This window comes from Phacochoerus africanus, chromosome 12, assembly GCF_016906955.1.
Source record: "Phacochoerus africanus isolate WHEZ1 chromosome 12, ROS_Pafr_v1, whole genome shotgun sequence".
NCBI classification, from domain to species: Eukaryota; Metazoa; Chordata; class Mammalia; order Artiodactyla; family Suidae; genus Phacochoerus; species Phacochoerus africanus.
This window is the reverse complement of record NC_062555.1, coordinates 62,072,260-63,205,173: the sequence shown is the minus strand read 5'-3', so window position 1 is coordinate 63,205,173 and position 1,132,914 is coordinate 62,072,260. Positions and strand designations below refer to the sequence as shown.

General features: G+C 44.1%; 3 protein-coding genes and 2 long non-coding RNA genes across 49 annotated transcripts; 2 read left to right on the top strand and 3 right to left on the bottom strand.

Annotated features, from left to right (window-relative positions):
* Positions 1-18,255: 18,255 nt before the first annotated feature.
* Positions 18,256-84,510, bottom strand: CREM (cAMP responsive element modulator). 21 transcript variants are annotated; one of them, XM_047754773.1, is made up of 10 exons: positions 84,188-84,376; positions 75,134-75,233; positions 66,895-67,018; positions 51,000-51,146; positions 47,708-47,805; positions 47,421-47,563; positions 38,221-38,409; positions 27,498-27,533; positions 22,607-22,763; positions 18,256-19,004 (listed from the first exon to the last, which is right to left on the bottom strand). In XM_047754773.1, exons 2-10 carry the CDS (start codon positions 75,175-75,177, stop codon positions 18,860-18,862), a joined length of 1,083 nt encoding a protein of 360 aa, XP_047610729.1. In that variant the 5' UTR covers positions 75,178-75,233; positions 84,188-84,376; the 3' UTR covers positions 18,256-18,859. The 21 variants fall into 21 exon arrangements, with proteins under 21 accessions (XP_047610729.1, XP_047610709.1, XP_047610708.1 ...); XM_047754753.1 differs by lacking the exon at positions 27,498-27,533; XM_047754752.1 differs by lacking the exon at positions 27,498-27,533 and having other exon boundaries at positions 18,256-19,419; positions 84,188-84,365.
* A 137-nt stretch (positions 84,511-84,647) lies between these two features.
* Positions 84,648-211,952, top strand: CUL2 (cullin 2). 4 transcript variants are annotated; one of them, XM_047754750.1, is made up of 21 exons: positions 84,648-85,249; positions 143,607-143,747; positions 147,519-147,621; positions 152,067-152,161; positions 160,064-160,169; positions 166,687-166,769; positions 180,286-180,382; positions 180,471-180,581; positions 180,987-181,149; positions 186,613-186,737; positions 189,043-189,150; positions 189,828-189,887; positions 191,434-191,562; positions 191,668-191,754; positions 193,134-193,286; positions 193,568-193,645; positions 198,752-198,818; positions 204,809-205,011; positions 207,275-207,376; positions 210,425-210,541; positions 211,382-211,952. In XM_047754750.1, exons 2-21 carry the CDS (start codon positions 143,629-143,631, stop codon positions 211,511-211,513), a joined length of 2,238 nt encoding a protein of 745 aa, XP_047610706.1. In that variant the 5' UTR covers positions 84,648-85,249; positions 143,607-143,628; the 3' UTR covers positions 211,514-211,952. The 4 variants fall into 4 exon arrangements, with proteins under 4 accessions (XP_047610706.1, XP_047610705.1, XP_047610704.1 ...); XM_047754749.1 differs by lacking the exon at positions 84,648-85,249 and adding an exon at positions 115,313-115,461; XM_047754748.1 differs by lacking the exon at positions 84,648-85,249 and adding an exon at positions 115,519-115,678.
* Positions 165,584-246,357, bottom strand: LOC125112548 (uncharacterized). Its single transcript, XR_007131173.1, has 4 exons — positions 245,717-246,357; positions 244,630-244,747; positions 167,218-167,324; positions 165,584-165,718 (listed from the first exon to the last, which is right to left on the bottom strand). It is a non-coding gene; the product is annotated as an uncharacterized LOC125112548 (long non-coding RNA).
* Positions 246,358-312,062: 65,705 nt separating this feature from the next.
* On the top strand, positions 312,063-941,888 carry PARD3 (par-3 family cell polarity regulator). 22 transcript variants are annotated; one of them, XM_047755482.1, is made up of 25 exons: positions 312,092-312,490; positions 427,713-427,814; positions 558,806-558,986; positions 593,511-593,686; positions 613,528-613,659; positions 658,733-658,824; positions 661,028-661,111; positions 675,084-675,209; positions 676,507-676,892; positions 680,962-681,101; positions 684,313-684,441; positions 686,816-686,854; positions 699,391-699,579; positions 700,881-701,051; positions 710,698-710,857; positions 717,640-717,829; positions 721,037-721,185; positions 722,257-722,301; positions 727,301-727,528; positions 743,551-743,782; positions 773,428-773,538; positions 784,127-784,366; positions 922,042-922,156; positions 932,677-932,804; positions 939,840-941,888. In XM_047755482.1, the coding sequence occupies exons 1-25, from the start codon at positions 312,371-312,373 to the stop codon at positions 940,234-940,236; spliced, it is 4,062 nt and encodes a 1,353-aa protein (XP_047611438.1). In that variant the 5' UTR covers positions 312,092-312,370; the 3' UTR covers positions 940,237-941,888. The 22 variants fall into 22 exon arrangements, with proteins under 22 accessions (XP_047611453.1, XP_047611457.1, XP_047611458.1 ...); XM_047755484.1 differs by having other exon boundaries at positions 312,093-312,490; positions 710,698-710,848; XM_047755491.1 differs by having other exon boundaries at positions 312,093-312,490; positions 721,037-721,098.
* Positions 744,823-754,512, bottom strand: LOC125113036 (uncharacterized). The gene is made up of 2 exons (XR_007131311.1): positions 754,181-754,512; positions 744,823-745,086 (listed from the first exon to the last, which is right to left on the bottom strand). It is a non-coding gene; the product is annotated as an uncharacterized LOC125113036 (long non-coding RNA).
* Positions 941,889-1,132,914: the final 191,026 nt, after the last annotated feature.

The following is a 1,132,914-nucleotide window of genomic DNA, read 5'->3' as shown; positions in this document are numbered from 1 at the left end:
AGCTCACAGCAACGCTGGATCCTAAACCCACTGAGCAAGGCCAGGGATCGAACCCTCGTCCTCATGGATCCTAGTGGGATTCGTTACCACTGAGCCACGACGGGAACTCCACCCAGATGTATGTTCATTGACTGAAAGGAACAGTTTGAACATACAAAATCTGTCTCTTCGGGAAGTGTGAGAAAGTTAAATGTTTTTCATCAAGGAGTTGTGGGGATGGTGGAGAGTCCGGATGAGGGGGTACTGGGGAGCCGACCCGTGCCGAAGTCTGGGTCCCGCCTCAAATGCCGGGTTCTCAAACTCAGCACGCGCGGAACCACCTGGAGTTATTTCATATTCAGGCTCCCAAATTTTCTCCCAAAGACTATTTCACTCAGTAGTTCTCAAGTGAAGCCCACGAATGCCCACGGCCAGCAAACAGCTCAGAATGTTGTGCTCTGATGACCCACGAACCACCATTTTTTAAGAAACATGCCTAGTGCTTCCTGATTAGTCATGGCTTCATTCCGTCCTTTACCTTAGACCCCAGAGGGTCTTTCATAAAGTCCAAGGTTATTTTCTTTACACGAACTCCCCACAGTAAGAGGTCAGTTGCAAGAAGAGGGGCCTCTTCCACCTCAGTGTTTGTTGATACTATAAATCCAAGACTGCACTTGTTTGCAGAACATTCTAGAATACGGCATAGCAGTGCCTTGGGCTCTTTTGTTTGTAACCAATTAGCAGTAACTCGAGATACAACTGCCAGATAAGGGCACTTCCACTTGAAAAACAAGATGCGACCAAGATTCATTGTCTATCAATCAAGCTAATGTTCAGAAAGCTTCAAATGACATAAACAATGTCAGTAGCCTTACATGTAGTGACTTCCTGAAATCTCCACTGAGGGTTCAAACCTACATGCAAAAGCCCTTGCTTCACTGCCTAGAAAGCAGATGAATAACTTCATTTTAGACAAAAATAATTAGCCCAGCACAGGCTCAATGGTCAGGATAGAATCTGTACTACTGAATACAAGTCTCAGTGCCAGGCACCACACCTCGTATCTCTAGAAAAGACTCTAAAAACCCAGTCACCTCAGATTCAGACCAGTTCCCAAGCCAGTCCTGTGGTTCTCCCCAGATAGGTCTGCACAAGCCACACCGCTGTCTCCGCAGCCCACTGCCCATCAAGCCGTCACGAGCTTAGAAACAAAAGCTTTTTCTTGCAAGGAGATGTTTAGTCCTGGAAGATCACAGGACCTGGGCTCACCTGGTAGCGGAAAGCTCCAGGGCAGGGAGCTCCGGTCCCAGCTCAGCTCCCGATGTTGACGTGACCGAAGGGCGCTTGGAATCACCGCCCAGTTTCCTCCCCGTGAACCTGGGACGACAGCACACCTGACTTTACCCAGGAACCAGGACACGGAGCGAACCGAGCTGCGGTGGCCTTTTCCCGCTCAAGCTGCATGTGGGTGTCCGCATGCACCCTCGGACCCTGCCAAGTCTTGCTTGTTTCAGCTGTCGATGGCTTGTTCTCAGCTTCAGTGCCCTCTCTTCAGATCACGGTGGGTACCCTTGCTGCCTCGAGGGCTTCCATCTCTGTTGGTGAACCCCAACCAAGCTTTGTGACAAGCATCTCTCCCGACTCCCGTGTCACCCCCCACCTCTGTGCCCTGGGCCTGGCTCATGCCCCGGGCACCACCACGCTTCTCCCCGCACCTCTGGACAAGCCTGCCAGCCCGCCAGCTCTCAGGGTGGCTGCAGCGGCTCTTGCCCAGGATGAAGGGCACCCCTCTCCCTGGCTCTCCCCACTCCTCACCGTGCAGCCCACACCCTGCAACAACAGCCCTTGTGTATCATAACTAGGTCATGACCCTGCTCGGGCCACATGTCACCTCCCCGTTTCTTTCACATTCCTAGTGCTCTGTACATAAGACAGTTCGATATGTGCCTCCCCCCAGTGGCAAGGATACAAGAGGCCTGTCATTCTCCAATGGTTCAGTTTGAATGAACCATTCAAACTGTCAGTTAAGAAAGATGAGATGAGGAGTTCCCCTGGTGGCTTAGGGGGTTAAGAACCTGACTAGTATTCATGAGGATGTGGGTTCAATTCCTGGCCTCGCTCAGTGGGTTAAGGATCCATTGTTGCTGTGAGCTGTAGCATAGGTCACAGATGCAGCTCAGATCAGGCACTGCTGTGGCTGTGGTGTAGGCCGGTGGCTACAGCTCCGATTCAACCCCTAGCCTGGGAACTTCCGTATGCCAAGAGCATGGCCCGAAAAAAGGAAAAAAAAAAAGATGAGATGAGAAAAGATGCAAGGTCAAGAGTCCTACGGTATCCTGCAGACTCTGACTTTCCCTCTGCCCTCGAGGATCTACTAAATATTCACCTCCACAGTTGTTTTCCTAGCTCAAGGGATTCCCTCTTAATCAATAAACATTTCACAATCACACAAACACCATTAGCTGAAAATATTATTTTGGCTTAGTACGTGTCCTTGTTACATCGTGGTTTATATCTGGAAAGGCCTCCGTATGATCATTATACATGGAAGCAGTGATGTCTCGCTAATGCAGCATCACAGGGACGGCTCCTGTACGGGGGTTGGGGGGGGCCTCCAGGCCGTAGCAGTGACCTTCCTGGATAAATGAAAATGACCTCCCTAAAGACCAGCCCTTTGAAAAGTTTCACCATTTTTCCTGGAACACTTAGTTTTCCAAACCATAACAAAAACCTCAATATTTATGTAATTATCAATGGATTTTTTAAATTCATTGAATTTAAAAAAATTTTTTAAATTGGATTTTTTAAAATAAAAATATAGAGATGCCTGCCTCTTTATAATGTAGAAATCAATTTAGCTTTTTCATCGCCTTCCAGAGCATCATGAAGAGAAGGCATAATTGAACATTGTAATAATTTGGTACTAGTTTTGCTTCACTCAGCATTAGATCACCAAATGACACTTTGTGCCATTATTTTACCCATTGGTCCCCCCCCCCTTTTTTTTTTTTTTGTCTCTTTTCAGGGCCGAACCCACGGCATATGGAGGTTCCCAGGCTAGGGGTAGAATCAGAGCTACAGCTGCCGACCTACGCCACAGTCACAGTAATGCCAGATCCAAGCCACATCTGCAACCTACACCACAGCTCATGGCAACACCGGATCCTTAACCCACTGACCAAGGCCAGGGATCAAACTCGTATCCTCATGGATCCTAGTCGAGTTCGTTAACCACTGAGCCACAAAGAGAACTCCCATTGGTCCCTTCTAATGCACAGCTTCCAAGCTGCTCCAGACCAGCACACCAGGAGATCAAACTGAGGAGTCAGAAACGAGCTTGTCCACTGCTGGTGCTGGTGGGAAGATAAACTGGCACAGCTGCTCTGGGTGGTTCCCCCCAAAATAAAAATAGAATTATCATATGATCCAGCAATCCCACTTCTGGGTATATACCCAAAAGAATTTAAAGCATGGTCTCAATGAGATTTTGTATGCTCCTGTTCACAGCAGCACGGTTCGCCATAGCCAAAAGGTGGGAACAGCTGGAGGGTCTGTCGACTCTTGGTGGGTAAACAAAGTCTGGTGTATACCTACAGTGGAGTAGTGTTCAGCCTTAAAAAGGAAGTGTTGTCAGAGTTCCCGGTGTGGCTCAGCGGAAATGAGGCTGACTGGTATCCGTGAGGACGCAGGTTCTGTCCCTGGCCTTGCTCAGCGAGTTAAGGATCGGGCATTGCCGTGAGCTGTGGTGTAGGTCCCAGATGTGGCTCAGATCCTGCATTGCTGTGGCTGTGGCAGAGGCAAGCCACCGAAGCTCCAATTCGGCCCCTAGCCTGGGATGCTCTATATGCTGCTAGTGCAGCTTTAAAAAAAAAAAAAAAAAGGAAGTATTTTCCCCCAGAGTCCCCACGTTGTCCTGGACAGAGTGAGTTTCCTTCCCCCAGGTCATTTCCACCCAGGCCACGACCTGTACCCGTCATGGCCCACCCCTCACCCCAGCCCTGCCATCTCCCAGCTCCCAAGGAGGTCAAAAGAGGAGAGAAGGGAACCGAAGAGAAGAGATGGGGAAGGGAAAAGTGGCTCAGGGGACAGCCCCCCTCTGCGCCGGGCGGGACGACAGCTGGATCCGTGGGCACATGCACCTGTATGCTATGATCCCATTTTACAGATGAGGGAAAGGCGGCTTCCAGTTTCCAAATGCCCAAATGAGTGGAGTATGAGAAACAAGAAAGTGTTGGGAGTTGGTTACTCCCAGATTGTATCCTTCTTAATTTGTTTTCAGGGGAGAGGCAGGTGAGGGAAGGTTGGGAAAAAAAGAAGGAAGAACAAAAAAATTTTTTTTGGCTGCACTCACAGCCTGCAGAAGTTCCCAGGCCAGGGATCGCCACAGCTGTAACCAGAGCCATAGCTGTGACAACCCTAGATCCTTAACCCACTGAGGCACCAGGGAACTCAAAAAAAAAAAAAAGAAAGAAAAGAAAGAAAGAAAGAAAAAGAAAAGGAAGGAAAGAAATTCTGAACATGAATGAACCTCGAGGACGTTATGCCAAGTGAAATAAGCCAGGCACCAAAAAACAAATGCTATAGATTCCACTTATATGGAGTAGCTGGGAACTCAAATTCAGAGAGACAGGGGCTGCGGAGAAGGAAACATGGGGAGGTGGTGTTTAGTGGGTACAGAGTTTCGGTTCTGCAAGATGAAAACCATTCTGGAGGTGATTACGCCACAAGGTGGATGTACTTCACTCAACAGTCCACCTAAAAATGGTGAAAATGGTCCATTTTGCATTTTACGTATTTTACCACAGTTAAAAACAAACTTTAAAAAGATTTAGAGGAGTTTCCATCATGGCTCAGTTGTTAACGAATCCGACTAGGAACCATGAGGTTGCGGGATCCTTAACCCACTGTCCCAGAGAATTGAACCTGTGTCCCAATGCTGCAGAGACATGGAAGATCGCGCTGTGGCACAGCAGGAACTCCCAGGCCTATTCTTGATGCCAGGGCCAAGGGCTGCAGCTTCTGTTCCAGAGCTCAGTGAATAAGAGGAAACGCTGCTTTGCAGCCCATGTAATGATGCGCAGAACCGTTGGACGCGGGCTTTCGTAAAATAAATGATTGCCCCAGAATGTCTGCAATCTGACCTGTTCGGATGAAGAATATACCTGATATTTAAATACCTTAATTCTAAAAGAGCGTAATGATTAATATGTTTAATTTTTAAACCCATCAATATTTGGGGGGCATCTGCCTAGTTTCCCTTTCTGTTATGGAACATTAACGAATGTGCGCAGACCATGGCCAGACCGTCCAAACCACAGAGCTCTGCCCCCCAACCTGCAGCCACCTGCCCAGGAGACCAACCCCTTAACCCTGGGTACCAGCCCAGGAAGCCGGCCTGCTGTAAATCAGACTTACAGGAAGCAAGGTCACGGACCCTCGCCACATGCAGGAAGCTTAATAGCAACTTCTGTAACAACTGGCCCCAGTGGCCAGGACGTGATGAACAGCTGACAGCCTTCCCTAATGTTTGTTCTTGTTTCCAGCTTAGGACCAACCAGAGGAGGCCACATCTTCCCCCTAACCGACCACACGGGACACCCACTTCAATTCATCCACCCCCAGCTTCCCCCCTGCCCCCGCCTCCAGTCGGGCACACCTGAAGCCATCCTTCCTGTTCTGTGCCTTGTAAAGCTTTTCCACGCCTCTGCCCACCTTTGAGTCTCCACCAAAACACAAGAGACAAGAGTTCCCGTCGTGGCGCAGCGAAAACGAATCCGACTAGGAACCATGAGGTTGCGTGTTCTATCCCTGGCCTCACTCAGTGCGTTAAGGATCTGGCGTTGCCGTAATCTGTGGTGTAGGTCGCAGACGTGGCTTGGATCCCACGTTGCTGTGGCTGTGGTGTAGGCCGGCAGCTACAGCTCCAATTTGACTCCTAGCCTGAGAACATCCATATGCCATGAGAGCGGCCCTAGAAAAGGCAAAAGGATGAAAAAAACAAAACAAAACAAAGCCCAAGAGACAGTGGCTGGCTCCCTTACTATGGCAAACTCAGAATAATGGCTTTTGCTTTTCGCATTTATTGATTTTTTTTTCTTTTTATGAGCACACCTGCAGCATAGGGAAGTTCCCAGGCCATGGGTCGAGTCAACCTACGCCACAGCCACGGCAGCACTGGATCCGAGCCACATCCGCCACCTACAACACAGCTTGTGGCAACGCCCAGATACTTAACCTACCTAGAAATGCCAGGGGTCGAACCCACATCCTCATGGACACTATGTCAGGTTCTTAACCACCGAGCCGCAACAGAAACTCCTGGCTTTTCTCATTTTATTGGTCTTCCTTTGTTTCCGCAGATGTTTACTGTATAATTAAAAAATGCTATTCAACCTTTTGCAACACTTAATAACTCCCCAGACATAACTGTTACAACCCTGGCTTACTAGCGAGACCACCGGCCTCGCCTGTCACCTCTCCCACTGGTTGTCATGACATTAACCAGCCATCTGGCAAGTGACAGGATCACCACGTGCCTGCCTTTGATCATATAGTTCTTTCATTATTACAGCACTGAAATTTTTAACAGTGGGCAATCATTTGAAAAATTCTTTTAGAACAATTAATTCTTTTGCCACTTAGACTCTTCTATGGTACTTACTTTAGAAACTGAGGAAGAGCAAATATTAATTTGTTCTCATGTTCGTGGAAGGTTGAGTGGCCATCATTGATGACCTCCAAACAATAGCAACGTTTGTACATCCTACTTGAGAATGTACATGACTCCGAGCTCGCACTGCTCACTGCACGACAGGCCAATAAGCCAAGAGATGACATGTTGGGGCGAGGAATAGTGACTTTATTCAGAAAGCCAGCAGACCAAAAAGACGGTGGACTCGTGTCCCAAAGAACCAGCTAGCCTGAGTTAGCATTCAGCCTTCTTTTATACTAAAAGGGGAGGGCGCAATGTCAACCACTTCCTCGTTCTCATCGACCTCTGGAAGGGATGTGTTAATGTCTTCCTTCCTGCAGCCACTCACAGGTGGACCTGGTCAGGATGTTTCCTGGGAGCTAAACAAGGGTATTTTAGCTTAATGCTCATTACTTTGGGAGGCAGGGTTCCCAGAGATGGGCCATGATTATAATTTAAGCTTACAGGCAACAGCCGTTTAGCGATTAACTTGTAATAGAACACAAAGCTTCTTGCCTCTTACACAGGTCAGGAACTCTTTCGTTTTGCCTGGATCTGAATAACCACCAGCTGCACGTCAGAGGTAAGAAAGTGTTTGATAAAGCTGGGTCTATGAATCGTCATAAAGGAAAATATTTTTTAAAATAGGCGCCACACTTTTCTCCTTGTACCTCCGCATATATGACTTCCCCCAGTTCTGTTAGCACTATCCATTTGTCTCAGGCAGGGTGGTGCTTCTTAAGGAAGGAAGGTAGAGAGAAAATGTTATGTTTTTGCAGTCTAGCCATTGCTTTTGAGAAATTTGGGGGGGGGTCTTTTTAGGGCCATACCCTCAGCGTATGGAGGTTCTCAGGCTAGGGGTCAAATCAGAGCTGTAGCCGCTGGCCTACACCACAGCCATAGCAACACAGGATCCTTAACCCACTAAGCGAGGCCAGGGATTGAAACTTCGTCCTCATGGATGCTAGTCAGATTCATTTCTGCTGAGCGGGAACTCTGCTTTTGAGAATTTTTAAGATCACAGACTTGCAAAGAGACAGATGCTTTGTATTTCCAGGGGCAAATCGGGCTGGCTTGTGGATTACTACAAGGACATAATTTTTAACCCTGATGATCATTTGAAAAATGTAAGAGGAGTTCCCGTCGTGGCTCAGTGGTTAATAAATCCGACTGGGGGGAGTTCCCGTCGTGGCGCAGTGGTTAACGAATCCGACTAGGAACCATGAGGTTGCGGGTTCGGTCCCTGCCCTTGCTCAGTGGGTTGACGATCTGGCGTTGCCCTGAGCTGTGGTGTAGGTCGCAGACGCGGCTCGGATCCCGCGTTGCTGTGGCCTGGGAACCTCAACACTGAATGTGTTAATTACGTTATTTCAAGGAAGTAAAGCAAACATATCTTTCAGAAACGTGATTGATTCTCACATAGGGCTCATTTTGAATCCATGCGTTAAGGCTCATCAGCCCAGGTGATAGGCTGTCATTTCTGGTTCTTTATCAATTTGGCTCCCTCTAGTGGTCAGTGTGTGAATTTACTAAAATTCTCCAGTAGGTTCTCATTCTTTAAAACGTCCTTTAAAAAACAAAGCAGCGTCATTTCTTTTGTTTAGGCGGAACTGATTGACTGAAATTAAGAGAATATGTATATTTTTAGCAAATATGATAATAATTTTTTGAAGAATTACTAAGATTTTATATAGGGTTGACAGATTTAGCAAATAAAAAATACAAGGTACTCAATACAATTTAAATTTCAGATTAAGAAAATAATTTTTTAATAATAAATATGCTCCAAATACATATATTTGTGGCAACTCCATATATTTGTGTCAAGTTTTTCATCTCCTTCAACAAATGAGGATTCTGAGGATCCAAACTTCCCACATCAAAGTCTTTATTTTTCCTGGAGTTCCCGTCGTGGCGCAGTGGTTAACGAATCTGACTAGGAACCATGAGGTTGCGGGTTCGGTCCCTGCCCTTGCTCAGTGGGTTAACGATCCGGTGTTGCCATGAGCTGTGGTGTAGGTTGCAGATGCGGCTCCGGATCCCGCGTTGCTGTGGCTCTGGCGTAGGCCAGTGGCTACAGCTCCGATTCGACCCCTAGCCTGGGAACCTCCATACGCCGCGGGAGCGGCGCAAAGAAATAGCAAAAAGACAAAAAAAAGTCTTTATTTTTCCCATTTTCCTATGGCGTGTCTTTGTTTTTCACTCAAAATTTTCCTTTAAGTTCCCCAAAGAAATCAGATCAGAGGTCTAATCAGGAAGCACTTGAGTTTAAGCTCCAAGGATGCTGAAATAGCTTTACCTGAGCAGGTGAAATGATGTCCCTGTGAGGCCCCAGGGAAGCCGCCACCCTCCCCAAACCCTCCCTACTTGGACCCTGGGGCTCACCTGAGAGTTCGGGTCACGGGTTGAGGACATGTGGGGGCAGGGATTTAACTGAGAGGGCCCCCCCCTTCTAGCCCTGCTGCCTGTAAGACTCACCAGGGGGGATTCCCACTCCCCCACCCCATCTCCCTCCTCCTTCAGAATTAACTGGATGGAGGTGGAGCCCAACCTCAGTATTTAAAAAAACTCTGAGGTCTGGTTTCAAAGCAGAGCTTCTCAACCTTGGCTTAGGGTCACAGGGTGGGGAGGGGTGGGGCTCACCCAGGCCAATTAGATCCATATCTTTAAAGCTTCCCACAGGCTTTCAAAACTGAGAAGCACTGCCCTAGGGCAGGGAATGGCAAGCTTTTCTGTAAAGAAGCAGATGGTTCATTCAGGCTTTGCAGGGTGCAGGTCTCTGTCACAACCACTCAGCAAAAAATGCCACCATGGGCCATTCCACAGGAAACCTTATTTATGGACACGGAAACGTGAATTCCAAATAATGGTGGCGTAGCACTGCATATTATTATTCTTTTGACATTTTAGACCAGGGAAGAACCTTTGTATTCTATTACCTGTTAATCACTAAGGGATTAAAGCATAAATTATACATCATGGCCCATCTCTGGGAACGCTGCCACCCAGGCACTAGAAGGCCTTGGTTATCTTACAGGAAATATCCTGACCAGCCCCACCCGTGAGAGATGTCAGGCAGGAAGAGAAGGAAGAAACCAGCTGACTGGAACCGGGAAAGGGTTGACTTTGCACACACACCTCTTTTCGTATAAAAGAAAGCTGAATTCTAACTCAGGCAAGCTGGTTCTTTGGGACACGAGTCCACCGTCTTCTTGGGTTGCCAGCTTTCTGAATAAAGTCGCTATTCCTCGCCCCAACACTTCGTCTCTCAACTTACTGGCCTATCATAGAGCGAGAAGTATGAGCTTGGACTCAGGAAGACTTTTTCCTAAGTAATTGGTTTATATTCTTTGGGAGTTGTTTTTAAAATCAAATCAGGAGTTCCTGTTGCAGCTCAGCCAGTTAAGAACCAGACAGTGTCCATGAGGATGCAAGTTCGATTCCTGGCCTTGCTCAGTGGGTTAAGGATTACAGCGTGGGCCGACAGCTGCAGCTCTGATTCAAACCCTAGCCCAAAACCTTTCATATGCTGCAGGTGTGGCCGTAAAAAGAAAAAAAAAGGAAGGGGGAAAAAAAAAACCCAAATTGGTATGATTACACTGTATGTATGAATTGGCATAAGGTTATTTTAACAAAATGGTCCTTTAGCCAGATGGTCCATTGAGAGTGTTCCTCTTAACTAGACATTCATCTGGGCACGTTAGCTTTAAAAGGAAACCTACCTGCCCTGTGACACCAAGAACACAGCCCGAGTTTTTCTTGGGAGGTGCATCGGTGCACGCCCCTGTGCAGGGGCAGGGACTGTGACAGCATCTGAGTCCTGGGGCACCTCACTGAATGTCCTCACCTGCACAGCACCCAGAGAAAGATGTGGGAAGGAAATGTGCGCCTTTTTTTTTTTTTTTCTAATACCTGTTACATGGACAGTGTCATATTTTCCTTTGAAGCAGTGGTATTTTTTCTTCTAAAAACAGGTTAATTTTTTTTTTTTTTTTGTCTTTTTAGAGCCACACCTGAGGCATTTGGAGGATCCTAGGCTAAGGGGTCGAATCCGAACTGTAGCTGCCAGCCTACGCCACAGCTCACGGCAACGCCAGATCATTAACCCACTGATCAAGGCCGGGGATTGAACCTTAGCCCTCATAGATGCTAGTGAGATTTGTTTCCACTGAGCCACGATGGGATCTCCCAAGACAGGTTAGATCTTTAGACCTAAACAAAATGAATGGCATCTGAGACAATACGTGAATTTGAAACTAGTTAAAATTTAGATTTTTAATTATTTTGATCATGGCTTCCTAGCTTTCAAAAGAAGTGGATGGATCATCCTGGCTCATGGGAAATGGCGGGATAGAACACCCGCGGTAGGCCACTCTGGCATAAGGATTACTTCGAGCTGAAGGTTGTTGAGAAGAAGCAGATAACAAGAAAAGCTCTCTGCTCCTCCATTTGCCTAAAAACAGGACATAAATTTACAAAGATGTCCCCCTCTGCTTTCTGCCAGGAAAGACAGACATTAATGAGGCAACTCTAGACCCTAAATTTTCATTCAAACAGCACCAGAGGAAGCAATAGGACCAACAGACTTAACCACTGGCCTGAGTCTACTATTGGTTCCCCCCAGGTATCTGCCTTCCCACAGTCCTCCCCACGCAAGGTCCTTCTCCCTTGTCTTGCCACTTCCCTAAAAATTCAGTGTCCCTACTCGGAGATGCTCCATAAGCCCACACTCAAAGCCCCCTCCGAGTCGCTCATCTGCAGGTGCTCCCGTGTGTCAGAAGCACAGGCTAATGATCTTCTGTGCTTTCCTCTGGTTTATCTGCTGTCTGTCCGTCCAGCTCGCGGGAGCCCAGCCAGAGGGCCAGGGACGGTAGCAGGAAGGGGAATGTCCCCTCCCCCACGGGACCTGGAAAGGATGCTCCCTGCCTCCCGAAGAGGCTGTTCCTGGGGTAGGAACCCCACTCTCCCAATGGCCGTCTGCTTACACACTGGGAACCTCTGTGGTCATCCATCCTGAGGCACCGGGTCTGAATCAGGGAAACTTCCCTCCAGAGCCAAGCTTCCCATGGGAGCTCTGCTCACTGCCCTTCTCCACCCAGAACCGGAGGCCAGCGTCCCCACCCGCCCTGGCTGAGAGCTGTGGCTCCCCCTCCAGGCAACCTAACCCCTCAGAGGGTCACCCTCTCCAAGCCAGCCTGCATTGTTTTCAGGGGGTGGCCCTTGGAGAGGTTGGGGCAGAACCTCCAGGGTCTAGTTGGAGGTGGTGGGTGGAGGGCAGGGGCTCAGAGCACCTAGTAGAAGTGAAGTCGAGACCATTTCCTACAAATGTACATACATGGACGTGTGTGTGTGTGTGTGTGTGTGTGTGTGTGTGTGATTCTTGTAAAACCACTGGATCATACTTGTGAATTGTGCTGTGACTCGTTTTCCTGTGAGCATGTCTTGGAAAGGGCTCCCTGTGGGTACTATCGCTCTTAACGTACTTTTGATATTGCAATCGTATTTAATGCTGGGATGCATCACACAGTATTTAACCCTGTGCATCACAGGGCCTGCAGCACGGGTGTCTTGGAGAAATGGACAGGGCGCCACCTTGAATACAGAAACAGAAAACAAGCAGCAGAAGTTGGGCTAAGTGCCCAGGGCTTGAATGTGTTCATGGGAGCACACACACACACACACACACACAGTCTTTTCTTCCTTTTCCCAAATAGGGCCACGTGTCCTGAGATGGATGCTTGCTTCTGCTCAGGAGGCCACTGGTACCTAGAGGGGTTTCCAGATACACGGAGACCTGGGCTTCCCCACCCTTTCAGAGGCCACCAGATGTACACAAACCAAGAATCCAGACAGTTCATCAGGACACCCCCAGACACTTCCTGAAGCTCGCACAGCAGCCCGTCAGGGCTGTGACTGCAGCATGGGGTCGCTTCCTATACCGCTGATAACACACAAGCCTACAGGCCCCACCACTTTGGGCAGAGAACACATGGCGTGTCTCCGAAGCTGCCCTGTCAGGGTAAGTTTGGCCGCATCATCTTCAACTGCTACCGCCAGACATAAAAAATGAAGGGACCGGGAGTTCCCGTCGTGGCGCAGTGGTTAACGAATCCGACTAGGAACCATGAGGTTGTGGGTTTGGTCCCTGCCCTTGCTCAGTGGGTTAACGATCCGGCGTTGCCGTGAGCTGTGGTGTAGGTTGCAGACGCGGCTCGGATCCCGCGTTGCTGTGGCTCTGGCGTAGGCCGGTGGCTACAGCTCCGATTCGACCCCTAGCCTGGGAACCTCCATATGTCGCGGGAGCGGCCCAAAGAAATAGCAAAAAGACAAAAATAAATAAATAAATAAATAAAAATTAAAAAAAAAAAAAATGAAGGGACCGCTCTACTGAGATCTTGCCCTGCGTCCGGAGGGGTCACTGCCAGCTCTCAGATGCCCAGGTTCACGTGGTATTTATTACTGTGCGGACTGCACAGGATGGACGCAGAGCCCAGCCCAGCCACACACGGCCACACCTGGCCTCAGAGTCTCCCTGTGACTCCAAACCCTCATCATCAAATACATGAATTAAGCAGCAGGATTAGCAATTATTCAAATAAGCAACAAAACCTCTCCACGCAAATATTCATATAATTTAAACTAGGAAGGCTTTGCCTGCAAGTCCCTATAGCTTTTCCATTTCTTCTATTTTTTTTTTTTTTAATCTAACAATGTGTTAAGGTACTTGAGAGTCCATCGTAGGGTGAGGGGACAGGGTTGTGGTTGGATTTTTAGTTTAATTTTCTAAATTGACAGAAACCAAGCCTCTCAGGACCAGATCAACAGAAGGGACAGGTAAGCTTTGCAGTGCCCCCCCAACCCCCATCAGCTCCGACAGGGGACAGAGTGTCAGGCCCTTCAGTTTAGACCAGCCTTCACTCACCAGAAAATCCTTGAGTGGCAAATATGAAAAGAATGGAATCATAATGCTTTTTTTGGAGGGGGGGAGCACGTCTGTGGCACGTGAAGTTCCTGGGCCAAGGACCAAACCCATGCCATGGCTATAACCAGAGCCACAGTAGTGACAATGTTGGATCCTTAACCTACTGAGCCACCAGGGAACTCCCCATAATGCTTTTTTAAAATGCCTGTTTGATCCCTAAATAGTCTTCATAACAATGGATCTTTTAATTTCTGAGAATAGTCTTCATGCTCAAGCATCTGATTTTGTCAAAGGTACTCAACCAAAGATTCAACAATTCTGATTTTTTTTTTCTCCAAGTGTGGCTCACTAAGCCTAGGTGACTTTTAAAGAAAAACCAAAAAAAAAAAAAGCATCCAGAATATAATTCTCTGCTAGTTTTACAAAATTACAAACAATATTTTACCATTCTTTGTATCAGAGGAAGCAAAATAAAACCAAATTTGTTAACTATAAATAGGCATGAAAAGTCTTAGTGGGGTGGTGGAAATGCTCTAGATTGTGGTGATGATTGTATAACCAGGAAAACTTGTTAAAAAATCACTGAACTGTACACTTGGACAAATTTTGTGGTATGTGATCTGCATCTCAATAAAGTCACACACCCCAAATCAGCTGCAGTACTACCTATGACCACAGGTGTCACCAAAGACAAACACGAAGGGTTTGTCCATAAACTTATTTCCAAGGAGAACATCACCCACCCTGGACTAGCTGAAACCACAGAAACCCCTCTTCCTGGATCTGAGGCTCTTGAAGTCACCCGACACCAGGATCAGGTTATTAGGAACAAGGAAATGCTTTCAAATGTTGGCTTATGCAAATCTACAATGATCGTGGCTGTCCAATCATTTAATCCATGGTAATATACAATTAAGCAAAATCTCATACCACAATAATTTTCAATAAGGAAACAAGAAATTCAGTCCTATTGGAAACATTAAAATCCTTTAAACTAGTTTTTGGACTAGTTCCCGTCATGGATCAGTGGAAGCAAATCTGACTAGCATCCACGAGAAACAGGTTCAATCCCTGGCCTTGCTCAGTGGGATAAGGACCCAGCATTGCCATGAGCTGTGGTATAGTTTGCAGACACAGCTCAAGATTCTCAATTGCTGTGGCTGTGGCATAGGCCAGAGGCTATAGCTCTGATTCGACCCCTATCCTGGGATCTTCCATATGCCTCGGGTATGGCCCTAAAAAAACCAAAAAACTAGTTTTTGGAATAATTATGTGTCGCAGTAAACATGCTATATAAACTTTTATTTTTATGGCTATTATATTTTACATTAAAAATGTAAATTTAGGAGTTCTCATTGTGACTCAGTGGGTTAAGAACCTAACCAGTATCCATGAGGATGCTGGTTCGATCCCTGGCCTCATTCAGTGGGTTAAGGATCTGGCATGGCCATGGGCTGTGGTGTAGGTTGAAGACACAGCTTGGATCTGACATTGCAGTGGCTGTGGTATAGGCTGGCAGCTGCAGCTCCGATTCCACCCCTAGCCTGGGAACTCCCATATACTGCAGGTACAGCCCTAAAAGTAATAATAATAATAATAAATTTAAAAGTACTTAAATTTCCATCTAATTACCTTTCAGATAAAAAAGTAATCAATAAACAGTTTTAAAATTACAGTTGATTTACAGCGTTGTGCCAATTCCTACTGTATAGCCATTTGGCCCAGTCACACATATATACACATTCCCTTTCTTATATTATCTTCCATCATGGTCTGTCCCAAGAGATTTGATACAGTTCCCTGTGAAACTTTTCAAATAACAAGTTAAGGTGGAGGAATCTTCTAAAAGGAGGATAGCCTCTCTCTCATCACTAATTTCGTTCTTTCAGGAACATAAAAACAGTAAGTCAGGTTAAGGGAAGGCCAAGACTGCGGTGTTCTGAAAACCACAACCATTTCTGGGCAGTGCTTCCTCCTACTTGGCACAGCTACAATAAGACTAAGAAGGGCAGAGACTTGTGAGCTGGAAAATTTAGTCAGTCACATTTTGAGCTTATTTACAAACAACTGTAAGAGAAGTAGCATTTGTCTAAATAAAGTCTTCACATGTCAAAAACTAGGTTACCCAGGTCAAAGAAGACACCCTTGCCTTCATTAAGGCAGTGTGTTGGTTTCATAAGTCCTCATATTTTTAAAATGTATGTTAGGCCCACAGGACACAGCCTTACAGAACTAAGAAAAGCAGATGGGAGTTCCTGCTGGGGCACAGTGGGGTTGGCAGCATCTCTGCAGCGCCAGGACACAGGTTCAATCCCTGGCCTGGCACAGTGGGTTAAAGGATGTGGTGTTACTGCAGCTGCAGCGTAGGTTGAAACCGTGGCTCTGATCTGATCCTGGCTGGGGACTCCATGTGGAGCTCCATATGCTGTGAGGCGGCCAAAAAAAAAAAAAAAAAAAAGGAGCAGATGTAGAAAAGGGAGAGGCATGGTTGCTGGTGTGAACTGTCCTGCTTCAGGCAAACACAGAGCCCACATGTGGAGACAAACACACACACACACACACACACACACACACACACACGAGTCCTCTTCATTTTTCCATTTTGAATGCTTTCACATCAGGAGCTACCTAGCTAAATCTGACCCAGGAACAGTCATCTCTACCTCTGGAGGTTCTGATTTGAAAACCCTTAGGATTTAAAAGAAAAAAAAGTCACTAATGCAGTGGCAGCTCTGGACTCCGTGCATCACTGTTGTACAAGACTCACCATGTTCATGCAGCTTCCAACTTACAGCTCGCTATGTCCACCAGGAGGCAGTAGGCATTATCTGCCGAGGCTGGCCAGAAAGCCAGCAGACCATGCTCATCTGGCAGCAAAAGGTTTGGTTCCAGGGACAACTCAGATGAGCCAGAGTCTGGAATCCTGTGCTGTGGCCAGAGCTCAGCTCCAGCCCCAACTCCCATGGGCTGTTCCCAGCTGCAGCCTTACACTGATGCTTGATCTGGGGCAGCAGACACTGTCAGCTGCACACACACTCTTCCAAGACCCAGTTTTATTCCACACCCATGGCCATGTGCCCTACAGAAGCCAGGAACCATCCCAGCCCCAGAGACTGGATCCTCACTAGTAACCCAGAGCTTTTAATTCCAGCCTCCTTGCCAGGCTTTGGGTTACAGGAGGTTAGATGAGAGTCTAGCTGGAGAGACTTTGAGGGAATCTGCTGCTCAGCGTCTTCTGTACAAGTTTCCTCACCTGTTTAAACCACAGAGGAGAAAGGGGGGATCGGCTACCTGCAAACGCAAGTAATCAGATGCAATCTCCTTCCTCTGAAACCACATTCCCGGTTTACAGAGGGACGACACGCGCATGGGCGCGCACGCACACTCCTCTGTTAAATGGAACGCGCCCTGGGTGATTCAGCCCCCTGCCTCCCGGGCTCAGGGTCCCTGGGGAGGGGCGTGTGCTCTGGACCCCAGCTGGGAACACCCTCCAGCACCACCACTCACTTCAAAGTCCGCCTCCTGCGGGAAGTTTATGCGACCCCGCCTGCCTCTCTCCCAGGCTCTAACCTAGAGCACTGACTGCCCGGACTTGTTCACGCCTGGTCTGCCCATCCCCGGGTCTCCCTCTGGTGTCCACACTCTGAGCACACATCTCACGGACCCACCCGGTAACTGAATGAGGGGAAGAGTGAATGAGGACCGCGTGAGCACGAAGCGCTGCTCTCCTTCACCACAAGCCTGGGGGTTCCTTTCCTCTCCTCCTCCTTGTGGCCTTTCCTCCTCTTACTCCTCTGCAGAAGAAAAGACAAAAGCTGAGATAGAAGATCCTCGGCGCTCAGCCGCTGAAGAGGGCATAGGTATTTCTCGAAAAGCCTCGAAAGGCACGCCTGGCCTTCTTGGGGTGACAGAGGCACGAAGGACGAGGACCGTGTGGTCACCACGATCTCCTGTTTTCTATGGTGACCAGGTCCCCTGCGGAAACCGGGGGTGGGGCCCCTTAATATTAAGGTCAGAAGTTAGAGAAAATACAGCGAGACTCGCACACAAGAAGCCTTCAACAGGTGTCTCCTGAGTGCAGGAGGTGACAGAGCATTTTATGCTTAAGGGCTCCGGGCTTATCCCTTGAGGTTTTTTATTATAAACATAGGATGAAATGTGAATACCAGTAGTAACTCCATGTAATAAACTCCAACTTCTATACCTGATCTAAGGTAGACCTTCAAGCAATTCTAAAGCTGAAAATACACTCTTGGGTCATTTTGGTTTTTACTTCAAGACTCCTAAGGCCAGAACTCAAAAGAGAGGGCTGCCAGCAGGAGCTTTCCAGACCATCTGCAGAAAGGCCTGCTCCATCACAGCAGCTGCATCTCGGACAGCTGCTCTTCTGGGTAAAAGCTCTGGGGCTGTGCTTCCCACGAGGCAGCAGAAAAGAGCACTGCAGAGAGCGTGACCCACTGCAGAAATGGGCAGCGTGCTCCAGAGGGTGTGCAAATCCAATTCCAACTCTGTTCACTCGGTAAGGTGTTACAACGTGTGTCACCTTTCCTTGCGTACTATCAAGCCAACACTAAAAACTTCTGCAAGACCTTTTATGTTACACGATGGACTAAAAACTGCAGCCGATGTTCAGATAGTTGAATGAGCACCAAACGCTACGAAGTGTAACCAACATGGTTCTATTAAAAACTCTCTTCAACTATGGCATTCCGGGACAGCAATACAGTATTTTCTTTACAAAGCAACTGATATAAAAATCTGCAAATGCCGTAAGTTCAGTTATAGGCTATTATTTTCACATAGGCATGTCATCAGGTTCTTTCAACTCTTTCTCGCTTTCGACTCTTTCCTGAGGTATTTTTTGTGGTTTACTTTTATTGTACTGCTGGATGCATTCTCTTTGATTGTCCTTTTCTAAAGTGATTTCGAAAGACCTGCAAAAAATTTTATTGCATAGGACACTATTCATGACACACAGATTGGGAACTGCAAATATGTGGCATTGGAACAAGTCTTACAAATATTGCATTTTAAGAATCTGTTACATACATTTTTTTTTTCTTTTTTACAGTTTGTCTCTTTAAAAAAAAACTGAAGTTACAGCTAAGAGTTAACTACGTACAGTGAAGCAGTTTGGGAATGTTAGAGATTAGAAAATATGATGAATGATACAAAGGAAAAAAGCCATCATTCTTGCCGGCTATATAGTGTATTGCCTTCAGAAGCAACTGTACATGTGGTAGTCAGTTCATAGTTAAATATTTCTACTAATCTGTTTTAGGAGAGCAAATGTCTTTCAGGGTTTCCAGTTCCTCTATGAGCTTCTTGTTCTGAACTTCCAGCACTGCAACCCGACTCTCCAGACACTTGACATACTCTTTCTTTCGACGGCGACATTCCTTAGCAGCTTCCCTGCAAGAAAGTAGAAGCAAAAGGGCAAACAAAGCATGTTTCGCACGCTACTGACACCGCGACTGAAGCAAGCCTGGTGACGGGGATCACGGCTGCCTTCCGCATCCTGGAACAACATTCCCAAGTCAACTTCCACACACTAAGCCCAACTGGGTTCCTTAAGAAGGGTCACAAGGGTCCCTTCCACAAGTCCACACGGCAATGAGCAGGACGGCGGCACCTCCTGCCGGGGTTAGAGTTCAGGGCAAACAAGGTCCACGTCAAAGCCAGTTACTCTGCTTTATGGCAATAAAGGTCTTTGAGGGCCTTGAGTTCCTCAATGAGAGTCTTGTTTTGGTTTTCAAGCACAGCCACACGGTTTTCAAGACATTTGACATATTCCTTCTTCTTCCTGCGACACTCCCGGGCGGCTTCCCTGGAACCAACACAAGGCAAATGACTACAGGAACAACCCGTCAGGACCATCCAGAGTGGCTCGTCGACCTCTGCCCCCCAGCGCCACCGCCGGTCAGGCCTCGGGAGGGTCCGGACAGAGCCACACTCGGTTGTAACCAAGCACGTGCCACCTGGTGAGGTTGCCTGAGGAGCGCACACGACGGCAGAGCGAGACAACTCGCCCAGCGTTCTGTTCTCTTAGGGCGCATGTCCCATCACAGTGACCAGAAGCTTCTCAGTAACCAGAACAACAGGACCACCTCCCCAAGCGGAACTGCTACAAACACATGTACAGATCTTTCCGGGTCTCTTATTTGGGTCCACCAAAAGCCATACCTTCCATCACAGTGAGCTAACTTGATTTAAAAAAAAAAAAAAGATTAGAAAAATGAATCCTTAGAAGCCTGAAATGTCGATGTTGGAGAGTTTAACTCTTCAAGACTAAATCAGTACAACAAACATGACTGCAAGCAACAGTTGATCAGCTAGAAAACAATATGGATAACAATAAACAAATCATGCACAGTTTCAAAAACCAGAACTGAAACAAAAGGGACTCTGCTTCTGACAACTACAGAAGGAAAGAAGGGAGGGTACAGAACACGGGGTCAGAAATTCAGACAATGGCAACCCGGGCACGTGGGACGCCACAGCAGAAATCAGGGAAAGGATGTTACGAGACACACATCTGCTAACCGATTCCTGGGATTTAAAGCGTTGCAGATGCGCCCCAAGAAAGCCCAGACCAGCAGCCAAAGCAGCGCACACGGATAAACAGATAAGCCGAGTTAGTCATCTCCACGCATAACCCCGCCCAAACCAACAGATACAGACATTTGCTCTTTCTCCTTTTTTGGGGGGGTGGGGTGGGTGAGGAGGTAGTAACTGCATGGTTTAACTCCTCCGTAGAATATACCCTCTGATAACAGCTTTATTTTGGAGTATACCCTTGACAATAACTGCCTTTGGGCTACTCATCACAGCAAAAAGCCTGCATTGCAATAGATAACTTAAACATACATCAACAAAGGTGTGCTGAATGCTCTAACTCTGAACCAGGAGGGACATGTGCACCACATCTGGCCCGTTCTGCTTTATTCTTAGGATAGCTGACCCTCACTAACAGCTGGTTATCAGTGTTTTCTCTGCAGAGGAGAGGTCTTGAAATCCCAATGAACTGCAGGAAAAGCTCAAGCCCTGCTTCCCAGCCGAGAACAATGCCGTCACCCTGTAAACTCACAAGGTTCTCCGACTTCTCCACCGGGGCTCAGAAAAATTGACAGTGTAAAAGTGAACCGAGTCTGATTTAAAAAGATGAACTCAATGTCAATGATGCGTGGGGCAAAGTCAAGAATAAATCCAAGTACACGTAAACATTTGTCAGTTTGGGAATGTAATTCAGCTCTTCTACAGAGGAACTAAAACACCAAAGGTTTCATGATGGAATCATTCTATTAAATTCTAGATCTGGAAGGAAGACAGTCGCTTTACACAACAGGTTAACCATTAAACAAAGTTTTAAATATTGAAGAGCAGTGTGGCGGGATGTCTAATTTTTAAAATCTTATTTACCAAGCTGTACTATTTACTGTAAATACCCAGACTCCATATTTCATGTGCCTGCCTGCAAGTCACGAGTCAAAATGCTCTAAGCACAGAGCTCTGGACGGTCACATTCCTAAGGAGGCCTGAGTGATGGAAAACACCTGTTTCTTCTATTAATAGTGAGCTCGGTCTTCAGGGCTTGCATGGGTCTGGATGCTTCCTTAGCATGGGGAGGAAATACACAGCAAAGTGGAAAAGCTGAGCAGGTTGGTAGAGAAATAAAGGCTGTTGCTGGGTCGGAGAAATACACTTCAGTATCTATTATGAATGCCAGCCAAATAATTTATTCCTTCCAAAAAGAGAACGCATGAGAGGTCTTTCACGTTAATGAGTAAATCCAACACACTCTCCAGGAAGCTAAATCTGCAGCTGACCCCGCTGTGTCTCCAAGGTGACTCCTGTGTGGCACAGTGTGGCCTCTGGGTAAAGACGGCCTGCCTCTAGTTCCAGGCTCCGTCCAGTTTGGGCTGTGTGATCTTAATCAGCTTGTTACCTGACCTCTCTGAGCCTCAGTTCCTCCTCTGTGAAGTAAGGAGAATAACCAGACCTGTTCTCATGTGCAAGTCACGTGCAAGCTAAAGAAATGGCAGCAACAATTGCTGAAAACCGGCTCAACAGACACTGAGCGATCTAGTAGCCATTTATCATCTGCTTCTCTCTTGCTCTGCTCTGAAACTGAAATCTGGAAGCTAACATAGATCCTTCTCAGAATCCCATGCAGCTAGGGATTCTCTTAGCTATTTCTAGCCAATGAAATGTGTGAGAAAATGAGACAGGGAACCAGAAGTGTACGTGCCGTAGGAGGTGTCTCTCTCTCTGTGCTGGGGCTGTGGGTAATTTTATTTCTTCCTCTTGCTTTGTATTGGTACTCAGCCAGAATTTTTCAGACTAGATATGGAAACTTTTGTTTTTTTCTCGGTATAATAGAGAAAAAACAAAGTTACAAAACAGATAAAACTACATGTAATGGACTTAGAAAAATTTAAACTCACCCTCAAATTTATTTTGCTTAAAAGAAGCTAAAAAATTATAACTATCAGGAGTTCCCACTGTGGCTCAGTGGGTTAAGAATCTGATTGCAGTGACTGGGGTCTCTGCAGAGGTGCAGGTTTGATCCTGGCCGGGCCTAGGGAGTTAAAGGATCCAGCACTGCCATAAATGTGGCCAGGATTCAATCCCTGGACTGGGAACTTCCATATACCACGAATGTGGCCATAAAATAAAATTTTAGAAAACTACACTTATCACCTACTTCACAAAGCAAATACCAAGTACAAAATGAATATTTGTAATAAAGTCCTTCCATTATCATTAAAAAAATTAATGTACCCTTTAGACATTAGCCTAAAATGTATAAGGATATACCTCCTGCTGATAAAGTAGTTTCATGGCTGAAACTCTGATTAGAAGACTACCAGCAGTACACACAAAGCACAAACCCACACAAAATGCCACAAAACACAAAACTTGGGAGAACTAGCTGAGGAAAAGCAGTTTTTAAAAAGCCCCATGATAATAAATTATAACCCCAAGTGGTTGAGGTTTCTCACGAAATGTCTTACCTGTTTTTCATTAGCCTCAGCTCTCGTTTGCGTGTTGCCTCCTCTGCTAGTTGCTGGGGGCTGTGCAGGCTTCCCGGAGAGGCAGCCATCACCACTCCCTGAGGCAAAGCAGTAGTCGGAGCTCGGATCTGATAAGTCGGCATGTCACCAGTGGCAGCTGCAATGAAATAAAATACCACAAGTTATATAAACAATTTACCACTTGATATTTTATATAAAATTGATTTGGAAATAACATACTTCTTTTTATATGTCATAAGAGATGAGGTTGCTAATGTTTAAGATGATTATTCTGAGCATTATAGAAACCTTAGGTATTAAAGATCCCTTCAGCATTTGGAACAACGATTCTCAGCATGCTTTACACATTTCATAAAAAAATGTCCTAATGCATTTTAGAAAGGTTTTTATCAAAGGCTAAAGTAGAGAGGCTTTTCAACCCTTAGTTCATTTAGCCTAATATCAGTGGTGGGCTGATAAATGTTTAACCACCAGCTCTCTAGGGGGAAAAAAGCCCTGGTCTGTAGTGTCTATGGATTCCCATGATGTAAATACTTTCACTATGGCCAATTTCAAGCTACCAGTGTGACTTCACTGAATGTAGAGTTGGAAAGACATAACACAGTAAGTAGCACACCATTCAGATAAAGTAGATGTAAATAACCTCAAGAATGTAAATGAAATTATTGGGAGGGTGGGTTTTATATATTTATTAATATTATTTTAATGTAATTTTTATTAAATATGTGTGTATATGTGTGTGTATACATACATATATATAGTTCTTAATAATGGCTGTTTTTGAAACCCATTCATAAAAATCCTGAAAATTTAATAATTGACCTCAGCAAACTAGTACAAGCTGGCCCTAGAACACCACTGCAGACGTTTTGAATTAATCAGAACATCTCCGTCCTCTGAATATTCCAGTTAAGAGATTTGCCTGACCCTATATCATGCCTGAAGCAGTTCCTGAATGTCTTTGTATAAGTCTAAGTCTTATTAACAGATGATGACTGAGGAACTACAAGGAAAATACTAGCTGTGTATTTTTAGCTTTAAACCAAGAACAACATAAGAAACAGGGAAGCTCTACTTAAAAATGGTCTCTCCAGGGAGGGATCATCTTGATCTTTCTTACATTTCTTAGGATAATATTACATTTCTAAGCCTTTGTTTTTCTGTTTTGTTTTGGCTGCACCCAAGGTGTAAAGGAGTTCGGGGCCAGGGATTGAACCTGAGCCACAGCAACAATCAGAACCAGAGCAGAGACAATGCCTAATCCTTAACCCTCTGAGCTACCAGGGAACTCCTAAGTACTTGTTTGTTTATTTATTTATTTAGTCTTTTTAGGGCAACACCACAGCATATGGAAGTTCTCAAGCTAGAGGTCAAACTGGAGCTACAGCTGCTGGCCTACACTACAGCTCATGGCAATGCCAGATCCTTAACCCACTGAGTGAAGCCAGGGATCGAACCTGCATCCTTATGGATTCTAGTCAGGTTCATTACCTCTGAGCCACAACGGGAACTCCTTAAGTAGTTGATTTTTTAAAAACACATTTTCTAATTATAGTATCATCACAGTTAAATGATAATTTAATGTTTATTTAGTATTCAGATTGAATACTAAAAGTAGGACCTCAACGTGTCCTAATTTAGTTTCAAAATTTATCTTAGCTACTGCAATAAACATAGCTTCCTAGAAAGGACAGATGGATTTAACTGATGAAACATGTTTTTACCACCAACGTTTCAACTTTGAGAACGTCTGGTCCAGAATTAACTTGACATTCTGATGAGATATTATAAAATACATGCTCTCTCAAAGCTAAATGCAAGAAAAAGATTTTTAAAAGTTATCGACTCCTATAAAAATTGACCTGAACACAATGCCAATCAAAATATGAAATGCATCACTGCTCTATTTCATTATGTCCATGGTATAAGAACTGAAATCCTACCCAAAAGGGAAACAAAATCTTTTTCACTTAAACAGAAATATTATCATTGAAAACAGCAAAGCAGTTTAAAAGTTTAAGCAAAAATTGATCTATGTGCTTCTTTGGGGTAAATACCAGGTTTTTTTTCCCTCTAGGGCCATAGGGAAATGAATAAAATATGGCCTTGGGTGAAGACTTTCATAAAACTAACAAAAATACCATTTATAAGGTTTTTCCTTCTATATATATAATTTAATAAACAATGGTGATAAGTAGTATCTGCAACAGACATAAGGATCACCAGCAAAATCTCTATGAATAGGCTTGGGAAAAATGTTAAATTTGTCTCTGTGACTTCTTAAAACTACTGTATACATAAATGTCCTATTATAGGTCATAGAAAATTTTGAAATATTTTGAGCTATTTGAGAAGGTATGTTTTAAAAAATCAGTTTAAACTGTTAACTTGCTAAAAGGCTTTTTAAAAATATTTGAATGCTATTGCCAGAGGAGCTAGAAGGTGCACAGCACCTAGTGCTCTCGACTTGTCTTTATCCACATCAAGGGAAGGTGGTTATGGGATAATAAACGCTAAACAATGGAACAGCTGGAGACGACAGAGGCTTTCTAAAACTGGAACAATGGCCAGTGACGAAGGAGAAGTTCACGTGTCCACATGTTGACATTTGCAGGCAGCTAGGATGCAGACCTGGGTCTACGGCTGCTCTTGCCAAACACTGCTCACAAGGAGTGCAGTAAAATGAATGGAAAGGTACAGAGGGGTTCCCCATGCTTGCTCTACTCTTGTGTTCATCTGCTGTCTTCTGTACTACAGAAGATAGAGCAGAATGCTTAAAGGCTATGCAAAAATTAGCTTAAGAGCATCCATTTTTTAAATTTATTTTTTATTTTTAATTTTTTTAGAAGGAGGAAGAGTTTACTTATTATTTGCAGCATTAAGGAGAATACCCAGATCTTTCCCAAAGCCGTGTCTCCCATTTTTTTAAAAAAAGGACAAGGTGGGGGAGAAGTTCCCATTGTGGTGTAGCGGAAACAAATCCAACTAGCAACCATGAGGCTGTAATCCCCTGGCCTCCGCTCAGTGGGTTAAGGATCTGGCATTGCCATGAGCTGTGGTGCAGGCTGGCAGCTGCAGCTCCGATGTGACCCCTAGCCTGGGAACCTCCATGTGCCATGGGTGCAGCCCTAAAAAGAAAAAAAAAGAAAAAGAAGAAGAAGAAGAAGGAAAAGGGGGGGGGCGGGCATAAATACTATATAGGTGAAAAAATAAAGTTCACCCACCAGTCTTAAAACCAGAAATGGTTCTAAACTTGTGCCAGTTTCCCAAAGTTGAAACTACCTTCTAAGGGCCAAACTTGGTACCATGAAGAATGGCAATTCCAAAGGAAGGAGTCTTAAAATATTTTGAGCAACAGCTAAGGGGGAAAATATCGCTTTAAAATGATAACTTGGAAAGGAACGATATATTTGGCTCTATTGGTTATGGGATGTTAGCTAACAGACTGAGTTTCATTAGGCTGGGTGTCTTCAGACACGGTTTATATTCATTTTGTCTCCTTCAACAAAAATTAGATTCAAGCTCATTAGTTCAAGCCAGAAATAGGAGTCAGTATAAATGAGGAGGAATTAGCATAAATTTCTGTAATACCCCAAAGAATCTATATAATGGTACATCTCGAATGGTCACTGAATGAGTATCAAAGGATGAATCCCATCTATTTGAATATGACCTTATTAGTAAACATGTGAATAAGATATGGGCACAGAGATTCTCTTGTTTTGATGAAATCCAAATGTCATAAAGTTTTGTTTTTGAAACAAGGTACATAGAGTTCCAGTGGATTCAAGGGTGATTTAAACCAGTTAGATTACCAAGGATCACAGTTCAAAGAATCATACTACATTCCTTGATGACATACTCTCATCCCCGTACTCTTCTAAAGGCCAATTCCTGTTCCAGCTACTAAGTAGGTCGAATTATTTTTTATTCCAGAATTTCATTGCATAAAATTATTTCTGAAGATAAATGGGTCATCAGTGGGGGTTTTAAACTCACGATTTAATAAAGATAAGAAAATGACATTTATACACTAATTTTATTCTAAGGGGGTAAACTTTAAAGACAAGTCAGGGATGTCTTTTTTACCTTGGTACCTTCTAGAGTCGAGCACAGTCCTTGGCACATAATGGGTGCTTGGTGAGTTTACATGTGCACCACAAAGTAAATGTTTGAACTCCCCAGCTTTTTGCAAAAATCCCACTGTCATTTAGAATATTTAAAATAAGCAGTCTTATTATTATAAGGTTATAATTAGTTATTATAATCATAGCTAAGCTAAATCTTTAACACTAAGCCATGGAAAGCCCTATAAAATGTCATGTATTTATTCAAACCGGCCTTTCTTGGTAAAAGGCATTCTTTTCTTTTTTCTTTTTTTGGCTTTTTTAGGGTCACACCTGAGGCATATGGAAGTTCCCAAGCTAGGGGTTGAATCGGAGCTGCAGCTGCCAGCCTACACCACAGCCACAGCCACACCAGATCCAAGGTGCATCTGTGACCTACATCATAGCTCAAGGATCCTTAACCCACTGCTCAAGGCCTCATGGATACTGGTCAGATACTGCTGAACCACAGTGGGAACTCCCAAAAGGCATTATTTCTTACGTCTTCCCTTAGATACTAGTCATCCAACCTGGCATTTTAGAAGCAGAGAATCTCAAATTATAGTGTGTTTCCAACCATCTAGCTCCTGGCATGAAAAAAAAAACAAACTTAGGTTTAGGATAAATATTTCATCAGAAAAAAAATTCCTAGAACTCTCAATTCTGGTCAGTAACTTCATACCTCTCTTTGTAAGCTTTATACACGGTACACAGAAAAAGCATGGGGTTTGGACTCTGGGTCCTAATCCAGCTCTGCCACTTACCAGCCATGTGACTTGGGGCAAGTTCAGTTTCCTCATCTGTAAAATGGGGACACATGATCTGATTTAATACTCACAATAAACCCTGTAATGTATGTCAAAGTGTCTAGCACAGTGCCTGGCACATGGTAGGCTTTCAGCAAATGTTAGTTCCCTTCCTCTTCCCTTCCTTAAGCTCTGAAAGACAATGTTCCAAATTATGCTTATTCTGTATATTAGTTAAAAGGCATAAAACCACCACAAATATATTTTCCCCTGGAGTTTCCCTTCTAACAAACCTGGGTAATAGAATGACTGAAACATATGGCTCTTATTCCTTATGTTTAAAAATATCCCTCTTAAAAAACTTTTATAATTTCTACTCTATTTTATGATATCCCCTTAGAGAATAAATGATTAAAAGCTAATATAAAATGTCCTTTTTAATGTGCATGATCATTTAGAAGAGAACCTCGAAGGTGGAGAATCACGAATAAACAAATGATACAATCTCATCAGACTGGTAATAAGAAAACCGAAAACCTCGCCAGTCAAAGAGGTGTTGGTTTCTTCCAGACAAACAAACAAAGAAGAAATGAGAAATAAGAAACGCCTGTCTGGATAGCTTCCAAAATGAAACAATTTATCGACACCCCAAATGATGGTGATTTTACTTGTTTACTGAAATCTCTATAGCACTGAGCACATTAGCTGAATAAAAACATGTTTATATGTGCAGCTCCTACCTTCATATGTCATTTTGCTATGTGTGGCTAATCCCAAACACCTTGAAATCACGAGCAATGAGGTGACTTAGGAGTTGCACTTGTGACCACAGGCTTCTTCCCCTGGCTCCAGTGATCCACAGACCTCTTTTTTCTTTTTTGGTCCCCTCTCCCCGCCACCACATCAGTACTCATAATGCCCAAAGCAGGCTTGTCCTGCCTGGCGTCTCACATTGTCAAAAACTCTCCCTCCTCCACTGCTTCACTTTTTCGAGGAAAACCGAATCCTATGTAAATGTAACTAAGCACTGAACATTTTTGAATTTGTTACAATTACTATATAACACATAGAACATGGAGAATTAAGCCAGTACACATTTTTTATTTTAAGTTACACGTAAGAGACCTTGCTGAGTTGTTTATTAAGTGAAAATCTTAAAGTAAAAAAAAAAAAGTCTACGTAACTGACGAAATTATGCATATTGAAATTTAAAGTTTTATCTAATAAATTGGCCTACGACAGTAATAATAAATATTCTAGAGAAAAATCCATTTTGACAACATGATGCCAACTTTATTTTGCATGTTTTAGAAGCAGTGTATAGTATGCCATTATAATGTAGCTAACAGTAGCATTAATTTATCAGTGGCAGGTGAATTTTGAGGACTAGGGTGATACGGTGTGAACAGAACCAGGCAAGGAGTCGGAAAATCCCAAACTCCTACTTGCTAGCTTTGTGAGCTAGAAGAGCCTTTACCCACTCTGGGCTGTGTTCAGTGATACGCAAATGAGTGTAACAATATCTGGGCTGAGTGTCTCAGTGAGAATGCATGGGAAGTATGTGGCTTCCTCCTGAGGACTTTCCTGATCCTTTAACCCACATTCCCAGCTTCCTGTGGGGGTCTGACCATTGGACAGCTTCTTTGATTGCATTCGCCACATTTGTATTTATGCTTATTTGTAAAGTTAAGTGATTTTAAAAAGTTTAAAGTTTGCATAAATGCAAAGTGCCATCATAATTATTTTATTAGGCAATATGTTCACAAAGGCAAATAAAACTGGACAAGACAAAACTATTATCCCAAATTATATTTCATTAGGAAATTTTCAAAAATAGTGGGGAAATAACATAATGGCCATTTCAGTATACCTTCCACACAGGTTTGGAGGTTTACGGAAACTTAAGGCAGATGAGTGACTTGGGATTTTCACTTCCAACATGATTATAACTTGCTGTGCTACCAACTTGAACAAGCTGTTACGGACCTGATCCAAACTATTCTTTTATGAGAAAATTTCCGAACAAAAAACTTCCCAGAATCCTCCTTTCACAAAGGTGAAATGTATCCTTATTCTCATGCCTGAAGTATTAACTAAGATACCATTCTCCAAATTTGAATAAGTTGTAACATTTGTTTTTTTAACAATTCAGAAATCCAGGCTGACTACCATTCATTAGAGTTTTTTAGACTTGGAGGCTAAAGGATACAGAGTTAGGCTCCTAAACACAATCAGCTTATAAATAAACCCCAGGGAGTTCCCGTCGTGGCGCAGTGGTTAACGAATGGACTAGGAACCATGAGGTTGCGGGTTCGGTCCCTGCCCTTGCTCAGTGGGTTGACGATCCGGCGTTGCCGTGAGCTGTGGTGTAGGTTGCAGACGCGGCTCAGATCCCGCGTTGCTGTGGCTCTGGCGTAGACCGGTGGCTACAGCTCTGATTCGACTCCTAGCCTGGGAACCTCCATATGCCGCGGGAGCGGCCCAAGAAATAGCAACAACAACAACAACAACAAAAAGACAAAACAAACAAACAAACAAACAAAAAACCAAACTTAGTTCTAACATAAATTTAACCTATATCCAATGGACTCAATGATATAAATGATCAACTATCAATATTAACTTTCACGTAAGATTCTATGATCCTGTAAGCACATGCTCTTTAAACTTTTCCCAGACCAGTCATTATTTTGGAGCCTAATTTTGGTCTAGATCAGTTTTCAAACTCTTAAGTTGTAAACACTGAGCAAGTCATAAAACCAATTTCATAGGTCAAAAACAGCATTTAAAAAATAGAAAAGTATGAGTACATCACATAGAGTATATATAAGTACTGTTTTTGAAATGTTTTATGTAAACATGCTTGTTTTACACACGACAAACACAAGTCTACTGCCTCATCATGTAAAATGTGGGTCATGGTTAAAAGAAGATCTAGCTCAATCCACAAAGGGGGTTGGGGGGCGTTGGGGGGAGATCCCAGAGGGGGGCCCCAAAGCTGCTCTACTACACCTTCAAAAAAGGCCCTTAAATGCTCTTTGGGCTCCTCGAAAAAGCAACAAAAATATGCTGTTCATTTTCAAATAGCATTTTAAATAGAACTGATTCTGTGAGAACTGACCAGCTTTCCAAAAATAATAATTTCAAAAAGTACAATGAGGTCTTATGGAAAAAGTCTGACATTTTTTAATTTCAGCATTTTGAAAATGTTAAACTGGAACAGGTAAATCATGTATAAGCATTACGGGTAAAAGTGTGAAAAAAGCCTTTTCAAGGATAGAATGTTCACTCTGGAAACATAAATGTATAAAATTGTTCACTTATTTATAAGCAATGGTTAAATTTTATGGAAAAACTTAAAAACCCATTTAAATTTTTTCTCTGTCTTTTCGAATCATTTATCTTTTATTATGATTCTCTCTCATGTTTGGACATGAGAATTAGAATTAAAGGCTTAGTAAAGAAAAATATAAACTAATAATTTTTAGGAAATAAATGTATGCACAAAAATGCCTTTTGGTTCAAAGACGCCTATGACACGCAGTGGTTGAAATTTTCCTTTAAGCCCATCTACATCTTACAACAGATCTGTCACTTGAGGGCTTCTGCCATCTACTGCACCTCTAAAACTTCACAAAAACTTCTTTGAGAAAAACAACTGAACACAGGCTTCGCTTGCTCAAGACAATGGAATGTTCCTACCCAGGAAGAGACCCACTAAGTGTGCTGCTACGGTGTGGTGAAGTACAGGCACCCAGGCCTCGGGAATTCAACTGCAAACTCAGGGCCCGGCTAGCAGTCCGAAGGCACTCAACTGCAAGTACCTAAGTCACAAGCATTACCTGTAACTGGCAACACCCCCGGACGGAACTGCAGGTGGGGCGGGAACTCAAAGACGAGCACTCCCCTGACCTGGCGCTAGCGGGCGCTCCATCCCCAGGCACCCGCGCAGGCCCCTCGGGCCCCCGCCAGGCACACACACTTACCTCGGCAGAATCGCAGAATCGTTAAGGCGAGGCTTACGGGGACCTGCTAGGGGTCTAAGGCGCAGTCGGAGAGGGTGGCAGCCCCCACCTGCGCGCGGCCGAGCGGAAAGAACTGACTCAATCGCAGCGTGACTCGGGCTGACGTCAGTGTGCAGCTCGCCTGCAGTTTAACTTTCCACTCCCTGCCGAACCGATTCCAGGAAATGTAATGACGTGGGCCCTTTGAACCCGGTTAGCTGAGAAACAGACCATTTTAAACAGGACGGAAGGAACGGCAGGCTCACAAACACCCGTGACGCGCTGGGTTTCCTATTCTGTTTTGTAGTTACGTCTGAACGCAGCAATAAAATCGGAAGCTTACTTTTTTACAACTCGAACAGAATGCGTGCTTAACTTGAAGCTGCACTGGATCTGCAACAGGTTGCAGATGAATCAACAGCTTATTTTAGCAGAGCAAATGGAGACAGAAAGGCTTACCGCCTTGGTCAAGGAAGAAGCAGCACAGTGCTGAGCAAAGAAGCAATTATGCTCAGATGCCTTCACAGAGTTTCGAGTATATACGGCTACACATTAGAGGAAACTTCTTACTCCTCGGCTACTAGAAAATTAATACTTTTTGAAACACTCAGAGGCCCCTAAATAATTCTTCTAAGCTTCAAAAAAAAAAAAAAATCTGCAGAATTTAAATCCCTCTTTAAAATTCTTACCTGTTTCATCTCCAGTTACAGCCATGACGGGCTTCTGCATACAGAACTGTCTTGCTTCCTCTATCACAGGTCCACATAAAGTGTTCCAAACCAGCAAGCATGTGCAGGGTAAGCAGGAGTACTGACATCACAGTGACATCACTAGCCTATCACTGCCATCAATTTGCTTTGTCACAGGCGAGCTCACTGAAACCAAACCCTCTAAAAACCCGTCCTGTAATAAACCATCTCAGTGCTCTTGTTTCTCAGTTCTACATAAAAATTGAGCTGGGCTCTGGCAAAAAACAACTCATTAGCATTAAAAGTTACATGGCTATTTCTCAAGGGGCTACTTTTGTTTATTTATTTTTATTGTTCTGTCCAAGGTTTCTAAGTAAACAGAGTGGGCATAAACCCTATATGTTTTTCATAACTCACAGAAGGATGAAAAAAAAAAAAAAATCTGACAGTCAGCCCAGAGATACACTGTGAAACGCAAAGAACTGTTATTTCACAGATACTTCTAAATTCACCAAGAATATCCAGCCACTTTAGTTCACTTAACATTTTTATTTGCTACAACACCATAAAATCCAACTTTTCCTAAGATGACACAGAATTTGTTGATTTCACTTGAAAGGAGTAGATGCTGAAATTTTAAAAATCCACTGTGCCAAAAGTAGCAAGTATTATATGGCATTCTTCCATAAAAATATTGAACCATATGAATTAGCTAATATTCAACCTTTTCAGCCCACAAAGACCACAACTGCATGTGGCTCAATCTAATACACCATTTTACTGAATTTAAATCCCTTGAGAAGAATTTTGTGATTTAAAAAAAAATTAATAAATCACAATTATTAAATGTGCATTTAAAAAAACATGTCCAAAAAAATAAAATAATAAAACACATGTCCACTTTCACTTGATCACTTAATGAAGGTTCTGCACATGAAGCATTGGATCACTACTGGAAATTTAATGATTATGAAGTTGGGCAAAAGACCGGCCCAAGTTCAACAATGTACCAGACCATCCATAGCTCAGGGTGAAAATGATCTGCATCTCTACTGCACAAAAATAAGTGACATGTTATTGACCTTTTATCTTTATTGGTGAGTTTACAAAGCCCATTCCCTGTAAGATGAGATTCAGCGCGATCGAACGGCAATCAAAGAGCATTCCACGTGTTTGCCTTATTCAGCTCAGCACCCCTAGTAAGACAAGGACTTTACACTCAGACGCTTAGGAGGTGAGACATCAAGGGTTCTAGTACCTCTCCAGAGCACATAAACTGAAGACATCCTGGTTGAGTAAAGAAGTCTGCAGACCACTTAAGAGTCCACGAGGGTCTCTTTTCCATCCCCGCCACATCTAAGGCCTTGGTTCCAAGAGGACTAGTCAACTTTATGTCAAATGTGAGAAAGTTCAAACTGATTTTAAGCTCAACATTTCCTGAAATTGGCACGTAGGTTCTCCAAAGATATTAGTGTAAAAAATGGGTAGAGAAAGGAAGGAAAGAAGGGAGGTTGGTTGCTTGGCTGACTACTGCTCTTGGTAAGGTTTTAATAAATCCCCTGGGTCAGATAAACTCGGTTAATCAGCACATAGGACTAGTAACATTTTCACAGAGGAAGAGTATTTCACTTTCATTCAGTAAACGGTTATCGAACATTTATCATATGCCAAGGGACTGTGCTAGGGACCTTAGATCCCTATCCAAACAGAAGTCACCTTGTGGGCAGGACACAGAGAGTCATGTAAAGAGGGGAGAGGGGGATCCGTGCCCTAAGCGGGTGCAGGGGGAAGAGGTCATACAAGCCAGATTTGGAAGGTGTGGGAAGGCTTTCTAGGGAAGTGCTATCCCATGTGAAATCTGAATAATGTGCAAGACTAGGCAAGTGTTCCTGGCAGGGCAAATGGCTTGGTGTTTGAGGGCCCTTGGAGGGAGGGGGGGGGGGGCTCATTACAGGAAATGAAAGAAATTCAGCCCAGAGAGGGAGAAGTTCCTTTCCTAGGAAGGGAAGTAAGGCCTGGATCAAGCTGGGCATGGGCTTGGTTAGGGATTCTGACTTTGACTAACGAGAACAGGCATTCACTACAGGGTTTGGGCAGGAGGCTGACACAATTACACGCATATTTTAGAAACATCACCCTGAACTACAGAAGTGAGAGCAGAGTGGAGAAAGGGAAACGCTGGAGGCAGAGACTTTTGTTTTTAAGAAATATTAGTAGCTCCTGGAATCACTGGCAGGAGTGAAAAAAGGGAGCCTAGCTAAACTTTCAGGAGAAATTGCCAAAAGACCAGGCCAAAACAGGAGCTGCTGTTTCTGGCATGATTAGGAAAATCAGGACCCTGTTCCGTAGCTACCAGCTTCAGGGCAGCCACCTGCAGGGTAGGGGTCTCAGTAACGCAGGTCAGAGGGATGAGAGCAGAAGGACTGTGACAATCGGAGTGGAGAGGAATGAAGAGGAATGGCTGGAGAAGGGGAGGGAGAGAGACGGTGACACCCAGGTTTCTGGCTTGAAGCAGCAGGATGCTTAGTTACTGAAACAGAGAACAAATGGAGAATTGGGGAGGGAAAAATGGATGTGTGCCATGGGCAGGGATGAGCTCATCCAGGGAGAGCCCTCAAGCCAGGTAGAAGAGGTCCCCGGCCGCAGCTGAGCACCAAGCACCAGCAGCTCCAAGCTGGGCAGAGGAGGCTGGAAGAGGGTCAGGAGTATCCCTGAAGGTCAGGGAGGAGGAGTCAGTCGTGCTAAGTACTGCGGAGGGATCGACCAAGATGAGGGCTGAGACTCAGAGAGAAAAGGCTGTGACCTTTCAAGGCAATGACAGGGTGGATGATGGACAGAAAGCCAAGAATGCTCATGGACCTCACTATGTTTACAAAGATTTACTAGAACCCCTGACCAGCATTATTTTTAAAAAGGAAAAGGAGAAGGAGTTCCCATCGTGGCGAAGTGGAAAACAAATCCGACTAGGAACCATGAGGTTGTGGGTCTGATCCCTGGCCTCGCTCAGTGGGTCAAGGATCCAACCACTGCTGTGGCTGTGGTGTAGGCCGGCCGCTGTAGCTCTGATTGGACCCCTAGCCTGGGAACCTCCACACGCTGTGGACATGGCCCTAAAAAGCAAAAAAAAGAAGAGAAAAGGAAAAGACCAGGCAAGGAGAAAGAACCAGAGGAATAAAGACTGGAAGGGAAAAATACAAACATCTTGCTTGCGTTGGATATAAACATTCACGGAGCATCAAAGGGAGATTCACCAAGAATCAGCATATTATTAGAATTAGAGTTTAGCAAGGTTCATTGGTAAATGGTAATTAAAAAATCAGTATTTCTCTATACCAGCAGCAACAACTAGAAAAATGTAACAGAAAGCTACCACTCACAATAGCAAAACAAACAAACAAAAAACCATCAAACATTTAAGAACTAATTAAAGAATGTGAGACCCCCATGGAGAAAATTTTAAACAGTTAAAAGAAGTTAAATCTGAATGTGTAAGACATTCTGTGCTCTGTGGGTAGGAACATAAACTGGTGCCACCACCATGGAAAAGAGTATGGAGGGGCCTCAGAAAACTAAAAGTAGAACTGCCATATGATCAAGCAATCTTATTTCTGGGTATTCATCTGAAGAAAATAAAAACGGCAGCTCAAAAAGATGTCTATACCCTCATGTTCACTGCAGCAATATTTACAATAGCCAAGACATGGAAACAATTAACAGACAAATGGATAAAGAATATGTGGCGTGCAATATATCTAACAGTATATACGTTACATAATATATGTGCACCTATATTATAGTATATACATTACATAAGAGATACATGTATGTTATAGTTTATGTGTGTATATATATTATAGCATATATTACATTATATGTATATATTACAGCATATATGTTACATATATACATATACACCATATGTGATATATAGAGCATATACAGTGGTATATATACAATGTAATTTTATTCTATCAATAAAGAAATTCTGCCCTTTGTGACAACACAGATGGACCCTGAAGCCAGCATTGCCCTAAGTGAAATAAGTCAGACAAAGACAAATACTGAATGATCTCACTTAAATGTGGAATCTAAGCAAACAAACCCAAACTTAGAGGCACAGAGAACAGACTGGTGGTTGCCAGAGACAGGGAGTGGGGGTGGGCGAAATGGGTGAAGCAGGTCAAAAGGTACAAACTTGTAGTTGTAGCATCAGTCAGTCCTGGAGATGTGATGTCTAACATGGTGCTTGCAGGTACATATGTGAAACATGCTAAGAGAGTAGAACTTAAAAAGTCCTCAACACAAGGAAAAAAAAAAAAAAGACGATAACTATATATGGTTAAGGATGTTAACTAGACTCACTGTCGTGATCACTTACTGTGATTCATACAAATGCCGAGTCATTACGTTGTACACTTAAAACTAATAATGTTGTGTCATTTATACTTCAGTTAAAAAGATTTCAGTTCTTCCTAAATTAATCTATAAATTAAATGTAATCTCATCATTGGTTTTATTATTATAATTACTTGGAACTCAAACTTATTCCAAATGCATATGAGAAAACAACGGTTCACAAAAGCTAAAAAACGCTAAAAAAAAAAAGTTAGAAGACAAAAAAAGGGCACTTGTTCTGTGACAACAAAACCAGTGTGGCTCTGGCAAGGCAGAACAAAGGGTGCTGAGGCAGATCGGGTCTGCGGGAGACCTACGTGCTGCACAATTAAGACTGCCCATAAATCAATGGGCAAAGGACAAACTGTTAGTGGGGAAAACTAGTGCCATAGCTTTTGGGTTCCCACCCAAAGCTATGCCCAGAGCTGGGCCACAGGTAGATTAAAGACATAATGTGAAAGGTAAAACCATAAAGCTAACGGAATCAATGCAGACAAATAGCTTTGTGACTTATGGAAGAAAAAGTTCTTAAAGTCCCCAAAGTAGAAAAATCTATGTGTGTATTATTGATGTAAAACACAAAACATTAAAAAAAAAAACCCTCTTCTTCTTAAAGTATCGTTTTAAGTGGATCTTCCACATAACAAAGATATAATTAGAAGAAATAAGCATTCTTTATGATTATTCCTTTAGACAAATAGGGTTGATGAGTACCAGGGAAAAAGAATGAGTGCTTTAATTTTATATCTAAAAGAAAATACTGTGAATTTGTTTTTAACTCCATAAATGTCACTACTTTAGCTCTTCATACACTTTTCATCATAATCCATATTAGCCCCCCAAATACCTAAGTAAATAAAACTAATTATCAAGAGACTCATCAATTAAAATCTGCTTTTTTCAATACTTGCAAGACACTTATACTAAAAGAACTGATATTACTCCCCTTAAAATTTGTGCAAATGCACCAAGGGGAATACAGTTACACTGAAGCACTGAATTTTTGCAAGTTGTATTGAACACATTATAGTTATTTGAATGAAATCAAAATAATGTGTTACTCACTTTTAGCTGAAATCTTAGGTTACCCTAAAAGCTGAGGGCTACATCCCAACTGCTTTATTTCACTACCCTCAGCTTCCATAAGAGGTAGAACAGATACCTTAGAATTCAAATATACTAAGGATGGTCAAAAGAAAAACAAAAATCAACATTTGTTTTGAAAGGTGAGGTCTAAAAAGAAAGCCTGAGTATAACAAGCGGGGAGAAAACACAAATTCAGTGTCTCATGGACTGGATACTTACATCTTCCTAGACTAGATACTAAAAACATATTCAGTACATTTATAACCCCCAAATGAAGAATATTTTCTTAATTAAAAACTTCATGTTTCCAATTTCTTTTTCCCATTATGTTACTCTGAATTTAACATTTCATTAAATCCAATAAAACCTGCTAAAAATTGAAAATTGTGTAATTTAACTTGTTTAATATACTACAATATTTCTCCTCTAAACCTTTTAAAGTGCTCCCTCTCCCCCAACCAAAAAAATCTACCATCTGTATATTTCAGAAAACTATGAAATCACCACTAAATGGTGAGCTATCGTAACCCACAGATATTCTAAATGCATTAGATGAATGACATATACCTTGAACCACCACCTGGCTGCCTGGGACAAAGAACTGCTGTGTGCCATCAGCTGACTGTGCTGCGTACTGTACAATTGTAGCACCTGGCGGAGGAGCTCCTGAATTTGTCATTGTTAATGCCTGCAGTCCCTGAACACCATCAGATCCTGGGTTAGAAATCTGGATTGTTCCACCTTGGGCTATAGCAACTTAACAGAAAAAGAAAAGAAATATTAGAGAATTTCAAGATTCATTTTTAATAATCCCACATTGGAAGAATATACTTTGGATCTATTTAATGACCAAAGCTTCTCACTCTCAAGTTACCCTTAGTTCTCTAGGCAGAATGGATAAAGATATCCTCCTTTCATTGGACAACACTCTGAAAAAGCTCAAAACACTTGAAAATACCTTATGTTTCAGAACTGCTCGATTACATAAAACTCATGGGATTTCCCACTGTGGCTCACCAGGTTAAGAAGCCGACTAGTATCCGTGAGGATGCAGGTTCGATCCCCGGCCTCACTCAGTGGGTTAAGGATATGGCATTGCTGCAAGTTTCGGTGTAGGTTGCAAATGCAGCTCAGATCCCACATTACTATAGCTGTGATATAGGCTGGCAGCTGCAGCTCTGATTTGACCCCTAGCCTGTGAATTTCCATATGCCGGCAGATGCAGCCCTAAAGTGAAAACAAATAAACAAACAAAAAAAAACCCCCCCAAAAACTCATGGAGTTGTCCTTCTCCCTGGCATTCATCCAACTTAATTATTTACGAGGAAGAATGAAGATGTAGACAGGGAGAAAGCCCACTTTTTAAATTTTTCCATTCTTTCACCTATCTTTAGGTATAAACATTATTCTAATATTTAATAAATGGTCAGTTAGCTTCCATTGAGGATTATAACTATAATGAATTTGTACCTTCATTCAGCTACTTGTCTAACTTATCAAAAGAAAGTAGCTTTTAACGGTATACATATGTATATGATTAACATATATGTTTCAAAGCTCAAGTCTACAAAACTGTAACCTTTATCATTTTGACTATGCCAGGAGAACTCTGAAATATAAAATATTAGGTTGGAAAGAACCCTAAAAGGTAACTGTATTGAAAGAATTTGTGCTACAGTATTGACCTCTACAAAATGTCTTGAATAGCTGTAGCTAATGGTAACAAATATGAGGTGGACTGCCTTTAAACACTGAGACTTGCCAGTCATGTTTAAAAGTTTATATATTAACAGAAAGTTTCAAAAGAATAATTGATTGAATGTTAATGTTTTAAAATTTCACTCTAATAGACAAATAGGTAGTGTGTTAAATGTCTGGGAGTTCTATATACTTTAACATAAAGTTATAGTATGTTTTACTTTAAATACTAGAGATTAAGTGGAACCAAGGACTATTCCTAAAAACAAAACAAAACAAAACAAAACAAAAACATATAAAATAGCTAACTAGACTTTACAATGGAGATAAAAATAACACATAATCAGAATAACACAACATCTATAAATCAATGTAAATGCCTTACAGGAATCGCGTAGTAGCGTCTAAAGTATATTCTGAATATTTCTGAGTCACTCCCTAACTTTGTAACAGTACTTAAGCAAAGGACCACTTAGGTGACGATCGAATAAACCTGTCACAACTATTGGAAAGAGTAACAATAACAACAAATCTCCAGTTCTTTGACCTAAGGATCTGGGGTCATTACAGCAAGATGGGTTAACATTTTTAAAAGGATTTCAACACAAAGGCACCATCTGATTCTAGTTTGTTGGCAGGCTGCTATATGATTGACAGAAACTGAAGAATAAGTTACCAAATGTCAATAGCACGGCGGTTGAGAAACTCTGAGGTAATCCCACTTTGTCTGGCTCATCTTGAGCGTTATATTCTTTGCACACATTTTAAAAATAAGATTTCACCATGATTCTCTAAATATTTCAAGGGTCTCAGGACTCACCCCTTAATAATAACAGGGTTTGAGAGAAATCTGAAGAAGAGGGGATATTGCTTCCTTGGATCTTCAAGGCTGGACATGAAGGAATTTCATGTTATCATATTATTTGAGTGCCTATCTTCAAGTCGAAAGTTTGATGTCACAGAAATAGTGCTTTAGAAAGACATAGGGAGTTCCTGTCCTGGCTCATCGGTTAACGAACCTGACTAGGATCCATGAGGATGCAGGTTCGATCCCTGGCCTTGATCAGTGGGTTCAGGATCCAGTGTCGCTGTGAGCTGTGGTGTAGGTTGCAGACTCGGCTAGGATCTGGTGTTGCTGTGGCTGTGGTGTAGGCCGGTGGCTACAGCTCCAATTGGACCCCTAGCCTGGGAACCTCCATATGCCACAGGTGCAGCCCTAAAAAGACAAAACAAATTAAAAAACTAAAAAAAAACAGAAAGACATAGGCAGTGGAACCACAATGTTAAGAAGCACAAAGCCTAGCAGATAGCAGGCACTCAGTAAATACAATGAATGCATGGCTAGCGTTTCTTCAAGATGGAATATATAAAAACAACTTAAGCCGCATGTTAATCTAGAAAAGTTAAATGAAGAATGGTTTTAAATTATAAATTATTATTTTCCAGGGCACAGTCCTTGAGGTACTACCCTGTTGTATCCCCTCTTTTCCTGGCCACTAAAGCTACTTTTTCTGTTTCCTAAAACAAACAAAAAAACCCCAAACCTTAATTTTCCAATATTGACAACACAACTATCAAGTTTTTGGATTAGTTAAAAAAATCTGAGGGGAGAGTAGTTGCTTCTAGGGATAAGAACCATGAAATAAAGATCCCCCCTTTTTTTTTTTTCCAGTGTTTCCCCATAGTTCCAACCAAACATTTTTGCTTTTATACTCTGAAAAGCTGATATATCCAAGAATCTGTTCCTCTTATTATTTATTTATTTGTCTTCTTTTTAAGGGCTGTACCTGCGGCATATGGAAGTTCCCAGGTTAGGGGTGGAATCGGATCTGGAGCTGCTGGCCTATGCCGCAGCCACAGCAATGTCAGGTTCATTACTTCTGAGCCACGACGGAAACTCCTGAGTTTATTTCTGGTGTGGAAAACAAAACACACATACACACCATGCACATGCACACAGAAGCTGGGTCTAGGGAGAAAAAGTTCCTACTGATGAGTTTGGTCTTTAACCTAACTTTCATTTTTTGTACCAAAGGCACTCTTGATTTGGGCATTATCAAATGACAGAGGACCTTCTCATTCAAAATGTCACCCCTCAACTGACAATAAATAAGATTTCCCAGTGCTTCAGGATACCAGAAATAGGTTTTGTGGGCATGTGTGCATATTCAAAAGATGTGAGGTGGAAACTTTTTAGGTTACATAATATACAAGGATAGCATAATATTTCAGGAAACACAACATGAAGTAGCAGGAAAAATTAAAATGAAATTAACTGAATGTGTTTAGTCATATCTTCTTTTACCTATTATTTTTTTAAATTTATGGAAAATTTCTAGTGAACATAAAAGATGAAAGAATTTTGTCATTTAGTCTCCCTGTTCACTTACTCCAAACTTTTTGTGTGTCGAGTATTTCAAAACAAATCTCAGACATCATGTTTGGCTAATCATTTTAAATAAATTGACTGGCCCATATCAAGGCCATTGCTAACCAATGAAAATAGAATACCTTTATGATTCCTACTAATCTGGGAGGACCTAGGTCTTATTAATGCTTTCTTGGACTGACATATGCAACTGAGGCAAAAAAAGCTTATTTTTTTTTGTCTTTTTTTTTTTTTTTTTGCCATTTCTTGGACTGCCCCTGCGGCATATGGAGGTTCCCAGGCTAGGAGTCCAATCAGAGCTGTAGCCACCAGCCTACACCAGAGTCACAGCAACATGGGATCCGAGCTGCATCTGTAACCTACACCACAGCTTACGGCAACGCCAGATTCTTAACCCACTGAGCAAGGCCAGGGATCGAACCCGCAATCTCATGGTTGCTAGTCGGATTCATTAACCACCGCGCCACTACGGGCGCACATGGAGCACCTGGAAGTTCCCAGGGCAGGGATCGAATCGGAGCTGCAGCAGCCGGCCTATGTCACAGCCACAGCAACACGGGACCTACACCACAGCTCCCTGCAATGCTGTGGCACTGGCATTAAGTGGGATCGATCCTTAACCCACTGAGCGAGGCCAGGGATCAAACCCGCATCCTCATGGATACTAGTCAGGTTCGTAACCCACTGAGCCACATAGGGAGCTCCCCAAAACTTATACTTATGGCCACTTTGTTGTTCATGATGAAGAGTCCACACTGGTCTATAAATACTGATAACTAAAGTAGAAGTAAAAGTGGCTTATTATTTTAGACCATATGAATACTTATTTTCCTCTTTCAAGTAATCCTTAATAACATTATACATTAATGAAATAATACAAATAGAATTAAAAGAGAACAGTTAGATTATATAATCAATTAAATTCTATTTCAGGGAGTTCCCTTCGTGGCACAGTGCAAACAAATCCGACTAGAATCCATAAGATGTGAGTTCGATCCCTGGCCTCGCTCAGTGGGTCAGGGATCCAGTGTTGCTGGCTGTGGTGTAGGCCGGCAGCTGTAGCTCCATTTTGACCCCTAGCCTGGGAACTTCCATATGCCTCGGGTGTGGCCCTAAAAAGCAAAAAAAAAATTCTACTTCAGTGTCCACTATTAATTGATTCAAGCCTGCTAGTAGTGGTGGGAAGTGGTTAGGCTCTGCTGAGTTGTTCCGAGAGGTACCTAATGTCTCAGATGAGCTATACCCCATAATTAAGTAGGTCGCTCTACACCCAGATTGAATATTGAACAACACTGACCTTACATTAAACAAAGAGTTTGTCTAGAGAGAGTATAATTTGTTAATTATTTTTCTACTAAGTTAGTTTTAGTGGTTACACAAATGTCTTTATAGACATTGTTATATAGTCATGACATTGAGTTTCAAATAAGTATTAACCCAAGTAGAGTCTCCAGACCCTGAATTTACCATATACCACGGTAACCAGGATGATATCATATTAACTTGTCTAGGCAATAAACATTTTTTTCTTTCTTTTTAGGGCAGCACCTGTGGCATGCGCAAGTTCCCTGGCTTGGGCAAACAGGAGCTGCAGCTGCCAGCCACAGCCACGCCAGATCAAAGCTGCATCTACAATCTACATTGTAGCTTGTGGTGATGCCAGATCCCTAACCCACTGAGCAAGGCCAGGGATTGAACCTACCCTCACGGATACTAGTCAGGTTCTTAACCCTCTGAGCCATGACGGGAACTCCCTAAACAACAAATTCTTTAAAACTTTCTGGTATGAAAACCTGTGTTTTAAAAATCTGCTATTTCTACTACTCAGTATCATTAATGACTTCTCTCCTAGGGCTATTAATATCACTGAAGCAAGGAAAATACTACTTATGGAATAAAAATTCAAGAATTTTGGTAAAAAAAAAAGTTTAATTCAAAAAATAATATTTTAAAATCTTGTGTAATCAATAAAAAAGGAAGAAGAGGAGGATGGAAAACTAAGAAAAAAAAAAAAAACCTCATGATCAAATAAGGAAGGAGCAGGGTGGCACAGTGGGTTAAGGGTCTGGTGTTGTCACTGCAGTGGCTTGGGTTGCTGCTGTGGCAAGGGTTTGATCCCGGGCCCAGACACTTCCACATGCCAGGGGCACAGACAAAAAAGGAAAAAAAAAAGACTGCCTTCAAATAAGGAAGGAGCAGATGTCATTTTACATGAAAAGATTTCACTTGTTAATCTCAAACCTGAACAAATGAGCTAATCAAAACACATAAACATGTAAATATTTACTTATAATTTAAAACCATCTTTATTCCAAATTTCAATAAAAAGATTCATAAATAAAACTTCATTGAGTGAACTTTAAAAAAGGAACAGCAGATCTTTCCAGTGAATTCTTAGACGGAAATTCAAAAAGAGCACAAACAGAACCTGTGAGTACCTACGCCTGAAAGCCAAGAGGTGCATACAGCAGAAGACTAAAACAGCCTCATCTTAAAACAAGAACAGCAACACTCAGGTTAAAAAGCAGATTTCCATCAATTAGATACCTTCTAAGTCTGCTCTGAAAGGTACCTGGGGAGCAGGTAAGCAAAGTCCCTCCTAAGAGTAATAAATGCAACTGCATTTACTTTAGAACACACAAGCCTATAGTGCGAATTCCTCCTAATGAAAAAATGGAATCAGTGTTTAGTCATTTGAGTCTCCTGAGCATTCTGAATTCTTCAGGCAGTCCACAAAGCTCACAAGTATCTTTCTTCATAATGGTGGATTTAGGACTGACCCACTTACCTTTACTGTATAAGACTCCAGGAAAGATGAGTTAATAGAGACCCACTCAAACAAGATTCCTAGTAAAATAAAGTAGCACAAGTAGAGAGGCAGGGACATTTAGGAAAAAAAAAAAAAAAATTGAAGTCTTGGGTGATAGTCCTTAATTGGTAAGGGAAGAGGCTGGGTAAAGGAGATGGGGGATTAAAAAAAAACCCAACAACTGTCTTTAGAGGAAATTTAATGAATTAAGAAACTACAAACATTTAAATACCTGCAATAGCGCATATAAAAGAACCACACATTGTCCCTATGTAAATGAATTCACTCCCATTTAATGCATGTCTTAAATGTCCTATGCAGAAAATAACATTCTTTGCTAATTCCAAGACCATCTGAAACACCATCTTTCAGAAATATTCTCTTGAGCCAGAACAAATTTCCTTTGACCAGAATGACTTAATTGGCATACAGCAAATCTAAATCACTAAGATCTGCACGTCCAGTAAAGTTTCAAAAGTGTAAATTCACTTTCTTGGTGTTGCAATAATGAATCCCTGCCTATTTTAAGTTCTTTTCCCTACTTCCGGAAACAGCCTATGCTAACTTTCACTTCTTATTTTTGCGATTAAAAAATAAGTTGAAATAATCAGGCCAACTTCAGTCAAATAACTCACTTTCAACTATTAAAAATGACTACTTGTCTATGAGAAAGCCTGAGCACATTTATTTTTACTTCTTCAACTTTGACTCACAAAGTCCTTTTATAGTTCTTTTGTTTTTAACTCCAACTAGCTCATGATAGCAAATTAAAAATAAATAATCTAAAAACAGGAGTTCCCGTTGTGGCTCAGCAGAAACAAATCTGACCAGTATCCATGAAGACACAGATTCCATCCCTGGCCTTGCTCAGTGGGTTGGGGATCTAGCGTTGCCGTTGGTGTAAGTCGCAGACCTGGCCTGCATCCCATGTTGCTGTGGCTGTGGCACAGGCCAGTGGCTACAGCTCCAATTCGACCCCTAGCCTGGGAACCTCCATATGCCATGCCTGCGGCCCTAAAAAGACCACACACACACACACACACACAAAGTAGCATGTCTCTTTTCCCCCACAGTTAAAATCCATTATCTCCTTTTGTCCTCACATTAACTCTGGAGTTTGGCAATTTAGCATCATTCCCACTTCAAAGATTAAAACCTGAGACATGGAACTATCTCACTCTGGTTCAGGTAACAAACAGCAGGACCAGGCGCTGCCTTCCCCACATCATCTCCAGCTTCAACATATCCTCAGCCCAACACGTTCTCACGACTTCAAATTCCCAGCTAATAATCTAGGCAAATTTACCCACAGCATCCCCGTCCATATCACTTAGAAAGAGAATAATTCCTAGGCAGCATCAGGATATGCCAGAGAACTGTTTAAGATGACGGTATCTTAGATCACCCTTCAAACTTTAAGATGTCTTAGTATTATCTCAGCAATAATTTCCAACTTTTTCCCTGTTGTGATACAAAACAGAAAATGATAGTATGTGTACAGCCCACTGCTCAAAGCCAGAGATGACCAGCCAAGAGGCTCTAGCAGCTCCAAGCTCTGCCCAGCTGCTCTTGGGACTGAGGGTGGGGACTGCACTGCTGAGGCACGTGGCACAGCAGTTCTAAAACTCCTCCCATGTATCCCCAGTGGGCCAGACAAAAAAGACACAGAAATCAGAGAAGCAACAAAAGGGGAATGAAAGTGAAAACCTCAAGGCCTAACTCTTACAGACCATGAAGAGTTTTCCACCGTTGACTTTGGATATATCCAAACACCATCCCACAGAGGGTGTGTACACATTACACCCCAGTTCTGCCAGGTATCAGAGTAGAAGCTACCCAAAGAACCAGAATCGCCAAAGTGGAATTTGTTTAACTCTGCAAATCTACCATCACCAAAAGGAAAACTCAAAGAACTAATGACTAGATAAGGTTTTCCCACAGATTATAGTTTGCTTTAACAGCCAGGTCGTAAGTTAAGACTTGAGACTTTCTGTAGGTATTGCTACTTTATAAAAGGAAAATAGAAAATACATCTACAATCTTAAAACTGTACCTGGATCAACACATTAACATCACACATATTCCTCGACCTAACCAGCTTTCTAAAAAAACTTTTTTACTGTCCTTTTTCTCTCTTTTCCTCCCCACTTTTCCTCCTAGCTCTCATTTTTTACTAAAGTATTTTTAAGTATCAACATTCTTGATGTAGGAAAAGACTAGTGCTTTAACTGGAGCAAAAAGCACAAACTTAACAGCCCATTAAAATGCACAAGACTAAATGTGAATGTATCTGTTTATTTACAGCTTTTGGTGCTTAAAACTTCAAAGAAATGATCTGTCCAATTGTTCAGTTTAAAAAAAAAATAAATCATTTTCCATTCCCTTCTAGAAAAAGCTATAGCACAAATTAACACAGTAGAGAGTAGTGAAAACAGAATTACATTTAAAACAGAGATTAGAAAACATATGCAGCTCTTTTAAATTAGTAAGTATAAAATGTAACTGTTGGTAACAAAAGCCAACAAGAACGAAATACAGACATTTATATCTTATTATGTTCACATGCATCATAAAGACAAAAACAGTTAAGTTTTAAACTTTTACTAGATATGAATATAAACATATAAAGAGGAAAAACCCTCCCTTTATCCTTACCACAAAGTTTGCTTCTATATTCAGTAATTTTTTTTTTTTTTTACTTTTCAAAAGTATATGACAAATGTCAGTACAAATCTCTTACTCTTTTACACAGTTTAGGTATTGTGATGCATTTTAAGATGGGACTGTTTAGTGCCAAAACCCAAGTGGCTTCAAGGAGACCAGAGAGACTTAAAGCTAGCACTACATCATAGGGAGTTGCAGCATACATACTGTATTGCCCCGTGCTAGTCTGATATATGCTAGTCGGCACTGCCATGGCAGCGATATTAGGTGGCGTTCCTTCTTCCTCTGATTTTTCTTCTTCAATCTTGGGAACACCAGGCACATCAGAGGAAAGTTCATTCAGTATTTTTCTAAAATATAATTTAACAAAAGGAATAATGAAGATACGTGAATGAGATTTAAAACAGAAACGCTAAAAATGGGAGAATCCATTTGATGGATAATTATTCTCCCTCTTTGGAAAAAGTATCATTCTAGTAGGAAACTTAACTTACCTATAAGAAGGTCTTCGTGAAAGGATTTCTCTACGTTTATGAGAGTCAATTACACCTTCTGATTCTGCAGACTCATCTGTCTCTGCAATTGTTGCTACCTATAACACAAGAGTTCCTGAATTGCATCATAAAATCTATGATATCGTCTTCATTCACAACACAGTGTTTAAGTGCCTTTGTGAGCAGCACTAAGCCGGGCTCTGGGGACACAACACACTGAACTGCACCCAGGGCGCCCACAATCTGGCTTAGGAAAGGAAGTGTGCCGACACTAGGCTGCACAACCAACCTGGGTGCAAAGGATGGCAAAGATAACGAATGCTACAGAAATGCAAATGACTGTCAGGCAAGGCTTCAGGAAAGCACTAAGTGTAAGACACAAGACCTAAGATCCCAACCCTAGAAACCTCTCACAAATAAAGCAGGGTGAAGCCAGTGAGTGACAGAGGCAGAAATAGTGTCTTAGTTTCATAATCACTCAGGTAATTTGAACTGGGTCTTCATTTTTTTTTTTTTTTGGTCTTTTTTGTCTTTTTAGGGCCACACCCATGGCACACGGAGGTTCCCAGGCTAGGAGTCCAATCGGAGCTATAGTGGTCAGCCTACGCTGGAGCCACAGAAACGTAGGATCCAAGCTGCAACAGAGGATCCGAGCCGTATCTGCAACCTTCACCAGAGCTCACAGCAAAGCCAGATCCTTAACCCACTGAGCGAGGCCAGGGATCAGACCCTCTTCCTCATGGATGCTAGTCGGGTTTGTTAACTGCTGGGCCACAATAGGAATTCCTGAGCTGGGCCTTTCAATTAGACATTAGATAGATCCAAAGAAGAAAGTATATTTAAGCAGGTAAACCTGTAACAAGACTGGTTAAAGTTAGGATTTATATCGCATGAAGTAGGTTGGGGCTTGAAGACAGATCTTGAAAGTCAAAATAAGAAATTTCTCTTTAGGAGCACCCGTTGTGGTGCAGCGGAAATGAATCCGACTAGGAACCATGAGGTTGCAGGTTCAATCAAACCCTGGTCTCTTTCAGCGGGTTAAGGATCCGGTGTTGCCATGAGCTGTGGTGTAGGTCAAAGATGCTTCTTGAATTGGACCTGGCTGTGGCTGTGGGGCAGGCTGGCAGCTATGGCTCCTATTGGACACCCAGCCTGGGAACCTCCATATGCCCTGGGTACGGCCCTAAAAAGACAAAAATAAAACATTTTTCTTTAAAAGAAAGATCAGAGTTTTAAATATGATCTCATTTTCTCAAGCATGTAATAGCATAATAACAGAATATTAAAGAAAGTCGTGGAGTTCCCATCATGGCTCAGTGGTTAGCGAACCCGATTAGTAACCATGAGGTTATGGGTTTGATCCTTGGCCCCGCTCAGTGGGTTAGGGATCCGGTGTTGCTGTGAGCTGTGGTGTAGGTTGAAGATGTGGCTCAGATCCCACATTTCTGTGGCTGTGGTGTAAGCCGGCAGCTGTAGTTCTGATTGGACCCCTAGCCTGGGAACCTCCATATGCTGCAAAAGCAACCCTAAAAAAAAAAAAAAAAAAAAGACAAAAAGAGCCCCCCCACACCAAAAAAGCCATAAAACTAAAATAATGAATCTCTACAACATGACTGCTCTCAATATATTCAATCATTTATCATCCAGAGCCTAGGACAGTTCTGAGTTTACAAATCTCACTTTACTTAGTATTACAATTACACAGGATGTGATTTGGGCACAATCAAAACAGCTTATTAAAATGCCAACAGTGCAAGCAGGAATGTATACTTCCCAAGGCACACAGATGTGCATAAATGTTTACTTACACATACGACCATGCATCACTGGTCATGGACACTCCACACATAAAGCACACTCACCCAGTAACAGAACTTACTGGAGAAAATGTCATTGCAATCAGACAACCATATACCATCACCAAATATTTATCACTCTACACTGGGCTTTCACACATCTCTCCTAGAATCCTAACAACCTCCTTATGTGAGGTACATTATTATCTGAGAAAGTGAAAGCTGAAATTCATCATTCAAAAGGTACAATTCTAAGACAAGATCCAGAGGCACCTATCCCTACAAAGGTAATTAAATCATCCAATTAATAAAATCCAAAAGTGCCTACTGAATATAAGACAGTATTTTTTTTCCCAGTAGCAGCCAGGTTAAAACTAAGCAGAAATACCTGCGGAGACCCCAAAAAAAGCCGTAACACAAAAAGGAGTGTGGAAAGACCTTCTTGTTTTATAATTAGCTCAGAGAGAGTCAGAAACTCCTGGAATTAAAGGTCATCACAGGAAAAATTTTTTTAAAAGACAAAACTGAGAATCACTCTTATGCTTCTGAACAATACCCCGAGAGAGACTTATGCCTCAAAGATAAGCAAGCTTTTAATACATGTGGATTTATTACCATAGGTATCACATTGCAACTCTCATCCTTATTCTGCAACAAACTGGATTCAAGTATGCAGGAAAAAGACAAGACTAGTTAAGATTAAGTATAAACAACTAAGTTTTCCTCGGAGATCTTTTTGTCATCATTAGGTTCAAATAATTTCAACATTTGAAGGGTAATAACAAAATGACCTTAAAAAGAAACAGAAACAAATTCAATAAAAGAGAAAAGTATGCTTTAAAAAATTATATACTTAATAATTCACATCTGTTAATGCAAAAAAATGTTTTAGCTTTGAAAAATGTTAAGAATTTATGACCAACTTTGATGACAAAAAAATAACAAAAAACATCTCTGGATCACAACCACAACATTGACCACGTCTAAAAAAAAAAAAAAAAAACAAGGTTTAATCTGATGTATAAATACAACATCAAGGTAACAATAATATCGTGTTACGCATATTGAATTAACCTCAAACCTAAATGTCCACCACTAATGGGAGTCCTCACGAAAACAGCATCAGCACTGCAATCTTTACATTACCATGTTTATCAGACGTCTCCAAAGATTCCTCAGAATACTTTTAAGCATCTTTGGAGAGCTTTGCTAAATAAATCTGTGTTAAGCAGAGAGCAACAACTTAAAAGAGAATGACTCAACCTGCAAATTAAGAGCTGATAACAAAACTGCAACTTGAGTCAAATCTGTTACCTAACAGGACACAAATGCACTTCACACACAAAAAGGAAATTCCTCCAAATGTTTAATAACAAGTTTGAGCATCAAAGCTACATGAAGAAAATGAGGATAAGTGAATTAGTAAGAGGAAAAAAAAAGAAAAGAAAAAAAGCTCAAGAAAGTCAAAGACAAATCACCCAGGAAAGGGGGCTAACCTGAACAGTTTGTATTTGTGGTGACTGAATAATCGATGGCTGTGGTGTCGGAATTACTCCCTGGACATGGACAGTTTGGCCTGAAGGTAACTGCACTAGAGTTACAGCTGGGGAGCCTCTTCCGGTGCCTGATCCAGCTACAGAAACCTGCAAAAATGACCATCACTAGAATTAAAGCTGAACCTTGTTTTTGTTCTTTTCATTTTTCTTAAAGAAATACCATTCACCATTATGACTGGCCTATTTTTCCTGCTTCTAAGAAATGACAAGCAAGCCAGGGTACTTACCATTAGGAGATGGTCACTGTCCTGGAACAGTCATTCTCTGATGTGATAGATATTAAAGAACCCATGCTCCTGACTTTCGGTTCCCATGCTTCGGTGGCTAAGAATGTTCTAATCGCAAAGTTCTAAAGCAGTTAAACTACCTCACTAAGATCTCACTGGTGGTTTAGGCCAGAGTATAAACCACCCTCTCTAATTTCCTCAGAAAAATGGGAGACTGAACTTAAATATGGTCAATTATTTTTTAATAAATGAGACTTCTGATATACGATACGGTATTACTTCAGACACAAGCTAATGCCTTGTCTCTATACTGATGAAAACTGCAGTTACTTTTATGTCCCAATAGCCACAAAAAAAGCCAAAGAAACACCCCTAGCATCTCCCAACCAGAGAAAGCCTGTGCCTTGGAGCTGGTAGGGCCCTTGCACACTGCCCCCCACCCCAGCTCCAACATTGGAGGGGCCAGAACCATCAATAGCACAGAGAGGAAAGCACAGCCATTTCCCAGCTACCTTGGGTGCTTTCAACAAAGATCCCTACCCACAAAAAACCCTCACTTCTTTGGACTCAAAACCTGCCAAGTTTCTAATTAGTAAACAACTCATTCCTAAAAGCGAGTGTAATCTTAGAAACTGCCTCATTTTACTAAGTTTCGCTATTCATTATGACTGACTCAAAACAGCCAAAGACTCTGGCCATGAAAGGAGCTACTAGTTTCTATCAAGAGAGGTGGTGGACCACAGAATCTAAAACTAACTTTGAAGAAAGCCTCTGTAGGAACACACTTTTAGGAAAGCAACAGTTTCTAATCTACTTACATTAATACTTTTTTTGTTTGTATTGTTTCTTCTTTCTTACATTAATACTTTTAAAAATCATTAAAAACTGGGTTTATAATAATTATATTTAATAATTATATTTATTTACATCATTCTCTTGGAAGGCAAACTTGTTTAGCAACCTAAAAGTAAAAAATCTTTTATCCATGAAAGAGAACCTATGAGGAGAGCACTGAACTCAGTGCACTAGGGTGGAAAAAGCAAAATTGCTAAAATCAACACTTAAGGAACAATAGCACACTAACAGTACAAAACTAATTGCTCCATTGTCCAGGTCATGAAAACCACAGGAGTACAGAACAGAAAGATCAGTACGGGCCTGAACAATAGGCGGAGGCGTTGTGCAGAAGCAGTGCCTGAGCTGGGCCTTGCAATAGCCTGGATTACAACATCCGGACACAAAAGTGAGAAACTGGGGCAGAGACACCCAACATGTATGTAGCCCAAGTGGCAAATTCAGTCCATCTGCCCCTGTAGTATTACTGCCTACTTCAGATTTTAATGGAAAGAAAAAGGTCATCCTATAATGAAGCCAGCAGATTTAACAACCGGAAGTTCAAAAACCACTGGATTTAAAGCTACAAACGTTCCCTCCATGAATTATAAAAAGGCATCTACCTCTTTGTGAACCAGTTGCCAAAAGGTATTCTTTTGCCAAATGACTAATTCTCAAACTTCTTAGTCTCAGGACACCTTTATACTCTTAAAAATTATTGATGACCTCAAATAACTCCTGTTTTTGCGATTTATATATCCCGTAGGATGCTGTAAACAAACAACCTGCTCTTGGGAAGGGAGAACACTATCTGTAACTTTGTGGATTTTTGAAATATTCCTTCCAAGGCAGATTTCAAGCTACCAACAGGTGACACTGACAATAAAGCTGGAAAAAGACATGCACAACTGGCTCTCACAAGCCAGCTCAGCATACCGCTGGTGACCTGTACTGAGATTTACCAGAAACTAAAACTGAGAAATTAAAACAGAGAAATTTTTAAAATACTTAGTAACTTATTTAAAAATAACAATAGGAGTTCCCGTCGTGGCTCACTGGTTAACGAATCCGACTAGGAACCATGAGGTTGCGGGTTTGATCCCTGCCCTTGCTCAGTGGGTTAACGATCCGGCGTTGCCATGAGCTGTGGTGTAGGTTGCAGATGTGGCCTGGATCCTGCGTTGCTATGGCTGTGGTGTAGGCTGGCAGCTACAGCTCTGATTAGACCCCTAGCCTGGGAACCTCCATATGCCATGGGAGCGGCCCAAGAAATGGCAAAAAGACAAAAAAAATAAAAAAATAAAAATAACAATAATTCCATTTCATACTAACATTAATAACATTTTATGAAGACTAATTATTTTCCAAAACAAAATAATTAGTGACAAGATTGTCAATGTTTTACGTTTTTACAAATTTTTTAATGTCTGGTTTAACTGAAAACAGCTGGATTTTCATACCTATTCGTGCACTGAATCTGTAAAAATATGTTATTTTCGTTAGTACGTGAAGAAAATATGCCTTACACATGATTGAAAAAGGAGGAGTATTTCTTTCTTTTCTTTTTTCTTTTTTTTTGGCCGTGCCTGCAGCATGTGAAAGATCCCAGGTCAGAGATCAAACTCTCTTGGGAGTTCCCGTCGTGGCGCAGTGGTTAATGAATCCAACTAGGAACCATGCGGTTGTGGGTTTGATCCCTGGCCTCGCTCAGTGGATTAAGGATCTGGCATTGCTGTAAGCTGTGGTGTAGGTTGCAGACGCGGCTTGGATCCTGCGTTGCTGTGGCTGTGGTGTAGGCTGGTGGCCTATACCTATTAGACCCCTAGCCTGGGAACCTCCATATGCCATGGGAAGCAGCCCTAGAAAAGGCAAAAGGACAAAAAAAAAAAAAAAAAAGACAGATGAAACTCTCTTCCCACAGCTGTCATCAGAGCCAACTGGTGTCCAGCAGTGACAATGCTGGATCCTTAACCTGCTGAGCCACGAGGGAACTCCAAGGAGGAGTATGTCAATAGTTTTTTCAGAAAAATGTAGATAACCTTCTTTGATACTACACCGAAACTCAGCAAGTGATTATTTCCTTAAAGGTTAGTTGCCCTATGGAATCTGAAAACTTAGCAGTTCATGTTAAAATTCAAGGATCTTTTTTTTTAATTTTTAAAATTATAGTTATTTACCATATTCTGTTAATTTCTGTCACATAGCAAAGCAACCAAGTTATACATATATATATATACATACACACCATTCTTTTTTTCATCTTATCTTTCATCATGTTCTATCATAAGCGATTGAATATAGTTCCCTGTGCTATACAGCAGAACCTCACTGCCTACTCCAAATGCAATAGCTTGCATCTACTAATGCCAAAGTCCCAGTCCATCTCACTCCATCCCCCTCCCCCCGGCAACCATAAGTCTGTTTTCCATGTCCATGAGTCTGTTTCTTAAACTATGCAACCGATAAGGGCCTAATCTCCAAAATATGCAAACAACTTAAAAACCCAACAATCCAATTGAAAAATGGACAGAAGACCCAAATAGACATCTCTCCAAAGAAGACATACAGATGGCCAACAGGCACATGAAAAAAATGCTCAACATCATTAATTATTAGAGAAATGACAATCAAAACTACAATGAGGTTCCACCTCACACTGGTCAGAATGGCTATCATTAATAAGCCTACAAATAACAAACGCTGCAGAGTGTGTGGAGAAAAGGGAACCCTCATTCGCATTGGTGGGAATGTCAAACGGTACAACCACTATAGAAAACAGTATGCAGGTGCCTCAAAAAACTAAATATAGAACTACCATATGATCCAGCAATCTCACTCCTGGGCATATATCTGGACAAAACTTTCATTTAAAAAGATACATGCAGGAGTTCCCATTGTGGCTCAGTGGTAATGAATCTGACTAATATCCATGAGTATGTGGGTTTGATCCCTGACCTCGCTCAGTAGGTTAAGGATCTGCATTGCAGACATGGCTTGGATCCAACATTGCTGTGGCTGTGGTGTAGGCTGGCAGCTATAGCTCCAATTAGACACCTAGCCTGGGAACCTAGTATCCATTGACAATTGAATGGATTAAGGAGATGTGGTACATATATACAATGGAATACTACTCAGCCACGAAAAGGGCAAAAGAATGCCATTTGCAGCAACATGGAAGGAACCAGAATTCCCATACTAAGTGAAGTAAGTCAGGAAGAGAAAGACAAATACCATATGGTATCGCTTATATGTGGAATCTAATATATGGCACAAATGAACTAATGATCTTTCTTATATTTTGGATGTCTCTTCAGCCAGGCATGATTTTGTAACATTACGTGGTAGTTATTTGGAAAAGACTGGTTCACTGAGTTAAGATCTTCCAAATGCTGACACATTTCATGATACGCTATCAGAAAATCACATTCATTAAAACCAACTTCAATTTCATTAGAAAACTATTAATACTGGGGAAGCTATCAAGCTCAAAATGACAAATGCAGGTTTTCCAAAATTCAAAACCTCTGCTTAAAAGCAAAGCTTGAATTTTATCACTGGCAATAAACACTATTAAATTGTTGTCCTTGATGTGACAAGCTTACTTCATTTGCTTTTGAGAAAATGTTTTTCAAATACCCAAGTTTAAGCAGTCATAGTCTGGCTATTTGCCATTGTTTTGAGAAAAATGCTGTCCTGGCCTGGGGCGGGGGAGCAGATACTCAGCTAGTCCATCTTGCCACTCAGACAATAACTCAAGTGTTTCTTCTCAAGAACACCACTGGTCTTCAGAAGGCAGCAGAAATCCTCTCAGCGAATACCCCAAATTCACAGTACAGAATATTAAAACAATATGTACTCAGAGGGTCGAGATTTAATACAATTGGTAATGTTTACTGCTTCATTGGGGATATTCGTAAAGGAAACTGGCATTTTTTTTAACTGCAAGTGAGTGCAGTGAACAATATAATGACAACTAACAGTTTGGTGACACTGCCTTGATTATGCTAAGGCGCCAACCTTTTTACCCCACTATTGCATTTGCACCATCAGGGCAAATGCCAATACAAAAAAAAAAAAGAAAAGAAATCTTAGCATTATTGTGGAAATAGTTTTGTCATCCCAAACCTCCAGGCATGATTGTGTAATGTGACATGGAGGTCATTTGCAAAATACCAGGTCGTTGGCATCTCCCCCAGGGGTCCACCTACCACACTTTGAAAACTGCTGCTCATCTTCACGCAGCCCCTAGGCCATGCTCACAGCTCAAAAAGCAGAGTGCTGTGCAGGCTGCGATGTCAGCTCTTCCACTGCAGCACAGCCAAAACCACCAGAGACAGCAACCCGACAGGGCACTCATATGTCAGAGACTGAGCAGAACAGAACGTCAATTACACCCAAGAGGACTACAGGTATTCCTACAGACTGGACCTGTGGCTTGAGACTGTAGATGACGCAACATTCACTTTCTATGGGGAAATGACCCAGTTTCACAGAACTCAGATCTTTTGAAGAACAACTCAAGAAAGATTCATGGAGTTTTGATAAGTATAAATCATGCTTTAAGTTGCTTTAATTATCTTCCACATATAATTTTCAGGATTTTAAATTATTAAACAATACTCTAAGAATGGCTTGGCATTAAGAAAACCTGCTGTAGGGAGTTCCCTTCTGGTACAGCAGAAATGAATCTGGCTAGAATCCATGGGGATCCAGGTTCAATCCCTGGCCTTGCTCCATGGATTAAGAATCCAGTGTTGCTGTGAGCTGTGGTGTAGGTCGCAGACATGGCTCAGATGTGGCGTTGCTAGGGCTGCTGTGTAGGCCAGCGGCTATAGCTCTAATTCGACCCTTAGCCTGGGAACTTCCATGTGCGGTGGGTTTAGCCCTAAAAAGCAAAAAAAAAAAAAAAAAGAAAGGAAGAAAAAGAAAGGGAGCTGAACCCACTAATACAAAACTATATTCCTAGAATAGTGGAGGTGATTTATATGAATCTTTAACTATATCGAAAACTCTTATGTCCAACTCTAGGCAGTGCAAAAGCTCATGAGACAACTCTTTGTTTTTTTGTTTTGTTTTTGATTTTTAGGGCTGCACGATGGGAACTCCATGAGACAACTCTTTAGTTAAACTGTTGAAACAGAGGCTGAGAAGCAGCACAAGAGTCATACCCTGGAGTTACAATTCAAACGTATCTTTAAAAATCAACAACACTCTGAATTAAATCTAGAGAACCTGTCAGGTATTCTCACGTTTTGCCAAAATTGATAAGTAACTAGCATTAAGCTTATTAACTACTGGTAGAGTTAACAGGATAAACTTCATCATTATTCATAGAAAAAAAAAATTCACATGGCTCCCTACCTTTCACATCTTAGCATTATTGTTATTCTACGGATCACATGAGCCACAAGCAACTAGAAGGCGCCCTTGAAGTAGGATATGGGGATATGGCGCACAGATGCCCCAGAAGGAACTCAGGCAGTGATTCATGCATGGTGGCCCCAAAGCCAAAAATGGGTAAATAAAGAAGCACCTTTTTGTTTTTGTGTTAGGGTGGCAGATTCAGTTTTAGGCAGGCTAGGGTGAAAGCAACAAGAGGCAACCAGGTGGAAATATTTAGCCGACAAGAATTATGGGACTGATGCTTGGGTTAGAGCTCAGACAGGATGATGTGAGATATAGTGACAAAGAGCAGCCTATAAAGGTAGTATATTTACTTTATTCACAACGTGCAAATAGAATCCTAAAGAAGCTCTGGAAAGAGAAGGGAATTAAGTCTCTCCTAAAGGACAGTACTGCTAGAGATACAAACTTTAGCTCACTTGAAACAGAGATTGTTTTTATAAACATCGAACAATCAGTACAAGGCTTTTCAGTTAAGTAAATTTCACAGAAACAAGTTGTACTTATGAGTTAATGCATTCTTCTATTCACACAACAAACATTTATTGGAAGCCTCCCGTGTGGAACAGTCTAGACAGCAAGAACAGAGCAGTGAACAGGAAAAGTCTGCTCTCCTAGAACAGAAGGAGACAGAAAACAGATGAAGAGACAAAAAGATAATTCGAAGTGGTGCTAAATTCTTGGAAGAAAAATAAAGCAGGGTAACTAATGAGCCGAGGGGAGGGCGGAAGGAAGCTACTTAAGGTGTACCTACTATGGAAAGCTTCTCAGGAGGGAACTTCTGCACAAAAAGCCGAGAGGGAGAGAAAGCCATGGGAAAATCTATATGCATCACATTCCAACAATCGAGCAGGCAACTGCTCAAAAAACAAACATAAAAAATGGATGTACTTCATATTTCATCCTTTTTTTTTTTTTGGTCTTTTTGCCTTTTCTAGGGCCACTCCCACGGCATTTGGAGGTTCCTAGGCTAGGGGTCGAATCGGAGCTATAGCCACCAGCCTACACCACAGCCACAGCAACGCCGGGTCCCTAACCCACTGAGCAAGGCCAGGGATCGAACCTGCAACCTCACGGTTCCTAGTCAGATTCGTTAACCACCGCGCCACAACAGAAACTCCGATACTTCATCATTTTTATACCTCTTTTTATGAGGCTCTTCAAGTCAGAAAAGTGAACTCAGAGTAGACATAGTTTACCTTTTTTTCCAGATCCTCTGAAGAATAATCCTCTTCTACAGGATGCCTGAAACATAGACTATGCTGATGCCACCACATCCACTGAAAACCCCACTACAGACAGTAGTTAATCTGAAGAAATAAATTAAGATGATGCAATCGACAGCCTTACTTGGCTTTGCAATTTAAAAACTCGTAATAAGGACACTTATAACTGGGAAAACCTCACAATGTTGTAACACAGCACTTGATTAGCACCTCGTGGACTAGCTCCAGTCCGTAGCTAGGTTCCCTTATGATGGGGCTTATGATGTCATAGTGCAGCTTCAAATGTCACAGAGCTCCTGAGCCTGCATTTAAGACAGTTAATAAAGGATGAAAAAATGTGCATTCACAGTATAGCAGATGTCACTATCAACCCTGCTGCTGCCTGAGAAGTCAGATCTATATATTACCTATCTTAATTCTAAGGACTACAATGGAAACCCACTAACACTCCATGGGAGAAGTTGGAAAACTATCTTGATTTCTGTGTATCAAGACAGGATTCTCAAGAGTCTGTTTCTTCTATGAGGAAAAAAGTGTTTAAGGAATATTTCAAATATTTTAAGGCTGAAAACAGAAAATATTATCAACGTGAACACTTTAATAAAGATGCAAAATAGTTTTTTTTTTTTTTTTTGCCTTTTAGGGCCACACCCTCAGCATATGGAGGTTCTCAGGCTAGGGGTTGAATTGGAGCTACAGCTGCCAGCCTATGCCACAGCCATGCCAGATTCGAGCCGCCTCTGCGACCTACACCACAGCTCACGACAATGCCAGATCCTTAACCCACTGAGTGAGGCCAGGGATGGAACCCACGACTTCATGGTTCCTAGTTGGATTCACTTCCACTGCACCACAATGGGAACTCCAATAGTTCATTTTTAAAAACTTGTATTTAATTGTGCTAAATGAAGAAAAAAAAACAATGAAAAATGTAGAATTGGTATCATTTTAGTGTCTTTAGTGTTTTACTTTCCTATTGAATTTTTTTTTTAAACAGTGTGGCTAACAAATTGCAAAAATCAATGGAGTTAAATATAAAAAAAATGATAGCGTTAGCTACGTAAGACTGATATTTTGATATCTATTATGTTAAAATTCTTAAAAGAACTACAATGGGGTCCTCAAATCCTTTCTGTGTGTAGGGCATAAATAAGTACTATCTGAAATCTATAATCTGAATTTTAAAAGTGAGAAGTGGATGTCTGTTTTTGGTATTGTAATTATAAATAGCCGAATATTACGTCTCTTTTAAAAAATTCTCTTGACGGAGTTCCCATTATGGCTCAATGGTAACGAACTTGACCAGTATCCATAAGAACATGAGTCTGATCCCTGACCTCACTCAGTGGGTTAAGGATCCAGCGTTGCCTTGAGCTGAGATGTAGGTTGCAGATTCAGCTCGGATATGGCATTGCTGTGGCTGTGGCATAGGCTGTCAGCTACAGTTCCAATTCAGCCTCTAGCCTGGAAACTTCCATATGCCGCAGGTGAGGCCCTAAAAAAGACAAAAAAAATTTCTCTTCAAAGTAAAGCAAATATCAGAATCAAATCATTCTGAATTACATAGCTTATTTTGATAATACTTCTAATAAGCAGTGGTGATCACTTCGATGTTCAGTGAGAACAGTTTAAAATTAGGGGTTCTTTACGCTTTGAAAATGATGTTCTAGGGAGTTTTTTCCCCTGGCTCATCCTTACAGTACTTGAATTTCCCATTTACAGTACATGGAGCATCATTTTATATTCTAACCAATATACGTTTTATTTATATTTAAAAGGACTATGAATATGAGCATGATCTTTATAGAAGTCAAAATTCTTTTAGCTCTACAGGGATTGAACCCACATTTTTATGGATGCTAATCAGATCCTTAACCTGATGAGCCACAATGGGAACACCTAGCTCTAGACTTATAAACTCAATCTTATATTTTGGTTTCAGTAAGACTGAAACTAAAACTGATCATAATTTACTAGCCAAATGCATTTCAAAGGAATAAATGCACATAGTAAAGTAAGCTGTAGTGAAATCCTAAGACAAATATGGCATTTACCCGGCAGATATCTTATAAGGGCAAGCAGTGGGAATTAAAATTACTTCTCTCAATTTCCTTCTTCTTTATTTTTATTTTTTGCTTTTTAGGGCTGAACCTGTGGCATATGGCTGTTCTCAGGCTAGAGGTCTAATCAGAGGTATAGCTGCTGGCCTATGTCAGAGCCACAGCCACGCAGGATCCCAGCTGCATGTGCGACCTACACCACAGCTCACATCAACGCCAGATCCTTAACCCACTTTGAACTCACAACCTCATGACTCCTAGTCAGATTTGTTTCCGATGCGCCATGAAGGGAACTCCTCCTTCTCACAATTTCTAATAAAGAATAGGAAATGTACATACATGCCAAAGCCAGAAGCCACAGAACGAATGCCTAAAACCACTTATTATTCAAACTACATATTAATATTTAGTTCTGACCAAAATAAACTCACAGGAATGCCTATGAAGGAAACTGCAATTTGTTTACATTACTCTTATTTCTTCTACCAATCACTTGGTATAAGTCCTAACGAGTACTGACTTAGCAAGAACAACCTTAAAAATAGTAATAAGCAAAATGTGGTATACACACACACAGGAGGAAGGAATTCCTTCTCATACAATACGGATGAACCTTTGGGACATTCTACTAAGTGAAATAAGCCAGTCACAAAAAGACAAATAGTGATGATTCCACTTATATGAAGTATCTAAAAGTAGTCAAATTCACAGAAACTGAAAGTAGAATGGTGGTTACCAGGAACTGAGGGGACGAGTAAAAAGAGAGCTGCTATTTAATGGGTATAGATGAAAAAGTTCTAGAGATCTGCTTCACATCAGTGTGAATATGCCTAACTTAACTCAACTGTACACTTAAAACTTGTTGTATACTGCAGATTTTTTTGTATTTTTTTACCACATGCAAAAAACAGCAGTAACTACTGCCTCACATTTGGTGGATATGATAACCAACTGGCTTCTTGCCAGGGATACACTGAATAAATTGATTTTACCAAAGGCAATAGGAGTGATCTCCCCATCACTTCATAAGACATAATTCTAAAGTTCTGGGTGCTCTGGTACTCCTGGCCCCAGAATTACTGCTCAATACATAGACTGGTTCGTGGTGCCAGGGATTATGTGGACCAATTACTAACACATCAAAATGGATAAAATTTAAATTCCCTATGCTTTTCACATATCCAAGGTCAAAAGCTGAGTTGGGATCTAATCATGAAACTACCTCATCTACCACTAAATAATGAAGTAACAGTATAGAGTATATAGGTACGCAGACAATAGTACTGTGTGTATATATACAGTGTTATCATACACTAACTATATGCGGCATATATTTATGATTACTCTTTGCTAACTATGCATTTTTCCAGGTAATGCCCTCTGAAATGTCCCGGTTCAACACTGAGCACCTATGTTATTATAAGTCATAGACAAGCTAAAGCCAGACTGCCTGGGTTCTGATCCAGGCTCTTCCTTTTACCAGCTTTGTGACCTAGGACAAGTTATTCAGCCTCTGTATCTTATTTTCCTCAACTGTGAAAGAGTAAAAATACTACATTTCTACAAAATTGTGAAAACTGAGCAATATGTATAAAGCATGAAGGCGCTTGGCACATACTGAACATTCAATAAATGCTCACCTTTGTTATTTTTATTATTGTTACATTTCATTTAAATAACTTGGTTAAGAATGTAGAACTTAATTTACATGTATTAATCCTTGGATTTGGGAAGATAAAAATATTTTTTAAAGTCTTCCTCAAAATTGAGATGGCAAAAGAAGAAGCAAGGATTTGCATAGAAGTAGAAGTCAAAATCTGAATCAGTGACAAAACATGACCAGAGCAAACTATATCCTTATATTTTTTCAGGGTTTTTATTTTTTTTTTGGACTAATCCAAAAGGTCAGAGTTTATAAAAAGAAAAGTCTAAGAACTTAGCTCCTAAAAAAAAAAAATTATAATGAAACTTGGTCTTACCATGAATCGAAAATCTAATAATAAATTTTATTTTGGGGAGTTCCCGTCGTGGCGCAGTGGTTAACGAATCCGACTAGGAACCATGAGGTTGAGGGTTCGGTCCCTGCCCTTGCTCAGTGGGTTAATGATCCGGCGTTGCCGTGCGCTGTGGTGTAGGTTGCAGACGCGGCTCGGATCCCGCGTTGCTGTGGCTCTGGCGTAGGCCGGTGGCTACAGCTCCGACTAGACCCCTAGCCTGGGAACCTCCATATGCCACGGGAGCGGCCCAAGAAATAGCAACAACAACAACAAAAAGACAAAAAAAAAATTTATTTTGGATTTTCGAGCCAAAATGGCATAAAGGAATTCTTACAATGTTTTAAAATCTCTAAAAGATATCCAAACAAAAATAAACATACCATTTTAAACACTGCTTACAAAACAACTACGTATTAGCTTTTCTTCTCTATACCCTCTAAAGGCCTAAACAATAGCCCCTCCTTTGCATTCTCTCCCCCAAGTCTACTCTTTTTTTTTTTTTTTTTTTTTTTTTTTGCTTTTTAGGGCCGCACTCGCAGCATATGGAGGTTCCCAGGCTCAGGGTCTAATTGGAGCTACAGTTGCTGGCCTATGCCACAGCCACAGCAACAAGGGATCTGAGCCGTGTCTGCGACCTACACCACAGCTCACAGCAATGACAGATCCTTAACCCACTGAGCAAGGCCAGGGATCAAACCCTCAACCTCATGGTTCCTCGTGGGATTCATTTCCACTGCGCCATAACGGGAACTCCCCATGTCTACTCTTTAACCAGAAAAAAATCAGAGAAAAGAGTAAAAAGCCTAATTACTTATACTCAGTTATTTTTCCATTACCACTAATGACAAACTACCTGCTATTAAAACTAAGATTTGAACATCAAATAAAAAGTATCCAGGATTTCCCATCATGGCTCAGCAGAAATGAATCTGACAGCATCCATGAGGACCTAGGTTCGCTCCCTGGCCTAACCCAGTGGGTTAAGGACCCAGTGTTGCTGTGAGCTGTGGTATAGATTGCTGAGATCAGGCGTGGCTATGGCTGTGGCACAGGTCATCAGCTATAGATCAAATTAGACCCCTAGCCTGGGAACTCCCACATGGCGCGGGTAAGGCCCTAAGAAGACAAATATAAGAAGAATTATGTCCCAGTTCTGCATGTTATGATTCACAGAGGATTTATATCCACATATCCATAGAAGATAACTCTTAGTTAACCAAAAGAATCAATGTATCATCATACAGATTTCTTCTTAATCTCTTAACATTCCTAGTATAGGAAAGATGAAAATCATAATTTATTTTTTGATCAAATATTTAAAATACATAGAAAAGAGAATAACACACCAAATCCATGAACTTGCCCTCCAAATTTAATGACTATCAACATTTCACACATTTGAGATTTTTAAGGAAGTAAACACTATAAATGTATTTTAAATTTTTTATTTTATTTTATTTTATTTTGCTTTTTAGGGCTGCACCCGTGGCATATGGAGGTTCCCAGGCTAGAGGTCTAATTGGAGCTACAGCTGCCAGCCTATGCCACAGCCACAGCAATGCCGGATTCTTAACCCACAGAACAAGGCCAGGGATCGAACCCAGAGCCTCATGGTTCCTAGTCAGATTCGTTAACCACTGCGCCACAATGGGAACTCCAGGGACCCCTAAACATTATAAATGTAAACCACAGCCATTTTCTTGATCTATGATTCAAGCTTCTCACAAATCTCGATCTCCTTTTATTTTACTTAACACTCCCACTTTCCCAGGCACCAGTTTTCACTCCTTTGTCTCACAGACCCAACTTCTCTATTATTTCACAGAAAAACTTCTTGAAGAATCTATATTTCAAAATTCTACTTCCTCTCCCTCTTGTTTATTCTCTAAGCTACTAAAGCATGGCTTCTGTTAGCTAGTTTCCTATTTAATTCCAAAACCTCATAAATGCAAGATTATTTCTCACACTTCATATTACTTGTTCTCTTTAGCAACTACTGACCAAGGCTCAAAGAGCTGAGTGTTACCCAAGCTGAAGGTCCTTAGAATTGCAAACTATCATCATTAGACAATGAAGATAAACTGTCTGGACTATGCGGGCCCAAAAGGCTGGAGAAAAAGGCTGTGTGGAGAGGGTGAGCCAGTCCCTAAAAAGAGAGAAGTGGGGGCAGAAGGAAGATTTGCTTTCTACTCCCATTTCAGCAAAAGGGCAGAACTACAGACCAGGAATCACAGTTATAAAAAATCTAGAAGACTTCAAATTCACCAAATAATATATGTGCATTTGTATTCTGTTTTCACAAACAAAAAGCCTAAAGGATAAATACCAAAATGCTGACAATTAAATTTCTAGATGTTAAGACTATAGGTAGCTTTAATTTTCTTCTTTATAATAAATAACATTTTGTCCATTTTCTACAATGAACATGCATTTTTTTTAATAAGAAAAAAAGCTGCTTAAAAAAAAAATAGCATGGAGTTCCCATCATGGCTCAGTGGTTAACAAACCCGACTAGTAACCATGAGGTTTCAGGTTCGATCCCTGGCCTCGCTCAATGGGTTAAGGATCCAGCATTGCCATGAGCTGTGGTGTAGGTCGCAGACGAGGCTCAGATCCCCTATTGCTGTGGCTCTGGCGTAGGCCGGCAGCTACAGCTCCGATTAGACCCCTTGCCTGGGAACCTCCATATGCTGTGAGTGTGGCCCTCAAAAAGACAACAACAACAAAAAAAGCAAAGGTCTGCATGCCTTTTTTCCAGAGTAACAAAGAAGGGTGTTGTCAGGGTGATGCAGCTCCACTGAGCCCTCGTGAGGAGAAAACCCACAGGGAGCAGGTGGGTGCTGGGAGCTTGTGGGAGGAAAGAAATGCAGGCTGGGTACACGAGCTGTCTTGGCAAAGAAGAGGCCTCCTAGGAACCAGTCTGGCCAGAGACAACCCAGGAAGCACTCGGCATCGCCCTGGCCTTCCAGGCAGCCATCCGGTCCTTTCTATTCTCCCTTTGAGATACTGGTAAAGTCTCTCTACGGCTAGCATCCCATACCACCACACCACCCGGACTCCCCGCTACTAGCCCGCTGACTTCCAACCGAACCCCCAAGAGCCGCTGGTGTCCTAAACACAGAAGACACTGGACAGTGTCTCAAGAACATTTAGAACACAGGAGAGTCCACTCTCTCAAATGTGTACCATCCTCTGCTTACCCGGATCAGCTCAACTTCCCAGCCCAGCCACACAGCTCCACTTGGCCTCAACATCTCTAGTCCTGACCCCCTATGCTGCCTTTGTGCCTCTACATACCCTTCCCTGGCCTGGGACAGGGTCCCCACTCCTTACCCACCCGGCGACCTCCTACTCACCCTCTGAGTCCAGCTCAAAAGTAAAATCCTTTACAAAGCACTCCTGGTCAACTAGCTGTCCCCCCCTGCACGCCTCAGTCATCTCAACGTAACATCGTGCAGCACTTCTTACACAGCAAGAAGTCACACTCAAACACCTCTACCTCCCTAAACTGTGAGACATACAGCGCCAGGAAATATTTCTAGAATAGTGCATCTAGAATAGTGCCTAGATACAGGGGGCCTCAGTAAGTATTTGATGAACTAAATAAGTGAGCTTGTTGTTAGTACCTATTTTTGGAAATAGCTCAGAAATAAAGTGGAGGAGCTAAAAAACAACACCAGCTCATATTGGTGCCCTCCCAACGAAATCAATTCAAAGTTTAAGACCTACCTAAAAAGAAAGTAAAGGTTAAACCAAATACATACTGCACAAATTGGCAAGATTTCTGCCATATTTACAGCTAAGAATAAAAAATTACATCAGCTTGGAAATACCAACCTTCTAAAATAATAATTTGAGGATTACATACATGGGAGGGGGTTGTTTTTCCTTTACGTAGCGTCTGTTACAATGCAAAAGTATATCAAACACGTATCTTCTCTTTAAAGTCAAATCAGTAAGAATGGCTGATAACCAGGGAACAGGGTAAACTTAAGATCAACTGCAAGAAAACAGAATCTGCACATAATTCTCATTTCCATATGGGGTAACTTTCAGTGGAGCCTGCCTGTGGCCTATAGTGAGTTTACCTGAGCTAAAGTGGGGACTGAATTTTGACCAGTCTGCATCTGCATATGAGCAGATTCGCTCTCTGCCACAGAATCTGGTATACTTCCATCCTGCTGAGAGTCAATTGTTTCCATGGTCATTTGTCTGAAAAGACAATAAAAAGGAAGAAGTATTAAGGCCCTATCTGAAATATTTCTGTTTACACTTGGTTTTTTTTTTTTTTTTTTTGGCTTTTTAGGGCCTCACCTGCAGCATATGGAGGTTCTCAGGCTAGGAGCAGAATTGGAGCTACAGCTGCCAGCCTACGCCATAGCCACAACAACACGGGATCCAAGCCATGTCTGCAAACTACACCACAGCTCGTAGCAACACCGGATTCTTAAACCACTGAGCAAAGCCAGAGATCAAATCCGCATCCTCATGGATACTAGTTGGGTTTGCTGACCACTGAGCCATGACAGGAACTCCTCACTTGGCTTTCAGATATTCATTTCTATCATCCAGTTTTTTCAAGAAATAGATTCAAAGGCAGAGTTCTAACTCTCCAAACTTGAAGGCATCATCCCTGCTTGCTGGATATGAACACTACCAAAGGAGTACTGCAAAATGCTCCATGGGAATTAGTTTATTATAAAGTGAGGTTTTATATCTTACACGAACTTTAAACATCACATGACTCTCATGGCCTAATAAACTAGCTTTATAATACGACACAGTATGAAACAGTTTCCACATTGTCTAAGTTAAATGTGTTATAAGGATGTGTCTGGCTCAGCATTAAGTAGTTTCTGATTTAACAAAAAAAGTTTCTCAAACTGAATCACTCAGAGTTCCCCACTTGTCCTCCCACTATCCCATTACTTAAAAGAGAAGCTAATTCTTCCAAGAAAAACTTTCGAAATAATTTTTTTGGCCTATAATTTCAATTTAAGTTAATGATTTCTACACGAATTCTCTCTAGATAGAAGGTAGGAGTTCCCATGTGTCTCAGCAGGTCAAGAACCCGACGGTGTCTCTGTTAGGATGTGGGTTCGATCCCTGGCCTCATTCAGTGGGTTAAGAATTTGAGTTCCCGTCGTGGCGCAGTGGTTAACGAATCCGACTAGGAACCATGAGGTGGCGGGTTCGGTTCCTGCGCTTGCTCAGTGGGTTAACAATCCGGCGTTGCCATGAGCTGTGGTGTAGGTTGCAGACGCGGCTCGGATCCCGCGTTGCTGTGGCTCTGGTGTAGGCCGGTGGCTACAGCTCCGATTCGACCCCTAGCCTGGGAACCTCCATATGCCGCGGGAGTGGCCCAAGAAATAGCAACAACAACAACAACAACAAAAAGACAAAAGACAAAAAAAAAAAAAAAGAATCCGGTGTTGCCATAAGCCTTGCAATAGGTCGCATGTGCAGCCTGGATCCAGTGTTACCATGGCTGTGGCAGAGGCTGCAGCTGAGGTTCCGTTTCGACCCCTAGCCCGAGAACTTCCAGGTACTGTAGGTGTGACCATAAAAAGAAAAAAAAAAAGGTAATCCATATTATAATAAATCTTACCCTACTACTAAAAAATGCAAAATGCAAACAAAATAAACACACACAATCAAATTTTAAAAACTTGTAGGAACTACTCTCTACTGCACATCCTTTTTTTCCCCTCCGTTTTTGCCCACCCAACAGCATATGGAATTCTCAAGCTAGGGATCAGATCCGAGCCACAGTTGAGACCTATGCCCCAACTGTGGCAATGCCAGATCCTTAAGCCACTATGCCAGGCTGGGGATCGAACCTGTGTCCCAACACTCCAGACACATTGCTGATCCACTGCACCACAGCAGGAACTCCTACATATCTTTTCAACTGTCAATAATATAACTTTTTTTTCACCTTAGTTGTCTAAATATATATCCAAAAAGTATGCAGGCAATTTAGAAGTTTGAATTAAAATGTCCAGATTTTTTCCCCAGATTTAATTAGTAACCAGATCCTACAGATCCTTCATCTATTTACTACCTTATTTTGAATTTCAAAAGATTACCTGAATCCAAATCTTCTATTCTCAAAGCTGTCTGCTAATCTCCACCAAGAACTACTTTTGACTAATCATACATTTTAACATTATAACTAACCATGACAATTTAAAGGAATTATAAAAACCTACAGTCTACTAAGAAAAAAATTTCTTTCCGGAGTTCCCTCATGACTCAGTGGGTTAAGGATCCAGTGCTGTCACTGCTGTGGCGTGGGTTTGATTCCTGTCTCAGAACTTTTACACGCCACGGGAACAGCCAAAAAAACAGAAAAATGTCTTTCCTTCAATATTCCCTAATTATCTTATTTCTTATTTCTCTGCATGGACTCTCCAAATTCTAGGTAAGTAGAGGTCAACCCCCTGCAAAAACTGCCAATTCTGGGGGCGTCTACTTTTGCTTGTGAGCAGGTGCCAAAGCGAATACCAAGAACATTTAGTTCAGGATGAGGAAAGGTATTATCTGGGGAAAGAGGGAAAGGGAGGGAACACTTAGTCAAGTTTGAAATATCTGGGACTAAAAGGGTTTTTGGAGTTCCCACTGTGGCACAACGGGATCAGCAGCATCTTGGGAGCCCTGGGACACAGGTTCAATCCCCAGGCTGGCACAGCGGGTTGGGGATTCAGCATTGCCACAACTGTGGCTTGGGCTACAGTTGCAGTTCAGATCTGATCCCTGGCCTGGGAACTCCATATGCTGTAGAGCAGTCAAAAAAAGGGGGGGGGTGTTCCTTTGCTGCCAAACTTTCTCAGAAGCTTGAATGTTCTAGAACGACTTGAGAAGGGTGGAGGGTACAGATCCGATAGGCAGCACTTTCCAAAAGTGTCTGACCACCAAAAGCCCTTGTTCCACAAAGCAAGCCCTCCTAACAGTAGTGTTTTGGAAACAATTTGAGCCATGTTGTCTTATGCTATTTCTTAACACCTTTTTTAAAAGCTCTCTTAAGGTTCTGCCAAGAGTTTGAGTCTCAGCTCAAACCCTACATGCTGAAGACCTTCCCCATTTCAGGAACATTCCTCTAGCACCATCTACATGACAGGCCCTGATGGTACAAAAATAGGTAAGCCATAATCCTTGCCCTGAAGAATTGGTTTTTCAAAGTATACTTGTTGGACAAACTCTATCAGAATTAACAAACATATTTGTAAAAAAGAAAAAAAAAGCAGAATGCAGGCTCAACCCCAATCTACCAATTCAAATTTTCTGGGGGAGCTTTTTTTTTAGGGCCACACCTGCGGCATATGGAAGTTTCCAGGCTAGGGGTCAACTCAGAGCTGGAGCTGAGGGCTATGCCGCAGCTACAACACCTGATTCAACCCACAACGAGGCCAAGGATTGAACCCACATCCTCGTGGATACTAGTCGGGTTCTTAACCTGCTGAGCTACAATGGGAACTCCGAGCTAATTTTTTTATATCCAAGAGATTCTGATAAATATTAAAATTTGAGAAAAACTTCACTTGTTGGTAAATTCTATCAGGTAGACCAGTAATGAACATTTCTTAGACTGTGTGAAGGATGCTACGTATGACATGCTTTGGAAAACCCAGGAAGGCGTGTTGCAGTGGGCCTGAAGTGGGACCATGTGAGGTGAAAGATGATAAGGATTTCCCAAAGGAAAGGAGGACGATGAGAGGAAGGAACACACAGAGGATGTTTGGAAAACAGAATAGCTGACATAGCAGAGAATCTGGGGGGCTTGGGGAGCCCTCGGGGGAGCCTACCTAGATCGAGGGGGTAGGAGGCACAAGAGACAGATAGAAGTACAGCCAGAAATGGCTGAATGGAACCAGATTAAGAACTGCTTTTAATACTCCAGAGAGAAGAAAATATCCACCTCACTCAGAAACCTCCTTACTCTAGGTCCTCCCGCATCTATATTGTATAAGGTTTCAACTATTTGATATACATAGAATTCAGTCAAAAACTAGACAACAAGCAAGAGTTACCTATTAACAGGCAAAACAAATGGCCCAAAGTTGATACAATGAAACTTCGAAAACAAAGAGAACTGGGGAGTTCCCAGCGTGGGTCAGCGGTTAACGAATCCGACTAGGAACCATGAGGTTGCACGTCCCATCCCTGGCCTTGCTCAGTGGTTATGGACCCGGCGTTGCTGTGGCTGTGGTGTAGGCGGGCGGCTACAGCTCTGATTTGACCCCTAGCCTGGGAACCTCCATATGCCTTGGGAGCAGCCCAAGAAATGGCAAAAAGACAAAAAAAAAAGAAAGAAAGAAAGAAAGAAAGAGAACCTCTCTTGCTCAGTTCTCTAAACCCCTTCAATTTTAAATGCAATTCTCATTTATCTGGTTTCTAAACATACAACATATCGAAGGAAAAATATAGAGAATATAATAAACGGATCAAGAATTCCAAGTGTGACTGTTGGTGGGAATGTAAACTGGTGCAGCCACTGTGGAAAGCAGTATGGAGGTTTATCAAAAAAAACTAAAAACAGAACTACCCTACGACTCAGCAACCCCAAAAAACCAAAAACCTCTTCAAGCTGTTGTATAGCAGAAATTATCATAACATTGTAAATCAATAAAACTTTTCAAAAATGAAAAAAGCAAAACAAATAAAACTCTTCAGGGGCTTCCTAGTGACTGTAGAATGGAATCCAAATTTCTTACAATAATCATAACTACAACTATCATGTTAAATGCTTACCATGTGGTAAATGCCTAATAATTTTAATCCTTAACAACTTTATAAAGGCAATATAGCTTGTTCTTTTAGAGATGAGGAAAAGAAAACATAAAGAGGTTAAGAATCTGATTTAGGAGTTCCCGTTGGGGTGCAGCAGAAACGAATCTGTCTAGGAACCATGAGGTTGCTGATTCGATCCCTGGCCTTGCTCAGTGGGTTAAGGATCTGGCGTTACTGTGAGCTGTGGTATAGGTCACAGATGCAGCTTGGATCTGGTGTTGCTGTGGCTGTGGCGTAGGCTGACAGCTGTAGCTCCGATTGGACCCCTAGCCTGGGAACCTCCATATGCCACGAGTGCAGCCCCAAAAAGTGTGCGTGCGCGCGCGCACACACACACACACGAATCTGATTTAACTACAAAGGTACTGAGTTGCAAAGCCAGGTTTTGAACTAAGATCTTTTCCCAGAGTCCATATTCTCAATTACCAAATCAAACTGCCATTCAATCTCTTTCACAATGTCACCCATTTATCTTTACAGCCTCATCTCCTGTCACTCCATTCCTTCTGTATTCTAGCCTTCTTAGGAGCCACTTTTTGGTCAAATACACACCTCATTCCCCCAGTTTCAATCTGCTGTACTGCTCTTCCCTTTTCTTGGAATGCCCTTCACCTCTTCTTTGTCCAAGAGACAAACTCCTGTTAGTTCTTGAAGGCCTGGCTCAAGGACACCATCTTTCAAAAGCCTATTCTTACAGCTTTAGACAGAATTAGTTATCAGTTCTGAGCTTCCAAAGCATTGCGTGCAATCCCTCCATTTCAGCTTTTGTCTTCACCACATCTGTCCACAAAGTACTAGCACAGTGCGACAACAGAGATGACATCTTTGATTTCAATGTATTCCCAGTGTCTAATATAAAATCTACCATAACTAAATAAGCCAATTGATCAACTATTCTGGAAGACTATTCAACTGGTAGATGTTACTAAAATGATAAAAAATAAGGTTCAGAGAGAGTAAGTGACTTTCTATAGGGTGCTCAACAGATGGCACGATAGAGGGTGAACAAGAGGTCTTGTGACTGTGACTCCAGGGTTTCTTCCACAGCCAGTGTCCTGAGCAGTAGTCCCCTCTAGACGGATCTTATAAAATGGTGTGCTTTTGAGCACACTGCCACTGTTGTCACAATATTTATTCAGATATGCTTTGTCTTTCACACCAGGATGTAGGGACTCTAATTTTATCCTATCTCATTCTCCTAGAGTGCGGAGTATAGGCCATTCAATGAAAGTTTGATACTAAATCAACTTATTGAAAGCTATAAAGTATCTACAGAAGCATAAGATCAGCACTATCGATTTGAAATATACACTGTCATTTTCACACAAGTTTGTTCTGCTTATCTGTAATCCAACTGCTCTCCAGTACAACCTCTTAAACCCACTAAAAACCAACCCCAGGGTAGGTCTCGGGGCAGGAGACTCAACTAACATTTAAGTGTTCTTTATGGGTCAGAACTATATTGAGCATTTTCAAACACCATCTCCGCAGGCAATCCAAGGGCCCAGACCTCAGCCAGAAATGATGTACACAACACTAACTCTGTACATCAGCCTCAGCAAGTCCAGACAATTTATTTCCAAAGTACAGGAGAGGAGTTCCTGCTGTGGTGCAGCAGAAACAAATCCAACTAGTATTCATGAGGACTTGAGTTCAATCCCTGGCCTCACTCAGTGGGTTAAGGATATGGCATTGCCATGAGCTATGGTGTGGGTCGCAGACACGGCCTGGATTCAGTGTTGTTGTGGCTGTGGTGTAGGCTGGCAGCTATAGCTCCCAAATGACCCCTAGCCTGGGGACCTCCATATGCTGTGGGTGTGGCCCTAAAAAGTGAAAATTTTTAAAAATTAAAAAAAAAACAAAATGTAAGAGAAAGATCCATTTTAATCCTGCTTTGTTCTCTACATACTTTATAGCAAAACTGAAGAGGTGTACCACACAATATTTACCCCAAATCTCACTTTCTATAACAAATTTTAAACATTGTTATACTGGAATAATCTATAAATTATGTAATATTTTAATCTTAAACAATAATCCAAATTAGAGAGAAAAAGCAATTAGGAAATATAAATTATAGAATATTTAAAAATAAAAACACATATGATAAAATGAAAAACTAAAATTAAAAAGTCCATTAAGCACTAAAAACTAACAGTAAGGAAAATGTCGGCAAGTATTTCGTTCCACAAGTCTAAAGAACAAGTGAAGATTTGCTAAAATGGGTGTATTTAAACTCATAAATGACTAATGGCAGCAGCAATATTTTCTTATGAAAGGTAAACATTTCTTCTGGTCTTTATTTTATTAAGCAAATCATTTTCTTTGATAGAAAAGTAAAAATTATTTCAATGTGTTCAGAATATATTGGAATTCAGTTTAATAAATGTTAATACTATTGTTTTAAAAGAACAGGATCCATCCATTTGCACAATTTTCAAAGACTTCCAGGGTGCGCTACTTTAGGGAGGGGTAGAATTGCATTTGTTTGCTTACTTTGTTATTTTCTAGGTCTTTAGTGTAACAAATATGTCATACTTCGATACCTACCTCAAGTACAACAGTACAGTGCTGTTTGTATATAACACACCTTCAAGAAATGAATGCAAAAGAAAACATGTGTAAAAATTATATTTACAACTATAGAACTATTGAGGTAATTAATGGCCTAAGTTATTTAGGCCTACTTATGTATCAAGAACACACAAGATACTTAAGTAGAAGGAAAAATAAGAAGAAAAAGGAAAAACATTTTAAAGAAATGCTATTATACAGATACCCAGGGAAGTGTTCTTAAAAGCCAGGAACAAAGAAGAGAAAAGGAATACAGGCCAAAAATATCCAAATGGAAAATGAGACAAAGGCAGTTTCCTAATGATAACTACAGTGTATAATTAATAACTTCTAAAGTCTTAGTTGGATTCAATTTGCAAAGACAAGTTACACTCCAGGGTAACTATATTCGCCCTTGTAAAATTTGTTCACCTCTTTTAAAAACAGAATCCAGCTGCAAAAGGAAAAATTATTAGAGTTGTTTCTATTATCTATTTTTAAACTGTTTTACGAAAACTGTCATGGAAAATTTAGTTTCTTTTTGACACTAGACCCAACTAGAACCAGGATGTCTCTGAAAGAAACAAAAAGAAAACCTGAAAAATAATATTTGGATTTCTGTAAGACATTGGTGGAGACTTCTCACTTATAACTTTAGGCGTAAGTATAGACAAAAGAAGGAAAATGAAAACTGTCCACATGCTTACACATGGTCTCCTTTCTAACTGAAAAGGCCAGCACTTAGAATGAGCTGAACACGAATGTCCACTCACCTCTATGCTAGAAGACAAACTCCCTAACAAAATGACTGAGCAGTTGGGCACATATTATTATATTTTGCTTATTATTATAGAACATATATACATAAACATACACATACATATATACTATAGAAAGACATTCACCATTAATTTATCAATCATTTCAAGTTTAAGTTCTCTAAGTAGAACTTCCAAAAGAACAGAAAAACATATATCCACCTACCTTAGATTTGTCTTAATATATTTTTTCCTGCCACATTTGCTCATTATTAAGACATCTGTAATCAATGCTTTGCTCCTTCCCGTTTTCTTGTTTATTTATCCTGCAGTAAAATTATAATGTTGAATTGGAAGACCATAATAGACTTTATTAAAAATATTAAAATCTCTCAAAACTACATCAGAATGCCCCAATTTCCAGAAAACTAAAAAACAAACAAAAAAAGCCCCACCAGCATAGAAAGCTGAAAACAACTTTGCCTTTTTTTTTTTTTTTTTTTGTCTTTTTGCTGTTTCTTTGGGCCGCTCCCGCGGCATATGGAGGTTCCCAGGCTAGGGGTCGAATCGGAGCTGTAGCTGCCGGCCTACACCAGAGCCACAGCAACGCGGGATCCGAGCCGCGTCTGCAACCTACACCGCAGCTCACGGCAACGCCAGATTCTTAACCCACTGAGCAAGGCCAGGGATCAAACCTGCAACCTCATGGTTCCTAGTCAGAGTCGTTAACCACTGTGCCACGACGGGAACTCCACAACTTCGCATTTTTTAAAAAATGTATTTCTATTCAATTTACTTATCTTCTTAGGGAAAAAATTAAATCAAGCTATTTATCAAATACACCAGCAGCATGTAGTTTCCAGACTAGGGATCGAACCCCAGCTACTGCAGGTAACCCAAGCCATAGCAGTGACAATGCTGAGTCCTTAACTGCTAGGTCACCAGGGAACTCCTCAGATTATTTTTATTGAAGAGAAAGTAGTGCTCCCTACATCATTTAATACCTATTACAAATTGCTCACAGGTATCAGCTCTATTTTAAAATGACAATAATCAGGGAGTTCCCGTTGTGGCGCAGCAGAAAGGAATCCAACTAGGAACCATGAGGTTGCAGGTTCGATCCCTGGCCTTGCTCAGTGGGTTAAGGATCCTGCATTGCCACGAGCTGTGGTGTAGGTCACAGACGCGGCTCGGATCCTGCGTTGCTGTGGCTCTGGCGTAGGCCGGCGGCTACAGCTCCAATTGGACCCCTAGCCTGGGAAGCTCCATATGCTGTAGGTGCGGCCCTAGAAAAAGACAAAAAAAAAGGAACAAAAACTGGGTTTTGTCAAAGATTTTCAACTTCAAACAAAATGGTAACCATTCCTTTAAAATCTCCTCCGAAGCCTTCAATCCATTAAAACGACTGTTTTAGGCCACGCCAGCAAATAAACCACGTTAAAAAAAATAACAGCTCTTTAAAATACATACATGACATACTGAATGAAGTAAAATTGACAAAGAAAAAAGAGGAGAGAAGAGGGAGCCCTCAATTTATTTTAGATTTGAAAGGACAAACGCATGCATTCCCAAGTACTTTCCAGATGTCTATGCCAGCAGCAATGGTACTTGGCATGGACATGCTGCTGTCCGGGCCCCCTCCTAAGTGGTCTCTCTAAAGTGGTGTCACACCACCCCAGACAATTTGGAAACTGAGTCAGCAGGCAGGTGCATCACTCCTCACTGTGGGCACTAAGACAATGGTTATTGTTACCAACCGCCCAGACCCCACCACAGGGACAATGAGAAAGGGTAGGGCATTTGCATCGGGCCACTTACAGTGTGAACAAAAAGCAAGGATGGTGCCATTCCTTTGGATTAAACTTTATTCTGTGTTATATTATGCTGGCGTTTTATGTGGGGACCTTTTACATGGGGACATCTTATCTTCCATAACAACAGTATAACCATGAGGCTATTTATTTATTAAACAGTGCTGGGCATCAAGACACAGATAAGATGTCCCTGCTCTCCAAGAGCTTGAATTCTAATGAGATGTTTAAACAAGGAATAGTAAAGTATTGCCTGAATAATGATGGTGAGCCTGGCACTGTATGAGAAAGAGAGAGGAGTAACTCAATTTCTCTTGGAAATACCATTTCCTTTAGTTTAATTTTTGAGAAAGTAATACATCATGATTCAGAACTCAAAAGGAAAAAAGTATTTGGCCAAGTCCACGAACAGCCCGTTCCCTCTTCCCAGAGGCTGTCAGCACTGAAGACAGTCCCAGCTTCCAGCCAGTCCCCTCATAAGATATCAAGAGAGAAAATGACTAGTCTCACAACAGAAATAATGACCATCGGGTCAACTTAATCCTGACTCAGGCTCATCAGAGTATTTACTTCACTCCTACCATTCCAAGGGTCATGGCCGATGGTCTGCCTGCCAAATCTTAAAGAACGAGTTTTAGGCCTCATCCTCCTTAACATGCCCACAGCATTCCTACTTCCCAAATTTCAACCTCCTTGAACCCTTCAGAACACCATGCTCACGCTTCCCTTCCACATCATCCAGCCCTTTGCTCCCATCTCCTGGGGCCCTCTCTTTAAGGACTGGTACTCCCAGACTTCCAGTCACAGACCCTCCACTCTCTCCCTTAGCTGCTTCATCCACACTGGATGCATCTCAAATTTCACTTTCAGCCTGGACCTCGCTCTCCTGAGCTCCATCCTGGATATATCTGCCTAATGCTCGTAGATTCTCAAGCCCTTACTCTGCATCTCCCCTCTCGCTGGACCTTTATCCTGGCTGAGGACTGATATAACCATTGGCTCAGCCACGCTATCAAGGCATCCTCTCCCTTCATTCCCATTCCTGAGGAGGCGCTGTGGTCTGGTGGGGGTGACCTGGCAGTGTGCAATGTAAAGAGATGGCAATGGAGGCTAAGTAGGGTGTTAACTTGAGTTCTAGTCCTTATTCACTTTGGTTTTTGCAAGAAAGGCAAAACAAACCCCCACTGCAATTAGCTTGGCCAAAATAAAAAGAAAAGAATGTGAAAGAAAGGGTAGCACACTTCCAATGGAAGTAGGAAGAGAAAGAACACAGAAAAGGACAATCTGTTTCTTCAGTTCTGTTTTTTTGTTTTTTTTTTTTTTGTCTTTTTAGGGCCGCACCCATGTCACATGGAGGTTCCCAGGCTAGGGATTTAATCGGAGCTGTTGCCCCCAGACTACACCACAGCCACAGATCCGAGCTTCGTCTGCGACCTACACCACAGCTCATGGCAAACGCTGGATCCTTAACTCACTGAGCGAGGCCAGGGATCGAACCCACAACCTCATGGTTCCTACTTGGATTCATTTCCGCTTCGCCAGGGTGGGAAATCCTGTTTCTTCAGTTCTGGATGGAGAAAAGTTTTACCTCTTTGGGAAAGTAGGAGACCTTCATAGGTGAACTGATTCAAGAAGCAACAGCAAGTTAGGTTTGAAAGAAAATGGGAGAAGAATATGAAGCTCTATTGTAAAGCTGGTCCTTTTCACAAGTTGGGAAAAGGCAGGCTAGGTAGAAGAGAGAAGGTTTGAACAGTGTGGGTCTACTCATATGTGGATTCTTTTCAATAAATACATTGGAAAATTTCTGGAAATCTGCAACAATTTGAAACAACTCACAGATGAAACTCATAGCCTAGAAATATAAAAAAAAATAAGGTTAGGTATGTCATAAAAGCATAAAATATATGTAGATACTAGTCTATCCTCACATAAACATGAGTGGTACTTTTTCTTTTTTGGTCTTTTTGCCATTTCTTGGGCCGCTCCCGTGGCATATGGAGGTTCCCAGGATAGGGGTCGAATCGGAGCCAGAGCCACAGCAACTCGGGATCCGAGTTGTAGGTCTGCAACCTACACCACAGCTCACAGCAACGCCGGATCCTTAACCCACTGAGCGAGGCCAGGGATCAAACCTGAAACCTCATGGTTCCTAGTCGGATTCGTTAACCACTAAGCCATGCTGGGAACTCCCCATGAGTGGTATTTGATATAACTATAAAACTAATAATGTGTTAATTTTCTTACTGTTTTATAACTTTGCATTCAAAGAATTACATTACTGTACAGTATGCCTCTCATAATTGGAGAAACTGTGGATCAGTTATTGCCACAGTAAGTGACTTTTAAAAAATGTAACAGTGTTTCCAATACTGTATTATGCATGTGACTGCAACACTGTATGCCATACATTTTTCTAATGATAGATTCATTAGTGTATGGGCTAGGCTACTATGAAGCAAGCCTACTGATGATACTAGGGGACCATAAAGCAATCATTTTGCTGCTTCTTTGTTATCAATGTATGAATCGTTATATCTGTAAATAAATACAAGTTTCTTTTTCACATTCTTTCAATTTTTGCTATCTAGTGTTAGTAATACGTATAACATCTACAGTGTTTTGTATCATCTAAGACAATACTGATACAGGTACTGACAAGATTCACCTTGTAAACGGACAATATAAACTTACTGCATCAATAAATACAGTATAGTCCTATAAATGTATTTCTCATGATTTTCTTAAAACATATTCTCTTTAGTTTACTTTATTGTAAGAATACAGTATATAATACATATACAAAATATGTTTTAACTGACTATGTTATTGGTAAGGTTTCTGGTCAACAGTAGGCTATTGGTAACTAAGTTTGGGAGGAGTAAATATTATACAGGGATAATTTACAGGGATCAATTATACAGGGATAACGAGGCAGAGGTCAGCAGAGTCAACTGTAATTACAAAGAGCCATATAAATGAAGCTGACAGGAATGAGCCTATGGCTTTTTATGCATTTTAGGTGAAGGAGATGAGCACAGGAAAAACAAAGCAATAAAGCAGTAACAGGAAATTATGCCACTTTAGAAGTTTTGTAATCTCTGTGAAGCAAAGTCAAAAAACTTTTTTTTTTAGAGCTGCACCCTTGGCATATGGAAGCTCCCAGCCTAGGTGTCGAATCAGAGCTGTAGCCACTGGCCTATGCCACTAGATCCCAGCCTGGTCTGCGATCTATACCACAGCTCATGGCAACGTCAGATCCTTAACCCGCTAAGGGAGGCCTGGGATCAGCCCCAAGTCCTCGTGGATACCAGTCCAGTTGTTACCACTGAGCCACATTGGGAACTCCCAGAATAACTTTCAAATAGCAATTTTTACACTTTTGTATAAAAATAGAAGTGCCCAGGAGCAGTTCTTATAAATAATTATTTGCAATAGTTGTAAATACTGTCTTTACTATTTTGAATATGAATCATACAGAAAATTAGATGGCATTTGGATACAAATTCCATGTCACTCCAGTTTAATTGCTTCAGATACCTATTATTATTTTAAAAATCTTAACTCTTTACAACAATCACCAAAGCACTGACTATTCAAGCATCTCTTTTTTGATTCATCTCCCACCTGGTGCCTATTTTTGTCTATTTCAGTCAATGAACAGCAGAATTGATTACTAAGGAGGAAATGAAAAATGAAATTCAAATAATCTTGACCTGTCTTCACCTCTCCAAGCACAACCCCCCTCATCCCCTACCCCTGTACCACTTCAAGAAGGGAAAAAAAACTTTCCATCTCTTGGGGGAGTTACATGCTTGACTAATCATTGCATTGCAGGGTTTTACTTTTCAACAGCACGCTACACTACTGCATTTTAAGTATATTTCAAAACTTACTACACATAAAGTACAAGTGCACTGACTACTAATTAGTAAATCTGAGAAAGAGTAGATGAGACAATTGAATCAACTAGAGTTCAGAGAGATTAATTTCAACATTGGTCCTATCTTGTGTATAGAAACAAAACTAGTATGTAAGTGCAGAAACATGCCTAAATAAGTTAAATTTAACTCCTCCATCAATTTTAAAAGGCCTAAAAGCATCGTAAGTGTCTTTATGCATAATATAGTTGTCCCAATTCCAGAGGTGGGAGCTTTCATCAGAATCAGTGCTAGATACAAATCCCTAAGCATTTCTAGGCTAAATAAGTAAATAATGTTTGTGCATCAATGAAAAAAGTTGAGACTGAGAATATGAACAAAACTCTATGACATTTGACCTTCTGAGTTAGGATAGTCTACCTTTAAATATGCTGTGTTTGTTTGTTTGTTTTAAAGGTTCACTAAGATAACTTTGAAGAAAGTTTATTCTCTTCAATTCTCAAAAGTAAAGCTATTAGAATCACATGAGCCTCAAGGTTAAAATTTCACAGGATTTCATTTTGACATTTGATTGGTCAGGTTGTATCACTATTCAGAAAGTATGTATAAAGATGCTTCCCATTCATTTGGGGAGAACTGGGAGACTTCAAAGGAGCCTCACAAAACGTTTCCAGTAAGGTTTTCTTTCCTCACCAGTGAGACAGTTATTTAAACAGTCCCAAATAATTTACCAGCCAATGCTTTTCCGCAAAATTGTTTCACATGCACCTTGCCAGTAATTTCCTGTAACACTCCTGGGAAAGTCAGTCAAGATGTTTGCAAAGTAGATATTTTTCAAAAATTTGCTGTAACTGTATCATACCAGCAAGACTCAACTTGTCTTGTTTTTTTGCCGCAGTGTGACTGGACTCAACTTGTCTTCACGAGTTATATCGAGATAAAGTCCCACTGATGCCATCCTTAGGTTTTTTCTTCATTTCCCCTTGTTCTCTACTGGATATTCCAGTGCATCATTAAAAGAAAACTCATGAATGAAAGATTTACTCTTGGGAGTTCCCGTCGTGGCTCAGTGGTTAACGAATCCGACTAGGAACCATGAGGTTTCGGGTTTGATCCCTGGCCTTGCTCAGTGGGTTAAGGATCTGGCGTTGCTGTGAGCTGTGGTGTAGGTCGAAGACGCAGCTCAGATCCTGCGTTGCTGTGGCTGTGGCGTAGGCTGGCAGCTACAGCTCCAATTAGACCCCTAGCCTGGGAACCTCCATATGCCATAGGAGAGGCCCTAGAAAAGGCAAAAAGACAAAAAAAAAAAAAAAAAGATTTACTCTTAAAAACAAGGCCTTCTTTACTGTGCGATTCCCATGGTAAAAAGTATTTTAAGGAATTCCTGCTGTGCTGCAGTGGGTTAGGGATTCAGCTTTGCCACAGCTGTGGCTCAGATCCCTGCCCGGAGAACTTACATATTCTGGGGGTGCAGCCAAAAAAAAAAGGTAGTTTATACACTTTATGTGTTCTTTAAAAAGAAATTGACAAAATGATTTTAAATGTTTATTCCTACATATGAAACGGATGAGAAACACTTTCCCTGAAATTTGTATTTTTACTATCTATATACTTGTATTGATAATACTGAGAGCATTCACTGTACAATAATAACTCTTCTCAAAATTGAACATCAGTTGAATTAAAGTAAAAATACTTAACAGATTTCAAAGACATTTCAGGCTTATTTCTTTAATGACCAATTTTTTTTTTTTTTTTTTTTTTACTGTTTTAGGTCCACACCCTGGGCATATGGAGGTTCCCAGGCTAGGGGTCGAATCAGAGCTGCAGCTGCCGGCCTAGGCCACAACCACAGCAACCAGGATCCAAGCTGCGTCTGCAACCTATACCACAGCTCATGGCAATTCTGGATCTTTAACCCGCTGAGCGAGACCGGGGATCGAATCAGCAACCTCATGGTGCTTTGTTGGATTTGTTTCCGCTGTGCCACCCGGGAACTCTCCTTAATGGCCAATGTTGACTTCATGTCAAAACATCAATGGTTCAGCTGTTAAGTGTTTGCATTGTTCAGTTTTATTTTTAAAGCCTATCTAAATGCGACACAGCATTTAAGCACTTTCCCATAGATTATCCACTTCCACAATAACCCGGCTTACTCTTCTGGCCCAATATTAACTTGTAGAGAATACCAGGTTGGAGAAAATAGTCAGGATCAGGAATACACGTCTATCCTGGTAAAGATTCACTCAGGATTCCTTATGTATGTGACTAATGTGAAACGCTTCTACTTTTCATGAAATGGCCATAATTCTAAACATTAGTTTCATATTTTAATCATGCAACGATTCGTCTCGGTAGCAAACAAAAGCAGTCTACGGAGTCTGGAGTTTGCTGAATTCACCACTTCATTAACCTTCTGAGATAATGCGAAGACAAAAAGACTAAAGAGCTCCTCTGTGTTTACACATTCAAAAAATTTTATTCACTCACTCTTACAAAATATGCACACAAAACATACGTGTAATTACAACTTCACACTCACCAAAACGACCCCAGGTGGACCAGCAAGTCACTGGGCAAAGCACGTGCTTACACTGAACTATTTACCGAGGCACCAAAACTGTTTGTGTCTTTACCAACACTTAACATGACAATGCGTTCAGTGTTTATACTCATCCAGGTTCAAAACCATTTAAATATCTTTTAAAAAGTTGTCTTTGGATCAATCAGCAGCTCTTTAAACATCAGTGTTTACTACTTAGCATTAGTTGGCCAAAACACATTTTTTGCAATTTGCCTTTCTTCGGGGGAGAAAAAGTTCCGAAGTTAAAAAATTCAAAGACTGTGACTTATGAAGGGAAAGCAGCGTGTTATCCAAAAGGAGGATCAAGACTAGGAGAAAAATGTGGTGGTACCCCCAGGGGAAGACTACAGAGCACGAGTTATTAAAGTAATCTAACACGACCTTCACATCGGGAACCTCTGGCCCTGCGCATCTCGGTTAGTATTTTTTTCTAGGGAGGGCGGCTGCAGCCGGGCGAATTAGGCAGGAAAGGCAGACAAGTTCGGAAACCACTGGTGTGAGCCTCCGGATACCGGGTGGGGACCGAGGCTGGTCCCGAGGGTCAGCATCGCTCAACCCAGGGCCGGCAGCGGCTTCCCGGGCCGCGCGGGGGAGCGTGAGCGGCTCACACTCGGGACCGCTGGGAAGACGTCGGAGGAGGCGCGGCTCTCACAGCTCCGGCTCCGGGGATCGCGCCACGCCCGCCGGTCCCGGCGCAAAGGGGGCGCGGGGGACGTGCGCCTTCCAGCAGCACCGCGACCGCATCCCGCTCGCCCGGTCTCCGGCCGCGAGGACCGGGAGGCGGCGACTGGGGCGAGCGAGGGGAGCGGAGGGAGCCGCCTGGCGGGCCCGCCCGCCCTGCGCGGCCTCCCCTCCCTCGGAGCCGGAGCGTTGGCCCCTCCGAAAGCGCCCGCCGGGTGCGCGGGGCAAACGGCGGGGACCGCCCGCGCTACCCGCCCCGCCCCCGCTCAGGCGCCAGCGCCTCCGCCTCAGGCTCCGCGGGCCCCGCCGGCCGGCGCGCCACTTACCCGCTGCGAAGCGATTTACGTAGCGGGCCTCGTCACTGCTTACGGACGCGAGGAGGTGGGACGAAGAGCCCCACCGGGACCGGCGCCGTCCCACGTCGCCCCACGTCAGCGCTGATGCTGCCGCTGCGGCCTCCCAGCCGAGCGCGACCCAACGCGGCCTCGCGTCGCCTGCCCGCCCGGCTCCGCGCCGCGCAGCGCCTGCCCCTTCCCCGGGGACGCCGGGGGAAATCCACGCTCGAACCCCGCCCCCTGCCGGCCACCGGCGGGAGTGCGGCGCAGACAATCCAACAATTGAATAGAACGGGGTGGGGAAGGGGAGGCATGAGAGGCGGGGCCTAGTGGGAGGCGGGGCTTGGAGGTGAGCCAGAGCTTAGGGGCGGGGCCGGGAGGAGGAAGTAGGATGGGTGGGGAGGAGGCCCAAGTTTGGGGCGTGGCCTAAGGCGCGGCCCGGAAGCCGGAAGCTGCTTCGCGGAGCCTGCTCCCGGAAGCCAATCAATTGGAGAGTAATCAAGGTTTTCCAGGCCTCTGTGTGTCGGTTACCTGTCCGGGCGAGCTCAGCCGCCAGTAGGGGCCCGCGAGAGCATCCTGTGGACCTCACCTCGATGTCGCCGGACGCGAGCCCCGGAGGCCCTACCCTCTGCCGCCCCCCCGGCGACCTAGTCTGCGCGGAGACACAGCGCTGTCCCTACCTGCGATGTGACGGAGGAGAGGAAAGCTGAGTAGCTGAAACCCCCGACTGGAACGGAGGAGTTTCATTTTCGTTCACTTGGAAGCCAGGGCTTTACAGTAGAAGAGACGGTCATCTTTTGTACACCCACTCTTAGGAGCAGGTCACACCGGGAACCTTCGTCAAGGACACTGCTTGAAAAGTTACTGAGAAAAGAAAATAAAAGCATAATCCACGTAGCGCAGGAGGAAAAGGGAAGCTTTGTGAAATATTAGAATTCCAGTGGAGTTCTCCCAGTAGAGGAAAATTCTGAACTGTTCAATGCTAGATTATGGTCATCCCGAACTACTCTCAGCTGTAATGCGTACTAGCAGAGATAAGAGGATAAAAACCTGGTAAGTTCACGTCTTTCTTTCCCCATTGGCAGAATTCTGAAATTCCTCCTTCTAGAGCGATGGGCAATGCCTGTCTCCACTTCCTTATAAAAATTAGTTTCTTAATGAGGGACATTGCCAAATTAATTTTTTTAAGTTAAATTTAGAAGTTAACCAAATCTCTTTTGTGTGTGTTGACACAAAAAGAATATCTCTAAGTAATCAATATAGCTCATTTTAGCTCAGAAAAAAAGGAGTTATCGTAAAGAGAAGAAAAAAGTCTAGACTGCTAAAACCGAAAAATCCTAACTTTCCTTTTGGTCAAGGTTGACCATGTGCTGGAGGAACAGATTTTGAACTTCAAGTGATTTGGGGGAAATCGTAATCACTCAAAAACATTGTTCTTCCTTACCTACTTGTTTATTCTGAAATTTCCTTTACCAAAGTATACAATCTTTATAGTTAGATTCCGTTAGACCAAGGGCTTAAAATGTAAGTATGGCTGCTACATCAACACACACTGTGATATAAATGTCATATCAAATCCTTGAGAGCAGGGGGAAGAGTACTTGCTCTTCTTGACAGAGTACCTGGGATCTGAAGAGAGAAGGCAGGAAAGGTACATGGAGTTTCCTTTTGCTGCTATGACAAAAGTTCCCGCAAATTTAGTGGCTTAAAACAGATGACTTAAAAGTTCTATGGGGTAATATCAAAGGGCTGGCTCCAGGGAATCGTCGATCTCCTTGTCTTTTCCACCTTCTAGAGGCCATCCGCATTCCTTGGCTCATGGCCCTTTTCCTCCTTCTTTAAAGCCAGTGATAGCTGGTTGAGTCCTTCTTTTGCTGCCATCTCCCTGATTCTTTCTTTTGTTTCCTTCTTCCACTTATAAGAACCCTTGTGATTTCATTGGGCCCACTTGGACAAGCCAGGATAATCTCCTCATCTCAAAATCAGGGAATTAGCAACCTTAATTCCCCTTTACCATGTGACCTAATATGTTCACAGTTTGCAGGAATTAGGATGTGGATATTTTGGGGGCGTTGGGTTGCGGTGTAATTCTCCCAGCACACAGCACAGGATTCCAATAGAAACTTGAGCTCTGAGGCAAATCACCTACCTTTCAGGGTCATCCCTTGCAAACAATTCAAGCATTTGATTGGAAATGCCAGTAACTGATTTTTCAGTTTCTCATATTTATGCTTTAAGATTATTGTAAAATCTGGAGTTCCCATCGTGGCTCAGTGGTTAACGAATCCATCTAGGAACCATGAGGTTACAGGTTCGATCCCTGGCCTTGCTCAGTGGGTTAAGGATCCGGCATTTCCATGAGCTGTGGTTGTAGGTTGCAGACACAGCTTGGGTCCTGTGTTGCTGTGTCTCTGGCGTAGGTTGGTGGCTACAGCTCCGATTAGATCCCTAGTCTGGGAACCTCCATATGCTGTGGGAACAGCCCTAGAAAAAGGCAAAAAGACAAAAAAAAAAAGATTATTGTAAAATCTAAAATGAGACATCAGAGTTCCCAATGTGGCACAGTGGGTTAATGATCTGGCTTGCCTCTGGCATTGCCAGTTTGATGCCCAGCCCAGCACAGCTGCTGGAACTGGCATTAAGTCACTGGGATTTGATTCCTGGCCCAGGAACTTCCATATGCCGTGGGTGCAGCCGAAAAAATAAAAAATAAAAAAATAAATAGAAGGATTGCTCGTGTGGAGTTCCCGCTGTGGCTCGGTGGTGTGAGCACTGGGATCTAGGTTCCATCCCTGGTCATAACCACTTTGCTTTGAAAAGGTAAGGGCAATTCAGGTATAATTTGTCCTTTTTTCTTCATTGCCAAAAGGAATATTTATAAGAGCAGACTCACACATTTTGATTTAGCCTCCAGCCCTCTAGCCTTTTAAATCTTTGTTTCAGTAATTGGTCAGGATATATATTTTTCTCATCTTTCATAGCTACCTACATATAAAATACATTGTTTCAGAGTTCCCGTCGTGGCGCAGTGGTTAACGAATCCGACTAGGAACCATGAGGTTGCGGGTTCGGTCCCTGCCCTTGCTCAGTGGGTGAAGGATCCGGCGTTGCCCTGAGCTGTGGTGTAGGTTGCAGACACGGCTTGGATCCTGTGTTGCTGTGGCTCTGGTGTAGGCAGGTGGCTACAGCTCCGATTAGATCCCTAGCCTGGGAATCTCCATATGCCATGGGAGCGGCCCAAGAAATAGCAAAAAGACAAATAAATAAATAAATAAAATACATTGTTTCATGCCAAAATCTAAATTTTTATGTGTGAAATTTTTTTATTACAGTGTTTGTTGATTTTTTTTTTTTTTGTTAAGAGGCTGCCTCTTTTAGGAGCCAGGTTCATGGCTTTTAATAAAGCTTGTGGGAGTTCTCTAATGGCCTAGCAGGTTGAGGCTCCTGTGTTCTCACCGCTGTGGCTCTGGTTGCTGCTGTGTGGTGTAGGTTCAATCCCTGGCCCAGGAATTCCCACATGTTGCCTGTGTGGCAAAAAAAGGAAAAAAAAAAAACCCTCGTGGCTAGCACTAATTGTACTCCCTTTATTGTATAAAATTATTTAATTTTTTGGAACCTAAATCCCGGCATCATATTTAACCTTTGTTAAGTGTAACACTTTCATTTCTAGAACATGAGTGTACCTTTAAGAATCTTGATAATGGGAGTTCCTGTGGTGGCGCAGCAAAACCATGAGGTTGAAGGTTTGATCCCTGGCCTGGCTCAGTGGGTAAGGATCCAACGTTGCCATGAGCTATGGTGTAGGCCAGTAGCTATAGCTCCGATTCGACCCCCTAGTCTGGGAGTTCCCGTCATGGCTCAGCAGTAATGAACCCAACTAGTATCCATGAGGATGTGGGTTCAATCTCTGGTCTCACTCAGTAGGTTAAGGATCTGGCATTGCTGTGAGTGGTGGTGTAGGTCACAGACCAGCTTGGATCTGGCGTTACTGTGGCTGTGGCATAGGCCAGCAGCTATAGCTCCAGTGTGACCACTATCCTGGGAACCTCCATATGTTTCAAGTGCGGCCCTAAAAAGACGGAAAAAAACCCTGAAAAACCTTGATTCTGTATTGACCTATAAAGTGAATTAATTTGACATTGATCTATTGAGTGCCTAGTATTTACACATCACTATGCTTCCCTAAAATTTCTTTAACACAAAATAAGAACTAGAAGAAAATAATGCAAATCATATACCTGATAAGAGATTAATACACAATGTATTTAAAGACCTACAACTTGGAGTTCCTGTGGTGGTGCAGTGGTTAACGAATCTGGCTAGGAACCATGAGGTTGCAGGTTGCAGGTTCGATCCCTGGCCTTGCTCAGTGCCGTGAGCTGTGGTGTAGGTCGCAGATGCGGCTCGGATCTGGTGTTGCTGTGGCTCTGGCGTAGGCTGGTGGCTATAGCTCTGATTAGACCCCTATCCTGGGAGCCTCCATGTGCTTCAAGTGCGGCCCTAAAAAGACAAAAAAAAAAAAAACCTGAAAAACCTTGATTCTGTATTGACCTATAAAGCGAATTACTTTGACGTTGATCTGTTGAGTGCCTAGTATTTGCACATCACTATGCTTACCTAAAATTTCTTTAACACGAGCTAAGAACTAGAAAATAAAGGCAGAAATCCCTTCTTCCCCACCACATCAAGGTTCTAGGCAACCAGAAAAAAAAAATGAGTCAAAAAGACTGAGAAGGCAGAGAGTAGGAAAGAAAAGGAAGAAGACCAGTCAAGAGGCTAAAATAATCTCCTGGGCTGTGCGTGCATGCATGTATGTGTGGGGCTATAAATGTGTACTTGTGTTAGTCTCTTCGTAACATTGTTTTTGTACAGCTAATAGACTATTTAAACTCTTCCAGATGTCAGAGACAAATGATTTACCATAAAGCTTGAATTTTCTTTCCAAGACCTTCTGTGGGGCCCTAACATTTTTTAGTTGTAAGTTCACATTCTTTTTCTTAAAGAAAATACCTCAAATCCTGGATGTGGTGAGGTTTTTTATTATGAAACTTTATATTAAATATAGAGGGGAGGATACATGGGGGAAGAATATGAGATCAATATTAGTTCACAAAGCTGAATGAAAACATTTTGACCCAAGTAGATTTGGGGTGGGACTACCTAGAAGGCCCATTGACCTCTGGCTTAGATCATTTACAAAGATCCAATAGATTAGACACGGAATACAAAAAATATCAAATTAGGGGGTTTATTTGTTTGTTTGCTTTGTTTTTTAGGGCCACACCTGCAGCATATGGAAGTTCCCAGGCTAGGGGTGGAATCAGAGCCACAGCTGCTGGCCTATGCCACAGCCACAGCACCACCAGATCTGAGCCACATCTGTGACCTATACCACAGCTCACAGCAATGCTGTATCCTTAAACCACTGAGCAAGGCCAGGGAATGAACTCGAACTCGCATTTTTGTAGTTGTTGTTGTTGTTGTTGCTATTTCTTGGGCCGCTCTCGTGGCATATGGAGGTTCCCAGGCTAGGGGTTGAATCAGAGCTGTAGCCACCAGCCTACGCCAGAGCCACCGCAACGCGGGATCTGAGCCGTGTCTGCAACCTACACCACAGCTCACGGCAACGCCGGATCGTTAACCCGCTGAGCAAGGGCAGGGACCGAACCCGCAACCTCATGGTTCCTAGTCGGATTCATTAACCACTGCACCACGACGGGAACTCCTCGAACTCGCATTTTTGTGGATACTACTTGAGCCATGATGGGAACTCCCTAGAGAGCTTTTCATACTGACTTTACAAGTCCTTTTCCTTAATAGGTAGCATGATTCAGTTTAGGTTCTATAGAACTTCCACAATTTGGACTGGAAATAACATTGAAGGTCACCTAATTCAAGTTTCTTATTTTATTACTCAGGCACAGACATTTAAATGACTTGTGTGATGTCAATACAGATCTGCTTTAGTGCTCTATTATGTCTGCTCCCTCTAGTTAGTAACCATTCCCTTTGGAGTGCTAGAATTAGAGCAATACGTTGAACACTAGCTGTACTACTGCCAATGTCAAAAGCAGCCGCTGTATTCAACATTCATTTATGATAAAAAAAAAACTCTCCAGAAAGTGGGCATAGAGGGAACCTACCTCAACATCTTAAAAGACCGTACATGACAAACTCACAGCTAACATCATTCTTAATAGTAAAAGGCTAAAGAATTTCCTCTAAGATCAGGAATAAAACAAAAATGCCCACTCTTTTTTTTTTGCTTTCTTTTTTTTAATTACTCAAATGAACTTATCACATCTATAGTTGTATAATGATCGTAACAATCTGATTTCACAGGATTTCCATCCCACAGCCCAAGCACAACCCCCACCCCCAAAACTGTCTTCTCTGAAGATCATAAGTTTTTCAATGTCCGTGAGCCAGCATCTGTTCTGCAAAGAAGTTCAGTCTGTCCTTTTTTCAGATTCCACATGTCCATGAAAGCATTTGATGTTGGTGTGTCATTGTATGGCTGACTTCACTTAGCATGATAGTTTCTAGGTCCATCCATGTTGCAAAAAATGCTGGTATTTCATTCTTTTTAATGGCTGAGTAATATTCCATTGTGTATATGTACCACATCTTCTGGATCCACTCCTCTGTCAATGGACATTTAGGTTGTTTCCATGTTTTGGCTATTCAAAAATGCCCACTCTCACCACCTTTATTCAACATAGTTTTGGAAGTCCTAGCCACAGCAATCAGAGATGAAAAAGAAATAAAAGGAATCCAAAATGGAAAAGAAGTAAAGCTGACACTATTTGTAGATGACATGATACTATACATAGAAAATCCTAAAGACACTACCAGAAAACTATTAAAACTCATCAATGAATTTGGAGAAGTTGCAGGATACAAAATTTAGACACAAAAATCTGTTGCATTTCTATATACTAACAATGAAAGATCAGAAAAAGAAATTAAGGAAACCATCCCATTTACCATTGCATCAAGAAAAATAAAATACCTAGGAATAAACTTACCTAAGGAGGCCAAAGATCTGTATTCTAAAAACTAAAAAGATGCCAATGAAAGAAATTGAGGAGTTCCTGCTATGGCACAACAGGATTGGTGATGGCTCTGGAGTACTGAATGCGGGTTCAGTCCTTGGCCTGGCACAATGGGTTAAGGATCTGGCATTGCTGCAGCTACAGCTGCAAGGCCAGATCTGATTCCTAGCCCAGGAACTCTGTAGGCCAAGTGGCAGACAAAAAAAAAAAAAAAAAAAGTTCTTTGAAGAAATTGAAGACAACACAAATAGATGAAAAAATATAAAGTGTTCTTGGATTGAAAGAATTAGTATTGTTAAAATGACTGTACTACCCGAGAGTTCCTGTCATGGTTCAGCAGTTAATGAACCGGACTAGGATCCATGAGGATACAGGTTCGATCCCTGGCCTTGCTCAATGGGTTAAGGATCCATCGTTGCTGTGAGCTGTGGTGTAGGTCACAGACATGGCTCAGGTCCTGCATTGCTATGGCTGAGGTGTAGGCCAGCAGCTGTAGCTCCAATTCAACCCCTAGCCTGGGAACTTCCATATACCGTGGGTGCTGCCCTAAAAGGCAATAAATAAATAAATAAATAAATAAATAAATAAAATGACTATACTACCCCCAAAAATCTATACATTCAATGCAATCCCTACCAATTTGTATGGAACCACAAAAGACCCCAAATAGCCAAAACAATTTTGAGAAAGAAAAGCGAAACTAGAAGAATCAGGGCCCCTGACTTCAGACTATACTACAAAGCTACAGGAATCAAAACAGTATGACATTGAATTCCCTGGTGGCCTAGTGGGTTAAGGATCTGGTGTTGTCACTGCTGTGGGATGGGTTTAATCCCTAGCCTGAGAGCTTCCACATTCTGTGCGTACAGCCAAAAAAAAAAAAAAAATGTATAGTACTGGCACAGAAACAGACATAGAGGTCAGTAGAACAGGATAGAAAGCCCAGAAATAAACCCATACACCTATGTCAATTAATCTACAGCAAAGGAGGCAAGAATATACAATGGAGAAAAAATAGTCTCTTCAGTAAGCAGTTCTGGGAAAACTGGACAGCTACATGTAAAAGGTTGAAATTAGGATATTCTCTAACATCATATAAAAAATAAATCAAAAATGGGTTAAAGATCTAAATGTAAGACCAGTCCTCGCTTCAACAGCACGTATACTAAAAATTGGAATGATAAATAAAAGACCAGATACCATCAAGCTCCTAGAGGAAAACAGGCAGAACACTCGTTGACATAAGTAGGAGCAATATCTTTTTAGATCTGTCTCCTAGATTAATGAAAATAAAAAATAAGCAAATAAGACATAATTAAAGGTTTTGCATGGCAATGGAAACCATAAAATGAAAAGACATCCTGTGGACTGAAAGATAATATTTCAAACAATGTAACTGACCAATTTCCAGAATACACAAAGAGCTCATATGGTTCAATATCAAAAAACAAATACAAACAAACAAAAAAGCATACAATCAAAAAGTGGGTAGAAGACCTGAACAGACATTTCTTCAAACATCTCCATACAGATGTCCAACAGGCACATGAAAAAATGCTCAACATCTCTAATCCCTGGAGAAATGCAACTCGAAACTGCGAGGTATCACTTACCTGCAGTCAGAATGGTCATCATCAAAAAGTCTGCAAGTAATAAATGTTGGAGGAGGTTTGGAGATAGAGGAACCCTCCTCCACTGTTGGTGGGAATGTGAATTGGTACAGCCACTGTGGAGAACAGTATGGAGGTTTCTTAAAAAACTAAAAATAGAATTATCCTATGATCCTGCAATCCCACTCCTGGGAATATATCTAGAGAAAACTATAATTTGAAAACATACATGCAGCACTGTTCACAATAGCCTAGACATGGAAGCAACCTGAGTGTCCATCAACAGATGAATAGCTAAAGAAAATGTGGTACACACACACACACACACACACACACACACACACACACACACACACCGGAATATTATTCAGCCATAAAGAAGAGTGAAATAACACCATTTGCAGCAACATAGATGGACCTAGCAATTATACTGAGTGAAGTAAGCCGAAGACAATATGATATCACTTATCACTGGAATCTTTAAAAAAAAAAAAAAAAAGAGTTCCCATTGTGGCTCAGCACAGAACCTGATGGTGTCTCAAGGATGTGGGTTTGATTCCTGGCCTCACTTAGTGGGTTAACGATCTGGTGTTGCCATGAGCTGTGGTGTAGGTAGCACATGAGGCTCCGATCTGGTGTTGCTGTGGCTGTTGTGTAGGCCGGCAGCTGCAGCTCCAATCAGACCCCTAGCCTGAGAATCTCCATATCCCTCAGTTGTGCTCCCCCCTCAAAAAAAGACATTTTAATAAGGTCTCTAGATGATTTGTGTGGACATTAGAATTTTTTTTTTTCCTTTTCTAGGGCCGCTTCCCACGGCATATGGAGGTTCCCAGGCTAGGGGTCTAATCGGAGCTATAGCCACCAGCCTACACCACAGCCACAGCAACACAGGATCCGAGCCACGTCTTCGACCTACACCATACCTCATGGCAATGCCGGATTCTTAACCCACTGAGCAAAGCCAGGGATTGAACCTGCAACCTCATGGTTCCTAGTCAGATTCGTTAACTACTGTGCCTTGACAGGAACTCCAGAATTTTTTTGTTTTGTTTTGTTTTGTTTGTCTTTTTAAGGCTGCACCCGGGGCATATGGAGGTTCCTTGGCTGGCCTACACCACAGTCACAGAAATGCCAGATCTGAGCCCCATCTGTGACCTACATCCACCACCACTCACAGCAACACTGGATCCTTAACCCACTGAGCGAGGCCAGGGATCAAACCTGTGTCCTCATGGATACTAGTAAGATTCATTTCCACTGACCCATAACAGGAACTCCCCTGGACATTAGAATTTTTAAGTACTGTTTTAGAGGATCTATGTATGACAGCTTACGCCCTGGATTTCCCAGTTATCAGAGCTGTTAGGTTTCTCTGGTGCTTAGACTTGTTTCTGCCATTTGCAGTTGAAAGAATCCTGACTGAGCCAGATAGTCACTGTGTATTTTAGGTGTTTATTCTCTGCAGTGACTCATATGTTTTTGTTAAATTGACTTCATGATGGAATCAATCATCTCTATGCATTTGGAATACAAAATAAACATATCGAGAATAGCAAATGGATTTCAACCCTCATGCCCACCCTTGTCAATCACTAGTGACTCCCCAGCCACCCCATTGTGTTGAGAAGGGCTCCACCCCAGCATCAGGTCTCAATAGGAGAGAGCACACTTAGTGATGTCTGCTAGTCACAAGCTATAAGGTGATGACAGTGATTGTTGGAGGCATGAATATGTGACATGACAAAGAATGGAAAGAAAAGACTGGCACCATAGAATGGCTGTAGAGGTCAGTCTATACTTTACAAAGTCTTGTGACTCTCTCATGACCCTTGAGGCAAAATGAATGAGACCAACATCAAAGAATGGCATCTTGAAAACAAGATTGCTGAAGCACTGATGTTGCTGATGGAAAACCATCAGCTCTGACATTCTCAGGACTGGAGCCTTGGGGGGTTTATGGGAGAGGCCATAGATGGCTTCAAGCAAACAACATTATAGCCTGGAAGGGCTAAAATATTTATGATTACTTTATGTGCTTAGGAATGACTGTCCTAGCATATCTTGCTTCCAATAAGTTTGAGGTAAAATACCAATATATCCCCTGCACGTACAAGGAAATAGAAAATAGTAAATGAAAACCATGAGTTGGCTCAGAGGGTTGCTATTGTATCTTGAAGGCGGTAGCTCCCTGATCTCCACTCTATTTCTGCGTCTCTCTTCTTATTTCTGCGGCGCTGCTGACTTCGGGACCTGGGCTGACGAGCAGGCTTTGTCAAGTGATGTCATCCTTTTATCTCAGGGGCAGATTGATATTTCATAGTGTAGTAAGGGGTGGTCAGATCAGCTTCAGTATTGCTCCCCATTCACTGACTCGGCTGTTATTTATTAGGATTTACTGTATCTCAAGCACTGTACCAGCTGTAAAGGTAAAGTGGTACAAAATATTCACGGTCCCCACCTAGCCAGAATTTAGAGTCACGTGGAGGAGACACACATCAAATAAACAATTAGGCAAATAATCACTTGACTACACTTGTGACAAGGGTTATGAAGGAAAAGTACCAAATAAACAGGAACCAATCAAGTCTGAGGAGCAGGTTGGCTCTCCTGAACAAGAAGTTTTTAAGCTGAATCTTAAAGGACTCTTGGAGAAGAATCAGCATAAAATCGTTCTGAGCGAAGAATGCCTTTGGAAAGGCTCTGAATTATGAAGGGGTTTGGCATTCAAGGAAGTGCTAGAGGACTGATGTGGCTAGAGCACAGAATACACCATGAGAGTGAGAACCACCAAGATCAGAAAATGAGGAAGAGGCTAGAGCACGGAGGCTCCTTATAACTCCTGTCTAGGAATTATAAGGTCCTTTAGGACCACTGGCTCATGCTAATCAGATTCATATAAGGCCCATTTCCAATCCGGAAATCAATTTAATAATTGATTCCAAAGCTTACTCCCCAAATCAAGAACATTAGATTGTACAATAGGAACATGGAACTTGGAGTTCTTGTTGTGGTGCACCAAAAACAAATCCAACTAGTAACCATGAAGTTGTGGGTTTGATCCCTGGCCTTGTTCAGTGGGTTAAGGATCCACTGTTGTCATGAGCCATGGTGTAGGTCACATATGTGGCTCGGATCTGGCATTGCTGTGGCTGTGCTGTAGGCCACCAGCTACAGCTCTCATTGGACCCCCATCCATGGGAACCTCCATGTGCTATGGGTGTGGCCCTAAAAAGAAAAGGGAAAAAAAAAATATATATATATATATGAAACTAGAGAGACAAACATGGCTACTGTGGCATTACATAGACCCATATGGCCCAGTAATTTCCCATTCTTTCAAATCATTCATTCACACAATTATCTATTATTGATTATCCCATTAGACATGTTTCAGCCTTCTTATATATTCCCTCGCATTTTCCACATAGCGGTTACTCAATAGGTTTTCTTTTTTTGGCTGCATCCACAATATGCAAAAGTTCCCACACCAGGGACTGAACCTGCACCACAGCAATGACGTGAGCCACTGCAGTGAAAACGCTAGGTTCTTAACCTGCTGAACCACACAGGGATTCCACTCAATAGGTTTTCAATCTAGTGTCGGCAGATTTTCCCCCTGAGCCTCTCACATTTCTGCGTATCTTTTAGACAGAGGCACTGATTGCTTTTGCTACAGACTCAGTTATCAAGGATATTGTATAGCAAACAGCCCATATATAAAGCAGCTGATTATTAAAGATTGAGATTCCTGAGGTCAGCGTTCAAGAGATATAACACAAACCTACTCTGTGCTCAGCAATCACTTTGGCTGCTTCATGTCCCCCCTGTGGCATTGTTGATGGTGTGGGGGGGTGGAGACGTGGGAAACCAGTGTGGACATGAAGCTGTACATAAGAAAGTCCTGTGTCTCTGACCCAGGCGTCTTATGTCTTCTTTCAACATCCATGAAACTGTGGCAACTTATCTGCTTCCAAGTAGTATAATTTCTTGACCCTTCACAGTGCCTGACATCTAGTAAGGTGACCTAAATGTGAATAGGTATATTACAGTATAAAAGGGAAGGTATTCATACAGAAGTATGAATATCAATACTAGTTCAGTCTGATGGTAGTCGTAGGAGGTTGGGAGAATAAAGTCATGGTCAGAGTAAAGGCTATTCTATGGTTTGGATAATAAGTGATTTTAGGCACTCATTCTGCAGTGGTAGGCGGTTGGGAGAATAGAGTCATGTAGGATGAATAGAATTTCACTTGTAGAGAAGAGTAAATGAGAGAGGGACAATGTACACAAATACAAAGAGTCATCCAAGGGCCTGATTTGTCTAGAAACAATAAAAAGTTTAGTAACCAGATAAATTGGGTGGGTAGCAGGAGATGTTAATTTGAAAATATTAGCCATAGGTATTAAACCTTATTAAAAGGGGGTATGTCTAAAACTATCAAATGTAGCTGTCATCGCTCTGTTTCCTGACCTTATTTTCAAAACAATATTCACACTCAGGGAGGTACACTTGCAACTTTGAGCAAACTTGCTGTTCTGAACTAGTTCCAAATTCAGGTAGGTTATTCTTTTCCAATAAATCAGACTGTTTAAATGTATAAATATGCTTGCTTCTTTAAAATCTTATGAGACATATTAAACAAAGAATGGATTTTTGGACTTTTGTTTTTAGGTCTTTTCTTACATAAAATGTATTGTTCATTATATATATTTACATGTTTATATTTCAGATGTTTGAAAAATGTTTATTCTACGATCAAGTGCTAAGCTCAAGTTGTTTTTCTTTGCAAATATCAGTTGTCACCCTTATAATTTTTGTATTCTTTCCTAGTACAGATAAATAAAGCCTATACATAGAATTGTGAAATATGGAATCTGGAAGTAAACTTAGGACTCTTTTACTCTAGTATTCTCTGTGTGCTGGATTTAATTGTTCTACCCCAAAGGTGAAAAATAATTTTCTTAATTAATAAAAAGCATTAAGGCTAGGAGACATAATATTTCAATTTTCTGTCTTTCTTCCTGTACACCTTTTCACAATTTGTGCTTTCTATTTTTAAAAATAGAATTGAGGAGGCCGTTCAACATGGCGGTGTAGGAAGATCCTGAACTCACCTCCTCCCACAGATACACCCAATCCCCAGCTACATATGGAACCATTCCCTCTGAAAAAGATCTGAAAACTAGCTGAACAGCTTCAGTACAGCAGATAAGAGGGCAACACTGAAATGGGCAAGAGAGGCAGATACAAGGTCTCACCAAAAACTCCACCCCTAGTGTGGTGACCCCCACTCAAGAGGGATCTCACAAATTGGGAGCTTCTCCCTAAGGAGCAGTGGGTTCTCACCAAACATCAGTCACTAAAATCCTTGGGACCTGTGTTAGAGAGATGAATCCCCAGAATATCTGGCTTTGAAGAATCAATGGGACCTAACTCCAGAAGACCTACAAGGCTATGGGGAACTGAGATTCCACTCTTAAAGGACTCAAGTACAGACTCACTCACCTCGAGACCCAGTGCAAAAATAGCAATTTGAAAAGCACCTAGACCATATGTGAAGGAGATCCACTGGCTTATCATAGGTCATCTGCCAGTGGGGCAAGGGCCTGTCAGGACTCTCTCGGGACAGAGGCACTGACAGATGCCATTTTTGCCTCTCTACCTTGCTAATGTGCCTGACCCTGGTGTTCTCCCACAGCACCTCTAAAATGGATGTGGTGCTTGCAGTCAGTCCACACAGGGGATGCCCCTTGAGTGACTAGCTTGGTGGGGGTAGGGGGGTGGGAGGGTAATTTCTGTACCTCCATGGGCGTGAAACAATCAGGCAATTCTTGGCATGCTACCACCCCCAGGTGGCATAGCACAGACAACAGACAACAAGGCTGAAACTCATTCCTAGCCATCCTATGAAAAAGGACTATTTACTTGTCCATTCAAAGAAGATTTAATACCTATCCTTCTCAAACTCTTCCAGAAAAATGAAGAGAGAAAGTTTAAACTCATTATACCAGGGCAGCCTTACTCTGATACCAAAATGAGACAACAATACAAATCAGAAAACTGCAGGCCAATATCACTGATAAACATTGATGCAGACATCCTCAGCAAAATATTAGCATGTGGATGTCAACAATGCATTGAAAAGATCATACATCATGATCAAGTGGGATTTATTCCAGGGGTGCAAGGATGGTTCAATATCCAAAAGTCAATCAATGTGATATACTACATTAACAAAGTGAAGGATAAAAATATATGATCGGAGTTTCCATCATGGCTCAGTGGAAATGAATTTGACTAATCTCCATGAGGATGAAGGTTTGATCCCCCACCCCACTCAGTGGGTTAAGGATCTGGCGTTGCTGTGAGCTGTGGTATAGGCTAGTGGCTACAGCTCTGATTTGACCCCTAGCCTGGGAACCTCCATATGCTGTAGGTGTGGCCCTAAAAAGACAAAAAAAAAAAAATCATATGATCTACTCAATAGATGCAGAAAAATCATTTGACAAAATTCAACATCCATTTATGATAACTTTTAAAGTGAGTATGGAGGTAATCTACCTCAATATAATAAAGGACATATACGACAAACCCACAGATAAAATCATACTCAGTGGTGAAGAGTGGAAAGCCTTTGGAGTTCCCATCATGGCACAGTGGTTAACGAATCCAACTAGGAACCATGAGGTTGTGGGTTCGGTCCCTGGCCTTGCTCAGTGGGTTAACGATCTGGCGTTGCCATGAGCTGTGGTGTAGGCTGCAGATGCGGCTCGGATCCTGCGTTGCTGTGGCTCTGGCGTAGGCTGGCGGCTACAGCTCCGATTCGACCCCTAGCCTGGGAACCTCCATATGCCGCAGGAGCAGCCCAAGAAATGGCAAAAAAAGACAGAAAAAAAAAAGAGAGTGGGAAGCTTTTTCTCTAAGATCAAGAACAAGACAAAGATGTCCACTAATCAGTTTTCTAAGGAGAAATCATCTACATTGTAAACGAAGTCAAATTGTCACTATTTTCATAAAATATGATTTTATATATAGAAAATCCTAAAGACTCCGAAAAAAAGAACAAGAAAATTCAGTAAAGTTGCAATAGAAAAACAATATACAGAAATAGGTTGCATTTTTATACGCTAACTATCAGAAAGAGAAAATAAGGGAAATTCCTTTGTGACCTATCAGGTTGTGGATCTGTTTTTGTTACTGCTGTGGCTCTGGTTACCGAGTTCTGTGGCTTGGGTTCTGTCCCTGGACCAGAAACTTCCACATGCTGTATGTGCAGCCAAAAAGAGAGAGAGACAGAAAATAAGAAAACAATCCCACTTACAATTGCATCCAAAAGAATAAAATATGTAGGAATAAATTTAATCAAGGAGATGAAATTCCTGTACTTAGGAAACTCTATGACATTGATGAAAGAAGTTGAAGAAGGCACAAATAAATGGAAAGATATTCTATGCTCTTGGGTTGGAAGAATTAATGTTGTTACAAAGTTCATACTACCCGAAGCAATCTATAGATTCAATGCGATCCCTGTCAATGACATTGTTAATAGAAATAGGAGAAATAACCCTAAAATTTGTATGGAACTGCTAAACATCCCAAATAGCCAACCAATCTTGAGAAAGAACAAATCTTAAGGCATCAAGCCACATGAGTTCAAACTATATTATAAAACTATAGGAGAAGTTCCTGTCATGGCGCAGCATAAACGAATCCGAATGGGAACCATGAGGTTGTGGGTTCAATCCCTGGCCTTGCTCAGTGGGTTAAGGATCTGGCATTGCTGTGAGCTATGGTGTGGGTCCCAGACACTGCTCAGATCCCAAGGTTGCTGTGGCTGTGGTGTAGGCCGGCATCTGTAGCTCTGATTAGACCCCTAGCCTGGGAACCTCCATATGGCATGGGTGCGGCCCTGAAAAGGCAAAAGACAAACAAACCAAAAAAAAACTATAGGAATAAAAATGATATGATATTGCCGTAAAACACAAACACAGAGATCAATAGAATAGAATAGATAGGCCAGAAATAAACCCATGATAATATAGCCAATTACTTTACAACAGAGGAGGCAAGAATATACAATGGGGAAATTATGGTCTCTTTATAAATGGTGTTGGGGAAATTGGACAGCTATGTGCAAAAGAATGAAATCAGACTGACACACCATGCACAAAAATTAACCCCAAATGGATTAAAGATTTGAATGTAAGACCTGAAACCACAAAATTCCTAAATGAAGACATAGGCTAGGAGTTCCTGTCATGGCTCAGTGGTTATGAATCCGACTAGGAACCATGAGGTTGCAGGTTCGATCCCTGGCCTTGCTCAGTGGGTTAAGGATCTGGTATTGCTGTGATCTGTGGTGTAGGTCGAAGATGTGGCTCAGATCCCATGTTGCTGGGGCTGTGGCATAGGTTGGGGGCTACAGCTCCAATTAGACCCCTAGCCTGGGAACCTCCATATGCCATCAGTGCCGCCCTAGAAAAAGACAAAAAGACCAAAAAAAAAAAAAAAAAAAGCATAGGCCATAAGCTCCTTGACATCTGTCTTGCTGATTTTTTTTTCTTTTTGGATTTGACTTCAAAAGCAAGGGCAACAAAAGCCAAAATAACAAGTGGGATTTCTTCAAACTAAAAAGCTCCTGCACAGCACAGGAAACTATCAACAAAGTGAAAAAGCAACCCACTGAGTGGGAGAAGATACTTGCAAATCATATATCTGTGTAGGAGTTAACATCAAAAATATATAAAGAACTCACATACTTAATAGGAAAAAAATAAACAATTCGGTTAAATAATGCACAGAGGACCTGAATAGACAGTTTTCCAAAGATGAAATACAGATGGTTAATTTGCACATGAAAGGATGTGCTACATCATTAATCAGAGAAATATTACCCAAACCACAGTGAAATAACACCTCACACCTGTTATCATTAAAAAGATAAGAAATAAGAGTTCCTGGGAGTTCCCATCATGGCTCAGTGGTTAACGAACCCAACTAGGTACCATGAGGTTTCAGGTTTGATCCCTGGCTTCACTCAGTGGGTTAAGGATCTGGTGTTGCCATGAGCTGTGGTGTAGGTTGCAGAGTTGGCTCAGATTCCGAGTTGCTGTGGCTGTGGCGTAGGCCAGCGGCTACAGCTCCAATTAGACCCCTAGCCTGGGAACCTCCATATGTCGCAGGTGCAGACCTAGAAAAGACAAAAAAAAAAAAAAGAGTTCCCGCCATGGCTCAGTGGTAACAAACCCAACTAGTATCCATGAAGACATAGGTTCAATCCATGGCCTTGCTCAGTGGTTAAGAATCTGGCATTCCTGTGAGCTGTGGTGTAGGCCAGCAGCTACAGCCCCAATTCGACCCCTAACCTTGGAACCCCCATATGCTGTGGGTGTGGCCCTAAAAAGACAAAAAGAAAAAGATAATAAATGACAAGTGTTGCTGATGATGTGAAGAAAACAGAATCCTCATGCATTGTAGTTAGGAATGTAAATTGGTAACCACTGAGGAAACAGTATAGAGTTTCTAGAACTACCACAGACCTAAAAATTCCAGTTCTGGGTATTTATATGAAGAAAATGAAAACTAATTTGAAAAGGTATATGTACCCCTATGTGCATTGCAGCATTGTTCACAATAGCCAAGATATGATAACAACCTATGTTTCCATCAATGGATGGATATGAAAAATATGGATATATACACAGTGGAATACAACTTAGCCACAAAAAAGAATGGAATTTTGCCATTTGTGACAACATGGGTGGATCTGGAGGGTGTTATGATAAGTGAAGTAAGTCAGAGAGAGAATGACAAAAACTGAATTTCACTTACATGTAGAACTAAAAGTGAAACAAACAAAACAAAACTCATAGACACAGATTGGTGGTTGCCATAGAGCAGCGCAGTGATTGTGGGCAAAATGGGTACAGACTTTCAGTTATAAAATAAGTAAGTAATGGGTATGTAATGCACAGCATGGTGACAACCATCAATAATATTCTACTGCATATTCGAATGTTGCTAGGAGAGTAAATATTTAAAGTTATCACAAGAAAAAAACATGTTGTAACTTTGTATGTTAACAGGTGGTAACTAGATTTATTGTGATGATCATTTCATAGTGTATTCGAATATCAAATTATAATATTGCATACCTGATACTAGTATGTTATATGTCAATTATAGCTTAATAAAAAATAAGCAGGGCGTTCACGTTGTGGCACAGTGGAAATGAATCTGACTAGTATACATGAGGACATGGGTTCGATCCCTGACCGCACTCAGTGGCTTAAAGATCCAGCATTGCCATGAGCTGTGGTGTAGGTTGCAGAAGCAGCTCAGATGCTGCATTGCTGTGCTGTGGCATAGGGCGTCAGCTGAAGCTCTGCTTCAGCCCCTAGTCTGCGAACTTCCATATGCCATGGCTGTGACCCTAAAAGAAAGTAATAAATAAATAAACATATTAACACTAAGTGGAGACTTTGCCCATGACTTACCTAGCGGATAGTACAATAATTGGAGAGAGAGTAACATTGTTACTGTGTGATTCAATATCACTTAAAATCTTGTCCATATGCTTTTAAAATTACTTGCTGTCCATGGAGTTGCTGTCATGGCTTGGTGGTTAACGAATTCCAACTAGGAACCATGAGGTTGTGGGGTTCGATCCTTGGCCTCGCTCAGTGGGTTAAAGATCTGGTGTTGCCGGGAGCTGTGATGTGGGTCCCAGACACAGCTTGTATCCCGAGGTGGCTGTGGCTGTGGCTGTGGCGTAGGCCGGCAGTGGCAGCTCTGATTGACTCCTAGCCTGGAAACCTCCATATGCCACAGGTGCAGCCCTAAAATAGACAAAAAAATAAAATAAAATTACTTGGCATCCAACTTATGGCACATAGTCTATATGTTTCTGAAGAAACTGACACTCACTAATGACCAATGATGAAAAGATTCAATGGAAGATACGATGGTGGATACTCAAAATACACTTGCACTCCCAGGACACTTGTTTCTGTGGTTTTTTGCGATCTCAGCCAGGGACAGGGTCGTTCTCTCTGTCTTATTCCTTGCTTGGCTCTGAAATTCACTGCAGAGCTTATGAAAATTGAAGAACATGCTTTTATAACAATTTTCTACCCTTCCTGCATCTTTGCCTAAGATGAGGAATAAGTGAAGACTAAGTAATGTAGAGTAAGAAGAAAAGTGATTACATGTGGCAGTGAATCAATAAGTGTTTACACACTTCCCTAATGGACTCAGAATTGTTCAGGCACTAAAGGGGATTTCTAAATATCCATCATCCTTCTCCTGAGGGTGTTTATAATCCAGGTGTGGAAGACGACAAAATTGGTAGAGACCAAGATAAAATATACGTTTGTGTTGTGTTGCGTATCACAATCTATAAAGGCTACGAAAGATCAAAGGAGAGGAGATTCAACAGACCTCAAGGGCAGGTTTCCTGTTGAGAATACGGCCCGAATCTTTATGAGAAAGAAGGAAATCCTGCCATTTGTGACTTGGACGAACCCCGAGGACATTATCCTAAGTAAAATAAGTAAGCCAGAGAAATAAAGTGTGTGATCTGGAGTTTCCGTTGTGGAACAGTGGAAACGAATCCAACTAGGAACCATGAGGCTATGGGTTCAATCCCTGGCCTCGTTCAGTGGGTTAAGGATCCAGTGTTGCCCTGAGCTGTGGTGTGGGTTGCAGACACGGCTTGGATCCTGCGTTACTGTGGTGTAGGCTGTCGGCTACAGCTCCGATTCGACCCCTAGCCTGGGAACTTCCATGTGCTGCAGGTGCGGCCCTCAAAAGACAAAAAATAAAAATAAAAAATTTTAAAAATAGTGTGTGATCTTTCTTACATGTGGAATCTAAGAAAGCTGAACAGAGAATAGAGTGGTGGTTACTAGGTGTTAGGGAGTGGGGAGATGGGGAGATGTTGGTAGAAGGATACAAACTTCCAGTTATGAGATGAGTAAGCTCTGGGGAAATAATGCACAGCCTGGTGATTATAGTTAACAATACTGTGTTATGTACGTGGAAGTAGCTAAGACAGCAGATCTTAAATGTTCTCACTGCAAAAAGGAAGTGGTACCTATGTGAGGTGATGGAGATGTTGGCTCAGCTATGGTGATAATCATTTCATAATATATAAGTATATCAAATCAACACATTTGATGCCTTAACTTTTCACAAGTTTATATATCAATTATGTCTCAATAAAGCTGGAAAAAATTAAAATATGCAAAAAAATTTTAAACTCTAAGCTGCATAAGATAACATCTGAATTCAGATAAAACTACATATCAAGGTGTTCCTATTGTGATGCAGTGGAAACAAATCTGAGTAGTATCCGTGAGGATGTGGGTTCGATCCCTGACCTTGCTCAGTGGGTTGGGGATCTGGTGTTGCTGTGAGCTGCAGTGTAAGTCACAGATGTGGAGGATCCGGAGTTGCTGTCGCTATGGTGTAGGCCAGCAGCTACCGCTCCAATTCCACCCCAGCCTAGGAATTACCATGTGCTGTAGGTGAGGCCCTAAAAAGCAAAAAACAAAACAAAACAAAACAAAACAAACCAAAACAACAAAAAACTACATATCAACTTTAAATTTGTAAAAGAAATGATTTTATAATCTTCCTTTAGGAATATCTTGACTTGCAGGTTCTGTGTCTTAATTTATACAAGTTTAACTTCAACTCCTGATTTTCATGGGTGAGGAACCCATAACTTCCTTGAAGTGATGGGAGCTACCCAGAGAAAAGAGTGGAAACTGTCTTCTGAATGCAGTCGCTGCTTTCTCACTACCTGGAAGGCCTCTTCTCCTGTCTCTTTCTTCTTCTCATGACCAGTACAAACCCACACAGATAGCATTGTGCTTTTCCCTGTCTTTTCTGGGGTCAGAAATGACTGGGAAGTGTTCCCACTGTGGCTCAGCAAAAACGAATCTTACTAGTATCCACGAAGACACAGGTTCGATCCCTGGCCTTGCTCACTGGGTTAAGGATCCGGTGTTGACGTGAGCTGTGGTGTAGATTGCAGACTCAGCTTAGATCTGGCACTGCTGTAGGCCAGCAGCTACAGCTCTGATTTGACCCCTAGCCTGGGAATTTCCATATGCCACAGGTTCGGCCCTAAAAAGACAAAAATAAAATAAAATAAAATAAAAGAATTAAAAAAAAATGACTAGAGTGGAGGGAAACTTAAATAAGAAAGAACTTGGACAAGAACCCATGGTGACAAGGAGATCAGCAGAGCGATTGCTATAAAGGAGCAGCATGAAAGTGCTTTTTGGGTGTTGGAGTTCTGAATTCCAACGGTGTTGGCGGCTACGCAGATCTAAATGTTAAATTTGATAGAAATGTACACCTCTCCCCCAACCAATTTTACCACATGACAATTTAAAATAAATATAAATAAAAACAAAGTGTAAAACAGTGTAAAGACATCATGCTTCCCGTCTTTCCTACCGTCCTAAACACTCTCAAAGGAAGTGTGATGAGGCTCTGAAGTGGTTCCTTGTTAGACACAGTAGAGGTACAACGACCCTCCACATGTACACACGTGTTGTACATCTGAATATTTCACTTTGTTTTCTCTTTTTTTACTAGCAAAATACATCTTTTTGAAATCAAGAGGTTGGTAACTTTTTTTTTTAGGTTAGTGAGTTACATGGATATTTTGTTTTACAGCATGTCTGTTTGTTTTGTTTTGTTTTATTTTGTTTTGTTTAGGGCCACATCAGCAACGTATGGAGGTTCCCAGGCTAGGGGTCCAAACAGGGCTGTAACTTAGCTGCTGGCCACAACCACAGCAACGCCAAATCTGAGCCATGTCTGCAACCTACACCACAGCTCACAGCAACACTGGATCCTTGACCCCCTGAGCTTGAGGCCAGGAATTGAACCTGTGCCCTCCTAGATGCTAGTCAGATTTGTTTCTGCTGAGCCATTTCAGGAACTTGTATAGTGTGCTTTAGTAAACATAAACCATTGTGCAATTCTTCGTATGTTATTGGGCTTCTCTGCTTATCTGTAGAGATCTAGACAAGCAAACTGTAAGGATAAAAGGATGAATTTTTTTTTCTTACTTGACTCATGTATTCTATTTACTGGCTCTTAACCTTGCCATACCTAGATATGCTATTTTAAAAACCTGGTTGCATAATCTTGCAATTATGTAGGAAGTTGTAATTCCTATTTCCAACATTGGGATTGAGCAGACGAGGCACTTAGGACCCACTGGTTCTATTGATCCACCTCCTTCCGTTGCCCAGAGATTGTATCTTTCAGCCTACTTACCCCTTCAGTAAATTAGCTTCCTTCCAGGCTCGCCGCTTTTGATTTGCTCTGTTTTCTTTATCCCTTTCTCCTAGATTTTTAACTTACAAGTTCTCCCATCTTGCTTTTCATCACACTTATCTGGGTGGATCATGATTCATGCTGTACTCCAGTGACACACATATTTTTAATATAACAGTTGAGAAAAACGTCCTCTCTCCTTCTTTCACATATTACATATTATTTAGTGTAATCCATCACTCAGATTCATCCTCTTCCCAACCCTGGGAAACCACCTTCTAAGTGCACTATCATAGATAGTGAACGTATTGGGTATTTCTCCAAAATGAGCTCTCATTTGACATAGCTTTGATCATGTTCAATTACCTGTCTGAATGTGACTGCAAAGAAAAATAAAGGACTCATAAGCAATTTTTTGGGGGGCCACTCTCGTGGCATGTGGAAGGTCCGGGGCCAAGAGCCACAGCAGCAATCCGAACGACTGCAGTGACGCCGGATCCTTAACCCACTGTGCCACGAGGAAACTCTCTTTTTTAATTTAAAAGAGGATATCTTTACTTTTCTTTTTATTTTCTATTTTTATTTATTATTATTTTTTCTTTTTACGGCTGCACCTGTGGCACATGGAAGTTCCCAAGCGAGGGGTCGAATTGGAGCTGTAGCTGCAGGTCTACACCACAGCCACAGCAACACTAGATCCTTAACCACTGCACCAGTACAGGGATCAAATCCTAGATCTCATGGATACTAGTTGGGTTTGTAACCACTGAGCCACGATGGGAACTCCTCGATAACTCTTTTAAAAAATTAATAGACTTTATTTTTTAGAATAGTTTTAAATTTACATAGAAATTGAGCAGATAATGGGGAGTTCCCACATTCTCTTCTCCCCACCTCATTTCCCCTATTAACCTCTTACCTGTTGATGACACATTTGTTAAATTAATGAATGTATTTTGATAACTTGTTGTTAGCTATAATCCACATGATTCAAATCTCAGTCTTTACCTAATGTCCTTTTTTTTTTTGGCCGTGCTGGGGCATATGGAGTGACCCAGGCCAAGAATCAGATCTGAACCGCAGTCTTGATCTAAGCCTCAACTTTGGCAACTCTAGATCTTTAATCCACTGTGCTGAGCTGGGGATCAAACCCCACGTCCCAGCGCTCCTAAGATGCTGCTGATCCCTGTGCACCACAGTGGGAACTCTCTATGTCCTCTTTCTCTTCCAGGATCCTCTCTGGTTCTTCATCTTACTTTCAGCAGTCATGTCTCCTCTTGGCTGTGACAGTTTCTCAGACTTGTTTTCTGGTTTGTTTTTGCAGTTTTTTTTTTTTTCTTTCAGGTTTATTGAGATAAGACTTATCTTGTTTTTGATGAGCTTGACGGTTTTAAGGATTACTGGTCAGGTATTTTGTAGGATGCCCCTCTATTTGACATTTTCTCATGATTAGCCTGGAATTTTAGGTTTGGGGGAGGAAGGAAGATCACAAGTTGTAAATTGCTGTTCTTATCCCATCACTTACTATTAGCCGTGAGTTATCATTGACCTTAATTGTCTGGCTGAAGTGACATTTGCCAATTTCTCCACTAAAATGTCACTCCTTTAAATTCCCTTTCTGGGAGTTCCCGTCGTGGCGCAATGGTTAACGAATCTGACTAGGAACCATGAGGTTGCGGGTTCGGTCTCTGCCCTTGCTCAGTGGGTTAAGGATCCGGCGTTGCCGTGAGCTGTGGTGTAGGTTGCAGACGCGGCTCGGATCCCGCGTTGCTGTGGCTCTGGCGTAGGCTGGCGGCCACAGCTCCGAGTAGACCCCTAACCTGGGAACCTCCATATGCCGCAGGAGCGGCCCAAGAAATAGCAAAAAGACAAAAATAAATAAATAAATAAAAATAAATAAATAAAAATAAATAAATTCCCTTTCTGTATTATATTCTTTGGAAGGAAGTCACTTTTCCTGGTCTAATCTTAAAGAGTGGGGAATTATGCTCCTCTCCCTTTAGGGGGAGTACCTACTGAATTTATTTAGAATTTCCCTGCAGGAGAGTCTTCACCCTGTGTAACTCTCTATCCAGTCATTTATGTATATTAGTATGGACCCATGGATAATACATTATCATCTTCGATTCTATTGTTTTTTTTACTTACATTGTTCTATCTTTGGCTGTCGGGAGCTCCTTCAATTGACTCCCATGCCCTTTGACATACTCCTGCCAATGTGGATGTTTTTATTTTTGAGGACTTCCTTACTTTTTTACACTGCAAGAGGTTCCAGGCTCATCTTGTGTGTTTCCTGCCCCAGCCCTAGTGTCAGATGTTTCTCCAAAGAGGAGCCTTGCAATTGAGTAAGCACAAAACCACTCCTTAATCAGCCACTCCAAACAGGAAAACTGTTCTTCAATCTCTCTCTTATTCTTTTTTAGTTTACTGGAAACAAAGGTGAAAAATGCTTGTTTTCTTTTTTGGCCGCCCTGTGGCATTTGGAGTTCCCTAGCCAGGGGTTAGATCTGAGCCACAGTTGCAACCTATACCACAGCTGCAGAGAACCCACCAACTCTGTTGTGCCACATTGGGAACTCCAAATTTTTTTTTTTTTTTTTTTAGGGTCATACGCCCACCTATGCCACAGCCACCGCAACGCTAGATCCGAGCCGCATCTGTGACCTACACCATAGCTCATGGCAACACCGGCTCCTTAACCCACTGAGGGAGGCCAGGGATTGAACTGGAAACCTCATGGTTCCTAGTCAGATTCATTTCCACTGTGTCAGGTTCAATCCCTGGCCTCGATCGGGGGTTAAGGATCCAGTGTTGCTGTGACTGTGGCATAGGCTGGCGGCTACAGCTCCAATTTGACCCCTAGCCTGGGAACCTCCATATGCCTCGGGTGCTGCCCTAAAAAAACAAACAAAAAGATCTGGTTTGGGTAGATATACTAAATCATACTCATAGAGAAACCTTGAGGGATAGTTATCAACCTAAACATGGTTATCTATTTCTATAACATCAATAGGTTTTTTTTCTTTTTTTCTTTTGTCTTTTTAGGGCTGCAGGCATGGCATGCGGAGGTTCCCAGGCTAGGGGTCAAATTGGAGCTGTAGCCGCCAGCCTACACCACAGCCACAGCAACTCGGGATCCGAGCCTCATCTTCGACCTATACCACAGCTCACGGCAACGCTGTGATATTAACATAAGATATTAAGGGCTTATATACTATAACTTTTTGAGAAATGGAATTTCCCTATTATCCACTGAGGGTAAGATACACATTCCAGAAAAATCTCTAGAGTTTGGAAATAGAAGCGTCTTACCATGATTCATAGTTGGTGTCCTCCACTCTAATCCACACCTCCAGATGGAGTTTGCAAAACGCAGTGAGAGCAGGGGTGCTTCATGAGTTCAGGGCAACTGTTCTCAAAACTTCCTGGTCTCTGGACCACTTTACACTCTTAAATATTATTGAGGAACTCAAAGAGCTTATGTTTATGTGGGTTATATCTAGCCTAGTTACCATATTAGCATGAAAAAGAGAAATTTAAAACTAATTATTAATTTAAAAAAACCAAACACATTTTAACATAGATTATGTGTTTTTGCAGAAAGTTACCATATTTTCCAAAGTAAAAAAAAATTCCGTGAGTTTTCATTCTTTTAGTGAAAAGAATGGCATCGCTTTCTGTTTTTGCCTATTTCAATATCCTGCTGAATAAAAGTTAGCTAGGTGCTCCCTGATTGAGGGGTATGAAGAAATTATGAAGATTAGAAGGATAATTTAATAGTTTTTTTGGGTAACTGGATATTCTCTGATACTACAGAAAATTTGAAAGCTAGACATTTCTTTTTGTTTGTTTTTGTCTTCTGTCTTTTAGGGCTGCACCCACGGCACATGGAAGTTCCTACACTAAGGGTGGAATCAGAGCTATAGCTGACAGCTTACACCACAGCCATAGCAACGCAGGATCTGAGCCATGTCTGCGACCTACACCACAGGTCATGGCAACGCCGGATCCTTAACCCACTGAGCAAGGCCGGAGATGGAACCAGAAACCTCATGGATACTAGTTGGGTTCGTTAACTGCTGAGCCACCATGGGAACTCTGTGACAGGTAGACGTTTCTTAAAGGTTAGTTGCAGTGAAAATCTGAAACCCTATCAATTAATCTTTTGTACTCATTTTTTTATGTGTGTTTACTCACATGCAAACATAAACACACACACCTATCTATTCATTGGTCTATCTTGCATTTTGAATGGATTTTTTTATCCATGGATGATTTTGAAATGTCCTGCATTGGTCATTTGGAAAATATTGGTTCCCTGTGTCATGTAGATCTTCCATATGTTGAGCTATCTCATACAGTATCAGAAAATCATGGTCATTAATAACAATGTATCTCATCAGAAAAGTCTTTAAACTGCCAAGCTCATGGTGGTAATGGAATAAATTTTCACATATTGAGGTATGGTGAAGTCATTCTGGCTTATATATGATTTGGCTTGAACTTTAGGCTAACTAGAATAGCCTGTCTAATATACAGTGTACATCTACTTTAACCATTAAATAAAAGTATGCATCGAAAAACATCAAAATGGAATAATTGCGGTGCAGGCATTCCACATGGAGCCGGTGGCCATTGTGGATATGGTTTCAGACATGTTACTGCATCACTGAGAACTTGAATTTTCTGAACTCAAGGACACCACCAGCTGTTCTCAAAACAACATCTGCTGGCAGCTGACAGCTGGAACCTTACAGTCTCAAGTTCTCCTTTTTCTTTCTTTTTTTTTTTTCTCTCTTTTTTGGCCACCCTGTGGCATATGGAGTTCCCAGGCCAGGCATCAGATCCAGGCCGTAGTTGTGACCTACACCACAGCTGTGGCAATGCCTGATCCTTAACCTGTTTTGCTGGGGTGGGGATCGAACCTGCATCTCAGGGCTCCAGAGACGATGATCTCCTTCCACCATGATGGGAACTCCTAGGTCTTTTCTTCTAACTATGCAACCCCTTTGGACCACAAACAATCCTTACTTAACAAGCATCCTTCTTGCCAGATCCAATCCATCTTACAATTCTTTTTTTTCTTTAAAAGAATTTAATTTATTATTATTATTATTATTATTATTATTATTATTATTATTATTGTTTTAAGGGCTGTGCTGGCAGCATATGGAAGTTTCCAAGCTAGGATTCGAATTGGAGCTACAGCTGCTGGCCTATACCGTAGCCATAGCAACTCGGGATCCAAGCCATGTCTGCAACCTACACCACAGCTCATGGCAATGCTGGATCCCTGACCCACTGAGCGAGGCCAGGAATCGAACCCACATCCTCACGGATACTAGTTGGATTCATTTCTGCTGTGCCACAATGGGAACTCCTTAATTTTAATTTTTAAAAATTTTATTGCTGTAGAATTGATTTAAAATACTGTGTTTAATCCTAATTCTTGACAAATAATATAGGTAATTTTGTGGCTTATATATAAGTCTCCCCCATTTTGGAGCCTGGAGGATCACAATTCAAGTGCTTTTTGAATCTGTGTCTCCCAGGATATAGTCCTCAGTTTGGCTGGAATAAAACTCTTTTCTGTTTATAAATTGTTTACTGATTATTTCCATTGACAGTGTTAACACAAATTTTCAAATTTCACTTTAAAGCTAAATATTATCATTGGCAACAAACACTGTCAGTTGTTTTGCTTGAAGTGTTAGCCTCACTTTATTCATTTTGGAGAAACATATCAATTCCCAAGTCAGAGTAACATTAGTTTTTTTGTGTCAGTTGTTCTTTTAAGGAAAAATGATGTTCTGTGAAAAAACAGCTAGTTCAGGAGTTCCCATTGTGGCTCTGACTAGTATCCATGAAGACAGAGATTCAATCCCTGGCCTCGCTCAGTGGGTTAAGGATCTGGCATTGCCGTGAGTTGTGATGTAGGCCGGCAGCTACAGCTCCAATTTGACCCCTAGCCTGGGAACCTCCACATGCCTCAGGTGCAGCCCTAAAAAAACAAAAAGACAGGAGTTCCCGTCGTGGCACAATGGTTAACAAATCCGACTAGGAACCATGAGGTTGCGGGTTCGGTCCCTGCCCTTGCTCAGTGGGTTAAGGATCCGGCATTGCCCTGAGCTGTGGTGTAGGTTGCAGACGCGGCTCGGATCCTGCGTTGCTGTGGCTCTGGCGTAGGCCGGCGGCTACAGCTCCGATTCGACCCCTAGCCTGGGAACCTCCATATGCTGCGGGAGTGGCCCAAAGAAATAGCAAAAAGACAAAAAAAAAAAAAAAAAAAAAAAAAAAAAACCAAAAAAAACCCCAAAAAGACAAAACAAAACACAAGACAAAACAAAACAGAGAGAGAGAGAGAAAAGAAAAAACATCTAGTTCAGCCACTCAAGTATTTTTTCTTCGAGACAGCCATGCTACTTTGGTAGACAACAAGAGTGCACATGTGCTTCTTGTTTCTTCACTCACAATGTAGGAAAGACATGTATTCAGGGTTGAAGTTTATAGAATTTATATATATTTTTAACTATTTCATAAAGGATATTCCTAAATTTCTGGATTTATTTATTTATTTGGGCCAAACCTGTGGCATATGGAAGTTCCCAGGCTAGCGGTTGAATTGGAGCTGCAGCCGCCAGCCTACATATACTACAGCCACAGCAACGCAGGATCCTAGCTAGCCGCCTTGACATCCTATCCTGCAGCTTGCTGCAACACTGGATCCTTATCCCACTGAGGGAGGCTAGGGATCGAACTCACATCCTCATGGTTACTAGTCGGGTTCTACGAGAACTCCCATATTCCTAAATTTTAAAAAACAAACTAGGAGTGTGTGGCAGCAATGTAACAACCAGTGGAATAGCTTTGTGCCATGCTCTTGAATCCTGCTGAGATGATGTCAGCAGTGCTATGTGAACCCGGAAAAAAAGACAAAGAACGTGTCATTTACAACAAAGATCATTTTTAATACCAGGAATCTTGAAAAGGTCTTGGTGATTTCCAGAGATCTGGGGGTCACACTTGGAAAATTGCTGAATTAGAAGAGGGAGAAAGTGAGAAAACAAGTCATAATGGAAATTCCTTTTTTTTTTTTTTTTTTAGCTTTTTAGGGCTGCACAGGAGGCATATGGAGGTTCCCAGGCTAGGGGTCTAATTGGAGCTGTAGCCGCTGGCCCATGCCACAGCCACAGCAACACCAGATCCGAGCCACGTCTGCGACCTACGCCACAGCTCACGGCAACGCCAGATCCTTAACCCACTGAGTGGGGCAGGAATCGAACCCACAACCTTATGGTTCCTAGCCATTCGTTTCCGCTCCTCCAGGATAGGAACTCCAGGAGACAATAACTTTCTTAAAATGAGGATTGTAGCCTTCAAGTGCCATGAAAGGCAGATTTGAATGGGGAAAGTTTGGTGGGACTTAATCTGTTTGGGGGACAAGATTTTAAACGGGCCTTAAAGATTGGTCTGAATAGTTTGAAGAGTGTTGGAAGGGAAAGGCTTGCTCAGAAGGCACTAAGACTAGACTCTGATTTCTGAGATCTTGAGGATAGGAAAGGCTGATAAGAAATAAAGTCAGGTTTTGCTCCCTGTGCGGTTGTGTGCACCAGGAAGTGAAGGGTAAGGCTGCGCTTTGTCAACATCACCCTTAGAAACTGTAGGTGAGGAAACCCTTAGACTGACAGGTGCCAGGAGGCGGGCAGTTGAGTCACGGCTGTGAAGAGACATGCCTTTACTGAAAATAAATACTTATCCCTCAGGAATGTATAAGCTAAAAATCCACTAGAAAAGGAGTAGATCCGAGGAAAAATAGTTTTGCTGTACATACTGATCCTTCGAAAAGCCCATGGAAGTAGGTGGCAAGTGGATGGTGGTGTCTCAGAATGTTCATACAGGTCTGAAAGAACTCAAGGGAAAAGGTCCTTGTGTTGAAACTGCCCTTGGTACACGCTCTTATCAGCAGTCCCAAGCTTGGGGGTCCCCAATCCCCGAGCTCATCGAACCGCGAGTGCTGGTGGGCAGCAGGCGCCGCGCGCAGCACTTCGGAGCAAGGATCCCGCGGCCTCCCGCGATCGCACAGGAACGGCCCTCGGCGCTCGCCGTACATGGACTCTACCATCGCCGTCGAGGGGGGGGGAATTGGAGGCCGCGGAAGAGGCGCCCCGAGGGCGTGTCGGGGAAGCGGGGCGTCGGAAGACGGTGGTTTCACGGTTTGCGTAGCCCGCTCACCCTTCTCCCCTCTCCGCTCCGCACTGTCCTGTGCCATCCCGGAGCGCTGCCGTGTCCCCGCGGCGGCAGGTGAGCGCCTGGCCACGGCCCCAGGCCGGGCCACCCCCCGCATCTCGGCGGTGGCGGCGGCCGGCGGGGAGGCGCCTGCGCGCAGTAATGGCAGCGCTGTGAGCGGGGACGGAGCTGACAGCCGCCGCCGCCCACCCTCCTCGCCGGGCTTCGTCCTGCGCGCCCTCCGGCTGCCTCCCTACCCCGGCCCCTGCCCCGCGTCCCGCCTCTGCATCAGGTAACCAGCCGAGGGCCTGGAGCTGGCTGCGGGTGCCGGGAAACTTCCTTTCCCGGTTAGTGGGTGGCGGGGCTGGGGCGGGGAGAGGAGTTGGGGGCGCGGGGCGGGGGGAGGGGAGTGATGGAGGGACGGCCGGGCACAGGATTTCTTATGGGTGACCCCGCTTCCCGGAGCGCCGGCCCCAGAGCCTGGCCATCCCCCGGACTGCATCTCGGGCCTCCCAAGCCGGCCTTGGCCGCCCCTCCCTCGGCCCCATTTTCCTCCTAAGGAGGGAAGGTGCGAGTGCGTGTTCTTCTCTGCTTATTTATGTGCTCGCCCCGGCACACAGCTCTGTGCGTTTGCGGGGCGCTGGGTGGGGAGGGCGCATCAGTCTGTTACATCGTTACCACGAGTGTTTTTACTTTTGTTTCCGCAGACAGCGAAGATTGATAGCTCTGGGGAGGAGTGTCCTTCGTGCATGCTAGACCTGTCTCAACACTTAGGGTCTGGTGAAATAAGATCCTTAGACTCTCTTTAGAGCACTTAGTTACACACCAGGGAGTCTGGACCATTCCCTACTACCCTGCAAATAGATTCATGAACATAAAACATCTGTGAGTTGCAGACTGTTATTATTGTTAAATCCTCCCTTTTCCCCCAGGGGTTACTATTGCCAGTTTCAAGGCAGTACCTTGGAAGTTTAAATTTTGAATATAATAAGATAAAAACGATTAACATTCGCTACAGACGCTCTGACTTTACAGTACAAACATCTTTGAAATAGACCTGTCCCAAATCTACATTCATAGTAAAGTATCGGAAATGATCACTTAGTTCTGATTTACTGTTGACTACCTAATAGACATTTTAAAACACTCCTTTACAGTCTCACATTTCTTTCCAAAAAGACAGGCAGTTGAACAGGTTGTTTATGTTTTGCCTCTTTTGCCCAAATACAGTGTTCGAAAGACCCTTCCAAAAGAGTCAGAGATGAGGGAGTTCCTGTTGTGGCACAGCGGAAATGAACCTGACTAGGAATGATGAGGTTACGGGTTCCATCCCTGGCCCCGCTCGGTGGATTAAGGATCCAGTGTTGCCATCAGCTGTGGTGTAAGTCCCAGACATGGCTCAGATCTGATGTGGCTGTGGCTGTGGTGTAGGCCTGCAACTGTAGCTCTGATTGGACCCCTAGCCTGGGAACTTTATATGCCACGTGGGCTCAGCCCTAAAAAGAAAAAAACAAAACAAAAGAGAGATGAAATAGCAGATGGACACAGTATGTTTTGTTTGCTTGTTTGCTTGTTTGTTTGTTTTGCTTTTTAGGGCAGTACCCATGGCCTAAGGAAGTTTCCAGGCTGGGGTTGAATCTGAGCTGTAGCTGCTTGCCTGCACCACAGCCACAGCAACACCAGTGTAGGCTACGTCTGTGACTTACACCACAGCTCATGGCAACGCTGGATCCTTAACCTACTAAGTGAAGCCTGGGATGGAACCCGAGTCTTCATGGATACTAGTCAGGAGCCACACCAGGAACTCTTGGACACAGTGTTTTGAGTTACTCTTCCCCCACCTTCCTCAGATGCTATTTATAAGTTGGGGGACCAGCTTTATAGCATGCATGTACATAGAATATGAAAAATACCGTTTCTTTGTGTTTGAATGTTCACATGCATCTGAAATACGCTTACTTCCTCTCCACCCTCTGGTGATTTTCCAGTGGTTTATGTACGAAGGTCGTTTGTGTTTTTTATATTCACTAGTCTGTCACTAAATTAAAATGTTGTGGACCTTCTTTAAAGTGAGTTTTGCCTCGTCTATCAGTTCAGTGTTGATTAAGCACTGGGGACAGATGCCAAGAATTCCTGGAGGCATTAGGGGTACTCATGAAATTTCTGCCTTCCTGGAGCTTCAGTTCTGGGAGGTAAGGGAAAGACAGAAAGTAATTAAAGATAAAAGTAAATCCAGAGACTCATAAGTGCTACTACGAAGGAAGTTAAAGAGGGAGTTGTGGTAGTGACTGGGAGAGACTCCTTTAGATGCTGTGGTCAGGAAAGACCTGTTGGAGGTGACTTTTGACCTGATATCCGAAATGTGAGAAGGATTTAGGCCTTGGATGTCTGAGGGAAGAGTGTTCTTGTCTGAGGGAACAGCACATGGAAATGCCCAGAGACGAAGCTTGAGCTTGAGTTCAGCAAACTGAAAGAAACTCAGTGGAGGTGGGTGGGGACCCTAGGGAGAGATAGGAGGTTAGGTCATAGCCAGGGGTCTATCATCCGGTGCAGTTTGGCTCTTATTGTTAAAGTACACTGAAAAGCTCTTCACCTTTTGAGAGGCTGGGAGTGATAGGGTCTGGTTTGCAGTCTGACTGTGGAGATTGGCTTAGAGGAGAAAAGCAGGGATGCCAGTGGGAAGGCTGTGGCAGATTTGAATAGTGACTGGATCCAAGTGAAAAAGATGTCGAGATGGGAGTTCCCGTCGTGGCACAGTGGTTAACGAATCCGACTAGGAACCATGAGGTTGCGGGTTCGGTTCCTGGCCTTGCCCAGTGGGTTAAGGATCCTGCGTTGCTGTGGCTCTGGTGTAGGCCCAGCAGCTATGGCTTCGATTAGACCACTAGCCTGGGAATCTCCATATGCCTCAGAAGTGGCCCTAGAAAAGACGAAAAAAAAAAAAAAAAGAATGTTGAGATGTATTTGGGAGATTTGGGAGTTAAAAATACTGAAGCTGGCATGGTTTGGATGGGAGTGCAGTTGGCTGGGACAGGGGTGACTCCTGGGTTTGGGGCTTCATCTGGAAGATGGCGATGTCATATAATAAGACGGAGAAATCAGGGAAGCGGGTGGTTTTGTGGGTGTAGAGTTGGATGGGACATCTTAAATAGGACCTCGTACGGGTTGAGGTGGAGGGGAGGAGCAGGCAGTTGGATGTCTTAAGTCTGGAATTTAGTTGACAGATCAGGGACTCATTCGTTCAACAAATATTTTTTAAGCACCAGCTGTGGATTAGGTAGGGGGCATATATAATAGTGAAAAAATAGACGCAATTATCTGCCTTCATAGGACTTAAATTATGGTGAAAGAGATGGGGAGTTGTCCACCTTTATCTGTTGGTTTATTATAATTATTATTTTTGGCTGCACCCATGATGTGTGGGAGTCCCCAGGCCAGGGGTTGAACCTGAATCAGGGCAGTGACTAAAGCCACAACAGTGACAATGCTGATCCTTAACCCCTGGGCCACCAGGGAATTCCAGTTTTGTTTTGAATAAAAATGACTTTCATATGATTCAGAATTTGAAATGTTTGATGGTATACAGGATGAAAATCTCTATTTCTTGGGAGTTCCTGTCATGGCTCAGCAGAAGCAAATCTGACTAGGAACCATGAGGTTGTGGGTTCGATTCCTGGCCTTGATCAGTGGGTTAAGGATCCAGCATTGCTGTGAGCTGTGGTGTAGGTCGCAGAAGCAGCTCAGATATGGTGTTGCTGTGGCTGTAGCATAGGCCAGCGGCTACAGCTCCAATTGGACTCCTAGCCTGGAAACTTCCATATGCTGCTGATGCGGCCGTAAAAAAAAAAAAAAAGACAAAAAAAACCACCTCTATTTCTTGTCCCCACAGTTTTCATCAAGGTCAGACATGTTAGTGATTTCATACTCATCTTTTCAAAGATATATTTGTGCATATGTAAGCAAATGTATATAGTCGTCTCGTAACTTGGCCGGAGGGCTGGCATCCTCTACTTGCTTTGACACCTTGTATTTTTTAGAGCATTAAATAGTATTTAGGAAACAGTATGAGACCAGCTCAAGAAAGAATGTAGAAAGAAAAGGAGATAGCCCTAGGGCCCTGTGCTCCTTGAGTTTGGGACCTGCAGTTGAGGAGTTGTTTAAAGAGCTGTTACTTTTTGTGAGGCTTTTTACAAGAGATTGCCCTGTTTCTTTTGTGTTTCACCTTTTTTATCTACCTCTTTTTTTTATATTCTAGAAGAATGTTATGGTTGAAAGCAGTGTTTTCATGTATGCGCTGTCAGTTAAATTCAAGTAAATTGGTGATCAGATCAGTCCTTGACTCTTAATATTTTGAAGTTTTACTGGCTAACGTTAAAGTCTTAGAGAAACAAGCAAGCATGTTATCATGAGACATAACCCATTATTGATACTTGAGATATATGGCTGAATTCTGTCAGTAATCAGTTAATAATCAAACTATTTGTTCAGCGTGACCTGACTCTGCCTAGGTTTGGCTCTTAACAGTAATGTTTCTATTGCATTGCAGATGTTAACATAATCCTTGTGTTACTATGTTTAAGAATACAGACTGTCCCCGATTTATGATAGTTTGACTTAAAAATGTTCAACTTTAGGGTGGCGTAAAAGCAATATGCACTACGCAGAAACCATACTTGGAATTTTGAATTTCGATCTTTTTTTGTGCTAGTATGATACTCTCGAGATGCTGGGCAGTGGCTGCGAGCCTCAGCTCCCAGTTAGCCATGTGATCTTAAGAGTGAACAACCAATACGGTTGTACTTGCAACTGTTCTGGACTCAGACAACCATTCTGTTTTTCACTTTCAGTGTGGTAGTCAGTAAATTACATGAGGTATTTAACACTATTATAAAGTAGATAATAAAGTGTTAGATGATTTGGCCCAGCTGTGGGCTTATGTAAGCTAGGCGAGACTAAGCTAGGACGTTCTGTAGGTTAGGTGTATTAAATGTATTTCAGCATGGGGTATTTTCCACTTAAGATGGGTTTAGTGGGATGTAAGCCCATCTTAGGCTGAAGAAGATCTGTGTGTAGATCTTCAGCTATATTACTGTGTGTTTGGAAAGGCCTGTTGGAGATACTAAAAGAGTGATGTTCCTTTGATTCTTACAAATTTTGAGATAAAAACTTTTGGGATGCATTTGAACCCAGTTGATTGACCTGGAGGAGGGGGAGTAGAATATTTTCACCTACTGTGCTTTAAGCTTTATTATTTTGAAGAATTAAAAATCCAGATGCATTGGAGTTCCCGTTGTGGCTCAGTGATAATGAACACTACTAGTACCCATGAGGATGTGGGTTTGATCCCTGGCCTTGTTCAGTGGGTTAAGGATCTGGTGTTGCTGTGAGCTGTGGTGTAGGTTGCAGATGTAGCTTGGATCTGGCATGGCTGTGGCTCTGGCATAGGCTGGCGGCTACAGCTCCAATTAGACCCCTAGCCTGGGAACTTCCATATGCCACCAAGTTCAACCCTGAAAAGCAAAAAAAATACCAACCCCCCCCCCCCCCCCCGGCTCATTATGTTCTCTACTGAATTTTATAATATTTTTTATATTGGTTGACATTTTGTTTTTCAGTTAGCTGTCTTTAGCCAGATGCTTTTTTTTTTTTGACAGATACTTTCTGTGTAAATTGATCTACTTCTTTTCTTTTTTTTTCCTGAGATTGTTCTTTTTTTTTTTTTTTTTTTTAAGGGCCAGGGCTTGAATCTGAGCCACAGCTGTGACCTGTGCCACAGCTTCGGTGACATGGGATCCTTAACGCATTGCACTAGGCAAGGAGTTAAACCCGTGTCTCCGCAGTGACCTGGGCTGCTGCAGTAGGATTGTTAACCTACTGTGCTACAGTGGAAACTTCCTGAGATTGTTCTTGATTTTTGTACTGTTTCTGTTTTTGTTTTTTTGCTTTTTTAGGGCTGCACTGGTGGCATATGGAAGTTTCCAGGCTAGGGGTCCTATCAGAGCTACAGCTGCTGGCCTACACCACAGCCACAGCAACACCAGATCCAACCCACTGAGCAAGGCCGGGAATCGAACCCACATCCTCATGGATCCTAGTCGGATTTGTTAACCGCAAAGCCACAACAGGAGCTCCTATGAACTGTTTTGTTCAGTTTGATTTTTGTGGTTATTTTTGTTACATTGCCTCCTTTTTATTCTTTTTTGCCTGAGATTAAAGCAAGCAGCTAGTTTCTAGGTTGGAGAAATATATATAATCTTTGGTAGAAAATATTTAATATTTCTTTTTGAAGCATTAGACACTAATCATGATGAAATATGTGTGGTGGGCATATTAAGCTTACTTGAACTCTGTTGATGTATAGATGTTAATGTCCTATTTGAAAATTTTATTATCCAGAGGATTTTCATTTATGTACATTCAATGTTGTTACTGTTATTTAATCAATCATCAGATTATAGCCTGATTGTGTGTGTGTTAGAGTTTTTCATCAATCAAGTTAATAGTTTATCATTTTTATTTCTCTGACCAGCTGTAAGCTTTTTTTTTTTTTTGTCATTTTAGGGCCATACCCGTGGTATATGGACGTTCCCAGGCTAGGAGTTGAATTGGAGCTACAGCTGCTGGCCTACATCACAGCCACAGCAAAGCAAGATCCAAAGCCATGTCTGTGACCCATAGCACAGCTCATGGCAATGCCGGATCTTTAACCTACTGAGTGAGGCCAAGGATCAAATCCATATCCTCATGGATTCTAGTTGGGTTCGTTATCACCGAGCCACAGTGGGAACTCCTAGATTGCTTTTCAAATAATGAAATGTCCGATTTACCCTGTGTAAATATTTCTTGAATTTCTCAACTTTGTTTTAATTCACTTGAAGGAGAGAAACAGGATACTAAATTTTTTTTTTTTTTTAAGGGCCACACTCTTGGCATATGGATGTTCCCAGGATAGGGGTTGAATCTGAGCTCTAGCTGCTGGCCTGTGCCACAGTCACAGCAACGTGGGATCTGAGCTGCATTCAGCCTTCGCTGCAGTTTGCCGCAGCACCAGATCCTTAACCTACTGAGTGAGGCCAGGGATTGAACCCATATCCTGATGGATATTAGTTGGAGTCTTAACCTGCTGAGCCACAGTGGGAACTCCCCAGTTTTTTTTTTTTTTTAATTTTGAAATAATTTTAGCCTTACAGAGAAGTATAAACAATACAGAGAGCTGAGGAAATTAACACTGGCACAATACTGTTACCTGAACTACAAACCTTAATTGAATCTCACCAGCTTTTCTTCTGATGTCCTTTACCTCTTTTAAGATTCAGTCCAGGGTCAGACACTGCATTTAGTCTCTTCTGATCTGTGATAGTCTTTTCATCTTCAACTACCTTTGTGTTTGTGATGCATGTGGTCACTATAGAAGTGGAGTTCCTGTCATGGCTAGTGGTTAACGAATCCAACTAGTATCCACGAGGATGTGGGTTCTATCGCTGGCCTTGCTCAGTGGGTTAAGGATCCAATGTTGCTGTGAGCTGTGGTGAAGGTTGCAGACGTGGCTTGGATCCTGTGTTGGTGTGGCTCTGGTGTAGGCCAGTGGCTACAGCTCTGACTTGACCCCTAGCCTGGGAACCTCCATATGCCATGGGTGCGGCCCCAAAAAGAAAAAACAAACAAACAAACAAAAACTACAGAAGTGATGTTGAGCCCTACTCATTGCATCACATCTAGGATACAGGGTGTCACCATATCTTATTAGAGATGATTCTAACTCTCCTTAAGGTCATGTCTATTAAATTACTCTGCTTGTAGAGTTACTCTTTTCCCCTTTGTAATTACTGGATATCTTGGGGGCGATTCTTTGAAACTGTGCAGATAATGTTCTCAAATTTTTGCCCACTCATTGCAGCATTCTTTGGTAGTTCTTGCTTGTAGCAGTTATTATAGTGGTGCTCATCTGATGGCAATTTTATATTTTTTTCATTTCCTTCTACACTTATTAATTGGAATTCTTCTCTAAGGGAGAATTGTCCCTTTTCCCACATTTATTTATTTAGTAATTTGTATGTATCAGTGTCGCGTCATAGATACTTCTTTAACTCCATGGTTTATAATCTAATTCTGTCGTTATTTATCTCTCAAATTGTTCTTCTGTAGCTTTCAGGTAGGCTTTTTGTCTTTTTAAAATCCCCATCCTCTTTGAGGAAAACACTTTCTATTTTCTGGCATCATAAGATGTCCAGGCTTATTTTTATGTTTTCCTTGCTGAAGCCCCAGAAACAACCACTTCTCCAAGGAGCTCTGGTTCTTTCTTTTGGGGAATGGTATTTAGAAACCAAAATCTGCGTGCTGTGTGTGCTGTTTGCCACTGGGATGTCATTGCTCCTAGACCCTCTCAGTGAACAGAGCTAGAAATACATGTGTGTATACTAACCATGCGTACACAAAAAAAATCTATGTTTACTTCTGTATCTTTTCATGTGTGTATGTGTGTTAAAAACCATACTGAACTCTGATTCCAGTCAAGCACTATAGCATTTACACTGGCTGTCCCCCTTTGTTTATAATTGCTATTTTCTGACATGGAGAAGTAGAGCTTACTTTTCGAGTAGTGTAACAATGTATGTAGTATGAAGTTACCAAAATAATGAATAATGTGACAGCAAGAGAAATATCCCCAAGTAGTTTTGAGCCTTAAGAAAACATTTAAGGAGTTTCTGCCATGGCACAGCAGGAACATATCTGACTAGTATCCATGAGGATGCAGATTTGATCCCTGGCCCTGCTCAGTGGGTTAAGGATCTGGCATTGCCATGAGCTGTGGTATAGGTTGCAGATGCGGCTCAGATCTGGTATTGCTGTGGCTGTGGCATAGGCTGGTGGCTACAACTCTGATTTGATGCCTAGCCTGGGAACCTCCACATGCCACTGGTGCAGCCCTCAAAAAGCAAAAAGGGAAAAAAAAGAAAAGAAAAATTTAAGATATTTCTCAAAATATTTCTTTTATTAGGTAAAGGTTTGAACCAAAAATAGCAACATTTTGTGTTCACACTTCTAAGTATTGCTTTGATTAGTCAGCATCCATTTAAAGTTTTTTAGGAGTTCCCATCATGGCTCGGCAGAAACGAATCTGGCTAGAATCCATGAGTGTGCAGGTTCGATCCCTGGCCTCTCTCATTGGGTTAAGGATCCAGCGTTGCTGTGAACTGTGGTGTAGGTTGCAGACGTGGCTTGGATCTGGCATTGCTGTGGCGTAGGCCAGCGACTGGCTGCTCTGATTTGACCCCTAGTCTGAGAACCTCCATATGCCACAGGTGCGGCACTAAAGAGACAAATAATAATAATAATAATAAGGTTCCATAAATTTAAAAAATAAGGAAAAATAAAAATAAATAAAAATGATTATAAAAGTAAAGTTTTTTAGACAGCACTTTGCACTGAGATTCATACACTTCTCTTGCATCAGAACTTTGTTGTCCGTGTGGTCTGGATTTTAAGCACTTAAAACGAGGACAGTGCCTTTCTTTGTTTTTGTCGTAAAATATACACAACATAAAATTTGACATTTTAAAGCATTCACAAGTGTGCAGTTCTCTGGCATTAATTGCATTCAAAATGTCATCACAAACATTACCACTGTCTGTTTCCAAAACTTTTTCACTAGTCCAAATCAAAACTGGAACCATTAAACGATAACTCCCCTTTCCTCCTCTTGTCAGTACCTGGTAACCTCTGACCTACCTTTTGTCTTTATGAATTTGCCTATTCTAGTACCTCATATAAGTAGAATCATACCGTTTTTGTCCTTTTGTGTCTCGCTTATTTGACTGGACGTATGTCCTCAAGGTTCATTCTAATGCATGTGTCAGAGCTTTATTTTATTTTATTTTTTATTTTTTGTCTTTTTTTTAGGGCCACACCTGCGGCATATGGAGGTTCCCAGGCTAGGAGTTAAATCGGAGCTGTAGCCACTGGCCTACGCCAGAGCCACAGCAACGCAGGATCCGAGCCGCGTCTGCAACCTACACCACAGCTCACGGCAACGCCGGATCGTCAACCCACTGAGCAAGGGCAGGGACCGAACCCGCAACCTCATGGTTCCTAGTCAGATTTGTTAACCACTGCGCCACGACGGGAACTCCGGTTTTTTTTTTTTTTTTTAAACTCTCTTTGTAGTATCCTATTATGCGTGAAAGTTTTTAATTTTTGATGAAGACCAGTTTTATTTTCGTTGCCTGTGCTGTTGACAACATATACAGCATATTCAAGAAATCATTGCTAAATCCATTGTCACACAGCTTTGCCCTTGTGTTTTCCTCTAAGAGTTTTATAGTTTTAGCTCTTAAATATAGGTCTTTGATCCTTTTTTAAATTTGGGCTGTACCCAGCATGGAAGTCGCTGGACCAGAGGATCAAACCCGAGCCACAGCAGTGACAACACCAGGTCCCCAACTGCTAGGTCACCAGAGAATTCCCTCTTTGATCCATTTTGAATTAATTTTTGTTTATAGTGTAAATGAGGACAGTACATTTTACATGGACTTTTGGTGGATGGCCTTATGTTGGCACTTACAATCCAAACTTTGACTTGGAAGTTTAGAGGGCTAAAAAAAAAAAAAAAGGAGCAGTTGTAAATCAAGGATGAAGTCTTTTAGCAGAGTTCCCATCGTGGCGCAGCGGAAACAATCTGACTGGGACCCATGAGGTTGCAGGTTCGATCCCTGGCCTCGCTCAGTGGGTTATGGATCCGACATTGCTGTGAGCTGTGATGTACGCCAGCAGCTGTAGCTCCAATTGACTCCTAGCCGGGAAACCTCCATATGTCACGAGTGTGCCCCCACCCCCAACAAAAAGCAAAAAAAAAAATCGATTATGAAGGAAATTGCATGGCTTTATGATGAAAGGAATTACATTTTTTTTCTATCTGAAACAGATAAACATGAAAATGAACTGCTTATGAGAAAAATAGAATGAAAGAAAGCATTTTTATGTTGTGAGCCACATGGGAAGTCCGAAAGAAAGCATTTTTAATAGGTGATTTGAGAAGCCTAAAAAAGAGTGAAGGTAGAAATATTTCAGCTGCAGTATAGTGTTGGTCTTCATTAGGTTCAAAAGCATGGATGGAAAAGTAAAATTACAAATAAAGAGAGCAAATAACTTAGCATTGTCCAGCAAACTTCAAGTATATCTAAACATTGTCTTTTATGCTGTTTTTATGTTGTGCAGATGTAGAAATGAAACAGCAGGTAGCCTAGGATTACACTGTCATTGTTAGAACCAGTTTAGAGTATTAGTTTTTTGATTCACAACCTTTCCTTTTTTGAGAGCATTATCTATCTTTTTCTTGCCCTTTCCTTTTCTCTTTCTCTTCCTTCCTCCCTCCTTCCCCGCCTCCTCCCTTCCCCTCTCTCCCACTCTCTGTCCCTTCCTCCCTTCCTCCCTTCCTGAAATGTTTTGGCAACTAGCAGAAATTTCCTTGGTCACTGTAAGATGTTTAACTTTTTGGGTGAGACTTGCCTTCCTCTAGAGGGCTGCCGTATATCCATCCATTTTCTCTGAGCCGAATCTAATTTCTGTAGTGGTGAATTAAAACAGTAATAGTAGCCATTTAGGCTTATTTGGAGAAGTTAATGAGATCATGTATATAACATGTTTAGCATAGTTTTTGAAATACAGGTGGCTAATAAAGGCATGCTATTATTTTCTTTCTTTCGTTCCTTCGTTCGTTCTTTGGTCTTTTTCTCCTTCCTTCCTTCCTTCCTTCCTTCCTTCCCGCACCTACGGCATATGGAGGTTCCCAGGCTAGGGGTCCCACCACAGTTCACAGCAACGCTGGCTCCCTAACCCACTGAGTGAGGGCAGGGATCGAACCTGCGTCTTCATGGATACTAGTTGGGTTCGCTAACCGCTGAGCCCTGACGTGAACTCCTGTTTTTATTATCTTTTACAACCCTGAACTCGATGATGTTGCCATGGTGGTTGAGAATGAGCAGAGTACATCCTGCTAGTGTCCCTCATCCGGGAAAGTGGATGTCATTATAATGTCCACTGTTAGGTTGCCTTTATTTCAGTTACGTGAAAGAAGGGAATTGTGAGAGGTTATGTTGTCCAGACTGAAAGCTGTCTTTGGGATTTTAAACAGGGGGTGATGGGCAGAGCTGATACACATCTGCCACAGCTGTGTCACCCTTTTTATTTTCCCATGTCTGTATCTTCTGTAGCAGTGCCAGGACATGAGTAGGATTTAATATAGAGAAGCTGGCAGATAGATCTGTTTGTCTGAAACAAAGAACCAGTTGAGAAATAGTGATAAAGGTGAGAAGCACTGGAAGGTGAGGCGGGACTCTGGATTTTATCACAGTCGATGAAATACACTAGGAATTGGTTAGAGTGTGAGCTGCCTTCTTCATAAAGCATTATAACTGCAGAATCATAGAAAAAAAAAGGGGAAAAACTCAGATAAAGCAGAGGAAATTACCACTAATCTTAGCATCTTATCCTTGTATTTGTGAGAAAAGAATTGAATCCAAGGTTTTTAGATATATGTGACTTAATTTAGCTCTCAGAATAGTACATCAAATACTGTAGGTCATTGGTTTGTGCAAAGAGAGGATAATTAGAGTAACCCCTTTTTAAAAATTGGATAAAAGGTCAGGCTGAGGAAAAAAATGTACTCTTAATGTTTCGCTTATTTGTAAAAAAGCTGATTGGTCACAGCATTGTCTAGCCTGCATGCCAATGTGCACTTGCCTACCCGGGAGGACTTCATTTCAGGCTTTCAACTCATCCTGGATACATATGTGAGAAGAGTTGTTTCGTTTTTGTTTTTAGGTTGATTGGTGTCTTAAGTTCCTTGCCTAGATTATTAAAAATGGGAAAAAGTAGGAAAGCAGTGAAAAAGGCGTTAAGCTTCATGCTGATCGGAGCGATGTGAAAACTAGGATGTCTGTGTAGACGTGTGGGGCCTCAGGTTCACTGAGGAGAGAAGGGTCTTTACTGGTCAGATGGGTTTATTTTGGAAGTAAATGTCTTCGGTAACTTATTTGTTGTTTTATAAATACAGTCCCTACTCCCCTGCTGTCCCCCTTCCCTTTTATTGAGACTAAGGTTTTTTTCTTGCACTATGCATTTTGCCAGCTGGGATGACAGACTGCTCTATTTCTCCTGTTTTTTTCCACCAATATCCTTTTTTTTTTTTTTTGAAGCATATTACTGGAAATTTCTAACCCCCTTTTTTTTTCTTTTAGGGCCACACTCACCACCTATGGAGGTTCCCAGGCTAGGGGTTGAATCAGAGCTGCAGCTGCTGGCCTGCGCCATAGCTGTAGCAGTGCAGGATCCAAGCCACGTCTGTGACCTATACCACAGCTCACGGCCACACTGGGTCCTTAACACACTGAGTGAGGTCAGGGATCGAACTCACATTCTCGTGGATACTAGTCATGGGCTTGTTACTGCTGAGCCACAACAGGAACTGCCTGGAAATTTCGTAAGTAGGAAAGTCACATGGTGGAAATGATACTTGTGGCATGGAGCTTTGTGTGTCATATCTTTTTTTTTTGTCTTTTTGCTATTTCTTGGGCTGCTCCTGTGGCATATGGAGGTTCCCAGGCTAGGGGTCTAATCGGAGCTGTAGCTGCCAGCCTACACCAGAGCCACAGCAACGCCGGATCTGAGCTGTGTCTGCAACCTACACCACAGCTCACGGCAGTGCCAGATCCTTAACCCACTGAGCAAGGGCAGGGACCGAACCCGCAACCTCATGGTTCCTAGTTCCTGCGCCATGACAGGAACTCTGTGTGTGTCATATCTTAATGCAACAGTAAGCATTGTATCCTGAGCCTCCAACTAACAAAGTTATCTCTTAGTTATTGCTAATGGCTCACCCATTCAGTGCATTCTTGGAGCTTCTTTTCTTTTTTTTTTTTTCCGCTTTTTAGAGATGCACCCACAGCATGTGGCGGTTCCCAGGCTAGGGGTCTAATCAGAGCTGTAGCTGCAGGCCTACACCACAACCGTAGCAACATGGGATCCCAGCTGCATCTGTGACCTACACTGCGTCTCATGACAACGCTGGATCCTTAACCCACTGAGTGAGGCCAGGTATCCTCATGGTTACTAGTATCCTCATGGTTACTAGTATCCTCATGGTTACTAGTTGGATTTGTTATTGCTGAGCCACAGCAAGAGCTCTGATGGAGCTTATTTTCATTTGGTCAGTGTATACCAGAAGCAGCCTTGGAAATGGAGAATGTTGCAAAGTTAATAATGCTGTTTATTGAGTCTTAAATATTTTCCTTATTTTGTGTACTTAGAATATAACCTATTCAGTAAGCCCCTTGTCATTTGAAAAACAAACTGTGGTGTATATTGACTTAACTGAAATTTGTTTAGGCCCCAGTATCATATCTTTCTGGTAATTTTTGGAATGCCCGACTCACTGCTGATAATGATCAATACTGAAATAAAAAGTTATAGTTTGGTAGTTTTTTGTTTTTTTTTTAACTAAAAAGATATATTTTTTGTATTTCTGCAATTACTAATAACTTTTTTTTTGTTCTCTCAGTACCGTAATCTTTTATTTTTTAAAAAAAATTTAATGGAGTGTAGTTGGCTTATAATAGTCACTTTGTTTTTAAAACATTTTGGGGGTGAGAATTTTGGAGTTCTCCTGTGGTGCGGTGGGTTAAGGATACATCCTTGTCACTGCAGCGGCTTGGGTCACTGCTCTGTCATGGGTTCGATCCCTGGTCCAGGAACTTCCACGTGCTGTGGATGTAACCAAAAAAATTGAAAAAAATAAAAGGATCAAAATAAAATAAAGAATTTTATCAGTTATGTTAACATTACACTGTGGGGCAGTACCAGGTGGTCTTGGAACTGGTACCTAAAACTCACAGAAACGTTCAAATTATCAGGAGAAAAGAAAGAAGGTTCGTGACAGGTCACCTTTTAGTGTTCTAAGAGTGAGGTATGTGTGAGGAGAAAAAACTTAAAAAAAGCAAAACAAGGATTTCAAAACGTATATCAGATATCTAGGTAGTTTATCAGTTTGATTTTCCTGATTGCCTAGTTTCATTTTTGCCTTAGGTTACCTAGCTATTCTCTTAGAACTGGCAACTGATTTTAAAATCTTTGTTGTCAGAATATTAATAAGATTTTTATTGACTTTCATGGAAAGTCAGTGATGAGAAAACACAGAGAAATCTTACTTTTTCTGAAATGAATAAACCCTCGACAGGTAATAAACACTCTACGTTGAAGTCTGTGAAGAGTTTTAAACAGAGGGTACGATGTAATCAGACTGGCATTTTGGAAACCTTGCATTGGCCATGGTACTTGGAACTACCAAGGGGGCAGCGGCTCATTGAGGAGGCTGTGACAGTAGCTGAGTGAGAGGTGGTAGTGTAGATTAGGGTAATGTTAGTGGGAAAGAGAGGAAGTGGGTAGATTCAGGAAATGGTTCGAGTTCAAGTCCCCGTTCGGGGCGCCAAAAAAAAAAAAAGAAATGGTTAGAGGATGGAGTTGACAGGATTTTATTGATTGGATTAATTAGAGAGAAATCAAGAATGATTCATAACATTTCTACCTTGAGGACCTTGGTGTATGATAATATCATTTATTAAGATGAGAAGTACTGGGAATGGATGGACATGTTGAGTTTAAGGGGTTGGGTTTATTGAAGTTTAACTTAGACAAAGTAAAAATTCACCCTAAAGAAGATACACAGCTCCCTGAATTTTGACTAATTAATTAATTTATTCATTTGGTCTTTTTGTTAGGGCCACACCCATGGCATATGGAAGTTCCCTGGTTAGGGGTGGAATCAGAGCTGCAGCTGCCAGCCTACACCATGGCCACAGCAACTCGGGATCCAAGCCATGTCTGTGACCTACACCACAGCTCACGGCAATGCTAGATCTTTAACCCACTGAGTGAGCCAGGGATAGAACCCGCATCCTCATGGATACTAGTCGTGTTCGTTACTGCTGAGCCACAACGGGAGTTCCCAGATTTTGACATATGTATGTGATCATGTATCCACTATCGGAATCAAGAGATGGAATAGTTTATCACCCCCAGAGTTTCCCATTCCTCCTTATAGCCCATCCTGAGTCTCTGACAACCAGTGGTGATGTATGTCCCTGTCTTGTGTGTTTCAGCAACCATGAGACATGTAGCCCAGTGAGTCTGTCTGCTCTCACTTAGGATAGGGCTTTTGAGAATCATCCACTGTTGTCCACATAGCAGTGATTTGTTCCATTTTAATGCCGAATAGCATAGCAATGTGTGAATGCACCATACTTTGTTTTTCATTCAGTAGTTGATGTGACATTTGGATTTCTGGGTTTTAGTAATTATGAATAAATTTATATGAAAATAAATCTAAAAAATTAGGCTTAGGTTTTTCTGTAAATGTATGTCTTCGTTTTTCATGTGTAAATATCCAGAAATGGGATTGCTGGGTCACATGGGAAATTATGCCTAACTTTAATAGATTATTTCATTTTAAATTTCCACTTGCAGCAAATAAGATTTAATTGTTCCATGTCCTCTTCTGCATTTGATGCTGTCAGAATTTTTGAGCCTTTCTTTCTTTTCTTTCCTCTTTTTTTTTTCTGTTTTTTTGTTTTTTAGGGCCACACCTGAGGCATACGGAGGTTCCCAGGCTAGGGGTTGAATTGGAGCTGCAGCTGCCAGCCTACACCACTGCCACAGTAATGCAGGATCCAAGCGGCATCTGTGACCTATACCACAGCTCACGGCAATGCTGGATCCTTAACCCACTGAGTGAGGCCAGGGATCGAACCCACAACCTCATGGTTACCAGTTGGATTCATTTCCACTGTACCAAAGGGGAACTCTGAGCCTTTCTTATAAGTGTATGTTGTTGAGGTTTTAACATGCCTTTCTGTAATGATTAATGATGTTGAACATCTTTTTATGTGCTTCTCGCCTGCCAGCATTTCCTAACTGTCCATTTGGGTCTTTGGGCTATTTATTAATTTAGTAGTATGTTTTCTTATTATTGAGCTTTGAGAGTTCTTTATATATTCTAAGTACCATTACTTTATGTGTGTGCCTGTGTATATCTGTTCTATATCAGATAAATATTTTATGAATATATTCTCCTAGGTTTTTTTTTCTTAAAAATTTTTCATTGAGGTATAATTGACATAGAGCATTATATTAGTTTCTGGTGGACAACATAATGACTTGATATTTGCATGTATTACAGATGATCACTACAGTAAGTCTAGGTAATAGCAGTCACCATACATAACAATTTTTTTTTTTAGGGCCACACCTGTGGCATGTGTAAGTTCCCAGGCCAGGTCACATCAGATCTACAGCTGCCAGCCTATGCAACAGCAATGCCAGATCTGAGCTGCATCTGCCACCTACACCACACCTCACGGTAATGCTGGATCCCTGACCCACTGAGCGAGGCCAGGAATTGAACCCTTGTCCTCGTGGATGCTAGTAAGATTCATTTCTGCTGCCCCACAATGGGAACTCTCCCCCAGTTTTTTTCTCGTGATGAAAACTTTAAAGGTTTGCTCTCTTGGTGACTTCAAATACACAGTCTGATGTTACTAACAAGTGGTTACCGTGATGTACGTTACATCCCCAAGACTTATTTTATAACCGTAAGTCGGTACCTTTTGACCTCCCTCACCCGTTTCACACACCCCCAACTCCCTCCCCTCTGCCTTCATCAGTCTAGTCTCTGTACTTATGATTGCAGTTTTTTGTTTTGTTCCATGCAAGTTGTAGTGTTATTTTTTCTATTTATATGGAAAGATTGACATCACAGTTTTGATAGGGATTGCATTGACTCTGTAGATTGCTTTGGGCAGAACGGGCATTTTAACCAAACTAATTTTTTCTATCCATGAGTACAGATACCTTTTATCTTTTACTTGTACTGTCTTCACTTTTTTCTATTACCGTCTTATGGTTTTTAGTATACAGGTCTTTCACCTCCTTGGTTAAATTTATTCCCAGGCATTATATTCTTTTTTTTTTTTTTTGTCTTTTTGCCTTTTCTAGGGCTGCTCCCGAGGCATATGGAGGTTCCCAGGCTTGGGGTTGAATTGGAGCTGCAGCTACTGGCTTACACCAGAACCACAACAACGCGGGATCCGAGCCTCATCTGTGACCTACACCACAGCTCAGGGCAATGCCGGATCCTTAACCCACTGAGCAAGGCCAGAGATTGAACCCACAACCTCATGGTTCCTAGTCGGATTCGTTAACCACTGAGCCATGACGGGAACTCCAGGCATTGTATTCTTTTTGATGCAGTTGTAAATGGGATTGTTTTCATAACTTCTCTTTCTGATGTTTGTTTAATGACAAGTATAGGAAGTTCCCTTGATGTCTCAGTGGTATCGAATCTGACTAGCATCCATGAGGATACCGGTTCAGTCCCTGTCCTCATTCAGTGGATTAAGGATCCAGCGTTGCCATGAGTTGTGGTGTAGGTCGTAGACTTGGCTCGGATCTGGCTTTGCTGTGGCTGTGGCGTAGGCTGGCAGCTGCAGCTCTGATTTGACCCCTAGCCTGGGAACTTCCATATGCCTCAGGTGTAGCTCTAAAGACAGGAAAAAAAAAAACAAACCCCAAATATATATGTGTTAACAGATACATTTATTAAAATAATGTAAGTATGTATTTATAACACTTATGTATGTATACAGAAATGCAATTCATAAAGTTTTTCTATCCACAACTTTATGAATTTGAGTATAGCTTTTATAGTTTTTTTGGAGGAGTCTTTCGGGTTCTTTCTATATAATGCCATGTTATCAGTTTTACTTCTTTCAAATTTGGATCCCTTTTCTTTCTTTTTCTTGCGTAATTGCTCTGATTAGGACTTCGAGTACTGTGATTAGGACTTCGAGTACTGTATTGAAATACCGTGTGGCCAGAGTGAGCATCCTTGTCTTGTTCTTTACAGGAACAGTTTATTGATCCCTGAGACACTCTTCCTTCCCTCCACCCTACCCCCCCTTTTTTTGTCTTGGAGAAGACCCTCTTGGAGCTCTGTGTTCTGTGTCAGTGTAGACAAGTTTTTTTTTTTAAGTCTGTGAAGCTGCTGTTCTGAAAATTTCCTGTTCTCTCCTGTGTTAGATCCCTTTGTTTCTGGCATTCCATGTCTTTCTTCCATTTCTTTCTTGCATTTCCTCCTGGTAGAGGGTATCTTCCAATAGATTCCTGAATAAGAAGGCTGCGTGGGAAGTAAAATTTTTTTTTTGTCTTTTTTTTTTTTTGCTATTTCTTGGGCCGCTCCCGCGGCATATGGAGGTTCCCAGGCTAGGGGTCCAATCGGAGCTGTAGCCCCCAGCCTACGCCAGAGCCACAGCAACACGGGATCCGAGCTGCGTCTGCAACCTACACCACAGCTCACGGCAACGCCGGATCGTTAACCCACTGAGCAAGGGCAGGGACCGAACCCGCAACCTCATGGTTCCTAGTCGGATTCGTTAACCACTGCGCCACGACGGGAACTCTGGAAGTAAATTTTTTTGAGACCGCTTTTTTTTTTCCTTTTTTTGGCTGTCCTGTGGCATATAGAGTTCTCCGGCCAGGGTTCAGATCTGAGACACAGTTGTGACCTATGCCGCAGCGGTAGCAATGCTGGACCTTTTAACCTGCTGTGCCAGGCTGGGAAATCGAACCTGCATCCTGACGCTGCAGACACTGCTGATCCTGTTGTGCTACAGTGGGTACTCCACTTGATACCATTTTTAATAGAGAATTCTAGGTGATTAGTCGTTTTTCCTGAGAAATTTAAAGGATTATCTTCTAGCTTCTAGCGTTGAAATTTTAAATCTAAAGACTTTGCAATTTACAGTCTTAAGACCTTTTTTTCTTTTCTGGAAACTTTTGGAATCTTTTCTTTACTCCCAATGTTTTAATTGATCAAAAAGAGGTGCCTTGTTATGTATTTTAAAAATTAAATATTTTGGGAATTGAGCAGGTCCTTTTCAGTTGGAAAACAGATGTTTGTTATTTCTGGAATATTTTTCTTTGATAGTTACTGCTCATTCTCATTTTCTAGAATGCATATTAGCTGACTATTAGGCCTTTTGGATTAATACTAGTTTTTTCTTTTTTAAGCTTTTGACTCTTTTTAATGTGTCCCTCCCCACCCCACGTTTATGGAACTGTTGGTGATGTTGGTGAAGATTTTTTTTTTACCTTTTTCTTTGGAAAATTGCAGACGTATGCAGAAAGTAAATAATAATACTTATAATAATAATCCCTCATGTACTTGTCACTCCTTCTCAACAATTAATTCATAAGCAAGCTGTTTAATTTTGTCTTTTTTTTTTCCATGCTGTACATATGGAGGTTCCCATGCTAGGGGTCCAGTTGGAGCTGTAGCTGCTGGCCTGCGCCACAGCCACGGCAATGCGGGATCATCTCCCAAGCTGTTTAATTTTGAAGCAGATCTTAGCATTTGTTGCATCCATAAATATTTTGGAATTGTCTCTGACAGATAAGGACTCTCTCTTTTTTTTTTGTCTTTTTGCCATTTCTAGGGCCGCTCCCGCGGCATATGGAGGTTCCCAGGCTAGGGGTCCAATCGGAACTGTAGCCGCCGGCCTATGCCAGAGACACAGCAACGCAGGATCTGAGCTGCATCTGCAACCTACACCATAGCTCACGACAACGCCGGATTGTTAACCCACTGAGCAAGGGCAGGGACCGAACCCGCAACCTCATGGTTCCCAGCCGGATTCGTTAACCACTGCGCCACGACGGAACTCCAGGACTCTCATTTTTATTTGTTTATTTTTATTTATTTTTTTAGAGCTGCACCCTCGGCATATGGAGGTTCCCAGGCTAGGGGTCTAATCGGAACTGTTGCTGCGGCCTACACCACAGCCACAGCGACAATAGATCTGAGCCTCGTCTGCGACCTACATCACAGCTCACGGCAACGCCGGATCCTTAACCCACTGAGCAAGGCCAGGGATCGAACCTGCAATCTCATGGTTCCTAGTTGGATTTGTTTCTGCTGCGCCATGACGGGAACTCCAGGACTCTCATCTTATAATTATTGTTACAAATATTTTTCAAGGTCTTCAGATATCCTGGCAGTTTTCAGATTTCCTGGGGTATCTTTTTTTTTTTTTTTTGTCTTTTCTATCTTTTCAGGGCCGCACCCGTGGCATTTGGAGTTTCCCAGGCTAGGGGTCTAATCAGAGCTGACTAGACCTAACTGAGCGAGGCCAGGGATTGAACCCATAACCTCATGGTTCCTAGTCGGATTCATTTCTGCTGCGCCATGACAGGAACTCTTTCCTGGGATATCTTAAATATAATTTATGGAGTTCCTATTGTGGCACAGTGGAAATTAATCTGACTAGTAACCATGAGGACATGGGTTTGATTCCTGGCCTCACTCAGTGCGTTAAGGATCTGGTGTTGCTGTGAGTTGTGGTGTAGGTGGCAGATGTGGCTTGGATCTGGCATTGTTGGGGCTGTGGCCTAGGCCAGCAGCTGCAGCCCCAATTTAGCCCCTAGCCTGGGAACTTACATATGCCCTAAAAAGCAAAAATAAATTAAGGGAGTTCCCGACGTGGCGCAGTGGTTAACGAATCCGACTAGGAACCATGAGGTTGCGGGTTCGGTCCTTGGCCTTGCTCACTGGGTTGGGGATCCGGCGTTGCCGTGAGCTGTGGTGTAGGTCACAGACGAGGCTCGGATCCCGAGTTGCTGTGGCTCTAGCGTACGCTAGCGGCTACAGCTCCGATTGGACCCCTAGCCTGGGAACCTCCATATGCCGCGGGAGCGGCCCAAGAAATAGCAAAAAGACAAAAAAAATATATATATATAATTTACTTAAAAAGCTTAAATCTAGATCCAAGTAAGATCAATCACATTGTGATAGATTAATGTGCCTTTTTAGTCTCTTTTATTTTTCTGTGTTTTCTTTTTTCTTTCTTTCTTTCTTTCTTTTTGTCTTTTTAGGGCCATACCCATGACCTATGGAGGTTCCCAGGCTAGGGGTTGAATTGGAGCTGTAGCTGCTGGCCTACACCACAGCTCCAGCCATTCCAGATCAGAGCTGTGTCTGCGACCTACACCACAGCTCACTGCAACGTCAGATCCTTACCCCACTGAGCGAGGCCAGGGATCACACCTGTGTCCTCATGGAGACTAGTCAGATCCGTTTCCGCTAAGCCATGATGGGTACTCCCTTTATAGCCTTTTTTAGTTCAATTCTCCCTCCATGTATCTCTCTCACCCGCTTTTTCGTTTCTACCTCTTTCTCTCTTACGTGTGTGCATAGATTTTTGAAGAAATCTAATTATCCAGTGGTCTGGATTTTGCTGACTTGCAGGTTGATGATTAGTACTGCTTGTGTATGTGCTATGTAGCACAGGAGGACTTCGGAAGACATTGTCAGTTAAAGATAATGATAGTATTCAGTTTTCTCCTCTTAGCAGTAAGTGTGTATTGCAATGGCGACTTGTGTTATCAGTATCTTTGGAATATATCCTTGTTAACGTCAGTGTAAAAAGAGCTTACCCATTTAAAAAAACCACTTAACTTAAAATTACTGACGTTAAACTAGGCACTCTAATTTTGGAGAACTCATCACATGTCATGTCAAACATGGTAGAATGAGTCCAGATAAAGCCAAAGTTCCCCCTGTGGAGCTGTGGGATCAACAGATACAGCTGAACAATGAAATGCTATTAGGATTAAAGAAATCCTTACGTATTAACATGGAATGCTTTCCCAAGTGTACTGTTAAGTGAATATATTAAGTAAGTAGTATAATGCCATTAATGTAAAACAGGTGAAAAGAGTATATAAATCATTTATATAAAAAAGGGGAATAAGTGGGAGTTCCCCTCGTGGCTCAGTGGTTAACGAATCCGACTAGGAGCCATGAGGTTGAGAGTTCGATCCTTGGCCTTGCTCAGTGGGTTGGGGATCCGGCGTTGCTGTGAGCTGGGGTGTAGGTCACAGACGCGGCTCGGATCCCGAGTTGCTGTGGTTCTGGCGTAGACCGGTGGCTACAGCTCCGATTCGACCCCTAGCCTGGGAACCTCCATATGCCGCAGCAGCGGCCCTAGAAAAGGCAAAAAGACAAAAAAAAAAAGGAATAAGTGTATATAATACCCCCAGGTACATATAATATGCCTCTGAGGATGGGAGCTGGTGACTAAGCATGGGAGTGGGGGACTCACATTTCAGAATTTGCCGTCGTGCACATTTACCTGTTTTCTCTTCCCCACCACAATAAATTGCTCTAAAATTTTCGAGAGGACTATTTCACCTTAAATGCCTATCAGCTTTATCGCAGTGTCCTTCACATACCATTCAGGGTACCCGGTTGAACTGTGCTATTCAGGGGGTTTTAGCACATTCACAGGGTTCTGCAGACAGCATGACAATCACTTTTAGAATGTATTTATCACCCAATTAGCAGTCACTTGTCACCTCCCATTTTTCTCCAAGTCTTCTAGCCCTGGGCAGCCAAGGAAATACTTTCTTAGGCTATGAATTTGTCTGTTCTGGATATTTCATATAAATGGAATCCTGTAATATGTAGTCCTTTGTGATCAGCTCTATTCCCCTGGTGTTTTCAAGGGTCATCTGTAGTGTAGCATCAGTCAGTACTTCATTCCCTTATATTACACAATAATAATCTATTGTATGGATTTACTACATTTTATTTATCCATTTATTACTTGATAGACTGTAGAGTTATTTCTACTTTTTTGGCCTTTATAATTAATGCTACTGTGAACATTTATGTACAGTTTATTTTGTGGACATGTTTTTTCTTGCATAGGAGTTGAATTTCTGGGTCGTATTATAACTACGTCTATATAAATCACTTTTGGGAAGTTCCTGTTGTGGCTGAGCAGAAACGAATCCAACTAGTATCCCTGAGGACGTGGGTTCGATCCCTGGCCTTCCTCAGTGGGTTAAGGATCTGACGTTGGCTTGAGCTGTGGTGTAGGTTGCAGATATGGCTCAGATCCTGAGTTGCTGTGGTATAGTCCTACAGCTGCAGTTCCATTTTGACCCCTAGCCTGGGAACCTAAAAAAGAGATAAATAAATCACTTTTGTAATTATTTAATAAATAAATATAAAATAAATACAAATTTATAAAATAAATATAAGTTTAATTTATGATACATACTTAGAAATAGTGGTTTACGTGAGAAAATCTGTGAATCATTTTCAAATATAATGAACATTTCACATGTTATTGTCATAAAATATTATAATATTATCTGGAAACATAATTAAGCATGAATTTGTGTATATATATATATATATTTTTTTTAATTTGGAGTCTGATTTTTAGGGCCCCTAACACTCATGAGCCTTAGACACAGTACCTGTGTGCCAAAATGTTAAAAACCCCAACATGGAGAGTTCCCTGGTGGCGTATTGGTTAGGACTTTGCACTTTACCACTGTGGCCCAGGTTCAATACCTGGTCTGGGAACTGAGATCCAGCATCAAGCCACTGCCAAAAAACCCCAACCCCCCGCAACATTGCATGAATTTACCTAGAATAGAGCTAGAGGAGACTGGTAATGTGAGATCTGAACTTTGCTGATGCTCATTGGGATGTAATCTCACTGCCTGGGGATGGAAGTGGTCCTGGCGTGACCTCAGGTACAGGACGTGTACGGTCCTCAGTTAGGCACAGGGGTGAAAACAAGATGTGCATTTTTTTTTTTTTTGGCTTTTTTAGGCCCACACCCATGGCATATGGAAATTCCCAGGCTAGGGGTCAAGTCGGAACTGCAGCTGCCAGCCTACACCACAGCCACAGCAACACCAGGTCCAAGCCACGTCTGTAACCTACACCACAGCTCGTGGCAATGGAGGATCCTTAACGCACTGAGCCAGGCCAGGAATTGAAGCTGCGTCCTCTTGGATACATTGAGCCACAGTGGGAACTCTCAAGATGTGTATTCTTGTGAGTTGTCTGACAGATTGGCAAGTGGGAAAGGATACTGCACTGGTTGTTGTCCTGTTTCTTTCTTTGCCCTCTTTTACTCACTCATATCCTTATGTAAATTATCTGTGAAAAATTATGTAAACAATTTAAATTAAATGAAGGAAGTTACTTTTTTTAGTTATATGAGCTTGCTTGCTTTTTTTTTTTTTTTTGTCTTTTTACCTTTTCTAGGGCCACTCCGGCGGCATATGGAGGTTCCCAAGCTAGGGGTCTAATTGGAGCTGTAGCGACCAGCCTAAGCCAAAGCCACAGCAACATGGGATCCGAGCGGTGTCTGCGACTCACACCACAGCTCACGGCAATGCCGGATCCTCAACCCACTGAGCAAGGCCAGGGATCGAACCCACAACCTCGTGGTTCCTAGTCGGATTCATCAATCACTGTGCCACGACGGGAACTCCCCTATATGAGCTTTCTGTTGGTGCAAGCAGAGCATTTAACAGACTGTTTCAGCATATTTCCCTTTACTGGTTTGTTAGTTGTTTTTTTTTTTAGGGCTGCACCCAGGGCATATGGAAGTTTCCAAGCTAGGGGTCGAATCGGAGATACAGCTGCTGGCCTACACACCACAGCCACAGCAACACAGGATCCAAGCCATGTCTGTGATCTACACCACAGCTCCTAACAACGCTAGATCCTTAACCTACTGAACGAGGCCAGGGATCCAACCCACATCCTCAGGGATACTAGTTGGGTTTGTAAGCTTCTGACCCACAGTGAGAACTCCTAGTTTTTAGTGTACTTCAGTGAACTGGTGCTTCTCTCTCCTTGGCTTCCACATTTTCCACCCATCCAACAATGATCATCACTGCCCATAAAGCTATTCTATCGTAAGTCTGTTGGCCTTAGCAGAAAAGTCATTGCCAGTTTGATTCTTCCAAAACTTGAGTAAAGCTAGAAAGCAATCTGCAACCATTAAAATAATTTATAAGCAGGGTTTGTAGTGTGGTCACGTTTTTATAAGGGGAGGAAATGAAGCTTTTTGGTATACAGTGACATAATAGTCTTTACCCTTAAAAAACACTCAGATAATTAGAGGTAAGAGTGGTTTAATCCTCAGTAATAGTGATCAGACAGTTCTCAAGTGATATATAAGGGGGCACCTCTGCTCACTCAGAAATTTTCTTCTTCTGAAAATGTGGAAGCTCCCCAACCAGGGATTGAATTTTCAGCCACAGCTGTGACCTACACTGCAGCTGCAGCAATGCCAGATCCTTTAACCCACTGCACCCTTTGGGAACTGGTGCCGCTGCAGTGGCCCGAGCAGTTGGATTCTTAACCTGTGATGCCACAGTGGGAATGCCCCAGACATGTTCTTAAAAGTAAATATATTGGGCCAGAGCTGAAATATCAGTAGGAGTTAGGTGAATATGTGAAAAGGGGGGCGGCAAGGTGAAGAAAAGGATTTTGGGAATAGAAAACAGCATAAAAGGCAGGGTGTGTGAATTAGCCTGTGGTGTTTAGTGACCTTGGTGCAGTCAGAGAAGTTACCAGATGATGGTGTTAAGGGAGTCTCTGAGAAGAGTAAGGTGGAGAGGTGCTGAAGTCCAAGGTCAGGTCACAGAAGCCTGGTGAGCTGTGCTGCCAGTGAGTGTAAACTGAATGCTGTGTGTAGTGGAAAACCTCAGACAGCTTTAAGTACGAGAGTGACAAGGTCAGCTCTGATGTTTAGGTAGGTTGGTTTTGTTTCTGACAGCCAGATGCAAGAATCTTACCTTCCTGAAGGTTGAGAACTTTGTTTATTTAGGCTATAGTATCTTCAGCCTAGAACAGTGCCTGGCATATCTAAGTATTCACTAAAAATGTTAGTAAGGCAGTGCAGATGTCTGTGGCAGCGGAGGGCAGGGGTTCTAGCATGGGTCTGAATCCCCCTAATGCCACCAATAAATAGCAAGTTTTTAATGATCAGGTGTTCTTATCTAGAGAATGCAGAGAACAGTGGGACCTCCCTAATCAGGTTGTTGGGAGGATTAAATTAGTTTATGTCAAGCACTTTGATCTTTTTATTTCCCAGATTTGTGTTTGGCTCATAATAAGTACTGTATAAATATTAATAGTTGTTAATTAGTACTTCTTTGGTAAATGAAAGATTAATACAGATTAGAACTTGGAGGCTTGTTTCCTGAGCATTTTGAAGGGTTACGCAGGAATGGATGGAAATAAGAAATACTGAAGAACGCAGATAGGATTTGTGAATGAGGATGAGAAGGAGTTAAGATTAATTTTCTGATTTAAAGCTAGAGCTTTAGGTCCCCTGCCCCAGGGAGCGCGCACACACACACTCCTTCACACACAGTTACTGCTAATCCACTCTGGTTTGAGAAAGTTTAAGGCCTGGAGGTGGAGCTTGGTGTGTTGAAGTGAGGAGATTCAGTGTGGCACACCCTCTTCTGGGTTTTCATTTGGCTTGTCTGGTTCCTTCTCTTCCTTGTCTCTTGCTTGGATTCCTGTTGCGTTCTCTTCACAGGGCAGAAACGTAAGAAGGGCCCGGGGTCACCAGTTCCTTGGGGCGGGGGTGGCACGTGCAGCCCGTCTCCTCGCCTTGCCTCTCCCTTCCTCTCTGTGCCCAGGGAGAGCGCCATGGCCTCTGTCCCTCCCTCTCCCTGCAGTGCCCCTGGCTGCAGGCTGGCTTGGTGCTTCAGAGGGCCAATGTGAAGGCATGTGCCAGAAAAGTGCTCCCTTGTGCAATTAAATTTAAGAGATTTCGCTTTTATTTCTCTTCTGGTGTGATAGTGAGAAAGATTTGAAATCTAGCTAAACCAATGCTCCAGGGAAATAAACCCTTTAATTTTCTTGTGTTTTCTCATATTCCCCTACATACCACCTCAGTCTCAAGTTTAAGGAGTGAAGATTACAAAGATTTGGGGCAAAAGCTTTATATTGAGTGTCTCTTGTGCATTTTTTCCTGATGGTGATTGGCTTTTTGGCTCATGGCTCTCAGCTTCTTTCTCTCAGCACATTAACTGAGGCTTCTTAATCTGTGGAACACTCTTGATTGTAAATAATGTCTGCTAAAAGCTTTCCATTTCCTAGGGTTTGTAGTGAATTCTGTGCGATTCCTTGTCTAGACAGTCATGAAAAGGTGGCAGCCAATGTTTATTACCCTTGCTATGTGCTGGGTTCTGTTCTGACCCCTTCTTGCTAATTATGCAAAGCTTTAAAAACAAGCAGCTAACCTTGTAGAATTCATGCTAACATTACCGTTGTTTTCAATTAACAGATTTCAACACTAAACTTGCACAATGTCTTTGAAACCAAGAGTCGTGGATTTTGATGAAACCTGGAACAAACTCCTCACGACAATCAAAGCTGTGGTCATGCTGGAGTACGTGGAGAGAGCGACATGGAATGACCGCTTCTCGTATCCTTTGCGTGGCGCCGGTCCCTGCACGGGTTGGCCCACTAAGGTTGATAAGCTTGTTGAAAAGTGTGAACAGGTTTAAGTTTTCATAAATGGAAGAACCCCTCAGTGTGGCCATTTTCAAATATATTTATTGTTCATATTTCCAAGTTCATTACCCATGTGGGGCAGTCAGCAGTCTTTGATAACCTTTCATTCAACAGCTGCTTGAGTGAGCACTTAGTGTATGTCAGACACTGTTTTAGGCTTTGGGAGTACAGTTGTGAACACAAACATTCTACTAGAGGAAATGGACTAAAAAAAACCCCGAATACCAGTGCTTCTGATAACAGGAAGGGATAAACAGGGTGGGGGAATAAAGCGAGGCGAGGGTATGGGAGTAGTTGGAATGTGCGTGGCTCTTTAGGTGGTCGTTGAGGCAGGCCTCCCTGGTGGTACCTGAGCAGAGACGGAACTGAGGGAGGGAGCAGGTCACACATGTATCTGACGAGATGTTCCCAGGAGGGATCAAATTCGGTGCCTCTGAGATGGACACGTTTCTTAATTGGGATGTCTAATTTGTGAGGTAGCAGTTTTATGTGAAAATATAAATTTGTGATTTTCCCTAGGACAATCTGAAACCCACTCTCCTGCATTCCTTCATAACAGCAATCTTTTTTAAATTTTTTATTTTTATTTTTTTAATTAAACATTTTTTTTTTTCTTTTCATCTTTTTAGGGCCTCACCTGTGGCATATGGAGGTTCCCAGGCTAGGGGTCGAATCAGAGCTGTAGCTGCCAGCCTACACCAGAGCCACAGCAGCGTCAGATCCGAGCCGCATCACGGGCTCACGGCAATGCTGGATCCTTAACCCACTGAGTGAGGCCAGGGATCAAACCTGCAACCTCATGGTTCATAGTCGGATCCTTTAACCACTAAGCCACAACAGGAACTCCAGCAATCTTTTTTTTTTAAAGTACATATATATACACATATATACACTATATATAATATGCATAATATATGTGTATTTTATTATTATTATTACCATACACATTATATATGTAAGAAACATGGTGCAACCCCCAGTACCCAAGGTATACATTCTGGTACCAGGAAGAAACCCACACTACTCCAGTCCTTTAGCTTCTTAGTATTTGGGAGGTTAAGGGGGTCTCTTGGAACACGCAGCCACAGGTAGCTGGGGCAGAGTGGTGGGTGGCCCCTACTGTTTCCAGGGGCCATGACTGGGAGGGTCTCGGAGTAGCCTTGGCACTCGTGCCCAGGCAGACACCTTTCCCACCTGCATTTTTGTTGTTGTTGTTGTTGTTATTGTTGTTGTTGCTATTTCTTGGGCTGCTCCCGCGGCATATGGAGGTTCCCAGGCTAGGGGTCGAATCGGAGCTGTAGCCACCGGCCTACGCCAGAGCCACAGCAACGTGGGATCCGAGCCGCGTCTGCAACCTACACCACAGCTCACGGCAACGCCACTGAGCAAGGGCAGGGACCGAACCCGCCACCTCATGGTTCCTAGTCGGATTCGTTAACCACTGCGCCACGACGGGAACTCCCCCACCTGCATTTTCCACCGCGGGAACCACCACACAACACGTCACTGGGTGAAGAAAGGGAGTAGGGTGGAGGCTTGGTCTCTGGGTCTAAATGGCATAGGGGTGCCCCAGGGCACCCCTGAAGGAGGTCTTGGGGGACTGGGTGGACACTGTCAGAACCAGAGATTCTTTTCCCCCAGAAGGAGAGGTGAGATGTGAAGTTATTAGCAGAGTGGGTGTGCAGCTGCTGAGTTCTCTCACATCCGGGGCTGCAGGATGGCTGCCCTCCCTGTGTGGGGCGTGTGTTCTGTAGAAGAGCTCAGATTTCATAAGACACTGATTTACCGTGTTCTCAGTGCCCAACCTGGTTATTAATATTGAACTGAATGTTGGTGCAAGAGCAGTAAAGTTCTTTGAGTTCATTACAATTGCCATCTTCAGTAAGAGACATTTGTTAGGCTACCTATGTTCTAGGCACTACAGATACAGAAAATGATGGTAACGTTTGTTTCTAGAAGGCTTCACGGGTTTGGCATAAACCTTTTACCTTTTTCTTTTTCTGTTTTTGTCTTTTTAGAGCTGCACCCTCGGCATATGGAGGTTCCCAGGCTAGGGGTCTAATCGGAGCTGTAGCTGCTGGCCTACACCACAGCTCACGGCAGTGCCAGATCCTTAACCCACTGAGCAAGGCCAGGGATCGAACTTGCAACCTCATGATTCCTAGTCAGATTCGTTTCCACTGCACCACAATGGGAACTCCATCTTTTACATTTTTAATGTTAATTTGGTTCTTCAGATAAGCCTGTGAGATCAGTGAGGCAGATATATTAGTTGAGTAACCTGCTACTCAGAGGGTTCCTCAGAGGGACTTGCCCAGGTTGTGGGTAGTTGATGGAGCACAACTTGGATACAGGATTCTAACATTGAATTCCCTGTACTTCCCATTGTATCTAGATGATATTGATAGGGATTCTGCCTTTGAAGGGCTTATTATTGAGTTAGTCTCTTAAATTTTTTTGTGGAACATCATGCGTAGGAATCTTAATAAAAACTAAGTGTTAAACGTTGCTTGTGTGTTAGTGAGGTTGAGCTAAGTACTTAGATATTTTAAGGCTGTTTTAACTAAAATAATGAGCAGAGAGAGAAGAAGAGTTGGTCACAGAAGAGTACAAGAAAAGAGAAACTGACCATAAGGTAAAGAAAATAGAATAAATGTGTCCTTATTCTTGTACAGAATACATAATTAATTGTTGGCTTGTAAATGGTTTTGAAATAGCTGACGTTTTTGGAAAGCGCCCCTTCAGTCACTAATATTTCTAAGATGTTTACTGCTTGATCCATCTAAAATGGTCCAGCTACTCTTGCCCTGATTATGAATTTCATCCTCCTCCTCTGAAGTAAAAAATATCTGCAGAAACAGTAAATTTAAGAATGGACTCTCAAATTTTACTGTGAAAAATAAAGACCTATGTTACTAATTGTTCTAAAGCCAGATTCCCTCCTTTCATCAGGTATTTTGCCCAAGAATGTAATGTTGACTTCTGACACTTGGGTATCTTAGGTAGAAATTTTAGAGGCCATATACATCTTTAATATTTTGAAAATGAAAAAAAGCCTCCCTGCAAATTGTACACTGCCATATGTTAGTACTTGATCTTTTATGAAGTATTTTTATGAGGTGTGTGAAATGTTATTTTTCCATATATATATGGAAAAGAATATATTCATGTAGAGTTGAGCAGATAATTAGAAAGCAGACACCTGCACAATCACTACTCAGGTTAAGAGCTAAAGCACTGCAGGCATCTGCCACCCCTCCCCCACCAGGTATCCCTCTCGGTTCACAGGCCCTCTTATTTCCCTTGGAGATAACTATTGCCCTATTTTCTTGTTTTTTTAGAAAACAGTATAACAGGGAATTCCCACTGGGGCTCTGCAGAAGTGAACCCAGCTGGTATCATGAGGATGTGGGTTCGATCCCTTGTCCTGCTCAGTGGGTTAAGGATCTGGTGTTGTGTGAGCTATGGTGTAGGTCACAGATGTGGCTCAGATCTGGTGTTGCTATGTCTGGCCGGCAGCTGCAGCTCCGATTCAACCCCTACCCTGGGAACTTCCATATGTCTCGGGTGCGCTCTAAAAAAAAAGTATTTTTCATGTTTTAATGCCAAATTTGAGTTAAGTATCATTTGTCTGAAAGTAATATCTCCAGAGTAAATATGACAACCTTGACAATTTAACTAGAGATATCTATGCTTTATGTGTGGCCTATCCTGAACCCCTTGGAGAAAGACTTTATACAGAAACTAAGATTTTTTTGGAAAATCACGTACGGCATTTGCACAAGGTAAAGACCGACACATGCATGTTGTAGTTGTATTTATAGCTGCATGGTTATTTGACTAGCTCACTGTTTTCCATTGCAGAACTTCTGTCAAGTTAAGGTTATTTGTTTTGTTTCCTAAATAGCATTTTTCAAATGTATTTAAGAACTATAGGTCAAACACTGTGTTGTTAGGTTCTTCCAGGGAAATCGGTTTAGTTGTTCAGGATCTTAGAGCTTGTAAACGAAAAAGTTGGGTTTCAAATCAAGGTTTGTTCAACTTGAAAAAGTCCTCACATGTGCTCTGGATGGTGTTTATAGAACTAAGTTTTCTTTTACTGTTGCTGCCCATCTCTTGGTAAATCTCTGTGTTTATACTCAACTTTTTAGCTGCCTCTTCATATCCCATGTAATATCTTTAAAAACTTAGCATTGAAAAGAAGAATGGTAAAGAAAGTGCAGTAGAAACCCTCTGTGAGCAGTTATGTTGGTTAGTGTGCCATGTGCACAAGGGCAACGTCACAGACTTGATGTGTATATAAGCAGTGAATGAATTCTGCAGGATTTGGCCATATACAGTATTTCTAACTTATTTTGGATCACTGATCTTACCAGGAATGGGATGAAGTCATTTATTATCTCAGCTAGAAACTTGATCACTTTTTATTAGCCCTGTCTGTGACCATGGGCCGCTCACTTGACCTACCTTGTTAATTAACCAGCTTTAAGTTCCTTTATCTGTAAAATGGAGATACAGTAGCCCAGCCTGTGTAATGATCTGTCTAACCCTGCACATGGCTAAGAGCAGATCTTTTTCAAATGGTGATAACCCATAAATGGAGCACAGTTGATCCTGTGATATTTTCCTTATAACATTTGAAGGAAATACTTCAATTTTTTCCCCAGTTTTTTGAAGCCTATTTGTTTTATTTTAATGGAGGTATAGTTGACATACAATATTTTATTAGTTTCAGAGTGATTCAGCGTTTACATACATTCTGAAATGATCACATTATTTGTCCTCATACAAAGTTATTACAATATTATTGTCCTCTGTAACCATCTGGCCTCATACAAAGTTAATGACTAGATTAGTGCTGTGTACTATATCCCCGTGACTTATTTATTTTCTAACTGGAAGTTTATACCTCTTAATCCCCTTCACCTTTTTGGCCCCCTACTCCAACCTCGTTTCCTCTGGCAACCACCTGTCCTCTGTATCTATCAGTCTGTTTCTGTTTTGTTTTGCTAGATCATTTGTGTTTTAGGTTACGTGTGTAAGTGAGATCACGCAGTATTTGTCTTTCTCTGACTTATTGCACTTAGCATGACACCCTCTGGGTTCATCCATGTTATTGCAAAAGGCAAAATTTTACTCTTTTTATGGTTGAGTAACATCTCATTATGTGTATATATCACATTTTTATTCATTCATCTGCTGATGGACACTTAGGTTCCTTCTATATCTTGGCTGTTGTAAATAGTCTGCAGTGAAATTGGGGTGTATGTATCTTTTTGAATTAATGTTCTCTTTTTCTTCAGGTACCCAGAAGTGGGTATTTACTGGTTCTTATGATAGTTCTGTTTTTGATTTTTTTGAGGAACAGCCTGTTTTCCTTAGTGGCTGCACCAGTTTACACTCCCATCAGCAGCGCACAAGGGTTCCCTTTTCTCTACATCTTTGATATTTCTTGACTTATTTTTCTTTTCTTTTTATGGCTGCACCTACAGTGTATGGAAGGGGGTCAGGGGTTAAATGGGAGCTGCAGCTGAGGCCTATGCCACAAACATAGCAATACCGGATCTGAATGCTGGATCCTTAACCCACTGAGCAAGGCCAGGGACCGAACTTGCATCCTTACAGAGACAATGTCAGGTACTTAACCACAACAGGAACCTCACACTTTTTTTTTTTTGTCTTTTTGCCATTTTCTTGGGCTGCTCTCGCGGCATATAGAGGTTCCCAGGCCAGGGGTTGAATCGGAGCTGTAGACACCGGCCTACGCCAGAGCCACAGCAACGTGGGATCCGAGCCGTGTCTGCAACCTACACTACAGCTCATGGCAACACCGGATCCTTAACGCACTGAGCAAGGCCAGGGATCGAACCCGCAACCTCATGGTTCCTAGTCGGATTCGTTAACCACTGCGCCACGACGGGAACTCCCTCCACACCTTTTATTTTGAAATAATTTTAAACTTACAGAAAAGTTTCAAAAATAATGCAGAGAGTTCTCATACTTTTTACCCAGGTTCTTAATGTTAGCATCTTGCATAATAGTGGTACAAATATTAAAACTAAGAAATTAACATTGGTATAATTGTGTGATTTTAAAATGATAATTATGGAGTTCCTGCTGTGGTGCAACAGTATTGGCGGTGTCTTGGGAGTGCTGGGATGCAGGTTCAATCCCTGGCCTGGCACAGTGGGTTAAGGATCCGGCATTGCTGCTGCTGCTGTGACTTATGTAGGGACTGCGTCTTAGATCTGATCCTGGCCCAGGAACTCCATATGCTGTGGGGCGGCCAAAGAAGGAAAACAAATAAAAATGATAATAGTGAAGTAGTTTTATGAACGTTTAGGATACCTGTATAATTATACATCATATGTTCTCTCAGATCCAATGACAAAAAAAGTGAAACTACTAAAGTATTGTATTACATTATAAATAATTTAGAACATAAAGCTAAGCAAAAAGAAAATAAACATCCATAACATACCTCAGAATTAACCATTGTTAATATTTTTGATATATCTATTTTTATATCTATTTTTAAATGTATCTTTTTTGGTACATATTAAAAGTAATTTAATATATGTCTTCTGCGTATTTTTGTTTTGTGTAGACTTCCATTTTTTATTAGAAAACAGAGGAGGCGTGTTATATACCTTATAATTTGCTTTTTGCTTTTGGTAATATTGTAGATCTCTTTCCTGTCATTAAATAGACTTCTGTAATCCAGGCAATGATTGTACAATTTTTCATTGTGTGAAGATGCTGTGATTTGTTTAAATATTCCTGCATTGCTGGGTATATAGATTATTTCCAGTTTATAATTTATTATTGTCAACAATACTTCTGTGAAACACCCTTGTAGCTAAATTATTCTTATTGTTACCAAGCTTTTAAATAGGATAAATCTTTAGTCATGGAATTACTGGGTCATTGGTCATGTGCATTTTTAGTTCTTTTGACTTGCACAGTCAGCCCTCTGTACAGGTGTGTTCCATACCCTTGGGCCTAGAGGCCCAGCTGGAGGGGACCTAAGCGTCTATGGAGCTTAGTATCAATGGGGTCTGGAAACCATCCCTGCTGATACTGAGGAAGGACTGTAGTGGGAAATTGTTTCTGAATTTATATTCTAACCAGCCAGTAGCAGCAGTTCCTAAGGGGGCCCTGTTCCCTGGCATTATTATTAGTAGTTGCTATTTTTAATTTATTTCCCATATGATAGGCAAAAAAGTACTATTTATAGGCTATTCCTATCGTCCAGGGCCTTTATTGTTAAAATTCCGAGTTTGGTTTTTGTTTGTTTGTTCGTTTGTTTGTTTTTGCTTTTTAGGGCCACACCCATGGCATATAAAGTTTCCTGGCTAGGGGTCCGGCCTTCACCACAGCCACAGCAGCACCAGATCTGAGCTGCGTCTGCAGCCTGCACCACAGCCACAGCAATGCAGGATCCTAGCCGCCTCAGTGTCCTAGCCTGAAGCTTGCGCCGACGCCAGATCCTTAACCCACTGAGCAAGGCCAGAGATTGAACCTGCAACCTCATGGATACTAGTCAGGCTCCTTTCCATTGCACCACAGCATGAACTCCAAGTTCCACGTTTAAAAGCATAGCGTTTCTTCAGAGAGTTAATTATATGAATGTTAATGTTATGACTTGCGTAAGGTCACAGGGACAGTTGATGAAAGAACAAGCTAAGAGAGAGGTGGTGGCCTTGGGAATGTCAGTCTTGTCTGGTGGATTTTTATTGTTGGATGAGATTTCCATTAAAGTTAACTTTTTAAGCATCGGGCCTCAGATTTCAGTTTGATTTTCATTTTTCAAAAAGTAGTAGGTTTTTATTAGTAAACATAAAGCAACTTATTTGGAGAATGTGAGAAAGGTGTCAGTGTTGATAAATGGTCTTATTCACAGAAGTGAATAATGTGAGGTGATGACAGACCTGTGTCACTAGCAGGCTGACCAGAAGCGATGGATATGAGGAGACACAGAGCCGCATGGTAATCGAGTTACAGTCTCTTTAATCTGATCTACTCTTTTAGCCCAAAGACAGCATCAGACCATTACATTTTGTTCTTTTATCTTAGAGCATGACACGTGTGCTCTAGTATGGATGTAAATGTCATGTATAGTGCTTGAATTATGTCAGTTATTTAAGAACATTAGTTTTTGATAAATTTCATAGCTTACAAATGAAACTAAGTGTTTTCTGAGTAAAATTTTTTTTTCTTTTTCCTCTAGAGAGTTCTGGAGTCTGAAGAGCAAGTGCTTGTTATGTATCATAGGTATTGGGAAGAGTATAGCAAGGGTGCAGACTACATGGACTGCTTGTACAGGTGAGTGTGCTTTAGACTCGTTGACCGTCTGAAGAGTATCGCCTGCTGCACTTGGTGATCGAAGGAGGTTACTATCTTTTGCCCGTTGAAACGCGCAGCATGAGAGCACTGCCTGATGTACGGACTTTTCTCTGCCACAGGGAAGGGGCTGCAGTGTGGGTCCTGTGGGTGACTGGGAGTCAGGCAGTGTGCGGAAACTTAACTCTGAAAACTAAACCTGTGTTTGATGGCCTAGCTCTCCAGTTATCTGGGATTAGGTAACACACGTTGAATCTGGACAGATCTGAAGGGAAACTTTGGCTTGGATGAAACTTGCAGTGACTCTAAGCCCGCCGCCCCTCCCCACACCGGCATGCTTTGTCTGACTCTGAGAGTCAGTGTGTGGGGTGTGTTGGGTCTCGTGGGAGCATCTGGCAGTTTTCTCTGGAAGGTCTCCTGCCCTCTCTAGGCACATCGCATCCACGGCAGTGTCCTCACCTTACATCATCAGCTGGGTCTCACAGTGTTAGCAGTGGCACCAGACGTTGCAGCAAGCCCCACTGAGGCCAAAGCATGGTTGCCTTGCTGTGTTTGTCCTTCTTTGCTTTACTGTTCATGTTCCCTTTGGTTTTTATAACAATACCGGACTTTACTCACTGTATGTTGCCTATGTTAGAAACTGGAGCCTACTTCTTAATGGCCGGTACTTTTTATTTCTTCTTAGAAGAGCAAAATATAATAGAACCCGAAACCAGCAATTGGCTTATTATGGCTTTGGCTTTTATAAAAATGTTCGCCATCCATGAAGCACCCTGCATTTGATTTTTTTTTTTCCCCTCTCATCCACCAAAGTGAACTTGTTATAATAGAGCTTTGAGAAATCCCTAGGAGTTTCTGTTGTGGTGCAGCAGAAATGAATCCAACTAATATCCATGAGGATGCAGGTTCAGTCCTTGGCCTCACTCACTGGGTCAGGGATCCAGCATTGCCATGAGCTGTGGTGTATGTTGAAGATGTACCTGTGGTGTAGGCTGGCAGCTGCAGCTCTAATTCGACCTCTAGCCTGGGAACTTCTATATGCCGCAGATGTGGCCCTAAAAAGCAAAAAAAAAAAAAAAAAAGAATTCCCTACCTAAACCCTAAACCGTGGGGGGAGAGCAGAGGGATTTAAGGATCAGTGAGAGCACATGCATGCTGTTGCCACTGCTGAGGACCTGGGGCCACTGGTGTATAGATGACGAGAGAGAGTGCTCTAGACAGGGGGCCATGCAGTGGGGTCCCTCGTTAGCTGGGATACTTCAGTAAAGATTCAAGCTGTTTTCCTCTTCTTTTTTAGTTTTCTGCAGCACTGTTCGCTTGGTTCTCCTACATCTCTCTTTACCAAAAGCAATTTGGTACTACTTAATACTATTAAATCGGTACTATTAATAAACTTTTGTTAAATTTTGAGTATGTATGATATATACACGTATGCGTGTGTATATATAAAGCCATCCGAGGTAGTTGGTATTTCCATTTTTAAAACTGAAGAAAACTAAGGGTCAGAGAGGTTAGATGATTTGGCTCAGGGCTGCTGAGCTGAAGAAAAATCACAGGGGCAGGATTTAAACACAGATCAGTCTGATGAAATCCATTTAATTTCCCCATTCTACCTAGTCTCTCTCTCTCTCTCTCTTTTTTTTTTTTTTTTTGGCCACCCTGTGGCATATGGCGTTCCCGGGCTGGGAATCAGATCTGAGCTGCAGCTGTGACCTACGCTGCAACTGTGGCATCCCCAGATCCCTAACTCACTATTCCAAGCAGGGGATTGAACCTGTATCCCAGCGCTCTAGAAACTTCACCACAGTGGGAACTCCTACCTAGTTTCTTTTTTGTTTGTTTGTTTTTTGTTTTTTGTCTTTTTAAGGCCACACCTGTGGCATATGAAAGTTCCCAGGCTAGGGGTTGAACTGGAGCTGGAGCTGCCCGCCACAGCCACAGCCACAGCCACAGCAAGAGCAGATCCGAGCCGCATCTGTGACCTACACCACAGCACCACAGCTCACGGCAAGCCCTGGATCTTTAACCCACTGAGCAAGGCCAGGGATCAACCCTGCATTCTCATGGATACTAGTCTGGTTCGTTACTGCTGAGCCAGGACGGAATTCCCTCTAGTCTCATTCTTTACAGTCATTTTAGTCGCTTATGGAGGTTCTGTTCTCATCCCTTAGCTTACACTCCATGTTCTTTCTAGGATGATCTCAATTATTCCTGGTTTTAATTAATTAATTTTTTCAAGTTACTCCTGGTTTTAGCTACAGTATAAATTGATAACCACCAGAATACATGTTTATTGCAGGTGGTCTAAGTTTCTGAGGAGTATTCTTACATAGCAGCCTGTACCTCCAGGATGTGCCAGGGGTCATTGTACTGCAGATGTGCCCAACTGGGCTTGTTGTCTTTTATGCACACACTGCTCCCCGAAATACTGATTTTAGTTAGTGGTAGTGCTAGACACCTAGACATATGTACCAGAGGTCTCAGCTGTCCTTCCCTACTTCGCCCCTCTCGAGCAGTTCCTCCAAATGTCTCTTAAATTTATTATTCCTTTTGTGTTGCTATTATAGAACTGTAGTTCAACGTGTTTATCGTTTCTTTTCTTTTTTTTTATTTATTATTATTTTTTTCCCACTGTACAGCAAGGGGGTCAGGTTATCCTTACATGTATACATTACAATTACATTTTTCCCCCAGCCTTTCTTCTGTTGCAACATGAGTATCTACACAAAGTTCTCAATGCTATTCAGCAGGATCTCCTTGTAAATCTATTCTAAGTTGTGTCTGATAAGCCCAAGCTCCCGATCCCTCCCACTCCCTCCCTGTTTATCATTTCTCACCTGGATTATTAATGATACCTTCCCTGTGACCAGTCTCCCAGCCTTTGATTTTTCATTTATTCCATTTAGTAAACTTCTCAAGTGCAAATTTGATCACTGTCTGAAATCATTTAATAACTTTCCACTATTCATAGCTGTGGTGTTGGCTCCACGTGACTGATCACCCTTTATTTAATGATTATTATTTTTGTTTTGTTTTTTCTTTTGCATGATTTTTAAAAATTTTTTATTGTTTGCCTTGGGACCTTTATTTAATTATATTGGTAGACTGGGTGTTGAGATCCTTCTCATAGAGGGCATATTTGGCAGGAATTAGATGAAAACTGTTTGTTAGTCTTTACTTGTTGGGTAGTAGGTCATCCAGGCTTTCTCTTGTTATTAATCATAGTCTCTTAAGGAAATCTATGTGAAGAAATGTAAGGGGAAAAAATCAGTTTTGTTTCAAAAGTATTTTTCGGAGTTCCCATTGTGGCTCAGCGGTAGCAAACCTGATTAGTATCCATGAGGACATGGGTTCGATCCCTGGCCCTGCTCAGTGAGTTAAGGATCTGGCTTTGCCATGAGCTGCAGTCCTGGATCTGGTGTTGCTGTGGCTTCGTTGTAGGCCAGCAGCTACAGCTCTGATTCGACCCCTAGCCTGGGAACTTCCATATGCCGCATGTGCGGCTCTAAAAAATGAAAAATAAAAAGATAAAAGTATTTTTCAATATTATTCCTTGGAAATAATTTCTAGCCTTTTCTTTACTCTGATTGATTTATAAGATGGCTCTGCATTAGCATAGGTGACTTAAGGATTCCTATTTTAAAGAAAATAGTGATGCTCTTGCCCTACCTTTCCCACTTCTACCTGTCTGTTTAGGCCCCACTGGCCCTTAAAGTGGGGCACTTAGGGTATTAGCTTGGGAACTAATAGCTCTTGAAATCCAGTAGGTATTAGCATAAAAACAATTCTTGTAATAGAATTTTCTAAGATATATTGAAATGCCTGATTTCTTAGAAGAATCAAAATTACCTTAGGCTATTAGTTCTTATTAGTTAATACTATTATTACTACTTTTTTTCCACTGCACCCATGGCATATGGAAGTTCCTGGGCCAGGGATTGAATCTGAGCTGTAGCTGTGACCTATACCAAAGCTGTAGCTACACCAGATCCTTAACCCACTGTGTTGGGCCAAGGATGGAACCAACCACAGAGACACCCCTGGATTTCTTAAGATACTTGCTAACCACTTTGTTGACAGAGTGAATTTTATAAAAACATGTACTACTGGTTTATACCTGAGCGGAACAATCAGATGTTGCCTGGGCAGTGGAGTATAAACTATTTTAGGAAATTATTGGAAGTTCTTCCCTTTTATAATTTCTTAGATTGTATGTCTTTATTTAAAAACAAATGTTTGGTTAACAAATCTGATTGTAAAATACTATATATAATGACTTAGAAATTAAGAATGATGTCTTAAAATGAAAAATTATTACTACTTTTTAAATTATGTCTATAAATTATTTTAAAAGCTTATCTATCAAGCTTAAACTATCAAGAGTAGAAATCTGGAATGAGAAAGATATCGTTAACAGAGATAAAGTTTTATTCTGTGAGGGAAAGAGAATAGCGACTTGTCCTATAAGATACAAAACATACTGGCTCCAGGATATACACATAGATCTTTGGAGGGGATCAGTGAGTCAGATTTCTGCAGACACCCCAGCTACTCTTTAGAGTCAGCAAACCCCTGTGCTATAAGTTTATACCTACTATACAGGAATAAGGGAGCTGCTGTGGGCTGCTGAATAGGGAGTTGATATCCTGAAAGCAGAATTTTTAGATGAATCAGAGATGGCATAAATGGGAAATAGAGGCCAGTCATGAGAGCATCACGCGTGATCCAAGCAGGGAGTCAACAAATGCCATTGGAGGTGAAAAGGAAAATCATGGGAGGAGACGTCGAGTAGTGTGGGAGAACCGGAGGACCAGCTGATGAAAGGAGGTGAAGGGAAGGATGAGCTAAGTGATGCTAGCGCTTCAGGTAGGGTTCCTGGGATGACCTTGGTACACCGACCCGAAAAGGGTCCTATAGAGAGGCACCTGTAGTGGTGCAGATAGGACAGTTAACTTCCTCCTACTTAGCTCTTGTCACTGTCAACATGTTATATTGCTTGTCTTTTTATGTCCTACCACATAGGTGAGCTCTCTGGGCAGAGACCACATTTTTGTTGTTCATTTCTCTGTCCCCAGTAGTACCGGCATGTGGTATGCACTTGGTCAGTACTTGTTCAGTGGGAACAGGAGACCTCGTGAGTTCTCCCGGCCAGCTCTGCCACTTAGTAGCGGATGGCCCTTTGCCGAAGTCTTTACGGTCTCTAAGCTGCAGTTTTCTTACACGTAAAATGTGGATCCTAATAGTTCCACATAGCTCTCCCTCATGGTGTTCGCCAGCTACATGCTTAGGGCTGTCTCTGGCACATGATAGGAGCTCCTGAAGCCTAATGATTACTTTTATTTCCTGGCATTCATGGCTTTTATGATCTGGCTCCAGGTTGCTTTTCCAAGTTGATGTTCTAATGTTAGCTTTTGTCATCCCTGCTGTCTGGAATATTATCTGCTTATTCATTTCATAGATCATTGAAAAAGTCTTTCTCGAGGACTGCTTACCGGCCTGCCACTGTTCTGGGTGCTGTCTACCAGACCTCCTATTCCAGAGAGGAGGTGGGTGAGCAAAACCAGTAGGCAAGGAAAAGAACAGCAATATTTCACGTAGTAGCAAGTGCTGGAAGAAAGAAAAGAGCTGTGTATTAGTTACTTTGTTGGCGGCTGGGAAGTGAAGGTTAGTTTGGCTTGGGGTCAGGTCAGGTCGTCAAGAGGTATGTTTGAGCTGAGACCAGAATGATGGAGGCCGGAGGGGAGACGCTCTCCGCTAGAGAGTGTGGGCCAGGTGAGGCAGCCCTTTTCTGTCTAGCTGAGGCCTCCATCTCTCAGTCCTGGTCCCCTTGCCTCAGCTGGAAGGAAACCCGCAGGAAACTAGGAGGGTTGCAGTGGGAATGGAAGGCAAGGGTAAATGGCATTTTGAAGGAAGAAAAGCTGACTTTGTCACCAGTGGGCAGAGGAGACTAAAATGTCAAATAGAGCACCAAGGCTAAGTCCTGGAGCCCGAGCCTGCAGTGATGACTGAGGGAGGAACCCACCTAAGCAGTGCTGCAGAGGTAACTGGAGTCCTGCAGCTGACATTTTTGTCGCCTTTGCTTTCAGTTTCACTTCTCTGTAAACATTGAGTGAACCTTTCATTTTGATGCAGTGAAAATAGTAGCATGTGTGTTTTAACATAGAGATTTTGTGGTTGTTACCTAAACATTTGTATTGTCAATAGCTGTTTTCACCTTGGCAGAACGTGTCAAACAAATAGTTTTAGGTGGTGAGCGTTAAAGGCCTTGTGGTGAAAAATGATACTTGAATTTTATATGCCCTTTGTACACATTTTAGTTAATCTTGGAACCTTTTATTCATCGCAGTAATTCTTAAGAGTTCATCACAGTTGTTAGTCTCTTTTTCTTTTTTGGCAGCACTTGCAGCATGTGGAAATTCCTGGGCCAGGAATTGAACCTGTGCCACAGCAGTGACCCAAGCCTCTGCAGTGACAATGTCGGATCCTTAACCAGCTGCACCACAAGAAAACTCCCTATTAGTGTTTTTTTTTGGGGGGGGTGCCGGGGGGTGGTGGTTGTCTTTTTATGGCTGTACCTGCGGCATATGGAGGTTCCCAGGCTAGGAGCCCATTCGGAGCTGCAGCTCCCGCCTATACCAGAGCCACAGCAACACAGGATCCAAGCCGCATCTGCAACCTACACCACAGCTCATGGCAATGCCGGATCCTCAACCCACCGAGCAAGGCCGGGAATCGAACCCACATCCTCATGGATGCCAGTTAGGTTCACTAACTGCTGAGCCATGACAGGAACTCCCTGTTAATCTTTTTTATAAAGCTCTTCCCCCTGGTAGATAAAGTGTTCTTAAATCTGTCAATTTTGCCATACTTCTTACTGTCTTTGATAGTCTGTTCCATTTTCTTACCGTCTGATTGTGATCTTTTTTTGTTGTTTTAAAATGGAAAGTTACAGGAGTTCCCTTGTGGCACAGCAGGTTAAGGATCCGGCTTTGTCACGGCAGAGGCTTAGGTTGCTGCTGTGGCGCAGGTTCAATCCTTGGCTCAGGAACTTCCACGTGCCATGGGGGCAGCCAGAAAAAAAAAAAGTATAAAAAATGAAAAATTACATATTGACTGGTGATAAAATATAAATTAGAAAACTTACTTGACTTTGATCTTTTAACATTTTCTGTTTCATTTTTTGCAAAGTGAACTTGCTTATTTAATAAGAATCTGAAAATGAGCGAATTGGATTGTGGAGGGTCTGACCCTTGGCTAAGAGCTGTTGGGATATAAGATCATTGAACATTTTTAAAGCAAAACTTTTGAGTTTTTTAAAGTGAGACTGTGGCAATAGGTTTTTTTTTTTTTTTTTTGCTACTCTACATGTCTTTTTGTATTGTTTTGTTCTTTTAGGGCTGCGCAAGTGGCATGTGGAAGTTCCCAGACTAGGGGTCAAATGGGAGCTGGAGCTGCAGCTGCAGCTGCTGGTCTATGCCACAGCCATAGCAACACATGATCCGAGCCACGTCTGTGATCTACACCACAGTTCATGGCAACTCCAGATACTTAACCTGCTGAGCGAGGCCAGGGATTGAACCCGCATCCTCATGGATACTAGTCTGGTTCGTTAACCCTGAGCCACAATGGGAGCTCCTCTATAGAGGTCTTCTTCTTCGTCTCTTAGGGCCTTGCAGAGACAGTTGGGCTGATAATTTTTATCTTTTTAGATTATATCTCTAATTCGTACATAATTTTTTTGGATGTATTGCTGAACCATTCTGTAGCTGATTTATAACCCTAAAATTATTGTTCTAAAGTTCCAAGTTGGAAGAAAAAAAAGTTGCTAATTGTTTACCTACTGATTTTGACAAAGTGTCTGTTGATACTGTATTTGTTTTTCAGGTATCTCAACACCCAGTTTATTAAAAAGAATAAATTGACAGAAGCTGATCTTCAGTATGGTTATGGTGGTGTAGATATGAATGAACCACTTATGGAAATAGGAGAGGTATGAAGTTCTTTAAATAAAGAAACATAAAAGTGTTTTTATATGCTGAGGTAATTTGACTCACTGTCCTTTTCTTAAGGACAGAGTTGACTGTCTTAAAATTGTCAAGATTTAAAACATCCTAAACATTAAGTAAATAAAGTTCTGACGTGATTTCCTAAGAATTTTCAGATAAATGAGAAGAAAATGAAAGATGTGATGAGTATTATTTTAATAATTAAATTAACGGTGGATGAATGAGAAGGTTCATATCGTTCTGCTATATGGAAAAGCTCATAGAAAGTATTCAGAAAATGTTGAAATTCTTTTTTTTTTTTTTTTTTTACTTGGCTGTCCTGTAGCATATCGAGCGCCCAGGAGAGGGGTCAGATCCCAGCCACAGTTGCGACCTATGCTGCAGCTGCGGCAACTCTGGATCCTTTAACCCACTGTTCTGGGCCAGGGATCGAACCTCTCACCTGGCACTGCAGAAATGCTGCTGATCCAGTTGCGCCACAGTGGGAACTCCAGGAAATGTTGAAACTCTTACAGTTAAAAAATGCAAAGGACATGGACTTAGAACCTAAAAGAGATGGAATATAAAATGTGGATATAACAGGAGTTCCTGTCGTGGCTCAGTGGTTAATGAATCCAACTAGGAACCATGGGGTTGGTTGTAGGTTCAATCCCTGCCCTTGCTCAGTGGGTTAAGGATCCGGCATTGCCGTGAGCTGTGGTGTAGACTGCAGACGCGGCTCGGATCCCGAGTTGCTGTGGCTCTGGCGTAGGCTGGTGGCTACAGCTCTGATTCGACCCCTAGCCTGGGAACCTTGATATGCTGCTGGAGAGGCCCAAGGAATCGCAAAAAGACAAAAAGACAAAAAAAAATGTGTAACACGTTTATTTTAACTTGAAAAGTGATTAAAGAAATTCGGAATAAAATAATGAAGTGTGCAGTTCAAGTAAGTCAGATTTTTGAGATACAGATCAGATTTAAATATGGGAAATTATAATATATAACTAGCACATATATATACTGTAAAAGAAATACTCTAGCACAGTGTTTGTTTATTCACATCATAGAAATTTATCAAGTAGCCAGACATTGGCAATACAGTGGTGGACAGACAGAAGGTCCCTCTCCTCATGGGGAAGCAGATAGCAAATCAGATAGCAAATTAAGTAAAGAAATTAATGTTAAATTGTGATGAGTGTTAATGAAGGAAATAAAAAGCTAAGGTGCAGCATTAGTAGAAATTTAAATTAGAACAGGAGTTTACATTGTGGCTTAGCAGAAATGAATCTGATTAGGAGCCATGAGGTTGTAGGTTCGATCCCTGGCCTTGCTCAGTGGGTTAAAGATCTGGCGTTGCTGTGAGCTGTGGTGTAGGATGCAGATGCGGCTTGGATCTTGCGTTTCTGTGGTTGTGGTGTAGGCCGGCGGCTACAGCTCCGATTCCACCCCTAGCCTGGGAACCTCCATGTGCCTCAGGTGTGGCCCTAAAAGGCAAAAAAAAAAAAAATTAGAACCGCTGTTTTAAAAAGAGATTTATTAGTGTCTTCCAATAGACTTTAAAATGTTCAATACCTTTTGGCCAGGTATTCCCATGTCTAGTAATCTGTACAGCAACACTAATATGGAAAAAAAGTTTAAATGTTTAAAAGTATTCCTTGCAGTCATTAATAAGGATAATTAATGGGCAAACAGTCTAGATTTCTAATATCCAGCAATAAAAATCATACATAGAAGACTATATACAGTATGACTTTGTTATAAAAGTAGGCAAAGGGGATACATTAGTAGAAAATAATTCATGGAAGCATTAACAGAGGGAAGAATGGTTTATGAAATCATTTGGACACAACATTATATGTTTAATAGGAATAAAATTGTAGTCAGGGAAGGATGTAGAGAAATACATCAGTGAGAAATACCAAAATCTTAACAGTAGTTGCTTTAGTTCATGGGATTAGAAGTGTGTATTTTATTTAATAATTGTCCCTTATCACCAGTACCCTCAAGCCCACTCTTCTTCCCAGAGGAAATTACCATGAAGAACTTGATTTATAGGTTTACAAATTTTACCTGTGCATTTGCCTGTAAATATTTATACGTGGACACATAATAATTTTGATAACAGCATTTATACAATTCTATAACTTCTATTGCCTTTTTAAAAATGTAGGGATATCAAATAACATTATTTATTAAATGATTCCCTTTAGTTTTTAGGTTTTTTTGTTGTCCTAAATAATGTGTGAGTCATTGTTCATTTATTAAATATTTTTTGAACCCCTCTGTGTGCACTGCTCTGTACGCTGGGGATACGGTGTTGAGAGTAAAGTAATCAGAATTCTCTCAGTCATGGGGTTAAATGTGTATATATGCTTGTACATGAGCAGAAATTTTCATGGAATGAGTACCTGGGAATGGATTTTCTGGGTCGAAGCACAGCCTGAATTTTGATAGCCCTGCCACCTTGCCTTTTTTTACCAGTTTGCCCTCCCGCTACAGTTATACAACCCCATTTTCTTATGTATTATCTTCTTTTTTTTTCAGTTTTGTGCTATTTAAAAGGAAAAAAACAAGGCAAAACCTGAGGAATGTTCCTTGTGGGAAGACAGATGCTTTTCCTTATTTTTATGAAATTACCAGTGGATCAGAGTAAAGTTATCCCTGTGGAGAGGCTGAAGCAGACTCATGCTTGTGTGGATGCGGCTAATAGGAAACAGGAGCAATCAATGTTTTTGTTTTTGTTTTTGTTTTTTTTTGTTAGGGCCGCATATGCAGCATATGGAAGTTCCCAGGGTAGGGGTCAATTTGGAGCTGCTGCAGCCACACCAGTGGTGTCAGGATCCTAGCTGCGTCTGTGACCTACACTACAGCTCATGGCAATACTGGATCCTCAACCCACTAAGCAAGGCCAGGGATCGAACCCGCATCCTCGTGGATACTAGTCGGTTTTGTTACACTGAGCCACAGTGGGAACTCTGAGCAATCAGTTTTTGTTACTGGAATGACATGTACTCTGTATGAGAAAAATATTTTGGATTTCAAAGGTTTACATGTGAAAGGCAAAACTTTAAAACTTTTGGAAGGCAACATAGAAGTGCACATACATATCTCCTTAAGGTTGACCTTAGGGTAGCAAAGGAGTTCTTAAAAGATGCAAAAATGCAAACAGTAAAGAAAAAGGTTGACAGATTGCAGCACATTAAAATATCATATGTCTATATATTTTTTTGGCCGCAGCTTGCTGCAGCTTGATGCGGATCCTCAGACCAGAGATTGAACCCAGGCCAAGCCTCAAGTCCTAACCACTAGACCACTAGAGAACTCCCCTCTTTTTGTTGTTATTGTCCTAATAATATATTTTTACTTAAAAAACTATAGAAAAAAATAAATAAAAAAATAAAAAACACTATAAAGAAATTCAGAAAAGTCTAGTCACAAACTGGCAAACTGCAGTATGAAAAACTGTCAGGGGATTCATGTCCATGATGTATAAAGAACTCCTAGGTCTCACTGAGAATAAGACAAACACTAATGGAATAGGAGGTAAAAGAGAGGAATAAATATTTTGGAGTTCCCATCGTGGCACAGTGGTTAACGAATCCGACTAGGAACCATGAGGTTGTGGGTTTGATCCCTGGCCTCACTCAGTGGGTTGAGGATCTGGTGTTGCCGTGAGCTGTGGTGTAGGTTGCAGACATGGCTCGGATCCCGCGTTGCTGTGGCTCTGGCGTAGGCCGGTGGCTATGGCTCTGATTCGACCCCTAGCCTGGGAATCTCCATATGCCACAGGAGCGGCCCTACAAAAGGCAAAAAGAAAAAAAAAAGATGAATAAATATTTTATAGAGGAATAAAAAAACTGAGGTGCACAGAAAACATAAAAAGATGCTCAGCCTCTTTCAAGAAAATGCCAGTTAAGACCGAAAAGAGATCCCTTTTGTTTGGCAGATTGGCAAAGCCTGACCACAGCTTGGCAGTGCCATTTGTCAGGATGTTGGCTATGAGTGTGAAGTGGAAAACCACTTTGTTTAGTAAAGCTGCACGCGTGTCTAGCCCTGCGCCTAGGTGTCTCTACCTGCAGGTGTGTCAGGGACTGCTTGTGTGCTCCAGGAGGTGAATGCAGGAATAGCTGTGGTGTCCTCAGTGGCAAAAGCTGGAAACAAACACATGTCATAGCGGTGGAAAGTAAAAGTTAATCCTGGTGTCTTCATAAAGAAGATAGTACGTGCCAGTGATACTGAATCATAAGCTCTAACCAGTTTGATTGGATTTCAATAATAAATTTACAGTTTAAAAAATCATACATAGGAGGTCCCTTGTGGCTCAGTGGTAACGAACCCAACTAGTTTTCCGTTGTTGTCGTTTTTGCTTTTCAGGGCTGCACCCTCAGCATATGGAAATTCCCAGGCTAGGGGTCTAATTTGAGCTACAGCTGCCGGTCTACACCACAGCCACTGCAATGCCAGATCTGAGCCATGTCTGTGATCTACACCACAGTTCACTGCAACATAGGATTCTTAACCCACTGAGCAAGGTCAGGGATCGAACCTGCATTCTCATGGATCCTGGTCAGGTTTGTTAACTGCTGGGCCACAAAGGGAACTCCCATAAACCCAACTAGTATCCATGAGGATGTGGGTTCGATCCCTGTTCTTGCTCAGTGGGTTAAGGATCCTTCACAGCCCTGAGCTGTGGTGTAGGTGGCAGACACAGCTTGGATCTGGCATTGCTGTGGCTGTGGCATAAGCCAGCAACTATAGCTCTGATTCGACTCCTAGCCTGGGAACTTCCATATGCCGTAGGTGCACCCCTAAAAATAAAAAATAAAGTAAAATTAAATTAAAAATCATGCATAAAAGAGCATACAGTGTTATCAAGGTCAGAAATAGTCAAGATCAAACGTATTTTTTTTTGTCTTTTTGTTGTTTTTGTTGCTATTTCTTGGGCTGCTCCCGTGGCATATGGAGGTTCCCAGGATCCGAGCCGCGTCTGCAACCTACACCACAGCTCATGGCAACGCCGGATCGTTAACCCACTAAGCAAGGGCAGGGACCGAACCCGCAACCTCATGGTTCCTAGTCGGATTCGTTAACCACTGAGCCACGACGGGAACTCCCTCGTATTTTTTTTTTTTGTATTTCTGTAATGCTTGTTAAAAACTTTTATACTGCACTACACTTATTTTTTGCAATTTTATCTCATAGTCACTTAAGACACCAAACACGTTTTGATTATTTATTTATATATTTTAGTTTTTTTTCCTTTTGTCGGCCACACCTGTGGCATATGGAGGTTCCCAGGCTAGGGGTCAAATCGGAGCTACAGCCACGGCAACATGGGATCCTAGCTGCGTCTGCAACCACACCTCACAGCAATGCCAGATCACTGAAGGAGGCCAGGGATCAAACCAGCAACCTCATGGTTACTAGTTGGGTTGTTAACTGCTGAGCCACGACGGGAACTCCAAAGTCAAATGTATTATATGGGGATACTCACATTCTTGGAAGAACTATAACGAAAGGAATGATTTAGCAAAATGCAGGATTCTGATAGAGTCTGTGGGGAAAGAAAGGAGGAAGACAGTTGAGGCAGCAGTCATGGTGAAGTTGTGTTTCTTAAACTGGGTGGTGAAGATAGGGATGTTTTCTTTTATTATTCTTTTATTTTTTTGTCTTTTCTAGGGCCACACCTGTGGCATGTGGAGGTTCCCAGGCTAGGGGTCTAATTAGAGCTGTTGCTGCCGGCCTACAACACAGCCACAGCAACTTGGGATCTGAGCCGTGTCTGCAACCTACACCACAGCTCACGGCAACGCTGGATCCTTAACCCACTGAGCGAGGTCAGGGATCGAACCCGTAACCTCATGGTTCCTAGTCCGGATTCGTTAACCACTGCGCCACGACAGGAACTCCTCTTTTGTTATTCTTTAATTTGACTTACACTTTAATGTTTACATGAGAGGTTTTATAATTTCAAAAATCAGCCAACAGCCAAATCACATTTTACTTGTGATCTAATGCCTTTGTTTCTGTTACACTGTTGGCTTCTATAGCCCTTCCCTAATAATTGGCATTTAACAAACAATAAATTAACATTTTAGGAGTTCCTATCATGGTACAGTGGAAACAAATCCAACTAGGAACCATGAAGTTGCGGGTTCAATCCCTGTCCTCCCTCAGTGGGTTAAGGATCCTGCATTGCCAGGAGCTGTGGTGTAGGTCAGAGTCGCAGCTCGGATCTGATGTTTCTGTGGCTGTGGCGTAGACTAGCAGCTGTAGCCGATTCGACCCCTAGCCTGAAACTTCCATATGCCGTGGGTCGGTGCAGCCCTAAAAAAATAATATAAAAATTATTTCTGTAAGATTTAGAAAGTTATTTTCCTTATGTATATTCAGTTTTCATTTGAATTTTGAAATATAAATACTTCCTGTGATGAGTATTTTTACTTTTAAATAAAGTCTTGAACAGATGTTGAAAACAAATACAAGTAATTCAGCCTTGATGATTTTCATTTTTCCTGGCAGCTAGCATTGGATATGTGGAGGAAATTGATGGTTGAACCACTTCAGACCATCCTTATCCGAATGCTGCTACGGGAAATCAAAAAGTGAGTGCTGACCTTTATCTTCTTGAGTCAGTTCTAACTTGCTGTTTGAAATGGTTTAAAACAGTGAACAGTTGCATGGCTGTCAACTGCACATAATCCTCATTTAACTGTAACTAGCCTTATTTTCCATTTTAATGCCAATATTTTAAAATCATTTTATAGTCTTTTTTTGGGGGGATGCACATTTTTCTGTGGCCTAATATGCTTAGCAAATAAGTAAGTCCCTGACGTAAGTGACTTGTTTTACAGCCCTGAGACCTCTTGGACCTTATAGGCAGTGCTGAGTTGTTTGAACATATTCTCAGTCGAAACCCTAATGACCGTAACCTATTCAGGAGATCAGATTCCTCTAGTTAGTTGGTTACTTTAACAAGCAGTTAAATTGTGAGGTACATGTATGAGAAAATGGCTTCCCATTTGACTTGTGGCCCAGAGCAGTTGACTTTACCTGATTGCTGTGTGAATGAGTAGAGTTTGGGACAAAGGAAGTTTTCCTGTGTGGTCCAGAGTAGCACATCCTTGGGTCAGCTCTGGCATAGAAGGTTCTTACTCAGCCTGGGAATCAAGAGAAGTGGGTCACACATGTGTCCATGTGCCTGGAACTGCTATGAGAGGAATTCTCTAGACCAGTGAATTGCCATTTGATAATGGCCACTCCCTTTGAAACTGCTTTCTTTAAGAAGACCCAAATATGGAGGGATTTTTTTTTTGTCTTTTTGCCTTTTCTAGGGCTGCTCCCACGGCATATAGAGTTTCCCAGACTAGGGGTCTAATTGGAGCTATAGCCGCCGGCCTACACCAGAGCCACAGCAACACGAGATCCGAGCCGCGTCTGCAACCTACACCACAGCTCACAGCAACGCCGGATCCTTAACCTACTGAGCAAGGGCAGGGACCGAACCCGCAACCTCATGGTTCCTAGTCCGATTTGTCAACCACTGCGCCACGACGGGAACTCCCTATATTGGAGTTTTTTATATATGAGGGGAAAAGAGCAAAGCGTTGTTCTTACTGTGAGGCTCCTAGGAGGAAAAAGGGGTTAATAAAAAGCCCCCAAAGAGGATAAGAGAATATTTTAATATTTAATACTAATACCAAATAGAAAGTATGTGGTAGGAATTAGTAACTTGGTTTTTAAAGTTGTCCCTCACACTTTTAACGGTTCCATTGTTTGCTGAGGCGGTGAGAGAGAAAAGGCAGCAGTGAGGCAGGAGGGTGGAACAGGTTTCTTCTTTTTCTCTGCTCAACTAGGACTGACTAAAAGAACACTCCCAACAAGATTTAGAGGTTCTTATATAATTTCCTTTGCTAAGAAATAGTAAATCTTCTTCTTGACTTAGTATTCAGCTATTTTACATTAAAGGTATACTGAAAATACTGTTGTAATTTTCTAAATTCACTTTTAATGAAATGTCTTTATTAATATAATTTTGACCTGGTAAATTTTCCTTACGTGTGATTATTAGCTGTTAAAAAGGAATATAATGAAAAATTAAGGAAAATATTACTGTATAAGAAAAATAATACAACTATAGGATGCTAATTCCAGAAAAGACATAGAAACTGTATGTTCAGAGACATTAAGCCAAGTTGTTTTTTTATGATTTTTTTACCCATGGCATGTGCAAGTTCAGGAGCCAGGCACTGAATCCAAGCCATAGCTGGGACCTGTGTTGCAGTTGCAGCAATGCCATTTCCTTTAGTCCACTGCAGTGGCCTGGGGATCAAACCTGAGCCTTTGTAGCCACCTGAGCTGCTGCAGTCAGATTCTTAACCCATGCCACAGAGGGAACTCCAACTGGCCTTTTTTTTTTTTTTTTTCAGTTACTATACCTTTTATTATGCGGGTAATATATGTAGCTATGCACACATGCTCAGGTGTGCACACATACATAAGTCCATACATACTGAACCTGAAGGTTTTTTTAAAATATTTTTATTTTTCCATTATAGCTGGTTTACAGTGTTCTGTCAGTTTTCTACTCTACAGCATGTTGATGCAGTTACACATACATGTATAAATTCATCAGATGTGATTAGACGTAGTTCCCAGTGCTATACAGCAGGATCTCATTGCCCATCCCTTCCAAAGGCAACAGTCTGCATCTATTAACGCCAGACTCCTGGTCCATCCCACTGCCTCCCCCTCCCCCTTGGCAACCACAAGTCTGTTCTCCAAGTCCATGATTTTCTTTTCTGTGGAAAGGTTCATTGTGCAGTATATTAGATTCCAGATATAAGTGATACCATATGTTCTTTGTCTTTCTCTTTCCAACTGACTTCACTCAGCCTACTTAATTCAGGATGAGAGTCTCAAGTTCCATCCATTGTTGCTGCAAATGGCATTATTTTGTTCTTTTTTATGGCTGAGTAGTATTCCATTGTGTATATATACCACACTTTCCTAATCTAATCATCTATTGATGGACATTTGGGTTGTTTCCATGTCTTGGCTGCTGTGAATAGTGCTGCAGTGAACATGCGTGTGCATGTGTTTTTTTAAGGAAAGTTTTGTCCAGATATATGCCCAAGAGTGGGATTGCTGGGTCATATGGTAGTTCTATGTATAGTTTTTAAGATACCTCCATACTGTTTTCCATAGTGGTTGTACCAGCTTACATTCCCACCAACAGTGTAGGAGGGTTCCTTCCCCCCTCCCCCCACACCCCCAGCATTTGTTATTTGTGGACTTATTAATGATGGCCATTCTGACTGATGTGAGGTGGTACCTCATAGTAGTTTTGATTTGTATTTCTCTGATGATCAGTGATGTTGAACATTATTTCATATGCTTGTTGGCCATCTGTATAACTTACTTTGGAGAATTGTCTATTCAGGTCTTTTGCCTTTTTTTTTTTTTTTTTTGTCTTTTGTTGTTGTTGTTATTGTTGTTGTTGTTGCTATTTCTTGGGCCGCTCCCGCGGCATATGGAGGTTCCCAGGCTAGGGGTTGAATCGGAGCTGTAGCCACCGGCCTACGCCAGAGCCACAGCAACGTGGGATCCGAGCCGCGTCTGCAACCTACACCACAGCTCACGGCAACGCTGGATCGTTAACCCACTGAGCAAGGGCAGGGACCGAACCCGCAACCTCATGGTTCCTAGTCGGATTCGTTAACCACTGCACCACGACGGGAACTCCTGCCCATTTTTCAATTGGGCTGTTGGCTTTTTTGCTGTTGAGTTGTATAACTTGTTTATATATTTTAGAGATTAAGCCCTCATCAGTTGCATCATTTGACACTATTTTCTCCCATTCTATAAGTTGTCTTTTTGTTTGCTTTTTGGTTTCCTTTGCTGTGTAAAAGCTCGTCAGTTTGATGAGGTCCCATTGGTTTCTTTTTGCTTTTATTTCTGCTGCTTTGGGAGACTGACCTGAGAAAACATTTGTAAGGTGGATGTCAGAGCATGTTTTACCTGTGTTCTCTTCCAGGAGTTTGATGGTGTCTTGTCTTACGTTTAAGTCTTTAAGCTATTTTGAGTTTATTTTTGTGCATGGTGTGAGGGTGTGTTCTAGTTTCATTGATTTGCATGCACCTGTTCAGGTTTCCCAGCAATACTTGCTGAAAAGACTGAATTTTTCCCATTTTATGTTCTTGCCTCCTTTGTCAAAGATTAATTGACCACAGGTGTCTGGGTTTATTTCTGGGTTCTCTATTCTCTTCCATTGGTCTGTATGTCTGTTTTGGTACCAGTACCACACTGTCTTGATGACTGTGGCTTTGTAATACTGCCTGAAGTCTGGGAGAGTTATGCCTCCTGCTTGGTTTTTGTTCCTCAGAATTGCTTTGGCAATTTCTGGGTCTTTTGTGGTTCCATGTACATTTTCTGATTGTTCTAGTTCTGTGAAAAATGACATCGTGGGTAATTTGATAGGGATTGCATTGAATCTGTAGGTTGCTTTGGGTAATGTGGCCATTTTTACAATATTAATTTTTCCAGCCCATGAGCATGGGATTTCTTTCCATTTCTTTGTATCTTCTTTGAATTCCTCGATTAAGGTTTTATAGTTCTCAGCATGTAAGTCTTTCACCTCCTTAGTCAGGTTTATTGCCAAGTATTTGATTTTTTGGGGTGCAATTTTAAAAGGTATTGTATTTTTGTATTCTTTTTCTAATATTTCATTGTTAGTATACAGAAATGTGATTGATTTCTGGATGTTAATCTTATATCCTCGCTGAATTTGTTGATCATTTCAAGTAGTTTTTGGGTTGAGTCCTTAGAGTTTTCTATATATAGTATCATGTCATCTGCATACAGTGATGGTTTTACCTCTTTTCTTTCTATTTGGATGCTGTTTATTTCTTTTGTTTGTCTGATTGCTGTGGCTAGGACTTTAACTACTATGTTGAATAACAGTGGTGAGAGTGGGCCTCCTTGTCCTGTTCCAGATTTTAGTGGGAAGGCTTTCAGCTTTTCTCCATTGAGTATTATATTTTCTCTGGGTACTTGTCTTAATTTCGTTGTTATAAAGTGTTATTTGACATGCTTTATTAATATCTCCTTTATTTTGTATGTGTATTAGGTAGGTGTTACCTTATATTTTACAGCTAGAAATACTAAGACATAATAGTAACAATAATAATAAAATATGGAAGCTGGGTACCAAGCAGTGTTCTAAAAGCTTTCATGCTAATCCCATTTAATCCTTACCAAATCAAACCTTGATATGATTTGCCATTTTACAGATAGCGAAGTCAATAGTATTGCTCTTTCCATCCCTAATATTCTTAATTCCAGAGATTCAGATCTGAGACTTTAAGTCTAAATCTATTATGCTTGTCTTTTTTTTTTTCCCCTTTTTATGGCCACTCCTGGAATATACGGAGCTTTCCAGGGTAGGGATCAAAATGGAGAGCAGCTGCTGGCCTTCACCACAGCCACAGCAATGTCTGGAACCTATACCACAGCTCATGGCAGTATTGGATACCTGACTCACTGAGCGAGGTCAGGGATCGAACTCGAATCCTTACAGATACTAGTCCGATTCATTTCCGTTGCACCACAACAGGACCTCCCTGCAGTCGGATTCTTAACCCACTGCACCAGTGGGAATTCCTGAGAAGTGGCTTAGTGAATTTGATATAGTTGGGAAAGAGACTCCATGTCTTTAAACTTCCAATTTGAGTCTGCTGCATTGCTTTAACATCTATTTACCCATTGTCATTTGAGATAACATGGACAGGTAGGATGATAAGAGACTGGTAAATTGCCCAGAGCTCTGGGAAAAGTAGATTGAAAAAGATGAGATGGGAGTTCCCATTGTGGCTCAGCTGTAAGGAACCCGAATAGCATTCGTGAGGACCCAGGTTCAGTCCCTGGCCTCCATCTGTGGGTTAAGGATCCAGCATTGCCGTGAGCTGTGGTGTGGGTCGCAGACGTGGCTCAGATCCCATGTTGCTGTGGCCGTGGTGTAGGCTGACAGCTGCAGCTCCGATTTGACCCCTAGCCTGGGAAGACTCAGGACATGCCAACAATCTCTAATGGATAGACCTGCTTTTATTCCTGCCGAGATAGGTCTCTCTTAGTGCTGATCTTCATTAATGTAGTCTGAGAGGTTACATATTTATTTATTTTTATCCTAATAGCCAAGAGTTGCTAAGAGAAAAGACATGTATCCTTCCTAATTCTTAAACACATTTAGTGCTTAGTCCATTGTTTATATGTGGACATCAATATGTTTTAGATACTGCTGCTTTACAACTGTTCTGCAGCTGTTTACATTTGTTTAGCTCTGTGATTTTTAAGTACTTATCCTTTAGCTAAAATCTTGCTTCCACGACACAGGTACTTAGCTGATACCCATACAGCTCTTTTCCTACAACTTGGGTTAAATTATCACTATCTCATTTAATCGTGTAATTATACTTTCTCCTTTTAGCTGCGTAGTCTTGGAGTCATCACTGGATGAATTAACTTGGTTGGCGCCCTCTAAAAGAGTATTTCCTAATGTACCTACGGTTATGTGAAGTTGTATTTTATGCTGCACCATCACCTGTGTCTCTAGGAGTTTTTGTATAGAATCACATATAGAATTGTCCTTAATTACCTATTGTAGGAAAAATATACAGATCATAAAGATTCACCAACCCCCAGGTAAAGTGTTAATCTTGGAAGATTGCAGAAAGTTGAGGGCCATTGCAGCCTTAAAGAGGTAAAGTTACCTGTCAGGCTAATGGGGATTTTTTTTTTCTTGTGAAATCAAAGCACTCTGCTAAGTGAAAATTCTTACTGAGCATGAATGCTGAAGTGCTCAGTAAACTGTAACAGGACATCGTGAATTTTCAAAGAAGTTATATAATTGGGTGGAATGGGGTTTCTCAGATCAGAAAAGGAGGACCCAGAAAAACAAGACAGCAACATAAAGTGACATAAAAGGTAAAAGACCATGCATTGTCTGCTTTTAAGATACAGACTGGGACCAGGTTCTCTCTCTCTCTCTCTTTTTTTTTTTTTTTTTTTTTGTCTCTTTAGGGGCACACCCAGGGCATATGGAAATTCCCAGGATGCTAGGGATCGAATCGGATCTGTAGCTGCCGGCCACAACCACAGCCATACCAAGGCCATATCAAAGCTATGTCTGTGACCTACACCACAGCTCATGGCAACGCCGATTCCTAACCCAACAAGGCCAGGGACTGAACCCATGTCCTCATGGATACTAGTTGGGTTCATTACCACAAAGCCACAGCAGGAACTCCAAGCCTCTCTTTCTCTCTTTTTTTTTTTTTTTGTCTTTTCTAGGGCCTCACCCACAGCATATGGAGGTTCCCAGGCTAGGGGTCTAATCAGAGCTGTTGCTGCCAGCCTACACCACAGCTACAGCAACGTCAGATCCAAGCCGTATCCGAGACCCACACCACAGCCCGTGGCAACGCTGGATCCTCAGCCCATTGAGTGAAGCCAGGGATCGAACCCGAAACCTCATGGCTCCCAGTCGGATTCGCTAACTGCTAAGCCACAATGGGAACTCCAAGTCTTTTTTTGATTAATTATATTCCCTAAAAGTGGCTTCTCTTGAGGTGTATAAATGCGATAGGAATAATCCCAGCTTCATGCATTTTGGAGAAACTATTTCAATCAAGTATTAGATTTAAAAGTGGAATGTAGTTTGCAGAATTTTTTTTTTGTTTGTTTGCTTAAGAGGGTCAATGAAATAACCATTAGTTTAATGTTTTTTTTTCATGGTATCACAAGATCTAATTCATGATTTCTGATTCATGTACACACAAAATTTAATTCATAATCCAAAAGTCAAGGTGCTCTGCCTATACAAGGAAGGAAAAGACAATCATAGGTTGTGTATCTGCATGTTTTCCTCAGTGTCTCCTTCACTAGAGAAAGGTAAAAATAATTCTGTTCATACAATAACTTATCTGTCTTTTATAGTAAAATAGTAGAATTGCCACTGGGACTTTTAGTGCAGTAACAACCTAACATTATTTATAATTTTAATAAATAAAATACTGTAACTTTGTGAATGTGAATGTTACAGCATAAAAACTAATATCTTCAGTGACACAAGGAGACAAATAATTGGAAATATAAGTAATAGTGCTTATCTTGATGTAAACTTCCTGCAGTGACTTTAATGTAGTCCAAAGTTATAACTGAATATGAAATTAGAAGGAGAAAAGAAAGTGTGTGTCGTGTCCCCTGCCCTCCCTTTCTCCCCAGGTAACCACTGTCCCAACTTCTATTTCCTTTTGGTTTTATCAGCCATGTGTACATTCCTAGGCTCTATAGTTTAGTCTTGTTCCTCTCTTTAAAAACTTCACATGCCTGGAGTTCCCGTCGTGGCGCAGTGGTTAACGAATCCGACTAGGAACCATGAGGTTGCGGGTTCGATCCCTGCCCTTGCTCAGTGGGTTAACGATCCGGCGTTGCCGTGAGCTGTGGTGTAGGTTGCAGACTCGGCTTGGATCCTGAGTTGCTGTGGCTCTGGCGTAGGCCAGTGGCTACAGCTCCGATTCGACCCCTACCCTGGGAACCTCCATATGCTGCGGGAGCGGCCGAAGAAATGGCAAAAAGACAAAAAACAAAACAAAACAAAAAAAACTTCACATGCCTTTAAATCTTTTAAGCAACAGGTTCCTCCTCCATCCTTTTTTTTTTTTTGGCTGTACCAGGCCAGGGACTGAATCGAAGCTGGAACTGTGACCTTTGCCACAGCTGTGTCAACAGTGGATCCTTTAACACACTGTGACGGGCCAGGGATCGAACTCACACCTGTGCATGGACCAGAGCCACTGCAGTCAGATTCTTTTATTATCATAATATTTTTTTATTATTTATTCATTTATTTTGCAGTCAGATTCTTAACCCACTGCAAAATCCCATCCTTTTTTTCCCCTTGTAATTTATTTGTTCACGAATCTTGGCCATTTGATCTTTAGACTTTCTCACTTGTGAAGTTTGCTGACTCTGTGCATGAGGCCCATTTATAGGTGTTCATTTTCCTCTGTATTTCCCTTAAGTTGGCAGTTCAGTGGCTTACCCCGACTCAGGTTGGTTTCCATTGGTACTTTCCTCTTTCATCATGTCTGATTTGTCGCTCTTTTTCTTTTTTCTTTTTGTCTTTTTAGGACTGCACCTGTGACATATGCTAGTTCCCAGGCTAGGGATGGAATCAGAGCTATAGCTACCAGCCTACACCAACAGTCGCAGCAACGTGGGCCACATCTGTGGCCTACACCATAGCTCACGGCAATACCGGATCCTCGACCCACTGATTGAGGCCAGGGATCGAACCCTCATCCTCATGAATACTCATCCGATTAGTTTCTGCTGCACCACAATGGGAACTGCCTAAATTGCCTCTCTTTGGTTAGTTGATGCCAGAGTCTTTTTGATATGACCTTGGTCATCTTTGATAACTTGTTTGTTATCTAGTATGTCAGAATGTTCCGGGCTTATCTTGTACATTTTCTTCCCCAGACCTGGTATCAGCCACTCAGTGAAAAACTTAGTTCCAAAAACACAAGTGATATGTAAATGCATTCTTGAAACACTTTGAATGTTCCAGATCCATTCCTCAGTCTTCCTCTCCACAGAGGTAATCCCTGTTACCATTTAGTTAACTGTCTTTTCAGTCCTTTTCCTATAGATTTTTATATCTATGTTCAGAAATGAATAGATAGAATATGATGCAGAATGTTATTTTCTAAGTATGTAATTTTTCTTTTTTTTAACTTTTGAAAATCATAAGTGGCATACTTATTTCTTTCCCTTTTTTTTGGCTTTTTAGGGCTGCACCTGTGGCATATGGAGGTTCCCAGGCTAGGGGTCGAATTGGCGCTGAGCCGCTGGCCTACACCCACAGCAACGCCAGATCCGAGCCACATCTGCGACCTACACCACAGCTCACGGCAACGCTGGATCCTTAACCAACTGAGCAAGGCCAGGGATCAAACCTGTGTCCTGATGGATATTAGTCAGATTCATTTCCGCTGAGCCACGACAGGAACTCCTTATTAATTTCTTTTAAAATTCATTATCTTGATAATTTTTCTCCGTACGTAGAGGTCTTCCTCGTTCTTTCTGAACTCTATATGATGTTTGGTGTAGTTCTCCCTCATTTTATTCAGCTCTTTTCCTGGTGATGTATATTAGGTTGTTTCCAGTTTTTCATTAGTACAATTCTTGCTTCTGTTATGCACACGTGTAAGTGGTTTTTTCTGTAGTCACCGAGTACGTGCATTTAGAATTTTGCCCTCTAAAAAGTACCTGTTCTTCCAAAGGCAGCATGTGAGAACCCATTTCTCCACCACTCACCACTACTTGATTTTAACCAGATCTTGCCAGTTTAAGGGTGAACGCTCGCCTTGATTTCTCAGTGTCTCCTGCAGTGCTCTGGAGGATGTCGGGGTGGGGGGTGCTGCAGTCTGGGTGCAGGTACATCCCCTCCTCTGGCACCAATCTCACTGCTCCTGAGGAGACGCACAGAGCAGCTTGTCTGCCGATGACCTCCTGGTTTTGTCACCTCGTTGTGCCACCTCTCTTTCAGTAACACCTCTTTTTGACTGTCCTCCTTCACTGTCCTTCGACCCCCACCTTGTAACAGATCTTTCTCTCATGCATTTTGGGCTATAGTGTTGTTTTTCTGTGCTCTCTAGTCTTCGTTCCATCCTCTTGCACTTTCTGCAGGTCCAAAGGCTACTGCCAACAATTGAGTATTAAAAAGTATCCATGGAGTTCCCGTCGTGGCGCAGTGGTTAACGAATCCAACTAGGAACCATGAGGTTGTGGGTTCGATCCCTGCCCTTGCTCAGTGGGTTAAGGATCTGGCATTGCCGTGAGCTGTGGTGTGGGTTGTAGACTCGGCTCAGATCTTGCGTTGCTGTGGCTCTGGCGTAGGCTGGCGGCTACAGCTCCAATTCGACCCCTAGCCTGGGAACCTCCATATGCCACAGGAGCAGCCCAAGAAAATGGCAAATAGACAAAAATAAATAAATAAATAAATAAAAAGTATCCTTCCTGTTGCGTCTCTGATTTGTAATGAGAGCAGGAGCCTGCATGTAATTTCTTGGAACCATATTCTTATTTTAATCATAGGGGGTAAATGAAGGTTTCACTAAAAGATAAATTTGCCCATTGCCACATAACAGAATCAGGGCTGCTGAGAGTTCCAGCTAACTTCTAATAACCATCTGATCTGCTCTCTGAGTTAAATTGGCTTTAAATGTCTTGGGTCTTGGTTTTGTTTTTTATTTATTTATTTATTTATTTTTGGTATTTTTGTCTTTTCTAGGGCTGCACCCGTGGCACATGGAGGTTCCCAGGCTAGGGGTCTAATCCGGGTGTAGCTGCCAAGCCTACGCCAGAGCCACAGCAACGTGGGATCCGATGGTTCTTAGTCAGATTCCTTAACCACTGAGCCATGACGGGAACTCCGTGTCTTGGTTTTAAAGTCAAAGTCAGGGCTTTTTTTGTTGTTGTTTCTTAGCTTTCTTCTCTCTGTTTTACTGAAAATGCTTCTGTTTTCCTCCTATCCGTACTTAAAATACTGGCTTACTAACAGTTCACTTATGTACCAGGCACTGTGCTACATGCTTCCTTGGGTTATACTTAACCTTTACCATTTCCTGTGAGACCAGGTACTTTTATTATTCCACCTTCCAGAAGGGGACACCTCTGAGTACTAGGAGGTTCAGCATCTGCACAAGGTGACATGTTAATACAGCCAGAACTTGAACCTAGGCAGTCTGACTCCAAAGTCCTGGTCTTGAGGGCTATGATAAACTATTCCAGTCGGTTTGCATCCTCCCAGCTGAGTGATTTCATTATGATTGTTGTGGGCATTTCCATTTAGTTCTGTCATGATCAAATAATGAGCCGTATTTCTAAAAATTCCTCATTCTTTGCTCAAGGCTCATCTCCTGGGATCACCATTCATACATGGGACTGGTGCTTGTTCAGATGACTGGTTTAGTCAGGCTTTTATATATTACTACTTTAGCATCACTTCATAGTTTATTTTCATTATCTGTCAGCCTAATAGAAATAAATTATAATGATTTTTCTCTAGTATCTTTTGTACAGTTATAAAAATATATGCTGATCTTAAAGATGGAATAATTATGCCTCAGCGTTTCTGAGTTCAGATGTTATTCTTACAGAGCAGACAGCCTAGTTTTTAAGCACTGGGACTATCGATGTTCTTTCTAGGCTCTACTTATCCCATTTCAGATTCTCTGGGCCTTTTGAGATCCAGAAACAAATGGCAGGAGTGCTGAGAGTAGCAGGAGTGGACGTTTTCCTGGTGCTGAGGAGGGGCAGTAGGATTTGGTCATGAATATAATTTAGGTAACCTGATTTTTCAAATATTTAGGTATTTCTCACTCTTGACTGATTTTCACTTGGTCCCAAAGTCCAAACGCAAAAAGTGATGCACCCCAAATTGATAGACTAAGTTATTAGATCATTATTTCACCAGATTTAATTTAGGCTCAAGCGGGAAGGTCAGCAGAGGGAATGAGCTCACTGTGGGTCACCTTGTATGAACTCATCCTTCTTATTACTGATATCGAAATGTAGACTTTGTAACTAAGATTCCCAGACTGACAGGAGCACTGTAGCCATGTTAACTCAGCACAGAAAACTTCCCCAGAGCATCCAGATAATTAAAGGGAGAAGGAAGGAGGATGAGAGGGAGGCGAGGGTCGGGAGGGGCACTGATTTATAAAGGTAATTTCCTCAATACTGTTCTTTTTCATCTTTTATTTTATTTATTTTTTGCTTTTTGGGGCCTCATGTGTGGCATATGTAAGTTCTCAGGCTAGGGGTCAAATCGGAGCTCCAACTGGCCTACGCCACAGCAACACCAGATCTGAGCCACGTCTGTGACCCATACCATAGCTCACACCAATGCTTGGATACTCACCCTGCCTAGTGAGGCCAGGGATTAAACCTGAGTCCTCATGGATACTAGTTGGGTTTGTTAACTGTTGAGCCACAATGGGAATTCCAGTCAGTACTTCTATTTTTTTTGTGTTGCTTTTTTAGGGCCACACCTGTGGCATATGGAGGTTCCCAGGCTAGAGGACTAATCGCAGTTACAGCTGCCGGCCTACACCACAGCTTACGGCAACGCTGGATCCTTAACCCACTGAGCGAGGCCAGGGATTGAACTCTCATCCTCATGGATCCTAGTTGGATTTGTTTCCACTGTGCCATGGTGGGAACTCCAATACTTCTCTTAAATATTAGAAAATCCTTGTATCAAAACAAGGAGATTTTACTAGGAAATGATGATCATGTATTTTTTTGTGGCTTTCTTTGTAAAATAATTACTAATTCAAAGGAAAAAACTAAAGTGAGATGCATAATTAGCAAGAGAGGTAGACCTTTGACTGTGTAATGGTTTGATCTGAGCATTACTACTGGAGCCAGAAACTCCCAGCATAGAGCCAGACTGTTTTACAGTGGCTTTAGGAAAACCCCTTTTTTCCCTCATGTTATTTTCCTGTTTTTGTAGGTAGAAAAGCCACAGTTCACTGCCATTTCTTATTGTGGTTCAGACTTGCATCCCAGTAGTGCCCTTGACTAAGTAGGAACTTAGCCAAGTGTCACATGATTTTAGATCGCTTTGCTAACTGTAAAGGAATGTAGAAATGTTAAAACATATCTTACTACCTTTCTAGGTAGAATATTTAATATTAAATAAATTAGTACTAATATTAAAACATATCTCACCAAGTTTCTAAGTAGAGAAGTACCTTTGTGCTTACATGAAATAAATACCGTCTTAGTATCAACATAGTATCTTTAATTTTACAATTAAAGCTTTCCTGTTTATTGAAGTGACATCTAATGTGTCCATTAACTATCATAAATATTATTAATTCAGCTGTGATATAAAAAATTATTTTTAAGTATCATGTGGGCATTGGGCTTTAAAATGCTTTTATATAATGTGATTAGACCAATAGCGTAAGCAGCCATAGTTTGGTAAGCTTTGGTATATTTCTGTAGATACTTGTATTTTCAGGAATGTTTGGTGTTATACCTTTGTTTCAGTGATCGTGGTGGAGAAGACCCAAACCAGAAAGTAATCCATGGGGTTATTAACTCCTTTGTTCATGTTGAACAGTATAAGAAAAAATTCCCCTTAAAGGTAAAAAGCCTTCTTTAAAAAAAAAATTAGACTTTTAATTTCTGAAGTTGCTTGTTCTAATTTTTAAATATGACTTAATTGATTTTAGTTTTATCAGGAAATCTTTGAGTCTCCCTTTCTGACTGAAACAGGAGAGTATTACAAACAAGAAGCTTCAAATCTATTACAAGAATCAAACTGCTCACAGTATATGGAAAAGGTAAGAAAGAAAACATTATATATCAGGCATGGTGTTACTTAACATCTTTATCTTAGTTAATATTTTTTTGTGGAAAAATTTCTGGTTTGTTTGTTTAATCATTGTACCTGTTGATAAGCTATTGTTCTTGCTGTGCCTGTCTCCATGAGAAAAAGTGCTATTCCAATTTTCGTTGTGGTTGATGCTTTCTGATAATTCCTGATTGCTGGATTTTCTTGTTAGATAGTGGTGAAATGTGGGTGACATCTAGTAGCTTAAATAACATTTTGACATGTTTCATGGAGTGTGAGTTTAAACTGGTTATAGAATTCTTATTTGTTCCTTTACCATGTTATGTTACTTACTGATTTTACAAGTTTTTTCTCATAGTAGTTAATGACTGACTGTAAGAATATATTTCTAAAGGTTCTAGGTAGATTAAAAGATGAAGAAATTCGATGTCGAAAATACTTACATCCAAGTTCATATACTAAAGTGATTCATGAATGTCAGCAACGAATGGTAGCAGACCACTTACAGTTCTTACATGCAGAATGTCATAATATTATTCGACAAGAGAAAAAAAATGGTAAGTGACACCAGACATCAGTATGAATAGAAATAAAATTATAAACCCACTTTTTATATCCTCTCCCAGCTACCTTAGACTTCAGGCATATTTAAGTAATAGTCTCTAAAATATTTGATGTGCCTTTTTACGGGTTATTAATAATATATTTTAAAAGATTGTTTTGGAAAAGTAAATTTTCAAACTGTATTCTAAAGTCAAAAGAAAAACTGGGAAAATGTGTTTGCACATTTTTAAAAATTACAGGAGCTAGTTTCCTTAATATATTTCTAATAAATAGGAAAAAAGACAAAGAATATGAAAAGGAAATATATATAGATTTTAAGCATATGAAAATGCTCGATCTCATTCAAAATAGAAATACAAAATAAAGATACAGTGAGATGTTAACAATAAACAGTGAACAAATGGATTTTTTTTTAGAAAAAGAGGAAATGGCAATAAGAATTTTCAAAAAAAATGTAACAAAAGATGTGCCAGGCCTACACAAAAAACTAAACATTGTTGAAAGCAACAATGATTTATATAGATCCAGGGCAATCTTCTCAAAACCCAAGTTGTTTTTTTTTTTTTTTTTGACTCTAAAAGTTATACTCAGACTAAGAACAGTCAAGACAACTTTGAAGAGCATGATGGGAAAACTTTGGAGGATAGACTGACTTACAAAAACCACAGTAATTAAGAAAATGAGGCATTGTTGAATAAAAGGGAGACAAGTTGAATAAAAGAAAAAGCCAAGAAATGTATATGTAGATAATTCATTTAAGACCTAGGTGGCCTTGCAGATCAATGGGTGAAAGACAGTCTTTTCAACACATAATGCCAGGTCCATTCATTGGATATCCATTTGGGAGAAAAGTGAAATTTGATCCCTACCTCAAATACCATATACAGAATCAGCCAACTCATTGTGGGCTTTTGATCTCCATGTAAAGCAGTAACACTTCCAGAAGATAATATAGGAGAATAACTTCGTGACCTTGAGGGTAGAGAAATTTTATTTTATTTTTTATTTTTTTTGTCTTTTTGCTATTTCTTTGGGCCGCTCCCTCGGCATATGGAGGTTCCCAGGCTAGGGGTCAAATCGGAGCTGTAGCCACCGGCCTACGCCAGAGCCACAGCAACGTAGGATCCGAGCCGCGTCTGCAACCTACACCACAGCTCACGGCAACGCCGGATCGTTAACCCACTGAGCAAGGGCAGGGACCGAACCCGTAACCTCATGGTTCCTAGTCGGATTCGTTAACCACTGCGCCACGACGGGAACTCCGAGAAATTTTAAATAAGACACAAAAAAAGCACTAACCAGAAAGGAAAGACTGATCAAGTTGACTACATTAACATTAAAAACTTTAGATCATTAAAAGCTCATTAAGGAGTTCCCGTTGTGGGGCAGCAGAAACGGATCCGACTATCCATGTGGATGTGGGTTCAATCCCTGGCCTTGCTCAGTGGGTCAGGGATCTGGCATTGCTGTGAGCTCTGGTGTAGGTTGCAGATGTGGCTCAGATCCTGTTGCTGTGGCTGTGGTGCAGGCCGGCAGCTGTAGCTCTGATTCGACCCCTAGCCTGGAAACTTTCATATGCTGCAGGTGCAGCCTAAAAAGCAAAAAAAAAAAAAAGGTCATTAAGACCATTTGATCATCGAAAGACAGTCATCAGACAAAGGAGCCAAGAATACACAATAGGGAAAGGATAGTCTCTTTAATAAATGTTTATGAGGAAACTTGACAGCCACATATAACAGAATGAAACTGGACCACCATCTTATACCGGATGCAAAAATTAGTTCAAAATGAATTAAAGACTTGAACCTAAGACCTGAAGCCATAAAACTCCTAGTAGAAAATGTCAGCAGTGACACTGACGTCTGTCTTAGTGATGAGTTTTTGAATCTCACAGCAAAAGCAGAGGCAACAAAGGCAAAAATAAATAAGTGGGACTGTATGAAACTAGAAAGTGTCTGCACAGCAAAGGAAACCATCAACGAAATGAAAAGGCGACCTACTGAAGGAGAAAACATATTTACAAATCTTACACCTGATACGGGGTTAACATCCAAAATATGTGAAGGACTCATACAACCTAACAGCAAAAACTTGATTAAAAAAATGAGCAGAAGAGGAGTTCCCGTCGTGGCGCAGTGGTTAATGAATCTGACTAGGAACCATGAGGTTGCGGGTTCAGTCCCTGCCCTTGCTCAGTGGGTTAACGATCCGGCGTTGCCGTGAGCTGTGGTGTAGGTTGCAGACGTGGCTCGGATCCCACATTGCTGTGGCTCTGGCGTAGGCCGGTGGCTACAGCTCCGATTGGACCCCTAGCCTGGGAACCTTCATATGCCGCGGGAGCGGCCCAAGAAATAGCAACAACAACAACAACAACAACAACAACAAAAATGAGCAGAAGATATGAATAGACAGTTTTCCAAAGACAAAAAGATGGCCAACAGGTACATGAAAAAGTTGTTCAACATTACTAAGCATCAGGGAAATGCAAATACAAACCACAGTGAGATACCACCTCACACCTGTTAGCATGGCTGTTAATCAAAAAGACAAGAAATAACAAATGTTGATAAGAATGTGGAGAAAAGGGAAGCCTTGCATGCACACTGTTGATGGGAATGTAAATTGGTGCAGACACTATGAAAAACAGTATTTAGGTTCCTCAAAAACTGAAAATAGGAGTTCCCGTCGTGGCACAGTGGTTAACGAATCCGACTAGGAACCATGAGGTTTCAGGTTCGATCCCTGCCCTTGCTCAGTGGGTTAACGATCTGGCATTGCCGTGAGCTGTGGTGTGGGTTGTAGACTTGGCTCAGATCTTGCGTTGCTGTGGCTCTGGCGTAGGCCGACGACTACAGCTCCGATTAGACCCCTAGCCTGGGAACCTCCATATGCCACTGGAGCGGCCCAAGAAATGGCAAAAAGACAAAAAAACAAACAAACAAAAAAACCTGAAAATAGAACTATCATATGTAGCAATTCTACTTCTGGATAGTTATTCAAAGAAAACAAAAACACTAAATCAAAAGGATACATGCACCCCGATGTTCACTGCAGTGTCATTTACAATAGCCAAGATAAGGAAATACCCAAAGTATCCAGTGATGGAAGAATGGATTAAAATAACTTGCGTGGATATACACACACACACTGAAATAGCATTCAGCTATAAAAAAGAGCAAAATCTGGAGTTCCCGATGGGGCTCAGTGGTTAACGAATCCGACTAGGAAGCATGAGGTTGCGGGTTCGATCCCTGGCCTTGCTCAGTGGGTTAAGGATCTGGCATTGCCGTGAGCTGTGGTGTAGGTTGCAGACGAGGCTCGGATCCCGCATTGCTTTGGTTCTGGTGTAGGACAGTGGCTACAGCTCCAATTCGACCCCTAGCCTGGGAACCTCCATATGCCACAGCAGCGGCCCAAGAAATGGCAAAAAGAGAAAAAAAACAAAAACAAAAATCTTGCTATTTTTGCAACAATAGAGGTGGACTTGGAGGGCATTGTGCTAAGTGAAATAAGAGACAAATATCACATGATTTTATATGTGGAATCTAATAAACAAAACAAATAAGCTCGGGGATGCAGTGAACAGATTGGTGGTTGACAGAGTCGGGATTGTGAAGGGAGTCAAAAGGTACAGACTTCCAATAATTGAAAAACTTAAGGCATAGAGCTATAATAATGCACAGCATAGTGACTAGAGTTAATACTGTGTTGCATATTTGAATGTTGTCAACAGAGTATATTTTAAAAGTTGTCATCACAAGAAAAAATTGTTAATATGTATGGGGACAAATGTTAAATAGACTTATTAGTGGTGATCATTTTGCAGTAATATGCAAATATTGAATCATTATGTTATTAACCTGAAACCAATGTAATGTTATATGTCGATACCTCAAAAAAAAAAAAAAGAGAGACAATCGTAGAGTTATATATTTGCAATAGCTCAAAAAAAGGTTTATGTCGAAAATAAAAAATAGGAAATTTGAACAGGTACTACAGAATAGAGAATATCCACATGGCCATTAAACATATAAAGAAGCTGTCTATCTCACTAAAACAGGGGGACACAAAACCACACTAAGGTATCAGTACTTAATCACAGTTTGATAAAAAGTTTAAAAGACTGAAAATAACAAGTGTTTGGAAGCATATGGAGGAACAGGAACTTGTTATTTGTTGCACCTAAGGTATAAATTAGTGCAGCCACATTGAAAAGCTGACAGTGAGTGAACAAATGCCAGCCTCTTGCGGTCCAGCCATTGCTCTCGCAGGTGTTCAACCCCTCGCCCAGAAAGCATGCACATGTGCACCCAAAGACACGTACAAGCATGTTCATGGCAGTGCTGTGTGTAGTAGCCCCAAACTGGGAACAGCTCGACCAACCAGTGACAGTAGAATGATTAAAGTATAGCATCTTCTTACAATGGGATATTATAGATAGAAGAATGAGAATTAATAACTCATACAACACAGATGAGCCTTATGAGCATGCTGAACCAAAGAAACCAAAAGAGAGAATTGTATGACTTCATTTTTATAAATAGTTCAAAACAGAAAAAAGAAATCTGCGGTTTAGTGAGTAATAAACCGTGATGACAGTGATTACCTTTGCAGAAGCACAGGAGTCATCGTGCCGGGGAAGAGGTATGAAGGAGACTTCTAGGTGGAGGTCATGTCTCGTTTCTTACCGGGGGTGGTGATAACGTGGGGGGGGGCGGTGTTCGCTTGTGATAATTCATTGAGATACACATTTACAGTTTGTACACTTTTCTGTATGTGTGTTATACTTCAATAAAAAGTTTAAAATAGAAACCACCACACTGAGATGTCATTTTCCACCTCTCAGTGCAAGGATCAAAACATCTGACAGTACATGGTTGGCAGGGGAGCTCCCGGCTGCTGGGCACTCTGTCTCCAAGGTCTTCCTACAAGATCAAGCTTTGTACAGCAGTCCCACTTATAGGGATGTATATTGCGGAATAATATTCTTGCCCATATGCAGGGTTATTAATTGTGACATTGTAACATCAAGAGATTGGAAAGAACCCAGTTCCCATCAATTGTTAAGTGATTGTAATATAGCTGTATAATGGAGTGCTAGGCAGTCGTAAAATGTGAGGAAATGCTTTCTGTACTGATATAAAAAGATCTCTAAGCTAAAATGTTATGTTCTGCAGTTGCAGAGGGTGCATGGAACACGCCAGACTATTGGTGTAAAAAGGGGTGGAGGGGAGAATAATGTATTTTCTTGAGTGGGTAGGAAACCGCTCTGAGCGATACCCAGCCACTGCAGCCTTGCTTTCCCGGGGAGAGGGCTGGGTGACTGGAGAAAGGAGTGGGACTCGCTCTGCATACGCCTCTGTAAGCCTGCATTTTGAACCATGTATTGCCTACTATATTAAAAATATTTTTAAACTATTTGGAAATTTAATAATCCCATTTCTTTTTCCCCTCAGACATGGCAAATATGTATGTCTTACTCCGTGCTGTGTCCACTGGTTTACCTCATATGATTCAGGAGCTGCAAAATCATATCCATGATGAGGGCCTTAGAGCAACCAGTAATCTTACTCAGGAAAATGTGAGTTCCATAATAAGGCACTGGAGAAATGTTCTCTTAATCAGCTGATCATGGAGTTCTTCTTTTGACTTTACCGTTTAAAAACCATGAAAGAAAAGTGCTACCATGCCAATCAATAAAACATCTTTATTAACATGTTCTAAACCTAGAATTTGTTGGACAAATTATCAAATTATTAGAAAATCAGTGCGTGAGATAAGACTTCTTCCTACACACTGCTGTGTTTATTTAGCAATTGTTAATTAATTTCTCAGAGAAAAATGTGTTAGGTGTTTCTGAATAGTGTTTCTGTGAAACGGGCATTTGTGTTCATAGTGGTCCTGGTACTAGTCAGTAGTAATACTGACAACTTACAATTTGGTTTCCTTTTTACATGCTCTGAATCTGACAGCCCAGGAAGTAAATGTGGATTAAAGCATTCTTCCCTAAATACATGCTTACTACCCAAAATACCCAACGCTGACCCTCAAGTCCCTGATGCCCCCTCTCAAGAGTTCCCCACCAGTTAAATGGCTATGTACAACAAGGTGTCTTTCCTATCAAAGTGTGTTCCTGTTGTCAAATCTTGTTGGATTGCCTTCCTTGTTGTCACCATTGATGGTTGACAGATAAGATAGACAGGACATGAAATGCTACCTCTCTTTCCTAAATAGAGCTGTTTGTTCCCATCTGTACTGCAGTGAGCTATGTATAGACCTCATTGTTCAGAAGCATTTTTTATCTATTTCTTTCTTTGCTTTTTTTAGGGCTGCACCTGTGGCATATGGACGTTCCCAGGCTAGGGGTCAAATTGGAGCTACAGCTGATGGCCTGCACCACAGCCACAGCAATGCCAGATCCTAGCCACATCTGTGACCTACACTGCAGCTCACGGTAATGCCAGATCCTTTAACTCACTGAGTGAGGCCGGGGATTGGACCTACATCCTCATAGATCATAGTCCAATTCCTTTTTTTGGAGGAGGGGGCTCACCTGCAGCATATGGAAGTTCCCAGGCTAGGGGTTGAATCGGAGCTACAGCTGCCACCCTATACCACAGCCATAGCAACGCTAGATCCTAGCTGTGTCTGTGACCTACACCGCACAGCTCATGGCAACACCAGATCCCCAACCCACTGAGCAAGGCCAGGGATCGAACCTGCATCCTCATGGATACTAGTCGGATTCGTTTCCCATGCGCCACAACAGGAACTGCACTAAGTCCAGTTCTTATCCCGCTGTGCCCTAATAGCAACTCCCAAAAGCATTTTTTAGATGCTGATCTCCTTACTTGTAGATTTGTCTTTGGCAGATATTCTAAGATGTAATGTCCCACGACAGTAATGCATAAACTTTTCCATTTTTATAAAACTATTAGTTTATATTGTTTAGGTCTGTTAGCCTGTATTATTTATTAGGTTCATTAGTTATATTAGTTTTATAGATTCAGGGTGTGGAATGACACTGATCATCAAGGCATAGGGTTTGCTGTCAAGGCTTTGGAGGTGCAGATACAAGAGACTGCATTTGTAGGAGACTCAGATAATTTTAGGTGACTGAAAAGTCTTAGGTCACTCATAGTTCTCTCCACTAAGAGTGAAAACTCCCTTTTGCACTACCAGGTATTTCTCCCCTCTGAGATGTGGGAACTGTACCGTCTAGTTCTAGGAGGTTTTAGTTTTCACAGATAATGGCTTTTTAACTTCTCCTCTCTCTCTCTTCAGTTTCAGTGGCTCTGAAGGCCGTTTTTGTTTACATAATCCTCTATGAAAGTGATAAGTCTGGTAGTTGTGAGACTGTATTTTTATTTATTTATTTATTTATTTTTGCTTTTTAGGGCCTCACGGGAGGCATATGGAGATTCCCAGGCTAGGGGTCCAATTGGAGCTATAGCTGCCAGCCTACACCACAGCCACAGCAACGCCGGATCCTTAACCCACTGAGCAAGGCCAGGGATTGAACCTGCAACCTCCTGGTTCCTAGTCAGATTTGCTAACCACTGAGCCACTACGGGAACTCCTGAGATTGTATCTTGTTATACTAAAGATTCCAACACTTCTCCAACCAGGGAGAAGTATGTTTTCTATGGGTTCTTCTGGCAGAGGAACTAAAGTCCTGCATTTCTGGTGTTGAATGACAACTAATTTCAATATCAGAGTTTTAGAGTTTTAAGACTGTCTCAGCTAAAAACATTTTTTGAGGGTATGTGTCATGTGTAACAGTTTGCTTGGGGAAAACTTTACCATTAAACAACTCCTTACTAAGCCTCATTATATCCTTGAACTTCCTAAAATGTGGTTTTGTACTTTGTATTTTATATTTTTAGATGCCAACACTATTTGTGGAGTCAGTTTTGGAAGTGCATGGTAAATTTGTTCAACTTATTAACACTGTTTTGAATGGTGATCAGCACTTTATGAGTGCATTGGATAAGGTAACTTTAATACATCTATCCTTATCTGTATAGCATTCTCTTCCTTTAGGCATTATTCTTTAAGACAGTTTCAGAATTAGGGCTTCTAATTATGAGATTTCTCATCTGGACATGGAGATTTGCTTTAACCAGTCAATTTCATAGCGAATGTCAAAATAGAAGGATGTAATTTATAACTTAAATGATTAAATTGAATACTTGAATTACATGGAATTGAATTTCCCATGATAATGCTCTAGAAGATGTTAATAAACTAGTATGTTCTGAAAAATACAAGTATAATTTAATATTCTTTAGTGCTTATTTTTCTTTCAAATATAATAAGGATATACTGAATAATAGTTGAAAGAATAAAAATAAATATATTTAACAAACCTTTGAATTTAAATTTTCTTACATGGTTGTAAGATTTTAAAAAATACAGTCTTCTTTTATCTGTGTTCAGATATCAGTCATGAATCATAAAGAATATTTTTCAGTAGGAACAGGATATGTAATTATCCCGAGGGATACAGGTAGAGAAGTTTTACCCTGTGTTACGTATGAAAACAGGGTAAAATGCTGTATTTTGTGTAGAGTAGTAATTTTTGGACATACGGATGATAGCATATATTGAGCCAGCTGTATTTTTTACCCTATTACTCTATCAGCTAATTTCTCGTCTGTTTTCTCTTTAGGCCCTTACATCTGTTGTAAATTACAGAGAACCCAAGTCTGTTTGCAAAGCACCTGAACTGGTAAATTTGATGGTTGTTTAAATGTAATCTTATGAAAAATTGGTATTAGAAAATGAAAACTGAGGAGGATCTAAATTAAATTGTGACTTTTTTGAAACAATAGATGAAATTATTAAAAACTTAATATTGTATATAATTTGGCATTTATTTATTTATTTATTTATTTTTTCAAATGCAACTTTATTCTAGGGAGAGTTTCTTGTCACTGCATTCAAATCATGGTTTGTTTTCTGTAGTACTCAATAGCCTGGTTGGTGCCAATGATACATTCTTTTGATTTGGTCTTTTTTTGGGATCTGAGCCGTGTCTGCGCCTACACCACAGCTCACGGCAACGCCGGATTGTTAACCCACTGAGCAAGGGCAGGGACCGAACCTGCAACCTCATGGTTCCTAGTCAGATTCATTTTTTTTTTGTCTTTTTTGTTGTTGTTGTTGTTGCTATTTCTTGGGCCACTCCCGCGGCATATGGAGGTTCCCAGGCTAGGGGTCGAATCGGAGCTGTAGCCGCTGGCCTACACCAGAGCCACAGCAATGTGGGATCCGAGCCACGTCTGCAACCTACACCACAGCTCACGGCAACGCCGGATCGTTAACCCACTGAGCAAGGGCAGGGACCGAACCCGCAACCTCATGGTTCCTAGTCGGATTCGTTAACCACTGCGCCACGACGGGAACTCCCAGATTCATTTCTGCTGCACCATGACGGGAACTCATAATTTGGCATTTATTTAAAGAATGCAATAGGTCATCTCTATAGCTTTTTCTTAATAATTGAAGGAGAAAATATTCCATTTTACGAAGGTTGGGTTTGAAAGTATGACTGCTTTAAAATCATTTGCATTACTTTTCATAGAGATTTTATTTTATATGAAATCTAAAGGGAATTTGATAAACAGTGTTTGATAATCTTTAAAGTGTTTGAAAACTTGCTTACAAGGTTGTTGTAAGATTTTTAAAAATAGGAGTTCCCGTTGTGGCTCAGCGGAAATGAATCTGACTAGCATGCATGAGGGCACGGGTTTGATCCCTGGCCTCTCTCAGTGGGTTAAGGATCCGGCATTGTCATGAGCTGTGGTGTAGGTTGCAGGTGTGGCTTGGATCTGGTGTTACTGTGGCTGCTATGGCTGTGGCCAGTGACTAGAGCTCTGATTTAGCCCCTAGCCTGGGAACCTCCACATGCTGTGGGTACAGCCCTATTTAAATAGAGAGAGAGGAAAAAAAAAAAAAAAAGCTTTTTAAAAAGTACTTGTTTAATGTCAGAAATTATATAAATTCTCAAAATTCACCTAAGTGTTCCATTGAAACTTAAATGTTTATGTCACTGCTCTATTGATCACTGAGTGTGAATTAGATTTTTACTTGCTTATAGTTTTTTTAAAAATTTTACCTAATGACATATATTTTAAGCTATTTTGTGCATGTCCGTGACATTTAAAGCATAAGCTTTAGGATGGCAAAGACCCAGGATTTTATTTTGTGTTGTTGCTCCTGTGCCTGCTTTGAGAAGAGCCCTTTATAAGAGTGCCTGTTGATTTCTATTTGAGCTCGCTAAGTACTGTGACAACTTGCTGAAGAAATCAGCAAAGGGGATGACTGAGAATGAAGTGGAGGACAAGCTCACGAGCTTTATCACCGTCTTCAAATACATCGATGACAAGGATGTTTTTCAAAAGGTGAGTTGTGAATTGAGAATTTTATGTGTGTTTGTCAGCTTTGATTTATTTTTGAACTTTAAATCATCAGAAAGGAAGTAACATTTTCAATATTTTTTAATGTAGTTCTACGCAAGAATGTTGGCGAAACGTTTAATTCATGGGTTATCCATGTCTATGGATTCTGAAGAAGCCATGATCAATAAATTAAAGGTACTGTAAGCCTTTGATATGAAAATGTCCTGGAGATTATTCCACCAGCACACAGAGATGTTCACTGTAGCAGTATGTGAAATTATAGGAAATAGTTGGACATTCTGGGCCAAAGTCTCATGATGGGATATGTGCATACTGTATTAAAGGACAAAATCTCCCTGCATGTTGATAAAGAATCATCCACAAGAAAACGAGCGTTAACTTTGCAAAAGACATATTACTTGTAAACGAATGCACCAAAAACAGTCCTTTAAGTACAAGTTTGGAGTATATTTGAATTTCAGTTCATTTCTACATCATTTTAGCTTACACACTGATGAGATAAGCAATAGCTGATTCATATGTACCCTGAGTTATTCGTTAATTATTTTCCTGTATAGTAGGCACTGAATATGAAGTTCTTTTAAAATACGTCAAAAATAACTTATCTTTTAGTTTTGACGTAATGTTAACAAAGCTTTTTATCTCCAAAGATTAGATATCAAATTTTCTGACCTAATGATGACTGAATTTTGAAAATTTTTAAAGAAATAGATTCCTTCATTACTCAGTTGATGGTATTAAAAATTGGCCTCATGGGGTTCTCTTGTGGTGCAGTGGGTTAAGGATCCGGCTGTATCACTGCAGAGGTTTAGATGGCTGCTGTGGCACAGGTTTGACCCCTGGACTGGAAACTTCCACATGCTGTGGATACAGCAAAAAAAGGAAAGAAAAATCTGCCTCAGTAGATTTTTTAAATTGACTACTGGCTGAAATATTTCCAGTTGTCTTTTATGCATTTGCTATATCTGTAAACCTCACAAGGTAGTTTATGTACAGTAATGGAGCATTTTGTAGTGTTGAAATTATATACAGATTTTTATTTTTTTGTCTTTTCTCGAGCTGCTCCCGCGGCATATGGAGGTTCCCAGGCTAGGGGTTTAATCGAAGCTGTAGCCGCCTGCCTACATGAGAGCCACAGCAACTCGGAATCCGAGCCTCGCCTGCGACCTACACCACAGCTCACGGCAATGCCAAATCCTTAACCCACTGAGCAAGGCCAGGGATTGAACCCGCAACTTCATGGTTCCTAGTTGGATTTGTTAACCACTGCACCACGACGGGAACTCCAAAAAGTTCCTATTTTAGAGGCAAATTTATGTTTTATAAATATGTGTTTTAATTGACTTATTTAATCTGATTAAAAAAAATTTTTTTTTTTAGTTTTGAACAGCTCTTTTGGGTCATGAATAATACAGGCCTTTGGTATAAGTGTTACAAGCAGGACCTTTGACCCTGTATAGACCTGGTGGTAGCAAGACATTCTTAATAATCAGTACAGTTTATTATTTTTGTTTTTAAGCCGTATATTTTTCAAACTTTTTTGTTTTTTACAGCAAGCCTGTGGTTATGAATTTACCAGCAAGCTACATCGGATGTATACAGACATGAGTGTCAGTGCAGATCTCAACAATAAGTTCAACAATTTTATCAAAAACCAAGACACAGTAATAGACTTGGGCATTAGTTTTCAAATATATGTTCTACAGGTAGGAATGAGTGTTTTCTGGTGGGCATTTACTAATCATTTCAGTTACTCTGATAAAAGGATTAATTGTTGGATGCCTGATTACCTTTCTTTCAATCAGAGACGTAGAGCCTCTCAAGTTACCTGTTAAACTGTTCTGGGTGAACCCGGCCGTGATAGTAATGCTGACAGGTTTCATCAACATTCTGAGGAAGGAGAATGCTTTAATTGCTGGAATCATTTTGTAAACATTTACTTTCAAGTGAGATGTTTATGTTAACTGATGTACTTTTCTCCGTCTAGGCTGGGGCATGGCCTCTCACTCAGGCTCCTTCATCTACATTTGCGATTCCCCAGGAATTGGAAAAAAGTGTACAGATGGTAAGTTGGCAGAAGATATATAGGAAGACCTAAGACAGTGTAATAATTGTCGTCCTGTTATATCACTTTAAATATATCTCCAAAGTCTTAGGGGCTCAGGTGATATAAAAATATATTCACAAATTAGGCTTATTCTATTCTATTCTACCTTGTAGGAAAAATGTAAATTATTACAATAAAATACTAAGGGTGTCAGTTTTTTATCAGAGCATGTCTCTTGCTCTTAGTAAATCTATTATCTGTTTTAAGCAGTTTTAAATTACAATTTTTTTTTTTTTCCTTTTTAGGGCTGTACCCACAGCATATGGAAGTTCCCAGGCTAAGGGTCGAATCCGAGCTGCAGATGCCGGCCTGTACCACAACCATGGCAACGCCAAATCCGAGCCAAGTCTGGGACCTACACCTCAGCTCACAGCAAGGCCAGGTCAGCCACAACAGGAACTCCCACCAAATTTTGATATTAGAAGAAAGTTTAGGGGGAGTTCCCGTCGTGGCGCAGTGGTTAACGAATCCAACTAGGAACCATGAGGTTGTGGGTTCGGTCCCTGCCCTTGCTCAGTGGGTTAATGATCCGGTGTTGCTGTGAGCTGTGGTGTAGGTTGCAGACGTGGCTCGGATCCCGAGTTGCTGTGGCTCTGGTGTAGGCCAGCGGCTACAGCTCCGATTCGACCCCTAGCCTGGGAACCTCCATATGCCGCGGGAGCGGCCCAAAGAAATAACAAAAAGACAAAAAAAAAAAAAAGGAAGAAAGTTTAGGGAGTTCCCATTATGGCACAGTGAAAGCAAACCTGACTAGTATCCATGACAGTGCAGATTCTTGGCCTTGCTCAGTGGGTTAAGGATCTGGCCTTGCCTTGAGCTGTGGTGTAGGCTGGCAGCTGCAGCTCCGATTTGACCCCTAGCCTGGAAATTTCCATAGGTCAAAGGTGTGGCCCTAAAAAGCAAAGAAAGAAGAAAGTTTATAATCCAGTACTTAAAACAGTCATTTCCTAATTTTTCACTTGCATGTTGAGCCATTTTTATAACTCATTTATCCCTTACAATAGTTATTTTTATTTCTATGCTGTAATTTAGGCAAATATATATAGAATGTGAACTATTCTATAAAAAATGGAAGCTAGAACATTCACGTCAAAATGGCTTTTTTTTTTTTTTGTCTTTTTGCCATCTTGAGCCACTCCTGCGGTATATGGAGGTTCCCAGGCTAGGGGTCGAATCAGAATTACAGATGCCAGCCTACGCCACAGCCACAGCCACTTGGGATCCAAGCCGCATCTGCAACCTACACCGCAGCTCACGCCGGATCCCCGACCCACTGAACAAAGCCAGGGATCGAACCCGCATCCTCATGGATACTAGTCAGATTCTATTCCCCTGTGCTACAATGGGAACTCCCATCGTTACCTTTTAATGGTCTTTTATTTGGGGTACCTTGAGTTTGTAAAAAAGTGAGTTCTGCATGTTTATGAAATTTAAAATGAAAGTGGTATTTCATTATACTATTTCCTAGAGGTGTTTACAGTGTGTAGTTCGAATCATTTTTATTTTATTTTATTTTTTTTGTCTTTTCGCCTTTTCTAGAGCCGCTCCAGTGGCACACGGAGGTTCCAGGCTAGGGGTCTAATCGGAGCTGTAGCCACCGGCCTATGCCAGAGCCACAGCAACGCGGGATCTGAGCCGTGTCTTCGACCTACACCACAGCTCACGGCAACACCAGATCGTTAACCCACTGAGCAAGGCCAGGGATCAAACCCGCAACCTCATTGTTCCTAGTCGGATTTGTTAACCACTGCGCCACGACGGGAACTCCTGAATCATTTTTAAAAGTATGTAGTTTTTTTGTGTTTGTTTGAAAACAAGGATTATAAATCAAATAGCACAGTGTAACCTCTGGAATCAAAACTCCTGGTTGTAAATGTCTGTTTTGCCGTTTACTGTGCTCTGTGAGTTTAGGCAAATAACGTTCTAATTTTCTATTAACTGATAATACTACTGAGAGTGCCGATATGAAAATGAAATGAGATAATGTAAAGCATTTTGCAGGTACTCCATAAATGATCGCTGATACTGGCAGACGTCATAATTAAAAATGGGAGTGGTGGTAATGGCAGAGTAGAATATTATAAACAGCCAGATAGACTTCAAGATGCCACACACCAAGGAACTTTCAGAATAGAAGTCTAATGTAGGGCTTTCTGCGTCTTTGAAAAGCCAGGATGGCACAGATCCTCTTAGGAACTTTATGAAGAAGAGCATTCATCTGGATGGGGGGAATATGACCCCAGGCAGGGGAAGCCAGGTCAGGCACTTTGACATGACCAGGCGAGAGGAAGACAACTGACCTCTCACGTTTGAGAGTCTTACAACTTATTTCTTCCTAAGAGCTTGCTTTTCCAATTGAAATTGAGGGTGGGGACTGGCAGAAATAGTTTTTTGTGGATATTTTTCTCTTTCTCCTTGAAATAATAATTTTCCAATAATTATTGGAATACTGATAAAACCCCCTTAAGCTTCACTTATTATCCCAGGTTCCAGTGTCCTCATTTACAAATGGGAAGTGGGTTTCTTTCTGACTACAAAATTCTGATTCCAAGAATATTTTCTCCATTTGGACTTTCTCTAATTACCAGTAGAGGGAGTTTGTTGTCCTTATATTATTTCCTAATAAACCCAAATTTTGAGTGACATAGGAATGAAAATCCATCTGTGTATTTAATAGTGTACATTTTTCACATGTAGATTAATTCATCTTGTGTTAATGATCGTTTATATATTTCACATCTTTACCTTAAATATAGGTGCCTATCAGAAATCATGTCCATTTTACACATGTATCTTAAAGCTGTAGAAATTAAGCTTTAATTGAAAATAATTTATGTGGGAGTTCTCGCTGTGGTGCAGTGGGATTGGTGGCATCTCAGCTGCATCAAGACAGGTTCAATCCCCTGCCTGGCACCATGGGTTGAAGGATCCAGCATTGCCACAGCTGTGGTGTTAGGCCACCATCTGTGGCTTGGATCTGATCCCTGGCTGGGGAACTCCGTATGCTGAGGGGTGGCCAAAAAAGAAAAAAAATAATAATTATTTGTATACTAGACCAGTAAATCTTAACTGTTATACCACTTTTGTACCTGGTCCACAAACCTTAATGATATTAAAGAAATATAAAGTAGTGTATATTAATGCAGCTATTTATTTGAAATGAATAAGCTCATCAAATAAGAAATGGTCATTTTTAAATGGCCCTTTGAGTTCAGTTAATTCCTTAAATGGTATTTAAAAGATGCTGTGCATTAGCCTATTATAACTCTTAAGCCCTTACTTTAAAATGTCCTAGTGGGTTAAGGATCCCGTGTTTTCACCGCTGTGGCTCTGGTCCCTGCTGTGGTACAGGTTTGATCCCTGGCCCGGGAACCTCTGCATGCCATAGGCACAGCCAAATAAATAAATAAAATGAGAAGTTTAGTCAAGGTATATTTCGTACTAATAAACTTTGATAACACAATCATGTAATGATAAAATTAAGCAAGATTTTACAACTTTTTTAACAACAGAGGAATTGATAATGCTCTTATTTGGAGCCGAATCTTTTTGTTCTTGAAAGTTTTTTGATTTTAAGGATAAAAGTGTGCTTTCTTTTGGCATATTGGGGTATCATCAGTAAACTTCGCCGAAAGTACTTGTTGCTAGGACTATAAAAAGGTAAAGTGTGTGCTTTCAGAGCTCGGACTATACATCCTTAAGCTAGTTTTGTGCTTAAATAATTTGTAAAGAGCATTTATAAAGTTTGGTTTTCTCAATTTCAAAATGTTTAAGAAAGAAGTAAGAAGATAGAGGAAATCATAGTTGGAAAGTAATCACTTAAAATAAGACAGTATACAGATGAAAAGAAAAAACCAAAAATAATTTTTTTTGATACCTCTGGAGATTATTAATGAGTCAGCGCATACCTCTGAGATCCTCTTATGACATATTTTGATTTTCTGTTTGTCTAGATCAGGACCAGGCAGAACATCTTAAGTATTGCACTTGCCCGTCATTTCCTATTTACCGTGTGAAGGGGTTGGTGAATTTATCATAGAGGAGAATGCTGCACCATTGGAGGGAAAAAATGCTCAGGTTTCAGCTTCCCAGGACTAGGCAGATTTGGGATGAACTGCTGAAAGAATTCACTAGTTCTGGCTGGCAGCTGTGGATTTTGTTGTAAGGAGTGGGCATAGTGCAGCTTACAGGTCAGATGTTGCTGACTGCTTTATTTAAACTTTGAAGGTACAGAAGGTAAAGTTGGAAATACAAATAAAAGCTAAATGCTGAAGGTATGTCCACAATTCTGAATTGTGACATGATGCATCTGTTTATTTTTCAGTTTTGTAAGAAAATTGAGTTTTTAATCATTTTTATATTTCAGTATCATTTTCTCAATGTAGATTATATACTAGTTCTTTAAAAGATAGCTCTATTTTTGGACTGATGTCCTACATTCAGTCTGAGGGAGGCATTTTTAAAATTTCAGAGCTATGTTGCGCTATGTTGAGAATGTTTAATCTTTCACAGTAATGTCAACAAAAGATACAAAGACAAGTACTCTGAGGCTCTACCTGTATTAGTGTTTGATTGTATTTGGAAGCTAAATTGTAAATGTCACTTTAGGAGTAACCATTAATATTAATCCACCTGTCCTGTCAGCAAGGGACTATGTTGGTAAATAAGAGACTAGAAATGAAGGTATGATGTATGTTTTCATATTAAAACATCTGTAATAGTGTTTTGGGTCAGTGATTTGTATTTATATAAAGTCCAAATAAATGTCATTCAAAATGATAATTTGTTTTATACAAAAAGTCAAATCTGCAGGGCTGTGGTCTGGTGGAGAGAACCACAGACGGGCTTGTTTAAGTGGAAAGAGTTGGGCTGATATTTGCATAATCTTCATCAGGAACTTGCATGGATGTACTTTCTTGTCTATAAAACGTGTAAATATACCAGTTGGGCTATCGTGTCTTTTCTAACATGAATTTTCTTTTTACTCTTTTTAGTGTCACGATGACCCGGTAAGTTATGTCCTAGTAGCTGAAAATAATGTGATTCTTCTTTTCTTTTTTACAGTTTGAATTATTTTACAGCCAGCATTTCAGTGGAAGGAAACTTACATGGTTACATTATCTTTGTACAGGTAAAATGCATTTAATTATTTCTACTTTAATGAATTTATCTGATATGAGTATGTTAAATATTTGGAAGAGATTTCCTATAGCATAATTATAATTTTTTTCTCTAATTATAGTTTTTAACCTTTTCTTCTTCATTTACCTTTTTAGTCACCATTACAACAACTAATAATGAAATTCATAGGCAGGACCTTTATTAGTCTTTTATAATTATACTGCTTATAAAGGGCTTCTAAATTTAACTTTTTTTTTTAGGGCCACACCCTCGGCATATGGAAGTTCCCAGGCTAGGGGTCAAATTGGAGCTGCAGCTGCCGGCAGTGCCACATCCTTAACCCACTGGGTGAGGCCAGGGATTGAACCCACATCCTCATGGATACCAGTGGGGTTGTTACCGCTGAGCCACAATGGGAACTCTGAGTTTCGGAATTTGTGTAATAGCTTACTGTATTTCTATAACAAACCACTTTTTATAGATACTAGGAATTTTATTTAGAAACCTGTACTTGATGAGTCAGATACTCCTAAAAACCTATTCTCTCTAGATATTTCAGATAGCCTTAGAAATTTCATTAACTCTTAGAGCCTCACAAAGAAACCTAACCATTTCATTTTTATTTGTGGTACCAGAGTGAACTGCAGTAATAAATGCTTTTTCCGGAATGACCCAATTAACTTCCAGTACTTTCCAGTTTTAGAGAAGTTTAATCAAAACCTAATCGTGGAGTTCCCGTCGTGGCGCAGTGGTTAACAAATCCGACTAGGAACCATGAGGTTGCGGGTTCGGTCCCTGCCCTTGCTCAGTGGGTTAACGATCCGGCGTTGCCGTGAGCTGTGGTGTAGGTTGCAGACGCGGCTCGGATCCCTTGGATCCCGAGTTGCTGTGGCTCTGGCGTAGGCTGGTGGCTACAGCTCCGATTCAACCCCTAGCCTGGGAACCTCCATATGCCGCAGGAGCGGCCCAAGAAATAGCAACAACAACAACAACAAAAAAGACAAAAGACAAAAAAAAAAAAACCTAATGGTTTCCTTAGCTTCTTCCTGAAGCAGTGAGGTCTACTTACTGGAAAGCAGGATGAAAACCTTGAGTGACTGAAGACTGTATGCAGTTGCTCTAAGCTGCCTGAGGACGTCAGCCAAAGCACACACTCAGGTTTTCTCTCCTTTTCCCAAAGCTATGCTTTGAAAAGTGCACTGAATCAACTGTCCCTTTGTATAAGGAGGAAAGGATATTCGTGTATGTTCACGTCTCTTAGAAATAGTACAAGAAACTCTAATAGTTGCCATGCTTTTATTAGAAAATCCACTCACCTAAGAGAAATTTCATATTAGTAGTTTCTCTTAAGTACTATTTATTTGACTACTTACATATACATTATATATGTGTGTGTATTTATTTATTTATTTATTTTGCTTTTTAGGGCCGCACCCCATGGCATATGGAGGTTTCCAGGCTAGGGGTCTAATCAGAGCTGCAGCTGCCAGCCTACACCACAGCCACAGCAATGCAGGATGCAAGCCGTGCCTGCGACCTACACCACAGCTCATGGCAACGCTGCATCCTTAACCCATGGAGTGAGGCCAGGAGTGAGGCTGGGGATCGAACCCTCAACCTCTTGGTTCCTAGTCAGATTTGTTTCCACTGCGCCATGATGGGAACTTCTAAATTTACTTTACTTCCCCTAAATATCTATCTTGGAGAGTATAAACTCTCTTTGCTTATTTTTCTTACCTCAGCAATAATCAGTCTGTCTCCTAAAGTAATTTTAATGAGGGACTCACTTTTTCGATGTTTGACAACTAGTATATCTAGGAAGAAAGAATAAAAACTATGTAATTGGAATTTGGTCTGAAAACTGTTACCAGTAACACCCAAATAGGAAAGAGATCAAGTCTCTTTCTCTGTTTTTGAACTACACTAAATTCCCAAGCTGGTCCATAATAATTACCAAGTTTGGGGAGCTCTTTTGTTTGCTTGTGTTTTCTTGTTTTAGTGTTATGTCTATGTATCTAAGTTAACATCAAAGAGTTTCTTCCTTTGGAAAGGAGACGTTAACCTTGTAAGTTTGTTTCTGTTTTGAATCACTGAAAATATCTGTGCGCTAACAGTGAAACTGCTGGGTAAATTTTGTTTTGGGGTTTTTTTTTTTTTGTCTTTTTGCCATCTCTTGGGCTGCTCCCCTGGCATATGGAGGTTCCCAGGCTAGGGGTCCAATCGGAGCTGCAGCCACCAGCCTATGCCAGAGCCACAGCAACGCGGGATCCAAGCCGAGTCTGTGACCTACACCACAGCTCACGGCAACGCCAGATCCTTAACCCACTGAGCAAGGCCAGGGATCAAACTTGCAACCTCATGGTCCCTAGTCGGATTCGTTAACCACTACCCCACGACGGGAAATCCCCGGTAGTGATTCTTTTTTGTCATTGACTGAATTTTTCTCATTGTTGATTTCAGGTACTTTAACAGCTAAATTTGTGAGGGGCTTTAATATTATCTAACATCTGGTTCCTATTCAGACATCCCCAACTGTCCCCCAAATGACACCAGTACCTGTTTTATTTTTTTGTGTTTTTAGGTCTGCACCCACGGCTTATGGAAGTTCCCAGGCTAGGGGTTGAATTGAAGCTCTAGCTGCCAGCCTACACCACAGCCACAGCAACTCAGGATCCAAGCCTTATCTTCGACCTACACCACTGCTCAGGGCAACGCCAGATCCTTTAACCCACTGAGCGAGACCAGGGATCGAACCCGAGTTCTCATGGTTACTATTTGGGTTCTTAACCTGCTGAGCCACAACAGGAACTCTCACTAATATCTGTTTTACTGTAATCAAAGGCCACTAATCGCATTTGGCTTTAGTGTCTTTTCACTTCCTTTCTCCACGCACTTCCCACCCCCGCCCACCTTCACCCTTTGGCCTTCTTCACATGCTCTTTTGAAAAGAACAGGCCAGTTGCCTTACAGAACATCCAACATTTGGGATTTGTCAGGTGATTTACTTATGAGGTATCTTGTTTTCATCTCGAGAACACTCCTTGCATGTTCTTGCTGCGTTACATCAGAAGGTGTGTGGTGCCCACTACAGAGAAGGGAAGGGGGGGCACTTGGTTACGGTAATGTCACCACTGGGCGGACTCTCTCCCCTTTTCAGTTAGAACATGATCTAGGGTGATACTCAGGGCCCAGGCGAATACCCTCTCCCAGGAGCAACCCCACCCGCTGCTTATAACGTCCACTAGTGCGTCAGTTACCTGGTTGCTGGTAGCAAATCGGTGATGCCGGGTCAGGCACTCGGCGCTGGGGTGCTGGCGTTCTTCGGTGCAGAGACTGCGCTGCTGACCGGCAGTGGGGGGTCACTGCCATGGAAGTCTGGTGGGAATTCTGCCTGCTCGTCGTTTCTGGCTGTTGTTAATACCACTTGCATTGTGGTTGGCTTATTCTTTTAAAGTATGTTTGTATCAGGTGTTTTATTCTGGTTTGGAGTTTCCTAGAGTTTGTCAACCTATTCTGAAGGTTTTATGACCTCTTTTGTCATTTTCCTTTTCTGTTTACATGGCAGTAATTAAGGGTGTCATCCAGATTTGGGGTTTCCTTCCCTGCCCCAGATGTTCCTCCGTCCTTTCCTCAGTCTTATGGGCTTTGAACTGACTAATAAGAGTGTTGCTGAAAACAGTGGGAAGAGGTCCATGTACCCCGATACTGAAATTTATTGCAAGATAGAAATAAAAAGGTGTAATACAAAACTAACAAGGGTTCCTCTTTTTAAGGGTTGCAGGGTAGCCCTGCTCTGGGTGAATGACGCTTTGACCCCTTACTTCCATGGTGTCTAATGCTTGTTGGGTTCTGCTTCCAGACCCATGGCAGTACCTTGCAGTGTCTGTGACAGACAGGCAGTGGGCATTATTTTACACTTGTTCCTGAGATATGATTAAGCAGCCGCTGCACAAATGGTACAAATGCCTGGGACTTCTGGCTCTCCCCATGGTCCCTGAACTTTACAGTGTTGAGATGAGGCCTGTTAAGTGTTCTTTTATACTATTTGTTAGGAAGACAGTCCTAATGATAGCGTTCTCCTTAAACTCTGCATGCGTCCGGTATTCCAGTTAATACATTAACCCTCCTCTTGTGAAAATTCAGATTAGGAAATTTTTCTCTAGGTGTTCCTATCCAGATCATTTTGAAAAATATTTCTGAATATGAGGTTTTTTTTAAATTGAGGCATAATGCAAATTAGAATAGATATTTGTGTGGTAATAAGTTGGAAAATTGATTTATATTCTTTAAAATCTTTATATGAATTAAATATGGATTTTTGTTTGCTTGCTTGCTTTTTAGGGCCGCACCCGTGGCACATGGAGGTTCCCAGGCTAGGGGTCTAATCAGAGCTACAGCTACCGGCCTACGCCACAGCCCCAGCAATGCCAGATCCACGCTGCGTCTACGACCTACACCACAGCTCGTGGCAATGCCAGATCCTTATTAACCCACAGAGTGAGGCCAGGGATCAAACCCACAACCTCATGGTTCCTAGTCGGATTTATTTCCGCGGCGCCACGACAGGAACTCCAAATATGTATTATTAAAACCAATAAAAGAAGCATAAAGTCCTGATCAGAGTTACTAATTATCATACCAACGGAGAATGCAGCCTCTGGGGTAAGTTTATGTTGGATAACTTCCTTGAGTTAAAATGTAGAGCTTTATTTATTTATTTATTTTGCCATTTCTTGGGCCGCTCCTGCGGCATATGGAGGGTCCCAGGCTAGGGGTCTAATCAGCTGTAGCCACCAGCCTACACCAGAGCCACAGCAACACGGGATCCGAGCCGCGTCTGCGGCCTACACCACAGCTCACAGCAATGCTGGATCGTTAACCCACTGAGCAAGGGCAGGGATCGAACCCACAACCTCATGGTTCCTAGTCAGATTCGTTAACCACTGCGCCACGACAGGAACTCCAAAATATAGAGCTTTAAAACCAAATCTCATGCTGGTTTAGTTTATAAATTCATTACCAGTCAAGTAATGCAGAGTGTGTGTGTGTAAGAGAGAAAGAGAACTACAGACACTAAACCACAACTTCTCACTTTAGGAAGCTGTTCTTTGACTTGATTAACTGTTTTTTACATGTGACAAGTGCATACCTGTTTGACAAACGGTTCTTACAAGCTTCTTAGCGTGCTGCCCCCTGGGATGGGTAGAACTTGTCTTAATAACTCTCAGGGTAGTGAACAGTCCAGAACAGTTTTATTCTGTCAACTATTTCAACAAAGTAATAGATCTGCCTGTTCGTCTCTCCTCCCATTGGCATTTATTCCTAGAAAATTACTGGGAAGAAAAATACTATTTATGAGACAAAATAGCACTGTTCTGTTTTGGCAGAAATTATGGTTTAGACAGGGCTGCAGTAGAAGGTCCTCCTGTATGCTTGCACCTGCCTGGGATGGACCAGCTACAGACACACGGGAGGCAGTTGCTAGTAGCAGGCTGTCATGCTCTCCCTTCGTCTGTCCATTTGTCCTTCTAACCCCACTTTATGCCCAAGTCTCAGCCTTTCTATTAATATTTAAAGACATTGTTCAAGCCTACCTGTAATGTCTTGTTGGCTTCACTCTAATTTATACTACATCCTCAAAACTAACAGCCCTCCCTTCAACCCCCCCCCCCCCCCACAACAAACAGATTATTACATTGCTAGCAGGAATAGCTTTACAACAATTTATTCTTTTTTTTTTTTTTGGCTGTGCCCACAGCATGCAGAAGTTCCTGGGCCAGGGATCAAACCTATGCAACAACACCTGAGCCACAGCACTGACAATGCCAAATCTTTAACCCCCTAGGCCACCAGGGAACTCCTATAACAATTTAATAAGTTCTTGGTTCACTCTTTCAGAAGAAAATATATGGGGAAGAAAAAAACAAACAATTATCCCTCAAGTAATTTTGGAATATTTCTTTGAATGACCAGTTTGTCACAATTTTGTTTTAACTGTAGGTGAAGTTAAAATGAACTATTTGGGCAAACCATACGTAGCTATGGTTACAACATACCAAATGGCGGTTCTTCTTGCCTTTAACAACAGTGAAACCGTCAGCTATAAAGAGCTTCAAGACAGCACTCAGATGAACGAAAAGGAGCTGACCAAAACAATCAAATCGTTACTTGATGTGAAAATGATTAACCATGATTCAGAAAAGGTACGGGGTAATAGTTCAAGGAATTTAAACGTTATAAACATTAAAGCTTTTTCATGGGATGTCTGCAGTTTTAACAGTAGGTTAGAATTGTTAATGCTCTTTATACATTGAGAAGCACCGGAATCAGCTCCATCGCTTCGGGCTCCTTCCAGCCAAGAACTGGAAGCGTTCCAGAGAAGGCTCTGTGACTTGGTACTCTCGGGCCCTTTACAGTTTGACTTTATTTGTCCTATACTGTGACAGTTTACTGAAAAGAATTATTATTAAAGAATTGACATCAGAAGGATTCTGGTTATTTGAGGTTTTAAAACTGTAGTCTATCGTAAATCTTTCTGGTTTTTCTTTTTCATGTGTTTAGTTAATATTTAATTACATGGTTTTGTAATAGGAAACGATAGACTATTGATGCCTGTTTATAAGCATATTTAATATGTATAACTGCCTCTCAGGTGCTTTCACTCTCTTGTCCCTGAATTTCTGGACTCAGCTAACCCCCATATATTTTTTTTAGGGCTGCACTGGAAACATATGTAAGCTCCCAGGCTGGGGGTTGAATTGGAGCTGCAGCTGCCAGCCTACACCACAGCCTCAGCAGCATGGGATCCAAGCTCACGTCTGTGACCTACACCATACCGCAATACCAGATCCTTAACCCACTGAGTGAGGCTAGGGATTGAACCCTCATCCTCATGGATACTGAGCCACAACGGGAACTCTACCCTCATATATCTTTAATATCTGTCATGAGAATATAGCAAGCCTATATAGTATATTCTTTTTTCTTTATGACTTTTTTCCTGCAAGTTTTTGTTATCTCTTACTGAATGGTTAAAAAAGCAGCAGATATGGGCTAAATCTCCTGCTTCAAATTATTGTGCCTGAAAGACAAAAATTCTTGTGAATGATGTTTCGTTTTGGTTCATGGCCTACAACTTATTTCCTTATTTCTCTCTCTAGTTATTTTGCTAATAACATCTCTAGGGTTATGATGACTTTTGTAGCTTGTAACTGAATACCTTTAGGCATATATGGTGAAATTCAAATCCAGCTTTTCTTAGAGAAATAATTGATTTTTCTGACTTCAGAATCTTAATGAAACATTAAATTCTTAATATTAATGAAGGTTTTTAATTAAGGCAGTTAATTATGAGTAAATTTTTTTTTTTTTTGTCTTTTTAGCTATTTCTTGGGCCGCTCCCGTGGCGTATGGAGGTTCCCAGGCTAGGGGTCAAATCGGAGCTGTAGCTGCCAGCCTACGCCAGAGCCACAGCAATGCGGGATCCAAGCCGCGTCTGCAACCTACACCACAGCTCACGGCAACACCGGATCGTTAACCCACTGAGCAAAGGCAGGGACCGAACCCACAACCTCATGGTTCCTAGTCGGATTCGTTAACCACTGCGCCACGACGGGAACTCCTAAATGTTTTTTAAATTTAAAATTTAAGTTTAAATTGTTAAGCTTACTCAAGTGCTTAAAAAGTTAAGTATTTTTCTAAAGCATGTTATTTTTGCTGCCCAGGAGATAAACATTGATTGGTTATTTGCACAGTAAATTTTAATGTGACACTGGCATTCCTTAATGCTGTTTCTTTGGTTATTATTGAGAGTGCCGTCTGCCAGGTGCTGCTCAGTCCTGCTGGTGGAGACATTCCACTGTATGACATGAGTGGCTTTCTTGAGCCGGGTAGGACTGTTGTGGTTCTAAAGACTGGCTTGAGAAAAGGCCAGTCCCTGCTGGCGGGTGAGTGAACGTGCTTTGAGGGTTAATGGGGCACCGTAGGCCACGCTGCTGTGCGGCCAGAAACGGCAGCCTTCTGCTGTCAAGTTATTTTTAATTGGCATTTGGTTACTGCAGCATTCAAAAGAACGCATTTGGTTGTTTCGTTGTTCAAAATGTGCTAGAAAAATGATGAGCCTTGATATTTCATAAAAATTAAATGTGAAAATTTTGTTTCTTTAAGCTCTTGAGCCTTGGCTCTTGTCTTATCTGGTGGTAATATATTTAACAGATGGGCCAGAAAATAGCTTTTTTTCAAATTTAAACTGACAAAAATTCCATCAAGTGTAAAATCAGAAAAGAATGTATTTTCCTTTATTGTTTGATAGAAGACAATTATTTTTCTCTTAAATAATATTTATAATGTAAAAGGTTATGAAAGTTTAGTCTTTTTTGCCTGGTCATTATTTAATTTCATGGCATATTATTTGCAGCAATTGTTATTTAATGATTTTATTTTTTAATAAATTGTTTTTAATTGTAGGAAGACATTGATGCAGAGTCTTCATTTTCATTAAATATGAACTTCAGCAGTAAAAGAACAAAGTTTAAAATTACTACATCAATGCAGAAGGACACACCACAGGTAAGTGTTTTCTGATATCATTTTTGGGGGAATATTTAAGCATTGGACTGAATGAGTGGTAACATTGAGATAAATGCAAAACTGCACATCAAAATTATGGTACATCTGGAGGAGTTCCCATTGCAGCTCAGCAAAAACAAACCTGACTAGTATCCATGAGGATGTGGGTTTGTTCTCTGGCTTCGCCCAGCGGGTTAAGGATCCGATGTTGCCCTGAGCTATGGTGTAGGTCGCAGACACAGCTCGAATCTGGCTGTGGCATTGCTGTGGCTGTGGCTTAGGCCGGCAGCTGTAGCTCTGATTTGACTCCTAGCCTGGGAACTTCCATATGCCACAGGTACAGCCCTAAACAGCAAAAAAGCAAAAAAAAAAAAAAAAAAAAAATTAGGATACATCTTCTCTGGTTTATTCTTTGCATTTTCTAACCTTACAAATAGTGTTTTAGATTCTAACAATAGTAGTGCAATGAGTATCTTAGGAAGAAGTGTCATAGTTGAGTCATATTTGCTCTTTTGGTTTTGTTTTTTCTCCCAGTTGTATTGAGATATAAATGGTAGAGGCACTGTACAAGGTGTACAGTATAATTATTTACCTTCATACCCCATGAAATGATAGTCACAGTAAGTAGAGCGGGGATCTGCTGTCTCACACGGACATAGAGCAAAACTTAACAGCGTTCACACAGAACACACAGGAGCAAGGATTTTTTTAACGCAATGAATTTTATTATAATTAACAACCATCATCACGACCCAGTTTTCCAACGCAGGAGATGTCAGGCCTCTCCAGGAGCTTACTCCCCTCTGGGTTTGGGGTGGAAACGTTGGAAAGCAGCATTAATCATACGTGTCGTGTGCGTTACATCTCTAGTGCTCATTTATCCCAGAACCGGGAGTTTGTACTTTCTCACTGCTTTCATCCAGTTCTCCCTCCCCCACCCCCCGGCCCCTGCCTCCGGTAACCACAAATCTGACCTCTTTTTCTGTGAGTTTGTTTGTTTTTGAGGTGTAATTGGCACTGTGTTAATTGCTGTTATACAACATAGTGATTCAGTATTTTTATACATTTCACAGTGATCACCATGGCAAGTCTAGTTTCAGTGTCACCACGCAAAGATATTACATAATTATTGGCTGAATTCCCCCACACTGTACATTTCATATCATGACTCATTTATTTGCAGCTGGAAGTTTATACCTCTTAATCTCCCTCACCTATTTTTTACTCCTCCCCTTCCCTTCTGGCAACCATGTGTTTATTATCTGTATCTTTAGCTCTATTTCTGTTTTGCTACGTTTGTTCATTTGTTTCTTTAGATTGCACGTATACTTTAAATCACACAGTATTTGTCTTTCTCTGTCTGACTTACTTCACTTAGCATAATATCCTCTCGGTCCATGTATGTTGTCACAAATAGCAAGATATCATTCTTTTTTTTTTTTTGTCTTTTGTCTTTTGTTGTTGTTGTAGTTGCTATTTTTTGGGCCGCTCCCGAGGCATATGGAGGTTCCCAGGCTAGGGGTCGAATTGGAGCTATAGCCACCAGCCTACGCCAGAGCCACAGCAACGCAGGATCTGAGCCGCGTCTGCAACCTACACCACAGCTCACGGCAACGCCGGATCCTTAACCCACTGAGCAAGGGCAGGGACCGAACCCGCCACCTCATGGTTCCTAGTCGGATTCGTTAACCACTGCACCACGACGGGAACTCCACGATGTCATTCTTTCTTATGGCCGAGTACTATTCCATTGTACATATATATATACCACATCTTCTTTCTCCGTTCTTCTATTGATAGGCACTCAAGTCACTTCCATATCTTTGCTATTGTAAATAATGCCACAGTGAACCTAGTCATGTTTGCTGTTAAACTACATGGTTTTGTTTTGTATTTTTCTCTAAAATTTCTACCTTGAATAGTAACGTCATCTCATATTTTTCATTTCTAAAAAAGGGAAACTTTTGCAACACATTTCTTTCAAATAAAATTGTTGAAAATGCTTCCCAAACTCTCCTGTGCAAACGAACCATGTGGGGATTGTTTTAAAATTCAGATTGTGAATGAGTAGGTCAGGAGTGGGTCTGACACCGGATGAGCCAGTTTGCACAGTGAACATCTGTTTGTTCCATCTTAGCAGCGATGACTATTGTGGGGTGGCCTGTTGGCATGTCACTGAAGTGTCCGGCTTGCCTCCGCTGTGCCACTCTGTCCTTGGGCTCGGGGCAGGGTGTAAAGGTTTAAGAGATGTCAGGTCTCTCCAGGAATTTATTCCCCTATGGGAGTCAAGTGTTAATTGCTATTACATTTAAATCCTAAAATGCTCAAGATCTCATTTTCCTATAGGCAAATGAATAATAGTTTGTAATATGGATTGTATTTTATCTTAAAAAACTGTTACGGGATCCCTATTAATGTGCGTTGCCTGCTTCTCTGCTCTCCCTCCACTGTCTGTCGTTGAGCTCCATGGAGAGAGGCCCTTCTGGCCCATCCTTGCTGGCTTCTCTGCTTGAGTCACATGGGGCCTCCACAGCTCTTGCCGCTGAAGCCCGACCCAGTATGCACTTGGAGCCAGTTACTAAAGTCTGCGAGCTCTGTGGTATACATCTTCACTCACTGATAAGACAACCGTCTTGGAAATGCTGCTGCTCTGTGCCACTTAGGTTCTGCTTTAAAGACTGTTTGCACTGCGTACAGTTTATACAATAGCGTTCATAAAAAGAAAATAACTCTGAGTTCCCTGGTAGCTCACTTCACAGCTGTGACATGGGTTGGATCTTTGGCCTGGGAACTTCCACATGCCCCAGGCACAGCCAGAAACAAACAAAAGTTTCAAAACTTAAAAAATAACCTTCTAACTTTAACCCAAGAAATTATATATAGCTCACTCTAGATAGTTTGGTGATGGTTATGTTTTTTGGGCACATAACTGTGTAATTGGAGTTTCAGTATTGATTGGAGTTTTATTTAAAGTCACAAAGAAAAGGAATTAAAAACAAGTACAGTGACTTAATGTCTCATTTGCTTTTTTTTTCCCTCGCAAAACAGGAAATGGAACAGACGAGAAGTGCTGTTGATGAAGACCGGAAAATGTATCTCCAAGCTGCTATAGTGCGAATCATGAAAGCGCGGAAAGTTCTTCGGCATAATGCCCTTATTCAAGAGGTAATGCCCTTATGCCAGAGGGGACTGGGGTCAGGAATGCTTCTTTGTGAAGATGCTACAGAAATAATGACCCCCAGATAGCACAAAGGCACTTGCTGAGCACAGCGCCCACGTATGATGTCCGTCCTCAGTCCCGTTTGAGTGCAGAACCTCGCCCGTCCTGCCTTCCGTCCAGTCACTGAGGCCGGACCCAGCACCTGCTCGCGCATCCCCTGAACGTCTGTGTGCCTCGAGCGCTGGGCTGGTCACGGAGGGCACAGAGCAGCTCGGGAGGTTCAGGCTGTGACGGGGAAGAAATGCATCACTGAACTAACACGGGAGGAAGTATAAAATTACACCAACGTGCCATGAAGCGAGGGTACGCGGCTGTGAGACCGTGTGAAGGCCTTGACTCGAGAGCTTTCCTGAGCAAGGGCTACGTCCACACAGAGCCGACAGTCGGGGTCACATGGCAGCCTGAGGGCGCGTATGCCTGTTTAGATCGATTAATCAGTTCATAGTTTAAGTTAGCTGTGTCGGAATATTGCTAGGTTTTGCTGTATCTGTGTTCTTTTTTTGGGGGGGGGGGGGGGGGGGGGAGACGACCGCGCCTACGGCATGTGGAAGTTCCCAGGCCAGGGATCGAACCCCCTGCCACAGCAGTGACAATGCAGGATCCTTAACCCGCGGTGCCACAAGGGAACTCCCTCTGGGTTCTTCACACCATGAACAGCAGGCTTTTTCCTTAGTTGAGGTAAAAGTTCTTTCCGGTCATCCGGTCAGAACCGAACCAGTTGCGCCAGTGCTCCCCCTGGTGGCAACAGCGCTGTGCCGCCCTAACACCCGCCTCTCTCTTGCCAGGTGATTAGCCAGTCGAGAGCTCGGTTTAACCCTAGCATCAGCATGATTAAGAAGTGCATCGAGGTCCTGATAGACAAACAGTACATCGAGCGCAGCCAGGCCTCCGCAGACGAGTACAGCTACGTGGCCTGAGGCCGCCTCCAGTGTGGTGTGAGGTCATTGCCGTCGCCGTCCGGTGTGTTCCCGTGGGAGAAGGCAGGCCTGTGCCTCCGTAATTTGGTCATTTGGCAGCCCCTGTTCTTCTGCTGTTTACAACATCACCAGTGCCACGTCATGAGCGTCAGAGAAAATGCTTAGAGATATTTCAAGCTCATGTCATTACGACATTTCTTAAAACTTTATTAAAAACGAATGAGTGAAGTATTGCTGAAATGTGGAAATTTGGTTGGGTACCATGCTTTTTCTCCCCTTCACGTTTGCAGTTGATGTGTTTTTTTTTTTTAATGTATCTTAAAGGACATAAGATAAAAAAACTTAAATATTGTAATATGACAGATAACCTAATAATTGTATCTACATTAAAATGACAAACATGATATTGCTGCTTGTCAAATAAAAAAATAAAGAAATAGAATGCCTTTTTTATGTGGATGGAGTATGACAAAATCATACATACAATCGTTCATTTATGAGTCCTTAAAGCAGCTCATGCAGCTTTAGCTGCATTTGTATCCCATCGGTTTAATTCACTTGTACTCCTGTTTCAATCCTACACAAAAAACGTCGAGATTATTGTTTTTGGTTTTTTAGGGCCGCACCTGCGGCGTATGGAGGTTCCCAGGCTAGGGGTCTAATCGGAACTACAGCTGCCGGTCTATACCACAGCCACAGCAACGCCAGATCCTTAATCCACTGAGCGAGGCCAGGAACCGAACCCGCCACCTCATGGTTCCTAGTTGGGTTTGTGTCCACTGCGCCATGATGGGACCTCGAGGTTATTGTTCTTGATTGCAGCCAAATGCATTCAGTCACAGAAAGTTTTATGTGCTAGAGCTGCATCGGCCATGAGCGTTTTGAAGAGTGAGGATTTGATTCTGTCCAGAGTTAGTGATGGTATGCACCTCACTAGCAAGAGTGAGGGGAATATGTGTGACCTCAGGGCTGGTGTAAAAAGAGCTGTCACTCAGAGGTCATCTATCTTCTGTTTCCATAATCCATCAGTTCTGGTGGAGACTAAGGCCCGGCCCTGCTGTCTTCCCTCCCTCCTCCCCTGGGCTGTAGGGACCCTGCAGTACCAGCGTGGTCCTGCCAACCCCACCCGCTTGGGACTCTCCCACCCTGACGCTAGATTCACTCTCCTGCGTCACAGTGTCCTCGGCAATGCATAACCTAAATACCTTTCATTTTAAGTCTATTCAACGCAGTACACCAGGTGCCAGTTACACAGACGTGATACATATTTTATTATTTGTATCAACATCTGTAGTGGAATAGTCTAGTCTTATCACATCTACTGTCTACCCTTCCCCCATCACCACCCACACACAATTTTTTTAAGCTAGGATACTTTAAAGCTTATCCTACACGAATCATTTCACTTGCAGGGCTTCACCTGCAGGGCTTCACCGTGCAGCTCTAACAGCAAAGGCTGTAAACACACACACACACAACCACAGTTACATTACACTTCACAAATAGTCATTACTTAATACCATCTAATATATGGTCCCTACTCAAATTTGTCGCAAAAAATAGTTTTTTCAGTTGGTTTGTTTGTGCTTTTTCTAACTCATGTCTCTGAAGTGTTTAAAAAAAAAAAAATCTACTGAGTTTTTTTTAATGACGTCTATACTGTTATTTCTCATTTTCCCTTTCTCCCCAGAGAGGAAATAATGGCAAATCGTATAATACTGTACATCCACTGTCAAAAAAAAAAAAAAAAAAAGACCTTTGTTTTGATAACTTGATAAAGTTTTCCAAATTGATTCCTTTTTTCTTAAATATTTATAAATGTTAAATTAAGTTTTAGCCTGATATCTAATTGTCAAAAAAAATACATTGAAAAATGGATGAAATACTATGCTGAGGTTGACGGAAATGACTGATGGGAGTGTTTTGTTTGGCTTTTAGGACCGCACCTGCAACATATAGAAGCTCCCAGGCTAGAGATCAAATCAGAGCTGCAACTGCAGGCCTACACCACAGCCACAGCAATGCCAGATCCAAGCCACATCTGCAACCTACACGAGAGCTCACAGCAATGCTGAATCCTTAACCCACTGAGCGAGGCCAGCGATCAGACCTGCATCCTCATGGATACTAGGTGGGTTCATACCCCACTGAGCCACAACGGGAACTTCTAACTTAGGGTATTTTTGATGAAAAAGAAGTTATTAATTTGAGGTAGTCAAGTTTATTAGTATTTTGTTTTATCATTAGAGATTCTTGGGTCTTATTTTTAAAATAAAATTTTCTTTTGAGCTAATTTTAAATGTTGCTGGCTTCCCCACCCAGTTTCCATTTTCCCTGCTGTGACCCTACATCACCGCGCGGCAGTGTTACAACGAGGACATCAGCCCGACACAGGGCGTCACTGTGAACTGATCTCCAGACTCTGCTGGGAGCGTGCTGGTCTCTCCATTCGCATCCTTTTCCGTCCCAGGCCCTCACGCAGGACGCCACAGCGCATCTGGTGGTCACGTCTCGTGATCTGTTCCGGGACCAAAAGTTTCTCTTTCTTTGCTTTTCATGCCCTGACAATTAACTAGTACTGATAAATTATTTTGGAGATGAGGCCTTACTTTAAAATTATTCCTTACTCTCAGGCTACAAGATGGCACCTGTGTTTTCTTCTAAAAGTTAACATTTTTCTCTTGAAATTCAAGTTCTTGGAGTTCCTGTTGTGGCGCAGTGGTTCACGAATCTGACTAGGAACCATGAGGTTGCAGGTTCGATCCCTGCCCTTGCTCAGTGGGTTAAGGATCCAGCATTGCCGTGAGCTGTGGTGTAGGTATCAGACGTGGCTCGGATCCCACATTGCTGTGGCTCTGGCGTAGGCCGGTGGCTACAGCTCCAATTCGACCCCTAGCCTGGGAACCTCCGTATGCCATGGGAGCGGCCCTAGAAAAGGCAAAAAAAGACCAAAAAAAGAAAGAAAGAAAGAAATTCAAGTTCTTAATCTATTCAGGATTCACTTTTATAGTGAGGATCCGTGATCATTTTTTTTCCTTGCAGGGATAACCTTTTTTTTTTAAATGGCCACACCTCTGGCATACAGAGGTTCCCAGGCCAGGGATTGAATCCGAGCTTCAGCTGCGGCAGTGCCACGTCTTTTAACCCACTGTGATGGGCCAAGGATAAAACTTGATGCCTCTGAAGTGACCTGAGCTGCTGCAGTCAGGTTCTTAACCCCGTGCACCACAGTGGGAACTCTGATAACCTATGTTTTTGTCAGTGAGCAGATCCTCTTTTCCCCAGGGACTTGCCATGACCCCCCGTAGTCATAATTTGATGTTGCTCATTTGCAGAGTTGTGTTTCAGGTTCTGTATTTCACTGCATTGGTCACTCCGCCTGTGTGCCAGTAACAGAGTCTCCTTCATTGCTTTATCCTCAGCCTCTGCGTCAGGCAAAGCTGGTCTTCTTCATCTTCTTTTTCAGAAGGGTCTTGGATATTCTTTGCTCTTCCTCATACATTTCTCATCGTTCACAAAACCCACATAAACTGCTGTGAACCTTGGTGGGAGTTGTATTAATGCTGCAGATCGCTATGGAAATGATGACATTTTCAAGTTAAACCTTCCTGCCCATCAACATATATCATTCCCTTCATTTGGGTCTTAATGGTTTTCAATAAAGTTATACAACTTACCATGTAGGGGGCTTACATATCTTTTATTAGACTTATTTCTAGGTTCATTAATGTTTTTGCTATTAAGTGGTATCTTTTATAAAATGAAAAATTCTGGGAGTTCCCGTCGTGGAGCAGTGGAAAGGCATCTGACTAGGAACCATGAGGTTACGGATTCAATCCCTGGCCTCGCTCAGTGGTTTAAGGATCCATCGTTGCTGTGAGCTGTGGTGTAGGCCAGCGGCTACAGCTCTGATTAGACCCCTAGCCTGGGAACCTCCATATGCCGCTGGAGCGGCCCTAATAAGACAAAAGACAAAAGAAAAATAAAAAAATAAAATGAAAAATTCTAATTGGTTGTTGCTAGAGAGTACAATAAAACTGTCCTTTATATGTTTATATCATCTTTCCAAACTCCTTTCTGTATCTAGTAATTATTTGTTAATTCCTTTTAGTTTCCTATGAAGACAATCATATAAAATATAATTTTATTTCAGTGCAGATGAACAGACATGTTAATAATGCTGGACCTTACTGTCTTCTTTCTGACGTTACAGGACACTATTCCTTTTGCATTTTAAAAGTCAGTTATACTTGCCTCATGAAATGAGTTGAGAATATTTTTTCTTTATTTTAGAAAAGCCTTTATAAAATTAGGATAATCTATTCCTCAAATAGGTAGACTTGCCTGTAAAACACCCTGGGCTTGGTGTTTTCTTTGTGGGGAAAGAGCCCATTTCTGACATCCATTGTGTTTAGAAAGTGACTGGTTTTTCAAATTGAAACCTATTTATGACACTTTTCCAGTAAAAAGGACTCTTTTACTTAATACTGTTAAGACTGTGGTTACATGAGGGCAAGAGCCATCTACCTACTTACCTACCTACTTATCGTGAAGCTTTTGTAGTAGCCGACTCTGTTGTGTGGCTTTTAGGTTAAATATTAGCCGACCCCTCTCTTTTTAAAAAAACTTGTTATGGCCTCACCCACGGCATACGGAGTTCGTGGGCCAGGGATTGAATCTGCGCCGCAGCTGTGACCTATGCCACAGCTGCAGCAATGCTGGATTTCTTAACCCACTGCACTGGGCCAGGGATTGAACTCATGCTTCTGCAGCAACCCAAGCTGCTAGTCTGGTTCTTAACCCACTACGCCACAGTGGGAACTCCCTAGCTGACCACTCTTGAAGGGCAAGTTGCTGATTAAAGTCACTGATTTCTTAAATGCATTTTAAATGAAGACACACACACACACATTTGTCCTTGCTAAAACACTTGTAAGAAAATGACAGGATTTTAAAATAAATTAAATCTCTGCGTGTGGAGTTTTAAAAATCTGTTTTTTGTGATCCCAGGCTGACTTTTTGACACCACGTTCATGTCTCATCATGTGTCTCCTGACTTGCTGAAACATGATTCCCTGGAAAGGAAGTTCTCAGTGGAGCAGAGAGGAGCCCTATGAGAAAAAGGAAGACAGACAGGATCCGAGGCGAGCCTGGGCACGTCTCTTGGGGCTCCTCTAAGACTCAGTCCTTGAAGAACAGATTGAACTTTCGCTCCCAAAGATAAGATCAGCTTTTTAGAGGAAGTGTCAAAAACTTAAGAAATCAGAACAAAGTTGTTATTCATCATAGCTTCACTCGTGTAGCTGTTATTAAACACCCGCCATGTGCAAGGCCCCACGGTTGACGCTAAGGAGACAAACAACAGACCTGGGGCAGTTCCCAGCCTCAGGGAACCCACAGGCTAAGCGTATGCAGCTGATAATCGGACGTGGACCGGCCACTGTGGAGGTGAAGGTGGGGGTTGCGGATAGCTTCCGGGGGGGGACAATTCTCCAGAGTGGGAGCCCGGCCTACAGCTAGTTCACGGTACAGAGTTAAGACTTGACTTTCGGTCGAGAATGAATGACGATGCCTTTCTGCTACCAGGTCTGAGCTGAACCACCGAATGCCCCATCATCTTGCTGAAGCCAGCAAAAAAGCCAGACAGTGTGTTTTTAAAAATACAGGCTTTCGAACAGCATCAAAGAACTAAACGGAGAGTGAAGAGTTACGAGGACAAGATCCAGGATGAGTCGGAATCTGGAGAATACAGTCCAGCACTGGGCCTGCTCCGCCCAGGAGACATTCAGTGACACAGACGCACAAGCGCTAGACGTGGGGCGGGGGCGGGGGGGGGGGAGTAAGGGCTGCACCGTGGGAGTAAAGGAACACCTGAAGTAACCGGGATATTAAATCCGGCCTACTTTCTTTTTTTGTCTTTTTAGGGCCGCACCTGCGGCACATGGAGGGTCCCAGGCTAGGGGTCGAGTCGGAGCTGCAGCTGCCGGCCTGCACCACAGCCACAGCCACGCCAGACCTGAGCCGCATCTTCCACCTACACCACAGCTCACGGCAACGCTGGATCCTGAACCCACTGAGTGAGGCCAGGGAGCCAGCCTGAGTCCTCGTGGATGCTAGTCCGATTCGTTTCCATTGAGCCACGATGGGAACTCCCAAATGCAGCCTACTTTCAAGTCCCCTGGATTGTCCAGAAAAATCTCAAATGCTACTCTATTGAGGTAAGAGTGACTGTCAGTGGGCCAATGACAAATTTCCTCCTTAAGACCTTGGAGGAAACTTAAGAAAAACATCTCTGGAAGAAAGTAACACCTATGCTTGGTCACAATTTCTTTATAGTAATTATTATAATAATTATTAAAATGTCTATAAAATCATTATAGAATTATTAAATTATAATTGTTAAAATTACATAAATAATTATTTCTATAAATAATTATAAAGAATACTTATAACACCTATGCTTGGTCACAATTTATTTCTATAAATAATTATAAAAATGTAATAATCAACACAACATCAAATACAACCCACTATGTGAGGGAATGAGGCAAATAAATGAGAATCAGCACAAACAACTAGGAATAGACTCACAGATACACCAGAGGTGCAGTTACTAGTCAGAAACTGTAAAATGACTATACCTGTTATGTTTGTGGAGAGAAGCCAAACTTTAAAATTTTACCAAAAACCTGTAAAAAGCACCATTGCCTATTTGAAAAAGAACTGCATCTGTCTGCATCCAAACGGGCAAGCGAAACCACATAGTCATTGAAACAGGTGAAAGTTTACTGCCAAGAACTAGGTATCCTAACAAAGGACACCTAATGAAGGACTGGCCCCCAGAAGAGAACCTGAAGCAACGCCGACACAGCAGACCAAAGGAGTCATCGCTCCCCGCAGGGCCGACACCGAGCGCTCAAGGAAGAGTCCTCTCCCACCCCAGGGCTGAGATTCTGAACTCTGAGAGGCCCCGGCCAGCTGCTGCTCTCCGGGTGACAGAGGTCACTGTGGCGCTGCACTGGTGGAACCTGCTGGAACTACACCCTCTGAAATTTGCCAGAAATCTGCCCTTTATGGGGCTGGGAAAGCTCTTTCCAGGGAAGGATCTCACTGGAGACGTTCCACCACCAAAACTGCCAGGATGGAGAGCTCTGGGTACACTGCTGGGGCAGGGGGCCGGAGAAGCTGCACGCACTTGGAAAGCCGTGTGCTTTGCCTGCCTTGCCAAGTGTGCTTGAACCAGGAAGCAAAAACGGTGCCTTGCAGGGCCCTTCCTGCGCTCTTTTTACTGAGAAAGCTTCAGTGCCAGTTGGCATGGGGGAAGGTATTTAAGGAGAATTTAGAATTGAGAGGTGATAAATCGATAACCAATAAAAGCAGCAAGAAGACATTTTCTTTCTTTCTTTTTCTTTTTGTCTTTTCTAGGGCAGCACCATGGCATATGGAGGTTCCCAGGCTAGGGGTCGAATCGGAGCTGTAGCCGACAGCCACAGCAACACCAGATCCAAGCCGCGTCTGTGACCTACACCACAGCTCATGGCAACGCCGGATCCTTAACACACTGAGTGAGGCCAGGGATCGAACCTGCAACCTCATGGTTCCTAGTCGGATTCGTCAACCACTGCGCCATGACAGGAACTCCCAAGAAGACATTTTCTAATTGAGAAATAAAATAACCAAAGTTAAGAAAACTGATGAGTTTAACAACAGATTAGACCCAATTCAAGAGAAAATTAGGGACCTGGAAGACAGGTCAGAAGGATGGAATATGCAGAGGGTAAGAGACACCGCTGGTAGAGTTGGAAGGTTCTAAATCCACACTGTCCAATGTGGTAACCAGTAGCCACATGTGACTATTTAAATTTAAATGAGGGAGTTCCCGACGTGGCGCAGCGGAAACGAACTATGAGGTTGCGGGTTTGATCCCTGGCCTTGCTCAGTGGGTGACGGATCTGGCGTTGCCGTAAGCTGTGGTGCAGGTCACAGACTCAGCTCGGATCTGGCATTGCTGTGGTTCTGTCTAGGCTGGTGGCTACAGCTCCAATTCTACCCCTAGCCTGGGAACCTCCATATGCCACAGGTGCAGCCCTAAAAAGACAAAAAAATATATATATATAAAATTTAAATGAATTGCAAGTAAATGAAATTAGAAAATTCAATTCTCCATCACACTAGCCATATTTCAAATGTTCAACAGCCATAGCATCAGTATAAAACACAAATGCCCAATAGCTCCAGCACAGATAATAGAAATTTAAATCACTGCAGCCTCTTGGTGCTAGGCTAAATATTAGCCTGATTGGAATCTCATAAATAAAGGAGAAAATGGAGCAGAACCAATATTTTAGAGGGTTTGGCTGAATCAATTCCAAAACTAACAAAAGACATCAGGCCACGGTTTTCAAAAAAACCAACAAATTCCAAAGAAGAAATAAACAGAAACTCAGGCCTAGAAGATCTTCAGGAAAAGCAAAGATTTAATGAAAGTGTTCCCTTTGATGTCAGAAATAGGACAAGGAGGCCTCCTCTCACCACTCCTCTGTGACATTTCTTGGACAGTGTAGTAAATCAAGAAAAGGAAATCAGAAGCCTAAGAACCGGAAAGGAAGGGAAAGGTGTTATTATTTGAAGACAATCTTATTATGCACTTGGAAAACCTGAGAGAATTTACAGGTAAGTTATTAGAACTCAAGAGCTTCTGAATTCAAGGTCAGTACATAAAAATTTAGCCACAAGTGGTTGAAAAATAAATTTTAAAAGGATACCACTTGTGGGAGCTCCTGTTGTGGCTCAGCAGAAACAAATCCAACCATGAGGTTGAGGATTCAATCCCTGGCCTCGCCCAGTGGGTTAAGGATCCAGCGTTGCCGTGAGCTACGGTGTAGGCTGCAGACACAGCTTGGATCCTGTATTGCTATGGCTCTGGTGCAGGCAGGCAGCTGTAACTCCAACTGGACCCCTCAGCCCGGAAACCTCCATACACCGTGGGTATGGCCCTAAAAAGAAAAAAATATATATATCACTAGCAATGACATAGAAATGATAAATTACCTAAGATCAAATCTCATCTATACAGTAAACTGTGGAATAGTATTGTGAGAAACAAAAAAGAGCTAAAGAAACAGAGAACTATGCTGTGTTCATAAATGGGACGATTTGGTACCGTAAAGATACCAGATCTCCCGCAGTTGATGTGTACATTCAATGCGAATTCATCGCAACATAAATATTTTGTGGCTATCTAATTTTCAAATGTATATGTAAATACAAAGGATCAACAATAATCAAAACTGTGCCTTGAAGAAGAGCAAAGTGGAAAGGCTTGCTCTGCCAAGTGTCAAGACTTAACGGCAAAATTACACGACAGTAAGTCAAGGCGGCCTGGGTGTAACAATCACCAGCAGCATATAGCACAGACAGCCCAGAAACAGACCCTGGACTACATGATCATGGACTTGACAGACTTTCACTGCAAACCAGTGGGGGGAAATGCACGTTGTGTTTTGTTTTGTTTTGTTTTTTGGTCTTTTTTAGGGCTGCACCTGCGGCATATGGAGGTTCCCAGGCTAGGGGTCTCATCGGAGCTGTAGCCGCCAGCCTACACCACAGCCACAGCAACGCCAGATCCGAGCCGTGTCTGCGACCTACACCACTGCTCATGGCAATGCCGGATCCGTAACCCACTGAGCAAGGCCAGGGTCAAACCCGCAACCTCATGGTTCCTAGTCGGATTCGTTAACCACTGCGCCACGACGGGAACTCCGAAAATGCACTTTTAAAGAAATGGTCCAGAAAAGACCTGTGGCTGCCGAGGGGGTGGGGAGAGAGTGGGATGGATGGGAGTTTGGGTTCAGTAGACGCAAACTATTACATTTAGAATGGATAAACAATGAGGTCCTGGGGTACAGCACAGGGAACTGAAGCCAATCATGTGCTGCAACATGATGGAGGACAGAATGAGAAAAAGAACGCAGGCATGTATATGCAAGACTGGGGCGCCGTGCTGTACAGCAGAAACGGACAGAGCATTAGTTACAAATCAACGATAAAAATTAAATACATACATACATACATACATGGTCCAGGAACCACTGGTTATCCATGAAAGAAGAATGAAACTCTTAACCTCATACCCTGTGTGAAAGTCAACCCCAGATATGCTGTAAGACTAAATCTGAGGGAGTTCCCATTGTGGCTCAGTCGATCAAACCCAACTAGGATCCATGAGGACAGGGGTTCGATCTCTGGCCTCATTCAGTGGGTTAAGGATTCAGTGTTGCTGTGAGCTGTGGTGTAGGTGGCAGACGCAGTTCAAATCCTGCATTGCTGTGGCTGTGGTTTAGGCCAGCAGCTACAGCTCCAATTAGACCCCTAGCCTGGGAACCTCCAAATGCCATGGGTGCGGACCTAAAAAGACAAAAAAAAAAAAAAAAGACTCAATATGAAAGGTAAAACAATGAAACTTTTAGCAGAAAAATAAAATAATATTTTTCTGGAGTTCCCATCATGGCGCAGTGGTTAACAAATCCAACCAGGAACCATGAGGTTTAGGGTTCGATCCCTGGCCTTGCTCAGTGGGTTAAGGATCCGGCGTTGCAGACGTGGCTCGGATCCCGAGTTGCTTGCTGCGATTCTGGCGAAGGCCGATGTCTACAGCTCTGATTCGACCCCTAGCCTGGGAACCTCCATATGCCGAGGGAGCAGCTCAAGAAAAGGCGAAAAGACAAACAAACAAACAAAAATTTTCTGACCTTGCATTAATGCTATTCTTTTGTTTTTGTTCGAATCCTTAACCCACTGAGCGAGGCCAGGGATCAAACTGTGTCCTCATAGATGCTAGTCAGATTCGTTTCCACTAAGCCACAACGGGAACTCCTAATGCTATTCTTTTTAAGATCAATACATTTGCCTACATTAAAACTAGGGACTTCTATTCCTGAAGACATTCTGAGGAGAGCAGAAAGGCCAGCATAGCCTGGGAAAAAATACTTGCAGGCTCATCTCGCTTACAAAGAGATTTATATCTAGAATAGAATATTGAAAGAAGTGCTGCAAATCAATAAGAAGAGGACAAATAATCCAACAGAAAAATTGGCAAGAGATCGAACTTTACAAACGAAGAAAATCAGATGGTCAATAAACATACGAGACGGCGCTTAACCTCATTGGTAATCAAGGAAATGAAAATTAAAAACACAGCGACATACTTCTGCCCATGCACTGCATGACTAGGATTTTAGAAACAGACTCTTCAGGATGTGAAGCTACTGAAAAATTCATGCATTCCTGGTGGCAGTGAATTGGAGCTAGCACTTTCGGAAACTGATGCTGTCTCCGAAAATCAAAAATACACATCCTACCCTACGAGCCAGCAACTCTCCCAGATATAACCCCCCCAAACCCAATGTGCTCTTGGGAATTAAGAGGGGTGTGCCCTAGTGTGGTTTCAACAATAACCCCCCGCCCTCCCCCCTCCCTGCTGCCTGCCCAGGACGCGTGCAGGACCAGCCTCAGCCTCCTCCGTCTGAGCTTGGAGCCTCGAGTAGATGACGGGGCTTCTCTGAGCCTTGCTGTAAGTCAGGGAACTGGGGGGCCTACCTCCCGCCGGCAAGTGTCAGCACGCCCTGGGGGGCCCAGGTGGAGGACCAGGCTGGGGGCGGCTTCCATGGGCTGGGAGTTGGGGTGCACAGCCACCTCGGCCCTGTCCCGAGGCCAAGTTTGAGAGGAGCCAGAAGAGCGGGGACCTGGGGGGCAAGAGGGCTGGAGGGAGGGCCCCTCTCCTGCGCTGGGACCTGGGAGGGTGAGTCCACAGGTCCTCAGTGTGCTCCCTAACGCCCGAGTCGCCACCCAGGGCAGTGATGCAGGACCTTCCCCCAGGGCCCAGGACCCTCCAGAGCCCCCTCCTCTGACCCGCAGGCCCACCTCTCCCATCTCCTTGAACCCCCATCTCAGGCCTCGCCTGCCTCCTGGGTCTTTTTTTTTTTTTTTCATTTATAATGATTTTTATTTTTTCCATTATAGCTGGTTTACAGTGTTGTCAATTTTCTACTGTACAGCGTGGTGGCCCAGTCACACATACATGTATATTCTTTTTTCTCATAGTATCAGGCTCCATCATAAGTGACTAGACATAGTTCCCAGTGCTATACAGCAGGATCTCATTGCTTATCCATTCCAAAGGCAATACTTTGCATCTATTAATCCCAAATTCCCAGTCCATCCCACTCTCCCCCACCCCCTGGGCAACCACAAGTCTGTTCTCAAAGTCCATGATTTTCTTTTCTGTGGAAAGGTTCATTTGTGCTGTATATTAGATTCCAGATATGTGATAATCATACGGTATTTGTCTTTCTCTTTCTGACTGACTTCACTCAGGATGAGAGCCTCTAGTTCCATCCATGTTGCTGCAAGTGGCATTATTTTGTTCTTTCTTATGGCTGAGTGTTATTACACTGTGTATATATACCACATCTTCCTAATCTAATCATCTGTTGATGGACATTTAGGTTGTTTCCACATCTTGGCTATTGTGAACCGTGCTGCAGTGAATATGCAGGTCCATGTGTCTTTTTTAAGGAGAGTTTTGTCTGGATATATGCCCAAGAGTGGGACTGCTGGATCATATGGTAGTTCTATGTATAGTTTTCTAAGATACCTCCATACTGTTCTGCATAGTGGTTGAACCAGCTTACATTCATTCCCACCAGCAGTGCAGGAGGGTTCCCTTTTCTCCACACCCTCTCCAGCGTTTGTTATTTGTGGACTTATTAATGATGGCCATTCTGACTGGTGGGAGGTGGTACCTCATAGTAGTTTTGATTTGCATTTCTCTGATAATCAGTGATGCTGAGCATTTTTTTCATGTGCTTGTTGGCCATCTGTATATCTTCTTTGGAGAAATGTCTATTCAGGTCTTTTGCCCATTTTTCAATTGGGTTGTTGGCTTTTTTGCTGTTGAGTTGTATAAGCTGCTTATATATTTTAGAGATTAAGCCCTTTTTAGTTGCATCATTTGACACTATTTTCTCCCATTCTGTAAGTTGTCTTTTTGGTTTCCTTTGCTGTGTAAAAGCTTGTCAGTTTGATGAGGTCCCATTGGTTTCTTTTTGCTTTTATTTCTGTTGCCTGGGAGACTGACCTGAGAAAGCATTTGTAAGGATGATATCAGGGAATGTTTTGCCTATGTTCTCTTCTAGGAGTTTAATGGTGTCTTGTCTTACATTTAAGTCTTTAAGCCATTGTGAGTTTATTTTTGTGCATGGTGTGAGGGTGTGGTACAGTTTCATGGATGTACATGCAGCTGTCCAGGTTTCCCAGCAATGCTTGCTGAAAAGACTGTCTTTTCCCCATTTTATATTCTTGCCTCCTTTGTCAAAGATTAATTGACCATAGGTGTCTGGGTTTATCTCACTGAGCAAGGCCAGGGATTGAACCCGCAATCTCATGGTTCCTAGTCGGATTCGTTTCTGCTGTACCACGACGGGAACTTCAATCCCCCCCCTCCCCAAAGTCCCAGAATTGCCAAAGCAATCCTGAGGAACAAAAATTAAGCAAGAGTCATAACTACGGGGGGAGGGGGGTCCTGGCAGGCTCTGCCTCTGGCACCCCTCAGCCTGGCCTCCCCCTGTGCCCCAGGGAGTGAGCGACTACAGAGCTGGTCCTTCCTTCTGTGTCTGAACCCGCCCCTCCCCCCGCCCCCACTGCAGCGCATCCTTAAAAACCACAGTGAGACATCCCGTCCTGCCCGCTGCCGCTTCCTCTCAATGTTCCCACTCATCACTCCCCTCTCAGCGTGCTTCTCACAGCCCAACACCCCCCACGCTGAATGGGGGCAAGCTTTCACTCGGAGTGAAAATAAGACACTTCCACAAAAAGCGAAATGTGGGATGGGGTGAGTCCTGCAGCAGACGGAGGAGCAAAGTGCTCCCCGGGCCTAGAGGAGGAGATGAGTCCAAGAAGGGAAGGGCAGGTCTGGGAAGGCTTCCTAGAGGGGGCGGTATGAGCTGGGCTGGAGGGATGGGACATGCTACAGGAAGTGCAGATGGACGGAGGAGGCCGCAGGGCCAAGGGAGCAGGTGCCCGGGCAATCACCAGCATTCCACTGCGGCTCAAGTACGAGTGGAGAGAGGGACAGCGATTACAAAGAAAGGTTGAAATGATGTCACTGAGGGCCTCCGGGTCAAGTTCGGAAGCTTAAACTTTTGTAGAGAAAGGGGAACCAGAGAAGAATTTTGAGGCGGAAATGCCCGGTCGGTCACCGACTCTACAGCCATAACCTCCTTAGCGTCCACTCAGGTCTCGCTGTCTCTAGGGGCACCACAGCCTTTGTTCACGACAGCATCTCCCCCACCCCCGCCCCGGATTCGTGCAGCTCTGCCCGCACCCATTTTCTAGTCTGCAGACCCCCCTCCACCACGTCCACTCCTAATTTATCTGCCCCCCCCCACACCCAGCAGCCAAACTTGGTATTTGTCAAAGGGCAAATCCAGGTGTGTCAATTTCCTGCTTTGCGACTTGCGAGAGCTTCGTGTCGTCCAGGATAAAGCCCACGTTCCTTTCTTCTGATGCACCTGTCCCTCCCGCCTCTCGCCGTGCCATGCCGCCTTACTAGCCCTCTCGCGCCCTGCGTCCCTTTCTCCACGGGAATGCCCCCTGCACGCGTCACCTGGCTGGACCCTGTGGGTCACCGGGCAAGGTTCACCTGCAGCACCACTCTCCCGCCAGCCGCCTCGGCCTCCCACATCCTCTGGCTTCTGCCCCCCAGGCTTCCTCTTGTTTTAACACTTATCACCCAGTGCTGGAGTGGCCCGTTGATTTATTATTTTCCCCTGCTCTCTGATTTATCGTCAGATCTGTGTTCCCACAGAGCAGGTGCTTGGGGCTCAAAAAAAAAGGTGTTCTCAGAAGGATGAGTAGGCTTTCACTTCCTCCCAGACTGACCGACCTCTGCTGTCCACACGCCCCATGACCTCTGGACAAACCATCTGTTCCTGCTGCTTCTCGTCACTGTCTTTTAGTCTAAAGAGGTGACTGCAGTGCAGTAGGAAGAAGGCATACCAAGTTGTTTACAATCAGCAACTCTGAAAATCCTGGAGTGAAACGCCAAACAAATAGGGCGGGACAGGAGATGAGAGTCTATTCTTTCCATTTTTTTCTAATTTCTGAAATTGGAAAAATTCACTATGTTTTTTAATGGCAAAATATTCTCTTTTAGTTAGACTGAAAGGGTTTGATTTCAGGCAGAAGAATGTGTATATTAAATTGTCATCTCTCTGAAAAAAAGAAAAGCAGGAAAAAACCAGATATTTGGAAAATCCCTCTCCAAGGACGTATAATCCATGGACAATGTCATGCACCTCCTTGGAGCGGAGCTAGGAGGGCGGGCAGACTTTTCACCAGATCCCCAAATACATTTTGGATTTCGAACCATGTGCAAAAAAATTAAGTGTGATCCCAAAGAGCTGAGTTTGACTTTTAACCCTTAGATGACTGAGGTAAATTCACTTTCCAGTATGTGAAATGGAGAAAATTTCACCCTGAGATGGAACTGGCAGGGAGGCTGCTGGGAGTGGGTGGCACCATGGCCTCTATGGTGCACCTGGAGGCGGGCCGGGGCCTCTTCTCTCTGATGCCCCCCTCCCTCTCACCCCTGGGTGTCCCCCGATGAGGCTGTCAAGGCCCAGTGGAGTCTGGCAGCACGCACCCCCAGGCGCAGCCTGTGCTGGCTCCCTGCCTGCTGAAACCCAGCTAAGAGCAGGGAGTGGAAGCCACACTTGGAGGCTCTGGGCATCTCAACACAGCCAGACAGCTCTTTTTTCCTCAGGCTCTCAGCTTGCCAGCTAGTTCCACACATTAGAAATGTTTTGGGTCAGCACTGCAGTTTTCAACCACACAGATTCGGTTTGTTTCATGACTACTTTCTTATAATAGCTCTGGGAAAAACTGAGCTGGGCCCCGAACCAAACCACGTTCCTGGCGTGGCCAGCGACACTCAAGATGGTGTCTCTGGGTGGAATCAGAAGAGAAGCTGAAATCTTCCGCAACCTCCTAGCATTTGGTCTGGAGAAAAAGACTGTCGGGGTTGAGTTTCTCGAAGGCTGTCATCACCATGACCTTCAAGCTGTTTGAGGCGGGAAGAGAAGCTTAATTTGCCATGTTTCTGCCTGTTCAGATATGCTGGCTTTTCCCTGCAGCCCTGTGGACTTTTTTCTCCAGTATGGGGTATTTATTGAGTGTTGATGAGAAATATGATGCTGAAGGAGGTATCCTCTTTGTTGCCTGGGATAGGGCTGCTGGATTTGGCAAATGAAAACACAGGGCATCAGAGTTCCCACTGTGGCTCAGGGGCTTAAGAACCCAACTAGTATCCATGAGGATGCAGGTTCAATCCCTGGTCTTGCTCAGTGGGTTAAGGATCCGATGTTGCCACGAGCTGAAGTGTAGATCACAGATGCAGCTCGGATCTAGCATTGCTGTGGCTGAGGCCTACCCCACAGCTCTGATTCGAACCCCCTAACTTGGGAACCTCCATATGCCATAGGTATGGCCCTAAAAAGCAAAAAAAAAAAAAAAAAAAAAAAAGAATAGGGCATCAGTTAAATCAAAACTTCACATAAACATGAACTTGTTTTAGCATGAGTAGGTCCCACGGAGTCTTTGAGATACACCTACATTAGAGGTTATTCATTGTTTTAATCTAAGCATGTCCCATCTAACATTTACATACTTACACTGAAAACTACTTACTGCTAATGTGAAATTCAGATTTGACTGGGCATCCTGAATTCCATCTGGCAACCCTACCTGTGAAGGGTGTGGGCAAATCCTCCTTAGCTCCACAGGGGAGACAGAGGCCCACTGCTCTTGCCTGCAGGCTGGTCCTATATTTTTTCTTTATCTTTTTTTGGGGGGTGGGGGGGCCTGCACCCATGGCATGTAGAAGTTCCCAGGCCAGGGACCAAACCTGCACCACAGCAGTGAACTGAGCTACAACAGTGACAATACCAGATCCTTGACCCACTGTGACACCAGGGAACTCCTGGTCCTATTCTTTACAGCAGCTCTCCTCCCTGGGCCTCAGGCTCAGAACCCAAAGGGGCCAGCGTGCTCGCCTGGTCACCTTCTCGCCTGGCCTGGGCTCCACATGAGGAGGGGACCCGAGCTCCTGGTTCCCGCCTTGGCTGTGTCCTGGAGGCTCCTGCCCTACCTGGACCTCACCAGCATCCCATCTGGTGCCTCTGGGCTGCTGTGCTCCTTCTTCAGCCACAGACCCAGCCCCCTGGAGGCTCTCCTGGGTCCCCTCTGGGGATGACTCAGGCTGATTCAGGGCAACCTTGCCCTGCTCCTGACTCAGGCAGGCTCTCCCAGGTCTGTTCTGTCCCTTTGAGGTGGGTCTGCCCACCGCCTCAGTGTGAGGATCCAGCCCAGAGAGCATCAGTCCAGGGGCCCTTGTTCTGCGGAGACCCTGAAAGTGTGCGTGGTTTCGGAGGTGCGCACACGTGCAGCTGGGCTGATTCCACTGAGCACGACGCGCTGGGGCAGCAGGTCACGGCGATGCCCTTCCTGCCGCTTCACTCTGGCCAAGGGGGCGAGTTCCCAATAGAGTCGAGGCCCGTGTCCTCAGAGAGAACTGTGTCACCTGAGAACACAGGATTCAAACTCACTTCTGAGTCACTTCATGACGCCAGAGGCCCCTCTGGTTCCCAGAGACCCACCCGCAGCCCGTGTGGGTCACTTTCTGCACCATGTGACTCGGTTGGCTTTGCTGCGAAGCCCCGAGCTTCCTTCCAGCAACAGGCTGCATGACAGGGGCTTCCAATGGCTGCGGGTCACCACGTGGCGTGTAAAGATGCCCCCTGTGGCTTCGTGTCAGCCGGAGGACACGAGGCACCCCATCTGTGCTGGCTGCTGGGGCAGCTGTCACCAGGCACCCACGATTCTGGAGGCCGGGAGTCTAACTGCAGGTGCCAGCGGGGCCAGTGTCCCCTGAAACTGGCCGGAGACCCTTGCTGTGCCCTGCAGCTTCCAGCGGGTGCGGGCCGTCAGTGTGCCCTCAGCTTGCAGGCACAGCACACTCACCCTCCCCCGCCACGCTGCCGTCTCCCTGTGTCCTGTCCTGTGACATTTATTTTAATAAAATCAATCAGTGGCTAATAAAGAAAACCAGAAAAGTTGACACAAAAGTCTGGATTTTGGTAGGTAACTGGGACCAGCATGCTAGCGTCGCTAGAGAGCAGGTGACGGTCTGGTCATACCCATGAGTATAAACGAATTTGCCATAAACACAGAGAAAGGTGGGGGACACAGGCTTGGGGCACAGGTCAGAGGTGAGAGGGGACACTTCCGTTTGGGATGGGAGGGGAGGAACTGTGCCCCTTGGCAGTTGGGGGATGCTCCGCGGGCTAAGTGGACCTGAGCCCCTTCCCGTGTGGCTCATCTTTGATGCCAACATCACAGCAGTGGCCTCACCCCTGGGCCTCTGCACCACCCTCCCTCCAGCCACTCAAGGTCCCTCCATCTCTGGCATTTCCTCAGGCACCAGAAAAGGATTTCCAAGGGACATTTTTAGAAATATTTATCATCCATATACCTTTTGGCTAAGCAGGCGTTTGTGGTGACTCCCAGCTCCCCAGATTCCCATCTGGTTTCACATGGTTTCCCTAACCTTGACCCGCAAGTTAGGCAGAGCTCTAATTTCAGTAATATTTCTCACCTGCACGATTCTGTTCCACTTAAAGCCTCTCTCTGCTAAGGAGAGTTCCACCCATGCCATCCTCATTCATGTTTCTAATTTTTTTTTTTTTTGGCTGCACCCATGGCATGTGGAAGTTCCTGGACCTGGGACTGAACCCATACCACAGCAGCATCCAAGCTGCTACAGTGACAATGCTGGATCCTATCCCTTGCACCACAAGGGAACTCTCATTTTCTATTTCTATGAGGCAGAGTGGTTACTCATTTGTCCTCATCTTTGTTCTAAGGCAACACCGTAGCTGAAACTCTACTCCTTAAACTCCAAATTTTGACTTTTTTCTGATTAAGAACCATCACTTTTTGAATTTTTTCTTAATTTTTAGGGCCACACCTGCAGCATATGGAAGTTCCCAGGCTAGGGTTTGAATTGGAGCTACAGCTACTGGCCTACAGCCACAGCTACAGCAACGCAGGATACAAGCCATGTCTGCAACCTACACCACAGCTCATGGCAATGCCGGATCCTTAACCCACTGAGTGAGGCCAGGGATTGAACCCACATCCTCATGGATACTAGTCAGGTTGGTTTCCACTGAGACACAACAGGAACTCCCCAATTTGGCTTTTTAAAGGGCTATTTACCACAAAGCTAGTCTTTAAAAAAAAAAAATTAAGTAACATCCATCACAAGAAAAGGTTCTATCCCTCGTGAGCGCTGGGATGATAAGAGGGTGCTGTTTCAGCTGCTGGTGTAACTGAGAGGGACCCTAGGGGGCATTTCCAGAACAGCCTACTGCCACTGCATGTCCTCCACCCGCCTCTTGTCTGTAGAAAATCTTCAGTCTCCTAGGCTTCCCTGAGTTCCAGAGGGTACATTTAATCAGAAAAGTGAGACAATCCAGAAAGAAAGGAAAAAGAGTGAAACAGGACAAAGTAATAATAGCTTAGCCATTAAACAAAGCCAAGGACCTTTAGTTCTTCCTCAAGGGCTATAGATAAATTTTGAGCCAGGTCCTTTGAGCTATTTTGTAGATGCTACAAGCCCCATCAGGCGGAAGATTGTAACTGCATGCTGCCCACAAGCACGTGGACCCCCAGACCAGTTGGAAGAGAAGGCTGATGATGCTGACTCCCGATTACCTCACCATCAACCAATGAGAAGAATCCCCACACCCCCCATCCCTTACCCTGTCTTTAAAAACCCTTCCCTGAAAGCCTTCAGGGAGTTCCAGCCCTTTAAGCACTAGCTACTTGGACCCCCTTGTTTGGTGCCTATAATAAATGTTGCATTTTTTCTGTCTTTTTTTTTTTTAATGTCTTTTGAGGGCTGCATCCCAGGCACATGGAGGCTGCCAGGCTAGGGGTCTCATCAGAGCTGTAGCTACCAGCCTACAACACAGCCACAGCAAAGCTGCATCTGCAACTTACACCACAGTTCACAGCAACACTGGATCCTTAACCCACGGCAAGAGGCCAGGGATTGAACCCGCAACCTGATGGTTCCTGGTCGGATTCATTTCTGCTGTGCCACGACGGGAACTCTAAATGCTGCAATTTCCATCATCGCAACTGCAGATTGGCTTTATTGCATGAGAGCAAGCCCACCTCAGTTTGGTTGGTAACACTGGGAGGTCAGCAAGGTGGGGTCACTGGGAATCCCAAGGTTCTGGGTCCACGATGGGGGAGAAGGTACCCAGGCAATCCTATGAGGCACACACTGCTGTCGGGCGCTAGAGGGGTGTGGCCAGAGCTCAGAGCCCAAGGAGCTTGTCCAAGGTCACTCAGCTCCCAAAGGCCAGAGCCAGGCTTTGCATTCAGGCTCCCTCACAGCAAAGCTGATTCTTCACAGCCTTCGGGTTAGGTGAGCTCCTGCCACACACCTCACCACACAAGGAGTCTGGGGGAGACACTCTCTAATGGGGAAGGAGGTAAGAAGATGCATCCTTTTTTTTTTTTTAGGGCCACACCCATGGCATATAGAAGTTCCCAGGCTAGGGGTTCAATCAGAGCTGCAACTGCTGGCTTACAGCACAGCTTGCTGCAATGCTGGATCCTTAACCCACTGAGCAAGGCCAGCGATCAAACCCACATCCTCATGGATACTAGTCAGGTCCTTTAACCCACTAAGCCAAAACAGGAACTCCAAGAAGACACATCTTTTGCTTTGTGGATTATTCGACTTTGCTCCAGGGCCAATGTAGTACCTTGGAAAATTTTAAGAAGCAATCAAATATTAAAATCAATCGATCAATCAAAACAAATAAATATTTGAAACCTAGGAGAAAATGAAAGAAATGGAGGCTCAGCAAAACGGCATTATCCCATGTCAGTGACTTTTAAAATCTTTGGAGAACAGTTGTAAATCAATCGATGTTAAGAGTCTGTAGTGTTGGTTTGGCTGCCATCATCCTGTTGGAACAGAATTCAGTTCTCAATTTCATCTCCTGTGTATTATTGCTGGCCTTCTAACCTTTGGAGTGTATTTCATAAATTTGTGTATGTGGAGGATGGCAAGGCCCTTCGGAACACAAACTATGTTCTCATTGCACTTTTCACCATCTGTTCTCTAGGGCATCTTGGGCAAAGTGTGTAAATACTCTCATCCTGGATCTATCGGGAACATTTGGAAATAAGACCAATAGATGTTTTTCTGCTTAGAAAACTAAGCAACTGGAAACCAGTTAAGAAAATTAAAGTCGAAGTCTCCGTAGTAATGAACCCGACTAGGATCCATGAGGATGTGGGGTTCAATCTCTGGCCTCGCTCATTGGGTTAATGATCCAGCATTGCCATGGGCTATGGTGTAGGTCACAGACAAGGCCTGGATTTGGAGTGGCTGTGGTTTAGGCTGGCAGCGGCAGCTCCAATTTGACCCCTAGCCTGGGGACCTCCATATGCTGTGTGTGTGGCCCTAAAAGATGAAAGAAAGAAAGGAAGGCAAGACACATGAAAAGGGAACCATATGGTACACTCCTTAACTCAACAGTAAATATCTACATTGCTACTATAAAGTGGACCATTAACACACAAATACATTTGGAGAAAAAAAGAGGAAAAACAGAAGTAGGTAGTTAAGTTCACAAAAAAAAAAAAAAAAAACCACAAAAAAAAAACCCTGTTAAAACGCTGGATCTAAAGTTAATATGGAGTTCCTTGTGGCTCAGTGGGTTAAGGACCTGCTGTTGCCACTGCTATGGCTTGGGTTCAACCCCTAGCCTAGGAACTTCCACATGCTGCAGGTGTGGCCAAAAAGAAAAATAAAGTTAATGTGTACCAGAAGCATTGGCTAAAATAGTCCCAGGGTTGCCAGTGGGAGTGGGGGATTAGGGTGAGGCTATTTCTCATTATAAACCCATAATCCTTTATCGTCAGGGTTCTTAGTTGAGACAACAGAATCCACTTGCTCTTAAGAAGACAGGTGTTTAAGAACTAGCTCTGGAGTTCCCTTCGTGGCGCAGTGGTTAATGAATCCGACTAGGAACCATGAGGTTGCGAGTTCGATCCCTGCCCTTGCTCAGTGGGTTAACGATCCGGCATTGCTGTGAGGTGTGGTGTAGGTTGCAGATACGGTTTGGATTCCGTGTTGCTGTGGCTCTGGCGTAGGCCGGTGGCTACAGCTCCGATTGGACCCCTAGCCTGGGAACCTCCATGTGCCGCAGGAGCGGCCCAAGAAATGGCAAAAAGACAAAACAAAAAAAAAAAAAGAACTAGCTGTAGCCCCAAGAATCATGGGGAGACGAGGAGAGGCTCTGGTTCCCACAATGGACTACAGGATGGCCACCAAAGGAGCCAGGGCCTCTGCTGTGACCAGGGGCCACCTAGACAACCACTGCCCTGCTGACAGCAGCAGCCTCCTGGACACCACCTGCACAGGACGCAGGCCCCGCTCGCTGGGCTCCTGGTCAAAGATGCGGGAGGTCAAGTGATGGGCAGGAACCCCCTCCCAGGGCCCTGAGTGGTGCTGTGACCAGTCAAGGCTTAAACACTGCTGGGAAGGTGGGTTTTCATGACATGGAACTGTTCAAACGGATTTTTTTTTTTAAGCAGAGTGTACATATTAGATTGACAAAAATAAAAATAAAAAGAAAAAAGAAAATGGCTTTGGGCTCTGGAAGTAGAGCCGGCATCTAGCCTCGTCAAGTACTTTTGTTTGATAAGATGAGTTGGCATTTTTCACGTGGCAGGTGGAAAGTTATTTGAAGGCTGGTTTTTATCTTACTTCACCTTCAGAGATGCTGTGTAGCCCACAGGCTGGCTGCGGTCAAGTACAAGGTGGGCAGTGAGCCTTGTCCGGCCTTGGCGAGGAAAGAGAATCGCAAAGCCAGTGCCTTCTCCCCAGTTGTGTTACGAGCTCCTGATCTCCCCACTTCCCCAGGCCCCTTAAGATCCACATCTGAAGCCTGATTATCCTAAAGCAGGTCTCTGAAATCACACTGTGTCTGGTCAGACGGCTGACTAAGCCCTGCCAGGGACGGCTGTCCATGGAGGAGGGGGATGCTGACGTGCTAAGGTGTATACATATAGCAGCTGGAGTTAAAAATGCAGCCAGGGAGTTCCCGCTGTGGTGCAGGGGAAATGAATCTGACTAGGAACCATGTGGTTGCAGGTTCGATCCTTGGCCTCGCTCTGTGGGTTAAGGATCCGGAGTTGCCATGAGCTGTGGTGGAGGCTGCAGACGTGGCTTGGATCCTATATTGCTGTGGCTGTGGCGTAGGCAGGCAGCAACAGCTCTGATTAGACCCCGAGCCTGGGAACCTCCACATGATGTGGGTGCAGCCCTAAAAAGACAAAAGCCAACAAAACAAAACAAAACAAAGCAAAACATTATAAATCAACAATACTTTAATAGAAAATAAAATAAAATCATTTTAAAAAATGCAGCCAGGAGTTCCTGATATGGTCAGTGGGGTTTGATCCCTGGTCTTGCTCAGTGGGTTAAGGATCCGGGGGTGTTGTCATAAGCTGTGGTGTAGGTGGCAGATCTGGTATTGCTGTGGCTGTGGTGCAGGCCGGCAGCGGCAGCTCCAATTGGACCCCTGGCCTGGGAACTTCCATACGCCGTGGGTGCGGCCCAAAAAGAAAAAAAGAAAAAAAGCCCTGCAGTCTGGTCCTAAAGCTGCGGCCAGAGGCGATGGGGTGGGGGGCCTCTGTGGTGAGGGAGCCCCGAGGTGCCCAGGAGCAGGGGGGGGCGGCACTCACGGCGGTCAGCGGCACGGCGAACATGGGCCTTGGGAGGCAACCGGTCACAGGGGACCAGAGGAGTCTTCCCCTGTCGGCTTCCCCGCCACTTGGGGGTCTGATCAAGGGCCACCACAGGAGCCACAGACACAGGTTCCTGAAAGCTGCAGGGCAGGGGGGGCCTTTGCAAAGCAAGTTCACATTTCATCGCCATGCTCCCCCCACGCGGTACTCAGGTACCACCGACCCGCAGCACCGTCTCAGTCTTGGGTGTGCGGCGCAGTGACGTGTGTGTACACGCAGCACCAGCTGAGCACTGCGAGCAGGTTCCTTAGCGTCCGCTACCCTTTATTCACAGACTCCTTCACTGGCACGTTTGTCACTGATGCGCATGATGCTCCTGCCAGCTGACGGAACCACTGCTGGGGAGACCTGGAACATTGGGGGAAACTGCTTTTGCGGTGAAAATATTGTTGCAAATTATTTTCTCTTTTCTTTCTTTTTTTAGGGCCACACCCAAGGCCTAGGGAAGCTCCCAGGCCAGGGGCCAACCTGGAGCTGCAGCTGCCACAGCCACGGCAACGCCAGATCTGAGCTGCACCTGCGACCAATGCCACAGCTTACAGCAACGCTGGATCCTTAACCCACTAAGAGAGGCCAGGGATCCAATCCGCACCCTCACAGAGACACCATGTCAGGTTCTTGACCCGCTGAGCCACAGCAGGAACTCAAGGAAAACCATTTTCTGAAGGAAGGAGAAGGCAGCTGAAGAGACAGGGAGCGGGCTGCTGCCCACCTGTGCGGGCCCAGGGAGGAGTGGGTCCCACATGAAGCCAGGGACATGAATGCAGACCTCAGGGGCCCTGTCGCAGGCCTGGACGCACTGACACACACGGCAGAGAGAGGCCAGCTCCGGGGGACCGCCTACCGCCGTCCACCACCTGGAGAATGAGGCCGGGGAGCCGGTGGCCTGGCCCCTCACATGCTGCCCTGGGAATCGGACAGGGCCATGGCCTGACAAGGGAGCGCCTGGGGGGTGGCGGGGCGGGGGGGAAGACCCTTACATGAAATCAAAACAGAGATTTTTTTCCAAGAGAGAAAAGCTCTGAGAAGCGCACTAACAGGAGCCCTGGGTGTGAGGGGACGTGCGCCCCGGATCCCGTACACGCCGTGGGGTGGCTTTCTCACCCTGGCTGGGCTGTGGGGTCAGGCCTTGTCCCGGGAGGCTGGCAATCACAGTTCTGAGCGTTTAAAACAACAACAACAATGACAGAGCAGGGAGCAGTTTCTCAGTGCTGCCTGAGAGGCTGTCTCCCGGGCTTAAGTCCTAATTTCGCCCCAAATAAAACTGAACTCTCAGGGAAAAAACAAACAAACAAACAAACAAAAAAAAGCAGCAGTGCACCTATGGGTACCTCGAGGTGCTCAAAGAGAAGGGAGTCAGCAGGCTGACCAGAGACCCTGACTGCAGGGAGAGCCGCGTGTATCAAAGCCCTTGCATCTTCACCCCCTCATTCCACCCCTGCCCCCAGGTCGCAAAGCAAAAACGAAACAAACCCCAGCAAAACCCAAATCAAGCCAAAAACACATACACACAAGAGCAATGGCAGCTAGCTTCCAGGTAGAGGGTTGTGGGGAAAAAATCCAAACTAGATTTTCTTTTTACTCTCTCTTTTTTTTGGTCTTTTTAGGGCCACACCCTCGGCATATGGAGGCTCCCAGGCTAAGAGTTGAATCAGAGCTGCAGTCACTGGCCTACGTCACTGCCACGCCAGATCCGAGCCACATCTGCCACCTACACTGCAGCTCACAGCAACACTGGATCCTTAACCCATTGAGCAAGGCCAGGGATCAAACCTGCGTCCTCATGGATACTAGGTAGATTTGTTTCCGTTGAGCCACAACAGGAACTCCCAAACTAGATTTTCAAGTCTGCCTGGAATCCCAGCCCTGTTTATGCTCCTTTCCAAGTGGTTAAGTCAGTGATTCCCAGCCCTGGTTTAGGACACCCCCCCCAGGGGTCTTTATTCCAAGGGCCATTGTATAATTCTAACAATAAAATGATTTTAAGTCCCTGTGCTTTAAAATAAGCTCACACCTTGTACAAGCTCAAAGCACAGACTTTCGGAGGGAAAGAGATTGTGAAATCAACAAACAGTCCGATTCCAAGAGGCCAGCCACAGCAATCAAAACACCGCTCTGGATCTGGATAACACCTTGCGGCTTCGAGGGCGCTTTCTGATTCCTGAGCTAGTGACTGAATGTGCGGATTCATACAAAAGCTGACTGTTCTGGCCTCCACACTGCACTGCAGGGAGGAGCACACGTGCCCTCCCTCTGGCACGAATGCATCGCCTCGTGGCTTCTCTGTGACGTGTCCATCAGCGGCTGATGGCAGGAGCACTGTCTGGGCATCGAGGCCCCAATTCATGGTCACAGAGAAGGAAGCGGAGGCAGCTCCAGGCTTGGCTTGGCCCCTGGATCAGGCTCAGCTGGCAGCTCTGGGGCAGCAGCTCGAGGAGCTGCCGGGGCCAGAGGCGGGTGCCCCACTCTAGAACTTTCCCTGGCTGACAAGGGAAGTTTACAAGGGGAAAGGGAGGTCATCAAACCCCACGTAATCAATGTCTTTGTCAAGGACCATAACTGCCAAGGATGTCTTCTTGGTGGTCGTCTGTCTGGATGTGTCTTCCGCGTGCCGTGTCCCTGGGGTCTGGGGAGGCCTGGGCCTGGAGGAGATGGTAGGTGGGACCTGAGACAATGGCCGGGGGAGAGAGGCCCGCTCTGTGGGGTCAGTGCTCCTGAGCTTCGCTTCAAGGTGGGCAGAGTGGCCCTCCACATGCCTTGGACTCAGCCAACGGTGAGGTCTGCCATTTTTCCAGATCTGGGCATGGAGCCTCAGGCCATCAGGTGGGAAGGCCACCATCCCCAGAGCCGCTGCCCTGACTGCTGGTAACGCTGGTGCCTGTTTGGCTATATCCTGGAACTAACAAGGCGCTTGGGGATTCAAAGAGCAATTGCCTTTTTCTAGGTTCTGCCCCGCCAAGTGCTTCCCAGCAGTCCAAATAAGTTGCTAATAGAAAGTTCCGATAGGACGTAACAGCTTACAAAGTGTCTGAACAAATGACAACGCACCTCTGCACACAGTCCATGAGGCACGACCCTGCTGCCCCCTGAGGATGCTCACCGCGGGGGCAGGCGTGCAGGGCTTTAGTCACTGCAGGTGGCAGGGAGCGGGTATTCGTTTTCCTATTTTGCAGATGAGGGAATGTGAGGTCAGCTGAGCTAAGAGTTCATAAGCAGCAAGGCCCAGCCTGGAATCTGGGTCTATTTCATCCAGGGCTCACACCCCTGCCAGCCTTGGTGGAATTCCTAGAACTGAGTTGTGTTCAGAGAAACAAGGGCCTGCATAGGAGGGGTGCCTGCATCCATAACGGGTGGATGTTTATTTTAAAATGACAAACACCATGGAAACTGGACAACAAAGAGCAATTTTCTTCTCTTTTTATGACTGCACCTGTGGCATATGCAAGTTCCCAGGCTAGGAGTTGAATTGGAGCTGTAGCTGAGGCCTACACCACAGCCACGGCTATGCCTGATCCCAGCCACATCTGTGACCTATGCCACAGCTTATGGCAATGCCAGATTCTCAACCCACTGAGCGAGGCCAGGGATAGAACCCACACCCTCAAGGACACTATGTCACGTTCTTAACCCACTGAGCCACAATAGGAACTCCCAAATTTGGTTTTAAAGAAAATAAGTACAAGACCAAAACTGAGAGAAATAGTATGTGTTATAGAAACACAATCTGAAGACGTTCAGAAGACCTTCCACTTAGTCAAGCAAAGTTACTTCCTCTCCTCCTGCCTCTGGCCTCACCCTGCTCAGGGCTGGCCCACCTGTTCACTACCCCCTGCAGAGCTGACATGGGCGCCTCCTTGTGGTTTTGATGCCTAGTGGGCAGGATGGCTGTGGGCTTCTCATGGGAGAGGAAGAACTCACTGAAAAAATAGTCAAGGGCAGAGAAGTGACTCAAAAGTTGCTAAGACCAGCCAGAGAGAGAGGATACAAATAACAGGGCTTAGGTATCTGTCTCCAGAAATCTAGTCTAATAGGTACACTGAGTGTTTTAAAGAATGAGCTGAAGCTGGAAACATAAAAATGCACATGACAGGAGTTCCCATCGTGGCACAGTGGTTAACGAATCCGACTAGGAACCATGAGGTTGCGAGTTTGATCCCTGGCCTTGCTCAGTGGGTTAGGGATCTGGCGTTGCCGTGAGCTGTGGTGTAGGCTGCAGATGTGGCTCGGATCCCGCATTGCTGTGGCTCTGGTGTAGGTCGGCAGCTACAGCTCCAATTGGACCCCTAGCCTGGGAATCTCCATATACCGTGGGAGCGGCCCTAGAAAAGGCAAAAAAAAGACCAAAAAAAAAAAAAAAAATGCTCCACCAGCTTCATTGGGAATTTGATTAAAATTGCATTAAATCTTAGCTTTGCCCTGATGGCCAGAAATTTTTGTTTTTTGCTTTTCTCCACCCCTCCCTGTAGTTTCAAATAATGTGAATTAAAAAAAAATGCACATGACATCAACAGTCCATGTGTGTCGTGAATGACATACACACGCAGTATGTACAACTAGACTGAGTACAATTTTCCAAACCATATGTGAAAATAATGCAGGAAATTAATAACTCTGGCAATCACATCAGCTGTAGATAACCAACACATAAACCCACGTGCTCCCAGAATTTGGCACAGTGTATCTACCTTTTAGGGAGTCACAACTAAAGCTGCAGAAGTACATCAAGATTCACTTAATCAGCTCAGGGATACTTTTTTCACTCCAAAGTAAATAAATAAATACAACTGAAAAATCTTTAGGGCAGTAAAACACGTTTCAGAAACATCTTTATTTCCTCTTTAAATTGGCCATTATCTGGCTATATGCTTTTTAACTTATTTCTGTATTTTTACCACGTGTAGTTAGATCTGAATAAAAAAGAACTGTTATTCCCCAGGGTATAATATACATGAAAGAAAATGACTGTCCTGTATTCACACAAAGATAATTACGAAAGGGACAATCTGGGATCTACTTTATTTTCTGCAATTGTCATAAAAGGCAAATGTTTATTTTCACTTAGAAAATGGGGTACATTAGAAGACGGGATTAAGATGGCGGAACAGAAGGACTGGAGCTCCCCTTCTCTCATAAAACCACAAAACTACAACCAAATGCTGAACAACCTTCAACCAAATGGACTGGAAATTTTCAGAAAGATATCCTACTGCAGAAGACAAAGACGGGGCCATATCAAGAGGAAGGAGGGGTGATTACATGATATAAGCAACCCCATACCTCCTGGGTGGGAAGCCCACAGACTAGAAAGTAACTATCACAGAGACTCACCTACAGGAGTGAGAGTTCTGAGCCCCTCATCAACCCCCCACGACTGGGGATCTGGCACTGGGAGAAAAAGTCCCCAGAGCATCTGGCATTAAAGGCCAGCGGGGCTTGTGCGCAGGTCCACGGGACTGAAAACGGAGACCCCATTCTTGAAAGGTGCACACAGACTTTCACGTGCACTGGGTCCCAGGGCAAAGCAAAGGCTCCATAGGAATCTGAGTCAGACCCAACTGCAGTTCTTGGAGGATCTCCTGGGAAAACGGGGTGACTGTGGCTTGCTGTGGGGGAAGGACACTGGAGGCAAAGCTCTTAGGAAAATTCATCAGCGTGCATTTCTCTGGAGGTGGCCATTTGGGGAAAATCTGACCCCACCCATCAGCACTGAGAAGCCCAGGCCAAACAATAGTCCAGGTGGGATCACAGCTCCATCCATCAGTAAATAGGCTGCCTAAAGACTCCCCAGGCACACAGCCACCTCTAATCTCACCGAGATACAAAGCCCCACCCACCAGTCCCTCCCATCAGGAAGCCTACAGCAAGCCCCCATGCCAACTTCAGCCACAAAGGGGGCAGACACCAGAAGTAAGAGGGGCTACACCTCTATTGTCTGCAAAAAGGACACCACACCCAAAACCTATGAAAATGAAAAGATAGAGAACTATAATTCAGATAAGGGAGAAAGAAAAAATCCCAGAAAAACAACTAAGTGATCAGGAGATTATCAGCCTCCAGGCAAAGGACTTTAGACTGTTGATGCTGAAGATGATGCAAGACATTGGAAATAAATTAGAGGCAAAGACTGACAATTTAGAGCAAACATTGAGCAAAGAAATACAAGATTTAAAACTTAAGCAAGCAGAGATGCAAAATACAGTAAATGAAATAAAAAATTCATTCGAAGCAACCAACAGCAGAACACAGGAGGCAGAAGAAAGAATAAGCGAGGTGGAGGACAAACTAGTGGAAATTACTGATGTGGAACACGGAAGAGAAAAAAGATTGAAAAGAAATGAAGACAGTCTAAGAGGACTCTGGGACAACATTAAATGCATCAACATCCATATTATAGGAGTGCCAGAAGGAGGAGAGAGAGACAAAGGGATGGAAAAATATTCAAAGAGATAATAGCCAAAAACTTAAAACAATCTTGTGTGTGTGTATATATATATATAGACTCCTATATCAAAACTTAAGGGTAACTGCAAACTAAAAATCTACAATTGATACACAATTAAGAAAAATCAATTCAAATACAACACTAATGATAGTCATCAAAGCACAAGAGGAGAGAACAAGAGAAGGGAAGAAAAGAAGAGCAACAAAAGCAAATCCAAAACAGTTAATAAAATGGCAATAAGAACATACATATCAATAATTACCTTAAATGTTAGTGGACTAAATGCCCCAACCAAAAGACACAGACTGGCTGAACGGATACAAAAATAAGACCCATATATATGCTGTCTTCAAGAGACCCACTTCACTTCTGGGGACACATACAAATTGAAAGTGAGAGGATGGGAAGAAAATATTCCATGCAAACGGGAATCAGAAGAAAGCTGGAGTAGCAATACTCACATCAGACAAAATAGACCTTAAAATGAAGACTATTTGGAGTTCCCATCATGGTGGAGTAGAAACGAATCCGACTAGGAACCATGAGGTTGCGGGTTCAATCCCTGGCCCCACTCAGTGGGTTAAGGATCCAGCACTGCCGTGAGCTGTGGTGTAGGTCACAGAGGCGGTTCGGATCTGGCGTTGCTGCAGCATAGGCCGGCAGCTACGGCTCCTATTAAACCCCCAGCCTGGGAATCTCCATATGCCGCAGGTGCGGCCCTAAAAAGAAAAAAAGAGAAAAAGAAAATGAAGACTATTTTAAAAGGCAAAGAAGGACACTACACAATGATCAAAGGATCAATCCAAGAAAAAGATACAACAATTTTAAATATCTATGCACCCAACAAAGGATCACCACAATATATAAGGCAACTGCTAACAACCGTAAAAGGAGAAATCAACAATAACACAGTAATAGTGGGGAACTTCAACACCCCACTTTCAGCAATGGACAGATCATGCAGACAGAAAATCAATAAGGAATCACAGGCCCTGAATGAAATGGGGTACATTACCAAAATCAGATTGAAACATGCAGATAGTGGTCAGTGTTTATATGCAGCTTTTAAACCCTGGATAATATTCTTTTTTACTTTTAAATATTTATTTATTTGACCACCCCTGTGGCATGAAGAAGTTCCTGGGCCAGGGGTCGAACCCACACCAAAGCAGTGACCCACGCCACACCAGTGACAACATTGGACCCTTAGCCCCCTGAGCCACACGGGAACTCCAAGAATGTTAACGTCATGTTTTATTTCCCACTCATTTAGTAGCGCCCATGACTAGGTTTGGGGTGCAAAGGAATTTCTGGAAATTTACTTCAAAAAAAATTGATGCACCATGCCTTCTTAGTATACACTCTCATGAGTCAAGAATGGACTCCAGTTTTCAATTTTTCTACTTTTTAAGTCCTTGGCAGTTTGCTCCACACAGATGACACTGGATCATACTTTATACACTATTTTATGATGATTCAGGCAGATTCGGGTTATCGATATCTTTAGGAGGGTTGCATCCTTTGGTTATTACAGAGCATAGACAATGCTGCATGAATAATTTCTAGCCTAAGTGGATGGTAACTGCATACTTCCACTTGCCGAGGCCAAGCTTTCAGAATCATTCTTGATTCCTCTCACATTCTGCATTCAGATCCACCAGAGACAGCGTCTGACTCAACCTAACAGAATAAATCCAGAAGCTCCCCCAGGCGCATGGCTGTACTTGCCATCCTGGAATGAGGCTCAAGACCCATGTGCTCTCAGCTCTGGTCCTCCTGCCTCTGCCCCGGTTCTCTTTCCACACAGTAGGCAGAGTGTCCCTTTTAGAGCATGTGTCAGATCGCAGCACTCTCCTGTCCAAGCCCTGCCACGGCCCCTTCTCGCTCAGAGTTGAGAGCCAAGGTCCCAACATCGGTCAGCCAGGCCCACACGCCTTGCCCCCAACTCCACATGCGGCGCCAGCCACGCTGCCCCCTCCATCCTGCCTCCAGACCTCTGCTCTACTGTCCAGTCACTCGGCTGGTTCCTTCACCTCTTTCAAATTTCAGCCTAAATCTCACCTTCTCAGTGAGGCCTGCTCTTTTTTTTTTTTTTTTTTCTTTTCTTTTTACGGCCACACCTGCAGCATATGGAGGTTCCCAGTCTAGGGGTCAAAATGGAGCTGCAGCTGCTGGCCTACACCACAGCCACGTCAACACCTGATCTGAGCCATGTCTGCAACCTACACTGCAGCTCTGGCCGATGCCAGATCCTTAACCCACCAAGCGAGGCCAGGGATCGAATCCACATCCTCACAGACACTATGTCGGGTTCTTAACCCACTGAGCCAAAACCGGAATTCCGAGTTAGCCTGTTCTGAACATGGTCCTTTAGGATGGCAAACTGCCCCGTCCACAAACCCGCTCTGCCAAACAGTGCCAATGCCCCCAGCCCACCTTCCTCCTCCTCTCTCCAGAGCCCTCAGCACCTGCAGCAAACTAGAGAATGTGCCTATTTATTACAGTTATTGTCTGTATTGTCTCCAAACTGGAATGCACCTTCCTTGAAGACAGGGGTCTTTGTGCTGTTCCCCGTGCATCCCCAAACCCGAGCACCGTACCCAGCCCACAGCTGCACTTGGTAAAGACGTACCAGAGGCATCAATTAACCTAATGGAACAGCATCACATGGCCTTGCTGGTGAAGCCTGTGGAGCTGCTACGGCCCAGTCACGTCTTACCTGGGAAAAGACCAGGGGCCAGCCTCCTCCGAGCTGAGTCTGTTGTCTTATAGATGCATTCACGGACTGCTGGTTAGGCTTCTGTTTCCCTTTTTTCCTTTTAGCACTTTTAATTATCCTGAAAGACAATTTCAGTGTGTTAGTAAATTGAAACCGTTTTCTAATAGGGGTGATTTATTCTGATATATGTGCTTTTCCAGGCTTGCAGCTGGGCTGGCCTCTTGCGTAGGCCACACATGTAGTCTTAGGTAGTTAGAAGTGTCCAGGGAAGCCAACGTGCCCCCAAATATCTTCCTACTGGTGGGGCGGACCACCAGGAGGTTGACTGGGGGTGGGGGGAAGTTAACGAAGTCTGTGATGACTTCAACCTGGGGGAGGAAAGTCTTGATTGTTCACTGTTAGCTAAATCCGAAACGGTGAGAAACAGTCTGGAAATACATTAGAGAATGAATTAAAGTTGGGAGCATGAAAATGCATATCATGGCAGTGGCTTGTGGACAGCATGTCTGCCAATCACAGTACTGTTTTCCTTTCATGCCCTTCAGAACAGGACGTCAGCGGCTGGTCAGGTCAGGACTAGGAAGTGTGTATATGTCACAGAGGACAGGTCAGAAGGCAGCACAGTGGCACCTGGGCCACTCTTTCTGGGCTCCCTGAGGGCTGCCTCTCAGGTGAGGCTCAGTTTAGAGAACCAACAATTTATTTATATATTTATAAATATATATTATATACGTATTTTTAAAAATAATTTACAATGTTCTTATTTCTGCCATACAGCAAAATGACCCAGTCATACGTATATATACACATTTACATTCCTTTTTCTTATATTATCTTCCATCATAATCAATCCCAAGAAACTGGCTATAGTTCCCTGTGCTGTGCAGCAGGACCTCATTGCCCATGCATTCTAAATGTAATAGTTGGCACCTACTAACCCCAAACTCCTAGTCTATCACACTCCCTCCCCGTCCCCCCCCCCGCCTCTTGACAACCACGAGTCTGCAGAGAACAAAACATTTACAACAGCAGTCATCTTCCAAACAGCAAAAACCTCTGCCTACATTAAAAAAAAAAAAAAAATCACCTGGTGACAAAGACAAGCACAGCAGTTTTTGTTGGAAGGATTCTCCCGGATCTTCCTGATCCATCTACTGGGAAGTTATGGGAATGAATCACTTCATTGACCTGGGATTGACCTGGGATCGACTGCCCCTTCAGCCTTGCCCAGGGCACTCAGGCTGGCAGCGTTCCTACCAGACACACATCCGACTCCTACACAAAGGAGGAAGGGAACACCTCGGGCCTCGGAGGCCGTGGGTGAGGAAAACGAATCCTGGAGCGTCCTCCTTTTCTCTCTAGAAAGAGCAAGGGCTGGAAGCGCGCTCAGTGAAAGTGGGGACACCGGTTTGGACGGTGGCACATCTGTGGTTTCTGAAGCGCAGGCTTGTCCACAAACGTAACTTCTCTAAGGGAATGTCCTTCCGCTGCTTCTCCCGGTTTGTGGCTGGGGGTTCTGGCAGGGACCTCCACCCGCCTTCATTAGGCCGCTTTCACCAGGGCGCTCAGGCAAGGCCTCCACTCCGAAGTCGCTGAAGCCTTGGGTCCATCGAAGGCCTGCCTGGCTCACTTTGCCGAGGGCGGAAGTCCCGGACTTACTTCCCAGCGTGTGCCAAGCCCAAGCTGCGCACCCCAGAAGCTTCCAGCGCCAGACCCTCCAGGACCTGGGGGCGGGGCCGCAGCAGGAAAGGGAGGAGCCTGGAAGGGGAGGGGCGGAGCCTGGACTGAGAAGGGTGTGTCCTGGGTAGGGCCTTACCTTGGAGGGGCGGGGCCTCGATTTGGGCAGAACCCAGGGGAAGGCAGAGCCTGGGGTGGGGTAGGCAGGGCTAGGCCAGTCCGGGGAGAAGACTTACTCTGGGGCGGTGCTGGGGTGGGCGTGGCCTGGGAAGGGGTGGGGCCTGACGTGAGAAGGGCGATCCCTGGGCGGAGCCTGGACTTGGATGGGTATGATCCCTTGCTCGCTGTTGCCTCAGGTCTTGTCCCCAGCTACTGCGCTAGAAATCTGATCTGGAAGGGTTTCCTTGTGGAGAGAGTGCAGCAAGGATGATGGGCTCTAGCCTTCTTGTGTGTGTCCTGTTCTGCTGACAAACAGAGACAGACTAACTGGTTCATACAAAGAAATGACCCCCGTCTGGGGGGCCAGGCATTTTCCCACCACCACCACAGTCCTGGCCAATAGAGTAATCAGAGAGACACCGGCCCATTAGGGATGAGTTGCCTTTCAGGTGAGTTGAATTGTGAGACCTTCCACGAATCAAAATGCTTTTAAGTGGCTATGGTTTTAAAAATCATGAAAGTCGGAGTTCCCATCGTGGCTCAGTGGTTAACGAATCCGACTAGGAACCATGAGGTTGCAGGTTCGATCTCTGGCCTCGCTCAGTGGGTTAAGGAGCCAGCGTTGCTGTGAGCTGTGGTGTGGGTTGCAGACGCAGCTCATGATCCCGAGTTGCTGTGGCTGTGGTGTAGGCTGGCAGCTACAGCTCCGATTGGACCCCTAACCTGGGAACTTCCATATGCCTCCAGAACGGCCCTAGAAAAGGCAAAAAGACAAAAAAAAAAATCGCGAAAGTCATACAAGTTTATTGCTTTACAAGTCAAAATAATGCTGTTGTATATGGAGTAAAAAGTGAACCCCCCTCCCTTTAAATCCCTTGCCCTCCATTCCCACTGTCCACAGGTTAGCGTTGTTGAAGGTTTGCTGCCTCTTTCTGGAGCTTTTCCTGTCCATTAAGTGAGTGCACACATTAAACACACTTATGGTATTTTTTTCTTATGTACATAGGGCTAGAGCTTATATACTCAAAGAAAAGCACTGCGCCAGGAGAGTGTTCCTAGCAGTATTTGATCCATCTCATTCTTTTCAGCCAGGGCATATCATTCCATAGTATGTATGCAACCATGAAAATGTTTGGTGGCTGTATGAGTTTCCTAGGGCTGCTATTAAAAAAAAAATTACTACATTCTTGGTGGCTTAAAACAACAGAAATTGATTCTCTCAAAGTCCTAGAGCCTAGAACTCCAAAATTAAGTTGTCAGTGGGACCAGGCTCTCCTTCACTGCAGCTTTGCCCCAGCCATTGGTGGCAGCTTCTGAGCAAGTGCCCTTGGTGGGAAGGAAAGTGTCCCTGGAGACAGTGCAGTCAGCCCAGGTCAGGGCAGGGTTTGTGCCTGGCGGGGAAGCTCCATTCAGTTAATCCTGGGTCTTGTTTGTTAATGCTTTACCCTGAAGGAAAGACTGACCTTAAAAGAAAACATTTTAAAAGAAAACATTTTCTAGCATTTAGTGAAATTTTTATAACTTAATATTTTGTATTAGAAGCAAAATGTAAATATTTCTGGATCGTGGGGAAAACTAAATTCCTTTTTACTCATGTGCACAACACGGTGTAAGAAGGGAAGGGCTCCAATGGATGGGATTCATGCTTCTTTCCCAAAATAGGATAAGCAATGAGGCCATATCTGAAATGGACAGTCATAGAGATACACAACACTCATGTCCAATACTGTTGCAAGGCGGTAAGATGCTCTGATATGGGTGGAGGAGGGGCTGGAAGCAAATAGTGTTTGGCGAGAGGAGGGGCTGGTAAGCAAAAGGCTAGAACCTGAGTCAGTAAAGACAAGAACCATGAGCTTCAGAAACTGCCTTCTTGGGCTGAGTCCCCTCTCCTCCTCCAGAACTTGGACAGTGACCTAAACTCTGTTCTCAGCTTCTGCACTTAGGACTTAGGCACCCTGCTGTCATTCTCACAGAGTGTTTTAAGGATTAAATCAGCGTGTAGCTGTAGAGCCTGGTCCCTAATGCTCATGAAGGGGAGCATCATGCAGAAGGAGTGGAGGAACAGGGGCGGGGTAGGGGGTTGAAGGAGGATGAACCAGATGGAGCCTCAGAGGCAAGTCTGGGTTTTGAACAAGCCCAGTCATGGCAGGGGAGGCTAGAACAGCATCTATTGTTAAATCAAGAAGAGAAGGTTTAATCAGTGATCACCGGAGGTTTTCGTCATCATTCGCCCCCGCCTCAACATACAAATCAATGTAAATGGCTTTCCCTGGAAAAGAATCCCTCTCTGGCCCACGCTTCCCTTCCACCACTGAGTCCTCGTTCCTCATCCACTCCTGACTCCAGGGAGGGTCCCGTGGTTTCCCTCCTACATCCACAGCAGGACTCCGGGCAAGGGCTGCCTCCCACACCATCTGCGCCTGCTCCATCAGGCTTCACTCCATGAAGGCTACCTACGTCGGGGTCCCAGGGACCTTCATGGGGCTACACCAACCCGCAAATCTTAGTCCTCTTTCTTGACCGATACGTGGCTCTTATCACATTCAGTTCCTCCTCCTTACACGGTTGCGTTCAGTTGGCTTGGGGGACACCACCTGGTTTTCCCCTCTGTCTCTGGCTGCTGCTTTGGAGTCTCTGGTGTTCGTCCTCACTGCCAGCCCTGCCCACGGGGGCGCAGGGGCAGTCATGGATTCTCGTCCCTTCTGGTAACCTCCTCAGTCTCCTGGCCACTAGGAGTGCCATGTCTCCCAAGGGTATCTCTCTGGCCAAACTTGTCACCTTCATTCTAAGTTTATGGCCAACACCCTAGATGAACAAGTGTCTCACCTCCAACTCTTTTTTTTTTTTTTGGACATAGGAATAGCAACTTTGTTTACTTTGTCCAGGAAGGCTATTAAAGAGGGGGAAAAAAAAAAACACCAAAAAAACCCTTACTATTTAGACTCACCTTCATTCACAAAACAAAGGACATGTTAACATTTTAAAAATAGAAAAGGCATGGAGTTCCCGTCGTGGCGCAGTGGTTAACGAATCCGACTAGGAACCATGACGTTGCGGGTTCGATCCCTGCCCTTGCTCAGTGGGTGAACGATCCGGCATTGCCGTGAGCTGTGGTGTAGGTTGCAGACACGGCTCGGATCCCGCGTTGCTGTGGCTCTGGCGTAGGCCGGTGGCTACAGCTCCGATTGGACCCCTAGCCTGGGAATCTCCATATGCTGCGGGAGCGGCCCAAGACCAAGAAATAGCAAAAAGACCAAAAAAAAAAAATAGAAAAGGCATAATCTCCGAATTAAGCCTCCAACCCTGCCCTTTCCCCCCAAACTTGCTACTCCCATGACTTATTTCAGTAAATGACAACTTTATGCTTCCCGTTGCTGCTTTGGGTTGAATTGTGTCCCCCACATTTATATGTTGGAGCCCCAAGCCCCTTGCAACTGTATTAGAGAAAGGGCTTAGGGAGAATTAGGGTTAAATGAGGTCGTAAAGGTGGAGCCCTGATCCCACAGAGCTGGCGTCCTTATAAGAGGAGGAAACCCACACCAGAGATCTGTCAGCAAATCCTATCTTCAGAATCCATCCAGGCTTTACCTGCTGGGCTCATCACCAGCGGCGTTCAGGCTGCTGGATTATGGCAATAACCTCTTAGCTCACCTTCCAGCGCTGGATGGTCACACCCCCACCCCAGGCTCTGCTCAAAAGAAAAAACAAAAGTAGCTAGAGCAAACTTGTTATTTCATTTCATTTCACTTATTTTGTATTAGAATGTAGTTGATTTACAGTGTTGAGCTAGTTTCACGTGTATAGCAAAGTGATTTAGTTGTCCACATATATATCTATTCCTTCTACTCCTTTTTTTCCCCCCTTTTTTCAGCTGAACCCTCAGCATATGGGAGTTCCCTGGCTAGGGATCGAATCCAAGCCACAGCTGCAACCTACACCACAGCTGTGGCAAAGCTGGATCCTTAACCCGATGCGCCACTGCGGCAATTCCCCTATTCTTTATCAGGTTCTTTTCCCTTACGGCTTATTACAAGATAGTTGTCATGTAGCTGAGTGCAGTTTTCTGTGTATAGAGTAGGTCCTTGTTGTTTACCTGTTTTGCATATGGCAGCGTGTATGTTAACCCTACGCTCCTAATTTATTCCTCCCCCTTCCCCTGTGGTGAGCATAAGTTGGCTTTGTCTGTGAGTCTATTTCTCTTTTGTAAATCAGTTCGTTTCTATCATTTTTTTTTTTTAGATGCCACATATCAGTGATATCATATTTGTCTTTCTGGGTCTGACTTAGTCTAATCATCGCCAGGTCCATCCACGTTGCCGCAAGTGGCATTATCACCAGAGCAATGCTTTTACTGCTGAAACAGATTGTGTCCCTTTCGTGCCCGAGCACCTGCCCTGACTTCTCTCACTCAGAGAACAGCCTCCAGGCCCTTACAAGTTCTCCATCCCCCTGCAGCCGGATCACCCCACCCCCACTCCTTTCGGTCCCCGGGCTCTGGTGACTCTGCTTTCCAGCTGTTTCTCACATGGGGTCCCACAGGCTGTGTCCTTCTCTTGCATGAAGCCTTCCCTGGCCACCCTGTTGGGATGGCGGTCCCCACCTGCTCCCCCGCTTCCCCTCCCTTTGCAGACTCGTCTTCTCTGTCACCATCTAACGCTGTAGGCGATTGCATCTTTGCTTCTTCATTGCCAGTCTTCGGCCACTAGACTATGTTCCCGAGAGTAGGAATTGTTCTCTGTGTGGCCCAGCACTGTGCCCCCAGAATTCCAGAGAGCAGCACCCACTCTATTCATTGAATAAATGGATGGATGAATGAATGTCTGTTTCTTTACATTTTTTTTTCCAGAAAACACTCAACCTTTTGAAATAAAGCGGCCTTTAACATTGGTTCCTGAAACTGTCTCTAAATAACGAGTTTTATTCTTTAAAGAGTCATTAATTCCACTGCTAATGAGCCTCACAACTGGGTGAATCCAGGCAGCTGGAGCCAGAGGATCACCTCATGTCAGCTTGCTCGTCATGGCAAGCAAAGTCTTACAAGGAAAAGAAACAACTTGAAGCCCATGATTATAAACCTTAAGGAAAAATAACATTCTAGTAGTATTTTTTTGAAAGTAACAGTTGGGGAAGTTCCCGTTGTGGCACAGTGGAAATGAATCCAACTAGTATCCAAGAGGATGCGGGTTCAATCCCTGGCCTCGTTCAGTGGGTCAGGGATCCAGCTTGGGTGTGAGCTGGGGTGTAGGTCGCAGATGTGGCTCAGATCCCCCATTGCTGTGGCTGTGGTGTAGGCTGGCGGCTGTAGCTCTGATTCAACCCCTAGCCTGGGAACTTCCATATGATGTGGGTGCACCCTAAATAGACAAAAAAGAAAAAAAAGTAAAGGTTGGGAGTTTTCAAGGATGCTCCTAAAGACAAACTGCTTGAGGCACTTAGTTCATTTGGAAGAGACTCAGTTTTTCTACCATTCGCCTGGTACTTTAAAAGCCTTACTTTAGGGAGTTCCTGTTGTGGCTCAGCAGGTGAAGAACCCAGCGTAGTCTCTGTGAGGATAAGGGTTGGATCTCTGGCCTTGTTCAGTGGGCTAAGGGTCCAGTGTTGCCACAAGCTGCAGCAAAGGTCATAGATGGGGTTCAGATTCAGCTTGCTGTGCCTGTGGTGTAGGCCAGCAGCTGCAGCTCCAATTCAACCCCTAGCCTGGGAACTTCCATCTGCTCTGGATGCAGCCTTAAAAAAAAAAAAAAAGAAGAAGAAGAAAGGAGTTCCCATTGTGGCACAGTGGAAACAAATCCGACTGGGATCCCTGAGGATTTGGGTTCAATCCCTGGCCTCATTCAGTGGGTCGGGAATCTGGCCTTGCCGTGAGCTGTGGTGTAGGTCACAGACATGTCTCGGGTCTGGCATTGCTGCGGCTATGGTATAGGCCGGTAGCTGCAGCTCAGTTTCCACCCTGAGCCTGGGAACTTCCATATACTGAGGGTGGGGCCCTAAAAAACAAAACAAAACAAAACAAAACAAAACAAAAAAAGAAAAGAAAAGAAAAGAAAAAGCCTTCTTTAGGAACATGGGGAGGGTCCATTCTTCTGGGGTTGGAAGAACCCTTGGAGAAACAACATGTGGATTTCAAACAGTCCCAGTGGTCTCCTTGGGACCTATTTGTAGGAGAAAAGGGAAATCGCCCAGCACCAGCAGTGGTTCTGATGTCCCACCAAGGTCCAAGCGTGCTGCTGAGAGCACTTGCCCGGGATGTGGGTCACAGGCAGCCTGGCCTCAGGCCCCTTCATCTTCTGCCAAGCCCGCTCCAACCCCAGGAGGGAGCTCCAAGCTCTGCCAAGAACTGTTATTGGAACACCACGTTCTGACAGCTCCTGCCGAGACTGCTGACAATCTTTGCCTCAGAATCTCCTCTTCCAGCAAAAGCCTTCCACAGAACAGATTTAAAATAAAGTCATAAAAAGTCTTCTTTCTGATAAAGAGGCAGGAAGAGCCAGGGGCTGCCTGACCTTTGGCGAAGGGTCAGCCTGGGCCTCCTGCACCAACTTGCTTTAGTGCAGGAATTGACCCTGGTGGCTTCTTCCTCGAAGGCCAGAGAGTGTAGAGTGTGATAAGCACACCCGTTGCCTCTGTTCCTGGTGGGGGGGGCGGTGGTAAGGAGAGGCAGGTGGTCGCTGAGCTTGGCTCCTGCCAGGCTGGATTCTGAGGGCTGCTTGCCTCCAGCTCACCACTTCAGAACGCTTCTCCTGTTGAGTGTCTTTCCGCAGCAGGCTGCTCATAGTTGGAGACTTCAATGTGAAATGGAAACAGGGTAAGAGATAAGCCAAATGGGTGTTTATCTAGCATCCGTCTTCAAGAAACACCAGGCACTTCACAGCAGGGGACGCCCTGAAGTCCGATCCCCAGGTTGCCTTCTGTTCCCCAGGTAGAAACGACTTATTTTTTGGCATTAATAATATTACTTAAAATAGTCACAATGGGCGTTCCCATTGTGGCTCAGTGGGCTAAGAACCTGACATAGTGTCCGTGAAGATGCGGGTTTGGTCTCTGGCCTTGCTCAGTGGTGTAAGGGTCCAGTGCTGCTGCAGGTTGCAGCACAGGTCACAGATGGGGCTCAGATCTGGTGTGGCTGTGGTGTAGGCCTCAGCTTCAGGTCTAGTTCCACCACTAGCCTGGGAACTTCCATCAGCCGCAGACACGGCCATTAAAAGAAAAAAAAGTCACAAGGGTGTGTGCCTCAGGTTTAAAAGTTCCAGCAGTGCCAAGGCTTTGTAAAGCGCCACAGACATGGCGCCAGCAGTGCCTCCCCCGCCCTGCCCTCCTCCCCTTTGTCAGGGACTTTTAGTTGTACCCAGTCATGGTTCACGTCCACATTCTTCTCTAGAAACCCAGTGACATCTGGCACCCTCTCTGTAGACGGCTTCTAAACATTTCAAACATAGCCAAGTCATGGAAACAACCTAAATGTCCGTTAACAGAGGAGTGGATCAAGAAGATGTGGTACATATACACAATGGAATATTACTCAGCCATTAAAAGGAAAGAAATAACGGCATTTTTAGCGACATAGATGGACCTAGAAATTATCATGCTAAGTGAAGTCAGTCAGACAATGAGACACCAACATCAAATGCTGTCACTTACATGTGGAATCTAAAAAAAGGACACTGAACTTCTTTGCAGAACAGATACTGACTCACAGACTTTGAAAAACTTATGTTTCCCGAAGGAGACAGGTTGGGGTGTGGGGGCATGTACTGAGGGTTTGGGATGGACATGCTGTAACGTTTGATTGTGATGATTGTTGGACACCTACAAATGTAACAAAATTCATTAACTAATAAAAAAGATAAAGTACTTAGGAACATATAATCCTATGCAGATAAAAAATTCTGCATTGGATATGTAACATATAGACAGATGCATAATTAAATTTCAAATCATATTTTGTAATTTGAAATAAATAAACAAATAAACATTTCAAACAAACAGTGTTTGACACACACATGTCAAGGTCTTTTAAGATCATGAGGCTCTAACTCACCCAGAGCTGTGTCCCTGTGTGATCACCAAACAAAACTCTGGCGCGGCCCCTCCAGTTATCTTCCCATCATCCCCTTGGGGGTGGTGGGAGCCGTGCAGGCAGTGGCAGATCCCGTCGTGTAGACTTCTCATTCTGCACGTACCGGCGTGGCTCCAGACCAGGTTTGCAAGATGCATGCAGACGTTGTGCAATTACTTGGAAGGTAATTACTGGCTAGTCTTGCTGATGCCTTGCAATAAGAATCAAGGAGAAAGGCTGCACAGCTCAACCACGTCAGGTCACCGGGAGGCCCAGAATCTTCTCCCGAGCATGAGTTTGGAGCAGATGGAAATGCAGGCTTCCGGGTAGCTGTCAGGACCTGTTGATAGCACCTTGCAAAAATAAAAGTGGAGCAATTTTCCAAAGCCTTGGACAGAAAAGGGACTTTTTGATTTGATGCAGAAATCCTTCTGCAAAAACAGTGGCACTGAAGCAGTCACACTGAGGCCAATGAAGCAGGACCTGCTTTCAGCGTCAGAGGCTGTGGCCCCAGGTGGACCCGGGTTTGGTCGTTGGCTTTGTTCCTTATGAGTTGTTGGGTCCTGTTATCTTTCTGCCTCTCTGTAAGCCTCTTTCTTAAGGTACAGGAGTACCTACCCTACCTTTCTTGTGAGGAGTTGAACCTATGTGCCCAGCAGGCGGTGCACTCAGAGGGGTTAAACAGCTGGCCCCCTCCTCTCTCCTCCTCCACTGAGTGAGGCCAAGGATTGAACCCTTCCTTGTCCTCATGGATACTAGTCGGATTTGTTTCTGCTGTGCCACGATGGGAACTCCCCCTCCAGTTTCTACTGAGTGTGGAGAAGCAGGAGCGATGCCAGAGAAAATACAGCTCTCTCAAATGCTAAAACCTGTGTGTGTGTACGTACACATTTCCATTTAAAGTCAAGTGACAATAATTGAAGTAAAGGAACATTTTTGATAGGTATTAATGTAGACAAAAAATACCCTAAAATGCACCATCATTGTTAGGTTAATGTTGTGGTTCAGAATTAATGAGTGATAAAATTACTCTTTTGCTTTTCAATTCACTTGATGCTTTCAAGTTCTATTTTTACAAACTCACTGAAATACTCAGAGGAAATTCTCAAGGCGCCGCCGAGCTTACTTTTGTTATAATAATTAAATGAAAAATAACAGCAAGTTGCTCAGAGTTTGGACATCCAGGCGCGGATTTCTTCTGGCCTTTTAATAAATTTCCATTTATGACAATGGCTGAAATTCTCTCTTTTTTTTTTTCCCTCAATAAACTTTGTATCTAGAAATGTTTAGATTTATAGAATTATTCCAAGGATAGCACATGGAGTTCCACATTCTCTGTGCCTAGTTTCCTCTTTTCTGAATATCTTATTTAGTGTGATATATTTTTCACAAATGGTGAACCAATATTGATCCATTATTATGAAAGTTCATACTTCATTCAGATTCTCTTATTTTTATTTTTTTAAAAATTTTTATTATTTTTTAGGGCCACACCTGCGGCATATGGAAGTTCCCAGGCTAGGGGTCAAATCGGAGCTGCAGCTACTGGCCTACACCACAGCCACAGCAATGCCAGGATCCGAGCCGCATCTGGGACCTACACCAAAGCTCATGGCAATGCCAGATCCTTAACCCACGGAGTGAGGCCAGGGATCAAACCTGCATCTTCATGGATACCAGTTGGGTTCTTAACCAGCTGAGCCACAAAGGAGCTCCAATATTATCTATCTCCAACCACGGTCATTTTCTCCCAGCAAGTGGTCAGAGCCCTGGGCTCTGACCTAAGCTGGGTCCCAGTGGCGGGTGACTGAAGCGTCAGGGACTGAAGAACAAATGACACTGTCCAGAGACAGGAAGACTCAGATCCCCAGCACATCCTCCAAGATGGATAAATAAATAAGGGCTGAGGGCGCAGAAGCTGGAGAAGACCCGAGGAGCTGGAGCAGAAGTGGCGCCCGTCGGTCTCGGGTGCCGGCTGGCAGTCACCTCTCCGGGAGCCCGTTTCCCGGTCGGTCCTCATCGCCATCACTGCCTTCTTCTCTCTGCCTGGCTGTTTCCTCCCTTGGGAAGGAGGGTAGGAGATCGCTTGGTCCTTCGGGGGGTGTTCCCATGATGGACGCGTCACTGTGCCATTGCCGCGCCTGTTGGAAGGTGTGTGAAAGGTCTGGTCTGTGTCCCTGTGCTAGGGGACCCCAGGAGGGGCCAGAGGAAGGACGAGTCCAGGCACAGGGTTGGCTGTGAACATCCCTGGACCTCGGCCTGCTCAGAACTCAGATGGCTACCTCATGGGCAGTGTCTGGGCTAGGTGGGGACATGGACAGATCTGCTCCGAGCTGCCTTAGCTGCCTGCTCCCGGAAAACAGCCGCTGTTGGAGGAGGTCAAACCAGCTTCCTGCCACGCAGGCGCCAACATCTTAGAAACCACAGACCAGCAGGACTAATCCATTGATCAGCTTATTGATCAGGAATTATGAAGAGCAAGTGACCATAGTTTTGCCTACAATGTGTGCATTTATTTATTTATTTATTTTTCTTTCTTTTTTTTTTAGGTCCGCACCCTGGGCATATGGAGGTTCCCAGGCCAGGGGTTGAATTAGAGCTGCAGCTGCTGGCCTACACCACAGCCACAGCAACACTGCATCTATGACCTACAGCTCAGGGCAACGCCAGATCCTTAACCGACTGAATGAGGCCAGGGATCGAACCCGTGTCCTCATGGATACTAGTTGGGTTCTCAACCTGCTAAGCCACAACAGGGACTCCTACAATGTGTGCATTCAAAAGGAGGGCGAGTGTTCCTGTCCCGGCTCCTTGGTAATGAACCTGACTAGCATCCCGCATTGCTGTGGCTGTGGTGCAGGCCTGCAGCTGCAGCTCTAATTCGACCCCTAGCCTGAGAACTTCCCTATGTCATGGGTGTGGCCCTAAAAAGACAAATAAATAAATAAAGGGTGGGTGGGCTGTAAACCTATTGAACCTGGAAACTGCTCAGCGAGTGTGTCCGGGTGAAATCAGAGTCCTCCCAGACTGAAGCGTCCAGCTGCCTCCTGCCCACAAGATAACGGCCGATGAAGTATTCAGAAGTGCAGTGTTGGGAATAGCAAACGTGTTTTTGGCTGGTTAGATTGTTCCAAACGAATCCCAGCAGCAAATCGGAAAGCCAGTCCCTCTCTCTTCTCCTGTCCCTCTGCCCGTCACCAGCCATTCCCAGCACAGCGCCGTCCTGCTGTTCAATGTGGCCAGCAGGGGGCAGCCTCCTGGGTTGGGGGCGGCAGAGTTTACCTGCCCGCAATCCCTGCCCCACACCCCACCAGTGTGGGGTCCACCACTCAAGATCTTTCTCTTGAGCTTCCTAGTGACTTCAGAGCAGGTGCCTTGAGAGGACCAATGTGTGCCCAAAGGAGGGTAATAATAAACCCAATTTTTAGTCCAGATTCTGGAGACGCAGGGGAGGGAGCAGGAATGGGCATGGGGAAGGCTTGGGCGTGTATGTTCCCACAGGAAGAGCAGAAGGAAACAGGAGACAAATAAAATGCGGGGGAGAAGACACCCGGAAAGACCTCAGGGTAGTGGAGGGTTTTCCCTAAAGAGACATGCAGCCTAAGGCCCCTAAAACCTAAACCCCAGGACTGGCCATCTCCTGGGAAGGCCGCTGTTCCTGTGATGTAATTTACTGGTTACAAGATTCTACTGGGTCTCGTTCAGTTGAAGTAGGATCTAGCTGCACATCTGTTTGCTGTTAAAAGTGTCATCTTTATCCTAATATTCTTCAACTTGAAAGAAATAAATTCTGCATATTGAAGGCGGATAAACTGGGATGGCTCATGTACAACTGCCTTGGCTCAAGTTCAAGGGCGTTATGACTTTTTGCCTAATAAAACCCATGGGCTGTTTTCAGCTACTATAATAAGTTGTTGGTTTTCCATTTAATCTCCTATGAAGAAATTAGAAATTGAACATCTTTATTTTCTTCAGAGATTTATACAAGGTTTAGTTACATGGTGCCCACCATATTTTTAAAAATGGGTCACCATTCTGTCTAGCTGTTGGACTCCTCCAAGTGTAGACATGAATAGGGTCAATATTTATTTATTTGGTTATTATTTGTATACCAGCAGGATGTGTGCTCAGTGGCGTCAACAGCAAGGAAAAAGACATGAATTTTCTTTGGGCCAACTTGCACATTTTGATCTTGGTTTACTTCAACCTATGCCCTTTAGGAGGATACAATTTATCCATGGCAGGAAGTGACTGAACAATTCTGGTGCCCTTTTTGCAAAAGTAATTTAAAAAGGAGTTTTGGGGAGTTCCCGTCGTGGCGCAGTGGTTAACGAATCCGACTAGGAAGCATGAGGTTTCGGGTTCGGTCCCTGCCCTTGCTCAGTGGGTTAACGGTCCGGCGTTGCCGTGAGCTGTGGTGTAGGTTGCAGACGCGGCTCGGATCCCGCGTTGCTGTGGCTCTGGTGTAGGCCGGTGGCTACAGCTCCGATTCGACCCCTAGCCTGGGAACCTCCATATGCCGCGAGAGCGGCCCAAAGAAATAGCAAAAAGACAAAAAAATAAAAAAAATAAAAAGGAGTTTTGGGGAGTTCCTATCATGGCGCAGCAGAAAGGAATCCGACTAGGAACCATGAGGTTGCAATTTTGATCCTCGTTCAGTGGGCTAAGGATCCAGCATTGCCGTGAGCTGTGGTGTAAGTCGCAGACGTGGCTCAGATCTGATATTGCTGTGGCTGTGGCGGAGGCCGGCAGCTGTAGCTCCAATGGGACCCCTAGCCTGGGAACCCCTATATGCCGCGGGTGCGGCCCTAAAACGCAAAAATAAATAAATAAATAAAAATTAAAAATCAAATAAAAATGAAAAGGCGTTTTGCAATGAAAGGGCCGGGCTTCCTGTGGATGGTGATGCCCTGAGGCCTGCCCAGTTCAGTGCTCTCTCTGGTGGTCCCCAGCTGGGCCTGTGAGGGCTGAAAGGGCCCTGTGGTGGCTCCCAGCTGCCAGTTCAAGGCTAGCACGTGTGGACATGGGTCTTGCACCCCAGTGGTGTGTGCTCATGGGGAGGGGCGGGTGAGTGGGCCGCTGCTCATCAGGTGCCCTTTGACTGAGGGGCTGTTGTTGAGGACCAGCCGCTTTCTAGGTACAGGGGATACGGCTGTGAGCAAGAGAGCCTGTTCCTGTCCGGAGGAGGAGGAGGAGAAGACAAGCGGCAGACAAATGAGGAGAGCGGAAGGCCGTGTTTACGTGGAGCTTTGGGGAAGGGACGGGAGTGTGGGCAGCGTCTAGCATGCAGCAAGCGGGGCTGTCTGCGTAGGTGTAACCACTTGTCCAGCCTGGCTTGTGATGAGCAGGTGAGCCCTTCTAGCCCGGGGGCACCCAGCCCTCTGGGCGTGCGGGGATGCCAGGAGCATGAGGGAGCCAGTTTGGACGGGAGGGACACTGACTTGAAGGGTGCAAGGGAAGGTACAAGGTGAGGTGACGTCAGACAATAACTTTCTGTTGTTCAAGCCACGCAGTCCATAGCGGCCTTAGCAAATGGACACACCTCCTGGCTGGTCTCCCTGCCTCGCCCTGGCCCCCAGGAGTCCACTTGCAACACAGCAGCAGCCTGAGCCTGTTGAAACGTGATCGTGACACGCCTTTCCTCCGCTGAAACCCCATGGGTTGCTCATGCAGCTTGAGCCATGGCCCACGTCCCCACACTGGCCACCATCTGGTGTTATGTGGCCCTGCTCTGTCTTTGATTTCATCTCCTGTCTCCCCTTTCTCACAAAACTCTGGCCGCCACAGCCTCTTTGTTTTCCCAAACCTGCCGAGCGCGTTCCTGTCCTGGGCCCCTTGTGATTGTCCTTTGCCCGGAACAGCTTCCCTCCAGGTATCAGCATGAACCATACCCAGTCCTCCTCCTTCGAGGCGCTCCTCAGTGCCACGCTCTCAGCCAGGTATTCTGAGAAAGTTACATAAAACAGCAAACCCTACCCTCGGCCCAACAGTCTCTAGCCCATTACCCAACTTTTTTGTCTTCATGATTCTTTTTTTCTCTTTTGAGGGCCGCATCTGCAGCATATGGAAGTTCCTGGGCTAGGGGCTGAATCAGAGCTGCAGCTGCAGGCCTATGCTGCAGTCACAGCAACACTGGATCCAAGCCGCATCTGTGAACTACGTGGCAGCTTGTGGCAGCGCCAGATCCTTAACCTGCTGAGCCACAATGGGAACTCCGTCCTCATGAGTCTTACGACTACTCTCTGACCTTCTACACATTTGCTTCTTTGTTGTTTGTTGTCCAATTATTTTTACGGCATAAATAAGCAAATGAATGAAATTTTTGGATGTTCTTTCTACCTGTAAGTAGACTGCTGTGGTCTGATTTTATTCCAAAGAACTGCTGCTGGGAGTCTAGGGAGGCTGGTGGTGAAAAGCAGTAGGAATGAAGTCAGCAGATCGGGCTCGGTGAGTTTCAGTGGGTTTGTGAGACTGCAAGGCTCTCAGGACCTGGGAAGCAGCAAGAAATAACAGATCATGAAACTGGACCCTCTCACCGCCTCCCTTACATGTAAGTCGGAAGGGCACATGCAGCGTGACACAGCGCTCCCATCTTTGCGTAGGAACAAGTGCGTGCCGGTTGAATGTCGTTAACAGAATGCTGGTGCCTTGAACTGGGGTGCCAGCTGCTACTAGCCATAATTAAAATGGAGCGTTATGGCATGATAATTCTGTTAATGCAAAACCCCCTTGCAGCCAGTGGGAACAAATGAAGGATGCATCTCATTAAATGTAAGCACTTACTCAGACTATTCCATCAAACTCCCTCAATGCCGCAGACGGGGCGCCTGGGAGATCGGGGGGGGGGAACGCACCCTCTTTGATGTGTGGTACAGAGAGGCAGCTGCTCGGAGCCGAAGGAAGCTTCCCCATGTCCATCCTACCTCCCAGGCCTGCGGCAAATGCGGGGGAGGCATGGGAGACACAGCTGCAGCCCTGCGCGGTGGGCTTTCAGCCACATCCAAGGGGACTTCTTGGCCTCTTCACCTCATCAGTCTCTCGATAAAATGTGCAGTGATTAGCGAGCGGATCTGACTTCCCAGGAAAATGGAATGAGAACGGAGTGCTGGGGGGCCGCTTTCTGGGGCAGCTGTGAAGTCCTATCGGGGGCGAACAACTGATTTCACAAAAGGAGAGCAGCTGAAAGGGGAGCCTCGGGGTGGGGGTGGGGAGTCATTGTCCCAGAGAGCCTCCAACCTGGCACCCGGAAGGGCAGGGTTCCAGGGCCGAGCTGCCAGGTGACAGCTGCGCCTGCAGACCCCATAGGGCCGACTTCCAGGTCGGAAGCTGGAGACGTGTGGACGGTGGCCCCGATTCAGCTGTTTGGGTAATTCTGAGCATTTGGCGTCACATCTGGTGTCAGTGATTTGGTTACTGTTTTACATGTTTCATTTCACGTTGGGTATTAAGGGATGAAGCCAGTCGTCCACGGAGGGCAGCAGGTGTGGAAAAAGAGCCCACTTCTGAGCAAGTCCCAGGGTCACTGGGTTAATCCACTCCTGTGGCTCCTGTAAAAACTGCTAATTGAAGGTGGCTCAAGTCTGGGGATGCACAATCCGCCTGCCCTGGAATCACTGTATCCTTCCCCGTGTGCATTCAGCTCCTTGCTGGACTGCCTTCAGTAGATGCTACCTAGTACCAACACAGCTTTTTTTCCCCAAAGAGTGGTCAGAACATTAAGTTTTTAGGGTTTCCTGCCCACACTTGAGTATTGGCTCTGTGAAAAGAGGAAACCTCTAATTCGTGATTTGGGTGTTAACTAACAGATCTGAGATCAGTTTCTTTTTTTTTTTTTTTTTTGGTTGTTGTTGTTGCTATTTCTTGGGCCGCTCCCTCGGCACATGGAGGTTCCCAGGCTAGGGGTTGAATCGGAGCTGTAGCCACCGGCCTACGCCAGAGCCACAGCAATGCGGGATCCGAGTCACGTCTGCAGCCTACACCACAGCTCACGGCAATGCCGGATCGTTACCCCACTGAGCAAGGGCAGGGACCGAACCCGCAACCTCATGGTTCCTAGTCAGATTCGTTAACCACTGCACCACAACGGGAACTCCTGAGATCAGTTTCTGAGTGAGAGTTGACCAAAAGTCACACATGAGTCGCTGTGGCTGTTATTACTGGACAACTCGTGGGGAACGGCCCGGCCAGGAAAGACCCTTTGCCTCTAAGCAGTGGGTCTCTGTGCAAAGAACACAGCATTTGGGGTTGAACCTGGGTCGTGTCCAGATTCTGCCTCTGGCAAACTGTATGGTTGTGGATGGTTTGAGGTCAAGTGGTGGTGGTGGCAGGGGCAATGTGAATGAGGTGGGAGACCTGTCCCTGCAGTGCCAACCAGCGGTGTCCCTCATGCTGGGACGCAGGGCTCTGGGGCATCCCTGCCCTCCCCACCCACCTTCCTGCCACCTCCACACCTGCCCGAGTTATCCTCATCTCCCACCTCCTGGCCACCTTCCAGATCCCACGGCTGCGACCTACGGCCCCCACCCCCATCCCCACCCCGGTGCAGGTGTCACTGATTTCCTCTGAATTTCACACTCAGGAATGACAGTCTGCCTGTCTCTCACCCCCCTAACTGCTCAGTCGTTTCCCTGAGTAGATTCTTAACCCCACGAGCAGAAACTGCTCCATCCTTTGAAGTAGCCAGAGGGAAAGCTCAAGGAACCCTGGGCACTTGCTTTTCTGATCATGGGGTAGAAAAGGTGGCACTGACAATGTATGAGTTTTCCAGTGTTTCCCATTAGTCTTGCCCAAGTTGGAATTAAGGTGAGTGCCTTTGATAAAGTGGTGGGACTGTCACCCTCTGGACAGAAGTGGAGGCGAACCCTGGGCTGGCAGGTGCAGGGACCGGGGACTGGGGGGAGATGGGTCCTTCTGGGCATCTGCAGAGCCCCCTCAGGGCTGGGGAGGGGGGCCAGCAGAGGCCAGAGAGCTCTTGTGTTTCCAGAAACAAGGGGCTTATTATGACTTTTCTTCTTCTAATTCTAAAATTAAGCTTTCACAATGAGCCAAACACTATTTATAGGATATCTAATAAGATGGTTCTTGCTCTCAGAGTCAGTTTGGGAAGCACAGTAGTCACAGTTTTTTGCGATCGGAAAGACAATTTTTCCCTGACTTCCCGATGGCTGGGCCTGCCCGTGCTGCGGTTTCCAAGTGAGTGGACTCGCAGGGGCCGCCCTTGGTGAATCGGGAAGTGGGTAGAGCTGGTCTTTCCCACCCAGGTCCAGCTCTCAGGTGCCCCCCACCCCACCCCACCCCTGCCCCAGGAGTGAGCGCCCCGCTGTTCATGGTAAGTCCCGCCACTGTCCAGAACAAGCCCTTTCTTCCCTGGGGAGCTCCGCACAGCCCTCTCTCTCCAGACCCCTCAGGGGACACATTCTAAATGAAGTAGCTTTTCAGTCCTAGGATGGTCCATACAAAATTTAGGGCAGCAAAGGTCAAATATCAGCAGTTCCATAGAGGTCACCTAATAGATGCCAGGTTGAAAGAAGCAGGTACATTACTTTGGCTAATAGCTTACGGAAGCTTGGAAGTGATTAGGAACCCAGACTCAGGAGTCAGGTAGGCCTGAGTTCAAACCCTGATGCTGATCCCCGGCTGTGCAACGTGGGCCTCCCTTCCCCTCAGTTCTCAAAGATATAATATGTACTTCAGACATTTGGTGTGATGATAAAATTTACAACCCAGGAGTTTCCATTGTGGCTTAGCAGATTAAGAATCCAACTAGTTTCTATGAGGACGCAAGATCGATCCCCTGGCCTCGCTCGCTGGGTTAAGGATCTGGGGTTCCTGCAAACTGTGGCATAGGTCGCAGATGTATCTCGGATCCCATGTTGCTGTGGCTGTGGCTGCAGCTCTGATTCGACCCCTAGCTCAGGAACTTCCATATGCTGCAGGTGTGGGCCTAAAACAAAAACATTAATTAATTAATAAAGTAAAGTAAAATTCACAACCCGGGATGCTTTAATAACTGATGGACATTCCCAGGTGAGTCTTGATGATGCATTGGTAATGGAATGGATCTTGATGGTGTGTCCTTTGTCTGGAAGGCCGGCTGAGTGCTGGGGGCACCCCACCTCCCAGCGCCGATCAAAGAGCTTGACATGCGTTAATGTGCGGAACTTTCATAACAACCCTCCAAGGGAGACACTATTCTTCTTCCCATCTTACAGATAAGGAAATGGAGGCTCAGAGAGGGGAGGTAACTGGCCCAAAGACACACAGCTTTCTAGAAAGAGGCAGATCTGGGTTTCGAATCCAGGCAGTCTGCCTCCAGGGTCCACACATGTAATCTCCCAGCGCCTGGCTTCTCTCTGGGCCTATAATCTACTCAGATAAGAACTGGATTTCAAAAGACTGTCTTATGAAAACATGGGCAAAGGACCTGAACAGACATCTCACCAGAGAAGAGGACAAGTAAGCACATGAAAAGGTGCTGAACATCATGTCATCAGGGAATTGCAAATTAAAACAACCATGAGATACCACCAGCCACCTCTTAGAAGGGCTAAAATCCCAAACACGGACAACACCAAGGGCTGGTGAGGATACGGAGCAACAGCGGAAACTCTCATTTGTTGGTGGTGGAAATGCAAAATGGAACCGCTACTTTGGAAGACACTTCAGCAGTTTTCTACGAAACCAAACGCACCCTTACCCTTCGATCCAGCCATCACGCTCCCTGATGTTACTCCAGTGAGATGAAAACTTGTGTTCACACAAGAACCTGTACCCGAATGGTAGCTTGATTCATACCTAAGGCGATGGAGTGGCTGTTCAGCAGGTGACTGGACAAATAATCTGTGGCACATCCAGACAGTGGGACGCTCTCCAGCTCTGAAAAGAAATGAGCTGTCAGGCCACGAATGATGTGGAGGAACCTTAAATGTGTATCACCAAGGGCAAGAAGCCAATTGAAGTTACGTGACTCCAGCTCTACGGCATTCAGGAAAAGGCCAAGCTATGAAGACAGTGAGGGGACGGGTGATTGCCAAGGGTTGGGGACGGGAGACCCGCAGGGGACTTTTAGGGCAGTGAAGCTAACTGCAGGGGGTAGGTATCTGTCGTTATACACCTGCTTATTCTACACAAGGATGTAGGATGCTAAGTGTGAACCCAGACGTAAGCTGTAGACTTGGGGTGATAATGAGACGTCACTGTAGGTTCATCAGTTGTAACACATGTACCATCTGCTGCAGAATTGACTGGGGGGAAGGCAGTGATGTGTGGGCACAGGGGTATACGGGAACTCTTTGTGCTGTGAACCAAAAATTGCTCTAAAAAATAAAGCCTAGTGAAAAAAAACAAAAAAATTGTCTTTAGGGGCCAGAGAAGACTTTGGACGAACGCTCCCTTTAAGCGCCCCCTAGGATCTAACTTCAGCGCTCGGAAAGAAAAAAAAATCCCTAACTTCGACTCAGAGTTCACCAGACCAACGCAGCACCTTGCCAAAGCCAAAGCTATTTGCAGCTTCATAAGGGAGAATTCCACATTAATACACCATTTTGGAATGTGGAGCTGAGAGATGAGAAAGTTACTAGACGTGAGAGTTGCCGGAGGAGCTTCCTGCTTGTCTGGGCCCAGGGTTTTCAGGACAAGGCTCTGGTGAATTTAGGTCTTCGACACATTTAGTGAGCAAATGGTGTGTGGGCTCGTGTCAGGTACCATCTGTGCTTGAGTCAGAAGTGCTTCAAAAAAATCCAAGCTGTTGGTGAAATCAAGAGATTAAACACATGCAGAAACATGAGTGCTGTGTCACCCAGAGGCCTTCTTCAGACACATCTGATGTGGAGCTAATAAACTCAGAGGCCAAGAGAGTCACTCTGTGCTTGTCTTCTTTCTTGTGTTACAATATCAAGATGCAGAACACGGAAGTTTGCTCAACAAATTGATTTTGACTAACAATTTCAGGGCCTGAAGGGAATAGCTCCAAGGCTCAAAAGAACTTGGATTTGAAGAAAAATTGAAAATACCATTTGTTTTGTAGCTGGGGTGCTTTCCAGGTTGGTATCTTTCTTTGCCATCAAATCCCGCTTCTTTTTTTTTTTTTTTGTCTTTTTGCCTTTTCTAGGGCTGCTCCCGCGGCATATGGAGGTTCCCAGGCTAGGGGTCCAATCAGAGCTGTAGCCACCGGCTACACCACAGCCACAGCAACGTGGGATCCGAGCCGCGTCTGCAACCTACACCACAGCCCACGGCCACACCGGATCCTTAACCCACGGAGTGAGGCCAGGGATTGAACCCACAACCTCATGGTTCCTAGTCGGATTCATTAACCACTGAGCCACAACGGGAACTCCTCAAATCCCACTTCTATTCTATCCGGACTACACAAGAGGAGACCTGGCCGCAAGGCTTATAAGCTGGAGTTGTTAAGTTCTGTCTGTAAGACTCTGAGAGCAGAGGCTGTAAGTCTGCTGAGTAGAAGCTCTTTCACTGTCTGTGTAGAAATCCTGGTTGTCAGTGAGAGCAGAGGAAACTCACTTTTTTAGTTCCTGATTTCTATTTTCGTTTTCTTTTTCTTTTTTTCCTTTTTTTACAGCCGCACCTGTGGCATGTGGAAGTTCCCAGGCTAGAGGTCGAATTGGAGCTACAGCTGCTGGTCTACACCACAGCCACAGCAACGCCAGGTCTGAGCCACGTCTGCGAACTATGTGGAAGTTTGTGGCAACACCGGATCCTTAACCCACCGAGCAAGGCCAGGGATTGAACCTGCACCCTCATGGATACTAGTTGCATTCTTAACCTGCTGAGCGATAATGGGAACCCCAGTTTTCTTTAAAGGGAATTTCTTCTGGATCCTTCTCCCCTTGTGAATGGATCAAACATTAGAGATAAACTCACTGTCCAAGACCCACATTTGCTTTTTGCTTAGAACAGATGAAAGAACACCCTCCAAAATTCTAAGTGTTTTTTTTTTCTCCTTCTGATTTTATCACTGCTTTAGATGTAAATTACTTGGGGCTCAACTTTTGCTCCCATTATTTACTAGACAGTTTTCCACAGTGACATGTTTATACTGTTCCCTAAGGGCCACTTATATCCTGTTTCCACGAGTAGCTATTTTTTGGAAGGGAAAAGAATGTGTAGAAAAAAACATATAATCTTTTGACTTCTTCAAAAGTACTTATTGGGAGTTCCCGCTGTGGCTCAGAGATTTAAGGACAGGACAAGTATCCATGAGGACTCGGGTTTGATCCCTGGCCTTGCTCAGGGGGTTGGGGATCTGGCATTGCTGTGAGCAGTGGTGCAGGTTGAAGACACAATCTGTTGTGTCAGAGCCCACACTGTTGTACTTATTGTCGGTGAGACTGGCCTTCTTTGGGTGGAGAGGGTCGTTTGCTCCTGTGGGTTCGTGGCAGGCAAGGGGAGCAGACCCTTTTAGGAAACAAAGGAGACCTTCCTACATCGTCTCCAACAGGAAAAGTGAAACACGTTTTCAGTCTGCTCTCAAAGGGCAGATCAAGCTGACTTTCTGGAAAACCTGAGTAGGATTTCTCTAGGACTCTCCTTCAGAGAGGCTCAAGGAAACAGCTATCATTTGAACTACTTGATCATCTACATAAAATGATCAGCAAAATTGGTTTTTAAGAGGTGGATATTTCTTTATTATGCTAAGCCATATGGAGGCTACTTTGAAAATACATTAAGATGGGCGTTCCCATTGTGGCTCAGTGGAAATGAATCCGATTAGCATCCGTGAGGACGCAGGTTCAATCCCTACCCTGGATCAGTGGGTTGAAGATCCAGTGCTGTGGTGAGCTGTGGTGTAGGTTGCAGATGAGGCTTGAATCCTGTGTTGCTGTGGCTGTGGTGTAGACCAGTAGCTACAGCTCCAATGGAACCCCTAGCCTAGGATTCTCCATATGCCGAGGGTGTGGCCCAGAAAAAAAAAAAGAAAATACATTATGATGAAACTATGAGATGAGCATTTTTACAGGGAGTTTGGGGTTAATAGATGCAAACTATTACATTTAGAATGGAGAAGCAATGAGATCCTGCTGTACAGCACAGGGAACTATATGAAATCGCTTGTGATAGAACATGATGGAAGATAATGTGAGAAAACGAATGTATGTATGTATGACGGGGTCACTTTGCTGAACAGCAGAAACTGACAAAACATTGCCTGTCAATTAGTATTACTACTATTATTAGTAGTATTTGCTTTTTAGGGCCCTGCCTGTGGCATATAGACGTTCTCAGGCTAAGGGTCGAATCAGAGCTGCAGCTGCCAGCCTGCACCATAGCCACATCACCTCGGGATCTGAGCCGCGTCTGTGATGTAACCACAGTTCACGGCAATGCCGGATCCCCAACCCAATGAGCGAGGCCAGGGATCGAACCCAAGTCCTCATGAATACTAGTTGGGTTCGTTACCACTGAGCCACAATGGGAATTCCTAATTACAATTTTTTTAAAAGAAAAAAAAAAGAGAAACTATGAGATGGTATTTTTAATCAACAGGGGAAATGAGTAGCCCTTTCACCCTCCAAAGCAGTCCACAGGCCAGCCCCTCACGCCCGGGGCCAGGTGCTCAGCCATTGAGATGAGGCTGTACAACCGTAACCGTCCAGATTCCAGGCTGTGGTTCGTGATGACAATGCCTGTCACTGTCCCTGTGAGTCCTCTGGGAGGAGTTCAGTAACTGGCAGCCCAACAGCCTCAGTTGATAGCTGGAATGACACTTGGAAGTTGACCCATCAAGATAGTCTTCTCGGAGTTCCCTTGTGGCACCATGGGTTAAGGATCCAGCATTGTCACTGCAGTGGCTCTGGTCAGTGCCATGGTATGGGTTTGATCCCTGGCCCAAAAACTTCCACATGCTGAGGGCTCAGCCAAAAAAACCCCAAAGCATAGTTTTCCCTGGAAGCTCATGGTTGTGATGCCTCTTGTCAGGGTTCTCATCTAGGTATCATGTGGGTCCTACTACTGGGTGGCCCAGGGCAGAGCTCCCGAGGTCCCCTCTGGCTAGGACTGGTCTGGAGTGAGGGGCTGGCAGAACCCGGTGAGAGCAGGACTGGAGAGGCCAGATGGCTGCTGGGCAGGGGGGCCTCCGGGCTCTGCCCTGGCCCCCCCACTTTGCTGACTCCAGGGCTCGGCTGCCCCCAATTCTCCTCTGGACATTCTGCCTTTCCCAGAACCTCCTCCTCGCACTGCACCGTCTCGTGTTATTTTGAATTGGGCTGTTGGCCCTGAGTCAGCAAACACTGCTTTTGGATTCATGGTGATGCGGCTGCCCCTCTTTTCCTCTGTCTCTCATTGTCACCGCAAGACATGACGCACAGAGAGCGAGGGCTGGGCCCTTGGCTGGTGCCTGGTAACCACAGATTGGTGGATAGATGGATTGATGGATTGAGTGACTGGTTGGAGCTCCCAGCTCTTTGCTCCGTTCATGGCCATGCATCCCCCCTCGGAACAGGGTGATGTGCAACGTGCATTTGGGGGTGGGCTCTCCTGCAAGCGGCCTAGTCTCAGAAATCTCTCCCTCCAAGTCCAGCACATATTTGCATAATTAAATCCCGAGGAGCATCAAAGAGCTCAAAGCCTCAGGGCTGCAAAGTCAGGGGGAAGAGAGTTCATTGGTGGCAGGTCCAGGCTGCTTTCTTCTCTAGCTCAGGGTCCTCTGCAACCACATGGAAATAAGTCCCAGCGCCCGCTGGTCAGAAATATGGTCAATATCCCCCTCTGAGCTTCAGTGTCCCTGCTGCGAGGGAGCTGGCAACTCTGCACATTAGAACAGCACAGAGAGAGGCTAACTGCACTGGCTTGTTTTGTTTTGGGCCATGCCCACGGTATGCGTAAGTTCTGGGGCCAGGGATTGAACCCTCACCACAGCAATGACACCAGATCCTCAACCCACTGTGCCACTGGGGAACTCCTCCAGGGTTTTTGGTTTTGTTTTGTTTTTAGGGTCACACCCATGGCATATGGAAGTTCCTGGGCTAGGGCTGAATCTGGGCTGCTGCTGCCAGCCTACACCACAGCTACAGCAACACCAGATCTGAGCCTTGTCTATGATCTACACCACAGCTCATGTCAACACTGAATCCTTAACCCGCTGAGCAGGGCCAGGGATCAAACCTGCATCTCCATGGATGCTTGTTGGGTTCGTGACCCACTGAGCCACAACAGGAGCTCCTCCACTGGTATTTTTGACATTGCATTGTTTATCTTTGTCTTTAGGTTTAACCTGGAATATTGAGGACCTGACTTTCATTCTACACCAGCGGCATTTTTAGCTGCATCCCTGTACTTGGAGCTGACGCTGTACGTGTATTTTTTTGATTTTTGAATGCACTGTGCCTGGAAAAAATAATATTTTTTTGGTCTTTTTGCCTTTTCTTGGGCTGCTCCCGTGGCATATGGAGGTTCCCAGGCTAGGGGTCGAATCAGAGCTGTAGCCACCAGCCTACACCAGAGCCACAGCAACGCGGGATCCGAGCCACACCTGCAACCTACACCAGAGCTCACGGCAACACCGGATCCTTAACCCACTGAGCAAGGGCAGGGACCGAACCCGCAACCCCATGGTTCCTAGTCGTATTCGTTAACCACTGCGCCACGACGGGAACTCCTGGAAAAAATAATTACACAGAGGAATGTTCTTTTTTTATAAACTCTTCTCATACAGTGAAAGACAGTTTGGTCAGGCTAATTGCTAAATTAAGTTTGCCCCTCACCAAGCTCAGCTGGTTAATTTTAAAGGTTTTTGACCATTGACATTTTAGGAGTATTTAACCAGGCAAATAAATGCTCTTAAAATAGAAATCTTATGATAACCACCCTCCAAGCCAGATAAGTAAAAATATGCAATGTATGCCCCACAAAAGGAAAAATTATAGCCTATACATATGTATACATATATATATATCTCCTTTTAGCTGAAATCCTATAATTTATTGTACATGATTATAGAATAGAGCAAATAGGAAATGGCTCAGGCTCTGATGAAATTTTAGCAATAAAATATGTTGGAGTGGCCAGTAGCATGCATAAATAAAGTTTAAAAGGCGCTTCCCTCCCTGATGTTTAAGCAATGCAGATACACACATTCTGCTTCACTGTTTTTGAATGAATACAACTGAGATGCGTTTGGGCTTCACCTCTAATAGCCAAGACCTTCTTTAGCTATAAAAATAGTCTTTTCCAGAAGATTTCAAAATTCACTTCCCATATACCTGAAAAACATGAATGTACCTTTGGTCAGTTTTCTCTCTGTGATAATAAAATGATCTGTTCTCTAACCTCTCATTTTTATCATTGGCAGGAATGTGACTGTACTCTAACCAAAAAGACGTGTTAGCAATTGACCGTGTCTCTGAGTGGCCTGTGGTTTTATAGGAGCTTCATCTGAATCTCTGATTCATTTGTTAAGAAGTTAGCTAACGTCTGGAGTTCCCATCGTGGCTCACTGGTTAATGAATCCGACTAGGAACCATGAGGTTGCAGGTTCGATCCCTGGCCTTGCTCAGTGGGTTAAGGATCCGGCATTGCCGTGAGCTGTGGTGTAGGTTGCAGACGCAGCTCGGATCCTGAGTTGCTGTGGCTCTGGAGTAGGCCAGTGACTACAGCTCCGATTTGACCCCTAGCCTGGGAACTTCCATATGCCACGGGAGCGGCCCAAGAAAATGGCAAAAAAGTTCAAAAAAAAAAAAAAGTTAGCTAACGTCAGGGAGGCAGCTGTGGCCATCCTGGGGGCTGGGTTGGGTCTGGATAGAGCCTGGGCTCTGCTGCACAGCATGTGGCCGATGAGCCTGGGGTTTCTGGGCTGCTCCAGAGCTGGTAGCCGGGGGCAGCACCCCTGTCCATGGTGGGCCTGAGGTTTGATGCCGAGAATTTGGTCTCTTGCCTTGTCACTTTATTTTCCATAATGTTCCCTTATTTCCTCAAGAGGTCTAGAGGAGGGTCGCTTTGGGGCTGGCTCCACACTGTCACCAGGGGTCCCCATTCTTTCCTCCCTCCTAGCCTCAGCGAGCACTCTGGCTAGTCACTTGGCAGGTCCAAGCCTTGCATCCAGATATGGCAACTCGGGTGGAAGAAAAATGATTGTTCTGCCACTCGTGACTCTTTCTATAAACAAGAAAATGTTTCTGAGAATTCCCTCCCCATCCCCAGAAGACCTCCCCTTATATCACAAGTGCCCAGAAACAGGCACAGGGACATCCCTAAATAAATCACCACGGAGGGGGTGGAACCATTAGCACCGGCTTAGGCACGAGTCACAGAGGAGAAGCCTGGACCTGACCAAAGTAGGGCTTGCTTGGCAAAGAAGAAGCGGGGGTGGTGGTGGCCGGCCAGGCAGCAGCATGTTCCACGGGCTGACACTCTGTGGTTTGCTTTGGAAGCCTTTCAGTTCTCATTAGGGGGGAGGAGGTGGCGTGCCATGCCGAAGTTCCTGGGCCAGGGATTGAACCCACGCCACGGCAGTAACCAGAGCCCCAGCAGTGTCAACGCTGGATCCCTAACCTGCTGAGCCACAAGGGAGTTCCATCTCTTTTCTTGTAAAGATGGTGCTCATGTCCTCAGGGAGCATGAGCACCTCAATCCCTGTCCTTTCACAAGCCTCACAAAGAACACGCTGAGCCTCGTGGTCAATCCTAGGAGCAGGAGCGGCCTTGGAGCTTCCTCTGGCCACCGGCCCTGCTGTGTGATCTGACACCAGCTGCTTCCTCTTTGCCACCTTTTATGCACCCTCAACAGCTTGTGGGCTGCAACTTTTGCTCCAAGATTCCTGTGCCCATGGGCACACTGGCTAAGGATGCAAAGATTCTTCACAGACGTGTCTCGCGGGGACCAGCTTTCTCCTAACCAGCCGGTCCCCCATGTTTGTGAGTTGGACTCGGAATGTTCCAGTGGAATGAAATCACTTTTAGTCATGTTTGTTCTTATGGCCTAAATCTAGGTAAACATTTCTTTTTTGTTTTTTTCTTTTTACAGCCGCACCTGCAGCATATGGAAGTTCCCAGGCTAGAGGTCATATCAGAGCAGCAGCTACGCATATCACAGCCACAGCAACGTGGGGTCTGAGCTGCATCTGCAGTCTTCACCCCAGCTTGTGGCAATGCCAGATCCTTAACCCACTGAGAGAGGCCAGGGGTTGAACCCACATCGTCACAGATACTAGCTGGGTGGTTCCTAACCTGCTGAGCCGCGACAGGAACTCCATCCATCATTTCTTTATCTCAAGTTTGTTGGTGCCATGAAGAAGGCAGAGCTTTTGATGTATTTCTGCAGATCATAAAGTGTCTTTGGATTTTGTTGTAAAGATGGCACTAGCCTTCACTGTACTCAAAAATAAAGCAAGCTGTTATTTTAAAATGGATTTTCCCCCTGATGCACCCTCAGGGTTCTGATGAGACTGTACCTCCAAGCCCAGATCTCGAAAACAGATCTTCCAGCACAGTCTCCTGTGGTTCTCATTTGCGTGTCTTCCTTCTTTTGCCCACAGTGGCCGAGGCTGCTCCCCACTGGAGGAGAGGCCCTTGGCAAGCTGGCTTTCCCTCCGTGCCCAGCTGCTGTGGCCGAGAGTGTGTCTCTGGTCCTGGAAGCCTGCTCCAGCTGAGATCCACGAAGAGGTTGCAGTCTGTTCTGGACAACACAGGGCTGGAAATCTTCCAGTTTTTTCTACCTTGTTTGTGCCTACAAACCTGAAATGTTTTTCCCCTGAAAATCTCCCATGCAACCACCTCCTTGTCCCCTTTCCTCCCTGCTCCTATCACATGTCGCTCTGGGCCTGGTGCTGTACACACAGCCCACAGCCCCCGTGAGAACAAACTGAAAAACAAACCAGCAACAATGCCAAACACCCTTCAGTCCTGAATATTGGAACGTTCTCCCTGGTGCCACCCAGGCCTGGCAGAGGGCTGAGGCCCTGGGCTGACGATGTTTCCCTGAAGCCAGGACCCATCAGCCAATCGAGTCTGGCCTGACACCAAGAGGGGACTTCTCCCAAAGGGTGGTGACAGCAGAGTTCTATCCACCGGATCCCTTTTCAGGGTGCACTCTGTCCAGGCACAGGGCTCTGGGCCCACCTGCAATTCTTGGCATTGAGACCCAGGCTCCCACACACATGTTCAACCCAGAACAGCCGAAAGGGGCGGAAATCCCTGCAGTCCTGGACAGTGAGTGTGCATTGAGGACCCGGCCAGCCTGACTTGGATGAGGAGCTGCTGGGACTCTGTGGCCTCACACCCGCTCCACCCAACCAAACCAGACCCCAGGGACGCCCGTTCCCCTGGGTGCCCGGCCAGGCTCCCAGGCAAGCTGTGTACCGTGAGGGTCACCCAATGCTTACAGGCTCCTGAGTCTCAACTGCTGGAATTGTGGGTTTGACCTAAACGTCCAGGGAGCGGCAGCAACAGAACAGCAGCATGTTCCCACGAAGGGCGTCGTGTCACCATGATGACCCAGCCCAGAAATTAGTGCGTCTGAGTGGGCGCCTGTCACAGGAGGGGTCTGGTGAACCGAGGCCAGGGTGGCCCGGATGGGGGAGGTGCTGGAACTGTGTGGAACTGTTAGATGCCACCTGAGGAGGAGAGGTCGTGGGGCAGAGAGGGGCCCTGGGCTGCTGGCAGGGGGTGGGTGGGGAGGGTGGGGAGGGGTGGAGGTGCTTCCTGAGCCAGGCCTGTGCTGCTCCTGCATTTGGGAGAGAAACTGGCCAAATACTGCAGTCAGACCCGAGGCCCTGGGTTCGCCTAAAATAACTGGGCCAGAATCCGAGGCTACTGCAGTTGCACTTCCTGAAGAGCGACCACAAAATCACCCCCAGATGTGTTACATATTTAGTTTTTGGAAAGAGGGATCTGTTTCTCATGGCTTTTGCATTAATAAATAACATTGAGTTGTAATTTTCTATATCAAAGCATGTAATCTCAGGCTTCAAAATCAGTGTTATGTTTCATAAATTAATTCCCGAGATTTCCTTTGCTCTTAGGCTCTGGAACGATTTCAGTGAAGTTAAATACTACCTGTTTTTTAAAGATTTGGTAGAATGCCCCCGGGAAATTAGGTATTTTTAAGGGAACACTTCGACAACTCTCTCTTGTTTGAAAACCAGTCTGATCTGATTTTTTTTTTTCTCTCCTGGGGATCAATTTTGCCAAAATATATATTCAAAGAAAATTATATATGTTTCATCTAACTTTTCAAATATACTTTCATGGAGTTAGGTAAAGTAGTTCCTTATGATTATTTTAATTTAACGCATTTTTGTGGTTATTTTCATTTTATTGTTTCTTATTTTCGTATTTGCATTTGTGCTTTTTTTTTTTTTTTTTTTTTTTTTTTTGCTTTTTAGGGCCACACCTGCAGCATATGGAAGTTCCCAGGCTAGGGTGTGAATTGGAGCTACAGCTGCCTGGATGCACCACAGCCACAGCAACGTGGGATCCAAGCCACATCTGCGGCCTACACCACACCTCATGGCAATGCCAGATCCTTAACCCACTCAGAGAGGTCAGGGATCAAACTCACATCCTCATGGATACTAGGCAGGTTCTTTATCACTGAGTCACAATGGGAACTTCCTGTATTTTTGCTTTTTAAACAATTACATTAGCTAGTGCTTTATCTATTTCTTTGTTTTTCTCCCCAAAGGTCTAGCTTATTTATTTAACTCTTTTTTTCTGTTTGTTTTCTAAGTTAGAAAATTCTGGTTTCTCTCTCATTATTTCCTCTTCTCTACCTTCCTTCAGTTTATTTTCTTGTTTTAGTTTAAGCTGGATATTTGATTCATTTATTTTTCTTTTTTCCTTCTTATGTACTTATTTAGACCTAAGAATTTTCCTCTGATTTCTGGTTAGCAGTATCTCAGCAATTAACGTGTAGGAAATTTTTTTTTGTTAGTGTTACCTCTAAGAGTTCTACAATTTAGGTTTATTTTTTTAATCCAAGAGTTGAGGGCTTCTTAAAAAAAAGTAAACTTTAAGATAAAAATTTTAAATTTCCAGGAGTTCCCATCGTGGCACAGTGGTTCACAAATCCGACTAGGAACCATGAGGTTGCGGGTTCGGTCCCTGCCCTTGCTCAGTGGGTTAACGATCTGGCGTTGCCGTGAGCTGTGGTGTAGGTTGCAGACGCGGCTCGGATCCCACATTGCTGTGGCTCTGGCGTAGGCCGGTGGCTACAGCTCCGATTCAACCCCTAGCCTGGGAATCTCCATATGCCGCTGCAGTGGCCCAAGAAACGGCAAAAAGACCAAAAAAAAAAAAAATTTAAATTTCCAGATGAAAGAGAAATCTTGTTACCTGATTTTTAAAATTAACTTACAGGGAGTTCTCATTGTGGCTCAATGGAAATGATTCCAAATAGTATCCATGAGGTCCCAGGTTCAATCCCTGGCCTTGCTCAGAGGGTTAAGGATCCAGAGTAGCTATGAGCTGTGGTGTAGATCAAAGATGCAGCCTGGATCCCGTGTTGCTGTGGCTGTGGTATATATAGGCTGGCAGCTGCAGTTCAGCCCTAAAAAGCAAAAAAAAAAAAAATTAACTATAATTTTATTGCACAGTGACCAGAGAATATCACCAACACTATTTCTACTTCATGGAATCAAGGTTTTCTTTATGACCTAATAGTATGGTCAAATTTTTTGAATGCTCTATTCTTGAATATTCTTTTTTTTTTTTTTTGTCTTTTTGCCGTTTCTTGGGCCACTCCCAGGGCATATGGAGGTTCCCAGGCTAGGGGTCTAATTGGAGCTGTAGCTGCTGGCCTACACCACAGCTCATGGCAACGCCGGATCCGAGCCGCGTCTGCAACCTACACCACAGCTCATGGCAATGCCGGATCATTAACCCACTGAACAAGGCCAGGGATCGAACCCGCAACCTCATGGTTCCTAGTCGGATTCGTTAACCACTGCACCACGACGGGAACTCCCTTGAATATTCTTGAAAATAAAAATACTCTTTATGTGTAGAGGGTTTGATACATATATTAATCAGAGCTATCATGTTTATTATCTGTTATACGAGAATTCTATACTGGTTTCATTTATCCACCTAACTTGTCATAATCCATACAGACAGGGATGAAACCAGTGTTTTCTGTTTATTTATCCTTTTATCTCCTATAATTTCAAGTTTATGGGAGCTATTGCTTTGTTATTTGGTGCTTAGCTATTTATAACTGTTATATCTTCACCATGAATCACACCCTTTAGCTTTATAAGGTGTTTTATTGGTCTTGCTTCATCTTTTTTTGGCCTCAATTTCAACTTACCTAAAAAACCAGGACCTCTTCTTCCTTTAGGTGTATTTTCCCCCTAATCTAGCTTTACTTACCCTTTTATTTTCAATATTCAGATTTGCTTTAGTTGTGTCCCAGGTATAAAGAATTCAGTTCTGCCTTATACATTAATCTGTATTTGCTAGAGCCAAGAGACAGAGATGAGCCTGATAACAATTTCTGAGCTTCTGGACTCAGCTTGGTCTGCAGCTACCTGTATTCCAGTCTTCGCAGAAAGATCAACCAACAAATTCTTGTTTTAGAATTAATCTAATTGGTACAGGATCCATGGAGCGTAGGGGCAGCCTACTGGCTGTCTTTGAAGCACAGGAATGTAGTTTTCACCTTGACTTGGTGTTGGGTGGCCAATGTCAAGTTAATGCATCCTGGATTTTGCTATCTTTATAACAGCTCTATGTTCACCTGTCCCGACCCACCTATCATGCGGCAAATTTAAATAAGATCCTCAAAGCACAACAGCAATGCTTATTTTGTCCCTAGGATATTGGCAATGCAGTTCAACGTTTAAAAACAGCAACAACATTACTGGAGGAAGAAGTATGAATCATATTCCCCCAAGAGATTTAGACTCTTCCGTAGAAATTTCACATATGGATCGCTGTGCTGGTGATCCTGAAGCTTAGGGACAGAAGCTCATGAAAAAATGGAAAATGACCTTAATCCGAGTCCCTGGGAGATTCTAGGAAGCTGGGTAGATCTTCGCTGTTTACAGGCTGAAGCATCATGATTTGCTTACTCAGCATCCATCCGCCTTCCTCCTTCTAACAGCTCTAATTTTGTTGAGAAAGCTATACACCCAGATTTTAGGCATTAGAGAGCTAATCTAATTTTTGAGACCGACAGACTCAGCTAAGTAAATACATAGGTTAATTAATTAATTAATTAAGACATATCTTCTGAAGCATGATATGACTTCCTGATTTAAATATTTACTTATTTCTGCCCCCATGTCTCACCCATGTTAAAATTAAGCTTTCATCTGTTTTTCTCATTGTGCCTGACACACCGTAATTATCAGTAACATGCAACAGATGTCCGAGTTCCCACTGCGGCTCCGTGGTGACGAACTCGACTAGCATTCATAGGACAAGGGTTTCATCCCTGGTCTCGCTCAGTGGGTTAAGGATCTGGTGTTGCCGTGAGCTGTGGTGTAGGTCGCAGACATGGCTCAGGTCTGGCATTGCTGTGGCTGTGGTGTAGCCCAGCAGCTGCAGATCTGAGTCAACCCCTAGCCTGGGAACTTCTATATGGCGAGGGAGAGGCCCTAAAATATATATTACACACACATATATAATATATGTATTATATATAATTCATATATATTCATATATTATATATAATTCATATATATAATATACGCTTAATATATAATATGTATTATATATATTTAAATTTATAGTACATATATCTATAAAAACAGACGTCCATCTGCCATCTTCTGTGACTTATTTCTCAGTTGGCTCTGGACTCAGAAAAGAAAGATTGTTATTTACCTGCTTCCTAAAACTCTAACTGCCATCTCCTCCCACTGAAGATAATAATAACAATAGCACAGTAATAAACCATAAATTGGCCAACATTTATTGGATGTTACCATGTGCCAGGGTTACTGCACTGAAAGTGCTTATCAAACAGGATAACTGGTAGTCCTCATAATAACCCAGGGACATGTTTATTATTTTTATTTGCCTTTTGGACTTGAAAAAACACAGGCAGAAAGAGGCTAAGTAATCACCCACAATCACACAGCTAGTATGTGGCACAGCTGGGTTTTCTCTTTGTTTTTGTTTTTCTTGTCTTTCCAGGGCCACACCTGCGGCATGTGGAAATTTCCAGGCTAAGAATTGAATTGGAGCTGTAGCTGCCGGCCTACACTGCAGCCACAGCAATGCCAAATCCAAGCCAAGTCTGCGACCTACGCCACAGTTCATGGCAATGCTGGATCTGTAAAACTCTGAGCAAGGCCAGGGATCAAACCTGTGTCCTCATGGATCCAAGTCGGGCTTGTTAACCGCTGAACCGCGATGGGAACTCCCACAACTGGGTTTTGAATTCAAGTAATCTGACCCCCAGATCATGGCCTCACCCACTCCTGCTTCCATCCTTGTCTGGCTCTAGTCCATTCTTCACACAACTGTCTGAGTAATTTTTGTTTATTTGGCTTCGCCCAAGGTTTGGGGAAGTTCCCAGGCCAGGGATCAAACCTGAGCCACAGCAGTGACAATGCCAGGTCCTTAGTCTGCTGAGCCACCAGGGAAGTCCTGAGTAATTTTTTTCAAGCTGGATTTCATCAGGTTAGTTCTCTGCTGTAATTCCTTCAAGGTATCCCCACGACCCCTAGGGGAAAAGACAGGCAAACAAACAAAACCTTTGATAGGGTTCATAGGACCCTGCCACATCCTTCTCAGCGTCATTGGAGCCATGTACTCCTCACTCTTCCGGGGCCAAACTCATCCGGCACACCACTTGGCTTCCTGCCACAGGACCTCTGCATATGCTGTGTTCCTTACATCGAAGCCTCTCCCCATACCATTGGTTCTTCAGGCTTTGTTTAAATTCCACAGTTTTAGAGAGGCTTCTCTGAGCCCCTCTTTCCCAAGTCCAGTAGTATCTCTCTACTCTTGTGTCTCATTTTAACCTGTGTTTTATAGCCATGGCACTTATCACAATTCGAAACGATTTTCCTTCCCTGTGTGTAACTGGTACGACCTGCTTCACCAGCTTGGGGTGAAAATTAAGTCTCAGTGCTTAATTCTTCAAGTCAGAACTGGCTGTGGTTTCCACGAGCCAGATTTCCAGGAAGCTTACACCCTTCCTAGGGGTGTGGGGAGGTTCTTTTCCCATCAAGATTGTCCAATAAATTCAGGGGTTTACTCACCTGGAAGGGAACAGTCCTGATCCCAAACACCTTGACAGGAGGAGGCTAGAGCCTCTGATGAGTTTAGTACTTTGCTCCCTTTTTTAGGGCCGCACCTGAGGCATACGGAAGTTCCTAGGCTAGGGGTCAAATTGGCGCTACAGCTACTGGCCTACACCACCGCCACAGCAACGTAGGGATCCAGGCTGCGTCTGTGACCTACACCATTGCTCACAGCAATGCCGGATTTTTAACCCACTGATCGAGGAGCCAGGGATCGAACACACATCCTCATGGATACTTGTCGGGTTCATTACCACTGAGCCACAATGGGAACTCCCTTTTTAAAATATGCTTTCTTGTTAAGAACAGACCTGAGCACTGGGAGGGGTCAGTGCCCACAGTCCCTGGCCCACCTGTGCTGGCTGAGCTCACACTTGGGGCTCACCATGTTGGGTGGACGTCCGGTGTGGCTCTGGAGCTCAGCTCCAGCATCCCATACCCACACCGTGGCCGCGTGGGCCCTGGTGCTACACCAGGCTCTGCAGCTGGGACTGTCCCTCTGTGGCCTTGGAGACTGGGTTCTGGGGAGGTGCCCGAGGGCTCCAACCCGCTGCAGTGTAGACAGCTTATACGCCCTCCCTCCTTGCGGTCCTGCCTCGGCCCCGCAGCCCACACCCTGGAACCACGTACTGACGAGTCCTCGCAGCTCAAGGTCAGTGGAGGGGACCTGAGAACTGTTCTCTAATATGCGAGCCCCCCACCAGCAACCTTGACATTTTCTCTGTCAGCTGATCACTAAAGCCACCTCACAGTCCAGGCTCCACAACCCTCGACCGCTGTGAAGATTTCCTTCCCCATCGTCCCAGGAAGGCCTGGGCCCCCGGTCTGAGGGGCTCACCTCCCCTGCTTCCATGGTGGACAAGGAGACAGATACGTGCCTTATATCCCCTTGTCCTAGAGTAACCATGACACCCGCCCACTGCTACCAAGATGGGCCACTCAAGTGATTCCTCCCAGCCCAGAGACAGTTTGCTCAAGAACAATTGAGGATTTTCCTGGATAGACACTGTGAGGAACTTTTAAATGGAAGCTCACCTTAGATTAAAGAAAAAGGGAGTTCCCATTGTGGCTCAGCAGATTCGACTCTGACTAGTAGCCATGGGGATACAGATTTGATCCCTAGCCTCGCTCAGTGGGTTTAGGATCTGGCGTTGATGAGAGCTGTGGTATAGGTTGCAGATGCAGCTTGGATCCTGTGTTCCCTAGCCTGGGAACCTCCATATGCCACACCTGGGACCCTAAAAAGAAAAAAAAAGAAAAGAAAATAGATTAAAGAAAAAAAAAAAAAAAAAAGGATTCCATCGTGCTAGGTGTTTCCTCACTGCATGTCTGTCTTCTGTTTAAACCTCAGGCCCCTGGCTGCTTCCATGGACCCACACCTGGTGTGCAGTGGGCAGCCATCTGCTGAGTCAGTGAACAGATCGCCAACTCATGAAAAAAAACTGTGTCTATCAGTAAAGTGGGACAAGAGCTCAAGAACCAAGAGATTAGCGTAGAGTTAGTTAATAATCTTATTAAAAGCTGATCTTGGGTAGATATGTCCTTGTCTACATACATGCAGTTTGAGTCATTTTTTTCTTTTGCCTTTTTTTTGGCCACGCCCACGGCATGCAGAAGTACCCAGGCCAGGGGACCTGAGCCACAGCAGTGACGACACTGGCTCCTTAACCGCTAGGTCACCAGGGAACCCTTTGGCTTTTCTTTTTAATTTTAAGAGGTACTCCTTTTTATTTTGAAACTTTCAAGAAGGACTTCAGACGTTCGAGAGTATGAAGAAGAATCTAGCAAACACCAGGGGAACCCACCACGGAGTTTCAGACCTAAAGCCGTTGCAGCCGCTTGGGTAGCCCCCGCCCCTTCCCCCGACCCCCACCAGCGGGAAGAGCGTCCAGATTTACAGAAACTTCCACAGCCCCAAAGGCCAGAGCCCAACGCCCAACGCGGGCGTGATCTTGCCCCTCCCCCTCCAGTCACAGGTGGTGAAACCAGGGGGCGCCCCACACACCTGGGCCAATCCGCGGCTGCTTCTCCGGCGTTCGGGCTGCAGAGCCTGGGCTAATTTGCTGGGATGAGCAAAACCGACAGGTCGTGCTTGTTGCAGGGCTTAGACTCAACTTTGGGTGTGGCCATAATGAGCCTTGTGGGAGGAGAACGCGTGAGGGATAAAAGGAGCACATGCGAGTTCCTGCCGCGGCTCAGTGGTCAAGAACCTGACTAGTATCCGTGAGGACACCGGTTCAACCCCACCCCCGGCCTGGTTCAGTGGGCTGTGGTGTAGGTTGCAGATGCGGCTTGGATCTGGCTTGGCTGTGGCTGTGGCGGAGCTCCTCCTAGCCTGGGAGCTTCCATGTGCCACAGGTGGCACTAACAAGACCAAAAAAAAAAAAAAGCAGTTGGCAGGGAGGGGGAGGGAAAGGGAGGGGAGAGGTGGGGAGGGAAGAGGAGGGTGGGAAGAAGGGAGGGAAGGGGGAGGGAAGAGGTGGAGAGGGAAGGGGAGGGAGGGGAGGGAAGTGAAGAAGGGAAGGGGAGGGGGAAGGGGAGGGGAGGTAAAGAGAGGGAGGGGCAGCGGGAGGAAGAGAGAGGGAAGTGGGGGGAGAGTCTTTTGCCCTATTTCCAGTTTGTTTCCACTTCCCTGTTCCAACCCTCCAAGACCTGCTGGCTTTTCCTGATTGCGAGAGTCCTTTATAACCCTCCCATGATCTCTGTTTTACGTGGACTAGTTTGGATGGGTTCTTTCTAAATAACTCCCAGGGCCTTCTCAGCACAGTACCCAGCACGTCAGTCTCATAACTAAATAATTCTTAAGATGAGCTTTCCCCCTCGCCACACAAAGAGAAGTATTATTCACTCGCTGCAAGTGGACCAAGTTCCTAGAATCATAGAATTTGATGCATTCTTTTAACAGATATTTATCGAACACCTACTATAATACCAGGCTTTGTGCAAATCTTTTATCCAAACTCCTAGCTAGGAAGTTTGCTAGGATTTCCTCAGTTTGAGTACTGAAAGTCCTGTGACCTGGGAACTACCTCAGTCTGCAAACTGCGACCCTGGGCCACCCAACTTCTGGTCAAAGTAGGGCCCCACCATAACATCCCACCTTGGTTCATACTGCATAGCAACTGGCTAGACTTTAATGGCTAGAAAGTTCTTTGCACTGAGTCGATTCCATCTTTGTGTACAGTCTACTGCTCTGGTTCTTCTCTTGTGGGACATATTTTTGTAGGGTTAAAATTTATTCCTTTCAGACCAGCCATGAGCTGTAATTTGTTGCCTGGGTTGTTTATCCACTGCCCAGCCCAGAGCAGGCAAAAGCCAGGGGACTTCCCAGGCTCCAGCAATCCCCTGGGGCTATACCTGCCTCAGCCTCTGCCTTGAAAGGAACTTCTGAGAACCCTTTTCTCTGACCAAGTGATTCCAAAGAACTACCCATGTAGGTGACCCTGATTCCTCCCCCCATTCGCCAGACATTCCCATTGAACCTTTGGTGCTGATACCAAGCAGGGCAGATGAGCCCTGGATTCCAACGAATGTAATACAAGGTGTCGAGCACTGCATTGTCTAAGAGATGCTCAGATGCCAATGCGGTTGGGTGGAGAGAGTGGGGACAGGTAGGTGGGGGAGTCAGTTACTTCCATTAAAGCACTGTCTGAAAAAGCACCTGCTCAGTTGCTCTTTTCTGACCTAACAGATGGAGCACCCTGACATCATCTTCAAAATGACCACCTTTGCTATTCCTGTGGTGGCTCAGTGGTGACCAACCCAACCAGTATCCATGAGGATTTGGGATCCATCCCTGGTCTTTCTCAGTGGGTTAAGGATCTGGCGTTGCTGTGAGCTGTGGTGTAAGTCGCAGACTCTGCTCGGATCCTTCATTGCAGTGCTTGTGGTGTAGGCCAGCAGCTGCAGCCCCAGTTTACCCTAATCTGGAAAGTTCCATATGCCTTGGGTGCAGCCTTAAAATGCCAAACAAAAACAAAAGCAAACAAAAAGTCTCTACACCCTGATTTTTTCTTTCATAATATAATATTGATCCTCCTTCTCACAGGGCTACTCTGAGCCCAGTGTTCCCAGCAGAGTGTACTCAAGTCCCAGTCAGCCACTGGAACCTTCTCTCCTAGGTCTTTCCTGAAGGCCCAGCCTCTGCCTACCTAGCCTCTCCTCCAGGATGTCTTCCTAGGTTTGTTTCACTAGCCAAACCCCTACTCATGCTTCCGGAAATAATATTATCTTTTTGTGAAGGCTCTGTGCAAGCCACAGAAGAAATAGTAGTGTCAGGGATAATTACCACTATAGTAGCTTTTTTTTTTTGTCTTTTGTCTTTTTTTGTCTTTTGTTGTTGTTGTTGTTGCTATTTCTTGGGCCGCTCCCGCGGCATATGGAGGTTCCCAGGCTAGGGGTCCAATCGGAGCTGTAGCCACCGGCCTATGCCAGAGCCACGGCAACGCGGGATCCGAGCCGCGTCTGCAACCTACACCACAGCTCACGGCAATGCCGGATCGTTAACCCACTGAGCAAGGGCAGGGACCGAACCCGCAACCTCATGGTTCCTAGTCGGATTCGTTAACCACTGCGCCACGACGGGAACTCCTATAGTAGTTTTTTTTTTTTTAAACTCTTTCCTGAATTGCATTGTTTTCACCATTATAAGTTTCAGTTTTCCAAAATGTATACAATTTTTCAGCATTACTTGGTAAAGAACTACTGCTTGCTCATTACTGTTGAAAGTTTTCTTTCGAGCAAACACCAAACTAATGTCTGCCTTTCTGCTACCATGATCACACTGCAAATCAAATTTAATAACCCGTGGAGAAACCAAACATAGAGATAAACAGCATCTGTACATTGTCAAATAGCAAGTTAGAAAGTGGATCAAATCCTCTTAGGTGACCATATTTCGTCACCATTGCACTTTAGTTACTGTGATCCTGGGGTATTTTCTAGACCAAAAAAAAAAAACCCCCACAAAACCCCACAAACTCCCTGTTTTCAAAATCTTCCATCCATGTCTTCCCAGTGTCTGTATTTGTAAATTTTATTGACTGTTAATAAATAATATGATAGAAAGTATTCAGAGCAAGACATAGGCTTTTATAGAAAAAGAATCAACTTTAAGCATTTAATTTGAAATGAGGATTAAACACATATGACTTCTTAAATGGTAATGAAGTTTTTGTTTTGTTTTTAAATGTCATTCTGTGTACTGTAAACTCAAACTCCTCCCATAAAGTGCTTTTCTCGAGCAGAAAAAAAGGACCAGTGGTAAATTAATGCCGTCCTTTTCTCTATTCCGAGCCCTTCAAAATTCAAGGTGCTTCAGAAACATACAACATTTAGTTTTTTGCAAAAATCAGTGAATTCTTTGCTCTTTGGATTTAACCTTTTGGAACATCCCTGGTGGTTTAGCAATTAAGGATCTGGCATTATCACTGCTCTGGCTCAGGTCCCTGCTGTGGCTAGAGTTTGATCCATGGCCTAGGAACTTCCACATGCTGTAGGTGTGGTGCAAAAAAAAAAAAAAAAAAAGGAAAAGGAAAGAAAAAGAATTTAACCTTTTGAAAGAAAGTAAGTGCTTCTACTGTGTTTTACTTAACTGCATGAGACTTTTTGTGTTGTATTGTGTTTTGTTTTTGTCTTTTTGCCATTTCTCGGGCCGCTCCCTTGGCATATGGAGGTTCCCAGGCTAGGGGTCAAATCAGAGCTGTAGCCACCGGCCTATGCCACAGCCACAGTAACGTGGGACCCGAGGCGAGTCTGCCACCTACACCACAGCTCACAACGCTGGATCGTTAACCCACTGAGCAAGGCCAGGGATCGAACATGCAACCTCATGGTTCCTAGTCGGATTCATTAACCACTGAGCCATGACGGGAACTCCTGTGTTGTATTGTTGTTGACATGTTTTGAATCGACTTTCATATATGAACCCTCCCTGTTCTCTAAATTTCACGAAGTGCCACTTACAGAAGGTGAGATTTGCACAGTGCATGAGATCCTACAGGACATTATTTGTACTGAACGGCTTTTGGACTGGCAGTTGCCGCTGTTTTACTGATAGTTCCTGCCTGGGACTGGCTTTACTTCCAGATGCAGAGCAGAGAGATGCAGAGACAACACTCAGGACATTTACAAGTACTTTTTCCAGACCAGTTATTCACTCACGACAATACCTGAGCCACCTTCTCTTAAACGCCCAAACTACCCAGTTAAAGCCAGTGTTTAGAGAAAAGAAACCCTAATGACAGATTGACTGTGGTGTCCTGTCACTCACAGGTATTAAGCTCTTTTTTCCACCTACGGACTATCCCAGGCGATTTTTATGATTTCTGAACCCATCTGTCCTAACCTGTACTCGTTGCGATTTAGAATACAGATATTAATTACCTCTTTAACATCTCCCTGCTCCTTGCTAGAAGCCTCAGATGCCCCCAAGCAGCTCTGTTTCTCCACACCCAAGCCTTTTCTCTGTCTTTTCACAGCAGCCCTGCTCAGACAGTTATCTCCTGGTCAGCTTTGCTTAGAGGGACCGGGATTTGCCCTCTAGACCGAAGTAAGGAAACGACACTTCATCTGACTGCATGTAAGTCTCTACCAAAGTAGACCTTCTCTCTCTGAGTTGGAATAAAACAATCTGTGAATTCTAAACGTTAAACATCTCATAAACAGGATGTGTTCGAACATGTCAGAGAGGTTCCTTCGCACCCCAGGTCTGTCCAGCTCTTCGTTTGGAAACTACGTTTTCCCTGGGTGATGTAGGACCAGAGCTGGGTTTATCCCCACTCCTGGGCCATCCCTCGGTGAGGGCTTGTGTTTTATCATGGTTTGTTTTCATCTGTGGGTCCTGTCATCTTTTCCCTCTGACGGTAAATTCCCTCAGGGGCCAACATTGATTCTGCCATTGCTTTGGGTTTGTCAAAGGATTTTTTCCCTTGTTTAAGGTTCAGGAAGTTGTCATTACAATGAATGAAATGCAGCTTCCAATGGGCCTCTGAGAACTAATAGATACCCCTTTTAGAATGAAAACATCGCTCTAAGTGGATGTTGAAGATGACAGCCTTACCCCTTAAAAAGAATTCACTTAACAGAAAGTAAGTATTTCTAATGTGCTGAGTTCTTCCAGAACTTTGGGCCTATTATAATGCCTTGTTTTATTACCAAAAGCTGTAGAGGCAAGAGTGCCTGACATTTGCAAAGAATGGATTTTTTTCAGGTGAGTGAGCGCCTTCTCACTTTACTCACTCCGCATAGTTGATCATTGAACTGGAAAGGAAATAAGTCAGAACACAGTGGAAAAAGAAGAGAGCTGGGTGCCAGGCCAGCATAGAGTCCCAGCAAATGTTTGCTAAATAGAGGAATGAAGGAGAAAGAAGCCTTGAAAATTTAAAAACAGAGTCACCAAGAGCGGAGTCTCAGAGCTCCCGAGATCCAATTCAATTAAAAACATTCAGATAGGCGTTCCCGTCGTGGCGCAGTGGTTAACAAATGCAACTAGGAACCATGAGGTTGCGGGTTCGGTCCCTGCCCTTGCTCAGTGGGTTAAGGATCTGGTGTTGCTGTGAGCTGTGGTGTAGGTCGCAGACGTGGCTCGGATCCCGCGTTGCTGTGGCTCTGGCGTAGGCTGGTGGCTATGGCTCTGATTCGACCCCTAGCCTGGGAACCTCCATATGCCGCAGGGGCGGCCCGAGGCCTTGCTCAGTGGGTTAAGGATCTGGCGTTGATGTGGGCTGTGGTGTAGGTTGCAGACATGGCTCAGATCCCACGTTGCTATGGCTGGCAGCTGTAGCTCCAATTCAACTCCTAACCTGGGAGCTTCTATAGTCCCCTAGCCCAGGAAGTTCCACGTGCTGCAGGTGTGGCCCTAAAAAGACAAAAAACGAAAAACAAAGAACCATTCAGACAATTCCATAGGGAACGTGAGCATGATTTTTGTTATGGGGTAAACATGTTTGAATGAAACCTATTTGAATAAACCTCTAGAGAATGAAACGGGGAAAAAAAGGTGAATGTCAAGAGAAGTCGAATAAGATGGCAGAAGATAAAGGCAGAGAGGAAACGTAGATGAGTCTGGTAAAATGAAACCTAACAAAAATGACAAAGCTAACAAAAACGACGTATAAGTGCTCCTGCTGCTGCTGCTCCTTCTCCAAATTCCATTCCCTGCTTCCTAGTATTTATATGCAGAATTCCAAAGGGAGATTTAAGAGCAGTTTGGAAATATGTTAAGACAGCAGATGGCAAACAGCAATTTAATTCTCCTTGCCAACAGGGCTAAAGACTTAGTGTGCTTTTTATTAGAAGGGCTGGGCGCGAGGGAGTGGGGGGGAGAGGGAGGAAGGAAGAAAAAGCCATTAAGTGTGTTTGGCAGCTGATAGGGCTCGGATAAGAAATCTTTTAATATGTGCATTAATTCCCCTTTTCATCTTGCCTCCTGCTAGAAAATTGGTTGTACCAGCATTTGAGACATTTTCTCTGGAGCAAATATTTGCTCGGGAGTCGTGTGTTGACACTGTGTGGCTTTGGATTTTGGGGAGCAGGCTGATGCCTCTCCAGACATGTAAGCACAGAAGGCAGGGTGGCCACGCCCGTGAGAAGCTGCCCGGTTTCAGAAGCAGCTCCAGGAGGCCTATTTTTCCCTCTGAGCCAGGTCAAGTGCAGTGCTTTTCATTCGGAAAGTGGGCTAAGAGGTCTGGTTCTGAACAATTTCACGTGGTCATGCCCTATTTGGTTTTTATCCAATGGGAAAATTGGATTTTCTGGGACCCGATCTATATACAATTTAGGTAGTGGTAAGTGTATCAGTTATCATTTAAGATAAATGACTTTTCATTTAAGATAAACTAGAGGAGCTGGCCGTTGACACTGCCACTATTTCAGCTTCTGAGCCTGTCAGCATCTTCTGACCCCATCCCTCCGAGGAGGCCACGAAGCTCTGTCTTCATTTTGGCTGCAAGGCTCCTCCTTCCCCTCTGCCTCCAGCGGGGGAGGGGCATGGGGACTGCCAAACCAAGTCTACCAAGGCCCCTCTTCCTTTTTTTTTTCTTTTTTTGGGGTCACACCCCCTTCTTTTTTGTGAAGGTAGTAGGTGTACAAGGAAGAAGCAGGCAGGAAGTTTTGTTCCCCACGGGCGCTGAACAGAGAGAGAAATGTGTGAGGCCCCCAGTGAACCCCGTGAGAGTGGCCAGTGGGCCCTCGGGCGCCGGCTCTGACCAGATCCCCACAGTCCTCCAGTGGGTTGTCTGCCCAGAGCAGCCAGACAAATCCGAAAGGCCGGCTGTGCCTTCCTTCCCTCTGCCCCTGGACCCCGGGCAGGACAGAGAGGGCTGGGCGGGGGCACGGGGGTGTGCAGAGCAGCCTCGGCATCCTTAAGGCGCCAAAGACTCTGGGTCCAAAGATCTCACAGAATGTTCCTTTAAAAAAGTAATGGGGGAGTTCCTGTCGTGGCTCAGTGGTTAGCGAATCTGACTAGGAACCATGAGGTTGTGGGTTCGATCCCTGGCCTTGCTCAGTGAGTCAAGGATCCGGTGTTGCCTTGTGAGCTGTGGTATAGGTCACAGAAGTGGCTTTGATCACGTTGCCGTGGCTCTGGTGTAGGCTGGTGACTACAGCTCCGATTAGACCCCTAGTCTGGGAACCTCCATATACGAGGATGTGGCCCTAAAAAGACAAATAAATAAATAAATATTAAAAAAAAAAAAGCAATGCTGTGGTCGACATTAAGCCTGATTTTTAAACGGAGTTCTCAGAAGAGAACTTTTGAGTTCTCTCCCCCCACTTTTCTTTTATTTATTTTTTGTCTTTTTAGGGCCACACCCATGGCATATAGAGGTTCCCAGGCTAGGGATGGAATTGGAGCTGTAGCCGCTGGCCTACACCACAGCCACAGCAATGCCAGATCTGAGTTGCGTCTGAGACCTACACCATAGCTTGTGGCAAAGCTGGTTCATTCGCCCACTGAGCGAGGCCAGGGATGGAACCTGCCTCCTCACAGACCCATGACAGCTTCTTAACTGGTGGAACCACAATGGTAACTCCCCCCACACACACACTTTTTTTTTTTTTTTTGGCATAAGGTTAAGGGCTGGGGTGCTAACGGGACATCAGCCTGAGGTCCCATCCTGTGCCAGTTCCTTCTGTTTGTTCTTCTGTAACTGGGGTTGTTTCGTGGGTTGCAAGGGTTGAGTTAATGGATCTAAAGCACTTGTGATGCTTGTTTCCGAGTAAAGCATCGAGTGCGTCTAACACGAGTCTGCTATTATCAACATCAGTTATATGCTGTGAGGTTTAAAACCTCTTGCTATATTGTAAATCAGTTATATTTCAATGAAATAAATTAAAAAAAAAACCAAACCTCTTACTCTGCATGGTCTTATAACACTCTCTTGAGGAAGGGCCACAACTAGAAATTATTCTGCACTTCCCTAGAGATTTGTTTTCAAGACCTCAAATGTATTTCTCTAAAGCTCTAGAGCAGTAAGAACTTTCGCATTTTACTGAGTCGGCCCAGAGGTCTAGATTCACCTTGTACAACAACCTTCTAAGGCTCTAATGCACCTGCCCTCCTTGTCAGATGCCCAAAGATCTGGTCCCCCGCAAAACCAAACAGAGAAGAAAGATAGCCTTCAGAGGGTTCTTTCTGGTTAGATTTATCTGGTAAATTGCTCCAAAGCCGTGGAATTTACCTTTGGAAAAGGACTATTTTCTACTTTCCCAGGACATGAGGTCTTGGGACTGTGACCTCCATTAAAAAAAAAAAAAACGAAAACAGAAACAAAAACTCCAGCTCTTAGTCATGTAGTCATTCATCACATATCTATTGAGGACTTTTTTTTTCCTTTTTGTCCTTTTAGGGCCACACCCAAAGCATATGGAGGTTCCCAGGCTAGGGGTTGAATTGGAGCTACAGCTGCTGGCCTACGCCATAGCCACAGCCACAGCAACACAGGGTCTGAGCAACGTGTGCGATCTACATCACAGCTCACGACAATGCCAGATCTTTAACCCACTCAGCGAGGCCAGGGATCGAACCCGTGTCCTCATGGATGCCAGTTGGGTACCTAAACCGCTGAGCTACGATGGGAACTCCCAATTGAGGACTTTCTATGTCGTTTGGCAGGAGTTATATGTCAAAAGATGAAGAAGTCATAATCAATTGTGAGAAACTTGAACTTAGCGATGGGAGACGCTGTATGAACACGAGAACACGGTGTTGGGGGCAAGGCGATATTATCTCTCTCTGCTGGGGACGTCCACCCCGCCAAGCCACACTCCTCAGGGCTCAGGAGAGGACAAAAAGCAGCGATCACTCAGAACTCTGGTGCCCAGAGCAGGCCGGGAGGGACCCGCAAGTTTATGAGGCTGCAGAAGCTTATGAAACCACTTGCTTGAATGGGGGTCATGGTATAGACTCTGACAGCTGGAGGGGAGAGAGAGCCTGAGGGGAGATGTTTGCAGATGCCTGCCCAGGGCAGCACAGACACACGCAGATCAGGATCCCTGGGGTGGAGGTGCAGGCTCCGGGCTTGTCAGGTGCCTTTTATGTCTTTCCAGGGCGCCCGGTTCTCCCTCTTCCTGTGGGGCAGGGTGAGCTGGTGGACTGTCTGTACACCTTTACGGTGCGGGGCACGCTGAGGAAGGAAAAGGGCTGAGGCAGGAGCTGATGTTTGGTTAGGATGTTGGGGCAGGGCTTCGGGGGATCCCGCTAAGGTCTGAAGGAAGAGGGCGGCGGGGAGATGACAGAAGGGACGGTAGAATCCAGAGCCGATGCCAGAAATGGCAGCATCCTGTGATGCTGCATGAAGGTGAGGAAGGAGGATGTTGCTCGGGGGAAACCTGGCTGGAGTTGCCTGTTGGTGGCGGGGGTCTGGATGTGGAACCGGGAGGAGCTCTCCCAGCAGCCTGAGCTGACACTTCCTGTGGATTTGTGCTGCAGCTCTTCAGGGGGGTGTCCCCATGTAAGAAGGGGACCGGGATACAGAAGGATGGGGTGGCTTCCATGTGTACACAGCTTCAAGAGGCCGAGCCGCATCTGGGACCCCTGTCTGCCTGTCTCTTGCTCTTCTGTATGTTTGCCGCCTTTCCAGAATGAGAAGGTGGAAGCCCAGTTGGAAAGTCTGAATGGTTCCAGGATTGGGGAGGACAGGAGATTTGGGAGGTGGGGCAGATCCCCTCCAGGCAAGTGACTCACCCGAGAGAATCCACTGTGGGAGAGAAAAGGACCCAGACAGGATGGGATGTGCGTGTCCAGCCCATGCGGCTGTCCAGGGGCTGGTGCAGGAGCGCTGGATCGAGCAGGCAATAAAAATGAAAGGCCTGCTTCCTGGACGGGTCCTGAAGACCCTTTGGAGCAGTTGGTGAGGGCAGAGCACACTGGCTGACTTGGGAGGCCTGGAGGCCCGAGGCCCAGGGTGGATAGGTGGGTTGTGCAGCCTTTGTCAGGGTGTTTAGGGATGGAGGCGTCATCCGTCATGGCTTCAGGGGTCAGATGGAGGAAAATGAAGTCCTTTTGCAGCAGCCAAGAGTGTTCACTTCTCAGAGACCGAGGATGCTCCTGGAGCTTCTGTGAACCACGGAGGCATAACCTGTAAGAGGCCAGTCCCTAAACTCTGCCAGTGGACAGGGTCACAGACATAGGGCTTTGCCGTTGTAACCCTATTTCCCCCATGGGTGAGCGCGCGCAGCACTGCCTGTGCAATAAATAATAGCAATGACAGCAACACCTCTGGAACCTTTGCCCTCCCCTGAGTGTGGCACTAAGTGTTTGCATACACTTATTAAACCCCCAGATATACCCAGAGGCCCGCACCATTACTGTCCCATCCTACACATGACAGAATAGGACAAGAAGAGCCACCCCTACGTCTGTCCTGAGTTAAAAGGTTAGGAACCAAGGACCCTACACATTTCTTGGGATCATCAGCCTTTTCTTGCTGCATTAAAAAGCCAGACGGAGCACATCTTCCCGAAATCCTTGGGCCAACTTGTTCTCCTTTTCTTCTTTAATTTCAAGTTTGTTTTCTCAGCTGCCTAGATGGTGGGCGAAGTGACATCACCATCTGATCAGCATCTCAAAACATTTTGGCTAAGTTAAAACATAAAGATCTTGAACGTGCTCCCTTAATTACATTTGACCATTTGAGCAGCTGCGTGAAAACCCCGGGTAGCCGGCCTGTTCTGCGATTTGTTTTGAAAACAAGCTTTTCAGTCTCTCGGCTGCAAGGATTCTGTGTAAAGGGTGTACACTGTGAATCACAGTTTCAAAGGAAGACGACAAACACACATCTCAGCCAAGCAATTTGTAAAACTGGATTGCTGACAGAAATCCAAGAAGCAGCAGAAAAACAACCAAACACAAAGACACAGTCAAGAGCCTGGATGTGAGCTGGAGTAATCACGTGGGAGGAGCCCACGGAGTGAAGGGCTGGGAGGATGGGTCCCAGCCCAGCATCCACGGCTCACCTGCATTTGGTACCCAAGCCACCTTCAACTGTCCTACGTGTATTCAGTTCACAGAGGGAACAGGGATGGAGTGTTCCTTCAGTTATATTCACTGGCTTTAGAATCGTCACGAACTCAATTGGTCCAAATCTCTCTAATTACTTTAATGGACATCGTGGTCATTTTCTTTAATAATAATAGTAATAGCATCATTATTGTAGTTAATGATAACAATAGCTAACACTTATTGAGCTTTCCACCTTCGGAATGTGTCAGGCTCTCTTTGTCCTCACTTGAATGAAGGCTCCAGGAGGGCAGAGGTGTTTATCATTCTGTTCAGTGATGTAGCTACTGTTTCTGGAATAGTGCTGGGTACCCAGTAGGTAGATGCCTATTAGTTTGGCGACTGAATGGCTGGATGAACACACACCTGTTGCATATCTACAGATAATACACTAAGTGATTTACTGGTTCATGTAAACTTCATTACTCTTCCACGCAGTAGGCATTTGTAATTATTGCTGTTTTACAGATCAGCCAACTGAGTCCTAGAGAAGTGACCTGGCTTGTGCAAGGTCCCATGGCTGCAAGTGGTGGAATGGGACCCAGATGGTCTGAGCTGAGAACCCACTTCTTCATACTGTTGGTCTTCAAGCTTCACTCACTGTTAATTTGTCCTCCATCTCCTTTTGTTTAATTCCTTATAATGCTCTTCAAACAGGGCAAACTATTTTATACCAAAGCCTTCTTTATATGCAAAAGAAAACTTTATTTTTCTCTTTTAACAGCATACAATATTGGAGCTCCTATCATGGCTCAGCAGAAACAAATCTGACTAGCATCCATGAGGATGCAGGTTCGATCCCTGACCTTGCTCAGTGGGTTAAGGATCTGGCATTGCTGTGGCTGTGGGGTAGGCTGGTGGCTATCGTTCCAATTCAGCCCTAGCCTGGGAACCTCCATATGTGGTGGGTACAGCCCTAAAAAGACAAAAAGATTAAAAAAAAAAAGAGAGAGAACCCTAAAACAAAAGCATACTATATATATATATTTTTTTCTTTTTTTGGTCTTTTTTACTTTTCTAGGGCCTCTCCCACGGCATATGGAGGTTCCCAGGCTAGAGGTCGAATGGGAGCTGTAGCCACTGGCCTATGCTAGAGCCACAGCAATGAGGGATCCGAGCTGAGTCTGCGACCTACACCACAGCTCACAGCAACGCCTGATCCTTAACCCACTGAGTAAGGCCAGGGATCAAACCCGCAACCTCATGGTTCCTAGTCGGATTCGTTAACCGCTGAGCCACGACGGGAACTCCAAAAGCATACAATATTGAATATTTGTATTACTTATGCCAAAGGGCCTTGAGTTAGTTTAGATGTAGAAAAAAATTAAGACTGGAGAATGGAAATATGACCTTAAGGAGAACTTTAAATTTATATTTTGAGACAATATAAGCTGTTATTTTTTTTCATAAAACCATATTTATACTCACGTTTTCTCTGGGACAGAGTATAAAGAAATAATTTTTTTTTTTTTCTTTTTAGGGCCACACCCACAGCGTATGGAAGTTCCCAGGCTAGGGGTTGAATTGGAGCTGCAGCTGCCGGCCTACAACGCAGCCACAGCAATGCCAGATCCTAGCCACGTCTGTGACCTACACGACAGCTCATGGCAATGCCAGATCCTCAACCCACTGAGGGAGGCCAGGGATCAAACCCACATCTTTATGGACACTACATAGGTTTGTTACTGCTGAACCACAACAGGAATTCCTCAAAAATCATTTCTAAGAAGTAATATGAGGCAAAATCATTCAGGTCATAAGATTATAAATCTAAGTCTTTAATCCCTAATTTTTTTATAGCCTTACTAATTCTTGGGGACAATTATCCCTCCTTAACACAATGAGATAGATGTAAATAATACTGCGATTAAGTAGTACAGACTTACCACTCAAGAGCTAGATAAAAACATACAATTTATTCTACTTCCAGGCATATATCTGAAGAAAACTCTAAGTTGAAAAGATACATTCAGAGTTCCCATCGTGGTGCAGTGGAAAAGGAAGTCGACTAGGAACCATGAGGTTGTGGGTTCGATCCCTGGCCTCGCTCAGTGGGTTAAGGATCTGGGGTTGCCGTGAGCTGTGGTGTAGGTTGCAGACGTGGCTTGGATCTGGCGTTGCTGTGGCTCTGGTGTAGGCCAGTGGCTACAGCTCTGATTAGACCCTTAGCCTGGGAACTTCCACAAGCCATGGGTGTGGGCCCCCTCCCCCCAAAAAGAAAAGATACATGCCCCCCAATATCCATTGCAGCACTATTTGCAATAGCTGAGACATGAAAGCAACCTCAATGTCCATTGACAGAGGATTGGATAAAGAAAATGTGGTATATATACACAGTGGAATACTAAGCCATAAAAAAGAATGAAATAGTGCCATTTGCAGCAACATAGATGGACCTAGATATTATCATACTAAGTGAAATAAGTCAGATGGAAAGACAAATATCATATGACATCACTTATATGCAGAATCTAAGAAAATTATATAAATGAACTTATTTACAAAACAGACTCATAGACATAAAAAACAAACATGGTTACTGAAGGGGAAAGTGGGAGGCAGGGAGGGATAATTTAGAAGTTTGGGATTAACATACACATTGCTATGTACAAAATACGTAAACAAAAAGGACCTATGGTCAAGCACAAGAAACTACACTCCATATCTGACAACAGCCTCTAACGGAAAAGAATCTGAAAAAGATATTCTGAAACTGAAATCACTTTGCTGTACACCTGAAACTAACCCAACATTGTACATTAACTGTACTTCAATTAAAAATGGTTAAAATAAAACCTACTATTTAACTGCAAATTGCGGCCTGCACTGAGCTGCATTTTTTTTTTGTCTTTTTGCTATTTCTTGGGCCGCTCCCACGGCATATGGAGGTTCCCAGGCTAGGGGTCGAATCGGAGCTGTAGCTGCCGGCCTACGCCAGAGCTATAGCAACACGGGATCTGAGCCGTGTCTGCAACCTACACCACAGCTCACGGCAACGCCGGATCGCCAACCCACTGAGCAAGGGCAGGGACTGAACCCGCAACCTCGTGGTTCCTAGTCGGATTCGTTAACCACTGCGCCACGACGGGAACTCCTGAGCTGCATTTTTGTCATGATAACTCCTTATAAATTGGCTGTGTTTAGGTTTACCTCCTAAGGCAAAGAAAAATCAAGGACAATGTCTGTATTCTGTGGAGTTGCTGATGGAAATTTTTCCGTTCAGTTTTGCACTCATATTAATTTACAACACTCAAAAAGATTTTTTCTTCTGTGATAAAGCTCCACCCTCCCCTTCTCCACTGAGAGCCTCTCCTAACCATGGTGCCTGGGCCAGGTAGTGAGAAACGATGCTCCAGCCACCACCATCCCCTTTCTGTATTTTGGAAGAGGATGCTAAGAGGAGGTAGGAGACTTTGCTGAGGGTATGACTGCTTCCTTGACAGTTCTTGGGCCTCTGACTGCAAGCCCGTGGGATGTGGGAGTGAGGGGGACAGAGCAATAAAACCAGCCCTTCACTGGTAGTGATTTTTGTGAGTGATACCTGATCCTCATAAAAAGCTCATAATTTTGGAGCCATAGACTCTTTTTTTTTTTGTCTTTTTGCCATTTCTTGGGCCGTTCCTGCAGCATATGGAGGTTCCCAGGCTAGGGGTCGAATCAGAGCTGTAGCTGCCGGCCTATGCCAGAGCCACAGCAATGAGGGATCCGAGCCGCGTCTGCGACCTACACCACAGCTCACAGCAACGCCTGATCCTTAACCCACTGAGCAAGGGCAGGGATCGAACCCGCAACCTCATGGTTCCTAGTCGGATTTGGTAACCACTGAGCCACGACAGGAACTCTGGAGCCGTAGACTCTTTTTTTTTTTGTCTTTTTGCTATTTCTTGGGCCACTGCAGCGGCATATGGAGGTTCCCAGGCTAGGGGTTGAATCAGAGCTGCAGCCACCGGCCTACACCAGAGCCACAGCAACGTGGGATCCGAGCCGCGTCTGCGACCTACACCACAGCTCACGGCAATGCCGGATTGTTAACCCATTGAGCAAGGGCAGGGACCGAACCCGCAACCTCATGGTTCCTAGTCGGATTCGTTAACCACTGCGCCACGACGGGAACTCCCCGGAGCCATAGACTCTTAAGAGGGACCTTAGTAACCATTTGTATGACCCCCTTGGGTAATTCGGAAATCATATATTTGCTAAGTCCTCACTGAATTATATTAGCAGAAAACTAAAGTTACTTTTTTTTTGTCTTTTCTAGGGCCTCTCCTGAGGCATATGGAGGTTCCCAGGCTAGGGATTGAATTGGAGCTGTAGCCGCCAGCCTACACCACAGCCACAGCAACTCGGGATCCAAGCTGCGTCTGTGACCTACACCACAGCAATGCCGGATCCCCAACCCACTGAGCAAGGCCAGGGATTGAACCTGCAACCTCATGGTTCCTAGTCAGATTTGCTAACCACTGCACCACGGCGGGAACACCCTACAATTGCTTTCTTAAATTCTCTTTAAAAGTATTATCTTTTGGAGTTCCCGTCATGGCTCTGTGGTAACGAACCTGACTAGTATCCACGAGGATTTGGCTTCGATCCCTAGCCTGGCTCAGTGAGTTAAGGATCCGGCGTTGCTGTGAGCTGTGGTCTAGGTCACAGATGCGGCTCGCATCCCCTGTTGCTGTGGCTGTGGTGTAGGCCGGCAGCTGTAGCTCCCATGCGACCCCTGGCCTGGGAAATTCCACATGCTGAGGGTGGGGCCCTAAAAAGAAAAAAAGAAGAAAATACATCTTTCCTTTTGGAAAATGTTTTATGATTAACATGGAAAAATATGGCTATATAATTTGCGTCTATCTCAAATTTAGCTGAGTTAGTGGAAATAATCTTTATGGAATTAGACGAAGCCTCTATTATTTTTCTCCGTTTGACTAGGCTTCTCAGACAATGCGCATGTGAAATCTGAACCATAGTTGAATGTGTGGAAAAGTCCACCATGAGACCGTCCCATCCCAAAGCCCCTGCCGTCCTTTCGGCCGAATCAGAAGGCTCTCCCCTCAGAGGAAGCAGTTCATCGCCGCCTTTAATTGTTCACACAATGATCACGAACCCTGGTGGGATATTTATGTCCTACTTCAAAAGAGGCTCTCCAGCAGTTTTACTTCTGCAACTGTAGAAGCTTCTCTCTTTGTACATGGAGACACTTTGGAAAGCAAAGACAAAAGCAAACATTTTCCTTCCAATTTTCATAAGTCTTAGTTTTGTCAAGTTTTCTTGTTAAAAACATTAGATTTTTACCTTTGATTTATTTTATGCTCCTTTCATAGGGTCTAAGGATATTTAAGTGTACACAGACATCAAATTTTCTGTTTTCTTTATTTTGTCTTTTTTCTTTTTAGGGTCGCACTTTAGGCACATGGAGTTTCCCAGGCCAGGGGTCTAATCAGACCCTGCTGCTGCCGGCCTACACTACAGCCACAGCAACGCCAGATCCTTATTCCTCTGATCGAGGCCGGGTTTCAAACCCACATCCTCATGGATACTAGTTGGGTTAGTCAACCACCGGGCCACGATGGGAACTCCATCCACCTTTAATTTTTTTTAGGGGGGGGGCTTTTTGGCTTTTTGCCATTTCTTGGGCTGTTCCAGTGGCATATTGAGGTTCCCAGGCTAGGGGTTGAATCGGAGCTGTAGCCACTGGCCTTACACCAGAGCCACAGCAACGCGGGATCCGAGCCGCGTCTGCAACCTACACCACAGCTCACGGCAACTCCGGATCCTTAGCCCACTGAGCAAGGCCAGGAACGAACCCACAACCTCATGGTTCCTAGTCGGATTTGTTAACCACTGCGCCACGATGGGAACTCCACACCTTTAATTTTTATGGGGAAAATCCGTGTTCCTCTTCGGCACTTCCCCATTAATTTGGCAAGCCATGCCTGGCTTTAGGGAACATTTCCAAATGTTTTCAGAGCTCTCTCCGCCTCCACACCCCAGGTCTCAAAGGCCATCGTGTCATCTCCCAACAGCACACCTTCACTGACATTCCCTGACCTAAGACGGACCCCATCAATTTTTCAGCTTTTCTTGGGAGGATTTTTGATCACTGAAAATAAGTACTTCCAAATATGAGGTTATATTACAACACCACATTGCAAAATTTTTAATCATTTCCTGAAGTGATTTTAGTTAAGTGTGTGTGTGTGCGTGTGCGCGTGTGCGTGTGCGCGCGCGTGTGTGTGTGTGTGTGTGTGTGTTTAGGGCCACACTTGCGGCATATGGAGGTTCCCAGGCTAGGGGTCAAATTGGAGCTATAATTGCCAGCCTACACCACAGCCGCAGCAATGCCAGATCTGAGCCATGTCTGTGACCTACCACAGCTCACAGCAACACTGGATCCTTAACCCACGGAGAAAGGCCAGGGAGCGAACCTGCAACTTCATAGATACTAGTCGGGCTCGTTTCTGCCGAGCCACGACAGGAACTCCTGGGGGAAAGAAGTCTTCTTGATCTTCCCTTTCTCTCACCCTTATAACCCAACAGATCTCAAGGCTTTCTGATTATAACCCCCAAATATTTTCATCTCTATGTCCCCACATGAAACATACAAAGAAAGAAATAAACCTCTTATTATTTACTGATCAGATGCTTGTCTACATAGAAAATCCAAAAGAATAAACAGAAAAATTATGAAAATCAATGAGTTTGGCTAGGTTGCTAAAAACAAAATCAATGCACAAATGCCAACTGCATTTTTATAAACCAGCAAAAGTAGTTAGAAAGCGTAATTAAAAAAAAAAAAATACCGGATTTCCCATTGTGGCGCCAAGGAAACAAATCCGACTAGGAACCATGAGGTTGTGGGTTCGATTTCTGGCCTCACTCAGTGTGTTAAGGATCTGGTGTTGCTGTGAGCTGTGGTGTAGGTCACACTTGCGGCTGGGATCCCGTCTTGCTGTGGCTCTGGAGTAGGCTGGCAGATATAGCTCTGATTCAACCCCTAGCCTGGGTGCCTCCATATGCTATGGGCGCAGCCCTAAAAAGACAAAAAAAAAATCAATTAAAAAGTGAATGAAAACACTCTGTTAGATGTTTTCATTCAATAAATACTTAGCGGAGTTCCCGTCGTGGCGCAGTGGTTAACGAATCCGACTAGGAACCATGAGGTTGCGGGTTCGGTCCCTGCCCTTGCTCAGTGGGTTAACGATCCAGCGTTGCCGTGAGCTGTGGTGTAGGTTGCAGACGTGGCTCAGATCCCGCGTTGCTGTGGCTCTGGCGTAGGCCGGTGGCTACAGCTCCGATTCAACCCCTAGCCTGGGAACTTCCATATGCCGCGGGAGCGGCCCAAGAAATAGCAACAACAACAACGACAACAACAACAACAAAAGACAAAACAAACAAACAAAAAAAAATGATAAATATTTAGCAATGTCGACTCAGTAATGGGCAGTGGAGACAGTGATGGAGATGCTTCCTGGGAGGGCCTCATTCTTGTGAGAGGAGGCAAAGAACAAGAAAATATCAGATGGTGATACTTATGTGCAATGCAAATTTTTAACCCAGGCTATGAGATGGAGTGATATGGGTCCTTTGATTGGATGGTCAGGGAATCCCTGTCTGAGGAGCTGCATTATAGCTGAAAGCTGATGACGAGAAGCAGACATGTGAACTTTTTGGGAAGAGCATTCCAGAAGAAGGGATTAGAGGGTGCGGACGCCCAGGGAAGAACTGAGGAGCAGAGGGAGGCTCCCTCCAGGGCAGCTGGCAGGAGGGAGCACACGTGGGGAGGTGGGAGGCAGGGACCGATCTTACAGGGTGTCCAGCATCAAAGGAGGCTTTTATTCTAAGGATGGTAGAAAGTCATTTAAGGTTTTGAAAGAAAGAGATTTGCAAAATCTGACTGTTAGTTTTGAAAAGATCCTCTGGCTCTTTTTGTAGGGAGTGGAGGGGATGGGGTGGGGAGGGCAAGAATGAGCCTTTTTTTTTTTTTTTTTAGATTCTGCATAAAGCTGATATCCTCTAGTATTTGTCTTTCTCTGCCTGACTTACTTCACTTACTATGATAACCTCTGGGTCCATCCATTTTGCTGCAAATGGCATTATTTCCTTCTATTTTATCAAGTTGTTCTTTTCTGAGACTCCATCCTTATCACCCTGTGGACTCTCTTCTGCCTTCAACAGCTCGACACATGGGCGGGTCTTCCCTGGTCCACGGCGCTGCCTGGGACGAGCCTGGTTGTCAGATAGCCGTAAAAACCCACCCATTTCATGAGGTTGCAGCATCACTCTGCCCACGTCTGCACTGGATGTTTACAACCTCAGACCATCAGATCATTAATGTCTTATGACCTTGGTGACCCGCCCGGTGATGGAGATGTGGGGATTGAGCAGAAAGAGACATCAGAATACTCATGCGTGGAGCTCCATTAGTGGCCTGTTTTTGTCGCTGTTTTTCTAAGCTATGTGATTTTGTAGCTACGATAAAAACATGTGCCGGTCCCTTTTTGAAGCAGTGGGGTGGAGAGAGAGGAGGAAAGAGAGAGAAGAATTAGAAGGATTTCAAATATTTGGTCTTAACTTCCTTTCCCTCTTCATCCCATTCAGGTCACGTGATGGTCCCTATTTCTCCAGAATTACATCCTCCTTCCTGCTTCAGCCACAATTCATTTAACCCCATTACTAGCATTTCCTACACACCCACTCTTTCCCCAACCCCAGACACTAGGGGAGAGGAAGGGAGGCTGTTAGGACCTGGAGGCCAAAAGTGCTTCTCCAAGAGGCATCTGGCTCCTTCAACAATGAGGACATGGACAGAGGCCCTGAGAAAAGGGAGGAGGATGGCACCTTTGGTTTCCATCCCGTAATTTAAATCCTCAGCACACCCCAGGGACCAAGGCGTAGCCTTGCCGAGCAGCTACTGTAATTACAGCCCTCCAGGGAAGGCCGTCATGTTACCCCCAATCTCCCTGTCTACCACCCTACCCGCCCCATCACTGCAGCCCAGCCCGGAGCTGCCACCTCCACTGCCTGGCCAAGGCCTCAGCGGAGGTTAGCTGAGCATCCTGGTCCAGGAGTCCTGTCTGAAACCACAGTGGAATTCCATGTCTGCAGGTGGCACGCTCTCCAGACTAGAACAAGCTACCTTAATGAGATGATTCTACTTGTACTACTTGAAAAGATGCCTGAACTAAATTAAGAGAAATAAAAACTGTCAAACTGTACCCATCACACAATATTTTGTTCAAGTATTTGTATTGACATAGGTATTGATTCCTGGAACTAAAGGTTAAAAGGGAAGCTTCAGCGGAGTGGACAGGGCAGGAAAGATATCAGATGCCATGTGGAGTGTGACACAGGTCAGCCTGGAGGAATCTTCAAAGGAAATACTGAAAATTGGTTCTGGGACCTGTGAGTCCTGTTTGCCATATGGAGACCAAAAGAGAGTGGAGCTGCAGGGCTTCGGGAGGAAATTTACTCAAGAGTTCTGGGCCAGAGGGCCAGGGGCAGGGAAGCGCTGGGTCTTTCATCTGGAGCCGGAGAGGATGGGCTTCTACAGGCACTTGTGGGGCTGGGTTTGTGGTCTTTGAAATTGGGGGACCGCACAGATGGGTGCTGACTCACACCTCCCAATGAAAAAGCAGGGCAGAGAGCAGAGGGCTGCATTTGTGAAGTGACCACACTCCCACAGGGTTTAGATGTGGAATGCATGACTTGTTTTGTGCAGATCTTGGGCCGAGAAAAAGAGTCAGCCTGCAGCCACTTACAATCCATTTTAAGTCCAAAATGAGGGCTGGGGAGGGCCAGGACCTTTGTCCAAGAGAGTCTGAGTGAGCAGTGGGTCTTGACACCAGAGGGCTGAACTGGGCAGGATCCAGTGGGAGAAGAGGCATAGCCTAGGGGACCCTCAAGGTGGCTCCAAAGCATTCTGGAGAGGAGGTGTTGGCTTAGAGGGTTTGTCTGCCCAGAGCGATGGCCAGGTGCTGAGGGAGGAGGTCCCAGTGTCCGCTCAGCTGCCATCCCCACCTTTGACTTGGCCAAGGAGGGGAAGGAGGAGAAAATAAAGAAAATGAGGGAGTTCCGGTCGCGGCGCAGTGGTTAACGAATCTGACTAGGAACGGTGAGGTTGCAGGTTCGATCCCTGGCCTCGCTCAGTGGGTTAAGGATCCAGCATTGCCGTGAGCTGTGGTGTAGGTCGCAGATGCAGCTCGAACCTAGCGTTGCTGTGGCTGTGGCGTAGGCTAGCAGCTACAGTTCCGATTAGACTCCTAGCCTGGGAATCTCCATATGCCATGAGAAGCGGCCCTAGAATAAGGCAAAAGACAAAAAAAAAAAAAAGGAAAGAAAGAAAGAAAACCGGACCCACCACCTGCAGGAAAGGTGGACTCTCCTTTGAACGCCGTCAGAATTGATGAATACAATCTTGGACGGGATCCCTCATTTCTGATTTGATACCATGTTTTGCATGACAGTCCAGTGCCTAAAAACAGAGCAAGAAATGTGAGGGGTCTGCCAAGTTTTCAGCCAGTGGCAGAGGAAAGTTTCCCCACTGAATAAACTTTAAAGCGCTAGAGGAGAACAAAAACACCGGGCAACAAAAACACACACAACATTTTGCGGTGCTTGGTGGAAAGACTGGTTTCATAAACAAGGTAAGATGTCCAGGAAGCAGAGGCACCGACTCTGGTTATCTCTGGGGGGCTGTGTGGGGAAGGGAGTTCTCTTTTTATCTAATCTATTTCCATTATGTTTAAATCATGGAAGCAGAGGAGGGTGACTTTTGTCATCAGAAGACCAGAATGACAAACGTGCCCCTGGGGGGGGGGATCATTTCCATGAGTCAAGTGTTATGGCAAGAAAGAGAGCAAGCTGAAAAATGAACTAGCAATCATCATAGCTAACATTTCAGATGGCATTCCATTTTACAAAATATTTTCACTTTCATGATCTCATTTGATTGTGTTTCAGCCACCCTGGAGATATGCCTTTGAATTATTCACATGGTGCAGATGTAGAAACAGAAACAGTCATAATTGCTGGTTACTTTACTTGGCCAACAACACTGCTGGTGATGAGAAGGCTCAATCTCAAGTCTTCTGGTTGTAAGTCCCATAGTCCTCCCATTTCATAAAAACCAGGGCTGTCCTGGAAGGATATTCAGTGCGTGGCATGGGGTGCCCTGGTGGACACAGCACAATAAAGCCATGTTGACACAGCCCATGTGGACAGTATTCTATATTCTACTTTCCTCTCTAAACACTGGAATCTCCATACATTGAGATTGAGTTGTCAATCTCAATGCATTGACAATTTGAGTTGTCTTCAATTTCTCCATCTCATTTTATTTCATACTCGGTCATTTTCCAGTCTTTTTGCCTCTCTCCTAGAGAAACTCAGATCTGTCTGCCATCCATCCATGGATTAGACCTCCCCTTTCAGTTCAGATATTTAATTTCCTAGGTGGCTCACTGCCAATTATCCATTTTTTAAGTTACCCTTTTCTGGAAGCTTTGTCTGATCACCTCTGGCCACCGAGGCTTCAGTCTTTGTGTTCCCATGGTAAAGTCTACACTCTGTTACAGCGGCCTGTTTACATTCATCTCTGGCCCTCTCTTCTCCAAGAAGAGGACATCCTTGAGAGCAGAGATTGCATCTTACCTTTTATCACCATTATTCAGCACAGTGAGTGGCAAAATACGAATTCCTCAAAGTTGAATGAGTGAATGAATACATTTTTGACAAATAGACATTGTAGCATGTGAAATCTAGTTGTCAGAAGTGGGAAAGGGGATGCTGGTTGGCAGGAGAGGGAGGGAGGTGGCCAAGGGAGGCCCTGGGACCCTGGGCTGACTCCAGTTATGCTGACAGAGAGGAGGGGGAGCGGTCCAGGCAATGGGGAAGAAGCTGCTTCAGCCTACATGTCACTGTTAATTTGTCTTCCATCTCCTTCTGTTTAATTCCTTATAATGCTCCATCGCAATTTTAGGGGAGAGTGGGAGGGGCGAGCTGCAGGGATGTGGTGGAGACACTGCAGAGACAATGACCCTGTGCCATCGAGGGGTCGTGCCTGGGAGCACGGCATAGCGAGTCCAGGCCTGAGCAGCTGAATTGCGGCAGCCCTGCCCAGGGAGATGCTGCCTATTCTCGGTGGGGATTATCCCCCGTCCTCACTATGGGGGGAGGGCAGTACCCCCAGGATCACTGCTTCTTATCATTTCGCCAGGGTGGTGAGGCTGGGGGCATCCCAGCTGACTCTTTTCTCCATCCCATACATGTACCCCAAGTCCTGCAAAGACTCCTCACTGGCCACCCCACAAAAAGGAGATTTTTGCATAAAAGGCCCTCCATCACTGGGTCCCCCAAGACACCTTTCGCCCACTACCTCCAGCCACTCACTCGCAAGAATCCTCCACTTCCACAGGCCTGTCTGCTCATCACTGCTTCGCAAAAAGCCTTGTGTCACCTGCCCCCTGCTCCTGCTCAGGGGGACCCTCTCCCTGAATTACTGGGGAGCCACCCTCAGGATGCGGGTGTGAACGTTTCCACGCTATCCCTGAGCTGCGCAGAGACCCAGGGCCGCAAAGGCAGGCTGTGCACTTCAGTGCACGCACGCACACACCCCACCCCTTGTAACAGCCTCCAGAGTGTCCAAAGGAAAAATCTCTAAGGGACGGAGTTCCCATCATGGCTCAGCAGAAAAAAATCCAACTGGCATCCTTGAGGACACAGGTTCGATCCCTGGCCTCTCTCAGTGGGGTAAGGATCTGGCATTGCCGTGAGCTGTGGTGTAGGTTGCAGATGAGGCTTGGATCCCACGTTGCTGTGACTGTGGCATAGGCATGGCTACAGCTCCGATTTGGCCCCTAGCCTGGGGAACTTCCATATGCCTCAGGTGCGGCCCTAAAAAGACAAAAACAAACAAACAAACAAAAAAACCTCTAAGGGAAAGCCACGGGCACCTGTACATTAATTAGCATCCTAGGTGATTCTTAGCATCAGGCTAAGATCTTAAGAGGAACCTTAAAATTTTAAGGTACTTGAAAATAGAATTCAAATATTATGGTATAGATATTAGTTTTCTATTGTTAGGTGACACATTGCCACAACTTTAGTAGCTTAAAACAATACACAACAGCTGCGCTGAGCTGAGCTCCCTGCTTGGGCTCTCACAGGCTACTCTCAAGGTGTCAACAGGAACTGTAGTCTCATCTGGAGGTTTGATCAGGGAAGGAACTGCTTCCAAGCTATTTGCTGTTGGCAGGAGTCACTTCCCACCATCTCTACAGGGGAGGCCTTGGCTCTGAGGGCACCCCAGCTCCTGGCCACATGGCCCTTTCCAAAGGTCATCCATAGCACGGCCAGCAGGAGAGTCCCTGTCGAGTGTGCTGGGTGGAGGCTTCTGGGATGGAATTTCCTCACTGGACTGGCATCCGATTGCCATATTCTATTGATGGGAACAAGTCACAGGTTCTGCATGCGCACACACACACACACACACAGACACACACACACACACACGGGGAAGGGATTATATGGGGGCAGGGGTTCACTGGGGTTGCCTTATGGTGCCTCTGCCATGAGAGATTAGGACTTGGATCTAATTAGCTTGTCAACATCCCAGAAGAATGAGGGGCATATGAAGGAGAAGTCACTTTTCTTGCTTCCAGCCAAATGTTCTTTCTACTCTCCCCTCTCCCATCCTCTAGTCACCATACATGGCTTTAAACCACAGTCTGCAAACTGTTTCTGTAAGTAGCCAGATAGTAAATAGTTTAGATTTTCTGGGCCCCATGGTCTCGGGTGCAACCTCACCTCTGCTGATGGAGCACAAAAGCCATAGATGATACACAGGGAGTAAGTGTGCCTGAGTTCCAATAAACAGGCACAGGCAGTGAAACTTGAATTTCCTGTAATTTTCACGTTACAAAATATCATTCTTGTCTGGATCTTTTTTTCTCAAATGCTGAAAAATGAAAAAACCATTCTTAGGTCACAAGCCACACAAACAGGCGGTGGGGCAGATTCGGCTTCTGGACCCAGAGGACAGCTGTGCTTTCTCGAGGACACGCCTGTGCTGCGGTGGAGAGGCGGGTCCAATCAGCAGCGCCCAGCACACAGTCGCATCTACTCTTTTCAAAATAACAATTACTTGGGAACCATCCCAACATCTACTCCCGAGCCAGCCAGCGCTCTGAAGTCAAGATGACATCACAGATCCACGAGGTGACAAGTGCCTTGCTGATCACTAGTGACCGAGATGTATTTAAAAATTCTGCATTGAGCACTGGCATGGACTAAACACTATTGCAGACCCTGAGGACAGGGTGATAAACAGCATAGAAGAGATTTTTGCTCGAATTAAGATTACATTCCTGTGGAAGAAACAGGCAGTTAATCAGTAAGCAGGTAACTGCAGAATGTGTCAGGTGGTGACATGTGCTATGGAGAAAAATAAAGCAAGGGGGACAGAGATGGACAGAGGAGAGCCGTTATTCTATATCGGGGAGTCAGGAAATGCAACAGTGACATTGGGCAGAGGCCCCAAGGAAGTGAGCAAGAAGCCAAGCAGATTCTGGGGTGAAGGGCATTCGACTCCCCCAGGGAACAGCAGCTGCAAAGGCCCGGAGGAGGGGGGATCTCAGCCTGCTTCAGGATCAGCAGGATCCTGGGGGTTGAGCAGACAGTGAGGGGAGTGGAAAAGGTTTGGGCATTCTGTGGGGGTCAAGGAGCCCCTGTAAATCACTGTCAGGACTTTGGTTTCACCCCTGCATGAGAGGGAGGGCAGCGCAGGGCTCCAAGCAAAGCAGAGCCTGGCTCACAGTCACCCGTTTGAGAGAAGGGCTGGACAAGGCAGGGCATCCGTTGTGCTGGCAGCACGAAGACTTCTTGCTGCTGTGGTTCTGGGTCCAGGATGGGATCCACCGTATCACGCTCACCTGAGCGAACCTCCCCATCTACTGAGACCCTGAACAGATGACATTCCAAAGCACCAGAGCCAGATTTTGAAACTGAACTCCCAGCTTAGCAGAGTAACTTGACAGAGGAGGGGAGGATGAGTCAGCCATTTGAAATCAGGGACAGAGCAGCAGCAGGGCTGGGTGTGCCCTGGTCCAGTGCACCTGAATTATTGGCTAGAATGCCACAGCCTGGGCACTGGATTTCGTCAAAGACCAATCTCACTACCACTCGCCTCCTCTGACCTAAGCAGGTCTGGCTCTGGGTGAGGGGTGGGGGGCCTGGGAAGGTCTCAGGCTGGTAGTAGAAGATTTAAGGTTACAAATGTGCTCGCTTGATGTTTCTCTTGGACAGAGTCCCTCTAGATGGTCTGCTTCTACCTCTCCCTCTTTCCTCTCTCCTAGGAGTGAGCACTTCCTCTGGGTACCACCACCATCCATGACGTGTAGCATCTATCATCCTCTGGTGGCCACTTGTTGACGTCTGAAATCTTTACCAGACTGGGCACCTCTTGAGGGAGGAACTTACATCCCCAGCCTGCAAAACAGCGCTTGCTACAAAATAGGTAGACAATCATTATCTGGTGAATACAGATCCAATTCTTCTTTAGACTGAACGTGTGAGAGGCTAGGCATACGAGATTGCCAATGGCATCTTAAGGATAACAGTGAGAGGCATTCCACATCTGTTTCAAATACTTCAGAGATAATAATTTCCGAAATATAACTGAGTTTTAAAAACACCTGTGTTTTCTTTAGTCCTAATTATTAAAATGTCCTAACGGTAAGATACTAGGCCAGCGATCGAACACACATCCTCATAGATGTTAGTCTGATTTGTTTCTGCTGCGCCACAGTGGGAACTCCCTATGATCACATTTTTAAAAACCTGTCTAAACCCTTATTAACTACTGAATAGTGGAAGGAGTTGATGTAAATAAAGTGGCACAGGTGTCCTTAGATGCCATCTCTTTTGTGAAGGCAGGCCTCCCTCCGTAGTACGGCCCTAAACCTTTTGCTGGCACTTGATAATGTCTTGAATTACAGTTATTGGAGTAGCTATCTTATTCCAAAAATCTATATTTTTCTTAGTCCCTTTAAAAATTCTGTAACATTTAGCCAGTGTTTTCCACATGGAAGGTCTTCTCTGTGTGTGGAATCAAATTGAAGTGAAGCCAGGACAGGCCTGAGAGTCATGAGGCCCTGGTCCAGACACCACACAGCTGTATCACCAGTCCAGCAATTTCTCTGAGCCTTGGTCTCCTCCTCCCCTTCTCTCCCTTCCTCCCCAGAATCATCCTTTGCTGGCCTGTCCTGACTTTGTTACCCTTCAGGATCTGAACCTAGATGCCAGCGATGTCTGATGTCCTCTGGCTGTTCTTGAACTTGCCTTTCAATCAGTATACTCCTCCCTCCCCAAAGCATCAACACAGAAACAATGTCTCTAATTATCAGGAATTGCCACTGTGGAGCCAAACATTAATACAAGAAGCAGGAAGACCTCAGCCAGTTGTCATCGCTGTCACAAACTGATCACTGTGTAGAAGTGTTGTACATTGCAGCTAAAGAGAAGAGTATGAAGGCCTTTTCTGTGAATGCATGGAAGGAAACCTGGGTTCTCTTTCTGGGTCTGCCTCATGTTTTCTCTGTGGCCTTGGGCAAGTGATTTCAACACTCCCTAGTATCCTAGGGTAAGGTGAGATGATGACATGTGGTATCTACTCATGGCCCTGCTTTGCAAGGACAACTGATTGTATTGGTCAACGGCTGGAGATGAGAGGAAGTACAATGTTTTACAGGACAAATTGCACTATACCTGGGGCAGTGGACAGTGCAGGGATCCTGGAAAGCAGATGAATCTCTGTCCTGGTTCCTTATTTTGAAATGGCAGGTAGACGGTCCCCAGCGCTTCCTGCTTTACGTGCTGAAGCTCTACTTGAGCTCAGGGAGCTGTCGCCTGCTTCCACACACCCTAGACAAGCTGGCAAAAATAAATCCACCATCGTTTGGGACAGACGTGGGCCTGCGTCTTTGCTGACATTTGCCATTCTTTCAACACAATGACACACAGTTGGGAGGAACACGAAGATTCCTGCCATAACTGAGACAAGAGTGGCGCGTCAGTTACTTTTCTTGACTTGGCCCCTGTTCCTCTAAACTGTCGCCTGTCGCCACGCAGGTAACTCCTTGCGGCGCTGCTTTTCCCTCCTGGGCTGAGGTGCCCGCGCTCCGCGCCTGCCTTCTCAGTGTTATTGTTCGTAACTTCGCGTTAAGATTGCTTGGGCTGCAGAATTTTAGGGAATAAAACGATCCGAATTGCTGATGTTGGAGTTGCAGACGCTGAAGCGGGTGGGTCACCGCGGGGTCACAGGAGCTTCAAGGTAAATAGTGGTCTCGGAAGAAAGCCCCCCACCCCCGCCCCGCCCCGCCCCCTCATTTCGGCCGGCGGCGCGTCGCCTGGCGCTCCAAGGAGTCGGGGAGTGGGGGGGACCGGGCGGGAGCACCCTGCCCGCCCTCCGGGGCGCGTCGAGTCTGCCGCGATTCCGCCCGGGGCCCTCCAGCCGAGGAGGGGCATTCACGGCGACAAAGGAACGGGGGCTCCGGAGAGCCTGCGGGAGGCGGGGGGGGCCGGGCGTCCGCGAGGCGGGCCGGCGGGGGCAGCGGCGCCCGAGCAGGGGGTCGGCGGTGGGGAGGGCGCGGGCAGAGGGAGGCGGCGGTGCGCTCCACCCCGCGCCCCGGCGCCGCGTGTGCACAGTGTTGTGGGCCCGCGGCGCCCCTCCCTCCCCCTCCGCGCCCCTCCCCTCGCGTCCCCTCCTTCCCCTCCCTCCCCTCCGCGCCGCTCCCCTCTCCGCGCCTCCTCCCTGCCCCTCCCCTCGCCGCCGTCCCCTCCCCCGCGGCCGCGATCGAGCGCCGCGCCAGCGCCACACGGCCCCGCCGCCGAGCGCGCCGACACTCCGAACAGGTGGCCGGAGGCTGCGGCGCCGCGCGGGCACAGGCGGGCGAGCCTCGGGCCAGGCCAGGCGAGGCGAGGCGAGGGCGGCGGGCCGGGCATGCGAGCCGATTGGGCCCCCGGCCCCGGCCCCTAGCCTCGCGCCCGCGCCGCGCCCCGCGCCCCGCGTGCAGCCGCCCGGGCCCCGGGCGCTCCGGCCTCTCCGGCCGCGGTCAGCGAGGGGCGCGGGCCGGCCCGCGGCGACGGCGGCGGCGGCATGAAAGTGACCGTGTGCTTCGGGAGGACCCGGGTGGTCGTGCCGTGCGGGGACGGCCACATGAAAGTTTTCAGCCTCATCCAGCAAGCGGTGACCCGCTACCGGAAGGCGATCGCCAAGGTGAGGGGCCGGGGGCGCGGGCGGGGGCGGGCGGCGGAGGGGGCGGAGGAGGGGAGGAGGAGCGGGAGGAGGGAAGGCGCCGGGATCAACATGGCGCTTCCTGGAAGGGGAGGAGGAGGCGGAGGCGGGGAAAGGAGCGCGCGCGGCCCGCCCGGCCTGCGCCCCCTGCCCGGGCTGCGGGCCGCAAACTTGCCTGCGCCCGGGCCGCGGCCCCCGGCCCCCTCCCCTCCCCCGGCGCCCGGCCGCGGCCGCCCGGAGCCTCCCGTGAGTCGAGCTCGAGCCGCGCCGGAGCGCGCGGAGCCCGGCCGGACGCCTGTTCCCGGCTGTGGACTGCGGCCCCGGCTCCCCGCCCAGGCCCGCGGGCGGAGGCCGGCCCAGGGAACTTTTCTGGCGGAGAAGAGTTCGCTCCGCGCGCTGGGACAGTGGCTCGCCTGTGCCTCCGGGCCCCGCCGGGAGCCGCTCCTGCCTCCCGGGCGGGGGTCCCGCGGGGTGGGGGCGCGGCGCGGGGACCGACCCTCTCCCTCTGGCTCGCGAGCGTCGCTGGAGCCCAGCGCCTCGGTGACCGAGAGGCCCCGGAGCACGGCTCCTTGAAGGAGCACAGCCCCGAAATCGGTCACCGGATTGCCGAGTTTTCCTGCCCGCAGCTCGGCGTTGACTGACTGCAACTAGGTCCACCCGCACGGGGGCTGCGGGGCCACGGCCGGGTGTGGAGTAGCGTTCTCCTCGTCCCCGTGGAGTGGTAACATTGTCTCCACTTCGCTGCATTCCTCTACAATGTGTCAGAAGTGGAAAGGCGTTTTGTTAAAGTGTTGCATCGTCTGTGTCTGTTTGACAACAGCCCACGCCTCCCAAGTTTTTCTCAGGCACCTGAGGATATTGTCTTTGCCGCAGAGCAGCGTTCGGTGGAAAGCATATTCACTTTTAAAATTTCCTTTTTGTCCCCGACGTTGGAGTGGTTTGGGTCCTGGAGGTTTGGGGGCCACAGGTGAGGGGGACGGTGGCTTTGTCAAGACTGATCGCGTGTGAATATCTCTGACATTAAGGGGAAAAAACCCTTTTTACACTTGTTTTTAGTGTGGAGAAAAACTAGAATAAAACTGGCCTTTTAAAGAAAATCTTGGGGACATTTAAGAACCTGACACAATGATGGAAGATGTTGACTTAACAGCTCTAAAGTGTTCCTTACAGTTGAACTCTTTTACTGAGAAACCAAAGAACATTAGTGGAAATTGGGTACTCGTTTGTCTTGAAACAGTCGAAGGGGAAAACCCCTCTAAACCTACACTCACATTTAAGGGATTGTTTATGAATAATCATAGAAATCACTTCTGTGATCGCAACGTTCTAGATCAGTAATCAGGTTGCACATGTACTCGGGAAGCCAACAAAATCGTGAAGAGAAAGAGACATACAATAATAACATACATTCTGCACTGTGCCCAGGTTCCTGAGTAGGGAGGGGTGATTGACATTTCTTTGCTTATATGCTTAATTTAAAATTTACATGCTTGAAATTAGTCATTTACATGCTTAAAATTAGTCATATTTCGTTATGCACACGATGCAAGTTGCTTGAACAGCTTGTTTGGAAGATAGAAATGTAGTTGGCTGATAGAGTCATCTATACCTTCCATGGACATTCTTCAGCATTCGCCACGTCCAAGGCATTGTTTTGGGTGCTGGACATCTGAGGGACCCACAGGCAGCTGGTGGAAACTGGACGGTGAGAGTCTAGGAAAGAGGCTCCATGGTCCGGGTGAAGGCAGCCAGCTGTGCGTGCCTGTTGTGGTGCAGTGGGGAGAAGACCCTAGGGTGTCTAGAGTGTCGGGTAGCTGAGTTGAGAGGCTTTGATGATGGATCTGGGTCTTGTGTGCAGGCTTCAGGGGTGGCTGTCTCACAGAGACTGAGAACATGGAAAAGGGAGCGCGGGTTTCTGAAGGGAGCCTGGGAAGGCACCCTAAGGGGTGGAGCCTAAGCGTTTTGAAGGGTAGGTACGAGATTGACTACCTGGTAGGGAAGGAAGGAAGGGTGATTCTCAGTGAGTGATGGTGTTGTTGGAGGTGGACGTAAATGACTCGGAGATGATCCCCAAATTATTTAAATTCACTTTAAGTGCAACTCACTGTTCAGCAGGTACATTTTTAAATGGGCTTTCCAGTCTTCAAAGTTCAGCCATTGGATCACAAGACTGTTGACTCTCCAGTGTTGCAAGAGTATCTTCTGGGTCCATTTGTATTTTTGCCTCTTAAATGATTAGGTAACGGGTGGTGTAGGTCACAGAAGCGGCTCAGATCCCGAGTTGCTGTGGCTGTGGCTGTGGCTGTGGCTGTGGCTGGCTTGGATTCGACCCCTAGCCTGGGAACCTTCATATACTGAGGGTGGGGCCCTAAAAAAGGCCCCCCCCCCAAAAAAATGAGTTCCCGTCATGGCTCAGTGGAAACGAATCCGGCTAGTAGCCAAGAGGATACAGGTTTGATCCCTGGCTTCACTCAGTGGCTTAAGGTCCAGTGTTGCTGTCAGCTGTGGTGTAGCTCGTAGACATGTATGGCTTGGATTTGGCATTGCTGTGGCTGGTGGCTACAGCTCTGATTGGACCCTTAGCTTGGGAACCTCCATATGCTGTGGGTGTGGTCCCTAAAAAAGACCAAAAAAAAAAATTTAGGTAACGGGCCAAGATTAAACTTTAGTCGCTCTTCCCAGTTCTCCCACCCTGTGTAAAATGGTATGAAGCACACACTTAATAACACTTGTTTTAACTTTTATTCTGTCATCTCTGCCTTATCCCTTACTGTTCAGGAGAACAAGATAAATTTTGTATGAAGAATTGGGTAGCTGGGTAGCTGTGGAGTGGTGTTTGGTTGCTAGGTGACATGTGCCATGACAAACTCCCATCTGGTGGGGAAAAATGGGGGAAGATCATGTTTATGGCTTCGTAAGAACCAGCTAAGCTGAGGGGCAGGTGGGAGAAGGAAAGGGGAAAGAAAAGACCCCAGCCTCTAAGACTTGGCAGTGAGCATTTTGTGGTGTGGTGGGGCTAATTTTTGGCATTATATTTGAGCTGTTTTCAGATTAAACAAATCAGTTTTTCTGGGCGGTGGAGTGGTGTGACTTAATACCAGAAATGTCCTCAATAAGTAGGTATTTGAAGGCTTACACTTATTCACTTTTTTTTCTTCAGTGAAAAAACATTTTTCTGTCCATGATCACTGATGGGTGAAAATGTTTTGGCTGTTCTTCCTCATCCCACCCATCCTCATCCAGACCCTCTCTAAGGAGCGTGCTCTGCTGGACACTGAGGACCACGTTACGTGGACTTTCTGTCTGTGTATGTGACTTCTGCCTGTGGCCAGACTCATCCATGGTCCCAGATGGACACGGGGTAAAAAGCACCAACTGCCGGGACTCTCGCCTGGTGACTTGACTTCTTAGGGCTTTACCCGCTCCTTAAGATTCTGAGTGGTTCAGGGCTGGCCCCAAGATTTCCCATTTTTTCCTGCTGTGCATCCAGACTCTGGTTAGGAGAAAGATAAGAAGATTGCCATGTTTGTTTTCTTAAAAATTGTTGATTTGTTGGAGGGCTGCTGTGTACAGGATGTCACGGTTTGTGAAGAAAAACATTAAGACCAAATTCTTGCCCTCGAGAAGAAAGTAATCTGGGAGGCAGGGTGAATATATTCAACTATAAGTAACAGTAGGCAGTGGTGTTAATTTGCAACGGGTTGGTGCACACAGAAGGTGTGGCTGCTGGATTTCCGAGATGGGAGTGGTCCTTTGCACATGGGGGAGGGGGCGGCAATCTCCTGTAATCCCTAGGGTTTGTGTCTGGCTTAGTAAGTGGGAAGACTGGCCTTGATTTAGGACAGCGCTCCTACCTGGGTAGTGGGGTGACCTCAAAAAGCATCTGTCGACCGTGGTGTCCTGGCCCCTCAGTCTGCAGTGGGGTCCAGGCATTTGAGTCTGGAGAGTGTGGGCTCCCATTCTGAGCAGTGGGAGGGAAGGCAGTGCAGGAAGGGAATGATGCTTGGGCATCAGGGCTGGTCTGGATCCTGTGGAGACTTCCTGTCACGTGATGGAAGGCGGGATCCAGTAGAGGAGGACCGGGAATTCCGGGGCAAGACACAGGGACTTCCTGCAGTTGGATGGTCCCCGGAGGGCTGGGGTGTTTGGGCAGGGCGGCAGTCTGGACGGGCGCTTCTCTGGGGAGGGCAGGGGATCACCTTCGGGCTGCAGAAATGCTGCCGACTGCAGAGCAATGGAGGGGAGAAGGGCCTAAAGTCACAGGCGAGGGTGGGAAGTCGGCTGGAACCTCTCAGACCGGCCCCTGGCCCGAGAGCCCTCTTGGGCGGGGGGAGCTTGGGATGGGCTTTGGAGATCACGGTTCTTCACCACTTAACCTTGGGCAGCCCAGCCCAGCGGAGCCTCACTTCCTCATCTCTAGAGTGGGTTGCTCCCTTGCAGGGCTCATGGGGTCCTGAGCGGGCTGATGAGTGGAAACTCCGAGGTACTGCCTCCGGATCCCTGATATGGTTTGCTCCCCAAACAGTTTCGCTGCCTGTGGAACTTTCCCAAGTAGTCTGCTATTACTACACCTGTTTGGCTTTTTCCTCTCTGCTTATGAAGGCAGTGTGTGCAATTTGATTAAAGCATAGGTAGAATTATTCATATTTGCCTAAGTAGCACCACAATCAGAAGAGCAATCGTGTTTGAGAGAGAGAGAGAGAGAGAGAGAGAGAGTGTGTGTGTGTGTGTGTGTGTGTGTGTATGTGTGTGTATTAGGCAGGGAATGTAAGTGTTGTGGATGTTGGCTTTACTCTGAGTCGCTCTCTGGGCCACTGCTTCTGTCCTCAAGTGTGGAAACCTTAGGAGTTATTTAATAGCAATTTGTTGTTATTAAAAAAACAACTTAAATTGATGGATGCTGACAGTAACTTTTGAAAATGTGCCTTCCTTTTGAGGGGAGGGAGGACGGTTGATTACTATAACCATATAAGTCATGGTTTTTATGACAAATCTTGTGGTTGGTGTGAGTTTTTTTTGTGAACAAATGTTGTTACACATTTACAAACTTACTGAAACTTTTAGGAAAACAGTTATCTTGTTGCAGTTTGAATGACAATATATTTTTTTGTTTTATTTGAATGACAATATTTTTGAATAGTGAAATGAAATAAATTTTATTCTTTCATTGACATTCTCCTGTCTTCCCCTTCAAAGAGGAAAAATAAATGGAACATGTTTGAAAGCCTAATCTTTTAAATTTTTCTTTCCTTTATTTAGCCATGCCTGCAGCATGTGGATCTTCCTAGCCAGGGATCTATAACCTGCACCACAGCAGTGACCAAGCTGAGTCCTTAACCACTAGGAACTCCAAGGCCAGTCTTTCTAAAATGCAAATCTCAGTGTGCTCTTCTGCTTAAATACCTCAGCACCCACTTTCCCCAGAGGCTGAGTCCGCTTAGCACCCACTTTCCCCAGAGGCTGAGTCTTTTGTCTCAGTGGGGCCTGTCCCTGCAGGACCCCTCCTCACTCCAGCCTCTCCCCCATCGAACCCCCACCTCACCCCTACGCACTTGGACTTGCTTGGACTTTCCTGCCTTTGCTTTGGTGTTGTCTATTTCTCCCTCCTGGACCACTTCTTCGCTGTGTCTGCGCATCTCTTGAGCCTCAGCCCCACCATCGGGATGCTGACTCTGCATCCCAAGGCTGCCTGGGCTTCTCCTGGCTTGCTGCTTCTCTTAGGACCTTTCCGCAGCTCCTGTGCTAACCTGGAGGAATGTGCTTTGCTGTGGGTGTTTTGGTCTGTTTGTTTCAGAACAAAATTGTGCCCCTTCTCCTCCAGGAGAGGTGCTGGAAGGTGATGGCCCTGCCTCAACATCATCCACATAGGAGTTCCCATTGTGGCTCAGCAGGCTAAGAAACAGAATAATATCCATGAGGATATAGGTTCGATCCTTGGCCTCAGTGGCTTGCAGGTCCGGAGTTGCTGCAAGCTGTGGTGTAGGTCACAGATGAGGCTCAGACCCCATGTTGCTGGGGCTGGGGCTCCAATTCAACCACTAGTCTGGGAACTTCCATATGTTGTGGGTATGACCCTAAAAAGACCAAAAAAAAAAAAAAAAGTTGGCCACTTAGTCATTTCACAAGCTGAGTAGATACAAAGTTGAGAATAAATACATTGCACGTTATTCTCCCTCAAAAAGTGTGCTTTTATTTTGGAGACTATAATTTTAAGGACTTCACTGTTTGGTATGTTTGGCATGTTTGACATATTGGCCCGAAGAGATTGTAATTGAAACTCAGACTTAGTGTGATTTTGGAGTCCTCAAAGGTATGCTTTTGTGTTGGCCAGTTTCAAGGAGTTGGGTCTGTTTTTCAGACCAAGCAGAGGGATCATCCTGGGATTTGCACTGGGTCTGGTTCAAGGCAGGTGGCCAGGGCAGTGCAGGAATCTGGCCCCGGGACACACCTATGCTGGGTCTGGCACTTCTAAATCTGTCAGTTGGGATCCGTGGGCAAGTGCCAGGAGTCAACAGAAATGTTTAGGGTCTGAGATTTGCAGAGAGAGTCTGGCGACATGAAGTGCTTCTTGGCTTGCGAATTGGCCAAGAGGTGACATTCAAAAATCCCACTGTGCAGCCCTCCATCTGCCGGGGGAGGTTTCTGCCTCCCTGTAGAGGTGGAGACAGGCTGGTGACGGGGAACACCTGAGGGACGACCGGAGCCCTCTGCATTTTCTCAGGGATGCAAAGAAATAGATATGGTTGGTCCAGGGACGTGCTTTCCACAGGCGGAGCTGCTTTTCCAGGGGCTGGAGGTGGGTGGTTCGGCCCGCACCATGGACTTTTCTCCTGCTGGGTCACTCAGGCAGCAGTCCTAGCCGGGGCCAAGGTCAACGGCAGTAAAGCGGAAGCTCAGTGCATTTATACATTCTACCTATTTATTTCTGGCATCTATTTTGTTTTATATGGAAAATAGAAAACTTTATGAAAAGAATGGCAGCGTTCTGTGAACATAGTTGAAAGGTAATTATTTTTTGTCTTTTAGTTATTATTTTAACCTGTTAAAGATTGTTTTCCATTTGGAAGGATGATGTAAACATGCCTTTCTTTTGTAGCCTTGCGTCTGCCTGTGTCTGACCTCCCATCTCGATGTGGTTCATGTCATTAAATGTTACTTTTGTTTATGCTTTTTTCCTCTGTCAACTTGTATCGGAACTTGGCAATAAAATGCCAAGCTTCATTCCAAATGACTTGAACTGTGAATTATTTAATTTTTTCTCTCAAAAATAGCTTGTACACATACACCTTCATGAGAAATGAAAGCATGTTTCTCTATAAAAAACATGTATATGAATGTTCATGGCAACACTATTCATAATAGTCCCCAAATGGGACAATCCAGATGTCTACCAACTGAATAATTTGTGGAATAGTACACATGGGAATATTATTCAGCCATAAAAAGGGATGAATTTCAGACATAGCCCTCACCATAGATGAACCTCATAAACACTATGAAGGAAGCCACTTATACTGGCGCACATATATCGTATGAGTACGTATGTACGAAAGGACCAGAATAGGCAAGGGTGTGGATGAGCAAGTAGCATAGCAGTTGCCAGGGCCTGGGCGTTGAGGGTAATGTGAGTGATGTTTAATGGCGATGGGGTGGTTTTGTGGGTGATGAAAATGTTCTAAATTGAGATAGTGGTGATAACTGTGTTCCATTGCAAGTATACTAAACATCATGGAATTGTACACTTCCATTTTTTTTTTTTTCTTTTATTCATATTCGGCCACCCTGAGGCATATGGAGTTCCCGGGCCAGGGATCAGAACCAAGCCACAGTTGCGACCTACGTGCAGCTGCAGCAACACTGAATCCTTAAACTACTGTGCTGGGCTGGGGATTGAACCTGTGTCCCAGAGCTCCAGAGACACTGCCGATCCCATTGTGCCACAACAGGAACTCTGAACCGTACACTTCACATGGGTGAATTTTGTGGTATATTATTATGCCTCAATAAAGATGTTAAAAAAATATGGACTTCCTAAGCCATTATGAACAAAGCCCCATTTTTAGGTATTTTATTGTTCTGAGAGTCCCATAAGACATGCTGTGTCAGAGATGCTCAGAAACCTCAAAATGAAGACTGGCTATTTTTAGGCGTTTTCCACACAGTGCGTGAAGCTGCTTTCTCAAGCCGGCCTGGTGTTTCCTGGTGCTGTCTGCTAAGCCTGGGCTGCTGAGCTGACAGGTCCCCTGGTCTCCTCAAAGGCCTCACCAGCCAGCACCCCGCCTGTCCTGCCTTGTTCTCCCTCAACCAGAGATTCCTTCCCACCCAGCTCACCAGCTGCCTCTGCAGTTGACTGGATGGGCTACGTGTCCATAGTGGAAGAGCTTTTCTGGTTTTGGGGTTGGGTCCGTAGTTTTGACCTTTGGCAAATCTCGCAAGCTCTACGAGTGTCAATTTTCCCAGCTTCATCTGCCCACATTCAGCAGTTCTGGGCTGGGCTCCCTGCTGACAGCCACCCCGAGTCTGTGTGTTGGTCATGGTGCCTGTGGGACCCTGGGGCCGGGGTGGTGGCAGTGGCTTTTTGGAGGTGCAGACAGGGTCCATCTCTACTCCATCCCCCCCCTCCCAGTGAGAATGTTTTGCTTCCCTTATTTTGAACTGATGGGCCTGCACCCTGGGTCAAACTTATGCTGATTAAAGTTAGGATGTATTTTGCCTGGAGTGTTCCTCAGAATTCTTTACTGACCCAAGATAAATGTCTTTCAAGATAAAGTACACGCTCAGGAGTGACTTAAGAAGACTATTGCCTTTGTGAAGTGTGACTAAATGCATGATACTGCATGATTCTAAATGCTTGCTATGTATATACAAAGACATACACATATATATTCAGGAACTTGCTATTTTTATGGTGGTGAAAATTTAAGTGGTTTTAGAGAAAGCAGGTCAATATTTTCCCCACCTTTTATTTTGGGGGGGTCTTTTTAGGGCTGCAGCCTTGACATGTGGAAGTTCCAGGCTAGGGGGTCAAATTGGAGCTGTAGCTGCCAACCTATGCCACAGCCACAGCCACAGCAGTGCGAGATCCACACTGCGCCTGTGACCTACACCTCAGCTCATGGCAACGCTGGATCCTTAACCCACTGAGTGAGGCCAGGAATTGAACCCTCATCTTCATGGATACTAGTTGGGTGTGTTACTGCCGAGCCATGATAGGAACTCCTTCCCCACTTTTAATGTTCTTTAATATTCAGACACAGTTAAGACCATTTTTTGTAACTTAGGTTTATTTATTTATTTATTTTTGGTGTATAATTTTTCTTGTTATTCTATTGCATCCTGTACGATAGGGTTTATGTTTCTGAAAAGGCCTCTTTGACGTATTCCACTATAAAAATCAGTATTTCCTTCTCAACGTTTATTTCAGAAAATAACTCACTGTATGTCAAAAACCTAAAATTGCTAAATAATAAAAATGTTATATTAACAGATTAAAAATGTAAAAAAAGAGAGCGCCATTCTCTATAAAGGGTCAGCCTGGGAATTATTATTATTTTTTCTGGTTCTTTTAAGCATACAGTAAAACTGGGAAAAATTTTCATGTTCGTGTTTTAATTTTTTTTCCAAATCTAATATTAGATCCAGAGTTTCAAAGATTCAACCATTTTCTGGGGAACACACAAAGAGATGTGTAATCTGTAGTTCTGAAATCCGGTGTGCAAAGTCACAGGTGAGCAAGAGTGCACCAGGGTCCTGCCCAGCAGTGCTATTCCCTAAACTGAGATCCTGTTCCTGGAAGAGGGAGGTAAACACGCAGGCCCTTGATACCTGGGACATCACCACACAGGCTCCGGTCCGTCACTGCAGCCATGAAAGTTGGATGTCGGCTTTGGTACCTTCACCACTTTGTGAGAGATCTGGAACAAACCTTTAGACAAATCGAGAGGATCTCTTGAAGTGAAAGTGCATCATCTGGATAGATAACTCTACACTTTTTATGGTGGAGTCAGTTTTATCTTTTGTGTTTTATGAGCTACTTCTTAAAACACAGATGTTTGCAAAAACACAATTAGTCAGAGGTGGAAAGTTTGGTGGTAGGATTTTTTTTCCTTTTTCTTTTTCTTTCTCCCAGGGGGCAGGCACATCAGCATGACACACTCTGGGCCAGGATTCAGAAGAGCAGATTGCAGCATTTGTGTGTGTGAGAGCAAGAACCATAACCTCTGTAAGCCCAGGGTCCTTGGCTTCTGATGCGACTTCTGAGTCCTTCATGGGATTGTTGTGAGGGTTTGAAGAGAGAATGTGAAAAAGCATCATAGGAAGTAAAACAGAGTAAATGTTCGCAGAACTGTTCTTTTGTCTTTGCTAAGAACGGTTGCCAGGGATTAAGGCTCACTTGAAGAAATACTTCTGCATCGTTGCTTCTCATCCTCTTTTGAACTGCTGTAGATGCAGGAAACTGAATGTTTGGCCAAAAAAGTTCTCCCTCAAAACATCTTGAAAACATTCTCCTGCAATTTAAGAAATACAATCCCTGGTGACATTGATTTAGATGCCCCGTAGATGTCCACAGTGGAAAAGCTCTTTGAGTTCTTGGTTTTGGCCACAGTAGTTTTGACCTTTGGCAGGCCCCGTCAGCTCTGTGAGCCTCAGTTTTCTCATGTCTGATTTGGAATTGTGTTGTTGTTGCTGTTGTTGTGGGCAGGAATGATGATCTAGGGATTTAATGTTGATAATCCCCTCGTCATATTATAGTCTTCTGGGCAATTTTAGATAGTTTTTCTTCTTTCTCCCAAGTTTTACACATAGTTTAGGCACACTTTTAGTGGCTAATTCATAAAGTTACCTTGATTTTTGGTTTGATTTATGATACCAGTTGTCTTTTTTGAGATGATAAGTTAAAGTGTTACCACTTTGTTCTTAAAAGTACTGTCAAAATTCCAGTATTAGTATTTACTAATAAATCAATTGGAAATAGGGAAGAAGAATGTTCTGCTAACCCAATAGTTAAAGCCGATTCTTTTACAGATCAAGGAGAAGTGTGTGACTTTAGCTATGTGACTTCTTCTCCTAGCAGCCCTTGTTATTTTCTAAGATAATTGCAGCTGCCATACTACTAGATGAATGGAGACGATGCCAAGTTTCTTGGCTATATTTACAGTATTTTAAAAGGCTTTGGTTACACATTTTTCCTTTAAAAAATCTTTTGAAACTTGGAAGGATTAAGGCTAGAAATTGTAAACACTGTGGATATTCATAGAATGCACAAATGTTTTAAAGACCTTCAGCATTTATTAACTGGTAGGAGTTCTGTGAATACCCTGGACCTCAAAGAGATAGTCCGAGTTATAAAATGAGGGGGTTCCCGTCGTGGCTCAGTGGTTAACGAATCCGACTAGGAACCATGAGGTTGCAGGTTCGATCCTTGGCCTCGCTCAGTGGGTCAAGGATCCCGCATTGCCGCTGTGGTGTAGGTCGCAGACATGGCTTGGATCCTGCATTGTTGTGGCTGTGGTGTAGGCTGGCAGCTATAGCTCCGATTGGACCCCTAGCCTGGGAACCTCCATATGCCGAGGGTGCGGCCCTGGAAAAGACAAAACAAAACCAAAAAAACAAAAACAATAAAATGGGAAAGGCGACATTTTTGTGGCCCCTGTAATCCTTTATTCTACAGGCGTCTATAACTCACGTGCCCATAGTACTTCCTTGCTCTTCTCTAGATCTTTTTTTTTTTGTCTTTTGTCTTTTTAGGGCCGCACCTCGGGCATGTGGAGCTTCCCAGGCTAGGGGTCTAATTGGAGCTGTAAGCCGCTGGCCTACGCCAGAGCCACAGCAACTCGGGATCCAAGCCACGTCTGCGACCTACACCACAGCTCACACCACAGCTCATGGCAATGCTGGATCCTTAACCCACTTAGCAAGGCCAGGGATTAAACCTGCAACCTCATGGTTCCTAGTCAGATTTGTTTCTGCTGTGCCAAGACGGGAACTCCTCTTCTCTAGATCTTTAAGATGGTGATTTTAGGGCTAAATCAGCGGTAAATGAACCTAGAGCATCTTTTGCCTGGGTGGGTGGTTGTAAGCGTTGACAGATTGCTGTGACTTTTTTTTTTGTCTTTTTTTGCTATTTCTTGGGCCGCTCCTGTGGCATATGGAGGTTCCCAGGCTAGGGGCTCAATCGGAGCTGCAGCCACCAGCCTACGCCAGAGCCACAGCAACGCGGGACCCGAGCCACGTCTGCAACCTACACCACAGCTCACGGCAACGCCGGATCGTTAACCCATTGAGCAAGGGCAGGGACCGAACCCGCAACCTTATGGTTCCTAGTCGGATTCGTTAATCACTGCGCCACGACGGGAACTCCTGCTGTGACTTTTAATACCTCTGTTCAGCTAAAGGCACCCAATGCCAGTCACCTGAAGACTTCTCCCAAGAATGGACCCATTTATCATCTTGAACAGGCCGTGGTGTCTGGGAGGCTGGCTTGGGCTCTGGGTGTGGCCGTGCTTCCCTGTCCGCCTTGCCAGTGCCTCACAACTCACTGGCCTCGTGGCTTCCAGAGGATCGCCGCTTCTCATCTGCCTTTCCCTACCGTGGAATGGAGAGTTGTTTTCCTCTCTTTGAGGACTTTAAATGTCTTATTAATTAGAGTAGTGCTGCCTCCTTCTCTGCATATGTGTTTAGGGAAGCTGCTAAGTAGTGATTAAAACAATAGAGCTTTTCTAGTGGTGCAATGGTCATAGTTTAACTTTGATCCTTTCCAGTATTTGTTTGTAAACATTGTCTCAATGTCATTGAGTACATTTTAAATTCTAAGCTTTTGTTCCATACAGGACAGGAAAAGGAGATACCACAGTTTGGGAGATTCGAATTCATGCCTATCTCTTCCATTTCCAGTTTCCTGTGTTTTGTGCTTTGTAATGAAAGGAATGAATGGTACTTTCCAAAACCTTTCCACAATGCCCTAGCATTTCATAACAAAACTTGGGAGAAATAACTTTGGGGGAGTTCCCTCCTCAGCTTTATTGAGGTGTAATTGACAAAATTGCAAGCTATTTAAAGTGTGCCACGTGATTTTGATATGCATATACATTTTGCAGATTTCCTCCCAGCGAGTTAATTAACTTCACCTCTTTTTCCCTTCCTTTTTTTTTTGGCTTTTCTAGGGCTGCACCAGTGGCACATGGAGGTTCCCAGGTTAGGGGTCCAGTCGGAGCTGTTGCTGCCACCCTATGGCACAGCCACAGCAATGCCAGATCTGAGCCTCATCTTCGATCTACACCATAGCTCATGGCAACGCCGGATCCTTAACCCACTGAGAAAGGCCAGAGATTGAACCTGCAACTTCATGGTTCCTAGTCGGAGTCGTTGACCACTGAGCCATGACAGGAACTCCCAAGTTTTACTCTTTTATCTGGGGAGTCTTAGACAGATCTTAGTCGTTTTGATAGATGGTTTGGGGGTGGGATTTCAGCCCAGAGCAGAGGAGTTTTTGGCCCTGGGCTGTTTTTCCACCTATGAAGTGGGAAGCTGCTTCCTTTATAGATTCAACAGAGTGGTGTTTTCAGGTCAGTCTTTGCTTTTGGTGCTAGTAAGCTTATTAAGTCAGGACAGATGATCGAAAGTTCTTGCACAAGAGGTGCTGTATCAAGGGCATTATTTCTCTGCCTATCAGGTGGGGGAGTTGTTGAGAAAGCACCTTTGACAGTGATAGCCAGAGGTCTTCTGAGTCCTGGTTCATTGGGGAGTTTCTGGCAGGTAGGCGGGGAACCAGGAAACTGGTGTCAGGAAATGGTAGCTGTGATGCTGTTTATGACCGAGGGCCAGGCTAGAACTCTCTGCATTAGGGGCCTTTTGTGCACCAGGTCCTATGTGCTGGGCTCAGTGCTCTGAGCCGCTTTATTAACCCCATGCAGGGCTGGGAGTGGTGCAAATCCGAATTTATAGGTGAGGACGCTTGGGCCAAAGAGGATTTAAAAAGTGACCTAAAGTTGTACATCTGATTCGACCCCCTCTGGCTGCAGAGCCTGTGCTGTGACTCCTTACATCACAACGCACAACGTGGCCCCTGCATTTTAGGATATTGCTGTGCCGCAAGAAAGAGTAGACAGCCCCCGTCCGAGAAGACAGGTTCTTTCCTGACCTGGTTGCCCCGGAGCAGCTCATGGGCTTAGGGAAGAAGGGCATCTTTGGGATGATGGGCCTGCTTGGGTCGAGGAGGCAGTGGCTAGATGTTGGAGCCCTTCGCTGCTCAGGTGTGGTCTGCTGACCAGCAGCAACGGCACTGCTTGGAAGCTGGTTAGAGGTGTAAAATCACAGACCTCATCCCAGACGCTCTCAGGATGCGCATTTTAACCCGATCCACAGATGATTCCAGAGCAATTGTTCTCAACCCTGGCTGCAGGGAGCAATACCTGAAAGGTGTCTAAGACACGGATGCCCAGGCTCCCCACCAGCCACGGGCGTCAGATCTCTGGGTCGGGGGGTGGATACTGGAATGTCTGCCAAGTTCCTCGGGTGGTTTTCATGCCACGAGGATGGGGAACCATTGGGGTAGAGCAGCCACCAGGTCCTTTGGGGTCGTGTTAGGTGACCGAGGGCCCTGCTGCCTTGTAGCTGTGCATGGAAATGGGCTGGTCACTTAGGTGACAGTGGCCCAGTCTGTACCTTTTCATTTCTGACATTTGAAGTCACTCACTTCTGCCTGTTAATTTTGAGTTTAATTTGTGGAAACAATCCGCAGCACCGGCATCCTTAGGTTTTAGCCACTAGCTCTTAATGATGTCTGGTTGAGCTTAATGACAGAAAGGAGCCGAAGGGTCTGTTGGAAAAATAAGATAACTCTGGCTCGGGTCGTCAGTGTCGGAAAGTGAGAGACGTGGACAAGGGGAGATCTCGACAAGGCTCTTTACTTCTGCAGAAGGGCGCGGGCACCCCAAGAAGCCCGCTGCGCCCAAGACAAGACCCTCCCTGTTTATCCCTGACGCAGGTGATGTACCTGACGCCTTCGCGTGGGTCAGGGCAGGGCACACATTCTTCCCGATTGGCTAATTGAAACAGACTGTTGCGGGGAGAAGAGGTAACGAGGAGGGGGTCGCAGGAGGGCGTTTCAGCCGAAGCCGGAGCAGAATGGAGTCACCAAGATTTCCTTTCATAGAAAAGACATTACGTTACTTTCCACAGGTCTAGGAGGGGCAATAAAATGATAGCATGGGGGTTGGTGATGAGGGGAAAAGAATGGTCATACTGAGTAAAATCCTCAAAATGGGAGAGTTAGGAGTTATGGGAGAGTCAGGTGATGTCCCCTGGGTGCTTGTGATGTGTAGAAACAGGACAGCTAGGGTTTTGGTTTGGGGTGAGGAGGGGCGGAGGCCCCGAGAGCAGTGGGCCGAGGACTCCCTGTGCTGGACTTTGCCTTCACGCTGGTGTGGCTGTGCCTCCATGTGTTGGGGGACAGTCGCAGGAGAGAAGCTGGCCACAGGGCGTTCCTCTCTCGAACTTCCACGCTCTGCTTGCTGGAATATTCCCTTGCAGCAGTTCCCAGCCCCACGCCAGAGCCGCGAGCAAACATGTGCCTCTGGCCTGTGGCCTCAGGAACCGGCACCTGGGTCAGAGGACCTGCCTGCCTGGGCTCAGGTCTCTTAACTCTGATGAGGCTTTGTTGTTGGTGTCTCAGCCGGCATCCTGGCTCCTTTGTTTTATCCATTTCCTTTGTTACTGAAGTAAAGAGGACAGATGACCAGGCTGTCATTCTTCACACGGCATTCGCCAGCCGACCTTTTTACAGTTGGCATGTGGGACTGGGCTTCCGCAGTGCAGGGAGGACCCAGCACAGGGCTCACTGGCCAGGGGTGATTAAGACACGAAATCATTTCCTCAAGAGTGCTTTCAGAGCTGCCAAGGGCCGTTCTTGGTCATTATGCTTAAAACATTGTCTTCGAAGATTCTGCAGGTAGAAGAACTTCCTAGGACTGAGTTTTACAGACCGGTTCGACATGACTTAAAGGTCTGATATGTCTGGGAGCAGGACCCATGTGGGAATTTTTTCTGGTTCAGCAGTTTCAAGTAGCCATTACCCTAAGTTGAGTGGTCAAAATGTTGTTTGAAAATTCATGCACGTTGAGGCATTGCTGCATAACAAGCCACCCAGAGCTTTCATGGCTTAAATTGACAACTAATGATAGCTCATGATTTAGTGGGTCAGAATTTGGGCAGGGCTCAGCTGGCTGGTTCTTCTGCTTTCCTTGGGATTACTTGCGGATGTTTGGCAGGCAAGTGACCAGATCTGGGGTGCGTGGGTGGTGGGGGGAGAGGTCCTACATGGCCACATTCACGGGTCTGGCACTGGGCGGGGTGCGAGGGGGGTGATGGAAGCGTGGAGTCTGCTGTGACTGTCGACCAGATCACCTAGTCATGGCATCTCCAGCTCGGAGAGCTCAGGGCTCCTGGAGACAGTGTTCTCAGAGGCAGGAGAGGAAGTGGTCCTTCTCTTAAGACCAAGAGTCCTCAGCTCTGTCTTATCTGCGCCAACCCCTAAGCAGCCCAGATTCTCATACAGAGGATGCCAGCTGCACTTCTCAAAGCTGGGTGTGTCCAGGAACTTGTGGCGCTCTTTATTCTGCTCTTGGGTGTGTGTGTGTGTGTGTGTGTGTGTGTGTGTATAACATCAAAAATTACTCTATGTTGTTTTCTATCTTTAAAATTTTCCTTTTCTTTTTTTCATTTTTGGCCACCCTGAGGCATATGCAGTTTCCTGGCCAGGGATCAGATCTGAGCCACAGTTCTGACCTACGCCACAGCTGTGGCAATGCCAGATCCTTAACCCACTGTGCCAGGCTGGGGATTAACCTACCTGCATTCTGGTGCTTCAGAGACGCTACAGATTCCATTGTACCATAGCGGGAACTCCTTTCTAATTCTGAGTCCAAAGACCTGACAACTTTCCCAGGCAGTACTGCAGCTGGAGATAATGGTAATAACACCTTAGGTTTATGTGGCATCTTCTCTAAGAGGTTCAAAGTGGCTGTGCCACTCATCATTCCTTTATTGGAATGTCCTGTGAGGCTAACCAGCCATATACCCTCAAGTTGATGTACCGATGAGGAAGCGAAGTAATTTCATCAGGGCGCTAATAAACAGTGTTCAGAAGGTAGCTCTCCCATGTTCCACATCCTGACTGCAACTTGAGTATGAGTTTACCTTTTCTTTACCCAGGACTCTGGAAAGTAGTGGAGATCGACTTTTGAACATCTGGTAATGTTTTGAATTCTATGCCATTTGCCCAAAAAGTGTCACGTTTAAAGAAGAATTTGTTATTTTTCTAATGTGGATTATTTTGGGGTGAAGCTTGTGGATATGGCATCACTGGGGTGTTTCACTTTAATGGTTTAAATTCTCTGAGCTGAGCAGAGACAGGCAGACAGGAGACATGGTGAGCAGGCAGCCATCCCCTGGTGAGTGTGCCTTGTGGATGGAGGGTGGACTTGGAAGTGGGGGACCCTTGTCCCCTGCGTGGTGTCCATTCCTGAGTTTTCCCACTGTGGGAGCAGGTCCTTGTGCTGATGGGTGATTCAGTGGCGTTTTCAAGGACGGTGTAAGCATAGGTTAAGTTCACCTTACCCATGCGGTTTAGCACCCAAGCTCCACTTGAATGCTCTGCATGTGGTGGTGTTCACTTAGTTTTGCTTCAGATGAGATCCTTTACATGTAATTGATGGGTATCAGGCTTTGGGCAGAAAGCTGTCCAGCTGTCACTGGTGAAGGGCATCTCCTGGCTCGTGACCTCTCCCCTCTGTGCAGTGACCCACCCTGCATGTCCCCAGCAGGGCAGCTCCCCAGGGCCCGCTTTCATCACAATGCTGAAGCCCCTGGCGTCTGCAGCACCTGCCCGGTAAAAATAGCACATCGCAGCTTGAAAACGGACCCTGTCTCCCTTTCCCCTGTCCTGACAGAACGGACAGTCACTTTCCCCAAAGCTCTGCTCCTTCCCGGTTCCCTTTGAGTTGTCCCTGGCCAGGAATCTTCTCGTCCGCCTTTCCTGTCTCACCCCAGTCCTCCACTCTTTGCACTGTGGCCAGGGCTGTGTCATTCTGCTCAGAAAGATTCAGAGGCTCACCCCCCCAAGTGGCATTCAAGGCTCTGCCCCTGCCTGGGCTTCTCCTCACCTGGCCCCACGTGCCCCTCCCCAGGCCTCCCCGGGGCCACCTCTGCCATGGCCCACGGCGCAGCCCCACCACTGTGTTAACAGGGGTGTAAAGAACCAGGATGCAAACGTGTTCTTTCTGAAAGGCAGTCGGCCCAGTGATAGCGACTGTTATTACGTGTATCTTTACTTGTAAATGATTAGAAGAGTGTGAGCTTTTAAGAAACAGTGCGCTGATGCCATCAGGACGGATTTCACGAGTGGCCCTTGTGTAGCGCGGGACTGGTTTCACAGCCCATCTCCACGAGGAATCCAGAGCAGTGTCCACTTTCCCTGCTGACAGCTGTGGCTTGACACGCCTGATTACTGCACTCACACGTCACCGTGAAGGCTACGGGTGGGTGTGTAAGTTCCAGGTGGTGGATGACTTTTCTGTAAAGTAGACAAAAGAGGGGGGCATGTATCCTTGGTGGAAAAGCAACGTCCTTGGAAACTGCACGGCAACTATGACTGATGTTGGAGTTAATTAAGAAATACTCCTCAGGGAGTTCCCATTGGGCACAGAGGAAACAAATCCAACTAGGAACCATGAGGTTGTGGGTTTGATCCCTGGCCTCGCTCAGTGGGTTAAGGATCTGGTGTTGCCATGAGCTGTGGTGTGGGTTGCAGATTTGGCTCAGATCCCAAGTTGCTGTAGCTGTGATGTAGGCCGGCGGCTACAGCTCCAATTAGACCCCTAGCCTGGGAACTTCATATGCAGCAGGTGCGACCCTAAAAAGACCAAAAAGACAAAAAAAAAAAAAAAGAAAAAGAAAGAAAGAAAGAAATAGTTCTCAGGCAGTAAGGAGCCAAACATTATTTTTTGTCCTTTATAGTTAAACATGATATATTAAGGTCTTTTGTGTTTTTGTTTTGTTTTGTTTGTTGTGCTCTGAGGAATGGAGTCTGTGAAGAGTTGACGGTGGAAGAACAGGGGCTGCTATGTTAATGACAGTTTTTGAATCAAGTGAGGAAAAGTGAACGGCTTGAACTGGGTATTTGAAATTCCCACCTTTCCTTCCTTCAGAGGATTGGCCGGACCCTTTGAACTCCATCCTGCTACCACTGATCTCCTCAGCTCCCATGCTGGGCAGAGCAGGAGGCCATGTGTGTGTGTGTGGGGGGGAGCGAGCCCAAAGGCAGCTTCTATGAGGCTGAGCCTCCAGCTCGATGGGTCAGGGCAGTCGGGATGGACAGGGCAGTTAGATGAGGGATCAGGGCAGTTAGATGAGGGAGCAGGGCAGGTGGAAGAAGCTGTTAAAGTGGGAGGCACAGGTCCACATGAGCCCAGGATGGCAGCCTGGATCTGCCGCCCGGGAGCGAGACTCGGTCGGGTACGTGTGCCGACTCCCCAGAAAGTGCCGAGGGCTTGCAACCATCCACCCCTGTTCTTGTCTTCTCCTGAGAAGGCTGGAGCAGTTCTTGGGAAGGGTGCTTTGGACTGGCCACCGGTTATTTCCTGTGTGACAGCTGCTCACTCAGAGGCGCAGGACGTAGCAAGGTCATAGTGTTTGTCTGGCCAGATTTAGGAATAGTCAGAGAGGGAAAAACTGGAGTTACCTGCCTGAGTGGAGGAAGAGCATTTTAGAGGAGAATCAGGCCCTCAGTGTGCCTTTGTTCTCCCAGGGGAATGATTTTCTATTTTATGATGCTTTCAAACATCAACCAAAGTGTGTGTGTGTGTGTGTGTTTAGCATGTCCATGTGTGTCCGTTTGCAGCACATCTGTACCACATCTGCACATGTGTGCACCCCCGTGGGAGCCTGGGATGGAGAGGGTGGTTACTGGACTGAGTTCTTTAGTGAAGGACTTGGGATTTCTGTTACGGTCATAGGCTGTCCTTTGGTGTCTTCCAGGTAATACAGTGCCTGCTCTCTTACATAGATCCATGAATTAAAGGTGGTTGGTTTTTGTGTGGCTCATTAAATCTTTAAAAATCCATTTATCCTGGGGGACTTTGCTGGAATATTTAGAAAACAAGTTACACTAAAACTTCATTTTTTCCTCTGGTTTGTATTAACTCATCTATAACTTGATGTTTCCTGCTTCATGTATGCACTTCTCATTTACCCACCACTGGAGCATCACATGAACGCCGATTCTGCTCAGGGCGGAGCTTCCGAGGCCCCCTCTCTGCCACTCACTGCATTGTGTGGGAGCTCAGTGGATCATTTCAGCATCCCCCCCCCTCCCCCCCCCCCCCCCCCGCTCCCCCCCTTGTTTATGCATCCGCATCAGTACTGTGCTTGCTGCCTCCTCAGGGACCTGACTGATGGGTAAATTAGTGCTGGCAGAGGACGTGGAAGACAACGCACAAGTGTTTGATTTAAACAAACACACTCTACAATTTATTTTATTGGATTTTGTCCTTTGAATGAGAACACCAGCAGTAATCCTATTACAGTCTAGAATCTGCTGGCTCGCACCAGATCACAGACTTTGTTGTGCTGCCATGCCTCTGAAAGCACGTAAGTCTTTAATAAATGAGGCGATTTCCAGATTCATCAATAATTAACCAGGAATATGACAAGTTTTATCCCAGCCCAAAGCTCCTGCAGGTGAAGGGTCTTTGTAGTCCATGATTCAGCATCCAGGAGCTCAGGATCCTTCCTCAGAGATGCTGCTGCTGTGAGTGAGCGTAATGAACATTTTCGTAAAAAATATTAATTAAGTGTGAATTGTTTACAAGACAATAAGTACTTATTAGAGGAAATTTGGAACATATGGATGATTTTGCAGAACATCTACGGTCTCGCCACCCAGAATAATCTAACATCTGAGTATTTCTTTTCAGTCTGAATTTCTGTAGGTTTGTGTCTGTGTAAATACAGGTTTTTTTTTTTTTTTTTTTGGTCTTTTTGCCTTTTCTAGGGCCGCTCCCATGGCATATGGAGGTTCCCAGGCTAGGGGTCCAATCGGAGCTGTAGCTGCCGGCCTACACCACAGCCACAGCAATGCCGGATCCTCAACCCACTGAGCGAGGCCAGGGATTGAACCTGCAACTTCATGGTTCCTAGTCGGATTTGATAACCACTGAGCCACGATGGGAACTCCTTGCCAGTTTGCTTTTTAGAAGTTGTGTCGTTGCACACCTGGCCAGCCTGGAAGGCTCTCCCTCTGCCAGGGAGCTCTCCGGGGTCAGTGAGTGACACGCACTCCTACCTGTGAGCTGCTGGGCTCAGGAATGAGGTCTGCAACCTCATTGTGATCCTCCGTTAGCTGGGCTGTAATACCTGCATCTTCTCTTTGAAGATTAAATGAGTGACACTTATATTGAGGGTGGGGCTTTGAGCTTGTCCAGTGCAGGCATTCTGTGGTTGGTCGTTGTGGCGGAGATGACCGATCTTAAGTCCAGGGTTTAGATTTTTCCATGTTGCTGGAGCAGAGCAGTGGCTTGGGAGATGAAAGGTAACCCCATCAACTTGTCCCCCACTTTTAGGGAGACACACAGAATGCTTCTTTCAACTGGGATTCTGTGTAAAACAGTTTGAAAACCAATGTTTAATATTAAAAACAAGAGTTTCCCCGTGGCCTAGTATTTATGGACTTGGTGTTGTCACTGCTGCAGCTCGGGTCACTGCTGTGGCTCAGTTCTGATTGCTGGCCTGGAAAGTTCCACATGCCTTGGGTGCGGCCAAAAAATAGTACAAACAACGAGGCAACTTTTCTCCCCGGAGGGTGTTTCATGAATGGAATGAATGCGAAGCTGTCCTCGTGGCTGGCTAACGCCCCCCTCGTCCCCAGCCCGCCTGCGTCTCACGGACTCTGCGGAGCTCACGGGCCCTGTGCTCTGGGTGTGGGGTGACACTGTTCACGACTTTCCTGCCACCTGACTGGGTCATGACTGTGAAGTCTGTCTTTTCTGCACTTGAAGCCGGACTCGTTTCCTTCGCCTCTGTGGTCCTCAAGGATTCCTTCCGTCTTTACTGAGATACAGAAAGGCTGAGAGTCTGCACCGTTGTTCATCCAGCTGCTAAATGCTCCCAGATCGTATCTAGACCAGTTGTGAAGTATGTCTGGTCTTAGCTGTTCCCTGACAGTTCTTGGCACACTTACCTTCTCACTGGTGGGTTCTCTGATCAACACTTTGTCTTTTTTTGGGGGGGGGGCTATACTCATGGCATTCGGAAGTTCCTGGACCAGGGATGGAACCTGCACCACAGTTGTAGCCAGAGCTACAGCAGTGACAATGCCAGATCCTTAACCTGCTGAGCCAGCGGGAAACGCCAGTACTTTGTCTTTCATTTAGATTCTGCTGTTGGAGTTGTAACTGTTTCATCCTTTTTTTTTGTTTTTTGTTTTTTTTCTTTTCCTTTTTTGGCTGCCCCATGGCATATGGAGTTCCCAGGCCAGGGAACAGTTCCATACTGCAGTGGTAAACCACGCCGCAGCTGTGGCAACACTGGGTTCTTTAACCCACTGCAGAGGGCCGGGGATCAAACCTGTGTCCTGGCACTACAGAGATACCACCAATCCTGTGGCACCACAGTGGGAACTCCTCACCCTTTCCTTTTGAATGTGTCCTGGCTCCTCACCATATGTAAAGTGTGTGTCCCTGTTAACCTATTGCGTCTGGATTAGTCTGTACTGGTTTAGTACTGTTCATATGAGCTGGATTTTATCTTTGTGTTCTTGAGGTGCATATAGATTTACAAGGATTTTTGTAACATTTCCAAGGATTGAGAAAAGTTGGGGAGTTCCCATTGTGGTTTAGTGGTAACGAACCTGACTAGTATCCATGAGGATGCGGGTTCGATCCTGGCCTCACTCAGTGGGTTAAGGATCTGCTGTTGTGTGTAGGCCACAGATGAGGCTCGGAACCCACATTGCTGTGACTGCAGTGTAGGCCGGCACCTACAGCTTCGATTTGACCCCCAGCTTGGGAACTTCCATGTGCAACAGGTTTGGCCCTACAAGGACAAAAAAAAAAGTTGGGAAAGCCCAGTAGTTTTTCCGTGACTTGACTCCGAGCTGGATGAGGTGCTAGTTTTTAGACTAATTGCTCTAGAGAGCTTTTTACAAGCCTTGCCACCATGGGTCCCGGAAATAGTGGTGTGCCTTGTCCCTTTCACTGAAGTCTGCATGACATTTTTGGACTTCTTCAAACGAATCTATGTGTACACTTTGGAAGAGAGGTCTATGTAGGATCTAAAATGAGTTTTTAAGTTGTTAACTTGGCAGCGAGTGTTAGAAATGGGTAGATTTTAAGAGCACCTTTTGGGCCTGTTGTTTAGATGGGATCGTATGGGTGTGTGGTTCTCAGACTGGAGGCTGGCAGATGCCTCCGTTCCTTTCTAATCCCCAGATGTAATGAGATGCCTCTGACTGTAGTTACTTCCAGTTGCCATTCATAAAACTGCTGGCCAGCCCTCCCGGGTGGTGGTGGTGGCAGTGCCTCTCAGACTGTCAGAGGACGTCTCCCACCCCCTTCTGGTCCACTCGCCCGTCCCTTGAGAGGGTCATGCCACTCATACCAGGGAGGTGGTGTTTGTTTTCTTGGGCTTTCCCAGCGTTGAATGCTCTGCCCTTGCTCAGCCACTTGTAGTCAGTGATTATGGGTCAGAGCTGCGGCCAGAACAAAACACAGTTGACAGAGTCAGTTGGGTTATCCTAAGCTGTTACCAGAGTATGGATTTCAAAGTCCAAAAATCAGGGAAATGAGGAGAAAACAGTTAAAACCGTGGATTTAGATTTCTGGGGTTTCCAAACGTAACTATGTGATACTTGTGCAAATCTTTGGTGATAGAGGTCATTTGGGATTTGAAAAACCATTCTGTGTGTGTGTGTGTGTGTGTGTGTGTGTGTGTTTGGGGCCATGCTTACAACATGTGGAAGTTCCTGGGCCAGGAATTGCACCTACGCCACAACATCAATCCAAGCCGCTACAGTGACCACGCTGGATCCTTAACCCACTGTGCCACAAGGGAACCCAGCCATTCATTTTTATTTTTTTTTCATTTTTTTCATTACTCAAATGAATTTATCACATCTGTAGTTGTATAATGATCATAACAATCTGATTTCACAGAATTTCCATCCCACAGCCCAAGCACATCCCCCCACCCCCCAAACTGTCTCCTCTGGAGACCATAAGGTTTTCAATGTCTGTGAGTCCGCATCTGTTCTGCAAGGAAGTTCCATCTGTCCTTTTTTCAGATTCCACATGTCAGTGAAAGCATTTGATGTTGGTGTCTCATTGTATGGCTGATTTCACTTAGCATGATAGTTTCTAGGTCCATCCATGTTGCTAAATATGCTGGTATTTCGTTCTTTTTGATGGATGAGTAATATTCCATTGTGTATATGTACCACATCTTCTGGATCCACTCCTCTGTCAATGGACATTTCCATGTCTTGGCTATTGTAAATAGTGCTGCAATGAACATTGGAGTACATGTGTCTTTGCGAGTCGTGGTTTTCTCTGGATAGATGCCCAGGAGTGGGATTGCTGGATCAAATGGTAGTTCTATGTTTAGTTTTCTGAGTAATCTCTATACTGCTTTCCACAGTGGTTGCACCAATTTACAATCTCACCAACAGTGTACTAGGGTTCCTTTTTCTCCACACCCTCTCCAGCATTTATTGTTTGTAGACTTTTGGATGATGGTCATTCTGGCTGGTGTAAGGTGGTACCTCAGAGTGGTTTTGATTTGCATTTCTTTAATAATGAGTGATGCTGAACATCTTTTCATGTGTTTCTCGGCCATCTGTATGTCTTCTTTGGAGAATTGTCTGTTTAGATCTTCTGCCCATTTTTGGATGGGGTTGTTTTTTTGGTATGGAGCTGCAGAAGTTGTTTATAAATTTTGGAGATGAATCCCTTGTCAGTTGATTCACTTGCAAAGATTTTCTCCCATTCTGTGGGTTGTCTTTTTGTGTTGTTTAGGGTTTCCTTTGCTGTGCAGAAACTTTGAAGTTTGAGTAGGTCCCATTTGTTTATTTTTCTTTTTATTGTCAATACTCTGATAGGTGGATCTGAGAAGATGTTGCTGTCATTTATGTCAGAGAGTGTTTGGCCTATGTTTTCCTCTAGGAGTTTTATAGTGTCTGGTCTTATATCTAGATCTTTAATCCATTTGGAGTTTATTTTTGTGTATGGTGTTAGGGAGTGTTCTAATTTCATTCTTTTCCATGTGGCTGTCCAGTTTTCCCAGCACCACTTATTGAACAAGCTGTCCTTTCTCCATTGTATAGTCTTGCTTCCTTTGTCATAGATTAGTCGGCTGTAAGTGCATGGGTTTAATTCTGGGCTTTCTATCCTGTTCCACTGATCTATATATCTGTCTTTGTGCCAGTACCATGCAGTTTTGACGACTGTTGCTTTGTAGTGTAGTCTGAAGTCCAGGAGCCTGATTCCCCCAGCTCCATTTTTCTTTTTCAGGATGTCTTTGGCTATCCTGGGTCTTTTGTACTTCCAAACAAACTTTAAAATATTTTGTTCAAGTTCTGTGAAAAATGTCCTTGGTAATTTGATAGGGATTGCATTGAGTCTGTAGATTGCCTTGGGTAGTATAGTCATTTGGATAATATTAACTCTTCCAATCCACGAGCATGGTATATCTTTCCATCTATTTGTGTCATCTTTGATTTCTTTCATCAGTGGCTTGTAGTTTTCAGAGTACAGATCTTTTGTTTCTTTAGGTAGGTTTACTCATAGGTATTTTATTCTTTTGGATGCAATGGTAAATGGGATTGCTTCTCTAATTTCCTTTTCTGCTTTTTCATTTTTAGTATATAGAAACGCTATCGATTTCTGTGTATTAATTTTGTATCCTGCAACTTTGCCAAATTCGTGGATGAGCTCTAACAGTTTTCTGGTAGAGTCTTTAGGATTCTCTAGGTATAGTATCATGTCATCTGCAAATAGGGATAGTTTTACTTCTTCCTTTCCAATCTGGATTCCTTTTATCTCTTTTACTTCTCTGATTGCTGTGGCTAGGACTTCCAGAACTATGTTGAAGAGTAGTGGTGAGAGCGGACATACTTGTCTTGTTCCTGATCTCAGTGGGAATTCTTTCAGCTTTTCACCATTGAGAATGATGTTTGCTGTGGGTTTGTCATATATGGCCTTTATCATGTTGAGGTAGGTTCCTGTTATGCCCACTTTCTGAAGGGTTTTTATCAGAAATGGGTGTTGGATTTTGTCAAAGGCTTTTTCCGTGTCTATTGAGAGGGTCATATGGTTTTTGTTCTTCAGTTTGTTAATGTGGTGTATCACACTGATGGATTTGCGGATATTGAAGAACCCTTGCATCCCTGGGATAAATCCCACTTGATCATGATGTACAATCCTTTTAATGTATTGTTGGATGCGGTTGCTGGTATTTTGTTGAAGATTTTTGCATCGATGTTCATCAGTGATATTGGCCTGTAGTTTTCTTTTTTTGTGGAGTCTTTGTCTGGTTTTGGTATCAGGGTGATGGCGGCCTCATAGAATGAGTTTGGGAGTATCCCCTCCTCCGCAATTTTTTGAAATAGTTTCAGAAGGAGAGGTGTTAGCTCTTCTCTAAATGTTTGATAGAATTCGCCTGTGAAGCCATCTGGTCCTGGACTTTTGTTTGTTGGAAGTTTTTTAATCACAGTTTCAATTTCAGTTCTTGTGATGGGTCCATTCATCTTTTCTATTTCATCTTGGTTTAGTCTTGGAAGATTGTACTTTTCTAAGAATTTGTCCATTTCTTCTAGGTTTTCTGTATTATTGGCATATAGTTGCATATAGTAGTCTCTTATGATGCTTTGTATTTCTGTGATGTCCGTTGTTACTTCTCCTTTTTCATTTCTAATTTTATTGATTTGAGTCTTCTCTTTTTTTCTTGATAAGTCTGGCTAGGGGGTTATCAATTTTGTTGACCTTTTCAAAGAACCAGCTTTTCGTTTCATTGATCTTTTCTATGGTTTTCCTTGTTTCTATTTCATTGATTTCTGCTCTGATCTTTATGATTTCGTTCCTTCTACTAACTTTAGGTCTTGTCTGTTCTTCTCTCTCTAGCTGCTTCAGATGTAAAGTTAGCTTGTTTATTTGGGCTTTTTCTTGTTTCCTGAGGTGGGCTTGTATTGCTATAAACTTTCCTCTTAGAATGGCTTTTGCTGCATCCCATAGGTTTTGAAGTGTTGTATCTTCGTTGTCATTTGCTGCTATGTATTTTTTAATTTCCTCTTTGATTTCTTCAGTGAGCCATTGGTTGTTTAGTAGCATGTTGTTGAGTCTCCCAGCCATTCGTTTTTAAAAGGATAAAATCATTCCTCTTTTATGTATTTAAGCAAAAATGTAACCTAACATCCCGGGGAGCTTTGCTGTGTGGACTGAAAGATTAACAGCATTTCTCTGACACTCTAGCAATTATTTTCTAGTATGAAATACTTTCATATTCCTATACATTAATTTAAATCAATTCCAGTGTTCACTTTAACCATTTCTAGCCACTCTAAGGCAGTGAGGAAACTTGGGGCACCAGCTTTTCAAAGATGACCTTGAGGTGAAGATTGAAAGGAATGACGACTAGTAAAATTACTGTTGTAGTGCATTTTATTAAGAGGGTTTTTCATGCCCATAAACAGTTGCATTCCCACTGGACAGAAGGAAAGTGCAAGATACTTCCCAAGTTCCATAAGGTTAGATAGGAGAGACAGGAAATGAAAAGGGAAGAAAATCTTTTAAAAAAGTATGTTTGAAAACACCCAGAGACCGCTTATCTCCACTTAGACCTGCTCTTTTGTTAGTATCCAGATCTTCACGAGACAAAATGAAACATCCTAAAGCACTTGAGTCCTTTTCTCCTGCCATCTCACAGGGAGCTAGAGTTTTCTTCCTTTATGTTATTTTTAAAATATTTTAACATTTCTGTCTTTTGAGGGCTGCACTCTTGGCATATGGGAGTTCCCAGGCTAGGAGTCTAATCGGAGCTGCAGCCGCGGGCCTACACCACAGCCACAGCCATATGGAATCTGAGTCACGTCTGTGACCTACACCCCAGCTCATGACAACGCCAGATTCTTATCCCACTGAGCGAGGCCGGGGATCGAACCTGCATCCTCATGGACACTAGTTGGGTTCGTTACCACTGAGCCATGACGGGAACTCCTTTCCTTTAATTTCTATATCTTGTTATTTATATTGGATGACTTGGGCTACTATTAACTTTTTAGGATGCTTCCTTTAAATATTAGAATGATGGTTATAAAAACTAGCAGTTTAAGAAACCACGTATAAAATACACATTTTAGGAGTTTCTGTCGTGGCTCAGTGGTAACCAAAGGAGCAGCAGAGTGGGGCTGGGGCGGGGGGGGGGCTGGAGATAAATTAGGAGTCTGAGCTTCACAGAGACACACTACTCTGTAGAAAATACCAAGGACCTACGTGGAGCACAGGGAACTCTACTCCATATTTTGTAATAACCTATAATGGAAAAGAATCTGAAAAAAGAAAAAAATGTATAGAATGGAATTGCTTTGCTCTACACCTGAAACTGATACAGATTGTGAATTAACTCTACCTTAGTAAAAACAAAAAGAAAGCAACACCCAAGACGGCTTGATGTCACTGTGAGGATTGCAGTTAGTTAAAATGAGCAGATGTGGGGCTCATCTGCGCCCTGGAGGCTGTGACAGACAGGGCTTTTCAGGGAAGACCTTTCTGCAAGCTCTGGTGTGGGTTGAGCATCTCTGGAGGAGGCGGCCTCGGCCCCTCCCGCTCCCTGGAGGTGGCAGGCTCTCCCGTGGACACGTGCTGGTCTCCTCTCGCTGCTTGGTCAGAATGGGTCGGGTTTACCCATGGGCCTGTAATCGGGCCTCTGGGATCTGTTGGGGGGCCTCTGCTGTGATGCACTTGGGTCCCGAAGCTCCTCAGGAGGATATTTGAGGGAAAATGACACAGTAATAGTGGAGTCGAGGTGTATTCTCTTACTCTGTTCTCTTTGCGAGTTAAAAATACCTAAAAGTTACAGCAGGCAGGTCACGATTTCTCAGTAGGTGCCAGATTTAGGTACCACCTTTTAGAGGGCTTAAGCACCGTGAAGAGAGAACTCCATTGATTTTACAGTTCTGTTTTTCTGAAAAGTTCAAAACCCCCTCCACGATGGTCTTGTGATTGCTGGGGGCCTGCGGTTCAGTCCCCCCACCAGAGCTGCGAAGGCGAGGGCAGGTTGATGCTCTGTGTGAGGACAGGGCCCAGAAGTTCACTCCCGGCCCACTGCCCCCGCTTCTCCTCCCAGAAACCCTGTGTACTCAAGAACAAGTAGCTGGAGTTCTCACTGTGGTTCAGCACGTTAAGAACCCAACATAGTGTTCATGGGGAGCGGGGGTTCGATCCCTGGCCTCACACAGCAGGTTCAGGATCCGTCATTGCCGCAAGTTGAGGCATAGGTGGCAGATGTGGCTCAGATCCCGTGTTGCTGTGGCTTTTTGGTCTAGGCCGGCAGCTACAGGTCCAACTCGACTCATAGCCGGGGAACCTCCACATGCTGTGGGTGTGGCTGTTAAAAAAAAAAAAAAAGAAGAAGAAGAAGAATAACTGAAGTTAAATGTCTATAGGAAAAGGCCTGGGGTATTTAGAGAGTCAGAGCTAACTTTGTTGCAGCATTCTATTACAGACTCCTAGAAACCTGTCCTAAGATCACCACCAGACTCTTGGTTTTAGAAATTTCACTGTTTGGCTTTCCGTTGGAGTCCAGGCGAGTACTAGCTGTGAAAGAAGGCTGAAATCTGATGGGCCTCTTTATTCTGCTCTTTCTTTTCTGAATTTGGAAACCACCAGAAACCAATAAAAAAGAATGGGAAGTGACTGGGGAGCAGACAGGAAATACCAGTTTCCCTAGCGAAGCACCGCAGCTCATCCAGGGCCTGAGGTCCTGGTCGCAGTGCAGTGGCCCAGCTGCCTCGCTTGGCCAAGGGCTCTCAACCAGTCACAGCGTCTGCAGCTGAGCAGCCTCTGGGAGCTGCTCCAGGTTCCTGGATTTCTGCTCCTGGGAGCCCCTGCACATGTGGGTGCTCTGGGGGGCCGGGGGGAGGGGCAGCCCGGTCCCCAAAGATGCAGAGGAGCTTTGCTTAGAGGCTGAGCTGGGACTGGGAAGCGTGGGATGGGAGAGTGATCGGTCTCAAGTTCAAGAAGAGGACAAAGCAAACGGAAGTACTTCCCTTCAAATACAGGAAATCCCCAGTTGCTTTTATATTCTCCCTCGCAGCTGTGCGCAATCGTATCTTGCAATTTCGCCCGAACGTGGAGTTTCAGCCCCTTTTCCTGTGTGGCATCCTGAGTGTTGGTGTTCAGTATTTCCTTATTACAGTGTATTGTGTTTCACGTTGGCACTGATTACTGTGCTTTGTTAGTTTAGAAGTCTTGTTTTACCCGGAGAAACGGAACAGAAAAATAACAGCAATTTTGAATTGCAGCTCTCTCCCTTTTTATTTGGAAAAACAAAAGAACACACGGCTTCTGTAAAAACTGTGGCAGGAGAAAAGAAGGGGCGGGCTGTTGTCCCTGCGGATGAAATAGGCAGGAGACCAAACAGGACGCCGTTTCCACTTAGCAATGATTTTATTAATGAATCCCCATGGAGTTTTAACAACAGAGCAGGGTTTCCTCCTATTGTGATTCTCGATAACCTCCAGATATAATTCCTTCGGATAGTACTCATATGACTTCTTTCTGATTACAGGCTTGTAATAATTAGATGTTTATCCACAGAAAAAAAAAGTGCCATAAAACTTGATTAATAGTGAAAGGGAAATGCCTGTGAGCCTTATCATGTAAATTGTGATTTTATAGTACACATCATTCCGGAAATGTATCGAGAAGGCCTGGGACCAAGAATTCTCCCATAAACCAGTACTGGGACTTCACGGAGCATACCCTCAAAGTGCTGGCCGATCGTACCCACATTTCCATTGTCGACGTACCACCCAGCTCTGGGGAAAGAAATGGAAACCTGGAAAGTGTGTGGTGATTGATTTTGAAGTGAGCTTAGGTCCAGGGCAAAATAAATGTTTTGTACAATGTGTATCAGCAACTTGGAAACCACTCATTTCAAAGAGGCAGAATCAAAGTAAACTTCACAGTGTTTCCATGGGGATAACCGACAGGTGTAAGCCATCTCCTGCGGCGAAGAAGATGATGGAGAGAAGAGACCGAGAGTGTGACGGGGAATGTTGATGCCATGCGTCACTTGTGGCATCAGTGTCGTTGTTTGTTCATTTCTAAGCAGTTGGGATCCTCAGCTGCAAGGGATCAAAGAGGACAGGGACCCAAGGAAACACCGAGGAGTTTGCTTGCCCCTGTGTACGAGTTTCTCCAAAATGGGCACATCTTCCCCAAAGTGCCAAGTGAGAGCCATGATGGGTTTTTTTCATGCCTGAACCTCCATTGGACAGTATGTGCAGTTTTTCGTGATATGGGATTGAAATGTTATAGCAGGTGAGTGTGGCCTACTGCTTTGCACTGTCTGCACATCACTTCATAGAAGTAGTGAATCCAGGAGCTCCCGCTCTGGTGCAACAGGGTTGGCGGCATCTTGTGAGCGTTGGGATGCAGGTTCGATCCCCAGCCTGGCAAGGATCTGAGGATGGGTTAAGGATCCAGCCGTTGCCGCAGGTGCGGATCTGGTCCCTGGCTCAGGAGCTCCATATGCTGTGGGGTGGCCAAAAAAGAAAAAGTAGTGAATCTAGTGGGTTCTTGTAGCAAATTCAGAAACAGATGATCCCTGCATAGTTGCCTTATGTTACATGGGTGATCACTAAAAATTAGTGTTGATTGATTACATGTGCTATGTTTGCTGTAGAAGGCTAGGTTATTCTAAATCAGAATTTGACAACTTTATCAATTAGCTGTTATCTGTCCATCCCTTGTGAGCAAACATGCTGGTTTACCTACATCACTTTAAGGGAATGTAATGGACCAGATGCAGAGGCATTTTTAAAAAGGATGAACTAAGGGGAGTTCCCTGGTGGCTCAGTGGGTTAAGGATCACTGCTGTGGCACAGATGCGATCCCTGGCCCTGGAACTTTCATATGCTGAAGGCATGGCAAACAAACAAACAAACAAACAAACCGGATGCACTAAGAAGAAAATCACACTAAATCTTTTAAAGTGCAAGCTCTTCATTAAAAATATGATTTGTCATTTACAGCGGTTCAGCGTATGTACAATTCCCCATATAACTGATAGAATAGAAAGTGGGGCAGATCCTAAGAAGTTGCTCCTAAGTACATGGGCCTTTGGAGCAGTGTAGACATATTTTCTTCACCAAATGTTTGCCTGGGGCCAGGCGTTGCACTCAGCACCATTCACAGCAGCCAGTTCTAAGGGTTGGAAACTCTTGTTAGAAAAGTTCTCTTGGCCTGATACCTGCTTCATCTTCACTCTTGTCAATTCATGTTGCTTGTTATTCAGCAGGACAGCCTGAGTCTTTCCCTTCCGTCTGTGACACCCAGCTCTGGAAGCTAAGAACCCAAGATGAGGTGGAGGCGGGCAGGGATACTGCTACCTGCCAGACAAGTGCACTTGAACTAGCTACTGACATGAGTTTGTCCTTGGCTGAGGGATATAGAATCAAACAGACTGGGAATTGGACGTTGAGGTTACCTGGTGCTCCCTCCCTCCCTGTCCCTTTATGGATGGACACCTAGAGACCCCGCGGGCTTGCACGTACTGGTCACACCTTGGCTGTGAGCTTAGTGAGTTTTGTTTCAGGTCTGAGTTCAATAATGAAAAGGTACTTTGATCTCCGATGCTAATTCTCCCCCCTCTCTTCCTCCCTTCCTCCCTTTTGGGGCTGTACCCGCGGATATAGAAGTTCCTAGGCAATGCCGGATCCTTAACCCACTGAGCGGGGCCAGGGATCGAACCTTCATCTTCATGGAGACTAGTCAGGTTCGTTAACCACGATGGGAACTCCTAGTTCTTCTTTCTGAGCTGAACACACAAGGACATTTGCCATCTGCTTACAGTTTCACCATCTAATATAGTAATAGCCACTTGGGAAAGTTAAAAAAAAGTACTTAGTGGACATTTGGCAACCATATTATAAAGTGAGATTAGTTTTGTGACCCCGAACTGAGTGGTCCCTGGGTAGGTCACAGTGTTCTGCCTTCCGGCTGATGCTCAGAGTTCACTGGAATCCCAGGGAGAGGGGAGAAGCTTTGGAAGTATATGGACATGGGGTTAAGAACCATTTCTTAGCTCTGGGACCCCAGACACGTTATGCAGCCACTGAGTTGCCTCCTTTTCTTTTTTGGAGGGGCAGGGCACTCCCTCCCTTGGAAGGATGCTGGAGAATAAAGCTTGAACTCAGAGCTTTGCTTGGGATGCAGAGAGCTGCAGCCTGGCCAGTCTCCCACCTCCTAGGGGAGGCAGCAGTGCTCATCTCTTTTTGGGGGGGCAGCATGTGGAAGTTCCTGAGCCAGGAATCACACCCTGTCAACAGCAGTGACAACACCGGATCCTTAACCTGCTGAGCCACCAGGAAACTCCCCAGCACTGCTGGTAATTTTTTGATCCTTTCCTATTCTCATGATCATTCCTCAGGGACTCGTCATTAGCTGACTCATTAAGAAGAGAGCATCTCTTACTGATTCACGGTGCTAGTGTTGTGAAGATACACCCCCACCCCCATCCACCAAACCCCGTCCAGTGGGAAATAGTAACAGCAGAGGTGGAAAATGGGGTAGACGCCTGAGCACCACGTGTCATGGGGACACACAGGGAAGGCCACTTTTGCTCTTCCCGGGCTGCTGGCAAGTTAAGAGCCCATCCAGAGAAGGTGACTTTGGGGGCGGGTTTGGGCGAGTCTACCAGGCCGAGAGGGGCTGATCTTAGCCTGAAGGGGCTTGAAGGAGGGGCTAGTAGGCAAGCAGAGGAATGTAGGAAAGTACTGAAAAATGCTTTGGAATGTTCTTATTCTTTATTTCGAATTTTCTTTTTTTCTTTTTTTTGGAAGGAGAGAGAGGCTGCTGAGTTTTTCTGCTCAATGTTGTTCCCTTTCCTAGCTCGAAATCTTTCTTTTATAAAAGACCAAGAAGACATATGCTCATTAGGAGTAGCCTGCATGTTCCACACTGGAGTCTGTCTCTCCTGTGCTCTGAATAGAGCTTAGAACCTTACTTTCCTCTTCTGCTTACTTTAAAAAAAAAAAAAAAAATTGTTTCGGAGAGTTCCCGTTGTGGCACAGCAGAAATGAATCCAACTAGGAACCATGAGGTTGCGGGTTCCATCCCTGGCCTCCATCAGTGGGTTAAGGATCGGGTGTTGCTGTGAGCTGGGGTGTAGGTCACAGACGTGGCTTGGATCTGGCGTTGCTGTGGCTCTGGCGTAGGCCAGTGGCTAAAGCTCCGATTTGACCCCTAGCCTGGGAACCTCTACATGCCGCAGGAGTGGCCCTAAAAAAAATTTGTTTCCTGCACTTCAGCTCATTCTGGGGTTTATCTTCCTGACAGGGTTCTTTGTGGTTCATACCACATTTTTGTTTCCTCCTTGGCCGTGTGCCTGCCCCTCTGGTTCTTAGATACATTGTTCTAAAAGCTGAACTACCCAGTCAGTCAGATTCCTTCCTTGGGGGATGCTGTCTCATCTTTCTCAGATTATACCTTTTTTCTTGGGCTTTTCAAAAGTAAGTCTCTTGAGTCTGTACATGGTGTTCGCTGTGTTTATTATTCCCCTGTCTTGTTATTACTAGTTTCAAAACTGGACTCTCACTTTCTTCCTGGGTCCTTGACTGCCTGACTGATTAATTCTTATCTGGTCCAGGTTATGGGTGAATTTGATTTTCTTCGTACTTTGAATGGCATTGCTCCAATGAGCTACATGAATTTTGTGAAAGAACAAAATGTTGGGAGTTCCCACTGTGGCACAGTGGGTTAAGAACCTGACTGCAGCAGGTGGTCACTGCAGAGGCGCAGGTTCAAATCCTGGCCTGGCGCGGTGGGTTAAAGGAGATGGCATTGCCTTGGCCGCAGCATGATTGAAATCCCTGGCCAGGGAACTTCTCTATCTGCCACCGGTGCAGGCATTGAAGAACAAAAAAACCAAAATGTTGTTAATGACAGGAATGAAACAGAGGATGACACCTCTCCTACTGCTTCTTAGAGGCTGGTCAGTTCTTAGGATATGCTTTTAAAATTCTAGAGTGATGCCTGAAGGTTTTCCTTACATCTTGATTCTGTGCAAATATATGGTTAAAAATAAGAAAGTGGAGTTCCTGTCGTGGTGCAGTGGAAATGAATCTGACTAGGAACCCTGAGGTTTCGGGTTCGATCCCTGGCCTCCCTCAGTGGGTTGAGAATCCAGCGTTGCTGTGAGCTGTAGTGTGGGTTTGCAGACATGGCTTGGATCCTGCATTGCTGTGAGCTGTGGTGTAGGCTGGCAGCTACAGCTCTGATTAGACCCCTAGCCTGGGAACCTCCATATACCACGGGTGCGCCCTAAAAGGACAAAAAGACAAAAAAAAAAAAAAGAGAGTGTTAATGTGTGTGTATCTTTGGTTTCTCCCTACAGTGAGTGGCGAACTCTCATTGCAGTGCTTTGTCTATTTCACTTCCCTCTTATTCACACCCACACTTTTCATGCTCCCGCAAGTACATCCAACATTTGCTCTTGTTGTATGTTTTCTGAACAAAGGGTACCTTTAACTGGCAGCCTTGCTTTTTGTTGTCTGTCCAGTCTTGCTCCTGTAAAGAAATGTATTCTTTTTGTTGGTCAGTCTTGGCCTAATGGCACAGAAAGTTTACAGGACTGTTGTATTTTGAGCAGCTTCTCTGTCATATAACTTTCAACTACTGGCTACCATGCTACTTCTTTGTACACATCTCTAGAAGAAAGGGATTTTGGAGTTTAAAAAATTCTTTCTCCTTTTCCTCAAAGTACATTTCCTTTACCTGCTTGGCACTTGTCTTCAGAGCAAAGATTTTCAAAGCATAATTACTGACAAGCCTTCAATGCTGATGCAGATCCTCTCTTGGGTTCTTCTGTTTCATATACTTTCATTTTTAAAACACTAAGTGAAATATTGAGTTATTGAAGTTCGGTGCCTGCCAATGAAAAGTTAGTGTGAGGGAGTTTCCATCTTGGCTCAGCAGAAATGCAGCCGCCTAGCATCCATGAAGGCACAGGTTTGATTCCTGGCCTCGCTCAGTGGGTTAAGGATTCCGTGTTGCCATGAGCTGTGGTGTAGGTCACAGATGTGGCTGATCCTGCGTTGCTGTGGCTGTGGTGTAGGCCGGCAGCTGCAGCTCCAATTAGACCCCTAGCCTGGGAATCACCACATGCCATGACTGAAAGGACCGAAAAAAAGAAAAAGAAAAGTTAGTGTGAGATTTGAGTTCAGTATTTTAAAGTCTGGATGTCACTTAGTACTTGGCAAGATTGCAAGACAGTGACAGGTATGTACATGCAGGTCCTTTAATTCAAGTAAAACTTGATGTTTTATCAGCATAAGATCAGTGTGGTCTTGATTTGGTTGTGGTTTTCAATTGCTGCTTTTGTTTTGCTTTTAAATTATAAATTAGCGCATCTGGTGTCATCATTATCTATTCACAATGGCATTGTGTCATGTGCATTTAACTCATGCTAATTTAACTATCAATATTTGCTTACGAATCATTAACAGTATACTTTTTCACCAAGCAACATTCCCTTATGTGAGCCTGATTTATGTTTATTTATCACCCTTCTGGTGTACAACTGAAGAAATAGCAATCTCTTCCAACGCTACATGAAAAACTGGCAGCATTAGGCTTTGTGAAGGAGAATACATTTCTAAAAAGCCATATGTGCTGTATTGTGTGGTCTCTTTAAGTAATTTTCCGGGATAATTACATCTTAACCTTAGCCTTGATCTTAGAAGCCCTGCAAAAAAGGTGGTGCGGTTTGCCGTGAATTCTCTGGCCAAATCTACAGGGTGTAGTGATGCGCTTTGTTATCAGTAGCACTGAGGATTATCATTTATTATCATGAGAGTTGAAGTTAGGTAGGTCTTGCTGTTCAAATGTAAATCATCCATGACCCCATTTCAATAGATGTATATTTTCGCCCTCAATTTGTTGATCCAGTGACAGTCCGTTTTTGTTACTGAGTTCCTTGAAGCAGTAACGGTTGGGAAATGTGGGCTGAATTAAATAAATTGGAGAGCCACTGGTTTGAAGCACAGCAGTCTTTACCTTCCAGAGGTGGGGGTCCCTGTGGTGGTGATGTGTTGTTTACCTCTGATCATTCACCCAACTGATCAGTGATAGGATTAAGTCCCTATTATTCTCCATTTGATATGAAAGCCTCTCATTGAAAATGCAAGGCACTTATGGAGTACTTCGACTCCATCCAATTAATGAGGAGAACCTTAAGAGCCCCGTGGATGCTTGGCCAAACTCAAACGGGCAATTTACAAAGGAGGGAAATAACTAGTAAAAAGCCATGGAAAAACATTGAGTAAACCTACCATTCAAAGACTCGCAAGTTAAAATATTATCATTTAGTTTATTAAATTGGTAAAACAAACAAACAAAAGGCATAGCATACTCCATGCTGCAAGGTCGCAGTGACCTGGTGTGTTTGGACCACCAACCACATCAGTGCTCTTGTGCAAAATTGTACATGGTCGTTGAAAAGCAATTTGGCAAGAGTATCAGGAACTGCCAAAATGTTCCTATCCTTTCATCTAGTTCCTGGAATATTGTCCCCTCGGATATCGTTTATCCCTGGGACATTGAAATTATGGGTGAGGACATTCAGCCCGCATTAGTTAAACTCTGAAATCATCAGAATGACTTCTAAGGTCCAACAACAGGAAAATCGTTATGTAAGCCACAGATTTTCCATTAGAAGAAATCATATGTGGCCATGAAATGGATATAAAGGCTTTATAGCAAAGTGAACAAAGGTTATGCTGGGTTAAGTGAAAAAAGGTACAAAATTAAATGCACCCGACAATTAGAACAGTGCTGAACACGCTGTAACTAAGGTCGTACCCGAATGTTATTTGTTGAAGGGTGGAGGGTTTATAGATGCATTTTCTATGTTTTGGTTTATAATTAAGAGCTTCATCAAAGTAAAGAGAAAATTAAAGAATTAGATAAGGCTATGGTAGGATGAAAATGAGATGTTTGGATGACTTTATTTTGAATCCAAGGAAATGTGTCAGCCCCTTTGGTGTGCCGCCTGGTTCTGCTAGTGATTCATTTGCTGTGCAAATGGCTATCACTTTCCTAGATGCCTGGGTATGAATGAGAAGTAATCTTGGTAGTTAAATGAACATGTTAAGGCCATATTTTAAAGCTCAAGTTCCATCTGCTGAGTGTGTCTGTTTTTGCAAATATATTTATTGCAGCTTCCTTGCTACATTGTGAATACAAGGCATAGAACTCCATGGAAATATTTTTTCTTAAGTGTTTTAGAGTAAATCTTTGAATTATCAAATGTTTTGATTTCTACTCTTCCTTTTGGATCAGCTTTATTCTCACGTTTGCAAAGATTCTGTCCTGCGTTTGATAGTGTCAGGGGTGACAGCGTTGTAACAGCAGATTTGTAATTGATGTATTAATGACTCGTGCTTTTAGGGGATGTAAAGGATCTGCCTACATTTTCTGTAGGACACATCTCTCAAAGATAGTCAATCCTCACTAAAAAGCTAAGATCATGCGTTTTTGGATGAAGGTTGACATTTGTGTAAGTGCTTATTCATGCAGTATAGGTGGATCTTAGCCAATAAATAGGCCTATTTACTCCTTAGATCAGTGAGCTCCCAGTTATGGTTTTTATTTTTTTTTTAATTTATTTTTTGGTCTTTTTTGCCTTCTTTAGGGCCGCTCCCACAGCATATGGAGGTTCCCAGGCTAGGGGTTCAATCGGAGCTGCAGCTGCCGGCCTACACCACAGCCACAGCAATGCAGGATCCAAGCCACGTCTGTGACCTACAGCACAGGTCATGGCAACGCTGGGTCCTTAACCCACTGAGTGAGGCCAGGGATTGAACCCGCAACCTCGTGGTTCCCAGTTGGATTCGTTAACCACTTGAGCCATGACAGGAACTATGTGGAGTCTTTTGATAGCTGGTTTTTTTTTTTTTTGGCATATAGAGGCTGCCAGGCTAGAGGTCTAATCGGAGCTGCAGCTGCCAGCCTATGCTAGAGCGACAGCAACTCCAGATCCAAGCCTCATCTTCGACCTATACCACAGCTCACGGCAACACCAGATCCTTAACCCACTGAGCAGGGCCAGGGATTGAACCCTTGTCCTCATGGATACTAGTCAGGTTCCTTAACCACTGAGCCACGACAGGAACTCTTTGATAGCTGTTTTTTTCCTTTAGTGAAGAACCATCATGTGAGCCATTAACAGTGTATTTTTTGCGTTTCTGTTTGTATTTGGTGAGGATTACTTGAGTCTGCAGGCCCAGTGGTCTCTTGTAGCGGGGTGAGTTTTTTCATTTAAATTTATGTCTATTGAAGAGCTTCCTCATTGAATGAAATTTGCTTTTTGGAAGATGAGGAAAAGTAGAGGAGGAGTTAAGTAAGCTCTGCTTCAGGCAGATTTTTTTCCCCTGAAGCTCTTCAAGTCTTTTTTTAAAATTTTTTTTTTTTTTTGGCTCTTTAATTCAATGTAGTCTCTGTGTGCGATAAATGGGGAAACAAAAAAAAGAAACCCATTTATTGATTCAACCAGTGTTTGTTGAGCACTTCGTTGGTACCGGGCATCGTGTACGATGCTTAGAGATACATGGTGTCCTAGCACTTGAGTATTTTAGAAAATAAGATTTGGAGTTCCCGTCATGGCTCAGCGGAAATGAATCCAGCTAGAAACCATGAGGTTTTGGGTTCGATCCTTGGCCTTGCTCAGTGTGTTAAGGATCCGGCGTTGCCGTGACCTGTGGTGTAGCTCGCAGACGCGCTTGGATCCAGCATTGCTATGACTGTGGCGTAGGCCAGCAGCAGCAGCTCTCATTAGACCCCTAGCCTGGGAACCTCCGTATGCCACGCGTGTGGCCCTAACAAGACAAAAAGACAGAGGAAAAAAAAAGGAAAGAAAGAAAATGAGATTCATCTCTGCTTTGGGACTATAATGCTTGGCATTCTGTGAGGCCTCTGTTTGGAGAGTAATGAGGGGCTCAGCACCCTGATGCATTCAGCATTGTGGTGAAGAACGTCTCAGCGAGGGATCCTTCCCTCCCCCTTCATCCAGAGCGTGACTTGCACTGCACGAGCTTGGGTACCAACTTGGCAGAAACGCCTTCTGCCGCAGGCTGAAGCAGGAAGCAGTCAGTGGCATTTACCTCCCGGGCTTGTCCTGTTAACAGGACCCACGGTAGGGTCATTCGCCTGCGAGAACCCGCCCACAGGACAGGCCAAGGGAAGTGAATGTCCTTGCCCATGAATCCTTCCGGGACACAGAGAGTGGCTTTGGCCCCAGGGAGGACGTGGGACACAGCCTTGCAGATTGGGTGAGAGACAAATCCTGGGTCGGAAGCCACGTCTGAGCAAGGAGGACTCAGCCGGTGGGCCAGTGCTCCTCCTGGGAGGTGAGTGGGGACACACACACCTGTGTAGGTACAGACATGGGCGTTTCTCCTCTGTTCCCTAAGAGGTGGGAGCTGTGAGGTCCTGAGTAGGTGAGATTCCTGCTGATATCTGAGGAAGACCAGGTGGGCAGGGACCTGTTGGGGGTCTCACTTGGAGAGGGGACAGGCAGAGGATCAGGGTAAGAGCGTTGCAGCAGGTGATGAGTGATGAACATCTGAAGATGCGGTGGGAACAGAGGCATGTGGAAGCTTCTTTTGATCTGACCTGAGAGGAAGAAGGCAAAGATCCTGGGTAGAGTTCAGGCTGAGAGACAGAGATGGAGAATCATTCCAAATAACGCAAGTCCAGGTCAGCAGTCATTTTTGTAACCTTGCATATCAATTTTCTTATCTGCAGACTACAGAATTAACTTGCAGTTTCCCATAAATTTGAAAGTGTAATCACACATCTTATTTTCTGAGGCCAGCCCTGGCTTGTAGTTGAGGACAATTTCAGGTCCTTATTTTATTTTATTTTATTTTTATTTATTTATTGCTTTTTAGGGCCACACCTGCGGCGTATGGAGGTTCCCAGGCTAGGGGTCCAATCGGAGCTATAGCTTCCGGCCTACACCACAGCCACAGCAATGCAGGATCCGAGCGGTGTCTGCGACCTACACCACAGCTCATGGCAACGCCGGATCCTTAACCCACTGAGTGAGGCCAAGGATCGAACTGGCAACCTCATGGTTCCTAGTCTGATTCGTTTCCTGTGTGCCACGACAGGAACTTCCAGGTCCCTTATTTTAGGGTGTGCACATTAGGTTCATCAGATATTACAGTAAAACTGAGTTTTATTGTTTTTCTGTTGCTATTTCATTAGCTTTGTTTCTGTATTTTTCTAAATGCCATACTCTCCTAGAGCAGCACCTCTTCTTTTTGTCTTTTTAGGGCTGTACCTGTGGCATATGGAAGTTCCCAGGCTAGGGGTTGAATCAGAGCTGCAGCTGCTAGCCTACACCACGGTCACTGTAATGCACCACCAGTCACTGTAACGCTGGATCCAAGCAGCATCTATGACCTACAGTGCAGCTCAAGGCAGTGCCCGATCCTTAACCCACTGAGTGAGGCTGGGATCGAAGCCACATCCTCATGGATACTCATTGTGTTAGTAACCCATTGAGCTACAGTGGAACTCCCTAGAGCAGCACTTCTTCAGCTTTCATGTGGACACTGGGGATCCTGTGAAAATGAAGACTCTGGTTCAGCAGGTCCAAGATGAGACTGAGAGGCCCCACTTCAGACAGGATCCCAGGCCACGCAGGTGACGCTGGACCTGTAACGATCAGGAGAAAGGCTCCACAAGAAGGATGCTTCTACTTAAGTTGCATACTTTGGAAATTAAGTTTGATGGTGGGAAGGAAGTTCATTGCCTTAGGTTTTTAGCATTATTTGAATATTGCTGTGTAGGTGGATTTCGCCTGCATCCTGCTTTCCATATGGCTGAAACATCAAAAAGAATCCTTCACCCCCTTCTAGAGCTTTAACTACAGAAATAGTAATATTTAGAAAACGTTTCACCTATTAAAATACATTCTGCATTTGAAGAGTAATACTTGGTAAACTGGAGGAGACTTATCTCGCTTAACAATAGCTGCAAAATGTAGTGTGTTTCCAATGACTTCCTGCAAGCTGCTTGGGAGCAGACCCAAGAAGAATTAGCAGGGTTTATTTTAATAGTTTCAAGCTAAATGGCTTCCTTTTATTTTGAATCATGACTGCGCCATGGAATAAAATGTCCTTTGAAAAATATTGGAATTAGATTAGTGAAATTTGAAACATTGCTGTGGATCTGTCTTTTTTTTTTTTTTTTTTAGCTTTTTAGAGCCATACCTAAATGGAATTGCTGGGTCACATGGGAAGTGTATGCTTTACTTTAATCGAGAGATTATTTCATTGTAAATTTCCACTTGCAGCCAATGAGAGTTAGCTGTTCCACATCTTCTTTTGCACGTGATACTCTCAGAATTTTTGAGCCTTTCTAATAAGTGCATTTTGCTGAGGTCTTACTATGCCTTTCTCTAATGATTAATGATGTTGAGCATCTTTTAAAAAATTCTGAAGAAAATTTAAAATTTTTTTTGTCTTCTTAGGGTTACACATGTAGCATATGGAAGTTCCCAGGCTAGGGGTCAAATCAGAGCTGTAGCGCCAGCCTGCACCACAGCCACAGCAACGACAGATCTGAGCCATGTCTGTGACCTACACCACAGCTCCTGGCCAGATCCTTAACCCACTGAGCGGGGCCAGGGATTGAACCCACATCCTCATGGACACTTGTTGGGTTCGTCAAAGCTGAGCCACAGTGGGAACTCCAGATCTGTCACATTTTGGTGCCAAGTGATTTGAAGCAAAAGTGATTTTAGCTGCTTTAAGAGGGTGGAGAATGAAATTTTTCTTTCTTTGGAAGGTTGGCTCCTGATTTTATCTCTTTTAGAGAAATATCTGTTTCTCTTCTAGAGATAGGTTCATCTGTGCCATATTCTATTTTATTTATTTACTTATTTGTTTTTTGTTTTTTGTCTTTTTAAGGCTGCACCCGTGGCACATGGAGGTTCGGATCTGGTGTGGCTGTGGCTGTGGTGTAGGCTGGCAGCTGTAGCTCCGATTGGACCCCCAGCATGGGAACCTCTATATGCCGTGGGTGTGGCCCTAAAAAGACTTAAAAAAAAAAAAAATCCTTAAGGATGCGTATGTCAGAACTTGCACTATGTCCTTGATATGTGAGGTCGTAGGTCCATTTCTGAACAGGAAGTAAAGCATTTTGAAGTTGTGCTAATAAAATCACTTGGGTGACTTCCCAGTCACATTTTTACTATCATCCAATCTCTCAGGGAACAACTTGATGGTTGCCAACTTGAGTGTAATTTCCTTCGTTCCGACAGCTAGCACAGTTATGTTTGTCCTGGCTGTTTTGAAGTGTTACTGGCTCAAAGTGTGTCATCCACCTACATACCTACAACACACCTGCATAGCTGCAAACAGCATCGCTACACACGACGTGTCTACAACATACCTACAACAGCAAAGGACACACATCCACACGTTTAATGGGGTGAAGACGTTCCTGCCACCATCGTTCTGTGAGTTCTGACAGCTGCTGATGGACCAGCCTGCCCGCCAGCTGCTTCAGCCACTGCTTCCATAGCAAATGTAGAATTTTGCCCCAACACAGGGTTTCAGAGACATTAGCTGCCGTGAGAGGATAGGCTTCAAACATGCACTCTGCAAAATCTGTTTTTATCTTCGGAATCTGTTCACATCTAACCATGTTCACTTGGTTTATTCATTAAATTCAAATGGGCCTTGTAATCTGATGGATGTATTTCTGCTGTGGACCTGCCGAGGCGTTACAGTGTTGTTGGAAAAAGCAGAAACCCTCAGAGGCACGGTGGCGTCCTTTTGCTTTGCTGGTGGGCCCGATGCAGGCTGTCCTGCCTTTGGGACTGAAGAACTTCCTTGGTCTTTGGATCCGTGACTACTTACCCCTGTCAAGGGCTGACCTGAGCTTGTTTCCAGGTGTGATCCACCTGCAGTGGCTTATCCTGTGAGCTGTTAGGAAATAGTGTCATTTTAATTTGCTCTATTTCTGTGCCACTCCATTAAACAAGGGCTGAGCTCACCCCGTGGAAAACCTGCTTTGTTTCTGCTCAAAGTACAGGGTGTTCATTTCTATCAGATTGGTTCTTTTAAATATACCAGCCTGGGCATGTGTGTGTCTTTGCCTAAATACCTATTGCTTCATGAGATAGACCACGAAATTGAAAGAGGTTGTGAAAACTGTTCCTTGGCTGGCATTAAAACCAGACACCCCCCCCCCCCCCAAAAAAAAAAGGCTTAACATGGGTGGGACTGGCTGATGTTATTTCTTTCTCAGTTTTGTGTCAGTATTTTTTGGTTTTAGAAAATTGTTTTGCACCAACAACATACAGACAGAAGTTTAATTGCATGGCAGTGATCTTGATAGTGATGATGGCAGGAGCAGCAAATGTTAGCTGTGTATGCCCATGTGCCAGGCACTGTGCCACACACGGGACTCCTTTAATTTCACAGTCCTGTCTGGTGGGCGCGATTATTGTTGCTGTCCCCAGAAAATGAACCCAGGAGGCTGAGCGATGCTGGGTCCAGCAGCTGGGATGGCCTGCCTTCCCAGGGGTACCTGCTGTGGTGAATTTGTCCACATTTGCTTTCAGAGGCCAGAACATTTTAATCAAAGAAGTACAAACTTTTAAAAAACTTTACGAATTTACTTTTGTGTAGTTTTTTGATGAAAATCTTGAATGCTTGAATGTTTTAAAATGATAGCTTTTAGGGAGTTCCTTGGTGGCCTAGTGGTTAAAGATCTGGTGTTGTCCCTGCTGTGGCTCGGGTCATTGCTGTGGCACAGGCTCCATCCCTGTCTAGGAACTTCTGCATGCCAGGGGCACCACCAAAAAAAAAAAAAAAAAATTAAAATGACAGCCTTTAATACCAGGTCTCCCCCCTGCCCTCCCCTCCTCCTCATTTCCCAGAGGAGCACTTGGACTTCATTCCAGAATAGCCCCATAGACTTTTAGGGTTTTGAGTTCCCAGAGGAACCTCTCAAAGCCTCCCCAAATCCAGGAAGATTAGCCCTTGAAGGTCATAGGGTCTGAGGATGGCAAATCCATGGCCTCTCCTTGGTACCCAGCTTTCCAGGCTGGTGGATCCTGAGAACAGGTCCCATGCTCTCTTCCTGGAGTCCCCACGTAACCTCGGTCATCGCAGACACCACCACCAGGACACTGGAACGGGAACTTGACATGCAGTTTACTCGTGCCCTCTAATTTTCTCCCAGAGCAGACATTCCGGGGTAGGTTCCTGTGGTCCAAGGGGTGAGTCATCTGTCCACAGTTACATACCTGGTGAGTGGCAGGCTAGTTTTGACTCCCAGTCTAGAGCTTTCCACTCTCATAGGCCACCCTGCTCCACTGCATAAGCTCCAATCCTGTGATGCACCTGCTCAAAAGCGGCCGAAGCGCCCTTTTACCTACAAGCTCTGTTCTTCCTGACACTCAGGGCCTCTGTAACGAAAAAGTTGTATGAAGGGCACTTTATCAAATGCGGGTAAGCCATTGTGTGCAGGGTGCTTAGCAGAGGTGATGGGTTGAGTCAGATGTCCAAGCTCTGTCTTCAGGGAGTTTGCAGGCTAGTTCAGGGCCAGAGGTATAAGCTTAGTTGAGGAATACTTGGAATTCCAGGCAAAAAGGGATAGTTTTAATCTGAGGGAGAAAGTGCTTTTGCAGCTCAAATGCAGGCAGGATGATCAATGGCTGAATAGCCAGCGAAGACTTGGGAGGGAGATGGCACTGAGTTGACGTTAAGAGAAAAAGAGAGATGTGCGCCTGTTGGCTGGGACACCGAGGCAAGTCACAGAGATGACGGATGGCTTGTGTCTGAGCTGCAGGGAATGCTTGGCTGGATAATGTAGCTGCAGGTGGAAGATAAGCCAGAAAAATGGCAGTGTGTCATGGAGCATCTTGAATGTTGGACCATCAGCTGATATGTAATTTAGGAGGTAATTGGGAGCCATTGAAGGTTTTCGAGAAGGGGAATTAAGTGATTGGGACTGTATTTTAATAAGATGAAGTTGGCTTTGGTGGTCTGGGTAGATCAGAGCAGGGGACTCCCCCACCCCTTCCTCATTCTGAATTAATGTCACTTAAAAAAAGAGTCACAGAGACTCAGCAGCTGGGAGTTTAGGTAAAGAGGCATTTAGGCCTCCCAGCCAATTTCAGACACAGACGGACGTTGTCAGTCTAGGAGGAGGAGGTGCTGGAGCAGAGCTGGCGCCCTTTGAAAATAAATGGCAGCCATCATGCCCCCGAAGCCAGTGTCTGCTGAGTTAATGAGAAGGCATGTTTCAGGGACCTGTCATTCTCAGCACATGGGATGGCTGCGGGCCGTTGTGTGGAGCAGGTGAAAGTGTAGCCGAAGAATGCTGGAGATACAAAGAAAACATTGACATTAAAGATTTGTGGTCTAGTGTATGTAATTCTTTAAAATGCTCAGTAATCAATCTGTCAGGGTTAATGACCATGCAGATGTATCTCCTATTATTTTTTTAAAGACCTTTGAGTTATTTGGAGCATTTTGGTTGATTTTTCATGGTATGTAAAGTGCTAAAAGTATTGTTCTATTTTTAAAATGAGAAAACTGTGAGACATTGAGGCCAGGTCATCTGGTATAATCCTTTCCGAGCTGAAGTAATTGAATGGAGAAGAGAGCAATTCTATGTTCCGTTTTTGCTATTTTCCTCAATCTCCAGCAGTGTTTGGTTAAGACGTCTTTATTGGAGTTCCTTGATGGCACAGTGGGTTAAGGACCTGGTGGTATTACTGAAGCGGCTCAGATGGCTGCTGTGGTGAGGGTTTGATCCCTGGCCCAGGAACTTCCACATGCCTCAGGGACTGCCTCTCCCCCCACCCCCCAAAAAAGTCTTTTTTGACCAAACCCATCTTTCTCAAATGTCCCCTCTCCTTAGACACGCATTTCCTCTGTCTCTTTGTCACCCTCACTGGCCCAGCCCTGTTGTTCCTTAGTGATCCCGTTGGGTTTTCCATGTGCTTATGCTTATATTGTAACACACTGTTAGACACCTTCTTACCCACCTGTGCGCCTATCAGACCATGGCCTCTGGGAGAGCACAGCTCCTGTTCCTCCTCCACTGCAGTGTGTAAGTGCTCCTCGGATGTCAAATAAATGGGTACCTAATCCACACTTGCTGTGACGTTGGCGTGGGCTTTGGGGAGTAAATCGAGGACTGTGGTCCTTGCTGTGATTATGCAGATGCCCCGAATGAATGAGGGAGGTAGATACTGTTGTGGCGCCGTCCCCATTTTATAGGTTGGAAGAGTGAGGCTTAGAGGTCACCCCAAGGATGTCCGAGGCAGACGGAAAGGACACTGATGACCTCTTGGTCTTCATGCCCTACTGCTGCGAAAAGCCCTTGGATGGAGGATGTCAAGCACTCGTAGGGAACTGTGAGTGCTGTGTCAGGCATTGGAGGGTCCAGGATAAAGGCGAGACATGTGTGGGACCTCGAGGGGCTGTCCCGGAAGTGGTGGTGGAATATGCAGATGCAGGTCCGCTAACATTCACGGGAGGGGTCCATGGTCCAGGCGCCGGCTAACTGAGAAGGAATTGGTGACGTGCTGGAGGGAGCACAGAAGAGCGGCCAGTTCTTGTCCAGCAGTTTAAAGACTGGCTTGGAGTTCCGGCGGTGGCACAACAGGATCGGTGGCATCTCTGGGCGACTGGGACACAGATTTGATCCCCCCTGGGGATGGCCAAAAAAAAAGAGAAAAGCCTGGCTCCATCCGGATGGAGGTGAGTGGGATGAGTTGGTGGGACAGCGGTCAGAGTGACTGCAGGGCTGACTGCCTCCTTTGGTGATGATTCTGTCCGACCAGTTGCAGGCAGTCTTTTAGATTGTAGAGGTGGGTGACAGGGTTGGTCGGGGTGGTGGTCTGAGCCCAGGGCCCGAGGCTGCAGTGTGCGGGGTCGGTGGAGGAACGTCCAGTCCTGAGAGTCAGCCTCGTCCTCTCGCCCTCCGGTGGCTGCAGTGTGTGCCTCAGCAGAGCGTGGGCCAGCTTGGTTCCGTGGGGAGCCAGGGTGTGTTGACAGTGAGATCAGTTTGAGGGTGAGGTCGGTGGACGATGGCACTCATTCAGCTTTGGAGGAAGCAGAAGTCCAGGAGTTCCCGTAGCCTGGGGAGGGGAGGTGTGAGCACGTGTGTTCCCAGGTTTGGGAGCAGTAAGGGCGGAGCACCGAGCTTGACAGTGAGTGAGCTCGAGCTCGGCCCTGAGAACTGGGTACTTGCCTGTTTAGACGGAGTCACACCCATCCGAGCTGTGCCCGTGCCTGGGTGGGGCTCACAGGTGGTGGCACGTGTGTAGGGAAGCAGCCGGGGCTGGGGCCAGGCACTGAGCCCTTTGCCTGGCTCTGCTGCCTGGTGCTCAGAGCATAAAGGTGGACAAGGGCCACGTCAGGGCTCCTTTTCCAAAGTCTCCTGTCTTGACCCTCGCGGAGCGACAGTGCCAGGGCTGTGGGTGGTAAACTTGGACCTGGGAACCTTCTTAAGCACTTCAGTCCAGTGGAGTAATGGAACCAACAACATAAGGAGATGAAGATGATAGAGACTTTCAAGGAAACAAACATTTGCACCTGTGTTTGTAAAAAGCGAATTCACGCTGCCTTTGGGGATCTTGGTTTCTCATCCCTTAACATTATGGATTTTCTTTTTTTCCCCCACGTTCTTATGAATTTGGAGATCACACTAAGATAATCACATGCTACTTTAAAAACATTAACATTTTCTTCTGTTAATGTTATAATATTAATGTTTAAATGGCTTACATATTTCTTTGTATGGCTATATTTACATAGCCTTTCTTTCTAGATATTTAACTCGTTTTTTGTACATAACCCTGCACTGAGATTACTTATATGTAAATACATATCCAAATATCCAGTATTGTCTTTAGATTCCTGAGGAGAAATTCTTGGGTTAAAGGAAATAGACTATTGTATATTGCCATGTTGCTTATTAGAATGGCTGTAATTTTGTAGTCTCACCAGCATACCAACATTTGAGAAAGTAATGCTTCATTTCACCTCTATGTATACTTATGTCCTTTAAACATTTTTGCTAAATTCATTCAAGAGTCATAATGAAAGGGAGTTCCCTGGTGGTCTAGTGGTAAGGACTTGGCGTTTTCACCGGTACAGCCCATGTTCAATCCCTGGCCTTGAAACCGAGATCCCACATTAAGCTGCTGCACGCCATGGCCAAAAAAAAAAAAAAAAGTCGTAATTAAAAAGTCTGCTGTTGTCCTCTTTACAGTTGGAACTTTACTGAGAGAAGGTGTTGCCACTGCACGTGTGTCCGGCAGCATCCTGGATTGCGTCAGTAGCAGGCATGGAAGTGTTTGTCAACCAAAACCCGAAAGAAAACTGGAGGCCACTTTTCAAGATGCTTCTGCTTGTTATTAACGAGAAGCCATTATTGGTTGCCTCCCATTAGCTCAGTTAATTGAGGTTGAAGTAAAAACAGTCGGAGCCTAAAAAAATAATATGTATTTGTTTAAGGCTGAGTCACTTTGCTGTACAGCAGATTGGCACAACGTTTTAAATCAACTGTAATAATAATAAAAAAGACAAAATCGGCTGACTTTTTCAGGATGCTCAGGTGCACAAGGGCCTGTCACTTAGGCCCCCAGAGCTGCGTCTGTCCCTTGTTTCCCTGTGCCCAGAGGGACGAGGTGCGCATTAACCAGCCACTGTGCTCCACCTGCCTCTCCATCTTGTTATCCTGTTTCATTTTTCAGTGCCCTGCTTCCTGACTGCAGTCAGTGTACACCTTTGATTCTGCCTTGTCCCCTTGGTACCCAAGTGCTATGGCAACAAACACTTGATTTTTCTAGTCGGCGCTCTCTCCCCAGAATCTAGCCTGTAAGAGGTGCTGAATGAGCCCCAGAAGCTCTCTGTTGCCATGGAAACAAGTACAGACTGTGGTACCCCAGACTTCAGGTTGCCCCAGCTGCTTTCCCAGACATCTGCTGGCACGACACTGCTCGGAGTCCCACTTGCCGCCCCCTGGCTGTGGTGCCCTGCTGCTCCAGGGCCTCCTTTCATATGGGACTTGCTGAGTCTTTAGGGCTCAACTCAGTGTTTTGCTTGTCTCCCCCACAAAACCATCCCTCATGTCCTAACTGGCTCTAGTGCTTGCTTTTCTGCACCCCTGAAAGTCATCTTATTTGTTTTTATTTTTTTTCCTTTTTTCTTTTTATAGCTGCACCTGCAGCGTATAGAAGTTCCCAGGCTGGGGTTGAATTGGAGCTGCAACTGAGGCCTGCACCACAGCCACGGCAAAACTAAATCCGAGCCGCATCTGTGACCTATGCCTCAGCTTGCAGCAATGCTGGATCCTTAATCCACTGAGCAAGGCTAGAGATCGAACCTGCATCCTCTTCTAGACTTTGTTGGGTTCTTAACCTGCTGAGTCGCAGTGGTGACTCCCATCTTCTTTTATTTTTTTTGTCTTTTTAGGGTCACACCTGCGGCATATGGAAGTTCCCAGATTAGGGGTGGAGTCGGAGCTACAGCTGCCAACTTGGGATCTGAGCTGTGTCTGTGACCTACACCACATCTCACAGCAACACTGGATCCCCAACCCACTGGGCGAGGCCAGGCCTCAAACTTGCATCCTCATGGATGGATACTAGTTGGATTCGTTCCCACTGCACCACTATGGGATCTCCTCCCATCTTCTCTCTTAAAACTGCCGTCTAACCATGTGTGTGCTTATGTCTTTGTGCCTTTGGGTTGGGGACACCTGCTCACACAAGTTCCTGGCCCAGCACTCAGAGCTCAGGCAGCTGAAGGCCCATCGAACTTTTCACTCAGAGGTCTTTGTTTCCCAAACTGCTTTTTTCCTTCTCTGATAATTTCTCAACCTCTCTCATTTTACCTTTTCAGTTGTATATTTTTTGGTCAATTACATACTTAACATATTATGGCTGGTAGGGATCTTGGCCAATTTCTAGTCTCATTAGAATATATACCTGTACTGTGATTTTTTCCATTAACTTTTGCCCCAGGAGTTTCGAATCAGCTTTGGGGCTGGTAGCAAATGTGGATAATTATTTCCTGATTAGGAGTCAGATTTGACACTTCCTATTGAAATGTTTTGCTCTCTGGGATATGGAGCAGATGGTCGCTTATGGCGGAACAGATGTCTGTGTTGAAACAGAGCGTTTTAATCTGCCCTTGTACCTTGAGGTGTTTCCCTCGGCAAATCTGACCTGCTTGTTTCAGCTTTGGGTGATTTTGCCTGCTAAGAGGCTGCATAACTCCTTACAAAGAAGTCTGATAAAATATGATGAATGAAACAAATAATTCAATATTGGTTAATCCACATGCTTTTTCCAGTGCAAAGTGCAATGTCTTGAATGGCTGGCTAAGTCGGTGGTAGCCACCGACCTATGCCACAGTCACAGCACCACCAGATCCGAGCCATGTCTACATTACAGCTCACAGCAACACCAGATCCTTAATCCACTGAGCGAGGCCAGGGATTGAACCTGCATCCTCCTGGATACGAGTCAGATTGTTTCTGTTGAGCCACGGTGGGAACTCTGGGCTGTTGGTTTTAAAACTTAGCTCTGTCACGGAGACCTGTGTAGATTTAGACAATGACTTCACATTGCTGGGCTTCAGTTTCCTCGTCTGCGCAATGGGGGTGAGGGAGGGCGGTAATAATAGTACTGCTTTTAGGATTGAGTGGGAATTCCTTGAGCTCTTGGTTGGAAAGTGCTGAGAATACCGCTTGGCTCATAATTGCTGCAGAAGTGTTAGCTCTGTTACTGACATCGTTAATGTAGCATCATCGTTGTCTTCATTTGTGAAGTCAGAGCTCTCACTGCCCACGTGCACAGAGCAAGCCCTGGAAGAAGGTCAGATCTGATAAGGAGTGCCCGGCCGAGACCCTGCGTGGTCTACCCAGTGTGGCTTTGTTTGTCTTTCTAAGGCACTGCTTGTGCTAGCTGTTCGCTGGGATGTGTAATGTCTGTGGTTGGCTTCAGTTTGAAAGTATCGGTGTTTGGACATCTTGTTTAGGTTTGTGTCTTCACCCTTGGAGAGGATGTTACTCCTTTTGAGGCTAGAGGTGTTAAATAGAGGTATTAGACAACCAGTGTGTGGAAGGTGCACTGCCCTTTTCTTCGGGTCAGATGTGTATCTTTTCTCGATGTTGTGGACTACTTTTGGCCCATGTAGTACCAAATCAGGAAGGATGCGAAAGTTTCATCATCAGCAAAACGCATGTTTTTCATGCTGTGGGTGGTACTCAGAGCCCTATGAGGCTGACCCCACCTGCCCGAACTTTTCACCTGGACCCGTGGGCACAGGAGTATGAGGACCGACTGAGTGTGGCATTGGCCACTCAGTGTCACAGAGTGTTGCTGCAACCACAGGCTCTTCCAAAATGGCGACCAGCTCTTAGAAAGTTCTAGGCTGTCTTGGCTCCATTTGCATGGTCACTATTTTCCTAAAATATTGAGCACTATTGAAACTGGGCAGAAATACTGTGTAACACAGATTTAAGCTTAAGGCTCAGAAACTCGTGAACAATTTGTTACCTACCGAGTGTCTGGTGGGACCTTCAGAACCTGAAGATGATTTCTTGCCTCCGGGAGACTATCCCCCCACTGCAGGGTGCTTCCCTGACCTATGCCGCTCAATGCCGGCAGAGCCCCAACATTCTTGTGACAATAGAATTTCCAAAATGCTGCCGGGAAGTGGGACCTGCCTTGGAGAACTACTAAGACAGGAGGATCTATGCTTAGTGCCTGTGTTGTGTTGCAGAGAAAATGCTCCGTGCATGGAGTGTTGGTTTGAACTAGTCTGATAATATTGATATTCTGATGTTCAGTGTTTCTTGTTAACAATATCCTATGCCCTTGGTGTGTGCTGTGTTTCGCAGGGCAGGCTGAGTGCCCTGCAGGGGTGTTGCTCATTGGGTGGGAGAGCTGGTGTGTGGGAGCCCAGAGCCCTGCCAGTCCCAGCACCAATTGCTGCCCTTTCCTCACCAGCAACAAAATTGCTTTTCCCCATCTCCGTCTCTAATATGTCAAAGATACTTTGTAGAACCTAGGAGTGTTTGTCTTGTATCATGCAGATGGAAAGAAACTTTACAAAAGCAAAATGCCTAGTAAGATAGGTTGCTAAGTGTTCTTGGGTCTTGGGACCTGATCTATTTTTGGGGGCTGAACTGGATGACTTTCAATGCTAGAGGCAGCAGCAGAGGTTTCTATTTTGATGTTTTTCTTTTTTCAAGATGAACCTATTTCTGTGTCATTAAAAGAAGGCGTATACACTGCAGCATCACAAGAGCCCCCCGAATGGAAACCGAATTCTCTTTTGTGGGTGTGTGTAAACTACACGTGCACTTTATGTGAATACATCTTATGGGTTCTCAAGCAGTGTGTACAAAGCCACTTCCATATGTGGAAGCACTTTTCAAGCCCCATCCCTGAGCCCTCTTCCTTCCTCGTTCCTTCATCATGACATCCATACTTCCTTCGGTGGCAGCACTTGGTTCCTTTAAGGCATTCTATTCTTAAATAGAAAGCGGCAGCACCTTTTGCTGGGGGAAGAGGGTAAAATACTATAGATAGAAGGGAGACATGTGTCTTTGCTTAACCTTGCTTCTCCAGGGAAATACACTCCCGTGTCATGGGAGAAATGGTAGAATCATTTCATGTGACTTGGTAGAGGAAATGTGCCATTATTTGCCTCTGGAAATCTCCTAGGAATTTTCTAATTTGGCTCTACTTCTAAAATGTTTCACTGATCATTTTTTAGAGTTAAAGAATAATTGTTTAGTTTTAAACTACCCTAGATACTAAAATAGGTGTGTAAACTTAATGTTTGAAAAATACTAAATCTGAATGTGCGTTCTTTTTTTAAAAATAATGATTTTTATTTTTTCCATTTTAGTTGGTTTACAGTGTTGTGTTTGTTTTGTTTTCAGTAGGGGTAGATCCTTGAATACTTTTGTGCCTTTTTTTTTTAAGGTTGATTGAAACTTATGCCCAAGTTATATCTTCTATGAAGGGCTCTGTATAAAAATATCTTTATCTAACTTAAATAATTATTTATCTTTATCTGACTTAGTTATCTTTTTTTTTTCTTTTTCTTTTTTGTCTTTTTAAGACAGCATGTGGAGGTTCCCAGGCTAGGGGTTGAATCGGAGCTATTGCTGCTGGCATACACCACAGTCCAGCAAGACCAGATCCCAGAGCTGCATCTGCAACCTACACCACACCTCATGGCCATGCCGGATCCTTAACCCACTGAGCAAGGCCAGGGATCAAAGCTGTGTCCTCATGGATACTAGTCAGATTTGTTTCTGCTGAGCCATGATGGGAACTCCTAGTTATCTTTAATTTATACAATTTATCTTTTACAGTATAAAAACCATTCCAAAATTTAATGGCTTCAAATTCGGGACACTTAAAAAAATTTTTTTTTATTATAGTTGATTTAAAATGTTCTGTTAATGTCTGCTATGCAGCAGAGTGACCCAGTTATACGTATATACATTCTTTTTCTCATATTATCTTCTATCATGTTCTGTCATAAGCAATTGGATATAGTTCCCTGTGCTGTACAGCAGGACCTCACTGCTTATCCATTCTAAATGCAGTCGTTTGCATCTACTAACCCCAAACTCCTGGTCTATCCCACTCCCTCCCCGTCCTCCTTGGCAGCCGCAAGTCTGCTCTCCAAGCCCAGATACTTCTTAACTCATTGTTTCCATGGGGTGGGACTTGAAGGGTGGCCAGACTGGGGGCTCTGGCTCCTCTCTCAGGAGGCTGTGGTCATCTGAGGGAGGGTGGGGTTGAGGGCTCTGCTGAGGTGCCGTCACCTGGCTTTTGGCAGGAGGCCTCCGTTCCTCACCACAGTCGGTAAGCGCCTAAGACAGCAGCCACCTGCTTTTTACAATCTAATTTGGAAATGACACCCCATTGCTTCTGCTATAGTCTATTCATTAGAAGTAGATCAAGGGGAAGCGATTACACAGGGCCTGACAGCCAGGAGATGGAGATCGCGGGGGTGTTTTAGACGCTGCTGCCCACATTCAGTTGACTTGTATGATGCAGAGTTTGCTGGAGCTTGGAGTGACGGTCAACTTGTTGAAACCTGAATACCTCATGGCAGTGTGGAAGATTTCGACGGGTGAAGTTCTGTTTCTGAAAAGAAAGAAAGAAAGCTCTAAGGAAAATGTAGCAATTGTAAATGTTCTAAGCTCGTCTTAAAGTAGAGGGGATGCAGAAAACTCAGTGGTCTAGGCAGAGCTTCTCAGTATATTAAAACATGAAATCCTAAGACATTTCTTATGTGAAATAAGTGACGTGTGAATTGCCACGGGGTGAGCTTTCATTCAGTAAGCCTCTCTAATATTAGATTTTACCTTGGCATTAGGCTAGCCGAAATCCGTGTGTGTATGAACATGCTGTTTGCTCAGAAGAACTTGGCCTTGGTGTTCAGTGGGGAGTGTTGAATAGGCTCCTCTGAGTCAGCTCTCTCCATTCTTCTTTATTTTTTTAATGATTTTTATTTTTTCCATTATAGTTGATTTATAGTGTTCTTTCAATTTCTACTGTACAGCAATATGACCCGTTTTATATATATATATCTATTTTTTTTTCTTTTTCTCACATTATCTTCCATCATGTTCCATCACCAATGACTAGATATGGTTCCCTGTGCTGTACAGCAGGATCTTATTACTTATCTACTCCAAATGGAATAGTTTGCATCTATTAACCCCAGACTCCCAGTCCATCCCACTCCCTCCCCTCCCCCTTGGCAACCACAAGTCTGTTCTTCAAGTCCATGAATTTCTTTTCTGTAGAAAGGTTCATGTGTGCCTTATATTAGATTCCAGATATGAGTGATATCATATGGTATTTATCTTTCTCTTTCTGACTTACTTCACTTAGTGTGAGAATCTTTGGCTGCATCCATGTTGCTGCAAATGGCATTATTTTCTTCTTTTTTATGGCTGAGTAGTATTCCATTGTGTATATATATATCACATCTTCTTAATCCAGTCATCTGTCAGTGGACATTTAGGTTGTTTCCATGTCTTGGCCATTGTGAGTAGTGCTGTAACGAACATATGGGTTCATGTGTCTTTTTCAAGGAAAGTTTTGTCCAGATGTATGCCCAAGAGTGGGACTGCTGGGTCATATGGGAGTTCCATATATAGTTTTCTGAGACACGTCCATACTGTTTTTCACAGCGGTTATACCAGTTTACATCTCACCAGCAGTGTAGGAGGGTTCGCCTTTCTCCACACCCTCTCCAGTATTTGTTATTTGTAGACTTGTTAATGATGGCCATTCTGACCAGTGCGAGATGGTACCTCATTGTAATTTTGATTTGCATTTCTCTAATAATTGGTGAAGTTGAACAGTTGTTTGCTTGTTGGCCATCTGTATATCTTCTTTGGAGAAATGTCTCTTCAGGTCTTTTGCCCATTTTTCATTTGGGCTCTTGGGTTTTTTTGCTGTTGAGTTGTATAAGTTGTATATTTTAGAGATTAAGCCCTTATCAGTTGCATCATTTGAAACTATTTTCTCCCATTCCCCCATTCCATAGGTTGTCTTTTTTTTTTTTTTTTAATGGTTTCCTGTGCTGTGCAAAAGCTTGTCAGTTTGATGAGGTCCTATTGGTTTATTTTTGCTTTTCTTTCTGTTGCTTTGGGAGACTGACCCGAGAAAACGTTTGTATGGTTGATGTCAGAGTATGTTTTGTCTGTGTTCTCTTCTAGACATTTTATCTTCATTCTTTTTTATACTGATACTTTTCCTTGACTCTCTTTCCACTTGCTTTAAATTAGAATGTTGGAGTGCTAAGTGTACATCCTGAAAGGTTTGAAGCAGAAAGTTCTAGAGGTTTATTTTCCATTTTGCTGAGGTGCTGAGTAGATGACAGGCTCTTGTGGAAATAATCTAGATGATTTTTACCAATGATGTGACATTTTCCTTAAGCAGGGCCACTTGTGAAACAGTTCTCAACACTGTATCTACCATGTTAAGTGTTGATACTTCCTCATTGATTGCATTTATGCTTAATTTTTCTGTGAAGTTGATGGGACCATTTAGGTCCTAGGTTTAGAGATTCTACAATGTGACCAAACATCCTCTGCCAGACCTTTGCTGTAGTTCTTTTCTGTGCAGCAGGATAGTTATTTGGTTTCCTTTTTTTTTTTTTTTTTTTTTTTGCTTTTTAGGGCTGCACCTGTGACATATGGAGGTTCCCAGGCTAGGGGTCTAATCAGAGCTATAGCTCCCAGCCTACACCACAGCCATGGCACCTGGGGATCCGAGCTGTGTCTGTGACCTACACCACAGCTCACGGCAACGCCGGATCCTTAACCCAAGGCCAGGGATCGAACCTGCAACCTCGTGGTTCCTAGTCGGATTCATTTCCGCTGTGCCAAGACAGGAACTCCTGGTTTCCCATTTCCGGTCTCAGTATTGAGTCTTGATTAATGCAAGCAGTAGTAAGTTATTTTCTCTTCATTTATTTCTGTTCTTACTTATCTTCAACACCTGTGATTCCATAGCTTTTCTTTTCTCCCCCACCCCTTCTCAGGCAGCAGTGAAAATCCCAGAGCATCCTTAGTGCGTCCTCTGTTTGCATCACCTGTTCTGTCTGACACACCTTCTGTCATGACTGGATTTAGCTGTTTCGGTCACACCCATTACACTGTATACAGTGGGGGAATTTCCAGGGTTGTTAAGCCGTCTTGGTTACCAGAGTCCAAGGTGTGCCCTTCGGGGGCGGGTCTAGAACTCTCCCGGTCTTGCATGTTAGGTGGGACTCGTTTTTATTCTGTGAATGAGTAACTGTGAAATTAATCCACACTCAGTGCTCCAGGATTAAAACGCATTTACACGAGGCACTGAAAGTTGAAGGTCCATAGTACCCGGCTGCCCCGGTGAGAAAATGATTCATCACCAGGTGTAGTTCTGTAGAGAGCATGACATGATAGAGGAAAAAGGAAATTGCAGGTGAAACAGTGACTTAAAGTCACTTGGCTTTTCTAATGCCCTTCATTTTAGAGCTGCTCTCCTGCAGCTCAGGCTGATATGTAGGGCAGCTTGGTGAGGAGGCTTGCGAGTGATATTCTGCCACTTTCCAGCTGCATTATTTGAAGAAATGACTTAATCTCTATGAGCCTGGGTTTCCTCATTTGTCAAAGGGGAGGATGCCGGTTTTCTTGAGAGGTTTGCTAGAGGTCCACAGGCATATATGAAGTCACATCTAGCACAGTACGTGGTACTTGGTGGGTATTCCAAAACCGTGGATGGGACTTGAAAACTCTTGCGTTATTCAGCGGGCAGGTCGGAGCCCAGCTCCTCCTGTGTCAGTGCCGAGACCTGGCTGTGTGAAGTTTTGTTAAAGTGGCCCATGAAGATGATGGGCGTGTGTCCAGCATGTCTTGGTCGAGGCAGCTGTGGGATGACAGAGGAACACTGGGTGCTTGGAGAGGGGTCAGGGCATACGGTTTAGGAGTGAAGATCAAGGTGGGCTCGTAACTGAGTTGACAGCAAGGAGTTAGTTTAGGAAATTAGATTTCACGCCTAAAAACATCACGTGTTAAAAGGTGGCTTTGCCTTAGAAGGAGAATTTTAGAACATCCTTGTGAAGCATCAGCAGTGAAGCGCTCCGGTGTAAGGGGAAAATGAGCCATCGCATCTTAGGTTATTTTACAGCGGTGGTCAGAAAAACATGCCCCTTACAAGGGGGTCAGAACCCCATGCCTTGGGCCTGGTCGTCTATGTCCAGGAGAGTTCACGGTAGTTTTCAGGATATACTGTTTAAGAAACAGAACCTCCTGGATTTTCAGTGAGCGGATAGGCAGACAGAAAAATGAAGGGCAGGTCCTACCGTCTGAGCGCATGGCTGGTCGAACTTCCTTAACCGCATACTCTGGGAAATGATAAAGCAGACTTGACCCTTTTTTTTTCTTTTTCTTTTAATTTAGGACTGTTAATTAGCTGTGAAATTCAGTCATGATTTCTATAATTGAATCTAGCATGCAAATATTCTGGAAATACATATTTCAAAAGTGATAAAGATGCCAGTGTTCCCACTGTGGTGCAGTGGGATTGGCGGCCACTCTGGAGCACGAGGATTCAGGTTCGATCCTGTCCCAGCACAGTGAGTTAAGAACCTAGCGTTGCCACAGCTGTGGTGTAGATCACAACTGTGGCTCACATCTGATCCCCTCCCCCTGGCCTGGGAACTCCATACTGCAGGGCAGGCAAAAAAAAAAGAAAGAAAAAAAAGGGGATAAATTTTTAATGTAAATGAAGGCTCAGAAGTAAAGGATCCAGAATGGCTTTGGATCAAAAGAAAAAAAACAAAGCAAAACAAAACCCTAACATTGTACATTACTGAGGAGTCCAAGAGTGCTCTCTTTTTCACAAATATTCAATAAATCATGCCATTTATCCTTAAAAGCCTCCTGTTGGGAGAATGGCAGTACCTTTTGGTGACTTGAGTTTAAAACTGGAAGCTTAGAGTCATGCAGAAAGGCAAGTAGAAGAATAACATTTCAAGAGGAGGGTCAATTCGAGGCGTTCCCATCTATCTCCCACCTGGCAGTCCCCCAGAAACTAGGAACTTTGCACAGTAAATAGTTTATTGGTTCAGAAGGACAGAAATGATCCATAAAAAGGTGAACGGGGGCGGGAGGGGGAAGGAGTAGGGGCAAGTCCGCTCTACCTGCGGGGGCTCTCATCCAGGTACCACCCCCAGTCCCTCTGTGGTTTTACCTGCCATCTCGTTCCGCCTCAGCTGCCCCCCTTTGCGCCCACGGGGAGCAACCCTGGTCCTCTCCTCCATCACGGGGAGGCTCTCACCCCCCAGCCCTAGAGCATGAGGGGCCAGTACGCACAGGTGTCACTGTTCTCTTTGAGGCAAGTATACATAGCCCGTCTTGCATCTGGAGATGAATGACTGTGCCACCCAGTTGGCCTGTCATCATTTTCTCCATTCAGTAATGAGTTGATCAGCACAGAAGGGGAAAGATGGAATAAAGCAGGTTTTTACACGGGTAGGGTGGGATGTTTGCTTTTTCCCATCCCTCATCTCAGTTCTCATTTTAATGCCAATTCTTTGATTGTCCACGTCCTTGAGGAGGGGCTATTCCTGGGAGGCATTTGATTAGAACGCGGCTAATGAGCAGCCCAACGAGCTGCCCTCTGAGGCTAGTTGAGGTCATTGTTAGCATTGAAGATGCACGTCTGGATCCCAGTAGCTCAAGCACAGACAAACCCGACTAGGGTTTCCCGAGGGGTCGGTTGAGCTTCAGAAAGGGAGGATTCCCTCTGGCAGGAGTGCCCTTGAACCTGGGGCTAGTGCTGTGCCCAGCAGCTCCTGGTGAAGCTGTCAATCACTCCTTTACCCTGAAAACTTCTGTCTTTGGCTCACTCCACTTGTTTTAAAGACCTTGGGAAAATGACAACCCCACCGTGATGGCAATCCTCAGTTTGTTCATAAGACCTGTGTTCTCACCACTGCTGACATCGGGGTTGTTTTTTGAAGTGTCTTTTCCTGCTCTCAGCGACTCATAAATGCCATTCGTTCAAAGGGGGAAGGTGATTTTTATGAAAATTATTTGTGATGAGATATTTCTATGTGTGTAGTTTAAGCCAGGGGATTGTAATCTAATGCAGGCTGAAATAGTTTGTGGAAGTTGGCATGGGTTCAGTTTAGCCTATGTAATTTGTTCAGAGAAGTCTAGCATTTATCATTGTTAGTTGCAAATGGGAAAAGAAAGCCTGTCTGATTTTTGAAATCAGGGACTTTTGTTTTCTCTTTTGGTTGCACCCGTGGCATATGGAAGTTCCTGGGCGGGGATCATATCTGAGCTGGAGCTGCAGCCTATGCTACAGCTGCAGCAATGCTTGATCCTTAACTCATTGCACTAGGCCAGGGAATCCAACCTGCACCTCCACAGAGACAAGCTGGATCATTAACCCACTGCTCCACAGTGGGAACTCTGAAATCAGTGACTTTTTTTTTCAGTCTTTTGTCTTTTTAGGGCTGCACCCATGGCATGTGGAAGTTCCTAGGCTAGGGGTCCAATCGGAGCTGTAGCCATTGGCCTACGCCAGAGCCACAGCAACGCTGGATCCGAGCTATGTCTGTGACCTATACCACAGCTTCACGGCAACACCAGATCCTTAATCCACTGAGTGAGGCCAGGGATCGAACCCTAGTCCTCATGGGTGCTAGTCGGGTTCATTAACTGCTGAGCCGTAGTGGGAACTCCTGAAATCAGTGACTTTAACAATTGTGTGTATGATATGAAAAGGACAGACTTGTAAAAAAATATATACCTTTTTGCTAATAAAGTATTTGTTTGTGTCATATGTAATCATGTGGATGCATGGAGAATAGGTAGATATAAAATATGGTCCTTACTTATTTTGAGAGGTAATGAATGAGGTACAAATTGTCACCTAAGGCAGGGGTTGTAGAAATAGCCATCATGACTTGAAAGGGTTTTCATTGGGACTGGGAACAGATGCTTGTATATTTTTCATAAGTCAGTGATTCAGCAACATGAAAAAAATCTATATGCTCTGACCTATGGCAACAATTTTTCATTTTTTTCCTACAATTTCATACAAATCACCTACTCCGTGTCTTTCAGGGAAGCCACTTTTGAAGGTTTTCATTATAAGCAGGGTTGTTTTATTTCATTAACGTGCTGTAAGCCTGACAAGCACACCTATTTTTGGATGTTTCCTTTTTTGTTTCCTAGATGAGAAGTATGTGCCCCCCTTTTGGCTTTAAGTTAGCTTTTCCTCCCTGTGCTTCCTCCGTTCACTTCGAGGTCAGTTTCATGGTCCCCCTTCCCAGCGCACTCTCCTGTTTGTGAGTCTCTGTTTCTCCACTGGCTGGATTTGTTGGTCTAGAGATAGAAGAGGATTCGAAGCAAATGTCCTCTTGGATTTTGTTAGGCAGGCCTGTGAACGCCCAGAGTTCACTGCACCCTCTGCTGTGCCCTGTGGAGATGGGTGCCGGAAGGATGCTCCCCCTTCGCAGGGAGTTATCCGCAGTCTTGGGAACCAGGCAGAAACCCTGACCCTGGAAAAGCAAGCGGGGGCAAAGAAGAGTGAGGGTTAAATAATCTTGGTGGTTTTTTTTTTTTTTTTTGAGTTCCTGTTGTGGCTCAGCAGGTTAAGAACTAGCTAGTATCCATGAGGATATGGATTCGATCCTTGGCCTTGCTCAGTGGGTTAAGGATCTGGTGTTGCCGTGAGCTGTGGTGTAGGTCGAAGACGCGGCTTGGATCCTGCGTGGCTGTGGCTGTGGCTGTGGCGTAGGCCGGCAGCTGCAGTTCCAGTTCAACCCCTGGCCAGGGAACTTTGATATGCCACGGGTGCAGCTCTAAAAAGAAAAAAAAAATCTTATTTTTGGTGAAGACTTCCACCAAGTAGTTCAGCCCAGATCAGTAGAGGATCTAGCAGGCTGGAAACTAAAACTGCCCACATGCTTTAAATGAATGCATTAACCCCATTCTGGAGAGCTTGCATTTTGTGGAGTGAAATCACTGGTGTCTATACTTATTCAGATGGGTTAGGATTTAAGGGAGGGGAGCAGAAGAAAACTTATTACTAATCTAATGAGAATTAAAATGTTCCCTTTCACCCTTTCAGTCTTGATCTAAAACTTCCAATCCTCTGCTAAAAATTATTCATGCTTTGACTGATATCCTATTACAACTATTGGAAGTAGCTACATTTTAAAGAAATATTTCTCAGCTAGCATTTATTTATTTTTTAAATTTAATTTTATTGACATATAGCTGATTTCCATTGTTAGTTTCAGGTGTGCAGCAAAGTGTATCAGTCATATATATACACAGGTCCATTCTCTTTTCCCATATAGGTTATTACAGACTATCGAGTAGATTTTCTGTGCTGTGCACTAGGTTCTCATTAATCATCTATTTTATAAATACATAGTATGTATGTGTTATTCCCACCCTCCCAATTCTTCCATTCCCCAGCGTTTCACCTGTGGTAACCATAAGATTAGTTTTGAAATCTGTGAGTTTGTTTCTGTTTTTAAAATAAGTTCCTTTGTATCATTTTAAAAATTAGATTCCACATATGTGATATCGTATGATATTTCTCTTTGTCTGACTTACTTCATGGAAGTAGCTACATATTTACTTTTATCCCAAGTGGTATTTTGATAGGCAGCAGTGAAATACACAGTTGCATTATTTAGCCAGAGCACAGTTACTTTTTGTAAGTGTTACTTTCCACACCACAGGATAAGGTCTTAGGAATATTTGTCTGTGCCCTTGGCATCTTAAGTGGCTGCGCTCCAAGGCTCACTTGCGGTAACTGGTCTTACACGGGGATTCACAGGTCGAGTGGACTGGGGCATCAGGCAGATGTGGCAACCGGTGGTTCAAGGTTGGCACCTGTACACCTGTTCTTCGAGGTTTGCCTGAAGCTTGGTGCCCTGTGCTCTTGGTTTGTTTTTCCATTTGTCAGTCCATGTGCCCTTGGGTCATGGATAGTGTGTCATCCAGTTCGGTTCCTCTGCCGGATGCGGTCGAAGAGGAGAGTCTTCTTTTGTGCGCACGTCCATCCGGGTCAATTTCTGAGCACTGGTCCTGGGGGCCAAGCCAGCGAGGCTAAGGCTGCCTAGTGCATCAGGGAGAGGGGTTTACCTGCAGCTCTGGCTCGCTTCTTCCATTCTGACGTCTCCTGGTGGGACATTTGGGAAAAATAGGGAGTGGTAGAAGAAGAAGGAATTTCCGCTCTCACTTTGAGACCAGTCCGTGTTAGGGTGCAGTTTTGCAAGCATGGGCTTCCTTGGGACCAAAGCTTTTGGCCGAGGTGTTCTTAGACAGCCCCTGGCCCCCACAAATCAAAGCACTGTCTCCTGGCGGTGACCCAGTACCGGTCTTTCCAGGTTTAGTTGTGTGACAGGTGACAGCATCCCCCTGGCAATTTAGGACAGGTATCTGTTGTAAGTTGGATCTCTTTGCATTTTGTCTGGGTATTTTGTAAAGAGAATCCACTGAATTGAGAGACAGAAGTATTCGAGGTGATTATACTTGACCCCATAAAACAATCTAAAAAGCTCTTCTTTTCCATCAGCTCTGACTCAGCCTCAGTATAAATGCTTTATGCATTTTAAAGCATAAATACTATATGTATATTTTTCAAGACTTTCTTAACTTTTGCTGTGGCTTCAGGAACATTTAAATGATTTTTCTTAAAAGCTTGTACCGGAACTAACACAAAGGGCTGCTGTATGTTCGCGGGGCCGCGATCTGTGCTTGCTGTCAAGTTGGAAGTGCTGTCTCTGCAGAGGTGAACGTGTTACTTTCCAGTTGTCCCACTGAACTGGGGACAGGAAGGAGATGGCCTTGCTCACACACTTCTGTGATCAGCAGATGAGTTGGTCCCTCTGGTGAAGCTTGTCTTCTCTCCTTCTGTCTAGTTTACGGGACCCTTAGAAGCTGGGCTTTTTTCGTGCCACAGAAAAATCTCCCACAAAAGTAAACTGTTATTCTCTAAGAAAATATGACCAAAATATAGTTTACTGGGGAAAGCATTCAATTAACAGTTAGAGAACGCCAAGTCTCAGATGTGCAGCCTGCTTTCCCTCCCTGTCTCAGGAGCAAAGTTGAGGTGCGACTGCTCTTCTAACCATAGTTCTTTATCAGCACAGCAGCCGTGTCCTTTTATTGGATAATTATGTGCCAGGCACTTGGCTGAGTATTTTTAGGCGTTTAATACTTGGGCAACTCAGTGAGGGATTCATTCGCATCTTGCAGATGAAGTTGTTTCAGCCGCTTCCCCAAGGTCATGTCAACAGTGCCTGGAAGTGAGGGGTTTGAGCCTGGTTTTTGGCTCATGGCAGTGCCTGTGCTTCTCTCTGTGCCTCCCACCCGGAATTTACAGTACAAAAGAGTATAAATAAGAAAAAAACACAATTCTTTATGTCGCTTCCAAGAATAATCCAAATTGACACCATGTATAAACATTGAGACAAGTTAATCAGTACAAACAAGGCTCCCATCCCCGCTGCAAATGTAAACATTTTAATTGTGGCTTCTGCATAGCCCTCCGGTTGTCGAGGCTTTTAGATAGGGGTGTGTGTGCCTATGTGTGACTGGCGGGGCAGGGGATGATCCCAATTTTGGTAATGGCACAAGTATGCCTGCTGCTTTCTAGAAACAGAATCGCTGGGCCATTGCTCTTTTAATAATCGCTGCTTTTTGCTTTTTTCAAATGTCATATCTTCTCTAAATTAAGGTATGTTTGCTTCTTTTCCTGTGTTCTGTATCTCTTCTGTTTATGTATCTTTTCCCCTTTTCTCTCCTAAGTCCCAAACTTTTTAATTCTGATAAGGCACCTCCATATTACTTTTTGTTTTCATGATTTTTCTGAATTTTTAGTAATTAGTTTTCAGTATCATAACTTCAGATTCATTTTGCCAAAGTTGATCCATGTCACAGAAACAAGACAGACATCTGTTAATATTTTAATTGAAAATGCATTATAATTATAAATTATTTCAGGGGGGGAATTGGCATTTTTAAAATAGTTAAATCTAAATAACTGAAAAAATTTCCAAGACTATATGTAATTTCCCTTTGACTTAAGTCTTTTTTGGTCACTTTTTAGAGTTTCAAAGTTCTCAATATCAAGTATGTCTGATATATTTATTCAGTGTTTCCTGGGCACTTAACTCTTTTGATTGCCATTGTCAACTTTTTCTCATTTTATTTTTATTTTTATTTTTTTGGCTGCACTTGCAGCATGTCAAAGTTCTGCGCCAGGAATCAAACCCATGCCACAGCTGTGACCTAAGCTACTGCAGTGACAATGCCGGGTCCTTAACCCACTGTGCCACAGGGGAGCTCCCATCATTCTGTTTTTAAAGAGGCAACACTTTATATGTGGGAAAACAATTACTTTATTTGATTATTATAACATTCATGAATTATTTTAATTTTATAATCATTCACGTTACTCTTTTGATTTCCAGGTATGTAATTTTAGCATATGCAAATAATGATAATTTCGCCTCCTTTCCTGTATTCATAGCAAATATTTACTTCTCTGTTTAGTTGCACTGGCTAGCGCTTCCAGAATCATGTCAAATGATAGTGCTGTTAATTAGCATCCTGCCAGCTGTCTGCTAGACGATGTGATGTTTTCGCTGTAAAGGCTGTCAAAGTCTGCCCCAACATGTTGCAGTTACATTTATAATTTTGGAAACAGATTAATGAGAAAGTAAGTCGAAAATGAAAGTGCATGGGGGAGCTAAGAGAGTAGGACGGGAGTTTGAGGAGTAAAGAATGAGAAGTCCAGGTAGAAGGGCTGCCTGGGTGCCGGGGGGCTGCCTGCCGAGTCGGTCAGAGTTATGTAACCAGCTGTGCATCAGGCTCCGTTTCTGTCTGATGGATGCTCTGAAGCGCCTGCGACATGAAGTGCCTGAGACAGAGGGGCAGAAACGTCCCTGTGATATTGTCAGTGTCTCTGCAGGGCTGAATGAAGGGACGGTTCTGAGCTCACTGTAGCCAAGGCCTGAGGGATCCAGACGGGTCACAGGCACAAATGGCCAGAGGATTTTAGAAGAAGGCAACTGCGTCCACTTCCACAGCTGGGTTTGCCCCATCTGTAACAGTGCCTGGCACAGAGTGGTGCTCAGGTATGTGTTCATGTGTGGAAGAAATGCTCCCGTGGATTTGGCAGGTGGTGTCAGGGGGCAGGGGGAGGAGAGGAGAAGGAGCCCCTTGGAGGTGGAGGAGTCAGATGCAGGTGGACTGGCCCGGGCAGGTCGGGGCACGTGGTTCTGTCTGCGGTGTGGAGGGCTCCCGGTGGCTGAGATGGGGGTGGCAGCTCTCGAGGGGCTGGCTGGCATGGGCTTCTGCACGCACAGTTTCTCCGTCTTCCTTGATGTGAAGACAGGACAGCGATGGCCCCGGGGATGCCCTTGCATCCTGTCCCGCTCTCTCTGGGACCAGCGGTGTTCGGTGTCCTTGGTCAGAGAACAGTGAGGACGAGGTTTGAGCTTTTCCGTCCACCTCGGGGAAGGGAGCAAGGGCACAGGGTGGCAGTGGGTGGCCAGCCAGTCAGTGGCAGGGTCTGCCGTGGAGCCATCCTGTGAGAGCGGGGCTGGAACTACCGGGGACCCGCCTCAGCCTCTTTCACAGGTGGCTCTGCAGTCAGTGTTTGTCACGGGCCCTTTGATTAAAGGGACTCGTGTGAGGAGGGAGCCCAGCAGGATGAACAGACGGTGAGAAGGCTGCTTTGCGTTTAGGGGAAGAGGGAGGTGGAGAGCCAAGACCATCTGTCGGGGATGCAGTTTGAGGGCGTTGGGCCAGGTGTCCAGGATGCTGCTGGAAGCTCAGCGAGAATATCAGCAAAGGGGGGCTGTGATGTGATCATTTTCACTTCTGGTCGAGTGGCCGCGAAGTTGGCAGAGGAGTTCATGCGAGGAGGATTCGACTCGGCATCCCCAGCACAGGCTGTGCTGGCGTTTATGTTGTTTAAGGAGGACAATAATATGCCTGTGAGCATTTAGAAAAGGCCTCCCTATTAAAACATCGCACCCTGCAAACTTTGGGTCCTGACGGAGAGTGTCCAGGTGGAAAGGATTTAGGCTCCATCATCTTCCCCAGAGATGTATCTTCCCAGAGTCATTGCTGCTTCCGCCCAGGTCACTGGACCTGCTTTACAAGCATGGCTCAAGGGATGCTTCTAGACCCCTTCCCTGATTTTTAAAGCTAAGGGGGGAAAAAACAACTCAGCAAATAGAGAAGGTACACTCCAGGAATGGTGATTTCCAATGAACAGATTTCTGTCCCTCCACTATTAATGGAAGCAGGAGTGATAACCAAGTTTTCTTTCGTTGACGTTATTTGGTTTCTGTCAGAAGGAAGCTTTCAGAAAAACAGGAGCAGAGACCAGGGTTTGCTTTCTGTTCCCTGCATTGAAGAGTGGTCAAAGCAGTGACCCCAGACCTCACAGCACAAGCCTGAGCACTCTGCCTGGGCATGGCTAAGAGAGAAGAGGCTGTGGTGCCCTTTTAGAAAACATGTCACAGAAACTTAACATTTTATGGGTTAATTTCCATTGACACATTAATAGAAGTAAATAAATTTCTGTTTCTCAAAGGGGATTCCTGGAACCTTAGAAATGTCACATAAAAAGGAAATTGGGTGTGTAGATTAGCAGTTCCTCAGAGATTCTTTCGTAATTTTTCATCATTTTAATAGTCGAATCAATGACGTGCAGTTTTTATTTATTACAGATGTTTGTAATTGTTTTTCTCTAGTTTCTATGAGGCTGGACTACTTAAGGGCGTATTTGCAAAAGTTCTTGGAAATGTAAATTTGAGACATTTGACTTCCATGGTTTAAAGGAAATTGTTTTTTCAATATTCTTTTTTTCTTTTTCTTTTTTTTGGTGATGCCTGCAAGTTCCTAGGCTTAGGGATTGAACCCAAGACACAGCAGTGACAACACTGAATCCCTAACTGTTAGGCTACCAGGGAACTCCATGTTTTCAATATTCTGACGATAGTATTAAGAAATGATTTTAGGAGTTCCGTTGTGGCTCAGCAGTAATGAACCCAACTAGTATCCATGAGGATGGGGGTTTGATCCCTGGCCTTGCTCAGTGGGTTAAGGATCCCGTGTTGCTGTCAGCTGTGATAGGTCCGCAGATGCAGCTCAAATCTGGTGTTGCTGTGGCTGTGGTGTAGGCTGGCAGCTGCACCTCCAATTTGACCCCTAGCCTGGGAACTTCCATGTGCTGTGAGTGTGGCCCTAAAAAGGAAAAAAATGATTTTTAGATAATAAAGTGATTCTTAGAGGCTTCAGTGCTCTTTCCTTTGCATGACACAGGGTCACTGAGTCCACAAAAGCAGTTACGGAGGAGACCTTTACAGCTTTGTGGGGAACGATGTCCTGAGCAGTATTCCCTCTAAGTTGGAAGAAGCTATTAAAGGAATGGTATGTTTTAGCATAAAGTTTGTTAGTTTAGTACAGGGTATTTTTAGCACTCTGGATCTTAGTGCTTATAAAATCGCTCCTATGCCTGTGGGTATAGCTCACTCAGAGAAGTACCTTTAATGAGCAGACTTGTGGTAGTTTGTCCTGGGCTGGTCACTGGTGTTAACTGCTGAGTTATATCCCAGGCTGGGGTTTCATATATTTGATTAAGTCCTCACACTGAATCTACGCCGTAGGCAGGGTTATCCCCATGTTGATAGAAGACGAACTTGAAGCCTGGTGAGGTTAATTTGCACCGTCTCTCAGAGCCCGGGGGTGAGAGAGGCAGGCTTAGAACCCAGAATGTCTGAATCTCCTGGTTGGGGTGGAGGCGGTCAGGTCTCTGGGCTGTGGGGTGATGTGACCACTTACTGCAAAGCACACTTTGGAAAGGGGTTGCTAGCATTGGGTTGGGGGTGGTGATGCTGGGATTTCTCCCTAGTCTGAGAATTCAGGGTTTTGTTACCTCTTCTCCCAGAAGAGATGCTCTGTGCAAAAGGTGACATTTATGGGAGCTTCCTGGAGAATTGCAGACCACCCGTGATCACTCTGTCCATGCTATAAAGAGCAACTTTAGCCAAGACTTTTGTGTTGCAGCTTGTATATTTTTGTCAGATGGGAATATCTATGAACTCCAAAGAGATTCGTAAAAATGAAACCTAATAATGCTTTGTATAGTTATTTCTTATAATGAGAAACAACAGCAAGGCCCTTGAAGAAAAATGTATTGGTCACCCAATGGTTGCATTAGGACAGAGATAGCATTTGTGACTTTGGTGATAAATACCTGACATTTGCAACCGGTTGGGTGTTTTGCTCACATATTACAAAACTATAATCTGCTTTCTTTCTTTCTGTCTTTTTTTTTTCCAGATGTGAAGCTTCAGTTCTCTAGTTTTGGAACTAAAAGTGTAGTATAGAATCGTCATTAAACACGGCTACCTGTATGTTAAGACATTAGAGATGTTTGAAAACCGTTAATTTAAAGTTGAAGAAGTTGCATGTGTGAATTTCCAAGCCTATTCCTTATGGATCAGGGCAAACAATTCTGTTAAAAATTCTATTATATTAGAGAGTATTACTTTTGTTACTGCTCTAATTCTGATTTTTGAAGAGTAATAATCCTGAGAGGACAAATGAGGAGAGCTTCTTGCATAGAAAAATTGAAGGGCTAATAACGATCCTGCAGTCACATATGAACAGTTTCAAAGATGTCTCTTGCTGAGTCTCTTTGGATTGCAGCCTGGGGTGGGACTCAGTGTGACACTCAGTTAGTATCCCAGCCTTTCCGCCAACAGTGGGCCCAGAGGGTGTGTATTCATTTCTGGAATTTGCCTGTTGAGTCTTGTTTTTCTCATTTGGACCATGGTGTGTTTGATGTCTTGGTGATCACTGTTGATTTTCAGGACAGAGAGGGTGCCTGGGAGGAAGCAAAGGTCCTTCTCACCTTCGCTTTCCCCAGCTAGCTCTCCTCCCTGGAGGTGGGAGACTGAAGGGGGGAGGTTGCCCTTGGCAGAGGGGGGACCCGGAGAGGCAACTGCCTGGAGGGCTGGGTCTCTGGCTGAGGAGCACGCAGAGCTCCTGAAATCACCCAACCCTTTTCTGATCCCCGGGGGAGCAGTGTGGCCTGCCATCCTGATGCACTTTATTAAACTCTTCTCAAATGATCCTGTTTTTATTTAAAATTTTGGCCTTTTATTCATCATGAATTTCTCCCATTAATTTTTTTTTGTTGTTGTTCAAAAATTGCCTTAAAGCATTTATCGTGACTACTGAGATTCTGGCCCCTCCCTTAAATTCTGTCCCCATCTCACCCGTTCCCGCCCTGCCCCGGTTGTGGCCTTGTAAAGACTATAATTCTTTGTTGTTTGTCATCAAGAGTGGTTATCAAAGCCAGGTAATTTGTAGGTTAAAACAAAATTCCAGTGATAGGCTGGTGGACAGATGCCTGTTTATGCCGACTCAGTGGCTGGGCAGCTGCAATTGCAAAACCCTGAGGTCAAGACAGAGCTGTAGGCGGGCTGTGGTCAAGGTGTCAGTCTCGCCCCTTGGGGTGAAAAGAAGCCTCTTTGTCTCTCAGTCCTGGAAGGTACAGATAAATAGCCAAATACTGGATTCATTTCAAAAAAAGTTTTTTTGGTTATGAATTTTGAGATGCTAAGTGTAATGTCCTTGCTACGGAATTCCCCTTAGTGCTGAACTTTTTTTTTTTTTTAGTTTAAAAGCTGGGATTTCTCATGCTAAGTCTCAATTTTTGCACAGCTATCGCAAATCTTCCTCAACATGGGAAATGTTAAGAGAAACAGAGCTGTCTGGCGTGTTGCCTTTAACTGTACAATGAAGTTGTGTTATTTATGGTCATTTCTGAGTGACACCATGGGGGCCCTTAGAGCAGGGGGAGACGCAGGAGTGGGGTCATGGTGACTGGCATTGCTGTGCCCCGTCTGTCACCAGGATGGCCCAGGCCTGGTTCTTTGTTGCTGCTTCCCGCAGGCGAGGGCGTCTGGGGATCTCTTAGACGAGCAGAGACATGCTTGTCCTCCGAGCCGTTCTGCAGGCAGCCCGAGTGCCCAGGGTGTCTGCCAGGTGTCCAGCGCTGCTATATATGGCAGGGAAGGGCCTCAGTGGGACCAGAGCCATCCTGGGCAGTCACGTGGCCTGCCAGCCCTCAGGCCAGCGCTGTTTCCTCTTACCTCCTCCGACTGACCGTGGCATTGACTTCTGACAGCTGATGTCACCTCGGCTTCAGTTAGTTTCAGTCCTTCCCCATCAGTGGTGTCTGTAAAACCCATCAAGACGGAGAAGGATGCTGTCTGTTGGGAGCACGTAGGTTTTATGTAGAGGAGAGCTTGGCTGCTTGCCTGTGGGTCTGTGCGCCCCATAATAGGCAGGAGATTTCAGGACCTTACATTGTGAGTCAATTTCAGTCCATTTTGAAAGGCAGGGTGAGGTGTAGGCTTTTGAGTGGCAAGTGCTCCTTAAACTGGGGTCCTGTTAGCGTGGATTTATCCTATATTCAGCTGTCCTACATTTATTCTACATTCAGCTGTCCGCACATCAGCTCCACCACAGAAGCTGGTCTAAGGTTGTGCCACCTCCTTCTTTCCCAAGGTGACAAACATGCATTGGGTCATTGATGCTGAGCTATGCAGGCAAGGGGTCTAGAGTCACTGCCCAGGTGTGCGGCTCTGGTTCCTTAGGAACCTGCTCACTCGAGAAGACAGCAGCAGACAAGCACCACAGGATGGGTGGGATTCTGCCCGGCTTCTGATCCTTTCTGTGCTCATACCCTGGAACCCAGACATCCCTAGGGTCCCCTGGTTGGAGGAAAGATATAGTGGAGAATAATAATAATAAGATGATGATACAATTTAATTGACTGTCTACTGAGTGCAGTGCACTCTTCTGGCCTTTGCCTGTGAACTTGTAACTGCATGAACTAGGTGTTATCTTTATATCATACAAGGGGGAGCTTTGCATGGCTGTGTAGGTAAATGGCTGTTGGAGGCTGGGACCCAGTGACTCCAAAGCTTTTGCTAGCAGCAGAGAGCCTGTGGAAGCAGCGTGCTGGCCACGGTTTCTGGGGTTGCCCTGTGCCAGTTCCTGTTGCTGGTTATAGATTCTTCACTCTGGACACAGGGAGGCCTTTGCTTTGCTTTTCTTTGCCTTTTTTTTTTTTTTTTTGCCTTTTAGGGCCACACCTGCAACATATGGAAGTTCCCAGCTTAGGGGTCTAATTGGAGCTGTAGCCACCAGCCTACACCATAGCAAAGCAGGATCTGAGCCACATCTGCGACCTACACCACAGCTCATGGCAACGCCGGATCCTTAACCCACTGAGCGAGGCCAGGGATCGAACCCGAATCTTCATTGATACCAGTCGGGTACGTTAACCACGGAGCCATGACGGGAACCCACAGGGAGGCCTTTTCTGTGTGGTTTCCTTTCTTCTTTTGAAAATTGGCTTTTAAAAATAATAGTTAAAAAAAATTGTGAGCAGTACTGAACTAGGTAAGGACTGACCCTCTTCTTGGCAGTTTCACTCTTGGTCTGTTCCCTGTGCTCTGCCCTGCACAGGCGGTGAGGGAGGGTGCCAGGCTGCTGGGCGGGGTTGGTGGTGGTGGTGGTGAAGGGAGGGACCAGCACTCAGTGGATCATCTGTGACCTTCTCTGTGTCCTGAGAGCAAGGTCGTGACCCTGACCTGATGATACATTTTCCTCCTAACCCACCAGGACACTGCAAGGTGCTTGGGCTATGGGATCTGTGAGACGGAGATGCCAATGGGAGCAACATGGGGGAGGCAGTTCATCTTCTGGTCTGGGGATGGTACCTGCCTGCCCACCCTCCCAAGGCTGCTATGGGGAGGGTGAGACAAATAGAAGCAAAAACATCCTGAAAATGGAAACAAACAGAAGTAAAAACGCCCTTTTCTTTTTGGCCGCACTGGGGCATGTGGGAGTTTCTGGGTCAAGGACTGATCCTGTGCCATGGCAGTGATCTGAGCCACTGCAGCAACAACACTGGATTCTTAGCCCGCTGAGCTACAGGGGAACTCCCTGAAAAGGCAGTTTGTGGGCTGGGTGGTGAGAAGGAAACGTCTTATCTGCTCCTCAGTATCATCCGAACCTGCTTGTTAGGAATTTGCCTGTCATCTGCTTTAATGGATTTCATAAACTTTTGTGTTGCTAATGGTTTTGAAATCTTAAGAATTGTCACATGAGTTTACAAACTAAATACCAGTCATTATTTTTTGCACGGAAGCAAGCATTCTGTCACTGTTGCTGGCCTTTTTGTGATGTTCGTTCTTCAGACTCCTGTGTAGCTGTGGGAGGTTTCTCAGGATATTGTCGTCCAGGAACTCTGACCAGCAGAGTGCCAAGTGCTGACCTTGGACATGCTGCTTGGTTCCTCTGCCCAAGAGGTGTGCACAGGGGGCTATTACCACTGCAGAGATGAGGAGGCGTGCATACTCAAAACTCTGGGACACCAAAAATTTTTGGTGTCCTAGAAAAATAACACACACGGGATTTGCTGTGTTTTGGGCTCATCAAAGATTTTCTTTTGAAAAAAAAAATTTTTTTTTTGGCCTGTGAAAACATAGGGATAGACTTTTCCATAGGAAACAACCTGTTTCTAAGTTGGGCATTGTATTGTGTTTGGAGACAGGGTATCAGATAGACCATTGGCTCATCGGTCTGCCCATCTGCAAAGAGGCCCGGTCCCATTCAGCCATATTACTCATTTCGGGGGTGGGGTGGGGAAGTTCTCTGTAACTAAAGTCTATGCGTGTAAACTTAGGTGTGTTCCGTTAGAGGTTGAACTCAAGAGTTGGTGACTTGAGAGCTTGCCAACGTTGTGTGCCCAGCACATTGCTGATGTAGTGATGCTTCTACATAAATGGACTTGTGAAGTCAAGTTTCTCATTTTAAATATTTAAACTCACTGTTGACTTGATTTTTATTATTCTGTGAAGTCTAGATCTAAAAAAAGATAAGTGCCCATTCATTTTTGGGGGAGCGCAGAATTAAGATATGGCTTTGAGTCACTAGGAGGAGAAGGGAGGGAACAGAATTTGTTGTTCACACAAAAGGAAAGAGGCTGGTGGGGGAGATGGTTCAAAGCTTCGGAGCAGATTGATGTGCGATCCGGGAGATGACAGGTGGGAGGGGTGGGGGTGTGAGATGGGGGCGGGAGCCACAGGAACAGCCCAGCTTGCCTTCTACGGTCCTGCCGGGAACCAATGCTCTGCCTCCATTTGGTTGTAACTGCAAAGGTGATTGACCGAGGAGTTGTCAAAAGGCCGGTGACTTTGTGATGCTTCGGTCATGAAAGTGGCCAAATCCTAATGGCACATTTGTTTCCGAGGAGACCAGATCCACTGAGACTTTTGGGGGGGTCATTTTGCATTCAGAGCATCTGTGTCTGCTTGAATCAACCACTATCTCGGAATCTAGCAGAACTCTCAGCCTTACCTCCTGCTGTTCAGCCTGGAGCTCTGAGAAGTGCCAGCCTCCCAGATCTGGGAAGCTGTCCCCCCCCCCCCCCCCCCAGCGCAGGTTTCATATTTCCTTCCCCCTCCTCTGGGGGTGGGCGGGGGCCAGGCTCTCACCAGCTGCCTCTTTGTTTTCGCTTTAGCTGAAGTGCTCTGATACCCTCCTCCTTCCCCTTTGCCTTCTGTGAGCCCAGGGAGGTGAACCCCTAGCCCCCTACTTCTTCTGTATCCTACCACAGCTTGTGTTGCTTTACTGAGCTCCAGATTTCACTTGATTTTCACCAGTTTTTCAATGAATGTCCTCTTTCTGTCCCATTATGGTTCGTCGTCGACTGTATATTAATAAAAGCTCACCTACTTTTCAGTGTGTAGTAATGTCGTTGCAGGGGGTGGCGGGGAGAGCGAGTTCCCTTCTCCTAGCTGTCACCTTTCCTTACTGCACCGGGGGATAACTCATGCCCATGTAGCATTCGTAGCTTTTCACAGAAGACCTCCATCTGTACTTGTTCTGGTTTTAAGTTTTATAGTAGCCTCTTTCTTTCTTCTTTCTTTCTTTCTTTCTTTCTTTCTTTCTTTCTTTCTTTCTTTCTTTCTTTCTTTCTTTCTTTCTTTCTTTCGAATCGGAGCTGTTGCTGCCAGCCTGTGCCAGAGCCACAGCAACGCCAGATCCGAGCTGCGTCTGCGACCTACACCACAGCTCACGGCAACGCCAGATCCTTAACCCACTGAGTGAGGCCAGGAATGAACCCGCATCCTCATGGATACTAGTCGGATTCGTGAACCACTGAGCCACGAAGGGAACTCCATTAGCCTGTTTTTTAAACACTTCATATTTACAAGTAAAATGAGCAGGACTTCGCATGATGTGGCATCAGGCTTCTCTCCATTTTAATGAGGTTTGGAAAAGGTATCAGTTTTGAGGTGCTGTGGAGCTGATTCACAGTGGGATTCTACTTGTGTGACCAGACAGGTCTAGTACCAGCTTTCCCAGGGCCGGTGGTCCTTGTAAAATAAGTGATCATTCCATCTCGCTATCTAATGAAGATATTTCCCTTAAAATTCTCCATGTGTGTATCATGTATGTTGGGGACATGGGTCGGATCGTCAGTGTCGCAAAATGAGACACATGAACAAGGGGGGATCTCGACAAGCCTCTTTACTTCCCCGGAAGAGTGCGGGTGCTCAAAAAGCTCGCGCCAAGAAGAAGAGACCCTCCCTGTTTATCCCTAACGCAGGTGATGTACCTGTCACCTTCCCACGGGTCAGGTCAGGGTGCACATTCTTCTTGGTTGGCTCCTTTGAAACAGATTGTTACTGGGAGAAGAGGGAAAGGAGAGGGGGTCGCAGGAAGGTGTTTCAGCTGAAGCCGGAGCAAAATGGAGTCACCGAGATTTCCTTTGATAGAAAAGACATCACGTTCCTTTCCACATGTAGGCTAGTTAGTCCAGGGTGCGGGGAGCCAGGGGGGATTGTGCTAAAACCGGCATCTGAAAAAAGACGTAATAGGGGAGCTGCTGAGGACAGTGCCCGTAGGAAGACCCGTAGCCTTTAGAAAAGTTCAGTCTTCGCTCAGTCATCCGGACGCCCCCACCTGCTCCTGCCCTGCCCCGTCCCGCGCACCCCAGGCGCCCCACGTGCGAGTGCGCCTGGTCTCTTAACCGGGCCTCAGGCTGCCTTGCTGTGGTGTTGCCTTCCCGGAGGGGCGTGTGGAGGAAGGGGATCTGACTTCCACCTCTCTGGCCTCGGGGTCAGGGCTGCTCAGTGATGTGCGTGGCAGACCCCTTTCTTGTCCCGAGCAGCCAAGGTGAAGGGTTTGACTTTCCCCGTCCCCGAAGGCAAGTGCAGCAAGTACCTAGCAGGGCTTTCCGCTTTGGACGATTGTGACTCTGGAAATAGGAACTCCTGCTCAGGAAATAGGAACTCCTGCTCGCCTGACCACAGGATCACAGAATAAACTTCGGCTTTTGTTAAAAAGTGAAAAGCACATTGTATGGGCGAGGTACCTTTGGCCTCACCAGGGGTTAGCTCAAACCTCCTAACTACACAGCGCAGCGCGAGTTCTTGGGACCCGATACGCCCCACGCACCCCTGCTTCTGCCCCTGTTGCTCTGGCCCTGGCCATTCATGTTTCCGTGACTGGTCTTGATCTTGCAGTTCTCAGTGGGGATTGTGAAGCTGGAGGAACGAGGCTGGTTGTGTCCACCTTCTGGAATGTCCACAATAACCTATTTCCAACATTTCAACATAGTCCTTAAATTTTTTTCTCTGTATTTGTCATTTTTTTAGTGAATCTAGACAATAATGCAGAACTCTTTATTTCAGCAATCTATTTCTATCCCATGAATTCTTTTATAATGCAGTTTGTTAATAAGAAAAATTGGCTGAGTTGAGTTAAACCGAACACATATTGTAAATGCATGGGGGTGCAGGAAAGGCCAACTTCAGTCCTTTGAAGGAAACCATTTTTTGTTTTTGTTCATTTCTTTCACAAACATTAATGAAGCACCTACTCTGTGCTAAAAGGCCCATTCTAGGTGTTGGGGGTCTGGCAGCGAAGAGGAAATGCAGGCCCCTGACATCACACAGCCAGTTGTGGGGACGGTGGTGTGTGGCATTGAGTGGGGAGGTCCAGCGAGGAGCGGGTTTGGAGGGACCTCAGGGAGCTGCGCTTGGCCGTGGGGAGTTTCAGATACCAGCAGTCCTCTGTTTTGTTTTTGTAAAGGACGAAATTCAGTATTTGTTTTTCATGACACCCTCTGAATTTTCCATTTTGTAAATGGAAACTTTAAAATTTAAAGTTTGTTTTGTTGCAGGTATAATGATCACCTGTTTCTCTTTCCTCAGTCATTGTGCAGGCATTAATTAGAAATGAATCTTTGGTTTGGATTGACTCCTCTTCCATTGGGCAGGGGAGGGACTGCTGCCTTAGGGACACGGCACAACCAAACTCATGACACCTGATACGGGCAGGTGTGCTGGTTGGCAGGTTCTTAGATAAACTGCATCTTAAGCCATACTCACCCAGGGGAGGAGAGCCCTGCATGCCAATCAGGGGGTCACTCGGGAGCAGAGTGAACAAGCCAGGGCCAGGAGAGGCAGGCTTTATAGGATCAAGAGAGAGGGGTGATCCCTGGTTCCCGCAAAAGGATATGACTGGCTCATTTGAATAATTCTGTGGGCTGCTTTTCAGGGATGGACAGGAGCTGGGCCTGGTCCCCACGTGGAGGGTGGTTGGGTGGGAGCCTTGTCCACAGGGTCAGAGTGGGGAGGGGTCTTGAGCTAGGCCATTGAGACCCTCTTGGTTTTCCTGATAGCAAGGCCACACATAATACTGAGCTGCAATTTTAGGCCTTCCTCCACGTATTTGACTTAAAGCAAAGCCTTCTACTTATTAAATGCTGTAGAAAATGGTTTCTCCACTTTAGAAGGCAGTAACATATTTGAGAGGATGAATATGTTACAATATCAGAAATGCATGTATCATGGAATGATTTAAGTGAGCCACAAGCAGCCTTGGTCCATCCAGCTTCTTTGATGTGCTAGGCCTTGGTCAGGTGCAGAGGGCTGACCCTGTGCTGGCATCTCTGTGTGGCTGTCGGGGGCCAGGGCTCCAGGCTTCTCTGATTTGGTTTTCCCCATAGAGAGGGCATCCTGCCAGGGCAGGCAGCTGGTTATGGGCCCAAAGTCCTTTGCTTTCTGCACAAAATTTTAATTCCTATTATATACATTTTGCTGATAGGAAGAAGACACACCTGGGGTGTTTCAAAGATGGATCTCTAATTAATGATAAGCACGCTGAAGGGATTGGGGGAACGGGTCCTGAGGTCTGCAACTTACTTTGAAATGCATCACAGAATAAGCTGGAAAATGGGTGTGTAGACGGGTGGATGGATTCTAAGAAAGCAAACATGCAAACCAATAATTGTAGACTAAGCAGTGGCTGCATGGGAGTTCACTGTCTAATTCTTTCAACCTTCCGTATGTTTGCATAGTTTCCCAACACAACAGGGGAAGAAGAGTGTTTCAAAGTAAATGGGATGTGTCTTCATTGTTGGATACAACTAGCATTAAAAAGGAGAGTCAAAAATATTTTAGTGCACATACCGTAAGACTTTAACAGAGTTTTTAAAATTTATTTTTTAAAAAATTGAAGTATAGTTGATTTACAACACTGTGGTAGTTTCTGGTGTTCAGCACAGTGATGGCAACTATGTCTGCCTTCTTTTTCGTATTCTTTTTCATTATGGTTTATTACAGATACTGACTGTACTTCCCTGTGCTCTGCAGTAGGACCTTGTTGTTCACCTGTTTTGTATGTGGCAGTTTTATCTGCGGATCCCAAACTCCTGATTTATCCCTCCTCCACTCCCCTCTCCCCTTCGGTACCTAAAGTTTGTTTTCTATGCCTGTGAGTCCATTTCTCTTTTGTAAATAAGTTCATTTGTATTGTTTTTAGCTTTCACATAAGTGATATCATATGGTATTTGTCTTTGTCTGATTTCCTTTACTTGGAATGATAATCTCTAGGTCCATGTTGCTGCAAATGGCATTATTTCCTCCTTTTTTTTTTTGGCTGAGTGGTATTCCTTGTGTTTATGGACCACATCTTCCTTATCCATTCATCTGTTGTTGGACACTCAGGTTGCTTCCAGGTCTTGGCTATTGTAAATAGTGCTGCTGGGAACACTGGGGTGCAGGTATCTTTTTGAACTAGAGTTTTCTCCAGATATATGCCCAGGAGTGGGGTAGCTGTCAATAGAGTTTTCAGTGTGTATGTGTGTGTGTGTATAATGCAAGGTTTCCATGTGAAAAATATACATTTTACAGTTTGAGAACAGTGGCCTCAGGCCTTTTTTGGTATTAAAGCATGCGTTTGTGGGGGCCTGGAGAAGGGGAGCACATTCTTCAGCTCTCAGCCCGCAGGTAGGCCAGGGAAAGCAAGAATAAGTTAAGTGTGATTCCACGGGTCTAATTTAACAATGAACTTCTGTGCAAGGGCTTACTGTTGTTGAAGAATTTACCGTAAGAATTAGATCATACCATCAGCACTGGCAATTTTTGTCTCGTTCTGTTTTCAATTTTAGGCAAAAGAAAGGGAAACCTTTCACTGATGGGTTGAAAAAAATGAATGTGTAAATTCAGTTGCAAATATTACAGTTCCTTTGAAAAATGTTTATTTTTTTTAATTTTTTTAAATTTTCCCACTGTACAGCAAGGGGGTCAGGTTGTCCTTACATGTATATATTACAATTACATTTTCCCCCCAGCCTTTCTTCTGTTGAAAAATGTAGTTTTTTAAGGGAAGAAAGGAAAAGAAGATAAAAGCGACTCTTGGATTATGTATTTTTTAGGGTTTTCTCCATTCAAAATTTCACATTTTGGGGGTACATTTTAAAAGTCTTAATTGCTCGTGCCACATATTTGGGGAAAAACACGCATGAAGGAAAAAAGTCTCTCATTTTATTACTCTAAGAGAGACTTTTTTTTACACAGGTGGGATATATACAGTCTATAAAATGTAGTTTAAAAAATTGGGGAGTTCCCATTGTGGTGGAATGGAAACGAATCTGACTAGGAACCGTGAGGTTTCGGATTCGATCCCTGGCCTCGCTCAGCAGATTAAGGATCTGGTGTTGCCGTGAGCTGTGGTGTAGGTTGCAGATGTGGCTCGGATCCTGCGTTGCTGTGGCTGTGGCATAGACTGGAGGCTACAGCTCCAGTTCGACCCGTAGCTGGGCAAAATATGCTGACATTTGCCATTTACTTTGAAATGGAAAAAAAAAAAAAGATGGATTGTTCAGCTTCTGCTATTATAAAGGGTGTCATGAGAATCTTCCTGAATAAGTAATTGCATACATAGACTTTATTTTTTTTTAGGCAAAATCTCTGAACTTGTTTGATAAGGTTAGGTTGCATTTTGATAGGCATTGCTGGTAAAGTCAGGGGGGTGGACTGCTGGAAGTATAAGCCAAATTTAGGAGCTGGCAAATACTTTTCAGTTGGAAGAGGTCATTTGAGGAAGGAGAAGAGTGGGAGAAGACAGAGAATTTATTAGACTTTGTTTAGTTTTGTGGGGCTTCAGCACCTGATTGAGTCTGGATTTCAGATCCCATCTAGTGGGAAGTCTTGTGATCATTAGTACATAGCCCATAATATCTCATAGGGTGGAAGTAGCATCTCTTAGGTAACTATTCCTTTAACGATATTCATATTTTTCCCAATATTCTGTTATAAATAACTATTGGTGCAGCATCTTTACAGATCTATTCTTTGGGAATTTTTTCTGTAGAATCTAAATGCGTTGTTTGGAGCAAAGGAAGTGCACCTCTTATGTTTTCTTTACTATTAATGAGTTGCACTAAAAAAATTTATGCTTCCCACCTCTTATGGATACTGAAGCTAATGAATACTAGTCTGTTATTATTTTTGGGGTCTATTTGGTAGTCAGAAGTTGGTGTATGATCATTAATTTACTTTGTACTCATAGGTCTCAGTATCTTATATTCTTTTATCTTTTGCTCAGAATTTCCTATTTATTTATCCATTTTTTCTTTGGGTTGTTTTCCTTGTCAGCCGTTGATAGTAATTCTGATACTGAAAATATATTTTCTGTCTTTTCTCTATTGTGTAGCTCCTATGGTGCAGTGGATTAAGAATCTGATTATAGTGGCTTGTATCGCTTCGGAGGCGGGGGATCGATTCCTGACCCAGCACAGTGGGTTAAAGGATCTGGTATTGCTGAAGCTTCGGCTCAGATTCAGTTTAATGGTGCATATCATACTCTACAGAAGATTTTAACTTTCTGGCTTTTGGGTTTTATGCCTAGACTTAAAAAGCCTTATTCATCCCAAATTGCAGAACTATACTATGTTTTAAAATAAGTACTTTAAAAACAATAAAACATTTAGAATCTAATTTTGAGTTAATCTGGAATTGACTTTGTGTTTGGTAAGGTAGAAAATTCTTTCCTGCATCACCCTGCCTGCCAAATGGATAGCCAGTTGTTACAACACAGTATCTAAAATTTTTGTCTTGTGTCTGTTTTGTTTTTAAAGTGTCCACATATTTCTTATGTACAGATAGAGTGAATCTTCTCTGATGGGAATTTGACCCATCTTTAGGTATGGAAGCATGTTGTCCTAAGTCATAAATTACCAGATTGGGAATTCCCTATTTTGCACTTCATTCTTTATGACTTTCAAAAACATGTGGTTTGCTTGCATACTCTTTTTTTTTTTTCATCTTTTTGCCTTTTCTAGGGCCACACCTTTGGCATATGGAGGTTCCCAGGCTAGGGGTTGAATCAGAGCTGTAGCCACCAGCCTACACCACAGCTACAGCAAGGTGGGATCTGAAGCTGCGTCTGCGACCTACCCTACAGGTCATGGCAACGCTGGATCCTTCACCCACTGAGCAAGGCCAGGGATCGAACCTGCAACCTCATGGTTCCTAGTCAGATTCGTTAACCACTGCGCCACGACGGGAACTCCTGCTTACATACTCTTTATGCCTTTTTTTTCTGAATAAGTGATGGTTTCACTGTTTATGGGTTCATTTTGTCAGTGGGAAATAAGTGGAAAACTGATGGATTTCATGTTTACAGAAGCATAATTTACTCTTTTTATTGGATTGTAGTTAGCTTGATATTAGGGATTTTGAGAAATAAAATTTAAGTTTGCTCTGCTTACCAGAACAGATATCTGATAAAAGTTCTGATCATGCTGCCTTTTTTTTTTCTTTTAAATTGGATATCTTTTTTTTTCTTCTTCTTCTTCTTTTTTTTTTTTTTTTAGGGCCACACCCATGGCATATGAAAGTTTCCAGGCTAGGGGTCTAATCGGAGCTACAGCTGCTGGCCTACACCACAGCCCCAGCAACACTGGATCAGAGCTGCATCTTCGACCCACACCACAGCTCATGGGAATGCCAGATCCTTAACCCACTGATCGAGGCCAGGGATCGAAGCTGCATCCTCATGGATCGTAGTCGGTTCATTAACTGCTGAGCCACAGTGGGAAGTCCGGTTACCTTTTCTTACTAGTGACAGCGTGTAGATATGCTTACACTGAAATCTTAGAGAACTTGTAGTAAAGAAATTGTTTTTCCTCCTCACATTTTGTCTTACCCTCTGAGGAGTGCCTGTAACGGGACTTTTCAGTACTTGTAGTAGGTGGTAGAGATGCTGGTAAATAAAGTTGAGCTGCCACGCGCGGTCAGGAAATCACTGGTTAGTCATGACTTGGTTTGAGCTTTCACACGTGATTAATGGTGTTATCTTTGGATTTTGGTATAAAGTCCAAGGAAGAGGGAAGCGAGCGTCTCACTGCCCTAGGGAGGCTCTTAGGTGTGCAGTGGACAGAGAGAAACTCCTCATTTCCTTTTCCTTGTCTGATCCCTGCCTGCTTCTTTCCTGCTGTGTCACCTCCCTTCCTCCAGAGGGCAGGAGAGAGGGGGATCTGAAGGGCGGGTGGGCAGTGGGGGAAGAGGCCAGGGACCCGGGTCTTACGGAGGGCCTCCTGGGGGCCTGAGTCAGCTCGGTGCTGAAAGCTGAGGGATCTCTCAGGGGCTGACCCTCACCGATGGGGCTGAGAGCTGCCTGTCCCTGTATCCAGAGCTGCAGGTTTGTGTAAGACACACACAGATATTATGGTCTAAGATGGGCATTTTATATGCATTTTAAAGATGAAACCAAGATACTTCTTCAGAGCTGTAGCCACTGGCCTACACCACAGCTCACGGCAACGCTGGATCCTTCACCCACTGAGCAAGGCCGGGGATTGAACCTGCAACCTCATGGTTCCTAGTCGGATTCATTAACCACTGAGCCACAATGGGAACTCGAAACCAAGATACTTCTAAAGAGGCTTGGAAGCGCTTTGCGCTGGGGGAGGGCAGAAATCAGGCTGTCTGCATCTCAGCCCTTCCTCCACAGGCAGCAGGGTGGACTCCATGTTAATGTTATCATGACTATTCGGTGCTTTGCCGTTTTCATAAGCTCGAAAGTCACAGGGATGGTGTGCGATGTTTCCTCTGATGGCTCCTGGGACATGGAGCACTTTCCTCCTGGCTCTTTTTCAAGGAAAAAGATTAATTGCTGGGATCAATTTCACAAAAAGCTATTCTTTTTGAGATTCAGTCTTGCAAAATTCTTCCTCTTCCTTTTATTCTTTTTTTTTTTTTAATCTTTTGTCTTTTTGGGGCCACACTTGAGGCATATGGAGGTTCCTAGGTTGAATCGGAGCTACAGCTGCTGGCCTACACCACAGCCACAGCAACGGGGGAACCACATCTGTGACCTACACCACAGCTCAGGGCAACGCTGGTTCTTTAACTCACTGAGTGAGGGCAGGAATTGAACCTGCATCCTCATGGATACTAGTCGGGTTCATTACCACTGAGCCACGATGGGAACTCTCTTCCTTTTATTCTTACCCTATCAATTCTGAGCAGCTGGGAACCCTGAGCCTGGGCTTATTTCCCATTATGCCTGTCTCCTTGAATTTGGTTGGCTTGCTTCTTTGCTCGCCTCTTGTAAATATTTGCGAATTCATTACAGTATTTACTTTTCCTGTGGTTTAAGTTTAGACAAAAGATTTTGGCAAAAGGTGTGTAGCGTGCTGGAGAAACATTAAACTGGTAGCTGGGAGTTGGAAATTTTTAGATTTTACCAGTTAACATTTAATTTTCTGTTGTTATTCACGACCTCCAAATTCTTTGCCTTCACTGAAAGCTCAGTGGTTTCAGTGGCAAATAAAAGTTGTTTTATCTTCCTTTATGGCCTAAAAAGTGTTCTTTTTAGGAAGCACCTTAATTTGTAGGACATAGAGGGTTTTTGTGTTGCTTCTAAACAAACTTGGTTCAGTGGTTCAGATAATGTGATATCCACTCGCTGGTCAGCATGAGCATAACGGTGAGAACTGTCATTGTCAGCGGTTAGTGCAAAGGACTGCAGTAAAAGAACAGCCCTCCAGGTAGGAGCTGAGTGCAGTTTATCTCAGACTAGAAGAATGCATTTTCTTTGCAACAGCCTCAAACTCAGACCTGCTCCGTAGAAGAGTTCTTTAAAGAAGATGATCACTCGTGATTCCCCCCACCCCCTTTTTTGGGCCACACCTGGGGCTAGAGGTCACATTGGAACTACAGGTGCTGGCCTGCACCACAGCCCCAGCAATGCCAGATCTGAGCTGCATCTGCAACCTACACCACAGCCTGTGCCAATGCTGCATCCTTAACCCACTGAGCGGGGCCAGGGATTGAACCCACATCCTCATAGATACTAGTAGGATTTGTTTCTGTCGAGCCACAACAGGAACTCCCATAATTTTGTTCTTTGACATTTTTCTGAATGAGAAAAGAAAATAAGGCACAGAGAGATTAAAGACATAGCTCAAAGCCTCTTTTAGGGATGTTGATAATGATGGCTTCATCATATATTCGTTCATGGAGATACAGATATCTTCAGGATACAGAGACCCTTCCCATGGAAATTTGTAGCTGTAACATTCTGGAATTTGGGGAGCAAAGTTGGGTAACTTAGAGTGAGAGAGCTGGGTGGCTGGGTCAGAGTGTGGGCTGCTGCCCCTCTCCCATTGCTTTTGGCATTATGTCATTTCCTTTTAATTTTGAGATGATCAAATAAGCATACCTGTGAAACTCAAGGCTGGGTTTGTTACAGGTGGGTTTTGAGGCCAGGGGGTTACTGTGTCTCACTTAGCCTTCTCTCTGAGAATCCACCAGGGAAGTTTCTTCCTGGTGATACCTGCAGCCGTAGTTCTCTTAAGTGCGTGTATCAGGAGCAGGGGTTGCCTTCTAGCCCAGGCTGCTAGAATCCTCATAGCCAATCTGGAGACTTAATGGAGTGCATTCTGAATGTGGCTCTGGGCTGCATATTAGTTGTCTAGGTTTAATCACTATATTCTTGATTTCAGATTGTTAAAAAGTAATCCTGCTGCATTATGCAAATTTTTTAAAAATTTGCTTTTTAGGGCCGAACCCGGGGCACACGGAGGTTTCCAGGCTAGGGGTTGAATTGGAGCTGCAGCTGCCAGCCTACACCACAGCCACAGCAACTTGGGATCCGAGCCGCCTCTGTGACCTACACCACAGCTCACGGCAATGCCAATGCCGGATTCTTAACCCACTGAGTGAGGCCAATCCTAATTCTTGAAAGAGTTTATGTAAAATTGGCATGAATTCTTCCTTAAATGTTTGTGAGAGAATTCACCAATGAAGCCCTCTGAGTGTGGACTTATCTTTCTGGGAAGGTTTCAAATTATGAATTTATATTTTGAAAGAAGGATGTTCAAATTTTCGGTATTTTTTGATAGTTTTGGTAATTTGTGTCTTTCAAGGAATTGGTCATTTCATCTAAGTTGTCAAATTTATCAGCTTTTTATTATCTGTATGATTTGTAGTGATGACCCTTTTGTATCCCTGGTATTTTACTTTATGATTTCTCTTTTTCTTTGATTAATATAAATAGGGATTTGTCAGTTTTATTAATTTTTCAAGGACTCAACTTTTGGTATGGTTGATATTCTCTATTTGTCCATGTTCTATTTCATTGCTGCATCATTTAGCTTTATTATTGTTTTTTTTCTTACGTTGGTTTAATTTGCTTGTCTTTTTTTTTTTTCCCCCCAGGCTTATTAAGGCACAAACTTAGATAATTGCTTTTAGACCTTTTTTCTTTTTTTAACATAAGCATGTAGAGCTATAAATTCCCCATTGAGCATTAGCTGCTATCCACAAAATTGTGATATGTTTGATTTTTATTATCACTCAGTTCAAAACCTAATTTCCCCTGTGAGTTTTTTTTAGCCTTGAGTATTTAGAAGCATGTTCCTTAATTTTCAAGTGTCCAAAAATTTGGAGATTTTCCAAATATCTTTATTATTGATTTATAATTTATTTCTGTGCCTAGGGGACAGACACTATATTATTTCTGTACTTTGAAATTTACTGAGACTTGTTTTATGACTCAGCCTGTGGCTGAATTTTGGGTGATTGTTCCCCGTGTACTTGAAACCCTTTTTGCTTCTTATTTTATCTAGAAGAGGAAAGACAAGTTGGATTGAGAACAAAACAGCATCTCTTTCCAGGCTGAGGTGTGGGAGTGATACAGGCTGTTGTGTTCACAATGACTTTCTTGGTGTATTTCCTGTGGGAGGGGATGGGGGGGGTCCCCTCCCTGTAGGATTGACCACAAAGCTACAGTAATGAAACAGGAGGCAATTTAGTGTATAAAAGGAAGATTGCTTAATTGGTTTCTTCCTCAAATTGCAAATTCACTCACATTCTTTGGTCAACTCAAAAAATGACAGAAATATGGAGTTCCCGTCGTGGCGCAGTGGTTAACGAATCCGACTAGGAACCATGAGGTTGCGGGTTCGGTCCCTGCCCTTGCTCAGTGGGTTAACAATCCGGCATTGCCATGAGCTGTGGTGTAGGTTGCAGACGTGGCGGCTCGGATCCTTCGTTGCTGTGGCTCTGGCGTAGGCTGGTGGCTACAGCTCCGATTGGACCCCTAGCCTGGGAACCTCCATATGCCGAGGGAGCGGCCCAAAGAAATAGCAAAAAGACAAAAAAAAAAAAAGACAGAAATATGATTTGTTTTACTGAAATTCCATTTTTCAGTGGTAGGACTTTTACGTAATATTGTACAGTTCTTCCTCAGTATCCATGGGGGCTTGATTCCAGGACCCCCTTAAACACCAAGGTACCAAGATCTGTGGACGCTCAAATCCTTTATATAAAGTGGCATAGTATTTGCATATAACCTGCCACATCCTCCTGTCCACTTTAAATCATCTCTAGGTAACTTCTAACACCTAATACAATGTAAGTGCGTTGTAAATAGTTGTAAATGCAATGTAAATGATATGTAAATAGTTGTAAATACAATGTAAATGCCATGCAAAATATGCTGGCATGTGGCAAATTCAAATGTTGCTTTTTGGAAATTTCTGGAAATTTTTTTCCAAGTATTTTTCATTCACGCAATTGTTGGAATCCTTAGATGCAGAAACCGTGGATACAGAAGGCCGACTGTACATATTCCAAGGGTGATAATTTCACAGGTGGATGAACTGAGACTGGTTTGTTGTGAAATGACAGAGTTTATCCCCTCTGCATTTCCTAGTAAAATAAGTACTGACATGTAATGTCTTGAGCCTTTTAAATCTTAATTTACAAATCTGTAGCTGGAGTGAGGCAGGTAGAATGAAAGACCCTGGGATAGTCAGGACAAAAATTATATCATCACCTTCTCTTATAGAATTTAAAGCAACAAGGGACTCTGTCAAATAAATACAACCACTTGGCAACATATATTAAATTTTGTTTTTCTAGGAATATTGATCTGATTGAATTCCTAAACGTTGGATTTTTTTTTTTTTTTGGTCTTTTTGTCTTTCTCAGGGCTTCACCCGCTGCATATGGAAGTTCCCAGGCTAGGCGTGTAATCAGAGCTACAGCTTCGGGCCTACACCACAGCCACAGCAACAAGGGATCTGAGCCGCGACTGTGACCTACACCACAACTCACGGCAATGCTGGATCCCCAACCCACTGAGCAAGGCCAGGGATTGAACCTGCAACCCCATGGTTCCCAGTCGGATTCGATTCTGCTGCGCCACGACGGGAACTCCCCTAAACATTGGATTTTTTTTAAAAAGCGTTTTGCTTGTACTGGACTGTGATTGTTTTAAAATCAAAACAGGAGTTCCCATCGTGGTTCAGCGGAAATGAATCTGACTAGTATCCATGAGGACGCAGAATCGATCCCTGGTCTTGCTCAGTGGATTAAGGATCTGGCGTTGCCCTAACCTGGTGTGTAGGTCGCAGACGTGGTTTGTGTCCTGTGGTTTGTATACCGCGTTGCTGTGGCTGTGTAGGCTGGCAGCTGCGGCTCTGATTCCACTCCTAGCCTGGGAACTTCCATATGCTATGGGTGCAGTTCTAAAAAGACCAAAAAAAAAAAAAAAAAAAAAGAAAAGAAAATTTAGAACAGCCTCTGTCTCCTGGCTGAGGTGTGAGCGTGACGCAGGCTGCAGTGATCGCAGTGACTCTCTTGGTGAATTTCCTGTGGGAGGGGATCGGGGGCCCCTCCCTAAATGACCGCAAAACAAGAATCAATTGTCGTGTAGAAAGGGAAGATTGCTTAATTGGTTCCTTCCTCAAGCTGACAAAATGACAAATCACAACTGCAACCAAAATTTGTACCTCATTACTAATAATACTAATGGATTGTTCAGCTCACTTTAGGGTGAAAAAAGGGCAGAGGAGGCACTTCTGTGAAAGTTTGACTTCAAACAATCATTGATTTATTATTAGTTGAAAGTGTTGAAATATTTACTCTATTTTTTTTGCGGGAAAATCTTGGTAATATAAAAATTTCACTGCCTCTTGATATAGTTCGATGTATTTTCCGGGTTTAGAATCTCATTATCAAGAGCCTGGCCTTCCTGCATCTGTACTTTTATCTGTCCAGAAGGGAATATGAGCTAAAAGATTGGAACTGTGGTGGGGGAGGGGGGTCGGGGGGCCTCCTGTTTCATGAGATGAACCTGGTGTTTCCCTGTGTTGTGAGATGCTTCAGGAAGGACAGCAATGATCTTGGGTCAGGATCCAGCCCTGAGAAATTATTTTTTTGAGCATTTTAAGAAACACTGACATTTTTTATGGCTTGCTCTTGTTCTTATTCAGACTGTAAGACCTATTAAAATTCTCCAATGCACATTGAAAAAGGCTTTGATTTTGCAAAAAGAAGGCAAAGGGGATGTTGGTTGTGGTTTGTTATCACAGAATCCTTCTTTCTTTTCCCATCCTTTTAAATTTAATCTCTCCCTGGGGACAGATCACAGATGAGGGCACAACAGCCAGAGTGAGGCACAGTGAGCTGTCGGGGTGCTGTCAGATTACTTTCTGGCTCTTCTAGAAGGCTGTTCATTGAATACTGAGTTAATTTGTTGGGTGTGTTTTAATTAAGTAGGATTTTTGTGGGCACACACTTGTCAGATTGGCTTCTAGTAGCAGACCTTCTGGATTTACATCGGGTCACACCCAAGATGTCTAGCTTCCATTTCACATACAGAATATTTTAAATTCTCACAGGAGTTTTTCCTTCATAGCACTATCTCTTTTAAAAGTGTAGGCTACTTTCAGCGTTTTAAACCTTTTACATTTGAGGATAAGTTGATACTTCTGCATAATGTGAGGAGTCAGAATATTGCACGAAATGTGACAGACGAGTTTAAACATTAATGTACCTCCTGAAAATGTGGAATCTTTGATTGCTGCTTCTGGGTAAGGAGAAAAAAAAGTATAGAAATAGTTGTGTTTTGGAGTTCCTGTCGTGGCGCAGCGGAAGCAATCCGACTAGGAACCATGAGGTTGCGGGTTCGAGCTGTGGCCTTGCTCAGTGGATTAAGGGGCCAACATTGCCCTGAGCTGTGGTGTAGGTCACAGATGCGGCTCGGATCCTGTGTTGCTGTGGTTTTGGCATAGGCTGGCAGCTATAGCTCCGATTTGAGCCCTAGCCTGGAACCTCCACATGCCACGGGTGTGGCCCTAAAAAGCAAAAGAAAGAAAGAAAGAAAGAAATAGTTGTGTCCTGCTGGAAAATAAAAACATTTCACTGCAGCCTGTAGTGATACCATCTGATTGCAGAGGACTTAAAAATAGGTAAGGATGTGACCTGTTTACTCTCAGTGGGTGAGTAGGGTTAGAGGAAGCGAATCATTTTAAAATGAAAGGGCACTTTTAGTTGCCTGTGTTCCATTCTTTTTGTTTTTTTTTTCTCCTTCTGTTTTGTCCTCACCCATGGCATACGGGACGTTCCTGGGCCAGGGCTCAAATGTGAGCTGCATCTGCAATCTATGCCACAGCTGCACAGGGCTGGGGATCAAACCCGCGCTGTCTCAGAGACAATACTGGATTTTTAACCGCTGCACCACAGTGGGAACTTCTGTTCCTTGCTTTTATACTCAACTTTTAGGTGATGCTTCAGAATTGAGGAGTTTTGCTGCTTTTACTTCTGAAGTGTCCTACGTCGTCACAGTCTGTGGAAATATTTAAGATGAGGACTTGCTAACGTGACTTCTCATCTGTGAAGGTGTTCACAGAAGACACTTATTATGTCTTTGAAAAGTCTCATTTTCCGTGTTTTAATGTACAGGTTTCCCATAGGGTCTTTACATGTATTTGAAGCACTGTATCCTTCTGTTAAGTATTTGAGAGCCAAATGTGAGCTTTTTTTCTAAAAGCTTTGTTTTGTGAGTTATGATCAGTTCTTAACTAGCCCGAGGAAAAGGGAGAAGGAAGAGTTTTTGTTCTGCATGACCTTAAACATACAATCCATCATGCGCAGCACACGACTAAGCCTCAAACCAGTAGAATCTAATCGAATCAAATCAATGTGGCCTTTGAGCCAGAATGTGTGCGGGGGCAGGGGGGGGGTGTCTTGTGTTGTTTTGGCATTAACATTAAAAGTCACTTGCCAAATGCCAGGCGCCCTTGGGCTGTGCCCAGTACACAAGGTGAATGAGGCAGCAGGTACCGAGTGGAGGGGCGCGTGCGTGGAGGTGGGGTGAATAGTTGCGTTATTCCCAGTAGGGAACCCCACTTTTATTTTTTATTTTTATTTTTTTGCCTTTTTTTTTAGGGCCGCACCCGTGGCATGTGGAGACTCCCAGGCTAGGGGTAGAATTGGAGCTGCAGCCTCCCGCCTACACCACAGCCACAGCAACGTGGGATCTGAGCCCCACATGTGACCTACACCACAGCTTATGGCAACACCGGATCCTTAACCCACTGAGCAAGGCCAGGGATCGAACCCGTGTCCTCGTGGATGCCGGTCGGGTTCGTTAACCGCTGAGCCATGACGGGAACTCCGTGATCTCCAGTTTTAATTCTCAAAGAGTGTTTCCCAACAGGGCCGGAAGAGTTTTATTCTGGCAACAGTGTAGGATGTTGGGATGGAGAGAGGAGAGACTGGAGACAGAGCAAAATCTCAAAGGCTTCAAAATGCCCATAAATCATTTTCTGCTTATAAACTTGGACGGATGGTTTTTGATTAAGAAAACAAACACAGCAATCTCTCTGGTTGCTGTGCTCGGACTTGTTTCAGTGAAATGAATTTCCACTTCCTTCCAAGCACAGGCTGGGCATCCTTCCTGCTTTCAGGCTAAAGCCGCCAAGAAGGACAGGCCTGCTTGGGGTCCAGTAGAACTTGCCCTGCCTGCAGAGGGGGGTGGTCTGGACAGCAGGGCTTGGAAGCTGTCAGGGCCCTCTGAGCAGGTGAGAAGGTGCCACACGGATCATCAGAACGGGCAGCTCCTCCTGAGGCCCAGCCCCTCCAGGCCCTGAGCCTGCCCGTCGCCCACCTGATTTTCCTCTCGCTCCTCCCCGACCCCCTTCATGTATTCTTGGTTCCTGCAGGCATGTGAGCTTGGGACTCTTGCGCCAAAGTGTTTGTTTTTTAATTTTTTAAAAATAATTTAAAAATTAAAAATTATTTGTTTAATATTGTTTAAGTATAGTTGATTTAGTGTTTCTTCAAGTTCTGTTGTGCAGCAAAGTGACCCGATCACACACATTTCCCTCTACGCCAAGGTGTTTAAATGTGACTTTTCCGAACACCGGCCGAGCCCAGCAGGCTGTGTGAAGGGGGAGCGGGTCGTCTGGTTTTTGTGGCTCAGCATGGTACCGTGCTAAGGCGAGTGGGGCCCTTGGTCTGGTGCCGCCTCTCTGTGATTACAGATGGGAAAGGCCAGGCCTTGGAATTGCCTGAGCTCGAGCAGCTAGTTATCAGCACAGCAGGGACTAGAGCTGAGTCCTAGTCTGCAGAAACCCATAGAAAGCTGCCAGCCTTGAGGACTCTGGGACCCTGTCCTGTGTTTGTGGGAGAGGCCCCTCCCAGGTCCGGGCTCAGGAAGGGCGCTGTACAAACAGTCCTGGCCTTTCTCGTATGGCTAAGAGAGAACAGCTTTTGTTTTAGGAAACCACTAGCTCCTAAGTGTATAAAAATAGTTATCACTGAGAGCTTTAGGGAGCTTTGGGAAATTACACTGCATCTGGCTCAGAAACACTTGGCTGCTGCTGGTTAAACTGAGGCAGAAGTCCACGAGGTGCTAATTGATGATCTCTACTGACCCTTCAAGCTGGGAGGAACTTGGACCAAATCTCAGTCTCGAGAAGTTGATGCTTAGATGCTGCATTTAGCTACCGCATGGCCGCAAATAGGGGGAACAGAGGGTTTCTTTTTAAACCGTGAGTGTACTCACCCGTGACAGTAGACTCAGCCCACCCCAAGCAGATACTCTTCTGGGTTGCAGAGAACCTTGTTGTGCAGTCACTACCCTTGTGGGAGGTGGGAGAGCTCACAGTGTTGGTTTCTAGAAGAGTTGGTCCGAGGTGGGGGGCGGATAGCAGTTAAGAAAGCCCCTCAGGTATTTCGGATGATGTGTAGAGGACGCCCTCCGTACACCCTCCCTCCGTTTTGAATAGATTGACTGTATAGAGCTGTGCCCCTCAAAGGGGAGGTTTGACAATGTACAATACTCCACACAGTTGAGGAAGGGACTTTTTGGGAACATCCTGGCTGTAACAATAGTAGCTAAACTGGCTGAGCGGTGCCTAAGTGCCCTGAGCTCTTTTAACTGCTTTAAAGGTTTCCACTGCTTTCATCAGTTTAACTGCTCTGTGCGTTGGGGACTCTTGTTCCATTTCTCAGCCGAGGAAAGGAAGGCAGAGACAGGGTCAGGAGTTGGCTCCAGCGAGGTCCAGAGCCTGGGCGCTACCTCCGGGGACGCTCTGCCTTGTGCTGAAGCAGCTCCCTTCCAATTGAGGAACCGCAGAAGCCACTCAGCTCATGAGGCTGATTCAGAGCCTTGGCATTTTCCTGCTGGGGCACTTGCTCCGCAGCACGTCTTTGTCCCTCGGACCAGGACATCCAGAACCCTGGGGGATGTTGCAGGGGTTGCAGAAATGCCTCCCGCCGGGCTGACTTCCCCAGGCGCCCTTCCCCACCCTTCACCATGGTGCTCTTCCTTGAGGGGCAGTAACTGGGCATAGCAGTAAGGAACAAAAACGTCTCACGGTATGTGGCCAATTTCACTTACATATGCATACGTAAATTAAGATAATATATGCATGTTATTTCACTGTAGTATTTCCTGTAGTTCTATATGCTATGTTTACTGTGACAGTAATCAAATTATTTAAAATAATGTATGGAGGTTAGGAACAGGGCAGTGTCTTGCATATTGTTTAATTTTTACAAGGAAATTTAGAAATTGACTAATCAGTTTAGAAACATGTTGCTAGCAAATAGAGAAATGTATGACCTTTAAAAAATTAGTCATCTAGGAGAACCAAAGCGGGAATGAATAGCACCTCTGTGTCATTACGAGAGAGTGGACGGTCGCACAGACCGTTACACCTGGGCGTGAGTTGGGGGGACATTTTAACTGCGTGGCTTCGTAGACCACGGTACAGCTTCCGAATGCTCTGCATAGTTTGTTTTCCCCCCTGCAGAGGTGTTTTATAAGGAGGACTATTTTAAACACTGTTGGGTTTGTTTTGCAGCATCTTTCCAATTGCCCTTTTCTCATGAACATGTGAGCGGCTTCTAATTTCTGATTAATCTGTTCCCATGCTGAATATGAAGTTTCAGTTAAGAAGGCGTTTCTGCCTTGTTGGGGTGCAGGACTCTTTCCCTCTGTGGAGGAAAGCAACCTCTGCTCCAGAGTGCTCTCTGCTGGCGGCTCTGGGTTTTAGTAGCAGTCACAGAGCCATCGCCCTGGAAGTAACAGACACAGGAACTTGAGAGTCAAACACTCTACGGTGGCCTCCTCTGCCCTGTATTTAGAGTGTAAGACAGGCCCCCCATTCCCCGCCTCAGGAGGAAGCAGCCCCGCCTCAGGAGGAAGCAGCAAGGCCAGGGATCGAACCCGAAACCTTCAGGGCCTCTGCTGCATCACTGTGGTCAATACTTGAGCATGTTTTAAAACAGTGTACTAGGCTAATGCAACATTTATGAGGGCCTTGGGTTTTTTTCCCCTCCAAGCAGGGAAACGAGCTGTGCAAAGTGGGGAGTTTAAAACTTTTCTTGACCTAATAAAGCCAAAGACTAATTACTCTGATCTGATTGATACCTAATACATTTTGGTTTTTATTTTATTTTATTTTTTATTTTTTTATCTTTATAGGGCCGCACCCACGGCATACGGAGCTTCCCAGGCTAGGGGTCTAATCAGAGCTATTGCTGCCGGCCTATTTCCACTGTGCCACGACGGGAGCTCCACATTTTGGTTTTTAAAGGATTGTTTGGAATATTCAGTGATCTGAGCTGAAAGAAGTTCAAAGAAGAGCACCTTAACTGTGACAGATAAAATCTGGGGAGTCAGTAAGGCATCACGTTCATTTAAGGGTTTCTACACAGGCAGAGGCAGACGATGTGAAGTTGAGTGTTTTTGAGATGGAGGCTTTCAGTGTGTGTCTGGGCATGAGGAAGGAGCAGACTGACCACCGCGAGCCTGCTCGACCCCGCTCCCACTGGAGATGGAGCGGCCAGGCTGGTCTGCCAGGCAGGACGCCTCTGGGGATGTTTCCTGTCATTGCGATTGATGGGGACCCCGTGCAGAAGCATTGAGCCAGTTTATTCTTTTTTTTGTCTTTTTCCCTTTTCTAAGGCCACTCCTGCGGCATATGGAGGTTCCAAGGCTAGGGGTGAAATCAGAGCTATAGCTGATGGCCTACACTACAGCCCACGGCAACGCCGGATCCTTAACCCACTGGGCAAGGCCAGGGATCGAACCCGAAACCTTATGGTTCCTAGTCGGATTCGTTAACCACTGAGCCACGATGGGAACTCCTGAGCCAGTTTATTCTTAAATATGTGGTAGGTAAACTAGAACTTGTTATCTCTGCAGGTGACGTCCTCTCGAAGGGGCGGGGGTGAGGGACAGAGTGGGGGGGGTGAGATCCTCCTTATTACTATTTAGAAAATAACAAGTTAGCGTTTTTCTAATGTTAGCGTTTAGTCATTTGTGATTTAATATATGCTTGATTGAAGGTATTGGCATAACCCCGATACACATTTTTTTATCCAACCCAGCTTGGCAGGGCTCCTTAATGCTCTGTTTGTATCTTCTGTTAGATACTGAGTCCACCTCCCTGTTAGACTCTGGCTTCCTTCTTCGACCCTGTCCTCAGGGGTGCAAGCGAGGCTTCCGACAGCTGCAGGAGGTGCGGTCCGGCGGCGTCTGTGACTGGGGCTGTGGCACCGCAATGCCCGCTCTCCTGTTGACCCTGTCCAGGCTGAGCACCCCAGTCACCTGCCCGTCCCTCACACATGTCGGACACGCTCAGGGAGACCCCTTTCGCCCCCCGCCCCACTCTCTTCTTCTCGTCCAGCCCAGTGAGCTCGCTGCAGTTTTCGGGGCAGGGGCCCCCTCTTCCCTGCCTTCCTGACCCCTGTCCTGCAGAGCTGGGCGTTGGTGGGGCAGCCCTTCCATGTTAGCCCTCATCAGTTTCCTTCTTTTCGAGTCTCCTCTTTCCCCAGTTGTTTGACTCTTTTCAAGGATGGCGTGAAGCTACAGGGAGGAAATTTATTTATTTATTTATTTATTTATTTATTTTTGTCTTTTTGCCTTTTCTAGGGCCGCTCCTGCGGCATATGGAGGTTCCCAGGCTAGGGGTCCAATCGGAGTTGTAGTCTCCGGCCTACGCCAGAGCCACAGCAATGCCGGATCCGAGCCGCGTCTGTGACCTACACCACAGCTCACAGCAATGCCGGATGCTTAACCCACTGAGCAAGGCCAGGGAGCGAACCCGCAACCTCATGATTCCTAGTCGGATTCGTTAACCACTGAGCCGCAAAGGGAGCTCCCAGGGAGGAAATATAATTTGAATATTAGAATCCCTGTTAGTTTTAGAATGCAATCTGTTCACCTCTGGAATTGATTTCTTTTGGTTGCCAGTGGTCTTTGTGAAGAGTGGACATTGCCTAGGGTTTACCTGTAACCAAGTCAAGTTTGCTTCAATGGCATATCTTCTATGTAAGCTTTGTCAGGGGTGCTTGAATATGTGGTGTCGATTTAGAATAAACGGGTCACCCTTCTCAGTATTTCTGTTGCCTTTCTGCTATGATGGAGCACAGAGGTGGAACGGATGTCCTCTAGGTAGTCTGAAGAGTTTTTTCTTTTTAGTTTATAATGTTGCGACATCTCACTAAGGGAGAGTGGAAGATGTTAAAGGCCAGTTATTTAAATTATGATGGATTTTGCCTTTCTAGATAACTGGACACATTTTAAGGACATTGGTGGTATATATTTGTATGTCTGTAGGTTTTATCTTAGGTGAGTTGAGAAGAATTCCTGACACAGTACAAAATGGCATCATTTCCAAGACGGCTTTTCTTTTTTTAAAGTAAGCGGAAAGAAACGAAAACGAATGCCAGGCATCCGTACTCTATTTGTATTCACCTGTGGGGGAAATTGTTTTGCAACCTAACTTGCACCACAAACTGAAATTCTGGTGCCCGTCCCCTTGTTTGCGGGTCCATCCAAAACAGGGACAAGTTTTTGCAGGCATGTCACGGGCCCCGCACAGAGGCTTTGTATCAAAACAAACACTTATTGAGGCCAGATGGGCTTTGCCTCATGTTTGGCATCATGGATTTTCAGTAAGAATGGGCTCCAGTGTTGCAGTTCACACACGAGCATGGGCTGATTTTATGCTAATTCAGTCCAGTGTTTGTTCCTCTGCCGAGTCGGGAACGTGGACGTGTCTTAGTGGCAGGAGGCCGGGGAGGGCTGTGCTGGGCAGGCGATGGAAAGGTGGGGGCCGCTTGCCTTGCTCACAGGAACACAGGTCCAACGGGATTTCTGTTTTCCTTGTTGAGTCTTATGGACCTGCTGTCTCGTTTAGCTTTTTTTTTTTTTTGTCTTTTTTTGTTGTTGCTGTTGCTATTTCTTGGGCCGCTCCCGCGGCATATGGAGGTTCCCAGGCTAGGGGTCCAATCGGAGCTGTAGCCACCAGCCCACGCCAGAGCCACAGCAACGCGGGATCTGAGCCGCGTCTGCAGCCTACACCACAGCTCACGGCAACGCCGGATCGTTAACCCACTGAGCAAGGGCAGGGACCGAACCCGCAACCTCATGGTTCCTAGTCGGATTTGTTAACCACTGCGCCACGACGGGAACTCCTCGTTTAGCTTTTGATAAACGGGGAGAGCTCGGAGGGATGTTGAAGGAACTGTTGAGGTGGAGCCCATTTGAGGCAAGGGAGTTTTATCCAGATCGGATTTAAATGTAAGAAGAGGAGGGATGGGTACTGGCCAGAGACTGCAGCCTCAAGATCATCCCGTAATCCTTAACTTTTGGGAATTTAAAACAAAATTTGACTTGGGCTCTTTGGTCAGATCTCACATTGTGGGTTTGTGTGTGCTGCTTCTCTTGGTGACATGTTGCCTTGTTTTACGAGTTGTCGAGAGCCAACATGCAGCTGGAGTGTCAGGGGCTGGCGCTCGGGGCTAGAGAGCCTCTTCTGCAGCCTGGCCCCAGTGGGGTCCTGCATGTGTGCTCAGCCCTGCATTCTCCCTGGAGGGGAGAATGAGTCACGTATGAGACAAGTGCGCTGTGTCCTGTCGGGGTTCTTCCCTGCTGTGCAAACTGCCATGTATGTCTTGGCCTCCGCACCTTGGGCCTGAGATTCCTCCTTTGGAGGTGACATAACTCCTTCGTGAAGTGTTGCTTTGTCTTTCAGTGTTTTCTGAGTTTTGGAATTCCTGTACCATTTGGTTGGCATCTAATTTTGATAACTGGCTATTGTTAGCGAACTTCCTGCATACCAGTGGCTCACCTCCCAAAATTGATTTTAGAGTCTTGTAAGAGGCGTTCCCTTGGTGGTGCCGTGGGTTAAGGATCCAGTGTTGTCACTGCTGTGGTGAGGGTTCGATCCCTGGCCCAGGACCTTTCACATGCTGAGGGTGTGGCCAAAAAATAATATGCCCTTTCATCTTTGGGGTCCCTCTGCTGCCCAGACTGCAGCCAAAAAAAGAAAAAAAAAGTCTTGGAGGGGCCGTACATAGACCTGGCTGTACCCCTTTTACCCTAAAACACACATACTGCTTCAGACTGAGTGTTCAGTGCTTAGTTGTTGGCAGTGGGTAACATGCCGTCCTCTTATCTGCAGCTGTGTTACTGTGTAACAACAAGTTTTCAGCTATTAGGAGCCTCCAACTGGATGTTCTCTGTATCCTTGACTCTTCTGATGGCAGGAATGGTCCAGCGTTCTGCATGAGCCTGGGGCCCGGCTTCCTGCTCTTCACATTTCGGAGGGCACAGAGTTACACTTCTCTCGCTACCAGGAGGTTCCCTGGGTTTGGAAGAGTGGGTGGGATGGACAGAGCTCGGAACTCTGCCACAGCCGAGACACCTGTTTGTGAACAGATGTGCAACAGAGAAGGTTGTAGGCGAGGTTAGTTTTTTTTTTTTTTTTTTGAGGCCGCAGGCACTGCATGTGGAAGTTCTCAGGCTAGGGGTTGAATCTGAGCTGGAACTGCAGTCACAGCCACAGCCACGCCAGATCCAAGCCGCATCTGCCACCTACACCAGAGCTCGTGAGACATCGCCAGATCCTTAACCCACTAAGCAGAATTGAACCTGCCTCCTCATGGATCCTAGTCGTATTCATTTCTGCCGAGCCACAAGGGAGCTCCCGCTGTTTGGTAGTTTTAATTTTGTATTACAAGTTGCTTTGGAGATTGAGATCAGATTGTGGTGCTTGTGGAAATGCTTAATTACCTCCTTTCCACTTTGAAAAGGAGAGCTGCCTGGAGTGTGTTGAATTTTCGTGACTGGTTGAACAACACGTGAACCTCGGAGATAACCACCCCCTTCACTGCTGCAGATGAGGCCTCGGGGATCTGCAGAGAGGGAAGGATTTGTGCTGTGGCAGGCTGCTCGGCTAGTGGGGCCTTCCGTTGCCCACTGGGTGCCTCTGTCATGAAGCCCTGGTTCTTGTCCCGTCCGCCCTGTATCGGTGCATCTTCAGAGCTTCACAAACCAGCTTTGCTTCTGTCTTCTCTTCCCCCCCCCCGCCCCCCCCCCCGTCTGATAAGTGTAGAGTTACATGTTTTATTATTGTTTGAGGTCGTTCATTTCACACTTTAATTACTAGTTGTGTAATTAGGTTTTGCCTGGGTTCCTGTACAGCTAATTTGCTTCTTTGCTTCCGTGCAGGATTTTTATCGGAAACCTGGCTTTGAAGTATGCTGCAGAATAGGCTGGTAGGGTTTATGCCTGCTGTGTTTTCTGTTTTAGTGCTTTGATTGTGCTGCTTCGTGTTTGGTTTGTTTTTTTTCCTCACTGAGATGCTGTGTACTATGGTTTCTTAGAAGCAATAAATTGAAGCCACAGTTAGCTATATTTCAAACACCTTATAAGGAAAAACTTCACAAGAGCACTGAACTAACCATGTATTTAAGAGATTATATGGCATTAGCCTATATAATCTCCTTTACATATTTCATAAGGTATTTTGGTGCCTTTCCTTTAAATTTCCCCCATTTCAAATTTGAAATTGACCAGATGTCCCCAGGTAGGCTTATGAATCACGTAAGGGATGTTCAGGAAACATCTAAGTGCCAACACATCTAAGTGGAAACAGGAGTTGGTAATGGAATACAAATTGATCTTTGGTTGGAGATAACCAGTTATATGTGTTGATGACTTCGGGGGTGTGAGGCTGTGTCTAAGAGAGAGACCCTGTTGTCTCGCAGCCTGGATGAGAGACTCTGGGGCCCCAGGCCCGTTTACTGCCGTGACCTGTATCTGTTCCGGACCTGCCATAGGGGAGATGCCCAAAAAGTGTGTGAATGCATGAATCAGGTCCACAGGCTCATCTGGGGATGCTTGTAAAACACACACATCTTCAAGCCACTGTCGTGGGTGCTGTGGAGAGAGAGGGCACAGGATAAGTGGGACTGAAGACTGACGTGAAGAGGCCGCTGTTAGAATGTGGGCCTCTGGAATGTGGGCACGCTTGCCACAGGCGAAGAGGTGGGGGTGACTGTCCAGGCAGGTGCGAATGAGCCATCGCAAGTGTGAGCAGTGAGGAGATCCCGTGGACGGACTGGCCGGATCTTGGGATACGTGATGCCCGCGTGCCCTCTGTCGCTCCCTTCCCTCCGGAAGATCTTCCTAAAAGCTGACCCGGGTTCCCCGCCTGCAGCGCTGTCCACGGTCATCAGCCTCCGGAGGATGCTCGTGTCCCGCACATCTTTTGAAGATACCATCATATCTGGACCGATGGTGGGAGTGTTCTGGGAGGAGGCAGGAGCCCCACCTCTGGCATCAGCAGTCCCGAGAGTCCCTGGGACCGGCCCTCCGCCCTCCCGCGTGCCCATGGTCTGAGCCGCCTTCCGAGCACTGCTGTGCGGTGTCCGTGCCGTGGGCCAGCCCTGCGATGTGGTGGTGCTGTGGAGCTCCCAGCTGGACCCCGCGCAGCTTGGGCTGTGCTGGGTTTCGGTGCAGGGTCCACAGGATGCGGCTAGACGGCCGTTTGCCCAGGTTTCACAAGAGGAGACCCAAGGTGGGTGCGGGTTCTCTGTCCAAAGTCGCCCTTTCCTCGTGGCGCCCTCTTTCTTCCCTCTTAGTTCAGGGGTATTTCTTCTCACCTGGGGACTGTTGGCTATGGTCCGGTGTAAGCAATTAAGGGTGGATTTTTAAGTCGTTTGCGATAATTTCTTTAAGAGAAACTGGGAGATGGTTTGTGGATGAAGAAATAGGAGGGGGCATGGAAAGCGGCTCTGGGGTCACATTTTGTTGGTTTGTTTTAGGATTCTGAGCTGTTCAGAGTTTATCTTGTTTCAGGGAGGCTTTCTTTCCAGGTCGGAGAAATTCCTTTTGGTCTGAGTCAGCCTCTCTCACCCAATCGCTGTGGAGAGTAAGTGGGAGAGGGAGGTTTTCCTTTTGTGTGGCTGGGTGACAGCCTTCAGGGTCTCTTAAGTTGGTTCTTTCTTTATCAAGCCTAGAAAGACGTTCCACGTTTTAGTTCACTTTGAAAGATCTCCGTTTTTGTCTGAGCCGCGCACTCGCTGAGCATGGAGGAGGCTACAGGGTGGGTCTCTGCCCTGAGGGGAACGAGGCTGGATTTTTGAGGGTTGTGGGTGGTTTTCTCAGCAGCTTTGAACCCAGCGCGGCTGGGAGCTTGACTGGAATGTCTGTGCGTCTGTACAGGGGGCCTGGTGTGCCGTCCTCATGCTGACGTTTGTCCAGTGTATTGACTGGTGGGTGATATATTTTTCATTATCCTTTTCTTCCATTCTAAGCCGGAAGGAAGGACGAAAAGAAGGGAAAAAAGCAGTGACTCTCTCTTGATGAATTTTTCCTCCCACATTTGTTCCCCTGACAAATCTGCTGGATCCTCGTGTGAGAGGCGGTGTGCCAGAGAGCGCAGGCCTTGAGTTTAGACACTGGAGTGACATCTGAGCTGGAGCGCCCTTCCTCTTCAGCTGACACTGCACGTGTGATCATCTCAGACAAGTTAGGATTCCTGCCACCCGGGCTTCCCATCTGCACGTGGAGCCGAAAGCAGTTACTTGAACCAGCAGAGCTGGGGGAGGGAAGGGCAGGCCCCAGCCAGGCTCCTCCTTTGCAATCCGGTACCCGGGAGAGAGGCTCCCGGAGGTCCCTATTGCTCGTAGGGTTCATGCCTCACGTTCCCTGCTCCAGTGTCTCTGGCCCCCCCCCCCCACCCCCGCCCTTGGGTCCTGCCCTCACCAGCGCTGCAGAGAAGAGAATGTGGTTGGCCAAGGTGAGCCAGAGGCTGACCCACCTTATTCTGGGTCGTAGGCAGTTTGTCCAGGCGTAAACTCACATCGCCTGGCGTTGCAGGCCTGTGGGGCGGGGGACTCAGCTCTGTGGGTGAGAAGGAAGGTGTTTCTACTGGAAACTGGGTTCCCTGACCCGGGAAGGGAAGAGTAGCTGAGGTCTTCTCTCCCCACACACCTGTCTGTGGGCATCAGTGGGTATAGTCACGCGGTGTTTGTTGCGCCAGCTCTGGGAGTCAGGGGACAAAGGGGGAAGCAGGCATTGATCCTGACAAGACACCCAGGTCCCCTGTGTTCCTTTTGGCTGTTAGGACAGCACAAGCCTGTGTTTGTTGATTATAGTTTCTGAGAAAGTCTTAAGTTTTTTTTTTTCCTTTTCCCAATAGGGTTATTACTACATTTATTTATGCGCATTTTAAGCCTTATTTATACAACATCATGGTGCTCTGTTCATTGTTCGATGCTAAAAAAAGTAGAAGGTCCCTGCCTTTGGGAAACGGATCTAGAGGTCGGTGAAACGCCACACGTGTACAGGGAAATAGGCCCTTTGGTGACAAACATGTGGCCTAGGTGAACGCCCAGGGCTTAGAGTCCATTTCACGGGATGGCTGTGATCGCGGGTGGGAAAGGAGTTAGCGGCTTGGGTGTTGGAGCTGTGGGGGTTCCGGCGTGTGGAGCGGACTGAACCAGCGTTTCCTGGGCACCTGCACCGGCCCAGGCCCGGCTCTGGTGCTGCAGTTTCAAAGCGAGCGGACAAGCGAGACCTGGGTGTGGCGAGGCCACGGCAGGCCTTCTGCGGAGAACCGAGGGCCGGTGATGGGTCCGTGCGGAGCCTGGAAAAACAGGCATGGAGAGAGTGTTGAATCCTTGGCCAAGGATGTTGGGTTTTAACCTTCAGAATGTAGTGAGTCACTGGAAATGACTCATCACAGGACGAGGACTCCGTCAAGCAGGCATTTGGTGAAGATGGATGTGGCCGCAGGATGTGGACAGGATTGAGGCACGATAAACGGCAACTCCATTACAGAGAACATGAGAAGAGGGAAGGGACGGGCTGTGCTCACTGGTTGTTTAAGGTGAATGCACTCTACGTATGTGTTTATTAGGGAGAATCCGAAGGTATAGACAAGCACTGCCTCTTGTGAGTACCAGTGCTGGACTTGTGCCTGTGCCTACAGGGTCCACTGTCGTCAGGGTCAAGGTGAGATAACATACCTTCCATGGTATTCTATGCAGAGGCTTTCCCCTCCCCCCCCCCTCTTTAGGGCCTCACCCGTGGTCTGTGGATGTTCCCAGGCTAGGGGTCGAATCAGAGCTATCGCTGCGGGCCTACACCACAGCCACAGCAACACCTGATCCAAGCCGCGTCTGCAACCTGCTCCACAGCTCGTGGCAATGCCGGATCCTTAACCTGCTGAGTGAGGCCAGGATCCAACCCATATCTTCCTTGGTACTAGTCAGGTTCATAACCCACTGAGCCACAACAGGAGCTCCCTCTGCTGTATTATTATTTATTAAAGCCTCTGATTTAATGTGTACGCGCTGACCACGTAGACAAACACTCTAAGTTCCTGGGTTAATGGGTATGTTCCGTTTTAAGCATTTTGGTGTGTGGTACACAGGGTACTCACCCCACCGACCCCTCCCCCCAATCAAAACATGTGGGACAATTTAGAACTTAGGAGCAGCATGTGAAAATGCTGGCTTCCTTCCCCTCATGAACCCTGGGTCGTCAAGGTTGTTTACAGCCAGTCTTTCCCCCAATTTGTTATGAACAACTCCAAGGACAGCTGTGTCAGCTGACCTCTGGTTGGATTTGGCCAGTGGAACTTAGTGGGAGATGGGAGGCCCATGGCGGAATAGCCCTGCAGAGGCTGTCGCCTCCTGTCTGCTGTGAGCTGTGTCTCTGCCACGTCAACGTCTCTTTCCAGATTCCAGCTCCTGCCCTGAAGGCCTCCAGGGACCAGCTGCTGCCACAGCCTCCACCCTGGGCTCTGTGCCTCCTCCTGCCTTAGGGGGTGTTATCATCCTGCTACTGCCGATCTGGGGGCTTGGCCCAGGCCACTGCCATCTTGGTTTTGGGTCCCACCTCTTATGGCTTTGGAACCATTTCTCTGTGTTTATCTCCCTCTGCTTAAAAAAAGTATACATAGATATAATATAATACTTAATATAGTGTAATATACTATAAATATACAGTATTTTATTTTATTGTTATTTTCTTTTTATGGTCACACCTGTGGCATATGGAAGTTCCCAGACTACGAGTCGAATTGGAGCTGCAGCTGCCGGCCTTACACCACAGCCATGGCAACACCAGATCCAGGCCACATGACTTATGCTGCAGCTTGTGGCAACACTGGATCCTTAACCCACTGAGTCAGGCCAGGGATCAAACCCACATCTTCACAGATGCTATGTTGTGTTCTTAACCCACTGAGCCACAGTGGAAATGCCAATATATAGTATTTGAAAGTAAACAGCAGACATCATGAGACTAAATACTTTAACACACATCACCTGAGAATAAGGATATTCTCTTACAAAACTAATAGCATGACTAGGAAAATTAAGAGTGGTTTTTCAGTATCATCTAACATTGAGTCCGTATTAAACTTTCCCCAACTGTCTCTAAGATTTTTATTTTTTAAAGTATTTTATTTTTTGTCTTTTCCAAGATTTTTAAAATGGGGGATTTTTTTTTTTTTTTTTTAACCTCAATGAGGAGGCAGTCAAGGCTTATACCTTGAATTGGGTTATGCCTTTTTAGTTTCTTAGAACAGTTCCCAATTTTTTATTTTTTAAACTGACAGACCTTTAACCTCTTCTCTTGAAAAATTTCTAAACTACAGGGTAGTATGTTGAACCCGTTACCTAGAGTCACCAGTTTTTAGCTTTTTGCTACATCTGCTTTCTTCTTGTCTGTATGCACATGGATACGCATTAGCCATAGCACTGATTTCTCTTGTGTGCAGAACCATTTGAGACTAAACTGCAGATACTAGGGCACTGCTTCACACATCCTCTAAAAACAAGAATGTTCTCGTATATGATAACTATATACCAATCATATCCAGGAAAATTTCCAGTTTTCAATTCCATCTCGTGATGTGGCAGATTCTTCAATTGTCCCAGTTCTTTTTCATGAAGTTTCTTTCCAGAGCAGGACCCACTCTGGAATTATACATTCTACCCAGATATTAGACAATGCGGATTTCTTGTATTTTACCCTTTTTTGGCTTTTTTTTTTTCTTTTTGGCTTTTTAGGGCCTCACCCTCGGCATATGGAGGTTCTCAGGCTAGGGGACCAATCAGAGCTACAGCTGCTGCCTACGCCACAGCCACAGCAATGCCAGATCCATGCCATGTCTGTGATCTACACCGCAGCCCATGGTAACACCAGCTCCTTAATCCACTGAGTGAGGCCAGGGATCGAACCCACAACCTCATGGTTCCTAGTCAGATTTGTTTCCGATGCACCACGACGGGAACTCCAGTTTTTTTTTTTTTTTTGTCTTTTTGCTATTTCTTTGGGCCGCTCCCACGGCATATGGAGGTTCCCAGGCTAGGGGTCCAATCGGAGCTGTAGCCACCGGCCTACGCCAGAGCCACAGCAACGCGGGATCCGAGCCGCGTCTGCAACCTACACCACAGCTCACGGCAACGCTGGATCGTTAACCCACTGAGCAGGGGCAGGGATCGAACCCACAACCTCATGGTTCCTAGTCGGATTCGTTAACCACTGCGCCACGACGGGAACTCCCAGTTAGTTTTGTTTTTTTTTTTTTTTTAAAGAGATCAGTGCATTTGCGTTATTAAAGGTCTCACTTTCTGGGTTTGTGTGGCTGTTTCCTGGTGGTGCCATTTGACCTGAGTCTCTGTCCCCTGTATTTCCTGTCGAGAGGTTGGCTTATGGTTTGATTAGGTTAAGTCAGAGGAGTGTGGTGCGGTCAGTTGGAATGAGGACAAGATGTTGGTTTTAGGATGAAGACAGGGAAGAGAAGCTTAATAAATGTGAGTTAAAGTAGGACTCGATAAAAAAATTTGGTTTAGGAGTTCCCATCGTGGCTCAGCGGAAACAAATCTGACTAGCATCCATGAGGACGAAGGTTCGATCCCTGGCCTCGCTCCGTGGGTTAAGAATCTGGCATTCCCGTGAGCTGTGGTGTAGGTCGAAGGTGTGGCTTGGATCCTGAGTTGCTGTGGCTGTGGCGTAGGCCAGTGGCTACAGCTCCGATTAGACCCCTAGCCTGGGAACCTCCATATGCCGCAGATGTGGCCCTTAAGAACAACAACAACAAAATTGTTTAATTGCCAGTTATTCCCAAATGGACATCCTTTTATTCACTGCATTAAAATTTCTTGGCAAGCAAGCAGACAGGCTCCCTGGGGAATTCAGACCGCTCCCAACGCTCACATGCAGTGAGAGAGGTCGATGCTGGAGGCTGGACTGCTGAAAGGCCCTGCCCCAGCAATGTAGTTTCCCCAATTTCCTGCGAAGAGCTTAGAGGTGAAACTGCTCCAAGAGTTTGTACCTGCCACTGAGGAATTTATTTATATAGTTATCACGGGAGTGTCAAATATATATATGAATGCTTTCATGGTAACAGTTTTAAGGCGCAGTTGTGAACATATGTTTGATTTAAGATCTGTTCATGAAGGCCTCAGCCCATGAATTTCTGAGCATACTATGCAATAATTCAGGAGAAACGCAAAGCATTTCAGCCCTGAGAAATTTTGATTCAGTAGGACCAGGGTCGAGCCTGAGGTTTGGAACATCTGACTAGTTGTCAGCAATGCTGGTCTGGGATGGAGTCCCAGGGATAGAAAATCATGGATGAGGTTAGAACTGTAATGTAAGACTTAGGTGAGTCATGTTTCAGACTTGATTTTATTTTATTTATTCATTTATTTTTTTGGTCTTTTTGTCTTTTCTAGGGCCACTCCCGCAGCATATGGGGGTTCCCAGGCTAGGGGTCTAATTGGAGCTGTTGCTGCCGGCCTACGCCACAGCCATAGCAATGCGGGATCCGAGCTGCATCTGCAACCTACACCATAGCTCACGGCAATGCCGGATCCTTAACCCACTGAGCGAGGCCAGGGATCGAACCTACAACCTCATGGTTCCTAGTCGGATTCATTAACCACTGAGCCATGACGGGAACTCCCAGACTTGATTTTTAAACAGCCAAAACTTTTTTTTTTTGGTAAAATAAATGTTTTATAGACCTCCCCGTTATGCAAAGTATGCAAAAATGATGCCGTTGGGAAGAGATTAGGAGGAGGAGCGGCCAGGAGAAGACAGCAACTGTTTTGCTGTCGTTTGAAACCATCCGAGTGGGTCTGAGAAAGGGCTGGGGCTGATCTGCAGACCCGGGCCGAATCTGGGCCGTCGGCGTTTGTTTCTTGGGACTTCTTGTCAGCCACTTACGCTCTCTGAGCCTCCGTTTTCTCATCTGAAAATAAGGGATTATAAACTCTCCCAGCACAGGAGACCATGCTCCCGCATGCCTTTTTAAAGCTGTAAAATAGAAGGCCGATATAACTGTGGGTTCTCCCTTTTCCTTCTTGCCCTGGTGCTGCCCCGGGCCAGCTCGGTGATCTCCTACTGTGAGCTCCACGGAGCAGCGCAAGAACTGGGGCACAGCCATGGCTCAAGTGCTCTCCGTGTGGTTGTGAAAGCGATGTCACAGGTAGGGGGGTCAGTAATGGGCTGACCTCCCACACGGCGAGGCTTCTGTGCGACCCCTTGAAGGATGGAGGTGCTGGTTCTAATACAGCCAACTGCCCGAAGGTAATTTCTGGAGGTTGGAATTCACCTTTGGTTTCAGGCTGCCTTTTTCTTTTTTGATTGACGTGTTAAACGAAGCCCTCCACTCTTCCAGGCAGACAGCAGGTTTGTGGTTTGCTCTGTTGTGTTGTGGCGGTGAGGCCTTAGGTGTGGTTTGGGATGGGAAGGTGGGAGGCGGGGGCGTGCTCTTAACACGAGGGGGCTGCTTGTTATTTAATAGTGAGAGAGGTTGTTTTAATATTATGAGCATCAGCTGTGTTTTCTGCCCTTCTTTGAGAAAGCAACCAAAAAAATCTGTTTAATGTTATTGCAACAGAATTGAAAATGGGTGCTATGGTTTGAATTTATACTAAAAGAGAGGCAGGTTTGAAATGGAGCTGATTAAAGTAGCTAAAGCTGATAACGCATGTGTGGTCGATACTGTTATCTGTTATCTGTGGGTTCTGCGTCTACAGATTGTCTCAATGGTGGATGTCAATTGAACATATTTAAAAATTCCAGGAAGTTCCAAAAGCAAAACTTGAATTTGACCCCTGCACAGGCAACTATTGACATAGCACTTACACTGCATTAGGTATTATGTCATCTAAAGATGATTTAAATTATACAGGAGGACGTGGTAGGTTATATGCAAATACTGCACCATTTTGTACCAGGGACTTGAGCAGCTGTGGGTTTTGGTGTCTCCCTGGGGTCCTGGAACCAACTCCCCTCACCCACAAATACTGAGGGACCATTGCATCATGTCTCTTGAAATACCAATGACTCGTGAAAGAAAAAGTTTAGGACATTTTCCAAGTGTTTTGTTTTTGGTTTAAGTGGATTGGAGAGATGCTTATCTAGAGAATCCAGCATGAGGAGAACAATCCTCTCGGTCTTGTTCTCCTATTGGCTTTAAAGATGAAATGCTTTCTGTTGGTGATGTCGTTACCAAGTGACTGCCTTGGTCCCCGCACATGTCATCCTGGGCTGCTAGGACTGACGAATGTTAACCATTCCCATTGTTTTAAGGGATCATTCGGAGGGTTTCTCGTCTTTTTGATTCCTCACGTTCTAGATGCACAGTGTCAGGTGGGTCCACCAGGGTCTCTTGGAAAAGAGCAGTACCTCCTAGAGAGGTTGCCTTTTCCAGCTCTTGCACCAGAATCTTCTGACATTCTTCCCCATATTTCTGTGTGAGCCGCTCACGCTAGTTCTTTCCCTTTGGTGTCTGTCTTTTGACTTCTTGTGGAAGATTTCACCTTGTTTCACTGCCCTGTGTGTGCGCTTTGCCTCCTTCTTCTTGGATTTGTGTTTTACACACACACTCTCTCTCAGACCCCTTTGCCTCCAGAGTAGTTGTAATTTTGATCAAATATTCAATTTCACACCATTTTCGTCTTAAAAGCAGCTCATAGCTGACTCATGCATGATAGGTACCTTGATTACGCTTTCTTTCCTTCACAACTTTTCCTGGGATGGATGCCCTTCTTCCTCCACCTTTGCTTGGTCTTCCATGAACTGACAGCTGATTCCATCCAGCTCTGCCAGCAGTCCAGTGTTACCCTGCATTGAGTCCTCTCCCAGCCTCATCCTGGAGTCAGTTCCCACCTGAACCGCCCCCTCCCACACCTGGGATGCAGCTGGCATCCTGGGCGTTCTCTCCCAGGTGTGCCCCCTGTTTCCCCTGCTGCCCCATCCTCACTCATGGTTATGTCTTTGTTTTGTTGGGGTGCATCCAGTACGTACCTGAGAAAGTGTCAGAGGGGATAATTTTTTGGAGGCATTGCATTCCTATACTCATAGCTGTTGGGCAAGGTCTAGGATTCTACGCTGTGGACCATTTCTCTTAGGAATTTTGAAGTCATGGTGCTATTACCATCTAGATCTTGGTGTTGCTCTTGAGAAGGTCCAACCCGTTCTGATTCCTTTCCCCTTCATTGTGGTGACTTGTATTTTACTTTCTGGAAGTTTCCTCTGTCTATCTTTCTTTTCTTTTTCTTTTCTCCCTCCCTTACTTTCCTCTTCTTTTAATCAGGTATACAGATTGTGGAAGTACTGTTTTTGGCTTATCACAACTTTCTGTTCAGTTACATTTCTAAGTTTCTGTAGTCAGTATAGCAGTGATTTCTATAATTATTTTCCCAGATTTTTTAGTGTAAACTACCACAAGGTGGAATCAATGAGTATACTCTAACTTTTTTAGAAAACAGTTTTCTCCTCTAGGTATTTGACTGTTCCCTGGAAAATACCGCAGGTCCTCTGGTTATTGACAGAGAATTGTGTGGATGAAGCAGTCTATTAAAATCTTCTGAGGAGTTCCCACTGTGGCTCAACAGTAAGAAGCCCAACTAGCCATGCGGGTTCAATCCCAGGCCTCCATCAGTGGGTTCAGGATCCACCGTTGCCCTGAGCCATGGTGTAGGTAGCAGATGTGGCTCGGATCCAGCTGTGGCTGTGGTGGCTGGTGGCTGTAGCTCTGATTCAGCCCCTAGCCTGGGAACCTCTGTATGCCATGGGTGTGGCCCTAAAAAGGAAAAAAAAAAGAGGAAAATCTTCTGAGGGCCTGCTTTTCCAAGAAGTTATATTTTCTCAATGGCCCCCCCCAAAAAAAAAAAAAAATCCTTCCTGGTTTGTATACATTTGTGGGAGGAGGTCATTTTCATGTGCACTGTTCAGACTGATTTTTAACTTTTTTTTTTTTTACAGTTTTTCAAAATTGAAGTATAGTTGATTTACAACATTGCATTGGTTTCAGGTGCACAGCCAAGTGATTCGGTTATACACTGAATTTGTGTGTGTGTGTGTGTGTGTACATTTACATATATTCTTTTTTATATTCCTTTCCCTCATAGGTTACTAGCTCATGGTGAGTGTGGCTCCCTGTGCTCGGCAGTAGGTCCTTGCTGGTCCTCTGTTGATGTGCGGTGGTGTGTCTGTGTTAAGCCCCTAATTCATCTCTCCCCGCATCCGACTTTTCGTGAGCTCTGTCGGGATGACGGAGGAGTCCCCTCCCAGGGCCTTCTCTCCAGAGGGTTTTTCCCCGTTGGCATAGGACGGAGTGACATTTACTACGTGCTGGCCTCATGAATGCTCTGACGTGCTGTTGTCACGGCCGCTTGGCGTGGCTGACTGTTGAATTGGGACCTCTCTGGAGGCAGGAGTCAACACCTGCATCTCAAAACCAGACAAGCCTTGATCAGATAGTTGAAGGATGATAAGCCAAGTTCCTGGAGTCTTTCCAGAAGGATCGTGTGACCAGGTATCAAGTTCTGCTGACAGACCAAGGAAGATGAATCTTGAGAACGCACTTAGCAGCTTGGGGGCTGTTCGTGAACTCAGGGGACCGTTTTGGGGCTGTGCTGGGGTGGAGGCCTGAGTGGAATGGGCTTCGTGGGAGAATCTGAGACAACACAGCTTTAAAAAATGTTGCTGGCAAGAGGATCAGGGAGGAGTTCCCATTATGGCTCAGCAGGTTAAGAACCCGGCATAGTCTCTGTGAGGATGCAGGTTCAACCCCTGGCCTTGTTCATTAATGATCTGGCCTGTTCATTAATGATCCGGCCTGTTCATTAATGGTCCGGCCTTGCCGCAAGCTGCAGCGTAGGTCCCAGATGCGGCTCGGAGGCTGCCGTGCTGTGACTGTGGCACAGGCTGCAGTTGCAGTTCTGATTCGACCCCAGCCCAGGAACTTCCCTGGACCACAGGTGCCGCTGTTAAAAAAAAGAGGATGGGAGAATTGGTGTGGTCGCCCAAGGGCAAAGTAGGGTCAACAGAAGGTTTTGGACTGTTGTTTTAGCATGTGTTAAAATACAGTATTAACAGCTTTTAAAAGCTCAAAGTTGACATCTGAGTACTATTTTGTACACTTAGGGTTTTAGAAACATTTCTAGTGAGGCTGGAGATAGAGTTCTAGCCTTTTTTGGGGTGTTCTGGTCAGGAAAAGCTCTTGGGGAAGCTGGCGGCTGCAGAGTCTTGATGGACGGGGACGGTCAGCCTGCGGGGAGGCTGGGGCTCCGGGCAGGGCAGCAGGCACGGCGGGAAGGGGTGCACAGGGATGCGGGCACAGGGCAGGCTGTGAAGGGATGTGGTGGGAGGGAGGCTGACCAGAGCAGGTTCTCGAGTATAAATATAAGAGGTTGAGAAATCTTGAGGAGGGAATTTATTTCAAAGCAGTGGCTCCAAATGTTATGGAAAGGCAGTAGGTTATGATCTCATATGGAAAGAGTGAGGAGGATTAAGAGGCTTTAAGAATTTTATATAAGCCACATTTTAGAGGTCAGTTTGCTTCTCTGTGTAGAAAAGTGTTGTGGAAATAAAAGTCGATATTTCAGTTGATTAGGTCATGCTGCGGCTTGCTGGGGCCGGGAGTGGAGGGCGGGGTGGGTCTATGGTGTGTGGCTGGGGACCGATGGTTGGGGCATCGTCTCCTCATTCACCCCCAGGTTATGGATAACTCCTCATTTCCCCTGGAGAAGTAATACCATTTGGTAGGGGAGCGTAGGAGTATACTTTGCTTTGGGCTTTGTTCTTTCTTTTTTTTTGGTGGAGTCGGGGTCAGGGTTTGGCGGTGCCTGAGGCATGCAGAAATGCCAGGGCTGGGGATCGAACCCTTGCTGCAGCAGTGACAAAGCAGATCCTTAATCTGCTAGGCCACCAGGGGACTCCTGGGATTTTGTTCCTTAGCGACTCAACAAATTTAGGGATGACAAATTCTGGGCTGGACTCAGTGAAGGGGGTTTCCTAAGAACTCTGGGTGACACTGTAACCAGCGGAAGGCCCGGGGAATGAAGGGGATGCCAAGGGGTGTGTGTGTGTGTGTGTGTGTGTGTGTGTGTGTTTCCTACAACTCAGCTCTGTGTTCTGGGTGAAGAGTTACTTTCAGTTCTGAATCTCCTTTTCATGAAGTCTGGATGGAGGAGGGTGCCGAGGAGCTGTGGGTTGTTGGCGTGGTTGTTTCTATGGAAATGTTTCGTAACTTTGAGAGTGAGGGTCGGAACTCCTTTCTGTGCTGGTTAAAAAGTGACAGGGATTGGTCACTCTGCATTTTTTTCCCCCTTTGTTTAAATAAGTGGTCCATTTTAGTGACTCCTAGGTCTGGCTCTATTAAAGATTCCTCCGGGAGGTTCAAGGCTGTGGCTCCCCTGACCCTGCCCTGGGAAGAAGGTCTGAGTCAGGAGATCTGGCGTAGGGTCCAGAAGCTGTATTTGGACTGTCATTAATCTTGTGGCTCCTCCATCCCAGCTTTTCCTTTAGGAAAGAACTGTACCAAACATCTCTGTTTAGGTTGGAAAAGTGGAGTGTTTGCTTCAACTTTTTATTAGTCATCCTGTGCTCCGGCTGATTCAGCAGCTGACAGCAAGAGATAGAGTTTTCGTTTGAGTGTACAACTGAGCATGATTGTAGACGTTTCAAAACCACTGTGTTCTCTTTTCACGCAATTCTAGAACTTGGTTTTATGTTATATTGTGTTTGGATGTATGTATGTGTACATATGTGTCTGCACATATGTGTGTGTGTATGCATAAGCATGTGTGCATACACACACACACACACCCAGGTGTAACACTTAAAATGAAGCCCTCTGTCTTCTCTTCCAGTCCCACTCCTCAGGGATAACTATCGCAAATTTTGCTGTGTATTTTTGGGGTCATTTCTATATGCACAATACAAAAGTGTGTGCAATTTTGTCTTCATAAACAAAGGACTCAAACACACATGTTGTTCTGTACTTGTGCTTTGTTCACGTGTGGCCTTGTCAACAGCCTTCTGGGTCCGTGTATTTAGACCTGTTTGTAGCGATTACTTTGAGCCAGCAAGCATGCAGCCTTCTTTTCTTCAGGTAGCTCTGACCTGGGTTATTCAGACACACAATATATGTTGCTTGCTTATTAGAATGTCTCGACAGATTGGATTGGGAGGATTACTAAGTACTTCATGCTGGACCATGGGAAACCCAGCATACTTCAGAGGAATTAGTATTTCAGATGCGCTGAGATTTGCTGGTTCCTGCGGTTCCTGTAACAGCATGTCAGCATCTGAGCCAAAGGAATGTGCATGCCTGAGGGACTCCATCATTGAAAAAGGAAAATTGACTCAACCGGAGATAGGGAGCCACCTGACTTTTTAGTCAGTTGCTATATTGCTGATGAGGTCCATTCCTTTTCCTGGCAGGAGGTTATTACCCCAGTTTTACACTGTTGCCTTCTCTTGGGTGATGCTAACTTACTATCTATTCTTTCCTACAGGATCCAAATTACTGGATACAAGTGCACCGCCTGGAACATGGGGATGGAGGAATTCTCGATCTTGACGACATCCTCTGTGATGTGGCCGATGACAAAGACAGGGTGAGTGCAAACCCAGGGAAGCGCCTCTGAGCACATCTTTTGAAGACGGGGGAGGGCGTGGGTGGCAGGAGCAGCTGCCTTCCTATTTCAGGCACATGTACTTTAAAGAACATTTGGGCCACTCATACCGGTTTGTTTCTTTTAAAGTAAGTGCCATGAATCCTCCCTTCCCGGAACCCCAGGGTATAATGATCTTTCTTGATACCTGGGAGTCAGTCCGAAGTTTTGGAATTTGAAAGGGCAGGGTTTTAAAAAGGAGTATTGTTAAGAGGTTTCCATGTTGGTCCTCTCTTATTTTAACCAAACGTAACATCTTTCTTGATAACTCAGGTCTGTTACGATCGGCATTTCCATGTGGGACACGCACAGTCTCTGTGGACCCCAGGGGTGGCCCATCCCAGTGGCTGGCCTCTGTGGGTCACGGCTTGGCTGCATTCCGCCATCCTCCCTGTGCCCTTGGCTCGGGGAGCCGCCCTTTCCCCCGTGAGCCCCTCGGGGGGCTGTCGCACTGCAACAGCATCTTCAAGGCCGGCTGTGACTGTGGCACCACAGGCCCTTCAGGCCCCCGCCCCCCCAATCTGTCCTTTTTGAGGGAAGGAGGCAGAGGAGCTGCTCAGCACAGGGTCTGGATTGGATGGGGCGCTGATCTGAGCAGGCTGTGGCCACGTCCGCCGTGTTAGCAGGGAGGGCTGGCAACCACGTCTCGTCTGTTCACCACGGCCTGTGCCGGCTCAGGGTGGGCTCCACAGTGAGGTTCCGCCATGGGGTTGAGGAAGGTAAACCGCCCAGTCCTCACCCCTCTTCCTCCTGGGAGCTCTGCAGCCCTTTGCCTCCTGTGAGGTGGGCTGGACAAGCGCGGCGGCTGTGTCTTGTCACGCCTGCCTTTCTGACAGCACAGTGGCTGGCTCAGAACTGGCCGATGGCTTATGGGTTTTCTTGACATCTTAAGGCGAAGGAACAATTTCAGGTACCAGAAACTGTGTGAAGTGACAGATGTTTGCGTCACGGGCACCTGTCGTCGTGGGGTTTGTCCCGTGAAGCTGCTGTGGCCTGGGATACGTTGGGTCTCAAATGCAGAACTTTTCTGCCTGTCTGAGATCTGCTGCTGTTTCTTTTGGTGTCAGTTTCCTTGTTAGACTCTTCAATGAGCCAGGAGTAGGGTGGCTCTCAAAGCCTTTTCCTGCAACCCACACGAAGAGTGCCCTCCGGAGACCTGCGTTATAGCCAATTTATTGTGCAGTTCAGCTCCAGAGCTTAAACCACACCAGAGATTTATGAAGAATTTGAACAGGTGGCCTTTCCCAGCCGTAGTACCAGGAGAGATGAACTAGTGTTGTGTTGATCTTTTGACATTTCCTCTTCTCCCATCTTCTTCCTTCTTTTCTTTTGTCTTTCTTTTTTGTTTGTTTTTTTTTCCCCATAAAAGTAATATAGGTTCTCGTGAAAAAAAAGAAACACACCCAGAGGGAAATAATCACCTGGGACCCCTGTTGCCTGAAGCTCATCACGGCAGCTGGTTGAGTAGGCTTTGCATCCTTCAGAGAGACACACTCTCTTTCTCTCAAATAAAAAGGATTGAGTGGTGGCCTGTTGTTTTGGAGTTGATTATAAATCCATTAACCATAGCTATGCTGACATAGCAGCACAGACAGTATTGCTTTCAAATCGTTGCTGCTTTGGATTCTTGGGTTTCTGTGGAGGAAGCTGAGTGGTCCTGGGCGTGTCCTTTGCCCCCAGCATCATTGATGCCCACGCTTGTTTTTCCACCTGTCATCTTTCTTTCAAGTTGAAGTATAGTTGGTGTACAATGTTGTGTTAGTTTCAGGTGTACGGCAAAGTGATTCATACACAAATGTGTATATATACATATATACATACGTGTACCTAGATGCACACATGTACATAAACACACATATACATAGACACGTGTGTGTGTGTGTGTGTGTGTGTGTGTGTTCTTTTTCAGATTCTCTTCCATTATAGGTTATTACAAGGTGTTGAAACCTTCCTTTCTGATGGAGCCCAGACTTAGGTGTCCCCCACATTGGGACCATCCTACTTTGTGCTTCGACTGTGCGTCCAAATGAGTAGAGTCCCTGAGAAGCAGCCGAGGTGGCCCCCATGCTGGGCCTCGCTCAGGTGTGTTGTTGTGGGCCTCGGTTGCTGTGGGAGCAGGACAAGGGGGCTGCCCCGTCTCGGTGTCCTGAGGAGGCTGAGCCGAATGGACTCCGGGTGTTCCTACCGCTTGGTGTAGTGCCGGGTGGGCTCACGAAGTCTCGGTAGGAGTCCTGCCTGCGCCCCCTTCAGCATTCACGCTCCAAACACACCTCGCATTTTGAGCAGGTGGGGCATTGACGGGTAGGTGTTCAGCAACAGGATTGAAAAAAGAACTTTAAAGCTGTACCGGGACTTACTTTATGGCCCATATACGGCCTCCTTTGATGGGTGTTTCACGCGTACTTGAGAATACGGTGGGTTCTGTGACCGGCTTAAGGTCGTTCATGTTCTTTTTTAGATTTTGCGGCAATTTGTTGCTTAGCAATTGAAAAGAATGCGCTCTTCTTTCAACACAGTTAACCTTTAGATCATACATAAAAGTCAAGGAGAAGGCAAGTTGGGTGACCCCAGACAGTGGCATATTGAAATCACAGGGGACTTTTAAAAATTATTGTCTTTAAAAATGTTTAAATATTTATGTATTTATTTTGGCCACGCCCTCAGCATGCAGAAATTCCCCAGGCCAGGGACTGAACCCGCTCCACAGCCCTGACAATGCCGAATCCTTAACCACTAGGCCTCCAGGGAGCTCTGAAATCACAGGATACGTAATAAACCGTGTTTTACATTTTGTATTCTTACTGAATTTGATGATGATAAATCTGCATTGTCTTTTATTATATATCTTATATAATCCTATACCTATCCTACATATATATATGTATCTCCTATACAATCTTATATATCTTAAACAAGTTAAAGCTTTAAACCTGAGAAAAATATTTTATATTAGTAGGCGAAATAAGTTTTCACACAGTTTTCTATCATGTAGATTAAATTGAGTTTTCAAATAGAAAAATGCTGACGGGTACGATGTACCACGACGAAAACGGCTTTTATTTTTATTTATAAGATTTTTTTTTTCTTTTTACGGCTGCGCCTGGAGCATATGGAAGTTCTCAGGCTAGGGGCTGAATCGGAGCTGCAGCTGAGGCCTGTGCCACAGCCACAGCCACGCCAGGTCTTTAACCCACTGAGCAAGGCCGGGGATCAAAGCCGAATCCTCACATACACTATGTTGAGTTGTCAACGTGCTGAGCCACAACAGGAGCTCCTAAAATGGTTTTTAAATCATCGTTTTATTTGTTCAGAAGTATTTAAATATGTGTATTGTAGAATTAAAGTTTTGAATGAGCATCTGACAGGCCCCATTTTAAGTTGCAACCGTGAAAAATATAATTAATCCAGAATCCCCATATCCAGATTCACCGGTGTTGTAGGATGCATTATTCAAACAGAGGGGTTGTGTGTTGTCAGTTGTATGGCTCTTTTCCATGGTTTTGAAATTTGATTCTGATTTTATCACCCTGGAGTGTTTTTAACATTTTTGGCAGGTATCTTGACACCTATTTTGCTTTTAGGTTAAAAAAGCATTGCAGTTCTCCTAAACAGTGAGATTTCTTTCTTTTTTTTTCTTTTTTTCTTTTCTTTAAAGGTCCTGTTCTATGAAACTCCTGTGGGCACATGTTTATAGCTACCTGGCCCAGGGAAGTGCGGTCTCTGTGAGCCAGGCTGGAACACCTGTATTTTGCACCCCCCACACCCCAACCAGCTTCTATTTTCATTCACAAACTGTGAAAACAAGGCTTCAGTGGCCCTGCCCTGTCACTCGTGTCATGTGGAAAACTCTCTTAAAGATACAGATTTTATACTTGGTCACCATGAATGTGTAAAATAATGAAAAAAATTTTTAATTGAGGGAAATTAGGATTAAGAGGCAATAATTCCAATAATAGCAGAAGGCAATCAGAGTACCTGATTAGCTGTAGTTTTGCTCATTAGCCTTTAGTTACATCCAAGTTCAGTGCATAGCACGGAGGAAGTTTCCATTTAGTGCCGATAGGCTTCCAACTCCAGGGTTTACCCAGATGTGCTCAAAACAGTGCGAGTGTGGGTTGTCTTGGGTTCTTGGAGTAGGTTTGATTTTTTTCTAAGACAGAGAATAATCCAGATCTGCTTTGGGCATACGGATGTGCCCATGTGCCCTGTTTGTTTGTCCCTTGTGGACATTGCTGCTTCCCGAGAGGGCACAGCGTCCGCCCACACATGCTGTCGCCCTGTTCTGTTTGCCCTTAGTGTGTGATTCTGTTTTCTCGATTGACATTCTGCCACATTACGAAAAACCGAAGTGCTTTTCACGTCGTCTCCAGCACCGTGTACAACAGCGGTAACCCAAGCCTTGCTGAGTGCTGGGCTGTGTTCTGTCTGAATGTCTGTCTTCCTGGTTTGCTCTTCTTGTTTATTATTTACTATCCATGAGCCTCCCTGGCTCCTCAGTCACCCCTGTCATTCCCTCTGTGAATGACAGGAAACCCCACTGAGTAGGTGACAGGATCAAAATCCTGGGCATTCACGTCTCCCTGCAGCCTGACTGTAGGGGCGTCCACAGAGGTTTCCCAGGAACCGACCTGCAGGTAGAGTTGGGGGGAGTGTGCTTTGGGGGGCTGGCGATCAGCAGCAAGAGAGCCTTTTTCTCACTCACGCCATGCTCTTCTCCTTTGTGTCTCTGGTGCTGAAGGTGATTTAAGATGTGGCATCAAGCATTGCCTGTGTTGCACTGGGATGCAATTTGGTTTTGACCAGGAATGCTGTGATGCGTGTTCTGTTTTGGTGACGACCTTGGGAAGTCTCTTCCACTCTCAGTTTCTCGCTCTCTGTGGGAAGCGTGGGTGGAGTAGCAGTTTAAACTCTGGAGAGCGTGTCTGATTAGGCGAGGTCCAGGCATCATGAAGGGTGCTTGTGGAGACAGTTGGCTGCTGCCTGGGGGAAAGAAGCCAGAATCCTCAGGTGGACAGTCTGGCCAGTGTCCTCACTAGAAGAATGTTGAGAAAAAGACACTTTTGAAATCGGAAGTTTGCACTGTGGCTCAGCTGGTTAAAGACCTGATGTTGTCTCCACGAGGATGCAAGTTCCGATCCTGGCCTCGCTCAGTGGGCCAAGGATCCAGCATTGCCACAAGCTGCAGCATAGGTGGCAGAGGTGGCTCGGATCCTGTGTTGCTGAGGCTGTGGTGTAGGCTGGCAGCTGCAGCTTTGATTCATCCCCTAGACTGGGAACCTCCATATGCCACAGGTGTGGCAGTAAACAAGAAAAAAGAAAAAAAAAAAAAGTACTGGGGGAGTTCCCTTGTGGCTCAGTGGGTTAAGGGTGCGGCATTTTTACTGCTGTGGCACGGGTTCAATCCCTGGCCTAGAAAATTCTATGTACCTTGGGTGGGTGCAGCAAAAAAAAAAAAAAAAAAAAAGTATGGGTATTGTGGGAAAGCTCCAATTTCTACATGCTGGTGAAAGCACAGAGGTGCTTAGCACATGCTTTCACCTTTCTTCTCTGTGAAACTGCTGCAGTTTTTGTGCCTTGTATGTTAATGATCTTACTGCCCTGTCCATGTTTATATTTGTATTTCAGAAAATGCGTTGTTAGAAATTTTGCTTTTGAAATACATGTGTGGCTGAACTTTTAGGTAAGGAACATTCCTTAATTTAATTTAATTTAATTTAATTTTCGTCTTTTGTCTTGTTAGGGCCACACCTGTGCCATACGGAGGTTCCCAGGCTAGGGGTCCAATCGGAGCTGTAGCTGCCGACCTATACCACAGCTCACGGCAATGCCGGATCCTTAACCTACTGAGCGAGGCCAGGGAATTGAACCCGCAACATTATGCTTCCCAGTCGGATTCGTTTCCACTGTGCCACGACGAGAACTCCACATTCCTAATTTTAAAAGCGCACACTTTTCTCCTGCTGCAGATGTTATTTTTTATCACATACGTGTAAAGTGTAAATCATTCTCATGCTTGTTTTGGCATCGAGTCTTAAAAAGTAACCAGTGTCCAGCAAGAGGGTGTTTTCTTACTTGTGGGGGACCTGTGTACCTACATACTTTAAAAAGCATTAGGGATTCTGTGCCCTGGTTGTGGATAATGCGGAGAGAGACACCGTGTCGTTTTTGTGCTGGAAGCAGTCGCAGTCTGTACAGTCTGTAGATGAGAATGCAGAAGAGATTCTTTGTATCTGGAATAAGGAAGATTAAAATGAATTTCCGTGGTAGGAGTTCCCGTTGTGGCTCAGTGGTTAACGAATCCGACTAGGAACCATGAGGTTTCGGGTTCGATCCCTGGCCTTGCTCAGTGAGTTCAGGATTTGGCATTGCTGTGACTGTGGCACAGGTCGGTGGCTACAGCTCTGATTGGACCTGTAGCCTGGGAACCTCCATATGCCGAGGGTGCGGCCCTAAAAGGACAAAAGACAAAAAAAAAAAAAAAGAATTTCTGTGGTAACGTTGAAATGAGTTCTTAAAGCAGCGTAAGCTCTCTTTTATTAAGAAATGGATTGCTGCTTAAATTACAACAAGAATTAACAGCTTGTAACTGACAGAAATCTTACTTTAATTTCTTTAAAGGCCTTTTCTCCTCATTTAATGCATGAGCATGTATGTGCCTGATAAGAGAAAGTTTTGGTGTTTGAATTTCTTTGTTGTGAAGACAGAAACACTAAATTGCAGCATGTGGCCAAATTATTTTTAGAAGATCCGTACCCTGGGGTAGGGGTGGGGGGATCCTTGGCTAACTCTCTTTTCACCCCTCCCTGCTTTTTGAGCTAATTTCTTGGAAAGAACTTGATCCGTATTCAGAATGTGATGCTGTTTTTTTTTTTTTTTTTTTTTTTAAGGAGCATTCTTATGCTCTTAAATCTGGATAGAATTTCCAAAGATGCCAGATTTTCTGTATCCCTGAAACATATAAAATCTTAAAACCATCCTAGGCGTGTTGTGAAAAGACAGAAAAGAGCTGCAGGAAAACGAACGCATTGGGACTCATTTTGTACATTGTCAAGGATACTGATTTGCTAACATTACATACTGTAACTTCCTTGGAACCGTCAAGCTGTAAAAAGAAAACACACACACACTGAATGAGGGAGACCTCTGATACTAAACGGGCGACAACTGTATTTTGCCTTTGAGGAATTCAAGCAGATTACGTGTTAGTGAGAAGCAGTGATCATGGAAATAACTAAGGTGTCTTCATTTCAAGTAGATTCTCTTGGTTATTACTAAACATGTACAATCCACTTAAGCTAAATAGTTTACATGCAAAACAGGTAAGGGTTGTAGAATGGGCCTCCCAGAGGTGTGGGTGGTAGGACGTGGCATTGGGTACTTTTTCCCAAATGAAAACCGATTGCCTCCGTTATAATGGATTAGGATGTCTGCTTAGGGTTTCTCGGTGACAAGCCCATTGGTGTATATTTTATTCATCCGGTCACTTAATCATAGAATGGCTATTCCTTGCCTTCCTTTTAAGTGAATGGATGCAGTCATGGGAACCAAGCTTTTCTTTTCTTTTTTTTTTTTAAAAAGCTTTTTATTTATTTATTTAATTAATTTATTATTATTTTTTGTCTTTTTGCTTTTTCTAGGGCCACTCCCACGGCATATGGAGGTTCCCAGGCTAGGGGTCCAATTGGAGCTGTAGCCACCGGCCTTTACCAGAGCCACAGCAACTCGGGATCTGAGCCGCATCTTCGACCCACACCATAGCTCACGGCGACGCCAGATCGTTAATCCACTGAGCAAGGGCAGAGATCGAACCTGCAACCTCATGGTTCCTAGTCAGATTCGTTAACCACTGTGCCACAACGGGAACTCCGGAACCAAGCTTTTCATGTGGACATCTTCTCCTTTTGGCCGTGGGGAAAAGCACAATTTCAAGAAGTAGTGCTTTCTGAAATTATACCCCATCACAAAACCCTCTCTGTTTACAGGGAAACCTGACCATGAAATACTTGTGAAAAATATTTCCTGTTGTCCTAATCCAAAGGAATAGCTGATTTATGCATCAGTACACCCCCCACTGTCTTTGGATGAATTTGTGAGGTTGAGATTAGACGGAAGAGCTAGTTAAAGCTGCACTGTTAAACCAAAGCCAAGTGCCCCACCCCTCATGAGTAAAGCTTAAGTAGAGAATTTTTTTCAAATCAGAGTGTCTGAAAAATAATCATTTGAAAGACAGCACATGTAGTAATTTCCTTTGAATGATAGTAGGACTTTTTTTGGTCTTTTTTTTTTTTTTTTAAAGTATCGTTAGTTATTTGAACCAATTTGCTGAGCACCTCTTGTGTGCCAGGCACTGTGCTTAGTGCCGTGACACATTGTTGAACAAAAGCGGACATGGTTCCTGCTCTCTTGGGGCTTATGGTCTGTTGTAAGAGTCAGAATTACTCTTAGATAGTGGTTCTGAGGAAAAGGAAGAGTCCTGTGCAAGATGTGACAAAAGTCCCTTGACAGAGCTCAGGGTGAAGTCAGAGAGTTGCCTTAAAAAATATGAATCAGCTGCAGTCTGAAGGGCAGCAGGGGGAGAGTGAGGGTGTGGGGCTGGTGGTGGTAGGGGATCAGATGGACTTTGGAGAAGCATGCCCAGGGGAGTGGGACAAACGAAAGCCGGGAGGCAGAGTGGCCCAGAGGGCCAGTCAGGGGGCTTTGTGGGGAGAGGGGGATGGATGGAGGTTGGGCCAGGGGGAGAAGTGGGGAGTAGGTAGGTCTGAGGTGGTTGAATCCACCAATGTGGGGCCATTCCCCACAGCGGGGATGCTGGGCGCGGGCGCGAGGGGGCGACTTGGGTGGGAGGCAACTTCCATCCTGACCGCAGCCGGTTTGGCCGCCTTGGAGGTGTTACTTAGCCAGTTGGATATTTGGAACCGAAGCACAGATACATGTATCTGATATAAGTTTGGCAAAAAATCAAGTTAAAACAACATTCAAAATATGGTACAGTTGTAGCAGAAATAGTCATGTCCATTGGAAAGGGACAGATTGAAATAGTTATCTTTGAGGGTGGAGTAAATGCATAATTGGGGATTTTATTACTTTCCATTTTTAAATTTCTCCGTAATTCTCCTCTGCCCAATTCCAAGGTGAAGAGATTAGGCAGTTCTAAATATAGGTTAGAATAGAAACCTCTTTTTTAAAAATAAAAAAACAACAAAAACTTTAGCATGAATTGGCTTAGGGAAGGACTCGTTTAAAGAGTTTGGTAACTTGGAATAGAAATAATTTGTATAATAGACTTCATTTAATTAGATGACTTGATTAATTTCCTCCTAAATGGATTCATTTTTGTTGGATTCTGAAGAAGAAAATATTTAAATGAAACACCAAGTAGAGCACTAAATGGCTAATTAATTAATTCAACAGGATTATTTCCCAACATGTAAGTATTTTTGGGGGACTGGTTTGCCCACAGCTCCTGGCTTTGTGGGCAGGGAGCGCAGAGCTGGGTGGAACAGAGGAGGCAGTGGTGCAGGGTATGAGCAGAGGAAACAGCACAGGGGCCAGACTGGCTCCTGCAGGGATCTTCCGAAGCTACAGGAGCTTCGATGGTGGGGGCTGCGTTCCTGGGGACGCCGGGAGGACTCTGCTTGGCTAGGGCCACCAGTGAGTCTGGAGGAGTGGGGGCAGTTCTGGTAATTGCAGACTGGGGCTTGGTTTCTTGGTCTGCTGCTTTTCTGCTGCTTCATCAGCATCTCATAGGGGGAGCTTGGGGGTGAGGATAAGATCCCCTCCCCAGTATGAATTGGCTGTAGGGAAGAAGGAAATCCCTCCATTTGTGACGACAGGGGTGGTCCTTAGGGAATTTATGCGAAGTGAAACAAGTCAGTCGGAGAAAGACAAATATGTGTTGTATAATCTCACTTACATGTGGAATCTAAAAAGCCAAGGCCCATTGTGGCGCAGTGGAAGCAAATCTGACCAGTATCCATGAGGACACAGGTTTGATCCCTGGCCTCGCTCAGTGGATTAAGGATCCGGCGTTGCCGTGAGCTGTGGTGTAGGTCCCAGACTCAGCTTGGATACTGAATTTCAATGGCTGTGGTATAGGCCAGCAGCTGTAGCTCCGATTTGACCCCTAGCCTGGGAACTATAAAATAAAATAGGGCCCTTAAAAAAAAAAAAAAAAGTATCACAATTCATGTTAACTGATGGCCCACGTTCCTATTATATCAGGCTGAACGTATAGCGTCTGGTTGAGCAAAGGCCAAGCAGATCCCACAGAGTCCCTCCCTCCTTCCTTCCTTCCTTCCGTCCATCCTCTGACACTCATTCAGCACCTGCTTTTCAGTCCCTGATACGCTGGAGAAGCAGCTGCAGGTGCCAAGGGCGTTTTGGGGCGGGGGTGTCCTCTTATCTCCCAGAGCTCTCTGTGCCAGGAGAGGAGCCTCTGAGGCCGTGGGTCTGGGCAGCAGAGGCACCCAGGAGGGGCGGGCTTCCACCTGCTCGGAAGGACAGCTCTCAGGAGCCAGGAGGCCTGGATTTTGGTGCTTGTGATGGAGCGGGGTCTGTGAACAGCTGGAGGCAGAGGGAGCAGCATGTACAGCAACCAAAAGTGGAAAGAAGGTTTCATGGATCCAAAGGGAAGAGCGTGGCTGGGATGCACTGGGCAGCTGGGGGAGGGGACTAGGCGGGGTGGAGGGAAGGGGGATATTTAAGACTGTATTCAGCAGGTGAGATGTGCTACTAAATCCAGTAAAAGCCATTAAACTGTCAGACTGAGAAGTCACATAATTCGACGTATCTTTTTGGGAGGTTGTTTTGGGAAGGATGCATCATAGGGGAACATGAGAGGGGAGAGAAGCTGGTGGGGGGGGGCTGCATCCAGTGGGGGAGAGACGGAGGCTCAGTCTCCAGTAGACGCGGGGGAACATGACCGGAGGTGAGATGTGTTTTGTAGTTAAAACGTCCAGGATTTCCGACTGTGAGGATTGAGGGCCAGGAAGGTATCGAGGGTGGCTTTCTTAACTGAGCAAGTGGGGATGAGACGGAAGTTCCATGGCATCGAAAAGTGGAAGATGCCAGGGTAGAACTGGGTACTTACTGGGTTGGGGACAGTCAGGTCTCTTTCCTATGGAGACATGTCACTGATTTTGCAATGCCTTCGAGACAGCCACGAGGAGACATCAAGTAGGTCACTGGACACATGATTCCGAAGCTCGGGCGATCAGAGAGATCAGAGGGGGAGATAGGGATTTGGAAATCACTACTCTGTCGAACAGGTGGTGTTTAAGGGCATGTGACAAGTAGCATTTCCACGTGGCGAAGCTCTGCCATCATCCGAACCTAATAATCTTTATTGGTGCCTCCGATGGTGCACACCCTGGGCTTAAAACGCGCCCTGACTGTGATGGAAAATACGGATACATTTTAATTGGGAAATGAGTACACAAGGTGGAAGAGGAACTCGTACGTTCTCCTGAGTCAAAACACTGGAATGAGAGTAACGTGAGATTCAAATTTGGAGGAAAACAACTGCGTGTCCAAGGCCAGAAAGAGACAGCTCAGGAGATGGATGACTCCTCAGGCCCGAGGACTCTCAGGATGATGAGCTGCACTGAGCAGTATCACCTTGTCTGGACCAGCTTTCCGTCCTTGGGTCAGGCTGTGTGTGTCCCCAAGCGCTGGGCTTTGGGGGGGCTCCAGTATTAACCGCTGCCGTGGTGGTAATTGTGTCGTGAGCATTCGTAGGGTTCCGCTCTCACCCGGAGCCGAGGTCTGTGTTTCTCAGCCACCTCATTTTCCCGGTCCCGCCTCACCCTCCCGCCTCCTGCAGTCAGACCTGAGAGAAAGTGCGAGAGCCATGCTCTTGCTGCCCTTGGGAGGAACATAAACCACCCTCCTCTCCTTTCTGGGATGGGGGACGGATGTGCCAGACTCCGACTGCGTCTTTCTTGTGAATGTTTTGTCCTCGCCGCTTCTGAGCAGGAGGCTTTGAGCCTCTCATCCCTCTACGTCGTCCTCCCCGGGGGAGAAAGGCTCCAGGAGTTGGGAGGACGGTCCTGCTCGGTCAGAGGGCTCCTGCTTTGAAGTGGGGCTTGTAGCCTGAGGCCGTCCCTTTTGGTGAGGAAGGAGTTAAGGAGACTTCTTTGAACCTGCTGTGTTTCCTCACACCCTGCTGACTCCAAGGTGTGTTGCGAAGCCCTGTGTCACTCCTGACAACCACCCTTGGCCTGTTTAACTGGTGACGGGTGTTTTCATTTGGTGCAGTGGCGCCGTGTTCCCATCTCCTTGCCCTGTGCAGGGTTCTTGCCCATGGAAGCTGACTTAGATGGAAAGGGTTCTGGCCTATGTTTTCCACCTGTTTGCAATTTGTCACCCTTTTTAGAGGACTGAGCACTACACCGGTCCTATATCTGGGTCTGGGGACTGTTTATCTGGGGGTCAGTTTTTTTTTTTTCTGTAGTTAGTTTTGGAACCCGAGTCACTGTGGCATTGGCCGTCCTAGTGGAGTGAGATGGCAGATGGATCGCCAAGGAAACCTGCGAAGAGGGATCGCTCCTTTTCTGGAATCTCACGGAAGGATTCAGTGAAGGCGCTCAGGTTCTCAAGGTCCTCGAATCTCAAAAGACCCACTTCAGAAATCAGCAAAAGGCAGGTTGGTACGGAAATATCTGATCCCTTCACGTTTCCTTTGGAGTTGACAGCAGTTGAAACTTTTTGAAAAAACTTCCTGATTACCTTGAACCTTCTTTTAAAATTTCAAAACCATATTGATATTTTCTGTGCCATTGGTTGGTTTGTGGATGTTTGTTATCTATTTATGTGTATGTATATTCATTTAGCACATGAATTTAAATTACCCACTTGTTACAAGGCAACGTCATTATGTGATCAGAAGATTCTGATTCCTAATCTGAACTCTTCTCCTAACACTTTGCTTCGTGAGGACCTTCCTGTCTCATAGACAACACACTGAAAGGATTAGTTGACTTAGGTGCATAAGCAGAATGTTAGAATAAAGGCAAATTAATGTTTATATAATTTCATAGGAATATTGTTTCATAGAACTGTGTGGAATTAAACTGATTTTTTTTTTTTTTCTAAAAAGTACCTGGAGGCTACTGCATGGAAATATAAATGATTGGAAGTGATTCTGGCTGTGTGCTTTCTTGTTTTGTTTTACTACCAATGTGTTGAGTATGTAACTTGAGGCTGTTCAAATAATACAGGGCATGTCTTCTAGTAGTATTGCTTGTTGGACATGAAAAGACTCCTTTTCGTTTCTATTTTTATTTTTTATGGAAGCATAGGTGATTTACAATATCATGTTTGTTGCAGGTGTATAGCACAGAGATTCAGTTATATATAATATATATAATGCATATATAGGTAATATATATAGTTTTCATATTCAAAAGATTCTTAATGTTAATATTTTTGGAGCCCTTTTTCATTACCAAAAGAACAGTAATAATTGGTAGAAAGTAAACTTGCGTCTCCCATTGAATGTGATTTTTTTTCCTCCTTATTTGGACAAGTGCCATGGGTTGTGTGCGCCCCCCAGTGGTGTCTTGGTAGATGATGATTATTCTAAAGCTGCCTTAAGTTGTAGTTCTGCTCTCCAGGCCAGTGCTTCAGAACCACTTCCTCTTATAATTCCAGTTCAGCTCAAACACATAATGTTTTTGTTCCTCTGGCTAATTTATAAAGGATGTGTTTTTTGGAACATCTCCGATTGGTTTGTACAAGCGGACACTGAAAACTCATACATGTATCATTGCTATTACACTTATTTTGGTCCACACATGTCTGCTAAATCTTGAGTAATTTTTTTTTTCTCTTTGCATTGTAGGGCTGCACTGGAGGCATATGGAGGTTCCCAGGCTAGGGGTCTAGTGGGAGCTACAGCTGCTGGCCTACGCTACAGCTGCTGGCCTACGTTACAGCCACAGGCACACCGGATCCATAACCCACTGAGTGAGGCCAGGGATCGAATCCGAAACCTCGTAGTTCCTAGTCAGATTTGTTTTCTGCTGTGCCACTATGGGAACTCCAAATCTTGAGTAATTTTAAGTTCATCTTTTTTCTCTTCTTTTTCTTCTTTTCTGTACAGTCACAGAGAACGTTGACATGTCAGAAACAAGTCAAGTCTGAGACATTCCAAATGGCTAATCCATTTCCTCCGACAGGAATCCCAACCATAGTAGATGTTTGTTGGTTAAGAATGCTCAATGGGGAGTTTCCATTGTGGCTTAACGGTTAACAAATTCGACTAGGAGCCATGAGGTTTCAGGTTCGATCCCTGGCCTTGCTCAGTGGGTTATGGATCCGGCATTGCTGTGGGCTGTGGTGTAGGTTGCAGACGAGGCTCGGATCCTGCGTTGCTGTGGCTCTGGTGTAGGCCAATGGCTACAGCTCCGATTCGACCCCTAGCCTGGGAACCTCTACATGCCGTGGCTGCGGCGCTAGAAAAGACAAAAAGACAAAAAAGAAGGATGTTTAATGATCCTGAATGGTCCCAGTGTGGCAGTGTTTATGTGCAGATGAGAGTAATTTGAGTTGACACAGAGTAAAACCTGTTTTAAGGAATTAAACCTTCTGTAAAGAGTATACAGAAAATAATACCAGAAATGAGCGAGGACATTCCAGATGCTGATTCAGTCGACAGAAATCTTTTCTCCTTCCCCTTGAAGAAGCGTCGGGTTTAAAACCATGGCTTGCGCTTGAGGGCGGGGCTGGTGTGTTGGCATCCCCCGCTGGAGAATTTAAATGCCAGTGCCCTGTCTTGTCATGAAGGATTCCACGGGCATTGTTTATAGAAGTAGGGTGTCACCCTCGCCTTCTCTGCCAGAATCCAATTTGTTTAATTAAATTCTGCTGAGCATTTCTAACTTCCTGCCCTGAACTCTTTCTCATTGCTTGTCCTTCCAGCGGTGGCAACAAGAGGGATGGTGTTCTGCTCGCGGAAACACGCTTGTAAGTGGTTAAGTCCGGGCTGTAGGTAAAGGGAGTTTACCGCTGCAGGCTCCACACGAGCAGTGGTCTTTCGGAGGATGCCCGGGATGTGGGCCGTGTAGGTGGAGACCTTAGATTCCTGCTCTGGTTCCTGGCTCCTTTGTGTCTGACACTCAGGACAAAGAAAGACACTTCTTTTTTTTTGGGGGGGGGGTGTCTCAGAGTCTTGTTTCTTTGCTGGAAACCAACGTGTGACCTGTCAGCAGCCCTATAATTTCAAATTTGTGCTTGCTTTGCTTGAGTAAATGTTTCCATAGAAAATATGTGTCAGAATCAGGGTTTTTGTATACTTTTAGGGGGTGAGGTGATGGTTAGAACAAGAGAATGAAGATCGTGTATTAAATGGAAACAAAGAGAAGCAGACATGTCATATATTGGACAGGTTATTGGGCTCACAAGGTAAAGCACTCACTTTAAAGCATGTGTGGGAGTTCCCGTTGTGACTCAGCAGCCTAAGAACCCAACATAGTGTCTGCGAGGATGTGGGTTCAATCCCTGGCTATTTAACAGATAAACTGTACATCTATAGAACTTACAATTCCTAAGCATTGGGGATCTGGCATTGCTGCAGGCCATGGTGTGGGTCGGAGATACGGCTTGGATCTTACATTGCCATGGCTGTGGTGTGGGCTGGCAGCTGCAGCTCCAATTCAACCCCTAGCCTGGGAACTTCCATATGCTGTAGGTGAAGCCATCAAAATATATGAAATAAAAATGAAGTAGGAGTTCCTGTCGTGGCTCAGTGGTTAACGAATCCAACTAGGAACCATGAGGTTGCAGGTTCGATCCCTGCCCTTGCTCAGTGGGTTAAGGATCCTGCGTTGCTGTGGCTCTGGTGTAGGCTGGCGGCTACAGCTCCAATTGGACCCTTAGCCAGCCTGGGAACCTCCATATGCCGAGGGAGTGGCCCTAGAAAAGGCAAAAAGACAAAAAATAAAAATTAAAAAAAAAATAAATAAAATATTAAAAAAATAGAAAACTGCTTAAGAATTCATAACCCTTCTCCTACTGCATAAAGAATAACCAGGCATTTTTTTTTTTAAGAGGGAGTGACTTAGAAATTAGAATGATAACTTGGAAGTGTTTTGTTTCTTCATTACCAGAGTGGCTTCCTAATCATAGCAGAAAGCATCGTGCTGCCTGCTGACGTCACCCAGATGGAAAGAAGTATGTTCTTGATGAATTTTGTGACATTGCTTTGCTGTGTCCACATTAAAATGTCACCAGATTCAACTGCCTCTTCCTCATGTGTTGCAAAAGTTGTACGTTCTTGCTTTTTTCACAACCTTAATTGATGAGAAGCTCTTGAACTTAAATACAATTCATTTTTTTCAAGAGTAGCTGGTCTATACTTTAATTTGTAAATTTTTAATTTTTTATTTTTAATTATTATTATTATTTTTTTTAGGGCTGCACTTGCCGTATATGGAAGTTCCCAGGCTAGGGGACAAATCGGAGCTGCAGCTGCCAGCGTATATGACAGACACAGCAACACCAGATCCGAGCCTCATCTTTGACCACCACAGCTCATGGCAACATCGGATCCTTAGCCACTGATCAGGGCCAGGGATTGAACCTGAAACCTCTTGGATACTAGTCAGATTCATTACCGATGAGCCACAATGGGAACGCCTGTTTTTTTAATATCAAGTTTTTAGCTTTACCCTGTGTAATTACGTGAAAATGTACATATCACGGTACTCAAAGTATTAGTTTAAAAAATACAAACCTTTGGTATTTGCCACACTCAAATTATACTAGGGCAAATAAATTTTTATCCAAAAATATGCTGTCCCCAGATTGAGATTTCTGATTGAAGCAAGCTTCCCTTAGTTATTTTTAGGGAAATTTGTACCAGGAACTCGACATTCATTGTACTCCTTAGTTCTCCTTTGACGTTTCTTGATTAGGTGGTTTGCTCTGAAACGGCAGCCAAGTTAAAGTAGGCTGAGCTAATTTTACATTTAAGAACAGATTAATCCAGATCTTTTAATACTTTAATGTTAGAGGGAAATGAAGTGCAAGCAGGTGATAATGATGAGATTTATCCTTGAGGTGAGCAAAAAAGACTGTTGAACAGTGTTTCAGAAAAAGCCGAGGCATTCCCATTGTGCCTTGGCAGGTTAAGAACCCGACACAGCATCCATGAGGATTCGGGTTCGAACCCAGGCCTCACCCAGTGGGTTACGAATCCGGCATTGCCGCAGGCTGCAGTGTAAGCTGCCGTTGTGGCTGTGGTGTAGGCTGGCAGCTGCAGCAGCAGCTTCACTGCTTGGCCCAGGACCTTCCATATTACCCAGGTGTGGCTGTAAAAATTGGGAGTGGAGGAGAGGAAGAAAAGAAAGAAAAAGAGAATATTGATCAGGGCCAAGGGCTTTAATTTGACTCGTGTTCGCCATCCCTTTCTGTAGCTGGCGATCTCGCCACATCCTGCTATCAACTAAAACAGGCCTTGGCTCCCACGAGTCAGAAGGACCAGCATGAACTGTGGCTCATTGTGAATAGAAAATGTAGGTCATGTGGTTGGAGGAGTCCCAGAAATTCTTTTGAAAGGTGACAGTCTCATATGGGGAGCATCCTCAGTCAGAGTGGACACAGTGCCTCCCATCCGTGGGGGGATATGGTTTATTCCATGCACTGTTGGTGCTTCACGTTCACAGAGAGGGGCCGTCCCAGTCGGATTAGAAAGGATGGTTGTACCTGCAGTTGCCTGGTTACAGAGACTGGGTGCCCGGCTGGTGGGTGGTAAATTTCTTGTTTACCTTTTTGGGTTGTGAGCTAAATGCAGTCATTTATGTTAATTTGTGCTTTAAAAAGTCTTCAATTTTGTACTAGATCATAAGGGTGGGCAAGAAAGAGACGAAAAAATATGCATAAAATAGCAGTGTTCATGGGGAAAAGCAGGGAGGTGAACCTTTTGAATCAGAGTCATATGTAAATAAACCCAGGCTTTTTTCCAGTGATAGATTGATTCTTAAGTTGTATCGTTAAAGCCACAAAACGTGTTGATTTTGAAGTTCATGTCCTGCCTGCTTCTCTGTCCTTCAGGAACCCTGTGCCTGAATTCTTCCAGCACCTACAGAGGATGTGGCTTTTCTCTGTAACAGCTGGAACACTTGACATTTGCTGTTAAAGTATCATGTCTCTCTGATTTGGAAACACACATAATCATATTGTGGCAAGTAGTTTCCCTTAACCATGATGTTTCAGTGTGTCCTGTAGCATTATATGGTAACATCTGCCCTTAGTTTTAAAATTTTTCTTGAATCTTCAAATGGAGTTTGAAATGCATATTCCTGTGATGCACATAGTGAAATTTTAAAATAGCTTTTTAGCACTATATTCTAAATATCAAGTACTGAGCAAATTAAAGAAAAACTTTAGGGGGAATTGTTTGAACCTTGTGGAGGAGTTTAATGCACTGCTTGTGAAAGTTGGTTTGAAATTCATTCTTCTTCTTTTCCGCCTTCTAATGGCCGCACCCATGAGAAGTGGCATACAGAAGTTCCCAGGCTAGGGGTTGAATCAAATCTCTGCCGCTGCCAGCCTACACCACAGCAACAGCAGATACAATTGCCTTCGACCTACACCATAGCTCACAACAGTGCTGGATCCTTAACCCACTGGGTGAGGCCAGGGGTCAAACCCTCATCCTCATGGATACTAATCAGGTTGTTAACCTGCTGAGCCTTGATGGGAATTCCATTTTTTTAAAAAAAAAATTCATTCTTTTCTTTTTGGTTTTTTCGTTTTCGGCTACACCTGCAGCATATGGAAGTTCCTAGGCCAGGGACTGAATCCGAGCTGGAGCTGTGACCTGCACCACAGCCGATTCTTCACCTGCTGCGCCAGGCCAGGGACCCAAACTGCCTCCACAGAGACAAGCCAGATCGTTAGCCCACTCCACCTCAGAGGGAACTCCTCGTCTTCTTTTAAAGTTTGATTTGAGTTTGGCACTTTATTTTTCCTTACTGTAGCATTGTTATACCGTTTCAATATCCATTGGTACATTTGAATTCCCGGATTCAAAACTATTTTTTGAACACAAAAATCAGTGCCCCGGACTTTGTCATGCCTCTTACCCTTCCATTGGAGCTGTGATCATAACAGAAATTGGCACCATAGACAAACCACGGGGCAGCTGTCTGATGCCATGTGAGATGCAGCCCAAACCCTTAGCTCTTTGGATTCCTACCGAGGCTGGGGGGTCAGCTTCTAGAAGAGTGGCCATTGCCAGTGTCCTCCATTGTCTGATCCTGGCCAGTGCCTCTGGCATCCCGGGGTCTCAGTTTTGTAGACCTGAATGGCGGCCCACTTACTCTTGAACCAGCTGGAAAATGAGACAGAAATGCTTTCCTGTATTTGTGGTGAGGCTCAGTTACCTAAAACTTCAGGTTGCTCATGATTGCAGCTCCTTCACTGTGTTTGGCTCTCTTAAAAACAAAGCTAAACATGTAAATAAAACAACCACCACAATTCCTCTTCCCTATTGTGGGTTTATTCTTGGAAAAGTTTTATAGCTTGATTGGACTTTAGCTGTCATTTAATCTAGGGGTTCTTAACGGTGGTTGAGCCAGATGCTGTCCACATTTACGGACACTCAGACCCGGATGTGTACCTCCCCTCCCTCTAGAAAGCATCTCCACTTGTGGGGGCCAGTCGGGTCCCCTCCCTTCCTCAAAGATCTCAGGTGGGTCTGGCCTAATCCACTGAACACTGACAGATGAAGAAACTGAGCTCTGAAGAAGTTAAGGGCCTTATGGAAAGAAGGTCGCGAACTATTTAGCTGCAGATTTGAGACCAGAACTCAGTGGCAGTGACCATAAGGACAGGTGCTCATCCCAGTAAGAAAAGAGAGCATGAGACTTCGGGTCCTGTGAGTGACAGGTGAGCTGGTGGTGGCTGGTGTTGGCTGGTGGTGTCTGGTGGTGGTTGGTGGTGGCTGGTGTTGACAGGTGATGGCTGGCATGGCTGGCAGTGGCTGGTATTGGCTGGCAGTGGCTTGTGGCTGCTGGTGGCTGGTGTTGGTTGGTGCTGGCTGGTGTTGGTTGGTGTTGACAGGTGATGGCTGGCATTGGCTTGTGGCTGGTGGTGGCTGGTGGTGGCTGGTGTTGGTTGGTGTTGACAGGTGATGGCTGGCATTGGCTGGCAGTGGCTTGTGGCTGGCGGTAGCCTTTGTGCAGGTGTCCCTGTGTTCTGAGGCAGGTAAAGGGACATCTACAGCTGCAAGGTGTGACCATGGTGGGGATAGGAGGCTGCCACTAACATCTTCCGATTCCCGCACTGCTACGTAACAGCACAGGCAACCTGTTTACTTTTGGGACAAAATTTAAAAGCAAGATCAAAATATCCAAGCTGGTTACTGAGTAAGACTCTTTTAGCCCCTAAAAGGGCTAAAGCACAAAGTATGGCCTTGTTAACAAAGTTATCTAGCTTTGGCTAACTTTCTGGTATAAACCTGAGGGGGACACGTGAATCGTTTTGTCATATGGTCTGTATTTTTGTTCTTCATTGTAGAATTTTGCTTCTGTCTTAGGGTCGATAGCCAGATTTTTCATAGGTAACTTTGGAATATGTTTTTCTGTCTATATTGAAGACAACCTGAGGAGTCCAGGTACCTCATGTAAAAAGGTTTTTTGTTTTAAAAGACTTTTGGATGCTGATACACAGGACACTCGAATCACCAAAATGGGGGAAAACAGGCATTTTGTCATCCTGTCCCTTTTCCTTAGTTCCAAACTAATTCTCACTCCCTTTTCTTACAAACTATATGTATTTTTTTATATTAAAAACAAGCCCTTTAAATTTTTTTTTTTTTGTCTTTTTGCCATTTCTTGGGCCGCTCCCACAGCATATGGAGGTTCCCAGGCTAGGAGTCTAATTGGAGCTGTAGCCACTGGCCTACGCCAGAGCCACAGCTACACGGGATCCGAGTTGCCTCTGCAACCTACACCACAGCAAGGGCAGGGATCGAACCCACAACCTCATGGTTCCTAGTCAGATTCGTTAACCACTGCGCCACGATGGGAACTCCCAAATTTTTAAGTGCTTTAAAATACAATTTTGTACTTAGCCAACTTTGAAGATAAGCACAAAATTGACCAGTTTATGTCTCCCCCCCCTCCCATAACAACTCAAGCACCCATTCTGTGCATTGCACTATGCCAGATGTGATAAAAAGGATTTTTTTTTTTTTTTGGTCTTTTTGCCTTTTTGCCTTTTTCTAGGGCCACTCCCACGGCATATGGAGGTTCCCAGGCTAGGGGTCGAATCGGAGCTGTAGCTGCCAGCCTATGCCAGAGCCACAGCAACATAGGATCTGAGCTGCATCTGCAAACTACACCACAGCTCACGGCAACGTGAGATCCTTAACTCACTGAACAAGGGCGGGGATCAAACCCGCAACCTCATGGTTTCTAGTCGCATTCGTTAACCACTGAGACATGACGGGAACTCCAAAAGGGATTCTTAACCTTAGAAATGCAATGGCACTTTCTGGAATTGTGTTGACTCCTTTTCCAGAGAGTAAGAATAAATCAAATTGCCATTGTTTACTACTGACCTGCCCCAGACGCACTGCTGGCTCACAGAAGTGCTGGTTTCTGCTGCACCTAAGATGTTTCAGTGAACTCCTAGCAGGTATGTTGACCTTACAGGCCTGTTTCCCTCCTCTTTCGGTCTCCTGCATTTTCATCTGCTGAATCTCCAACACCTAGAATAACGCTGGCACATAGGAAGTACTCAAATAGTTGTGGAATGAATGGGTGTGAGCTAGTACCCCACGTCTCTTTGCTTTGGGAAGGCCCTATCATGTGAAGTTTTTCCCTTGGCTTGTCTATGAAAATTAAATATTTACCATGGGATTTAGGTATGACTACAAGGAAGGCCCCAGAGACCTTTATTTTATTTTTTTGTCTTTTTTTTTTTGCCATTTGTTGGGCCGCTCCCGCGGCACATGGAGGTTCCCAGGCTAGGGGTCGAATCGGAGCTGTAGCTGCTGGCCTACGCCAGAGTCACAGCAACGCAGGTTCCGAGCCGCGTCTGCAACCTACACCACAGCTCACGGCAACGCTGGATCGTTAACCCACTGAGCAAGGGCAGGGATCGAGCCCGAAACCTCGTGGTTCCTAGTCGGATTCGTTAACCACTGTGCCACGACGGGAACTCCCCCGGAGACTTTTAATTCCCTAAAACTAGGTTTGGAGGAAGAGAATTATCTGTCTGTCTCTCTCAGCTCTTACTAGATTTTGCTTTCTCTTCAGGTTACTCACGTGGCTGTGAACAGTGATAGATCCTTTAACCCAGATGGCCATGGGATGTTGGAGGAGCAGGGTGAGCAGGAGGCTGTCACCTGCAAAGCACGGGCAAAATCCCAGTGCAGACCCTTCTGTACTGGGAAGGGACGGGGTCAACACAGGATGGTGTTTTTATCCCCGTGGAAACAGAACTTTTTTATTATGGCCAGGAAATTTGCCTGAGATGCTGTTTGGCTGGGTCTGCCCTGGCCTTCGTTGTTGCATCTGTCACTCTAGGTGAGGGCTGTGAACAAGGCATCCTCTTCTTTCCCTGGCTTTCAGAAACTCAATCCCTCCCCCTCACTCCCTTCTGTGGGACCTTAGAACATTAAAGCAGCAGGTAATTTCTCCTGCTGAGAACGGAGCTTATTATGATTCATTACTGTAACAAAGTCAGCATAATATACATTTATTTCCTGTGGGAGTTAAGAATAAACATGAGCTATGGTTGCTCAGTTTTACATTTTCAGCTTCGTTTGCCGAAACCATAGCCACCGAGGCTGGACATTCAGCTGTCAGTCACTGGGTGCATCCAACTGGACTGGACTAGAAGGGGGGGCACCCTGGCTTTGTTCTGTGCCACCCACGTGTGAGCACATTGATGCTTAGAATTATCTGCTGCAAATATATCTCAAATACACTAGATGCAAAGTCATCTAAGATCCTTATGCATTTTTCAGTGTCAGAGGCGGCAGATAAAAATAATCTCTTTGCATCATGTTCTCTTGGCTTAGGAATGAATTAAGTGACACCACTGCAGCCCCAGGTTGTCATGCTGCTGTTGGCATAGCCGGTGATCTCGCCAGCCCTGCTTGCTCTGGGTATTGATTCATTTTAAGAAACTGTGGAATGACACTTGGAGCACAACCCCTTTTTTCTTTAGATATTGAATTCTAATTTCTGACCTGTCAGCATTAAGTTAACAAAGATTGTTTCTTCTGGCTGGTTTGCCCTTAATGATTGGTTCATTTTAACGTTTGGATTCTCTTCTTGGATTTCCAAATCAGTTTCTCAGCCTAGATGTCAGTAATTGCTATGTGCTATTTATTTATTTATTTATTTGGGCTGTACTCACAGCATGTAGAATTTCCTGGGCCAGGAATCAAACCCATGCCACAGCCGTAACCCAAGCTGCAAAAGTGACCATGCCAGATCCTTAACCCTCTGCATCACCAGGGAACTCCTGGGCTAGCTATTTATAATTAATTATATTTGTAGATTGCTTCTGAAAGATCTGGGGCAGATGTTTTTGTTGTTGGATATGCAGATCAAGGTCTGGTTTCAAATTAGATCCAAACAAAAGTCTGGTTCAAAACTTCCATCTTTAGTTTCAAAAACCCTCAATCCCATCTTATGTGTGTGTGCCCTATTCCCCCTCTTCCTGCCTTTAAGGGCGAGGGGAAGGTAATTAAGCCCAGGAGCAGAACAACAGCAAAGGAGGAGCCCTGAGTGGACAGATGGTAGTGGGTGAAGAGTAGCTGTTGAAACTTGAGTAGCTGTTGAATCTTGTTGACTCATTCCTCTACTGCCATCTAGAGTCTGGTAGTGATACTGCCTTAACTCCTGTCCTGTGACAAAAAGCCAGTTGAGGGTCTTAGATACTTTGTATTGTGTTGGCAAAGAGTGAGGAGCAGTTTCTTGCTACTTGACTAGCCACTTAATTAATTAGTCGATAGTGCATGAACACACATGCTAGGGATTTAAGAAATCATTGAGGCCTGAGTAAGATACCTCCTATACTTAAACCGGGGTTTTTGGAGGATTGGCTTTTACTTAGAAGTACATTTAGAAGTAAATTAGGTGCTTCACGAGACTGTGAGTGTGATTATCCTCTGACTTGTTTGCATTGCTCTGTCTATTTTCATAAAGCCAGGCTGGAAGATCTTTATTATTAGTCACTTGCACAGATGATATTAATAACGGGAAACTCCTCCAGGCAGGTTTTCTTTAAAACATGATTTCCCTGGCAGCTGTGGTTTTACTTAGGTTGTGCCCCTGCTCAGTAGGACACCTTTGCGGAAAGATGCCCTTCCTTCTTTTGGACTGTCTATTTGTCTAAGCACATGTAAACATTTACATAATTGATGAGGCGGTTCTGAACTGTCTGCAGATTCTCTCTAAGCCGTTCCAGAGAGTAGGACAGAGAGTACTTGAGAACCCAGAAGTGCTTAGGAAAAGGTCTTTAATATTTTCAGAGAAAGGTTCACTTGGGATGATGCTCTTAATAGCCTCATCTGGAAGGATGGGTGAAGCAGCCACTAATTTGGCTAAGAAAAAGGTTTTGATTGCATTTGCTATTGATACAGACATTGATATAAATATATTAAAAGCACTCTTTTTGGAAAAACAGTGGAAAGAGGAGAGTTTTGTGGATGACAAGGATGACACCATGTCTTTTAAGCGTGTGCCCTGCCTGGCACCTCCCAGGTATGCATGGGTCACTCCCAGGAGCCCAGCCCCTGTGTTTACTGAGCCTGTTTGTCATGTCAGTATCTGCCTACGACGGGGTGTCTGGAAGTAGAGAGTCGAAGTGTTGTGAGAATGAAGAAGGCTGAGCACTGAGGGAGGAAGGGTCAGCATTTGTTTCGGCCACTCTGCATCTTTTTGTCTCTTGCTTCTCAGGTCAAGTAATTACAGCTCCAGTTAAAACGTAGTTCTCGATCTGAGGTGCCCAGTAAACCCTGAAGGGCTGGTATAAAGATGAAAACGTCTTTGTTGGACAGAATCCTCGCATTATTTCCACTTTCCAATTAGTTATAACCCTCGCCTTTCTGCCACTTGTAAAAAGTGGCTTTCGGGAGATAATGTGTGGAAAGAACTCCCACTGTCAGTTCGGTTTTTAAATGCTACATTTGTTTAAATTACTCCCTCACAAGGCCAGCAGGTTCTGTTTGGGGTACCAGTGTGGCATATGAGGGGTGAGTTGGGATATACCATCAACCACAACAAAAATGGCTCAGGAGTTCCTGTTGTGGTTCAATGGATTAAGAACCCGACCCCGTCTCTGTGAGGATGTGGGTTTGACGCCTGGCCTTGCTCAGTGGGTTAAGGATCATTTGTTGCAGTGGCTGTGGTGTAGGCCGGCAGCTGCAGCTTGATTTGACCCCTATCCTGGGAACTTCCATATGCCATAGGTGAGGCCCTAAAAAGAAAAAAAAAAAAAACAAAAAAACCCCCCAAAAAACTCAGAATTTTGTAATGGAATGCAGTGCTTCTGGGTCATGTTTTAAAATAATTTTCCAGTCCAGAAGCAGCCAAGCACGGCTCCTGTTGGGTGGTTCAGCCCCCTGCATGCTGGCTGCTGGGGCGGCTGTCCCAGGTGCTGGCTGAAGCTGAGTGGGACTGGATGCCTAGTGGATGCTGAACCCACACGTGAGAACCCGAGGACCGTCTGTCCGTGTGTTCTTTGCTGTGTGCTGAGAGCACGACTGGCTTTTCCCTCCACTGCCTTTGTTTTGCCCAGTGGAGCTGTGCGTTTCAGCAGCTGGGCACCCAGAGCCCACCCTGCACATCTCCCCTCCCAGGGGACGCCCCCCCCCCCCATCCCCAGGATGCCCGGATGTCCCTGTGCACAGTGACTGACAAATACCCTCTGAAAATACCCTCTGAAAATACCCCGTGTTTATTTATTTACTTATTTTTGTCTTCTTAGGGCTGCACCTGCGGCATACGGAGGTTCCTGGGCTAGGGGTTGAATCGGAGCTGTAGCTGCTGGCTTACACCACAGCCACAGCAACTCGGGATCCGAGCCGCACCTGCAACCTACACCTCAGCTCACTGAGCGAGGGCAGGGATTGAACCTGTGTCCTCATGGATACTAGTCAGATTCATTTCCACTGAGCCATGGTGGGAACTCCTGTAAAATTGTAATTTAAACTAGTATCTAATTATGAGTTAGTACTAGTAAATATTTTCACATTTTTACCAAAGGGTATAAAACCCAAAACAGTCTTTTAAAAAAAGGTGGAATGATTTCATTATTGAGCTCTAAAACAGTTATAGTAAAGCTGAAAGTAAGGGCTAGCCTGCATATATTAATTAGTAAAATCTGTGTCTTTTGGCAAAGATGCTGATTCAATTAGCATACCAGACAAGGAGAGTTGCGGGTTCGATCCCTGGCCTCGGTGGGTTGGGAATCCGGTGTTGGGGGAGCTGTGGTGTAGGCCGGCGGCTACAGCTCTGATTTGACCCCTAGCCTGGGAACTTCCATATGCCGCAGGTGTGGCCCTAAAAAGACACACACAAAAAAACAATATTAAACAAGTATTAGTTGATTTTAATGAACTCCAAGGGGACTTTTTTTTTTTTTTTTGAAAAATAATTATTTCATCAGATGAATTTCAAACAACTACAAACCTCTTTGTCTAAATTCCTTTCTCCACACCCCAAATTTTAGGAAGCATGAGACAACGCTTGCAAGTGTGTGTGTTCTTGTTCTGGCTTTTCTTGTTTGTGCTTTTGCCAAGGACCTAGAAGACCAGTCACTCTTGCAAAAGTTTAGGGTCGGTGTGTGCAGCAGCACCTAATTCTGGCAGCGTAAAATGGAGAAGTGCGACAGCCTGGCCCTGTCCCCTCAGGCAGAGTTTGGAATGTTTGATAAAAGGCAGTTCCCTCACACCCCGGTTCCATGAAGCTTGCATGCATGCCTTAGCTTGGTGCCTTTGCAATTTTTATGTAGCATCTGTTCCCCAATCCGAGAGCGCTAACAAGGCCTTAATACAGCTAGCAGTCGTGACAGCAGGGAGCTGCCCCTGTCGGCTTCTGACTTCTCCCGCGTCTTGAGTTATTATTCATAACATAAACTCTCTCTCCCCGTTCCCAGCATGTACATAATTAATGGGAGCCACTATCCCAGGAAGTTCAGCAGCCACAAGTAGGTCACCATTACCAGATGTTTAATTATTGTCATTAGGAAGCTTCTGGAAATACCTGGTGAGCTTTCTAAAAGCAGCACAATAAGCAAATCCCTTTGGATTTTGACGGATTGGTTCTTTCGTACTGAATGATGATTCAGGAGATCACAGGCACAGCGCTCCCCCTGCACGTCTCTATGGGAGGAGGTAATAATTAGGCCGCCTCAATAGGAAAAGGCCCGCCACCTTCCTTTGCATTTGTCCCCTGATTTCCTTCAGCGGTGCCAAGTTTTAATTAATGTGCTTCAACAGTATGAAAACTTGAGCATCTATAATTACATCTTTGGTAGCAATATTTAAATCTCTCCTGACGATATATTTATTAGATAACAGTTCCCGGAATTAGGGTCAGTTATGGGGCACCTCGAGAAAATCCTGGAATGGAATGTGTCTGTTTATTTCTGTTTTTTTTGGTCTTGAAGGTTGACGAGAAAACACAACCTAGGAGAGGCCGAGATAAGCCTACTGGTGGAGGGTAGGGAATGGATTGACGGCCGCTGCGCTAACATCCCCACTCTGGGGTGGCCCCTCGGGGTGCTCCTAGTGACTAAATCTGGCAAAGGAAGAGTCTTAGAGAAAATGCTTCTGTTTTTTACTTTCCCCCTCGAGCTCACGTTTGTAGGTCATCACACATCTTGACTTTTCACTCTTGTGTGGAAGGGCTGTTTTCAAGCCAAACTTTGCGAACGCTCGTCGAGGACCCCAGGTAAAAAGTCCCCTCGGCTCTTGGATTCAGTTCTGAGCAACACAGGGAATTTCTCTGTCACTTACCCTTGATTTTGCTTTCTGTCACCGCTCCTCTTGCTACCCTTAATATTTGTTCATTCCCTTTCCTGCGGCTTGTCTTAATGGGATTTGAAGCTGCTGTTAGGTTAAAGTTTGGGGTTTGAAACCAATTTTCTTAGTCTTTAGTTACCTGGAGGGTGGACCCACTGGCTCCCCCTTGTGGGTGCTCCGTATGGTCGTTCCCAAGGCTCCTGGTACCGGCCGGCGATGTAACTTCATTTTTACCACGTGAACAGCCGCATCCTTCAGAATTCTCATTCCCTCATCACTCTCCTCGGTGTTCTGCCCGCTCTCGCAGGTTCTGTAGTGACGTCATGCATGTGACACCCCCTTACTCCCACGCCGGGTCCTGTGTGAACAGGAAAAACACAGGCTAGGGCAACATGCGGTGTTTTTCACAGAAGAAACGCACAAAGAAGTCGTTGAGAACTAATATGCCAGAAAGATTTATAGACAAACATGGTCTGTAAATGCGTGGTGTGCAGCAGTTAAGCAGGTGGCCCTAAGAGAGGTATTCTCCTAAAACTATGTGTTCAAGCTCCACGTTTTAGGAGTTGGTATGGGTTTGATAAGAGGCCAAGTTTACTTTTGAACAGTGTAACGCGGGTGAGATTGCAGAGTAAACACGTTAAAGCACAGAAAATCCTTTGACTCTCTGAGGAAATGGCTTTTGTTCACGACAAGTTTGTATGGCAAGAACTGTTCGAGGTTGTGCTCAATGAACGCCGGGCAGTGTTGGGCTCAGACAAGCACTTGTCAGGTGCTCTTCTATTTTTATACAATGACTTTTAAAGCACTTTGTTCTTGTTAAAAGGCAGTTGGCATATAGAAAGGGCACCTGGATACAGGTGTGAGCAATCAGGGATGGCCTCTGACTTCAGAAAGAAGAGGCGGGGGTCAAAAGTGTTTTGAGGGAGAGTTCCCATTGGGGCTCAGCAGTAATGAACCTGACTGGTATCCATGAGGACGTGGGCTCAATCCCTGGCCTCACTCATTGGGTTAAGGATCTGGTGTTGCCATGAGCTGGGGTGTAGGTTGCAGATGTAGCTTGGATCCCTTGTTGCTGTGGCTGTGGCACAGGCTGGCAGCTGCATCTCCGATTCACCCCCTAGCCTGGGAACCTCCATATGCTGCAGGTACCGCCCTAAAAAGAAAAAAAGAAAAAGAAAAGGAGTATTTTGGACATCAGCGGTAGGGAGGTACAGATGTGGAAATGCACATCATATGTCCACGTAGCCGTGAGCTGTCGTCCTTAGAGAAAAAGCTGGGCCAGCTGCCACAATGGAAGATGTTGAAAGGCAGGTATCAGAGCAGAGAAGTGCCACGCGCTGATGGGGAAATGATGGAGAGGCAGGAAGGGATCAGACTTTGTGACTGCGTCTGGTGTGCAGCTTGATCTAATTTAGCTGTGTAGCAACAGGGAGCTCCGTTTTCGTTTTTTATTGGTGGGACTATTGCTTTGCCCTTGTGAGTCACAGATATTTTTCCATAGGAAGGCAAAACCCTGCATCTTGGATTCTAGAGCCTGGAGTCTGGATTAAAAATGCCTTGGGTTCAAGTTCAGCTGAGCTATCCAGGTGTGTGACTTTGGGCAGGTTCTGTAACCTTTCGGTGCACCTGCAAACGGCAGTGATCATCATCGTCCCTCTTGCAAAGGGGTGGTTGGGAAGGTGAAAACATCGCGTGGCCGGCGATGTTGCCTTGTACGCATTAGCTGCTGTCCTGTCGTTTATTGTATTTGCATAGCTTTTCCCAAAGCTGGTAGCGGAGTTATCTTTATGATGCTTCTCTGAACTGTTTTCTCACGAGTTTACCGGCACCGGATGTGTTTATTTTCACATAATCCCTATTAGAAGAATGTTATCACCTTCATATTTTTTATAAAGGTTGTCAGTTTACTATTAGAACAATGAATAAAGACAAGGTGTGACTTATGTTGTGAACTCAAGCCTCTGTGTTAAGGGGAAGCAGCTTGAAGGATTCTGCCATAGCTGGGTGTGCAGGTCTGTGTACACGGGCACGCGTGCTTCTCTTCTAGATTTCTCTTCTTTCTGCCCTATAATTGCACCTCCAGGTGGCGTGTCACAGAGAACAGACTCTTCCTTCACAGCCAGGTGCCCCGCGGACACGCCCGGGACTGTGTCAGGCCTCCTGGGCTTGCCAGGGTCAGGGGTTCTATTTGAGCTAGAGGTTTCTGTGGGTCCCCCCTCTTTTCAGGTCTGCTCTTCACAGGCTAATGCTACACATGCCATGTTTATGTTCCCTTGTGGGAGTGTTTTCTTTTCAGAGGAGCAGAGTTTGTCCAAAGAGGGAAAGAGATGAAAAGATAGGGCTTTTTTTCAGCCCTTGGAGATGCTGAGCAGGTCTCTGCGGGGACCGATGCGGGGACGTATGAGGGAACGTGTCGGGGGCAGGCTGACCTGTGGTCACCAGGAGGAAGGACACCGCGTGTTCCCCGTCTAAGGGTCCGACCCCGAGGCTTAGCTCACCCAGTGCTTCTGCTCCCAAATACTTTCGCCTTTTTAATGTTTGAGAATGATTTGCCCCCTCCAAAAGACTGCAGTCCTCATGACTGCAAAATATCAACCAAAATATTATTTTTCTGACTGTTATTCCTTATATAAGACCCTCCAGATCTTTCTCTTCCATAACAGGGATCTAAGCTGCCCATATTTTTCTCTTAAACACATGATTCCTCTTATTTTTAATTTTTTTGTCCTTTCCCAGCCTCAGAGCTCTAGGGCTTGTCATTTAAATGAGCACTTCTGTTTTAATGCTTCTCATCTCTTCACCCCCTTTGCCTTAGCTTCTGACTTTGTATTTGAAATGCAAATCTCTACATAACAAGTCCAAGGCTGACCTACTTACACAGTTTGTTACTTGCCATATAGGCTTCTTGTTACAACTGAGGCATTTGCATATTTGCTGCATATGGTTGCAGCCAGCCTGGATGTTAACATCTTTCTCCGGAATGTGTCTGTCTTTCCACAGGGATCACTGGTCACTGCGGGCTGGGCCTCCCCGCCAGGTGGTGAGACAGGCCCCGTCCCACCAGCAGCACACACCCAGTCAGTGCCCTGTCACTGTGTGTGTGTGTGTGTGTTTGTGTGTGTGTCCACTGGGTCCTGCCGCATCTGTGCTTTTGTCTATTACTTGGCGGATATTGGCCATTCTGGAGTTTCAGCATTTCCGCCCTGTCCGCCACCCCTGGTACCAGCATCCACGTGGTTTTTCAGCAGAGCTCAAACCAGGTGCCTTCTCTGTTTTCTGGGATCTAACCTTCAGATTTGGAAGAAAGTGAAAAGAGACTTTTTTCACATCCTCTAAGGAAACAGGATTAAAAAAAGACATGACAGCTTCTGGGGCCATCCTTTTCTCTTATCGTCGACCGAGACTGATCCTGTATCCTGACCCCCATGGCCGGTGGTGGACTGTGAGGTGACCCCTGCACAGGGAGGGCGGGTCTGCATGGTGGCAGTTGGCTGGCTGGGGAGATCTGGGAGAATGGTCTGGGGGGAGATGAGAAGCCGGTGGGTGGGTAGGTGCTTGCACTGCTTGTTCAGCATGAATACATGCTGTGTCTGCTTTCCGGGACTCGAATCTGCCTGGGGCAGCCACCAACCACCTGACTGTGCGCTGAGGGTCACATGTGCCAGGGGGTCGGCAGTGGGAGCTGAGGTCCTGAAGGTGAGCAGGACATAGGGCACCAGTCAGCTCACTTTGTTCTGCAAAACAACCCCCCCTTGCCACACACACCCTTGTTATCCAGAGTGAAGAGTCTGGAAGTAATGAATGAAACACATTTTCTAAATCCGTGTCTCTCACCCAACAGTGAAGTGGCTCAGGGAAGTCAGCGTCCTGGCCCAGCCACAGGGTTCATGGTCTTGGTCATCAAAGGTGACTCAGGTCTAGAGCATGCATCTGATGGCTTCACTTGCCACGTCTGGCCAGGGGGTGGCCTCAGTGTTGTGCCAGCCCCAGAATGGGGGTGGGGGGTACTTCCTGAGCTGGCCATGTGATGGGCTCTCCAGGGTCCTGGGGCCTGCCCGGAAGGTGCCGCCACTGGGTCTGGGCCAGGAGCGAGCATCAGGCTGGTGGGGACTCCAGGTAAGCCTTCTCTGTGCGTGTGGGGCTGCCATCTCCGCGCAGCTCCCCTGCTCTGGGGGGTGACATCCTGAGAGGAGGTGGCAGGTCACTCGCCCTTGTAGGATGCGAGACTCTGCTCTTAGAGAAGGTGTGTCACTCTCCAGGCAGACCAACAGAAAAGCACACAGGAAGTCTTTGGCTTTATTAACTTTGGTCTTTTTGTTAAAAAAAAAAAAAAAAAAATATATATATATATATATATATATACACACACACACACACACACACGTACACACATGTAAATAAATATAAACATAAATGTAAATAAATATATATATATATATACATAGTTGTGCCAGTGATGCCAGGAGCGTGTGAGCCGTGCCTGTGCGTCCTGGAGTGCTGGCTGGGGTGTGGGGACGCCCTTCCTCAGCAGCCACAGTGGGGACGGCACGGCGTGGTCCCTGTCCTCAGCTTTCCCTCCCTGTTCCTGCGCTTCTCACCCGCGTGCTGGTGAGTGACAGCTGCGCTGATGAGTGAGTTGACCGCAGGGACACTTTCTAAGCTCACCCTAAAGGCTCTCAGTTTTTCTAGGCTTTCTTGGATATTTAAACAACTTAAAAAAGCATGCCCAATCAGCTTAAAAAAAAAAAAAAAGAAACATAAACCTAATACAGGCTCACATTTAAAATATCAATTATTCAATATTCAGATTTCCAGTAGCTTCATAAATGTTTTCGTTTAAAAAAATTTTGCCCTTTTGGAGTTCCCTGGTGGCCTAGTGGTTGAGGATTCAGCATTATCACTGCTGTAGTGTGGGTTCAGTCCCTGGCCTGGGAACTTCTGCAGGCCACCTGCGCAGCCAAAAAAAACCCCATGCCCTTTCATCTTTGGGGTCCCTCCCCTGCCCAGGCTGCAACCTCTTGCACTGGAGTTTGTCACACGAGATGCATTTGGTCTCCAGTATCACGGTCACTCATGGGGATGCCAGTGGCGGGTGACACCCTTCTTGTGGCTGCACAAGCCTGGGGCAGAGGAGGGGGCCAGGCATCCTGGAAGCTCAGGGACCTGCTGACTGGATCCGTTTAACGCTAAGGGTACACAGCTCTGCTGCCACGTGTAAAACCGATGACACTGCTTCCCGTGTTGGAGGAGTCATTTGCCATGGCTGTCCGAACCCGGCAGGTGAGAGCTGGTGGCCCAGCCCTGGAGCAGCGCCCCTTACTGGCGGGAGGGTGTTTGCACTCTGCATGGGGCTTCTGAGCTCACCGAGAGTCACGGGGGTCTTATCACAGGCTCCTCTCAGCGTCACCAACATGAAAAGAGGAGCTTTCACGCAGCGCTTGGCATTTGTTTTCAGATGAAATACGTCAGTATTAAAAACTGTAAAACATTCATGAAAGTTTTTGGAGTTCCTTTCAAGAATTGCTTTGAAGTGGACTGAACATTGCTGCCTTTATGACTGCCACGCTGCAATTCAACCTGGCTTTATGGGTGTTTAATCTTGGGGTCCATATGCGTTTTAAGATGATAGAGCATTACATGAAGTTGCAGTCTGTTTCTAAACTTCGAATGCAGTCCTGGGACCCATGTGGGTGCCACATGGCAGTGCTGGGATGAAGGATGCGTTTCTGTTTGTACACAAATAGGCTAGTGCGTCTTCTAGGTGTGACTTGCACACCGAGGGTCTAGCTAGGACTGGTCTCTGTGCAGAGAACAGCAACGGGGGGCCCGGTTCGCTGAGCCTGTTCTTTGAGGTTCATTTCGGTGAAATGCTCACACCCCCAGCTGTGGTTGCAAACAGTACAAAGCTCGGTCTCCATACGTGGCTATCATTTCTTGATGGACGATTTTCAAACGCCGACGGGCCCCGGGCTGTCTCTCATATGGGCGTTAGCAGCTGCTGGTGTGGATTGGAAGAGAAGGAGAGGTGCTGTGTTATGCTTGCTGGCATTTTAGCTGGAAAACCACGAGGAAGTTAAGGCTCCGTGTCAGCTGGGCACACTGACGACATCAGGGCTTTTCAGATTTCTTTTGGATTTTTTGGTCAGGTATCAGTCTGGTCCTGGCCTGGGTGCTGGTTATGTCTTAGGACACAGAGCAGCTTAAAATCGGTGGAGTCGTATGGGTAGGGCCGCTGCAGACATTCTGAAGTCACCTTCTTTATCTAGTTCATCCCTGAACGTGTCTGCGTGCCTACCGTGCCCTGCAGTGGTGGAGCGTGGCAGGAGGGGCCAGGGCCCTGCCCGTAGAGCCCGCACGCCAGCCTGTGCTCCTGGCTGGTCTGAGGATGCTTGAGGCTGCTGTTCAAAGTGAGATTCCACTGCGTCCAGACACAGGGACGTTCCCCGTGTGAGCAGCTGTCTGGCGAGAGTTGGAGCAGCTTACCCTCCTCTCGTTCCTCTTGTGTAGAGTAGCAACCCAGGTGAAGGCGTGATCAGTAAAGCTCTTTGCTTAAAGAAGGGCAACTACTTCTCATTTCTAAAAACCAAGTGCCAAGTGGGAAGCCTTTGGCTCTGATGCCAGAGGGGATGGTGAGAGGGGTATGGACATTTGGAGAAGGACACAGCGATTACAGAAGAGACCCTGCCTGGGAGTTCCCGTTGTGGCTCAGCGGATTAAGAACCCAACTAGGATCCATGAGGATGTGGGTTCGATCCCTGGCCTTGTTCAGTGGGTTAAGGAGTTGGCGTTGCCGCAAGCTGCAGTATAGGTTGCAGATGCAGCTCGGATCCTGTGATGCTATGGCTGTGGTGCAGGCCGACAGCTGCAGCTGTGATTCAACCCCTCCCAAGCCTGGGAACTTCCATGTGCTTCACTGTCAGCCCTAAAAAAAAAGAAAAAAAAAAAAAAAAGGAAAGACCCTGCAGTGACTGAATGTTCAGATGTGATGGGGCAGTGCTCCCAGCTAAGCAACGGCCGGAATCTGCTTGTGTGGAGAACATTGCATGGCAGACAGAAAGTCCAAGCAGACCTCCGCTCTCGGGTTCTTAGCGGGTGATGATCACACTTGGTTCTATTGCCAAATTACTCTTATGCTCTCTGAGGTAGGAAGTGATATTAATGACCGTTTTCAAGGAGAAATAACCCTTTAGAGCACTGCTGTCACTTACACGTATTAACATATGCTGTCACGTGGAAGAACACCCGGGGGGGAGAGGTGAAAACTTAGGAGTTTAATTTGAAATGCAGCTGGGAAATTATTTGGACAGGAGAGAAAGCTTTAGGGCAAAATTTCAATAAAGAAGCACGTTATTTCCTAAACTGTTCGTGAGGGATGAGAGCTGTTGCTCATGTGCCTGGACTCAAGGAAAGGTGCGCCCCCTCCCGCACAAAGCTTGGTTAATCGTAGTCACTCATCTGTACTAATCCGAAAGCAGAAATGCGAAGTTGTTGATGTAGTTACTCACGAAAAGCGTAATTTATTTCCTGACCGTGAGAATTCAGCTATGATCCCCACATAGTTAGTATTTCTAACTTGCGTCTTTTGTGAAAAACTCTTACCGTCTGCACTCTGTGTTCTGAGCGATTCTGTCCTACTTACTATAATCTATACTTTTATCAAGCTTCCGTCTGATCCTGGTGATTCTCCAGAGAGCTAATCAGTTAAAGAGATTTTCTTTTCCATTTCAAGTTTTAGCCTAAAGTCTTACTCTTAGAGGTAAAAATATTCTGTGTAGCAGGGAAGAATTAGGACATGTTGAATATACAATAACACATTTTAGTAGTTTGCTCTAAAAATCTGTTAATCAGTTGGTAATCTCTGCTTACCTGTATTTCTTTTTTATTTCTGAGGAGAGGTTTTATTCCTTCATTGATGCAGTGTTTATAGGAGCCAGAGAGGATCAGGCTGTGCTCAGCATAGCTGTCCAGCCGTCCAGCCTTCCCCCCTACCCCCGCACTGTGCGTAGACCCAGCTCTATTGGGTTCACCTGAGCTCCAGAGGCAGTGGTGGGCCCGCCTTGCCTCAGGCCGTCTGGGATGATGGGGAAGGGGGGTCCTGCCGTCTGCCACCCTGTGTGCCTTGCAGAGGCTGAGGAAGCCGGGTGGCCAGTCCTTTCTCTGCCCTCCCTGAGAGGAGATGGTGACATCGAGGGGCCAGGCAGAGGATCCTTTGAGCCCCAGGCTGCAAGGACCAGGACAGGCCCAAGGTAGGTAGGCCCATTGTCAGGCTGATCTTTCTGTTTTTTGGCACATGGAGGTTCCCAAGCTAGGGATTGCATCGGAGCTACAGCTGTCGGCTTTCACCACAACCACAGCAATGCGGGATCCGAGCTGCGTCTGCAACCTACACCACAGTTCATGGTCACACCGGATCCTTAACCCACTGAGCAAGGCCAGGGATCAAACCCGAATCCTCATGGATACTAGTTGGGTTCTAAACCTGCTGAGCAAAGTGGGAACTCCCTGCTCTTTCTGTTTTATAAAAACTTGATTTCTTAATGTGCTAGTTGAGAACACATGCTTGCAAAAAATTCCTGGTTGTTTTCAAAGGCAGTATTGAGTCTAGAAACCCATTATCTTGGTTCCTCTTTTATTGTCACTTTCTTTAAGCCGTATGTACTGTTGGCTGGTCTGAACTTGACAGATGTGCCCCCCCCGCCCCCCGCAAAGTTAAGTGCGCATCCCTGCACCCCTAGGAAGCGCCATGTAATGCACAGGCTTTCTTATACTTGTTTGAAATATGTATTTTTACCCTCACATATTCAGCAAATAAATTTCTTAACATTCATAAACTGCTTCAGACACTGAATCCCAGTTTCCGTGTCACCGAGAATGCTGTCACACCAGCAGAGTCCCTCAGGCCAAATAGATGCCCAGTCCTATCTGTTTGGGGGTGGGGGTGTTAATGCAAAGACTGTGTCGCTGTCGTGCCGCCCTAAGTGGCCCCTCCACCCTTATTCCCTGGCTGAACTGCAGGGGGCATCCCAGGTCCCACATGCACAATGCCACCAGCCTGGGACCTGGGAGATGGCACCTCTCTGCAGACACCCACAATCCATCAGCCACACCAGCCCCACCTGCCACACTCATGGCTCAGTGGTCAGACGGCTGTCAGGGCGCAGAGCTGGGCCCTGGGGACCCAGCTGCTACTCGTGTGGAGCAGCTTTAATGTATCAAGCTTGGAAAGCTCCTGCTGAGCCGCCTAAAGACTCTGTGTCCTTTGGGCTCCTGTGTTTTATCAGTTCCCGGCTGCAGGGCAGACATCTCCCGGGCTGAAGCGTAGGCGCTGGGATGTGTGGCTGGCAGGTTTGACTCTGGACGTCCCTGAAGGCACTGAGACAAGGTTATGAATTTGGCGTGTTTGTCTCTGAGTTCAACATCCAGTCACTGTGGACGGCTTCGCAGGGCTTGGCAGCCTGAAAACGCTGTGCAGGCAGTAAACGGAATAAAAATCTGACATGCACGTGTGCTCGTGCATGCGTGCACACACACACACACACACACACACACAATGTATCTCCCCACTGTAGAGTCTTTTATTTTCATACGTTTTGTAATTCTCCTTTAGATGGACATGAGAAATGGTACTATTTAAAAATGTGGAGAAGGAAATTCGTTGGTGTTGTATTTGTGTCGCCAAAGCACAAAGTAACAGGATTAGCAAAGGCTTCCATGCCCGTTTCACTCATTTATTTTTTCTTTCCGTCGGGGACGGACACCTTCGTGTGTTTACACGCGGTGGGACCAGCATGTGCGAGGAGCCCCCTGTTCACTCAGCGCTCAGGTGTCCTCCGTGGACTCTTTGCTTTGCCTTCACCTTTTCTGACCTGCAACTGACATTTAACGCAGCGAGTTTAAGGCGTACGATGTACTTGCATGTTGCGCCGTGTTTACCGCCCTCCAGTTGGTTAATAAACCATCACCACCTCACAGTTAACCGTGTGTGTGTGTGTGTGTGTGTGAGAGAGAGAGAGCGAGCGTTTAAGATCTACCGTCTTTGCCACTTGCAAGTGCACTGTACAGTTTCGTGAGCTCTAATCACCGTGCTACACACGCCATCCCGAGAACTCACTCGTCTTATAACTGGAGGTTTTTACCTTTTGACTAACATCTCCCCGCTCCCCCAACCCTCCAGCCTCTGGTAACTACCACTCAACTCCACGTTTCTAGGAGTTCAGCATTTTTAGTTTCTGCACATGAGTTGATAATGTACAGTATTTGACTTATTTCACTTCACATAACCCTGGAGATTTATCCATGCTGTCACAAGTGGCAAAATTTTCTTCTTTCTCATGGATTTCCTTCCTTCCTTCCTTTTCTTCCTTCCTTCCTTCCTTTCTCCTTCCGTCCGTCCGTCCGTCCTTTCCATTGCACGTATAGTTTCTTTATCCCTTTATCATCAAAACACACTGGTTGGTTCCGTAGCTTAGCTCCTGTGATCAATGATGCCGTGAACATGGGGAAGCAGGTATCGCTCTGAGACCCTGATTTCATTTCTTCAGGCTAAATACCCAGAAGTGGAACTGCTGGGTCATATGGTAGTTCTATTTTTAATTTTGTCTTTTTTTTAAGGGCCACACCCATGGCACAGGGAAGTTCCCAGCTAGAGGTTGAATCGGAACTGTAACTGCTGGCCTGTACTGCTGCCACAGCAATGCCAGATCTGAGCCATGTCTGTGACCTAGCCACAGCTAGTGGCCGTGCCAGATCCTTTTCCTCACTGAACGAGGCCAGGGATTAAACCCACATCCTCGTGGATTCTAGTCAGATTCTTAACTCGCTGAGCCACAGTGGGAACTCCTATTTTTAATTCTTTGAGGAAACTCCCATGCTGTTTTCCATGGCGGCTGCACCAAATTGTGTTCCCACCAACAGTGCACAAGTGGTCCCCTTTCCTCTGCATCCTCACCGACACTTGTTTTCTCTTGTCTTTTTTTTTCTGGCCTCGCCTGAGACATGTGGAAGTTCCTAGGCCAGGGTTCCAGGGATGAAACCAGCAGTGTCTTTCACCTCCTTGGTTCAATTTATTCCTAAGTATTTTATTGTTTTTGATGCTATTATAAATGGGATTATTATCTTTTTTCTATTTCAGATACTTTGTTAATAGTGTATAGAAACGCAGCTGATTTTTTGATGTTGGTGTGTATCCCGCAACTTTTACTGAATTATTTGGTCCTAATAGTATTTTTGGTGGAGCCTTTCGGGTTTTCTGTGTATGATGTCACATCATCTGCTCCCAGAGACGATTTTCCTCCTCCCTTTTCAATTTGGATGCTCTTTATTTCTTTTTCTTGCCTAGTTGCCTTGGCTGTTTCTGTTATGTGAGCTGCAGGGGACATCAGGCCGTCACCAGTGCAAAGGATGCAGGCCTGCCGTGTAGATCCCACCTGTGCCCCCAGAGTCTCACAGCAGAGTCTCACCACTTAGCGGCCGAGGTCATACACCAGGCACACGCTCGCTTGACCTCGTCCTGGGGCTCAAGGGGAGCGGTCCCTGAGGTGGCTCCTATTAACTGAGGGCTTGGAAGGGAAGCCTGGAGGGGAAGGAGGGGTGTGTCCTGCCAGGTGGGAGGGCCCGCAGAGGCAGAGGCGGGGGCGGGAGAGGGGCTCAGCAGACATCTAGGTTCAGTGAAAAAGCCAAGTTTCTGTGCTCGTGCTCTTCATTTTTGGGGGCAGCCATGGACAGTTCCAGAAACAGACATGTAGCACGTCAGGAGGGCTGAGCGCTGACAGCATGTGGAAGCCCGAGGGCAGAGGGACCAGAGGTGGGGTCCTGGGCTGATGGGCTGGTCGAGTTGGTTTTCTCTGATGGGGCCACATGTCAGCAGACACCCTGGGAGGCGGACTGAGGTTTCTAGATGGGTTATAAGAACAGCTCAGGAAGCACGGAACGGGTTCGCTGGGGGGGGGGGCAGATAGATGTGTCTTTCTAAAGGTGGTCTGGCTCCTCTGCGGATCATAAGGTGGAAGTTACAAGGCTCTTGCGGAATCTGAGAGAGGAGGGGGTGGCTCTGGCCGTGGAAAGAGGGAAGAGCCAGCCAATCTGAGAGTTAGGTGAGGGGGTGGAGTGACAGGCCTGGTTTCTGGCTGGTACAGCAGGGAAGGGTTGAGGCTGGGGGTGGGTGATCACGAGGGAGGTGCTGGCAGAGCGTGTGGATGTGCGGTTCCATGTTGCCCCAGTGAGCAGGTCATCAGGTTTGGGGCTGGAGTATGAACTTGGGTGTGGCTGGGGACTGGTGCGATGGTCCAGGGAGAGCCCGGGTCATGGGAAGTGGATGGGGTCCTGGACTGAGCCTTGGGGCCACCAGCAGGAAGGGCCACCTTCCTGGGCGAGCCCCACTGCAGTGAGGACTGAGGAGAGTAGCTGGAGAGTGATGAGGGGCCCTGGGGGCTGGGTCCACAGGCTGGGGGAACCGTTGGGGCAGGGGTGGGGGGTGAGGGAGGCAGCGGGGGAAGGGTCGTTCTGAGGAAGGTTGGTGACATCAGCACGTGCCCAGGGTGGTTGGAGGGACTGCTGTGGGGAGAGGTGAAGGCAGAAGTGTCAGAGGTGGGAGACAGTGCAAGGCTTTGGCAGGGAGAGGAGGGAGGGCACAGGTGATGCGGTGCTGCCCTTTAGATGTGGGTTTGCATTTGCACTTGCATTTGGATTTCCATGGGACCTCAGGCCCTTCCTGCCACCAAATCCTCGCAGCCCAGGAGGATGTGCTTTGCTGGGGGAGGTGCCCCCGGTAGGCAGGGCCTCCGTGGTAGGCGGGGCCTCAACGCATCTTCTGGTCCCTTGAAGCTGTCCCATGTGGGTCTCTTCCTCCTCCTGGCTCTCAGCACACCGCACCCGTACACCTCCTTTACACGGGACGGGGACAGGGGCACAGGACGGGACAGGGTTAAGGTTCGGGCGCCAGTTACCTGCAGAGCCGTCCCCTGAGGCCCCTCCCTCCCAGCCAGTGGGTCATGGCCCCATTTTACAGACCACCTCGGGAAGGAATGCTTCTGAGCATGCTGGGCACTGCCCTTGGAGCCCTGGGGTGGGGGGTGGGGAGTGCAAGGGCGAGCTCTCAGAGGCCCGGCTGGCGGCCTCCGTTTCCCGCGGGCCGCGTGTCTCTGGAACGTGTGCTCTGAGCATCGCCCCAAGGCCCTGAGACCCTCGGGAGGACGGTGCATGTTAGACAGAATTACTCAGCCTGCCTGGAAGGCCGCTGTCTGGTGAGAGGTCGCAGAACCCAGATGCGCCCAGATCCCACCTTTTCAGGAGTGAGCCGCTAGCGAAGCAGGGCCGGGACCGCCCTCTCCCGGACCTCCTGCCGGCGCTGGAGCTGCGGGAACCAGCTCGCATCATTGCTCCGCAGCCTTGGCCTCTGTGGTTGCTTCGTTGGCCTCAGATGTGTTTTAGCACAAGTCGCGGTTTAGTAAGGGAGTTGTAATGATAAAATGCAGTGTGCTCATGATAAGAAGTTATACATCGCCGGCGAGCGTGGGGGAGAAACCGACGACCCGTCACCTCTGGCTCACGCCGCAGATGCCCTGCTGCTCCTTTGACCCACCCAGGGGACGCTGCGACGCTCTGGTCCAGACGGTTGGGTGGACCTCCGCCCTGGCTATGGAGCCTCGGAGGGCTTTGTAGGGGGGAGCGAGGGGGCCTGTCCGCCGTGTGGGTTCACAGAAAGTCGTGTTTGTTGAGGGGGAGATATGCACACGTGGATTCTCCCGACAACCCTGCTAGGTCCTGTTTCACAGCTGAGGAAGCTGAGGCTCTGCCCGACAGCCGCTAACGCAGAGATCTGGCTGTCCCTCTGTGCCCTTCCCTACACCGATGGGGAGAATGCCCCAGGGGCTGCATTGGTTGATTTAAATGCATGTGTTATATTTCCCCCATATTTTCTTTCCTGTGCATTTAAAAAAGATCAGTGGTCATAATACATACTCTATTTTCCCAGGCACTCTTTTTTTCAGGAAGAGGCTTTGTATCACCTTTATGGATCTGCCTTCAGATCTCATCAGATCTTGTTTCAGAGATCAGAGTGAATTTGAAGTCAGAAAAAAATTTTAGATATAATGCCAATGGCTTGAGGACCTTAGGCCTCGTAAGAAATATTCTTTGAAATAACCTCTCACAGCCGTATTTCATATTTTATATTTCTCTTCTAAGAATTGGGAAGGAATTTAATTTTATTTTTCCTGGAGGGAGAACTATAAATCATTTAAATACTAACAAAGATGTTTGTGGATGATTGAACTCAATTCATTACTGATTTTCAAATCAAAACAAACCCGCTGAAAAAGCATAAGATTTTAAAGTGCTTTGTGACACCAGGTTGAAGGGGGCTATTCTAAAACTAAATAGTTGAGCTGTTTTGTGGTATTTTTATTTTAAAGTATCCAGAAATGAAAGTATTATCCGTTTTTAGGGTGTGATTCTCAGACAGTCCAGCAGAGGTCGCTGCCAGTTTGTGATTGAGCTTTACTGCTGGTAACTCCGTGAGCCTGTGCCTGCGGTGCTTTGCAGGGGAAATGGGTCTGAGCGTGATGTGAAAATAGTTAGATTTTATTTTAGAATGTTGTCATGAAAATTATTATAGGTGTCATAATATCATGTATAAGGTATCTCAGAAGATATGACTGTTTCTTGCTATCTGGATGTACTGAACATTTTCAGTTATCTGCTAGGTGATGCTTGACATAATATGGGGGCTGTTACTAAACGTGGCTTGAATCCCCACTTAGTGCCCCATCCCCCACACCAGGAAATTTATAAAGGAAATCTCATTACCTACTGACGTTAGTGGACACATTTGTTTAATTTTTGGTGTGATTTTCATATGTAGCAAAAAAAGAGAAAGCATGGCAATTCCTTATTGGTGGTTTTGTGATTTCCTGCTGATTTTTAATTGCTCTTAAATTTCGAGTATTTCTTTGCCAGCTCTGAATCTTGGCAAGTGCATTTTATTTTATTATTATTTTTATTTTTTCAGGGTTGCCCTCATGGCACATGGAGGTTCCCAGGCTAGGGGCCGGCCTGGAGCTACAGCTGCCAGCCGGTACTACAGCCACAGCCACGCAGGATCCGAGCCGCGTCTGCGACCTACACCACAGCTCACGGCAACACCAGGTCCTCAACCCGCTGAGCGAGGCCAGGGATTGAACCTGTGTCCTCACGGATGCTAGTCAGATTCGTTTCTACTGAGCCACAACGGGAACTCCGCAAGTGCATTTTAAATGGAGAATCACATCCTCGTTACATCCACTCTCCACTTTCCCCCTCCCCAAGTGTCGGCATTATCTTTCTGTGTACTTTGTCTGCTAGACACACACCTCTCACATGCTGTAGACTTTGCTTGTCACTGCTTTCTCAGTACAAGAGCAGTGCGTGCAGTTAATGTCTGTGTGTACGTGTGTTTTGTCTATATGTACGCATATGGATACGGAAATGTTTTGGCTTAAGTTGTTTAATGTGAAAAATTAGTAATGTGTAGATACGTCCTTATATTTTCTGAGGTTTGAATATATTTCATGCCTGCAAATTTGATTATTTGATTACCTAATGCCGGTGAATTTTTGGGAGACACCACTTTATATTTTCTGAAATTAACTTTTTCCGTTTTGTTCACCTTATATTCAACGTTCTTATTTCCCAAGCTTTTATTTCCTCCCTCCCTCCTCTGCCTTTAGAGGTGCTGTGCCAGCGGCGTCCACTAGAGGGCATCGCGACCGCGCCCCGTCAGGCCAAGTCTCTGCTTTTCAGTTGGCAGGTGTGAGGGGCACTTGTGAGAACAAAGCACATTATTACTGAGGGTAGAAACCCCCAGTGACAGAGCATTGTAGTGAATTCAAATACAGGTTCCGGGAAATTCTCAGGGTCCCGGGGACTGGTCTCCAGGGCGAGCCCGAGACACTGATCACTTGTAATTAAAGCTCACACTTGTGGATGGGGCGGGCGCTGACGTTAACGGACGGCCGGTTGTGGGCTTTGGAAAGCGGTGGCAGGCTCGGGTAGCGAGCTCATCGTATCCCTTGCATACTTATGAGGCATAAAAATAAGAGTTAGTTGGGAGGAGGCGTGCTCTCTGGATTCCTCCTTGTTTGTGAAAAGAATGGAAAATTCTCACAAATAAAGGCATATGGATTACTTTATCCATCTTGCAGGGAACTCTGCTCGTAGCACCTGATTGCATCCTTGCTAACAGACTTATTTTACTTGTTGATTTCTGGGAACTGGACCATTTAACTATTCAATCCTTGCAAATGGGTGTAATTGCAGTATTAGATTTGCTTCTATATTATTTGCGTAACTCTTAGACTATCATCTTGACTTTAAATTCCTTTCTTTAGGTTTCACGCCTTATAGTCAACGTTCTTGGTGTCTAAGGTAGAGTTTCGAACGTGATCGGGTACAGCCAGCATGTGGCCAAAAGGTTTTTATAATATGAGCAACGGCACCGTTCCGCCCCCCGCTCAGTTTTCCTGTTAACATAACTTTTTCCGCGCTGTGCTCCGCTCCTGCATCCCGCCTCCCGCCTGCCCATCACGGCAGCTGCCCCGCCCCGCCGCGCCTCACCCACTGCTCCTTTCCGTCCTCCACTCCCGCCTGCGGGAATGCAGGGATGCAGTCCATCGTGAAGGAAATCAGTTTATTCTGCTAACTGGTTGACAGCATCAGGCTGACGGGAACTGTGCGTCCTCTTCTGGATCACTGTGCCTTTGCCTCTGGGTGAGATGACCTGAGGTGCAGGCTGGGTTGTGTTTTGCCTTCTCCAGCCCCACAGAAGCGCTGGCGGGGGAACTGTCTCAGTTATTTGCCCAAAACTTTAAAAATAACCTCACCCGCGAGTGTGAGTTTGGGTGAGGGGCCCGCAGGGAACCAGAGTCAGAGGCCTGGCCCCTCCCTGGAGGCCAACAGGACTGCGATGCTGGCCCAGGGTGGAGGAGAAGGTGGGCTCCTGCCCCTGTGGGTGATGTCGCCATGGGCTAGAGTGTGGCTTTAGCTCCCTGTCTCCGTGGGGAGGGTGGTGCAGTGAGTTCAGGGGGCTGCGAAACTGATGAAGACTCAACACGTGCAGAGGCTTTGAGTGTATCCTTCCCTGAGAGTTTCTGGTTTGGGTTTTTTAAGAGGAACAATGAATTAAGCAGCATCCTCATCCTCATTAGACCAACCCCCCGCCGTGGATCGTGGTGTGGAGTGGTGGGCACCCTGTGGGCTCGAGCATCCCATTTGCCTTACCCATCACTTCTGTGACCTTGTGGTGGCGGCGGGGGGTGGGGGGGATGTCATCTGTGACCTTGTCCACTGATGTGTGTGTGCTCTACCCACATAGCTCACGTGACCATATATCATATTTGCGGACACCCAGCACTGTGTCGGGTGCGAGCCAGCAGGCGCTCACATGCTTGGCTCTCTCTACACTGAATTAGGAGAAGAGATACGAGTTAACGTATTGAGTGTTTGCTGCGTGCTAGGTGACGACCTCAGGGAGTGAACAGCTTAGTAGACACCTGGTTCTGAGAGCCTCCTTATCTCCTTGTAGCCACTCCCTCAGGTGATTATCCTCACTTTACCCTGAGGTCACTCGGGACAGACAGGAGGGCTAGGAGAAGGCGTGGGGACGCACAGGTGGCTCAGGCCCTAGCCCGCAATGGGCGCCGATGCCCCTCAGCTGCCGAGGTGGGCGGCCCAGAGCTGACCTCAGCAAAAGCAGCCTCACTCACAGCTTCTCCTCGGCTGCTGGAAGTCCTGCGCCCCTGGCCTCTCCTGCAGAGGTGATGGGAGCACAGGCCGCATGGCCACGGGCAGCTCCCGGAGGGAGGAACCTGTGTTTAGTCCAGGACCCTTCACACTGGGGGCCTGGGTCCTCCCATGTCTGGAGCCGTGTGTTAGGAGGGACCGCAGGGCAGCAGCCCAGCCTCCGGCTGTGGATGGGAGTCCCGGGTGCTGGTCTCAACCTCACCCCACCTCCTTCACATCAGGGGGCCTCCTCTCTGGTCCCCACGCCTTTTGTTCAGTCTTAACTGGAAATCACCCGATACATTGAAGAGGCTGGAAGTAGAAATTGTGGCTTTCACGCCACCCAAGAATTTGAAAGCATCGCTGTGGGGTCTTTGCAAAAACCCGAGCCGTCTCTGCAGTTCACTGGAGGTGTCTTTGTTGTCAGTTACTCCTGGCGCCTGTGAGGGGACTGTTAGCCGTGGTTTTTTTTCTCTCCTCCTCATTAAACATCTTATTTTCAGAGAACATCTCTTTAAAACCTTACAACTGCCTTGCTCTCAAATTTCTCTGTTCCTTTTAAGCCTGAGGTTCCCCCCCACCTTCAAATTGTAAACGTAGCACATACGTATGGAAAAAGAAACAGAAGTGTGTAAAGTGGAAAAATAACCCAAAAAATCCCCTCCCCAAATTATCCTCCCCTGGAGGGAAAACACAATTATCTTCCCCCTCCTCTTTTTTGGCAGCATCCTTCCAGAAATTTCTGCACATATATGAGCATTTTAAACACACCCACACACACAAATGGTTTCCTGCTATACATACTGTTCTGCCAATATATCTTGGATGTGTTTCCACGTCAGCAAATATAGATTGAGTTCATCTGTTAACAACTCCTTAGTAATTAGGGGACCATTTCTTACGACGCCCCTATTTTTTTTGGTTCCAGACCAAGGCGCTCTGGACCCATTCCCATGGCTCTCCCTGTACCGCTTCCTGTTTTCAGGGCTCTTCCAGCCCTGCTCCTTCGGGGAGAGTTTCATCTGCTAATGTCGCACACTCCTTTGGTGGCTTTTGATCATCTACTTATCTTCTTGTTCCTAGTTGCCTTCTCGGTGAGAAAGGCATGGGTCCCAGGACAAGCTGGAGCTGGAGGCAAATGCAGTTGAGCATGGAACTGGGAATGAAGGCACATCAATAGCCTTCTACTCAAAACATCAAAACTAGAGCTTCCAACTCTGGAGAATTTGGGGGATGACAGTCCTGCCCAGTTACTTGTCCAGCGACGCCGCTTCTCCTGTCTGGTCTTTATCTGTCTGCTCTTTTCTTCTCTGAGTTGTGTTTGGCCTCAGGGCTCCAGGAACCACCTATAAAAAGACAACTCAATGCATTTGAGACAGTCAATCACCATTAAAATTAAACTGGGTTTCCTGTTGTGGCTCAGCAGGTTAAGAACCCAACTGGTATCCATGAGGATTCAGGTTCGATCCCTGGCCTTACTCAGTGGGTTAAGACCCAGGGTTGCTGCAAGCTGTGATGTAGGTCACAGATGTGGCTCAGATCCCACGTTGCTTTGACTGTGGTGTCGGCTGGCAGCTGCAGCTGTGATTCTACCCCTAGCCTGGGAACTTCCATATGCCTCAGGTGCAGCTCCAAAAAAAAGGCAACCCCCCACCCCAGTACACACACACATCTGACTCTGTATATGAACCCTGTGAATATTGTCAATGTCTCTGAGACAGGATAGCTTTTGCTAGAAGTATTTTCTAGAGCTGTATACGACCAAGAATTTGTATTTACGTACAATCAGTATAATTAGCTTTTGACTGCACAGACTTCTCATTTTCAAAATATACATGTTTAGCCAACCCTTTTCTTTCTAAAATCTGAGGGTTACCTACTTGGTGTAAATGCTCTAGAGCTAGTCTTAGTAGCATTGTCTATAATTATCTGTCAAACCAATCAACTACTACTCTTTTTTTTTTTTTTTTTTTGCTTGCACCCTGTGTCATAGGCTAGGGATCGAATCTGTGGTGTGGGTTCTACAACCTACACCACATTTGCAGCCACGCCAGATCCTTAACCCACTGTGTCACCATAGGAACTCCGCATTTCTTACTTTTGGGCTGTGCAGCCCCGGATCAAAGTGAATTCCTTCTGTCTGAGGCCTGGGTTTTCATCGCCGAGTCTTGTTTGCCATCTCCCATCCCACGCTCCCTCCTCGCCTCTTCTGGTTTCATGGTCTGTACGTTTAGGTGACTTTGTAGGAGCTGCTCATTAATCATGCAGGGAAAGCAGCTCAGGTTCACCTGACCACAGTGGGATGTGTGTTCCCCTAGACTTTATCCCGCACATTCAAGATTTCTCTAGATAGCCACCTGCCACACACATTCAGTATCTGAAGCTCTGTAGTATTTGCTTAGTGAGTGTTAAGTACGATGGACTATTGACCTCAGAAAACTGGCAGATTATTCAAAAAGTAGTCCTACAATCTAATGAAAGCTGAGGGTCTTGAGTATTTTGCTGCCTGTGGTTTTACACAAGCCACTGGACAGAGGTTATGACAACCAGATGAATATTTTATCTCAAGCCCTCGAACGATGGGGTGGTCTCTTTTCAGTGGGTCCCAAATAATGCAACGTGACAGTGATTTTGATTCATCAGTGTTCATGTGTGTGAAATGCACTCAGTGGGCGCTCTCTTTGTGAGGCTTTCCTCTGGCAGGTTGGAGGTGATTTTCTTTCTGGCATTGCAGTAAGTAGGTCCGCAGAACACGGGCGACATCTATCCTTGCTGACCTCAGCGTGTGTGTGTGTGTGTGTGTGTGTGTGTGTGTGTGTGTGTGTGTGTGTGTAAGTTAAGGGACACCCCCACCCCCCTGCTTTTGGATCACTGCTTTTGTACCTGGAGACTGAAAGACTGCCTCTTTTTTTATCGGCAGGGGCCATAAAGGGAGATCACATTAGTATAACCTTTGCTTCCTAAGGTGTGGATGAGTGCAGTTGTGGTTGGAATTTAATTTTAACAGGTTTTATCAAACTGCTGAAAGATATTGAAAACGTTTAATATGAGAGTCGGGGCAGTAAATCACCCTCGGGCTTGTTAAATCTGTGTCCGAGGGTCCCTGCCCGGGACCTTCATTACAGCCCAGACTGGGACGTCACTGTCACCTCGTAACTCTGCACTCTTGTGTGGCTGCTGGAGACCGAGCTGAGGGGGGATTTAACACCCCGGCTCCCGTCCTGGGGGAGGGCTTAAGGACCTATTCTTAGATCATTTGGCTTTTCACTGGGATTTTAAAAACCGTATCTGAAGTTTGTAGGTGCAGAGTTCCCGTCGTGGCTCGGTGGTTAACGAATCCGACTAGGAACCATGAGGTTGCGGGTTCGGTCCCTGCCCTTGCTCAGTGGGTTGACGATCCGGCGTTGCCTGCCGTGAGCTGTGGTGTAGGTTGCAGACACGGCTCGGATCCCGCATTGTTGTGGCTCCAGCGTAGGCCGGCAGCTACAGCTCTGATTAGACCCCTAGCCTGGGAACCTCCATGTGCTGCAGGAGCGGCCCTAGAAATGGCAAAAAAGACAAAGAAAAAGTATGTAGGTGAGTCATATTAGGGTCACCTGTGACATCGAACCCTGTTGGGTGGCCCTCTCCCGTCCGTAATGCATTTTTTTTTTTCTTTCTGGCATTTTTTTCCCCCTACCCTTTCTATGCTTTTTTTTTTTCCTCCTTTTTGTTGACTTCCAATTTTCTTGCCAAAATTACACGTTCAAGACACAGGTATAGCCAACCCTTTCTTGTTACTGCCACTCATCAGCGCTGGGTGGTGTGGCTGTCAAAGGCTTTTCCCTGCTGTCCCTGTCTCTCAGGCTAGGTGGGGCCTCTGCCACATCCTCTAAGTTGGGGCAGCCCTTCCAGGCCCTGGGCACTGGGAGGAGTGGTCTCAGGGCTGAGACCACAAGAAATGATCGCCAACCCCTGATTCAGTCATAGATGTTTAATAACTGCTGAGTGAATTGCCAGATTAAAGATTTTCCGATCAGGAGTTCTCATCATGGCTCAGAGGTTAATGAATCTGACTAGGAACCATGAGGTTGCGGGTTCGATCCCTGGTCTTGCTCAGTGGGTTGATGATCCAGCATTGCCGTGAGCTGTGGTGTAGGTTGCAGACGCGGCTCAGATCCGGCGTTGTGGTGGCTCTGGCGTAGGCTGGCGGCTACAGCTCTGATTTGACCCCTAGCCTGGGAACCTCCATATGCCACGGGAGCGGCTCAAGAAAAGGCAAAAAGACAAAAAATAATAATAAAATAAAGATTTCCCAATCAGATTTTACTTAACGGAGCAGTGAAGCCACGGGTCCTGATGCTTGGGCTAAGGATGCATTTGACATAAAGACGCATCCGAGCACGTGCTTCTCTTTAATCCAGATGAATGTGTCTCATCACATCATTGCCAAGTGCAAGTGTCATGTGGCCTCTGTGTGGCACCTCTCCGTAGGGAAAGGGGAGGTCTTGGGCAAGGAAGTGGCTGCACTTTGGAAAATCCTCCCAGGGAGCAGGGCGCCCCATGTTCACTGAGAAATAGCCCCTGAATTCTTGCTGGGTAAGTCCCCGGAGGGTCGGGCAGGCGAGGACAGAGCCGGTGAGCACCCGCTGCCCAGTCTGTCCGCCCTCAGGTGGAAAGGCAGGCTGGGCCCAGAGACAGCTGCTGACCTGTGTGCCGCCGACAGCCTCAGACGTTTCCAAAAACTGATGGAGTAACTTCTGGGTGCAGCTCATCTCCTCCTGAAATCACTGATTTTATTTCCCACATGAAACTTCAGAAACTCTCAATCAGTCCTTAGGGATGGTCTCAGTTTTGAAGGGCTGCTTAACAAAGGACCAAGAACTGGGTGGCTTAAAACAACAGAATTCTGGAAAGTAGAAGTTGGGTCCAAGAAGTTGCGTTCCCACTGAGGCTCTGGAAGTGGGGTGCCCTGCGCCTCTCCCAGGTTGGTGGTGTCACAGGTATTCCTTGGCTTGTGACCCCATCACACAGTCCTGTGTGTGTTCCTAGCCCACCATCATAAATGCAACTTAATTATTTCTGTAAAGCTCCAGTTCCAGATAAGGTCATGTTCTGGGCTCCTGGGGCTTAGGACGTGAACACGGCATTTGGGGGGAGAACACAATTCAGTGCATGATAGACGGGCATCTCAGCCCAATGGGATTTTAAAGGATATTTGGCTTCAGAAGCTGAGCCTCATCCAAATATAGGCAAGAGAAGGCAGCACATCAGTCTCTGAGCCCGGACGGTCTTGGACACGAGAGCTCTGGCTTCACAAACGGGCTCGCGTGTTGATTGCACGGGTCGTCGTGACGCCTTCCTGGATACGCGCGTCCCGTCATTCGCATGTTTGGATGTGGTTAGGAAGCCGGGACTGTTTTTGAGCATTTGCCTTGAAATTACAGTACACACAAGTGTGTTAGACGTGCGGATGGATCGTAAGCATGTTCTTCTCGTGTGTTTTGTCATTTCTTTGGCTAATTCTCAGATGTTTGTATCCAAGTATGAGTTACAGCCCTCAAAGCAGTCAGAATTTTCTGCTTGATTTTACATTTTCGTCATGACACATATACTGCCCGCTCTATGAGTCCTTTCAGAGACTCGGTACCGCCACATGTCGAGTTATGAGTTAATCGCACACTCACTCACCTCCAAGTGTATTGTTCTTTTGGTTCTGTTTCCTTCCCCTGTCTTCTCTAGAAAGAGATTAAAAAAGACAAGCTTTATTCTCACAGAGAGAGAGGATGAGAGTCAGAGAACGAGAGAGATGGTTAGAGATTACACCTCCCCACACCGAGAGGAGGAGAGAGCAAGGACACACACACACATGCTGCGTAGTGCCAGCATCTTGCCGCACTAAGTTCCAATGTTTATGTGTTCTTCTTATTCCTGTTTTGGGTGGGGGAGAAGGATGTGGTCTGTTATGATCCCTCAGCCCAGGCCGGCTACTTTGTGTTTGGGGCCTTCAACCCACGAGCAGTGTGTTCTGCTCTTGGGCAGTTTGGGGAGATTTTTAAAGTGATACTGAATAGACAAGATCGTGGCCGTCTTAAGAACTTATCCCCAAATTAAGATAGGGTTCCGGAGGGAGTTCCTGTTGTGGCTCAGCTGGTTAACCTGACATAGTATCTATGAGGATGCGGGTTCGATCCCAGGCCTCGCTCAGTGGGTTAAGGATCCGGCATGGCCACAACCTGCGGGGTAGGTCACAGATGCCACTTGGATCTGGTGTTGCTGTGGCTGTGGTGTAGGCCGGTGGCTGCAACTCTGATTTGACCCCTAACCTGGGAACCTCCATATGCTGCAGGTACAGCTGTTATTAAAAAAAAAAAAAAAAAAAGGTTCTGGTGAGGTTGCCCGTAAATCTTACTTTTAATCAACTCACTACTGCTGTTTTCAAAGTTTGAGGCTAAGCTCCCTCGAAGGTCTTGTTGGTGGTTGGTGGGAAGTCACTGAGCTTGGGTTCATCCAGCTCCCCAGGGTCAGCTCGGGGGTCAGGCCAGAGCCACTGTGTGTGAGTCTGCAGGACACCGGCACTGCAGCGCTTGGAGGGCCTTTCCCCAAGTGTGCCTGATGCATAGCTGATGCTCAGTGAACGTGTGTCTTAAGCTCCCTTCTGGTCTTCAGCCACCTAACCTCGTTTGTGAGAAAAGTAATTCCAGCCTGGCCTGTGCTTAGGCATTACTGGGCGCCTCCGTGAGCAGGTCACATGCCCATGGATTGGCCCCCAACTCATACTCCTCCTCCGTGGGAGGCTGGTAGCTGAGCCCAGGCAAGGACTGGGGACGCCACTTGAGGTCACCCTCTGTCGCTTTCCTGGGTTTTTGTGGCCCAGCCTGGTGAGCCCTGAGGACCATGTCCCCTGGAGGGCACCCTGGGCCCTGCTTGCTGTGGGGCAAGTGGCCGAAGGGGTGGGAGGGCATGGCCAGCTGTAAGCTTTCTGCCTCTGCCTCCTGCCCATTGTCCTAACGCATGCAGTCTCGGGGTGGAGGAGTGCCCAAAGCCCTGCCCCGGCCCGGCCAGGGTCCCTGCTGGGCACAGCATCCTCGTTACAGGGTGGCCTTGCCGACCGAGCTGGCCTTTCCACCCAGTTTCTTTTCCATAAGTTCCTTCTCCCTTGTGGTGCTGGGATGGGGGTCAAACCTTGTGCTTATGATGTAAAAGCCGAGGCTGCGGCTCCAGCTGCTACGTCCCCAACAGAAAGGGCCGTTTCACTGGGGACCCACATGATGGTCCTGCCTCCCCCCCCCCCCCGCCCCGCCCCCCGGGGGTGGGGATGCACAGATACGGCTGCCAGAGATGCAGACGGTTGAAACAGCTTTTCATCCAAGGACTGTCTGTTTTCCTGGAATGGGGAGGTGGCATGAAACACGCCAGAGACCCAGGGCGGTGGCAGCAGGCGCCGGCGGACACGTGGGACTGTGAGCGCTGGCTGAGCATGGCCTGCAGGCCAGTCCCGAGGACGTGGCGCGTGGGTCTGGGGCTTGGAGAGGGTTAAGGTTGTTCCTTTTGCTGCGATGTGTCCTGTTGACATGTATTCCGGTTTCTGTGGTTAACGGTGGGGAGTGTCGTCTCTTGGTTTCCCCTTAACCACTTGTTTTGTTCAGAGAGTAAAATACTCTTGTCCCAGAGGTTTTAAATTCAAATGCCTTGTTCCCAATTAAAGTTGAAGTTTTAAGTTATTTAAAGCTGAATATAATTATTTAGGGGAAAAAAGTTTGATAGCCTGTTTAAAAGACGCGTTGAAAACCCTCATTTTGGCGTGGTTGCACTGTTAAATAATGCACATTTGATGTGCATAAATAATCGTGTGTCTGGAGCAGGCAGGTCTGCTATAAATAGAGGCCGTCAGACACGGTGCAATGCTGTTCCCGCATGTGGGGAACAGCCTTGGGGGCTGTTCTGTGGGCCCCCACCCCCACCCATGTGCTACAGACACAGCCGTGTGAAGTATCAATTTTCACTTTCCGGCTGTTGAAGCCCAACTTATATTCCCATATGCTTTTGAGTGTCTTTGTAGAGCACTTTGGGGTAGATTTTTGCTATTTCATCACTTTTCTTACTCTGCCTCTAGGGGCCAGAAACACTGACATTTCACACGTGACCTGTACAGCTCAGACTTCTGATACTGAAAGAAAACTGCACAGTCCATTTGTCAGGGAAAAAAAAAAGTGAAGAAGCTCCCCAAAAAGCTCAGTTCACACTCTTCACCAGTGATCATATCAGGATGATTATAAGATATACTATTTTTTTTTGTCTTTTTTTTGCCTTTTCTTGGGCCGCTCCCGTGGCATATGGAGGTTCCCAGGCTAGGGGTCGAATCGGAGCTGTAGCCACCGGCCTACGCCAGATCCGAGCCGCATCTGCGACCTACACCACAGCTCATGGCAACGCCGGATCCTTAACCCACTGAGCAAGGGCAGGGACCGAACCCGAAACCTCATGGTTCCTAGTCAGATTCGTTAACCACTGAGCCACGATGGGAACTCCAGATACACTATTAATATGGAATATGCCCTGTGCTCTAAAAACAAAACCAAACACAGACATATAGTCCTGTCGTGCATTGTGTTCTAGCAGAGTAATCTTGCTTTCCCAAAGCTTCTTGTTTTTGTAAAAGAAAATAAGAGTAACTGACTAAAGTTTATCCAATATATTCTTTCAACCATAATTTGTCTCTCTCTCTCTCTCTTTTTTATAAGGGGCTCTGTTGCAGCAATGGAATTTCCTGGACTAGGGGTTGAATTGGAGCTGCAGCTGCCTGCCTACACCACAGCCACAGTAGTACAGGATCTGAGCTGCATCTGTGACCTACACTGCAGTTTGGGGCAACACCAGATCCCTAACCCACTGAACGAGGCCAGGGATGGAACCCAAATTCTCATGGATACTAATCAGGTTCTTAACCTGCTGAGCCATAATGGGAGCTCCTATTCAGTGTTTTTATGTAGCCCAATGGGATTAATTGTAATTGGTGTCTTGCTTACAGATACAAACCCATTCTGAAGTGCCCTCACCCCCCCCCATAGAAAAACCTTCCCTTGTGATACTTTTATAATAATTGAATGGCTGACATTTTAGGTGAAAGTTATAGTAAAGAGTTAGTTTCAAAAATTTCAGTAAAGGAAACAATTTTCTTTCTCACATGTAGTTGTGTCATTTGATATCCCTTCATATGTGGATTCATGGTATCTTGAGGCTTCGGGTTTGAATTTAAAATAGCATTGAGGGAGTTCCCGTCGCGGCTCAGCAGAAACGAATCTCACTAGTATCCTTGAGGATGCGGGTTCATTCCTGGCCTCACTCAGTGGGTTAAGGATCCGGCGTTGCCGTGAGCTATGGTGTAGGTCGCAGACGCAGCTCGGATCTGGCGTTGCTGTGGCTGCCGTGTAGGCTGGTGGCTAAAGCTGTGATTTGACTCCTAGCCTGGGAACCGCCATATGCCTTGGGTGAGGCTAAAAAACCCAAAAAACCAAAAAAAAAAAAACAAAAAAAAAACAAAAGAAAAGCATTGGCCTGCACATCCAAAGTTGATATTTATATAAAACTTAAGCAAAACGTATAAATAAAAAAAATAAAGTTGTTCAGAATAGAGGATGATCTTGGGTTTTGTCATTGGGGTGTTTTCCAAATTAAGTTCTGTAAATGTAACTTTCTTTCTGTATGTTTCTGATAGACAGGTAATGTAGCCCTGTTTAGAGGAGTTCTGTTCTTTGTGTTTAGCAAGGAATGTGGTCAGATGTCACAGGCGGTGGAGATGGGTTAAGCAAAAGTCTCTAATTGAAAACAAGTGTAAGATGGCCACTTTAGAAGTACCTGGCTCTTCTACTGAATTTTATGAAAGGCGTGAAAATTAAATAATGACTAAATCAGTGATTGAGGTTCATGTGTTGCTTGAGAAGCCTCTTGCCTCAGCTTGCACAGGATGTTATGTAAATGTGAGCATGACATTGAAAAGCAATAAATCTGGGCTCAACATGATTGCATTTGTGTCTCCTGGTCCAGCCTGCCGTGCAGACTTCTGGAGAAGAGAAACCCCTTGCATGTGCTTCTTTAGAAAGCATCTATTTAAATAAAGAATTGATGCGATGGTTTTTGTAAGGAGGTGTGAAGGCCGAGGTGCTGTTTCTTTCAGCTCATGGTGGGAATTGGGCTTCTGGGTCCCAGTTTTGGAGAATGTTCTTGAACTGCTGGGAGAGTACTCACCTGTCACATCCTCTTGTTCAGTGTTGGAGCTGGTCAGTCTTTAATGGGTCCTGCCAGATTAAATATTTTCCTGTGCAAACCTAGACTAGAGTGGGGTTCTCCTGCCGTTTCTGCTCCGAGGTTTCTCTTCGGTGGATCACTGCCGTGGCAGAGGGAGGCCAAGGTCAGGCCAGTCATCTTGGACCATTCCGTGCGCTCCAGGGCAGCCCCGCTCAGTGAGGCGCCGGGGCGCGCTTGTGCGTGATGGAGTGATGGGGCTTTTTTCACCCTGTTCTCAGATTGGAGAGCTTTTCATCTCTTGCAGCTTTCATAAGGAATGAGAGCCGGTTCTTTGTCAGTGATGATTTAACTTGGAATCAGAAATTTCCCACTTCTCTTTCAAGCTTTGGAATCAGTTTAATTAAAGAGGGCCCCCAAATTGCAGGGTGAGCTTTTATCTGTGTATGGGTGAGACTTTTAAGCTGATAACAGGGAAGCAGAACAGAAACGCAGAAACAGATTGGATTCTAAGGTGGATGAAATGCTCGGCCCAGTTTCCACTTTTCTGTGGTGTTCATCAAACAGCAGCCTTGTTTTCCTCAGTGGTCTTTTTATCAAGATGGGCTGTACCTTTCAAATGAAAAGATAAGTTGACGCGAGTCTGGATTTTAGCTCGTCTGTGTCTGGGGGTTATGTGAAGGGTGGCACTGTGCAGAGTGCCCACAGGGGTCCCCTCCTGGTTCAGGCCGTGACTGGAGGAAGAGGGGAGACCTTCCACACCCCCAGTCTGGAGGTGAGTAAGTGAGTCTGGAAAAGAAGCAGGAAAACATGAATAGAATCTGAGAGCACTTGTGGGTTGTTGATGGAGTAAGAGTCACCTGTTGGTGTAAGGAATGCAGGTGATGTTTCCTTGCCTTTTTTTCCCCCCTCTTTTTGGGTAAGAACTTGGTGATATTTGAGAAGGAGAAGCCAAATGACCCAAGGGGGCCTCCACGCATGAGTGGTTGATGGACCAGGGATGCATCTTGTGTGTGGTTTTCTGAACAGTGTCTCTTTTTTCCTACTTGTTTCCACTCCATGAGAGCAGGGCCTGCGGGCTTGCAGCAGAGGTGGAGGGAGTGTTCATTATACCTGGCATAAGGATGGGAGCTCATAGTAGGTACTCAGGAAGTGTTTGATGAATGAATAAACGAAGGCGTAAACCTAGAAGTCGGTGCTGCGATCACGCAGAGATAGGCTTGCTCTGTACAGTGCCAGGAAGAAGCAGGCGTCGTGTGTGGGGGAATCTTCCTGAGTCAGAGCTCACAGTGGTGGCTGTGAGCTGCCTGGGGAGGGAGAGACTGCAGGCAGGGGGTGAGTGGTGGGAATACAGCCGAGGGCACTCAAAGATTTTTAATGGGCAGTTAAGCCAGATGATTCTAAAATGCTATTTATATTCTGAGACTCCATTAAATATTTGAGCATCTCCTGTTTCCATAATGATGTGTGAGTCACCAGGGAGGGAGTCGGCAGTGTTTGCATCCAGTTGCCTACCTTGGCTTGGGTATTCCTAACCTCATCTTGGTAGTCACATAAAAATTAAAAAAAAAATTTAGTAAGTAACAAATTACAAATAGACACAACGAGGAGTTCCCGTTGTGGCTTAGCAGGTTCCAAACCTGATTTAATGTCTATGAGGATTCGGGTTCGATCCCTGGCCTCGCTCAGTGGGTTAAGGAACTGGCCTTGCCGTGAGCTGTGGTGCAGGCCGGCCCGTGCAGATCTGATTCAGCCCCTAGCCTGGGAACTTCCATAGGCTGCACACGCAGCCCTAAAAAGAAACAAAACAAAACAAGAACACAGAAGAACAAATAGACACAGTGAAATTCAGGATTTTGAACCATCCAGTCACTAAAATATTTCAGGACCAATCAGCATTGTAGGTGTCCAGGTTGTCTTTGTAGTTGGAAGGAACAGCAAAACCTTCTGGGAGGGGATGGAGTTGGGTTAGACTGTAGAGAGTTTATAAGCACATCATTGTAGATTAACTATAATTTTTAAAAAATATAAAAAAAGAATTTATAGACCTGCATCGGGGGACTGGAGCATCATCAATTGGGGCAGGTGTGGAGTTGGGGAGGCTGGTGTGGGGATGGGGAGGCGCCGGGGCCCGTGAGGAAAGCTTAGGCAAGTAGTAGCAGGGAAACCAGGAAGGAGGCTGGGTCATACCTCGGTGGCCTCAGGTATCACCCTAGCGCTGAGGTGACCTTGTGGCCGAGTGTGGAGGTTCAAGTGCATTAGAAAAGTGATTGCGGCCACTGGTCAGGACCGTGCGGTGGGTGAAAACGATGTGCTCTCAGCCATGGAGAATTAGACATTTTGCAGATCCAACTGGACAGAGTCAATCAGGGCGTTCTCATGGCTAAAAAAAAAAATTGAAGTTTTGCTGGTGGCTCATCTCTTTGCTGATTTAAACATTCATGGGGTTCATTTGGGGTCCCTTTTGGGGGGGGGCAGTTTTCTTTTTCAGTGGGTTCCTTCCTTTCCTGAGATGTCCCTTTCTGGTTTCTACACTATTTGCGACTTGGTTTGTGGCCATTGCAGAAGTTTCTCACGTGCTGGCTTCCCTGGTGTAAGGTGTTACTCGATGTCACCAAGAGTTGAGAAAAGCTCTTTTAAGTGGGGCAGAAACGGAACGCATTTCAGTTTTAAAGGAGCCGCCGAATTGTCAAGCAGGGCTAAGAATTTCTAAGGAGCGTGGGCCCTGGTGGATCCTGTAATGTTAGGAGGTCTGGTCCAAAGGCTTTGGATTTATTCTGGTTCTTTGTTCAGAGGTCCCTGTTAGTGGAACACCATTGGGTATGCATAAACAAATACATTTTTAAAATAAAGATTAGGAAGCCTGGGTTTGAGAGGACATGACAGAGGAGTTGAGCCTTTCCCCCCACCTCCTATTTTTATTTTTTTTCTTCTTTATTTTTTCAGCCCAGGGCTATGGTTTAAAAAAAGGTCCTCGTTTTGAGGATCTTCTGTTGTAATAATATAATTTTGCCCCAGAGAATACAGTAGAGCACAGCATTTATTTATAAGAGAAACTGTAGCTAAGACTCTCAAATGTTTTCCTTTACAATTTTTTCAGGCTAAATTGGACTTCTTTTAACTTTTACCTCTCACGGTTTTACCTACACTAAGAAGTTCAGATGTTTGAAAATAAACGTTTTAAAGCTCTGAGTTTGATCTGCATCCCTGGAAGATCACCCCGGACTCTCTGAGGGTGGCTCTCCTTTCCGTAGGGTTTTTATTTTTTTAATTTTTAAATTAAGTATAGTTGATGTACGGTGAGCCTTCGATTTCTGCTGTACAGCAAAGTGACCCAGTCATGCATACATACACCCTCTTTTTTCAAACTATCTTCTGACCCACATGCCGTGCACAGGACCTCATCGCTTATCCATTCTAAATGTAACAGCTGGCGTCTGCTAACCCCAAACTCCCAGTCCATCCCACTCCCTCCTCTCTCCCCGACTGGCAAACACAAGTCTCCTCTCCATGTCCATGAGCAGTTTTTGTTTATAGATAGGATCATTTGGGCCCTGTTTTAGATTCCGCATGTAAGTGACATCATAGGGTATCTGTCTTTGTCTTTCTGCCTTAGTTCACTTAGCCTGAGCTTCTCTAGCTGCATCCATGTTGCTGCAGGTGGCATTCTTTTGTTCTTTCTTATGGCTGAGTAGTATTCCATTGTGTGTCTGTACCACATCTTCTTAATCCATTCATCTGTTGGTGGACATTTAGGTTGTTTCCATGTCTTGGCCATTGTGAATAGTGCTGCAGTGAGCATAGGGGTGCGTGTGTCTTTTTGAATGACCGTTTTGTCCAGATATACGCCCAGGAGTGGGATTCCTGGATCATATCATAGCCCTTCTATGGGTGTAACTATCTTAAACCAGTCCTGTGAAAACTGTCCTCTTACTGTGGTTGTGAAACAATAAGTTGGTAAGGTTCTGTGAGCCACAATACTCGGTTATCTATAGACGAATGGAGGCACACTTTAAAAAACTTTCTTCCTAAAAAGTTAGGTAAAAAAATATTCATCCGTGTTTACAGTGTTAGACATTGAAAGGATAATTTGAGGAGGTGATCCGAGTACCTTCAGCTAATTAGTTCGTACATGTGGTCATTCTTTATACGTCTCCTTAGCCTTGAACAGCACATGTTTTGGGGGGGTCCTCACCCTGATTTTCCTTGAACTTTATAGTCGTTTCTCCTGTCTCTCAGTCTTTGGTCAGAGAACTTCTGGATATAATCAAATGCGCAATCTCCCAGCTCTCTTCAGCTCTTATTAGCTCTTCTCCAGAGGTGGCTCTGAAATCACTTCCCAGAAAGATGCTGCCCCTTCCTCTGAAAGCCTTGGTCCCCTTGCAGGGGTGCAGGGGTGGGCAGAGCCGGGGAGGTCCTGGGTTCAAAGGATGGATGTGGCTGACTTAAAATACGAGTGCTGTTTCCTAGAAGAAACAAAACTGTAAAGGAGGAAGAGCACTTTCTTCCTTTCTCCAAATGCAGCCATTTGCTCTGAAAGCTGGGTCCAGCGGAACAGATGGATCCATGTGAACGTCCCATTAGTGTGGCCGAGGAGTATGTTCTTAGTGATTTGCTTTCGTTTCAATAATTTGTATAAAGGTGGTTCGTGAAAGGGTCTGCTGGTCAGCAGAGCCTTATATCTGCAGCTTGGGATGCCACATAGTTTTAAAAAGCAAATTTAAAATGAGAATGAACAAATGGTTTAGAAAAAGATGCAAAATGGTTTTTTTTTGCCCATGGACCCTAAATGGTTTCCTCCATACACCCAGAAACCTGGAAGCTAATCCCCAGAGAATGTTGGGCAGAAAACCATTTCTTAAAGCTTTTTTCATTCTACAGGAAATGAATTTGTTTGCCCTTTTCCTGCGGTGCCATACTGTCTGAATTTTCTTTCTGTTCCTATAATGGGCAGAAAGAGTAAGAAGGCCACACATTTGCTAATCCTCTTGATGCCCTGTGGTGCTATGCTGTGGGGCTGAATAATTATGATTAATTGTGAGCTGGACCATGTGCATTTCAGAGAGTGGACTGTAATTAAATAAAACTTAATGATTTTAACATTGGGCTACTGGTATGTATTTATGATACATAGCTCTCTTATTTCTACAAGATATACTTTGTAATTGCACAGATGTTGTTGAGCTCAAATTTCAAGCCGTAAAAATGCTTTGGGACTGCTTTCTAATGAAAATAAGATTTCCTGTATCTTTGTATTTCACAGATTAACCCTCGGAAAGGTGGAAAGTAAGAGCCGAACCACAAAGAAAGCAGGTGGCCACTAGCACACAGGCGTGCACACTTGAATCAGGCTGCATGTTGGCTTTCTTGCTCATTGTTCACTTTACAGTGTTTTTATATATTTTTATGAAGGTGCAAAAGTAGGTTTATGTCAATGAGTTAGAATATTTGCGGTGATTGAGCCATTGCGGGTTGGCTCTGAGCATGTCTTTCAATTCAGAAACCAAGTTATTTTGTGGATTGGACTTTAAGTATAAATACTTACTAGTGTTGGTACTGTAAGCAGCTTTGGTCAAGTTATTGTTGCCTCTTTGGGTTTGGGTTTTATAGCTGCTTAGTGAGTTACGCACATGAACTTGAAAGGTGAATTACAATTAATTCTCATTGAAAATGAATTAGTATTGTTTCTTTGACTGGCTGTCAGGTACTTGTTCACCTTCCTTTCAGTTGGTTTCCAGCCCATGGCTGTGCACTCATTTTGCAGGCAAGTAACTTAGGGTCCCAGGCTTTCATTTTTTCCGTAATGAAAATAAGGATACCCACCTAGCTGTGTTGCTCTGTTGATGAACAGTAATAGGGTCTGGTCCCTGGGTCCGGTGTTGTATGCCAGAATTAAGACGCTTTCTGCATCCATTATGTCTTCCTTACTGTCCTTTGGGGCAGGGATTGTTGCCCAGTTTTCCTGCTAAGGAAATTCATCACCCAAGTTTCCCATGGCTTATCCAAGGTTGCAGAGAGCTACTGAGAAGCTGGGTTAGGACAGAGCACACAGAACGCCCAGCACTGTCCCCTTTCACTTATAGTCATTTTATCGCCCTGCAGTGACCATTTGAGAAACATATGGAAAGAGGTAAAAACTAATTTTTTAAATAATTACATTGTCTTAGGCTTTTTTTTTTTTTTTTTTGTTAGTTATATCCTCTTCCTAAAGGACAATTTCTGACTGACAGAGAACATGTCTATATGTTTAAGGATTTAGGGGTGTATTTGGAAAAGGATTTTATATGTATTTAACTTTTATATTTTTAATGCATTTTAAATATAGCTTTAAAGCACTTGGGTGTGTACATACAATTATATACACAGATTTCTAGCTTATATCTATGTTTATAAATGTGTACTACATTTGAACTACTTTATTCTAAATATCAGGCATTAAGTTTATTTTCCATGTTCATGTATAGGGATTAAAATAAATTTACCGCATTTTAGCTGCTCCCCCGCCCCGATTTCATTAAGCACAATTGTGTGTGGGAACTCAGAGGTGAAATTCTTGGTTCAAGATCTAAGTTTTTCTCTGGATCTCCTATAATTGCATTCTGATTTGCCCTATTAGAAGTTCATAAGGAAGGGATTCTAAAAGTGGTATTAATTTTGTGATTTGCCAAGTTAATGTTTCTGGCCATATTTGCAATTAAATTGGAAAAGGCATCAGGAGAACCTGAAATTCCTCCCCAGAGTTTCTTTTCCTTGCCTCCCTCAGCGTATGAGTTCTCTGGGTGCTTTTCGACAGTTTGGTTGTTTAATCTGTTCTGCCTTCCAGTTTTGGTCAGATAATGCCTCTGTAAGGGTTATGCTTTCTTATAAAATGTTTCGTATTCCTAGAAAACTTTAAAATTTCACATTTTGACTCCCTCATTTCCTTTCCATTTTTCAGTTGAGGACTTTAATCGTAAATGAACTGAGTTGTTAGGCAAGGTTGTGTTCCTAAAAACGGTGGTGGGTTAACCTTCATATTTGCATCACCTTGTGTTTTACAAGTAACTAGCAAACACCGAAGATCTCTGAAAACTATGATTAATTTCCCCAGTCATCACAGAATTTCACTTTTATGAAAGCCTTGAATAATGACTATAGGAATAAACTGGTCCTTATTCTGCCAAATACTTACTAGCTTCATGGGTTTCTTCCTTTTTTAGGGCTGAGTTGGGAAAGCAACATGGAAATAGATTTTAGCTCTTCTGAATTGTTCAGGGACTAGGATGTTTTCAGCAATGAGGTCTTTTTAAACAAGAAAAAACCCCCACCATTTTCCTCCCCCCCTCCCATCTTAGTAGGAGTGTATTTCCCTGTGCAGCTTACTTTTTAAAGTCATGGAAGAGTTGAAAAAAGTTTGCTATCCGCACATAATAGGCAGTTGGATTTGCAAATATAAAATAAGCCTTGCATATTTTCAGTCATCAAAACTATGGGTATTTTCTAGTCGTTTTGGGTACCACACTTTCTGAAACCTGGAGTTAATCATACACAGTGAGTGTTAAGCCACTTCGTTTTACGCACAGTCGATGAAGATCACCATCACGACGTGGAATCTAAGAAGATGCCTCCACTGCTGTGGTCAGAAAACCCTCCTAACGTAGTGTATTCTAGACCCTCCCTCAATACGCTTTAGCAAATAACCGTAGTTCAACCCTGATCGTACTGGTTCCTTAGGTTGTTTCCTTCCTATTCATTCTCTGTGCAGACAGACATGCCTCTTTTCCTTTGATGAACAAAGATCCACGCATAACCTTTTTGGGGTTATTCGCTAACCCTCCTGGCCGTCCTCGAAGGCTGGGTTTCTGCTCAGCCTGTCTGGGTAATGATTTCCTTGTGTCTAGCGCGCCCTGTTCCCACGGGGCCCGCGGGTTTTTGAGGAGTGCTGCTCTTCTCTGTTGTTCTGAACAGGCACGCAGCCTTGCACACTTGACAGGTTCGAGGATGGAAGGGTGAGCATCGCAGCTCGGGACCAGCTGTGTTGCTGGCAGGGAGGCCCGAGGCGGAGTGAATGTGCCAGGCGCCTCGCTCAGAAGCCCCCACTTTGAGTGAGGGGTTAACAGATGCAAACTTTTACGCAGAGGGTGGGTAAACCACAAGGTCCTGCTGTATGGCGCAGGCAACTACATTCAATATCCTGTGATAAACCGTAATGGAAAGAATATATCGAAATGTATACATATGTATAATGGAGTCACTTTGCTCTATGGCAGAAATTAACACAACATTCTAAATCAGGTACACTTCCGTTTTTAAAAAAAGGAGGAAGAGGGGTTCCCCCTGTGGCTCAGTGGGTTAAGGCTCGGGCATTGTCATTGCAGTGGCTCCTGTCACTGCTGTGCTGTGGATTTGATCCCTGGCCCAGGAACTGCCACATGCTATGGGTTGGGCCAAGGAGGAGGAGGAAGAGGAGAGGGAGGAAGAGGAAAAGGGGGAAGAGGAGGAGGAGGAGAAGGGGGGGAAGGGCAGGAGGAAAGTCCTCACTGACACAGACAGCAGACAATGACAGCGGAACCTGAGGCCATTGTGGGGCTCTGTGCTAACTCCTGGGTGCACGCACCCCTGAAGCCTTCTCTGCTCTTCCTTTCAAACAAATGATGGGAGAACATCTGTTTCTCGCTAAGCTTTCTTGATTCTAATGGTGGAGGGCTGAGTGGAGCGGGTGGACCCAGATCTATCCAGTGAGGGTCCTAGAATCGTATTTTCCCTGCCAGTTGACCCTGGCCCTCCCAGGACTGCAGCGTGGGCTCTGAGCTGTGCCAGACACAAGCAGAAGTGCCTGAGAAGGGGCCTAAAGATGGATTTACCTTTCCTCCCTTTTCTCCGCACATTTGGAACGGAAAAAGGATGACAGAAACAGACACAACCTTGGATAAGTGCCATTCCGAATTTGTCTCATTATGAGAGTTTACAGAAAACACGGAGGATCCCTTTCTTTTAATCTATTCCTTTTCCATTCATACTCTTGTTCTTCCCAGTAATCCCAGGAAGTTACTTAATTATTTAACTGTTCTTCTAGCTGCTACACATTAAGAATTCCTATTGTTGGCACAAAACCCATCCCTGAAGCCCTGTCCCGGGAAGGCTCCCATCCTTATTATTTCTGATAGGACTGTATGAAGCACGGTGGGTTTTAGCACATTCGCGGGTACCCTGGAGGCTTGTTCGCAAACACAGATCACACGTGTTGTGCATTTATCGGTACTGGGATAGAATGTTTTTATGGTTTTACTGTGTCTGGAGTCATGGCTTTGCGGGTGGTCTGAGGTGAAGCTCTGTCAGTTTTGAAATCTGAAAAATGCAGAAAACTTGGTCCTGCCTCTCAAAGAACCGAGATGGGCCCCCAGATATTTGTGCAGAAGCTCATTTCTCAAGTTGGCCTTTCACCGAAACCTAGCACATCCATCTAGGGTCTGGACAGCTCCTCAGGGCCGTCCAGCTGTCTTAGGGCCGTGCCGTGGATGCTGCTAGCTTCTCTGCCCCCCAAGTCCTGGCAAGAACCATCGACCAAGAGAAATCCTGGCACCTCATGCTGCATCGCACGTGAACTTGCCTTTCCTGCTTCCAGTCTCATCTTTCTGCTGCTCCTCCTTCTCTTGGTTGCTCTGCCTGAGTTTGAGGCCCCCAAGCTCCCGCATGGCCTCCCCGCTCCCACCTGTACGTCTGCACCGATGTCGCTTCTCCTGCGGAAGTAGCAAGACTAATGGGAAACTCTTGCCTCTGTGGACTGGCTGGTCGCAGCTTTGAGCTCTCAGAGGTATGTTTCCTTGGGTGTTTCTCCTTTGCTTTGGGGCCTCTTTTGTGAAAGGAGGGAACCAACTTTGATAAGATTTCAAGGTTGCAGTTGTTTTGGGGCAAACAAGATGTTTTTTGAATTTCTTGTTCTTGAAAGTGTCTGAGACGGACATCCCTTTGGTGGTGGCCTCTCTCCTCCAGGATTTGGGTATAAAGGGGTGGCAGCCTGTGGGGCGGATGTGGGTATAGAGGGATTGGTGGCCCGTGGGGATGCTTTTCTGTGTGTAACCTGCCCTTTGGTCATGGTCTTTCCTTGAACCCTGAGCTGTGGCCTCCCCTAGCTCAGCATCTTCCCACCTTTCTCTTTGAGCCATGACCACCCTGTGTCTAGTTCATGTTTTCTGGCACGCCCTTCCTATTTTCATTCCTTCCTCACTTTCTCTCCTCTTCGGCTCCCTGTCTGGTGTGCTGGGTGGATATTATGGCCTCAGACACGCCTCTGGTGATGAAATCTGGCAAAAAAGCCAGTTGTTGGCATCCCCTCTCTTTGGTAATTAATGGGCTAGGTAACGAGGTTCTGTTCGGAGTTTGGAACTCTGGCTGACTTGGGAGCTTTCCCCAAAAGCGGGTGACAAGCCCCATCCTGATCTGCGTATCTGCTTCCCTTTACTCTTGGCTTCCTGTTTTGCGTTATTTCAGAAGGAACTAGGCAGAAGGGAAGATCTTTGCTGATGGAACCCAGGCAAGTTAATGTTGTCATCAGGCAGAGTATTAACCCTGGGGGTTCTTGGAATGTGTCAGGTCTTCTCTGCCAAGGGCACAAAGCCATCAAGGACAAAGAGGACTCTTAAGGGAAACAAGGATGCAACTTTATTAACAGCAGAGCTGCGAAGCACTCGGTGGGGGTCCTTTCTAATTTAAACTTGCAGCCCAGCCCAGCGCCCTTGCTTCACTCTGGGGCACCTTGACGAGCTGCCAGCAAAGAATAATTTTCAAAGCGCAGCATTTATTTTTCTGATACACTGTGTTAGGTCCTATACACCCTGCTTGATTTTCATAGCCATTTGCTGCTCTAGTACTTGACGGAGCTTCTTTATCTCTTTCTACCAAACCATAGCGTTAATGGATTCAACGTTTTGAGATTTAAAAACTACAGCATTGCTGTTTGTCCACCGCTTTTAACAATATAGCAACAATTTTTTAAGTACTAGTGACCTTGGATGCAGATTTTACCTTTTTTTTTAAAAATTTTTCTTTTTGTCTTTTTAGGGCCGCACCCCTGACATACGGAGGGAGGTTCCCAGGCTAGGGGTCCAGCCTACACCACAGCCACAGCAACGCGGGATCCTTAACACACTGAGCGAGGCCAGGGATCAAACCTGCGTCCTCATGGATGCTGGTCAGGTTCATTTTCGCTGAAACACGACGGACACTCCTGAACAGTTTTTAGTTACACTTAATTTTATTTTTCCGAAAAAGTGAATAATATATGTACCTACCTAAATATCAGTCTGTCTCAGTAGTGAAGTAGTATGGTTTTTGGTTTTGAGCCTTCTCCAGTTGGATCAATTACTTGGTCAAATTTATCAGCATCGTATATTTCAGCAGGCGGCTGAGCCAGATTTGTCAGCCTATCTTTGTATAATAGTTCAACAAAGAACAACTACTTTTTTATAATTTCAGTTTTTCTCACATAAAGCAACAACCTCTGTAGAAGTAATTACTTAGGGTAAGCCCTCAGCATAAACATACGTTTGACAGAGAGTTATAAAAATCCCCATTTCACAATCAGTTCCAAGAACTGCAACGTTTTGGATTCCTAGGAAATCATTCTAGTGAGTTTCAAATGACTTCCCCCAGCTGAAAAATTCTGAACACAGAGAACAAAAAGTGCAAGGGCCTACATAGAATGACGACACTGAAACAAGTTGTATTTCTTTTTTTTTTGGTCTTTTGTCCTTTTAGGGCCGCTCCCAAGGCATATGGAGGTTCCAGGCTAGGGGTCGAATTGGAGCTGTAGCCACCGGCCTATGCCAGAGCCACAGCAACGCGGGAACCGAGCCGCGTCTGCAACCTACACCACAGCTCACGGCAACGCCGGATCGTTAACCCACTGAGCAAGGCCAGGGACCGAACCCGAAACCTCATGGTTCCTAGTCGGATTTGTTAACCAGAGCAACGACGGGAACTCCCATCTTTTTTTAAATACTTTTTTTTTTCCTTTTTGGCTGCACCCACGGCATGTGGAAGTTCCCCAGACCAGGATCAAACCCACACCTCAGCAGTGACCCAAGCCACTGTGGAGACAATGCCAAATCCTCAAGTTGTATTTCTTTATTGTTGCAACCACTTGGTTTTTTTTATTTTAATTTAAAATTTTTTTTTCTTGCTTTTTGGGGCCGCACAGCACATGGAGGTTCCCAGGCTAGGGCTGAATCGGGCCACAGCTGCCAGCCTACACCACAGCCACGACAACGCAGGATCCAATCCGCATCTTCTACCTACACCAGAGTTCATAGCAACACCAGATCCTTAACCCACTGAGTGAGGCCAGGGATCGAACCCGCAACCTCATGGTTCCTAGTCGGATTCGTTTCCACTGCGCCATGACGGGAACGCCCACTTGGGTTTTTTAAATTCAAATCTATCTTCTCACTGAAGGCATGTGTGGTATCACAGATGCAAGGATTTCACACTGTTAGGGACTCACTCAAGAGGAATCCGTGGCGCTGAGTACATGGGGGGCCGGGAGTGTGGTGGGGAAGCTCTGTAACTGGAATTTCCGATTAACCGACATGTGAAAAACAACGCTTACTAAAGCATAAGCAAGGAGACTATGCTAATTTGAATTTTAAGATCCAAACTTTTTCAGTGTCTTCAGTAGCTGATATGAATATGTGCCTAATTAAATTACCTATTGCAGTTCTTAGCTAAGGATTTCTTTTTGACCCTTTTGTGGACTCACTTATAGATAGTCGTTGTTCCTTGTAAGTTCATTTTTAAAACAGATAAATATCTTTGATGTTTCAAATAATGATTTCATGGGTTATGGTTTGATAGGTTCCTCCAGAGATGGGTGCAAGGTCTGCCAGGAGGTTACTACTTTGGCATCATAACTCAGCACCCACTGGCAGCATTTGAGGTCCTGTTTTCTTTCAAGTGTCTGTGCCCCAGAGTGCCTTCCGGGTGTGTACCCCAGTTCACCACGACGTTGTCTTACCCAGCCATTGAAAATTAGATGATTTCTTTTCCCCCCCAGAAAGAAAGTTTTAAATCATAGAAAAGTGAAGAGTGTTTTTCTAAACAAGTTGTTTAGGAACTTGGTGATAACTGTAAGCAAGAAATATGTACAAATATGTAACGTATATTACATTATAGAATATGTGATAATATTATATAAGTGAAACCAAAAAAAAGATCAGTGGCACGTTATAAACACAGGCGAGAAGGTACAGTCATCCTCCGAGGTTCCTGGCTTGTAGCAGCCTGTGCTGCAGCCCGATGCTGCTGTCACCACAGTCTTTCCAGCTCTTCTTAGTCTAGTGTTGCTGTCATCGGCCACTAACGTACTCCTTGCTCCGCTTTACCCCCGCCCCCACCCGGACTATTTCCTGGACTTTGCTGTTGGGAGCCTAGTGACCATGGGGGTTTCAGGGTTCACTTTGATAAAGCAGATCCTTGGAATGTCTTTGGCGCCGAGGGTGTAAAAATCCACTTTCCCTCTATTTCAACTCTACAGCTGGGAGCGATTTCTTATTTCTGTGCCTAAACCTAGGCAAATCCCCACTCTCTTTTGCAATCTGTCTCTCTGGATTTATTTAAGATGGAGCTAATGGATTAGAAAAGCTGCTGGTACCCGCCCCTGCCTCTCTTGGAGGAAGCTGTATTAAGGGGCACCCCGCCCCCCTTTATCATCTTCTCAGCTCCAGAACTGGGTTATGCACCTCTGGTGAGGGTTCACGTTTTCTACAGGGTTTTAAAAATTTGCGTCTGTGTTAATAGCGGGCAAGTCCAATGCAGGTGTGTTTAACCAAACACATTTTCCAAAAACGCAGTAAAAATGACGCTCGGATGAATACTGCTTGCAAATTTGAATGCCTCTAGGGGTATCTGCACAGACATGGCCGCATCTCTCCTGATCCACGGGGACTATAGAATTTAACTCTTCTGAGGGTTCAGGAACAAAAGCAGTGATTGCAACAAAATTTTGTTCTTAAAGGTTAATGTGATATACTCTTCCACTCACTTTTTTTTTTTCATGGAAAGAATTGGTACATATTGTCAGGATAAAATAAAGTTTTTATCCTCATCATTTATTTGATAGTTAAGCAAGAAGAAGAAAAAGATAACTGGCATGAGAAAACCGAGACAATATTTTTTGACCTCCATAATGAGCTCTTGCTATTTGAAATAACTAAGTGAAACGTAAAATTTTGCTTTGTGTCTGTTTCAGTGGGAAAACTTATTTTATTACACTACAGCGTAAAAACAGTTTCCTTTTTCTTCTAAAAAATGACTTAGCTGTGATGGCACACACCCTCCTTCCTTAAAGTAGTTTAGATGGGTAATTCTGCAAAGCATCACCATAATTGGTACGTGGAATGCCATTGGGAACACATGAGGATAAATAAGAAAATGCAGTTAAATCAACTCAAAATTTAACCAAATTGGAGACATCATGCCATGTAGGGAGCTTTATAGAGTATAGTCATATCTGGTAGTACCTTGTAATAGATTTTAGAAGTTGTCGTTCCAAGCGAAAAATCTTTTATTCCTAACTTTCCGAAGGATTTCTTTAAAACTCTGAGCACTCAGTAAACACTTATGCCAATATTTTGCAATAGAAATTCCTAATGTAGTATACTCTTTAGTATTTTCAGTTTATTAATCTTTCCATGTCAGTTTATTAATTTACTAATCTTTGCTCTGCTGAGAGAAAAATAAGTCTCTCTCCCTCTCCTCCATCCCACAAGAATGACTTTTAAACAAATTGAATCGGAGGCCGATTTGACGCCTTCACAGCTAGAACAGAGCAGTGAGGACAGAATTTCGCAAACTGTGGTCCCTGTCTTTCGTCCTGTATTCATAGGGAGTGTTTTGATTTTGAAGCCTTGAGAAGGTCTCATATATTCCCGAACCACCGAACTCCATGCTCAAGTTTCGCCTTTTGGATGAGCAAGCGAATGAGAACGTCGGTGATGGGAGTGGCTCTTTGCTTTGCTCCGCTTGGCTTTGTCCTTGGAGCTTTAAACCTCCTGTGGGGCTGATCCTAAGGAACTAAAGCCCAGAGGAGCATTCTTTGGCTGGCGTGCTCCACATCCAAAGGGCCGGTGTCGGGATAACAGCCCGAATCCGCCGTGCTTAGGGCCTGTCTCTGTCCTCATCTGCTTTCAGAAAGACTTCAGGGCTGGGACAGTCGTCCCGTGTGTCTAGCTGCAGGCCTCGCTGCCACCTCATCCTTGAGCTTGCCTGATGTCTGGCAGGCCGTGCGAGAGCAGCGTTGAGCCTTCTACGCAGGCTCCCGTGCTGTGTATATTTGCGTCACCGGGTCTCAGAATCCAGCCAGGTTCACTTCTTCATGACAGAAATGACTATACTGGTTTAGGAAAGCTTCCTGGTACTGGGGGGAGACAGGGGTACACATGTTAAGGTCATCCAGTTAAGTGTCAATCGTGGGTCATCTCAGAGACACTGTTTCTGCAAATCAATCATACACGCTCTGTCCTTCAAGGAGCTTTGACTCAGCAGAGCTCTGCCCTGTCCTGGTGCTTACGGCCCATGGATGAAGGAATGAACCTTTTCTCTGCCCTCCGTGAGCTGGAGAGAGAAGCCACAGCCCGAGTGCTCGGAGAGAGGCCCGAGTCCTCACTGTAGGCTGTAATAAACGTAATCCAGGAGAAATGGTTCCGCTTCCAACAGCGGAGGGGCAGAAGCTTGTAAAATGAGGCCCCGATGCTCTTTTCTGGACCCAGGTCACAGAAGAATTATTCATCCTTTTTAGCCATGAGATTTCTAAGACTTCTCGCAATTGCCGATCTCTTGGCTTCCAGCAAGAGAATGGTATCAAGTGTTAAATGACAGAAATGAATTCGTAGGTAAGTTAAACTTTTCCCTGTTTTTTACTAAATTTTAATAATAATAATAATAATAATAACAACCACGCTTCTACAGACGATGGCTTAGGCTTCACCTCCTTAGCAGTGCTGAGCTACCGCTCTAAATTCGAGATGGCATTCTCTCGGTTCCCCTGTCTGGGGAGTCGCTGATAAAACATTAATCTTCTCAAGGTTCTATTCAGGTCCATTGATGGAAATGGTGAAATGTAATTTAGCTCAAGGAATTGAATTAATGTTTTCTAATAGCTCTGAGGTATTCAGTGATTTATAGGTTTCAGGGCTGGAGGCTGTGCGTGCGTGTGTGTGTGTGTGCGCGCACACGTGTGCGCGCACTGGTTAATCTAAAAAGGTGATTACAAATGATACAGATCCTATATTGTAAAAATGTGTATTTATTCTGTGGTGAATGTTAGTATGGTTCATTTGTCTGTCATCACAGCATTTATTTTATTATGCACCCAGCACAAGGTAGTGCTCAATTAAGAACTATTTGCTGAATTTTTACACAACCTTTAACTATACATGGGTGCACATATGCAGACGTGAACGTGGGTGTCTACCTCCACCTGCACCTGCACCTGCCTTCCCTTCCTGCCTTATTCGTGTGCCGTGTGCTTGTGGGCGTGGGTCTTTCTGGCTCCCGCCCAGAGTGGTGTGTGACTCCTGGTAGGCTGGGGTCACGTGCTGTCTGGATGTGCGAGCGAGTGAATGGTGGGAGAGAGTGAAGCTTCATTCCCTGTGTCCCCGCCCGTTCTGTGTGGTACAAGCCCAGAATGACCACGTTGATTAAGCACAGCTACCTGGGAATGTCAGGCAATGGAGAACCGTGGTCACACCTGGAGGCGAGGGGAGATTTACTTATTCTCTGGAGGAGGGTCCAGGCTCATGAATGGGGCCTCCGTTCCTGGAGGCGGATGAAGGATATGGTGTGGCGGGGGCTGGGGACAAGCTCGTCCTCGTGACTGGAGGCCTCTGGGATAGGACAGAAGAATAGTGCGGGGCCAAAAGCTGTAGTTCCAGGTGTTGATTAGAGCTCCAGCAGCAGAGGGAGAAGGCAGGAGGTTTAATAAAGGGCCGCAGCAATGATGGGAAGAGCTTTTTCCCGGCATCTGGTACTTTGCCCGAAGTGTCTTCTCCTGTCCTGGCTTTTCCTAGACACAACGTTTAAAGAGTCGGCATTTCTGCAGGAGAAGCCCCGAGGGGCACTTTTAGGCTCAGTGGACGCTCACCTGCCTTCATGAATGATTGTCTGCCAACCTGGAAAGGTGTCCAGGCTCCATCCTTAGCTCTCCTGCGGGTGACCTCTCCTGTGACTCAGAGAAAAAGCAGAGCTGATGTTTTTCTTGTCCTTCTTTAACTGAGTTCACAAGCACCACCGATTTAAAAAAATACCAGGAACAGAATGTGCTGCGAAGCAGTGACAGTGTGGTCAGCCGTACGTTGTTCACGCTGGCCATTTTCAAACAAGTGTTTATATCATTTCTTTCTCCTTTCCCTTCGGGGGAGACTGGAAAGGAAGAGAGGCAGAGGGCGAGGTGCCCACCCCCCACCCCCGCCCTCCGGGCAACACCCGGGGTGTGTCGAAAAGAAAGTAGATGCAAAGTCTCATCGATCTGTCCCTCCCGGCTTCTAGGAGCCTTTGAGTGGACATGTGGAGCCTTGCTCCTCGGGCACCGATTTCAGATTAGGTTTGGAGAGTGGTTGATGAACAGCCCAGAAGTTTGCTCACACACAGCGTGAGTCACTGTCTACCTGCAGTGGAAGAGAGACTTGCAGTGACCCTCTGCTGAGATGGTCTTGCATGTCAGGTGTCATCCTTTCCAGGTTAGTAAAGCCTGGAGTGAGAGTGGCGGTTGGCTTTTGCCGGCCAGGTGAGCGGAGGACGTTTCATCCGTGTAGTCACACATTTGATAAGTGTGTGAAGTGATTCTGGTTGGGTGATGTTCACAGTCTTGGTATAAATAGCGGAAAGAGAGGTCCTTGTGGGGCCACCCTAAGACGACCACCCCGTCATTTCCCTGCTTCCTCTGCGTGCAGGTTCTGGTGTGTTTAGCCACAGGGGTTAGGCGCAAACACTGTGTGTTGCTGATCTGTATTACGCCGCTATGTGCAATCACTTGGGTGTTCTGATATCAGGCCGTTGGGAGAATTAAAAAAAAAAAAAAATCCACTTGTGATACCATTTCCCCCTTAATGGGACTGGGAATTGAAGGTTAACAGTCCGTTCATGGGTGTTGTCAGAAAGAGGAAGAAGCTCTGCTTTGATATGCTTTCGGTCCTTGGGAAATGTGCTTGTATACGTTTGCTGGGGTGGCTGCAACCAAGTACTGCGGACGAGGTGACTTGACTGTCAGGTACTTCTTTCCTCCTGGGCTAGAGGCTGGGTTTCTGAGGTCACAGTGTGGGCGGTGTCGGTCCCTTTTGATGATGCTTCTCTTGGCTTACAGGTGACTGTGTCCTCCCAGTGTCTTCCTGTGTCACCCCTTGTGTATGTCTCTGTCCCAGTCTCCTTTTTTTTTTTTTTTTTTTTTTTTTTCATTTTAGGGCTGCACCTGCAGCATAGGGAGGTTTCCAGGCTAGGGTTCAAACTGGAGCTACAGCTGCTGGCCTACACCACAGCCATGACAACATCAGATCTGAGGCACATCTGACCTACGCTGCAGCTCATGGCTGTACTGGATCCACTGAGCAAGGCCAGCAATTGATCCCGCGTCCTCACAGACACTATATCAGGTTTTTAACCTGCTGAGCTACCACGGAAACTCCCCAGTCTCGTCTTCTTATAAGGACACCAGTCCTGTTGGATTAGGGCCCATTGGAGGGCCTGTGCTAATTTCCTCTCTAAAGACGCTTTTTCCAAAAACAGTGACATTCTGAAAATGCTGGAAGTTAGGAAGTTAGGACGTCAGCGGATGAATTTGACAGCCGACCTTCAACAGCGCCACACTTTTTTCAGTGTGATTCGAAGCTCTCGTGAAGTGAATTTAAGGGAAGGATTAACAGACCAGCTCTGTGTAACCGAACTTCGTGTATTGATTTCTGTAAAGCACAATACTTCATTAATCACGGTTTAATCTCTCACAGGAACTGAACCTTGTGTCGTGGGTCTTGGTGTTTTGAAGGTTCTCTGTTCTTATTACTTGGACTTGAACGTGCCCATTAATATCGGCGCCCTCTTGCTCAGATGCAGGTTTCTGTTCACCTGGAGGTGGAGATGCTGCCTTGCACGTGTTCTCCAAGCGGGGCTCATGCTGCTGGCCGTCCAATGATGCTCGGATGATCGCGCCTGGAGAGGCAGGGCGGGACTGGCCGCACAATTGGCAGGTCCCAATGAAGAATCAAAGTGTGGGTCCCTTGTTCAAAAATGATCAATACAGTTGAAGCTGCAGCAGCCGAGCCTGGAACCCAGGGCACAGGGCCCTGAGCTGCTGTCAGAGCACCAGTGGACATAATCTCAGGGCACTTATTCAGCCAGAGCTCTTACTGGCCTGAATAAAATCCTTGTCCTTCTAACCAGTCATGATTTTACAGAATATCTGCACAAAACTCCTCTCAGGCTCCGGGGAGGCATGAGTAGGTGGGGGGTGGGGTGCGGTGGGGGTAAAGAGAACAAGTTGCCCCAACACTCTGCCCATCTCTGTGAATAAACCAGAACATCGCCCAGCACCGCAGTGAGGATGACACACAACATGTCTTTGCTTTGGGAAGATTCGAAGGCATCTCGGCCACGACACACGGCTGCCTCTGCCCAAATGACGATTATGCTCCTTCGTCGTAGAAACGGCGCTGTGCCTGCTTTTTCCGGTTGGATTTACCTCTGCGAGTCCACGCCGTTCCATCTTTTTGAGGTGAAGGTCATTCTAATAATAATCTAAAAATGGATTTTTAAGTGCTGGGGTTACTCACACATGTGGATTTGCCAATTTTTCTGTACCGGATCCATGTCCGCCCTTGTCCTGGGTCGCACATCTCAGCACAGTCTCCCCGCGTCCTTCTCCCTCTGCGCCTTTGCATCAAGGGAACCGTGCAGGTATATAATTCTGGAAGCCAAGGAGATGTTTTTCATTTAGGAGTAGCCCGAGGAGAAACCCGAGTTTGATGGCCTTGGTCTGGGGTCTATTCCTGTTCATTCTTCCTGCGAGATTTGCCTCCTGGTCCTTTTCCAAGTCCTTGAGACTGAGGTCCTCCAATCAAGTAATTATTGCAGAGAAAATGATCAGGTTTCTTTAGGGTCGTTACCTTTTTCATTTTCTTGTTTTTTCGCATCTATTTCTCATGTCTGTATCTCCAGGTGCCTTATTTCTGTATCCTTCAGTTAGGGCTGAAAACTAATCAGCATTAAAGTAGTAATTGTTGTTTGAGATTACTAACCTGTTTTCTTTTCTTGGATATTTGAGTTATGGGCTTTTCAAGAAAATAGTTTTTTTTTTTTTTTTTTTTTTTTAAGGGCTGTTCCAGGGGCATATGGAGGTTCCCAGGTTAGGGGTTGAATTGGAGCTGTAGCCCCTGGCCTACACCACAGCCACAGCAACTCGGGATCCAAGCCGCATCTGTGACCTACGCCACAGCTCACAGCAACGCCAGATCCTTAACCCACTGAGCGAGGCCAGGGATCAAACTTGCATCCTCGTGGATACTAGTCAGGTTTGTTAACCGCTAAGCCATGGAGGGAACTCCTCCCCTCTTTTTTTTTTTTTGCTTTTTAGGGAGTTTCTTTAAAAAAAATTCTGGGATTTTACAAAAGACAATACCGTACAGGACTGTAAGCAATGGAGTCAGAACACTTTGAGTGACAGGAGGTGTGTGCATTCAGCAGCCTGAAATCACACCCATGGATCACAATTACCTTCTCTTCCTTCTCAAGTTGGTGCTATCTGTAGGCTTTCAGAGTTTTTTCCCAACAAGAAATACTAGAAAAAGTCAGTGGTGGGCCTTAGAAATAATAAAGAACTAGCAAGGGAAATTGAGTAGATTGTTTTTAAAAAGAAAAATTAACATCCAGTTAGTTTAATTTCAATTCCTAATAGACTGATGAAATAGCATTAACAAGAATGTGTAAACATCTGTAAGATAATGGAAACAGGACCAGAGACTTTAAAGCAGTAATCATCACACAATAACCTGATTGCTTCCTTTGATAGCTTTATAGAATTACTTGATTAAAAAAAGGCTATAGATGTTGAATATCATGATTTTGAGAAAGCAGTTTTTTTTTTTTTGAAATCTCATATACCAAATTAACTGAATTGGATAAAGGAATGGTAAGTGTGTAATAAGCTATCTGAAGAGGTAATGATTATTGAAAATAGATCAAATGGAAGAGAACCACAGGGTAATGTGTATATATTTTTTAATGATCTAGAAGGATTAGTGAAGCAGTATATTGATGACAACTGCAGATAATAGTGAGTGAAGGGTGCCCCCCTTTTTTTTTTGCTTTTTTATTGAGTGTTAGAATGGAGCATAGGGTCAGACACGCAAGTTTAACGTAACAGTGGAGAGTGAAACAGACTTTCCAAAAAGCTAGAGCATCTAGGACACATCATCAGATCCTTGGTTGGAGGGAAGGAAATCCTAGTGACCTGATGACTATTTCAGGAGGTCGTATTAAAATAACAGTTGATTATTAGGTGAATGAGACATGTTTTTCATGTACAGCTAACATAAAATTTTTTTTAAGTTCATACAATGAAAAAAATATCAAGCGGCGACCTAGGAATACTGGTGTGTGTTTTGTCAGCTCCGTTACCCTCCCGTCATTCAGTGGCATTATGATTGGGCAGAACAAGAGCTTCCACTTCAGGAAGGGCACTTTTCCAAAAAGGTGTGTCTCTCAACTGAGAAAATAGGGAAAAAGGGGACATACAGTATAAAGACACATAAGAAAGTTCACTGAACCAGGTAACATTCGTTTTCTTGTGGTTTGTTAGGATGCTCAGATTTTTGATGAGTTAGGTGCCAGGTAGTGCTTGAGAAGGATGAAGTGGGGCCGAGGAGCTGGTCTCTGGATGTCCTTTACCATAAATGTTCTCTCTACTTTACACATTTAGGCTTTAGCTTAGAGAAGCTGCAGTGTCTTACCCATGTGTTCTAGACAGCAAGTGCTTCTTTAAGCACACGGCTCTCTCCTCCTCACTAGACGAGGGCATCTTTGCAGTGGAGTTTTCTGAGACCATATCAGTAGTCATTTTTCGTGTTTGGAGGCAGTAGGGATATATGTTTACATGAACAAGGAGGAGGAGAAGATTTCAGTCTCTAAGGCAATCTTGATGAGTTGCCGTTTTGACTTAGAGTCTCACATCAACAAATGCACGTCTGCTTTGGGCCAGGAGGAAACAATCATTTGAAAAATAATAGCTTGAAAAGTCGGTAGGACATGGCAGTTATCTTTGTGTCTACAAATTCAGGTATCAAGGATAGGTTTTCTAACCTGAGTGATACTAAGAATTTGTCACATGGTATGATTCATGCATACAAAGCCTTTAATAAATAAACTATCTAGAAATGGTAGCATTATTGATATATGTTAAACTGGTAGAGATGAAAGAATTAAAATTAGTCCCTAATTTGCATTGATTTTTTAAAAAAAAAAAACCCCATCAATTTTAGAGAAACTTTTGAAGAATTAAAGTGATAGAAAATTGCAAAGCACATTCTCCTTCTGGAAGAGAAAATGTCCTTTTTTCCTTTCTTGATGAATTTAACATAGAATCAATACTAATATCATTTGTATTATACTTTAGTGTTTACAAAGTAGATTCACATATATTCTCATATTTCATCTGTGCAGTGACCTCTGGAAGATAAGATTTCCTAATGCTGTTTTTTAATGTCTATTTCTTAACTCTGTCTGAAAGCAGATTGATTGAGGTCCATTTCCTCAATTTAGAAGGCTGGACTGCGGAACTATGTGATGGAACATTCAAGAAGGCAGAGGAAAGGAAGAGACAGGGATTCTAAATGATAGAAATGACTCCTGAAGTGGTCTGACAATCAGTCTCACTCATTTTTCCAAAGGCTGAAAACAAAACACAACCCAGAGACAAGGAAAGCAGGGAGCTCGCGTGTCCCTGACTTCGGCGTGTAGAATAGTGGCTTTCCTACTGTGACTTGGAGAGGAGGATATTCTGGTGTCTGTTCCGCAGAATCCACTTGATCTTTTCTCTTCACTGCCTCGTTTTACTGGCATACTCCTAGATTTGAGTTACATTTCCTAGCATTAAAACAAAAACTAAGATCCCTCTATTGTTTTCAAAATAATTATATTTATTAAATATTTGGTGAATACTTTTTGGTGAATCTTCGACTGTGTTAGTTAGGAATAAGCATGGCAGCGTACAACCCCCAAGTCCCCAAATAACAGCAATGGCTTAAACATCCTAAATGCTGATTCCCTCTTACATAAAGAAGTTAAGCCATCAGCATCCCAGGGCTGGAAGGTGTATGATGGCCACAGAGTCAGAGAACCAGATTCCTGACTCACTTCAGTTTTATCCTCAGCCCCTCAACCTCATGGTCCCATATGGCTGCCTGAGTGCCAACCATCAGGTGTATATTCCAGGCATCAGAAAGGAGGGAAGAAGGGCACCTGGCTTCCTTTTTAGGATGGTTTTGTGAAGTACCAGATAGCTTTCCTGCCTTTATCCTGCTCTAGTCATCTGTCGGGCTGATGAGAAACATCAGATAAGCTCAGCTCAAGACGAGGTTCCTTACTGAGGGGAAGAGGAGAGTGGGTGCTGGGCACAGACCTCTTTTCTTGCACACGTGGGGTCTGACACCACTGATGAGCAGTGAGGGTGTCTCTGTAAATCTGTCCATTGCCCTGGGCGTTCCCCATGGGTTTATAATATTTGAGGTTCTATGATGAACGGCTCTTCATGGAGAGCTGCACATACATTAATCACTTGATGCACTGAAACTAGTGGCTACAAGAGAACACTGGAGAGCATATTTGCGTTCACAAGTCACTTTCTAACCCCTAACCCTCATGCTGGATTTCTATACTGCTCCCAATTTCCACACTATTTCCCAAGGCTTTGGGAGGAAATGCAAGCAGCTTAATGTTAGCATAGTTTTTTATGTGCTCACCGCCCCCCCCCCCCCAATTCTTTAAAAGAACTGAAATGGACGAAATGCCACTCCACCATTTCTTTAAGGTTCTGAGATTCAACTTCAGAGGATAGAAGAAAATTCCAAAAACATTCTTAAGAAAGTTATTATTTCTTTCAGATGTGATTTGGAACAGCCAAGGACAATATGTTTTATAGCACAACTTTTAAGACAACGGAATTGGCAATAAATTCACATAATGAAACTTCCAGCGAGTCTTTATATTTCTACTGGGGAATTCCCTGGTTCTTGGTGTAAATTTTTAAATAGTTAATATCAGCTTTCTCTTCTTTCCATTCCTTTAGTTGTAGAGCTAATGGGAAATCGGCTTGCTGTGTTACAAAGGACGCCTCCTCGTGAACCACTGCATCCCTTCCTACGTGTTTTGGTGTCAGGCATGCGAAAGAGTGGTTTTTAGGCCCTTGAGGGATTGCCCGTATTATCATAATTGTGAGATTCTCTTTCTCATCCATATTGAGTGAAATCCCGCCTTTCCACCGCTGTCTTGTCCGGGCCCCCAGCATTCTGATTCTTTGGTCCATTTCCCTCAGGGTCAGCTGTACATCAGTGGAGCCTGTCCTGGTTTCCTCAAGACCTGGCTCTTAGTTCTAGATCTCCTGTTGAAGGAAAAATGTCTAATATTAGCCAAATGGATGTGGCTTTTGAGGCCTCAGTATCCCCACCTCGAAAACAAGAGCTGGAGTCACAATACTGTTTTATTCTTCTTCTGAATTTCTGAAACACTGTGCAATGACTTTTTAAAAAATTAGCTAAAAATTTTTTCTAGAACGCATTTTTTCAAGAATCCCAAATATGTGTTATTTTACATTTAAAGATGCTATATTTAAGAAATGTAATGATTTTTGGCTTTTTAAAAGGAATTTAAGTCAACAAATGTATGAGAGTGAATATTTATTATTAAGAGTTCAAGTATGTAAGCTTATTTTTTATGATGCCTATATTTTCTGGGCAAAAAAGGAGTGGATTCAAAAATGTTCCTTTTAAACACTAACCGCGTTCTCCATTTTCTGTTAGAAATTAAATAGTAGGAGTTCCTATTGTGGCTCAGCAGGTTAAGAGCCCAACTCCGTGTCCATGAGGATGTGGGTTTGGTCCCTGGCCTCGCTCAGTGGGTTAAGGATCCAGCGTTGCCGCAAGCTGTGGCATAGATCTCACGTTGCTGTAGCTGTGGCATAGGCCAGCAGCTGTAGCTCCGATTAGACCCCTAGCCTGGGAACTTCCATATGCTGCTGATGTGGCCCTAAAAAGAATAGAAAAAAAGAAATTAAATGGTAAATGTGTTGGATAACTTAGACCAGTGAAGGAGTCATCTCATGAGCCAGCAAATAATCTGTCAACTTCCTTGATGTTGAGTTTGACCTGTATTGAAGTAATTCACCTCACCCTTGACTGGAAGCGGTCCCGTTTGAAGTTGCAGTTCCACACAGAGCACGCTGTATCTGAAAGGGGCCCTGCTCCTGTCTTTGCTTACTCTGCGCATTATGTGACTAATTTTGATCAGGGTCTTAAGCTTAAGGAGTTTAAATATGGGATATTTCAGGTTTTTGGAGTAGATTTTAAGGATCATAGCCAGGATTAGTAAAAAGTTTGGGAAATAGATTACAGACTTTAAAAAAGAAATCTCGTTTTGCAATTTTTGGCAAACAGATTAAGGCACTTTTTGAGACTCTCTCAGGAATATGTAATTGGGAGATTTAAAATTACTTTCTTAGTGAAAATGGTAGGTATTATATATTAAGTGCCTACTGTCTGGCAACGAACTAGCCTCTTTACATATATTTTTTCATATATATATATATGAAAAAAAAAAAAAATATATATATATATATATATATATATATATATATATATATATATATGGTGCGCCTGCAGCATATGGAAGTTCCCAGGCCAGGGATGGAACCTGCGCCACAGCAGTGACCCAAGCCACTGCATTGACAATGCCGATCCTTACCTGCTTTACCACAAGGGAACGCCTGTGTTTTCGGTTTAATCTTTCCACGAATTCCCTAGGAGAACACCTGTTTCACAGGCGAGGAAGCCAGGCTCACCCAGGGTGAGTAGCAGGAATAGTTGAGCTCATCCTCATTGCAATAATACTTAGAAACCAGGCTTTGGTGAAAAGGATGTGAGACAGGAGACAGATGGGTCCCAGGCTGAGCAACTAGAATCTGTCCCCGTGGACAGGTACTTCCAGATAAGGATTATGGCAGGAGCAGGGAGGAGCCGTGTCCGGTTTGCACAGAAGATAAAGGGACCCCATACTTCTCATTCTTGAGGTCGAGGAGGCCTCCCCAGCTGCACATGCGCAGAAAGCTTCCTCAGGGGTCAGAGGGGGGGCCGTAGTAACACATGCTGTCACCTTCCCAGAGACCCCAGTGCTAGAATCCATCCCGGCTTAAAGAGGCGCGTGCCCCCAGGGGAGGGCCCTGAATCAGGCCCAACGTGGACTCAGGGAAACAAAGCCAGAGGATGGGCCCGAGCAGCCCGGAAGGACGGCCCCAGACCCAATGGTGATTCTCCCTGGGTGAACCACTCCCAGCGCGCGCGGGCTCCCTCTGTGTGTCTGTGTGTCTGTCTCTTGGTCTCTCAGTCTCTTGTCTCTCTCTCAGCCCACCTGCGCTTTCTCTGCACGTATCTTCTCTCCTAATAAACATTTTACTGGCCTCATGTCTCTCAGTCTCGTTTGCCGAATTTTTTCTCCAAAGTTACAAGGGCTTGGGACCTACGTCAAGCCTGCGGGCCCTTGGTCTAGTGGTTAGAATTCAGCGTCCTCACCCCCCAGCCAGCTGAGAGCAGATGTTGCCGAAGTGGTTTATTTAATACTTTGCTTTCTTGATTAAGCCGATCTCTCGAAATTGTCTGTGTCTGGCGTATCTTTGCCCTCCCTCTACTTCAGCACATCTCCTCAGTGTATACATTCAGCCAAAACTGATTCAGAAAAACCAGAAAATAGAAATTTAACCCACGTGAAAGTCTGATTAGTGCAGGCAATTCAGTACATCTCTTAGAAATGAAAGGCATGTGTGTTACCTCAGGGATTGAATACCTTTAAAAACTTGGAAATATGAGTGTAAATTGGGAAAGGCACAGGCTGTGTAGACAGAGAGTCTGGGTTGGAATCTTGGTTCTGCCAAGAACCTGATGCAGGACCACGCAGAGCCTCAATTTCTTCATATGTTACATGGGCCAGTTAAGAGAACTCACTTCAGGGCTGTCAGGTTAGAAACGAGATGATGCATGTACATTACAAGCACCATACTTGGCAAAATGTGAGTTTCTCTTGATATTTTATCATGTCTTCTTTGGTAATTTTATCGTTCATTGGCATGGAGATACCTTGTCATTTGATTTAAGAAAACTAGCGTGTTTTAAGAATTTTAAAAATAGGAAATGAAGATCTACTAATTAATTCTCAGGGTATTTTTATAGGCTATTAAAAAAAAAAAGAAACTCTGTAAAAGTCCTCTAAATATAATTATTTTCAGTGTGCCCTGAATATAATTCAGTTAAAAATTCTTTTCCTTTAATTTTTTATTCCAAAAATTTTCCGTGATATTTTTGTTGAATAGTAGTTGAAGTATTCTGAGATGTTACATTTTTAAAAGCTTATTTGAGTATCAATTGACATGTTAAATAAATGATTCCTGTCCCTGAACAGCATAAAGCTCTGTTAAAAATTTATTTTAAAGATATAAAATTTTTTGGGTAGTTTTATGGCATTTTTATTGGGAAAGGTTATTTCTCATTCCCATTTTACAGGCAGGGAAGATGAGTTTAGGAGAGCACGAGGGAGTGATGGATTTGGGCAGAGGAGGATAAGGGTGTGAGAAGAAAAGCATCCTTGATTCTCATCCAAATTGGCTTCATTCTGCTGTGCTGTGTCCTGGTCAGCAGCACCGCCAGCGGTTTGAAATATGTTTATTTTGTTTATTTTAAAAAATTTTATTTTATGGCTGCATCCTCGGATACGGAAGTTCCTGGGCCGGGGTTGAACTGAGCCACAACACTGGATCCTGTAACCCACTGTGCAGGGCTGGGGATCAAACACGCACCTCCACAGCAACCGGAGCTGCTGCAGTCGGATTCTTAACCCTCTGCACCACAGTGCGAATGCCTTGAAATGTTTTTAATGTTGATTCTGGGTTGTCTTAGAGTTCAGTGCATATGACTGGAAAGGTGTCTCGGGCAAAGGTGCTAATTTAAGAAACGTTTGTCAGTCTAAATGTTCCTAAGAGGATTAAACAAATTCCACAGCAAATACATGGACGTTTGGAAGGTTGTCTCCCCGCCCCCCCCCAAGTAATTTACAGAAAACACACACATCATTTGCTAAACTAAGTACACAGGTATATTAATGAGCCCGGCTTGCATGAATGGACAGTCGCCTAGGGGACCTCACCTGTAGGCTTGGGTTTAGCTGTACGCGCAGCAAACTCTTTTAATTAGGATTTATTTACAGCTCCAAGCAGTGCCTGTGTTTCTCTCTCTAAAGTCAGTAAGGAGGCACCCCTCCCTAACTCGTCATCAGTATTCAGAGCTCCCTCAGCCCGCAGCTCAGACTCTTTCCCTTGTTTTTGTCAGGGAAGGTGATGGGGCAAGGTTGCTTAGGAACCCTCAGCCACACTCTCAACGGGAATCATCAATCTGTTCGGTGCGTGCACCTCCACACGCGGGGGAGAAAATTGAGTTTTGCTGCCGACAACATTAATTGATTGCGAGTTGTTTTAGAGGCAGTATGATGTTGAAAACCCGCTTCCCTTTCATTTTCATGCCTTGGATGCAGAGAAACTATACGGGGCGACACATTCCCCTGTAACTCAAATGCACAGAGGCGTCGGAATTGGGATGTGTGTGTGTTAGTATTCAGAGCTTGACACTGGTCAGCGTACAGGATTCTCTTTGGGTTTTGGAGTCTGTTTCTGTAGTGATTTCTTTGGTTTCCAATAAATTCGCGCAGCCGTCTCCTTCAATAGAGTTCTGATTAGCGCAGTCAGGGAGGGACACATGCACTCGGGGTGGGGAGAGGGCTGAAATGAAAACCAGCCACCATCTGGTTACCTCTAATTTTATATGGTCCAAAAATGCTTTTGTCTTTTTTTCTTTTCTCCACCCGTTCTGGTCAGATAGTCATCTTCAAGAATGTCTTGCCCTCAGATGTAAAGTAATGAATGCAGTGTGTTTCTGTGGTTGATTTCATTTGAATTCAGTTTTTTTTTTTTAAAAGATTTTTCTGATTTGGCTATTATGAGGAGCTCTTAGAGGCTGAAAGAGGAACACAACAGATGAGAGAAAGTTCGACAGATAAGCCAGCCGCCTCTCTGAGGCCAGGATGGGTGAGGTCTAGAGGAGGAAGAGGGCACAGCTTTGTGTTGGGCCTGTCGCCCTCTCCTCGGCGGCGGCACCTTTGCCAGCTTGTATGTTTAAAGCGTAGTTGCTTTTGTCAGAATGTTTCTACCAAGGACTCCCACTGAAAGGATGCATTGAGATTGGGGAAGGCCTTACCTCTCACTCTCCTATCAAGCTCTTATTTACTCCAGACCTAAACATCACCTGCTCACCCCCCCCCCCCCCCCCCCCCGCCTCCCCGCCTCCCCGCCTTGCTCTTGGTGGAATCTGAAAGCTTTTGAAGCCTGTCCCAGGCTGACTCATTCAGAACCTATGGAAAGGACCCAGACGCCTGCTTTGTCTTTTTTACAGCTGCCCTATGTCCAGCCGTGATTGGAGGCACGGCTCCTATACATTGGGAAGGCTTCTTGCCTCAGGCCTGGACTTCTGATGGTACCAGCGTTGATGCTGACCCACGCAGGTGTTCTTTGTGGAGATGACTGGGCGTGGGATCCAAAGTCATTCCCATGTCTACCAAGTTTGCCATTACTGCCCGTTATGGAAGAAAAGAGAAAGCCTGCCACGTCATGACTGTCCTGAGGGTTTAAAATCCATCAGGCGGCATGGATGAGACCCCAACCAAAAATACTCCAGGGTCATGCATCTGGTTTGTTGTGAATTGGTCCATTCTTAGAATTGTATTTCTTTTAAAATGCCTCTGAGGAATGTTTTCCATGTTATGACTGTTCTTGTATAAGGAGTCCTGTAGAAACTGCTCTGGATGACATGGCCAGGTCACTGGTACTAGGACGGCTGGTGGCTCTGAGTGGCTGCCTGGAAGCTTGGCTCCTGTGACACCTTTGAAAATGTTTCTTATTCCGAGTTCACAGGGGTGCTCCAGCTTTCTCACCCTTTTTCTTGAGTGAGTATTTGTCCAGAGAGGAGGAAAAGGGAGCTTCAGAGTCTTGGTTTTGGAATTCCCTGTCTAAAGGTGGTGCTGGCATAAATATTTTATTCGTGGAGTTTAATAAAGCCCCCGAAGTCGCATAGCCAATTGCGCCTCACTCTCGCTTTTCATTTCCAGGATCTGAGTGCTAAGGTAAGGTCCCTAATCCTGTTCTTGTTGAGTGGGTCATTCCTGTTTTGGAGTTACCTGACTTTGACTTTTGTTTTTGTCTTTTTTGGGGCTGCACCCAGGGCACATGGAAGTTCCCAGGCTGGGGGTCGAATCGGAGCTACATCTGCCAGCCTACACCATAGCCACAGCAACGCAGGGTCCAAGCCTCCTCTGTGACCTGTGCCACAGCTCATGGCAATGCCAGATCCTTAACCCACTGAGCAAGGCCAGGGATTGAACCTGCATCCTCATGGATACCAGTCAGATTCATTTCTGCTGAGCCACGACAGACACTCTGACTTTAATTTTTGTTGCACGTGTGTGTGATTCTTGGGAAATGCCCAGGATGTCCAGGCTCCCTTGTGGTCGGAACATGATTAGCAGGGACCCCGTGTTACGTGCTCAAGGGCCGGGGAACATGTGGGGGATTGTGGACAGGTGTCTTGATGGCTGATGATCGGGCTCGAATCTTGGAAGAACAGATATTCTGTTAATGCTGTAACAGTGAATTTGAGGGAAGGGCTTAGGAAGCTCTGACACAATCAAGGTCATTAAGAGTGAACAGTTTGTAATGTTTACAGTGGTAGTTTTTAACCCTTAGGCCCATTCCCCTTTTTTATGATAAATATTTTGTAACTTTTCTTTTTTTGGTGTCCTGAGATGAAATTCATAGAAAATGTAACCTAGCTATAAATAGGTAGAGAGAAAAATGAAGTACTTAAATCTTATAGGCTGTATCATATTAATCTATAATGTTCACATTTATGGGATGTATTATATACCATTTAATGACCTACATTTATAGGACATATTATATACCATTCAATGACCTATCAGGATAAAGGGCAAATACAAAGGAAGTTGCTTGCAATAAAAATATTATTTCAAAATGTAAACGTTCAAGCCTTAGCTAGCTGGAAAACCAATGGCTTCCCAATGTCAAAACGCCACTCGGAAAACTCCTTGTTAAAGTTACACTTCCTGATGGCATTTCATAAAGAGTGGGTGCATGAAGCCAATTTGATTCAGAACCTACATTGAAGGTGACTCTGTGAATTCCTTCTAAGCCCACAGCTATAATGGATCCTGGAAATTCCCAATGTTAACTGCAGGGACTGTTTTATTTTTTATTTTATTTTTTTAAAATAAAAAATTTTTTTTTTGTCTATTTGCCATTTTTTTGGGCTGCTCCTGTGGCATATGGAGGTTCCCAGGCTAGGGGTCGAATCGGAGCTGTAGCCACTGTCCTACGCCAGAGCCACAGCAACGCGGGATCCGAGCCGCGTCTGCAACCTACACCACAGCTCACGGCAACGCGGGATCCTTAACCCACTGAGCAAGGGCAGGGACCGAACCCGCAACCTCATGGTTCCTAGTTGGATTCGTTAACCAGTGAGCCACGACGGGAACTCCAGCAGGGACTGTTTTAAATCTCCAACGATTGTAATACTAGTGTGTGATATAATGACACCTATCCCCCAAAATATGTTAAGACAGAAAGCTTTAAGTTCTTCCTTTGGCATACAAAGAAGATATAAAATAATTATTTAAAAATGGTACTGCCAGATTAATTTTATATCACCTTGTATCATTAGATTAGACAACTTCCCTATCCGTATCACTTACCACCACATCTATTAGTGACATTTTATCCTTTTTTTGAAAAAAAAAAAAAAATCATTCCATTGGTTCTTGTATAAGAGTTAAAAGGAGCAGAGCGCAACAGAACCATGAAATGTGATGCTAGTCAGTCTAAGATTACCTCGGTGGCTACTCATTTCATCTTAAGTCATTTTATTGCACTTTTTTCGTCTTTTTTAAAATAAAAATACTGATTTTCTTGGTACTTTTTTTTTGAATGACCTTATTTGGAAAATCCCTGTATCAATGAGCTTTGTTGCCAAAACAAATATTTTTCTTACTTAGAGTGTGGGTAATGTTTTCAAGATAATCAAAAAAATTGTTGGAGTTCCCTGGTGGCTCAGTGGGTGAAAGAATCAGCAGTGCACAACTGTGGCTCAGATTTGATCCCTGGCCCTGGAACTTGTGCATGCCGTCAGCATGGCCAGAACAAATAGACAAAACCCCTCAAAACTGTGAAAGGTCCTTAGAGTTGACAGTTGCTTGTTTTAGTAATCCATCATTCGCATACTCATATTTATCTTAAATTGAGAGATGTGTTTATTGCAAATTCTCATTGCCTCGGTAGTGCAAGGGCAAGTATTCTCATTGGATAGAGCATAATAGTGTTTGTTTGCATTCTCTAACCAAATCTGGAGTCCTATATTATTTTTCCTGTTCGCTAACTTGAAAAACACACAACTATTGTTGTTTACTTAAATAGCTAACTTTGTACCAGCGATGCACATCAAATTGGTCCAAATATGAATTCCTACATTAAACGAGAGAGTAATTGCACAACCCAGTGTTCCAAAAAGTTGAATTGATGGTTCAATTATACTAGGGACATTAACATTCTTAATTGAATCAATCATTGCTTTCCTCAACAAAAGTTTCCATTCCATCTGTTCTTCTGGTTTATTACTCTTTGGTGTGTCATTTGCTTTATTTCCCCAATATATAGGATTTTTGCTTTTTGTCATTTAAAATGATTGCCAGTTTTGCTACCTCATGCTCAAGAGGAAGTCTTGTGACTATTTATGTTTGGTAGTAGCTGATTTACAGTGTTTAATGCTACCTCCTAGGGTTGTAAAGACCAAATGAATTCGATGCGTAAAAGCCCCGGAACAATGCTTCGCCTATGCTGAGTGCAATGTCAGTGTTAATTGCTCCTATTACCACCGTCATCATGAGTAATTTGTTAATATCATCTGTATTAATCAATATTATCCTTCTAACGTCTCCGGAAGAGGAAATTTAATATTCTAAATATACATCTTTGCCAAATTTGTAATCAGTTAAACACTTTTTTTTTTTTGCTTTGTTTAGGGCCACACCCGTGGCATATGGAGGTTCCCAGGCTAGCGGTCCAATCAAAGCTATAGCTGCCGGCCTACACCACAGCCACAGCCACGCGGGATCTGAGCCTTGTCTGTGACCTACACCACAGCTCACGGCAACGTCAGATCCCCCAGCCACTGAATGAGGCCAGGGATCGAACCGCATCCTCATGGATTCTAGTCGGAGTCTTTTCCATTGCGGCCACAACAGGAATTCCCACTGAAGCCTTTTTTCAACTTGGCTGTTTGTCGGGCCATCAGTGCCCAACATGCTCGCCTCTGCTCCTGCCCCTTATTGAGGCAGGAGGGCGGTGTGGAAAGGTGGATGAGTCCACAGGATGCTTACTGTAGTTCGGCGGTTCTCAGTGTGGTTTGGGGACCGCTGCGGCTGCGGCGGCCTCCACCCTCTTTTCATCAGGATGCTGAGATGCTCTTTGCGTTTTCACTCTCCTTCTCAAGTGTCCAGTGCCTTTTTCTAGAAGCGGCACCAAGTATTGTGACATCTTTGCCCTGGCCGTGAGCACTGACTGTGTGTGCTTCTCTCTTTTTCCGGTTTTAAAACTTTCTAAGTTTAAATTTCCAAAATGGGTCCTATTGACAGACAGACCTCATCTGAGCAAAGACTCTGTGGTGGAGTTTTCAGCAACTTTTAAGAACATAAATATTCCCGAAGCATCTCACCTTTATCGGAACAGGTGAGGGGCAGGCTGGCAAATCCTGGATCCCACGTGGCAGTCGGGCTTTGCACAGTGCTCACTCGGCTCACTGAGGCGTGAGGAGAAAAAATTAAAAAACCTGCTTCTCTGTTACCTTTCATAGAATCCCAGAATTGAACGTCTTACTATCTAAAGAGGAGTGCTAATAATGCACATTCATTTAGCTATAAGAATAAATTCCTGGGCCCCTCTCGCAGTTTGGAGTTGAGTAACCTACTGGAGTTTGGCATGGAAATTCAACATCTTATTCTTTCCTGAACACTCCTTTGCAGGCCGCCTTCACCAGTGAGCAGGAGCACAACACCAAGGGCACTGTTGCAAACCAACAAAGTTTACTGTGTCGTGTGTATAAAATAACTCAAACAGGTAGAAATGGGAATATATTTTGGAGTATTTTGGCTAAAACCAGGAGAGGCAACAACTTCTGGGGTTCAAGGCCGAAGCATCTTGTAGAATTAGATACAGGAGTGTTGTGTTATTTTTGTGGTTGCATCTGAGCCTTTTATATGTCTCTGCTTGAGGAGAGTCAAAATATGTATTGTTGGCATTGAAATCACCTATTCCTATTTTTATGTTAGCAAGGTGGGAAACCTGTAATAATGATAGGGAAAGTATTTGCAGTCTCACCTGTTGTAGTCTGAGCAGAAAGGAAACTTTTGCTTAACCAATGGTCAGTTAATCCTCATGCAGACAGGTATGGATGAACTTAATTTTATCATTTTTCCTGATATTATAATTTCTCTAAAAGTTTTAGGAGCATTTAGTGATGGTGACTTGTACTGATTTTTTAAAAATTCACTTTCATTTATACCATCGTATTATATAGTATTTCATGTTTATTTTGAGTCATTTTCTCCCTCGTAATTTAAAAACTAAACCCAAATTAAATACATAAATTTTCTTTGGTAGTTAGATCAGCTTCTCCCCAAAACTCTATTCGTTTGTAGAATGATTTTGCATTTCGCTATAGTTTCCATATGCCGATGTTTAAACCTTACTGCAATAAAGCTTTTCTTCTTGTGCGCTTGGCTAATGTTGTGTTACATCTTGGCTGGCTCAGAAGAGCTCTAGGAATGATTTTTTTTTTTTTTCTTCATTCCGGAGGAAAATGTGGTTGTGCCTTAGATTATTCTTTATAAAATACTGTTTATCTGGCATTTTAAAAGTTTTCATGTATTTTTAGATAGTATGAAAAGTAGTATGATGAGCTTAGATTTGAATATTGACCCCTATTAATTATTAATCATACTGAGGAATGACTCTCTGTTTTGGGGTGGCCTTCTTAACATTTCCATCAGGAGATAATCATACATACTGAGGATGTGATAGCCCGTGTCCATTGAAGTCTTTCACCTTCATACTATTGGAGATAAAATTGAGGAAGATGACTGGGTAGTTGACACTGGAGCTCATCCTTCCTGCAGCCCAGGGAATTGAAGTGCAGAGAGGTTGACTGCCCAGAGGCAGCAACTTTGGAGCAGGATTGTAGCCTCAGACTCCAGTGTCTCTGTTCTTTTTCTTTTTCTTTTTTTTTTTTTTAACTTTTTAAGGCCACACCCGTGGCATATGGAGGTTCCCAGGCTAGGGGTTGAATCGGAGCTGCAGCTGCTGGTGTACACCACAGCCACAGCCACACCAGATCTGAGCTGTGTCTGTGACCTACACCACAGCTCACGGCAATGCTGGATCCTTAACCCACTGAGCGAGGCCAGGGATCGAACCTGCAACCCCATGGTGACTAATCGGATTCATTTCCACTGTGCCATGACGGAACTCCTCTGTGCTTTAACTTGAAAATGGCTGCATCGGAGAACAGAGTGTGACTCAGTTATTGTATTATTAATTATTATGTTATTATTGTTCTTCTTAGACCTCCGAGGCTTATTATTTATGAAAATAATGCCAAAGTTTTTCTTTTAAGAAAATCCCATTTTTCTTTGTTTTTTCTATAAATTTTAAAAGTAGGATTTATGTTTTTTGGTATAATTATCAGAGGCAAGTTTTCTATTGTACAGGCACTTTTAAATCGAACAAGGTTTTGATTCGTAACAAAAGGATTTAGAATCATAATGAATCAAGGCCTCGTCAAAGGGTGCCTCGTGTGCCAGGCTAGGCAGTATTACCATAACGCTGGCTGATGAGAAAAGTGTGGTCCTTGGGTGGAGAGTGAGTGAGTGAATTTTGGTTTTACTTTTCTGTCCAGTGATAGTCCCCGCCAGGGTAAAATGCAGTTTTTTGAAATCCTGTTCTGTTCTCCAGCAACAGAGATTGCAGACTTGAAGGCTGCTCTCTGGGTTACCGAGGGCTCCGCCAGGGAGGGATGGGGGGCCCTCCTCTGGGCACACCTATCAGCCCTTTTCCAGCAGGCAGAACTCGGTTGCGCTTGCTAGCTAGTTCCTCCAGCAATTACACACATCACGCGGATCTGAGGACAGATGGCTGGAGCATAAATCTGGACATGGGAAGTCAAGTCTATTGTCCAAGGTTTCTTGGTAAAATATTGAGAGCTTAGCGTCCAGCTGTAACTGCTGGTTTCTGCTCTTCCTGCGTTTATCTTATTGCTTAAATGAATGATGCTCTTACTCCTTTAAAAGCTACTGAAATGTTTACAATTAGATTAAATTGTCAAAGTCCATAACTGATGTTTGTGTCTCTCTGTACTTGTGTTAATTAATGATTGACGTAGTGCTCAATGGATGAAATTTTGAGCAGACTGGTTGTTTAATGTTAAGTCGAGTCAGTGTGAAAAGAAAATGCTGCCAAAGGACATAGTTTTCTTAATCCTCACAACTATTTTTTTTAATAATACTGTTAATACATGAGCAAACATTCATATGTATATTATATGTATATATATGCTCACACACATATTTAGTTGATAATTTAAAATTGTCTCAAATCTTTACCACTATTTTAGAAATGAGAGCTTGTCTATACTGACATTGTTTAAAAAAATTTTTTTTTAGTAGATTAATATTTCTTTGCCAGAACACATACTGAATCAGTTCATAGTGTTATAGAAATGTGTTATAGAGGTTGGTATTCACACCCTGGTGAATATCTTTTTTCTCTGTCGCACATTAGCTAGCAACCCTACTTTCAGGAAAGGTTGGCTCAACAAGATCTCATTAACCTCGTGTTTTCTTTGAGTGGGGCACTCCACTAACAGCTATAAATTGCATTTCCTGTTATTAGTCTCCTGTGTAGCTGTCTTTCTTAAATAGTCAATAGTACTCTCTATTTTCAAGTCTTTATAGAGGAAGTGACTATAAATAGTAAGAGAAGTTAAATTTTACCCTAAAATACATTTTTAAAAAACATCCTGAAAGTATCTGAACAGTTCTAGAATTAAAAAAATTTTTTTTAACCCTTGAAAATAGCACACTCACCAAAGAGTTTTAATAATAACACTTAAAGATATGTTCTTGTCTGAAAAGCATTACTGTCTTTGTAGCCGTCAGTCCAGCATCTTGTATGTTGTTTGGCCTGCCGCAGGGATGGATATGCCAATTATAAAAACTCTTGGGAGTTCTCTAGTGGCTCAGCGGGTTAAGGGCCCACCATTGTCACGGCAGGGGCTCTGGTCCATGCTGTGGTGTGAGTTTATCCCTGGAACTTCCACGTGCCATGGGTGTGGCCAAAAACCCCCCATAACAAAAAACTCTTGAATTCATTTGTTTAATTAATATCCAGATAGACTACTCTAAATGAACTGCTGTGGGACTGTTATGTGACATTTTCCATTGCAAAAGCAAAAACACAGTTAGGAAAAAGAAAACACACACCACTCACGTTTAAAACCTGCTTTTTTCTTTGTATGTTTGTTTTGGTAACACAGATAAATTTTGCATCGTGATCCATTTTGCATCACTTTCTGTACCCTTTTTGGTCAGAGGTTCTCACTGCATCTCCTGAATAATGGATTTAAGGTACATTTTGCTGGTTAACCCCCTGAGTCTCCACCCTGCGTCCCGTCAGGGTAGCTTTGCCCTGGCTGGTCAGAAGGGCCAGGTCATGACCGTGACCTGGTTTTTAAGGATTTTAATCTGTGTTTGGAATTAGTCACAATCTGCATTTTGCTGTAAGATTAAGCCTCTTGCAGATGCTTCTAAGGACCTGTGTAGACATGCCCCACAGGGGGTGCTTTGTGCTGTTTTCACGTCCTTTTCAGGAAGGCACAGTCCTGTCAGTCTGTGGGAAAATATTGTTCAAAACTTGCAGCAAAGTAGAACATTTCATTTTGTGCTGTGGTGTTGACAGGGCTGGGGGTTGTTGACTGAACCCCCCACCATGGTAAGAAGAGCCCCCTCCCTGCTTTGTCCTTGGAGTGACCCCAGGATCCATGGAATGGGTTGCGTTGGATTGTCAATGGTCAGTTCATTGGACTGTGTTTAATCATTGAAAAATCTGGATGGGTGTTTTTCCTTTTATAAAGTGGAGAGAGAGTTGAATCACAACTTTCATTTTTGGTGGTTTTTTTTTTTTTTTTTTCCATTTCGAAAATTGGACACATTAGGAAAAGCCAATTATTGTGATAATTTGAATCCTGTGCTTTTTGAAGTTTGTCTCCCCTCACCAACCCTGGTGATCTAATTAGTGCTGTAAACTTACACTTGCTTTTAAAGGTAAGGACCACTGTCCTTTCATGTTTGAAAAGTGAAAGTCATGCAGAATTCCCTGAGACAAGGTTCCCAGGTATGCTATGCATCAAAATCACTTTTCAAAAACTCAGATTTTAAGAATTAGGAATAAATGACTTACAAAGTTGTTAAAGAGTAAGTTGTTGATTGAGTTAAGAAAAACAGGATTAAATCTTTCACTATAATGTCTTCTATCTGGCCATATGGTCTTCAGTAGTGACCAGATGAAGAACTGTCTTGATATAATTAAACTAGCTCTCATAATTGGATATAATTGGAAAATAAATTATCTTAGGTTTCTGGCCAGCAATTAATATCACTGATGGTCTACATTTTTTTTAATGCTATTCATTTGACAGACAGTATTGCTGAATGATGCTGAGTGGGCTTGAAAGCCGGTTTCCTTGGCTCCTCATGTTTAGTTCTGTGCATTTGGACAAGTTATTTGGCTTTTCTGGGCTGCAGTTGATCTGTCTCTAAATTGAGGATGAGAGATACCTACCCCATACATTTGTTTTAAGAAATGAATGCGTTACTATGAGCATTTGAGAAGTGGTGGTTATTTTTATACCATCCGTAAGTGAAAAATTATCCTGTTAATGGCTTACCATTATAGACTCAGATAATAATAATCTTGTCACAAAATAGGAGCATCCCAAATCCCTACTCAACCTATATGCATGTAATAGAAAATCCACTTCAGAAAGACTCAAATGATAGAGAACCTATGCTTTGCATCATCACGTATCCTAAAATTGGTGCGAGGTTTCATTAATTATGTGACTCAGTGACGTTATGAGGGACCCAGCTCTTTTCTGTCCTCCTCAGCTTCTAGGCTGCTTCTTTCCAGAATTACAAGAGAACTGGTGTGGCTCCATCTCACACGTTCCAGCCACAGGGCTTTGAAAAGCATCCCCACAGCCTTCGGAAGGCTTCACCTGCTGACTTGTGGGCTAGAATGGAGTCCCTTGTTCTTCCCTAAGCAAATCCTGAACATGAAGTTATAAGGACTTGCATAGCCAATCAGAGACAAAGAGGTACCGAAAGAAATTGGGGTTTGGTTAGTGGTGAAGGAGGTTGGAAAGGATATTGAGTAACTAACATGGTTGTAGCTTTTCCTTTCATATTTTTCACTGGGTAAGAAACATTTGCGTATGAACAAAAAAAGGCTAACATTTGAGTATATGCAGCCTACCTATCAGGATGAATTAATTGTTATACATATAATTTTCCTCTTACAAATGGTTATGAGGTTGAAACTGTGGACTCCGTGTCATGGATAGAGGGCCAATAGTCCAAGGTGATGGAACCAGCAGCTGCCGACAGAGGTGTGGTCCTCTAAAGTTTAAACTCTTCCGTTATCAAATGCAGTTTCTTACTCCTTTGAGGCATCGGTCTATTAGGCGATGCTCTTAATCTTACTTTATCGTGACGCTTATTTTCCTGAGTCATTTTTGAAGGCAGGTATGAATTTTACATATGAACAGATTCCCCTCTCTGTCCTTTGGAACTCGTGAAAATGTGATCAAAGGTTCATACCACTGTCTCTAAAGAAAAAAGCTTAAAAAGAGTTCCTCCGATACAGGCCCCATTCTTAGAAGGCTTTGTCTCCCTGGAATTTTAAAAATAAAGTTCTTGCATCTGTTGACACTAACTTTCAAACGTAGGAGCTGTTAATACTAGAGCCATGAATCAAAAAATTTTTTTATCCCTTACCTGCGAAATAACAAATCTGTGGTGTTCTGGAAATTTTCAGTGCTTCCCTCAGAGAATTGCTTATTAATTGTTTTGTACCTTAGTACGCATGTGGCTGTGTTGAGATTGACAGTATAATCTGCACACATGTACTGACAAACATTTTTACTTGACAGAATAAATTGTATGGTTAAATGTTCATTGACTTTGTTTTTTGAAAGCATTTTCTTATTACAATGTATCTTAATCCTATTTTACTATACTGTCTAATAAAGTGAGTTCACTGTAGCTAATGATGTTACAGGCTTAAGTAGACCTTAGTATACCCAGGACAGGGCTGTTTTGTACCCATGAATAGTAAAATACCGTTCACACTGATGCGTGCATTAAAAAGGTAAAGTTTTTAAAAAAGTGTTACATGGAGGAAACCAAAAAATGAATTTATTTCCCTTTAGTAGATAGTTTTGGTTTTCTGTGACATTGTCTGTACTAGGCTTATGTCCTTTTTTCGTTATCAAGTCCTACGCATGTAACGAACCCTTAAACTGTTTAAGCATTAGATGTAGAATTTACAAATATAAAAGTATTATATTTATATGCTTTATATACAAAAGTATTGCTTTTGATTAGTATCTGTTATCATTCACTTTTTGTGCATATTTGAACAACTGTTCAAAAGTATTGTTTTGAACAATAGTTGAAATGGGTTTGAGAAATACTGATAGGTGCCAATACCCCAGTATAGAACTTACTAGAAAAAATACTCAGGGTATATTAAAGTCAGTCTCCTAAAGGTCTAAAAAGGAGTTCCTGTTGTGGCGCAGTGGAAAGGAATCTGAGTAGTATCCACAAGGACACAGGTTGGATCCCTGGCCTTGCTCAGTGGATTGAGGATCCGGCATTGCCATGAGCGGTGATTAGGTCTCAGACGTGCTTGGATCCCGTATTGCTGTGGCTGTGGTGCCGGCCAGCAGCTGTAGCTCTGATTCGATCCCTAGCCTGGGAACCTCCATATATGCCTTGGGTGGTGTGGCCCAAAAAGCCAAAAAAATTAAAATCAGATAAAAAATAAAGGTCTAGGAAAAATTCTCGGCAAATGCTATTTTGGACTTCTTCAGGAATCATGGTTAGTTATGGTTTCCAATATTTAAAAAATCTTAAAAAAACCACATAATTTATTTTTCCTGGGAAGCCAATCGTTTGCCAGTATTTCGGATTACTTTAAGGTTGCATGCTCAGTAGGATATTCTGGTTTTTATGATGCAGGTAGTTAAGGCATGTGACCCATGTCAGCTTCTCATTCAGACTTTTAAAATCCTTTATTTTGTAAAAGATGTTTTGTCAAGTAAGAAACCTCGCCAGACTCGCTTTAAATGCCTACCTCTGCACAAGGTGGAGGATCTCAGCTCAGCTCCCAGCCCGTCGTAAATACACCCATTGTGCTCGTCTTCACTTTGACAAGTCTGAGCAGTAGAAGCCTCTCCAGTGCCTTTTTGTTATAATCACTTCTATTCTCATCGAGTAACTCGGGTCAGGTTATATTGCTGTCCTGAGAGTCACCCTTTTCACCAGTTATTGTGTGTCTTTCTGGTCGGTGAGTCACTCTATTTATTAACCTGTAGAATAATGATTTGCAGAGGCAATTGTGGTATTGATAGGTGGGCATTCACTTATGGAATCTTGACTTGCTGGCATCTTCAAAAGGAAGCAGTCTTGTTTTTTCTTTCCCTGGTATGTCTGTTCTGACTGGTAGTTATTGTAGCTCAGGTAGAATTTACATCTCAGTATTTTTCTTTTAGAAAGTGTTGGGGAAGCTTTAGAGGTTTATAGTTAAAAATAAAATTGGGCTTAAAAAACATCTCCGAAAAAAAAAAAAAAATCTCTGGCTAATTCTTTAGAGTTTATGACCCTTGCCTAAAAATTCGAGAGCGATTCTAAGTACTGAGGAGTTACAAATAAGAGGCCAAGACACCTAAGCCATGGATTATAGAAAATCATAACGAGTTTGTACCAGTTAGCCCACAAGCCTTTTTCACCTTGGATCAATGAAGAATACTACTTTGCCAATGGGATCAATTCCGTCAAATTGAGCTCTTGTAAGTTGTGCACAATTAGCCTAAATACAAGGAAGAGTGTGGTCCCATGACTAAGAGGGCACGTAGAGCAAAGGCAGAAGAATTAGAGGAGGGCGTGCCTGGGCATAGGGACTCCAGACAACCTAAGACTTCAGGGAGGAAAAAAAAGAGTCTTTTAATTCTAGAAGAGTTGCTTATCTCAGAGAGAGGGAATAGCAGATGTGCGGGTTTGGATGCAGCATGTAATTAATCATTGCTTTCACGGAATTGAAATAAAAGATGCATGTGCAAAACTTGGAGGGAGGGGGCATTGTGTAAAGGGGAGCTGACGCACCCAACTTTCTTTGCACTAGGTAGCTTTACCGTCTTGCAAATTTCATTCCCAAATTACTCAGGACTTCACACTTTGGGGAAATGAATGAGTAGGCATGAGAAGTATTTTTATCAGTTGTTTTAAAGATCCAGCAATGATGCTTGTTTACTATGTGATTCTTGCCTATAATTCTTATATGGCTAATAAAATGACATAGGGTTTAACGATAGCTACCAAAAACTTTGTAACAGTGTCCACGCAAATTGGTTTTGGAGTAAGTAAGCAAGTCATAAGTGAGCCTGTGACGTGGCGGAGCTAGGTCCCTGGGGCTGGAGTGATGGGGGGTGCCATGGCTCACTCAGTTCCTTTGAGCAAAAGGATGTGCAACCCGTGTGCACAGCTGGGTAGGAGCTGGGAGACGTTTGCCATCTTCTTCAGGGAAGTGTGTCCGAAAGGTCTTACTGTATCCATCTCTAATCCATACCGCCAGAAACACCACAGTTGTCTGCATTCTTGATTGAGAAACATTCTTCGCCAAATAACAACGATAACAATCCCATCATGCCTCTTGTGTTTTCTAGCTTCTCATCTCCTGATGGGCAGTTATTCTATGCAGTCTCTATATAGTACGTTCTAGAGTCTACATGATGCGTTGGGCGCCAAGGATACACAACAGAATAAAGCGTCATTCCCGTTTTTTCGAGTGGCTTTGTAACTCTAACTTCTTTCCTTCCCCAAACCACTCAGAGTTAAAAACACTTTCTGGTGGTAACAGTGACCTCCTCTGGAAAGGGTGTTGTTTGGCGACTGATACTCCTCTGCCCAGGGTCTGTGAACAGTGCTGCGCTACTGGCTGCCAGAGAGAATTAAACCCACTCTCCTCCCTCCTTTAGCCCCCGTGCTTGGTGGTGGGATGGGGTCGGGTACTTGGATGTGGTCAGAAAGATTTTGTATGAAATACAGGCCGTCTGTGAACCAGCAATATCCTAGAATAGCTGTTTCAGGCGGAACTGAGACGTGAAGGGCCGCGGGCTGGTGGAAGGGCAAGAGTGTGTCAGGGAGGTGCCCTTATCGCCCTTGAAGCTCATGAGTGCGACATGAACCTCCTTCGTATTCAATCTTTGTTGCACGTGATATGTGGGAGGGCATTTGGTTGAGTGTCCACATAACAGCAGCCACATCAAGTTAGCCCGAGTACAAAGAAGGACTTGGCGATGGTACCACAGGGGTTCTTTACAACCTCACCAGGGACAAGAAGGTCATAGGAACAGGAACGAAAAAGGCTCCTCTTCTCACGCTCTGATTTCTTCCCTTTCCTTCCTTCTCTTTTCACCGCCCTAGCGACCTGTGTCCGTTCCTGGGCCAGGAGTCGAATCTGAGCTGCAGCTGCACCTTATGCGCAGGCTGTAATTTCTAGCCGGCTTCTGGAATTCTGCTTTATTCTCCCTCCCTCCCCCCGAGCAGCTTTCTTTGCCTATTTCCATGATGGAAGTTCTCTCCCTCACCTTCCTAAGGGTGCCTTATGGTAGTCACGGCCTCTTGCAGTCTCCCAGTCCCACCAGCAGTTTCCGTGGGGAGATGATGCAGTTGGCCCTTTAGGTCAAAGGTGCACCTCTGATCCCATCAGTGTGGCTGGAAGGGGATGACACAGGCGCCGTGATGATGGCAGCAGTGGCTGTGGGGATGAGGCCGAGCCAAGCAGAGCACCTGTGATTACTAGGTGCCCGCTTTGCGGGGCTGGTACGCGTGTAGGTGTGTGGAAGAGTGAAGGCGTTTCCCAGAAGATGGGGGTGATACCGAACCTGGGCGCAGTGGCTTTATAAGACACAGATGATTACTGAAACATCGTGAGGACATTAGAACAAATACGCATAGTAAATAATAATGCCAGAGAAGCGTTCAGATGTGAATGTGTCATCATCTACCTCCTTGATACAAGGCTTTCTAATAGTTAAAGCAAAATTTGATGCATTCATTATTCTGTGGTACTCAAACTTTGTTTTATTCCTCAGTTAATTCTGATTTAACACTTTCTTTTTTTTTCCCCTGGGAGATCATTTTCCCATACATACAAAATCTTGTCTTCTAACTGGATTTTAGAGTAGAGGTAAAACTTCCCAACATTTTCTGCCATCAGAATAGTGGAAGACACATTCTATGTAAATGGGTGGGGACCACAGTCCATGACTTGAAAGGTAAAATTTGTGTCTATATATCCACTTTCCACCAGTTAATAGATCTGCAAATATTTTATTCAGTGCCATCAAAATATCTTATTGTTCTCTAGATTTTCCCTGGTGAGTGAATGATTTTGGCACTTTTTCTCATTGTCAAAGAGTTGATGTGGTTTTGATAAATATATATATATATATATATATTTTTGCTTTGTCTCTTTTTTTATTACTCAAATGAATTTATCACATCTGTAGTTGTGTAATGATCATTCACAGGATTTCCTTCCCATAACCCAAGCAAAGCTTTCTCTTTTTTCTTTGGTCTTTTTAGGGCCTCACCCTCGGCGCAAGGGGGTTCCCAGGCTAGGGGTCGAATCGCTTCTGTAGCTGCTGGCTTATGTCACAGCCACAGCCACAGCCACATGGGATCCGAGCTGTGTCTCTGACCTACACCACAGCTCACGGCAAACAGTGGATCCTTAACCCACTGAGTGAGGCCAGGGATCGAACCTGCATCCTCATGGATGGATGCTAGTCAGATTGGTTTCCGCTGAGCCATGACCGGGAACTCTGATAAAAATATATTAATTCCTACTATTAAATGTTTTTTTTTTTGTCCCAGTTTGAAAGTGCAGTACTTGAAACATGGCCCCAACTCTGTGGGGTCCTGATTCCTGATGATAGGTTGTTGATTCGTCATTGGCCTTAATTGTAACTTGGTTCACTTGATCTATTAAGTTACTTTCAGCTTATACATTGAGATTCTTAACTATTGGAATTACTCTGCTTAGAAAGTAAAGTCTATAAATTCTGAGAAATTTATGTACTTTTTAGATTAGTAGGAAGAAAGCTTGACTGTAAGCCACGTGCCAGGCACACTAACTTTTCCTGTTGTTTCAAAATGCAAGCGTTAAAATGTTAGTACAAAGAAAGAACCTAAGCTACCTTTATTTAGAGTTTTCCACATTCTTATTTCACGGAAAGCATTTGTCAGTACTTCATTACTAACACGGAGTATAAGTTAATGATGCACAAAGTTTAAAACCTCTCATATTTAATTAGAGGACCTATTAACTTTGAAAGCAGTAAATAATAATTGGCATTTACTGAATTTTAAATAGGATCTACATGTTTTATTTTTGGTTTGTTTAGAGCACATATAGCATTTCATGTTATGCTGTGAAACTTGATGTTCTGAGAATGTAGTTACCTTTTAGCATTTAACCTAAAGTCTCTTCCTGATTTTAATGTGGAATATTTCCTCCCTTTAATTGCTAGCATGTTTTTCAAATATTTACACATGATTTTTTAAGGTGCTAATTGGCACGAGAATAGCTGATGGATGGTAAACTGTTGGAATCAACATTACCTTAAAGCACATCCACAATAAATTTTTGTATCCTGGCCTGGAATTGCTGGCATTTGTGCGTTAAATGCATCCCTAGCCTAGCAGTCAAATACATAAAACAGCAGTGTGCAGTTTCAGATTTTACCTTTCCAGAGCCTCAGGATGCCAGCCACTGGGTCTGCCTTTGCAGAATTTGATGGCATCTTTTGTAGAATTGTAAATGTTATGGCGAGGGTCTTATTCTTTTGAACAGAACGTTGCCTGTTTGCGTCTTACAGCTCATTTGGTCCAGTGGGGCTTAAAAAAGACCACCTTTCTCCTAAAGCCCACATATTTGATTCATGTAATCTTTTGTGTCTCACTCTTGCTTTTGGTTTCGTGCTCTTATTTCTTCCCAGATTTTCTTCCACTGCCATTTGTGTTCCCCATAAACGCATGCATTCTGGCTCACCGAGTGTGTGCCACTGAGCCAGGCTTCCTGTCCCCTCATCTGTGACCCTCCCTTACCTCTCTGTGTTTCCTGAGACTTTGCTATTTATCCACTACACCCCTTGGGCAATTATTTGATTGTTGTTTATAGATATTCAAAGGCCTTTTCCTCTGAATGCAGAACCTGGCTGGGAATCCCAGTTCCCAGGCCATTCGCTTGTGTGGTTCCTGGGGCTTTGCTCTGCTCTGGGGTCTCGGGTTCAATGCAGGGGGTCCCCTGTCGATCGTATCTGCACTGGTTCTGACAGGAGCCCTGTCTGGTGACCATGGTGCCCAGTCATTTCCTGGCTCTGAACTTGGTTGCTTCTAAGGACAGATTGATTAGTGGTGATTTTCTGCCTTCTTTCTCCAAAGCCCTCGCCAGCAGTGTTGAGTTTGTTTGCTGAACCTCCCATAGTGTGGTGGTTTCTTCGTTGGATTATGTAGCATTGTTTATGGAGCATCAGGTGTTTGAGGCTCCGCTGTATCTCAGGGCAAAGTCACTTCTGTCAGCATTGCCGTAAAATTTCAGTAGGTTTCCCCATTACATTCTAATATTTGCGATTTGGACATTATTTAAAATGATTTCTCAGTCCATTTACTAAAGTTCCCTTAAAGGTTCAACTCAATCATATACAAGAGTTAAAATAGCTGATTCCTGAAAAATGGAACTTTGATTTAAATAATTTACTCGAGTATTTTTTAAAATTTGATTTATTTTTTGAAATGCTGAGTTCAAGATGGGATTATAGGTGTTTAAAAAAAATATATATATGGAAGAGCATGACCTGACAAAAGATAAACACACAATGATTTCATTTTTTGAGATAAAATTTCTGACTATAGTGCTTCAGTGAAATTTATTCCTATTTGAGGATTATAGGGTATTTTTATTTATTTATTTATTTATTAATACCTGCACCTGCAGGATATCGAAGTTCCCAGACTAAGAGTTGAATTGCAGCTGCAGCTGCAGGCCTACACCACAGTCACAGCAACACCCGATCTGAGCCGCCTCTGAGACCTACGCTGTAGCTTGTGGCAATGCTGGATCCTTAACCCCCTGTGCGAGTCCAGGGAACCTACATCCTCATGGACACTATGTCCGGTTCTTAGCCCACTAAGCCACAACGGGAACTCCTAGGATATCTTTTAAAAGAACAGAGGCCTTCGAGGTCCAACTCTGTTCAGTGTGTAAGTTTGCGGTATTTTAGGAGATATTATAAATGTCCTTTTGCTAAAAGGTCAGAGAGGATAATGAAACAGCAGAATGCCTTGGTGGGATGCAAGGATTGGCTGGATTCTGACACAATTCAGAAAGCCAGCTTCAACCCCCGCAGCAAAACTCCCGTGACATATGAGTCTTTGTATTGTGGATTCAAAACATGATTTCTTACCTCTATAAACTGAAAGCATGGGGCCATGTTTTATTTTTGACTTTAGACAATGAAGGGCATCGTAAAATCTAAGTTCTTCAGAGGAGAAAATTATTTAAAGTTGCTCTATCATTTACATAAGACTATGTGGTCAAGTGTTCCAGGTCAAAAAAGGAAACCATCCGGGTTCTCGGTGGAGACAAATCCCAGCAGGGCTTCCAATTCAGAGTTTCACATGTGAGAATCAGCGCTATTGCAAGCGGTTCCCAAGGTACTGGATTTTAGAAGACAGCACAGTTACTGTGTGGACAATCCTATGGGCTTAAAGTTGGCAGATACTCACTAAAACACTGAAAAAAGTAACTGTTGAGATGAGAGCTATCTGAAGGTGCCCATCCTCTGTATAGGTGCTTGGGTAGTTTGGTTGGTTGGACTTAGCAGAAACCAGGTCCAGGAATGGATATCCCCATATCTTCCTAGAAGTTGAATGTTGACTATTTCAGTTGACCTAACTGCTGAGAGTGCTGAACAGGAAATAGGCCTTGAGTGTGATGGAAACCGAAGAAAACCTTGTAGGAGGCAGTACTGTTCAAAGCATCTACAAAGTCCGGCCGATCAAAGGTCCTTCTTGTACGGCTCTTTCTTTCGTTCTTGCTATGGGTCTTCAAATCAAAGAGAAGCATGGTGCCTCCTGTTTGGAAGGCTGGTGTGTTGAGGACGATTGTTCACAAACCACTGTGTTTAGGGTCATATTTTAATGCTGTTTGGGTCATGAATTTCATGCTCTTTTAAGTAGAGGAGAGGAGTTCCTGTCGTGGCGCAGTGGTTAATGAATCCGACTAGGAACCATGAGGTTGCGGGTTCGATCCCTGGCCCTGTTCAGTGGGTTAACGATCCGGCGTTGCCGTGAGCTGTGGTGTAGGTTGCAGACGCGGCTCGGATCCCGAGTTGCTGTGGCTCTGGTGTAGGCCGGAGGCTAGAGCTCCGATTCGACCCCTAGCCTGGGAACCTCCATATGCCGTGGGAGCAGCCCTAGAAAAGGCAAAAAGACCAAAAAAAAAAAAAAAAGTAGAGGATAAACTTCTGTGTGAAATGAGATTTAAAATGAAAGGAAGAGACAGATTGACCTACAGAAAACTGAGTTACCAGGGTTAGCTAGTGTTACTGCTTTTACATAAGATTTTAACATATAGGCTAGCTAACTGGTGAAACCTTAAAAAATCAAATGGGTGCTTGATCACCAGAGACTGAGTTGTCGGAGGATGCCAGCGCCATTGTGTACCTCGTTGGTCACCATCTCGTTAGCTTTTAGGGCCCACAGAAGCACACCAACATTTATAGAGTCATGCGAAATTTTTTACGTTTAACGTAGGCCAATTTTTCAGCAGCTACTAGAACTGATGGTCAGTATTGGCTGGTTAATTAGCCATTTTAAACGTAGTCATTGCCTGAAATCCGTTTTTCCTGTCCGCACAGTGTTTTTTCTCCCATCATTAAACAATATTTTAATTTGAGCTGCCACTTGAGCAATAGCTGTCAGGTTATATGGTGAGAAGGAGAAGCTCTTTAGCGGTAATCCATCCGATTGCAAACTCATCTGAGTGGTTCCATATCCCCTTCCCAATCTGGAGGATCATTTCTAGGTAATATTAAGAGTGAAACATGTGATTTCCTTACAGAGCTTAAAAGCTGTATGTCTCAATGTAATAAATCTCTAAGATGAATTCTTGGCAGTGATGCATACGTTTTATGTGTGCTGTGATGATCTCCAGTCGTAATTATTTAATACACATGGTATATGTGACATTTATCTTCCCAAGGGGAAAAATGATGTGGCATAATTCTGGCAGATTATTTATGTTGTTTATGCTTAAAATGTTTGATAAAAAATGCTGTGTATCTGTCTTTGAAACTTTACACTCTTCAATGTTTCAATGGTTGTGTGAAAATAAAGAAGCTAAGCAGGGTAAGTAATCTTGTTTCTACATATTTCCTCTTGTAAATTACTGTAAATTGCTAATGTTCACTGAATTGACCTGCTAATGGGAATTGGCTGACAGTGGGAGCGTCCCCCTGACTTTCTGATGAACAGTTTGATAATGTCACACCCATTCCATAAATTTGCATGATGACGATTTGAAAGTTTCATTAGCCATTGTTGACTAGGAAAATTTCTGTGGTCTCATGATGAAATATGGAATAAGCAAATTTCATAAAAATAACTTGTGGAATAAGTTAACGCTTAAAAAAATATTTCCTGCTTTTGTGTCTTTGAAAACTAGACGGGAGGCTAATAATTTCTTGCCTTTTCAGAAAATTTCATTGGTGTTCCGGCAGTGATAAGTGTTTTATCTGGCTGTCAGAGGTTCTTCTAAAATGGTCTTAAATTCTAATGTGCTCATTCACTGTGCTGAACCAAAGGAATACATTAAATGTCTAAAACAATGTGAAAGGGGAGGAATGCCACTCAGTTAATAGAGTGACAATAAAAGCTACATATTTATTCCCAGTGGAACCCTGGAACTTGTTGATAAAATGGGTACTGGTAATGGCTCTGATTTGCAAAGTACCTTATTTTTCTTCTCTCTAAAAAAAAATGTTGTCATCTGGTATAGTCTGTGTTTTAATGAGTAATGTAAAATGTTAATTTCAAAATTTAAAACAATTTTTCATTATTACTTTAATTTCAACATATAAATGCTAGGTTCTAGAAGTATAGAACATGCTTTTTATTTATGGTATTTTTTTCTAATTTCATTTTATTATAAATACACATTTTACAATAAATCATGCTTATAGTGTGAGGAATTGAAAAACATAGGCATGCAGAGCAGAAAATAAATCTCTTGTAATTCTACAATAGCATTTGTTTACTCCAATATGTTAATATTTTGGAGTGTATCATTTGTTCTTCTTTCTATGCCTATGAATGTATTTTAATTTCTCTAGGATATTAAGTAGGATCTAGAGATGGATGTACAGTGATTTTATTTAACACTTGTATTGTGTTAAGGGTGTTTTCCAGATTTTCTATAGAACTATTATCAGTGTTTTCCCTTTCAACATCCATGGTGCTAGATTCTCACTGAGCTCTGGTCCACGTGTTTATCTCTTGTGACAAGTGCTTTCCAGAAGTGATGGGGTTTGGCTCTTCACAGCTCTTGTCTCCATGAGTTGAAGGCTTTACTCCCCAAGTGCCTGCCCATTCATTTCTGTCTCTCTTGCCTCACCCCTCTAGATTGGGGCAGTTGGGATGTTGGTTAAAGTTGAGCCAGTTGTGGAGACTTGGCCTTGATGTAGGAACCGGTGATCAAGTTGCAAAGACGGCGAGACAGGCTTGACTGCAGTTACTCTGCGGTCAAGCAATTAAACAAAACTTGAACCGATGAAAGAGGACTCAAATGGCCATGGGCAATTCACACCTTGCCTGTTTTTTGAGGAGGGAAGAGCGTCAGGGGATGTGGGGCTTTCTGCATGTTGTAGAAGGTCGAAATTACATCCTAAGGGAAAGCTTCTGTAGGCTATTGAGTGGATGAACTTGGTACTGTGAGAGCAGAAAGTGAGGGAAACCCACTCCAAGCTGTGGTGGGGTAAGAGTGGTTAACGGCAAATTGGCTTCACACTGATTCTTAGAGTCTGGCCTTAGCACTTAACGTGTCTGGGTCAGGGTTTCTCCAGAGTCAATAAGAATAAGAGTTTCCAGGTCATAAAGTTGTCAGAAGGGTTACTTGAACCAGGTTGTGGTGGTTGTAGTACAGGAAGTCTTGCCGAATGCTCTGGTGGGTCTTGGATTTCCTCCTTTCCACCCATCTTGTCACAGGAGGTTGGGGCAGGGCTTCTCCGACTGGACTTTGGATTCAAGTGCCTGGAGGGCTTAGGAAAATACCTATTGCTAGGATTCAGCCTCAGAGCTTCTGCTTCAGTAGGTCTGAGTGTGGCCTGAATATTCACATTTTTAATGCGTTCTGGGGTGGAGGGGATGCTGATGATACTGGCTGATGCTCTGGGTTAAGGCATTAGAAGGGCAGTAAATGATAGAACCTTTTCTTTTTGGCCACCTGCTTGGATAACATTTAAATCACTTCAGACTTAGCACGTGGTCCAGTTTTTTTAAGTGGTCGAATTTTAATTGTTTTGGATTATTCTAGAAATTTAAAGCTAGAATGACATAGTTACTTTAGAACTAGAAGGATCTAGGATTTTGAGGATTTTGATAGCATTTAAATATCTATCTACTTATACAGGTATGTAATATTATGTAAGTTTATTGTGTTGGGCTTAATTTTAATGAAAGTTGTTTAGTAAAAGTTCTTTGATATGGACTCGGTTTCTGATGGGTTTAGTTTGTTTAAACACAAGATTTTATTTATTTATTTATTTATTTTTTGTCTTTTTGCTATTTCTTTGGGCCGCTCCCACGGCATATGGAGGTTCCCGGGCTAGGGGTCGAATCGGAGCTGTAGCCACCAGCCTACGCCAGAGCCACAGCAACGCGGGATCCAAGCCGCGTCTGCAACCTACAACACAGCTCACAGCAACGCCGAATCGTTAACCCACTGAGCAAGGGCAGGGACCGAACCTGCAATCTCATGGTTCCTAGTCGGATTCGTTAACCACTGCGCCACGACGGGAACTCCAAAACACAAGATTTATTTTTTCAAAATTTTGGAAAGAGATTCAGAATTTAAAATGACGTTAGACTGTGAGCTGTAGTTAATTTTTTGTAGCTTCCTTGTGTAAGGGGTGGGGGCATGATTTCTACTAGGTGTTGAAAACAACTGGAGTCGCCTTGAGTGTTGGGAGTTGCCACCATCTATCTGCCAGACCAAAGCTTCACTCACGTAATTATCTTGATGAGTGCAAGCCAGGGCCAGGCACTGAGTGTGTGGTGGTGACACACTTAATTTAGTACTCTGTCCACAAAGCTATTACATTGACTAGTAATTGGCCTTCTGATAAAATTCGTGCTGAATGCAAATGGTGAAAACAATGCATCCGCTTATAGTAGCTGCTGCTGAAACTGTTGGCACCATCACCCCTCCCCCATCTCATTAGTGACATCGAGCGCCTCCGCTTTCCTTTTGAATGTAATTAGGATTCCTGTAAATGTAATGACTAAAATTTATTAGACCGTGATTAAAAATATTTTCAACAAAATCCTTCACGAAGAATGCTACAGTTTGTTGTTCTGTTGCCTCGTCTTTTTCTCAGCAGTTTGAAAAGCATCAGGCTGTGCTTTTCTGTGGCTCTGTCTGCAGGTGCGACGTTGGGCAGTTTCGAACCAAAAACACTCCAAACACACTCCAAGTTGTATTGTGGTTTGAAAAGCATGAGTGGCGAATAGGAAGTAGGCGTTTGCTTGTGTTTTCCTGGCTTTTGGTCTTTTTTTCTTGTCTTTCTGATCTTCCCTTTCTCACGTAACCATCTTATGTTTTTAGGGTTTTTAGTTAACTCTAGCATCTTCCTCTGGTATTTTCCGACAGTGTGGGAGTTGTCTGATTTTTAAAGTTCTTGGGTGAAAAATTGCGAAGTTTAAACCGAAAAAAGAAAAAAAAAAATCTGAAACCAGTGGTTTGTTCACAATGTATAGAGGCCAGGAATGTGTTACTTTCTGGTAAGGGCTTTACAAATTATGAGGTGGTCCTGCCTTGCTCTCTCTTTTTATTAATTTGGCACAAAATTAATTCATTAATTTTTCTCTTTTAGTTTCACAACCCTCTTCAGTGACTACCCACTATTATTAGGAAAATGAATTGGAACCACATTTTGACTGTATCTGTTGAGAGGCTGTTGTTACATTTACCTCTTAAATGTTAGCAGCCTCCGCTATGGTAGAGCACACACGTGTCCTGTACAAGTGACCCTTGGAGGGTGTGAGATAAGGGCCAGTTAGTGGCCTTTAAACTAGTCTTTTTCAGCGGTGGCACTAGTGACATTGGGGCTGGCTTGTTTTTGATTGGGTGGGACTGTCTCATGCCCTGTAGTGTGTTTCGGGGTTTTCTCAGACCTGTACCAACTAGATTCAATAGCGCCCACCCCAGGCGTGCCAACCAAAAGTGTCTCCAGACGTTGCCAGGGTCCCTAGTGACACTTTGACTTGGCAGCCCAATGAACAAATCGGTTGATTTGGAAACAGCTACTCTGCTGCAAATGCACATTGATATTTTCTCTTCTGTCCTGTTCCATTTCATTCATCCCATACCATTTTCTTTAAAAATTATTGTATATTTTTCTGGATGGAGTAGGTGCCTGTAGCACTTGGTATTCACTTGAAATTCCATGTGGGACCAGGATTATTGTAGGTTTCTTAGGGGTGAGGTGCAGCAGGGCTGAAGAGCATGACTTGCTCTGGGCTCCTACAGACGCACGTGCAGTGACGGTTCTGAGAAGCAGCGGCAGCTGAGGCAGCAGAGCTCTCTTCCTTGTGATCAGACACCCAGCACGCCAGACAGGTGGTCCTGGTCCAGACGTGTGGCTGCCTTGGTTTAAGAGACAGAGGTTACACTCTCAGGAGGAGAGGGTGTCCTGTCTTGGGCTTTGAGGGTTTTTGCACAAGACTCAACAGGTTGCCTGTGAGGCCAGGATTCATCTGTAGAGGATTCATAGAATGAGAGAATATTCTCATCCCTTGAAGAACACAGATTGGAAGAAAGCCTTGGGCGGAAGGCTTTCTGAGTCTCATGCTACAGACTAGGGAGATTTAAGTTTTCCTTTCTCTAAAGGAAGCACTTATAATGGTAGATGCTTACAGGTTGGAAGTCTTTCCCTTCTCTTTGCATTTACATTTCTTGTGCAAATGCCACCTGTGAAATACCAGTTACACACAATTACATACAGGGCGAAGGTTCTCTGAAGCAACAAATAAGAGACCTTCCAAGGGCCTTATAAATAATGTGTTAAGATCAGAAAAGAAGCATTAACTTTATCTCCTGAAAAATCAGCTTTTCCATTTTCTACATTATTTTGAATATGCCTTTATGGGATGTTTTGATTATTTAATTTTTCTGGATGGTGGGTTCCCCCCTCCCCCTTTAAATTTTACCTGTATCTCAAATTAAGACTATGAGAGATGGTGAAAAAGTTGCTATGGTGACTATAATATTTAGGCTATGTCTCCAATTTAGAAATGGTTTTGTGTTCTAAAACCTCATTTTAAAATCAGGTATTTGGAACTCTGTTATTTTTTTCCATTGAAACAATATTGCAGGTAATAGATTTCAGACTCAAGCAAAATAAACCAGAAAGTAAATATCATATACTGATATCTTCATGGATTTAACGGAGTATTCACCCCAACCCCCACCCCCATGAATTCTACTAGAAGAGGTTTAGCAGAGGGTCTATATGACTAATACTCTTTTTCACCTTATGGAATTTGAAAAACTAGGAGCTGACTTCTAATGGGATGTGTAGGATGAGGTAGGAGGCAGGAAGGAGGCTGTTTGCAGGGCTTGTCCTCTGATTCTTCTGGGTTGGCTGTGGGGTGAAAATGCTGAACCCTCACCAAGTGACGTAGCTCCCCGGTCCTTGTCCCTCTGGAGAAATAATTCAGCAAAGAGACTGAGAGTAGTGAGGCAGATATAAAGTGTTTATTAAGAGAGAGAATGCGTGCGGAGAAAGCATGGGGAAACTGGGGATGGGGAGGGAGAGACAGACAGAAGAGAGGTGCATGTTTTGAAGGTGGTTTAACTCATTTGTATGGGGCTGTCCTTCTGGGCTCCTCTGGCCATTCATCCTGCTTTGTCTGGCCTCGAGCCCACGTCTGGCCTGGCTCAGGCCCTCCCTTGAGCTTGGGCATCTTTTAGCCAGGGTGGGGTCTGCACGAGGGTCTCGGGGAAGTTGGCAGATCTGGTGCTTCTCCCTTCTCTGACCTCTGCGGGACCTTTCTGCACATGTGTGGTTCTGGAGGTCTCCTTGACCTCAAGAATGAGAATTATATGGCCTCTTTCTCTTTTGTCCAAGCAGGACGCAGCTCCTCCTTGCTCCTGCCATACTCTTTATCTTAAAGTATCTGTCCAGGGGGACAGATTGCTCAGCCTGGGACCCTCCTGTCTCGTGTCTCATGATGGCCAACAACACCCTGGCAAGGGGGTACAGGCATTCCTGAAGCTTCTGCTCCATCGACCTGGCTTCCTGGCTGTGCATTCCTGAAGCTTCTGCTCCATCGACCTGGCTGTGCTCTCTGCTGTGCATCGGAGCCCCTTCTGAGCGCTAGGGTCCCGAGAGGCAGTCGGGATGCATCTTTGTCTTCACGGTGTCAAGAGAGCCTAGAGCACTGATGTGCTTGTAGATGCTCCACGACCACTGGTTGGTTGTGTCTGCAGGTTTCTGCGGTTTCCACGCGGCCCGTTTCAGGGACCAATGTGATAACAGTGGGTGTGGAGTTAGAAACTCACCGTATACACCATTCTGTAGTATTTCCACCCTGTGGGTGAGAGAATCTCAACATAAATATCACCAGACCACACAGAGCAGTGCAACCCAATACAGTAATTAGGAAAGGGTGTGGTTTTATTTTTTGGTCTCCTTTGATTTTAATTTAATTCTAGGTTTGCGTAAATACGTTTTAATAATATCTCGGTTAACAACGGGTTTGCTAAATTCCTGAAAACTTAACAATCAGTTCTCCAGAGCCAGCATGTCAGTGGGAGCACCACAGTTCCTTGCCTGAAATCCCTATGGCCAGATGTTGGAATCTGGATTTTCCTCGATTTTAGAAAGGTAATACCAAGAGTGCATCGTCACATGCAACATCTCCTGTGATGCTGGAGGCAGAACTCTGTAATCAAAACATTGATGTCTCTGTAGGAAAACAAGTGAATATTCACCAATATGTGAGTAAATGCATGTTATACATAATTTTGCATCAGTTCAAATTGGGTTTTGCCAGCAAATGTGCTTCTCAGGAATTTACAAGCAAAACTTTGTTTCTGGAGCCATGTGATTTTGGAACTGTGGATAAGGCATTGATTGCGAGGCTATATTACTTGTCTGTAGGTCAAGTTTTGTTATTCCAGGTCTGGGAGAACCTGCTTATTTGCTTTCTAGATGTGAGAGAGGTTGGATACTCAGCAGCTCTCCGACTGGGGTCTGGGCTGCCCTGAAGGAGGGACCCAGTCCGCTTCTCGCTTCTTCCTCTGAAACCTCTGGCCCCATGACTCCCTCCCCATTAAAGACTCTTTCTGTGCTTCATTCTTTCTGCCCAGCTTCTTGGCCCCACCTCCTCTGGGGCTTCACCCCAGTAGCTCAGCTTCTTCCTTTTTATTTTATTTATTTTTTTGCTTTTTAGGGCTGCACCTGAGGCATATGAAATTTCCCAGGCTAGGGGCCGAATCAGAGCTACAGCTGCTGTCCTACACCACAGCCACAGCAACGCCAGATCTGAGCTGTGTCTGTGACCTACACCACAGCTCATGGCCACGCCGGATCCTTAACCCACTGAGCGAGGCCAGGGATCGAAGCCACCTCCTCATAGATACGAGTCAGAATCATTTCTGCTGAACCATCATGGGAACCCCCCTTCTTCTTAATAAAAAAAGTTCTGTTGGAATATGCTTGACTTAGAACGTTGTGTTGGTTGCAGGTGTACAGCAAATTGAATCGGTTTTATATAGACACACACGCACACACACATATCTGTTCCTTGTCAGATTCCTTTCCTATATAAGTCACTACAGAGTACTGACTAGACTTCCCTGTGCTGGTCCCGGTTACTCATCCGTTACGTATCTAGCAGTGTGTTTATATCAACCCCGAACTCCCATTTGACCCCTCCCCTCAACATTTCCCCTTTGTTAACCACAAGTTTGGTTTCAATATCTTTGAGTCTGTGTCTGTTTTGTGAATCAGTTCTTTTGTACCAGTCAGAATGGCCATCCTCAAAAAGTCTTATAAACAATAAATGCTGGAGAGAATGTGGAGAAAACCCCCTTACAGTGTTGGGGGTTTGGTGCAGCCACTGTAGCGAACAGTATGGAGATTCCTTTAAAAACTTAATAGAGAACTACTGTATGACCCCACAATCCCATTCTTGGGTGTATATCTGAAAACGCCCATAATTTGAAAAGATAAGTCACCGCAGTGTTTGTCACAGCACTATTTACAATAACCAAGAGATGGAATCAACCTAAATTCCATAATAATATATATAGTACTCAGCCATAAAAAAGAATGAAATAATGCCATTTGCAGCAGCATAGATGGACCTAGAAATTATCATACTAAGTGAAATAAGTCAGAGAAAGACATCCTATGAGATGACATATGGAATCGGACTCTTCCTTCTATATAACCTTCTGTTGCTGCTCCTTTCACCCAGTGCTCTGTGTGAACTGCCAAGCACTGATGGTACAGAGGCCACAACATCTGGAGTCCAGCCCTGAGCTCATCCTCCAGGAAGTGGAACGAAACTGACAAGCTGGCTTGGAAGGAGCAAATTCTGGGGGTGGAAATACATTCCAGAGTGCTTGGAATATGGATATTGTGTCTTTGCAAAGCTTCTTTTCTTTCAAGTCCTATGACTGCGACAGCTTCAGTTACTCTCTTTGGTCAGACCCATTTCTTTGCACACCTGTTGTGTCTTGTTTGTCCTTGAGCATACCTCCCGGGGACATCACCTGCTGGTAGCCTCCAAGAACGAGACCGCTTTAGGCAACAGGAGCGGGTTTTCGCCTAGTGCCTGTGCAGGCTGGCGCTTGGATTTCCTGACTCGCATGTGGCTTTTAAGGCTCCACTGGGAATATTTGGCACCAGGAGCTCTGAATCACTAAATTCAGGGGTTTTCCATTAGTATTAGTTTATGAGTGGAAACTGATGAGTGTACGTAACTTATTTTGCAATCATATAATGTGGAGGTTTAATTCAACTTTTCATTCTTGGTGAACGTATTGAATATAAATATTTCACAATCTTGCACAATATTCTATTTTATTCATTTATTCCACTTGGCGATGTCACGATTTGTGAAGCGACTTTTTTTTCCCCTCATAATTTACCACTTGCCTAAGTGTGTTTCGCTGTCTGACAGGACTGAATCAGGCCAGCTTTAAGGTGGCAGCAATTTATAAATAACATGCTTTTCTAACGAAAAAGCAGCAGCCCGTTAATGGTTTGTTTACATGAAGGTTGTGTTTATTTCCGGCAATTTTGATCTTAATTGTCTAACCAGATACGTGGTTTACAGTGTAGACTAACGTGGCCAGTCTGTGTTTCCTTTTCTTTTAGGCTCCTCTGCATGGATGTAGGAACTGTTTTTAGATGTCCCCGCTGCGACCTGCGCTGCGTTTGCCATTGTGCCTGGGTAGGCAGACCATACGGTCTGTAGGGTCTCTCGTGTGTGAGAGTGGTTTTATTGTCTGAGCACTTTCCAGCTTCTGGGCCATTAAGACACTTCCAGCATTTTCTGTGTGTTTAGAGAGAAAAAACGCCTCTGTTGGTGAGGCGTGTGGGCTCCAGAGCAGCCAGGGTCTGGGCTGGGCTGCACTGGATGCGTGTTGCCCGGGGTCTCCTTGGCTTGCAGATGGTGTCCTCTTGGTACTTTCCTCTGCCTTGTGGTCTCTCACCTTTTCTTTCAGCCCTTTGTCATTCATACTGTTGTTTTAAATTCCTTATGTCACGTCCTAGGTTCGGACTGTGTTGACTTCCTCGGAGGGGAGCAGGGTGATGAGCTGATCCTGGTGAAGACAGTGGCATCACCCACCACCACCCACCCTGCTGCCATGGTTCTGAGCCTGCTTGCTTTGGGCCTGATTTTTGCTTCCCAGTTGCAGATACAGGCTCATGTTTGCACGTAATCCCCTCCTCAGGTGTATAACCGCTTCACAGGTTGGCATTACTATTCTCTCTCTTTATGAGGTGAGGAGAGACTAGGGCATGGAGAGGTCAAGAAACTCGCCCAGGAGTTCCCGTCGTGGCGCAGTGGAAATGAAGCCGACTAGGAACTGTGAGGTCGTGGGTTCGATCCCTGGCCTTGTTCAGTGGGTTAAGGAGTTGGCGTTGCCGTGAGCTGTGGTGTAGGTCATGGACGAGGCTCGGATCCCACGTTGCTATGGCTCTGGCGTAGGCCGGCAGCTGTAGCTCTGATTGGACCCCTAGCCTGGGAACCTCCACATGCCATGCGTGCAGCCCTAAAAGGATAAAAAAAAAAAGAAAGAAAGAAACTCACCCATTGCCAGCTTAGTCCGGACCATTGCCGCCTGTTCTCTGGCAGCTGCCGCCCAGCTTTATTCTGCCACTTGGTAGCTGACAGTCCGGCATCCTTCAGGGCGGGCCTCAGTCGCCTCTTTCCATTTACTTTCCCCACAAGGACTTCTTTTGCATCCCCCGCATTCCTGTTCCTTCCATATGTCACTGCCTCCTAACACTGAGAGGTGTCGCCCTCTCAGTAAACTGTCCTCCGAAAGTGACCTTGGCAGCTGGGTGGCAATGGGGTCACTTGTGTCTTGTGACAGCCCGTCGAGTGCCTTCTGTGCTGTATCTCTGTACTGAAAGGTGCCAGCGCAGGAGGCTCTTGTGTTCATTCTGTTGGATGGACGTGTTTGGCGAAGGCTGTGTTTATCTCCTGTGGGTGGAGCGCGTCTCTCAGCACCTGTTCTCCTGTAGGTCTCACTCTTGTGAAACTGGTGGCTGTCCTTTCCCTTGACGTGGCCGTCCTGGCGTGGCCCCTCTGCTTGCTGGCCAGGATGGAGGTCGTATGCTGCTGTGTCCGGCAGGGATTCAGAGCAAAGCCACTGGCTTCCAGTGCACCTGGGCCATCCTGCTACTCTCAGGCGGTGGTGGACCACGGCCAGCGATCCTGACCCTGCGGGCTTCCCGTTTGTTTCCCTGGGTCATGGGTGGGTATGACTGTAGTGCCTTTTGTATTTTGAAGAGAAGAAATGTCGGCTCCCGCCATCAGTATCACTGGGTTGCTGCTGCTGTTACTGTCATCACATTTGTAAATAGTCATGTGTCCTTTTTATCTCTTACTTGTATTCCAATCCATGTAAAGCGATTCCTTATTTCCAGGTTTAACTTTGTACATTTTTGTAGGAAAATGAGAAGATGGAGCAGAAAAAGTAGCACAGACACTTCAAGAGAATAAAGAGAATTTGAGGATATGGAGAGGAGATTTACACTCCACTAATAGAGAACTTTGCGGTAATCAGAGTGACGTGATGGAATGTAAGAAATCTGTGTTGATATTTAATTGAATATAGAAAATGTGTTTTTAATTCTGTCTTTCTCTTCAAGAGGAGGTCTGTGAATCTGCTGAAACTGTCTCCAGATTTCACTGACTCTGTGCCTTTTTTTCACCCCCTGTGGAGAAGATTCATCTGTAGCTCTGTTAAACTTAGTGAAGTGGCCCATGACACACATTTCTTGGCGCATAGTAGGCGCGTGGCGTGAGTAAAAGAATAAATGGGAGTTCCCTTTGTGGCTTCTCAGAAATGAACCACACTAGTATCCATGAGGATGTGGGTTCGATCCCTGGCCTTACTCAGTGGGTTAAGGATCCGATGTTGCTGTGAGCTGTGGTGTAGGTCATGGACGAGGCTTGGATCCCGAGTTGCAGTGGCTGTGGTGGAGGCCAGCAGCTGCAGCTCTGATTCAACCCCCTAGCCTAAGAACTTCCATATGTTGTAGGTGTGGCCCTAAAAAAAAAATAATAATAATAATAAATGAAGTGAAGCATGTGTGAACAGTAGCCTAATAAGCTGGTGCGATGTCTAGTCAGCCCTGAAAGTTGTGATACTCCTTATGCAAAAGCAGAAACCACAGACCAGTGGGGTCAGAGGTCAGGGACTGCTTGAATGTCAGCTGGCTGTTTTTTTTGGCATCAATCTTGTTTCTTGAGATTCTAGGCTCAGCCTACTTCAGACATGCTTCTGACTACAGAGAATAATAAGATCTGGGTATTGGAAGGTTGAAAAGTGGGAGGTTGATGACATGGGCAGTAGGCATCATTCAGTCCTTGAACCAAGGCAATGCCAGGGTGACCTTCCTGTCTTCTTGCAGGCTGGTTTTCTGGGTGTGCACCAGGGGGTGAGGTTAGGGAATGGTGCCCAGAGGACTTGTGTGGATGAGCTGCTTGGATTAGTTCTGAGATTGCAAAAGAGAGGCACGTGGTATTAATTCATCGTGGATTGATTGGGGCACCTTTCAGGTAGGAACAGGGTGGGATCCAGAGATGAAAGAAATAGACCCTTTCACAAGAAAACCTAGAGCTGTTTACCGAATCCTCATTTGTTGAGACAAGCATGCTGTGAAAATGAATTTATCTGCTTGGTGTCATTGGAACAAATATTTGAGTGTCTGTTTTTAGGTCCATCCCATTAGTGGATTGAAATTTAAGGTTTTTCCTATTTTAGTTTCTTCCCCTTTTATTAAAATTATTTTAGCACTGGTGCTGAAGGAACTTGAGATCCCAGTTGTGGGACACATGCATTGATGCAACCTTCCTTGAGGAAGTGCTGCCATGCCTGCCTCCTTGTGGCCTTGAATGAGCTGATCACTGCTCCTTGATACTCTCTACGAAACAATGCGTCCTTGAGTTAACTTACATTCTTTCAGCACTTGGAGGAAGAGAAGAGAAACCTGCTGTCTTCATTTTATCCCGATTTGGTTCTGACGTCCATACACGCTGTACATTCACATTGGGACCCTACCTAAACTGACTTCACCCAGCACCCACTGGGACACTGGCCAATTCCTGCCTTGAACTCTCCTTCGCACCATAGACGCCTGTGCCCACATGTCTCCTGGGAGCTGGGTACTGAATGGATGATGTTTCTACCTCAGACTCAGCACATCCTCTTTTGTCCTGGACCTCTTTGTCCTTGTATTTGCCCTCTGCCGCCCAAGCCACAAACCTGGACATCTCACACTCGTCCCCCTCCTCCATGGTGACACCCACCAAATATCAAAGCCTCTTAAATAAGTCTCGATTCTGCATTTTAATCATTATTTTCCCCCCCAAATATAGTTGCTTTTACAATGTTATGTTAGTGTCAGGTGTACAGCAAAGTGATTCATTTGTACATACACGTATGTCCATGTTCGCTCAGATTCTTTGCCCATAGAAGTTATCACAGATTATTGAGTAGAGTTCCCTGTGCGCGACAGCAGGTCCTTGTAGACTCTTCCGACTTCTTCACTATTGGACTAATGAGCTGTGTATTTTTACCCTTCCGGTCCTTTCTCCGGACCCCTCCAAACCTGCAGAGTAAATGCAGATCCCACTGCTGTGCCTTCAGGGCTACCCCACGGTTTTCAGGATGAAGTTCCCCAGGCTTAGCTTCAGCCCCGAGGCCTTCATCTTCCTCCGTTGATCTCCACTCTCTCAAATCATCACAGTAGTGACGTTTATTGAGTACTTGCGATCCGCGGGAATTCTTCAGAGCACTTTGTCAGAATTAAGTAAAACAACACAGGCCACGTGCCTGTGCAGCGCTGAGACCCAGAATGTGAAAGAGAGTGTCCAGGGTTCCACAGCTGGGGGCGGGGGTCACCTCTCTGAGCTTCACGTGTCCTGGGGAGCCCATCCAAGACTGGCAGCCTCGCCTTAGCGAAACGAGCCGAGGGCCCTGCAGATGGTGGGGTGATGACCTGGAGTTTGTACCCCGGCCCCACTCAGGTCAGCATGGGGAAGTTTTCTGTGAGACGTAAGTGGAAGGAAAGCAGCGGCTTTGACCCTCTTCGGAGTGGGTTCTCCTAAAACTTAAGGTTTCCAAACTCTTTGTGCTTGCTTAAATCCATTAGATGGCACTGAATTTCAAAAGATTTGTGTGAAGTTTTAGTATTTAAGCAATTTGTGAATGGGGGGGGGTGTTTAACTTCTAAGGTATTTCTTCCATCTGTCAAATGGGGGGGGGGAGGATTGACACACAATTAGTATTTATTCGGTGTTCGCCTTTTTTTTTTTTAAAAAAACATTGCTACGCAGGTTATACTAATGAAGAGTTGTTATAAAGAATTTTATTATTTAGTTACTTTTTGAATAAACCTGCCAGCTGATTAAAATGAGCCTAATTTAATCAGCATTGTGCTGCATACTGAAGATAATTTGGGAGCATGTCAAGGACACGTTATCTCTCCTTTGTAGAAGCTGGTAAAATAATGAGTGTAGCAAAAAGGAGTCAGAGAACGTTTGAAGTTTTTCATCTCTGCCTCTGGGTGGATATTTAAAAATCACACTTTTTCTTTTGGCATGCAAATTAAACTGAAAGGCATTTTGTAATGTAACATTAGTGTTATATTTTACAAAACAAATTTGTTGAACTCTGATCTTGTGCTCATATTGGCTTGTGGTTGTCAGAATGAAGAGTGGCTTTTTGTGATGTCTCAGTGGAGAGGGAACTTTCATTCAGAACTCGGAGTGAACAGAAGCAGTGGGTTTGGGAAACGAATCGCTGTGAAGAGCGACTCCCGGTTCTTCTGCTGTGCTTTTCTTAGTCACTCTTTTCTCTCGAATTCCCTCCCACTCCTCAAAGTCAATGCAACAGAATCTTTTGAATTCTGGTTCTTCTTTTCAAGCAGTTAAACTCTCAGTCTTTTATTTTTTTTTCTCTTTTTTTTCTGATGATGCTTTTAGGTGGAAGCTAAGATATCAGTGGGAATCTGGTTCTAGTTGTGAAGTCAGCAGTTAAGGGATTACTGACCCCCAAGTGAGTCCCCTCTACAAATGGCAAGTTGCCTTGGAAACAAGGCTGGTTCCCTTAGTCGGAAGTATTGTCTTGTCTGTAAATGGCAGGGACGACGATTCGCTTACCTTTAGTGCTCTGTGTCTAGGTCTAACGTTGCGCTGAGATGCTTTCTGTTTCACGCCTTTTCAGTACCCATGGATTGGTGGGGCCGGAGCCAAGTTTTCTTTTCTTGTGCTTTTAATTTTAAACATAATTTGCAAGATTTGGAACAAAGGAAGTGAGCCTTCAAATTTCTATTTTAGGATGGGAAGTTTTCCACTACTGATTGCCAAAAAATTAAAGTATTATAGTTCCCCGGATTTGACTGGCAAGGAAATTTAGTGATGAGTCACTAAAGATCTCAACTCGGCCTCAGTGGACTCACCAAGTGGAGGCAGAAATCCAGACGTGCAGGACGGCCCGTGTGAGCTCTCATAGGACCTTCTGGGTGGCAGTTGTGCTACTGCGTGTCTGGGCTGAGCCATCACAATGCAGCTTGTCATCCCTTAGGTCTGTGGGTCTGGGGTTGGGGAGAGTTGAGGATGGTGCCGCAAACTCGGGAGCCAAGGTGCAATGGTACGTCTCTGTGGAACCGAGAAGGGACGTGCCGCTCGTGCTTACTTGTTCAACCAAGTGCGAGTCATGTGGTTGGGGCTGTGGGTTTTGGTAGCGAATCATCTACAGCTCCTGGCCTACACCACAGCCACAGCAATGCAGGATCCGAGCCACGTCTGGGACCTACACCACAGCTCACGGCAACACCGTATCCTTAAACCACTGAGTGAGGCCAGGGATTGAACCTACGTCCTCGTGGATACTAGTTGGATTCACTTCTGCTGCACCACAATGGGAACTCCTAGTAGCCAATCTTTTAATTACAGTTTAGAGCAAGGTATTGAAAGGCTGTGAGTGTGTGTGTGTGTGTGTGTGTGGTGTATATTTTCTGTGTGTGTGTGGTTTTAGCTTGTCTGACAGTGCCCGATTGCCTACGTGATACTGACTTTTGACTCGTAACACTTAGTTATCCTTTAATGTTGATCCCCAACCCCCAGACTACTGCATTTATCAGAGGGGTCACTCTTGGGGGAGTCTCTCATTTAGGATTCCTTAATACAACCATTCCTGAAGCTCATGCTTGAATAGCTGTTCCTGAGTCAATATACAAGGCATACTAATTGTCCGGCTAAATTGTGTACAGGTGAAAACACCTGGCTGGTGAAGCCTGTTTGCACACCTCACTCACTCTCGGAGTGATGTCAGCTGGGAGGTTGGCAGAGTGGCAGGGTGGGGAGCCATCCCTGAGGTCCTGCTGCCTCTCCAACCTCCAGCCTGAGAGCTGGAAGTTGAGGCAGGTTTGAGGTCCAGGCTCCTGGTTCAGCGCGGGGAACAGACTCCAACTCTTTGCCACCCGTAGCTTAGCCAGGAGGAAAAATGGCTGGGTCTTCCGAGTGCTCATAGCGTTTTAGAGGTTTTCTATAAGCTATGGGTTTTTTTTTTCCCCCACCAAACAAAATATGCTTTATTTCTTAAGTGCTGAGGAAGCAGAGGATTAATCTTGCATATGTAACATTTAACGTTTTCCAGTAGCAAGCTTGAGGTTCTCCTTCTGCAATGAGTTTTTATTGGTATAGCTTATATCACTGCTATTATATAAAACGCCATTGGCCCAAATATATTCTTTGACTATAGTTTTGCTTACTCAGGCAGTAAAATGGTAGCTCTATTTAAATGAGTTTTTAACGAATCATGAGAGCAAGTAAGAGTCAGAGAGTGATGAAGCATTTAGTGTTGGCTCTGTCATTAGAGTAAGTTCAGACACTAGAAAGCTTACACATGGATTTAATAGTTTTTTTCCCCCATATCTCCATCATAGTTATGACATCATTGTATTTGATTCTGAGGTTCATAGGGTTTCTTTTTCAGTTTTACCATCATCTCTTTGTATGTGTTCATGGTAAAATCCCAAGGAATACCACCTCTTCTGGTTTGGAGGCAACCTCTCTCCCCACATGATTAACCGGTTTCAGAATTATTTTGTTTCATCATACTGTGCAGTCTTGGTTTTTATTAGCACTTAACATGCGTGTAATATAGCTGTACCCTCATGGAGGTGTACAGATGGGACAGTGGCCCTTGGTGATCAGGTGGGAGGGAGGGGGTTTATATTGTGTCTGACCAGTGGGTCAGCCCCCTGATGGCCACAGCATTTGCGTATGTTCCTTGTGGTCTGCGGCTGATCGTTGAGCATAACTTAAATTGGGGATCTAATTAGTCTGAAGGCTCAGTGGGTGACAGAGTGTGTCACCCCGAGGGACAGCAGAGTTAAATCCCAGCTCTGAAATGTAAGCTGCAGAGTATCCTCTATTTCACTGTGATTTCCAGATGAAGTATTATATCTTTATTAGGCATCTGTGACCAAGAAATATTGCTATTTTGAAGGATGCTGCGGGCTCTTGGGGAACAGTGACCTTTGGTCATTGACAGGAGCTTCTGATGTCATTGGTCTCTCACCTGTTTGGGTATTGAGGGGAATGTCTTACTAACACCCCCGTCCCCCCACCGTGGTATATTTTTATCTTGTTAGGTTCCCTTCTTAGGGGTAGATAACACACTGCACTGATCCACATAACCATGCTAGTGGCTGTTAATTTTCGTTTTACTTATGTGCCGCAGGTTATCAAGTGTGCATTCTGGGAGACATCTATAAGTGATTTTTTTTTTTTTTTAAGAGGAATGGATAAAGGGAAATTCAGGAACCCAAATACTTTTTTTTTTCTTCTTCTCTTTTTACAGCTGCACCTATGGCATATGGAAGTTTCTGGGCTAGGAGGTCAAATTAGAGCTGCAACTGCAGACCTATGCTACAGCGACTGGATTTGAGCTGTATCTGCTGCTGCAGCTTGCAGCAATGCTGGATCCTTAACCCACTGAGCGAAGCCAGGGCTCAAACTTGCATCCTCATGGATCCTAGTCAGGTTCGTTAACCACTGATCCATGAAGGGAACTCCTACTTTACGACATTTTAAAAAGTGTATCCTGGGTTGAAGGGTCAAAAAAGAAAGTTAAAAAAAGTAGAGGTATTGATATGTATGATCCTAACTATAGAAGCTCCCAGTCCTCATCCAGATTGACCTATGGGAAGAAAAAGTCATTTTTGGAATTGTTGACTATCACTAATAGTTTAAAATTGTATCTTATGGAATATCCTCACTTTGGTTGTAAAATACGTGCATCTCCAACTACTTGGTTTTTGTGGTTAATCTTTTGAAACGTTTGCAGTGTGCTATCACTCTCACATTTGCATTGCCTTTTCTCTCTGTTGCATTTATTCTTTATAAGCAGATATACCCATGAAACACCCCCCCCCCCGCCCGCAAGATGTGTTGTTTCACATGATACATCATTATTTGGGGTTCAAAAGCATCAGCCTTATCCTTAAATTCCCCACCAGTGGCACAATCAAGTGCACTTTCTCTTTTGTGTTTCTTGTTGATTTTGTCTTGATACCAGAGACCAAATGATTCAGTGGAGTCTGGCTTCTTTATTGAGGCCACTCACATTCCTTAGGGGAAGGAAGGGTCTGAAAGGCACCTTCAAGTTCCTTGTGGTTTTGAGTATTTTTCCACATGCCCTGGACCTTCTCCAAGGCCAGAAATGCCTTTCTAAAGAATTATAGGTCTTTATTTCACAGTCAAACAATTCAGTATATTAGTGTGGAGTACACAAAAGACATTCCTGTAGTAATCACCTTTTCCTTCAGCCGGCACACGCAGAAATCAACAGAGATGGAAGGAAGGACAACTCCGGGGCTGTCACAGTCAAGCAGCTTCCATGGCTGTGGAGTCTGGGCCTGGTGTCTTTGCCATCTCACTTAGCCAACTGCCTGATTTAAGTCACCTGCCATTTCCTGGACGAAGACACAATCTGCAGGATCTTTTGATGCTTTAAAAAAGCTCTTCTGGGAGTTCCTGCTGCGGCACCGCGTTTTCAGGATCCAGAGGTGGTGTCTCTGCAGTGGCACGAATTCATTCCCTGGCCCCGCGCAGTGGGTGAAGGATCCAGTGACGTGGCCGCAGTTGTGGCATAGGTCGAATATACCGTGGGTGCAGCCAAACAAACAAACAAAAAATTAAAAAGCTCTTCTGATGAAGACTGAGTGGTGGTATCACTGGCATCGTTACCCTCAAGTATGTTCAGAAACTTTTAGGTGGTCGTCGTAAAATTATGTTAACTTGATAAGGACGTTATTCCTTTGGTTAATCAAGAATCAACAGGGAGTTCCCTCGTGATGCAGTGGGTTAAGGATCTGGTGCTATCACCGTAGCAGCTTGTTGCTGCTATGGAGCTGGTTGGAGCCCAGGAACTTCCACGTGCCTCTGACACGCTCTCCGCCCCCGCAACAAAAAAGGAGAGGAAGAAGAATGAACAGAGTTCCCTTCCAAGGCGTGTGGGTGGTCCTCGCCCAGGGTTTCCCAAGGGCCACGCTGTCCACATGATGCTCTGGGCTGGGAAGGTTAGGAGAAAGTAGCATTACTGAAGTTGGATAGGTCTCATTTCCGGTTTCAGATTCATTCTGTACTTATTTATAGCTAATCTCTCATCATATTAATCTTTCTGGATCTGTTTCCTTTTCCGTGAAAGGCATTATAAAAAGCTGCCCTGTGTCTGGGGAAGGGGTGGCGGGAGGTGGGGGAGGGCACCTGCGGAAGAACCTCAGTCTGGCGATTGCGACGTTGACCTTTTCAGCAAGGTTTCTCCTTCCCTTTTCCTGTTGTTTGTCCCTCTTATGACTCGAGTGTAGAAGACCTTGCTGCTTATCCTGGAGTTTACCGGAAGGTCTCTTTATCAGCCAGCACATTAGAACTTGATAATAGCTAGCAGCGAGTGTGTGTTTGTGTTCTTCGAGTTGACATGCCTTCTGTCTTGTTTGTCGCAAGTCCAAGTGGAGAGGCACTAGGTCAGTTTCCTATGGCCGGAGCTAATTACCGCAAGCTAGTGGCTTAAGACATTGCTAGTTTATTAACTCAGTGCTCTGCAGGGTAGGATTCTGACATGGGTGAAATCAGGGTGCCCGTAGAGCCTCCTTCTTTCCTGGCGGCCCCAGGGAGAACTCACTTCCTTGCCTTCCGGGGGCCCCCGCGTTCTTGGCTAATGGCTCCCTTCATCCTCAATGCCAGCGATGCAGTGTCTCCGTAACCACTGTCACATCTCCCTCTGCCCCCGGGGAGAGGGTCTCCGCTTTTCCAGGCTGGTGTGATTGGATGGAGTCTGTTGGGTAGTTAGGACAGTCTTCCTGTCTTAAGGTCCTTAATCTGAGTCACATCGTCAAGTCCCTCTGCCGTGGAAGGAGGACATCCATGAAAGCAAAGCCTCAGGTGTTGAGGCTTTGGATGTGGACAGTGATGGGCACGGTCTGCCACCACAACCCTCCTTCTCTTTCGAGATGAGGAAAGTAGGGCTTAAGAGATGATAACGAGGCCGGTGGGTCAGGCCAGCCCTCCTCTAAGAAGTAAGGTCGGAGCTGGATTTGAATGTAGGTCTCTTGAAGTGTGGGTTCGATGCTCTTCGCCACTTTGCTACATGCGTTCAGCTCATAATTTTACTCATTAAAGGGGCCACTCTGGATCTGAGTGGTTTGTACATGCATTTGCATGTGCTCTCTGTAAAATGGGTTTTCTGTTGGAGGGTTCGGATGTTTCAGGCAGCGGAAAGGACATGTGGCCGAGTTTATGTATAGGTGGGTCATTGGAGGCATTGTCCTAAAATCTGCCAGTCTTTTCTCGTGGAGCCTTGATGGGTGCATGGATCAGAAGAGAAATTAAGTAATAACGATTGAAAGTGAAAATGAACTTTCAAAAGCAATCTACTTCATGGACAGCAGTGAAGGTTCCATCTGTTAGATGTGAGTCACGTTTCACAAATTTAAAAGCAAGACATTTTCTTTATTTTTTGAAGGGCATGATGGAGGTTTTTAATATGTGATGTTTCTGTGTAGGCCTCATTTTCTTTCGCTCTGCTACTATGTATTCTTGTAGAGTAGATTTTCTAAAATTATATATCCTTCCCAATTTAACACAAAATTACTTTATATCTGCACCTGGCACTTAAATTTTGGTATAAAAGAAAGCTGTAGAATTGTATGTTATTGGCATATTGCAAATCACCAACTGTGATTCTGCCACTGAAATTCAAACAGCATTTGTTCATGGCACAGTCCAGATTTCATAATACTTGTGTTTTCTAAAAATGCTGGAGATAATTATTGAAGCTAATATCCGTGTATAAGTTCTTCATCGTGCATGGCATTTAAAGACGCGTTCTTTGTCATTTTCAATCTCCATTTTCCGTTTGCAGAAAGGACTTGATTCTTGAGAGAACACATCATTGTGAAAAGTTAATAACAAAACTTGAATTTCATTTGCTTCCAATTAAGCGCCAAAATGTCAAAACTTAATATCTTCAAAATGCATATTAAGCCACACACCTTGTGAGAAGTTTGATATTAAAATCAAGCATAGAAATTCAAAATCCCGATGAAGAGCTTGAAATGAATATTGTTAGCTTGTCAGGGTTACCGAGGGACCTCGACTTTTAGTTTTATTTCCCAGATTGAAAATTTTAAACTGGCGGTACCTCAAGGAATGAGCCATCTAGTGCATGGTTGTCAAACTCTGGCCCATGGGTGAAGTTTGTTGCACCACCTGCTTTGTAAATAAAGTTTTATTTGAACCTTGTCACCCTCATTTGTCTATGTGTTGCGTGCCTGGCTGGTTTCATGTTACAATGTAGAGTAGAATAGTTGTGTCAGAGACTAAATGAATGAATTGTGCGGTTCCAAAAACATTTACTGTCTTGACCTTTTTAGAAAAATGTTCGCTGACCTCTGATCTGTAGATTGTCTTTGTTATGGGAAAATGCTTTTCAGGCAGATTGTCAGTCAGCTTGTTAACAGGCCGATTTAGTGTATATGTGCATACAGTATATGGAAACTCTAGTGTATACATACAAACACCTTTCTATTTCTAATAACTGCTTTGGATTCTTTCCCCACTGATGTTGCTTATTATGAGGTTGAGTGGCCCAACTATTCATCCTACTTTAATTTTTTCTTAGCACTTAATCTTCCTCCAGATTGTTTAATCAGCTAATTATATAAGATGCCACAGCAGGATGCTGCGCTTCCTGTTTGTCTTTGTGTCTCTATGACCTTATGGTGGTTTTTTTTTGTCTTATGAATTGATTGATGCAGGTAGCATTTGTGCAACGTGACAAACTGTAATTATAAATACTTTCCACATCCTGGGAATACATCTTTCGGTTCTTTAACTGATAGGAGTATTGGTGTTGAGAGGGCTTGGGCTGGAGGCAGAAGGCGTGGTTCCATTTGGGTACAGTCCTAGCTCTTCTTTCCTTGGAAGGCTGAACTTAGCTTTGCCAGGCATGGAGTTGGTGGGGGAGTTGCCAACGTGTTGCTGTGTCTTAGAACTTCATTACTCTTTGAGATTTTAAAGAAGAGCTGCTGCTGTTGGGTTATATGAAGAAATAAATTGAATTTTCTTTTTTATGGTACTTGTAATGCTGGATTACAAAATGTTTCAATTTTGAAATAATTTTCTATTTCAGAAAAGTTGCAGAAAGACATATTCCCTTCATCTATGGCTCACGTTAACATCCAACAAAACCATAGTGTAGTTACCACAGTTAGGAAATACTGAGTCAGTGCTACTAACTCATCTATTGCCCTCATCTGAATTTGCTGCTTTCCCACTAATGCCCTTTTCTAGCCCAGAATCCAGGCAAAGACCTCACACTGCAGGCAGTGTGTCTTTCTCCTCCGTCTCCTTCAATTTACACACTTTCATCGGTCTTTCACTCTCCTGACCTTGATATTTTTAACGAGTATGAGTTATTTTATAGAATGTCCCTCCTTTTGGATTTGTCTGATGTTGCCTTGTGGTTAAAGTTATGCGTTCGGGGCAGGGATGCCGCAGAAATAATGTTGCTGCTTCTCAGTGAATTGTTCAGCGGGTACACGCCCTTGGTAGGTCTTATTACTTGGTGAAGTACTGTCTGCCAAGTTCCTGCCCTGCAAAGAGACTATTTTTTCTTTTTCATTAAAAGGAATCTGGTGGAGAGATGCTCATTGCATCATGTTCTCACCCCGTGATGTTAGCATCCACGCGCAGATCTTGCCTTGCGACAGTTGTGACTGTGCAGATTGCCTCATGATGCTTTTGCTTTCTGTTACTTCTTCCATACGTATTAACCGGGATGCTTCAGGAAGTCAGAGCTGTTTGTTCTCTGCCATCTATTTAGTTATTTCTCCAATTATTTATTTATGTCATTGTGGACTCACAGATGTTTAGTTTATCATAGGTTATACTCCAGTGCTGTCAGTATTTCATTGTTTACAGGTGTCCCACTCTTGGCTGTGGGGCACTCCTTCAGGTTGGCACCCAATTCCCTTTAATGTGCTTCCTTATTTATTTATTTATTTTTTGTCCTTTTAGAGTGGCACCCACAGCATATGGAAGTTCCCAGGCTTGGGAGGAATTGGTGCTGCAGCTACTGGCCTGTGCCACAGCCAGAGCAACATCAGACCCGAACTGCATCTGAGACCTACATCATAGCTCACGGCAATGCCCGATCCTCAACCCACTGAGCAAGGCCAGGGATCGGACCCGAGTCCTCATGGACTAGTCGAGTTACCACTGAGCCACGACGGGGACTCTGATGTGCTTCCTTTGATGGGCTCTTTAGCTTTACAAGGTGTTCCATGACTCATCGTATCTATTTTTTTCTGCCCCCAACCCTGGAATTAACTATTTTTCTAAGGAGTTTTAGTTCATTTATTGGAGAATGGTATTAGAACCCAAGATCTGGATACTTGAGTTCATTGTTTCTTGACTAGCAATTTGACACGGAAGCAACATCATTGCTTTTCTGATCTCTCAGTGAACAGACCTAAGAAATTCATGTCTGAATACCACACATGCATTTGCACTTGTTTGCCTACCTCCTTATAAAAACCATATAGATTTTTATGTAGATGTCTCTAACTCTAATTTGATACTACAGTTTATTTCCTTTTTTTGTAACTTCTATTTCTGATAGTGAGAATGTTGGTTACCATTATCCAAAATAGTTTTCTTGTTCATTCCTTCATTCCTACTGTGTGTTTGTGTATGAATTTCTGTATCATATGCATGTGAGAAACAAGTTTTCTAACTAGAATACAGTATTTCTGTACCAGTTCTTTTTGTCTTTAGCTTTTCATTAAGCAGTGAAAATAGTTTTACAAAGTTCCTTTGTTCTTTTCTTCCCTATCCCCTTTGGTGTGGTTGTGGTTATATTTTTCGTCTGTAACTCAGTTGGGTTTCATTTGTTTGTGTTCCGTGTTAGAATCCCTGACTCCTCTCCCCTCACCTTGCCATCCTGGTTGATTGTAATTTTTTGTCCGTTTTAGGATTTTAATCATTATGATATCTGTAAGAGTCGGAGTTATGGAAAATATATTCAGAAAAGTGTCACCACCCTGTTATTTCCCTTATCTGTTCATTCTCTCTTTCAACCCTGTTCCCACTGTCTCCTTGTAGGTTACTAGTCTCATTCATTTCTTTTATCCTTTCTGGATTTCCTTTGCACAAATGAGCAGATGCTTCATGGTTGTTAGTATCTCCTTTTTCCTCTGTGAAGGGTCTCTGTACCTTATGCTGTGTATACTGTGTAGCATGTATATGAAATCCATATAGGTATATATGCACTTTCTTTTCCACCTGATATACCATGTACCAAAAGATTTAAATTCACTGCATCCCCTTTAGCATTCTGTGATATAAAACCATTTTATTATTTTCCCCCCATAGAATTTTGGGTATGACACATACAACCTAGAAATATAAACGTCAAGCATCAAAGTCCAGGGCGAGACTCTCTCTTTGAGTTTTGGCTTCCTAAAACATAACCTTCCCGGGTGTGGAAACATCAGTATTTCTCCTCTGCAGATTTGTATTCAGTGTGGTTTACGTTTTTGGTTGTCATGCCTTTGTTCGTAATTGCACATTGACCTTTCATTTCTAGCTGGTAGCGGTGTTTGACGAGCAAGACCCCCATCATGGAGGTGATGGCACCAGTGCCAGCTCCACGGGCACCCAGAGTCCGGAGATATTTGGCAGTGAGCTTGGCCCCAACAATGTTTCAGCCTTCCAGCCTTACCAAGCAACAAGTGAGATTGAGGTCACCCCTTCTGTCCTTCGTGCGAGTAAGTGCATATTTCATCTTCATTTACGGGGATGCCAGCTTTTGTTATCCAGCCATGCTCCTGTGAATGGAATTCATTATCTGTTTTTATCAGAAATTGATTAAGTGTAGAACCTGGGCAAATGTCTTTTGCAGAGAGGTGGGCAAGATTCTTTACATTTCAATAGATTGGGCTTACTTTACTTTGGACTGGTAGACTTTTAATTGCTCACTAAAGGTCAGTCAGGATGATAAAGTTATAGTACCTGAATTTTTCTTTCCCTGCATTTTTTTCTGAATGCTCAAACAAATAGAAATAATCAAAGGCCTCCCACGGAAACAAAACAGCATGTTTGATTGACCATCCGCTTGGTTACAGCCATTCCTGGAACTTTATCTGGAGAGCAGGGGATGCAGAGACCTTAGGGCCGTCCTTATCTTTAGGGATTTGGAAGAGCTGCTGTTAGATACCAGCTCAAGGAAAGACAATATTGGACTTAGTGGGTTTGTCTTGGGAAGCCTACGATGCAGACCACTCAAATTCCAGGACGCTAGCTCGAAGAATTCTGTAGCCATTCCTACCAAGCTTACTCGGAAAAGGCAAGAACTTCTGCTAAAGATAAGAGTTAGTGTTTATAGTTATGTACTCTTATAATGGAGCATTAAGAGTAAGCAATTTATAAGTTATAAATCCTTTATCTTTTAGGCACATCCATATAGAAACGTTTCAGCTGTTCGAGTGGAAAATTGAGTCTTGTGTGATGTTACTTGTAGTCTCCAATAGCTCTTCATGTGGAGATAGGTAATAAAATGTAATGATATGTAAAATAATATATAGGCTCTAGTTAGATAATATTTAGAATGTAGTTACATGTAAAATAATATATGGACTGTAGTTAATAATATTTAGAATATAATTACATGTAAAATAGTATGTAGACTATAGTTAGGTAATACTTAAAATGATATACAGCCTATAGTTAGAGAATACTTAGAATCCCCCTTTTTGCATTGGTGGCAGTCCACAGCATTCTGGTAACTTGCTTCTAGATGTTCATAAACTGTTTCTGCTTCCACTGTCCCTTGAAGACACATATGAGGAAAACAAGGAAAGAATATCAGTTTAGTGGTTAACACGGCTGACGATCCATCAGAAACCACAGGGAAAGTAGCCACATAGAGATGCAGAGGATGTGAAGGCACATTGCATGAGGGGACAGGTATTGTGTGTGGATGCGGACCAGCATCAGCCACATCCTAAAATTGCTTTGTATCAGCTGGATGAGAATAGTCACATGAGAGCTGGGCACAGTGGAAAATGTTTCCAAGGAAGCCAGGACCAGAACAGCCAGTATTAGGTGTTTTAGCTGGACATTTCCTTGTATTTAGGAGACTGAGGTTTGTTTGTGCACATGCATGAACAAATATATTTTAAACTAATTTTATAGAAATAACATTTGATAGCCCTATGTCTGGAATCTATTATACAGCACAAATGAACCTTTCCACAGAGAAAAAAACTCATGGACTTGGAGAACAGACTTGGGGTTGCTAAGGTGGAGGGGGAGGGAGTGGGATGGACTGGGAGTCTGGAGTTAATAGGTGTGAACTATTGCATTTGGAGTGGAGAAGCAATGAGATACTGCCGTATAGCACAGGGAACTATATCTAGTCACTTGTGATGGAACATGATGGAGGATAATGTGAGAAAAAGAATATACATATATGTATGAATGGGTCACTTTGCTGTACAGTAGAAATTGACAGAACACTGTAAATCAACTATAGTGGAAAAAACAAAAATCATAAAAAGGAAAAAAAGTTAAAAAAAAGAAGTAGCATTTGATGACTACATGGATACGCGATTTAAAAAAAAAAAATCTAGTGTGGCCTGTACTTCGGGCAGTGTTTTTCAAGATGCGAGGGTTGTATCGTGTATGGTACACAAAGTAACGTGTAGGTTGTACACAGGTCCTTTTGTTTTCTTTTATTATATACAAGCTGATTAAGTCTGTGCATTAATGATGCTCTGCTTGGAATAACCTTGTGTATGCAAAATGGATTGCCTAATTTTGATTTAAAGGAAATTTTAAATAATAATAGTACAAGTCTTCATAGGTACCTGACATTTGGAGAACAGTGTCTTTAAGTTAGTAATTATACCTTAATGTATATAATTAAATACAGAGCTCTTTGTTGTGTTGTGGTTTTTTATCCATGTGTTTTATAAAGCAAGATGCACCTTTAATTTAGCTGCACCGTAAAAAGAGTGTTGGAGCAAAGGCCAATCCTGACTTTATATTAAGAGGAATTTGAATGGCACTGCTGCCCATCAGTTTGTATCTTTTGACTTAACAGCATTTCTTGTGTATTTTTTTTTTCTTGTAGCAACAGCATTTCTAAACTGCCACTGCCCATGTAGGTCTGGCTCTGTGTGCTGAAATTTAAATGCTGTTTTTAACCCCAGATATCTCTTTTACCTGGTTTTTCTTGAGAAAAGGAAGTTAGATTTGAAGCATATGTGTTGTCTTAGAGCCGCCAGTGGGAGAATACACACAAATTCAGAGCAAGAAGCTCTGAATTTCATTTGCTAAGGTCATTTAGATTTTACAGCCTTGGCAGGCATTGGGCAAGTGCACGTTAAACACCCACTAATTACAAGGTTTGGAGACTGTGTGAAAGTTACGCATTGCCCTGAGTCATGGGCTCTGGTATTAATACTACTGCTTCAGAAATAAAACAAGAGCTGGTCTGGCCGGCCAGGCTTTGTGCTAGGCGACCAGAGTCCCGAGCTGAGGTAATGAGGCCTAGTCCTTGCCGTCAAGGAGTTATGTTCAGTGTTCTTCCTCATTTTCAGTATGAAAATAAGGGAGCCAACATTATGTAGATATTTGCTCAGTCGAGGAGTAATCAACTCCGGTTAAGGACGTGGTTAATACAGGATTTCAGATAAATAAAGCTTCAATATTTGTCTTTTTCTTACTCTTTCTTTTCTTTCTTTCTTTCTTTCTTTCTTTCTTTCTTTCTTTCTTTCTTTCTTTCTTTCTTTCTTTCTTTCTTTCTTTCTTTCTGTTTCTCTCTTTCTGTTTCTCTCTTTCTTGCCTTTTCATCTTTTTAGGGTCACACCCATGGCATATAGAGGTTCCCAGGCCAGGGGTCTAATTGGAGTTGTAGCCGCCAGCCTATGCCACAGCCACAGCAACACCAGATCTGAGCTGCGTCTGTGACCTACACCACAGCTCCCGGCAATGCCAGATCCTTAACCCACCGAGCAAAGCCAGGAATTGAACCCGCTACCTCATGGTTCCTAGTCGGATTTGTTTCCGCTGTGCCATGATGGGAACTCCCAGTGTTTTTCTTGAAGATAGCTTTCCCGTATTTTCCTGTGGATGAATTCACTCGTCTCCTTTATTCCATGAAGAACTGATGGAAGCTAAGAAAATTCTAAAAGTATCATTTTCCTATGACCTGAAATAAAAATTAAAACACTTTCTTTTCCTCTCAAATTTCATTTTTTTACCCTTCTGATTTAAAAAAAAAAAGAAGAAGAAGTAAAGCATTTGGGCCTCTAAGTTCCCTGTGGCACAGCAGGTTAAAGATCTGGTGTTGTCACTGCAGTGCTCAGGTCACTGCTTTGGTGTGGATTTGATCCCTGGCCTGGGAACTTCTGTGTGCTGTGGACGAGGCCAAAAAATTAAAACAAATTATAATAAGAAATTAAAAAAAAAATTGGGGCCTCTAGAAGTGCTGGGCACTGGACCTCCTCTGCCTTAGGACTGTCCACAGTGGAGAGACGGGGAGGTGTTCAGGCCAATAGAGCCATTTTGGGGAGTGGCGCCTCAGGAATGGGGCCATTTGACATTGAACCCTTGGAAACGCTGATGTTCTGGCCTCTCTTGGAAGGTCTTTGTATCCTCTCAGGCATGGATGGGTATACTGCGCTTTCAAGATAACCAGATTCTGATAACCTTCATAGATTTTTTTTTTTTTCCTACCAGATTTTTGATAAGTTTGGAACGGAATGCCTTCTACTTTATGTTTTTAACCTGAGCTTACTGTGCAGATACTTCTTTCAAGGACAGTGGCTTGGAGGATTCATGAATCAGAAAGGATAAGGCAGTACCACACTGGGCAAGATCAGGAATCCTGCTCATCCTCAATTTTCTTCATCTCCACGTACCTGGGCCGGGATCCTGAAGAGTAAATGAGATGTGTGAACTGCTGGTAGTGTGTGACACATGATCAGCATGAGATTAATGAGGGGTTGTAGAAAGATTTTAATGATGCAGCCCCAGTTCTTATGGATGCTCCAGAGGGCTGAGGTGTTACAGAGCCTAAGTAACAAGGAAGTGTCTTCTTGGACAGGACACACTGCCTCTCTTAGGTAGGGTGGAGTGTTTTCACACAGAATCAAATTGGAACCATGTTCTCTTAACCTCACAGTCCTGTGATAGGTGTTTAACTATTTCTATTTTTTCATGCTCACAAATCTAGGCTAAGAGAGACCCACTAGGCTTAGGGGCACAACTTCTGAGCGAATCATTGAGACCAACCAAGTCTAGTAGGTTTTTTTTTTGTTAGTTTTTTGTTTTTTTCACTGATTTCTTTCTTTTCTTTCTTTTCTGTTTTTGTTTTCTCAAAGGCATTTTATAGGGGTCAGAGATTCTGGAGGTAGCCTGGCCTTACAAAGGTGACAGGATTCCTTTTCACCCCAGAGTGCTGATTTCCTCTTTGCTTTGGAAGAGCCAGACTGAAGATTTCACATGCCTCAGCAAGTGGCATATATATACCACTAGTGGTGGAGAAAGTTCTTGAAATAGAATTGCTGTAGAAGTAGTGAGAAACAAAGTATCTGATTAGATGGTCTTCTAACATTTCTAAGCTTTGGTCTTTTAACATTTCTAAGCTTTGTTAATTTTACAGTTAACTTTTATCCATTTCTGGGATTTCTGAAATGATGCCCTTTAACTAATTGGTAAGATTTTACCAGCTCCCTACTTTTAAGAACTCACAGAGATGTCAGTAATTACTCTACAAGGTTGGTCATGAAGTTAACAGCCTTGCCTCATTCTTGATCTCTAAATTTTTTTCTTACCCAAGGATATACAAGATGGGGTTTGTCTTGCTAGGAGATCTAAGATCTTTGGTTTAGAAATCTATCCTCTTAACGTTAACTGATATTAGAATACTATTTTCTGGTTTTGCTTTAAATGTATATTGAAAATAGAAATAATATTCCTATTGTATTTCCTTTTAACTTGTGAAGTGGAGCATGGCATACAAATGGCATTCTCAGTATTTCAAATAATTACCTTCTTACTGTGCAAGTTCTATTCAGCATCTAAAATTCATCCAGTTTTGTTGTAGATGCAATCTGATTATTACATGTTGACAAGGTCATATATCTATTAATTGGATTGGAGATGGGATACAAAATTGCTGTAATTATTGTAATTTTCTAGCTAATTGCAGGGTTGGTGGTGAATATTTTACTTCTGCAAAATGAAAAACAGTATTCCATCAGAAGTTGTTTTATGGGGTCTCAGACATTTTGTTTTTTATCTTTGGTGCTTTTTGCCCACCAAGTATCTCTTTTGTATCTTTTTGTGTATTGATCCACCTCCGAATGTCAGCATGCTCATTGGCAGGGATCAGTGGAAACAGCCAGGAGTACTGAGCCCCCCTTTGTTCTGGTTGCCACGGAACCTCCATTGTTTATTTGTAAATTGGAGTCCTCTCCTTTCAGACTTATAATAAAGGTTGGATGGGTTGGATCCAATTGGAAGTGAACTCCTCTTCTCTGCTCTCTTGTCACCTGTGCGCTCGGAAATATGCCCTGAAACGAGCGTCTTTACCACGTTCTGATTATTTATGTGTTCTTTTTTGGTGTGAAAAATGAAGTGAATTATTGGTCGATCCACTTCATATTGTCACATGGGGCTCATTTCGCCTCTTCTCTCTCTTTTGTATTTTTTTGCTTTGTGTAAGCTAAGCCAGCTTCTATGAGCTGGAAGCCGGATTGACATTTTAAAAATAATAGTGTGTGCTGTGCACAAGGTGAGCGTGTTTGGAGGATCGCAGGTGGGTGGGGACCGGGCTGTGAAGGGGGTGTTGGGAGCCCGCTGCTGAAGATGGTGCCGGCAGGCTGATGTTTATTCCCTGCTGAAATGTAAACCGGAGGCGCAGGTGAAAATTGCCAGGCCTAATGAGCAATTTGGCAGATAAGACGGGCTGTCAGGCAACAGCAGTTCAGCCGCAGACGCACTGTCTGCGGACCAGGTTGCTTGTTCCAGAGATGGCATCTCAGTACCGCAGAGAAAGCCTTCTTTCTTTTTCACTTCTCTCTGGTATTGCGAAGATGTGGATTCCATCCTTCAGTTTTCCAACGGAATACCCAGCAAACTCCATTTGGCGATTTTGGTTGCAAAATTGTTTTTAAACTTGCCTTTTCATATGGTTTATCCATTCACGAAAGGGCATGATACGTTCTTCCCACACCAGAACACAGGACATGTTAGGTTTTAAAACACTAATACAGTATAAGGGATCCCTTGCTTCATTGGGCTGAAACATTTCGTCCGTGGTCTTCGGGTTGGAATTTATTGCTCCGCAAGCTAACAGCATCGTCTTTTCAGCAATGGTGTCATTTTGCTTCCTTTGCCCAAGAATCCTTTCCTTCCGTGGAGCTCATGAAAATCGAGGCTCTCAGTGTCCTTTGTTGCATAAGGGACGTTTGGGACAGGTTTCCACATCCTTGGAGGATGGAGCAGTTCCTCAGGAAAGCTGTAGGCCCACCTCCCCTGTTTTTGTCATCAGGACACCGAGGCTTCACGGAGTGAATCAGCACGGTCTGTGCTTACGGCATAACCCAGTACACGACCTGCATAGTTCAGACCAGCAGAGTTATTGCTGAAAATATATGGACACTTACTGTACTTCATGGTCCCTTTGCGGCATTTCCACGCACCAGACTTGGAGTCAGAGCATCTTCGCATTTCCCGTCTGACCGCAGTATTTCCGAATTACCTTTCAGCAGAATAACCGTTTGCTTCTTACATTGTCTATTTCCATCTCTGTAAAGCACTTAATTAAGAAAAAATGTTCACACATACGTATACAATATTTTGCATTTGGTAATAGGGACTGTTGGGCCATTGGGCAGAGGAGCGTTTTTTAAGAAATTCTCTGTGCCATGTATTCAGATAGGCTTTGGCCCATAGTTAGCAGGTGGTCCTTGGCCATTCAGAAGGCTTGCCTGTTGGGTTCCTGGCCTGTGTGGGGTCTTATATACCCAGACTGTGCGGAACTGGACCTCTTGTGCACAAAGCTCTCTGTACCAGTCACACCTGGAGAAATCACAGGGAAGAGCAGTTTTATAGATTTCCCACCCACCCCCAAATATTTCCCCACGGCCCAATCACTTTTCCTCCTCACTTCTTTTTGTCCTTGGCTCGTATATTTCACTCCACCCTGAGGTCATGCCTTGCCCTCTTGCCTTTGTATGGAAATACACCTCATGTGCCCAGTTCTTGTCTGTTTATCAGATGCAGAAATGGTTACGGACACTCAAAGATGGGTAAAAGTGATATAGCTATGGATATACCAAGAAAGCGCAATTTAAATAGAAGCAAAAAAGCCCGTTTTCAAATGGCAACACGGAGCGCATTACACAGTAAAAATAATTGTACGAAAATGTTTCAGCAGACAAGGTTGGATTGTAAATAAGCTTTCTCTTTCACTTTCATCTTCCATTCTAAGCAGATATTTAGGTTCTTTTTTCTATTCGCGCATGTCACAGAGAGGCCTGTATTGTGGATTATTTTGTCAGCGTGAAAGCCTGGCCAGATAACATCTTTCCTTCTCTTCTTGCTGCATTTGATACAGAGCTCTTGTTTACTTCTTGAGACTGTGTTTCCCTATATATCCCTTCCTTGCTTTTAAGGGCAGAAATGGCTTTGCGTTCCTCTTCTCTTGGCTCCCGTCTCCAGCTGGAGGCCAGCCTCATCTCTCAGAATCGGTGTGTGCGTCCCAAACCGGGAAGGAGGGAGGGGCAGCTCTGCCAGGGCACAGGGTACTTGGTAAACGCGCCCCGGAGGTGTGAACCCCTTCTGCTTGTTCCCGGAATGAACAGCTACATGGCTGTGTTTTGAACCACCACTGCCTTACACCCAAATCAGTGTGTGGATGCATTAGGTTACTTTGTGCCGACGTGTTTCATCGATAGTGATGTATATACCCTAAGCATTTCTCGGTCAGTCCTTATCCACCCATTGCCTGCATTTCAGCAAATTGTTTTTCTCCCTGCTGAAGAGCCGGGCACTGCGTCGTGTGCTCGTGGCACGGTGAGCGTGTGCTCCAGGACACAGAGACCTTCACCTCGCAGCGCTTTCCGCGGCCGGCACGTGCGGCTTCCTTTACGGGCGTCCCTCCACTTGGCATCTGACAGGACTTAAATAAATCTAGAGTTTTCGTACCTCCCAAAAAGGGGACTGTGCTTCCCTTCCCTCACCTCTGGCTTCTCCCTCCTGGTCTCAAAGAGCCAGCCCATGGACCTGGCTTCTTCTCAGGTACTGTCACGCTGCCTGTCCCCAGGTGGAATGCCTTTCCCTTTGCGTTCTCTCTAAAAGTTGTGCAAAGTTTCCTGCACCCTTCGGTTTCTGTCTGTCCTGGGGATTAAGCAGCCACTATGTGTTTTGGTTCAACTCTTTCTTGCAGAGTCGAGTGTAAAGGAAGCCGTGGCAACAGCGTATTGCCTGGGCTGTGGTTGTATCTCCATCATATCTTACAAGCACTGTTGTCTTGTCTTTAGAGTGGTACCCTGGTCACACGTTTAAATATATATGCAAATGTATATGCACATAAACATAGCTGATAATTGGTGAGGTTGTATTCTGATAGGAGTACAGGAATAGTATGTAACTTCAGGAAAATAAATCATTTTGTGGAGATAATTCCCATGTTTAAAGATTGAAAATTACAGCTGGATCAGTCTAGGAAGCCTCAGACCAACCATCGTATGGAAAAAGCAAGAACCAAAGGGCATTTCAGGGTGCTACTAGGTTATTCAGCCTGTCACCACATTTAATTAAAATGTCAGTTTGTGCCACGACCGATCCACTGGTTAATTTGTTATTTAGATCAGCTCGAGAAGTATGTATTTTAACTGTACAACTTGTGTTAATGCTTGGGAAAAGAAGATTCTCTGGCGTGGCCGAGATGTTACCGTCTAAGGACTTACAACTAAGAACAACAGCTGGTAGTCGGTTTGCATGAGCAGTAGAGGAGTGTCTACCGATCCTGGATGCTAGCCGTTCTTTTGCAAGCACAGTAAGGGAGCCGGGGGCGGGAGGCGGAAGGAAGGTCAGTGGGGAGTCGAAGTCATAGAGCAGACCTGCACTGCCTTCCAAGGATGGGTCTGTGATCCGGGGTCCTCTCGGCGGGGAATGGGAGAGCCAGGTGGGCAGGGGCTGTCTGGGCCTGCCCTTGGTGCTTCATCCAGAAAGACTCCCAGTCTGTCTTCCTCATTGCTCTGCTCCATCTAAGTCACGGCACCTCTTCTCTTCAATATTGGGAAATTAGTTTACCGCTAAATAGCATTAACCTTTTAAGTTAAAGCCTGGGAGTTTGAATATCCCCTTAATGCTATGCCACAACTCGATATGTCAACATGATTTATTACTATATTATCAATAATGCTAGTTTTATTCAATTGCAAAGTATACTTATCCTTTAAACCCAGAGTAAATACACAGTTTATCTGCCCCCAGTTTTGAAGAGTAGGGTATAAATGACTCCGTGTGTGTGTGTGTGTGTGTGTGTGTGTGTGTGTATTAGTTTTCTACTCTTGCCGTAATAAAGTACTGCAAACGTAGTGACTTAAAACAATACGCGTTAGTTTTAGTACCCTAAGTCGGAGTCGCATGCGGATCTCTGGAGGTGGGCACGGCTGTGTTTCTTCTGGATGCTCCGGAGGAGAATCCGTTTCTTTGCGTCTCCCCGCTCCCAGAGGCCGCCTGTGTTCCTCAGCCGCTGGCCTCCCTCCATCTCCAGCATCGCTGTGACCTTTCCTCTGCCGTCGCGTCTTCCTTGCTTTCCTCCTGCCCTTCTCGTCCATTTTTAAGGACTCACGTGATTACGTTGAGGCTGCCAGGGTGATCCAGGATCACCTCCTCCTGCCAGTGTCTTTGCCTTTATTCTGCATGCAAAGCCCCTTTTGCGTGGCAGGTACCATGGCAGGTTCCAGGGGTCAGGGTGTGGTCCCCTTTGAGGGCCACTGTTTTGCCTTCACAATTTACGTACATTTTCATTTTGTCAGGTAGAGTGAAAAAAACCCCACCACTTCCATTGCCCTGCATTTGGGGCATTATTTTTCCTCACTGGCTGACTCTGGGTATGACAATCCGTGCCTGCCCCAGGGACGTTTTTGTAATGGTCCCTGTGGTTAAGTGTGTTGGGAAGGAAAGTCATGAACACTGAGACAAACCAGCTCACAGGAAGTGTTTCTTTGAGACGATTTTTATTTAGGTGAGCCAAATTGAGTAAGATCTGTAAAAATAGCCCTCAGGCCATTTTTATGTAATTCTTTTTGCTTGACAGAAATAATCTGTGGCAACAATTTGCTTGATATTTATCTCTTTGGCATAATTACAAAGAATTTTCGAGTATGGATTTTTATACTCTAAGGGTGAACATCTTTTTTGGCTGCCCCCATGGCACGTGGAAGTTCCCAGGCTAAGGACTGAACTTGTGCCATAGCAGCGACCCGGACAATGCCGGATCCTTAACCCATTGCGCCACAGGGGAACTCCTCTAAGGATGAAATTTTGATTAGAAAAATTATACGCAGTTAGTGAAAACTGGTAACATTGGGCAGTTTCATTATCTTATATGTACCCTCTCTTCTTGTCCAAGCCCTCCTTCTTACCTTCTGCATGATTGATTGATTTGTTTAGATTTGTCTTTTCAGGGCCGCACCCACAGAATATGGAGGTTTCCAGGCTAGGGGTCTAACCGGAGCTATAGCTGCTGGCCACAGCTGCAGCTACGTGGGAGCCTGGTGGTGTCTTCGACCTACACCACAGCTCACAGCAATGCCAGATCCTCAACCCACTGAGCAAGGCCAGGGATCGAACCTGCAACCTCATGGTTCCTAGTCAGCTTTGTTTCCGCTGTGCCACGACGGGAACTCCCTCATGATTTACTGTATTTGATTTTTTAAGCTTTAAAAGTTATTGTGATGTTTACTTTAGTTATGTTCTAGACCTTCCCATAAAGTATCCTAAGAAAAATGACTTCTAGAATGATTGCAGAAGTGGAGCTCATGAGTATTGGATGTAATTTTCATTCTTGAACCTTCATATCACTTCCCGTTCTTGAACTATTTTAGGAGTTTCTAGTAATTCTCTTTGAACAGAGGCTTTGCAGTGACTAAAGACTAGTTCTGGGAGTTCCCTCGTGATGCAGCGGAAATGAATCCATCTAGGAACCATGAGGTTTCGGGTTCGATCCTTGGCCTTGCTCAGTGGGTTGAGGATCCAGCGTTGCTGTGAGCCGTGGTGTAGGTCACAGATGTGGCTTGGATCTGGCGTTACTGTGGCTGTGGTGTAGGCCGGCAGCTGCAGCTCCATTTAGACCCCTAGCCTGGGAACTTCCATGTGCCACAAAAAGACAAAAGCCAAGGGAGTTCCCATCATGGCACAGTGGTTAACGAATCTGACTGGGAACCATGAGGTTGCGGGTTCGATCCCTGCCCTTGCTCAGTGGGTTAACAATCCGGTGTTGCCGTGAGCTGTGGTGTAGGTCGCAGACGCGGCTCGGATCCCGCGTTGCTGTGGCTCTGGCGTAGGCCGGTGGCTACGGCTCCGATTAGACCTCTAGCCTGGGAACCTCCATATGCCGAGGGAGCAGCCCAAGAAATAGCAAAAAAAAGACAAAAAAAAAAAAAGAAAGACTAATTGTAACGCGTCTTCATGAGCACCTTCATCCAGAGACCTTTTTGTGATGACACTTGTTTCCTTCTTTGCTTATAAAGAAGCAGATTGTTGGGCATTGCTTACCAACCTTTTAAAGAATTGAAAAGTTTCTTAGTCATAGCGCTCTTTCCCATTTCCATGTTTCCTTATATGCTGCTTTATTTTGTAGCTGCGTATGTACCTCTCTGGCATATAAAAAATGGGAATCATGTCTTGGTCTCCCTCTGCCCGCAGCAGCTGGCTCAAAGCTTTGCCTGGAGGACGTGTGTTTCTCTCTCTTCTCGGCCCCACCAGGCTGGCAGTGGTAGTGAGCGGAAAAGTGTAAGGCGTGGAGTTGGCGAGAGCTGCTTTCGATGGGTGGGCAGTCTGTTCAGTTCAGTTCAGGCCATGACTAATTGTAATGTGACAAAAGACCTTTCCTCTCTGTGAACATAAAATTTCAGCTTATCCAAGTTCAAACGTACACGTGATCTTTTAGTTTCATTGACCAGGGTGCTAACATTCCTTTAATAGGATTTTTTTTTTTTTTTACATGGAAGAAATGTTTTATGATATTTTCTGAACCTAGTTGTGTATATGTTTCAGTTTTTGTACATCCCCCAAGATTGTCAATTTCTGTGAAAACCTCGCAAACAGCCTTCTACCTCTGTATTCTCAATTGGATAGGCTTGGTTGGGGGCCAGTGCAAACCTCTTTAGTGTAGAAAATCGAGATCCTTAATTAGAAAAACTATCTCCAGAAAGCACATCTAAAACGACCCTCTCGACTCGGGAGTGGCTTCGTCCACCTTCCTTCACTTCCTGTGTTGTCGGGACACACTGAGTCACCGAGTTAAGGTCTTTCTGCAAGACTCGCCTGCTTCAGAGGGGAAGTTTGGTTTAGCTATAGAGAGTTTCATCGTTGTGGTTGTTATCCAGCTTTAAAGACAGAGTGTACACCTAGAGAAAAAAAGTATTTTTGGACTAAACATATTGGGCAACTGCTGGTGGCACAATTTTATTCTCTGGAACGTGGCTGTTGCAGACCTTGATTTCTGTCTGCTCATTTACACTGAACGACACCTCGCCAGCATCGCTCGCGCAAACATTGATGAATGCAAACCACCTTCTTACGCAAGAGAAAGGACTGTCATTAGTGTATTAAACGTGTTTGGAAAAGGCGTGTGTGTGTGTGTGTGTGTGTGTGTGTGTGTGTGTGTGTGTGTGTGAGAGAGAGAGAGAGGGAGAGAGAGTTAGCTGCAGTGATTCCTTGCTTTTATTTTTATACATTTCATAAGCATTGTCCTTTTTTATTGACTGAAAACTGAGTTTGGGTATGGGCTTTTTTCCCTTCACATGTCTATTACAGTATTAAACAGTCTTACATGACACAAAGAAATTGTTCCTAAAACTAATGGGACAGGTTTTTCTATATGATTTAGTATGTTATGTTTCTAAATAAATGAAATGTTATATTTTCTAGATTGTAAACTCTGTCCTTGAAATACTTACACGCCACACACATGCCACATCCTCAGACTTTTCAGGAAGTTGTGAATCAGATGAAGCTGGTAAATGGTGATGTCACTCTAGCTACGTTAATTGCTTTTTATAATTTACTTTCAATTCCTATGGGTTCCAAGCTACTCATATTTGAAAAAAGTTTTTTTTTTTTCCTGTCTGCTCTTCTACTAATCTTATTGGTAGCTATTATATTTTGAACATTTTCTCATAATACACTTTAAGACATCAAAGTAACATATACATATATATATTTTTTGCCCTTTTTTTCTTTCTTTTTTTTTTTTTTTAGGGCCACACGTGCAGCATGTGGAAGTTCCCAGGCTAGGGGTGGAATCAGAGCTACAGCTCCCAGCCTACACCAGAGCCACAGCCGCGGGATCCGAGCCGCTTTGGCGACCTACACCACAGCTCACGGCAGCACCAGATCCTTAATCCACCCACTGAGTGAGGCCAGGGATCTCATGAACTGGCATCCTTATGGTTCCTAGTTGGGTTCGTCAACCACTGAGCCACGGAGGGAACTCCGATAATATTTTTCACGTTTCTCTGCTCTTGGTGCGTATCACTCCATTGCTCCTTGGAAAGATGTGCTAGGTGTGTGTGGGGAGAATGCAACTGCTTTATATCTTTACCTCGATTGTGATCAAATGTGTTTCATCTTTCTGAAGAATGGAAGAAATCAGACTCTCGTCGTTCTTGTCACTTACCTTTTCAAAGTTAAAGCACATCTAAGTAAACGGGGTTCCGGGCCCCATTTAGACCCACGAATCATGTTGTTAAATTTCATGGTGTATCTTAAAAAGGACTTTAATCTGTCAGAAATAGCATTTTAGGAGGCTTGACTTAGCAAATCTTTTCAGTGACACTGAGCCTCTTCTGCGTAAATGTTTTATAAAGTCAGTACAACCTGTTCTGAGGAGATTCGTTCAACTGTAGACTAGAAAGTGTTATAGAAACAAACCACTGGGATGAAAACGTGCCTTTACACAGCTTTCCTTTTTCACAAATTTAACCCTAATTGGAAAAAAAACAACAGACTATCACTCAGTATCATTACATTGCAAGATCACTTGTCTTCTGTTTTAGCTCTTGGTTCGTATCTTGTTTCTTTTTTTAAAAATTGTTTAAATTGAAGGATTGTTGGTTTACAATGTTCTGTAAATTTCTGCTGTACAGCAAAGTGACCCAGCCATACACATATAGACATTATTTTTCTCGTATCATGTTCCATCATGTTCTATCACAGTATATAGTTCCCAGCGCTGTGCAGTAGGACCCCATTGCTTCTCCATTCTGAATGTAATTGTCTGCATCTATTAACCCCAAACTCTGTCTCTCTCCCACTCCGTCCCCCTCCCCCTTGGCACAAGTCTGTTCTCCATGTCTGAAGATCACTTGTCTTCAGTTCAGTTTTTTTTTTTTTTTGGTCTTTTTAGCTATTTCTTGGGCCGCTCCTGCAGCATATGGAGGTTCCCAGGCTAGGGGTCGAATCGGAGCTGTAGCCACAGCAACGCGGGATCCGAGCCGTCTCTGCTACCTACGCCACAGCTCACGGCAACGCCGGATGGATCGTTAACCCACCGAGCAAGGGCAGGGACCGAACCCGCAACCTCATGGCTCCTTGTCGGATTCGTTAACCATTGCGCCACGACGGGAACTCCTTCAGTTCAGTTTTTTATCATAGAACATTTCAGATATATCCACGATTAAAGGGAATAGTGTGAGGAAACACCATGCCCAACTCTCAGTTCTAACAGTTATTATTTCTGAGTAAATTCCAGACCTTATATTATTTCCTCTGAAAATATTTCAGGACTGTATATATTTCTAAAAGGTAGAAATACTTCAAAAATATAATCCCATATAATAGTTTCTTAATGCTATGTAATGTAGTATTATTACTAAAATTACTCTGTTTTGTAAATGTGGTTTTATATAGTTGGCTTAAATCAGGATCCAAGGAAAATCTGCACTGCATTAGATTGATACGTTTCTTTTAGTCTCTATGTTCCTCTTCCTGTGTGTGTGTGTCTGCATGTTTATATATATGTGGGTATGTGTATATGTACACACACACACCCACCCACACACCCATCCACCCCCCCCCCCCCCCCACACACACACAGAGCAATTTATTCATTGAAATTGGACTGGTTTTCCTGTGGTTTTCCTCTGTCTGGGTTTTGCTGAATCCACCCCTGTGGCATCTACTATGTTCTTATAAACTGGTAGTTATAAGATATAGAGTCTTGATTTGATTCTGGTTTGTATTTCTGACAGCAGTATCTCTAGATGGTATTGTATGGTTTAATTAGGAAAAGCATAAAGTCTGACTTTCTCATTTTGTGATATTAGCAGTCTTGGTTATTATTGACTAGATCCATTGCCATGTGGATATTCAAATTCTTTCATTTATTGGCCATATCATTTCCAGAAAGATACTTCTATTTTTCTTTTTTTGGTCAACTTGTTTGTTACCCTGCGATACCCTTTCTATAGGAAGGACAGACCAAATAACGAATTTTGTCTCCTTCCTTACCAATTTTCAGAATGAGTTTGTTTTCTTGGCTAACATTCTCTTAGTTTGCCCTTTTTCTCTCTTTAAGAAAGTCATTAAGAACTAATAGGCATTAATACCATTATTGGTTCAATCACTTGCAGTATTATTCTTATTGATGCTCAAATGGCCTACGTTTGTAATAGTGCAGTCTCTCTAAATTGGCTTCTGAGTGCTCTTGATAACAGCAGCCTTGCCTTCTGCCATGAGATGTATTCTGTGCTTGTCTTACATATTTGCTGCCCCACATCTGGAATCGGTCATTTCTCTAAATGGTCGTGTCCTGTTTGTGGGAAAGGGTATTCAGAGACCGCCATTTGGGTGCGTTGGTTTTATTTTTGCCTAAAAGCAAGTTAAATTTATGAGCATCTTGGTCTAATTTCAGTTTTCAAAGTGTTGCCTAAAAGACCAGTGAATCTATTCTTGATTATTTGAGGAGGAGTCTTTCCAAGGGCAATAACCAGCTGGGTTCCTCATGCCAATTCAAGGGTCCTTTATTTGGATTTGGATGAACTCTTTAGGTGCCTGTAATCCCATGTTTCTGTGGGCTGTATGAGTGTGTGTGTGATGAGAACTTACTTGGCAGGTGCCAGAAGCATGGAGAGCACTGTGCTTGGCTCTCAGTAGGGTCCTAGGACACAGAGCGGCCACCGTGCTGGTATCTGTAGGGAGTCTCTCCCGAGGAATCCAGGGTGTTTTTCTAATGACTGGCAGCCAGTGTTTTAAGGTTATGTTGTTGTCAAGTTGTTCAAGTAGTGAAGAAGAAGTGGCGTCTCAGTTAGTGAGCTTGGCATTTGTCTAGTCCCTCGTGAAACTGAGTGGCCAGAAAATTGTGCCCGACCACTGTGCTGTCTTCAGCGGGCACCACGAGGGAATTTGGTCACAGCCAGGGTTGCCAGGGCCTGGAGAGGGCCATCCTAACTGGCTGTGGCCCTGGCTCCCACCAGGTGCTGTGACTTCCCACCTGCTTTTCATCTTCCAAGGCTGGTGTCGCTGGTGGTCTCTGCAGTGTGGTCACAAGCAGGGACACGTGGAAACAGAATATACTCGAACCTTACAGACATCTTTAGTTTATGGTCTGATATTTTAGAGTTTACCATCTCTTGTGTGTGTTATAATAACATTTCTACTAGTTGAGCATGCCTTTACATGGTAAATAAATCAAAACCTATATGGCTGCAGTCCTTCGTTTTTGTTCTGTGCGTAGCAAGAGCGATTGTTGAAAAACCTACATCTCTTCCTCCCACCCCGGTGCTTCAAAACTTCCTGTGGTTTCGCAATATTTTTTAATACAGTTAATATTGGTAAGTTTGCAAGAACAGTTTTGTGTCTGTCTTTTCTCCCCTGTGACCGGCTCCCTCGCTCCAGTTCCTTGGGTGGGTCTCAGCCCCTCGTGGCTCCAAGCACCCTGTTTTCCCGGGTGTGGTAAAGCTTCTTCTCAGGACCTCTGCCTAACCTTGACTTAGCCCTCAGGACTCTGCTCAAGTGTGATGGGTCTTTCCTGCTTCCATCAGGCTGTGTGGTGCTGTGGTGCCTTGCACTTTGGGTGACCCCAGGAGAGGAAGGGATTTGTTGGGGTTCTCTAGAGCCACTGGTATGCCGGGAATGGTTGAATAGCTGTGTCTCTCTGCAAACCTAAAAAAGGTTTGTAGCCTTTGCCCATTTCCATGGTGGAAATACCTTCACCGTGGCCAGTTTCAGGTTCAGTGTCATGTCACTGAGCACAGCATTGGTAAGAGATGCCCTCTTATGTGATGTTCCCGCCACGTGTGTGCTACAGATGCATCACGAGCATGTATAATAACAAGAGGAGTTGGAAAGTAATGTGTTTTGAGTATTTATTACCTTTGTTTTTAGTATCTATTTAATTCTGAGTTTATATGATTTTTAATAATGGTTCAGTTTAATGACCAACTTTCAACAATTTCAACACACACAAGAGATGGTAAACTCTAAAATATCACCAAGATGGTTGGAGCCAGCTCATGAAAATCTCTGTGTGAAGCGCAGACAAGTCACACATTTTGAATGGATTAAAAACAGTGAAACAAGCAGTTCCCTTGTGGTGCACCAGATTCAGGATCTGGTGTGGTCACTGCAGAGGCTTAGGTTGGATCCCTGCCCTAGGAACTACCTCATGCCTTGGGTGCAGCAAGAAAACCCCCCAAACAGTGGATAAGGCAGGTGTGATAGGTATCTACTGCAGACAATTCCAACTGTGAGGGGCCTGGAGCAATTTTGGGACAGGCCAGTAGAGGAGGAAGAGAGAATGTTCCAGGTAGTTTGGATCTATGGATCTCATCTATAAATGACCACTGTGTAGACACTGTGTATTGGGAAAAGGAGCGAAGGGAAGGGAATGTTCAGATTTTGACTATGTGAAGGAAAAGTAGGGTCCTTTTTCTGCTTGCTCTTTTCCAATGACTTAGCTGTCACATGAGCACAGTTAATGTTTATTTTTAATACTTCATTTCAGCAAATGTGTTTTGACGTGGAGCTGGCGCTCTGAGAGCCAGTTTGTTCTTAATGAATCTTAGGATTAATTTGGAAAGATACTGGATATTATTTCTTCCCAATAGAAATTTCTCTCTTTAGAAATGCAAGCACAGAAAGGTTGGGGTTTGTCAAGTCATTGTTCAGTCCCTCGTAAAGACCCTACACTTGGGTCATGCTGATCTTTACCCATGATTCGCTTTGGAGTTATGACAAGTTCTTGAGATTTGAGGTTTCAAAGGTTTGAACGATTTGGTGTTACTTTTTTCTCCTTCATTAAGGAAGACCTGAGTTTAGTCCCAGGCCTCTTGTGAACTGTGTGCTGTGTAATTGGGATGCTGTTGCTAGGAATAAATAAGTGCCAATTAACTCGCTCCTTCAACATTTACTTTTTGAGCACTATTAAGTTTTAGACATGTTAGAATAAATCAACTGCATATATCTTATTAATTTGGATGCTACTTAAAGCTTACCATTCTTTGCATAACTACATCCCCAACACTGTATAGGCCCAATAATGTTATATATGTGCTCTGATTAACTAGTAGACATGGATTTAGACTGATCTTCAAAATGACCATAAAAACCATAATTAAAAAATAATAATAGAGAGGTTCTCTTTGTGGTTCAGCAGCTAACAAACCCGACTAGGATCCATGAGGATGCAGGTTCGATCCCTGGCCTCACTCAGTGGGTTAAGGATCTGGCACTGCCATGAGATGTGGTGTAGGTCACGGATGCGGCTTGGATCCCGCATTGCTGTGGCTGTGGTGTAGGCAGGCAGCTGTAGCTCCAATTCAACCCCTAGCCTGGGAGCCTCCATATGCCGCAGGTGTGGCCCTAAAAAGCAAAAAATAAAATAAATAAAACAGAAAATAATAATAGAGAATTGTGAAAAAGGAAAGATGTAAGTTGGAGTTGAAAACCAAGACGAAGGAAAAGAAATTTATCTGTATGTCACGTATACCCATGCCCTCTATCACGTCGTATTTAGGGGTTTGCTTCCTGGCAGCTAATGTGAAAAGAGAAACAAGATCAGTCTTTTCACATTTCTTATCAAACGTCCCGACCAAATACAGGCTTTGTCATCCTCCTTGCAGACATACACAAAACTTCAATCCGTCCACCCATGAGATTCCTTTAGGATTTACTCTTCTCATTTTTCTTTTAAAAGCCATGTTACTTAAATTTTCTTTCCACTGATCTTACACATACCATGTAGGAAAGAGCTCATTTCTGTGGAAGCATACTGATAATCCAGGGTTCTGAATAGTAAACAAATAATCTAGAGAGTAAGATAAAAAGCAAAAAGAAAATACAAGTGAATTAAAATTAATTTATAACATTGTGCTTGCCAGCGCATATGCTGCTATTGCATGAAATGGGTATTTCTTTGCTTTTGGGTGATCAACTTTTTCTGTTACAATGTGCATTTCTTGCATTATAGTAGCTTTTATATGAGAACAAGCATGGATGTATAAAAAAGAGGGAAGCAGGCACCCAGACATGAAGGCTGTTCCTGAGGAGCCCCTGATTCATGACAGCATTAAACGGGCTCCAGCGAAGTTCAAGGGCAGATAATTGGCTCCAGGGAATGAATTATAATATATGAATCTGGCTTTGTTGGCTGGACAAGTTAGAAGAAAGGACAGGGAACACATTCTTGTTTGGATGCCCCATTTTGCTATTCATTCCCTTAATTTACCAACCATTGGGAAGTGAATTATCAGCACAACCACTTCGCTGGTATTTGCCTGCTGCTACCAAATTGGTAGTTTTGCCTGAATTACTTGATCAATTCCACCTAAGTTCCTAAATTGACAAAGCGTTTGACTGAAAAGACTATTCTGGTGAAAATATAGACTATTTCACAAGCTTGCAGGGACACGTTGTGGGAAAGTATAGATTATGAGCACCCTACCCATTTCTGTTAATTCAAGTCAATGCCCCTGACATAGACATAAGAGCAAATGGCATCATGGTTACAAAAGCTGATGTAAGTTGTAGACATTTTAATAGCCCTGGAGCAGGACATTTCCAATATTATTTTCTAAAGGTTAACTGTCTAAGTTTGGGTCCTATGAAGAAAAAGTTCTCAAATGGCTTAGGGTACAGTCTTTATTTCGTACTCAATGTTCTTAGACCAAACAGTCCTCTTCTACTTTCTTTCTAGAAACCTAAAGCTTGTTAGAACCAGAAAGGATTTCGAAATTGGATCCCAAGCCCTTCAGCTTAGAAAGGAGGAAACAGAAGCCAGGCGAGAACATGGACCGCCCCGGGGGCTGTTCTAATCTGTGGGCTGAAGCATTTGGTTTTATGTGTGAATTCAGGCCTGGGCATGTGTGAGCATGCCCTTGTGCCGGGGTTGCCCAGACACACACGGTTATCCTGTGTCCCCCCCCTTCCCCCCCAAAAAAAAACCCTGGGGAAACCTCTTCTTTTGTAGGTGGAATCAATGTACAGTCACATTTGTGGAGAAAACTAAGGAGGCATATTAGAAATCTGCTCTAATGTAGATAAATTTTGTAAAATCAAACAAGATTGATTACCATCCCTACTTAATTCAGAGCAAAGGAAGGGAACCTAATTTTTCTATTTTTCCACACCTCGTTTGCCGTAATGAAAATGGCATTCTGCTCTGAATCATTTTCAGGGAAATGATTTTCAATATTGTTGTCTTTATGGCATCTTGACAATTAAAATGTATTTCTCAAGCCCAGTGGAAATGCTGCAGTGCTCTCTCTGCTTTTCATTTTTTCCACTGGTCCTATCGGTGCTTGTTGCCTAGGAAACTGCTATTGGGTTGAATTCTGTTTGCTTGCTTGTCAGGCTGTCAGAGTTATGGGTAAAGTTCGTGGCTTTAGAGTGGTAAAAGTGCTTCTTAAATATTGGAAATATTTTATCTATATTAAAGTGCTTTATCTCCTCTATTAAAAAGCAGCCAAACCGTTGTTGGGTTTTCTTAAAATAATAAATAGAAGATTTCTCCTCCCTTGATTATTATTGGGATTTTCTATGCTGAATACAAATTTGCAGTAGGATTTGAATTGTCACACTAGGTTCATTCCAAATATAGTACTTTAATAAAAAATTCTTATGTAAATATTTATTTCTTTGGGGAGTCACGGTCATGTATTATGAGTCCCGAAATGTGCAAGTATAAACACTAAAATGTGACATAAAAAAGTCCAATGAGATGTTAGAACGTGTAGGTTCTTTGCTCTATATCTAATAAGTTGAAAAATTATTCTCTCCATAACATTTTAAAATTAATATTAAGAAGAAGCAGGAGGCCTGCCTCAAATCTCATCCTTTCTTAGTGATTAAAAGTTAATAATGGAACCGAGAGTGGCAAAATATTTAATTATATTTTTGTGTAGCTCAATTCACTATCTGACAGAATTGTTTAATGTATAAGTGAGTTGGGCGATGTGTTTTGTACACCGTGGCAGCCACTAACTCCATGGAGCTGCTGAGTCCTTGACATGAAGCGGGGGTGACGGAGCAACTGAATTTAAGTAGCAGGTGTGGGGAGTGGCTGCTACACTGGGCCGCCCAGAGGGGGGTCTTGCTTCTCTAAGGCACCCCCTGGGGACTTGTTAGACATGTCGAGTCCCAGGCCCCACGCTGGCCCTACTGAATCAGAATCTGTATTTTATTGATTGATTTATCTATTTTTTTTTAAATTTTATTTATTTGGTCACCTCTGTGGCATGTGGAAGTTCCTGGGCCAGGGATGGACTCTGAGCCACAGCAGTGATGACAAGGAGTCCTTAACCTGCTAGGCCACCAGAGAACGTCAACATCTGTCTTTTAAACAAGCTCACTTAGGATGGATAGGCCTTGCTCTTCAGTCTAGAGCAAGGATTCCCCATTTCAGCTGCAGCCAGAGTTGCCTGGAGAGCTTGTAAAGATAACATCTGGGCCTTATCCTACACCCACTTTTCAGTAGTTTTGGAAGGGGGTCTAGGAACCGGCATTTTATAGACTAGTGCCGGATCATTTTAATAACTAGTGAAGATTTGGAGCCGGGGGTGTAACTCAGAGAATGTAGGAACAGGTGCATTGGGATGGACGGGAGGATCTTAGTACTGACCTGGATTTCCGACCTTGATAAAGGGTCAGATGTAGGAAGGCTGCTGGTGAGAGAGAGAGGTAGACCTTATGAAACGCTTAGTCTCTTCTAGGCGATATTACCCTGAATTGACTATGTATAAATGGACTACATATAAACTGAAATATATAGAGTATATACATCTTGTGTATATAAATTGACTGTATTTAAACTCAATTGACTGTGTATAAACTGAAAAGACGCCTTTGGTGAAAATACAGCCTATTTCATAGGATTCTAGTGACACATTGTGTGAGCGTGTAGATGGAGCCTATTAATCCAAATAAATGTTCCTGTGTCGATATGAAGTACAAAGCATTTAATTACCCACACACGCCCCTCTCTCTCTCTTCCTCTCTCTCTCTCTCTCTCTAAATGAGGCCCCCCCGCCCCAGCATGCCCCTCGCTCTTCCTTCCCACAAACCCCCTAATAAGAAAGTAAATTATGATGAAGTTAAAAGCCTCATTGGTTTGCCAGTCTTAGCTGAAGGGAACTTGTCTCGTACTTAAGTTCTTTTTTGCCTTTGCTTTTTGCTCGTGGAGAGGACTGCAAAGATCCAGGCATCAAGTGAGCCATTGGCTCAGGGGCCATGGCTTGCCTGCTGGTCTGAGGTTGGGTGTGAGTGGGGACAGCTCCCCTCACACGCCACGTTTGCTGTTCTCCTGCCTCCGCTGAGATGACCAGGGGTGGGCGGGGTTGGGGAGGTTGGAGCCCTGATCGTTCCGTCCTTCCGTCCTGATCGTTCCCACACTTCCTGGAGGTGAGCATGCTGTCTGTGGCCTGACTGTCAAGCCTGTGATTTGTCCCCCCACTTGCTGATGGGTTAACTTCAGCCAGGCTCTCTTACCCCTGCACCGCCAGTCCCCTACCCATAGAATGGGAGTAATCACATAACCTGTTGTGTAGCCTTGTTCTGGGGAGATGATCAATTGAGGCAATAAGCTTCTGAGCACATGCATGACCCATAGTAAATGCTCAACGAATGTTCGTGATTACGGGCTTAATTGGCTTGTTATAAATGATCAGGACGAATTTACTTCTACATTACTCTTTCCTTAAGGAGGAGGAGGAATGGATTAGATTAGCAATGAGCCATCTCTGCACTCCGAAGGTAACGCAGACAGACGTGTGGCCATATGTTTCCGAACCATCCAGTCTCATTGCCGCCTTGCAGCAGCCAGGGCCAAATAGCTTTATGAATAGCCAGGATGTACAAGGCTCTGTGGCAAGGGATTAATTCGAAATGGGAACACTCAAGACAGGAAAGTGGATAATGAGCTCTTTGCTTGTGCGGTGCTGCTGTCAGACTCCCCCGGTATAAACTAGCGTTTCTCCACTTTGGGCAGCCCCTGGTCCCGTCCTCTGCTTCCTTTTACTTCGCAGCACTGATTCCCTCGTGTCCTCGCCTACCCTTGTTGGTCTGTGGTCCTTCTCATCCCTGGTGAGGGAAAGGTACGTGGGCCCTCTCTGGCGGTCTGTACCTCACCCGATGTAAAGCCCTCGAGGGGTGGCTTATGGCAGCAGTGAGAAGACTGCCTGGCCCCACAGTAGGTGCGCGGTGGATATTTGCATGGAATGAATGACTTTTGATGTATTCTTCTATCGCTTTTCGTACCATGGTATGATTCAGGTTCTAAAGTCTCTATCTGAGCAAAGTGAACTGTGGAGACTGCCGGAGTGTAACACCTGAGAGCTAAGAAGAGCCCGGCCAAGAAGCTAAGAAGAAGGACCTGAGGATGGTTAGTGGTCTATAAAGTCTAGGAGAGTAGGGGACCTTCAGAGGTATGTCCTTAAATAATAGAAAATTGGCTCCTGACATTAGTGAGTAGCTGGTCCCCAGTTAGGAGAAAACTATTACGCTTTCGTATAGTATTTTGGAAATACTATATGGAAAAGGTTAAAAGAATAAAGGAATGGGAGAGTAATGCTGATCCAAAGTCGACTTGACAGTTCCTGAAGTCCTTGAATCCTTAATAAAATCATAGAAGACAAATGTCAAAGGAGAAAGGGCACCGAGCATTCAGGGACTGTCTCCAATGCCATCGATAGTCCACATCCATTTGGAAAGACAAAAGATGTGTCACATGAAGCTGATAACTTCAGAGTTTAATTCTATGATTGTCGAACCAAACGGGTACAGTGAAAGTGATAAAAGGGATTTGATACAGACGTACATATAACTTACAGGTGAAGAATTCCTTTGGGTTTACTCACACTCAATATTCTCATAGGAGAACAAACACTGCCTGAGGAACAATAGCGCAAAGTTAATAAAAACTAAGTAAATCCTCGTTGGGATCCCCGGCCAGAGAGTTTATCCCCAGTATGTCCGTTAGCCATTCTTTTTTTTTTTTGTCTTTTGTCTTTTGTCTTTTTTGTTGTTGTTGTCGTTGCTATTTCTTGGGCCGCTCCCGCGGCATATGGAGGTTCCCAGGCTAGGGATTGAATCGGAGCTGTAGCCACCAGCCTACGCCAGAGCCACAGCAACGCGGGATCCGAGCCGTGTCTGCAACCTACACCACAGCTCACGGCAACGCCGGATCGTTAACCCACTGAGCAAGGGCAGGGACCGAACCCGCCACCTCATGGTTCCCAGTCGGATTCGTTAACCACTGCGCCACGACGGGAACTCCGTCCGTTAGCCATTCTTTGCGCTTCTCCCAGCAGCAAAACCTTTTTTGTCTCCTCTGGCCATCCAACATCTGTAACTGTTTCTTCTTTGCTAAAAAGATTGCCCTGGTGATACACAGACAATCGCTGTGAAAAGGATGCGGATAAATGGAGAGTCACATTCTTTCATCTCTTTGTTACAACAACATTTTAACAGACATTTGCTGGGCTGGGATCTGGGGGGTGGGGTCTCCAAGGTTAACGAGGGAGATGGACAAGAAAGCTCTGGTTCTGATCCGTGAAAGTAACATGAGGTGTGACGTCACTCAGGCTTTTGGAGCCCCGGCGACTCCTTAGAGAAGGCGGTACCCTCCAGGCTGACCTCCGAGTGCTCAAGAGGGGGGGGGGGGGGGGAATGGTGAGGGGAGGATGAGACCTGGAAGAGTCTGTGGCCTTATGGTCCCTGCAGAGTGTTCTGAGCTTAGGATGGAGAGGTGCTGCTCGCAGAGCCAGGGTTTCATCTGAGGTCCTGTGACCCCCCAGTGAAGCCACCATTCTGAGTGGTGCCCCCTGACATGTGGTTCAGTGAAGGGGCTGCAGCGTTAACAGAGGACGTCTCAAGAGGGCCAGGCTGGGGGGAAGGAAGACATCGAGCTGACGGGGGCCCATCAGGGTTTTTTTAGCACGGCTAGGGGAAGTTTTCCTGCAGCATAGCCTGCGATGGGGAGTCTGAACGTGTGGAGGTGGGGGCAGCGGTGAGCGTGTCATGGAAACGAGAAATGCAGAATTTCAAGTCTTCTGCGACCCGAGACCTATAGAATCATCTTAACAAGATCCCCTGGCCTGTGCGAACACATTAAAAGTCTGAGCATCTCTGACTTTTAAGACCCCATGTTGGCTCAGCCAGGGCCCCTCCCTGGCATTAGCTTTCCCCAGGCCCGTCTTTAACCCTCTGCTTTAGCTGCACCGGATACCTCGCAGTCCCTTTGATTCTGTACAACTTGACTGTCTGGTTTCTGCCCTTCAGTGTTCTCAGGGTTCGTGTTTTCTTCCTTTCTCGGTGTCCTGCTGGCCAGACACCACCATCGCCACGGCAGAGCGAAGCCCAGGACAGACCAACCCCCATCTTTTGAGCTTTTATGTCTCCTCCTCTCACTTCTTCGCTGGTTCAGCCAGTGTGGTTCAGGGCCACCCTCTGAGGGTGTGACAATGACAGGTGCAGTGTTACTCTCCCCTGTGGGCGCAGGGAAGGTGGATGTTAAAGCTCGGGGTGACAGTGTGGCAAACATACTGGGGGGGATCAGGCCACGAAAGGACCTCCTGCCCCTGCAGAAGTGGTCAGTGGCTTCCTGCGAAAGGAGACACCAAGAGTGTGAAGGACCCTGGGGGACACTGAGCTGTCCCTTCCATCGTGATGTCTTTGAGGATGCTCTTAGCAAGGACCCCCTTCGGTGTTCTGGTGGCCCTTGGTATTTCTCCTGAAGCACCGTGATCACGCTGCCCCTGGCTGGGTAATTCCCCTGCCTTCTCCCCAGTACTGTGGCCTCGGTGAAGGCAGAGGCCACGTCCATGCCACGCCTGGAGCTCACCAGGGACTGTGCTCAAAAGGGTACATCTCTTTATGATGGAGCTTATGGCTCTGCATTGGTGGCCGAGTAGGCAGGAAGCTACGTAATAGTGGGTAAAAGGAGAAGCATAGGGGTGAAGCAGATTGCTCATCAAGGAAAGAAAATAGCACGAGAGCAGTACCTGGACAGCAACCTGGAGGCACAGGTGGCGCGTCTCTTTGAAAGAGGTATGAGCGATTATTCCTTCAACAGCTGTTTGTGGAAGATGGTACAGTTGGATGCCATTCTTTGTGGAGGTTCCCACAAGTGTCACCGAAGCCCAGTGCACACGTCCCCACCTGATGGTGAGCGAGGGCACCCCCTTGGGTGCTCACGCTGCCCACAAGGTCCTGTCTCTGGTCTGTTTGGTCCTGAGCCATCGCTGGGCAGGTGGAGCTCCTGAGAGTATTTTTCCCCCTTTGAGTGATCGGAGCGGGATGCCTGTGGAGTGATTTTTCCACAGTCTGTGACTCTCAAAGGACTCCTGGCCTTATATTCATTGTTCTGTGGAATCTCTAGAAGAGATGTAGGTGCTGAGCAAGTGTTTGGTGACTTCACGCCTGCCACCGTGGAACAGAAGGGGCCACCAAATCAGTAAAGGGCGAAGGTTCCCCTTGGAATCACTGCTGTCTTTGCTCTTGGAGCCACCCGGGAACTCCCCATGGGCCCTGGTGGGAGCTCGGGACTCGAACCTCACCGCCCCATCCTTGAGCTCTGTCTTAGCGAAGGATTTGGGGATGAGTTTTCAGGATTCAGTAGCCAGTGCCCATTTTTATGAGTCACCGGTCCTTTCCCTAAGAGCCCAGGCCCGCCCTCTGGGAGGCAAACATGAAAGCCTTTCCACCTCTCAGCCCAAATCCCGTGGACCGGAACCACTCTTTCCTACCCTCTGGGATGATGAATGAAATCTTTAACAGGCGGGCAGTTTATTGTTCCTGGCGGGGGTATTTTAGCCAGCCTAAAGAAGTTTAGTTCCCACTCTGGGGGCCTGTGTGCGCGTGCGTGCAGGGAGGGAACTGGGCAGTTACAGTGATGGAGTGAAGGTTTACGCAGGATCGGTCGAGGCTGCTGGGGGAGGTGCAGACCCGTCATGAATGCCGGCCCAGGGTAAGGGTGTCAGCAGGGGTCCGGGTGTCCCTGGCTAGGCAGGGAGGTGCTGCTGGCAGGTGTGGATGGAGAGGAAAGAGAAGCCTCGGGCCTCCTGCTGGGTTCCTGCCCTGTCCAGCTTCAGGTGCACTGGAGGCCGTGTCCCTTCAGTGAGACCCCTGAATACTGCACCCTGGCTGCTTTTCCTGAATCCCGTTGTGTATTTGTAGACAAATTCTTCCTCAGCTTTCCTCATGTACTGCTTTCTGAGTCGGCCATCTGCTGCTGGGGCCCTAAGGCTGGATCTGACGGATTTGAGGAGTTGGTGCCCTTTGAGGAGCAGCCGAGGGGCACAGGATCCTGTGCAGTGAGGACGGGGTGGGGAGGCTCGGAGGTGCCCTGCTGGAGCCCGGTGGGTAGGGAGCCTGGGGGAGGATGGTCAGAAGGCGCCCGGCCCATGCGCATCAGTGAGGAGCCTGTTCTGGGGCGGGTATTAGACAGCGTGCTTCAGCCCGGCCGGCTTCAGACGTCTTGCCTGGGGTTTTCTGTTTCATTCTTTGGAGGTCTTTCATTCGACTTTGAAAGCTGAGGTTGCTGTAGAATCACATGCAGCTGTAAGAAGTAGTACAGAGCAATCCCTTGTATATTTTCCTCACTGGGAAGATTTTGAAAAGTGAGTATTCTATCCCAATAACACTGAAACAACCCATGATCTTATGTAATTTCCCCACTTGACTCGTACTCTTGTGCGTATTTGGAGGGTTTCTGATCAGGGTTTCCCAATGAGAATTCTAATGCTGCGAATGTCATAAGCTTCAGAAAAATGCTTGGTTTTTCTTTGTGAACATTCATAGGACTTTAGGATGCTACAGCTATTTTTTTCCCCTTGACTTTCTTTTCCCTGTGTGTCTTACATTCAGTGGGACCCCTGAACACATCCTGTTATCTGTAGAAATACATTTTAAACTCAACCTTCCCAAGAAATCACTTGTTATCTCTAAGGATATATAAGCTTATTGTGGATCTGACACATCTTACTCCTTCCCAGACAGCAGCGTAGTTAGATCCAAATTGCCCCGATGGGGGGTCCATTCACAAGCACTCCAGGCACAGCTGGGTCGCAGAGGAGCCCTGTGACCTTTGACCCGCTCCTTACACCCTCTGTTCTGGTCTCAGTGCTTTCATCTGTAAATGTGCTGTTTCAGTTTATCTCTAAGGCACCTTCCAACTATAGTATTCTTTATTTTTAAAAGAATTTTTTTCAATTCAATTTTTTTTTTTTTATGGCCACACTTGCCGCATATGGAAGTTCTCAGGCCAGGGATTGAATCTGAGCCACAGTTGCCTATATATTGCCTATATATGTGTATATAAAATATATATGGTTAATGACGGGGTGATAAAACTCATTTTATATCCTTCTCTCCTAGTCATTTGCTGTTTTTGTTTTTTGGCTTTTTTTTTTTTTTTAGGGCAGCGCTCATGGCATATGGAAGTTTCCAGGCTAGGGGTACAATCAGAGCTACAGCTGCTGTCCTACGCCACAGCCACAGCCACAGCAACTCGGGATCCGAGCCACGTCTCCGACCTACACCATGGCTCACGGCAATGCCAAATCCCTTAACCCACTGAGCGAGGCCACCACATCCTCATGGATGCTAGTTGATTTGTTTCCACTGTGCCATGATGGGAACTCCTATTCACTGTTTTTTAAAAGCTGATTTCCTGCTTTGCCTTCCCCAGATTTCTTCCAAGAATTTTAGCTCACTAAGTGAAATACCGATAAGTGCCTTTATAAAAAGGGGCAGCTGATATTGGAAGGTAGACTTTGCAACCCTGATGCCAGGTTTTTCTCCCCATGGCCTGTGTTTATAGCGTGGTACTTTCTCACCATGAGATGTGTCTTCAGGAAATGTACACTCGCCCCGAAGGCAGAGGAGACAGTCTTCATTTTGAAGGAAGAGTAATTATGCTGTTTGCATCCTCAGTTCTAATAGGACCTGTGTCACTGTGTATTATGTTTAGGTTTGATTAAATACCTTGACGGCTTGTGCCTGTCTTCCCAGGAAGGGTTTATTCATTACCTTGAGTGGTTAAATAACTTAGAAATCACTAGAAGAATAAAAGAAGAAAAACCCTGGGAAAGCTGATTAGGATGTGATGTGTAACTGTTGAAAATGTGTATATCTGCTCTTTTAGTATTTGCTCGAATTCATTACTAGTGTTCCATTTTCCACTTATTTAAAAGGCACCTTACCTAGAGAAGCAAATCAATATTTACAGTGCATTAGGGCCACAGAGAATTTGAAATCTTGTGATGAGGGTTTATTGCTGTTTTATCCACTCTTCAAAGGAAGCACACATCAAACAGACTCCGCCACTGTCTGGGACCCAGCGACATCACCCGGGTCCCCGTCTGCTTCATCCAGTCGCTTAATTATTGAAGATCCTCATCTTTGAATTTTCTTGTTAATATTTTAGAGGTTATACTTCGAAATCTATATATTAAATAAATGAGATGATGAGGAGAGAAAGTTTTATCATCGTGTTTCTAAATGCATTGGTTTTCCTAAAATGGAGTGTGAGGAATCGTAGTGATAATGACCACATTACCTTAAGTGAGAAACTCCTATTATTTCTAATTGCTCTGGAGCACACAAATTACGTCGGATGACTAGGCTGTGAGCCCCAGAAATGGAGCATACGATAGGCAAGAAGGCTGTATTTGTCTTTCATTTCTCCTAGGCGAGATGGTATTCTCTGCACAGTGTCAGGCTTTATCAGGACTCTGAGAGGTGGCTGTTGTGTTTCACGACTCATTTTTTTTGTGGATATGGCCAGGTTTGTAGCAATCTTGTTCCTTAAAATCTTGGTCATTTTGACCAAAGACTTCTTGCCAGTGGTGTTTACTTGTGCACTGTTACCCACAACCCTTGTGTGTTTTCATTCATGTCATACTTCCCCCCCCCCCCACCCGGCAGCATATGGAGTTCCCAGGCCAGGGATCAGATCCGAGCTACAGTTGCAGCCTGTGCCGCAGGTGTAGCAATGCCGGATTCTTAACCCACTGTACCGGACCAGGGGTCGAACCTGTGTCCTGGCGCTGCAGGAATGTTGTGGATCTCATTGCACCACAGGCAGCAGGAACTCCTGTTACTTGTAATACTTTAACCTATCGTTACACTGTTACCTGTAACACTTCAACCTATTTAGAGGCAGTGGCTGCCCATACTACTTTGAAATGCTTTTGTAATTTTTCTAATACATCTTCTGAAACTTTTAATTGTTAGGGCGAGATTTGGTGAATGACGGCCGGCGTAGGGGTGTGTGATCCTATGCGGAATCACAGGTCTTTTGGCATTAAAAAGATCTTCAGACCCCTGTTAGTACAGCCCCTGGTTTTATGGATGAGAAAACCGAGGGCTGGTTAGGTGAACCACAAGCCAGCTTTATACCTCTAGGCCAGTGGTTCTTAATGTGTGGTCGCTGGCATCACTAAGGCCATTTCAGGAAGGCTGGTGGGCAAACTCTTCATGGTGTTACAGAAACATACTTGTGTTGTTCATCTGCACCAGTGGTGCCCAGGCTCTGATAGGTAAGATGTGTGCCCCTTGGCACAAAGTAAGGGGGTGGCACCAAATGTATTCAGGGTTTTGGTTTGTGTGTGTGTGTGTGTGTGTGTTTCTCATATTTAAGCATTTGTGAAACTGGGACTTCTGTTGTTTGAGTCTATGTGTGTAACTCCTGTAATAGTTCCTTCACTCCCCCAAACCTAATGATGCTATTAGCTAAAACCAGTGTATGATTTCTCAGTGGATGTAACCGTACTTTGTGGAAAACAACACAAGTCTTCCCTTTCACAAAATCGGGACTCACATTTATATCTGCAAGTAGCTGGAAGTGGAATTTATTTTCCAGAGAATGTTTGAATGATAGAATGCATTTCATGATTTGGGTGGTGGTTGAGCAGTGACCCCAGAACCTCAATTTGTGGCCAGGGAGTTGTCTCTGTGCTCCTCCCATCATCTCTCTGAGCCTCTGCTTGCTCATCTGGGGAGTGAGTCCCATTTCCCCCCTGGGACTGACATTGGAAACAGAAAGAAAAAAAAAAAGAAATTCCAATCTCTTCAGGTGAAGTCATGGGTTTCTAAATGTTATGTAGTGTGTGTGTGTGTGTGTGTGTGAGAGAGAGAGAGAGAGAGAGAGAGAGAGAGAGAGAGAGAGAGAGACTAAATCGCAGGCGGCCCGAGCATGGACATCTGTGGTGTGTGATGGGGGCTTCGTATTTGGACCCAGTTTTGTGGACTAAGGCCCACTGTGCACTCTAATGGCTCTGTTCTTACAGTTCGTCAGTTACAAGAACACCTTGACTTCACGATCACCATGACGTCACTTGGCTTCCTTTGCTGAGAACATATTGTTTACTTTTCAAAAGGAGTTCTGTTCTTTTCTCATTTGCCTGGTACCCCAATCAAGGGCACCTTCCTGAATTTGACCAGGACCACGCCACACCTGTAACCATGAAGCCTGAACCTGCAGGAGGTGCTCAGCTACAGGATGGTCCAAATGAAAGATCCAGACTGTCCTTGTTTCAATTTCTCTTATTGCTTTCACTAAAATGAAATGAAGAGGAGTTCCCTTCTGGTGCAGTGGGTTGAGGATCCCATGTTGTCCCTGCTGTGGATTGGGTGGCTGCTTTGGTGTAGGTTCTGTCCCTGGCCCGGGAACATCCACGTATCACAGGCATGCCTTAAAATAATAATTAATAATAATAATAATAAATAAAATGAAAAGAAGACATGGAGTGTGTGAGGAGCCCAGAGGAAGGGCTTCCTGGCTGCATCTCCTGGGGCATCCTTCACAGTGTAGTTTATGCAGGTGCTGCCTGGGGGCTGTGCAGAAGGGACACCCAAGGTTCTGCAGTTCCGCGATTACCAGCCCCCGGTCTCACGCCCTCTTTCTTTCCCTGCATTGGTCCTTCTGAGAGTCACAGACACAGAGAGGTGAACTGCTAATTTTTTGTGTCTGTTTCAGACCAGCAGGTTAACACAGTGATCGCGTCCCATCAGAAGACACGATCCCAGGGATCGATCTAATCTGAAGCCTGGCTGCAGTGTGTTTCTCTTGGGGAAATTTTTGAAAACAAGCTGAGCAAGCTGCTTTATTGCATCCAAGCGAATCCTCTGAAATGTATAGGCCCTGAATTTATTTGGGGGTTGAAATGTACTTTCATGTGGAAATTTTATTGTCGTGGGGACTGCTTTTAGTCATTACCACTGGACCATTTTTAAAGGCCCTTTGAACTAATCGTGCTCTTTTTGGACTTAAACACACACACACACAGAAATTGAGGTTTACAGAATTCCTTAACAACCCAGTAATCAGTGACCCTGTAATTGGAGAGAAACAGAACCCATATCTAAGGAGCAGTATTGAAATTTGCTAGAAGTGTTTTTTTTCCCTCCTCCTCATTTTGTGGCCTTTTTGATTTTTGAACCTGGGACCAATTCCTTTTTTTTTTTTTTTTTTTTTAATAATAATAAGAGTCCTGTATTATTAACAAACATAGATCCTTAGATGACTATTTATGTGAACTTGTATTGCATAGGTCTTTGCTGTGTTTTTATTTTTTGGTGGCTTTTTATAGCTATTAAACTTGCATCCTCGTCTTTGAGAACAGATTACTCTAAGCATAATTTAACCTCAAGTTTTTGTCTTATGTTTATGATGCTTTCCACTAAGCTGGTGAGTGGGGCTTTTGGTTCTCTCTGTCCATGTTACAGACTCTCTGGTTTTGTAGTTCTGGTTTGTTTCTGCTGTAAGAGCGATTATATCTGTTAGGAAGTTCTCAGGGCTGCTGGACCCAGGTTGGCCTGGGTCTGTGGTTGCTTTTGTGAGGGTAATGGCAGGCAAAGTCGTCTTTCGTGTGAGTACAGTTGCTAAGACGCTGTCTTTTACACGTATGTGTCTCTAACGAGTATATGGCAGAAACCACCTGCGAAGCCGCGTGCTGCTTTTGAGATTTCCCTTCACTGAAGAGTAAGACACATGTTCGCGCTCTGTATTTTCTGCGAATGCTTTCCTGAACAGAAGAAATGTTTTATTCGAGAGATTTATGTAAGAGCCGGGGCAAACCAAGATCAGGATGATAATAGCAGCCGTGGTTATCACTGTCTCTACTGAATGCACACCGTGTGTGTCAGGCGCTGTCTTAAGCACTTTATCTCACTTCGTCCCTGCAATGGTCTTAAGAGAGAAGTCCCGTTTTATTGCTCTTTGTGTAGGAAGGGGCCACAGGCACAGGACAGTGAGGCCACCTGCCCAGAGCCACGCTGGTAACAAGTGTGCAGTGCAGGTAGGGGTCGGGCTGGCTCACTCCTGTCGATACTGCTTCTTTCGTTCTTCCTGTAGATCCCGTATTTCTTTCCCAGGGAAGTGTTTTAAAGGAACGAATGGAATTTCTATTTAGTTTGCTGACCACCCCCCGGTCACCTGATTGTGTTTTCTATTCTTTAATCTTTGGGATTTAACTCCCTTTATCCTAACACGTGGTTTTCAGGTCTTAGGTCATCTTTTAAAAACATAACGCTCTTTCGTGTTACAGATATGCCTCTTCACGTGCGACGAAGCAGTGACCCGGCTTTAGTTGGCCTCTCCACTTCTGTCAGCGACAGTAACTTCTCTGAAGAGCCTTCTCGGAAAAACCCCACCCGCTGGTCGACCACCGCCGGCTTCCTCAAGCAGAACACGGCCGGCAACCCCACTGCGTGCGACAGGAAGGTAACCGCTTCTAGTTCACGTCTTCTTGGTGTCGGTGATGGGGGGTCAGCTGCGGACCAGGCCTTGGCTTCCACAGCATCCCTGCCGTGTGCTCTGTGACCGTCACCCCCAAGTTCAGATGACTTCCTGCTTTACATTGCCCTGGAATTTTGTGATAAAAACCATGCTATGTATTGGTACATGCAGTTATGTATCCACCTTTTTTTTTGTCTTTTTGCCATTTCTTGGGCCGCTCCCGCGGCATATGGAGGTTCCCAGGCTAGGGGTCGAATCGGAGCTGTAGCCACCGGCCTACGCCAGAGCCACAGCAACGCGGGATCCGAGCCGCGTCTGCAACCTACACCGCAGCTCACGGCAACGCCGGATCGTTAACACACTGAGCAGGGGCAGGGACTGAACCCGCCACCTCATGGTTCCTAGTCGGATTCGTTAACCACTGTGCCACGACGGGAAGTCCGTATCCACTTTTTGAATAGATAATATGTGCATTTGATTAAAAATGGAAAATTTCAACATGAAATAGGTATACCTGAAGTCCCTCTCCTACCCTGGCTCCTGATCACCTCATGTCTCTTCCTGGGCAACCCCCCATGAGCTTTTCGTGTGTCCGTGGAGGGATAGTTTACGCATGAGTGAGCAGATGTTCATGTTGCTTCCGGAGGAGCATTAAAGAAATCCCAGCCTGTGGCCGCTTAGGGATGAAAGTGGGTTCCGTGGTCATTTACTCTCTCTACTCTTGGTAATTTTATCTCCCTACCAAATGGACGTGTACTGTTTAGTCTTAATAATATTCTCTCCCTTGACCTAATTTTATTTAGTTCATGACCTAATTTATTTAGTCCAAAGAAGTAAACTTCATTTTAGCCTATTTAGTGTTAATGCTCTTTGTCATGTGTACCTGCAGAGCCCTGATCAGCCCTTTCTGTTCTGCCTCGAACCTTTTATCCAATGAGCTTTCAGCTGTGCATGTCATGTCCACTGCTGAATCTCCAAAATAGAGTCTCAGCAAACATCTGTTGAAGAATTAATAAGCGTTTTTCAGTGCACCCACTGAGCACCGTATGCATTGAAAAATGTAGAAATAGATTAATCACAGATAATAGTTAAATAAATGTAGCTTCGTACTTGCTTGATTTTATTCTTTGCCACCATGTAAAAATACCCACCCACCCCTTTTTTTTCTTTTTTGGCTGCCCTGCAGCATATGGAAGTTCCCAGGCCAGGGATCAGATCTGAGCCACCGTTGAGACCCATGCTGCAGCCGTTGGCAACACCAGATCCTTAACCCCCTGTGCTAGGCCGGGGATCGAACCTGTGCCCTGGAGCTGCAGAGATGCCACTGATCTCATTGTGTCACAGTGGGAACTCAAAAAAATACCTGTTTTAAATACTTCTTATTACTTGGTTTTATATTTCAACAAAATCTTTTTTATACTAGTTCAAGTAAAGAGAGAAAAAAAAAGGAATATATAAGTTTAAACTGAGAAGAATCTACCAGAAAAAACCAGTGTGCTGTAGCCTCTGATTTTTTTGGATTAGGGGTTTAACTGTTAGGCTTACTTTTCTGATATATTTTATTAGACATGTGATGCCTGTCAGCTCAGTGGGATTAGTCTGCATTTTAGACTGCTTTATCAGGCAGTAAACTATTCAAAGAAGCAGAATCTGGTTTCTGAATATGCCTCATGACCTTTAATTTGTGTTCAGAATAGGACTGATTTATATGGATATTTACAAATATATAACAGGTCAAGTTGGGGGTTTAAAATTTTTTTATTAAGTGGGTCAGAAGTCACTGAGGCAATCAAGGCTTTCTTTTTAACTCATTCAACATTTGGGGTGTGAGTTAGCATTAGTTGCAGCAAACAGAACCACAATGGCTATTTTAAAGACTTAATATTAAGAATCTGATTTTTAGAAAATCCTTGGAAGGGCTTGGAGGGCAGGTGGTAGGTAGGCTGGGTGCCCAGGCCTTTCTGAACCAGGTAGTACAACACGTCTGGCTGGCCTGGGGAGGGGGCAGCGGTGCAGGACCTGGCATCCTCCCTCCTGCTGTAGCACCGTCTCTGCACGTGCTCACCTTGCCTCCTGTCACCTGTGAAGCTAGGACCTGGACTCAGAAGTGCCCCAGAAAATGTCATCAGCTCCAGGGCATGCCACTAATCACAGCCCAGAAAATCCTCTGTTTCACAGTTATCGTTCAAATCTCAGGCCGTTGAATCCAAATGGGCAGAATGCAGTTTACTGCAGATCCTGATCTTCCAGTCTGGTGGCCCATGGAGGCTGCCTGGAGGGGCCTGATGTGCATACCACTAGGTACCATGTCCACTGCTGTTCAGGCTTTTTTTCTGGTCTTTTTTTAGGGCCACACCCATGGCTTATAGAGGTTCCCAGGCTAGGGGTCCAGTGGGAACTGTAGATGCCGGCCTATACCACAGCCACAGCAACGCAGGATCTGAGCCGTTTTTGCAACCTATACCACAGCTCTTGGCAATGCCAGATCCTTAACCCACTGAGCAAGGCCAGGGATCGAACCTGTGTCCTCATGGATGCTGGTCAGATTTGTTTCCACTGAGCCACGTCGGGAACTCCTATTGCTGTTCAATCTTAAATAACCATGTATCTATCATTGTAAAAGATTGGCAAACTAATAGAATAGGACAAAATTATATTATCCATAATTCCAAACACAGCAACAACCAATGTTAAGATGTCAGTGAACACACACACACACACACACACACACACACACACACACACACAGAGTTGGAGTCATTCTATGTCTGCATATTTGCATCCTGATTATTTCTACATTTTTTTTTTCTCCTCGTAGGGATTTCCCCTGGTGTGAATCTTATTAGAAAATATTTTTAATGAATGCAGAATATTCCTCTGTAGAATATACTTTATCTGTGGACATTTATACTATTATCATTTTTTTTCACTTTATAAATGATCAGTGCTGTGAGACAAAGTTGAATATAATTTTATTTGTTTTTAAAAATGGCTACTTACCCAACAAGCTTTTTCCCTATTAGGAGTGGTGTTTAATGTAGCCAAATGCCTACACTTTCCCACAGCAAAGCCTTGATTCATACACAGATCTCTAGATGCAATCGTATTCATGTATGACACACGTGTAAGTAACGTGTGATTAATTTGTCTTCTGAATTATTTTTGGCTTTATGTGCTCAATACCTATTTACTAAATTTACCAGTTTAGATTTTTTAAGCTGTTCCTATTTTAGACTGAGGATTTTTTTTTTAAAGCCTGATAAATCTGCCTTATTTTTAGTTATAAAAAACCTTCCTGCAGCTCCCTTCCTGGCTTAGCAGTTAACGAGCCCACCTAGGATCCATGAGGATGAGGTTTTGATCCCTGGCCTCGCTCAGTGGGTTAGGGATCTGGCGTTGCCGTGAGCTGTGGTATAGGTTGCAGATGTGGCTCGGATCCCGAGTTGCTGTGGCTGTAGTGTAGGCCAGCAGCGGTAGCTCCAATTCAAACCCTAGTCTGTGGCCCTCAAAGGCCAAACAAAAAACTTCCCATGTTTTCTGTATTCAGAAAGGATGCCTGGAGGAAAGCATACTTGCTGATCAGTATTGGATTGATTTATTTCTGTAGCGTCCATGAGCACTTACCCTTGCTAGGCAGTTACAAGATGTTATAAATTTTATCATTGTGTAGAGGTTTAGGTTTTCGCTATAAAACCTTGGAAATTAATTACGTACAGGTTCTCAGTCCTGTGATTCATTGATCTGTCATGGTTGAAATAAGTTAATGTTTGAGTTCCCTGGTGGCACAGTGGGTTAAGGATCCAGTCTTGTCACTGCTGTGGCTCAGGTTGCTGCTGTAGGGCAAGTGGGTTCAGTTCCTGGCCAGGGAACGTCTGCATGCTGTGGGCATGGCCAAAACAAAGAAAGAAAGAAAAGGAAAAACTTGACTCCTAGCTCCAGTTTCATCAGCAGCTTAATAGCTCAGGAAGCTTTCCCCAAAAGAACCTGTCTTTAAAAGAAAAAGATTAAAAAATAGTAATAATTTGATGTTCTTGAGTAGCTCATCTACATACTTAGGTGGCTTCTCTTCTTTCAAGTTAAATAAGCAAGACAATTTCAGAGTGATGCTACCAATCAATTAAAAGCCTTTATTTAGACTGGGTCGTTCCCTTCTGGTGCGTGAGAACTCAGCCATGCTGAGCTTGCCCTTGTAGTTCAAAACCACAGATGCGAGGTAGAGCCTTCCCAGTTAAAATAGTGGTAATCTCTCATCCCACTGTCAAGTTTAGAGGGAAAAGTGCACAGATTTTTTTGTGTGTGCATGTCTTTTTAAGGTCTCACCCATGGCATATGGAAGTTCCCAGGCTAGGGGTTGAATCCGAGCTACAGCTGCCGGCCTACACCGCAGCCTCAACTCGAGTTCCAAGCCATGTCAGCTCACGGCAATGCTGGATCCTTAAGCCATTGAATGTGGCCAGGGATCAAACCCATGTCCTCATGGATACTAGTTGGGTTCTTAACCTGCTGAGCCACAATGGAATCTTTTTTTTTTTTTTTTTTTTTTTGCACAGTGCACAGATTTTGATGCCATTAATCCAGGAGAAGAAGGGTGCTCTGGGCTTCTGGGATGCTTAAGTTTTGCCATAGTTTTGTCTGGCAGTGAGGCGGAGAGTGGAAGAGAGTCTCGGCTTTCTTCAGAGCGCTTTGGAACGCGGGCTCCTTCCTCTTAGCGTTTTGTGGCTGACTGGCCTTTTCGACAGAGACCATTTTGGTCCCACTTTGGAAAGTATCTTGCTAGAAGATACATTTCCATTTGAGATTTTATGTGTGCGTATTAACATTTCATCTTGGCAAAGAGTATTTCAATGTATGTCAGTACTTCAAGCCATTTTGCCACCTGTCGAGCTGTCCTTGTTAGGTCAGGGTCCCAGGGAATGAAGAGACCTCCTAGGACCCGGAGAGCATCTGCTTCATTCCGGTGCAGTGAGGGGCTTATCAGGATCAGCTGCCATGAGGTCTCCGTACTGTTCTTTGTGCAGTGGTTATAAGTTGTTCCTTTCCCTTAAATAAAGAGGTGTTGCTTTTCTAAGTTATAGTGCCCTCCAGTTAACGTAGGTAGATTTAACATACAAGCCACATTTTGGCCAGTTTCCAAGAGAGATTCTTACCCTGTTCAGGGAAGGGGAGGAAAGTGGCAAGAGAATGCACGGCCTCGGCATCTTTAGGTTAAAAAAAAATTCTTTTGCATTTTTTAAAGAGAACTCTTGGGATGTTTCTGAGCCCCGGGTTTATTCTTTCTTTTTGATGTAGTTGCTTGGCACATTTGATATCTTTCCAATACCCCTGATAATATGCACACTCTTGGAAGAGATGCTGTCTTAATTATGTCTTTTGTTACCTCTCTTCCCATTACATTCAAAGAGTTGAGATCGTCCTTCTAACTTATAGAAAATGATTTTTACAAACCTTTCTTGTGGTATATTTTAAGAGCCCCCGCACAATATTTTTTCTCCTAATAGTACCACTTGCTCTTTGCATGAGGAAAGTAATGAAGTGCATAAAGAAGCAGGTAAGTAATTTGGGGTCTTGACGATAAGGCATGTTGACATTTGGTGTATGAACTTGACTTCTATGGCGCATAGTAGAGCTCTACACAGACCGTGGCTGTCTTTGGAACCAAGGCGGAGTCATCCAACATGTACAGTTGAATTTCCTGCCTTTTTTCCTAATTTATGTTAAAGTGAGAGCATTTTTTTGTGACTCATAAACATTCAATTTTGATATAATGTTAAATAAATATTGCACAATGTTCTATTATGCGATGATGTTTTTTGAGTTGTTTATTAACTTTGGTGATTTTTCTGTTCTTTAACATATTTATACTTGAGGTTTTTTTCTTTTTCTTTTTTCTCTCTCTTATTAAGTAACCTTTAGAAGTACCCTTCAGAGAATGTCTTTGTATATATCAACTTTTGTCAGCATCTCTGATTCTTTTCTTAGGACAGATTCCTTAAATAGACTTATTTGACTAAGGAAACAAACATTTTTTTAAAGCTACGGATCCTTGTTTCCTATCGATTCATGAATGAGAAAGTGAAAAGTACTTATGATGTACACAGCACTGTGAGAAGCCCGGGCGGGGCTGGGCTGGGATGGGGGTAGGATGGAAAACAGAAAGAAGCAACTGGGACTCTTTCTGAGTTCCAGCACTTACCTTCTTACTGAAGAATGTAATGTTTCCACTTGGCCGTGCATCAGAATTAGTGGGGACATTTAAAAGATGAAACACACTGTTACCAGTAGATTTCATTTACCCATTTGAAAACATTTGTGTGTTTTTGCCTAAAGTTTCTGAGGCACAGTCTTTTTTTGGGAACTTGGGTCTAGCAGAAAAGGGCAGGTGTCTTTGTCAGGAGAAGGCAAACAGGAGTATAATTGTTATTTTGAGCTGTCTTCTTTTTAGGCTAATTTTTCTCTCTTAGCAGAATAGAATCTGGAACACTTAGCATATTTGGTTTTGTGACATATCACTTCTTTTCACACAGCTCAAATGTGTCATTTTTTAAATGAAAAGCTATTAAGATTAATTTTTTTGAGGTTTTTTTTTTTTAAAGTATTATGGCAACCCATTGAGGTACTAGACCCTATCTTATCAATACAAAGCAGAACAGAAAATATTTTTCTAGATAGGAGCTATAATAAAAGCAGCGTTTCTCTTCATTGTTCCCTCGTGCATTCCCTCTTTCTCCAAATCTCAGTTTAAAGGGCATTTGAATACATAGGGTCAAGACACCAGATTCCCAGTATTCAGGTCACCAATGCTAATCAGACACAAGGAAACTCCAGAAAATGTCTACTACCTGTTTTATTGAGAGTGAGAAAACTTGTGCAGTTGATAGGCAGACCATTACCATGGCAATAATGTTTGAATCCTCCTCTATGGGACTCTAAAATAGTGGCTTCCCGGTTCATTCATTCAGTCATTGGTCTATTTGTTCCTTTTTAACTATATTTTTACTTTACTTATTTTTTGCCTCCTTGTCCCCTCTCAAACCTTTGGCTTCTTAGTCTCTGCTGCTGCTTGTTTATTCTTTCTAATGTACAAGGCTAAGAAATTCTTTAAAACCACGTTTCCCCTGGGAGAGCCCTATGGCCGTGTTTAATTTTCTGGGGTATAAGCTTCGAGGGAAATCCAGCTGAGACCTAGATCTTAGACTATCCTGCTGCAGCACTTGTACTTCCTGTTAAAAGCCTCCACAACTATAAATTTCACCCTTCTAGTTTGCATATTAAAAGATCTCGATTTGAATGCACTGCATTTTTGTGCTTTCAGTAAGTGATGCTTCTGCTCAGTTCTACACACATTTCTACAGTAAGTTCACCTCAAGTGCCAAGCTCACCTAGTCTGGGGTGTTAATAACCTAGACTCATCTATTTCTGTGCCACATTTAGGAATATAATCTGCTTCACATTCTTTAAATATTATAATTTGTGTTCATGGTTATAAAATCCTAAGGTGCTATTGAGAAAAAATGCTTAAGTCTGGATGTGATATTTTTAGAGTTCACAAACTGCTCCGGGAATACAAATCCAAAGCAGTGTCAGAATCCTTGTTGAGCTTCCTCAGGGTTATGTATTGTACAGAAGAAAATGAAGATGTCACACCTGCGTTTCTTTTCTTCCTTTTTTTTTTTTAAATTGAAGTATGGTTGATTTACAGTGTTGTATTAATTTCTGCTATAGGGCAAAGTGATTCAGTTATACATGTGCATATATCCTTTTAAAATATTCTTTTCCACAATGATTGATCTCAGGATATTGAATATAGTGCCCTGTGCTCTACTGTAGGACCTTGTTACACCTGTTTTTCTTGACCTGGGGGAGGATATGAGGACCTGGCACTGCTTAAATTATATTGAACAAACATTCACATACGCTTTAGACACTGAAAAATATTTTGGCCTCATTTCATCTTTTTAAGTTGGTTTCATTTTTTTTTTCTTTTCCTGTCTTTTTGTCTTTTCTAGGGCTGCTTCTGTGGTATATGGAGGTTCCCAGGCTAGCGGTCTAATTGGAGCTGTAGCCGCTGGCCTATACCACAGCCACAGCAACGAGGGATCCGAGCCACATCTGCGACCTACACCACAGCTCACAGCAACGCCGGATCCTCAGCCCACTGAGCAAGGCCTGGGATCGAACCCACAACCTCATGGTTTCTAGTCAGATTCGTTAACCACTGAGCCATGATGGGAACTCCTCCATTTTTATTTTTATTTTTGTTTTTTATAAACCTACCTACTTCGGGACATGGAATCATGTCCTGTCATTAAAGAGAAGAGCCTCAATGGGTGGGGGGACGGGAGTATCTGATGTTTGCCTCCTGGCTGCAGGGGCAGCTCGGTTCTAATTTGCCTGTGTCGTAGGTGCCATGTGTTCTGGGCTGCCTCCGAGGAGATGTGCTCCAGTCACCGTTTTTTTACACCGTGAGGGTAGAAATGGCTTCCCCTCTCCAAACTACTGTTTCTGAGGTTTTGGTGTGTTTGTGCAAAGATAGCCAAGTTGCTCTGAGTACTTGCTTCTTGCCAGGTGTGTTGCATGTGGCATCTCATTTACTTGCCCTCAGAAGTGTGAATATTGTTGTTATTCCCAATGTAGTGATGCACTGGCAGAACCTGAGTTTAAATGATTCATCTAGTAGTCAAATTAACTGCTAAAAGATCACATTGTAATAGGTATCTAGATCGTCCAGTTTCAAATTCTGTGCTCTTAACAAGTATGCACCCTGCTTCCCAGCGTACTTACAGACTTTATACATTGCCCGGTGTTCGTTTCGTGGACTGTTTTAACAACCTTATCAGCTTTATCACCCCTAAAACTTTCTCTTAAGTATCGAAATAGGAATATTAGAATAATCAGCATGTATTATTAAAACTGGCATGATTTAAAAAGACTCACCAGGTCTTATAGTTTATCTTAACATCTTAGTTTCAAGTTAAAATATGTTAGCTTCATTAATACCACTGTTGATAATCTGATTTTGTTAACTGATCTCCACTTCTTTCCCCTTTTGGGGAGAAACTTGTGTCTTTGTTTTCTCGAGTTCTTGTGATTGATATTATTGTTGTAATTATCTAAATAGGCAATGTGTATCCTTTATATTTACCTATCTAAATATTTTTACCTTAAATGTAAAGCATTCCCTGTATTCGAAGAAATTACTAAAATTTGCCACCATCTGTAATGAATGTGGCAGCGTAACTGTCAGCAGCTCCTTCTTACATTTTTCTGTTTGCAATTGTAATTCCATTGGGCTGGGCGGATGAGAGTAGACACTCACCCAGTTGTCTAATTCCAAAGTGTCTAGTGTCTTTGGTAGACGTTTTGGAATTAGGCGACTCCTTTGCTTTACTTTCTCTCCCTCATGCCCTTGCATCTGTTCCCTTCTTCTCTTGGTTTGTGTAATTGCTCCTGATGCAAAATGTGATATTTATTTACAGTGGTAGTTTTGCAATATGAGCCTTTGCAGGTACTTGTTTTTGAAAGAAAATGTACATTGGTATTTTGTGCCTTCGACATAAGAAACACGTGGCACTTTCCAAAATGCTTTAAAGTTGTTTCAGATTCAAATTTGTTTTGCGGATGAAATTTGTTTTTCATCTTGACTGTGATTTTAGAAAACGAGCCAGGCTCCTCAAAATGTGATTCTGACCAGCAGCATCGATCTCTCATTTTTTCTCATATGCTGCCCTTGGTGGCAGATGTAAGGTCAGAAGCAACGGTCCCATGTTCTCTGCCTGACCTTGCTGACTGGCCGGGGGTGGGGGTGGAGGAGGGGCAGATGGCTGTGGGCCAACGAAGTGACCATGTTGGTTTTTATGACATATTGCGAAAGAAATAAAATGGGAGCTGCTGTTACTGCCGCTTCCCTTTTAGCTCTGCCCCTTAGTTCCTCAGAATCCAGATGGCGGTAAATTTTCAACAAAATATTGCACTTTCCTCCACATCTACTTTCTCCTCACCCACTTGTGCATGTTTTCATAGGACAAAGGAGACAGTCCCAGTTATATTAGGGAAGAGATCGGTGTATTTAACACCATTTTTTTTGGCTGCACCTGCATCATGTGGATGTTCCCAGGTCAGGGATCGAACCCGCGCTGTAGCAGTGATCTGAGTCACAGACATGACAATGCTGGATCCTTAACCCGCTGAGCCACCAAGGAATTCTTAAAACAATTTTATAGCAAACATTTTATTCACGACTCTTCCTAAGACAATGTCGTATGCATCAATGAACCACCTCTAATGGAAATATAGTTTGGGATTCAAGATGATGTAATGGCTTTGCCCTGCTTTACAAACAAGAACTCGGGAGGTACTTTGTTGTGGGTGGGAGGTCATTGTGGAGGAGTGGCTGGATATCGGAAGTTCTATCATTACCCAGGTAAAGCATGGTTCCTGCTTAGATTGGAGATGGAGAGTTTGGCAAGGTTATGACTCAGAAACTGGGCATCGAGCTGGGGAGGCATAACCCCGCCAAATGGGAGCTGGTTAGTCATCCATCCTGGTCTCCACAGAGCACTTGTCAGAAATTCTCTGATTCTCTGCTGCTTCTTTTAGGCAGAGGTTAAGGTGCATGTTCTCTAGCCTTTTCCTCCCAGCTTTTAAAATTATCTGAAGTTTTTCATGGTGTTCTGAGCCACTGCGATGGGTTAGGAAGAACTGGGGAAATTGGTTCCAACAAGGAGCCTGAATGAGGCTGAGTTTTGCAGAAACTCATTTTCTTCTTCTTGGATTTCCTGGTCTATTCCAGGTGCACATCTGGTGGCTTCAGAGACCTCTGTGCCCTAGTGGTCGCCTCAGGAGACATCATGGCCCTTATACGTTGATGTACCTCCCTGAGAGATTTGACCAAGTGCTTTTATGTCGGGTTCTTTATGTTCATAGCCCGTTCCAGGGATTATTTTTCGTACCTGATATCAAGACTGTTAAGGGAGTTTCCATGTGGACTTGGGTGTTAAGGACCTGGCTTTGTCACTGCAGTGGCTTGATTCGGTCCCTGGGCTGGGAACTTAATGCATGCCGTGGGTGCAGCCAAATACATACACACACACGTACATACATTAAAAAGACTGTTAACAAGGCTAGTTATAAGATGTGTGAAAAAATTATAATGTTAACCTTCCATTTTTGTGAACATATCAACCTGAAGGATTTGCTTTGTGACAGGAAATTTATTTGCAAAACTAATCATAATTCTTAACGTGTACTGCTATACTGGAGAGTTCCGACATGATTTTTTTTCTGTCCTATTTATAATTTTGGGTGTCCCATTGATCTAAATGTAATTTTACAATCTAGAAGCTATTAGGCCTGCAACAGAAAGGGTGGACAAGAGTTATAATTTGTGATTTTTAAGACCAGATTGAGTTTTCAGAACTTTAACATTTCAAAGGGGGGAAAAAAAACTAATAAAATTTGACTTGTATGCCAGGATATTTCACTTCATATGTTAATAAGAAATTTTGTTTCATATTTTCAAATTTTAAAAATGTTTTCAATTTTTTTTTTTTTTTTTTTTTACTAATTCCTGTTCAAAACTTAAACTCAGGGGTTCCCGTCATGGTGCACGGGAAATGAATCCAATTAGGAACCATGAAGTTGCGGGTTCGATCCCTGGCCTCGCTCAGTAGATTAAGGATCTGGCATTGCTGTGAGCTGTGGTGTAGGTCGCAGATGCGACTCGGATCTGGTGTAGCTGTGGCTGTGGTGTAGGCCAGTGGCTACAGCTCTGATTAGACCCCTAGCCTGGGAATCTCCATATGCTGCAGGTACGGCTATAAAAAAGACAAAAGACGGAAAAAAAAACCCCAAAAAAACCTTAAGCTCAATTTAAAGAGAAAGTTAAAGAGTTAAAAGTAAAATATTTATTACTTATGGAATTTGATATTTGGCATTCAAAATCTTTGGATTTTGACTTTCAGTTTTTTTAATTTAAAAAAAGTTACAGGGAGTTCCTGTCGTGGCTCAGTGGTTAGCGAACCCGACTGCCATCCATGAGGATGCAGGTTTGATCCCTGGCCTCGCTCAGTGGGTTAAGGATTTGGCGTTGCCGTGAGCTATGTAGGTCGAAGTCACAGCTTGGATCCCATGTTGCTGTGGCTGTGGTGTAGGCCGGCAGCTATAGTTCTGATTGGACCCCCAGCCTGGGAACCTCCATATGCCGTGCGTAGGCCCTAAAAAAAAGACAGAAAGACCAAAAGAATAATAATAATAAAATTTAAAAAGTTACAATGTCGGTGTAATCAGCATCTCTTGTTGCAGTTTCTACCATATTTACTGGACAAAATTTTGTTTTGAGAAAGAATGTATAAATGTTCAAATTTCGTCTTGTCACAGTTTTGCTCATAAGTAGGAGCAACTTTGAAACACATTCTTTGTCTCCTCTTCCTCTCTCATTACTAATGATTAAGAATGTGAAGAAAGCAAGTATCAGAAAAGAAAGTAAGATGTATACATACAGGTACTGGTATTTATGCTCATGGAGGGCCAGAAATTACAGTTCACGTGGAAATGATTGCTTGGCTTCTGATCAACAACATTAGGCAGAATGCAGGATGTTGGTTGCCATGGAGTTCAAGCAATGCTTTTTAAGTTCACTGCTCTTGAAAATAGCCATGTGCCTAAGATAAGTGATGATAAGTACTGTGTTTGAGATAAAATCCTGTGTTTCCTTATTTAAAAAAAAAAAAATGTCTTGGAGTTCTCATTGTGGCTCAGTCGGGTAAGAACCCAACATAGCTTTCAAGAGGATACAGGTTCCATCCCTGGCCTCGCTCAGTGGGTTAAGGCTCTGGCGTTTCCGCAAGCGGAGGCGTAGGCCGCCCATGGAGCTCAGATCCAGTGCTGCTGCCTCTGTGGCGTAGGCCAGCAGCGGCAGCTCTGATTTAACTCCTAGCCCAGGAACTTCCATATGCCACAAGAATGGCCTTAAAAAAAAAAAAAGTCTTAATCGGCATGCAGTTGGTTTAAACTGGTAGGGACTGCTGAACTTTCTGACTTCATTTTCAAGTTGGTTATTGAACCTGTGTTTTGTGTGAGTCAATTTATTTATCCCCACCCATCTCTCTTCCTTTGCATCCCCATCCCCATTCTGAGTTATATCTAGAGGGTGGTTTGAAGGTCAGAAAAGTACACTCACAGCAGTCTTGTTTACAGACCATTTTATGGTTGTTATCTTGAAGCTTTAACCTTGGCATTGCTTCCAAGGTCAATTGCTGGTGTAGCCATCAGGAGGCAGAAGAGATAAACTCTGGTCCCAGAGCAGGAATGAGTCTGTCACATTTAATCTACAGTATGATTATGAAAGATTTTAACAAGCTTCCTGCAATTTTTAAAAAAATTTTCCTCAGCCATAATTGCTAATTTCAGGTTAGACATCCTGAAAATAATTTCCTTTTTTTTTTCTTTTTTTGGTCTATCTTTTCTTAGGGAAATGATAAAGCAGAAAATTGAATTCTCTTTGCCCCAACTGCACAGTTGAAAAATATTGTAAATTTCAAATCTTAGAATCACCTAGGAATATTTGAAACCATAGGATTCTCAGAGGGTGCAAAAGCTAAATTTATAGGCATTGGGTGTTTAATATTTCAAAATATGGCACAATTCCTAATGATTTTTCAAAAGAAGTTTGGAATTTTTGCCTTGAAATAAAATGGAAATGTCATTGAATTTCCTGTATAACATGGAAATATCCATTACTTCTCTAATGTTCATGAAGTAGTCCTGTATTTCTGCAAATAGGTGTAGGTTTGCCAGGAAATCTGACCATCAGCTAAATAGCTGTTTCTGAGAGATAAAGCCTTGGAACTGCAGCTTAGTATGCCAGGAATAAGCCTCTATCCCAAGGCATTGGGTGGGTTCTGTGTGATTTCTTTTATTGAATTGTAATTGGCTCAGGCAGGGGGAGAGAAGGCAGTCCATTGCCTTATCCTGGAAGAGATTTCCTCCATGAGCAGGGTACTGCTACCAGGGGGCAGCAAATTAATATGCATTTCTCAGCCTGAGTGGCTTTGTGACACCTGGTGATGTGGCAGTACATTTAGATGATAAGGAAAATCCCTGATCACAGCAGGAGCATCTGTTTTTTTCTGGCAAGAGGGGGAGTTTCCCACCCAGTGCAAAAGCTGGAGTGGCTTTTTGCACCTGTCTCATAAGTGGAGGATTAAAGTTATAATTAAAAAAAATAGGAGAGTAATTCCTTATGGTATTTTTCCTATATAATCTTTCAGACATAAAATAGTGGCTTTACTCCAATAATGTTTAATTACTAGCAAATTAATAATTATTATGGTTTTCTATATTGGTCTTGCTGCTAGTTTTTTAAAATAAGTCTAAAGAAAAAGATGTCTTTCGGAGTTCCTGTCGTGGCTCAGTGGTTAATGAATCTGACTAGGAACCACGAGGTTGTGGGTTCGATCCCTGGCCTTGCTCAGTGGGTTAATGATCCGGCATTGCCGTGAGCTGTGGTGTAGGTCGCAGATGCAGCTCAGATCCCGCGTTGCTGTGGCTGTGGTGTAGGCTGGTGTCTATAGCTCCGATTCGACCCCTAGCCTGGGAACCTCCATATGCCTTGGGAAGCAGCGCTAGAAAAGATTAAAAAAAAAATTATTTCTTTCTTTGTTTTGCTTTGAAGTTTACCAAAATATGTGGAGTTCCCTGGTAGCTTAGTGGGTTAAGGATCCAGTGTTGTCACTGCTGTGGCTCTGGTTCGATTCCTGGTGCAGGCACTTCTGCCTGCCGTGGGTTCAGCCAAAAAAAAATAAAAAATAAAGACAAAGTTTACCTGTATACAGAATGGAGGCATTAATGCGATCATGGAATAAAATAGATTTAAAATCCCATTTTCCAATTTATTATAGATACAGCTACAGCTCTACCTTATTGCAAAAATATCAGTGGCACCAATTTTGTTGGTTTATTTTTTTTCTTCTTCAGGTTATGAAATAGAGGTTTTGCAAATACATTTAACAATCATTCTGACCTTGTTTTGCAGTTGATTACAGTTTGGTCGATGAAAAATATAGATAGTTGTGCATAGACATACTGAGAAGTCCCACAGTTTTAAAAACATTTACACTGAAGAAAACACGTGTTTTCAAATTGAAAATAGAATGCATTATATCCATTTCAGTTGTTAGCAGAGACGATCCAAGTTGTATATTGTGAAGTAGAAGATACACTGTGTGTTATAAGGTTTACCAATGTGCTCACATCATAGATAGTAATCACAGCTTTATAAGACTACACTGTGTGTGCACCTGATCCAAACTTCAGATGGGATTTTGAGGAAGAACATAGCTGAAGTGCTCGTAGCATGGCACAGTGTTATCCACAAAATAATGGATATGTGTGATGAGTAATATATTGTAGAAATTCGTCACTTAGCTCATAATGACCAAGGTGACTGTAAGTGGACTTTTCATTCATCATAAATTAGTGTATGAATTTATGATTGACTTTTCCATAATAACATTGGATTAGGAAAAATTTTTTATTGCTTGAGATATAGTCTCAGCTTTGTTTTTCCTACCAAGACAATACTGAAAGTCGCTTACGCAAATGTAAAATTGTGGAATTTTTTGGATGGAGTTCAAAAGGACAGATCTTTTGACTTTTAGCCCTTATTTGCCTTAACATGATTACTTTGTAGCGGCCAGGTGCATGAATTACATGTCATAATTGATACAAATGGAGAAATGCCATACTGCTGTTTAGATGCAATTGGAAAGAATCGCATTTCCCATAGACACTGTACACTGTGGGTGTGACGTAAGGTTGAAACAGGCAGATAAATGGTATACATCTTTTAGTCTAAATTTTAAAGTACAGTTATTATACTTCGGTGAAAATGCGTTTTTGTTAGTCATGATTTTTTTTTTCTTTTTCTTTTTATCTTTTTAGGGCCACACCCACGACATATGGAAGTTCCCAGGCTAGGGAGCTGCAGCTGCTGGCCTATGCCACAGGCAGAGCAACACCAACACCAGATCCGGGCCACATCTCTGACCTATACCACAGCTCATGGCAACTGCAGGTCCTTAACCCCGTGAGAGAGGCCAGGGATCAGTCCATGTCCTCATGGATCCTAGTCGGGTTTGTTACTGCTGAACCATGATGGGAACTCCGTGATACCTTTTTAAACCATTCCCTTATCCATTTTTAACACAACTGATAGAAATGTTCCTTTAAAATTCTGGGATTCTGAAATTGTGCGAAAATAGGAATCATCGCAAATATTCAGAAGAAGCCCTCCATGTAGGTGTAGGCCAGTGAGCTAAGTGCTGGAGTTTGAAGGCGACTGGTGATTTTCTGCTGAGGTTTCATTGTGATCATGGAAATAGCAATTTTAAAAATTAACTAAATTATAAGTTAGAACTATAATTAGATGTAAAGGTGGAATATAGAGGTAACAGGAAGCATGACATGATTAGTTCTGTTGAGAATCAGGAAATGCTTCTTAGAGAAGGCAACTTGTGAGCTGGATGTTGAAGAGTGGTGAGGGTTTTTACAGAGGAAGTGTTACTGGGAGTTGAGGCTCAGAAAGATGCTGATGCGTCGTTGCCGTCGTGGCTCAGTGGTTAACGCATCTGACTAGGAATCATGAGGTTGCGGGTTCAATCCCTGGCCTCGCTCAGCGGATTAAGGATCTGGTATTGCCGTGAGCTGTGGTGTAGGTCACAGATGCAGCTCAGATCTGGCGTGGCTGTGGCTGTGGTGTAGGCCAGTGGCTACAGCTCCGATTAGACCCCTGGCCTGGGAACCTCCATATGCAGTAGGTGTGGCCCTAGAAAAGGCAAAAAGACAAAAAAAAAAAGATGCTGATGCTGGTGCAGAGTCCTGGGGCACTGCAAGTCCCTGGGTCCAGCAGCACACATCCCAGGTGTGATATGACCTACGGGGCATTTTAGAACGATTCCCTGTGGGAAGTGGCATGGAATGTGGTTGGGGAGGACAACGAGCCAGTGTCCAGTTCGAAGGCTGCTTCTGCTTGCGGCGAAGCAGCAGAGGAGAGGCACGTTGATCCTGAGCGAGGATCGTGGCCGTCGCGTAAGATCTCGGCAACGAATGTTGGGTTGACAGGGCCGAGCAACGGCAGGGATTGGTTGGGGGAGGGAGGTGAAGGGGTGATGACTGTATTTCAGTAGGGCCCCGGAATTGATAAAAGAAGCGAGTTTCATCTTCATCTGTGGATTCTGAGGTATCTTTGGGACATCCTGTTGGAAATTTAGATCATGAAGACAGAAGAACAGGTTAGTGTTGGTGGCCTGTGTGTAGGACTTGTCAGGGAGGAAGGTTTGAAATCGAAGGCCTTTGAGCTTGTTCAGGGAGACAGCAGTGACAGCAGTGGTCCGGTGTAAGAACCCATGAGGGCCATTTAGAGGAAGAGGGATAATGAGGGAGGAGGTTCCAAAGGAATCAAAAGGAAGTGCCAGCCGCCTTTTGGATTCTAGACATCGAGGAAAGAGAGTTTTGTGGCATCTGGTCTTTTCGTTTTAAAGATGTATTTTTCCTTTTGTAAGTGGCTTTTTGTCTCTCTGCATATAGCCAGCTCATTTACCAACTTTTCCCCAGGGGCTTTAGCATCCACAGATGATCTTTGCCTGAATGAGGAGTTGAAAATGGTGATTTTTCTAATCCTATTAATTTTCTGCTTCCATTACTTGGCATTTTTCTGAACAGATGACTTCCCCCACCCACGGGCACTATTAGTTTCTCTGAAGTACAGTTGCTTCTGATAAGGTAGGGTTTTTAATACTTTCTGTTTGATGCTTCAAAGTAAAGACTTGGTGTAATAATCACCTCTAATGGTGGAAAATGAATAGAAAAACCAGGGCCCTAGCCAGTGGTAGGAGCCTCAAGATCCTTGACATAATAACTGGGCCTGTGTTTTGCCACCCTTCCAATCCTTCCTCTCTTCATGGACATTTAAGTTTCTGTCATTAATAAGAGCTTCTCATGACTTATTTGAATTTCTGGTCAGGAAGTTTGTGAACTTCCATGGAAATAGATAGTTTTGCTTTGTTCTGAAGTTTCCATGCTCATGTTTTAAGGAGGGACTCTTGGGATTTTGAGATAAAGTGAGTGAACTTTAGTTTATTCATTTGGTTCATGCTTTCTTTTAGTCTTTGTCAATGTCCTCTGCGTATTTTTACCATTTCCACATTCCTGTAAGCAAGGTCAATACTTCATCCCCAGGCGTGGAGCAGCAATTAATCTTACTAGTGTTTTCTTTGTACTGGTGGTTATGCCCTGTTGCCCTGTCACAGCTTTTTTGAGCCACAGTAACCAGAAACATACAGAGATTTTCTGGTCAAAAGGATGTGCTGCTGATGTTTCATTCTACTACTGAGGTTTTTTGTTTGTTTGTTTATTTGTTTTGTTTTATTTTTTTTAATGGCTGCGGCATGTCGAAGTTCCCAGGTCAGGGACTGAACCCAAGCCGCAGCACTGATGCCACTGGATCTTTACCTACTTGGCTGCCAGGGAACTTCCCTATGATTGAATTTTTAAAGTTTATTTTCTATAGTTTGATTTTAAAAGCCTCACAAAGTTTCATGCTAAAGTTTATACTGATAAATATGTATAGATTAAAATTTTTTTTGGTGTTCTCTGGTGGCCTAACAGTATTCTTAGGTCCAGTAATATTGGCTTAGGTCCATCATGGTCAATTCACTTTTAAGTTTTATTCTCCGATGGAACAGAAACAGGATCCTGGTCTATGGCTAAGGCCTATACAATGCAAATCTATTATATTATACTTCGTTTGTTTTACATGTGTGTTTGCTGTTCATGTGGAGTCATTAACAAAGAATAAGAATCAGTCGTGTCTGTGATGATTTTTATAACCAGACCACCCTTAACAAAGTTTGTAAGCCAAATATTTGGGTACTTCTCTTCAAGTGGAGCACTTATGTAAGTGGGTTGAATTGAGGTTAACATTTTAAATTTGTTCTTGTAGGAGATGTTTAAATTTAGTTATTGAATTAAATGTTTGACTTTCCTACCGTATCTGAGCCTTCTCATTTCTTTTCAGAAGCTTGCAATTAAGTTTTTCGGCCCTAAAGTGCAAGCAAGTTGGTATAAATTATTATCTGAAAGGAATACTTTGGTTGCTCTGAGGTGTATTAAATAAATGCACATCAGTGGACTAGGTTTTTATGTGAAGACGTCACGTGCCCTTAGCATGCCGGGGTGGACAGTTATGTGTCTATTATGCACCATGTATTGGCATAAATTGATTTTTTTCCTCTACTTGATATTGGAATTATTGTTTACAACTAGCTTGTGAGGAAGGCGACAGACTAGCCCAGAGTCTTACGTCTCTTGCCCAAAGTCACAACACCATGACCATCTAAATAAAGAACAAACTCATTTGGCTTCCCTGTTTTAAACACTTTTGGTGAATGATAAAAAGTATCTCCCGCTGATATTCTAAGGGAAGAAAGAAGAAGAACAGTGAAAATGCTGTGACTGAATGAACGTTGGGCATCGACGTGTTTCCCGTTTTCTGGCGCGTGCCCTTGGCCTGGGGAAGTTGACAGGAGGGCGGTGTGTTCCGTCTGTTGTGCGCCTGCGTGTGTGGCCACTGTCATCAGATTCCCTGATGCCAGGCATTTCTGTGGTCGAGCCCGGATGAAATGTCCTCAGTCAGCTCTTTTGTATAGACTCGGGAAACATACTTTCAATATGTAGAGTCATTTTTCTGCTAGTTGTGAGAGGCCAGGTGCATTATCACTTGACAAGGTCTGGTTTTTTTACAAGACACGTTTTTGTTTCTTTTTAAATAGAAAGATGAAAACTACAGAAGCCTCCCACGGGACACTAGTAACTGGTCTAACCAATTTCAGAGAGACAATGCTCGCTCATCTCTGAGTGCCAGTCACCCAATGGTGGACAAGTGGCTGGAGAAGCAAGAACAGGTAACACAACCCAATCCTTCTACACGCGTCGGTGGTGTGACTTCCTAGCCCATCCCCCAGCTGTTTCTCTCTGTCACAGTCGTGCTGGCAGGTAGATGATTCAGACCATCTCTGGGTTAGTGCCAGGCTCTGTCTCAGAGCCTGGCTAACGTCAATGCACAGTATTTCGGTGGTGGTTCCTGATTGAAGATTCTCATAAGCAGTTGCTGTAGGTTTTGAAGTGTCACCACTGTCGTGTTGCTGGGCTCCCGAGGTGCAGATATGTGGTGTGAATAATGCAGCTTATGAGCAGACTTTCAAGACCACCTGTGGGCTCCCCTCTCGACTGAGAGGCAGTCAAGTCAAAGGATCTGAAGAAGCAAATTAAAATTTTCCCTTATCCCCCGACCTTCCTTATGGGAGAAATATAAGCTCTCGTCTTGGGTCGGGTCTGGGGAGGTGTCCTTTCGTAAATGCGAGGGCCTGTTGTAAGCATGTATGTTTTCAGAGTTGCTTAGTTCAGCCTGTGGGGTAGCCACCTCCCGTTCACGACATCAGAATTATTCACCACTCAGCATGCGTAAGCGATTCCTGCCTTGGGAAGGAGACTATTTGCACCATCACTGTTTGTATGAAGATTAAGAATTTATCTGGTAAGTTTTGACACATGGAGTATTTTTGCGGAGTTTCTGCTGTGGTGCAGTGGGTTGAAAATCTGACTGCAGCGGCCTGGGTCTCTGTGGAGGCTTGGATTTGATCTCCAGTCCCGTTCAGTGGGTTGAAGAATCTGGTGTTGCTGTGGCTGTGGTGTAGGTTGCAGCTGTGGCTCAGATTCAGTCCCTGGCCTGGGAACGTCCATTGGCTGCAGGTGCAGCCATAAAATTTAAAAAAAAAAAAAAAAATTTTTTTTTTTCTCAGTGTTGTTTTTGTAAAAGGGTTCATTGTTTATCATGACTCACAGTGTTTTCTTGGTAGTGGGTATCCCGGTCTTTTCTTTGTAGTTTTAATGGTTTTGATATTAACCCACTTATTTGGTTCTTTCGCCGTTTATTTTCTTTAAAAAGTTCATACGGATCACAGACTAGGTAAGTACTCAGTGGGAGAATGTTTTGTTTATCTGTTTCAGTGATTTCTAAAATTGTTGATAGTTCAGTTGCCCAGATCCTGGAATAGCCGTTTTTCAATTTAGTTGAATGATATCAATGGAAAGGAATCCTCAGTGTTTTCCTGAATTTATCTCAGTCTATGTTTTACAGTATAAACCTTCTAAAATAGTTTTGTGTATACAGGGTGTTTGAATATGAAACAATACAAAAGAACAGCTTGATTTTGATACCCGCGATAGTATGCTTTTTAATCATATAATACATAACATAAAACATTACATGGTGGAAATAATTTTAACTAATTAAAAAAAAAGTGGAAGTTCTACTTAGGAAAAACAAGTGATTAAAAACAAGTAAAAACCAGTGGTAATGAAACACTAATACCAAGTAGTTTAAAGTCTATATTATTTTGAGAAAATTATCACTTTGAAATAATTTTTTAAGTTTAGTGTGGGCCTGGGATCAGGTAGGATTTGGGATGTGGGATTTGAGCCCTCTCTCATCTTATCTGCACCTCTGTGTATGCACGTATTGAATGGGATAAGTATAGAACCTGCCTCCTCAAGGGATTTAATACCTTTTGGGGACATAGGATCAGACCTGGTACCCAGAAAAACCCAGTGTGTCTTACTTTATTTGTTGGGAAAACACTGGGTGCTAATACAGAAAGTCTAGATTGTGTGATAAGGGACTACTCCTTGCCCCTTTAACAAGATGACAGGGGAAGGGAAGGCGGGGGTTCCATTTTTGGCTTGGTACCTTCCCTGAGGGTCTGGGTCTTCGGCTTCTCTGGGAGCCCCCTTTCCTGCCCCAGTCCTGGCTGTCACATCCTTGCAGAAGGGAGCTGTGCTCTCCTCTTCTTTGTGGCTCATTTGAAAGCAGGTAAGCTTTTCCCACCAGCAGTTCCTCTGCCCTTCCCTTCATGTGTTTTGCTGTCCAGAATCACATGGTTTGCCTGCCCATTTCTAAATCAAAGGCAGTAAAAGTAGCTGCCTTGGTTTAGGCTTATTGAGCTTGATCTCCTGGGGCTGGAGCTGGAGCTGGGGTTTACCTTCTTTGAAACACAATTGCCCATCACTGAACACAGTCAGGGCTCCGTTTCAGCTAAATATGCTGAATCTGACCATTTTATTGCAAGATTAGGAGAAAAAAAATTGGCAGACCAGAGTTTCTAAAATATGATACATTTAATTATTTCTAAAAATATAGCTTTGTCTTACTGTTGTGGTTGTAGACCTGCTTTTAAGAGAAGTAAAATAGCTTTTCTTTGTAATTTTGGTATAAAATGGTTTCTTTTTAAGCAAAAGGGATACATTGAGAAGCCACACAAACACCCTTTCCCCCCAAAAAACTAAGCCTTGATTTGCTCCTGTTGAAGTTATTTGAAATATTTGTTCCATGATAAGAAAGTTTTTGTTTTTGTTTTTAAATAAGCATTTTTTAGTCTAAGTAGCCTATTGCAGATGACATTTGATAACTGATTCCTGAGCCTAAAATCATCTTATTCCTTGGCTTAGGTTTAAGAAATGAAGATCCATTCATTAAGTTTAATGATTTCACATCAGCAGGGTAATTAACTAGCCTGAAATCTACTTAACTGGACAAGAACAGCAAAAACAAAACAAAGCCCATATTAAAACTTTGGCTCTGCACAATTATTTGGGCAGAAGAGGACAAATAGTTTATGCTAGATACACTGAAACTCTAGTCCAGCCATCCTCATTTAATTCTGAATTTATTCGTTTAACTAACTGTTCCCAGGACTCACCCAACTTTAATAGCCTGGTGTCTCTTCTGTGGCTTTTTTATTTTTTTGCCTTCGTTTCTGCCATTAAAATATAGTGAAGAAGTGGCATCATGTAGATAAAAGAATGTTTCATTTGGTTAAAAAAGACAACAACGACCCTCGCCTTTATGATTTGGGGTCACCAGGGTGGAACTGATGTCTTCTTTCAGATATGCCATCTGCATTGAAGAGGTCAAGAGAGTTCTAGGTTTTATACGCCTCTAGTGGTTTTGTTTTTGCTCTATTTCCTACTAGAGTGCTTGTCTCTCATTAGCTCTATGTTTTGAAGGCAATTATGATCACATCCGCTTTGCCAGTGGGAATAAACAGTAGGGATATGAAGGACCAAGGAGGGTGTGGGTGCTGAGCAAGCAGGCACCTCTGAAAGCAGAGGTGCTTCTTCTTTTGTGGGACTGATCCTATGTAAGGGGCCACTGACTCTTCTCTCCCTCTCTTCAAGTGCTGATGAGTCACACTTCTGCCACCAAAAGTAGGTGGTGTTTCTGAACTTGAACCAGGAAGCACTTGGAGCCCAAACTCAATGTGGATGAGTTCATGACTGATTCATCCTGCTCAGAATAGCCTGTAGCTGTGTTTTATATCAGGGACCTCTCAGAAGGTAGGGGACTGTGTGTCTTTCAAAGGCATCTTTTCTCGCTTGAATCTTGTGACTTCCTTCTTCTGAGAGACGAAAGTCAGAGGATTTGAAAACTAAATGGGTTTTTATTGTGTGGCCTTGAAGAAGGTCTCCTGCTTCTGGAATTTTGACTCTGAGACCCAAGAGACAAAATACACAGCAAAACCCTTAGTTTTGATGTTTGGCAAGGCTTTAAGAAATCTGAATTCCTTTTCACGATGACCATTTCCCAGACTCCGTGTGGACTATAATTTAATTTTGGCAGAGCATAGATCATAAGCTGCCTTTGTTCTTATATCCTCACCAGTTTATTGCAACTCATAAATTCCACAAGAGAGGAGGCAGGAACTTTACACTCCATGATCGGGAGAATGGGGACCAGCTAATTGGGAGCCTGCCATTTTCACTACTTTGTCTTGGTCTGAAGGCAATTAGCAGAAATCGCGAGGAGGTGGAAGGCACTTTCCAACCACCATTTATGCTCTGTTACAGGGGATGACTGGCTGACCTTTAGAGAAAAGTCTATGTTTTCAAGTTCTTTCCATTGAGCAAAAACTTCATCTAATTGGCAGATTAGCCTGAGTTGGGGGTGGGGGGGACTCAGGGAAAGACTTTAGATGTGTGCTGATGATGAGATTCAGGTTTGACTCTGCATGTGCTGCATCCTCCCCTTCGGAGCCTGCGAAGTCCCCTGTTAGTGTCTCAGGGCCTTGAGGCCAGGAGTTTTAGGCGACTGAACTACCTTTTTCCTTCTTATTTTGTGCACTTTTGTCACTGTCTCTAGCCATGATGCTCTTGCTCCTGGCTTTTGTGTGCAAACAGAACATTGCTGGCTTCCGATCTCTTACTCCTTCTGAAACGAAGGTGCCTAATACAGATATGTGTCTGTTTTTACATCAGCTTAGTATTTGCAGAGTCCTAGAGATGATAATAAGAGATTAGCCGAGTGAGTGTTAAATAGGTAACATCTAATAAAATAATGCTATAGAGTGAGTGCTTATGTCTTATTTTCAAAAAAAAGAGCACAGTATTGTCTCTTGGTCCGATACTTTTAAACGTTTGAAAATATTTATTATGCCTTATGATTTATTGTGCCTTATGATTAATATGCCCCTGCTGCACATTGGGTATATTCACCAATCATGGAAAAGGTAAATTGCCATGAATGTGTTTCATTTTTATGTTTCATTATAATTTGATCAAGGGCAAATTTTTGAAGATCTAGGGCAGAAGTAAAATTTTCACAAGTAGAGCCTATTTTGGATGTGAGTAAACAGCATTGTGAAGAAACATTTTTAAGCTTCTCCAAACTTCATACGGGGATAGTTTTAAACAAAATGAGTAAGTCAGTCAGTCCGTCCTCGTCCTCGGGGTCCTAAGTTCTGCCCGTGTGATGAATGAAGGGGGTCAGGGCTCGAACTGTGGGCCTTGCATCCGAACTTCTCCCTGCAGGTGGTTTTTCTTCCATCTGCCTGCACAGAGGAAGATGCTTATTCTGTCCAAAGTGCTTAAAAGCCTTTTCTTTCTTTCTTACCCTTTTTTTGTTTTTTGGTCTTTTGAGGGCCGCACCTGCGGCATAAGGAGGTTCCCAGGCTAGGGGTTGAATCGGAACTGTAGCTGCCTGTCTATGCCACACCAGATCTGAGCCACATCTTTGATCTATACCACATCCTCATGGATACCAGTCAGGTTTGTTACCACTGAGCCACAGTGGGAACTCTCTTAAAAGCCAAAAAACCAACCAACCAACCAACCAACAAACAAAATTCTCATTTCACTGATGCTTAGAACCATCCAGATGACATAGATAAGTTGTTTTCCAGAATATGAGCTGATCAGACTTGCTTAATGACAAAATTAGGAGGCAGCTTCTTCAGAAATCTGGTTACAACAGCTGCACGCTGGTCAGTGAAATGACTGCAGGGTCATCCCATTAGGACATGGCGAAGCTCTAGCAATTCCTGATGTGGGAACTGGCCGGCCTTCATGGTCATGAGGTTAGGTTCTGGTGCTGCCAAGTAGTAATTGGAACTTGGTTTGTTTGTTTATTCTGTAGCACAGAGACCCCAAGTAATCAAATGATTCTGGATTATCTGGCTAAAAATAAGGAGAAGTAAGAAGTATTCTGCCTCCAAATTCTGCAGTTCTACAGTTTTCTACTAAAAAGAAGGGGATTTGCTGATTGGATTTCCTAGTTGGCAGTTTTGCAGAACTTGCACAGAAGCAAACATAATTGTGTCACCTCTTGCAGCAGCAAGTGTAGAAATGAAAAACATCAATCGTCTTAAAATTAAATTTAGTTTTCATTATAAAATGCCATCGCTTTTTTTTCTAGCAGAAACCTGTCACATGCACAATAGCACCAAAAATAAAACCAAAACAGTCTTTGAAGAGATGTGTCACGCCACCTGGCTATGCCAAGAGTATATTGTTTTGCTGTGCTTTGATAATGGGACGACTGCAGTTATAACACTGTCTTAAAATTATTTGACGTTTAAAACATGATGAAAGTATCCTCTCTGTCTGTGACACATCTTTTCCATAAGCCCTACACGTATTCTACTTTTATTATCAAAGAACTGTGGACTCATAGCATCAAGTTCAAGAACTAGACTGGAGTCCAGGGAGTTGGTGGACATTCATCTGAGGACACACGAGTTTCCCAGGGTACCTTGCCAGGCCACTTTGGATGGTGTTTTCTCATGAGCGCAACAGGCAGCATTTTGTCCCTACGTAAACTGAGTGGCACACACCTCACTGATGTGGCCATGTCTGGGTGGTATAAAGTCTGCAGGCTTCTGTTTTCAGTATAGACAAAGTGGGGAAAACCCACTTGGCAGAGACTGGCGCTGCATGTGAAGATCCAGTGAGATGACACTTATCAAAGTGCAGATCCAGTTTGGGGTGGGTTGTAGGCACGAGTTAAGTTGAGTACAAACAGGCTTAATGGCTACACCTCAGCGCCTCTTCCTAGCGTTGAGTCTCTGACTGTTTTTCTGAAGTTATTATTTTCTCCTGGCACACTGGGCGTACTGTTTGGCAGGCTGGGCGGGTTCATTTTCGTCCCTGGTGTATTTCTCAGGCCCTCCTCATCTTTTCCAGAATTGGATTCTTGCTTCTACGGCATCTTATCAGAATTAGTGTAAAATTTAATCTTTGAAAATCATCTCTGGTTCTTTTCTGAAGAACATAATCTGACACGAAAAAGACATTGGTGTTGCTCTCTGTGTCTGTGTCCATTTTTTACACCCCCTTTTGTTTTTGGCATGCACTCGTGGTTTTGATAGGATTAAATCTGAGGGTACCGTTTAAGAATGCTGAGTGTCTTACAGGGGGCCTCTGGCCACTTGCTGAGCATCTCAGTTCTTTTGGGATGCGAATGGAATTTGTCGGAAGCGGGGCTGCCAAGTGGCTTCTGGAGAGGGGTGTGCGATTGGAAGGGTGCTAGTCAATTCTCCTGTTCCTTTGGGGGACAGTCTTTGGTGCTGTGTGGATTAACCTTGATGGGGAATCTGTTAGTAGCTGGTAATTTTCAGCTGCTAGAACTAGTTGTTTAGAGCTTGCCCCGTGGATACAGGTACCTGCGACCTGCAGGTACCTTTTCATACATTCACTGGAGACGGTCTTAAAGATTTTTGTTGTGAGCCGTGCCATTGATTATGACCATGAAATGCATACAGGCTTTCTCCTCTCTGTTCCCACCCGTCTTACGTCATTTGCTGTAGAAAATGTTTTTTATTTCTATGTTCCGTGAACGGTGGAACGGCTCTCCTTTAAAAAATCCTGCTTAAGAAATTGCATTACCGTCTTTGGCTTACGGTGCGTTGTTTTCACGACCTGCTGCCGGCAGCCTGCCTGTAGAAATTGAATCACTCGTAAGCCAGTTTTAATTTTGGAATTTTATGATCCAGGTAGGTATAATTTTTCAAAATTAGTTTTATACAGGCTTTTTTCTAGCTGCCTTCAACAGGATTCTGAAATAGTCCTGAAAAAAATTGCTATTTTGCCCAGTGGTTTTATGTTCTTTTCCCCCACTGAGGCCTGGATCTATGTCTGCCCTTTAGTGTGTCATTCAGGCTGTGTATCTGAGAGCCACTTTTTTTCCCTTCAGTTTTTCTTTTTCTTTTCCCTCTGCTCTTGTTCCTGAAAGGAGGTTTTTGATCAGCTTTCGTCCATATCTGAACAAGTTATAGAGACGAAGGACTAAATAAATAAACAGTTTCCACAACACACCCTGTCCATGACAGCACTGCAAGTGAGGGGTTTGTGTGGGGTGGGCTTTGGGGTTTTGCTTCACGTATTTGTATAAATAAATATTCCTTTGCCATAAGAATGTATCACTTGAAATATTTTTCATTTTTAATGAATCAAACTTCATAACTTTGGAAAATGGAGCAACAGTTCCTCTTTTTTTTTTTCCCCCTTTTACAAATAGTGTAATTCCAACATTGTGAGATTAAAATGGCAATGTCGATTTTAATCAGAATAAAGTTGAGCCCTTTCAGAAGCAAAGTGTGTCTCCTGGTGGTCATCCCTTCCTTCCCTGAAGTCATTCCTTACCCTTGTGTTGCCGCCACTGCGTATTTTTTTTTTTAATTTGATTGGCACATAGTTGACTTATAGTGTAGTATTAGTTTCAGTGCACAGCAAAGCCAGCTATATATATATAGATATCGATATCTATATATCTATGTATATCTCCATACTTTTTCAGATTCTTTTCTCATATAGGTTATTACAGCGTTTGGAGTAGATTTCCCAGGGCTGTGCAGTAGGTCCTTGTTACTTACCTATTGTATACATAGTAGCGTGTATATGTTAATTCCAACCTCTGAATTTATCCCTTCCCCCAATTTTCCCCATAAGTTTGGTTTTGACATCTTTGCCTCTGTTTCTGTTTTGTGATTACGTTCTTTGGTGTTATGTTTTATTAGATTCCAGATATTAGCGATCTCATGTAGTATTTGTCTTTGACTTACTTAGTCTGATGATTTCTAGGTCCATCCATACTGCTGCCCATGGCAGTGCTTTGTTCTTTTGTACCGCTAATACTCCATTGTGCGTCTATACCGCATCTTCTTTATTCACTCCTCTGTTGATGGACATTTAGGTTGCTTTCACCTCCTAGAGTAATGAAAATAAAAACAAAAATAAACAAATGGGACCTCGTTAGACTTAAAAGCTTTTGCACTGCAATGGAAACCATACAAACAAATAGAAAGATAACCCACAGAATGGGAGAAAATCTTTGCAAATGAAGCGAGGGCTGTGAGATTAATCTCCAAAATATGTAAACCTCTCATGCAGCTTTTAGATCAAAAAAACACCGCACTCAAAAAATGGTCACAAGATCTAAATAGACATTTCTCCAAGGAAAACAGGCAGATGGCTGAAAAGCACATGAAAAGATGCTCAACATCACAAGTTACGTTTACCAACCTACCTGGGCTTGTTCTCCTGCAGCCCCTCCTCATCCCTGGAGGAAGCTTCCCTATGGCCACCTATCTTCACCTCTTTTCTGTCTATGGTCCCTTCTAGGTCTTAGGACCTTGCCTTTATAAGTGATTTCTCTCTACATTGTGTGTGTGTGTGTGTGTGTGTGTGTGTGTGTGTGTGTCTGCACCAGATCTCTCAAGTCAGCAAATAGATGCTCCATTAATTACCCCACCCCTACCCCAAAAGACCTCGTCTCCCTGTTGCCTCTGCCTGCCTTACTGTCCCTCCCAGTTCACAGATGTGGTTCCTTCGTATCTTTCATGTATCACGTCACATCCTACTCCCAGGGGACCCTCCCTAATCTTCATGCTTGAAGGAAGCGGGCATCCTCCTTATGCTATTGTCTCTCCTTTCATCATCCTTTTCTTTATAACATTTATGAACCTGAATTTATCGTCATTTCTGTTTCCATGCACTAAAATGGCACTGGCACTGTCTTGGTTACTGTTTGTTTGTAGTCATCCCCCATGTATTTTTGAGTGAATGAGTGTTTTGATAGATTGAAAGGAAAAAGTCCATAATGTTTTTACTTTGTCTTGTGTCATATATTACAGATGGATTCTTTGATGGGTGGACTAGATGGACCATTTTTATGTTCTATGATTATGATATTGTGATTTTTGTTAGGAGCTAAAGACTGCAGATTATAGGTAGCGCAAACCTGTTCACTATTAAGACGTACATATTTAATTAAACCTTGTAAATACAGTCATGCTTCTGAGTCATCGATGTTTGGCTGTATCACTGCTTGTTTTGCCAATGGTGCCAGTTTGACTTCAAAAAACTTGATTTTTGGGAAAAAGAAAAAAAAAGAAAACAACCATCAAAATCTTGATCTGATGGGAGCTTAGTTTTCCTCATCCACGGGCTTATTTAATTGCCTCTAATCTTCCTCTGAGAACATCTTATAATTGAACATGGGTTTAGGTGTTAAAAGGTAAGCATGAGCAGCCTGGTATTGACAGTGCCTCTGCCTTCTTATAATTTTTGCTGTACCACCATTGGTCACAGTAGCACTGGGAAAGCCACCTAAGACATTTAAGGCCCTGTAGAGAAGGTCATGGTAAGACCTGCTGTGACTTACTTAAGTGAGCTGTTAGTGGAGCATGCGCAATAAATAGCCCCTAAAATGTTGCTAAAGGCCCAATGTAGTCCTCTATTCTATTAGCTCTAAAAATATTCAATTACTTGAATGTTTAAAATATTTAATCATCACAAAATATTAAATTACTCTGTTTATAACTAAAGTGACAGCCTAGTTTTCCATTTAATTGGAAAATCAATATTTGAACAAACCATTTGATTATTTTAATATTTTATAAGCAATTGAGTTGAAAGTAATATACACTCTCCTGACTATATCATATATTTCATTCATTTAAAAATTGTTTTTTTTTTTTCCGTTTAAAAAATTTTCAGAAAGTTCCGAGGTTTTTATTTTCACTAGAATGAAATATGAGTTATACTGTTCCTCTGGGAGCCCAGGCTGGCAGAAATTTTATTTTCTTTTAGAGACAAGTTTTCTTATTCTAGGGACAATGGAGTTTGCTCTTCACATATTTGATACATAAAATATGAATATTATAAATTCTGATCGATCATTGGCATTTTATACTCAGTGTATATAGCTTTTTGATATTTTTTTCATTCGATTCTCTTGTTATACATGGATATTCTGTGTAAAATTGACTTTTAAAAATTATTTTCAAATAGAAAAGTAATATCCTCTGTTTCTTATGGAATGGCACAACAAGTTTCTTAGAAAAAGGGATTGATTCTTAGCGGAAGATAACACCACACCGACTGTGGAGAATTTCTTTTTTTTAATCAGTAGTACTAGGCACCCCTGTTTATTCCTTATTGTCCTCTGGGTGCATTGGACATTTCCTGAGCGGCATGGTTGGAAGCATGGAGTCTTCCCTGTGACCTTGGAAGACAGTTTACTCACTGGACTATATGGGGAATAATTTGATAACCTTTTTTTAATGAAAAATGTTTTAGAACATGTTATTTATTTGATTTTTGCAAAGGTAATATGTCCATAGTTGCAAAATCAGACCTTTTGGATGGATACACGAAACGCTGCCTCCCGTCCCCAGCATTCCTCCCCCCAGGCAACCCGTGTTACTAGGTTCTTGGGGATCCTTTCAAATAGTACCATTCCTTCCTGAGCAAATACGAAAATCTAGCCTCTTTTCACTTGTTTACCTAAATACTGTCTGATTGTTGCTGAGAATGGCTGGACAGGCTTCATATATTAAAAGAGAAAATGTGTCTGTTTTCAAACGAGTTTGATAATCTTCCTTTGTGTAGATGGGACTTTGTCTGCTAATGAGCATGCAGAGTGTTTCCTGTGTTTGGCGACTGCAAACAGCACTGCAGGGAAGGGCCTTTGTCCTTGAGCCACTTGGCGCTGAGTGTCTCTTGGATAGAAACCTAAAAATGAAATTGTACATTTGTGGGTTTGTGCAAGGGTCTCTACATTTGTAACTTTGATGGATGTTCCCAGACTGACCTCAGTAGATGTTGGAGCAAGTTTTACTCCCACCCACAGTGCCCAGGAGACCCCGTGCACTCTGTCAGGTCTTAGTGCAACATGAGGTCATATAGAATCTGCTCAGCTGATGAGATATGTCTTTAAAACAGCTCCCTTTACACGCTCCCTAGAGCAGAAGGCTGTTGACACAGTTGGTAGCAGGTGAACTGAAAGTGGGCTTCCTTTCCTCTGAGGGTGTGTGTGGGTGTTTGTGTGGGTGGGTGTGGGTGTGTGTAGTTCTTGCTCCTTCAGAGTCGAGCCCAGTTCATTGGTGTTTGTTGAGATAGAAATCACTGGAAATGCCTCAGCTCCTCTTCTTTCTGGTCCCAGTGTTTTCTTCTTTACATAAGTTTAATTTCCCTAATTTTTTTGCAAACCCCCAAGTTCTTTGGGGGCTGAGTGATAAGAGGTGATAAAAGTGCACTGTCAGAGATTGTGCACAAAAATCCATTTTCAGATGGTAAATTTTTATTACAATTACTGTTAGGTTTTTTTTACTTGGGTACAATATATTAGTAAATATAATACTAACAATTCCAATAAGCTTATGAAAAAAATGATGAGTTAAGAAATGTTTTTCTTCAGTTGCCTCTCTTGGAAACTTTTAAGTCACATATTTCTTAATGTTAAATGCATAAAATTCACATAAAGCAAATGAGATTTTCTAAAAGATTCTTTTCAACTTTGACGTGTGTTTTCATGTTTTAAATCTCAGGTATTTGATAGATATTTTTCTGTTATGAATTAGAATTATAATATCTCCTACCCCATTACCTGGCCAGTAATTGTTCTTATTTCATAATTTGCTAGACTGCAGATGAGTTGAGTTGTAAGACAGGGAAAGGACAAGATTTTTTAAAAATAGGTGGCCCACTGAATGATTCTTGAAAAATGCAAGACTTAGGCTTGGTTCTCAGTAATCACGTGTATGCTCAAATTCTCCATGTGTCAGATCAATAGCTCCCGCCCCAATGTGTCCCCAGGTGAGATGTATTGTAATTTATTTCTATGTTAACATTTTTTTCCCTGTTATGTCTTAGACTAGATATATTAGTATAAAAACAACGTATTTGCAAGATTTCAACTTCGTTCCAAATGTAAATGTGCTGTGTTGTCCTTAATGGTTGGGATTTGTCATAGAGGCTTATCTCGAGATACAAGATTTGTGTTCATGGAACTGGGCTGTTTGGGGCTTGAGAATTTTGGCGAGCAGATACCAGTGTCTCGTTTAGAACCTTTCTCGTTGATTGTCAGAAATTTAAATCCTCTCATTCTTTTATCACCTCTTAGACGAGGCTTCTTTCTTTCATCGCTCCATCATCGACTGGCTTAGTGTCTCTGTGTGTGCTGATCCGTGTCCTCTGCAAAGCTGCTAGTTTGGATTATTCTTGTTGTTTCCAAACTTCTCCCTTCATGGTGTTTAGAGAATGGAGATGGTAAGGTGTCGGCATCTGCAATTGCAAAGGAAACTATCAGGGCTACGAACGCAGGGATTTCCTTCTGGAAGTTTTTTCTGTCCTTCATAGCATCAAAATGTAGACTAGAAACGGTTACACGCACACCCAGGAAGAATAATATCACGCGAATTATAGCTACCAAATGTGAAACCTCTCACATCCCATTTCCGTGTTTAGAAAGAAGGAATGTATGTCCCTATTTGAATGTCCTTTACCAGCCCATGACCCATGGTTTTGGACACTTCATGTCAGGTTTTCTCTCTCTTATACATAGATGAAGTTGTTCTAACTTATTAAATGCCATGGCTGTTCAAAAATACAATTGGTGTTGACACTGATCGGCTCCAAGGAAGGCTTTGCGTAAATATGAGGATGTGTTGGCATACACATGCAGTGATTCTTACATCATTTTGAGGCATTTTCCCTGAAGAAAATAGAGCATAGGATTCTGTTCCTTGCATCTTTGACCAACCAGTGATAATTTGAGAATTATTCCATGTTTCCTATTGCTTTTTCCTGCACCTTCAGTCCTAGAGATTCTCTTCCTAGATGTCTCTCAAACCTTCTCATGCCACTGCATCCCCGTTTCTCCTTCCCAAGTTCAGGCTTCCATCAGTGCTCATATGGGTCACTGCACCAGCCTCCCGGCCATCACTTGCCACCTGTGTCTCCATTAAGGTGCGAGTAACGGGTGGTAAAGAACCTCACTGAACCCCTGCCAGCGCTTTGACCATCCTCAGGAGCCGTGAGGGCTCATGCGGTTGTACTAACAGGTGCTCGAAGTCAGAGGGACCTGGGTTGGAATTTCATAGCATGTGTTATGCTGATGACATTCCTGAAGTGTCTAAGCCTCAGATCAAGTTTCTCCACATTCAAAGACATGTTTCAGAGGATGGCAAGGAGTAGAGGAGCCAGTGCCTGTGCAGACTCTAGGAAGACAGCCCCTGACAAGAAGTGAATTCTCAGTACGTCTTAGTTTTGATGTTGCTGTTTCTGTTGTGCCTGGGTACCAGTGCTTCGCCCCTGCACTCTCGGCATCGCTGGCTCCCCTGAACTTGTTTGGTCTGCAGATGCGTCTTGCTCTTTGTCTCTGGCTTTTTGAACATGCTGGTCGACTCCCCCTTTCTTCTTCCTAAGTCCTTTCCGCTTGGTCAGAACTTGGTGGCTTCAGCTTTAGGGCTGTCCTGACCCCCTCCTCTTGTGCCCCTCTATCCGTTCCTCCGACACCTGCCCAATCCAAAGCCAGGTGCCCCCGGCAGCTTCCCTTTCTTTCTGTCCTAGCACTTCCCGTGTTGCCTTTTAGCTGTGTGTCTCCTGTTTCATGAGAGCACGATCCATAGGTATTTCACGGGGGGGTTGTTTCTGCTTTTGTATTTTTGTTTTTTTCCTTCTTTTTTCTTTTTATGGCCACACCCATGGCATAGGGAAGTTCCTGGGCCGGGGGCCCAATCGAAGCTGCAGCTGGGGCCTATACCACAGCCACACAAACACCAGACCTGAGCTGCATCTGTGACCCACGCTGCAATCTTCAGCAACACTGGATCCTGAACGCACTGAGTCAGGCCAGGGATGGGGCCTGCCTCCTTACAGAGAAAACACTGGGTCCTCAACCTGCTGAACCACGGTGGGCATGCCTGCTTTTGTTTTTGAGGGAGGCTTGACAAAACTTCTGGTGGCATTAAATCTCTCGACAAGGCTTGCGTCCAAGCACTCTTTGCTCTCATTGAAGGCATTCGTAACTGCAAAGGGCTTGTAATCTGTGCATCTGAACTGTTCTTCTCTTAAAACTTTTTACAGCAGACGTTTCGATAAAACATATATTACACCATAGATAGCATATCTTTCCTTACTTTGAGTGTTTAACTTTTCAAGAATCTCTTGTAGATTAAATTGGGGGAAATTTGAGGGGAGGGCAAGGAAAGTGAGATTTTATCAGTCCAGAGGCTCTTGGACTTACTCATATTTTAAGTCCCTGGAGGGACTAATTTTCCTGAGAACTTTGTATTTTAATCATAAACAGACCCAATTCAGTAATACTTTCATAAACCCTTGGCTGAGAGTTTGGTCTTAATGTCCTGAACTCATAGAAAGAGAAACATGTTTTTGTGGATTGGCCAAGAAAAATAGGTTTTGATTCAAATAAAAATAATGTTTGTTATTTTTACAAGATTTTTTCCACTGAGTTATGTGTTAAACTTTCTGCTAATTTAGTTGTCTAATATTGGGCACGACTTAGGCAGTGATTCGGTGTGCTTTCTGTGGCTCAATGTAATGACTGCTTGACTTTTCCAAATTTTGCTCTTGAGAAGGAGTTACGTGGTATTAGGGTACATGTTATTATTTAACTTTTGTTATTTACTTTGTGGATTTTTAGAAAAAGGTAAACCTCGTGTCCTGTTTTCTTAAATATATTGAAAGTGGTCAAATATGCATGGAATTTTTATCGATGGGGAATAAGGTACCAATAATCATTGTTTCTTGTGCCTTTCGTAAATGACGGAGCTGGTATTTGGAGTCTATTGCATCTCTGGAAAACCTTCCTCTTGGCTTCTCTGACATTCTATTTCAGATATGTCTTCTGCGTTGCCTGCCTGCGTGCAGGTCATTTCTCCAAACAGGATTTAATGTGCTCTTCCTTGCCAGGACCCTCTGGTTTCTCTGCCCGTCCCTCTAGCCTGTGATGCCCACACATCTAGCCGACGACTTCTGTCTGGTGTCCCTGAGCTGTCTCTACACCTCCCAGGCAGAGGAGAAGGGGTCCCCAGTCTAAAATGCAGTGTGAATTGAAAGCCCTTTTCTGGACACAACTCTCCATCTAGCTGTGTAATCCTTGGCAACCTCTGTATGCCACAGTGACCTCGCCCCCTGGGAAATTGTCTGTGGTTAATTTCCAAATGTATCCTAAAGCTAGAAAATTCTATAATTGTCAGTGACTTTTTCATTTCTTGTCATCATGCCATGGGTCTTCCGGGTTTCAAACTCGTTTTGTTTCGTTCTCTTCTTTCTGCTGCTTCTTGTATTCCCTGTTGCCAGATACCGTGGAATATACCTCTAGTCTTACATGTAACTGTGTCTTTCTACCTTCTTAGCACCTGTTCTCATTTCAGCTCTACTCCCTTCGATGGGGCTGATGTGACATTTGTCTCCCTCTACCATTCCTTCTTTAGTCAATTCTGCATATATATTCCTACTTGCTTAATCTTTCAAACCACTGTTTGTATTGCATCACCTCCAAGTTTAAATGCATGTAAAAACACCCTCCTGCACTGATTTAAGATTAAACTCATTAGCTTGGTATTCTGAGTCCTTTGCAATCCAAAATCCAAGTTAACTTTTTTAGGCTTCATCTTGTGCCATGACCTCCTGTACATCCTTTGCTCTGTTGGGACTTCTATTCCTTCCTTTTAAATAAATATTCTATTCCTTCTGCCTCAGATGTCCCTCCATCTTTTGAGTCAGTGTTATGTCATTAATTACATAATCCAATCTCTGGTCATATGTGTTCTGGATGCCTGCTTTTTTTTTTTTTTTTTCCCTTTTGTTTTTAGGGCCGCACCCGTGGCATATGGAGGTTCCCAGGCTAGGGGTCTCATCGGAGCTACAGCTGCCTGCCTACGCCACAGCCACAGCAATGCCAGATCTGAGCTGCATCTGCGACCTATACCACAGCTCACGGCAATGCCAGATCCTTAACCTAATGAGCGAAGCCAGGGAAGGACCCACAACCTCATGGTTCCCAGTCGGATTTGTTTCCGCTGTGCCACGATGAGAACTCCTGGTTGCCTGCTTTAGAACATCACTGTGCTTGAGAATGGAGGGGTCGGAACACGGAAGTGTCCAAAATTGGGTCCAAGTTCATGCTTCCTCGTGGGAATCTTGAATAAGCTACCTAATCTCCAGCTTCCTGGAGAGGCACAGCCTGGATTGAAACAGTCACTTAATGAAAACCAATATTCCAAATGTCTTTCTGGAAAACAAGGAGAGGAGTCTGTAAAAATTTGAGGAACTCCACATCATTGATTTCAGTTAATGATCTTTCCCCAAAATACCAATCCATTTTTGTCGCTTGATGTTAAGTATCATATTTATTGCTTTGGAGTCAGGGGTGTTCTGGTGCTCTGGCTGTTTGTAGCCCCCTGTGAGGAGGTCATGGCGTGTGCCCACCCTCAGAAACTCAGGTTGGATCCTGTCCTTCAGGGATTTGTTACTGTGACTGCTCTGAGCTGCCATTACCTTATTTGGACAATTGTGAGAATTCTCTCTTTCTTACGAATACAGTTGTTCAGAAGCTCTCATGACTTTGCCGTAGTGATTAACAGCTTCTGCTCACGACCCAGCAAAACTTAGCTTTCTGTTGCCCTTTGCCGTGTGACCGTGGTCATTTTGATTTGACTCTGACTCTTAAAAACTCTCTCTCTCTCTTTCTTTTTTGTCTTTTTGTCTTTTCTAGGGCCGCTCCCGCGGCATATGGAGGTTCCCAGGCTAGGGGTCGAATCGGAGCTGTAGCCACCGGCCTACGCCAGAGCCACAGCACTGCGGGTTCCGAGCCACATCTGTGACCTACACCACAGCTCACAGCAACACTGGTTCCTTAACCCACCGAGCAAGGCCAGGGATCGAACCCACAACCTCATGGTTCCTAGTCGGATTCGTTAACCACTGCACCACGACGGGGACTCCATAACTCTCATATCTAAAATGGTGGACAATAGAACAGCATAGACTTTAGTAAAATCATGTAGCTCGGTATTCAACAAGTGTTACTTTAATTATGTAATGTGCTAATCAAAACCTAAGGTAAAGTGTATTGTTGTTCTTTGCCATTCACCTTGTCCTAGTGATTTGCTCTAAATTTTTGATTGTCATGTTCTATGGTTAGAATTCACCCTGCTTCTTATCTTTCCCCCCTTTTTTCCTTTTGACAGCTGCACCTGCAGCATGTGGAACTTGCCAGGCTGGGGGCTGAATTGGAATTGAAGCTGCCGGCCTACACCACAGCCATAGCAACCTGGGTCTTTAACACACTGATTGAGCCCAGGGATCAAACCCGCATACTGAGACTATATCAGATTCCTAATGCACTGAATCACAATAAGAATTCCCTCTTTAAATATAAGGCCTTGTTGGATAGAATAATAATAAGCAATTATATTCAATAGCCTATTCTATTGTCAAAAATTCTAGATTACGTTTTTTAATGTTTGAAACAAATTTGTATTATGTATTCTCTTTGTATTTTCCGTGTGGATGAGATGGTTATGCTTTTCATACATACATGGTTAAAATCCTTTGATAATTAAAAAAAAGTGGCCAGCATATATAATCAACATATTTTTCTGATTGTCCCAGAACTATAAACACTTTACATAAGATGTTTATTAATAACTTGCTATCACTAGCCTTCCGGCTAAGCTTCTTTCCTGTTAGTGAAACAGATTTTTATTTACTTGTAAATATTTTTATTTACTTGTGGCTATAATGCTTCTCATCTAGGTTGATCTTTTATTTAAATTTCAAGAGGTATCTAAATTGAAGTAAACATAACTATAACCTCAATTCATGAATATATTCCAGTCACTTCAATTCATGAATATTTTAGCCAGCACATAAGATAGAGAAAAGTCTGCTCTCCCACCTTCTGAGATTTTGCATTTCTTTTTCTCCTCATTCAAACTAATAGTCTTTTTCAAGTTCTGCACGGTAACTACTTTTGGCTCTCGAATATAAAGGAATTACTTTTCATGATATTTTCTATTTCAATTCCATTTAGAATCTTTGCTAATTAGGTTACATTTATAAGCATTTTATTCTGATTCTAGGATAATATTCTCTAAAATAAAATTTCCGTGTATATTCTTTGGTTTTTAAACCAAATACTCCTTTTGATACTCCTTGTCTCAGCGCTTCCAGCCTGGGCTACTGTTTTTCTTCTATGATAACAACATTTTGCTTTGCTGAAAGGGTTGCGTTGGCTTTTCCACAGGTAGTGTGTGTGTGTGTGCACAACGTTGTGGTAAATCATTTAATAATGTTTCTGCAGGATTTCCTGTAGTTTATAACGCAGAATAAACTAGCGCTTCCTCTCTCTCGCCCTCCAGCGGCTTGAGTCAGAGTTGCTCCTCCATATGCTCACCTGGTCCTTTCAGAGCGGGCTGGGCTCTGACCTCTGTACCTCGGCACTTCTGCGTGGTGGTCTCCTTCCTCCGTCCACACAGCGGGGGGCCGTGTTACTTCCACTGATATATTTTGGTCACGCCCACTGCATGTGAAAGTTCCTTGGCCAGGGATCGAACCTGCGCCACAGCAGCACCCTGAGTCATTGCAGCGACAATGCCCGATCCTTAACCTGCTGTTCCATGTGTGGGAGAACCTTGACTTCCATCTTTATTTTGAATAATTCACATCTACCTGTCTCTCCTTTACTTCCAGACTTAACGGTTTGAAATAACAGCTGTTTCTAGAACTCCATGTCCTTTTTAACAATAAAGCAATTATCGGGGTTTGCCAGTAGACAGGGAGAATTTGGTGACGTCCCAGGCCCTTTGCATCATCTCCAGTTTTACTGGGCCCGTACCTAAGACCGTCCTGTACGTCACACTGAGAAACATTTCATGGTAACGGGCCGAGGGAGCCAGGAGACGTTCTGGCTCCATTAGGTTCCCTGACTTGAAGGCTGGGGGGGGATACTGGGACTGTCGTTGCCTGAGGCCATGTTTGGGAGCTGCCCGCCTTGCAGGAGCTTGTCCCCTCTGTCTTGTAGTTTTATCTGGTTGCCATAGTACATTCTGGCTTTCTGTCCAGCTCTCCATTGCTTCCAGGTGCCAATGTGGGGATGTGCCTCTTCCTTGCTGTGCCCTAGAGTTGCCAACCCACTGCCCCTTACTAATCTCTCCATGGCTTGGATGGCTCTCATTCTGCCTCTGCCCACCTCCCAGTTATGGCTAGACTTTTATCAAAGCTTTCTGAGGGCCTCCTATACTCCTACTACTTCCTGAGGGGGAGGCACATTTGCAAAGAGGAGCATGCATTCAAACAATGCAAATCTTTACCATTAAATTTTGGTTCCAGAGCCAACTGCCATGTAACGCTAAATTTGCCCTTTTGTTTGCATTCAGTTAAATATTTCTGCAGTGTTGACTTGTAGGCATTGGTGCTCAGCGTTGACCAAAATAGTTCCACTCCTGCTCTCTGATACCGTATAGTGTCTCAGGGCCACAGAGGACGGAAATCTCTGTGCGCCTGTGGTGAAGTAACCATGGTGGGTGAGAGGCATCATGTGGGCACATCAGTGCCTGGGACAGTTGGACGGGTATTCAGGGACTCTCCCCCAAACTAGGACTGCTCTGGACAAGTGGATGCCATTCATGTTGGTCCTTGGAGGGTGACGGTGGTGTCCTGGTAAAGCCGGGCTCCAGAAACGTGAACGTAGGGGAATTTTTGCTGGTGAGAGGTGTGGTGTGCTGGTGGTTTCGTGTTCATGTGTGGCCAAGCGGGATATTAGAATGTAAATTGGGTCCAGATTGTGTGCAAGCCTCCAAATATATATTCTGCAAAGACTAAATTGGTGATGGAGAAAAGGGGTCAAATCTGTCCTCTTAGTTCAAACTCTGAGTTTCCTTAAGCCTTTAAGTACCCTGACATTGGATTCGAGGAGTGGCAGCCCTATTAGCAGCATAAGTAATAATGTCCTAACCCCATGCTGTTGCAGTGAAGATAAAAAGAATAAATTTGATAGATACAAGAAGGTGGAATCAACTGGTCTCGACACTAAGCAAGATATGATTTTCTAGGGTTGAGACTTTAAAAATGGCTCATAGCAATTTCGGTGGAGTGAAGGGGTTGGCACCAGATTTCTAGGAGTTTAAGGAATAAATGGGTATAAAACATGAAAAGCTAAGAGAAAGAGAGAAAGGTGTTTTGTTTTTTTAAATGATGGGAGTGGTTGCTGCCCCTTTACCTGCCGATTTGAAGAAGTCATTGCTTTTGGGGAAAGGGCTGTTTGCCCAACGTTTAAAGTTAAAAAGAGCCTTGGCGTTCCCTCATGGCTCAGAAGGTTAAGAATCTGGTGTTATCACTGTTGTGGGTGTGGGTCCTTCCTGTGATGTGGGTTTGATCCCTGGCCTAGGAACTTCTGCATGTCTCATTCGCGGCAGAAAGAAAGAGAGAGAGAGAGGGAAAAAGAGAGTCTTGATGACCTAGCATTAATAAGCCAAATTTCATCATGCTTCATATTTGATTAGTTCCTTCTGGAGTCTTTCAAAGACTCCTCTGGTTTCTACTGACCTAAATGGCTTTGTGTTACCGGAATGTATCTTGTCTATTTCTTGCAGCAGATTACTAAGAATATATTAAATAACTTTTGGGCTGGATTCTTATCCTGGGGGTTCTGACTATTCAAATCCCTGTTCATGCTAAGGAACTTTTGTCTGGTAGAAAATGTGATCTGGCTGGTGATGTTATTTTTTGCCCTCTGCACGCATTGCTCCATGTAATGAGATAATGGGACTTTGATCAGCAAACTTTAGCTTCTTTCTTCTATTGTTTTTGTACTGTTAGGTAAGATGTTAATATGTAACTCATTGAATCTTATGGTATAGAACAGTTGCAAATACAAAAGTATATCTGAGCTTCAAAATAAAATGGAATTTAACAGTTAATCTTCAGTCTGCGGTGAGCTGCTTTTTGCTAAATAATACTGCTTGGAGATTTTTTTATAAGAAGATAAAAATTGGGCTAGAATTTCATGGTTTCTTTTCAGCTTCTCATGTGATCTTATGTTTGCCCAGGTTGTTAATATTTGAATTGTAATAACAATTATGTGAATCAAAAAAAAAATTGGGATTTTAAGGTGGTCTGTAAAATCTGGGTGATTGTTACATAATTTAAGATCTTGATACTCCTGTTCTCATAAAAACAATTTTAATAATAAGAGAAGCATGGGCTTTTTTTTTAAACCTCGTGTGTGTGTGTGTGTGTGTGTGTGTGTGTGTGTGATTGTATATATGCATTTCTGTGTTATGTTTATTGGGGTAATGTTTGGTTAATAATAATTCCAAAAAAATTACAAAATATGCCACTTCTTGTTTTACCATGTTGCACTTTTTTTTGGTTTTTTAAAAAACTAACAGCTTGTTTATTTAATTCAATTAATTTTTTTATTGAGGTAAAACTGACGTATAACATTGCGTAAGTTTAAGGTGTAGAAAGTGCTGGTGGGGACATTCATGTTTTGCAGTCTGATTATCACCATGGCATTGTCTGACACCTCTATCCACCTTACAGAGTTTTCTTTTCTTTGTGGTGAGAACAATTAAGATACAGTTTCTTTGCAACTTTGGGGTTTGGAATGCAGCATTCCCTACCACAACCCCTGTGCATTATCCCCCAGTGTTAGGCTCTTGATATGCATTGTCCTTACACAGCCTATTGTCCCCATTTTTGGAATGAGAAACATGAGCCTTTAAAGTCACACAGCTTGCTAAAGGTCACAGTGGGAGGATAACCCTTTGCATTCATGTCTAGGTCTTCCTGGCTCTAAAATCCATGCCATTAGCTAGTTGACCGCATCTGCACAGACGAAGATGGCGTCTTTGTCTGAGATTCCCAGGGGTACGGTGGGCAGCCCTGGATGTGTTTTGGGAAGTCTGTTTCTTGACCTCTCCGGCTTTCCTAGGGTCTTTTCTCTGGTCCCCTGCCCGGAATGCTCTATCCCCAGACTTTCCTTGCTTGACTCGCCCCATCTTTCAAATCTGTGCTGGAATCTCACCGTCTCACTGAGGCCTCTCCTAAGCCCTGTTTACACCTGTAAGTTGCTGCCTCTGCTGCACCCCCTTCCCCCCTGCTGTTCCCCACCTCTTCATTCCCAATTCCCCTGACTGTACACTGTTTTATTTATTTTATTTATTTATTTATTTATTTTTTTAACTTCATGGCTGCACCTACAGCACATGGAAGTTCCTGGGACAGGCATTGAATCTGAGTTGCAGCTGTGGCAACTCCAGATCCTTTTAACCCACTGCACTGGGCTGGGGCTCAAACCCATACCTCCTCAGCGACCTGAGCCTGTGCAGTTGAGTTCTTAACCCACTGCACCACAGAGGGAACTCCTGTACTCTGATTTTAATAGCACTCTCTTACATACATATAATTTGTTTATCACAGTTATTATAAATTTTCTGTTCTGCCTGTTAAAATTAAATTTCAGGAGGACAGAAATATTGCCTGTTTTGTTCACACCTGTATCCCCAGTGTCTTGGACAGTGCCTGGCACATCATAAGCATCCAGTTACTGAATCAATAAATAAATGGTAGATGATGGAAACACCCTGAATTCATAAGGAAAATGCCTTTTTTTTTTTTTTTTTTAATGCGCTTGTTCTTAGGAAAAGTCTCCGTGGCTTTTATCAGGTTCTCACTTTATCAGACCACACCCAATCTCCATCCCAAAAGATGGTGATTAGTAGGCTCATTAGCTGAATTTAAAAAACATGGGAACCCAAACACTAACTTGAAAAAGATTCTGCATCCTCATGTTCATTGCAGCATTGTTTCCAATAGCTAAGATATGGAAACAACTTAAGTGTTCATGAATTGATGAATGGATAAAGAAGATGTATGCACAGGCGCGCACGCGCACACACACACACACACACACTGGAACATTATCTTGCCATATGATGAGATTTTGCCATTCGTGATGACATGGATGGACCAAGAGGATACTCTGCTAAAGTGAAATCAGTGAGGCAGAAAGAGACATGATCTCACTTACATGTGGAATCCAAAAACAACAACAACAAAAACGAATTCATAGGCACAGAGAACAGCTTGGTGGTTGCCAGCGTGGGGGTGGGCAGAATGGGTATAAGCGGGTCGAAAGGTACAAACCCATTTATAAAATAAATAGGGGTGTAATATATAGCGTGGTGACTGTAGTTAACACAACTGTATTATCTATTTGAACATTGCTAAGAGATTAACATTCTTATCACAAGAATGTTAACTGTGCAGTGATGGATATTAATTAGGTCATTGTGGCGATCATTTTGTAAGACGTACAAATATCTAATCATGATGTCGTATAGCTGAAACTAATATTATATTCAGTATTAGTATAAATAATGTTATATTTCAATTATACCACCCTCCAAAAAACACATGCATACAAGGTTTTCAGCTGTGTGTGATTGATTCATAGCAATAAAAAATATCAAGCATCTACTAGTTCATTGTAAACCTTTTTTGTAGATCAGTTTGAAAAAGTAAATTGTGTTTTGCACTTTCAAATGACAGATTGAAGAGGAACAAAATTCATGTGGGACCATGTTAACATGTGTCTGGTTTTGAATGTCACCATGAGAGACAGCGGGCCAAGCTGTGGGAGTCCATGCTCCCTAAATGCTACAAATACACATGTTAAGTGACCAGTTGTCGTCTGTATCTTTTCTCTGTGAATGTACACCTTGATGTGTCTTAATTCGGTTCCACTAGAATGATTTTACATGTGAAATATGTTAACAGATTGGGCTGGGCAATGAACATCGCCTGGTCAGAGAGATGATTCTCGCGCTTATTCCTGTAATTGGCTGCAATGCCCTAAGCTAAAAAAACAAAACAAAACAAAACACAAACAGGAGCCTGTGTTCAGTGGGGCCCATGGAGTTCTGGGCTCGTGGTCACAAGCAATTTGTTCATTTATTTCATTTTCTTAATAATCATACACCTTTGTTTTGGCCATCTGTGTCCCTCAGGTTGAACTAGCTATTAAGAGTTCAAATGCCAGGGAGTTCCTGTTGTGGCGCAGTGGACACAAATCTGACTAGTATCCATGAGGATGCAGGTTTGATCCCTGGCCTGGCTCAGTGGGTTAAGGATCTGGCGTTGCCATGAGCTATGGTGTAGGTTGCAGATGCGGCTTGGATCCTGAGTTGCTGCGCCTGTGCTGTAGGCTGGCAGTTGCAGTTCCAATTCGACCACTAGCTTGGGAACCTCCATATGCTGCAGTTGCAGCCCTTAAAAAAAAAAAAAAAAAATTCAAATGCTGTTGATTAGAGTATATGGTTTAATAAAAGAAGTAGAAATAAAAATTCCTCTTCACATTGGTCTACTGGCTTAATGAAGCCATTTTTGCCAAATTAGTTTTTGACCCATTTTCTAGGAAAATGAGGGCAATTGTCTTCTTATAAAGAGATGCTTATCTTCATTAGGAATCATGGGGATGCAAATTAAAGTATTGATTTTTTGGTGATAATTTAGCAAAGATTAAACGTATTTGTCACATCAAGTTGTTGCAAGGATGTGGGCCTTGTGGGCATGCTCGTGTACTCGAGATTGGAGTGTGATTGACAGAGCCTGTGTAAAAGTACATTTGGCTATATATATTTCAAAATTGGATGGATGGAACTATTACCTACAGAGAAATGTTTGCACATGATTAAACATGTTAATTGTTGCAGTAGTGAAAAGTACTAGAAACAAGCTACTCTTGTCCATGACTGGAGGAGTAACTCCATCAATTATTTTAGATTTGTACTAAGGGATATTCTGCAGCCCTTAGAAGAATTGAGGTAAAAGTATCTGTAAAAGTTTTGAAAGGTTTCCAGGACATGTTGTTCAGTGAAAAGAACAAGTTTCACTGAGCATATATAATATGTTTCATTTCATATTAAAACTGTACCTGAGCAAACAGGCAGATCCTGTGTATACAGCCACAGAGAGGCAGTTGGGGGGGTAGTTTCCAAATTTCCAAACTGCAACTGTGGTTAATTCTAAAGAGGGGACTCAGAATGGAACTGGAGAGGTGACATGGGACTTCCATGTTTTACTCTATGTACTTTAGCACCAGATTAATCTTTTATGAGATGACTGATGATGGGGAAGCACTCCCTATAACATGAAAAAAAATTCCCAAGGAGATGCATACACTCCAGAACAGAGGGGTGTTGGTATCCCTTGCTTCAGATTCTGTTTCTTTATTGTACTTCTCTCTCATCCTTCCTTCAACACCCAATACCTTTAAAATATACTTGATGATGATAATGTGAGAAGAAAGAATGTATACATGTATGTGTGACGGGGTCAGTGTGCTGTGCAGCAGCAAATTGGCAGAACACTGTAAACCAGCAAATTGACAGAACACTGTCAACCAGATATAATGGAAAAAAATAAAAATCATTATGTAAAAAAAAAAATATATATATATATATACTTGTTGAATTTTAAGTTAACATTTTCATATTTAAAAATTACCCTATTGTTTTTTTCTATTCTGTTTTATAAATGCAGTGTGTCTTTTATGAAAAAGTCGAATGCATTCTCAGAGGGCACGCCTGGCATCACTTGCCCTCTGAAAATGGAACACGACCAGTTAAGTGTCCTTGTGTCTTGTGCTGTGATTGGAAGGTAGGCACTCTATAAACACTAGTAAATGCAAGATTTCTAAACAGATTAATTTTCTGAAGAACTGTAATCATGGACATTTAAATGGACCATTAATTTATTTGCTTTCATTTATGAGACAAAAGATTAAGTCTGGTGGAATAACAGTTACTTCCGATTCCCATCAGGAATGTGGATAATGTCCAAAATAAAGAATGTATATTCACCAACCACTGGTACTTTATTAGCTTGAATTTCACAATAAACCTGTAAAATTTTGCTTTTTAAATCTCAAAAGCAATCATCCAGGTAGCACATAAAATTATGCTTTTTTTTTTTAAATTAGTGAATTCTCATCTGGGAACATGTAGAATTATAAGATAGATTTATTCTTATAGACCTAAGACAAATCTTTATAAGTATGCTTTTCCTAAACAAAAGCTATTCTTTAAAATTTGATTTTAGACATGCCCTGCTACTCTCCTTCCACATAAACTGAAACCAAACCCTATCCTTTCTAGACCGGTTCCGAGGTCATTTTCCTCTTTGGAAACTTTTGTAAAATCACATTGAAATCTGTTAAACCAAGGGCATTTTTGTTTGTTTTATCCAGGAAATCAGCTGTGAAATCTGGCCAAATATCTAATCTTTCTAAATTTAAACTTAATTTCTCTTTCCTTTTTCCTTTTCTTCGTTTGAGGGTGGGGGGGGGATGTTAAAATACCAGCAAAGCTGAACAGAAATAAATGCATTTGGTTGTTGAAAGCCAGTACGATGTATACTCTTATCATTTTCTTACAAAAATGTTTCCAAATTAAAAGTAAGCCGAAACAATTGGATTCCATTTTTTAACTTTGGGAGTAATTCATTATCCTTAAGTCACCTTTAAGAGTATCTCTGGCAACTTAAGTTCAGTGGTTTAAAAATAAAATATGTAGGAAGATCTATGTTAGAAATTAGTGAATTTAGGTGAAAGGTCTATCGAGTATATTCATTCAATTTTCTGTAGTTGAATATTTTTCCCCAAATTTGGGTAAGTGGAAGTTGCCTATAATTGAAATTCTTTTCATTTTCTTTAAAACAGCAGCACAGTTAGTTCATCTTCTCTGAATGTGGTGACTGTAGCTCAGGATGTAAAAAGTGTTTCCTAGTCTCAACTTAAGTTTTTTTTTTAAAGGGCGGCACCTGCGGCATATAGAAGTTTCCAGGCTAGGGGTCTAATTAGAGCTGTAGACACAGGCCTATGCCACAGCCACAGCAACACAGGATCCAAGCTGTGTCTGCAACCTACACCACAGCCCATGGCAACGTTGGACCCAGTGAGCAAGGCCAGGGATCGAACCTGCATCCTCATAAATGCTGGTCAGATTCATTTCTGTTGAGTCATGGCAGGAACTCCTCAACTTAGGATCTTGATTTAAGGCCTAGGAGGCCACAGACTTCAGCGGCTGTTTCATCAGCAGCCACTTCTGATTGTGTATCGTCCCCTGCCCGCATTCTGTCTCCAAGGAGGGGAAGTGGATGTTGGCATCTGTCAGGGTCGGACCCTGTCTTCACCTTCATGTCCCGAGGAGGCTGTCACCTTATTTGTCCAGTGTGTTCCAGGAGAGCTGAGCCTCACATTTCCAGCACTGGAGTCAGGAATTGGGTAGGATGTTGTGAATGTGCCAAGATGCCCATGGCACACCTGACCTGGCTGCGTGCGCAGTGATGCTGAGTGTGCTCAGGAGAAGCCTCCACTCTGTGGGGCACCTGCTCCTCCCCTGTCCTCATTTGACCAGGAGCCCTTGCTCATTATTCCTGACGTTCTCTGTACCTCCCCGCCCTCCTCCTCCTTATAAACATGTTGCTGGGGGTGGGGCTGCTCCCCTGGACGCCTCTCAATGGGGCCTCTGGTCCAGCCCCGTCTGCTCAGAGCGGAGCCGACTGTGGGATGGCAGGGAGGGCGACTGGGGGGCTCCGTCCTGCCTGCCTCCAGGCTCTCTTTACATCTCACATGTGGTGCTGGTATGGTGCATTTGCACCCTTTACAGGTCACCTGCCCTGCTTTCTGGGACCTCTCCCTGAGTCTAGTAGATTAACCAAAGGATTGGTAGCTGTGTGGCCAAGGATGAGTTACTTAACCACTCTGAGCTGTGATTGTCTCTCTGTAGAACAGGAACAGCACATGTACAGTGTCTGGCACATTTGTGTTGATGCTTAATAGTATCAATATTTATTAATGTTATTAATATTATTCTCTCTTCCTGCCCATTCTTTCTCCTCTGAGGTGGAGAACTCTCTACAAAGTTCTAGTTTGAATATCTATAAGAGAGAATAAAGTGCTTTGTTCAAAATGTATGCCCTTGCAGGTATAATAATTAAACACTGAAGAGCAGTGTTATGCTCCAGGCCACTGACTTTAGGTGTTTTGCTGAAGGGGAGAATCAGTGTGAAGTACAACCTGTGCTTTGCACCCCAAGCCAGACTCTCCAAGGGGACACTTTTCTCTCCCCTCATTTAGGTGCCACGGAGGTACCAGGTGCATTGTGGTGTCTAATCCCTTCCTTCTTTTTAGAGAGTTCAAGTTTCATTTTTAGACAAGAATTGTCCTTTGCTGTTACAGTCATGGAAAATTGTTAGAAATTCATTTGTTGATGGTACACGTAGTTCCCGAATTATGATGGATCGATACGCATTCATCAGAAGCCTTACTTTGATTTTTGACTTTTTTTTTCCTAGGGCTGCACCTGCAGCATATGGAGGTTCCCAGGCTAGGGGTCTAATCAGAGCTGTAGCTTCTGGCCTATGCCAGAGCCACAACAATGCGGGATCCGAGCCGCGTCTGCGACCTACACCACAGCTCACGGCAATGCCAGATCCTTAACACACTGAGCAAGGCCAGGGATCGAACCTGCCACCTCATGGTTCCTAGTCGGATTCGTTAACCACTGAGCCACGACAGGAACTCCTTACTTTGAGTTTTGAATTTGGATCTTTTGCTGGGCTGGTGATGTGCATTCATGATGCTGGGCAGTGGCGGCGAGTCGCAGCTCCCCATCGGAGCACGTGAGCAGAATAAGCAACCAGTACGTTGACAGCTGCTCTGTTTTTCACTTTCAGGATGAGAGTCGAGAAATTACATGAGATTTCCAACACTTTATAATGTAGGCTTTGTGTTAGATGATTTGCCCCAGCTGTAGGCTGGTGTGACTGCTCTAAGCACATTTACGGTCAGTGAAGTTACGCTGTGATGTTTGATAGGTCAGGTATATTAGATCCTATTTTTTTTTTTTTTTTGGTCTTTTTAGGGCCACACCCGTGGCATATGGAGGTTCCCAGGCTAGGGGTCCAATCAGAGCTGTAGCTGCCAGCCTACACCACAGCCACAGCAACGTGGAATCTGAGCTGCATCTGTGAACTGCACCACAGCTCACAGCAAGGCCGAACCCATTGAGCGAGGCCAGGGATCGAACCTGCATCCTCTTGGATGCTAGTCAGATTCGTTTCCACTGAGCCACGACAGGAACTTCTAGGTGCATTTTTGACTTAATGATATTTTTGGCTTCCTCTGGGCTTATTGGGGCATAACCCTATAGTAGGAGATTTGTAATTCATTTGGTAGTTGGCTCAACTAATAGTTAAACATCTGATACATGAATAGCCCTGTTAGGATATAAAATACAACTAAGCAATAATCTGGCCAAGTATGGTTAAGTACAGAATGTTGGTACTTTCTATCACTGCTATTCTTTATTAATCTTCTACGACCTCTTTCCTTTCTTTCTAACTGTCCCCAGGACCACTTGAGTAATCATAGCTGCTCTTGCCTGGTGGTCATATGCCTTCCCAACTCTGTTCAGCGACATCACGTTGGAAGTTTGAAATCTGCTCTGGGGGGAGAATTTGTATCACAGGTGTTGGCAAATATTACACAGCAAATGTTTTTTCCTTAAAAAAAATTATTTTTATCTGGCAAGCTAAGCTGTTAGACGTTCATCAGCACATTCTGGTTGTTTCACAGCTTCACCCCACTTCCTAGGAGTTATTGGTTGCCCCTCCAGTCATTGCTTTGATCAGATTTCTGTTTACCTCAAAGGAGCTTCTTTGCATCAGTATCTGCCTGCGCCCCCCCCCCCCCCCCCCAGTCCCCCAGGAGAGCTGGGCTTGGGGCCGTTCAGGCCCATTTCCCACTGCTTTCTTAGTGACAGCGCTCTGATAGAAACTCCAGGATTCTGCCTTGAGGATGTGATGTCAAACTGACCCTTTTAGGAGTTCCTGCTGTGGTGCAGTGGGTTAAGAATCTGATTGCAGTAGCTCAGGTTGCTGTGAAGGCATAGGTTCGATCCCCAAATGGGTGCAGTGGGTTAAGAATCCAGCATTGCTGCAGCTGTGGCTCAGCTTCGATCCCTGGTCTGGGAACTTACATATGCCATGGGGTGGCCAAAAAAAGAAAATGAATACATACAACAACAAAAAACTGACCCTTTCAAACTTGACAGGCCCATCAGAGAAGCAAGGCAGGACCTGAGTACTCTTGGGTGTCCCAGCTGGTTAAGTGCTTTGAGACGATCCCTGCTCCTTAACCACGCGAAGGACAATGTATGTGATTCTGTGTTTAAAATACATTTGTGTCTTGATGGTCATTCTGTCAGAAGAAATGAGATCTGTCACTGATGTCTCTTTGACCCCATCAAATATATCGACTCAACTACACTGACCCGAACAACTTCACTAGTAGTAGTGTCTGGTTAGTGATTCTTTTAAGAAGCGGGAATTTTATTAATATCTGACTTCTACCCTCAAGAATATGAAGAGGCACCCCCCCCCATGCAATTCCACTTTTACAAAGAATTCTCATATGTGGAGGTAGTTTTCAAAATGATAGAGAATAGAGACAAAGGCCCGTGTGGCCTAAGGAGGATGGGTGTCACATTTAATGCCCCAGGGAGAAATGCCACCCACTGAAAGAGTTCCTGGAATCCTTCAACCAAGGCTCCAGAGAGGCGAATCAGGATGAAAGGGCTGGGACTTACTTGAGAAATAAATCATCGAAAGCCGGATTCAGGGTTTTGAATAGGAAAGAGGCTTTGCTATTTGAGATCTCTCCAATAAGGGAACGAAGGTAGCTCTGGCCCTTTGAAAGCTAATCTGAATCACAAAGGCTGAGCTGGCTTTGCAGAGAAAATATGAAGCACGGTCCTTGCATTGTCTCGAAGGTACACCACAGTTTCACACCCCCGAAATAAGTCCATGCCTTGGATCAGGATGCGTTTCAGCAATACACCGTCTAATACCTAAACATTTACTTTGGTTTGTTACTAGTTAAAAACTCTTATCTGTTGGAGTTCCCATCGTGGCTCAGGGTTAACGAATCCAACTAGGAACCATGAGGTTGCGGGTTCGATCCCTGGCCTTGCTCAGTGGCTTGAGGATCCGGTGTTGCCGTGAGCTATGGTGTAGGTCGCAGACGAGGCTCGAATCCCGCATTGTTGTGGCTCTGGCTGGGAACCTCCATATGCCGCGAGAGTGGCCCAATAAGTGGCAAAAAAGACAAAAAAAAAAAAAAACCAAACCAAAAAACCTCTTATCTTTTGCTGAATCACAGTATTTGCAGCGGGGGGTGTGTGTGGGGGTAGGGGGTGGGTTGTGGAGGGGTCAACTTTTTTTCCTTGAGAGGAAACTCTCACCACTTAGCGCCCAGGTCAGCCTGGCTGCTGTTTGGAGAACAAGTACGCAGGTGGCTTTGTCCTCTTTCATCTGAACGTTCAGGAGCAAATATTTCAAGAATAAAACAGTTTCTATTCCCGTGAATGACCTAAATAAATGTTTCTATACTTTCATTTTTATAACTGAACGTAGCCACTATCTGTTATAATTTTATGCTTTTATTTGTCCTATACATCACAGCTGCAGTCAGTTTACACTAAAAACTGTAACGAGGAGTTCCTGTTGTGGTGCAGCAGAAACAAATCCAACCGGTATCCATGAGAACATAGGTTTGATCCCTGGTCTTGCTCAGTGGGTTAAGGATCCATCATTGCCGTTAGCTGTGCTATAGGTTGGAGATGTGGCTTGGATTTGGTGTTGCTGTGGCTGTGGTGTAGACCAGCAGCTACAGCTCCGATTTGACCCCTAGCCTGGGAACCTCCATATGCCACAGGCGCAGCCCTGAAAAACAAAAGAACAAAAACAAAAACGAAACCCCAACCCTTCCCTGCAATGAACCTCTTACTCTGAAGGCATCTCTTTCTGGCCATTGTTGATAAGACAGTCTTTCATACAAAATGAGCTCAAGTTTTTTAGTCCATTTGCAGATCACAAATTCCAGACTTAATTATATATCCTAAGGGAAACCAAGAGAACCAACAGAATTGGATCAAATTGTGTAATCAAAAGTAAATGATATGGTTATTAAAGCTAATGAAATGATTTCCCAGCATTTTAATTCCTTTCTCTGCTTCAAGACATTTTAGTAATACGTGTTGGAAAGGACACTCTAAGCAGTTACCGCCTCTAAATAGTCCTTCTCTCCAGACCATTTTTGGTTGAACAGAAAAGAAGGTTACACCTTAGACCGCATCACTGATGTCTTCCAGGAGGTGAGCGAAAGGGGAGGTGGCAGGAGCTGACGGCTGGGTCCTTTTTAAAGCCAGGAGGAAAGCAGTGAAGGGGGCAGGCGCTTTTATACTGTTCTCGTGTGTTATCACCTCCATTTTACATAAAGTGCAAGTGAACCATAAATTGGTAATATCTACATGCCATCTGAAGGATTAATAGGACTATTTATAAAGATGCTGTTAGAATTCATAGAAAAAAATAGGCTTCTGATAAATAGATGAGTGAATGAATAGATAAACCAACCAAGAGTCTTTGCGACCAGTTTGCAAACAAGATGGTATATTTGGCATCACTGTTGCTGCTGGCCTATGCCATAGGCACAGCAATGCTAGACCCAAGCCACATCTGCGACCTACACCACAGGTCACGGCAACACCGGATCCTTAACCCACTGAGCGAGGCCAGGGATTGAACCTGCAACCTCATGGTCCCTAGTCGGTTTCGTTTCTGCTGCGCCAGGATGGGAACTCCTCACTGTAATCTTCATTCGAAGAGAGTAGCAGCAAGTCTTCCTGATGGTCAGATTAACTAAGGGGGGTGTGTGTGTGTGTGCGCGTGCGTGTGTGTGTTCAGCCAGTCAAGAATTGAGAAGGGTCTAAATTTTTATCCTAGTTGCAAGCTAACAGGTCTGCTTGCTACCATTTCCTGGACACTGATGAGTAGTCAGAAGATTCCTGGGTCAGAAGAAAGATGTGGTACTTTCTGCACAGCAAGCCCAAACATCAGCGTGTGTAGTGCCATTGCCCTAACCCCCAAGGCCCGTGGAGGTGTCACCAGAGGGCCCAGGTGTCACCAGAGGAATCCCGCACGCTCTGTAGGTTGCTGTAGGAGAGGAACTCTGGGCCTAGGAGACTTGGAACTTGTCTGATGGGCGGTAAGGGTGCCTGCAATTGCCCGCAAGAGAGATATTGTCTCTTCTTAACGTGTGCAAATATGGAGGAGTCTGATGGAGAATGTCTTCCAAGACAGACAATAAAAGCTGTGAAATCAAGGTGGTTTTTTTTTGTTTGTTTTTGCCTCACCCACAACATGCAGAAGTTCCCAGGCCAGGGATCAAACCTGCATCACAGGAAGGACCCATAGCAACGACAATGCCAGGTCCATAACCCGCTAGCCACCGGGGAATTCTGAGATTTTTTTTTTTTTTTTAAATCACTGTTTCCTTGTAGTATCTGAACGGCAGAGAAAAATAACAAGAGAAAAAGATTGGTAACATGCCATGTCAAATAAATTAGAAGAAATTTAACCAGAATCGGGAAGAAAGAGTTAACAGTGAAGAAGCATCACAAGGCGGAGTTCCCATTGTGGGGCAGTGGAAATGAATCTAACTAGTGTCCACGAGGATGTGGGTTCGATCCCTGGCCTCTCTTAGCGGGTTAAGGATCTGGAGTTGCTGTGAGCTGTGGTGTAGGTCACAGACATGGCTCGGATCTAGCATTGCTGTGGCTGTGGTGTAGGCCAGCAGCTGTAGCTCCGATTTGACCCCTAGCCTGGGAACTTACATATGCCCCCTGTAGGGCCCTTAAAAAAAAAAAAAAAAAGTATCACAATTCATGTTTACTGATGGCCCACGTTCCTATTATATCAGGCTGAACGTATAGCGTCTGGTTGAGCAAAGGCCAAGCAGATCCCACAGAGTCCCTTCCTCCTTCCTTCCTTCCGTCCATCCTCTGACACTCATTCAGCACCTGCTTTTCAGTCCCTGATACGCTGGAGAAGCAGCTGCAGGTGCCGAGGGCATTTTGGGGCGGGGGTGTCCTCTCATCTCCCAGAGCTCTCCGTGCCAGGAGAGGAGCCTCTGAGGCCGTGGGTCTGGGCGGCAGAGGCACCCAGGAGGGGCGGGCTTCCACCTGCTCGGAAGGACAGAATCACACGGCAAGTCCGCCGTTGGGCTCTGTGGTCCACAAAAACCTCACATGGCTTCACACGGGGACTAAGATGTATAGTATAAATTTTACCCCTTTTCCTTGAAGAGAAATACATACCTCCCCATGATTCATTTTGAAGGGCTTCTTCAAAAACACTTTGTGGTCCCCAGAGTTCTACGCCTCATTATTTTAAATCGTGAAAATAAACTAGTGAAGAGCAGCACATGGGTCCTGTAGCAGACTCCACCCGTGTAAACATCTGTGAGAGTTTGCACTGCTTTATTACGTTCCAGTGCAATCTTAAAATTCCACAAATGAAATGCAGTTGTGAACTTACCTGAGATCAGTAAACGGATCAGGTGAAGTAACGAGCTTTTTTTTTTTAAGAAAAAATCTTGTTTTCCCTCAATTTTCTAGTTAATGAAGCAAGATTGAGTTGGTAGATTTCCTGGGAATCAAGTGATTGTATTCTCTCAAACAAAACGATACCATTATATGTTTGCCACCAGGTATGTAGCAATGATGATTAGTCTGAATGCTCAGCTTTAAATCATGGTTCAAAAGTTTATAATCAATTTAGAGGTTAGCATTAAGACAGCTAATTAGCTATGTATTGTTGCATTGCTCTTAGTGCCCAGAATGTGATGCAAGTGCCAAACAAAATTAAGATCTTAAACAATACACTCATTTAAACTAATAAACTTTATTAAGGAATATGTTGCATGTCATCAACGCAGTTCTGTCATCCAAGCCACCTTTGTGCTCAAAGATCCGGGAACTTGTCCTGTGGTTATGTTTGGAAAAATGATTTGTACAAACTTAATTCATTAAAAAGTCCCATTGTTTTTAAATTGGAAGACATTTAAGGGTTGTGTTGTTAAGGATTAAGTTGAGGTTGTATTGAGGAATAAAGAAATGGTTATGGAGTTCCCGTCGTGGCGCAGAGGTTAACGAATCCGACTAGGAACCATGAGGTTGTGGGTTCGGTCCCTGCCCTTGCTTAGTGGGTTAATGATCCGGCGTTGCCGTGAGCTGGGGTGTAGGTTGCAGACGCGGCTCATATCCCGCGTTGCTGTGGCTCTGGCGTAGGCCAGTGGCTACAGCTCCGATTCGACCCCTAGCCTGGGAACCTCCATATGCCGCGAGAGCGGCCCAAAGAAATAGCAAAAAGACAAAAAGACAAAAAAAAAAAGAAATGGTTACTTTCATGCTCAGCAGCAGATGTTAAGTCCTCAATATATGCTAGCAAGGATCCCTTTACTTACTGATATTTAAACATTTTTAAAAATTAAAATGTGTGTCTTGCCTTTTTAAGAAGTGATTTGTACTTGGTAGCAAGAAATATTTGTTTAGATGTTCTTCTTGTTAAATAAACATTTATTTAAAATTATTTTAGATTCAACATTAACCAATCAATGATTAATCCTGAAATTGTTTTTGAGCCAAGGAGAAATGGATTTTTCGAATGATGAGTTATAATTTTTTTTTTTTAAATAGGGTCTTGTACTACTAAGATAAGTATTGTTTCCTTACCCATGTGTTACTTATTTTACCCCCAAAATAAAGCATTTTAAAATGTCACCCCTTTAAAGGAGTTCCCATCATGGTGCAGCCAAAACGAATCCAACTAGGAACCATGAGGTTGGGGGTTTGATCCCTGGCCTCACTCAGTGGGTTAAGGATCTGGCGTTGCTGTGTGTGTGTGTGTGTGTGTGTGTGTGTGTGGCATGGGTGGAAGGCAAGGCTCAGATCCTGCATTGCTGTGGCTGTGGTGTAGGCCGGCGGCTATAGCTCTGATTTGACCCCGGGCCTAAAAGCAAAATTATAATAATAATAACAATAAATAAATAAATAAATAAATAAAATGTCACCCCAGTAAGGATTAAATTATTGTTAGAAAGGTAAGATTGGTCAGATGACAAAATTAGTACATTTCAACAATCCATGAATCAGAGTAGTTTTTTCAGGAATGTTCAGATGAAAACCAGTGGGTGGTACTCTGCTAAGGAAGGCGCACCTGAACCAGACTGAGGAGGCTGATTAAAATCATGTCACCTCATGGGTGCGCTCACCCTTCGGTACGCCGTGCGGAAACTGAACAACGTAGAGGTGGTACTTCATGCAAAACAGATGGCCTCCATAGTGCCGCAGTGGTGATAGGTCCTCACATGGTCCAGGGTTTGGGATGAATATGGATACGAGTGAGACGATGTCAGGCAGGATGCTGGGTTAGTTGAATTCAGTGATTCTTAGGCTTCTTTTGCGTCTCATGGAGCACAGGAGAAATGGAGGAAGGGTGTGAAGGAGATTCCTGTACACGATTGCAGGTTGGACTGGATATGACCTAGTTCGATTCCTCCATGCCCTGAAACCAGTAATCTCTGAGAAGCAAGGCTTACATTTTGGAACTTAATTTCGAGATGCCAACTCTGTGTGTAACAGGTGCAAAGATACATACAATTTGTGGTTCTCTGTGGTTAGAGAGCTTCATAAATCAGCACCATCTGTTCTTCTAAGACTCTTTTCTAGCCTTGGGTGGTGTAGAGTCATATTGTGTGTGTTTCAAGACAGGAAATGTTTCATTTCTGTGGTAAATGGGAATTTCATGGGCCATGTTCAGGACTGTGTTTGCCATTCTTTTCCATCAGTATTAGCTAAAAATGAGAATAGAGGAGTATGTTAGGCATCAGCTGAGGGGATGCAGCTCACATATAAGACCCAATATCACAGGTACTGAATAACTGCATTTAATTCAAAATTACTTGGTGTTGAGCTCTGAATTCTGGGGAGTAAGTTCATATCATAATGAGCTGCACTGCCTTGAAACGTATAACAGCTGCTAATTTCCCCCTATAATACAAGAAGATTTTTTTTTTTGCTTTGTAGGGCCACACCCACAGCATATGGAAGTTCCCAGGCTCGGAGTCGAATCAGAGCTACAGCGCCAGCACCACAGCCACAACTCAGGATCTGAGCCGCATCTTCAACCTACACCCCAGCTTATGGCCATGCCATATCCTTAACCCACTGATCGAGACCAGGGATTGAACCCTCATGGATGCTAGTTGGATTCCTTTCCACTGCACCACAACAGGAACTCCCCAAGGAGATATTTTTATTTTAAAAGCTCTGTCGATTATCTAGTACTTACTGTCTGTCCTTTGGAGTATTGGATTTCATTTGTTTTTACTACAGTAGAATTTAATGATCTTCAAGTAAGATTATGTTACACATTTCCTGATTTTTATTTCTTTAGAAGATGGCTCTAAATTTATCATTTTCAGTTGTGAAATCTCCCTTCCCCCAAATATTTTCAGTTGTTTTCCACATATGATGGGAAATTACTTTTCCCTGGCACTTTGGTCAGTTAATCAAGTAGTGGCAACGTTCACACAAGAGCCTTCTGGAATCCTGTTTGTGATACTTAGGCGACTTGGAAAGAGATTCCCCTGGAATTATTTTCCACCAAATGTGATCCCCCCAAAGTGATTTAATTCATGCTGTCAACTGTCAAAAGTTCCCTTTGTGGCTTATCGGTAATAAAGCTGACTAGTATTCGTGAAGACACGGGTTCAATACCTGGCCTCACTCAGTGGGTTACGGATCCGTCATTGCCACAAGCTGTGGTTTAAGTCTCAGAGGTGGCTCAGATCCCATGTTGCTGCAAGCCTGGGAACATCCATATGCCGCAAATTGCAGCCCTAAAAAGACAATGAAAAAAAACAGTCAAATAAATAACTACTCTGGGATGCTCTAGCTCATTAATAATAGTTAATACGTCTCTCATTAAGTTTTGGAAATACTCTTAAAAAGGTGAGAAAGATCATTTAGTTGAGCACTTGTGTAGCAATATAATTGAAACAGTTAAATTATTTTACTGTTAAGAATAGTAATAAAAACACTTGAGGAAAAATATTCTCAATTTGTTTAACAGTGTATCGTCAGAACTTTCATTTCCTTTCTTGCTTTCCTGAACAGAAAAATCAAAGATAGGTGTGCAGGAAATTTAAGTGGGCAAGTACAATAAATTTGTTAGGATTTTTTAAAAATGATTAAGTTATTTCTTAACATGGTAGCCTTATCTTTATAAAGTAGTAATGATTCAAAATATTTAGATCTTTGGAGCTCAAGAGTTTGAATGTAGATATGCAGGTGATTGCTTTCTAGGTGATGTTTTATTATGTTTTATAATGCAGACAGTGTGCTTTTGCTTTCCTTGTTTTGTAAACAAACTAGTTACAATGTTTTTCTTATTTTATAGGATGAGTGATGGAGGCAGGTTTCAAATTTTAAGTGTTCTAATTACAAACTGTACTATGTTGCACTGGCATCCACTTAAGTTTTTGGGTATCATTTTAAGAAAAATCTGTGAATGTAGAGAAGATACTTAGAACTTAACTAGGATAAAAACAACTGGATAATATTTAAGTTAAAGAGATAATTGGGGGTTAGCCAAATTTAGTTTTCTTTAAGACGTAGCTCACGTGAGTGTTTGTGATTTCACAATATATCATCCGTTATTCCTGCAAGGACTTTTTCAATTGAGGGCGAGCTTTTCTATTATTAGAATTATGGAAGAGAGTGAGGTTATTGATTTTTATGAGAAGCAGAGGACAAATAAGTTCACATGAGGCTTTTATCTCTCTTTGTTTAATACAAGTTTCTATCCTGATCTAAAATTCATCCTTCTCACCCAAGCTTATCAAGTATTCATTTTCTCTCACTTTTTTCCCCTCTCCTTTCACTCCTTGATCCTCCATCTTCAAAATAAGTTGCTTTGATCAATATTATTTGGTAGGTAAAGGGTTAACAAAATCTTTTCTGCATGAGAATTTAAACTTTGTTTTTGTTTGAGGTTTTTTTTATTTTTTGGGGGGGGCACCCTTTCTTTTTCTGGAAACCTGATAAAGGTTTCCGTAAACTATCTTTGTAGAGTAATTAAATTATTTTGATTGGCAAATTGCATCTGGACTGGAAAAACTATAAATGGCTGACAAGCAGCTGTCCCTCTGGAGGTGTCATGAAAGATACTGGCTTCTCTGAGGCTAGAGGCTCCTTAGCCAGGGTAGCACTTGCAACCAGCCCTGTACCTGGGCTGTCATCTGGGAGACCCACAGGAAGAGATGCCTGGCAGTTTTGGGGACGGCTCCTGCTAAGGACCAAAGCAGGGTGCTGCCTTGCTGGCAAGTTGGGTTTCCTGCCTTTTATCCTTGAAGTAAATCTAGATCCAGGGATCTTGAGAATCCGGATGTTTAATTGGACCTAAAGAGCCTCTCCTGGCAGGCATTTCAAACGTGTAGTCAGAACAACATTAAATAAACCCCGCTGGAAGGCATTTGCTGAGAAACTAGCGGTCTCTGTGCTCTGCTTTTTGTGTTCCTAGCCCCTGTCCCCTGGGCAGCCACTCCCAATTCCTGCAGGTGTTGGCTCTGGCGTTTACTTCTGTGTTTCTGAATAAAACATTTATGTCTCTCTTTCCTGGTTACCAGTCACTGACATCTGCTGAGTTGCCGTTATGGAAGCCAGAGTTTTCTCTTTTATGCCCCTTTCACTTTTCACGTTCCCATCCCCTTGTTAACATGAGAAGTCCAAGTTAAGTCAGTAGCCAGTGTCACATACATGGCGAGGTAGGAATTGCCCACTGCATAACCAAGTAGGTGTTCTGATTGCATTTCCTTTCCTGCACATTTTCTTCTGTTCTTGGAGCTAATTGTTGTAAAAAATCTGTGTAGTTTTTTCTGTACATATCTTTAATCTTCCTCCTCCCATTCTCTGTCAGAATAGTTCCCAAATGTTCAAAAATAGAGGAGTAATTATTATTTTTCTCATGGAGATTGACTTTTCAGACTTCTCATCCTGCTGCTCTAACCTGAACTGGTTTTGGCTTCTCTGGGCTGTTTTTTCACCATATTCTAGGATTTTCCTTGGGCTCTGTCCATTGTTTTATTGAATTTTCTGCATTTTTACTGAAGTGTATCTAAGTAGAGTTTTTTAATGAAAGGATCCATGGGAGGTAATGACTTTGCATGTCTGAAAGTTTGTTTTTGTTTTTGTTTTTCTGCAGTTTTCACACTTGGTTTTTTTGTTTGGTTTGGCATGTTCTACATTGACAAGTAACTTTTCCTTTGATATAGAAAGTATGACCCTCTTATCTAGTAGAATGTAATGTTACTGTTCAAAAGACATTGTTGTCCTGGAGCATTTGTTAATGATATTCCTAGTTTAATTCGCTAGTGATCATACAAATGCTACCACTTAGCAATGCTCAGATGAAAATCTGTCATTGGGAGATAATTCTCCATGGTTCTCTTGCCTTGTTGTACCCTTTGAGAACAAAGACCTTTTTCTGGACTCAGCTTCAGTGATGTATGTCCAGCAAGCCGCCTTAGAAGGTAGGGGAAATGTCTCTCTCCAAAGCAGGGAGCAGACATGCTTCCTGTCTGTATAAAAGACCGAGGTCCCTGGGTTCAGTTTTCTTCTGCGTGAGTGAGTGTCTCTGGTCCTCTTCACATCACCTGTGAGAATTTTAGCCTAGGAATCAGTGCATAAAAGGATGTTCCCATCATGGCTTAGTGGTTAACACATCCGACTAGGAACCATGAGGTTGCGGGTTCGATCCCTGGCCTCGCTCAGTGGGCTAAGGATCCAGCATTTGCTGTGAGCTGTGGTGTAGGTTGCAGACGTGGCTCGCATCCCTTGCTGCTGTGGCTCTGGCTCCGATTCGACCCCTAGCCTGGGAACCGCCATATGCCGCAGGAGCGGCCTTAGAAAAGGCAAAAAGACAAAAAAAAAAAAAAAAGGTGATGCTCTGGTTAACGCTGTTGCTGCAGTGAACTCGCCTTTTCTCTGATCCAGGAGGCTCGTTTCCTCTCCGACGTCCTTGAGGCTGTGGCGGGCTCACTTAGGACCTTTCCACGAGGGTAAAAGCATAGACCCTTCACAGTTCTTGACATCTATTTTCTCTTTGAAAATTTCTTCAACCAGTAACCCGTAGTTTTTCCTCTTCCCGCCCTTTACTGGGTTGTATACAGCATTTAGTTGTCCTCACTTTTTTTTTTTTTTGTCTTTTCTAGGGCTGTACCCTCAGCATATGGAGGTTCCCAGGCTAGGGGTTGAATCGGAACTACAGCTGCCAGCCTACGCCAGAGCCACAGCAACGTGGGATCCCAGCCGCGTCTGCAACCTACACCACAGCTCACGGCAACACCAGATCCTTAACCCACTGAGCAAGGCCAGGGATCGAACTCACAACCTCATGGTTCCTAGTCGGATTCGTTAACCACTGAGCCACGACAGGAACTCCTCTGTTCCTCTTTTCAATCACAGCTGACACTTATTTTTAATTATTATGCGCCAGGCACCATGTTATGATTGTGACATGGATTATCTTACCTGCACCTCTCAGGAGTCCTAAGAAGATGTTTGCATTGCTCCCAGTATACAGAAGCAGGGGTGGATATGTAGGAGGGGATATACATGGCCTAAGGATACAAGCCAGGCCAGATGGAGCACTTGGTGGTGACACACAGGTCTGTTTAATTTTCAAACCCGCGCTCTTAACCACCTCACTTTGCTGTAAAATGGAGAGAAGGGAAAGGACGCAAAATACAACTCACCTGGAAAACAATTTTTAGCACTGCTGTAATTTAAATTATCACTCTAGGCCTTCACCCCCCCCCCCATTTTTTTTTTTTTCCTTTTAGGGCTGAATCCTTGGCATATGGAGGTTCCCAGGCTAGGGGGTTGAATCAGAGCTGCAGCTGCCGGCCTACAGCAAAGCCACAGCAACATGAGATCCGAGCTGCATCTGGGACCTACACCACTGCTCATGGTAATGCCGGATCCCTAACCCACTGAGCGAGGCCAGGGATCCAGCCTTCGTCCTCATGGATCCTAGTTGAGTTTGTAACCGCTGATCCACCTGGGGAACTCCCTAGGCCTTCAATCTTGATTTGACATATCCAGTAACTGGGCTTCATTTACTATGGTTATAACAGAATCCAGGGTGTTTTTCCTGCTAAAAGTAATTGTGTTCAGTCCCAGCTTTTAAATGTACAAAACAACAAAATAAAACTATACAGGAGCTGATCTGCACACATCCAGATGCTGTGGTTCCCACAGCAATTGCAGATCAGCCTTAGGGCAGTGAATGGTGCAAAATAACCGAACACCATATGCAGCTACATGAAATCATATTCTCCGAACTCTTGGGGGCAGATAATAGCCGCCGTGGGAACAGTGAATGTGTCAGTGGTCAGTTACTGTTTCATCTCTGTAGTTTGGGGCACTTCATTTATGTGACCGTTTCACAGTGCGACTAGGTATGTGTGCTAGTTATACATGGAGGTGGTATTTCACCAGTGCTTCAATTGTATTATGCATCTCGAAACAAAATGTCTTTAACCTGCAAGATTATTTGTATGTTTTCCCTCTTATTTATATACAATCACATTTCTCCTCTCCCTACCCACGTTCCCAATGGAAAAGCATGATTTGGGGAGTTCTTGTTTACATTCTGAGTGTCAGGTTCAAGATGCTGGTTAACCTTTGAAATGTATTATGCGCTGGTGCTTACAAAGATAGATGACTAAGAAGTACATATTAGAGCCTCTCAAAACGCAGGATCATCAATCTTCAAGAGGCTTGGCTTCATGCCGTGCCCTGCCATTGAGGACGCACCGAGACAGTGTAACCTTGTAGAAAATCTTGGTGTATTCAGCTTCCTATTTTGGTAGATTCTCAGAGGAAATGTCAATTGGGCATTACCAACCTCTCTGTGATTCCTTTAGATTGTGTCAATTATTTGAAATGTTGTTGGACACAGTGTCTTGAACATAAAACCTTTGCTTATCATTCTGTTCGGTGATGTCTCTATGGATAGCACATACATTTCTACTATGAGTCTGCCAAATACATGGTTAAAACTATACAGTTTCTCTCTAATGGTGGACTCTCATGTAGGTGGTTTAGTAAGTTCATATGTAAACCCACTGTTATCAAATTTATACAGTAGAAAGGATTAACCTGACCAATTATATGTGTATATAAACTGTACACATAGACTTCCAAGGTATAGATGAAATAAATTTTATTTGGTTGTATTGGAAAGCGTATTGTCCCAGAGATTCCTGGGGGTGACTTTGTTTGCATTAGCAAAATGTTTATGAGTACCTGTCAGGTACCAGACGCTGGGTCCAAGAGGCAACGCACGTGAGTCTCTCAGCCACTGTGTTTGGAGATTCCGAGTCTTTTCTGAATATTCTAATTTGGTTAATAAAACCATTGATATGTCCGGCACATTTCTCCTTATTCAAATGATCCTGCAAAACCAACTTAACTGGTAGTGACCTGCTTAGAGAAAAGGCCGTGGCCAAGACTGTCAAGTTAAGCATATTCTCGGATGATGTTTCATTTATTTTTATGAACCCTCACATTTATTCCACATGCGCCTGTTGAAGTACCAGCATACTTACCCAGTTTCTTCCGCATGTTGGAATTTAATTTTTTTTAAACAAACTACTGCCTTTTGCAAAGGAAGAATACAGTGGTGGGGCTTCGTTGCATCATCTCCTATGCCTTTGCCTGAGCCTGGTGTAACAGAAGGAACCGAAGTGGTTCCTAATGTCTAAGATCTTCATGCCTTTACCTCCAAACGATCAGTCGATTGGCGTAGGGTAACTTTATGTGAAATTCCACAGGATGAGGTATTTAAGTCCCGGATTGTACCTCATGTTCATTTTGACCTGCTGTGTTCATAGGAACTGAGGAAATGACACAGGACTGAAGATTTTGCTTCTTGTTAAGGTTTATAATGGTCTCAGCGGTTTGGATTAGGAAAAATGTGAAAACATGCATGCCCAGTGTAATGTGCATTTGTTTATTTGTGTCTTGTAGCATTGTAGTGGTATATAATTACTTCCTAAAACACACACAGAGTGAAATACAAATGGTAAGGTAGGAGGGTTAGCGGAAATTCTCATGTTTTCATTCCAGTTGCAGTGGCGTATTTTTCATCCTCTGGGATGGGCTAACTCAGGAGACCATTGCTTTAAAATGCAGCTTTTCATGTGCCCAAGCCCATCTTCTCATCAAAGGTCATCCTTGCTAGAGGAGAGACCTCGCTGATGCTCAGCATCCCTCTTAGACTCCAGTTTTATCCAGCTTCCTCCTTCACATTATAGAAATAGACCTGACTCAGAGTCTCCTTCTCTTTGTGCTGTGCCCTCTCTAGGATGAGGATGGGACGGAGGAAGACAGCAGCCGTGTTGAACCCGTGGGACACGCTGACACTGGTGTGGAGAACGTACCCAACTTTTCTCTGGAGTAAGTTAACTGATGGTTTCAACTGACTTTGTGATATCCATGCAGCTTCACTGATAGCAGCTAGTATTCCGAAAGCATATGGCATGCGGGATGTTTGTGCTTAGTTAAAACATGCCTTGCATTGTTTCGTTTTCCAAAGAGCCTCTTTCATCGACTGAGTTAATACTGGAGTGTATGAACTGTCGCATGGAAATTCACATACACCTGCTCTGAGTTTCATGCCTTGGCAAATACTATTAAGTTATAACAGAAAATAGTATTTGATTGAACGTGTGTGTCATGTTCGCAGCACTGTAACTGTTTTCAGATTGCTTTTGTACATCAGTATTTTGGTCATGTGTGTGTTCTTCAACTTTGTGAAATTAAAAAAGAAATTGTAGACATAACTTGCTAAACTTGAAAAACTAGTTGGATCAGGTAAGAAATAGAATCTCTCAAGAGAGTTGATGAAAAATTGGAAGTTAGGGTCCTTGAACATAATTTAAGTGTAAAAAGTGAAAGAAAAATTTCCCTATATTATCACAACTCTGCAATTACCTTAAATTATGGCATGTGTGAATAGAAGATGTTCTTAGAACTTCTTCTAAGTTACTTTAGAGCAGGAGGGAATTCAATTAAATATTAAATTCTTAGTTCTGTCTTTTCTTGGTCTTCCAAGGAAGGGCTATAAGAATTTTCTCAGGGAGGTTATTAAACAGGCTCCTGAAGCAGATCATGTTTGAAGACCCAGCAACCAGCACTCTCTTAAGTATTTACATTTAAGAAATAGGTGCCCTGTTGTAGTTCTTTTTAGAAAGAATGTGAGCTTAATGTATTAGAGTTACTCTACTATTCTTAGTTAACAAACCAATCATTGAACAGATGTTCAAATGTTATTAGCCGTATCTAAAATACGGTTTTTAGGAAATTCTGTGAAAATATAAAAAAATGAAATATCCATTTGAAAAGTATTCACTTTAGGAATTATTTTGGCTATATGACAAAATTATAATTTTGTCCTAAAATCAGGGTGTACGTGATGACCTCTGTATACATATTTTCAATTTTGTGTTGATTTGTTTGCTAGTCCTAGCTTTAGTTTTCTTTAGTGTTTGTATTATTTAACCAGGGCCCTTGTAGTATATAGGATAACCTCAGGTTTTTATTTAAGAAATACAACGGGAGCAGAGGCACTTTCCATTGCATAAAAACCGAACCGTGATCTTTGCCAAGTCCACGGGTCGTCACTTATGGTTGGCCAGCTTGCTTCAACTAGATAAGTACTTGCAATAGTATTTCCAAATATTGACTGTTGGATAAGTGCTGCTTAGATTTCTGTGCAGGACTCACACACACAGAAATGTCTATAAAGAACGTGAAATTTGTGGCCCAACACTGTACATCAATTATCCTTTAATTGCAAAAATAAAGCAGAAAGTGACATCTCAGTGAAATGGTTTAGAAAACCTACGTTCTCTAGATTAGACCAGTTGTTATCAAAGTCAGGCTTCTTTATGAAATACTGAAGTGCTGTAGACTGTGTCGTAGGAGTAACCTCACGTTACTTCATGTAAAGAGCTTCATGACTTGAGCGTTCATTCACAAACTCCCTTAGGGTAGTCGTTCCAAGTTCAGCCCTTGTCCATGGGTGTCGAGTAGCCTGCACATGAGCGAGCTTGTTGCAGGCAGGAGGGTGACATTCCGCATGGTTCCACGTCGCCGTGGGATCCCTCCGGACCCGCCACTTCCAGGGCCAAGACTTGGACCTCCTTAGATTTTCGGAGGGCTCCAAGATGTGTGAGATACGAAGTGCTGGGCAGCTGAACCATCTCTACCCAGTCAGTCTGCATAGTCCTTGAGTAGAGACTGGGATGGGACATTTTCAGGGGCAACCGAGAGGGGTCGACCACTGAATGTGTACTTGGACTACACGGGAGCCAAACGGTTCGGTGTCGTTTTTAATGTCGTTATTTCTGATGATTGCTCCCCCCCATGCCATCAGACTAGCGTGCAGGTATGTAGCATTCAATGTGCCTTCATCGCCACATGCTCCTAGTCTAGACTGTGTGTGTAAATGGGTATGTGTGCCCGGTGGGACTTTCCGTCTTGTCCTCCGTTGCTGTTTGTCGTGCGTCTGTGTCCTTGCGGCTTTGTGTTTGGTTTGGTTTCGATTTTGGTTTGTGACCCTACATGTTCATGCTCCTCATTCATCATTGTCTCACAGTGATATGGTAAAGCTCGTACAAGTCCCCAACGATGGAGGGCCTCTGGGAATCCATGTAGTGCCTTTCAGTGCTCGAGGCGGCAGGTAACGTATCTTGCAGGTTTTTAATGAATCCTAATGTGGAGGGTTTTATCTTCATTTGTGCTCAGCTATGGCGTGGTGTCGATTTAGCACGTGCTTAATGGAAGCATTTTCATTTGGGGGCAAAGGCGCCTTCATTCACACGCACACATCATAGTCACAGAAAAAGCACTTAGGCTGATGAAGAAACTGGGCGTTTACGTTTTCCTAAGACATACATTTAGTGTTGGTCACACCCCTGCGTACCCAGTCCTCGCTGCAGACTGAGGAACTCCAGCTGAACGTGCAAAGTGTAGGGAGCACTTAAAGGAATTTTCTGGAAAAGTGTATCCAGTCACCATTATCTGGATCACGGAGAAAATGACTCCTATGAAATTTGTTTTTATGTTTATTTAGTTCCTTAATTTTATATGATTTTTGTGATTTTGCTTGAAAATTTAAGAAGTTAGACAAGCTATAGATTGATTTCCTGCCTGGTGGCTTGTGGCTGCTTCTCGTCAATCTGCACCCCCAAATGGCACATTTTTGTGTTATTTCTTAGTAAGTCTTCAGAGAATATATATCCTTAAAAAAGCCAAATGTGGGAATTCCTGTTGTGGCTCAGTGGGTCACAAACCCGACTAGTACCCACAAGGATGTGGGTTCGATCCCTGGCCTTGCTTCATGGGTTAAGGGTCCGGTGTTGCCGTGAGCTGTGGTGTAGGTTCAGACACTGCTCAGATCCCGAGTGGCTGTGGCTGTGGTGTAGGCCGGCAGCTGCAGCTCCTATTCAACCCCTAAGCTGGGAACCTCCAGGTGCTGCAGGTGCAGCCCTTAAAAAAAAAAAAAAAAAAAAAAACAAGAAAAACAAAAAAAAAAAGGTTAAATGTTATATGAATTGCTTTTATCCTTCAGCTCTCTTTCTGTGAAAGAATTATTGTTTGTTTGTATGTATATTCAAATACTGTGAATTGATTTTATAGCTAATGTTTGATGGACTCCATTATCCGCAAGTGAAATGCTGCCTCCTTGGGGGGTGGGGGGCGGGGGGCGTTGGCCTTTGAAGCTTAATCCCATCCTCTCTTATCTACCCATCTAGTGATTACCTGATGCAACATATTTATGAACTATCTGGCGTCTCAGTTTGAACCTCTTTCTTTTACTGTTAGCATCTTATCTGTTTATTTTGTATTTTAACACCATTTACACTGGGAGAAGAAAGGGGAACGATGGAAAGCCACCTTAGGCCAGTGAGTGAGAACTTAGAATATAGTTTCAACTCTTGCCGTGGAATGACAAGCATCTAGCATGTTGTGAGAGATGGGTTAGCTGCTGCAGGCATGTCATTAAATTATGTATTTAATTTTTAAAGTGAAAGTATTTGAACAGTTGCCCCTGCCTTCCTGTTGTATGTTCCTGACAGTACTGAGTCCAGATTTTATCTCTTTGGTAAAACCCACACCTCATGAAAAGTCTGGACGCTGAAAACTTGGATTTACCTAGAACTCTGCTGGAGTAGGAGGCTTGAATGTTAGCGTTATGTAACCGGGTGTGAAATTCACCTTGATTTGGGGGAGAGGGTTATATTCACAGAGTTATGATAGAGCTCACTTTTTTCCTTCCTTTGTTCATTTTTTAAAACTCTGGAGAAGCACTGAAATTTTTTGAAAGAGCTTTCAGTTATATAAGCTTAGTTGTTTTCAGAATGGCTGTTGCCTTTATCTTCTTTAAAAACTACATTTTTTAATGATCTCAGAAGTTAAATCTTTTCTTTTTCCCATTTATGTCATGAGTAGAAAAATAAGAGGCTAAAATGCATGAATGCTAGCTTCCCAATAGGAATGTGCCTTTAACTGCTTGTGGGATATAACTCATCACAAATGAGATTTAACTGTGCATCTACCAGCTTTGAACGGTGCTTCTATCACAAACATGTTATTATCTGTCATTCATGACACCTTTCCTACCTCCGTGTGAAAGGGTATTAGGATAAAATAGATAAAAATCTGAAAGCCAAAAAAGAATAAGATACAAAAATAAATCCACTGCAGATTAATTCAGTAGAAGGCGTCTCACGAAATCCACCAGTTAACTGGTTACCATGGTGTTTTGTTTCAATGTACAGCACGCCTTTGAGAAGACACGTATCCCTTTACAGAACCAGAAGCGGTTTTTTGGTTTTTTTTTTTTTGCTTTTTTTTTTAGCTGAGTCATTTTTTAATCCCTGTTGATTTGGCGCTTCATGAAGGCAGTCCTGTATGGCTTTCCTATACAAGGGACGAAGCGACTAGGAAAACGAGATTCTTTATAAACCCTTTTTAGGCACTGCCAATTTTCACACTGGGAAACAGAACAGCATTTTTTTCCTCCCCGAGCCCTGTGTCGCATCGTCGAGATCCCTCATGGCCTTGAGGGTCACGGCCTTCAGAGTGAGGCTGATGAGGAGAGAAAGGCAGCCGGCTGCTCTGGAATCGTGGGGGCCAGGAATCAGGAGCCAGAGACACGCATCTTCCTCGTTCTCAGACGTGCTTCACAGGTGCCTTCTTCTCAATCAGTCAGAAACCTGCCCTGGCACGTACTGTGTGACGGTTCCACGTGAGGTGCTAGGAGACAAGGAGGAACAGGACATAGTGTCTCTCCAGGGCTTGGCAGGCACGGTGGAACGAGAGGCCAGGAGCCACGCCATGTGATAAATGCCCATGGCCTTGTATCATCGGTGCTCTGTGAGCTGATAGAGGAGAAGCTGTCTGCAGTAGGGAACGGAAGCTGGCTTGTTGTGAAAGATGATTTTAATTGTGATGACAGCTTGTAAAGGGGGCAACGTCAGCTCCACGGTAGCTGCAAGGGCAAATTAAGGGATGTGGTATAGCAGAAAGGAAGAAATTAAGTGGAACTGGTGAGGAAATCACACGTATATCTAGCGGGAATACAAGAATACATATTCATGGGATGTAAGTTGAAATTTCCAAGAATAACTTTCTTTGTGCAAGATTCCAATCATACTCGGGCCCTCTCCGTTTTGGCGATATAACTAATTGAATAACACTGGCTGAATACTTATTTTTATAAAAGTGACACGTACATGTCAGTACTGCTTTCTGATTTCAATTTCAAAGCCAAAGCGTCTTCAGGAACAATGCAGAATGGGACGTATACATTGTCAAGGGAAGAAACTCTGTGCAGAACACCTCAGCTGTTAGACACGATTCAGGACAGTAGGGAAAACCTGAAGTCAGTCTTAGACGTTTAAAGCCACGTAAGTACGAGGTATTATTATGGCCTGAGGATTAACAAAGTGTTTGGAATACAGATGCTGCTGGGCCAACTTAAAGAAGCCACTTTCTAGAGGCGGTTGAATGTCCTTCCCTGATTGGGGCCATTCCTGACAATTGGCTTGTGGCAGCCCTTCCTCCGGCCACTGCCCTGTGGATACGGGAAGAGGGAAGATGCGGGGGAATGACCGTGCTGTCGCCCCTGGATGCTGTTTCTCTCTAGTCATCTTCTGGTATTTTATTCAGAAAGGAAGTTAACCTATCCCCATCCAGAACTCTCTATTCACAGTTTTATTACCTTGAAATCAATTTTCACTTCACATGTATAATTTCATTTCCTCCCGATTTAAATGTCAAACATAACCTCCTTATTTAAATCACAAGTGCTACTATTTTCAGGAAGGCTATGCCAAGTAATTGTCATTTCCTTTGGCAGAAAAACCCCATTTCATTTCATATATTTTTATATTTCTAGAACATAGCACGTGGGTATTGCTCAGTCTAGCTTACGTTGACTCTCCCTGTTAGCTCTGCATTGCTACATTAGAAATAAAACAATAAGGGGTGTTCCCGTTGTGGCTCAGCTGGTTAAGAACCTGATATAGTGTCCATGAGGATGTGGGTTCAATCCCTGGCCTCGCTCAGTGGGTTAAGGATCCTGCATTGCCATAAGGTGTGGCATAGGTTGCAGATGCAGCTTGGATCCGGTGTTGCTGAGGCGGTGGTGTACTGGAAGCAGCAGCTCTGATTCAACCCCTAGCCTGGGAAATTGCAAATGCCACAGGTTTGGCCCTAAAAAGAAAAAGGAAAAACAAAACAAAATGACAACAACAAAGAACAATAAGGACGTGTCCTGGCCTGATGTCAGTGAGTTTTGCTGAGGCTTTCTGGTTACATGGGAATATGATTATGATGTACAGTTGAGTATTTAGGAAGCAAGATATAAAATTATAAATTGAAATAGGGGCCGGGCTTATGAAACGAAAAGATTTTGTATTTAGTTTTAAGAGACTTAAGGTCTAATTGAGACATATGTATGCAAAAAACACATACCATGTGTCAAAAGAACTCTGTGCACATGTGCCATCGGGCTTTGGAGGAAGTACGGCTGTGGACGTGATCTTGGAAGGAAAATATAGGACCTAGGCCAGTGATGTTCTGGAAAGGTATTCTTTCAGGAAGAGACTGCATGAAAGGAGGATGCTCCCTAGAAACGTGTGAGAAATAATGAGTCCGTGATTTGAAATAGAATGTGCTGGAAGGTGGCATGGGAGAGTAGGTTAGAAAGTTTTATGTGAACGGCAAGTGAGACCCATTCAGTAAATAACAGAGAGATTGTTGAAGGTTTTCAAGAAATACCATTTTAATTTTTTGCTGTGTCTTTTTTTTAGGTTTTATTGAATTATAGTTGATGTACAGCATTTGATCATTTCTGCTGTACAACAAATAATTCAGGTTATACATATACACATGTCCGTTTTTTCTTTTTTTTTTCTTCAGGTTCCTTTCCCATATAGGTTATTATAGAATATTGGGTAGAGTTCCTTGTGCTCTACAGCAGGTCCACATTGACAGTCCATTCCATGTACAATAATGTGGTTTATTTTTAAATAGCTATTATCCTTCTATGTGGACTCCAGAGCCTAACTTATAGTGGATTTCTTAAGCTTTTCTCCTGTGAAGACATATATGGCTGAAGCATATTATTCTTGACAAATTGCAGCCAGCTTCCCGATGTCTTTTGTGGAATGGGGTTTCCCACTTAAACACATTCTTCTTTATCCTGAGTCCCGAGACCCTTGGGCTTTTCTGTCACTGTACTTTTTTCTTATGCAAATAGTCATTGTATGTTTGTGTTTGTTTTATTAAGCGAGTGGTGGTGTTGTTTTTTAAAGATCGAGTATCTCCTAGGCACCATTCCTGGTTCAAGGCAAGCTCTCTTTCAAGGGTCAGAGAATATTTTGAGCACCGTGGGCCACTGAGTTTCTATTCCAAGTGTTCAATTCTATCTCTGTAGCATGAGAGCAGCCATTGACAATATAGAACTCAAGGGAGCGTGGCCGTGCTCCACAGAAGCTTCATTGGCAGAAACAGGTGGCCAGTTGAATTTGGCTCACTGATCGTAATCTGCCAGCCCTGCCGTAGAAAACCAAACAAATGAAGATGCCTGCTGTCAGGGAGTTTACATTCTCTTCGTTTTCATATCTAACATTCCTTCTGCTCTGTTTCCTATTCCTGCTGTTTCGGAGTCAAGAGTCCAAAACTTCATTTCTACTTACCGATTGATAAGAAAGCCTCTTTATTACTAACTATTTAATATTTCCCAACAACACACACCATTGATTCTCCCAGATTCCCAGGAGGAAGGGAAAGAGAAAAAAATCAACTGCTAAAAAAATATCCTCCACTTAGAAAGAGGCACTTACAGAACTCTTCTTCCTAATATCCTGAGGGTCAGTCAGGACATGTGAGGAAAAATCTGAAATCTTTAATTAGGAACAAGCCCTTGGTAAGGAGGGTGTGTGTATGCATCTTTGTGGCTCACATTTTTTTTTTTATTTCTTTTTTGCTGCTGGCTCATGCTAGCAAATGCCTTACTTATTAATTGCTTCTCAACTTTATTTTTACAGAAGTACCATCATTGGATTTGTCTGATTAGTTTTGATTTTTATCCAAAATGATTTTTTTTCAACCATTTAAACTTCTATTGGATAAAATGTCAGGGGAAGGATCGCAACCTCTGCCAATACCAGACTTTTTCAATTGCTATATTCAAGTTTCTTTTCATGACTGTTTTCCAGGAGTTATTTTCCTACTTATGTTACAGTCCATATTTCCTACCACCTACGCTGAAAAAAAAAAATCACATATCTAAGAGAATATTTTTAATGTTTAGGTTTTTGAGTTGAAAAAGTGACCCTTTTGGAAAATAAGTATTCCTGTGATCAGATGCATGAAAAGATAAGTGTTGGTTTTCTGTGTTGTAGATGCACATATTGAATAATTTCCTGTTCAAATAAAAACTAAAGTCTTTATAAAGTTTTAACTCTTCTGTATACAAGAATATCTAGCAAACATCTTTCAAAAGTCTTAAGGAAAACCATTCTCATCTACTTAAACATCCAGTGAAAATCTGGGAACTTGGCTCCTCTGCCTCACATTGACATGGGTTATAAATGGTGTTAGTTATAACTCTTAGCTCATCTAACCTGTATTTTATTACCTTTTGCTCCAGAACGCATCGCAAACAAAAAGTTCATCTTCTTCCCAGAATTTCCGGTTAGCAGTGCTGTCTTTCCTCTCTCAGGCGGTCAGTGACGACTTTGACCCATGCTAAGTCTTATTTGTGTTATTGATAGAGGGGTCGTTAGGAATAGTCCAGGTTTAGGGGCCGGAGGTGCCTGGGACAGAAGCTGGCTCTTACTTTTTGGTAAGTCTGGCTTGGGCAGGTTGGCCTCAGCCTTCACCTCTGAGGGCTGGGACATGCTTCTCACTTTTTTGGTTAAAATAAGAAAATACACATAAAATACGGTTAGTGTCCTACTTGGCAGTAGTGGTTAGTAAAAATGATATTTCATTTTCCACTTATCTTTCTGGGATATGCCTTTAACATTCCCTCCAGGAGTTCCTGGTGTGGCTCAGCGGGTTAAGAACCCGACATAGTGTCCGAGAGGATGTGGGTTTGATTCCTGGCCTCGATCAGTGAGTTAAAGATCTGGTGTTGCTGCAAGCTGCAGCATAGGCCGCAGATGCAGTCAGATCTGGCATGGCTGTGGCTGTGGCTGTGGCCTCAGCTGCAGCTCCAATTCCACCCCCAGCCCAGGAACTTCCATAGGCTGCAGGTGCGGCCGTAAAGAGAGAAAAAAAATTTCCTCCACCTGGTTGGTGTTCTTGTTGTCTAGGCAAGTGCTGGCTAGTCGAGGAAAATGATCCTTCTACCATGAATGTGAGAAGGGAGTCTGCTCTTATCAGTTTGAGAATCCCAGTCCACCGTTAGTTGGGTGCATTTGTTAATGAAGAATTATAGCCACTTTGAATGTCAGGGCAACACCTCAGGTGTTGAGAAGAGCTTTATTTGAGGCAGGCATATGTCCATTCACTGTAGAGTTTCAAAGGTGACTCTTCGCTTTTAAAAGAATCGGAGTTCCTGTGGTGGCGCAGTGGTTAACGAATCCGACTAGGAACCATGAGGTTGCGGGTTCGGTCCCTGCCCTTGCTCAGTAGGTTAACGATCCGGCGTTGCCGTGAACTGTGTTGTAGGTTGCAGACGCAGCTCGGATCCAGCATTGCTGTGGCTCTGGCGTAGGCCAGTGGCTGCAGCTCCGATTCGACCCCTAGCCTGGGAACCTCCATATGCCGCAGGAGCGGCCCAAGAAATAGCAAAAAGACAAAAAAAAAGACAAAAAAAAAGAATAAATATGCCCTTGAACTTTGAGTACTTGATTTTACTTAATTTCCCCCCAAAACCCACCTTTTTAACTTGAAGCTTTCAGTTGTGCATTTTCAGCTGCGGACTTGTTTTAATAAAGGGCCATAGTACATGCATTTGTTTTAGCGAGAAAGTGGTACTTTACATCTAGGTAACTCTTGCTTCTTTAAAGGTAGTAGGGTGAGGCTGGCCATTTCTGCTCGAGTCTAAAGGACTTCTCTACTTTCATTTTACCATCTTTGGGTCTACTTTATCTCATTGACTGAAAGATGAAAAAGAACTAGGATTAACTTGGGATTCTGGTTGTGGTTCTGAGGAATTGAATGTCAGTGACCACCAGCCCCCTGTCCAGGACTCAGTGAGGTGAGAGGGTCTTGCTGATGGGAGCCCATTCTGCTCCTGCCTGCTCTGCCTTCGCTGCAGTTGTGGTGTTTATACTGTGTCAGCTTTTATTAAGATGAATTATGATCATTTCCATACAGCTGGGTGGCAGTTGTGGGAGTTTACATTATCCAAGCAAAACTCAGACTTGCTCAGCCAATTTAGATGTCAATAAAACATTTGTTACTTATTTCCAGTTTTATCATTGGTTGTAATTTATACTTAGAATTGAAAATGTTAACATGTGTGACTGCGTTTGTTTTAATTAAGTGTATAATTAGGCTAATGAACCTTGTAAAAATGTAGTGGTGCAATCCTTAATATAATCTAAGCAGTTAAATTTCTAATTATGCATCCAGAATCATGTACAAAGATGAAGCCTTTCAATGGCTTGCTTTCTGGGGCTCTGTTCTTCTTCCTTGCCCTTTTTTGGGGGGTAAGAATCATTGTTCAAAAGCCATGACGAGGAGTTCCTGTTCTGGCTCAGCAGGTTAGCAGGTTAATAGCCAACATAGTATCCATGAGAATGTGGGTTCTATCCCCGGCCTCAGTGAGTGAGTAAGGATCCAGCATTGCCTCAAGGGGCGGTGTAGGTCCCAGATGTGGCTCGGACTTGGTATTGATGTGGCTGTGGCGAAGGCCTCAGCTGCAGCTCCTATTCCACCCCTAGCCTGGAAACTTCCATATGCCGCAGGTAGAAAGAAAAAAGCACAAAAGCCATGATGAAAGATTTAAAGGAAATTTGTACGTATTATTTCAGGAAAATTATTCCGAAGTGAGTTTTGTAGTGAACACTGTATTTTCTCCCCCCTAAATTTTGGAAACGGTAGAGGGAACAGGGAAGAGGTGTTGATCTGGGGCTGTTTCAGCTGTAACAGAAGAAAGGAATCCACTTGCTCAGAAGGCATCTGTGCCCTGGAGGGGTTTACGTGAGATTCATGCCTGGGGTGCAGAGGTGCTGTTCCCCGCCCCCCTGTGCCTGCAGCCCTGTCTTCATAGATCTGCCCTCCCTGCCGCGCTGAGGGTGCCCCCCTCCCCCTGGCTTCCTCCGGTGCCCTCTGGCAAGGCCAGCCTGCGCTTCTGCCCCTGGACTGGTCCTCCCAGCAGCACTTGCCCTGCTTCTCTTCTCCTGCTCCCTCTTCTGTTCGCAAAGCGGTTTCTTCTTCCGATGGAAAGTGGTTGCCCCTAGTCAGGAGTACTGGTACCTGCCACCAAGAAGAAAAACCATTCTCTCCTCCAGCCCAGTGACATCCCAAGTGCTCTGGGCTTCACACCCTTCCATCATTTTCTCTAACAAGCGTGTTACAGGAACCACCACACCCTGGGTGCTCAATTCGTTTACCTTAGAATGAATTCTAGTTGCTGGTTGCATTTGCAGAATAGATACCTACAGCTTGTTTCTGATCGTCTGAGCTGCCTTGCCCCGGGACGAGGGGGCTGTGGAGATGTGTCTGCTTTGCACACACACATTTTGCAGGAGGGTGAAAGTGTTATTAATTCGTGCTGATTTCCCTTCAGAGGGCACTTTTCCTTCTCGGTCTAGCCGTTATGTTATCAGTTCAATTTTCCTGGGAAGGTTTTTTTTTTTTTTTTTTTGAATAGTTCATTCCCATTCCTATTGCAATCATTTTCACCTAGTGAAGCAAATGAGATAATTTTGCAGATTGTACCACTTTCCTTTTAAATTAATCCATTCTTTTTGAGAGAATGATTCTAATAGTGTGGTCAAGTACTTAGAAATCAGCAGGCTGCTAACTTCTCCTTAATTCAGTCTGTTCCGTTGATTCCCTGATCACTTGCTATGTCACTCAGGGTGAAATTCCTCCCTTTCTGCTCCTCCGTGGCTCCCTCCCCTCCCCCATCAGTTCTCTAGTCTCTAGTGCTGAGAAAAGAGATTCTGAGTTTGGGTTTTTGTTTTTTGTTTTTTGGTTTTTTTTTTTTTTTTGGTCTTTTTGCCTTTTCTTGAGCCGCTCCCACAGCATATGGAGGTTCCCAGGCTAGGGGTCGAATCGGAGCTGTAGCCACTGGCCTACGCCAGAGCCACAGCAACACGGGATCCAAGCCACGTCTGCGACCTACACCACAGCTCATGGCAACGCCGGATCATTAACCCACTGAGCAAGGGCAGGGACCGAACCCGCAACCTCATGGTTCCTAGTCGGATTCGTTAACCATTGCGCCACGACGGGAACTCCGATTCTGAGATTTTTGTGATGACTTTAACAGTGCTGGATTCTAAAACCTCATTTAATAAACTTCGATATTTCATGTAAATATGATAGTGTATTTATTCACGATTTTTAACATTTTTACCATATGTTAGAATTACTCATGCATTTGGCCATAGATATAATGAGGGCTTGTTTAGAAAGATAGCATATTTATTCACTAATAAGTGAAGCATGTCTTGCCTTTTTTTCTTGGGATTATTATTCTAGAATGATTCCTGGGATGGGGTGGGGAGTTTAAAAGTAGATTTAAGAAAAGAAAAATAATTATTGGAGTTCGCGTTGTGGCTCAGTGGGTTAAGAACCTGACTAGTATCCATGAGGATGTGGATTCGATCCCTGGCCTCGCTCAGTGGGTTAAGGATCCAGCGTTGCCTAAAGCTGCAGCATAGGTCACAAATGCGGCTGGGCTCCTACATTGCTTTGGCTGTGGGATAGGCCAGCAGCTGGGCTCCAGTTCAACCCTCGCCTGGGAACTTCATATGCTGTAAGTGTGGCTGTAAAAAGAAAAAGAAAAATGATTGTTTAGATCGATAGAAATCCATAGACCTATTCAGCTGAAAATATTAATATCACTTGTAGAATTAAATGACAGATTTCCAAGTTACATCATTTGAACTCTCATGAATACTGAGAGGATCTATTGGAGATATATTTACAAATTTGAACAAATTTGATACCAGTTACCTGCTAAGTAATTTCCATTAAAGATCATCTCTGTATGTATTTCTCTAAAACTATTTGTGGGCTATTTTAGAATACTCAAAACATTTCAGAATATATAAAACCATAATCATTATTCATCACTTTCGATCACAGAAATATGGTAACCACACTGAGAAATTGCTCATGATCTCACAGAATAAAAACGAATTAACGGGAGTGACTCTTGCTAGGGCACATTTTTACTCAGGGACTGAACACGTGAACTTTAAAGATGCACTGTTGATCTGCAGAGGCAGCTTTTGGCAACAAGTGTGGCTCCACGTTACGGCTCCGTGAGGACTGCCAGTGGGTGGCCGAGTCATCTTGTCCTTCAGCTGTTGACTCACGTGGTTGCATGGATGGGGACGTGGCTCAGTGTCTTCTCCTAGTTCCACAATTACTAGTAACTGTAATTTAATTTGACTTCTCTATTTTTCCCATTGAATAGAGCCATAGGTAGAGTGTAATGATTTGATGCTTTTGATAAAACATAGAAACAAACAGTAGGGAAGCTTAGGGAGGTAGATTGTGGGCTTGACAATTATTGGTGTGGTGCATTAGGGAATTGGATCCTGCAGAATAAGGACTCAGACAGTGAAGTTTCTCATGCAGCTTTGTCAGTGTCCTTTATCTTACCTTTGTGCTGAGAGCATTTTCATATTTATCTAGTTCCAGTATATGACAGCAAGTTACTAAAAACAACTGTCATATTTTTCTCATCAATCACTTAGATTCTTACATAGTAGGTGCTAATTTAGTAACATGACAAAAGGCAATTTAAATGCCATCTCCTCTTATTCTTGCAAGTAGGTATACTTGACCCTAGTAAACACAATGCCTCTTTGCCACACTTAATAATAAAAAGTAGAATGAAGTTAAACAGTGACTCAGTAAATAGTCACACACACACACACACACACACAAAGGTGAAACTGCAAAAGAAAGAGCAAACAAACGAAAAAAGGACCTTTGCTGCTTCATTTCAGTTCGTTTCAGTTCAGTCCTGTATCTGGAATAAGTGAAACTATTATGTATAAAAAAGGATCTGAGTCTAAATTTTATTTCCCTTGTTGTATTTGGCAAAAAAAAACTTCTTAGAAATAGGAGACCTGTTTGTCTCAGCTCAGCTCAGTCACCTATTCGTTCAGCTGTCGTTTGTCACGACCTGCTGACTCTGAGAACTTGAGCTGTGCTGCTGCTGTCTATCTTCTGCCTCCTCCAGGAGCTCACCGTGCAGGAGCAGAGAGAAGGGGTGCCTCTAAGTCCTAGAGACAGGGCAGCAGCGAGACGAATAACCACAGGTACCGAACAGGTTCAAAAGAGGAAGGAAGCCATCCACTGGGGTATCTTTCAACTGGAAAGTACATGCAGCTACCATGCATTGTATTCCATTGGCTAATACAGATAGGCGACTGGAAATCCTGGTGTCTTCAACTGCAATTTATGCAGGATTTGAGATGGCAGTATCTGTATGGGCATTTTTTGTCTCTAAATAGTTAGAATTATGAGAGAAAATGCAAGCTTTGGGCAAGCCAAAAATAAGTTCCTAAACATTTTAACATGGTTCCGACTCAGAAGATATACTCACTGTCAAGCGCATCAGAGCATCAGAAGGAGAAGGAGGTGAAGATTCCTAGTTCTTACAAAGCTGTGACATGTACAGTGTTTGCTCTTTGCCCCGGGGGATGTAGAGGTCAAGGAATTAGTGCTCTAGACTGAGTATATTTCATGTTTGCTTTTCTCCTTCCAGCTCGGTCTCTAAAAGTTCATTCAAGCTTTTCTTTCAGCCCGAGGTTTGGGAACACGGGGCAGGGCTGGATGGTGACTGGCAGTGGTGGAACTTAGCCCTGTCTTTCCTTTTTCTTCAGATGCGAATAAGGGCAACCAATTACTCACTTCTGGGAGACCTACCAAGTTTTGAAATTCAGAATATGAGGCACTATCAAATTCAATGCCAAGAATGGAAACCTTTCTTCTTTCTCTTTCTTTCTTTCTTTCTTTCTTTCTTCTTTCTTTCTTTCTTTTCTTTCTTTCTTTCTTTCTTTCTTTCTTTCTTTCTTTCTTTCTTTCTTTCTTTCTTTCTTTCTTTCTTTCTTTTCTTTCTTTTCTTTCTTTCTTTCTTTCTTTCTTTCTTTCTTTCTTTCTTTTCTTTCTTTTCTTTCTTTCTTTCTTTCTTTCTTTCTTTTCTTTCTTTTCTTTCTTTCTTTCTTTCTTTCTTTCTTTCTTTCTTTCTTTCTTTTTTTTTTTTTCTTTTAGGACCGCACCTGTGGCATATGGATGTTGCCAGGCTAGGGGTCAGATCAGAGCTGCACCTGCTGGCCTACACCACAGCCACAGGAGCGCAGGATCCAAGCCTCATCTGCAACCTACACCACAACTCATGGCAACACTAGATCGTTAACCCACTCAGCGAGGCCAGGGATCAAACCCACCTTCTTATGGATCTTTATCACTGAGCCATAGCGAGAACTTCGAAATACTTCTGTTTTTGAAATCTTTCCAATTTTTCGTCTCAAGTGGACAACACGTCTTGGTTAGCCTCTCCTTACCTTTCCTTCCATGGAAAGATGGGGTTGCCATCAGCAGGGTCCCAGCTGGCTTAACACAGAAACTTACTAGAGCCCCTCACAACCCCATGCTCACCCATCCTGCACGTGGCCATAGCCCCTGAGCCATCAGGGCAGCTCTGCTTGGAGCATTTTGAAGCCTGGAGAGAAGGATTCGGTTTATTTCAGAAGTATAGCACCTGACAAGCCAGAAACGGTGGCTCACATTTATTGAAAGGATCCATTTCTACAGACCATTTACACTGTTGTGATTTTTGTGTGTGTGTTGGTGTTATTTTCAAATGTCTGAATAGCGATTTAATGCACCCCTTTATCAGGCAGTCTTTGTAAATATAATACCAGCACTAAAGCAATAGGCCATGGTGCACGGTGGAAATATGACATGTGTAATGATTTGCATTCTTAATGTTCCAGAACCCTGGGGTTATTAGTAAAACGATTGGAGAAAGGTGGTAAAGCTGAGCAAGAAAACCTTTTTCATGAGAATGATTGCATTGTCAGGATTAATGATGGCGACCTTCGAAATAGAAGATTTGAACAGTAAGTGTGTGCGGGCGGCCTGCGCTGCTGCTCCTTCCTGCGTCAGGCGTGGCAGAGAGTGGGCGAGGGGCGTGCCTCGGACCACGTGTCTGCCGTCTCTGCCTTCACGCTGGAGAGGAGTATTTGCTGCCATTATCTAGCTTTTAAAAATTTAATCAAACTCCAGGTAATTACTCTCATTAGATTAGCTTTCCAAATGCCCTCTGATGGATGTAGCACTTCTTAAAATATTATGGGCCCAATTTAGGCTTTACAATTGGGCCCCCTCTCCCCTTTTGAAAAATGCACCGGGAGCTCGTTTTTATTGTATCTTTAACTCACATTCCCAGCTTTGTGTTTCCCCATGACAACTCTCAAGACACATAGGCAGGCGAAACTCCTTGGAACCTCAGTGTCCACTCAAATTTTTTTTCTTCCAGATTCAGGCTCTTACTCAATTAAAGAGAAAAATTGTCCAGTTCCTATAAAACCAGGCAAACCTGAGCAGAAATCAGAAGGTGTTTAAGACCCGATGATGTAAACCAAGTATAATGAAAAAAATTAAAACTATTGGAAAAAAAATCGGGGGTTTCATTTTTCTCAGCTCAAAAAAGCAAAAAAAAAAAAAGTAAAGACCTGATGGTGGATCCAGATGAGATGGAACAGCATATCCTAGGGGGGTCATGAATTAGCAGCACTGGGACCAATGGAACAGCATATCCTAGGGGGGTCGTGAATTAGCAGCACTGGGACCAACGGCTCTTGACATTTCGAGTCACTGAGGCCGCACTGGTCTCCTTGAGATTTTTGCAAGCATAGAATTGGATGCATTTTCCCATACACAGCAGATAGGCACTTTCTGTGGTTTTCTAAGGATATTTCTAAATATATTTTTTTAAAAACTCGATTGGTCCCCTCGTAAGGAAATATTTTATGATTTTTAAAAGTCGTATTGGATAACGTTGTAGGAAGAGGGGTATATTTAATTTCTATTAATATCGAAATAACAACCACCTCGTGTGCTTAAAACTACAGTACGATTGAGTGATTTTTCAGTTGAGGGCCCAGCATTTCATCGGTAGTTGTAGATCATTTTGTCATTTTTATTTAGAGACTGAGAAATTTATATTTGGAGAAACAGCCCTGCTGCTCTCAGAGCTTGCAAACTTGATTGATAAATGGGTTACTGGAATTTGGTTTTCAGTTTCCACAAAGGCTGTCAGTCCTTGTTGCTTAATTAGTATACTTAATTAAGCTCATAATATCTTCGGGGCTGCCAGTCTTAATTTGCTAACCTTCCTTTCTTTCTCAAACCCAGAGCACAACATATGTTTCGCCAAGCCATGCGTACATCTATCATTTGGTTCCATGTGGTTCCCGCCGCAAATAAAGAGCAGTACGAACAACTCTCCCAGAGCGAGAGGAACAATTACTATTCGAGCCGCTTCAGCCCCGACAGCCAGTACGGGGACCCCAGGAGTGTGAACAGCGCGGGCCTTCAGACTCTGCCCCGGGCGCCCAGGCCGAACCCCCCGCCAGAGCACACGGACCCCCTCCCCCGACTCCTACCTCAGGGCACGCAGCCCTCCGGAAAGCCGCCCGCGGCTCCGGCCCCAGCCGCCCAGAATGTGTTCAGTAGCAACCTAAGCAGTGGGTACAGCACCAAAAAAGTAGGCAAGAAGCTGGACATCCAGCTCAGGAAAGGTACGGCCCGTCTTCTTCCTCTTGTTGCGCGGGGTTTATTTCAGAAATCCAGCCCACCAGCCTCCCAAAGCACCCCGAGGCTTTTCTCATGATCCTGTGACCCACCGTTTTAAGAAAGTACTTAAAGTTGTATTTTTTTATGCTTTTCTGACTCGTGTTGCTGAATAAATATGAGCATGTAGACGCTCAGAGGGTGAGGCTTTACACCTCATGCTTCTGTGAAAAGGGGGGCCGTTCCCACTGCAGTAACACCGTTGATGACGCAGGAACCTGGCTCCGGGATGTTCCCATCAAGCCCAAAGCAATAGTGGGGCTTTTGGGCGCGCCGCCCCGTTGATGTCCTCAGAGATGGACTTTAGGGGCCCTCCGTGGCAACCCCGTCCCTTCCGAGGAAGGGGTCGATTCCTTTGAAGCCCCTGGTGGTTCACGGCAAAATGCTGAGAAACCAGGCCACTGGCCTGTCTCCTGTTCTGCCAGAATCTGGCACCACTTCCCTCTCCGGCGATGCCAGGGGAGTTGGAATGGGTCTTGCTCCTCCTCTGTTACATCCGTGTGTTGTGTGTCTGCGGATCCTGGTGAACAGGAGGCCCGCGTTTGCGCGCCGGCTGCCCCCGCCCCAGGCTCAGAGCCGGCTGCCTGCCTTGACGTCCTGCTTTGCAGCCCCTGCCCCGCCAGGCGTCAAACCTCCACTTTCGCTGAGCGTTTTTATATGTGTTTAAGTCACGTCTTTCAAAAGGGTGTCATTATAAAGATGATTTCTTTTACGAGCTCAACCGAGTCCTGCAGTGAGTGGAAAGGGACCCAGGAGGAGCGGGAGCTTCCTCAGGTCACGTGGCCATTGGTCGCAGGTGCGTCTGGGACGCTTTCCGCCCCCTGACGTTTCGATTTGGGGGACGGTTCACAGCACTGGAAACGCTGAGACTCCCATTCCCTTTCTAAATCACACTCCCTCCTTGAACTTTGTGAACCGCTGAGTCCTTCTTTCTGGTTCCTGGCTTCTTCAGCTCCACATCCCTGGTTGACGTGATGAGGAACTGACGGCCTCCCTCCACTTCTGAACCACTTGTAGGTACAGAGTCATATTAGCCTGAACTCCTTTTAGCTCCATTAATGCCTAAGTACGGGAAGAGCAGATTCTCTCTCTGCCTTTTTCCCCCCACTCAAGTGACAGGACCTAGTTTTTTTTTTCAAATTTTTAATTTTTATTTATTTTTATATTTATTTATTTATTTGGTCTTTTTAGGGCCGCACCCACAGCATAGGTAGGTTCCTAGGCTAGGGGTCCAATCCGAGCTGTGCTGCCCGCCTACACCACAGCCACAGCAACGTGGGATCCTTGACCCACTGAGCGAGGCAGGGATGGATCCCGTGTCCTCGTGGACACTAGTCGGATTTGTTATGGCTGAGCCTCAATGGGAACTCCGGTACCTAGTTTTTAAGCAAAAGCAAATGAGAAACACAGAGTATGAAAAATATAATTCTGCTTGGACTCTCTTGACAAAGGTAGACCATTTTCCATTGTCATAAAGATATTCGTTCATAAATATCTCTGCCTTTTACTCTTGAGACAGGCATGTTCATTATTTATTTACAGTTTTCCACATAATTATTATGTTAGCACCTTGTGATACAATATAAACTTTTAATATGCAGTGAAATTCTCTTTGCCATTAAAAGAATCACTCTTGTGAATACAGAAATTAATAGTTTCATTTTAATAGCATTTCAGAATATAGGATGGCATTTTATAGAAGTTAATTTAGAGAGAATACCTGCAGCCAACATAAAAATAGAAACAATGGTTTCTTTTAAATATTTCTGACCTTGAGGAGTCTCGATTATATGGAACCTCACAGATCCAGCTTGATTTTAGTTGATTAACTGTGAGAATGTATGTCAAAAGGCAGAAACTGCCTGTGCATCCTGCCAGAACTTATAAATATGTTCTATAAAAATAAATTCTGTTCTACTCTAAATAAGAATGAGGAAGAATGCTCATTATCTTTGATTAATACTAGATAGAGTTGTTTTAATAGTCATCATTGTAGGACATTGAAGAGCCTTTCATTGTAGTTAAAAGATAATAATTTCAGCAATGAGTATTGCTGCATTTAATGGTTTTAATGAAGTACATCAAAAAGGTAGGATTTGTCAATATTAAACTTTAAATTCACTTTGAACTGACACAATCTGAGTGACAGAAGCTCTTCATAAACTGAGATCCATGCTAGGGGCTCAGAAGAGGAGCCTTTGTTAAAATGATTCTTTGGCATAATTTTGGCTCTATGTCACATGACATGTCAAAATAGAATAGCCCCGATGTACTTGCTTCCATAATTATGATTTCTTAATATTTATTGTCATTCTGGCATTCTCAAATACCCCGCTCTTTTGTAGAAATTAGCTTTTTAATAAAGTCACAGGAGAAGGTCAGTGATCTATTTCAGTCAGTGCAAAATGTTTTGTTGGCTTTGCTAAATGAAAATTGATATCTATTTATCTTTCTTTGAAAGGTCATTGTCTGAACTTTTAGCTTACAGATTTAGGGGTTATTGCCAATGTTTTAATAATATTGAGGTTCATATAACAATCAGCCTTTGTACTTCATAGAAATTAGTATTGCAAAAGGAGAACAATTTAGAATTCTTCCTTAATAAATGTTATTGCAAGTCATTAGAGTTTCATGAAAGCACAGAGACATATGGAAACGTCCCAGCAGAATAATTAGGAAAATTTCATATAGACAGTATGCCATTCAAGTCTTCACAGAAGACTTAAGAAATTAACAGCTCAGGCACATTAAAGTCATTTCAGACCTGGAGTAAATGAATGTTTTGTTTGAATTTGAGAAGATTTACTGTAGGTTTTGTTGTAAGTATAATTGATTGTGTTTGCTTCATTTCTGCTTTGTTTCTTCTTTAACCCACATTTTTATTCATATTTACTTGCCCATGTTTGTTTACCTACAGATTCATACACTTGCTTATGGTTTTTTACTGAGTGGCACATCACATGAATGAATTCTCGTGTAGATTTTTCACCTTTATGTATCTCTTTATTCCTCCTATATTGAACCAGTATTTGTCCTCATGTCATTTGAACTGGAATGGAACCTAATATCTTAAAAAATAACTTTCGAAATCCATCGTCATTACAAGTGTTACAGAAAATCTGCGGTTCATTAGAAATGTGTCATTATCTGCGCATTTTTTCCTTGGTTCATTCTGGCTCATTGGATGTTGGTTACAGTGACATAACAACCCCTGTTCACTGTTGAGCTCATACGAGTGTCTGTCGAGAGAGCTGCCAAAGAGCCTGGAATTGAAATTATACCCACGAGCACAGTGATGGATAAATGTCACACTGATTTCAGTAACTTTAAACATAAGATGGTGATCCTCAGACCGGGTAGCCATGATCGGAGATGAGTAATTTGCTTTTTTTTTTTGGTTTGTTTTTGTTTTTTAAGAAGTACGCATGGTAAGTTTAGGTGAATTATAAGAGAACTAGGCAAAGATAGTATGGTTCATCCTGTCAGGAAATCGTTGTGAGTAATTACAGTTTGGGGAGGTTCTGTTATCTGTATCTAGAAAAAAAATTTTTTTCACTGTTTCTTTCCACCGTCCTGGACTTGTTCTCTTCCTTTTCTCCACCTCCCACCCTTTAATCTGGATACCGTTATTGCACAATAATATTAGATATTTGAGGTACTATGGGTTTTAACAGATGGGTTTTTTTTTTTTTTTGGCATAGAGAAATTATTTTCATAAGCAAAGATTTAGGCCAGTTTAGAAACATTCCTCAGGCATATTTGTGTATTACTTTCACCTGCGTAGGCTCCCATCTCTTAGACTAATGCGTTTTGCTAGATAGACCGTTTAAATCTTCTATAATTTAGTCTATTTTGAAAAATCTATTACAACTCATAAAGTATTTCAGGAAAGGTAGGCCACTGTGAAAGTTACAGAATGTCCACTTGAGGTAGAAACCAGTCCTTTGTGTATGATATCCCTGAGACCTTCACGATGTCTCACTTTATTCACCTATTTTTTTTCTATCCTGTATTTAGGTACAGAAGGTTTAGGATTCAGCATCACTTCTCGGGATGTAACAATAGGTGGCTCAGCGCCAATTTATGTGAAAAACATTCTCCCAAGAGGGGCTGCCATTCAAGATGGCAGACTGAAGGCAGGAGACAGACTTATAGAGGTGAGTGCGGTCTCTGTGTCTGAAGTTCCACAATTCTTGCAAAGGTCCCTTTTCAAGGGTCAGATTCTTTTGGACGTTTTCATGCAACCTGAAAGGAAATTGGATATTTCAGCAGAAACATGCATCCTAAAACAATCATATTTCCTCTTTCGTTTTACATTTTTCTGAGTTCTTTGATGAGAACTATCTTTTCGTTTAGTTTACCCATAAATTTGTAGTGACTTGGACATTTGGTTCGTGAGATAACATAACATTTTGTCATTATGTAAGTACATTGTCTGTTAGGTTATATTTCTGGATGACTTTAAATTTATGTCTGGCAGTAGGGAAATGTTATCTACTCTGGAATCAGAGCAGAGACAAATGAAGTAAATGAAAACAGTGTGTCTTGATGAGAAGAACAAGGAAATTTGGAAATGTCAGCATGAAGAATGAATTGAGACATAAAAATCAAATGTCAGGGAGAAAAAGAAATAGTTTTTCAAAATTTCCTTTCAGTTTCTCATGTGGTTTCAGTTCATTGGTCTTTGAAGCAATCTTTGACATACACAAAGATGCATAATTTCTCTTTGCATGAATATTGTCCATATAGAAATAGAGGAGGAAGATTGAGGAAGAATAATTTTTTTTAGTGGTTTTTCTTAGTATTGTCTTGAGAAAACATAGTCTGTATTCTTAACGGCAGGTACTGTTTCCTAATTATTGACTAGCATTCAAATACTAATGTTAAGAAAATTTTTATGATGTTGTCCTTTTTTCTTGTAGTTTCATATGTTGTTTTGAACTCTCCAGGTCAAGTTCTCCTCTTCAAGATTCCTTGAAAAGTAACATAGGGGAGGCGTCCAGATTTTTTTCCCATGTCTACGCTTTGGGTCTAGAGTCCTTAAGTCTTACTCTTTCCTTTGTCGTGTTGGCTTGATGCCATGTTTTACAGGGATGCTGATAGAAGCTGAAGAAAAGGCGAGCTTTGAGGACACGTTGTATTTAGGGTCTTGTATCCAGAAAGGTCCTCTAGTCTTCTGGCTGTAAGGGGGTGGTGGGGGGAGATTTCCTCCAAGTTTGTAGTTGTGGCTTGTTTCCTTTGGGAAGAGCCAGGTGGATCGTGAGACTGGTTATCTTTAAATCCAAAAAACGTCTGTCCTATTGTCCCTCGTCTCCCTCTCTCTCTCTCGCCCTTCTATCTTGCTAAGATAATCACTTTATTTTTGAGTCTCCCTTTGCTTATGTAATTGCTTTACTTGGGACACAGTTGCTTTTCGTTTTGATGCATGGAAGGCCTGCAACCCCTGTCTCTTCAGAATTAGGCTTTATTGTCTGTATCTATCACGTGTATTTTAAACCTAACTTTCTAGTATCCGTGGTTGTATCTGTACAATGTCAGCAGTTCTGTGGACCAAAGTTTTTTCTGAGTATCCGGATATTTGCAAGCTGACATTTTTTTTAAAAAAAGTATGAAGTGACTAATTTTTAAAACAATTATCTGGAAAGTTTTTACTTTCTTTGAACCTGTTGTTACTGATCTATTTCCTGCACTCTCTCTCTCTCTCTTTTTTTTTTTGTCTTTTTATTTTTTTGGGCCGCACCCGCAGCACATGGAGGTTCCCAGGGCAGGGGTGGAAACAGAGCTACAGCTGCCGGCCACAGCCACAGTGACAGATCCTAGCCGTATCTGTGAAATACACCACAGCTCACAGCAATGGCAGATCCTTAACCCACTGAACAAGGCCAGGGATCGAACCTTCGTCGTCCTGGATGCTGGTCAGATTCATTTCCACTGAGCGTCGATGGGAACTTGATTTCCTGCAATCTCTTGATGGTAGTACCTTGACCTCTATCAGATGGGTTTTCTTTAATTTTTTTTTTTTGTCTTTTCTAGGGCCACACCCATGGCATATGGAGGTTCCCAGGCTAGGGGTCGAATCAAAGCTATAGCTGCTGGCCTACGCCAGAGCCACAGCAACTCGGGATCCAAGCTGTGTCTGCAACCTACACCACATGTCATGGCAACGCCGGATCCTTAACCCACTGAGCGAGGCCAGGGATCAAACCCACAACGTCATGGTTCCTAGTTGGATTAGTTTCCACTGCGCCATGACGGGAACTCCAGTTTTAATTTTATATTGGTGTGTCATTGATTTACAATGTTGTGTTAGTTTCAGGTGTATAGCAGAGCAAGTCAGTTATACATATGTATACGTATTGTTTTCAGATTCTGCTTCATTATAGGCTATTATGAGATATTAAGTATAGTTCCCTGTGCTGTAAGAAGGTCATTGCTCGTTACCTGTTTTATATACAGGAGAGTGTATGTGTTAACCCCGTTCCCTGAGTTTGTCCTTCTTCCTCACCTGTATCAGATGGTTTTAGGAGGCAGAAAGGTTCCAAAACATATTTCAACGACAGGAAAGTTTTCATATTACTATTTAAATAATTTGCTTAATTGCCTTAGACAAGTGTTATGTTAAAAGTAGTATAGAGTATTTTTTTAAAGAAACTTTGCACTTTCCTTTCCAAAGCCAGTAAGTTTTGTGTTGACTTGGCATTTTAGGTATATTTGTATCACTGGTTACTTGTTTTTCTTTTTCTTTTTTTAAAAATGTTGTTGGAATATAGTTGACTTACAATATTGTGTTAGTTTCAGGTATCCACTCTGTCTCCGATTCTTTTCCCATATAGGTTTTTCCACAATATCGAGTATACTTCCCTGTGCTCTATAGCAGGTCTTTGTTAGTTGTCTGTTTTATATACAGTCGTGTGTATGTGCCAATCCCAACCTCCTCATTTATCCCTCCCTCCTCCGTTTCCCCCAGTGGTAACCGTAAGTTTGATTTTAAAATCTTTGAGTCTGCTTCTGTTTTGTAACTAAGTTCATTTGCAGCATTTTTTATTAGCGTCCACATAGAAGTGGTCTCATATATATGTCTTTGTCTGCCTTCCTTCACCTGGTTACTTGTTAATGTGCTGGTGGCTATGCTTTTGTTTTATTGATGAGCCCCGAAACGTCGACTGTGTCCTGTTTTCGTTCTAGATACCCGGTCTGCTCTGCATTTCTTCATTAGCCCCACCAGCCTGCTTGTTACTAGATTAGGGCAGAATTTGCCTCGAAACGTGCCATGTTCCACAGCAGACGCGATCCGTTCTAGAATGCGTGACTTGTCTCCTATTCCCTGTTGGCACAGCGTGGCAGCTGACAACCTTGTGTTTGTTGTAGGTGAACGGAGTGGATCTAGCAGGCAAGTCCCAGGAGGAAGTCGTTTCCCTGCTGAGAAGCACCAAGATGGACGGGGTCGTGAGCCTTCTGGTCTATCGCCAAGAAGATGCCTTCCACCCAAGGGAACTGGTGTGTACATTCAGAACACATGAAACCTTTCTGATACACATGAACCAGGGATCTGGGCTGGCGACCTGGTGGCCAGGGTTCACTGAGACATTTTCCAAGCAGTTTCTGTATTTTGTATTACCTCGGAGCCTTAACATAAATAAGATAAGCATTCTTTTCTCGTATTTCCTCAGTTTTGGAACTAGACATCCATGGTGTTGAGGGCAGGAGTATCTGAAAATCCAATTGCAGGGGTATTTGCTAGGGCAGCACATGTTTATTACTGAATGCGTTTAGATGGACTGATGGACCATGGAGACGTCAATTATTTCATAACTGTCACTTCAGAGGCTGTTGTTGAAAGCGTGCCATCTTCTCCACTACGTATGACAAATTTTCATATTTCAAGTTTTCAGGGTACGTGTGGCTAAATCAAATAAAGATGCTTGCTTACTGTTGTATGAAAAGGAAGGAACATAATTAAATACAACTATTGAAAATAAAAAGACCTGAGTTGCGATAAGCCCCAGGGCCATTCATGACTAATATAGACATTATGTGGAAAGACATAAATGAAAAGGCATGTGTTTGCAAACTATTTATTTCACTTTTTATACATATGTCAATACATCCCAATTTTAGGTAGGGATGTTTACATAGTATTGGTGCGAATGAATTACCTATATGAAATTGACATAGTTCTCAGTGTTTTTCTGCAAAAAGACATAGGTTTAATTTCTATGTAAAAATAATATTGGAAGAATCACCTGTATCCTTTGTTTTGATGTGGTAAGAAAATTGTTGTACTTCAGGTTCAAGGGGTATTTTAAATATTTTAAAACAGATTCTAGCTGGCTTCTTTCAGGATATTTGAAATGTTTCTCAGATAGCTTTTAGCTTATCTAAACAGTAATTAATCTGGATATACTAGACTGGGTAGCTTTTAGGGATACAGTTCCTGAATGTATTCAATTGTCCTAATTCTCTTAGGCTGATATTTCAAGCATAGATGTGTCATGGTTAATAAAAATTTCCTTATATTATAAAACAGATCAATTTGAGTCATCAGACTATCCCATCCTTGGGTTCTGCACACATTTACAACTTACGGTGATTTCATGGAAATTTCCGATCGTGTTAGGGCTGAAAAGTAAACACTGGCGCTTTAGGTAGTTGTTGAAAAATGACAACAACAACGTCTTTATTTCTATTTAAAAATGTGGAATGCATTATTTCTCAATTTAAATTCTGTTTTCCAATTTCCCCCTCACTGTCATCCAATTTTGTGCTTAAAATGCCACCTGATCCTAAATCTGGAGTTGTCTCTATTAAATTGTAAATGAGCACTTAAAGAAAAACAACCCACTCAGCTTTTGCCGTGATTTGCTCAAGCTTTAGTCCTTCCTCGGTGTATGCGAGCCTGGGTGATAGTTGGCATTAGTTGGTTGCCAAAGCTTCAGCATTGCTCTTACAGCCTTCCCCAAGTTAGTGCCAGCAGAGAGCCAGCTTAAGGTCATTCAGGTTCTTCTGGTCCAATTTTGATCTTCCAGGCTTCTGTTTTCCCCTTCTGCTGCCTATGTCCCCCCCCACCCCCCCACCCCCGGCTCGGTTATTTAATTTATTGCTTGTGAGCTTTTCATTAAGGAGGGAGCCAGTAGGCCGTCAGTTTACTATTCACATTGCAGCTGCTATTCAAGATTTCAGTGAATAAAATCTGAAAACTCAAAGGGGAGGGGGGTGTTTAAAATGATCTTGAAATCCAATTAACAGAACTCTTTTTCTCTGTTTAGGGTGCCTGTGTTTAAATTCTGTGTGTAAAGCAAAATACTTTTTTTTTTTTTTAATCAATAAGTGCCTTTTTTTAAACAAGCCAACCTTATAACATTCTGTGTAATTAAAGCAACTCTATAACACTAGACAAAATTCACATTTATAACCAGTGTAATATTGCAAAGTATAGGGCTTGTGGTTTAGACTGTGGTTCAGACTGTTATTATCTGGTCTAGCTATCAAATGACAATATACCTTCTAATTTAGATTTAGTTGGGAAAATTAGAAAACAAAATTAGAAACAGTGCCAGGAATAGAAAAGCAGTTTGGTGGGGTTTTTTTGTTTTTTTCCTCCAAATAATAAGTTCATGATGTCCTGTGAATGAGCAAGTAAAAATTTACATCTAGAAAAAAATTGTAACCCACCCCCTCCTTAAGACAATATAACCATATTAGTAAAAATTTGGAAGACAGCAATATATCAGCCACAATATAATCACCCTCTATATGTTTTGTGGATTTTAAGAACCAACAATTTTTCTCCTTCAAAGTAAAGCTTTGTGTCCCTGTGTGTTGAGGATGGCTTTGGTCAGTCTGTATTTATGTTTTTCTTCAATTCTTCTAGAATGCAGAGCCAAGCCAGATGCAGATTCCAAAAGAAACGGTAAGAGCTTTGTCTTTTGCAGGATGCAGAGATGTTGGAAAGATAACCAGGACTAACTTCTTACTAACTAATTATGAAGCTCTTTGTCCTCTCTTTTCCTGGCTCATAATAGATCCTACCTAGGTTTAATCAAAGTGGTTGTCCCTTAGGCGATCTACTGGTACTGTCCCAACTGGAGAATATTTTGTGATTATTTTTGATGAGACAGGGATTTAAAAAAGACATTCCAGACTTTCCTATTGACCTGCATAAAAAGAGGGACCAAAAGTAGTGAGCTTAGTAGTTTGACACATACATGTGTGTATGTATATATGTCTCTATTATAGGACTTCATGTGTTGTAAAGTGCTATTTTGTAATGACTACAAAAGTGAAAAAAGGAAAACTCGATTCCAGCATAGAAAAAATAGGGGAGGGCCAAAGCACAAAATATGTATCCTAAAGAGGAAAAATAAAAAAAAAAGTCAGCAATCAGGCGAAACATATTGTGTCAAAATTTACATTTACAGATATTTTAACTGATTATCAGCGTTATAGCATATTATAAGGGGTTAATTCTCTGAAGAGAAATGTTTTCACAGCTTAGATTGAAATACACAAATAAGTGTGTCCTTTTAGAGGATAAATCATATGATAGGCTGGAAATAAAGGAATAAGTTGAGTTCTAGCAGGCAACGCTAACACAGTGAAAGTAAGGATTGCTGTATCAATCTCTGCACTTACTTTGTCGTGGATGCCCTGCATGGGGAAAAAAGAGAGGGTGTATTATATTGACGTACGATTCCATCCCGTGGAAATTCTGACAGTCAGGATCTTTTCTGCATTAGACAGCATAGCACAGAAACATGTCATTCACAAACTCTTGTGCGTAAAGTGAAAATTCAGCAAAACCATATATCCCTGATGGGCGATGTGGATATGTATTTTTCCAAAATTTGGCATGTTAGGTAGACAGAGCAAAAACACGAAGAATTTGAATAACATAATTAACATTATTAATAGCATAACATCATTTGGTTTTTCTTTTACGTATTCAGAAACAGACAGGTTTGAACCTAATACAGTGTTATTTTCAAATATTCCATAATTGCAAAAATAGTTGAATACTCAGACCTCAGAGGAAAATCATTAAACAAGTTTAAGGATGTTACATGTTCATTAATATAGGTTGTAGGGAATTCATAGCTTTCATTTTTTTAACCCATCAAATCAATACTAGGTCTGTGATAGTAACTCCGAATCACAATGTGTGTGTGTGTGTGTGTGTGTGATGGTGATGGGTTGAAAGGTGATCGGAAATCAAACAGGTTAATTCTAAAGAATAAAGTGGGGCACAAGAACGATTTATTCTACTTTAAAAGACAGTGATGAAGGCAAAATGTACTATAAAGTCAGAATACTTAAAATAGTGTAATGTTGTTGTCAGACTAGATAAGCAGGTCCTTTAAACACATTAATGAGGAGGGAAGTGGTCCCAGTGTTTGTGTGTGTGTGTTCATGTGTGTGAAAGGAAGCATTTCCAAGGAGTGGGTAAGTGTGGTTTATTTAGTGTTTAGGACAGTTGGCCTTTCACTTTAAAATGTTAGGTGCCTTTTTCTCACCACACGCCAAAATAAATCCCACTTGACTGTGAAATTGAACCTACAACGTACCAAAAAGCATTGAGAAGATAGAAAAATTTCCCTGTTCACTGGGGATAGTGAATACTTGTCCAGGCATGACACAGCCAGTGGTGTCCTAAGAGAGTAGCTTGATAGATTTGTTTATGTATACATATGGGGGTGTGTGTGGTTTCTTTTTTTCTTCCTTCTTTTTAGGGCTGCACCCTTGGCACATGGAGGTTCCCAGGCTAGGGGTCCAATCGGAGCTATAGCCGCCGGCCTGTGCCACAGCCAGAGCAACGCTGGATCTTTAACCCACTGAGGGAGGCCAGGGATCGAACCCAGCAACCTCATGGTTCCTAGTTAGATTCCTTTCCCCTGTGCCACGATGGGAACTCCTGTTTATATATGTTAAAAACTGAGTAGAGCAGTAAGCACACCATATAATAGTTGGAAGATGAAAGCTGAATGTGGGAAGCATTTTGCAACATGATTCTTGGGTGAAGAACTGTGCCTTTGTTGTTTGGAATCTTAACATCATAGAATTTTTGGAAAAGCGCATGACGTCACACAGGCTCTGTATCTGTTTATGCCTAAGATGAGCTGAGATGAAAATGACGATATACAGTCAAGAGGGGCACGTTCTTTCGAAACGCGTGGCCAGTCCTGGTGAGGCAAGGGTGGATGAGCTCGGAAATGTTCCGTCACTAACGGGTGGAAACGGGCTTGGCTTTGGATGTGGTATTCCATCGAGAATGTCAAGGGCTGTTCACCTCTGCCCCCCACCCACAAGGCTTTTGTGTTCCAGCTGGCACATCCCAGCAAGTGACAGTTCAGCCACCTTTACCAAAGACATGATACCTGTATATGTGTGGTGTCTGACTTCCTATGACAAATGGGAATTTTTTTCTGAAGAGGGTTTTCCAAGTAAGGTTCAAAAAAAAAAAAAAAAAAGGTACCGGTTTTTCCCCTAAATATTTTCTTTTTGATTTCTTGTTCTTCGTCTTGTCCTCTTGCATCGGTGCCTCTCTTTCCGCTTTTGCTGTGCAGTATACCATTTGGAGCTGTTCCAGGCTTTGTGTTAAAATTATACTTTAAAAATGGACTTCCAGGGCCGCTCTCTGTCCCTTTGGATGGCAGGTCATTAAGTTCACTCAAGTCATGAAATTCTCTGATTTTGTTTCATTGTTCAGGTGATTTTAGGCACCTAGAGAACAGAACGTCCTGAAGCTCAGTTAGTGTGTTAGTGGATTATCACCATGACGCCCGTAACTGATTAAGGCTGAGACACTTCCAAAAAAGGTCTTTTTAGGTAGATGAGGAGGGCTCTACCAATGGCTTGTGGACTTTTTAAATATCTGAAATGTAGATTTCTGTACATCTTCTAAATATTGTACTGACTCCTGAGAGCGAGCGACGAGAAGCCCTTCCCAGTTTCAGGTTCTCCATCCAGATTCCAGTCGGGGGAGGATAGTCCCTTTAATAAATGGGGGTGGGGAATCTGGGCAACTAGTGAACAAGAACACAGCTGGCTTCCTATAGAGCACCATATGTAAAATCCAACACAAAATAGCTTAAAGATTTAAATATAAGACTCGAAGCCATAAAACTCCTAGAAGAAAAAATATGGAGTGAGCAGTTTGACATTAATCTTGGTGACGATTTTTCAGACTTGATACCAGAAGCAAAAATAAACAAATCCGACTATATCAAGTTTAAAAGCTTCTGCATAACAAAGGAAGCCATCAGTGAAATGAAAAGGCAACCCATGGAATGGGAGAATGTATTTATAAGTCATGTACCTGATAAAGGATTAATATCCAAATCAGGGAAACAAAAACTCAGAACGTAATAGCCAAAAAAGTAAACAATCTGATTAGAAAATGGACAGAGGAACTGAATAGACATTTTTCCAAAGAAAAATGGCCAACAGGAGCATTACTAGGTGCTCAGCGTCATTCATCCTGAGAGAAGTGTAAATCAAAACCACGATGGGTGATTACTTCACATCTGTTAGAATGGCTGTCATCGAAAGACAAGATGCCACGTTGGTGAGGATGTGGAGAAAAAGGAACCCCTGTACACTGTTGGTGGGAATGTAAACTGGTGCAGCTGCTATGGAAGACAGTATGGAGGTGCCTCAAAAATTAAAAATAGAACTACTATATGATCCAGCAGTTCCACTTCTAGATGTTTATCCAGAGGAAATGAAAATCTGGATCTCAAAAAGATATCTGAACTCCTATATTCATTGCAGCATTATTTACAATAGCCAAGATATGGAAACAGCCTCAATGTCCCTCAATGAATAGATGAAAAAGATATTTTACACATACACACATGAGTGTTATTGAACCATGAGTAATAAAAATATACTGCCCGTTTGTGATTATAGGAGTGGACATTAATGGGCCTTATGCTAAATGAAATAAGGCAGAGGAAGATAAATACTGGATGATATATTTATATGTGGAATCTTAAAAATTCATACTCAGAGATAAGAATGGTGGTGGTGACGGCCTGGACAGTAAGGGGAAAAAGGAAATGTTTGGCAAAGCGTATCAACTTCTAGCATAAAATATGCAAGTTCTGGGGATCTAATGTAGAGCATGGTAACTATAGTTAATAATACTGTTTTATCATCAAAAGTTGCTAAGAGAGTAGATTTTAAATGTCCTCCTGACAACAAAGAAGTAGTAATTATATGAGGTGATGGAGGTATGTTAGCGAAGCTACAGTGGTAATCGTTTTGTGATATATAAATGGGCCAAATCAACGCTTCGTACACCCTAAATTAACACAAGGTTACACAGCAAATATATCTCAACAAAGCTGGAAATAATGGTCAAATCTTACAAAGCAAATAGGGGCCCTAATGGGGGGATTGCAATATGGATTGTTACATCTTCGTTCAAAACTTTGTATAAATTCTTTGGGACCCACTGACCATTTCTCTAAGCCTGTAATGTAAATGCATTTTAATAATCTAGATAGCGTGGATGAAAGTACAAATTTTTTTAATTTGAGTTTTTGTTGACTCTTTATACTGTTATACACGAATCGTACGTTGACCTTAATAGTTTGGTTTTGAGCCTCAAATGTTGCTTTTATCACAAAGAATTTTATAAAATGTATGGTGTTTCTTGTGCTTTAAATGGTTAAACTTATTTTAAAGTCATGATTCAGTGAAATTCTTTTCAACGTAAATGACTCAAACTTCCTTCAAGTTAAGGATTTCCTAATGCTTAACGTGTTTCCCCTTGGGAAATGTATCTTAGTTATTTTTTATTGTCTTCCTTTCACAGTATAGTGATAAAATTAATAGCTTTAAAATTTATGCTGTAATTTCTTTTGACTCTTGAACTCAGGTTATTTTGAAAATCGTGTTAGTAGTGATGTCTGTTTTAAAAATGAGACTTCTTAGATATAGCAAAACTATTCTGGAGTAGTTAGAGTGCACAATTAAAAACTTCAAGAAAGGCCCAAAGAACTCCAATATACCCTTCTCCCACATTCCCCAATTGTTAATATGTTACTACACTTGATAAGTAATATTCTTTCATCTTCCTCTTCCCCCTCTCTAATTTTTCCTCCTTTTCTTCCTACTATATAGCTTTTTTTCAGCATTGAGTTAAATCGTAAACAGAATTCCCCTTTATAAGTCTTTCACTGTGTATCCTAAGAACAAGCACATTTTCTTATGTAACCAGCTTATAGTCATCCAAGTCATGAAATTAACATTGACTTAACAGAGCTGTGTCACTGGTCGTTTCCACCACTGCTCTTTATAGTTAGTGCGCAGAGGTGAACGAATGAGTGATCACAGAAGAATCAAATTCTGGTCCAGTTTCCTACTTAGTATCATGCATGGCATCTAGCTGTCAAGTCACTTTGGCCTTTCTTAATCTGAGACATTTCTTCAAGGTCTTTGCTTTTCATTTTTGAAGAGCAAATTACTTTAAAAATGTCCATCGGAGTTCCTGGTGTGGCTCAGGTGGTTATGACCCCGACTAGTATCCATTAGGATGCGGGTTTGATCCCTGGCCTCGCCCAGTGGGTTCAGGATCCAGCATTGCCACAAGCTGTGGCATAGGTCACAGGTATGGCTTGGATCCAGCATCACTCTGACTGTAGTGTAGGCCTGCACCTGCAGCTCCGATTTGATCCCTAGCCTGGCCACTTTCATGTGCTACAGGCGTGGCTCTAAAAAGAAAAAAAAAAGAATGTCCCTTCAAGTTGCTGTGACATTTCTTTGATTGAATAAAGGTTTTTTTCTGGCTTCCCATTAGAGATTAACAAACTATACTAAACCTTTTATCTTTTCTTTTCAGTATTTGTTTCATCAAGCAAAGCACTTTAAAATTCTTTAAATGTTGTTTATTTTACATCTACTGTTTGAATTAGAAAAGAGCATTGTAAAGCCAGATGTGACATTTTAACTTTGCTAATAAGAGTAATTAACCTTAAAATATCAGCACAAATAACATGCATAAACAGTCATCTCACATATGGGAAAAGTGAAAATATATAGTGTAAAGAAACCGGAGGGTTATTTTTTTTATGCAAAAGATAAACATGATAACTTCTCTATTAAAAAAAAAAATCCGCCTCTTAATTAAACCCTAAATGGTCGTTACTATTTCCTGCTATACCTGCATATTATTTAATCTCTAGCTGTTGAGGAAGTGTGTTCTCTTTTTAACATGTATGGAGACTCCTGTTAGGCTTGAGAGTGTGATGAACCAACCACCTGCTACGACGGCATCATTGTTTTGTAAGCTCCGTGGTGAGGTTTTTATTCCCAGAGCCTTAGACATCCAGCCCGAGCCCCGCCCAACTTTTCTATCCCTCTTCCTGGAATCCTCCTCCTTGGAAGAGGAAGAATTAAAGAAATGGTTTGAATGGGCTTTTACGATTACAGAAAGTAATGTATATTGACATTAGAACATTCAGTCAAGCACAGAAGAAAATTAAAATCACCTGCAATTATGTGACGTCGTTGCTGCCATTTTGGTGTATATTTTTCATGCTTTCCTTCTTTACCTATTTAGCTACTATATATCCTGATCGAGACCCATATCGTCTAGCTAACAAATGTCATGTCTCAAGTACAAAGGGACACAGGTCTGTCCTCTCGAAGCTTTCACTGATACGAAAATACAGACATTAAACATTGTAGGAGGAGATCAAGGTTTATGATGGTGAAGTAGTGGAAGTTATGAAAACCCACAGGGTAAAACCCAGTTTCTTGGTTGTCACTATTTTTCTGTCTCACTAAATATTCTTGGAGACACTTTAATAGCTGAGCGGTATGCCGTTATCTTCATCTACCTCGTATCATATGTGTAGGTTGTTTGCCATTTTTAGCTCTTGTAATTAAAACAGTGACCATCTTCACAGTTTAATCTCTGTTGGTGACCACAGTTAGATTTTTAGGATGTAGTACAAAAAGTAATAGTTCTCGGTTCAGCAGTGGGGAAAACGTAGAGGCTTTCGGCGAACGTCATCCAGTTGGCTTCCATAAGTACTGCACCTTTGAACACCAGCCGTGCACAAAAGTGCTCTTTTTGCCACACCTCTGCATTGTTCGCTATGGTTACTTAAAACAATTTTTTTTAGCAGTTCGATAACTTTTGTTGATAAGTTAATCTGCGTATTGTTGGCCCCAAGTTAAATTGAACCTTTTGCTTATTTCTTGGTCCACTCGTCTTTCTTTTATGAATGGGGGTTTGTGCAGTAAAGACGTTAACTCTATGGAGAAGGGAGTAGGAGAGAAATCAATAAATTATATTGGAGCCACAAGCAGGAAGGACTCCTGCTGTTACTTTTCTTCTCTCACTCATGGCACCTCTGATTCCAGATGGGAATTTTCCACACCCAGCCATTTGATGCTAACTGCCCTTGGCTATCATAGACCCCACAGGTCAAGGGCTCAGACTGAAGAAGCCAGTTCCACTGGTGGGTCCCACACTACCCACCATGTCTGCTCGACTTGGCTGTAAATTAGAGGTCCCTACAACTCTCTCATTGGGTTTGCTGATTTGCTAGAGTGACTTAAAATCCATGAATACAGTTAACTTACTCTTGGCAACTTATTACTAAGGATGTTTTAAAAGATACAAATGAGGGAGTTCCCATTGTGACTCAGCAGGTTAAGACCCGGACATAGCATCTATGAGGATGCAGGTTGGATCCCTGGCCTCCTTCAGTGGGTTAAGGATCCGGCGTTGCCAAAACTGCTGTGTAGGTCGCAGGTGCAGCTTGGATCCGGTGCTGCTGTGGCTGTGATTGTGGCTGTGGCTGTGGCTGTGGTGTAGGCTGATCTCTGTGGCTCTAATTTGACCCTTAGCCCGGGAACTTCAATATGTCACAGGTGTGGCTGTAAAAAGAACATAAATAATGGAAAATAAAATAAACTGTAAAAAAGATAAACTGAAAATTTGGATTTAACAACAAAAATAAAGGATACAAAAGAACAGCCAGATGAAGGTTACTGAGCTCAGGCATCTTTGTCTCTGTGGAGCTGGGGTGCGGCACCCTCCTCCTCCCAGCATGTGGATGCGTTCATCCGCCCAGAAGCTCTCAGAACCCCATACTGTGGGGATGTTTATGGAGGCTTCATCATGGCGGCGTGGTGGGTGACGAACTCCATTTGCAGCCCTTCTCTCCTTCACAGGGCCTGAGGCAGAAAACTCCAACTTCTAATCACAAGTTGGTCTTTCTGGTAACCACTCCCCTCCGGAGGGTACTCAGCAGTCCACCCAGAGTCACTGCATTAGAACAAAAGATGCCCTGGTCACTCAGGAAATTGAAGGGGTTTAGGGCCTCTGTGCCAGCAGCTGGGACCAAAGAGGAATAGATTAGCAGGAATCATAGGCAGACACACACACACACACACACACACACACACACACACACACACACACACACACACACACACACACACACACTGTATGTAAGTCTGTAATTATTTCACAAGTGATAAAATGTGTGCTGCCATTTATTTCTTCGCAGAGTCCCTATTCATCTCTTGGACATACATCTATAATTTTATGGTCTCATGATATGTACACATATTTCTTTTGCCTCTCTCAATATTTTGTGCATTCTTCTCAAGATGTTCATATATTGAAGCTCAGAGATTACTGCTCTCTTGATTATCTTTTGGCCGTTTAATATGATCAACTCCTTGCCACCCATTTTGCAGATGACCTGCAGACTTCGAATGGCAGCTGTGTCTGCGCAGCTCTTGGGACTGTTAGGGGAGGGAGGAAAACTGGGCTTGAGCGCTGATCACTTGTGGCTGATTTTCTGTCTCTTGGCAGATATGTGTGCATCTTTTCCGCTGTTCTGAGGATGGTGGGAAAGGAAATTGCTTTCATGCTGCCCACCCCCTAGGTGCCCTGCTTTCTGATATGCTTCGCACAAATGCCCTGGGTTTTTTTTTTTTTTTGTCTTTCGAAGGCAAAAATGCTAGTGGAGTCATGGCTAAAGGAAAACATGTCAGGTTGCATTGATGGAAAAGAGTCACTTGGAGTATGTACGTGTCTGTACGTGGGGGATATGATGTGTGGCTCAGCGACATTCATGTGCAAATGTCCTGCAGAGCAAATTAAAGGAATAAAAAAAACCCCACATTTATTTTGTTTCTCTAACAAGAACTTGACTCAAGAAACAGCTGATAGAGTTGAAAATCAGTGGAGTAACAATTTAAGGGGATAGAAAATCAGCTTCTTTGTATCAGAAGACCGAGATCCATGTACTTGTAAGATTTTGGAAAAGTTCTCTATCACGTAGCATTTAAAATGGTTTGTGAAGAGCAGATCTTTTAAAACATTTTGCTGCCAGAGAATTAAGTTCTCAAAGCTGGCATTAATTTCAGTCTTATGTCAAGAGCCAAATGGATTAATAATGAAATATTAAAGGAAAGCACAGTCTCTCACTTAAATGTTTTTAATGGTAATAATGACTTAAGCCTTGATAAGAAAGCTGAAAAGGAATATTATTCCCATCCTGCAGTTCTCATAATAAATGAAACTTTCACACAGAGAATACAGTCTCCTTTAAGGCAAGTTCAGAGTAGGGCACGTCAGGAAGTGACTCAAACTTGATTAAAATTTCTCTTTATATATTCAGTCAGCACCTTATCTTGATTTTTCAAGTAGAAGAAAAATGAGAATTTTAAGCCTTAGTAAAACATTATGGAAATGTCAAAATCAGTAAACATTAAAAAGCCAAATCGAAGAGACAAATCAGTAAGTGACAATTAAGAACCTTCCAGATTTGATGCAAATCAACATACTGAATGATCAGACCTAAATGTGCCCAGTTAAGGACCATTTTTGGTTTCCGTGTCTTTTCAAATGCAACTTTCCCAGGAATGTAAACACTGATTTTGATTCACAAGGTGAATTTTCTTTCAATTACTTCTGAGTTTAAAGTAGAAGGGGCTGTAGTGGGTTTTGATGCTGTTTTTAATTTCAAACGTCAAAAACATTTTATATTGGGGGTAGCTATATTAATTCCTACCAGGTCTTTGTTATCCTTCAATCGTTTTGAACCAGATGGGTAAAAACAAAATTTTTTAGAGTAAAATAAGTGTATAAACATACCTTTGCATAGTAAATATGAAATCAGTACTTTGATATGAGTATTTAATGTTTATTTCTCCCCAATCCATTGATTTTATTTACATTATAATTATTCTCTAGGAATATTTTAAGTGTAAGAAAGCTTTTATAGGCAGGTATAGGTTTTATTTTGATTTTGATACTAAAAATGTATTTACTTTGTATAGTTAACATAGCTCTAAGTAATTTATCAAGGTGTTTATTAAAAATATTCTTGATTATATCATTTCCTGTTTTTAGTATATTAACAGTTTATTTTTGAAACATACCTTATTCTGATAACTATGAAGCTATCCTTTGAGAAGGTATGCAGAATGTTAACCTTGAATATTAGTACATTAGAAACTTTAAAAATCATGTTATTATGGGTCTGGAGAGTTAAAAAGAACATACTGCTTATATTATGACAACATAAAAAAAATCTCTTACTGATAAACTCTGTATTTCCATAAATTATTTCGTCTAATGGAGATATCTGAGATGGTGTGTTAAATCTCCAGATTCCTTTTTTTTGTTGTTGTTGTTGTTGTTGCTGCTGCTATTTCTTGGGCCGCTCCCGCGGCATATGGAGGTTCCCAGGCTAGGGGTTGAATCGGAGCTGTAGCCACAGGCCTACGCCAGAGCCACAGCAACGTGGGACCTACACCACAGCTCACGGCAACGCCGGATCGTTAACCCACTGAGCAAGGGCAGGGACCGAACCCGCAACCTCATGGTTCCTAGTCGGATTCGTTAACCACTGCGCCACGACGGGAACTCCCAGATTCCTTTTAAAGATGATTTTATCATTATGATGTTAATCTTGATAATTATTAGAAAAATTTTTAAAAATGCCTGGGATACCAAGAAAAAAATTGGAGTCTAGCCATATTTCCGTTGCTCTGCTGCAGGCTTTCAGGCGTGTAACTGAACCTTCTTCAAAAGTATAGTCTTTAAAGGATGTGTTATATTCCAGCCCAATTATGTGGTGTTAGATTCTCAAGTGTAATTTGAGAATTCCAGCTTGAAGGACTCGGTGGATGCTGAAGCAATACTCCCAAATCGTGAAAAGGCGAGGAGCAGGTTGCAGGACTGGATGAGGGCCTTTGGTTGTGTGGGTTGGAAATGCTGAGTTGGATAGACTTCTGGCCTCGTGCATGTGGAGACGGCCTGTGGCACGCTCTAGATGGGACCACTGGAGAGGTGACAAGAGGCAGGCACTTCCTCTTCTGGTGTCTGACATTTTTGTATGTCACCTCACTGCATTTCATCCGGTTATCCTTGGAGCGTCCCTTTCCTCCATGCAGTTTTAGGGGAGGTGGGCCAAAGTTTGCGTATCTCAGATGGGCTGTGTCCTGAAATAGTCTCCTTAGGTGCTTGATGGCTACGGTCAGGAAATCAAAGCTGGCACATACAGCTGTTTAATTACACAATATTGCTTGAATAATATCCACCAGCTGTATTATGTGTCATACAGTCCTGTGGAAAAAATTTCCCTAATGTTGTTTATCTCGCAGATGTTGAAGGTTAAACTTTCTAAATGACTCTCTGAAAATGAATACCTTTTTTTCTGCTGACTTTGTATTGTCGGGATTTGTTATTTATTCTTTTTTTCTTTTTTTCTTTTTAGGGCCACTCCCCTGGCATATGGAGGTTCCCAGGCCAGGGGTCTAATTGGAGGTGTAGCCACCGGCCTACGCCACAGCCACAGCAACACCAGATCCGAGCCGCATCTGCGACCCACACCACAGCTCACGGCAACGCCGGATCCTTAACCCACTGAGCAAGGCCAGGGATCGAACCTGCCACTTCATGGTTCCTAGTCAGATTCGTTTCTGCTGTGCCACAATGGGAACTCCAGGATTTGTTATTGTTTATAAATAAAATGATAGACCCTCAGTGAACATTGAAGTCCTATTAATATTGAAAATTCCTGTTGAAAGAAAAGGGACACGTGAATTATATTTGTTTTGATTCCTGCTGTTGCTGTTTTTCTTCTGTTGTTTGGAATATATAAACAGATTCTCCCCCCAAAACCAACCAACAAACAAAACTCTAGGAGTCTACATGTACGTTTTTCCCTCCTATATTTCTCAGAATCTGGTTTAGGTTTGTTTCAGGGCTGAAACAAGTGCTGCATAAAAATATTAGCAGCTGGTTCCAGGATTCATCTGGAAGGGGTGCAGATGCGCGGTTATCATGGATCTTGTTGTGGAACTTAGATGGAAATACAGTGCCTGTTATGATTGAAGGAATGCTCATTAGCAGTCTTAGAAAGTAACAGAAAGAAACACTGGAATATAACGTTCACTTTTGTTTCCTGTTAGAAAGCAGAAGATGAGGATACTGTTCTCACACCTGATGGCACCAGGGAATTCCTGACGTTTGAAGTTCCGTTGAATGATTCAGGATCAGCCGGTCTTGGCGTCAGTGTCAAAGGTAACCGGTCAAAAGAGAACCACGCCGATTTGGGAATCTTTGTCAAGTCCATTATTAACGGAGGAGCAGCGTCTAAGGTAAGCAGATGCCATCTTGACCCAGCTTATGCTCATTCGCAAAAATGTTTAATTACAGCCCTGGTCCTGTTTTGGAAGCCTCTAAGCTGTAGGGGCAAAACCTATCCTCTACCCTCTTAGATTCAGTTCCTGTGGCCTGTGAATTAAACTAACAGAAGACAGATTAGTGGGGAAAAGGTTACACATTTTATTGATGTTAAAATTTCCAATTTTATGTATACGGGAGCTCTACAGGAAAGAAGTGAAAACCCAAAGAAGTGGTTAGACTAGGAAGCTTATATACCATTTTAGCAAATGGTGATAAATAATGGAATCGTGATTAGACAAAAGGTTTGGGCTTCCAGGGATGGTCAATTGTTGTGAGATGGTGAATATATGAGGGAAACCAGAGGTAGAAAAGGTTTATTTTGTAAGGTTTGTTCGGTAGACTTATCTCAGTGCCCGTCCTTCTCTGGTGGCGAGGGTTGTTCTCCCTCCCAGGTTTGGAGAAGAGGGGGCACCTTCACCTGGGGAACTTGATGCCCCACGTTCAGCCAGAAGGGGGACAGGACAGACCCTTCCTTCCGTGTCTGCCTTCTGTTTACATAATCCCTCTGCCAAAGTGGTATGTTTTGGGGTGGCATTTTCTGATACCCTGGAGCACATAAAGGTTTTCTGTTTTCTCGGCAATACCCCTTCCGTGAGCAGACAACTCCTGACATCTCAGTGATCTCTCATTTCGCGATGGAACTCGCAGCTGCAGCTCCCCGTTTATTTTGTCTCACAGAATTCACAGCCCCTGGTCATTCTAGTGAAATGAAGACTATCCATGCAAAGACTCGGCCCAGGTCCTGGCACAGAGCTGCCCTGCAGTGAAGGCTAATCCCCTGCCATGGGTCACTGCTCCAGTTTCCCAGTGTAGAGAAAATTTCCTGGCTGTCTGTGAAGGGGCACTCCTTGGCCATTGTCTAATAGCCTGGAGCTTTTGCATGTCTTGGGTTGTAAATAACCTCTCTGGGTGTCTCTGGAAGCAGGAAAGTAATCACTTTGTGTCCTTTGAATTAGTATGCTATTTTGGTAAACAGATTATGATAATGACTTGATTTACAAATGTATAAATGATTGGAGTAGACACAGGCTGCCATGGCTGCTTACACATTATTATGCCGGTGTTCAATTGGGCGTAATCCATTAGTATTAAAGCGCCCCCCCCCTTTTCTTTTTGCTTTGTTCTTATTTTTATTTTTTTTTTTAACTCAAGGGAAAGCAACTTCTTTTATTACAGACTCTTTAAGGGTACTTTTTACCTGCTTTCTTCCCAGGACGGGAGGCTTCGGGTGGACGATCAGCTGATCGCAGTGAATGGAGAGTCCCTGTTGGGGAAGACAAACCAGGATGCCATGGAAACCCTCCGCAGGTCCATGTCCACGGAGGGGAACAAGCGAGGCATGATCCAGCTCATTGTGGCAAGGAGAATAAGCAAGTGTGCTGAGGTAAAGCATGAGCAAGACGCAAGGGCCCTGATGGTCGTAGGACCCGAGGTCTGTCTAGGACCGAGGTCTGTCCTAACGCTGGGCAACCAAGGGAGAGCCCCGGGGCTTTGCCTCCAAAGACGCCCTATTGCCTTTGCTCATCTAGAGTTTAGTGCACTGTCAGGGTACTGTGATTTGTTTTCTTAATTCTCTTGTCCAGATATTCCTAAGTGTGCCATTGTATTTCTGTTGCTACCCCAACAGATAGCACTGTCCTCTCAAAGGCACCTTGAGCTGAGTTCTCACCTTGAAAACTCACGCCTTCCTGCCTGGGCCTGCAGTTTCTCTTCCCTTGAGCAGTGGCCAACCTGCGGGAGAAGCACCTAAGCAACGTTGCTTGTGCCCTGGCTTATGGAGAATGAGTGCCTCTTGCAAAGTCCCTCAAGGGAGAGAGTCTGTTTCTCCTGTGACATTGTCAGAAGTGTGACCGCTCCTTCTTCTCCCCCCACCCGGTCCCCCTTTCTCCATCACTGGAGAGCTGGCTGCTTTCCTCTGGAGAGCCTGCTTTTTCAGGGGTATCTCCTGCGTAAAGCCACGGTGGGTTCTGCACTTGTGCTGCCCTCTCTCTCTAGTTAGGCATGACTGGGAAGGTTTTTCTCTCCTGAAGGATATGAACATTCGTTTTCCCAAAGAGTAGAAACATCCCAAGTAGAAACATACTTTCTTGTATAGCAGGGCATTTGCAAATTTAAAGGGCGTTGTATATAGATTTGTTCATTAGTATTAGAACCTGAGAAGAGTTTGTTCCAAATTCTTTTATAGAATACATGCCAGCTCTAGGAAACAGTTGGGACCTGCTTGTTGAAAGGGTGACGTTTTTGTGGTCTCTGTGTCTAGTGATGCTTAGCTCCCCCCATTTTTAAATCACCTAAAGCAAATGATTAGCAGATCATACAAACTGGAAATTGTATCTCAACTGCTTAGGTGTTTTTCTTAATTTTAAAAGCTGTGTTTATTATAAAAAGCAAGCTTTTCAGGGTGTGGTTGGGACTCACCCAGCCCGATAATGCAATCAGATTTTGCAACACACCCTTGAGTGCAGTGGGTCGTCAGTGGAGTGGTGACCCGATTTTTAAATGTCTACTGACCATTTTTTATATTGTTTTTATTTTCCAAATGCACCATGGCCTAATGATAATTAACACATCAATTTCCCTAACAACGAGAATACGATGTCACCTTAACTAAAAACCTCAGCGTGGAAAACCGTGGGAAATAACGCATTCACGTTCACATGATAAGTGTGAACACGGATCTTTCAGAGTGGGCTGCTGGGTTGGTTTTCTTGGATAATAGTCTTTACTGGTTTCCAAGTCATTGACTGATGTTTGTCATGTAAGTCTTACAAGGAACTCTGTCAAAAATTCTCCACCGTAAGTTCACAGGACACATCGCTCCCTATTTGGTCTTTTTCAAAAATGGAATAATTTCATATCCATAGGCTGTATTCATTTGACAGAGGTTCCCGGAGCATCATCTACATGTTAGGTCCTGGGGAGCCAGTGGCGATTACAAACAGATGGGGTTTCCTCTCTGGATGTTCTCCTGGACAATATGTCATAGTTTTGGTCTGTTTAGTTTGTTTACAAAAACAAACTAAAATCTCTAGCACCTTCTCAAAGTTCTCCTTCAGAGGAAAGAACTGAATGTGATAGGAGGACTTAAAATGTAGGAAACGGAGGAGTTTCCGTCGTGGCGCGGTGGGACCGAACCCAATGAGTATCCATGAGGATGTGGGTTCGATCCCTGGCCTCACTCAGTGGGTTAAGGATCCGGCATTGCTGTGAGCTATGGTACAGGTCGCAGATGCAGCTCAGACCCGGAGTCGCTGTGGCTGTGATTCAGGCCGTCAGCTGCAGCTCCCTTTCAACCCCCAGCCTGGGAACCTTCTTGTGCTGAGGGTGTGGCCCTAAAAAGTGGGAGAAAAAAAAAAAAAAAGTAGGAAAAATGGACTGATGGTGAGCACCGTGGATCCAAGCCTGCTTTACTCTGGTTTGGATGATTCCCTCTTGTTCCCCAAACAGACCTGTGCCAGCCTGAAAATGTTTTGATAAAAGCACTGATCTGATCCCCTGTTACCCTGGCAAACACATGGCATTGGAATCCCACTGCAGTATCTCTGCATCTCATTCACCTCTGCATGTGAATTTGTGTGAATGAAAATGATTTAAGTAAGGGAACAGCGGCAGTAGGCAGTAATAGACTTTAATATTCAATATTCTTTATGGTATCATTTTCATACATTGCTGGTTATTACTATTTCTTAGGATAGAGTAAGCTTATAAAGCAATTAGATCAAGGAAATCTTATCACGAGTGCTGTGCTTTCTTTGTAATACTAGCGAAAAGCCTTTTGTCCTGACAGGGTTTAACTAGAGAATTATATGAAGACAGAGAGCTTGTTTCAGCTTCCCGTAAGTCTTAAGACATGATTTTGCTGCTGTTGTACTTATATTATATATTACCTTTGGAAAAACATCTTCCTGAATTACTGGGGGGCGGGGGGATGTGTACATTACATTACCGTAAATATTGATATAAGCATGGGGCGTCTTGTCATGAATGAACCTCAGGCCGAGATAATGTGCTGAGTTCTCTCCTTCTGGGTCTATACATCAGCTCTGTGGTCCAGCCTTTGACAGCATCACAGAACTATATTTTACGAACTCATCTTTAAATCAAGGGATTGCATACTTAATTTCAAGCTAGAGAAGATGAAAATTTGCAAAAGAACATCTTTTGTGCATCTCTCTTTGCCCTCTCACATGGGGAAAGTGCTGTGTGTTTTCTTTCTTTCTTCTTTTTTTTTGTCTTTTTAGGGCCGCATCCACAGCCTTTGGAGGTTCCCAGGTTAGGGGTCTAATCAGAGCTATAGCTGCCGGCCTACACCACAGCCACAGCAATGCCAGATCTGAGCCTCTTCTCTGACCTATACCACAGCTCATGGCAATGCTGGATCTTTAGCCCACTGAGGGAGTTCAGGCATGGAACCCGAGTCCTCACGGATACGAGTTGGGTTTGTTACTGCTGAACCACACCGGGAACTCCCTCAATATGTTTAACAGTTGTCACCTCTGCACTGGGGATCGCCTTCCCCTGCGCTTCCCTGGTCTTTGTCCCCATGTAGCACGTGGCAGATATTCTCTGGAAGGTAATTCTGTCTCTTCCACTTGACCTCTCAGGCATCTGTGACCACTGCCTCGGTCCTGGATCCCTTCCTCCTGGCTCTCCATCTTTCTCCTACTTGACTCTGGCCCTCTGTCTCCTCAAAGGCTGCGCTCTTCCACCTGTTCCTTTACTGGTGGTGTTTCTCGAAGCATTTGCTGGGCACTGTCTTCCGCACATGCACCCTGGGGGACCTTTGTCGCCTGGCCCTCAGGCCCCACGTTGTGATGAATCCCGTGTTCCTTCTTCTACGCTCGTTCCAGATCCCTCTATCCAGCCGCCCACAGAGATGTCCACTGGTGTGTCTCTCAGGCACCTGTACTTTTTCCTCTCCGAAACCTGTTGCTCCTTGAGCTCTTGATCAACCCTTCTCCCCATCCCCCTCGAAATAGCGCCACCGTTTCTTCAGCTGTAGAAGCTGGAAGCCTGGGGTGGCTCTGATCTCTCAAATGCCTTTCCTGTCTCCGTAGCCACCTCTTCTGGACCCTCTGCTTCCTTCTGCCCTCCTCTCCTTCCCCTGCCGTTGCCCAGGTTTGGCCCCATCATCTCTCGGGGCTCTCTGCTGCAGCTCCCTGAAGGACCTCTCGCCATCATCCTCTGCACTGCAGTAAAGCACATCTTCCCACAAACGGATCCTGTCACTCCTTGCCGAAATCCCTTTGAGAGCTTTCCATCCTCTTCAGGATGGTTCCAGTCTCCAGAAAAGATTAATGTAGTTCCCGTTAGATGTTCTAGCAAGACCAGGTAACAAAATTAGTATTTTGGCAGTAATTCAGATTTTCTTTCCTGTCTTTAGATCTAATGCTCTTGGAGTTCCCGTCGTGGCTCAGTGGTTAATGAATCCGACTAGGAACCAAGAGGTTGCGGGTTCAATCCCTGGCCTTGCTCAGTGGGTTAAGGATCCGGCGTTGCTGTGGCTCTGGCGTAGGCCGGCGGCTACAGCTCTGATTGGACCCCTAGCCTGGGAACCTCCATATGCTGTGGGAGCGGCCCGAGAAATGGCAAAAAAGACAAAAAAATAAATAAATAGATCTAATGCTCTTACGTAAATATTTAAAAACGTTTCATAAGCAGTAATTGTTTCCTAAAAAAAGAGAAAAGAGATGGTTTCCTCTTGGTTTGTGCTTCTGAAGGATAACTTTTGACTTCTTTTCCATTGGAAAAAATCCATAAAGCAAGAGGCAGAAACATTGGTATCACAGCAAAGGATGAATTTGTTGAGGACTTTGAAGAACATCGGGAAATGGGAGTAAACACCTGACATCCTTCCTTGCATATTGAAAATAACCTGTGTGGGAGCTCCCCTTGTGTCTCAGCAGAAACGAACCCAACCAAGTATCCTTGAGGATGTAGGTTCGATCCCTGGCCTCGCTCAGTGGGCTAAGGAACCAGCATTGCTGTGGCTGTGGTGTAGGCTGTTAGCTGTAGCTCTGATTCGACCCCTACCCTGGGAACCTCCATGTGCCACACTGGTGGCCCATGAAAGAAAGAAAGTAAGAAAGAAAGAAAGGAAATAAGAAAGAAAAGAGCCTGTATGGGAGAAGCAAGCTGATTTTACATGTTCCAAAGAAATTCATTTTTATAGGAATTACGGTAGTTTGGCATAGGGTGCAGTCATTTAGTCATTTTGTTATATCTCTGTTAGACATGATTTCTTGTAAACGCCTTTCTTGGTCCCAACAGAGAATAAGACGAGGGAAGTTTTGTCTGAGACCCCATATTGAAGAATATAGTTACCAAGCGCTATTTTAATTTAATTATTTTTTTAAGAAGGAATAAAAGTTTTTATTTTCAGATGACATCATCATTTACATAAAAAATCCTAAGGAATCTACAAGGCAATTACTTTAGAACAAATAAGTGAATTTAGGAAGGTCACAGAATGGTAGGCGAAGATCAATTTTATTTATATGTACTAGGAATAGACAATTTGAAAATAAAATAAAAGTGTCAGATACTATAATATCAAAAACCATAAATTACTTAGGAATCAACTTAACAAAATAGGAAAACTCTGTACACAAGAATTCTAGAAAAGACCCCTGAAAAATTGCAGTAGAGGGATATATGATTAGCAGGGTCAGTATCAATGAAGGGTCATTTCTTTCCAATTGCTCTGTAGCATAGCAACATCTAATTAATAGTCATAGCAGGCATTTTTATAGCAGTGGACAACTGGACTACTAATTGGGATGATTAATTTGCATATTATTTGTTATTAATAGCATATTATCGCTATTCTTATTGAATCTGTATGAAAATCTAGAACTGGAAAAACTATTTTGTGATGGAATATCATTGGCGGCTTTTGGGTGGATTGGGATTGAGTGGGAAATGATTTGAAGGACGTTCATAGCAATGTCCTTTATCCCGATAGGGGTGGGTTTAGAAATTTGTCGGAACTCAGTGAACTGACGGAGGACTATTTGAAGATGAACTCTCTCTCTGGGTGTCCTCCTCTTAGAATCAGAAAGCTCCATTAGAATAGGAAGGGGCCTATTCTATCAGTATCATTTTTGATTCTCTTTATGTATGAAGACTAAACACCGAGAGGTCAAATGCCATGCTTACTGGCTGCAAGGCCAAGGTGGTGGCCGAGCGTAATTGAGAGGCACTTGAGAGAGTCTCATTGACTGCGAGTGTGACTTGTTCAGGCTGTGCTGGGAAGTAGTGGACAGTAAACAGGTGAGTCCTGGCCTTCGACAGAGGTCAGCTTCGGGTCTGCCACATCTGGGCTCACCTCACCCTCCAGTCCTCGCCGTCGGCCACGTGAAGGACCTTAACTGTAGGTCCCCCTGAGAGCAGAGCCCAGAACTGCACCCCGAAACCCTGCCACTCCTCTCCAAAGCTAAACCTTGTCTGTCTTTTTATTCGTTGTTTTGTGTTTACATTTCAGTTGGGTGTCAGAACTTTCTACACTGTGTGGTTGGCATCTCTGTCAAATGTCTTTTACTTGCAGTGTTGTGCTGTGCCCTCAGCTTTAAAAGCCCGCTTCCATGTGGCCTAAAGGTATCAGATCTCAAAACTGTGTTAAGAAAATCTGAGTCATTCACTCAGAAACAACTTTATTCACCTAATTATTCACCTAGTGTCTGCTCTATGCCAGGAATTAAGGATAAAATAGAATAAGCTTACAAAGACTGAAGTATCGGATAATAAGATTGTGCCTGCTACTAACTAGGACACAATTTTAGGTTTGCTGAAGGGGATTAGGGCTGTATCCATGCCAGCTTTTCATGCCAGTTTGTAGTTGAGTTGGTGGTATAGATTTCCTTGATGCGAAAGACATAATTTGACGCACTAATGCACATTTAAACAACATGAGATTTTACTAAGCCCCGTGGATATCGTATTAGTTTTTTTTAAAGTAAATCAATATTTTACCTTTTTCTAAGAAGAGTAGGCCAAGTGTATAATACAAAGCATGTTCACTGGACAAAGTCCAGTCTTTTGTTATTAAATAGCATTTACCATTTTCTGATTATAAAAGCAATATATCTTTGAATATCTTTTTAAAGAGTGTACCGTATTGTTTTTAGATATGGGGTAATTCCTAATTTTTATGCCTTAGGTAATGAAGTCCCAATAAATGTTTTTAGTTTTTTGTGTCTTTCTTTCTTTCTTTTTTTTTTTTTGCTTTTGAGGACTGCACCTTCGGCATATGGAGGTTCCCAGGCTAGGGGTCGAATCAGAGCTGTAGCGGCTGGCCTACACCACAGCCGTAGCAATGCAGGATCTGAGCTGTGTCTGCGACCTACACCACAGCTCATGGCAATGCCAGATCCTTAACCCACTGAGTGAGGCCAGGGATCGAACCCACAACCTCATGGTTTCTAGTCGGGTTCTTTTCTGCTGTGCCATGGTGGGAACTCTGATAAAAGCTGATAGGCATAAATCTTTATTATTCACTTCGCTTATTATTTTGAGAGGATGGTGACCACAAAGCAAAATAAATGGCCTGATCGAAGAGTACAGGGTATGGTTTCCACATTACTTTGGAAGAAGGCTCTGTCACTTTATGCTGCTTCCCAGGATGAGTTATCTTGCTGCAATCAAGTCCTGATTTTTCTTTCACGGGTCAAAGGCTTTCATGTTTTCCTAGGGCTGGAGCTGAGGGCAGTCCAACACAATTGCTCCTACTTGAGACTCAATTATGTTGGACTGAGGAACATCTTTGCAGTTGAAAGAGCGAAGTGAAAATTGCCATTCTTCTATTTTGGTGTCGTCTTCTAATGAAGCCTAATTTGATAAGGTTTTTATAGAAGGAGACTTTGAAAAGGCCTAGGAGCCGCCCAGATTGCAGGAAGGCCTGGCTACTCTTCCAGGACAGCCCTTCTCAGAGTGGCTGTCCTCCTGCTCCCATGCGATGCATTCCTTTTTCTCAAAGGCCTTTGCTTGCAACCACAAAAAAAATCGTCAAAATCTCTATAGCTGAAGATTTAAAACAAAGCTGTGTACCCCAATCAGTTTTGTTTTTAAGAAATTAAAAGGCATTGTATCTTCTGTTAAATATTTATGTAGGAGGCCATTGATGTCTTCATTTAAATCTCTTTTGAGATGCAAATTAGACGTGGTTTAGGGAGGTAGGGGAGGGGCAGACGCTTTCCCATGAACGTGTTCCAGTGCGAGGTTTCTCAGGAACAGGCATCTTATTGTTTTTCTCTAGAAAGCCTGCATGTGCTATTTTTTTTTAAATGGAATTTTTATTTGACTTTATACAATTCTAAAATAGCCTCTTGGGGTATTTGGGGATTTCTCATAAAGGCGCTTTATAAAGATTTTTATCATCTAGAAAATCGTGGCATTATACAGTTCAATTAAAAGTATTTGTTAAGCAAACTTGAGGCTGTGTTGTCTGTCTTATGATAAAATGAGTGAATGTGCAGGATGCAGGTCTGGGGTGTGGAGCCGTGTATAGCGGGTCTCTTTGATGCATGTGCCCGTTAAAAAAATTCACCCGTGCCTGTTTTTAAAGGTAGTGGGTATTTGTTGTGTTTCTGTTTTTACCTCCGCAGGGTACCTTGGCGTTTAAGCGTAGTATTCTTTCAGAAAATGTTCTTGTATTTTTTTTTTTTTTACATCAGAGACCTTGAATATTTAATTTACTTTTCAGTAAAGCTGTCAGTTGTAATCTTCGATTAAAAAAAAAAAAACTAATAAAACAAATCCTCATTTCACAATTTAAACCTTATTGAGTCTAATTCACTAGCACGGCAAGTTTATTATTCTCCCGCAGTTTGACGTGCCTCCAATTGTAATTGTGTTGACCCTTCAATGCATTAAATTTCCCCAGTGCTTATCAAACTGGGCGCGATAAGTCTACAGTTCGGAACTTCATTAAATATCTCATTTATATTAAACAGATGATAGCTTCTAACAGAAATAATAATTCGTTCAGACGAAGGAGCCACAGTTGCGGTTTCATCTGTTTGGAATGCGCGGTCTTTTCTCCACTTTGCTGGGCTGCGCTGTGCCCCCGCCCCCACCCTCCCTGCCTCTGGCTGCAGGCCAGCTCCAAGGCATCAGAAGATGTCAGTGACGGGGTGACCCTCGGAGCCCACCTCGGGAGGATTTGTGTGCTTTGCTCCTCCTTGAAGCAGATGTGTAACGGCCTCACTTGCATAGAGTTCTTACTCATATTTTTCTCAAGTATGTAACTTACAAGGCACAGGTGTCTTCAAGAACGCCACATCCTCTTTTAATTCTGGTGATAAACATCCACCTCTCTTCTTCGCTTATCTAGCAGATTGTCTGTGTGAAATGGGCATCTTTTTCCCGCTTCATTAGAGTATTAGGTCTTCACGTCCGTGTTATCAGTATACCCTGGGGTTTATTTTCTCTCCGTGACTGTCTCCTACTGACGATCACAATGAGAGAATGGGGTGAGGGTTTCTAATTTCACAGAAGACATTGAGCCCCCGCGCTGACAAGTGATCTTTCGGTCCTAGAGAGTAATTCTCCCGGCTCCCACACCAAGGTGTGCTTGTGGCGTGTGTATTTACACACTCAGTATAAAAAGGAAAGTTCCAGCTTCCATTCTGATGATGGGAAAGCATGTCTTGCGCAGAGCAATATCTCATAAGGAATTCGGAATTAAACCATAACTTAAATTGACTTCAACAGATCCTAACCACCCAACTGAAACGAAAAAAAAAAAAAAGGCAACAAGATGCGTCTGGAAAAAAAAGCCTTTAATATACATATTTTTCCTCCAGTGGTTGAAATCTGACAGAACTTCATGGGAGGCACAGTGTAAAGTGGCACAGAAAGTTGGTCATTAGGCAGAGCTGTCATCACAAATTATTTTGGTACAGGGTGAAAAGTTCTAGTTCATTTGGTACCCAGTTGGATGCAGGCCTTGGGCAAGTTGTTATAATTCCCACATGCTGCTAATGGGCCTCCAGTTCTGATTTTTTTTTCCCTGGCTCCCCCCTTCTCTATAGCTGAAGTCACCTGGGAGCCCCTCTGGACCCGAGCTGCCCATTGAAACGGTGTTGGATGAGCGAGAACGAAGGATTTCCCATTCCCTCTATAGCGGGATCGAGGGCCTTGATGAATCACCCACGAGAAATGCTGCGCTCAGTCGGATAATGGGTGAGTCAGGTAAAACCCTGTTTATCACATCTCACTCTTGTGCTTTTACTGGTTCATGGAGAGGTTATTAATGTAATATTAATGTAAAGGAGGGCCATGTTTTCAAGAGGACAAGGAGCAGGTTCATTCTAATCCTTCAGGAAGTGTTAATGTGAAGAGAGTCAATACATTGATTTTGTTAAGTGAGTTTTAGATCCTGTAACACGCAAAGAGAAAAAAAGAAGGGGGTCGCACAGAAGTGTTTCCCAGTGATTAAGAGATGCTCGGAGTGTTTGAGATGAGAAGTGAAGCTGTGTTTTTTCAAGAAAAAAAATAAAATAAAAATATTGTGGTTTATGGCAAGAAAGATTGAAACGTTATGGAATCACAATAGCACCGTTTGGAGGGAGAGGCAAAAAATACATATATACCTGTACATGAAATATTCATATTAGGTGATTTGTACTCAATAGGATGTTAACATTTTTTAATTGCATCTCTACTTTTTCAAAGCCTCCATTTAAAAATCCTGAAACTAGTTTTGTGCATCCTTTGTTTGGATTCAGCCCCATCCTGTCTTCGTGGCCCCAGTGGGTAATGAGGTTATTAGCACGTGCTCAGCGCGGTTCAGCTCTCTGCTAACAGATCCGGTTAATAAAGACTTGCTCTGCCACCAGAGTGGCTGGATTTACTGAGTTGCTCATCTTGGGATTAGCTTGTGAGAGTTTTCAAATTTAAAACGAAAGACGCTGTTTTGATTAAAATAGCACGTGACATAAACCACCTTCATTGCTGGTATGTTTCGCAAGCCTTGAATAAGTACAGCCTTAAATTGAACTCATTTGGAGTACATTTAGTGGAGGTTTTATAGAAGTCTCCATTAGGAAGCTTCACTGGAACGGGAATTTGTTTCTTTCATCCGTGGATGTTTATGGAAAGCCTGCTGTTGGCAAGACATACACTTTTGCTCTAGGTACAAAGAGGAGTGAGAAATAGTCTGCCTTCAAAGAACTTTCTGCCGAGTGTGATAGGAAATACATATGAACGTGACTGGTAGAATTTTCTGTTCTTCTTCCTCTAATCCTTCTGGCTTTCTTGTTGGGAAAACCTGCTCAATTCCCCACTTCTTTTTTTGTCACGTATAGAATGAAGACATGTCAGTTCTCTGGTTTAATTTCGATTTTTTTTATTGTTGTTGTTGTTTTTGGTTTTTTTCCTTTGCTTGCTTGGCATAGTGCAGGTAGGGGAAGGATGCTAAAGATACTGCACACCTGTCAGGTGAGCGGCATTGCACATGGTTTGTGAGATGAACCTTCGCGTATTAATGACCACCCTCCTCACTTCGGCTGGGTTTTCCATACTTGTCCTGGTTTCGGTGTGAGGCTTTCTCTTTGTTAAATACTTCTTAGTTGGTGAAAAGTCAGACCCCTTGACAGAGAACGAGAGTGCATGTGCCCCTGGATCTGTGTGCATACAAAGTGATTCGCTGTAATTTCCCCTTTATTATAGGAACGTAGGACTTGCCATACTGAATCAGACCATTGGTCCACCAGCTCCTGTAACCTGCATCCTGCCTCCAACCCCTGATGCTTCAGAGGAAGGCGAAAAACTAAAACTAAAACACAGACAAAAAAAAAAAAAAACCCAATTCACCTAGTGACCTTTGGAAATGCTGTATATATGGGTTGGAGATTTTTTTTTTTTTTTTTTTTTTGGCTGCACTCACAGCATGCAGAAGGTCCCGGGCCAGGGATTGAACCTGTGCCACAGCAATGACCCGAGCCACAGCAGTGACAACGCGGGATCCTTTACCTGCTAGGCCACCAGGGAGTTCCCAGGTTTCCTTCCTTTTCTTCAGTCTCTTGCTCTGGTTTTGTCAGAGACGCCTCATTAGGCTTTTTAAGTTTGCATTATAGGTGGCATGGTTTTCCCTTCCTTCTGCTAGAGGTGAATTGGACTTTAAAATTCCAGATGCTTCTCCTGGGGTAGTACCGTCCCTCATGGCTCTGTGCTTTGTCCTGTCTGGGTGTACCCTTTGGGATTGGGGTAGGGTTTACCAACCTCATACTCTTTGCTGGTAGGTCAAGTGGATATTAAATGATTTGGATATTTTCTTAAGACAGTTTTTTACATATTGTACTGGAAACTCAGGGTCCTATATAGTTTTATCCTGAGAAATGTATATGCTTAATTTGATTTATCTTGAGTTTTACAAATCTGAGAATTTCTCAGTCTTTGTCCCTCCCTCTTTCAGTATCTTTGGCCCTAAGAAACAAACACTGTTAACGCCACGTCCCACTTAAAGGTAGAAATCCTGCAAAAGATATACCTTGCAACAAGATACCAAAACAGAGTACCAAATATAAGGAGTTAAAGCACTGAATTTCAGTTAACCTAAACCAGTAGCAACAGTATTTACTGATCAACACAGGGTCTGGGTGCGTGGAAATCTCCCAGACAGATCTTGTTTGGTTAATGGTTGTTCTCTATGCCTTTAGGTTAACTCTTATGTAGACCCCAGGGGAGGTAGTGGTGCTTCCTGATCTGCTATGATTCACATAGAACTTTGTACTGAAATTCCAGCTGACTACATCAAGAAATGATTAATTTTATGTGGACAGGGTACATTCTCACAAAGAATGTTCCTTCTGTGGGACTCTAGACCCAAAAGGAGCCTTGAGGCTTTCTGACTCATTTCTGTGGGAACATATCCCAGGAGAGAAGCTTCCAAAAACTAGACCAAAAAAGGAAAAGATTTTGGAGTTGGAAGGATGTCAGATATCATCAGCCACACTTTCCCACTTAACAGATAAAAGAACTAAGTCCCAAGATCCCATGACAATTTTTGTTTGATTTGTTCTTGGTTATTTCCTCTTTCTAAAAATAATCCTCTCTGGGGAATACTGGGATCACACAATAAGTGTTAGTGACATTCATTTTTTTTATTCCCATCAATTTTTAAGTATCCACATTTTTAAGTAACTGGCATTAGACAGTCTACAGAATCTGTTCCATTCTGGCAATGACTGTGATTTAAAAATCAAAGAAGTTATCTTTGAAATAACCTTACAAATCAGGTACTCCAGCCTACTTAACTTCTGTTCAGGGGATTTATGGACCAAAGACATTAAGTGACTGCTCTGAAGCCCCAAACTTTCTGTGCTTCTGAACCCAAATTACAATGTGTATTTTTTTCTGAGTCATGAGTCCCACAGTTCCTGGAAGCCGATCGATCTCCTTAGCTTTTGGTGGGGTCAGCCAGACTTGCAACCAAAGGCAAGATTTCTCCAGAAGTCGTCTGTAGTGGCTGACTTTCCACTATTCTGGATCTTAAAGGATTAATCTTGGACATTCATCAAGAAGGAATCTGCAGTGAACCTACGTAGGATTTCTTCCTTTCAAAAGCCTTAAAAATATTTTACAAGTTGCTAGACCATCTTAACTATTACTGTTGCTAACAAGCTCCTCTCACCAACATGTTCACTTCATAGGACACATTGCAAGCTGACATTTGGGAGCATGGAGCATTAGCTTTTTTCCAATTTTTTTTTTTTTAATCTGAAGAATTTTTCTGTTTAAAACAAAACTGAAATCTGTTATATCCATTTTAGAACTTAATCGCTGTAGTTTTTATATCCATACACTCATGGTGAGTTTAAAAAATACGTCTGTTCAGAATACTTTGATCTTGCTAGAAATCCACCATAGAAAAATGGAACTTTAATGTTATTTTGATGTGAGTCAAATCACTGGCGAATTTTTCCTCCTTTCATGGGTTTCTAGTGTCATGCATGGTGTTGCCTTCTATGTAAATGTACCAATGAATAAATGTTTAGTAAACAGTCATTCTGTATCTCATTGTTTCACTCTGCTGCTGTATAAATCTTCATTTGTTGGTTAACTGGTTGAGGAAAGGGGAAAGTTTATCTACCAAAAAACAGATCAAAGCCTTCTGAAGTCACCCTTTGAAGCTTTCACATTTATGATGTGCCAAGTACCAGCAAACATAATTGGGAGTTATTGTCTCGGTGGAGTTTGGTAGACTCTGTAATTTGGTAGTTTAGTTCATGACGCCCAATATATTCCCTGGATCTGGATCCCAAAACAATATTCCTGGCAAGTTGTTGAAAAGTAGAAAATGGATGGAAAATAAGTCTTCTTAAGCCTTTGGAAATATTAGCCTCCAGAATCATGGGTGAGAGGGAAAAAAAAAAAAAAAAAAAAGCTGAATTCTTGTCTCCTGTTAATAGGGAAACTTTGTGCCGTGTATTTTTGTATAAAATTTCAGATCACTTGAGGAAAGATATTTCTACTCAAAACAACATTGAAAAGAATTGTCACACAAAGAACTATTTAGTGTTCCATATTGCTCGTTAGGCTGTCTCTGTGAAAAGATTGTGCAGAAGAGTTTTCATTTTTGTGTTTAGAAATGAGTGCACTATAATTACACCATGACTGTTTCTTCCAATAAATTTTGCTTGTGTGAGGACATGACATTTAACACCATGACTTGTGCCTTGTCAGTGGTGAGCTTTCAGGGGTAGTTTGGGTTTTGTAGTGCTATACACTTTTGAGGAACAAAAGTATATCTTGAGAGGGGACTATTTCTTTGGGTAATAGTGCTAGAATGTCCAGCCTTATTTATGAGTGATGTTTTATTGAACAGATTTCTGTCTTTCTGCACTAATATCCTAAAACTTGAGTAGGCATAAGTGAGTGATCTGAATTCAGGAAAGGGAAACAATGAAGTATTAAATTTGCTTTACATTCTTATCATGAGCATTGATAAAAAGTTGCTAGTGTTCACAGTTTGCCAAAGTGGATGCATTTCAGATCAAAATGGAGAGTGTTTTTCTTGATAACTTGTCAAGTAGAGGCTGCACTGAACAGAGGCTATTTCTATGATGGAGAAGTTGATACTAAACAATGAATGAATTTGAGATTTCCAGCAAGTTCGCTGTTGAGGGTTGTCCCGAAAAAATATCTTAATAATGTTTGCTCCTTTGTTGAAATGTCTAGAATAACATATATTTTAAAAAATCCTTCATGCCTATATCTGCCACTGCCAAATTTCCAAAAATTATTGATTACACATTGGCCTTAAAATGAGAGTGTTTCCATCATCCTGTAACGTGATGGGAAAAGTGTCCAGTCTCCTTGCTTTGTTGGGGGAGCCCTGCCAGTGGACCTGCATCACCCTGGGGTACATGTTTCTCTGAGTACAGCCTTTCACGGGGTATTCATGTGAACCAAAACCTGGCCCAGAGGAAGGTTCTTGCTCAGAGGAGGTACAGCACAAGATTTGGGGAGCAAACCAGAAGAACTACAAGCATTTGGGGGAGGAAGATGGCCTCTTCCTTACCTTAAATTTTTTTTTAACTATAGTCGATTTATAATGTTGTGCCAATTTCTGCTGTACAGCAAAGTGACTCAGTCACACACATGTGCGCATACACACACACAGATATATTCAATTCTTTTATTATTATTTTTTTCCATCATAGTCTATCCCAGGAGACTGGATATAGTTCCCTGTGCTTTACAGTAGGACCTTCTTGTCGATCCATTTCAAATGTAATAGTTTGCTTCTACTAACCTCAAACTCCGAGTCCATCCCATTCCCTCTCTCTTCCCCCTTGGCAACCACAAGTCTGTGAGTATGTTTTGGAGATAGGTTCATTTGTGCCATATTTTAAATTCCGCATATTAGAGGTGGAATATGTTATTTGTCCTCTTTCAGACATTTCACTTAGTAGGATAAGCTCTAGTTGCACCCAGTTTTATCTGTCTTTAAGGATTTGGGACCTTGAATCATAATTTTGTCCCAAGAAATGTAAATGTCTCTCATTCTGATCCATGAACCTGAACAGACTTTTTGGAAAGAATCTGATCATTATAGACTTCTGGGTCTTTGCTTACTGACAACACTATATCCTGCTTAAATAAATCAGAATTTATAAGCTCCCCTGATTTGGCCTGAAAACTTCTGGGCAGTGAGATCTGAATCTTTTCTCTTTGAGAAAACTCCTGCCATCTCCCCACAATCTTGCTGCTGCATGCACTCATCTTTGAAGTGTCCCGAGTGCACTTTTGACGTTTCGCCAACGTGTGTTTAGTGATGGTATGGCCAGTCTAACATCAGTGTCATCATTTCTTCTGGCAGAAAAGATCACACACGTCATTCAAAGCCCATCTCTGATGTTGACTTCTGTTAAGATTCCAAGCATCTTCTGCCTCCAGCTACCCAGGCGGTGACCAACACTGGTGAATGCCAGCACACTCTGCCAAATCACTCACGGCACCAATCAATTCCCACCTTATCTGTCCGTCTCCTCCTCTAGGGTGTGAGCTCTTGAGGGGCAGAGATGAAGTCTTTCATACAGACCTGCTGGGTGGTTCACGCCCAGTGAATGAATGGTTGAATCATTGATGTACATCTGCAGGGCTTCCCTCCAAATTTCCTGATAAAAATTTCCAAAGGACGTTAACCACGTAGCATCGATGTGGCATTTCCACATTACAGGTCATTCTGGAGATCATCTCTGGCCTTAGGACATGTCAAACCAGAGACACTGCTCAGGGCACCCGGAGCCCCATAGCTGTGATGTCAGAGGAAGGAATACACTGGGGGTCTCCATCTGACCTTCATTTATGGAAACTCCATCTTCTTCATTTAGTTTTGTCCTACCAGCTGGAGCAGATTTGGGGAATGTAGACTTTTTCTAGTGTAGCCAAGAATTAAGATGATCCCCCTTAACCCTTAGATGGATGTCTAGAATTTCTCTTTCTTTTTTTTTTTCCCCACTGGACAGGTAAATACCAGCTGTCCCCCACGGTGAACATGCCCCAAGATGACACTGTCATCATAGAGGATGACAGGTTGCCGGTGCTTCCTCCACACCTCTCTGACCAGTCATCTTCCAGCTCCCATGATGATGTAGGGTTCGTGACCACAGATCCTAGCACCTGGGCCAAGGCTGCCATCACTGACTCAGCAGACTGGTAAGAAGATGCCAGGGTTGCAAAACATTAGTCCATTGCACTTACCCTTGATGTGATGTTTAAACGATCTGTCGCTGGAACAGATCAGTTTTTGCTTCTTTTTTTTTTAATAATAATGTTCTGTTTTCATGATTTAATACTCTTCATTATTCCTCTTTTAACAAAAGATTCGCCCAATCTCATAAACCTGCCCAATTGTTTCAGCCTTTTCCGGGCTATGCTTAATAATTGAGCCAAACCCAGAAGAAAACTACCACTAACCAAAAAACCCTACTCATTGATTAAGTTTTTCTATGAATTATTTTAGAGACGGATAATTTTTTTTTTTCTTTTTTTGCTGCGCCCATAGCCATGTGGAAGTTCCCAGGCCGGGGACTGAACCCTCACCACAGCAGTGACCAGAGCCACTGCCGTGACACTGCCAGATCCTTAACTCGCTGTACCACAAGAGAACACCTAGAGCAGTGGGAATTTGATGAGCCATTTTTCTATTAAATAAATTCTCAGCAAACCCTTATGGTGACTGAGAGTTTGGAACAGTTAGATGGCATTGGCCAGATCCACCATTGTTATGTTCTAGGAGTGGGAAGAGGCTTTTACAGATTTTCTTATTTTTTTATTTATTTTTTGCCTTTGGCGGATGCACCTGTGACCTACGCCACAGCTCATGGCAACGCTGGATCCTTAACCCACTGAGCCACAACAGGAACTCGCTGTAACTCTAGGAGTCGCATGCTCACTTCTAACATTGTGACGTCTGGGGCCTTCCAATGCTGTTTTTTCCTCCTGGATCTCTCAAAATACAAGAAAGCCTTGGATATTATCGAGCTGGCCTGTGCACATAAATGTGGATGTGTGTCTTCATTTGCATACCTCATAATTATATACACCAATAAGCCAAAGGAAAGTCCCTCCTAGGGGTGGCCTTGGAGGCTGTTTGCTAATGAACACAAACCGAGTGAAGCCTTATACCAAATTGTCTTATTCCCCTTTCTCTGGGGTCTTGTATGAATCCTTCTGCAAAGGGATATTTCAGTGTTGTGGCACCGAGCTCCACTCAAGCCTGCAGAAGAGCTCACCTGTGAATGGGGTTTTTGGTTCAGGGGACAGGGGCAAGTACCATATAAAATAAAAACCCACTTGAAATCTTCACATCCTGTCGTATTGACAGCTTCAGTTTATTTCTCTTTCTGAAAGTGGAAGCAGCAACCAAGAAAGGATTAGATGTTTGCACTGTTCATCTTAGGGACGAAAGTCTTTGCGTCTCCGCCAGGAGGAGGAATCGCAAAGGCGGCCGTGGGGAGAAGAGATCTGTTTGGGGCCTTAGGAAGCGCTGTATTGGTGGAAATAAATAAATAACTCGCAGGGCTCAAGTGTGGCATTGATTTCCCTAAGGGGATTCCTAAAACGGTGAGGACTTGTATGATTTTGCTATGGGGAATGTGCAAGGGCTGGCAGAGAATATGAATGAAGGGTTATCCAAACAAGAATGGCAGCTGTTCTGAATCACAGCAGAAAATGTAAGCTTTTCCAGCCTGACAATATCTCCCTAATCCTTGATGAAAATGTTATGAAAACAAAAGGGCAATAAGGCAGGATTAATAACTGGAATTTTAATAACGTTGGGGGGTCAGGATATGGTTACATTCTTGAAAGAATCAGCTGTCAGTCCCACAGCCCAACTTGCAAAGTGTTGTTTGTTGTGTCTGAAATAGTTTAATAGGGACGAATTAATTATGTTATGGTTTAAGAATATTTCGTTATTTTAAGACTCTTATTAACTCACAAACCCATTTGACATTTTCAGTTGTGTATGTTTACAGTTCGCTGCACAATTGTGGAAGGCTAAATATGTCAAATGGCTAAACTTTGCATTTGTTACCTGGTAGAATGCACTTCTCGCAATCCATGAATTGATATTGGGATCCTAACAATGTTTTTAAGGTGAAAAAATTTAAAAAATATATAACAGCAGATTCTAATCTTAGAGACACCACAATGTCAGATGTTATAAACTTAGTTTAAAAAACATACCGATATGTGGTTTTCAGGGAACATCAGCAGTAGCAATTTGTACTTTGAAAAGCCTTTTACCAATAATTTCTATTAGAAAGGTATTTCAGGAGTTCTCTTGTGGTGCAGCAGTTTACGGATCCGACACTGTCCCTGCAGTGGCTTGGGTCACCGCAGTGGCACAGGTTCGATCCCTGGCCCGGGAACTTTCACATGCCACAAAGGTATTTCAGATTCACTCTGGCCACGTGGGTAAGGCGGCCCCACGTTGCTCCAGGAGAGTCCTTTACTTTAAGCTCAGGGTATCCAACACGGAGAAAAACCATGTCATTGTGTCGGCTGGGCTCACAAGGCCTGGAGCACCTCGTGGTGCTTTTGCACGTGTTCCCAGATTTTTACAAATAGGAGTGGATTCCCTTGCCCCTCTCATCAGGAAAGCCCTGGAAACCATCTCCTGATACCACGGATCTGTCTGGTGCTTCATCATCTCTGCTGGAGCCACCGTGCTGGTGTCACACAGATCAGATGCCATTCAGTTCTAATCATGCTTCTCCTGACTCCCTGGGTCACTGTTCACTCTCAGCTCCCCAGTGTCTGCTTTGTGCTTCTGGTTTGGTGTTTTTCACAGGGACTTGTTGGGAACAGAGATCTTTTCTTATTTATTATTTTGACTTTGGTACCCAGCACAGCGCCCTCATCAGACTAGGTTCCAACCATGATTTGCTGAGTCGACTTCTTCTCAGTTGATTAAGTATTGAAGGAAAACTACATCCCGTAAAGGTGGCTTTTTTTTTTCTTTTCTGAAACACAAGATAATGGATATACTAGAAGACCAGAACGATTCTTTACAAAACTTCTTTTCAATTGCAATTCATATAGTTACTTATCTGCTGCTAGTATTCGTATACGTATTTGAAAGGTTTCCTCAGATGTTCAATTTCATCACATGGTGAAAGAATTGCTCTAAATGTAAATAATATTATATTTTCCCATCACCTCCTACACAGCCACAGATTTGTTCTTTTTTTTTCTCCCCCCCCCCCCATGGACTGTATTTGTGCTATTTAGTTTAAATATTTCTGAGGAATATACATATACACACATTTATACACACAGGTGTACGTGAACTTTCCTGAATGGCATGCCTCCTATTTTCAGTAAATATTTTTATGTTTCTCTTTCCCTTCACACCAGCTCTTTGAGTCCGGATGTCGATCCAGTTCTTGCTTTTCAACGAGAAGGATTTGGACGTCAGAGTATGTCAGAAAAACGCACAAAGCAATTTTCAGATGCCAGTCAATTGGATTTCGTTAAAACGCGAAAATCAAAAAGCATGGATTTAGGTAGTGAGTACAATCTCCATGAATCTTTATCTAAATAAGGTCTAGATGCTTTCAGAGGAAAACTGATGGTCCCAAACACATGTCTGTTTACTGTGAGCAATAGAGAACATAAATGGGAAATGAGGCAATTTGGCAAAAACGAGTTTTTCTCTAAGTTTGAGATAACTATATTTCTCCTAAGTGGCATGTTTACATCATGTGCAATATGGTAATATATATGTTTTCTGATGAGAAAAGAAACAAACACATGTGCGTATCATGCTCTATTCCTATATCTTTATTTGAAAAAAAAGAAAAAAATGTTTTAACACTTGGGCTGTTTAAAACCAGTTTCACTGGAATATTATTTGGTTGGGTGTGGGGATTCTTGAACTAGAAGAAAATCTCTTGGAGAGAAACCATTATCTCAATCCATGTTAGAGTTTTGTTCCTTCATGATATCTTCCTTCCATTGCTGTCCTGTAAGGCTTATTTCATTGAAATTCTTATGTGTTGCTAATTAAGGCATTTAATTGGAGTCATAATTTGAGAGACTATTTATTGTAGAAAGTATTTGGAAGCAAAGGAGAGGAGGAAAATAATCCTAGTTGTTCAATCAAACACCAATCAGGTAGTGTCTCTTTTTAAATCCAAATCCACCAAAACCCAAAATGAGTGGGAAAGTCAATTAATTCATTAATGATACCTATAAACCGATTGATTGATTAGAAAAACCTTTGTTAATCAGCTGTAACGTATTTACGCTGTTCTCTGGTGGCTGTTTGTACTTTAAGACTAAAAGCATTAATGTATCACATGCGTAAAAGAAGAATTGGGTGATGCCTTGCCTGGCTAATGATGACATGCTAACATATCAATAACACACGTGTCTGTGACATGAGATGACTGGCGTTGCATGGAGACACTGCTTTTCCCCCCTTTTTGATTATGAATGTTTGCTTGATGTTTCATATTATTTGCATGAAGTGTTACCTAAGAATTATCACCTAACTGAAAAGATCTGGGTATGGTTGAAGCATGTTGGGCCATGGGACTAACTGGGCTAACCATTATACATTTACCTTTTAACAGTAGCTGACGAGACTAAACTCAATACAGTGGATGACCAGAAAGCAGGTAAGAATGGACACTTAGACTGTTGCCATAGAAACTGTGGTCCAAGGAGCTTATCATAATTATAGAGCTGCCAATCATATTGCACGTAAACATAAATATTCCAGGCTCTTGTGGATGTTTTCACCGTAGGAAATCAAATTGTATAAGAAAAATTTTCTGATAGAAGAAATTTATCACTGTAGTGCATACTAAATGGAAATATAATTTAGTGCTTCAGAAATGCTAAAACAGCCTCGATTTTCTTAATTATATTTGTGTTGGACTGTTTTGTCGCAATTAAAAAAAAGAAAAGAAAACAAAATCCTGAAAATGGGATGCCATGGTAGATTCTTTAAGGTTTTTTTACATCTGTCGGCTGCTTAGGTTCACATCCAAAGATGATTCTCAAAGTGGATGTTTTGATTTGAAGGATAATGGCACAAATGTGAATATTTTCACTGAAGGGCAATGTCCAAAACTGCTGTCTTTTTCGGATGCAAACGTTAAGCTCATAGCTACCTATCCCTGAGTAGGACTATTAATAATGCATCCATATCTTACCTTGATGAACCTGCTTTAAAGGTGTTTTTGTTTTGAACTATTTGGGGCTTGCTTCTAAAATGCTGCCTAAATCATTCTGTAGAAACAATGGATTATGTTGAACTGCGTTTTACTTTATAGCAGATTTTACTTTATGTGTTATTTTATGAAAATAATCAGGGGAAAGTATGTGTAATTAATGTGCTGTGTACAATTGAGCATTTTGATTTATTGTCATAAGTTTTGAATAGTGTTTTAATTATTCTACATCCAGTATGATGTAGTTACACCACTTAGCACTAATTAGCTCCACTTCACCTTTTCAACCTGCAGAAATAATTAGTTTTTGGTCTCTTGAAAAATGTGTATATCCCACATACATATGTAAAGATTATGTGGACATGGTTGGAGTTTTCATATTCTGTAAAGATAGATGGTAAAAATTACATCCAATAAATCATGGAATTAACTTTAGTACAAGGCAATTAATAATAGCCTCAGCCCTTATTAAGTAGTTATTTCTTTTATCAAACATAAAATTCATTGAAATTCTGAAACAAGTCTAAAGAAAAACATTATTGGAGAGTTTACATATGTAAATTAGTATTTAGTTTTTGGAATTAATAGTATTAAGTCATTTTAAAGAAGTACTCCCTGTCTAAGTTAATGTCCATAAAAACCAAATTCAGGCTAAAGAACATAACTTTATATACTATGCCAATTAGGTAAACTAAGGAAAATATATAATTTAATCAACTATTGCTAACAGAACAGACCAATTTATTATGATTAAAAAATAATTATCCAGATTGCAACTGAAAACATTAAATAACTTTCATGATGAGAAGGAAGGTTTTATATAAGCCAACCGAATCAGGTGTTTTTACGGTATTTTAAAATGCTAGATCCTAGATTAAAAGGGTACTTTTAAAATATTATGTACAATCTCTTCTATCGAATAAAATTGGAACACCTTGGGACAAAAAATTGTACCATAGACATCAAAATACTTTCTGGTCTATTGGTTTTAAATCTGTGATGAATAAATGATCTCCAATGGATCCTTCCCACCCTCCAGTATTAGGCAGTGAACAGATTTTCAGCTGTTTTTCTTTCTCCACTTCACTTGAATTGTTAAGATGATCACGGTTTTACAGTTTAGTCCGAAGGTTTTTGGTTGAGTCACAGTGGCATTTTAGTGTAGATCGTCTGTCTAGCCATAAGCCTGTCATAATGAAAATTGAATTCCATTTCCCTTTGCCCTTGCAAAAGGCATCCTCTACTTATTTTCGACGAGAGAGGTATTAGTAGGTAAGAGCAGAAAAACAGACCTAAGGAGAGTAGTGTGATTGTGATGTCCCCCTTTATTCCTGGATTTAGGGATCTTGTCTGATATTTGGGGGATATAGCCACTTTCTGCAAGAAAAGGGAAAACAGGAATAAGAGAATTGGGTTTCTAACGGTTTAATCCTTGAAACTACAAAAATAAGCAAAGTATCATGATGACCTAAGAGATTTTTATAAAAAGCTTCAAAATATTATTTTAAAGTGAAGAGACATTAATTTTGTGTGTGTGTGTGTGTGTGTAATATCTTTAGCCTGTACTTTATGTAGTAAGAAACATTTTCAAGTTTCATAACTGGTAAATGATAGTTTATGAGGTTAGGCATCTCCGTGACCCTCATTTAGGAATCTTATTATGATAGCTCATTATAAAATCTTTGTTAAAATTTCTTTGGCAACCCTAATATGCGAATGAAAGCATGTTATAGAGCACGAGTCAGCAGGCCCTTTTTGTAAAGAACCAAGGAGTCGGTATTGCAGGTCTCACACACCAGTGTCTTGAAGCCATTACTTAATTCCAATGTGGTGTCAAGGCAGCCCTGGCGCACCTGTAAACAAAGGCCATGGTTGGGCTCTGGTACCACTTTCCAGCTTTGGCCCATAGTTCACTGATCCCTGTTATAGATTCATACATTACAGATGTTATGACAATTTTCAACCATATAAAAATATAAAGACTATATGTAGTTCACTGACCTTTCCTATACCTCGTGCCCACCATATGTAATTATCAACATTTAGCCAAAAAGTTATACTACAGTGTTACGAATTTAGAGTAAAAAGGTAAAGAGATAAGATCTCGATGACACAAAATATCTATTGCTATTTAGTTACCTTTTTTTCCTTCTCCATTTCTGGCTGCCCCGTGGCATGTGGAAGTCTCAGGTCAAGTCTCAGATCCAAGCCGCAATTACAACCTAAGCCACAGCTCAGCAACGCCAGATCCTGAACCCACTGTGCAGGTCCGGGGATTGAACCTGTGTCCTAGCGCTCCCAAGACGCCGCCAACCCCATCACGCCACAGCGGGAATTCCAGCTATTTAGTTACTTTTTCATCATTGTTTGTCTTCCAAGATTTGCTTGTTTATGTGTTTTAATAAATACATATATGAGCATTTGTATGTATGTATGTCAATATTTATATACATGTATCTATAGAGATACATTTAAGACATACTGATGCCATTCTGAAATTAATCATTAAACTTTTAGTTCTCTGAGTATATTAAGTCAAATCTCCGCTAACTTTTCATGAGAAGCTTTACTGAAAGCATCAAGCCTTTCTTGGAGATGTGTGCATAGCTGTATAGAGAGACACACACGCATATAAACAGACATCTGCCCTTTAGGAACCGAAGAAAGCACAGAATATTTGCCTTGTAAATGTTTATAGGACCCAAATGAATCTAGTAAGTTATCAGAATTGATAGACATGACTTAGTCAGAAGATCCTCCCAGTACTAATTCCAGAAAATGTGAAGACAAGTGTCCCCACCTAGGAATCCTTGTCTCCTATTCTCTTTGATTCCTCGATTTCTTACTTCTTCTTTCATTCTTTAGACCAGAATTCATTTTCCTCCCTGTGACATGACTTTTATGGTTATTTCAAACATGAACTTGTCAAAAATTATGGTGCTATCAAGAGACAAAGGGAGATTGATCATCCTAGAAAGACGTATTTCTTGTGAAGTTTTGTCACAAAATAAATAATCAAATATATACAAACCTGCATGGAGAATGTTAAATAAATCATCTTTGTCTCCCAAGCACAATCATTTATGGAATATTATTTCTGCATTAGGATCATCTGTCTGCCTTTCTGCCTGTGTTCCATTTTTAACATACTTACTCCAACTTAAAACTGCTACCCCACTGTGAAGATGATGTAAAGAATGTTTTGTAGAGGAGCCCTCAAAAGATAAGCCTTGTTTTGACTCTCCTAATTTAATTTTTATTCTGTTTTATACCCTGAGCCACGGAAAGCCCATGCCAGAACTATTTGTCTTCTCAGTGGTAACATACCAAGGCTATTCCTTAATTATTGACCGACATACGGGCTGATGGCCCCATGTAGAGATAAACTGGCCTCTCCTACCTTGCCATTTTTTGCACCTGTCCTTTTAGCAGTGTAAGTGAAGAGCTTCTTCTCTAACCTGGATTGCCCAGCTGGTGGCTGCTGGTATTTCAGTCATCTAGGGGCGAAATTCATCTCCCTTGGAGCGCCAGGTCAGGCAGTGATGGATGGCGCTGTCTTACCTGGTTACAGAAGTCCGTTTTGATTGCCTTCTAAAGCATGGTGCCATCTCAGGCCCTTCTGCCCGAGATCCTCAAGTCACAGAGCCAAAATTTTAATCCTCTGAATTCTCCCTGCTACCCCACTGAACTTTTCTTGGTAATGGTGACGTCTTTTCCTTCTGTTCATCACCTGTTTCTCTGTGCGAGCCTGAAGGTGTAAGTTGTCACAATCCATCTTGATTCTTTCCTCCTGTACGTCTTTCTAGAGAGAGCCCTTAGATAACTTGCTTCTAGTCACATCTTGGGTTGCTCTTCCCAGAGAACTACCATTTTCCAGAAGTACATTTCTACCTGGTGCCAGGGTGCCCTGAATTCATTCTCAGGTGCCATGTGGTCTCCTGCGCTTTTTTTTTACTCACCGAGTTGTCTGAACCTGCCCCATGATGAGGGAGAGACTTGATGAAACTCATAGAAATGAAAGCTTCACTTCCGTTGTAAATTGCCAAAAATGATTTCAGCTAAATTAAAAAGCTTACTTTCAGTTTCTTCCTGGAGCCTTCTCTTCATTCTGCTTTTCAAATAAGCCTCTGGGTTAATCTAATGCCTTTTAGATTATTGATATAACTTGGAGCAAATGATATGACAAAGATTTCATCTGTCGAGTTAAAAAACTAAGTTAGAGTTTTTCCTAAAGAAAACAGAGAAACTAGACCAAATATAATATATATGGGACAATTTAAAATCAGTTACCATTACTTGACTTTTGTATCTTGCCATTCACATTCCAGAAGTTGATATTGAGCCGGTAATTTATATCTGTGATATTTTCCACAATTCATAGATATTCTGACATGTCGTTTTCACCACTGATTCTAACTTTTTGTTTTTGCAAACCTCCAAGGTTCCCCCAGCAGAGATGTGGGGCCTTCCTTGGGTCTGAAGAAGTCGAGCTCTTTAGAGAGTCTGCAGACAGCAGTCGCTGAGGTGACTTTGAATGGGGACATTCCCTTTCATCGCCCACGGCCGCGGATAATCCGAGGAAGAGGATGCAATGAGAGCTTCAGAGCTGCCATTGACAAGTCCTATGATAAACCTGCCGTAGATGACGATGACGAAGGCATGGAGACATGTAAGTTTACAATGTCTGAAAGAATAGCCATTACAAGCATCTCAGTGGCATAGCAGTTCTTTTTTAAAAAAATTTTGTTTCATTCATTTATTTTTTTATGGTTGCACCCATGGCGTATGGAAGTTCCCAGGTGAGGGATTGAATCCAAGCCACAGCTTGGACCTCCATCATAGCTACTGCAACACCAGATCGTTTAACCCACCGTGCTGGGCTGGGAATAAAACCCACACTTCCTCAGCAACCCAAGCTGCTGCAGTCAGATTCTTAACCCACTGCACCAAGGTCTGCGGGCACTCTGCTAGTGGAGCAGTTCTTAAATGGTGCTCCGGGAACCCTAGGGCTTCCCACACCATTCAGAGGGGTCTACAAGATCTGAACTATTATCATAATAAGAAAAAGATGTGGTGTTCCTGTCGTGGCTCAGTGGTTAATGAATCCAGCTAGGAACCACGAGGTTGTGGGTTCGATCCCTGGCCTCGCTCAGTGGGTTACGGATCTGGCATTGCTGTGAGCTGTGGTGTAGGTCGCACATGTGGCTCAGATCCTGTGTTGCTGTGGCTGTGGTATAGGCCAGCAGCTACAGCTCTGATTCAACCCCTAGCCTGGGAAACTCCATATGCCATGGGAGCGGCTCAAGAAATGGCAAAAAGACAAAAAAAAAAAAAAGAAAAAAGAAAAAGGTGTTATTTTCCTTTTTTATACCTGTTTTCTCATAAGGATACCATTGGTTTTTTTAGAGGCAACTTGTCATGTGATTTTGCAGTGGGCTGAATACAGAGCAGATAGAAGAATCCTTTCAGCGAGATATTAAAGAGATTTGCCATTGTTCTCCATAATTGCATTCGGAATAGAAGGGATTTTTTTTTTTTTTTGTAAAAACAATTTCTGTTAATATGAAATTTGTTATTTTTTATGAAGTCATTCATAGTTTAAACTTGGTTTTAAGTCAGTAAATGTTGATAGATGTAACCCACATAAAATTTTTTATTCTGAATCCTTAATAACTTTTAGGAGTGTAAAGGCATCCTGAGACCAAAATGTTTGAAAACCACTGCTTGTGTAGTATATCTGTAATATATCAAATGAATATATGTAATAATCTGAAATTTTAAGAACATATTTTCATTTTGTTTTTATGAATTACCCTTGCTTTCCTTGAACTGAGCTAACAAGATATATTTGTGTATGTAAGTGTATCTCTAAATTGCAAAATATTTTGAGCCAAGAGCATTGAAAGTCAAAGGTTACTGTGAATACGCAATATATTTTCCGTAGTAGAGGGAGTAACAGGTAACATTTATAAAGACATGCAAAGGTGTGCTTCACGGAGGACTAATCATTACAGTTAAACATTTACAGTATAAAAATAACCATTCCAGAGTTCCCATTGTGGTGCAGAGGAAACAAATCCGACTAGGAACCATGAGATTTCGGGTTCGATCCCTGGCCTCACTCAGTGGGTTGCGGATCTGGCGTTGCCATGAGTTGTGGTGTAGGTTGCAGGTGTGGCCCCGGATCCTGCATTGCTGTGGCTATGGTGTAGGCCAGCAGCTGTCATTCCAATTTGACCCCTAGCCTGGGAACCTCCATATGCTGTGGGTGTAGCCCTAAAAAGCAAAAAAAAAAAAAAACCAAAAAAAACATTCAATTTAAACATAAGGAAAAATCTCAATAGTGTATTTCCTTAGAAGAGAAAGGACTTGAGTCCTAATAGAAAAAATTTTGATTCGCTTCTATTGATCGTAACTACTAATTACATTTTAGCTTTTTGCCTTCAGAGTGACTCTACCCATCTAACGCATCTAACTCTTGTTAAGAAAAGATGGAAAAAAAGAAAAGAAAAGCCAGAGACATTACTGCCCAGGGTTAAAGTGGAGATGATTTGGGTGGGTTGTAAATGGATGTGCAATTTAACTTGTGGCTGGCCCACTTCTCTCACACATACCTCAGGAAGGCCGGGTGCAGAAGGAGAGTTTTCAATGGAAATCACATTCGGAGGCGATTTAAGGCGAAATTATATAATCTTTGCCTGTCACATATAATGTGTTTGGGAAGATGAATATTTCTGCCGTAATGTAACACGCAAAGCAAAACTTAGGGGAGGATATTGCCACATCCCTCCCCCAGCCCCCCATCTAATTCTCAGTCTAAATCTGGACTGTGTTCCACTCTAGGCAGCCAGTGATTTCAAATATATGCAGCCCATTCTCGCCAAATGAAGGACATATTTCCTATGTTTGCTGCCAAGCGTGGTCTCCAAGATCCTGAGTCATGAGCTCTCAGCCCTCTTGGGTCTTTCCCGGCGTTTGGGTGGTTCCTTGCTGCCCTCACCAGGGTGACTTGTGCTGCCCTTGGTGAAGACCCTTGTCACCTAGAGACCTTGCCTCCGTCTTGGGTCCACAGGGAACAAGAGATACCGTGCTCTGGCCCCTCAGTATTTGCTTTTGAAAAAGCACCTACAATTTCTGATGCTGCTGAGCTTTTTTCGTATTCCGGTTGAAATGGTATTTAAATTCCCTCCTAGAATGCAATTTTCTCACATATCTCACTTATTGCAAATGCAACAGGCGATGGAATAGATGGCAGTACGAGGCATGCTCTTAATTCTAGAGCCTCCAGAGCTTCCCACTGGTGTGAACACCTACATTTGTCCCCATGTTTCCTCTTTCAATTGGGAATCACGGATTTAAGTATTTCATGCTAAAACTTTTGTATTCAACTCTCATCAAGGCAAAAACAAGTAAATTGACAAACGAGGATTTGTGAACCAGAGGGCAGGTTCTGGACAAGAGCTGGGGAAGACACCGTGACACGTGTACCTGTAACCACAAAGTGCCGGGTTTTCCAAAAGTCCTGATTGTCTGCTGGGTTTTTTTTTTTTTTTTTTTTTGGACCCACCTGGTGACCTTGATTATAGCAAAAGAAAGGCGGCTATGGTACATTGCAAATTTTGGCACTTTGCGCTCTTGCTGGGGGATGAGGGCCGTGACTGAGCACTGGACTGGGATTCAGAGGACTTCTGCCCCGTCCACCTTCTTCTCAGTCATTTGGGATTTGGGTCAAGTTGCTTAAAGCCCTGGAGTTCTAATTCCCTCTTTTGTAAAACTGGAGGTTTGGACCACATGCCTAGGTCATTGATTCTGAGATTGTGTGTTGTGGCGTCTAAGGAGGAGGGGAGCCCTGGTGGTTTGGGGGCATTGGGAAGCACGTGAGAGGCTGAGCGAGTGGAACTCTGCCAAGGCCACCAGCTGTCACCTCAACAGTTGCAGGGTTTTTTTTTTGGGGGGGGGGGGACGGAGGTTGGAGGCGGTGTGCCAGTGGCATGTGGAAGTTCCTGGGCAAGGAATTGAACCCGAACCTGAGCCACTGTAGTTAACAGCCCTGAATCCTTCACCTGCTGCACAAAAGGGAACGCCACCTGTGGAGGTTTTGTTTTTGTTTCTTTAAAACCCACATCGTGGTTCTTTGTAAACTTCAATTTTAAAACAGGGAAGTTGGCATTGTTCCCGAAAACGTTTGAAAAGCTCTGGGGTAGACTGAGGTCCTCTCCAGTTTGAACATTCCGTGACTCTGTGTCCCTGTTCACTTTCTGACCTAAATCCTGCTCACCAGCTCCTCTTACCATCTGTAACATCCACCAAGAGAGATGCCACCATGTCTTCTTCCTGCATAACCAGGCTCAGGGCCCAGCAAAGCGTAGGAGTCAGTGACTGTCACATCCGTGAGTGAGCACCGCTGCGTGCACGAGACGCACACGTAGACACAGCAGGCTCTCACTCTCAGCACACAGAGCGGCAGGGACACTTCCCTCCTCCTGCCGGTATCCTGCGTTGCACCTGGTTGTGTGTCACAACCTCAGTCCATCAGCAAACCCTTTGTTTTTCTCTTAAAAAAAAAAAGTCTGTCAAGGCTGGTGTTTCTGCTGGTGGTCCTGAGCCCGTCACCTTTGCGGATGACTTGCTACAGGTGTAAGAAAAAAGCCCGGCTCGGCTGGCAGTTCCGCTAGTGTCCTGCACACCATCCTTTGCGGAGTCAGGCTGTGGATTCTCAGGGCGTGGTCCCCACTCCCTGCTGCTGTCCTCAGGCCTGTGTTCGCCTGTGCTCCTGCATCCTCGCCCTGCATCCTCGCCATGTGGGCACCATCCCTGGCTGCAGGTCCAGGCCCTGCTGTCCTCGTGCTCTGTGGGACCCTGTGGCTGAGGGGCTTTCTTGTACAGGGTAGGACTCAGGGGACTGGGGTGTGGCCGTCGATTGAAATGAGGACGCCGTGTCACTGTCAAGTGTTACTCTGAGAGGACAGTGTCGGAGCAGACAGTCTTTGTTAGACAGCCGTCTTGGGAGGATGCGGTCTGTGCATCTTAGAAACGTGGCGGCGGCGGGGAGGCAGCTGCCTCTTTCTGGCCCGGGCCACCCTTTCCCCCTTTCCAGGGAAGTTGCTAGGCAGAGCCTCGTTGACGGCTCCTGTCAGTTGGGTCAGGCCCCTCCCTGGTGACTCTCTTTCATGGCTGGGAACAGGCAGTGTGGAAATCGTGGCACGGGTACGACGATGGGGCCAAGAGACTGGGGCGGGATCCATGTGGTATCTGGTATCTGTCATCTTCTGTAACGCTTACGTTCTTCCTGCAGAGATGGCAGAAGCTGGCTTTTTTGTCTCTCGTTTAATCCATCTGGCCTCTCCATGTTGTGCATGTCGGTCTGGATCACGACGGAGCTTTGTATTCTGGGACCCATTATCTCCGAGGCCCTACCTGTGTTTGACAGGTCAGAGCATCCACAATCTGCTCCCTCTTCGATGCAAATCACCCTCCCCGCCTGGCTCGCAGCAAGCTGCCCCTCCATCCTCCATCGTAAATCAGTTTCTGTTGCTACCACAAACATGGATGTGATATAACACGGCTTTGCTATATTTTTGAAAATATAAAGTCCCAGTTTTTTCTCCACCCCCACCCCCACCCCCGTTTTAAAAGTGGCTAAATTGTAAGCCTTACTACCAATTCAGTAACAGATTTTTTTGGGGGGGGGGGTCAAAGAGTTGAAACCAAACCAAACCAATTACTGTCCTATTAATTGTACCTCTCTATTTTAAGATCTGTCCAGTGTATCCCTTTTTAAAAGTTAAATTTGACTGGTGTATATAGTTGTTTTACAGTATTGTGTTAGTTTCAGGTGTATGGCAGAGTGAGTCAAATACGTATATATTCTTTTTCAGATTCTTTTCCCATATAGGTTATTATAGAATATTGAGTAGAGTTCCCTGTGCTCTACAGTTGACCATTTTAAATGTGAGAACTGTATGCCTTGAAAACACAGAGACAGATTGCTTTTGAGTAGCATGCCTGCTTTCTTATACTACCCTTAACCGAGATAAGAAAAAAAGCATTGCTCTAAAATATACATAACTTAGGTTAGCAGCATGAGCTTTGAAGAAACTGAATTTATGTTAGTACATCAGCTAATCTGAGTGCTTCCAAGGGATGTTTGTTGGTTTATTCTATTAGCTTCAAGTAGCAGATTGCGTGGGTAGCTCAGATTTTCTGCTCTCAGCATCCTCCACACTTCTAGCCACTGTTCATCTCTACTTATTTGTGTAAGAATCATGCCAACTAAGTTGAATTTTATCTTAAGAAACCCCATCAGATTACCATCAATCTATCGTGGAAGAATTCAGGATACGGATTTCAAAGTCAAAGAACTTTGTACAAGATTTCCCATTTGGCTACTCTATGGATAATTGGGTGTTGATCTATCAAAAATATTTGTTCTAAGATGCTAGGAATAAGAATAACCTGTTTGGGGAGTTCCTGCCATGGCTCAGTGGGTTAAGAATCCCTCAGCAGTGGTTCTGCTCACTGTGGAAGTGCAGGTTTGATCCCAGCCTGGTGCGGTGGGTGAAAGGGTCCGGCATAGCCGCAGCTGTGGCTCTGCTACAATCCCTGGCCTGGGAACTTCCATATGCAGAGGTTACAGACATTAGATTAAAATAAATAAATAAATAAACAGAATAACCTGTCTTATCGGTTTATGGCAATTTGCATACCTATGTATCGCTTGCAGTTTAAGGAAAAGAGTTTGATTAATTTTAGAAAGTTTCTGAATGCAGTAGGGGTGTGGGCGTATGAAGTAGCCCAAGCTATCTGTTCTTCATATTTCCTTTTCTAGGCGAAAAGTCACTTAGGCTGAAAATATGAAAAGTGTTTGAATTATAGAATCCTCATTTTAAGCATTTTTTTTTTTGACAATGAAAAAGTATTTAAATAGTTGTCCAAGATCCTACTTAGGAACTAAATCATAAAATGTGTGATTCTGATTTGCAGTCCTGTGAGTTTTCTAGGATGTTAAACTCCCAAGTGGGAAAACCCGTGACACTAAAACTACTGCAAAGTATTAATGAGTTGTGATACCTAAAATCTGATGTATCAGCTGTGGGTTCTTGAGGGGCCAGGGATAGATAAATGGACCATTGAGAAGCAGGGTGGTTAATGGTTAAGGGCCACTGTGGTCCATAGGTTACCATGGCACCAAAAGTGTGGGGGACCCGCTCAGCCTGTGTGTAGAAGTTGAGTGGAATGGGCGCTAGTGAGGAGAAGCCTTCCCCAAAGAGGTATCAGTTGAGAGGAGTAAAATATTGCTTGAGAGGTCTTCAGGGGCTGCTCAGGGAAGGTGTGGCACAGACGGGGAGGGGGCACCTCTGGACTGCCATCATTCTGTTAAGGTTGTGTGTGCACTGTAAGTGAGAGTGTGCTGAGCCAGGAGATTTAAGACGTAGGCAGAGAACAGATCACAGCCAGCCTTGTTTACATTTTTTTTTTCTTTTTCTTTTAGGGCCACACCCGCGGCATATTGAAAGTTCCCAGGAGGGATCGAATCAGAGCTACAGCTGCCGGTCTATGCCACAGCCACAGCCACAGCAACACCAGATCCAAGCCATGTCTGTGACCCACACAGCAGCTCTGGGCAACACCAGATCCCTCACCCCCTGAGCAAGGCCAGGGATCAAACCTGCATTCTCATGGATACTAGTCAGGTTCATTACTGCTGAGCCACAGTGGGAACTCTACTCGTTTACATTATTTTTGTTCATACTCAAGGTCTCGAAGAGCCTTCGAAGAATTTCAAGTAAAAGAATGTGATCGTTCGGGCTGTGGGATAGCGGGGGTGTTATTGGGGGTGGACGGTGAGGAGCAGTGTTGACGGCAGGATCAGTTCTATGCTAGCAGAGCAGTGATGCCGGTGAGTGATGATTCTTGGCAGTGCTGGAGCGAAGACAGAAACTGCGTTTACATGCTTAGCATCTCACACGTAGAGATGGATGATGATGATGAGATTTTTCTCATTAGTACCTCCCGGCTCAGAAACTTAGAATCATCATCTCGCCGTGTAATCCGTCCATTACCAAATTTCCTTAATTTTTCCCCATGAACTCTCCTACTTTCACTCCTTCTGTCCAGTCTAGCCCCCATTCTCATTATCTAATATCTGAAGTTGCTATTAGGATCTCCCTGTTTGGTCCTGAGCAAGCGCTGGGATCCCATTATCCTCACAGCCCTTCAGGCTTCCACAGACCTGCTTCCACTTGCCCTGAGAATTCTCTTCGCACTGTGCCCTGACTGCCCCCTGCCCTCCCGAATGCATTGGACTGTCTTTCTCCCTCAACCTTTCCCCAAGCCACCTGGTGTTCCCTTGACTTTCTAAGGCCCTCCCCATGTATGGATGTTCCCCGATTTGCGATGCTTCCCCTTAACGATTTTTCAACCTTCCGATGGTTTGAAGGTGATGTGCATTCAGTAGAAACTCTACATCTACCTTTGGACCTTCTCCTGGGCGAGTGAAAGGCAGACCCTCTCTGGAGACACGGGGCAGGGACAGCAAGCCGCAGGTCCCAGCCAGCCATGCAGTCCCGGGGGGAAAACAACCCCAACACTGACAACTGTTGCGATTTTCACTTTCAGTACAGTAGTCACTAAATTATATGAGACAGCCAGTGTTTTATTAGATTGGGTTAGATGACTTAGCCCAACTGTAGGCTAACGTAGATTTTCTGAGCATGTTTAAGGCAGGCGAGGCCGAGCTCTGATGTTAGGTTAGGGGTGTTCAATGTATTTTTGACTTACGGTAATTTCAATTTATGTTGGGTTCATTGAGCCCCATGGTAAATCAAGGAAATTCTGTATATGGGATTGTCTGAGACTTTTTAGTATATTCGCTTTATTTTGGTGGTTTTTTTGTGTGTGTGTCTTTTTAGGGCCACACCCGTGGCAGGTAGAGGTTCCCAGGCTAGGGGTCTAATTGGAGCTGCAGCTGCCGGCCTACACCTCAGCCACAGCAATGCAAGATCCAAGCTGTGTCTTCGACCTGAGTCACAGCTCATGGCAATGCTCGATCCTTAACCCACTGAGCAAGGCCAAGGATCGAACCCGCAACCTCATGGTTCGTCGTCGGGTTCATTAACCACTGAGCCACGACAGGAGCTCCAGGTATTTTTTTTTTTTTTAACATCGAGAAATTTTTGTGGATCTCCCAAGTAGGGATCGTATCGCATGGGAGTTAAGAACACTGGCTTTTAGGAACAGTCTTTTTGATTTTTCAATAAATAGCAAAACAGAGCATTGCTAGCTATTCACCATTTCATCACATTGGTACATTTTTATGTTGATATTTATTTTTGTTTTTCCACTTGGAAGAGAGCAGTGGCCTAGACACTCTTTCCTCGACACCATAAATTATATTTTGTATACTGTTAACATATACATTTGATACCATTTCTGTCCTTGATAAAAAATAAAATTCTTGTAGTTCCCACCATGGCTCAGCGGAAACAAACCCAACTTGTATCCATGAGGTAGGTCCCTGATCTTGCTCGGTGGGTTAAGGACCCTGTGTTGCCGCCAGCTGCTGTGTAGGTCACAGATGTGGCTTGGATCTGTCATTACTGTGGCTTTGGTGTAGGCCGGCAGCTGTAGCTCCGATTCGACCCCAAGGCTGGGAACTTCCATTTGCCAAGGGTGTGGCCCTAAAAAGATGGGGTGGGGGAATCTTAGTGGCGGTTCCAACCACAGGGTTATGAGTGCTGCCACTGTCATTGTGTAGCCCGATTTTTTTGGTCTGCTGAAGGGAGAGTCTTCAGCTCCTCTATACATCGTCCCTGCGGACTGAAACAGTATCCATCGTGGACCATCATTTGAATGTGAAAATCAGTTGTACACGGACAGCAAACTTGCCAGGTTCAGAGAATGGAGGGTCCCATCCCCCTTGTCGCTGTTCTGCTGTGTTCTCTTGGGAAGGGGGGCTGTGGAGGTGACCTTCTCCCAACGTCCTCGGGAACATTTCGCTCGTTAGGAGGAACGCATGAGAGACAGTTTAGAATGTAAAGGAGACGTGAACATGGTTTTTGGTAATAAGTCTTCACCTCTTTGGAAATGTGGTTTTATTGTTTTTATCTCTCTACTCCTCGCTCCAGGGTAAACTGAGAGGAGAGGTGTTATTTGTTTTTTGGTTTTTGTTTTTTTTTAAGGAAATAAATCTAATTTTAGAACAGAGGGTTTGGGGCATTCTCTCCTTGAACCTTCCTCCAGTTGCTGAGATTCCTCCTCTAAGACTCTGACAAATGTCACCTGTTTCCTTCATATCTTTTTCTCCTTGCAGGGTCATACTCTCTGTTCTTCATAACATCAGTTATTATTCCCACGCCACATTTTAGTATAAAAGCTTCTTAATCCTTCATGTTTCTTGCCAGCTTTGTGTGTGCGTTTTTTTGAATGTTCTGAAAAAGCCACGTTTTTCCATTGCCAAGAGCTCATCATTCTGATGTTAAAAGTCAGGGTCCAGAAAAGCAGATCCTATTATTCGACACCATCTGTATCACTAGCTGTTCATTTCCTACATCTTTCTTCCTTTTCCAAAGTCAAAATATTCAACTAAAATAAGAAACAAAAATCATGTTTATATATCTTATAATATGTTTACATTTTATATTTATATATATATATAAAGTTCTCAAATTCTATGCAGGACTTTGCAGTCTAGTGAAATTTCCCAATTACTAATCTCTCATTTTAACTCATTTTAAATTTTAAGACGATAGATTCTGAAGACTGACTAGTCTTGTGTACAGTTATTACATTTAATCCTCTGGCTTCCACATTGTAAATTACTTGAGAATTTGTGTTGCTATTATTAGATATTTTTAAGTCCTAGAGTAGTTCTTTATCAACAGGAATCAGTAAAGGATGTTTTTCATATGATTGGCTATTTGTTTCATCCACTCAAATGTTTAATGACACTTCTTTGAGCTATGCCCTTGGAGGAGAGTACCTGTTTACTAGGAATAGGAAGTAATGTTATCTTTTCATTTTGCATTTCTATGAATGTTTGCACCAACTCATTTATCACTAGCAACAAGTCTAAACAAATCATTTAATTCTAGTACAATTGTCAAAGCTGCCTAGAATGACATTAACTGCTAAGTCTTACACTTGTGATAAATAGCTCTGTAGCATTCCATAGCTGCTCTAAAGTTTGATGTATATCACGTACCTATTATGATGCTTTCAGCCGCATTTAATAGAAAACCCAGCTCAGATCAGCTCAAACCATGAGAAATTACACTCTCATGCCATAAGTGGTTCTAGAGTTGGGTTGCTTCAGGGTTTATTGATTCCACAGCCCAATGGTCTCGTCAAAGCTCCCCATCTTTCTGACCCTTTTGCCACATTATCCACATGTCAGCTTATCCAGAGGGTAACTGCAGGGCTCAAAGGCCTTTTACCTTCTTGTTCACATCCAACTCAAGGGAATGAGCCATCTTCTCAAGCACGGGATATGTCCACTTGGGTTGAGGGGGCCATTCTTGGACTAATGATGTTGAATTCACAAAGCAGCACGGGCAGGCACTCATAGCTTGGAATAAACCTAGTAATGAATTTGCACCTTGAGTCTGGGTTGCATTCCTGAACACAATCCGAGTTCCATTAGGAAGAAGAAAAGGAGAAATACATTTGGGATAAGCAAGCAGCAGAGATCATTACAGTGCCAACAGTAGTAGTGCTTCTCGATGGAAAAAAAGACTAAGGATCCTGTGGCTGAGGGTTAACTTTTGACAGTGAAATGTCTGTGATGACCAGATAGAAGTATTTATTTATGGCAGAAGCTAGAGGACTGTGATTTTCAGTTGAAACCTAAGATCGTTTTCTCCATAATCATGGACATCTAAGTGCTCAAATCTTTTCCAAACTTCTTGGTGACCCAGACTTAACATGATACCTTGCAGAGTGGAGTCGCTGAATTTGTCACATGGGCTAGAATTTTAATTGAGCTGTATTTGCATCTGTGGAAAACATGGTAATTAGGTATGTCTTAATTGCAGAATGTGCTACATGAAAGAGAAATAAGCAGCTTCACGTTATACCTCTTTCAAAAAAAGAAACTTGAAAGTACCTGTCTTTATAGGTAATCACGTGGGAAAATGGCTGATGGTTCAGTACATAGAGCAGGTTAAAATAGACGGAGGTGTTAGTCAAAAATAGAAATTTCCATTTGTTTGGAAGGAGATAATCATCTCTATTTGTGCAAAGGAAAGGCAACAACCTGTAAAAAGCAAAATTAAAAGAGAAAAAAGATGTGAAATTTATATAGCATTTAAAATAGTAAATTACCTAAATGTATGTTTATGATTAGTTCTTGCATTGTAATTTACTTTATGAACACAATAGATCCAGCCATTTACTGGCAATTTATTACCAGTGCTTTTCTTTCTTGAAAAATTGCTTATATAGATTTTTTTGTGTGTTTTCTTAGTCAAAGGGAATAAAAATATTTTATGTACCTCATTATAAAGCTAGTATGAAATGTACAAAGATTGGTTTTAAAAAAATAAAAAGAAATCTGACTTGCATATCAGTGACCTTGAATACATACATTTTAAAAATAATTAGGCATGTGTAACCAATTCACATAAGCTTTTAAAAGCCACAGTATTCCTGCATCAGGACAGGATAATGTAGATTCTTATGTTTCTCTATCAAATACTTTTAGCTTTTGAAGCATATATAATACCATACTCTAAAAGCACATCTTATGTTTGTACATATGAAGCCACATATTGCTAAATATTTTTAATTAGTTGGCATTCAAGTGGATTAGCTAAATCAGCACACCCCCAGAAGAGTTTCTGTGATAGTATATTATCTAAGTCAAAATGTTCAAGATAAGCATAAAGAATTCTCAAATGGGCAAGTATTATTGTGCGATAGTCCACTTGCTTGGGACAGGAAACTGAGCTAGGATTTGTGATTTTATAAAATGAGGTTATAAAACGTGAAGTTAATAAATGATTTAATACTAATTTTCTCTGTTTCACCCAGTTTAGAAAATAAGTTGTATTACATATACCAGGAAATTATTGTGACTATGAAAGGAATTGGCAACAGATATGACTTCAGCATATAGTTAGTTGTGAAGGCACTGCCTTTTTTCTGTGACAGAGCCAAGAGCAGACATATGCCCCTTGTGCTTCTGCCAAAACTATTAGGCAGAAAACTAGCAGAATTGCTACCGATACTTCCATTCATGATTTATGATAATGGTTGCTGTGGAAGACAAAGTAATTTACATTTATTGAGCTCATTTTTTGTTTATAGTTTCAGACATTGTAGAGGGTTGTAAAATCCATTAAGGCAATACGTATAGCACTAACAATAATAGCCTAAAACTCTACTAGAAGCTGATTAGAGCTTAACCTAGAACAATGGGCCTTCCTGGGGTTATTCCTGTAGTTGGGGTGTGGCTAGTGTTGCCAGGCTTAATTAGAAGGGCCAAGGCATTGTTCTGGAGCCAGAGGAATGGGGATATGCAGAGGTTGGATAAAGGTTTGCTCGGTTAGAATAAAGTCACAAGTCAGGTGGACCAGTAGCCCTCTTCCAATTAAACAGTCATTTATGGGTAGCTGCTGTCTGTCCAGCCGTCCTCATGTAAGTAGCTTAGAGAATCGGAAACAGAGCTATAATCGTATCATGTGAGAAGTACAATAATACAAGTTTATAAGGAGCGCTTGGGGTGTGTAGGTAAAAGGAGTTTTGCCTGTGGGACTTTTAGAATGTTCGCTGACATCCATTTATCTAGCTTGAGTGGGCCAATAGACACACCTAGGTTTTGTAGCTCCCGAGAACTTTTGAGAAGAGTTTTATAATGACTTGGTCCATTACCTCAAAGTCGCGGCCACACCCCTTTCCCAAAATGTTGAAGCAGTGGTTAACAACCAGAGAGAGCACAGCCGTGTTCAGACAAGATGCGGAAGCGATATTTACATTCTCTTGGTGTGCACTTCTTTGAAAAGGCTGCCCAGAATGAGCAAGCTCCTGGACCTGAAGGCCAGGATATTCTTCCTCTGCTGTGAATACACCACAGAGAATTTAGAGCCTTAACTCAGCGTTTATTTGTAAGGCTATGGATTTTCACTAGCAGTGCCCATCTGAAAGTTGTCACTGGCTTCCTCTAAAAGCCAGCACAATTCCTATTTCCATGTGAATTGACAGAGAGGAAAAGAAGCAACTTCTTAAAAAGCTGCCAGGTCCTTTGGGGGAGGAGAGTGCCTCCCAGTTAGCTACCCCAGCACAGAGGGAGGCAAGCCTCTCTGCTCATCTCTATGGATGGGAACCAGTCCTTGAGTCTCTGCACATTTGATGGAGCTTCAGGAGTGATTTCATCAATAGGAGCTACAAGTCACTGTGCTGAAGGACCACACAGGACTGACAATTCTGAGGTGCAGTGCTGGCTGCTGGAATGATCTTCTGGGCAGACCGTGGAGTGACTGGATGATAGATGAGCCGCATACATGCTGTATGGAGCGTGGAATTGAGCAATCACAAACAGAATTGATCACAGAAATGCATGAACGTCTGGCTGAGGGACAACTGTACCAGAATAGAATCGTCGCAAGAGTCCCACATTGGGAGTGTGCTGGCCCCAGACCTCTCTGTTTCCTCCCTGAGCAATGGAAGAAGTCGGTCTAAGTGACCTCCAAAGTACCTTCCGGATTTAGACATGGTGGTATTTTCACTCTTGGGCTGTACCCAGGACATGACCTGCTGGGTTGGGAAATATATTGGCTCATGTTTTTAATCAAATGAAAACAAAAGTGTTTATATATATATATTTTTTCCTCTGGTATCATGTTAAATAGTTGGCATTTTAAAAAAATTGTAGTACTTGGTTAAGGTGGTGCATCATTTGATACACTGTTCTCAGATCCGCGAGGGTTTAAGAGCGGAATGCTAAGACACTTGGATTGTTTTAGCTGGTCTTATTATGCGCTGGATTTTGTGTGTTGCTAACTCCAGTGCTGGTGGAGAGGCGAGACTGAATTTCCCTTGAAGATGTGTTAACTTGATCTAGAGGTCCATTCTTTGTGAAAGATTTCTTATCATCTTATATGGTTCTGTGTTAGAAATAGCTCACAAACACTGATTCATACTTGACTTGTTGATGCAAGGGGGAAAATGACCTCAGGTTTCAAGGAGTAACTGGAGTCCCATTAATTCTTATTGTATTTTGAAGAAAACCTTAAGCGACTAATCTGGAAAAAGATTTATGAGAATAGCTGTTAATATGTGCATCTCTTGCTTCTTAATATAGGAATTCCTATTGTTCTTTTGTGGGTGGAAACCTACTCTCCTTACGTGTCATTCTTTCACATGCAAAAAGTTGGGGGGTATGCCCTTGTTTACTAAGTGTTGCTTCAGAGGATTGTCTACCTGTTACAACTAAATATAGCTTTTATCTCCAAGGAATGCGAGGCTATGGATTTATGCATTTTTGGTTCCATCCATCTCTGTTCTCCTGCCATCGCGTAGGCTGATGTGCAAAATTATTTCTGATCAAAATATATAATGGCATTTGCTAATGACGTTGGCCTCATAATGACCATACAGGGAAAAGTTAGGGAGACTGTGATGATCCAGTCTTCCATATGCACAAAGCACAAAGGGACATATTTGGGAGGCTGAGGAAAGGGGTCCTGTGCTGACATTGCTGTGCTTACTAGTGAGTGGTGCAACTTAGCAAATTAATGAGGGGCCGGGGTGAACCTTCCTCGCCCTGACAGGAGGAAAGGAAGATCTTGGGGAGGGGCTGCTTGTCTTCATTTTGCAAATGTTGTGCGAATTGGAGGTCGGCTGTGTGATGAGTGCTTGCTGATCCCCCCCACCCCCCTCCCCATGCCCTGTGTCAACCGGAGGGAATCCGTCTTACCCGGGAGCCAGTTTACCATCACTGTTACTGCTACTCCCTTACTATTGGCCCATCATCTTCACCTGTTACTGAACTCACGTGTGTGTGCCCAACACTCAATGAGGCCAAACAAACTGAAACGTTGGAGTTTGGTTTATTGCAAGCCATGCGAGGAGATGAGTAGTTCGTGCTTAAAAAAACCCAAAAAACCCCGAACTCCTTGAAGGGTTTCAGCAAAGCATTTTTGAAAGGCAAGGTGAGGGAAGGGAGTGGTTAGTTGTTGCAGACTTCTTGGTGTCAGACTTCTTGGTGTCGGGAATCCTTTGTTCTTGCCGTTGTCCATGTAGGTCAGGTTGCCATATTCCTGGACACCTCCAGCAAGACAAGTGTTATTCTCTGTTCTGCAACTTTTGTCGCTCTGTGAATGGACTCTTAAAGTTCAGAACCCTGAGAATGAATGGGTTATCCTGTATATTTCAGGCTATAGGCAACGTTCTTTTACACAAAGTGCAGCGCCAGCATGACGAAGCTCAGGCAGCAGAGCACAAAGGTTGGAGCAAAAGCATCGGGTCTAACATGGCGTCAGATTTGTTCTTCCCTGTTACACACACAGGAGCACGTGCATAGCAATCATCCGCATCCCGTCTTCCTTTCTAATTGTACCGAGAGGGAAACACCATTGCAGACCTTGTTGGAGGTGGAGGGAGGTTCACGCTCATATAACTTGCCCCTCCTTGTTTTGGTTCCTTTGGTTGCCTGCGTTTCTTATCTTTTCACTTGTTTGTTTGTCTCCTTTCAAGTGGAAGAAGACACAGAAGAAAGTTCAAGATCAGGAAGAGAGTCTGTATCCACAGCCAGCGACCAGCCTTCCCACTCTCTGGAGAGACAGATGAATGGAAACCAAGAGAGAGGTGATAAGACCGATCGAAGAAAGGAGAAAATGGGGAAAGAGAAGAAGAAAGACCGAGACAAGGAGAAGGAGAAAATGAAAGCCAAGAAGGGGAAGCTGAGGGGCTTGGGAGACATGTTTAGGTAGGTACTGACCGACCGCGCCAGCCTGCCCCCGACCTGTGGGTACGAGGTCAGGGAAGGTACGCCTTTGAGGACGTTGTCTTTGAGGTCAACCGAGATTCTTCTCTAACTGCCAGGCTTTGCTCCTGTGCTTTTACTTTCTTAAGGATTTCACAAGCGCTATTTCAGACCCTTATAAAGGGGCTGAAAGATGCTATCTTGCCAACCATGTAAATAAGTGTTGAGAGGAAGGCCAGCCTTAGCTGTGCTGGAGAGTCAGAGCCCAGAGAGACAAAGGGCCCTCACAGCACTGTTTGTTCTTTTGTGTGTGTGAACAATGGTTCATTGTTGAAATTCAACATCCCGCTCAAGTTAGTGGTAGCGTATAAAGGTTCATTAATAACAAGTCTCATAAAAAAATGGTACAAATAGAGCTTCAATTAAGCTGTGTTGATTAATTTAATACTTATTACTTCAGTCTGTAAAGATTTCATTAAACGTCGTCTCTGGCTGTTTCCTGACAGTTGTTTTTGTGCCCCTAAATTATACTCTAGGATTACTTAGCATATCATTTTTTTACAAATCATTGCTACACAATAAAAGTGACAAGTTGTTCAGAAGTTGCTCTGAAACTCTCCCATAAATGTTCATCTGAGGTGATTTATAATATTCAGGTATTTAATGTTAAATATAAAGATGGCTTGATTGTTCCATAAATTAAACCTCTAAACACATCAAGATGATGGTTTAAAATTGAAAACAGACGGCACAGCCACTTGACTCCTCAAAAAGTAGTTATGAATCCCTTCCTTTTAGCTTTTTTTTCCCCTTTAATTGCAAAATGCGAACAAGAATTTTTATTTTCCTAGAATTTCCAGATTTACGGTCCTGAGCTTGACCTCAATAACTCAGGAAGCTATAGATAAGTCAAGCCCACAAAATCAAGGACTCAGGCCCGGCCTGCAGGCTCCACATACACCAGAAGTGTCCAGTGGAGGTCTGGCTAAGTCAAGTGCATGGAAGAAGTAAACAATAGACACAGATAACACAGAGCCGGCCCATCAGCAGTATCAGCTTTAATTGAAATGCAATCGCATGTCCGTCTTCTCTGCTTTAGAGTCCTGGGATTTGCATTGTTTTATATCAGAGTTTTTCTTGTTTATATGCTGCTCCTCCTGAAGGCATTTTCAATCAGATCGTCTCTCATCATTACATTCAGTGTCCAGGAACCCGTCAGGGTGAAATTGCCGCTTTATTTCAGGTTCTGGGTTAGGCAGGCGGCTCTTCGTTCCACGTATGCAGACTGACAGCTTGTAATCGGGCGCCTGCATAAGGCACAGAAATAAGGTTGTTGCCCATCACTTAACATGGAAGGAACTTGCACCCCGTCTTCTTTAGGTGAGAAACTATGAAACGGAAGGAAACTTCCTCTGGGATGCATACATCTGGCCTGGAGCGCAGTCTCACTTCCGGGGCCCTCCCTTCCTGAGTGAAGTCTTACGAAAGGCTGAGAGCTTGTAGGTTTCATTCATCAGCCAACATTTATCTGACGGATACAGAGCTCTGCTCTTCTCATGGAACAAAAAATAAGCAAACTTCTAGTTCGCTATAAATTATTTTATAAATTATACATTATTATTATTATTTTCTGTAACTTGAAACTCCAGAATAAGAGAGGCTTTGTGGTAGAGTTTTCTTTTGGGGGCCAGAGAAGTGGAGAATGTGGGTAACATGGGGAAATTTATATCATTTTAAAAGGACCCCATGTTTTGCTAAAAGTTCTGTAAAACACGATGATTTCTCTGAATCAGATTCTATGGATTACACCTGTAACCTGTTGTGAAAGCTAGCTTTGTGATAAAGAAGTCGACCCATTTGTAACTTCAAACGCCTGTGTATCCTTGAAAATCACCCGCTGTGTTTAAGTGTAGGGACGAAAGGATTTTCTAAACATAAGCTCGGAGTCTCCCAGTGTTTCAGAATGCTGAGAAAATCCTGAACGCCCACACTTTTCTGGGATCGAGTTGCTGGAGGTGGCCCGTGTTAGCTTGGGAAAGCCAAACATTACGTTTTTTTCAGAAATTTTGCCAACTGGTTGTTAAACCCAGCCGGCACTAAAAATCAGATAGGTTCTACAAAAATCAAAGGTGGTTAATACTCAAAACCCATCACTTATTCTTTGTTTTATGACATTTGATTATGGGCTCTGCTTTTGAGGTTATTTACACCCAGTGTCTCAGCTCAGAGCTACTAGTCCATGCTGGAGGCTTAAAATCAGCCATGTTGGGCATACTTAGACCCCCGGAAGTGTGTAAATTGCACAAAACACGTTCCTTTTTCTCCCAGGAGAGTGACGCACCATCACATGGAGAGGGCAGATATATCCTAAAAGGTTGCCGTATCCTGTCTCGTTCCTCTGAGTGTGGCCGTGTTCTGTCTGGTTTCTTTTTGGGAAGCGGTTGAAGCTTGCTGAATATTGCTCCTTGAAAATGAGTTGCGAATTCTCCATCAGACTCACATAAGCTCTCTGTTTGTCTATGGGTTCTTAATCCTTCACACCGCTGTAGTATGTCTTCCGTCTTTGCGAAGACTTAAAGCATTGTTCGGTTTTTAAAAATATTTTTTTCCTCCCTTCCATGCCTACTGGATCTAATTATTTGAGACTAGTCGACTTTCCAGTGAATTCTTTTATGTTTTCTTTTTCTTTCTTTAAATACCAGAGGGGAATATAGTAAGATTTTAAAATTAGGCTCTTCCTACCTCTTTGTTCTTTGGAGGAGAACAGGATGTGATTCCCTTAGCAGTGTTGCTTTGAAACAGCTTAATCAAAACGTGTGTGTGCATATCATTTCTTACAGTCCTTGGTAAGGAGATGGTATTTCGCTGCCCAAGGTAGGCTTGAGGTGCAAAGCATGGCTGTGTATGGCGGGTTGGTGTGTTGTTATGATTGGTTTCTATTGCTTGGGTCAGCTGACAGGAAAAATTCAGGGTAAGTAAGGGATGTTAGAATTTTCAAGTCTAGCTTTTTAGGCACATGAACTTTTTTCTCTTCGATCACTTGAGGGAATAATGCTATGGTTTCCTTCGAAAACAGACTCACAGGGTCTGCTCCCCACTGTCCCCCTCTTTTTGCCCCTTAGACACACGCACTCTGGTCCTGCTCCTGTAAGTTGTCTGTGATTTTTGGTTAAATTTGATGAGGGCTAAATGGATGTACTCTGTTTAAAAAACTGTACCAGAGGAAACCACAGCACATCAAGTAGGTATTTTTATTCGTTGGTATATACAGGCGACATGGTTTTCTACTTCACGCGTTGAATGGTCGTCACAAAAATGATTTCATGATTGATCAACAGCTTTAGGAAAGAGTGTTGTGAGTTCTATGAATCACTCCTCTGTTTATAAATTATGGAGTATGTGAAGTGCGAAAGCTGCCTTAATGCACGTTTTAAATCACAAATTTAAATCTAGAAGGAATCAAGTAACAGACGTAAAGTGTTTCGTGTTTGTATGGCTTTCCTCTTGTATGTACTACATCTTCTTTTGCACCCAAGGAGCTCCCATTGCCTTAATTAAACTGGCTTTGGAGCCGAGAAGCCCGAGTTTTCTCTGTGAAACAGGGAACCCTGGCTTGTGGATGTGATCATTGCATGTGAAAGCGCCGGGCAGAAGGAAGGCCTGAAATTCTGCCTTTGGAAATGTCTGATTCTCAGAAGCGTGGCTATTCACGTTCATACTATAAAATATTCCTGAGAATTCTGCACTTTTATGAAATCGTCACCAAAGAGGGAACCCAAGTCTGTACTTGGGAAGGAGAGTGGTCTAGTGTATATATTTCAAATGTGTCTGTCTTTAAGGGAACGCGACATCATTGCTAAGTAACATATTTTTGCGTGAGTTTCCACCTCCAAAAGGAAATCGCGAGATAATAGAATCCCTTATTTTGGATAATACTTTCAGAGGGTACGCATTCAAGCTTAGGTATTCCCCCTTCTTCAGCTCTAGAATAAGCGAATTACATGTTGCCTTGCTTGACACATTAGAATCATTCTCTTTCGAATGTCATGGAATCATCTCCCTCTGAAACCGAAGGTTCCTGGACGTGACCCCACTCACACCTCGGGCGCTTTGCGTGCTGTTGTGACAGGTGACAGCCAAGAGCCTGTCACCCTGGACCACCACCGCACAAGTCCTGTTGCACTGTTACCATTAAAATGGAATCCTCCAATTACATGTCAAATGAGTCCCTGGATCCCTGCAGCATGGTTTTTATTCAGTTCTGTGCGAGGACATGGATCATTTAGTTTGAAACCTTGTTTGGTTGAAATCGGATACACTGCCCACTTTCCCGTTTTTAGAATATAATCGTGTTCCAAATCCAGTGAACACGATCGGATTTGAAAGCTTGATGGTGTAGTTTGCATTGCACCTTTTAGGCTTTTGAGGTCGCTCCCTTACCTGTGCTCACTAACCGTGTGTCTGTACCGTGTTTCTCGTTTAGCCTGGCCAAACTGAAGCCCGAGAAGAGATGAGCAACAAACCAGAGTCCAAATGTCTTGGGAAGCACATATTGCACAGTTGTTTTGTTTTTTGTTTTTTAAACAAACAATAAATTTACTTTTAATGAATTCTTAGTGGCTGTTGACACATTTTTTTTACGACATCAGCAGTTTTTTTCTTTTTTTTTTAATGACATCAGCAGTTTTGATGGTTCCATAATCTCCGCATCAATCCATTTGGAACTTTTGGTTCTTGATTTCAAGCTTGGGGGTGTACTGCTTGAGAAGGTGTCCTCCCCCCCACCCCCTTGGCTTGGCCCCTTTTCCTAGAGGAAAACCATAGCCCTTGCTGCTGGTGGATCCAGGACTCATCAGTGCCACCCATTGGGTGTGGGAATGGGTCTCTGGGGAGTACGTCATGTACCGGTTCGGTTTTGTTGAGCGACAGGGTGGCTGGGGGGGATCCAGGCAGGTGGAGGAGTAACAGTCCAGGGGCAATGAGGTGTGTGGGTTGGGATAGTCACCCATCGGTTGATGGACAGGTGGCCCAGTTCGGAAGGGACTTTGGCAAAGCTTCGCTCCTTGATGGGTTACACAGTTTAGATAGAATTGGGGTGGGGGGGTTCTGGGAAAATAGATACCTGTGCTGGGGACGGCTGAAGCAGCAAGCTCTTCCAGGGTGAAAAAATAGAGAGACTCTGGCAAATAGTAACCATGAGGCCTGCTGGGACCCCAGAGAGTGAGGGCACACACCCTTTTATGGAAGTATTTCTGGAAAGAGCTGCCTGTCGGCTGTTGTGAACACAGATGTGAAAGCGCACGTCGGTAGGTCTCAAACTGTCCTTCCGTTAGAGCAAAGCCTTCGTCCCCTCGGTATTTCAGAGAGGTTATATAATTAGCTCTGTTCCCGAAAAATGGTCGAATCGCCTCCCACTGGAAGAGTAATGTGAGGATGAAAAGGAAAACCGTTTACTACATGGTACTGTATGGGGGTGGGTGCCTGTGAGAAGGGTTCACCTCTGCTCTGACCTGGCAGCATTGGCACCCCCTCCCCTGTCCCCTCCCCAGCCAGGTGAGCCCTCCTGTGCTGCAGGCAGGAGGCACTCAGAACAGTGTCGTGTGCTCGGGGCCCGTGGATTTAGCCTTGGGTCTGATTGCCCCGGAGATGAACGTGACCCGTTTCTTGTTGGTTAAAATCAAATGCATCCAGAGAAGGCTGCTGGTGATTCAGGAGACGCAGTTAAAATCCAGGTGTAGAAAATGATGCTCATCTAATGAAACACAGGAGCAGTACTTTGTCCTGGGAAAGAAAGAGCTGGGAAAGAGCCATTTTGCACCGTTTTGTTTCCTTGTTTGTCCTCTGGACAGGGCACAGGTCCCGTTGTCTAAGGACACCTCTGGGGTGGTTTCCTAGGAGTAAGTTCTGAATTTGTAAATCCCATCTTTGAGATACGCTGCTTTTAATGTGAATGGAAACAGAGGTCCCCTTTTTTAAAGCGGAAAATAAGCGCCAGACCGACCTGTTAGCAGACACAGCTCTGCAGCCGCCCAGGGCACCCTCTGCCCGGATGCTTCTCGTCCTCGTTAGAGGCTGAAGCGGGGAGCCTTTGACATCTCCAGCCCAGAAACTGACTGCAGAGGGAGTGGAGGGGCGCCAGGCGTGACGGCCGGGCCTCGCTAAGGCCTTTGCTGAGCTTCTTTAACGCTGCTTTTCCAGAGACCCACGGCCTGAATACAGAATGCAGAGTGTCAAAGATGACACCTACTTGATAGTCTCTGTAAAGCCAACCTTTTCCTAGAAGAAATTTTTGACAGTTCTGAGATGCTAAGTCAATTTCAATACCAGACTGTGTGGAAAATGGAATCCTTTTTTCTGCAATTGATGTGAAAATTGAAGGCTAGCGACTACTCACTCCTTACTAACACACGGGGCAAATAAATAGCATCATGCTATTGAGAAAAATGCACTGGAAGACAAGCTTGGCTAATGACATTTACCACAACATAGATGGGAACTATTCTTTCTGAATGTTTTTATTTGTTACCATTAGAGGCTCTGTATCTTTTTTACCTTAAATATAATGGGTCAAGTACATGTCATTCCTAGATGTATTTTTATCAAGCCACAAAGTATTATATAAAAGTAATTGTTTGATTCTTTCCAACGGTCTTTGAAAGAATTCACTGGGGAAGTGACCTCTTACATAATTGAATGTTGGAGAGTTTTCTTCTGACCTATGTTTAATAATAGCCGGTTTAGAAACAAAAGACTAAAATTGGATTAGGTTTCATATCATTGTGAAATAGCTATGTCTCCTTAACCTTTTGACTTAACATTTTTTTTTGGGGGGATGAATGAGCCGCCCATGCTTTAAGCTCAGGTCAAGCCCCAGACCATCTGGTTCTCTTGCTTATGCTGGGATATTATTGCTCCAACAATTCTTTCTTCTCCCTCCTGCACCACGATGGTGGTCCTTCCCCACAGATCATCCACCCTGCCCCACACCCGCTTTAGAGAAACGTCACCCGACCTCCCCTTCCAACTACCACCCTTTACCCATCAGAGCAATCCCTGGGATGCATCTGGCTTTGCTGCTTCCATTTTTCCTGTTCTCTCTCACACTGCCATCCATGAAGCCTTCATGCCCTCGGCTCCGCAGTGCCCCTTCTCATCGGGACCACCAGCTGCATCCTCCTGGCGCATTGCGCCCTCTGCCTGGGCTGCGGCAGCGCTTGGACGTCACCCCACGCTTGTCCGTGATCGCCCTGCCCCCTCCACGGCTGCCTCCTTTGCCAAATTTGGCCACACCCGGCTTCTAGAAATCCAAGTGACCAAAGCTCAGGCCTCAAGCCCCTTCTCTTTTCTCTTCTCTGTGACACAGGACGTTTACATTCTTAGGAAGCGGAGCCTCGGGACTCGAAAGTCGGTCTGCGGGCAGATGACACTCTAATCACCCCCATCCCCGGGCAGCTCCCTTGAACTCTAGCTCTGTAGGAGCTGCATCATCTCACGTCCCTTGAATGCCGACCAGCTGTCTGACCCCGACGTGCTCCCCTCGTGGCTCACGTGCTCCTCCCGACTGTGCCCCTGTCTTCCTTTCTCACGAGGGGTCGCTCTGGCTTTTTCAGTGGTTAAGGTCCACAAGCCTGGGCTAACCCTTGATGCCTGTTTTTTCTTTACAGCCCACGTCTAATCTGTTATGTAGAGAAGCAAAGGCCCATTTGATCCGTTTTGGACCCGTATCTGTCATCCTGGTGCTTGTCGGCGCCCCCACCCCCACCTGGGTTGGAGGCAGTTGTCCCCCCTGTCACGTCCCCTCCTCCACCCTCACTTCTGCACTGTATAGTCTGGACTCCACAGCTGGAGGTCAGGGCCTGGCCCTCCTCTCCACCCCTGGCAACTTGGCGGGTCTTGCAGGGTCGATGCCGAAATCCTTGTCGCCCCTCCCTGTTTTCTCCTTCTTCCCACCTCACTCCGACCCCCCCAGCCTCTCTTCCCACAACTGCCAGGCCCACTCAAACCTTTGACCTCGTCCATCCCCTGCTGGAGTCCTCTTTCTCACATCGCAGGTGAATTCACCCTTGGACCTTTAATATCTTAACTCAAGCATCCCCTTTCCAAGAGGCCTGGCCAGCAGCGCCCCCAACTCGCTCTCCTATGGGGCACTTCCTGCCCCGCCTTTTGGCATTCCTTTTTTCTTTTGCACCTGCCACCCCCTAACATATGCTCTATCCTGCTTACTTGGTTTCATAAGAAGGTGACAGTGGGAGGCCCTGGTAACCCTTTAACTTGCTATATTGCAGATTGCCTGGGGCATCATCGGTGCCCAGTGACTGTGATAGGCTGGCATGCCTGGCCACCCCCAGGGCACCCCCAGCTCCATTGTGCAAGGCTGCCCGCAGTGCCCTGCAATGGCGTCTGCTCAGAACAGCCTCAACCCATGGCCCAGGAGAGTCGGCATGAATGTGCTCCCAGCCCCGTGGCCTTAGGGTGATGACGCTCAGATGTAGGTCTGTGTCCGCAGCCCTGAGAGTGCACGGCAGGACCCGAGAGCCTGTCAGAAATGCAGCATCGCAGGCCCCACCCCAGACCTGCTGACATCAGGCTCTGGTTACCAGCCCGGGGGCCCTGTGCATGTTGCAGATGGGAGGCTGTGCCCTCCCTGCCCACCGTGGAAACAGGCTGCTTTCCTTCCCTCTGTCTCGTTACCACCTCCCGAGCAGAGTTTCTTCAACTTCCATCAGACCACTGCCCTGAACCCTTGTCTCCTGATCTGCTTCTGGCAAAACCCAGACTCAGATAAGGGGTCTGTTGCATGAACAGATACACGAGTAAATAAAATTGCCAGAGTGCGAGGCAACAGTGCAGGTGAGGAATTTCTTCCTGTCTTTTGGCGGTTTATGAGCAGTGACCGCACCAGGGCAGGGCTGGTGCTTGTTCTCGCCTTTGGGAGATGATGTCACTTCTGAGTCGCCTGTGACTGAAGAGCTGGTCCCCAGAGAGCAAGCCTTTTCATGCTCCTAGAGCTGCATCGTGTTCTTCGGCCTGCTGGGGAGGTGACCATTTTCCCTGCTCTCAGTAGCCATCATTGATTTAAGTATTTTCTATTACATCAGACTTGCAAACAAGAGAGGACATGACTTCCAAGTTAAATCTCTCATGTCAGGCAGGCCCCGACCTTCAGGCCAGGGGTTGTGCAGTTGAGAGGTCATCAACGCAAACAAGGAATGCACGTTAGCATCGCCCTATTCATGTCTTCCTGCACCTCAAAAGTCAGGCTCTAGTTGATTCTGTCCCTTGAAGAAGGTAGAACCTTGGTTTTACTCTTCACAATTCTCTGAACGCCCTGGTCCCTGGCCTCCCGCTTCTGGAGGCCACGCCCCCCAGGGCTTAGTTTACAGACAGCCTCACCCCTAGGTGGCGCTCCGGAGCTTCCCCCTTTTCCCTCCCAGCTCCAGGGGGCTGGGATGGTCCTGGCTGTTCAGTGAGGACCAGGCTGGGAGCAGCTCACCTCCTTCGTTTCTCCTGCTGCAACGTCTGTAATGTCTGCAATATAACTTACCTTTCTTCTAGATTGGAAACATCATCTTCTCTTTCTCTCTCTCTCTCTCTCTCTCACACACACACACACACACACACACACACACACACACACACACTGATGATCTTTGGATTTATGTAACAATTCCGGTCCTTCACAAGAAAGAAACTAAAGAAACAACTTCTTATTCTCTGTCTACACCAAGGAACAGAGACCTTGAAATGAACGGAACTGATACAAACTGCCTGGAATGTATCCCTGCTTTCTGTACCAAGCTCCCTCCCGTCTCTGCCCTTCCAGTGAAGGCAGAGGGCTGTCCATCCGAAACTACTTCTTGGCCCTGCTTTGATTTGGGGGTGACAGGGTGGTCGTTATGACCTGTCCAGGGAGAAGAGCCTCCCTCAGGGAAGCCCGCATCCCCTGTCGGTGAGCTGTCCCAGAGCGGTATTCTCAGTAACCCTTTAACCTCACCATCTACCCTGCAGGCGGGTGCTCTTAGCCCCATTTTATGGATGAAGAAACGGAACACACAGGTGGGAGAGGTGAGCTAGGTCCTGAGCCACACAAGTGGGTGAGGGTGGAGTCACTGTGTCTGGACGCCAGTCCCCCTCCAGGGCCAGAGTCCTACCCTCTGCTGGGCCACCTGGGCCTCCTCGGCCTCTTCTCGTGGATTCTGCAGCCCCCGGCCTGTGTGGGAGCCGAGAGGTCCATGGAGGTCATCGCCTGCCGTGGCTGCTGTGTGCTCTGGGGACGTGGAACTGAGTACCTTTGGGACCTGGCTTTTGTCCCCGTTTGATTGCTGCTGCTGCTGCCTGTCTGTGGTCCTTTCTCTCCCCAACATAATTCTTAAAGGCTCAGGAATTTTGTTAAAAACTTACCAACCGCCACATCCCCTTGTCCACAGCTGACCCGCAAAGCTGTCTCTACCGTGCGTGGTACAGACACACCAGGGACGGTGATCTTCGAAGGGCCAGCTCCCTGCCCGCTGGCCTCTCTCAGGGCAGCCCCATGGTCCTGCGAGGGCTCAGACCGCTTCCTGGTTCCACATCTCTTTTTTCCCTTCCCTTGCGACACACCTTGTACCTCCGATCTGGCTCCGCCGCTGCTGTTTCATGGATTTCCTCCTATCGAAACCATCGTGAGGCCGTTCTTCCTTTCCTGAGAGCAGGTTCGCAGCCTCCACGTCCTTTGCCAGCCCTCTGGTGTTCCCTGGAGCCCGGCTGGCTCTCCCACGCCCCACCCCTGCCGCCCAGCCCCGCACCTGCCTGGTCCTGGGATGTGCTCCGCGCCCGGGCCCCGCCCTGGCAGGCTGTTCCAGCTCTGGGTCTGGGATCCTCGTCTCTGGCCTTGGCAGCTTCCCACGGCTGCTTGCAGGGAAATAATTAATTAAACTCCTGCCTTTATCACTGATTTTAGCCCCTCAAGATGCTTTCTAGAATTTCAGGTTTCTTTTCTTTCCTTTTTATCTCCTTTTTTAGAATAGATGGCTGAAAACATTTGAAGTTGAGAAAATGATAGCATTCACTTAATGGATCTCAGCAGACGATGATTCTGGAACAGGTTTAAGAAAGTAAAGCCACTGTCGCTAGGTTCTGTAACGGGGTGGCGGTTCCCCTTTGGTGTCTTGCTAGACCCTCCCTCGCAACTGCTGCTCGGCAGTGGCAAAGGTGGATGATCACTGGTGTAGAAAACTGTCCTTTGCGGGGTTCCTGTCGTGGCGCAGTGGTTAACGAATCCGACTAGGAACCATGAGGTTGCGGGTTTGGTCCCTGCCCTTGCTCAGTGGGTTAACGATCCGGCGTTGCCGTGAGCTGTGGTGTAGGTCGCAGATGCGGCTCGGATCCCGCGTTGCTGTGCCTCTGGCATAGGCTGGCGGCTACAGCTCCGATTCGACCCCTAGCCTGGGAACCTCCATATGCCGTGGGAGCGACCCAAGAAATGCCAAAAAAAAAAAAAGAAAAGGAAACTGTCCTTTGCACACGTGAGAGGTGCCACGAACACCCGGGGAAAGGCGCCTGCCCTAAGATAGACTTGGTTTGAGGTGTCTCCACGTTGAGGTGAGTATAAATGAGCTGTAGACCCCCTGGTAGGGAGTCGGATTCCCGCACTTAATGATAAGGATCCTGTTGAAGAGTAACCTCCGCTGCTGCTTTGCAGACGGGCGGTGAGGGCTCCAGATCTGGGGCCAAAGAAGCCTTGTGCCGGGTGGCTGGGGCAGCGTGTTCCCTAGATGGTGCCTCTGGCGGGAAAGGCGGTTACTGGATGGGCTGGGCAGGGGCCTCTGACCCTGGAGACTTCCCAAGGCAGCCCCTTCCTTCTCCCGCCATATCCAGACCCACCTCTGTGTCCCCAGCTGGCTGTAGTGTCCTGTGACTCTGAAGCAAGTGCAGTGGGTGTGTTCAGCCACGTACCTGACCCAAGGGTCACCTGGGCAGTGGAATGAATTCTGAGTGTTACCACTGACCTGGAAAAATTTGTTTTTAGTGATGAGTGGGGAGAGTTTTTCCCCCCAAGGTTTCTTTATGGAATGTGTATGAGTTTTTAGGGATTGTGAGGTAAAAGCTTTCATTTGCACATTCCACAAATACTGGAGTTCTGCTGCAGGCCAGGTGTGATGCCAGGTCTGGGGGATTGGGCAGGGGGCCATGAGCGAGCCCCCACTACCACCACCCCTGGGCCTCGGGAGAGGGCCTGTGGGGGTTGGGGATTAGAGCCAGTGGACCCAGACCCAGGGAAAGAGTCTGCCTCCTTCTGGAAGATGACCTTGACCAAGATCCCACCGAGGTTGGGAGTTCTGTATCTGAAGGGGCTTCCGGAGGAGAGGGGGATTTGTTATCAGTGGGATCCAAACTCTTTTGATACGAACCTCGGCAAGAAATACATTCCACTTGCAGCCCAGTGTGCAGGTAACTCAGATGAACAGTTTGCAATGTGACCCTTGCCCCTCACCCACGCGATGGATGCTGACTCTGAGAGGCAGCAGAGGATAGAGGTCAAGGGCCTGGACTCGGAAGCAAGATGGCTCGGGTCCAAATTCCAGCTGTGCCCTCAGCAGCCTCGCGTTTGGGGCAAGTTCACGAACACTTTTGTGCTTTCCTTTTGTCAACTGTAAAATGTGGATAATCATGGGAGCTGCCTCACAGGGCTACGTGGACGCTAAAGTGAGTTCATATGTACCAAGCGCTTTGGAACCCTTCCTGGCACAAAGAATGCTCTGGGTAAATGCTAGCTGCTGTGGCTGTTATCCTGTAATTCATTTAAAAATGCTAGGTGAGTCCCACCAAATCAACCAAATCTTTTATGCATGGCAACGCACGATTTGAAAAATGCTGTTTACAGGGTAGCAATCCTTTAGCTTTGCCGAGTTGTGATGGGGAAGAGGCTGGAGGCATCCGGGGGACAGGGTCACCTGTCATGAAGGATTCGTGATGCAGTTGGGACCTTACCCTGAGGGCCTTGGGAAGCCACTCAGGAGGTTGGCTTGAGAACATTCACCTTTTTTTTTTTTTTAATAAAATTGTTACTTTTTAAAATTTATTTATTTTTTTTACAGTTTTACTGAAGCATAGTTAATTTACAAGGCTGTGCTACTATCTTCTGTACAACACAGTGACCCAGCCACACTCATACACATATCCATTCACTCTCAGATTCTCTTCCCACATAGATGATCACAGAACACCAGACACAGCCCTCTGTGCTCTACAGCAGGTCCCTGTCGGCCAGTCGTTCCATCGACCTCAGCGTGATATGCTGACCCCAAACCCCCCGTCCTTCCCTCCCACCCCCAGCCTGTCCCCTTTGGTAACCGTAAGTACAAAATTCTAACGTTTCATTTTAAGAACTGAAAGAGCTGAACCAGAGGGAACGCAGGAACACTGCCAGGTCACGGTTGTAAAAAAAATCATTGCCAAAGATAGATGGTGGTGGCCGAGCAGAGAGAGAGAGAAGATACGTATTTCTCAGGAGGCGTCAAGGGGCTTGGGTATTTGGTCAGATGAAAAGAATGAGAGAGAAAGAACAGTGAGAAATAATTCCCGGGTATTGGCTCCATCAGCTGGGTAGACAGTCGCACGCTGACAGGAAGACCCCAAAGGAAGATCATGTTTGGAGGAAATGGGACATGTTGGACCTTGTCTGCAGGTACACATGGAGGCCTGTTAATCCCAACTGCAGAGTTTCACAGAGGTTGTAGAGATTAGGATATGGGGAATTAATTTAAGTAAGTTATTACCAACATATAACTTTGAGGAGAGGTGAATGGGGTGATTGAATGGTTTGGCGGACTGGGGGCTCTCACCTTCTTTCTGAGGTGGCAGAGTCTACCACCTCTGTCTCTATCCTGTTCCCTCCTGTGGGCAGCTGTGCACGTGATCAGAGCGGGTGGATGCTGATGGCTCAGCTGCTAAGTGACAATAGGACTCCCTCTAATTTTCTCCCATGTTTACAAAACAAGAAAAGTCCTGAGGTCAGAGAAATGGCTGGCTTCAGCAGAGCACCAGCTTGAAAACTACCTTGGGTGAAAGTCTTTTGGGGAAAAAAAAAAAATTGTAACTTTTAACTATTAAGACACATCATCAGGGTCTCATTCTGTATTGCATACATTTTCTGATTTGGTTTTCCCAGGACCTATTTCCCCAAGATTCATGAGTGCTTCCATTCCCATGGCTTCAAAAAAGTTTTTAATAAACTGCAATTTGCAGATATCTTTGTTTTTCAAGGCAACACTGCTCATGTTTTATGTTCCATCCAAGGGGATATGAAATTTGGGGTATGTTCAAACTGTTAATGGTTTATATAGACCGTTGAATTGGTATATTGAGCATGTCTGTGATTTTTAGTTCCTTGGTCTTTCCTGAAGGGTTCCTGGCTGTGCTCTGCTGATACGCATCATTAAAAAAAATCTTTTTATTATTTTTATATGCATTTTAATATCATGAATTATTCTTTGTATTCTGCGCTTTATAGCCCTTGTTGCTTTCAAAAACATTTCAACTAGATTTCTTTCTGGAAATATATTTCCCAGGAAAGTGTAGGATTGTATGTATTTCCTGCTGTGACACAATTTTGACTTCTTTTATGTTTTCAGTAACGAGATATTATAAGCTGAGTAATTTTTAAAAAGCAGACAACAAATAGCTAGCTATTGTTTGGTCATAGTTAGAAACCATTACCTTGCTTTAGAAGGTTATTACTAAGACTTTAGATCTGCTGTTTCAATTTTAATGAACAACTAGAAAAAAAATTATATAACATTTTTTTCCTATGGAACTCGTTTTTGAAAAGGTCCCTTATTTAAATCATTTATCCATATGGGTCTTATTATCTTTACTGTCAAAGTTTTATGCTCTTACTCTTAGAGTAGACCTCTGTCTATTTAGTCTGGCAAAACTCCTTTGAACATTGTTTTTCTTGTGCGATGGGAGTTCTGTAATTCACTACAGCAGAATTTTCATATTCTTTCCAGGTAGTCTGGTCCATGGTGGAAAAGGGTATTTTCTTCTAGAAGCATCCTCCACTGTCCCGAATACATGCCACTGAGAGGCAGCCGTCTAATTAGAGAGAAACCCTATTAACAGCCAAATAAGATAGTGTGTGAAGGCATCTGCTCTCCAACTGGAGAAATGCCCACATAGCATCAGAAACAATGAGGGGAAATGAAATCACTTCTGAGTCAGGGAATGTTGTTGTCTTATTTTCCACTGAAAAGTCTTTGTCAGCTGGAATGGCGGTGTTGGCTTGAATAGACGACTGGGGCTTTCGGGGGTTCTTGGGGTTCTCCGTTCTACTCTCTCCCCCTCGGAGGGCTCTTGGCTCCCCACCCCCGAACCCCGCCGTCCCTTGGCCCCTGGGGACTGACCGTGTGGGGGATGTCTTGAGAAAGTTAGTTACTGGGAGCTGTGGGGCTGAACCAGTTGAGGTGTTGATGTGCACATGGGATCGTTTTCAAAGAGGTGGCAAAGAAGACAGTCTTCCTTTCTGGTGGGGAATCCAGACACCTGGAAGGAAATACTCCGTCTTGCCTTCTTATCTCCATGATTTTATCTGTGAGAAAATTGTTTTGATTGTAGCACAGACCCAAGGAATGGTGGTTCCAAGATGACAGCTTATTTTTCTCTAATTGAAAAGAAGGGTGAAGTTCGACCATGCAAGGCTTGTATGGGGGCCCCAGAGTGTCAGCAGCGTCCCTGCCACTTTTGTATTCAGCCACCCTTAATACGTACTTATCTTTTAACATTGTGGTAAAGTACGAGACATTTACCATTCCAATCATTTAAAACTTTCTTAAAAAAATCGAAGTATAATTCATTTACAAGGTTGTCTTAGTTTCAAGTGCACAGCGAAGCGATTGAGTATATGTATTCTTTTATATATAGTTTTTCAGATTCTTTTCTGTTGTAGGTTATTATAAGATACTCAGTATAATTCCCTGTGCCATACAGTAGGTCCTTGTTGACCTATTTTATATATAGTAATGGGTATTTTCCAATCCCAAACTCCTAATTTATCTCTCTCCTGCCCCCTCTCTATCCCCGTTGATAATCATAAGTTTGTTTTCTATGTTTATAGATCTATTTCTATTTTGCAAATAAGTTCATTTGCATCTTTTTTTTTTCACATTCCGTATATAAGTGGTATTATATGATTTGTCTTTCTCTGACTGACTTGACTTCATGTGGTAATCTCTACGTCTATCCATGTGGTTGCAAAAGGCATTATTTCATCTTATTTATGGCCGAGTAATATTCCATTGTCTGCATGTACCACACCTTTACCCATTCATCTATTGATGGTCATTTAGTTTGCTTCCATGTCTTGGCTCCATCTTAACCATTTTTAAGTGTTCTGTTCAGTGGCATTAAGTACTGTCACATTTTTGTGCAGCTGTCACCACCGTCCACCCCCAGAACACCCCAGAACTCTTTTCATCTTATAAAATGGAAACTAAGTCCCCTTTTGTTCTCCATCCATGTTCGCAGCAACCACCATTTTAATCCGAATTCGACTGCTCTAGGTATTTCATATAAGTGGAATCATGCCGTATTGATCTTTTTGTGACTGGACTATTCACGTAGCATAAATGTCCTCAAGGTTCAAACATGTGGTGATCTGTGTCAGAATTCCCTTCCTTTTTAAGGCTGAATAATATTCCACATTTTGCTTATCCATTCATCCACCCACAGACATGGAGTTTGTATCCACCTTTTGTCTGTTGCGAATAAGGCTACTACGAACGTGAATGTTTTTACATGAATTTCTGTCCTCGTTGTCACTTTGTGGTGACCACTCTAGGCATCTTGTCAGACTTCTAAGCAAGAAGAAGAAGCAGGATAGGGAAAAGGCAACTGCTGGGGTATGGGCAGTGGGTGGGGGCAGCCCCTTTAAGGACCTTCCTAGAAGTGCCACCATCAGTTTCTATGAGTCAGAAATGAAACCTAACAATGATAATCAAATGGTTAATGTGGATTGCGTGCTCTTAGGTGCCAAGACACTGTGAATATATAATTCATTTAATTCTCAAAATAAATGTCTGATGGCGGTCGCATTTTAGCCGAGAGGTTCAGCGAGTTGTTTGAGCATACTGAATCACAGAGGTAGCGAGAGGCAAAGCTGGGGTTTTGACCCAGGAATCTGGCTCTGTTGTTAGGCTCTTAACTGTCTTCTGTTCCTGTTTTCGAAGGAGGCTGGGGAAAATAGCTTTATCACCACGAGGCATATTCTTCTCCCTCCTAAATCCAGCTCTACTTGGAAAGAGGAGGAGGGGAGTGGATGTGGGTAGAGGCAACGAGCAGCCTGCCTGCCCCTGGGAGCTGCCTCTCCACCTCCTGGTTTCTGAAGCCAGGTGGCCTCCGGCCTCTAAAACTGCAGCTGCTCCGTAGCACTGGCCCACCGGCCACCCTCAGTCTGCTGGGCTGGCCAAGACCCACCACCACCAGCCAGATCATTTTGGCTTGACCAAAAGAACGGGGAGTAGACCACAAATGCTGGAAAACCTGATTATATTGCCCCCTTGAAATGGTGACAACCTTCCCTTATTGGGAGCCTAGAGAAGCTGGCTGGAAATGGAGGAGGGGCTGAATATATAGATATTCTTGTTAGAAAGCTGTTATCTGTTAGTTATTGAGTGATGATTTCTGCCAGCCGTGCACTGCCTGTTTTTTCATTTTTTATAGTTAGTATTTTTATTATTATTTCATAGTGTTGATTGCCACTTATCAAATAACCCGTGTCATTCTGATTTTGGAGTTCAAGCTCTTGTGAGTGTTCTAATGTCAATTGTACAACTTTGGTGCTTTTTTAGCCCACTGACTGGTGTGGATGTATTTCTCAAACTTATTCTAGGGTTCCAACTAGATCTTGTTTCTGGGCCTTAGATGACTGCCTGCAATCAGCCTTAAGCACTTCTGTATTAAGAGCTTTCCTTCTTTAGTAGCGAGGAAGTAGTTGTGAAACAAATGGAGCATTTATTGAGTGATGGCCAGTTGCCTTCTCTGTCCTCTCAGTCCGCTTCTTTGTTGTAAATGATGAGGCTGCCAACATGGAACTTAGCTGTTTGTCTTAAACCCTAGCCCGGTAGTTTTCAGCCCCCAGGGATTTGCCCCATAGGAGATGCTGGCCCTCCTCTGACTTTTATGGTTGTCACAAGTGGAAGGGGGTGCTACTGGCGTGCAGTGGCCTGTTATGCACAAGAACCCCCTTCCCGCACACACATAGGATTATCTGACCCCAAATCGCGACGATGCCAAGGTCAAGTGACCCTGCCCAATCTCAGCTGTAGTCCAAGATGTCTTTGAGTTGTTGACCTTCAGGTGCGTTTACCCAGATGCTTTGCGGTTTTGTCCCTGCTTGTCCTCAGGTCCCTCCATCAGCGGCACATCTCAGCCGTCATTCTGTGTGGAGGACCCCTGCCTCAGAGCTAAAATTACATGGACCACTTGCAAGTGTTTACAGTCTAGTTCATGTTCCGTGTTTTAAGAAGCTTACATGGTGATCTTTCTCACAGTTTATTTTGAATGTTGGTTTCAGTGCAATAAATAAAGATTTTGCTCTGCTTCATGAACTCTTAACGTGTAAATGAACACAGGCCTTGGGGGCGTTCAAAGGGGTTGAGGTCAGCCCAAGAGGGAGAAGTGTGTTCTGTGGTGGAAAGAATTTGGGGTGTAGCGTTTGAAGCCCTCTCTTCCCAACGAGCTCCGCCACCTCTGGCGTTTAACCCGTCAGCCTCAGGTTCCTCACCTCCGCTTTCTTCCCATTTCATTTTAAGAACAGAATGAAGGACTATGTGTCTGGAAAGCTTTTCGAAATTTTAGGGTGCTGCACCTCTGTCGGCTCCTGTTATTCGTTAAGTTCTTTTTACCTGGGCTTTCCTCCCCTCTGAATAATTATTTCTGCTTTAGTTCTAAATATTCTGAGTGCCTTTGCTAAGAAAGATGTATAGTTTATTTCTGTCCAGAAATATGTGTGTATATATCCTTGTGTGTGTGTGCGCATGCATTGTTCTCAGTGAGGTCAGGTTTATTAATATCCCATGATTGTACTAGTTTAGACCAGACAGGTTGAACTTCAGCCCAGGAAAAAAGCCACAGAGTAATCTGCTGTAACAGCCGCTGTACCTGGGGTGACTTGGGAATTTAAACCTATGCGATTGGTGCTGGCTCTGGCTCCAGGAGGAAACACAAACACTCGCTTGTTCCCAGAGCCTCACTTTCGAGGCTTGTGCTGGCCAGAGGGTCGTGGACCACACAGCAGGCAGTGCAGACATGACAGTTCTTTGGAGGTGAAAGTGAGAGGAGTTCCGAGCCAGTGCACAAAGCTGCAAGTCCCGTCCTGGAAACTTTGCTAAACTCTGCAGCCAAAGAAGGGACGAGGCGGTGGTTGGCCATTTGTCAGGTTTCATGTCCCCATCCCAGGAGGGGCAGGCTGATGGGAGGTGAGACCTCAACATGTTTTTTCCTCCTAAGCCCCTGTCATTGGATCCCTGGACTCATCCCAGGATTATGGATCCTACCTCCCAGCTGGGTTCTTACCCACAGCTGAGTCACACAAGCACACAGTGCCATGCATCCTGGTGGAGTAAAGCCCCGGCATAGAAGAATAAAGAATCTTCTAGAAAAGAGCCATTGCCATTTTTGGGGGGTCACATGATCATCTTCTGTATGTATCAGACTTGCCAGGAGCCAGGTGTGTCCTGCAAGAGCACTGCTTTTCACCCAGTACGTCACCTTGGGTGCTTTGTTCTTTATGAGAGTGGCGTGAGTCAGGTGGAATAGGTGTGGGCGCGGAGGCCCCGGGAGCTGCAGCCTCTGCGGGCATCGGCTTGCTTTTCTTGGTCTCAGAATTAGGTGCGGCCCCCGCAGCCCTTGGTAATTTGCCTGCGCAGCCCTATTGGGCCTTAAAAGAGCCTGTCAGCTACTTCCTGTTACACTGAATATGCAAATCAACTGAAAGATAAAACATGGAAAGCTCTGCCTCCTAATTGACTCTGCAGAGGGCGTTCTCAGAAACGCGCATCCACAGAAATTGTTTTCTATCATCGACAGAAAAAAGTGCTGACTGACACCTTAACTTTACAGATAATGAGATCTTTGGGGAAGTTTTAATCTCTCAAAGTTTCTGGGAGCTGTACAAAAAGGCTGGGTTTTTTTTCCCTCCCCTCCCCTCAAACGCCAGTGACCATATTCTCTTTGTCGGCTGCTTTCATTTGCTCTGTCAACATAAGAAGGGTGAGACTGTATTTGAGGGTCTTTCAGCTGTACCTATAACTCAGCCTCTCTGATCAACAGTCAGAACATTGAATTTGAATCGCAATGCTTATTTAATTGAGGGTGAGTATTTCTGCCTCAAAAACGCTATCCATATGTTGTGCGTGTATTTCCATTACCTTCTAAACACGTGCAACCTGGATGCCCGTTTGAGTCTCAGAGAGGCAGGTGGTCACAGAAATTATTAGGAAGATCTCTGTTACTAAATACTACTGAGTCTTTGTCCTAAAAGAAAAAAAAAAAGGTGTGTTATGAAATATCATTTCATCTTTTGCTGTTTCTTCTTTCTAGTGCCCTTTTAAATAGCTGTGTTTTTTGACTTAGGTCTCCTTAGCATTTCTTATAGGAACTGCCTTTGGGGCAGTCCCACTTAGTAAATTGTTCTGACGCTTTAGGAAAAGGAAAACCATGGTAACCAGATGGAGGGTGTGATTATTTGCCTCTGACCTGGCGGAGTGTTGGCTTTAACAAAAGAAGCTTAATAGAAATGTTCAAATTGACCCGTCTCATCACTTGGACTGCTTTGAGCTCAATCAATCTCTCATTATTATCAGAGTTATTCGAGCACAGGCAGCCGTGGTAGTATTTTTCATAATCACTCCTTGAGCCAAATGTAATTTGCAATTTGTAGTATTGTATTATGAAACAATAATGCATTAAAATGAACAGTGCAAGAATTAGGAGTATAGTGGTAAAGAAAGGACCCAGAGAAGTAGTTGCGTGAAAGACTCTCTCAAAATCATGTAAAGTGGACTTGGCCATTTCAATGCAAATTAAGCATTTAGAAAAATCAGAATTGTGTGTTGTTTTTACTGTGTTTAAGTGCATGTGTATATATATTTTTTATTTTATATATTGTAATATATCATTTATTATAAAGTCAGTGTAGTGGTTGGAGGGGAAACAAAAAAATTACTTGGCGTATTTAGTTGCATTCACGTGTTTGGTATTTTGGGTTAGTGTGGTTCAATTACCTATGTGGGTGTATTTTGAGAAAAAAATGAAGTCTATCAAGCCTTATCAAAATCCTGTGTGGAACAGTAATTATGGATCGACCCCTTTTTACCAAGAGGAAATGTATGTATTACAGAAAATACGTCGTGTGGTCTGTGAACTAGCTGATGCATCAGGGAATTTTTGACATCATAATTAAGATACACTTTTACCCATCTTCTGTTATTTCACTTGAATAGCTCCAAGTATAGATTATAAATATTATTTCAGAGTTCTTTATGTATTTACCTTGTGTTTTAAAGGATTACTGTGCGTTTTTATTTTTCCTTAAGTCTTTATATCTGAATCCTACCTTTTTTGGGGGTGTGTGTGGGGGGGGATTGGTTTAGTTTTTAAGATCTTGGGAGTTTATGATGATTCTTGTTAAGTCAAAATTGGTAATGAGCTGTGTGCTTAATTTTTTATTTTATTTTTATTTTTGCTTTTTAGGGCTACATCTGTGGCATATGGAGGTTCCCAGACTAGAGGTCTAATCAGAGCTACAGCTGCTGGCCTACATCACAGCCACTGCCACAGCCACGCCAGATCTGAGCCATGTCTGTGACCTACACCACAGCTCCTGGCAATGCTGGATCCTTAACCCACTGGGCGAGGCCAGGGATCGAACTTGCAACCTCATGGTTCCTAGTTGGATTCATTTCTACTGCACCACTAAGGGAACTCCCTTAATTGTTTTAATACTTACTTGTCTGCGCCACACCCTTCCAGGACTCTTGTGGTGTTGGGTACTAGGCATATCTGTGCATCCTTGATTCGATAACACAGGCTATGCGGGGGAAGAGGGCTCCTCTAAGGACATTTAATGGGGGTCCTGGGAAGGATATGTTATCCATTAAGGGAACATCACGTGTCTGTTCTAGCTTGGTTAAGTAGAAGCGATTTGTTCTTTAAAAAAAAAAAAAAAATCGCTTATTTTTTTTCTGAATGCTAAGCAACCCAAATTTCATTTATTAGATCTCATCAGACTAGCACTGATGAAAACTGTACACAATCAAATAATGACGCTCAAGTTTGTGAATTTCTTTTTAAAGAGAACTCCAGCTACTCTGCTGACTTAACACTGCCTCCCGTTTTGACAAGTGCACTATCAAGTTGTCACGTACCATTCCAAGGCTCCTTCTCATCATGGTTGATTACCGAGTTTTGTTTTTTTTTTTTTCTTCCCTAAATAAGAGCTTTCTGTTTTTCCTCATCAACCTCTCTTCCCTGATTCATCCAGCATCGCCCCAAGCAACTGCTGAGTGAATCAGTGCATGACCATGGCAACGATTTCTCAAAATGCTACTAAAATGGGTACGATCCTATGTGAGAATGACACGTTAGAAGTGACTTTTTTTTTTCTTTTTCTCATTTATGAAATGGAGGCGGAGGCACATGCACGTGCACACACACTCACACACACACACAGAGCCAGAAACCATGAGCACATCATTATACGAGAGAGATGTACACAGCTGTTCTACCCTCTGATTGGGTCTGGGCGGTTAGACGCGCCTCTGCCGTTGCCTGGCAGTGTTTGCATCGGTCACATGGTCGGCGTTGACTTCTCAAGGGTCACTACACTTAGTGATATTGGCAGTGGCCTAGAAATGGGTGTGCGGTGGTTTGTATGATCCTTTCCAATGGTTAAGATCCATTCTTGACCTCGGATCGGACTCCTGGCCTTCAAAGAGAAGTTCATTGAGGAACAGTATCCCTTGAACCTCACTGCTGCCAGCAGTACAAGGTTTATCTCCTTTACTTCTGGGAAGATGTCTTACCAGCTGCTCTCAGTATAAAAGCATTGAGAGACTGGCTGTCTTTGGTTGCTAAAGCTGGAGGTGGTGGGTGTGGCAAAATGGGCGTGAATTCTGGCTTTGCTGCCTACTTGCCAGATGCCCTATTAAATTGCTAAATCCTCTTCCCTGGGAAATTCCAAGCTCAGACCCACCAAAGTCTCTTAAACTCAAGGAGGTGACCCAGCTTCTTGTTCCTAGCTCATCAGGTGTCTCAGGACAGCTCTGCAAACAGACCTCTTGGGTCAGTTTCCTTGTCTGTCAAAGAAAGATGTTGCACAAGGGGACTCGTCTCTAGGCTTCTGTTTTCAGATCTGTGTGCACCCAGCGCTTCAGTGCACTTAGGCAGGAATGTGCTAGAACCATCTACAGAGGTACATGGCTAGATTTTTATTTCCTTCAGCTAAAATTTAGAACAGCTACTTTTGGGGGGCGGGGCTTTAAGGCAAAAGTCAATTCCTAGGTTCATCACCAGGGTGATGAGCTGAAGGAAGTTAGCACTCATACCAAGAATGTGGGGAACGATTGTGCTAAAATCAATTGGAAAAGAGTAATTAGAGAAAGTTGGATCCAGAACTGTGTAGGAAAAGTATGAAGCTGGTGATTAAAAGCTGGTGATGTTGCTTGGGTTTGAGTGAGCTGGGTGGGATGCAGGAATGGCACCGTGCAGGGGCTTCACTTTTGCTCTGTGGATTCTTGAACTCGGCCCCTTGGGTACAATGGCTCTGCAAACACATGCCCCCACCAGAAACAGAAGGTTCCAGAAAGAGGGAACAAGTTTCTGGAGAAAGGAAGTGACTGAATCACGTGACGGTGCAACCCTGTAGCAAGGAGAGGCAGGACTCAGGGCAGAGGATTGAGTTAGAGGACTGTGTTGACATCCCAGGGCGGGAGTCGAGTGTCGGGCAAAGCTGACACGGAATTCGGATCTGTGCCCTTTCCAATTCTCTCCCCAGCTAAGCAGTACCACTTAACCTATAATTTCTTGAGTAAATAGTAAGATGAGCCTTGTTGCGAAGCCCTCTTAAGACATGAAGACCTTGGTAATTAGCAGTGAGAAATACCAGACTTCTAGGTAACATTTCAGTGAATTTGGGAGAAGAAAATCTTATTTGAAAAATGATTCCTCAAAACTCACAAGATAATTGGTACTAGATAGTCTGTTCATCCCTTTTAAAATATAGCAGCAGATTTTCCAAGACTTTCTTTTTAACTCTCTTGGATTTTCAAGTATGAGTTTAGGAAAAGCCCTTTCCTTCCAAAGCCAATTATATTTGTCTTTTATTTATAGCCAGCTGCTGTGTGTTATCATTCAGCCTAATTTTTCTTAAAGATCTCTAATTTTAGTCGCAGTTTAATATATAGTAAAATATTTCAGTGTTATTTGTACTGCAGAGAGAATGAGGTTAATTTACTAAAACCCAAGGGGACGGTTGCAAAGCACAAAACTCTTATTAGTGGTTAATTTTTCATGACAGTTCTTTCTCTATAAAAACAACAGAATTTTGTTGCACTCCATTGTGACTGTTTTTTTTTTTTTTTTTCCCCTTTCCCCGTTCATCAACAAGTGCCTGTCCTGCCCATCATTCTTTGCACTAATAATGTATATGGCTGATCTGGCAGACAGCAGTGATCTCATTTGTAACGCATCACGGTAGGACCCATTTGGCAGATTACTTGGAGATTACTTTAGCAGAATGAAAACATTGCTGTATCCTTTATGAAGAAAGCCATATGTTTCAGCGATGTTGCAATCAATTCCCCTCTGATAAGGTGGGCTCATCCACTGTTTCCCTCTGTGAAGGAGTCTTCAGTGGCTTGTTGGTACTTTTTTTCATTCTGCCTTTTCTCTCCATGTAGCAATACCTCCAAGCTCTTTGTTTTTTCCCCAAGCTCTCTGTTCTTCATTTTGTCCCTATTTTTTTTTAAAGGTCATTCTACCATATTCATATGTCTTAAGATTTGACAAACAGATTCTTCCAGGGGTGATGGAGGTGATCATGTGTGTGGGGTCATCAGAAGGCAGTTCGTGAAACCGACTCTTCTGGGAATGGTTTTGCTTCTTTGACAAACTATTCGCACAGTATTTTTCCAGCTATGCTGTTCCTTGGAAAATGACCCATTTGAATTTCATCTGTGGCTTTTAAAAGATAATAAAATAAATGTAATTGAGGTCTTCCCAGTTCCTAAGCATCTTGCTAGTAAATGGTGGGCTTTAGAGGTTGATTACTGACTTCAGCTATGAAACTGACTTTTGGAATAACGTGTGTAGCTGCAATTTTTCAGACACCCCCCCCCCCACCGCATTCTTTCAGGAAGAATTAAGCAACTGTAAATTAAGAACACTAGAATAAATTGGCAATTAGAGGGATGAGGGTATAGTTACTTTCTTTTTCTTTTTATCCTCTAGGATGGTTGGTGTATTTTTTTCACTTACACTATTTCATTTTGTCAAAAAATTACAGCTGAGGGATCCATTTTTACCCCAATTATAAAGTAATACGCTGTGCTTTTAGGTATGCCTTAAAGAAATCACATAATTTATTAACTAAAGGAGGCATTAAGGGATATATCCAAATGCTAATAAACATTTTATCTATGGTTTATTCACTTTTTCATACATTAATCCTGAATCGAATTTAAAAAAGGAATGTAGAACAGTTTGATAAGAAATTTACAAATAATAAAATAGTGGTACTGGTGATTAGGAGGCAACCTAGGAAACGAATATTTTGATATCAAATACAGTGAGAAAAAATGCAGATCTTAATTATGAGTTGGGAATTCACTTTTTTTCCTTTATAATCTTATGTATTTGAGATTAAAAAGCTGGACGTTGATGGGCTGAAAATATCTAAACTGCTTTAAAGCTTGGAAAAGTCAACCACCTCCGTTTTCCCCTTGTATTATGAACTCAAATGGCAGATTCTTCTTGTAAGATTAAACTGTCGCTTTTGGTAGAGGTAGATGATATATCTTGTGTCATCATAGTGTTTCTCAAATATGATACAGGGTTCAGTCTATGAAATCTAGAATGTGAATCAGCAACATGAACAAAACAGGTCAATGTGACAACATTGAATTGTTTAGAAGATATTTATTTCATTTTTCTCTTTTTACAGCCACACCGTAAACTGTGGAATATGGAAGTTCCTGGGCTAGGGATTAAATTGGAGCTGCAGCTGTCAGCCTATGCCACAGCCACAGCAATGCTGGATCTGAGCTACATCTGCAACCCATGCTGCAGCTTGTGCCAACACTGGATCCTTAACCCACTGAGTGAGGCCAGGGATTGAACCCGCATCCTCACAGGCACTGTGTTGGGTTCTTAACTCACTGAGCCACAACGGGAACTCCCTAAGGATATTTATGAATGGGAAAACTCAGTGGTTAAATGATTTACCTTTAGGAATTTCTATTATAAGTAAATGTGATATATTAAGATTTGAACTTAACCCTTTCTGTGATGTTAGAATATAATACAGTTTATATTTCCAGGTGCCTCACATGTTGCAGAATTTTCACAATGGAATTCACTTTGGCTTTGAATACTATCTACATGCTAATGACACTCAAATTAGCTTGGCCAGCCCTGTCCTCTCCCCAGTACCTCTCGTAGATGCTCAGTACACTTTTGTCAGAGGAATGAACATGAAGTCCTAGATGTTAGCTTCTACTGAGATGTGACAGTTTTTTATGTTGGCACTTTCTTTATGTAGGCAATCATCATGCTTAACTCTTAGGCATTATTGCTATATTGACAAAAATAAAGTTTTTATTTTTAGCACATTGTATTAATCAGTTTTAAAAGCATAGCATGTAATTTTCTCCTTTGTGAGAAGTTGTCAGATTTTTTCTTCTTTTCTTTTTTCTTTTCTTTTCTTTTCTTTCTTTCTTTCTCTCTCTCTCTCTCTTTCTTTCTTTCTTTCTTTCTTTCTTTCTTTCTTTCTTTCTTTCTTTCTTTCTTTCTTTCTTTCTTTCTCTCTCTCTCTCTCTCTCTCTTTCTTTTCTTTTCTATATTTTTTTGCTTTTTAGGCCACACCCCATGCATATATGGAAGTTCCCAGGCTAGGAGGCCAATCAGAGCTACAGCTGCCGGCCTACACCACAGCCATAGCAATGCTAGATCCGCGCTTCATCTGTGACCTGCACCACAGCTCACGGCAACACCAGATCCTTAACCCACTGAGTGAGGCCAGGGATTGAACCCACATCCTCATGGATCAAACCCTAGTCAGATTCGTTTCCGTTACACCCCAATGGGAACGCTGAGAAGTTATCAGAGGTTAGGCCTAAATTCTTCGGATTTTTTTTTCTTTCTTTTTTTTTTTTTTGTAATGGAAATCATCTAATTTCTAAATAACATTAAAATTTAAGGGTAGAGTTGTTTTATGGAACTTAAGTTTACTGGCAGTTTTCAATGCTATAATATACATCATTTTAAAGGTGGTGCTATTGTAACTTTTTTCTATGTTAACATTTTAAGAATTCTTTCCCTTATTTATGACATAGTGTTAATTTATTGAACACATGAAATATTCCCATGTACACTTCATGCATAGATCAGTATTTAAAATCAGGTACACCCAAAAGAAATAGCAATAAGACAAAAAAAATAAATAAAATAAAATAAAATCAGGTACATAGGGGAGTTCCCATCACGGCTCAGTGGAAACGAATCTGACTGGCATCCATGAGAATGCAGGTTTGATCCCCGGCCTCGCTCAGTGGGTTAAAGATCCGACATTGCCATGAGCTGTGGTGTAGGTCAAAGATGCAGCTCAGGTCTCTCGTTGTTGTGGCTGTGGTATAGCCTGGCAGCTGTAGCTCCAATTTGACCCCTAGTCTGGGAACTACCATATGCTGTAGGTGTGGCCCTGAAAATGACAAAAAATAAAAAATAAGAAAAGGAAAATAAAAAATAAAATAAATATAATATGGTAGGTATTAAAAAGAAAGACATATACTCCCAACAACACCATTATAGATCAGCTTTGGACCTACCTTTTTGCGCCTCTTTTTCTTTTGGTTTTTTTGCCATTTCTTGGGCCGCTCCCACAGCATATGGAGGTTCCCAGGCTAGGGGTGGAATTGGAGCTGTAGCCATCGGTCTATACCACAGCCACAGCAACTCAGGATCTGAGCCGCATCTGCAACCCACACCACAGCTCACTGCAACGCCGGATCGTTAACCCACTGAGCAAGGGCAGGGACCGAACCCGCAACCTCATGGTTCCTAGTCGGATTCGTTAACCACTGCGCCACGACGGGAAATCCAACGCCTCTTTTTCAATATGATTAATTGTCACTGTAAGTCAGAGTCCTAACTTTGTGCTTGGAAGGCAATGCTCTGGATACGTTACATATTTATGAATGCTTAGTTGAATAGCTGTCTACAGATGATTTCTTTTTTTAAAACATCTGGCGACCAAATCACTACAGACAAATATTATTTGATAGTCGGGAGCCCATGCATTCCAGGCTATGGGGTCTGGAGAAAAGAAAAAAAAAAAAAAAGGAACAGAGCAGGAAAAAGAATTGATGCTAAGTCTGAGGCTTCTGAGGCATTTCGGAGGCCAGAAGGGCAGAATATTTTCTTGTTTTCTTGGAGAGCCTTGACTTCAGCGCCCATCTGAGGAAGTGTGTGTGGACTGGTTTTGATTCATGCATTTATTCCTCGTGTTTGCTTGTGATCACCTACAGATTTCCAGGTCTCAGACGCCACGTTTCGCAATAGCTTTTCATCAGATTTCGGAACAGTATTTGATGAGACTGCCCTAAAGCTTTCATTTAATAAGCCCAATGTACTGTTGCAGTGGAAAGTATCCCTTTTACTTTGAACCTTGCAAACACGGCCTTGTTTGTCAGTGTTTAAACGAAGATGAATGTTTCCAATAAACCTGACTGTTCAAGTAAAGAAGAATCGTCGTTTACGGAGAGATTATTAAATAGGTGATTGTGGACTGTCCTGCTTTAGTGCTAAGAGAAACCCACTCAGATGCAGATTTTTAGCCTCTGGCACTTGAGGTGTTAGGCCCTCAGTTCTATACATTTATAGATTGTTTGTTGTTTCACAAAGATGCACCGTGAGGATTTGGGTGGTTGCTGTTTTTGTTTCGCCTAAAGAACTGTGGGTATGGAGGCTGTTTTCAAAAAAAGGGTATTCTCTGGAAAGTTCTAATAAAAAATCCAGTGAGGTTCTACTGTACAGTACAGGGAACTGTCACTAATCTCTTGTGATCGAACACGATGCAAGATAATATGAGAAAAAGAGTGTGTGTATATATATCTATATATGACTGGGTCACTTGGCTGTATAGGAGAAATCGACCCAGCATTGTAAAACTTTAATAATAAAAATAATTTAAACATTGTACACGTGAATAAAAAAATTTTAAAAAGCGATTAAAGTAACCCGATGTAAAATTTTAATCCTGGGCTACTGAATGGCAGGAGACACTAGGGCCCTGGGTTGAGGACACTGACACTTGATGAGTGCGTATGTCTTTGTCCCAAAAGCATGGCAACGCGTTTTGTATATATTGATGAGTTAGAATTTTTTGTTATCAACAGGTTTGGCAAACATCGGAAAGATGACAAGCTTGAGAAAACGGGTAAAATAAAAATCCAGGACTCCCTGACGTCCGAAGAGGAGAGAGTGCGGATGAAGCAGGAGCAGGAGAGGTAGATTTCAGTGACTTGGTTCAACCTCATCAGAGGAGGGCTCTTCTCCTCCTTCTCACTCTTTCTTTCTTTTTAATAGAAAGAAATTGCTTTCATTTTATTTTCACTTTTTTTTCTGTATCAGTCAAAATACTGATGGAGGAATACAACCTAAAGAACAATGAAAAGAAAACACCCTTGGCGTTCTTTTCGTGGCTCAGCGGTTAAGGAACCCTGAACCCCACGAGGATCCATGAGGATTCGGGTTCGATCCCTGTCCTCCCGCAGTCGCAGTGAGCTGTGGTGTAGGTCATAGATGTGGCATGGATCCCGCTTTGCTGTGGCTGTGGTGCAGGCCAGCAGCTATAGCTCTGGTTTGACCCCTTAGCCTGGAAACCTCCATATGCCACAGGTGTGGCCCTAAAAAAAAGAAGAAAGAAAGAAAGAAAAGCCCCTCATTTTTGGTTGAGACACTAAAATGACTTTTATTGGTTTTAGTTAAGGTCGTTGCCTAGGAGATAGTGGGGCGCCTGAGATGAATAATTCAGCATTAATGCTGGATTTATGATCAGTTTTAAAATCACAAGAAGTATGTAAAATTCTGTCTCATTCATCTATGAATGTGTTAATATATTATAATAATTTGAAAGAAATACTCATCTGGAAATAAAACTATTTGAGTCTTAGAGTTCCCGTTGTGACTCAGTGGGTTAAGAACCTGACATTGTATCTGTGAGGATGGATGCAGGTTCGATCCCTGGCCTTTCTCAGTGGGTTAAGGATCTGGCATTGCTGCAAGCTGTGGCATAGGTCGCAGACATGGTTCCCACATGATGTTGCTGTGGCTGTGGCCTAGGCCTCAAGCTGCAGCTCTGGCGATTTGATTCCTAGCCTGGAAACTTCCATATGCCGCAGGTGTGGCTGTAAAAAGCGGGGAAAAAAAAAAACCTATTCAAGTTTTTGCATATCAGTTAAAATAATTTGTTTTATAATAATTGAAGAGGCTGTTGGTTTTTTTACTGTGTTGTTTTCCTAACAAACCTGACATCTTTTTCTTTTTTCTCCCTCTATTTCACTATCACATTTTGTGTGACATTTTCTACTTAAATTTTACTCCATCTCTTCCAGAAAGATTGATGTTGATTGTTGGGTCATTTCATCTTGGGAACCCAAAGACCGATGAAATGAATGAAAGTTACTTGACGCAGACACTTGAAAACTACTTTATAAGCAATTAGAATTTTTCTCATTGTAATTCGTAGAGGGTGAGAAAACTATCTCGCCCTTAGGTTATTAGGGTTTTCAGGCTTGGGGTGAGGTTGTCTGTCCCATCTATTTCATTTTCAAGATGCCGCAGCAAGCGCTACTATGCCTCTTTTAATTTTAATAATCTGGGGTGTCAGGGAGTGTCTGGTGCTTTGATCGAGGTTATAAAGCTAAATGTCATCCATAGCTAGGCTTGTAGCCCTGCATTTCTAAGACTGAGTATGGTATTCTTACTATAATTCTAGAGTCGGGGCACCTTCGATCTCATTCTTAACAAGGAAAGAAAGAACTCCACAGGGTTTTCTTTAGAAGGGATTTGTGTTTGGCTATGTTTCATTCCTCTTATACCTCTTTTTTTGGTTTGTTTTTCTGGGATAGTTACTCTGATTCTACAGCTTTTCAGAGTATAAAATATATGAATGGGGAAAATATGCACTTTTAATCTATGATGCAAGATTGGGTTTCTTCTGGTTCTTCTCCAGTTTTTTAAAAAATCCTTTCACTCTTCTAGCTGTCCCAGCTCTCTTTAATTCTCACGCATCTGGGCCTCCCCAAACTTATAAATAAACTCACTATTTTTAGACCAGGACGTGGCGTGTTCCATCGTGTGTGGAATATGACATTTAAGTGTTCAGTAGTTTAAACGTCTAGCCTAATAGACTCTTACTCCTTCAGGAAGACTATACCCAAGGTAAATGTATGAACTCAGGTTTATCCAAAGGCAAATATGTGATTTAGTCAGCGAGCAGTTTAAGAGATAGAAAGAAGCATTTCCCTTTTCTCTATGTTGATGCCAGCCGAAGGGAGAGCTGCATTAATCCTGCCCCATTTTTCATATTCTAAACATTCCTCTTTTTTTGCAGTTTCAGTTTCAATGTGGAATTCTATCAGCATTTTCCAAAATATTTTTATAATGCATAGTCACATTTTTACAGCCAAACAATGGTTTTACATAATGGCTTCACTTGTATTATTAATTTGCCTAAGGCAAGGTTCACCTCTCAGCTTTGCTTTTAATCTCCATTTCTGTACCTCTAATGATGCAATACTTCTGGGAACTAGGTTGGTTCTAATGAATTTACAACATACAGGAGGCCTAGAATAAAGAATCTTTTGGGGTCAAGGAACAAGTGAATGGTCCATTAAAAAAAATCAATTAGATTCATAATTTAAGAAAACTGTTATACTTTGACTTTGTGTTTCACTAACAATTTTTACAAGCATGTTTTATTTAAACTCATGGATCCTGTAACAGAGCAAGTGGATACAGGAGACTCATTGAATTGCCTAAGTGGTGCTTGTTTAGTGTTTGTTATTTTGATGGAGCAAGCCTGCTTTTTGTGTGACCTCCTTCCTATTCTGACTGTTGGCACCAGCATTGCTCCTTTTGAGAACGGAAACGGCAGCTTCTCTGGGAAGAATTTGGAAATCATAGAGAAAAAGAAATGAACCACTGCTTATATTCTCATCACAGCCTTGACTTCACTGCTGATTGGCAGTGAAGCATCTCCTGCAACATTATTTACTGCTGTAGCTACTTGAGTTCCAAAAATTATTTTGGCTGATTCCATATAAAAATAGAAGAACTGACATTCCTTAGTTATTAGTTATGACGTGTCCACATACCATTTTTTTTTTTTTTTGGTCTGTGCAAATCCATGAAGCTTGACTATTTCTCAAGATAGTGTATCGAAAAATCGAAAGGACAATGAGTATGGTTTAAAATGGTTTTTCCAACCACGTTAAGATCTATTTAGATAGTGAAAGTAAATCAGAGTCTTTGGAGCAGGGGCCTGAGATTGAATCTGACTTCATTCTTCCTAACTTCCCTCCCTTTCCTTTCACTCGCTGCCGTCACGGTGTGGGTCTGCTCTCTCTCTCTCTCTCTCTCTCTCTCTCTCTCTCTCCCCTAGTCCCTCCTGCTGCACACTGGAGACTGCATATCCGAGATCTCCTCTCAGGAACGAAGGCACCAAGGGTGAAGTTAGCTGGTCGTGGGATGTGCAATTTTGATGTCTGGCTCTGAGCTCTGAGCCTGGTACCCTACCCTTTCCGTGATGCTGTTGGCCACATTTGATTTAGATGGAGAAACTAAAAGCCAAGTGATTGGTGTATGGAACTAAAACGAAAGAGGCTTGCTGCCTCTTCCTGGTTTCTCTTTTTAGTTTTACCAACAGGTCCCAATGTCTGCTTTGAGCAAGTCCTTGACACTTTGATAAAAACTTATTTGTGGTCTTTCCTAGTTGGTAAGATCCTTTTCAGAAGATGATACCTGTTTTCTTAGTGAGTTTTTGCAGAAATTAACATTAAATTGTAGCATCGTAATAACAAAGTTAAATTGCATAAATGAAAAATTTGTGAAATGGGAGTTCCCATTGTGGCGCAGTGGTTAACAAATCCGACTAGGAACCATGAGGTTGCGGGTTCGGTCCCTGCCCTTGCTCAGTGGGTTAAGGATCCGGCGTTGCCATGGGCTGTGGTGTAGGTTGCAGACGCGGCTCGGATCCCGCGTTGCTGTGGCTCTGGCGTAGGCCGGTGGCTACAGCTCCGATTCAACCCCTAGCCTGGGAACCTCCATATGCCACGGGAGCAGCCCAAGAAATAGCAAAAAGACAAAAAAAAAATTTGTGAAATGACAAGAATACTCTATATAGCAATAATAGGTACATGCCCTGTGCGGCTGAAAGAATAAAGAAGTTTCACTCATTTTGGCTTGGAACTTAATGTTCAGATTTCCTAAATTCTGACACCAGAACCCAGATGTCCTGGATAATTTTTGCATGTAGATCATACATTGTCATTCAAACACAGCTTGACTTTTAAAACTTAAGTGTTGAGTGGAAAGAAATGTTTTTCTGTCATCTAACAGAGTTCATCATATTTATTCTGACCTCTTGAATCCTTCAGACAAGTCAGCTCTAATCAATGAGATTAATTCATCAGGCGTCTTTATAAAAAAATCATTGTATAGGTGAACACAATTTTTCAAGAATCTATTAACTTCGGGAATGTACACCATTTAGACCAGTACTTGGGCAAATTGGAACAGATTTTATTGACAGTCTGTAACTGGAGTAGGAAAGGCAGTTTTACTTTTAATGAGAGCTGTCTTAGACGTATTTGGCGTTGTAGCATCTCTTTGAGTTGGAAATAATTGTAGGTGCTTGGACACTTGGTGAAAGCTTGAACATAATGTGAATGAATGAGTGGCTTTATCTATGAAAGTGTGTTGTGTTTGTGTGTTCTGGTTAATGAAATATTACTCTAGTGTTTTATTAGTGTAAAAGAGAAATTTGTGTGGTTTCACGATATATTAAGTCCATAAAATGATAGCATAAAATGTATTATTATTATAATTCTTCCTCTCTCAGGGATTCCTTATGTTCGTTAAGAAGGAGAAACGATGTAAACCTCTTGACATTAAAAAATCAGTATAAGACGTTATAATCAATTGTGCAAGTTGGTGACCACAGAGCTTAAGGATGGGGAGAAGTTGCTGGGGCTAAAGTTAGTCATGCATACTTCATATAGATGGTAATTTGGGGTCTAGAGCTAGTTCTCAAGAACTTACGCGTTTAGTAGAATGGAAAAGGTGGACACACGCTCAGGCGCAGGGCTCATGGTGGGTGGGCATTCTTGTAACTGCTTAGACTTTGGAAAAGTTGTGGTTGTCTTATTCATTGGTATTGCCCATGAATGGTTTACTTTTACCTCTTTTTCCCCTTTTAACCACATTCTATTTTCAAACTGCTGTGACCTCATTTTAACTTCACAGGATGACGTCTAACTCCCCCCACACCTATTAGAAGGTACCGCTGTGGATTTCAACAGCTTGCCTTCTTCTCTTGGATTCAAAATATACCTTGACGAGAGTTGTTTCTGCTCAAGAATTTTTAAAGACCCATTCAGAGTATGCAAGTCTTTTCTTTTCAAAATGATTTTTGCCCCAATATTACAGAAATATTAAAATCCCACTTAGGATCACAACTGTCTTCTGATTTAGTGGGACATTGTTCCTTTTTGGGTCCTTAAGCACAGGCACCTCACTGGCAGCTTATATCTTGATAGGTGGAAATTTTTAGATTTATCGAGCAGAGTAAGCTGAAGATTTCTGAAGGCTGCCATTTGCTGAAGTGTGTTGAGGGGTAAATAAAGCATTCAGTCAGTTGACCACAAACTGCTGTTAAATCGAACTGTTTTTCTTTCCAGTCGCCTTGTAGCTTAAATTTCATTCTGCCATGAAATTAGGTTTTATTTGATGAATTTCTGTAATACCGATTTTTCGAGAGAGGAAATATTGTTGGGAAAAGATCCAGGAACTGTGTTCCCAGAATGAGTCTTCTGGATGGTAGTGCAATGCTTTTGAGGTAAAACCTGTCCCCAAGGAGTTGATTTCAAGCTCTTAGACATTGTTTTGGCGATAGCTACCACTTATCTAAGTTTATTTTTCCTTTTATATTAGACTAATATTAGTATATTCTGTCTTCTGTAGACATGAAAAAAAATTTTTTTAATTAAGCTCATTCAAGGTCAATTTCTGCTCCTGGGAGTCTTCTTCATAAAATGCACCATTGGTGGCTCTGTGTGTTGAGGCTTCATAGCTTTGGAGGTGGAAGTATTTTGGATACAGCTGAGTAATTTCAGAACCCATTGATTTTCCATCCTGAGACGCTGGTTCCTCAGTAATGCTTCTCCTGCCGCGTATCTGTTCTGGATACATAAAGACTATACTTCATAGTCATAAAAAAGTTATTTTCATTTCGCTTTACTGCAATTAGTGCTAAAAGCCATTTATTGTAAAAGCAAAAATTCTAATGAATAGAAATGTTACAAGAACAGAAGTCTTGTGTGTTTTATCTTCATCATGCATCATCCATTTTAATTAGAGAAAAGGGTGGTGAACACTGTGACAAGAGCCTGGAATGAAAATCATTAATTGACGTCAAGCTGAAGAGAGACTGTTAGCATGAATTTCGTGACAGCAGGAAAGAAATTAACCTTATTACTTTATTTAGTATATTACATTATTTTGTGTATTATTTTCTATGCAGGTTCGAGGCAATTTCATTATCATAATGGAAAAGCCTTTTTTTTTTTTTTCCCCTAACAAAAAAGAAAGGTGTGAATATTTATGTTGGAACGGAACAAATTGAAGTGATAAATTCTATACTAACATGTTTAAAGTCTTAATAAAAAGTTTTAAGAGTGGTTTTATTTATTTATTTTTATCATTTCAAGAACAAGGAACTAGTGCATAAAGATGTTGCCCATTGACGTCAGCATGGCGCTCTGCCATCATTTAAACCTCAGAATGGTCCTCCTGTTTATGGTGCGGAAGGACTTTCTGGGCTGCCTAAAGCAATAGACATTTATTTCTTTGGCTAAGTTTTGGGCTAATCAGTTACTTCTGTCATTGCTAAGGTTTGGCCTGCGGTAAATCAGATGGATAATGCCAAACAACTACACGACTGTTCAGAAAGATGGATGACTCTTACATGTTAGAGATCATTTGTGACCTCAGGGTCACCCTAAAAGAGTGGACGGGGTGTCCTTTTATAGCATTGACCATCTGGAACCATTAAGGGCTGAACGGCAAGATACAATTTTTGCAAAGTTTCCTTAAACTATGCTATTTTTATTGGGACACCAAAAATATTTTCTCCCCCTGGGCCAAATATTTTTGCTGAAATAAGAAAACGATGGAAATGAAAACATGAAGTGCAAATATATACAACATGTTGATATACAGCAACATGAATTACAACGTCTGGTTGTATTACAGAGTCCCTTTTCTCACGTGATAATAAACAAGACCTTCAAGTATAAAAGCGTATAATAAAATCATTTGCATCTTTTGCTATCTGAATTGTCACTAAAATGCACCAAAACCCAACGGTGCTTTCCTAGTTTTAAAACTCTGCTTTTCAGTGCCATTTGCCTGCAAGCTTCATTTGCATTGATTTCTAGGGTGAACCTTAAAATGCACATTGGTTCAGGCTAGTAACCAAATTTGTTAGCCTTTTGCATTTAGTCCCATCATCGCTGGCCGCAGAAATACTGGAATTTTATTTCTAAGGTTTCCGTTAGAAGTATGAACCACCAGTGTGGAAAGGAGGGTTATAACTTCGGGGATAAATTCATTGGTGACAACAAGGTAAACAATAAAAATATAATTTCTTACGTTATTGGAGCTTAGCAAGAAAAAAATCAGTGTTTTCAGAAGGGACTATTGATGTGACTGTACTGTTTATGGGATGCGGTGATGAGCAGCAATTTGTAAAAATGTGCAACTTTGAGTAAAAGAAAGCAATTGAGAACTGGCATTTATGACTCGTTCCTCACGTGACTGAGCATTTCCTCTGAGCCGCTGACTTGTTAGGGTTTGACACCCAGTGAACATGAGTTTCTGTGTAATTTGGAACAAAAGGACATTCTCATCCAGGACCCATCAGTAAGATGTTGAAACAGATGTGTAAGCCATTTGGGAAGATTTATTTAGGTTTTGTGCATCCCTTGAGAAGAGAATGTTCCTATTCTGTTTTCTGATGGCTTAACAGGGCTGCGCATCCCAACCTAAATGAGCTGAAGTAGCTTTGCTTTGAAAGAACCACAGGATTCACTCCGTTTTAAACCCATCCAAATCACTCTCTTTGGTTTCAAGAGGTTCTCCAAATTCCGTTTTGCCTTTATGGGTAGTGTCGCCCCTCAAATTTTTTTTTGGGGGGGGGGCGGTTCCCAGACTTTAGGACTTGTGTGGTACCCAGTCACCCTGAATATTACCTGTGAACAGGTGATTGTCTGATGGTGACCAAATAAAGTAGTCAGTATAAAGTGAGTAAAGTGAGTTATGAGACAAGTGATCATCACGGAATAAAGAAATCATTTCCCTCTTGTGATAGTTTTTCTGGCTGAATACAGAGTCAAAAAAGACAGACATGGTTTGAAAAGAATAAAATTAGCTCTGAACTTATGTGAACTTTTTCATCATGGATATCTAGCATTTCATGATAATCAGCTTCTATAATAGCATCTTTGACTGTCCTATTTGCTCCTAAATGAATACATAGACTATAATAAAAATCTATGATAATTTCAGCTAAATTTGATATTAGAATTTGAGCTGCTATTTTTCATGTGGGTCTTATCTTTGTTGGACTCTTGGACTCCCCTGATAAGAAAGTAGGTATTTCTGGTATTGCCTCATGAGTTAAGAACGTCATTGGCTCTCTCCTCAGGAAGTAAGGTCTTTCTAGGAAGGTTTTGGGAATATGGGAAGCATTTTTGGTTGCCCCAGTGGCTGGGGGACACTGCTTGATGAGGTGTAGGTAGAACTATTTGTGCAGGAAATCCGGCACAGCCACAGACAGGCCTTTCTCAAATGTCCCTGGACTCCTGTTCAGGAACACTACTGAAATGAATTTAAGTGTGAAATAAGGAAATTAGAGAAATTTGAATTGGCAAGTCCCCAGTTTGGAAAACCAGACTGGCACAATGGTGACAAGCTAAATGTAAGGGAAAAAAAAAAAAAAGGATGAAAAATTGCAAATTTTGCTTCCAATGCTATGGGACAGTTTTCCAGCTTAAAAAGAAACGCAGCTTTATTTTGAAATAATTTTAGATTTACAGGAAGTTGCAAAGATGGCACTATGTTGAATTACAGTGGTCGGAGCAGATATCCTTACCTTTTCCCTAATCTTAAGGGCAAGTATTTTGTCTTTCTTCATTGTGTTACCAATAGGTTTTTAACAGATGCTTTTTTTATCAAGTTTAGGAAGTTAGTTTTGCTCTACTACTAGCTTTTGGGGATTTCTGCTATGATGGGTGTTGAATTTTGTCAGATGCTTTTTCTGTATCACTTGATAAGATTATGATTTTTCTTCTTTAGCCCTTACATTGATTGATTTTCGAATATTCAACCAGCCTTGAATTCTTTCAATAAATATCACTTGGTCATGTTGTTTAATTCTTTTTATATATTAGCAAATTCTGTTTGCTAGTATTTTGGTAAGGGATTTTGTGTCTGTATTCATGAGAAATAATTATTGGACTGTCTTTACCTGGTCTTTTATCTTTACTATATTCTTTTGAATTCATTTATGTTTCACTTATGCTAACAGTGGTCTACTTCAAATGTAAAAAAAAGTAAATAACTTTGCAATAAAATATTAAGCACAGCCCAGGAGTTCCCGTCATGGCTCAGTAGTTAACAAATACGACTAGGAACCTTGAGGTTGCGGGTTCAATCCCTGGCTTCGCTGAGTGGATTAAGGATCTGTTGTTGCCGTGAGCCGCGATATGGTTCGCACAGCTTGGATCCCGAGTGGCTGTGGCTGTGGCTGTGGCGTAGGCCAGCAGCTACAGCTCCGATTAGACCCCTAGCTTGGGAACCTCCATATGCCACAGATGCCGCCCTAGAAAAGACAGTAAATAAACAAACAAACAAACAAACAGCCCAAAGTGTTGCTTTTTATAAACAAGATTTCACTTGTAAGTGGACATTTATATTTGTAAGTATGTAATGGAAAAAATTTTCCCATCCAAAATTATCGAAATTCTATCAAGGGTAGTTTAATTATTTTCAGCTAAGACTGACTTGGGATATACATTATGTCAATTGGTTGAAGAGGACTTTCCACCAAGTAGCTTAGTAAATTCTTAGGAAATATTTAAACATATCTTCAGTAAAAGTGGTTATTTAAGGTCTGTTCCCTAGTTGTAACACAGGCAAGTTTTGTTTCAGAATTTGGATACATGCCATCTTATCCTTATTATCCTTAATATCAGGATTTTCCAGTTCTGTGTACATCACGGTAAAAGTCAGTGTCATTAAACTGAGACCTTCTTTTGCCATTAATAAAGAATTAGGGTGTGTGGATTCATGGGTAAACTTCATAGTTTGTTGAATGTGTATGGCGTATTTACAGTGAGCAAGATTATACATGGTACACCCACACATAAGTGTATAAATATATAGTATGTGTGTGTGCGATTTTTTAAAACATGACTTTTGCCTCAAAACATTTTATGAGTAAAGCCCAAGTGGATGCTTAAAATTATTTGTCTCCGGTGAATTTTTCAAGCTAGTTAATAAGTGCGAATTTCAATGAAGATGTAAATGACAACTGTGTCTTACTGACGGGAACAAAGCTCTATGAGATGATCAGTTTTGAGCATCCATGACATTACCTTGACAATCTAACGTCATGACTATAACATCCTTTATCATATCCATCTTCTTAGAGTTGCATGAAATAATGTCTTAGCACATTTCGATGAATATTTCTATCTGCAATTCTTAGAAAAGGGCTCGTTTCTCTTGTTCCAACTTGTTCTACTTTGACAGGATTCAAGCCAAAACTCGAGAATTTAGGGAGCGGCAGGCTCGGGAGCGTGACTATGCTGAAATCCAAGATTTTCATCGGACGTTTGGCTGTGATGATGAGTTGATGTACGGGGGAATGTCCTATGAAGGCTCCATGGCTCTCAGCACCAGACCCCAGAGCCCCAGAGAAGGCCGCGTGATGGATGCTTTGTATGCCCAAGTGAAGAAGCCACGGAATTCCAAACCTTTACCTGCAGACAGGTAGGCTCCAGGAGCAATCAGGGTATTGCTCCCAAATCAGCTTTTATATAGTTGGTGACTAGGGAGTGGATTGTTCATCAGTCCTCAAACCAGAACTGCCTTTTATTAATGGCCTTTAAAAAACCATTGCGTTGAAGAGTATGGAGTCTACACAAGCTGAAACTTCATGGAGGGAACAGTGGAGATTTTGATAGCTTCTTTAATGTTCCCAGCATAGTTCATCTTGTTCTTAAAATGTTTTCATATGGGACAACTAACCTGTAGTTTATAACTCAAATGAAAAACAAAACTTGAAACTATAGGTTTTCTTTTTAAGGCGTATTTCTTTTTATTGCTTGAGGAGCCACTAGCCGTGGTAGTTAAATAAATGGGCAATGCTATGATTTGTTCCAGTTACGATTTATTTGGGCCACTTTTTTTGGGGGTGACATGATTTTATATTATGAAATTATTAGTAGATGCCATGTAGAGTATAGCCAGTCTTCAAATTGCTTGTTACGAGCCATGACCATATATTAGAACAGAAACAGATTGCAGTGCTGACCCTGTTGTTAATGGTTATGTATTTAGGGCAAATTTTATCTGAAACAATTTAAAATCAGATCTTTTTCCACTCTTCCGTTTATATATTCGAGCACCACGTAAAGTTTGGTTCATAAAGAAAATAATACTCATTTCTTTTTACTTGCAACACATGCCTGCTATCATCATAAACAATATATACAACCAACCCATCTCATCTTACAATGGTATCTTATAATCATTGCTCTATGGTAGAGCTAAGCTTTGACCTTAAAAATAGTGGGTTTCACTTAAAATGAGTGGTTCTCAGGAGTTCCCTTGTGGCGCAGCGGGTTAAAGATCCAGTGTTGTCACTGTAGCTGCTTGGGTCACCGCTGTGGCGAGGGTTCGATCCCTGGCCCTGGAACTTGCACATGCCACAGGCGTGGCCAAAAGCAAACCAAACTAGGGGTTCTCAGACTTTAGTGTGCATCAGATACCTGGAGGGCTTCTTAAGACACAGATGGCTTAACCTTTCTCCAGAATTTTGACTCTGTAGGACTGGAGTGGAGCCTGAGAATTTGTATTTCTAGCAAGTTCCCAGGTCCGATGCTGGTCCTGTGCTTTAAGAACCGCGGCAAGACTCAAGATGTGTCCGAAGTTCCATGTGCTATCTGGGGGCTATATTTTGCAAGCAGTCTATGTTTTCATTATTTATTTCCAGCTATTTGTCATAGAGGGTTTGCAAAGGCAGCAGGTAACCCTCAGGCATACCCAGAAAGAAGCATTTTAAAGAGTAGCAAAAGGGGAGGCAGATCTTGGGGAAAACAAATCAGATTATTGGTCTGTTCTTTGGTTGGTTGGTTGGTTTGCTTTGGTTTTAGGGTTTTGAAAATTGTTGTATGAACATCTGTTTGAGGTTGACTGTAATGATTCTTGTAAGTTAACATAGTTGATGATCATCACGTAGAAGGTTCACTGTGCTTAGTAACTAATTCAGATGGGTCAGGAGTCAAAGGATAGGGTTATTACCAGCAGTGGTGACATTTTCTTAAAAAAGCAAAACCAAAAACTTTTACTAGGTTTTGGCTGTATTTGTGAAAGGCAATTGTCAAAGACCAGGTCACATCTGAAGGCCACGGATGCCCCATTGAAAGTGTTTTCCTGGGTGAAGGGACAGTGGCAACACAAGCACTGCCAGTCAGTAACTGCTGGAGGAACCAAAAGATAGTTAGTTTAGCGTGTTATTGCTTATTGATAAAAACAAGAATCATTTCCAGCACCTTCCACATCTAGTTTGAAAATCTAAAAGATAATCACTGATAGTGATGACTCATGTGGCTTCGAAGTCCAGCATAACAGAAGGGGTCCCTCCAGCTCCTGGGATCCAGAAACAGGTTGCTTTAGACCCCCGTTTAACCCCAGGGCCCTTCAAGAATCTAAGCCTGCCCTGCAGATTTCTGTAGATTTTCCTAAGGGCTCTGTCTGCTACGGGGCCCAGCCTACAGGCTATCTGCAGAAACCCAGCCTCCTAATTCATTTCCATCCAAACCCCACTCAGCAACGCATTCCAGAGGAGATGTTGGTTATGGGAGGTGGGTGTGGGTCACAGCTCAGGATCACGTCATACACATTGCTGTGTTCAAGCCCCCCTCAGCCTCACCCCTGCTCAGCCCAGCCAGCTATGTGTCAGGGATTTTACATTCTATGCATTAGCGCCCCAGAAGGATGACCGGGCTGAAAGATTTCTAAGACACTTCCAACTCAAAAGAGGTATCATTTTTTTTTTAAAAAAAAGCATCACAGAAATTTAGGTTTCTTTCCTTTTTTTTATTCCTCTCTTTTGGCCACTCCCCAGCACATGGAGTACCCAGGCCAGGGATCAGCTCTGATCTGCAGTTGTGACCTACGCTGCAGCTGCATCAATGCCAGATCCTTAACGCGCTGTGCCAGCCAGGCTGGTGATCGAACCTGTGTCCTGACGCTGCAGAGACACTGCCGATCCTGTTGCACCACAGTGGGAGCTCCTTCAGTTTCGTTTTTTGTAATTATTTTTTTCAGAGACTGAGATAGGCATTCAACAATAATATCACTAATCCAAGAAACTGCGGATTATGACACCTGTGAGGTATTTCTTCATCGACCTTTAACAGGAATATGAATTCAGCTTGGAAATAATGGCATCCCCTCCCTTGCCTTTTTCTGTCAAAGCTGTTAAAAAAAAACTTTCTCCGACTTGAATTGTGTGGAGACTCTTTAAAAGACAATCTCTTGATACTGCAGTATAGAGTTAAACTGTTTTGATTATAATGTTACTTAAATATGTATAAAAATAAAATAGGACTAAACGCCTTCTGTTTACAGCCATTATACCACTATAAAACCAAACATCTTTACAAATTAAATACAAACAAAACAGCAAAACCATTACATTCAAATGAACAGCATTAATTTAATGTGGCCAATAATGTTTTTTAAAATCTAAACCCTCACACAAATCATGAGTACGGTGGGGGCCGCTCCTTGGCAGGTTCATTTGGGTTTGTTTGTCTGCCCTACCAGCCAAGGGCTGGCTCAGTTCAACCATCGCTCTTCTCATTTAGATTCTGCAGTTCCTTTGCATGTCTCTCTCCAGTGACCTTTGACCTGCGTGCCGTATCCATGCATCCTTAATGCCCAGAGTCCAACTTGCTTCTATTACCATTAACTGGAGACAGTGAAAGTAGCATGTCTCGGTGCCTCTGTGTCTGTTACCTTAAATTCAGAGGGAGAAATAATACATTTATAAGATGATCTGGAATATGCTTCTATTAACTTTCTAAAAAGTTAAGTAATGGAAACATAAAACTTGAAACTCCTCAGAGAGTTTATACCCAATAATGAAACTCCCATCAGCTAACTAAATTTCACCCGAGTTTGCTGTTGGTGTCAGATGAACTTTACTATTCAAATTTGTGGATTTCATGAGCGCATCACTGGTCCGTTGACAGTCTGAGGCGTAGCCTGAATCTGTTCTGGGATTTTTCTTGTTCACTAAGAAAGCCATGATCTGAATTTCCTTGCTTATCATTTTGATTTATTTAATAGAAATATGAATTTGGTAGCCCCACCTGGAAATAGGGATGATTTATTCAGTGCTGTGCCTTTGATGTCAAAATGGGACACTCTCTCAATTTCTACACATTATTTAGAAACTGCTTTTTTTGGGGGGGATAGCTGCATACTCTGTCTAGCAGTATGTCCCTGCCTGTTGAATTTGGATTGACACATGAACTGTTATTGGACTGTACCCTTTGGTCACAGTGTCACTGTTACGACTACTTATTTACTTATTTATTTATTTTTGTCTTTTGCCATTTTCTTGGGCCGCTCCTACAGCATATGGAGGTTCCTGGGCTAGGGGTCTAATTGGAGCTGTAGCCTCTGGCCTACGCCACAGCCACAGCAACACGGGATCCGAGCCGCGTCTGCGACCGACACCACAGCTCACGGCAATGCTGGATCCTTAACCCACTGAGCAAGGCCAGGGATGGAACCTGCAACCTCATGGTTCCTAGTCGGATTCGTTAACCACCGAGCCATGCCGGGAACTCCTGTTACGACTATTTATCAATGCCCTTGGCAACACTCTGAATTTTGATATTAGGTGGGTGACCCCCACCCGTCTGTTTTCTATGAATAACAAGGCTTCAGTTCACCAAAGTGTTGGCGTAGTTGATTTTATCTGGCTTATAACCAGAGACCGCAAAGATGTAGCTATTACAAATGGTTTCTAATCCTTTCTTCTTCAGCAGACTATACATACCCCATTTGATTGCTGTGTCTTCAGAGTTCGATGCAGGGTCTCAGTGTTCCCACATTTCCCCCCCCAGCAGGGGAGACACTGCTGGTTGCCTACCCAAACCCTCTTCTCCCCATCTTCCTTCCTTCATAGGATCCCAGTTTTGTTCAGGCTGGCAAGGTGCCCAGCCCCCAAATTTCAATGTCCAGGGCTCCCTTGCAGTCAGAGGTGAGCACGTGACATTATTTTGATGAACGAGTTAAGTGGGTCTAGCATGGGACTGTCTGCCAAGCCAGGTTTTTTCTGATGAAAATGGAGCTGACTCAGTTTTTTCCCTTTGCCATTTTCCCTTCTGTGGGCCTGGAGTTGGATGGTGCCCTTCGGTGGGGCTCATCTAAGACCCTGGGGATAAAGGCCACGTGGAGGAAGAGGAAAGCAGCCTAGCTCCTGGAGCAGCGGAGCCGTTCTGCGCTCCCTCCCTTGCCCCTCGTTACCTGGGAGCTGAGCGCTCCCTGCTTTGGTCCTCCCTCCATCAGGTTTTGGTTTCACGGAGCCCGACTCCATTCTGAGTGTGGGGAATCAGGCATACAAGAGCCCAGGGGAGCCATCCTCTTCCCCTCAAGACTGTCTGCCCTTTGGAGAGCTCCCCCCGCCTCCAGGCAAATCATTGCCACAGTATTTTGTGACGTTAAGTAAGAATTGTGAGATTCTTCAGTGTCACTCAGCAATCGCTTCTACCTTTCGCTGTTAGCCTCTACTTAAAGAAATGTTAGCAAGCAAATGTCTGATAGCATATATCCTCTTTTATTGCAGTAGTTGACTGTAACTGACATAAATATTGCATTAGTTTCAGGAGGACAACATAATGATTTGACACTAGTGTATATTGTGAAATGATCGCCGTGATATATAGTTACCATGTGTTGCTCTAAAAAGTTACAAAGCTTTTTTCTTCTTGTGAGGAGCACTTTTAAGATTTACTCTCTCAGCAGCTTTCAAATTGTGAATACAGTGCTACGGACGGCATACGTCATTCTTAACTCTGATATACCACCGTCTCCAGCCTCCACCAACAATCCTGCAGCTGAGAGTGATATATAAGACACACACTGCCTGCGTCTGGTTCTGGGCTTTTCCACCGTCGGTGTGTAAACTCCGTGCTTCATTTTCCTCATTTGTAAAGTGGGGATTATGGGCTTGGGGTGGACTGAGTCTGTTAATACCTTTTAAGCGCTTAGCACTGTGCCTAGTCCCCAGGAAGCACCGTTTAAGGTGTTTCCTGTGGGGATTGTTAGTTAGGAAATGGACATTTCTTCTCAGGAAAGCATAGCATCCCCATCTGGATGCAGAAACAAGCAAGGAACGAAACTGGGACGCATCAAGATGGTTTTCTTCCTTGTACGTAACATACATAAAGTGTGAGGATGCAATTCTGCTGCTGTCACCCCAGTCATCAATGACTTGCTCACTGCATATTCTTCCTAAATCATGTCATATCAAGAACCATTTCTCTTTAAATTAAGACTTCCTGAATTCAGTGGGAGGCATACCAGACGGCTTCTGTAGTACAAGTACTTGGGAGCATAGTAGGTGCTGGGTACTGAATAAATGGCTTCTTTGAGAATGAGTTGGGGGATAGTGGTGACACCACCTGACCAATTTTAGTCTTTTTGGGGTTTTTTTTTGACACTTTGAACGTGTTTGTTTTGTACTTCCATGGAATTCTTCGAAGTTCTTTGTGTCGTACCTTCATGAAAGTCTTGCTGATTCCAAGGTTCAATGCTCCATAGGGATGGAGGCTTGGACTCAAACCTTGGCGAAAATGTTGGCATTTCTCTTTTTATCAGGTTATTTCCTGGTCGGGCAGACAGGCAGGAGTAATGCTCTCAAGAATGATCAAAGCCTGGTTCTAAATCAGTGATCTTTCAAATTTTGGCATGTATACCAAGAACGTGGGGTGCTTCTCCCCAATGCTGACCTCCACCCTTTGGCATCCTGACTCAGTAGATCTGACTGGGGACCAAGAACCCACATTTCTAGCAAGCTCTTCAGTTGACTCTCATGCAATTGGTCCATCCACCCTTTGAAAAGCATTATTCTTAGTCGAATCAAAAAGCAAATCAGAACTCCTATGAAAGTTGGTTTAGTAAGGTCTGTTTACAATAAAGCTGTGGAATAATTTATGATTTCCATATTGGGTACAGCTTTATCTGGCCATTCATAAATGCCCATTGTTCATCTGTGACCGAATCATCATTTTATTCCAAAGGTCAGCCTGCAGGTGGGTTATTCATAAACTTTATTCAGTGCTTCTTGACAATTACCAAAAAGTTTCTTTTCCTGTAAGTTATACAATTCCAATTCAGAAGTGTCATATACTTTGAATACTAACAAAGGATTGATGGGATCCTGGTCAATAATGTTTTTTTTTTATTTATTTGAGGACACAATGCCATTCATACTTTTATATCCAGATACCAGAATCTGTAGTTAAGAACTTCACAGACAGCTCTAATGGACATTTGCTGACTGTCGCCATGCAATCATTTGCCACCAAGAGAGCATTGTCCTCAAATATAATTGAAATAAAATAGGTACTGTGCTGCTATAAATCTAAATAGCAGGAAAATAGTAGGCTAGACTCCCCCAAGTTGCTGAGGACACCTTAATGGAAACATAAATACCATAATCATATGCTTTTTGCATGCATTTGACGACAAAAGAGAAAATGCCGATTTTAAAAGAAAAGACCTCGGTGAACTTGGTTTTTTTCCTCCATTAAGACTGGAATCCAGTTGTGTTGAAAGGAAGTCTCGCAACCACAGAACAAAACTTATTTTCTTAGATACAGGCAGTTATTAAACATGTACTCCTTTGAAAATGTTGGGTCAGATAACATAGTTGTATTTGCTATTGAAAAAGTCAAATACCATTTTACTTACATTTACTTAGTTTTTTGCTTTTTTTTTTTTTTTAAGAATCTCTGCTTTTCTTGGAGTTCCCATCATGGTGCAGTGGTTAACGAATCCGACCAGGAACCATGAAGTTGCAGGTTCAATCCCTGGCCTTGCTCAGTGGGTTAAGGATCCAGCATTGCTGTGAGCTGTGGTGTAGGTTGCGGACGTGGCTCGGATCCCACATTGCTGTGGCTCTGGTGTAGGCCGGCGGCTACAGCTCCGATTTGACCCCCTAGCCTGGGAACCTCCAAATGCCGTGGAAGCGGCTTAGAAAAGACAAAAAAAAAAAAAAAAAAAAAGAATCTCTGCTTTTCTTGAAACGTGAGAAAGTAATTCTCAGGTGCAGTCAATCGCTTTGTAGCAAGTGTTTTGCAATCGGGTCCCACTGCTGACTAATGAACTCCACCCTGGCCCCATCTCAGTGGCCCTGCTAGCCGTCTCTGACCTTGGCTAGCTTCATCCCCCTCAACAAAGGCCCTGTCCACAGGCCTCTCGTCTCCAAACCTACAGCCCACTTCTGTCTGTGCCTGGACCACCTGTCTCTCCCTGCTTGTCGAGGATCCATTTTCCTTCTTTTTGGCCGACTGTGTGAACCCTCTTCCAAATCCCAGCCCCACCCCTTACAAAACACCTGCTCCTCAGTCTCTGCTCCTGTTCCCTTCTTAGCCTGTGCCTTTCTGCTGTCACTTATGTGTAGCTGGTAAACATGCCAATACTGTCTTTATCATGCTGTTAAAAAAAAAAAAATCCTTTTGTACCCTCTAGCTATTTTCTGCCCTATTTTTCCTCTTCGCTTCTAATCCAAACTTCCTGAAAGATTTATCTAGGATTGATATAGACCACTGTCTCCTCTTTCCCACATCTTGTTCAGTCCATGTAGTGGGCAGAATAAAGCCGCCTCCCCCAAGGAGCCCCCGCCCTAGTCCCCAGAACCCGGGAATAATTTTTTTTTCACACAGATCTGCTTATGTTAAGGATCTTAAAAATGGAGAGGTTCCCCTGGATTATCCAGATGGGCCCAGGGGATCCCAAGAGTCTTCATAAATGAAGGAGGCTGGTGAGTTGAGGTCAGAGAGAGACTTGAAGATGCAGGTTGCTGCTGTGAAGACAGGAAGGGGCCATGGGCCAAGGTGGACAGTGGATCCTAGAAGCTGGTAAAAGCCAGGAGTCAGCTCTCCTCCTGAGCTTCCAAAGGGAATCAGCGCTGCTGACACCTTGATTTAAGCTCAGTGAAACCCGTTTCTGACTTCTGACCTCCAGGACTCAAATATGATAAATTGGAGTTATCTTAAGGCAGTGGGTTTGTGGGGATTGGTTCCAGCCATCATGGTGTGTGAGTTTCCCAGTGGCCTCCTGGCCTCCTAGTTCAGGGAACACTTTCGTGCTTTCCCTCCGGGTCACTCTGGCCTCCCTGAAGCTCTGTTCTCTTAGTTTCTAAGTACAGTACTGCTATCTCTTGCTACCAGCCACCTTTCTGACTGTTCCTTAACTGTCTCTTTAGAGATTCTCTTCTGTTGTCCCCTAATTTAGAATTCCCTAAGGCAGAAGCTCAGAACAACTGCAATTCCCTGCATGTTCCTTTTGGGTATAGTTTTAACTGCTGGGAAGTGCTAGTGAGGCAGAGTTTGCACTAGCCCAGTCCTCTCCTGTAAGCCCCAGATCCTTGGAGTTCACCACCAGCTCAGGCTTCCTGGGTCTCCCAGGCACCTAAATCCAACCCATTCCAAACCAAGTTCATGGTTTTTGATCCCCAACCTCCTCCAGTGTCATCAGCCTAACCTCAGAGAATTCGGTCACCACTCACACGTTTACTCTGGACCAAGCCTTTCTTCTGCAGCCAGCCTCCCTCCCCTGACATCTGTCACTGACACAGCCTGCCGGTTTTACATTCCAAATCATGCCAAACCCTCTCTGTCCTTCAGTTCCCCTGCCCATGGATACTGGCAGGCCTCTCTTAACTCTTCTCCCAGCCTCCAGCCTTATTCTCCTCAAATCCCTCCTTCACCCAATACCTGGAATTTGAACTCTAAAATTAAAATCTGGCACCTCATTCTCTTTGCTTAAAAAAATTCTTCTGGGACTTCTTCTTGTCTCCATGATGCACTCCAAGCCCTCAGCACCTTGTCTATGGGCCCCTAAGACCCCTCGACTCAGCCTCATCCCTAATTATGTCAGACTGTGTCGTATTGGTTCACGTCACATTTTCCTAATAGAGGATCAGTCTCAAAGGATAAAGCCAACTTCACCTAATACATGGATGAATTAAGTGGCTCTTTGGTGTTTATATGTTCTGCAAATGTTAAATTTGGGTGAGTAAAAACAAGCAATCACCATTCATTAAGCTATTCTAATATAGTTAGAGATGCTGCAATTAAATTAAAGGCTGAGGTGACAGAAACAACCCAACAAATGAAATCTCAAAAGTAATGAAGCCATAAATAAGGTCATGGCTAATTTTAAAGACTTCTCATTTAATTCTTTTTGTTGATTACCATTGCCTGAAACCACAATTTGTTTGGAGAAGCAATGTATAAGGGGGGGTGGGGGGGAGTGTTTCTTTATATATTTATTTTAGCCTTAGAGAAAGTTTAATATTCTGTGGAAGTGTGAAGATAAGTGAAAACTCTTTAGACCTTGGTACTTAGCAGGCACATAGTCCTTCAGCAGAGTATGAGAGTCTTGTTTTAATGCCTTTGTCTTTGTAAAGCACTGAATCTTTGGGTCTTTGATGAGGAGCTGGCCACACTGTGGTGGAAATCCCTTTTAGCTGCTTGGTATGTCATTTAATTTTGGTCTTCTGGCAGAAGCGTCAAGATCCTGCTTTACATACGGTTTGGCATGGTCACTCATCCTTTTATTTTGACCCTAACCCTTGGTTCTTCTGTCCTTTAAACAGTCCAAACCTGTGGATTCAAGTACCAATCTTAGTGGAATTTAGTGGTCTTACGTCGGTGTTTTTTCCTTCTTGCTCTTGCACCAGGATGGAATATCAATCAATTGTTAATATAAATTCATGAGGATTTATATGGAGCCCTGTTGTGAGATGCACTTTCAACTTCTTGGGAGACTTATCAAGATCTGAATCCCGAATCCATTTTTAAATTAACTTCCCAGCTGTTCTAGAGCTTTTCCTTGAGCACCCCAGCCCTCGTGTGGATAACTCGTTGATGGTTCTCCCTTTGCTGCTTCATCCCTTTTCCTTTCTTGAGGGCCCCATCGGTTGATTTTGTGTAACCTAAGGAGAAGCAGCAGTTGATTAAAAATGATGTTTGTTGTTTTTTCCAATCAAGGAAGTCCTTTGACTCTTCCACTAAAATGGATATGTGGCTAGAAATGGGAAAATTCCCAACTTGCTGTATTGTCACATAACAGAAAATAACTAGATAATTCATATATTCTGTGGATACATAGTAATTATTTAATATGCATTTGAAATTGCATTAAAGGCACTGCTGTGGCTCAGGTTGCTGCTGTGGCTCAGGTTGCTGCTCGGCACAGGTTTGCTCCCTGGCCCAGGAACTTCCGCCTGCTGTGGGCGCAGCCAAAAAAACAAATAAATGCAATTGAATACAAGGGACTCAATCAATGTTGGTAGAATGGATGAATGAATATTATTATAAATATACATTTCTGTAAAACACACATATTTTTAAAACTGATAATTCTGTATCAGTTTATACCCTTCATTGTTAGTTCTAGCCAATAAACTACACAAGGCTTATATTGTTGAATCCTTAGGAATACAGAGTTTGAAAATATTTGTCCTCGAAACAAAGTACCTTGGGGCCAGGTAAGGATCTCCTAGGCAGTTCCTTTTGTCAGAATGGTGGGGTGAGTGGGTGGCTCTTCCAGCTTAGCTGCTTTATAAATAGATTTACTGTAATTTCAAAAGTTAAGCCGATGAGATGGAGCAAGGAACTAATGTTAGCCTGGATTTGTGCTTCTTCATTACCCATGTTTTGGTGGAAATTCTTGGTTACCTCCCAGAGAGACCAGCCTGGCCCGGCCTGGGGCAGTGTTCATCTCCCCAGGGCAGAGCCTGCCTGAGCCTGGAGCAAATCTGAGAATCATGGGCCGGGGACCCCAGCTCATAACAAGGCTTAGACTCCCCAGATGAAATGAAGAACGTGATTTTCAGGAGTCTGGAGGATGTCCTGCGGGTGCATGAGTTCAGACTGAAATGTGGTGACGCGGAATTGCCTGGTAACGTCAATCTGAGCCGGGGCAATGGCATAAAGCCTGAATTAAAGGCTGTATTTAAAAGATACCATACTTTGGAGTTCCCGTCGTGGCTCAGAGGTTAACGAATCTGACTGGGAACCATGAGGTTGCGGGTTCGAAGTACTTCAGTGCCTCAAAGATGGGCATCCTTAAGCCGCCGCTGCCACTTTGGATGTTGAGTTTTGGAACAGGCCACGCACAGCCCTGACCTTCTAAATGGATGGAGACTTGGGAGTTCCCGTTGTGGCTCAGCAGTTAACGAACCTGCCTGGCATCCATGAGGATGCAGGTTCGATCCCTGGCCTTGCTCAGTGGGTTAAGGATCCGGTTTTGCCGTGAGCTGTGGTGTAGGTTGCAGACTCGGCTCGGATCCTGCTTTGCTGTGGCTCTGGTGTAGGCCAGCGGCCACGGCTCTGATTTGACCCCTAGCCTGGGAACCTCCATATGCCGCAGGAGTGGCCCTAGAAGAGACAAAAAAAAAGATACCATACTTTGCACTTTAAAGAGCAGCCAGGAACTCAGGTAAAGGATTAACAGTGCTCTTGGCAATAAACCTTTAGTTTTTTAAACATTACAGATTGTTTTTATTCTAACATAGATTATAAATCAAATTTGCTTACATTTTGCTTGGATGGGGCACAGTTTTTGATGTGAACACCACTGGAATAGAAAAGGATGATCCTAAATTCCTTTCAAAGAAATTCCCCTAAAATCCCATTTCTACTAGAAACGTGTATAGACAAAATATTTAATAGGGGGAAGACAAATTTCTTTGTAGGTTTTCAAAAGTTGTAGCTAAAATAATGATAGGAGTTCCCGTGGTGGCTCAGTGGTTAGCGAATCCAACTTGGAACCATGAGGTTGCGGGTTCGATCCCTGGCCTTGCTCAGTGGGTTAAGGATCTGGCGTTGCCGTGAGCCGTGGTATAGGTTGCAGACTCGGCTTGGATCCTGTGTTGCTGTGGATGTGGTGTAGGCCGGTGGCTACAGCTTTGATTCGACCCCTATCCTGGGAACCTCCACATGCTGCGGGAGTGGCCCTGGAAAAGACAAAAAAAAGATAAAATAATGATAAATTAGCTGCCTTTGAAAAATCCTGCTATTCTTCCATGCTGACATCGTATAAACCTGGAATTGTGAAGATATATTTTATATATATATATATTTTTTTTTTTCAAAATAAAAGTATAGGGTTGTCTTTCATGAAGGAAAATGTGACTTTAAATAAAACGTTTGCCATCCCAGAACCTACTGATTATCATGACAATTTTCTCCACATAATCTGCATAAAAACCAGATAGCAGGTATCTTTTGCTTCTCTTCTCTGGTCTCTGCTTTGATACTTAAGGGGTCATAATACCAGGTACAAGTTGCGAAGGCAATAGGTGCTTTCGTCTCTTGAAGGTGACTTAATACCTTGAACCTACATCAGGGCAGCCAAGTAAAATGTTAATTCCAAGTTTCCTTTACATTCCGATGTCACTTGAAATTCTTAAGCACAGTTGGGAACAGAGATGCAGGCTGCTTTAGGAACTGGTCTTCACTCTCTTTGTGTCTGTGCAATGGGGATGGCAGAACTTACCTCATTGCGTGTGTGTGTGTGTGTGTGTGTGTGTATTTAATGACTCACATAAGGCACTTTAAATACTGCCTGGCACAAAGGGAGAGCCCAGGAAGTACTAGCTGCTGTTATTATTATGCTGCCACTACCACCACCATCTGCAGTAGCATCTGTAGTCTTGAGTTCTAAGGACATTTAGGCTAAAAACTTGCAAATTTGCCCCATCAGTTGTTTTTTTGTGAGTAAGATATTGAATGATTCTGGGTTTTTTTCTTTTCTTTTTCTTTTTCTTTCTTTCTCTCTCTCTCTCTCTCTTTTTTTTTTTTTTTTTTTTTTGAGCATCTTTTGTGTGTAAAACTTATTTTAGGTTTCTTGACTTTTAATTTTGATGCTGCAGTGGATGCCTACAGCTTTTTTTACATTCTAGACCAGTGCTAAAATGTGCCTGACTCTGGACATTTGATTGATTTCTGTAATTAGGAAGCAACTTAACCTGCAGAAATTTGATCTAGCATTGAGCTTGAATAGGCATAGATTCATCTCCAAAACAGGAAACTACGGTGACAAGGGCCATGATGTTTGAGGACAGGAGTGAAGACGGTGCAGCCGGAGGATGGAGTCAGATCCTCCCACAGCTTGTGACGTGTCGTGTGGCTGGTACCCACCTTTGCAGATGCTGTACGGCTTCCTGCTGGAGATGTGGGCTGGAATAATAAGGCTGTTTTCAATAGCCCTGTGATACATTTGAATAAAAACTACTGTGTAATTGCATAATATTGGTATTATAAATGCCTTGTATTCATTATATGATAATTAATTAAAATAAGGTTCAGTGTTAACAAATATGTAGTAGAGTATTATTGATGCTTTATTTATGGTAAACAGGAAATGTCCCTGTGTGGTTTTTTTTTTTTTATTCCTAGCTCAGAAACAATAAATCAAATATGAAAAGGAGATAGATTTTTGCTTTTATGCTATGGCTTTTTCTGGCACACGTGTCCATGTACCTGGCAGCAGCTATGTACATACCTCACAAAATGAAGTCTCATTATACCCAAGGATAGCTAAATGCCCATCAAGGAGTAAATGAATGCGTTTGAGTTGTTTTAATTAGCTAGGTGTGATTTAAAGGTTGCCCAAATCAAAAAGGCTTATTCATTTTTCATCAATAATCACTTACCTTAATATTTCATTAGAACCCACTGATTTGCAGACCTCCTTCTGGGCTTTGATTCATTATGACTGCAGACATAATTCAACGTTCTCTCTTTTGCTCATTTTGTACTATACTCTTTCATCTCTGAAACACTGATAATATGTTTCCAACATTCATGGGGCTGCTAATTGATCCAACTTTTTTTTTTTTTAACTGTACTTAAAGCTAAAGGTTCTAGGCTGTGGAAAGGAGTGTGTGTGTGTGTGTGTGTATTTAGGCAATTTTCTTTCATCATTTGGACAGTGAATAATAACATGCAGATTTTTTGCTTCCTATATTCTGAGAGTAAGGACTGACTTTTCATAGGTATAGGCAGGAAGGGAATAGTTTGGGCGTGTTCTTAGACTCCACCATCAAGCTGAAAGAATGAGGCCTCTTGTGAGTCAGCAGATGAGACTGCTATTTCTGTGTGTACCTTGTTTTCAAAACAGTTTTCTGGTTGCTTTATTTTATTTTATTTTAGATTTTTTTTCTATTATAGTTGATTTACAATGGTCTATCAATTTCTTCCGTATAACAAAGCGACCCAGCTTTTTCTATACATATATATATACATACACACATTCTTTTTCTCCCATCATCCTCCATCATGTTCCATCACAACTGACTAGATGTAGTTTAGATGCAGACTCGCACTTGACCTCTGATGTGCAGCGTACCTGTGTCCCCAGGTAGTGGCACTGTGCTTGGCTTTGGTGCTGCCCCCTACAGGGTGCTGTTTGGACACAGTGAGGCTGAGAGAGGGGTCCTTATATTAATGAATATGATGCATGAGCGGAAAAGAGCCTTTCCTCTTCTTAAATTGTCCTTAGACTGCATGTGACTGATCTCAGCCGGAAACAACCTGTGCAGAGGGTGAGCATCTGATTGGCGCCTCTTAAAACCCCAATTCCACGCTCCTCTCTTTAAATGCATAGAAGGTCCTAGGTGTTTTTGGAAGTCACTAATCTAAACCATGGAAGGATCCCCAGCATAGATTGAGACTCTGACAAGCTGATTCTAGCAATGAACAAATATCAAAAACAAAAAGGTGACTAGAGAGGTATTTTCATTTTTTTTCCAGATTAATTATGGAATACTCCATGCCCATCTCCTGTAGCCATGTGATATCATTTTTATAAATTACCTGTGATTCACATTCACCAGCTGTGCCGGTTTTGAAGCTGAGCAAAAACTGCTACATGTTAAGAAATAAAAATTTGTGTGCTTCAACATTTGGTCAGTGTCGATGTGCTGAAAAGCGTAAATATTTTCACTGGATGGGAGACTGTCTTGTCTTTTTAATATTTCCCAGAAAACATCGTGCTGACTTTCCTCATGGCCCAGATTTCTATTATCGAAGTATGTCTGAAAAAAATTAATGAGCCCCCAATAGGTACATACACATCTATGGAGAATTAAAAGAACATTTACATGTCAGGTGATGTTAGCCACCCTTAAAAACTGTCAGTCCTTGTTTGCCCAGAACTACTCTATTCATCTTGCTGAACTGTGGAGTGTTTCTTAAAGACCCTTTCCATTCACTAAACAGTCTCGTACGCTGGGTTCGCGTGGCTTGCTCTGGGTGAGTATGTACATTTCCGTCATTCTCTTCCCTGAATTCGACACTCTTCGGGATTCTGGGAAGACATCTTGCGGTAGAGTAGACAATGTCCCTTTTCTAGGCTTCTCCTTTACCTCTGGGAACGTCTCCACCTGCCTGTCCTGCTTCACAGGCTTGGTTTGATCGGCAGAGAATGCAAGTCTGAGCAAATACAGCAAGGGGCATTGGCTGCTGACGTGGTTTTAGATTCAGATCTTGGCTCGGCCCCTTGCTTGGATGTTGGGCAAGTTATTTAACCTCCGTGAGCCTCGTTAAACTCATCTGTATTTAAAATTTTTTGTCCCATTGTTAGACCATATGTCAGCTGTGTCCTGATTTTTATCTGCAGAAACTATGTTCTTTCTAACCACCCGTCATGATCTGTGTTCGAACCTATTGGGGGTAAAAGAGAAATCCAGGTCCAACCTCTGATAATAACGCTCTTCTAGTCTTTTGGGAGACTAACAGACGGATTTAAATAACACAACCGGTTTTATGGACCATGCTGTTTATTCTAATAGCTAGACCAGAATGGTTTGATTGACTTTTTCAAAATCTGGTATGTTTTTTACCATATGGCCAAGGCCATATCTGGAGTGCCAAGCTAATAAGGCTTCTTTTCTCTGCCAGTGAACCATGAAAGTTGTTAGCAAAATGTTTTATTTTGAAGTGATCCGTTTCCCAAGCTCTTGGTGATATAAACACCCTTCTTAAGAGATAAAGTGCGGATTATCATGCATTCGTCATTGGAAATTTGCTGGTGATGCCTGAAAATGTTATACAGCCGCCCTAAGTCAGTCGGTTGTGGGTACACAGTAGAGGTTCCATTCTTTTGCAAGGTGTTGTAACATGGGAAGAATACTAAACATGAGAGTTTAGTAATACTTGGCAAGAGCATGTGTTTTTAGACAGTCCAGGTTTCAAAGAGGATGACTTTGTGCTTTCCTCATGTTGGTAAAAGCCTCAGTGTGTACAGATCATTCTGAATCATAAGCACTGATTCCTGCTTATCACAGTGAAAGGATATAACAGGGTGAGAGGGTCTTCTAATCGAATCCATCAATTCTTAAAGAATTTTTGACATCCCCTGTTTCCTCGGTACCATCAGAATATTTGCATCTTGCATTTTTCTCCTCTTCCTGTTTATCTTTTCCTTTTCATCCTTTAGTGTGTATGCTGTATTTAAATTAGCTTCTGAAAAGTCCCCTTCTAATTTCACCATCCCAGCCCTTTCTGAATCTGTATCTATGGACTATGTTTCTCCTGGTTCTGGATCACATTTTTCTCCGTCTTGTATCTAATAAATTTTTTTTCCCATCAGCTCTCAGACGTTTTGAATTTTAGGATGTTGAAAACTGCATTTTGTTGTGCTTTTTAAAGAGTGTTGGGTCTCTCCCTGAAGAGAGTTAAATTATGTGCCGATTGTTTTTGTTTGTTTTTAGGTTGTTTGTAAATCTCTTTCAGGCCAGATCCAGAGGACCCTTCATGCAAAGGCCAAATTTAACCCATTTTTTCCCAAGATGAGGCTCTTCTTGACTGAATGTATTAGGTGTTGAGCCAGTGTATTCCATGACTGCCCAGGGTGATTTTCCTCGCAGGGGATTCTGTCTGGGCTTGTGGGGTTTTCTGTGACTCAGGCCCAGCCGAGCATCCAAGGACGCAGATGTGCAGAGCGCTTTCTCTGAGATCCCTCCTCCCAGGTCACCTGTCCCACAGGTTCTGACCCTCGCGTCCTCCTCTGCTTCCGCCTCCATATGCGCAGCTGCAGGGCTGCTGTTTCCCCTCCTGCTCCGAAGGCCGAATCACCTCCAGCCGGGAAGCCTAGGAGGGGGGGTAGCGCACCTCACGCAGGCGTCCTCACAGTCCGGGTCCTTCTCATCCTCATTTTCTGAACAGAATCGTGTCCTACATTTATCTAGTTTTCCAGTTGCTTAGAGTATGAAAGGACTTCTAAACGATTTCTACCTTTCTTTTTTTTAAAAAAACATTTATTCAAGTTCGTTGATTTACAATGGTCTGTCAATTTCTGCAGTGCAGCCAAGTGACCCAGTCACGGATATATATACGTTCTTCGTCTCGTATTATCTTTGGTCATCTTCTATCCCAACACTTCTGCTCTTCTTGCCGGAAGCGGAAATCTCTTAAAATGTATTCAAATAATTGTTCTCTCCGGGGGCTGCTTCTTTGGACTCGCATCAGTCTTACCCTGGAACCACTTCACACGTGGCTTCAGTCCCTCTCTGCGAAGAAAGAGGATTTTCAAGTGACCAGACTGCCAAACGTGGAGACGTGGCACAGCTGCCGTCTCTAAAGTAGCTCCTATTGAAGGCCACGCCCCCACGCCATCCTGAATCACAGGATGAGCTTCTTCGGTGTCTCCTTTACCTGTGCCTTCTTGTGGACCCCGCCTTCTGGGAGCAAGGGGCTGTCCCCCGCATGTCACATCCTCAAGCACCTACTCTGTCGTCTGGTTTTCTCCCTCTCGTGCCTGCAGCTGCCACTGAATCGATTCCTAACGTTGTCGTAGGTAGAGCCGGTCAACTTCTACATTCCGTGTGGCTCTGGAGACATCAGAACAGCATCACGGCTTCAACAGAAATAAATCTGGGCCAGGGATGCAATTGGAACCACAGCTGGAGCCTGCGCCATAGCCATGACAACACTGGATCCGAGCTGCATCTGTGACCTATGCTGCAGCTTGTGGCAATGCAGGATCCTTAACCCCCTGAGCAAGGCCTGGGATCGAACCTGCATCCTCAGGCCAGGGATTGAACCTGCATCAGGTCCTTAACACACTGCATCTGGTTCTTAACCTGCTGAGCCACAACAGGAACTCCTGGTGTTCTCTTCAGGGTCAAAACTGTGGCCACCACAGTGTGTGCCCCCCTCCCTCCACCGCTGTGTCACCGCCCCGCTTCCTCTCACCTGTCTCTGCCCTTGTCTCCTTCCTTCATCCCCCTATCTAGTCGTGAGGTTTTCAGGATGCTGTTTCTATACTCTTTGTTTATTTGGTTCTTCTCCACCTGTTTCTCTTTCCTGACAAAGGATGTACTGTCCTCCACCTGGTACACAAAGATCTGTGACCCGCCGCGCACAATCCGGTCAGCATCAGGCTAGTTTGGGTGGCTTCAGAACACCTGACTGCAGCATCAAGTCGACCTTTTAGTGTGGGACTCTCCTGCCAGAGAACCATCGCGGTCTTAATCGTTGGTGTTTGCCCTCATCAAACCTTTAGGCACCCCAGGTTATTTCTTATCCCAGAGTATGTCAAGCGTTTTCCTACCCCAGTTCCCATCCCATATGCTTTTTTTTTTTTTTAAATCGGTCTGAAACTGATGTGTACAGCCCTCTTTATCTCTTTTGTTAAAATCTCAGTTCTCCAAATCTTCTCTGCAGTGTAGTATGTGTAGTTAGAATGAATCTCCTCTCTTCCTCGAATTCAAAACAGTTCATGTGCCTACTAACGATGGGCTGTACAGCAAAGTTAGAAGCTACCTGTCTCCTCTCCCCTTATTCGTGATCTGCATTTTTTTCTCCTGTTCTCTGGACATCTTCAGGGATGGTGGGAAAGCATGAAGTCCTGCTCCAAGAGCTTTTGTTAGGACTTCACTGCTGCTAGGAAGCAATCTCAGACCAAGGGATGTGATCCCTCTGTACACCTGTTCCCAGGTTACTTCTCCTGTAAGGAGATAAGGACTTACCTATAAGGAGGTAAAGAGAAGGACCATTCTTATCCTCATACCCTCCAAATACTTTTGTCCATCTTTGGAGAATTTAAAAGTGGGTCTGTAGGAGTTCCTGTTGTGGCTCAGCAGGTTAAGAACCTGACACAGTGTCCGTGAGGACGCGGGTTTGATCCCTGGCCTCACTCAGTGGGTTAAGGATCCAGAGTTGCCGCAAGCTGCAGCGTAGGTCATAGACGCAGCTTGGATCTGGTGTTGTTGTGGCTGTGGTGTAGGCTGGCAGCGGCAGCTCCAATTCCACCCCTAGCCTGGGAACTTCTTTATGCTGCAAGTGTGACCCTAAAAAGAAAAAAATAAAAAAAATAAAAGTGGGTATGTAGGATGAAAATATTTTGGCTTAAAGTTGTTCGGTGATTTGATTTATTTAATCAAGAAGATTCCTTGACCTAGCATGTGACTTTGACATGTAAAGAGAATTCAGTTTATAAAAATTAGGTATATATAACTTTCCCGTTACCTATCAATGATATGCAGCAGAATGGATTGCTTAATGAATCCATTATGACACCATATTGCTAGGACTTTCCCCCCCAAATAAACTATACCTCGGTGTTAATAAAATTGCCTTTTTCTTTTCTTTGTGCATTTCTTAAGCCAATGATAATGATATATTCTTCTACTGATATAATACTGGACTCAAGGTCAGGAAACAAAAGCTTAGGTTATTTTGGGACCGTGGATATCTGTCCCCTTGTCTGTTTTCTTCCTGTGCAGCTATTCACGCCCTACTGGGCACTCTGTTTAACTAGACGCAACATTTTGCTGATTTCCTTTCAATGTTTCCTGAGTAAGAAACATATTATCCCTTAATCAGCTTCTTTTGAGATGGCTGTTTACACTAAACAAAGTCTTCTTCCAATTAGTTTCCAATTCTAAGCAAAAGCCCCGGTAATTAAACACTGTCTGAAGGAGTACCTGTTACTGTACTGTGGTGTTGAAATCAAGGTGCAGTAGGAACAATATTAGGCTTATTAGCACATTTATCAATTTTATTGATCAAGCACATTGAAAGACTGACATAGGGGCTTTTTTTTTCCCCCCTCTCAACCCTAAACACTGTGTGACTTTGGGAAACTTTGCACCTCTCGTCCCTCTTCTGTAACTATATAAAAATAACTATAAATAAATAAGATATATATATATATATAAAAGAATAATCACTCTTGGAGTTCCCGTCATGCCTCAGTGGAAACGAATCTGACTAGCATCCATGTGGACCCAGGTTCAATCCCTGGCCTCACTCAGTGGGTTAAGGATCCGGCTTTGCCATTAGCTGTCTGTAGGTTGCAGATGCAGCTCAAATCTTGAGTTGCTGTGGCTGTGGTGTAGGCTGGCAGCTACGGCTCCGATTCAACACCTAGCCTGGAAACCTCCATATGCCATGCATGTGGCCCTAAAAAGACAGAAGACAAAAAAAAAAAAAGAAAAGAAAAGAAAAAGAATAATCACTCTCTTGTGGCGTTGTGTGGGATAAATGAAATAATACAAGTAAACCATTTGGCATAGTGCCTTCTTATAGTATTATAAATACATATATTTAATGGTGGCGGAGGTCAAATCTCATGTTAAAACTATGTTATGATAAAAAGCCTTCTTTTAAGTAGATCTTGAAAATTCACAGTAAGAAGCACAATTACTTGAATAAGCATTCTGTCTGAACACATTTTAAATTTTTGGATAACTTCTCGGCCTGTATTTGATTGGCTGATTGATTGAAATATAGTTGGTTTATCATGTTTCAGGGGTACAGCAAAGCGATTGAGTTAGACACGTATATTCTTTTTCGGGTTCTATTCCATTTCAGGTGGTGCGGGATGCTGACTATAGTTCCCTGCGCTATACAGTCAGGTCCTTGTTGTTTCCCTATATTATATATAGTAGTGAATACCTACTAATCTCAAATTCCCAATATATCATTCCTCCACCCTTTCCTCATTTGTAACCATGGTTTGTTTCCTGTATCTGTGAGGCAATGAACTTATTTTATCATCTTTTTAGATTCCACATGGACTTAATTTTAGATGGAATTTAATCTGTATAAACTACTGGCCAAACGGTGGAGTAATTAAAGTGAGATAATCCCTGACCGTGACATAGTGGGCAGTGTCCTTAATCTTTGTTGCCTATGCATGATAACAGTTTGGTATCTAGCTAGTGTTTCCTAGGTATGACGTTGTAAATGTGGGCATTAGCTGGATGAGAGCTTTTCAAACTTGGACTGTCGGTAGAGGAACCACTGTTAACATTAATTGGCGATAGAATTTGTTTCATAACGTGTGCGATCTGTTGCAGTGGCAAAATAGATTATTTTTAGACTTCCAGATAAAATTGTTTTCTCACCAGATAATTATAATTGGCTCTGTGTGTAACACAAATTTTAAATATTTTATGTTATTAGTAACACCAGCGTAACACGGGAGCTAACAAGATAGAAATGCAAATACATTTATTTTCCTGTTTCTTAAACTGTGGCTGCAAACGGAGAATTGGTTCTGTAAATTATTTTTAATGTGCATACTTTTTAACAAGGTTCTTCAAGTGGTAATCGTTTCTCGGTTTCCAGCGTCGAGGGGTAGTGATAGCTTGACAGCCGTAATGTTGCTTTTATTGGCGGTGAAATATTGGTTTTCATTAAATTTTATGTTAAAAACCCTTATTTAGAATCATAGATTTCTACCCGTTTAGAGCAGGAAGGAACTTGATTTAACAGCCTCCTGTTAAAAAGAAAAGTGGGACAGGGAGTGGAGTCCAGATGAAGGTGGATGCTCTCATCTTTATCTTTCCACCTAAGAAGGTCTTGGTACCAAGGCAGGAATACCTGATATGGGTCAAGAAACCTGTATGTGGGGGGGAGGGAGGGGGAGATGGGGTGGGAGGTGGGGGGGGTGCTGTCCTCAGGTGAATCCTTATCACCAGTAGCCTTTTTACAGGTTTATGAAACAGGGATAATCATTCTTGACTTGGCAGTCACCGAAATATATATTCATCGAATAATGTGTATATATTTGAAAATGTACTTAAAAACACAAACCCCTACTTGGGTGTTGTATTATACTGTTATAACTACCCTTGCTGGAGTTCCTGTTATGACTCGGTGGGTTAAGAACCTGACATAGGTTCCTGAGAACGCAGGTTCAATCCCTGGCCTTGCTCAGTGGCTTAAGGATCTGGCGTTGCTTGTGAGCTGTAGTGTAGGTCGCAGACATGGCTTGGATCCCATGTTGCTGTGGCTGTGGTGTAGGCCAGCAGGCGCAGCTCCGATTTGACCCCTAGCCTGGGAACTTCCATATACCATAGGTGTGGCCATAAAAAAAAAAAAAAGCAAAATTACCCTTGCCTCTTGACCTCTTCCTCAACCTGAAGGATTAAGTTGAATAAGTGAGTTAATTCAAAAAAACATACGATGGCTTTGGAATAGACCTCATCATGCAGGTTATTGGCATATTTCTTGGTCTATCTATCTAATCTATACCCATCTATCTATATCTATATATCTATAAGCAATACTGAGCTAAGAGTCTAATTGGACTTCAAGTAAGATTTCTTTAAAAGAACTCGAAGCACAATCTAGAGAGTCATAACCAGATTTCCTTCAAAGTTAAATTAAGCAGACACAGCTGTTCATCTGTGAATAAACAGCACACGAGTGACTTGCATGTTTACCGTCCTCGTTATTGAGAAGGGGCTAAGATGCTCTGGCCTGGGACGTCCAGGTCTCCTTGCTCCAAATCCCACATAGTTCTTGCTCCTCCCTTTGGCCCAGGAGGCTGCGGCGCCCTCTGCTGGGTCCCTTGCCGTTTTCAGTCTGTTAACAGATTCTCTCAAAGCATCTGGGTGTCCCTTCATTGCACCATGCGGACCACGAGGCAGGTGACCTGCTCTGCATCAAGTGCTCCCCTCGCCCCCTCTGCGCCCCTCCATCCTTCATCCGCCTCTGGGCTGCTCCCTACTCTTCCGTTTGTCTTTTTTCCTCCCTGTTGATCCAGCTCTGGGTGCTCTGATGGATGTCTCGGGAGGCCCGCCTGCGGGCACGTGCTCCGGCCAGGCCCCCTCATCCCGCTGCAGGGCCTCCTCGGGCGCTAGGGCCCTTGCTCTCGTCCTCTGTCTGCTGGAGGCCCTGCTAGGACCTTGACATAGCTGCTTTTTCCCGTCGTCCAGCTCAGCTCTGAGTGTCCTCTGGAGTGGGCATTCCTGACACCCTGTCCCCCTCTCCGCCAGCCTTCTCTGGCCTTTCCCTTATCCTTAATTCCTCATGCATGTGTTCCTACCTCACATGCTCTACTCACTCATGTGTTTTATTATTTCTAATTCTGCCCTCTTGAATGTAGCTCTCCAGGAGCAGAGACCCCACCTGTCCTGTCCACCGGTGTGTCTGTAAGCTCCCAAACGGTAGCCGGCAAGCAGTAGTTGCTGGCTGAAGTTTGTTTAATGGCTATGTATGTGCGTGTGTGTTTCACGTATGCATGCGTGTATGGAGTATGTTTTATGCATGTTTATAATGTGCTGCTATGGGCTCACATGTTTGTGTGGGTTCGCATGTGTGTTTCATGTGTATATTGTGTGTGTTTGCAGATGTCTGTTTGCATGCATGTCTCTTCGTATGTATGTTTATGTGTCTATGTGTGTATCTGTGTGTGGGGTTGTGGGCTCCCCGCCCCTTGCTTGCTAAGTGTTCTTACCCACTCTCAGAAAAATCCTGCTGGGTGAGGGGTGGCTGACTCCTGACTCTGCCACCAAGGAGACCATCCGTACCAGGGCCAAAGCAAGCCCTCTCTTTAGGATGCTTCCTGTTTCTGGTTTTCAAAGCACTCCTTTTCACAAAATCTAAAAATCCTAACTTCCTCAAAGCAGCTATATTTAAAAGGCTGCCTATCAAAGCTTTTGCCTTTACCCCTTCTTGCATGCTTTCTAAAAATTCTTCTTTGATAGGATATAATGGAGAGCTTCTAGAAACTGTTAACACTGAATAAAACACATTCATGAGACGACTCTTTTCACTAATCCTGAGTTATCATTAAAGTAAAAAGTTTTTGTATAAAACTTAGAAAATACAGAAAAACAAAAAAATCATCTCACACCAAGCCAATAATTATTACCATTTTAGAGTATATCCTTAGAACCACACACAGAGACAGATATCTGCGTATATGACTTATTCAAAACTACGAATAGAGTCAAATTCCTCATAATTCTTGGAGTTCCCATCGTGGCACAGTGGTTAATGAATCCGACTAGGAACCATGAGGTTACCAGTTCAGTCTGCAGCCTTGCTCGGTAGGTTAAGGATCCGGCATTGCCGTGAGCTGTGGTGTAGGTCGCAGACATGGCTTGGATCCCCTGTTGCTGTGGCTCTGGTGTAGGCCGATGGCTACAGCTCCGATTACACCCCTAGCCTGGGAACCTCCATATGCCTCGGGAGCGGCCCTAGAAAAGGCAAAAAGACAAAAAAAAATCCACATAACTCTTTAGCCTATCTTTTTACTTCATCTGTCACAAACATCCTTCCATGTCAGTAAGTATTCGCCTACAAAACATTTTTTTTTTAAATAAAGGGCAGCAATATTTCCTTTCATAGATTTATCTTGGTCAGATTGCTTAATCACCCAAACCTCAGTTTTCTTATGTGCAAAAGGGAAACATAACACTACCTTAAATGATCTCAAGGAATTAAACGGGATAGCACACAGGAAGCACTAAGAATAATGGCTGTCTCACCAGTGCTCCGTTGACTACTCAATGCTATTTTTATTTATCCACTTCCTACTGTCTTTTAACGACTAAAAATGCACTGTGACCTGTCCTACCATTATTTCTGGCAAATACAAATATGCCATCATATTTTATCAAACATACGAAACTCTAAAAATAAACATGTTCTTCATTTTCAAATAGCATTATCAAAAGATGGTAGGATGGAGTTCCGGTCATGGCTCAGCAGAAACAAATCTGACTAGCATCCATGAGGACGCAGGTTCGATCCCTGGCCCCGCTCAGTGGGTAAAGGATCTGGTGTTGCCATGAGCTGTGGTGTAGGTCGCAAACATGGCTGGGATCTGGCATTGCTGTGGCGGTGGTGTAGGCCGGCAGCTGCAGCTCTGATTCGACCCCTAGCTTGGGAACCTCCATATGCCACGGGTGTGGACCTAAAAAGACCAAAAAAAAAAAAAAAAAAAGGTAGGATATTGATATTGAAGGCTAATACCACACTTCAGTCACTCTGGAGTTTGGCTTAAGGGTTTCCATGTGAACGTGGAAGTTCGTGCCACTTGCCTCAGGCTGTCTCATCCTTGGCCTCTGCCACCTCTGCCATCTGACTTTCTGCTAAAGGTTGATGTTCCCCCAGGATGTTCCAGAAGGATGCCCTGCTGTGCCCTTCTATCGTGTCTAGACAGCTCCCCTCCTGGACTCCCTTATTTCTTCTCCCTCTCAGGGCTCTTTGGACCACTAGGCTCAGGGCGGTATTAGACCAAAGAAATTGTCTATCAAGGTTGAGGAATTCACCTATATTCTTTAAGAGTGCATGAGACCTTAAATACAAAAAGTTGTTTGAGGAGTTCTCTTCGTAGCTCAGCAGGTTAAGAACCTGACTAGTATCCATGAGGCCACAAGTTCCATCCCTGGCCTCATTCATTGGGTTAAAGATCCAGCATCTCCTTGAGCTGTGGTGTAGGTCGCAGATGTGGCTCAGATCCCAAGTTGCTATGGCTGTGGCATAGGCCTGCAGCTGCAGCTCCCATTCGAGCCCTAGCCCAGGAACTTCCATGTGCTGTAGGGCGGCCCTAAAAAGACAAAAAAAAAAAAGTTGTTCAATTTCATTGAAACTTTTTATTTTGAGTTTTTTATCTCATTAGGTGAAGCATGTATGTAAATTTAGAAAGGCTTGGGCTGTTTCTTTTATTTTGGATTATTTTAAATAATACCCGTCTCTACTTCTAATGAAGGTCTAGTCCCCTTTTAAAATATGTCAAAATTAAATTTCTGTTCTGAAGTTCTGTATATGTAAAAAAAAAAAAAAATCTATATTCATGGTTGGGTCATGCAGTTGTTAAGAATTGGAAAGCAAATCCTATTTAGGCTTTAATTAAGTTGGCGCGGTGCATCTATTATTATTATTTTTTTTTCTCCATGTCATGAGTTAATATTTTTTATCAGGGTAGGACGTGAACACCTCTTCTTCTGACTCTTGTTTCCAAAAGAGAGAAGATTTGAGGTGTTCAGCCCTACATGGTTTTTTAAAAGCATGTTTTTTTTTCTGATTTTGAAAATATATTTGTATGTTTTCCTTTAAAATTCCATATCCCCCCCACACACATTTCTCTCTGTCTTTCTTAGTCTAAACCAATTGTTGGCTGCCAGCTTCTTTGTCCTGGGCCCATATGTGTGGGGGCTCTTTGGGACAGAGGGAGTTTGTTACCCTCCTGACATCTGTATTGTGTAAGTGGAACTGGCCATTGAGAAACGCTGACACAAAGCCTCAGCCATTCCTTTACCAGCGCATTAGAGGTCTTGACCACATTTCAAAACCAGGAGAGCCTTGTTGAGCCTGAATCTGTTAGGCTCTGAAATGCACCCTGGGTTTTGAGGAAGAAGTGAGCACATTTATGGCTTTAATTACTCATTTGGGGTATCACAGGCTGTTGCCAAAGCCAGTTATCTTCGGCTTTGATTAGAAATCAGGAAAGACAGCTGCTGAAACGCAGGGTGAAAAGAATTGTATTGGATTCGAAAGGCGTTCTTTTGAATCTGAAAGAGAAGGAAAGCATCTTTGGGAAACATCTGAATATGCATTTATTTTAATAACTGAATGGCTAGAGGTAGAGTCCAGTACCTCGTAAGTTGGAGTGGTTTTCATTATTCAATTAAGTGCCTTTGTTCAGTTCATCTAGATTTTCCTGTTGGCTGCTCTAGTCTTTTTCCTCTTTCAGCTCCCATTTTGATGCACGGTGACATCCCGATTTGTGGGTTGAAATGTGTCAATATTCATAAAGGAAATTCATGAACCATCTTCCCAATCATTTGGGCTGATGAAACACCATTTACCGGTATGAAGCCAAGCCAGGAGAGGCAGATCGAAAAGTGTATTCAAATGCTAAGCTGAAAAAGACAGTGTTCTTTATGCCCCATTCTGTGTGCTGGAAGTAGCACTTTTGAGTCCTGTTATTTTAGCAAATGTAATTTTGGATCAGAATGTATATCAGAGAATGTCATCAGCAGAGGCTCATAAGTAAATCAACATTTCAGAGTTAAATTCTCACGTATGTGTTCATAGCTCGTGAAATTGAAAGACGTGTCAGAAAGACGTACTTTCCACCTTCGGAAAGCTGATGGAGATACTGTGTGGAAACTGAAATAAGACTATGTCCCCCTATCTGTAGTTTAACAAAGTTAAACTTCGTTCAACAGCAACATTCCTCCTATTTCCACAGAAGATGTTCACAGTTGCTTAAGGAAATAGATAAATGAACAATATACGGAAGTATGCCTCTCCCGTAAATAACGACATAAGCACTAAGAATAGTGGCGCTTATATTCATATTTGAAGGAGATCAAACATTTATGCCAATACACTAAGAAAAACGATCAAACTCTTCTTCTGCATGGGCTCTGGCTTCAAAGTAAAGCTGAGAATTTTCACCCAATTATTTAACTCTCGGCGGTGTAATGCTTAAACAAAACAAAGATAACATTCTGCACCCACACAATGGATCAAAACCGCCTCCTTCATCCTCACTTTGGACCATCTGTTTAAAAGAAACCAAAAACCCTCAGGAAGCAAGCCTCTAATCTGTGGTTAAGAGCTTAAAGACACAGGCTCGTTCTGACAACCTGACACTCTGTACAGAGCGCTGTAATAGGTCTTGTATTAGCTGTAAAAGGCTGCATGGTCTGACCTCGGCATCTGTCACTTACAGCTTCTCAGCTCTTCGTAGGAACTCTGTCGGTCTCTTTATGGAGCATCTAAGCCTACGTTTCTTTAACAGCATCCGCGGTTTAAATATTGCCACTCATATTTTCCAGGAGTTAAATTATTCTTAGTTTCCAAATGTGTTAAGAATTGTCATTCTCTGGGAGTTTGGGATTCGCAGATGCACATAATTATAAAGAGAATGGCTAAACCACAAGGCCCTACTCTATAGCACAGGGAACTATATTCAGTGTCCCGTAATAAACCATATTGGAAAAGAGTATGGTTCAGGTATAGCTGAATCACGATACTATACACCAGAAACTAACACAACATTATAAATCAACTATACTTTGATAAAGTAAAGTTAAAAAAATTGTAATTCTCAGCCACCCTATCCCGCTTGCCAATAACACGTTTACACCCTGGAAGTCGCTCAGTTACTCGGGAGCAGACTTGTTTGGTGCCGTGGGCGTCGTGAGGATCGTTCTCGCACATTCTTCCTTCTCAAATCCCACTGAACTGCTGCAGGTTTTACATTGGCTCAGAGATTTGGGCATCTGTGAACATTTTCCAAACTTTAGCATCAATGTGGGTCTAGGGCCCTTCCTTCCTGGGAGCTGAGGTGGCAAGACAGTCAGGCTGCAAGATGATTTGCACATAATATCGACAGGGAGAACCACCACACGGAAAAGACTTCTACTTGATCAGAGGGGAAAGAACATCTTTCACAATCAAAGCTTTTAATGCTTATTTATCCTATACTCATTATATGAAAATGCTATTAATTTTTAGCCTTATAGTTGACACAGTTCAATAAATTATCTGTTCTTTTTTTAGAATTGAGGAAAAACCCTGGTAAATGTATTAAAACTGCCCTGATCTGGCGTTCCTGTTGTGGCTCAGCAGGTTAAGAACCTGGCTAGTATCCATGAGGCCATGGGTTTGATTCCTGGCCTCGCTCAGTGGGTTAAGGATCCGGCGTTGCCTTGAGCTGTGGTATAATTTGCAGATGTGGCTCGGATCTGGTGTTGCTGTGGCTGTGGTGTAGGCCGGCAGCTGCAGCTCCGATTGGACCCCTTACCCAGGAACTTCCATATGCCGTGGGTGTGGGCCAAAAAAGGAAAAGAAAAAAAAAAAGGCAAACTGTCTGGATCAGGCAGGCTTGGAAACTGCATCGGATGAGGGTGGGCCGTGAGAGTCCGTTTCGGTGACCAAGTGCCAGAGTAAATGCAGTGTCTCTTTCTCTGTATGGTTTTCTTTGGTCGCTATTGAGTCACTGGACAGTAGCTGGTGTAGTTTGTGGACCCCCTTCCTGTTCCCCCCACATCATAAACCCAGCTAACTCATGATGGCCATCGCAGACCCCAACACTGGCCTTGTACTTGATTTGGGATTGATTTGGGCGTAAGCCACATCTTTTCTGACTGATTCTAGCATTTAGGATTTTACCAGCTGTGGCACAGATGACATTGTCTTGCTGGAACCCTTTCACTGTACAGAATTTTCCTGGTATCGTCTATCTCTGTTAATATAAAGCCCTTTCAAATGTGTGAATAGTTGTATGTAGTTGGATTTTTTTAGAGGAATATGCTGTTTGGAAGCATGTCAGCTGGAAAATGCATTGACGTGGATATTGTCAGACCTTTTCTTAGAACAAATAAAAATCATTTAAGACCCTGTCAAATACAGAAGATATGCAAATGCCAAGGCAGTTATGGTAGCTTTCACTCTTGTAAATACACATCCCTGGCTCATATTGAGACCAGAAAGACCACAAGTAGGAACTCTTTAGTAGGAACTCTGTGGGATCTGATTTTCTGCTGGTTGCATTTTCCTCCTCAACACACACACACACACACACACACACACACACACACACACATACACGTTTGTTTGTTTCAACCAGTCATTAGAACTCAGTAACTTAAACAACAGGGGTAGTTAGTGTGGCATTTTCTTTTTTGGCCGCACCCACGGCATGCAAAGTTTGTAAGCCAAGGATCAAATCCACACCACGGCAGTGACCCACACTGCTGCAGTGACAATGCCAGGTCCTTAACCTGCTGAGCCACCAGGGAACCCCAGTGTGGCATTTTATAAACACATAGTGAATCAGAAAATAAAGTGAATTATCTGCAAAGAGTGACCAGTTATAAATAATGCTGAGGCTCTTACAAAAACACCTGGGAGTAGGAAAGAACAGGGCAAAGGCAACGCATTTGAGTGAGGTTATTCAGCAATGTCCAAGTGGGAGACTGGAAGGAAGAGGCGCTAGAACGTTCCCAGCCCTCGATGTCACCTTCACCCTCACGCAGCGCGGGGCTGACTGCGGGTCTCTTCTCTGCTTCTTCCCTGTCCCACCAAACAGAATTATATTTTCAGGAGCAGGTTTCATGATAGTCCAACCTATGGAATTAAAAGGATTTTTATACTTCTGTAGCAGAATAATCTTATTTTCAAAAAACAGGTGCAAAAAGCACGGCAAAACTGAATAAATTCACATTAAGCAGAAGAAAGACCCCACTAAATGAGTGGTCTGAATTATAGACGCTTAAAAAAATTAATAGTAATTTAATTACTTTCAGACTCATGGAGTTCCTTGGAGAAATTGCTTTGGTAAATAGATAAGAAAAAAATTTACAAATCGCGTATCAGTGGGTAAATAAAGCAGTATTTCTAATGAATCCACCGTGGACTGGGGTTTTTAAGTGGTTTTCTCCCTGAAGTGTATGTGCGCTGCGAGTTTGCCTCACAAAATCATTCTTTATGCGATGTGAGGAGAGACATTTCTGATTTGTAAGTTATTTGTGGTGGTTGGAAGTCATTCATTTACTCATTCGTTCCTGCATTTATTCCCTGAGCAAACAGATGTGGAGGTCGTGGGGCTGGAGACCCAGAGGTGAGTTCAACAAAGCCCCTGCTTTCCACATCCTGTGGGTTGGAGTCAAGGAAACATGTTTTATTGAATAAATATTTAATTACAAATGATAGTAAGGACATAATCAAGATGCTGAACTACTCTAAGAAGAAAGCGATTTCTTGGAGAAGACGCTATTTGGGCTGAATCTCAAAGACACGGAGCGGTCAGAAGTGGAGGAGGGAGAGGTCCAATGAGAGGCAGGAAACGGCCAGCATGTTCTGGAAACTAGAAGGAAGCCAGGGTGGTGTGGGATGAAATTGGACATATCCAGGCAAAGCTTACAAGACGAGCTTTATTCAGGGTGTCATGGAGGAGTCACTAGAGGGTTTTTTTCAACTGTATCATCTGGTTCATAATTTCCAAATACCCCACCAGCTGCTCTGTGGAAAGTAGATTCTAAGGTGGGTGTGTTGGCCAGGAAAACAGAAATGACCCCAGACATTTCAAACAGGTGGGATTTAGTATGGGGGCCTGATAACACAGAGGGTGGAGAGGAAGAAGATAACACAGAAGTTTCTAGAGATAACAAGTGTAGGAAGCAACTCTCACAGCCCAGAGGGGAGTGTAAGGTGGCTTTGGCGCAGAGAGCAGGTGAGCAGCTGGCAGCAGGTGCAGGAAAGCTCCTGCCCTGTCCTGGGGGTGAAGCAGCGGGGCGTGGATGGGGCAAGGGAATCAATTTGAGGGAGGTTTTGGAGTTTGAACCAGAAGGACCTGTTCTGATGGCTTGGTTTCTCTGAGAAGGAAACCCAGGCCAACTCCCAAGCTTCTGACCACGAGGACCAGGCGTGGGGAGGCATGGAAGCTGAGTTTAGCACGTGTTAAGTCGGGATGTCCAGTTAGCCACTGGGCTGGTGAGTCTGGGGGTCAGAGGAGTGTCGGCTGGAGCCACACCCTTGGGAATCATCAACTTTCAGATGGTCTTTATGGGAATGAGTGGTGTCATCCAGGGAGAGGTGGGAGGGCCCTGGGGGTCTCTGGTGTTGAGAGGTCAGCAGGGGAGTAGGAGAGCGAAGAACACAGGATGGACTGGAGAGTGGGAGGGCATCAGGACAGTGTGAGTCTGTGGAAACCCAGACGGGAGGGAGGCGGCGGGCACCGTGTGCAATGGTGCTGAGCTGGTGGAGCGGGATTTGGACCGGGGGACAGCCGCGGGTGTGGCCCCGTTAAACTGTTTGGCTTCATGCCTGGAGGTGGAAGATGGATGGCTTCGCAGGAGGCAGGGGCTCTCCATTCAGTCACAAAGCATCCTCTGGGCGGGGTTGGAAAGGCCCAACTGATTCCTCAGCTAGGGGCCCCAGACGGAGCTGGGCATTACAAAAATAAGAATAATAAAAATAAAGGTTATTCATGTTTGAGGTATGCGGGTCCCCATAGTTTTGAGCATTTGTTCGCATTTATTCTCCCCCTGCCCGAGACAAAGATCCCGTCTCTGCTTCCAAGTTGCATTCACTACGGTATAATTTGGGGACCCGGTACCCGCTGCGTACAGAGCACAGATCCGGGAGTCAGTGATTTTTATGGCCAGCTTTCTTACCGCTGACTGAGTCGTACTGCTCAATCAGTGAGGAAAACTCCACTCATAGACTAGAGGTCATCGCGTTTGGAGAAGTCTCAGATGGACTTCCCATCATGGCTCAGTGGTTAACAAATCCAACTAGGAGCCACGAGGTTGCCGGTTTGATCCCTGGCCTTGCTCAGTGGGTTAAGGATCCAGCATCTCCTTGAGCTGTGGTGTAGGTTGCAGATCTGGCATTGCTGCGGCTCTGGCGTAGGCCGGTGGCTACAGCTCCAATTAGACCCCTAGCCTGGGAACCTCCATATGCCGCCGGAGCGGGCCTAGAAAAGGCAAAAAAAGACAAAAAAAAAGAAAAAAAAGTCTCAGATAAGAGGTTGTTGGGACTTTTCTTTTAAGAGCTAATGAAAGGCTTGCCTTTCCCAGTTAGCAGAGTGAAGCCACACTGCAGCATTTGAATGGTTTTCCTAAACTTTCTGTCTGCTCTGGAACACCAAAGATCAGCAGTGTCACGGTAACCTTTTCAAGCTTGCCTGTCTGCCACTCCCGGTGAAGCCAGCTTGACTGAGCGGTGAGGGGGACAAAACAGCCATTGATTGGAGCCTTGCGGAAACTGACATTTCTTCAGTTTTAGCAGGTCCCAGATATCCTTTCTGGGCTCAAACAATAATCTAGATATCACTCTTTGTACGCTCTTGGGTGTGTGTGCATTTCCTGCTCCGGGGCCAGGATTGGGAAGTGGATTTTTGCTAAACAATTAATATTCAGACCTTTATTAGACACTATAAAATATTAAACCTAGCCCTGAGAGTTTCAGACGATTATTTCTTCTTGCATAAGTTATCTTTCACTTTGTTTTGCTGCCATAATTAGAGGGAGAAGAACAGAAATCCTGTTTCTTGGTCCGAGTGCTATTTTTATCAGCAAAAACATGCATTGTTTTACTTATCGACAGGCCGCACTGCTGTTCACTCGGGTTGTGTTTAATAATAATGTTCTCTTGGGCCAAATGTCAAATATATCCCTAATGAGTTCAGTGCCATCACCAAGCCTGCTTATGTTCCCTGCCAATAGTCGGCCTTGTTAGAGCAGATCACATCAGCTGGCGTTCAAGCACAGACGCCAAGGTCGGGGCATGAGCAAGCGAGAAAAGATGAAGATTTAAAGCAAAGTCTGTCCCTGTCAGAGAAAGGCGGGCGGCTGTTTGGGCAGAGCGGTGGAGACTGTCCAGAGGGGGCCTCTGCCTCTGTGGCTCTGCTTTGTGAAAAGCATGTATGTCAGCGATGCACCTGAAAGATGGGCATGCTTAAGCCACCGCTGCCGCTTTGGATATTGGGTTTTGGAACAGGCCACACACAGCCCTGACCTTCTAAATGGATGGAGACTTGGGAGTTCCCGTTGTGGCTCAGCAGTTAATGAATCTGCCTGGCATCCATGAGGACGCAGGTTCGATCCCTGGCCTTGCTCAGTGGGTTAAGGATCCGGTTTTGCCTTGAGCTGTGGTGTGGGTCGCAGATGCGGCTCGGATCCTGCGTTGCTGTGGCTCTGGCGTAGGCCAGTGGCTACAGCTCCAAGTGGACCCCTAGCCTGGGGACCTCCATGTGCCACAGGTGCGGCCCTAAAAAAAAGGAGAGAAAAGACAAAAAAAAAAAAGATGGAGACTTTATGACCTTCACAGGTAACTACTGTATTGCCTGGCAGTGTGATTTCTGGAAATAAGGAAGCTCAACAGCCAAAAGTTGATTCTTCGTAGCAAATAGTTCATGAATAAGTTCTCTTTATGCTTTTGAAGATTGCAGCACAAAGCATGTGTCCAGTAAAAGGGGGGAATATCTCATGTGTCACAATTTTTTTTCCCCTGTTAGAGTGGAGTTTATGATTTCCTTTATTTCAAAAAAATGCTGCTGTGCCTGTGTGGGTCTGTGAATGCCTAAATCTAATTTGACAAACTTTGGCAGATTTTTTGTGGCTGGGATGAACCTTGTTTAGATACAGATGGAGGAGCCTAAGAAAGAAAAGCAAACTTAGAGGAGATTGGTACTTTTAAAATTCTTGCTTGTATACCCTCTCCTCTGCTTTCTGAACCTGTTATTGTGGAGTTTGCATTGTGGCTCGGTGGGTTAAGAACCCAACATAGTATCCGTGAGGATGCCGCTTCGACCCCTGGTGTCGCTCAGTGGGTTAAGGACCCTCTAAGGAAAGTCGAAGATGCGGCTTGGATCTCGTGTTGCTGTGGCTGTGGTGTAGACTGGCAGCTGCAGCTCCGATTCGACCCCTAGCCTCCAATTTGAAACTTCATATGCTTTGAGTGCAGCTTTAAAAAGAAAAGGAAAAAAAAAAACAAAAAAAAAAACAAAGAAACCCCCGAAAACTTGTGGTCATTTTAGAGATCCTAGAAAAAGGAGTTCTTGCAATCGGGTGGTTGGTTTGCACTGGGAAGTTAAAGGGCAAAATAAGGCAAGACATCCCAGTATCAGGTTGACTAAAATAAACCACCTTGGAGGAGATAACCCCATCCCAGGACTGCATTCAAAGATCCAGAGGGAGCTGCTGGGCTTGGAGAGCTGCCAGTCTCGGTCTTCTTCCCTAAGCAAACACCTCGATATTGGGTGTATTGAAGTGTCCTTTTACTGTTGCTTTTTGATAAATATAAACAACATGCAGACTTCCCATTGCAGTTCAGCGGGCTTAGAACCTAACCAGCATCCCTGAGAATGCAGCATCCATCCCTGGCCTTGTTCAGTGGCTAAGGATCCGATCCAGTGTGGCTGTGGCTGTGGCCGGCAGCTGCAGCTGTAGCTCTTAAAAAATAAATAAATAAATACATAAATAAATAAAAAACAAACGAAAACATCTATAGCTTTATCAATATGAGTTGAGAAATAAATCTGCCCTCGCATAGCAGCCTGGGGCAACTGGGATGGGCACGGTGTTTCAGTACCAGCTGGTGTTGCGATGTGGACCTGGCGGTGCCCAGCAAATTTCTTCCCTTGCAGGACATGGGCAGGTTGAGGCTTTCCTGGCTTCCGTGGCTGGGGTAGTTTATGTTCCATTATATGTATTTCTTTATGGGCTGCAGTCTTTGATTTGTGGTTGCTCATTGTATTAAACGGAGCCAAAAGGCCAAATGGTTTCCTCTGCCCAGGGCTTGCCAGAGCTGGGTGAGGCAAGGTTGGCCGTACTTGACCTTAATGTATTTGATTTACTCTGTCCCCTCAGAACTGACCAAATGCCTCCTTGTGAACTCAAGCTGTAGTGTTTTCAAGCCACCCATGTATAAAAAGGAATGACTCTGAGGGTCACGTGATAAGTAACTACTAGTGAATGAGCAGTTCTTTCACACTTAAGTCTTCTTTTACGGAACCAAGGTCTTCAAATGGGCCAATTGGATGAATCCTTTAAAATAAAGTGTTTTCTCTGTTGCACGAGCCTTCATTCACTCACTCCTTTGGTCATGTGTTCATTCATTGTCCAACAGCAAAAATAATAAAGATGGAGTACGTGTGCTGAGACGTATTTAGGCTTAATAGGTGTGGGATGTGTTTAAAAAGAAAACTGCTGAGCTACCTTTGGAGGGATGGACAGGAACTGACCCAGGGAGAAGGGGAGGCAGCCCACAAAGGAGGGATCCTATAGCTGATGCTGAGAAGCTGGGCTGGGGAGCCCGCTGCCCAGGTGTGCAAGGCAATGGGGTGGCACTTTGGGGGGAGTGAGGCATTAGACCGAAAGAAATAGGGGGCATTAGATCCAAAGAAATAGGGGCACTCGTGGCTGGAGAGTTTGATAAGGAAACACTGCTGTCACCTGGGACTTGAATCATTTGGATATGAAAGAAGAGAGCACATCACGGGCAGGATGAGATGATTGTTGAATGAAAGCAGAAAGGAAAGCATGCGGAATAAGACCCACGTTACACTCCAGGCACAAAAGTACACGTTTTTAACAAGGGAGAAGGTGAAAGAGTTTCCCAAGATGGGAGTCTTTATCAGCATGTGCTGGAGACATAATGTTCTTTAATTTGTCTACTCGTTTGTTTAAGAATTGTGGTCATACTCCAGATCACCTGGTCACGTGGCCTCAAAGTCTTTATCTTTCCCTCCTATTTTTTCATCCTGACCAATAGTTTTTTGATAACTTGTTTGAGGTATCATTTACAAACCATAAAATGCACCTGTCTTAAGTGTACAATTCCATCATTTAAAATAAATGTAGAGTGTTGTACATGCACCCATCACTGTAGGACAGTTTTAGGATATTTCCATTATCCCGAAAGGTCCCCCGTGGTTGTTGGCAATTAATCTCAATTCTCACCCCAATCACCACTTCCTTCCTGTCTTTATAGAGTTGCCTTTTCTGGACATTTCGTAGTTCATCTGAGTGGAACTATCAATTATCATTTTTTACATTTGGTTTCCTCAACTTCGCATAATGATTTCAGGTTCATCCATATTGTAACATATACTAGTAGTTCCTTCCTTTTTTATTGCCTCCTAATATTCCACTGTGTGGACTTACTACATTTTGTTTATTCATACACCAGTAGGTGGATATTTGGATTTTGTTTTCAGTGTGGGGCTATTATAAATAATGCTGTTATAAACTTTTGTGTACATTTTTTTTGTGTGGACGCATGTTTTATGTGGCAGATATCCAGGAGTGGGATTGCTGGGTTATATCCTAAGTTTATGTTCAACTGTTTTTCCAAGTGGCTGTACCGTTTTGCATTTCTACCAGCACTGCATGAGGTTTTCGTTTATTCACATCCTTGCCAACACTTGGTATTGTATGGTTGTTTTGATTATAGCCATCCTCATGGGTGTGAAATAGTATCTCATTATGATTTAAATTTGCATTTCTGCAATGACTAATGACATTGAACATCTTTTCATCCGCTTATTAGCCATTTGCATATCTTTTTTTATAAACTAATCATACATTTTGTCTCTGTTTTAATAAGGTTGGTGGTCTAATTATTGGGTTGTAAATATCCTTTCTGTGTTCTAGATAGAAATACTTTAACAGATAGATGATTTACCAATATTTCTCATTGTAGCTTTTCATTTTTCTTAATGATGTTTTGGCTACACCAGTGGCCTATGGAAGTTCCCAGACCAGAGATCGAATCCCAGCCCAGCTGTGACCTACCCTGCAGCTGCAGCAACACAGGATCCTTTAACCCACTGCACCGGGCTGGGGTTTGAACCCACGCCTGCTCAGAGACCCGGGCTGCCTTAGCTGGATTCTCAAGCCACTGTACCACAGCAGGAACTCCTTTTAATGATGTCTTTTGAAGCGCAAAATTTCTTAACTTTATCATTTTTTTAAATCATACTTTTGGTGCCATAGCTAAGAACTCTCTAACCAAAGGCCTTGAAGAGTCTCTCTTACGTTTTCCTCCAGAAATTTTACAGTTTTAGCTCTTACATTCAGGCCTGTGGTCCATGTTGAGACGATTGCTGCGTATGGTGTGACATAAAGAACAAAAGTAATCTGACTCTTGTGCAGATACCCCAGCCAACAATTAACTCAAAACAGGCAAGGGTCTGCCCAGCACACTCCATTTATTCACTCCTCTCTTCATCCTTGAGGTCTCCGCCTGGATAATTAAGTTCTCTACGAAGTCTTCTCCCTCCCCCTCTGATAGAACTTGCTTCTTCCCTTTGTCTTTGTACATTTGCCTATTGTTGTGTGTAGACCCTGTGTGATCACAAGGCTAGTATGTCAGGAACCTCTTCACCCCCAGAGCCTCGGTGCCAGGAACCTAGTAGGACCTAAAATATTAGAGGTTAACAGAAAGAGAAAGACAAATACCAGATGATATCACTTATATGTGGAATCTAAACGATGGCGCAAATGAACCTACCTAAAGATCAGAAACAGGGTCACAGACATGGAGAACAGACTTGGGGTTGCCAAGGGGGAGGGGGGAGGGAGTGGGGTGGACTGGGAGTTTGGGGTTAGTAGATGCCAACTACGACAATTTGAATGGAGAAGCAATGAGGTCCTACTGTACAGCACAGGGAACTATATCCAGTCTCTTGGGATAGATCATGATGGAAGATAATATGAGAAAAAGGTGTGTGTGTGTGTGTGTGTGTGTGTGTGTGTGTGTGAGAGTGTGAGAGACAGAGACTGGGTCACTATACTCTACAGCAGAAATTGACACAACACTGTAAGTCAACTGTATTTTAGTAAAAATAAAATAAAATATTAGGGGTGAACTCTCACCCTCTGTGCACCTTGAAAGTCTTTCTTTTTTTCTCTTTCAAAATTTGAAAGACGCCAGCATTTGAAATAACAACAACAGTGAAAACAGACCAGGGAACCGGCTTGTTGCGGAAGAGGAATAAATCATGCTAGCTGACAGGCCCCAGATTTCTGCAGCGCTGCTTCGTAGCTTTTTGAGGCAGACGTATAAACAGGGACAGGGATCTGATGGGATTTGCACAGGGCAATGGATAACTGCTCCTGACCCAGTGAAACAGCGTACCTGACACAGCCTGGAAACCCTCCGACGGCAGCAGGCGTGCCACCAGCCCCCTCTCTGTTCTTTCCTCGCCGTCCTCCTGTGCTCTGCTCCGCCGAGGGCCTTCCTTGTCCCTATTGATCGAGAGATGGCCCCTTTCCCTCTCCCTGTCCTGCCCCCTTCCTGCTGTGGCCCCGCCACAGTTTTTCTGCTGCACAAGGTGAGGCCCCAGACGATGCCTTAAGGATTTATTTTAAATTTGCTGCAGTAAAGGTTTGTTTATATTTCTTTGTAATCAGATGAGAGAGATTTTAGCTCACTTTCTCCACAGATATTTACTGAGGATTTAGTATGTATTAAGCTCTATGCCCTATGCCCTGTGGAAGATAGACACACACACACACACACACACACACACACACGGGCGTGCACACACACACTTGAATGACACCTGACCCTTCCCCCGTGGGGGGGGGGAGTTCAATATGTTTAAAACATTGGTGAAAGAAGAAGAAATATTGCCCCAATTTCCCCATGTGCCTTTGCAAAATCTGGTGAGATTTTCCCAAATCCAGCTGAGGAATGATCTTTCCAATACTGTCAGCGTAAGCAGGAGTCAGTGTGCAGTGTAACTGGATATTGATCTTCTTAACGATGTCTTATGAAAAGCTTTTCAGTCCGCCTCTTAAGGTGTGTTTTTTGGAGACAAGACCAAAAGCTCAGGGATGATCCTGGGGTCTGACATAGGTTCCCAGAACAAGACCACTCCCTGGGGGGCTGATCTCCTGGGGCCTTTGAACTGTATCAAACAGTAGGGATCAAATACATTCTCGTGATTTAAGAACAAGCTTCTAAATGTCCATCTTTATATCCTGACCTTTCCCCTAGTTTGCAACACACAGAGTGGACTGAAGAGCTGGGGGGTACCTTGGGGCTGTGTGTCCTTGAGTACGTGACTCCACCTCTCTGGGCCCCGGTTTACAGCTTCATGACAGGGGTGTTGACACCCATCTCACAGACAGGTTATAAAGATTAAGGATTACACGGAAGGGGTGTGGATCTAATCCTGGTGCATATTAAGCTCTTAATACGTGGGCGTCATTCTGAACGTTTTAACTATTTCCGCGCTGAGTTGAACTTGATGTGTTACCCCTGTATCATCTCAGCATAGCCTTCTGTGCCTTACAGAGCATCCTTTGCTTTGATCTCCTTTTTTTCTGTTTTAGTGCAGATACCATCCATTTCATTTCCCGTTACCATCACCTCCCCCCATGAGGGCATGAGCAACCTCCTAAAACTGGCCTTTGTCCCTGGCACGTTCTTTAAAGCTCACCCACAATATATTGCTATTGACTCTGCAGTGCCTAAGGTATACTGCATATGTGGGTTCCCCCTGATCGGTGTACTTCGTTTTGATCCAGGATCAGTTAGGTTCTGTGTATTGCATCGACTTGTACTGTATTGTACTTCCGATCCCTGGAAAGCGTTCTCTCTCCCACCGTCCCCTTTTCTTGTCTTGTGTGATGGTGCCATTTGCAAAATCAGCTGCTTGTCTTGTATCCCGACCCATATTGCCATGTGCCTCCGTGGTCCCTGTGGTCCAGGGCCAGGCAGTGATGGGAAAGTGGGGCTGCAGACTCAGCCGAGTTTCCTGCCTCCTCCCTACTTCCACTGGGAGGTCACACGTACCCCTCCTCCCCCATCCTCCCCGATGTCTCTCAGAATTTGCTTCGCGTCTAGGATGTGGGCCTTGGATTTATCGTGCTGGGATGTGGAGTCCAGAAGGGGCAGGACAGCTGAGGCGTGAGAGCCGGAGGCAGTGGATTCCCAAGGGCTATGAGGGCAGAAAGGCTCCCTTTAACAGTGGAGGTTAGGGAAAGGCTTTGCTGGTGCCTTGTGCTCCCAGAGCGAAACTGCCGGTCCAGCCCTGAGCTCTGGCAGCCCCTTTCTGGACCCAGAGGACCTGAAGCCGGGTGACCATCAGGCAAGTGAGAGGCTCACTCTCCCTTCACTGCCACCAGGTGGATCCCTCCTTCTCACTGTGTCCTTCTCTGGCTGTGCTAGAAAGCTGCTGCTCTGCTGTTGCTTTGGCTATCACATTGTTTGCCAGAGTTGGGTACATGGAAGCTTCCTGAATCTTTAAAATTTCTCTCCATTTGGAGTCCAGTGCTGTCCACCCCCAGGAGGAGGGGCCCTGTGCTCTGCTTTCAGCAGGAAAGGTAGCGGCAGTCCCAGTGGGCAGGCCTGTTTTTCCCGGGTCGTGTGGAGGACAAAGACCTGTGCTTAGATATACCTGACTCTTGGTCAGGGCCAGCTGCCTGCTTGGTGAGGCCTCGTGCAAAACAAAAACACAGGGCTCCTTATCTGAAATGCAAGGAAAAGTGTTGGAAAAGGTATGAAAATTAAAAGCGTGCTCCTTTTTTCTGAAGTCTCTTTTCTGACTTATTATGATGCTTTTATTTTTTTTTATTTTTTATTTATTTTTTTTTGTTGTTGTTGTTGCTATTTCTTGGGCCGCTCCCTCGGCATATGGAGGTTCCCAGGCTAGGGGTTGAATCGGAGCTGGAGCCACCTGCCTACGCCAGAGCCACAGCAACGTGGGATCCGAGCCGCGTCTGCAACCTACACCACAGCTCACGGCAACGCCGGATCGTTAACCCACTGAGCAAGGGCAGGGATCAAACCTGCAACCTCATGGTTCCTAGTCGGATTCGTTAACCACTGCGCCACGACGGGAACTCCTTATGATGCTTTTAATTTGCTATTGAATGTTGTTCCAAATAGGGAAACACCGACATTTTAAATCATAAGCATGAATTTTGCAGTTCATCTTTCTGTTGCACAATGTCAGTCTTTTTTTTTTTTTTTTTTTCAGGGCCATACGTGCAGCATATGGAAGTTCCCAGGGTAGAGGTTGAATCAGAGCTGCAGCTGCCCGCCTGCACCACAGCCACAGCAATGCCAGATCCAAGCTACATCTGTGACCGACACCACAGCTCACAGCAACACTGAATCCTTAACCCACTGAGCGGGATGAGGAATCAAACCCACAATCATCCCACCCGATACCAGTCGGGTTCATTACCACTGAGCCATGATGTGAACTCCCTAATGCTGGTTTTAAATGAAAAAATGAGAGCATTTAACTCCTGCCCAGAATCACTGAAATCATATCATTTGTATTTCATGAATCATACATGTGTGTGTGTTGCGTTGTCGACAGAGCAGTGGAACACTGCACAAAACTCAGCTGTTCGTGTCTCTTCTTTTTTTTTTTTTTTTCTTTTTAAGGCCATACCCGAGGCATATGGAGGTTCCCAGGCTAGGGGTGGAATCGAAACTGTAGCTGCCAGCCTACATCACAGCCATAGCAGGGCCAGATCTGAGCCTCATCTGTGACCTACACCACAGATCACAGCAATGCCGGATCCTTAGCCTACTGAGCGAGGCCAGGGATCGAACCTGCCTCCTCATGAGTACTATTCAGATTCGTTTCCACTGAACCAGGACGGGAACTCGTGTTGGTGTCTCTTGATGCGTGCAGTCTCTGCCCCACTCTCTGCCTTTGACCCGTCGAGTGAGGGAGGAGTAAAAGGAACAGGACTGTGGTTGCCTATGTTCCCTTTACTTCTGTGACTCCTTTACTTTGAAAGCGTTTGGTTAATTACAGGAATTAACATGGGAAGAAAGGCTGCACTAGGACTCCTTGATCACACCCGTTTCCTAGAAGCCAGTCGCCTCCTCTCTGCATTGGAAGAAAGTTCTAGTTTGAATGGCGAGCATGGCCTCTCAGGACCGTCAGCACCTGTGCTCTGGGAGCCTCCAGAAAGGGACATGGAAATGAGGGGAGGTGGCCCCACGATGCCACCACGTGGCTGGGATCTCCGGTCCTCACACGTAGGCACCATGGTCCCTTCAGACCTCACTTCCGCAGCATATGTTTCGAGATAAATGAGTAAGAATTTTCAGAAGTGGAGGCAGCATGTGACGTGGGCTCTGAGTGCCTGCCTGGGTCACATGCTGTGGATTTGGCTCCATTCTTGGTAGACATTTTTCACATCATTGCAGGAAGGGACATGCTGGGGACTGCATTGCTCTTGGAAGCCCCCCAGTCAGACCACTTGGAGTCTTGAAATCAGTTCTCCTGAGGTCTGTCCCTCTCCTCGGGTCCATGGCTCTCTCCCTGGTGTCCCAGATGCCATGTGGCAGCTCCAAGAGGTGGGCCTGGATATGGTTTATTAATCAGAATACATTTCATTGGAATTCCTGTCATGGCTCAGTGGTTAACAAACCTGACTAATATGCATGAGGATCTGGGTTCGATCCCTGGCCTCACTCAGTGGGTTAAGGATCCGGCATTGCCATGAGCTGTGGTGTAGATCGCAGACACAGCTCGGATCTAGCATTGCTGTGGCTGTGACGTAGGCTAGCAGCTACAGCTCCAATTCGACCCCTAGCCTGGGAATCTCCATATGCAGCTGGTGCAGTCCTAAAAAAAAGATACCAAAAAAAAAAAGAATACTTTTCATTAATTCCAACTGCCTTGTGAATCATAGAGGCATCATTTTCTAAGTTGGGGAAAGCATTAGCCACTCAAGGACTATCTCCTTAATACATAATGGAAGTTACATGCTCACGCCTCAAGTTTCCTTAAGACTTAAGAGGAAAGTATCATCAGCCCATTTTACAGTTGAAGAAATTGAGGCCCCAGGCAGGTGAGGTGGAATTTGGCATTCCTCATCTTCCACCCATCCCCATATTCAGATTTCTCAGCTTTGTCCATAACCTCCCACTGTCAGGGCTGAAAGAAAACTTCCTTCTCTGCCAAAAGTCACCCGTCCCCTTGGAAGCAGTGCGTATTTGAGCCTAAGACGGTACACGTAAAATGCGCTCCAGGTGTGAGGTACCAGATGGGATCCAGGTGGAGAAAAGGACTCACCTGGATGGATTTCCAAGGTGGGACTGTCCCTTTCACCTACCTCTGGCGATGAACGTGCACGATGTCCCCACAACATTCTCTTTTTTTTTTGCCAAAAGCTATATAAGCTTTTCATTTTTATTTTTTTTAATGCAGCATGCCACTCCCCATCATCTCCAGAGATGGCCTGTGGTTGAACATTTTAATCAGCTGTTTTTGCGCTTTTAAGATTTTTCATTTGATTTACAACTTGTAGGAGTGGAGTTGCAGGGAGTAATCAGGAAGAATGCCACGCTGAGGACAAAAGGAAGGTGAAACACAGCGTTAATAATTTAGTTTCAATAACCTTAAAAGGTTTACTGTTCACTTTTAACCTTGTAGCCCAAAAAGCAGGCTACCGCCGTGAATCATAAAAATGTTTCTTTGAATTTGCAAGTCATTCATTTAAGTCCTGCTTATGGGAACTGATGTATTCCTTAAACAAAATGGTCGAGAAGCAACCACAGCTGCTGGATTTGATCCTGGCTATTTGAGGTTGCTTTGCCTTTGATGAGAAAGATCTTAGGGTTTCAGCTCTGCAGAGACTTGCTTTCAAAATGTATGGATTATTAGAGTGTCAAATTATTCACTTAATAACATTTTAGTCCATGCCGGGCAAATCAAAAGAGACTCACATGGGCAGAAAAGCACAAAGGGAGCAGAAGTGACTGTTGATGAAGGCAAATTGACTAAGAGGTGTACAGGTGAGATTTAGAGTCTAATGTCAAGACCAGGGGTGGACGGGGCCAGGCTTGGTGAGGAACTTGAAAACACTTGCCAACTAGAATTTTAACATCTCAGGAGGACCACTAAATTAGCAGAGAGATTTTTCACCCAGATCTCATTACCAGCCCTATTAAAACAATCCCCGTTGAACACTGCACCACGCCACTGCCGAGAAAATCGTCAGGTGCGTGAAGGTATATACTTTGCTTCATAATTAGGGCGAGATGCATATTCCAGCTACCTTGAAAGAGCTAATGGCCTATCTCTTTGGAGTGCTTCCTCATCTTTAATTAAGAGTATGTACCATCATAAACAGAACTGTTTTTTCTAGGATTCTTCTTTTATTTCGGGTAGTAGCATTTGTTAGTATTTTGTTTCCATTTCTTCGGGAACATCATGCAATATGTCCTCCCTCAGAGTTGGGAGATTAACCTCCTGGTATTGCCGTGGATGCTTCACCTTGAAAACCAGAGAGGATGAGGTTATTCAGAACTCCAGAAGAAAGGTTCCTAGAGCCTTTCATTTTGATTTTAATGTTTTAAATGAGCAGACCCAACTGAAAGGGGGAGTTAATACTTCCTAACACTGCAATGGACTTTGATATTAAAGGTGAACCTTTAAAGTGATCTCTTCATCCTAAACTTGGGAACACTGGATCTGCTTTTGGCCCAGCCTTGCAATTCCCTCCCATGGTGACTTGAACGTCTTGTTCAGTGTTGGTTGATGGACTTTGCAGCTCATGCTCAGAGATGCAAGGTGTTATGAGAACCCAGGCTGGCAACCAGATCTTCCCTGTGTGTTCCCTGGACCAGTTTTGTTCTTTCACCTTCTGAATTGGATATACCTGTAGTCAGGGCCATTGGTAGCTCATAGGACACTTTTATACCAGGTAGAAAAGACACTTCTTCCTCCAAATCATCACTTCCTCTCTCTGTGGCATGTGATTAAAATGGGACACTATTGTCACCTGCTCTAAAATTGTCACCTCCGATGTAGATTGACATTGAGATGTAAGTGCTGCCCCTTTAGTCAAGGCACACTTATGCAGTGCACAACATGGGCAGCTGTACGAGGGAAACAGAGGAATTGTGAGAAAGCCTGAGAAATCCTGGCTCTGCCACTCACTGGTCATGTGGCCTTGAGAAAACTGTTCAACTTCTGACCCAGTTTCTTTATCTGTTAGAAATGAGAACAACACTTCCCCACCAGGTATGTTAACTCCCCACCCACCCCCAAAGTGATGTTAGCTTCTGTCATTTCTGTTGTCAAGCTCTGAGTCGTTTTCCATACTTACTTCATGAAAAGAGAATTTCAGTACTCATGAATTGTCCTACTAATGTATTCCTTTTTTTTTTTTTTTGGTCTTTCTTCTTTTCTAGGGCCACACCTGCGGCATATGGAGGTTCCCATGCTAGGGGTCTAATCGGAGCTGTAGCCACCGGCCTACACCAGAGCCACAGCAACTCGGGATCCGAGCCGCGTCTGTGACCTACACCACAGCTCATGGCAACGCCAGATCCTTATCCCACTGAGCAAGGCCAGGGATCAAACCTGCAACCTCATGGTTCCTAGTCGGATTCGTTAACCACTGAGCCATGACGGAAACTCCCCCTACTAATGTATTCTTGAGCAAATAAAACATCACCTCAGCTTGTGATGAGCTCCACTGAAAATGACCATTTATTTTTTATTTTTTGCTTTTCAGGGCCTCACCCATGGCATATGGAAGTTCCCAGGCTAGGGGTCGAATCGGAGCTACAGCTGCCAGCCTCTACCATAGCCACAGCAACACTGATCCCTGACCCACTCAGCAAGGCCGGGGATCAAACCTGCATCCTCATGGATCCTAGTTGGAGTCCTTTCTGCTGCGGCACAACAGGAACTTCCCATTTCTTCTTTATATTTTTGCTCTTGATACCTCCAATGTTTTGGACGTTACTTGAAGGTTGCTATGGAACAGAAAAATTTGTCACTGTTAATTCTAGCTGGTTCCCATTTTCTTTTAGTTTAATAAAAGCAAGGTTTAACATGTGAAATTGTGATAAATATTCATCTTAAAATACTGCAATTCAGGCATCCATCAATTCCACAAAACTCTGGCATCCATGTCCATTACTTCATGGGTTCTTTTATCGCCAGTGGACTAGCATGTGTTAGCCTGGGGCAGCCTCTTGTGTTCACATACGTTACGGAATTGGCCCCGAAGACTTGGGTTTGGGAAGAGAATGTTCACAAGTCGTCCCCCTATCCTGTCTCCCTACCTTCTGCCTCCGCGCTTTGTCCTGCAGTGCACGGTGCTGAGTGTCTCTGCATCCCTGATTGGTATTTATTCCTGGGTACCAGCCTTGACTATTTCTTCCAGCTGGACCCTCAGCTCTTTCAACAGGAACTTTCTTGGATGTTTCACTTTTCCGCATGCTTTGCTTCCGGCCCGCATTTGGCATGGCTTCCTGACTCTCTCGCCCTAGAAAGTGTTGGGCTGGTTTAAGTGACACAGAGGAGCCCTCGGCTGATTTCCAAAAACACACCTAATCTTAAAATATCCTAACAGGGTGGCTTTCTCAGATGTGACTGATTACAGAATGAATCGATTTTTGTCCTTCTTCTTCCTCTTTCTCCTTCTGCAACCCTACTTCTCCACGCCCCCTCCCCCCATCCTCCATGCCCCCCTCTTTCCCATCCGCCTCTCTTCCCCATCCTCCGTGCCCTCTCCACCCTTCGTTGGAATCGTATCACCTGTTGTGCTTCTGTTAAAGCTCGTTTTTAGGATGACCGTGGTAATGAATTGTCGTTTCCAAAGGCTTACGAAAGCATGGAGACTTGTCCAAACGGAGTGCTTTTACAAGTGTGGAAAGTGGTCTGTGCCCTTCCTGTTTTAATCACTAAAGGATAGCTTGCATCAGTGCTGCAGGCGGTATCAGGTCCTTAGCACTCACCATCTCCCAAGTGATGATGGTGGTATCTAGTCTGCCTTCCTGGAGAGCATAAGGAGCGCTTAGGGACAGAATGGCCCTAGGTGGCTTACGCCAGCCTGAGAGGGTGACATCTCAGGCAGGGGCCGAACTTAGGATTTCAGACTCTCATCCTCTGTGCCAGAAATATTCCCCTCCCTCAAATAAGACACCAAATCTTATCACCCATGATACTCCGAGGAGGAAGAAGGATGCTTTGATGGATACTCATTGGAGGTTTCCTAACTAAATAAGTCATTTGGCCAAAATATAGTTAAAGATGAAACAGACATATTTAAAATGAAGCGTTTCTCTCTTTATTTTTTCCCCAGAAGAATGCCATCGGATGCGGTGGGAACAGAGTTTAAACAACATGGTGTTAGCTCAGAACGTGTGAACCAGAGCAATTTCCTCTAAGGTGTAACTGGCTGTGGTGTTAATCCCGAGGTCCACGGTCAAGGAAATCACCACTGTAGTTTTCGCATGTGAGGGACGTCCTCCGTGCCTTGTTTACACTACTGCCATTTATAAAACATTTAAAACAGCTATTCTGCTGAATAAACATTCAAGGGCCTGAAGGATAAGCATATCACTTAAACTTCTTAAGACTAAACTTTCCAAACCATTTCCTGCCAGAGGGACCCAACAGCAAAATTGCAAACTCTGTGCCCCGAGATGAGATAGGCCGAATTAGATTAAGCCGCTTACTGTTGACAAGTCTATTGATCTGGGTTCAGCGCAGTTTCCTGTCTCTGCCAGCAGTCAGATTGCTGTATACAATAACACAGTGGCCTGGTTTATGTGAAATTGGGGACTCCAAGCATCAATTACTCCAGGAAGGCAGTGGCACTGGGAGATAAGGTTAAGCTGCTTGCAGTGTTTAAGACTGCTAAAATCCAAGCAACATATTTGCTGTCTAAAACGTTGCCTATAAATTTGACCGTGTTCCATTTATAACATTTCCAAAGAGATCATCCAGTGGTATTCTCGGCAGGTAGGAGTACAAATAGCATTATGAATGCTTATTGTTAAAGCAGTGTAACCCGCTTGCTCAGTTTCATACACATTTCTTAAATATTTGCATAGAGACATTGAGTTGGGTGGCGGATATCCAGGATGTTGTGGTGCCATCTTAGGCCACGGCTGTGCCCATGAGAGAAAGTACAGGTCTTGCCGGAAGTAAGTGCTGGTCTTGCTGGAAGTGTAAGCCAATTGACCTGGATGGTTTGTCCCCTTTGGGGGACCAACTGAAGAGATTGCATCAACTGCCTTCTTTGTATTTCTAACGCTAATTCAGGTTTTCAGGGAGCACTTATTTCCCCAAATTCCAAATATTGCATCTTTCATACCAAAAGCGTGGAGAATACCGAAAAGCACAATGACAAACACAAATGGAACCTCCCAGTGATAATTCTTTTCTGGCTTTGGGTGTAGTTTTTCAGGGATTATTTTTGAATGCATCTCTCCGTCCGCCTCCACCCCAGATACACATATGCCGGCATTTCTTTTCCTCACGAACCCCTCGTTTGATTGAGAAAATAATTTGTTTTCATTTTTTTTTCTTTTGTCTTCCTGGCTAAAGAAAATATGGCTTCTGCTGGCTTCAGAAAGGAGAGATGTTGAGCTTTGTGTGTTTATATCCTTTGGCAGAGACTGACAGAAAGGCATTTTCATAAACCATGAGTTGGGACTCTTCAGAAATGTTGATGGGTCAGCTCTTTGAGTCTGTTCACACAAAGAACTGGCGTTGCTCTGGTTAAGTTTCATACTTAAAGTGCAACTCCTTTTTCCTATCAGAGATGTTCACAGAGCAAATTCCATGCTCTCTGATGAGACATATGCGCTTGGAATTGGATAAAAGGATATAGTTTTTGAAAGTGACATTTCAGTTTGCTTATCGTGACATTTTATGTGTTTTTTCAATACATGTTTATCTCAGAAATATCTCCCCGTATTTTATTCCAGGTAGAAAGAGAATTTCATGTAAGGAAATCCCTTAAATGCGGTGTAGATGAAAAGCAGACCTGGAAATTTGACAAGTCTGGGCACATTTTACTCATTTAATTGTGTTTTCCAGGTTGACCTCCTGAGATTGGCCTCACTCGCAGTAAAGCTTTGAAACATGCACACCATTCTTTTCCATTTTATACCCTCCAAGAATGATGCAGAATGAATGTATTTAGAGTGTATTTAGCATTTATTGGCATAGTTTTAGGTTTTATCTTTTAATGAGATTTTAATTGGTTTTATTGCAGGACTTATGCAAGGTGCCTGGCATGCCAGTAGGTGAGAAGGACCTAATACGTCAGCAGGCCCTTGCAGTTAGTGCTAAGATGACATCCATCGGCAAAGCCCTGACTGGGCTCATCCCTAAAGGAAACCAAGCCTGATCATTTTAGGCTTTTCGAGTAGCATAGACTCTTTGACGTGCTGAACACTCATCTCATTGCTTTCCTCTCCAGAAAAGTCCTGACTTGGTCAAGTTTTAAGTTATCCTCCAGGAGTTCCCATGGTGGCTCAGTGGGTTGCAAACCCAGCCAGTACCCAGAAGGATGCCAGTTTGATCCCTGGCCTTGCTCAGTGGGTTAAAGATCCGGCGCTGCCATGAGATGTGGTGTGAGTCACAGACATGGCTCGGATCTGGTGTTGCCGTGGCTGTGGCTATAGCCGGCAGCTGTAGCTATGATTCAACCCCCAGCCTGGGAACTTCTATGTGCTGCAGGTGCGGCCCTAATACAATTGTCACTTTCTGATATTCCTCTTCTCCTGAAAGAGTGTTGAAGTTCTCTCTGTTTGTGATACTTTCAGGCATTCATTATACAGAAAACTTTCTGGACAACCACAGTTTTTCCCCCTTTGTGGAATGGTGGTGCAACGAGAAGGAAGGGCTAGTGGGAGACCCCTGGGCTCTTCCCCCTTTTCTGTTTTCTTTGTTTTTTTTTTTTTTTTTTTTAGGGCCGTACCGGAGGCATATGGAAGTTCCCAAGCTGGGGGTCGTATCAAAGCTGAAGCCGCCGGCCTACACCACAGCCATGGCAACTCAGGATCCGAGCCGTGTTTGCCACCTATACCACAGCTCATGGCAGTGCCCGATCCTTAACCCACTGACGGAGGCCAGGGACCAAACCTGCATCTTCATGGATACTAGTTGGTTCGTTAACCGCTGAGCCACGATGGGAACTCCCAGCTGGCCCCTCGTGTGCACAGGAAAGGCCTCCCCCTACCCCACTTTGCTTGAAACCACAGAAGCCTTTGTGGTCAATTTAACTTGTCACTGGTGAGGGGGAAGGAAGAATTGCCGAATTCTTTCATACGAATTGCATGTATGGCCAGATTAATCGTGGTGGTGACTCCATTATGGCTTCTGAAATCACAAACCCTCACCCGCTCCCAATCTGCAGACCACAGAGAGCTATAAATCTAGGCTCTCTATGGAAGCAACACAGGCCACGTACAAAACTCATCATGAAAAGTTGTCCTGTCAAAATAATCACAATTAGTTGAAGAGTGTATAACAGAAAAAAAGTCAGCAGTTTGTCGTCATCAACTGAAACAGTCTTGGAGTTCCCATTGTGGCTCAGTGGGTTAAGAACCTGACTAGTATCCATGAGGATGCAGGTTCCATCCCTCGCCTCGCTCGGTGGGTTAAGGATCTGGCATTGCAGTGAGCTTTGCTGTAGGTCGCAGATGAGCTTAGGATCCCGCGTTGCTGTGGCTGTGGCATAGGGTGCCAGTTGCAGCTCCGATTGGACCCTAGCATCCTCAGTAAACATGCAATTACTCATTGACTTGAATCAAGTTAGGCCGGTGGGTTTTCTAGGTCTGAGTGGACTGTAGGGATCAAGGTCAAGGTCAAACAAAGCTTGGCTTCCTCTGCTAGAAGACCTGGGGGGAGTTGGGTAAAGGCCTAAGGTTGTGTGTGAAGGACAGAGAGAAGCCAGGGAAGTTTTAGGTTGATTTTCCGAGGGGGATAGAAGAGGAACACTGGAGAGATGAAAGGGTGTTTCAGAAGAATGTCCCAGAGGGTCTGATGAACCTGAGCATAGGAAGAAGTGTTAAGGGAGTTGCATCTCCTTCCTGGACTCCTGTAAGCACTTCCTACCTGGTTTAGTCATGACTTGCAGGCCTGTCCAATCCATCTTCAAGGGGGGGGAGGATGCTGCTGATGGATGAATAGCCTTTCTTAGTGCCTCACCCCATGAGCTACAGGGTCGCATCCAGGCATCTCAGCATCTTACAATGGACTGAAGCCCGTCCATGGTCCATGGCCCTCTTACCCCTTTGCTGCGCCTGCCCCCCTCCCCCCCGTGAACCCTCCCTCCACCTTCCCATCATTCCCTCCTCCATGAAGGGGCTGAAGGAGATATACCAAACACGTCTTGGTCTTGTTTCCAATATGTATTTTTTTTCCTCCAGTTTTATCGAGACGGACCTGACATACAGCACCGTGTAGGTTTCAGGTACACAGCATCGTGATTTGACTTGCAGACATCACGAGATGATTATCGTGTATCACTCCATCTAGTGAGCATCCATCATTGCACAGAGATACAGAATTAAAGAAATAGGAAAAAAGATTTTCCTTGTGATGAGAGCTCTTAGGCTTTACTCTCTTAAGAGCTGTCATATGTGATGTGTAGCCATGTTAATTACATTTATCTTGTTGTACATTACGGCCGCAGTGCAGTGCATTCCTAATACTTGGTTATCCTGTAACTAGCAGTTTGTACCTTTTGACTACCTTGATCCAAATCCCACTGCCTCTGGGAACCACCAGTCTGATCTCTTTTTCTATGAATTTGTTTGTTTGGGACGTATAATTGACCTACAACCTTGTTAGTTCCTGTTACCGAAAATAGTGATTCGATGTTTCTATACACTTCAAAACGATCACCATTGCAAGTCTAGTTACCATCTGTCACCACACACAAGTACTGCTAGTTAGTCTCTGTTCTCCTCATGGGGCATTTCATATCCATGACTCATTTATTTTGCCACTAGAAGTTGGTACCTCTTAATCTCCCTCAACTATTTCTTATCTCCCTTATATTGTCAACATTGTATGGTTACACCTGGGGAGTTAGTTTCCTCCCTAAGTGAGACCCTTTCTGAACATCTTTCTAGCCTCATAGCCTTGTGGCTTGTTCTGGCTTGGAATGATGGAAACAGAGCTGGAGAAAAGAAAGCAGAGAAATAAATGATCATGCTGATTTGGGCTAGAAGAGATGGCTGTCAGGGATCAGGCTGGAACAATGCAGAAGGTTGAAGGCAATGTGGAAAGGCAGCCTCAAGGTCCGGAAGAAACAGGACTTTGCATCCTGACATGAGTTTACTACAGAGGTTTTTCAGAACCTATGTGGGCGGGGCCGTGGCAATCCAGGGAAGTAAAGGCATAGGGGGAGGGATACCCACTATTAACAAGTGTTGGATTCCCCTGCATGGCTCACCTGATTCAGCGGGGGTTGTGGTAGCTTGAGCGCACTTCCGTAAGTAAACACAAGAATGGGAGGAATGGTCAGAAAAGTACAAGAAGCAAAAATAGATGGGAGCAAAAAAATGAAAAAAGGTCACCCAGGGCACTGACAGATTCTAAGTAAATAGCATCTCAAGCAGTACACTCAGAAGTGGCCTTTGGAGGAGTTCCTGCCGTGGCACAGTGGGTTGATGATCCTCTGTGGAGGCGGCGGTTCATACCCAGCCCAGCGCAGTGGGCTAAGGATCCAGCATTGCTGCAGCTGTGGCATAGGTCATGGGCGTGGTCCAGGAACTTCCAGATGCTGTGGGTGCAGCCCCCAAAAGGGAAAAAAGTGGCCTTGTGTGATGATGGGAAGGAGGAAATGCGGCCTCCCCAAATTCCCAGCAGTAGCAGGAGTGGGAAGGAGCCTGGAGTAAGGGGTGAGGGGCTGCCGACAGAGAAGAGGACAGACCACCTCCACTCAGGTCTCCAGGCGGCACTTTGCTCCTGCCCCCCCCCAACCTTCGTGCTTCGCCTTTGTCCTGCCTCCTCCCTGCAGATGCTGAGCGTGTCTAAGTGCACAGTCACTTCCCGAGATCAGGACTCTGATCTTCCAGAGGAAACACACACTCAGGAGGAGGTGACTTGGCAGAAAGGAAAGGGCCTGCCCAGACGCTGGGGTCAGATGGGCCCAAACTGGGCGTAAGTCCTTATTCAGCCACTTCCTGTCTTTAGGACCCTAGACGAGTTTCCGCATCTACGGGTGGGGGGTGATTACACTGGCTTCACAGAAGGCCGAGAATAAGGGTCAAGGTCAGAGAAGGAATGTTGATCAAGGCTTTTAACGGGCGGGTCCGAGGCTGAAGGGCTGCACGTGCCTTTCCAGTCCTTCTGACCACCCCGTGAAGCAGGTGTTCCACGAGATCACACACACACACACACACACACACACAAACGACCACCTTGACACAGCACGTGGGGGGCAGTGCACTGCTGCCTTCTCCTAACACTGGGGGGAGGGGAACAGCAGGTGTGTCCCTACCCCTTCCCCACTCCCTGTGTTGAGAAACTAAGTCCAGAGGGGAGTGTCAGTTTGTGAATGGCCATTGTGGTCTGAATTCTAGTTTCTTGGGGATGGGGCGGGGGGAATCATCCCAGACCACCACAGGTACTGGGAAAGGAGTCCAGGCTGTGGGAGGGCCAGGTGGGTCACTGGTGCTTCGAAGTCATGGCATCTTCACAAGTAGAACATTGATGATATGTTTTTTTTTTTTATTATAGTTGATTTACTGTGTGTCTTCAATTTCTGTTGTGTAGCCAAGTGACCCAGTCATACACAGTTCCCTGACTATACAGTGAGACCCTGTTGCCAATCCATTCCAAATGGAACGGTGTGCCTCCACCAACCCCAAGCTCCCCGTCCATCCCACTCCCTCCTGCTCCCTCGGGCAACGACGCGTCTGGTCTCCATGGCCATGATGTGTCTCTGTTTTGGGGATGGGTTCATTCGTGCCATATTTTCGATCCCACATATAAGTGATGTCATATGGTATTTGTCTTTCTCTTTCTGACTCACTTCACTTAGTACGAGAATCTCTAGTTGCAGCAGACAAGGGCCTACTCTCCAAAATATACACGCAACTCATACAAGTCAACAAGAAAACAAACACACCACCCAAAAAAATTGAAATGAAAAGTTGACCTAAATAGACATTTCTCCAAAGAAGACCTACAGATGGCCAACAGGTACATGAAAAAATGCTCAACATCACTAATTATTGGAGAAATGCAAATCAAAACTACCACGAGGTACCACCTCACGCCGGTCAGAATGGCCATCATTAACAAGTCAACAAATAACGAATGCTGGAGAAAAGGTGATCATTAATATCTCTTATGGCAGTCACGAGAGAGTGATAAATTCTTTCCATCTTGCACCGCTGGGTATGTCTTTCCTCTGGTGTGGAAGAACCAGGGCTAGTTGAGCCCTGGGCTTCAGTACAGAGGGAGCACCCTACCAGAAACACTTTCCGTCTCCATCAAATGCACCCTCCAACCTTCACACACAAAATACATGGGGCAGTCCATGCATGAAAGAGCCATTCTGATTTATGTAACACATCACTGAGGAATCACACTGCGGCGTTGCTGAACAGAAGGAAGAAGTTCAACCCAAATACTCCTTCTGTTGTTCCAGTCCCCCTTCTCTCCACCACCTCCAAACACACACACAGCACCCATCTTTGCATTTATTGGAGTAATGAGAGAGAGACGAGGTCTTTTCTTATAGGTTGGGAAATCCTTAGTCTTGGCCTTGCATTGAACCCATCGCAGACAAAGACAGTACCATGCAGATGTTCATGATTTGATGTGAATTCTAAAAGGAAAAAATGTATCCTTGCAATATGTGGATAATTTGAGGAAGATGTATGTTAGGACGTCAATGCACCTAATCTCCACTCGGTAGGGGGTTTGGTGACTGAGAAGGAAGGTTACATGTATATGATAAGCACACCTATTTCGGATGTCTGTCCATGGATGTCTCACCTGATATACCGCAACTTGGTGATAAAAATAAGAGTGTTAATGATACGTAATAATAGCTAACATTTATTAAGCGCTTCCTCTTGCAAGAATTTGCATGCATTTTCCCATTTTGTTTTTTTGCATCCTCCCTGTGAGGTGGGCACTTTTTGTTTTTTAACCCATTTTGCAGCACACAGAGTTTACAGACACTTAACCCAGCTCCCATGGCTGCTACGTGGTGGGGTCAGCATTTGAACCCCGCGCTCTCTGAGTCTGGTTTCTTTGCTCTTGGTTAAGAAAATGGAATTGAGGAATATTTTCCCCGCCTGGAAAAGATGTTAAATGTTTACTCCCTTGGTAATTCCTCTCCAACACATTCATATTAAACATTAAATTGAATATCAGCTCTCCCAAAGAACAAAACCAGCCAAGCTTTGCTTCTCAGAGCCCTTCTCTTCCATGCCCGACTCAATCCTGGCGCCGCCGCTGTCTCCATGTGAATTCCATCCATCTCTCTCCTTTACCTCCAGACTTGGTTAATAGCATGATATTAAAAGAAGCTCAGTAAGATTGACTCCTTTGGGCTCCCGATAACCAAATAATCCTCCGACTAAATATTCTGCTAGACTTGCGATGAGAAGATGTTTCCTGTGAAATGAAGTTTGTTTCCCATTAAAACAGGCATATTGTTCCTCTGTTGACCCAAGACATGGAATTTAAAGAAATCAGGGATTCTTAGGCTACCGAAGTAGAAAGAAAATCTGAAGTCTTTTTTTTTTTTTCCCCTAGAAGTGAATTTTAAATGATAGGATTGAAGATGGCTTTTTTTGGGGGGTGGGGGGGGTCAAAATAGCATATACGAACATCTAGTTTGCATTAAAATGGTCATCCCCCAATATTAATTCTTTCCCCCTTTAGTCAAAATAGTCATATATCTCAGACAAGTGTTATTTCTGAAATATGGTCGGTGAAGGACAGGCGGCTGGTACACAGCTCCTGCTTGCTGTGCCATTGTCCTCAGAGGGGAGCCCGGGGACCAGCACGTCATACCTAATACTTTCTAGGCGCCGTCTTTGCTGTGTCTCTTCTCTGCCTTGTCTGTTATCTGTAACCTGGTACAAATGAGACTCATAAGACGTCAAATGTAGGTGAGTCTATACCCTGAGATGTGATATACTCGTCAACAGCCTTGTTAAAGATGCATTTAAAAGGCCTGGCATCCTCTGCTGGTGTTGGCAAGGATTTAGAATATGGGAGACAAAAGGAATATTAAGTCACACCAGATGAGAACTCACAAATATGACTGTTCTCACCTTGAACAACGAAACAAATTGTCCCACAAAACCTCTGTCTTTTGGTTGAACCTCCCACGTTCGGGCCACCTGCAGGCAATCTTCACTATGCGTCATCCTTATTGTCAGCTACTTTTCTTTGCTAAAATACTTCTCTTTTAATGAATGCTATGATTTGCACTTTAGAGAAGGGCTCATTATTCCTGATTTGACTTCTGTCCCTGACAAAGATTGAATTTTTAAGAAAATTATACATGCATCTAGGAAAAAAGTAAATCTCATGTTCATGGCTGTGTGTTTCCAAAAAGTGCAATTCTGCTGATTTATAGCTGAACGCAGCTCATTAATTAGCCAAGGTACAATTGTTTTCCACCATTGAGGATATTCAAGCTTTGAAAAATTGGAAGTATTCTTTGCATGAGAATTGCAGGCATATTTTGTTCAGAAAGAGAGCTCATTCCTTTTTTTTCTCTTATGAAAATGTAGATTATTGCCTCTTTTGACATAAAATTTCTACTTTCTGAAAAAAGGACTTTTTAAAGAATCAGGTGTTTGAATTTTTCTAATAAACCCTCAGTGTCCATTCTGAATGGAATTTAGAGCTTCTTAAAACTGAAATCATACTGGTTATTTAAAGTTGGAATTGAGAGAAGTTTAAAATGGGACACTTTTGGTAAATATCGATTGGAACTTTCCGTAAGGGTTTCTGTGTCTTTATTAGTGCATGCTTTTGGAGATTTGTGAAAATGAAGGAAATCACCTTTTCTTGGTAAAAGAAAAGCTGGTACATACATTTAGACCTCCGGTGACTCTCGATCTTATTTATGTAAACAGCTTTGTCCTGAGAGTGAAATCCAATCCACGGTGTCCCAGCCTGCCGTGACCTCTGACCCTCACTCCATCTGAGGACGGCTGGGGGTTGGGGAATTGGTGGGTGGGGAGGGCTGTTCTCCACCCACTCAGGAAATGCTTTTACCAGGAACCCCACGGCTGGGGTTTTCGTGTGTCTCTGGGTCTTGAGGAAGATCCGCTCGAACTCCCCGCAGTTAGCGTGAGGGTCGCTTATTGAAAATGCTCACTGTCGTGCTTGTTTTTATTACCCCCCTTTTTTTTAAACCCAAGAGTTGCAAAACAACCACCCACCTGAGTGGAAATCATCAAAAGCCTGAATCTTAATGAAGTATGCGTCCCACTATAAGAGAAAAGGGGAATATATTTTAGGAGCAAAATGTTGATGTAAGCTTAATAAGCCTTGTTTTCTCCAGGAAAATTGTAAACAGGGAGACCTTACTTGCCCCAGCTCTCCAGGTACACAGACCAGCAAGCACACCTGCGGGCACTCAGGTACCACAGCAGAGGGTCACCTAAAACTGGGCACAGGGCAAGGGACAACGAGATGCCTGTTGGTTGATGAAACAGTGTAGACGCCTGCATGGCTCCTCCTGAATTACACAGGGCTCCCACCAGTTTTGTCTGATGTCAGGAGTACTTCCTCCAGAAAATACACATGGAGCAGGTCTGGACCCAGTAGGACCTTGACAGATTCCCAGTAGCAGAAGGAGGGGCATAACCAGAGCATGGCAGGGGGTGCTCACTCAAGCCAAATGCCCCCTGTTCCTGTTTCCGAACAGTGCTGGCTTTGCTAGAACTCTGTCACGACCCCTGATGCCACCTGAGAGCCTTAGTCTAGTTTCACAGGCAGGGTGTTGAACATCTGAGATTAACAGCCAGGGGACCACAGAGCTCTTGACCCACCAGCATGCTGTCCTTCATGTGCTGTCTTTGGGCCACCCACGTGGTCCTTCTCAGGTACAGCCACCTCTCACACCTGCTTCTGAGCCAACCTCCTTCTCTCTTCCGTGAGACTAAAGCGAGGGACCGGTGAGATGATGAATGGGACTGAAGTGCAGGTTGTATACCTGTGCGCTCCGTATCCTTTCCTCCCTCTCACCCCACCCGCCACCACGAAGCTGCCCCTCCTCCTGTGCTCAGCATTGGTCCTCAGCCATGGCCCAAGGGGGTTTTGGTGACAGCAGCCCTGACAGCAATGCCCAGCCCCAGGGTGGGAAGAGAGGTGGGGACTCTATCCAGAGCTTGTACCACGGGGCACTGCCTCCTCCCAGTCCAGGCAGCCACGGCAGAAGCAAGCCAGAGACTCCTCGGGATCTGCTGCATTTACTGGACCCCAGGTGAGGTTTAAAAAGTGGGGGGACCCCAAGGAACAGTATCGGGAGGTGAGTCTTTACATTTCTTCAGGACCCCGACTCTGCTTCCTTCGTCGCTTTACCCAGGCTCTGCCTTCGCTGTCCCAGGGCCCTCTTTTCCTCCCTCTCCTCTCACTGCCTCAGGGCTTGGCATCCTGCTCCAAAATCCAAGACTTCGTGTCTGGGGGGCCTCACCCGAGTCCTAAGTGATGACTGCTCATGAACTTACTTCTGAAAACTGATCCAAAGAGGAGAGTTGGAAGAGTGTGTGTTTTTTTTTTTTTTCTAAATTTTTTTAAAGAAACTACAGAAAGATTTGAATGCTTTATTAATTTGTTTGCTAATACATTGCAAAGTTTTTCTTCATTGCACCTGGCCTCTGTAACATTTTCAGAGAATTTAGGCCAGCATAGGAATATTTCCAACTTGGGTTCAGATATCAATATAACAGACTAAATATAGTCAGATCAGGCAGGTTCCCCAAGCAGGTGTTAAAAGTTCCTGCTGATTCTCACCTGAAAGTTCCAATGACTTCAGCATCAGATGTCTCTTAGTTGAGAAATTAAAAAAAAAAAATCAAAGTTTTTTCCCATTGTTAAATATGTAACACATCTAATTGATTTCACTGGAGCCCTGAGGCTGCTGTTGACAAAATGTGCTTATGATGCAAAGGTTTACAGTGTGTGGGTTTCCATTTTTTTTTTTAAATGATTGTCCCCAGACTCAAATTATGCCTCACATTTGCCATAATGACGCTGGTACAATCATTCTGCTTAATTATGGTTGACTATCTAAAACTTCCTTTCCCTCGAGTCATTGAAAGTTTCACTGGAGTTCTTTAATATGATTGTAAAAATTAATGGACTTGTAGTTAGATATAATAGAAGCTGATCCAAAATTTGCCAAATAGTTGTTCTCCTTATGAAGTTACACATTTCTGACTGTGAAGCCATAATTTAGGTGGTGTGAGTTGGAAAATCGTATGCGGGGGCTAATGTCCACATCAAGAAAAATAAGCTAAAAATTAACTCAGATCCTCTTTTGACTTTCATGGGAAAGTTATCACATTATCATCATTGAAATCAATACCATCCATAAATGTTGATACATCAAGTTTTACCTTCCATACACCTGCCATTTTCCTGTGTGAGATCTAGGCTTAGTCAATACATTTACTATTCAGAAACCTCTAATCAAGGGATAAAACTCTAGTTGTGAATACTGTAACTACACTCTAGGTGCTGTTAATTTTTTTAATCAGAACATGATTATCTTTGACACATTCAGATCATTCTTCAAAACAGATCAGATGTCTCCCCAAATTCTCTTGCACATGAACAAACCATCTTGATATCACCCCTCTTTCATAACTTCTCTACCTGTAGCAGTCATTGATAGATAGCAGAACTCACGTGTGTTCGGATTCCAGGCCGTTGTCTCTCTGCTGCTATTTGGGAATGCTGGCTTCAGAAGCTTTGCAGATGATGCAGAAGGCTAGGAATCAGTGGGAGTTTTACCAGCCATTCATTTGATCTGAGTCTAGAAGGAAAATTTCTCTGTCGGGGCTGTTGGGTATTGATCCATTTTGCCTTCATTCTTTAGCTGCTCGGCTCCTACATGGAAGGTTTTGCTGTTCTAGCTCTTGGTAGAGTCAGAGGGAAACAGAGCTCCCTTTGCCTTATAACCATCCGAAAATGACTGTTAAAATTAAACCATCCTGTTGTCTTGGCCCAGGAGACCCTGGAGCTGTGTCCCTTGGGTTTGCAGATGGCGGCAGGGCCCAGGGGGTGGAGAAGGCAATGTTAGCAATCCCTGCCGTGGTGGTCTTCAGATACAGACCTCAGTAGATTTCAGCTCTGGCCCTCAGAACGCCAGATGTTCAGTTACAGTCAGCTCAGGATGGCCACTATTTTATTCTATTATTGACTTGTCTTTGATGTCTGTATCACAATAAGAGAAACAGATCCATCCGTTGTGGCTTACCCATTGCCAGGAAAGTAGTATAGTAAACACACACTTAGACCTATTTTCCATTTTCTCTGCTGTCATTAAATTGGAGATAGACTCATTAAAAGAATGGCTCGTCTGATGTAATCGTATCGATGCATATGAGGAATGCTGGCAGATGCAAAAACATCACTTGAAATAAAAGGAGAAGCACGTTTGTCTTACTGCGTTTTCAGATATGCTAAGGCGTCTTGGATCTGCCGTGTCAAGTCTCTTAGCTTCTCTGTACCCCTGTTTTATTCTTCATTTATACCATGTGGTGTTTGTCCAAGAGATGATGCTTCCTTCTTCCAATCTTCCTAAGCTTTCACACGTACCTCTGCAGAGCGGTAAAGGGGTGTATAATGAATATACTTGAAAAGGCTTTAATCTACTTGGGAAGCCCTGTGGCCCTTATCTCCAACAGCACTGATGATCTGGGGTGGTGGTACCCAGCCTTCAGCTTCCCCTTCCTATTTGGTACCTGGAACACTCAGCATGAGTTAGCTTTCAGGGGGTGTCTGCTAAAAGGACCACACTTCTCCCCTGTGGAATTTTAGGGTGATGGATTCTGGGTATCCTGATTGTGGGCTACTTCCACAAGTCTCTTGATGTATTAAAACTCATTTTTAAAATGAATTCTATTACTTTTAAAATGGGTTCATTTTCTTTTACATTTATTTTTGATGCATAAAATACATTTTGTTTTTAAGATAATTTTAATTAATTGTATTACAGATTTTTTTTTTTTTTGAAGTTCCCATTGTGGCTCAGCAGAAATGAATCTGACTAGAATCCTTGAGGATGCAAATTTGATCCCTGGCCTCTCTCAGTGGGTTAAGGATCCAGCATTGCTATGAGCTATGGTGTAGGTTTGCAGATGCAGCTTGGATCCCGAGTTGCTGTGGCTGTGGTGTAGGCCAGTGGCTGTAGCTCCGATTGGACCCTAGCATGGGAACTTCCATGTGCCGTGGGTACAGCCCTAAAAACAAAAAACAAAAAACAAAAAACAAAAAAAAATTTTTTTTTTTGGCCATGCACAGGGCATGTGGAAGTTCCTGGGCCAAGGATCGAATCCATGCCACAGCAGTGACCCAAGCCTCTGTGGTAACCTTGCCAGATCCCTAACATATTGCACCAGAAGGGAACTCCTAAATTAATCTTTTTTTTTAGACTAGTGTTTAATGTTATTTATCCATTCAACCAAAGTAACAAAGGATTTCAAAAGCAAATACAAATTAAAGGCAGAGAAAGCCACATAATCTGTTATCAAAAACAGCATTTTAAGAAAACCTTTTAACAGAGAGACCGAGTCCAAATTCATTTTGTACTAGCTTACTTTTAAAATTAGTTTACTGCAATTTAAACTTAGTCCTGACCATGCACAAAATTCTTTCCTCAGTGTCAACTTCCCACAAACCTTTCATTACTTTCTGTATCCACATTATTCTGTCCCTATCTTTCCATTCAAAATAACAAGCTATAAGACAAACTTGCTTTATTTTCCCCGAATAAAATGCCATTTCATTCCTCCTTCCTTCTTTACTGAAAACACACATCCTTCTTTTCTAAAGGAACCATGGACTGTCTTTTATAATTTCTAAAAGCATGTGTTTTTGGGAGTTCCCGTAGTGGCTCAGTGGTTAGCGAATCCGACTAGGAATTAAGAGGTTGCGGGTTCGATCCCTGGCCTTGCTCAGTGCGTTAAGGATCCGGCATTGCCATGAGCTGTGGTGTAGGTCGCAGACGCGGCTCAGATCCTGTGTTGCTGTGGCTGTGGTGTAGGCTGGCGGCCACAGCTCCTATTGGACCCCTAGCCTGGAAACCTCCATGTGCCGTGGGTGCAGCCCTAGACTAAATTAATCTTTAAGATGTATTTTATTTGTAATTAGTTCACTTTGTTTTTTAATTTTATTTTTATTTAATATCTTGATACATAAGGATGAATTTTCTTAGAGTTGACAACTTTGATGTACAGCCCTGTGGATTTTAACACAGAGAACCACAAAAAGTCGATTTTACTCCATGTTGATTTCAAATCGAAAGTAGAAAACAAAGTCTCTCCTTTAGAGAGCGTCACTGTCAGCCTTCTGAAGAGAGGAAACAGCAGCTGGAATTTCTCTTTCCAAAATACGCCAGCCTTCTTAATATACATAGTTTTTCCTATCTTTCTAATTTTAAATTATGTTTCTCTTTGGTTTCTTAAAAATTTATTTCAATAAAGTTTTGCTTATGCTGAGATAAGGATCTTCCTTGTATCAAATAGCATTTTTAACTAATGAGAGAATACCTGTTTTCTTCCTAGAAGGTTCTCACCGTGGAAATAAAATGTGATTTAGCAGCATTGCTGGAGCAGCGGCTCCTCACAGTAGCTTTAGTGAATGGTGTTCCTTGCACACAGTGAGTGCATCCTTCTTTACTTCATCCTCAGAGTTCCCCGCAGGTGAGCGCAGCTTTCTTGGACAGGTGGGAGATGAGAGAAGTACAGCAGCAGAACAGTCCCTGGAAGCAGAGACTGGACTGGAACCCTGTGCCCCCTCTGCCTCCAAACCCACACCTTTCCGACTCTGGGCTGCCTCCCCGGGAGCAGATACAGGACTTAGGGATGACTTGGCAGGTGCGCTCGTGTCTGTGGCTCACACAGGCGCTCACACGTATACGAGAGGGAGAGCAGAGGTTTGCCAAGAAGCTGCCAAAGAGTATGCTCCACGTCTGCCCTGCTCATGAAATAGAGCTGATACGGGGACAGCCCCACTCATCCAGATGTCTGTGCTGACCTCGCAGCCAGCTGAAAACCATCTGCTGTTGCAGCCCTGCTGTCAGTCTGGGGCCCTGGTTCCAAGAGGAAGCAGGAACCCCGGGGTGGACAAAGGCAGTAGCCTAGTAACTAATGCTTTGTCCCCTCCTTCCTATTGTCATTGCTCGGTGACTATTGATACTCAGTTCCCCAGCTAGCCCGTGCTTCATTGCACATGGAGCTGAGCAGTTGGACCGGCTCCCATGAACTATGGATACCTGATTGGAATTCGGTAGGTACCAAGCTGTGAGATGGATGGGCAGAGGGCAGCCCACAATTTTCTTTTTCTGAGATAAGCTGAGACTCAACTAGAGATGAGCACACAGCATCTAGGTCCCATGTGCTGTCACGAGTTCTCTTTCTAATGTGTTTCTTCTCTGGAGCAAGGATTTAATTCCCTCCGTTTGGGGCAAAAGTTCCACGGGGCAGCAGTCAGGTGCTTTTATTTATTTATTTATTTTTCCTTTTCAGGGCCGCATCTTCGGCACATGGAGGTTCCCAGGCAGGGGTCAAATCAGAGCTGCAGCTGCCAACCTACACCACAGCCACAGTGATGAGGATCTGAGCCGTGTCTGTGACCTACACCACCGCTCACAGCACTGCCAGATCCTTCACCCACTGAGCGAGGCCAAGGATCGAACCTGCGTCCTCACGGATGCTAGTCGGGTTCGTTACACACTGAGCCACGACAGGAACCCCAGCAGTCATGTTCTTTGACACTCCTCTTCCAGTCATGGAAAATATCACCCATCCCTAAGTTAGTGAACCATCTGCAGGAAATTGATGGTTTACTTGTCCTTTTAACAGAGTCAGAGATCAATAGGTTTTGCACTATCGTTGCTATTGGTAACCAAGATCCACACACTCCTAGCCTCAAATATAGTTCATTTATAAAATTCCACATTGTGGGGAGCAGGTCTTTACTTACCAATCCCATGTCATGGCTGTCCTGATGATTTATTTCCTTGCCTCGGTGAAATTCAGGCTATCCACATAATGTTCGGAAATCACTAGTGTTTCTCTTGGATAGAACATTCTGCCTTTGTTGGGCTACGTAGTCGCTGCTCACTCCTCATTTGAAGAGTCTTTGCTGTTAGAGAACCTCGGAGGAGGCCGGGGAGAACCAGGCTGTAACAAAGAACGCACACCTTTCTTCTGGCCAGGCTACTGCTTCTCCTGTTATGTAATGAGGACAGTTTGCTCACCAGAGAAAAGAGGTATCCTCCGTTCTCAAGAGTGGGCCGGGGTGTGTGTGTGTGTGTGTGTGTGCTATTGATACACCTTGTGGGAAGGTGAATTTTGAATCCTCTGATTGCTTTATTCTCCTATTGTTCATATTTGGGTTTCTTCAGCACAACCGGCAGCTCTGCTGATGGGTCACTGGAGATGGGGTGTCCTTGGTGGCCGCGGAACAGGGCACACTCCTTGGTCACCAGCTTGGAGCTGTGGCTGGGGCCTCATTAACTCTGGGCTCTGCCTGCATTAACCAGCCACAGGGGATGCTGGCTTAGAGCGCTCTTGTTAGCTTGTGGTCCTCACACCCGGGCATCTGGGAAGGCCCTCCCTCCAGGCTGTGGGGGCATATCTGGGGCATCTCCAGGCTGGGACTACTCCCCTCTTTAAACAGCCCTACCCGAGGAGCAAGGCATCGCTGAGCCCGTTACTCTCAAATCCCGCCCAGATACATTCAAGGTCTGGGGTTCGACCTGGCCATTGGGCTTGCCCTTTGTATTTGCCTATTTTATGACACCTTTTGAAGGAACGAACTGCTTGTGGCAGTTTTGTAATCTGGAAAGGGGTAGCAGGGTGCGTCTGGGGTTCAGTCAACTGTTGTCAAACAAAATGACAGCCAGTGACAATTTTCCACCAAATGGAATGATTTTGCTTAATAATAGAAGGAGTAATGTTCATTATACAAATTCAAAAATGCAGAAAACCATTAAAAACATAAAGATGATCCCATATCCTTCCCACGTTCTCCTAGGGCCATCCTTCTAGATGGGCCTTTCTGTGTGTATACGTGTGCCAATCATTGATTTCAAATGGACGTTCTTCTAGATTTTCTTTTAATTTTAGTTGAAATTGGTACCCAGGTGGGAGTTATTGAACTATGATAAATCTTTATTGAGTCTCTAACTGCATTTTTTTTATTAAAGTGCAGTTGATTTCTGCTGTACAGCGCGGTGACCCAGTCATGCGTATACATATACATTTTTTCTCATCCTATCTTCCATCATGTTCTATCCCAAGAGAATGGATATAGTTCCCTGTGCTGTATGGTAGGATAGGATTGCTTATCCATTTTAAATGTAATAGTTTCTTCTACTAACCTCAAACTCCCCGTCCATCTCACTCCCACACCCATGCCCCTTGGCAGCCACAAGTCTGTCCTCTATGTCTGTGAGTCCGTTGCTGTTACTGAATGTTGAATACAAACACTCCTTGGAGATACTGTGGTTCGGTTCCCCTGCAATACCGTGAATATAGCAATAAAGCAACTCACAAGAATTTTTTTGGTTTCCCAGTGCATATAAAATGTGTACTTACACTATACTGTAGTCTGCTAAGTGTGCAGTAGCAATAGCCATCATTGTCTAACAAAATAATGTCCATGCCTTAATTTAAAAATACTTTGTTGCTACAAATTGCTGAGCCTTCAGCCAGTGGTAGGAGTAATATCAAGGATCACAGATCATCGAACACATCTCATCATAATGAAAACGTTTGAAATAGTGTGAGAATTACCAAATCATGACACAGAGACACAAGTGAGCAAACGCTCTGGGAAAAATGATGCCAATGGACTCGCTTCGTATGCAGGGTTGCCACACACCTTTGTAAATCAGTAAAAGAAAAAAAGGCAGTATCTGCAAAGCATAATAAGACGAAGTCTGTCTGTATAAGGAAAAAAGACCAAGACAGTCCCATCATCATTGCCAGGGTTATGAATGATTTCTATTTTCTTTTTCTGTAACTGTATTATCTGAATGTGTGATGGCTCTTTGATGATCAAAAATAATTTTAAATGTAAGTTGGCTAGAAATTATGCACATGCTTGGCTTAGCGAATTTGTTCACAATTTTAATTCCTGCACCGTCTAATAAAAACCTGCTGCTGTCATTATTGCCAAGAGCTGTATTGTGAAGGTCCAAGAGAATTTCTCATTCTTTTCATGAAATAAGGACAGATTCACATTCTTCTCCAGTAAGAGCTAAGATTTGCACAGTGGGCAATGGTGGAGAATTCAAGCAAATAACTCTTTTAATTTATGTTTTTAAAAAAAATCCCAAATGCTTTAACTTAGTGTCGTGAATTTGCTAGTTCACTCTGCATGCACCTGGTCTAAGCAGGAGAGCAGAGCTGAGCAATTTTTACGTCCCAGAGTAATTAAATACAAACTAATGATGCTTACATTGTTGAAAGAATCCATGCCAGGAACTTCTAGGTTGGTGGTGGGGTGGGGTTCTTGGGTTTTTTTGTTGTTGCCATTGTTTTAAGTTTGGTAGAGGTGGGCAGGTGGTCTCTGCTTTCTTTCTTTCTTTTTTTTTAAAAGGAAAACAATATATCGTCCTAAGTGTTGTCTGAACAGGGTGCCAGTGGGACAGAAAACAGGAAGTTGGAGGTTTTATTCCAGTTCTGGTCCAATCAGTCCCTCAAAGTGAGTAATTAAAACATTAAGACCATCTGTGAATACTCAGAAGCCAAATGAATCTTAAAAACAAGTGTGTTCCAAAGAATACATACAGAGTGTTTGGTCACTGCAAGAAATTCTTCAACAGTATGTGCTAGATGTCTGTGTGTGTGTGTGTGTGTGTGTGTGTGTGTGTGTGTGCGCGCGCGCACACGCGCGCACGCATGCATGCTCGCACACTCTTTAAATATGAGAAACAGTACAGGGGTTCCCGTTGTGGCTCAGTGGAAACGAATCTGACTAGCATCCGTGAGGACGTGGGTTCGATTCCTGCCCTTGATCACTGGGTTAAGGATCTGGCATTGCCATGAGCTGTGGTGTAGGCCGGCAGCTACAACTCTGATTTGACCCCTAGCCTGGGATCAAAGGACAGGCTAGAAGTCTTTGCCAAAGGCGTGGCCCTAAAAGCCACAAAAAACAAAAAAACAAAAAACCAAAACCCCGCAATACATTGTTTCAAGACACTGCAACAATTTTCAAATTCATTGCACTTAGTTTGGAGCTGAGTATTTCTGTGTCTAGTGAGTACAGCTGGGAAAAGGACAAGGTGACAAAGTATGATGGCCATCTGCTTCCAGACACAACCAGCCGTTCCTTGAGAAGGACACACAAAGTTCACACCAGGTAGTGACATCGGGAAGGGGAAGGGAGTGGGATGGACTGGGAGTCTGGGGTTAATCGATGTAAACTCTTGCATTTGGAGTGGCTAGGCAATGACATCCTGCTGTATAGCACAGTCACTTGTGATGGTACATGCTGGAGGATAATCTGAGAATAAAAAAATTTAAAAAATATATATATATGACTGGGTCACTTTGCTGTATGGTAGAAATTGACAGAACAGTGTAAATCAACTATCATGGAAAAAATAAAAATCACATACACTTAAAAAAAGAATTCTCTATTTAAAAAAAAAAAAAAGAATGAAAGAAGCAACCAAGGGAGGCGCATCGAGGGAAGGTAGTTTTAGCTCTGCTCTTCCCCTTAACTCCACGAGTAATCAGAACCGAAAGGGTACAGAGTATTTGTAACTTAAAAGGTAATACTGGTCAAAAGCAAATAACACAAAAGGCCACCATCCTGAAAATCTGTGTGACAGAATGAGTTCCAAGCTCCTTGATATAAGGAGATGCAGAGCTCTTAAGAATTACAGTGGTTAAAAAAAAAAAGGTCACTCTCACCTTAGGATGCTCTCTCATTAGGTTTGACGGGGGATAAACGAGTGTGATTGCATCCGTGCCCTCTGTCTAAAGCCGTGTGTCAGAGCTGAGTCATCCGGTGTAACCCTGCTGAGCACTCCGGCACGGAGCTCCGCCTGGGTCACTTGTTTCTAGAAAGTATAGACAAAGGGTTCCCAGGTCAGCTACAAGACAGAGGATGAGAACAAATCAAATGACATAAGGATGAGTAATTGGGCTAAGAGGGGTGAGGTAAGTTTACCGTAAACCAGCTCTGTTGTAGCTAACATTTTTTGAAAGTGTGGTCTGTGTACCAGCGACTGCGTAAGCGCTTTCCATGGGTTTGGGCCCTTTTTGCTACATTTCATCTTTACAATGACCCTGTGTTGCTACCATGATCCACACTTACTAGATCAGGAAGCCGAGGTTTAGAGAGATGGTTGATGAGCTTGCCCGAGTCTGCGGAGCTCCGGAGTGGTGAGCGGTTCTGTTGGTGAGAGGATGTGGACGTGTTTGTGTGTATACACGGCGCCTCTTCTGTTCTGCTTACTGACATCCCACACCTCTCCCTAGGCTTTCATTTGGGATATTTGTGCCCACCTCCAGGACTCTAAATACATTTTGAAGCGTTGCTTCTTATGGCACCTTCTGTCCCTTCTGCATTGCATGAAACATATGATGCCTTATATTCTTAGTTACGTAAATATATCTCGTCTCCCAGACTGGTTTCTCGAGGATGGGTGTCTCCCGCCCCTATACATAATCATTCCATAAATGTTTGTTTTGGATGTGTATACTCATGATTTGTCTGTTTTAAAGGAATTTTCTTCGACAGGCACCTACGTACTGAGTACTGCCATTTCATAGCATTTTAGTACCTTGATATGTGTGTGTCTGCAGGCTTTCTGCAAATGTGCATATTGTACATTATTCACCGAATGCTTGTTCTAAGTGCCAGATGCTGCTTGAACAGCACAGAAAAGAGCAGACACCTCGCTCAGCATGGCAAAGAAAGTCCACCATCAGAGCTAAGGCTCCTATTATTTGTCTAATTGTGAAAATGACACATAAAAGAATCAATTTTATTTTAAGGTCGGAATTAGATAAGACAAAAATCTAAGAAAGAAGCTGTGAACATTGGGGTGATGATGCTCAACTTTTTGCCACGTATTCCGCTTGATTGGTCATCACTATGCTTTTCCTTTAGGAAACATTTTTTTGGCATATTTATTTGTAAAATGAAGAAAAGATTGGATTCTCCCATTTCCTTAGTATGGAGAAACTGCTCTGGTGCATCTTGAGGTATCTGAAGACAATTCAGGAAGTTGGGAAATCAGGATTTGGACGTCTAGAACCAAAAGTAGGAAATCTGCTTCATAAACAAGCATATGTTGACATTTTAACTTAATAGATAAGTTCATCAAATTTTGCTTTTTCTAGTATATGGAATCGCACCTGCTATAAAATTTAAATTTGCAAAGACACCATTTCCTTAGGCACTTAGATAAAAGTGACGTTTCCTCTGCTGCAGTTCCACTGGTACCCTTTAGACACCACGGTGCTATCTTCAGTCTTGAGTCCACAGTCCATCTCCCATCATCCACCTTGAGCATGGAGGGAGAAGAGCGCTTGTTTTGTTTGTTTAAAGAAAAGCAACAGAGCTTTGGCACGTGGCAGGATATTCGTAGTGATTTCTCAAATTATTTTAGGAAACTCGGTTCTTGCCGATTTCCAGAGCCCACAGCTGACGTATCAATTCCCTCATTTGTTTTCTTTAGAGAGATCATCTCAAGTGCAGCATCTGTTTTTGCTTTCTCGGTGAGATCTTGGTTTTACATCAGGAGGATTGAGGCTCAGGGGAGTCCCCGTGACCAGCAGAGCCCACACAGGAAGCTGTGGGAGCCTGCTGTGCCCCGAGCCACCTCCAGCAGTGGGGCCTGGGCCTCCATTACTGCTCTGCAGAGGCAACTTCCACCCTAGCTTCTTGACTGTCTTTCAAGGATCAACTCCGTCTACCAGTTGCTGTGTTTACCGCTAGAAGACTGTCAGAATTCTCATTCTGCTCACATGCGTCTTCTTTGTACAGGCGGCTTTCTTTGTATCTTTTAGCGTTATTGCTTTGGGTTTGTTCTTTTTCAAAATTGCAGTTGATGTATAATGATGTGCCACTTTCTGCTGTGCCAACAGCAGAGTGGCCAAGTCGTATGTTATATATATGTATATACACACACCTACACACACACACATTCTTTTTCTCACATTTTATCCCAGGAGATTGCATTTTAGTTCCCTATGCTGTGCAGCAGGACCTCATTGCTTCTCCAGTCTAAATGTAATAGTTTGCATCTACCAACCCCCAATTCCCCGTCCATTCCACTCCCTTCCCTGTCCCCCTTGGCAACCACAAGTCTGTTCTCCATGCCTAGACTTACTTTCAATACAGGGGAGACTATTCTGGAAGCACAGTGGTTATTTATGAAACTTGGCGGGGGGGGGGGCGCCCCCTGCCACGTTCCAATGACATCAGAGAGATAAAAACTTAATGTTGAAGGGGCTTATATTTTGTTCCCTCTGCCGCCTTGCAGAAATGGTTGCCTCAGGAAATCTATTCCCAGAGCCCCTTCAGACCCCATGCCCAAGGTCACAGGGGAAGGAGCACCCCGTATTTGGTACTGTTAGTGGAAATACAAGGCATTGAAAACCAGGGAAGTATCAACAGCTCCCATCTCTGCAAAATAACCAATTGAATATTCTCTCATAAAGAGTGGCCCGAACTGTTCCTCCGGCTTCTTGTAAGGATGGTGGAGTTATTGTGAATATAAATTTGAGCTCAAGAGGAGAGAGGGATGTGGGGAAAAATCCAATTAACTGGAGTGAATGTCATACAGAATAAACTGCCCATCACTAAAAGAAATCGTTTTTAAATTGGATGGATCTTTAGAGTAGAACTGATAAACTATGTCCTTCTTGTATGAGAAGATGCACTTTGCGAATAATATTTTTTCAGGAGACATCATCTACTTGAAGATGGTTCATGTTCTTATTAAGGAGGCGATTAGAAGTTTCCAGGCTTTTTCATCGTTGTGATTAACTTGCAGGGGAAAAGCTTCCTATTGCAGCATTCATTAAATGGATCTCTTTGTGTATACAAATATTAAAAGCAGTCTTGAAAGTGCTATAGGTAAGCAAGGGAAAAAATGCACTGTTTGTTTCCTCCTGGAGTTGACATTTTTATTTAGGGAAGAAAATCCATGAATTTACAATCTCTCCCTTTCTAGGTTTTTTTAACATTTCTTGCAAATTGTATGCAAATGAATGCAAATAAGCAATCCTCACTAGCAAGCTGCTTAGAAGTGTAAAATGCATAAAATTAAGATGCTGAGAGAAACGTGCATCTAATTAAGGTAGCATGTAAAGAAATGTTTTAATTCAAATTAGATACTTCAGTGGAAAGAATTACTTGTTTAATTCAAAAGATGTTTTGTATAATTCAGAGACGACTTCTTAGCAACGTTTCCCCATCTCCTTTAAAAATCAGTTTTATGGAGCTGGCACTGGTTTAGCTCAACTTCAAAACTGAGTTTAACCTAAGAGTAAGAATGACATTCAAGCACACTCTAGTTTTAATGCCTTTACCCCTGACAGACTGCAGAGTGAGGTGTGACACAGGGATAACTGTTTCTTCCTATTTGCATGAAGCTCCCATGCCGTTTTCATGTACTGGGGTCCCAGAAAGGCTTGAAACACAGACCACCACTAGTCAGCTATCCCTAGATCCTAAGAAAGTTTTTTACACAAGGCTGGAAGGATGCCAGCCCCAAGCCATCAGTAGTAGGCATCTTGCAGCCTCACCAGGGACAAAAGAGGAAAGGAATTTGATCTCCACTTAGAAGCCCTTAAATAAATGGAAGACATTTTTGCAAAGCATGAAGCAACAAGGAAATGATTGAAAAATGTAAGGTCTATGTTGAGGAATTCCCGTCATGGCGCAGCGGAAACAAATCTGACTAGGAACCATGAGGTTGTGGGTTCAATTCCTGGCTTTGCTCAGCAGGTCAAGGATCTGGCGTTGCCGTGAGCTGTGGTGTAGGTCACAGACAAGGCTCGGATCTGGCATCGCTGTGGCTGTGATGTAGGCTGGCAGCTGTAGCTCTGATTAGACCCCTAGTCTGGGAACCTCCATGTGCCGTGGGTGTGGCCCTAAAAAGAACCCCCCCCCAAAAAAAAATAGATCTATGTTGAGAAGATAGGAACATCTTCTAAGATTGGCGCTGTTTTCACCTCAGACCCCACCCCCTAAAGGACAGGCAGAAAGTGGTTGATGCTTATTCTCCAACTGCTGAATTTTGAAGTATTCCGCAAAGTCCCATTTCCCAGGGTGAAATTCGGGCTTTCTACCAGCCTCTGTGTTCAGACAGAGTCCTCTGATTTCAGTGGAGCCCATGTGTTTGCCCAGAGTATCTATTTCCTGGCTTCAGAGATAAAAATAGTTCCTTGTTATGACATAGTTTTGATCCTATGTCGTGTTCAAAACGATCTCTTGGACTTGGGTTCCCTCATCTGGAATCCTTCCGTGTCTGACATGGGGAATTAATTTTTATTTAAATTAAAAAAAAAGTTTTATGGAAGTATAGTTGATTCACAGTGTTGTGTTAGTTTCAAGTATACAGGAAAGTGATTCAGTTACACAGACACACACACACATACATAGGCTTTTTCAGATGCTTTTCCACTATTGGTTTTTATAAGATATTGAATATAATTCCCTCTGCTGTACTGTATATAGTTGTTTATCTATTTTATATATACTAGTGTATATATGTTCATCCCAAACTCCTAATTTATCCCTCAGCCCCCTCTTTCCCCTTTGGTAACTGTAAGTTTGTTTTCTATGTCTTGGATCTATTTCTGTTTTGTAAATGAGTTCATTTTCACCATTTTTTAAGATTCTGCCTAAAGTGATATCATGTAGTGGTTGTCTTTCTCTGACTTAATTCACTTAGAATGATCGTCTCTGTGTTGCTGCCAAGGGCATTATTTCAGTCTTTCTCCCGCTCTCTTCTGTTGTTTCCTGGGCCTCTGGTCAGCAGGCTCCTTGCACGGTGCGCTAAGCTGCCACTTCCTGGTCTGTCTCCCCATTAGGCTATGAGCTCCTGGGGGCAGGAATCGGGTTGAGCGAGACGGTACCCAGGGATAAATAAGACTGGCAGAGTGGTTCTCAAACCTTTTGGTCTCAGGCTCCCATGACACTCTTAAAAACTATTGAGGGCCTCGAAAACCTTTTTGTTTATGATGTGAGCCACTGTGTGTTGATATTTACCATATTTGACTTTTAAGACATTTAAAAGGGATTTATGTATTCATTCCTTTAAAATCAATAATAATGAACACATTACATGGTATTACACATGCTACATTTTTATACGATAGCTATTTTATTTATTTATTTATCTTGCAGAGCTGCACCTGTGGCACATGGACGTTCCAAGGCGAGGGGTCTAATTGGAGCTGTAGCTGCCAGCCTACACCACAGCCACAGCAACGCCAGATCCGAGCCGTGTCTGCGACCTACACCACAGCTCATGGCAACGCTGGATCCTTAACCCACTGATTGAGGCCAGGGATCAAACCCACGTCCTCATGGATTCTAGTTGGATTTGTTACCACTGAGCCACGAGGGGAACTCCAAGATAACTAGTCTTGAAGATAAAATGTATGGAGAGGAGGGACATGCTTTTTCAAAGCTCTTTATGTTTTTAGAATATCTGGCTTATTAAGAGAAGACAGCTGGATTGTCATGACTGCTTTTACATCCAGTCTGGTTCGAAGAGTGGTTTTGTTTAAAGGATATGAAAACAGTTCCCCTTGCTTGTGGTCAGATTTCTACACCACAGCTGACAAGTGGTCATTTCTTTCACGCTATTGTAATGTGAAGCCTGAAACCACAGGAAACTCTTCACTGTTACCTTAAACCGATTTATCTCTCCTGCTCTAAAAAAGCTTTTTTAAAAGCCCCTCCATGATGTAGTTACACCAAGCATTGGTCACTTGGAAAATATGGGCCCACTGTGTTCTAAAGATTTTCCAAATGATGATACATGTTCTTACCGAATGAGAGAAAATGCAACCGGAAGCTGAGAAACTGTCAGCCTCGTGGTGATAAATGTACATTTTCCAAAGTTCACATTTTTACTTAAAAGCCCAGATTTTATCATTGGCAACAAATATTGTCAGTTAATTTTCCTCCAAGGGACAAATCCACCCTTGGCTCTTTTTCAGGAAAATGCCTTTTAAATACCTAAGTCTGAATAACAGGTTTTTGCTGCCGGGGTCCCACCTGGGCGGTCAGTGGATTTCCCGAAGGGGGGGGCGGGGGCGGCAGGCGCAGGAAGAACAGAGATGCACACACTCTCGAGCAGTGCTCGAGCAGTCTCAAATTTATTGGTGAACAGTGGCCACTTCTATAGGAAAAAATTTAAGCTTACACCAGCAGTAAAAGATTACTGTCTTGAAATGTTTCCAGACTTACAGATTAAATGTAAAGATTAAGAAGCACATGTTCCAAAAATTATAAATTAAGTTTACAAATTACAAAAGGGGCATGATCTGTGTAAAGCACACCCTAAACCCATTAAAGAGTAAACAAGCAGAAAGCTAGAGGCACGCACAGGTCACAAACAACCTTGTAAATGTCACGCACACCTCAGTGTCCTTTAACACAAATGTCTATTTACTACCTAGCAACAATCTTAACTTTAACTCCTAACATTATGATAGATTTTTATACTTATACAATAAAGTAATAATAATCATCAATTCCTAATGCCTACATACTATATTGTAAAAACTAAATAATTGTGCTGCCTAAATAAAGCATGCCAATATTATCTAAAATCATCATATGAAAAAACAGGAACTTCCCCAGAAGCTATTATTTTGGAAGTAGACAGCACGGAGCCATAGCTCCAAAGATAAACTAAAGGCTAACAAACAAAAATAGGTTGAAGCTTAAATAGAGAATAATAAATTCCTTTCTTAAGGCAAAAAGAACACAGAGTTAAGGCACAGTAAACAAGGCATGGATCAATTATTAAAAACAAAAGAACAGAAGCCAAAGGTATGTATCTCCAGGCACTGGTCTCTAATGCCTGGTGAGGGGTTTCGAGGCCTGGTGGATATGCTGTTTTGCAGAGCCTTCTTCAGAATCCCCTGAATTTTGTCATCAGGCAGATTCCTTTCTTGAAATTCGGCTCCCAGCATTTTGCCACTTGCTCTTTTTAAGTAAAAATGGTGTTCTGGAGTTCCCGTCGTGGCTCCGTGGTTAACGAATCCAACTAGGAACCATGAGGTTGTGGGTTCGATCCCTGGCCTCACTCAGCGGGTTAAGGTTCTAGCGCTGCCGTGAGCTGTGGTGTAGGTCACAGATACGGCTTGGATCCTGCGGTGCTGTGGCTGTCGCGTAGGCTGGTGGCCACGGCTCCGCTTAGACCCCTAACCTGGGAACCTCCATATGCTGCAGGTGCGGCCCTAGAAAAGACCAAAAAAAAAAAAAAAAAGGCGTTCTGTTGCGGGGGTGTGGGGGTGTGCGGGGAAGGCTAGTTCACTTCGTCACTCAGTCACACAAGTGCTTTTCCTTGAGACAAATGTCATACTTCCCTGTGAATGAAACGCAGCCGCTTTATGTGTGCTTGTTTTCTTAGGGAAGAATATTGAAAAGGTGTGTACTTGAGGTCGGATGTACGAACATTAATATTTACCGTGTCATCAGAACATGATGGAAGATAATGTGAAGAAAAGAATGTGTATGTGTGTGTGTGTGTGTGTGTGTGTGTATATATATATATATGTATGTATGACTGGGTCACTTTGCTGTGTAGCAGAAATTGACAGAACATTGTAAATCAACTATAATAGGAAAAATAAAAATCTTACAAAAAAATTTACTGCATCATCAAGCTCATGCCTGGGAGTTCCCGTTGCAGTTCAGCTAGTTAAGAACCAGACTAGTATCCATGAGGATGTGGGTTCAATCCCTGGCCTCACTCAGTGGGTTAAGGATCTGGCACTGCTGCAAGCCGTGGTGTAGATCGCAGGTGGAACTCGGATCTGGCGTTGCTGTGCCTGTGGTGTAGACCTGCAGCTGCAGCTCTGATTTGACCCTCGCCTGGGAACTTCCATACGGCAGGTGCAGCCCTAAAAGGAAGAAGAAGAAAAAAAGGATCCTGCCTAAGTGAAACTGACATTCACTTTCCTTCAAGGGCTGGGAAGGGAAGAACTCAGGGACCATCAGCATCATTTGCTGCCTTTGGCCTTTTTTGTGCTGAACCACCAGCTGCTTTGCCAGTTCTGTTTACAGCTCATGCACTGTCTTTGTACCATCAGTGCAGATGTTAATCCAGTGAAGAGGGCGAATGACGTCTGGGAATTATTATGGGATAGTTCTGGCCTTTGTAAAGTAGTGGATCCTTGGGAAGGGTCTTGGTGACCCAGGAGTCCCCAGACCACCCTTTGAGCACCCTGGGTCTGAGGGTCAGGCAGAGATACTAGGCTGCAGACTTAGTCAACACTGTTCCAGGAAGAACAGGAGGAGAGGGGTGACGTGGTCGGATTTGTACTTTAGAGTGGCCATGGTGGCCGCAGAATGAGGCGTCTTCTGGGGAGGTGGGACACTGGAACCGGGCCTCACTGCCAAAATTAGCCATGTTTTTTTGAGTTGCTGAGTGAATGTACAAGACAGAGTAAGGCTCCCATTTTTCAACACCTTGGAATGGTGTCTTTATGCAAATCACATTCAGTTGCCTGACTCAGGTTGGAGGTACTTCTGGGTGTTCTTCTTTCTACTGTGTGGGTGTGACTTGGTGGATTAATCCTAGGCATAGACACCTATCTGTGTGTCTCCACTTGGATGGACGGCCACCGTTGGCTTGTCAGCCTCCCAGCTTGTCCCTTTCTCACCCAATTTTGTGCTTTATCACCCGCAGTACATTTGTTGGGCTGTATGCATTCATCCGGTACCACATGTGGAAAATATTTATTGACCGTGGAAACCCCCACTCAGGGAGAGTGTGGGGGACCCATTACTCCATTACAAGGTCTAGGTCAATGCATATTCAGAAGTAATTCCCCACCATTCGCTCCGGCCAGCAGATGCTTGCCTAGGATTCCATTCAGAAGCCCTGCCTCTCTCTCTGTGGATCTCTTTAAAAATTCTAAGCCAAAGACAATGAATCTTCAAATACAGCCTGATTCCATTGTGATTGATCTGAGCCAATTTTTAAGGTAATTGATGGTATTGCCTTAGTTGAGTCTGTTAGTGCAAATAATTATTAATCAATAGGCTCTCAGCTCTTCCTTCAGAAGATAATCCTAACACATGATTTATTCTGAACATTTCAATTGAGCTACCTTTACAAGAGGAAAATCGATGAGCGAGTGGTCCCGAGCACTTTAATTATCTGCTGCCCCATCCACCTTTCCCAGCCATGTTTACTCGGCTGTCCCAGTAAATATGGGCGACAGGAGGCTTCTTGTTGCCGTGGGAAAGGGATACTCTGCAGCTCATCTTTGATTGACGAAGTGGATTAAGGTGAATTAGGCAAATGCCTTTAAAAAACCAAACCTGGTGGCTTCACTTTGGAGGGGATCGTTAGCCCTGCCCTGGAAAAAGAAGGGACACGTTACTAATTTCCCTTCCGTTGGAAAGCAGGTACTGTTGCGGGTGCGACTGTCAAGGAAGTCAGTGTACCCTGAAAACGGGGAGACGGGGATCGCAGAAGGAGATGTTGGAGATGCTCTGTGGCTTCCCTAGGCTGAGGCTTTCCAACTTGGGGTTCTGTGTTTTGCCCTTTTGGGGCAGCGTCTCGATGAATGCTGTGGTTTGCTCGTTTGTCTTTCTTTGAGATGCCATGTGGAGGAAAACGATCAGCACCGGGAGTGAGCCTGTTCCCAGGCAGAGCTTCCCAGGGCTTGTGGAGGGTACAGGAATGCGTGGGCCTGGGCCTGGGCCTTCCAGACTCGGTTCTAACAGATGGAAACATTCAATGACCTTTGCTTGCATTGGCATCGTAGGAGCATCAAGAGCGCTGTTAGGCTTCTTGCCTGAGACCCTGCCCCTTGCTGCTCTTGGAGCATCTCTAAATGGCCAAATGTGCAAGGCCAGTCCTTTAAGGGCCTCCACTCCTGACCCCAGGCCCTCCCGGGGCACCGAAGCTCGAGCCCAGGGCTCCACATACCAATCGGCTGAATTCCAGCTCATTGTGGCAGCCGATGCGGGGCTATGTCTCCAGAAGGAAATGTTCTCACAGCCCAAATGGACCTCATCCTCTCGGTGAAACAGTGGGAGAGAGCAAAGGTGGGTTCTGAGAGCGCTTGAGTTTTTTAGGGCTAATTCAGTAGACAGTTTTGGATCGTTCTAATTCAGTAGGCAGTTTTGGATCGTCTGGCTTGGAATTAGCCCTCTAGCGAAGCCTGGCTTCTGCCCACAGGAAGTCACAGTCCTGCTGGGAGGGGTTGGAGCAGAGGGGAGACATCTGGCCTTAAGGATCCAGGAGAGATGGGCCGGGCGGGGGCAGGCAGAAGGCTGGACCCTAGCCGTCCAGTGAGGAAGTTGAGGGTGATGGGTCACACAGGCCCTTACCTACCCCCCCCCCCCCACGAGCAGTTCTCTGGGGATGAAAACTCTAGGCTGACCAGAGGGAAACGGAGGCATCTGATCTGGGGGCCCGTGCTGGTCTCTGGGCTGACTTCCTCCAGAATGAGACTCAGAGGAGCCAGGGGCGGCCAGGGGACCTCCACAGTCAGTGCCGCAGGGAGGAAGTGACGGAGGGTCAGGAAGCGCGTGCGGACGCCTGTAACCCTGGGAAGCCTGTCTGATCCGGGCGCTGGCGGGAGGCTGGAAGGTCGAGTCTCCTCTCCCTGAACATTGCCCCCCCCCACCCCCAGCTCCGCCCGCATTTCTCCCCTCGTCTTCCTCCAGGCCCACAGTTGTCAGGCAAGGTACGGGTGACAGGCCGAGCCTTCTCCCCGTCCCCCTGGAGAAGGAGCTCCCCGGCCCACGTTCAGCTCGGGCACGGTGACCGGCTCTGCGCTCTCAGGCGTGTCACCCACTCCTTGGAGGCGGAGTTTTCCCATCTTGTCAAATGGGTATACTACTCGCCTTGTGGGGTTGTTGTGAGAGTTACGTGGGGGACATCTCACAACAAAGGGTTTAGCCCTTTCTAAACCGTGACACTCTATAGTACACAACATGTACACACATGTGTGTATGCAATACAACGCGTAAGATGTTATTTATGTATTTATTTTTCAATCTTAGTTCCTCCTCACCTACTCCGGGGCCCATCCAGTTTCCCCATAACTGTTCCGGTTCTGAGATGAAGCCCTGAGCTCGTCTTGTCACCTTCTTACCTAAGTTCCTTAAGTGTCCTAGAGCTGGCATGTGAGAAAGAAAAATATCCTAAAATAAATGCCATGTCTGGGTTTATAGAAACGTTCAATAAAGATCCCGCAAATGAAGGCATTACTTAAAATGGTTGTTTCTTTTTTTTTTTTTTCCATTTGTGTTTTGGTTTCGTTTCTTTTTTACATATACAAGAAGACGCATTTAAAGCTTTTTCTCCTTCCTCTAATGTTGGGAGACCTATATGACAGCATGCCCTAACTTTGCATAATACCAGTGACATGCTAGGAGAGAGTGTTTTTTTAGCACGGAGGAATGGAATTCTCAATGACCAATAAACGTTGCCTAAGATATTTGCGGATCAGGACCCAGGGTAGTGCTTACATAACCTCCCAATGGTTTTCCCAGGTTTATAGTGAAAATAACAGGGATAGAGGCAGAAAGTACATGTGTAAACATGATACATCAATGGCTCCTCCAATCTATGTATCAAAATAAACCACAGGTCCAGGCCCTAAAAGTGATGGCCACGGTGTTGGTGGCCTGTTCTCCTTAATCCAGAGGAGGCGCTACGGCAGGTGACACACAGCACTTGTTTAAACAGGACAGAGGAAGCTTGCACAACCATCAAGAGCAGGAAGTGACAATAAATACTGCCCACAGTGGGAACAGCAGGAGACCTTGGGGTGAGCAGAATGTAATCACTCAAAGAGGAATTTGGCCAGGGCCTCCCCTGTCCACCAAGGGACACAGCGAACTTTCCAAAAAGCCGGGACCTCTGTCTTATCTCCTCCTGATGATGAGGAAGTGAGATGTGAAACCCCTTTCTGGAGGCGGGAATTTGCTTTTCATGATAAGTTCTGATCTCTTTTGCAGGCTTTGGAGCCTAAGAACCGAGGGTCCCCAAGCAGAGCCTGGAGAAAAAATAAAAAACTTGAAAACCCAAAGGCCTGGGCAGGTTGATGTGCAGGTGTCGCTGATTACGGTTGCAAATCCACCACCCCTTTAACAGAGGAAGACGTAGTTCGGGGGACTTGGTTTTCTTAGAAGGCTTGAATAAGTGCTCTGGGCCGTCTGCCCCTTTGGAAAAGAGACTAATGCTAATACTTTGCATTTATATAATACCCCTTGGCTTGTGGATCTACAAGCACTTTGCAAACATTAATTAATTCTCTAAACCACCCCCCCCCCCCACTGCGAGCCAGGGGGCGTCTTCAGTAACTAGTCACAGAGAGAGGCTTGCCAGACTAGGGACGCGGAGCTGGTCGGAGAACACCGCTGGCTTGGGAGCCGAGGAGTTTATGTGGAATTTTTATGCGAAAGAGCCACGAAGGTAGAATGTGGATCAGCCTGTGGAGGAAGTAAGCCTGGATATTCTCACCAGGGTTGAAGGTTTAGCCACGAAGAGTTGAGTTTTTCTCCTCTGATGGCAGGCATCTGTCACAAAATGTGCCATGTGGCTGTTTTGCCTCTTGCTGTTCCCTCTTTGTTGGCAAAGCTCTGCTGGTACTTGGTTTGAAACCCCAGAGTGAAGATCTGCCCAGGGTAGGAGGACAGGCAGCCAGAACGTACTGGAAAGTAGTATTTCTGTAGCTATTTTAATAGTCTGTTCAGAGAGTCATTTGTTCATTGATTTATTCCCTCAATCACTGCTTTATTTGACAAACACAGGTCTTTGAATTTTCACTTCCTATTAGACATTGGGATTATCCCCAAGGACTTAAATGTGAGAAAAGCAGTTCCCGCCCATAGTCTAGCAGCTCCGTGCTATTTTCTTTATTCTCCCTGTGTCAGGTGAGTATTTTGGTTTCCCTAGCTTGCTTATCTGGCAGAGATCATTGGAATGTTTTTGCAACTTGAGTGTAATTTACCAATAAACATTATGGACTTGAATTTCTTATGAGGAAGACACACTTTACATGGAAGAAAGCAGTGATGTCACACCAAAGATCCCATTTATGTGCAGTTAAATAGCACTAATTCTGGCCTCTTAGAAGGCGTGTTGGACGTTGTGAAAAATTCAGGTTTTAACTTTTTTAAAAAAAAGAAACAGTTTTTTAAAAGAAGTACAGTTTGACCCTAGACCAGCAAAGCGCTGCCTTTGTGCTGAAGAGATAGGATTTGTTCATGAGCTTCTGCCCACATCCCCTAGAGCAGACAGGTACTTCTGAAATGTTTGAGAGCTGGGCATAGCTGTTGTTTCCTGTGATGGATTCCTATTGTGTTAGCGCTTTTCAAAATTCGAGTAATGGTACCACATCCCTTTATAGATTAGTGCTCAACCAACTTCAATCTGGGTTTTTTCCAAGAGTGAGAAGTAGCAGTGTTTGAACTGCCAAGATGTATCTGGCTTCACCCACGTGTATGTCAGCACCACGTGCAAGTCAGACGAACTGGTTAAGTCAGTCATTGAGAGGGAGTTTAAATCATTTTTATGTTACTTTCAAGTTAACTGGTATATAGGGAGAGAGCTATTGGAAGAAAACTTTTTTTTTTTTTCAAGCATTTTTGAACTCTGGGAAAAAAAGATGAGATGATGCCACGTCTTGGTGGAGCTGGCTTCGCCAGGCAGTGACACAGGCATGGACTTCAGCAAGAGGAGAGCGCTGTTTGGTGTGTGCAAAAGATCAAACACGCCAGGGCTGGGACTCCTCCCAGCAAGACACACGCTTTCTTTCAGGCTATTGCCAGCTGGGTTTGCTGTGCCATGGTGTTGAGCTTTGCAGATTGAAAACATCTGGCTTTTTACCAGCCGTGGACTCCGAAGGAGAGTGGTGTCAGCCGAAGTAAATTCACCAAATTCTTATCTGACACGTTTAGTTGACCCTGACATGATAAGTTGGGGCAATTTCTGAGGACGAATCTTGTTTCCAAATGTGCAACTTCTTTATCCTTCCCCTGCCTTTGGAAGAAGCTGGGTTTTAAAATCTGGAGCTATGCCTGCATTCAGGGCTTTCAGATGCCGTGTCAGTAGCTGTGACTGAAAGTGCCAGTGTTATTTGCCTAGAGGTCAAACACAATGTTTCCTGTAGGGATGTCCTGAATGATGAAGCTGGATAGCGATCCCACGTAAGCAGATGTCAACAGATTCCAGAAAGCTGGGTCTGTTACCTCTGGCTATTAAGAACAGTAGATGTCAGGTGCTCGCTGACTTCGGAGGAAATAAAGCAAAGCAAATTTGTAAATAGCAGAAAACTTTGAATTTATTTACTGGACACATACTGAGAAATAAGTACACATTCTGGCAATGGGACTCTTGGTTGTATTTACCTTCTGAAAAGCACCCTTTATGGTTTGAAGCTTCTTTTCTAATGCAGCTCTTTAAGGCGAGACTTTATCAGCCTGAAGCTTCATCTCAGCCTCCCTTTGAATTTCAGCATATGCATGTGCTTTAGCTTGCAAAACGGGCATCATACAGACTTGTATTTTTGCACCACCATCTACCAACCACACGTTGGTTAATTGGATCATAGCTTCCCACTGAGTTAAGGCTTCAAAGCTGACTGATCCGTGTTTATAATTGCCCTGCCCTTCTCATTGGTCTTAGCACTTTAGCTTGAAGGGTCTCAAGAAGCTAATGACCTGTTAAAACAAAAAACACTGGAGAACGTTCTCAGAAGAGACTGGTCAAGCCAGGACTATTTATGTTGTGTCAGCAGTAATTTTGCACACCAATTGTGTGCCAGGCCAGTATCTGCACATAATCCCATCAATATGGTAGTAATTATCCTAACTTTACCTGGAGGCTCAGAGAGGTGAAGGAGCTGGCCTCAGGTCACCCAGTTAATAAGTTCCTCTGTTAGTTGCCTCCTTGATGGCCAAAAATATGTTGGAGTCTAGATAATAATCTTGGATTATCTGGCCTAGCTCCTCTTCCAATTTTAAAGAGCTTAGAAGATGGAAAGGAAGTTAACATCCTTGAATATGCAGGGTGAGTACCAAACACTGAGCTGGACACTCTCCCCCTTGCGAAGGAGGATTTTCTTGTTCAACAAGCGTATTTGTGGTTGCCCAAGAGCCTTTGCACTCACTCCTTTTTTTTTTTGGTCTTTTTAGGGATGCACCTACAGCATATGGAGGTTCCCAGGCTAGGGGTCTAATTGGAGCTACAGCTGCCCGCCTACACCACAGCCACAGCAACGCCAGATCCAAGTCACGTCTGCAACCTACACCACAGCTCACGGCAACACCAGATCCTTAACCCACTGAGCAAGGCCAGGGATCGAACCCGCAACTTCATGGTTCCTAGTCAGATTCATTAACCACTGCGCCACGACGGAACTCCAACTCGCTCTGTCTTTGGTCCACAGTTCTGCTGCCCAAGATCACCAGGTAACACTGATGTACTTCTCTCCTCTGTGGAGATCACATCTGACCATTCGCCTCAATGAAACCTCAGCTCAAACCACTCCCGAGATATAGTCCCTGCAGATGCTAAGAACTGGCCTCTCCCATTTCTCCACCTGCCTAGGCTACTGGCATTCTGTACAGGCTGGCCTACACGAACCTGGCTGCCTTGCACACCTGCCCATTCTCCTCTTTTGCATATTCCCAAAGGAAGTAGTTTAGAAACAGGCTCTATTACAAATACAGCATATGGTTGTTTGATGGAGACTGTGATTATTACCATTGATTTTTTTTTTTTTTCACCCTGGACTTAGTTTTCCCCTCTCTGAAGCCTGAATGTATGTTTTATGTAGGTTTGCTGTGTTAGAACTAGATAACAACGAGCAAGTAATTTCATTTAGGACAGATGTAGCCAAGCATGGGGTATTCGGCGTGAGTTATGTGAAGAAAGTCAAGTTACATTATGAAAAATGAGTTCTGAGTTCCTTTTGAGTCTGGGGACATTTCTTTCTCTTGGACTGTTACAGAGATTTTCTGGAGTATTTTTCTCTAATTACCTTGATTAATATTTAAGCGGCGTGTTTACCTTTTGAGTTGATTTATATGAAGCTCTGCTTTTCCTCCACGAAAGCACCCAGGTTTCTCGTGTTACCCCGGGACAAAAACCATCCCCCCTGCCCCACATCTGCTGCCCTCAGAGGCTGTCTCCAGCCGAAGGATGGAGGCGCATCCACGCGGATTTTTTGAAGCGGTAGCGGTCGCATGAGCCGAAATGTCCCACCAGAAGGCTACCCTCCCAGATCCCCGTCTATTTCTAGCTACCTCTACTTGGGGCCTCAGTGACCTGTAGGAATTGAAAAATACGCTCTCTAAACTTGATGTGTGCGCGCGCGCCCGTGTGCATTTTCTATGTGAATCGCCTGTGGGTTATTTCTGCATGAGGAGGGCAGGGAAAAGTTGTGACATCTCCCACCCCCACCCCTACCCTGGTGTTTTCGCGACTTTCTTCTCCCTCAGTTCCCGTGGGAGGGGGGCCTTGGGGCAGGGGCAGTGTGCGCGCCTGGCTGGCTCTGTGAACTTGGCAGAGGCCGACAGCCATGGTCGGCTCCCGGAACCTGGTCCCCAGTCCTGACTCCAGGGCTTCTTTCATATCACATTCTGATCAAATCCTGCCTCTTTGTACCTCAAGTCCAGCCTTATAATCATATACCCTGTTCTCGTTAAAGCTGTATTTGCTGACCCCATGCAGATCACGGGAGGTGAAATTGACCCCGTCGGCGGCCACCGAGCTGTTTTCCCCCTTCGATCTCTCACCAGGCCTTCTTTCTTGGAGTTGGCAAATATTCATCACTTTGTAAACTCCAACCCCTACACCTCAAGGTCCGGCATTTGTCTGTGGGTTTAGGTGGAGGCAGGCCGGTCCGTCCTTCTTGGTGATTGCAGATAATTCAATGGAAGCCACTTAGTGAGGAGGATTCCTGAGGTTTATGTTCTTATCCCTGTTTTTTTCCTTAGGAGAAATTCTCACTTTAAAGGTCAGTGTTTGTGAAGTCCTTTTTTTTTTTTTTTTTTCCCCCCCACAGAAACTTGAAAACCCATTGTCTTGTCTTTTAAAAGAAAAAAGCAATATTGGTACCCACGTCTCTGTGATCTGTGGGCTTGAGCTGACTTGGCCCCCAGAAGCCATGACCTCTGAAATCTCTCCTTTGGCTGCTGAAATCTTGGGTTTTCCGTTTGCTAAACTTGGATTTATGAATAAAAGGAAGCCACTTTGCTGGAGGTGATGATGTCGGGGAAAGTTCTTTGGTGTTCTGTGTTATCTTGTTAGAGAAGGTTCATCTTATTCACGACGCATCCTTTAGCCCCTTAGCTCTATCTATACATGTTCAATTTTACAGGCATCTGCAGCCCAGAATGTATTGATCTAATTAGGTAACTTGGATCCAACATAAAAATATCATATATAGGTTACTTTTTATAGCAGAGACAATAGAAAATACTTCGGCAGAAGTCTTTTGTATACATTTTGTTTTATTGTTGGAGTGCATCTCCGGACCAGTGATGGTAGTTTTTGTCAATAACTCTGTAAAGTCGGAAACACTTGAAGGAATTAGAATGGCTGAGTGCTGGAAGTCCCCATCAGGGAGGAGCTGGCACAGCAGATGAAGGGGCGAGGCCAAGGAAGCAAGGACTCCCTCTGTCTGGTGTCGCACTGTTAACTGTGAGGGCGGGCAGACGTCGCAGGATCTTTAAAGCAGCTGTGATGTTCCCCAGCCTGGCGCAGGCTTCTTGCCCTTTCAAGGGAACTCCTTGATCACGCATTCGAGGAACGCGCCATGGCTGAAGAGCAGTCTTTGTGTGTTAATTGCCCAGTGGTGGTCTGGGGACAATAAGTGGACATCGAGGGAGGGTCAGGCTTGAAAGCCGGCAGCCCAGCCAGCCGTCCAAATCGCAGAGAATAAAGGATGACTCTCTCTCTCTCTTTTTTTAAATTGATTTTGTCTAAGATAGAGGTTTTCTTTCTTAAACATTTTGAAATCTGGTTGATGAAAACTTGTCAAATTGATTCGCAGGTCTTTGTCTTATCTTTTCATCTTCCATCAGATCATGAATGAAAATCTCAGCCCCTAAAGGAGTCTGAGACCAAGTGTGCTTTCTCAAAAAGAACAGCAGCCAGGAGCTGCGTGGGCAGGAAAGGAGGGCAGCGGGGAAGGTGCCGCTCAGAGCAGTGCCCATCGCTCATTTATGTTGTCCTCTTCCCTTCACCGTCTGCCGTGCCAGGGTGCAGTGTTAAGGGTTTGGTGTATTTTTTTTTTCTTTTCTTTTTTGGCTGCCCTCTAACATATGGAGTTCCTGGGCTAGGGATCAGATCCAAGCCACAGTTGTGACCTCTGCCACAGCTGCGGCGACTCGGGATCCTTAAACCCACTGTGCCAGGCTGGGGATCAAACCTGCATCCTGATGCTGCAGAGATACCGCCAATCCCGTTGCTCCACAGTGGGAACTCCTCATGTATTTTTTAAATACTGCATGACCTTTGGCTACTTTCTTGCCTGTAGTATATATAGGCAAGCATATATGTATTTGTGTGTATGTATATATGTATGGAAATGTATATGTATGTATATGTTTATACATATGAATATACATTTTATGTACATAATGTCTATGTGTACATGTATACATAGCCACACTAGCCTTAGATTTTAAGATCAAGACATTTCTAATAAAAGCAAATACAGGCACAGATGCCTCCAATCCCATTCCTCCTAGGGAAGGTTTTTTGAGAAAAAGCCCTGATGGTGCACAATTGCAAATCACTTCCCACTGACAGCCTTGTAACCAGGGAAAGCCCTGTGAATTCAGTTGCTGTTTCATGTAGGGGTTTATGATGGGCTGACTTTTATCCCCATAGCAGGGCTTACTCCTTGCAGGCTTTTTTTTTTTTTTTTCCCCCTCCTTCTTCTTTTAATTGGTGTCATTTTCGGATCCGATTGCACCAGCCTTAGCAACACCTAAGTCTCTTACCTCAGGAGTCCAGGCCTCTTCCAAAGCGTCTGATGATGTAGAAAGAGTGATTGGCAAGCCTGGGATGAAGGCAGGGGTAGGGACCGCAGTAACTGGTACAGGTGGCGGGAGCTGCCCCAGAGACAAAACACACCACCCCTGGGCCCATTATTTTGGTTAGAAACACGTAAGAACACCTTTCCTCCAAGTGGAAACAATAAACAAATTATCCACTCCCCCATCAGCTAATTGAGGCTGTCTCTCAATAAACAAGTGGATTTTCTGCTAACAAGCACTTTTACGAATTTAATCTCCAGCGCTCTGCTGCCCTTCCCCCATTTAATTTATGCTTACTGAAGTTTTTCTTAATAACATTACATATTAGCAATACTTACGGACCCAATTCTTGCATCCTTGCAGCTTAAAAGTCTGTGACTGTCCTTTAATTGCTGGACATTTTTTTAATTGGAATTAAAATTAAATTGATTCAACTCTTTTATTTTCTTGATTCTAATAAATCAAGGAAGGGAAGTGGCAGGCCCAGGGTCCACATGCAGACAAGCCCCAGTCATTTCAGGTGTGTGGTCAGAGCCTCCTGTTTTATAATAACCTCTCATATTTAAAATCATATCCAAAGATGACTTTCAGTCCTAAAATATGAATAAAGTTTTAGAGAAATATATTTGTTGAGTATTTGAATAAGAGAATTAACCTCTTAATCTATTCATGGATTATTTTTGATCAGTGTATGAAGGATGCTTAATAACTGGAGTCACTATTTGAAAATTGTGTTAGGGAGTTCCCGTCTGGCTCAGAGGTAATGGACCTGACCAGTATCCATGAGGATGCAGGCTCTATTCCTGGCCTTGCTCAGTAGGTTAAGGATTCGGTGTTGCTGTGAGCTGTGGTGTAAGTCTCCAATTCAGCTCAGATCTGGCGTTGCTGTGGCTGTGGTGTAGGCTGGCAACTGCAGCTCCAATTCGACCCCTAGCCTGGGAACTTCCATATGCCTTGGTTGTGGCCCTAAAAAGACACACACACACACACACACACAGAAAATTGTTAATGCAGTAAAAGGAAAAGAGTAGTGTACGTATGAAGAATACAGTGTAAAAACTCAAACACCTGTTTTCTGTTTACTAGTACAAAGGGACTTGAATGAACTGACATGTGGGGATTTAACACTTAGATTGTTAATATAATTTTACTTTAAAACTCTCAATCATCCCATAAAATTGATTGTTTTAAATTCCCTTTCTTATATCTCTGATATTATTCACTCCATATTACCTTCTAATACAATGGACAGTAGTAGCTTTATTAGGCTTTTTAAAATCCAAAACGTTCATTTATTATAAATTGTCTTATACTTGGACGTCTAAATAAAATATCCCATTGCTTGCCAGAGGAATATTTTTCCCCAAGTAGAAATGTATTTTGTTTTATGGATTGTGATGATGAAATTGCTTAGTTCACTTTTTGAATCAAACATTCATGTAGATAATTTAAACATGCAAGCTTATAATCAAGTCTCCGAGGCCTGTGTACTGGCATATGGAAGCATATTTAAGTTTATTTTTAATTTCCTTTACGGCTGGCATGGTTCCTGTGGGTTCAAATGCATGCACATTTACTCTCGTGTGTTTGTGTGTGTGTGTGTGTGTGTGTGTGTGTGCATATGCTAGTAGAAACAGCGTCAACAGGGCTTTTCCAAGTTATCGAGGCAATTTTCTGAATGAGCAGCAAAATTGAAATAAACATCTTTCTTTTGAGTCATGAAGGACAAAAGCCCATCATCCCCCAGCCCTGCCTGATGCTTAACTCGCTGTGAAGTTAATGTGGATTTTGTCTGTCTCAGGACGCGGGATCAGGGGAAACAGGCAATTCTTTTTGACCGTGTGCAGTTAAATCCCATAATGGTACATGTTCAGACGTAATTAGTTCTCATCCTATAATGTGGTGTGGCCAGATTGCTGTAATTAATAATGACAATGCTGTAATAACGTTGCCATTATAGGTACTAGGAACTCCGAGTGTCAGATGAAGCATTTGTATGATCTTAAAAAAACAATGAATTTTCAATGAATTTTGAGGTGAAGTTGTCTGATAAATAAAATACTTGTAACTAACGAAGGCTGTTCCTTCCTCTGATAACGAAAAAAGGTAATTCTCCTTTATCATTTATCCTTTTTCCTCAGTCAAACTGTCTATAGAAATTAGGTTTGTAAAACTAATCCAGACAACCTTATTAGTATAAAATTCGTTTTAAGGTCAAAGGCCTTACATGCATTTATTCTTAATACAAGTCATTGGGAGTACTGTCACCTCTGTAGAATCTTAGGATTCTGAGAAGCATTTTTTTTTGCAAAGTATCCACTTACTGGCTGGGCATCCAGACTCTTTGATGTGATGATTTTCCTACTTTCAGCACAACCTGAAGTTCTCCCGAACGTGTTCCTTTTGCATCAGCCACACAGGTGGACTCTCGGTGCCCGGAGCACCTGTCCAACCTCGCTCTGGAGTGCTTTTCCCTCCTCTTACTTTCCACGTTTTCCCTGACCTTCAAAACATAGCTCGGGACCTTCTTTCTTGTCATTCTTGGCATTTTGTAACATCTCTTCTGTGCACATCCTTGGCTCTGTGAAGCTGCTTAGGTGTGTGTCTCCTGTCTTCTCATCTAGAGCGCAGTCTTCCATGGTTAATGGAAAAAAATCAGCGCTGTTCCCAAACTCAGCCTAGCATAGTGTTGTGGGTATAGCTGCAGTTCAGCCAATCCTTGAAAGATAAAGTCATGGCAGGTGTGTCTTTGAAAAGTCCATTTTGAGCGGTCCCACTCAAAGAGATAGCATTTAAGTTTATTTCTGTTCGGCCATGTGTAAGTTGGGGTGCAGGTCCCTCGAAAGCATCATTATGCTTCATGAACCATGCTTGGGTCCCCACCCAACCAGCACAGGTGACATTGTTCCCACCACCTACCGGCCAACCGTATAACATGCTGGTGGGAGAAAGGGCTTCCTGTCCCTGCCTGAGGGGGGCAGCAGACTGCGTTACTCCCTTGGTGATGGGGCACCCGTGGCCTTGGGGCCTCAGCTGCAGAAGAACTCAGAGCAGGGAAAGGGGCTGATAGCTAGGATTTGGGGATGGGGCACATAGCCAGGGGTCCGTTGCCCTTTCTCTTGCTATGAAAAGAGCACCTTCTGGGTTGGAGCCCAGATGCTCTCATGTGGAAAGTGAAGGGCAGGGATGGGGGGCGGGAGGGGCTCCTCCAGTGGCAGGGTGGGTGAGTGGATCTTTCCAGAATCTAGGATGCCCTCGCTTGTAGACGTGCAGTCAGATATGGTTTGCAAGTTGAAGGGCTTGATAAACACACTCCTGGTGTTGCCATTGTGGTGGGGTGTGGTACCCCCCGCAAGCAAGCTGCTCCTAGGCTTCCGTTTACCCAAGAGGAGAAAGGGAGCATTCTTCCTCTTCACAGGTTGCTGTCCAGCTGCAGGTATGAAAAGCCTGAGGATGAGGGGGGGGTGCGGTGGGATCAAGCCTTGTGGGTGAGCGGTGACTTTTCATCAAGCCTTGTGGGTGAGCAGTGACTTTTCTCAAAACAGGCTGGTGTCCTCACCCAGCTAGGACGTGGGCCCCCTGTCCCCAGCCCCTCCCTCCAGGTGACAGATAGAACCGGCTTTCTGACTTCCTGTACAGCAGGAATTCTGACGTTGTGGGAAAGAGTGTGGCTGTTGGTAGGTATAGCCTTGAAAAATGACCAGCTAAGCCTTGCCAGGACCCTATATGGTTGCACAGGACGTGGCTTGCTTCAGAGTCCACTGGGAAAGCATGCTGAGGGTTCTGGGGAATTCAGGAAGAAGGAAGACAGCCCACACCCTCGCAGAGGTTCAAATCTAGTTGGGAAGATCAGACATCCATACGTGCCAAACTGCTGCGTGCAAAAGACTAGCCGATGGCGTGCTAATTAGTCGTGCGGTAAACAAGAAATGCTTGAATCCCAAGCAGGCCGTCTCTCTGATGTCTGAAGTGATTTGGAAGCTTTTATGAAAGAATTCCTAGTCGGATTAGGATGTAAAGTAGTAGCAGAGCTGGTAATGATGAATATTTACTGTCTCTTATTTGTTTTCTCATTGTTCGTGTGTCATAATGAATACATTACTCATTACTTCCAATCAGTGAATATTGTCATGTAAATTTCAGAGCAATTATCTATACCTTTTTAGCAGGCTATTTTAATTCCCACTTATGTAATTTCGCTGGGATTTCTTTTTTCTTTTTTTGTCACCAAACAAATAGGAATCTCAGGATGCCCAGAGATCCGTAAGCCTGGTATTGAGTGACTTGTGTGACAGGCAGCATGGGTGGTTACGCCTTGGCTGCTCACATGGGTCCGTGGGAGCTTGTTATAAGCACAGAATCTCAGGCCCCACCTGGGACCCGCTGAATCAGGGTCTGAATTTTCACAAGATTCCCGACATGGATGGTCAACAGTTGGAAGCACTTTCCTGGGTTTTTCACGCTAAGCATCCTGTGTCCCATTCTTAGCAGGGTCTAGGCAGGGCTCTTTATGCAAGTGTGAAGGTGGGTGCTTTTCTCCGGACATATAATCGCTATATATGTGATTTCCCCCGAGCGTGACACATTATCGAAAAGAACGAAGTTCTGTAGTATCACGGATGACTGATTTCTGGCCAGAGTTTAAAAGTTAAGTGAATACCTAAACGATTTTCCCACCACGTGGAGTTTTTCAAAACTCAAACCATCCTGCGGAAAACACTCTTTTCCCTTTTATATCTGAGTCCATATGAATTCAATTTTTGTGGGAAATGCGAGCCACATGTTCCTGATTCATTTACACTTAACCCTTGAGAAGGTTGTGTCACAACAGCAATTGCCTGTCCAGAAAAATCTCCATCTCTGACTACGTCCCTCCGAAGGGCCGAGACAGGAAGCGAGAAAGGGCAAACTGTCGTTGGAAAGGCCCCAGAGAAGGTAGGGTTTGGGTCCCGGTCTCTGAACCTGGAGGCAGGTCTGTGCAGCCTCCCAGCGTGGACGGCTTCTGTTTTACACATCTTTGCTGGGAGTGCGTTCGGAGGATCATACAGGCTGATGTGCTTAAAAAAAAGCAGCACGTGTGTAGGTCAGGCATGCTAGCCAAAATCCATACTTTTACTAGGCATATATGAGCATTTCTCTCCCTTTCCCCTACAAATTGTATGTGTATCCCTGTGGGAGATTTCTGTGTTTTGACTCCCTGCCTCCCCCTCCCCCCCACCCCTGCAGAGACTGTGTCCAGATTTCCTGTTAGTGACTTCTTAGCTGTGCCGACCAAGTGGACGAAAGCTGCTGGGGAAGCTCCAGTGGGTGATGAACGAATGTGTTTAAAAAAAAAAAGAAAGGCAATTCTGGTTATCGTTATTCTGAGTGTTATTGTGTGAGCTGAGATAGAACCAGAAAAATTTTTAAATTCATTAAAGCTTCTTTTTGCCTCTTGGTGAAGCTTGAGTTCTAGCTTGTCAACGCCTATATTCAATGTGACACCTTTTTTTTCCTCTCTTCCGGATTGATGGTTGGTATGTTTAAACACGTGTGTCCCCATATGAGAATGTATGTCATGAATAAAGGGGTGAGTGTTTATGGTGGGAGAAAACAATGCCCCAGGAGTCACGTTTTCTGTTTAGACACCGACCCTGCATTCAGTGAGTTTGTTTAGATAAGGGGACTTGGCTTGATTACAGCTCTTACTAGCCATTGATAAACGAAAGGGCATTTGAATTCCACGTCTAACACATGATCCTAAGGAGCCAGCAAATACATATTCATGTGACAGATGCTCTAATCGAGGCTGAAGGTCTCACTTAAATATTTGAACAAGGAACCTTGGCTCTACAAGGCAGAGAGGATGCTTGCTGAAACGGGAGTGGTGATTCGACCAGACTTCCCCTCGCCGTAGGCTTTGGCTTCTGTGGCGTCTCGTCCTGCTTTCAGACATACCTGCCCTTACCTGGAAAGAAACCTTCCCCCTCTGTCATCAGCTGCCCGGCTCTTCCTCCTAGGATACCCCCCTCTCCCACTGTCCATCCATGAGCCTCCCCGGTGCCCTCTGTCTGGGGTCAGTGTCCACCATCTGGGACTCCCACACAGTCTGGGCTCCTCTCTGTCCTAAGCTTTGTCCCCGGGGTGTATAATTAACTGTGTACGTGCTGCCTTCCCCAGGGTACTGGCTCCATCTAGCTCTGTGCTTACCACCCACACAGGGCCAACATCCAAGTGGTTGCATGAATAAACGTGAGACTTAGGACTTCATCATATATGTATATATATATATATATATATGGTTTTTTTTTTAATGGCTGCCCCAGTGGCATATGGACGTTCCCAGACCAGGGGTCCAATCGGAGCTGCAGCTGAGGCCTACACCACAGCCACAGCCACACAGGATGAGTCACATCTGCGACCTACACCGCAGCTTGCGGTAACACTGGCTCCTTAACCCACTGAGCGAGGCCAGGGATCAAACCTGCATCCTCATGGACAGTGTGTTATGTTCGTAACTTGCTGAGCTGTAACGGGAACTCCTTAAGTTGTCTCATAAACCATCTCTTAAAAGCTCAGTATCTTCTAATGACGCCAAACTTAAAATGTGAGTAGGTGGATTTGCGTGAAGGATTCTGCAATCTAATCTAGTGCTGTAGATTCATGTCACGCTGAAGCTGAACCCCACTTCTGTGCATCTGGTGGGGGCTCTCGCATGGCTGGCTGCCCCTCAGACGCCCACTGTGGGTCAGGGGAGGCTGAGTGAAGCCGGCTCACTGTGACCATCGAGGCTGGAGGAGGAATCTGGGCAGAGGCAGCCACAGGGCCTGTGTTCCGTCCTTGCAAGTTCTGCGGTTTCTGAGGTTGGTACCCTCTGTTCCTCCATTGCTCTGTTCTTTAGGTTGTTGAAAATGGATCTTGGTTCTCAAGACTTTTGTGGATGGTGTTTTCACAGTCTCCGTCTGTAACCGCTTCCACTATTTATTTAATAATTCTCACTGTCAGAAATGTATTCTTTTGCTCTAACCTAAATCCCGAAATACCCATTTCCCTCCATTTGGTCCCCAGCAGAGAGGGGGAAACAGCTGGCCACCTCTGAGTGGTCCTCTGTCGCCAATCCTTGGATCGTATATCATCTCCTGAGGGTTTCCAGAAGTTTCTCATTATATATGCGAGTAAAAACAAAACTTGAAGTTTCAGCTCCAAGTTTATCACAGGAAGAGTCAGCTTCCTTTGTCATCTCCTGCTCTCCTGTGCATCTTCCCCCCGGGCTGTGTTCCTGTCTCCTGTTGTCACCATCATGGGACACCAGGCTTACTTCTGTGCTCTGCTCTGCACCTGATGTTCTCCTGCAATTGTAAGCTTCTGGAAAGTAAAGATTGCATGACTCCTCTTAGTGTTTCCTGCAACACATGGTATGTTAGAAATTGAATTTTCAGCAGCTATTCCTTTCTTTGACACACCCAGCATCGGTTTGTCTGAAATTAATTACGGAATGTAGCTGGTGAACTTAATTCGTACTCACAGGGAAAAGTCTGTATACATAGAAAAGGGCTTTGAGAAAAAGAAGTTTAGCAGCAACATTTAATGTGAAAAGCGCAGTGTGGGCGTTCCCGTCATGGCTCAGTGGTTAACGAATCTGACTAGGAACCATGAGGTTTCGGGTTCGATCCCTGGCCTTGCTCAGTGGGTTAAGGATCCGGTGTTGCCGTGAGCTGTGGTGTAGGTTAAAGATGCAGCTCGGATCCAGCGTTGCTATGGCTCTGGCATAGGCCGGTGGCTACAGCTCCGATTAGACCCCTCGCCTGGGAACCTCCACATGCCACGGGTGCGGCCCTAGAAAAGTCAAAAAGACAAAAAAAAAAAAAGGAAGAAAGAAAAGCAAAGTACAGTGTGGCCCAGAGAAGATTCTGTGGTACGCATTTCAGAATTCTTTGTCAACAAGGCAGCAGACCTTTCTAGGCAGCGTTAAAGCATATTCCATTGTTATTTGCATAATTCCATCCAGTATAGAAAGTGGATTTGTTGGTATTATACATAATTAGGATAACAGCAACGCTAGTAATGACTGCGAAAGGATTTTGCATGGCATAATTAATGCCCTCAAACTATTAGGAATTCTCCGATGAGAGAAAATACAGAAGTGGCAGTTTCGGTGTTGAAAAGACAAAAGCAAACGGTGCTTGAACTATGTTATCAAAAGTCATGTTTTATGAGCACAGATTGGCAAAGCATCACGACACAGCTGTTGATTACAGATGCCCTTTCCAGTGAACCATGTGCCGAGAGAGCCTGTCAGGACAATCAGAGCCAAGCACAGCGTCCTGGAGATGACTTCCCAAACCCTATGCCTGACCCGGGGGGTTCCGCCAGGGTCTCGGAAAGTATTTGTCCGGATGGACCCACATAGCAATGTGTAGGCTTAAATATTTAACATCACAAGCCAGCTTGGGCGAGGAGTGCTGGCCCGTCCCCCCACCCAGGCTCTCAGTTCTCTGGATGCAAGGAGAAAGATGAACAGTTAGGAACTCATTTTCAAAGTAGTTTTCACTCATCTTTCATACGCACCTCGTTTTGCAGAACAAACCCTCCCTTTGAAATAAGAGTGCATGAAGGGAATTATCTACTCAGTTTTCACACCAAATACAAACCTACTCCTAAATATTTCTGAAACAGAGTGTAAAGGCTGTCGTGTATTAAAACATTAACATTTCTATTGGAGGAGGCATGGTGCATAAAATAGTCAAGCTATAGTTCTCAGGGCTCTAATTCCGCAACTGATACCAAAGCTATACCGTAAAGAGAGCGCACATGTTGTAGTTCCCTCACACACTCAGCCTTTTCATTAAGGAGAAAAGAGGAGAAGAGAAAGTGAACACCAAGCCATTACTATTGACATGACCTTTGCTCCCAGAGACCCATGTTTCAACATAATACTCTCGCACCCCTGGGAGCAGTAAAGGCCAGAGGGCAGCCCCTTCTGTTGATGGTGATACATGATTTTAGGATGCAGGGTCAGTGGACATTTCAGCTGGTACCAAGAGTCTATTATTGTACCAGGGGACGCAAATACATAGCCATTAAAATAATTAAATTCGAAAACAAATTAGAAATTCATGTCTTATAAAACTACCTTCCATTACAAGCGACATGTTCAAGCAGAAACAAGTCATTCTGTTTGAAATTGGTAGAGTAAGTTGAAGATGTGTCACTGATAATTTACCCTTAAGAAAGACATTTTCCTATGTTCCTCGGTTCCGCTCTCTGATGCTTTCTAATTTTTCGTTTCAGAAGATGTTCTTTTTCCCATTTACCCGAATATTGCTTTTTCCATATTCTACTACTAACCACAGGAGTAATTTCTTGACTTGAGGGTTTTTTTTTTTTTTTTTTAAGTATTTCTTCAGTGAGTGAAGAAGTCGTGTCACTTATGGAGTACCTTTTCCTGAAAACTACTCAGTTCTGTTCCTAGGGCGGAGGGTATAATGAAAAGGCTGTCCTGGGAGCCTAATTGTGCAAGTTGCAGCCTGCATTGAGGCACTACAACCCCCACCCCCATCATGCACCACACCTGCTGGGAGAAGCCGGCAACAGTGATGGACATTCTTAGTGACCCGAAGGTGGTCGGTGTAATGTTGGGCTAAGGATGCTCTATGAGAGTCAGCCTTTGGGAAATAAGAGCTGGATGAATAATTGTGAGTGAACAATATTTAAGAAGCTGTTGTGGATAAGTGGGAGATTTCTGTAGCCAAGCTCACCTCCTCCCCTGCCTGAGGTTATTGCCTCAGACAGACCCAGAGACACAGCCCGCCAGCAGCCAACTTGAAGGCAGCAGAAAAACTGAGCTGACACGGCAGCAGGGGTAAATCTTCAGTGGTACACCAGCGTTGCATCATTCTTGACCAAACAGATTGGCCATGCTTATTTTATTTGTCCTCACCAATCAGTCTCTCATTTGGTTTGATAGTTTGGGTTTGCAAATAGTGACCCCAACAGAATGCCTTGTTTCAGAGGAGATATTCAGAATGCTGATACTGAATTATAGCAGCCAGCCTTCCTTAGCGAAAAATGGAGGAAAACACAGGTGGCAAAGGAGTTTCCTGGTGGCTCAGCTGGTTAAGGATCTGGTGTTGTCGCTGCTATGATCCCTGGTCCAGGAGCTTCCACATGCCATGGGAGAGGGAAAATAAAAAGAGATCTTCAAGTTTCACTTTTAGTTTGTTTTTAAACTTCCAGTTACAAAATTAGTAAGTACTGGGGATGGAAAACCATCTACCACATGATCTGTGGAAAAGTTAAGAAAGTAAATCCTGAGTTCTCAACACAAGGAAAAATCTTTTTTTCTTTCTTTTCTTTTTATTGTGTCTGTATGAGAAGGTGAATGTTCGCTGAACCTCTTGTGGTGGTCGTTCCGCAACTGTATAAACCAAATCATCATTGCTGTATGCCTTAAACTTATACAGTGATGTATGTCAATTATTTCTCAGTAAAACTAGGGAAAAATAAAAAGAAGTATTTAGGGAAAATCGTAGGGTGGGTATTGTGTGTGAGTGGGTGTGTGGGTGTGGAGTGTGGGGTGTGTATGTGGGTGTGGTGTGTATGTAGGTGAATATGGAGTGTGTGGGGGTGGGTGGGGGTGGAGTATGTGTACGCATTTATTCCAGTGGTTTGTAACCACCTCTCTTCTAGAGGAATGCAAGGGCCTCAGGGTCCTACACAGGGTCCTTGAGACTTTCTGAGCTCTTTTTCACGCAAGAGAAATTTCTGGTTGAGATTTCCGTTCATCAAGGTCAAAATAGAATTTGCCTTGAGACCCAGGAGAAAAATTAACATCCACCAGTACTTCTTAAGCCAGAGCATCGTCCGTGTTTTGGACTGCACCAAGCTTTATTAATAAATTCAGTTTTGTTTTCCAATTAATTTTATCCAACGGAGCAACTGTTTTTCATAGCTTAATGTTTTATCAGCATTAAAGTGAAATCCCCTTTTCTTACTTCCTATCTTTGAGTCCAGCTCTTTCAATCTGAGGGAGGGATTAGGGAAGGAAAGAAAAGGGTGGCTGATTTTAGAGACAGAATAGGGATAGTATCAACCATTACAGGGACCCTAGAAGGAGGGAATGCTCTCGGGAGAAAGATTTCATAAATGTACAGCTGTCCCTCAGTATCCATGATGGATTGGTTCAAGGACCCCCCACTACAGATACCAAAATCCATGGGTGCTTCAGTCCCCGAGAGAAAATGGCATCATGTTTGCATATAACCTACACACACCCTCTGAGTACTTTATATCATCTCCAGATGATTTATAATGCTTAACACAATATCAATGCTATGTCATTGGCAAATTCAAGTTTTGTTTTTTGGAACTGTCTAGATTTTTTTTTTTTTTCTTTTTGTGACCACACCTGAGGCCTATGGAAGTTCCCTGGATAGGGGTCAAATGTGGGAATTTTCTTTTTCAAATGTTTTTGATCCTCGGTTGGTTGAATCTGCACACATGGAACCGTGGATACAGACGGCTGACTCTGTAACGGGTTCGAAATGTCAGCATATGCAGGTGAGATACCCAGCAGGCAGGCCGTTCATTAGAATAAAGGATGTGGGTTTCAGGAGAGAGGTCAGAGGCGCACAAGAGTGATGGGCCAACCTGTGGATCCAGCCAACAAAATGAAAGGTGAGTAATAATTCAGGGTGCGCCTCAACCAATGTGAGGAAATCATGTTTTTGCCAAGGGAAGGGACTCTGCAGCATCCACTTTTGTGAGAAAGAAGCCCCCCAAGAGGACACTTACTGGTGCAACTATCACAACATCCTGTGAGGATGCAGTAGGCGCAGCCAAAATCACCCTGCTGGGCTCTGAGAGGACAGTGAAGGGAGGGATGAAGAGTAAGTGGCTCTCTGGCAACCTTGGGTACCAAAGGGCAGAAGCGGAACTCAGCACCTATATTTTGACTCAAGTGGATGTCTTAAATCAACAACATCAGTGTTACTTAATATCCAACAAGTTTAATTACAGATGAAATGGAAGAGATTTGGGCATCAAACCTCTTTTTAGCATACTTTCATCACATAACAAGCAGCACACTGAACAAAGTAGCCAGATTGCCTGGCATTTTTCTATTTATATCCTTCATTTTTTACATGTGCATTGATCTGTTTGGCTTCTACTCTAGAAGTCATCTATGTATTGAAAACAGTTTTTAACTTACCACTTATAAACAAGTAACTTTAAAGAAAAGCACATCTTTCAAATAGCAGAACTGAAGGAAGGAATGTTGTACTTTGGTTGCTGAAGCAATCAAAGCGTGAATAACTGTTATTCTAAAAGAAAAAAATTGCATAGGAAGGTCAAGGAAAGGCTATTAAACTGAGTTAAATCAACCAGCAATGAAGGAGGCGTTGCTGATATGAGAGGAAAGTCACTCAGGTAGGGAATGCCCTCATTACTCACATGGAGGAAGCATAGGGTAGAGGGGGCCGTGTGCATGGAGGTGGGTGGCGGAAGGTACCAAATAGACACACGGAAGAGAGAGTCATCCTGGCCAAAAAAAACCAATGATTTTCCTTCCAAGCCATGGTGGAGTTTCTCCCCACAGAGCACCTCGCAACATGCTAGCTATTCAGCAGAGCTTCAGGGGACACAGTCTGGCTCTGAAATTGTCTCGTGTTCTTGATCTTAATCTAAGAATGTTCTGGCGTGCTGGAGAGGGGAGGGAAGGCCAGAGTGGAACTTGATGTCTGTTTATCAAAAGGGACGTGGAGGAGCTGGCAGGCTTCACCGGCTGGGCTAAAGGGTGGAGTAGAGGCTTCCTGTCGGAGTTAGGGAACTGAGATTTACTCAGCTTATAAAAGCAAAAGCTGGACGGAGGTCTCTTTCTCCTTCACAGAAACACAAAGGGTTTTATGATGTTGAATCTGACCAATTCTTTCCTCCTCTTCTAGAGGCCAAAGGAAAGGGGAAATAAGTTTAAATTAAAGGAGACTTTTTTTTTTTTTCTTTGTCTGTGTCTTAGAAAAAAACTTGAAGAAATGTTAGGGTGGGATTCTGACAGAGGCTATAGAAAAAAGCCCTCCTTTTTAAGGGAATAAAAAAATGCTCTTATCTGTTTTAAATAGTTTGCATTCATTTGGCTGAAATCAAGGCTCAAACCCAGGTGATTTCTTAAAAACTTTCCATTTAGTGACTTGATAACTTCTATGGATGTCTTCAATTGCTTTGTTTCAGAAATGTTACCATGTGCCTTTTTTTTTTTTTAACCCAAACAAAGGATCATGAAATTAAAGTACTCTGTGTGTGTGTGTCCATCCAATGAGGAGAAAAACTAGAAGTAGTACTTTGTGAATTTTGAAAAAGAACAATTTCTTTATATATAAGTCAGTTTTAGATTGTTTGCAAACATCATCTTCAGCAGTGGCTATAAGACGTCTGTAAAACTTGTTGTTGGTGGAGTTCCCATCATGGCTAAGTAGTTGACAAACCCGACTGTCATCGATGAAGACATGGGTTCGATCCCTGGCCTCACTCAGTGGTTTAAGGATCTGGCATTGCCATGAGCTGTGGTGTAGGTCACAGATCCAGCTCGGATCCCATGTTGCTGTGGCCCTGATGTAGGCTGGTGGCTGCAGCTCTGATTGGACCTCTAGCCTGGGAACCTCCATATGCTGAGAGTTCAGCACTAAAAAAAAAAAAAAAAACAACAAACAAAACAACTCATTGCTGGAATTTGCTTAAATGTCTCTCAAAGTAAAAACAACCACCACCACAACAAAAAACTGGTCTCCAGCTATGCTTCAGTCTGTGATTCTATGTCTTGCACTGTCCTATGTTCTAGTGAGAATAATTCAACAGCTGCCATTCGTCATTAAAAGCGTAGAATCTTCCAATATAAGACAGAATATATTTTCGATAAGTGTATTCTTAGGGTATTGAGCAACCTGAAAGTATCCCTTTGGGGTTAATTCCTGGAAATCACAAGCCTTACGGCAGTTCATGTGGAAGCTGAATGCACTAGACCATGACAGAAGGACTGTGATCATGCTTCAGTTTATTGAATAATTTTAACTGATAGTGGAAAAAGTGCCCTTTTGAGACAGACAAACTTTTCCACTTATCTCTCACAAGTTAGTCAAAAGGAGAAGGGATGGTTTTTATGGCCATTGCTTCCTTTTCTTCATTGGTGGGTGGCTGTTTGTTTGGACTGCAAAACCTTCTACAAGCTACTTACTTCTTTGCATTAGGGAAGGTCTGCAGTGGGGACTCCTGTTCCTTGCCTTCCACAAGCTGACCAAGGTGTGTGGTTTTTTTTTTTTATTTAACCATTTTTCCATCTGTGTTTCCTCTTTATAGCTTAAGACGATAACTAGGCAGAGTAACAAATGGAGTGATAATCCAGTTGATTTTTTGCTTCCTGTTACCTCTTTCCCTCGAGTATTTATTTATTCATTTTATTATTTATTTTTTTTGCTTTTTAGGGCTGCACCTGTGGCATATGGAAGTCTGCAGGCTAGGGGTCGAATCAGAGCTATAGCCCGCCAGCTTGTGCCACAGCCATAGCAACAAGGGATCCAAGCCGCGTCTGTGACCTACACCACAGCTCACAGCAGTGCCGGATCCCTGACCCACCGAGCAAGGCCAGGGATCATACCCACATCCTCATGGATACTAGTCCAATTTGTTTCCATTGTGCCACAATGGGAACCCCTCCCTTGAGAATTTATTGTTTGAGGCACCTTTTGGTATGAGCCACTAGAATCCTTACTTCAGAGTGTTGGCGTTACTCACTGGACCCACCTCCGCCACATTCTACCACAGAACATTCTTGATTCTGTGTCTGCTGGCCCAGTGGCCTTTGGCCTGCCGTGCTTGAGCAGATCTTATCTCTTTGAAACTCTTCAAAACAGGGTCTGCAAACTATGGCCCGTAGACCAAGCGTCCCACCTGCCATTTGGGGGGCTCTCGTCTGTGTGTATGTGGTAACATACCTCCCGGAAAGGCAGGGCTGAATAATTGAAACAGACTGGTTGAAAATACCTGCTAGGTGGCCCTTTATAGCTAAAGTTTGCTAATGGTTCTCCATCCCGCCGTAAATGATTTGCCCCCTGTGTCTTCCCACTTTTATCTCCCACTCTCCCCTTTCTCTTTTTCAGTCGGGCATCATATGTCCCAACCTTTTTTTTCATGAACATCCTTTTTTTATTAATCCAGTCATATCATCATGGTACCTTTTCATCTCATACCTTTTCCTAATCTTTTCAAGTTTTACTTCTCTTCTAAGACCCCCCACACATGCTACCTCACTTAAGATGTCTTCTTCTCTGATCCCACCAGAAAAGATCTGTCTATTTTTCATCTGATTTTATCTCCTGCACTTGGTGGTGCTCTCTGTCCCAGCCCCTAGAGTGTCTAAGAGCTCAGGCCTCAACCCTGGGACATAACTCCCATGACAGGGGCTCAGCCCTTCCCAGGCGTGGCTGCTCAGAGTTCTAGCCTGGGTGCTGGGCTTTGATCCCCGTCACCCACAGTCTTATGGGTGACAAGTTACTTGTTTCTGAAGTCAAACATAACAGATTGGATTGCTTGATATTCACAGTGGCGTTTGGATTAATCCACAGTGATATGAAAGGCTGCCCTTCACCGGCTTGTTTCTGCTCTGCTGCGTCTCGGACGGTTCTTAGTTATGCATGCCCTGCATCCCCTTAGAACACAACCTGCCAGTGTGGGGAAGCCTTTCCAGCTCAAAATGATGTGGTTTCAGATTCCCATGTGGGAGTGGCCTCTAGCCAAGCAGTCACCCCAGGACTAAGGGCAGAGTCTGAACTCTCATAGTCCTGTCCCAAGTGTGAGGCTGATCTGGTCGCTGTAAATACCCATATCCAAGGGCATTTTCATTGCTGTGGGGTCTTTCTAGTTTATCAGGTCAGTGTTTCGTTTTGTGTGTGTGTATGGGGGGGGGGGTGTTTGTTTGTTTGTTTTTGTCTTCTTAGAGCTGCGTCCATGGCATAAGGATGTTCCCAGGCTAGGGGTCAAATCAGAGCTGTAGCTGCCGGCCTACACCACAGCCACAGCAATGCAGGATCCGAGCCACATCTGCGACCTACACCACAGCTCACGGCAATGCTGGATCCTTAGCCCACTGACTGAGGCCAGGGATCAAACCCACAACCTCAGGGTTCCTAGTCGGATTCGTTTCCACTGTACCATGACAGGAACTCCAAGCGGAGTTTTTTAAACTCATCTTTTCAAGAGTTCTTGTTGTGCCTTAACAGTAATGAACCTGACTAGTATCCATGAGGATGCAGGTTTGATCCCTGGTCTCACTCAGTGGGTTAAGGATCCTGTGTGGCTGTGGCTGTGGCTCTGGTGTAGGCCAGGAGTTGCAACTCCAATTCGACCCCTAGCCTGGGGACTTCCGTATGCCACAGGCGCGGCCTAAAGAGCAAAAACAAAACAAAACTCATCATTTGAACCTATTTCATAGTGAAAATTCAGGTGGATGTTGCCAGCTTACCTTAATCCAGATGCACCTTGTATTTCTCCTTCCCGGCACATAACACAATCCTAGTTAAGATTTCTTATGGGTGCAGTTATTCCACAAGGAAAGGAAATACACCTGTTCTGGGCATCGCTTTATGCCAAGTGGGGTATCTGGGTATAAAGGATCCAGCCAGGTACCCGGGGGTAGCTCAGTAGGCTTTGCTGAGAGGCATGTAGCAATGTGTGGACCTTTCCTACTCTAGTGACTGTATCTTATTCATCCTTTTATTCCACATGGGTATAACCCAGAGCCTTTACTCACCGTATACCATAGAAATGTTGGAATGCATCCATTCCTTACCCTCCTGGCATTGAACTTCAGTGGAGTACCACCTCCCAATTCATGCTAACTTCATTCTCTCTCTTACGCTGCTTCTCCTGCACTGGCAGTCGCCTCAAAGGGAGCCTCATGTGGGGGGATATCTTCCTCCACACACTCCCTCGGTGGGGCTGGCATCCTAGAATCGGGACCCCAGAGCACATCACTCCTTTTCCAAAGAGCATCTCGGTAAGTGACTGGCCACATGGTCCTTCCATCCAGCTGGTCAGGAATGAATGTGGAGGCAGAGTTTCCGCGTTGTCAAGAGGTCTGGGAGACACGCACCATTGTTCTCTTGCTTTGTGTCTTCCCTGGAAAGCACTAGCATCAGATACCAAAAAACAGATGGGAGAAGACCATGTCCCTCAAAGGCAATCTCTGCACCTTGTTCGGCGTGAGAACATAGCCGCTAAAATGGAGTGTGACTAGCACAGCAGTTCCTTTCCTTGTTAGGTCTAATTTCAGAATGCCTTCACGGCACATTATTTTAGCACCTTTTTTTTTTTTTCAAATGTACCCAATAGCAGTGTTGAAACCGAGGTTTTGTTGAGGGCTGTCGTGTTGGTGCCTACTGATTGCACTAGGCTGTAGACTCTTTTTGGAATATAAGCACTTGGAGGACACTGAAGACACTGACTCCAGTCGGTTTTGGTTTGTTTGTTTGTTTTTAATTGATGTCTTGTTAGTTCCACATAACTATTTCATGCGTTCAGTAGCGTGAATCTTTCAAATACCTAAAGTGTACCACTTTTAAGAACAAAAAATGTTTCCTATATTATCTGCATATCTGCAGTATTGAATGGAATTCTGTTAGTGTAAATTCCCCCAGCAGTTATTCGAATGATAATGGAACCTTACTTAATGGTTCTAGGTCATCTGTTTGCATTAATTATTTCATTGGGTTATAGATATAGAGAACTGATTGTTCCTACAGTAAATAACTTCAGACCGTTAAAATATTTTAGTCTGTTTTTATAGGACCTCTGTAGCCATCTATCATTTCTCACTTGATGCTGCTAAGATGCTATCTTCTTTTAAGTGCACGTTCTTGGATGAATATGTTAAGATGACTATACTCTATTAAAAACCCACTCTTCATGTAAAGGCATTTTTGCGTAGTAATTGGAAGTGTGCACACTACATTTTAATCCTTGTTTGCTACCATCTAGCTGTTGATCTTGGGCAAGTGACTTGATTTTTCCATTTCTCTCCTCACTACATCATCTGCTAAATGTGCATAACCATTCTCACTTTCTAGAATGGGGAGGATTAGGTGCCTAGGGCAGGCCTCATGTGTGGAAAGACCTAGAAAGCCGTGTCAGTTGTTTTTGCTGAGAATACACTAATAGATAAGGTCGCACAGAGACCTGATTTTGGCCAGCTGTATTCGAGGTTTGGGGATTTGCTAAGGTGTAGAGTGTAAATGGGGGAATTTCTATTTGAATTGTCCTGTGTCCTGCAATTTTTAAATGACCCTACTTTTTTCTAGGATAAGGAGAGCCATTATTATTTATCTACTTTTTTTTTTTTTTTGACCATGCCCACAGCATTTGGAAGTTCCCAGGCCAGAGATTGAACCCAGGCTAACACAGTAACCCAAGCTGCTGCAGTGACAATGCCAGATCTTTAACCCGCTTCACTATATGGGAGCCTCCCTACTTTTTTCTAGGAGTTAACACTGCTCATGTGGAGTAATAAAGTCAGCCTTCTTTCTATCTGTGATTTAATCAGTAGTTATGCTGCACTTGACCAAGAATTCTGACATGTCTGCCTGCTCACATACTGTAGAGTTCTGTGCTGTAAACCACTGCACTGTGTTCCCCTCATACTCACTCTTTTCTGCCCACAGCAACCTCTCAGCAGCTATGGGGGCTAAAAAGAACATTTAGAACTTTTTCCAGGTCTTATAGACTGTGAGTGACGGCAGAATCTAGACCTGGGTCCTTCTAAAACCTTGCAGTGAGCAAGGTTCATGCCTCCTCTGGTCCTAGAGTCACATGGAACTGTGCAGACACCCTTCACACAGGTGTAGTTGGGAGGAATTGCTTATCACTGATGACACAATCCCATGTTTGAAACCCTATGGTTGCTTGGTTCCATGAACTCCATTTCTCTTTCAAGATTTGAGAATGCCCATGCACAGTTCAGTCCTCAGTCTTGGAAATATCTGATGGAATGGTCAGAATCAGTATCTCCAAATTCTTACCTGACCCTAAGCCTTGGACCTCACCTCTCCACCTACCTTTAATATGTTCAAGGGTCCCACTGTCCAGTGCGGAAGACACCAGCCACATTTGGCTCCCTAACTTCCAAATACTTAAAAAAGAAATGAATTTAAAAACTCAACTCCTCCAGTGAAGGAGCCACAGATCAAGGGTTCAGTAGACCCATGTGGCTAGCGGCGACCATACAGTCCAGTGTGGATGGACGGCCCTTCCATCATGGCGGAGCTCTGTTGGATAGTGCGGTAGAGGGATACGCACAGAGACGTGTGGCACATGCACACCCTATTACAGCTGGGGTTTGGCCCCTGCTCTGTGGCACATGGGACAGGGACTCAGGTGAGCTCTCAGGCTTCTTCTTGGCCTTCGCGAATGAAGCTGGTCTGAGCACGGGCTGCTCTCCTACTTCTCCTGGGCTTGCCTACTTCCTGCTCAGTCTTAACCACATGGGCAACATGAAATGGAAAAGAAAAGAGTCTCAGACCCGCAGAAGCGATCCCCAAACCATGCAAGTGAAGATGCCAAAGGGAGAAGAAATGTGAGAAGTTTCTCCAGAAGATTCTAGGTTCTTTAGCTTCTCCCATGACAGTTGTTTCTTACCTTATGGGTCTTGAAGGCTCAAGTTGCCTTTGAATCATATCAAAACTTCTCTCTTGAGATGAAATGAGAGATGGACAACTTTTTAGATTTTATGCTATGGGTCGCCTCCCACTGTCAGCTATAACATCCATTTTCGGTTGGCATCATCAGTTTTTAAAGAGAAAGAGGTAGAATAGAAGAGAAAATATTAGAGCAGACCAGCAACAGAAATGGTTTTGTTTTATGATGGACATATATTGTACCAGTCACGAGGTACAATGTCCTGTCTTGTGGGCGGTGGCCAAAGTCTGTATAACCCTGAGTTAGAATTGTAGCTAACACCATAAATAGAATTCTTTTTCTCATTTTCCAATGCCTGTTTCTATAGCAGTGTTCCACTTGCTTTGTCATGTTTTATGTCATCCTTTCCTGGGTACCAGAACCATGACACATAAGTGCTTCATTTGGGGGACGTGTGGTTGGAGCGGGGAACCCAGTACAGGAAGCACGTGGTGGTGTTCAATCTTTACACATGAGGCACGAGCTTGGAAATCTTGGAAATAGAGGGACGGAAAGAGTTTTGTTGTGAAATTTGCAGATTTGAGTAGAGGGAATCCTTTCTGGTTGGTTTTCTGGGGGAAATACTGTGTATATACTCATGATGTTCTGTGTTCAGAGGTGCAGGCCTGGAATAAAACTACTTTTCAAGGAAAATGGGGGAAAGGGGAGCACATCCCTCCTTGGAAAGCATAGATCAGAGGTTCTCATTCATTCAGCACATCAGGGAGCACATATTTCCCTGGCGTTGGACTCAGGGCTAAGGGAACGAAAATGAAAATGACAAGGTCCCTTTTCCTTCAAAAGCTCAGAGAGAGCTGGTCCAGTGAGACAGCTGGGCTTGGAGGGCAGGGGGCATGGAAGGGTGTCTTCATCCTTGGCGCCTTGCTGGTCCAAATCTTCTCCTGCATGTCCCCCTCATCCTCCCAACCAAGTCTGAGAACCTCTGCCCTTGAGAATGGGTGTTCTATGATGGGTGTTCACTGGGTTGAAGGCACAGCCATTCAGAGGATTTATAAGTAGCTATAAAAATGAGGTTTTAAAATTCAGCTTGAATCTTTTCATATCCTAATCACACTCATGATTCAGCAGAGGGTTGTTTTTGTTTGTTTTTTTGTTTGTTTGTTTGTTTGTTTTTTAATGTTGCATTCATATTCAAGGGCTGGGTTTTTTGGGTTTTTTGTTTTTTGTTTTTCTTTCTTTCCTTTTTTCCACTGAAAGATGCTAACGGGAAGAAACTGAGTGGGACGAGCCTTCATTGTCACCTTTTTTTCTTTGCCGAGGTATTTATAGCAAGATTAAATGTGCCGGAGCTGTTCTTCCCATTCATGTAAACCAAAGCGACAGGGAGCTCAGTGAGTGCCTGGGCGGCGTCTCGATGTGATGAGAAGAGCATTCCCCTGGCGGAGTGTCCCTGTGAGCCCAGCTGAGCTCTGCCCCAGCTCTGGGGGTGGGAGGCAGGGCAGGGTGCTTTCCAAAGTGGAATCCTCGAGCATCTGTGCCTCTGCCCAGGCCTCTGTGAGGCTAGACACAGGACCTCTTTGCCCTTGACCACGACTTACCCATCCCGTACCCTAGGTGGACCTGGGCAGAGCGTGTTTGACATCATGGCTCTCCAGCCTGATCTGGAACATGTGGATGCTCTATAAAAATAGAAAGTGGGCAGTGCCCATTGTGGCTCAGTGGAAACGAACCCAACTAGTATCCGTGAGGACTCACGTTCGATCCCTGGCCCCACTCAGTGGGTTAAGGATTCATCATTGCTGTGGCTGTGGCATAGGCTGGCAGCTGCAGCTCCAATTCGACTCCTAGCCCAGGAATCTCCATATGCCACAGGCACGACCCTAAAAAGCAAAAAATAAGTTAATTAATTCAATAAAAATAGGAAGTGGAACTAGGTGGCTTCATAGTGACCTACGGCCTCTGGGCCATGTGGCCTCCTGCTGGGGAAGGAGGCAGATTCTGGGCCAGGGCTGTGATCCGCGGCCCTTAGGACGGTGCCAGGCAATTCGTGTCACATCTGCCACCCGAGCTCTGAGCATGATGGTCAGTGCAGGTTGTCCCCCTGCAGCTGTCCAGTTCCCAGAGGACCTGTATATCTACCAGTGGCCGCACCTCTCCACTGAGCTCCATTCATCATCCCTGTTGCTGCTACACATAATATAAATATTTGCATATATATGTAAATACACGCGCACACACACATGCGAGCACACGTGTATCTTTAAAGGCTTGAGGTTTCTGAGAATGGAGAAACGGGAAAACTGTTTCAGTCAAAAACACCCAAAGGGTCATTTTCTGCCCTGGCTGACCACCCACCCTTGGGGGTTCCTGGGCCTCAATTCCCGAGTCACTCTGGTCCCGCAGAACCAACGCCTCATCTCTTGCTCTGTTTTCCCAATGGAGGCTCAGGTTTCCACCTGTTCCCACAGGCTGAGTCCTACTCCTTAGGCTTCCGGCTTCTAAAATCTAATCTGGCGTTCCCATTGTGGCTCAGTGGGTTATGAACCTGACACAGTACCCATGAGGAAGCTGGTTCGATCCCTGGTATCACTCGGTGAGTGAAGGATCTGGCATTGCCATGAGCTGTGGTGTGGGTCACAGATGTGGCTCAGATCTGCCGTTGCTGTGGCTGTGGTGTAGGCTGGCAGCTGCAGTTCCGATTCGACCCCTAGCCTGGGAACGTCCATATGCCTCGGGTGTGGCCCTGAAAAGAAAAGAAAAAAAATGATAAAATCTCATCTGTCATTTATTCCAGTCGCCTCTACTGTCCTTTTCTTCTTCTTGTGGTTTGAAGACTTTCTATTTCTCCATTATTTTAGTGGCGTTTTAGAAATAGAGACTTTCTATTTCTCTGTTATTTTAGCGGAGTTCTCAAAGCCACGCGTATGTACTCAGTCTTCCTGTTTGGTTGCGGGGGCTCAGCAGCCTCTTTTCACGAATCACCAGCATCCGGTCCGGGGCCCCTGGCTTCTCACCTCTGCCTCGCCTTCCTGGGCTCCTCCTCCTCAGCTGAGAGCCCATCCCAAATCCAGGGAGCCTGTGAAAATGCTCAGCCCCTGTCTCGATCTGTCCTTGCAGAATTGGTTGCTCCCTCTTCTTAGTTTCACACACAAAAATATACATTTGCTTTCTAACTTCAGATCTTTGCTGTGTTGATGTACCTTGACTGCCGAGTGGAGGAATGATTTTTCACACCTTGGTATTCTCAGCCGTTGGCATCTGGCAGGGAATAGGTCGATTGCTCAACTACCATGGCAATTGTTGCTGCGAATGACAAATACAGAAATATGTTGTAGCAGTGTTAGGTCTCAGCAAATCTCCCCAACATTCACGGCGGAAAACATTCTCCACCAAAAGCAGTAAGGACCAGTGCCTGGAAGCAGCCGCGACCCTGCAGGTGTGGTGTTAGGGGAGGGGCGGAGGGCGCAGAGAAATAAACCTAAGTCTTCCTGCAAGACACGTGGGATGCTCACCTGTCTGCTGGTGTTCCTTATTGATGAGGAGAATCGGATAATGCCTGTGTCTGGGTGGGACTCGCTGTCTCATCCTCTGCTCAGCATCCAGGCAGGCTCAGTTCCAGGCATCCGATCGGTCTGTTGCCAGGAAAGCTGCCGTGTGGGTGCCGAGGGAATTCACCAATGGCTGTAAGATCTGCAATATTTCTTTTCATGCAGACTCACTGAGGAGAGAGCTTCACTTGGATTTGCCCAGCACATTCTTCTTATTATTATGTTATGTCTCCTCAGAGAGGTCCCCCTCTCATGATGTTTCCCGTCTCCCCCAGCAGCGCCACCACCCTCCACACTGTCACTGCGGTGGCAAGTCTGTTTGTCAGAAAACTCTAATTGCTTTATGTGTGAGAACATTAAACTGCGATAAATTTATGTACGCAGCTGCTCCATTACTGGAGAACAAGTTTTATCTCCTAATAAATTGATGTTTCTTTTTAGTGTCAACTAAAACCAAAATTTACACCCGAGGAAGTGAACCTTAACATTAAATAATTACTTCAATGCCACTAGTGGTAAGAAAGGGTCCTTGCTGCCCAACTCTAAAAAGGCTGGAGCAGGGGAAATGGTTTTTTCCTCTGCTAATTGTTTCTTGAAAGCATAATTGTGCAATGGCTTTAATTGAAATAGGAATGGAAGCTATGCCCTTTTAAAGCAGATACTGTAAATAGTGTCATCATTTGGTATGAGTTACACCATAAGGGAAAAGACTAAAAGGCTTATTTATGTTGGAGGGTTAGGGGGAAGAAAAGAGATTTGCTTTGGTGGTTTGTCTGGAGCTGCATTTAAGATAATGGGATAGATGTTTAAAATTCTCTGGACTTTGATTAATATTTAATTCATCTTTTCTTCAAGACTTTGACTTCAACTGACTCCTAAGAAAAGACAGAGCTTGGACAAAGGGCTTCCATAGATTTGACTGACTTTTAGAGGATCTGAATGAAAATGGCCAGAGGCTGGAGAGGCTGGGTTCCTTCTTATTTTTGTGTTTATTATACCTCAAATATGGTCTTCTCTTAGGAATGATATGCATTAAAGACTTCACTTAGCTGATTCCATGTGGAATAAATAAGAAATGGTATAAGGTTTACTTTAAACTCATAGTGTGAACTGAAAGTTTATAATATATGTGGGGGGGTGGGGGGTGGGGGTGTTGGTGTGTGTGTGTGTGTGTGTGAGAGAGAGAGAGAGAGAGAGAGAGAGAGAGAGGGAGGGAGGGAGGGAGGGAGGGAGAGGGAGAAATTGAAAGATCTCCCCTCATTCAAGTATGACACAGATTACAAAGCTTTTTCTTCAGTTTCTATGCAAGAAGATGGTAGCTATAGAGTATTAAAACACTGGCCATGCTGGAGCAGCCCTGGGCTAAGAATCTATTTATTTGGGGAGTTCCCATCGTGGCTCAATGATGATGAACCCAACTAGTATCCATGAGGATGCGGGTTCAATCCCTGGCCTGGCTCAGTGGATGGGGGACCCAGCACTCCCATGAGCTGTGGTATAGGTTGCAGACATGGCTCAGATCTGGTGTGGCTGTGGCTGTGGTGTAGGCTGACAGCTGCAGCTCCGATTTGACCCCTAGCCTGGGAACTTCCAAATGCCACAGGTGTGGCCCTGAAAAGCAAAGCAAAGAAAAAAAGAATCTATTTATCTGCAGTGTCCTAAGTCTTCCATCTCCTAGTTTGTTAATCACTTTGCCGTGTCATTTTATCTCTCCAGACCTCAATTTGCTCATTGATAAGGTGAGGGGGTCTCAGAGCTACCTTATAATTTGCATGTTCTTCAATTCTAAGAGCAGTGAACCCTTTTCGATCGCAATAATGTGTATCATGGAGTCTCGTCTGCAGCCTAAGAGTCATTTGAGCATCAGCCATTCATTCCACATTGTGTAAGAGACAGTTTCCTTTTCTTTGCCACTAGCCTTCCCAGCCAGGGTCTGCACTAGAAGACAGAAAAACAAACAGTCCAAGGACAGACTGGATGTTGTTCTTTGCCAGTTCTAAAAGTTCTCTGGGAAATGATTGAATGTTCCTTTTCTTTTAAAAGCCGGTTTTGTTTTTTTAAGTGGCATTTGAATAAAATGTTGAATGCCACGCTGGAGATCAGCACACGCCCAAACACTTAATTGGACAATCTGTGATGTCCTGGCTTTAGCATTTTGGAATACTTCTGAAGTTGATGACATGATTTTTTTTGGAAAGTCTCTGTTAGCTACAGAGAAATGTTTTCAAAATACCAGAAATATCCTGTGAAAAATCACATAAAAAGCTTGTTGGGTCTATAGGGTAAAATTAAAGGATTTAACTAGAAAACGTCCCTCTTCCTCTTCAAAAAAAAAAAAAAAGTCTGGTCTTAGTCCTCAATAAAGCCATTTTAGGTTTAAAAAACAGCAAAAAGTATTATGGTATTTTGTTGGCATATTCATTTCATGCCAGATTTCTAAAAATTTCTTAGTATGCACTTAGTAAGCACTATATGTATATATGATTCTATGTATTCTATAGAAGCTTGTGTTCTCTTGTATAAGTAACGCATAGACTGTCTTTAAACTCATTTTATAGTATTTGCAGTCTACTTTCACTCTTAACTTACCATAAAGATTTAGAATTATTATATCTCTGCTTTATGTGATCCATTGTTGCATTATCATGGTGTTATCTGGCGCCAACTCCTTGGTCAGAAACATAACCTCCAATTATAACATTGCTCCTTTGGGGAAATGTGATTCACTTTACGATGTGGTTTCTAGGAACACATTGTGGTGAAAAGTCGAGAATGCCTGCTTTTTTAAAAATGTAAGCGCTCCAACCCTTTATACCCCCCGTTATGACTTGGCCAGATGAGAACAATGTGTCTTAGATTGGAGGCTGTTCCTGGACTGGATTTGAGGGGCTCCCAGAGTCCCTCCCCTAAGTGGACACAAAAGGGATAAAGAATGTTTACGTCAAACTTAAGCTTTAGTTGGAAGGTTTGCTACACATATATACACTCATGCTTTTGGAATGAGAATTTTCTTAGTGTTATAAAATAAAAGCTCTCTCTTCTCTTTAATGCCAAGCATCTTGGTCTTCCAAATATAGACTGCAGTCAGAGTTATTGATAAATCCTGGCTTTTCTCTTAAAAATTCAAAAGCTCCTTGTCCTTTCGTGCTCCTTTTTGTCATTAATTAGACTTACATTATTGGTAAAATCTTTAACATGATATTTTAATTCTCAGATCCTGAGATCTTAGTTATAAGATTCTGAGTTACAAGCACAAAAATAGAAACCTTATTGCATTTGGGGGGTTTGTTTTGTTTGGAATAATGCTTCAATTAATTGAAGATGTCCAATCAACTTTTTTTTTTTAAAAAAAAGCTATTTTTTAATACTCTCATATCATCGGGACTTGGAAGTTCCACAAACTACATAATTCATCTGCAAGGACGTATGAGAGGACAGTGAAGGGGGGCCTTGGTCAGAAGAGGACACACGCTGTGCTCTTTCTTCTATTCTTTTCATGAGAGGAGTTAGCCGAACTCTACATGGAACAAGGAACACATTTGATCACAGATACTGCTTGAACTGTCAAGGGCACCAGAAGATTAACCTTAGACTTGGCCTTAGAGAAGCTAATCATCACAAGGGAACATCCCAACTGCCAGGTGCGGTCCATTCAAACAAATTCTAATTTACTTTAAAGTTTCTTTCAATGAGCGAAACCTTAGCTCTCGGGAGAGGAACTAGATCCACAGCCCCTGAGGACACTCTCCTTTGTCACCAGCACAGTGCAGGTATCATAAGCCCAAGACCCAGCCTGGAGGGAGCAGAGGTCGGTGTTTGGACCCACAGGGATCCCCTACAATGAGCCTGGCAGGTTTCTTGAGGTGCTGCTCTTAAACAGAGCACATTTTTAGATCCCATGAGATTCCCCACTTCATAACTACAGCCCGGCCCTCCTTTGTCCTTCTCTATTGATGTTACAACCACTGTGGAAAGTAAAAACAGTCCTTTCCTAGCAGTAGTGGTTGAATTTATGTGTCCTCAGCCCTCTTCTCTTTCCACATGGTCTCCATGTATCTGATCCGCCGCCATGGCTGAAATTACACCTGTGCACCTGTGCATGTGTTGTTGGTTGCTGAAGCCTCCCTTTAAATGCACTTCTGTCCTGAGCTCCAGGCCTAGACATAGAACTACGCTCGCCTCTCTCTAGAAGTCAGTGTCTTCAGTGTTTATCAAGTGCTTAGGTTAAATGCTTTCCTAGACCTGATCTCACGTCATTCACATACACATAAGCCAAATATTGTTATTCCTATTAGAAGAGTCAGAAGAAATAACTATTCAAAATAGGAAAAACAATTCTAGGCTTTATATTCCATACTCAACAGAGTGGTCATTGCAACCCTCTTGGAACTGTGGTTAGTGAAATAAAATTTCTTCGTGTAGGCATGTTGACCACCCGATTTCCAAAACTTACTGGAAGCCGCTTTTTAAAAGAGTTATTAAAATGAAGTTTAAAAGGACATGAAAAGATAAAGAAGATATTAGAAAATGGAGCAATTATAATTGAACATTAATTTATCTCAGAGTTTCCTGGTAGCGAAGGCAAAAAAGACAACATAAAATCCTTACTTTATGACAGAAGGAAATATATGTCTTTATCTAGAGAAATGTTCTCGTTAGCACTAAATTCCAGGAGTCCTTTTTAACACACCTACTTATGAAAGGTCAGTGTCAATAGCCATTTTCAAATGAAGGGTTGTGTAAGATTCATGAACATTATTATAATCAATTGTGTAATAGATGGAAATATATGAGATCATCTGTAGAAACACCTTCTCGGTACCGTATGTTAGGAGTAATTTCTTACATTTACACTTTCTAAAATAAAAATTGTATAATGAATTGGATTATGTTTATAAATATAGGGTTGCAAAAACAGAAATGTTCACATGATGGATCTTTTGTCCTACTGACTTTTGACTAAACTTGAAGGTATAACATTATATTGTAAAGATATCTTCCTGAGAATTTAAGCTAATATAATCCAGAAACATTTAACTTTCCGGATCGATTGTCTTAGTCTTCTTATGAACAATAAAATGTTCGTAGATAGTTTGTAAATCCAGAACAAAGGCGAAAGTACCAGGGAGGTAGAATCCTGTGTCAGGAAATTCACCAATAGTGTCTACCTAAAATTTTAAAGTCAACTTAAGATTTGTGTTTTTATTTCATGATTTTAAAGAAAATATGTTCAAACTACCATCTGTTTTTGTTTTTGTTTTTGTTTTAATCTCCATTTTTGGTAATACTGATTTTTATCAAAGTGCCGTACCACTGTATTTTTCATCAATTATAAGATTCACGTTTTTCACAATTTAAAATCTCGGACACGAAGATTCTTCTTACAATGTCACCTTAATTGGCAGCATTTTCTTTCTCGGAGATCTATAAAATGTGTCATGATTTAAGGGTTTCTTTTTTTTTTCTTATTTCGTTTAATTGAAGTATAACTGATTTATAATGTTGTGTTAGTTTCTGGGGTACAGTAAAGTGATTCGTATTCTTTTTCATATTCTTTCCGCTAGGATTTACTACAGGATATTGAATCTAGTTCCCTGTGCTATACAGTAGGACCCTGTTGTTTATCTATTTTATATATAATAGTGTGTATCTATTAATGCCAAACTCCTAATTTATCCCTCCCCTACCACTTTTCTTCTTTGGTAGCTGTAAGTTTGTTTTCTATACCTGTGAGTCTATTTCTGTTTTGTAAATAAGTTCATTTGTGTCATATTTTAGATTCCACGTGTAAGTGATATTGTGAGATATTTGCCTCTCTCTGTCTGACTTACTTCACTTAGTATGATGATCTCTAGGTCTATGCACGTGGCTGCAAATGGCTATTTCATGGTTTCTTAAATGCAGACACAGTTACAGTTTTACACTTCACACATACCCCTTACATTTTAGTTCAGTGTGCAACACACAAAGAAACAGATTATATTGATTAAAAGAGAAAAAAAGAAAACCTTGATTCTGGCAGCAAAAAAGATAGTGGATTACTTCTCCAAAATTCTTGACATATTATTGGAAAAATAGAGAATCAACGCCTCAACTGAATCCATGTTGTAATTCAGCCCTAGTGACTTGATGGAAACAATTTTGCAAAATTTGCAGTAAGTGACATGTAAATTTGTGTTTATCAAAAACACCCTCAAGTTTATTAAATGGTCTGCCTTTTACCCATCTATTTCATGGACTCCATACGTCTTCATAAAGTTCTCTAGATAATGTCTTGCCAAGACCACAGAGATGACATTTTGATGTCAAAACAAAATAACATAGCAGAAACCTATAGAAACAATGTTGCAGTAACAAAATGAAATGTCAGTGGAGGTCTATTGTAGCATCATGTCAAAACAAAATGTCAGCCAACATCCTTGGAGACACTATTATGATATCACAATGAAACAATATTGGTGCCAGTCTGTAGAGACATTACAATATGAGAAAAGACAAAACAGAAGGGTATACTCGAGATCTGTAACTTCTGAGTCTCATGTAGCTCCATGTCAGATAATTGGCTTGTGACAAACATGGGTAATATTTCAGGATATGTTTTCTAAGTTCTTCTTGTGCAACTCAAGAAACTATCCCAAACTGGTTCTTTACCGTAAATGCCTGTGTTAGAAAATTGCTGATGTTTCCATCTAAATCTGTGTCAGTGTCTGTGTCTGTGTGCCTTCTGGGCTTCTGTCGCTATTGCACATGTAATTAGTTCTATTTGGTCTTGGCTGAGCTTCCCTGCACACTAGCACTTGGACTTCAGTTGGACGTAAAAATACAGGAAAGGCGGTATTACAATCTGCTTGTAACGGATCATACTGGGCTTTAACAGATGCTTTGCTCCATTGCTTTCCCCTATGTCCTCAGGTATCGCTGGCACTACCCCTGCCCTGGTGAGCCTCAGGCATCAAGGCTGGTTTTGAAATATACGCCTGAATTCCCGTGACCTTTGCCCCTTCCACCCATGATTCAGTAGCACCTTGGCTGTGTAGTTACTCTACCTGTCTTCCAGCTCTTCGCTTTTAATTGAAAGGTCAAAGATTCTATGACTATTGCAGAAAAACAAATCTTTATTAAAATCTGTAATCACGTTAAGTTAGGATTTTTTTTTCCCCAGAAGAAAGTTATTTAAATTAGTAAGGTGTTGAATTAAAGTCTTTGAACATTTTAGACATAGAGAAGTGAAACGTTCACCGTATGAGTCACTTTATAAAGGTTAAAAGGGTTTTATCCACATTTTAAATAATTTGTGTCTGGAATTCGATATTATTGATTTTTTTAGAGATTTGAAATTGAGAGAGTAAAAGGCAAACTAGAGAAAAAAAAGTCTCTTCTGTGAATATATGCTCAGAAAAGAAATAAAGAATTTTTTCTCATTTTATTCAGCTACAGTATAATTTTAAAATCATGTTTAAGCAAAATGATACAATGCAATCTCAATTAATTAGAAGCCAAGCAAGCAAACCCACAAGTAGCTAATATGTTTGCAAATTTTACTTTTTAGGAGAAAGAGGTTGATGCTTGCAAAAGTATGACTATTGGGAGTTTGTAAAAAAAAAAAAAAAAGGTCAAAAAAGTGAAAGGGCTTCGGGGAAATCCCTAGTCAACAGGGTAAGATTCAGCTCAATTTCTTCCTTTTTTTCTTCTTGGAGTAGTCACTAATAAGAACTAAAGGTCATGAGAATCTTTTTTTTTTTTTTTTGGTCTTTTTTTGCCTTTTCTACGACTGCTCCTGTGGCATATGGAGGTTCCCAGGCTAGGGGTCTAATTGGAGCTGTAGCCACCAGCCTATGCCACAGCCACAGCCACAGCCACAGCAATGCAGGATCCAAGCCGCGTCTGCAACCTACACCACAGCCCATGGCAACACCGATCCTTAACCCACTGAGCAAGGCCAGGGATCGAACCCACAACCCCATGGTTCCTAGTCGGATTCATTAACCACTGAGCCACGATGGGAACTCCCTAAAGATCATGAGAATCTTAAACCTTTTTAAAAAGTTAAACGATATTCATTATTCCTTCTTTCGAAGATGAAAGAAAACTTCAGTGCTTTCTAGAAGGGTTTTTGAATGTGAAGGTTGAAACAAACAAAAAGGGATTTAGACAAAGTTTTAGGTAATCAGAGTATCAACTGCTTCTTCTAAGACTATGATTATTCACGATGTTATACTTACGTTCAGTTTGCTTATGTTCCTTCGCTTGCAGTAGCCACCGAACTATGCCATCTCCCAGAAAATGATGTCAGCTTTGTGTGTGGTGGGGATGCTGGAGCCTGGCAATGTTCTCAAAGCTGCTTCTGCAGCGGGGGAGGACTGCACTGCGGGAAAAGTCATGGCACCTTCTTTTACCATGAGCACCGGTGGAATGATTTTAAGAGATCCAAATGGGATCTGGTCCCTATTTGGCAGGACAGTTAAGAGTGGAGGGCAGGGAATTCCCATTGTGGCCAGCGGTAACGAACCCAGCTAGGATCCATGAGGATGCAGGTTTGATCCCTGGCCTCTCTCACTGGGTCAAGGATCTGGCATTGCTGTGAGCTATGAGCTGTGGTGTGGGTCGCAGACATGGGTCGGATTCTGCATTGCCGTGGCTGTGGCGTAGGCTGGGCAGCTGGAACTCCCGATTCAACCCCTAGCCTGGGAACGTCCATATGCAGCAAGGGCAGCCCTAAAAAGCCAAAACAAAAACAAAAACCGAAAGTGGAGGCCAGCAAATATTGAAGCAGGGGATTAAAAATTACAAATTATCAACACATTGACCAGCGGGAGTAAACCTGTGTGATAAATGTATGGCCAAACTGTGAATTTCATCACGTGTCAAGGAAAGGAAAACTATTTTGAGTATTAATGTCGGAACGTGTGTTTGGTGGGAGAAAGTTTAAAGGACTTGGCTAAATCATTAAAATAAAATTTCCTTATATTTGTTGCTCTGTAGGTTACCAATGCAATGCTTTAAACAGTTAGTCTCCAAGTTTATATAAATATATGTAGACATATTAAAAATATGAACATATAAAAATATATTCTTAAAAAGTTATGTTCGTATAGTTTGTGTGTGTGTATATATATATACACACATACACACACATATATATATTCTTAAAAAGTCATATAGAAATAATTCTAAAGTTTGTTGTGGAGTGGTAGATATTCTCCTGTTATTAAAAACAACTGTGTTATATTATAGAACATTTACATCTATGCCTTTCATATACTGAAAATAATAATGATGTAAGTATCTACATGCCTTGAAATATCCAATATTTTTGAAAAGGTATTTAATCTACTTGAAAATAATTGAGAATTGAGAATAATACAAACTGGAAAGTCCAAACTTAATGCAGAGAATGAAGACATTTCTTCCTCTTTTTTTTCTTGAAAACCATTCCAAAATGGCAAAAAAGAATAAGAAACAGAAAAGTGGCTCTACCTTTTATTACTATATATGATGACAGAATAACCCCAGGATGCCAAAGACCAAGTCACTGCACCTGAGAACAAAGATTGGCAGACTCTTCTCTGAAGAAACTGAATGGCCCCAGAGAAGGCGCTGACCTGTGGGAATCCCCAGCCAAAAACAGGCTCTCTGCTCAGCCTGCCTGGGTAATATCTACCATTTCATGAGCCCCACCCATGCGCACAATGACTAAGGTGCTTTTCAATGCCTCATTCTTAAATAAAAGGACATTCTTAAAAAGGACAGGCAAGCATATCAAATATCTGAGAAGAGCCTTAATTGTGGAAGACAGACCAAAGCAATAATAGGAAATATTTAAAAACTGTTAATACCCACCATGAAATAAGAGAAGATACTGCAACCATCAAAACATGTCCAGGAATGGGACTCCCTGGTGGTAGAGCAATTTAAGGCTCTGGCGTCACTGCTGAGACTTGGGTTGCTTCTGTGATATGGGTTTGATTCCTGGCTCTGGAACTTCCATATGCCGTGGGTGCAGCCAAAACCAACCAAACAAAAGAGCCCCAAAGCAAAAACATGTCCAGGAAGCTATTAGACGGGATTATTAAGAAAATATGAGGAGTTCTCGTCATGGCGCAGTGGTTAACGAATCCGACTAGGAACCATGAGGTTGCGGGTTCGGTCCCTGCCCTTGCTCAGTGGGTTAACGATCCGGCGTTGCCGTGAGCTGTGGTGTAGGTCGCAGACATGGCTCAGATCCCTTGTTGCTGTGGCTCTGGTGTAGGCTGGCAGCTACAGCTCTGATTCGACCCCTAGCCTGGGAACCTCCCATATGCCGCGGGAGCAACCCAAGAAATGGCAAAAAGAAAAAAACGAAACAAAACTAGAATCGATAAGCTATCATAGATTTGAGCTTGTGGAAATTTTTATTAAAAAGCTATAGAGAGGCAGAAAAAAATTGCAAAAAAAAAAACCAACCCACATATCTGAAAAAAGACTATCATCCAACATACCAACATATACAAAGAACTTTTGAAATTCAACAATACGAAAAAAGACAACCCGATTTTTTAAAAAAGAGCCAAAGACCTTAACAGACATCTCACCAAAAAAAAAAAAAAAAAAGCGAAGATGGCAGAGAAGCGTATGAAAAGCTGTTCTGCATCATATGTCATCAGGGAAATGCACATAAAGAGAATAATGAGATACTGCTACACATCTATTAGAATAGCTAAAATCCAGAACACTGACAACACCAAATGCTGGTGCAGATGTGGAGCAACGGGAACTTGCTCGGTGCTGGAAGGAGGCAAAATGGTACTTTGGAAGAAGTTTGGCAATTTCTTATAAAATTAAACATATTCTTAACACGCAATCCAGCAATCACACCCCTTCATATTTACCCAAAAGAGTTAGAAACTTCTGTCCACAAAGAAACCTGTACACGAATGTTCATAGCAGTTTTATTCATAATTGCCAGCATTTGGAAGCAAAAAGGATAAATAGTCTGTGATACATCCAAACAATGGACTATTATTCAAGGCGAAAAAGAAATGAGCTATCATGCCGTGAAACAACATCAAGGAAATCTAAAGGTGGATGACTAGTGAAGGAAGACAATCCGAAAAAGCTATGTACTATATGATTCCAACTCTGTGACAATTTGGAAAAGGCAAGTTACAGAGACAAAAAAGATGAGGCGTTGCCAGGGGAGGGATGAATAAGCAAGCCCAGAGGTTTTTTAGGGCAGTGAAACTACTCCGTATGGTACTGTAGGGTGGATCCATGCCATTTTATTTTTGTCCAAACCCACAGAATGGGCAACACCGAGAGTGAACCCTATTGTAAACTAAGGACTTTGGGTGATAATGACATTTTAGGGTTGGTACATGAGTTGTAAAAAATGTCCCACTTTGGTGGAGGATGTTGATAGACGGGGAGGCTGGGCGTGCACATGGGTTAAGGTATGTGGGTCTTTTCCTTCCTCTCAGTTTTCCTGTGAGCTCAAAACTATCTACTCTAAAAAGTAAAGTCATTTTTAAAAAGGCTGTAGAGACAGGCTTTAAGAAAATGGAGCAGGAGTTCCCCTTGTGGCTCAGTGGTAATGATCCCAACTAGTAACCCTGAAGACACAGGGTCAATCCCTGGCCTCTCTTAGTGGGTTAAGGATCCGGCGTTGCCATGAACTGTGGTGTAGGTCACAGACGCGGCTCTGATCTGGCGCTGCTGTGGCTGTGGTGTAGGCCGGCAGCTGCAGCTCTGATTAGGCCTCTAGCCTGGGAATTTCCATATGCTGTGGGTGCAGCCCTAAAAAGACATAAGAAAAAGAAAAAGAAAGAAAAAAGAGAGAGAGAGAGAATGGAAGAGGAAAGAAAATGAAGCAAAAGAATAATCACCAATGTCATAGAAGAAAGGAAATAATGTTTTTTATTTTATATATTTTCTTCCAGTTCTGTTGAGCTATAATAGATGTACAGCTTCGTTTAAGTCTGAGGTGGACAGCAGAATGACTGGACCTTAATATATTATGGAATGAATTATCACCGTAGGTTGAGTGAACACCTATCATCTTATACAGATGCAAAATTAAAGAAATAGAAAAAAAAAAAAAAAAGGTGTTTCAAATGAATGCATCAGAAGATAGCAGTAAAAATGCATTATTCAGAAATAGTAGTTAAATACCAGAGGTATTCAGGTAGACCTGGATTACTGTTAAATCCCTTGCTTTTGCTTTGTGTAATGGGTCATACGGCTAGTTTACTTTCGATAATATTGAGTCCAGTATTAAACATGACTGTGAAAGAAAATGAGCCATCCAGGAGTCATCAGAAGCGTGCATCTCAGACCGGAAATTATGATCGACCCTCTCTGCCTAGCTTAGGTTGAGTTAAAAAGCAATATCATAGAAAATAGGGCTAAAAGCCTTAAACGTGTTTTGGGGGGAATTGGGTGGACAGAAGGACAAAATGTGATGAAGGAGAGTCTTTTCTAAGCCTTTTAGTTAGCTTCATAAAATATAAACTATGCATAGGCAAACATTACTGTGAAAAGCAGTATTTTACAAAAGAATGAAGTCTACCATTAATTCCAAACAGAGGCCCACTTTTTGTGTTCTCCCAGAATAATGCATCTAAACCTGAAGTGAGAAGTGAAATTGATGGACATTTCTTCTGTTTCATTTCTTCCCTCTATCCAGATAATTTCTGAATTGGGTCATGGCCAAATCAAGAATGGAAGAAAAGCCTGGAAAAATTATTAACTAATAATTATGACATTAATTCAGAGCGTAAATAGAAGGGAAAAATTAATTGCCAGTCAAGAAAAACATGCTTGTGTTCTTTGAAATGTTTAAAAATTATATATGCAAACTCTTTACTTGGGCCCATGCAATGTTCTGGGTTTTTTTAGAAAATGAATAAATTTATGCTTCTACTTTTATTCTAGGTGTCAAAAACCTTTCAGAGTTAGCCACTCATGAAACCTACAGGCACTGTATCTCCTGTTACATTATTTTCCACTTTAAGTCATTTCAGAAAAGCCATATAGAATTTAGCCATTATTCAGAATTATGACATGAGTATTAAGCACTGCATTGCCTTGGAATTTTTATCTTAAAAAAAAAAAAGCATAGCTTAGTTTCGTATAGTATTTTGCAATTATGCTGTCATTAAAGACAGAATCAAAAACAAAGACAATGTTAGCCTTAAATTCGGTGTAATCATTTCATGATTAAAGAATTAAAATAATGGTTCTATAATGAGTTTCTATGCTTGTGTGATAAAACCTCTGTAATATGAAAAAGTACATGTTAATGGTTTTATTTTGTCATCAAAACCCATCAGCTTTTGCAATTTCTATTGCTTTTCTGTTTCGAATTTCCATGACATACTCCTGATTTTCACTCGTCTTTTACTTCTTCAACTACACTATTAAAATCCTTTCACTCTTTACTCACTCAAATGTATATTTTAGTTTGAAGCACAGGCTTTAGCTGTGGATCACAACTGACTAACCTTTGTATCCCCAGTGGTTTTACTGAATGAATAGTATAATCCATAAACTTTCTTCAACTCTCTAACCCATTAGAATAACCTTACATGTCCTTGTCATTTAATAGACAGTTCAAGAAAATCACACAATCTACGAGAAGTAAGTGCACTTTGGGCATTAACCCCAAATTATATCTGCTTCTCGTACTGTGCAAAGAAAAATGGCATGTGTGGTTTCTTATAGGCAGTAACATTTTATTTTCCAGAGTGCATTTAAATTCATAGGTATACCTGAAAATGTTTTTTCTCCTGTCATTTGTTCGCTGAAAGCCTCACAGAGTTGCCTGCTAGGAATTCTTGTGCCTACAGAACTCCGCCTCTGTCCACTGCTCAGCCCACGACTCCCACAGGGGTTCGTGGAAATTCAAACTGGATTTTTCCACCACCCCTGGGGTTTTAGATTCTAACGGTCCCTCTCACAGTATTCAAAGGCTGTTTATTTAGAAAGGTTTATTGGCATATGATCTCTTTGATAGTTCAATATCGACAGTTTGTTTAAGTTTGCTAGGCAAGATTGATTTGGTGCTGTTTTAAGCCAGTGCCTCACTGGAGGGGTGGCTGTAATAGAGTCTACCTTTTGAGCAGAAACCAGTGTGGAATATTTCTGTGAAATTTACTAGGCAGGAGGACCTACCTCCGGCTCCCAGTGGAATGTGTTTTTTTTTTTTTTTCTCTGTGTATTTATTGTTGGGTCCTGAAATTAGGTATGTCTGTGCATGTGTGTGTTCTTTGTAGCTGGAGGAATTCCCCTCGAAAAAGGAAAAGCTAAATTTTTCTCACTCCTGCCTGAGCCTGGTGACAGGCTAATAAGGAAGAGTGATGATACTAATAAAATGGGGCGAGGGGTACATTCCTGAGATTTTGCTGCATATAAAATGATAGCCCTGTTGCCGAATGACCGCAGAGGGACTCAGACGGAGCACCGGTCCCCAATCTTTCTGATGGAGGAGGCGACCCTCCCTGTGACTCATCTCAGCCAAAGCAAATGCAGTATTAACAGCTCTGGTGACCACCTCCTCAACCCAGAGAACAGAGCTGTATGTTTTTAATTTGTTATGATTTATTATACTGAAATTGGTGTGAAATGGACAACAAATCATGGGTGTCAGAATCTGAAAATGAATTTTATCAGCTGAGGAAAGTGAGGGCCTCTGGGATTTGCATCAGTTTCTCATAATTCTTTTCATATTACAGATGATGAGTCAAACTGTGAAAATAAACTGAAAATGACACGCCACTTCCTAAGTAGCTAATTTCCCATGTTCATGAAGACATATATAAATATAGCCATCCAGCCTCACTTTAGACTTTTTCTGTAGTATAAGGGGATGTGTACCCGCTCACCGAAATATTTGCCTAAAATCCTTAGAGTAAGTATTAAAACCACTTGTTACATCTCACAAATATCTGGGGTTATCAACAGGAAAACGCAAATATTATAACAAGGTATTTACCAACTTAATTTTTTTTTCACTGTACAAACTTGGAAGAGAGTATTTCTACCTGCATGCCAGTATAAAAATGCTAAGATTGAAAAACGCTCTATTCCCCCAATTTCAGATGTTATAAATACCTTTCAGCATCGCAAAAAAGCGGCCCTTGTTAGAAACTAACTTTGCATGCATAATTAATTTGAGCACCACATTCCTACTTCACAACCAGAAGAGAAATTGAATTCAGGTGTTTGGTGAACATATGGGGGATTTGCTGTGAATTTATGACCTGTGGTTTGAGTGTAAAACCCCAAGATACTTGCTGATAAAACTTAATGAAGCTTGTGCAGAGGAGCTATTTTTATTTGTAGTTTGGTAATTGATACATTTCTTGGTTTAACCCTCCCACCCTTTTCCCCCATCCCTCATAAATCTTCCAGTCAGAGAGGTAGAGCCATAGCAGAAAGCCAGGCTCCTTGGCCAGGTTGTGCTAATGCGAACTTAAGCCGAGGTTCGGAGTCGGCTTTGTCACGGTGTTTTTAGCCCCTTCCTTCCCTTTTAAATGAGCAATTGATGCTTCTTCGCCAGCACAGGTGATAGGAGGCAAACGATGGGGCATGGAAGGAAGTGTCTTCAGGTTTCTCTAAGAGGAGCACAAAGGTATCACAAAGAAGTGATGCCACTTGACTCTGCCCGAAAAAAGCAAAGATGCGTCACCATGGAGTCATTGTGCAAACGCAGGCAACAAATGCATTGCCACATAGAGGCTTCCTCCCCTAGGAGAAGCACACCTTTGGGGACAGGAGCCTGCCACACACACCCTGGCCACCTCTCTGCTGCTCTGTGGGTCCCTAGGATGTCACAAAGAATGCTCCTGGATTTGAGTGCCAGGCGAGAGAACAGATGACACGTGCTCTCTGTTACCATACGGGGTGTAATGGGTTTAATGAGAAACCTGTGTTTGCTCACTAATTTACAGCAATTAAGAACTCAGTTCTGACATCTGTAGATTATAACTACTTGTCTGGCGATTACAAGATCAGGAATAGTTTATGGAATTGCTAATCAGCATAGAAAAATATCCAAGTGAGAAGAGTGTTGTTTACCAGCAGCCTCTGCGTGATGGTGGTTCCTGGTCCCTGAGCTACTAGCATCTCTTATTAGTTCAGTGACATTGCCCCTCCCCCCCGCCCCCCCAGCACTTTCGTTGTCCCTGTTCAAGAACTTGTTTATATCCACTTTATCACACTGACAATCTGTCTCTTTTGAAAGGATTACAACTCTGTACATCCGCACGTGACATCACAGTAAGACATTGCTTAATGATCTGAGACGCTTGTGGTCATTGCTGACTGCCTGTTTCCAAAGCGATGTGACAGGTCTGCCCTACATATGTTTTTTTCTGGTGTCACTTTTTGCCTGCTCCGGTCCCAGTGTCTGTTTGAGGTGATATCCATGCAATAGTTGAATTTTGGACTTGCCCTTGGTACCAAAAAAGGCACTAGAATGTAAGGATAATAAATCAGGCAAGGGAGGGAAATAGGCTCTAATTTTTCTCCAGTGAAGATGTTTCCAAAAATATGAGTATTCTTGCAGGAAGGTCTATTCCTACAGTGTCCTGGATCTTTAGTCTTTCCATCTGTGTCTATTGATCACCAAGGAAATCAATAGAAAGAGAAATTTCTCTGAATAAGTGGACTAAAAGCCAGGAACCTCTCCTGAAGGTGTAGTTGTTACCTAGAGACATAGCTGAGGCTGGGAGAAGCCAGAGGTCATCAGAACAGAATCTCTGAGGATACATGAGGATAAAGGAAGCTTTCACTTACTATCTGCTTTCTACCTGTGCTGCGATGCAGATGATAATTATGTTTCAGCATCTGGAATCCCGAGATCTGGAAAGGGCAGTGCCAGCAGATGAGGAGAAGGAATTCCTTAAGCAGAGAAGTTAGCAGCTTTCCTCTCTGGTTGCCTTGGAATAACTGGAGGGAGGTGATAGAAATACATCAAAGGGAGGAAGCTTTGCATGTGGAGCAGAATTATTTCCACAATCTCCAGTATAATTTGGAAACTGGCTTTTGCATTTTTTTAACTGGGGAAATGAATAATGCCCTTTTGCATCCCCACTAATTGGATGCCAAGTACAGGTGTGAAATTCACTAGCATTTGGAGTAGACGTTTTTACTTAGGGAGTTCCCGTCATGGCTCAGCGGTTATGACTAAGATCCATGAGGATGCGGGTTTGATCCCTGGCCTCGCTCGGTGGGTTAAGGATCCGGCGTCGCCGTGAGCTGTGGTGTAGGTCGCAGACATGCTTGGATCCCACGTTGCTGTGGCTCTGGAGTAGGCTGGTGGCTACAGCTCCGATTAGACCCCTAGCCTGGGAACCTCCATATGCTGCAGGTGCGGCCCTAAAAGACAAAAAAAAAAAAAAAAAAAAAAAAGAAGTTTGTACTTAGGCCAAAAAGTAAAGTGCTAGGGCCGAGAAGGATATAGCAAAAATGAAGAGGCCAAAGGTATGAGCTGACATGATTATAACCAGGACCCTTCTGTGTATTCTTCTTTGGTAAGCTGGGGCTGTGAAGGAAATCAGTTATATACTGAACCCTTGGCAAACTAAGTAAAAGCAGCTTTCACCAGGAATATCTCCTTGTGAGCTGTGTGTTGACCCACCTCCTAGAAGGCCACCAATCTCTGCCAGAAAGAAAATCTAGGATGAGCCCTTGAGTTCAGCTTTACTGAATGACAGGTGGTGATAGGGGGGTCTGTTCCCACCACACCCTGGGAAAAAGCCCCTCGTGGCTGCTTTGCCCTAATGAGGGCTGAGATCCCAGAGTCAGACGGGGGTGTTTGGGTGAAGTGATGCGGAGGTTGACAAAAGGAGCTACCCCAGGCCTTTGGCTAGATTTCCAGGGGGCATCGTTCTGGGCTGTACACTGGTGTCCAGTGGAAAGTAGGCCCCGTTGGTTTCATGTGTTAAGATCCACCATTTTCCAGCGTTCAGTGAGGTCTTTTGCAGTTGTATGTACTTCATGCAATTTTTCTCAGAGATCAGAACTTTGGAGTGACCAGCCACCTCAATGAGAGGGCTAACACTCTCTTTTACGCTGCTCAACAGGCTTTGCAATGGGCAATATTTATTAGGTTGTGGGCAAGGCACAGTTCTAGGTATCCTTCTAGACCATTTGATTTCATTTAATAAGTATGAACAACCCCGTCACGTTTTTTAAGGTGACATGGTGGTGATGGCGGTGATGGGGTGGGGGCGTGCATGCACACTGAAGGGAGGCTGGCTTAGGGAGGTTATGTGTTATCCCTTGGGGCAGTGGAGCACCAGAGAGCAGACCCACCAGGCGATCACATTTCAGACCCCTGTTAAATTGCATCCAGCAGCATCCTATTGGCCAAATCAAGTCACACGGCCAAGGCCAGCATCACTGGCTGTTTGATTTTTGATTTTTGATTTTTTTTTCTTTTTAGGGCCACTTGTGTGGCATATGGACGTTCCCAGGCGAGGGGTCAAATCGGAGCTGCTGCTGGTGGCCTACAGCCACAACAATGTGGGATCCAAGCCACATCTGTGATCTACACCACAGCTCATGGCAACGCCGGATCCTTAACCCACTGAACGAGTCAGGGATGTAGTTGGGTATCCACGTAGTTTACTGCTGAGCCACAACGGGAACTCCAAGCGTATTAGTTTTTTTTTTATCATTGCCTACAAATAAACACAGACTTAGCAACTGCAAACAACACAGGTTTACTGTATCAGTATCTGGGGCTCTGGAGTCTGGCATTGGCTCAGCTGAATCCCCTGCCCAGGGTTACTCCCAGTGCAGTCAGGCTGAGTTCTCATTTGGAGCCTCACTTGGAGCCTCACTTGGAGCCAGGCTGAGTTCTCACTTGGAGCCTCTGCTTGGGAAGCATCACTTCCCTGCTCCTGGAGTTGTTGGCAGCCTTCTGTTCTTTGGAGCTGTAGGATTCATGGAGCAGCTTTCTTCCTCAAAGCCAGAGAGGAGAGATGGACACTGTTCTTACATACACACACGTCATCCTACACAGTCCTTGCCCTTGGCCGTATCGCAGTGGATAGAAGCAATGCCCAGGCCCTTCCCGTGCTCAGGCGTGGGAGTTGCACACAGGTGGAAATCCCACCGGCAGGGATGGTGGGGTACCTGAACCTCTGTCCATTGTAAATAATTGGTAACAATTTACCTGCTGCAGGGATGTGACATGCAAAATATATTGAGGTTAAAAGGTTGTAATGAAGGCATAAACCTAAGAAAGAGAAACACATCCTCTTGTACGTACCAAACACCGTAAAACAGTATTTGGGTCAGAGGACAATGGTTATTGAAGAATGGAAAAGAAAAGACGAGCCAGGGCTGGAGTCATCAGGAAGAGCTTGAAGGTGGTAGAATTTGATTTGACTTCCTGGTACAGTTGGAAAGATGGAAAGAAAAGGAGAGGGTATTACGGAAAGAGCGATCAGAGCACATTTATCTCGCTTCTTCCTTGGAAGCTTCTCTTTTCTCATACTAGAGACCAGTCTAGAAGCATTCTAGAATCATCCCCCCCTTCGGAGTCCATGGATCCATCCTCTCCTCTGTCTGCTCCTCTTTTCTCTTTCCCTTTCTCCTTCCCTCTATGGACAGGAGAGTGTGAACCAAGATGGTACCTCCCTGCTCAGAACAGTGAGTAGTTGTTCTCCCTTCCACTGAATTCTGGATCCTAAAGCTCTGACCTCCATTCCAGTTTTCTGGATTTCCCCTGCATAATTAAACAGGCACATGTTAAAGTATTTTTAGTCCATAAAGAATTCATCAGTCACATCACACACTTCGCTCTCTCAGCACATGCTGGTCTGAAAAGATGGGTCGGGATGCAAGTCTGCAGGCCAGCATGTCCAGGGTTAGGCCAATCCGGAGGAGCAGAGGCAAGGCTGTGTGGACAATGCCCAGTGGTCTTTTGTATAATATTTGTTTCTTGGGCCTATTAGCAGGGGACGACTAGCCTTATTTCAGTGCAGTGAAAGCAAATAGCCTAGAAAAGCAACATAGAAATTGGGCAGCATCTGCAAGCTCGCAGGCATCAGACAAATTTTTTGGTCTCACCTAGGATTAAAAAAATAAAATAAGCCAACTTTTAAAATTGAGTAGGGTGGGGGTGGGACTATAATTCTGACTTCTTTCAAAAAAATTAGAAGGTAAACACCAGACCCATGTCCCTTCGGGGCAATAATCTACAGGAATGAGAAAGTCCCCCCCACCCCCCTGCATTCCAAGCAGATTTCCCCCAATTGTCACAGAATGTTCCTGGTGCTTCCAGCACAGTGGGTCTCCTTCTCTCTTTAGTTAATTGCCCTGCAGGCATTGGAATTTGTCCCAACTCTGAAGCCTGTGCACTTTTTTCAAAAGCCTTGTCCTTAGAGCATCTGCAGTGCTTTCAAATGCATGCAGATTCCTGGGCCCTGCACTAGAGGGCCTGACTCAGAATATCTCAAAATGAGCATCAATCAGCATTCTTCCCAGATGATGAGATTCGTGCACGAGACGTGTATAGTGGTGAGAACCACTGCTAGGAAGTTTCTTTCCTCCTTCAGCGCACCTAAGGAGATGTCTGGGTTGCATATCTGTGGAGCACGGATGCAGGACAGGCATCCAGACTTATCTGCAAATAGGATCGTGGTTGCACTTAGCATGTATTTTTCAGCAACTTTTGTTTGTAAAGTGCATTGCAGGAGTCCAGTCTGAAGGCTTGAAAGCTTAGTACTCTGAGTAATCTACTTCTGACAGGAGAGAGTACATCCCCACGGTACTTGGATGGGAAAGTTTTGAATTCCATATATGTCAGGGTTAGGTTGTACCTGTGGGTTTGGGATGTTTGTAGTGTGTGATCCAATGTACACTTTCTTAACTTTGTCAGAAAAAGTCCTAGGTCATTACTGAACCAAAATGAACCCTCTTCATTTAGTTTAAAATCCACATACCCACATACCTACCTGTATGTGTGTACACATGTCTGTAAACACCAGTGTGTAAGGAAGGCTGAATGCTAGTGTCGGATGTAAACTGTGTGTGGGGTTTTTGTTTGTTTTTTTCTTTGTTTTTTACACAAAAAGCACCTCTGTAATTCCCCTCCTCATCCCTCCTTTCTGTAGACTTTGTATAATTTATGATTTACTGACTCCTTGGAAATTTTCTCGTCTTGCTCACCCATCTGATCAATGTAGGTGATATCTTTAGTATATTTCTCACCAAAAAAATAATGAGCAACTTTAAGTTGACCATGAACCCAAATTGAAGCTGATTGGGGTCTGGAGGAATTAATCATTAGTGCTAATGAATATTTAAAATTTTCTTTGGCTTTCTTGGCAGAGGAGGTAACCAGGGATATTAGGAGGCTGGATGAGAGTTATTAGCTCTTTGAGACTGGCCTGAGAGGCAAAACTAAGCAGTTACAGTGCCTTCATCTTTGGAAGTCAGGGTTTCACCTGCAGACTGCCAGCTGTTGTTCCCCAAGGACACTTGACGCATTCTTCGGAAATCACCATCACTGGGGAAACCTTGCAGCCTGCTTCCCTGCCTCAGCCCTTAGGTGTTTTGCTGTTCTTAGGCAGGTCAGTCTGTTTACTCTAGAGTATAAAGAAAGGAAGCAAGGCAAAAAGAGTGAAACAGTTGTCTCACCTGCTCAGATTTGGAAATATGGTCAGAAGTAACTGCTAGAACTTATCCTATGAGAAACATGTAGGTCACCAGAATTTTATTTTATTTTTTTAATTTTCTATTATGATTGATTTACAATGTTCTGTCAATTTCTTCTGTATAGCAAAGTGACCCAGTCTTGCATATATATGTCCATTCTTTTTCTCACATTATCCTCCACCATGTTCCACAAGTGACTAGATATAGAGACTATCTTTCCTCCACTGTATGTTCTTGCCTCTTTTGTCATAGATTAATTGACCATAGTGTTTGGGTTTATTTCTGGACTTTCTATCTTGTTCAGTTGATCTATATTTCTGTTTTTGTTCCAGTACCAAACCGTTCTGATGACTGTAGCTTTGTAGTAGAGTCTGAAGTCTGAGAGCCCGATTCCTCCAGTTCCATTTTTTCTTTTCAGTATTGCTTTGGCTATTCGAGGTCTTTTGTGTTTCCATACAACTTTTAAAGTATTTTGTTCTAGTTCTGTAAAGAATGTCCTTGGTAGTTTGATAGGGATTGCATTGAATCTGTAGATTTTCTTAGGTACTGTTGTCATTTTGACCATATTGATTCTTCCAATCCAAGGGCATGGTATGTTTTTCCATCTATTTGTGTTTTTGATTTCTTTCATCAGGGTCTTATAGTTTTCAGAGTGCAGGTCTTTTGTCTCTTTAGGTAGGTTTATTCCTAGGTGTTTTATTCTTTTTGATAAAGTGGTAAATGGGATTGTTTCCCTAATTTCTCTTTCCTATCTTTCACTGTTAGTAATAGAAATACAATCAATTTCTCTGTATTAATTTTGTATCCTGCAACTTTACCAAGTTCATTGATGAGCTCTAATAGTTTTCTGGTAGTGTCTTTAGGATTTTCTAGCTATAGAATCATGTCATCTGGAAACAGTGATAGTTTTACTACTTCTTTTCCAATTTGGATTCCTTTTATTTCTTTTTCTTCTCTGATTGCCATGGCTAGGACTTTTAAGACTATGTTGAATAACATTGGTAAAAGAGGACATCCTTGTCTTATTCCTTATCTTCCTTTCTTTGTGGAAATGCTTTTAATTTTTCACCATTGAGAATGATATTAGCTGTGGGTTTGTCATAAATTGCTTTTATTATACTGAGGTAGTTCCCCTCTATGCCCACTCTCTGGAGAGTTTTTGTCAGGAATTGGTGTTGAATTTTGTCAAAAGCTTTTTATGCATCTATTGAGATGATCATATGTTTTTTATTTTTCGTTTGTTGATGTGGTGTATCACATTGATAGATTTGCAGGTATTGAAGAATCCTTGCATCCCTGGGTTAACCTCTATTCGATCATGGTGTATGATCTTTTTAATGTATATTTGTATGTGGTTTGCTAATAATTTTCTTGAGGATTTTTCCGTCTATGTTTGTCAGTGATATTGGCCTGCAATTTTCTTTCTTTTTTTTTTTTTTGTTGTTGTATCTTTGTCTGGTTTTGGTATCAGGGTAATGGTGGCTTCGCAGAATGAGCTTGGGAGTGTTCCTTCATCTGCATCTTCGGGAAAAGTTTCAGAAGAAGAGGTGTTAATTCTTTGAATGTTTGGTAGAACTCAGCTGTGAAGCCATCAGGTCCTTCACTTTTGGCTTTTGGAAGTTTTTTAAATCACATTTTCAATTTCAGTACTTGTGATTGGTCTATTCATATTTTCTATTTCTTCCTGGCTCAGTCTTGCTACGTTGTACCTTTGTAAGAACCTGTCCGTTTTATTGGCATACAGTTGCTCGCAGTAGTCTCTCATGATCCTTTGTATTTCTGCAGTGTTAGTTGTAACTTCTCCTTTTTCATTTCTAGTGTTATTGATTTGAACCTTCTCCCTTTTTTCTTGATGAGTCTGGCTAACGGTTTATCAATTTTTAAAATTAAGGACCTGGGTCACCTTCCCTTGATGGGAGACTGCATGTTCAAGACATCACAAAGAGTAAGAAGAGGTCCATTTTCATCAATGGTTTGGGCTTCATGAACCTAATAATTATGGGGTTAAAACTGTGCTACGTGAAAATAATAGGGAAATATTTCTACTCAGACATGCAAAATACTTCATCAGGCAAGCCTCCCACCACCCCCCTATTAAAAGCTATGAAGGCACAAAAGGCACAGCTGGAAAGAGGACAGTGAGATTAAAGAATGTTCACTTTCCTAGCTTTTATCTTATGAATCTATCCACGTGCCTACACCGTCACTGTTCTACATGGAGAGTGAGGAGTTTTGTGGGTGGGGCGTTACACGGGGAAGCCACTATTGAAAGTTTATCTGTTTGGACAAGATAAGATGCTGTATATATGATTTAAAAGCCTGTAGGAATAACAACCTGCCAGGCTCAGGAACATGTAGGGGAAGTTTGAAGCGGTGCCCACATGTTGACGGAAGTGTCATGTTGTCAAGGAGCACATTTTGCAGACCCGTGAACCTTCCAGGTTTTCAAGCTGATCAGTTCCAAAGATTTGTCAGAAGAAGAACAAAGGGAAGACAAGTTTTCAATGACTAGGAAAACCATCGCATTGAATGTGGCGACCGAATATTCCAGGAGCTCTCATGAAACTGATAGATACATAAAGGTGATAGGAACCCATCCAAGGTGATAAGATGAAAGACTGTCCCGTTTTCTTAGAAGACGTTCAGAATGTGATTTTGGATGTGATCATTTTCGATTTGAGATTTTCAAACCTTTGGAATTCTTTGAAACGTGAAATTATACGAAGACATATGTTAGTTTGAGAATTTTATAGACTCTCCTTTGACAGACTTTCTCTTTCCAGGCCACCTCTCAAATTACATTACCCAGGGGGCTGTGCAGCCAGAAGAACGCAGTAGCTCAGAGTAACCAGGGCAACGAGTTTTCAGTGAGGGAACCCATCTTCCTAATGGCTGACAGCTTCCCATTCTGCTAGCAGCTTGGATGTGATAAATACAAGACTTGGGTCTTGTCCTCAAGAAGTCTGAAGTTTTGTTGGCAAACTATATACTTACTGTGCTTGAAGAGCTGTAATTTGGGGGTCATGAATTGGAATAGGCCAAAGGTGCCACGGAATTTAAGATTGATTTAATTTTGGTGATACCGATTACTCTTGAAAAATACTCTTTTAAAACTGTGTGTGACTTAATGGAAGAGGGGCTTTGGAGTCTGCCGTGCGTTTTACCGAGTGATACAACCTGGTCTAGTGAGATGAGGCCAGACTAGTGATCAGAAAAATTGGGATTCTAATATATTCCCCACTGGCCAGGGAAAGACTGGAGACTTCAAACCAGTGACTGAATGTCAGTTTATATCTTTGTGTGTGTGTGTGTGTGTGTGTGTGTGTGTGCACATGTGTGTAAGAAATACCACCTTCTGCACCTATATTACAAGTTCTCTGTGAGGATAACACAGAATTCAAAGCTATAAAGAAAGCAACATTATTATAAGCTAATTGGTTCAGTAAAACTACCACCTGAAGTTTTTGTTTGTTTGGTTGATTTGTTGGTTGGATTTTTTTTTTATTTTTATTTTTTTTAATTTTAGGGCTGCACCAGCGGCATATGGAAGTTCCCAGGCTAGGGGTCCAATCAGAGCTGCTGATGCCAGCTACAGCCACAGCCACAGCAAAAGGTCATTTGAGCTGCATCTGAGACCTACACCATAGCTCACAGCAATGCCAGATCCTTAACCCACTGAGCAAGGCCAGGGGTTTAACCCACATCCTCATGGATGCTTGTAGTGTTCATTACCACTGAGGCACAACGGGAACTCCTGAAGTTGTTTCTAAGATGCTTTTCATTTGTGCTATGTATGTTGGATTTTGTGTATAGACCTCTGATAACTCATAAAGAAGAACTTCATTTAATGGCATTATGAAAATAATACTGCACATTTGTCAGGCTCTATTGTATGGTTTTATCTCTCTTGATGATTACAACTCTGACATTTAGAGCAAAAATGTGCTCTTCATATGTTTAAAGAAGCTGCAGAGGTATTAAGTGACTTACTCTAAGAAGGTGGAGGAGCTGGGACTGGACCCTGGTCTTTCTGACTCTTAATGCAGCGTCCTTTCTGAAAAATTTTTTGCTGCCAACACCTTGCCAGATTACAGAAAGGAAATGAGGCTTTGAAAGAGCTGCGTAAAAAAGGAACATGTAAAAATACTGCTTGCCTTCTTGAATATCTATCTGAAATCACTTCAATAAGTCTTAATCATCAGAACAAAATGAAAACATATTTCCAATGTCTAGATATTGTCCTAAAAATTCACTTCCTCTCCAACAGCACCTTTTCGCAGCAGGCTGCCTTTTTTTTTTTTTTTTTTCCCTTGGCAACTGCAGTGTCATAGATTGTATTTCTGAAAGGTGTTCACTGTGGCCTGTTTTGTCTTTTGGCAACAGATCAACTCCCAGCAACCATGATCGGATACAGCGTCTCCGGCAAGAATTTCAGCAGGCAAAGCAAGATGAGGATGTGGAAGATCGGCGACGTACCTACAGCTTTGAACAACCTTGGGTGAGTGAGTGGTGCCTCAGCCCGGTTGTGGGAAGTCCTAGGATTTCCCTGCAGTAAAAGCCACTAAGCTCTGCCCTTGGACCTTTATGAAACGAAACAAGGTGGAGCCAAGTCCCTCTGACCTTTAGTCTGTTGACCTTTCCTTCCTTTCCACCTGGGATTCATCGTTGCTAATTTCATTTTATGTCTGTTGCACCATCTGTCCATTGCATCATAGGTTTCACTTGCCTTATGACAAGACAGAGCAAGAATATTCCTTTTTTTTTTTTTTTTTTTCCATTTTAGGGCCACACCTGTGGCATATGGAAGTTCCCAGGCTAGGGGTCGAATCGGAGCTGTAGCTGCTGGTCTACACCACAGCCACAGCAACACAGGATCCGAGCCACATCTGTGACCTACACCACAGCTCACAGTAATACTGGATCCTTAACCCACCAAGCAGGGCCAGGGATCAAACCTGCATCCTCATGGATACTAGTTAGGTTTGTTTCCGCTGAGCCATGATGGGAACTCCCCAGAGCAAGACTATTCTGACTCTCAACTATGTGTTTTTAAAGTTTAGTATTTTTCTATATATGCTTTTCACAGAGTCAGAACACATCTATTGCATATCTACTCTACACAAAGTACAGTACTTAGAAATTCTTGATTCTCCCCCATTCTCTTTGTGTTTTTGCTGAACGCCAGTCCTGCATCTGCCTGTAGCCCAATGTGAGTCCTTCCTCCCACAGCCGCCAAAGTGATCTTTCTACAGCAAGGCTTTGGGGAGCTTCTCAGTGCCAAGATGAAGTCAGGAGTGGCACAGAAGTCCAGGCTCCACAGGGTGGCTTGCTAATTAATCCTCCCCAATCCAGCCCCGGATTTGGGCTCTGATCTTGTGCTTTGCCTTAGAGACCACAGCACTTCTGGGAATGGGATGTGTTGGAGCAGATTTGGGGGTTCGAGATGATGGGATTGGAAACTTGAGTCACTTAGACATGAATAAATAGGATACCCAGCTGAATGTATCAGTAAGCCCAGTCCACATGGTGATGTGACCATAGCCAAAATGCGCTGAGGACTGTGAATGGAAAAATGATTTTTCAGGTTAATTCTGTAATGAAGATTGTCGAGTCAGATGTGACAGAAAGTCAAGAAGGCCAGCCTGGTAAGGATCCTGGTGAAGCCTTGCACAGTCTGGGCAGGTGGTCAGTACAGCTCAGGGAAGCATTGCCCTGATAGGCTGGGAGGTTGCTGGGTGTGGGGTTACAAAGCCTAGGAGGCTGTGCTCAAAACAGTGTATTTTTGGGAGTTCCCGTCGTGGCGCAGTGGTTAACGAATCCCACTAGGAACCATGAGGTTGGGGGTTCGATCCCTGCCCTTGCTCAGTGGGTTAATGATCCGGCATTGCTGTGAGCTGTGGTGTAGGTCACAGACATGGCTCGGATCCTGCATTGCTGTGGCTCTGGCCTAGGCCGGCAGCTACAGCTCCGATTCTACCCCTAGCCTGGGAACCTCCATATGCCGCAGGAGCGGCCCAAGAAATGGCAAAAAGACCAAAAAAAAAAAAAAAAAACCAAAAACCAGTGTATTTTTGGAGTCTGGGATCTCGGGGGTGGCACAGTTCTGGATGATGTTGGGATCAAAGGTATGCCATCCATGCATGTGCCTTCCTAAAGTAGAGGAGTGATTAGGGTTCAAAAAGTGAATGACTTCAATTCAAAGAGTTGGGAATATGATTACCCTTGATTTTGGGGAGAGTAGGGCAGAAGGAAGAATGGTGTAAGAAAAGGGTGAAGTCAAAAAAGGTGTTAGAGAAGGCTGATGTGAACAGTATGATTCTATCGTAGGGGAGGGGGGATGAAAGTGGGAAGGTTCTAGACTGAAAGTTTGAACAAGGATGCTATCAGGACAGAAGGACAGCCCTCTAGCCAGGTCAGAAAAAGTCAATCAGTTTTCTCTGTAAACCAAATGGGTTAGTGCAGCTGAGTGTCAGTTACTAAACCTTCTGTGAGAAGGAAAATCTAAGAGGAAGCTGGTGTGTCAAGTAAAGGTGATGTAGTCGAGACCCCCAGGTTTGAATACAGAGTCCTCCATGGACCAGGTAACTGCCGCTCAGAGCTTCTCCAAATGTGGCCCATGGACCAGCACCTTCAGCATCTCCTGGGAGCTTGTTTCACACCCACATTCTTGGGCCCTGCCTCAGACCTTCTGGATCTGAACCTCTGTGGGTGGGGCCTAAGAATTTGTATTTTACTAAGCCCTCCAAGTCTTCCTGAAAGACATTCAGGTTAGACACACACAGCTCCAGAGTTTGGATCCTCACTGAGGTCCTTTTTGGTCCTAAAATCCAGCACCCTCAGTATATTCCACACAAAGCCAGAAACCCATAAAGGTTCTGGTCTGGGATTTGGTGATCAAGTTGGAGTTTGTGGAAGGTAAATTTCGCAAGGGAAAGAAGAAGAAGGAAAAATTGGAGACGCCGTCCCGGTTTGAAGGAGCTCGCCTAGGTTCAGGGGAGGAAGAGAGGGCCTTCGAGCAGGCAGTTGGCCAGGGAGAAAAGCATCCAGGAGGGAAAACTCAGGAAATGAATCCAAGCCGACTTTGGGAGGTTATAAAACATGTGCAGCAGTTTTAATATCTAAGAAAATCTAATTGTCCTCTGCAACGATATGACAATTAACAGCATTTTTTTTTTTACAAAGTTACTTCGTTTCTTTTTCTAGATAATCAAGTAAACTGAGTCATGCCCAAGTAGCAACAGGACAGAATTATGTTAATCTACTTCTATTGTTTGACGTAATGACTCAACGTAGGTTTCTTAAAGCAGGCTTTTTCAAAGGTGATGTCCTGAGAACATCCTTACCTATGCACAGAGGTGCTGAAAGGAAGAAGGAGGACCACGGCGACCTGGAGGGATAAGCAGCCACACTGCTTATGGCAGCGGTTCTCACTCACCCAGCTCCAAGCTGCTCAGCCCCTTGTGGGCTTCTCCCTCCTGGATTTCCCATGAGGGGCAGTGCTGCGCCATTTTACTTGACCTGCGAACCAGCGTGTTTGCATGTTTATTCTTTCTGTAATCAATTATTTAACTCCATCAAATTTCTTGAGCCTTTACTAGGGTCTGTCCTTTTGTTTGGTTCTGGAAAACAAAGAAAGAATGCCCTTAGGGCCTGACCCTACAGCTGACACAAAAGCCAGGGATGCTGTATAGTCCTGATAGGGAGATGCATGGATCATTAAACTCAGAGGAACCACTCTCAAATCGGTGGTGGGTGAGCAGGAAAGTCTTGAAAGAACACCTCTTTGAAGCTGGAATATACCTAAAAATAACTTTGAGAAACAGAGAAACCTATCTTGGGAAACTTTAGCTTGATGGGAATTATTTCTGGTCAGTGACCTTGAATCTATATGCGAGATCTTCAGATTTGTCAGAGGCTACATGAGCATTTCTTAGTTCTTAGCATGAGAAGTTTTGCACTGGGGAATGCGTCTGGGGTCTGGTACCCATTTTGGTTTATATATATATATATGGATATTTTTTAATGCGGGGCATGAATATGTTGGCATATGTTTTTATGTTGTCTACTGAATATGAGCAATCCTGTTGGGGAAAAAAATGTTTGAGGATATCTTGTACATTAGGAAACTCAACTACTGAAGGTCATAGGCCAAATTATTGTATATCCAAATGCCATAGCAACTTTAGACAGACAACTTGGCTTGTACAATCATTTCCTGTAATGAGTGAGTGGGGAATTATTTGGATGACAGGCTGATTACCTTAGGAGTGGAATAATTTCCCAAATTGTGGGTCAGATATTGACCTTTTCTTTTTCTTTTTCCTTTCTTTTTTTTTTTCCATTTTCAAACAATTGGGATCTTGCTGTGTATTCTCCATTCTACAGATCATGTAAATGAACTTAAAGTGATGGTAATTCTACTTAGCTTATTAATTTTCATACCGGTTCTCATTGTTGCCTTATTAAGAACTGCTCAGTCATTCAAAACGTAGCTTGGTCTATGGTTTTTATTATCTGTTTTACCAAATGAGCTTTGAGTGTCTTGGAACCCATCTTTTTATCTTTTCCCGTATGCATTCTGACCTTGAAAGGTCACTGTGTTTGGAAAGGATTTTACTCATTGGAATTGTCTGTGATTGTTTTTGTTTTAAGGCGCCATAAACACATCCTCAAGCCATGTGTACAGCTCAGACCACATTAGCTGAAATGGTCATGCGCGTTAGAAATGCCCACACACAAAGGGCAGTCAGATGTCTCCCACAGAACAATATCCAAGCCCGTGGCTTTACCTCCAGAAAGAGATGCTGCAGGAAATTCCTCCAAGTGGCCCTTTTCAACTCATCCATTTTCAAAATGTTCTCTCTCAACTCTAGCAGTTCAGCCCACACCTGTTCCTGAGCTTTGGTTCAAAATAGCATTTGGGCCTGAGGGAGCCGATTTGTGGTACAAAAGGTCTTTAGGGAAGCAGAGGCCCAGAACATTTCCTTAGCTCTGTAATCGAAGTGAATTCTCTCCCAAGTTGATTAAGAGAAGAAGGAGAAGGAGGAGAAAGAGAAGGAAAGTCCTTCCCCATGTAGAGCCACAGCATAAATAAAGCAGCGAGTTGCTTTAAATCTTTCTTAAGATAATGGAACAATAGCTGAGGTTAGGGTTATTATCGAAGAGCTCGGATAGGGACAGGACTGAGTGTTGCTTTTAAAAGAATTAAATCGCAGGCTGCAGACCTAAGTACAGTACGCTGTTCAAACTTTGCAGATACCTGAGTGTTGCCCGCAAGCAGACTTGCTGGCTGAGACGGTTGATAGATGGGATAATGGAGCCTTTAATAGCTGTATTGCTAAATCCTCTCCATCCCGGGTTGGTAGTGACGGAAAGTAGTTTGGTCCTTCAGATAGAAAATTGATCCTCTGCGATGTGCGTGGGCTCTTCACCCCCAGGCTGTCTTCCTTGCTGTCTGTCCTTAAACAAATGAAAAAGATCTGTCCCCTCCTGCATTTTCCTGCCCTTGACTTTGAATGGCTCCTCCTACCCTTTTAGGGTCTTACCTGCTTTAGGGAGGGGCCTGTCTAAACGGCACAGCCATCCTGCACCCCCAGATGCTTCCCCTGGACCTGGGGGATTGGAGGAAAGGACGATTCTCTTTTTGTCTTCCTCTGTCTTAAAACTTCAGAGGGAGCTGCTCTCCTTTCTTGGTAAGGAGCATCCACGCCTGGACTCAGGAAATGCCTTCTTCGTTGACAGGCTTGTTGTGCTTGGTGTTACTCTAGTTCAGACTGAGTGGAGATCCCCTCCCTTGGAAACCCACCCGGAGAAAGCCATCCCTGCAGCAAAGGGGTACCTTTTAGTCCTGGCAAGGGTATCTTTGTGCTGCTGCAGCGTAGACCCCTCCCTGGAGCCCCCTGACCCACCCTCCCAGCCAAAGCCCCCGAGACCCGTTACTGTTCTACCCACGGAGCCCTGGGTGGTGACGCGCCTGAGGCTGCCTTTCACCCACCAGTGACACCGGAGAGCTGCTTGGTGGGTAGAGCTGTTCCTTTATTTTATTTTCGACTGAACTGCTGATTAAGAGGGGCAGATAGATCCAAACCCTGGTTGGGAAAGATGAGAAGACAAATAGCGTGTTAAGACCAAAACACATATTTATAAAATCTTGATGAGGGAAATTGGTATGCGCTGCAATTTTTCAGCCATTACTCACATCATTAGCAGCAATTAAGCTTTTCAACATTCAGAACCCACAGAGTTCAATCGATAGCTGTGTAAGTACCATGTGTGATGGGTAGAGGGGAGGGCTGAGGGGACAGAACCAGAGACAGAAGTTAAACTCTGTTTTGATTAGAAACTGGCAGTAAGTCCACTCCGGGAAATCATTACCAGTATGAGCAATGACCACTTTTAATTAAGCAGAGTAAACAGCGTACACGCTTTACGTGATTTCATGGCAGGTAAATTATTGCTACCCTTTACCAAATCTTTAAATGACCATTTTTATCAGAAGATGGAATTCATACTAGGGTTACAGTGTGTTTGAACTGCCAAAATCAGGACTTTGAATCTCCAAGGGTTATCACTGGTCTTTGTGTTCTTCTCATCCTCAGCAGCAGCAGTAGCAGCATCGTCAGAGGTTTTCTTCCAAACACACAAACTTTCTTATTTTTGTTGTTGTTGTTGTTTTCTCTCCATGTCCTGAAAATTTGTAAATTTTCATCATCCATAATTTAAGTCAAAAACTCACCCCAAATGATCGTGTAAAAGACCTGGGTTGTATGTGTCACCATGTACACTCGCACGCCCACAGATGCACACATGCCGTGTTTATCATCTATGTGAAAGAAATTCGGGTATTTAAACATTATTAAGTATTTTATGTAAAAGCTAATAAAACTAGTGAATTTTATTTCCTAAGAGACACCTACACTTTGTTATGACGCTCTAAAAGTCTTATACTATTACCTAGTTCTCATTAGTGCTGAAACTTTGTGCAGTGTATATCTATTTTTGGTCTTTCTTTAGTCTGTTAACTATTAACAGTTTGAGGCTTGTGTTTTTGTATTTTGTATTATCTATTTTTATTTTGGAAAAATAAGAATCATTTTTACTTAATGGAGAGAAATGCTTAATGACTTCATTTAACGAAACACTATATGGAAGATATTTTCAATACTTTATTTTACACTAGTAAGTAATACCAAAGTTGTGCAGCTTTCCCAAGCTTTATGTAATTTTTTTTTTGGCCACATTACATTCCTGGTCATGGCACAAGGGGTGGAACTTGTGCCACAGCAGTAACAATGCCGGATCCTTAACCCACTGAGCCACCGGGGAACTCTCTTTGGGGTTTTGGTGGGTTTTTGGGGGGATTTTGTTTTGTTTTGTTTTGTTGGTTTTTTTGTTTGTTTTCGTTTCTGTTTTGGCTGCCCCCTTGGCATGTGGAAGTTCCTGGGCCAGGGATTGAACCTGCACCACAGCAGTGATAATGCCAGATCCTTAACCCACTGGCCATGAGAGAACTATATACATTTTTTATACAGTATAAAGAGTATGTTACAACCTCTATCATTATTATGGCCTTGGCAACCTTGGCTGGTTTTTTTAATTAAAAAGTTATCACCTGTCACCAATTTCATCACCAACAAGGCCAGGGTTATTTCTAATTTGCATTCTTAAAACAGAACTATTGCCTCCTTATCCAGTGACTCTCCAGGATCCTTACAATTATTCTTTCCCTGTATGTTTCTCTGTATAGATGTTGCTTTGTTGTTGTAGTTGCTGATGCTTTTTCATTTGAAAACTTGCCCTTCTTTCTGGGGTTACAAATGATCCCTTTCTTCATGTCTATCTTTATTTTTGTGTTTTGGACTCTAGACACCTGTATTCTATTTCTGCACAGGGATGGAAACCACAAAACCACAGTATCTAAAAGTCAGGGGTTGTTACTGTAATACCGTTCCCGTGTTTTACATTTGTATTAGATCGTCTTTGAAATCATGAATCAGGTTTGTTTTGTGTGTGTGGGTTTTTTTTTTCCTTTTTTTTCTTTTCAGGGCTGCACCCACGGCATATGGAAGTTCCCAGGATAGGGGTCAAATCGGAGCCGTAGCCACCAGCCTACACCAGAGCAACGAGGCAGGGATCAAACCCGAATCCTCCATGGTTATTAGTCGAGTTTGTTACCGCTGAGCCACAATAGGAACTCATGAATCAGGTTAATTTTGATTCAGGCCAAGTAGAAAACTTGCCAGCACGAACCTATTTAGTTTTCGGGCTGGGTCTGTTATGCACACAGTCCTCCTTGAAATCTGTGACCCAGTCAGGTTTCATCTTAAAGATAAGGGTGATTCTGTCTAATAACCTAGGCCTTTGCATGCTCTTGGTGGGGGAGGTAAAATAGTAAGGTTGGGGTTTCTATTTCATCAGAATGAGCAAGCAGAATGAAGTGTGTCAGTTTGCTGATTCCAAACTCATTCACTCCAAGTTTTCCGATCCCGTCTGATGATAATTTTATTACTGGGGTTCATCCAGACCCAGCTAGATTGCCACCGATAAGCTTGGAGGTGAACAGCATCAGAAAACACACAGTTGAGGAAACAAAAGCCCTTCTGCTTTTTTTTCCCTCCCTCAGAATCAAATGTTCAAGCCCCTGGGAGAAAGAACTTAAAAATACACCTGAAATTTCTACAAGACCTTGCATTTTCTTTTCACAGCTCCACAAGCAGCGTGTCACAGAGCAGCATGAGCTTAAAAAGCTGGTGACTAAATCCTGCAGCCGAATGCCAGGTCTTTCAAGACTGTTTGACACATGCATGTAGCTTAGACTGAGTGGAAAGGAAAGGAAAACGGGGTTCTTTTTGAAGGCGTGTTTCCTTACTTCGCTGTCCCCGGGGAGCAGCCACTGGCAAGCTTCCCTGGACTCACCATGAACCGCAGATCAGCTCAGCGCTCTTCTGGGCCAGCTTCGTGGAATGTCATGGAAGAAACGGTCTCCATAATGTCATTGATGAACAATTGCTTCATTCTTTGTTTGCATAAGCAGAACTCACTCGATGAAGTGTTTTCTTTGCTGAAGGCACCACTGATGTGTTATTTGAACGGTGTTGCGGAGTGGGTCTCTGAACACACATTTGTTCCAATGCGTGTGGTTATAAACTCCCCTAGTAGAGACTAGGGTATTATAAAGCCTAATCTCTTCACACATTATTTTTGTGTCGGGATATTTTTAATATGCTCACTGATGATGCCATATGCTTTTGAAATGGTGTCCTGTTATATTGCCTTATTCCTGCTTACCGACAAATAAGATACTGCTGGCCAGGCAGAAAGGGGACAATAGAGGCTGCTTTCTTTCTCGTCACACAAAAGCCAACCAGAGGAGCCCCTCTGTAAGTAACAAGCCCACATGTTATCTTATAGTGCTCCAAATGAATGCTGAGTCTCATATTATTTTAGAAAATTATTATCGAGTCCAAGCCTGCCATTGGCTTTCAACTCTAAAAGAAAATCAATACCTTGTTTATAGCAGACATTCTTCACGCGGAAGAAGCCTACTGCAAAATGTTGCATAACACAAAGGGGACAGAGGTTGGCCCTCAGCAAAAGGGATTACTTAAGAATGCATGCCATTGACACTATGATAAACCATTGTTGGGGGTTTTGTAAAGTTAGAGGCATCGTTGTATATTTGAGCAGAGTGACTTTCAAGAGGCCAGATCTTGAAGGTGAGCTAAAAGCCATGGATGCACGGCATCCATGCTAAAGCATCCATGGAGACACAGCACAGCATACAACCGATATCTGGGTTTGGTCAGTGGCAGCAGCCAGCAGGTGACCTGCTGCCCTAATTATTTAGCCAGAAGACCTGAAAACTTCTCTGTAGCATATAATTAACCTAGCTAAAAATGCCATCTCCTAATAACTCAGGCAAAATGTATGATTTCATAACCAACTCCAGTAGCTGTTAGCTTTCAGGGTGATTCTTTTGACAAGCATTTCTGCTCACATGTGGTCGCCATCCGTGGATTGGAGAACTTGTCCGTGGCTAGTTTCAACGAATCTTGGCTCAGAACTTAACCATCATCCTCTAGTAAAAGGGGGCTCAGCTACATTGTATCCTACTGCTAGACTGAAATGCCTGTGGTTCACCAGCATGGTCAACTTTCCAGAGTGTACTGTGGACTTTCCCACTCTGAGAAGTATCGTAGGATATGTTTCTTTTGATTTTGTGGCATTGACGCCTGGTTTTCTGAACAGCCTCACTCCCCTCTAGGTGCTATATACACAAGGGATGTAAACTGGTATCTCTCACTAGGCAGACGAAAAAGGGGGACCTGTCCATTTTAAACCATTCTAAAATCGTCCTCAAAAGCTAGGGTGATGGGGGAAAGAGGCCACTCGTTTGATGTCTTCTTCTTTGGTTGTTCTAGATCCTTCCTATTCTCTTTTTAATTGATTGCTTTTTTCTTAATCACTTTGGATAATTCCCCCCCCCCCACCCTATAACTTCAGCTATTAAGTTGAATACTGAACTCGAGTATTTCCAACGTTTGCACTGAGTCCTCTGCATGATCAGCAAAGGTTCTGGGTGATTCTTCTGTACTCTGAAGTTCAAGAGCAGCTTTACTGAGCTTTTTTAAAATCCCCCCTTTTTTTTTCCCATCCACAGGTCATAATTGATTCAAAAAGAATATTGAGTGATTATAGAGAAGGGGACATCCATCCGGTCAGCTTAGTGGCAGACTGCAGCCGATGGCTATGAAGCCTGCCCATTAACATACCATTAATAAATAGGAAACACATTGCTGGGGAAAAAAAAATTAGGGTGATGGGGGATTTGGGGCTAAGACCAATTAGATTGCCTCCTCGCTCAAAAAACCTTGAGAAAATTGCACTTGATTTTTTAAAAAAATTCACACACATTGCAGCGTGTTACTGAGTCAGTCTCTGAGCATCTAGCTAGAGTCCACCAGGCACGTGATATTTGTCTTTCCTTTCTGTGACCACTTTTGCGTCTCTTTCCTGCAGCCCAACTCCCGACCGTCAGCGCAGAGTGGCCGGCACTCAGTGTCCGTGGAGGTCCAGATGCAGCGCCAGCGCCAGGAGGAGCGAGAGAGCTTCCAGCAGGCCCAGCGTCAGTACAGCTCTCTGCCACGGTATGGCCACCCCCGCTGAGGGTCCAGTCCTCCCTGTCCCCTGTCCTTTAGGAAATCCCTCCTTCCAACTCTCAGGAACCACAGCTACAGCTCATTGCTCAGCTTAGGGGGTGGGGGCGCCAGTGTGGTAGGAAGGCCAGGGAGAAAGGTGTCTCAGGAGAAGAAGAAACACATTGTCTTCACGGGACAGCTCATCATGGGATGAAGTGGCCTGACCTACCAGGACTGGTGGGGGTCCGACCTGGGTTCTGGGATTGGTTCTTCCACCTCCCTTGGGGCCAAAGACAGATTCCTCAACAGACAAATGGAAAGATAACACTTCCTTTGCTCAGCTCAAGGGTAGCTATGATCACTGATGCCTTGTAAATCTAGAGTTCTCCCAAAGGATGGGTGGTGAGCACTCCATGCACGGGATTTAGGGGGCGCAGTGGTCCCGACTCATGCTGTCCTGCCGTCTGTGCTTCTGCTTGGTGTTGAAGCTCAGAGAGTCCTGGGATGTCCGTCTCCCTGGCTGATGGCCAAGCCTGAAGGGCTTCCTGGCCAGGCTCCCGCGTGCGGCTACCTCTGTCCCCGGGGTTCTCTGCCCTCAGGTAACGGAGGCCCAGTACCGTCATTATAGCCATTTTCCATCTAAGTGTTTTCTCTGTGCATAAAATAATGGAAGTGCTTAAAAGCATGCAGCTCCCCAAACTTCCCAAAGCCCCGCTTTAGTCACAATTCTTATAGGCATGTGTATAGAACACTGTTTTAAAATGAGGTGATGGGGAGTTCCCGTTGCAGCTCAACGGTAAGGAACCTGACTAGTATCCAAGAGGTTTTGGGTTCCATCCCTTCCCTTGCTCAGTGGGTTAAGGATCCGGTGTTGCCATGAGCTGCAGTGTAGGTCGCACATGTGGCTTGGATCTGGTGTTGCTGTGCCTGCGGTATAGGCCGGCAGCTGCAGCCCTAATTCAACCCTTAACCTGCAGGTGTGGCCCCAAAAAAAAAAAAATTGTTTTAATAAATACATAAAATGAGGTGACAAAAACACTTTGGGTGGAAAACAGTCCACTTACCTGTTTGTATCAAGCAGACTGTTTTGAATTTGGGGAGAAACAGTGTTGCGGTGGAGCCAATGCTTATCTGTAAACTTGACTGATACAAAACCACTCTTGATTCTAATAAAGGCACGTCCCTTTTAATGTTAACTGGTCGCTATGACCGCCCGAGGGACTGCACTGTGCTGACCCCATCAGCCAGGACCACATGGGGTCGCCCCGTGTGTGAACTTGGCCGCTCGGCTATTCTTTCTCAATCCATAAAGCTGTGTCTCCTTTGAGTATGAAATTCTTTCTTTTAAATGGGAGAATAATTAAGTGATTTGGCCCACGTTGGGTCAGAGTCTTTTGAAGTTTAGGACAGGACCTTGGAGAGCATGTCTTAGAAGGAAACAGCTCAGGAACATGAAGGAATGTCCCCCCAAGGCCCTACCCAAGTTTGTAATTCCACCAGAATTACAACTCCAACCTGCTGTGCCCTGAACCACTATTTTATAAGGCTCTTTGCTACCATGGGCTTTGGAGCCCAGGTTTGGACACGAGCAGGTGTAGGTGTCAAGTTCCCTGTGCGCGCTGCCCTGAGCACCGGGGGCAAAAGTCTCGGCGTGGGTCACCCCGGAGCATCCGAGGCGGGACCCTTCAGAGATCACAAGTAAGATTACGTGGCATGGTCCTGCTACTTCAGCCACTCGGGGGCCATCGTGCATCCCGGCCCACATGAACAAGATTGTCAGCACAGGGCCATGACCTTTTATTGGCAAAATGTTTGGTTCCTGTACTTTAGCTGTGTTTGAGAGTAAGGAACAAAGGTGACCTCTCGTGCAGTGTATGTAGGGAGAGAGCGAGATGGGAAATGGCCAGGACTAAGGAAGGGGAGGGCGGCTGGGGGTGGCAGGAGAGACTCTGGGCCCTGGGCCCTGGGCTGGAAGAGGACAAGCCAGCGTTTCTCCTGCTCAGCTTCCAAAGCCGCGCAGCGCCCCAGATGGGTCCTTTCCGCCTCGCGCCCGCACCCCCTGACTCCTAACCCTCTGCTGGGCTCCCCTCCGCTGTGCATCCTGCCTTCCTCTCCTTGGGAAGCACCTAGCAGCAGCCCCTGTATGTCCAGGGACCACCAGCTTTTGCTGCTTCCGGTGCCACCGCTGCCAGTTAGCATTTCCCTAAAGAACCAGAATGTTCCCTCTGGTCAATGGGTATGCTCCCTTACTGGTAGCTATTTTCTTCTGTGAAGATGGGAGAAAAGGAGAACTCTTAAAATGAAAGAGCTGGCGTTCCCCCTGTGGTACACTGGGATCAGCAGTGTCTCTGCAGCACCAGGACGCAGGTTTGATTCTTGGCCCAGTACAATGGGTTAAATAAAGGATCTGGTGTTGCTACAGGGCTATGGCATAGGTCCCAGCTATGGCATAGGTCGCATCTGGGGCTCCTGGTCTGGGAACTCCATATGCCATGGGGTGGCCAAAAAAGAAAAAAATAAAAATAAATTTTAAAAACTTTTAGAAGTGTCTTAGAAAAAATTAAAGAGCTGTGGGAGTTTAGGCGAACTTTTAGAGAGAACAAGTAACCCTTGAGCACGTGGGGTCAATTCGGTACAATGTATAGACGGCCCTCTGTATCCGAGATTCCAACCGTGACCCCTCTGTGTCCACATATTCAACTACCCGCAGACTATACAGTCCTTGAAGTGCTTCCTATTGAGTGAGATCCACGTATAAGCAGCCCCGTGTGGTTCGAGGTCAGCTGTGATCCCTCGGCGTGCACCTCTGTCTGGGGGAGGAAATGGGTTCAGGGGGCCTGGCACCCAGCTCAGTTCTTTGCAAAGTCACCCCGCTCAGCCAGAGGCTGGAGGGCGGGGGCGGGGGGGTGGGGGCGGGGGGGCTTGTGATGCCCTGTGTGAGCTGGCAGCAAATCCCAGGGTCAGACATGTGATATTTTTCCAGGACACTTGACCTTGGCTCTTCGGATGTGGACGATTAGCGGAGTTTTGTCTAAACAAGTTGCAGTGGCATTTGATACCAGAAAGATTTCACACACACAAAGAGTTCCGTTGCAAAGTGGCGCTTAAAAGAAAACAAATGGTCAAGACTTTGTCTCGGGCGCGCTGGAGAAGGTGGTTTGAATTAGAGGGATGTACGTGCCACAGGGGTTTATAAATTCTCACTGTGATTAAGGAAACCTCTGGGCAGAATTCAGGTTACATTTTGAAACATCCGTGAGCACACCCGCCAGGTGGTAACTTGAGACTGGGGCAGAATGTTCCCTCTGGTCAATGGGGGCTCCCTTACTGGTCGCTATTTTCTTCTGTAAAGATGGGAGAAAAGGAGAACTCAGGTCTCAGTCAGAAGAAGATGTCTTTCTTATTTTTTTTCCCTAAATTAGTTTTCTTTTTTTCTGTTTTTACTTTCTTTTTAAAAATCCTTTTGAAAACGCCTAGCTCTGGAGTTCCCATTGTGACTCAGTGGGAGCAAACTCAGCTAGGATCCATGGGTTCCATCCCTGGCCCCGATTCAGTGGGTTAAGGATCTGGCATTGCCATGAGCTGTGGTGCAGGTTGCAGATGGCTTGGATCCCGTGTCGCTGTGGCTGTGGTGTAGGCCGGCAGCTGCAGCTCCAATTGGACCCCTATCCTGGGAACCTCCATATGCCATGGGTGCAGCCCTAAAAAGAAAAAGAAAAAAAAAGTTCCCAGCTCTCTTCCTTAGTACCCCAGAGACAGCTCTAAATCTGAGCCATGCAAGCATGTTGCGTCACAGTCCTTGACAGAAAGATGTATTTAAGGAAATTCCCAGGCTAGGGGTCAAATCACAACTACTGTTGCAGGCCTACACCACAGCCGTGGCAACACCAGGTCCTTAACCCACTGAGCCACGATAGGAACGCCTATTAAGCAGTTTTCTTTATTCTCTTTTCCCACTGCCTCTCCATCTCTCCTCCTGCTGCTTGGTGTCTGACTTCTTGCTCGTAAGTCTTGCTTCCTGGCTGTGAGTCTGTCTCCCCACCAGGCCCATCTCTGCACTGCTTGTCACCCGAGGTCTATCTTTCTACATCCCTCTGTGTTCTTTGCTGGGGGTGGGGGAGTCCTCAGCCATTACTGCCAAACCAGGGTCTGTGCTTTGGGTGGACTCAGGAATCTCCAGTGAGTTCAGTCCAGGAGCAAATCAACCTGTGTGTTGGTAATAGAGGAATTCATGGAAAGGAATGATGCTTTGTGGCTGTTGTTCGTGGCCTTTAAGCAGCCACGGGACAGCGGGAGGTTTGCTTCTGAGCCCGACTCTGGGACGTGTTCCTGAGGGTCTCTATGTTCCTTGGTGCCTTTCTCTGCTCCTTGAGCTCCACTGAGCCTTCTGACAAAGAATGGAAAGCTAATCTTTTTAATGTTTTCCCTTGATCAGAAAGACAACCTCTCCCAAACCCAGAGCCTAGTTGTTGGAGGCAAAGTCACTTGAAAGTCACCTATTAGTCCCCTGTATACCAAGTGCCACACTTCTCTGAGCATTTGACATGTGTGATTTCATCTATTTCTCCTCAGAACTCTAGGAGGTTGGAGATGCTGCCTCTTTCACAGATGAGACCACATGGCCCCCCGAGAGTATGAACCTCCCAGGCTCACACAGCAGACACACAGATGGGGGCTGGATGCCATGCCCAGCCTCTTGCCGCTGTGCCCCGTGCCTGTGGCCAGTCTTCTTTCTAGTGAAGGGAACCCTTCTTTTCTGCTGCTTTCGCATGTTTCTCTAAGACCTGCTCGTTGCTTGATCCTCTTCCTTAATCAAGAGCTTGTTGATATATGAGCTTCCTTGCAAGGAAGCGTGTGTGTCTCTGTGTCCCTGTGTCCATATCTGCGTGCTTTGAACCTCACATCTGTCTTACTTTGAGCCTCAGGGAGGTATTCTTCTTTCTAGGCTGCGTATTAATATTTTTTTTAATGGCTGTACTCACAGGATATGGAAGTTCCAGGGCCAGGGATCAAACCCAAGCTGTAGTTGCTACCTACACCACAGGTGTGGCAATGCCGGATCCTTTAACCCACTGTACTGAGCAGAGGATTGGACCCAAGCCTCTGCAGTGACCTGAGCAGCTGCAGTGGGAGTCTTAACCCAGCAGGAATTCTGTACCACAGCAGGAACTCCTATGCTGTTGAATTTGAAGAGAATTTTAACTACAAGGAATTTTTTTCTCCTACCTCACCATAATTTCCATCCCAAACAAATGGTTAGTGAGTTCCTAATGTGTTTGAAGACAAAAAGACTCTGCCTTCCTGGACTGATTCAAAATTCAAGTTCTGGTGCCGGACCATGTGGGGCAAATCCTCAGGCTTTGTGGATTTGGGGATGGGGTGGACAGGGCTAGTGGAGCTCCATAGGCCGAGGATGAAGAAGCCTATTTCTGATTATCCTTAAATTGATAACTAACCCATGAAGGAATCCCACATTGTTGCTGTAACATGAGTAACAAGTTTGCTGTCTTAATTAAAGTTTCATGATTAATGTCAAATCCCTTGATTTCATGCTGGCATGTTCCTTCATTCATGGCTCTGGGAAGATTAATTTATGACTTTTTAAGTGAGGATAATCAGAGCTTTAGGCAAATAAACTATTCCATCAAGTCTCAGGATTCTCGCCTGGGCTGATTGTACCAATGGCCCAATTCCCAGTCAAAGGATAGATATACTGTAGACTGTTCAATTAATCAGAGTCAGAGCCAGAGTTGAGGCTGAGATATTGGTTCATTTTCCTTATGGAAAATCCCCTTGACTACATCGTAGGCCATATGGAAAATGGGCAGATTTCATTCCAAGCCATATTGATGGCACTTCCGAATGTTCAGATATGCAAATTGCTTCCTTCCTGTGGGAGACCCAGTGCTGCCTAGAACTTATTTTCTCTCTACCCGAGTCCTTTGGAACACTCTGTCATGTTGTGTGTGTTGATATGAAAGCCTAAGCAATACGTACTGTCACCGAATGATTTTCTTATTGATAAATGGAGCAATATATTTTGCTTTATGACTCAATTCTCGCTCCCTCTCTTCCATGTTCAAGGCAAAAAAATTAGGGCATGTCTTCCTTTCTGGCACAAAATTGTTTTACTTTATCATAGCCAATCTTATTGTAAATTCATAAAAGCATCTAGAGACTTGATAGTAAATTAAAGATGTTTCAAAACAATAATGTTTCCTGAAAATGATGTGCAACTTTATTGCAGGAGTGATAAGGATTTGAAATTTCTATAGGACTCTGATTTATTTCCCCATCTTGGGGTGACAGAAAGTGAGTTGAGTAAGTTATCCTGGCCTTGGGTAAGGATGCTGTGTGCAGGAAAACAGTGCTTGCTCCATGCACACCCAGATTCTGCAGTCTTGATGAGCGTGTATTCCAAAGCATGTCAGTTGCTGACACAGACAGCTCGAAAGCTAAGGCTCTAAGGGACTGCCTGTTGCATTTTTAATCATAAAGGAGTCTAGACTTAAATCTTTTATAACTGAACTCATATTGTAATCCATTACCTGGACTTCATGTGAGCCAGCCTCCCTGGCGTGATGGCGGTGTGACATATTTTGCTTTACTTGTTTAGGATTGAATGGCAATGTTCTAAAGTGAGCAGTTATTGCTGGTGTAGAAGCTGCCACATCTCTAATACTCCTGTACAGCATCTTGCCAGTGAGTCTAAATGGCAGGAGATCATGTTACCCTAAGTGGACCAGGTAGCACCTCGCCAGACTCAGAAGGAGGACCCTGTTTCTGAGTCACTGCAGAATCTATTAGCACTCTCTCCTGTTTAGCCTCTGTGCACTTGTCTCAGACTCAAGTTTGCCCAGGACAGTCGTGATTTCATTCTCCAGCCCCTATCACAGCGTCTGGCGCATGTTTGGAACACAGGAATGTTTCTTGAGATGTGGAAATGTGTGCTTCTGGCTCAGCCCTGCCCCTCACTCTCTCCCTCCATCCCCCTCCCTCCCCTTCTCCCAACCCTCCCACTCACCTTTGGGCTTTGCTTTCTAGGCAAAGCAGGAAAAACGCCAGCTCCGTCTCCCAGGATTCTTGGGAGCAGAACTACCCCCCTGGGGAAGGCTTCCAGAGTGCCAAGGAGAACCCCAGGTACTCCAGCTACCAAGGCTCCCGAAATGGCTACCTGGGCGGGCATGGTTTCAATGCCAGGGTGATGCTGGAGACACAGGAACTCCTTCGCCAGGAGCAGAGGCGGAAAGAGCAGCAGATGAAGAAGCAGCCCCCTGCCCCCGAGGGGCTCAACAACTATGACTCATATAAGAAAGTCCAGGACCCCAGTCACATCCCCCCCAAGGGGCCCTTCCGGCAGGATGTGCCCCCGTCCCCTTCTCAGGTCGCCAGGCTCAACAGACTCCAGACTCCTGAGAAGGGGAGGCCCTTCTATTCCTGAGCAAGAGAAGAAAGAGCAGATGCTTCATGTCATGCAATAAAGGACATTTTCCTACGAAGACTCGTATTGGGGGAGTTTTTTTAAAACCTCAGTGGTACTGTGGAATATTTCTGTTGTCGGTATCAGTGCCTTTAAGCAGTGTGGGCAATTCGATGGAAGGCCTTAATGTCTTTGCCACTATGTCTCAAGTGTCTATTTCATGGAAGGATTTCTCACCATCTGACAATCACCTGTTCAAGGCATTCATACGCTCGTGGGGGTACCGGGAATCGTAGCCCATCCTGTGGGATGTCCTCGGCTTTGTGTGTCCACCCCACACAACTTGTGGCCACAGATGACCCTGAACTTAAGGATGATGTTGATCCCTCTTTTTTCCCTTTAAGTTTCTTAGATGAGACAACATCTCAGTCTCTGGTGGATGGAAATGGGTGACATACACCAGAAATTGGGGCTCTGCAGTGCTTCACAGCACAGTCATTTATAATCCTTTGTAACCAGTGTGGTTTCCCTTTTCTTTCTTGGTTCCTTGTAACAGGAAAGTTCCTTCATTTAAAAGAAGCTAAGCCATATTCCAACACTGTCTGGTTGTCGGGGGGGGGGGTCTCTTTGTAACTGCCTTATAACTCAGTGTTATCAATAAACCAGTCATTCTGTCTGCGTTTATAAATACCCTTGCTCAGTCCTGCTCATCACACATGTGTTGAGTCACCATGACTCTGTGTGGGGAGCATGGGAGGTGGGCATGAGCCCTGGTGGGCAAAGGCCACTTGCCTGCCAGGCCTGTGTGTGTGTTGTGATGTGGGAGTGGGGGGTGGTAGCTAAGGAAAAAAATCCTCTCAGAATGAGTGTCTGGCCCAGTACATACCAGTCATTCTTTTAATTAGTTTTTGTTTGATGAGTTGGCAGGAAGGGCATAGCGTGAAACAAAGATCCGTCAGATACTCATTTTGGGATTCCAAAAACCCACCTGCTTTCTCCAATTTTTAAAGTTGGTTGGCATTGATATTTGTCTATTCATCCACCTGCTGTATCTCCTCCTGGTGATGCCATCCATGCTTCTAAATAATTCTGCCATGAAACAGAAAAGATAAATGAGAAGAGAGTTGTTCGACATCCCACAGGACCTTCTGGTGTCCCCAGACAGTGGTAACAAAAGATTGCTCTCGTGTCAATATGTTAAGTACATGTGGGTCAGGAGGACCTGGGCTGCTACCGTGTTTCCATCTCATCTGTTGGTCTGAACATCATGCTGTAAACCGTGGCTGGATTGCTAAAGTGCCTGTGAATTCCGACATGGAAAAAGCTTGAGATGAAAGCTCAGCATACTGTGTGTTAACAAAAAAGAAAGAAAGAAAAAAGACATGTACTGATATGCCTATTTTTTTTTTTTTTTTACTGGCACATTGTATTTTTGTGTCCACTTGTTTTTAGAAAATATGTGAGGTGTCCATCCCCATACCTGCGTCTCTTTTGCATTTCTGTGTAATGGTTCTGTGTGTTCACAGAGCGTGGCGATGTTTAAATGATGTGGCTGGTGTAAGCGATGTGACCTCGGATGACAGTGGCTGTTCCTCACAGCTTCCCCTGCGTTGTGAGAAACAGCTTTCCCTGTACATAGGAGACGTCTAATAAAAGGCATATTTCTTCCTGTTCTCTGTGGTGTCTGTAGTATTCCTGTGAAAACTCTCCTTGCTGGTTTTTTTTTTTTAAGTCTATTAGCAGATGTGATTTTTTTCCCCATATTTAGAGAAAGTTGAAAGTTTCCTCATCTCTGTATAAACACGGAAATGAGTGATTGATTGTTTCTTTGAACACCTGAGGAGAGAAAGGACGAGAAAGAGAAGGACTTAATTAATGAGTCTGCTGGAAGGCCTGGGCTGCCCAAAGCAGCCAGGAAATTCTGAGTGGGAAGTGCTGATACACTGCAATAAAGGAAAGAGCAATTATAGAGAGAGCAGTGTACTAGTTCCATTGTTGCCCTTTGCTCCCTTTCAAAGAGCCAGATGTTCTGATTGAGTCCTAGTCCTGGGTACCTCCAGCCCAGAGAAAAAGTCCAAATTCGAGCCCACTTCCAAACTAGCCTGGTTCTTACTTCCCAAATCACACAATGAGGCTTTGCTCTTTCTTCCAGAGGGACACTCATTAATATGTGTATGGTGTTTCCAAGGCACAGAGGGCACTAGATCCCTTGCGGGGGCGGAGGGGGGGGGGTCTTGTGTGCCATGATGGTCGTGGTCCTCACCCAAAGGGGGGGCTTTGTGGAGACCTGTCCAAAAATGCCCTCCTGTGGAAGACCAAGCATCATCAGGTTGTCATAGCAACCCTCATCCTGCCACTAGATCCGAAATCTGTCACCTGAGGATTAGTAATGAGAGGGTATAGCAAGCCAAGGAAATAACACGCCTTTGGTTCTTATATGCCTATGAGGTGTGGGAAAGAAAAAAAGCAAAGATGGACAGATTTGTTAATTTTCTCACTGACCAGGAGGCCCGCTGCAAATGCCAAAACTCGCAGGTCATTTATCTCAACTGACACTGAGAAGCAGAGCAGGAGAGGCGATAGTGAATGTTGGGGGAGACCCAAATCACAGAGGATTTATAGATTAAAACTGACAACTTGAGCTGCACGGAGAAGAGGAGTAGGAATAGATGTGGATCAGCAGAGAAGTGCGAATATGCCTATGACACAGTCTCGTCTAAATGAACTGGCCTCTGCCCTGAAACCTTCCACAAGGACTCTTGCTGGGACCACGGGAGGAGCATGTCCACAGGGAGAAGTCCCAAGTCACAAAACGGGGCAGGCGGCCGCCCCAAGGCCCTCAGAGCCGAAGATGGAAGTGGAGTAACTCACTGACTCTCAGGAAAGATGGTCCTGCTGTCACGCTGTGCTTCTCTTTGCTACTGGAACTATCGATAGTCTGATAAATTCGTATATGTAACTAGACATTATCAAAATAAAGTGATAGGAGTTTCTGCTGTGGCTCAATGGGAATGAGCCTGACTCGTATCCATGAGGATGCAGGTTCGATCCCTGACCTTGATCAGTGGGTTCAGGATCTGGCGTTGCTGTGAGCTTCATTATAGCTCGAATATATGGCTTGGATACCGCGTTTGCATGGCTGTGGCATAGGCCGGCAGGTGCAGCTCCGATTCGGCCCCTAGCCTGGGAACTTCCATATGCCACACACGCAGCCCTAAAAAACAAACAAACAAACAAAAGTAAAATTAAAAAATAAAGTGATAGAATGTATCTATAGTCTCTGCACTTCAAGTACCACTCTCACCTCCTCGTCCCGTGGTCCGTTAGACCAAAGAGGGCTCAGAGGTGAGCACATCTCCAGATGGCCAGGCTGTCTCACTAAAAAGAAGCAGATCTGGGCTCCTCAGGTTTTCTGCCAAGGAAGTCAGAGCCGTCTTTTTTAACCAAGATGGTAAATCCAATTAATCTTATTTCTTTGAATGGGGGAGGGGGGGCATTATTTTTATTGCAAACCATTTGTGAAAAAGGGCAGAAAATAAACCAAGAGAGCTGACCACGTAGACAGCCGTGGGCTTTGCCATAGTCCTCCAGGTAAGTCTGAACACAAGGCCAGAGGGAAGAAGAGACCAGAGGCCGCAGGTGTCCACACCACATGACTTGTCCACAGAGGGCAGTCATCACCCGGGCTGCTCCCCCCCCCCCACTCCCCGCCCCCAGTAGTTTTCATTAGAGTAGTCGCGTTCGCAGAGACCCCTAACAAGCACGTACGTGTAAGCAGATGTGAAATGCATTCGTCATTCTATGTGTCCCAGGTTATTTTCATGCACCCTTATTTCATCTTTAAAACCCAAATTGGCCTCCAGTTTGATACCAACCTAAGATTAAGCAGAGAGTGATTTGCTTCTGGCTTTGTTTGCTAATCGTGGCGGAGGAAGGGACTGAGTTTCCATCACATCTGTGCCATCACGGATGTCCTGCTGGGATACCGTGTGCCATAAATTTAAATGTCTATTTAACAGTCAGTTCTTTCTCTCTCTCTCTCTCTTTTTTTTTTTGTAACGAAGATTACTCCGACAATGACATGTCAGGTAAGGAGATAATCTTCTTTTCTTACTTCAGAGACAGGATATCATCTTAATAAGGCAGCTAATAAGAACGTTCACAGGTCAGAAAGTGAGAGTGACGGAGATACATTAATGGAAAACCACCTTCAGCTCTGAGTAATGATTAGATCGCAAAGCTGGTTGAATTAAATTGACTTAAAAAAAATGCGTGGAGGATGAGCGTTGTGATTCTGAGCATAAGCTTTTTCTTTCTTTTTTTAACAAGAAACTGACATTTTACTTCGGATTTCTTGGGGGAAAGGTGGGATTAGCATTGCACCCCACACAGGAGGAGGGGCTTATTTTCCCATTAGATGGCTCCTTCCCTCCCAGATTCATTCTCTTCCCAGGCAGCCTGCCTCTTCCTCTGCCTCCTTTCTCTTTTCGCTCAGCTTTTGTATTCCATGCAGCAAAGTATAAATTGATGGGTGTCCTTTATCCAGAAATTTAGTTTTCTTAAGTTCAGCCCTATAATAGTTTTGTTTTCATAAACCATTATGGGTCAGGGAAGAGTAAACATCTTTGCTAAAAAGGATAATGACTTTTTCCTTGTGAGGTTTTTTTTTTTTTCCTTCCTTTCTGCTGGCCTGCGCCACAGCCATAGGAACGCCAGATCCGAGCTGCGACGGCGCCTTACACCACAGCTCATGGCAACGCCGGATCCTTAACCCATTGAACAAGGCCAGGGATCGAACTTGCAACCTCATGGTTCCTAGTCAGATTCTTTCCCACTGTACCGTGATGGGAACTCCTTTTTTTGTTGTTGTTGTTTTTTGGTTTCCTCCCTTTTCAGGTTAAATGTCAATGATCAGGGGTTTTTTTCCTCCTTTTTAATTTTTTTTTTTTTTGGTAGCACCCACGGCATATGGAAGTTCCTAGGCCAGGGATCCAATCCGAGCAGCACCGCTGAGACCTATGCTGTGGCAATGCAGATCCTTAACCCACTGTGCCAGGCCGGGGATGGAACCTGTGTTGCTGCAGAGACGATGCTGGCTCCTTCGCCTACTGTGCCACAGTGGGAACTCCCTCCTTTTTAATTTTTTTAAAGCGAGTTACCTGTATGGTAGCCTGTCACTCCCCAGATGTGTCCATTTCATGCCGGGCACAGGAGAAAAGTGCAAGAAACAAGAACTTCGGCTTCCCAGAGTGAGGTTGAACAATTGCTCATCTTTTGTCCTTAACACTGATTTCCTCACAGGATCAATTAAATGTGTGAAAAACACACTTTTTTGAATTGCTCAACTAACTGCTGAGTCATCTCTCACTGTCGTTGGCTCTGAAAAGCTGTTCGGAGTTTGCTCCCAGCTCTGCGCTGTCTCCCAATGATCTGACTCTCCTCCTGGGGTGTCATTGACTTGGGCCGGTCAGCGGCAGGGAGGTGGTGCTGGAGCAGGAGTCCTTCTCCAGGCTCTGAAGGCGAGTCCCTGCTTGCTCGGAGGTGCCTCCTGAAACCCAAGTTTGGCTTCCAGGAGGGATTTTATGATGCAAATATTTTAAGCACAACTTTGAAGATTTTGCCATTAAAAACAGTCTCACGTGGCTCAGGGCCCAGCCGACTGCAAACTACAAGGACGGGAGTGCCATAAATTGCTGGCAAGTGACAAGAAGGAAACAGCCCGGATTTCTAAACCAAGGCGACCTGGCTAATGACCCAGTTTCTGGGTTCAGTTCGTATCTGACTTGCTTCTACTCGGCTCTCGTCAGCGGCAACACACTTAGCACAGTTGTTTATGCTGAGATGAAATGGGGAAAACATGTTAGCCTGACAACCCAGAAAGGGGTCGGAGAATGGCTCCCCCGAAAGGCTGGGTATTTTGGAACAATGCAAAGCTTTGATCTTGGCTTGTGGGGTCATGAATTTATCCTGCACATGCTGACGTGCAACTCTGTCTCTAAGCCATCCTTTTTTATTTCTTTTTCTAATTAAAAATTTTTCCTATTATAGTTGATTTTCAATGTTCTGTCAATTTCTGCTATACAGCATAGTGACCATATATATATATGTACACACATTATTTTTCTCACATTATCTTCTATCATGTTCTATCACAAGTGCTTGGATATAGTTCCCTGTGCTGTACAGCAGGACCTCATTGCTTATTCTTTCTAAATGCATCTCCTAACCCCAAACTCCCAGTCCATCCCACTCCCTCCCCCTCCCCCTTGACAACCATGAGACTGCCCTCCATGTCCCTGCGTCTGTGTCTGTTCTGTAGACAGGTTCATCTGTGCCGTATTTTAAGAGTCCACAAATAAGTGATATCGTGTGGGATCTTTCTTTATGTTACTGGCGTGGCTTGCCTTCCAACTGAGCCCAAGGAGCTGGCCCTCGGGTCCAAGCCACCAAAGCCTGTCCACAAAATCTGAACCGGCCATCAGAGTGCCCCGCTGGCCCTTGGCGCCCATGTTACTTGGTGGCCTTGTGTGTGTGTTGCTTTACAATTCGCACAACACTCTCTTCTTTTTCCAGCCCTAAACCCTGTGAAACACGTTTGAGAAATGAAAGTCCAGTGTTATGCATGAGGAAACTGGACCTCCCCGAGTTTGTGACTTGCCAGTTGGTAAATAGCTCAATCAGAACGTGAAACCCGTTGTCCTGAACCTGGGGGGTCGTAAGGGTTTTATCGAAAGGAAAAGTTTTTGTTTCTAACAATTTAAAATTCTTTGCATGGTGGTAAGTCATTGAGTGGGAATTAGGAAATTAGCAGTACTTTCAAAATAAATTTTATTAATCATACTATTTGCATACACTTAAAAATTGCATCTGTACATATGTGACATACATTATGTGCGATAAATATAATGGTTACAGAATGGTTTACTTTAGTCCAGAAATGCCTTTTGAAATAGACAGGGCCAGGCCTCTGTGTGGATCTGCAGACACCACTGGGGCCCTTGTCGGTAACCACTGTTCTGAGCTTTGGATGTATTGCATCACTATTTAAACCTCTTAGACCAGAAAGGATTCATTTCCAAGCCAGGTTTTAATGTTGGGGAAAGAAAGAGTGCTATGAGGTTAAAGACAGTGAAATTTATTTATGTATTTATTTGTTGTCTTTTCTAGGGCCGCACCCACGGCATGTGGAGGTTCCCAGGCTAGGGGTCTAATCACAGCTGTAGCTGCCAGCCTACGCTAGAGCCACAGCACCTCGGGATCCGAGCCGTATCTGTGACCTACCCCACAGCTCATGACAACGCCGGATCCTTAACCCACTGATCGAGGCCAGGGATCGAACCCACAACCTCATGGTTCCTAGTCGGATGCATTAACCACTGAGCCGTGACGGGAACTCTGACAGTGAAATTTAAAAAATGAGTAGGGGCTGCATCATGGGGAACACAGAGTGGGTGCAACAGAAAGCTAATCACCAGCAGGCGTGTTTCTGAAGCAGATGAAAAAGAGACCCCTCATGCTAATACAAAATAAAGAAGATCCCTGGGAGATTGTGCAAAAACACAACAACCATTTGCATTAAATCATCAGCTGTTTTCAGCACAGATGGGAAAAGCCTGGTTACAGAAAGGTTGTAAGACATTTGCGGCGGGTTTCAAGCTGGACAGGCATTAAAGACATTCTTCAGCTTTTTGCATTGGAATAAAAATGAAAATTCCTTTCAGCGAGGCGTTCTTCTTTACTGGTCATTTTTCCTTGAATTTGATTTTATTTTTGGTAAAGAGATGACATATTAATAGCCAAGGGGAAACAGTCTATTTACAGGGTTGGAGAGATAAAATTTTTCTCCAAAGAGGTAGAATATTAATTATGCATAGAAAGAAACTTTTAGCTCCGAGACATGCCCCAGTGAAACGAGAGGCTTATTTCACTCAAGATGTTAATCAAATACAGAGTCACAGCAACTCGGAGAGAAACGCGGGTGGTTACTGGGCAGGTTTCAGGGCAGCGGGTAGAGTTGAGAGGCTCCAGAGAATGGGACACCTCTCCCGGGAAGCCCTCTGGGGTTTGCCCCTCTGCTTCACTGTATGGCTGATTCCATCCTCTGCTCCTTTAAGTGGGCAGAGGGGTTGTGAGGCAGGAGCCAGGAGCTGATGCTCTAGGGTCTGCTCCTCTGATCTGGGCCCCTAGAGAAGAGATGCAGACAGCCACAGACTCAGCGTCTGAAGAACTGGCTGGCCCAAGGAAGCGAGTTTCCAATAACTAATCCAGCTGAACGAGGCACTTCCCTTGGCTCCAGCGCTCCTTCCCGTAAGCCAGGAAATGTTCTCTCCATTCATTAGCGGATGGCTCATCAGGGACGTCTAATCTCTGATTGGTTACTTCATACACTATGCTAGTATCTCCTGCTGCCTATCTGAAGTCCTTTTAGGGTTCCCTCTGGATTAATTGAAAGTCATGGATATCCTGTTTGTATGATCTGTTCAAGGTAATGCTAAGGCTGTGAAGAGGCCAATATTGATTTTCAAAGAAGATGCCACTTTATAGGGTCTGAAATGGACAGTGTGGAATGCGGAGTCAGTTTGGGAAAAATGAGTATCTATTCATTCATTCATTCACACACTCATTTGTAGCTCTTGCCGTGTGCCCAGGGCTGGGCTAGATACTGGGAACATTCCAGCGAGCGACACAGTCTTATTCTAGCAGGGAGTCGCTTATTAGCAGTCAGAGGGTGATAGGCGGCAAGAAGGAAATGCAGGAGGGTTAGGAAACAGAGAACGCAGGAAGCCAGCTCTGCTGTTTCAGGCGGTGTGGATGGGGGTCATAGCTGAGCAGAGGTCTGAAGGGCCAGGAAGCCAGGCGGCTGTTTGAAGGGAGAGCCTGCCTGGGAGAAGCATCCAGAAGTGCTAACGCGAGGCTGCCAGGTGCCAGGTGCGCTGCAGAGGGGTCAGGATTGTGATTGGTGCTGGATGAGGAGGAAAGTGAGGACCGGAAGTCAGGAGAGGACACGAAGTGAGGTCTGTCAAATTGGGGGCAAAGAATGATTGGCGTTGGGGTTTCGAGCTGATGACTGGGTGCTCTGAGGAGTGATTCCAGAGGGAATATTGAGGGTGCGGTGGCCAGAGAAGGTGCCCCATGTGACATGGGCAGGAACTGAGAGACCTGCATGTCAAAAGGATCTTCTTCATGGGCACTGAAATCAACAACAGCAGCAGATATGGTTGCCAGACGGCGATTCCGGTGCTGGCATCGTCCCTGGACGGTGATGTGATAGAAGCCGCCACCAAGAGCGAAACCGCGCAGACTGTAGCGAGTTCACAGCCACAAAGGAGTGGGACGGGGTTGGGGAGAAGGGAGGAGGAATGACCTGGAGCATCAGCAGGAGCATCGCCCACTGCCAAGCCCAAAATACGTGCCCTGTGAGTGGGAAGCAGTGGCCCCTGGGAAGCCTGCAGTGTCGATAGGAGGGAGAAGCAATAAGGATGGAGAAAGCCCACAAGGGATGTCAGGCCAGTTTATGACCATAACCTAGAAGCCTGGGCATCTTCAGATGAAGTGAAAAGGAATGTAGACCAAGGTAAAGTCCTGTGGTCAGGAGTTCCTGCTGTGGCTCAGTGGATTAAGAACCCAACTAACATCCATGAGGATGTGGGTTCTATCCCTGGTCTTGCTCTGGGGGTTAAAGATCTGGGGTTGCCACAAGCTGCAGCAAAGGTTGCTGGTGTGGCTTGGATCCTGCTTTGCTGTGGCTGTGGTGTAGGCCAGCAGCTGCAGCTCCGATTCAGCCTATATCCTGGGAACTTCCATATGCCACAGGTACAGCGGAGGAGGAAGAAGAAGGAGAAGGAGAAGGGGAAGGGGAAGGAGGAGAAGAAGAAGAAGAGATAAAGTCCAGTGGTCTCTGAGCAGGAAAGTGGAAATTCAGTTCTAACCATCGCTTACTTCTCAGATGCTGGGAGGCAGGAGTTTGCAAAGCATTATGGGCCGCTTTACCCAGGGGTGGGCTGCTGTGACCTCTAGCACCACAGCAGCCCAAATGCCCAACCCCATTAGGTGATAATAGAAATATTCCTCCATCCATCCATCTGTCCTGAGCAATGTGCCATCACCACGCATTCAGTGATGCACTAAACAGACAAAAATGTTCTCATTAAAATTACAGTCGGAAGGTGGAAGCAAACACTGATTAAATAAACACGCTAATACACATAGTATGTTACACTGTGCCAAGGGTGCTCAAAACCAAGATTCTATGGAGTTCCCGTCGTGGCTCAGTGGTTAACGAATCCCACTAGGAACCATGAGGTTGCAGGTTTGATCCCTGGCCTTGCTCAGTGGGTTAAGGATCCAGCGTTGCCATGAGCTGTGGTGTAGGGTGCAGACACGGCTCGGATCCTGCCTTGCTGTGGCTGTGGTGTAGGCCGGTGGCTACAGCTCGGATTCAACCCCTAGCCTGGGAACTTCCATATGCTGCAGGAACGGCCCAAGAAATGGCAAAAAGACAAAAACCAAAAAACAAACAAAAAAACAAGTTTCTGTGAAAGAATAACAGGAGGAAGGGACATAATTACCATGGGGACAGTGAAAGGTCTAGTGACTGAGCTGAGACTTGAAAGATTCTGAATACCTAACAATTTGGCAAAACATCAAGAACCTAGAAACCTCATACCTTATGGCATGGAGGTTTCATTTTTCTAAAATGCAACTGATGAAACGACCCCAAAGGTGGACAGACTTATACCCAAAGGTGTTCTAAAAATTGGACCTAAATATGCCAAAAATAGAACGGCTAAGAAAATTATGGCAAGTGATGGACTAGTGTGTTATCAGTTATTGAGTAAATTGCACCAACCTGGAAATATAATTGCAGTAATGTTCAGGGAAAGACAGCAGAATAGCAAATTGTGCCCACATCAAGGCTGATTGCATATATGTGTATGTACGTGTGTGTACATGTGTGTGTATACACATACCTGTGAAGAAAGGGAAGAAGTAACACCAGCACTGAGAGGTATGGGTGAATGTTTAGACTAGGATGTGTATTTACTTCTTTACATGTGTCTCCATTAAAATACCGTCACCTTATTTTTAAAGAATTAAAAATTCTTTAGTTAGCCTTCATCCTCTCACCTACTTTGGGCCATGTCCCCTACGATGACAAGGGCTTACTGCCTGCGGGGTGCCAGGACTGCTGGCTGCTGAAGGGGGGCATCTATGGTCAAAACACAGGGAGGTCACCTGCGATGTGGTCATCCTGGCGTCTCCAGAAGGAGGTGGGATTGGGCTCTGGTACCTTCATAGGAGGATGTTGTGGGCGAGAGGCTGGACCAGGCTGGACAGACCCAGCTGCAGAGATTTTCAAACTCAGAGCCTGCTGGGGAACAGCGGGCTCTTGAGAACTCGTGGACTCATCCATGCACCTTGTTCTTGTTCAGTGGGTCACACACCATCTGAGGAGCTTGTGATACATCAGTGAACCCATCAGGTAACAATCCCTGCTCTCATCAGGCTTGCACTTGCTCTTCAAATCTGCTTGCTAAGTGGGAACTCCTTGAAATTGACCAGTGACTTACGCTAAAGAAATTAAAAGAGAAACTACCTTCCATTTGGCATGTGTGAGAGAGGTTTGGGAGTTTTGTTTTGCTGTTTTTTCCTTAAAAAAAAATGCTGATGCAATAAAGAGGAGCCCGAGAAGTTGTCTAAATCCTCAGACTGGTTCAGAAACAAAAGCCTTAACATGCTGTCATTTTAATCCTGGATTGGATTCAGTAGCTGGAACAAGTTTACCTCTCTTACGATGATGAACTCTTGGCCTGATCTTGTCTCATTGGCCTTTATCAAGAGATTTTAAAGGTTAATCCAAAAAGAGTTGTGTAAAAGCTTAGCTTTTGCAATGACGAGAAGTAAGAGCTCTCCTGTCGCTACGGATTGAGCCTCGGGATGGAGCATTGGCTCCTAGTGGGGGCAGAGCAGCGGCCATTCTTCACCGGATCTCTCCCCCGTACATGGTCCCAGTCACTTTTCCAGAATGAGTCTATGAGATCACGATTTTTCGCTGGAGTTCCATCCAGTTGAGGGTGAGCCAGAGACTCAGAGACCTCATGGAACATACTGCGAAGTTGGGGTGCAAGTTTTCCAGGTCATCCTTGGGAGGATGAGGGAGCCGAGGCAAGGAGCAGGTGCCAGGCACTCGGGCAGTCCTTTGAATCCTTTGATGACATGATGCTGAGGAGTCTAGAGCCGCCTGATCACTATTTAATAATGTTGCCCATTAGGAGACAGTCAAAGATTCATGTTCTGCTCTGGATTGCCAACTTTCCTTTTGAAACTTGGAGAGACTGGCAAAGATGCTGGCTTTGGCAGATGGCCTCTTGGCACAGGTGTGAGTATTGATCACCCTTGAAGGGGAGGAAATGCTACTCTCTGATTAAAAGTTTCTTACAAAGGGGAACACAAGCCCGAGGTGGGGGCCAGGGTTAATAGCCTACATTAAAGGAATCTCTACGTTAAGAAGTGTCTGCTGCCAGAGTGTACCTTCCAATTGTTGCCACAGTGTAGCTTTAATGGATCTGTTAGTGTTCTTTTAATTTTTTTTTTTCTTTCAGATGCTGAGTCCCTCTTTAGTCTGACTCAATCATCATGCATCTTTTGTTTGCCTGTTTTCTTTATAATCCTTTCTTGGCTAAGATCTACAGGTTCTCATGTGAAAATGGGACCATTGGTTGGAAAGAACCCACGAATACTAAGATTTTCTAGGGCCATTAATGTTAAATTCCATTCTGGTGAATCTGTCCTTCCCCCATGGCCCCCTGTTCTATGAGCATTGTCCCCAACCTTGCTTGCAACACAATTTAGTGCCATGTGTCAAGAGGCATGGGCTCTGACCTGGGTTTGGAGCCCAGCCTGGTCACTTACTCACTGGATAGCCTTGGACATTAACCCCTCAGGGTCCCCATCTGTGACATGGGCACAGCACTCCATGTCAGTACCTACCTCACAGGGTTGTTAAGAGGGTTTATCGGTCATGCAACTGCTGCGTTCTCAGCTTCGAACCGAAGGGCCCCCCCCAAAACCTTAGCTGCTATTCTTCTTCCCAGGCTCCTTTGTGAAAGTAGCGCCTTCTGTTTTTCCTGGCAGCCCCTGTATCCATGGGGCTTGGGAGGGAGTTTGCAGCGATGTTCAGAAAACTAGCTCCTAAACAGACAGTCACTGGGCTCTTCGTCCCCTCCCACGTGTCTCCTCCCACTCATCCCTCTTTCCTGTTTCCTCCTCTCCTCCAGCAAGAGCCTCTTACTTATATAAACTGATGGTTGGAAGCTTTGGTCTCCAATTCACGCACAGGCTCCACGCTCCCGCATCCAGGCTGGGACCCCACGCCCAACCATCTTCCCAGTATCAGGGATTCAACCCTTAGCTCAGGAGTAGAGGCCACAACTCCTGTCTGCAAAAAAGCCAGCTCACCTTACCCAACCTGCCAATGATGAACAGACCCTTGAAGCTTTGGTGGATGCATTCAGAATATTGACTTTAACTCCTTTTTAGGTCTGTTATGCTTTGGGGGGAATCTCCCAACATGTATATAGGACAGTTGCTTAAATAACTCCCAAACCAGAGGGTTTTCTCTTTTCTTTTTTTGCTTTTTAGGGCCGCACCTATGGCATATGGAAGTTCCCAGGCTAGGGGTCAAATGGGAACTACAGTGCTGGCCTATACCACAGCAGAATCTGAGCTGCATCTGCTGGCCTACACCACAGCTCACAGCAATGCCAGATCCTTAACCCACTGAGCAAGGCCAGGGATGGAACCCACATTCTCATGAATCCTATTTGGGTTCATTAACTGCTGAGCCACAAAGAGAACTCCCAGAGTTTGTTTTTGAAGCTTATTATTCTGCTTAAATTCCTTAAATTATTAAGATTATCTGGTTTCTTGGGAAGTAGTTGTGTTTTAGGGTAATTTAATTCTCTACTGTGGGAAACCACTGGATATGGGGGGTGGGGGAAGCATATTAAAAAAACCCAAAAACCTGTTTAGTCTATTCATTCTTTAATTTTCCTCGTTGTGCAGCTCAGTCCCAGGTAGGAGAATATTCTCAAACAGGCCCCTTCTGGCTTTTGTTTTTGTTTCGCGTCTCTTACAGGAAGAAGGGCCCCTCCGTGAACACAGGGACTTGCAGAAGGAACATCCTACTGTGAGTGTGGAGCTCCAGGGAGGGGACACAAGAGGGCTGAGGAACACAGCCCTTCTAACCTGGCACCATCCCTGGTGGCCAGGACCTGGCTGTCCTGTGGCCAAATGGTGACTTGGTAGGTTATTCAGTGCCATCAGCCCCAGGAGCTTCCCCTTGGGGCTGTGCCCTGAAGCCAGACCAAGCTTCCTGAGTCAACGTTATCAAGTCTGCAGCTCAAGGGATTCAAGGACCCTCAAACCTGAGCTTAGCGTCAAGGCTCTCTTTGACCCAGACTTACATTTCGGGCCTTTTCTCCTCTGGATTGCATCTCTAAACCTTCCCTCCCATCAGACCACATCCTGCCTTCCTGTCTGATTTGGGTGCACGAGGTTCCCTGGCCTGAAAACCTCCCTCTGCTCTGCCCTCGCCAGCAGCCACTTCCACCTGCCCGAATCCTGCTCATCCCTCCACGTCCAACTCAATTTCTGTCTCCTTCCTCTAAAACTATGCTTGACTGCTCCAGTTCCGTGATTTCTCTCCACACACAGGTCTTCGATCACATATTCCGCCCCCTGAGTCCTCTCGTGTCTGGCTTCTCATCACTGATGATGCCTCCGCGTGCGCGTCTCACCGGTCTCTGTGGTCTGTCAGCTTCCGGGAGTCGAAGCCCGTACTTTGCGTGTTTCTGTGTTTCTTCTGCCGCTCGTCTCTCATGGCAGCTTCCCCACGATGTTCTTGAGTCATTGATTAATTTAACAACAAGTCCAACTTCTTTGGGAAACTGTCAGTTTGTCAATCCTGTCATTCCTTGCCTAACAGCAGGGCAGGATGGCACACAATAGAATGCATTTCATTCTGATTGAGGGATCCTTCTAGGGAGCCTTCTGTCTCCAAAAGGAAACCTCTAGTTCTGCTCCTCTTCGGCCTGGCACCTGGGGGCTCTGTGACCAGCCCTTAAAGATGGTTCTCGCTCATCCCCCACTGGTCCCAGCAGGTGCTGATGTGAGGGAGGCTGGGAATTGTAACTCTTTCCTCCAGAACCTCTGGAAAGAGGCTGGAGAATCTGCATTTATAAAAGCACATCCCATGCAGATATATCCTAATTTGGACTGGACAGTAGTGACGGCATGAATAGGTACTAAGCTGTGCAATTTATGCTATGCATGCTTTTTAAAAATACGTATCTTATATTTCATTAATAAGTTTACTTTAAGAAGGGTTGCCTGCTGATCTCAGGTACACACATCTGAGATCCATCAATCTGCATAATTATCATTTAAAAGGAACAGATAATAATCACAGCTTATTTTCATTATTTGATGTTCTAATTGCTTTATTTTGTTCATTGAATTTGCCTTTTTTTTTTAAGGATGTAAGATTATATAAATGTGATTTTCTTTTTCTTTTAATTAAGTATAGTTGGTTTAAAATATTGTGCCTATTTCATTGCTTCAAATACATTGACTCACAATAACCCTAGAAGGCCAATGCTAGTAGGGTACCCATTTTACAGATGTGAAACACTGAGCACAGAGAGGTTTATTATTTGTCCAAAACCACCAGTGTGAGTGGTGGAGCCAAGATTCGGACTTAGGCAGTGTGGCTCTGCATAAACTCAATGTCTCAACCATGACAAAACTCAAGACAGAACCACCCTTTCTCGGGCTCCTTTGGCCCTGATTCTACCTGGTCCTCTGTCGTGCTGCTGCCTGAGCAGGGCTCTCTGAAGGGCCATTTGGAGGGAGAGGGGCAGTTTTCTGCAGGCCCGTACCTGTTGGCAGCACCCACACTGCCCACTCCCTGCTCCTGGTGGGGGGAGGCTGGACCACCTCCTCCTGTGGTTTTCTGTTCTTTGTCTGGGACCAGCCCCAGACACCAGGCCTCTCATCCCTTCACACCACATCCAATCTCGGTGAAGAAACACAAGGCATCTCTTGGTTTCATCCTCATCCAGCCACGTTCATTCATGCACAGGCAGCTCCCTTTTTTGCAGGGATGTCTTGAGACCAGAGGCCGATTCACAGAGACATAGGACCCTTCAGCTCCAGGCCCCTTCCTGGCAAGACCTTGTGCCTTGTGTGGGGGGGAGTCTTCATAACTTTCTGTTCTTTTCCTGGAGCTCCCAACTGAGTTGCAAACACTGGTTTCCAAACCTAGATGTGCCCCTGCTTAAGGGATCCTTCAAGGGCTGTCGCCAAAAGTTAACCTCTAGTCTTGCTCCTTTTCTGCCTGGCACCTGGGGGCTCTGTGACCAGCCCTGAAAGACAGTTCTCTCTGCCCTGGTTCTCACCCACTTATTTTGTTGCTCTCTTCTGGATTCCATTTTTCCTGGGTTGAGGGTGAGACCCAGCATTCTCTTTTCCACCTGGCCTGGAACAACAAGTAAGGCCTGCCTAGTCCTGGTTCCTAGAACACAACCAGGTCCACTTGCTGGAGTAAGGAAGCCAGATACCAGATTTTGCCTCCCTCCCCCGTCTCCCTCCCCCTCCCCAACAACCCCCACCCCAGGCTTCCGTGGGCCATGTTCTTAGGATGCAGCCCACATCCCAAGTATGTGGATGCCGGAGGCACAGTAATTACCCTGCAGCTGATTGAAGCTTCCAGGTTGCACACGGCATGTTGGGAGCTAGCAGGAAGGGACCCCACTCTTGTTATCTACAGTACTAATTGTGGCGGAATCTTGCGATAAAGGTCTGAAGCAAATCATTTTTTCTGTCCTGGACTTTGACCAGGAGAAATGCAGAGAAATTCTTTTGTGAATAACCATTCACAAATTTCCACAACTGCTCGCTCTTGAGTCTCAAGTCTCTTTGCATGAATGATTTTCTCATCTTTATGCAGAATTTTTCCACGTTTTTGTTGACTAAAATATTACTAATCTAATTTCCTATTAAAAAACTCATTTCCAGCATTGCAGAGCTGAAAGGTGCTACCAACCATTTAGTCTTCAATTTACATACAACAAATCCTGTAATCTGATGGGGGCTTTTACACAAGGGTGGCTGCAAGCAATTACATGGGCAAAGAAATATTTTAGTCCAGAGCTGTGTGCTGTGTTAATTTCATCTGTTGAACTCCCATTGAGATTTCTCCTATTGTTAAATTGCCTATTGATGTGGGTTTAGAGAGGAAACTCTACCAAATATAGCAATTCAATATTATAATGCTGTTTGTGCTCTAATATTTTCCTTTTAATTATAATGTGGGAAAATGGGGTTTATTAGAAAGAAAAGAGGGCATCAAACTGGAATAATTTATTCCATTTTCCTTTCCTCTACTTCACACCATGACAAGGTAGAACATTTTCCAGGTGAAGTCATGTTTTGGAAAGGCCTGGAAAAATTCCTGATGTCACGACAGGCTCTGGGATGGACTGGATCTTGTGATGCCTGGCATGGTCTGGGCTGCTGGCCTGGGGGGCACTGTGGCTTTTGGGAAAAGTCCAAGGGGAGATTTTAGAGGCTAACTGCAGGTCATGGGAAATTACAGCTCAGATGCTGCAGGCTCAGGTGTGCTCAGGCCAGTGGATCCCATCCAGCAAGCCAGCCAGCCACCCACCCACCATCCATCCATCCACCCATCCATTATTGAACGTTAAGCATATATTATGTCCCTGTTTGCTATTAAGTGTTTTAGAAGATTTAAAATAAATATATAAATTGTTTTCGTTTATTCATTCATTCAATGAACACTCACCGACCAGCCATCTGTGTTCTTGGTGCCATGGTAGGTGCCAAGAACACAAAAAAGAAAGCTGGAGCTCTACCCTCAGTATCACACAAGCCGATCAGTCCTCACAAAACACCCTGATGCGTGTTATCATAGAGGAGCAGGGAGCATGGCCTGGGCCTAAACAGAGTGTGGGGGGGGGTTAGGGTTGGGGACATGAAGGGTCTTGAGGTTTTGAGATCTGAGTGCCTGCAGCTGTCACAGAAGGCCCTGCCCACCCTCTTCTGCCTGACCCCCAGGGTACTGGCTTTCCTCTCTGCTCAGCTGAGACCAGGAGCAGCCCTGGTGGTTTGTGCTGGAAGCTTGGCTTTAGCCCACTGGCGACAACACCGCCACATAAAGTGGAGTCCAGGCCGGTGCTTTTGTTAACCAGCCCTTCCCAGAAAAGCCGGTGACTATGGCTTTTCCTCATGAGAGGTGTCAATGCTCTCTACCTCACAGGACCCAAATCCTTCCCACACAGACGCGGCTGCCAGCGAGGAGGACTATGGGAAAGAGCTCTGCGAGGCCCTAAAGCATCTTCCCCTGAGGCTGGCCAGCCTCCCACCTTGCTTTGTCCCGAAACCACTGCACATTCACACTCCAGGCCCCAGCAGAGCAGACAGGCGGATAAAGGACTCCTGCTACGTCCCTTTGACCAGCCTTTACTCCAGAAACCTTTTTAAGCTAATTTCCCCTGACATTTCCTATAGGCCTTTGAAAATGTGGTGATTAAGAGAGCAAATGTGTGCTCTATTAGATGCCTCCAAAGCAGGGGGATTATTATAGCTGATCCCCGCCTCCACCTCGGACCCTAACAGTAGGTGCAGCAAACACCAAAGAAGACTAAGAAGCCAACACTGGAAGGCCATAGGTGTCCATCCAGAAAACATCGCAGGGGTCTGATCTGCCACCCGAGAGGGCGTGAGTTTTCCAAGCATGGACCCAGGAGCCATGTACTTTCTTTCTCACGACCGCTGGGAGCAACACATATCACTGTCTTTGGCCTTCTCTCCACTGTTCCCTGGCTTCCTTCTGCGGGGCAATTTGGACTCAATTTGTGTTTTTGTGTTTGTATTCCTGGGTCTCCGGGGATTAGGTTTATGGGAAATCTGCTAAAGAGGAAATCAGAAAATTGACAGTTGGTGTTTGCAAGCACATGTCCCCGTGGTGAGGCATCCATCCTTTGGAAACTGTATGTTGGTTTTGCAGCCCGAGGTTGGAGATGTTGGGGAAAGTAGTTCCAACCATCCCTTGCCGGGGGGGCAGCCAGGGACACGCAAGAAGGGTGGCCTGTGGCCCCAGCTCAAACCCAGAAGATCACAGGTGGCACAGGGAAGCCAAGTGACCAGATAGGCTGATATTGTCCAGAGTACCTGCAGTTTCTAAATGTTACGTTTGCTTGTTAAGTCTCCCTTGATATGCTTTTTAAGGGGGTCTCATCCTCCTGGAAAATGTTCCTATATTTTTTCATGTCCAGATGCAAGCAAAATTTTGTAATAACTTTAAATGGCATATACTCTAGATTTTTTTTTTCTCTTTAGGGCCAAACGTGCAGCACATGGAAGTTCCAGAATAGGGATCAAATCAGACCTGCAGCTGATGGCCTATGCCACAGCCAGATCCTTAACCCTCTGGGTGAGGCCAGGGATTGAACCCGCATCCTCATGGATACTAGTTGGGTTCGTTACCACTGAGCCACAATAGGAACTCCATAGAAAAATATTGAATCACTATGTTATACACCTGAAACTAATATAATACTGTAAATCAGCTATACTTCAGTTAAAAAACAAAAACAAAAACTTGCCAAGCTGTTTCCAAAGCGTTTCTGCCATTTTAACCCCCACCAGCAGGAAGAAAAGGCCTTGATGAAAATTGTGGGGACAAAACATTAGTGCTGGAAAAGACCCTGGTGACGCCCATCCAAACTCCTGATCCCCTGAAGCCCCGGAAGTGACTCAGGGAATCTATTGAGCTGGTCGATTTGCAAATTATGTGCCTAAGACTTGGCCATACGTAACCCCGAGGTAAGAACAAATCCACCATCCGGGAAAATCTTGACCTATCTGGGGCTACCCAACAGGACACAGTACCCTAAAGGGGTGCCCTGAAGATTCCCCCCCAAAAAAACCCTGAGCAGCAGGTACAGCATTTTCATAAGCGGGTGGTGTTCCGAGCTGACCTTGGAAGGCGGCCCCCATGTTGTCCACCTGCTCTGTACCTTTCCATTCCTGCCTCTTCATAACTTGCCTGGTCATGACCCCAGCTCTACCTCCTGGCTCCTTGTATCCTTTCAAGAAACATGTGGAGCTCTGGCTGTTCTGGGAGTCTTCTCTCTGCATCTTTTCAGATATTAATGTCGCTGCTGATCTGACTTGGTTTCACAGTTCAGATTTCGGACGAGCACCTCCCGTGTTTTTTGAGGTAGACGTCAGGACTACAGAGACATTGGCTTGTCCGTGGATTGGTTGTTGACTAGTGATCCAACGTGTTATGGCCGTGGAGAGGGGCTGTGTTCCTTTAAATGTGGTTGCTTGAGGTGCTGTGGGTGGGGAAGGCTCTGGAACGGATAACTCCAGCACTGCTGTATGAGGGGAGAGGAGGACCGTATATCCAATGCTTTCCCCCAATTTACAAAGCATCCAACCTCTTTGCAAAGAAGCTATATAATCACTTCTGGGCAGAGGGACCAATCAAAGCCTGGATGTATTCATTGCTGAGGGATTAAAAATCTAATTTTTCATTCTCTTGGCTAGCGTTAGTTGCTTCTATTTATTTCCTACACATTGTTCAGATTTTAACTCAATCCTTTCTTCTCATAAAACACAAGTTCTTAAAGTAACGAGGAATCGACCTTTCACTCTCGGGTACCAACTATGTATGCGGCGCTGTGCTCTGCCCTGATGGATGACAAAGGATGTTTTGCCACGTGACCTCAAAGGACAAATGTTGAATGGTCCTTTTCTATAGACGCTGCATCCTTCTTAATAAAGATGTGATTTCAGCAGGTATATGATTTTTGGTTTCTACAAAACATCAGACTGACCTGCATACTTTTAAGAAGTTGCAAGGGAAATATAATCAGCCATCACACATACCACCGTGATTCATTTCCCACATTTGAGGTCTTCTTATTCCACTGTCTCCCGAGTATGAACAGCCAAGGATGAAGAAGCAGAGAGAATTATTTTTGTGGGGCTGTGCATGGCTAAACCCATGGGGGTTTACATCCCCAGATCCATTCCATCTCCGGTGAGGCGTTTAATCCAATCACGCCAGCTCCATTCATCGTGCCCAGTTGACCAGGAAGGGGTCTGAGACTTGATTCCAGCCAGTGAGACTTGAAGAAAAGCCTGCAGAATCCCGAGGCAGAGAGAGTGTGTCCTCCCTGTTTCTGGAAGTGGCCCCGTGTGTGTTTGGTGGGCGGTCTCCTAACAAAGTACCAGACCATGTGGCTTAACCGATGGAAATGCATTGTCTCACAATTCTGGGGCCCAAGATCAAGTTGCTGGTAGACTTGGTTTCTTCTGAGCTCTCTCTCCTGGGCTGGTGGATGGTGATCTTCGCTCTGTGTCTGGATGTCGTCGTTTGCTGTGGGTCAATGCGTTCCTATCTCCTCTTCTTATAAGGATGCTAGTCGGACCCAGACCCACTCTAATGACCTCCTTCTGCCTTATTGATCTCTTTAAAGACCCAATCTCCAGATACAGCTATATGCGGAAGCATAAGAATCTGGAGGACACAGTTCCGCCCACACCCTGCATCTGGCACGATGCCTGGAACGCCTGTGGCCGCCGTGCTGCGGACCCAGGATGAGTTCAGCCCAGCCCCCCCATGTGAGCCTGAGAGTCTGCGGCCCCAGCTGCTGACACTGCTCACCCTGAAAGTCGTGAAATGACAAGTGCCCTTATTGTTAATCCAGGTGGAATTGGGATTTTCAAAAGCATCCTAATGGAGGGACATAACACCTGAAAAGTGAAGATAGGGCCAACAGCAGCGGGGTCTGCAGGGCTCCTCTGAAGGGACAAGAGGAGCCGAGTTTGCTTCTTTCTCTTTTGGAGGCTTGATGCCGTGTCCCAGCTTGTGAGCATGCGCACACACAGCTGATGGTCTCCCCGCTCCTCCCTGGCTCCCAGGTGGGCCCTCGAGTCCCCACCTCCATCCTCAGCCACAGACAGTGTCCCCCAGGCCTGGCTCTGGGCAGACAAGAACCTTGGCCTGTCCCTTGCAACTCACTTTCGCTGTGCTGTGCCAAGTGAATTGAATTCTGCCACTTCCTCTTTTTTCCTGCCAGGCATCGTCCAACAGAGGGATAAGCGGAGACAGAGAGGAGTTCTCAGCCCCACAAAGCAGAGATTCTGGGCATTTTCAATACACAGAGCTGTGGTGTAAGCAAGACTCTGCCATAGTAAGAAATCACAAAATGAGCGCAGGCTGTTCCCAAAGCACACGGTGGGGATGTCTGGGGTTCAGGGGAGGACCCTAGAGCCAGTGTGTCTGTCCTCTTCTTCCCACCAGAGTCTGGGGCGGCCGATGGGGGCAGGGAAATGAGGTCTCCTTTGCATCCTCTGGCCGCGCCCAGAATCCCAGTCTGCCCCGTCCCTCCCCCCAGACAGCCATTCTCAAGTTCATGCCAGGCAAACTTCCCTGGGTGGCTGCCGGCTCCCCGGGGGAGGGATTCCAGCCGTGGGAAGAGCACAGCTCCAAGGACATCATGTTACTCCCACTGAAACAGCGTCAGGAAGCAGGAGGGAGGGGGACCGGGGAACAGGGAACGTACAGGGAGGCCTGGGACTGCGCTGGGACAATCTGGGCCCTGCAGATGCTCCGGGTAATGACTGTTCTCAAGTCTTTCCGGGACGGGGCCTCCTGGGCTGTCTGCAGCACCCTGGCCACCCTGTCAGTCTCTCCCAGCACTGCTGCTTCACCTCCTCTTGGCACCCCCCTCCCCCAGGGGTCCCAGCCACGCTGTGACTTGGGAGGAGAGCCCTGTGGTGGGTGCTGGCCTTGGACAGCAGAGCCTGGGTTTGGGGAGAAGTTCTGGTTCAGAACTTGGAATCTGGATTTTCTGCTAATCAGAGGCTTTTTCCTCTGGCTGCATAATAATACTGTTTTGGTTGCTAAGGAACCCTGTTTTAATTGCACATGGGCTTGAGTGGCTCTAGGATGATAATTCTCCACGCAGATGTCTGGAGAATAGCACAGCGCTGAAGTGACAATTGGGCCATTCCTCACCAAGGGCATGTCACACTGCACGAGAGTTTCCTTACCGGGTACCGAGGCACTGATTTTTGAGAGCAAAAGCAGGATTCCCTCCCCGGGTCTGACGCCGGGCCTGCAGTGCAGCGAGTGATCAGCTTTGTTTTATAGGCTGATAGTTTGTGGGCTATTAGTCTGACTGAACGGTTCTCCTAATGATCAGATCATTATAACGGTGTATTAGTTTGACACAAGGTAATGAAATATTGTTACCTCCGACAGACTGGCTGTCTATGTGGGCCGTATCTCACCCTTTCTGCTGAAGAGAGGCCTCCTTGGTTTTCTTTTGTAGTAAAAATGGCACCTGATGGAAGATCTCTTTGGCGAAAGGACTCGAGTATCATTTAAGAGTAAAGTTTATTATTGCGAAGGGTAACTGCTTTTTCTGTTTTGTTTTTCGTGGTGGAAAGGACATTGTTGAGCTGAATCTCTAAGGGAAGAAGACAGAAGCTGGCAAATCATTCCAGTGCTGCAAGTCCTAATAAAATTGATGTGCTCTTTTACTTTAGACACAGAGGAGGGTCCTGGGTTGATTGCCAGGCAATTTCCCAGCACATGGAGACCCTGGCACAAGGTGGGGTTCACATCTGTTGGCGAGGAGGTCAGATACAGGCCTGGGTGGGGTTGAAGGTGCCAATCAGGGCAACACGTCAGTAGGTGCTTTGTTTTTCACGCCGATGGGCTGGTTTTAGTGGGAAAACACGCGACCCGAATAACATCCAAGTAGTTGAATGTTGGGCTTTGAAAAATCTTTTAGAGGAGAGGGAATTCGCGTTGTTTTCTTTTTCAAAAAGAGTCGCTTTCGCCTCCCTGTTCTGCGGGCAGGTGGTGTTCCATCTGCGACAGCCAGGGTTCTTGAAGTGCAAGCGGCAGCTATGCTGCTGACCTTCATCTGAAAAGGAGTTTATTAAAATGATACTGAGCAGTAAATATATCTAAAAACACCATTTGAACAACCAGAGATCCAGAAGAGCTGGCATGAGGGCACCTCCGGGAGAGCTCATTGGAATCCAGTGGCTTCAGCCATTCCCTGTGTTTTTATTACTTTGAGATTCAAATGTCAGCAATTCAATTGTTCAGTTGCCCTAAGCTTCAGCTCCAGAATTCTGATGTCGGAGGGGCTTCTGTACCGTAACACCGACACTGCTTGTGGTGACTTTATAAATGGGCCTTCAAAGGGGCTGGTGGAAGATCTTGGGGTGACCTCCGAGTCATTTTCGGGTGCCAATGACAGCAGAGCACACCTTGACTGACCCGCAACCCCGGGGAAAAGAAAACAATAGACTCTCTCCATCCCACCTTTCTTAAGCACGTCGTTGGTCAATTCTCTGACTTGAGTCTCTAGACGGTTTCTGGGGCCTAACTTTAAAACTGTTCCTTCTGATACCGAGCCCAAGGTTGCTCTGCTCGCCGCACGACAAGCGCATAAATTCAGAGACGGGTTGTTGGGACAAGGAATAGTGACGTTAATTGGAATGCAAGCAGACTGAGAAGCTGGCAGACTAGTGTCTCAAAAAACCGTTTTGCCTCAGTCCGAATTCAGACTCCTTTTATACAGAGGGGATGGAGGGGAGAGGCCAGCGGTCACTCACTAACTGTCACATGCTTGGGGAAGGGTCCACTGCAATGCAGACCCGTGCTGAGCAGAACAAAGGTCATTCACCACTGGTTACTTGCTTACACTTCTTTCTAGAGCAGCACCTGCTATCCCCAAGGCCACACCGTAGGCCAACTGCTCAACCCATTTCTAGCCTCCTTCTTTGTGCTGGCAGAGGTCATTTCTCACAAAAGAAACTTAAAAAAAAAAAAAGCTAAATATTTATTTTGGTAGTCTCTCCTGCAACCGGTCATGTGACCTAGTTCTGGCCAATTAGATACAAGGCAAAGCCTGAGAAAGGCTTGACTCAGGTGCACACTTGATGCTGTGAGTTGTGGCAGCCCTTTTGGGTTGGTGGCAACAAGGCCAAGGTGGGGCCCGTGAGCTGGGCGGATTTCAGTCCTCATGGGTCAAGGACAGGGGACCACACAGATGTTCAGATTTCTCCATGGGTCCCCAGGAGCAGGGGCCAGGCACGGCCAGCCTTCTCCCCTCCCCCAGGATCCTGTCTCTGACTCCCTAACCCTGAGCAGTGACAGGCCCTCACTGCCTCCCTCCTCTGTCTCAGCCCCTTTGAGGGCAGGAGTCAGCCAGGGCTGGGGGTTGAGGGAGCTTCTCCCAGGAGGGGATGCTGTGGGTTGACCTCTTGGTGAGAACCTGGCTCTTCCCTGTCCCGGGGTGGGGGGCTGGTGAGCAGAAAGCCTCAGCATCCTGCCTCGCTGCTCACCACAGCTGCTCCTCACCATGGCCGCTGGACCAGTTCTGACGCCAGACCAGAGGGCTTTAACAACTTGGCAACCAATCCTTTCTGCTCTTCATGCAGCCTTGACCTTGGGCTACACTGTGTACTGATCACTGTGCTTTCATGTATTCCTGGCACAGTTCTGGTTTCGTATTAAAAGCTCTGGAACCTGGATGCTCTCTCGTTCCCTGGATTAAGTTCCATCTGGATGACGAGACTGGCAGCCCAGTCCTCAGGGAGCTGGGGGCGGAAATCCTGCTTTTAGAAGGTGGCTGAAGCTCTACTTCTTCCTGCTTTCTTCTCGGTCAATTGCAACTGCTCCTCACCCTGGGCATCTGCATTGCTCTGGTACCTCTGCTCGTTTTCGTCCACAGTATGAATGAGTCTATTGGGTTAAGAGACCCAAATGCATGGCACGAGAAATTAAGTGTTCATTCACTCACATTGAAACAGCTTGGAGGCAAGCGGTCCAGGACTCAAGCTCCTCTTGTCTTTCTGTTTGGCTTTAGGATGATTCAGAGATCTTCAGCTTCCAAAATGGTCGCAGGAACTCCAGCCATTACACCCATAATCTAACCGAGAGGAAAGGAAAGGGCAAGCACCCATAATGGGGCTCTCCCAGAAATCCACTGGCCTCTCCCTCCCCGCTCTTCACTGCAAGAGTGGTGGAGAAGTGTAGATTCTCCGCTGTGCACATCACTGCATAGGGTAGGCTGGGGTGTTGTCAAGGCGGAGGGGAGACTGGATGCTGGCAGCCTCCCAGCATTCTCTGAGGCATCTTACTTTTCTCACCTGTTGACACAGATGCTGACTGCTGGTGGGAGGGCCACCTGTGCTCCCTGGCTGTCCCCTGTGGACCCCAGGCCATCCTCCTTTCCTTCCTTCTCCATGCTTCCTTCCAGCTGTGGCCCCCACCCTGCTGCATGGCAGTGGGAGAACCCAGCTCCAGGGCCCAGTCCCTTCCTAAGCCACCTTTCCAATGGCTGCCTGACGGCTGTGTGATCAAAACAGAGCCCTGAGCATCTCTGGCCTTAACACGCCCACATCGGTGAAGGACAGCGGGAGGTATTTCTGGGTGTACCCTCGAGAGCAGCATTTAACTCTGTACCAGGGTGGCCCTGAGACTTGACCTCACTAGAAATGACTTAAAGACCTCCATTTCTGGAGAGGATCATACAGAAGGTCTGAAATGACAGTAGGTCTGCACATGGGTTCAGCAGGAAAAGTAAAGGTGATGAAAGGAAGCATCTTGGCAGCAGAGGCGTCTGTGTTATTGACTCTTTCTGTGCTTCCCGAGGGTTCGGATGTCCATCAACAGAAGGGGTGCATGAGCCACTGTCACCGTTCACACAGTGGCTGATACTTCTTATTTATTAACCATCAAATATTATTAGTAGCATAAGTCCCATTTTGAGGGAATGAAGACGTTTTCACACTAACTACAGGACTTTCACTTTCCCTCCATCACCAAGAATCCAGGTTGAGATTGTTTCCCCAAGTTTTCCGGAATGCACATTCCATCACGGGGCTGGGACGAGTGGACATACTTGGAAAAGGAGGAATTAATCTTCTGACTACTGGAGTGCACGTTTGTTTCTGTCTGGGGTCCCAACCTTCCAGTTGTGTAGGTCTGGTAGGAGGCGGGGCCTCACTCCTGACTAAGACATCCTCAAAGGCTAATTAGTCCCTCTCCTTATCTCCTGGCAGGTGAGGGGGAGGTAGGACCCAGGCCCAGAATCAGATGCTCTTGCTTGGACTCTTAACTTTGAATAATTGAGTGGAGGACAGAGGGAGAACTGAAAAAGTATCTACCATGCAAGAGTCCAGGGTCTCTGAACTTGCTGGGAACACCGCGCACAAGTGCGGGGAATCTTGCGATGGCGGAGATGGTGGTTATGGGGCTGTCCCACCAGATAACTTCGTGTCTACTTGGCTCTGTTCCCGCCCTCTGCCATCCAGTCCATTTGCCAAACTGTGTTCTCCAATTTTGATAACAGACTCAGTGAGCTACTTGGTAGCCTTATATGAATCTCCAATACGGCTTCAATTGACTAGAGTCATTACCTGTTCTTTGCAACAAAAACCAGTCACGGGTGCATATGACATTGGTTTCCCATTACGGGACTAATTTTCCTCAGTTGCTTTTCAGCACGGACTTTTTTCCTTCCTCAGTGTGTGTCTCCAACATTTGGTAGAGGAAGCAGAAGTTGCCCTGGGTCTTGGGAGAGAGAGGAAAGGGTGTCAGGAGGAAAAGGCAGTGTGAACAAAGCTGTGATGGCTGGAACCAGCAAAGCGCGCAAGGGAGCCATGGATGAGCACCTGCCGTCACGCAGATGCTCGGGGGCAGGGGCCGGGGGCGGCAAAGAGAGGCGGATAGCTTTGTAAGGGGCCGGGAGAACAGTGACACTGCAGTGTGGTGGAAATGGAGGGGCTGAGGAAGGATTCTGAAGAGGGAAATGACCTTAGGGAAGCAAAGTTAATAAAGACGACTCAGGCAGCAGATCTTAAAAATCCAATTCCGAAGTCTCAGCCTGGGAAACTAGATGGCAGAGCGACCCCTGGTGAGGCGTGCACCGTGTCACCGTGCCATCGTGGGTTCTGGGGAAGAGTTCCCATGATGGGTGGCATTTAGGGTGAGATGTTAAGGAGGAGAAGGAATTTGAGGGTAAAGGAGATATATTAATTAATTCGTGAGACAAAGGAAAGAAGCAGATGAGATCCAAATATATATAAAAGATGTGAAATAGTAGAATGCTAATTTCTGATTTGGTTGGTTGAATAAACTCCTTAGTAGTCAGCAGTCAGAATCTTATGTTTAAGCTCTCATTATTTTGAAGACTACTAGACTTGTGTTGTAAATGTTTCTTTGATGCTGTGACATTATTATTTATTAAAGCAATTAAAAAAAAGAAGTGCTTTTCCTGATACTGCCATGTTCTGACTGGAACTCTACCTGAGAACTCTGTAGCTTAATCACAGCCACTGTTTTAGCTTGTTGTTTGTGACAATATGAGAGAGAAAATATAGTTGATTTAAAATTTTGTTTAGGTAGGTTTTTCTGGGGCAATTTTCTCAACTGGTTTTTCACAATTACCTATATCATCAGGGAAATGTAATAATTCTCAAAAGACTGTGCATCATTATACAACGTATTTGATTTTGAAAAGAGGAGGAAAAGTCTCCCTCTCTCCCCCTCTCTCTCTCTCCCTTTCTCTCTCCCTCTCTTTCTCCCTCTTTCTCTGCAGTGAGATTCACTCTTTCCTGCCATAGATCAAAAGCTGGGTTGTAAAGCTGCTTTAATGAGCTGCCACAGCTAACTCAGATCCACTTAATTTAAAAAGAGATGTGAAATTGCTCCCATGTAAAACTTGACGTTCAGATTCCTTACCAGTGCATCCTCAGCAAGATCAGTCACTTTCTTGGCTCTGTATTCTTTTTTTGTATCTCAGACAACCCATATGGGATTGCTTTCCTTCTGCCTAAAGTGCATTCTTTAAAACTATGCTACTGAAAGTGGGGTCCACAGAAAGATTGCCAGTCTGCAAGTGTCAGTTACCACTGCAAGATACAGAAAGTGAGAATCTAAAACTTGTGTAGCGATTTAGCGCTGCTGCCTATCCAAGGGATGATCTGTGTACTTGACTTGCTGAGCAAGGAATAAACCAAAGGTTCAAGACCATGAGAGAGTGGACATTAAAAAAAAGTACAAAATCAAAAACCTAGTTCTTCACCAGGGAAAATTTGAGAAATACTGCTTTAGAATTTCCTCTAATGAGGGTATGCTGGTGACAATGTCGTCATCTGTATTTTACCCTCATATTTAGAAGATTGGTGCACTGGCTATAGACCTCTGCATGGACAGCAATTCTTTTCAGTATATGAAAGATATTTTCCATTGGCTTTCAGCTTTTATGGTTACTTTTAAGAAGTCAGCTGTCAGTCTTTATAAACATAGCCTTTTATATTTACTTGTTTTTAGATGTTCTCTTTACTTGTAGTTTTCGGCTGTTTCACTGTGATATATGGAGGTGTAACTCTTTTTATTTGCCCTATTTGGGATTTCTATACTCCTTAAATCTATAATTTGGCAACATTTATCATTCTAGAAAGTTTCCATTATTATTTCTTCTAATATTGGTTCTTCCTCTCTGCTCTTTCTTTTTTGAAACATCAAATAAAATGTATATTAGATATTATAGTCTGTTCTCTATGCTTCTTCCTTCTGTATTTCCCATCTTTTTGTTTCCCTGTGTGCTGCATTCCAGATAATGTTTTCTGATTTTTTTAAGATTATTGAGCTCTATGTTGGTAAATTACTGTCTGATAATTCCAATATCTGGAGTCACTTTCTGATGCGTACCTCTCTTGGTTGCTACTCACGGTATCTTGCTTCCTTACCTGCCTGATTATCTTTGATGACAGTCCTTCCTCAATGAGAGGTTTATGTTTGCTTCTGTCAGGTGCTTGGGGGCCTTACCAATCTCAGACACTTAAACTGAGTGTAAAGCTTTAGGTGGTCTCAACTGGGATGCCAGTCTTGAGGTTTTGATGACTTCTGGTTCACTTTTACCTTAAAATGGCCCATCTTTTGGGCACCAGCCTATCTAGGGGCCACCATACTTTTTGTAAACTGTGGACTATGATTTGCATCTTCCTCCATCATGAACTTTTCAGATGAAAATTTGTATTTTCCAGATTGACAAATTCTCTCAGGGCAAAAGTGCTATAGTTTCTTTTATATCTTATCACCTAAGAAAGGCCTTTCTTTCTTTCTTTCAATTTTATTGGAGTATAGTTATTTACAATGTTGTATTAGTTTCAGCTATACTCAAAGTGGTTTGGTTATACATATACATATATCCATTCTTTTTCAGATTCTTTTCTGATATAAATTATTACAGAATATTAAGTAGAGTTCCCTATACTATAAAGGTTTCTTTATTTTAATCAGCAAATTTTGGTTGTTTAGGGCAGGATAATTGATCCAAATAGCCCACCTTACCATTCCTTAAAATAGGAATACACTTCTATTCCTGATTTGGAGCAGAAAAAAATCTATGGTAAGAAGTACTTCAGGAATGGTCAGCAGGAGAGAATGACCTTTGGAATAAGAGGCTAGATGCAGTCATGTGGCAGAGGAGTTTCACTTACCCTTACTACTCTATGACATAAAACCAAGTCCCCATTTTGGCTCTTTGGTTCATTTGGGCATAATGGCACAAATGTCATGTGTGGTTAGCTCAAATTCAGTCCATCAGCTATGATCCATTTAGTAGAATTTGTGGATATTTTCAAAGACAATTTAGACTGTCCATGCCCATTAAAGCAAAACTCTCATTTTCTTTAGAAGAATCTCTCTGAAAGAGAGGCATCTGGGTCTTTTTCCCCCACACTAGAGATTGTGGGGTAGAATTACAAGCTGTGTGGCCAGTTCATTTGCATTTCCAGGACTGGTTCCTTGACTGAGCAAATTTGCCTCAAACAAGAGTTGCCAAAATGTCATATTACATAAATATTGGAATTTGGATTCAGTGTTTCTTAAAGATTAATGTATTTATGAATTACACAGAGGTCTTGTTAAGATGCAGATTCCAGTTCAGTAGGTCTAGAGTGGGGCCGGAGAGACTGCTTTTGTAAAAGTTTCCAGATGATGCCAGTGCTCTGGTCCCCAAACCACACTTTGAACGGTAAGGCCTATAGCTCAGAACATGTCATAGGGAACTTGGAATTGCATTCTTTCCCCATGCCACACTTCCTCACACATTTTTTTTTAATTTAATAAGAACTGGAATATCAGGAGAGGAACCATCTCAATGGGTAGTGCCATTAAGTATTTACAGTTGCACAGAGGGCCCATCTCCTCACATGGGATTATCTCCTTGGGGCCCAGAAATTTGGGTAAAAAAGAATGCATCATGATCCTCTATGGAAGCAAAACTCCAAAGCAAAATTAGTCAGGAGTTTCACATTTTACTGTCATTGAACATACTAATGAATGGTTGTTTTTATTTACATCCTTTTTTTCTTCCCAAGCTCAATCATTTTCTTTTTATTTTAATCAATCCCCTCCATCTTAATCCTTGCTTGCTTGAAGAAAACATGTTTATTTGAAAAGCTTCATCTTTTATTTAGGTAAATAGGATGAGAATGAGGGATGGGGCTGGAAAGCAGCTCCTTCCTGTAAAAGTCAGATCTGCCCTCCCCAGAGCTGACCAGACAGTAATCTGCAGGTCAGGGCCATGTGGAGAAAATATGCTGGAAATCTTGGAATCACAGATGTCAGTAGCCCCAAGTTTTCAACCAGGCCCTGCTAAACTGGGTACAGGAAGGGTCCCTTCCTCAAAGGTCATCTCAGATGGAGAGAAAGCAGGTCAGCCAGTTTGTACTGGAAAGTCCCCAAAGTAAGTCTTTAACTAGTAAAGCTAAGCCAGAGCTGGAATTCTCCATTCTCTAGTAGCCTAGGATTTGAGCAGCCCTGGGTGGGTGTGGGGAAAAGACAATGGAAGTGCTTTGCTGGGGATTAGGTGGCATGTTGTTGGGAGACATCTCTCATGGGAGGCTGGATAAGGCCCTACCAGGGTGAAGTGCTCCAGGAGCCAGAGTCCATTTCTCCTCCAGGCTCTGCTCTCCAGCTCTGCATCCCCCCTCTAACTTGTTGGGAGCCACCTCTGCATAAGGCAGTACCAAGTTCTCATACTCGGTCCTCACCTAGAACCTTGCTGCTTAATGTGCAGCCTATGGACCAGGAGCATCAGCATCACCTGGGGCCTTCTTAGGAAAGTAGGTTTTCAGCCCTTGCCCCAGACCTCCTGAAGCAAAACCTGATTTTCAGTAAGATCCCTTGGTGGTTCGCCTGCATATTAATGTTTGGGAAATGCTGGCCTAGGAAACAGATTAAGTTGTTTTAACTGAAGATGCTTCTTCCCAACCAAGTTTGGAGAACGGACCCTGTGGCCCGGCCAGGAAAGCAGATGAGGGTTCTTGGTAAATTTCTTCCTAAGATAGAAGGACCCCACGAGGAAACCCAAGGTTCTGGGTCATCAGTGTTTATATGGATTCATTCTCATGCTCCAACTTGTGAGTTTGGAGGTGCCTGGGTTTTTTTTTTTTTTTTTTACTTTAATATGATGAGATAAATATATGGTCCTGGATTATCTTACTCCCTCTTCTCTAGACCGTTCCAGAAATAGTCATTCATAAGCCTTAGGGGAGTTGAGATGAAAACTTTTGGAACATGGAATTTTGGTCCAAATGGGATTTTTCCTGGTGTTACTAATTAAGATTCTTGTCAAAACCAGGCCAGCTCCATGCTCTCCAGTTGGCAGCATGTTCAGAATCTCTCTGTAAACAGGCAGAGGCTTGTACAAATAGGGAGGCTTTTCTTTCCCATCATAAGAAGGGCCCGAAATCAATCCCAGACAACTCTAGAAGTTTGTTTTTGTCATAAAAATAGTGGGATTCATTGAAAGCTACCTCAGCTCACTCAGATGGGATATAGGCTGGCCAGTTCATTGGTCTTGGGAACCAGTGGGTGGTGGGTTTTACTCTCTTCAAATTGCAGTAGGGAGGCCAGGCTTAGCTTCACTTTCTGGAGCGTTTAAAGCTTTGCATTTTGGTGACCCTAGTGTCCAGAGAGAGTAAACAAGGGGTCTTAGAGACCCTGTAGACCTCTGCAGTTGCTCTTCATTAAAAAATTCTCCTAAGCTTTACACGGCTGGGAGCTGGTATCACGGAGCTCCTCGTTGAGACAGAACTCACCAAGGTCAAGTCCTGACTTCTGGGTGGTTAGCTGAGAAAACCAAAGGTAGCACGTTCACACTTTTTTCTTTAATAGACTCGAGTGGGTGGCCAACACAGCCCCAAAAGCTACGTAGTTGGATGGAGCCAGGGCTGGAAAAGCCAGAAGGGAGCAAATGACAAGAGCCCAGGGCTTTGAGTATTGTATGAGCAAATAACCATTTGTTGAGTGAACGACTGAGCAATTGATGCCCCACAGGGACAGAAAAGTTGTTTGTCGTGTTCATCTCTGTCTACTCAGAGGCGAGAATGGTGCCTGATAAGTGGCAGATTCTGGATAAAGGTTTGTTGTCTGTGGGAATGGACTGGACCCCTTGCCTCTGGGCAGGGACGCCTGAAACGGAGTCCCTTTTGCATCCCTTAGCCCTGTGCATCACTGACGCATTCCTGCCCATTTTCTACGGCCCACAGAGTCCTTGTGCTTCTTTCCCCTGCTGCTTTAACGGGGGTTTTCCAGTACCTGAGCTGATCCAAGAACGATTGCTGTTAATGGGAACGGCTTGTCTATCAAATTAGGACGTGAAGATAGGGACTGAGATCCAGCATCTAGTTTACAGACTTTTTAACCACAACAACGGTAGGGATTTTCCTTTGAAAATTTGCTAAGAGCTAAGGTGAGAGCTAAGCGCCTCTACACGTAAGATCTGAGTACCTCTCACAAAACTGCAAACATCCCTAGCTATTGCACAGGCTCAGGAGCTATATCAAGCACTGGTGTGTTTCGGCTTTAGAACTGCTTGGGTAGAGAAGCCAGATGAGGGCGAGGGCCTCAAATTCTGCCCCATTTACTCTGAGGCTGAGGCAGCGAGTGGGGCTGACGGCGGGAGACAGAGAGAAAGTACGGCGCATCCAGCATGGGTGGTGGGGACAAGCACATCCTCTCCAATAGCATGTGGGCTGGGAGGCAGGAGGGCTCAGGCTTCCACCCGGTGCTATGGGGTGATTCAAATGGCAGGGGAGGGAAGAACCGCATCCTCGGCCTCCTGAGGTTGGGATAGTGATGACATAACTTGACACTGAAGTGACTTTACTCAATTCCAAGGTACTCTGATGGGAGAGGGGGTTTCTTTTTGAAAAACTGTTCATATTTTCCCTATAGGTCTTTCCTACCAAGGGAGGGACTTGTCCAACTGAGTGGAGGGGACCTGGAAGGGAGGTTCATCTGGCCTCCAACCAGAGTCAGGAAGAGAAAGTACCAATGACATCGCTAGCTGTGTGACCCTGAGCAGGAACCTTAGCCTCTCTGAGCCTCAAGCAAATACCCTCGTTATTACCATTCAAGGGTAATTGTATTTCCCTTGATAAATGCCTTGCTGGCACACATTAATGATACTGGCTGCCATTTATTGAACCTCTGCTCTTAGGCTGACCTAAACTTTGAGAGTTAACCACACAGCTGACAAAAGGAGTTTTCAGCCTTATGTGCTAATCTGGGTACCACATCCATAAGAGAAAAGAGGGCAAATGCTTCTTTGGAGCCTTTTCTTTGTGTTCAGCATCAGTGTCTCTTCATTAGAGCTCACTTAGCTTGGATTAGTGGCTAAATTTGGGTACTTCTCTGTATGTTTGTGTGTGTGCATGCATGTGTGTATGTGTGGGTTTTGAAAAACTCTCTAGACAATTCTGTTACACTTCTTGGCTTAAGGTCACTATTGAGAAAACGGCACTGCTGTATTAAATTATGCAAAATCCTTGTAGATTACCTTTCCTACAAGATTTAAATTTTTTTTGAAGAATCTCACATTTAGCAAAAATTGCGAACACAGTATTTTTAAAATGGAACCACTTGCCATCAAATTGCCAACCTAATAGTTCATCATTTCAGAATACTTTAGTGTGTATTTTCCTATAAACAAGGGCAGTCTTCTGCATAACCACAACAAAACCATCAAAACAAGGGTATTAAAAAAGATGCAGAGTTTCCATTGCAGCTCAGTGGGTTCAGCATCTTATGTTGTCTCTGTGAGGATGCGGGTTTGATCGCTGGCCTTGCTCAGTGGACTAAGGATCCGGTGTTGCTGTGGCTGTGGTGTAGGCAGGCAGCTACAACTAGGACTCAGCCCCTAACCTGGGAACTTCTATATGCCATGTGTGCAGCCCTAAAAAGAAAAAAGGAAAGAAAGAAAGGACGGAAGGAAGGAAGGGGAAAGCAAAACCAAAGTCCTTTTAGTCTAAGTGTTACCCCAAAGATCAGGATTTCACTCAACCTGACTTTCACCTCTGGTGCTTTCTATGTCTTACTATATCCATTCCAGCACCCATTGCCATCAAGACCTTGCCCCCTCTGGGCTGGGTTGGCACCCAGGCTTGGCCCGTGTCACGTGTTCCATTAGACTGAGAACAGCCTCCTGCAGAAGGTGCTGTCCGGGGGGTTACATCTGTGCTTTGCTCCTCGCCAGCTTCCTGTTTCACGGCCACATCACTCACCCATTTCAGAACAGGCTTCCGCTTAAAAGGACGGCTGTGGCTACTTGTGTTCAGAAGTGGGAAATCAAAGTAGGTGTTTTGGAAAGAGCTTCCTGAAATAATAGGAACTTTTGACTGCCGTTTTCACATAATTTCTTTCACAAACATTACTGCTGTAGGGCTAAGTGTTGATGTAGGCAATGCCACTTGAAGTAGGAGGAATGGTATTTAAAAAAATCCTCTTAGCTGTTGACATTAGCTTCCTGGTTTTTTGGTTTTTTTTTTTTTTCTCCCTTCTTTTAAACAAATCTTAATGGAACAAATGACATGACAAAATACTCTGAAAGCATCTGCAACACGAGAGCCACCTACACACGCCTCCAGATAGCATCTCGACAAGTCTGAATGCTTCTTTTCCGTGGGTGTCTCTGCGGCTGACTCACGGCTCCGCGCTCCAAGCCCAGGGTCTCTGAGTGCATCCCCCACCCCGCGCCTGCCTGCCTCTCTTTCGTTGATGCAATCGGGCAAGGCAAAGCAAGTGCCCTCTCAACGGTTCTGAACCCCTGGAACTCTCCTCAAATGAGTTTGGCCTTTGAATGGTGCCTGGAGGGAAGGGATTTCCAGCGCTAGATTTGCATTATTTTCCTGCTGTGCTTTAGATATCATTTTTAAAATTCCATTCACACCAGCAGAGGAAATGGTTTCAAGAAAATAAAGGGGTTGAAAATCTATCTCCTCTGCACCCCCGTAATTCCCACTCTGCCCCACTGTCAACGAATCAAAGAATCAGGCCGGGGGATGTTCACCAGGATGACCTTCTCCGGAGGGTCCAAGATGATTTTTAAAAAACACGGTAGGGAGGGGGTGTGGAGCCTTCAAATCGTTTCATTCCTTTCTCTATGTGGACAGGAAAGATACATCTCAGAGTGGGACGGGCTGCTGGGGGTGTCAGGTGTGTGGTCTCGGGAACCACGCTGTAATCCATTCACTATCAGAGAGAAATCTGGGTGGCAAGAGGGGGTGGCTGGAAGCGGGAAGCAGGTGACAGTAATGCAGGGTGCCCATGAAAACGAAGGGCAGACCTGCCCACATCCTTCCTCAAGATGGGACATGCCAGACGTCAGGCACATCAGGGCTGAGCGCTCCTTAGAGAAGCTGGGGCCTTCGCATCATAATTTTCACAAAGTGCACCTGATAGAATCTGTAGCTAGCCACGTGCTTTAATTAAATCCAGCTCAGTCAAGTATATCTAGAGAATCCCTGGAAGAGATGCTTAGAGAACTGATCGATAGGGTCTGATCGAGATTCTTCGCAGGGCTGATTTTCAGACCGATGTGGAACGCAAATGCCCACGGTTTTGAAATTGGACAGCTCGTGACCAAGTGTCTGTTCTGTGTGCGAACCTGCTCCCCATCGGTGGACAAGCTTCGTGGGCCCAGCTGCTGGAAAGAAGGACTTGTCCTAGGTCATGTGACATGCCCACTTTGCCAGAGTGATAGACCAAAAGGTCTGGGGACAATTTCTTATCCCCGTGGCCTATGTATTTGATGCACTGCCTAGAGCCGTATCATTTCCTAGAGCCTTATCATTCCCATGTGTGATGGAAAGATAACAATGGGAAGACTGTGAAAAATCAATGTTTATTCTATTGCTTACAGTTAAACACAAGGAGTTCCTGCTCTGGCTCAGTGGGTTAAGGACCCATTATGGTCTCTGTGAGGATGAGGGTTCGATCCCTGGCCTGGCTCAGTGGGCTAAAGATCCAGCCTTGCCATAAGCTGAAGCATAGATCACAGATGGGGCTCAGATCTGGCTTTGCTGTGGCTGTGGTGTAGGTTACAGCTGCAGCTCCAATGAGACCCGTAACCCAGGAACTGCCATATGCTACAGGTGTAGCCCTAAAAAGAAAAAAGGGGGAAAAAGAAAGAAGAAACCCAAGAACCCACCAAGCAGTTGATGAGGTTAGTCTGGGGTTTTAAATATGTCTTGCACTGGCCAGCTCTGTATTTCTGTCATTGGGTGATTCTTTTCATGTTAAGATATTGAAAGTTCAAACTAGGTCATGTCACTGAATCTTGACCCTGTAAAGTCAAGTCAAGGCAGACCCCTGTAAAGTGAGTCAAGGCAGACCCCAAAAGAACAGTCCAGGAGATGAGCACTTTGGGGTCTAGGGGATGGAAGGGAAGGCCTATGACTGGGTCACGGGAAGCCAACCTCAAGAGAGATGCTGTAAAATATTGTCATCTCTGGAACAGCTGGCTTCCGGCTGGCCTGCCGTGGCCTGGGCCCTGCAGCTCCCAAGGTCACACTGTGGCTCAGACAGGACAAGGCTTCATGGAGTTTGCCTGCCCGCCCCCCCATCTCCTGCCCCATCCATCTCCCTGAGAGTTTCTTGGCTTGGGGCATGTGCTGCACATTAGTGACGGGGAGCATGAGCTCTGAGAGTGCTTAGAAATATACACGAACCCGAGGCATCGACTCCTGAGCAGGAAATGAGAGCAGAGCAGAGGGATGAAAGCTCTTTGGGAAGGAAAGCGCGTCCCCGCAGCCTCTCATACCTGCCAAGCCCAATGCTGTTCTCCTACGCGGATGACAGGACTCCTTCGTCACATGTGACTCTGAGCTCAGGGCCGATTCCCAGCAGGGAGACCTGTTGAGGGAGGTTCTACGTGTAGGAGTTTGGTAACATCTCGCCCTTGGGGTTTGTGTGAAGGGAAGAATCATGCGACATCTTTTTTAGCTTTGATTACTGTGATTCTATGGAAACAAGGCATTGGTGCTGAGAATCCAGTGAAAGAAAGAACAGCTAAGACAGCGATGCTTTGAGGGGGAAGGCGGGGGGAGACTCAAGAGGGTTTACTGGACTATGCCTGGCTCTTCACTTTTGCCTCTGGGATCTGAAGTAGGAACTTGTTCAGTGGGCTGTTGATTTGGATATGAGAGAGAGAGTTATGGATGGTGTTTAGAGAATAGCTTTGGACCAGAGGGGAGGCTGTCTGGATGTCCTATTGTCTCACTAGCAACACTTTGGCGTCCTTAGCCCTGGTTTGGAACAATGGAACCATCAGACAACATTTGATTTGAATTATGCTATTTATTGTCACAAGGGGATGGGAACAATCTCAAGGTTTCAGAAACGCACCTCTGGGATGGTCCGCATGCTTGAGACCCGTACAGACGTGCGGGGCTGACCCCCGGCTCCATCTGCGATGCTGCCTCTACGGCAGAGGCACACGCCGGATTTGTGGCAGATGGCCAGAATGCTCTCGGAGTTCAGAGTGAGTATATGGATATTTACACAGACACAAACATGCCTGGAGCAGCTGTCTGACCCTGCGTCTCCCTCGCACAACTGGAGGCAGAGCTCCCAGGTCAGCAGCCCCGGGGCCCTTCATGGTCCCTGTTCCCCTGAAGTTCCTTCTGACAGCACGTTCAAGGTAGAGGTCCCACCAGAATTTTCCTTTGAGGTCCCAGGAGCCTCCTTCACTCTTTGATCACAAAAAGTGGTGCAGCTGGAGAGCCAGATTGGAGATAAGAAAGACGGCCGAGAAAGTTCCGTTAATGATCTCGGTGAATTTGAGACTCCAAAGAATGCAACCAGTTGCCCCGTCCGGTCCTTTGGCTTGAACTTCAGACGACCAGCAGTATTAGCTCAGTGTCCCTTTCATTCATCAGCTTTCTTCCGCCTGCGTGTAGTTTGATGTTCAATTATCTGATTAAAAAATAATAGGTGACGGGAAGCTGTGGAGAAAGAGGGACTTTTATCTAGGGTTGAATATAAATGAGACACATGGACAAGGGTTTTACTTATGAATTTAATGTAATCTACATGGAACCTGGTACAGGGAAGATTTTTCAGATGTTTAACAAGTACTTCTCATCAATAGCATCCCAGGGCCCGGGGGGCTGCCGCTGTCTGCGCCGAACCTGCCTCCTGGGCAGCCCTACTGGGATGTCACAGTGTGGACGTGATGACGCGTATCCGGGTGCGCACGTTGGCATTGGCGTCATCTGCCTCGAACACCGAACACCGGGGAAATAGCAGGATCTTTCTGGCCAGCTGGTCCTAACACGATAAATGCTCTTCTTCTCCAAGTTGCCCGGCACGAAGTAGTTGCCCCCAGAGGAGTGGTCCTGCTGGATGTCTCTCTGAGGGGGCCTGGGGGGGTGGCCTCCCCAGCCTAGATCCCCTGATTATGTGCAGTGGTACATCTTGTATTGATTGGGCTCCAAGGTTACTGTTCCTTTGGTTCCTGCTCAGGTCCCCAGCGTGTGTTCCAGAATGCTGCATTGAACTAGCCTCGTGGGCTCTGCAGGGGCCTCCAGCATTAGAGCCCTGCTTTGCTGGGACCAGCTCATCCCATGACCCTCGCCTTTGGCTGAGCCGTAGTCACCCGTGCAGACCCCCCCCCCTTCCCTCTTGTGAATGTCTTGTTGGGGTCCTTGGCTTCTTTTCTGGCACAGACCACACAGCCAGAGTTCCCAGCCCTTGTGGGCTGGCCTCTCTGATTTTCAGAATCAGGAAGCAAGGGCCTAGGCTCCCCCCAGCTGTTGGCATGCCCCCTCTGCAGACCCTTCCCCAAGGATACCTGGAGTGCCTGCCCAGCCACACGAGTCTTTTCCGAGCTTTCCTCTTGCTCACGGCACCTGCTGGCTCTACCATTGTTTCTCTAACTCAGAAAAGCAGCTCCCGTTATTCCTCTGGTGAGAGTGAAAATCAGCTCCAAATGCACTTGTCACCTTCTCTTTCTTGAGCAACAGCCATGCTGAGCATTAAACACTCCGCTCTTCTCTGTGCCTTGTGTTGACTATAACGAGTCAAGCAGAACCCTCTGGACTGAGGAATGGCATTTGCGCTTGGAGTGAGCAGATATACAAGCGTCCACGAAATGCCACCCACGGCAGGCTGCTCGCCCTTGTGCAGGCAGGCCCCAGATGTTCTCGCCCCCTCCTCACCCCTCTGCCATCTGTCACAGCCCCGCCCATCTCCAGGGCCCACAAAAATCACAGCCCCCTTTAGGGACCCATGCTGAAGCCTTCCATCTGCCCGTGAACTGGCGTGGTGTCTCACTCCACCCCACGGCTCTCCACTTACTCAACCCCAAGTGTGTATTTCTGTTCTTGTCCAGACACCCTGGAAGGGACCTTCCTTGGGGAAGGGCCATGGTTTGGCCCCCCCACATGCCTCCCTCCCATGGCCCAGCCCGAATCACCCATGTGTCACACAGCTGGTGTCACGCGGATGTCAACTCCATAAACTGAAGGTGGTCTGGGTGGCCACAGGAGTGGACAGCAAGTGCTGTGCACCGGAGCTCGGCCCTCCTGAGCTGGGGTCCTGTTTGGGGAGCTGGGCGGACATAGGAGACGGCCACCTTCTCGGACACTCTCTAGGGCTGAGGAAAGCCACCTCCTGCTATTCTAGTGCCTTCCCTCTGCAATGTAACTTCCTCCACTGGGAAAGCTGGAAGTGTGATTATTTCAGATTTTCAGAGGAAACGGAAGCTCAGAACGCAGCCCTGGTCCTTGTGGAGCTAGGATTCAAAGGCACGCGTGTCTGTTATGATCCTATGATGTCTGACTGCCTCCCCTGGCCACTTCGGGACCCTGCTGTTAAACAATCTTAAAGCCCCCAGTTCCCACAACCTTGGTGTTTTGAGTGGCGTGGTCGGTTGCAGGGGGTGAGGGGGACGGAGCTGGCTCTGCTCTCAAGGTGGTACCGGCACCTGCAGAAGGGGCTGTGATGGAGCTCTCGCCTCTGCTTAGCCCAGAGTCCTCCTTGGCTGCTGCAGTGGCTGGAGTTTCCACCCTCAGACCTCTCTCTCTCTCTCTCTCTCTCTCTAGCCTGTACCAGTTCTTGATAGAATTTGGTAATGCAAAATTTTATGAAGACACAGAAAGAGGGAGTTAATGAGAAATACTGAATGTACACGGAAATGGGGGGTGCCGTTTGTGCTTAGCCAACTCCAGCATAACCCCCCGCAGTTAACATCTGTATGGTGGGTATATTAGCTCCCCGTAGCCGCTGTAACAAATTACCGAAGGGTTAGTGCCCTGAAACAATACAAGCGTGTTCTCTCACAGTTTTGCCGTCTCAAAGCCAGGTGTGAGCAGGGCTGTTTTTTTCCAGGGGAGTGTCTGTTCCTTGTCACTTCCTGCTTCTGGAGGCTGCCAGCCTCCCTTGGCCTTGGCTGGTGGCTGCAGCATCCCTATCTCTGCTCCCATCATTGCCAGGCCTCTCTCTCTTACGGCAGTGTCATCTCCTACCTAGATAATCCAGGGGAATCTGCCCACCTCTGAATCCTGAATTCCATCATGCCTTCAAAGGCTCGCCTGCTGGGTGGCATCATATTCATAATAGGTTCTGGGCATTAGGACTGGACCTCTTGGGGGCCAGCATTCAGGTTGTTGCAGTTGGTGTCTGGTATTTATTTCTCATTTCCTCCTCGCTAAGGGATCGGGAAGTGCTGTCAGCACCGCACAGAGAAGGGTGGCTAATCCTCTTGGAGCCCAGAAGCATCTCTCTTAGGTTTTGTGTCTCATTTTAATTTTTTCTTTTCTTTCTTAGGGCCATACCCGAGGTATATGGAAGTTTCCTGGGCTAGGGGTCCAATTGGAGCTGCCGCTGTTGGTCTGTGCCGCAGCTACAGCAATACGAGATTCCAGCTCATCTGCATCTGTGACCTATGCTTCAGTTTGCAGCAACACCAGATCCTTAACCCCCTGAGTGAGGTTGGGGAATGAACCTTCATCCTCACAGAGAGTATAGGATTCTTATCCCACTGAGCCACCATGGGAACTCCTTATCTTATTTCTGGCATCTCGTCCCCAAGTGGGGGTCCCCAGCCTCTTTCTCCCCTGACCCAACCTCTAAAGAGGGTTCTACACGGCAATGCCCTTTCCTGGAATCACACGCACAATCAGTGTGCTTTTGGCTGCAATAGCAGTTATCACGGTAATGCTACTGAGGCCTGGCTTGGCTCCAGTGACCTGTGCACGGTGCTAGCTGCCTGCTTTCCATGGTACCCTGGATGGCTGCTGGATGTGGCATCTCACTTTTCCCCTGATGTGGAGGGCTCTGGGCCTGTTGTCCCCGGGATCTTGAAAAGTGCTTTAATCCCATGGAGGTTGGGACCCCACTGGCAGATGCAAATAACAGGACACTTTCTAGAACATTGTTATACCTCTCCTCTGGCCATTCTGGATGGTTCTCCTCAGCTATATCATGCTAAGCTAGTCCAGGACCGAAGAACTGTGGGTGGAGAAGGACTGACAGGGGCAGATGGGTTTAGTGGTGAATAAGAGAGATCTGGTCTCAAGGCCCATCTAGTCCAGAGATACCAGGGAACTCTCACATCCACCTAAAAATGGACTCAGATCCAAGAGTGCCCTGGACTGTCCATCGGCTTCTATTTTTCCAGTCTCTTAGGATCCCGACAGACGCTGGAGTTTTTCAGTTAACTGTTCGTTGGAAACTGAGTGGTAAGTGTACCCCTGCATTACAAGGTGGATACTTTCATATGCTGCAAATTACAGCCGTTCCCATCCGCCCTCTGGAACACTCTGTGCTCAGAACACCCACCTGCCTGGTTCCCTCTCTCCCCAGCCCTCCCCTCACCCAGAGACAGCAGGTTAGAGCGCATCAGTGAAAGGAGTGAGTGCCACGTGGAGCGCCAGCTTTGCGACCATGCGGACCTGAGCTTGAACTCCAGCTCTGCCACTTTCTTGTCCTGGGGCCCCCTCAATCCCCTTGAGCCCCAGCTCTTTCCTAGGTCAAGTCACAAAACCCGTGGCCCTGCCTCAGAGGTCACAGATGTCCTTTGTGTGTGGGAAGCAATACAACCAAGCCTGTCCCTCAGGAGACCAGCTCAGTAACGGATGCAGTGTCTTAACAGGCCCGAACCTGCAAACTCATGATGCAAAGGGAACTGCAGTGTGTCCAGTTCCATCAAGCTATGTACCATAGCCATTTGCTGTTTGGATGGAAAATGCTCTTTTTTCCTACATGTCCTGTCCAGGGAAAAGCTCTGTCTGTGTCCTGTGTCTCTACAAAGTCAGCCTGCGGCTACGAGCCCGGTTTGAGCGGCCTGGTGACCGTCTGTGTGGTGACCATGGGCAGGTGTGGACAGACCTCCTGGAAGTTCGCCATGAGCCATGGGGCCCAGTGGAAATTAATGAAGGACAATTAGAGGGAGAGCAGACGGCTCTCTTTCTAGGGGCTCCCATGACATGCCAGGGAGCCTGGGAAGCACGGGCCTTGGGAGGGTGGGCAGCGTGTGCTGGGGCATGGGAGGTGGGGTGAGAGCCGCCAGAAGCACAGAAAGGGATTTGTTCCCCCCAACTGGAATCTACAAAACAGAAGATAATTCAGTACACACCCTCGATTAACCAGTCAATCGTTGAGCCATATTTACATTCCTTCACGCTCGCACACATACGTATGTGTGCATGTGTATTTGTGTCTGTACTAGATGCATATACTTATATAGGCTTATTTTTCTGAATCATCTGAAAGTAAGTGGAACCTCGCCCCTGAATACTTTGCATTCATCCCTCGAGAGGAAGGGCCTTCGCTTATACACCACATGCCTATCATCACACCCACTTCAACTAATAATTCTATCCTAAGGTTTAATATAGAGAGAGAGCTCATTTCACATTTCTCCAGCCCTCCAAAGAGTTCTTTTTGCAGCGTGTGTTTTTCAGTGCATAAGGGGGAAAGAATAGATAACATATGCTTTTGAGAGCAGAAAAACTGGAGGAGTGGGGGCAGTGCCTGAAACGGCTCGTTGGAGGTGTTTTTGGTGTTAAGGATTCTGTGAGCGTCGTACCCCACTGTCGTCATATCTGCTGTAACATAGTTCTTCATGCGTGGTGCTGTCAGACCATTTCTTTGCATGCAAATCCACAAAAGACTGTCTTGAGAGACCCCAGTATTTTTTTTGAGGGAGAGTTCTTTTTCTTTTTTTTTTTTTGATGGAGAGATTACATAGGCCAGGATAATCATAGTTGTTATTAATATTTAATCTAGTGGTTCTCAGACTTTGGTTTTTTTTTCTCATTTGGATTTTTTTTTTTTTTTTGTCTTTTTGCCATTTCTTGGGCTGCTCCCACGGCATATAGAGGTTCCCAGGCTAGGGGTCAAATCGGAGCTGTAGCTGCAGGCCTACGCCACAGCCACAGCAATGCAGAATCTGAGCCACGTCTGTGACCTACACCACAGCTCATGGCAACGCTGGATCGTTAACCCACTGAGCAAGGGCAGGGATTGAACCCGCAACCTCATGGTTCCTAGTCGGATTCGTTAACCACTGCGCCACGACGGGAACTCCTCATTTGGATATTGAATTGGCTTCTTTTTCAATTTGGTAATTCTTTCTTTTCCTCTTTCTAATCTGAGACACAACCCAGCTATCAAATTCTTAATTTCAGCTAATGTCTTTTCTTTTTCTAGTTGATGTACAGTTGATTTACAACAGTATATGTTTCAGGTGTACAATGTAATAATTCCATACTTTTATAGATTGTACTCCATTTAAAGTTATTACGAATAATGGTTATATTTCCCTGTGCTCTTCAGTGTGTCCTTCTAGCTTGCTTGCTTGCTTATTTATTTATTTTGCTTTTTAGGGCCGTCTCTGTGGTATATGGAGTTTCCCAGGCTAGGAGTCTAACTGGAGCTAGAGCTGCTGGCACACACCACAGCCACAGCAATGCCAAATCCGAGCCGTCACAGATCATGGCAACCCTGGATCCTTAACCCACGGAGCGAGGGTTAAGGTGGGTTAACCCTAGTCAGATTCATTTCTGCTGTGCCAGGAACTCCAGGTTTATTTATTTTATAGATAGTAGTTTGTATCTCTTAATCCCATATCCCTGTCTTGCCCTCCACCCCTTCCCGCTCCCTATCAGTAACTAGTTTGTTCTCTATATCAGTGAGTCTGTTTCTGTTTTGTTATTTTTATTCATTTGTTTTATTTTTTATTAGATCTCACATATAAGTGGTAACATACAGTCATACATCTGTCATTCTCAATCTGACTTCTTTCACTAAGCATAATGCCCTATAGGCTCATCCACATTGTTTCCAATGACGGAATTCCATTCTTTTTCATGGCTGAGTAGCATTCCATTGTTTAGATACACCACACCTTCTTTATCCATTCCTCTGTTGATGGACACTTTGTTTGCTCCCATATCTTGGCTATTGTAAATAATGCTTCTATGAACATTAAGGGTGCATATATCTTTTCAAGTTAGTGATTTTGCTTTCCTTAGATACATACCTAGGGGTGGAATTGCTTCATTACATGGTCATTCCATTTTTAGTTTTTGAGGAACCACTATACTATTTTCTATAGCAGCTGCACCAATTTACATTCCCGCCAACAGTGTATAAGGGTTCCCTTTTCTCCACACCCTCAACAACATTTGTGATATGTAGATGTTTTTGGTGCTTGTCATTGTGAGAGGTGTGAGGTGATATCTAATCATGGTTTTGATTTGCATTTCTCTGATGATTAATTTTGTTGGCACCTGTATATCTCCTTTGGAAAAACATCTATTTGGGTCGTTTGTCCATTTTTAAAATTGATTTTTTGGTTGTTTTTTTTTTGGAAAATTGAGTTATATGAGCTTTTATATATTTTGAATATTAACCCCTTGTTGATTATTTCATTTGGAGATATTTTCTCCCAGTCAATAGGTTGTCTTTTCATGTGTTGATGGTTTTAGACTTTAGGGTTCTTAAGAAATCTTTAGAATGTTTGCTAAATCTTCTCCCACTAAAGATTCGGATTTCATAGGGGTAGAGCCCAGAAAGCTGTGGTTTCAAAGACTGTTCCAGGGGATTGTAATACTTGAAGAAAGAATGACTTAATCAGTTAGGATTGATAGAGGTATACAAAAAAAAAAAAAAACCATCATAGTCAAGAATATGCATTTTTAAAATTCCAGGTGAGTGATTCACTAATGATGGGCTTCTAGGCAAAAACTGCTCACATCAACACACACACACACTCACTCACTTGTGCAAAGATGATGTTTGGAAGTGATGAAGGCCTTTCCTACCTACCTGTCAACATACCATGAGAATGAGTCCACTTATATACGTTTGGGAAGAGCACTATAAGATGAAATCAAGCACACTAAAAAAATAACAAGAAAGAGGGCATTCTTTAATCTCAGTTCATGTAAAGCAGAATGTGAGGAACCCAAGTCAAGGCATCTTTCCCAGATTCACTTTTCTGATTGCCAGAAAAAAGCCTGGATTGAATGACCAGGCCAAAGGAAGAGTTTTCAAAATTATATGCATTAGGTAGGTCCAGAGAAAATAAAGCCAGGGCAAGAATCTTCAATAGACTATTCAGTGGCTCCCCCTTACCCCTGGAAAACCCTCATCTAGGCCTAACAAGGATCCAGGGTCTATCTAAAAGTAATCTGTCTAAAGATGGAGAATGCCCATCACACCGTGGGTGCATCTTGAAATACAGTAGCCTCGGTGTCACTGGGACCTTCCTGGGTGGACCACGTGAAGGGTGATTCTGTTCAAACATTTTGTACTATGTCATCTAGCAGAACAGAAATAAAACCTGGCACTTTTTGGACAGGTGAAATACGGTGCAGAAGAGTTTCATGGCACCTGGAGACTTTATCAACAGATCTGGGACCTCAGGGATGTTGTTTCAGTGGTGGGGCCTCCAGAGCTGGTGGGAGTCCTGGGCAGACCTCAATGAACCAGGTATTATACCAGCAGAGACATTTTTTAGAACCCAGTGACTTTTGGAAAAAGATTATAAAGCTTAAGTAGCCTAAGGAGACCCCTTAAGAGAGAGATAAATACACTCAGATTGGACTAGGATCTACAGATGAGGGATGGAGTGAATTCTCTCCATGCCTTGAGTTCCTTTTTCATAAAACGTGTGATTTGCTAAAACATTTTCTATGCACAGTTCCTCAGAGCAGTGATGCCACTGGGAGGAACAGGCCAGCTGGTTGAATGATCATGATCAGCGCTCAAGTTTGGTCTGCGTGAAAATATAACTGTATTAATTAAGATCCAGATGGATTTACTAGTATTTGCTGGTCTATAAATACCTGTGTTCTGGGAACTTGGATATGTTCGAATGCTGGTAGGAAAGTATTTGATAAATTTCAAGAATTTTGCATTTCATATATGTAATACATATTGATAAAGCCCAATAACATTGAAAGAATCCTCTGCTATAGGATAATTTCAAAATATGAAACAACTTTCCCCTAATCTTTCTTTCCTTTTTGGGGGAAAACACCAGAATTTTTTTTTTTTTGTCTTTTTGCCATTTCTTGGGCCGCTCCCCGCGGCATATGGAGGTTCCCAGGCTAGGGGTCGAATCGGAGCTGTAGCCACCAGCCTACACCACAGCCATAACAACGCGGGATCTGAGCCGCATCTGCAACCTACACCATAGCTCACGGCAACGCTGGATCCTTAATCCACTGAGCAAGGCCGGGGATTGAACCCGCAACCTCATGGTCAGATTCGTTAACCACTGCGCCACGACGGGAACTCCTGGAATTTTTTTTTTAAATTGAGGTGTAGTTGGTACACAAATATGATATAAGTTTCAGTTGTACAATATAGTGATCCACAGTTTTTAAAGGTTCAACTCCAGTTAGAGTTATTATAAAATATTGGCAGTATTTCCTGTGCCCCAGTATGTTCTTCTTTTTGTTCTGTTCACTATTCAAGCTTTGGATTATTCTGCGACTCTTGGCTCTTAAAGAGGAAACGAGAGTAGAAAATAGAGGAAAAGAAATCTCCTTGTGCATTTTTTTGTTTGTTTGTTTGTTTGTTTCTTTTAAGGAGAAAGGCAAAGACTCTACCTAGGCCAAATTAGGGAGAAAACTTCATGAGTGAAAACAAGGCTCCTGCCCTAGGACAGAGGTGGGGGAGGACAGAACAAGAGGGTAAGAGGCCAGGGGGGCAGGAGAGGACCAGGGTGCGCTCTGCCCAGCCTCCATGGGGTGAGCCACAGCCAGCATCCCACCCAGCTGCTCAGCTGGTGTGGACTCCCTGTGTCCTCGCCAACGCCTTCCAGTCCGATTAACCCCAGGTAGGGAACCTCCCTGAAAATATCCCAGAAAATGTTCAAGAGAAAGATGTGGGGCTCTGGACACCCAGCAGGGCAATGTAAGGAAGAGCAACGCTTCTCTCTTTACGTGGCTGGGCTCTGGAACCACCCAAAGGCACCCCTGAGCCCGGACAATGTGGTGCACCCTTTACACAGGTGTATCAATGGCACCTTGATTTTCCCTGTCATGGTGCCATGTTTGAATTCATACATCGGTACTGGAGGTGCGACCGCGAACACTCAATCTCTCCTTCATTAACAGGGGAGAGCAGTCCCTTTTCTGAAACAGAGGTAATCAGGTCCTTTCTTAGGTAAGATCATTTAGGAGCCTCTAGGATGTCTCCCAAACACAGAGGGCCAAGTCCTTTACAGTCAGATTCCCAGCATCTCTCTGGCCCTCGGCACCGCTACACACCTTCTGCTGAAGGCGCGTTGGGTCAGCCAGGCTCTGCCGGAGCACACGTGTCATTGGCCTTCCATGCCCTTGCTCATGACCTTCCTCTCCCAGGAACATCATTCTACCCTCACACTCACCTGCCCTACTCAGCCCCACCCAAGCACGCCATGCATCCACGTGATATTTAGGAAAACCTTAGCCTCTCTCAGAGTCCAGGGAGACACTGTGTTCAGAACCAACCCTGCCCGGCCTCCATCCATCAGCCCCATGTCAAGGGAGAATCATGCTGCTAAATCTCACCACACCGGGGTCTCAACACACCTTTGTGATTTGTAAACCTGTCCTCCCAATAGAGGTGTACTCCCTGAGAGCAGACACCCTGTCCTCATTCTGGTCTTGAACTTGGCACAGAGGTTTGCATGTAGTAGTCATCTAATTAATGTTTGCTGAGTGTATTTAAAATAATAGGGAAGTGGGAGTTCCTGCTGTGGCTCAGCGGGTTGAGAACCCGACTAGTATCCATGAGGATGCAGAGTCAATCCCTGGCCTTGCTCAGTGGGTTAAGGATAGGACATTGCTGCAAGCTGTGGCATGGATCACAGATGTGGCTCAGATCCAGTGTTGCTGTGGCTGTGGTGTAGGCAGGCAGCTACAGCTCCAGTTCAATCCCTAACCTAGAAACTTCTACATGCTGCCCATGCAGCCCTAAAAAGCAAAAAAAAAAAAAAAAAGACAGGGAATAATTATTTGATGATCACCTACCTATGTGGATCCATGCCACATACTTACTGTATTCTTTCCCATGGTTCAGGAGCTGTCTAATTGGGAGTTCCCTGGTGGCTCAGTGGGTTAAGGATCTAGCATTGTCACTGCAGCGGCTTGGGTTGCTGCTGTGGAACGGATTTGCTCCCTGGCCTGGGAACTTCTGCATGCCTGGGTGCGGCCAAAAAAGGATTAAAAATGAATCATCTCATCAACACGATTCCAGGAGGGATCCTGCAAGGATGGTCGTTCCCTAACAGTCTCTCAGCTGTCTATCGCAGTTTGCGTTTTTGCACCAAACATTTCCACACCATTTATAGAGTGTCTTTCACATGCAAGCCACAATTACCCCTTTTCCTACTTCCCCTGGATGGTAGCAAGGAGCAGAGAACGGATGGGGAAAGCTCAGCTACTTGGAGTCCTTCATGCTGCCGTTCCCATCCAGCTCCCAGTGCCCAGAATGTTCCAAGGTGAGAGGAAGATTGGGATGCTCTCCAGGGAAAGAGAGGAGACACCATGGCGCAGAAATCTGTGACTGTTGGCAAAGCTGAGCCCCAAACGAGCCGGCGCCTTTGCGCTTCGGAAAGGAAGGTCATCTGGGAGTGGAGGGGAGACGGATGCTGTGCGGAGAAAGAAGTGGCTCTTCCATCCCGCGCTTGGCACGCAGCCTCTGCAAGTGACAGGCCTTCCAGGTCTTTTGCTTAAAGACCAGAATGAGTCATCGCTGGCCAGAGAAAAGCTCTGCAATGGGGAGCATTTTGGCCAACTCTCACACTCCTTGGCCCCAGATGGAAGTCGTATTTCCGTGGATAGAGGACAGTTGGGGGGGGTGGGGAATGTGGCAGAAGAGCTGAATCTCCAAGTCCATGTCCACCTTCAGAGGCTCTATCCTGGTCCGTAGCCGGACCCCCACTCCACGCTGAGTGGGAAGTCACCACGCCTGGGACACGGTCCCCATCTTTAAGGAGCCTAAAGCACAGATGCAGAGAGAAAGGCTGACGTGTACCAGCCATGAATCAACTACGACAGTAAAGAGAGTCAAGCGCCAAAATAAATAGCTGTCCATTTGGCTTGTGGAATACAGGTTTCCCTCCCTTTTAGAAGGTTCCCTTTATACCACTTTGCTTGGATGAAAAACCTGCAGGAGCGCCTGTTTTCACCAGTCACACGAAATCCGAAGAATAGTTTTGCTTTTGCAAAAGGAGGTCATTGCTTCTTCCCTCTATGCCATTTCAGCTCAGGAAAGGTTTCACCGGATGCTCTGTTCTCGGACAGCGAGGGGACCTGTGCGCTGAAAGGGGCTCAGGTGCACAGAGCCCCAGGGAGGCCTTGGTTCCTTAGGGGCAGCTAATGTCCCCTCTGCCCAGCAGCCACGTCTGCTCTCTAGGCCACATCACCAGGGCCACATTGCCTGACACAGTCCCAAGGAATCATTTGCTCTGCCCGGAGCAATGCCCAGGGGTCAGAGGCCAGGAGAGAGGGAATCGGGGAGAGGGCGGCCACGGCCAAGTCTGCAGCTCAGCAACCATGCGCCTGATGGGGCAGAACCTCTCCATGGACACGGCTTGTACAGGTACCACAGATGCAATAGGATGGGGCATAAAAGGGAAAGCCTGGTGAAATGTTTTAATAACTTTGCTGACTGCCATGATGAACTCAAACTCCAAGTTCAATCATCTGTGACTCTTTGCAGGTCTTCAGGTAGATGGGTTTTTGCAGCCATAAGCCCAAGAGAGTGTCCCTGGGCCCCATGGTCCCGCTCATGTAACACCATCAACTGGTTCTTTCCGGGTTCATCCTCACCCTTCTCCCACCTATCTGGACCTTCGCTCTTTCATCAAATTTCCTCCCTCTTCCCCTTTGTCACTCCAGCCCTTTCTAATATCATTTTCATTCCTACCTCCTAAAACATTCAGGGCCTTATTCTTAACACTTGTGAATAGAGAATGAGAAGAAAAAAGATGCTTTTTTTTCCCCCCTCTGTAGACAGGTCCTCTAAGCAAGGTTGAGATAATCATTGGAGCAAAGTCACACGGACATTGTTCTTTGTTCTAAACCCCAGGGCAGTGCCGAGGGGGGCGAGATACTAGGCTGCCAGGGGGTCCTCAGTTCATGGAACAGGTGCTGTATTTGTAAGTCAAACAGGAAGGTTTCCCTTTTTCACATTTTTTTTTTTCACTTTTATCGATATCAGAAGCCAGCGCTGTTCCCAGGTTCTGTGCCAGGACCTGGAAATTCCTTCCCAGTGGGGAACTCCTGGTGGCGCCCACATCCTCATTGCCTCCCTCCACCCCTGCCGACCGATCCCATAGCAGGGCTGTCCCGCCACCTGCGAGGGAGCACAGATTGCTTTGGCTGACTCACGTCTACACAGAGGCCACCAGAGTGCAGGGTTGGGTTAAGCCCAGGAACTTAGAAGCAAACGTGAACTTCCCTCGTGGTACTTCTCGTCCAGGACATTCTAGGAGTGTGGAGATGAAGTCATGACATGTCACCTGATTCATGCCGCCCTTTATGACAATGACAGTGAAGGACACAGGAGGGAGCCCTTGGGGGAGGCCACCGCGCTTATCAACACAGCAACTGAATAGGTCTTTGCTTAGGGGAGATACTGGGTGTGTTTTGGGAGAAGAGTTTATGTTGGTACCATATTTAATTCCCGCGCTCATTTACTCATTGATTCTGTAAACACAGCCTGAGGGGCCACCACCAAGAGGCCTCAGGCTTTGGGTGGAACTGAGCACACTCAGGAGGAAGATGGCAACACCAGCAGGTAGAACAGGGGAGAAGCCAGGACCGGGTGGGTGGGGGCAACAGCTCAGCTCCGGAGGCTGACGCGAGAGGATGGAGCGTGATGGGCAGAGAGTGATGGCCGGGTGGGCGGTGAGCTCAGGTGGAACACAGTCCACAGCACAGTTTCTCAGCTAGACCACAAGCTAAGTGTGATCCTCTTCATTTTGAAGGTGAAGCTGCTGAAGCTTAGAAACATTAACTTTCCCAAGGCCACATTCATGACTTTAAGGGTTTGTCTCCAGGTGTTCTTTATCCAGAGCTTTAAACTATGGGAATTCCCGTTGTGGCACAGTGGAAACAGAACCGACTAGTATCTGTGAGGACGCCCGTTCGATCCCTGGCTTTGCTCAGTGGGTTAAGGATCTGGCATTGCCGTGAGCTGTGGTGTAGGTTGCAGAAGCGGCTTGGATCCCCTTCAACCAGAGCTTAGTTACATGGCCGCTCTGCGCTGCTAGAGGCTGGAGCGTGTATTCTTCCTCCTCCAGCTAACCTCTGGGCATCCGGTTAAGAAGGAGGCATTGGGGAAGATCAGCAGCCTCTGTCACAGGCCCTCCAACATCCGTGTGCCCTCTTCTCTCATAGATCACACCCACCCCTTTCCCAGGAGGGACCACTCGCAAGTCCCCTGGGCTCTTGGGGAGGCACGCTCACCTCTGTCCACCTATGCAAGGTTCCCCAGGACAGGGAAAACAAGTCACCTGCACCCTCTCCATGCTCAGCACGCCATCGGGGTACAGGGTGAGGTGAGTGACCATGAACAGTAAAAACTCGCATTCAGAGAAGGGGAGATCGGGAAACACACAGAGGTCATTGGACTGTAACCATGGCTGATCCCACCAGGCAGAAATAGCATCAAATCCTCTCCTTGGCCATGCACTAATTTTCTTGGTGACCACCCCGGTACCCCTCATCCCAGGGGAGAAGCAGCCTAAGCCCCTGACAAATTCACTGAGTGGGGTGGCAAACCAGCTTGGAATTTTTCTTTTTTTTTTTCTTGGGGCCATACCCACAGCATATGGAAGTCCCCAAGTTAAGGGTCGAATGGGAGCTGCAGTTGCCCGCCTACACCACAGCCACAGCAACACCAGATCCGAGCCGTGTCTGCAACCTACACCATAGCTCACACCAACGCTGGATCCTTAACCCACTGAGCGAGGCCAGGGATCGAACCTGCAACCTCATGGATACTAGTCGGGTTTGTTTCCGCTGAGCCGCAATGGGAACTCTGACTTGGAGATTTTCCCTGTACGTAGGCAACGGTCATTTCAGGGCCCATTGACAGCAGAGAGATTCACATCCCAAGGAATACAGGGCTTTAAAATTCCTCCACAGACAAGGAGGCCCAGAGAGATGAATTCCTAGCATCTTGGCCTCAGGCCGTTTGAACCTTACACGAGATAAACCCACCTCAAGTGAGCTCCGTGGCGAGGGGATGCAGCGGCTCATGGAGCCCCACGACGCGAAGGGCAAGGGCAAATCTCGTCCTCGGAGTGATGGAAGGGGAGCGGAAGGTCCCTGGGTTTCCTGCTCCGTCTCTGCTACCCTGGGTGCGTCCAAATCCTCTTTTCCTTCTACAAACGTGTGTCTTCTGCTTGGTGGCAAACGTGGTCCCTGGTGGCTCCCAGATTCCCCTCCGGGGCACAGGGCGCTGTCTTCCCTTAGTTCAAAGTCAGACATGCCCAAGGCCGCTGGGGTCACGCGCAGTGTGTGCTCTGACCCAAATCCAGGCCGGAAGGGGCACGTGCTGGCCTGGGAAGGAGGAGCATCTCTCAGGAGACGCAGAGGAGGAGGCGGGGCAAACGTGAGCAGAGGCGGGGCAAATGCGAGGCGGGGGCCTCGGCCAGACCCGGGGCGGGGCGGGGCGGGGCGGGGCGGGGCGGGGCGGGCGGGGGGTGCCCGCTGGGGACTTGATCTAAGTCTTCTGATTCCGGACCGGGGGCACCTACCAAGTTCCACCTGATCTTCTGTGGTTTGGCTCAGTCGCTCTTTATTTCCATGTCAGTGACACGGGACATCGTTGCTGGCGGTTGGGTTTGAGCTGTCACATTCCAGGTTCAGCAAGAATACGCAAGTGTCAGGGAATAATCCTCCCCAGCCTTGTGAGCCAGTTAACGGGGCTAACAGGCAGAACCATCAACATGCTGACTAGCTCTCCGCACACAGTAATCCGCCAGCAGCCTGAGCTTCGCTGATTGATAGTCAACCTAATAAAGCTGATCTGGATCAGTTTCCCTGGTCTCGGAGGACGTTATTTTAACGGTGAGGAGTAAAAAATAAGAAAAATGTTAAAGTAAGTTTAGTATCTTTACAGAAATGCACTTTCCAACCTCCGGGCTGGGCCTGACTCATCGGAGCATCCTCTCTTACGGACTGTGTGGAACCCCGTTCAAAGCCCGAGGACCCTCTCTGTCCATCTGCTGGACACCTTCATGGCCAAGGGCTGTGGGTCCTGCCCTCTACCCCTACCCCCACCTCACGTGGAAAGATTCGGAGAGTTTATTCAAGCATCCACGAGGCAAAGAAGGAAAGCAAGCAATAAAACCACCGACAGAAGAAAGGAAGCGAGCAAACAATAAAAAATGGCAGGAAGGTTCCCGGACCATCTGTAACCCATTAGAATGCTGTGCACCCTTTTCCAGGGTATTTTTCCGGTGTTTTCAGCTTCTGTGCTCATTAGAAAGAGCCCATTTGGGAACAAGGATGGTGTGACTGAAGGAACGGACCCCTCTGAGGCACGGCAGCCCCTGCGAGTTTCTTTGAAGGGTCTTGCTGCTGCCGCAGTAAAATGGCAGATCAGAATAACCCACTATCGATGCGTAGGTCCCCTTAAACCAACTGCCACGACACGGACTTTCTAAAGACACAATGTGTTTAAAATTAAAAACAGAGCTTTCAGATGAACTAGTGAAATACACTTATTTTTTCTCCTGGGAAGCTTTCTCATTTGCCCTGTTGATAGGCCCAAAGTGCTAAATACACATTTTTGTGAATGGCGTGGGAAAAATATCTTTAATTTTTTTTTTCCCTGTGTCGAGGTTACTTTCATTTTGACTTGTAGATCCCATAAGTCCCAGTCCAAAAACAGGGGATTAAATATGCTAGCTGGAATATTTCCATAAATTTCACCCACATTCCTTAATTATTATAAGAATCAAGCTGTGCTAATTCAGAAATATTAGATGAAGGGAAATTGGATCTAGGGAATTGAAATAATATTGTCTAAATTTGAAAACAATGGATATATAATTCTTTTGGGGTTAAAAAAAAATACTTCCATTTGGGAAAAAAAGTTAAATTGGGGAGAAAGATTAACAAGCAAATTGCTCTTAAGAGGGAGGTGAAGAAGCAGATTTATATTCCTGTTTGAAATGCATGTTTCTATTTAAATGTATTTTAGAGTGTGTCTTCTGGATGGAAAAGGAATTTGTATGGTCATTTTGAAAATAAGATTTGGGAATACCTTTGAAACCTGAAAAGTTGGATGTAGGAGGCGTGTGCATGTGTAAGTGTGTCTCAGTGTGTTTGTGTGTGTGTGTGTGTCTATAGGTGTGTGTTACTGTGTCTCCATATGCTCTGCATGTGTGTCTGCATGTATATTTGTTTGTGGGGGGGTATATATGTATGTTTCTGTGTTTCCTTGGGGTTTGCGCGTGTGGGTGTGTTTGTGTGTCTGTGTGTGTCTGCACGTCTTTGTGTGTGTGTCTGTATCTGTGTGTGTTTCTGTGTCTCTTTGCGGTCTGCATGTGTGTCTGTGTGCTGGGGTGTGTGTGTCTGTATGTATCTGTGTGTACCTGTGAATGTGTGTCTGTGTGTGTTTCTGTGTCTCCATGTGGTCTGCATGTGTGTCTGGATATGTCTGTGTGTTTGTGTGTATTTGTGTGTGTGTCCCTTTCCTGGTGTACACCCTCCAGTCCTGCCCCCCACCTCCCCCAGCTGGGGAGCTTGAGGGGCAGTCCTCTTCCCCGGGCTGCAGCAGGAGGGGCTCGGGCTCTGGGGTCTGACCATCTCTGTAGACTCTGGGACATTTTTCTATAGGAGCGCCTGCTCCTCCTTGCCGTGGGCACGTCCCTCATCCAGGGGGACCACCAGGTCCTCACCTGTGAAGTGAGGAAGCCCCAGGATGGCTGGGGTGATAAAAACAAGGACGTGTGCACAGGTGCTTGGCCACGAGGCGTTTTCAGGGATCGTTGCTGTGAGGCTGATTCCACTGTTAGCCGGAGTTAGGATCTCATCTGGGGCCCAGTCTCTGCTGGCTCCACATCTGGGGATCAGTCCTCAGCTGGGAGGCTCCCTCCTCTCCCACCAAGGTCCAGCCAGCAGCCGCCTCCCCAGGCACAGAGAGATTTCGAAGAGATGGCATCACTGTTCTTTTTCCTCTTGGCTTTCTCCGCGCAGCCCGGTTTGACTGGGAACAGGCTCTCCTCCCGCCACCTGTCAGGGGACCGCCTTTGCCAGAGGAGTGGTCTGCTCCCAGGCCTGGCAGCTCTTTTCCTTTTCCTCACCTGTAGGGCTTGAGGCCAGACTGGAGGATGGGCAGAGCCGGGGGCAGGGAGGAGGCAGAGACTCAGAGGGAGCATCTGGTGGCAGGGACGTCTGTCGTCTGGGCTTCGGGCTCTGTCCCTCCCGTGTGCTGGTTCCTGGGTCCTGGCAAATCCTGGGCTCACTCTCCTTGTAGGATGTGGACACTTGGGCTGTCTCCTCCCATCCCTGCTCTGTGGCTGCCACGGTGGACATTCTCTGCTTAGACCCTGGATTTCTCATCTTGACCTGCTGTTCCCATCTGCCCTCTGGAACACTCTGTGCTCAGAACACCCACCTGCCTGGTTCCCTCTCTCCCCAGCCCTCCCCTCGCCCAGAGACAGCAGGTTAGAGCGCATCAGTGGAAGGAGTGAGTGCCACGTGGAGCGCCAGCTTTGCGACCATGCGGACCTGAGCTTGAACTCCAGCTCTGCCGCTTCCTTTTTTTTTTTTTTTTGTCTTTTTTGCTATTTCTTGGGCCGCTCCCGCGGCATATGGAGGTTCCCAGGCTAGGGGTCGAATCGGAGCTGTAGCCACCAGCCTACGCCAGAGCCACAACAATGCGGGATCCGAGCCGCGTCTGCAACCTACACCACAGCTCACGGCAACGCCGGATCGTTAACCCACTGAGCAAGGGCAGGGACCGAACCCGCAACCTCATGGTTCCTAGTCGGATTCGTTAACCACTGCACCACGACGGGAACTCCCCAGCTCTGCCTCTTTCTTGTCCTGGGGCCCCTTCGATCCCCTTGAGCCCCAGCTCTTTCCTAGGTCAAGTCACAAAGCCCAGAGTCTCAGAGGTCACAGATGTCCTTTGTGCGTGGAAAGCAATATAACCGACCCTGTCCATCAAGAGACCACCAGTAATGGATGCGGTGTCATAACTTACCCGTTTCCTCAGATTATAACAGAGCTTCTTTTGGGTAACAGGGACTCAGGTTCACTGCAAGTGCATCCAACCACCTCCTTCCCAGCAGGCCTCATGTTCTGTATTTATACAGTGTATGGATTGTTTGGGACTTTGTGCCTTTTTTTTTTTTGCCTCTGTGTTCCTAGAAAGGGGACTTGGATTATATAATAGAACTGATTAGAAAGAACCCCATTCCGTCAAGCATTTAATATTGAGTTATGACTCAAGCCTGACCCTTAGAAATAGACATTGATCCTTCCCCGAATGTGGGGCTGGAAGAAGCAGTGGCATTTTCCGTTCAGAGAGGAGCGGGCAATGTTTTCCAGGCCTCTGTGCCGCGGTGGCACAGAGGTGGCACCGTCATTAAGCTCCGGGCTACACCCCTGGAGAGCCTCCCATCCAGTGCTAAGGAATGAAAGATGACGTCTCAAAACATACTTCTCATGATCATCTCTTTCAAAATTAACACAGATAAAGGGCCCCCAAAGCTCCCAAGGCAACTTATGACAGAGATGAATGCAAGCAATACTCTGCTAAGTATATCCATTAATCACTAATTTTAGAATTTTTTTACAAGCCAAAAAAGTTTTTTCCCTTCTTTTTTAGTTTTAGTTTGCCTTCGAACAAAGCTATCTGGTTAACTCTTTAAGCGAGACTAGATGCCATTAACTCTTTCTCTGCTGTAGATTTAGCCTGGCATGCTGAAGGAATCCAACACTTGCAGCAGAGCCTAGAAAACCTGCTGTCTCGGCATCGATCATATGATTCTTGGTGTCTCCCCAGAATCATTAAAAGGCATTTAAGAGGCAGCCACCTCTGTGTGGTGCTTTGTATGACACGGCCACCTAGGAAGCAGAGAAGAATTTGCTTTCTGGGAATGTACGCTTGGTTTTACCACTTTTGAAAACCCAGCAGAAGGTGAGGCTTCCACTGCACTGGGGAGTGGATTGCAGGAAGACTCCTGTTGCCAGGTCATGAGGCGCAGGCGTAGTCTGTTTCTATTTTCTCCCATTTGTGTTCTTGTCAAGTGATGCAGATGACTTCACTTGGCTCGGAACACAAGGAGGTAAAACATACGGAAGTGTGGTTGTGGGTAGGGTGTGTGTGTGTGCGCGCGCACGTGCGTGCCTACAAGCATGGGGACCCACCTGAGCACATCCACGCACACCGGCTGTGATGTGGTGGCTACGTCTCAGCTCTGGAAAGGTAGAAAGTCGTAGCCATTCTTCTATCTTACTTCTGGAGACCTTGAGCTGCCCCTGGCGGTCCCCCACTGCCCTGGTAATGCTTGGTCCTTCCCCACAGTCAAGGTAGAGAGGGGGGTGGGGTGGGTGAAATGGGAACAGGTACAAACTTCCGGTTATAAGAGAAATAAGTCCTGGATGTAGCGTGCAGTGGGGGACTGTAGGTAAGACCACTGCTGTAGATGTGAAAAGGGCTAAGAGTGCAGATCTTTGCAATAGACGCATGCTATATGTCAATTACAGTTCAATACAATGGACAACTGGAAAACTTACAGTAAAACAAACAAGCAAATGAACCACTGCCTTCTTGGTATATCTGGCGACCCGCTCTTTTGCTTGCATTTTGGCTCTGCTCTTTTCAGATCTAGGGAGAGGCTTTGGCTTACTTCACTGCCCCTGGGCCCCATTCTCTGTATTTCCTGTAACCTGACTCTCCTGACCCCCTGCACAGCTACCAGCCCCAGGATGCCAGCCTCCAAATCCTGGCGGGGCAAGGTGGAGCAGAGCCTCATCCATGGGTTCTTCACTGACGCAAACTCAGGACCAAGCATCCAAAGGTGGCAGCTCTTACAGATGATTAGCTGGTTTGGCACTTTGCGATCCATTTACAAAGCAGGTATCCCTGGGCATTTTACAGAGCTGGGCTGGCAGGATTGAGCTCACGTCCAGGTTAAGACGGCAGGGCAGTGAGGTATGATATGGGGATCAGTGAACCCTCAGCCCCTTGGACAGACACACAGAGATTGTCTGGCTCTGGCAAGTCCTGTTGTTCAGATTCAGAGCATTACATGTGCCTTGTTCTAAGGCATGGCCGTCCTTTGTGAAAATGCAGATACGCCATGTGGAGGAAAGTGTGCCAGGACAGGTATCAGCAAAGTTGGCTGCCGCCATTCCCAGCTAAGGGACCTTTGCATGGAAGCAGGGAGCACTAGCCGTGAAAGCCTTCTTTGAGGCATGGGGGGATTCTCTGTACCCAGCATGTGAAATTCTTCCCAAACCGCCTCTGCATTTCCAGTGACAGGGATGGATCACAAAGCGAGCAATGTCCTCCTTTCTTGTGTCCAGATCCACTTTCTGGTATCTGCCGCCTCTTCTCTTTTCCAGCTGAGTCACCCTTTGTTTCCAGGCTGTGATGTCATGTCTATTTCTGTTAAATGGAAGCAGCCAAGGTGTTGGGGTGCTGGCTGTGAGCGCCCCCAGGAAGCCTGGAGAGGAAAGGACTGCCACCCTCTCCATCCTTGAGAGTCTAGTGTTGCATTAAATTTGGGGTGCCACATCATATATTCATTCCTTTTCAGTTACCATCAACCACAGCCTCTAAATCTTTTCCTGGTGAGCTGTTAGCTCCTTCCTCTCCCTTCCTGCAGGGGAGTGGATTTTTGACCCAGAGGATAGGATTTTACATTTATCTTAAATAACCTTCATTATAATGTTGAGCAAGTGACAGATATTTTTGGAATCGATTTTCTCATCTCCCAAAGGATAACAGTGCTACCTCTCTGTCCACACGACTCCTTCCTGCTGTGTGAATAAAGAGGTGACATACATGAAAGACGCAGGGTGCCTGCATTGGGGCCAGCGCCCAGCCACTGGTGGTGGCTTCCTGAAGGGCTAAACTGAGAAGCTTTCTGAGGACTTATCTGGATCTAGCTGGAAAGAGACCTGTGATGGATTTGTGACGTCTGCCATGGTGTGTGTGTCTGTGTGTCTGCGTGTGTGCATGCTACATCATTCTTGACATAGATTTGTCATACTTATACTATACTCATGCAGGAAATATCATTACTAATTCATTAGCATTTGGACCCATATTAATCATCCAGCTTGCATTAGAGGGCAGGTGCATTTTGATGAGAAAGGGGCACAGCACATTACACGGAGATCCAAGGGTATTGGGGGCGGGGAGGTGAGAATGGGGGCGGCCACTGAAAGGAGGGGATGGAATGCCATGATGAAATTCATGCAGCCTTCAAACTTGATCTGAGGTACAGTTCTGGGCTAGTAACATGGGTCAGCATAGGTGCTCACACCACCCTTGCAAGGACTTTAGACCAGGGGTTGCAAACGCTAATGCCCTCAGGGTAGCCTTGGTACCATCAACGAAGCTGTGGATGGACCTGGGAGGCTGGATGGAGTATGGGGGGGGGGGACTGAACTGAGATCTACCCACCCCATCCAAGGGGAGCAGGCTGGCCCCCGCTTCAGTCTGTTCCTATCAGAAATGAATATGGGCTCCCTCTTGCCAGAACACTCCACATTGAGAGAATGAAAATCTGGCATTTTATGTACAAGATTCCATTGAAAAATGTAGACTCAATTAAAAAAATAACTGTGGATTCAACAAAACACATCTGTGGGCCAGATTCAGCTTCTAACTGCCAATTTGGGACCTCTGTTCTTGATGCCACTAGAAAGGGAAAAAATTAACTCTTATTAACAAATGCTTACACATGTACAATGGCATCTCATTAATTCAGGCCAACAGACAACGACTGTCCACCAAAAGCCCCGGGTTAGCAGACATGGATTTGGTCTCTGAGAATCTTGGATCACAGTAGAGGGTGATGATTCTGAGACACAGATAAATGAAATTAGGATAAAACAACCATGAGTGCCACAAGAGAAATAAAATATAAAAATTGGGGGGTGGGGTAGGAGGGACATGTTGGTGGAGAGGAGTTGGTAATGGCAGGGCTGGCATTGGAGATGGGCTTCGTGGACAGAGGGCATTTCCAGGGAGGAAACTTGATGGACAAGGGCTGGCTGAGAAATGTGGGTTTAAGGCCTTCCAGGATGACCAGTCTAGGTTGCTTGGGCCTTAGAGAAAGAGCAGGCAGAGGAACAATAAATTGAAACGCCAGATATAAAATATCAAGTTACAGAGGGCTCTGAAGATGCAGAGGAGAAGTCTGAACTTCGTTCACTAGGCAATGGGGAGGCATTCAGCTTCGAAGTGTTGCCAAAACTCAGCCTCTGTCCAATGGTGCCAAATACAAACTTGGAGACAGAGTTCTGGGTGAAGGAGAAAATGATAGATTCATTGCTTTGCCAGCAAAGGAGGCTGCAGCAGGTTAATGCCTTAAAGACTGGGCCCAACTTGGAAGAGATTGGGAGGTGGTTTTATGGTTTAGGGAGTGGGAAATAAGGCCCTAGAGAAGGATGGGGTAGAGGTGAGCTTTCATTGCCTTTCAAAGCTGATGTTTAGTGGCCCCAGGACTGGTTCTGGTGGTCCTCCTTTGCAGAATGAAGAATGCTTCATCAAGCAATTAACACCTTCCACTTGTTGGGGGTTGTTGTTCCGCAGAAAAGCTCAAAGATATTGTTATGTATATTTCTGGAGGAGGAACCCAGACCCCGCCCAGGGCTGCATTGCTGTCCCTTGAGGCTTCTCTGGGGTCTCCGCCTCCCCTCCCTTTCCTGATTAGCCACTGTTTAAACCTGCCCTCAGGGAAGTTCATGGAGGCTGAAGCATTTTTCCCTAAAAACAAGACATGGAGGCCACAGGAAGGCTTGTGTGCCCACGAGCCCCACAGGGCCCTGCTCAGTTACATAGGCAGGAGAAACCTGAGCGGAGCTGGACCCTGGGCCAACATGTGCCGCGTTGAAGAGACAGAATGAAAGACGACCGATGAGAGATCTGTTTCCGTGTCGGCCAAGAGTAAGAATCGCCCCAACTGGAATGTCGGGGGGGAAACGGAAGGCGAGGAAAGATGTGAACAGCACTGGGGATGTGAGGCAGACGGGATCGCTCCCGCAGCGTGGATGCAGGCCCCGAAGGAGGCGTGAGACGCGGGAAGGACTAGAGGGGTTAGGAGGCGGGAGGGCGGGGCCCGTGCAGCGTGCAGCTGGGTATCTCCAGTTTGAGATGCATCCAGCTGATGAAGGTGCAGATGCAAAATATGCAGGTAACAGTGTGGTTGTGGTGTGAGGCGAAGCGGTCACCGCCAGAGATGGAGGGGGAGGGACGAGAGAGGAAGAGAGAGACAGAGAGACAGGGGGAGGCAGCGGCTTGGGGAAGCGGCTGCGGGAGATAAGATTTGGCCGTGGAAATGATGGAGGTGTGAGGATGGGGTTCTTGATAGGGGTCCCGGGGTGGGGGGCGGGGAGCAGGGCCATCTGGGGGCTGGACCTCGGCCAGTGCCCATGCTCAGTGGGTGTGGGCCGGAGGAAAAGGATCCCAGATAGGACTCTCTAGGGTGGAAGAGAAACCAGAACCCACATGCCAATGAAAGCTCCTGGGAGAGATGGTGGTTGGCCATGGTTGGTCCTATGCAGAGGTCTGGAAGGTAAGCTCTATGGCTCTCAAGGCTTTTAATTATCCTTTTACTAAATTGTTCTCAATGAGGCCTCCAGTGACTTCTTTGCCCTTGAACCAACCCAATGGCTGTGATTTAACCTTCCTTTCTCAGGAGCCCTGGGCCCCGTCCATCTCTTTTTCTGTCTTTGTTTTTATGAGAACACACTCAGTTTTCCTTCCCCTTCTCCACTCAGTTGCCTTTTTCACTTCCTCTTCCCCAACCACTCTTCAGTGTGATGGTTTTTTAATTTTTTTATTTTGTATTACTCAATTACATTTATAGTTGTACAATGATCCTCCCCACCCAATTTTATAGCATTTCCATTCCAACCCCCAGTACATCCTCCCACCCGCCCCCACCCCCCCCTACCTGTCTCCTTTGGAAACTATAAGTTTTTCAAAGTCTGTGAGTCAGTATCTGTTCTGCAGAGTTCATTGTGTCCTTTTTTAGATTCCACATGTAAGTGACAGCATTTGATGTTGGTGTCTCACTGTCTGACTGACTTCATGTAGCATGATAATTTCTAGGTCTATCCATGTGGCTGCAAATGCCGTTATTTCTTTCCTTTTAATGGCTTTCCACTCAGTCATTTTCCCTGGGTCTGGTTTGTCAGGTTCTATTAGCTTGTCAACAAATACTTTTTTTCTTATGGACCATGCAAAGCTAAACCTTAGTATAACTGAAACTTAATGCATACGAATCATGGACCATTAAAGTTCAAAAGGAATTTAAAAATCATCTAATTTAACTCCCTGACTTGGTAGTTGAGTAATGAAGTTCTCTAACAAAAATATCTTACACGCATATATTTAATCAACAGAGGTACGGGTTACTTACTATCTAAGCTATCATGTGGAGTGGAGTTGGGGGGAGTTCTAGAAATAGATGACATGAATCCTGTTATCTCATTTGAAGGGGTCCCGTGTCAATTCCTTTATTGTCTACTCTGAGAGCATGGTAAGTTTATATAAACAGACAACTACCCCTACCAGTTAGGACAAGTATCTAGTGAATGATGCAGATAAGAGCTTGTGGACAGGAAGGAAGACAGCAGGGCTTTAGGGCTGGGCTGGTTGGGAAAAGGCTGGAAAATAAGAGACTTCCTTGTTTGGCGAGTCAGCCCCAGAGGCACCCCTTCTGCTCCTTGTCTGTTTTCTTGAACATCAAGTAAACACTCTCACATTCCCAGGAGGGACTGGAGCCATGCCGAGGTGGAATTCAGATGTGACCCCATGAGCTGGAGGAAAGGCTTGATGGATAAGACAGTTCGGTGTGTACCGAGGTCCCTAAGGCAGAGTCCTTTGTGGAAGTTTCACTCTGTCAAGGTGTGTAGCCGGCAGTCATTAGGATGCTGAGAGCGTCAATCCTTCTTCTGTTTATAATAGAACGGAGAGCGCTTAATTACATTTCTCATCTTCCTTCTTAAACTCAGTTGTTGTTTTTTTTTAAGTTGATTATTTGGATCCTCTGACATGTCAGCATTATCTCTTGGGCTGTTAACTTTTCTCTCGTACTAACTCCTCAACAGTTAGCGTTAGAAATATGTTTCTCCAGGAAAACAATTTGAAGCATATTCATCAAATCATAGTTTCAATTGATAAGTGTACGTATCTGTCACAGGCATAGGAAGCAAACTGAGGGGACCAAGGTGCCGGGGGTGGGGTGGGAGGGTTGGGGGTGATACCTTAGGAGGATGGGATTAACAGATACACACTATTATATATAAAATAGATGAACAACAAGGATTGACTGTATGCACAGGGAACAAAATTTAATATCTTGTAATAACTTAGAATGGAAAATAATCTGAAAAAAATACATAACTGAGTCACTTTGTGCACTTGAGATTAACACAAAATTGTGTATCAACTATACTTCAATAATAAAAAAAGACATAGGCATAGGTGTCTGGACTTTTCTGTCAGTGTTGCTTTCTGGGACCATCTCCTAAAGGTCTGTGTGTTTAGGAAGTGGCGTTTCCCCAGCCTATTTCTGAGGGAGGTACTGTTAAATGGCCCAGGATTGGGAAAAGCGATTGCCTTCTTTCCAATGGTTGTACACCTTGATCAACGAAGCTGGGAAAACTACCTGGGAGTTTATCTGTAGGTCTGAGGCTAAGGGTAACCCGTTAGGGAAACTGAAATTTGAATGACCGATTTTTTCAAAGACGTAATTAACAGATTGCTCACGCTCGGCTGTCACATCTCAATCCCGAGCCTTGAGAGTCACTGCTTGTTTGTTAACCACTCCATCGGTTAGTTGTATCTTAATTTTTAAGGATGGCCTTCCGCCTGTGTTTACTGGAGAAGTGCTTAGCCATCAGGATTCACCCGAACTTTTTAAATGATTAGTCAGCCAGTCATTAAAAAAAGAGGGTCCCTTTCCATCTTCTCATTTGCTAAGTGGAGTTGAGCTTGTGTTTGGCACCCACAGTGCCTGGCGGTGGGAAGGAAGGACCTAAACATATTTATAGAAAAGGGTTGAATTCTGAACTGCTGGTGATTCTTATCTGTCAGTTCTTTGATGCTGCTGCTGTCAAAATAATTTGTTTTCCGGGAGCTGACTCACCAAGTTCCTATTTAGAAGGGGTGGTTAATTTTTAATTAGGAATGGTGCAAAAATGAAACTGAAAAATCTGAGAAGTTACTTCAGAACTTAGTGTTTAGAAGTTTCTATCGTGGCTCAGTGGTGATGAACCCGACTAGTATCCATGAGAACGCGGGTTCGATCCCTGGCCTTGCTCAGTGGGTTAAGGATTCAGTGTAGCTGTGAGCTGTGGTGCAGGTCACAGATGTGGCCTGGATCTGGGGTCTCTGTGGCTGTGGTGTAGGCTGGCAGCTACAGCTCTGATTTGACCCCTAGCCTGGGAACGTCCATACGCCACAGGTGCAGCCCTAAAAAGAACAACAGCAACAAAAAAACCCCAAAACCAGAAACCAAAAACGTAGCGTTTATTCACAAAAGTCCACTTACGTGTTGCCCAGCACTTAGAATGCAGACCCTAAAGGAAAGAGCCCCCTCTCTTCAAACTGTTTTACCTGCAAAGTGGCGATGTGGTTCAGCGATGAAGGGGGAGGCTGGGTTAGGTTTGGGGGGTTAGGGAGGGGCTCCTGGAGTGAACATTTCTGCTGCGTGTTGGGAGCAGCCGAGACTCTCCTTTCTTTGGAGCTCCTTGTTCTGTCCCAGTAGCCATTTTAGATTTGTTTTTGTCTTTTTTTTTTTTTAAGGGATGCACCTGCAACATGTGGAAGTTCCCAGGTTAGGGGTCGAGTCAGAGCTACAGCTGCCAGCCTACACCACAGCCACAGTGACCCCAGATCCGAGATCCATCTGTGACCTATGCCGCAGCTTGTGGCAATGCTGGATCCTTAACCCACTAAGTGAGGTCAGGATCGAACCTGCATCATCACAGAAACTATGTTGGGTTCCTAACCCTCTGAGTCACAACAGGAACTCCTACATTGTTCTTCTTGATCTCCCCTTTGGGATTATTTGTGATTGTTCTATCCCAGTTTATTTCAGGGACACCACCCTCTCTTCCCAGAGCCATCATTCTTCCAGCCCTGATTCCTGAGCTTTCTTTCCTCTGATCTCCTTGACAACGTCCAGCGAAATCTGATCCTTGCCCTGTCCTTCTGGACCCTTGGCTAAGACTCTGTCAAAACCTCGAAGCCTCCTTTCGAGGCCATGCTTATTGGGCATTACTGGGTGGAGAGGCTATTCCTTGGATTGCTTTTCCAGAAGTACTGGTGGTGAAGTCTCGGTACTGGGCCCTCACACGACCTGTGATGTTTGCTCCCGAAGCCGCCCCGACCTTTCCAAAGACACTGAGCCCATATGGGGTTTGACCCCGCCACCCTGACATCATTAGCATTGTTTTTGAAACAACCGAGCGAACCCAATCCCAGCATTTGTGATTTTGTTAGGCCAGCTCGACTGCCCCAGAAAGGAAATCATTTCCACTCAATTGCTTGTGAATTGTGCCTCCTCTGTCCAGCAAAAGGGATCCTGGTGTCTGCTGGCGTCAGTGACCTGCCTCCGAGGTCATCTCTAATGTTCCATCTTTGGGGCTGGTTTTGCACCTGGTGTGTAGGGGCTTGACGGAGAAGATTAGAAAGTTTTCTCAACAGTATTGCTTCATCTACTTCTGGATCAATTAATATCTTCATTATTTGGATCGAATTCCTATAACTTCTTACAGACCCAGTGTATGCCTTTTTACTGTATCGATTGGAGAAGGCTTCATGAGAATGGCTGTGTCTTAGTGTATTTGGTGGAACTTCATTCCTTTGCGTACACATCTTTCTTAACCACACCATTCATATAATTTCACTGAAAAGAGCATATTTTTACAGTTCTCCGGAAATTAGTAAAGCAGTTGATTATTTGAACGCTCGAGAGAGCAAACTGCATGTTAATCCCTCCAATCCTGCAGCCAGTTTTCTACACGAGAAGCAAATGATCCACATTAGAACAGAAACGAAGGGGTGGGCAGGGCTATGGAAGGGACATCTCAGCATCAAGGGCACTGGAGGGGACTCCAGGCTTTCAGGGTTTCCTGTATGATTTACAAACTGCCAAGGGGCAGACACAGTCTCTGTTTCAATGTCATGGTGGGAAGGGCCCGCCTGATCCTTAAGAGGGTCACGCACGTACTTCAGCTCAATTGAAATGCTCTGGCTCTGACACCCATCACCCATAAAATACGGCCTAAGGAGAAGGACAGGTGAAGGCAGTGCCTGCATTGCCTCTCAAGGACAGTAAGTGGCTCCCGCCGGGCTGTGGCTAGGAGCTACTTCTGCGGGAGGAAACCTGGGCCACTCCGACCTCGCCTATCTGAGTCCCCTTCATTTTTTGGAGGGCCCCGGGGCGCCGTGAGGCATCATTCCTGCCAGATTACCATGATGCTGACACTTCCCCCGAGCCCAGATGATTTTTCTGGCTGGCCACTTTCTCCTTATCGTGCCTGCCGATCAGCTGGCAGCCCTGTTCCTGTTTATCGTACACTGTCCTGTGCTGTCATTTAGAAATACCCAGGCGCTCTCCCAGTGAATATTGATAAGATACCTTTGGAATGAGATAACAACGTGGTAAAGGAAGCTATCTTTCCCATGTGGTTAAGAACTTCAGAACGTGCCATAAAATGTGATAAAAGCGTGCCACGCACCTGTGACGGGGGAAGAGCCGGCTGTGGTGTGTCCTGTGCTCGGGGTGGGGGGCCAGATGCTCATTGTTTGGATCTGCTCTTTCAAAGGTTTGGGGCCTTTCGTCTGTGTTTCTAAGCTCTTTGAAGGTCATGTTGGAATTAAAAGCTGTATTTATTATCTGTTTTTCCGTGTTATCTATATTACAATTGCCTATCGAATTTGGAAGCCCGGGATCTCCTGGAGGTGGCTATTTTCTAATTCCACTTTTATCCTCCCCTCTGGTGTCCTATTTGTCAGCGCCTGTTTGCATCTGCTGGGGCTGATAAGGTAGAAACGGCTACCTGACTAACATTATTACGGTTCTCTGGTTCTCCCGCTTCTGGCTAGTTTGAAATGATTATCGCCCCTGGACTCCAGTCACCTGCTAAAAGATAACACGGCTTCCGGAGGCAGCACTGTCCCCATCACATTGAAGTACTGGTAACTCCACCCGTTACCAGCCCATGGGACCGGCCTCGACCCTGTGTGGGCAAGAAAGGAAAAGGACCTGAGAGAGGGGACAGAGGGGGCTAGGAACAGGTGGGGGTGAGTCCTGGCTGTATCATCCAAAGCAGGAGCTGACTCCTTGCTCAGATGTCAGAGAAGGCAATGAATCCCTCCTATTTGAGAAGAGTGCTGCGTGGACCACAGCGCTGCCTGTGGCCTCTACGGGGATGGGGAGGCTGGGCCTCAGAGCAGCATCCTTGAACTGACCTTGTTATGGATGACTTTCCTCAGTATAGCTACCATTTTTTAAAAAAATCACGTATTAACAATGTAATCACATTGATAAATGCGAGAGAATCATATTCATAGATAACGGCCAATCTGTATGTTAAGCCCACGTCCTGCCAAGGAAATGAGTATACATGACTCCTTGAAACCAGTGAAGTAGATCCCATGAAAAATCATCATTTTACGGATAGTGAAAGTAGACACTTGCTTAAAAAGGTTAAGAGACATGGCCAAGGTGGTGTAAATGTGTGAGAGAGGTGAGTTGAATGCCCACAATCCTTACGCCTTATTCTTTTCTCGGTGGAGTATTTCTTACGGTACCTTCCCTGTTGAAAAGAGATCATGTCACCAATGTTGCTTCTAAATGAGGCTTCCATAGGCTTTGGAGGAGTTGGAGGGATTGACGCAGGTTTCCCCCCACCTTTATTGTCATATAAGCCTGTGTGAACTTAAGGTGTCCAACAAGTTGATCTGATACACTTATATGACAAAATGGTGTCCCACAGCTTAGCTAACACCTGCCTCACTTTAGATAATTACCATTACCTCTGGCTACCACCAATCTGTTCTCTGTTCCTATGAATTTTAGATAGTACATATGCATAATATCATACAGCATTTGTTTTTCTCTGACTTCATTCAGTTAGCATAATGCCCTCAAGTCCATCTATGTTGTCTCAGATGATGGGATTTCCTTCTTTTTCATGACCGAATAATATTCCATGGCATAAATGTATAAATGGGTAAATCCATTCATCCATTGACAGACACTTGGGGTGTTTTATGTGTTGGCTATTATGAATAATGCTGCAATGAACATGAGAGTGCAGATATCTTTTTGACATCCTCTTTTCATTTTCTTCGGATATGTACCTGGAAGTGGAATTGCTGGATGATATGGCAATTCTATTTTTAATTTACATTGTTTTACACAGTGGCTGCCCCAATTTAAGTTTCTCCCAACAGTGCACAAGTATTCCCTTTTCTCCACATCCTCATCAACACTTGTTATCTCTCATCATTTTAACAACAGACATTCTAACAGCTGTGAGGAGATATCTCACTGTGGTCTTCATTTGCATTGCTCTGATGATTAGCAGTGTTGAGCATCTTTGCATGTACCTGTTGGCCATTTGTATGTCTTCTTTAGAAAAATATTTGTTGCCCATTTTTTTTGTTGACATTTGCTTGCTCTTGAGTTATATGTGTTCTTATGTACTTTGGCTATCAATCCCTTATCAGGGGTGGCAAATGCTTTTTCCCATTCTACAGGTTGCCTTTTCATTTGTCGATTGTTTCTTTTGCTGTGCAGAAGACGTAGAGGTTCTTGAGAATCCAGGGGAACTTCATAAGGAGGTCAAATTATCACCTATCCCTAGGCTTCTGTCTCCTTCTACCTGCTCTTGCGGTAGAATGATGGTTCAGTTCCCTTTCGAGCTCAGAGATTTCAACTGCTCATTATAAAATGTGCATATCTTGTGAACTAAAAATTGTCTCTAAAACAGACTTGCCTTTTTATTATGAATAAGCTCCACTTTCCTTCCTTTTTTCTTAATGATCACTGGCTAGAACGCATAATGAATGAAGAGCAGTTGAGGAGCACTGACTGAGTGCCAGGCCACAGTATCTCATTTTCATTTTGCCGATGAAGGGACTTAAGCCTAGAGAAGTTAGGTGACTCTCCTAAGCCTGGATGTGAGAAATCTGACTCTTTATGTCGGATACAGTGCTTGACAAAGAACCTCTCTGTCATAGGAGGGGAGGAGCAAAGCCAGATGGGGGGGGATGCCTTGTGACAACCATTGGTTTGCAGTGTAGGCTCAAGTGCTTCAAAACAGCATTAACTTTTATTCTGAGAAATTTTTTAATTTTTTTTTAGCATATTTTTCTTTCCCTCGAAGGTGCTTATATCCAGAAGAAGGAATAGCATTTTTATAATCTTGATGGGAATTTTGAGATTTTTAAAAATAAAATAGATTCTATTTTTTGTTTTTAATTAAGTGGGAATGAAGATATTTTCCCCCCGGAATTTCTAGTTTTCGGGGAGTGGAGGGGTGGGGGGGGGAGGAAGTGCAGCCACAGTTTATTCTAGTAATAAAGGTATGTCTTGGCAGAGCAGAGAAAATGCCACACAAAGACTGAGTTGTTAGAGCTACCGCTCGGCACAACCAGCAAAAGCTGTAGTTTCTGGTTCTCCTGTCCGTTTTCTGATGAGCTTAGCATGGGTTTAAGTTACTGGCATGAGGCTTCCAGAGGCCTCAGAGCTGGATTGGAGGAATTTTAGGTCCTGCCTTCCCACTGTCTGTGTCTTTGCCCTCTACTCAATAACACCATAGAAGGAGGAAGAATGGGAAAATGCAGCAGGGCAACAAAGGAGTGTATTCCTTCCAAAATACACACATATTACCATCTTGGCCCCAACACACCCGGCCTATCTCACTCGACCATCCACGGAAGCTCATGGAGTATAGAAAACCCACTGAGAGAAAAATATCCTCAAAGAAACTCATTTCTCAGAAGAATGTTAAAAAGAGTGAGACAGAAAAAGAAATTCTTGAATTTTTTTCTTTCTTTTGGCTTCTGTTTCTTTTGGCTAAAGTAAAGGGACTCCTATCTTCTTTTGCCTTTCTTCCTTTGCATTATAATTATTGGTTCATTTGCCTTCAATTCTTAGGGTTTTTTTTTTTTTAGATGGAAGCTATTTTGGAAATGCAGAGTATTTGTTATTAATATTTATCCTGACTTGCTTTTTTAATTTTCAAAAGTATTCATATTCATCTTGTTTATATATTTTCTTCCATTAGCTCATTTCTGCTTTAATGGCAATTTTATTTCATAATTTAAATTTTCTCTAATCTTTACTAGTGAATGGGTTACTTTAATGAAAAATGGAAATAATTACTGCTTCTACTCAAGAAAATGTCTTTCTTTCACTCAGAGCTGTCACTTTTACTTGTAAGATAAGATTATTTTAAATGGAATGAAATTCTGCAAAGCTGACTACACCAAGGAGTACTGACAGGCAGCGACGAGAGGAACCTTCTGTTTCTGATTGAAATCAAAACATTGGGCATATATTTTACTAGCCTCGTAAATAATTTTCAGAGAATAACAACACAAAACTGTCTGTAAAATTCTCATTCTCTTTTTCTCCCTGGAACTTATGGAGTCATTTAAACTGGTAATATTTATGACATGGAAATAGGTAAGAGAGAGTATTGATAGAATGGTATCTTGTACTTCCAGTAATATAAAGAATAAAAAATAAGTGGGAGTTCCCTGGTGGCCTAGCAATTAAAGATCCAGCATTGTCATTGCTGTGGCACAGTTTTGATCCCTGGCCCAGGACCTTCTACATGCCATGGGAGCAATCAAAAATAAATAAGTAAATAAATAAATAAAAAATATCATTCCTAGGATCTGGATCTAGACGTAACCTATTTAACAGGAGTTGCTGTGATGATACTGAAACAGCAGCGTTCCCAGAATTTGATTCGTCTGTTTATCACTTGGGTTGTTTAATGGGAGCTCCCAGACCAGCAGAGCAACTGTGAAATACAATGTATAGTTTTCCGGTGTGGAGAAAAGTCTTTCAAGATGTTTGCAATGGTTTGTCATGCAACTCAGGAAATGTGTTAGAGTGTGTTAGCGGTCAAATGCACCCATTCATTCAAATCCACTTTTCAAGCAGTGTTACTCTGCTCAAATTATTGCCAGGCTGGAAGAAGGACTCAAAAATATACCTTTGTGATTTCATATTTTCCAGACCTTTAAAAGATCCAGCTAATGAGGGTAGTAATGATGTGGATTTTCTTTGTTTAATTTTATTCTTACTAGAGTATAGTTGATTTACAGCGTTGTCTCAATTTCTGCTGTACAGCATAGTGACCCAGTCGTACACAGATATACCTTCTTTTCTCTCTGCTATCTTCCATCACATGATGTGAATTTTCAAGGGAAAAATAAAGATTCATTGGCTATGTCAGCACCGGGTGGGGAGATTGATCAAGGATTTCCTAGCTCTTTTGGATATTTCTACTAGAAGTATTACACAAGTAATTTCTCTTCAGCATGCTGATGCTTTTCAGTTCCACTCGTATCGGAGGATGACCTGGAGAATTTTTAAGTGCATATTTGCAGTTGCTCTTATTTATAAACCTGCAGCCACCTTCCTTTACTTGCTAATAATTACATTTAAATTACTGCACTTTCCTTTGGAGAATACAGTGAGAAAAATAAAGGAAACAACCTCTAGTTTAATATATACCCTTAGGTGAGAGTATTTTAAATCTCACCTGCCTTTAATCATTCAAGCTTTTTCAGGTGATTATTTAAATGACACGCCACAAGGACAAAGTGATCCAATGCCACCAGAAAGGTAGGTACAATATTTAATTGGAAGAGAAGAAGAGAGAAACTGTTGTTAATGGACATGAAATGAATTAGACGTTAAAGAGGTAAAATCGAACTGTTTTTTAAAACTGACATATATGTCAATTATACAGATACTAGTTTCAGGTATACAAGGTAATTTGTATATACTGCAAAATGATCACCACCAAATTCTGGTTAATAGCTAATGACATACACGGTTACAATTTCTTTTTCTTGGTCTGGACAAATAATCTGGTGGATATTGATTGTTTTCCTTCTCAGCACCCATTGCCCATTCTCCCTGTGGCATCTCTAGATTCTTGGGGAATCCAGCCTTTCCCCATATTCGGGCATTGTGATCTGGGAGGCCTTCCACCCCCTGCTCCAGAGAGGGATCCTGTAACCCACGCCTGAGCCATTCGGACCTTTGCTTCCTCTTAACTATGATTGGCTCCCAGAGTAACACATCTTCTAGGGGGACCCAATCAGAGTCTTGATTTGGGCCACCAGGTTCTAAATACACAGCTGAAATAAGTGGGCATGAGCATGGACCGTGGGAGAGACACTGGAGGCAGACCAGGGAGCGTTAACCTCTGCAAACTTGTCTCAAAGTTCACTCCATCAGGAGTTATTGAGTACCTACTTACCATGTAGGCATGATACCCATAATGGTGGTGAAATCTACCTCGTTGCCGTGTGCGGCCAGACATCATGTGACATGTGACCTTATTTAATCCTCCTCACAGTTCTTGGAGGAAGGACTATCACGATTCCATTTGACAGAAAAGGAACTAAGACCTAAATGCGCTAAGCCACATGCTCAAGGCCGACGAGCCAGGACCAGCCCGGTTCTGGGGTCTGGGGGTCTCTGAGCCACGCTGTCAGTCGGCGAATGGCCTTCCTTTGCACAAGGTAAGCACCAAAGGAACAAAGATGAGTGTGACAATTTCTGTTCTATAGAAAGTGGTTGAGGGTGGACATTTTCCGAATGAATCACTCATTTCAGAACATTTAGCAATACTTGGCGCAATATTTGTCTTGATCTGATTAGCCCTTTTAAAACTGTATTCCTTAAGTAATGCCATTCTAAAACATCCTTTGTCTCTGGTGTTTGACAATCCAGTTCACTCTGTAGACTGACTCTAAACGCAAATAAGAGCATTGATGTCCTCATTTCATCACCTCTAGAGAACAATTCATAAAGCACGGAAGTTCTAACTAGTCAATCAATAGTCACTACTTAAATCAGAGACTCAAAGAGTGGTCTATTATTAAAAAGTGTTCCTCTACAGATGATGTTAAGTGAAAATAAAGGAACCAATCTGGGTTATGATCTGTATTCAGCATCAGGAAATAGTCTGAAGGCAAGGGTTCTGTTAACTGTATTTAGAGCTTTTCCTGTTTCTGGTTCCTGCCTGAGGAAAAGTGGGGAAAATTCAATTTCTCAAAAGCCACTTAAGCGTTATTAAGCAATTCATGGAAACCAGCAAAGCAACTGGCAAGGTTTTCCCCCAACTCTGATCTACAAACCTAACCACGAGCTCAGCGATCTGTCTCATTTTGGCCTAGATTTGACTATAAAATAAATACAGATCTGCATGAAATGTTCCCTGCATGCACCAAGACAACCAGACTCATTAATTATTGGAAATGCTATTATCTTACCCATTCCATAATCCTATTTCTGGAGTTAGTTACGTAATTTCGCCCGACACAGAAAAGGAAACTTTGACCCGAATTATATTTAAAATGAGCTCTTCACTAAATCAGGAAGAAACGTTTTTTTCCTTCTTAATGAATCATAATTGGAAGTCTATAAGAGGTGCAAGTATGACTATGAAGGAGAGGAAATAAGACTTCCATTCATTATTCCAAATGGTTCAAATATTTAAAGCCAGACTTTATCACTCCAAGATGGCATTTCAATTGGACTGTTAGTCATATTTGTCTATTATTGTGTTTTCGACTCAAGATGCTTTTAGTGCTGGCAAGGATTTTTGAAATCTAGTTCTCCATCTGGATGAGGATTTTAGATCCTCGCCCAGGGAGATGTGATTTGTTCAAGATCTCACAGCAGGAGGTCCAGGATTTGAATTTGGAACTTTGATTCTTAGTCTGAAATTTCTTTTGTTCTACTCTCTTCTTTCCCCTGGAATGACTTTAAAAATGGAGAATGGGAGTTCCCACAGCAGGTTAAGAATCTGACTGCAGGGAGCTCCTATTGTGGTTCAGTGAATTAAGAGCCTGACTAGTATCCATGAGGATGCCAGTTGAATCCCAGGCCTCACTCACAGGATTGGGGATCCAGTGTTGCTGCAAACTGTGGTATAGTTTGCCTGATTTGACCTCTGGCCTGGGAACTTCCATGTGCTGCATGTGTGTGCCCCCCCCCCCCAAAAAAATCCTACTGCAGTCACTTAGGTGGCTGCAGAGTCATGGGTTTGATCCCTGCTGTGGGTTAAAGGATCTGGCATGGCCTCAGCTGCTGTGTAGGTCACAGCTGAAGCTCAGATTCAGTCCCTGACCCAGGGATTTCCATATGACTCCGTGCAGCCATAAAATAAATATAAAAATAAAAATAGAGGAGTTCCTGTTGTGGCTTAGTGGTTATTGAACCCGACTAGTATCCATGAGGATGTGGGTTTGATCCCTGGCTCCATCAATGGGTGAAGGATCTGGTGTTGCTGTGAGCTGTGGTGTAGGTCGCAGATGCGCCTCCTATCCAGAGTTGCTGTGGCTGTGGTGTAGGCTGGCAGCTACAGCTCCATTCAGCCCCTAGCCTGGGAACCTCCATATGTCACGGGTGCAGCCCTAAAAAGACAAAAAATAAAAATAAAAATAAAAATGGAGATTTGACTTGGTTGTCCGGTCCATGGAAGTTCTGTTGTTCATTTTCATGCATAAGATGTCTGGAGATAGGAGACTAGTTAGATTGCCTGTAGTCTGCGCAATTTCTCCCCTTCTTCAGTGCAGGGAAATTTCCTCTCGATAAACAAAGAACAAACGGTGCTAGGTGTCCTGCCTTCTGTAGTTTGAAAAAGCACAGAGAATAGGAACATCTATTAGCAGGATGTGCAACATTTTGCAAAGTGCTACTTTATAATGTCCAAGTGAAAAACTTTGTCTAATATACACTTATACATAATAGCTAGATTTATGCTAAAAATTGAGTGCTTTATTATTTTTATAAGAGTAAGCCTCCCCCTTGACAGATTGGCATGGTGGACCTTGAAGGGGGCTCCTCGGGGCTCTTCTGGATCAAATACTCCTTCTCCGGCTGGCCAGGAGGACCTGGCAATCACAAGGTTAGAGGGCTGCTTTTTTTCCCTAGAATGTTAAAAATTCCTGATCTGTGTGCAAATATCCCCGGAAGAGGTGGTGCTGAAGGTTTTGCTGCATTTGCTATAAACACCTTCGCAAGTATGGGTCTAGACTTCCCCATCGGGGGAAATTTCTACCAAAGGGGAAGGCACCAATGATGAGTTTTGCCCATGTAACAATTTTGCCTAGAGCTGAACCTGAGTATCACTATGAATAATAAGTGAAAATAGCTTAAATTCCATTAGTAATATGATTCTAGCCAATAGAGTCTAACACTAGGAAGGGATGCTATTATAAATCATTATTATTTTATGTTCAGAAAATGAGTACACCGATGTTTCCAGCAAGGGAAAAATGCAAGCCAGCTTTCAGCATTCCTCCTGAGGAAACTGATGAACTGGTATGCATTTAGAAAGTGCTGAATGTCTTCTGAGTCTAACCGACCCCATCCCTCCTAAAATGTCCATATGTGAATGAGGCGCTTTGCAGATTTTTTTTTTAAACTCAGCATTTACTGATCTTAAAAAGAATTGCTAGTGTAAAAATATACCTTACCTTTGAAAGAAACCTGTTATAAGAAAAGGTGTGAACAAGATGCATTATGTTTGTCTGACATACTGGAAATGGCTTATTTCATTCAAAGGTTTTTTTGGGGGGGGGGGTTTCTTTCTTTTTTTTCAAAGTTCAGGTGCCATGCAATTTAACAGGTAGATGACCAAATAGCCTGCCTGGCAGTGCCCATGTTCTATGATTTCTTTCTCCATATTTCCTTTCCTAAAAGGACCCAGCATTAGCTAACCAGAGAATGGAGAAGGGAAGGCTTAGCCATTTGCAGTAAGGGAACTTTTGAAACAAAGAGCATAGTTTTTCTTCTTTTTCCTTTTTGGTGTCTTGCAGGTGGTAGGTTCTTAATATTTTTGAAACAGTTTTTTTTTAAATTTTTTTGAATTTTGAATTTTTTAAATTTTTTGAATTTTTGAAACAAATCTAACAATTTAGTTCTCAAAAACCTAATACATGATAAATTCCCAAGATTCTTTTTTAAAGTCAGTTTGTTAAAATCAGAAAGGAAAAATGTGGTATTATTTTGCTCTTCAGTGCATGTTATAAAACAACACCAGTCTCCACTGGATATAGAAAACCTTGTGAGATATCAGTGAAATGGCATGGATAAGGTTTTTTTCTGTGATCCATCCGCCAAAATATACAAACTTTGATGACCACAGAATAATCGTCTCTAGGTACCATTGTTAGGGAGGAAGGTAGTTCTCTGCTTTGTCCTTGATGCAGTAAATCAACTTTACCTGGTTAAATTAGGATCAAAATCATAATACAGAGGAACATTTTGTCAAGCATTTTTTTTTTTTTTAGGTTTGTTCGTTTGTTTGTTTGTTTTGTCTTTTTAGGGCCACACCCATGGCATATGGAGGTTCCCAGGCTAGGGGTCCAGTAGGAGCTGTGGCCACTGGCCTATGCCACAACCATAGCAATGCCAGATTCGAGCCACGTCTGCGACCTACACCACAGCTCACGGCGATGCTGGATCCTTAACTCACTGAGCAGGGCCAGGAATCAAACCTGCATCCTCATGGATGCTAGTTAAATTGGTTTCCTCTGAGCAATGATGGGAGCTTTGGACAACCTACTCTCATTAACATTTTTCTATTATGTCAGGGCAAATGGAGCCAAGAAGACACCACGTCGTGTTTACATGAGATTACATTCTAAAAGGAACATGACTCATGGTCTGGAATAGAAAGGCAAAAGTTCCTTATCTGGGAAGTATTTATTCAGCAGATGAGCTGAGATGGTCTGAAACTGCCTGCTATTAGAAGCCAGCTTGTAGGAAAGAAGCATCGTTGGTATTCCACTAAATCTCACCCCAGGAGTAGAACTATGATAGCCTGAGAGTGACTTTGAAAACAAAGGCCAAATACTGACCCACTTGAAAGTTGGCTGCTCTTTTTCCCTCGAGACGCTTCTCTGGGTCACAGATGAGGTGCTGTGGCTTTCCTTAACTCTGCGGGTTCCTTAACTCTGTGGGCTCCTGCTGTCTGTTGGAGGCAGCATTGGGCCGTAGCCTCTGGGGCAGGTAACCTGTCACTCTCCAGGATAACTCTATTTCAGAGGGACTGTAGAGTGGCCAGGGAAGCAGCAGGGCCACCTGCTGTGGCCTGATGGCTCAGCCTGACAAGACCCCTCCCTCTTGGCCAGACATTGACCTGAAGTTCTGTGCTTATGGCAGGGACCCAGAGCCAGGATGAGCTGTGTCTTATTCTGCTGTATTTCATATTGAAGCTGTACTCTGCTAAGCAGGAGAGCTGGAGAAAAAGAGGCATTAGGAGGGTTGAATGGCACTTTGTTGCAAAAGTAAAGGACACAAATCTATGCACATTTTCTAGTCCAGTAATTTCCTTTGTTGTTGTTGTTTGTTTCTAAGTCTGTTTGAGTTCATGCTGCCTTTCAAGTCACTCTTTTTTCTGCAGGTGCTTTGTGAAACCTATCGATGTGTACACCCCCTCCCCACATATTTAAATAATTTTACCCAGAGAAATTAGAGATAATCACACAATTAGAGCAGAGCCAGTGGTGTTTCCATTCAGTGCAGGCATTGCCAAGAAGTTTCTTTGTCGTTGGTTGATTGATTTCAAGGAGTATTATTGCTAACACCAAGTAAGTGTCGGTAGATAGGTTTTTCTCCTTCATGGGGCTTTTAATGCCAAATCCACGTTGATTGGTTCCTTTCAGTTCAAGTACTTGCATTCGATTGTGAATGAAATTTTAAGTCATGGGATTTTCCTGGTACCCATGAGTTCTGCTGACACTGAGTTTTTTGGATAAGAAGCCACACTACCATTGTAAGTGGGCAGGATCACTTGCTAGGACACAGGGATATAAAGGTGTAAGTTAAGGGAGTTCCCTTCCCTGGGATCCATGAGGATGTGGGTTCAATCCCTGGCCTCACTCAGTGGGTTGAGGATCCCGAGTTGCCGAGAACTGTGGTGTAGGTTGCAGATGCAGCTTGGATCCCACATTGCTGTGGCTGTGGCTGTGACCAGCAGCTGTAGCTCCAATTTGACTCCTAGCCTGGGAATTTCCATATGCTGCAGGTGCAGCCCTAAAAAGCAATTAAAAAAAAAAAAAGAGGAAAAAAAATGTAGGTTAAGAAATAAATGTGCCCACATCAGTGTTTAAATAAAAATCACATTGTTTAGTGAAGAGATGGAAATGGATGCTTTTTCAGAGTGGAATCAAATTAAGTGTTTGGGGAAAGAATCTCTTTGGCTTAAAAAGGTAAAATGATATTTACCTTACCATTAGAACACACATTTCATTCCATGCTGGGGTTCATTACAGGCTCCATCCTTTATCAACGGGGACTAAACTGCAGTGTTATAGCAAAGCAGGTCACATTTATGCCACTTGTATGGCAAAGATGGCCCAGGTAATAAATTGCAGACTAGCAGAGGGCTAAACACAACTTAGTATAGTTTAAGATGGGTTGATTTAATTGCTCTTACTCAGATACCAGGAACCAGAAATAAACATAAACATAAAATTTCCAGGAAAAATACTGTCTAGGAATTACATCCAGTCTCTAGGATAGACCATGATGGAAGATACTATAAAAAAAGGAATGTCAGAGTTCCTGACGTGGCTCAGTGGAAACGAATCTGACTAGCATCCATGAGGACACGGGTTCGATCCCTGGCCTCGCTCAGTGGGTTAAGGATCTGGTGTTGCCATGAGCTGTGGTGTAGGCTAGTGGCTACAGCTCTGATTAGACCCCTAGCCTGGGAACATCCAAATGCTGTGAGTGCGGCCCTAAAAAACAAGCAAAAAAAAAAAAAAAAAGAAAGAAAGAAAGAAAGAAGAAAAAGAAAGAAAAGAGAGGTTCTTAGAGGAAGAAAGAGGCTTGGAGATGAGGAGCACGGAAGGAGGCACAATCTTTCCACTTCCTCTTTGGGGGATCTGGTCTAACACTGAATTCTCTGCCATGAGTTATTATAAGGGCCAGTGACTTCCTATATTGGTCATCGCCAGAAATATTGGAGGGAAGATATTTTCCCTTGTAAGTACCTTGAGGACATGGGCTGCATTTTATAAAGGAGATTGGGAAAGGGTAAAAAGAAAGTTTCCAGGGTGGACCTCTTTTCACATTTTCCTTTGTGTTGCAGAAGGAGTCATTCCCACGACCTTTCACCTGTGGGGCCCTTCCCTAGGCTGGGGCTGGGTTTCACACTCACTGCCCTGATTTCCTCTCAAAGGAGGAAAAAATCTTTGGCCATGAAGAAGCACAAGAGTTTTAACCAACCCGTCCCTCCTAGGTAAGTAGAGGCATCACTGTACACCCGGTCTTTTTATTAATACAAAGCCCTATGATCTTCATATAAAAATGCAGGTTGTACTGAAAAAAAAAAAAAGGATAAGTTCAAATAATTATATGTCATTTTTGCCTTGAGACTATTCTGGGAATTGTATTTTGGTAGAACAAAATAAAATGTTTCATTAAAAATTTAGTCTGGCCATGAAAAATTGCATTTTGAGGACAAATACGATTTTTCATGGTATATTATTTGCAGGAAGACATTTCCGCTCCCTCAGACACAGGTGAGCTTTGCTGAGTTCTCAATACAACTGTACGTGCAGGTGGATCCTTAACAGATATTTTTAGGTGAGGAACTCTTGCTAAATGAATGGCCATATGCACTGGCTTTCCTTATATTAAAATGCAGAGCTGCAATGGAGGTGAACTTACTCCCTCCAAGTCAAACTGCTTGATATGGTCGCATGTGTAATAATTTCCTGGGCGCCTTAAGAGGAAAGACGTACAGTCTGCATCAAACCGCACACGGGTGGGAGAGGGTGGGGGCTGGGGCTGGTAGCCTTGGATAAGTGCGCATGCGTCATTTTATTTTTCTATTTTGCATTTTAAAAATTCAGTACAACTGTTATGAGACCTATTTTTGTCTTCGAGGAAGCCAATTACATTTTAAGCTGGTCCAATTCAATAAAAACGAATTTGAAAAATACAATCGACACAGAAAGCGAAAGCTCAATACACAGTCCCCCAAATGACACATTTTCTTGCTCTGCGGAGAAAGGCTATTGGGGTGGGATATTCTTGGCATTTGTTCGTTTAAAGATAAGGATAACTCCCTTCACACAGCCCTGCGAGCGGGCTGCAATGAGAATTTCATCAAAGGCTGGGTAATGCTATAAACATGTTCTTGAGAGTTATAGAAATTTCTTAGCCCCTCTCACGTCGTTTGTGCATGCGCCCTCCCTGGACGAGTCTCCTAATTTGTCTTGGATGAATGATGTCTTTTTCTCATTAGGCAGATGCTTCCGTTTTAGAGGAGGACCAGAAGACAATGTCTAATTGAGCTTTTTTTTTTTTTTTTTTTGGTTTTTGGTTTGGTTTGGACAGTACTAGAATTAGCCTTGGAATTTAGTCCCCTGATTGACTCGTGTCCTAATTAAAGCCCAATCTGATTGATTCTGCTTGTGCCTTTCCATAGGGAGCTCAGACCTGCTTCTCCCATTGACAGCATGTTGGGTTTCAGACGCCTCCTGATTCCCTGCTGTATTCTGATGTTCGCAACCCCCGCGCCCCCCCCACCCAGAAGCCCAGGCTGCTTCAGAGTATGTGTCTCCTCAGCTCCAACATGGACAGAGCACCCCACCTCACCCTGAGGTATTTCTTGTGCCGTATTACATATTCAAATGCAATTACAAAACAGGATCTTATGGAGTAAATAGTTTCCACTATCGTAATAATTTACCTAAGACAGAAAAATCACTTCCAGAATCTGAGCAAGTCTAAGTTGGTTTCTCCTCCCCCCCCCCCCCCCCCCCCGCTTGGAAAGGAGGGCTGGAAAGTCCTGTTATCCTAACAATTAAATTGGCTTAGTCTCATGCATACAGATGGCAACGCCTTGTGCCGGGTCCAGCTGTCATTTTCTTCCTCGAAAGAGAGAAGGGCAAAGTACGTATCATCAGCTTACCTGCAGCCCAGAACTTACAGTAAAAGATGAACTCTCGGCAGAGAGTAAGAAGGTCCGTCTGATGCCACACATGTGTATAAAAGAAGATCTCTTTTTCTTTTTTGGAGACACAAAGAGTTTTCGGTATCACCCGTCGCCCGGGTTCTTCCAAACATCCTTTCAGTTTCAGGGAAAAACCCCAGCACCAGCTGATTTTGTGTCTCTGCTAAAGATATCTTCATTTGAAAGCTTTTCTGTTTGAATAAGGAAGGCATGATGTTTAGACAGTCACCTGGCTAGATTCTCTCCCCAACATTTTTCACGAAATATAATGGAGAGTCTAATCACCTTCTGGCCTAAGACAGAATCGACCTCTCTCCAGGAGGCCCATCCATTTCTCTAGGAGTGTGTTGTGTCCAGCCTTCCAATCTACCTCTAGTTTATCTCTTTCTACCAAAGAGTAAGATTCTTACACTGTTTTCTCAGTGTTTGTTACATGTTTCTTAAAGAAATGCATGGGCTTTTATAAAGAGATCAATCATTTCCTATCTTCAGAGAATGAGGATGCTGTCCGGTGTCATTTAACACGTGTTCCTTGAAGTCATCCATACCAGCCCTGGCTTCTTAGTGTCAAGGCCTAAGATGTGCATAGCTGCAAATAGCGTCCAAGGTTGTGCATTTCTCACTAGATCATGCAAATGAGGTGAACAGAGAAATGATCACACTTCAGCTTACGGAGGGGAAAGATGCTCACTTAGCAAGCACCTCCCCCAGCAGATTGCAGAACATTCTCTGAGTTTATTTTACAGAGTGCGTAGGCCCACTTCGCTGGAGCAAGGCAACCGAGATGAGCTCTGCCAGAAATCTGGAGTAAGGCTTGTGTTGGTGCCATAGAGGAAAACTTTCTTTTAGGGCATCGTGTAAATCTGTTTGGGCCATTTTTCAAGCCTGCATTTATGCCTGGGTCAATGACTAGAAAAAAAATTGTTATTAATTATTCTAATTTGAAAGAACATTACAGTTGACCCCCAGCAATCTGGTTTGGCATTGTAAAGATTTTTACTGCTCAGACTCTTGGAACTTGCCTTAGCACAGACATTTATCTGCTGACCACAGTGGGAAGGAAGGCTTTCTGGTAGCGATAGATGCAGCTTTGTGGAGTTTCTGTGTTCCAGAAAAGGTGGCAGGAAAGGATTTTTTATTTTGTTGTCCACGGAATCCTATTTTAGAATGTTTAAGACACATTCCCTGCAAAGGAGTCGGTCCAACGGTAGAGTAACAGTTCACCTGAGTATAAACTTGGATGTCCAAATACCAATTTTACCTGAAATGACAGGCTTCCGTACTTGAAGATAAATAACGCTTTTGTTACAGACAGCAGAATTAAGTAATTTCAGGCGATGAATTACCATCTTGACCCCGTGTGGACCTGGAAGGGCAGCTTGCCAAGATGGGGCGGTTGCCAAGTTCCTGTCTCGTGTCTGTGATTTGGACGGCACCTGTCCTTCTGATTTATGATCAATCTGCTTTGATAAAACAGATTGTTTGAGTTACATCGAATTGAATGTTCATTTCTTCTCCTTTTCCTTTAAATGTGGGGAGCTTCAGAAATCCAAGGGTCTCCTGGAAGGTGGAGTCAAAAGTCACTCATCCTTGAATGTGGACATAAGCTCAGGCACAGAAAAATCCAACAAATACCGAAGGCCCGCGTGGGAGGTTGGCCTGGGTGGTCCCCAGCTTCCCTTCCTGCCCTGTGGTGCTTGCTCATCTCACATGTTCCAGAAGAAATGGAAAACCCACCGCACTCGGGCCTTGTCCCACATAATGGGAACCCAGGATTGAGTGATGAACTCCTAGGGCTGCCATCTTCCCATCAGGGTTTACAGGGAGGTGGACACACAGATACCCTAATCTCTTTGCAGAGCTGTCCCAGCCTGTGTTGCCCAGCAGGCAGGCAGGAGCAGAAGCCTCCCTAACTAAGATAACATGATGTTCTCTTGTAATCCTGCCCTACCCTGAACTCTCTCAGCCTTGTGTTCAGCATTTCTATCCCTCCAACTCCCTTGTGTGAGGGTTATGTGTCTGTCTACCCCTCTTCCAATCGTTCCACGTTCCCACAGCAGTGTGTCTAGTGGGCAGCTTCCTCTGGGGGGGGGGGTGTTGAGACTGTGAGGCAGGTGCACCTGTCCCATCTCTGGGACTCATGTGACACCTCCTCCTGGGTTGCCCTTACCATGTGCCGGTAGGGGACTGATTTGGCCCGGGGCACTGTGCGTGTTCCCCCTTTTGCTAGGACTTCACTTGGTCATAGGACTGATCGTGGTGGGCTGGGAAACATGAAGGGGGCCCGTGGGATTTTCTAACATGCCCCCCCCCACCCCATGAAGCTCAAATGATCAGTCCAGAGGCAAAAATTGTTTGAAATATAGTACATGGTCATCTTAATTGAATTTTTGAAAAGATGACATGTCAGGAACACCAGCAGGTGTCATTTTGCTCAGGATAAACCTATTCCCTGTCTCAACTGCACAGTAGGTCATGAGGGTAGATGTTTCTCCAAACTCTAGCACAATGCATGGTCTGCACATGGTAGCTACTCAACACATGTTAGTGGAAAACACTAAGACTTTTTTTTTTTTTTTTGGTCTTTTTGCTATTTCTTGGGCCGCTTCCGTGGCATATGGAGGTTCCCAGGCTAGGGGTCCAATCGGAGCTGTAGCCGCCAGCCTACGCCAGAGCCACAGCAACGCGGGATCCGAGCCGCGTCTGCAACCTACACCACAGCTCACGGCAACGCCGGATCCCCAGCCCACTGAGCAAGGGCAGGGACCGAACCCGCAACCTCATGGTTCCTAGTCGGATTCGTTAACCACTGCGCCACGACGGGAACTCCAAACAGTAAGACTTTTGATGTGCTTTATGCCAGGTATTGGGCTACGTGCTGGGGATCTCGTGACAGGGGGCTTCCCTAAAGGAATCTGGAGTTTACTAGATGATGACAAGGGCATTAACATCTGAGGTTTGTTTAGAACTTTACTTTGTATTTGTACAGTGCCTTGAAAAAAGTTACTTGCAACTACATTGTTTCATTTGATCTCACAGTCCAGTGAGGTTGTCAGCACAGTAACTTATTCTTGCCTGTCAAAATCGTAGCTCTTTTCCCTCTTCAAGTACAGATGTTTTCCTACTATTGCCATGTATCTTTATTATACAAAATATAAGGAATTAGGAAAAAAGGCAAAATCTCTATCTATATATCGGTGTGTATGAACACACACACACACACAGATTGTGTATTTTACTTTCAGGCTTTTTTCCTGATGCCGTCTTTGTTTTTTTACATAAACATGGATTGATGCCCACAGATTTCCAGGCTTTGTCAGAGGTTTTGGTAAACATAAGGCCAAATAAGGAAGTGTCTGTTCCCAGACTTACAATCGAGGAAGGGAGTCAAAATTGAGTCAATAATTACAATGGAGCCCTGAAGAAAAGAAAACAACACTTTCTGTAGAAACAAAATGAATGTGAAGTGAGATTGGATGAAAACTGGAGGGAAGCCAGCAATGAAGACCCAGAGAAGAGAGAACTGCAGGTATTGAGGAATCAAGATCAACCCTCATCTCACACCATATACAAAACCTAACTCAAAAACAGATCATAGCCTCAAATGTAAGGGTGGAAGATCACTGGAATTCCAGAAACCAAAGAACCATAGGCCAGGTTACTGAATGTATGCTTTACCAGGATGGCCATGTTATCCAGGAAGGTGCGTAGAATGGGGACGGAGGAAAACACGGGGATGCAGGTGTCGGGATGCAAGTGTCAAGATGCCCCATGGATGTGTGGGGGTAACGGAAAAAGCAGGTTAACAGTGACTAAGATGGACAGAATGGCCATGCTGTTTATGTCTTCTGTCTATTTCATTTCCCTAACATTAAAAATAGTTTCCCTGTTATTAGCTACTTTCTATACATTTATAACTGAAGGTTACATCTATGGGGATAACCTAGTTTATGAATCTGTTACATTGAAGTTGTTTTCAAGATTAAAACAAATGCTATCATAAATATAATTTAGCCTCTTTTGTAATTGCGTACACGTATGCAAGCAAAATTGAGGACAATTTTGAATTCAAACAATGGCTTTGCCTTTTAATTTAACAGCTGATCAAATTTGGTCCAGTCACTTTGTTGACTGGTTAAATTAATTTCACTCCAACCATTTAAGAAGCAGGTCCTGCCCTGGTTATTTCGATTCTGAGTCCACCAAGAGAACGTAGTAGATGGAACCTCAGTACTTCCGATGGGGCAATGAGCTATTTTTCTGACTTCCACATTGAAAACAAAGTTGTCTGACTTTCTTTGGACCCGGGAATTTGCCAGATCTGATCTGTAAGGTAATCCAAGCTGTACGTTAGAACTTCAGGCACAAGTATGTCTGAGTATGTGACAGCTATTTGGAGCGATGAATGATTATGTCTCGATGAGAAGTATAAAGTAAATTTCTGGGTTACTTGTTGGAAAATCAGTGTTGGTTCTGTATCCTTAAGAGAGGCACATGAGTCCAGAAATCCCAGTAAATTAGTGGAAACTGGACTTCAAGGAAGGAAGCAGAAAATGATGAAAGAAGGAGAAATTTATGTCAGAAGATAAAGTGCTGAGATTACCAGGAAGAAATTCTCCACCAGAAGTTGGAAGAGGAGGTCCTTTGTGGTTTCATGCTGAGAGGGAAAAGGAGAGAGGGTCAGTAGGAGGTTAGCATGTTCTGGGAATAAAAACTGGATACAATTAAAACAGCAAAGACGTGAACCTTAACTGAGAGCCTGATATATGCCAGGTATATAAATACATCCCTCTATTTTATCCTCACAATGACTACGTAATTCAGGTGTTCTCATCAACTAGAATTAGGTTTGGCTGTTGATAAGAGAAAATTCAAAACAAAACTGGCTTAACCAATGTTTCTTGACTCAGAGAAGTGTCAAAGAGTCAGGCCAGGGCAAATGGGGCAGCTCCATGGTATCACAAGGGACCCAGGCATCAGCATTTCTTTTCCAATACTCTTGGTGTGTGGCTTCACTTTTAAGATCTCAAGATGACTGCTAAAGCTCCAGCCATCACATCTGAGTCCAAAGCATCAGGAAGGAGGGACTATGAAAGAGTTATTCCTCAACCATTCCTGCTTTTAAGACGTCTTACCCAGGAGTTCCCTGGTGGCCTAATAGTTAAGAATCTGGCATTGTCACTGCTCTGCCTCAGCTCACTACTATGGCACAGGTTCAATCCCTGGCCTGAGAACTTTTATATGCCACGGGCACAGTCAAAGAAACAAACAAAAGTACAACTTTTGTTGGTCAAGGGATATTGGTCAAAAGTACAAAGTTTAGTTATAACTTTGTACTTTAGTTATAACTTTTCCCCAGGGAGAAGCACTGCAGCGTAATGACTACAGTTAATGATATTGTATCTTATACTTGAAAGTTTCTAAGAGAGTAGATCTTAAATGTTCTCATCACACATACAAAAAAGTAAGTAGGTGAGGTGATGGGTATGCTCACTGATCTTATTGTGATCATTTCGCAATACATCTGTGTGTCACATTATGACATGGTACCCCTTAAACTTATATAATGTTGTATGACAATTATATCTCAGTCAAGCTGGGGGAAAAAAAGCATTCCCAGGAGTCCCACTCAATTTCCCCCAACCTCTTAAGATTAAGTTCTAATACCTAAGGCCACACCTAACCATGTCTAGCTGCCAAGGGAAAGTGACTTTTCATAAATTCACCCAGCACAATGCTCCCCACAATGGAAAACAGGGTTCTGATGGTGGTGGGGGCGGTAGAAAAAATACTGAGTGACCAACTGGCATTGCTGGACACTTCCTTCTTTTATCTTCACTCTGTCTTTGTCGAAATCAGGGCTCGGTGCATTAGCCAAGGTCGCATGGCTGGCAGGTGGAGGTGTCAGGAGTAGAACACAGGTTAGTCTGGATTCACAGCCTCCTTTCAGTGTGTGGCACTTCTTCTCAGTGGAAGATGGTCTTCTTGCAGAGTGCAGGATGGTAGATCCATGAACCAAGGAAGTCAGGGCTGTGTTTTGAGGCCAAGGGATGGTACCTGGTCCTCGGTCCATCGGTCCTCATCTCCCGAAATGGATGAAGTTGGATGCTGGCCTGCGTATCAGTTTTCATCTTCGAAATACTCTTGCTTTTTGTCTTTGAGCGATTCCACTTCTAGGAATTTCACATATGGAAATAATTAAAATGGGTGCAAAGATTTATGTGCTAGGATGTTCGCTGAAGCTTTATTTATAATAGTGGAAAATTAAAAACAACCAAAATACCCAACAAAGGAAATTGGTTAAATTACAGAATGCTGGAACATCCATATGGTAGAACACATTGCAACCATTAGAAATCATGTTCTTCCAGAATATTTAAGGACACGCATGATAAAGCTCATAAGTTATGTTAAAAAGATTAAAAATAGTAATCACTATGATTCCAGCTTTATAATATATGTGAACTGAGGCATGGGAAGGAACCTGGAAGAATAAGCCTCAAAACGTTCACAGTGGTTCTTTTGTAGAGGATGGGAGTATTAATTATTTTACTTTTTATTTATGCTTTCCTGAGTTTTCCAAATTTCTACTATGAATATGTATTACTTTTGTAATCAGAAAAAGCTCACACATGTCATTTGGAAATATGCTTCCTCCTTAGGAAAACAGTTTTGTTATTCTCAAGTTGACTGGCTGAGATGTTTAGCATCGTCAGAGTGCTAGCATGAAGAAGGTTACAGCAGATTGACTCCAATAAATATTTATTGAGCGCCGGTGGTGTGCGAGCCCTGTTCTGGGAGTTGTGGGAGGGGCTGGGGGCAAAGAAGAACAAGCCACGTTCCCTGCCCCCAGAGAGGTCCCTTTCTGAGGACTGCGCTTGGGAGGTGATGGGCAGAGGAAAGGGCTTCAGGCTGTTGTGGGGTGAGAGCCGGGGTGGAAAGGGACGGTAGTTAAGAAGGCAGTAAACATGTAATCTGGTTATTCAAATGCACAGTTCCCCTTTCTCTGCGTCAGATGGAGCACATGCAGACTGAAGGCAGCTTGGGCTGCTTGTCAGCAGAGCTGCCCACCTGTCCTCCCTCCCCACGGGATCCAAGACCCTGAACTGGGAGAGTCACCCAGGCATCCCACCCAGGGAAGTGCCATCTTGACTCCAGACCAGAGCAACACAACAGCAACAATAATTAACAGATGAGCAAGCTCACTAATGGGATGAGGATTCTGTGCAGTTTCTATGTGATTAATTAAGCATCATTAAGTAACAGATAAGCTGGTCTGTGTTCTAATCCTAGTTCCACCATTTATCAGGATTTCCCCCACCTAGGCCCTCAAGAAAATCCACTTTCTTCTTGGTTTGAATTGGTGAGGATGCCGAGCCCAGTTTGGGTATGAGAACAGGCTCTTAGAATCCAGGCAGTATTTCTCCTGCTTTGAGCCCACCAGACTTGTTCCTCCGTGGGTCTCTCTCGATTCTGCCATTGACCCCGAGATGCAAGCTTCATTGGGCAGGGGCCCCAGAACTGGTTCCCGAAGAAGCCCATCCCCTGCATGTGCCCCAGTTTCACCACAAGGACCAAACTGTAACAGACACTCTCTGAGGGCTTTGTTTCACCCTTCAGTCCCAGGCCACCAGTGATGATGAGCTGGGAATGACCTCTATCCAAGTGGTGCTGCTGCTTTCTCTTTGTTTGTTTGTTTCTTCCTTCCTTCCTTCCTTTCTTCCTTCTTTTCTTTCTCTTTGTTTCTTCCTTCCTTCCTTTCCCTCCCTCCCTCCTTCCCTCTCTTTCTTTTCTTCTTACTTTCTTTTCTTCTCTTCCTTCCTTCCTTCCTTCCTTTCTTTCTTTCTTTCTTTCTTTCTTTCTCTCTTTCTCTCTTTCTCTCTTTCTCTCTTTCTCTCTTTCTCTCTTTCTCTCTTTCCTTCTTTCTTTCTTTCCTTCCTTCCTTCCTTCCTTCCTTCCTTCCTTCCCTTCCTTCCTTCTCCTTCCTTCCTTCTTTTCTTCTTTCTTTCTTTCTTCTTTCTTTCTTTCTTCTTTCTTTCTTTCTTTCTTTCTTTCTTTCTTTCTTTCTTTCTTTTTCTTTCTTTCCCCTTCCTTCCTTCTTTCCTTCCTTCCTTCCTTCCTTCGTCTCTCTCTTTCTTTCTTTTAGGGCAACACCTGCGGCATATGGAAGTTCCCAGGCTAAGGGTCAAATAGGAGCTACAGCTGCCGGCCTACACCACAGCCACAGTAACAGAATCTGAGCCGTGTCTGTGACTTACACTGCAGCTCATGGCAATGCTGGATTCTTAACCCACTGAGTGAAGCCAGGGATCGACCCCATGTTCTCATGGATACTAGTCAGGTTTGTTACTGCTGAGCGCAATGGGAACTTGCCCTGCTGCTTCGTAGTCCTGAGTATCTTCTAGGTTTTCACCCATAGCTACGGTGTTTTGTATTGTGCTTTGGTAATGAGAAGGGTTTGAAAGCTCAGTCCTTGGGAGAATGATTAAATTCCTAATGAGGGCTACCCACGGGGAGAGGGCTTACTTGCTTTGTAGACCTCTGCCTGCCAGCCTGCCTGGTCGGGCAGCCAGGAATGGAGGCCGATGGTGATAAAGAGGTGGTGGGATGAATAGTTAACCTTATCGCTTCCAATGTCAAAGGAACAACACATTGACATGTATTTCCTGCTTAAGATTTTTTTTTTTTTTTAATGTGATCTGGTTTCAGGAAACAGCACACCTGGTCCAGCACACCTGTCTTTTAAAATTATTTTTTAAAAACAATTTAGCAAACTCACTACCCTGTTCAATACCTCTTTCCTCTAAAAATAGAGCTCTTTTAGAACCCTTTCCTTCCATTCTTTCTTCCAGGAAATTAGACCATATGTTTTCTTGGCTTGGACTATCTCCCTTTGAGTCGTCTTTCACAGCAGAAGAGGAGCTTATAACTTGCCTTGAAGGGCAGGAAAGGTCTAGACATGTACAGGAGGCTAAGGGGCAACATGGTGACAACGGAGGTGCAAATGCTGAGCATGCTCCCAGGAGGGTGCTGGGCGGATGGGTCTGAGTTAGTGCATCTGTGCATCTGCGATGCTCTGGAATCTGCACTCCTGAGCCGCAGGGGAGGGCACTGTCTTTAAAGGATGCCCACTGGCAGCAGATACTGACAAGCCACAGGGCATTCAAATGGGTGCCCTGGTTATTCCCAGATAGTTCTTCCATCTCTTACACCCTCCAGGGCTGTTGTGATGGTCCACACAGCGGCACTTAGGAGACAAGCTGTAATGAAACACACACAGATGCTTTGTTCAAGTCAAGAGGAACTCAAAGGTTTTTGCTTTGTTTTGGTTTTGGTTTTTTGGTTTTTTTTCTTTGTCTTTTTAGTGAAACTCTGCTTTTAAACAGTACCAAGTATTGCAAATTAATCATTCAGTGAAACAAATGTCTGATTGTTGTGTGAATGAAATATCCTATTTTCTCAGGCTAAAGGGAAAGGTCGTTGTGAGCTGCCCTCAGGATTCCAAAACGCCAGACAGACCCCATTTGGGCTTCGGCGTCTCTTACCCTCAATCTCTCTCTTTCTTCCGTCTCTTAGGAGTTTGGGGATCTTGGATAAGCAAAAGAAACTTCACATCTCCGTTTCTTCCTCTGTAAAATGTGTTTTCATCATATTTCTTTGCCCCCAGTGCCACCAGGGCTGTGCTATAACCAGACAGGGCTTCCATGGAGAAAGCAGCCCGGAGTGTTCACGCTGCCGGCTACAGGTCAGGTACAAAAACAGCCCTCCTGGAAATTAACTATATGCTGATTATGGTGGCAGTTGGATGTGTCTTTATTGGAACATGTAAAATGTCATCTTGGCAGCCCAGGGATTAAAAATAAACAGCTCTCTCTATTTGATGATGATCAATTTGCATGGTCCTCTCTCTGGGTACCTTTACCCAAAGAGCATTCAAGTTTCATGTAATGTGTTCTAAGTCAGAGGGGGGAAGGAACTTGGCGGGGGGGGGGGGCAGGAGGAAATGTTCCCAGTTAATTTGGATGGAAAAAGCAGCACATGGTAGCCCAGAGTCCCATGTGGTGCCAATCAGAGCACGGTGGCTGTTAGCACTTTGTTTTTTGAAGCTGAGTTGCCTTTCTGTTTGTGTGGGTACATTTCGGCATGACGCTGTTCCAAAGCATTTGTTTGAGACATTTCAAACATCGAAATTTAATGAGTGGCAATAAAAATATCTTTATTCAAGCAGTGTCTTTGGTTATTTGTATAGGAGATCTATGCATTCATATTTTAGGGCTTTCTGGATGGGAAATAATTTGAGTTCTGGGTGTTAACTGCAGGAACATGCACTGTGGGGGAGTCGCTAGGAAAAGAGAACTGGCTGCCGTTGCAACTTTGCCACAGATGGTTAATGTGTTTGTGTACAAAGGTTGCATTTTTGAGGCACCCCAGTTCCAGCCCAGACAAGGCACCTGTAGGTTTCCTCATCAGGCAGCAGTGAAGGTGTGTTTTCCCTCTAACACATCCATTCAACTCACTGTGAATGGATTGCTTTGATAGGAGGTGTTTTTTTTTTTTTTTTTTTTGATGCAAAATGTTAAATGAAGGGCAGCAAGGTGTTTTCGTTTAATTCAAAAAGAGTAGGTTGCATTTTGGGAAACTGTCATGTGTGGACAAGGACTGCGTTACAATTAATTTTGTCAAAAAATCATGTTATAAAACAGGTACTATAAAATGCCTAATAGATAGAAAAAGTATTTATTGGAAGGATATAATAAAACCTTAGTGAATTTATTTGGGACATGGTCTTGGGATGATAACATAACATTTCTTTTTTTGTGTTTTTTCTTTTTCCTTGTGTTTTTCTGTATTTCTTAATTTCGATAATGAATTGCAACGTTTGCCAACAAAGCCTAATTAATAAATGTTAACAAAATGTATCACTCTTAGCACATTTTAAGAAGCTATTGATTAACATAAAAATTTGCACTTTATAGTTTATTCATATAAATAACATGTGCCAGAATTTTGCTTTAACATGCACTCTCCAGTAATTAAAAACTGTGGTCTACAGAAATATTTGTAATCCCTGGAAGATTTCTCTGCAAAAATTAAATTTAACAAGTATACATCAAGTGCCTTTATGTGCCTGATACTATGGTATGGGGTGGTATATGATGTTCCCTTGAGAAAACTACAACAGGTAGATGAGACCTGCTGTGCAGAAGAGGATCAACCTTGGATGTGAAAGAAGAGGTGTGCAAGTTTCACTTGACATGGTATACCGGAGGAGACTCTTTTGTTTGCTTGTTTTTTAGGTCTGCACCTGTGGCACATGGAAGTTCCCAGGCTAGGGGCTGGATTGGACCTGCAGCTGCTGGCCACAGCCACAGCAATACCAGGTCCGAGCCACATCTGCAACCTACACCACAGCTCATGGCAACGCTGGAGCCTTAACCCACGGAGCAAGGCCAGGGATTGAACCCACATCCTCATGGATACTAGTCAAGTTCGTTTCCACTAAGCCACAGTGGGAACTCCTGGCAAATTTTTAAAAGAAAGATTCTATTTAAAAAATGATCTGATATCTGTCTTGGGAAGTTTCCTTCTTCTCTGAAGAATGCATATAGACTTGCCATTTATTTCTGATAGTCCAGGAGGCTTTATTTCTCTGTGGACTCACAGTTGTATTTATTTTTAAAATAACTATATGACTGTGGATGTTTCTCCAGAAATTTCCTGGTTTTGCTTCTCTTTAGGTCACTGTCAGTCATCATCAGTAACACAGACACAGAAGCAAATGTGGCTCATATTCTCCAATTAGTTACAATATCATGTTTATTGATATGTGTGCACACACTATGTTTTACATTCATGAAATAAACAATGCAACGTTCTAGTTGATGAAATGAGAGTTCCTGGAGTGGTGCAGCGGAAACAATCTGACTAGGAACCATGAGATTTCAGGTTCGATCCCTGACCTTGCTCAGTGGGTTAAGGGTCCAGCATTGCTGTGAGCTGTGGTGTAGGTCGCAGACATGGCTCAGATCTGGTATTGCTGTGGCTGTGGTGTAGGCCAGCAGCTACAGCTCCAATTAGACCCCTAACCTGGGAACCTCCATATGCCACAGGAGCGACCCTAAAAAGACAAAAAGAAAAAAAGATAGTTGATAAAATGTTAAATAAATGACATATATAGTAGGGACTATCCGCAGTCTGAGAAGATGGAGAGTAATCAAAAGGATTTTAAAGACTGTTGCTTCATAATATAGGAAGATAATTTAGATATGAAATAGTATTATGGATTGCTGTTATACTGAAATAATAAGCTATGTAACAAATCCAAATTTAAATATCTAGTCTCAAAAATCACTGTTTCATGGCTGGTTCCAGAACTGAGCTATATTGTCTAGGAGTAATTTGCTTCAGGCAATAGATGCGATGGATCCTGAAAAGTCAGGTGAAACTGTTATTTGCTGAGTTAAAATTATTTCCACAACAGCTGCAATTTGGAATAACTACTCCAGGGCTGTTCCTGTGATCATATGTGAATTTAAGAAAGAAGCCAGTCTATGTTCATCATTAGAAAACCACAAGATTAAACTTGCCCATTTCTCCTTCATCTTCCTTGCAGAGGATTATGAAGGAACCATCCCTGATCTGTAGCTAAAGCCAACTGCTTCCTTTGTCCACTAGGTCTTAGCCTCTCTCAAACTCGAAAATAATCCTAACAATTTTCCTCTCTCCTACATCATAATTTCCCCCTTTCCAGTGGCTTATTCCTATCAGCACCCAAATACATGATTATTTCTCTCGTCTTTGAAAAAACAAACAACACCCTTCCCTAGAGACTACTTCCCCTATTGGTACTACTCTGGCTCTCTCCTTTTCTTTTTAATAAAAATTGAGAGTTTCCCATACGCACTCTCTCTAATTCCCCTCCACTCATCCACTCTTGCATCCTCTCTATCAGGCTTTTGCCTCACCTCTTCTCTAAACCTCCACCTTCAAGGTCATAGATGACCTCCATGATGCTGACCCCAATTATCAGTTTGGGGTCCTTGTTTTACTGGACCAATAAACAGCATTTGACACAGCTCTCTTCCTTGATGACTTTTGTGACCGAAATTCCACTCTTTCCCGGTTTTCTTCCTTCCTTCCTAGCCAGTCCTTCTCCAACTCTTTTGCTGGTTTCTCTTTGGATACCGCTTCTAAACCTTCACGCATCCCCAGGCTTGGTTCTTGGACCATTCATCTTTCTATCTCTGTACATCGTCTTTAAAATCTCATTCAGTTCCATAGCTTTAGATATCATCTGTCTGCTGGTCATTCCCAATTTAGATCTTGGCTATAGCCCGTATCTTGGACTCCAGACTCTATACCTAACTTTTTAGTTAGCACTCTATGTACTCAAGCCAAACAAGGAAAAAAAAAGGAGTTCTTCATGTTTCCCTTCAAACCTGTTTTCCCCCACAGTCTCAAGATCCCAGCCTGTGGAAACTGCTCCCTTCTGGTTGCTCATCTTTGATTCTTCTCTTCTCTCTTATTCTAAATCTTACCTGTAAGTCTTATAAACCCAAATCCTAGAGCTCTGCTTTCACTGTTTATCCCAGATGTGATCAGTTTTTATCAGCTTACCACGATGACTACTGTTATCTCTAAGTAGCAATAACCTCCTCCTAACTGATTCCCTTTATTCCTCTTCTACCTCCCCACCCTGATTTGACCCAATGCAGCTGCCAAAATAATCCACAAATCTCTTCTGTCACTTCTTTGCTCAAACTCCAAAATCTTTTTTGTTCACTCAGAGTAAAAGCCAAAGCATCTAAAAGAACCTGTAAGACCCCACTGGATCTGTCCTCCTCCCCATGACCTCTGACTGCCTCCCTGCTTCTCTCCCCACTGCCTCCATGCTGATCACACCCTTTTCTTACCTCTCCTTTAACTCAGAATTGCCCTCCCGGATCAAAGCCTTTGCCCCTACTTTCCCTCCCATCTGGAACACCGAGCTATCAAAAGCAATTTATTCCCTTACATTTTTCTCTTGGCTCATATTTCACCTTCTCAATGAGGCTTTCATTTGACCACTCTAACTGAATTTACACACTTCAGTCCAAGATTTTTTTTTTACCTTTTCCATACTTTTTTTTCCCCATGGCATATGGAAGTTCCTGGGCCAGGGATTGCATCAGAGCCACAGCTGCCATATAGGTCGCAGCTGCAGCAACACTGGATCCTTTAACCCACTGAACTGGGTTGGGGATCAAACCCTAGCCTCCCCAGTGACCTGAGCTGCTGCAGTAGGAGTCTTAACTCACTGTGCCACAGCAGGAACTCCCATATCTTTTTTTTTTTTTAATTGAAGTGTTTTGTTTTTGTGTTTTTGTATTTTTAGGGCTGCATATGTGGCATATGGAAGTTCCCAGACTAGGGGCCGTATCAGATCTGTAGCTACTGGCCTACAGCACAGCCACAGCAACTCAGGATCCAAGCCATGTCTATGACCATAGCAACGGCCAGATCCTTAACTCACTGAGCGAGGCCAGGGATGGAACTTGCATCCTCATGGATACTAGCTGTGTTCGTTACTGCTGAGTCATGATAGGAACTCCCTTAACTGAAGTATTTGATTTACAATGTTTCAGGTATACAACAAAGTAATTCAGTTATACATATATAGATATATATATTTTTCTCTTTTTCAGATTCCTTTCCATGATAGGTTATTACAAGATATTGACTATCATTCGCCTACTATATCATACTGTATAGTAGGTCCTTGTTTATCTATTTTATATGCAGTAGTGTGTATTTGGTAAATCCAGATTCCTAATTTATCCCTCCTCTGTCCCTTTCCCCTTTGGTAACCATAAGTTTGTTTTCCATATCTGTGAGTCTATTTATGTTTTGTAAGTAAGTTCATTTGTATCACTTCTCTTTTAGTTTCCACGTATAAGTGATATCATTGGTCTTTCTTTGATATATTTGATACATTGGTCTTTCTTTGTCTGACTTACTTCACTTAGTATGATAATCTCTAGGCCCATCCATGTTGCTGCAAATGGCTTTCTTTCATTCTTTTTTAATGGCTGATTACAATTCCACTGTATGGCTGTACCACATGGTTTTATCCATTCCTCTGCTGGGGAATGTTTCGGTTGCTTCCGTGTCTTGGTTACTGTAAACAGTGCTGCTTATGAACATTGGGATGCATGTATCTTTTCAAAGTAGAGTTTTTATCTTTTCCAGATATCTGCCCAGGAATGGGATTTCCGGATCATATGGCAGTTCTATTTTTAGTTTTTAAAGGAGCCTTCATATTGTTTCCCATGCTGGCTGTAGCAATTTACATTCCCACCAATAGCGTAGGAGGGTTCCCTTCTCTCCACACCCTCTCCGGAACTTCTTATTTGTAGACTTCCTGATGGTGACCATTCTGACCAGTGTGAGATGATACCTCATTATAGTTTTCATTTGTGTTTCTCTAATAATTAGCATTATTGAGTATACTTTTTCCAAAGTGTCTACACTTGGCTATATTCTCTACAAGGGCAGAGATTTTAGGCTACTTGTTCCCATTATTAAGTCATTCATTCATTCACATATTTTCTTTAAATTACTCAATGAGCTGAACACCAGGGCTCAAATAAATGAGATAATCCCTGCCTCAAGAAACTTCAGAGTCTACTGAGAAAGATAAATGAGCAAATACAGAGAAACATAATCGTAGTTCCCACACACGGTTCTTAGTATCACATCTTTACCTCACATAAGAGGCTGTTATTGTCTTCCAGATTCTGTGCTAAGTGCTCCACATGCTTACAACAGCTTCATGAGTGGGATAGTATTATTGTCTCACGTTTATAGATGAAGAAAGCAGGACTGGGGAGCACTTCACTGACAGTCACACAGACGTACGTGGTAGAGCTTCCATGCAAACCAAGGTCCGTCTCATTCATTAATTCCAGGCTCTTGTCAAGTGAACATGCTTCCCTTGCTCATGGTGTTTCATAACAAGGGACAGATTAGGATCTGAAACCCTTCTTCTGATTCCCAGTCCAATGGCTTTTCCACAGAAAATTAGGATTTTTGTTTTCCAAAGTGTTTTCTATGATTGTTTTATCTTTTTATCTTTTTATTTATTTATTTACTTACTTATTTTTGTAACTGACATATATACATATACTAAATCTTAATGCAAAGAACTATGCTGGTAGTTCTGTGGCCGTCATTTCTCATATATTTCCCAATGATTTAGGAATGAGAGAGAAAAATTGAGAAGGAGTCACGTCTTTGGAACAGTGTCAAGAGCCTCTTTGGTTTATGTGTCCTTAAGCATAACAGCCAGATCATCTTAAATAGTTCAGTCGTACAAGGGCAACAAAGTAGCTCTACCACAGCCACATATGGGCGCATGAGTGTTTACACAAAACCACACACGGTTTGCTCAAGTCAGAGACAGTGATCACAAACGTTTTCCTTGCCTTGCCTCACTCAAAACATCGTTTCCTCTTCTTCATGACAGGACAGTCTGTGTATTTTTGCAGTCACAGTAAGGAGCTGTAGAAAGCATGGTGATAGCATCCGTAGGAGTATAGTATGGTAATGGAAAGTTAATGGGTGAGATGGCAATCTCCTATTTAGGCAAATTGTTCTTTTCAGCGGAATGCACCCCCTCACCTAGCCTGTTCTCAGAAACCAGAAAATGTGAGTATTGTGGTAACGTAAGTACCCGAAGATGTGGGCGGACCAACCAGGGAAGGTGGGGCAGAGGGACGGATACTCCACACTGGCTCCGTGTAAGCTGTGAAGGACCCCAGCCATACAAGGGATGCCTTTCCTTTTTTTGAATTTATGTTTTGATTCTCTCATAATGGCCAACAACATGACTGCAACTTAACGAACTTGTATTTGGTAAAATAAAAAGTGAAGTGGAGTCAGTAAACAAGCAGGTACATGCTGCCCCAAGGGTTCCTGCTTCCCAAATGGTATGAGGTCAAGGCTTAGCAAGAGCAGCAAAATGCACGGAGATCCAGCCTTGTTCACCATGGTGATGACAGATTTCATCATCGAGGCTGAGAGGCGGATTTCCCTGCCTTGTGTCGAGATCCGGATCTCTCAATACATACTGAACCGGAATTCGAATGAGAAGGGGTGTCACGTGCTTTCAGACCCGCTGTGCACAGGGGTGGAATTGTCAGAAATCAAAGGCGATCAAGAGGAATGTTTAGAAAGTAAATGTTTGATAAACACTGTACACATTGGTAGCCTCAAAATAATTCAAGGGTTATGATCTAATTGAGGCAATCAGAGGAGTGAGATGTGATATTCCATTCAGATTCCGTGTGGGTTCAAAGAAAGCACGCCTCTACAGGGCTTGTTTTAATTGCCCCTTAATTCTCTTTTTGAAATTATGAGTTCTTTTAATATGCTCGTGGATGGCTAGAGAAAGATTCTGAAAGTTGTTTGTGAATGCAGTCAACCAGCTTTAAAATGTTTATTGTTTAAATTTTTCTGTATACCAATTATAGGAAATATGAAAAACATATATGTACATGCAATAGAAAATTATTATTATTATTATTTCTTTTCAGGGGCTGCACTGGTGGCATACGGAATTTCCCAGGCTAGGGGGTCAAATCAGAGCTGCTGCAGCTGGGCTATGCCACAGCCGCGGCTATGCCACAGCTCATGGTGATGCCAGATCCTTAACCCACTGAACAAAGCCAGGGATTAAATCCACATCCTCATGGATACTAATCAGGTTCTTAACTCTCTGAGCCACAACGGGAACTCCAATAGACAATTATTTTTAAAGTTACTGCCCAAAGAAAAACATTCTTGTTATTTTGGTGTATAGTCAGCCCTGCTTATCTGCTGATTCTGAGTATATGGATTCAACCAAGAGTGAATTGAATCTGTTCAGAAAAATATCCAAAAATTTCCAAAAAGCAAAACTTGAACTTGGCTGCCTACCAGCTGTCAGAGTTTGGGGCTACTTCCTTTGCGTCCTTCCATCACTTGGAATGTGCCTCTCCCATCTCATGCTAAATGCTAGTTGACATGTCAGTTTCTCAACCAAGATGAGTTTCTCAAGGGCCATATCTTGTCCATCTCTTTCTATTCCTAATATTTAACATAGTGCCTGGCAATTATCAATGGCTCGAAGAAGTAACTAGCATCATACTATAGACCTTAGAGGGGTGCAGGCTTTGCTGAACAGCTGCTGGAATGGCATTACCTGCACTGTTGTAAAAACTCAAGTAATGTCATCGGTCTCCATGTCCTTCAGGTTTTAAATGTACAGAAACATATTGTCAGTTCCAACATACCAGCTCTGAGGTTGGACAGATGTTTCTAAACTCACAGAGCACAAGCAGCAGCTCATAAAATCTCTTTTCAAATGGATATTATCACAGTGGATGAACATCCACGCTTTTTCCTTCTTTTTTGGCTGCCCCCTGGCATATGGAATTCCTGGGCCAGGGATCAGAACTCCACACCGCAGGTGAGACCTAGGCTCCAACTGTGGCAACACCAGATTCTTAACCCACTGTGCCGGGCCGGGGATCGAACCTGCCTCCCAGGGCTCCTGAGATGCTGCAGATCCTGTTGTGTGACAATGGGAACTCCATGAACTTCCATATTTTTGAGACAGGAAACTAGCAATTTCTCAGCTAGCAACAACCTCCCTTTATCTAGGATACTGGAGCAGGAAGGGTAAAGTTTGAGAGCAGAGTAAATCTTACATGAGCATTTATTAGGATTGATCGTAGGGTTTGTCTCATTTCTATTTTATGTGATTTCTTTTGTATTGTTGTACCTGGACTTAAGCTGGCCTTTTAAATTTAGTGGTCATATAGTAATTTTGTTCCAGGAAAGTTGGCCAATTGCATCTAGCAAGGATGGGGTAAGAGTGTCCACGTGTGGCTACCCTGGTGATGTTGGATAATTGTGGATTAATTTGTCTGAGGAAAACCTTGCTTTCAGTCATACTAAGTTCTGTGCTTAAAAAAAAAAGCAAAACCAAACCTGTGCACACCTCACTGATAGTCGCTAATATCAATCATAGGTTGGTTCACATTCTCAACTCTATTTTTTTTTTCTTTTTGTATAGAAATCTTTCGAAACCAAATTACTTGCCTCCCTCAAGGAATACTCGGAGAGCAAAATTTATAGCTGTTTAAGAAAGAATAGTCTATTATTAGCAAGGGTGTTGCTAAGGAAGATTTATTCATTCATTAACTTAGTTAGCCAACGACAACTTTTCAAATGCCTCCTGCGTGTGAGACACTATATTTAATATTGTGATATTCAAAAAGGAGCATGAGTCAGACCTCCAGGAAGTGAACTAGTGGAAAAGCTGAGCTATGTGTAAAAATTACAACACAAATGTGGTAATGATAACACCTTAGGTGCGAGACACCATCATCTACTTGATATATAATCTTAGAAAATAAATACTTGAAAAGGAAGAGGATTTGTTTGTTTGTTTGTTTGTTTGTTTTTTAGGGCTGCACCTGTGGCATATGCAAGTTCCCAAACAAGGGGTTGAATCGGAGCTGCAGCTGCTGGCCTACACCACAGCCACAACAACATGGGATCCGAGTCATGTCTGCAACCTACACCACAGCTCACAGCAATGCCAGAACCATAACCCACTGAGTGAGGCCAGGGATCAAACCCATGCCCTCATGGTTACTAGTTGGATTCATTATCATTGAGCCACAGTGGGAACTCCAGATGATGTATTTCTTTTTTTTTTTTTGTCTTTTGTCTTTTTTGTTGTTGTTGTTTCTTGGGCCGCTCCCGCGGCATATGGAGGTTCCCAGGCTAGGGGTTGAATCGGAGCTGTAGCCACCGGCCTACGCCAGAGCCACAGCAATGCGGGATCCGAGCCGAGTCTGCAACCTACGGTCACGGCAACGCCGGATCGTTAACCCACTGAGCAAGGGCAGGGACCGAACCCGCAACCTCATGGTTCCTAGTCGGATTCGTTAACCACTGCGCCACGATGGGAACTCCTTTTTTTTTTTTTTTTTTTCAGATGATGTATTTCTGATTGAAATTGGGAAAGACGCTTGGGCAGTAAAGATGTATGTGGTTGGGTCTTTAAGATTGCATAGGATTTTGGGAGTTCCTGATGGAGATTGTGAGGCTCCCAAATACGATGAAAGATGTTGTCTTTTTTTTTCAAGAGAAGGGAAATTGCGTCTGGTTAATTATGCGTGCAGTTTTGGGGTCTTGAGGGAAAGATGGAGACAGGGCTTTTAGGGGTAGTGGGAGTGAGCTTGTCAAAGGAGACCTGGGAGGAGGGCTCCATGGACCCAGAGGCAGCAGTGAGCCCAGCATCCTCTCTGAAGACAGAGCAGCTGACTGGGGATGAAGGAGAAGCTGCAGGTCCACCTTCTTTCTTACTTTCATTCTTCATTCTTGCTCCTTCTCCTCTTTGCTCTTTCTGTCTGACTCCCTCCTCTAAGTTGTCACCTGCTGGTGAGAAAAATCACCACAGAGATTCTGACTCTAGAGTCATCCCTGCTTTGGCTCAAAGGCACCAACCAGCCTCAGCAGCTTAGTTGTGCTGCTGTTTGGGCTGAGGGATGGGAATGGAGAGGAGGGGAGATCCTACAAAGCTGGGTAGGAGAATCTCTAGAACCTGGTGATCAATTCCATATGGAAGGAAAATGAAAACAAGGGACAATAGTGACTCCGTGATTCTCAGTCTGGGAGACAAGGAAAAGTTCAAAAGGGGAAACTGGTGTGGGGGCAAAGAAATTCCAGAATCTCATTGTTGATGGGAACTTAACTAAGTTCATTTAGTCCAACCTCACAGCCAGGGTCCAGATCTTTTCCACGTCAATTTGCAAAAGGGAATGTTCAACCTAAGGGTGGGCATTTCCAAAAATAGACATGGTCTCTCTCCTCAAACAGCATCTCTTAACTTGGGAGTTTCGATTCAGATTTCTTGAGTTCAAAAGAAGCTGTTCAGAAGATCAGAAATGGAAGATTTTACATCGGTAGAGAGTCCAGAGTGGAAGATAAAGATTTGGGGCCAAGAAGATGCGCTGACTCTGTGACACATAGCTAGGCAAAACTGTCCCAAGTAAGAGAGAGACAAGCCAAGGAGAGAACCATGGCTGGCCTTTGGAGGATGCAGCGGCAGAAAAGGGACCAAAAAGCAAAGGGACTGAGGGAGAAAATACTTAATTGTGTTTAATACGGTATCAGGGAAGTCGAGGAAAGAGAATTTCAAAAGAAGGCAAATACTGCAGAGGACAAATAGAAGAAATGAGATCAGGAAACTCTTCCCAGATTCTTCTGGATTAGATCTGCAACGTGTGACCAAGTTATCTTGTTAGAAGTCCTTCCCTAGAATATCAGACACAATCATGCTTAAATTTCAGGATGCCATCATATTCCAAACCCAAATATAAATGGCTTATTCTCCTCAAATTGTTTGACATTTCCGTGTGGACCAGGTTCAATCGTGTACTGGATAGCAGTCATATTGGATTGTGTCTTTGAATAGCATGTTGTGTTGGAACCAGTAATATAGCTTATTTCTTGTCAAAGATGAACATTTGGATGTTGATATTAGGAAGCCCCAAGACAGTACATTGCATCCAGAAGGCATAGTATTGAAGGTTTGGGTATACTATGTATGTTTTTTTTGGATGCTTCCCCATGTATTTGTATGCTGTTTTAGTGGACTCCGTGATGAAGTGGTTTGAGTTATGAATGTTCTTTTGGGAGAGATAAACTCCCAAAATTTTATCTTTTTGGGGATAGAAAGAGATATCAAGTCTGTCATAGGTTGTCAGTGTGGGGCCATTGATGATTTCATTTTAATCCATCCTGGACCTTCCTCCATATGATAGAATGGTGGACCATGAAATTTTGCAGAAGGGGCAATTTTGTTCACTGCAGGTCTAGCACAAACAGGGAACAGGATATTAGAGATCAGACATAAAGTATTTTATCACCGTTCCCTGGGAAAGCTCTCCAGGACCTAAGGCTATTTTCTCCACCCTGTAACCTGACCTATACACTGGATAATCGTGGTTAAATCATTGATTTTGTTTTATATGGATAAAGATGCTGTTGAACCACAAGCCTAATCTGACTAGGGGTTATAATTTGAAGGGTTCAGAAAAGCATCCCTCAGGAAAAAACTTCACCTAAATGACCTTGCAATTTACACATTATTTACATTTTTGTGGGGTTGAGTTAAGGTATTGGCTCATGAATCAAGTGATCTGATTAGTTATCTTGGCAGGGAACATTCCCCACCATGGATGGGATGTGAGAAGGGGAAATTTTGGTGAAAAGAACGTTTGGGAAACATCTAAGGTTTGGGTTGTCGTGTGGAAGGCATGCTGTGAGCATCGAGGCGGGGGTGTGGGGGTCTGGTGAGAACATGGGACTCCTGGAGAAGACGGCACCCCAGAGACAGGACGGTGCCAGCAGAGTTAGGGGAGCACAAGGTGTGCTGTTTCCATCAACCCACTCATTCTACTCGTCACTTTTCTTGTTTCACTCAGTTGAAGAGGTTTGTCTCCAGGACTAAGAAAGACGGTGAAGAACAGTCTCTTCTGAGCCTGCAGGTGACATTAGTGGCGACAAGCTTTGGGAGAAGCCAGATTGGAATTCAAACCCAATCTCCATCACTTTTAAATTGTAAAAATTGGGAATGGTGCTCAGTGCTCTGAATTTCTTTCATCTGTTAAACTGAGGTACCTTCCTCAGAACCTCGTTGCAGGAGTTCAGTGCAGTAGCCGGTATTCAATACAAGCGTCCCATGGCATGCATGATGCTGTTCCACGCTCTTCTTTTCCTCCGGACCCAACCTACTTCCCTAGTAGCAGAGCAGGGCCTGAGACCCTCTCTTTGGCCGCTCATTCCCTGTTTGAGAGGGGCTGCTTCTGCTAGAGGGGGGACCTGAGCTTGGTTTCACAGTCCACTGTTGCCATATGGAAATTCATAGAAATAGTGGCTGATGTTTTATTTTGGTTCCGACCCCACTATGACATCCCAGTGGAGATTGCTCGTGCGGTACTTGGGGGTGGGGGGGCAGTCCCCCATGCACGCATGCGCACTCTTTCCTGCACGTTCTAAGATGATCCCTTCCGAAGCCATGACTAGACCCTCTGCTGCTGCGGGGAAGTGAAGGAGGAGGCTGAAAAAGACTCTCGGAAAATCCTTTTTCTGGTGCGAAAGAACTTTCTTCTAAAAAGGAACGAAAGAAGCATCGTTTCTACTAAGGCTTCCTTGGTCAGTGAAAACATTGCAGGATGTCAAGATGAATATTTAAGTGTATTTCTTTTCTCTCTCTCTCTCTTTTTTTTTTTACGTTACATATTTGGAGCCTTAAAATATACATATTCACATATCCTGAAACACAAACCAAATAATACAGCTGCCAAAGGATTTAGATATTTTAGGACACATTTGTTTCTCTTACATTTTGTTGATGTCTAAACACAGTCCTTTGGAGTGAAAATTCCCTCATCTAATTTAATTTATTCACATCTTTAGGTTGACTCTGAGGGGCTTTGAAACGGGTTGTGCTGACGCTTTGTTTCCACCCTCTGAAAGCAAAGACCCAAACCCTGTAGAATATTTTTATTGAAGATGCAAGACTTGGGTGGTTTTAATAAACTTGGCCATTTATTTTGCTGTGCCTGGGCCCACACTGACTGAATGAACAAAGACTAGAAATCACTGTGCTTTTGTGGCCTGCGACCCAAACACTGACCCACTATTTGTGAGTCAGATGGAAGCCAGTGCTAAGTGAGCTACCAAGAAGGGCCAGGGTCATTAAACCCAATTCATGTGGCCCATAGTGGCGTCGATAGCGAACATGCTATAAAGCATAGGGAATGCTTTGTGAGAACATCTCTTTGCCTTCTGTCTGGAGAAAATGTCAAAAACCTTGAATAGACAGAAAAGGGCATCAAGATAAGGGTGAGCACAGGAGTCTCCTCAGCTGAGCCGCTGTCCCTGCAGCTATGTGACACTGCTTCCGTCAAAGACGCAGAGGGGCTGGGGCTGGAGGAAGCCAGGGGAATGGGGTCTTCACTGGCTCATCGGCCCTCACCAAGACTCTTTTCCTATAAAATGGAGCTCAGTGTGGGAGGAAGAAAAGAAAGGAGCCCATGAAAGGTTTTATTTTGATTTTCCTTTCGATTTCTGACCAGGCCAAGGATGGAAATGCCGCAATTACCATGTGAAAGCCTCATCACTAGATACTGTCTCCAAACTTGAAAGTAAAATGACCAAAGATAGCAACCACCGACCTCTCTATCATAGTTCAAAAAATTTGTGAATGTGATGTCATAAGCCAAAGAAGTGTGGATGAGCATCTAAAAGTTGAATTAAATGAATGAGTTTATGTGAAAGGACTTGGCAAGTTAGAAAGTGCCATTTAATTGCCTGGGATTAGTAGTATTAATTAAAATCATTTCCACTTCTATTGGAGGCTTATGTTCTCTTATGAGAAATATGCATTTTTTTTTTTTTTTTTTAGATACGGTGCTTGATTGAAGGATAAGAGCAGTGTTTATCCAGAGGGAAAACAAACCAGGCCCTACTGAAAATGAGGGAACCAAGATTACTGTGAAATTCAGGAGAAGAGTGATGATGGTTGAAGTTCACTCTCTGAAACTAGAAAACCAAACATCATTCCTAACTTTAAAAGGGGTGGGGGCCGGTTTTGCTTTGGAATGCTGGCAGACCAAGAGGAGGCTCTCCACCGATTTGGGAAAAGGAGAGAAAAGTTAGTCCTGTGTTGCTAGGCAACACATTCCCATGCTGAGTGTCCTTCCTTTCTTAAAGGACTGGTGCAGTGTTTTGGTTCAGCAAATACTAGCTATTTGTTTACTTCTTCCTGGTGAATCAGAAGGACCATTCTCAGAATAAGACTGGCAAAGCCAGGAAGAGCCCAAATGCAGGCAATTAGAATATGATTATGGGCATGGAACTTTGGGCATGGAATAAGGCGTTTGCTAGGTGGGGTGAAATAATGCCTACCTAATGCTACCCTGACCAAAAAAAGTTCTGTTATGACCCACATGATTCCTAATTAGGGCCTCGAGTCTGAAGGAATTATAGATGCCCAATAAAAATTTATTGCAAAAGATAAAATGACTCACAGAAGACAAATGGCTGAGTGGCTGACAGCAAAGAAAGTGAGGGGGCGTCATTTGGAAAAGGATCCCGGATGTGTGTTCAAGGGTCACGTCCCCCAGGGGGCTGTCCCTTGTAGGTCATCCCTTTACAAACACGCAAGATTGGTCCCTGCCAATTCTCAGGTGTTGACTCTGACCCCACCGTGGAGGGGGCTCCAGCGGGACAGATACGGCGCAGCCTTACGGTTGGCTAAACAGGGGATCGAGTTTGTGGTCTTTGAGATGAAAGCCCCTGGGGGTCTCCCTCTTCGCAGAGCCACTCCATCAACTTTCCTAATTTGGAATCAGACTTCAGGCTGGAGGGAGGGAAGGAAAACACTCTGCGCTTGAGGAAAAGGGGAGGATTTGATGAATGCACAGATAGGGAGGGAGCGGTTCTCAGGGAAAAGCATCTTTGATCAGTGGTATGAAGAGGCATCTTTCAAACCCCCCTCAGATTCCAGCCACTTTCAAGGGACAAAAAGAAGCTGATTCAGAGCCCAGCTGTTGTTATGAAAACCAAACCAAAACAAGAAAAGGGAAAGAAGGACGGCAAAATACCATCTCAAGTGGATGATCCGAAGCAGCAGCGAATAATGATGGTTCTCATCAGAATTCACCTCAGAACTGGAGGGGGGCTGTTTGGGCCACTGTGCTGGAAGAAATACAGGTCTTCTGGGAGAGCTGAGGAGATGTTGTTATTGGTCCTTTTCCTGTAGAAGGGCACCTCCTGTGTCCGTGTAGGTGGACATGCTCTGGAAAGCAAGTTGACCCATCAAATAACAGTGACTAACTTTGATTCATTGCCCACTGGGTGCACCGCACTCTCCTGTGGGTTATCTGATTTAAGCAGTCATTTTCTTCAGAGCATTTATACTGTATGAAATTGCTGCCAGAAAATACAGATCCTCTGTGCTTACATTAGCAACGGATGGGCAGATGCCTTAAGGAGAGTGGGTGATCATTGGATCTCCTGTGCTCCCTGCGTGAGACGTTGTCCAAACGGGTCCTTCGGAAGGCAAATGTCAGTTTTTGACGTCTGCCTTTTCTCGAAATCTGTTTTACCCCTTGTTTATTCTCTTTCTGTTGAACAGCACAAGCGTGAATTGAAAGGTTTTGGACGTTTGATTTTTTCCAATCCTCTCTATGAAGTATTTGCATGTATATGCATCTTTTTTTTAAAGCAACTAGATTAGTTTGTGTTCAGAAGGTATACAAGCATAAATGCAGGAACACAGGGTCCTTTCTCTCTCAGATCCTTTCTGTGGGTTTGTGTGGATCATTTGTGCCTGGCTACTAGAATGTTCCTGACTGCTGCTCTTTTCTCTTTACTGTAGCTCACTCTGTAGCTGGTTGATCTAGTATTTTCACTCTCAAAACTTTAAGGAGTTTCAAAGTTCTCCAGCAGAATTGCCCAGTATTTGTAAAGTCTGCTCTCTGCCCCTCAGAAGAAGAAACTGTGCGTTTCTACATGCCTGTCCTCGGAAGTAAATTGGAATCTTACCAGGCAAGAATTGTCACGCTAGAGAGCTGCCTGTAATGAGGACTCAGCCATTGATAATTCTCCATGGTCACTTGTCCTGCAGTGTCTGATCTGCAGGACATCTTAGGCTATGCCCGATGCCAAGGTGATTCCTCCATCTCAGCTGCCAGTCAAAGCAAGCCATGTCGGGAGTGACCAGAGCGGGGCCAGGACAGCAGCCTATCTGCCCAGCTCGGGGGCAGGCTCCTCCGGCTGGTCCATGGGAGCCTGGTGGTCCAGAGGCCTGCTTTGATCAGATGTAGAGTCCAGATTTCACATGATGCTCTGCACTGGGGCTGTGTTCTCTTGGCTTTGAGTGGTGATCCCGTGTCCATGCTGGTCAGTGCGACCCTTTCGGTTGCCTTCGTCTGGTTTTCCACTCTGCTCCCCAGGGCTTGGCCTGTCAGTGCCCTGCTGCGGGGGTGGGGTAGGGTGGGGGGTAGGACATCAGTCAGGGCCTCTGTCTGTTCTTTATCTCCCATGAGCATCTCCGGATCACAACCAAATGTATCTGGGCCTCATCCCTCTGCTGAAATGGAATTTACCATTAGGGGTGGAGCTAAATAGTTCATTTTCTGCGGCAGGACAGAAGGACATCACTCAAAGAAGCATTTGGGATTGACGATCCCAACAGGTGAAAATCTAGGGAGGAAAAAAAAAAATTAAGTTTTTTTCAGAATGGATTGCAGTACTCTGAGAGATAGTCTTTATCTCTTCACAAAATCAAACTTTCCATTTGGACTTGTCAGAGTCAGCTTTTAGTGAAACCTATTTTTACTTTTTTTTTTTGATGAATGGAAAGGAGCCGTTTTCTTTTTCTTCACGGTAATAAAATATCAAGCTGTCAGAGGGTGTCCTTCAAAATAGAAATCAAGAGAGGGTTTGAACAGAATATTAATACCGCTCTTTTAAACTTCTGTTTTCGGAGCCTGGTTTAATAAACTAAATTTTCAGCCAATCGCTTCTCTAGAAGGCAATCTACATTTTGTGAAAATATGAGCGTTTCCAACAGAACTTGATCTCCCCATCTCTCATACATTCTTTCCTATTTACAGATCACAGTGAGAAGAAAGCCTGGGACTCATTCTTTTGTGCTTGAATAGGCCAGACAGAATGTGTGATTAGATGAATTTGGGCATCTCAATCATTTTATTGTAGCTATTGTTATCGTTCAGAATTCATGGGGCGTCATTTTTAATTCAAGAATACAGAGTGGATTTCTCTCTTTGAAAAAAATGATTTTTCACTTTTCAATGATAAGGCTTTTTAGAATCAGGCCATGAACTAACTGACAGCACAATGGAGGTACTTTATATGCATGGCTTTAATTTAACCCCATCCTAGAGCCAGTCTTAAAACTTTTGCCAGCTATGATGTTTCCAGAAGCTCGGAGGCCCCCTCAGAGTCTTCAGCAAGCTTCAGGATTATTTTAATGGTTCTGTCTTAAAATCGCTTTTATTTGCGCATCCTGAGTTTCTTCTACTGCCAAATTTGCATCAGCCTAATCCACTGAAACAATGTTTCCCCAGCTTTTTTTATGAATATCCTTCTCCACCACCCTGCCAAGCTTTTGAAGACATTTTTTCTTAATTGTCCTCTTTCCCCATGAAATTTTAATATCTCAAATATAGTGTATATCTCTTTATGTGCTGTGGTTCTCCATATGACCATAAACCATTGTCCTAGCTGAGATTCTTTTACTTTCCAAGAACCAATTTTCATCATTTTGGGGCAAGAGTCGTCCCCCCTCCCTCGTACGTCTTCTGAATAGACACACAGTACTACCAAGTAAATCTTCCACTTTTTTTTTTTTTTTTTAAATTGCCAAATGGAAGTTCGAAGGCCAGGGGTCCAATCAGAGCTGCAGCTGAGGCCTATGCCACAGCCACAGCAACACCAGATCTGAGCCACATCTGCAACCTACACTGCAGCTCAAGGCAACACAGGACCCCTAACCCACTGAGTGAGGCCAAGGATCAAACCTGCGTCCTCACAGAGACAACATCAGGTCCTTAACCCTCTGAGCCACAGCAGGACCTCCTAAATCTTACATTTTGCTTCCTTAAGTCACGAAAATCTTTTGAAGCAATTGGCTACTGATTGAAATGTGCTTATTATGCTTACTGTACCTTTGCATTAAAAGACGATGTCTGTTGAGTAGCACTGCCTCTTGGTAATGGAGGCACTGTGGCTGCCAGGTTGTTGGGGTTGTGAGGACATGGCTGGACTCAAGTGGGACATAAGGAAATTGGTGTTGGCCTATGGGTGGGTCATCAAGATTCAGCCCAATCCACTAAGGAGGCACAGGTGCCTTCAGGCAAGCGTAGTCAGGTGTAGTCTGCACATGACACATTATTTGTGGGGTTTCCAAAAAATACGCTGTCTAATCCGTAGGCGTGCTCGATAGCTTCAAGGTTAACAGCGACCACCTCCCTCCCAATCCTCCTGCTCGTCTTTTCAACATGACCCTGACACCCTCAACCGTAAGAGGCCGTTTCCCCTTCTCCACTTCTGTTCCACAATGTTGAGTTTTCACATCAAAGTGGGTAAAACAGAAGACTAGGAGTGACAGAAGAAAGCAGAGGGGGAGAAATAGGAGGAGATGTTGGGAAAGGTGTTATATATGCCTGATCCGAGGGAGATGGAATAAGGAGAAGTGTTTGGGAATTGTTCTAAGAGTTGCAGACACAAAATCTTCCCAGCAAGCCTTTGCTTATCAACATTCTCATTTTACAATGGGGCGTAGAGATGAGCCAGAAGGTCCTTACAGGGAGGTTAAGTGCCTTGCCCGAGGTTACACAGCTAGGTACCTGCAGAGCCAGGATTTGAACCTAGCCAAACGCGTCCTGGGGGCCATCTCATCATCACGTGTACCAAGAACATGCCCAGTTTCCCAGACGGCTCCCTTTCCCTAGCCCCACCCTCTCTAAATTCTCCAGTACTTGGTGTTATTATCTGGAACAGTGTTTTCCAAATTGTCCTTAACAGAGTTCTTGGGTGATGTTGTTCAACTTTTACTGTTTGAGAGAATCCTCTGAGGAGCTCCTTTATAATGCAGATTATCATTCTCCATGCCCCAAAGAAAAAGATCCAGGGGTTCTGAGTGGAGCCCAGAAGCCTGTCATTCTAATAAGACCCCCAGGGACTGTCCTTCAGGTGGTCTCTGGACTTTCTTTCCTTGAGCGGGGGGGTCCCACTTCACTCAAATCAAGTCCTTGTTGTGTCTGATGCATTCTTGGGCTTCTGCCTAAGATTTCCTTCAAGAACCAGACTCTTCAGCCATGACACGTTGGAAAACCACTGGTCTCACTGGTATCTGGAGGTCATGGTGTTTTTCTGGGGAACATTATAACAAATTATTTTTGATTAATAAATTACCAGCAATTTTAGGTACAGAAATATAAGTACACTGTGTATCTTTTATTGCTATTATTCTTTTTGCGTCCTGCCATATAATACAATCCATATAATACAATCATGTTTTACAGTGAAGGAGTCATTATAAAGAGAAAAATTGACTAGAAAAACAAGATTAAAAAATGGGATGTATTTACACAAAACATACGCTGTATGATCCGATACTTTGTGTGCTAGATCTGAACAAACTGGCCTGTGAACTTTGCAGCAGCTAAAGCAAAGAAAGAAGGTTATCAACATTATTCTCTGTGATAATCCGTTTGCCCAGGAGTACAACCATTCCTAAGATCAACACCCTGAGAAAACACCCCCAAGGTCAAATAGCAGCAGGTGATGCTCTGGGTGGCATCTTCTCGGTAAACCCAGTTGTGAAGTTCATCTGCCGCTGTTTCTCTACATCTCTTTGCGTAGTTTGTTGAAACTACGGCAAAGCCAATTCAGTAGATGTAACCCATCCAAGGGCCCAAACAAGGGGGTCAGGTACACTGTCTTCCAATCAGCAAGGATGCTTTTTTTTTTTTTTTTTGGCTTTTTAGGGCCACCCTCACCGCATAGGGAGGTTTACCAGGCTAGGGGTCAAATTAGAGCTACAGCTCCCAGCTTACACCACAGCCACAGCAACGCAGGATCCTTAACCCACTGAGGGATCGAACTTACAACCTTGTGGTTCCTAGTGGGATTCGTTTCTGCTGCGCCACAATGGAAACTCCCAAGGATGCATTTGAAAGCAGTTAGACCTGAGGATAAAGGGGCAAACTATGGCGGCCTGTGGGTCAAATGTAAATTTTTTTTCCTGCATTTATAAGTGGTTGAAAAAAGATTTCATGACATGAAAAATAAATTCACATTTCAGTATCTATAACTGAAACTTTATCAGAGCACGAATACAGTGACATAGCTGTGGCAGAGCATGCTGCCCAAAGCCTGCAATATTTACTAGCTGGGCCTTTGCGGAGAAAGCTCGCCCTGCTTTAGATTATGGAGGAGAGGGCATCTATCTCCTTTGGTCTTGTTTTCCTCACTGAGTTTTGCTCTGCAGAGAGACAGTGAGTTCTAAGAGGGCCTGATGAGGCAGTAGAGGGTGCCTGTGCTCTTAGCCTCCTATTAAAGTAAGACACCTACTTTTTAAAAATCTATTTTATGGAAGTATAGTTGATTTACAATGTTAATTATAACACACATGTTACAATGTGTTAATTTCTGCTGGAGGGCAAAGTGATCGGTTAATATACTGTATTATACATCACACATATAACATTATTATATATTATACTTTATAGTATATATTATATATTTTATATAAATTATATACACACACACACATTCTTTTTCATCTTCTTTTCCGTGATGGTTTATCACAGGATATTGACTGTAGTTCTCTCTGCTCTGCAGTAGGGCCTTGTTGTTGTTTATCCATTCTCTGTATACTAGTTTGCATCTGCCAATCCCCAGCTCCCAATCCATCCCTCCCTCATCTCTCTACCTCCCTTGGCAACCACAAGTCTGCTCTCTATGTCTGTGAGCATGTTTCTGTTTCAAAGATTAGTTCATTGGATAAGACACTTTTTTATTTTATTTTATCTTATTTTATTTTATTTTATTTTTGCTTCATAGGGTGGCACCCTTGGCATATGGAGGTACCCTGCCTGGGGGTCCAATGGGAGCTACAGCTGCTGGCCTACACCACAGCCACAGCCATAGCTACATGAAATCCAATCTGCGTCAGTGACCTACACCACAGTTCATGGCAATGCCGGATCCTTAACCCACTGAGTGAAGCCAGGGATCGAACCTGCAACCTCATGGTTCCTAGTCGCGTTCGTTTCTGCTGCGCCACGACGGGAACTCCAAGACTCCTATTTTATTTTAGGCTGCATGCATGGCATGAAAGTTCCCAGGCTAGGGATCGAACTCATGCCACAGCAGTGACAACACTAGATCCTCAAGCTGCCACACCAGGGAACTCCCGAGACATTTATTTTTGAACAGGCTGTTGAATTGTGGGTAGAGACCCCCCCATCCCACCCCGTAAATTGCAAAGCTGAGTGAAAGCTTGTTACATGTTTGCCATGTAAAAATCACAGCTCGGAACACCCATGTAGGTGGGAAAAGAAACCAGCTGTCGAATCAGCAGGGCCGGCTCTGACGGAGTTTCCCTATTTGCTATTTTTCGTCCACATTATCATCTGCTAGCATATTGCCTACAAATTCTAACAGACGTGAGGGAAGCAAGCACCCAGGGTTTGAGAAAACTCTACCTGACAATCATTAGCTCCAACTTTTTCCTGGTGACTGTTTCTGTCTGATACTCCAGGATGCTACACATGGAATATTTTGGTCCAGCTTCTGGAGCACTGTTATTTGAAGGAAACAGTTTGAAGATGACTAGTTGAAAACAGAAGTGGGCTCTGAACTCCTTTATTGCAAGACTGGTGTGTGAAATTTCACAGGAGGACAATCCAGAAGCAACGCCATGATCAACAAACGACTGTATAATTCTATCACGATAATGATTTTTAGGCAGTCTGGGTGCCTGGATATGTACCTTCCTAGAAGTGCAACATGTAAGCATCACAGACAAGGCTGTTTTGGGCTTCATTCGGGTAAGGACATTCCAGTCTCCTGAGCACGGGTCAGTGTGAGGACAAACTTTTAGGATCCACCTCTTTGGTAGATGAGAAAAGGTGCGTAGAGAATTTGCTCCCTAATCATCTTCCAAAAGTGGGGAGAAGGCTGTCCTGGCTCCGTCAGTCTGTGTCTGAAAACGTCACCAATGATTTGTAGCCTGGAAGTGCTTGCCTTGCGGATGCCTGATGCTAACTGGGTCCACTGATTTCTGTAAAATCCCCACCTGTTACCAGCTTCGCGGTAGGTATGACATTGAAGCTCTAAAGAACCCAGGGATAACTTTAAAGAGTCAGTCTGATTTCTTTTGATGTTATTATTGGGCAAAAAGTCTGGATTTTTCGGACAGAAACTTCTTTGATCATCTCTTAAACTCTTTCATTAGGATCCAAGCGGTCGAGGAAGGACACCGGGCTTTGTTCTGGAAGACATCCCATTCTTGCAGCAGCGTTGTTAGAACCGAAAGCCTGGATGAGGGAGAGCTTGGTTAGAACCTGCAAGGAAAATGGATCTGGAATTCCTGTGAACAAGGAAGCCACTTGTTTCAGAACAGCAGCAGAAAATTCCATGGCAGGACGTGGGGAGCTGCGGTCCTGGGGCTCTGGGTGGCTACCTGAGTTGTTTTGCTGGTAGCTCTTTTCTTTGGCGCGTCAATGTCAGAGCAGCATATTCACTTTCAAACCTGTTTCATCTCGCCCTCCCCTCATAGTTCCCTGTTTCTAAAAGCAGAGTTTGTCATGCGACAGGGTACCGTCCCCTGGGAGAAGCAGGAATACACTGGGATGGGCTCCAGTGTTCCTGGCTGTTCTTTGATACACAAATGAGGCTCCCAGTGTCCTTTTCTTAGCAGGGCACCCATACCTAGAGAGCTGTGTGCCATGAAGGGGGCATAGGCTGCTCTGCCCACCGACTGTCACCACCTCCAGCTGGGCTGAAGTTTGCTCCAGTGGTCTTTGTCTTTGTCAGAATAGCCTCCTTGAGTTACCCAGGTCAGAAAAATACGTGGTTCCAGTCTGCTGTTTAGCTAGATGCAGAGAATATAAAATGCCTCCCTTCCCCAAAGCTACCCTGCCCGCAACGTGAACATCTCCCAAGGACCCAAAATGTTCTTATGAGAGGTGTGTTTATCATCAGGAAGCAGTTTGCTTTTCCGGTGATGGAGAACTTGAGTGCCAGCAGCAGGGAAGACACGCTTGTGTCCTGCTCTACTGTTTGCCCAAACTAGCCGTTTATGACCCTGTCCTGCCACCAGGGTCCAATCACTATCAACTGCCTGATTTCACTGACTGTATTCTTGCTTCTGGAGCCCTAGGGCCCTAGCTGCCGTTCTCATCTAGGTCCCAAAATAGACCTAGCAAGGAGGAGAGACTTGTTAAGTCGTGCAGCCCGGTCTTCTGATCCCGGCGGTGTGTTTTTCTGACGCCTGGACTCGCCTGGATTTGAATCATGCCAGCCGCAGGCCGTCAGCGCTTTCCCTCGGCCGTTGATGATATAGTCTCTTCTTGATATGGGCATTAAAAAAAAAATTTCTTGATTTCTTCCATCATTCTTGGGAAGCTGGCTCCCTGCTTACTGTTCCCTCTGTCCTCCTCCTCTGGGTATTTGCTGAGATTTACCCATGGGGTGGGATGGGGGAGGGAGGATATGAGGCATCTTATACCCACTTCGCAGACATCCTTTGGCTAAACTCTGTTTGCTTTGAATTCCTTCTTGACTCAGGCTCTCCCCCCGCTTCGCTATGTTGTCGCCGTGTATCTGTACCTTCCCTTCCTTTTTCCCCACCCCTTTCGGTCCCTGCACCGTGGCTGGCTCAGTACAGGGGACGGAGCGTGGGAAGAGAGACTCATGTGGACCAGGAGTGCCCCTAGTTAAGGACCTGGTGAGCCAATCAGTGGTTGAACTCAGGGCTGATTTTGAGTCAGAGGCGCCAAAGTGGAGAAAAGACTGGAGATGCTGGCTTTCCAGGATCTGAGATGGAAACTGTGAAACTGAAAAATAGGCTCTTGCAAATCTGCCACCTACCATTTTTTTTTTTTTTGGATCAAATTGCTGGCCTGAATTTTCAGCATGAACTAGTTTCCTTCCAGGCCACTGTCTCATCTCTTTCTTCTCTGCTCCCGCTATGACTGCGCTTCTATCTCATAACCATGGGTGATGATGTTTCGGTGGGGGGATCTTTGAGTTCATCCCATGCAGGCCTCTTCAATTAGATGTGAAGACCCAGACCCCAGAAAGGCGATGATGTTTCAAGGTCACACCACAAACTGGTGGAGGAGCAGGGACCAGCAGCCCAGCTCCCAAGTACCAGGCCAAAGCTGTCTTCTGTAATGGATCACTGGTGGAATTCAGCAAAAGGTAACTTCTGCTGGAGCAGCTGCCTCCAAGTGTGCTCAGAAAATAACGGTGTGCATCGATTTGCCAGAAAGAAATGGCAAGGAAAAGAATTCACAGCACTGAGAGAAGAAAACGTCAACTATGCCTTCCGTTAGCCTTTTTTGTCTGTAGGAAAACTGAAATGAACATAGCGCGTGGCACCACATTAAGTGATTTGACTTGGAAGCTGCCACCTTAACAGCGTCTGGGTTTTCTCCCCTTCAAGTTTTAAGGTATTTTTCTCCTATTTTGAAACAATTAGGAGTAGAGTTTTGAGACTGGTGTTCTGGGCATTATCTACTCATCCAAAGTTTATTTATTTATACTCCCTAAGCCAGGTGATACATAATTGGAAAGTTAGAATTGGGAATTTGGAATCAAGTGTTTTAAGTCAATCTTATGATAGATAGCAACATGTATGGCTAATAACAAGGTGACATCCCCTGGTTGTAAAGTCCTGTGCCTCTGATACTGTTGATAATTTGCCCTTGAGCTGTCCCATCGCCTATTACCCGGTCATCGTTGGTTCATTGACACTTGTCTGTGAGAAGGGGCTGTTAAAAATGTGCTATTCCATACATGGAAACTCCTCTCAACCATAAATGAGATTTTCTAGGGTGTTGATTATATAATTTCCAGATTCTTAACCGTAAAATATTATCTACTATTGGTAGTGTCTCAAAATAAAGGTGAGAAAAAGATGCTTATCTTCTATTTTGGTTCTGAATACTTGAAACTAAGAACTTAATCCATTTCTCATAAAAGGTAAAAAGAAAGAGAAAAATCGACAAAAAATTTCTCCAGAGACCTATGTGGCTTCCTACTTTAGCTTTGTTCCTTGTAATGTTAAACTACTATTTCTAAAGTGATTGAATATTGGGAGTTCCCTTCATGGCTCAGCAGTTAACGAACCTGGCTAGGATCCACAAGGATGTGGGTTCCATCCCTGGCCTCGCTCAGTGGGTTAAGGATACGGCATTGCCATGAGCCGTGGTGTAGGTTACAGATGTGGCTCAGATCCCAAGTTGCTGTGGCTGTGGTGTAGGCCAGCAGCTGCAGCTCAAATTCATCCCTAGCCTGGGAACTTCCATATGCTGTGGGTGCAGCCCTTAAAAAAAAAAAAAAAGTGATTGAATATCATCCATGTCTTCTGCCTAAGACATCAGAGACCTGTGAAGCCGATTAAATCAAGCATCCAGACAAAGAATGTTCTACAGTTATGGGTGGATTGGGGAGAAGTGATTGGCTGGCTAAGAGATTTCACCCACGATGAGGAAGTTCTTGCTAAAGACGTCACAGGACTGGATATCAGCAGATATATATGTTGCTTTTGACTTGCATGAGTCTGAATGTCTAAACAGCTACCCATGTACTCACGTAACCTTGGATGTTTACACCCTTTCCTGGGAAGCCGTCTTTAGTTGGAATCGTATCCTTGTCACCGAGTGTAGCCTCTTTGAGAGCTTGTAGGTGTGTGGATGGTGCCCTTGGGACGCATACCTTGCACATCCTCCGTGATGCAGTGGTGCAGAGTTTTACCAAACAGAGATGTACAGGGTGATAAATCTGTGAATTGGATATGGACACTGAGAACTCTGGCGAGTTGTCTCAAGACTGAGGAATTCTGTCTCCCTCAGGTGCTCTGTTCTTTGGGTATTTTCCTAGCTTGAGTTTTTCTATTCTACCAAGTGAGGTGTTTCTGTCTTTTCGGGCCCCCCTCTGAAAGGAGAGCAGCGCAGCCTTTGCAAGGCTGCCCTTGAACAGACACCCGGATACACAGATTCCCAACCCTCACAAGGTAATTTTCCACAGTCTCACTCTTGTGGTCCCCGAGCGGCTCTGGTAATAGTCCCACGTCCTCCCTCCAGAGTGAAGCACCAAGTCAGGCGCTGTCACATGCGCTCAAAAGGACCGAGGCAGGAACAGGCACTGACAAGAGGCCTTTAACTCTCAGGAAAAATGATGACGAAGCTTTTCATGTCTGTTTCCGGAGATAATTCTTCACTGTTCCTTGTTACCTGTAGAATAGGCTACACACTCCTTTCCAAAGACCCATAAATCTCTTTATGACCTTGCTACTCCTAAAACCTCATTCTCGAACATTCCAATTCTAGGTTATTTTGTATAGAACAATCACATTAACCAACAACCTTTATTCATTCAGCAAGTATCCAAGATGGCACAGGATAAGGCAGGCCTGTGTTAAAAGTGGGGAGAAGCAGTGGAAAAATGGGTCCCCTTGTCTAGTGTCTCCAGCATAGGGACACCCCTTCTGGATGTTATGTTACCGGCTCTCCTTTCTCTGATAGACCCACCTAAGTCCTAGTGATTTCCTTACAATTCACCTGCTCCCAGAGATCTTCTCTGACCCTAGACTCAGGTGTCCTTGCTTTGTGCTCTTCTGTCTCCAAGGCATATCTCTGCCATAGCAGCAGTCACCTTTATTTTAGCCAACTGTTTACCTCTGTGACCTACTTTCTCTGCACCTCCCTTCCACGCAACACTCCATTCATGTTCAATGTTCTTTGCAATTTTAAAGCAGGATCTATGTCTTGTTCACAGTTTTATCCTTAGGGCCTTGAACAGCACCTGACATATACTAAACCGTCAATAAATATGTTGTAGCATCAATGAATGATTAATACTGTGGCGGCTCTGACTTTTTTTCGGTTACCCAATGTACGGAGCCATAGATTTATGTAACTGTAGGCAGGAGAGAATTTTGTAAGGCCGTTTCTACCCCTCCACATCAGAGATGAGGCATTTCTTAGTTGAATCACAGGAAGCCATACAAATGTCAAATACTCAGTGTTTGGAGCTGTGGAAAATCTGTGAATAGGAATAATAATAATTGAAGTCGGAGGAGATCCTTCTGTTCAGCTGTTAGTCTAAGTGCTATTTAATACAACAAGTAGGACTTTTGTGTAATGATAGATTATGTTGAAATCTGTTCTACTTTGTGGGCTCAAGCTTCAGAGTCAGGGACCATAAAACATTCACTCAGCTGTGAACTTGATGGTGAATCATGACTTATCTGCCATGTTGCAGCCGCATGTGTGCGGAGACGTTCAGTGAACGCCTACAAGGTTGGGGGAGAATAATCGTTCAAGGTTAGTGTAGAATGCTTGAGATGATTCGAGTGGAGAGGGGAGGTGTGGAAATGGTTTTTATTAGGAAAATGGAAGTGAGACTTGAGTCTGGCGTAGCAGGGAGCTGCTCTGCTATGAGGCAGGAAGGAAGGGGAGGAGTTTGCCCCTCTAGAGGAAATTAACTTTTTTTTTTTTTATTTATCCTCTGATGTATCCTCTCTTTTCATTATCTATTGCTTTTCTTTTTCTTCTCTCCTTGGGTTTCTCCCATAGAAATTGCTGTTTGTCTTTGGCAACTGTTCAGTTTTTTAAAAGGCAGCCACCTGTGCCTGTTGGGAGCATATGCTTTTCATCTTCTCGAAACTTGCATGTAGAGTTAGTTAGGTTCTGCCAGAGTGGAATTTGCCTAAGAAAACATCCAGAAACTTGTGGAATATGATTAAACTTTGATGAAGGCAATTCTTTTTAAAAATAATTAAAGCATAGTTGAGGTATAATATGATACAAGCTCTAGGTGCACAATATAGTGATAAACAATTTTTAAAGACTATACTCCACTTATTATAAAATATTGGCTATATTCTCTGTTAAACAATATACCCTTGTAGCTTATTTTATGCCTAATATTTTGTACTTCTTATTCCTCTACCCCTATATTGTTCCTCCTCTACTCCCTCTTTCTACTGGCAACGACTAGTTCTCTATGAGTCTGCTTCTTTTTTCTTATATTCACTAGTTTGTTGTATTTTTTAGATTCCACATGTAAGTGATGTCATGCATTTATTTGTCTTTCTCTGACTTATTTCACTTAGCATAATGCCCACCAAGTCCATCCATATTGCTCCAAATGGCAAAATGTCATTCTTTTTTATGGCTGAGTAGTATTTCATCGTGTGTATGTGTGTGTTCTTTATTCGTTTCATCTATTGATGGACACTTAGGTTGCTTATATAGCTTGCCTATTGTTAGTAATGTCGCTTTGAACATTGGGGTGCATATATCTTTTCAAACGAGTGCTTTTAGTTTTTTCATATATATACCCAGGAGTAAAACGGCTGGATCATATGGTAATTTTCTGTTTAATTTTTTGAGAAACCTCCATACGGTTTTCCACAGAGATTGCACCAATTTACATTCCCAGCCCAATGTACCCTTTTCTCCACATGCTCACCAACATTTATTTGTGTTCTCTTTGATAACAGCCATTCTAACAGGTGTAAGGTGATAGATAACTCATTACTGTTTTGATTTGTGTTTCCCTGAGGATTAGCGAGGTTGAGCATCTTTTTAGGAGTGATGAAGGCAATTCTAAATCTCAGACATGATCTTTCTCACTGAAAGGTCTGCCCTCCACCTGGTGATTTGCATCTTTAACTGATGGCTACTCTCCTCATTAGGCCTTTTAGCCCATCAGCTTCTAATTGTTAAAACTGCCCCAAAAAAAGGAAAACAAACCACCAATTTTTTTAAAGCATCTAATCAAAACAAAAAAACTCCCTTAATGCCTTAAGGTCTTGAACAAGGCGTGTTACAAGAAAGTACTTTTTAAGATAAAAAGTGAGGTGTTAACAAAGCTTCTGATATTTATAAAGGCAAAACAATGGCTTTCAGTTTAGATTTTATATCTTCCAGCAAAATTTACAAAGTACTCACTGTACCCTTTGCTCTTTCTCTAGGTTGCAGAGCTTTGCAGGGCTGCATAGGGAGTGACTATACCTTTCAGCTATTTTATCATGTACACCGTTATTATATTCTACAAACTCACAGGTAATGCAGACGAAGGTCATTTTGATAGATATTTACAGTTCATTACCTAGAAATGTGACAGATAAAATATTTTTTATTCCAGTATTTTTGTTCTTGTAAGTTTTTGTGTGCATATTGTGTTTCCTTTTTTTGTTGTTTTTAGGGCTGCACCTGTGGCATATAGAAGTTCCCAGGCTAGCGGTTGAATCGGAGCTGCAGCTGCCAGCCTACACCACAGCCACAGCCATGGGGGATCCTTAACCCACTGAGTGAGACCAGGGATCGAACCCACATCCTCATGGGATACTAGTTGGGTCTGTTACTGCTGAGCCACAATGGGAACTCTGTTCTGGTAAATTTTTTATCCCAGTAAACATGCTCTTTTGTTCATGTACAATTTCAAACGATTTCTTTTCTCATTTTCCTGAGCGTCTTTCCCTTGTTGGGCAGACACACCTGTTTATTGATAAAAGCCTAATAAATACCAGGCCAACCCCTCCCTGGGTCTGAGCTTCCAAGAGGACAAAGAGGATATGGAGGCTCAGAGTGTCTTCTGTCCAGGAAAGCTGTCATGACGTTTTCCAGAATGTGAAGCTGATGTGCCCAGCAAGAAAAGCACCCTAATGCCTTTGTTTCCATATTTCTGACTTCATTTTAATCATCATTCTTTTTGGCAGAAACTTCTCATTTCCTTTAAATATGCAATTTTAACAGGATTTTGGCACATTCTTAAGGACCTCTGCTGTACTCCGAGCAAGTATTTTTTTTTCCCTGAAGCTGTGTCAAAATTTATAATGGCGTTTGATATAATTTTCCATATTTGATGGATTTTTAATTTTTAATATTTGAACAGCTTATATATCACATAGTTAAAATATTCAAAACATATAAAGGATATGGATGAAAAGTAAACTCTTTCCTTGCCCTTAGTTTCTTATATCCAGTTCTCTTTTCCAGAATCAACCGAGACTACTCATTTCTGATGTATCCTTTCAAACATACCCTTGTATATGGAGCGTAGGCTTGCTCCCCCTCCTTTGGACAAAGAGGCGTTTATTACACGTTGTTCTGAATTGTGTTTTCTCACATATCTACAAATCTCAGATAATGATTCCCAATTGACATTTATATAAGCCAATCTCACTATTTCTATAGCTGTAGTTTATTCCTGTGTGTGGAAATTTCATAAGTTATCCAACCAATTCCCTACCGGTGAACATTTAAGCTGTTTCCAGTATTTTGCCATTACCCTCCACTCCGCAACAACAATCCTTGTCCATATGTCTTTGTGCACGCGTGTGAAACCATCTGTAGGGTAAGAGTATTCGATTCAAATTGCTCGGTGGAAGGGAACAACGTAAGCCCATTTCCACTTCAATAGGTGTCACCAAATTGCCCTCCAAAAATGTTTCCCCAATTTAGCTTCACAATAGCATGGCTTGAGAATGTGCGTGTCTCTTTAGGACGTGCACCGTTTTAAAGGTACAGCGGGAACCTGCTCAATATGTGCCACGTTACATCTTGTAATCAGCAACTCAATGAATCTACCAGACACTACATGTAATTAAGAGCCCATTAGAGTTCCTACTGAAATTAGTGTAATGCTCCATCTCACCTTCCCCAGCTGATGAAGCGCATGCCAAACACCCATGCCTCGACTTGCAGTCCTGCCAGTGTTGAGTGGCTGCACCCGGAGCATTCGACAGCCATGCTCATTGACGGGGGAGACTGTTCTATGTGTTTTAGACAAATAAAGGTCAACATCTTCAGCCGGATGCTGTTTTGTCAGCCAGGTATTTAAACTGTGATCTTATATCTCAAAATTCAGTGCAGCATTAAACATGATGGGAAGTTCAGCAGGTGTTTGCTCTCGCTGCGGAAAACTGTCTGCACGTTTGACATGGGCTCATAATCAGATCATTCAGACTCCACCTGAACCAATGCCATCTGCTTTTAACATGTCCATAAAAGATAAAAACGGCTTTGACCTCTGAATTTAGAATTAGCAAGGTTACTTTTATTATTACAATTAATAGAGGAAATATTTTAATAATGAATTCCTTATAAGTATTTTTTTATTTCACATTTGGAAATTCTCAGTTGACACCGGGAGACCACTTTTCTTTTTCTTTTTTCTTTTTTTTTCTCTTTGATGTGTTACAGCCAAGCCCACCACCTCGTCTACAAGCTGAGCTACATTTTCCTTCCTCGCTTTGTCAATCTGGCTCAATGCTCTGACCTCTTTGGACATTGGTCTATTGTCTACATTTGGGGTCAGTGTTTTCCTGATAGGATGCAACAGCTTTTAACATAAAAGCCTGATGGCGTAAGTCAAGACTTTTCATTTATGCAAAAATGTAACATCTTACAAGGCATTCATTATAAAATATCTATTCTGTTAACATGTCTTTAACATTGCTGGCTCTAAAATCAGAAGTGGAAGCTGTTTTTATCTTCTTGACATGTTGGAGTAGTCAGTATTGGTCAGTGAAAATTCTTCATTTCTAAGTGTTAACTACACACCTCTTATAAAGGAGAGTAGTAATGATCCAGAAAATACTATGAACGAAAATTTTCATCATAATCCTTGTCTTCTTCTGTTTCTATTCTTTATCATCTACTTTCTTTCTTTTTTTTTTTTTTGTAGAAGCTTTTTTGTCGTTTTGTTTTTGTTCTGTTTTTTGCCATTTTAGGGCCGCACATGGAGGTTCCCAGGCTAGGGGTCAAATCGGAGCTGTAGCTGCCGGCCTATGCCACAGCCACAGCCATGCCAAATCTGAGCCGTGTCTGAGACCTACACCACATCTCTGGCAATACTGGATCCTTAACCCACTGAGCGAGGCCAGGGATCGAACCTGCATCCTCATGGATACTAGTCAGATTCGCTTCCGCTGAGCCATGACGGGAACTCCTACTTTCTTACAATTTCTTGTCTGAGACTTACCTTTTCATGAGTCATTCCAAACTCCATAAACATTGCTCATCCAAATCAAGTTGAAATATTCCAAACTAAACTTATAGCACCCCAAACTGGCTCCTTTCCAGAATTCCCTGTGTCAGCAAGTAGTGTCATTGTATATCCAGTGTCACACACCAGCACTTCTTCACCCACCTCTGCCCTTCCTGCACCGTCTATCAGTCACCAAATACTGTTGATTCTACTGCCCACATACCTCTCACACCTCCTTTTCCCATCTTTAGTCTTACCTGGACGTAGCCTCCTAAATGATATCCCCACATTGCCTCTTGTTAATGCCAAGTCACTTTTCTACATAAAGAACGTAAGGGTACTGCTTCTCTTACAAAAGCCAAGACAAATGAACATGGGCCAGATATGTCCTTTTACCTGAAAATCTAAAAGACTAGGGAAAGTATAGGAAACAAAATTATCAGGACACTGGCCATCAGGCCACTGGGTAATAAAATATAGAGACACTGAGACAAGGAAATAGGAAAGGTGAGTCCCATGCATGACCCAGCGTATGAGGTGGAAAATGAATGTTTCCAGGCCATGATGCAGAAAAGGGAAGCCTCATGGAGCCAAGCTGTCTCTCTGTGCTAAGGAGCGGGGGGGGGGGGGGGGGGGGCAGGTAGCACAGGTGGATCGAGGTGGTTAGATTTCACAGCACAGAGCACCAGAGGGGAGGGAGCTGCAAAGAGAAAGAGAACTCTGGAAGTCTGCTGGGTGTCCTCCTTAAGTATTCCATTGAAAAGTGATCAGTGCATGTCTGGGAGAAAACTATCCAAGGTGGAGAAAGAACTAGTCAAGAGGATTAGAATGAAAAGTGCCCAGAGCTCCATTAGGGCCGACAATACTGCCCATCCCCCCCGCAGTCAGAGTGGAAAACTCATAATTTATGGTTCATTGAGTAGAGTACTCAGAGTATTGCCAAAGTGGTGAGAAAAATTTTCCCTAGATGTAATGCTCCACTGGTACTGACTGGCCATGCTTAAAGGACCCAGGAGAATCAGCATGTTTCCAAGGAAACTGACCACAGGAAAAAAAAAATGCAAGAACATTTATAGGACTATGGAAATATTCAGCAGCCAATGAGGTGAGACTCGCAGTGTCTGGCATTCAATCAAAAATTACCAGGTGTGTGCGTGCGTGTGTGTGCGCGCGCGCGCACACACACACACACAGGATGTATTTTAGTCACTTGGTGACCTTGTTGTGATCTAAATTCTGAGTCATTAAGTCTGGGTGGAACCTAAGATGCTGCATTCCAAGCAAGCTGCTGATCCAAGGACCACACTTTAACAGCAAGGATTTCTTTCAGTCCCCTCCGCTAACAGGTGAGGAACAGATAGTCCTTTTCCTGGCTTTTTAGAGCATGGCAATGACTTTGGAGGACCTAGCACCTCTGGACCTGAGTTCCATTAATAGCAATTCCTCAAACGGTTATCATAGAGCTCTCTGGTCTGGCTTTGGATGCTGCTCCTCTTGTGTCGTGGTTTTTAATATTCCTTTAATTCTATGACTGTATTGAAAAACTCCTTTCAAGTAATTTCTTCTTTCTCTCTCTCTCTATTTTTTTTTTTTGCATTAGCTATCCAGAGTCAGTTTCTGTTGTTTTGTGATCAAAAGAGCCTTCACTAAAACAGTATAGGCTGTGTGTTGGAGTTGGAATGCAAAGTAACATAGCATATATGTCTCACAAGAAAATAAATTTTTCTTCTCCTGGGATATAGCACTTGAGATATCGTCTTAAAAGTTGACACAGCCCCCTGGTGCCTTTGAAATATTCTTTTACAGGCTGCCCTTCCCCCTCACCCTCCAGGCTCCTATCCATCATCCTAATTGGCCTCCCCATTTGTATATCCCATAAACATTTCCTAAAACATTTGTAGGACCAAAACCAAACCCCATCTTCTGCAGCAAACGGCACCGGCTTTCATGGAATGGCTCAGATGAAAGGCCTGGAAATCATCCCTGATTTCTCTCCCCCTCCCCCCAATCCAACTGGTTAGTAGGTTCCATCAGTTCTACCTTGAAAATAGCCAGAATCCAACCAATAGAGCATCCTACGCTACACCACCACTCTCCCCACCCCTGGAGAACTGCAACACATCCTAATTGCATTTTCTGCTTCTATTCTAGCTTTGCCACACGGCAACCAGAGTCATTCTCTTAGGATATAAACCAGATTATGTTACTTTCATGCTTAAAACCTGTCAGTAGCTTCTCATCACACAGAGAATAAAACCCAAGCCCTGCCATGATCTGCAAAGCCTTATGTGATCTGACTCTCGACTGAACCTCTTACTTGTCTCCTCAAGTGGCCCCTTTCCCACCTTGCTCCGGCCATGCTGGTCCTTGTTACCTCTCCAACTAGAGGTTGAGTCTCAGTAGGCAGGGATTTTGTCTGTTTTACACACTGTTATATTTCCAATACCTAGAATACGCCATAGTGTAGATGTCAATGAATAAGTCTTAAATAAATAAGCAAATTAGAAAAAGACACTGAATCCAAAAAAAAATAGAGAAAAAGAAAAAAGGGAGCAAGAAAGAGATAGAACAAATATAAGTAAATAGTGAAGCTATAGGTAAAATTTAACCATTTAATAAGAAAAAGATGAGGTAAATAAAAACAAATAGCAAGATGGTTGCTCTAACCCAATCATCTTTATAATTACAATGGTGGTAACACTCGAATTAAAAGGCGGATTGTCAGAGGCAGAAAAAAACAAACCAAAAAGAAGAATCACTATATTCTGCCTATAAGAAACCAGTTTAACTACAAAGGCATAATTGGGTTACAAGTAAAAGTATGGGAAAATGTACATCATGCTAACACTAATCAAAAGAAAATGTCAGTGCCTATATTACTATCAGGCAAAACAGTTTTCAGAGTAAAGGATATTAGCAGCGATAAAGAAGGTCATTGCATAATGAACACTGGGTCAATTCATTCTAGAACACAACCACTGCAAGTGTTAATGCAGCTAATAACAGAACTTCAAAATACAGGAAGCAAAAACTGATAGGTGGCCAAGGATAAGCAGACAAATCTTGGAGTGTCCGTAAACAAACCCAGGCATGCACATTTCGACAAAGTTGCAAAGGCAATTCAGTGGAAAAAAGGATAGTCTTCCCACCCAATTTTGCTGGAACAACTGGATAACCGCATTTACAAAACAATACCAGTTCACCCCTTGCACCATACGAAAAAATTCATTTAACTAGATCATAGACTTTGATATAAAACATAAAACTATGAAACTTCTAGAAGAATACTTCTATCTTCATAGGAGAAAAATTTTGTGTTTTATTAGACAAAGCTTTCTTACCTATGACATCAAAAGCACAATCCATAAAAGAAAGAAGTTTGATAAGTTAGATTTCATCGATTTAAGGATTCTATTCTCTGAAAGCGCTGTAAGCAACGTGAAAAGACAACCACTGATGGGGAGAGAATATTTGCAAATCACATATGAGCTGCTAAGGAACTTGTATTCAGAATATAGAAAGAAGTTTCAAGACTCAGTATTAAGACAAACATCCAAAAACCAAATGAGCAAAGATTTGAATAGACATTTCACCAAAGAAGATATATGGATGGCAGATAAACTTGTAGAAATATGCTGAACAGAGGGAAATGCAAATTAAAACCACAAGTACACGTCACTACACACCGGTTAGAATGTGTAAGTTTAAAAATGCCGATGAGGAGTTCCCCTTGTTGCTCGGTGGTTAACAAACCCCACCAGGATCCATGAGGATGTGATTTCGATCCCTGGCCTTGCTCAGTGGGTTAAGGATCCGGCATTGCTGTGAGCTGTGGTGTAGGTCACAGATGTGGCTGGGATCCCAAGTTGCTGTGGCTGTGACATGGGCCGGTGGCTATAGCTCCCATTCGACCCCTAGCCTGGGAATTTTCATATGCCATGGGTACGGCCCTAAAAAGCAAAGAAAAATTGAAAATAAAAAGACCGATGATGCCAACGCTGGCAAGGACGTGGAACAACTAGAACTCTCCTGTACATGCACATAATCCCCTGGAAATAATCATTCGCATAACCTCCGTGGAAATAATCTGTCAGTTAAAAAGTTAAAGATACATGGACTATAGGATCCAGCCACTCTGTTCCCAGAAATGAAAATATTCATCCAGACAAAATTTTATGCACCAATGTTCCTAGCAGCTTTATTTGTAATTGTCCCAAGCTGGAAACAAACGCAATACCCATCAACAGGTTAATGGCTAAACAAACTCTGGTATCACCATACAATCCCATATTGCTCAGCAATAAAAAGGAATAGATTGTCAATATTTGCAAGAACATGCGATGAATCTCAAAGTAACTATACTGAATGAAGTCAGACCAAAAACCAATGCATGCTATATATTTGTATTCATATAAAAATTCTTTAAAAACCCCACATAACCTAATCTGTAATGAATAAAGCAGATCAGTGGTTGCCTGGGGATTGAAATAGGGTTGGAGGAGGGGTGGGGCAGGAAGGGGGGATTACAAAGGAACATGAGGAATTTGTCCGGGTGATGGATATTATCCTGTTGTGGCGATGATGGGTATAGACATAAATCAAAACTTATCAAATTGTATACTTTAATTACATGCAATGTACTATGTCAATGTATTTTTTTTTTCAAAAAAGGAAATAGAAGCTGACCTATTTGAATGTCTAATACACTGCCGTTTGACCTACGAAATATTAACATTTTTAAAGGCTGTGTCTCTTTGACTGCAATACAATTACACATTCCTGAAGGTATCAGTGGATCCAATTCATAATCCTATAAAATATACAGAGACCCTGGGGTTTCAGTACTAATATTTTTTAGGTGAAGAAACTAGCCTGAATGGAGTAAAATGATGTGACCTGAGTCACAGAAGAATGCAGTGTGTCTAAACTAGCTAACAGAAATGAAAGCTTTGGTTTCCTGCCACCCATAAAGCTAAGTCATAGTGACATTTTAACAAACGGTCAAAATGCTGTGTTCATTTGGTCTCCAACCTGACTTTCTGATGATAAAATCCACTAGTTGAAAAATTCAAGCAATCTTTGTAATCATTGTTGAAGATGGCACAAAATAACCAATACTTTCATCTGACCAGAAATCTCAATCAAAATATCTTGGTCTATTCTATAATTCATATCAATGGCTTTAAGTGGAATGCATTTAATATATTGAGTATTTTTTTCTGTGCAAATTAGAAAAAGACATGCTTTCCTCAGGATACTTGGCTTTCCACTCTCAGAAAATTGTCACAATATGCTGGTTTTGGTTTGTTTAAGATCAAAAGACTTTAATTCCATTTGCCAGAGAATGGTCGCAATAAATACATGAATCTCTGACTTTTTCAATGTGAATGGCACCCCATAGAGTTTGGCAACAGCGGAGGCCCTAGATGTACATTTATCAGAAAATGGAATGTACCACTAAGTTATTAGAAGTCTAACTGCTATAATTTCAACCAAGGCATTTAAGTATTATTAACTCTGAAACTTTAATCTTCCTCAACTGGTAAGCAGAAGGGCATTTTCATACCAATGCATGTAAGTCACTTTTAAACCACTTTTGTTCATATTGAAGTTGGGGGGGACATTTGGGAGTTAGAGACAAGATTTTCTCCACCTTCAGGAAGAATAACTTTAAACTCTGTTATTTATGAGTTGAATGCATGTAAATAAACAAGCTCAATTTTATTTTAGAAAAAAGGATTTGAAGTAATAGTCTCTCTAGTTTAAGATGACTAAGGATGAAGTCATCGTGGTTCAGCAACGTGTTTTAGTTAAGACTGCACTCAAGAGAGTTTGATTTGCTTCCCAGCTCCACAGTTGGGCCAAGAAAAGTAATTACAGTGATTAATAATAATATTTGATTTTCTAGTCCCCAAGCCCACTCCTCCGAGCTGGTATTATCTGGGGGCAGAGAAACAAATTGCAGGAAGGAAGTGAGAAGCATGTCCTACCATTTGAATTTGTAAGCATTACACGGTCCCAAAGCTGCCATTGCAAACCCTGCCTGTGTCACCCATGCATTTTTGCACGAGATTTCCAGCATCTTGTTTTCCTGGTCATCCCAGAACCTGAGGGCAGAGCAAAGGTGATGTTTTCACTCTTTAGGGACAGATTTGAATGACGACCCCTTAAGGAGCACCCCCTCATGTTTTCTAAGTGCTGTTAGAGAATTTCTAAGTTGGGGTGGAGAGTGCAGATTTAAATGAGTCGGGGCCTCGGTTTGGAAACCCCGCCGATGGGACAAAACAAAAACAACACATCCTTTGTCCTTAAAAGGATTTCATGTTCTCATCTCTGCCAGGGTTTTGATGGCCAATGCAAGAAGTGTTGTAAAATGCCCAACATTTAATATAAACAAGTAGAGAGAGAGTGAGAGAAACCTGCCCGGGGCAGGGCTGAGTTTCAAGACTCCAGTAGCCTTCAGCTCTGCCTCTACCAGGAGGAGTTGCTATGGGAACCATTGCAAAAGATTAAATATATCAAGAGTACATGATTGTGAGAAATGGGTGGGAAAGGGAATTAACGTTGAAATGATGGTTCTTCTATTTGTGGGGTTTTCACATTTTTTTCTAAATCACATACAGAAACTCCTTTGCAAACACAGGACTCATTAACAAATAAGTCTCCGCTGTATGCTAAATATAGAGAAAATAAATGTTCCTATTTCACAGTAAAAATTAAACGGCTCTGATTTTTGGAGTGCCTGCTTGTTTTTTGAGCCCCACATCACTTTTGGAAGCGTCTCTGCCATCTCCCCTTAACTGGTAAAATGACCTCAGAGCATGGCTGGCAGAAGGTTCTAGACCAGGTCAACCTGAGATTCCTTGCTTTTTTCTTATCCTGCCAAACCTCACATACGCCATATTCATTTTGTCTTTGATTGTAGAAAAAACAATTTTTAAAACCCTGTTGCTCATTGCAAGGCTCTTTGGAAAAAAATTTTCCAGGAGAGTCAAAGCTAGAAGGATGAGTCCCTTCAGCAACTTTCTTGAAATAATTTAATGCAAATGCTGTGATTTGAATTACGTATTCACCAAGTTCAGGATTTTTCAAAAGAAACTTCCTTCTTTTTCTTCCTTCTTCCTTTTCCTCCACCTCTTCCTCCTCCTCCTTCTTCTTCATCTTCTTTTTCTACCCGTCCCCCTTCCCTCCTCCTCCTCATTATTATTATTATTTTTTCTCAATCTGTGAGAGGTCAGTGGTTGAATCTCACCTTTTGGGGTGAGGGGGCAAGAAGCTGGATCAGAAAGTCTCAGTAACTGACTCCTGGTGTCCTCATCACCCAGAGGCCGACCTGGTCCCCAGCCTTGCCAGCCCATCGTTTGGTCCTTTACCAAGTTGTCCCCTTTGCCCTGTTGGAGGAATTTATTTATTTTAAGAAGTAAGATTAAAATTCAGAAAGTCTGTTGTTCCTTCATTTTCACTCGACTTGTTCAGATGAGGTAGGTTTCTAAGAAATGACGGGAAAGCATTTCCCTCTTTTGCAATTATTATGGGTCACGTTTCAAAGTAAATCTCTGTAAGGCACATCCTGCACTTTTGTGTTTATTTGGCCTTTTCCCACAGCACAGAACTGCCCCCTTTATTATTGCTCTCACAGTTGGCTGAGCAAGAGCTGCGTGTCCAATAAGGGGGCGCTCTCCCAAGATTTCTTCCTAACAAACATTCTGTTCTAAAGCAGCAGCTCACAACAAGAAATGTATTTTTAAAAACTGTATCTACCACACATAGATGTATCTACTTTGAAGGGTTTCAAATTGAGAAGCAGACTACATGAAGGGTCTGTGCTTTTAAAAATACGGCCTCACACGGAAAAAGGAACTCTCCTACACTGTTTGGGGGAATGTAAATTGGGATTTGTACATTGAATCTAAAAAAATGATACAAAGGAGCTTATTTACAAAACAGAAACAGACGCATAGACATGGCCGACAAACCTATGGTTATCAAAGGGGATAGCATGGCGGGGGCCGGAGAGGGAAATAAATGAGGCGTCTGGGGAGATTCCCCCTGTGGCTCAGCAGGTTACGAACTCTTCTAGAATCCATGAGGACACGGGTTCGATCCCTGGCCTTTCTCAGTGGATTAAGGATTCAGTGTTGCCTTGAGCTGTGGTGTAGGTCGCAGGCACGGCTCTGGTTTTGCTGTGACTGTGGTGTAGGCTGCTGGCTGCAGCTCCCATTCGACCTCAAGCCTGGGAACCTCCATATGCCTTGGGTGCGGGCCTAAAAAAACAAAACAAACAAACAAACAAAAAGGAGTCTGGAACTAACGTATACACACCAACCATATATAAAACAGATAAACAACAAGGACCTACTTGCATAGCACAAGAAACTAGATTCAATGTCTTATAATAACCTATAATGGAGAAGAATCTGCAAAAGAATGTAAGTATATAACTGAATCACTTTCTATACACTTGAAATTAACACAACATTGCAAGTCAACTATACTGCAATTTAGAAAAGGGAAAAAAATGACCTCACATTAGTTCAAAAATAATTTTTTTTTTTGAAAGTAATGAACAACAATGAGAAGGAGGAAGAGGGGTCAGAGCCAGGAGGGAGCAGTGGAACCTCTTTCTTGAGTTGGCCCCTCGGGGAGGGGTCTCCAGAATACGTTTGACTCCTCCTTCCTCTGCCCGGTGGCTATATTAGAAATGTGGTCCAGTGCAGGGAAGGGACCTCAGAGCCTGGGGAGCAAAAGGTTGGAGTTGATCCCATGGGTGGGAGACCAGAGGTAGTATCTTCGGAGAATTTGTATGGAATTCATAAATACAGATATATGCTGGAGAAAAAGAATCATGACTGATTTTACTTCTATTAGTCCATAGACAATATCAAACCACAACAGAAACACCAAGCCTGGCATGGAGAGAGACTTGCTACTTGCTTCTTAGAAGAATGTATGATACCCTTCTTCCATTCTTGTGAATCAAGGCTGTTCATACACACAGACTGTGTGGCTCGCTAGCTAAAGGCACTGGGAACAAGTGCTGTCACTGGTCCTACACACTTTGGGAGGTGGCAGCAAGCAGCGTTGGTAACTGACAGTGTCATTATCTGATGGCCGGGGGGTGGGTCTTAGCGGGTGGTCCCTTGGTGACAGCGGTGACCTCCAAAAACATCACCAGCTCTTCTCCTCCTCCCCTTCATGAGCACTTTTGGTCTTTCAGCCCTAGAAACAAGCCCACACTTATTTCAAGATGATGAGAATGTGGTAATTAAATCAATCCTCCTACCACCACCACCACCCCCCCCTTGGCTGGAGGGCTTGGGGAGAGCGTATTAAATGTACACACCTTGTTCCTTTGATAGATGTGCTCTGAATGATCTCACCGTGGAAGGAACTCAAATGCAAAGTCCTATTTTAACACACTTAAGACCCAAGGTTTACATTCAACACGCTTCTCTTTCGTTTGTGGGTATTTTCCTCCTCAAATGCTGTCAATTGCCACTTGGTTGGGTTCTTGGCAAATGCAGCTTGGCAGTAAGGCTGACCACATCAATTTCATAGTCTTTTGTCTGACTCAAGGATATCAGACACTGTTTCATCTTAATGAGGTCTAGTTCTATTCTTATTACCAGGCGATTTTCCTCTGATAAATCACAGTGTCCTGTGGTGTCATTGCCCCCAGAATAGCAGGCAGGTGAAGAGTGCGCCCCATGCTTTTTTCCTAGCAGAGCTTTTGCTTTTCTGCAGAGCTGCCTGGTTTCAAGATCTTGAGCAAATTCCTGTCCTGCGGATTTTCCTGTGTCATGACTGGGCTCGCCCCACACGGATGTGCTGATTCGTGGTGTGAAACAAGGCCTCCTTAAGAGGATCCGATGTGTGACTCACTTGAAAGGTTTGTGCTCCCTGTGAAGGGTCACGTAGGAAAGCTTTTCTCTTTAGTTTTTAAAAAGTGTCAAAGCAGGCCCAAATGACTCTTTCCCCCGGAAAGAATTGTGCTAGAGAAATTAAAAATAAAAGAAATTCTTACTTTCCTGCCGAATGCAACCAAGGGAACAGTCTGAGATGAACATTCATGGGTTCATTTAGCCACTCAAGAGTCACTGAACTCCAGCCTTCGGAAAGAGTTAACTTTCCAAAGTTAACTCCAAGCTAATTGATGTGTGGGACACATGGCCGACCTACCTTGAATGCTGGGTAGGATTAGGGTTTCATTTCGGTTGGGATCAGAGAGGTATTTCCACTGGAAGAAAGGCCAAAAATGGAAAAAGCAGAACTCGTATGGGAGAGGGATGTTTAGAAAGGCAGGTTGAGACCCAAAGATGATACGGCTTATTCTGGGAAATCAAAGAAAACAAGACTTTGAAAGTTGGGGGTATATACATTAATCAAAAACCTAATTCAATCCAAACAATTCCAACCCTTCCCAAAGGGTTGAGACTGAAGGAGACTAGAGCTCAGGAATTCTGGGGGAGATGCTGTGATGACCTGAGCTAGGGCAGGAGCAGGGAACAAAGAGTGAACGTTAAGGTGAGGGGTGGGCATTTGGGAATACCAGGAACAGGACTCCATTTTTATTTTATGTATGTATGTATCGGTTTATTTATTATGTATTTTCTTCTTAGTGCAGCATATGGAAGTTCCCAGGCCAGGGATCAAATAGGAGCTGCAGCTGCCACAGTCACAGCAACACCAGATCCTAGCCTCGTCTGCACAGATCCTACCGCAGCTCACGGCAATGCCGGATCCTTAACCCGCTGAGTGAGGCCAGGGTTCGAACCTGCATCCTCATGGATACTAGTCAGCTTCATAACCTGCTGAGCCACACGGGAACTCTCAGGACTCCCCTTTTAAAGCTCCCCCAGTGATACGCAAGTGGAGGGTTAGGCAACCCTGTTCAACATTTTATAAGGGCTTGACTTCCAGATTGTAATATCTAGGGACGATTGCCTTAGGGGTAGGCAACCCATCCGCTTTTCTAGAGAGACCGCATTTTCTTGGATTAAGCCAGGCAAGGGTCCAGCTGATTTTCTGGAATGCTCTGGCATACTCTGGACCGCCTCATGGCACTCTCTGATTGAGCGCTCCCCTGGGCCTGACCCTTTGGCATACCTTCAGGGGTGTACAGGACTCAAGTCTTAGAAGCCGTTATTATATCATGTAGGAGCTGTTGGGAATACAGAGAATTCTCTCTAAACTGACCCATGTAAAAAATGTTCACTCGGCCCTTAGTACCAGGAGCAATTAGTCTTCTCCCGAGTAATTGATTTCTTTTCTGATAGTTTTCAAAAAGAGTATTTTCTTTTCTGAGTTGGCTGTTAGAAAATGCAGATCCCAAGGTACAGCAGACTTCTAGTGACACGTCCTTAGAGCAATTATTTTTTCTTTTTCCTCATTTTCTTGGCTTGCTTTCAGAGGTATTGTATGTACTTACGTAAGTCACAGCAAATCATTTTAGGGGTAAGAAGCAACATAAATAATCACTAAAATGTGAGTTACAGAAAACACTTAATCTTTCAAATATATTCTAGGCAAAGATTTGAACTTTCTTCTTTTTTTCCCCCCAAGGGTTGAAGTTCTGAGTCATAGTATCATTCATTTACTGGAATCTGCAGTAGAAAAACAATATTTGAGAAGACTTCTAGAAGACGTGCAGAGGGCCAGACATGTTCCCAATTTATATTGTCTTTTGGCATTGTCTTATATGACCAGTTTCCAAATAGTTATTTAAAGAAAGTTCTCAAACATAGTATGCACAGGAAAGAAGGGATTTGGCAACTGTGAGACTCAGGAATTCCAAACAAAAATGAAGATAGAACATTATGTTCTTAAATTTTCTGATGTAGAATTTCTGGTATCAAGGATTAAAAACAATACAAATGTGAAAAAAAAAGTTTTCTCTTTTCTCATATACACAAAGAGACATATCCTATATACAGGCAAATAGTTCCACTTTACATATATTTAAAATAATTTTCTGCTTTCTGGCCAATTTGGTTAAAATCTTGCCTACATACCTTCTCCTGGAAAATATAGGCATTAATCCCAGAGTCAGATACATCTGTAAATAGTTGAAAATCAAACAGTTCGTGCCACTTACACTGCCAAAGTGACACCCCATTTAAGTTTTTCATAAATGTCTTCCAGATTTGCAAATCCTCTTTGATGTTTTAAATTTAATAAACAAGCGCTGAAATGGCTTTACAGTGGAAGTGAGGCTTTTGAACCAATAGCCGTAGTCGCTGTCTCACGCCCATTTCCCGGAGACCCAGTTTCTAGATGGCCAAACAGAACATACCTGCCTGGGAGTCACTGACTTTTTCAGTTAACAGTGTTAGGTGTGTTACTGTCATTCCCTTTGAGAGCACCTGGGTCCATCCCCACCAAGTCAGGTTCAAGACCAAACAGCCAACCTGTTGAGCAGTATCAGCTTTCTTTCCGGAGCAAATGTGATTTTCAGGTCTCTGAACAGGTGTTCAGATGTCTCCAAGGCCTTTCAATAGGCCTACAGGGAAACCACTGCTCGTGCACGGGAGGAAAAAATCCTGGTATAAATGCAGGTGGATTTTGAGTTGTCTTGCAACTGAGAACACGAAGAAGTGGAATCACAAGATTATGAGGTTTTCCATTCGATTAGAGAAGGGCTCCCAAAGCCGTGTCTCTATTTGAACCAAATACTTCCCAGAATGACCCCTGTGGCAGAGATGACTCTGCTGGAAACAAACAACACGTAGCCGTGAGTTTTTCCCTTGGTTCCTGGGAACATGGGCCCCACTGGCCATCCTGGTGCATCTCCACGGCAAGCAAGTCCTCTCCTCAGAGGCCTGGCTCAGTACACGGTTCCACTGCAACACGGACACTGCCTGTTAAAGGCACATGGACACTGGTTTCCCGTAAAATCCACTCTTGCATGGCAACGATGCTCTCTTGCAGAAATGTGTCTCTCAACAGTGCCAGCAGCATTGGCACCGCCTGGGCATTTGATAGACATGCAAATCTACTGGCCCCATCCCAGACCTGCTAAATCAGGATCTTTGAGACTTGGGGTCCTAGCCCACCCCCGCCGGCCCACATGTGATAACAGGTGATGCTATGGGTGCTGAGTGCTGATTAGAGGCTGCCTTCTGCTCTCCCCGGGCACTTCATGCCTTTGGTGTTGGCCTCTGCCAGCGCCTTGCTCTCAGCTGTCCTTGACGGGGAAGGCTCTTTCACAGACGGTCCCTGGCGATGCCCTCCAGTTGTCTCCTCCCAGCAGGCGTCCCCCCCCACCCGCCCCAACAATGTCACACATCCTCCACTGTCTCTTCCTAACCCCACTGCCACTTTCTGCTTCCCTCTCCCTGTTGAGGAGAAACAAGAGCCCTTGACTCTTCCTGGGAGCAGAGTTAACACTCCCTTCAAAAAAAAAAATAAATAAATAAAACATCTTCTTTGCATTTCTTTCTCTCCAATACCATCTACTTCAGTGGGCTTTTTCTCACTTATTTTGTTCTTAGTCAAAAAACTTGAATAACTCGGAGTTCCCATCGTGGCACAGCTAATACCCATGAGGACTCGGGTTCGATCCCTGGCTTTTTTTTTTTTTTTTAACAATTCTGATTTTATTTTATTTTTTTCTTGTTGTTGTTGTTGTTGCTATTTTCTTGGGCCGCTCCTGCGGCATATGGAGGTTCCCAGGCTAGGAGTTGAATCAGAGCTGTAGCCACCGGCCTACGCCAGAGCCATAGCAACGCGGGATCCGAGCCACGTCTGCAACCTACACCACAGCTCACGGCAACGCCGGATCATTAACCCACTGAGCAAGGGCAGGGACCGAACCTGCAACCTCATGGTTCCTAGTCGGATTCGTTAACCACTGCGCCACGACGGGAACTCCCGATCCCTGGCTTTTTCCAGGGGTGTTGGGGATCTGGCGTTGCTGTGAGCTGTGGTGTAGTCTGCAGACAAGGTTCTGTGTTGTGTGGTGTTGCTGTGGTTGTGGTGTAGGCCAGCAGCTGCAGCTCTGATTCAACCCCTTGCCTGGAAACTTCCATTTACCTTACCCTCAGCCCTCAAAAAAACAAACAAAACAAAACAAAAAGTTAATATCTCCCTTTCCCAGAGGAGGAGGTGGGGCCTCATCCAGTGTGAAAACTGCAGAAAACAATCCAATAATCTTCCACACTCAGCCTGACTGTGCCCGTGATTCATTTGACAGCGACCAGAAGCATCCTTCCTCTGGTACCCAGGGTCTCCCCAGGCCAGGGCCTAGGTGTTTGTGTTTGCAGCGGGACTGGTTGCCTACACCTGGTGGCATTCGTGCATGGCTGTGGGTGCCCAAAGTATAGGAGGTGGGTCGAGAAATGGAGGAAGAAAGAGAAAACCCAGCAATCACATCGCTAAGACTCTTTGATGTTCAGGTGGAGGGGAGCCGCTGCGTCTTCAAAGGCAGACTCTGGGGTTTGCGTAGGATGTGCCTGCCCGTTGGGAAGCCAAGTTTGTTTCCTGGTCCTTTCGTTAGGACCTCCAGGTTGTCATGGTTACACAGAATGCTTCCAAACTTTTTTTTTTTTTTTTTTTGAGCATCTTAACGTATCCCCCACCAAAAGAAAGTTTGGAGTAAGATCCGAGGGCTAGCTGCATTCTCCGTTTTGAATCTACAAATTGAGGACTCCATTTCCCAAGAGCTGGCTTTAATTATTAGTCATATGGCAGACTTGGGATCCTAACTCAGCAATCAGGATATTACGTCGTCTTTCTATCAGACTGTTTTGAGCCTTAACAGACTGATCCAATTAATTGCTCCTTCCCACGTAGGGCCGCCTTTTGTGAGCCATTCTCCTACCTCTTTTGATCCGCTTCCTTCACCACTCAACCTTCACAATCACACCCAGTCCCTCCCAGCCTTTATCTTGAACTCTTTTGGTTTAAATATCTTTCCAAACCCTTGAAGAGACCCTTGAATTGCCTAAGGACATCACCTGTGTGCTGTGTTTCCTAGGAGAAAAAAAAAAAAAAGTCGTTCCTGGTAACCCCTGTGCTCGTTTTTTTTCTGACCGTAATTAGCTCATCTGCCCAAGTGCAATTAAAATTGTTGTCTTGGTAAATAACAGAGCAGCTTAGTAGCTGATCTTACTTACTTTCCTTGCAAGCTTAGGAACATGCTCGGCCCCATTTGCTTGTTTCTTTTCTTTCCTTCTTTTTTTGTATTTTTTTGTTTTGTTTTGTTTTAAGGCTGCACCTGCGACATATGGAAGTTCCTGGGCTAGGGCTCAAGTTGGAGCTGCAGGTGCAGGCTTATGCCACAACCACAGCCACACCAGAGCCAAGCTCCATCTGTGACCTATGCTACAGCTTGTGGCAATGCCAGATCCTTAACCCACTGAGTGGGGGGCCATGGATCAAAACTGCATCCTTACAGAAACTGTTTTGAGTCCTTAACTCACTGAGCTACAACAGGAACTCCCCATTTACCTGTTTCAGTATGAGAATCCCATTCAGCCTGAGGGAAAGAAAATGCTTAACTCTCACCCAACAGGCTTTGTCCAGACACCTGGCCCTGAAAGCCTGGGATCTTGAAGCTGGTACCACAGCTGATGTGCTGCTTATATTCATGACAGAGTAGGATAAACAGAAAGGCTTATTGTTTCAGGGTTGTTGTTTTCGTCAGGGCAGTTATAACAAAATACCATAGACCAGGGAGTTTATAAATAGCAGACACTTATTTCTGAGTTCCGGAGACTGAGAAGTCCAAGGTCAAGTTGCTGGCAGATTCTGTGTTTGATGAGGGCTCATTTCCTAGTTCATAGACAGCTGCCTTTTCCTGGTGTCCTCATACGGTGAAAGGGACAAGGGCCCCCTTTATAAGGACACTAATCGCGTCATAAGGGCTCCACCCTCAGGACCTAATCATCTCCCAGAGGCCCTGTCTGCTAATACCATCCCAGTGGAGGCTAGGTTTTAATACCTGCATTTTGCAGGACACAAATATTCTGCCTATAGCAGTTGCTTGTTAATATGTGACTTTTAGAGAATTAATGGATGTTCTAGTTGGTCCTCACTGGGTAAAAAAAGGTCCAGGGATTTGGGAAACCAGGACAAAAACGAAGGCGAGGACAAAGGAAGGAAAAAAGGCTTGTGATGCACCCTTGAAGCTTCTCGATGGTGAGATCAAGGAGGCTCCAGCTGTTCACTTAAATGGTTGTGCTGAGCCTGACTTTCGTGGGCCTCCTCCCTCCGGTCAGGGCCTCCAACACCATCCCCGTACCTCTCAGCATCCTCCTCCCCACCGCAGTCCATGTGCTATAGACACTCAGCGATGCCTAGGGCCCCAGGACTGCCTGTCACTCTCCTGTCTCAGATGTTTGCATTTTAAAAACAGAGGGAACTTCCATCGGAAGCTTCATGAAGGCACAAGCTTGGATCCTATACATGCATGTGACACAAGTAAAGGGTGCCACTACGTGTGTGATGACTGATGGCTCTAGCTGTGAGTGGCTGTTTTTCAGGCCACCAAGAGAATTGGTGCAATGCTGGGCTGCAGGCGGGCAGAGCTAGGCTGTTCTGTATTGGGGGTTGTATTTTAACTCTGACTTGAAATGGAGGGGCTGAGTCCGTGTGTCCAGGAGCGGTCGGCTGCCCTCAGGAGAGCCATCCTGGAGAAGGGGAGTCAGCTTTGGGGATCAAGCGAAGCCCGGAGCGTGGGTGGGGATGAGAGGCAGGGAAGTCCCCTAACATCCACGCTGGGCTTCTTCCTCTACACCCTTGCATATTTTGTCACTCTCTTAAGTGATGGGTTGGACATAGAGACGGGTCCAGACTGGAGCTGGGGGGTCTCAGGGATGGTGCTAGATTTCTTCCATGAAGATCTGCCCCCAAACGGACCTTTCTCGACGTTCATTGACTCGCAATTCAGAGCGCTGTTCTTTTTAAAAAAATCTTTTAAACAGTTTTATTGCAATCCAGTTGATTTACAAGGCTGTGATCACTTCTGCTGCACAACAAAGTGGTTCCATTAGGCATCCACACATCCATTCTCTTTCGGACTCTTTTCCCACAAAGACCATCACAGCATATTGGCTGGAGTCCTCTGTGCTCTACGGGAGGTCCCTTTGGCCAATCATCCATATATCTCAGTGTGCACAGGCCAGTCCCAAACCCCCCGTCCATCCCTCCCACCCTCCTCCCCCTACCTGTCCCCTTTGGTGGCCATCAGGTTTTCAAAGTTTGTGAGTCTGTTTCTGTTCTGCGAGTAAGTTCATTTGCATCCTTACAAAAATAGTAAAAATAGGGAGTTCCCGTTGTGACTCAGGGTGTCACCAACCCGAGTAGTATCCATGAGGATGCAGGTTCGATCCCTGGCCTTGCTCAGTGGATTAAGAATCCGGCATTGCCATGAGCTGTGGTGTAGGCCGGCAGCTGCAGCTCGAGATTCGATCCCTAGCCTGAGAACTTCCATATGCCATGGATATGGCCCTAAGCAGCTAAAAGTAAAAATAAAATAAAATAGAAATGAAAAAGGACACAGCTCTATTCTGCTGTGTCTCTTTCACGGCTTTACCAGCCACAGGAAGGCCCCACAGAGCAAGGCCCGGGAGAGGGCTGGTCCAGAAAAGCCACTGCACGGCTGTGGACAGGAAAGAGCACCGCCCGCGGCCTTAGGTGCCAGACAAGGTTCCCCAGCCGCCGGACCACAGGAGGGTCTTTGGGAGCAGCTGTCACCTGATCTTCTTGGTATTGAACCGATGCCCCTCTCTCTGGTCCTGGTTCCTCTGTTCCACTGCCCTGTGTCTGACTGGCTGGAGGTTGCCTTGAGCTCTGTGTGTGAGATCAGCCTAATATCCACACTGCAGGCTTCCCATGTGTGTTAAACACCAAAGCGACAAGATACAGATTAAATTATTTATGTGAATTTTAGAGGATTGCGAGGACGGTTACAAAGCACCTTTTCACGCAGATCTCTGAAGACGACACCTGTTGAAAAGACGCGGTTTTTTCCTTCTCACTCATTTCAGTGCGGTCCTTGCCGTATCGAGGACACCTTTGTTATGTCCTTTCTGTGCTATATAATGAAAAACGTTGCCTCTGCTCCTTTTATGTCTGGGGAATAAATTGTATTGCCTAACTACTGTTAAATTTTTATTGCGGCCGATTTTTGACATACACAGTTAAGTGGCTGTTGGATGCACTCTGCATCTGAAAGTGACTCTCCACCAGGGTTTGGCAATCCGTTCAGAGCAGTACAATCCAAAAAGCTTCTGCAAAGATGGAAGTGTTCTTTGCGGTTCAATACCTTGGCCACTAACCGCCCTGGCTGCTGAGCCCTTGAGATATGGCCAAAGGGATGGAGCCTCTGAATTTTTTTCTTTTTCTTCTTTTCTTTCTTTGTTTTCTTCTTCTCTCTCTCTCTCTTTTTTTTTTTTTTTGCGGGGGGTGGGGGTGGGGGGGGGCGCGCGCAACCATGACATATGAATGTTCCCAGGCTAGGGGTTGAATCTGAGCCACAGCTGCCAGCCTACACCACAGCCATGGCCATGCCAGATCTGAGCCTCGTCTGTGACCTACACTGCAGCTCATGGCAATGCTGGATCCTTTACCCCACTGAGTGAGGCCAGGGATCAAATCCGCATCCTCATGGATACTAGTAGGGTCCTTAACCTGCTGAACCCCAGCGGGAACTCTGAGACTCTGAATTTTTAATTTTAATTAATTTAAATCTAAACATCCCCTTATGATGGCTGTTGACAAGAATGCAGTGGGCAAGCTCGTCTTAGTAATACTTTTTATTGGTGGAGTACAAAAGTTTTATTGATCAAGCTCAAAAAACTTTAACATGAATACCGTCGTATCTTTCATCTGCACTTGGCTAGTTCTAAAACCATCCACAGCTCTTTCAAGCGAGGATGCTATAAATACAAATGGTCAGTATTATGGCAGGTCCCCCGTTTCTTCTCTGCCCCTGACAATTTTCGGACAAGTCCCCACACTTATCTTCCACCCAGGCTCTCAGGAAATGAGAAAAAAAAAATCAAGTGCTTAGAGGAATAAGTATTGTCTATAACTTTGTTACTAGTTTCAGGAGGGGAAAAAAAAAAGTCCAAACAAAGCTCTTTACAGCAAGCAGGTGGTGAACTGAAGCATTGTTCTCAGTGAGAGAGTCAAAAGATTGGACGTCCCATGTAATGGACCTCTTCTGGCAGCAGGGTGCCTGGATTCTCCAATTCAGAAATCCCACTATTTCAGGAGAATGCCAGAGGTCCATTTTGATGACATAATTTATTGAGCAGAACGGTACCCTTGGTATTTGAGAAAATATTCTTGGATTTTGTGAGCGGCTGCCGTATAGTTCATTAGTGCAAGTTATGCTCTATGATATAATTACATCATGTTATGCCTATTTTATTCAGTAATTTCTAGATGGCAGGAATGGTTTCAATCTTACTAAGCTTTTTTAGAGCACCTGCTTCCTTGGGTCTTTTATACTTTTCAGCCTTCATTTGTATCTGAATTTCACCAATTCCGTCTTTGCTGGAAGTGGGGCTAATGCCGATTCATTCATATTTATCTCCTTTTCTCCCTCTCATTCATTTAGGTAGTTGACCTTTATGAAGCGCGTAGCCCCAGGCCAGTGGCCCTGGGGTCCGCCTCATGCAGACCCCTCCCTCTCCCACCCATGACCCTCACTACCCTTTCCGGTTCTTAGCTTTTTCTCTCCTGCAGTCCTGTGTCTTCCAGGCTGGACTTGGATGCCTGGTTGTTCCTTCAAATGAAACATCTAGGGAGTGCCCATCGGCGCAGTGGTTAACGAATACGACTAGGAACCACGAGGTTGTGGGTTCGATCCCTGGCCTTGCTCAGTGGGTTAAGGATCCAGGGTTGCCGTGAGCTGTGGTGTAGCTCCAAGACGCAGCTCAGATCCTGCGTTGCTGTGGCTCTGGCATAAGCCAGCGGCTACAGCTCCGATTCGACCCCTAGCCTGGGAACCTCCATATGCTGTGGGAACCGCCCTAGAAAAGGCAAAAAGACAAAAAAAAAAAAAAAACCCAAAAAACAAAAAACATCTAGGACAGGTTCCCTGGCTCCATCCTTGGTGACTTGGCATCCTCGTCATTTGGGCTGGGAACCCAACCTCGTCATTTGGGAGCTCCTTCCTCCCCCACCCATCAGGTCCAAGTTAGATCCAAATCTTTGATGCATCCTCTGTTCCCGACTCCCAGCTACACTGTCACCCATGACTCAGACTTTCACTTCCCTTGAGGATGATTGCCCCAGCTTCCCCGTGGCTGTCTGCTTGGTCCCTTTTGTCCCCAACCCACCTGCATGGTCAGATTCACCTTTCTAAGAATATTGCTCTGATGATGCAATCCCCTACTCAGAAACTGTCAGGGGCTGCTCTTTGTCTCTTTGTCTGCAGGACCGTCTATTACTTTGGTGTGGAAGTCAGACCAGCCAACGTAAGACCCCCACGGTTGCCTTCCCAGCTTCTCTGCCCCCCACCAGCTGCCCCATGCCACCTGCCCCTGCCTTAAAGCTACTATTTTTTCTTTGCAGAGCCCTGTGTATGAGCCCTTACTCTGCCTCCTCCTCAAAATCATACTCAAGTGTCGCCTTCTTCATACAGCTTTCCCCAACTCTCCTGTAACATTTAATATTGAGTATGTTGAATTTATATGAATTGAACCAGTATTATTTGGTGGAGACTTAATGACATCTTATTGTTTTTCAAAACAACGTGCCCTAGCTCTGTTTACAAGGCAAACTCACTTTGCATTTCCCTGCAAGGTCCCCTGGCAGGCAGATTTTGACCAGGACAGGTGTCATGCCTTGGTTTCCCCCACTGTGCCACAGACACCATGTCCGCTTTGTTGTGATTACACGACACCTGATGGCAATGCGTTTTCACCTTCACTAGGAAGCAGGGATGAGTTGACTGTGGCTTGGCTCACGGCCGGGAGCCTCATGTGCAGAGCAGACCTGGGGGGCTGCAGGAAGGGGGAATCAGAGCGAGCCAGGGAAGGCAGAATCAGCAGGAAGTTGTGCCTGTAAGAGTTTAAGCAGATGTTAAAAGGGAGAGCCTGACAAGGACAAGGCAAGGCAGGTGCCATAGGAAAGGTGGCTTCTTGGCAGATGAGCTTTGTGGCTACCTTGACTGAAACAATCCAGGGGCTCTAGAAAAAGGGGGCGCTCTACCCTTTAATGAGGAATAGATTTGTAGCACGCAGGTTTCCATCTGTCAGTTAAGAATGAGTAGTGAGGCAAAATACATCTTGAAAAGACGACGACTGTAAGACCATGCCCTAGTCTTCAGGAAAAGTGATCTTCTTCCATAAGTGATCTGGTAAGGAATCATGCAGCCTGGGCCACCTAGTAATTTACATAGACAAGGCAACATCCCCCTAGAATTATGGGTTGAATCTTAGCAACCATAGGTAAAAATGAAGTGGTTAGTGTATTCTTTTGTTTTTGAATGAGTAAATTTACCCAAGAAAAAATAAAATGGTTCATGTAGTCTTTGTGTTTTTTTTGTTTGTTTTGTTTTTGTTTTTGTTTTTGTCTTTTTGCTATTTCTTTGGGCTGCTCTCGCGGCATATGGAGGTTCCCAGGCTAGGGGTCCAATCGGAGCTGTAGCCACTGGCCTATGCCAGAGCCACAGCAACGCAGGATCCGAGCTGCCTCTGCAACCTACACCACAGCTCACGGCAACACCGGATCGTTAACCCACTGAGCAAGGGCAGGGATCGAACCCGCAACCTCATGGTTCCTGGTCAGATTCGTTAACCACTGCGCCACGATGGGAACTCCTGTTTGTTTGTTTTGACGATGCCCCACAGCATGCAGAAGTTCACGGGCCAGGGATTGAACCTGTGCCACCGCAGTGACCAGAACCACGGCAGCAACATCGCAGGATCTTCAACCTGCTGAGCCACGAGGGAACTCCTGTAATCTTTTGTTTTTAAATAAGTCAGTTTACCAAAGAAAAAATAAAATGGTTAAAGTACTCTTTTGTTTTGAACTAAGTAAATTTACCAAGCAAAGTCAAGGACGCTGTGCTTATGAAAGGGTCACCATGCTTTCCTTATGTATGGTTTATTTCTCTAAAACCATTCTTTCAGTTTCTATCACTCCCCGCCTCAAATGAAATACTTTGGTAACTTCTACAGATGTTCAGATTGTGTTTTTCAGCTGTTTGCCAAGTGGAAACATTCTCTTCCTTGACTCTTAACATCCCTCGAGCAACACATCTTACTGCAGAAACTTCCTCTTCTTCTTTTTTTTTTTCTTTTTAGGGCTGCACCCGAGGCATATGGAGGTTCCCAGGCTAGGAGTAGAATCAGAGCTACAGCTGCCAGCCTATGCCACAGCTCATGGCAATGCCAGATCCTTAAGCCACTGAGCAAGGCCAGGGATTGGACCCTCAACCTCATGGTTCCTAGTTGGATTCGTTTCCTCTGCACCACCATGGGAACTCTTTTTTTTTTTTTTTTTTTTTTGAAATTTCTTGATACATTTAGATGTTGGCTCTCAAGAAAACTTTTTTTTTTAAATGGAAGATTTTTGGTGAGGAAACCACGTATTAAGTGAGTGTAACTGGGGTCTTAAAAAAAAAAGGAGTAAGCTTCTGGGCACTTCAAACCCCTCAACTGCATTTGATCCCAGATGTTACCCAGGCACATCTGGAATAGGAAAATGCCAAAGATGCCAGTGCTGCGACTCTGTGAGCATTTTCACCCATCGGGAGGCTGATGAAGCTTATTATCTGCTGCCCCCAAACCTTCAGGTGCTTATTGACCTGGACCGAACTTCAAAAGAATCGGGGCGGAGGAGGGGGGAAGGAATGTTCCCTAATTGAAAGCCCTAAGGAAACTGAGTCTACAAAGCAGAGATGGTCACTTCTTTTTGTTTGTTTGTTGAATGAAATAAACATTTTTAATATAGTAATAAGTCAGTGAGGGAACTGAACCAGACTCAGGAGTGAAGTAATACAGTCTTCCATGAAGCTATCAAAGCCACATTTTCACCTTAACTTGAGGCATCGTGCATGGTGCCCTGCACAGGACCCACGAATGCTTATGTACAGGGGACCCTCTAAATGATAATAGTAAAACACTACTACTGCTGCTGCTAAAAACAAACAAACAAAAAATAACAACACTACTTCTGCTGCTAATAATAATAATAATAACAGTAATAATAATAACATCCAAACCCCACACACTTCAGGAAAGCCGAGAAAAGCATCCTTGCAGGGGAAGCATGCCTAAGGCCAGGGCCAGGGCCAGGGCTCAAAAATAAAGACTCAGTGGGGGGAATCCACAGCCTGCTTTCTGAATTCCCCCCAATCTCTTACGTCCTAGACTCACGGGAGGACAGCCCTGGCCTGTGGAAGCTGATTGCAGCCGACTCTCTGCCATTCTGTCCCAGGACGCACCTGCTTTCGATGGTGACTTCCTAGTGCAGGTGAAGGAGCTGTTTTTCTGCCAAGTATCTGAGGCCTGGGAAGGCGCATTTCTCATCACCTCCTGAGACTGCTGAGAGCCGACCCCACTTTTACAGAAGCTCAGCCGTGTTTTCACACCTGGTTAAGTGTCCATATTTCATTGCCTCCCAACAAAAAGTGGGTTTTATACATATCTTTTCACTCAAGTGTCTGAACTCTCTGGAGAACCATCCAGCAGCCTCGTTCTAGAGCTGCTCGGCCCCCAAGGTCAGGTTTGTTCAGTACCCACAAAGGATCGTGGGACTTGCCAAGAAAAACAGCCCAGCAGCTGCATCCCTGCTAGTGCGGTGCAAGCTTTAAAATGTTATTTTAAAGTCATCACTTGGGGAAGATAGAGACCCTTCTGCCATTTTGGTATTTTTCACGAAGGCTGGTTAATGAAATACTTGCCCCTAAATTGTCACTTTTTTCTTCCGTTTTGTTCTCTCTCTCTCTCTTTTTTTTTTTTTGTCTTTTTGTCTCTTTAGGGCTGCACCCAGGGCATATGGAAGTTCCCAAGCTAAGAGTACAATTGGAGCTGTAGCTGCTGGCCTAGGCCACAATTACAGCAATGCAGGATCCGAGCCCAGTCTGTGACCTACACCACACAGCTCATGGCAACACTGGATCCTTAACCCACTGAGCGAGGCCAGGGATGGAACCCACATCCTCATGGATGCTAGTCAGGTTTGTTACCGCTGAGCCACAAGGGGAACTACTTCCATTTTGTTCACTTGGTTTCGGTTCTCCCAATTGATTAAACCACTCAAACTTTCTTTTGCATAAATTACTTCAATTTTCCTACAGAAAGTACAGCGATCTCATGTTTACCAGAAAAACAAAGGTCGATGAAAGAATGATTTGAAAGTCACTTCTGTGATAAACTGTGCTGTGGTTTTTATTACTTTATTCACAATGGGATATTGATGGTGGAAATGCTAATTAACTCAGTGTTGTGATTGGACAGACGAGGCTGCCTTCAAGAAAAAGGGCCAAATCGTGGATGGTCTGAAGTTGACATATTTTCCCCTCCTTCCATCTTCCTCATCCCTGTTTGCCTGGAGGAAGGTTTGAGAAGGCAGAGGATGGGGGGAGGGGACTTTTAAAGAACTCACACATTTGCATTCTTTCCATGCAGTATCTCATGAAGCAAGCTGAATTTTCATTTTATCTGGAAGGGTGAGCGTTCTCCTCTCTTCTGTGAGTTCAGTACTTTTCAACCCAAGAAAAGGTCAGAGTTGACATGTGAAATTTTAGCAGCCAAGATAAACAATCTTCTATTAAACCAAAATATTTGGGGGCACAAGAAAACCTCCTCAACTCACTGGGAGGTTTGCAAAGGGATGCTGGGAGGGGGGGAGCTGTGTCAACCAGAGATTTCTAACTTGAGATTTTGCCAGTGTTTCTTTTGTATTAAAAAATAACATTTCAGGGGGTTTCGGCCAATGACAGTATCTTCACTTAAATCATTCCATTATTCAACTTTCCTCACATACTTGCATGATTTCACCGCATGTGAGTTCTGAGGCTGGTCTTGACGTGGGGTCTCTTGGTGGAACGACAGCTGCCATACAATTACCCTTTATGCTCATGTCACGTGAAGGTGCTGTACTTTTGCTGTGGTGCCTCTGACATTCCTTCCCACTTTTTCCCCTCTGTCCTTTCACTCTGGAGCTGCCAACTCCCACCTAAACCCAGAAGTTTCAGGGCGCGACCCTTCTATGGTAGGGCCGTGGCGTCTCTGCAGTTGATACATAAATACATATGCTGGAGAGTCCCAGAGGCAAGGGAAATATTCAAAAGAGCAGAGATCCCACTTGGCGACCAGAATTCCAATTCTCTCTGCAGAAAGATTGGGCCGTATTTAGGGAGAACGATAGAAAGAAAGATACAGGAATGGAAATTGAGATGTTTTTCCAGAAATTTGAGGCCTCGTATTCAAAGGTCTATGGGGGGATTGCCAATAATTCATATTCCAGGCAGAGAAAGGATTTTGGCTCATCACAGAGAACAACTCTGGGTTAAAGAGGGAGCAGCGACTTTTCTCCGTGTGTGTCACCCAGGAGAGGCGTGGGGTCTGTGTGGACCTCCACTGGGCCTCCTGCTGCGCTTCTTCTGTAAGCTCAGGGCAGAGAAGGCTCGGGTTCTCCCCCGTCGGGTGTGCACAGACCATGCTTTTCTTTCCTGCTTGCACGTGGAATTGTCAGGAACGTTCCGAGAAGCCGACGTTTGTTCTGATTTCCTTTCTTATCCCCTCCCCCGCATGTGGCGCCTTTTCTCTGAGGAGCTGGGGGTGGCCTGCCCCAATTGAAGGACTTAATTTGAAGTTCACTTATGCCTGGCTGGGTCAGTGATCTGCAAGCCGAATTATCGAGACCTGCCGATGACCTGACAAGGAGAAAGCCAACCCGGGCAACTGGAACCAGGAAGAGCTGAAGGACGCGTGGAAACACCAAGATGGGTTTGGGAGTGAGAAGGACGTGCCCGGAGCCGGAGGGCCACTGGGAGGTCAAAGTGTGGTCGGGCCGATTAAAAAGTGACTGGAGGAAAGGAACCAGAAATCAGGAGGAAATCTGCTGAAAAGCTGCAGTTGAGTTGAGAGGGAGGAGAGAGAATTTTCTACGGCTGAGCTATTCAGAGCCAAGGTGAGAGACACCACATATTCTAGGTTCTGACTTTTACCAATGACGCTTCCCTTTTTAAACCTGCTTTGTAGTCACAGTGGCTAGAGGACATGAGCAATGGTTATCATGACAGCTCTACAGGAGTTCCAGTGGGGCTCAGTGGGTTAAGGATCCAGTGCTGTCACTGCAGCAGCTCGGGGTGCTGTGGTGGTGCGGGTTTGATCCCTGGCCTGGGAACGTCACATGCCGTGAGAGTGGCCCTCCCCTACCCCCCAACCCAGGTATATTACCTAATAACCTTATTATGAACTGAAATGAAAACGATTACTGCCATGAGCTGTGGTGTAGGTCGCAGACATGACTTGGATTCGGTGTTGCTGTGGCTGTGGTGTAGGCTGGCAGCTGAAGCTCCGATTAGACCCTTAGCCTGGGAATCTCCACATGCTCAGGTGCAGCCCTAAAAAAAGCCAAAAAAAAAAAAGGTAACAATAGTAAAACATTTATCATTATTCGACCTCGGGGTGGACTGAGCATGCATGGCTGGCGATGTTCCCTCCCAAGTGCTTCTAAGCTGATGGTAAATCATTTTAAAAGGTTAAAGACCAAAGGACAGAGAGGCTAAGAGGGACACAGTGAGGACAGGAAGGCTCAGTGACATTTCAGAAGGATGGAAAACAGAGGGGCATTGGAAACCCCTATCTGAAATCTCTGTGCCTCCAGAGAGAAATGGCAATGAGGAGTCCTTTGCTATCTCATCGGATCTGGGGCAGGCTCAAGGACTGAGAGAAAAGGCACTGGAGCAGGCTGGAAACTCTGTTTCTGGAGGAGGTAGAACCCCGTCTCCTCTTTTTCTCATTCTTCCCAACCTGAGCAGGCGGCAGGCAGAGTCCCCATAGAAACTGATCAGAGAGTTGACTCCTGCTTATGAGGAAGCTGAAGGTGGGGTACTTTGCAGAAGTGAAAGCAGAGCGATTCCGTGACTGTGTCTTACTGAGAGACGCACCTCCCCAGCCCCTGGCCCCTCCCCTACCCAGGTCCTCAGCACCCTGGCAGTAACTGGAGATTGGAGGATTTCTCTCTAGAGGAATGGATGGTCCTAGGGAAAAAACTTGTTGATGCTGACATCTGGGATCAGCCATTAAAAGAGTTGGTCTGCGTTTTAGCACTTGAATGCAAAGGCACCCTGAGCTTATAATTAGCTTTCTAGTTCCTTTTTCATAAATGAGTGACAGCTAAGAACTGCCAGTTCCTTGGGAGAGGCTCCCTTGTGAAAGGTAAAACAAACCAAAAGAAAGAAAATATGAAAAAATAACAATGTGAGGAGGAAAAGAAAACTAAAACAAAATACCCCCACCGTTATCATTCTCAGAGAGAGAAGGAAGGCACTGAATTTATGAAATAAGAACAGGGAATTCCCGTTGTAGCTCATCAGGTTAAGAACCTGACATTGTCTCTGTGAGGATGTGGGTTCCACCCTTGGCCTCGCTCAGTGGGTTAAGGATCCAGCATTGCCACGGACCTGTGGTGTAGGTCACACATGTGGCTCAGATCCATCTTGCTGTGGTTGTGGTGTAGGCCGGCAGCTGCAGCTCCAATGCAGCCCCGAGCCTGGGAACTTCCATATGGCGCAGGCGAAGCCTTAAAAAAAAAAAAAAAAGAAATAAGGACAGTATACAATGGGAAAACTAGAAACAGCTATTAGAAATTAAAAACAGCAAAAATAAAATATTTAATAGGCACAAAGTTGAAAATTGTTCAAGAAGTGGAAGAAAAGAGATAACTTTATCCATATAAAAGGAGAAAAAGAAAAGCAGACGCTCGATCCAGGAAGTAAAACATCCAGTTAATAAGAATCTCAGAAGTGGTGAAAAAAGAAAAGAGAAAATTATCAAAGATACAATTCAAGAAAAATTTTTCAAAACTGAAGATCATAAGTTTCTACACTGATTCCAAAATAATAAATGAAAAACTAAGAAACAGACAAAACAAAGCACCCAAGACTCATTATTATGAAATTCCAAAGCAATAGGAATAAAGAAAAAAAATATCAGAAGGTTCTACTGATTAAAAGAAGTACAAAACAAAATAAGAAAACCCACACTCACACACACAAACACACCACGTAAAGGACTAAGTTTTAGAACTGCACCAGACTTTTTTTTTTAATTAAAGTATAGTTCATTTACAATGTTTCACCAATTTCTGCTGTACAGCAGAGTGACCCAGTCATGCATATATATGCATCAGACTTCTTAGTAACAGTAGTGGAAGCTGGAAAAACCATCTCACAATGGCTTTAAAATTGTAAAGGCAACCTGAAAATCTTGAGCAAGTCAAATTAGCAAAAAAAAAAAAAAAAAAGCGAGGATTTTTAAAGACATAATAAGGGCTCAAAACAGTGACCTTCCCTGTGTCTCCTCTGTGGAAGCCTCTAGAAGATCGTTCTAGAAGACAAAGGAATAAAGAGAGAGGGAATCAGGAAACTGTACATCTGGTGCAAAAGAGAGAAAAAAAGAAGTTCTGGGTTGATGGTGAAGAGAAGGCACTACATCCCGGCTGTGCAGAATGAAACCAGAGCAGATTAGAGCAGGGCACAGAGGACTCCAGGAGACAGGAATCAAAAAAGGGTTAATATTCATGACGCATGTGGCCATGTGAAGGGGCCTCTTGTCTATTAAAGAATGATTGAGTGATGGGGGATAGAAAACCATCAAACAAACCAACCCAACTGAGGCAATTATGGACTGAAAAAAAATATATATGAAGAAGGAAGTATTGTCACAGTCCACTGCGTGGTTCAGCTGGAAACAATAATTGCACATAGTTACAAAGTTGTTATATGAAGTTATTGGAGGATGGTGGGGAACAGAGAGATTCTGTGTGTGTGTCTGTGAGTGTGTTTATTGGTATAAGAGAGTTAAATCCTCTCCTGTTTTTAATAGAGAATTGACACCTTAGGTCTGACTTTCATCACAGTATTGAGAAAAATGGAAGCAAGTCTCAAACGAATTAGCTAAGAAGCTGAAAGCTACCAGAAATTGATTCAACGCTGTAAATCAACTGTACTTTAAATTAAAAAATAAAATAAAATTGAAAAAAATTAAACAGAGAAGAAGCTGAAAGCATTTGCCACTGGGCATTAGGACTCACAGTAGACAAAGGCGAGGAGGAGGGATCCACTCTAGTCATTCATGATAAACTTTATAGTAGGTTTTACTGCTTAAATTATGTATCAATATTGGTTTCATAAAAACAGACCATCTAACACATGCTCTGCATTAGGCACTCTTTCATAACTTTATGTGAATCGCTGTGGCAGTCCCTCCAAGGCCGTTTTTATGCCATGGTTAGGTAGCTTGAAATTGTATTCTTTCGCATATCAGTGTTTCAGAAAAGCATGATTCCAGCGAATGCAGTAAAAATGTTTAATGGCAAAAGTTAAATAACTTCAGAAGAGAGATGACAGGAATGTGATTTGTAAAGGCGGTGGAAATAAAACCAGTCAAAAAGTAGGCCTTGCTGAAACGTAGTCGAAAGCCCTTGGGCTAGGATGGGGGTGGAGCTGGGGGCCTCAAACCAGGTCTCAGCCTCCAAAATGAAGGGTTTTCCATGTCACCGAGGCACCCATCTGGGTCACCTGCCACGCAGAGCACAAGAAATACGCAGATCTGTGATTTTGTCATTCACTCTGTTGGGCGAATCTCAGAAAACCGTGTGACTTCTTTGAAGTCAGGACCATGAAATTGCCATTGAAAGCCTCCTCTGCCCCTCTGGGTGATTTTGAATAATTATGAATAAAATAAATGAAAAGCAGAGTGCTAGTGCCGGGTGTCTTAGGCGCAGCGTCAGAATAAATACCTCGTTTCCTTATTTCCATCAGCAAATACATTCTTTCGGGAGGGGTGTCAATCATTGCGCAGAGTCAGAATTAAGACCTTGTTCACGTCTTGACATCAGCCCTGCCTTCGTTGGGTGGTCATTACTGAAGGTGAAATTTTAACTTTCAGTCTCGTTTCCTTAATCTGCTTTTCTAGCCCCCAAAGGAAGATGAGCGTCCTTGCTGTTGCTGAACTTTTGCTGTAAGGACAGCGTGCAGGGCCACCTCACAGCCGTCTGTCCCTTCCTACAATTTCACAGGAAAACTTAGCAAGATCCCACCGACCTGAAGTGTTGGCAGGCGGGCAATTGACACACGCCGGCCTCTCTGGCACCCTGGGTTATCTCTTGAGAACCAGCTCTGGTTTTGATATTGAATTTTGCAGGCTTCACGCCTAAGTAATTACTGGTATCAGCTTTTTAACCCCCGGGGTTCTGAGCGGGTCTGGACGCCCCTCACATTCGGTGTCTTCCATTCTGCCTTCTCAGCAGGATGAAAATTTACACAGCAAGGATCATGTTGTAGAAATCAGACAATAAAACTTTATATACTGTCAGTGCCTTGGACTCTATAAAAATCAGTTTTCATGTCTTGCTTAGGTTTGGCCACAGACTAGGGGAAGCTGAACGCTGGGTCCCGAGGCGCCCTCCTGCCTTCTCAACCACAAACTCAGGTCCACGGACTCTTAGAAGTCCATCACCACAGAATATTGGGTAGAGTTCTCTGTGCTACACAACAGGTCCCTGCTGGCCTGTCATTCCATGTACCTCAGTGTACATATGGCAATCCCAACCCCCCAGCCCATCCCTCCCCAACACCTGTCCCCTTTGGTAACCATAAGTTTTTCAAAGTTTGTGAGTCTGTTTCTGTTCTGCAAATAAGTTCATATTTGCAACATTTTTGTTTTTTTGGCAAGAAACAGATTTATTAGGATAGAATGCTTGTGAGAGATGCAAGCAGGCAGGCAAGGAAGCTCTGCCTTTTTTTTAAGATTCTACAGATAAGTAATATCATGTGCTGTTTGTCTTTCAGTGTTTGACTAACTTCACTTAGTATCATAATTTCTAGGTCCATCCATGTTGCTGCAGATGGCATGATCTCATTCTTTTTATGGCTGAGTAATATTCCAGTGTTTATGTGCACCACATCTTCTTACTCCTTCCTTAGTTCACTTTTAAAGTGACACAGGTCATGCAAGTCGAGGAGACTGAACAGTCCCTGCTGCTGGCTTTCGAGTCGTTTCTCTGATGGTGTATTAATATTTTGGTGTTCTCACCTCCTTCCCCTGGAGGCATCAGCCTGCTTGCCTAGAGCTATTAATTTCACCCAAGATGTAGTCGAAGGCGAGCCATAGAGAGAGGCTGCAGAAGACAGATGTTTCTGAATCCACAGTCTCAAGTTTTAGGCTCTGTCAAACACCCGAGGAAAGGGTTCTTATTCTTTATCACTTATCCATTCAGAATGTGAGTTCAGGTGGCGTGTATGACACAGTCAAGCTCCCTGCACATAGAAAACAGAACATTCTAGGTTCCCCCCCCCCCCCCCCCCCCGGTATCTCCCTGCTTCGGTTTATTGCTCCACTTTTCCTTCCCTCTTCTGGGAAGAATAGCTCAAAACTGGGATGCTTTTGTTGTGAAAGGTGTTCTCTCTTTTTAAAAGAGAGTTCAGTTTTGAGCTCATCTTGTAGATTTGTATTTTCAATTGCTTTCCTTTGAATCTGGATCTTGGCTTCATTTGGCAAATGAAACCCCAGCTTTATTACTATTGTTATTATTATTATTACTTGTCTTTTTAGAGCCACACCTGCAGCATATGGAAGTTCCCAGGCTAGGGGATGGATCAGAGCTGTAGCCCCTGGCCTACACCACAGCCACAGCAATGCCAGATCCAAGCCGTGTCTGCGACCTCCACCACAGCTCACGGCAACCCTGGATCCTTAACCCACTGAGCGAGGCCAGATATCGAACCTGCGTCCTCATGGATATTAGTCAGCTTCGTTTCCGCTGAGCCATGATGGGAACTGCTAAACCCCAGCTTTAGAATAGTAACTCAATTCACACCTAAGGATTTTTTTTCTTCTTTCCCAAATAAGAATCTAATGCAAAGACACTTCTACCTCCTCCAGAAAGTCATTTGTCATGTTAAAGCTTCCTTTCACCAAAATTAATTTCTTGATCTTAATAATGACTTTTATTAGATAGTTTTGACCTATGAATACTCTTTCTAATATTCTGACATAGGTTTTAAGAGAAAAGAAATTCTGAGTAGGAGAGACTGAGATTTCTGGACGTTTTGCTCTGGGGTTCAAATCGTTGGCTCTGGTTAGATTAAGAGCAGAAAACGAAATTCAGGGTCAGTCATTCTTCGATAACTCTCATCTTTGCCTCCATTTCTCCCCACAGCAACGTATGTTAAATTGAGATTCTCCACGCTGGAGGAAGCTTTCAGCCACGGCACTGTTTAGACACCCACTGGATAAGGGGGATGCCTTTACATCCTCTCCAGTACATTTTATTTGAGGTGTGGTTACTAGTAAATATAAAAACCTCTGTCATCGAGGGGTTGTTTTCCCCTCACTTCCTCTGCTCAGGGAAACCTCACGTCTTATTGGTACAAGTATATTTACTTAAACAGAGGCTGGGAGAGCTATGAGTGGTTTTCAAACACCCACCCCTTGACCTGTCACCACTAAATGTTTGCATTAAATCTTCCCACTGACATTGACTCCTGATGCCCAGTTTACCCAGTTACGCTTGGGTCGATGCACTTTGGTGTGGTAAGAGCCCTCCCAGAACAAAGGGAAGGCAATGTGGCATAATCAGCATGTATAACTGTAATATAGACCAATCAGAATATACAGAAAGTATGTTACCCCATAAGGAAGACAAAGGGGCTGAAATGTAAAGGGGAATCTAATGAAGGCTACATACGCCCCTCTGCGCTTGGGGCTTAGCCTTTGGATATGAATCTGTTGAGCCAGTGCTGGCACAAATAAACTCTGCTTCCTAAAAATAAGCCTCGGTGTCCCGTCTCTCTGTACGCAGCCCTGCAACCTTGGGACAGGTGAACACGAAGCCCCAACCTTTCCCCTGTGGTAGATCCATTCCTTACTGTTGGGATATGGACTCTCTTAATGAAGCCAGGGAGGAGATTTGCACCCAGAGGACGTGGTCACATGACAAAGGGGACAGTTCGAGGGTCATCTTATGGCAGGTTTTAGGGCCAAGTACCGGCATCAAGGGAGAAACTCGAACCAACCATGATATTTATTTGCAAGTGCAGTCAGCTAAAAGGAGCACTGAAGTAGCCTTAGGTAGACAAAGAAGTCACACAGGGCCACCTGGAGAGGTAGTGTGTACTGCATCCTTTCTCCTTTGGTGCAGCCGTGGACTTTCCTGTTTGTGCGTGGAAAAGTGGAAGTGGACCAGCTGATCCTAACTAAGGTGTCTATTTCACCTCATCTCTTATCCCCAGTGGTGGATAGTGTGAGGTGTAGACAGAAGGGAAGGGGTTGGGGGACAAACAGTTCAACAAGTTTCTCGGCAGCTTAAAGCCCCCGAGAGGGGTGTGGATCTGTTATGGCTCCTGACGCCTCCTGGCTTTATTCCTGAAGCCACGGATCCTCCTCCACCCCTGTCCAGTCACTACCTCCATTCGCCCAACTGTACTGTCCTGGAGTGAGGTCCACCCCCCTTGACAGTATGCACAAGCCCTTCCTGATCTGGCCTCTGGGCGCTCTTCATTGCTTTTCTCCTCCCAGGACTCAGGGTCAGACCATTGCTTCCGTTTCACCTGGGGAAACTCTGAACAGATAATCCTGTCCTAGAGATTCTGAGTCCAAAGATCCAGGGACTGATCCATGCATTCGTAGTGTCCAGGACACCCCTGGAAATTCTGAGAGTTCGGGGACCACGAATAGACGTCACATCACTGGAAATCTTCCCCAACCTGCCTCTGCAAACTGAACTCCAGTGTCTTCAGTTGTGTGTCTCCCCAGTAAATGTCCACTTCATGAGGGCAAGTGTGAGGGCTTCAAAGTGGTTCCAAAAATATCCACTGAACTGAATTGAACCTAGGGAGCTTTTCCTTTATTCCTCCTCTGCTCTTGCTCAGGCAGAAGCAAACTTCTTTTTGGCTAGTTTTTGTTGGATTTTAGAAAAACAGGGCTTAAAAAAAAATAAGATGCTAGGAAAATGGACAAATCTGCAATGAGAACAACAAAGTTCTAACAAAGGCTGGTGATACTGGTCCATGGTTGGTGTTTAAATGTGAACGATACCAGGCTTACACTTACTTAAACTGTGTGTGTGTGTGTTTTGGTAAAAGTTGACTCTGGTGAAATCCCTACTTCCAGTTTTTCAGTCTTTCATACAATGATGGAGAAGATGTCATGTTTCTCAGGAGAAAAATGAACACGCTTGATTTGTTTCCATCTCCCCCGATGTATCTCTTTTTTCTTTTTCTCTTTCTCTCTCTCTCTCTCACACACACACACACACACACAATTTTCCAATAGACCGTGCCAGGATTGAGGCACACAAGCTGAATCCTCAAGTCTGCAAGATTCCGTAATCTTCCATTACTGCCTCACCTTCTCGTTTTCAGCACACCCACACTTCTAAAAGTCTCCTGAGGTCAATTCCTTTCATGGATGCCGTGAGAAGCAATGTCGGAACCTGACTCTTGACTCTCAGCAGGTCTAGAAGTCCTGATGTTATGCTATTAGCTGTGATTTTTGTTGATGCAGATGCTGTTATCTGATTTAAACATCTAAGAGATTATTTTATTTTGTTTGTGCCTCAGAAGCAAGGAAGGAAGGAAGGAAGGAAGGAAGGAAGGAAGGAAGGAAGGAAGGAAGGAAGGAAGGAAGAAAAAGAAAGAAAGAAAGAAAGAAAGAAAGAAAGAAAGAAAGAAAGAAAGAAAGAAAGAAAGAAAGTAAGAAAAAGAAAGAAAGAAAGAAAGGAGAGAGAGAGAAAAAAGCCAGCACCATTTTGAAAAGGAAAGCATCCAATAATTAAATATACTTTCCCAGGGAGCTGAGGAGCAGATGTTCTGTCTCTTCATGGAGTGGGAGGGTGTGGACACGGAAGGGGTTGGACCCAGAGCAAGTTTCATAATCTTAAAAAGTCAAGGGGTTTAAGGAAGGTCCCTAAACATGGGAGGTCTGGTTGGGGTAAATTCGTACTGGTGGAGCAACACAAAAGGGAATTTACCACAATTTTTGGCAATCACGTATTTTTGAATTTTTTTCACTGAACTCTCAAGATGAGAAAGATTTTTATCACCACAAATTAATAGAGGTTTTGAAATGGAGGGAAAAAAGAAGCTTTTAGAGTTGGCTAAGACAGATTTACTGAGCAAATTGTTTCAGAGATTTCCTTAACAGCCTACTCGGCAGAAGGGAAGTCAGGCCATGGGAGAAGGGAAGCCAACTTTGGAGGAAAATCGTTAACAAAATAGATGGAAATGAAGGAAAATTCTTTTTATTCCATTTTCTGTGAAATGATTCTGAAACAGGTAAGCCTCTTAGAGTCATCTGAGGAACCTTTTCAAACACACTCTGACCTGACCACCCTTCCCCCGCCTACCTCCCCTCAGCTCCTCCCAAAGGACATGTAATTCATTTTTTTAATTTTAGTTTCATTTCATTTTTACAGCTTGCTCCATTTATTTGGCATATGGAGTATATAATTATCACCGTTGCAAGTAATGATAAGATGAAGAGCTAAACCTTGGTGTGTATTTCAAACTATTGTGTTGGAATCGACTCCATAAAATGGAATAATTTGGTCAAAGAAAAGTTACATATCAAAGTTCTTGATACATTGCTAAATCGGCATCTGACAGAGTGTGCATCAGTTTACACTGCCTATAACTTCTTCAACTGTCCTCGAAAAACCTGATAAGGAGGAGACCGTTTCACTGTGGTCTAGTGTTTTTATTCTCTGATGAGCAAATGAAAGCAAACATGTTTTAGAGAGTTATATGAAAGGATGCGTCATTTAGAAAGACTTCCTCGAGTCGATTCCAACAGAGGCTCCCTCCACCCCACCCAGGAACCGTCTTGCTCCATTTTAGAACCAAAGCTACCAAATGTAAATTCTTGAAAAAAGCACAGCGGCGTAAGGCTCTTTCAGATGGAAGATGACTTGATTTATCTGACACCCTGTCCTATGACCACCCCCTGAAATCTCTCCATGGCCCTGGTTCATTCGGACAGATCAGCCTCTGAAGAGGAGGCAACCACTCCTGACTTCCTTAGATGCCTGCTTCCAAGTGGAATGTCGACTGTTCATTTTGCGTGTTGGGTCCATGATTAAATTCCTTCTACATCATTTATCATGTTATTCTTTTCTGATCTCTCTTTCGATGAACTCGACAGAGCGACATATCTGAAATCTTCTGGGACTGAAATCAATCTCCCAAATTATACAGCGTTTAGAGTCGGAAGGAGCATGAGAGACGGGCTCCCACCGTTTTGCAGGAATTTGTTTAATCGTATTCCAGTCGGTTGCTGTTTGTATATTTTCAAAAACGAGGCCCCAGTTACCTCATGTGGAAGTGTGTTCTATTTTGGAGCCAAATGAAATGCACGTCTGTTAAGGTCATCTAGCTCTATGAGTCATAGAGAGCGGTGGCCTGTCCTCCTTTGGTGACTTCCCCTGAGCCCCAAATCAAGCTGACAGTCGGCTTAGGGACGGAACACACTCGCATTGGGTCATCGCGGACTTAGTGCTCTCTGCTGAATTTGATTTCCTGCAGATCCACGGTTCTCAAGGGAACTGAGCGGTGGTCCTGTTGGTGGTGTTCACATGAGGCAGGGAGCCTTCTGCAGTCCAGATCGGGTCAAGGTAGAACCCCCAAGGCTGGGTGCACTGGTGGAGATGTCCTGGTCACCTTGTAGGACAACCTGCAGGGCGTGACCACACCCCAACCCCTCCTACACTCTGCGTCACACCCGGTTAGTTCTGCAGAACAGACCACCGATAACATGACAGCGGGACATGTGGGGTCATTTAGAACAAATATCTGTCCACGGAATGTGTCTGCTGTCACCTGGGAAGCAGTTTTCCTTTTTTTTTTTTTTTTGCTGTATGGAGCACAGCCGTTTGCGTCTGGGCTTCCGGGATCCTTCCTCATGTTTCTACTTGGGAAATTTGTGCACTTCGTAAATATATTTCTACTGCTAAGACTAAACGTGCTCACTTTTCTGTTAAAATTTTGGACCACCTCCATTCCAAAATCCTAGCCGTCTTAAAAACGCTAGTGTGGTTCCTGTGCCTTACTAATGTTTACAATTGTTTATCACCTAAACATTTCCTTTGCTTTCTATTCTGTCTGTCCTTGTCCCTGACCCTTAATAAAGATTTCAAAAACTCTCTGCGGCAGTTTCTTCCAAATTTCCAGGTGTTTGCGATTGATGAGCTGCTTGATAAAAAGATGCCGTGAGGAGGCTCCTTTGCCTGTATCCCAGGAGGCACTCACTAGGTGACCGGAATTCAAGACCAAAATGGAAGAACTGGTTGAATTTTTTTTTTTTTTTTTTGAGGCAAAAGGAAAATCCTCAAAAAAATTTTTTAAATTTTTTTATTACAGGATAGTTGATTTACAATATTGTGCCAACTTTTGCTGTATGGAAAAGTGACCCATTCCTTTCTTACATTGTCTTTTATATACATTCCCTTTGTTATATTATCTTCCATCATGTTCTATCTCAAGAGACTGTGCTGTACAGTACGACTTCACTGCTTAGCCATTTTAAATGTAATAGTTTGCATCTATTACTCCCCAAATCCCTGTCTGTCCCACTCCCTCCCCCCACCCCCTTGGCAACTGAGTCTGTTCCCCATGTCCATGAATCTGTTTCTGGTTCCACAGAAAGTTTCATTTGTGCCGTATTTTAGATTCCACATATAAGTGATATCACGTGGTATTTGTCTTTTTTTTCTGACTTATTTCACTTAGCATAAGAATTTCTAGTTGCATCCATGCTGCTGCAAATGGCATTGTTTTGTTCTTTTTAATGGCTGAGTTAGGATTCCATTGTATGTATGTACTACATCTTAATCCAGTCATCTGCCAGTGGACATTTAAGTTGTTTCCATTGTCTTGGCTGTTCTGAATAGTGCTGCTATGAACATCGGGTGCATGTGTCTTTTTGAATTGTGCTTTTAGGACTGGTTCATTCTTAAAGTGAGCCCCATGGGCCCCAAGTGACTAATCTAATCAATGCTTTGGGTGTTTGAATTTCTTCCCCGGAAGAGATGGTGAAGCCTAACCCCAGTCTGCAGGCTCAGATCACCAGGCCTTATCAGTCACAAGAAGGGGTTTGGATCTTTAACAGTCTTAAAAGAAGCCCTTGAGAAGTGGGGTGCATGCGTGTGTTTAAGATTATAATCTGCCAAATACAGGATCAAATGTTCTCATAACTTTTTTTTATAGAAGTCGTTTTAAGATAAAGAATGTAGCTCAATATAATTACAGACTTTGAAGATGGTTGGTCCCTTTTCCTGACTTTCCCCTAAGTTCTGCGAAGCCTGATCTGGGGGAAGTTTTCTGCCTCATTCCTGATCTGTTCCTTCCTGGGGGGAAGCTTGCATGGGGGACCCTGGCCCTCGCCAGACTCTGCCCTGGCAGGAGAAGAGTCTGGGATACTCAAAAGTGACATCATCAAAAAGCCTTCAGTGTTCAATATTTATCGAGTCAATGCTCTGTGTCAGGCCGGATGCTCCCTGCCAAGGATGCCGCAATAAAATCAGACACGGTCCCCTCCCAGAAGGAACGCACCGTCAGAGAAGCGCGTCAGCCGTCCCTCTGCAGCGGGAACAGCACACAGGCAGGATGCAGAGAGTACTGGGGAAGCATAAAGAAGGGGCATTTAACCCAAAGAGGGGCCTTGCTTTTCCCAAACAGAAATACCTTCAGAACAAAGTGGCACAATCGAATCCACTTTCTGGATCACCTCGGCAGAGCGGTCTTTGACATGAGATGAAAAGCTCGGTTTTGTAGGTTGGTGTGTTCGAGTGTCTCTTGCTACCTTTGTAGCAAAAGATTCCCCTCAGTCTTTTGAACTTCTAGGTTTCATCTAAATATGATTTGCCTTTGCTGTGCCCACGATTAGACCGATCTGTAATCATTTGCGGGTCGAATGGTGGAAAAGGTATCTTCAGGTAAATTCCATATCTGAAGATTTCCATGTCACTGTGTCGGCCACTCCCCGCCCCCTCCCCGCCCCGTTTAAGTTTCTTTCAGGCCTGTGAAAGAGAGTAGCTGCGCTTGGAGGGTCTGTCCTTATTATTTGTGTGCTGACCAGGCAGCCCCACCGACCCGCTCGCGGAAGACACGGAGGCAGCCATGCACATGCGCAGAGACTGGCCACGTCCCTGAGTTGGTTTGTGTTTCCAAATTGCCCTATTATGGCTTGAGAGATGGCTGAGCCGGGGTGGATTAGGGGCTGGAGAATGAATAACTGCTGTTCTCGACAGAAATAATTCCTGGAAGTGGGGGCAGCTGAACAGTTAGGTGGAGAAATGGATGACTCAGTGTGTATTTCCCAAAATGGATCGGCGGCCCTATGTCTTTATTAACGTCTGATGGGCAAGTTATCTTGTTTGAATTTATGAGGAGAGTAAGTTCAGGTAGGAAAGGGATAAAGACCAAGAGCTGATTTCAAAAACAAAAGGCCTGGACTCTTAAAGTGATCTTTTTTTTTTTTTTTCTTCGCAGAGGCATGCAGCTCAGACCTGACGTCAAGAGCTTTGGAGAGCTTTTGCAAAGCACTCTGCTGATGCGGAACCCATCACGCGTCTGTGCTGGCCCTATGGTTCCATTCTTTGAACATAGGGCACAGGGCCATGTTGGGCTCTGAGACTCTGCTCCAAAGTAGGCAGTGTAAACATGAGCGTGTCTCAGAAACTGGGGAGACCGTTCAAGGTTAGTATCTCATTCGCAGAGGCAAGGTTCAAGGGCAGTGACGAGACCTCCCAGTCTCAGTAGTTTGAAGAACAGGGTATATTTTCTGTCCACATGCTCATCGTTTTCTGCCTTGTCTCACCTCTAGGACCCGATCTGAGGGAACAACACCAGCTAAAAAAATTGCTGATCAAGGTGGCCGAGGGAAAAGAGAAAGAAATTGAGTCACACATTGGAAGGGAGGTGTGTCACCCCATTCCCTTTCCTGCCAGAGCAGATCACAGGCCCACACCTGGTGAGGAGGGCAAGGCATGGCAGTCCTACCATGTGCTCAGAAGAACATCCAGAAAGATATGCTGGTCTGCTCTGCTGGTGTCCACAGCTAGGAAAAAAATGCACGGCGGCCAACGCCAGACAGGCTGTCTGGTGTGTGCAAAACTCCAGAGAATCCTTCTTAATTTCTTGTGTGTGTGTGTGTGTGTGTGTGCAAAAGTGAAGAGCTGAGATTGAATATAAATAACCATACAGAAAGGCAGACAATAGCTTTCCTACCCCCCTCCCCCACCCCCCAGTAAATCTCTCATGCATTCAGGTGCTTAACCACAGTAGAATTGTTTATGTTCTTCTTCTTCTTTTTTTTTTCTTTTTAGGGCTGCACCTGCTGCATATGGAAGTTCCCAGGCTAGGGGTTGAATCAGAGCTGCAGCTGCCATCCTGTGCCACAGCCACACCAGATCTGAGCCACATCTGTGACCTCTGCCGCAGCTTGTGGCAATGCTGGATGCTTAACCCACGGAGCGGGGCCAGGAGTTGAACTCAAATCCTCATGGATACTATGTCGGGTTCTTAACCTGCTCAGCCACAGAGGGAACTCCACTGTTTATGTTCTAAAAACCCCTGTGTGCTGGGCTAGCAAGAAGATGGATCAGCTTCCAGGCGGTATGGCTGAAGAGCTTTTCTCCACCGGAGAGAAGGACAGAGGAATTCAACTGTCTTATACGGGAGGCAGGAAGCCAGCCGTCCACTCAGGACACCAGCATCGGGAATTGCGGTGGCTTGGAGAGAAAGGCTTTTCTCTTAGGGAAGCAACTTCCACCCTCTGGTTTCTAATCTTGTGCAATGGTTTTGTCTGGCACAGAAGGGATTGGGGGACATAACGCATCTTTTTTTCTCCCCCCTCCACCTGGAGGGTAATCCTTAAGAAGAGAGTAGTCATTTTTTGATACATCTTCTCAGAGCTAACCCATCTTTTGCATGATGAGTGCTTAATGGAGATTGCGGATTGTTCTGGAATCTGGGCTGACACATCAGCTGCTGCCTCCCAAGCAGCCGGGAAGAAGTGGACATTTGCACATCCTTGGATTCACATTGATTACAGCTCCTCACTGCCTTGTCCGCTTTCTTTTGTTACTCACTTGGTTTTTATGAATCATGCTGTTTACAAGTCAGGCTAAATCCGAATGTCACTCTTGCATCGGAATGTCCAGATGCAGCCCTGTTCTTAATTGCTGGCTGCAGGGGGAGGGGCAATTGGTGTGCAGAGATGATGAGTCTCATGGATGGAAGAGCCATAAAATTCCGTTTCCCATAAACTAACTTCAAGAGCTGAGTAATCTTTGCTTTGTGAAATTTCTCTAAGCCACGAGTCTGAGACGTATTCACTGCGAGTTAGTCTGTGTTCATTTCCTCAAATTTAAGATTTCACTTCCAGGATGTCAATGTAAGCAGCTTATTTTGTGTAAAATCTGAGATTCTGGAGTTCCCAAAATGGCTCAGTGGTTAACGAATCCGACTAGGAACCATGAGGTTACAGGTTCGATCCCTGGCCTTGCTCAGTGGGTTAAGTAAGATCTGGCATTGCCGTGAGCTGTGGTGAGGATCCCAGATGTGGTTCAGATCTGGCATTGCTGTGGCTCTGGTGTAGGTCGGCAGCTACAGCTCTGATTAGATCCCTAGCCTGGGAACCTCCATATGCCACAGGTGTGCCCCTAGAAAAAGAGCAAAACAAAACAAAAAAATCTGCGTTTCCATACTTGGGTGTATGAACAGGAGGCAAAGTAAAGGAACAACCTAAAACTGAAAAAAAAGAAAGAAAGAAAAAGAAAAAAAATCTAAGCATGAGGCTGACAGAATCTTTTAAATCTGTCAATCAGATGGTATTATGTCCAGAGAGAAAAGGCTGAATCTGTTTCTTTTTATACACACAATTCCTCTGTTAAAAATGGAAGAAATGGGTGAAATCTACTTATATCAAATTTTAATGATTATTCATTAAACTTGTTTGAATGAGATTAATGTCAATTTCAAATATACATGAGTCAACCCCACATGGTTCCCCCACTAATTAGAAAAATGTTTCAGAGTTCCTGGCTCTAATTTAGGTTGTTCAGATTGACGAAACCTTCAAGACAATTTTGTATGGTTACATTCACAAATTTGTCATGAAATTTGTAATTTTTCTTTCTTTTTTTTTTTAGGGCCCCACCGTTGGCATATGGAGGTTCCTAGGCTAGGGGTCGAATCAGAGCTGTAGCTGCTGGCCACGGCCACAGCCACAGCAACACCAGATCCGAGCCACGTCAGCGACCTACCCCACTTCATGGCAATGCCAGTTCCTTTACCCACTGAGAGAGGTCAGGGATTGAACCCGCATCCTTGTGGATACTAAGTGGATTCATTTCCATGACAGGAACTCCTAATTTTTCTTGACAGTGGATAGTCTAAGCTGGGCATTGCTGTAAGGAGGCTTTTGGTGCTGTGGTGGTGAGACTGGGTGATGGTTGGTGGGGAAGGTACTGTGTCCTAGGATGAGTTCTCAATCTTGGTACACCTGCAACTCTGGACTGTGAACTTCACACATGCCAGCAGTGTGGGCATGGAGTTTATCAGCTAAGTGGGGTCACTTTTGAGGGTGCATGGGGATGCTCTTAATAATTACTCTGGGACATCAGGTGCAACTGGGTCTTCCCAGGAATCCTGGGAGGGAAGGTGACCCATTCTGCCTACGGATAATTTCCCTTTTGTGTCTTGATATATGGATGTACCTACTGGCATTCTAATAGGACCAGTACATGTGTGTATTATATAGTATCAGAAAATAAGGATGGTTAAATATTTAATTTTTTTATTTCCAGTACTAGAGAAACTGTGTACATACTGTACACACATCTTTCTTAACACCCCAGAATTTGAAACACTCTCTTCCTTCTCTGTTCCCTTTCTTTTCTTCTGCCACTTTGTACTAGAGTTAAATGTGTACCCACCTTTCCTCCCCAGTAAATGTTATACTGTTTGAGGGCAAATGCCACATTTCTTAAAAAAAAAAAAAAAAAAAGGGGAGAGAAGAAAAATCTTTCAGGAGTTCCCGTTTTGGCTCAGCAGCTTAAGAATCCTACTAGTATCCATGAGGATGCAGGTTTAATCCCTGACCTCGCTCAGTAGGTTAAAGGATCCAACATTGCCGTGAGCTATGGTATAGGTCTCAGACACAACTCAGATCCCACGTTGCTGTGGCTGTGGCGAAGGCTGGCAGCTTCAACTCTGATTTGACCCCTAGGCCCACAACCTCCATATGCAGCAGGGGCAGCCCTAAAAAAGAAAAGTAAAAAACAAAACAAAACAAAAAAACCTTTCAGTTTATTAGGAGTATCGCTGAGAATGGGATTTAGATAAACGTGAAAAGCAAAAAGACATATCTAAGGAAATCATGGTTTGGGAATAAGAAATCTTATTTACACTGAACTTCATGGGTGGGGCGGGGGAGGGGGGGGAAGCATTTTGAAATGCTGTCTTTTCTAATGCACCTTTGAAGCTAAGTTTTGTTAAATGGGTTTACATCTAAATTTGCGTTCTGTTGACAGTTAACTCAAGGGTCTTTTATCTATGCTTAATGTCACTAGCTGTATCCTGCCATCGATCTAAGGGAAAAACTCCCTGTTGCAATCAATGGGGAGTCCTGTGTAAAAATCAATGGCAGGATATGGCCTGTAAGAATGGTAGTTACTATAAGTTTCTTGGCTGGGAAGCCTCCATCAGTGTTACTGCAGGGTAACCCCTTTTGACCATGTTCAAAAACAACAATGAAAAAAATCTGCTTATTCTTTAGAAAGGGGAGAAAATGGCAGGAAGGAAATGGCACATTTTTGTCCTGGATGGTTTACATGTTCCCACAGTTTAACAGCAGCTTTGCGTTGCCTTTTCACGATTCGCAAAGAAAAACCCATAAGAAAAAGACAAATGCTTGAAAAATGTCTGCATGCCTTAGATGGAAAATAAGGGCATAGTATCATGCCCAATAGCACAGCAATCATTTATCCCTACATCCTGCTGCCCAGCATTAGTAGATCCTTAAAGTTTTGCTGAATGATTGATTAATGAATGACTGATACAGAGGAATTCAGAGAGACACCAGCAAGATTAGGAGGGGGTACTTAGCACAGAAGCCAATCTGTGTGATTACTGAAAAGGCTGGGTTTGCTGGGAATGATGGGCTTCTGAAGTGTAGTGAAGGTTCAACGCAAGTCCCATGAAGCGTCTTCCTGCTGTCATCTACTCAGCATTTCCTGAGGGCTGGATGGCACAGGATGGAGAGGCAGGTGTGAACCCGACCTCACAGTCTTTTTTTTTTTTTTAATTGATGATTTTTTTTAAGTTTTATTGAAGGATAGTTGATTTATAAGCTTGTGATCATTTCTGCTGCACAGCCAAGTGATTCAGTCATACATATACACACAGCCATTCTCTTTCACATTCTATTCCCAAATGGCCATCACTGATGATTCTTTATCAGCATGAAGCATTTGAACAAATCATGGGATTCTATGAAATACCATTCTTTTCACTTTTGAAAAAATAATAAATTTTATTGGCGTGTAGTTGACTTAGAAAGTTGTGTTAGTTTCAGGCATACAGCGAAGTGAATCAGTTCTCCGTATACATGTATCTGTTCCTTTTCAGATTCTTTTCCCATGTAGGTTATTACACAGTATTGAGTAGGTGACCCTGTGCTACACAGTAGATCCTTTTACCCATCTATCTTATATATAGTGATGTGTATATGTCAATTCCAACCCCCTAATTCATCCCTCCTGCCCCCCATTTCCTCTTTGGCACCCATAAATTTGGTTTCAAATTTCAAAACAAATCTGTTGTGTAAGTTCTTTTGTATCATTTTTGGATAGATTCTGCATATTCTTTATCTCACACGATATTTGCCTTTCTCCATCTGACTTACTTGACTTGGTTCAATAATTTCTAGGTCCATCCATGTTTCTGCAAATGGCATCTTCTTTATTCTTCTGGCTGATGGATGTTTAGGTCGCTTCTGCATCTTGGCTATTGTACACGGCGCTGCAATGAACACTGGGGTGCATGTGTCTTTTCGAGGTCTGGTTTTCTCCGGATAGATGCCCAGGAGTGGGATTGCTGCATCATTATGGTACTTCTATTTTTAGTTTTTTAAGGAACCTCCATACTGTTCTCCATAGTGACTGCACACAATTTCCATTCCCACCAACAGTGCAGGAGGGTTTCCTTTTCTCCACACCCTCTCCGGCATTTATTGTTTGTAGGTTTTTTAAAGATGGCCACTCTGACTGGTGTGAGGTGATACCTCATTATCGTTTTGATTTGCATTTCTCTAACAATTAGCGATGCTGAGCATCTTTTCAAGTGTTTTTGGCCACCTGTCTGTATTCTTTGGAGAAATGTCTATTTAGATCTTCTGCCCATTTTATTTTGATTGGGTTGTTGTTTGTCTTTTTGATACTGAGCACAGTCTTGACACAAGCAAGTTCAGCTGATATTCACTGAACACATCACATGATGATATACACTTATTTCAAAGCACAGGGCTATGCCCCATGTTTTAGCATCTGTGGGGAGAATTGCAGTGTAACATACGGTCCTTCTTCTCAGTCTCTCTGGGAAGCAAAAGGAAGCCTGTGCTGTGGAGGGATGAGAAGCTGTACTCTGATCACCAGGAGCCAGCAGGGTGGGGGTCACCTTGGCTCTGGTGTCATTTGGGTACCGACTGGACTGACCTCCTTCAGGGGTGGCCCTCTCCCCTAGGCGTGTGTGCCAAGGGACTGAACTGCCGGCCCTTCCTTTTAGCGCTTTTATTTCATTCACAAGACAAATAATGAAAATGATAAAATCTGGCATGAGCTTCCCTTCCCTTAGTACTAGGGAGAAGAAGCATGGGACGTGAGACTAGGAATTAAAGATGGGATAAACAGGGAGTTCCCACCGCGACTCAGTGGGTTAAGAACCCAACTAGTATCCATGAGGATGCAGGTTCAATCCCTGGCCTTGCTCAGTGGGTTAAGGAGCCAGCGTTGCTGTGAGCTGCGGTGTGAGTCCCCGGCGCGTCTCAGATCCCACGTTGCTGTGGCTGTGGTGTAAGCCTGCAGCTGCAGCTCTGATTCAGACTCTAGCCTGTGAACTTCCATAAAGAAAAAAGAAAAGAAAAGAGATTAGATAAGCATGTGGAGACAAGGTGGAAAGGGTGGTGATTCTGAGTGGGGTCTTTGGGGCACAGTGGACAGGCCTCTGGTATCCTGCTTGTGGTCTGAGCTCCCAGGGCCCCTGATCCTTCCACTGTAAGGCAAGCACACTAACCAGCCCTCCTCACAGGCTTCCAGTGGAGCCCCAAAGAGGTCTTCTTGTGCCCTGTGCCCTGTGCCCAGTGAAACCTGTTCCCTGAAGGCAGCTACAAATACGGGAGCCGGACAGAGCCTGATGGAACATGGCTTAGGCAGCCATCGTGTGCAAATACGTGGGGAGGTTGCTCTCGCTGGGCCTGAGAAAGTGCCTTCTCTGCCAAGGGCTGCTTCGATTACAGGCTGGAGTTTTATGCTGGTGTAATTTGTAAACTAACCCCCTTCCTTACTTTTAACATATTATTAATAAAATGTACGGATGACAATGAAGAGCTAATGAGGTGAAGACCCAGCCCAACTAGGGGCGGGCCCTCGTGCCGTTACATTTTGTGTGTTTAAAGCGAATTATAACTGGCGGCTAGAACCTGCATAGGAGATGGTAGCTATCACTCTTGTGCTTGCTATTTGTTATGTAGTGACTTCTTTTTAGGGCTGTTTCCTGTGACGGATGGGAAGAAATGAAGCCATAATCCCAGGGTGGCATAAAGTGTGTTCTTCCTTTTCTCACTTAAGGACCAACGAAAGTTTTGGTTCTGGTCACATTTGACCAGCGTGGTGTGGTCACAACCTTCATTTCGGGAAGGTTGCTTTTGAAATTGTGTTGGTGTCAGACATGAAGAGTCACGCCAACGGGTTCGCTGATTCATTTTCTGATAATGAAGAGTATTCTCATCTGGGTCAAATGCCTGTGTTCCTGCGGGCCCTTTAAGATACATTTGCGATTTTGATTTGATGCCCGATGGGTTGTTTGCTATTTTAGTTTACTACTGAAATTAATGGTGTTATGTTTACATCCTCTTCAAACACTGTTTTTTGTGAGGCTTGTGTTGGAGGGTTTTTAGAGCAAATTATAACCTAAGGCTGTCTTTGTGATGTTGCCATCTTGAACCATCGGGGGAGGTAGGTGGGGCCTATATAAGTACATAAATACATGCTGTCAAACATTCGAATAAAAACGTGAAATATTCAATTTAAAAGTGAAGATGTTATCTGTACAGTGCCAAAACACCCAGATTTTTTGGCTGGCTTTGAATACGGGTGGGCGTGGAGAGTCAAAGAGACAGAGCTTGAGCTGGCTTGGTAGCTCTCTCTTTTATTTGGATGTGGAAAATAATCCAGAGCTGGGTCCTGCAAGCAGGCAGCAATAGCCTTGAACGTGGAGGTGACCACACCCCGTTGGATGGTTCTTCTGCCCGGTGATTTTTTTCTCTGCTCCAGGGCTTCCAGTAATTTCTTTCTCTGTGAAATTGGCTCCCTTGTTTCCGGAGACCATGGAGGCTTCCTGGAGGCACAGACATTCTTCCTTGTCTCTTGAGGTTTGGTGGTGGGCTAAGCCACTGGTGACTTTGTTCTCATAGTGGATCGCTTGCACTTCACACCAAAATAATCACACACAGGCAAATTCAGGATCTCTTATTTCTTTAAGAAACAGTTTGGGTTCTGATTATGAAATCAAAAATGGTTTAAAAAGTTCAGCATGGTTCTAATAACAGTGGCTACCAACTGGTGAGTGCTTTCTGGGGCTTACTTTTTTACATGTATCATTTTTTTCATAGCGTTTTTCCTGTGAGATAATGACTAGTCAGTAACCCCAGCTCACGATGATAAACCTGAGGCTCAAACAGGTTAAATAATTTGTCCAAGATCACACAGCTAAAGGATGGCAGAGCCAAGGGTCTGTCTGATGACAAGTCTGCTCTTACTACTGTGTTCTGATAGGATCTCAACACGTTTGCACATATGACTTCTAGTCATACTAGAGGTTAATCTACCTGTGGTGGTTTATGGAATGTTCCTTTTGTAAACCATGCTCCCATTGTGCTTTTTTGAAAAAGTGCTGTCCTTTTCCCCATAAGGCTTCTAAAATGTTCCATGGAGGAGTACCTCCCACCTGCCTGAGGTCACCTGTCTATCACCCCAGTGAAGATTTTTGTCCCCTTTGTCTTTCTTCAGATTAGGTTACAAAAAAATCATTTCTCCCAAATATAAAAAAGCTGTTTTATAGCATTTTGAAATGACACATAATTCCCCATCCTATGTAGAATTCTGATGAACCTCTCCTGAACTCAGAGACCTTGTCCCTGTCTGCTCACAATTCATGCTACTTGAGACAGGTCGGTTTTAAAGGGACATATTAAGTTTAGCGTTGAAACTATGAGATAAATGGTACTATAACATAAAAGTCTCTTTTCCTTCAGAAGAGCATTGTGTACAGAAGATCCTGATTCTGAACTCTAAAAGCCAGCCAGCCGAATTTCACAGTGACAAAGGAAGTGGAGATCCCTGAGCTGGCTTCCAGCATCCCTCCTAGGAAAGCAAAGCACATATTCTTGTTATGGCAAGTCCAAGTCTACATGGAGGCATCTATACCACATTGTTTGAGGGACAAGTGAAACGTTGCTCCAGACAGAGTCTCCACACAACTCTAGGGAGCACCAACCAATTTTCATTGTGCAGTGGACAACATGGACAACTGCACACCACAGTCCTGCTTATACCAATATGAACTCCAGCTCCAATCTCTGAGAGGATCTGAGCTTTCGTTCTTCATGATGAAGATATTATATGAGACTTTAGAAAATATACATATTGGTTTCTGCCCCTGATTCCTGGGACAGAGTTTTTAAAAAACCCTGTAATTTCCTAACTGGTAAGATCCAGGGACATCTTTTGTCTAATATTTGATCATTGACCCTGGTTCCCAACACCCAGCTCCTAAATTCCCTGACATTTACTGGGTGATAGGAGTGTCTTTTTTTCCAATGAGGTGATTCTGGGTAGACTCCTGAATGGGGGCTGGTCACCAGAAACACCAAGCCAGATTAGGGGCTTGGAATTTTCAGTCCCACCCCCATTCTCCAGAGGGGAGAGACGCTGGAGAGGGAGATCGTATTGATCTTGCCTGTGTGATGAAGCCACCATAAGATCCCAATGCTATGGGGTCCCAGAAGTTTCCAGGTTGCTGAACACATCCACATACCAGGAGAGTAACCCACCTCACCTCCATTGGGAGAGAAGCACCTGTGCTTGGGGCCCTCCCAGACCACCCCCTACCCACCCGGTGTATCTCTTCATCTGCCTGTTCCTCTATGTCTTTCACCCTGTCTTTTAATAAACTGGTACGTGGAGGTTGTGTTTCCCTGAGTTCTGTGAGCTACGTGGGTCAATTAGCAGAAACCGAGGAGGGGATTGTGGGAACCTCCAATTTGTATCCAAGTCGGAGAGAAGTTGCAGGTAACCTGGGGACCAGTGCATCTAAAGGGGAACTGATGAAACTAGTACAGCATTGTGAATCAGCTATACTCCAGCAATATTAAAAAAAAAGAAAGTGGAACGGAGCCCTTAATCAGTGGCATCTGTCACTACCTGCAGGTAGATAGTGTCAGAATTGAGTTAAAATTGTAGGACCCCCAGCTTGTGTCACTCACAGAGTTGCCAGCGGCAGGGCACCCCCCCCCCCCGCCACAGTGTCAGGTGTGTTGTGAGTGCGGAGGTGGGCGTCAAGCAGAGACTCGGGAGGGAAGAAGGGGGTCTTTCAGTACAATATGGAATGTGCTCTTTGGGAAGAATAACCTACTCATCTGTGCATAACAGTTATCCTACAGAATGTTCCAGAGTATCGGAAGTTGGGATCAAGAGAATTTTGCTTTTGAAGGAGGTAATCTCAAGCTGATCATTACAGACCTAAATCTGGCCCCATGGTGAAAGGTCTTAAGGAGAACAAGGGGTGGCCTGGGTCACATTAGGAGCTACAGAAGTTCAAGGAGGGAGAAGACATGTTTTCCATTCCTGGGATATCTTTCTTCTAGAATGTGGCCTGGGTCCTGCCAGTTTGCCATGTCCAGCTGTCCTGTACTCTTTCCAAAGGACTGGATCTCATCAGGATTCTTTTGATGGAATGTTGATATGGCTGGGCATTTTGTCAGCTGGAAGGGGAAAGCTCTTGCTTGGGCTCCCGAAATCTATGAAGTAGAAATTTTTAAAATCACCCTGGGGTCCCTACTATGTGGCTGGCACAGTCCTGATATCAGTGAGAGATGGTCCGCTCCCATGAAGATGTTTTTATCTTTCATGGGTAGGATCTCCCTCGAGGTTAAGCGGCAACTCACATGATCTGGATGGCAGAACATTTCGAAATTAGAAAAAAAGGCACGAAAGGTCAACCTTTTCATATGATAAATGAAATTGTTATCAAAAGCAATTCATACTGATTGAAAGGTTCTTGCCAAAGCCAGTCAGCTATAAAGGTTATAGTAGCTGGTAAGTAAGCCAAAGAAATAGCAGGAGTCCAATGTGCTGGCTGGTGAGAACAGAAACCTCCCAGCCCGGAGCACCCTGCAGTCCACATGAACTTGAGTTCAATGTCCCACTGAGTATATTAGCAAAATGTGCCTATTCCAGGGCGCTCTTTCCCAGGCAAATGACACAACTGCTTGCAAAAGGAATACTTTATGGGACCCATCTACTCCTCCATAGAAAGCATAGTTTTCATACCAAGTTTGGACCATTGGCCTAAAATTCCTGCCCTTATCTTTCCCACCAGTCCTGAAGTATTACGTCATGATCTCTCCTCAATCCTAGTCCAACCTCCCCTCCTCTCACCTCTCACACAGAAAAGACCTACCTTCAACCTCAAGGGATCTGGGCTATACCACTCCTTACAAAAATTTTTCCCCCGGAACCCTCTTTATCTGTCAAATCTCATTGAGTAATTAAACTTTTATAAATTCCCTCCCTGGGATTTTTGCAACCAGAGAAGATTCACTCCTACCAGTCAACGTGAGAAATCAGAAATTGGTGCTGGTATAGGAAATCACCTAAACAGATAGAAACCCTTTCTCCTCTCCCTTTTCCCTTCTAAGATGGTATATCAGCCTCAAATTCTAACAATTTTCTGTGATAGTCCAAATACTTAGGTGAATAAGAATCTTCCTTTTCTCTTGCTAATAGGTCTTTTGTCAGTTTAATTTGCAGACCTTCAACATTGAACCTAAAAGTGTAGAAAAGAAGTGTTTCTCCTCTGACAAACCAAATTCCAAAATCTCAGTAATATCCACCCTTGTCCTTCCCACCCCAAGATGCTATCAAAGCTCCGTGGAGGTGGGGTTCTCCCCCAACACAGCAATGAACTCTGCTTTGTCTTGTTAACATAGAGCTGGTGATATTTGGAGCATCAGCCCTTGACTCTGCAGTTCAAAAAGTGGTGCAAAACTTCTCCTCATAGAACAGAAAGCCTTCCTTCCACTCAGCCAATTATAATTCATTCCGCTGGACATCACAGGAAGAGTATTTCTTTTTGTCAGGAGACAAGTCTTAAAAATATTTGAAACAGATCTGTTCCCAAAATGAAAAGGTTAATCCATGAATAGCCAGAAAGGGGTAGACGTTTTCCTTGGATCCCAAATTGAGATGGAGTGCTGTGCTTTGATTTGCAAGGCATTAAGTGCCCTGTAAGCTATTAATTCTGCAATTAAACAATTAGTTTGAAGACTTAGTATAGCTCACCTCTCACAAACTCTGATCACATCATCTTGCCTGAATTGAATTCATAAAACACGCCTAGCTATCGCAGAGTTTATTAACTGATTTGCCATACCTCACCTGGTCACTCCATTGGCTCCCAGGATGCCAATAACAGCGGATGCAGGAAACAGAGGCAGCCCAATGAGGGGGCCCTGCCCCACCCTCTTCCAAGGGGCTCGGGAGGTTTTCGGCCAAAGGTAAAGAGCAAGCTTAGGAAGAGATGTGTACCTTGGTTTCCTGGAAACTAGTCACAAAGCAGCATAATCTTCTTCAATTCTGTGACAATCATTTGTAGAACATTTCTCTGCCTTTCAGATTGAGTTAAAATGATAGCCCAGATTCGGTTCTTCCCTGTAATCATGAGACAGTTATTTCAACGTGCAGCCTAGAAGGTCAGACTAGTTCCAAAGCCATTGATTGCTGTTTCCATTAAAGAACAGCACAAGGAAAATAATTATTATTTTTTTCCATTAAAATGAACATTGGGTACCTAGAAGAAAACAGAGACGGATTTTTTCCACTCCGAAGCCTATCACAAGGAGTTGAAACAAAACACATTGTCACTCCTCTTAGCATGAGCAGAAGTGTCTAGAGCAGGTAACGACATTGATCAGAAGACTGTAATTAATAAAAAAAATATGAAGCATTACCATTATGCTTTGGAATGGCGTGATTATAGCATCATTGGAAAGAGGCAACTAAGTTCCAGGAGGCATGCTGAAATTATTTAACCAAGACGATTTTAAAATCTTCCCAGTATGTTAAATGGCATAAGTTTTGTTAACTCCATTCACAGATATAATAAAGACAATACAGACAATGTTAAGAGCTGTTATGTGGCAAGAAATGATATAATACAGATAAGGAAAATGAAATTATGGGCTTGTAAGATTCGATCTCAGGTACCTCAGAGAATTGGCACTCGGACGGGTTATCAGGCCTAAGAAGGGATGAAATTGCTCTTAAGGGGTTAGACTGCATGGAAACCAAAATGACATCAAGCTTCAATAATTCAATTAGAGGGAAGGCTGAGTGGGATGGGTTTGTTTCCAATAGAGCACAAGAGCATTCTGGTTGGTGTCTTAATTGCTGTTTTAAAATAATGAAGAGAAGTAAAAAAATTCTAACAGCCTCTTCCTATTTGTCCAAAAAGCAAAGTCGAATGTACATATTTGACAGTTGACACAAAGGATGCTTTGTTTGGGAAAACATCAGAAGGTAGGCTGCTAAGAGCTAAAATAATACCAAGAGGCTTCAGGAAAAAAAGAAAGAAAGAAAAGGTACAAGAAATAAATAGACAGGACTGAGCTGAGACGAGACAACCCCAAGGTGTGCCGGATGCAATGGTCCTTTTCTTCTCCCGGGACAGTTGAGAGTCCACCGAGGGCACAAGTCCATCCAGCTCTCAGAGCAGCCTGGTCGGGAAGGGGCCTTCCAGAGAGAAATGTGCCATGGGCATGAAATCCTCTGCAAAGATGCTGAAGGGTCGTCCCTCAACTCCTGCTGTAACTGCCGAGATCCACAGGAAAGTCTTCCGAGCAGGCCAACCCCAACTCCTATCTGCAGGGCTAACTACCATGGCACCCCCCCACCCCAAGTATTTCAGGAACTAAAGGAAAGAAAGCAAGTCTTGAAGGCGTGTTTCCCAAAGCCTTAGGCATTGTCTCTCCAATTAGAGACATCTGGACTTCCTCGATTTGAGATTGAATTTGACTAAATTGTTTAAATATCGAGCAGATACAGCTCCACTGTGCCTTGGAAACAGCCTCAGCCGAGGCTCTACGCCCCTGTCTGGGAATAAAGGAGGGTGGGGCGACAGGAGGCTGTTCTGAGCAACAGCTATGTCTTAAGCTCAGCCACGTATTTGGTTCTGCGGGACAGAGATAGACGTAGGATGCCAATTTTCGAGAAGTTTGTCACAGGGTAGAATTAGCATGACTTTACCGTTCCAGGGAGTCTCTGGCCAGGCAAATGGTTGGAATGTTGGTTTTAGGAAGTTACCAACCAGATCCATCACCCCTTCAATGGAAAGAGGTAACAGACAGTTGGTGCCCTAAAATTCTCTGAATCCTTGGTCTGAAAACCCTCACCTCACTCTTGTCCCTAATTCTGGACTGTCATCCTGCAATCTCGACTCTTTTATTTGTCTTGTTTTTGTTTAGCTCAGTGGGTTCCTTTTCTTTTCTTTTTAAAATGGAAGTATAGTTAATTTTCTTTTTTCTTTTTTTGTCTTTTGTCTTTGTTTAGGGCCTCGCCCGTGGCATATAGAAGTTCCCAGGCTAGGGCTCAAATCGGAGCTGTAGCCGCTGGCCTACACCACAGCCACAGCCACAGCCACACAGGATCCGAGCTGTGTCTGCAACCTACACCACCACTCATGGCAACATTTGCTCCTTCAACCCCCTGAGCAAGGCCAGGGGTCAAACCCAAGTCCTCATGGATCCAAGTTGGGTCCGTGAACCACTAAGCCATGACAGAAACTCCAAAGTATAGCTAATGTTCAAAGTTGTGTTAGTTTGAGGTGTATAGCACAGTGATTTTATACACACACACACATATAATACATATATATGTATATATATTTTTTACATATATTTCTTTTTCAGATTCCTTTGCCTTACAAGTTATTCAAAGTATTGAATGTAGTTTCCTGTGCTACACAATAGATCCTTGTCAATTATCTATTTTATACGTAGTAGTACGTACCTGTTAATCCCAAACGCCTACTTTGTCCCTCCCTTGCTCTTCCTGTTTGGTAACCATTAGTTGCTTTTTATGTCTGTTTTGTAAGTGATTTCATTTGTATCTTTTTTTTTTAATATTCCACATATAAGTGATATCATATGATATTTTATTCAGCTTACTTCACTTAGTATAATAATTTCTAGGTCCTTCCATATTGCTGCTAATGGCATCATTTCATTTTTTTATGGCAGAGTAGTATTCTCGTTGTGTGTGTGTGTTCACATCTTCCTTATCCATTCATCTGTTGATTGACACTTAGGTTGCTTCTGTGTCTTGGCTATTGTGAATAAAGCTTCAGTGAACCCTGGGGTCCAAGTATCTTATCCAGTTATAGTTTGCTCCCTCATTCTATCCTACTCAGGGCTCAGCTTTGAAAACCCCACCTTTAAACCACACTTTCAGTTTTAAGATCCAATCTTGCCCTTCCCCTCCCAAGATGTTACTGGAGCTGTTTGGAGGTGGTGTTCCCTTTTGAGGCAGTAAGCAGCAAACTCAGCTTCGTCATCAAGAAGTCGTGTTGGCCGTGGGGACAGACCCACAAATAAGTGGTGGGTGGGCGGTGGAACTGGAATTCCACACCACCTTTAGCGGATCTGAACACCCTCTTAACAGCTACGCACAGCGCTTCTTCTGAGTGGTGTTGGAACTAAGATTCTCTGGGATAGATTTGAACAAAAAGAAAACTTTGTGGCCAAAAAGCAAATGCAAAACCCCTAGAGTCAAACCAACACCTGAAAGTTATTCCACCTAGGCAATTTTCTGTTGCATTAGACACAAGTCTGTGTGATTATATAACAGAAAATTGACTCTGCAAAATAACTGTAATTGTACCATCTGACAAGTAAACTACATGAGAGAATAGCGAATTCCTTTTAAATGAATACCTTGTAAAGGAATAAAGGCAAGAACTCCATCCATATAGGCCCTGTTTCTACATTTTGCTGACAAATACCCTTTGTCAATATTCTAGGACCAGCTATTCATTTTAAAAGGCGTCGTTGTTCTCTTTGTTTGTATCCTGTTTGCTGTCTAGTACAACGACAGAGTAAATTAAGTTGGGTACCACAATATGCATTATGCTATTTACTCTAGTGGAAGCTGCAGTTCGGTTTGTAAGACATTTCTTTTGTAACCCCAGGTTTGACTCCATTGAAACTTTCCAAAACATTATCCTTTGGGGTTACATTTTTCCTTGCTCCTTTTGAAGCCAATTTCTTTTTTTTTTTTTGGAACATAAGAAAACGATTGTCTGCAGCTGCTTCTGACTTATTGGTGAATTAAATCAAAAAGGTTATTTCCATTGTAAAATACTTTGTTTCGTAATCTCTGCAAAACTCAGCAAATAAGGTTATCCCACCAGAACTCCCCATAACACTTTAAAGTTGTGGAAAAGGTAAATTTATGACTACTTTCTGATTAGACTGGTATCCAGGTTAAAAAGAAAAAAAAAAAAAAACCTGCTCATGAAGGTAAAGCCAGGGACGAATTCAATTAATCCAAAAAGTTTATGTAAAAAAGGCATCATCCTTCACTTATTGACAAATATTAACTAAGCACCTGGAAGTTCCCTTGATGGCTCAGCAGGTAATGAACTAGGATCCACGAGGATGGGGTTCGATCCCTGGCCTTGCTCAGTGGATTAAGGGTCCAGAGTTGCGGTGAGCTGTGGTGTAGTTTGCAGACTCAACTCAGATCCCCCATTGCTGTGGCTGTGGAATAGGACAGAAGTTGTAGCTCCACTTTGACCCCTAGCCTGGGAACTTCCATATGCCAAGAGCATGGCTCTAACAAAACAAAACAAAACAAAACTAAGCACCTACTTTGTGCCAAAAGCATTTAATCTCTCAGCAACCTCCTGGACTAGATGCTGTTTTGCTGATGAAAATACTGACGCATAAAGTGACCCAAATTAGAAAAACAAGATAAAGTTAAAACTTGTAGAAAATGAATGAAAATGAATATTATTCATTCAACGAGCATTTATTGAGTACCTACTATGTGCCATTGGGACTGCCAAAGTGAAGAAGTCAGGCATGATTCCTGCCTTCATATACCTTGTCCTTGGTGTAATGTTTTTAATTCTTGGGGCTGCTAAGAGGATTCAATAAAGCAAAGGATATTAAAACAAAAAAATTTTAGTTATATGGGGGTCTAGTATCTCTAAACTGAAAAATATACAATGTATCTTGTCCTATGTTGGGTTCTACGGAAGATATCATTGTACTGAGGCACATCAAGGAACAGGACACTTTACAAGATATAGTAAAAGAAGAACTAGTTTAAAGGGAATGGCAATTGAAATCTGCATCAACATTCAGATTTGCAAAATATCTTCAAACAGCCATACTGGTGAGATGTGGCTAGAAGAATTCTGAGGCTGACCTAGGAATCATGACACGCTTTTTAGAGCTAGATGTGTTTGTAGAGGTAGATGATCTAATTTTGTCACTTTCAAACTTTATTTTTACATGTCCATATAGACCCTTCGCAAACTTCCACATAATGAGGAGGTGTGCAGACAGAGGAAAGAAAATCAAGGACAAGACCGAAGAAGGCTCTGTACTCTGTGTCAATAAGAACAATTCTATGGTCTTTTCATATATTAATTTCTTTTTTTTTTTTGTCTTTTTGCTATTTCTTGGGCCGCTCCCGCAGCATATGGAGGTTCCCAGGCTAGGGGTCTAATCAGAGCCATAGCCACCGGCCTACGCCAGAGCCACAGCAACACGGGATCCGAGCAGCATCTGCGACCCAAACCACAGCTCACGGCAACGCCGGATCATTAACCCACTGAGCAAGGGCAGGGACCGAACCCGCAACCTCATGGTTCCTAGTTGGATTCGTTAACCACTGCGCCATGATGGGTACTCCTCATATATCAATTTCTAATAATATTGAAAGACAGAACTTTACTGCAAAAAGAAATAAACAAACAAACAAAAAGAATGCCATTCCTAAATCATTTATCTGGCCTAAATAGCTCCCATGCAAACCCTTAGCTCCTTAAATCTACTGTATCATTTCCCTCTGTTTTAGGTTAAATACAAAAATGGGAATAATTAGATTAGTGAGTGGTCAGGACAAGAATTTCAGATGTGATCATAATTAATGCAAATTGTCCTCCTACAGATCTTCCTCAAGAATTAATTTCAGTATTGAAGAAGCCAAGAGGATCATACAGTTCAAGAGCCGAAAGTTTATTCACGTCATCCACCAGGAATTTCAAATTAGAGATGGATCTGTAAGATAAAACTTCATTTAGGGAAGGCCTGGGAAGAAAGAAACTCCCTACTGCAAAGGAGAGCCTCCCCCACATGCAAATCGCTGGACCCAAGATAATCATCTGTCTTGTTCAAAAGCATCAAAGGAAACCAACCAGATCACCTGTCTTCATTTCCAGAGGAAACCATCCACCATGTGAATCGAAGCCATTCTGGATCAGAAGCCTCTCTGCTGTCAGATAAAAAGATGGTATCCAACCTGTGTATAGAATATCCAAGACCAAAGGACAATTTATCAAGATTAGGAAAGTTCTTTAATCATCTAACCCAAACGCTTAGAAGAATCCACACAAAGGCTACAAGAGACTCTAGCCCTTTTGGCAACAGGGAAATTAGTATTTCCTGCAGCACTTTGCAGCTCTGGAAATGACCACTAACTCTTTATCAGCTTCATCCATACTTACTGTTACCACATCCAAGTTCTCACTGTTCATTGTACAACGGCCAATAAATAGATTCGAGGTTTTAGGGCAAGGAATGGAGACTTTATTGGAAAGCCAACTGACTCAGATGGTGGACGAGCGTCTAAAGAACCATCTTACCCAAGTTAGAATCCAGGCTTCTTTTCTACTAAAAGAGAAGGGAGAGCAGCTGGTTGTTGCAAACTTTTTGGTGCCAGAATCCTTTCTTCTGGCAGCTGTCCAGGGATGTCTGGCCACAAACTTCCTGTAAACCTCCAATAAGACAAAGGATAATCTCTCTTTTGCAACTTTTTGTCTCTATATGAATGGAAGAGTGTTACACCCTTCAAGGGTTGGGCCTTGGGAATGGGCTGCTCTATGCATTTCAGGCTATAGGCGACATTCTTTTACAAAAGGTGCAGAGCCAGCCTGACAAAGCACAGGCAGCAGAGCACAAGGGCTGGAGTTAAAGGGATAGATCCAATACGGAGTCAGGTTTGCTCTCCTCTGTTACACTCTGACTAGTGGGGGCCGATGGCGCTAGTTCTAGGGAATGAGCTCTATGTCAGAGCTGGACCATCCAAGATGATCAGGAATAAGAGATAAGAACCCCGGGGAGGACTGGGTCTTCCTCATTGTCTGTCCCCAGTGCTGAGTCCTTAGCAAATAAATATTTATTAATGAATCAAGGAGCACAGAGAGGTATTGCAAAGCCAGCAAGTACTGTACATGAGATGAAGGCTGGGGTGGGAAAGTGGCACAGAATAGACAGTCCAAGGCACAGGTTCAGCCAGTGCACTGAATGCAAGAAACTGGAAAATGAGGCAAAACTTCCCTGCCTTGAGAGGTCTCTCACACTCTATTCTGTGTGGAGAAAAGCCTTTCCCATCTTGCAGCCGATCTGGGCCAGAGGACTCAGAGGCTGCTGTAATGCTGCAATTCCCTGTATTACCGAATTGATCCCACACGTGACATAAACCCCCTGTGTGGGGCCACGCGTGTAACATAAACTCCCACCCTAATCTAGTGATGATTTATACAGTTGTTTTTATCCAAGATATAATCTAGGTCACGTATGGTTTAAGAGACTATACTTGGATTTGGTAAAACAATATTAAACAGGCTGAGCATCCCTTAGAAGAAACCTGACCTTAAGAGTGAGCCACGTGATGTGAGCAGAAGTGTAATGTACCACGAGGTCCCCTTTAGAAGACAACGTCTCCTCTGTCTCCTGTCACATATTCTGAAAGTTCATCACTAAGTAGCTCGGTGAAGCTGAATGAACCCTGGACTTGACATCCAGCCTACCTGATTCCAAACCGCAGATGTGCCACTTATGAGAGGTGTACTTGGACAAATTCCTTACCTCTCCAAGCCTTAATTTGGAACATTTGAGAATATTTCCTATTCAGGGGGGTTATTACAAAGTTTAAGCAAGAGAGTGAGTGAGGCCCCAACCTGTGGCAGCCATTCCATACATACCGTTGTTATCATTGTTATTAATTTCTTGCCTTGAACTCTGATGATGATTGGGTCTGCAAAGGCCACTATTAAAAGTTGGAAAGTAGGAGTTCCCATCATGGCTCTGTGGAAATGAATCTGACCAGCATCCATGAGGACGCAGGTTCGAGCCCTGGCCTCACTCAGTGGGTTAAAGATAGGAGTTCCCATCATGGCTCCGTGGAAATGAATCTGACCAGCATCCATGAGGACGCAGGTTCGAGCCCTGGCCTCACTCAGTGGGTTAAAGATCTGGTGTTGCTATGAATTGTGGTGTGGGTTGCAGATGCTATCAGATCTGGCATTGCTGTGGCTCTGGTGTAGGCCTGAAGCTGCAGCTCCAGTTCAACCCCTAGCCTGAGAATCTTCATATGCTGTGGGTGAGGCCCTAAACACACACACACACACACACACACACACACACATACACAGACACACACACATACAAAGACACACACACACACACAGACACACACAAGTTGGACAGAGGTCAGTGCTTGAACATTTTTTTAAATGATCTTTTTTTTGTTGTCTTTTTAGGGCCATACCTGCAGCATATGGATGTTCCCAGGCTAAGGGTCTAATCGGAGCTGTAGCTGCTGGCCTACACCACAGCCATAGCAATGCCGGATCCTTAACCCACTGAGCAAGGCCAGGGATTGAACCCACAATCTCATGGTTCCTAGTCGGATTCATTTCTGTTGTGTCATGACGGAACTCCAAATGACTTTCATTTTTTCCATTACAGTTGGTTTACAGTGTTCTGTCAATTTTCTGCTGTACAGCAAAGTGACCCAATCACACATACATATATACATTCTTTTTCTCACATTATCCTCCATCGTGTTCCATCACAAGTGACTAAATATAGCTCCCAGTGCTATACAGCAGGATCTCATTACTTACCCAGTGCTTGAATATTGTAGGGCACCTTGGCCAGGATTAGTCATTAGTAACAAGGAAGAGGAGGCATCATGGAACCAGGGGTGGGGGACAAAGAGGCAAAGAAGACATTTCTATTTGCTGTTTATCGGTTTCCTCTGTCATTTTCTTCTACTTTGAAGAAGCCGGTCTCTTCTCTAAGCAAATGTGCTTCCTTCTAGGCAGTGCAGAATGGCACCGATTCCCCAAGAAGCCACTGCTATGACTCGCACGCTGCCCTGTCCTCTGCTTGGTGTTTTCTCATGAAGATGTGGCCTCTAGGGCTTGTGCAACCTTCAGCGGTTGCAGTTCTAATTCGTGGAAATCTTTTAAACACAAGCAGACCCTCCAGCCTGGAGTGGACCCCACTGCCATTTCAGTGTTTGTAAAACCTGATAGAAATTCTTACGAATCTCAGAATTTTTCTAGGGGAGTTAGGGAACACAAAGGCTTATAAAGCCTTTGTTAATAAAAATGGAATAAAAATAGAGTGGTCATGTGTTTCCATTGTATTAATCACAGGAAAAGCCTGTTTTGGTGCTTATTCCTCTACTATCAGTATCTTATCAAGACTTCCTCTCCTCTAAGATTGGGATAGGAACCCTGTAAACCACCTCAGGTCTCAGGCCAGCTTGTTACGAATATAAGCATGTTCCAAGAATACATTTCTCAACAGCATTACTCTGGAAAAAATCATAATTGATGGAACTCCTGAATATGCTGGTCAGAAAGCTTCCATGATTTTCATATGATGTAGCTGTCAATTCAGATGCCACCCCACATGCCAACTCAGGAATCTTCTACTACTAATTAATGCCAGAAGGAGTCAAGTGCAACAAACAGTGATTTTGCTTACATGTTCTATATCAGGAAAAAAAATTTCTATAATGAAGTAAATCCCGATTTCCATGCATGGACTCTGTCCAAAGAATTTTGATGCTGTTTGGAGAAATGTTTGAAGTAAGATCTGATCATTATACTTAAGGAGAAGCTGAAATCTTATCTCACTGTCCTCAATTTAATTTATAGCCTTATCTTATGTGAAAATTATGGGAAATAGGGTAATCTTAAAGTGAAAATGTTTTGAATAGCTATTAGAGAATGAAATTGGAGGAACTGTATCTAAACAAGATCCCAGATAAGCCATATCTTTTCTGAGTTTTTGACTTCATAAAAGTAAATGACATTTACAGAATTCCATAGGAATGATACACAAAAAAATAGATGACTTACCCTCTAATTGAACTTTGGAAATGTTGGAAATGAAGATTATTTTAATAAGGTAAATCTCTGGAAAATTTTCAGTTGCCGGTTGCATATGTGCATGTGCATTTATATTATGCATGGTGCTCCATGGGAGAATATGAATAAATTTATAAATATCTTCATTTGAATGGCCTTTATATCTGTTTATATTTTCACGTGAAAATTGCTTTACTTAGATGAACTGAGACTGGAAGTAAAAATGACCACGTGGTTATCTATATTCTGTTTCATCACTGTATTATATAAATATTCATTATTTCATTATAGGCATACCAAGAGTAATGATGTATCATTGTATCACTTTTTAAAATTTACATTGGTTTGATTTCCGACATGAGCTTTTCTACAAGGCTATTCTTTGAGCAGGTGTTCATTTAAGTGAGCGTCATTGGTTTTTTGGATTTTTTTTTTTTTGCGTAAAATTAAACTGCCAAAGCAATAGACTCTAAAAATGTTTGGCCTCAATACCCTAACTATTTTAATGATATCTTTTAAATAGGTTTAAATACAGTTAACTCACAGTTAACCAAACAAACCTTTTAAGAATAAACATTAACCCGACTCCAAAAGTCCCCACACGAAATGCTACTAGAAATTAGAATCTTCCCAAACCACAAATAAGCTATAGGCATGTGAATAAAGAAACCACATTTTCCAATATTTATGGAGGAAAACTAATATTTATTTATTTATTTATTTATTTATTTTTGTCTCTTTAGGACCCCGCCTGTGGCATATGGAAGGTCCCAGGCTAGGGGTCGACTTGGAGCTGCAGCTGCCAACCTACGTCACAGCCACAGCAATGCCAGATGTGAGTCATATTTGTAACCTACACCACAGCTCACAGCAACGCTGGATCCTTAGCCCACTGAACGAGACCAGGGATCAAACCCACCTCCTCACAGGCACTAGTCAGGTTCATTACCGCTGAGCCACCATGGGAATTCCCTGATTTCTTTTTAAAAGTAATGGTAACCATCCTTGCCTTCTCCGGAGAGCTTACTGATTTGGTATTTTCTTAAACTGATTTTATTTTTATTTTTTTGTCTTTTTTGTTGTTGTTGCTGCTATTTCTTGGGCCGCTCCCGCAGCATATGGAGGTTCCCAGGCTAGGGGTTGAATCGGAGCTGTAGCCACCGGCCTACGCCAGAGCCACAGCAACGTGGGATCCGAGCCATGTCTGCAACCTACACCACAGCTCACGGCAACGCCGGATCGTTAACCCACTGAGCAAGGGCAGGGACCGAACCCACAACCTCATGGTTCCTAGTTGGATTCGTTAACCACTGCGCCACGACACGGGAACTCCTCTTAAACTGATTTTAAAAGGACTTTGAAAAGGATTCTTTGTTTTGGTCTTTGAGTCGAAATTTTTACATATTCACCCATCCTCCCTACAGTGTATCTGGAACCATGTTACGATGACATGTTTCAATGTCTTGACAACATTTACAGTAAAATAAGAAGTTTAGAATGTTCGATGAATCCTTGCAGACTATTCATTTTCTCGCCTCTATGTGCTCCCCGAGTCTGCAAACCCTTTCTTCAGAATCTTGGGGCTCAGTGAGGTCTGATTGTTCTAGAAGGTAATTGGGTATTTGCCTCTTGACCTGAGCAACAGACTGGCTTTGGGCAGTGGGTGGCTTGCAGCTCCTTCTTCTCAGGCTAGATGCCTCCTAGGAATTTGCTTGATTGGTTTTTGAGAAAAGATCCAACTTAACAGTTGATCTCCATCTCAGGTAAGAGAACCAGAGTCAGGCAGTTCTCCTGAATCTTTGTGATGAACGCAAAGAGCAAGCAGGCAGCTGGGAGTCATCTGAAGCCTGATGCCAGGCCCTTCCAGGATGCTCTGAAGGTCTGTTCCACCATCACTCCATATAGAAATGAGGGATTAGAACCAGGCCTCTGAGAAGTCACAATGTCACAAAAGTTGCAAAACAGAGCACCTCTCCTCTGTGCGAGAAAGAAATTACCAGGACACACTTGATAAGCAGTCAGTCTAGGAATCCGTAGGCCCCCTGAAAAAAATCATATGGAAGGGGCTATTGTTAGCTTTTAGGAAGGAAGTTTCAGGAATATCTCAGTTGGTGCCGCTTATTTTGATTCTCATTGTTTTTAGGCAGGTGTCTGGCCCCTTCTTGCCAGGCAGCCTGGCATTATGTTTTTTTTTTTTTTTTTTTTTTTTGGGAAACACATTTTTAACATCTGTAAGTCGTTTGTAACCAAGCGATCAGCATCGGGTTTTCATGTATCTTCTGCCATTCTTTAACCCATGACAAATACATTGATTTACCGTGACAAACTTCCAAAAAGTTTCTCCCTTTGGCAGTGATTTACAAGTTCTACTTACAGAATGCATTCTTGCTGCTCTCAACTTGAGAGCAGGGAGGAAAAGTTCTTCTCTGTGTTTCTGTCCTATGGAACACCATTAAAGTTGGAGCCCAGAGAGTTATTTTCACAGGAATAGGCACTAATAATTTGCCCAGCTAGAGAAATCACTTTTTAATCGTCTTCAGTTGATGGTTTATGATATTCTTACTTATATCTTTCACTACTGTGTTAAAAAACAAAAGTTTTCCTTTCATTCTAATAATTTATAAAATTTCTCTTTAGTCTGTGTCTAACCAACTTTGCAACTGTGGGCTGAGAATAAAACTCAAGTTGGGTAAAATGGTAGCAGCATTTGCTCTTTCAAAACAGCCCATTGGGAAGAGGAAACGTAGAGGCTGAAGCTCTCATCATGCAGGGGCAAATTTCTTTTAAGCATCTCTCTTTACCCGACCTGTATCCAAGTGCCTCATGGTTTTCAATGTAGTTGTGGAATTAAAGGTCACAGCAGATAAGAAAGAAAAAAAAAAAGGAAATAGATAACAGAGAAGGACAACACCAACACGAAAATAATTGGAATGGAAGCTGAAGGGGAAAAAAAAAAGAGAGAGAGAACCATGAAGTTCTTTGCAAGGGAATGAACCAGGAAGGTTCAAGAATTGGCGGTTCAAGGTCTTGAAAAGGTCAAGCATTAATGGGTGAGAAAAACAAAAATGGGAATAAAGAAAAAACTTACATCAGAGGTGACGTTTGGTCAAAATAAATCAAAGGCTAATGGCTGGAGTAATAAGAACTTACTAAACTCTGAATTAGAGGAGGGAGGGGACCGAGTGCTGGGGTGGGATGGTGAGGCATCCAAGCTGAGACACAAGAACCAAGTGATCCAAGCCTAGGGGCAGCAGGAAGTTGCCGAAGCCCAAGTTCTTAGTGCAATTTATATATTTAAGTAGCACCTTTGATATGCTGCCAATACTTGATTTTTTGCTAAATGATTACATCCATTGATTACAGGGCTTCTAAACTGGATGAATGTTCTTAACATCCCCCAACCCCCTTTCCCATGGGGCTTTAGATAAAGGGAAAGCCGGGACAAGATGAAGGGGTTTCCAAGTGCAGATCATGAGCATCTTTTGAAGACCCCCCCCCCCCCCCATGGAAAAGAACCTACTTAGACCTATAACTAGCTGGCTTAATCTCTTGAATGTTCAACTGCACTGTAACACTGTAACTATAACTGAATTAGCCACATGTTGAAAGAGTGCGATTAATACCTCGATTTCTCTGGTCATTCCAACTACAAATAAACAGTCACACGACTCATATTAACTTTAGAGGTCTTTTTTTTTTCTTTTGGAGGGTTGTTAAGCGCTCAATTTCCAAGTGCACTGAGCTAAACTGGAAGTTTGCAAATATTTAGGATGAGAAATTGTTGTTTCTAATTACTCTAAGCATCTGGTGGCAAAAGGAATAATCCTGTGCACATAAAGCCCCAAATCCTTGAGTTAAATTATAAAAATCTCTCCCTCTCTTTCACTATATTGATATCTATATCTACACATACATAATTAAACCAGACTTTTTTTTTCCAGTTGCTTGGACCAGGCCCATTATAAAAATTCCAACCAAGGAATAGTCAGTCACAGCATTTTTGCTAAAGATGCCAAGTCTTCTTGCCCAAAGGGAGGAAGAATACTTTCCAGCCATAATCTTGCTACCTTATAGTGAAGCCGAAATTGTTTCTTTTGTCCAGCAGTGCCAAATGCAAGGAGGAATCTAATTTCATCCATCTTGACAAACTGAAGGTGCTGCTACTTCTACTTCCTTTATATTTTTTGATGTAATCTATTTCAAGTTGGTCAGAGCTATCTATAGGGCTGTGAAAAAAATCATATAGAGGCACCAAGATTTCCAATGGTCTCACCTACTATTGAAAAATACGTGGACTCCCCCCATCCGAGGTCTTAGAACAG

Coding starts and splice junctions, on each gene's coding strand:
- CREM (XM_047754773.1), bottom strand. CDS start 75,177: ATGAGCAAATGTGGCAGGAAAAAATATATTAAGACAAATCTAAG. Junction 38,410..47,420: donor GACTAGCACGGGGCAATACA/GTATGTATGCTG, acceptor TTTTCTGTTAAG/TTGCTATAGCCCAAGGTGGA. Junction 22,764..27,497: donor TGCCCCAAGTCACATGGCTG/GTAAGTGGCAGA, acceptor ATTTCATTGCAG/CTGCCACTGGTGACATGCCG.
- CUL2 (XM_047754750.1), top strand. CDS start 143,629: ATGTCTTTGAAACCAAGAGTCGTGGATTTTGATGAAACCTGGAACAAA. Junction 191,755..193,133: donor CCATGATCAATAAATTAAAG/GTACTGTAAGCC, acceptor TGTTTTTTACAG/CAAGCCTGTGGTTATGAATT. Junction 193,646..198,751: donor TGGAAAAAAGTGTACAGATG/GTAAGTTGGCAG, acceptor TCTTTTTTACAG/TTTGAATTATTTTACAGCCA.
- PARD3 (XM_047755481.1), top strand. CDS start 312,371: ATGAAAGTGACCGTGTGCTTCGGGAGGACCCGGGTGGTCGTGCCGTGC. Junction 312,491..427,712: donor ACCGGAAGGCGATCGCCAAG/GTGAGGGGCCGG, acceptor TCTTTCCTACAG/GATCCAAATTACTGGATACA. Junction 710,858..717,639: donor TCGGATAATGGGTGAGTCAG/GTAAAACCCTGT, acceptor CCCACTGGACAG/GTAAATACCAGCTGTCCCCC.